This window comes from Vulpes vulpes, chromosome 15 (assembly GCF_048418805.1).
Source record: "Vulpes vulpes isolate BD-2025 chromosome 15, VulVul3, whole genome shotgun sequence".
NCBI classification, from domain to species: domain Eukaryota; kingdom Metazoa; phylum Chordata; class Mammalia; order Carnivora; family Canidae; genus Vulpes; species Vulpes vulpes.
Genome location: NC_132794.1, coordinates 40,481,628 through 41,514,751, shown reverse-complemented (window position 1 = coordinate 41,514,751; position 1,033,124 = coordinate 40,481,628). Strand labels below are relative to the sequence as shown.

At 42.9% G+C, this 1,033,124-nt stretch overlaps 11 protein-coding genes, 2 long non-coding RNA genes and 2 pseudogenes across 21 annotated transcripts; 6 read left to right on the top strand and 9 right to left on the bottom strand.

The window, feature by feature from the left end:
• Positions 1 to 24,471: 24,471 nt before the first annotated feature.
• Positions 24,472 to 31,219, bottom strand: LOC112919800 (transmembrane and coiled-coil domain-containing protein 5B-like). The gene is made up of 9 exons (XM_072738120.1): positions 31,080 to 31,219; positions 30,631 to 30,748; positions 30,263 to 30,313; positions 29,686 to 29,754; positions 27,771 to 27,830; positions 27,146 to 27,210; positions 26,482 to 26,557; positions 26,196 to 26,239; positions 24,472 to 24,661 (listed from the first exon to the last, which is right to left on the bottom strand). The coding sequence occupies exons 1-9, from the start codon at positions 31,217 to 31,219 to the stop codon at positions 24,472 to 24,474; spliced, it is 813 nt and encodes a 270-aa protein (XP_072594221.1).
• A 43,278-nt stretch (positions 31,220 to 74,497) lies between these two features.
• LOC112919915 (uncharacterized) lies at positions 74,498 to 84,616 on the bottom strand. Its single transcript, XR_011997310.1, has 4 exons — positions 84,089 to 84,616; positions 83,729 to 83,907; positions 79,680 to 79,763; positions 74,498 to 74,599 (listed from the first exon to the last, which is right to left on the bottom strand). It is a non-coding gene; the product is annotated as an uncharacterized lncRNA (long non-coding RNA).
• Positions 84,617 to 85,017: 401 nt separating this feature from the next.
• On the top strand, positions 85,018 to 596,193 carry RYR3 (ryanodine receptor 3). The gene is made up of 104 exons (XM_072738189.1): positions 85,018 to 85,199; positions 248,467 to 248,586; positions 282,654 to 282,761; positions 310,774 to 310,848; positions 313,110 to 313,188; positions 317,212 to 317,324; positions 318,239 to 318,338; positions 321,055 to 321,148; positions 325,995 to 326,069; positions 328,890 to 329,046; positions 339,629 to 339,802; positions 343,595 to 343,716; positions 354,524 to 354,692; positions 356,001 to 356,136; positions 358,165 to 358,260; positions 360,031 to 360,149; positions 367,488 to 367,621; positions 369,517 to 369,758; positions 377,526 to 377,718; positions 388,666 to 388,882; positions 393,930 to 394,034; positions 395,559 to 395,662; positions 395,929 to 396,012; positions 397,872 to 398,031; positions 399,374 to 399,521; positions 400,374 to 400,579; positions 401,156 to 401,330; positions 408,931 to 409,139; positions 410,702 to 410,874; positions 411,858 to 411,894; positions 413,373 to 413,536; positions 416,149 to 416,314; positions 422,804 to 422,890; positions 423,318 to 423,544; positions 425,166 to 425,961; positions 428,411 to 428,611; positions 433,992 to 434,094; positions 435,395 to 435,532; positions 451,883 to 452,156; positions 453,721 to 453,835; positions 455,474 to 455,603; positions 456,742 to 456,845; positions 460,447 to 460,582; positions 468,143 to 468,323; positions 469,520 to 469,625; positions 472,073 to 472,193; positions 477,637 to 477,806; positions 480,168 to 480,388; positions 483,122 to 483,212; positions 484,851 to 484,991; positions 486,509 to 486,672; positions 488,874 to 488,952; positions 492,571 to 492,660; positions 493,657 to 493,803; positions 494,011 to 494,073; positions 495,232 to 495,307; positions 495,437 to 495,560; positions 498,258 to 498,373; positions 499,152 to 499,219; positions 500,152 to 500,273; positions 504,036 to 504,085; positions 504,492 to 504,552; positions 506,482 to 506,720; positions 514,383 to 514,464; positions 522,837 to 522,967; positions 528,893 to 529,213; positions 531,560 to 531,800; positions 538,583 to 538,670; positions 538,771 to 538,863; positions 543,824 to 543,838; positions 546,460 to 546,630; positions 546,883 to 546,942; positions 548,567 to 548,698; positions 549,216 to 549,328; positions 552,110 to 552,206; positions 553,859 to 553,965; positions 554,806 to 554,857; positions 555,807 to 555,863; positions 556,778 to 556,877; positions 557,037 to 557,116; positions 558,559 to 558,635; positions 561,306 to 561,379; positions 561,625 to 561,642; positions 562,078 to 562,158; positions 562,631 to 562,719; positions 563,679 to 563,807; positions 566,819 to 566,923; positions 568,792 to 568,873; positions 569,526 to 570,856; positions 573,095 to 573,153; positions 574,242 to 574,413; positions 575,452 to 575,538; positions 576,801 to 577,001; positions 580,567 to 580,697; positions 585,244 to 585,286; positions 585,759 to 585,886; positions 586,294 to 586,354; positions 586,660 to 586,806; positions 589,813 to 589,947; positions 590,753 to 590,909; positions 591,783 to 591,847; positions 592,164 to 592,264; positions 594,290 to 594,341; positions 595,243 to 596,193. Exons 1-104 carry the CDS (start codon positions 85,149 to 85,151, stop codon positions 595,336 to 595,338), a joined length of 14,607 nt encoding a protein of 4,868 aa, XP_072594290.1. The 5' UTR covers positions 85,018 to 85,148; the 3' UTR covers positions 595,339 to 596,193.
• A 115-nt stretch (positions 596,194 to 596,308) lies between these two features.
• On the bottom strand, positions 596,309 to 766,985 carry AVEN (apoptosis and caspase activation inhibitor). The gene is made up of 6 exons (XM_072738191.1): positions 766,648 to 766,985; positions 728,956 to 729,133; positions 603,586 to 603,656; positions 600,895 to 600,990; positions 597,579 to 597,903; positions 596,309 to 596,774 (listed from the first exon to the last, which is right to left on the bottom strand). The coding sequence occupies exons 1-6, from the start codon at positions 766,882 to 766,884 to the stop codon at positions 596,659 to 596,661; spliced, it is 1,023 nt and encodes a 340-aa protein (XP_072594292.1). The 5' UTR covers positions 766,885 to 766,985; the 3' UTR covers positions 596,309 to 596,658.
• LOC140595598 (glyceraldehyde-3-phosphate dehydrogenase-like) lies at positions 684,892 to 686,119 on the bottom strand (annotated as a pseudogene).
• Positions 702,963 to 781,265, top strand: CHRM5 (cholinergic receptor muscarinic 5). The gene is made up of 2 exons (XM_025998400.2): positions 702,963 to 703,830; positions 778,713 to 781,265. Exon 2 carries the CDS (start codon positions 778,781 to 778,783, stop codon positions 780,377 to 780,379), a length of 1,599 nt encoding a protein of 532 aa, XP_025854185.1. The 5' UTR covers positions 702,963 to 703,830; positions 778,713 to 778,780; the 3' UTR covers positions 780,380 to 781,265.
• On the top strand, positions 744,602 to 746,502 carry LOC112919912 (glomulin pseudogene; annotated as a pseudogene).
• Positions 781,266 to 803,802: 22,537 nt separating the features above from the next.
• On the bottom strand, positions 803,803 to 817,771 carry EMC7 (ER membrane protein complex subunit 7). The gene is made up of 5 exons (XM_025998398.2): positions 817,395 to 817,771; positions 813,034 to 813,153; positions 807,986 to 808,124; positions 806,672 to 806,752; positions 803,803 to 804,275 (listed from the first exon to the last, which is right to left on the bottom strand). Exons 1-5 carry the CDS (start codon positions 817,625 to 817,627, stop codon positions 804,123 to 804,125), a joined length of 726 nt encoding a protein of 241 aa, XP_025854183.1. The 5' UTR covers positions 817,628 to 817,771; the 3' UTR covers positions 803,803 to 804,122.
• Positions 817,772 to 828,056: 10,285 nt separating this feature from the next.
• Positions 828,057 to 830,771, top strand: LOC140595795 (uncharacterized). The gene is made up of 2 exons (XR_011997671.1): positions 828,057 to 828,421; positions 828,500 to 830,771. It is a non-coding gene; the product is annotated as an uncharacterized lncRNA (long non-coding RNA).
• Positions 830,772 to 841,649: 10,878 nt separating this feature from the next.
• KATNBL1 (katanin regulatory subunit B1 like 1) lies at positions 841,650 to 898,088 on the bottom strand. Of its 4 annotated transcripts, none has more exons than XM_072738188.1 (10): positions 897,908 to 898,088; positions 855,100 to 855,230; positions 854,131 to 854,171; positions 852,051 to 852,330; positions 850,449 to 850,567; positions 849,284 to 849,334; positions 849,110 to 849,199; positions 848,673 to 848,762; positions 847,102 to 847,195; positions 841,650 to 845,571 (listed from the first exon to the last, which is right to left on the bottom strand). In XM_072738188.1, the coding sequence occupies exons 2-10, from the start codon at positions 855,214 to 855,216 to the stop codon at positions 845,539 to 845,541; spliced, it is 915 nt and encodes a 304-aa protein (XP_072594289.1). In that variant the 5' UTR covers positions 855,217 to 855,230; positions 897,908 to 898,088; the 3' UTR covers positions 841,650 to 845,538. The 4 variants fall into 4 exon arrangements, with proteins under 4 accessions (XP_072594289.1, XP_072594288.1, XP_072594286.1 ...); XM_072738187.1 differs by lacking the exon at positions 897,908 to 898,088 and adding an exon at positions 882,787 to 882,921; XM_072738185.1 differs by lacking the exon at positions 897,908 to 898,088 and adding an exon at positions 881,857 to 881,984.
• An 82-nt stretch (positions 898,089 to 898,170) lies between these two features.
• EMC4 (ER membrane protein complex subunit 4) lies at positions 898,171 to 903,292 on the top strand. 2 transcript variants are annotated; one of them, XM_025998395.2, is made up of 5 exons: positions 898,171 to 898,367; positions 898,653 to 898,767; positions 902,070 to 902,223; positions 902,527 to 902,687; positions 902,913 to 903,292. In XM_025998395.2, the coding sequence occupies exons 1-5, from the start codon at positions 898,282 to 898,284 to the stop codon at positions 902,946 to 902,948; spliced, it is 552 nt and encodes a 183-aa protein (XP_025854180.1). In that variant the 5' UTR covers positions 898,171 to 898,281; the 3' UTR covers positions 902,949 to 903,292. The 2 variants fall into 2 exon arrangements, with proteins under 2 accessions (XP_025854180.1, XP_025854181.1); XM_025998396.2 differs by having other exon boundaries at positions 898,202 to 898,367; positions 898,653 to 898,902.
• SLC12A6 (solute carrier family 12 member 6) lies at positions 903,125 to 993,276 on the bottom strand. 5 transcript variants are annotated; one of them, XM_072738184.1, is made up of 26 exons: positions 974,878 to 975,166; positions 973,313 to 973,431; positions 950,219 to 950,263; positions 933,832 to 933,929; positions 931,785 to 931,916; positions 929,408 to 929,554; positions 928,050 to 928,104; positions 926,736 to 926,866; positions 925,568 to 925,809; positions 922,988 to 923,202; positions 922,044 to 922,202; positions 921,772 to 921,870; positions 921,507 to 921,564; positions 917,886 to 918,060; positions 917,476 to 917,594; positions 916,161 to 916,259; positions 914,145 to 914,264; positions 913,249 to 913,353; positions 912,683 to 912,851; positions 910,349 to 910,544; positions 909,581 to 909,750; positions 908,744 to 908,875; positions 908,068 to 908,175; positions 907,669 to 907,853; positions 907,147 to 907,280; positions 903,125 to 906,247 (listed from the first exon to the last, which is right to left on the bottom strand). In XM_072738184.1, the coding sequence occupies exons 5-26, from the start codon at positions 931,908 to 931,910 to the stop codon at positions 906,156 to 906,158; spliced, it is 3,036 nt and encodes a 1,011-aa protein (XP_072594285.1). In that variant the 5' UTR covers positions 931,911 to 931,916; positions 933,832 to 933,929; positions 950,219 to 950,263; positions 973,313 to 973,431; positions 974,878 to 975,166; the 3' UTR covers positions 903,125 to 906,155. The 5 variants fall into 5 exon arrangements, with proteins under 5 accessions (XP_072594285.1, XP_072594284.1, XP_025854176.1 ...); XM_072738183.1 differs by having other exon boundaries at positions 973,313 to 973,346; positions 974,878 to 975,149; XM_025998391.2 differs by lacking the exons at positions 973,313 to 973,431; positions 974,878 to 975,166 and adding an exon at positions 992,103 to 993,276.
• Positions 993,277 to 998,662: 5,386 nt separating this feature from the next.
• Positions 998,663 to 999,437, bottom strand: NOP10 (NOP10 ribonucleoprotein). The gene is made up of 2 exons (XM_025998321.1): positions 999,301 to 999,437; positions 998,663 to 999,021 (listed from the first exon to the last, which is right to left on the bottom strand). Exons 1-2 carry the CDS (start codon positions 999,352 to 999,354, stop codon positions 998,881 to 998,883), a joined length of 195 nt encoding a protein of 64 aa, XP_025854106.1. The 5' UTR covers positions 999,355 to 999,437; the 3' UTR covers positions 998,663 to 998,880.
• On the top strand, positions 999,353 to 1,011,439 carry NUTM1 (NUT midline carcinoma family member 1). The gene is made up of 8 exons (XM_072738119.1): positions 999,353 to 999,450; positions 999,904 to 1,000,019; positions 1,003,462 to 1,004,152; positions 1,006,669 to 1,006,797; positions 1,007,846 to 1,007,985; positions 1,008,457 to 1,008,728; positions 1,008,982 to 1,009,098; positions 1,009,451 to 1,011,439. Exons 1-8 carry the CDS (start codon positions 999,353 to 999,355, stop codon positions 1,011,356 to 1,011,358), a joined length of 3,471 nt encoding a protein of 1,156 aa, XP_072594220.1. The 3' UTR covers positions 1,011,359 to 1,011,439.
• A 583-nt stretch (positions 1,011,440 to 1,012,022) lies between these two features.
• Positions 1,012,023 to 1,019,314, bottom strand: LPCAT4 (lysophosphatidylcholine acyltransferase 4). The gene is made up of 14 exons (XM_072738173.1): positions 1,019,102 to 1,019,314; positions 1,018,045 to 1,018,187; positions 1,017,501 to 1,017,721; positions 1,017,029 to 1,017,141; positions 1,016,861 to 1,016,921; positions 1,016,521 to 1,016,579; positions 1,016,297 to 1,016,331; positions 1,015,645 to 1,015,699; positions 1,015,447 to 1,015,529; positions 1,015,073 to 1,015,198; positions 1,014,623 to 1,014,755; positions 1,013,389 to 1,013,487; positions 1,012,851 to 1,013,007; positions 1,012,023 to 1,012,616 (listed from the first exon to the last, which is right to left on the bottom strand). The coding sequence occupies exons 1-14, from the start codon at positions 1,019,204 to 1,019,206 to the stop codon at positions 1,012,462 to 1,012,464; spliced, it is 1,545 nt and encodes a 514-aa protein (XP_072594274.1). The 5' UTR covers positions 1,019,207 to 1,019,314; the 3' UTR covers positions 1,012,023 to 1,012,461.
• Between the last annotated feature and the right edge of the window lie 13,810 nt (positions 1,019,315 to 1,033,124).

The window sequence follows — 1,033,124 nt, the reverse complement described above, 5'->3', positions numbered from 1 at the left end:
ATGTCAACAAAAGCATTTCAACCACTACCCTCCAGAACCAATATTCTCATCCAGAGAGCCTGAGAAAATGGCCCCTCAATTAAGATTAATATCAGAGCACATCAAGGATAATGGCTTCATTGAATATTTAATTGAATATTTAATTCTATTCTCTGGTTGAGAACACCTTCTCAACCTCATAAAGATGTTGACATTATAGAGTAAAAGATAAGAAAAAGTACAGATTAGACCAATTTATAAAAGCAGAGTGGAGAGGATCCCTATCATATTGTGAAGTTGGAGAGGAATCCAAGAAAAAGGAGCTGGTAGTTGGCTTTAAAAGTGTTGTGTTTTTATAAGGCCTTTAAATAAGATCATAAATCATAAAAGAGCTTATTTTTAGTTGTCTGGGGAAGTCATTTTGTCCATTCCCTTGACTTTGGAATCATTATGGAAAGTTTTTTTCCAGTTTTATATATCCGGTTGTCTCCCTTTGAAAATACGTGAGGATTTACCTTCTTAACCACATTTGTAGTTCTTTTTCTGCTCCTCACACTTACTCATTGTGTTTTCATAAATGTGGCTATATTTTGGTTTACTTGAGCCATTTCATCCTGTGTTCTACTGTCAGCAAGCCCTCTTGCTCAGTTATAGACCCCCAGAATTAAAACCAGGAGTAGAAAAGACTGCTTAACTCATGCTCTTAAACCCATTGTGCTCATGTCTTACTATCTTGAGGCCTTGACAAAGATGTTTTGCAAAGACCAGAACATTCCCACCCCCAGACCAGAAAATCAAGAGAATGCCTAGAGGACCACATCCCATATATCCCCTTCCCTGCCCATGATCATGAGCTGAACACATACCAACCCCCGACCTGTGATCACACACTTCCTGTCTACTCACTGGCACATACCCCTTGAACCACTCCTGTAACACTCTGGATGTCTATCTTGCTAGTGGAGAAGTCAGTTATTAAAGCTTGAGCATGCCACCTCCCCCATCTGCTGGCACTGGAAATAAATTTCTCCCTTTCTCTTTTCCAAACCCTCATCTGTTGAGTTATTGGCTTCTCTTGCAATGAGTTTACCTGAGTTTGATTAGCAACAGTGTTGGCACACCCAGTCAGGAACTACGCTCTCGATTTTTCCAGCCCCCTCGGGGTTTCTGTGATGGAGTAGTTGGCCTTGGCAGTGCCAGGACACAACCGCTCATTTCCTGAGCTAGCAGCCATGATAGATCATTTGGTAACACTACTTTCATATTTCATACTTATGCAGCATTTAAAAGAATATAACAAATTTATTCAAAGACTTCTAGTTCCTATTTTCTTTGCATCTTATCTATAAATAAGTCAAACGTTCTAGAATTTTCATTTTGCTGGAGCTTAATATTCAGTCTCTTATTGCTAGTGAGATATCTATGTCCCTTACTCTAGATCTTTGACTCCTCCATTTACCTTCCTGGAATTTTAACTAGGATTCAACTAAATCATGCATGAATCATGATCATCCAGTTGTGGCTAACATTTGTTGAGAACCCACTATCTACCATACACTATACTTGTTGGAAGAGGCAATCTTCAAGGCAGTCAGCTCTGTACATGCCTGTGTGTTTTTGCTAAGAATATAAGGCTCTGACCCCTTCTTTAACCAGGCCATTTCAGAGTTGTGTTAGTAGCAAGTAACCTTGAGATGTGAGGCCAGTGTCCCCCTGGACAAAAAGCAAGCTTGCTTCTGCTTGCAAGAAAGTGATAAATCCCCAAACTTAGTGTTTCTCTCTTGTAATTCAACCTAATCTATGTGCAAGGTTTATCACATGTTGCCCCCATGAGACGGGGGACATAGAAAACCAGTGCAAATGAGCATGGGGCTCTGTCAACTGCTTTAACTGTGAGTCCTAAAGTTCTTTATTTCTGGCTCAGGAGTCCTTGTCTTTTGCCAGCATCCTGTGGCTAACTAGTAGAGTAAAATTAGAGACCAGCCTGCAGAGTCCTTACAAAGTTTAGTATGTTGACTATCACATTTAATCCTCACAAAATCCCAATGAAATCTCTATCTCCCACTTTTCTGATTATCACATTGTCCTTTATCACTAAGTCTGGATCCCACTGTCAGTTCTCTTGTCAGTACCTCTACTCCTTATGCTTTCTCTGCAACCACCAGGTAAAAGCCACAAAGCCAAACCAATCCCAGTTAACCTTCTCTACACCTATGCTGTTGAGAGCAGTCCCTTCATCTGTAGTTAGTGAGATTCGCAACCCACAGCCTCAGCTGAGCCCTCTATGACCTCTCTTTGCTTGTCCCTTGTAGCTTCACCTCCCATTTGCTTCAGAGGCCAAACTTCACTCTTTCCTCAAACTGTCTCCTCTATCTTCTTGACTTTAGTGTCCTATTTCACAGAAAGCTTAGAATTTCCAGGAAGGTAGCTCCATCAGCTCCCCTACACACAGACCCTTAATAGTGTGTTTATGAACATGTTACCCAAGACCTCTTCCGTTAAAAACCCAAACTATTCAAGTAAAATGTGTCCCCCAACCCATGCCTGTGATGGTCTCTGTTCATCCACTAGCAGTCCAATTATGCTTGAATTCCCTTCAGCCATAAACATTCTTGAGTGTCTAGCCAGTAAACAAAAACCTTTCCTTAGGACTCCTCCAGGATGCTGCACACCTGAAACCAATGTAACATTGTGTGTCAGCTATACTTCAATTAAAATAAAAAGACTCCTCTAGGATCTCTTCCTCTATTTATCTCCTTTCCACAGCCAACATTACTCTTCCCCACCTCCACTCCTCCTCTGGGCTTCCCATCCACTGTATCACAGCAATTAGGAAGATCTCCTAACTTCCCCGTCCAGTGGATCACTTTCTTCTCCACACAACTGAGTCAGAGACAAAAGCTTACCAGAACCAGGGAAGAGCAGGTCTGGTTAGTTCTGTCCTGGTTAAGGGACAGCCTAGTGCAGGTAACCTCTCAGGGAGTAGCCATGAGAATCAATACACTGTTCTCACTTTCCTCTCTCCTCACCTGGTACAGGTACTCCACGTTGGTTGGTCCTACTTAAAAACAGGGGAAATGCAAAAATGTTAAGTTTTTGTTTCTTTTTTTTTATTATTATTTATTTATGATAGTCATACAGAGAGAGAGAGAGAGAGAGGCAGAGACACAGGCAGAGGGAGAAGCAGGCTCCATGCACCGGGAGCCCGATGTGGGATTCGATCCTGGGTCTCCAGGATCGCGTCCTGGGCCAAAGGCAGGCGCCAAACCGCTGCGCCACCCAGGGATCCCCAAGTTTTTGTTTCATCAAGTTTCCTATAACATCAACGATTACCTAAATGTGACAGAGTAATCAGTCCCCATGTCACTGGCACTCTTTTGCATTCAGGGAGTGGGTGTGGGAGATTGCAGCAGAGTCAGGGAAGACCTGACTCTACTGGTGCAGTTCCTACAAGCCACCCTCCAGAGCAGGTAGGAATGGGTGATGGTTGCCTGAGAGGACAGTACAACCAGGCACAGCACACTATCTGAGATGATCTTCACGGTAGTTTTTCAAATCTTCAGTAAACAACCTAAATTCTTGTCTTGAGGACAAGAGAAGGTGGCATATATGCCAATCAAAACATGGCACAGAACCTAAAATTACAATGAAATAAATAGCTTTAGATTTCTTCCATGAACACAGGCAAAAGCACCACTTAAATTTTAAGATGCTTTCAAACCATGCAATAGCAGTGTTATTCTTAAATGATCATAAGATACCAAGGCTAACTCTGGTAGGAGTTTACATTTGAAGAGGCTAGTGAATTAATAGATTACTTATAATAAATGACTATCAAATGGGATTTGTTGGATAGTTTGCTATGAAGAATAGAGAAAGATCTTCTTTTTGGCTTGAGATTAACTTACTTGAGTCATTTGGGAATACTTTGAGATAGTTTCATTGTGTGCTTGTGTATCCTTGGGTAGTGTATTGATAGCATTGAAATCACCATTTTAATTTTCTTAAAAACTTAGATATTTATCTTAAAGTGTAAGAATAAAATATTCCTTGGCTCCATGACTTCCCTTGGCTGTACTCTGATTTCATCATTTGGCAACCCCTTTGCCCATTTGGTGTCTGCCAAGGACAGACACCAAATGTAGGAGTAGAAAGGACCTTGAGATTACTGAGTTTGACCCCAAGATTTTACAGATGAAGCTAAGATCCAGAGATGCCACAAGAATCACACAAGGCCAAGCAGCAGCTATTAAGAAAGGTTAAGCAAGAATTCAAGTTCCAGTAATAATAATAACGTTGCTGTCATTACCATGTCTCCAACTTTGCATGGGGCCACTCAAAATGTACAGCAAATCTTCCGTTAAATGCTGATGCATTGCCCAGAGGCTCATTCAGCTGGAAGCATTGTAGAGAGGCGGCCTCATTCATGTCTAGTTTTGTATAAGTGCATAACTTAAACTTAGGGAACTTAGGTGACTGCCATGGAAATTTATTTTATGTAATGCTGTGATTGTGTTATATCTGGAGGTCATTTTAAATCTCTCTGCAGATATTCAAGGAGATTTCTAAGAATTACAATTTATCAACTAAGTGAATTACATTCTTATTTCTAAAAGAGGGACACTTACTGGACTTTAAAAACATCAGATTAGGATCACTAAAAATACATCTACTTCCAAAATAAACACGTATTCACCCAGATTTTAGTGACACCCCCACCCCCCGACTAAGAGAGAAGGAACTAGCTCTGTATTAATAATGTCGGTTTTCCCATTTAGACTATTTGGAGAAAAATGATAGAAAAAAATCGTGTGTCCAAGTCCTCCAAGAAGCAGACACTAAGATGTGATTAAACATGCAAAAATGATATGTGATGTGTCTATGAGAGAAAATGGGTAGGGAGCCAGAAAAGTCTGGGAGAACAATCAGACTATGATGCCAGTTTGACCATAAATAAAGGAAAAGGGGAAGGAAAGTTGGGTGAAGGGATCTAAGACTGCCAGGCAGCCCAAGAGAGGTTCTTCAAGGACATCCAGAGTCCTGCAACCAAGCTTGGCCATCAAAATAGTCCTGTCTCCAGGAATAGATTTGCCTTAGTATCCCTCTTATGTGCAGGGAAGGGGGATAGAGTATGGAAATCCCTTCAGAGCTTGACTCCTTGATTTATTAAGTTCCCTTAACTAAGTCCTTTGAGGCACGTTCTCAAGGCCTCCACAAATTTCTCCTCCTTTGACTTTATAGTATCTCAGGAAGTGTTAGCTCTTGGTTCCAGTCATTTTACTGGCTTTCTCCTATAGATACGTCATGAATAGAAGAATATGAATTCTAATTCCATAATTTCCACTGAACCTTCTGGAATTAAGTTTTTCCACATATAATGTTGAGTTTCCTCACTGGTCTATTTTTTTTTAATTACTATAAAACACAATTGAAAGAACTTTGTAGAAAAATGTGTAAGAATGGATGGTGTTAGAGAAATTGTCACACTTATATTTTTGTGTATTTGGTGAGTTAAAAGGGAGTATTAAGATAATATTGTCCTTCATGTCTTGAGAGCTGGGCCCGGCCTGGTATTTGCTCACAGCCTCAAACTCTAGGAGCAGAGAATCCTGGGAATGGTTAGAAAGAACACTGTCTGTACTTGTGGAACACTTCACACGTCCATACATCTGCCCACTGTTCCCAAGTGTTAATTCCAGTTCTCTTTGTAATAGAAGCCTTGTCAAAAGGATGTTAGAGCCTCTTATCTAGACTCCTGCCATTCTTGTGCCATACTCCTCTGTTCTAGGATGGTCTTTCCCCCATATTGGAGCACTCACCACTAATTGCAGGATATGTGCATGCTCGTATGCAGTCAGTCATGTTTAAATTTGAAATCTAGAATCCTCATCTGTATTTAGACAGTTACTTTCTTTCAGTTGTTCTCTGTTAGATGCCTGTTGCCGATTTTTTTTGTCACTAGGGAAATGTGTTGCAAATGGATATAAGCCAATTTAGTCATGCAAACTCTCTTAGGTTCTTTTTAGCATCAGCAACAACAAAAATAGTAGTCACAAAATGTTGGAGGCCATGGATTAGCAATCCTCAATGGCTAGAAACAAAACAAATTTGGAATCAGCTCTTGAGTTCCATGCATAAAAGTTTCAGCCTTCATACCTCATTGGATTCTTATACTCCTCGTTCACATGTGAATAGGGAGTAGATTAAAAATATTTTAGCCATTGTACAAAATGTCATGCCCTTAATTTCACCGGTAAGAGCCAGCTTCCTAACTTTCAAACATATTAACTAGCCATTAATTTTGTAGATAAAACTCATTTTGAAATTCATTTTATTACCCAAGCTTCTGATATTGATTAATAGGTAAGAGAAGTGCATTAAATTGTTGCCTTTAGAGCATAGGCTTTCTGATTCAAGGCTCCCTGACTCTCAAGGCCAGTTGCATTTCTGTTTGGAATTCGGGCTAAATAAAGCTGGGCTTACAGCTTAACCTAATCTATACAGGCACATAATATCACACTCCCTGTGCTGAAGTAGCTCAAGGACATTTACAAACACTATAATCAGATGGTTTCTCTTTCTCTTTATGGGCTTCTAGGGCTCTTCTTTCTGTCAGCACCTCTGCCTGCTGCAGGGATGTGAGTTGGCCCTTAATATAATCCAGCTGTTGACAATAAATGCCTCTCCTCCCTGGCCACCCCATCTCCCCCATCTTTCTCTTCCTCCCAGGACCACTCTAAGCAAAGCCAGGGATTTCCACCTCAAGGCCTTTGCCCCTTGCTCTTCTCTCTTCTCAGAGTGCTTTTCCTTTGGCTCCTTGACTGACTAGCCATGTCTCATCCTTCAGTTCTCAATTCGAATGTCACCCCCACAGAGCAACCTTCCCAGTGTAGCCCATCTAATTCAGTGGACCCTTCTTTCCTGTTACTTTTTATGACATCACCCAGAGTTTTTCCTATGTATCACCTTTAATACCTGTTTTGTTGTTGTTGTTTTGTTAATAGTTTGTTGTTCTGTTTCTTATTCATTGTCTTGTTTTATTTTAGATATCAGGCACTGCCTTGTTTACCACTATTTCCTTGGTAACTAGAGTAGTCCTTGCACAGAGTAGATGTTCATTAAACATTTACTGCAAGAACATATGTGGCCTCACCACTGGGCAAGGGAGATGGACTGTCTGATCCTTCTCACGTAACACTATTAAACACTTCGGCTTACTGGGACCAGAGTTCTTCTATTTATTCATTGCATGTCACAAAGGCATCTTTGGGGTCTTCAAAAAAACAACTTATCCTTTGCATATTACCAGATCCTTCAATCTTCAGTCCTAATACCATCCCTTCCCTGCTTGCCTGTGAGTAGGATTGCCCAACCTAGTATGCTGTGGCTTGTGCAGGTCTTGCTCCAATCAGTAGGTTTTTGTGTCAGTTACAGACTCTGAGCTCATCCTTTTTGCCAGCTCTGTGAAAATGGATCATGGCTCCTCAAATATTTTTCCTTTGCCAGTTGGCCAAGTGTTAAGTTTTGTTGAGAGGACACTGGAGAGACATTTCAGGAGGAAAGGATTTAGCATCCTGGTTCCTGTTTGCCATGCACAGATTCACTAGACCTGACTAACCTTGTAGAATGTCTGTTTATCCAAGGCTGTAGACAGGAGGCACTGGGTAACTATTATAGTAGAATAGCACTGATTTCCTAGTCTTAAACCCCTCTCACAAGAATTCAGTACCCAATAGGACTGTCTTGTCAGGGTGACCTTGTACCAAATTATTTGCTGACAAAGTTTTTTTAACTCAACAAAATCTACTGATGGCAGTAGATTTGCTGACAAAGTTTTTTTTAACTCAACAAAATCTACTGATGTGGCAGGGAATTGTGTGCTCCTGGTTCTTCTAAAAATCTCTCTATTTGTAAATAGCTCTAAGAAGCACAATTCATTAAAAGGAATCTATTAAAAGCCCCTATGCCATAAGTCTTCCAGTAGACACTACACAAGAAAATAAGATAAATCAGAGCTAAAGCTCTTCATCAAAAGTAGAACAATTATAAGTAGCATAAAAAATTATAAGTAGCATAGCAAGTACAAAGTGAAATATTGCATCTGTGAACAGACGAATGGATAAGCAAAATGTGGTATAAACTTATGAAATATTATTCATCCTTAAAAAGGAATAAATGAACCTGAAGATGTTATGCTAATAAAATAAGCCAGATGCAAAAGGACATGTATAATTCCACTTACATGAAGTATCTAGAGTAGTCAAATTCATAGAGACAAAAAGTAGAATGATGGTTGTCAGAGGCCAAGGGGAGGAGAGGGTGGGGAAATTATTTGTTTAATGAGTACAGAGTTTCAGTTGGGGAAGATGAAAGAGTCCTGGAGATGAATAGGGTTGACAGTTGCACAACACTGAATGTACTTAATGCCACTGAATTATATACTTAAAAATGGTTAAAATAGTAAACTTTATGTTATATACATTTTACTGCAATAAAAAATTCAAAAATGACATCTTCCAAAGTGAATACCTAAATAAGCATCTTGCCCTGACCCCTTCTACTTACAACACACACATATCCCACCCTGCCTGAATCTTATAGATTTTGTACACATCATCCTTTCTGCTTTGAAAAAAAGCACAAAATAGCTCCATAACTCCAGAACTGTGTTATTTTACTTAATAGGTAGATTACCCACATGCTTTAAGGCAGTGTTGTCCAATAGCAATAGAATGTGAGTCACATATGTAATTTTAAATCTTTAGAAACCACATTAAAAAGAAAGCAAAACTAACTTAATACTGTCTTATTTAATCCAATGAACCAAAATATTATCACTCAATGTGTAATCAATATCGAAAATTCCTAGAGAGATACTTAACTTCCTTTCATTGGCATTTTACACCTATTTCCCACCTCCTTTTGGCCTAAGCATGTGTGGCTAGTGGCTGTTGTACTGGACAGTGAAGCTTTAAGAGCTCCAAAGAGGATTTTTTAAAAAATAAAATGTGTTTTAAAAAATAATAATAAAATAAAATGTGTTTTAAAAAATTTAACACTTGATTTTTCCACAAAGCAATGTAGGAGTCATCACATGGAAGACTGTATTTCATTTAATTAGATTGTGATTTTTTTTTTAATTAGAACTAGAAATGGTGTGTTGATGACACATAGTTTAACTTTTTCCCCCCTAGTGGCACTTAATATAGTGGCATCTAATAATCAGTAAATTTTAGATTCTTTTTTTTTAAAGATTTATTTATTTATTTTCAGGGGAGTAAGTGAGGGGCAGAGGGAGAGAGAGACTCTTAGGCAGACTCTGGGCTGAGTATGGAACCCCAGCTCAGGGCTAGACCTCACGATCCTGAAATCATGACTTGTGCCAAAACCAAGGGTCAGAGTTAACTAAATACTCAGGTACCTCATGACATTTTAGATGCTAAGAAATACCAGTCTTAACCCTCAGGTCCTTTGGTTCTTTCTCCATAAAAGGAGCAATAAAAGGCTTACAGAACAGCATTGTTGCAAAGATTAAGTAAGATGATGTCTGTAAAATATTTAGCAGCTTTTAGAGGCTACATACATTTCTTGGCTCATGACCCTCTTCCATCTTCCATTGCTTTGACCTCTGCTTCTGTCTATGTATCTCCTCCAGCTGGCTCTCTTTCTTTCCTCCTTCACTTGTAGAAACCCTTGCAATTACACTGGGCCCACTCAGAAAGTACAGGGTAATCTCTCCATCTCAAGATCCTTAATCACATCTGCAGCCTCCTATGAGGTACATAGTTACAGGTTCCAGAGATTAGGATATGGATATTTTGGTGGAGCTATTATTCTTCCTCCCACATCTGGAAAGGGGCAAGTTGCTCTTTTATCCTGATCTCTATACTCTTTCCATAGAATAAAGGACCCAACATGTAAAGAGGCTTTTTTTTTTTTTAAATCAAGGGAAGGGAGGTGAGAGCAAATGTAAACCCAAAGATTGGGAAATTTGCCAAAACAGCTATAAATATGAAGAAGGAACCATCAGAATAGATGTTTCTTCATATTGAAGTGAACTCTCTTTTTACATAACTTCCCTGTTATGTAAATAACAGGGAATGTCCCTGCCTCTTCTCACTTATTTTTCCAATTTGGAAATAAGCTCTCCTTACCACTCTCCTATCTTTGCATAAGGAGTCTGGAGGTTACTCTAAACACTTTTAAAACAGCAGTTCTCAACCTTGGCTGTATATTGGAATCACCTGCAATGGAGAGTTGGCGGGAACAGGGGCTTTTCAAAAATATCAATGCCCCTAAATGAAATCAAGCTGGGGTTGGGGCCCAGGCGCCAAGATCCTTAAATATCCCCAGGTGATTCTAATGTATTACTAAGGTTGAGATTCACTGGTGTAAGGAAATGACTGGCTTCTTCCTCAGGCCCAACAAATGTTCTTTTTCTTGTTCTTTCCTTTACTAAATAATGTTTCACTTTGGTTTGTATATTTCTGGGAATCAGTGGCCTTGAAGTTAAAAGAATTTAGGAAGTTACTCCTAGGAGGGTGGTGGAGGAAGTCATTGAGAGGACATGACCACGGGATGACCTGTGAGCACTGGGCAATTGGTGGCTCCTCACCCCCTGCCCTGTCCTTGAAATGTGTTTTCCATCCACTTTCCCTACACTAGAAGCTGCATCAAGGCCATAGATTTGAGAGAGCCATGTGTTGTTGAGATCATCTGGATGGTATACATCACAGAACCTAGTTAAGGTCTTTGCATAAACTTTTAAGATTCTGGCCAGCAGCTGCAGAGATCTATTCATTTTGCAGCCACTCAAGACAAGCATCATACCTAAGTTCCTTGCTTATTAAACCTGACACCTACCCATCTGGAGTGGCCTGCCTCTTTCTTTGCCTTTGCCTTGTATGGAGGCCAGTAGGCAAACCAGTAGAGGGCCCTCAGGATTATCTGGTATGTTTTTCTCCCTCCAATCCCATCAGTATCTAATCCATTGGAGACGCAAGTTTATTGAATCCATTTTGAGTTTTTCTTGCATACCAAATGTAAGTGAACAATTAATAATGTCTCTTGAACAGTTAGTAATCAAGTAAGCTGCTGTTAAAATTTCCTCTGCTGGGAGAATTTTCTTTCAAAATTCAAAGATTGATATAACTCTGTCCTATTCCTGGGCAGTTTAGTCTATTTAAAAGCCTGGGGGAGTTTTTGGGTTATCATTCTTCACCTCCTCTCAGTTAGGAAGCTCTTCCTCCTCCATCTTCGTGCATTGAAATCCTATCTCTATGTCAATGTTTATATCAAATGTCACCTCCCCCATTAGCTCTTTCCCGTTCTTGATGTAATCTTTCTTTCTTTTTCTTTTTGAGCTTCCTTGGCACTCTGTAACCCCTTCTTTGTACTTCATTCTTTTTTTTTTTTTTGTACTTCATTCTTTTTAGCATTACAGTTACTGAGTATTTTCTTTTTTTTCCTTGCTAATAGGTTATACACTCTTTCAAGGTTGGAATTACATGATAACATAAACAATTCCATTGTGTCTGTTTTCCCCAGCACAGTAGTGCAGATAGGAGGGACATTAAAATTTGGTGAACTGAAATTTTTTCTTGTAAGGTTGGTCAGTGGTGATCTTCTTAGTTGGCAAATCGTTGTGCCAAAGATGGGTTTCCCATTCCCAGGAAGTCACTGGCATTTCAGGCTCTAGGCTAACGTTGACTCATCAGTTTCCTACACCAGAGATACACCATGCCTAGAGAGGCAGGTGGAGCTTTCAGCTCCTGATCTCAGATGTACCTCTCATCTGAGACTGCAATGCTGATATGGTTTTGCTTAGAGTGCAAATATAGATCCAGGTCAAACAGGCCTGGAAGGTAGAAAATCTACTAAACACCTATATTTGCAGCAGGAAGATTCTAGCAAAAGGATGGATCCATAGCCAGGAAATCCATCCTCTTTCCCATCAGACCCTCTTGGACGTTCCCCTTCTGTCACACTGCCCTTTGCTTCACTGCCCTATTTGATCCACCCCATCTCACCAGCCCTAAATTGTCATTCTCCTCATAACTACCAAAAATCACTGTTTTTTCATTTTTCTGTGACTTAGCTCAGTGGGACTGAGAAATTCAGGACTCCTCCCCCCCCCACCCAGGATCTCTCTCTTTTATTTTTTTGAAGATTTTATTTATTTATTCATGAGAGACATACACATACAGAGGCAGAGACATAGGCAGAGGGAGAGGAAGGCTCCCTGTGGGAAGCCTGATGTGGGAATCTATTTCAGGATCACTACCTGAGCCAAAGATAGATGCTTAACCACTGAGCCACCCAGATGCTCCAAAATTCAGCACCTAAAAAGCTTCCAGTTAGACCCAGGCTTCACCAACCTGCCAACAAACCTCCCAGAAGAAAAATAAATCCCCCCTAAAAACTACAGAACACTTCTGAAAGAAATTGAGGAAGACACAAAGACATGGAAAAAATATTCCATGCTCATGGATTGGAAGAATTAATATTGTGAAAATGTCCATGCTACTCAGGGCAATTTACACATCTAATGCAATCCCTATCAAAATACCATGGACTTTCTTCAAAGAGTTGGAACGAATCATCTTAAGATTTGTGTGGAATCAGAAAAAAACCCATATAGCCAAGGGAATATTAAAAAAGAAAACCATAGCTGGGGGCATCACAATGCCAGATTTCAGGTTGTACTACAAAGCAAGACAGTGTGGTACCGGTCCAAAAACAAGACAGTGTGGTACAGGTGCAAAAACAGACACATAGATCAATGCACAGACTGCTGGCAAAGGGTGGACAGTTCCACACCAGGGCAGCTTTGCCAGCTGAGAGCCGCAAGGAGAGCAGCAGGGAAGCCTTCCAACTGCTCAAGCAAGTGGAGGAAGTAGCGCCGGCCCATTCATGGTCTCTGCCACAGAGACAGCAGATTTGAGCTTGGGGACTGTGAAGCCTTTCAGGATTCAAACTCACTGAACTCCCAGAGCAGCCAACTGATATTGTTCTTTCAAGCTGGCACCCACAGATAGGTAGTGATGACCATGGCATCAAGGCAAGGGTTTCAAGATATGGAGTGTGGGAAAAAGATCCACCACGAACATTTCTTTATTTTTATTTTTATTTATTTTTATTTTTATAAATTAATTTTTATTGGTGTTCAATTTACCAATATACAGAAAAACACCCAGTGCTCATCCCGTCAAGTGTCCGCCTCAGTGCCCGTCACCAATCCCCCCCCCCACCCGCCCTCCTCCCCTTCCACCACCCCTAGTTCATTTCCCAGAGTTAGGAGTCTTTATGTTCTGTCTCCCTTCCTGATATTTCCCACACATTTCTTCTCCCTTCCCTTATATTCCCTTTCACTATTATTTATATTCCCCAAATGAATGAGAACATACACTGTTTCTCCTTCTCTGATTGACTTACTTCACTCAGCATAATACCCTCCAGGTCCATCCACGTTGAAGCAAATGGTGGGTATTTGTCGTTTCTAATGGCTGAGGAATATTCCATTGTGTACATAAACCACATCTTCTTTATCCATCATCTTTCGATGGACACCGAGGCTCCTTCCACAGTTTGGCTATTGTGGACATTGCTGCTACAAACATCAGGGTGCAGGTGTCCCGGCGTTTCATTGCATCTGGATCTTTGGGGTAAATCCCCAGCAGTGCAATTGCTAGGTCGTAGGGCAGGTGTATTTTTAACTCTTTGAGGAACCTCCACACAGTTTTCCAGAGTGGCTGCACCAGTTCACATTCCCACCAACAGTGCAGGAGGGTTCCCTTTTCTCCGCATCCTCTCCAACATTTGTGGTTTCCTGCCTTGTTAATTTTCCTCATTCTCACTAGTGTGAGGTGGGATCTAATTGTGGTTTTGATTTGTGTTTCCCTGATGGCAAGTGATGCAGAGCATTTCCTCATGTGTGTTGGCCATGTCTATGTCTTCCTCTGTGAGATTCCTGTTCATGTCTTTTGCCCATTTCATGATTGGATTGTTTGTTTCTTTGGTGTTGAGTTTAATAAGTTCTTTATAGATCTGGGAAACTAGCCCTTTATCTGATAGGTCATTTGCAAATATCTTCTCCCATCTGTAGGTTGTCTTTTAGTTTTGTTGACTGTATCCTTTGCTGTGCAAAAGCTTCTTATCTTGATGAAGTCCCAATAGTTCATTTTTGCTTTTGTTTCTTTTGCCTTTGTGGATGTATCTTGCAAGAAGTTACTGTGGCCAAGTTCAAAAAGGGTGTTGCCTGTGTTCTCCTCTAGGATTTTGATGGAATCTTGTCTCACATTTAAATCTCTCATCCATTTTGAGTTTATCTTTGTGTCTGGTGCAAGAGAGTGGTCCAGTTTCATTCTTCTGCATGTGGATGTCCAATTTTCCCAACACCATTTATTGAAGAGACTGTCTTTCTTCCAATGGATAGTCTTTCCTCCTTTATCGAATATTAGTTGACCATAAACTTCAGGGTCCACTTCTGGGTTCTGTTCCATTGATCTATGTGTCTGTTTTTGTGCCAGTACCACACTGTCTTGATGACCACAGCTTTGTAGTACAACCTGAAATCTGGCATTGTGATGCCCCCAGCTATGGTTTTCTTTTTTAAAATTCCCCTGGCTATTCGGGGTCTTTTCTGATTCCACACAAATCTTAAAATAATTTGTTCTAACTCTCTGAAGAAAGTCCATGGTATTTTGATAGGGATTGCATTAAACGTGTACATTGCCCTGGGTAACATTGACATTTTCACAATATTAATTCTGCCAATCCATGAGCATGGAATATTTTTCCATCTCTTTGTGACTTCCTCAATTTCTTTCGGGAGTGTTCTATAGTTTTTAGGGAATAGATCCTTTACCTCTTTGGTTAGGTTTATTCCTAGGTATCTTATGCTTTTGGGTGCAATTGTAAATGGGATTGACTCCTTAATTTCTCTTTCTTCAGTCTCATTGTTAGTGTATAGAAATGCCATTGATTTCTGGGCATTGATTTTGTATCCTGCTACACTACCAAATTGCTGTATGAGTTCTAGCAATCTTGGGGTGGAGGCTTTTGGGTTTTCTATGTAGAGTATCATGTCATCGGCGAAGAGGGAGAGTTTGACTTCTTCTTTGTCAATTTGAATGCCTTTAATGTCTTTTTGTTGCCTGATTGCTGAGGCGAGGACTTCCAATACTATGTTGAATAGCAGTGGTGAGAGTGGATATCCCTGTCTTGTTCCTGATCTTACGGGAAAGGCTCCCAGTGCTTCCCCATTGAGAATGATATTGGCTGTGGGCTTTTCGTAGATGGCTTTTAAGATGTCGAGGAAAGTTCCCTCTATCCCAACACTCTGAAGTGTTTTGATCAGGAATGGATGCTGTATTTTGTCAAATGCTTTCTCTGCATCTAATGAGAGGATCATATGGTTCTTGGTTTTTCTCTTGATGATATGATGAATCACATTGATTGTTTTACGAGTGTTGAACCAGCCTTGTGTCCCGGGGATAAATCCTACTTGGTCATGGTGAATAATTTTCTTAATGTGTTGTTGGATCCTATTGGCTAGGATCTTGTTGAGAATTTTTGCATCCATGTTCATCAGGGATATTGGTCTGTAATTCTCCTTTTTGGTGGGGTCTTTGTCTGGTTTCGTAATTAAGGTGATGCTGGCCTCATAGAACGAATGTGGAAGTACTCCATCTCTTTCTATCTTTCCAAATAGCTTTAGTAGAATAGGTATGGTTTCTTCTTTAAACGTTTGATAGAATTCCCCTGGGAAGCCATCTGGCCCTGGACTCTTGTGTCTTGGGAGGTTTTTGGTGACTGCTTCAATTTCCTCCCTGGTTATTGGCCTGTTCAGGTTTTCTATTTCTTCCTGTTCCAGTTTTGGTAGTTTGTGGCTTTCCAGGCCTGCGTCCATTTCTTCTAGATTGCCTAATTTATTGGCGTAGAGCTGTTCATAATATGTTTTTTAAATCGTTTGTATTTCCTTGGTGTTGGTAGTGATCTCTCCTTTCTCATTCATGATTTTATTAATTTGAGTCTTCTCTCTCTTCTTTTTAATAAGGTTGGCTAATGGTTTATCTATCTTATTAATTCTTTCAAAGAACCAACTCCTGGTTCTGTTGATCTGTTCCACAGTTCTTTTGGTCTCGATTTCATTTAGTTCTGCTTGAATTTTAATTAACTGTCTTCTTCTGCTGGGGGTGGGGTCTATTTGCTGCTTTTTCTCTAGTTCCTTTATGTGTAAGGTGAGCTTTTGTATTTGAGTTCTTTCCAGTTTTTTTTTTTTCTTTTCTTTCCAGTTTTTGAATGGATGCTTGTATTGCGATGTATTTCCCCCTCAGGACTGCTTTTGCTGCATCCCAAAGATTTTGAATGGTTGTATCTTCATTCTCATTAGTTTCCATGAATCTTTTTAATTCTTCCTTAATTTCCTGGTTGACCTTTTCATCTTTTAGCAGGATGGTCCTTAACCTCCACGTGTTTGTGGTCCTTCCAAACTTCTTGTTGTGATTAAGTTCTAATTTCAAGGCATTATGGTCTGAGAATATACAGGGGACTATCCCGATCTTTTGGTATCGGTTCAGACCCGATTTGTGACCCAGTATGTGGTCTATTCTGGAGAAAGTTCCATGTGCACTTGAGAAGAATGTGTATTCAGTTGAGTTTGGATGTAAAGCTCTGTAGATATCTGTGAAATCCATCTGGTCCAGTGTATCATTTAAAGCTCTCGTTTCTTTGGAGATGTTGTGCTTAGAAGACCTATCGAGGGTAGAAAGAGCTAGATTGAAGTCACCAAGTATAAGTGTATCATTATCAAAGTATTTCTTCAGTTTGGTTATTAATTGGTTTAAATATTTGGCAGCTCCCACATTCGGGGCATATATATTGAGGATTGTTAAGTCCTTTTGTTGGATAGATCCTTTGAGTATGAGATAGTGTCCCTCTTCATCTCTCACTATAGTCTTCGGGGTAAATTTTAATTTATCTGATATGATGATGGCAACCCCTGCTTTCTTTTGAGGACCATTTGAATGGTAAATGGTTCTCCAACCTTTTATTTTCAGGTTGTTGGTGTCCTTCTGTCTAAAATGAGTCTCTTGTAGACAGCAAATAGATGGGTCCTGTTTTTATCCAGTCTGAAACCCTGCGCCTTTTGATGGGGTCATTAAGCCCGTTCACGTTCAGAGTTACTATTGACAGATATGAGTTTAGTGTCACCATGATATCTATTCAGTCCTTGTTTTTGTGGATTGTTCCACTGAACTTCTTCTTAAAGGGGAATTTTAAGAGTCCCCCTTAAAATTTCTTGCAGAGCTGGTTTGGAGGTCACATATTCTTTCAGTTCCTGCCTGTCTTGGAAGCTCTTTATCTCTCCTTCCATTTTGAATGAGAGCCTTACTGGATAAAGTATTCTTGGCTGCAGGTTCTTCTCATTTAGGACCCTGAATATATCCTGCCAGCCCTTTCTGGCCTGCCAGGTCTCTGTGGAGAGGTCTGCTATTACCCTAATATTCCTCCCCATAAAAGTCAGGGACATTTTTTCTCTTGCCCCAGGTGATCTCTCTATTTCCTGGACCTGAATGCCTGTTTCCCTTCCCAGATTCGGAAAGTTTTCAGCTAGGATTTGTTCAAATACATATTCTGGCCCTCTGTCCCTTTCGGTGCCCTCAGGAACCCCAATTAAACGTAGGTTTTTCTTCCTCAGGCTGTCATTTATTTCCCTTAATCTAGCCTCATGGTCTTTTAATTGTCTCTTTTTTCCTCAGTTTCCCTCTTTGCCATCAACTTGTCTTCTATGTCACTCACTCGTTCTTCCACCTCATTAACCCTCGCCGTTAGGACTTCTAGCTTGGATTGCATCTCATTTAATTGATTTTTAATTTCTGCCTCATTGGATCTAAATTCTGCAGTCATGAAGTCTCTTGAGCCCTTTATGGTTCTTTCTAGAGCCACCAGTAGCTGTAGAATAGTGCTTCTGAATTGGCTTTCTGACATTGAATTGTAATCCAGATTTTGTAACTCTGTGGGAGAGAGGACTGTTTCTGATTCTTTTTTTTGATGTGAGGTTTTCCTTCTAGTCATTTTGCTCAGTGCAGAGTGGCCAAATCAAGTTGTATTGGGAAAAGGAGAAAAGGAGAGAGAAGGAAAGAAAAGAGAAAAAGAAAAAAGAGAAAGAAGAAAAAAAGGGAAAAAAGAGTAGAAAAAGAGAAAGAAAAAGAAAGAAAGGAGAAAAAAGGGGGGTGTGGTGGGGAAGCAATCAGAAATCAAAAAGAAATAAAGAAAAAAAAAACACAAAACAGAACAAGAAAAAACAAAAAACTACGGGGGACTATCTTCCGATTCTGTATACTTTAAGTCCCTTGACCTCCCCTGGAACTGGTCCCTCCAGCTGGTCTTCTAGGGGAGGGGCCTGCTGTGCTGATTTTCAGGTGTTAGCTCTTGGGGGAGCTGCTCTGCCCCTGCCTGGTGCAGGGCTCAGTGGGGGTGTTCACCCCGTGAGGCCCCAGGAGGAAGCCACAGTGGCGGGGCCAGCTCTGGAGCCCTGGAGTCAGCCCCCGCAGTAGCTCCGGGGCTCTCCGTCTGCAGGGCCTGGGGGCTCCGGGGTGGGGCCGCTGATCTGCTCAGCTGGGGCAGGAGCGTCCTCGCTGTCCTGGGCCCTCCCGGCCTCTGCCTGTCCCGGGGGGAGGCCGGATCCTGGGCTGTGTCCCGGCGCCCTGTGCTCCGGGGCCTGCGCCCTTGGATTCGCTCCCGCCCCGCAGCCCCCTCCGTGGAGCCGCCGCCCGAGCCCCTCCGAGCTGCTCCGTCCCCGCCGTGCGCGCTGCAGCCCTTAGGGAGCTCGGCGCATCTCCCGGGGCGCAGGTGCCTGTTAGTGTCCCAGGGAGCCCGAGGGCATCCCCGCCCTCCTGGGTCCTGCTCCACCTCCCTGCAGGCCCCTTTCCGCCCGGGAAGGTCGGTGCAGCTCCTGCTCCTCCGGGACGGGGCTCTCCTGTCCTGGGGACACTCGCCCCGGCCTCAGCCCGGCTCCTCGAGGGGCCCCTCCCCCTTGGAGGCCTTTTGTGTCTTTATTTCTTTTCCCCGTCTCCTACCTTGATAGAAGCGCGGACTCTTCTCACTGTAGCGTTCCAGCTGGTCTCTCTTTAAATCTCAGGCCGAATTCGTAGATTTTCAGGATGATTTAAAGGTTATCTAGGTAATTTGGTGGGGACAGGTGATTTGGGGACCCCACTCTCCGCCGTCTTGCCCCTCCTCCCCCACCACGAACATTTCAACTGGGCTTTGTAAAAGAGCAACCTGCAGGGGACAATGGCACCCCTGGGATGGGTTGGATTCCCCCTGAGTCCAATTTTGTAATACTAACAGCTGTTACATGAGAGTGACATGGCTATGTGTGAGAACTAAAGCTTTTATATGGGCTCCTCAAGAGCCACTCCAGGCAAAGCTGCTGTTGTTGGAGTCATCATTCTAATAATTACTTCAGGTTCCCTATTATGTCCTCAATTCAACACTTTCACCCACCTGCAGGTGACAGTGGCTTTAATATTTCTTTCAGCACCCCCCCCCATAAAATCCAATTCTCCCATCCTGTATTCATACTAAGGTATGAATGGCCCATAATACCTTAATAAAGCATTACTCAAGGCATTTTTAAATTTTAATCATTTAACTAGAGATATAATTGAGCTCCAAAGTAAAATTTAACACAGTGACTAGAATGATAGATATTGGGTCTCTATAGTAACTTTAAACAAATCATAGAGGAGAGAGGAAAATAAGTAACTGATTACAATGATGGATTCAATAGTTCTGCTAACTAGCAGGCTAGTATTGGATCTGGAGATGATTACAAGGGTCTTTATTACATCTGAGACATGAAAGACAAATGTCCTGGGTGAGTTAAGACATGGCCGGTGAGCCCTGTTTCTGCCCTTTGCTAACTGGATAATCCCAGGCAATTCACTAAACTATGAAATGGAGACCATATGGAAGTATCTAGCACAGTGTCTGCAATACAATAGATAATCAATAAATGTGCTATTGATAGTTCTAGGCCCCAATTAAGCCAGCATTTATACTTCAGAGAAGTTTTGGAGTTACCTATAACTTTGATGTTGAGTTTGGAATCTACTACAAAATCAAGAGTCATTGAGAGCCTAGTTTATTGCTTATTTCTTGAACTATTCCCCCTTTCTTCTCCTCTGCCTTCCAGTACATTGATTGAGCAGTGCCTAGCACATACTAGGAGCTCAATTAATGTTTGTTGAACTAAGCCTTTACACCAGACTTCCTTACTCATTCTTAAGAAATACTGTTTTTTTCTCAAGATATAAGTATTACAGGAGCATCACCCACCCAGACTCTTGACAAGGAGAAGTGATGGAAGTACTTCCAGTTTGCAGACGGTTCTTCTGGGAAGCAGGAGAGGCCAGGAAAGGGTTAAGATTGATCCCTGGGAGGGTTGAAGCCTGACAAGCTTGGAGGTTACTGAGGGCTGAGAGCTGTTTCTCACTCACACAGAGACTTGAGTGGAGGAATTCATAGAATCAAAGAAATATAAGTATGAATGATCTTAGAAAGCACCCAGAAATCGACCTCAGACCCAGGAAGGATGTGTGGCTTGTATAAAACCAGACAAGTAACAAAAAAGCCGGGTCCAGGGTCCAAGGCTTGACACCTTATTCAGTGATTTTTCTCAAGACAACACTGGAGTTGGTTAAAAAAAAAATGCATTTTTAAAAAATTTTTTAAAAATTTTTTATTATTATTATTATTTTTTTAAGAGAGCATTTCCAAAACTCTGTTTGGAACAGGAGAAATGAAATACATCACTCCTTAGGGCGTGGGGTATAATGTTAACTGATAAGGGTCCTATTTCACATCAGCCTTCTCTATCAAGGAAATTGATCTTTTGCATGACAAAAAGGATAGTCTGAGTTTTAAGATAGGTGAGAAGATATAAGGAGAGTACCTAATCCATTTAATTGAATTCAAGCCTCCAGACCTGAAGAAATTCCATTTCAAAATACTAAAAGAACTTGAGGCTGTTTTAACAGGCTCCTGAGGGAGAGAGTGATTAGCCACCTTAAAGGAAGGGTTAACCAGCTGCCTGGGGTTAACAATTATTACAAGGCCAGAGGCAATTTCACACCCAAGCCTCCCTGTCCAGCAGTTTGTACTCTACCAGGTGACTCTGGCATCTAAACAGACTAGTTTAATCCTTCATACAATCAAGGTTTTGAATGATTGCAATGAAGCAACCAAACCAACAAAATGAAATTTAATAGAGCACATGGTAGATCCTGCATTTAGTATTATCTTTTAATCTGCACAAATACAAAGCAGAGGAGATGTACAGTAAAAATAATTCATGTTCAAAAGGTCAAGGATCTTGACTGAAGGGCGCCTTGGTCAGGCGACTGAATCTTTGTTTTTTTTTTTTCAAGCGACTGAATCTTGGTATTGGCTCAGGTCATGATCTCTGGGTCATGGGATGGAGCCCCAGGTCAGGTTCCCAAAGCTCATCAGAGTCTACTTAAGATGCTCTTTCTCTATCCTTCTGTCTCCCCCTAACCCCCATGCTCTCTCTCTCTCTCTCTCAAAATAAATCAGTCTTTTTAAAAAAAAAGGATCGTGGTTGACTCCAAGTATATGTCTTTGATACAGCTGCCAAAGTGGCTAAAGAACTCTTGGGAAGCATTAATTGTTCAGAATAAAGGAGACTTAACTCTGGGAAATGAACTAGGGGTGGTGGAAGGGGAGGTGGGCGGGAGGTGGGAGTGACTGGGTGGCGGGCACTGTGGTGGGCACTTGACGGGATGAGCACTGGGTGTTATTCTGTATGTTGACAAATTGAACACCAATAAAAAATAAATTTATTTAAAAAAAAAGAATAAAGGAGACTTGAACTACTGTACTTTGTCAATCAGAACTCATCTGCAGTATCCTGTTCAATTCAGTAGGTGTCCAGGGAAAGGTAAAGAAGATAATATAATTCTAGAAGCCATGTCATATGACAACTTGAAGGACTGACAAATATTCATTTGGAGAACAGAAGACTGTTCAGTTTTAGTGACTTAAATATGACAGAAGCCGTTATTTTACTGTGTGGCTTTATAAGACAGAACTAAGATTAATTACTAGATAAAGGCAAACTTTTATGTCATATAAGGGAATAGAAACTCATATTGGTTGAATACCCACCATGTGCCTTTTGCTGTGTTGAGTGCTTTGTATTATTTTGTTCAAATCTTTCAGAAATGGATGGATTTTTGGGGGGTGGTAAGATTCCCGTTGCTGGCAGTCAGATGTCCAGCTCAGCACTGCTCATGTATGGCAGCAGTGACCTCTCTTCTGCTTCTCAGACTCGGAAATACCATCCAGGCCCCTCTGGAGTCAGTGTCCTGCTTAAAAGCAGACTCTCTGGGTGGCAGAAAAGACCATTTGTGCTTTTGCAACGTAGATTTCCAGGATAGCGTCAAGGTTCCAAGTCCCCACTGGATTGCTGACTGCAAGTATTGGGCTACTATGTCCTTATTTTCCTAAGCTCCTATTTCTTAGCCAGTCTTCAATGTTGGGTTGCTCCCATGTCTACCTAAGATGTGTCTGTGGGAAGGGTTGGGCACTAGAGGAGAACCTGGAAGTTCCATAAACTTCTGAGGTTTGCATGTCTGGAGATGGCACAAAAAGTAATACTCTGGATATAGGTTTCTTGGCCAATTGCAGCCATTTTCTTCACATATACCTATAGTCTTAGAATCACTCCAATGCTGAAACCCTTCAGCCTGAGGAATGCTTCTGGCCAGTGAACAGTATCAGCCAAGATCCTGGCAGAACCAGAATTCAACTTGGAGGATTCCACTGAAGAGTTTAGTGAGGGGACCATCATAAAGGTGTATGATCATGGGATCAGCAGAACTTCACATGCACCAGGCACATTCCAATGTCGAGGCCGTGTACCTGCTATCTCCCCATCAGCTACACCACCACCTCCCTGACCCCCCAAAGCTCTCCATCATCCATGTGGCTTCCTCATCTCATTCAGGTCTTGGCTATAACACTACCTTCTCAAATGAGCCTTGTAGCTGCCGCTCCTCATCCCCTTCCTTCTCCCCAACCTAACTTTTTATAGCATCTAATATCATCTGATATTTCTCTATTTTAATAATTCATTATTTACCTCTATTCACTAGAATGTGGGCAGAGAGTTTTGTGTGTTTTGTTCATTGCTATAATCCCAGTGCCTGAAACAGTAACTACCCGGTCCAAGAAAGAGTCTCAATAAGCATATGTTGAATTGATGAATACTAATTGTACTTATTAGAGCTCACAGAGGGAATCACCCAAGAGGGCACCTGATCCATCCTTTGCTTCAGCTGGCTGATCACACTCCTGCCCTTTTAGGGGAGGCCGGCTGTAGTGAAAGAGCTTTTATATTGCCACGAGAGGGTGCTGTGGATCAGTTTTTCATTTTTTTTTTTTTTGGAGTCCTGAGACCCTTAACCCTCTCCTCCCTGAACCCCCAAAGAAAAGGTAGGACAGGGTTGTGTCTACAGCCAAAGCAAACATACAGTGTGTCTCTGCCATGAAATGCAGTTAAAACCTGTTAAAATCTGTGTCAAGAATGGTGTTGAAAGGACAGAAGGTCATCAGAAAGCAAGAGTCTGAGGAATGTACAGGAGGGAGGAGACGCCAAAAGTACAAGGAGCATTTGCAAGAAGACAAGTAGAGCAGTCTCAGGTCCTGCAGGATATCGGAGGAGACAATATGGGAGCGATGGCATTTGAATTAGGATTTGAATGATAGATCGGTGCAAAATTGTGTCCTGCTGATTTTACACACTACATTTTACTTGTCATTTCAATTTTAGGGTAATTTTCTTGTCAGTTGAGAATGAGTAACCATCAGTGTACATGAGAAAAAAACAACAGGTCAGCTTTTCAGGACATCTCACCCCCATAATACATAGTGAAATATAAAAATAAAGGAGCTTTAGGAAGGACAATGTGTTGTTAAAATATTTAATGAAAGCAAGTCTTATACCCACCTCATGATTCCTCAGTTGAACAGCCTTTGTGCCCACCCCAGAGGAAGTGGAGAATGTTACAAATGAAGAGATAATTTTTTTTCCCTCTACTGTGTTTTCAGTATGGAGCAGAGAGTAGAAGTATTGGGAAGGTTTTCTTTTCTTTTCTTTTCTTCTTCTTTTTTTTTTTTAGGTTTTCTTTTCTTAAAACAGGTGGAAACTGGGAATGTCTAATGAGGGCCCAGGACTCACAGACCAAATTCACAGACCAACACAGTGAACTCTGGTCAAACATATTCTTTATTTAAAAGAGAGCCACTCCAAAGGGAAAAGCAAGGGAAGAGAATGAAATGAAGAGGTCAGATGTCCAAGTCAAGGCTCCCACTTCCTTCTTGGTCCATCCGGGACTCAGGGCTATAGCCATGTCCCCCCTTTCTCCACTGGGTACAGCGTGGAGCCCCTCACGTCACTTTAGCCTAATGGGGTAGAACTTCTTCTACCTCTAGAGTGAGGAAGGGAAATAAGACCTCCCTCAGCCTCTTCAAGGTGTCCCTGCTCATTGCCATGGGTAGGGCATCCACAAGAAGGTCTGGATTTATGTACTGCAGGTGGAAAAGTATATAGCCCAGCAGCCTAACGAAGATCATGACCATGAAGACAAGACACCTGAAATGTCTGCAAAGAGACATTCTTGGTTAGCCTAGGGGAGAGAGAACAGCCCAGGACCCAGCTTTGGGGGTGACACTCACACTCATAAATAACTGAATTGCTTTCTTCAGGGCAAAACTGATGGAGAATAAAGACACAAAGGATGAGGGGAGGGGATAGGGAATAACAGAAAAAGATCCATGGAGTGGTTAGAAACTGCATATGGCTTTCCTGACATGTAAGCCCTCTGGCAGAATAGATGTCTCCATAGAAAAAGTTGGAGGTGCAAAAGGAGATTTTCCAGGTAATACTTATGTGGCAGGCCTTTTGGAGGTTGCCAGAAAATGTTCAGGACTATGAGTCTATGAGTCTCATGACCAGTAGCCTTCCTCGGGTTTATTGTAGGAAGCCATTCTAGAATTTGAAATAAGATTGGGACATTTCTGACATTAATGTCCAGGCAAAAATCATTAGGATATGTTTTTTCTAAACATCAAGTGTCAAAAGAGACCAAGTTAAACAATAAAAGATGTGCGTGCATGTGTGTGTGCGCGTGTTTTCTTGTGCGCCCCAAGAAAATTTCACACTGAAATCTCGTCTAAGGCCTTCAGTCTTCAACTATATTAAAATGTCATAAATTGAAGCTCTTCATTAAAGGGCCACATGGAGCATTTCAGAGTTAGTCTGCTTGTTTCACAGAGTTCAGGTGATTTTTGTTTTCTAAAATTTTACAGCTGGGCAGCCTTGGTGGCGCATCGGTTTAGCGCCACCTGCAGCCTGGGGTGTGATCCTGGAGACCCTAAATCGAGTCCCACGTCAGGCTTCCTGTATGGAGTCTGCTTCTCCCTCTGCCTGTGTCTCTGCCCCCCTCTCTCTCTCTGTCTCTATGAATAAATAAAATCTTAAAAAATAAAATAAAATAAAATAAAATAAAATAAAATAAAATAAAATAATAAAATAAAATAAAATTTTACAGCCACCTGGGTGACTTAGTTGGTTAAGCATCTGTCTTCAGCTCAGGTCATGATCCCAGGGTCCTGGGATGGAGCCCCAAGTCCCCAAGTTAGGCTCCCTGCTCAGCAGGAAGCCTGCTTCTCCCTCTCCCTCTGCCCCCCTTCCCCTCTACCCCTCTGTGCTTTTCTCTTTCTTTTTCTCAAATAAATAAATAAAATATTTTTAAAAAATTTACAGCCTATAGTAAAAGAACTGAAAGAATGAGTGCACCCTGAACTGTCTTTCCAACAAAGAGTATAGCAGAGATTACCAGGTTCAGGATCTGAAAAATAGAAAGGAGCACACCAAGAACCATAAAAATGGAAATGCAAAGTAAAATGCAACCTGCAGCCTTCATCTTGAACAAATAGCTATTTTTTCCAGCCACCAAGTTCTGCTTCACTCTGATGCTGGAAAAAGAAGGAAAAATCTGGGGCTGCCTGATAGTTTCTTGTTGGTGGGTATATTTATCCTTATTCCTTATGTCCTTACCAAATCACTCACTTTTATAGAGCAAATGTAGCCTAGACTAGATAAAAGCCAAGATTCTACCACTTACCTGTACCAAAAGATTCTCTTCTGTTTCTTAATGATGGTCTTCTCCTATGAGAAGCAAGAAAAGCCACAGATGTGCCTGTCCATGCGGTCACAGAGAGACAGTGTAGCAGGGTGGCTAAGAGCCACTGGGGTAGCTGCCATACGGTATGGAACAAGGCACTGATCTTCATTATGTCCTAACTCTAGGTTTATTAAAAAAAAGGGAGGGGAATGCAAGGAGCAGAAAGAGAAAAGCCAGGGGAGGGATGGATGAAAGAAAACTCAAACGTGGGACAAGGAAAACTTACCATGTTGCTTTGGATGGTCTCTACCAGAATTGAACCAGGTTTCACTATTTGGGAAGAGTTGTTCTGGGCTTTGAATCTGGGTGAAAAAGATCAGATCCAAGAAATATATAACTCATCTGAGGAGCTGATGAAAGGTGCTTTTCTAAGCCATGCAACATCTATGATTTATATCCTGAATTTTTGATAACACTCAGTGTTTAACATTCAAAACTTATAATGGCTCAACATACAGAGAAACTAGCAAAGTGTGGTCCATTCTTAAGGGAAAAGACAATCAATGAAGAATAACCTGACATAACCCTGATGTTGGGCTGAAACTGCAGAAAGTCTTACAAATATATAGTCACTTGACTTATAAAACAAGGCACCACTGAAAATGCATGTTCTCTTAAATAAATGGTGCTTGGTCAATTGGCTCTACACAGAAAAATCATTATCTTGATCTCTACCTCACACAATAGAAGAAAAACAAATTCCAGATGAATGCAAATCTAAGTGTAAAAGGTAAAATAATAATAAAAAAATTAGGGTAAAGCATAGGAAAATAATTTTATGACCTAAAGTCTAAGAAAATAAAGCTGGTCTGAGAAGCTTTGTCCCCTTTCAAGATGTCCCGGGAACTATCACTGCAGTCCCATTGGGGACATCATTTTTCCAAACTTACACTTCTTTTTCAAGAAGCAGCACCTCTTTTTCCTTTTCCATCTGCCTCAGAATTTCCTGGTATTTCTTCCCATGGGAAAAAAAAAATTGTTAGAATGAAGAATTTCCCCATATTTCATTTCAATGTCATTGATGATTCTCCTAAAGTTATCCCTAATAGTCTAAATGGTGCATGCATGAGTGTGCACACATGAGTAGGGAAATGTTCTAATAAAAATTGAGAGATACTGGGACTAGGTGAATATATATGAAAAGAAAAAAAAAAGAGTTCCTTCTTTGAATTCTGCTTGTATTCAAATCCCAGCTCTGATGCTTACAATTGTGTTCCCAGAGCACATTACCTAACTCCCCCAAACCCCAGTGTCCTTGATTATAACAATAACATCCCCATAGTTTTATTGGACAAATTAATGGAGAAAAATACTGTATGTTGAGAGCTTAAAAACAATGTATGTGCCAGTGCCTGGCACAAAGTAAATCCTTAACATACGTCTGTTTTGTTGTTATTGCTGTTGTACAAAAGGCATTTTGCCCAGTGGCAGATTTTAGCCTAATGAGAAACCAAAGAACCCCTGGCTTTGGAGAAATTCCACCTCTGCTCTGACTTGCACCCGTAGGCAGCATACCTTTATGTAGTGGGCCTGGTCCTCACAGAGCTGATGCAAAGATTGGTAGTCACTCTCTATCTAGAAAGAAAAGAAAATTAACAAATCTCATCAGAACCAAGCCTAGGCTGCTCCTGGGGACCCTAACTGGTGCATTGGACATTTCACTGATAACCTAGCAACTTCTTACTTTAAAGGCAAACAAGCACATCACAGAGCAGTGATCTAATCACTCATGGACATGGTATAATTTTGAGCAAAACAAAAATTCTTGGCTCAGGTTGTCGTATGCCTGTCAGGGGAAACAGCAGGAGAGGTATCAGTGCACTTAGGCTTGGGATTCAATGATAGTATTTTGAATAGTAGAGATAAAAGGGTGTTTAAGAAATGGTGAAACCACTATTTCTAATATAAGTTTTCTTTCCCTTCACCTGCATGTGAATCAGAAATTCATCCACCAGATTCTTGCTCCTCCCCATCCTGTGCCCCAAGCTGTCCTGTTTCTAAGACCTTTGGGGTTCTCTGCCATTTATATCCTGGACAGACCTTCCATGAGGAGAAACTGCCTCTACCTTGAACAGCTCCTTCTCTTGCTTTGTGCAGGATTCTGTTGACTTTTGTAGTCTCACCTGGAAGACAGCCGAAGGTGAATAGCATTGTCTTGTGGAAAGCAAATGGGTAGTGATCACCCTCTCTCCAGACCAGCAAAGAAACATGATACAAATAGCTACCCTATATTGAGGGATTGAAGACACATTGTAATAATCTGGGGTGGGTATTATCATTAGCTCTATTTGTTAGATGAGAAGACAAAGGCAAGAAGTTAAGTGCTTAACTTTGAAAGTCACACAGTGGCAGAGCTGACCTTTGTGCCCTGGTCATCTGACTGCCCAGTCTCTGGGCCTTACCATCCTCCTTCCTCTAGCCCAACTGACCAAAGCTCATGGGCCTCTTTCTCCCTCTTATATTCCATAAGGTGTACTCACACACCCTCTGAATCACAGAGCAAAAAAGAAATCTCATGCCTCCCTTTCAGAGAAAAAAAAAAAGGAATAATAGGGCTCTGGCATGGTAGGCTCAGCCAAACTGCCACATTCACCATGTAAATCTGCAGAAAGGTTCCCAACAGGGTATCTGTCTGTCCTCTGTTGGGCATCTAGTTCATTCATTCATTTATTCATGCATTCATTCAGCAAATATTGAGTATCTACTATATGCCAAGCACTGTTTTTAGGCACTGGAGAAATAGGAGTGAACATAGATTAAAAACTCTTGCCCTCATTGGGCTTACCTTCTAATAGAAGAAAAAAAATAAAATAAATTTCAAAAATAAACTTTTTGGGGGGAATCCCTGGGTGGCTCAGTGGTTTAGTGCCTGCCTTCGGCCCAGAGCATGATCCTGGAATCCCGGGATTGAGTCCCGCATCAGGCTCCCTGCATGGAGCCTGCTTCTCCCTCTGCCGGTGTCTCTGCCTCTCTCTCTGTGTCTTACATGAATAAATAAAATCTTTAAAAAAACAAAACTTTTTTGGCCCACAAGGCATGGGTTGGAAAATGAGATAAGATTACTGACATATCTCTGTATAATTATGGAAGTTAGTATTCTCATCTTACTTGAATATCTGTATTGGGTGTCATTCAGACCCTAAGCTTCTTGGCAGGCCCTCATGTGCTTCAGCACGTGTGTTCTAGTGACTGATGGGTGTTGAGGTCTCTGGAGCAATCCCCTCAACTTTGATGGCATTGAAGTTACCTCTGCAGTTATGTGACTGATCATGTCCTGACTGTCACATGGGCCATGAAGAAAAAGACACTGGCTCATTCTGATAAGCACACAGACATACCTAGCTTGGGAGAGTCCTTTGAAAGCAGTTCCTCCCCAGACCTAGACTTGACACATCCCCCAGAAAATCTCAAGGTTTGCTTTTCTGCTCACCTTCAGTTCTGCCAACATCTGCTTTAGGGTTTCTTTATCAAGGCCATCATTCTTACGTCTCCTTGAAATCTGAAATACCACCCCCAAAAACATGAACTGAGTGGGGCCACACAGACATAAAAAGCTGGGCTAGACTTTGGGGTCTCAGGGCTATGGAATGATGATTAATTAACCTAGATCCCAGATAGAGTGTCTCCTTCTTGCTTATGGGAGCCGCCTAAATCCAGGGTGGCTGGTTAGACCTTTTTTGTTCCCATAGGCCATGAAAACAACTATATAAGGAGCAAGGAGGAAGAGGGGGAAGAGACAAGAGGGCAGAACAGTTGGGGGGAGGGAGGGAAAAGTCTTTTCTCCTATAGTCCCTTAGTTCTCTTATCAAATCTGTAATGCCAGGGAACAAGTCGGGGTGTTAATCAGAGTTTGTCCTAAGAGATTGAGTAGGCAGCAGAGGATAGGGAGCACACACATTTAGCCGGTTGCTCCTTCTTGGGTCTTTCTGACTAGAGAGTTCAGGGGTTCATACTATTCTGTCAAGATTCCTAAGAAGTGAACCTCCTTCAAGGGTGGCCCTCTTTACCTTCTTCTGAAGCTCCACCACATTCCTGCTTAGAATCTTGTTACTTTTTTCCTGTGGAAAGGAAGAGGTAAAGGGGATAAACTGCTCTGCTTTTGTACTTTCCCCCTCCCTGGGTCTCTAAAATATGGTCTGGGGATAATGTATGGAGGGGGGAGAGGAGTGGGGAGTACACTCTGGCCCCACACAGAGGACCTGGGAAGAGAGCCCAGGCCTAGGAAACCCCATGCCAAACGCTTCATTCTCAGAGCTTTCTCCTCTGATTTCTCCAGACATAGCAATGATCATGGATGATAATCCCCTGAGGAAGAGAGCAGCAGCTGACTGCAAGCCAAATGCATCGCATGGTCCTTTTCTAGACACCTTCTTACCAGCTTTGCTGTCTCTGATTCCAGGTTCCTCAAGATTTCCTCCTTCTCAGATGTGATATGGTTCAACTCCTCCCTCTCATTGGCTCGTCCTAGTGACAGGGCAATCTCTCCTTCCAGACTGCAAAATACAGACACCTAGATGTGGATCGGTCATAAGGAAGCTGCCAGGAACCCAGTTTAGAAAGCCAGGGTCTCAGGGAGCCAGATCGACTCTCAAACACAGTGGCAAATACAACATCAGCCTAATGTGGGAATTTAATGCAAAATCGATACATAAAGCTTCTGGGGACATCACAGGTCATGCTTCAGTATTTAACACACCAAGATTAAAAAAAAAAAAAACACACCAAGATTTATCAACAAAAAAAGGAAACCTTCCTCCCACCTTCTCTTTATTTTAAAGACCATTCAGTTGAGAAGCCCTTTCCTCTCCAGCTGCAAAGCCTGACCTTTGAATAGCTTCTTCTTTCTCTTGAATTTTTCTGAGAAGAGTTTGATTTGCATCATCCAGTCTTTGCAGGTCCTTTTCAAGGTCTGAGTTCAGGTAGTCAAGATTTTGTTTGGTGACTTCTAATTTCGGTATTTCCATCATCCCCTGTCTATAGGAAAATCATCTTTCTTACTAAACTCAGGACAGGAAAACAGAGGAGCCCTAAGATTTCCCCTGGTAATCTCATTCATCCTCCCATCTTCTGCTATTACTCTAAGTAGCCCTATGTTGTAATTTTCCATGAGAAATTGATTTCTACAGTGTTTTGCATAGAATAAATTCCTGGAGTCAAGTCACATTTTAATTTTAAATATTAAAAGTGGAACCCATTAAAACACAAACACTTTACAAAGCAGAAGAATATTTTTCATATGAATAATTATGCTCCAACTTACTTATTTTTTAAACTTTTATATGGAACGTGCAGAATCCAAGTTATACCTTTAAAGCATTTAAAGATCTGTGAGGGTGAAGGGATTTCTTCAATTCCCTTTTGTTACAGTCTCCTGAGGAATTTATGCTGCATATTTTCTATCCCAGTCAAGTAGGCACACAGGCCAGGTAGGGGGCAGGGGTGGAAGTGGATCTTTTCTCCAAATAAGATTGACTTGCTTTTTGAGGCATTAGCGGTTTCTGAAAAAACCCCACCATTATTAATATGAAGAGGTCCAAAGATCTGAAACTACAGTCTTTTCTCCCCTTGAAGGCTGCTGGGCCTGAGGAGATAATGTTCTACATAATGGAGGTTCTCTTCCTTGCTGGATTGGGGCACATCCTTCCCATAGCAGCTCCTCTACTGAACTTTTTTATCATCCTCATTACTTACGCATCATCCAGTGGGTCCGGTCCAACTATGTCCATTGTAGGTCTCCTAAAATGTCAACACACATTTATTATGGAAACGTAGCCCCTAATGTCTAACCTAGTAACATTGCCCTACATTGACCAGGCAAGACAGAGCCAAGAAGAAACACATGCCTCCTGAACCCTCCTGCTTTTTAGGACCAATTGCAATGTTTTACTAAATTCCAGTAACCCAGATTGTGTTTCAACTTGAAATTGTGTGTGTGAGTGAATCCCACTGGAGTTCAGAGATCTTTTTGTTTTCACATTTTGGCTACCTTTCCCTTTCCTGGCCTGCATATTTCTGGTCACAGGTAAAGCGCTAGGGGTGCTCAAACTGATGTCTATTAGCAAATGCACTCAGAGTTTACTTCTTACCCAGATCTCCAGGGAAACTTAGGGAAAAAAATTGTGAAGAGCCAGAGGGTGCCATAAAGCCACCAGCCTGGTTTCTAGGTCTATTGCCATCCAAGTTCTAAGAAGCCCTGGATGTTACAGGCTGAGTTGATTCTGAAATAGCAGCAAAAAACAACAGGGTGGGCAGCAGGATACATCTACCAGCAGGGACTCCCAGAGATGGTGTCTCCTAACCACTGCCCCAATACTAAATAAAGTTCAGGATGGAAACCAACCCAAGAAAATTAGAGTTCCAAACGACCCTCTCCTTTCATGTTCCATTTTCTATTCTTTTTCCTCTGAAGCTTTTTGGCTTTAATTCTCTCTTTAATTCCTTCTCTCACCTTCTTCCCTTTTCATTACTCCCCTGCATTTTTCTCTTTTTCCTACTCTTTTTACACACAAGGCATGCCAGCCTTTGATGATGCCCTCGAACTCACCCTTCTCTTCCCAACTGAGATTTCTTCAGTTCCCACTGAGATTTCCAACTGATTGTCAGAACGTCCAGAAAAGGTATCTCCTTGCTGATTGAGTTCTCCACATATCACCAAACCTGTCCTCTCCAGTGGGGTGGGGCAGCATGTCATAGTGGGTAGAGGTGAGGAGGTGGCAACAATTCCACGTCACCCCTGTAGGCAGCATGGGAGCAGAGTTCAGAGCTTCAGGGTAGTTTAAACCTCTTCCTACACAGCAATGACATCTATACAACTCATTTTTTTTTAAGATTTTATTTTTTTACTCATTAGAGACACACAGAGAGAGAGAGAGGCAGAGACACAGGCAGAAGCTTCCTGAGGAGAGCTTGATGTGGGACTTGATCTCTGAACCCCAGGATCATGCCCTGAGATGAAAGCAGAGCTCAACCACTGAGCCATCCAGACATCCCTATACAACACATTTCTTGACACAGCATAAATCCCTTCTGAAATGGCAGTCAGCTCTGTGGAACCCATTTCTTTATTTCCCCAAAGACTGAGGCCTGGTGGCAGCTGAGATCACTCTGGTTTCTCTTCCTTCTTTGACTACTTGTGATATGTGTGCAGGCTGCTGCACCCAAATCCAAATTATGCATTTCTCTTGAAGGCATCCAAGAGCCATGAAGTAGGAATGTCTAAGAGCAGGCTAGGAGGAATCAGGGATGTCTTATCTATGAGCCAAACAAGCCCTCACTTTCACCAAGTTGGATTCTTGGAGCTACAAAACAAGCTCCTTTATTTTACTTGAACCAGCATTGTCAAGACACTGGGAAGGAAAGGTCTGATGTTTTAAAGATGGAGCATATAGAAGTGCAACAGGAAGAAGGAAAGAGGAGTGGTAGGTCCAGAAACCTGATTCTACTGCCTTCTTCAAAAGTCCTCCTATTCTGAGGCCTTAAGTTACTGGAGCACTAGATGGGACTTCATATGCCAGTGGCCCTCTGCTAAGCAGTTCTAGATTCTCTGAGAAGATGAGGCAGTATACAGACCTGGAGAGATACCAGTGAAGGTGTGTACTTGGAGCTCAGATCTGTCCATTGCTGTCCCTTATATTCAATGCACTCTCCCAAGGGATATATGTAGCCTTTCCCAGCAGAATTGTCCTAATCTCAAGTCCCTGGAAAGGTCTTACGGAACATGCCACTGTCTCTCCAAGAAAATATCTCTCCCACACAATAATATCTGTCAAAATATCCATCCTTCTTAGCTCAGTGCAAATACTGCTGCTTCTACACCTTCCCAGATAACATGCCTGCAATCCCAGGAGAATGAATCCCTCCAACCTCTGTTGTCCTTTTTTGGTATTTTATGTTGTTTTTTGGAATGTGCACACATTGGTTTTTACTCCACAATTGGGCTATTAACCCCTTGAGAGAGTGTGTTTTAATGGAAGCCATTTGGATTTCCTTCCCCAGTTCTGCACCATTTACACAGAATTCAATGGGCATGGTGCCCCCTGGAGTTGTTCAAGAAGGGGGTGGCTTTTGGGGTGGCCTGGGTGGCTCAGCGGTTTAGCGCTGCCTTTAGCCCGGGGCCTGATCCTGGAGACCCGGGATTGAGTCCCACATCAGGCTCCCTCTGCCTGTGTCTCTGCCTCTGTGTGTGTGTGTGTGTGTGTGCGCGTTTGTGATTAATAAATAAATAATTTATTTATTTATTATTTTTAAAGAAGGGGGTGGCTTTGAAGATGGAGAGTGGAAATAGGCTGGGTAGGGACAGATAGCATCTGAGTGTCCTTCCATCCTGGCACTTCATACTTGTTACCTTGGGAAAGTTACTTAATCTCTCTGAGCTCAGGTCTTCTGACCTATGAGATGAGCATTATTCTTACTTCACAAAGTCATGGTAGAGATTTAATGAAATTATATATGCAAAGCTCTTAACACAGCGTGTAGCACACAGAAGCACTTAATTCTCATCCATTCTCAAACATAGTACATGCTCCACTCTTCTGTCTTATATTACTCTTTTTTTCCCCTTAAGGATTTTATTTATTTATTCATGAGAGACAGACAAAGAGAGAGAGAGAGAGAGAGAGAGAGAGAGAGAGAGGCAGAGACACAGGCAGAGGGAGAAAGAGGAAGAAGCAGGCTCCATGCAGGGAGCCCGACGTGGGACTTGATCCTGGATCTCCAGGATCAGGCCCTGGGCTGAAGGCAGTGCTAAACCACTGAGCCACCCAGGCTGCCCCTTATATTACCTTTTGCACTAGCATTATGCTGAATGTTTTTAGAATAAGTGAATGAACAAATGACTCTTTCCACTGCTTTTATCTAGAACTGGTATTATCCTCCCTTTCCTTCTTACACTTGAGAGGCTCTCACCCCAATTAGTACACTGTCATTAGCAGTACAGTGCACCATAGCAGAATTCTCAGCAGAGGACCACGACCCCCATGGGGTTATCAGGGATGCAATCTGAAAGCTCCTGCCAAATGTACCAGAGCAGGAGTTACCTCTGCTTGAGTATCACTGATGAAGAACGTATTCTCTATGCCAAGCTGCCTCTCTCTTTTCCTTAAAGACACTGCACAAATTCACCCTTTCCATGAACTCTTTCACGATGAACTCTTCTTAGCTTATTGCCCCAAGTAGACAATGTATACTTTGGAAATTATCATGTTTTCCTCTTTGCTTTGACACTAGGAAGCCAAGCCACCACCACAAAACCCCAATTTTTGTGACTGTGCTGGACACTGTGGCCTCTGTATCTTTCCCTTAGTCCTATTTTCCTATTCATTTTTCATGTGGTTCTGATTTTTAACTTGTTTTCCACTATTCTATATTAAATATATAGTTCCATATGATACAGACATAGGTAAATGTAAACATGGACATAGTTAGTTAGAGGTATAAATAATAGCAAATAGATAAAGACCTGGGAGGGGGGTAGTGTTGTTTGGGTGTCATTGGGTAAAAACATTGGCTATAGAATCAGACCAAACTGACATTGAATAAGCTGCTCCACCACTTCTCAGATGTGAAGTCTTGGACAAGTTATTCTATCCCTTAGACTTAGACTCTAGGTTTCTAGTTAGTAAAGTGTATTTGGGTCATCGTATAGCATATAAGATACTTTGAAAGTGTGAGTTCCCATAGATAAAAACTTTTTTCTTCCTCACCCCTAAATACAAACTCTTAAGAGTATGAACCATGTGTTCTTTTTCCGTGGTTTATCTGCATACAATATATAACCTGTGGATGTGAAGCGCTCATGTGAATACATACTGAAATTCTTTCTTAATACAATTCCATTTATGTTATCCTAGCAGATAGGAAGAATAATATCATGTGTATTAAGGCAACAAAGGTTTTTTGACACCTCTGTTTTTAAAATAAGTCTAAACATAATAGCTAATTGGATTTCCTATGGCCCTCCTTACACCTAGCACTTACACTTGTGATGACTCACTTGGGAGCTCTAAGCTTCAACAGCTTAGGAAAACAAAGATTTGATGGCTCCTATTTACTGTTTTGAGTTCTGATTTTTATTCTCAACAGCTTAGTTTTATTGAGAACAGCTCCTGTTTTGTTCCAGTACATGAGACTATAGAGGAAGCCTGTGCTAATTTGCATGGCTACATAATTCAGTTTTAACCTTTTTGTTAGAAATCCCACAAGTCAGAAGGGTTTGTGTCATTACGCTATTTTAGTTCTCTACAAATATCACATCATGGCAAGACAATTGTTGCACTGTCAGGAATTAACTCTGTTTTCTAATTAAGAAGAATTAGTTTTCAATCAGTGGATTTTATACCCAGAAGAAGATAAAAAATTTGATTTAGTATGTGTTTTAAGACCTTATATTCCTTGCTTTCCATACAAATATGTAAAAAAAAAATCTTTTGAGATTTAGAAGAGATCTACTTATTTTGCATTTTGTTTAACTTTTCATAACATTAAGTCTAAGTTGTCAATCAAAACTAATAGAATATGATGGGATGAGCACTGGGTGTTATTCTGTATGTTGGTAAATTGAACACCAATAAAAAATAAATTTATTATAAAAATACTAATAGAATAAAATAAAAATTCCCTATATCATCAGAGGGAGTTGTTTAGAAGGTTAACAGTGGAATTGTACAGTTGTTTTTTTTTTTTTGGAATTGTACAGTTGTTAATCAAAGTTTGTAATACCAGGATGGAAATAATAATGAATGGGATCCTCATCAAAAAAGAAAAATATCCGTCTAATCAATTCATCATGATAAAATAACTTTTCTCATGATACTCTTAATATCTAGGAGGGATCTACCTCCTAAGAATTCTGGATTATTTTTAGGACACTAGGTCATTCAAGATAAACATAATGACGACAACAGATTCCTGAAAACTCTAAAATCTGGTTTCTACTCTGTAATGCAACCTATCATAGAGTGTATTGAAAATTTTGCTGGTGTTATGCCTTTCATATTAGATTGATTCATTGAAAAAAATTAAAAATTCAGTTAGATAATGCAGTAACAAGATTTTTTAACAACAAAATAATTTATGTATAAGCAATGATGTTATACACTGGTAGTGGGACGTAAATTGGCATAATAACCATGGAAAGCAATTTAGAGAAAACATTCACTCTGGCTAAACCACTTTTGGAAAACCGTAAATGGCAAAGTAAAACATGCACCTATTCTACTAGCCAGCAATTTCACTATACAACATACTCTAAAAAAAAATTCTTGCACATAAACCCTGGGAGAGAATGTACAATAATTTTTACACAGCACTGTCAGTAATAGCAAAGCACAGAAAACAACCCAAATCTACCTGTACATCAACAGTAGAGAAATAAGTTGTGATATCTAGCAGAAGAAATAATTTACTATTATTCTCAGTAACATGGTTAGATCCCCTAAACATAATACTGACCAAAAGAGGCAGAATGTATGCATTCTAAGTTGAGATATAAAAAGTTCAAGGTAGATTAAATGGAACAATATATTTTAGAGTTTGTATGTAGGGAATCGATCAGGAAGAAGAGGAGCAAGGGAATAGTTTTCACAAAATTCCCGATAGAATATTCTGGAGGAGAAAGGGACAAGATCAGGAGAGGATACAGGAGACTTTTGTGGTTTATTTTGCTTTCTGGCCTGAGTATGTGAGTGTTGGTTAATTGTGATTCCTTAAATGTTCCACATGTGTTTTTACACTATGCTTCTGCTCTACCGGACAATTAAACATGCAGAGGAAAGGCAGCTGGGTTTGGGTTCTTGATGTCCAAGATTCCAATACCTCCGGAGGCTGTTCAGGATGTAGAATTCACAGTTGACAGCTGAAAGAAAGAGGAATAGCCCTTCCACAAAAGGCAATCCCCAAACAGACATTTTTCCCTTCAGCCCAAATCTAATGCAGGCCTATTGACACAATCACTGGGTTTGACAAAGTGGGAGGGGAGTGGCAGGCATGGCTTTAAGTGGAAGGAGGAAGGGGCCCATTTCTAGTGTAGGGGACTTGGTTCTGAGGCTCAGAATCTGCAAACTGCCAGTGAGGGAGCTTATATGGGTCATGGACATGTTAGGTCAGACCCACAGGGGTTTATGATTTTTTAGTTGCCAGCAACTGTAAAACAGGAGATTTTCTGTGAAAATCTTGAATATCAGTTCCTCATAAAAGATCAAATGTGATAGCATTGGATCCACGTTTGCACCGAATTCACTCTCCAGCTCAGCACTGTGCCCATCAAGTCCTGTTGGCTTACAGTCAGGTTGCCCATTAAATCAACCCAGCTCTGGAGGTCATGCGACACCTGCCTGTGGGTTGTCACGTGCCCTGCAGCCACAGTGAAGGCCTCTGGGGGCAGTGGGGGGGGGGGGACCTAGAAGGGAGGGGCTGGGCTCGCGAGGCCTGGCTGCCCCTCAGGCTCACAGCCATCTGGACCCTGAGGATGTCAGTAGGGTGAGGACCAACCGCTGACACTTCTCTCCCGCTTTCTCTGGATGACAGAAGCTCAGGATCCTGGTATAACATAGGGGAGCCTGGAATGCGAGGGGAGAAAGCCACAGAAATCAGTTGATACTGGGCATCTCCTTGCTCTTGAAAAGGTGAGCTCAGAAACAGATTTGACTTGATTAAGAAAAGGAAATGTCTTTTTTTGTGTTTTGATTCTAGTGAAAACATTCATTCCTGCCTTTTTTTTTTCTTTTTTTTCTTTTTTTAAAATTTGAATTCAATGGCCAACATATAGTACATCATTAGTTTCAGATGTAGTTTTCAGTAATTCATCAGTGGCGTATAACACACAGTGTTCATCACATCTGTGCCCTCCTTAAGGCCTGTCACCCAGTTACCCCATCTCCTCACCTTTTATGTGGTGTTTCACAGCTATTGACTTCGATGGGAATGAAAAAAAAAATTATATAAATATGTCCAGCCTCTTTCTCTTCTCCCATTCAAAACAGTGACTCTTGCATTTGCTAATTCTTTTTCTCACTCTTCCTCACTTTCCCTTTCTTTCCCCATACTAGCCCCTGCACTTGCAGTTTCCAGGGCAGAATCAGAAATGGGCCAAGAAACAGCTCAAAGGACAGGGCAGCGGGGCCGGCGGGGGTGGGAGTGGTGTGAGAGAAAGTAAACCAAACTGAGCTTCTTAAAAAACATCTGGGAGAGAGGAGAAAAGGAAAAATGGCTGAGGGGTTGGGAAGGAGGCCAGGAAGCATCAAACGGGTGAGTCAGTTCAGCCAGGGAGGGACCTGGGTAAGCCAGAACATTGTGGAGAAGAGAAAGGCCAAGGGTAACCAGTGGCAGGGGTTGCTTGTCATCGAATAAGTAGTATGCCTGTCATATTTAAAATTTTTAATATTTATGACATGATGAGATTGGAGTTACTATTGGGTAGTTATGGGGGCAGGGGGTACTGTTTGAAATCTTCTTTGAACCAGACGCTAGTCCTTAGAGGGAAAAGCACAACAAGGATCTAGGACTCCAGGTTACCCTGTAGTGGGAACTCTAGAGTGAAGGGGGAACTTCAGTTAGGAGGGAGAGGCTTGTCTAGGTTTAGACTTGGGCAGATGAAGGAGCAGATGGCAATGGAATTGACAAGACTTGGGCAAAAGTCTGAATCCAAAAGGGGTCCGCAAGGATGCTCATTTCTGTACGTGGGTAGGGGTGAGAGGCTCTCCTGGTTGGGAAAGCACTCAGATGAGTGCAGGGAAATGGCTCACGGGGTTGCTGCCAAGATCACTGAAAAGTCCTCACTATTTTAGAGAGGTTATTTGATGAAATATTTTCCATTTATTTGCCTAACCTGATCATGCCTCACTGCTGATTGGTGGGGATTTATTTATTTGTGATAAAAACAAGTGTTGATTTTTATGATTGCCATAATGTTGATCAAGCCACTCTAAGTATTGGAATTCAAATATATTCAAATTAAACTCATTTAAATTCAATGCATATTTGCATAATGCCTATTGTTTCTATAGTATTTGAATTTTGCCATTGTGCCAACAGTGTTCTTTGTAGCATTTTTCCTGGATCCAGGATCTCATCCAGGATTGCACACTGCATTTAACTGTGATAGTCCTACATGAAACAATTTTGCCGTCTTTTGTCTTTTATGACATCAGCATTCTGAAAAGTATAAGCCAGTTGTTGCATAGAATGTTCCTCACAGTAGATGATATATACTCTACATATAATCTTAAAGCTAAGAAAGATACAGAGAGAGAATCTTAGTGCTCAAGGGACCTGTGAAATTATTCCCACAATGCTTAATTATAAAATAGTTAAGTAGTCTACAAGCTAACTTAAAATTAATGTTAAAAGAGATTTTTCAGACATTACATTTTCATTAGGCAGTTGGTACGTACAGAATGGTTTGGTGGAGGACATCTGGGTGGCTCAGCGGTTTAGTGCCTGCCTTTGGCCCAGGGCATGATCCTGGAGTCCCTAGACCGAGTCCCACATCGGGCTCTCTACATGGAGCCTGCTTCTCCCTCTGCCTATGTCTCTCTCTCTCTCTCTCTCTCTCCCTCATGAATAAATAAATAAAATATTTTATATATAAAAAAGAGTGGTTGGGTGGGTGCTGAAGTATATTCAAAAGTTTCCATGAAAGAATCAGGAGCCTGAAGGCTGGTACAATGTGGATAGAGAGAACACAGGATGTCAAGTACCTTATGAACAGGATACCTCTCAGGGGAAAATTATATTTTCCAAAGATGACCATAATAGTAGCTCTTTCTGGGATCTGGCCACACCTTTATCAAGTGAGGAGTCCAAGTGTCCTCTTCCTTGAATTTGGCTGAACTTGTTACTCTTTCTATAAATGGAAGCAGTGAAGGTGACACTGAGTGGTTTCCTACACTAGGATAGGAAAAGCCATAAAGTTCTGCCTAGTTCCTTGGAATTCAGCCACCATGCTTTGAGGAAGTCCAAGCAGCCCATGGAAAGAAATCAGTGTTGACTCAGGCCCCTATGCCTGACTGAGCTCCTTAGCAATAGCCATTACCAACTTTCTGGCTATATGAGCAAGAAATCTTGAAGGTAAGTCCTATCCCCAAATGGAACAGCCCTAGTTAGCACTACAGAAAACAAAATAGCTTCTCCCACTGGGCCCAGCCCAAGTTGTAGGTTTGTGTGGAAAAAATACATGTACATATGTAACTGTTTGAAGCATCTAAGTTTGAGGCATAGTTTGTGGTTACATAGCTGTTGATAATCAGAATACTGTCTATCAGTTGCCCCGTGAGGAAGAAGCAAGAAACTAGGAGTGAGGGGCTCAGAATCCTTTTAGATAAAAAAACCAAAACAGTGTTGAAGTTCATAGATACTACAACTGAAAGGACCCAATCAGAAGAAGCTAAATGGAAGTCTCTTTACATGTGCTGGATGAACTTCATAAGCCAGAAAGAGCAGTCACACTTTCTAGCTTTAAAAAGGTTCTAGCATTAAAAAGTTCATTGTAGGCTCCAAGTATGACTCCAAAAATTGCTGGATCATCCCTCAACTTCCTGTACTCCATCCTAGTCCTTCCCAGGGAGGACCATATCCCATCTTTGTCCTGCTTCTCTGCTTTATAGTAATAGTCTTCCCAACTACTCCCTGCCTCACCCTGAGGGCTTAACTTGAGGTAATTGAAACAGGGACCTTTGAAAAGTGAAATGCTGCAGGAGCTTCAACAGTATTGACCCAAAGTCAACAAAGGCATTCATAGCCATTGTACTTAAGACCAACCCAACTCCGCAAGAGCCACTGCACCAAGAAACTATATCCTGAGTCTATCTCAGGAAAATAAGAGTTACTGTATGATAAAGACTTCCCAAACTAGGGTTAGGATTTTCTCCCATAGGTTGATAGCAGTCCCTTGACAGCCATAGAAAGAACCTTCAATCTTGTCTAAAATTTGCTAGCAACTCTTTTCTCAAGTACACATAGGGTGTAGTTGGAAGACTTAATTGCAACTGATAAACTGTAATTAGGGTTTTATGCTTTCCCTAGAGTTTAGGTCCAACAGCTACAGAATCTTATTAGAAATTTAATTAATGTATTTATATTACATTTTTATTCACTAGGGGGGAAACCAGAACAGTGATGAAAGGATTTTTATAGGAATGGGAAAAAGTTAGGTAAATTACCATTTTTTAAGCTTCATTACAATGGAAAAATACTTTTAACGCAATCTTGTTCAGTTGAATGAGTAAAAATTCTTCTCTGGGGCAGCCCAGGTGGCTCAGTGGATTAGCGCCGCCTTCAGCCCATGGCCTGATCCTGGAGTCCCAGGTTCGAGTCCCATGTCCGGCTCCTTGCATGGAGCCTGCTTCTCCCTCTGCCTGTGTCTCTGTCTGTCTCTCTCTCTCTCTCTCTCTCTCTGTGTGTGTGTGTGTGTGTGTCGTGAATAAATAAATAAAATCTTAAAAAAAAATTATTCTCTGCATTTTTTTCTAAAATTGCCTTTCTTCTTCCTAGGTTTAAAACAAATTAAGACTCAAAAAGATATCCCAGCTTCCAGTGAAATCAGTCATCATGGATTGGGAAATATAATCTCAATTATAAAGGGCGAATGGAACAAGGATTATCATGGCCAAGAGACAACATTAATGTCTGGTTACTTAAAGGAGGAAAAAATATCTCACAAATTTTGTCCATTCTATTATAATAGACATTATTATACTAAAATCTATCTCCATCAATCTACTAAAATGACTAAAATTCCACAAATAAAGATTCATTAGTTTTCAGTAAGCCTTTTTTGCATTTAAGATCAATCTGTTAAAATATTATTATTTCTGGAGAGAGTACTATATCCCTTATGATCAGTTATTAAAGCTTTATCTTAGAGTTTTTGAAATAAAGAATTGTTGCCTTGGAAAGCTGTAACAAATGTCCTGGGTGAAGGATGATGGCAGCACAGATACATTTTGATGTGAAAAGGAGTTTAATAGTTTTTCAGGGAAGCTGGTATTTATGGGATGAAATAGATACATAGTTGAAGTTGAAGTGCAATCTTCCATTATTTTCCAGGGTAGACCTTCATCTTTGGTAATAGAAGCAGGGTAAACCAGATTATAATTTTGTAATAATTAGTGAGCTTAACATAATGAAAGTTCACCCCTTCCACATCTTCCCGCTCTATCTGAAAGTCTGCCTATACTTCTTTTTCTGGCAAACATCTAGTCTTATCTCAAGGTTTAGCTTCTCTGTAAAGCTTTCTACAGAGTAATCAATTACCCCATCTTCAGTCTTATAGCATTTTGTATATACCTCCTTATAAATGTATAACCCCTAATAGTACATGAGCTCCTAGAATTTTGACAGTGCCTAAACAGAAGAGTGTCTAAAGGTTAAGAGTAAAAGAATCATTGCAACTGTAATTTCTGTGCAATGGGAGAATTATTTTCCTATTCAAATGCAACCCATATGTTATTTTTCCTACAGGGGCTTCAGGAACATTCAGAATAGAGACAGATAGAAAGCATCAGCAATATGCAAATCGAGAAATTATTCCTAGTTAATGAGTATATGTTGGCAAGCATTTTTGCTAAACTTAACAAAGCAAATCTAAGAAATAAAATTGATGGGGACCCTGTTATATAACATCTGACCTATGCATTTGCAAATCAAAAGATAGAATCTCTGAAACTGGCAAACAAGTGCCTTGATACAAGGAAGTAGCTGGTTAAGGCTGACTAGCATGGAGCAAGAATAGCTCTCAATAGAATCGGAGTGAGGAAAAAAAAGAGTCCAGAGCTAAAGAGGAATAATTTACTAATTTTTAGTAAGGATAGATTGAAAATTAATCCCCAAACACCATGAAAAGCATTTTAACTTTATCTCTTTACTAATCAACTATTAAACCATACTTAAATGAATGGTAAACTATTGTTCTTGTTAATCAGTATAAGTTCAGGCAGTTTCAATCTTTATTTTTACAAAATTAATATTACAGAAAAGTAGAAATAGGGGTGCCCGGGTGACTCAGTAAGCATCCAACTCTTGATTTGGGTTCAGACCCTAATCTCAGGGTTGTGAGATGGATCAAGCTCCCTGCTGGGTGTGGAGCCTGCTTAAGATTTTCTCTCCTTCCCTTCACCCCTATCCCTTCTCTAAAAGAAATAATAATAACCTCTCAAGTATTATCATATGGCTTAATGGTTGAAAGAAAAAATCTGTAAGGAAAAATGTTTGCCTGGTGGACTTGTTCTGAACACCAGAATATTGATTATCTTTGCAATTTTAAATAGGTGGAATTGACTTAGATAGCAACCTGAGCCAAAGGCAGATGCTCAACCACTGGAGCCACCCAGGTGCCCCCTTTTTTTGCCTTTTCTTTTGCTTGTGTCCTTCCATCAGTATATGAACCAAACAATTGATGTGAGTGCTGTCTTTTTTTTTTTAATAGTGACTTTAAGAGAGATGGATCTAAATGGTGTGAGCTAAATTCTGAAATACTATTTCCTTACTTCCAATTTATGTTGAAATCCAGAAAATAGATGGTAATGAAGAGAAAGGACATGGATTTTCAGTTCATGCAAAAGAGCATTCTTCTGCGGAGGTACAGCAGGTCAGGTTGGCATACCTTATTTATAAAAATTAAAATTCTGTATATCTAGACCAAAGTGAGCCATAAAAAACCTTTTTCAAACCAAATTCAGATTGATTTGGGTCGACATCTCAAAACTAGAACCTAAATGGGGGCACTTAGTCTCAGATTTTAGTTAGACTGCTTTTAGCTATGAAGTACTACTATCTTTCTTCATGTATCCTTCCCAAACCAGAAAAGCATATATTTCCTTTTCTGATAAAGACATATGCCAAAGTCATAAGTCCTACTTGAAAGGGGGAAGATGGTGGAAAAATTATTTTAATTAATGCTTGGCAGATATGCATGGTTACATGTATTTTTTATTAAAGTATTTGGAACTAGACTGAGTGTTCACAATCGGTAGTTGTCACCATTTGTATTGACACATTAAGATAAGACTGTAACTTTGGGATCAAGGAAAAGTAATGAATAGAGACAGAAAAGAAAATACTTTTATTAATTGGTAAATTGAGTTGTACACAGAAACCTCCTCAAATTCGAGTCTGAGAGGTGGTTCATGCAAACCTGATCACCAAAATGCTAAATACTTCAGTTCTCTTCGCCTTGATTAAAATAGCTTCTTTCATTTTTTTTCAAAAGGTCCCAGTCTCTATGTCCATATTTGTCATTTTTATGCAATGCTTTTGGGCAGTGATGCCAATTAATTAAACATCTCTTGAGGTAGAACCACAAGTATTGCTACCATGTGGGAAGGGCCCAGAATTGGCCCATTAGGTGTAGATGGAAATCTTACCTCCTGCCACACCATCCGACCAGCAGAGAGAGGGTTGGGTCAGATTTTAATTATACCACTGTGTTACTTTAGACTCTTTTTATTACATGGAATGAAGGCTTCACTACTGAGTTAGGAAGACTAAGGCAAATCATAAGGATACACAGAAATCAACCCTTAAAGTTCTTTGGAATCCGAGAGGAGTCTCTCGGGACACGCCCCTTGCTTTTACTCAGCTGGTGAGGGCTACCTCTCTCCAGGTGTGGCATTACCCGGCATACCTATTTCATCAGACCATCATTGTATGAGGGAGACTAGTTCTACCAGTCTGCATAGGGCTCTTGTGAGGATTAATGAATTAATGAAAGCACTTAGAGCAGGATTGCACAGCTTTCATCTATCCATTCTTCCTCTCTCCTCAGTGTGCTTTCCTTTCTATAAACCTCCCACACTTCCTGCCATCCTCACTCTCGTCTGGGGACTCGCTTCATCGTTTACTGTGAATCCAAAAGCAATCAGGAGAGAATATCCATGCACTCCTACCACCACCTCAACTCAGTTGCCAGCATCTGTGCCTCCCTTCCTGGTACCGAGGACCTCTGTGTGTGCCTTCCGCTCTCTCCTACACAAGAGTACCACACTGGGATCGTTCCTCATCCTTTTCCTGGATCATCATTGCTCTAATGCATCATGCCCATCGGCATACAAACTGTAATGCCTCCTACCATGAAAAAAGTGAAAAGGCCCTCTCTGGACTCCACATCCCCCTCCTCCAGCTACTACTCCATTTATCTTTTTCCCTTTAGAGCAAGACTTGAGAAAGGATAGTCTATTTTGTTTTCAGTTCCTCTTCTCCCTTGCTATCTTGAAACCATTCCCATTAAGCTTCTATCCGCCCCCCCCCCCCCAGCTCTCCACCCAAGCTGCTGTCAACAGTTGTCTCAGTGCCAAACCCTCCCCCGTTGCCTAGGTGCAGGATTGGGCACAGCTGACCCCTCCCTCCTCCTTCACCCTGGCATCCCGCTCCTGGGCCTGCTTTGCCCCCATGGGTTCTCACGATCAGTTTCAAGAGCAGGCTTTCCTTCACTTCCCAGATCTCTAAGTAGTGGAGTGACTCAGGGGTGGAGTTTGGCCTTTTTCCTGCTCTCCCTCCTTTCTCCTTAGGTGAGCACCTTCCATCTTAGACACTGGCACTTCTCAAATGTACGTGGGCAGGCCTGTTCTCTCCATGTTTGTATCCAGTAGACAGCTCAGACTTCATATATCCAAACTGAACTCCCAATCTTCCTCCATTACCTGCCTCTCCCACAGTCTTCCTTGCCACAGGAAATGGTGACTTTATTCAGAATATGTCTCTCTTTTATTTCCCACCACCAGAGGCTTCCCATTTCACCAGAGAGTAAAAACTACAGTCATTATAATGGCCTATAAAAAAGGGCCCAGCACAACTGGCCCATCCCTCTACCCGCTATACTCTGATGTCATCTCCTCTACCCTCCTTCTTACTCCAGCACACTGATCCAGCCATTGTGGCTGCTCAGGGCCTTGGCACTTGCTACTTGCTCTGCCCAGAATGGTCCCCTCCACAAAGATATCCAGAGAGCTCACTCCCTGACCTTCCTGTGGGACTTATTCAAATGACACCTTCAGCCAAGAGGACTTCCTGGCCATAGTATGTAAAATCCTACTCTCCTCTAGGCTGGCCCCCTTTCCTACCTTGATAATTTTCCATAGTATGTATCACCATTTAGAGACTAGTAATTTTACTTGTTTAAAAAAATTGTTTGTCTCCACATAAGAATGAAAGTGTCATAAGAGCAAGTATTTCGCTTGTTCACTTTTATGTCTCCAGTGTATAGAAAAGTGCTCGGAGCAAAGTAGGCACTCAAATATTCCAACAGTGATTGATATAGGTAAATGATCCATAAGTACCAGCAGCCATTATCACCTTGCTCTCAACTGACCAGCTCTGCTACCCTGAGCAGGGGGGCAGCTCATGATGAAATTTCCCTTACAAGAGAACATGGGCTAATAAGCAAACTCACAGAGTGTTTGCCACTGTGATCTTGTAGAGCACACTTTGGGCTGCTCAAACTGCTGTTGTCCTATTTAGCATGTCTAAATTCCTTCCCAAGAAAGTGCTCAACCGAGTGCTCTGCTTTCCTTCTCCGTCCTGTCCCCAGTTCCTTCCCTGGAGCGGGACCTATGCCTGGTTGAGGAGGGGAGGAGGGCCGATGTGCTCAGAAAAGATAAGAACAATTGATGAGATGGGACAATCTATAAGAATCCCCTGGATAGAAGTTTTAATTTTATGTCTTTTGCTTGCATGAGTTTTCTTTTTTTTTAAATATTTTATTTATTTATTCATGAGAGACACAGAAAGAGAGAGAGAGAGAGAGGCAGAGACATAGGCAGAGGGAGAAGCAGGCTCCATGCAGGGAGCCTGATGTGGGACTTGATCTCGGGTCTCCAGGATCACACCCTGGGCTGAAGGCGGCACTAAACCGCGGAGCCACCTGGGCTGCCCTGCATGAATTTTCTATATGAAGCAAATAGAAGGAAAAAGGTTGAAATTCTTTTATATAAATGAGAAAGAAAAGTTAGATTCTTACATTAGCAGTGTGTCTCCAAAATGTGCAGTGTAGGAAGTGCCCTCTTCCCGCAGGAGTGGGACCTGCTGACCTGGGGGCAGCTATGTCCCCAGAGAGGGGCTGAGATGAATCCATCAACATCAGTGGGCATTAGGTTTACTCGATCAGTTCCACTTGCTGTAATGCCATGATTACCAAGCAATATTCTGATGATAATTTCAGCGCCCCAGGAAAACTGCCCATAGGGAGAGGGTGCTCTCACCAAACATGAACATCCATCTTCCTGATACTTACATTTTCTTCATTAAAAATTAATATATTAGCTTTCCGGATTTGGTTTTGAAGATGATGAAATTTTTTTCAGATCTTAGCAGAGAATGACCTACCCTTAAAGTCATCCCATTCAGAAATCCTATTTCAGACTGGCTACTGTGTTTGTCCTCATGTGTCCTTGGGTAGACACTGGTCCTGTGTCCCACCTGGTAGTGAGAACTGGATCTAAATTTCGTTTACCAACTGAAACCAATTACTGGGGTTCCTGTAGAAAATAAAATATTTTGTTGAAAGTATGGCAGGAAATAGAAGGAAGTCTCCATTGAAAGAAGCCAGCATGCCTTGTAATGACAGTGAAGTAACTAAATCTCACTTCGGTGGATGGCTGCATGTTAAACATTTATTCCATGCCTGAAGCTGCAAATTTTAATCTTCTGCTGGGAGAATGAATGATATGATTTATGCCTGGCAATGCCTCTACAACTGCATTTGCATAAAACCCTTCTGAGGAGCTTATTTAAATTGGAATCCCAGTTCGTACTCTGAGACTCTGTATTTTGAGTATCCACAGAGAAGGGTCGTAAGGGGACCTTGCTTGGTTCTCTGCCCTGCCCCTTGCTCTGCTCTCCTCAGTACATTTCTGCTCTTTTTACCATGTGATCCCTGGCCTGTTTGTCCTGCAGCTTCCCCCAAACTCCAAGAGGCTGTACCTGTTACGTCTTCTTCAGCACTAAGATCAGGCTACCAACGTGGGCCCAGACTTACTCCTCAGAGCCCATGGTTTGTGCTCATCCCAGCTCTCCTCTGAGACCCCTGCCAGAATGAGAATAATGGTTGGGAGCCATTGAAAAAGGCACCTATATTTGCTTTCAGAGTCTAAGAAAGAAATAATGGCCTGAGAATCTGCATTTTAAGATAAGAACCCCAGGAGGTTATGATACAGTGTTTTAGGAGAGAGAGGGGAGGTCTTTGGATCATATTCTTAGGAACATTTTTTTAAAGGTAGTGTGAGCAGGGCTGCCTGAGTGGCTCAATCAGTTAAGCATCTGACTCCTGATTTTGGCTCAGGTCATGATGTTGGGGTGGTGGAATTGACCCCTGTGTCTATAGTGCTCATGCTCAGCGACAAGTCTCCTCAAGATCCTCTTCCTCTCCCTTTGTCCCTCCACCCATTGCTCATGTGTGTGCACATGCTCCCTCTCTCTCAAATAAATAAATAAATCTTAAAAAAAAAAAATCAAATTTAAAAATTAAAGAAATAGACTACAACAAAAAAGAATAGATCAGAGTACATCACAGGAAATTCAATGTTTTTCTTATTAAGGGTTGCAGTTACAAAATAAAAAGGAAAGACCCTGGTTTAAAACATAGACTCAGAGGGTCACCTGGGTGGCTCAGTGGTTGAGTGTCTGCCTTTGGCTCAGGGCATGATAAATAAATAAATAAAAGATAGACTCAGAAATCAGCATGGACATTCATCATCAAATTCTGATTTTTGCCTTCCAAACTTAAAAAGTAGATAGTCCTTCCCTTTCTTATCACCATGCGCTCTCTTGGGTATCTCAAGTTCAGTGTGTGGCTATGCTGATTTTGATTTTGGGTATCTCCCGTTGCAATGCCCCAACAAACATGCCCTTCTTTATTTTCTAGGTTTAATTTGATATTTAATTAGACAAGGTTACAGACACACATACCCCATGCTCATTTAAATAATATTTATTCATAGGTTATCTTGTAGCATTTTTAATTTAATTCATTAATGTGACAGTGGAGAGAAATAAAAATCTGCGGGACTACCTTTAACTAACTGTTCATTAAATTCTTCAGGAAGGATTTATAGGTGATCAAAAGGCCTGGATAACCTGCATTTCTTATCTTGGCAATGTTGTGCAGAGGAGGAGAGAGAATGGGCAGTGTACTCTGTCTCACTAAGTAGCTAGTATGATGACCTCTCACCCCTGCGTGTCCCCATTCATTCCCTACTATTGAGTGTGGCGATTAAATGTATATATAAATTATATGTTATATAATAATACTACATATACAATGACATAATTTTATCTAGACACATAGGTACAATTGACTTATTGTTTTTTGTTTTAAATCCAATACTTCTGGGCCTCCTGCCTTTAAGCAACCTTGAGGCTCATTGTACCACACAAGGAAAAGATTAATACTGCAAAAAATAATAAAATAAGCCATTTGAACTTCAAATCTGGGGTTTTTTTGCTTAAGTAATTTAGTAAGTTTGAAAATATTAAAAGCAAAGGTTTATGGAGATAGAGAAGGGATCTCTAAGTTCCACAGTGCCCTTCTTTGACCGATCAATGGCTGGTGGTCTCCATCTTAGATGGGGAAAACCTGTCAGATAAGACAGAGAAGTGACCAGCCTGAATGTTTCAACACCTTCTTCAGGTTTGGGAAAGGAAAAAAAGGAGTCAAGTCCAGAGGCATTTTCTTCTCCTCTGGAGCCCCAAGCCTTGAGCAAGTGGGAGTGTGAGAACATTGTTCAGTACTGAGGCATCCTCAATCCTGTGGCTTAGGGTTGCTTCCCAGGGAGAAGCCTGGAAGAGGCTTCTGGCTTCTTGGGGAGCCGTGCCCCACTGCTTGGCTCTATACCCACCAGGCAGCAGAGCAGGGGGGCAGAGCAAGCTGAGTATAGTCAGGTAAGCATGAGACAGTGTCCAGGGCTCCCCACTGGCCCCACCATGCCTACAGAGGTGCCCACAGGCCCTGCTGAAGGGAGGGGAGGTGATGGAAGGACCAGGGCACCAGCAGGATGAAGAGATCCCAAGTGAGGGGTCTTCATGAAAGGCCTGGGACCACAGACTCCAGGAATGGATGCCAGGACATGACTTGAGAGGGCCGTATGGGATGGGCCGTCCCACGGTGATTATCAGGTAGTGGTGCAGACCGACAAACCATGCCATAGGAGAAACTAGCAAGCCCCCAGAGGACATCTACTGCAGGAACCCAGTAAGATGCCTCACACACCTCTTAGGAGGGAGGAGAGGTGTAGAAAATCACCCTGGAAGGCTGAGAATTCACTGAGAGAGACTGAGTCATCTGAAATGCATGATCTATGCCAGCCATGCCAAGAAACTGAACTTTGGATAATCTGCTTAAGGGATGCCTGGGTGGCTCAGTGGTTGAGTGTCTGCCTTCTGCTCAGGGTGTGATCCAGGAGTCCTGGGATCAAGCCACACATCGGACTCCCCGAGGGGAGCCTGCTTCTCTCTCTGCGTCTCTGCCTCTCTCTGTGTCTTTCATGAATAAATAAATAAAATCTTAAAAATAAATCTGATTGCTTAACTGAAAGGAGATTGTTTAAACCCTGAGAGACAGAAACTTTAATTAGCAAGTTAATTAACAAGTGTCTCTGGTACCCTGTGAGGGTTAAGGCTTATCAAAAATTAAGCACATCTTCTTTATACACATGAGTATATAGTTTGTATGATTTGTAACCCTGCTACATTAGCTGAATAAACACACCTGAAATCCCAAGGAAAGTTCTTTCTTTCAGTTTTGTTCTGTTTGCAAACTATGCCTAGTCAGGGAACAAAAGACCGGGTGGACCTAATCTACCTAAGTCTCACCCCCTTCCCCATCCATGAGCTCAGGCATTACTGTCCTCCCCCATACAGTTATGCCCTATGAACAAACCCCTCACCCCTCACCCCTCAGTGAATCACTCTTCTGCACCTTCTTTTCTTTCCTAACTTCTTAGGAAGATACAATAAGGAAATGTACCATCTTCAACAACTAGAATTCCAGAGGCTTCAGTCTTGTCTCAGTGGTTCAACAACTAGGGCCCTGGTTTCATCCTGTCTCTTTGGTCTGTTATCATTAGTGTTGTCTTAATTCTCAGACTGGTAAAGAAGGCTGAGGCAGCCCCACGAGTGACATGCAGACATAACAATGTCCTGAGGAAGTGAGACAATTTCTCCCTGTGTTTTCCCGAAAGCCTCCAGCAGACTCTCTCAAGTTGCATTCCCAGAATTTGGTCACCAGGCTACTCCTAGCCAAATGCCGGCAATGGTGACAGAATTACAAAGATAAACTACCTCCAATAAAATTGTTGCTTTGGAATAAACAGCAAATACTCACTACCCCTCTCTCATTCTTTCTGGCTCTAGCAATGGATGATTAGTTTCTTCCTATCCCTTGTTATCTTGGATGTATTCTTGGGGGAGGGTTCCCTTAACCTCTTCTGAAACTTTCCAGCTCTTAGCATCATACCACTGGACCCACTGAAGCTTCTAGTGCTGAGTAGAGAGAGGGAGGAGCATTTGGTTCTAAGGGTAGGGCAGGGGAGGAACTCCACTGAGATCAGACCCCAGGCTGCTTGACATGTTTCTTATGGTTCTTTCAATATCATAGTCTTTTAAAAATAAAGAAAAAGGCATCTCGCTGTGTGGGAGCTATTCTTCCACTTAACTTTTGAAGTTTATTGAGCCAAAAGAGTGTCTGACTCCTTGTCTGGATTCATATCACAAAGCTGTCTCCTCTTAACTTCCCCTGGCCTGGCCCAATTTAGCTTCAGGTTTTGATTTCTCCTTACCAGTTTGGCGGATGCTGGTTGGTGATAGGATGAAATGATTTCGCTGTTAAATATTTACCAGGGTAGAAAATGCCAAGGCTCAAACTATGGAAAGAACCTTGGTGTCCTTTGACAGATGAAAGGATAAAGAAGATGTGGTCTTAATTCTCAGACTGGTAAACAATGGAATACACAATGGAATATTCCTCAGCCATTAAAAACGACGAATACCCACCATTTGCTTCAACGTGGACAGAACTGGAGGGTATTATGCTGAGTGAAGTAAGTCAATTGGAGAAGGACAAACATCATATGGCTTCACTCATATGGGGAATATAAGAAACAGTGCAGAGGATCATAGGGGACAGGAGGGAAAACACAATGGAAGGTAATCAGAGATGGGGACAAACCATGACAGACTCTTAACTATGGGAAAGAACTGAGGGTCACGGGACAGGGGGTGGGTGGGAGGACGGGGTAACTGGGTGACAGGCATTAAGGAGGGCCTGTGATATGATGAGCACTGGGTGTGATACATAACTGATGAATTATTGAACTCTACATCTGAAATTAACAGTGCACTATATGTTGACTAATTGAATTTAAATAAAAAAAAAAAAAGCCAAGGCTTAAACAATGGGCAAGAAAGAAGTGGGGCTCTGTGCAAGTGAGGACTACAGAGCTTAGCTCAGCTCAGGGAAGAGGAGACCCTGCAATCAGTGCAATTCCTAAATGACAGGCTGGGGTGGTGGGCTTGCCGGAGTCCTCACTGGTGGTTGAACCCCAGGAATCTGGAATAGAATAGAATCTGGAAATGACTTGCATTTTATTTGCAAAGAGTACAGTTCACTTTATAGCCACAAATCTCCAATATGGTCATCAATGGTCAACTATCATTTTAATTCCAGTGACACAGGTACAAAATATTCGCCCTATGAGAAGGTACATGTATTAATGTAATGACCGAAGAAAATTTTCACAAAGAACTGTCTTTTCCAGCCAATAATGTAAAACCTGTACTTTACTGAAAAAATTTTAAAATACAGAGACACACCAAGAATAAAATAGCAGTAATGTCAGTGCCACCAGTGCTAATAATTCAATGTGTAAAATTTCCCTAAATACATACCTACTCCCCCACAAAACATATTTGTGTGTTATGTGCATTGAGAACACACTGCATACTGTTTTATAAATAAATTGTTTTTCACTTAAAAGTGTATCATGAGCTTTTCCCATTTCATTAAGTATTTCTCTAAACATGTACTTTTTTTTACCTCAATAACTCTCAGATGAACACATTATGTTGGGGGAGAACTGCAGGGAGCACTGAAGGGACTATCGGAGACCCTCTTGGTCACCTCACTTGCTTACAGATGAGGATATGTGACCCTGGGCAGATTCTACGATGTGGGTTAAGTACACACAGCAATTAGTGAGAAAAAAAAAAAAACAAAACAGACTAGAGCCTAGACTCGTAGGCTTCTAGTTTCCATTCTAACAGACTGTTAGGCCCAACACCTCTCAGCTTCTCAAATTTTCTGACCTTTTATACAAAATTGGAACCACTTACCTGCAGTCAGCAATGGTTGTAGGCCATTTTGTTTGCCCAAAAAATTTGTCCTGTGATTGGCGGTCTGAAAGAGGATCCCTCTTCACAAGCTTTTCTTTGTAGGAGGCTTTTTTTGGCCCAGGTTTGTTTCCTAGTCCCTCTGGGGGTCGCTGTGACTCCTGTGTGCATACAGGCCCCTTTTTGCCAGGCTGCATGCACTGTCTTCATCCCTCTTTCTCCCCCAGGCCTGTCCTGCCATCCACCAGCTAGATGGGAAGTACCACCACATATGCAAATCGCCCTCCTGTGACCGGGAACATGAGTGAGAAAGACACTGTCGGAGAGCCCAGGATGGAGTCTGCGGCCTGAAGCCTTGACCTCACCTTTAAGGGCTGCCAACCACCTGACTTAAGGTAGCTCATTGTTCTTGCTGTCAGAATAACACATGATATTTTTATTTGGTTATTGTGGTCATAATGCAGATTCCCTGCTACAGATAGCTACCTGTGGGAGCATTGGTCATTTAACAAATACGTACGCCAGGCACAAAGAAACCAGTGGTGCACAAGACAGACAGCACCTCCCTTCCTGGAGCTCGAGCCAGTGATTGAGGATGGCTGTGTCTAAATCGTCATAAAGGCCCTGCATGACAGAAATGGGTGGAGGCTGCTGTGACAGCATCGAGGCTTGCAGGGAGACGCTAAAACCAAACTGGGGAAGAGGAGGCAGTGAGGGAGAGCCGCCCAGAGGATAGTTTCTAGGCTGAGATTGGAAGGACTAGAAGGAGTTGGCCAAAGAAGAAAGCATAGGTTGGAGGTGTAGGGGAACTAGGACAGTGGAAAACACTACATGTACAAACTCATGAAAGTTGATAATAAGGGGCGCCCAGGGGGCTCAGGGGATGAGTGTCTGCCTTTGACTCAGGACGTGACCCCGGGGTCCTGGAATCAAGTCCTGCATCCAGCTCCCTGCAGGGAGCCTGCTTCTCTCTCTGCCTGTATCTTGGCCTCTATCTCTGTGTCTCTCATGAATGAATACATAAATCTTAAAAAAAAAAGAAAGAAAGAAAGTTGATAATAAGCCCAAGTTTCCTGTGCTTAATGAAACCACAGAGTACTGCTTTCATGTTTGCAAATGTTTACAGCAGCCCACTGCTGTCCCCACCCTTTTACACCCTGATGGGAAACATGGAGTTCTTGTCACGTAGCAGGCATTCAACTGAACAGAATTTCACTTTTGATATGTTTTGCTGATGACATTCCTAAGAAGTTTGGCTGTACGTCAACAATTAGACACCACTAATTTGAGAGCTTTTTTAAATCGAGGTCTATTTGACAAGTTAGTTTCAGGTGTACAACATACAGTTTCAATATTTGTACATATTATGAAATGATCATCACAATGCATCTAGTTAACATCCATCACCGCATAATTTTTTAATTAATTACTTTTAAGATCTTTTTAGCAACTTTCAAATATAAAACATAGTATTATTAACTATAGTCACCGTGCTGAGCATTAAACCTCTATGACTTATTTTATAATTGGAAGTTTATATCTTTTACTGTCTTCACCCATCTCTTCCACCCCACCACCCACCACAGGCGAGCATCAGTCTCTTCTCTGTGTCTGTGAGCTATGGTGTTTGTCTGTCTTTCTCCCTCTCTTTTCTTCTTTTAAGATTTTACTTATTTATTTTAGAGAGGGAGTGTGAGCAGGGGGTGGGGGAATGGGGTAGAGGGAAAGAATCTCAAGCAGACTTCCTGTTGAGCCCAGAGCCCAGTGCAGGGCTCAATCTCATGACCCTGAGATCATGACCTGAGCTGAAATCAAGAGTCAGATGCTTAACCGAATGAGCCACCCAGGTGCTGCTCTTTCTTTCTTTCTTTCTTTCTTTCTTTCTTTCTTTCTTTCTTTCTTTCTTTCTTTTTCTTTCTTTCTTTCTTTCTTTCTTTCTTTCTTTCTTTCTTTCTTTCTTTCTCTTTCTTTCTTTCTTTCTTTCTTTCTTTCTTTCTTTCTCTTTCTTTCTTTCTTTCTTTCTTTCTTTCTTTCTTTCTTTCTTTCTTCTTTCTTTTTCTTAAAGATTTTAAGTAATCTCTACACCCAGTGTAGGGTCTGAACTCACAACCCCAAGATTAAGAGTCACAGGCTTGGGGCACCTGGGTGGCTCAGTCAGTTAATTGTCTGCCTTTGGCTCAGGTTGTGATCCCAGGGTCCTAGGATGGAATCCTGCATCTGGCTCCCTGCTCAGCAGGGAGTCTACTTTTCCCTCTTTCTCTGCCTCTCACACCTCCTGTGCTCTCTCCTTCTCTCTCTTTCTGTCAAATAAATAAATAAAATCTTAAAAAAAAAAAAAAAAAGCCCCAGGCTCCACCAACTGAGCCAGCCAGATGCCTCTGTTTTTGTTTCCTTTTAATTTCACATATAAGTGAGATCATATGATATTTGCCTTTCTCTGATTTTTTAGCATAATGCTCTTGAGGTCCAGCCATTTTGCTACAAGTGGCAATATTTCCTTTTTTATGACTGAATAATTCCATTGTGTGTGTGTGTATATATATATACATATATACACACACACACCACATTTTTATCCATTCATGCTTTGATGGACATGTAGGCTGTTCTTTTTCTTGGCTATTGTAAACAATGCTGCAATAACTATGGGGGTGCATCTATCTTTTTAGGTAACTGCTATTGTTTTATTCATATAAATATCCAGAAGTGGCATTGTAGTTCTATTTTTAATTTTCCAAGGAAACTCCATACTATTTTCAATAGTGGCTGAACCAATTTACATCCTCACCAATAGTGCACAAGGGTTCTCTTTTCTCCTCATACTCATTAACACTTGTTATCTCTAATCTTTTTTATACTAGCCATTCTAATGGGGGTAAGGTGATATCTTGTGGTTTTGATCTGCATTTTCTGGATGATTAGTGATGTTGAGCACCTGTTTGTTTATCTGTGGGAGCCTTTTTTCATAAAACAATCTTATTCAGGGGATCCCTGGGTTGCACAACGGTTTAGTGCCTGCCTTTGGCCCAGGGCGTGATCCTGGAGACCCGGGATCGAATCCCATGTCGGGCTCCCGGTGCATGGAGCCTGCTTCTCCCTCTGCCTATGTCTCTGCCTCTCTCTCTCTCTCTCTGTGTGACTATCATAAATAAATAAATAATTTTAAAAAAAGATTATAAAAAAAAATCCTATTCAGGAGGCACTGGGTTGGCTCAGTCAGTTAAGCATCCGGTCTTAGTTAAGCATTGGTCTCGGCTCAGGTCATGATCTTGCAGTCATGGGATCGAGCCCCACACCAGGCTCTATGCTCAGCATGGAGTCAGCTTCAGATTCTCTTTCCCTCTCCCTCTTGCTCACTCTCTCTCATGAATAAATGAAATATTTTTAAGAAACCAATTATATTCAGATAGATAACTGCAGATTTAAAAGAAAATTCCAGCAATTACTTTGACCTACTATAATACTAAAATGTCCCCTGCCTACAGGGATACCTGCCACCATGCTTTTTGTTTTTTCTTATATCTTCTTTAATAGGCTTTTGTCCGCTCTCTCCTATCAACATGTCAGCTGTTCCTTCTCACTGTTGGTGTGTCTGCTTTCAGCACTCCCTTTTGCCTCCCTCCAATCAGGCGTGTTCTTGCAAACTATATATCCATATTTGCTGAAAGCACATGCAATATAAAAGCATACAGTTTTTGAATGAGGAACTGTCTCCTGAATAATGGATTTCTACTCTTGGGCATGAACTATGGGAACATTTATGATTTTCACTATTCCACATCATATTTCATTCCTTTTCAGTTGTGTTATAAAGAAGACAGCTTTATAAATAACTGGGTTTTACATAGTAAGAAACTTTGTGTTCTGAATACAGCCCACCTTGTGTCTGTTTCTTATTCTGTGGGCCTATAAACACCAGTAGGGATGCAAATACCAGGGTATAGCTACTATGGGTCAGAGTTATAGGTAGGGTGCCCAGGATCCATATGACCCATGGAGGAAAGGTAGTTTATAGGGGTAGACCAGAGAGACCAGAAAAGCCAGAGTTCAATTCAGAAGGAGGTTTCATAAGACACAACAGGTGAGTGAAAAGCTGCAAACCAAACAGACAAGAGCTTGGTGATTTGTCTCTTTTTGTTGTGGTTATGCTGTGTAACAGACAACCCCAAAACACAGTCGTTATAACAATAAAGCTGTATTTCTCTATCATGTCTCTTGGGCCAACTGTGGCTCTGCTTGGTTTGGCTGGGCTTGGTTGGGTTTGTCTAGACTCAGGTCCAGGGTTTGGGTCCACATGGAACAAACTGAAAGAGCAGCCATTATCTAAGACATGTGGTTCTGGCAGAGGACAAGAGGACAAGAAGAGAAATAGACATGTGCGATGCCTCTGCTTAGATCTACACATGCCTTTTCCACTGCATGGCCCCGTCCAGAGTCAGTGAGTGGGGAAGTCCACTTGGTAAACAAGTGTGGAAAGGACGAATTATAAACAAATAATACTTTCTACCATAATAGTTGATAAGAGAAGAAACTTCTTGGGAAAAGCAAAGGGGATGAATGCTTAAAATTTCAGGATATGAAAATATAGACAAGAGGGCACCAGGAAGCTCTGGTCACATGTGTGGCTGGATAATGACACAGAGCTGAACAGGACTCCAGGCTTAATGAGAAGCCCGGGAGTCAGAGTGGGTAAGGCAGCCCAGCCTGGAGCATGCACTCTTCCAAAAGCCAGTCTCACCACTATGGTGAGATTTTTAGCTTTGCTTGCTTTTTACCTTTAATCATTCAGCATTCTCTTGTCTTCGTTGGGGACCAATGCAATTCTTTTCTGGCTGGTTGCACAAATAAAAATTTACCAGCTGGGCCACAATTAAACTTAATTAGGTACTTTGATGACGACAAAAAATGTTCACCTGACCCATTATGTGTTCAACAATTCAAGTCTCAGTCCATGCTTCTCCATGTATGCTTCCTTCCTGAAATTATAGTCTTTCTTTTGAAATCTCATAGGTAATTCTCTACCATGACCATTAAGCAAACATTTCCAGCTGTGAACATGATCCCATTCTCTTTGGCACTTTGACTTGAAAACTCCAAATAGTCTGAGCTCCTATATCATACCTACTGAGTTGTCAAATATAGGAGCCTTTATCTATAGAATGCCTCTCGCTTCCTTCTCCTGTCTATTTGTGTCCTCACCTGGCATTTATCACCTCTTACCTGTGTAATTGCACTAGCCCCTTGAGAGTCTCCTAAGCAATGATAACACTATATATACTCCATCACTACATTATGAGTTTTATTTTTTCTTTTAACGTTTATTTTGACATAATTTTAGATCTTTAGAAAAGTTGCAGGAAAAGTACAATAAATTTCAGAATAACTTTCACCTGGATTCCCCAAATACTAACATCTAATCACATTTTCTGTTTCATTCTCTCTATATTAATAGATTGGAACATACATACATACCTGCACACTATATGTATATGCAGTGGTATATACATTATGTACACGGACATGTACGCGTGTATATATCTATATGTCTGAAGCATTTGACAGTTCAGATATATTTCCTTTTACTTCTAGATGCTTCAGTGTTCATTTTCCCAGAAGAAGAACATTCTCAAACATAATCATGATACAATTAATTATCAAAAACTGGAATTACAGGGCAGCCCGGGTGGCTCAGCGGTTTAGCGCCGCCTTCAGCCCAGGGCATGATCCTGCTGCATCGGGCTCCCTGCATGGAGCCTGCCTCTCCCTCTGCCTGTGTCTCTGCCTCTCTCTGTCTCTGTGTCTCTCATGAATAAATAAATAAAATCTTAAAAAAAAACTGGAATTACAGTGACACAATATTATCTTCTAATGTACGGACCTTATTCAGATTTTTGCTAATAATCCTAATATGCCCCTAGAGCCAAAAACAAAACAAAACAAAACAAAACCCCAAATCACCTGTTGCAGTCCGTTGTCATGTTTATTTAGTTTGCTTTGGAATAATTTATCTGTTGATCTTTCATGGCAGTAATACTTTAAAGCATGCAGGCCAAGTTATTTTATAGAGTACCCCTCACTAGAAGTTTGACGCTTTCTCACTACTAACGTCACTCTTAAAAAAAAAAAAAATCACTCTTTTTAGAGCTCCACTGTAGTCAGGAAAATATCTTTAGTTACTACCCATTACATCCCCAGCAATTTCATAGTATTTGGCTTCAAAAGATCTGACTCTTTCTCTCTCCAATCTATCTTTTTATACCCCAGCCAGACTGGGCTACATAGTCCAACATCATCTCCCACTGTTCTTAAAATGTTCCTTCATACTGGATCATTCTCTCCATCCCTATCCCGCCAGCTGATAACGTACTCTTCATTTTTTTCAAGAACGAATGCATATGTCACCTGAAACTGTCTATATTTTCTCCCCAGTCATGGAGCCACTCTCTCCCTTTATTGGACTCCACTTGGCTCTGTTTGGAGTTTTATGTTATCCTCAGCAAAATTAGGATGGATTACGAAACACAAGTCTATGAGCACTTAGATGAGAAAAAAATGGAAAGGAAGCAGCAGTCACTGGAAGTCAGCTTCCCACAATGAGGGCAAGCTATATCAGCATAATCTCATTCTTTTTTGCGATAAGGTTGTAAGACTGAAGACTCGAGGGAAAAATAGAGGCATTCCCAACTGAGCAAGGCATGTGACCAAATTTTATAGTGTGAACTAGGTGTAGAAATATGAGCTGCTTATTACTATCGACATGCAGATTCCTGGTCTCTGGAGCTCTCCTCTCCCTAAATATTGGGCCATTGATCCCCCAACAGCAGGTTCGGCTTTACTCAGAGGCTATCAGGGGATCTAGTCTGAATCATACTTGTGGCCTGTCCAGCTCTATATCTGCTACATTTCTAGTCTGCTTTCTTCCTTCTGAAACCAAGTCCCCATGAAGCATCCGTATTCTGGTTACTAGGTCCAGTTCTTACTGGCTTTCTATGCTCTTACTTGCTTTCTATACTCTTTTCTATGCTCTTGGATTACATTCTTGGTCCTTTATTTAACCCTGGGACCATGTATTGATCTTACTGTATCTTTCCCTGGGAATTCAAGTCCTGCTCATGAGCACTAGCAGCTGGCGTTTCACCAGATCATAGATTATTTTCCTGCTGATAAATGTCCCCCTAGATTTCCAAATATCTGTCCTATTGCTCTGCCCCACTCATCTTTTGGAATAAGACCATTACATTATGTAATTCTCATTTTCTGCCATTCCCACTTGATTACTTGCTTATTATCTGTTGCCATAATTTCCAGATACTGGCTGCTACCTGTTGGACTGGGTCCCCACCAGCATTGACATGTGGATTTGATTTCTGATGCCAAGTCTTCCCTGTGGTGGGTGTGCTTTTATATCTGGATCCTTTCCAAGTTATCCTAACCTGCCATTCCCTCCCAAAAATAGTCATCCTAGCTCTCATTACTGTAGAGTGTTAGCTAATTAAACAACCATATGTGTGGGCTGTTGATTGCTGGATCAATGTCAATTTGGCAAGAGACCTCAAGAGAATACTGAAGGGCTTTGGACTTGGTGTTACACTACCCAACCTTTTATTTTTTCTCAATCAAGGACTAGGAAGAAGGGAGAGAAAGAATGTTCATCAAATTTTCCAATGATCTGTAGCCTGGGGAAACACTGAATACAAACCTTTGATACTTTAAAAATTCTAAGATTAAGAGGGCAAAACAGGGCAGCCGGTGGCTCAGCAGATTAGCGCCGCCTTCAGCCCAGAGTATGATCCTGGAGACCCGGGATCGAGTCCCCCGTCGGGCTCCCTGCATGGAGCCTGCTTCTCCCTCTGCTTTGTGTCTCTGCCTCTCTTTCTCTCTGTGTCTCTCACGAATAAATAAATAAAATCTTTAAAAAAAAATTAAAAAGAGGGCAAAACAAATAATAAAAATATTAAAAATTGATAAATGTAAAGACCTTAATTTAGGTACTAACCATAATTTCTCAAGTACAGGAAAGGAAAAATCTGACTTACAGTGATCTATATTTGACAGTCAGCAGCACAGAACTACAAGTAGCTCCTTTTTATATGAGCTTCTTCTCATCCTCTGTGCCTTCACTTGACTTTTTTCTTGCATCTTAGAAAGTCCTTCCCCATTCCTTCCACCTGCTCAACTCCTCTGCATCCTATGAGGCAAGTGCCTCTCCCAGAGCTCTTGCTCCTCTTCAGTGGCCTTATGTGGTCTCCATCATCATACTAACCACATCATACTAACCTATATCTATCTCCCAAAGAAGGCTGTGAGAACTCTGAGATATAGACATAGGTCTTCTTCATCTTTTGTAGCTAGCATGATGCATCATGAATGTTGAGTAAATGAAGATGCTAGAAAAGACTTTGTCCTATTAACAATTTCCTTTTCTTTTGGGGGCTCACCCCTGGAAGACCTAAAATTGCTTTGAGTTATCTTTCTGGATTCCACCTCTGAAATCTGCTTTTTTTATCCTCTGTTCCTTATTGAAGCCATTTCACTATGGATGTTGATTTTTTTCTTAACTTCCTTCTTAGATGTTAAATTTCTAAATTCCCCTTGTGTTCTGGCCTGCCCTCATCCAGGAATCTCTTTTTGATTTTCTCCTCAGACCCAGAACAGGAGCCAACCCTGTTTATTCCTCTGTTCACATGCCCAGATTCCCTCTAAAGACTCTGCAAGTGCAAGAAACATTTCCCTAACTAGCCCTCCCATCTCCCTCTCTTCCCACCACCACAGACCGTACTTCCCCTGGCTAGGGGAAGGCCAGATGCTTCCCCTAGGGAAGGCTCTGGCTAGGATAATGGCCAGAGCAGGAAGATCTAGAGCTTCAGTTGACTTCAAGTATAATGCAAGCCTTCAGTGTGCCATAGATGCCACAAAAGCTCATACTTTTGTATAATTCATTAGAAGTATAACAAATATCATGAGATAAAGTGGCCTTCTTCCACTCCTGAGATCCAGTTTGGGCATTACATATAAGAACAATACAAATACAATCCAAAGAGGGCAAACCAGAATGCAGAGAGATTTTCAGTCCCTCTCTAGAAAAACTGACAACCTAGGGGAAGATGTTTGTAATATATTATATTACAACAATTATATATTGTATTATATTACAACAATTATATATTGTAATATATATATTACAAACATCTTCCCCTAGGTATATATAGATAGATACATATATATATATAATGTAAATACACATTGTAAGGATCTTAATATTCTTTATATATTATAGTATATATATATATATATACCAAAGTAAATACAGTACAATATATATACTAAGTATTAAGAGAAAACCTTGGATACTAAATATTCTATTGAATATTTATATACTATGAGAGAAGTTGGGCTGCATAATTTTCAAGATCTCTTTACTTTCTGAAATTCTAATCCCATGAATTCCCAAGCACCTATTTCAGCCTATTTTCTATATTTATAAATGTAGTTGTCTGATTGGCCCTACTATATTGGAAACTACTTGCATACAAGGATATTATATATCTTTTTTTTAAAAGATTTTATGTATTTATTCATGAGAGACACAGACAGAGGGAGAAGCAGGCTCCATGCAGGGAGCCCGACTTGGGACTCTATCCCGGGGCCTCCAGGATCACACCCTGGGCTGAAGGCGGAGCCAAACCGCTAAGCCACCCGGGCTGCCCTATTATATATCTTATTCACCTTTGCTACCCTTATGCAATACATACATAATGTACAGATTTGCTCAATAAATATCTGATGAACAAATGAATCGATAGATGGATGGATGGATGAATTAATCAAAAACCATGATGACTCTTTAAGGACTTTTTCTGTAATCTTGAGAAATCCTTTGATTTTTTTTCCCACCTAATTAATAAAATGGACATTAACAATCCTACCAGTTTGCACTGCTAGAGGAAATAGCTAATGTATGAATTTTAAGACACTGGAAACAAAAATGTTAGGCAAAAACACAGTAAGAGTACTCCATCGATAATCTTTGTGCCTGTCTCAAATCTTATTAAAATTTGACTTTTCCTCCAAATTATAGAGGTTTATAGTAGACATTTAAGGTTCAGATGCATTTTTGTCATAGAGATTAATTTTTTTCACTATGCCATATACTTTTTAAGAAATCTTTATAGGGCCATTAAACCTTTTTTTGTGGCATGGGTCAGAATATATTAACTGAATAATATAGCTTTGGTTATATTACCTAAATTCAGTGAGATAAATGAAAAATACATACTTCATTAATTATCAATGACAATAGAAGCAGCATAAACATTTACTTACTAAGGGTCAAAGCAAGAGGTCGTTCAATTTTTTAAGATTGATATAAATTTGTGGCTGCCATGGACATCTGTTGAGTTATTTGCCTCTCCCCCATCCTATTCACCCTATTCACAGCTCCAATTATATAGACCTGTCCTGTGTGAGTCCCGACCAAAGCTGGATTCATCACAGCCTCTTCCTCCAAAATTTGAGCTTGAAGATTAACTGTCAGGCTTTCTCCTCATCACTATGCCCATAACATGTCAACCTCAATGCTTACTTCTGCCGTATTTTCCAGTGTCTTCTACACAACCAGAGGAAAATTTCCTTGTGCATGCACTATTTTTATAATTGTCTTTATAATGTGTATGTACATATTATTGGGTCTGTGCTGAATACAGTTTCCTGGAGAGAATTAATATTGAGTTAATTTGGTTAATATTTGGGTTGCAGGTGATAGTGGAAGTAGTTTAAGAAAAATAATAGGAAATTTGTTTTTAAGACTACTGGAGGAGGGCAGCCCCGGTGGCGCAGCGGTTTAGCGCTGCTTGCAGCCCAAGGTGTGATCCTGGAGACCTGGGATCGAGTCCCACCTCAGGCTCTCTGCATGGAGCCTGCTTCTCCCTCTGCCTGTGTCTCTGCATCTCCCTCTCTTTGTGTCTCTCATGAATAAAAAAAAAAAAAAAAAAGGACTACTGACTACTGGAGGAAATCTAAAAACACACAGCTAGATAATGATAGTATCAAGATTAGAATCATGTTTGATGATTAATCTTGTTGCTTGGACAATTATTGAAATTCAGTTATTAATTTTTTCTTATCTCTCAGATATTTTCAATGGTTGTTGGACCTTTTTTTCCCTTTTTCGGTTTGAGTAGGTTTATGAAGGTTGTCATGGCTGAGAATGTATCTTTATAAATCAGAATGTGTTATTTGCCATCAACAGGGAAAGCTTATTTAGCAGATATTTGTTTAAACTCAGTAACCCAGCATCCCTACTAAAGACACCTCTTTTGATACAATAGGGCAAATAGTCCTTAAGTTCTTCAAGGTCCCAAATTGCTTTCTGAACTCTTCATGAGAAATTAAACAGGAACTATAATTAGGTGTTTGTGGTTTTTTTTGTTCTGTAAAAGTTGTGAGTTTGTGCTTGCTCTCTATGTGAAAGTGCTGAATACCAGAGCACTAAACCCCATTCAAGAGGTAATGGAGGAGACCCGGGCTTTATGAAAAGCTAGTTTAGCTCTGTGCCACCAGAGGACGCCCTAACCTAATTGTGTAGAGGTGTGAATTAGAATCTGGAGTGAGTTCCAAACTGTTGAGAGCATATACTTAGAAAAAGAACATATACTTAGAAAATTAAAACAAGCATTCATAATGGATGAAACTTTCATTTGTAACTTGATGTTATTATTTCTCGCCTTGGTTATTCTTAATCTCTGCTCTTGCCTCACTGCTCTTTGAGGTAATAATGGAAGTGCTTCTTTAGGCCAAAAGATTATGGAGAAAATGACGCACCACAGTATTTGGCACTCTAGCTTGAAATGGAAAGGTGGCCCAGTGCCACTCCTAATACACAGGGCCACTCATCTTTTAAAGACTTACTGAGAAAAAGAAATAAATAAATAAAGACTTACTGAGATGGGTGCCTGGCTGGTTCGGTCAGTAGTAAAGCATGCGACTCTTGATCTCAGGGTTGTGAGTTAAGCCCCATGTTGGGCACAGATCTTACTTAAAAAACAAAACTAAACAAAGATTCGCTGAGGCATGAGTTCCACTAGCTTCCCTAGTTTCCTCCCACGATTATTACAGCAAGAGTTCTCATGGTGTTACCCAAATTCCTAGCAGGCAAGCAGAAATCCATTTCCTCCTCCTCTGTCTGCTAGTAACGGACATACCCTGTTAAACAAAAAAGTTCTGTTTTACTCTTTCCTTGGCCTTTCACTCTCCCGGTGAAATCATCTGCATTTTTTTTTTTTTTTAATTCTTGCAGACCTTACATGGCATTGCCACTTTCAACTTTTCTACTTTTTTGGCACTATCTTCTAGAATGAGTGGATCGGTCCATGTCATTTTCAGCACCCCCTTGTCTCAACTGACTGCATTAGTTCAGCTCTTGTGGTGCCAAGCACATCACTGGTGAAGTGGCAGGTGTTTTCTTCTTTACCTTGGTTTTAATTCAAGCACATGCCAGAGCCAGCCATTCGGTCTAAATTCATACTGCTCTCTATCCCTCTGCGGCACATGAAAGCAGTCCCCGGGCCTTCTTCAGACAAACAGCCTATCACTGCCTGAAATAAGCCCCTTGATTCTCAGATGCAGCCACTGGACAAGTCACAGTCCTCTTCCTGCTGAAAGATCTTTTTGGGGCCTGCGACTGACACAGCCCCCCTTGCGGGGGCGAGATGGGGGAGCCTTTAAAGTGAGGTGGCTCCTGTCCTCACTCAGAGCACATGGCTCACAGCATTCATTCCTAATAATATCTTATGAAGACAATCTTTCCTGGGAAGCACATCAGGCGGCTGCTCCAATCCATGTGATGGGCTTCCGAGCCATGTGTCACACTGCAAATATGTACGCATTAAGGGCTATGTTTTCCTGGCTCCAGCCCCGAAAACCAACTCTACCCCAAGACTTAGTCAGCAGCCTAAGGACCCGAGGCAAGCAGACATGCTGCCCGCTCAACCTCATGAACTTCTATACACTAACTTCTTGCTCCAGCAAGACAAACCCTGCTCGAACACAGATAGGACTGGCTGGCGTGAAGGGGATTGTTGCAAACTCACACACAGCAGCTCCAAGTGGAAGCCCATTTTCTTTAGTAAATGAGTGGTTGTCCTCCCCTTCCTCCTTTTCCTCCACCTTTGGGCTTTTGCTGAGAATGGCAAAGAAGCAAGACAAGATCTGTTTTTTTCCTTTCGCATTCTCAGCAAGGACTGTGGGAAACAATAGGTCTCCCTAGCGCTTAGCATATTAAATATTAACTACCAAATAAAAACAGAAAGTCCATTTCCCAGCCCTGCTACTCTGCCTAACACAAAGAAATATTAGATGACAATAGTAGTACTTAACATTTTTTCCAGTCTTTCGCTGTGCCAGGCACTCATGCTAAGAACTTGCTGTGCCTTACTTACATCATTTAATTTTCACCGCCATCATTTCAGGTCATATTACTATTATTCTCATTATGCAGATAGGGAAATTGGGACTAATAGAGTATAAGAATTTTTTCTCCAGGTCTCACAGCCTGTAAGGTAAGCTTTGACTCAGCACTTGTAACCATACTCTAATCTGGACTTAAAAACTCTACTTGAGGGATCCCTGGGTGGCGCAGCGGTTTGGCGCCTGCCTTTGGCCCAGGGTGCGATCCTGGAGACCCGGGATAGAATCCCATGTCGGGCTCCCCGTGCATGGAGCCTGCTTCTCCCTCTGCCTGTGTCTCTGCCTCTCTCTCTCTCTCTCTCTCTGACTATCATAAATAAATAAAAAATTAAAAAAAAAAAACTCTACTTGAATAGAGCATGTGTATCAGTCATATATCATGGGTTTTGGTTTTTCTTAGATTTTATTTATTTATTCATAAGAGACACATAGAGAGAGAGGAAGCAGGGGGAGAAACAGGCTCCTCTCACAGGGATCCCGACGTGGGACTCGATCCCCAGACTCCAGGATCACACCCTGAGCTGAAGTCAGACACTCAACCACTGAGCCACCCAGGTGTTGCTACATCATGGTTTCTGTATCACCAGTCACTAACTGATCGTTCATCTAAGATCCCACGCCATAAAATTGCTCTCATGTCCTGCCTGTTTCTCTAACCAAAGGAAAATCAGAACCTCCTGGATGTGGTGACTCCATAGGCAAATAAGAAAAGGCTCCAGTCTCCAGGCTGAAGAAGGGGATCTCCCAAACTGGCTTGGATTTTAGCCCTTGAGATTGACATTATGCTTCTTGAGATGTATGGCAGATATCTCCTTATTCTAAATTAATACTTTTTGTATTAATTGAATTGAAGATTAATAAAAATCAGTCCTTGTATTTTATTTTATTTTATTTATTTTTTTAGGACAAAATGTTTTCAGAGTTTATTGTAAATAAAGCATTTGCTTTTCTTTTTTTTTAAAATAAATTTATTTTTTATTGGTGATCAATTTGTCAACATACAGAATAACACCCAGGGCTCATCCAGGCAAGTGCCCACCTCAGTGCCCACCACCCAGTCACCCCCACCCCCCGCCCACCTCCCCTTCCACCACCCCTAGTTTGTTTCCCAGAGTTAGGAGTCTTTCATGTTCTGTCTCCCTTCCTGATATTTCCCACTTATTTTTTTCTCCTTTCCCGTTTAGTCCTTGTATTTTAGAGTGTGAATTGTGTGCTCACGTTTCTGCTGGGCTTTTTAGAAGATAATAAATATGAAACATGGCCTCTGATGTGGATTTGGTGACTAGCAACTGGGACAGACTCAAAATTCCATGTTACTCTAAATTGCTCCCAACTCATGGGGCCAGCCAGTCACCCCTAGAGACACATGCTTCCTGGTCCAGCAGAAACATGATCAATGATCTTTAGCTTTTTAGTTTTAGGATTCTGTACACTTATAAAAATTATTGAAGACACAAAGAGCTTTTTTAAAAAAATGTAGATTAGGGATGCCTGGGTGGCTCAGTGGTTGAGTGCCTGCCTTCGGCTTAAGGTGTGATCCTGAGTCCCACATCGGGCTCCCCTCTAGGAGCCTACTCCTGCCTCTGCCTGTGTCTCTGCCTTTCTCTGTGTGTCTCTTATGAATAAGTAAATAAAATCTTAAAAAAATAAAAAATAAGAATTAGATAATATCTAATGATATTTATCATATTAGAAATTAAAACAAAAATTTTAGAATAGTTATGTATTAAATTTATTGTTATTTTGAAATAACAAGAATACCCTCATTGCATGTAACCTATTTTATTTAAAAAAAACTGCATTTCTCACAAAATTAGTGAGAAAAATGGCACTATTCTACATTTTTTCCAATCTCTTTAATGGATGACTTAGTAAAAGAGAACATGATTCTTGTATCTGCTTCGTCATCTATAGTCTTTTGTAATACGTTGTTTTGATTGAATGATATGAAGAAAATACAACCTTGCACAGATTAGTAGCTGGAAAAGGAGGACCTAGCAGACCCTCTGAAAGTGTTTTATGAACCTCTGGGGGTCCTCAGATCACACTTTGAGATTGGTGATCTTTATGCAGAGTTTGGGCATAGGCAGCTTGCATGGCTTAGTGTTAGTTTAAGACCATATATTGGTAAAGATACAGAAATGTAGTATTTATCCAGAAATATAACTTGGGTGGCCAATTAGGCTGCTACCCAAATAGTAGGATTTAATCAACAAGAGGTGCTCTTGTCCCAGAATATTTCCCTTTCACTGACCCTTTGCGAACCTGATCATTCATTAGTCTTATCTCTGGGTTAAGACATTCAATGTACACCTGAAACTAATATAACACTGTATATCAACTATACTGGAATTAAAATAAGATTTTTAAAAAATGAATAAAGCAAAAAAAAAGATATTGGACGCTCTTATTTAAATCTAAATTCATCCATTATCTTTTAAATAAACCTATATTAAGTGGCATAAATGTGCAAGACTCAGAGCTAGGAACATAAATGTAAATAAAACAGAATAATAGAATAATTTGCTAGGAAATAGTTCTCTAAGAGAATGGAAAACATGACAAGTGAGTTTTGATGGAACAGACAAGAGTGGCTGAAAAAATCTGAAGAATATATCATCAAGGACTAATTTAGGCCAAAGTGGTATGGCATAACATGAGGGGCATCCATAGTTCTCATCTAGAAAAAAAATAGTAGCTCTGAAAATTCATTTCTTTGAGTTATTCAATTCTTTTATGCCTCCCTCTTCCAACTGCTATAAAGACCACTATCAGAACTATTGGACATTCCTACTTGTATCGTTCAGAATCCCACCCAAGAAACAGAATCAGTAGGCTCTATATTTCTTTACATACCTAGATTTAGATCTAAATTTATACACACACATACACACACATATATTTATATGTATTTATTGAAAGAAATTGATTTATGCAGTTGTGAGGGCTAGGCAAGTCCTAAATCTGTAAGGCACACTGTAAGGACAAGAAAGCTGGGAACTCTCAGACAAAAGCTAATGCTGTAGTCCACAGGCAAAATTTCTTCTTCTGCTAGGAAATCTGTTTTAATGGATTGCATCAGTCCTGCACAGATTATCTAGGATAATTCCTTTATATAAAGTTAACTGATTGCAGATCTCAATCACATGTACAAAATGCCTTCACAATGACAATACCTGGATTAGTGTTTGATTAGATAACTGAGCACAGTCACCTAGCCAAGTTGGCGTATAAACTGACCAGCATACTGCCTCATTGCGAATTTGCTTGATGGACCTCTTTCATCCTAAAAACTTTTTATAACCCTAAATTTAAAAACAACCTGGAGACTAAGAAGAATCCAGGATAAAGAAAAGTACAGAGCAATAAGAAGATAGGAAGAGAAAGCTGGTCAGGTGAGAGGGGAGTGGAGGGTCTACACAGAGGGTGAAAGTGGAGAAATTGTCACAGAGAGACATTCAAAATTATAGAGGGTAAGATAAAGGACAAGAAAAGAGCGGAAGAGGGAAGAGTGACTTCCTGAGGTAAACTGCTCTCATCGACAAATTTAAAGTAGGAATTAAAAAAGATAATCATTATTCACAACTCTCATTTTTCTCACACTTATAGACTATGGTGTAGCTCTGAGAGTCTTCCAGGGAGGGAAATATAACTCTAGATGCTCAAGTCACTTGAAACCAACTTAACTCTACATCCTAGCTAGAGCTGGCCTCTGGGCTAGAACTTACCCCAGCCCTACACTCTTATACTCTTTTTTTTTAAATTGTCTTTTTTTTTTAATAATAAATTTATTTTTTTATTAGTGTTCATTTGCCAACATACAGAATAACACCCAGTGCTCATCCCGTCAAGTGTCCCCCTCAGTGCCCATCACCCACTCACCCCCACGCCCCACAGACCTCCCCTTCCACCACCCCTAGTTCGTTTCCCAGAGTCAGGAGTCTTTATGTTCTGTCTCCCTTTCTGATATTTCCTACCCATTTTTTCTCCCTTCCCTTCTATTCCCTTTCACTATTGTTTATATTCCCCAAATGAATGAGAACATACACTGTTTCTCCTTCTCCGATTGACTTACTTCACTCAGCATAATCCCCTCCAGTTCCATCCACATTGAAGCAAATGGTGAGTATTTGTCGTTTCTAATGGCTGAGGAATATTCCATTGTATACATAGACCGCATCTTCTTTATCCATCATCTTTCGATGGACACCGAGGCTCCTTCCACAGTTTGGCTACTGTGGACATTGCTGCTAGAAACATCGGGGTGCAGGTGTCCCGACGTTTCATTGCATCTGGATCTTTGGGGTAAATCCCCAGCAGTGCAATTGCTGGGTCGTAGGGCAGGTCTATTTTTAACTCTTTGAGGAACCTCCACACAGTTTTCCAGAGTGGCTGCACCAGTTCACATTCCCACCCACAGTGCAAGAGGGTTCCCCCTTTCTCCGCATCCTCTCCAACATTTGTGGTTTCCTGCCTTGTTAATTTTTCCCATTCTCACTGGTGTGAGGTGGGATCTCATTGTGGTTTTGATTTGTATTTCCCTGATGGCCAGTGATGCAGAGCATTTTCTCATGTGCATGTTGGCCATGTCCATGTCTTCCTCTGTGAGATTTCTCTTCATGTCTTTTGCCCATTTCATGATGGGATTCTTTATTTCTTTGGTGTTGAGTTTAATAAGTTCTTTATAGATCTGGGAAACTAGCCCTTTATCTGATATGTCATTTGCAAATCTCTTCTCCCATTCTGTAGGTTGTCTTTTAGTTTTGTTGACTGTATCCTTTGCTGTGCAAAAGCTTCTTATCTTGATGAAGTCCCAATAGTTCATTTTTGCTTTTATTCTTTTGCCTTCGTGGATGTATCTTGCAAGAAGTTACTGTGGCTGAGTTCTTATACTCTTTGTTGAGATAGATCTGGTCCTTCTGAATTTAACCAGGGGAAAAATGTGTGACCCTTCTTTTCTCTTGGTCAAGGCCTTGGGCTCTGTATCAGGCTGTGTGGGAGGCATCCTTTAAGATGGACCCCAAGGATCCTGCCCTCTGCATTCACAGCTTCTGTATTATGCACTCTTCAGTGTGGATTGGCTCAGTGAATCACTTCTAAAGAATAGAATATGGTAGTGATGGGTTGTCCCTTCTGCAATTAGTGATTTCCATTTTGGCAGCATTTTTGATGTCTTTCTCTCTTCTTGTTTACTTGCTCTAATGAAGCAAGCTATCATGTTGTAAGCTTCCCTGTGAAGAAGCCCATGTGCAAGGAACTGGAGCAGCTTCTGTCCAATAGTCAGAGAGGAGCAGAAGCCTCAGTCTGACAACCCACAAAGAACTGAATCCTGTCAATAAACATGTGAGAGATGTTGGAAATAGATCCTTCCCTCGTATGAGCGGCCTTGCTTACATGTTGAATGCAGCCTGTGAGAGATCTGGAAGTCAGAAGACCCAGCTAAGCCAACTTCAGATTCCTGATCTGAATCTGAACTGTGCGATAATATTGTTTTAAGTCACTAAGTTTTGGGGGTAATTTGTTACACAGTAGTAGATAACTAATATAGACTGCCTGAATTTAAATCCTACCATTTATTTACTATGTGACCTTGGGCAAATAACTTGAATTTTATGCCTCAGCTAACTGATTTGTAAAATATAGACAATAATCTGCAGAGGACTACTCGAAGACTAAATGATTTAATCTTACGAGCACTTAACAGTGCCTAGCACACAGTGAATGCACAGGAAATGTTAGCCTGCTGCTGCTATTGCTACTCTTACTGTCATCATCATCATCATCATTAAAAGTTTAGGGAAGAAAAAAAAAAGTTTTGTTTTGTTTTGTTGAAAAAAAAAAGTTTAGAGAAGGATCACTGTGTATATTCTTCTAGAGGAACATGCAGTGTCACCAGCAGGCAATTAAGACTAATTGCTGTCCCTCCAGGAGTTGGCCTTAAATTTTCAACGTTAACTTCCCAAGCTCCCGCTGGCTTCAAGCAGTTCTAAATTTGGAGCGGCAGGGGATCCCTGGGTGGCTCAGTAGTTTAGTACCTGCCTTCAGCCCAGGGCGTTATCCTGGAGAGCCAGGATCAAGTCCCGCATGGGGCTCCCTGCATGGAGCCTGCTTCTCCCTCTGTCTGTATCTCTGCCTCTCTCTCTCTCTCTCTCTGTGTGGGTGTGTGTGTGTGTGTGTCTCGTGAATAAATAAATAAAATCTTTAAAAAAATAAATAAATAAAACAAAATAAATTTGGAGTGGCATGTCCACAGACACAGGTGGTCCCAGAGAGCCTAGTGCCTCGCTGAGCCCAGAATATCCTAAAAGATTTCTTAAGTATTAGGGAAATATCTTCCACAACCTTCTTCTCATACTTGATTCCTTTCATCATGATGTGATTTTACCTAAGGATCTTCAGCACCTGGTCATGGAGTCACTGCTGAAAAATGGAAAACACCTCTGGCTTCAGGGATTGGTGAGCCATCACTTACAAAGAATCCTGAGCAAAGGCTGCATCTGCTGTGATCTACTCCAGAATCTTGAAGAACCTTTTGCTCTCGGCACACTGTGGGGATGGGAGAAGCGGGGAGTCTGCAAAAGGAAAGACCAAAATTAAAGGTCAGTATTGATCATCTCCCTTTTTTGATATGTAAATGAAAGATAACATTTTACCCTCTCTGCCTTTCTAAGCTGTCTTGTTGGGAATGAATGAATGAATGAACAAATGAGTGAGTGAGTGAATCTTGAACACATCTGATATAGTGAAGGGAAGCTTCAAGTAATGAGTAGGCTTTTTTTTTTTTAAAGATTTATTTATTTATTTTATGATAGACATAGTGAGAGAGAGAGAGGCAGAGACACAGGAGGAGGGAGAAGCAGGCTCCATGCCTGGAGCCCGATGCGGGACTCGATCCCAGGACTCCAGGATAGCGCCCTGGGCCAAAGGCAGGCGCCAAACCGCTGAGCCACCCAGGGATCCCCGAGTAGTCTTTTTGTTTGTTTGTTTGTTTTAATTTTTATTTATTTTATTTTTTTTAATTTTTTCCCCCCGAGTAGTTTTGATTAAAAACAACAGCAGCAACTGCCAAAAGGTAACAGATGGAATGATAAGTACTGAACAAGCCTTGCAATTTTGCAGAAACAGGGTTGAACTCAGATCTCAAGGAATTCTTCCACTCTAGAGATCCAAGAATGCCATAAATGTACCATCTGTTGACCAAGGTAAGAAAGCTGACACTCAAATGAATTTCAATCTCTTTCCTTTCGTCCCATCTCAATTTGTTTCCCATAAGCTTGCAGCAGCTGCTGGGATAGATGTAGCCTTAGAAGGAGTCAAAAAAAAAAAAAAAAAAAAAAAAAAGAAGGAGTCCCCATAGCTGTGTTGACGCTAAGGGAGACTAAACATCCTCTAACTATATGGGCTTTGGATCAATCTGCAAGATCTAACTTAATTATCCCATATTTAAAGTAATTAAGAGATCTTTTTCTTTGCGTGCTTGAACTGCAGGCATCAAAGCATAGTGATTTGGTCTGGCTTTTGAAATCAGATACACTGAGGTGCCACCCCAAGTTTAGTGGTGGGACTTTAGGGAGATTCCTTAACCATTACCTCTCAATCTCCTCCTCTATAAGATGGCAACCTAAATGCCTACCTCACAGAGTTGTTAATCACTATAATTATGGTATTGGTGACAATGTTTAAAATGGAAGGTAAAAATAAATAAATAAATAAATAAATAAATAAATAAATAAATAAATAAAACGGAAGGTCAGTGGCGTAGTTGAGATAGAGAGATTGAAAGCTGTACCTGCCTGGGAGTTGTGGTTTGGGGACAAGGGCCTCACCACTAGCAAAAAGCACTTTGCAATTGCAGGATAATTGAGGGATTGTGTTAAGCAGTGATCCCAGTTCCCAGGCCTTCAATATTGACAGCCAGGATCTAGATCAGGGGAACTCTTGGATTCAATCAGTGTATTGCTACTTCCTGGAAATTTTACCATCCCTGTGTTCTTCTCATTGAAAACTAATCATCCTATAGGATCCTATAGGCTTAGTTTAATCCTAATTAATCCAATCAATGGAGCTTATTCTGATTGCTCCAGCCAATTGCAATCTCACCTCTCCAGATAATTTCTGCCCCAATTCACTGGACACTTGGTAAGTCCTAACTGTACTGCTTACCTTACTGTACTATGCTTATAGTTTGTCTCTAAAACAAAGTTGCATTTCCTCGAGGATAGAAGGGGAGTTTTACCTTCTTTTTTTTTTTTTTTTTTTTTTAAAACTTAAAGTTTTTTTTTTTTTTTTTAAGATGTATTTATTTATTTATCATAGAGAGAGAGAGAGAGAGGCAGAGACACAGGAGGAGGGAGAAGCAGGCTCCATGCCGGGAGCCTGACGTGGGACTCGATCCCGGGACTCCAGGATTGCGCCCTAGGCCAAAGGCAGGCGCTAAACCGCTGAGCCACCCAGGGATCAGTTTTACCTTCTTTTAATCATTCCCAGTAGTAAGTAGGCCATGAGCGGTGACCCACAAACTACTCTGTGGATCTCTGAGATTCCATAGAGTCGATTTAGGTACGTCACCTGGGATGAGGAAAATTGGGCTCCCAGTGCCAAATCCTGGGCCCCAAACCCCCTCTCCCTCCCATCAGCTTTAGCCAGAAGAGCCCTGGGCTTTCATAGGTTTTGCCTTTGGACTTCAGTGATGATGATGAAGATAGAATATTTACTGAGCATAGACAGTCCTCCAAACTCCTTGGGCCCTACCATTGTAGGGTACTTGCCAGCCCAGTTTCCAACTGCCTGACAGCTCTCTGGCAGCTGGAGCAAGTGGAAATAACCAGAGGAGTCACATGCCTGATAGCAGTTTTCAACCACTGACTGACTAGAGATAGTATGTAAATTCCTGTGAATGCCCCAGCTTCCTTAGCCTTCTGGGGGGTGACTCCAAGGTGGGTGTTCCTCACGGACTCCCAGAGTTCCCTGATGAGATTAGGCTCCACATTCTCACAGTGACTGGCTTGATGACTTAACCCTTGCTGACTTGCTTCCCCTTCCCTGTGTCACTTCAGCATTACAATTATTTTCTGGGATCATCTTCCAAATCCTTGTTTTAGGGTCTGCTTCTGGGGAAACCAGACAGTAGTAACTGAGCTTCTGTTCATTACCAATCATTATTCTAAAAGCTTTACAGATATTGACTATTTCAATTCTCCTGCTCCCAATTAACTTTTTTTCATTTTGTTTTCATCTTTCATATAAGGAAATTGAGGCAAAGAAAGGTTAATTGTATTACCTGAGCTTACAAAGTTAATATGTGTTGGGGGCAGGACTGGAAGCATAGATTTCCCTGATGAAGAAACTGAAATTTATTGATCCAAGTAGATATGTTGCCATTGGATAAGAATCACAGTTGCCTTCCTTGGCAAAGCTCATTTTCTCTCATTGACTCCTGAATCCTGCCTTTGCTTTTAAATGTTCTAAGTGTGGATAGCTTAGAGGTGAATAGTGGAGATATTACTTGTTGCTTACCTGCCAGACTCAGTTTGGAGGCCAGAGCAGGGTGTGCAATAGGGAAAAGTGTGTGTCCTCATGTTTTGATAGAGTGGCACTCATTGTTTCTGCTAGTTCCCTTGCCAGTGTCTGGTTCCAGGGATTGTTCCTCCATGGATGTGTGGAAGCTGAGAAAATTAAGGCCATTCCACCTTAAGTTCAGCGTTAGCACAAGTACAGCCATCCCAGGCCCTTGTGAATAAGAGCTGAACTTTACCTTACTTCAGTTACAGGAAAAAAACAGCTTGCAGCTTAACGCCCTAGAAAGCCCCATATTAGAATGCGAACAGAGCTTAATGCTCTTGAAAGCCCCATATCAGAATGTAAACAGAACTTGAGAAATTCCTCCCCCCCTTCTGGAGGTCCCCTAGACCAGCCCATAAAACTAAGCTGGAACCCACCTCGGGGTCCAAGTCCCTGCTCGGCTGTGTCGGGTGTACTTGGATCCAAGCTCGAGCTTGTAAATAAACCCTCGTGTGTTTGCATCAGTGTTGGCTCCTTGGTGGTTTCTCGGATACGTAATCTTGGGCACAACAGGATGGTGGTACCCATAACAGAAAGAGAGAGACAGACAGACAGACAGACAGACAGACATTGGGAAGAAGAAGAAGAAGCCAGTCAGTGTGGAGAAGTGGGCTTAGTAGAGAAGGTCCTCAACACACTGTTTAAATGTATAATAAATGTGTCGTTAGGAATCTTTATGAGTGATCTCAATTTTAACTTTCTGGGTTGGTTTGTTGTTATTGGTTTTAAAGACTAGTGATAATCCCTCAGGGAACAAGTAAGTTCTCCAGCTTATCACTAGAGAATCTCCTTCCACGTATTGTTGTAAATAATTCGACCATAGCACTTAACATCACAACTTTATAAAAGACAGCATAGTTGTATTTGATGATTAAGAAGACACTCCAGGATCTTGCTGTACCTCTGGGCCATTACCCTGAATTCCATTACGAAGAAAATAAATACTAGATGAGGAGCCAGGAGTTCTGGGCTCTGGTCCCAGCTTTCATTAATTTAGTTCACCTCAGAGAGCCTCAGTTTCCTCATCTTAAAGTGAGGAGGTTCACTTTATTGGTAATTCCCAAACCAGTGCTGATCTCTGATGATGTTTTCATTTCCTTTGCAGTGAAGGAAGGAGGGAGGGAGGGGAGAGAGAAAGACAGAGAGAGAGAAATGATGGAGTGACTTATTTAAAGTTGAATTTGTTTATTTTTAATTCTAAGACTTGTCCTTCTCAGGGGCTCCTGGGTGGCTCAGCAGTTAAGCGTCCAACCCTGGATTTCAGCTCATGTCACGATCTCAGTGTTGTGAGCCTGAGCCCCTTGTCATTGAGCTCTGCACTTGGGTGGCCTGTCTGCAGGAGATTTTCTCCCCCTCTTCCTCTGTATCAGCCACCTCCAAAAGACTTCTCCTTTTTTACTGTTATGTTAAAATGGCCTTTCTTTAATAAAACAATGGTCATAGGCATTAGCAGTTGGATTTTTAACATGCTTAAACAGCAACGTAAAAAACTGGCAACCTCCTGGTACTGCTGAAAATTTTCTCTAGGTTTTACTGGCCCAAGGACTCACTGGACTTGAATGCTTATGTCTTCTTTAAATTCTAGATTGAACATGGTGTGTAGAGTTTAAAACATCTGACTTTTATTTGGATCTCAGATGAAAGTAACAGGTCACCCAGCAGCACTGCTCTTAATAGAGTCTGGGAGCATCCAGTCGTACTTGTCAGCCACTGTGATATGATGCCTAGGTACTTCAAAAGTAGAACTCATGTGCCAGGACCCTGGAGCTCTGAATGCCAACAGAAAATTGTGCATCCTTGCCATGTCATGAGAAAGATGCTGTGCTTTAATTCTCTGAATCACTTTAAAGGACATTTCACCAGCTCAGAGATGCTGGAAATTAGATCTGCTCCAAAGAGCCTGTAGAGATAAACTGAACCCAGGGTTGGTCATAGAAACATACTCTAGAACCAGAAGAAAGAGTATTCATCTATATTTTTACCTACTGCAATGTGGGTCTCACCCTGGCACCTGAAGTAAATGACACTCCATTCATTAATTAAGATTCAATAAATGAATCTCCATTCATTTCCTTCCCACTGTACACCCACCTATTTCGGCAGCAACTATTAAAACGGTAGTGGGTCAGAGCAAATTGTTGCTGGCAGCAGCTTCAATAAATCTGTGCCACTGAACTGCAGGAGAAATTAAAATGCAGAAATTAGAATCAAAGGCATGGAGTTTAGTGTAAGTGAGACTTACCTGATTAAGCATAGTTTCATAAAGCACTAGATCTCAATTTCATAATGCCCTAGGGAAAACCTGAGGCAGGTAGGCACCGACAACGATTTACCTTCCAGAAGAAGGCATGCATTTCAATATGCCATAGCAACAGAATACATTTCTTATTAAAGAAGCAGACATGATACAGCTCAGAATAAAGCTCCCTGGGAAACAAACACCAAAAAGTGGTATTGGTGTTAATGGTGTTCCATTAACTTGCAATGCATGAGACAGGCCTAGAATGTTTTGCTTATTGGGGCAGGAAATTGTTCCCTAAAATGAGAGGAACTGTGTCTTTTTTGATGGGTGGGGGAGGAAAGGCCTTAGGAAAAGTCAAATGAGCAAGGAACTTTTAGAGAAGCAGGAATTGTTGGCAGACCTGAGGAGCAGGCTTTGGAGACCAATACCCTGGAGGGGGAGGGAAGGGGACCCATCTTCAGGAGCTACCTCAGGACTTTATGCTGAGCCCTTTTACAAGACACTCTGCTAAGCATTTTCTAATCACTAAATCATTTAATTCTTAAAATAACTTGGCGAAGTAGGTATTTTCACCCCCCCATTTTTCAGAAGATGAAATTGGCTCTGAGAGTTGAAAACACTTGCTCAGGGGCATGTAATCCCTAAATTGTAGAGTCTTATCCAGGACCCAGATCCTCAGCTTATTTTATGTCAAAGTCTATGCGATACAATGGCCAGAGGACTAGCTGAAGTAACGTTAAACAGAGTTGACCTGGAGGTAAATGCAAATGAAGTATTTCAGGAGAGGATCTGCCTCCCAAGCTTCTGCAGGTGTGCCCACCTTGCCTCCACCTCCACGACAACTCAGAAGCTGCCCCCTCTTTGGGCGGTTTTGTTTCAGGATGCTTTCACCAGCATGGCTTACTCACTTTGACCTTATTATGTAATCTTCCAATCTTTAGGTGCCAGGGGAAAAAAGGGACATTTCTGTGTGTCTGGCTGCAGGAAGCGTCCATAACTGTGGATCCTTGCTGTGTTAAGCAGATGAAATGTCGTTGACTTTCATAAAAGCTCAAACAGATAACTTCAGGAAAAAAAAAAATGTTTTCCTGCACCCGTGCCCTCCCTAATGAAGAAAGGATTTTGAGCCAAGGCTTTTTTGGTGTGGCTTCCATTTCTCTGGACCAGAGAAATACATCAATTTAGTAGTTTACTGCAAAGATCTTGGGAACTAATGACTAATCATTTCTTCACATTAAAAAAAAAAAAAAGACTTCTGTAAGTGGGTATGCCATCCTTCCTATTAGCACCAAATCAAAAGCAGGTGTCCTTTTAGGAATTATTTCTGTTCGTGAGCTTAACTGGTGACAATACCTTCTCGCCCTATCGCCAGTAACAGTTTTACAATGTAAACACTTGAAGGAAAGGTACAGAAAGGTGGGTTTTTACCTTTGCTCATGGAAAAATAAATGAATCTTCAGTCGCTATATGGATAGTACTTCTGGATATGGTAATGCGTAAAAAAAAAAAAAAAAGATGGCAGCTAGTGGGATCAGCTCCCTCACCTGGACAGTCCTTCCATCTTTGCTTTTTATACTTCCCTTAAGTGGAGCCCAGGTCAATGCAGACCAAAGCCATGAAAGCAATTAGCTGAAGAAATGTATTTTCAGCAAATAGATGCCTGCTGTCCTCAGGAGGTAAGGCCAAAATGGATACTGAAGACAGATTCAATGTTGTGTACAGTTTAATATATCTCCAACAATATGGGCGAAGGTTATCTCCACATCTGTGGTCTCTAAGCGTGGTAGATCTCAGTGAGTCCCCCTGGCTTGGGCCTGCATTCTCTATGGCTAAACCCACCAAGAGTTGAGGCTCTTGGCCAGAGCGAAGGGGCCAGGGTCTTGGGTCACCAAACAGAGTGAAGCCAACTAGCCCTCCTGGAACTGAATCCACAACCCTGGCCTCATTAACACCACATGGATGATTGGCCACTAGGAGAAAGCAGAGCCAATGACATGCTGAATTAGGTGACCATGGCCACATTAGTATTTTAAAGCTGTATCAGTCTTGCTGGTAAAGGACATATAAGAAGCCCTGTTATGTGAGAAAATCCTCAGGACCAAATACTCCATTTGAGAATCTGCCTGGGTGGGGGTGGGGGGGTGTGGAGATAGAATTTTATTTCAATAATCAGCCTTCAGATTTTGTCAAGCCTTTGACAAATTATATATGTAAAAGGTAAGGACATGCTGAAAAGATAAAAATGAAGAACTTCTAGTTTGGCCCCATAGGCATACGGTTGTTATTATGTGCTTCTAGCTATTGTTGATATTTGCTGCATAGCACCCTGACATTTAAATGCTGCTGGTCGGCAGGGCTGGCTTTGAACAACTCGAGCATCCTCTAAGTATGTTATTGCTCTGTGGGCACCTCACTGAAGGTGATGGTGGATGGCTACTAATGGCTGATGGCTTTCTCTATCAGAGAAAGGATTTAAAACCTGGGAGGCTTGTATTGTTTTTCCTATTAGACTATAGTAGCTGCTATACCCTCTAAAACCTAGGTCCAAGTCCTTGGCCGTCTACAAAGAATACTGGGTTTAGGAAGAGACTTAATTTAAAATGCAGGACATAGAGGAGCAAACCCGATATGTGGAGGACGTAGATAGAGTGGTGGAGAGGGGCATATGAATCGGACCTGCTGTCCTAGAAGCAAGGTAATGTAGTGTAAAAAGTACTGAAATGCATTAGTCTTGGAGTCAGGCAATCCAGTTTGGGTTGCTAGCTCTCCCACTAACCAGGTATATAAATTTAGGCAAGTAATTTGATCTTAGTTTATTCTGTCCTAGACTTGTTGGGAGAACTAATAACAAAACTAATAACAGATTTGTTTCAAATGGAAACAAATCTTTTCTTCTAAAATCCGAAGCACACACACACAAAAAAAGTCATTAATCTAACTCAGGTAGTGTCTAAAATCTACCTACCTACCTACCTACCTACCTACCTTACTTGTCCTACTTTCCTTTCTTCCCACTCTTTCAGCTATCCCTGAGGTCAAGGACTTTGGCTGACATAGTCCATCTTCTATCTGTTGACCTGGACGAATTGAACTCTAAACTGGTGAAATAATTTGAGCACCTAAATACAGCATCATTATTGACGAATTTTGGGGACATTTTAGAGAATGAAGGAGGATTTCACATAGAAGTGAATGTCTACATTTCTCCCTACTTTAAGATGAAAACATAACTATAGGCTGAGCTGCAGAATAAAGCCTAGACTGGGTAATTAAAAAGCCCACGTTTGAGCACACTAAAGAGATGCAAGGATCACCAGGAACCCAAGTAGATCCAAGTATAATGGTGTCATATGCTCCCTTTCCACCTCCTTTTCATGGTGGAGTTATTTGACTGATAAAACAAATAGTATCCTACTTCGTGGACTTTGATTTCAGGAAAGTACGCGAAAAAGTCTTTTGTAGTCTCCTCAAGAACAAGAAATTCGGGCTGCAAAAGACTATACTTAGGAAGGTTCTTTACCTATTAAATAATCATAAACAAAAGTATAAAATTAACCCAAGAAGGGGCCCAGGGATAAGCCACATCATAGTTTAATGATAACTAACAGTTTGGATGGCATAATATAGATCCAAAAATATCTAATATTTTTAAAAGGTGGTCCTTAAGTACTTAGACATGACAAAAATGGCAAAGACTTGACTTTAGTGGTTCACGTTGGAGAGAAGAAAAAAAAAAACAACCCTAGAAATTCTAGTTAAATGTAAAAGTAATAGGTACCACTGCTTCAAAGCCAATCCATTCTTAGGCAGCATACACAGACTGTCCAAAACCAGGGAGGACTGCACTGCAATTTGGGAGGAATAAGACAAACTGGAATGCTAATAACAAAGCCGTTACCTTTAGTGATAAAGGCTCTGAAAACCATGCAACAGGTAATGGTGAGGGCAAGAGGATCTTTAACCAGAAGGAAGGAAGCATGTGTGGTGGTCACGTGAGTGTGGTGGGTGCCGTCCGATATGCAAAGTCCGCAGGGTGCAGATGAGGTTCGGAGGAGGCAGCAGGGCCAAGGTGCAGCTCTAGAGAAAGCAGTTTGGGTACAATACAAGAAAAACATAATTTTTCTTAACGTCTCTGACGTCTGGTAGAAAACGTGGGACTAGAACTCAAGAAAGGTCTGGTCTTTCGGGCAGAACCAAGAGCAAGCCCACCCACAAAGCAGCTATACAATTGGGTGGGGTCTCGGGTGTCCTCCGTTACCGTCAGCTCTGGACCGTCCCCCGTGCATCCTCTGGGTTCCTCTTCGTCATGGGTCTACAGGTCTTCCTGGTGCCCCGTTCTTTGAATCCTCCTCTTGCCCTGGCCCTGAGCTTCCTGGCCAGCAGACAGAAGGTGGCACCCTGCGCCCTCAGCTGTAGCAGGGACCAAGCCTACAGCTCTGAGCCCCGGAAAGCCACCCGAGGCTGGGTGGGGTGTGGGCAGCCCGAGGACCTGGGAGGGCCCCACTGTGTCTCCTCCGCTACCCCTTTTAGGGTCCGTGGGCCGCAGCCTCAGGTTTCGGTGATGGGTCGGCAGAGACGGGGCCGCCTTCTGATGGTCCCGACGCCTCCGGGCCTCTGCCTTCGGGCGGCCCCGGGAGCCCCAGAAGCTGCCTGGGCGGCGGGGAGCGCTTCCTCCGTCGGGCAGCGGTGGACCGCCGCGGGGTCGGGGGATGCGCGGATGGGCTTGAGGCGGGGGCGCGCTCTCGAGGAGGAAGGGGCCGCGCAGGGAGTCGCAGCCCCGTTGTGCGCGCACAGTCAGTCGCCCCTTCTCCGTCCGCGCCTGGAGCCCCGCGCGCCCCTGCCCGCCCCCCTCGGTGCGGGCCCAACGGGGGACCGGGGCGCGCCGGGCGCTGCGTCCGCAGCCGGCACGTGGGCGCAGGGCAGGGCGCAGGGGCCGGCCGGGCCTCGGTCCGGGAGCCGGAGCGGGCGGGGGGCACCGTGTCGCCGCCGCAGAGGCGCGGGGGCTGGGGCCGCGGGGGAGGCCCCACCGCACCCTCCCCGGGCTCGGCGCCTGGCGCTGCACTTGCCGGGGCGCGAGGCGAGGCGAGGGGAGAGGAGAGGCGGGGGGCGGGCGGGGGGCGGGCGGCGCCGGCGCTCTGCAGTGCGGGGGCGGGTAGCCCAGCTCCCGGGCGGCCGGGGCGGCTGGCGCTGCTGAGGCTGAGCCGGAGGAGGGAGGAGGGGGGAGGGAGGAGGAGCAGCCGGGAGGACGCGGCGAGAGCGCGGAGCGGCGGCCGCGGAGCGGGGGCGCCGGGCGCTGGGGCAGCGCCGCCTCGGAAGCCATGGCCGAAGGGGCAGAAGGAGGCGAGGACGAGATCCAGTTCCTGCGGACTGTGAGTCTCCGCGGCGCGGGGAGGCGGGGGAGGCGGGGGAGGCGGGGGCGCAGCGCCCAGCGGGGTCCCCGAGGCCGGAGCCGGGCCGTCGGGGCTGCGAGCGGACGGACCCTCCTCCTGCCCGCGCCCAGGGCCCCCCGGCCACCCCCCGGCCCCCCGGGCCCCCCCGGCCACCCTCGACCCCCCCCCCCGGCCACTCCCGGCCACCCCGGCCCCCCCCGGCCCCCCCCGGCCCCCCCGGCCACCCGGCCCCCCCGGCCACCTTCGACCCCCCCGGCCCCCCCCGGCCCCCCGGCCCCCCCGGCTCCCCAGGCAACTTGCTACTTGCCCAGAAGCCTTCGGCGCCCAAACTTGCAGCCGCGGTTTGCTCGCGGCGGCCCCGACCCGCGGGATCCCCGACCCGCCGGATCCCAGGGGGAGGCTCCCGCCCCGGAGTCGGGCGCTCTCACCCCGGCCCCCGCCGCGCCCGCCGCCCCCGGGGTGCACCTGCCCAGGGGCCTCGGGAAAGAACCCGCCGGGCAGGGGCGGCGTGCGGAGCCCAGGGCGGGAAGCGGCCCCGGATGCCGCGGGACACAGTCCGCCCGCGCGCCCCCCGAGCCCGAGCCCCGCGCCCCGAGCCCCGAGCGCCTGCCCCGAGCCCGCAGGACGGGGAAACCCCGGTCGGCGGCCCCGCGTCCCGCAGGTCCCTTCCTGGCACGGGAGGGCGCTGCTCGGCCCCAGGTTCCAGGGGACGTGGGGGGGTGCGCTGTAGCCACATCAGCTTTGCCCCCCCGGAGCTCGCGCGAAGTCCTTCGAGGCGGGGCGGAGGGCGTCCTGGAGGTGGGGGCATCGGGGGCGTCCCCGCGCCAGCCCCCGCCAGGTGACCTTGAGCAGTCGCACCACCCGCCCTTCCTAGCCTCAGTTTCCTCTCATGTGAAATGGAGACGTTTCAGGCTGATAAGGATTAAATGAGATAGCGGATGTCACCGCGTTTTGTGAGCTGTGAGCTGCTCCGTGAGTGTTGGGTCGTTGTATACGCGCGGTCTAGCGCCCCGGGATTATGAGATTCGGGCCCCTCTGCCCCGCTCTGAGCTCCCCCTGTGCCCCGTCCCCTCCCCGTCTCCCAGACCCTTCACTTTCTCTTCCAGACATGGTTCCGCTGCCAGGGCTGGGGCTTGGGTCTCATTTAGGACATACAGAGGATCCCAGTGCCCTTCCGATATAATCCTCTGATATTCCAGAGTTATCTGTGCCTTCACCCTGGACCCAGACTCCCTCCCCATTTCTCACTCTGCACTCGGCGTCCGGCCTCACACCTGCCACTCCTCATGCCCTCAGGCTGGACAGCTGCCCATCCTCCCAAAGCCCTGTGCAATCCCTAAGCTCTCCTTCCAACAGGTGTCCTTGCCGTTGGAAGGAAGGGTGGCCCCTCAGGTGCTCTCTGCCTTGCGCCCTTCTCAATCAGTTGTCCCTTCTGCTTATAAGTAATGATCTCCGGAGCATCACCGACTGAAGAAATCAGTCAATTCTGAGAGGTTGGGTCGGTGTGAACTAGATGATTCAGAGGGTTGAGGGGAAAGCCTGGCGGTTTTCTTGAGAGCCACCACCCCTTGTGTTTCTCTTGGCTTCTGTGGTCACCTTCCCTGGCTCTTCCTCTTCCATCAGGCAGTGTCCGTGTTTTTGGTATCCTTGTAACCGAGGCTTAATGCACAGCAGTGGTTCTTAAATGCTCTATGTCATGGGTGTCCCATCCCAGAGATTAGAGTAGTTGGACTTTCCTTCAAAGCCCATCCATGGCCCCCTGCAGGCTTCAAGGACCCAGGCTAGGGACCTCTGTTGCAGAGGTACTGCGTATCAGCTATGGCTTCCAGGGACTTGGGGGCAATTGTTATTGCTCCTAGTAATCACCTGGAATGTGTCCTAGGCGGGTTCTTTAGTAACTTGGCGAACATCTTCATCTGTGGTTTTATTGGGGAGACAATAGGTGGTGAAACGGAGGCACAGGAAATCAAGTCACTTGGCTGTAGTTGCCCAGCAAGTTGCTGATGATTGTCATTACGTAACGTTGACTTAAACGCCCATGGTGGCCCGGTGTGGAGCACTTTGCCACAGGCTGTAGTCCTCGCCATACACTGTCATGGGCACTGCTGCTTTCTGACCCATGACATGACGCTATCTGTCGATATCCAGGAATTAGGCACAATTATTTCTGCAAACCCAGTCACCATAAATTTTGATTTGCACAGAATTTTGACTTTATCTTGCTGCTTTTAGGGGAAGTTAGGAATCACAGGGCTGTGCTCAGAGTGGGTTTTCTCACCTTTGAAAATGCCTGGATTTGAGAAGCTTTTGCACTTTGAACTCCCCGCCCCCCCCCCCTGCCGCCCCACCTTAGGGCCTCTTGCTTCTCCCAGAACAATATCTTTTAAAGCATTTTGGCCACATGTCAGTCATATAATGCCTCCTCGCCTTCACATTTGTCCTGGACTGGAAGGTGGTTGATATTTAATGATGGAAAAGAACTTTATCTTTGCAACTGAGAACTTTAACAGATTGCCATTCTAGACAATAGAGGCTTTTAAACCTACTTAAAAAACAACAACAACAACAACAACAACAACAACAAAACTGACCAAAGAATAACATTGCATTGAGGATCCTTGTCAAGCTGTTGGTGGTTACAGTATCCTGTTTATTATGATAGTAACAAAAATAAAAGGAGCTGGAACTATCTGTGACACAAAATGGGCCAGGCTTGCTGCAGTAATCACAATAGGTGTGTGTCCCTGGGCTTCAGACACTTGCCGGGAGGTGGGTCATGTTGGGTGCGTCCTCCCATATGTTTGAAGCCCATTCTCTCCTCAGTGGGGGTCGTCCCCACCCAAGGGGTTCGGAAGCGCAGGTGCATGGTGTCAACAAAATGCCCTTGTACCCCAGACCTTCAAATGGCTGCAAGACTACATATCCTCTCTGGCCTTCTCCAGTCACTGGCAGTCATTTAAGTCAATGAGAGAGAGAGAGAGAGAGAGAGAGAGAGAGAGAGTCAGCCAGAGAGCCTAAGAATTTTCTTTAAGCAGGAAAATCTTCCCTCCCACTGCTGCTGGCAGTGGCATCATCCTGCCTTCTGAGTGATCCTGCTGACGTCATCAGTGACACTGACGTGGCTCTGAAGCTGCTCAGAAGCAGATACACCTGCCAGCCACTCATCTGGAAGCAAGAAGTTACAGTGACAGGAGTGATAGTGACCCCCTTGCCAGCCGGTCGGAGCAGCTGGCACCCGTTAGGCTCTGCGAGGGCAGGGGAGTGGCTGTCTTCTCCGCTTCCCCACCCCTGACTTCTTTCTCCGGAGCTAGGGGGTCCATTGAAAAAGCAAAGGAAGGAAGAAAGACCTCCAAACCTCAGCTCATCATTTGACAAAAAAAATACCACAGCCTTATCCTTGCTAGCCCCCTCTCCACCATAAAGTTAACTGTGACAACTCAGAGTGAGGTAGAGGCTCGTTTCTGTTGGTTTTAATTAAAGGTTGCTCACAGGTGCCTAATCCAGCCGTCCATGTGGAAAGTTGTCCTCCATGTAAACTTGGCACTCTGGGGGGACAAGCGGAGGTGCTTGGGATGAGGACCAACACTGCTCCCCTGGGCCCGGTTCCTCCCTGCAGGGTGACCGGGACAAATCCCCGAAGCTGTGCTGTGGCCCTCCTGTGAGCCCACACGCCTCCAGAGCACGTTGTCCCAGGGTGAGGGGACAGCGAACCTGCACTTGGCGGTTCATAGATCCCCGCCGGCTCTCCCCTCCGCAGACCGCACTCACATACTAACAGCCGCAGGAAGCCACCGGCTTGCTTTGCGTCGCTTTTCCCCACAGAGGAGGTAGACTGAGTGATTTAGGCCTTCAAGCAGAGCGTCTCAGGGGCACAGGGGCAGTCCTGGGAGGGGCGCGAGAATGCAGACCCGGATACGCAGGCCCCTGTCGCGCTGAGCTGTGCCCTCCCGCTGAGCTAGGGTCGATGTTTAAAATGATGGAATGTGCCAGCACGCTGGGCTCGCGTCACCTGCCAACTTCTCCGTGTCCTTTCCCGTGGCTCTGGAGTACTGATCTCAGTAAGGAACTGTCACAGAAGAGCGGGACACTCAGCAGCCCTCCTTCCTGGGGAAATTCTGTGGGGGCCTGTGCAAAGGAAGCCAAGTGCTTCTCCCAGAGAAATGAGCTTGGGTCAGAGGGGCCGCATCCGCGTGAGGGGCTGGCCCCGGGCTCTTGAGGCCCTGACTGCCGCGGAGGGGGGGTGTCCTGAGGGAGTTGAGGCTACTGAGCTCCAGGATCACAAGGCGATAGTGACTGGAACGTAGAATACTTGGAACACGCTGTGGCCCCGTGTAAGGGGAGTGAGACCAAGAACAGGTGTGCAGGTGGGGAAGGTGGACGTCGGAGGTCTGTGCATATCTTGTCTTCGGCTGACTTGACCATTAAGCAGGATGAGGACCCTTCCGTGAGATACAGTTTTAAACAATTCTTCATGCCTTTCCCCGTATTGATTTAAAGGAAAAACAGATTTATATCCCAGGCTCCTTAGGATTGATGTGAGGAGAAGAATATTGAAAAAGGGTGGGAGGAGTTTATCTGGAGAGCAAAAGACTCCGGTAGTTACTTTCAGAGGATTTGAACTACCATAGACCTTATTATGTCTCTCTGTGTTTATTTGCCTCTTCTGCTTGCTTGGTGATCCTTTGTTTCACTCCTTCCCGGGAAGGATTTTTTTTTTTATTTCATAATGTTGGGTTTTCCTTTACTATGTAAAGAATTTTGAGTGTAGAAGCCACTGACTCCATCATTTTCTAATTGGCTTGAAATCCTTTTGAATGATTCTTACCAATGTCAGGTATAGGCTGGGAAGGTCCCGTGAAACCAGTATGTAAGCTCATTTTCCACGATCCCTCATCCAAAACCCTTCTATATTAGCTTGGTCTTTAAGCTACCCTTGATACAAGAGTTATCCAGTAGGAGTGAAATGTAATAAAAATTTTTTTTAAAAAAAAAATTCAACTCAGACGCAGGAATTCTTCATTTCAGCCCTGGCTCATTGTGACCTTGAATGAGTCATTTAAGAAAATTGAGGTTTCATTTCCCCCACTGTATGAAGGTGGAATCTGCTTTCATGGCTCCACAGAAGTGTAATGAGAGACAGCAGTAACTCCAGCAGTGCCCCGAATGGGAGACAAGGGTGTGTTTGGTAGGGTAGTATCACTGTTTCCCTTGTGTGGGATGTCAGCCCTACTAGTGATCCAGCTCTTGTTGCTCCCTGCCCAGGGTTCTTACACTGTCTCTGGTGTCGGTCCAGTCCCAGTGTTGGGAAATTACTTGACTAAAGCGAACACCAACGCATCTCAAGTTACTCAACTAAAAAACTTGACTGAGAAGGCAAGTTGCTGGGTGTAAGAGCCTTCAAAGGGCCAGGCGGGACCCCAGGATTGCAGCCACCAAATAGAATAGAGACTTTTCATCTCCTCAGAAGATTAGCAGGGCTACTGTATCCCATAGGACCCCCTTTACTTCCTGAATCCCATGTCTCTTGCTTTTCCAGCTACCCCCCTGTTTCTTCCCTCCCACTGCCTCTAGGAGCCCATTCTTCCTTTCCCTCCAGGGCATTGGGACCAGCTTTGCAATAAAGCCAGCTCTGCTTTTCCTCCCAGGGATTTTGCTACCTCGGTCTGCATCTGTCTGGGGACTCAGGGCTTTTGCAGAGTTCCTTTGAGTCGCACCTGGATGAAGCAGATGCTTTTGTGGTGGGAAGGCAGCCAATGCTGAGGCTGCAGGCACCGCTTCTCCCCAGAGGCTGCGTCGGGTCTTCTGGGCTTCGGGCTGGTGTCCCCGCAGCCATCCTCTTGTTCAGAAGCCACTGGGGTATTTTCGGGACAAAGACATTTCCAGCCACCGCAGTTTCCTTTGCTTTGGTGTGTTTTGCCATCATAGCACCTCTTTCAGGTCAGAGAGAGGGAGGAAGAAGTGCCAGCACCCTGGTCCTGATCCTGCTACTGGGAGGAGCCTTGGGAGGTGCCAGGATTATTTTTCCCCCTCCTTCTGTCCTTTCTGATTCCTGATTGTTAGAAAACAAAGTTCAGATGGGCTCTGAGCCCGATGGTGCAGTATTCAAGAATAAAAGCTGTGCCGTCTCTCTCCTCACCCAGGCTTCTTGCCCCATCTAGCCCAGAGCACGTTGCTGACCTACGGGAGCACAGCGGGCTGTTGTCCCTTTAGGTGGGACACAGCCCTGTGGGAAGGAGGTGGTGAGACACAAGCCCTCCCCGTTTCTTCCTTTCCCCTCTACCTCATTTGGGCAGTGAATGCCCTTGTTGAACTCAGGTCTCCCCCTGCCCCACACAGGCTTGCCTACTTGAGGAGGCTGAGACCTCCTTTACTGGATTTGACACCCAAGAAGAAGGAAAGCAAACATTTTATCTTAAAATCAGACTACAGAGAGCTTCAGAAATTTCACTCCACATGAACCATCCCCTCTGGGGTGACAGCTGCTTGCTGCTGCTTTACTTCAGGAGTGCAAAAGAGGCAGGACAGGATACAGAACTGCTGCTGCCTGTGCAGAAGCTCGCGGGCCATCAACAGCTTTTCCACTGAGTTCAGTTTGTGTGCGGTTTTATGCTACAGGAGCCAACCGGTGTGAGGAGCGAGATGGCACAGCTTTGAACCAAGTGTAAGAGTGAAAATCTGGCTTGGCTGTGGGTGTACAGAAAGCCATTTTTCTTATTCTGCCTTTGAAATAAGGCATAGACTTAAGAACTTCCCTCTATCAAAATGCGGAAATGCCACATTGTTAGCTCAGCGGGTACCCACTAATGATGATCTTCGGCTGAGCAGAGCCGGTTCCTGAAGGAATAGGAATTGGACTGGTGAAGGATTGAGAGCATTTGGGAACATTGCGGAGAGCGCCAAGCCTGAGTGATCATGCCCGGGATCTTGGGAAACCCTGAGCAGCAGGGGGAGCATCGGGGCACAGAAGTTGCGTTCTCTCATCTCGGTCTACTTAAGACCTTTGATTAGGGGAGAGGAAGCCTTGAACTATGTGGGAGAAAGTGGCCAACCTCATTTCAAGCATTGGAAGGAGTACTGTTTGCAGCCAGGACTCGTGCTGATACATACTCTGTTTTACATGGTTCAGAATCAGGAACAACAGTTAGAATAAGAAAGTCTCAGATTTTGATAACCTAGGGTAACTCTGTGCCAGAGTAAGAGCTAAGGTGCTGCCTTCCTGAAGTAGAAAAGTGTTCAAGTGACAAAAGTCCATTATTGGTTATCATGTTTATTGATAGGTTGCTCATCATTATCACAAGCAAATGCCCCAGCATTCCTGATACCAGCATAGAGCAGTTTCTACTGAAACCAACAAAAAAAAAGGGCAGGGGGGCGTGGGAGAATGCCAGGGAGAGCTGCCTGTCTCCCACCAGAGCAAATAGGAGAGGCTCTTACTGGAAGGTACATGCTTCTCAGCAGACCAGTGGTGGGGCCTCGCATTTACTCTCTGATAATTTCACAGTTGAGTTCTCTAATGGGCCTGAGCAGAGAGAGCAAGTCAGTGGGACTACAGGAAGAAATGGAAAGTTCTCCATCAGTGGCACATAAATGTCCACGCTGTAAGAGGTATTGATTGGGACTGGCTGCACTCTATGCCATGGACCAGATCCAGACTGTAAATCATCCTAGAGCAGTACAAGAGATCCAGGGGGCCACAACTCTACGTTAAACCAAAAGCTGAATCCAAAAGGTCAAGTCAAAAACAGGGCAGCCACTCCTGGATCAGTGTGGGCCCCTCACAAGCCCTTCCATCTGTCCATGATCATATCATCGGTCATCAGGACACATAGCTGTTGTTCTGAACTATAGCAGTGATCTACCCCCAAGTCAACCCCTCTTCTATCTAGACTGGCCAGAAAAGGGGAGTCCAAGAGTGAACCATAGTGATATCTTGAACAGATCTCATTTCTTTCCAAACAGGATTTTGAGATGAAAAAACATAGCAGAGAACATACGAGCCAAGTAGGTAAACTCAGAGCTAAAGCACTTGCTCTATTTGGTGGGATTTCTATCATCAGGTATCTTTAGGATTGTCTGCCCTTCCCTGGGCTTTAATTATTTGTGCATTTATAGAAACGTAGTAATAATGACGATATCTCAGGGATGCTTTGAAAATAGGAGTGAAGGGACTCCAGGTGTGCTCCAGGAGAATTAGGTTTGTATACATGGAGGGAGTAGCTTGGAATAAAAGTTGTTTCGTTGCCCAATTACATAAAGAGGTTCCTGTCAACCTAAAGCATGAGCCATAGATTCTAAACTCCAGAAATACAGGGGCTTTAAATTCAGTCTTCTCTGAATCTCCAGGCACCAGAGGGCTCACAAACTTGAACACTTTGGTGGCCAGGCAGGTAACTAGATGTGTGAATTGGGCTTTATCCGCATAGAAAGGTGGGCCTGATATACACATTCAAATAAAAAATCCTTAAACACTTCCAGCCAAGCAAAACACCTTTGCAGCAGGACAGTGAGCTGCCTGCCAGTTTCCAGCCATGGATGAACCCTCACATTTTAAGTGCATAAGCTGCTTAGAATGCATGAATATTTTTACGAGAAGGATTAGGCTCATAATATACATCAAGGTCCTTGGATGAAAATGTCAACATAAAAGACAGTGTATCATTTATCACAGTGTATGAGAGACAGATTGGCAGGCAGACAAATTAACAGGCTTAATAAATGAGGGACTTGATCATCAAAATGAATTCAGATTGTACTAGCCTTTAAAAACCCTTTCAAATTGTCATACAGCTACAGATATCATTAAACTGAAATAAGCAGGGTGTCCATTCAGCATCTGTTGACCAACTACTCTATCACTGGCCCTGATCAAGTGACTGGCGGTTACACAGATGAGTAAGACATTTTAACATTCAGTGCTTCCAAGGGCTGATGGTCAAGAGGGGGCTCAGTCTTGTTTTGAGGTGGCAAGGTTATCAGTCATGTCAGATGAATTTGTAACATTTAATTTGGCTTTTCCAAACCTCCATGGTACAAAAAGTAATTATTTGATTTATTTATGGATTGATTTGGGAGAGAAAGAGTGAATGAGTGGGCAGGTGGGTGGGGAGGGCCAGAGGGAGAGGGAGAAGCAGGCTCCCCAGTGAACAGGGAGCCCAAGGTGGGGCTCCATCCCAGGACTCCAGGATCATTATCCAAGCCAAGGGTAGACACCTAACTGACCGAGCCACCCAGGCGCCGCAAAAAAAGTAGTTCTTACTAGGATACGTGACCTTGGGGCAGTTTCTTCACTTCTGTGCCTATTTCCTCATGTGTTAAATCTGAGTGATAATAGTGTCTGCCTTAGATGGTTATAGTGAGGATTCAGCATCTGTGTCAGGTGCTTGGAAGAGTGCCCGACATATAGTAAGTCCTCAATAAATATTAGCTACTAATGCCGTTTCAATAAATAGCATAAACATGGACGTTAGGCACACTAGGTACGCTAAATGTCATTGCATATTTATTTTCTCATTGAAAAGTACAAAAGGACAATGCCCTGTGATTATTCCATGTTCTTGATTCCTGGCATTCTTCTTAACTATGATGTGACCAGGCCTTGTGATTGGAAATGAACCTGGAATGGTCATGGCCTCGGGAGCACAGATAGATGGGTCAGTTCTTAAGCGTCTCCTTGGTAAAGCCTCTTGATTCAAATACTCACTGACTTTTCCCCTAGCAATTTTTAATTACCTGTGTCAATGGATGAGCAATGCAATTCGGAGAATCCTAAACACAGACAAGTGTCCTTGGTTTGGGGAGAGTTCTCTTTCAACCTATGTTTTAAATATAGAAGTGTGCCTTTCTGGGAATGCACTGTATTTTCAGCAACACAAGGTCATCCTACTGTAAGGATCTGGCTACGTACTCTCTTGATTCCTATTCGTGACTAAGGATGCAAGGCATGCACCTAAAGTAAAGCTTGGTTCTCGTTACATGGTTTAGTGACCTTTCCTCTGGGGGTCCTGTTATGGGCAGTGGTTCAAGCCTCTGATTCTTACCCTACCTCTCAATCCAATGTTATTCCCATCTTTCTCCTCTCTTCTTTCCATGGAATTAAATTGGATACTGTTGGCTACGTAATCTGTATTGACAATTGTCCTGTCCCTGGATGAGAGTAGCTGTTTACTTAGTTAAAATACTGCGCTCCTTGCCCAGTGACAGGTGTATAGGAAGTCGAGGCACATGGGCTAACTAATGGCGCCTTGGTTTTGATAGGTTATTATCACCCTAGTTTGGCTCTTTATTTTCACTCAGAAAGCAGGTCCTAACAACAGAAAGCTTAATTGGGCTAAGAAGTTGGGAAATTTAACTAAAAGAATTAAAGCAAGATTCCCCCAAATAATAGAGAATGGTTGGGCTTTTGATTTCCTTAAAGTAAGGAGGTGATTTCTCTTGGTGTTTAACTTGGTGTTTCAGTAGCAATACATTTCACTTTTTAAGTTGTGAATGAAAACTAAACTATATGAATGATCTGTTTCATATACTCCAGCCTCAGTTTTTTAATCTGTAGCATGGTAAAAATCATAACAAATTCTCAGGGAGGGGTCAGGATGAAATGACCAGACTCCAAGATTCCCAAGAGCGAGGCCATATTCTATCACTATTAGCCGCCTCTTTTCCCTGACATCTGAAAATGTGTGGTTCTTGAGGGTGTCTTCAGAAAGCGTACTTTCTAAAGTATAAAATGCTGCAAGATGTACACATGCATATTAGAAGCTGGGCAGCAGTGAAGTCTGATTACATATGCAGAGAGCTCATCATTATAATCAAATAAATTTAAGATTGAAGTTATTCTTATTCTTGTACATAAATATTATTTCACTGGTTCCTAATTAGACGTAATTGTACAAATCACAGAAATGACTATAATCAGTATAAATTTTGCCTAGCCAAACCAATCTTTTTAAAAAAAAAAAGTGAAAAATTAAAAAACAATTGAATAGCATTGTTCTCTCTTCTTATTGGCCTTGAACTTGATGGTTTCTCTGGTACCATGTGCCATTTCCAGATCACTGTTACTACCATTGCCATCAGGATCAACCCCGTTACCACCTGGAGTGTCTGCTAAGAGAGTGGTTAAGAGCTCAGAATAAGACCATGGTGTGAATTCTAGATTTGTCATTTCTAAGCTATGAGACCCTGACAGTTTCTTCACCTCTAAAATAGAGGTATTAATAGCTTCTTATGTGGCTGTTGAAATAATTAATTACGGTGATGTTTGTAGAACTGTAGTAAGCACAATACCTACTTCATACTGTGTGCATTTTCTCTTCTGTGCAAAATTCTGTGATATGACGTAATACATATTTTAAGGTCAGTCTTACTGCCCAGTGGCCGGGGCCTCCCTCTGCCGGGGTCCTAGCATCCATGTTCAGCCTGTGCTTCTGCAAGCTACCTGGGATCCTGCAGCAGCTGCTCTTTCATGATACGGGAACCGTTTTGGAGGTAGAAGATGTACTTAAAACTGCTTATTTACTACAATTTCTAACTCAATTAATTGGGGGGAAACATCTAAATAGCTCTTCCACTTGCTTTTTAGAAGCCTTAGCCAAATGAAAACCTGTGGGTGTGCATGTGTTTGTGCTTGATTTTCTGAACACATGAAGGTTGCAGTCCCAAGTTGTTCTTAGCGAAAGGCAGGAGCCTGTGCCTGATTCCCAGCTGTTTGGTAGATGATGACAAATATGTTGACTGAGCCTCAGGGTTTGCCCTGGTCTCCGGCTGTGCTAAGTTCACATCACTTATGTTCATGACGAGGCCTTTAGAATACACGTAGGAAGGCACTCATCTCACAAAGCAAGAGAGGCTCCCAGATCTAGTCTAAGCTCCTGAAATCAAATGAAAATTCAAAAGCAGGTTTATTTGGGTTTTGGAGTAAAAGAGATTTAGGATTAATGTCTCTCTAGCCCATAGGTTAAGTATAATATGTCATTGGGGAGAATATGATCCCTTTGTTCCAGACATCTCTCTCATGTGTGATAAGGTACATGGAACTCATGGCATCGAGGATACTGCTTTAGATTAAGACATTATCTCCAAGGCAGGGGGTGGGGAAGGGGATTTAGATGTTGCTACACCTGCTCCTGGATGATCAGATTATCAAGGAATAAGACCTTGATCTGGGAGTACAGCATTTGAGGTTGAAAGATAAGGAATGGTCACTAGGGCATTGTCAAGTTCAGTTCTACAACAGGTTACTTTGAATCCCCTAAAGAAATAGGGGAGAGGGAGGATACATTAAAAAAAAGAAGGCGGAAAAAAAAAAAAGAAGGCGGGGCAGCCTCCTTGGCGCAGGGGTTTAGTGCCGCCTGCAGCCCGGGGTGTGATCCTAGAGACCCTGGATCGAGTCCCTGCGTGGAGCCTGCTTCTGCCTCTGGCTGTGTCTCTGCCTCTCTCTCTCTCTCTCTCCCCCCGTGTCTCTATGAATAAATAAATAAAATATTTTTTTAAAAAAGAAGGCGGTACATATGGGGTGCCTGGGTGGCTCAGTCGTTTAAGTGCTTGACTCTTGATTTTGGCCCAGGTCATGATCTCAGGGTTGAGATTGAGCCCACATCAGGCTCCTGTGCTGTGTGTGGAGTCTCTTGGGATTCTGTTTCTCCCTCTACCCCTCTTCCCACCCTCCACCTACCACTTGTGTTTTCTCTAAAAATAAAAGATAGAAATAAGGAGCAAAGAGGCCAAGCATTACTAATTTTGTAAGTTTTACCCCAGTCTTATTTTGTAGATGCCAATATCTTAGATGGAACTCAATATTTTCCATTAGTAGAGGAGAGATTCTAATGATTGGTGACACTGACCCAACAACATCATGGAATCATCCAGGCTGGGGGTATGGGGACTGACGTCTCAGTTTCTGACTTCAGTCGCTTGTATGGAGTCAGCTTGTAAAAACCAAGAAGTGAGGATGGCTCTGCCTGACTCTCAGGACTAAACATACACATGGGATGTTTCCAGGTCCTTATGGAAAGAGAAAGCAGATATGGGACAATTTCATACCAGTGAAGCGCATGTGTGTTCTGTATGTCATTGATGCCAGTTTGAAGACTATTGATATTTTTGTGGTTTTTGTGTTTCTAGATGTTTGTAAAGGGATGCTTATTTGAGAAACAAAAGGTTATTTTGATGTTGGTCTTAGAAAAGATTTTTGTGTGCTTTTAAAATTTTTAATCTGTACCGGATACAAGCTAATAACTACAAGCATGTGCCCCCTTATTTCCATGAGATTCTTGAGTGCTATCAACAGCACATACAAGCCTCTTCTACTGGCATGTGAATATGAAGATTTAGAACAAAACTGGGCCATTATTAATATCTACAGATAAAAGGAAGACTTTTTATTACTAGCTCAAATTTCTGGATTATTCAAGATTGATTTTTGTTTTGCATTATACTTTACCACTTTCATGTTGCTCGGCTTGTTTTTACTTTTAGATTTTTCCTATTTCTTCATAGCCCTAATTCCTCCTTTAGAACCTCCTTTTGAACCTTATTTGGAGATTTCCTTCTGTAGGTCCTGAATAGGACTGTAATGAAGTTCCTCTTTCTTTCTTGTATAAGTCTGTTGAGGATGATTTTTTGTGGTGTTTTTCAGTGTCTGAAACTTGAGCTAAATTAGGGCTAATGCCCTTCTAAAAGAATCATGGGATATTTATAGCTAGCTAAAGACCCATGACAATCATCTTTTAATTTTTGTGTTGGGAAACTGAGATCCTATGTGTTATCCATTCATTCCTTTATCCACTGGGCATTGTTGAGCACTTAACTGTGAAAGACACATGCTAGGGACCGAAGGACATTTAAAGGTGAGCAAAATACACAATTCTATTCTCAAGGATCTTCAAGCGTAGCAGGGGAATTTGACATCTAGAGAATTGACAAGTGGAGTATGACAAAGAATGTGTTAAATAAAGGTAAAAGTTACACACTTTTGAAGGGATAGTTAATTTTGACTAGTCAAGGAAAATTTGAAAATGGGGAGCACTTGAATTGGATGGATTCTATAAGGTGTTGGTAGATGGAAAATGGAGTTAAAAGTGCATTTCAGATACAAGGATCATCATGAAGTAAAACCCAGGGTGTGAGAATCTGAGATGTTCTCAAGGAACTATAAAGACTGGAGCATACGGGTTACATGGGACAGACTATTGGGAGCTGAGAGTGGAAAACTATCTTGGGAGCAAATCAGATGATCTGGCCTTTTTTTCTTTCAATAATAGAGAACTAGCTAACATAAATACAATTCATTCTAAAAATTTCCAAAGGCGATGCTTATGTTAATTTAGTATAACAAGGTTTTGATAGAGTAGAATATATAGATACAGATTATGTAAAGGTGCTTTTTATATTGTTTTTTTTTTTTCAATTCACAGTTATATATCTGATGCTGTAGAATCTTGTTGGCCCTTTGAGAGGACAAACATGATCACTTGAGCAACTACATTTGTCCAGACTGGACTCCAGACGGGGAACTGGCCTTGCTCCGGAATGGAAGTCCGAAGGGTGTCATGTTGCACCTAAATGCTTCTTCATGGAGAAACACTCTGTAGCTACAAAAGGTGATTGACTTTGGCTCAGTACAAGTGGCTTTACGTGGCAGAAGAAGCAGTATAGGTACTTCCAGAACGTCTACAAAACAGAAACTAATAAGCACTGAAGGGTTGTAGCTGAATTAAAGGCTTTATGGAGCACTGGCTGTTAAGTCTCAGTGGTGTCCCTCCTACCTCAGACTGTTGAACCTTGGTCCCTGCAGCCCTGCCAGAGGCAGGGTGGGACACAGGAGCCCTGTCAAGGTCAGTGGTAGAGTAGATTCTACAGACCTTACTACCCTGGCTTTTGCCCTTTTATGACTGACCAGTTTGTCACATCTAATACTAAGAAAAGTAGAAGATCAGAATTGAAATCAATACATTCAGATTATTTATTTAGAATTTTAGTGAGGAATAAAAGTTTAGTGAGGAATATGACTGCTGAATAATTGATAATTATTGTTGCCTGGACTAAATAATCAGGCACTTGATCATATTGTGCAAACTTTATGGTTTCTTAGGATTCTAATCAGTGTTCATTCATGAACACAGTGGCTCAGTAATTTCTTGAGTGAGTGATTTTTTTTTTATTGTTTCTGCAAGTCCTCATTACTTAGACTAGTTATTCAGCATACCCAAATGACATGTTCTTACCTAGTTACTTAGAACGAGGGACTTCACATTCACAAATTTCAAGTTCCATTCTGAATTAGACAGTTGAACATCTAATGGGACTGATTCTTTTTCCATAAAGTTTAAAAGGTGTAATATGATTAAGTCAGAGATTTTGGGATTTTATTGCTGTTTCTGGTGTATGCCCGATGGGCAGCATAGCACAGCCTATGGCATGTGCTGAATAAACATTTATAGAACAACCTAATAAAGCAAAATGAATAAAATGGGAGGAAATATAAGTTTGTTTGAAATCTGATACCTCGTGTTTTAACTAAACTCTACTTCTAGTGTCCACCTCTATAGTATCATTGGATTCCCCTATGTGGGGTATCATCAGAGCTCTGCCCATAAACACCCTTATCTTTCTAGAGTGCTTCATCTGTCTCTTTTTGAACTTACTATTGTTCACTTGTAAATCTGTTTAGTGAAGAGGGCCATCCATCATTTACTCTTTCTGCCACCTGGTCCTCAGTTATCCCTTCTTGGAAACCTTCCTTCAGGTCTCAGGTCCTATGCTCCACTTTCAGAGGAGCCCTCTCGCTCAGTAATCTACATGGGGTCATTAAAGTGAATGCCCCAGGTAACACTCTCTTTGTTTCCATCAAGGGCTTTCTTATAGTTTTGGGGACATTGCATATATGCTGTGATGGGTACACATAGCATGTTTTAGTTAAAACTGAGCTTCCCTAGATGTTATAGAGGTGTAATTGCTGTCTTGTACTTTGGCTCATGGATCTATTGTTGCCATTCCAGTGTATGAATCACTTCACAGCTTTTTATTTTATTTTATTTTATTTTTTAAAGATTTATTTATTCATAAGAGACAGAGAGAGAGAGAGAGAGAGAGAGAGAGAGAGGCAGAGACACAGGCAGAGAGAAAAGCAGGCTCCATTCCGGGAGCCCGATGTGGGACTCGATCCCTGGACTCCAGGATCACGCCCTGGGCCAAAGGCAGGTGCTAAACCACTGAGCCACCCAGGCGTCCCTTCACAGCTTTTTAATAACCTCAAATCTGGCATCCATTCAATTACATGTAGGGGCGCCTGGGTGGCTTAGTCAGTTAAGTGTCTGCCTTCGGCTCAGGTCTGGTCTCAGGGTCCGGGATCGAGCCCCGCATTGGATTCCCTGCTCAGTGGGGAGCCTGCTTCTCTCTCTTCTCCCTACTTGTGTTCTTCTCTCTCCCTCTCTCTCCTCTCTCTCAAATAAATAAAATAAAAATCTTTAAAGAAAAAAAACCTCTGAATACATCTAAGCCTGTTAGACTACTTTCTTTCCCTCTTCCTTCTCAGGCCTCCCTATTCTCTTTTCCTTCATCCCTTGCTCACTAATTTTACATTTTTTTCCTCTCTCTCTCCCTCGTTTTCAGCTTCTCCCTCTCCTCATTTCTAGCATTCTCTTTTTCTGGTCTTTTCTCTGGAATTATCTGGAATAATCATGTAGGCCAGCAGGGCTCCAGTGAAAGGTAACACAAGTTTAGGGCCATAGAAATTGTTCCTTGCATTGGCTTTTTGTAGTTGCCACCAAATCTGGTCAAGCAGTTCAGGGACCGTCTCCTGCCTCCTCTTCTTCACCATACCCATTCCCTCTTCCTGACTTAGAGACTTCTAGAGGATGTGTCAAGCTCATAGGATGGTGAATTTTTTTTCTCTCTGGGTAAGAGTGATTATGTAGATCTAGGCTAGATTTCCATGAGTGGGTCAGCATCAAATATTTAACTTCATCCTCTAAGAAACTAAAATTTTCATGTCCCCAGGGAAGTCACTTACTGAGGGACATGAGTGATGCTAATAAAAGTTCTAAGAGATTTATATAAAAACTAGAAAGTTAGTCTTCAAATTTACCAGGAGAATATACTTGGTTCAAACCATTATGTATGTAGGGTTTTAAAACTCATTAAGCTGCTTGATGAGTGAAGAATTGATGGTGACAAAAGGAAATTGATGTTTCTGAAAGGACATTTGCATCAGGCTCTTTTGTTTTAGTGTGTGGAGAAGTATTCCACTTTGGTGCATTTTGGTCAGAAGTGGAACTTGTATTGTGTATAAGAAGCTGGAGCCACACTAGTAAATGCTTACTCTCAATATTCTCAATATTCCTTAACATCAAAATTACATTACAACATGATCTGTTTTTACAACTTGACAAATGGTAGTTTATTTTTGGTAAATCTTCTGCCCATTAGATCGGTTCTTTCTTTTTTTTTTTTTTTTTTTGAGTTGTATGGATTCTTTACATATTTTAGATATTAGCCCTTTATCAGATATGTGATTTACAAATATTTTCTCTCCTTCTGTAGGTTGCCTTTCCATTTTGTTGATGAGTTCCTTTGCTGTGTGGGAGCATTTTAATTTGATGTAATCCTGCTTGTTTACTTTTGCTTTTATTGTTTTTACTTTTGTGTCAGATTCAGAAAATCATTGCCAAGACTTATGTAAAGTAGCTTACTGTGTATGTTTTCTTCTATGAGATATATGGCTTAAGGTATTATGTTCAAGTTGTTAAACCATTTCGAGTTATTTTTTTGTATATAGTATAAGAAAGGGGTCCAGTTTCATTCTTTTGCATGTGGTTGTCCAGTTTTTCCAACACCATTTGTTGAAGACTGCCCTTTCCCCATTATATACTCTTGGCTTCTTTGTCCTAAATTAACTGAATATCTATATCTATCTATCTATCTATCTATCTATCTATCTATCTATCGTACTATAATTTATATATTTATAGTACTATAGTTTGAAATATTTGTACATTATACTTTGTACTATAGTTTGCAATCAGAAAGCATGATGCCTCCAGTTTTGTTCCTCTTTCTCAAGATTGCTTTGGCTGTTCAGGATCTTTTCTGGCACCATTGTGTTTTAATATGTCTCCTTGGGTTTTGGCTTTATTTTGGGTAGAGGAGGGTATGTTTGAGGATTTAATGCATTCAGATCTTCTCATTCAGAGAAGAGTTGAGATAACTTATTTTAAAGGTTGTCCAAGGTTTTCAGCCTCTTTATCCTACTGCATTTTTTTTAATACATTGGAGTTAGCTTTTTTCCTAGCTAGATATACTTTGGAAACTTTGGAGGAATAATCTTTTAAGATTGATTCATTCTCTTTCAAATAGTAACTTTAAAATGTTCTTGAAACTAATGGAACATTATGTATCAACTATACTCAATAAAATAAAATATTTACTGAAAACAAAGGTTTTATTTATTTATTCATGACACACACACACACACACACACACACACACACACACAGAGAGAGAGAGAGAGAGAGGCAGAGACACAGGCAGAGGGAGAAGCAGGCTCCATGCAGGAAGCCTGACGTGGGACTCGATCCTGGGTCTCCAGGATCAGGCCCTGGGCTGAAGGTGGCGCTAAACCGCCGAGCCACCGGGGCTGCCCCAAAATATTCTTGATACCTGGGATCTTCGGGTACATTCACAGTGTTAAGGCAAAATAACCTGTCCTTAAATTCATTCCACCTATTATCTTATAGCTGTTTCAGTTTGCTGATGTTCTTATAAAGTACATCACTAGCTAATTCCACAATTAGGAAGATGTACTGAAGCATAGTCTGGTTTAATTAAGTAATTTTTGGTAGCAAATTAGAAATAGATTCTTAACTAGAAAATAAAGTAGACTCTTAATAATTTAACTATTTGGTGGCAAATTAGAAAACAGACCCTTAGTTCCCTTGATTCACCTAGTGATGATAATACTTCTAGCAATTTTTTGGTATGACAAAAAATATACGCAGACAATATATATTTATACATGAAATATAATAATTATGTAATTTTAAAATAAATGCTTACTAAAATAATTCTGTTGTGACAAAAAATATATGCAGTATATATTTATATGTTAAGTGCTAAAAACAAGTTATCCAGCGAAATGATCTTCCAGGAGTGAAGACTAAATAAAAACCTTTACAGACAAAACAAATCTAAGAAAGTTTGCCACCAATAGGACTTAACTAATGTATAGCCATACATTAAAAAGAATAAAAATGATTCCAGAAGGAGGGTCTGAGGAAAAGGAGGAAATGGTAAGAAAAACAAACTAAAACTAAAACTAAAATGGTAAACAACTCTCTATTAAAGAGTAACATTAAGTTTTGTAGTTAAAAGTTGATATATGACCAAAATTTTGAACAATAGTAGCATATAAATCAGGAAGGAGGTAATTGAGGATAAAGAAATTATCCTTTTATTATTTTAGGATGGTAAAGGTATTCATTTTAGACTTTCAGTTAAATATGCAAGTTAAAATTTCTAATTTAGAAATTAGCCAGTAAATAAAGGAAAGAAAAACCTCTGTAAAACAAGAAGAAAATGTAGTGGGGGAAATCAATCAATCAATCTAAAAAAAGACAAAATCAGGAATATAAAATCAGATGCTCAAAGTAATCCAGATATAGTGATGATTACAATAGATTAAGTGGTCTTACCATCCAGTTAAAGTCAAAGATTCTAAGTGGATACCTAAACAAAAACTCAAATATATACAGTTTACAAGATATGCACTTTGGACATAGAAAAAGTTTAAAAATATTATTGGAAATGAATAGGGACACAGCTTATCTTCATATGAGACATTAGCTCACTTGGTAGTCATGAAAGGTTTAATTGGCATATATCTGAAAAGATAAAGCAAAAATGGTCAGTCTACAGGAGAAACTGATAAATCTACCCTTTAGTGGAAAACGTTAACACTATTCTCAATAATTCATTGATTAAGCAATTAGTAAGGATCTAAAAAATTTGAAAGATACAAGTAATGAGATACTACATCCAACAACTACAGAACACATAATATTTTCAAGCACATTAAAAAATTTAAAAAGTGATCCTATAACTAGCTAGGAAGAAAAATTTCTAAAAATTCTAGAAAATCAGTATCATACAAATCTACTCCCTTATCACAGAACAATTTAGATTGGAAATCAGTTGCCAAAAAACATGGTTTGAAGTTTAAGGAACACACATTCTAAATGATCCACGAATCAAGGAAATCATACCAGATATGAGAAAACACTAAGGTCAGAAGAGTTAGAAAAATATAATAGCAAGATTCATGTGATATAACTCAAGCAATACTTAGAGAAAAATTTCTAGCCTTAAAGTAGAGATTCACAAACTTACTTTCTTTTTTTTAAATTGGAGTTCAATTTGCCAACATATAGCATAACGCCCAGTGCTCATCCCGCCAAGTGTCCCCCTCAGTGCCCGTCACCCAGCCACCCCAACCCCCCGTCCCACCTCCCCTTCCACTACCCCTTGTTCGTTTCCCAGAGTTAGGTGTCTCTCATGACAAACTTTCTCCATAAAGGAACAGATAGTAAAATACCACTATTTACCATCACAACACTGGTGTAACGATTCAGCTTTGCTCTTGTAGCACAAAAGCAGCCATGGACAATATGAAAATGAATGGGTGCCACTGTGCCCTAATAAAACTTTATTTACAAAACCAGTCAGTGGGCCAGTTTTGGCTCACCACTCTTAGTTTGCTGACCTCTGCCTTAATGACCCATATTAGAAAAAGAGGTTGGTTGGAATAAATGGCTAATCATCTGACTTAATAACTACAAAACAAAAAAAGCAGAATAAACCTAGCAAAAGGAAGAGGAAGGAAATGGTAAAGACAAGAGCAGAAATAAATTAAAAGAAAGATTCTGTAAAACAATGCCAAAATCTGTTTATTTTAAAGGACTGCTTTAGGGGCACCTGGGTGGCTCAGTCTGTTAAGCATCTGCCTTTTGCTCAGGTCATGATCGCGGGGTCCTGGGATGGAGCCCCACAACAGGCTCCCTGCTCAGCAGGGAACCTGCTTCTCCCTCTCCCTCTGCCCCTCTCTCATATTCTCTTTCTCTCAAATAAATAAATCTTTTAAAAAAATAAAAGACTGCTTTAGTCCAGGTGCTCTGGAAAGCAGCACTTTAAGTAAAAACTAAGGTCTTTTTTACTTGGGAGGTACAAGCCCAGCACCATGAGAGTGAGATAAAAAGGGTAGCAAAGCCTCAGTGAACTGTCAGAGAGCACAGCGTGGTGCCTGTCAGCACATGCATCCAGCAGTCTTCCAAGTTTGACAGAGGAGGGATGATGCAGCATAAGTGGGCCATGTGCCAGAGCCAGAGGGAGAACCTGGTCAAGAGAATTTAAGAATGCACATAAAGTGTGTCACACAGACTAATAAGGCTTCTCAAAATCTGGAAAGCCTGTTGTAAAAAAGAAGAGAAGACGTGGGTAAACAATATGAAGAATATCACTGTTCAATCTGATGCAGTGGAGATTTAAAAGATAAGATATTATGAACCACTTTGTGCAGATAATTTTGAAAACTCAGGTGCTAGGTCAAATTCTTAACAGTATAAATTATCAAAATTGATTCAAGAAAATTGGATTGCTTCTGTAAACTATTAAATGAAAGGAATTGGTATATTAAAAAAAATATTTGGGGGCATCTGGGTGGCTCAGTTGGGTAAGTGTCAACTCTTGGTTTTGGCTCAGATCATGACCTCATGGGTCTTGAGATGAGTCCCCTGTTGGGCTCCACATTTAGCAGGGAGTCTGCTGGAAGATTCTCTCCCTCTGCCCCTACCCCCCACTCGCATTTGCTCTCCCTCTCTTTCTAAAATAAATAAATCTTAAAAACATACGTTTCTTCCAAAAACCCAGGGTTTGGGTAATTTCTGTAGGCAAATTCTACAACTACAGAAAATCAAACAACTGAATATTCTAATCTTGCAAAGCCTTTAAAAAGAGCATAAAGAGAAGAAACACTCGCAAATTAATATATGAGGCCAGTGCAACCTTTCGCTCAGAATCCATCTAAGAGTATTTAAGAAAGGAAAGTGACCAGGTTCGCTTTTCGATATAGATGCACAACCTTAAAATATCAGGCTGAATTCATCAGTACACAAAAAAGTCAATACATCATGACTGTCCATCGGTACAGCCACTTTGGAGAACAAGCGGGCATTGCCCGTTAGCATGGGGCAGCAGAAGGTACACAGAGCCTGGGGGGCAGTACCTCCCCTAGGCACAGCCTCTAAACTCATGCATGAGACTTGGGGGTTCAAGCATGGTCCTGATACTGAGCAACTGGAAACAACCCACTGACAATAGAATGGAAGAAGTGTGCTTACCCTGTAGATTCATGTGCATCTATAGATAGCCGTGGAACGACTTAGCCAGTTACCTGCAACAGTGTGGGCAAATGCTGTGAACATAAGGTGAAAAACAACAAGTCCTTGAAAACTACAACATTTGGTTTCCCTCAATAACAAGCAAAACTAAACAATATATTATCTACGGTTACCCACTATAAAGGACAGCAAAGGATTGGAAATCCTGCGGGGTAAGGATGGCTGCTGCCCTGGGCAGATGGAGGAGGGCAGGTCGGGGGAGAGGGCTCCCTTCCTAAGATTAACGATATTCTGTTTCAGGGGCGCCTGGGTGGCTCTGTCCGTTGAGCGGCCAACCCTTACTTTCACTCAGGTCCTGATCTCGGGGTCCTGGGCTGGAGTCCCGCATCACCCTGCTGCATGCTCCGCAGGGGGTTGGCCTCACCCTTCTCTCTCCCTCTCCCTGCCCCTCCTCCCACTCTCTCGTGCTCTCTCTCTCTCTCTCTCTCATAAATACATCTTTTAAAAAATATTCATTTCTATATTGGTAGGGGGAAGGTGAGGGTTATCATCATCTTCAATGACATTTCACACACACACACACACACACACACACACACACACACACAGATGAAAATAGGCATTTTCTAGAAGGCATTAGGATTTCTGCATGCTGGGATCCAGAGAGGGGAAGGAGCAGGCTAGTTCTCCAGAACTAGAGGGGCATGCTGCTGGTCAGTCCGTAGAGCTGCTGGGGTGTGGCCAAGGGCCAGGCTGGAAGGGCAGGTAAACTGAGGAAGAGCCTCAGCTGACATTTATGTTTTGAAGGGGAGATTTATGACCATGCTTTGGAGTGGATATCGTGCGAGTCAGGCCAGTGACCAGAGGACCACTTGCCGGCCTGCAGGGTTAGTGCAGCTGAGAGACAATGACTTTGCCACGAAAGTACTGGCAGCAAGGTAGAGAAGAGACAGAGGACTTGGGGGTGACCTCGGGGGCACAAGGGACAAGACTGGCTTCTGCCTGATGGATGTGGGAGATCAGGGAACAAGAGAAAGTCAAAAGGCACCTCCGGGATTTCAGGACACATAATCCAAGGAATAAGAGTGTCATTACCTGGGATCCCTGGGTGGCGCAGCGGTTTGGCGCCTGCCTTTGGCCCAGGGCGCGATCCTGGAGACCCGGGATCGATTCCCACATCAGGCTCCCGGTGCATGGAGCCTGCTTCTCCCTCTGCCTGTGTCTCTGCCTCTCTCTCTTTCTCTCTGTATGACTATCATAAATAAATAAAATTAAAAAAAAAAAAAAAAAAAAGAGTGTCATTACCTGAGCCACGAGCCCCAGAGGAGAGTTTTTGTGCCTCATGGAGAAGAGAGAAGGTGACAAGTTGAGCCTGACATGTGTATAAGGCCCTTTTTTTTCTGGAGTTGGCCTGTCCAAAGGGTGTTTAGTCACTGCCCTTCCTAGACACCCACCCCAGTACCATCTCCTGCTTCTTCTGGAAGGACAAACAGCACTTAACCCTGTGTTACTCTGTCTTCCTTAGCATCTGCCAAGGTAGCGGCCCCTTTGAACCGTATCATGAAGGGCCACAGCTCCCATGTGACCACAGCAAAAATGTCACGCAGGTTGCAGCCCCGGAGAACTTACGTCCTGGGCAGTGTCCGTGCATGATGTCTAGGGCTCGAGCTGACGGGACGGCCTCCTAGAGATTCGCTTGTTTCCTTAGGTATTGGAGGCTTGTTTCAGAATTCCAAAATCACTTAATTAAGATAAAATATTCCTGTCCTGAGAATCACAAGATGTGTACTGGTGTGCCAGAGCTGTGAAATACCACGGGCTGGGTAGCTTAGAGAGCAGATATTTATTTCTCACGGTTCTGGAGACGAGAAGGCCAAGAGCAGGGTGTTACCTGCTTTGATTTCTGTGACGCCTCTCTCCTTGGTTTGCAGGTGGCCATCGTCTTGCTGTGTCCTCACATACCAACTTTTGTGTGCATACATTGCTGGTGTGTCTTCCTCTTCTTAGAAGGATGCTAGTCCTGTTGGGCTAGGGTCCCACCCTTATGATCTTATTTAAACTTAATGATCTTTTTAAGGCTCTGTCTCCAAACACAGTCACGTTGGGAGGAATTTATGAATTTGAAGGGAGGAAATAACTTAGCCCATGACCCTGAGCTCTAATCATGGATGAGAGATATGAGTGTAGGTGAGTGGCTTTTCCAGCACTCCTGCCTGTAGTTGTTTACTGAAAATGAAGCTGTAAGGACAAGAACAACGGTCTGCAAAAACTCACCTCTGTGGGTTTTTGAAGCAGATGCTGAGTCCCATCCTCAGACTTTCTGATTCAGAGGACTGGGGTGAGTGAGACTTGGCATTCAGACAGGTTTCTAGGTGCTGCCACTGGTGTGGGGACCACACTTTGCGAACCATTGGAAAAGCATGATGTGTTCAGTCCTTTTAGCATTTACATTCCATGGTGGTTCTGTGATATCACCTTACAGCCTCCCTCAACTGGAGGTCCTTGTCTGAACCACACAGCCTGGAAATTGATGTGGGTGGCTGTTTACTCAACCCTAAGCGTGATACATCAGTAGCACCAATCTAGATGCATAGGAGGGAATTCATTTAGCACATGGAGGGGATGTCTGTAGTCATTAAAGCTCACTTCTCTCATGAAACCCCTGTTGAAAAGACTGATATTCGAAGCCCAAGCATGCTGAAAGGACTCCAGTGATGAACTACACTTCCTCAATGTGGTATCCACAGTCCGTAGGGGGGCAAAAACCCTGTCATACCTGCCACTGCTTTCTGTCCAAAAAGGATTTAAAAAAATCAAAAGACATTAGAACTCTTAAAAAAAAAAAAAAGATGAATTCTTTGAGAGAGAGCATATGTGTGAGCATGGGGAGGTGGGAAGGGCGGGGGAGGGTGAGTGGAGCAAAGGGAGAGAGGGAGAGAGTCCCAAGCTGAATGTGTGCTAAGCCCAGAGCCCGGCGAGGGGCTCCATCTCAAGATCTTGAGTTCCACAACCTGAGCTGAAACCAAGACTCAGATACTTAACCAACTGAGCCACCCAGGTGCCCCTAGAGCTCTTAACTACAGGGAACAAACTGAAGGTCATCAGGGAGGAGGTGGGAGGGAGGGTGGGTGACATAGATGATGGGGATTAAGGAGGACACTGTGATGAGCACCGGGTCTTGTATGGAAGTGTTGGATTATCAGGGATCCCTGGGTGGCGCAGCGGTTTGGCGCCTGCCTTTGGCCCAGGGCGCGATCCTGGAGACCCGGGATCAAATCCCACGTCGGGCTCCCGGTGCATGGAGCCTGCTTCTCCCTCTGCCTGTGTCTCTGCCTCTCTCTCTCTCTCTCTCTGTGACTATCATAAATAAATAAAAATTTTTAAAAAATAAAAAAAAGGAAGTGTTGGATTATCATATTCTACATCTGAAACTAATTACACTGTATGTTAACTACCTGAAATTTAAAATCTAAAAAAAAAAAAAAAAGACTTTAGAGCTCAAAGAGATTGTAAGTCATTTCTAGAGCAGAGTCATACTTTTTCAGATGAGGAAACTGAGGTCCCAGGATGACCTATCCAAAGCCACACAACAAATTAGTGGCAGGGCTGGAAGCAGAATTTAGGTCTAAAGACTCCCCTGGCCAGTGCAGGTGCTCCATACCTGTTTAGCATGATAAACAATCGATTCAGCAGAAGAAGCCAGAGAATCAGCATGGGAGCGAAGGGCAGGATTCTCGCTTGCCAGTGGAGCAGCGGGTCCTGCCCCGCAGCTGCTGGGGGTGGATTACTTCAGCAGTTAGGAAGGTCAGCATATGCTACATAAGTGGTCCTGCCGAGAGCCCCCCCCCCCCCCCCCCCCCCGATTTCAGGCCCTTGCTGCCTGCAAGTTTCTCTAGTTTGAGGTTTAGAAAATTAACAGTTTGTTGCACAACCTGAAAACTCAGTTTTTCTGAGTTGGGGGAAAAATACAAAATTATGAATGTTGTGCTTATAAAGGAAATTCTTTTGCCTGTTTTAAGTTGAGACACGTTCGTTCCTTCCAGCTGAATGGGGGCTTAGCATCCATTTCTTATACTAAGATCTCAGCCCTCAAGGCAACTCACCTTCACATATCTGATGAGTTGAGAGCCACTGACTAAAGATTGAAAACCTAACAGGTGGAATTTCCATAACCTGCAGTAGTTTAACAAGTCACTTCTAAGGAGAGCAGGTCTCTAGTTTCACGCACACCGTATCACCGGTGATCTTATTTACTGGAGTTAAAGCCAATTTATATCACTCGGTTTCCTCTTTCAGAGCATTCCTTTGCTGGAATTCAAAATCAGAAGCAAAGGTGTTTGTCTTCAGAATTGTATGATTTTTATTTTATTTTTTTTTACATATTTTTTCCAGCCGCCTGAGTTTATGCCTCAGATTTCTGGTTCACCTTGCTATTGTAATCACGCTGGAAATTTCATGACCATGTTCTGGGACTTAACCTCCAAATCATTTCTAAAGGAAACAGGCATTTCTTGTTGATATTAACTCACAGCCCAGAGGTTCTGTTCAAACTCTGTTTTCTAGGCCCCTCCTCGCAGGTAATATTGGAGGACAAATTGCTGTCTGTGACAGGATACCTAGATACAGTCTGTCATCTCATGGGATTCTGAAGGGGGAGAAGTAAATATAAGGCTTTGAACAAAACAGAGTGGATCGTTTTTAATGGCTGCAATTAATTAAGATAGACATGAACATCTACAACAATGCTCTTTTTGATCATTGAAATGGGAATTGGAATCAGGGAGCTTGGCTTTCTTATCTTCTCACCACCAAAAAGCAGCCACGAGCTAATCTATGGAGCTGTTTTTGCTAGGAGTACAGTAGGAGTACCTGCAGCATCCTCACGGTTTAAATAAAGAGGATCTGTTTCCACAGGCCCCCTGAGAGTTATGGGTTCCTTAAAAGCATGGGGGTGGCTCTTTGCACCTCCCCAAGCTCCCAGCTTCCCTCACCTGCCCTTTGCTGTCAGATGCAAAACTGTCAGATGCAAAATAAAAAACCTTTATCCTTATTCATTTTCTCTTTTACAGCCTAACAAACACCCCTGCTTTGTGTTTCTCTTTGTACCATCTCCTTTATGGTACCTCCAGCTGAATCACACAGGAGGATTTATTTTGGGTGTTTTGTCACTATTTTGTGCTTCCCTCAACCCCTCATTTGACTTTCCAGATGCTCTGGCTTCACCATCTTTTGAATTTTCCAGTCCTTTCCATCTTCAGAGTGATTTGTGATCGTGCTTGCCTATTTTTCACTGTCTCAGAGAAAGAGATTGTTCCCATCCAGGCGGAAAGCATTTCTTTTCCTACAGTATTATTTCCTATCTGCACATCTTGATATTTTTAAAATAGTTTGCCATGCATTCTTATACTCAGAATTGTTTGATTCCATTTTTCAGATGCAGTAAGTTAAGAAGAAAGTGGGAGGTGATCCTTTCCAGGAATGGAAGCAGGCTTTTGCTTCAGTCTCTGATTCTGTGGCCCAGTTACAGACAGCTTGACTACTTAGTGATTTAGAAAGATGTCTTGGGCATTGGCATTTTTCCTCTGTAGTAGTCATTTTTTTAAAAAGATTTACTTATTTATTGAGCAGAGAGAGAGAGCATGAGAGGAGGGACATAGGGAGAAGGAGAGAAGCAGACCACTGAATGTGGAGCCTGATGTGGGGCTTGATCCCATGACCCCGAGATCATGATCTGATTTGAAATCAAGAGTCGGATCCTCAACTGACTGAGCCACCCAGGTATCCCTGTGCTAGGAATTCTTGATCTCTCCAGCTTTGGAGCAGTGATTAGTAGAATAGAGAAAGGTTAAGATCTCCAAAGACGGCAGCTTCTAGCAATCTTATTTGAAGATCCAGAAAATTCTCTCCCAGAGGAGAAGTCTTGAAATGCTGTTGCAAGCTTAAGTTCGAAAATGTACATTCACTTGCTGCAGTTTTTGTTTTTGCTGTTTGCCAAGCAGTATTATTACAGAGTAATGAGGAGCTACCTGTCTGTGTGAGTCAGGGAATGAAAACTCTTTGCTCTCACTGAAGATGAGGCTTCCATCCATCATGTAACCCTGCACTGAGAAAGGAAACTCCTCTGTTGACTTCACTGAACAGCTCGTACCTATGACCAAATTCTGCCTATTGGTTGGACAGACGTGTTTTGGTAACATTGACTTATGTAACTAAGAAATGACTTATGTCATTTCTTCCCAGAAAATATTTCTCAGTATTGACTACTTGACAGTTTAAGGCTAAAATTAGGAAAATAGACCCAACCATCATTGTATCCACACAGGCAAGTGTATCCCAATAAAGCTTTCAGTTCATTTGCTTGTTTTATGTATTCTTAGCAGACAAAATAGTTTTTTTTTTTTTTCCAAAAGAGGTTTTGGAATCAGCCAGTTCATACAGGAAAATAAATGTGTTTATTTTCTCAGGAAGAGTGTTTTTTCTTTTCTAGGTGGTTCTTAAGACTACTGCCTTCAAAGTGTTTCTTAAATATTTTCACTTGGCTCTAACTTTGAAGAGTGGTTCTGGGTGAAAAAACCCTCTTTTTTTTTTTTTTTAAAGATTTATTTATTTGAGAGAGAAAGAGCAAGCAGGGGAGGAGGGGCCAAGGGAGCAGGAGAGAGAGTCTCAAACAGACACCTCACTGAGTGCAGAACCCGCCAACGGGCTCTGTCTCATGACCCTGAGATCATGACCTGAGCCTGAGCCGAAATCAAGACTTGGATGCTTAACTTGGACTGAGCCACCCAGGTGCCTCTGGGTGAAGAAAACTCTGGATGAATATAAAAATATAAACATTTTGAAGATGGTTTCTTTTGGGTTAAAAGATCTACTTTCAGTTCATTCTATTTTTAGTGGCATTATTAAATCTGTAGCCACTAGAAAGCTGAAGTGGGGAGGAAGGACATATGACTTGATATATAAAATAAGAGACCAAAATATCAGAGTCCTATTTACTAAGTATAATTGAAAAGCCCTGGGCTTAGGCACAAATACTCATACTGGATGGGAGAAGTCTTGCTGCTGTAGCTGATTTTCAGAATTTTATTGCTGCAATCTACCATCCTGTTCCTCCCCACATTTTGCTGGTAGGAAAGAGGAGTTCAAAGATGTAAAATGATTCTCCCAAATTTGCACAGCTAGTAAATATCCCAGCCAGAAACAGGACTCATGTTTCTTGGTTTTGAATCCATTGCTTTTTTAAAGGTCAGTATGAAGCAACTGTGTGATGTAATGGCCAAAATGTGTGATGCCAATTCAGGTAAAAGGAGAATAAAGCAGATTGTTGTAACCTACCTATTAGGGATGCCTGGGTGGCTCAGCAGTTGAGTGTCTGCCTCAGCTCAGGGCATGACCCCAGGGTCCTGGGATCAAGTCCCACATCGGGCTCCCTGCATGGAGCCTGCTTCTCCCTCTGCCTGTGTCTCTGCCTCTCTCTCAATGTCTTTCATGAGTAAATTAATAAAATCTTTAAAAAAACAAAATCAAAACCTATCTAATAACGACAATCAATTCAATTCACACATTCAATGAATATTAATTGAGTAGCCACCATATGACATGCATTGTTGTTAGGCACAGCATTAAAATGGCTAGTTTGGAAATTCATTGAGTGGCTATTTTTTAAGTGGCATTTAGAATTTCTTTTGGACATGTCAAAAAACTGAAGACTATGATGGTTGTCATGAGGTGGTGTGGTCTCTGTGTCCAATCAGGCCCTGCATCACCAGTGAGGGGTGGGGGGTTGGATTCAGTAGAGCATGAATGGAGGGTTGAGTGAGATGCCTCTAAGGTTCGTTACAGCTCAGAAGTCCTATGGTTCTTGGAAAAGTAAATGTTTTCATGACACTGTTAGATATGGATTGAGCACAGGGGAAGGTAGTGTGTAACCTAAGTCAATCATGGGGCTAAAGAGAGAGTCTCGGACTTCATTTTCTGTTGTGCATGGGCCCAGGCTGGGCCCTGGAAACACTCGAAGGGAGAGGGAACACAGCTCAGCCCTGTACTGTCAGCATCTCATTGCCTCAAGCTGCATGATATTCAAGAGGAAATATACAGACTTTTTAATATCAAATTTTTTTAAAATTACAAAATTAATATACTCTGTTTATAAAAGTCTAAACATTATTAAAAAAAATCTACACATGAGAGTAAAAATCCTTTATCATGCCAGCCCTCTATAGAGCAATTTGGAGTGCATTTCTCCAGAGTTTCCTCTGAATATGTTTACATATGACATTTCTTAATAAAAATCAAATTATGCTATAGTTCGCAACTTTTTAAACTTAGATATTTTTCTATGTTAGTATATTTATTTTAAAAAGGCTATATATATTTTAAAAAGGCTATATATTGGGCAGCCTGGGTGGCTCAGCGGTTTAGCACCGCCTTCAGCCCGGGGTGTGGTCCTGGAGACCCAGGATCGAGTCCCACGTCAGGCTCCCTGCATGGAACCTGCTTCTCCCTCTCCCTGTGTCTCTGCCTCTCTCTCTCTCTCTCTCTCTGTCTCTCATGAATAAATAAATAAAATCTTTTTAAAAAAAGGCTATATAGCATTCTATTGAAAGAGTATATCATAATTTTAAACCATTATTTTTTTTTCTATTTCTAAAGCAATGCTATACCTATCCCTAAAAGATACTGACCTTTCTGTTAAGATGAAGGTGCCAGGTGATTCTTGGAATATGAGATAAAAAACTGATGGTGTGTGCGTGTGCGTGTGCGTGTGCGTGTGTGCGTGTGTGTATGTGTTAGGATGAGAGAGACGTCACTGATAGAGAATTGGTCATAAAACATATTGAAAAAGGAGAGATTAGGGGCATCTGCATGACTCAGTAGGTTGAACGTCCAACTGTTGATTTTGGCTGAGGTCACAATCTCAGGGTCCTGGGATCAAGCCCCATGTCGGGCTCCATCATGCTCAATGGGGAGTCAGCTCCAGATTCTCTCTCCCCCTCTCCCTCTGCTCCCCCCACCAGCGCTTTTTTCTCCCACCAACGCTTACACACACACACACACACACTCTCAAATAAATAAACTCTTTTAAAAAAGGGAGAGTATAATTTCTCTTAAGACAACATTATGACATTCTGTTGTTCATATGTATTGACTTCAGTGGTTTCAAAGCACTGCTAGTGAAATGAAGGACAAATATCCTCTTCTCATTATTTACCTGAATCTTCATATGAAACTTGCAGCAAAAGTGTGGCAGTAACCTATGGACCATAAGACCAAGAACCCCAGAACCATTTGCAGGGGAGTCTAGTGTTTTATACTTGGCTTCACCTCTCAATTTGAACAGCTTGTAATCAGGGAAATATTTCAAATATCTATAGCCACACATAAAAATCGACTTGCTTTTAACTGCTTTGAGGTCCAGAACTCTTCACAATGCCTTGTTTGGGGTCGCATATTGCTGTAATTAGAAATCCTGTTGACATCAGAAAAACTGGTTAAGTGAGGTTCTCCTATGACCTTCTCTTTGTAGGACAGAAAGAGCAAGAGGCAGCCAACATAATTGTGTTGCTTTATTTGTAAAGGCGCTGAAAAATAACACATCAGAACATACATTAGTGTTGTTGCTTTTTTATTAGTAAGCTTTATTTTTTAGAAGAGTTTTAGAATTACAAAACAAATTGAGCATATAGTCCAGGGTTCCCATATTGACTCCCTCTCCTGACCACAGTTTTCCCTCTTATTAACATCTTACATTAGTGGGGCCCATTTGTTACAGTTAATAAACTGATATTGGCACATTATTAACCAATGTCCATAGTTGATTCACATTTTCTTGGTTTTAAACTGATATCCTCTTTCTGTGCCAGGGTTCCTTCTAGGGTCCCACATTAAATGTGGTTGTTATGCCTCCTTAGGCTACATGAGGCTGTGACAGTTTCTCAGACTTACTTGTTTTTTTATGACTTTGACAACTTTGAAGAGTACTCATCAGCTTTGCTATAGAATGTCCTTCTGTTGGAATTTGGCTGATGTTTTTCTCATGATAAGGCTGGGGTTCTGGGTTCTGGGGAGGAAAATCCCAGAGGCAAAGTAACATTTTCATCACATTATATCCAAGGTAGATACTATCAATGTGATTTATGACTCTTGGTACTGACCTTGATTAGCTGGCTGATGGAATGTTTATCAGGTTTTTCCACAATAAACTTGCTTTCTACCTCCACCCTACCCCCACTTTCCACACTGTCCTCTTTGGAGGGAAGCCACTACACACAGCCTACACTGTGTTGGGGGAGGGGGGCTTATGTCCTACCTCCTTGAGGGTCGAATAGCTACATAAATTATTTGGAAGTCTTCTGCATGAGAGACTTGTCTCTTCTCCCTACTTATTAATTTATTCATTTATTTAAGACAGTATGGAATCATGGATATTTATATTTTGGATTATAATCTAATATTGCCTCATTTTGTTGCTCATATTGTTCCAGCTTTGACCACTGGGGGCTCTTTCAGTTGGCTCCTGTATCCCTTTGACATGCTTTTCTAGCACCTCCTTATTTCATGGCACTAGCAGGTATCCCAAACTCATCTTGTATATTCCTTGCCCTAGTCCTGAAATCAGCCATTTCTCCTTTTATTAGAGCATGGTCTTAGAAACCAAGATCTAGGTGGTGGTTTTTTGCTACTGGCATTTTGCTTATTTCAGGTCCTTTTTACTGACAGAGCAAAAAAAACATATGTGTGTATACCTTTGAATGTTCATAAGTCCTTTTTACTGACAGAGCAAAAAAAACATATGTGTGTATACCTTTGAATGTTCATAAATCTATATTCCATATCTAGCAACCTATGTTTATATTACGTTAAACATGAGTCTTATTGATGTCTCCAAATCCATTACCACTTGGGTCTTTCTAGGGTCTCCCCCTTGCTTTTCTGTACATTTCACTCCCACAGTGAGAAACCACCACCCATTGACTTAATGGTTCAGTTCCAGGCTACGTCCAGTCTTCAGTCCAGTATATTGTAGAATTGGAACTGTTAACTCATACCTTAAGTAACTGAATCAACCTAATGTGGGCAACGATCAAGTGGAGCACAGTGCTACGTGCAGTTCATTTTGGCTTTAGTCTGACAGACTTCATTCATTTTCAAGTTATACAATTGAGCATCTTTTTCTCACTCCCTTCAGTGAGGTTGTTTCATACATTTTGTAGGACAGTTAGATTCTCTTGTCATTGTTGTCAGTCTTTCTTGATGTTTTCTGATCTCCTAAATGATTTTTTTTAAGGTGTGTGCACTAAGGTTCACTTTTGGGGTTGTGAATTTCGGTGGGTTTTGACAGATGCATAGTGTCATATGGCCGCCATAATAGTACCATACAGCATAGGTTCATCACACTAAAAATGTCCTGTGCTTTTTCCTCTTCTCCTCCCTCTGAACTGCTGCCAGTCACTGATCTTCTCACTATGTCTATAGTTTTTCCTTTTCCAGAATGTTATATGGTTAGAATCACAAGGTAGATAGCATTTTCATACTGGCTTCTCTCACATAGTGGTATGCACCTAATATTCTTTGATTGCTTGTTTCTTTTTTCACTGAAGAATAGTCCATTGGATGGATAAATCAGTTTGTTTATCCACTCAGCTATTGAAGGACGTCTTGGTTGCTTCCAGTTTTGGCACTTATGACTAACATTGCTCTAAGTAATATTCATGTGCAGGGTTTTGTGTAGACATTAAGTTTCGACTCTATTGGGTAAATAACTAAGAGTGTGAATACTGGATTATATGGTAAGACAATGTTTACTTTGTAGGAAGCTGCCAGACTGTCTTCCAAAGTGGCCATACCATTTTGCATTCCCAGCAGCAATGAATGAGAATTCCTGTGTCTTAGCATCCATGCCAGCATTTGGTGTCTCAGTTTTCTGGACTTAGCCATCCTGATAGGTGTATGGTGACATCTCATTATTGTTTTGATTTGCAATTCTTAAAGACAAATGATGTTGGGCATCTTTTCATATGCTTTTTGCCATCTGTATATCTTCTTTGGATGACTGTTCAGATTTTTAATCCATATTTAATAGGGCTATTCTTTTATTATTGAGTTTTTAGAGTTCTTTTCATATTTTGGATATGGTCTTTTACCAGATGTGTATTTTGCAAATATTTTCTCCCATTCTGTGGCTTGTATTTTCATCTTAATGGTGTCTTTTATGTGTTGTTAATTTTATCACCATTTTCTTTACTCTCAATGAGTAGCTTCAGGGTTGAAGCCTTCTGGTGGTAGACAAGATCAGTTGTTCTGATACAGCCAATAATTTTTTTCCCCTTCCTACTTTGCTAACTGTTGGTCTAGATTCTCACTGCTGGGCACCACACTTTGGAGCCTCCCCTTGTTGACTTAACTAGATTGAAGCAGTGGGGAGGTAGGTGCATAAAATCCTTGGAGATTTGGGGCTTAGTTCTGGCTCTTCTTATTACAAGTGGTGTGGTTTTAAGAAGGTAGTGCTACTGTGTTCCTCTGTGCCTGTTACTTTGGCTCTGATACTCTTTAATAATGCATGGAATATTATTCATAAGCAAAAGCTTTAGCTTCAAACTATTTGATTACTCTCACTGAGTTCAAAGTTGGCTACTATAATTAGCTTTTAAAGCGGAAGCCTTTTCCCAATTCTGTTCACTCATGGTGGTGATTTAGAGAGTCAATGGGAAAGCAGTAACTGGACTTTTTCTAGAAAAAATATATAAGCAATTCCAGATGTCTTAACATCAGGAATTTGTGGGCCTGTTTGCTATTCTCTTAGTATATCATATTTTCTGTACTTGAAATTGAAATTTGAAATCTTCCCTAGACCTAACATGAGCTCTTCTTTTGAAAGCGCTTTCCCCAAAATGGAGAATCTATTATACAAGGTCTTCTTCTGATGTTTGTTATATCAAGTGGAAGGATTTAGAACAGCAAAATCCAGAGTTGTTTCACCTTCTTCACTCCCCTAAGCTATATGAATGTATTTTTTATTTAGTTTGAATTTCAGTGAGAACAGCCTAAGTTAGCTGTGGGGAAATAGTAATGTAGAACCAAGTCTGATTTTTTTGCCTTGGTAAGATATCTACGTTATTCTGTTTGCCAAGGGAAACAACGGAAAGATTTTAAGGATGATATTGATGTAATTTGATCCTTTTTTTGAAAAGATTATTCTTCATGGTGTGTACAGAAGAGATTTTAGGGGGAGAAGAGTGGAAACAGGGAAATGTTATTGGGGAGTTATTGATAGGCAATGCTAGAAAATAGCTTGAACAAGGTGATAGCAGTGGAGTTGGAGAGAAGGCATCAGATTTGAAGCATATTTGGGAGGTAAAGCTAAGTGGACATGCTGGTAGATTGAATCTGATTGGGAGGATAAGACAAGGAACCACACTGGTGTGCCCAAGACTGTCTCTATTTTAGAATGGGTCAGGCTGGCAGGAGATTTCCCACTCTTTAAAGTCAGGGATTGGATCCACATATCATGAAGGTTCTTCTTAGCTCTAAAGTTCAATATTGCTGTGATTGTGTGCTGTGGAGCAATTTCCCCCCAATTAATGGAAGATCTAATGGCAATCTTGGTGTTTTTTACTACCAGGACCAGAGCAGGCACCTCAGAAGAAGGCATCCTCTAAAAGAATAAGACATCTCCTTCTTATAATGTCTATGTGGAGATTTCTTTCCCAGTCGGGGAGATTTTTAGCGCCTATAAAATAAATAATTTTCTGACTATAGCCTTGGGAAATGGAAAACTGTAACTCCTCCTTTTGAAATGCCTTTGAAGAGTAGATTGGATACCCATTCATCGGCAGGCCTCCCAGAGTCCAAGGAATCGTTAATATGACCTCCTGAGGTCACTTTTATGACTCTGGCAAACGGTTTGATTTCTATAACAAAAGGAGTTGGCAAATGTAAAACTTAATGAATGTTTATTATCATTACCCAAGATAAATATTTAAAATCCAGTTTTCTCAGATACAGGTGGCATCAAGAAGAATGTCTCTGAGATGCATTTGACCTTGCAGCTGTTAAATTCAGTCTCTCTGCAGCACCTGCCAAGCAAGCATGTGCAAAGGAACCATGTAGTAAGACGCCCATTTGTTAACATTACTATCCACTCAGTTCTAATTCTCTCTTTGGAATCAGGTGTGCCCCTCCCCACTTCTGGTATAGCATTGCCTCCTATTTGCTTTTCTTTCTGCAAACTGCACACATTAAGTGCAAACATTTTGACTAATGCCACATATAAAGCCTTGAACCTACCCATGGGGAAATATCAAGAGTCTTTTCAAATCCTGTAAATGAGAGCATTTTTACAGAAAAGAAAACCTGCTAAGTGTCAAGTATCACTTCATAATGCAGCTCTTGACTTATTATTCAAGAATGCCAGGCCTTTCATCTGCTTTGCAAACCGCTCTGGAATTGATGCAATCAGCTTTCTGTGCATGGCAGGAAATTGTGATACAGAGGGGTGAGGAGGGGTGTAGGGAGTAGTTTCCCTCTAACTCTCACACATGCTCTATAAAATAAGGAAATCTTTCTTCTAGGAAGTTGTTTTATGAAGGCTTCTCTGGCAGCATACCCTTTCCTGTGGTCCCTAAGTTCCTTGACAACTCACAAGTATAGTAAGTAGGACTTCGTTGTCCAGCCTATGCCAGAACCACTCCTCAACAGCATTCACCCTGCACCCCGACAGCCATGATCGTGCGATTTGCTGCTTTGGGCAGGCTTGTTATCCTTATATCTTCCACATGAAGCATGACGTTGGGGAAGATTGTGTTTTCAATATTTAATTGTGAAAGTTACTAACTAGCAACCATTTAATGGCAAGAAGAATAAAGCTCATGCTTATAATAATAGCTAATATTTGTTTAACATCACACAGGATCTCCCTGAGCAGCTTCCTACCGGTTCTGGGAGGTATATATTATTATACCTATTGAATAGATGAGGAAACTGAGATTCAGAAACTTCAAGGTGTTTGTTCAGAACTTGAAGGTGAGCAGGCTCACATTGCTGATAAGCATTGCTACTGCAGTGGGTGTCATAGGACAATTAAAGTAATGATGTTTATGTTCAGGCTTCTCTTCTGGCGTATTTCCTCATGGGATTGTAAGAACTAACCTTTAATGCAGTTAGGGAACATCCAGAGGCCTCTCAGGCTGGTCGTGCTCCCCCTGCAGCTGGCCCCAGGCAGACTCTTATCACCAGAGCTGTCAGGAGGAGGTGGCCGCCTCCCACCCCTGGTCTTCTGGTCTGAGCAGCGCTGACGCCAGTGATAGTCCTCTGAATGCGGAGGAGGAGAGCTTGCTATCTCCCAGCGCCTGCACTGTCCAGGTTCCTGCTACGTCACTTAGCTCAGCTATTGTACTTTCTCTCCATTTTTTTCTTTAAAATCCTTCATTTATTCAGAAATGGTTACTAAGTGTCTACTCCATGCAGGACCCTATTGTAGGTACCATGAAGAAAACAAGAGTAAGACCTTCAGGTAGGATATTCAGATGAAGGTGCCCAGCAGGTGGATAACAGAGTTGTATTGGAATTGGGGAGATAGATAAGGACAAGTTTAGGTTTCTGAGTCATGCATTTAATGAGCTCCGATGAAGTTAAGTGAAGCAACACAGTTTATCGGAAAGAGCCTGGAGTTTGAAGGGAGAAGGTCTGCTGTTTTAGATTCTCATTTCTGCCTCCTACATAAGATGCTTGGCCTCTGGCAATCGATATAACCTCAGCTAAACCCAAGATCCTTTATCTCTTAAAGCAGAATAACTATCTTCCTACTTCACAGTATTGTCACGAGGATAGCAGTGAAGTATTCTGACATGCTTCTTAATGTGCTATCAAAATCTCAGTTGTTATTACTGTTACCCTTCTAAACAAGGGAGAGAAACAAAAGTAGGTGGAGGTAGATCTGTGTGGAATTGACCCCCTGGCTACTGGCTGCCACTTTGGAGATAGGCTTAGAAGTTTGCATTGGAATTTGTGGATCTTTACTATGGACAAATGCAGTGACACAGATGCAAGAAACAAATGATAGTTCCAAACATCTCAAAATTGGGGCAACTGGGTGGCTCATTCAGTTAAATGTCTGATACTCGATTTCAGTTCAGGTAATGATCTTAGGGTGATGGGATCCAGCCCTCCATTGGACTCAGCACTCAGTGGGGCGTCTGCTTGAGATTCTCTTTCTCTCCCTCAGCCCCTCTTCCCATCTCTCCCTCTCTCAAATAAATAAACAAATCTTTTTTTTTTAAAGAACATATCAAAATAAGTAAAGTTATATATAAATAAAGGTTAAGTTGCTTACTCTGAATCGTGTCTTTTTCCTCAGTAAAATGGAAATGATCGTATACACATCATATTTTTATTCTGAGGATTAGATGAGATTTAAAAAATATACACCAAGCTCCTCACCATAGTTTTTGCCACAGAATAACATGTAAGAAGGTGGTCCAATGACTACTGAGAAACAGCCTAGTATGGCTACTCAAGTTTTCTGTCCTCTTCCCTCTCTTCTGTAGGTAGATGGTTTATTCTAATAGTAGTGGGCACACAGCATCCAGTACATGGTAGGTGTTATTAACAGTAAGTTGTATAATGAGTTAGTAGTGGAGTTGAAGCCATAGAAGCTAAATATTTAGACGAATGAGACCAAGTGGGAATATTCTATCTGCTTTTTTCCCCCATTAGTCAGGACCAGTTGTCTAGACTGATGAGACGTGAGGGCCTGCTTCTCAGTGTTCAGATATTCAGCAGAGCTGGAGACAAAAGCTAGAAAAGACACATGGACCTGGAATTGCCATAGCTGAACTATTTATAGGTAATTCTGAGAAGTGGAAGCAAAAATCAGGTGAATTTACTACCCCATCTTATGTGGGGAAAAGAAGACATCAATTTATTTCATTCACTTGAAAAAAATATAGACCTACCTTAGGGATATTATAGGTTCTGTTCAAGACAACCATGTAAAGCAAATATTGCCATAAAGTGCATATTGCAATAAAATGAGTCAAATAAATGTTTTGGTTTTCTGGTGCATATAAAAGTTATATTTATACTATAGTCTATTAAGTGTCGAATAGCATTATGTCTAAAATAATAATGTAAGTTAATTAAAAATAATTTATTGCTAAAAAATGCTAACCATCACTTGTGCTTTCAGTAGGTCATAATCTTTTTTGCTGGTGACAGGTCTTGTGTTGATGTTGACGGCTGTTGAGGGATCAGGGTGATGGTTGCTGAAGTTTGGGGTGGCTGTGGCAATTTCTTACAGTAAGAATAAAATTTGCCCCAGTGACTCTTCCTTTCATGAAGGATTTCTCTCTAGCATGCAGTGCTGTTTGGTAACATTTTACCCATAGTACAACTTCTTCCAAAATTGGATTCCACCCTCCCAAACCCTGCTGCTGCTTTATCATCTAAATCCTTCATTGTCATTTCAGTGATTTTCACAGCATCTTCACCAGGAGTAGATTCCATCTCAAGAAATCACCTCCTTTGCTCATCTATAAGAAGCACCTCTTTATCCATTCAAGTTCTATTATGAGATTGCAGCAATTCACTCATGTCTTAAGGCTCTACTTCTAATTACAGGTCTCTCGCTATTTCCACCTCATCTCCAGTTGCTTCTTTCACTGAAATCTTGAACCCCTGAAAGTCCCCCATGAGGGTTGGAATCGACTTCTTCCAAACTGCTGTTAATCTTAGTATTTGATCTCTTCCCATGGATCACTGTGTTCTTAATAGGATCTAGGATGGTGAACTTTCCAGAAGGTTTTCAACCTTCTTTGCCCAGATGCATCAGAGGACTCTATGGCAGCTATAGACTTATGAAATGTATTTGTTAAATAACAACACTTGAAGTTGAAATTACATCCCGATCCAGGGCTGTAGAATGGATGTTGGTGTCACAGGCATGAAAACAACATTCATCTCATTGCACATCACCATCAGAGCTCTTGGGTGAGTAGATGCATTGTCAACGAGCAGTAACATTTTGAAAGGGGTTTTTGTTTCTGGGCAGAAGATCTCAACTATGGGTTTAAAATATTCAGTAAACCATGCTGTAAACAGATGTGTTATCATCCAGGCTTTGTTGTTCCATTTACAGAGCACAGGGAGAGTAGATTTAGCATAATTTTTAAGAGTCCTAGGATTTTCAGAATAGTCAATGAACATTGGCTTGAACTTGAAGTCACCAGCTGCATTAGCCCCTAACAAGAAAATCTGTCCTTTGAAGCTTTGAAGCCAGGCATTGACTTCTCCTCTCTAGTTATGAGAGTCCTCAATAACATCTTCTTTTTGTTGTTTGGTGTAGACATCCTCACAATTTTAGCTGGCTCTTCTGGATAACTTGCAGCAGCTTCTCCATCAGCACTTGCTGCTCCATCTTGCACTTTTGCGTTATGGAGATGGTTTCTTTCCTGAAACCTCATAAGCCAATCTCTGCTGGCTTCAAGATTTCCTTCTATAGTTTCCTCATACCCCCCCCCCCCCCCCCCCCCGCCGCCAACCTTCACAGAATTGAGGAGAGTGAGGGCCTTTCCCTGGATTAGGCTTTGGCTGAAGGGAATGGCTTGATCTGCTATCCAGACCACTAAAACTCTCCTCATATCAGTGGTGTTTTGCCTTCTTATCATTTCTGAGTTCACTGGAGGAGCACTTATAATTTCCTTTAAGAACCTTTCCTTCGCTTTCACAGCTTGGCTAACTGTTTGGCACAAGAGGCCTCACTTTTTGCCTGTCTTGGCTTTCGACGTGCCTTCCTCACCAAGATTAATCATTTCTAGCTTTAGATTTAAAGTGAGAGAGATGTGACTTTGTTTTCACTTGACTATTTAGAGGCCATTGTAGGGTTATTAATTGTCTGAATTTCAGTATTGTTGTCTCAGGAAGTAGGGAGGCCCAAAGAGAGGACCAGAGGTAAAGGAAGGCCAGTCGATGGAGAGCTAAGTTTGTAGTCTTATGTGGGCATGGTTTGTGGTGTCCAGAACAATTATAGTAGTAACATCAAAGATCATTGATCACAGATCACCTTAATAAATGTAATAATGACAAAATTTAGAATACTATGAGAATCACCAAAATGTGACAGAGACACAAAGTGAGCAAATGCTGTTGGAAAAGTGGTATTGATAGACTTGCTTGACACAGAGTTGACACAAACCTTCAATTTGGCGGAAAAAAAATCCCACAATATCTGCAAAATTCAGTAAAGTGAAGCACAAGAAAACAAGGTATGCCTGCATAACCAAAATTAATATTGAATTTACAGGCTCATAGATTCATTTACTTGAGTGAGCATCATAGTTAGGTTGTCAAACAACCAAAGCTGTTAACTCCAAAACAATAATTAGAATGATAGATTGTTAGAAGTCACAGTTCATCAAAAATAATTTATAAAAGCTGTCGTTGTAAGTTTATATCACGAGTCTTGTGTTGTAGTCATTATAAAAGAAGCACTAGGATCTTTCAGGGGAGCTTACTATTAAACAAATCTGAGAATTTTTTTTTTTGTTCAATCTGGTAATCGATGATTTCTGAAATTTAAATGTATGCAATAGGCTGCTGGACTTAAACGGAATAAATGATTAAAAACTCAGTAATCTGTAAACCTAATCTGCTTTTGTTTTTGTTTTGACAGGGAGAGGAGGGGTGGGAGGAATCTAGCTCTACCTAACCCATCCAGATTTCTAAACTTGCTGCATTTTTGCCTTTTATGTTATTTTATAATGTCTCCTTAAAAACGAGCACTAATCTTATAAGTATGCCAGAAAATTTAGAATTCATTTATGAGTATTTTAACAAGTAATCTCTCCTTTCACTAACTTTTCATTACTATTTTAAAACAAACATGTAGTGTTCTCCACATCCCTACTCCCACCTGTTACCAGTGGACCAGATCATGTTTTGGGTCACTGAGATGAGAAGTATCCACACAAATGGCAAACTTGTGTGGGACCAGAGGGGAAACTTCCCTAGAGAGAGGGCCGTGTCCACGCCCTTTCAATGCCAGTGCAGCCAGTGCCTGATATTTGAGACTGCCAGGGGCAAAAGACTGTGTGGCTGCCATCTCCCTTAGCAACAGCATCGGGAGACTCTTTGCCTCTGAATACTTCCTTTTTTGCTGGCAGATTAAAGTAATGGAAAGAGGATGGAGTCCAGTTGGGTCTAGATCCTGGCTGAATGACTATCAGCGATTTAGGAATCTGCTCCGGGCTCTGCTTTCTTCCTTGGTACAATGCAGGTGATAATGCCAACCACATGGACGTGTCCAGCTTAACCACAGTGGGTGGAGCTAGCAGGCCCCCAGAAGGTGCGCAGTGGGGTGCAGGGCCCTCCAGGGGCTGTGGTGCTGCTCCCCACCAGTGATCTCCGTCTCTAGCAGCGGCAGGAGGACAGGCCCCGAGTTTCTCCCAGGGCCAACTCTCTCTGCCTCTATTTGGTTTCTTTCAAATTTGACAGTGTGTGTAGCTGAGCCGTGAAGCTGGGGCTTCAGACAGGGTTGGAGCGCATCGAAGTCAGTCCTGTCCCCACAAATAAGACTGTTCGTTGTGCTAATGTGAAGAAAGGCTGCAGAGGCGGGCGCCGGGCTCCCTCCAGCCTGGAAAGGAGCTGAAGCCCTTCATGCCTGCCCCAGAGGAATCTGCAAGAGACATTTTACTTAGTCTCTGTCCTGACTGCTGAGGCAAGGGCTGAGGACTGTGGGGAAGAAAGGACTTGTTTTAACCTCGATAAGTCTTGCATCTGTCACAGCCCCCAGCCCCTTAGCAGTGATTAAACTTGTGAAGAGGAGACGCACTTACATCCCTTTGGTCAGGGAAAGGAAGCGCTTGCTCCTCCCAGGGGAGGGAGGACCCGGGCCCCTGCCCTGCCGGCCCTGGCGCCTTCTGAGCACATCCCACTCCCCTTGGCGTGCTCCAAGTGCTGTTTATGCTCCAAGCACAACAACTTCGATGCTCAGGACCTGGCCGTGTTTTCAGGTACTTGCAGCGTACAAGGGGCTCCTCGTGTTTCCTCAGAGCCTCCTCTCCCCAGATCTGCCCTGGTCGCCTTCTTCCGCCCGCGCCACCACGACCTCGGCCGGGTCGCTGCTCCCTCCCGCTTCCATAGGGCAGTGCCCCAGTCCCGGTGAGCCCCTGTGTGGGACGCTCTGTCACGTCCGGGCTCTTCTGCACACAGCAACCAGCTTGACGCTTTTATTTATTTGACTTATTTTGTTTATTTATTTGGCTTTCTGTTTATTTATTTTTTTATTTTTAAGATGTTACTCATTTATCCACGAGAGACACACACAGAGAGGCAGAGACACAGGCAGAGGGAGAAGCAGGCTCCCTGCAGGGATCCCAATGCAGGACTCGATCCCAGGACCCCGGGATCGCGGGATCACGCCCTGAGCCGAAGGCAGATGCTCAACCACTGAGCCACCCAGGCGTCCCTACTTAACTTTTTAAAAGATTCATTTATTTATTTCAGTAAGGGAGCACACACAAGCCAGTGAGCGAGCACACATGGGGCTGGGGCAAAGGGAGAGGGGGAGAGAGAGAAACCCAGGCAGACTCCCCGCTGAGCATGCTGGACGCAGGGCTTCATCCCAAGACCCCGAGATCACACCTGAGCGGAAACCAAGAGTCGTACACTTGTCGGACTGCCACCCAGGTGCTCCCAGCTTGGTGCTTTTAAAACATGAGTCAGGTCATATCAAATTATTTTCCTTTCAAAGAAGATGAACTAACAACAGCAAACAAAAGCATCCACTCACTCTCCAGCACACCTTACTCTGAATTCCTGGCACAGTCTCCACAGCCCCTATGGGAGCAGGTCTTCAGTCTTCCCCTCTCAACCTTGCTCACCTGGCTTCAGCCAAAGAACCTCCCCAGACACAGCTCTCAACCATCTCAACACAGCTCTGCCTCAGGGCCTTTGCACTTCTCCTGTTCAGGTACTTGGGATGCTCTTCCCCAGATGTCCCTCCGCCCCCGCTCCCTTTTTTCCTCTTCCTCCTCCTTCTCTCCTTCTCTGTCTCTATCTCATGTCACTGAAGTCTCTGCTCAAATGTCTCTTCAGAGAGACTTTCTCTGACCCTATATCTAGAACAGCATCTCTGTCCCTCTCTATCCCTTTACCCGCCTTTATTTTGCTCATGATGTACATGACAGCGAAGGGAATCTATTTTTATTGAGTAAGTGTCTTCTCTCTTTGGAAAGTGAGCTCAGTGAGGGCAGAGACTTTGTTTTGTTCTTTATTGTATCTCAGCCCCTACAACGGGGCTCTTGTGTGAACCAGTGGTTTGTTCCTTTTTATTATTGAGTAGTACTGCGTTATATGGAGGTGCCATAGTTCATCAGCTTACCTGATGGCACATGGCAGTGCTAGAGGTGAATGAGTTTCACCGAGAGGTTAGTCAAATACAATAAAGAGTACCCGCTTAGGGTCACCTGGGTGGCTCAGTGGGTTAAGCATCTGCCTGCGGCTCAGGTCATGATCTCAGGGTCCGGGGGTCGAGCCCCAAGTTGGGCTCCCTGCTCAGCAAGGAGCCTGCTTCTCCCTCTACCTCTGCCCCTGCTCATGCTCGTGCTCTCTCTCTCTCTCTCTCTCTCTGTGCCTCTCAGAGAAATAAATAAATAAATATCTTTTTAAAAAAGTGCCCCTTTAAATGGACAATTTGATGAATTTTGACAGATGTATAAATGTGAATGATATAAATGTAAAACATAGGTTCACCTATGCTCTTGTGTGAACCAGTGGTTTGTTCCTTTTTATTATTGAGTAGTACTGCGTTATATGGAGGTGCCATAGTTCATCAGCTCACCTGATGAGGGATGTACGTGGGCTGTGGACAGTCATCGGCTCTGATGAATAAAGCTGTTTCGAACACTGACATACGAGTCTTCTCGAGGATATACATTTTCACTTCCCTCCTGTAAATATCTAGGAGTGGTTTCACACATATTTGAATGAATTTTACAAATGGGAATTGGAACCTTAGAGGAGACACATGACCTCCCTAAGAATGCACAGTCAGTAAGTGGTAAAGCTGGGGTTTGCACATGTTTGGTTCAACTCCTGAGTTTTGAGTCTATCCTTGAAGGTTTCTATTGACCAAGGTAGCTAAGGAGTCTCATCTATGCCTCAGCGTGGCCAGCTCTCTGCTCTTGGAGACAGAACAGCAGAATAGATGGGGTCGAGCAGGGCTGGAACCCACTTTCCCCCTTGATTCCCTTCTCTCTTTCCTTCCTGCTTCTTTCCCCAGTTTCTCCTCTGAGCACAGGGCAATAGTAACTGTATTGAGGGAAAAGCTGCTGCAGAGCACCTGTTCTGATTGGAGGACATGACATGCTCCCTGTTGGTTGGAGGCTTCTTAGCCCACATTGCTCATGAACTTGGTTGCAGGTTGTCAGTTTGGGCCGGTGCAGCTTTGTTACTGTACCTTCCATGTGTGTGGTGAGAAACAGACACTAGATCTCAGTTCTCCTATTTGGTAAAGAAGCCTTTTTTTTTCCTCACTGGGACTCTCCACCGAGTGCTTGCTAATAAACATGGAACACAGAAATACTAGAGAGGCTAGAATCTCTCAGCAAGCTACAGCCTAATTGGAAGGGGGATGAGCAAATACACACTAATAAAGTTTTTGCAAAAACATTGCAGGAATGAAACTACCTGCCCACACATGGCTCCCCCCATTCTGGTGGTGTGGGACTTACTTGGTGGTATCAATAGGCTAGACTTCAGAGAAGAGAGTGAGGAAGAATAAATATTAGGAATGTTCAGCATTACACCTTCTGAAGAAGAGTGGAGCCAGAATGGGGAAAGGTAACCCCCTCCCCCCCCAAAAAAAACCCCTGCAAAGTTGCTGGTGCTCTGGCCTCAGGCAGCAGCATAAATGTAACATGCCAGTAAATGTAAAATGTAACATGCAGCATGAAAGACTTGCTTCACTGTGAAGTCGGCATTTCTCTAGCCTTTGAGGAACTCCTTTGTTTTTGTTTTTCCCTTCTGGGGGAGGAGTGGGTTGGCCAATATATGAGCCTGTGGTCCCCAGTTCCTAATACATGTGCAATAATCATGTGGTATATTAAAAACACAGATTTCTAAAACATACCCCCAGTGATTTGGAGCCCGTCAGTCTGAGATGGGGCCCAGGAATCTGTGTTTTAGCATTTCCCAGATGATTGAAGCTTAGAAAGCATGAGGATGCTTAAGCCAGCATCCTCTTGTGAGCAGTGTTCAGTGGGAGCCATGGAGGAAACTAAGTGACTGGGAGCCAGCTGAGGCCCTTTGGTTCTCTGTGTGGAGCCACCTGGCCATTGGCTGTCTCTTCACAGCCAGGCATGACCTTCTCTGGACCATCTTCATGGCACTCCAAGGGAGGTGAACCCAAGAGGTTAATGTTGTGTTACTTATAGCCAATTACTCCTGCCTTTTGAAGTGTGTCGCCTTTCATTTTTTGTACTGAATGCTCCAGAACTCTTAGAAATTTATAAGAAGTCCTTTTGGCTTGTGTTATAGGATTTATTCTTTGGTACTTTTGTCTCACGGTGTTCCAAAACGAACAGCTTGGTGTTTCCCTTCTCTTCTACATCGTAGGGTTGTTGGAGGGATTAAATGAGATAATGCCTGTAAAGCATTGCAAACAGGGCCTGGCACACATAACTGCTTAAGAAATGTTAGTTGTCGTCATCATTATTACTATCATCATCATTTTCTCAGTATAAGCCTGCACATTTGTATAAATGCATACATATGTCTCAATCCTGTGTTCAAATCCATATGGTTCCCAGTGTTCATCTTAATGGAGTCTAACTCTTAGCCTGGCAGCCAAGGCTGACCTCAGCCTTCCCAGTCTATCTTAGTTCTCTCTTTCACCCATATAGTGTTTTAACTGAGTTGAATTTCTCAGCATTCCTCCTATGCTTCTTCATGTGTCTTCTTACATGAAACATCACACACCATGACCATCCTGTAGTGTCCAAGACCAGACACTAAAATCATCCCCTCCCCTTGAATTCCCCCAGCATTTCTGGTCAGTATTAATATTTTCTTCCTGTGAAATATCAGGTTGTTACCTATATAGTTTATCTCACTTCCCTTGTGCCACCTACACTTTCTACCTTGTGACAGAATCAGAGGATAAAGGCCATGGCTTTAGGACAAGGCATTAATTGGCTACTTCTTTATGTCCTCACCCTGTCTTAACGGCCCCTCCCCAACACAATGATCCACATATGGTGGCCTCTCTGGGCACATTGGCTGAATGAATGAGTAAAAATATATTGAGCATTGCAAGGGTGCAGCGTTTATCATTCAGCCTGAGGCAGCAGGGAGAAAGTGAGCAGCTAATAGAGCAACTGTTGTCCTTGTTCACCTCTTCATCTGCTGCAGACAGGCTGGCTTAGCCAGGGTGGCCCCTGCTCCCAGATTTCTCTTATTCCCGCTCCCTTATTCCAATTAAAATGTCTGGGTTCTCTCTTAGGTTGTTGGTTTGCTAACATTTGATAACTAATTACTGTGAGTGTGCTAAAGGTTGATAATAGCTCGAGACCGCTCTCTTGCATTTTAAAGGAATTACTGAATATATCACTTTTTGTCAATTTGCATTTTCTAAATCATGAGATGTTAGCTTAAAAATTACTATTACATGTTGAGTCTAAGAAACTCTTGCTAAAAGAGGGGTTATTACACTTAAAAGCTCTGCACTGTGCTGTCCAGTTTGGTAGTTCAATAGCTGCATGTGGCTGTCGCAATTTAGGAATGAAAGTTCCTAAATAACTAATTTAAATTTAAAACCTAATACTGGATCCAGTCATTGGGAAAAATTCTAAAGTGTGTTTGGAACAACTCAGATATAAGAATCTTACTTTTTCAACTGTAAATTTTATGAAATCTAAATACACATCATGTATTTCTGATGAAAATGTAGCATCTGAATTGAAGTGTGTGGGAACTGTACACCAGATTTCAAATAACTAGTATAAAAAATGTGTAATATCTCACAGTAACTTCTTATATTGATTGTATGCTGAAATGATACTATTTTGGACATATTTGGTTAGATAAAATGCTATTGAAATTAATTTCACCTGTCCCTTTCTACCATTTTTATTATGGCTACTAGAAAATTTACATGTGTGGTTCCTGTTATGTTTTGGTTGGACACTGCAGGACTAAACCATGTCTCTCAGTGGTGAATTGAGGCTACTCAGTATAAACCTGTTCCCTCTCCTTATTCTCTGTATTTCATACAGCAAAGGGGATGTATGATTACCTGAAAACAGTGATTAAGCAAAATTAATGCCTTCTGAGCATAAGTCATAAGCACATCTTTGCAGGATCTCTGCTTTTCCCATCTGTATCTATCGTTCCTCTAAATCCTCATTTTAACCAGTCATAAGCATATCTTTGCAGGATCTCTGCTTTTCCCATCTGTATCGTTCTTCTAAATCCTCATTTTAACCGGATCCTGATTTTTGTTAGTGACTTCTGAAACCACAGGCATAAGACTAGGTAGGAGAAATAGCAAGATAGCATAGCCTTGGAAGGCTTCAAATATTGCAGCTTGTATAGACAGACTCATTCGTTTGAAAAACAGAGTGCCAAACAAAGTGTTGATGTGCTTTGCCATAAAATTCATCTCTGAGATATAGAAGAAGTCACGAGGTAGACAGAATTCTATCCAATAAGGAAGACCCGGATTGATGAGCTGGACAAGAATGCCTACTAGAAGAAGGTGGTTCTATTCTTAGAGTTCATTAGAACAAAATTAAAGAAGCCTAGGCACAGGGACCCTAGACTTGAGCAAGGCAGGCTACAGAAAGGTCAGAAAAAGTCGGGGCACCTGGGTGGCTCACAGCTGGTTAGGCTATACTGCCTTTGGCTCCGGTCATGATCCAGGGGTCCTGGGATGGAGCCTCACATCAGGCCCCTTGCTTAGTGGGGAGCCTGCTTCTCCTCCCTCTGCTCTTCCCTTTGCTCATACTTTCTCTCTCACTCATAAATAGATACAATTTTTTAAAAAAGTAAGGTTGATTTGTGAAAATTAGAAAAAGTTATCAGTGATAATTAGGAGCCAGTTGATGTTTTCCCAAAATAAGCCATCTCAGAGAAATTGATTTTTCTTATTTTTTAAATATTTGGGTAGTATTTTACATATATACCTACAGTTCTTGAGGCATTTACTGAGGTCACATATGAAAGTGTTGGCAAGAAGACTGGGAGATATAAAATGAATGATACCAGAATTGTGTTTATAGCTAATGCCCATAAATAAAGGACATGAATCCAGTAGTGCAAACAATGAATGAATGAATTAGGAAAAGTTTGATCATTGAATTAGGTAAAGTTTTAGAAAGCACACTTTTCAACTTGTAGATATCCTGAAACTTGCAGGAGTAGCTAATATATTGGATGGCAAAACCAAAACCAAACCAAACAAACAAAAAAACCTTGACAGCTGGAAGTAATGGTCCTCATCTGGGAAGACATATTTAAATAGGAACTAATGTGGGGTCTTGCACTTAGTTTCAACAGCCTTAAGAGAACCAGCAGCAGTAGGACATGTGAGCAAGACTTAGGGGTTTTAAGTTGACCGTGAGCTCAGTATGAGTCAACATCATGGTGTGTCTGATGAAGAGCCAATGTGAACTTTGGCTCCACTGAGATAGACACAAAGGCAGGGGTTTCTAGGAAAATGACTGATGTTGAACAGCTTTGAATACTGTGAGCTATAAGAAACCATGGGACCCAGGGGAGCCTGGAGCCTCGTGACACCTAGTAGATGGCGTGAAAGACTCAAATATGGGAGAAATTGGCTACATCAGAGAGTTGCTGTACATGGCCCAGATGGAGAACACTAGGACCAGCTGGTAGAAAAGGAGGGGATGGATTTGAGTCCCAAGAAAGGAAGCATTTTTCTCAAAGATTTTATTTGAGAGAGAGAGAGTACGTGTGCCCCCAAGAGTGGGGTGGGCGGAGGGGCAGAGGGAAAGGAAGAAGCAGGCTGTCCACTGAGCAGGGGGCTCAGTGTGGGCCTAGATTAGGGATCCCAGGACGAAGACCTGAGCTGAGAAGGCAGATGCTTAACTGACTGAGCCACCCTGGTGCCCCAGGAAGCGTTTTTCTAACAGCTAAGACGACTATCATAGGAGGAAACAAGCCACCTATCTCTGGAGGGATGCAAGGGGTTCTGGATGACAATGGCTGTTTCTGACATCAGAAAAGTCCGTCTAGCACTGGGATTGTAACATTTATTCTTTCATGCATTTAAATGCTACTGACAGCATTACAGATGACTTCAGAGCTGTGAAAAATAAGTAACAAACATGATTGTTATTTTTGTAAGTAAATTATTTTCAGCACCCAGAGGCTATAATACCTCCTCGTGGTGATGATCGTCATCATATTGCACAAACATGCAGTTTGTTACCAGATGTTAAATTCTGTCACATTGCATTTCTGAATAAAGTTCAGAAAGTAGAAAGAAAATGAATAACCATGAAAGAACCTTGTCTTTATCCCCTTTGAATTCTCCCTTTTCTGATTGTCTTCCTTTTTTTGCCCCTTTGTACCTCCCAGTCCCTGCCCTTTTTTCCCCCTGGATAATTTTCTTTTGACTCTGTTGTCGCTTTCAGACCTTTTAGACACAGCTGATTTAATGTTTAAAATTTATTTATTTTGACTTCAAAGGTTACATTTTTTTTTTAAGTGTAAGGTGTGCAACATGATTTTGATACACATGTATACTGCAAAACAACTACCACAATAAGGTCAATGAACACCTCCATTTCCTCACATAATTGCCATTTCTTTGTGTGCGTGGTGATAACATTTAAGATCTACTCTGGAGGCACCTGGGTGGCTCCATGGTTGAGCGTCTGCCTTTGGCTCAGGGCATGATCCTGGGGTCCTGGGATCAAGTCCCACATTGGGCTCGCTGCAGGGAGCTTGCTTCTCCCTCTGCTTGTGTCTCTGCCTCTCCTGGGTGTCTCTCATGAGTAAATAAATAAAACCTTTAAAAAAAGATCTACTTTGTTAACAGCTTTTGAGTATACGATACAGTATTGTTAACCACAGTATGTGCTGCACATTAGATCCCCAGAACCGACTCATCTTACAGCTGGAGGTTTATACTCTTTGGCCCAAATCTCCCCATTTTCCCCACCTCCTAGCCCTTGGTAGCCACTATTCTATCTATTTGTATAAGTTTTGCTTTTTTGGATTCCACATATTAGTGAATTTCATATATATGTACATATACACCACATTTTGTTTTATCCATTTGTCCATTGGTTGCCATTTAGGTTGTTACCATGTCTTGGCTCTAGTGAAAAATGCTGCCGTGAACATGGGGTTGCAGATATCTCTTTGAGATGGACACTTGGGCTGCTTCCATAGTTTGGCTATTGTAAATAATGCTGCTATAAACATAGGGATGCATATATCCCTTCAAATTAGTGTTTTTGTATTTTGGGGGTAAATACCCCATAGTGCAAATCCTGGATTATAGGGTGGTTCTATCTTTAACTTTTTAAATAAGATGTATTTATTTGAGAGAGAGAGAGAGCAAGTAAGCATGCACATTAATGGGGTTGGAGGGGCAGAGGGAAAGAGAATCTCAAGCAGACTCCTTGCTGAGCCTGGAGCCCAACACGGGGCTCCGTCTCACAATCCTGAGATTATGACCCGGGATTATGACCTGATTATGACCTGAGCCAAAACCAAGAGTTGGATGCTCAACTGACTGAGCCACCCAGGTGCCCCTATCTATAAGTTCTTGAGGAATCTCCATACTGTTTTCCACAGTGGCTGCACCAGTTTGCATTCCCATCATCAAGGCAAGAGGATTTCCCTTCTCCACATCCTCACCAACACTTGTTGTTTCTTGTCTTTTTGGTAATAGCCATTCTGACAGATGGGAGGTGATATCTCATCGTGGTTTTGATTTGTATTTCCTTGATGTTGAGTGATGTTAAGTACCTTTTCATGTTCCTGTTGGTTGTGTGTTTGTCTTTGGAAAAATGCCTATTCAAATTTTAAAAAATGTCCATTTTTAACCATATTATTATTATTACTTTGCTATTGAATTGAATGAATTTCTTATATATTTTGGATATTAACTTATTAACAGGCCGACGACTTATGAATATTTTCTCCAGTCCATAGGTTTCCTTTTGTTGATTGTGTCATTTGCTGTACAGAAGCTTTTTAGTTTGATGTCATCCCATTTGTTGATTTTTACTTTTGTTGCTTGTGTTTTTGGTCTCATATCCAAAGATTATTGCCAAGACCAATATCAAGGAAACTTTTCCCTATGTTTTCCTCTAGTAGTTTTATAGTTTTGAGCCTTACATTTAAATCTTTAATCCATTTCAAGTTAATTCTTATTAGTGGTATAAAATAGGGGCCCAATTTCATTCTTTTGCCTGGTGCTGGGAAAACTGGATATTTAGTTTTGCATTCTTTTTCACACTTTTGTCCATGTATTGAAGAGACTATCCTTTCTCCTACTGAGTGTTGCAGGTCCTTTTCCAAATACTAGTTGATTGTATATGCATGGTTTTTTCTTTTTTTTTAAAAAATTTTTTAAATTTTTATTTATTTATGATAGTCACACACACAGAGAGAGAGAGAGAGAGAGAGAGAGAGGGAGGCAGAGACACAGGCAGAGGGAGAAGCAGGCTCCATGCACCGGGAGCCTGATGTGGGATTCGATCCCGGGTCTCCAGGATCGCGCCCTGGGCCAAAGGCAGGCTCTAAACTGCTGCGCCACCCAGGGATCCCATGCATGGTTTTTTCACCTGTGATCTTGATTATATTCCATTGGTCTATACGTCAGTTCTTATACTGGTGCTATACTATTTTGATTACTATAACTTTGTAGTATAATTTGAAATCAAGAATTGTGTTGCCTCCAGATCTGTTCTTCTTTCTCAGTATTGTTTTAGCTATTCAGGTCTTTTGTGGCTCTATATGAATTTTGGGATTGCTTTGATGTGAGAAATGCCATTAAAGTTTTGGTAGGGATTGCATTGAATCTATAGATGGCTTTTGGCTATGGATATTTTAACAATATTAATTCTTGTGATCCACAAACACAGATATCTTTTCATTTACCTGTGTCTTTGTGAATGCCTTTCATCATCGTCTTGTAATTTTCAGTGTACAGCTCTTTCACCTCCTTGGTTAAATTTATTCCTAGGAACTTTATTATTTTTGATGGTGTTGTGATGGGGCTGTTTTCTTTATCTCTTTTTCAGATAGCTCGTTGTTAGTGTATAGTAATGCACATGACTTTTGCATATTGATTTTGTATCCTACAACTCTACTGAATTCAATGATTAGTTCTAACAGTTTTTTGGTAGAGTCTTTATGATTTGGTTTATATAAAATCATATCATCTGCAGAGACAGTTTTACTTCTTCCTTTCCAACTCAAATGCCTTGCATTTCTTTTTCTTGTCTAATTGCTCTGGATAGGACTTCTAATACTATGTTGAATACAAGTGATGAAAACGGGCATTCTTGTCTTGTTCCTGATCTCAGCAGGAAAGCTTTCAAACTGTTACCAATTGAGTTTGATGTTAGCTGTGGATTTATGATATATGGCCTTTATTATGTTGGGGTACATTCTTTTATATCCAATTTTTGGAGACTTTTAATCATGAAAGGATGTTGAATTTTATCAAGTGCTTTTTTGGCATCTATTGAGATAATAATGTTTTTATTTTTTATTCCATTAATGTGGTATGTCACAATATGGATTTATGTATGTTGAATTTTCCTTGCATCCTAGGGATAAATACCATTTGATTACGGCATATGATCCTTTTAATGTATTATTAAATTTGAGTTTGTATTTTGCTGAAAATTTTTATATCTATATTCATCCAGGATATTGGCCTATAGTTTTCTTGCTCTTATCTGGCTTTAATATCAGTATAATGCTAGCCTTGTAAAATGAGTTTGGGACTGCTCTACCTCTTTAATTTTTTTAAGAGTTTGCTGGAGTCCTTGTGTAGGCAGGTCTGGTGTCTGGGCCAGCAGGTAGGGCCTGGTGCTTAGGTCCATGGGGTCAAGCCTGGAGACTGTGATCACTGGGGTGTGGCTGGCATTTGAGTTTCTGAGGATAAGCCTGGGACCTGAATCTGCGTAGGCAGACCTGAATCCTGAGGGTCTAGAGTCTGGTTATATACTGGGCAGGCCAGGAGTCTGGTTTCCTAGGAGCTCCCCTGGAGGTTGGGTCTGTGGGACTAGTCTGGTACTAGAGCAGATGGGGAGACTGAGTCCATGGAATCTGCCTGGAGTCTATCTCTATGGGGGATGTCTGGCAGTGGCCTTGGGCTATAGTGGTCAGTCTGGCACTGGGCCCATTTGGAAGCCCAGGTGCCCACCTGGAGCCTGGGTTTGCAGGAGCTAATTGGGAACCTGGAGCCTTAGGAGCCACCCATGAGATCAGGCCAGTGCTGGGATGTATGGGGGCCTAGGTTCAAGGAATATACTAGGAACCATTTTGGGTCTCAAGAGTCAGCTTGACAGTGGGGTGGGCCAGGGCTGGGGTCTGCAGTGAAATCAGGAACCTATTTCACTCTTCCTCCATAGAGAAGGTGATCCTCTCAGAGGTGGGCTTCCCAGACGTGGAAGGAAGGGTGTTGGGTGTAATGTGGCTATCTTTTCCTACCTTGCTCAGTGTATTCTTTCTTATTTCTATGCTTCATCCAAGTGCTGGAAGTCTTCACCTGGAATCCTTAGATCTTGTGAAGGTAATTTTGTGCTTGGATATTGCTCAAATTAATGTTTCAGGGATGGGAAAGACATTAGAAATGCCTATGCCAACATTTTTCTGATATTACCTTGGTTGATTTCATTTAAATGGTGGGCAAGTCTGAATTACTAACAATTCTGAACAGGACATTCTATAGCAAACACAGGTCTTACAGTCATAAGAACAGGTATGCAGAATAACCCTGTGGTGAGAAGAAAGAGAAAATGAGGCCTAGAATCCTACATAGGCTCTGGCTGCATGAGGACCATCTCTAATGAGCACAATTATTGGTTTGGTACTAAGGTTATCAGTAAAGGGATTTGCTCTTAACTTGGAGCTCTTTAGCTCCAAGTTAAACAATGCCTGCATACACTGTGATTTTATTTTATTTTATTTTATTTTATTTTATTTTATTTTATTTTATTTATTAATTTGAGAGAGAGGGGGAGCTAGCATAAGCAGGGGGAGGAGGAGAAGGAAGAGCAGAGGGAGAGGGAGACAAGCAGGTCTCTGTTGAGCAGAGAGCCTAACGTGAAGCTCCATCCCAGGACCCCTGAGATTGTGACCAGAGCCAAAGTCAGATGCTTACCTAACTGAGCCACTAGGAGCCCCACACTGTGATTTTAAAACAAAACAGCCCTTTTCTCGTATGTGAGTACAATATTATAAATCTCTGACTGCTTCTGTGTCCCTGACACTGTACCCAGTAATGCTGTTGGTGTATCCCAGGACAACATAGTCCCCTCAGGTCCTAGACTCTGTTATGTTGCAGAAGCCCAGGCATCACCAGTCCAGCCTCACCATTTTGCAGATGTGAAAGTCGAGGCTGCCAGATGCCTGGCTTACATAGCTGCGTACTTCTCTGCAGTGAGTGATCTTCAGCATCAGAAGCTCTCCCTCACTTTGCTTATTTTCCATAATGGACGTGGACATATTGTTACATCATGCAATTTGTGCTGGCGTAGGTGGCAAAGGGGACGGATGCTTTGCTCTGTGCCAGATAAGACTTTATATGCACAAATTGCATGATGTCATTTAATCCTTAAACTGAGCTCTAGTTATATTCACATTTTGTGATTCCGCCAGTAAATTGCAGAAGAACCCCCTTGACCTTTGCTCACGCTGCCTAATCGTCCCCTTTGGAGATTTGGCCTTGCTACCATTTCACAAAGGTAAATCACAAAAAGATGTGGGGACTCTGCATAAAGAACCAACTTCTACTGCATTTGAGTCACCTCAGCTCATCCAAATATATAAGTCGGTCTAGATTCTGGGTCACAGGCTGGTTCTACAGCTTGAGAATGGGAACTCCTTGCTGCAAACTCTCCCTCCTGTCTTTTCTCCCAGGCTGCTCTGCACCTTCTAGCCCAGCGCCAGAACCTGTCCCCCATAGCCAGCACCTGTCCCCCCAGTGCCAGCACCTGTCCTCCCCATGCCAGTGCCTCTGCTCCCAGTGCCAGCACCTGTGCTTCCAGCATCAGTGCCCTGTCCCCCCAGCGCCAGCACCTGCCCCCCTAGCACCAGCACCTGTCCCCTTCAGTGCCAGCTCCTGTCCTCCCCATGCCAGCACCTGTCCCCCCAGCACCAGCACATGTCCTCCTGGGGCCAGCACCTGTCCCCTTCAGCGCCAGCACCCATGCTTCCAGCATCAGTGGCCCCTGTCCTCCCTGTGCCAGCACCTGTCCCCCTAGCGCCAGCAGCCCCTGTTCTCCCAGGGAGCATCCCTGTGCCCTCGGTGGCCCCTATGGCTGCTCCGTGCAGCCCACATCCGCTGCCTGCTTGGCTTCTGGGTTTTTTCCAGGGCCATCTAGCTGGGACTATAGGAAGTGGGGACATGACTCCATGTGCCTCCTGAGCCCAGGTCAGGGCTGTCCAACTCAGAGATCACATTCAATATTAAATGGCTGCACCATCCCAGAGGTACAGTGCTCCGGGGATACGTGCTCCATTGTGGCCATGGTGATATCTCGGCCCCCGCGTGGACAGCAGCCACGGGACGCCTCCATCCGGCGGTGGGTCTGGTGCCTGGAGACCTGACACACAGGCCTCATGGCCCAGACTCGCAGCAAGGTCCAGAAGGAGAGCATGCAGTCTGAAAGGGTGCGGGGTCCTGAAAGCCTCGCCTTCCTCGGCCCACCTGCTTCTAGTCATCTCGGGGACATTTCCCCACGGCTTTAGCTGGGGGCCTGACTGACTCTTGCTCTCCACCAGCGAAGTTGGAAGGGCCCTTCATGGGGCAGCCACTTTCTGTCGAGGCTTCCCAGGTGTTGCTCTGTGCCAATGGTACTTTACACATTGTGATGGTAAAATCATTTAATCTTTAAAATAATTCTGTAATCCCCAGCTTGCACAGAAGGAACTGGACCAGTGAAAACATTCAGCCACTTGTCAAAGGACGTGGCCAACCCAGGCAGGCTGGCCGCAGAACCAAGTCCTAACCCCTGTGCCTGCTGTCCCAGGATAAGACTTTGTCACCTCCTCCTCCCCAGCATACCCCTGACATTCTAGGTGAACCCAGCTACTGTCGTCCATTAGTCCTCCTGGCACTCCTTTACCTGGGGCTGGCATCCAGTTCTTGCCCTTGGATACCCTTCATTCTCTCCCCGTTTGTTAAAATCTACTCACCATCCGTGGCTGAGCTTACGTGCTGCCGCACCCTTCTTCCTCCACCTGTCATACTCTTCCTACCGCTGTGCTCAGGAGCACTTTTCTCATAGAGTCCTACGTGTTACCTTCATGGCCAGCATCACTTCATGATCCCTTATCTGCCGGCTTGCCTGCCTGTCTATCATCTATCCATCTCTCCATTGATCATCTATTGATTATCTTTCCACCTGTCGTCGTCGTCATCATCATCATCATCATCCTCATCTCTCTGTGTTGCTTAGGTCTCTCTCTCTGCCCCAGTCTGTAAAGGTGTGGGGTGGGGGGAGGCATCCTGTTTCTTTTTCCTGTCACTGGATCCTCAACACCCATAAGACAGCTTGGACTCAAGTATTTGTTTTTTTTTAATAAATGAGTGAATCAATGGATAGATGTTTGCACCTTTCCCTTAGTAGCTGTCACATTCTGCCATTTGTGGTAGCTCTTTGTGAAGCGTTTCTCTGCCAGACTTGATCATAACCCCACTGGGGTCTAAGGCTTAGAGCATGGACAGTATCATCTTCATGCCTCACCCACCCCACACCTCATAACGTGCCTCACACGTAGACAGTGGGCGTGAATGCAGGTTGGTTCCTTTGAGCCGAAGGGGCCGCCGGGCACTTTCAGCCATCACGCTGCCATGTATTTGAATATTTCAAACAGTGCCTGAAAATGCATCTTTTTCCCCCTTGTCAGAACCTTGGTACCATGGCAACCAAATTGGTTTGACTTGGAGTGTGTCTTAGGAGCTGACGGCTTTTCCTTCTACCTGCTGCTATAAAAACCACGCACGGAGACACTTTCCAAAAATGGCTATTGTTCCCATCTGAGCAGATTTCAGCGGGTAGACCCTTGCACTCTACACCCCGTGACATGGCTTCCAACTGGTCTCTCCACCTCCATCTCTCTCCTCTGAGGCCTGTAATTGTGATGTCAGAAAACTGACAGTGATCACTCCCTCAGTGCTCTCGTTGGCTCAGAATGCCGAAGTCCAGAACCGTCGTGGCACATGTGCCGGGAAAAGCAGCTGGCAAACCAGGCTGCTTGCAGACAGGACACAGCCAGCCGTCAAGAGTGGGCTCTGTTCTTGGCCGTGGTGCTCATCTGTCACTCAGGTGATCACCATTATGGCCTAGAGGCAAAAATAAACTTATTGGAGTTGTTGTGGGTGCCCAGTTTTCCATTTTCCAGCGGGACATTTTATGGGAATTGCCGTACCAGGATGTTGGCAGCGTTGGCACAAGACAAGCAAGGCTGTGAGCCAGGAGGGAGAAAGTCAAGTAAAGTGAGTCAAATAAAGTGTCCAGAGGAGCCAGAGGGAAATCTGGAACCGGGGCAACCTTAGAAAGGCGGGGGAGGCTGACCACAGACCATGGAAATGGAGATAACTCATAACGAGATTAGGAGCTGGGAGAGAGAGCACTTTGCCACGCTGTCTACCAGCTGCATCCTCAGGAAAGGCCCCAGAATACAAGTGCTGAAAGGCAGGGGTTTGGTTTGGTTTTGTCTCCTATTTGGTCCCTAGCTCCAAGAACAGTTCCTGACATGTGGAAGGGCACTCAGTAAATATTTGATCAATGAACAAATGAATCCAGAACAGTTATCTTTTATTTGTTTGTTTGTTATCTTTTATTTAATATTATTTTGTGACTTATTTTGGCCCAAATGATCACACATACTCTCCCATGTGTGACAGGACCCCGGGACACATAGAGCTGGGGGCTAGCTAGTTGTCATCTAGCAGGAGGACTCTTTTTTTTTTTTTTCTGGGAACCAGTGACTGATTCAATCAGGGCAGCACAAAGCCAGAAACACAGCAAGTCCTGATGCCTCAGGGGCTGTGACCAGCACCACCTGGATTCTAGACAGCCGCCAGTGAGTCTGCCACCTGCAGAGAGGTGGGGAGCTGGCAGGGGGCCAGTGAGTTGAGCCAGCACGATGGCTGGCTCTCTGCAGCCCTCCTGAGCAGCAGCAGCTTGATTATTGGGCATTTCTGCCACAAAGCTGACACCCGGAGGGCTGTAGCGGAAGCTAGCTCACCCTAGCCAACCAGATGTCGGCCTTCTCAAATTTGCTCTGCCAAGGACAGCTGACACCTGTTGATATACTCTGTGCGCCAGGCTCTGTGTTCACTGCTCCACTCAAGAGGGTCCATGCGGTCTTCGCGGTGATGCAGTGAAGAGGCCTTGTTGCCATCCCCGGTCTGAAGACATCACTGTTCGCCCATGAAACTTGGTTGGCTCTCTACTGTCCACAGTTGGAACAGCTCGAAGGTCCTCCCTTACCTTCGATGGTTGTGTCTGCTGCGGCTCCCTAGACGCTGGCAGATCCAGGAGGTACCTCGAATGCATCCTTTCATTCTCTTCTCTTTATCACTAGGCCTACGCTAGCCTCCCCCCCCCCCCCCCCCCCCAGCAAGGCCCTCTCCTTTTGGTCTCTTCTCGTGATTTAAAGCTCTGCTGTTTCAACTCCTCACTGACCTTCTTGACCATTCCAGTCCATGTTAAATTGTGCCTTCTTCACGATCATAAGAAGTTTAACTTAGCACCTTGGGGACCCGTGCATTAGTCACTGTCTCTGTGTTTATATTGGCACGCAACCTGGATTATGCATCCTTCGCGGGAGGAACACTGTCTTGGTCTGCTTGGGCAGCCATAACAGAATGCCACAAATTGAGTGGCTTTAAAGATAGATGTTTCGGGGATCCCTGGGTGGTGCAGTGGTTTGGCGCCTGCCTTTAGCCCAGGGCGCGATCCTGGAGACCTGGGATCGAATCCCACATCGGGCTCCTGGTGCGTGGAGCCTGCTTCTCCCTCTGCCTATGTCTCTGCCTCTCTCTCTCTCTCTCTCTCTCTCTCTCTCTCTCTGTGACTATCATAAATAAATAAAAATTAAAAAAAATAAAGATAGATGTTTCTTTCTCACAGTTCTGGAGTCTAAAAGTCGGAGATCAGGGTGCCAGCACGGTTGGTTTCCAGTGAGAGCCCTCCTTCTGGCTCGCAGACAGCCATCTTATGGCTGTGTCCTCACATGATGGCAGAGGATGGGGAGACAAGGGAGAAAGAGACAGAGCTCTTGGTGTCTCTGCTCATAAGGGCTCACACCCCATCATGAGAGCCCCACCCTCACAACTACATCTAAACCTACTTGTCCCTCCAAAGTCCCCCCTCTTAATACCATCACACAGGGTGTTTAGGACTTCAGCATGAATTTGGGGGGGTGCATCGCTGTCAAGAGCAGGCCCTACCTCTCACTTCTCATGTGTCTCTCTGCCCTCACTCCCACCGGGGAGTGAACGATGCCCCATTCACAGCAGTCAGTTTCCCCACAGTGGTGGATTTGTGCTAATTAGGTAGGTCCTCTCCATCCTGGTCTCTCTTGACTTCACCAGTAAGCATCTGCAGGTGGCTGACCAAGAAGAATCCTGTTCCCTCACTTCTGTCTTGGGACACATCTCTGTGTGGTGTCCTTTATCTCTGCTGGTTTCGCTTCCTTTTTCTATAATCTCCGTGTAAAAGCCAGAGGAGATCCAGAGCACATGACGTGTTTATTCCTGGTCCACTTACCAGATGATAGACTTTGAGCAAGTGATTGACCCTCTTTGAACTTCATTTCTATGTCTGGAAAATGTACTTTGTGTCCATGTCGTAAGGTGCTGCAAAGGCCAACTGAAATGCAGCAAAGGGTCTGGTGTAGGAAATGACCCACCTTTTTTTTTTTTTTTTTTTTAAGGAAAAATAACAGCATTGGTGGCACACCACTGAGCGGAGTCTCAATATTCATTTCTAGGCATTTGTCAGATGCAGGTGCAACAGCTGCTCCATGTTTTGTTTTGTTTTGGACCAGGATGAGTTTCCAGGAGCCAACTCGCTTTTTATAGTCTTACGTGTTTTAAGTTACATGGAATCTTATTAAAAGGCATCATGATGCTCCGTTCTGCTGCAGACCCACGACAGTTAAATTGCATGCCCTTGAATAGTTGCAAAATGATTAAACAGAGGGCTGCCAGAGGCGGTGGATGTGGGTTAGAGAAAGGCAGGGCACTGATTTGTCTCTTGGCTCCGTGAAGGGGTGGTTGGGCTCGGGATTGGCACAGAGATTGGGGCGGAAGGGAGGAGACTGTTCTCCCGGACAGCACAGCCCACCCCGGGAGCGTGGGGCGCTACTTCCACAGCAGAGGGCCCTCACTCAGAGCAGGGTGCATCCTGATGGGCCCCAACAGCTTAATTTATAAGCATCTTAAATGGTTTGTGGGGCTGAAAACAATATATCCTTTAAAAATAGCTAAGTGTTCTGACATAACCACCTTTAGGGTACAATACGCATCTCAGGGGGACTGAGCAAACAGCAAGGGATTTGGTGCTCCCTGCTTCCGACTCACAGCACCAGTGGATTAAGACCTGACACGTGCCCCTTCCCCAACAGCTGCCAGTATTTATGGTATTTTGTAAAAGTCCAAGGCAGATCAAATAGAAGTTAAAAGCATTTTTAAAAATATGACAATACAGGAAAAGACAGAAACTACAAAACGTAATTAAAATTTACAGATAATTCAAGAAAAGAAATCTTCTTTTAAATTGATGGCTTAAACCACCTTCCTCACAATTCCTTGAATCAGAGATTTTGTCAGAAGACAAACTTGGCTGGTATAATCTGTTATCTTTATATTTTCTATGTTAAGTCTCCAGTGGAGCAGCTGATCAATAGTGAAGTGTTGAAAAGAGAGGCAGCTAGAGGGAAAAAGATAAATTAAAAGAAAATAAAAGGGGCAAAAAAAAAAAAAGTTGATTTCGGATCCTGGATCCTCAGTATCTGAATAACTGGGTATCAGCCGTGGTTACCTGCGCAGCTGACGTGTAACTAGCTCTGAGCTCACCTCCCCCTCTCCATATTTGCATATGTCATGTGTATATTATATCACACACAGCCACATCCATCCTTTATCAGTCATGGTCAATGCCATCTGTCTTCTTTGCTTTGAGCAGCTCCTTATAAAGAGAAATGGGAAACGTGTACATGTAACGGCATCAAGGAAGATTTCTCAACACACCCAGATCAAACATGCCCCTTTGGGGTAGTTGGAAGATGTATCTGACAGCCTGAATTGAATTTCACTGGGATTAAAAAAAAAATCAACAGCAACTCTGTGCTCTGGATGGTAATGAAATGGAAATGGTATAATTGAGAGCACGTGAAGTATATTGCACTAAGCAGTCAATGAAGAGAAATGTAATTGTGATAGCATGTGTTGGGGGCATTTTGGAAGTCTCCCAGAGCCCTCCAGAACGTTCAGCAGCTGCAGTGTGTGTTCCATGAACATGACCCAAGGTGGGCTTTACCCAGCCTCAATCCGAGCTTGCAGTTTGGTGCCACTTGTTTCTAAATAAAACAAAAACAAAAACAAAAAAACCAACCTTTTTATTTTTAAAAACTATCTTGAATATTTATTATAATTATCACATTAAAAGCACAGCATTTTTTCTTTTTTTGGTTCAAGGAAGAATATTTGATTAAATATGTGTCAAAAGCAAATAGTGCCTTGTGGAGAGGATCCAGCCTTTGGAATTGGAGTTGGATTTTGCTCCTAGGTTTTTCGCTTCTTGGCTCTATGAATACGGATAAGTTACAAAATTTCTGTTTTCTCATCTGTAACATGTGGACAATACGTACCTTTAAGGGATCGTTCTGCTGTTAAGTGAGATGATGTATATGCTATGGACTGAATATATGTGTTCACACAGGATTCCTATGCCCAAACTTCCAGTATGGGTGGTATTAGGAGGTGGAGCCTTTGGGAGGCGATTAGGTCAGGAGGGCCGGGCCACTGCAAATGGAATTGGTGCCCTTATAAAAGATTGCGGGGCGCCGTGCCGCAGCTTCCCTGTTCCTCCGGTCCTGTGAAGTTACAGCGGGAAGAGGGCTGTCTGACCCAGGACGTGACCCTTAGCCGGGCGCCAGGCCTGTCAGCATCTTCATCTTGGACTTCCCAGCCCCCAGAGCTGTGACAGGCAGCTTCTAATTGCTTATTAGCCGCCGGCTGACGTTACTCTGTCGTAGCATCCGAGCAGACTAAGCATTGAGAACACTGCTAGACCCACAGGAGGCACTTAGGAAAGGGCAATTATCGGCATCGCTGTCCTTGGTGCTATGACGTCCTCCTGGTCTGCGGGTGGGAGGGAGGTGGATTCCACAGTTGGCAAAATAGTGAGATGGAGAGTATATGACGAAGTGAGCTCTCAAAGAACCTTGAACCTCCCTAAAGGAGGGAAATTCAGCCAGACAAAATGCAGGAGAGCATGGAGGGAGAGGAGCTGAGTTCCGGGGCAAGCCAGATAGGAAAGTTTCAAGGCTTGAGACTTGCGCACCAGAGTTGTGTTAAGACCCACTCTCTAGGGCAGCCCGGGTGGCCCAGCGGTTTAGCGCTGCCTTCAGCCCAGGGTGTGATCCTGGAGGCGTGGGGTCGAGTCCCATGTCAGGCTCCCTGCATGGAGCCTGCTTCTCCCTCTGCCTGTGTCTCTGCCTCTCTCTCTCTCCTCTCTCTATATTCTCATGAATAAATTTTTTAAAAAAATAATAAAATCTTAAAAAAAAAACACTCTCTAAATCCACTGTGGTGGGACTGGCCACGATGCAGAGCCCTGCACACGTGTTGGCATGAGAGAGCAAGCTCTCTCTCACATGCAAGACCAGTGTTCTTTTTCGTTGAAATAGTCTTCATAAAGTGAAACGCATGGAGCTTTGGTGTATAGTTTGATGCATTTTGATAATTGCACTTACCGGTGTAATGACCCAGTCCCAGTAGGCCATAAAACACTTCTATCAACCCAGAAAATACACTTGTGTCATTTGGGGGGAGATTCCCCCTCCCCACCCCAGAGAGGACAACTTTCTAATTTCTAATACCAGTATTTTACCAGATCTGGTGTTTCATACAAATAAAATCCTACCACATGTACTTCTCCTTTGGCTTAACCTGATGTTTTTAAGATCATTTATGGCATTGGGTATATCAGTAATTTGTTGCTTTTAATCGCCGGGTAGTATTCTTTGTATGATTCCCAATTTGTTCATTCTCTGGCCGTCTGGGTTTCTGTTTTGGGGCTGTCACGAATATGTCTACTGCATTTGTGACTCAGTCTTTTTGGGAGCGTGTATTTCATTTCCCGTGGGATAACCCTTCAGAGGTGCCCCAAATGGAGGGAAAGGGGCCGGTCATCACATCCCTAGTCCCTGGGTAACAGCTGCCTCTGGGGGCAGAATGTAACTGTGAGGCCGATCTTTTTCACCGAGGGGAAATATCTGGGGAGAGATTCAGCTGTGAGCCATAATAGTCAGCATCTGTGGTTGGAGGAATGGAGGTCGTGGTCTAACGTAGGGAACCTGGGTGGCGTACCACAGCACTCACTGTCCCTATCAATTCTCCCCTACTCCAGTGTCCTGTTTTCTGCTAGAAGTTTTGTGGTTCTTTTATATTTATGTCTGATTCATCTCAGATTTATTTTTGTATATAGAGTGAGTTAGGACTTGAAGTTCTTTTCGTGCTCTCTCTTTTTTAAACATATAAGCAGTTCTAGCAGCATTTGTTGAAAAGACTTTCCCTACTGAATATCTTAGTGCCTTTGTTGAAAATCAATTGACCACATATGTGCAGGTCTATTTTTGGACTCTATTCTGCTTCATTGATCTATTTATCTTTACATGAGGCAGTGTTTTGAAAGAAATCTGGCAGAAACAGCATTACCGTTTTTGATCAAGAAGGTAATTTGGTTGCCTGGGGAAGCAAGGAAAGCAGCATGGTGCATGCAGGCTCATTTAGGCAGATGTTGACAATCAAGGGCCCTAGTAATTAAACCCTAATGTGAATTGCATGGTATGTGCTCAGAATTGGTGGGGCAATGCCATAGGTAAAAACTAATCTTGAAACCTTGGTAGCTTAATCCCATAAAAGTTTTTCTCCCTCATGTTACCACCTGGTGTGAATTGAGTGGGGCTTCTGAGCAGCTCTTCTCTAAGCAAAGACTGGGACACCTGAGTTGCTTCTGTCCTAACCACTATGCTGTCTGGAACTTACACCTTCCAAGGCTCCATGGACAGGGAAGAGAAAGCTGGGAGGATTGCACAGGGCGCTTAAGTGAGCCTAGATGTGCTCACATCATTTCCATGCCTAATGGTCCACACCTCATCACATGACCCAACCTAATTGCAAGGAAGGCTGAGAAATGTAGTGTTAGGTCCACATAGACCTTTTCCCCGCCCCAGGTGAACCTGGCCAGTGAAGACATGGGGCTGGTAGAGTTTGATAATTGTCATTGTGGGAGGCGTTGTAGCGGAGCTGCTAAATGCATGCTCTAGAGCTAGATTCCTCTAGGTGCCAGCCCATCCCCACCTCTTCCTACATGAGTGACCTTGAGCATGTCACATGCATTACTGGACACCTCAGGTTCTTTATCTGTGAAATGTGATGGACAATAATACTTAAGGGGTTGCCATGAGAATTTGAAGACTTAGTATACGCATAGCCTAGCATATCGTATGCATATAGCTTAGCATAGTGCTTGGTATAGCATAAGCATTTAATAAATTGTGGTTATTATCATGTACATTCCTAGAGGCCTGTAGGCATTACCTGGAAGGGTTTGGATCCGGAACCAGTCTAGCTCAGCTTCTTCACACTTCGTTCAGTACTTTGCTCCACCAATCCTAGGAACTCTTGGAAGGACCAGAATATCAGGACTGCAACAGCTCTGTGCCCCCTCTGCTGATCTCTGAGCCTCACACTGCTTTATACTCATAAGTGTTATTTCCTGAGGGAAATGTCAAGTAGTCAGAGGCCATACACAGAATTTTTAAAGGATTTCTAGTTTCAAGTCTTGTAGCTATTTTGAGATTTTCCTCTTCATCTTTGACAGAGGCTAATGTGGTTGGTGATTGCTGGATTGCAGTGACAGCTGAGGAAACCCGTTGTGTAAATGAGAAGCAAATGAGGAGGGAAGACCTAATGTTTCTTTATGGAATAAACTAGAAAGGTGTTTTGTAACTATTTGTTTGGCTTGCCATCGGTTAGTATTAGAAAGTAGACTGAAAATATTTTAATTACATCTAATCCAAGTGAAAATCTCGTCCTGGTTGCTATAAAGGTTCTTTATTCTTCCAAGTCACTGTGGATAAACTGCCCCCCTAGATGTCCATCTCTCCACACCTATGTAAGTTGGAGATGGTAAGAGACAGCAAATTCTAAGTCTTCTGGTCAGGAGAATAATGAGAACAAGCATTCCTGCTACTGCTTGGTAATCGCATAAAACTAGAGAAATGCCTGCCCATGTCCTTGTAAAACATGATGGTTTTCAAAAATTTGAAAGATTGCTTCTATAATATTCTGAAATGAAAATGGAAGTGACACTTGACTGTTCATGACTAGTCATGTGCCTATTCGTTATTACAGCCTGGAAGGAATGGAATTGAAGGGCCGTGCTGGGGGTATTGGACAGAATGACACTAAAATCTGGTGTGATGTTTATTTTTAAAAAAGACTTGTTATTTGGATAGCAAAGTCCACTTGACTTTGACTTGAACTGTCCTACTGTCCTAGACTTCATCACTCTTCAGTTTGCTATTCACCCAATGGAATTTATAAATCAAGAAGACTGGGATCGAAGTGGTGGTCATTGAATTCTGCTCTGATTTACATATTGGTGACTTCTGCCCCTAAAAACCTTATGCAAGGGGCTCCCAGCACCCCAGGCAGTCTTGGTCAGAGTGTATGCTCTTGTAGGCAAGAGACAAAACTTGAGATGGGGGTACTTGAGTGCCTATCACTCGCTCCAGGGAAATCCTCATGGGATTCTATTTTTAAGGCATTTTCTGGCAGGGAACATTTATCTTTGACTTCTAAAGTTCTTTTAGTCATGGGAAGGCTGAGTTAGAGAAGGCTGAGGGATTAACTACTAGGGTAATAAGCACTCTAGAATTTTCTGGGGAGAGGGCTAAAAAATAGCAAATTCCACATGTTGTACATATTATCAGAATGCTGGGAGACAACTCCTGTTACTTGGCCTTCATTCATTTTACACGAAGGGCCAGCCACATTCGTATGCATTGTCAAGCCATACCCTGTGTAGTGTTTCACAGCTGGTACGGGCTGCATGGTATCCCTCTGGCAAACATTCCTTTGGAGCCTCTGAAGTAGCACATGTATACTCAAGCCCAGTCTTAGAGAGTTCCAAAATTGTCTTTAGCCTAAAGCTCTCTCCAGTTCTGTTGATCTTAGCTTCAGGTCGATGAACTTTATAGCCAGCTACTCACTAGGGCCAGTATTTAGGAAGAAGTGGTTTATTCGTAGTTTATCAAATCTGTGCTTTCACCATGATTTTGAATCTTAGGATTTATGTCTGAGCCTCCTCACTTTATAAGGATCAATTATCTCCTAAATTGTTTCCAGCCTTCAGTTTCTTTCTTCAGCCTTCAGTTTATCAGACCAACTTTCTAAAACCTTGTGAATCTTGGAAGTGTTTCCTGTACATGGATCAACCTAGGTTCTCTACTGCCCAGTTGGAGTCCAGCTTCCTCCGCTACCACGGGCAGTGAGTGGCTCTGCCAACATTTCCAATGCTTTCCTATTAATCTTAAATATTGGAGATACCAGTGATCTGAGAGATGCCCAAGGCCCATGTGTTATGGATCTAGGAGGCAGATGTATAGTAGTGATGTGATTTGGTCAGTGTTACACTGGCAATTAGCACCCAGAACCCCTGGAATAGAACCTCCATGAAGTCAGATTTTTGTTTACTATTTTGTCACCAGTGCCTAGGACAGCCTGAGATTCAATAAATATTGATTGAACTAATTTATGAAGGAACCAGGCCTAGACCACCAGTCACCATAATCTCTGTCCAGCCCTCCATACTTCTCCCTCTGCTCCTCTGCCAACCTTAGCCACCCCAGCCGAATTGTCCTCCAGATGTTTGCTGATAGCATTCTTTCTGCTCTGACTGTTCTTTTGGTGTCATTCCTTCTTCAAGGCTCAGTGCAGTCCTACCATTCCTCAAAATCCTTCTTGACAGCCCCAGACCTCAGCTTCTCTTGGCCAGTTGGCCTCCTGGAGTATCTGCAGTGTTCACAGATCACTTAACCCAGACTGCTGTGTGTTGATGTTTGTCTCCCATGAGCACATTCTACTGCTTGCACACTTTAGCACCCTCTGTCCTGCAGAAGCTCTTTTAATTGGCAAGCATGACCATGCCTGGGAATGTCCTTCTCCATGATTTTCATTCAGGCTCTTATATGGGCCTCCCCTCATTTTCTTTTCACAGCTCTATCATTTTGCTTTGTTATAGGCCTATCTTCACCCATCTCCTGTCTTGAGTGCGGGGGCAGTGGTAGGTATAATGATTATTTTCAGAATGCATGGAGAATGATATAGCACAGGAATCCAATGAGTTCAGAAGGAGAAGGAGGGGCATCAAAATTAAAGAATAAAATTTGAGTACCTTTAAAAGATTGGTGGGAGTTGGCCAGGCAAAGTAGGGCAGAGATGACATTAAGGCAGATATAACTTAGCAGGATAGTGTTTTTGTAAACTACAAGTAGCTTGGTATGGCCAGAAGGAAGACTGCATATGGGGAAGTGGAGAAGATGAAGCAAAGTATGTAGGCAGCAGCCAATTTCCAAGGAACTTGTCTGCTGAAGTGTTTGAACTTGTTTTTGCATTCATTGCAATTTTGTTTGAGAGTAAAAGACTAAAACACAATATAGATCTTGCAGAAAGGTGCTAATTAAATTATGGTTTATACTTTCAACTGAATACCATGCAAAAGAAGTAGGTCTATATATGTTTACAGGATATAATCTTCAACATAAGTTGAAAACTGTAAAATTAGATCTGCGTGTGTGTGTGTGTGTGTGTATATATATATACACATGCGCACACAGACAAAAGTTTTGTGATACATAAGAAACTATTAGTAGGAAGTCTCAGGGTCTAGGATGAGTGAAAAACTAATACTTCATTGTATATTCTTTGGTAATATTTAAAAATTTAAGTTTGCATCTGTATCACCTTGACTTAAAAAAAAAAATCTTACTTAAAACATGAGCGGATCATTAAACCTAGAACCACTTGCCACCCCTGAAAGGTTTTCAGTAAGGAGGTGATGTGATCACTTATCAAAAAAGATCATAGAACCATAGTGGGAAAAGGAGATGAAAAAAGTACCTGATGGGGGCAGAGGGATCAAATGGTGGTTGGAAAATACTGCAGCAATCTCGGGAGAAGTGATGCGGATGCAGCAATGGGGTCAAGATCAAGTGAGATGGAAAAGTAAAATATGAGCATGTCAGAGACTCTAGGACATGCATATGAAGAGCAGGGAGGAGGAGTGTAGCTGGGCTGCCAGATTTGTATTGTAGAAACTGGCTGTCTGGTGTTGCTGTCACTCACGAGGGAACCTAGGAAGAGGACCAAAAAAAGGATACAATTTTGAGATCTGTCACAGTTTTGAGATATGTCACATTTGAAGTACTTCTGTTAGGCAACTAGGAGGACCTTGTCTTTGACTAGGAGGACCGATGGTCCTTTTGGAGTCTTCTAAAGATTGCCCTCTGGATTTCACACCCAATAACATGGGTTAACATGCAGCATTTTCATGGATCCGACCGTGTCTAAGTATTGCCTTTCAAACTCTGTGGATCTACCTAAGCCTCTAGTTGTGTGACCACATAGCAGGAAAACCAAAGCAGCTTTTGCACGGTGCCCATGTTTGGAGAAGTTTTAGCTCCTAGGTCTTAAAGCTGGGGTGCCCTTGACAATTTTGCCATTGTCCATGTGTGAGAGAGAGTTTTCAGACCCAGACTGAAGAATGATGGCTTGGCTGCTTATATTCTTTTTTAAACCTCAGAATGCTCATTAACCTTGATCATCTACCCTTCTAGGGTAAAGCGAGGGAAGGGGCCATTAGTATACTAGATAATGCAGCCTGGGGAATCAGAGTGGGTTTTGTCTGAAATATGTGAATAAGTTCTTTGATCATTTGTATTTAAGGTTTGTGGACACAAATTAAGAACTTTGCTTTTGTCATTTTGACTAATGATTTTCTAAAGATTGACTGGAGGAGTGTGTAATTTCCAGTAAGCATTTAAAGGATAAGGGGAACTATGGAAGAAATAGTAAAACATGACTGGAATACATTAGCCTTGATGTTTTCCTTCCACACTTAGATGATCCCCACAGAAAGGAGAAAGCTATACTGTTTCTTGAGAAATCTGATGTAAAAACTAGCTGCTCAGCTGTTTTCTTATTTCCCTTCCTTTTCCTCTGTGTTAAGGGTTTTTTATTTTCTGGATCTGTACAACACTTGCCATTTTACTCGCAGAAGTGAGCTACTACATGATTAGTTAATAAGTGTTTATTGATTACTTCTGGGCCTCTTGGCAGAATTGACTTAGAGCCAGGTGCTATCTCTTTGTGCTCAATGGTAATTTTTGTTGTTGTTGTTTCCTTGAAGATGGAGGAATATGTTCTCCTTGCTAACAACAGCGACAGTGGAAATATATATATATTTTTTTTATTCCTATAAATGCCAGCACACTTAGGCTTGGCTGCTTGTTTTTAGCTGACGGATGAGCACTAGGATCTAAGTCATTTTGTTCTGTAGCTGCCTCTACTACTGCTTTTGCATATACAGGGAGGAGACCTTGATGTGAAAAAGTGCTGACCTGTTTTCCTACATCCAAAAACAAAACCACAGAATGAGTTTAAAATTTGAATGGCAAAGCGAAATACTTCTGTCATCACTTATTTGGGGGTAGAAATGACTTGCCTTTGCATGAAGAATTTTCAGGAAATGTGGTGACAGGGCACCTGAGTGGCACAGTCAGTTAAGCATCCAACTCTTGCTTTCAGCTCAGATCTCTGATGGTGAGATTGAGCCCTACAATGAATGGGGCTCTGTGCTGGGAGTGTAGCTAGCTTAAGCTTCTCTCCCTCTGCCCTTCCTCTTCTCTTGAAAAAAAAAAAAAGTGACACCAATGTTCTGTTTTCTTTAAAAATGTCTACTTTTGTAAAACAAAACAATGCATTTCTTTAGGAAAAGAAAATTTATGGATTTAAGACTGAAATCCTTAGAAGAATCTTTTTACTTTCTGTTAATTTTTCTAAGTTGGTAGCATTTCATTTTATTCATATAGCCTAAAATTCTTTCCCTTGCTACACCACCCCACTTTGCTCTATATCTTTCTAGAAGGTAGGAATGAAGAATCTGAATACGTAGGTTCTGAGCAGTTGCTGCGACTCCTTGGCTTTTCATTCCTTGATGTCTCCATTCTCTCATAATTACAACCATTTCTGAATACAGAACGCCTTGTAAGGTGCCCATTCTCTTGGAGAGAATGTTTTTATGAATGCACAAGACTAATATTATATGCCAAATTGATAATATTGCCAGGCACTGGTATACTCCAGTCTAATTGGAGCCCTACTAGCATGGGCTGAAATACTAGTTACTAGAAAGATGATGGGCTGGGTGGATCCCCATGCTTCTGCTGCAGTTCCCTGTCAGGTTTTTGCTGTTGTTAATATCTCCTAATCATCTTAAACAGTACAGCCCAGTAGTATTAGGTATATTCCTGGAGCTGTACAACCATATCCAGAAAGTTTTCATCATGCACAACTGAAACTCTACACCCATTAAACAAAAATCCTCATTTCTTCCTCCCCTCAGCCTCTGGCAATTAGCATTCTACTTTGTTTCTATGAATTCAATTCTTCTACTTATATAAGTAGAAGCCTTATATAAGGCTAAGACAATAGTATATGTCTTTGTGATTAGCTTATTTCACTTGAGTAATGCATCAACATTCATTCATGTTGTAGCATGTGTCAGAATCTTCCTTTAAGATCAAATAATCAGGCAGCCCAGGTGGCTCAGCAGTTTAGCGCCTGCCTTCAGCCCAGGGCCTGATCCTAGAGACCCAGGATTGAGTCCCACATTGGGCTCCCTGCATGGAACCTGCTTCTCCCTCTGCCAGTGTCTCTGCCTCTCTCTCTCTCTCTGTGTCTCTCATTAATAAACAAAATCTTTCAAAAATAAATAAATAATCGAATAATCTATTTTGTGTGTATATATGTATATATTATATGTATTATATATATTGTTATTGTGAATACCTCTGCTATGAACATGAATGTACAGATAACTCTTCAAGACCCTCCTTTCATTCTTTTGGGTATATATCCAGAAATAGAATAGTTGGACCACAAGATAACTAATTTTTGAGGAATCGCATACTGTTTTTCATGGCAGTTGCACCATTTTACATTCCTACCAGTAGTTCAGAAGCATTTCAGTTTCTCTGTATTTTTGCTCATACTTGCCATTTTCTATTTGTTTGTTGATAGTAGCCATGCTGAAAGATACGAAGTAACTAAGCTTCTTGGGTTAATTCTTAAATGAGTAAACAAGGATAGCCAGATATTTGAAGAAAGTCTAAGGAAAAAAAGATGAGTAGAGAGGAAAAATGGCTGCACAGAAAACAAAAATAAGTCCAAGAACAAGAGTAGGTGTGTGTGTTTTTTTTTTTTTTAAGATTTTATTTATTTATTCATGAGGATACACAGAGTGGAGAGAAAGAGAGGCAGAGACACAAGCAGGCTCCATGCAGGGAGCCTGACATGGGACTCGATCCTGGGTCTCCAGGATCATGCCCCGGGCTGTAGGCAGCACTAAACCGCTGAGCCACCGGGGCTGCCCGGTGTGTTTGTTTTTTAAATGATTCTCAGAACCATGTCAATAGATGGTGCATCCATAAAACAAGATGCTTTAAAAAAGAAACTACAAAACATTTAAAATGACTTGAAACTAAGGAAAAAATACTTAAAGTGTTGAAAATAATGGTGAGGTGATTTCTTACAAAGTAGAACAAAGGAATACAGTAATGAAAAATGAGAGAAAGAGAAGTCCTAGAGGATAAATCCAGAATAATCAAAAAGAACAGAGAGAAGAGAAAAAGACCAAATATTTTAAGAAAATTTCCTAAAATTGGAGGGCCGGATAAAAGGACTCACTAAAAGTCCAGCACAAATGAATAAAACATGATTACAGAGAAAATAACACTTCGAGAATTCTGAATACCTGGAATAGAGGGAAGTTTTTACGAGCCTCTTAAGGAAGAAAACAACAAAACGTAAAAGCAGGCCACCCACAAAGGAACAAGAATCCTAGCAACAAGAGATGTTAATACTTTAATAGAGTAAAATTTCAAGGTTTTGAGTGAAAACTATTTTCAATTTAGATTTCTCTGTTCAACAAAACTATCAGGCAAGTGTAAATGTAGAATGCAGATCTTTTCAGATATATTTAAACAGGAAGAAAAAAAGTAGAATTTAGGAAATATTAACTTCAACCCAAGGGTGTAATAGACTCCTGGGATGGCACTTAGGTTGTACTGACTGGGAGCAATTAGTCCTTATTGGAGTAGGAGAAAATACTGCTTTAGGGAGGGAGGTATCTGAGTAGGGATAATTAGAGGAAAGATTCCACAGATAGGACTTCTTTAGATTCTTTAGACAAAAAAAGAGTGTGATACAGGAAAACATTGTAAGAAAACAGAGACAACTAGAAAAAAAGCCATACAGAAATATAATCACCCTGTATCATTTCACTGAGAGTGAACAGTATTTATGGAGTCATCATTACATGATTTTTTTAACTTTTAGAATTATAGACAAAGCATGGAGGACAGTAGTAGCTACAGAACCTCATGTGAAAGGTATCAATCTGACACAGAAGAGCATACATATGAACAACAGAAGTTCAGAATCTGAAGTTGGGGAGGATAAAGGTACTAGAACTCTTCATTCTTAGAGTAGGAATACTTAAAGTATCGTCTGTAGTAGATGCACAAGAAGTGGAGAGACAAGTAAGGTGTCTAATTACAAAGAGAAAAGAATAAAGAATCTAAAGTACTTGGGGCACCTGGGTGGCTCAGTGGGTGAAGAGTCTGCCTTTGGCTTAGGTCATGATTCCTGGGTCTTGGAATTGGCACAGGCGCCTGCTTCTCCCTCTCCTTCTGCCCCTTGCCCCTGTTTGTGCTCTCTCTCTGTCTCTCTCAAAAAGGTGAATAAAACCTTTTAAGGAAAATCCAAAAATACTTAATTATTTATTAAGTATTTTAAGTATATTTTATCTATTGATAATATCTAAAACTAATGAGAACCAATGTGTTATTTAGCAAAGTGGAGATAATCAGAAAAATTTAAAACAAACATTTAAATAAAAGTGGGTGCTATTGAGGAATAAAAACAGCTGGGATATGGTAAGGCAGAGGGCTGTATCATTTTATTATAACTCCTTGACTATTTGATTTTAAACAATGTGCATAGATGAGGTTTAAAATTAATAGTTTTTAATAGACCTATTAAAACTACCCTGATGTAGCAAATAATTGAATGAAATAATGACATCTATAGGGAAACATGAAAAATATGTCATATGTTGAAAAACCTATGGAACAATAGGATTATAACTTGATAAAATATGCATAGAGTCTAAACAGTGATATACAGGTAAAATATTTTGTGTGACATTGTGAATGATTCTTTTTGTAAAATTTTATTTACATTGATTTTTTTCAAAGATATGGTTTGGTATTTATGGGTTTTTCTATGCAGCTGTTTTACCTTTCAGGAATATTTATGAAAATGTAATGTGACAGTGAATTATAGGAGAAAACAGCATCCTATAAATATGAGGCTAAGAAAGGTCACTTTCTCTATGAAAGAGTTACAATGAAGAGAGCCATTTATTTAGGATTTGCTGATCAGTTTCCAGTTTCTCTCATATCGGATATGTAAATTATTGCTGAAAACACAGTTTGTGGTAAATGGATTTTTATGTCACTGGATGAATTAGCTTCATTGCTGGAAATCTGTACTCCAAGCAGAGGCTGTTAGGAGACCAAAGAGATCTTAGTTTCTAATGTGCTTTTCCAAGGAAACCATCATTAAGTATAGCTGATATGTATTGTCTGTTGGAGACTTAACAGAAGTTTTTTGGTGGGCCTGTCTTCCAGCTGGACTAGACTGGCTTCGGTCTGCAGTTACGGCTCAAGTTTATCTGAGCTACTTAACACTGACTTTTCCAAACCATTCAAGGGATCAAGGGTCTACAGAAGAGAATTCCCATAAAACTTCCTACTAGGCTGCTTATCTTTGTTGATCTCATGATAGTGAAAATAAAAGAGAATTGAGTCTGTTCATCTTCACAACTTCTCATATCCAGGGAGGTGGTAGGTGTTGAGAAAAGAATTAAATAGCAGACCCCAGGCCTTCTTTAGAAGGATCAGCTTGCAAGCCTGGCCTGTGGCTGGCACTTGGAATTGGCACTTGTCCCATTCTCTAAGAGGTAAGGGTGGTCCTAGACTGTTTGCAATAACAATGCAATTATACTGAGCACTTGCTTGCTTTGGGGAATGTACAGGTGTGGTATGTGCTAGGCAGTGGTGCCCATGTGACCTACCCCAGTAAAAACCTTAGGTACTGAATCTCTCTTGGGATGCCTGGGAAGCAACACTGCATGTGTTGTGACTCTTAGTTACTGGAGAAAGGAGCACATTCACGTGTGTCCCCTCTGCAGAGGAAGAAGCATGAGGAGGCCCGACATCGATTTCTCTGCATCTTTCTCCTTTATGATCCAACTGTGTATTCTTACTATGTGGCTGTAGTAAATCCTGGAGCAGAGTACAGCTCTATGCTGAGTCCCTTGAATCCTTCTAGTGCATCTCCCAGTATGGGGTGAGGGTGTGGGTGATCTTTCCAACCAGTGAATCAGTAGGAACTAGATTAATTACACCCCTCTTCTCTCATCTCTCCTTAACCACCTGTGTCTCTTCCCCACCACAAGATCGAAGATTTAAGAGTAGTTCTCAAACACAGAACTCTCCTAAGAAAGTACTAGGAGTCCAATCATTCTGAACTGGTATGTCTCCACTGAGGGTTCCCTTTTCATGCAGCAAACTAATTTGACTTTCAAATAATGTTAAGATTTCCTGTTGCTAGCTGTAGCTCAAAAGTAACCAAATTTTTGAGGGCTGGACCAAACAGATAGAATTGATGATTTGTTAGAGGAGTTAAATAAGAGTGTGGTGGGTTTTTTGTTTGTTTTTGTTTTTTTGTTTTGTTTTGTGTTTTTTAAACTCCCAAGTGAAATTAAATAGTTCTTTCAGTTTCCTGGAGCCCTTTGTCCAGTTGGTTTACAAGGGATTGCAAGAGGGAGCCAGGCTCCCTGACAGGGCTCCAGCCACGTTTATTCTCTCTCTGTAGTGCTTTTTAAACCTCAAGGCTTTTATAAATGCTGTTGCTGCTGCCTGGGACGTTGTTGCACCCACTCTTTACTTAGCTCACTCTTACCCTTTAGCCTTTGGCTAAAAGTTGCTCCCTAAGGAAACTCTTCTCCCGGACGTAGATCTCATTCTGCACTCTGATTGTGTTCTGTATGTTGTCTTCATAGCATCCATCAATTAAATTCTAACTTGTTTGATGTTCGTCTCCTCTGTTAGACTATAAATTCAATGAGGAAGGGGATGGTGTCTGCCTTGTTAACTGTTGCAGCTCTAGAACCTAGCACAGGGCCAGGCTCGGGGGGGATAAAAAAGAAAAAAAAAAAAGCCCAAACCCCAACGCCTCTCTGTTGAATAAAGAAATGAAGACACTCCATCTTGGCGCAATGGTGAACCTTTTTGGTCTCATTGCACCTGTCACTGTCTTAGGTTGGACTGCCCCATGAGTATATCTTGAGATATGGTCAGGATGCAAGTCCTTTCTTTGGACAGTGATCTCAGGAAGTGTTGGCAGGGGGTGGGGAAACCAGCAGAAATGGGAAGGAAGTTAACCCAGGGAGGGTGCATAGCAGGTCGCCCCTGGGTAACTGGGACTCCATCCTGCATAGGGGCTTGGATACCACCTAGAACGGGACTTGGCATCGCTGTTCTGAGAGGTGAGGAATTGGATATTTATCCACTAAATTCCCTCGTCTTGTTTGAGGGCTACTCCCTGACACTTCAGATCTTTTCCATTTAAGGCCCATGGGGTGGGGTGGAGTGTGGGTCCTGTAGCTTGAGAAGCTTCTTAGGCAAAGAGCAGGAGGTATTTGTAGCAGCAAGACCTTGGCCTCTACTGGAATGGTGTCGTGGGGACGTGAGTGGGCCGCCAGCAGCATCTGCTAGCATCAGAAACCTGACCGGATGAAATGCTGTAAATTGCATAGGTATGTAGTTGTGGCGGTAGCAAAACTTGTGTCTAGAGCAGGGAAACCGAAAACAGGTTCTTGGGAGGCCCCTGGGCGAGTGGCTGGGACCCCTTCACCTCTGTCACCAGGAACCAGCTCTGACTGAGGGGGGATGCTGAGGGCATTTGTCTGTGTGTTGTCTTGTAATTGCTTAAATGGCATCAGGTAAGGATTCTGCTGGGCGGATACTAGCAGGTGGAATCCAGTACCTTCCCTGACCTAAGCGAGGAACTGCAACACTCCAGGAATGAAAGAAAACTGGAGTATTGCATCCTAATTGGTACTTATTTTCAGAAGTTTAGCATCGATGTCAAGTGAGGTTTTTCCATACCCGCCAACCTTCCCCTCAGTGTGGGTTTTATTTCCGTGGCAGTGTTGTTGTAGAGACCACAGGAACCATGATGGGAACCTGCATAACGCACGTCCAAATGCAGCATCCTTTAAGCTATTTCTTGGCAGAAGGGAACACAAATTGAAAACAGGGAGTAAAGAGGAAGAGTCTGTTGCATATAGGGAGGAGAGCAGTCATGTATTCCTAGAACCTAGTCCTGTGTCCATTCAAACCCATTACGGTTGGGGGACAGGATGGGAAATTAACAGGGGGGTTGAGTGGTAGGACTCAGGATTAGGAGTTCTCCATTATATTTTAGGGGTGGCACGTTCCCAGTTTGGCCATGCTCAGGGCCTCCGTTGGCTGCTGCTGCTGGATGATAAGCTTGAATTCCAAACCAGGCAAACTCAGTCTTGGATCCTCGGACCTCACAGAGTGGCTTTTCCCGTTGGCTTTCCTGACCTATCCCAGGGAAGGAAAACGAGCAGCTGTAGGGCAAGGGTTGTGTGGCAGACATGATGTTAGGAGTTGGGCAGAGTACCTCCTAGATGATAGATGTTGCAATGCCCTTTGCAGGTGAGGAAACTGAGACCCAAAGAAATGAAGCACTTTTCTCGAATCCAGCCAGATACTGAGTGACAGGGTCAGACCTCTGTCTGGTTCTGAAATCTGTCTTTGCGCTGCTTCCTATGGCACAGGTTACCTCTACTTTGCTGTGACCTTAGGAGATCAGCGGAGGTATTGTTACCCTCATTTTCTACCTTGGGGAATGTGGACAACCACACAGTGACCACTGCACGGCAGCATCCACTTCCTGGAGCAAGGTAGCCCTCTGTGGGAGCAGGGTGCTGGCCCTGCGATGGGCTGAGGAGGTGGACAAGGAAGAAGGGCATTACAGGGTGCAGGCTTTTCTGTTATTGGGAGGTTGCTGGCCTGGGGTTGGCTTTTTTGAGGTCCCCAGTCTTGCCAGCCCAACATTCTGATCTTTTTGTTATAATGGGGCGACAATTCAGATCTGTCGGCTTCCTGCTGATATAGGGGCATCATGGGGCATGTTGGAGGTGGGCAGGTGAACGTAGGGGTGTAAAAGGAGTTGGTTGACTGACACCCGAGACATTTCGCGAATTCGTTCCTGGATGAATCAGAGAATGCAAGGGGCTCCCATTAATAGTATGCCAGTAATTAGGAGTGGGCTTAGAAAGGGGAGGAGCCATGTAGTTAGTGGGGTCTGCCACCATTGGGATGTAGTTGGGCCACCGGGGTGATACCGGTTTTGGAAGAGACTCACGAACTTTGGCGAGGGTGTGGAGATTGGTCTCGACTACACCTGTTTCACTGATGTAGTAGCAGCATTCTTCATTGAGGAACATGCAAGTTTATCCTTTTTTGGCTGTAAGAAAGTCCAAAGCACGTTGGTTCTGAAGAGCCACCTGGACCACCAAGGTTATTTGGCATTGTAGGGAGGCCAGAGACTCTGCCAAGGCCTCAATGGCCATTTGAAGCTTCTCAGATAGGTCCCTGGAGAAATCTATAGAATGGATTAAGGCCCCTGTACCCAACCCTGTGGCCACCAGGGTTGAGGCCAGGGCGACTAGTGGGAGAAAGATTACCCTTTTTTGTTTTTTCTGGGGGAGGGCCAGTAAGGAGGGCTATTTCTGCCTGACTATAGATAGTTAATCGTGGAACTTGGGAGACAGGCAGACAAGGAGGGAGGCAGAGGTATTAAGAGATTTAGATCGGATGCCACTGCACCAAAAGAAAGCGCCGATTAGGGGAGTGATGAGAGGTAACATTTGACAGGGTGGCGTTGCAGAGGCAAGAGGTAGGGGTGGAATAACAGAAGGGGAATTGGTGGTTGAGAGGGTGGGTGAATAAGGGAATGTCATGGAGAGAGGGAGAAGGTCCAGAGGTGTGGGTGTGAGGGTGGTGCAGTTAAATGGATTACAGAGGAGGACGGCCACCAGGAGGGCTTTGCCCAAGGCGGCACAGGTAAAGCAGTGGGGCAGATTGCCCACGCCAGAAAGGCTGGCGAGGGAAGTGCTTTGTTGGATACGTTTTATCCAGGAGAAGGGGTTTTGGTCGCGAGTTGGATTAGCCTGTAGTAGGTGGGTTTGGAGAAGTTATTCCTGTGCATGTATGGTGTGAGTTTGGTTACTTAAGGTGGTTTGGAGAAGTTTGTTAAAACCTTAGAAAGTTTTAAAGCCACCTAAATAGGATTAAAGACCTGATAAAGGCAAAACATAGAAACTGGTTTTTCTGGGCAGGCAAAGAGAAAACAACTCTATAGATTTTCTTATCAAGTGCAGAGACCAACAAATCTTAGAAGACTTTTGAACAGAAGGTAGACTTTCAGTCTTATACTCTTGTACTTTAAAATCCATTCACTTCGATCTTAGTCTATCCTGACCAAACCTAAAATTCCTTTCCAAGGATTTCCCTTCACAGACCTTCTGCACCTTCCTTTGCATTCAGAATTTGTCCCAAGCCATTTTTTCCCCAGTCTCATTCAGGGCAAAATTGCTTTCTTTTACCTTGAACAAAAATATATTCCCATTCCTTATATTTTTCTTACACATCTCCTGCTTTTCTGCATACAGTTGCTTCCTTTATTGCCATCAGTCTTAATTATATTTAGCAGACTTTTTCACTCTTAGAAACCTTAGTCTCCAGTGAAAACTAAGGAGTAACCGATAAGTACAAAGCATGTTCACCAACAGATTCGAAGATCCTTAGTTCCTTTGCAATCAGAAGTCAAAAGCACAAACTGATGTCCATTAATCAATGTTTCAGCACTTTATCCTGTTTGGAAAAGACCTGGATGTCCAATGAATTTAATCCCATTTATCATCCAAGCATAACTTTAAGCTTTCAGGTTACCAAAGACTTTGAAAGGCATCTTCACAATTACCATGAAAACTTGGAAACAGACAACTATCATTTTAGCCACTTTTTTTAACTAACAAATTGCAAAGAGATAACAGAGCTTTTATGACCTTCAGTAAACCTCAACAGAATAAAAGTTTCAGGCTTAGTAGTGATAATTTTCAAGACCTATCTTGTTAAACTAACAAATTTAGTTTAAGTACCTACTATGTCCCACCTGGATCCACTTAGTCAATCAATTTGTTCCCCATTGTCAATTTTTACCTGAGACACTGGTGGGGGAATCTGGAGTGGGCCGTGTTAAGTAATTGGTGCTCTTCTTGCTCCTGGATGGTGAGGGGAGAAGGAGCCGCTGTGCCTGAGGCACCAGATGATGGCCTAGAAGCCAGCTATGCAGGCCCTACTAGGGCGCAGCAGAAACAGGAGGAGGGGGAGGGAGAGGGGGAGGCAGAAGAGGGGAGGTGCTGCCAGAGGGCAGAGAAAGGGTTCCTGGTTCTAGAGCTCATCAGCTCCGACAGAGGAGCAGATGCCATGTTTTCCCACCACCAAGGGGGAAAGAGAGTAGGTCGCCCCCGTGTCCAACAGGAAAGAGATGGACTTACCGGCAACCTGGAGCAGGACCCTGGGCTCGGCCTGGGTGAGGGGGTGTCCAAGTCTGGGCCCCATCAGTCATCGTCCAATCCGAGTAGTTGGAAGGCTGGACGTGCCAGCTCAGGGTTTCCTCCGTGTGGAGGTGCTGAGCATCCTCCGAGACCTGGGCAGTCGGATTTCCAGTGGCCCAGCATTCGACACTGAGGGCATGGCCACGTTGGCTCCTTGGGATTGGGACACTGATGGGCCCAGCGTCCCTCGGTTCAGCATTTGAAGCAAGCCCCAAGCAGGGTACGGTTGGTTCCTCCTTTCTGTGGGCTCCCAGAGTCTGCCGGCTGCAGGGCTGCCACCAAGGCTTGGGTTTGGAGTTGGACCTTCTGCTGGAGTCTAGCCCGCCTCTTAAGTTCAGCCGCTTCCTCTCGGGTGTTAAAGACCTTAAATGCCATTTCACCAGGTTGAGAATGGGAGTTTGAGGACGCTCTTTGGCCTTATTTTTTATGGATATGGGGCGGGGGGGGGGGGGGGGGGTGGACGACTGAGAGATGAAATGGGTCACCAAGACAGTAGCCCTGGCCGGTGAGGCAGGCTCCAGGTGAGTGTACTGGATGACACCCTCAGTGAGCCTATTAAGGAAAACTGCAGGGTTTTCATCTGGGTTCTGAATGATTTCCCCGAGTTTGTCATAGTTCACGGCCCTGTGAGAGGCTGCCCACACGCCAACAATGAGACAGTGACCATGCGGTCACGGTGCTGGTGGCCCTCCTGGCCAGCCTGATAATCCCATCCGGGATCCACGGTGGGAACTGCCTGAGCACCAACCGCAGAGCGGCATCGGCCTTATGGACCCGGTCAGCGTGTTCTCGGGCAGCAGCCTGAATACGCTCCCTCTCCTCCAGTGTAAGGGTTGTGGTCTGGACAACATGCAAATCATGCCAAGTCAAGTCATATGCCTGGGCCAAATATTGGAATTCCTTGATATATTTTCCCAGGTTAGCAGAGTAAGAGCCCAGCCGCTTTTTAATTTGGGAAAGGTCCTGGAGCGAGAAAGGAGCGTGGACCCGAACGATCCCTTCAGCTTCGGCCACCTCTTACAGGGGGCAGACCAGGTCAGGGGAGAGGAGACCTTGTGGGATCTGGTGCACGTGGAGATTAGGGGGGAGGTAGGGGGTGAAGGTTGAAGAAATGGGTAAAGAGGTGTGTGGTTGGGAGGCAGGAGGAGAAGGAGAGGGGGCAGGGGGTTCCAGATAGGGAGCAGGGAGGGCTGGCATCCCCGAGTAGGTGGACAGGCCAAGGTCTCAGGAGACTCCAAGGGAGGGGAAGGGGGAAAGGATTTGGGGGCTTTTGGAGCTGAGGGAATAGGTGGGAGGAGGGAGGGAGGGTGGGAGGGAGCGCCGCCCACGCCAAAAGGACCTGAGTGGTAGAGCATTGGGAGCAGAGGTGTGGAGGCCAAGAAAAATTAAGGCCATCCCACCTAAAGTTTAGCATTAGCACAAGTACAGCCATCTTAGGCCCCTGTGAATAAGAGATGAACTTTACGGGAAAAACTGCAGAATGTCCTCAATGTCCTTGGCAGAGAATCCCATAACAGAAAGACAACAGAGCCCACCCAGTCGTAGAAAGTCCCATATTAGAATGAGAACAGAGCTCAATGCCCTTGAAAGCCCCATATCAGAATGTAAACAGAACTTGAGAAATTCCTCCCCCCTTCTGAAAATCCCCTAGACCAGACCATAAAATACCCAGCTGTAACCCACTTCGGGGTCCAGGTTCCTGCTCTGCTGTGTCGGGTCTACTTGGACCCAAGCTCGAGCTTGCGCTTGCATCGGTGTCAGCTCCTTGGTGGTTTCTCAGATTCGCAATCTTGGGTACAACATAAGGAGGTGCGAGAGCAGAGGTCCAAGAAAGCCTGCACGTCTGGGACTTTGGTCCACTTGCCCTTGTGTCTAGAGATTGTCCAGGTCTGTGAGAATTTGGTAGTCAAAAGTACCATCAGGGGGCCACTGAGACTGATTGTCTAGGCAATATTAGGGCCAGGCCACCATACAGTAATGAATGAGGTGGTGCCTTTTCAGGTCCTGGGCAAGGCCCAGAGTTTTGAAATTGGCCAGTAGACAACCCAGTGGAGTTTCAGGGTCCAATTTGGATTGGGTAGTTCCCATGATTCCCGCCGGGTAACCCAGAGGCTGAAAACAGGCGTCCCGGTTGCAGCTCAGGGTCACAGACAGAAACGGAGGTCACTGTGAGGATGAGGGTGTCTCCTGATCCCCAAGGACCAGCGGAGAGCCACCCGGTGGCTCGGTGGAGGTGCCCTGGCGCGGCCGCAGCTTCAGGCAGGACCGCCCGGATGGAGGCAGGGAATCAGGGGAGCTTCCCCGGGGTTTCCAGGTACTGGGTTCAGTTGAGGTCCTGGTGATGAGAGGAGAGAAGCTCCGCACCAGCGTGGGGCCTCCATCTCTCCCGGGTTTCAGCACCAAATGTCAGGTTTATTCCAATTGGTAGTGAAATGGATCAGAGAGGCCAGGCAAAAGTTGGTCGAAACAGGCTTTTAATGGGACATGAGGTTCTGCAGCCTGCAGGGGAGGGAGAGGGGGAAGTCGCACCCAGGCAAACTGCAGGGGGCGGGGTCTATAAAGTTCTCAGCGGGGAAGATGGGGGCAGGGCGGCATTCTGATTAGGGCAAGGGTTACAGGTCTTGTAAACTAAGTTAGGGTAGGAGGGAAAGGTGTTAGTGGGAAGATGGGGGAGGGGCAGCAAGGTGGTGTTATTGGGAGGTTGCTGGCCTGGGATCGGCCGCTTTGAGGTCCCTAGGCTCGCCAGCCCAAAACTTAGAAGAATCTGAGATTTCATCAAGCCTATCAGTATTGAAAGACTCAGATATTCATTTCTTGTGTGTGTATGTATATATATTCATATACTAGGGATGTTAATATTTAATATTTATCAGGCATATATGTTTACTGGATAAGATCTGTTGACAGAGTATTAATTCCTCTCTGCTCAAAACATCTGACATGCAACAATAGTAAAAATGTCAGCATTTCTCAGTATAGTCTTCAGAGTTAGCTTCATGGCTTTCAGCATCTGTCCTAGAGTTTAGATTTGCTTATTTTCACAAACTCAAATATTTTACTAATGTAAAGATACTGACTCCAAGTTTAAAAAATGAAAAAGCATCATCACAAAGTCATTCAATTGGCAGCCTACGCACAGTTCTATTTTTTATTTTATTTTTTAAAAGATTTTTTTTTTTTATTCATGAGAGATAGAGAGAGGCAGAGATACAGGCAGAGGAAAAAGTAGGCTTCATGCAGGGAGCCCGACATGGGACTCCATCCGGGGTCTCCGGGATCATGCCCTGGGCTGAAGGTGGTGCTAAACCGCTGAGCCACCGGGGCTACCCCTACGCACAGTTTTAAAGTAAATACCAACATAAATAGTTAAGACATGCTAAAAAGCTCTTTCATTAGTTACTGGGTTTCAAACCTCTTTATAGAGTCCCGGTTCAGAGACAGTCTTTTAGATTCCTCATGTCCAAATCAGCCATCCTGGCCGGTCATTCATTTCTATACTGCTGCACAATTAAAGACATAATCAAAGATAAAGCACCAGAGTAAAAGGCCACTAAATAACTCTGTCTCTTGTCATTAATGGTGGACATGGTCACTCATGGCATGGATGCAGCTGAGGCCAGCACTGCCCACCCATATCCATCTGTGGTAGGCTCACTGACTGCCCGCATCTCTGCAGCTGACACCATGGTCAACCTAATTAGTCTCAGCCCTATCAGGCATATGATTTTATAACAACAAACAGCACCAAGTCCTATCAAATTTGTGTTTTGTCATGTCTTGATATCTCATCAGTGAGTCTTCTGAGTAGTAATATGTACTTCTGTTTAACATATAAAGTTCAGGCTAGCATTAACAAAGACAACAGCCTGTCTATATTTCAACATAAATCAGGCACTAAGGTAGACATCTGGATTAAGCTGATGAATACAAGAGGTTTCCCCAAGGCAGACTGTAAAGCTACATGACAAGTATGATAAACACCATGCAGCTGGTTAACACTTTTCGCGTATTTGATACAACTGGCTTGTGAAAGCCTCCCATGTACCTTCAATATTTTGGGAATGAAAATCAAATTAGGAACTAAATTCCATTTTCATTTACTAATCATACCATTTCAGGGGTGCTATTCATTGCCCTTACTCATCTATAAAATACAAACTGAAATAGTCTCCTTGTTCTATTAGGATAACACTTGTGAATCAATCAACCACCAAGTATGAATTTATTAGTGTCTTATTATTTCTTTCCTGATATTCTGTACAGAAGTATCTATGATCAAGGAAATATTTTTGAAATTTGACATTTAAACTAATTTCTATTCCCCTTTTCTGAAACCAGTTTCTCCTTAAATATCTTTAACTGTTTATGCAGGCTATTTTTATACATATTTTGCTCCTCCATCCATTTCTTTATAATAATCATGGGGAAGAACTTGTTCTTTCTCTATCAGGATATACTTGGGCCTTGCCTTATTTTAAAAGGGTATTGTTAAAGTTAATATTCTTTTAGAAAATTTGGAAAACACAAAGGACAGAAAAAATAAAATAGATCACTAGATGCCTCCACCCAGAGATAATCACTGTTAACATTCTGGTAGATAAACTTTAAATTATTTGGACAGATTTGAGAAAGGGGAAGAGAAATCACAATAATTAGCAACAAGGTGTATCAAGTATAATATTTGTCATCCATGTAATAAATTGTCAGAGTGGGACACAAATTGTAAGATGTACCCTCACGTCAAAATGTTAAACAATAGAAAATAGATCTTAAAAGAAATAAGTTCTAGGAGTTTCCTCCATAGCTTAAAATAAAGTCTTGTTCCACTTTGAAAAAAAAAAAAAAAACTATCTTATTTTCCATGTGGCATCACACTGAATATAACTTTTATAACCCATTTTCTCAAATATTGTGAACATTGCTCCATGTAAAAAATATTACAGGTTAGAAATTCTAGTATTTCCAGAATTTCTACAGCATCATTTTCATGGCTATATAATATTCAGCTGGGTGGTGGACAAAGCTGAATACAATCTTTGAAAGGCCTGTTGCAGATGATTTAAATTCATATAAAATATTTAGTGCGCTTGTGAAATCAGACACCTGAGACAAACCAGAAAATTATACTCAGTATAACCAGAGATATTATTGAAAGTTAAAAATTTTTGAATGAACCTGAGCAGTTGAAAGTGCTCTCTAAATGTAATATACTTTCCAAAGTGTCCATCAGTAGATCTATATCAATATAGAACCAACAGTTATTTCAGGGTGACCGGTTGACAGTGAGTTTTGAAGGTAGCTGCTGGACTTGCAAATCACTTATTCAGAATATATCTGCCCAGCCTGCCCACCTCTAGGTGATAATGAGTGTCCCCAACAGCTCAGAGATCAGAAGGAAGGAAGGGGGTACTAAAAATTCAGGAAGGTCCATAGAGCATTTTTCTCCTTTAGGTCATAGCTTTAATAGACTGAATTAGGAGTTATAGGGAAGAGGGGAAGAGAGTGATGGTTAACTTAGCAGTACCTATCCTCGCTGGCGGCCATTACTTACTATGGAAGTAATTTTCATTTAAGATGAAGAAAGTCAAGCACTTTCCCTTACCTTGTGTGTGCACAGCTCCCCAGGAAGGGAGTCTCCATGAAGGAAGTTCAGATCAGTGACAGAACTCAGCCCTCCTCAGCTGTCACAGGCCTCAGAACCTCCCCTGCTTCCCCCCAGCACGTGAGCGTGAGAGTGTCCAGCCCAATTAGTTACCTTCATGGCTGGGGGGAGCTGGAGAGGAAAGGAAATTACAAAAGGGCAACCCCTAGGGCATGAGGGAGGAAGGATTTTATCTCTGCCTTGGGAGGGAGGGACAGTTGCTCATTGATCTATTACCCAAATCAGGACATTTTCAAGAGTGAAAAGGTGGACTATGAAGAATCACAAGACAGTAGCATAAACTAGATGGGTCTTGGTTTAGACAGTTACCATAGCATTAGGACCTGCATTTATGTGTGTTTGAGTCTCACAAATGCAACTCTGAGCAGAAGAATTCAGACACAAAAGAATACCCAATCCCATTTGAATAAAACTCAAAAACATGTAAAACTCATTCATAGGGTTACAAGGTAGGTTAGGGTTTTCCTCAGAAAACCTAAGGATGGTGTAAGAAGGGGAGGGCAGGGGAATAAGAGGGACCTCAGGGATTCTGTTAATATTCAATTTCTTGACCTGGGGTGCATATAGACTTTGGTAGTTCATTGAGCTGCACTGTTATCAAATGTGCACTTTTGTCTGTCCTACCTGAATTTTAGAAGTTTAAAAGGAAGCCCTAGGATCTGTGTGTGTGTTTACATGCACATATACCTACCTCTACAGCGACAGCCGTAATAGCCACCGATGCAGCTTTCTTTTGGGTTTACTTGGGGTCTGCAGCTAGGTGACCTCTCTCCTTGCCTGTGGGGCTAGGAAGGGACAGGTAAAGCAGCTCTGGCCCACAAAGCAATTCAGGCTATCCTTATGAACACAGGGAAAGAGAGCTTGGTTCTGGATCAACAAATTTATTGAGTTGTAACAATGCAGATCTTTTTTTTTTTTTTTTAATTTTTTACTTATTTATGATAGTCACAGAGAGAGAGAGAGAGAGAGAGAGAGAGGCAGAGACACAGGCAGAGGGAGAAGCAGGCTCCATGCACCGGGAGCCTGATGTGGGATTCGATCCCGGGTCTCCAGGATCGCGCCCTGGGCCAAAGGCAGGCGCCAAACCGCTGCGCCACCCAGGGATCCCTCAACAATGCAGATCTTAAGAGCATTGTAAATGTCCTCAAATTGACCAATGAGCAAATACGAATGGGGTCACGTATGTCTTGCCCAGCGTGGCTCTATTTCTCAGGTAAAGAAAGCAACTTGGAAAGACAAGGTCCCTTATCAAAGGTGACACCCGGGATCTGGCGCCAGGTGTAATGGGTTGCTCGTAAGCCTGTGCTCTTTACCATGAGGTCTCATGATTTTAGACTCACACCTAATGCTGCAGTTTGGGGAAGCTAAAAATTCCACCTGGAGAATGGAGAAATGTCAGCAAAACCTGAGAAGTCTGTTCTTGGCACACGGTGGGCAGGTGACAGTCCCCATTGACTCCAGGTACCCTGGTCACCAGAGACACCCATACCCTCCCGTGTGAGTGAGCACCCTTTGGGGCCGGGCCTCACTGTCCTTGAAGCCAGATATGAGAGTCAAGTCTGTACCACCGCCTCAGCCCAGGGTCCCTGCTCACAACGCTCTGTGGTTTCTTTTTTTCTTTTTAAAATATTTTATTTAAGAGAGAGAGAGAGAGAGAGAGAGAGAAGCAGAGACATAGGCAGAGAGAGAAGCAGGCTCCATGCAGGGAGCCTGACATAGGACTTGATCCCGGGTCTCCAGGATCACAGCCCGGGCTGAAGATGGTGCTAAACCAATGAGCCACCAGGGCTGCCCCGCTCTGTGGTTTCTGCATTTTCCCAGGTCTGATGCCACCACTGCCGTTGCTGCTTCACTTCCTTTAGAGCAATCCAAGCCCCGCCTGCCTGGATGACAACAGCACAGGGCAGATCCCTCCCCCCAAAATCATTTGCACAGAGAGATCTTGTGTTTTACACAAAGTGAAACTACTACAGATGCATTTATCATTTGAAGCCCTCCTACTAGGACACCACATTTCAGTACTATCAAGTTTTCAGGGGCCTAATTGTTAACCCTTTTGACTCTGATCCCCAATTTTCTGACTGTGCAGTTCCCAAACACCATTCACAGAGTTCACAAGATACAACAGAATTACAAGTTCTTCTCACTGCTACTACACCGAGGTACAGTATGCTTGATACTCATAACCATTGTGCATGAATGACAGGTTCTATTAAAAAAAAAAAAAAGCTAACAACTTTGCTTCGACCTTTACTAGATGATTTCTACATCTCTGAAGAAGAATCTTTTCAAAAAGGGTACTTCCTCAGTAGTTTTTGTACACACTGTATTTGTCTCACATTTAAAGCTATGCTTTGAGGGATGTTCTTTTAAACCTACTTTGTTGACAGTTTTTATTATGGATGGATATTATACTTTGTCAAATGCTTTCTCTGCATTTATCAAGATGATCATATGGTGGTTCTTTTCCTTTTTCTTATTGATGTGATGCAAAGCATTGATTGATTTGCCAATGATGAACCACCTTTGCATCCCTGGAATAAATCCACTTATCATGGTGAAGGATTTTCATGTATTACTGGAATTTAGTTTGCAGATTTTTTTTTTTTTTGAGGATTTTTACAACTATGTTCATTAGAGAGATTGACCTGTGAAGGTGCCTCTCTAAGGGTCCATTCCTATGGGATGAGTTATCTATTAGTGAAAGGCAAAAACCTCCCTAGGACTAGACCCGGGTCATCTGTGAGCTCCCTGATAACAGTGAGCCCCAGTATTGGGGCTAGATCCCTCCTACATGCTCATGTAGAGAACTGAGTGGCAGAGAGGTAAAAGTGGGGGTTGGGGCTCTCCAAAGGTACAGGAAGAAGAGATGTGAGAGAGCTCAGAAGTGGTAGCCCCACACCCTATGTGACCCACAGAAGTTTATATCTGTCTCAGAGTTTTAAAAATGAGTTCGTAGTCAACAAATATGAAATCCTAAGATTTCACATAGTATCCTGTATTTACAGTTTCTCTTGAAACCCTTTGGAGTTCTCAGCAACCACTGTTTGGAGCAGGGTAGCCTGTGTTACCTGCAGGTGGGTCACCTGTCCTCCAGTTTACAATGGTCCCCAGCAATCCCAGTCTCTTACACGGGCCTGTCTCACTCCTGCACCATCCTGACCTAGAGGAGAGGAGTTGAGGGCTTGGCTTGCAGAGATTGTAACAATGTGCCACCACTTCAGAGAGCAGGTGAAATGACGCCGAGGTGGGCAGAGGCCAGAGGAAGGCCCTAGAGATGAAACCCCAACTGTCCCCGCTGAGCAGGGCTGGGCTGGGCCGGGCCACTCAGAACATGCTGGAAGGGGCTCCACCCCTCACCCACCTGGCTGTTTTCTGATTTCCAATCTGGGGGAGTGCAGTCCCTGGAAGGCCCACGCAGGCCACTTTATGGGAGGTGTGCTGCTCTGGGCCAGAGTAAGTCTAGCTTCCAGAATTGTTCAAGGAGATCAGCAACAGAGTAGGAGAGGGCTTCAGACAACACCTGTGTCCCCTCGGGGGCCCTGCAAAGTCAAATCCTCAGCATCTGAGGCCCTGGCTGAAGACAGAAGCAGACCGAATCTCCGTTTCTGTCACTCAGGCCAGACATCCACAGGGGACAGGCCCAGCGGGGCAGCTACAAACTTCCCCCCACCCCCAACCCGCCCCATACGCGCCAGGCCGCAGCGGGCAGCACCTTCCGGGTGGACCACAGCCATGTGGGCTCCGCATGGGGCAGCCCAGGGGGACCCCGAAGATCTCTGGCAAACGCGGTGGCCCAGCGGCAGAGGTAGGGCTTAGCAGAGCGCGGCCTGGGTCACGGGCCACCTGCCAGTCGCAGCGCCACAGCCACCACCTCCGTGCCACGGCTGCTGCAAAAATAGCTTCCCTGCATTAGAAGCACCTCCCCACAGTCCGCCCACTGCTTGAGAAGGGGCTCCAGCCAGATCCTCGGGTTTGTGGCAAATATGGAAAGTCACACCTGAATATGGGCACAGCTATGAAAGTAAATGCTGATTTCTCACAATTGGAACTTGAAGCCATCTGCTTTGTGCATTTGAGCAAAATTTGTTTCCCCTCTAAGAAGTACCTTGATACCACAATCCTTGGAGAACACACATCTTCTAGTCCATTGGTTCTCAAACTCTGGGGAGCGTGTAAAATCCCGATGCCAAAGCACACCCCATACTGTACCAGTGATATCAATATGGAGACCCAGACAATAGTAATTTTTTAGATACCTCCTGACTAGTGGCACACCACATACCAGTCTGGCTCAACTTCCCTTTCAAATTCCAAAATTATTTCCATTAATCTCCCAGTACTGGCTTTCAAAATCAATTTCTCTCCCTCTTGTTCTTGTCCTAACTGGTTGCTATGTTATTTGGAAATTAGCTTGACTTGGAAAAAACAATCTCAGAAGCACATCTCTGGTTGGTAGAAGCCCCAGAGATTCAAAGATGAGCTTCTCTATACAGCATCACTTCAGAATCAAATTAGTTTGTGGCATCAGCCAAGGATCTCATGCAATGAAGAAAAGAATTCTTCCAATAAAAATCACAGTTCTCTTCACAGGATAACACCCCAAAGAGACACTACAGAGAAAAATCAGCTCCGCAGCCAAAGTGACAACCTGTGACTCAACACAATGGGGGGTGGGGGGAACGACAAGGTATCTCCCATCCCCCATCCTGCCTGAGGCCTAACAACAAAGGCTCTATACCCTGGACCCGCCACATTGCACGGCAGGGTGAAAGGTAAAACGAGTTGTTTCTTACCATCAGACCCAGAGGACCATGTGTTCTGACGTTTGGATTCTCCTAGGTCTTTCCTGGGCTTCGTGGAAAACATCTCTGGCAACGCCCCTTCCCCATCTTCCCACCAACGCCTTGCTGCCTGCCCTACCCTAACTTGGTTCACAAGACCTGTAACCCTTGCCCTAATCGGAATGCCGCCCTGCCCCCATCTTCCGGGCTGGGAACTCTTTATAGACCCCCCTGTGGTTTGCCTGGGTCCCTGGCCCTCGACTTCCCAGGGCTCTCCCTCCCCTGCAGGCCGCAGAACCTCATGTCCCATTAAAAGCCCGTTTCGACCAACTTTTGCCTGGCCTCTCTGATCCATTTCACTACCGGATTAAACCTGACACTAAGTCAAATTGTAAATTTCACTGTAGAATAGTGATTCTGTGACAAAACTCTCAGTGAACACTGTATGATGCTTTGATCTAAATTAATGGTCTTTTAGAAAACATAAAAATCCTTTTTCTTAATGAAGTAAATAGTTATAATTATTAGCTTTGAAGCTAATGGGATACAAAATTTTATTCCAGTATTTGCGTATCCATGACATACACCGCTTAACTTAAATTGTTTAAGTGGAAACTATCTGTGCATAATCAAGTCCATTGTTTCTCTAATTTCTTCAAAATATCTTTACCTTTCATTGGATTTGGCTAAGTTTGTTCTTTAAATAAATTTTGGGTGGTTTCCAAATTTAAAGCCAGGAGAGAGACTCTTAGGCAGCCATAATTTTAGAGGAGTTGTAAAAAATAAAAGCAATTGCCAAACAGCATATGGAATATCTTGTCAACTCCGAGATAAACAGTTGTTTTGATGGATATTTCTCCTTTATTATAGCAGACCACATGTTCCTTTTTTTTTTAACAAGTGTTTTTGCCTTTCCATTTCAGGGGTGATGTGGTAGTAAAATAATGGTTAGCTTGCAACTGGAGTGGTGCCTTTTATTAGTAAAATTATGACAGAATGTAAAACCAGAGTATTGCTTGCACTATTGCTCTTCGGATATTCCGTTGACTATAAATGATGAAACATTGGTGATCTTTAAAGGGAAAAATCTCACTGAACATTTCCGTGCTCTTTTAGTCTTCACAACAGTTCTAAATGGTAAATAGTTATCTTTTCTTAACCAACTTAAAAAAAAAATGGGCCTCAAGCTGCAAAGTAAATTGGCCAAGGTCACACAGATGGGGGTGGCTGTTATCTGAAACTGTAAGTGTATCTGGTCTCAAAGCTCTGGTTCCTTGGCTACACCCTTCTCTTCAACCAGCTGGTTATTCATGGCACAGCTATTGTCATTGAAATAGTTAATTAACACAATCAACATACCAACAAAATGCAAACCTACTTATGATTTAAATGAAGAATGACTATTTCCTACTGTTAACTTTTAAATGCCAGAAATAGAAAACACTAGGCTTCAGTCACTGTTAAAAGTCACAAGTCAAATCATCGGAAAAACAAAAGCATTAACTACTGTAACAGAAGTCTTAATGCAAATGGAAAATAATTAAAAGTTCATAATAAATCCATAACCGATGTATAAACGAGACTGAGACTAGTTTGATTTTTGAAAGCTGTAGACTTTTTTTCTAGATAGAGTATGTATCTTTCATCTGTACATAAAATCTTTGTTTAAAACCTAGTTTTCTATGGGTTTGTTTTGGTGTTTTTTGGGTATATAAGAGACATCAAGTATCCTGGGAGCTCTCTCCTAGGAAAACTTGGAAACACAATGAAAGGAGCATGAATTTTTAAGTCAAGTGACCGGAGTTTAAGCCCTGGGTCTGCCACCAGCTAGCTTTGTGATCTTGGGCAAGCGGCAACCTTTCCACATGCCTGGTTGTCTCATTTGGAAGACAAGAACAGGAATACTTCTAGGCTGCTTTGGAAGCCCCAGTGAGATTGTTTTTATGGATATATTGTGAATATATAGTGTTCTCTGAATCAATCGTTTTCCTTTTGCATGTTTGACCAAAAAACAAACAAACAAAAAAACCAAAAAAAAAATCAAACCTTTTGGTTATATGGGTGGGTATTTTTAGGCTGGAAGGTAGCTCAGCAATCTGAGCAAGCAGCTATAGCTGGTTTTCATTCTTTAAGGCCATGGTCCTGGCATCGGAGACAGAGGCTCTAAAACATTCTCCTGATACACTAAGTATGTGCTTTGGTTTAACTGGGTAATATGTGACCTTATAAACTGTCTTGTCTCCACTCTCTAGGGATGTTCCCTAGGCCTTTTTGCTGAGTTATTTGGCTAAGATTGTAGACCAAAGAGAAGATTCTAGGACCATGGGAGGTTTATCTTGGTTTTCACCATAGAAATAGATAGGGTGGAGCAAATCTGGAGAAACATGCAATCTCTGCTGTGCAGGTATAATTTAGCATGTATAATATGTCAAATAGTTTCTGTGGTAGAAAGTATAGTGGTCAGTTCATTCTATAGACTGATGCTTCCCTTTCTAAGTGTGTAAGGCCTATAAGTAGTAATGATGTATATTCATGATGTTCATTCAGTTGCAAGCACCAGAAATCCAACTCCTATAGGCTTGCGAAGAGGGAAACTTATTTGCTAAAGTAACTGAATAGTCCAGTTGACAGAATTGCCTTTAGTCCCAGTTGACCTGAGGATTTAGCTGATGTTATCAGGACTGTGCTTTCCTTGGTTGGCTGTGCTTTCCTCTGCTGCATAGTTAGGTAGGCTCTTTCTTTGGGGGCAAAGAGGCCCACAAGTGACTCTCGGCCCGGCCCGTAGCATCTTTACCACTGCATATCCTAGAGAAAAGAATGTGTCTCCCACTTCTCTAGTATTCATATTCTGAATACCAACTCTTTTGGCCTTGCTTAGGTCATGTGCCCACCCTTGAGCTAAGCAGTGTACGTAGAAGGATGTGTCATCCTGGCAGTCCAGCCTAAGTTACTGGCTCACCTCTGTGACTGGAAAGGCAGTCCAATGAGAATAGGACATTAGGATGGAAAAAAAATCAGTGACTCACCAGAGCACATTCTGTGTTTTGTCATGGATACATGGAAATAGTAATCCCATTGGATGCCAAAGAAATGCTTTCTTATTACTACCTTCTTTGACTGGATAGGCGATAGGGGAGGAATGAGTTTCAAAGAGTGGATCAGTTGGTGACAGGCCATCTCCCCTTGTCTAGACTATGGGACCTTGGGATGTTCCAGCTCCTTCTCAGGAATCCTCTGTTTTCCTCACCTCTAGCGTCACCCGGCTTCCATAAAATCTCTGTGATCTGTTCATATCAGCCTGACTGTGAAAGTGTTGAGCAAATGCAATTTAATTGCCTTTCAAGAATATTGACACTGGAGATTTTTTTCAAAGATAGGCTTTTAAGAGTCAAGGAATAAAAAATTACCATGAAAATAACGGACAGAGGTTTTCTCTATGGGGGTCAGGCAGCCCTGCTCTGGAAATCCTCAAAATAACACAGTGTAGGAAGCCACCTCATATGCTGCACACTATAGTCTCCAGCTCTGAGTTCTAAAGAATCAATTTGAACACAGCTGAAAGAAAGCTCACTGTCAGAGGAAGGCACTCCAGTTCCAATGGGCCAGTCCATTGATGACTTCAACAAATGTTTACTGACTTCCAACAATGTATCCAGTTCAAGTCTAGGTTCCGAGGTTACATCAATGGACAAAGCAAAGTTCTTGCCCTACTGAATATTCTAGGACAAGAGAGAGAGTGATAATAAATAAGCCAGTGAATAGGTCAGAAGAGAAGTGGAATAGAGAAGTGTGAATGGGCTGCCTATGAGGTAAAGACAAGCCTCGGTGGACAAAGAGCTGATAGAAGAGAGAGAGTGAGCCACAGAAATACCTACAGAGAGATTTCAAGGCAGAAGGAACAAGATGGACATGGTCCTGAGCTGGGTCGTGCTGGGTATGACAGGAACAGCAGATTTGGTAGTGGGCCTTAGAGGCCACCCTGGGGACCTTGGCTTGTCCTCTGTGGGAGATGGGAAGACCCTGGAGAGGTACATGCCGTTTCACCCGGTGTGAAAAACTTGAGTGCAGTAGCTTTGTGTCATTAGATGGAGTTGGGTAGGACTCACGTAACTTCATGGTAGCTAGAGAAACCTTTATCCGTGGCAGTGGGAGAGAGTGAGTAAAATACAAATGCTGGAGTCCATCGAAAGCAGGAGCTTAACATCTGGAGAAAGACCTGTACTCCTCATGTGGCCACTGGACTTCAGACTAATCCTGCAGTTTACATGATCCCCATCCGAGCAGTGCCTGCAGGCTGTGTATTCTTTCCCTTCTCCTTTCACTCACAAGAGTCAAATCTGGTAGCATTATTCTGTGTAGCGTTGCCTGGGAGTAGAATTGTCAGATTTAGAAAAGGGAAAAAAGAGGAGGGGAAATCAATCCTTTTGAATTTCAAATAGAAACCAAATAGTTTTTAAGTCTACCCCAGATGCTGTATACCGTCCTATATTCTATCTGGCAAACCTGCTAAGCAGAACATAAACTTTAATCTTTCACATATGAACCTCAGTTGAAGCTTCTGTAGAATGAAGAATGGATCTTTCAGATTTATATTCACCTGCTCAGAGTTATCTATGCCTGGAACAGTGCTCCTCGGAAGTTGAACAGAAATCCACTCCCTGCATGTATATCCAGATGGGGGGTTAAAAAACAAAACAAAACCAACCAACCTGAACATCACTTTTTCATCATGCAACTGTGGTTCACTTTTTGATGACTAACCAGTGGCCTTTCTGTCTGCCAGCACTGACAAGTGGAGAATTCCCAGTTATCCAGTTGACCTGGCCAGTGCCCCCAGGTACCTGCATTCTACTTAGAAATACAGGGCAGGCCTTCCTGGTCAGGACACACAGCTGCTTCCCCTCCGTGGGCAGCCCTCTCTTTTCTGGCACTCTGTTCTATGAACTATGCCTCCATGGTCTTTCCAGGCTCCCTCTGTGTCTTTCCTGCCACTCCCCCACACACCACTGCTGCAGGCAGAAACCTGGGGCAGCTGTGTGGCTCACCTTCCTTCGTTAACAGTCATCCTTGGTCTTGAAAACCTTTGTTTCATACACAGTATTCTGTCTGTTGTTACTATTTCATATGGAAGGGTAAATCTGTTTTTTTCTTTCATCCTGGCCAGAGGTGAGTGGACAAGAGACAGTATCCTAGGAGTTTCTTGCTCCTGGAATTTTAGCTATGGCTGAAAACTAGTTGAATTAAGAGCTGCTTCGGGGAGGGAGTCAAGAATTCATCTTGTAGATTGAAAAAGCTTAGATTGGAGGATTATAACCTCAGAGACTGCTGAAAGAAGCAGGGCCCAATGATCCTGGGATTCAGATCATGTCCCTGCTGCTTAGTCCAAAGTAGGTATAAACCCCCAAAATGAAGAGGTCAGGTTAAAAGAGATTCTCTTTCCTCTTTTTTTTTTTTTCCTTGTTTGACTTTTTCATTTGTTTGACTCTGAACATGGAAAAATTGTACATCCCACTGCATAAACATGATATGGGGCTCTGTGTACAGTGGTAAATGACATGAGAGGGACTGGCTCCTATAATGCAGTCACCTGGAAAATGTGCATTATGGACCCGATTACTCAGATATTTGGGCCTGACCTGCCAGGTCATCAGACTTGGTGGCATTATGGCTCCTCATGTAGTTTTAAATAACTGGATGTGATGCTTTGCTTCTTCAGAACACTTGAGAGGCTCAGTGCTTCCTGGTTTGGAATTATCTGAGATGAACTGAAATTAATTATTCACCACATATCAAAATGTTGAAAATTATGTTACAAGTTTAGACAAACTTTTTGTCACTAAAGTTCATCCTCCTTATTCAAACACAAGACCAGCCATCCATAATGGGTTCAAGAGGGAAAGCTTGTCAGATGAAGAAAGCCAAGTACTCAGAAAGCAATGAGCAGTCTGTGTACTCGGCTGCCTTATTTTTCATCTAATTGTCAGAGAGAATTGAAATTGAGATGTAAACATCTCACAGAGAAGTTCTCCACTGTGAATTCAACTTCAGAGTGAGGAGTGGGCATGGGCACTACACAGCGTGGCACTGGGTGGAGGCCCAGCGGGATACCATTGCCACTGTCTGTCCCTGGCTTACAAGCTGGTTCCCTGCCGGTGCCTCACTTCTCAACGCCCTGTGCCAGTTTTTTTCTTGCTTTGGCTGTTAGAAAGTCTGCTTCTCTGGGCTGAAATGGCCTAGCTGAGCCCCTGAGAAAAGTTTGGAGTTAAGCAAACTAAGCTTAATATACTGTCATTGTGCCTACATACTGCTCAGCCGTCACCTTAGCATCTTTGAGGTATTAAGTGATGCAGGCAAATGTGCTTCATGCCTTTAAGAATTTAAAGCAGATGTTTGTAATTACAAGTATCCAAGCATATCCAAGCAAACAAATCTGTACATTCTATTCAAATGTACATGGAGAAGTTGATGCGACCACATGGGGACATGAGCAGGAATAATAGAGAAAATATTGGTCTACGTAGGATGATACATGCAGGATCATTCCCTGGGCATGCTGTGTCTTCAAAATTATTATTTTCTAATTATTTACCAATTGGGCAGACCTGCCAAAATCCAAATCACATCAACTTTACCTCAAGAGTTGGTTTGCCCCCACACACAGATCATGAGGGCATCAGTGGTCTTGTGCTTTCTGAGAGGCTGTGTCTTCATTAGAAAAGTCCTGATTTTGTGTGGGTCTCTTCCCTTTGGTTATATGGCAAGGATTTTTCCATCGCCTTGGCAATAGGCATTGAGAAATAGGGAGAGAACTATCAGAGGCTTTGCAAATGTCTGATCTGTCCTATCTTTGGCCTGTTTTCTGTAGTAGTCAGTTCCACGAAGACATTTTATGGCCAAATTAACCCCTGAGAAAGAATTTGTCACAGTTGTCTGTCAAGAAATCTCATATTACTGTGAATGTTATATCAAATTTATGTTTCCTATGTGTCAGCTACACCTGCTGTTGCCATTCACTGGGCTCCTTAGTGGATAGTCTCTGAGTTACTTAGAATAGCCACTTAGGCAGATAGATTATAAATATGATCATTGACATGAAATAGACTCCGTTCCTTTTCAGACATAGTTATGGGCTGGTAGTAGCTTCTGTGAAGGAATAAAGCTTTTCCATTTAGCAGCCCCTTTGGCTGAGGTTGGGAAAGCCATGGGTTATTCTGAGCACTGACTTGCTGATGACCTCTTCTAAGTGCCAGAGGTATATTCCCAAGTTGGATCTGGTCTTTGATGCTTCTCCTTCAAGGGGACTGAGCCGACAGCAGAACCCTTGGCTATTTTTAAGGCTTTGGGAGAGGGAGCAGGTGATAGTATGTGGATTTTCATCAAATTACTTTATTATTACCAGTAAGATCATTTGCAGCCACCCCAACCAGCTGTCCATGTTTGTTGGCAGAGGTTTCCCTGCCCTCCAGAGAAAGGAGAAGAAAGCCTTCAAGGCCTATCCCAAGAGGATAGGACTCATGGCTTTTCCTGCACTCCGGGGGTTGCATGGGTTTGGTAGTGTCTCTGAAAGCTGAGCAGTGTGGCTAAATCCAGCTCCTGCTCCACAGATGCATTTTCAGAACTGTCCTCCGGCTTGCCTGTTTCACACCCTCCCACTTTGGCAGCTTCCTGTTTGCAAACAGATTTGCTTGTTAAATGGAGAAAACCAAGTTTGTATGCATTTGTGTCAGGAAAAGGAGGAGGAAAGCCAGTCTTCCTGGAGGAAGGCAGCTGGGGTTGTCTTGATCAGGAGAACAGGATTCTGTTCAAGAAAAGAAGATTCCATAGGCTGGTTTCTCCATCTTTTAATTGCTGTGCTCTTTTGAGGATGGGAATGGTGTGCCCATCTCTGGGCCTGAAAGACAAATATACCAACGTGATAATTCTGATTTTTCAATAGCAGAAAAATTTCACATTCAATTTTTCAATATATGTATGTATATGTATGTAAGTATGTCTGTGTGTGTGTGTGTGTGTGTGTGTGTGTGTGTGTATTTTGTAGGAAAAAGTGAGGCATTCTCACAACCTCTTGAATGCTGGCATTTGTACTTTAGGAGGGGTCTGGCTTTGTGCCCTTTAAGAAAAATAACGTACCTTGCATTTCCCAGGAAACTTGGCTAAAACACATTTGGATTGTCTAATATCTCCTCTCACTGATTTAGATGATTCTCAAAAGATTTATGTCTTTGGCAAGAGTTCATCATGTTTTAGCAACCTTCCCCAAGGATGAACATTGGATACTATAGCAGGTGTGATTTCCAAAAGGACATGAAAGAACTTTGAAACCGGAGGAGAGAACTGTTAATTCTTGGTGGAGGAGCTACGCTATTTGATAGATGAGCTAGTCTTCTATTAAAAATAATTCTCACAATGCAGTATGTTAAGTGCTGTAATAGAGAAGCTTACAGATGCTTTAGGAGCACAAAAGATGCAAAGGCAGGGATGACTATTTAAGCCAGGGAGTGGAGAAGGCATTTGGACTGGACTTTGAAGGAAAAGTAGAGATAGAGCAGGTGGAGAAAATGGAAGACCATATTCTAGTATTGAGAAAAGCATAAAGGAAGACAGCAAGACACAAAAGAGCTGGACAATGTGGGCTCTAGCTAGAGTTGAATGTGGCCAGAGGTGGGAGCAAGAACAGAAAGATTATTCTGGAAAGATAGTTGGGGGAATCTGGACTTCATCCTATAGGATATGGCCTATAGAATAAGCTAGCCTATAGGGGATACTTCATGGAAGAGTTTTGAACAGATGATGATGTCAGATTTCTGTTTTAAAACAACTGGCTCTGGAGACAGTATAATTTGCCCAGAAATGGAAAGGCTAAAACTCCAGGAAAATCAGGATGAGGCTATTGTCAAAAGATATGAGAGCCTTAACTTCCAACACTGGGAGTTAGTGGTAAGACAAGGTGCCACATTCACCAAGTATCTAGATGGTATAGAAAACAGAATTGAAGTTGAGTTGCTTTGGGGAATTGGGGCAATCTGCTTGCATGGTGAGGGCAGAAGCCCGAATGCTATGAATTAGGGAGTGAATGAAAGTAAAGAAGAGGCAGCTATAAGGATAGAGGGCTATTTATTTCCAGTGGCTTGAAAGTACAGGAAAAGACAGAAAGTTGAGTAGCCTTTCTGGTAGGAGGACATGGGGGTGGGGCCCATCCTGCTGTGTGTGTTTCATAGTGAGGAAGCTTAAGCTGATGGTGAGGAGGAGGGGAGGACCAAGTAGAAAGAGAGCAAGGAGAGAGAATAAGAGCAAGGAGGTAATTAGTAGGGGAGGGTTCCTGAGGAGACACGGGGGTGGGCTTGGGACGCCATAGCTGGGTGAAGAAAAGAAGTCAAATTTGAAAAAGCCACTGTGGAAAGATTGAGGTTGCCAAAATCTTCTTTTCTATCTCTTGGTAACAGAGGCACAGCAGACTTTAAATTCTTCAACTTGCAAGATGCATGTTAGAGGTGTCTGTCATGTTTCCACTGGCCATCAACTTTCCTAGAGTGGACGGTGAATCCATTTCAAGTAGGAAAGTTGGTTTGGGCCATTGGAGGTGGGCTCTGTGCCACAGAGCAATCAGCTGGATGTTGGAATCTGCCATCTGTAATTATGAATATTGAGCTCCTATACTTCCCATTTTTTAAAAATCAATGTGCTTTCCTTTGGACTTTGGTTTGAAAATATTTAAGGAAATTAAAGTATTCTGATGGTGAAGCACTCTGTCAAACTTAATGGACATAGTACCTTTACCTAAGAGTGAATGGTACATAGTACCATTCAACAGGTAAAATGCACTGTCTGGCTTGATTTTCTTGATTTCTGAAAGTTAGGCGTTAGAACTGGTTATTGCTAAGACTCCTTTTAATTTTAGAATTGTGGTGGTGTGATTCTAAGTTGAATTGGTGTCCACTTAATCAACAAGATGTGAGACAAGGAAAAAGTGAAACAGTGTGACCTCCTTGGTGAAGAAGCTGGTGTCGACAGACTACATATGTAGAAAGTCCCCGTGTCACTACTAGGCATCTGCAGCACAAGGACGTTTTGCCTGCATAAACAGTGATATTTTAGCTCAGAATATATGCCAAGCACACTTGAGAACTTTCGTATTTTGCAGCTGAAGTACAACACAGCTGGCCTCCTAAATGATTGAAAGTCTTCCTCTCCACCAGCAAAATCAAAACTAAAGGACTGTTATGGTGCCTCTAAGAGAACGGAGAAGCAACCTATAATTATGAATTTATCAGACAATAGGTGACTTTCCACAGCAATCCTTAATGTATTACCCTAATCACACTTTCTCCTTTGGAGAATCCAGCCCTATTTTCAGGAATTTGAGTAGCATGGAGGATGGAAGAGGAGAAATGGATGTGTTGCTCATCTGTCGAGGCTGAAGTAAAAAAAAATGTAATGGGTTTCCTCCTTACCTGCATCTGAGCAACCAAGAGATAGAAGAATTAGAGAGTCAGGGAGATGGGTGTTCAGCAGGTGACCAGGGCATCTCAAGCTCAGGGCCATGTGCATATGTCCCCACAGAGCTTCATTCATTCCTCTGTGTAACGGTACTTATATTGGTGTTTAGGTTGGGTTCATACTTTTCTATTGACCTAAAATAGCAAGGCAGATCTGCTGGATTTATTGTGGGTCATTCTTTTCAGAGTCATGGTACCTTCACATCTCTTCTTATTGCAACATAATAAGGTGGGCCTATTGTTCTCCTTTGGCTCATAAGGAAGATAAAACACAAGTCCATTTCAGTAAAGGAAGTCAGGGTTGGGTGGAGTGCTAGGATCCAGGACTCTAAATGTACATACAGGATGTTCCTGTCCTTTAGGAAGAAAAAAGATTAAATTTTAAAAATCAAACTGATGTTTGAGCCATTTGCCTAGTTTTTTAACCTACCTTATAAGAAAGGAATCTGTTTGCTTCTGATAAGGCCCCATGATGAAGTATGCCCAGTGCTCACCATTGGCAAAATGGAATCCCACCATCTTAAGGCCTGTATGTTGCAAATGGTAAGCTGTCATTCTAGGGGCATTTTTAAGCACCTGTATTGTTCCAGCCGGAAGGCTGGAGATGGTTGATATCAGTTGAACAACAACATGGTGAATGACAGGTATGGCCCCTGTCACCACAGCTTGCTGTTGAGTGGGTGACAGGAGAAAGTAAAGGGAAGATTCAAATTATAAGAGAAATGTTATGATCACAGCTGTATGAGATGTCATGGAACAAAAGGGGAGCCACTAATTTCCTCTTGTGCGTCGGGCATAGGGCTTGGTTAGAATCGTCTTGAAAAGACACCTTGGGGTGCCTGGGTGGCTCCGTGGTTGACCATCTGCCTTCGGCACAGGCCGTGATCCTGGGGTTCTGGAATCGAGTCCCACGTCGGGCCCCCCCACAGGGAGCCTGTTTCTCCCTCTGCCTGTGTCTCTGCCTCTCTGTGTGTGTGTCTCATGAATAAATAAATTAAATCTTAAGAAAAGATGGCCCTCAATGGGTTAGCCAGGGCAAAAAAGGCCAACGGGTTGGGGAGGTGGAGAGGGGGCCCCACAGGTGCTGTTTGTTCTGTGCATAGGCCTGGCAGTAAGCAAGATCCTGGCGAACTGGAGGAGGAAACGTGTGAAAGCCGATGTTTGAGTGAGCATGGTTCCCGGGGAGGCCAGGGCAAGGCAGAGGCCCGGGAGGGCCAGGCCGTGTCAGGCACGTGGAAGGGCTCATGCCACTGGGGGTCTCTGAGCTGTTCTCCATCCATCACTGTGGGTCTAACAATAGGATGAAAGGAGTTGAAACAAGAGGCAGGGAGACCAACTTGGAGCTGGTTTGCATTCCAGACTAAAACTCAGGGCCTGGCCTCGGAGAATGGCAATAGGGGTGGAAGTAATCTGGAAACCTGGATGTTTTTTGGAAAGTGTTAGCGGAGCTTGGTCACGAGTGGGATGTGGAGAAGGAGGCAAAGGAAGGGAGGCTTCTAGGATGATGTCTGAGTTTCTGTGCTGAGAGACAGGTAGGTAAGTATGAGAAGACACTAGAGAAGGCCACCTTGAGAGGTGACAAGAGACGACACACTTCAAGTTCTCTGTACGAAATTAACAGAGAGGCTGAGGGGCCAGGTGATCTGGGGATCAAAAGCCCGAGGTGCAGAAGATCTAGGCCAGAGATGACGGTCAGAGCCTTCTGCTGAGGAAGCCAAGCCTTTGAATTGAGGGCTGAGGTTCCCTGGCCACACAGGGCAGTGGAGCCAGTGGAGGACCTAGGGGACAAGGAAGGCAAGAGGGGGCAGGGCACACAGGGGAAACTGACGAGGAGCTTTAGGACTGGTCACCTGGAACAATTGCATCAGATCCCACTCCTGTGAAATGGCCAGCGTAGGCCCAAGGACAGGAGACCAGGCAGTGGCCGCCGGGGGGCCGGGGAGAAGTGGCTGCCGATGGCACGGCGTGTCCCTCATTTGAGTCTGATGAAGCTGTTGTGAAACTAGATGGTGGTAACTGTGGCAGTTTCTGTGAACATACTGAAGACTGCAGAGGTGTCTACTTCCCAAAGTGGCTGGTATGGCATGGGAATTACAGCTCGGTAAAGCTGCCCTGTTAAGAGGGGAAAAAAAAGTCCGTAAATGCAGCCCCGTAACTGCAGGAAGGCCAGGCCAGGCGGTGCCGTAGATGGGCATGGGCCCGAGAAACACCTCGGTGTTGGGCCCGTGCAGGGGCGGCCGGTGCCTGCAACTGGGTTGCTGCCGATTCAGGACCTTAAAAACAGACTTACGCAAGAAGGACTTCTCATTTTGAAGCCAGGAGGCCGTGAGAAGTGTCTTCCTTGGTACAAGAAGCACAAAGCGGCCAAACAGTGGAAGATCTTAGAGGCCTGCGGAGGCTTTGAAGTCCCGTCACTTTTCATACTGAGCTTGAGAGAATCGTGTTACCTTTATTTTTTATTTAACTACAGAATAAACAAGAACCCATTCTGGCAAAAATGGCAATTTAAAACCTTTTAAGTCAAAAGACGTTTGTTTTTTCCCATTGCTTCTGTGGGCTTGGCCTCAGCCTGAAGGCCCTCTGGGACACTGCTAAGTCACACATTCATTTTTTTGTTTTGTTTTTGTTTTCCAAGTTGCCAGAGCTCTCTGGGGAGCTAACAAGGATAAGTTAAAAATGGAAAGGACCCAGGAAAAATACAGTCCAGCCGGTAGTGAGAGCAGGTACCCAGGCAGCAGATTTGGGAGAACCAGGCTCATGAATCAATCTTAGTAAAGTATAAGCTTCTGGCCCTTATGTTTGTAAGGACTGGTTCTTAGTAGTACTTTTTTTTTTTTTGAGGGACCAACTTTGTAAATATAAAGGGCTTGTACACATGTATTAGAACAGGGGACAGAGGCTCGGAAGAATGACGAGCAATCCCGGTCTCACTCATGGGAGTAAGGTGGGGAGCCCGAGTTGAAACTGAGGGCTTGAGACCTCCCGTAGGCCTCACCATCTTGTGTTTCTGAAGAGTCCAGCCTTCGGGTGTGAGTGATGGGCAGCATCTGAGTGAGGACTTACAAGCTGGACTCACTGAGAGCGTACAGGAACCTTACGACCAGCCAAGCCACGTCCTTCTGAAATGAGCATGTTAAAAGCCTCTTTGAGGTTGGATGAAATGTGGTGTGACCTTTATGTAAACTTCTCAGTGAGGCCGCTGGGGACCTGGTCCTGGCAGAGCCCAGCTCATTTCTTCTTGGAATGCCTCTGAAGACCAGTAAGGTGCCTGCTGTGCTGTCAGGTCATACCTTCGTGGGAGAAGACCGAGAATGCCAGTCCTTTCCACATGCTTGGCAGAGGCCTAGGCTGTCTTAATGAAGCCATAGCCTAGGCTCCACCTTGGCTTATTGATAATAAGATGCTCCAAGGTAGCAGAAGGGTGAGATTTTGATATTCATGCCAAATTCTCTGTTCTTCAGTGGGTCCAGCATTTCTGGGAAGCATAGTCTTGTTAACAGGACTAGAGTAGCACAGGGAGGTAGAAATTCACCAAATACATCTTGAGTAGTGATTCCTATCTAATCAGGTCCGGGGCTAGTAAGTAGACTCCAATGTACAAGTGGTCAAAAGTTTACTTTAAAGCTAGCTGCTAAGGATATGGAATGAGTTTTCCAAAAAAAATAATGATATAAATGGAAATCGTAGATAATAAAAATTGAATAGGTCTGGAATTGGCTAACTGATGAACGGGGGAAATCTAGGGAATATGTCAACCAGACAGCTTCTTGGAGGGGAGGCAGGAAGGAGGTGACTGGGAAGAGGTCTTACTTCATATAACCCCCATTCTAGCCATAAGGAGGTAAGTCTGGACAGTATCATTCCTAATGTTGGAATTCAGTCCTAAAGGGCCAAATGCTCCCTTTTAATTATGCTCATGTGGGGCTGTTGAGGCCCTAATTATGCTGAACAAACTCCTGGGAGTTTATTAATCAGTATCAGTTTGCAAGCTTTTTTTTTTTTTTTTTTCTTAAGAAACCTATTTTTCTGGTGACAGGAAATACCCCATATTTATATCATATCCGTTGATTAGGTAGAGCTTTAGAGTAACCCAATTATCACATCTATTTGGAAGCAGAACACAAAATGTAGTAGATTGAGCACCTGGTAGCTCAGTAGGTTGTGTCTGCCTTTGGCTCAGGTCATGATCCTGGGGTCCTGGGATGGAGCCCTGCAATAGGTTCCCTGCTCAGTGGGGAGTTTGCTTCTCTCTCTGCCCCTACCCCTGATTGTGATCTTTCTCTCTCTCTCTCTCTCTCTCTCTCAAATAAAATCTTTAAAAATTTTTGTATTTTAAAGGAGTTATTTAGTCACATAAAATGTGGGAGGTCTTCTGCTTGGAAACAGGCATATTTAGTGACAAAAGTAATCAGATTACCCCCTTGAGGTTAGTAGTGTTAGATGGTTACTAACATTATTTTTCACTTTTAGATTTTGTTTCTCTTCATTGTAATGCAACTTTAGTGCATATTTATAATAAGACAATTCTATTTCACTGGAGCACATTTTCAATAAATTGATTTTCAGTTACTTTCTCAGAAAATTTCCTCAGGTTCCAAGTGGTGTGGATTTTTGATAGTCCCTCAGGTGTGGGTAGTCCTTTCCTGCTCTCCTGGCTTTGATTGTTTTATGTTTTACATAATACATGATATTCATGCTGAAATTTGGCATCCACTGAAGGACTCTGGAGAAGATCCAATGGGTGACTGCACCTTAGAGTTTGGGAGATCAGAGTCTTTACTCCCAAAGTGCTGAGCTGTCTTGCCCATTTATTAAGACACCACTTATGGAATACCAGTCTCTGTTGAGAACAACAAAATGGCATATTTCTGTCTTCAACAGAACAATCATCTGGAGTATAGGAAAGCAAATAAGTAATTAGAATATTATAATTGCCATTGCAGAGAATTCGCTAAGTAATGAACCATGGGTAAAGGACCTTAGAAGTCTGGGGGCGGCTTCATGGAACTGAAATTTGTTGAGAGATTGATTAGACATTTGCTAGATGATGAAAGGTAGATTGGAGGAGTGAGCCCTTTCTAAGCACATGGAGCATGGGAAAACAGGAATGAGAATGTCTTGGGGCTGAAGAAGAAAGTTCTAGAAAGCATCAAGAATGTGGGAGATGAGCTTGACTTGGACAGATAAGTAGGAGCCAGATCAGGAAAGACCTTGTATCCTCTGTAAAATAATTTGAATACTAGCCTGTAGGTGGTAGGAAGCCACTGAATTATTTTGAATAGCACACTTCGGAGGCTTCTAGTTCTAGGTTCATTTGTATATATTGTCATTCTTACCTAGGATGGGAGTTTTGACATAGATCTATAGATAAGAAAGGTTGCATTTATTCCCTCTGGCAATAGTTAAGGCAGCGCTGTACATTGGTGCCACCTTCACCCAACCCCCACCTTTGGGGGTAAATTGTTTATTGTGGTTTTATATATGTGTGTATGTATATAAATCATAGAATTTACCATTTTAACCATTTTTAAGTATACAATTCTGTGGATTAAGTGCCTTTCCAATGTTGTATAACCATTCCCACTTTCTATTTTCAAAATTCTTTTGCTATCTCAAATAGAAATTCTATAACCATTAAGCAAAAACTTTCCCCCTTCCACATCCTCTAGTAAACCACTTCCTGTGTCTATGAATTTGCCTTTTATAGATATCTCACACCAGTGAAATTGAACAGTCTTTGTCCTATTGTGTATGGCTGATTTCTTCTTCCTTTTTTTTTTTTTAAGATTTTATTTGTGAGAGCACAAGCTGGGTGGAGGGGCAGGGGTAGAGGGAGGAGCAGACTCCTTTCTGAGCAGATGGATGAATGGATGGATGGATGGATGGATGGATGGATGTGGGACTCAATCCCAGGACTCTGGGGTCATGACCTGAGCTGAAGACAGATGCTTAACCTACTGAGCCCCCCAGGCAGCCCTGTGTGTGGCTAATTTCTCCTAGCAGAATTCGTCCAAGCTTGCTGAAGCACGTATCAGTGTTGTGTGGTAGCACGTATCAGAACTTTATTCCTTTTTATAAATGAGTGGTACTCTGTTGTGTGCACTTACTGTGTCACATCCACCCATTTATCTACTGATAGACCCTTGGCCTGTGTCTACCTTTTGGCTATCGTGAATAGTGAAGTGAACACTGGCCTTATTTGTTTGAATCTCTGCTTTCAGTTCTTCTGATTATATACCTAGGAGTGGAATTATTGGGTCATGTGATAATCCTCTGTTTAACATTTTGAGGAACACAAACTCGTTTTATGAGGCCAACATCGCACCTTAATTCCAAAACCAGACAAAGACCCCACCAAAAAGGAGAATTATAGACCAATATACCTGATGAACACAGATGCAAAAATTCTCACAAAATATTAGCCAACAGGATCCAACAGTACATTAAAAAGATTATTTATCATGACCAAGTGGGATTTATCCCCGGGATGCAAGGTTGGTTCAACACTCGTAAAGCAATCAACGTGATAGATCATATCAACAAGAGAAAAATCAAGAACCATATGAACCATATGATCCTCTCAATAGATGCAGAGAAAGCATTTGACAATATACAGCATCCATTCCTGATCAAAACTCTTCAGAGTGTAGGGATAGAGGGAACATTCCTCAGCATCTAAAAGCCATCTACGAAAAGCCCACAGCAAATATCATTCTCCATGGGGAAACACTGGGAGCCTTTCCCCTAAGATCAGGAACATGACAGGGATGTCCACTTTATTCAACATAGTACTAGAAGTGCTATTCTCAGCAATCAGGCAACAAAAGGAAATAAAATCCATTCAAATTGGCAAAGAAGAAGTCAAACTCTCCCTCTTTGCAGATGACAGGATACTGTACATAGAAAACCCAAAAGACTCCACCCCAAGATTGCTAGAACTCATACAGGAACTCAGCAGTGTGGCAGGATACAAAATCAATGCCCGGAAATCAGTGGCATTTCTATACATGAACAAGGAGACTGAAGAAAGAAATTAAGGAGTCAATCCCATTTACAATTGCACCCAAAAGCATAAGATACCTAGGAATAAACTTAAGCAAAGAGGTAAAGGATCTATACCCTAAAAACTACAGAACACTTCTGAAAGAAATTGAGGAAGACACAAAGAGATGGAAAGATATCCTATGCTCATGGATTGGAATAATTAATATGTGAAAATGTCTATGGTACTCAGGGCAATTTACACATTTAATGCAATCCCTATCAAAATACCATGGACTTTCTTCAGAGAGTTGGAACAAATCATCTTAAGATTTTTGTGGAACTAGAAAAGATCCCGAATAGCCAGGGGAATATTGAAAAAGAAAACCAGAGCCGGGGGCATCACAATGTTGGATTTCAGGTTGTACTACAAAGCTGTGGTCATCAAGACAGTGTGGTACTGGCACAAAAACAGACATATGTGTCTGCCAATGGAACAGAATAGATCAATGGAACAGAATAGAGAACCCAGAAATGGGCCCTCAACTCTATGATCAACTAATATTTGACAAAGCAGGAAAGACTATCTACTGGAAAAAGGACAGTCTCTTCAATAAATGGTGCTGGGAAAATTGGACAGCCATGTGCAGAAGAATGAAACTAGACCATTCTCTTACACCATACACAAAGATACACTCAAAATGAATGAAAAATCTAAATGTGAGACAAGAATACATCAAAATCCAAGAAGAGAACACAGGCAACACCCTTTTTGAACTTGGCCACAGCAACTTCTTGTAAGATAAATCTATGATGGCAAGGGAAACAAAAGCAAAAGTGAATTATTGGGACTTAATCCAGATAAGAAGCTTTTGCACAGCAAAGGATACAGTCAACAAAGCTAAAAGACAACCTACAGAATGGGAGAAGATATTTGCAAATGACCTATCAGATAAAGGGCTAGTATCCAAGATCTATAAAGAACTTATTAAGTTCAACAGCCAAGAAACAAACAATCCAATCCTGAAATGGACAAAAGACATGAACAGAAATTTCACAAAGGAAGACATAGACATGCCAACAGGCACATGAGAAAATGCTCTGCATCACTTTCCATCAGGGAAATACAGATCAAAGCCACAATGAGATCCCACCTCACACCAGTGGGAATGGTGAAAATTAAAAAGACAGGAAACAACAAATGTTGGAGAGGATGTGGAGAAAGGGGAACCCTCCTACACTGTTGGTGGGAATGTGAACTGGTGCAGCCACTCTGGAAAACTGTGTGGAGGTTCCTCAGAGAGTTAAAAATAGACCTGCCCTATGACCCGACAATTGCACTGCTGGGGATTTACCCCAAAGATACAGATGTAGTGAAAGACTGAGACACCTGCACCCCGATGTTTATCAGCAGTGTCCACAATAGTGAAACTGTGGAAGGGGCCTCGGTGTCCATTGACAGATGAATGAATAAAGAAGATGTGGTTTATGTATACAATGGAATATTCCTCAGCCATTAGAAATGACAAATACCCACCATTTGCTTCAACGTGGATAGAACTGGAGGGTGTTATGCTGAGTGAAGTAAGCCAATCCGAGAAGGATAGACATTATATGGTCTCATTCATTTGCGGACTATAAAAAATAGTGAAAGGGAATAAAGGGGAAAGGAGAGAAAATGAGTAGGAAATATCAGTGAGGGAGACAACATGAGAGACTCCTGACTCTGGGAAACAAACAAGGGGTAGTAGAAGGGGAGGTGGGTGGGGGGATGGGATGACTGGATGACGGGCCCTGAGGGGGGCATTTGGTGGGATGAGCACGGGTGTTATGCTATATGTTGGCAAATCGAACTCCAATAAAAAAAAATACAAAAAAAAAAAAGACATTTTGAGGAATGACCAAAATATTTTTTGATACAGTGGCTGTGTGTTCTCAGTGGCCATACTTGTGCCCTAGTTTCTTCATGTTCTTGCTAACACTTATTTTCCTTTTGTTGTTGTTGGTTTATTATTCTGGCCATCCTCGTGGGTGTGAAGTAGAATCATATGGTGGTTTTATGCACACTGCTTTTGGGATATTCAGAGGTGTTTTCTAGAGCATAATACGAAACATTGAAGACCCTTTTGCTCATGAAGCTGCTTGAAGAAAGAATTTGGTTTTGCCGTAGAAAATGATGTTTGATTGTAGATTTGTATTTCCACATTGTCTTTTTGTTTTTCTTTGTTCCACGTTGTCTTGTAGTTGGAGCATTCCTTCTAATTTTTTAAAGTAAGCAAATCCTTGGCTCTGCAGTACTGTTTAATGCATTCAGAATCCATTTACCGGAAGTACAGTTCCTATCTCATTGCAGCACGCTAGGCAAGTCCCGCTTTCCTTGCCCTGGTTCAGACCCTCCCTGTCTCTGGGGTAGGTGAGGACAGTAGCTGTGATCTCTTCTCCTTCCACTTCTCAGAGCACACACATCGAGATCAGACCCTGTTCTGAGTCCCAGCGTGCCACTGGGTGTAGCTGTGACATCTCAGACAAGTCATGTCATCTCACTAAATGCTGTGTCCATATCCATGAAATAGTGCATCCCTGACTGGCTTGTTGTAAGATAATGTGTGTCGGGCCCTTAGTACATTGTGTGGTGCATAGAGCATACTCAGTGCTTGTTAGCTTGGGCTCCTGTTACTCAGCTTACAGGCTTACCTTTCTTAAAACTGGATTATGGAAGTCTGCTGCTTGAACTACTTTGGACTTTTTAACTTTATCGAAACAAAGTTCAATGGTTTGGCAGTCCCTACAAAGCCCTGTACAGTGTAGGTTACTAGCTTTATCTGCTGCCTCACCCCTTTTCCTTGGCTTACCTGAGCCACCAGCCAGTATGGACCAGACACATTCATGTGACCGGCTTCATGCCTGTTCCTTCCCTCTGCCTGATTGAGCCTCCTATAAGGACCTTGTCCATGACTTCTAAGCCTATAGGAAGATCCCTTTCCTATGAAGCCCTGCCTCGCATTCCCGGCTGGGTCATGGTCCCTCAACTCTGTTACAGTGATTGTCACAAGAGTGACAATCTGTTGGTCTCCTTCTTCTTATTTATCTCATTAGCACATCCTGTTTATATCATGCATGCTGTGGGGGCTCAATTAAGATGTGAACAGGGAATTTCTTTACCTACATAAGTCATCTACAGAAACCAGCCCTGCTTGACATGGTTGGTCAGGATCGTGGGTAGAATTTCTGCATCTTAAAACTTCCCTTTCTTTTCATATCGTCATATAGTCTTCAAAAAAGACTCCTTAAAGGTGAATCACCGGTGATTCTTATTTGCTGCTATTGGTCTTGACAATGTTTTATTTATTCAACAACTCTATTGAATTTCCAGTTTCTGTAAGTCACTTAATAGTCCCTGCAAGGGAGATTGAGAATTGCCTAAGATGTTTCTGTTAATGAGGCTTCTCAAGATAAATGTTCTTGCTTATCCTGTGGCTTTGAGGAATGTAAACTCCAGGAGAAGGAATTGTGGTCTCTATCCTGGAAAGGCCTTGGGAATTGTGATTCTTCATAGCATCACTTTATTTCCAAAATAACTCCTCCCTGGTTGACAGATGGGGCCACTTGTAGTCCTGAGTCAGCTCCTGAATTTCTGGTGAAATCTGAAACTAGAGAGACAAGAGAAGTTCTGCTGCTTGCAAAGAAATCAAGAGGAAGACACAATAGGAAGCAGTTCAGAAGTAAACCCTCCACAAAATAACCCTTTGCTGTCTACAGTCTACAAAGAATTTTCGGACTCTGGTCTGAAGTTCTACTAAGTTGAGACATACAGCGTTTTCATTTTTTATCTTTAAAGAAAGCGTGTTGATATGTTCCTTCATTGTTTATAACCTGCCTCCCCATCTCTCTGATTATATGATGACAGCCACAAATTCAGTAGCATTCTTATGAAAGGGGGAAGAAGTGTGAGTCAGGAGAAAAGTTAAAGCTGAAAGCTTAGGCTAAGCATTATTTTTAAAATTAGACATAAAACTTTGTTCTGAGCTTTGTGAGAGTTAAGGCCAAAGAAGATAATAAAGTAATGGGAACTGAATGAACAGTTGGGAATACTATGATTTCAAACCTTTGAAATTTCTTGGTTGAAAATTTCTTTGTTTTTATGAAAATGTGGCAATTGCAGGTATCCACTGTAAAGCTTAAATGTTTCAGGTTTGCTTTGAGGTTAGAGATGATGTTGGATCCAGCCTTGGAAGTGAGGATGAGCTTTTGTTCCTGAGTTTGAAAGCTAGCAGGCTCCAAGCACTATTTCATGTTTTTTAGTCATTAAAAATGTTGCCCCTGGAGGTGGCACCTTGCCATCCTCTCAGTGTTAAGGGTGCAATTTTTGTACTACATGCAGCTTTGTAGGTACAAAAACTACACAAGAGTTGCGGGGTTTATTAAATATTTTTACATGCACTTAATTACATTCAACCCTCCCAATAAGCCTCTGCTGTCTCTTTATCATCCATGATAAACAAGGATAAAACTGAGACTCCTAGAAATTGAGTAAATTAGCTGAGTGGTGGCAGAACCAGGATTGGAAACCAAGTCCTGGGATTCTCAAGTATCATTTTTTTTTTTAACTCAGTCATGTTCAACAATTATTTGCTGGGTTCCATGGCTAGATAGTGCCTCTGATGGATGCAGGAGTCCAGAGGAGAATATGCAGCAAATTTCTGAACTGAGTGTGTTAAGTATATGATTATGAGTCAATAGGCATTCATTATAAGAGTACAGTAGTATCAAAACTTGATATTCTACTTTTTCTCAAATTTAGCCCAAATTTTATCTCATTTGATAGAGCTGATGTTGTAAAATATTTCTGATTAGGGATTTTAAAAGATTCAACTGTGATGATTAGTAGTTAGCAATAGAGAACTCTACTCATAACTACAATCTTGTGTTTGACTGTTTTCTTCTGTGTGTATTTATGACTCGTATTCTTTCTTCCTTGAAAAATACATTTTGGGGCAATGACTTAAAAATGTTTATTTTCTGAAACTGGGTATTGCATGGCAGTGGGTCGCTGAAAGTTTATTCATGGCTCTCTGAAATGGATACTTAGCCATCTAATGCAGAGCTCCCTTCACAGCCCCAAATGGGACCAGCCAGCAATCTAGGGCATCACAATAAAAGCCAGAGGTGGGAAGGGAGCAGGTCCAGATTCACTAATCTAAAACATGAAGCTGGAGTCTGACATTAAAGAAATCTCATGGCTGCATATCCCTTCCCCTCCTTCTGCTTAGACAGTCATTCTGAGTAGGAACTCTGATCCAAAGGAAGCAGCAAAGGGCAGGTCTCAAGTAGATGAGAACGCTGTCTTGGTGAAAACTTTCCGAAGTCCCCTGTCCTTCCAGCCAGAGATATCTCTTCCACACCTCCTCCACCTTGTCTGCCTCAACCATCAGGCATAATTACTTGCCACCTATTGTCCATTAATTTTGTACAGCTAGCTCCTTGAGGGAAAGGCTCATGTCTTTGATTTGCGGTAGTAGAAGGCCATCCTGATACTTGTGAATAACCTGGGATTTCTAGGTAAGCCTATTATTGTTCATCATACAGGTAGAATCACGGTATATTTCCTTCTTTCCCCATATCTATCTCCATCTCTTGGTGGCCTTAGAGTGAATAAGTTGATTGCATAACAGATGATATTTAGCCTGTGAGCACTTGGGGGCTATCTCTGGTTTAACAAGCTCTGCTCCAAGAAAGATCTTACTTTCTTTCCCTTAGTTTCCTTTAGGAAAATTGTGTTTGTGTGTGTAGATATTTAGATATGTACTTTGAAGATTTTAATCATCCTTTCCTCAATATCTTGGATAAACAAAATCTTCTGTTGAATAAGCAACAAAAATGGAATATCTCAAATCTACGTGTCTAGTCTTCCTACATCCATTTTACGGCAAAATAGAATGCCCACATGGAAGCAAAATCTTTATCTAAATTTATGCAGGGGTTTTTCATTCCCCTCTTTGAGAGAAAAATGAGCAGGAAAACTTCAGATCTGTTCCATTTCTAAGCTCATTGGGTTTCTTATTTTCTAGCATTCACCCAATCAGACCAAATTAAGTCAATTTTTTTCTGTGACTTGCTTTTTTAAAGCATGAGTGATAATGAGTTGTAGTTTAAAGGCAAAAGCCTAATAAAAATGTCAAGAGTCTAATTTGATTTTGTAGTATACCATGTTAGGTCTTTCACTGAAGTTTTTTTTTAATTGAAATATAATCAACATATATTACTTTCAGGTATAACATGAGTATGTGTATACTGTGTAAATCTAGTTAATATCCATTGCCACACATAGTTAGAAATTTTTTCTCTTATAACTTTTAAGAATTACTTCCAGCAACTTTCAATTAATACAGTACAGTATCATCTAGAGTGCTGTACATCACATCCCATGACTTTTTTTTAACTGTACGTTTGTACCTTTTGACCACCTTTACTCATTTTGCCCACACTCCTACAACATCAATCTGTTCTTCTTTATCTGAGTAGTTTCTTTTTAAAGATGCCACATATAAGTGAGATCATACAGTATTTTTCTCTCTGACTTATTTCAATTAGCATAATGCCCTAAAAGTCTATGCATATTGTTGCAACTGGCAAGATTTCCTTTTTTTAAGGCTAAGTAGTATTCCATGGCATATACAGCACCTTTTCTTTATTCATCCATTGATGCTTAGGTTGCTTCCATGTCTTGGCTGTTAAAAATAATACTGTAGTGAACTTGGGGGTGCAGATATATTCTCAAATTAGTGTATTTGTTGCCTTTGGATAAATATCCAGAATAAGGAATAGCTGGATCATATGGCGGTTCTAGTTTTAAGTTTTTGAGGAACATCCGTACTGCTTTCTATAGTGACTGCACCAATTTACATTCCCACCAACAGGGCACAAGGTTTCTCTTTTCTCAACATCCTCACCAACACTTTTTATCTTTTGTCTTTTTGATAATAGCCATTTTAACAGGTGTGAGGCACTATCTCATTGTGGTTTTGATTTGCATTTCCTGGATGATGAATGATGTTGAGCACCTTTTCATGAACCAGTTGACTATATGTCATGTTTGGAAAAACGTCTATGTAGGTCCTCTGCCCATTTTATCACTTGGCTTATTTGGGGGTTTTGCTATTGAGTTGTCTGAGTTTTTTAATATATTTTGTATGTTGAACCCCTTCTTCAATATATGATTTGCAAATATTTTCTCCCATTCAGTAGTTGATCTTTTCATTTTGTTAATGGTGTCTTTGCTGTGCAGAAGTGTTTTAGTTTAATATAGTTCCTCTTATGTGTGTGTTTTTTCTTTTAATTCTGTTTTTGCTTTCGTTAGATCCAAAAAATCACCAAGATAGATGACAAGAAGCTTAGCTCTTGGGGTACCTGGATGGCTCAGTTGGTTAAGCATCTGACTATTCATTTTGGCTCAGGCTGTGATCTCAGGGTTGTGGCATTGAGCCCCATATCAGGCTCCACGCTCAGTGGGGAGTCTACTTGTCCCTTTCCCTCTGTTCCTCCCTGGCTTATGCGCTTGCTTGCTCTCTCTGTCAAATAAATTAAAAATTTTTTATTTTTTAATTATTTATAAAAAAGATTTTATTTATTTATTCATGAGAAACACACACAGAGAGAGAGAGAGAGAAAGAGGCAGAGACACGGGCAGAGGGAGAAGTAGGCTCCATGGAGGGAGCCCGATGTGGGCCTTGATCTTTCTCCAGGATCACACCCTGGGCTGAAGACAGGCACTAAACTGCTGAGCCACCCAGGCTGTCCCACAAAAAAAAATTTTTTGAAGAAACTTAACACCTATGTTTTCTTCTAGGAGTTTGATTTCACGTCTTACATGCAAGTCTTTAATTAATTTTAGGTTGGTTTTTGTGTATGGTATGAGATGTCTAATTTCATACATTTGCATATGGATGACCACTTTTCCTAGCACCATTTATTGAAGAGACTGTCCCTTCCCCCATTGTATATTCTTGGCTTTTTAGCCATAAATTAATTGAGCGTGTATGCATGAGTTTATTTCTGGACTCTCTATTCTTCTCCACTGATCTTTTTTAATGCCCATACCCTGCTGATTACTATAGCTTTGTAATGTAGTTTGAAGTCAGGGAACATGGTACCTCTGGTTTTGTTCTTCTTTCTCAGGATTGCTCTAGCTATTCAAGGTCTTTTGCACTTCTGTATAAATTTTAAGATTATTTCTGTGAAAATGCCATTGAAATTTTGAGCATTGCATTGAATCTGTAGATTGCCTTGATAGTATGGACATTTTAACAATATTCTTCTAATCGACTGAGTACCGTGTATCTTTTATTTGTGTTGTCTTCAATATCTTAGAGTTTTCAGTGTATAGATCTCTCACTTTCTTGGTGAAATTCATATGTGTTCTTTTTGATGTAATTGTAAAGGCATTTTAATTTGTTTCTCATAGTTCATTATCTGTATAGATATGTAACTGACTTTGTATATTTTATTTCCTGCAACTTTATTGAATACATTTGTTCTGATAGTTTTTTGGTCAAGTCTTGAGGGTGTCCTATGTATAATATCATGTCATCTGCAGTAGTAATAATTCCACTTCTCTCCTTTCTCATCTGGATGTCTTTTATTTCTTTTTCTTGCATAATTTCTCTGGCTAAAACCTCCAGTACTGTGTTGAATAAAAGTGGAAAGAGTGGGCATCCTTGCCTTATTCCTGCTTTTAGAAGAGATTTCAGCTTTTGACTATTGAGTTGGGTGTGGGTTTGTCACATATGCTTTTATTATGTTGAGCTACCTTTCCTCTGTACCCACGTTTTTGAGAGTTTTTATCATAAATGGTTGTTAAATCTTGTCAAATGCTTTTTCAGCATTAATGGAGATGATTGATTTTTATCCTTCATTTTGTTAAGGCTGTATATCACATTGATTAATTTGCAGATATTAAACCATCCTCACATTTTGGAATAAATTCCACTCCATCATGATCTTTTTAACATATGCAATTTGTTAATATTTTGTTGAGAATTTCTGCATCTGTGTTCGTCAGGAATAATGGCCTGTAATTTTCTTGCAGTGCTTTGTTTGGTTTTGGTATTAGGGTAATGCTGGCTTTATGTAATGAATTTGGAAATGTCTTTCCTCTTCTATTTTTTTGGAAAAGATTGAGAAGAATTGGCATTAATTCTTTGAGAGGTAGAATTCACCAGGGAAGGGATGCCTGGGTGGCTCAGCAGTTGAGTGTCTGCCTCCAGCCCAGGGCATGATCCTGGGGACCCAGGATCGAGTCCCATATTGGGCTCCCTGCATGGAGCCTACTTCTCCCTCCCTCCCCTTTAAAAAAAAAAAAAAGAAAAGAAAAGAAAAAGAATTTACCAGGGAAGCCTTTTCAGCTAAAGTTTTTAAAAAAAAAACAACCCTGAGGTTATGGGGTCTCCTACCTTCGTGTGATTTGAATGTCTGGTGATTTTTTTTATCCTTTAAGCTAGACTAACCTTGACATTCTTTATTATTGAAGCCTGAGAATTTCAAGACCAGCACGTCTACAAGAATCTCATCTTTCAGTCATTCAAGTCATTAAAGTCACTATCATCTTGAGACACAAACAACACTTTGTTTAGGGATGGGACATTGAAGGAATTTCTCTTCTCCCACTCTGATCCTTCTTGTTTTCTAACATTCCCCGAGATAATTGTTGAAATAGGTGATGTAGGAGGCCTACGAGGCTAATCTTTCAGTGTGTCTAAGTGTTTCTAAGAAATATCACCAGGGACCCCAGAGAAGTAATAATTTCATTTATGCTCAGTTATTATGGGTTGATGTGGAAATTTGCAGGGAACCAAGAAAACATTTTTTTTTCCATCCCAGGGAGTATACCACCTTAGTGAAGTATAGGAAGCGCTAAGGGTTGTCATGTAGCTCAAAGAGATTTACATTTTTTCTTATAAACTACCTTCCTTACAATAATAAATCTAGCCTCTTTGGGGAAATGTTTAAAAATCTGAGGTAATAAATCACAGGATGTGGTGCTACATGATTCCTCTTTCTTCCTCTTAGCTTCTGGGAGGCCAACCCAGATGATCAGATTTGAGTTTTTAATGGTGATGTCCAGTTACTGGTTAAGCTGTGCCATTGATGTCACCAATGTTTTCATCGTGCTTTAATGAAGCTCTTGAAAGAAAAGAATCACTCCTCAGAACTGTGAATGCTTTCCCAACACTCTTCTGCATCCCCTTTCAAAACACTATTTTACGGGATTTCTTCCTTTGTGCATTTTGCTTAAATTGATTTATTGAAAACTTTTTTGAGGATGCATAACAAGATTTTAAAAAACCCAATGAATAATTTAGAAAGCTACCTATTGACTGGGTTGCTCTGACAGTTGGCTTTTGGAAGGGCAGAACTCTGTTAAATATTGCATGACATAAATAAGATTTTTTTTGCAAAAGATGGTTCATTATTAGGATTTCTTTCAGGAAATAGAAATAGCAGCAATGAGATGAAGACATTTCTAGGTCTTTCTATAATACCTTCCACCAGTTCTTTGTAGCATACAGGGCCTCCTGGCTGGTGGAAAGCTGGTATGAGGTGAGAGGGGTATGTGGGCAAATGAGTGAGATTTCCTGCCAGCATCAGGAAAAACAAGGAAGGAGAAGGTATAGATTTGTTTTGAGAGCTGCACCTGCTAGAAAGCTCATCGGTTGCTGGCAGCCTAAGAAGACAGCATAAACTACTTTCTTACCTCTTTATTTTCTTAAACGCATCTTCCCTATTCCTGCCTAGAAAAACGATTAAACTCAGAAACCAGAAAAGAGTAGGTCAGAGTGAACTGTCTTAAATAAAAATGTTGACAATGCCACAAGTTAGGTAGGAATGTGTATTAACTGGGCCTCTCACACATAGCTAGTAGGACTGAATTGCTACACTCTTTTGGAAGGTGAGTTGGAAGTTTCTATCCAACCAAGCATTTCTACTTGAGTGTAACTCGTGGGAGGTAGGCAGCATAGGAGTGTTCATTACCAAATAACAGAAGTATTTCATGCCATGGGGGGCTCTGAAACAGGGGAATGAGCTAGATCTGTTCCCGCTCAACACAGAAGAATCTCCATTTGCACTTAGTCTTTGTGTATGGGGTAGGGGTGGGGGTGGGGGGAGTTGACATATATATGCCTTTTATGAGCTACTACGTAATTTGTTGCCGCATTTATACAGAATCACACATAGATATAAGTGTATGTATGTGTATAGGTGTATCTGAAAGGAAGCAAACCCATTTTTTTTTTTTAACTTCTGGGAAGAGCGAGCAGACAGGAATGGAGAAGGACTTAGCCTTTTTGGAAATGCCAAAGAGACTTAAATAAGTATGTGTTCACGTATTACTGACCTAATTTGAAGCTTAGAACAAAAAGCACTGCCCCTTTTGTGGTGGGACTGGGAAGTTGATGGGGCCAGGGCTGGGGAGGTTTCTGCAACATCAGGGGTATGTCAACATACTTTAGGGTAACAAACAACCTGCCTTATTGGGCATAGGAGTTCTTTGTACTGCTAAATCACTGAATTAGCCTCACTCATACTGCTTGCCCTTGCCTTCAGATCTGGCTTCTTGTAAAATGCTAATGTAACAGCTGGCTCTGGTTTAACTCCTAGATGCCTCACAAATATTAATTCTGCAGTTTCAGATGAGAAAAAGTTCACGTTCTCTTCATGGCTGAGTGAGTCTTTTAGAGAAAGCCAAGATGACAAGGAGGTGCTTGCGAGGATCATAAAAATTGTAGGTGCTGATGTAAAAAGATGACTGGAACAGCAGGAAAAAAGCCCAGTGTTGCTCTTAAAGGAAGAACAGCTTGATATCTTGGGAGCATAAGATATTATTGAACTACATAAATGTAGTTTTCAAAACACCTACATTGAACCTGCCGGCCCTCTTCCTGTAACTGTATCCTCTATTGGAGGAAAATGGCTGTTCCGAGCCTTTTTGTTCCCTCTGGAAAGCTCCCTGTCACTTAAGATTCTCAGTCCTGAGCTTTGCAGCAGTCCTTCAGTTAAGTCGGATTTTCAGGTGACTATGGAAGTAGTTTTGCGATAGTCAACTATCTCACCTGGCAATTTTTCACCATGCAAACCACTTATGTATTACTAGATGTGAAGCTCTTTGTGGTCCTGATAATTCTGCTTCACTAGTTTTTCAGTGTCTAGCTTATATCAAGTGAGAATAGAAAAATCAATAGAATCCCAACTCTTTGGCTTAAATTAATCTGGTTTTATAACCTGGGAAATAATGCCCATTGTGTTTGCTGCATCAAATTAGTTTATTAATCAGCCCTTTCATTTGGTTTGTCCATTGCCCCAAACCCATATTGACGTTTTTCTTCATTAGTCTTGGACATATGCAAACATCGTGGAAGAAGAGGAACTGGGACCTTCTAAGTCCTTGCTATCTGCTATATAGATAGGAGTTTTATGTTTTATATACTCAGGTATGTGTGTTCTGTTAGTGTGTACTGAGCCTGGAACTACCCTCTGGGATTGGACCCAGGAGGCACCCCCCCCCCCAACACATAGGGTGCTCATCTTGCTGTTTTCCAGAGGACATCCATTGTTATAGAAGAGCATCCTTGTGTGTGTGTGTGTTTTTTTTAAAGATATAAGTATCAAAGATCAAGCATGTCCTCTCAAACCCTTTATTCCATTATTAGTTAATGAACATGCATTTGAAGTTATCTAAAGCTATTTTTATCATTTATCATTTCACTTAATATATACAAGTGCCCAAAACTTGTCAGGTACAGTGTGCTGGACATAAAAGATGTAAAAGAAGTGATGGTACTCGTAAAGAGTTTGAGGACATCAGGAAAGACTGGTATGCAGTGTTTTAAGTATATATAAGTATATTAAGTATAAGAAATATATGTAGTGGTTTAAGTACGAGCAGAGGTAAAAAAGATAAAAAGTTATTTTTATATATTCTGTAACATCTTTTGGAATAATTTTCAGATGATTATATAAAAATCCTCATATTTTAAAAATGAATATGTGTGAAAAGCAGCAAACTTCATTGCTGAGTACGTTTAAGGCTTTTGATGTATGTTGGTTTCCCCTTTCTTCTCTCAGGCTTTCAGATGTCTCATTCACACCACTGGAGAAATTGATATATTTCATCACATTTCTTTTGAAATCTCATCCTCCAGAAGGGCAAACTCTTGTATTTTATTGTGGACAGAACCTCATCCCCTTAATCACTATACTTAATCTTTGTGAATCTTCTCCAGATGGATTATATTTAACTGCACATAATGTACTAAATGCAGAAGCACCCTTGTTGTCCAAAATCATTGAATAATACTTTGTGCCTTTTCTGATGACAGTTGACATCTTATTGGCCTTTTTTCTAGGCAATGGCATACTGGGTCAGTGTCTTTAAAAACACTGTGTTGTCATCAAGTCCTCTTTTCTAAGCTGTGCTCGAGAAGCAGCTCATCAGACAGCTGGTAGAATATGAATCATTTCTTCAGTAGAAATATTGTCTTGTGCTTGCCAGTGGTGATATTCACGCTTGTTTGTTGTCTGCCAGCCACAGCTTCAGAAGATTGTTCTGCAAATCACCTCCAGTGTATTGGTAGTTGTGGTGCTTATAGCTCATTGTAGCTGTAGGAGCTTTGTGTCATCTGCACATTTAAAGATGTCAAAGTATACCTCAAAAGGTGTTAGGACTCAGTTGAATCAATGTATTCCTCCCCATATTTCCATGTTTCTGATAACAGAAGAGCATTGACCAATTTCATGGCAAGGTTTATGAGGATAGAATTTGATGTGGAACCTTGGCAATTTTACAAAACATTTTATTCATAAAAAAATACATAGTACCTATCCTGTAAGGTACAAAAATGAAACACAATAAACATATGTATTTACTCTTCACCCAAAGCAACAAGACATTATCAGTAACTGTGTGTCCCTCCCTAATTGTATTTCTCTCCCTTCTCCCTAGTGTTAACTTCTGACCAAAATACTATCCTTCTCTTGCTTCTCTTTAGAGTTTGCTACATATATCTCTAAATACTAAAAAGTATTTCTTTTTTAAAAGTTATATGTAAATGGTATCATATTGTATAAATTCCTCTGGAATTTTTTTTTGTTAACATTCATTTATGTTGATATATATAATATGTGTGTGTATATATATATATATATATATTCATGTGAGTTTCATTTATGTTTATATATGTGTGTATGTACATATATGTGCCAGTTAATTTTTCAGCTGTTCTTTGGTATTCCAATGCATACTTTTGTCACAATGCATTCTGTCAGTGGAGAGTTTTGGGTTGTTCACTCATGTTAAGCTGTACTACCATAAACATTCTTATACATGGGTGAGAATTTCTACAAGTTTTATACTTAGAAGTGAGATTGATGGGTCAGATGAGCTGTGTGCATCTTCATCCATATCCTATATGCCATTTGTATTTTAGAGGGGTGCTTATACCAGTTTACATATGCACCATCAGTGTCTAAATCTCCTTGTTCTATGTCCTTGCTATACTGATTTTTTTAGATATTTTCTGCAAATATGATATGGTAAAATTGTGTGGCATTGTGCCCTTAATGTTTATTACCATTGAAGTTGGGCATCTTTTTCATATATGTATGTGTGTGTATGTATGTATATGTGTGTGTATATATATGTATACATATATGAAAAGGATGCCCAACTTCATACATATATATGTGTGTGTGTATATATATATATATAATCAGACATCTGTGTTCCATTTTCTTTGAGATGCCTGCTCATGGATTTTTCCTATTTTTATACTGGGTTACTTTGTTTTTAAATAATTTGTAAGATTTCTTAGAGTGTATTATCGTTGTTAAGCTGTTAGTTATGTTACAAGGATCTCCCATTTTTTTTGGCTTACATTTTTATTTTATCTTTTAGTGAAACTGTATTTTTAAAATTTTAATGTAATTTTATGTATTAACCTTTTAAGATGTATGATTTTTTGTTTTTTATGTAAGTGATCCTTATCTACATGGTGGTATCTACATTAAGGGATTCCAGTTACAGAATGAATAAGTCACAGGAATAGAAGCACAGCATAAAGGATATACAGTCAATGGTATTGTAATAGCATTATACAATGACAGATGGAAGCTACAATTGGGATGTGCATAGCATAACGTATAAACTTGTTGGATCACTGTGTTGTATATCTGAAACTAATAGAACATTGTATGTCAGCTATACTCAAAATTTTTTTTGAACTTTAAGAAAATATTTAATTCACTGGAATTTCTGTTGAGTTGTGAAGTGAGGAATCTAGTTTTATTGTTTGTTCATGTGGCTTACCATGTGGCTTGGCATCACTGATGGATTGACTTTAATTATTTTTTTGAAGTTTGATCTGCCAACATATAGTATAACATCCAGTGCTCATCCCATCAAGTGCCCTTCTCAGTTCCCAGTTGATTAACTCACACATAAATACAATCTTGATATTGACAGAGGTCAAAGTTTTATCTGACTATAAGGCATAAAGTATGTTACTACAGTGACCTGTTAAATGGGGTTTACTTATCTCATCTAGTAAGCGGTCTGGGGAAAGAGTAGCTCTGGCTGGCACCGCAGTTCAAAAGCATCATCAAGGGCATGGACTGCTTTTACATTACAACTCTGCCTTCCTTAACATTTTCCTTGTGGTTACAAGAGGGCTGCTGCACCTCCAGGCATTTATATCTATGTTCAAGTCAGGAAGAATAGGGGAAACTGTAAAGGGCACAGACATGATCTTTGCAATTCATTCCCTTTTAATTTTTAGGAAGAGAAATTTTCTCTGGTCCTTATGCCTAAATCTTACTGTATAAAACTGTTAACATATGCCACCCTTAGCTAAAAGGAGGTGAAGGCTTAGAGTGTTTGAGTAGCCTCCACTGCAGATGAAAGCTAGAGGAAACGGGGCTGAAATAAGCATTGAGTAAGCCAGTTAACAGTATCTGCTGCAGTGGTCTGTTCCTGAACGATCCTTTCCCATGGGTCTAGATGCTATTCTTGGACCCAGCACTTATTAGAACTTATTAGAACTTCAATAAGAAGTTAGAAAAATATCATTTTTCTGTGATAGGGCAAGTCTTCCTCCCTTAATTCCTATTATTCTTCTTGCAAATGTCTTAGCCATTTTTCTTTTATCTTCCCAAAGTAATTTTTTGAATTATCAAGTTAAACACATACATGCTTATTTTTATTGTATTGTGCTGGATTTATAGATTAATTTGAGGATATTGACTTTTTTAGTCTTTTTTTTTAATCTTTTATTATGGTCCATTTATTAAGGTCATCTTTAATGTCTGTAAAGGTTAGGATTTTCTCCTGCAATTGATAGATTTAAAAACATAAAGAATGGAATCAATAGCACATTGCCTTTTATGTCAGATAAATATACACCCATGCACATGAAACTGTAGCCTACATTTTACAAGGACTCCTACAGACAAAAGGATAGAAATCAGCCACATGAGAGGTTCTTTCTGTGGGTGCTGTAGAATTGAAGTTGGAATGCAAGTGAACAGGCCAAGTGTTGATTTATTATGGGTTGAGAGGTGAAACTCAAAGTTCAAAACTTAAAAAAAAAAGATCCCTTAATCTTTGGTTATTATCTTTCCTTTTATGCCTCTACCACTTGCTATTCTATTTTCTTTTATTTATTTAAATATTATTTTTCAGACTTTCTTTTGTTATCCTGTACAGCTGGGTTATAGAAATGTTTTACTTTTTTGGATGTTCATCTTAGAACTAGCTACCTTGTGAAGCTCTTAGTATTTTTCTTGTTTTTGGATTCATGTATTTCTGTGCAAGGAGTTATATAGACTGCAAGTAATGACAATTTTTTAGAAGTTTTAATTTAAATTCCAGTTAACATACAGCACAATACTAGTTTCAGGTGTATGATACAGTGATTCATCACTTATATATGACACCCGGTGCTCATCACAACAAGTGCCCTCCTTAATCCCCATCAGCTATTTTACCCATCCCCACCTCCCAACTCCTCCCTGGTGACTATCAACTTGTTCTCTGTAGTTAAGAGTCTGTTTCTTGGCTTGCCTCTCTCTCTGTCTCTCTCTCTCTTTTTCCAGGAGCAACCAGACTTTTCACCGGCTTGTTCTTGTGGTGGTAACAATGATTTTTCAAGTCTCTTGCCCTTGTGTGGCAGTGGCAGCACAGCTGATTGGTTTCTGTCATTATTGAGCACTTTTTGCTCAGCCAGCCACATCTTCAGGGTCACTTCAGTGATGAGGATCTGCCATCATTTTAAGCAGGCTGTGAACAAAGCTGAGTGCTATGGACTAAATTTATAGCACTCTTCACCAAATTTATGTATTGCAATCCTGTTACAGTTAGGGTTTAAAATACGTAGAGGAAATTGCACACCATTTTATTCTGTTTGCCATATTGTTCATTCCAGCTTCCTGACCATCCATTCCAGCAACATTAATGAATGTCATTTTGACCAAAAACCCATTTGTAGGGATCGTCTTTGTATAAAAGATAATATTTTAGCTGATATTTCTGTAGCACTTAAAAATTTCTAGGAATTATCCTGAGTACTTTAAATATATCAGATGATTTAATCTGCACAACAACCTGATGAGTAGGTGATATTACTTATCCACATTTCTTAGGTGACTTAACTGAAGCAAAGGGAGATAAGCAATTATCCCATGTTCACATAAGTGAATACAAAATGGAAACTCAAACTCACATGTTTTAGTTCCTGTGCCCATGTTCTCAAACAACTCTAGAGCAAATCAACTCTCTGATATATTCTCAAAACTCTGTAATTATAGAATTAAACTTATAAAATGCTCTTGCTATAGAAGCTCATTGTTTAAAGACTTCTGCTTTTACACAGCATATCCAAAGAAACAAGAGCTTTAAATAACACACTGGACTAGATGAATTTCACAGATGTTTACAGAACTTTACATCCAAACGCAACTGAATACACATTCTCCTCAAGTGCACATGGAACTTTCTCCCGAATAGACCACATACTGGGTCACAAATCAGGTCTCAACTGATACCAAAAGATTGGTTGGGATTGTCCCCTGCATATTTTCAGACCATAATGCTTTGAAACTAGAACTAAATCACAAGAAGAAATTTGGAAGAAATTCAAACAGGCGGAGGTTAAAGATCATCCTGCTAAAAGATGAAAGGGTCAACCAGGAAATTAGAGAAGAATTAAAAAGATTCACGGAAACTAATGAAAATGAAGATACAAATGAAGACAGAAAGTATTCCATATGGAATACTTCCATCTCTTTTGGAAGAGTTTGGAACAATTTGGAATGATGGAATACTTCCAAACTCATTCTATGAGGCCAGCACCACCTTAATTCTAAAACCAAAGACCCCACCAAAAAGGAGAATTATAGACCAATATACCTGATGAACACAGATGCAAATATTCTCAACAAGATACTAGCCAACAGGATCCAACAATACATTAAGAAAATTATTCATCATGACCAAGTGGGATTTATCCCCGGGATGCAAGGTTGGTTCAACACTTGTAAAGCAATCAACGTGATAGATCATATCAACAAGAGAAAAATCAAGAACCATATGATCCTCTCAAGAGATGCAGAGAAAGCATTTGAAAAATACAGCATCCATTCCTGATCAAAACTCTTCAGAGTGTAGGGATAGAGGGAACATTCCTCAGCATCTTAAAAGCCATCTACGAAAAGCCCACAGCAAATATCATTCTCCATGGGGAAACACTGGGAGCCTTTCTCCTAAGATCAAGAACATGACAGGGATGTCCACTTCTATTCAACATAGTACTAGAAGTGCTATTCTCAGCATTCAGGCAACAAAAAGAAATGAAAGCCATTCAAATCGGCAAAGAAGAAGTCAAACTCTCCCTCTTTGCAGATGACAGGATACTGTACATAGAAAACCCAAAAGACTCCACCCCAAGATTGCTAGAACTCATACAGCAATTCGGCAGTGTGGCAGGATACAAAATCAATGCCCGGAAATCAGTGGCATTTCTATACACGAACAAGGAGACTGAAGAAAGAAATTAAGGAGTCAATCCCATTTACAATTGCACCCAAAAGCATAAGATACCTAGGAATAAACTTAAGCAAAGAGGTAAAGGATCTATACCCTAAAAACTACAGAACACTTCTGAAAGAAATTGAGGAAGACACAAAGAGATGGAAAGATATCCTATGCTCATGGATTGAAATAATTAATATGTGAAAATGTCTATGGTACTCAGGGCAATTTACACATTTAATGCAATCCCTATCAAAATACCATGGACTTTCTTCAGAGAGTTGGAACAAATCATCTTAAGATTTTTGTGGAACTAGAAAAGATCCCGAATAGCCAGGGGAATATTGAAAAAGAAAACCAGAGCTGGGGGCATCACAATGCCGGATTTCAGGTTGTACTACAAAGCTGTGGTCATCAAGACAGTGTGGTACTGGCACAAAAACAGACACACAGATCCATGGAACAGAATAGAGAACCCAGAAATGGGCCCTCAGCTCTATGATCAACTAATATTCGACGAAGCAGGAAACACTATTTACTAGAAAAAGGACAGTCTCTTCAATAAATGGTGCTGGGAAAATTGGACAGCCATGTGCAAAAGAATGAAACTAGACCATTCTCTTACACCATACACAAAGATACACTCAAAATGAATGAAAGATCTAAATGTGAGACAAAAATACATCAAAATCCGAGAGGAGAACACAGGCAACACCCTTTTTGAACCTGGCCACAGCAACTTCTTGCAAGATACATCTCTGAAGGCAAGGGAAAGAAACAAAAGGAAAAATGAACTATTGGGACTTGGTCCAGATAAAAAGCTTCTGCACTGCTAAAGAAACAGTCAACAAAACTAAAAGACAACCTACAGAATGGGAGAAGATATTTGCAAATGACCTATCAGATAAAGGGCCGAGTATCCAAAATCTATAAAGAACTTATTAAGCTCAACACCCAAGAGACAAACAATCCAATCATGAAATGAGCAAAAGACATGAAGAGAAATCTCACAGAGGAAGACATGGACGTGGCCAACAAGCACATGAGAAAATGCTCTGCATCACTTACTGTCAGGGAAATACAAATAAAAGCCACAATGAGATCCTACCTCACACCAGTGGGAATGGTGAAAATTAAAAAGACAGGAAACAACAGATGTTGGAGAGGATGTGGAGAAATCCTCTTGCACTGTTGGTGGGAATGTGAACTGGTGCAGCCACTCTGGAAAACTGTGTGGAGATTCCCCAGAGAGTTAAAAATAGACCTGCCCTACGACCCAGCAATTGCACTGCTGGGGATTTACCCCAAAGATACAGATGCAGTGAAAGACTGAGACACCTGCACCCCAATGTTTATAGCAACAATGTCCACAATAGCGAAACTGTGGAAGGAGCCTTGGTGTCCACTGACAGATGGATGGATAAAGATGTGGTCCATATATAGAATGGAATACTACTCAGCCATTAGAAACAACAAATACCCATCATTTGCTTCGATGTGGATGGAACTGCAGGGTATTATGCTGAGTGAAATAAGTCAGTCAGAGAAAGACAAATACTATATGGTCTCATTCATTTGGAGAATATAAAAAATAGTGAAAGGGAATAAAGGGGAAAGGAGAGAAAATGAGTAGGAAATATCAGTGAAGGAGACAGAACATGAGAGACTCCTAACTCTGGGAAACAAACAAGGGGTAGTGGAAAGGGAGTTGGTCATGGGGATGGGGTGACTGGGTGACGGGCCCTGAGGGGGGCACTTGATGGGATGAGCAAGGGTGATATCCTATTTGTTGGCAAATTGAACTCCAATTTAAAAAAAAAAAAAAGACTTCTGCCTTTAATTGAATGCTCTGCTTTTTACCTTTGGGTTTTTAATTCTGCTTTATTTCTGCAGGATATTTCCTAAGGATATTTCCTATCCTTAGGACCTGAATGCTCTGAACATGCAATACCTATTCTAGATCCTTACATGGACACCACACTTGATTACACATGGCCTCTTGCTAGAGACTAAATTACCATTTCCTTGAGAGTTGGAGAGAACAGAAGAAAAGAGACATTAATTATACAGGAATGAAGTAGTTTTCAGACCTATCACTGGAATATTCAAATTAATTTTTAGTTCACTTCTTGGATTATATATAGGAATTTCAAAATTTCATTGTTTTCTCCCACTCTGTTGGGTCATAGGTTCCTGATAGTAGGATGGAACCAGAAAGAGGTTAAAGCCAGAAGCCAGGTTAGTGTTAGTGAAGCTCACTCAGTGTGTCGTAACCAAATGGAAAGTTTAAGAATTTTCAACTTGGTATTTCATGTCCTTTATGTTTATACTTGGAAGTGGACCATAGAGTAAGCAATATAATAGGTTACCTTAGTTTTTTTTTTTTTTAATCAAAGAGAAGAAAATGTAGCTGAAAGATGTTTGTTGAAAGCAATATTCAGCAAAGCAGTTGGTATTTTCCGCCATGAATTACATTGTTTCATGTCCTTTCAATTTTATTTTCTCTGGGACCAATTTAGCAGTTTTCATGCAACTCACCTTTGAACATTTGTGTTCAATTTTGGGAGTTTATTTTGCTTAAAATATTTAAATGTATTTAATACGTTCTTCTAAAACATTTTTTTACATTTCAAAGAAGAATTAGATTTGAGGATTTCAGTGTGAAACGGTTTTCTGTGATGCTTCTGGGCGAACTAAATAGGGAAGTGAGTTTGCAAAGAAAATACATTTAGTAATAGCAATGCTGGTAAGAAAGACAATTAGCACCGTAGGTTACAACCACCTGGCTCTATCAGCAGATTGCACATGGCTTGGAAATGTCATAATTTCCTTCTTTTCCTCAAGCAAGTAAATTTTAGACAGAAGTTTTAACGTAGCAATACTCCATTTATCTGGAGGTCACATATCCAGTATCTGTGGATATTTAAAATACAACAGTTGGTCATCTAGTAATAAGCAAAGGCCTTTGAACAGCCAAAATAGAGGTCACAAAGCCAAAACACTAAGTTCGTATATTAATTCATTGAAAAAGCCATAATCAAAGTGTATTTGTTGTTTAGTCAAAATTGGCCTGATTCTTTTGGTAAGTAGACTTTCCGGACCACAGCACATTAGAAGGTGGGAGAGAGAAGAGAATTACAAACTGTGTAAATAAAAGCAAAATGTTGGACAGCCCGGGTGGCCCAGTGGTTTAGCCCCGCCTTCGGCCCAGGGCCTGATCCTGGAGACCCAGGATTGAGTCCCACGTCAGCCTCCCTGCCTGGAGCCTGCTTCTCCCTCTGCCTCTGTGTCTTTCATGAATAAATAAATAAAATCTTTAAAAAAAGTTTTGTTTTTAAAAGCAAAATATTCCCATTGGATAGCCACAAAATGAACCAGACCCTGGAAGTTAGAAAAATTCAAAGGGTGATGTCCCTGAGCTGTTAAAATAGGCCACCAGACACATTAAGGGCACAAGAAAATGATTTAACTTGATTACGATGAGCCTACGTTATTAACAGCCAAATTATGTTCAGTATAGGCTGCCTAATAAAGCAAAAGTTTATAATTCATTTAAAAAGATACCAACCCATTTCTTTCCTGAGAAATTAAAGACCAGCTCGTGATGATGTGGCAATATCACATCAGCAGTGTGGCTTACCTACCATGGAAAGAAGGTGTTGGTGTTGTTCAGAGGAGTCATTGTCTGCTGTCAGGTCCGTTATTGTTTGTTTGTTTTTTTAATATTTTATTTATTCATGAGAGATAGAGAGAGAGTCAGAGACACAGGCAGAGAGAAGCAGGCCCCACTCAGGGAGCCCAACTTGGGACTCCATCGGGGTCTCCAGGATCAGGCCCTTGGCCGAAGGCGGTGCTCAATCGCTGAGCCACCCTGGCCGCCCAGGTCCCTTATTGTTTAAGACCCAGGCTCTGGCATTGATGGAGCAGACACGACACAAACGTGCCGAAGTCGCTCATTCGTTCAGGAACCCCCCGGATGTGCCTCATCCATCTGCACCCAGCAGCGGGACGCTCTTTGTTATATTTTCTTTTTTCTTTTTTTTTGTTTTTTTGTTATATTTTCTTAAGATTACTTTTCTTCTGCCTTCGTGCGGCTCCTGCGATCGTCTTTGGTGATTCCAGCCGCCGTGTCACGGTTCAGCACCCGACGCCTGCGGGTCTGTCCCCTTCTAACCCGGGGCTGGTTCCTGGCACGGCCGCCGCAGGTTGCAGGGGAGGGGGCATTGCCAGAGCCCCCCCTGCCTGAAAGGAACCTCGAGGGGTTTGTGGTCACCAGTTTTTGAAACTGAGTTTTTAGCCTGGAGAACCAAGTTGAGACAATAATCAAATTGGGGGGGGGGGGGTTGCTCTGTTTTGTGGGCTGCTACCGGGTCTGCGCTCCACGCTGAGAGCAGGAGGCTGTTGCAGACTCGGTGTCCACGCGAGTTACTGGGCCTGGGAGCGGAAGCTCCTGCAGTCGGAAGCTTTAGCAGCGGCTCGGGTGAAGCTGACCTGCACCCTCACTTCTTTGTGAAAGTCGGATTTTTAAGAGTTTCTTTCGTGCACTGCCATTTCAGAGCCCTCAGGAAGAGGCCTCCTTGGGCGAAGTGCAGTGTTAGCCCGGTCCTGGCTGCGAGGTCGCTCGAGGGGCTTCTGATGGTGGAGGGTGAGGAGGCGGGAGCCCTGCGCGGAGCCCCCCGGCGACGGGGCAGCCCCAGCAGAGGGCACCGCCAGGGGCACCGGCCCGGGGGCTCCGGAACACCTAGACGGGCTGAGGGAGGGCTGGGGGGGGGGCGTTGGCAGCGCGGGGGTGGGCCACGCGGGGGCTGCAGGAGGGCCCGGGGAGCTGGGGGGGTGGGGGTGGCTGCTGCGGGGGGGGCGGGGAGCTGGGGGGGCAGGGGGGCTGCTGCGGGGGGGGCGGGGGGGAGCGCCGCAGGAGGGCCGGGGAGCTGGGGGGGCTGCAAGGGAGCTGCAAGGGGGGGGAGCGCCACAGGAGGCCCGGGGAGCTGGGGGGGGCGGGGGGGCTGCAAGGGGGGGCGGGGGTGGGGAGCACAGGAGGGCCCGGGGAGCTGGGGGGCGGGGGGGCTGCTGAGGGCGGGGGGGGGCTGCTGCGGGGGGGCGGGGGGGGCGCCGCAGGAGGGCCCGCGGAGCTGGGGGGGGGGCTGACCCTTTCATCATGAAAGTGACCGAAGGCCAGTCCGAGTGGGTCACAAGGAGAGGCCCGCGGTCCAGGTAGAGGTGATGCGGCGCTCGGCGTTTGGTTTATCCTGTGGACACCTGGACTCTGAGAGCATCCGGCAGCGGAGGGGGCTGGTGTGCAGGTGTCAAAGAGAGTCCGCTTGGGGACGGAGCGGTCCGCGGGGCTGCGGAGCAGAGGGGGGCGCAGCGGACAGTGAGGCTGCGGGGCCGGTGCCGTGCGGAAGTGGCCGTGATAGGAGCAGCTGAGGGGAGGGTGGAACCACCAATGAGTCTTGGGTAAGGGGGACTAAGAGTCCACTAACGGTGAGCACCGAGTAACGGGGAGGTGCGGGATGCTTAATTTTTCATTTTGTACTGGGATATTGGATTTGTACATTTTATAGCCAAAGAAAGTTGGTGTAATTTTTGTGCTTCACAAATAACAGGAGAAAGTGTTTTGAGTTACATGATGAGGATGAGCCTCGAGCTTCTGAAGGTCCTGGACCCCTGAGACACCTCACTTGGGAAGTGCTGTAGACTTCTCTTAAGCTGGTACATGGACTCTGAGGAGTGGCTTCAGTGTCGTCCAGAGTAGAGTTCTGAAGATGAGCCAATTTTTTAATTAGTCCCATCCCTGATTATTTCCTGAGTGAGAACATTCCAGAATGGGAACTAAGAATCTCTTTTTCCATGATCTGGAGGGGGAAAAAAATGCCTTTAATTTCTTTTGGCCTCACTTCTACTTTCCTGACTTTCTTGTTCAAATTAGTGTTCTAATGAGGACCAGGCAAAAGAGATTAGGGTTGAAGATTTTTTTACGTGGAAGAAAACTCTGGCATTTCTCTCCCAGCTATTGAAGCTTTATGATAAGCAACATCACTTGATATGGATGAAAATTGGTGTTTGTTACAGCAGCCCTAGCAAAACTAACACAAAGGACTCGGACCAAGTGGCTTAAAGTTATCTTCCCGTGGTTTGGAGGCTGAGAGTCTGAGATCAAAATGTCAGGAGGGGTGGTTTCTTCTGCAGTCTCTCTCCTTGACTTGTAGATGATGGCCTTCATCTAGCACTTATCTGCGCCCTAATCTCCACTTCTTCTAAGGACACCATCATATTAGCCTGGGGCCAACCTAAGGATTGTATTCCACTGATCACTTTGAGGGTTCTGTCTCAAAATACAGTCACATTCTACGGTACTGGGAGCCAGGACTTCAACATGTGAATTTGGGGGGACACAATTAAGCTCACAGAATATTTCAATCTTACTAAAATCCCTTCCCCCCTATAAGACTCATTCTAACGTAGAAGCTTCCAGCCTTTCTTTTATTACCTTAGTAGTGTTAACTATTGTTGACTCCCCTCTACCACCATGCCCTCCCCTCCCCTGCACGGGTGCACACATCTCCTGGTGCATCCCCATGTCTTGCCCTCCCTCTAATCACCTCCCACACAACATCAGAGGGATCTGACACCCAGAGATCAGTTATTTTCCTATTTGACATCCTTCCGCGGTTTTCTGTTTTCTAGAAGATCAAATCTAAACTCCTTGGAATGGTCTTTTAGGTTCTAACCCCCACTTACTTTTCCGTATTCCTCCCAGATTTGCCTCCTAAGTGTCAATCCTGAAGCATCAATCCTCCTCAAAGGCGTCAGACTCTGCACATGCCTCTGCGCCGGGAGCACTCTCCCTTCCCTCACATGCTTTGAGAAAACAAGTTGTGCGGTGCCTTCACGGCTGGGCTTAGCTGTCTTTTCTTCTCTGTCTCTGACCAACTCAGTCCTTTACAAATGCTTTAATGCACCTTATTGTACCTCCTACCTTGCACCACAGTTCTTTACTTCCATCCCTCATCTGACTAGATTGAGGGAAATGAGGTCAAGAACTGGGTTCAACTTGATACCGCTGTGTTCAGCCCAGCATGTGGTAAGTGCTTAACAAGATGAAATATGTGTAGGTATCGATATTAGCTTGGAGACCGCTTACATTTCACATAGCGTCAATAAAGGTAATCTGTTCATTGCTTGGCACTTGGTATTCATTACTTTAAATTCCCATATTCTCATTAGCTTCCCACAGAGAACCCCCGGGCTTCATCCAAGCAGTAGCCATTAGTGTGACTAGGTGATGATGATGGAAACAGGTACAAATGCAGAACAACTGGAACTGAACATCCTGCCATAGGTCAGATGTACTCTGCCTATTTACAGAGGGCTTTCCTCTGAGCAATTTTGGGCTCTCAGACTCTTCAAGAGGTCAGAGTTATATTTTGCAGAGCTCCCTGGTCAGTGCAGACAATCTATATGTGTCCCTTCATGGATAAGATATTCTCGTAGGACACTAGGGTGGTTGAGCATCTGCTTTCGGCTCAGGCCATGATTCCGGGGTCCCAGGATCAAGTTCCACATCAGTCTCCCCCCAAGGAGCCTGCTGCTCCCTCTATGTCTCTGCTACTCTCTGTGTCTCTCTCATGAATAAATAAATTAAAATCTTAAAATATATTCTTATAAAGCTGCATTGTATAGTATGGCATCTATTTAAATTTAAATTAACTAAAATAAAATTTAAAAATTGAATTCCTCAGGCTAACCACATTTCAAGTACTCAATAGCCACACGCAGCTAGTGGCTACCATATTGAACAGCACAGACCCAAGAACACTCTCATCATCAGAGAACGTTCCATTCTTCAGTATTGCTCTAAAGCTTAGATCACAACTTCCTGTTGGTTATTACTTCAGTAGATAACAATTATTACAAGTCCCACTTAGTATGCTCTCACCATGAGGTATACTCTCTGTAAAATCCTCACTTTATGTGGAAGCAGAGGCTCAGTGAATTCAGTTATCGGCCCTACATCCCCAAATTAGAAAGAATCAAAGGTGAGATAATAAATATATGTATATTTAGAAATGGCTAATTTAATTGATAGAAAATGCTCTGCACATAGTTTCAACTTGGGTATCTTCAATGGAAAAGCTGGTGCTGTGAGGAGGTGATATCGCCTACTCTGGTGGTTTCAGGCTCCCGCTGCTCATTTTCTCTTGGTTCCCAGTGCCTGGAGGTGGTGGAGTCTTCCACTGAGGGATTCCTTGACTCTGGGCAGCTCAGCTCCTCTCCCAGAAGCAGCTGCTAACCATGGGAGAATGTGGAGACTGTTTTCTATCCTGACATCTGTCTCAGAGGGAAAGATTTGAATTTCATGATTGCGTTTTGTTCTTCCTCCTTGTCCAGACTGAGTCGTGTTTAATGGGGACTAAGAACAGGTAAGACTCTGTTGCAGACCCTTCCCTCTGAGGTAACCTGATAGACTGTTGAAAAGATGTGCTGGTTGGGCAAGAAAAGAACCTTGAAAGACTTAAGGCCAATTTTTAATTCATATTTTTATGTGACTTATAAAACATCCTGACCAGGGGAGGCTATTGTAGACTTTCTGGAGAAATAGATGAATATTTTTGAAGAAGGAAACAAAGAAAAAAGCGTAGCAAGTGAGACTCGAAGGTGGCTGAACGCTAATGAAATAGGTATTTACATAAAATACCAGCCCTGGAAAGTGTTTCCATAGATCATTGTCTGTCCCCAAAGTAATGAGGGATCTCTTCCTGCTAGAGCAAAGGTGACGTTTACCCAGAGATCAGTTTTTTTTTTTTTTTTAAATTCTTACTGTATTCAGTGTAGTTGGGCTTCTAAAGAAGAACAAAGAAGGGAAAGGAACCAAGGTCTTGGGAAGCTGATTCTAGGCTTCATTAGTTGATACAGGTGATAGAACTTTTTTCCTAGAACCAGAGCCTGACACCACATGGCTTTCTCCTGGTTGCCCATCCAGTTGATTGCCCGTGGCCGCCTGGAGTTTAGGGAGAGATTACAGTGAAGGATGCGCCAGACCTTCCAGAGGCCAAGTGAGGGAAGTGGTGGCGCAGATGTCAGGTAATTGTGACCCTAGGGCCTGATGAGAATGTGCTGAAGAGCGTTCTGGTGCTCAGAACTCCTGATTCGGAGTAATGAGTTATCTGTGGATGTATAATAAAGTACCCTGAACTTCATGGTTTCAAACCTTTATGATCTTTCAGTTTCTGTGGGTCAAGAATCTGGATGTAGCTTAGCTGAGTCCTCCGGTTTGGGGATCTCTCACAGGCTGAATCAAGGGGTCACTAGGGGCTGTAGTCATTTCAGGGTTGGACGGGGGGAGGATCTACTTCCAAGCTGACTCACCTGGCTATCAGCTGCCTCTGGTCCTTGCTGGCTCTTGGCCATAGAGAGCTGTGCCTAACTGCATGGATCCCCCTGTGGAGCAGCTGGCAGCCCCCCAAAAGAGCAAGAGAGGGTGCATAACATGGAAGCCCCAGGCTTTTTGTAACCTAGTCTTGGAAGTGACATCACACTGTTTTTTGCTGTATTCTTTTTTAAAAAATTTATTTTAGAGAGAGTGAGAGAGAGTGCAAGCACAAGTGGGGGTAGGGACCAAAGGAAAGGGAGAGCCCAACTGTGGGCTTGACCTGATCTGAAAGCAAGTCAGACACTTAACTGACTGAGCCACCCAGGTGCCCCTGTTTTTTTATTGTATTCTTCTCATGAAAAGGAAGCCACCAGGCCTAGCCACTATCGGGAACAGGTGGGGGTCATACAAGGGTGTGGATCACTAGAAGCCATTGAGGATGTGGTCTGTAGCATATTGTAGCATGGAGGAGGAAGGAAAGAAGGTTATTGAATGTGTTGCAGAAGCGCATTTGTTTTCTTGGTAATATATTTTAAAATGTAGCAGTGCTATGTACAGTCCACATGTGTAAAAATAACTCCAGTGCCGTAATGAAACCTGGAAGAACTCTGACAGTTCCTGATGTTTCATCAGATTGCGTTTTGTGGGAACGCTGAGAGCATCGAAGTTTTGACCATGTGTGTAGGAGTAGGTCCGTGACTCTGGAGCACAGATCTCTTTGCTCCAAAGACCAGGTGGCCGTGCTAGTGTGAAAGGTCAGCAGTCAGCCAGAGGGAAGCGTAAAGACGACGAAGTCCTGGGAAGAGAGAGACGAAAGGCAATTTCGGAGATGGAGCAGATTCTGGATGAGGCGGGAGACCATACAAAGGGAAGTTTAATCCTATTTTGAATTTTTGCTTTTGGGCAGCTCTGCCCACCCGTACTCAAGAGTAAACTATCCCCATTAGTGTTTTTCCTCCCCTCTGTCCACTTTGGTGCCCAAAACGTTGAGCCCCAGCAAGAGGATGAGGCTGCAGTGATGAGCCAGTTCTGTGGACACCTTAGCAGGAACAGTCTTCAAATAGAAGAATGCCGGGGGTGTCACTGGCCCTGCCTCCCTCCCAAGTAGAGGTTAGTGAATTCAGGTGTCCGATGAAGAATCTGAGAGTCTGAGGTGACCTCTGTATAAGGAACACATCCTGCTGAATTCGTTCTTAAGCCTTTTGGCCGTACTTGATTTGGAAAAACGAGAGCCTGATCGTGAGTTTATAATGCACGATTGATTCCTCGGGGTGGGTCAGGGGCACAGACTGGACGCCACCAAGCCCGAGCTGTGTTCGCTGTGGCTGTGCAGGCAACCAAGGCACTCTGCCTCCTGCTCTCATCTCAGGCTGCCCCATGTCACATGTTTGTGCCGAGCAGTGGACAGAGCCCAGAGTGCTGGGGACGAACCTTTTGGAGCAGACGGACATTGTCTAGTACTAGATGTGCACTCGGGCTCCCTGGTCTTTGTTTGAACACAGTGTCCACTTACGAACTATGTATGTAGCCTTTATTCAGGCTGCTGAGCCTGCAGGATCCTTTCCTGCAGAAGCACGCAGTCGTGGCTCCCTGATTTTCCCATCAAGCAGGCTGTGGGCATGCCCAGTTTGCATGCATGTGTAGATGCCAGGAAGGAAAAGGACCCCAGAACACGTGGTCTGAACCCCAGGAAACAGCGATGTTCTGTGTCTCCTCCAGTTGCTTCTTACCACTCCAAGGTAGGAAGCCTACTTAGTGACTTTCCAGCTTGCAAGTTCCGGTGCCTGGTCCCATTCCCTCTGGGGTTTACAAGTGATCTTCAAAAGAAGCCGAAATAGGATGCCCTGTGGCCCTCACTGGAGACATATTGAGGTAACTGAAACAACCCAGCACTGGCAGAGGCAAAGCGAAGATGAGGTGACCCTTCCCTCAATCCATTCCAGCAGACCTGACTCCTCATTTTGTCTCTACCACTGCTGCATGGCTATGGGTAAACGACCTATGCTGTGAGCCTTATTACTTTCCCATCTGTGATATGCATAGGAGTTTATTGTCAGTATGGAATGAAGCGCCGAGCATACAGCTGGTACATAATAGGTAATCAGTAAGTGGGGTGTATTTTGCTTTCCCCAGCGGATAGTAATGGCTGGCAGTCAGTCCTGCACCCTATTCTCCTCTCTCTCCCTCCCCACTCCCATATACCTTTCAGAGTACTTTCCATTTGCCTAGTAGAGGCTCAAGTATATAAACTGAATGGAAGAGAGTGCCTACTGGCTGCATAGCTCTGTCACAAATTGTCACGATGGAGGTGCCTATGTGGCTCAGTTAGGCATCTGACTCTTGATTTTGGCTCAGATCATGATCTTGGGGTCGTGGGATTGAGCCCCACATCAGGCACTGTGCTCAGTGTAGAGTCTGCTTGAGATTCTCTCCCCGCCCCCACTCCGCCCCTCCTGTACTCACTTGCTTGCTCTCTCTAAATTAAAACCTTTAAAATAAAAAAAGTTGTTAGGAAAGAGGAACCCAAATTAAAAAATGAAAATACTAGAGAAAAATGCACTGTGCATTGGATTAGTTGAGGTGGACAAGTAGGTTACATTAACTCCAGGATTATTAATGCGTCTGCACCATCTGCAGTGGCCTGCCAGAATTTGGCCAGTTGGAAGAGAGTCCAGAAGGTCTAGAAGCCAGAGGTCAAGTCTAGAGAGGATCTTGGCAGTGACACAGCAAGGCTGGTAGGGCTCCATGCAAATGGGGAGGCTAAGAAACAAAGGTTGAGTTTGGGGGTCATCAGTATTTGTTATGATCGTACTATTGCATGGTTTATAGAATGCATCGGCTTGCATGATTGTCACTTCTCACAGTAATTTCGAACTTGGACTTTGTTAACTTCATTGCGTAAATAAGGCTCATAAAAGTAAGGATTTTATGCAAAGCCATGCCACCAGCAAGGAATCTAATCGGTACTCAGACTGGGACTTTGGAATTTCCTTTTGGTGCTGCTCCTGTGAAATTGTCATCACAGACTTCATCAAGTTGTCCAGGTCACTGGAGGTCAGAGTGATGGACAAGAAAGGGCCTCTTTATCCCAGCAACCAGCTAGAACTTGAGAGAGGGCAGGACTTCGTGGGCCAGTACCTGTTGATTCACCTATTTCCTGGTGGGTGTTAGAACTGGTTTCAAAGAATGGAAAAGATCCAGCCTTTATGTGGAGTAAGTAGGCAAGCTTGCTTGTGAGGTATGGGTTGGGGTAGAAGGTCAGTGGTGCATGTTGTTTCCTGTGGTTTGGGCCAGTCTTCATGCGCACCCAGAGTGCTGACTGTTTCTTTGAAGGACAGAAACAAAAGACATTCTTCTTTCGACCAACACCTTCCAAAGTAGGACTGGTAGTGTGGGTTTGGGTTAGTAATCTTTGGGGATTTTATATTGTTTGGGTTTAAAGTAGTGTCTTGTTTTGTCAAAAAAGCAACTGACACCTCCCTACTCCTCACCGAGTCAGCTCATCTTCTCTTTCTAAATCATGTTCTAACTTTGGAGACACCAGTGATAAAACTAATTCTATTGTGATAAGCAGACATAGGCACCTGAATGTTGATTATTCTTTGTTTTTAAAATTATATTTTAATTCAGTTTGCCAACATATAACACCCAGTGCTCATCTGATCATGTGCCCTCCTTTAATGCCTGTCACCCAGCTACCTCATCCCCCCACCCATCTCCCCTTCTGAAACCCTTTTGTTTCCCAGAGTTAGGAATGTTTCATGGTTTGTCCTCCTCTCTAATTCTTCTCCTCTTCATAAATGTTGTTGGGAAAATTGAACAGCCACATGCAGATTGAAACTGGACCATTCTCTTATACCATACGTGAGGTTGATTATTCTCAAAGGGTTTCTTAAATAAAATAATGGTATTTTGTTAAGAATTATGGTTATCTAGTGAATGTAATTGCAAGTACTATTTCAGAGGTTTTATATTTACTAACTCATTTAACCTCAAGCAATGCATAAAGAAATTATTACTATTCCCATTTCACAAGCAAAAAAAAAAAATCGAGGCAAAAAGTGAATATAATTTGTCAAAGACCACATAGCTAGATTCATACACAAGATTCCAACCCAGCCCATCTAATTTTAGGGCTTTGGTACTCATTACCACTCTGCTGTAATGGATTTATATGAAAATTGAAATAGCAGAATCAATCAATGCCCAAGACAGACTTTAAAAAAGTCTTAATGCTTTAACCATAATTACATAAGAACCCACAGCAATAGGTTAGTGCCAATAGAGGTTTTATCTCTCCAGATGTGTAACTTAGATAAAATGTCCATTGTAGCAAAGCCAATAGTACTCTCACTCTTTCCTCTTCCCCTTCTTCGAAGACTCCAGTGAGATTTGCTGCTATTGGGATTTTCTTCTTAGGGGCAGTGACTTGAATTGTGGGTTATAGTTTCAAACAGAATATAGTAAAGCAACAAGTTCTTTTTCTAAGCTCTAAATAAACTAAGACTTTTAATAAAACATCCATTCGTTGACTTGAACAGATTTGAGAAGGTTAAGTGTCCTCTTAAAGCAAGATTTGCAGAAGAACAAGCCTTTAATTACTATCTAGAAGGCTTTTAGGCATTCTTTCTTTTAAAAATTTTTTAAAGATTTATTTATTTATGATAGACATAGAGAGAGAGGCAGAGACAAAAGAGGGAGAAGCAGGTTCCATGCCGGGAGCCTGACGTGGGACTCGATCTCGGGACTCCAGGATCGCGCCCTGGGCCAAAGGCAGGCACCAAACCGCTGAGCCACCCAGGGATCCCCCGCTTTTAGGCATTCTTTATCCATTTATCTCTGATCCTTGTCCAGATGTGGCTGATTCCATGAACTCTTTCCAGCTTTACTAGTGGTTACCTTAGCCATTTGGGGGCTTTTATACATTGCTCCTCTAGGCCAATCTCACCATGAGAAGTCTGACATTGCATGTGGTAGAAAGAAAGAACATCTGCTTCCATGATTACCTGAGTGAGAAAGATCTCTATAGCTATTGTCCATAAAGTGGGACATAGGACAACTCTGTAGGTTTTATGCAAAAAGGACCAACTAGTATAGTATAAAGTGTGGCAATTTAGCTTCCCTAAAAAATGTGTGTCTGTATGCAGATGTTTACTATGCCATTATGCCACAGACCCTGTTGTACTTGGAAAATGAGCAGGTGCCATTGCCTTGTCTTTGTATTTCTACAATAGTCAACACACAGGGTTTAGTTCATGACCTTTTTAATGGGAAGAAAAAGAAATGAAGATGTTGTTTCTGAAGGATGTATTAGCCTCAGAGGGGCAAACATGGTGAACTTATAAACAAAAGAACCCACATTGCCCAGTGAATGAGAAGAATCAGTTGGAGAAGAACAATGAGTTCCTTTCCACTAGATCCCTTTTGAGGGAAGGGACCTAATTCATTTTGCATTAGGAGTTTCTGGGTTCTTGTCAGGCTGAGACCTGGGGTTGAATTTGTCAAATGCCCAAAATCTAAGCAGGCATAATGGGAATTTGACTTAAGGCCAGCCAGAGGACATCTCCCTGGTCTGTTCCTTCTTTCTGAGGTGTGGGGGGAGGTCATTTGACAAAGTTCTATGAAGATTTTGGAGTACTGAAAAACATAGATTTGTATCAAGGAGCTTCCAGTAAAGAGAAGACTTGAACAATAAGAAACAAGAAGTTAGACTGTTGCTGAGAACCCTCAAATTATCCAGAGAAGGCAGTAGAGGCACTTCCTTATAAGAAATTAAGGGGTGCCTGGTGGCTCAGTTGGTTAAGCATCTGCCTTGGGCTCAGATCATGATCTCAGGGTCCTGGGATGGAGCCCCACTAAGGAGGGACCTTGCTTCTCCCTCTCCTCTGTCCCCAATCATGTTTGTTTTCTCTCTCTCTCTCTCTCTCTCTTAAATCTTTAAAAAAAAAAAAAAAACTTAAAAGACTTTAAGCCAGCCCGTTACTTCATATAAAGTTGGCCCCTCCTCTTTCCTCCTGCTTTCTCACCCATTGGCCTGGCCTAACAAATAAAAGCTAGAAAACTGAGTACACTGCTGTTAACATGCTGAGTTTAACTTAAGACCCTGTGCCAGCTGAGCCCAGCCATCCACTCGTGAGGCACTGACTGGGCCCCTCCTTTGTTTCAGGGCTTTGTTCTAGGCACACAGATGAATCAGACATAGTCATCATCCTTGGGAATCTTATAACCAGCTGGGGGAAGCAGACAAAACTACATTTAGGGTACAAGCTAATAAATGCAGTACTGGAAGTAGGCACGGAGTACCCTGGGAGCACAGTGGGGCTGGGGGGAGTTTTGCAGATGACATGTATGATAAGTCTTAGAAAATGAGGAGCGTTATACAGACAGGCTCTGTAGGCCAAGTGAAGGTTCAGGGGTGAGCAGAAAGCACGGCCTCTCAGCAGGTAGCTCCAACGCTCCGGTGATGGTTTATGGGGAAAGAGGGACAGAGGCTGTGGAGAATAGGGCAGGAGCCAGATAAGGAGGGTGGGAAGACAGGACTTCAGTTGGGAGCCTGGTGCCTTAGAAGCTAAAAGAGATCATTTCCAGAAGAATGAAGAGATTTATAGTATCCATTGCCACACAGATTTAAAAAATCAAGGTCAGAAAATGTTCTTCAGATATGACAAGTAGGAGGTTTCTGGTGACCTAAAGTGAAAGCAGTTGGCTGCAGGAGCAGAGAAAATGTCACATGTCATCGATAAAACGTAGGAGCCCTTGTCACACTGTCATAGGGACAGACCCCAAGAATCCTGGATATTGGTTGTAGAGAAAAGTAATAGACAAAGCTATTTACCTTGGTAAGGAGCAGCAGAAATGCTTTACTGCTTATTTATTTGCACATAATGCCATGCTAAACAGAGTAGAGATGGGATCCCTGGGTGGCGCAGCGGTTTGGCGCCTGCCTTTGGCCCAGGGCGCGATCCTGGAGACCCGGGATCGAATCCCACATCGGGCTCCCGGTGCATGGAGCCTGCTTCTCCCTCTGCCTGTGTCTCTGCCTCTCTCTCTCTCTCTCTCTCTCTCTCTCTCTGTGTGTGTGACTATCATAAATAAAAAAAAATAAAAATAAACAGAGTAGAGGGAAAATTAAACACAGTTTATGCATTCATGGAGCTCAGGCTCTTTAGTGCACAAGTGTTGGGTAAATTGACCAAAAATAATCTTTTTTTAAATGGCTATTTCCATAGAGTGTGTTCTTACAGATTTCTAATCACAAGACACTTTCAACAGCCCAGAGAAGACGGTCCTGTATCGTGTTTGTAAAGAAGCTGTGCACCAATCTTGATAATTAATGGTTGTGGTTAACCCTCGTGAGTTCTTTCTACGAGTTCATGTCAGTCTCTTCTGCTGTATTTTTGGGCTAGTTAGTCTCATTCTGACCTCAGTGGCTAACAGATGGTTGACATCTTGCATTATCAGTCCTCATATTCGCAGGTGAATAATACATTTCCTTTCTGCTCGGAACTCCCCAGGCTCCACAAGTCCGATAAGGCCTAAAGAATTGACCATACACAATATAATCCTCGTTAATGGGCAGACTGTTGGTAGACAGAGCAGGCAAGCATGCGGCAGAGGAAGTTTTTAATCAGAAATAGAAGTATGCAAAATAGTATTACATCTTTTAATTGGTTTTCATGGTATGTTTTTGGTGCTTTACATGTGAATTTCTACTCTGATAAGGATGGAGGCTTGAATGTCTGTCTTGATGTTTGTGTGGAAGAATTCCCAAGAGGTTTGGATTCAGTGACTCCTGGAATGCTTTCTCTTTAAATTTCCTGGGATCCCATGTCGATCATTTCTCCTTCACTTATCTTGGTTTAGAGGTATATTTGCAAAGGAGAAGCTGAAATGGCAGTGCAGAAAGATTGAGATCATGAACACTTGATTAGAATTTTATTGGTAGAGATGGATGCTGCTTTTGGCTTTGGCTGGTATGATCTGCTCTGTATGGGGTTTTTTTTTGGGGGGGGGGAGGGGTTTGTTTTTGTTATTTGTTTGTTTTAGAGAACATGTGCTTGAGTGGGGTGGGAGGGTGCAGAGGGAGAGAATTCTAAGTAGACGGCACACCTAGCATGGAGCCCAGTGTGGGGCATCATGTCATGACTCTGAAATCATGACCTGTGTAGAATCAAGAGTCAGATGCTTAACCAGTTGAGCCGCCCACGCACCTCTGCTCTGTACTGTTTTAGCCAAGGCTGACTCAACTCATCAGAGCCACACCTGTTGCACCTGTAGAATAAAATGGAGGCCTTTCTGTCCCCTTGATCTGCTTTATATGAAAGGAATGGATATCGATGCTTCATTCTGACCTGACTCAGGGCTTACACTCTAAAGTGATAAAAGGAACACTCTCAATCCCTGAAATGATAAATGTTGCATGGTAACTCCGACTTTGCTTGTGTTCAACACATGGAGAGCTACATACAGGTGAGCTATGATTTCAGAATTTTATTTGGAATATATTTACTTGAAAGTCACGTGAATTATTTAACACTGTGGGACACCAGCCATATATATTCCCCCACATTTTGGAAAGAAGATTAAAATTGCTTTCCCTATTTGCAAGTAGAAAAAAAATGTGCCATAAGTAAAGTCAGGTGGATATGTATTAACTTTGGGATGTGGTTTAGATATTCTGACTCCTGCCGCTGAGATGGAAATGTGCTATTGTAGCGAGGGAGAGACTTGGATTTTCCACCAAGAGCTTCCACTCCACAACTACCAACAGTTCCCTTATACATTTTGAGACCTCTTATTCTTGGATGTAAAGCACTTCAGTTTCCTTAGGGAATATGAAAAGTGTTACGCATTTAAAATAGTTTTACATGCTTTCCTCTGAAGTTACCAGAAAGTCATTCACTCTTGTCATGAGAAGGGTTTGGGAGTGGGCTGGGGAAAGGAAAGGAAGGACCCACAAGTATTATAACACAGTACCAGGGTGCCTGGGTGGCTCAGTCCATTGAGTGTCTGCCTTTAGCTCAGGTCTTGATCCTGGGGTCCTTGGATGGAGCCCCGCATTGTCGGGCTCCCTGCTCAGCGGGGAGTCTGCTTCTCCCTCTGCCCCTCTACCCTGCTTGTGCTCTTACTCTCTCTCTTGCTCACTCTTAAATTCTTTAAAAAAAAAACAAAAACAAAAAAACACAAAACCAACATAGTGCCATGTACATTGAGAACATTCAATAACCACTTGCTAGTTGGTTGGCTAGTTTTCCAGTTTAAACTTTTCAAATTCCTTAGTTTGGAGAAGTGAGATATTAGTTTTTCTTGGTGATTCTTTTGTGGCTGACAGATTGTCATCTTAGTCCTGTACTCCAAGGAGGAAATCCCATGAGGCAGTACTACAATTGCCTAGTGAAAAAAGAAATCCTGACACGTTCTAGAGGAACACACCCACGGGGCAGGGGGAGGGGTGCAGATGGTAGCCTTTGGTGAGTGGAGGGTTTTGAACCGACAGTGACCTAGCCTTTGGATCCTTGATTAAAAGAGAGAACCCCAACACCTGATCTTTCCCTCACTTACTTCCCTTCTGTCATTTCCCAAACTCATTTGTTTCTTTCTGTGAGTCCATGCCTGTGTCAGAGTATCTGGCAGCCTCCTGTGACACTCCCACGCTCTAGCCCCACTACCTGGAGTCTGTGGAGGAGTCTTCCACCCTCAGCATGCATCAGTCACAAGGAGAGACCTTCAGTACTTGGACCCAGTGCCTTCCTTAGGCATTCCCAGCATTTGGAACAGGGTGGGACTCAGGCATCAGTAGCCCTTAAAAAGGGCTCCAGGTGATTCTCACATCGCTTGTGGTTGAGCCCCACTGCTTTACAGCAGAGTCCAATTTGTTTTCCTGCAGACTCCTCAAAATGAGAGAAATCCAGGAAAAAACATGACATTAAAATGAGTTATTTCCTTCTTTTCTTTCTCACCAAGTGAAGCAGAACTTTGTGGCTTGGAGATGTGGGGCTTCCTTTTGCCCTGGGGTGATCTAAGACCAATTTCCCACAGTCTTGTAGATGTGGACATCTGGGTGGTCCTCGTGGTGGGGGATGGACCTGAGGCTTGGACAGGGCAAGGCCAAGAGACCAAACCTAGGAATGTCTCACTTTGGAGGCTGCAGAACAGGGCTTCATAGGTAGCAGAGACCTGCACCCCTGCCCATTTACTCCTACCCAGGAGACCGTAGGGTGATGAGGGCCAAGATACAAGACCTGAAACACCAAGACTTTGGGGACCACTATCTCTGTGGCTAAGGAGGGTAAAAAGTAGTGGCTACTTGCCATCAAATAGACCACACAGGCTTGGATAGTGAGTGTATTGGCAGCAGTCTTCACGGGCTGAAAACCAGCTGCTTTATTCCAGATTTTATGGTCAATATAAATCTCCTCTGATAATTATGCAGACCTGAGAAGGATAAAAGTTCTTTAAACAGGACCGAGATTGAAAATTATTGAGAGTAGGGATTCAGAGCCAGACGTTACTGTATTTAGTGGAGGGAAAAAGCCAATATGGATTTTTTTTTTTTCATCTGAGGGATATGGAGTAAATTCTAGTCTCTGTAACAGAAGGAGTCAAGCAATTAGTCTCAAATAATTTGAGTAACTCCATCTTGTATGCTTCTGATTTTATTGGGTTTTCATTAGATTTTGGTTTGGCCAAGAACTCTGAGGACTTTTGCTGCAGGACGACACTGCCTTTTTAAAACTGTTCACAGGATGACTTGTGAATTTTTATGGCTGGGCTTAGGAGCATCAAGCAGTGTGGTGGTGGTGGTTGGGAGTGGGTGGGGATGGGAGTTAAAGCATGGTGGACAGAGAGAGTGGCCTTGGGACTTGACATTGTGTTTTGACTTGACGTGAGATCCAGAAAGAATTGGTTGTTTGTATTTTATTTAAGAAAGATGAACCTACCCCTCCAACTAAAGCCCTCCAGCCGCAATATCCAGCCCTGTTAAGGTGAGAAATTGAGAAAAGCAGCATCAGTCAGTGGGAGTGGTATCAATTATTATTATTTTTTTAGATTTTTTAACTTATTTATTCATGAGAGACACAGAGAGAGAGAGAGGCAGAGACACAGGCAGAGGGAGAAGCAGGCCCCATGCCGGGAGCCCAACGTGAGACTCGATCCCGGGTCTCCAGGATCAGGCCCTGGGCTGAAGGCGGCGCTAAACTGCTGAGCCACCCGGGCCGCCTGATATCAATTATGAAGCTACTGAAACGATTTCTTCACCAGAAGAGCCTTGGTACAGTGGGAAGGGCTTGGGTTTTGGAGACCTGCAGAACTGGTTTTAAATGTCCACTTACTAGTTTGATGCCTTTTTGTATTCTAGGGCCTAGCAGTGCATGGTGTGTGTAATAGGCCATAACAGTGAATACTTTATAAATGAATGAATAACGGATGAACAAGAGGAATAGCCACCCAACTCTGAGCAGTCACTTAACGTACCTGAGCCTTAGCCTCCGTGCCTTTACCCATAAAGTGGGCATACTGATGACTAGAGATTTTTGAGGCTTGTATGAAATGTGAAGTGCTGAAACCAGTGCCTCGTGGAGCCCCCTGATACTTGAGCTATGCCCTCTGGCACACGCATTCCCTGGGTGCTGTATTCTCACAAATTCAGAGTAGGATGAGCCTTGCCGAATTGAAATCCTCAAGTATGGGAAATTACTGCACATGATAACCGACTTTGAACCTCAACTGAATACTGAGTCCCAGGGAGAATTCCTGTTCAGAGACCCAGTTTTCCTTGGTTTTCATGGGTCCTCTGGCTCTTCGTGAGCTGTGTCTCAGGATCCCTAACAGTCTGGTTGTTGTTGTTTTTTCTTTTAATTGAAGCATAATTAGCATACAGTGTTATATGAGTTTCAGGGGTACCACATGATTCAACACGTCTATAATGCCCAGTGCTCCCCAGTATTACAGTATTATTGCCCATATGCTCTGTGCTCTACCTTTCATCCTCATGACTTGTAAGTGGGAGTTCATGCCTCTTGGATCTCCTTTATTTCACCCAGAGCCTCCCGTCCCACCTGCCCTCGGACAAGCACCAATTTGTTCTCTGTATTTAAAAGTCTGGCTTTTTGTTCGTTTCACTGTTCACTTGCAGTTTTTTAGATTTTACATATAAGTAAAATGATCAGTATTTGTCTTTCTCTGACTTATTTCACTTAATGTAATACCCTCTAGGTCCATCCATATTGTTTCACATGGCTGAATAATATTCTTTGCGTGTGTGTGTGTGTGTGTGTGTGTATCACATCTTTATTTCTCTGTCAGTGGGCACTTGGTGGCTTGAATATCTTGGCTACTATAAATAATGCTATTTTTATAAAAATATTATAAACCTAGGGGTACATATATTTTTCAAGTTCCTGTTTTTTATTTCCTTGGGTAAATACCCAGTAGTGGAGTTACTGGATCATATGATATTCTATTTTTAATTTTTTGAGGAGCCTCCATTCTGTTTTCCACAGTAGCTGCACCCATTTACATTCCCATCAACAATGCATGAGGATTCTTTTTTTTCTCCACATTTTCACCAACACTTGTTATTTGTCTTTTTCATTCTAGCCATTCTGACAGGTCTAAGGTAATCTCTCATTGTGGTTTTGATTTGCATTTGCCTCATGATGAGTGATGTAGAGCACCTTTTCATGTTGGCCATCTGGATGTCTTTGTAAAACATCTGTTCAGGTTATCTGCCTATTTTTATTTTTATTTTTTTAATAATAAATTTATTTTTTTTTTGGTGTTCAATATGCCAACATACAGTACAACACCCAGTGCTCATCCCGTCAAGTACCCCCCTCAGTGCCCGTCACCCACTCACCCCCCCCCCCCCCCCCGCCCTCCTCCCCTTCCACCACCCCTAGTTCTTTTCCCGGAGTTAGGAGTCTTCATGTTCTGTCTCCCTTTCTGATTGCCTGTTTTTAATTGGACTATTTGTGTTTTTGGTGTTGATTGTATAAGTTCTTAAGTATCTTGAATGTTAACCTTTTAACAGATATATTATTTGCAAATATCTTCTCTCACTCAGTAGGTTGCCTTTTTATTTTGTTGATGGATTTCTTTGCTGTACAAAAGCTTTTTGTTTTGTGGTAGTCCCAATAGTTAATTTTTGCTATTGTTTCCCTTGCCTGAAGAGACATATCTAGAAAAACATTGCTAAGGCTGATATTAAAGAAATTACTGCCTATGTTTTCTACCAGTTTTATGGTTTCAGATCTCACATTTAAGCCTTTAATCCACTTTGCATTTATTTTTGTATATGACATAAGAAATGGTCTAGTTTCATTCTTTTTTTAAAATTTTATTTATTCATGAGAGACAGAGAGAAAGAGAGGCAGAGACACAGGCAGAGGGAGAAGCAGGCTCCATGCGGGGAGCCCAACATGGGACTCAACCCTGGGTCTCTGGGATCATGCACTGAACTGAAAGCGGCGCCAAACTGCTAGAGCCATCCAGGGATCCCTCTAATTTTCATTCTTTTGCACGCAGCTATCCAGTTTTCCTAGAATCATTTATGGAAAAGACTGCTTTTCCCCGTTCTGTATTCTCTCCTTTTTTGATGTAGATTAATTGACCATATAAGTGTACATATATTTCTGATGGTATCTGGTTTTGATTCCTGACCGCCAGGTACTCCTTGGTCTACAGCTTTTTTTTTTTTTAAGATTTTATTTACTTATTTGAGAGAGAGAGTGAGAGCACACACGTGCATGTCTGTGGGTGCACGAACTGGGGGAAGGGCAAAGGGAGAGGAGATCCCAGACAGACTCTGTGCTAAGTGCAGAACCAGATGCCTGGCTCAGTCCAACCACCCTGAGGTCATGACCCCAGCCAAAACCAAGACTCAGACACCCAACCAGCTGAGCCACCCAGGCACCCTGGTCTACAGCTTTTTACTCAGATTTGACACAACATTTTGATCCACTATTTGTCCTGACCATTATTTTCATTCAACAAATTTGTGACATGTATGTTCCATATGGTAGGTATTAGGGATATAACACAAACAAGATGAGCAGGATGAAATTCTTGCCTTTTAGCAGAAAAGTTCTGCTAAGAGGGGATTTAGATAAGAAATCCAGGAGTTACAATGCAAAAAAGTAAAGTTTCTTTTTTTTTTTAATTTTCATTTTAGTTTTAATTTTTTTAAATTTTTTTTTTAAAGTAAAGTTTCTGATTGAAACATACATAGGCACTAATCCTAGGACTGATGAAGTGTCAGGGAGGAAAGAGAAGTAACCCAAACATCCCTGGGTTCCTGACTCTGTCTCCCTCAGATTCTTCTGGTCCTAGATTACATCCTATCTAAACTACTGTCACCCCAAACCCATTTGAGTCAATGTATACATACTACAGGATAGTCATCCACTTGGAATTCCAGTAGGGCAGATGTGTGGCCTGTCTTGTTTATCAGGGTACCACAGGCCATGAAAGAGTCTGGCACATCAGTGGGCACACAAATAATTCTTGAATGAATGTATGACTTAATTCTGCATAGAGCTAGAAGAAATTGATGGGTGTGTCCTTCCTTTCTCTCTCTCTGTTTCTTTCCTTCTTTCTTTTTCTTCCTTTTTTAAAGCTAATCCTGGATAGTTCATTGGGCATAATGCACCATTAGATTTTGAAAGCCCTTATTTTGCTTTTAAGTGACCTATTTTCAAAGACCTATCTATCTAAATGTCAGCCCAAAAATTTCATTACAAGCTATTAACTTCATCAAGCATACTTTCTGAAAAAGACACAGTGTTCCCTAGCTATTAGATTTTGTATGGAAATTGCTAGATGCTTTGTTGTTGCTTTTGGATTTTACAACATCTGTCAGTAAATTGGATTATTTATGCACACACTCGAGTATTTGGTTGTGTCCTTCATGTTGGATCTTATAGGTTTGTTTACTTTCTCTACAAATCTTAAAGGGGAAGATTCCAGAAAGTACTCTGTCTGAGGTACCGTGTTATGCCAGTAGAAAGGATCTCAATACTTAGTTTAATCCCATGATACAAAAGCAGATGGTACTGTGGCCCACTCTCCTCATTGGCGGTCCTATACAAGATCTGCCTACAAGTGGATGGGCTGTCATGGGTAAATTGCAAGGCCCAGGGAAGGTGTTACATACACCTCAGTTTAGAAACCAAAGGTCCAAGAATCAATGATAAAAGCAAAGGAAATTGACTTGAAAACAAAGAATGGATCTAATAGCATAAAACTATGGTCATCATTGCACAATTCATCATGGTCTCAGTTGTGGTGAGGTAGAATCTGAATTGGATGCTCTTTGTCCAGTTCTCAGGTCATGGTGCTTAGACTGCATCAAGATGGAGACACAGAGCAAACCCATCAGCATTTATAAGGTGAACATGGGACATTGAAGTGTCCTGGTCAGATCCCCTTTTTAAAATCAGGTTCAGATCCGTGTTTGGATCCAGAGACCTAAATTTTCCTGCCATAGCTGTATTATTGACCCCTGCTATCCCTCTAGGTTAGACATTGAACACCACAATTTGCTTTAGTTTTCCAGCTTTTTCCCATTCGTCCTTCACCCTGGCTGATGTGCCTAAAGAAGAAAGAAACCAAGGGAGTACATGTATGCACCAGGGTATGGTCCCTCACCTGGTACGTTCTCATTGGGTGAGAGAGTATTTGAAATACCAACACTACAAAATAAGATTTTATAGAAGACCTTCCTGTGGAGCTAGAAATTCCCTTGGTGGCAGCTAGGTCATTATTTTTCTATCCTATGAGAATAGGAAGAATTAATTGACATTATTTCTGGAAGAACATGTCACAGGTCACTGCATTCTTCCATGTCTAAGAGCAGCAGGATCTGAGAGGGAATTAAATGCATTTCTAAAGCCTAGTGTCTGCTTGTCCCTCTAACCAGTGTAGGGAAAGGCTTTCCACCATGCCCTCTTCTCTGCAAGTTCCAAATGGACCAAGCCATGGCTGACGCTGAATAGTTTTTATATTCTGAAGAGGATAGCAGAATATACACCTTCCAGTTGCTGGAGCAGCAGGAGCCCTGGAGGCTACAGGGACTTCTCTTTGCTGGTCAGTCGCCAATAAACAGCTGAGTCGGAGGACCATTTTGTCACTTCCCATAAAGCAATAGAAGAGTGTAATGAATTCATAAGTTTTTGTGGGCACTGTACCTAATAGGAAATAACATAACTAGTCATTCAGTGACCTACCGTGTGCCAGGTACTGTTTCAGGCATTGGAGGTGCAGCATTGAGAAAACCCGTGTCCAGGAGAGTTATGTTGTAACAAAGGAAGAGACACCTAAGAAATATATATTCTTAGGTGACAAGTGCTAATTGGAAAAGAAAGCCGGTTAAGCAAGGTGGGAATGAAGTGGTGGTCATATATTGGGTAACAGGGAAAGGTCCCTCCACTGTGGGACACAGAGCTGCTGGTAGGGAGCTGTCAGGCATTTGGAAGAAGAACATTCTAGGCAAAGGGAACAGCAAGCACAAGGGGTGGAAGGGAGGGTCACACTTGAAAATTGGTACTCGCAGAGAGGAGGCCAGCACGGCTGAAATGGGGCAAGCAAAAGGGTGATAGAAGAGAGGTTGTTGGGAGGTGGGGGCAAGTTTAGGACCTTACAGGCCACAGAATTCTGCCTCTTTCCTGGAGCAAGAGAGCCACTGGGGCATTTTGAAGAGTGGGATGACCTATCTCAGGTCTTAAAACCCTTTGGGGAGAGAGAAGAGGTAGAAAGAAGAGGTATGAGTGGGAAACAGATAGGAGTGGTGACTGCAGTCATCATGCTAGGAAATGATGCCTGAGCCTGGCAGCAACAGTGATGAGGGTGCATGGTAGGCCAGCTGGTTGCATTCTGAAAGGGCAGGATGGGTAGGATGTGTTGCTGGTGTGGATGTGAGGTGAGAGAAAGAAAGGAATCAATAAGACTGCAGTATTTATTTTATTTTATTATTTATATTTTTTATATTTTTGTCTAAGATCCTAAAGAGTTTGCCATGTCTTGAGACAGAGAAGACTCTGTGCAAATTCTCAGGGGAGGCAATTAAGAGTTGGATTTTGGAGACACTAAGGAACTGGAGATAACAGCCGGGGTTCAGAAGAGAAGCCTAAGCCGGTGATACAAACATAGAAGCCACTCATGTACATGTGGTTTTTTTTTTTTTATTTTTACTCTTTTTTTAAAAAATATTTTATTTATTTGAGAGACCCCCACGAGGACGTGCACATGTGAATGCATGAGTAGGGGAAGGGGCAAGGAGAGAGGGAGCGCAGACCACCACCATCCGCCACATGTGGTTTTTAGAGCCACGAAAGCAAATAATATGAGGAAAGGAGTACTGGTAAAGAAAACTCAAAGGGACAGTCTGGGAGCGTTACAAGGGAGCAGCAGAGAGGAGAAGAGGAAGGTATGCCTGCCAAGGATGCTGAGAAGGATCTGCCAGTAAATAGAGGGGAAAACTAAAAGAAAGTCTACCCTATGAGCCAAACAATGAAAGTTTTTAAAGAAGGGAGGAATGATAAACTATATCAACCTTCTGTCTCAGGATCCTGAAATTTCCATTTTACTGCATTTTGCAACCATCCATATAGTAAGGAATGAGAGACAAGAACCATCCCCAATTTTTGAGAGATTGGAAAAACAGTGAGGAGTTCCTAAGGTGTAATGTTACTACATCAAAAACACAACAGCAAGAGGAAAAACCCTAGAAAAGTGGTCTCTAGGGACACAGTATAACATCAGCTTCTGCAAATTGGACATTGAACTAGCTAGCCTCCTCCCTCAGTCCATAATCTTTAACTTCCAGAATTTTTAAATGGGATTAAAAACTTTGGTACGTCTCATGGAGCTATTGTGGAAGCAGGGTGTCATAGTTCCTTCTATATAATACCCACCATTTCTATGTTGGCATTCCAGACCCTACAAGTAAGAAAATGCAGAAGGTTTTTACATGCAATTTTTATGCATAAGCGTTTTTGTTAATGTTATCAGTTGTTTTCAAAGTATATGATTTGTTCACTAAACTCCCAAATATTTGTGCTTTTCTGTGCCAGGCACAATGCAGAACACTGAGGATTCATAGGGAGATGAGAGGCTCTTGCCTCCAAGGAGCTTAGAATCTAAGGAAGAGCAGGTAGTCAGAATGATTGCTATTTGCAGACACCGCCAGCACCATTAATTCTTGTGAAATAATTGAGAGATGGTCTTGTCTTCTGAAGAGCTCACTTATTTTTCATTTAGAAGATGCTTTGGGGTAAAGTCGGACAATGAGCTGTCACCCAGGTCTGCATGTCGTAAGCAAAGAGCTCTAACTGTATCTGTTTCCTAACATAGTTATGTCTGATGTTCACGATGAGTGGCTGGACACATCTTCCTCCTGAAAGCGATAAATGGTTGTGGATTTCCCTCTGCAATAATTCATGCACTTAAATGTGGGCCATGAGATCCGCTGGACTGCATTCTGTCCCACACGCTCCCTGCTCACGAGCTTCTTGGTATCTGTGATGTGCAGACCTAACTATAGAGCTGTCATCAGATTCCCAGTGATCTACCTTAAATAGGACTGTCGGACATCTTGTTTTTGTCCCAAAGAGTCTTTTGCAAATGACCCAGGGAGAAGAGGGAGAGCCAGGGTGCCCCCAGCCATCACCACAGAATTCCAAACTTGGTTGTTATCACACGGGTCTGAAGCCAGGGTAGGAGACAGAAGCAGTACGGTTAGAATGGGCAAGCTCCATTCATTTTCAAGTTCAAGGTTCTTCAGCTGGAGGAGTCTAGAAAAAACTTTGTCAGAGATGACCTGTGATGACTTAAATCTAAGCAGAGAGAGCCAAAGGCTGTCCTTGCTCAGGGACAATCACTCAACACCACCACAAGCTGAATCTTTGACAGGAATAGCGGGTCCTTTTGAACCGCATAGCTTGGACGGATGCTGACATACGATATACCTTGGATTTTAATCCTTTCTCCCCCTCTGTTACAAGTTTGTGGGTGATGTACACACCTTCCAGTGTTACAGTCATTGGGCACAGAAAATTTTTGTTTTATTTGATTTTCACTCCTCTGGTTGTTCTCTCTGGCATTTTGTTGTGTGATTTGGTCACTTTCCGGTATTGTATGGCCATGTGAGGGGGCTGGGAGTTATCTATTTTTATTAGCACTATCACCACAGGTCTTAAAGTCAGGGAGATGTGAGTTCAGACCTCTTACTAAAGTCAGTCTCTTGGGAGACTGTTGGGTGTCATGGTGAATAGGACACGCTCCTGATTCAGATAGTTCTAAGGTTCAAGGTCAGAATCTATTATTTACATGCTGTGTGGTGCTAGGCAAATTAATTAACCTCTGCACTTCAACCTCTGTATCTACAGATAGAAAGGATGTTAGCATCTATCTACCTTATAGGACGGTCGTGAGACCAGAACTGAGATGCTGTGACATGGTGGCACATAATAACTGTTCATTAAATACTTCTTTATTAAAACTGTCTGATTCCTCTGCTAGCCTCATTCTTAAAATGATTGTGTTGTTAACGTTAAACAACCTAGGGGGAAATCTCATAGTGTGTCTGGTATGGAATGAATAGTTGATATCAGTAATAATGAAGTGACAACAAAAACTTCTGAAATGGACGTCAAAGCCTCATTATTATTGCTCATTCTCCACTTTTTTATGTCAACATCTGTTCTGAGATTATTCAGTTCTGACTCATCAGTGAAAAGTGACCTTTTCTGCAGTAATTAATGTCACATGGGTGAGAGTAGACAAATCTCTTCTTAAAATCTGATTCCAGGGATCCCTGGGTGGCGCAGCAGTTAGGCGCCTGCCTTTGGCCCAGGGCACGATCCTGGAGACCTCGGATCGAATCCCACGTCAGGCTCCCGGTGCATGGAGCCTGCTTCTCCCTCTGCCTATGTCTCTGCCTCTCTCTCTCTCTCTCTCTCTCTCTCTCTGTGTGTGTGACTATCATAAATAAAAAAAAAAATTAAAAAAAAAATCTGATTCCATCGCAATCAGTCAGCGTGCTCTTACCAAACACATTCTGTTCCCAGCTTGGATTGGGAAGCAGTTTTCTGCACTGAGTTTATAATTAACTAGGAATTGTAAGGTAAAAAAACACATGCATTCAATAAATTTTAACTGTATATTTTGTATATTGTATATGGTATATATTGTGCACAAGGCACGATGCTAATGAATATCCTGATAGGTATAAACATGAACCAGATGTGGATCCTGCCTTCAAGGGGTGCAAAACAAGCTGAGAGGGCTGGGAGAGAATGTGGACACAGACAGGCTCACCACCATGAGACTGTAGGCAAGTTAATGAACTGCGCTGTGTGGGAGCTCCTCACTTGTCAAGTGCAGGTGACAATAGTACCTACACTGTCATGTTGGGGTGAAGCTTAGGGTTATTATAAGGCACAGTGCTCGTCATGAGATTAGTAAATGTTAGCCATTTCAAAATATATAGTTGGGATAAGGCATGCATGTAAATAAACATAATGCCAAAGTGTGGTGATATTGCTATGGAAATTTGGATAGAAGAGAGATTACGTAGAATCCATAAAGGAATGTGGTATTTGAGCTAAGCTTGGAAGGATAATACATGCACATAGAAAAAGGTAAAATCAGGGCGGCTTTAGAATCAGTATGAGTAAGAGTGTGAAGGTAGACAAGACGAAGGAGTTATTACAGGGAAGTTAGAGTTACAGGGAAGAAGTTAAGGTAAAAGGTCAGAGAGTGAAGGTCTTCGTATGCTGGTTCAAGGACTTTGTCCATGTGGACAGTGGAGAGAGGCCATTATGGGTTTTCAACAGAAAAATGGTAAGGTCAGAGGTGTGCTCTGGTAATAGACCTCAGGAAGAATGTTCTGAGTGTCATAATAGTTTGTCTTGGTCTCTAGACCTCCAGTCTATCCTTTTTCTGGTCTGCCATAGGACGGGTGGGAGAGAAGACTCAGAGACAGGATATGTTGATGTCTGGGCCTGGGCTGCCAAGAGATTGGATGTGTCATTAACACACATGAACATAAAAGGATAAGTAGACTGAAAAGTGCCTTTGGGTACACTGGGACACGCTGGTCTGTGGTGCCTATGGATAAAGTCAAGAATAAGTTGGGGTTGGGAACCTTACAGTGCTACCAGGTTGGAAGTACAGATGGTCCAACAACTCCTCTGCATAAAACTAGAAACCTGAAGAATGGATGAGATTGCTAAAGGGAGATGACAAAGGACCACTTTTGGGTGACCTCTTAGATGTAGGGAGAGCGGGAGAAATTGAACATGGAAAGGATCCATCGGAAAGGCAGGAACAAGGAGAACAGAGAGTTGAATAAAGGGACAGAAGAGTTTCAAGAAGGAGTGTTTTAGGGAGGCTGGACGAAAGACTTATCTGGGAGATGGGAAGGCAATAGGAATGGAGGAGAAGTGAGGCTGGAGGCAGAGGGAAGAACTCACTTCCAGAGGAATGGGTAGAGACCTTTTGACGTATTTCTGTAGAAATCAGGAAATGTTTACATGATCTTTGGTATTATTTCCTGGGAACCTAAGACCTGTGTACCCTTCATCCTTAAGGGCAGAGACTAGGTCTAAAAAGTCTTTCCATTACTGATTATGATGCTCTCTGACCTAGCACTTTGTCTTTTGTCTTATAGCTGGGGGGAGGTGGTGATTTGATATTGACTGAGTCAGATCTGCTGAGTCCTACAAAAAGGGGAAAGTTCCTATGGTCTTATTCCAGTGAAAGCAGAGTTAAAAGAAGCTGAAAATGTACTATTGAAAAAAAAAATCCCATAAATTGATGGAACAAAACTCCAGAGTTGTGTTACTTTCTCTATCAAAAAATCCTTTTCCCTTCCAGGAAGAGGCGGCCGGCGCCCTCTGGGAACTGGAAGTCCTGGTGAAGGAGAGTGGGAACATGGAATGTAAGAGAATGAGAAAGCAAGAGAGAGAAGACTGGGTTCACAGAGCAAGATAGTCTGGTTCCAGATTTAGAACAGGGATTGTTCTAGGTTTTGACAAGGAATGTTCACCAGCATGTGTTACTAAAACTGTGTAGTAATTAGGTCAAGGTGTTTGTTTTGAAGAGACTGTCCACATGAACCTTGAAGTTAGTTGAGATGAAGCTCAAGTGGCAAGAAGGAAGCCAGATCTTGGCTTACATGACCTGGTGTGCTCTGTGGTATCTGTCCTGGCAGGATGCTTTGTCATTGGATGGTGGTCAACAAATGTGTACTGGATTCGCACAAAAATGATCAGGTTTTCTGATTGTCATTAAGAGTCAGATAAATGGTGGGAGAACTGAGTAGGATGTGGGTACATTGCCCAGGAAGATGTGGAGATTGACAATCACGTACCTCAAGGTAGAGGAATTTGGTACATGAGCAGAAAAGTGATTATCCAAATTTGGCATTGAGGATTGGGGGAGAGTGCTGGAGCTCCTGGGGAGGAGGATTGCAAGATGTGGAAGAATTTGCAGCCTCCAATCCCAGGGAGCTCCTTAGAAATGGCACTCCCTGAAAATAGTCAGATTCGATTTAAAGCAAAGGGACAAAGAAGAGAGGTAACGGGAAGAGAACATGCATCAGTCAAGAAATGAGTGACCTAGGGAGGGCCAGTGACTGGAGGTGCTTGTGTTCTGGGTCAAACCAAGTGAGAGGCCTAAGGAGATGGTTGACTTGTGGTTCTGAATGGAGCTTTGGTGCAAAGGTTACAGTGTCACGTGCTCCAGGGCTCGAGATGTTGGTCTGTTGAAGGTGTGCGGGGGGCGGTTGGTGCTGTCTAGAGTGAAGACAGGTCCAGGCTGCCACTCCAGATGTTGTCTGCAGCCAGGTCAGCACTGGGCATACGGTGCCAGACAGCACCGGAAAAAAGAGGAAAGCATTTGAAGAACAGGAAACTTGCCTCAGAGTCCTACACCCATTTGCGTGTCACCCAGAGCGTGGGCCTCAGAGAGTTTGTGCTGGGCTGTCCTTCAGCCACGGCAGGTTCCTTGATCGCGTTAGCTGTTGGGCAGCCTAGGTTATGAAGGTGCGAGTTACAGGACAAGGAGGCAGCCAGCGCAAGGTCAAGCCAAGGTGGTTTGGGTACCTTGGAGTGGAACGGGCATGGGAAATGGGATCATGGAGAGAGGGGTCTTCAACTCAAACTGAGGAGAAAATTTTGTGAACCTTCACCCACTCATGAAAAGTCTGGCCCATAACACACTCCTGTGATTTCCAAATACCTGTTTTTTTGCTGGTGAATCGTGCATAGGTGGGGGATACCTAAGTATTTCTCAGTAGGGGGTCCTCTTGACAATTTGGACAGAAAAATTATGTTTCGAAGACTGTCTCTTTTGGCACAGAGCATTTAACTCCCATGACCCATTGCAATTCATGTAGTGCCCCTGAGTCATTTGGCCAACCTAAGAGTACTCCCTTGTTGCCTGTGCCCTCCAGGAGGATGTGGTCACCTCTGGGCACCAGAGAATCTGGGGCAGACGCCACCTGGGGGGAAGTTTCATTCTCTCCAGAGATTTCATGGAACCCACATTTCGAGACTAGGGCTATTCTGGAGTTTTATTCTGTCTCAACTCAAATGAAGACCATGAATTCGGACTTCACTATACGCAGAGGCTTTTGAATTTATTACCGACTTGATTTTAATAATGAATGGTGACATTTCAGTGCCAGTGAAAGCGTGGGGCTTTTTTTTTCCCCCTCAGTCATCTTTTCATGGGCCTGTGATTTGGAGTCTTCTCATGTTTTCTTATACCCTGACCAATCTCGGGGTACCAGCAGACATCCTTTTTAAGGCTCTCTTACTATTGAATCTTGTTTACCTTCCCATCACGGGGAGGATGTTATTTTTTCCATATGCCTAGACACATGGCAGCCCCCTTTCAGGAAAAAACATTTGTTTCATCTTCCGGTCCAATACCCTGGGATGCACATAGCCCCAGGAGACGTGGGGCTGAGACACGGGAACAAGGGAACAGTTGCTCAGGAAGAAGCCCCACCTGGCTCTCCTCTCCTCACTCCTTTAACTCAGCCACACCTGTAGGTAGACCTGCTGGATGCCCCAAGCCCAAGGTGAAAGTTAACCTGGTGAGGAGTGGGGGACATAGACGGGGGAGAGCGGGTCTGGGGTGGAGGGCCTGGTGAGGGGAGTGCTGTCCTCTGAGCCTCAGGCAGCGGTGAGCAGGAGGTGAGCATTGGTGTCAGTACTGGTTGGCCTCGTCTCTGGACCATTAATGAGAGGAATGCTGCTCAGCCAGGGTCTCTGAAATTTCCGGGGGCTTTGCTTCTCATGACCACAGGGGAGAGGATCCCCTCCTGGCGCATTCAGGGCGGCTTCTCCGTCCAGCCTGAGTCTTCCAGGCTCCTTCTCAGCCTGTCTTCCACACCTTTCCAGGACCCATTTCCCACACTCTCCCCAGCTTCCTTCCGTAGCCCCTGGCAAACGTGTCACCCACTATATCCACCCCCACACCCCACAAGTGGCTCTTGCCTCCCCCGGGCCTCACCCGAGGTGGCCTCTCCCTCCAGGCCCCGGTCGCCTGGTCTCTGCTGGCGGGTCTGTTCCTGCAGCTGCAGCTCGCTGTTCCCCTCGCGTACCTGCACATCGCTTGGATTTCCCTTCTTGTCTGCTCACCTCTTGACACGGTCTGCCCACCTGGCTTGTGTGTGCGGCCCGCACCTCCGATACCAGGCCCGGGCCAGCTGCCTGGGTCTGTGGCCCACAGGCGCCTCGCACCTCAGCCTGCCCCCCCGACCCCGGGGTTCCCAGCTCCACCCTGGGGCACCCGGGTGCTCCGCGGGAAGCAGCAGGCTGCCGTCCCCTGTGTGCCCCTCGGGGTAGCAGCACGGTGCCTAGGCCCTGGTTCCAAAGAGCCGCTGGCGCTCACGCATGTGTGTTCTGCCGCAGGAAGATGAGGTGGTTCTCCAGTGCATCGCAAACGTCCACAAGGAGCAACGCAAGTTCTGCCTGGCAGCCGAGGGGCTTGGCAACCGCCTGTGCTTCTTGGAACCCACGTCAGAAGCCAAGGTGAGCCCTGCCCGCCCTCTGCACTCGCCTCCCACAGCTGTCAGGGGAAGGGGGGGCGGGGAAGGTGAGGGCCAAGACGTTAAGGAGGACAGGTTTGCTGTTCAGAGTGGAAACTGTGACTCCACAGCCCGGGAGCCTGGGGGGCCCCTGCAGCTGGGACCCAGCTCCGTGAAGACCTGGCGGTGCCCGGTTGGCCTGTGTCACCAGGGCTGCCTCCAAGTCACTGTCAGCCCTTCCAGGAGAGGTCTTTCTCCTGTTCCCAGAACACCTTTTTATGTTAATTCCTAGAGGTCCGAATGCATGTTCTTTACTCTCAGCCTCAGTGCAGGGACCAGCAGGTGCTCGCCCCAGGTACCCAGGCACGCTGCCCTTCCCCTTCCTGCTCACTGTGACCTGGGGGCAGGAAGCAGCGGCTGCTCTGGCCCCCACCTGCCTGGCGACATCTAATGTCCTGTCTCTTCAGCTAAGCTTTCCAATCATCTGTGCTTTTCATGATGCGTATGTCAAGGGGCTCCGTGTGCTTCACACGACCGCAGCACTTTGCAGTCCTGGCCAGACCTTTACATCACTCAGGGTCCTGCAGAGAAACAGAGCCAGTGGCACCTCTCCCTCTGTCTCAATACATGGATAGATGGGTAGGGGGATAGATGCATATGGATTGAAGATACTTCTGCTGGCAAGGCTGGAGTCTGCACTCAGATCAACAGGTTAAAAACTCAGGCAGAGGTTAATGTTGTCTTGAGGCAGAATATTTTTTCTTCAGGAAACCTCAGTTTGTTTGTTTGTTTAAAGGCCTTCGACAGATGAGGTGAGGCCCACCCACATTACCAAGGGTCACCTCTACTTGAAGTCAACTGATTATAGATGTTAGTCACCTCTATCAAATACCTTCACGTCGAAACCTGGATGGGTTTCTGATTAAATAACAGAGGACTGTAGTCTAGCAGTGTTGATGTAACACTGACCATCCCACCCTCCAAACTCAGTTGTCTCACAGAACCCTTTTTCTTTAAGGCAGAACACGGTCACTGTGTTTTCTAGTAGGCCCCCCTGATGGACATGTAGTTTCTCCACAGGAACCTGCACAACACAGACACGTGCGTATTATGACCAGATCCTAGAACACCACGTGTGCCCCGTAATGGCCATATCCACCAGAAGCCCCTGTCCTCTCCATTTCTTTTTTGGCCTCCCATGAAAGTCACTGATCCCTGAGTACAAGTGTCCATCTGTGACATGTATGGCCAGTGCCAGTAGGACAAATCCCATTAAAATAAGTGACAAGGACGTGGCACCTGGGTGGCTCAGTTGGTTAAGCATCCAACTCTTGGTTTTAGCTCAGGTTATGATTGCAGGGTCCTGGAATCAAGCCGCACATTGGGCTCTGAGCTCAGCAGGGACTCCTCTTGAGATATTCTCTCTCTCTCTCTCTCTCTCTCTTACTCTCACTCTGCCCCCCCTCTCTCTTTCTCATAATAAATAAATAGCCCTTAAAGAAATAAATGGCAAAGAGAAAAGGAAGATTTTTTTTTCTCTTTTTAAAGGTCTTAGACTTGATTTCCCTGGGTTCTTTTTCATTTGCTGTTGCCCTAGCTAGCCATTTTGCTTTTCATTCCCAGCAGTCTGGGATGATAGGAAGATCACTAGGTTAAACGTCAAGAAGTTAATTCTCAACCACAAGCTACTCATGTGACTATGAGCAAATCATTCAAACTTGTTTTTGGTTTTCTTATCTGCCAGATGAGGTATGGCCTCGTGCAGTGGAAAGAGCATTGACTTAAACTGGGAACAGTGGTACCATTTTCTGGTCCTCCACTGAGTGGGTCATGGGGCAGTGGCTTAGGGCACCAACTCTGGAGCAGACTGTCAGAGTTGGAATCCTGTCTCTTACCACTCTCCAGCGAAGCCAGGATCTTGGCCAAGGTACTCCACCCTTCTCAGCTTAGTTTCCTCATCTGCTTAATGGGAATTTAATAGTTACTACCCGAAAAGGTTGTTATTAGGATTAAATGAGTTAATACTTATGTGAAGTGCCTCGCACATTGTAAACTCCGTATAACCACTGAGTACTATGATTTCATCTTATCTAAACCAGATGAAAAACTACTATATATCCTAACCTGAGAATACTTTTTGTATCAATACCCCATGAATAAAAATAACCCATACCACACTTAAATGCATCTGAGGATGAGAAAAATATCCTTCCTAACACTCACTTGACTAAGTGTTCTTATTTTTTTAAGAGAGAGAAAGAAACAGATTGACAGAGTGAGCAGGGTGGGGGAAGGGGCAGAGGGAAAGAGAGAGAGAATCCTAAGCAGACTCCCCGCTGAGCACAGAGCCTGATGCAGGGCTCGATCTCACGACCCTGAGATCACAACCTGAGCCAAAATCAAGTTGAATGCTTAACCACCTAAGTCCCCCAGGCATCCCTAAGTGTTCTTACTTTAATTTTTCATTTTAAATTTACAACGAAGTAATAAGACTGAAAAAGGATGTAATAGATCATAATTTTATCATCTTGTCACAACTGTTTTCATTTCTTTTCAATTCAGTCTTTGCCCACATGCACCTGTATGTTTTCAAAGTTGTACTCAGAGTGGATATATAGGCATTCTGCTGGGCTTTTTTCTTTGACATTTTAGCCAGTTCCATCATGCTATGTTGTCTTCATGGTTATTAAGAACAAACAAACAAAAAACCATGTGGTTTTGCTAGTTTACTTTTGCTTCTTAGAGTAAATGTCCAGGAGAAAAATGACTGGTATGAAGAGGATGATCAGTATTCAGCTGCTTTCTCCAAAGGAGATACCAGTTGTCACAGTTGACACGCCCACTCTCTGTTACATGAGCATGTGTCTCGTTTATATATAGTATGAGGAAATGGCACCATGAGTGCTTCTCAAAAATAAGTAAATAAATAAAAATTAAAAGAAAGAAAGAAACAGCCAAATTCATGGGAATGATAGAAAGTTCTCAAAACCTCCCATCACCATTCCAGGGACCCACCTGTTAGCCTCCATTTGCTGAGGCTTCAGTCTCTCGTGCTGCCAGCTACAACTATGCACACACTGATTCTGGCCTGTCCCCTCCCTTGCCACTGAATATTTCCCCTCATTCCCTGCCATCAAATTTCATAAGCACCTGTGCCGTTCTTAGGTTCTTGGCGGCCAGCATAAGTCGTGCAATGAAATAAGACAGTGTGTTATTTCATTAACTGGAGGCACACGCCTCCAACAGCACTCTTGGCACTGGCCGCAAAGCCACCCGTGATCTTGGTGTTCCTAGTCAAGGGTATTTCAAGCTAATTGAGACTCAGAGATATAGAACTGAGATAAAGTCTGGGGAAAAGACTGAGAAAGAAGAGATGAGATGAGGTTCTCAAAAGATATTCCTACTGTACAGGCCCTCAGAAAGGGAGGTCACATGGAAGCAGGGAGTGAGAAGGTGGGAGAACGAGAAGCAAAGGTATGCCAACGCTTGCTGTCGACACGGAGACTGTGTGATGCTCTGGAGGGCTCTCGTGACTTCCTGTGGGCCGTGGCCCGCTCTCCTTTGAAGGTCTTCTGTAACTGCAGATGTCAGCAGATAGAAGCATTGTTTCTTAGCTTCCCTTTCAACAATGCACAGACCCAGAATTTTTTTTTATGTACATTTTTTTTTTTAAGATTTTATCCATTTATTTATGAGAGTGGGAGAGAGACAGAGACACAGGCAGAGGGAGAAGCAGGATCCATGCCGGGAGCCTGAAGTGGGACTCGATCCAGGGTCTCCAGGATCATGCCCTGGGCTGAAGGTGGCGCTAAACCACTGAGCCACCTGGGCTGCCCCAGACCCAGAAATTAAAAAGTGTCTTGTTTTATAAGAAAGACTTCAGAACTACAACCAGAGACCAGGAAGCATGGAAAGGAAACGCTGCCTTATTTTATCAATAATAGCAAATACTCTCCAGTTCCATCCACGTTGAAGCAAATGGTGGGTATTTGTCGTTTCTAATGGCTGAGGGTATTATGCTGAGTGAAATAAGTCAATCGGAGAAGGACAAACAGTGTATGTTCTCATTCATTTGGGGAATATAAATAATAGTGAAAAGGAATATAAAGGAAGGGAAAAGAAATGTTGGGAAATATCAGGTAGGGAGACAGAACATAAAGACTCCTAACTCGGGGAAACGAACTAGGGGTGGTGGAAGGGGAGGAGGGCGGGTGTTGGAGGGGAATGGGTGACGGGCACTGAGGCGGACACTTGACGGGATGAGCACTGGGTGTTTTTCTGTATGTTGGTAAATTGAACACCAATAAAAATTAATTAAAAAAAATAATAGCAAATACTTTTTTTTTTTTTAATCGTTTTTCAGTGGAAGTCTTGTTCCCAGGAATTTACTGCTTTTCCCCTGGCCCATATTATCTCATCTACTTTGTATCTTTGTATTTACGGTACTAGCTGGGGAAGGGGATGCAGACGGTTCTTAACTTGGTTTAACATACTATCGAAACTCCTGAGACTCTCTTAGACTGCTTGGGACTAGGCTGCACAGCAGGACAGGAACCACTGCTTGCCCACTGGGAAGGGTCAGGTACACCTGTGGGAATCCTTGCTTCTGAGTCCCCCAACCCAGATGACAGACAGCTCAGATGCAAAGGGGAGAGGTCCACACTGGGTGGGTATGAAAGTTAACATGACTTATAAGCCTCATGTACCTCGGGAGCCAGAGCTTCTTGTAACAACCCCACAGGCATAGCTTTTTGGGGGCCCTCTAAGGGAAACCTCCCCCCAGCTCTAAGAGTCTTATACTTGGGCAATTACAGAGATATGGCTTCCAACATGAGGTATCCGTGTCTTACCAGTGTAGACTCAGGGGGCCAGTCAGGGATTGTCTTCACTGTAAGCAGTGTTCCCTAGTAACGTGATTCGCGTGTCAGTTTTGCCAGCCTGTCCTAAGAACAAAACTAGACAGTTAACGGAAGGTCCCGTTCTTGTGCAGAGGAGAAAAGGATTTCGTAAGCCTCGTCCCACAGAAATCATTGTTGATGGTAGTCATGTAACTACTGTGGCCTCATCTGATGTGTCTGGAACCAACCCCAGCACCTTTCCAAATCCTCACTTTCTCCATCCTTAATGATAGATCATCAGAAAGTAAGAAGAGGAGTCTGGATGGGAACTTCTTGAAGATCAGTTTTAACAGACCAAGGCTGGTTTGTTGCACTGAGCTTAATGAGGAAAAAACAGAAGTTAGTGAAGTGAAATGACTTACCTTTGAGCCCTCTGAAAGCCAGCGGCATGTCTGAGATCTCCGTTCCCCTGTTGGGGAATGCTTACTGATTGTGATGTGTTCAAAAGGAAAAATTCAAATTCAAGTCCCATTTCCAAACTGAAAATCTCTAGGGGAAATTGTAGTCCTGTTGTCTTCCACCTCCTCTTTGGAAAATGACAGGTAGTCTACTGTGGTTTCTGAGAAGTTGGGTGGGCTCTAAAGTCCCAGGACTAAACATCTGTGATTATGTAGATGGCATAAATCAAGAGAGAATTTTAGGCTAAAAATAACTTACTTTCTATTATTTTTATTATCGTTAGTTCAGAATAGATTTACTGTTTACTTCTAAAAACGTAAGCCTGTGCAAATCTGCAGAGAAAAGAGGCTCAGCCTGAGGTTGGATGCTTTTCTTTGAACTTCTGATTGATATTTTAGAGTGTAGTATTCCCTATGGACTCACGATCTTAGGAAATGCCAACCTACTATAAAACTTATTTAAAAAAAAACTCCCTTGAAAGAGAGAATGATATGTGGAAAATGTGAGCCCTTTTGTATGCTTGTTTTAATTTATGAGGCATCCTGTGCTACATGCCATGTTCCAGTGGTGGGTGCTTATATGCTCTCATCTAATTTTTATAGCCCTATGGAGCAAATGTTGATCTCATTTGTGGGGAAGAGGATGCAAGAGTTTAGACGAAATTAAGTAAATTCCTGAAGATGATTCACTCCAAACGTGAATAATTCCATAGTACTCAATAATAAAGAGTATCATGGATCCAACTTAAGGATAAAGAAGCCATATTTCTCCATGTGTTTAGATTTTAAGATTACCTGGGCAGATCTCCATACCCCCTCCCACAACCTTCCTGCATCTGCCCTCTGAATGCCTGACATTCCAAAGTTAGAAATATGTATTTTGCTTACATCAAATAGAAACTATTAAAATGCAAATGTTCTGAGAGAGCACATGAAGCAATGTTCAATTTTTATAGCTAATTTTTTTTTAGTATAAATGACATAATCAAGCACTTTCTTGAAACTAAGTCTATACAGAGGAATAAGGCAGATTACTAAGTGCCTCTCTGTATTAGGATATAAGGCATAGAGATTCTGTGAACGTGAGGTCAAACATCTACTGCATTGTGTAGTAGGAGAGTTAACCTGTCTTGACACCTCCCCTCCACCAGTCTGTGAGCCCTGAAGTAAAAACGCAGTTGGGAAACATGGCAGTGGACCTTGGGGCAAGACTGTGAGCTGGCGATTCAAGATCCATTGCCTAATAGCCGTCTGACCATGGTTCCAATGACTCTCCCTCCTTCTGCCTCAGTTTCCTTGACTTGAAAACTGTATCCATCTTATGGATTATTATGAAGATTCAGTTACATGGGTCCCTAATTATAAAGTACTTATAACAGTACCTGACACACCCCAAAGTGCTTTTTAAGCAGTAGCTTTTGTGCTCCCAAGTATGGAGTTAGACGCACATTAGGTCCTCAGGAACCACTGCTTGATAAGTTACCCACATGCTAAATTAGTGATATTAGTTAAATATTTTAATCAGTTAAATATTTTATTTTTAAAATTTTAATTCTAGTATAGTTAACACATAGTGTTGTATTAGTTTGAGGCACACAATATAGTGAGTCAACAACTCCTTGCCCATCATAAGTGTACTCTTATTCCCCTCCACCTATTTCGTGCATCCCCCACCTACCTCCCCTGTGGTGACCATCAATTTGTTCTCTAGAGTTAAGAGTCTGGCTTTTTGGTTTGTTTCTTTTCTTTTGTTTCTCACATCCCACATATGAGTGGTATTGGTCTTTCTCTGACTTATTTTGCTTAGCATCATACTCGCTAGCTCTGTCCATGCCACTGTAAATGGTAAGATTTCATTCTTTCTTATGGCTGAGTAATATTCCTTTGTGGATATACACCACATTTTCTTTATCTGTTTATCTATTGATGGATACTTGGATTGCTTCCATGATACAGTTATAGTAAATAATGCTGCAATAAATATAGGTTTGCATATATCTTTTCAAATTAGTGTTTTCAATTTTTTGAGGAGCCTCCATACTCCTCCCCAGTGGCTGCACCAATTTACATGCCTACCATCAGCAGTGCGTGTAAGTGTTCCTGTTTCTCCACATCCTCACCAACACTTGTTTCTTTGTTTTTTATTTTAGTCACTCTGAGAGGTGTGATGTGATATCTCATTATGGTTTTGATTTACAGTTCCCTGATGGTGGGTGATGTTGAGCATCCTTTCCTGTGTCTCTTGGCCATCTGGATGTTTTTGGAGGAATGTCTGTGTCTTCTACCCATTTTATTTTTTAGTAGGCTCCATGCTTGGTGTGGAGACCAACACAGGACTTGAACCCATGACCCTGAGATCAAGAGTCAGGATGCTTAACTGACTGAGCCATCCAGGTGCCCCTCTTCTGCCCATTTTTAAATTGGATTATTGGGGGTTTTTTTGTTTGTTTGTTTTTTGTTTTTTTTGGTGTTCAGTTGTGGAAGTTCTTTATTTTTAGATGCCAGCCTTTTATCAGATATGTCATTTGCAACTATCTTCTCCCATTCGGTAGTTGTCTTTTAAGTTTTGTTGATTATTTCCTTTGTGTGCAGAAGCTTGTTATTTTGATTTAGTTCCAATTGTTTGTTTTTGCTTTTGTTTCTCTTGCCACAGGAGGCATCTCTAGAAAAATGTTTCAATGGCCAATGTCAGAGAAGTTATTGCCTATGTTCTCTTTTAGGATTTTTATGGTTTCAGGTCTCCCATTTAGGTCTTTAATCCATTTTAAGTTTCTTTTTGTGTATAGTGTGAAAATATATTTTTTAAAGGCCTGGATTTGAGCATCAGCGGGACAGTTATGACCTTTAAAGTAAGATACTAACAAGAATCAGAGTAAGTTAGATGAAAAGGATTAAGAAATGAGTGAATAGTTTTAAAAAAATGAGCCAATCAGTGGGTTGTACATCTTTATTATTATTGATTTCTAATTTAATTCTGATATAACCAAAACCGTGCTCTGCAGATTTCAATTCTTGGCAATTTATTGAAACTGTTTTCTTGCCTAACATGTGGTCTATCTTGCTTAATATTCCATGTGTTCTACTTTTAAAAAGGGGGTCTTTTTAAGTTGTTGGATAGTGTTTTATGAATGTTAAGATGGTTGGTTGTGGTGTTCAAATCTTCTCTTCTTACTGAGTTGTATTTATATCAGTTGTTGAGATAGTGGTATTTTTTTTTTAAAGATTTTATTTATTTATTCATGAGAGACACGGAGAGAGAGGGAGAAGCAGGCTCCCTGTGGGGAACCCAATGTTGGACTTAATCCCGGGACCTCTGGGATCATGACCTGAGCCAAAGGCAGATGCTCAACCACTGAGCCCCCCCAGGTGCCTGCCCCTTGTGGAAATAGAGGTATTAAAAACTTTAAGGATTTGTCTATATCTCCCTTTAGTACTCAGTTTTGTTTCATGAATTTTAAAGCTCTCTCTCTCTCTTTTTTTTTTGTAAGATTTTATTTATTTATTTATTTGAGAGATACAGAGATAGAGCATGAGTGGGAAGGAGAGGGAGAAGCAGGTTCCCCATGGAGCAGGGAACCTGATGCAGGGCTTAATCCTAGGACCCTGGGATCATGACCTGAGCTGAATGCAGATGCCCAACCGACTGAGCCACCCAGGCGCCCCTAAAGCTCTCTCCTTAGGTGTGTGTATGTTTATAGATATAGATGCTTTTTATATATACATCTCTATGTAGCTATATATACATATGATTTTTATTTTCTTGATGAATTAATCTTTTCTCATTACCGAATGCTCCGTGATCTTACTGTATACTTTGATGTTAACACAGCCGTAAATTTTCTATGCTTACTATCTTGTGGTATATCTTTTCCTTTTTGTTGTCAACTTGTTTATCCTTATATCTTTATATTTAAGGCATGTCCTTCATGCCTCCTCCAGCTTTTTACAATGTCTGCTGTTTTATTGGAGTATTAAGTCTATTTAACTTTACTGTAATAATTGGTACTGTTAGGTTTTAGTCTACCATCTTACTATTTGTTTTTTTGTTTATTTCCTCTGGTTTCTATTCTCCCATTTATCCTTTTATGCCTTTTTGGGGGTAAATCAAGTATGTTTTAGTATTTTGTTTTGTCTCCTCTATTGGCTTTTTAGCTCTACTTCTGTGTATTGTTTCTTAGTCATTACTTTTAGTGATTACAGTATAAATACCTAATTTCTCAGAGTCTCTCTTGAGTAGTATGATACCACTTTCTTTTTATCCTTTGTGCTATTATTGTCACGTTTTATTTTTACAAGTTACATAATATGCAATACTTTTTTTTTCTTTCAAAGAGTCCGTTGTCTCTTAAGGAAATTAAGAAAAGGAAAAAATCCTCTTTTATAATATTCATGTATATACCATTTCCAGTGCTCTGTATTCTGTCCTCTAGATCCAAACTCCCGTCTGGTAGCATTTTCCTTAAGCCTGAAGAATGTCGTTCAGCATTTCTTGTAGTGCAGGTGCACTGATGACAAACACTCCAGCTTTTGTTTCACTGACCATGTCTTTATTTTTCCCTATTTTTGAAGGATATAAAATCCTTGTTTTTTTCCCCTATATAATTTTATATATGGCACTTTACCATCTTTTGGTCTCCTCTTTTTAAAATGAAAAGTGAGCTATCATTCTTATGATTCCTCTGTATGTAATAAGTCTTTTTTTGCTGGCAGGTATTAAGAATTTTCTTTATCTTTGATTTTAAGCATGTTGAATTCATAAGTACTGTAAGACATCCAAGAAGAAATCTTGATAGACATCTGAATACATAAAACAGAAGTTCAGAAGAGAAGTTGGGATTAATCTCTTCAAAGATTCAGGACATTTTGTTTTTCAGTTTGAACGATGACATTTGAGGGTGGTTTTCTTTACATCTGTCTTGCCTCGGTTTTGCTGGGCTTCACGAATCTTTTGATGCTTGTTGTTTTATTTGTTTTTAACCAAGTTTGGAAACTTGAGAGCCGTTACTTCTTAATATATTTTTTTCGCCACATTTGCTCTTTCTGGAATTCCATTTACTTATATATTAAACTGTTGGATGTTGTTCCATAGGTCACTAAAATGGCTTACTTTTTTCTTCTACTATTTTTCTCTCTGTGCTTCAATTTGAATAATTCCTGCTGGCTTGCTTTTATGTTAGCTGATACTTTTTACTATTTTTTTTATGGTGAAAAAATTTTTATTTAGATTTATAGCCGGCTGGACTCAGTTTAGATGATCCCAATTTTGTTGGCAACATCCAAAGCATCATAGTCAGGAGCCAAACATATGCTTTCTTCTCTCCATCAGGCCTGATCAAGGTGTTGACCTTGGCCACATCAATGTCATAGAGCTTCTTCACAGCCTGTTTGATCTGGAGCTTGTTGGCCTTGACATCCACAATGAACACAAGTGTGTTGTTGTCTTCTATTTTCTTCATGGCTTACTCAGTAGTTAGGGGGAACTTGATGATGGCATAGTGATCAAGCTTGTTTCTCCTGGAGGCACTCTCTTGAGGATATTTGGGCTGCCTTTGGAGACGCAGGGTCTTGGGTCGTCGGAATGTAGGTGACGTGCAGATCTTTTTTTTTGTGACTGTGCACGCCTTTCAGCACCGCTTTCTTAGCTTTCAAAGCCTTTGCTTCGGCATCTGCTTTGGGAGGGGCAGGGGCTTCTTTCTTTGCCTTTGGCGCCATCTTTGAGAAAGGGCAATACTTTTTACTTAATATAAATGTGCCATTAACTCCCTCCAGTGAATTTTTTCCAGCTATGTATTTTTAAATTCAGACATTTCCATTAGTTCATTTTTCTGAGGTTTTACATAGTAACCTTGAAGTCTCTTTTGACATTATTCCTCTCTTTTTCTATAAATTTATTAACAGAATTATAATAGTTCTTTTAAATACTTTACTGTTAATGCCAGTATCTGGATTGTCTGTGGGTTTACCACTAACTGAGCTTTCTCTTGATTTTGAGTCACATTTTCCTATTTCTTTTGATATCTAGTAATTGTATACTAAAGATCGTAAGTGGTATTTTGTAGTTCTCATTTATTATCTTCCCCTGAAGAGTTTTGCATTTGATTCTAGCAGGCAGTTAAATTATTGGTAGACCTTCTTGATTTTATGGAAGCTTAGTCTATTTTGGTTTTGATTTTATTCCTAGACTATAGTCCTTGGTCTTCTGAGTTTTAATGAAAATCCTAAGTGTTTCCTTCTAATAGCAAGAGTTGAACACCAAATTCTGACACTCTAAAATTGGGTACCTGCTGAAATCTTCACCCATTTTTAGTGGTCTAGCTGTCGCCCTCCCTTAGATACTTGAAATAACTGCCCTGCACGGTTCAGTTGTCCAAAACATTTGAGGGACATTTGTGTACTAATTTTTGGGTTTTCATCTGTGGTGGTTCTGTTCTTCCCAGAGTGCTCCTTTCCAATTTCCTGATATTCTGACAGCTCAGAGTCAGGTCTCTGGTTTCTCCATCAGGCCTGATCAAGGTGTTGACCTTGGCCACATCAATGTCAATATGTCAATAGTAGCTTTTTTTCTGAGGTTTATCCTCCATGAACCCCATGAACAGGGGAAGTACCCTCAAGGGAAAATTTAATTGAATATAGATATCACTTATTGGACTTCTCATCTTTCAGGAGTCCTGTTCCTTCCAGCTTTAGGTTGTTCTCCAGTGCCTTCAAACAGTTGTTTTTTTAAAATTTTTGTTAAGAATTTATAATAGTTATTGTCAAGAGAGTTATTCTGGCCTAAGCTTCTCCGTTTTTACCTGAATCAGAACTTCATCAGTGAGTGTTTACTACTCTCTGAAGCAGTTGAATGTTAAAAGGAAGAAGAGGGGCACCTGGGTGGTTCAGTCAGTTAAGCCTCCAACTATTGATTTTGGCTCAGGTCATGGTCTCAGGGTTGTGAGATTGAGCCCTGTGTCAGGCTCTGCACTGGGTGTGGAGTCTGCTTACGATTCTCTCTCTCCCTCTCCTCCCCCCCCCCCCAAAAAAAAATAAGGAAAAAGAGAAAATAGTGGTTTTTTTTAAAGGTTTTATTTTTATTTATTCATGAGAGACACAGAGCGAGAGAGAGAGAGGCAGAGACACAGGCAGAGGGAGAAGCAGGCTCCATGCAGGGAGCCCGACATGAGACTCGATCCCGGGTCTCCAGGATCACGCCCTGGGCTGTAGGCGGCAGCGCTAAACCACTGTGCCACCGGGGCTGCCCAAAAAATAGTGTTAAAGCAGAATCTAGGTTATAGTGGTGTGTCCACAGTGAGAAACACAAGCATGTTTCCAGGCAAAGAAGGAGGAGGCTCTAGAGAAGGAGAGATTGAGGTTGCAAAGAGTGGAGAACTAAGAGATGGCACTATTATTGAGGGGACTAAACTGAGTGCAGCTTTGGCATATGCAAAAGAAAAGAGAGAAGATGAGGGGATTTTGAAGTAGCAAGGATAGGAGTTGAATGTGAACAGGGGTTTGTTGTCAGAGGAGAACATGAACTTGTGCAAGCTATATGGATTCCTCATATTAAAGGAGGAAGTGTAGATTGCAATTGAATTGAAATCAGGTATGGCTAACAGTGCATAGGATGGCTAAAGAATGAAGGTAGGAGGGGATCCCTGGGTGGCTCAGTGGTTTAGTGCCTGCCTTCGGCCCAGGGCGTGATCCTGGAGTCTCGGGATGGAGTCCCATGTGGGGCTCCCTGCATGGAGCCTGCTTCTCTCTCTCTGCCTGTGTCTCTGCCTCTCTCTCTCTCTCTCTCTCTCTCTCTCTCTCTGTCTCTCATGAATAAATAAATAAAAATTTTTTAAAAATACTTTCTTAAAAAAAAAAAAGAATAAAGGTAGGAATCATCAAGTGTGACTCCAGATGTATAGGCTTCTGCTGCCCATAAAGGGCATTTTATCAGTGAAAGGAATTTATTTGGAAAGGAGTAAGTTAGGACAGAGGGTGGTGGTGGAGCTTATGCACTGAGGTTTTGACATGTGGAATTCAAAAGGCCAGTAATAGACCCAAGAAAAAAATTGATAGGCATCTGGACATATGGATTAGGAGTTCAGAAGAGAGGTTAAGAAATATTGGCTTATCAGCGGTTTAGCGCTTGCCTTCAGCCCAGGGCATGACCCTGGAGACCTGGGATCGAGTCCCACGTCGGGCTCTCTGCATGGAGCCTGCTTCTCCCTCTGCCTGTGTCTCTGCCTCTCTCCCTCTGTGACTCTCATGAATAAATAAAATCTTTTAAAAAAAGAAAAGAAATATTGGCTTAAGGCTAGTAAACCCAGCTATGAGATTGAGTGGCAAATAATGGGTTAAGATACGAGAAGGCCTGGAAACTTTCAATATTTTAAAATGAGTGGAGGAAGAGTGGCATCACAGAGAATGAGAAGGAGCATCCTGAGAGTGCAAGGAAACACAGGCATGTGTGGTGTCATAGAAAGCAAAGGCAGAGGTCAAGAAAGGGGCATAATCAGTAAGGTAGAATGCCACTTGGAGGTAATAAAAGGTGGAATGTGTCCATGAGATGTACTGACTTGGAGGCCAGCAGCAATCTTGGTGAGAGTTCTTCTCAATGAGGGGATGGGGTAGAAGCCAATTTATTTATTTTTTCAGAAGCCAATTTAGAGGAAGTGAAGAGTAAGTTGCAAAGGCAACCCATGCAGATCCTCTCTAAAAGAGAGAGAGCGATGGCTGGAGAAGGTTTGGAGGATGGAGGGACTTCTGTACTGGGAAAGACATAAGCGTGTTTAAGAGCTTATGGGAAGGTGCTGGAGGAGGAGGACAAGGAGAAAAGAGGAGATGCAGGAGAGGGAATGGATGGGTTAGTGTGAAAATCGCTGGTATAATGGAAAGGGCTGGTGTTAAGAACAGACGAGGAACTGACTTTCAAGGAAAGGAGGAACTTCTATGCCCTTGAATAGGAAGGAGGATGGCAAGGATGAGAGTAGATGGGTAGGTTCTGTCCATTTGGAGAGAGAAGAGCATAAGATTGCTAAGCAGAGTGTGCGCCCAGCATTGAGGGCTACTTGAGGTTGGTGATCATGAATTTTTAGTGCTGTCAATTTTCTGACTGTGTCCCCTTCAGTCCCAGCACAGGCATGAAGACAGTAGATGGTTAATTCAGCCAGGGTCAAAACATTGTTGGTGAGTGTGATCAGTGACAGAGGGGCAAGAGAGTCTGGGACCCTGGCCAATGAAATCTTAGAATTTAAGTTGAATGATAGCAAAGAGAAATAAGTGATAAAAACAGCAATGAGAGCAGGTGAGTGTGTAAGCAAGCAAGCTGGGAGATGAGGGGATGGTGAGACGGTGGGCTGTGTCAGAGGTTTCAGGGTGCAGTGGTTTGGTTGAAGACATGATTTTAGCCTATGACCATGAGAGAGGGTGGCTGAGCTGGAGTACAGACGATCATTGGTAAGGAGGAAGCAAAGTGCGTGAGACGTTGTAATAGGTGATGGACATTCACAGAGTGCATTGACTTCCTATGGCTGCTGTAGCAAACAACCACACAATAAGTGGCTTAAGATAATGGAGCTTATTCCCTTATAGTTCTGGAGGCTAGAATCTGAACTCAAGGTTTTGGCAGTGTTATGCTACCTTGGAAAGCCCTGTAGGGGGATCCCTCCTTGCCCATTCCAGTATCTGGTGGCCCCATGTGTCCTGTGGTTTATAACGGTGTAACCCTAATTTCTGCCTTCATCTTCACATGGTGTTTTCCTCTCATTATAAGGACATTAGTCACATTGGATTTGATGACATCTTCTAAGGTCCTATTTCCAAATATGGCCATATTCACAAGCGCTGGGTGTTAGGTCTTCATATATTCTGGGAGGGCACAGTTCAACATAAATAACATTGTGAATGTTGGAGTCCCCAGCAGTAGGAATAAAAAGGAGCTGGAGATTTCAGTGAAGGGCAGGTCCAGGAAATACACAAATAGTAATGAGGGAGGGAGTGGAGGATGATGTTACCAGGAGTAGGCAACTTAAAGAAGAGGAGCTAACTTGTAGAAGAGTGATGATCTGGAGATGATCCTGGTGGGACAAGGATGTAGAACCCACCTCCTGAACTTCAGCAACATGAGGTGTGAGAGAATGAGCAGCCTATAGTTGGGAGGTCCCCTCGGGAAGCAAGGTCCTTGGGGAGGAGCTAGGTCTGCCCAGCTGGTCTTCAGTGAGAAGGCAGAGGGTGAATGATAGAATATGTTGATCATGGCATAGGTGTTCTAGAAGGGGCAAGAGGCCAAGTGAGGAGATGGGAAGGTGAGAGCATTAAGGAAATGACCCTACAGAAGAGGAAAAATCATACGGCAGAGAATTTACATAGCAGCAGTTGTCCAAGAAAACAAAGGTAACAGCCTTTGTAGGCTTAGCCTGCATCTTCTAGAGGATGGTGGCCATGCGGTGGCACGAGGACACGAAGGCCAGTCATTCTGTTAGACAAGACATTCCTTTTCTATTCGCTGCCACAGCACCCGTTTGCATGTTGAGTGTTTGCTGCCCATGTGTGCAGATGAACAGAAGTGGCTGGGAGTATTCAGGATAGGTGTGCCTGCATGGTGAGCTGGCCCTCTGGGGCCCTGGGGCTGGGCAGGCTGTCTGCATCGAGCAGGTGCTCTGTAGCAGGTCCTCGTTCAGGTTGGGCTGGGCGCTGTTATCACTTTGTGCAGGGAGGAGAGGAAAGATCCTAGCGGCCTACATGTGAATTCACCAGCTCCGAGGGGTAGAGTACGATTCCAGCCATGCTTAGGTTCTGAAAAACACAGCTCCAGTTCTTTTCCATTAACAGCGAAACTATTTTCCTTCAGGAAGTTTTATTCTTATTTCTCCATCCACACTGAGCCTCACACTCTGCTGTTTCTGATTGTCGGGAGAGGAGAATGTAAACAGCCAAATAGCATAAAGATCAAGTTTAACATATGTCAGGTTTGCTTTTTTTTTTTTTTTTTTTTTTTAAGATTTTATTTGGGAGAGAAAGAGAGTATGAGTGGGGAGAGGGAAAGGCAGAGGGAGAGGGAGGAGCAGGCTCCCTACTGAGCAGGGAGCCCGATGTGGGGTTCGATCCCAGGACCTGGAGATCACAATCTGAGCTGAAGGCAGATACTCAACCGCTGAGCCACCCAGGTGTCCCTCCATGTCAGGATTTTTGATGCATTTGTCATTTGCTGGATCTAAGAACCTTGTTTGTTTGTTTGTTTTTATTCTTTAAAATATTTTATTTATTTATTCATGAGAGACACAGAGAGAGAGAGAGAGAGAGAGAGAGAGAGAGAGGCGGAGACACAGGCAGAAGGTGAAGCAGGCTCCATACAGGGAACCCGACGTGGGACTTGATCCCGGGTCTCCAGGATCACGCCCTGGGCCAAAGGTGGCGCTAAACCGCTGAGCCACCCGGGCTGCCCAAGAACCTAGTTTAAAGAAAAAAAAAGGTTCAATCTTTTAACCCTGAGATCTTTCCTCATCTATATTGTCCGCCTTCCTGCTTGAGTTATTAATACTTTAGTGATGACTTCTCTGCTTGAGGCAATACCGGTCCCCTCTTTTTATTTAAAGACAGTCTGTACCTTAGTGGTGGGAATCTTCACAAAGAATTTATTCAGTGTGTAAAGTGGCACCATGGCTCTGCTGTTCATTTGTCATTTACTTGTTCACAGCAGACAAATGGCCCCAGGTGAATTATGAGTAGGTCGTATTCATACCCGGGCTCCTCTGCAGTATTTAGTACTTTGGTCTTCAGACCTAATAGCTGCTATTTTGGTTCTGATTAGCAGTATTTTTTTTCTTCCTCCATCAACTCCTGAACTTACTAATTGTATCACAAAGACTTGCCATTTTATTCCCCTGTGTTTACCTTCTTTTTCATTTGTGGCTTTTAATGGGAGAAACGTGAGGGTTGCATTTGCGTTAAAATTTGAATCTTGGGCAGCCCGGGTGGCTCAGTGGTTTAGCTCCACCTTCAGCCCAGAGTGTGATCCTGGAGTCCCGGGGTCGAGTCCCATGTCAGGCTCCCTGCAAGGCACCTGCTTCTCCCTCTGCCTGTGTCTGTGCCCCTCTCTGTGTCTCATGAATAAATAAATAAAATCTTTAAAAAAAATTGAATCCTAAGGACACAAGCCATGTCCTATGCATCTTTTTTTATTACTCATGGGTATCTTAAAACCGGGGGATGAACTTAAGTCATGATTATGGCCTTCTGTATAATCTTTTGAGGTTGTGTGCATATTCATAATTCACAGATCAAACCATTTCTAAAGAACACAGGACAGTGACTTGAGAGAACTGGGTTTGTTCTCCCTCTGGCTTGTTGTAAAATGTTACACAAGATAACCCCTTGGGTCTGATGGTGACTGTCCTATGAGGAGAGTTTGGTAAAGGAACTGTTTCTAATGGTTTTAGAGGTTAAGATTTCCAGATGTTTAAGTAGACAACTTCTCCTTTTCAAGCAGTTCATTCAATAGTTTTAGTCCTTAAAGTTTTTTTGTTTTTTTTTTGTTTTGTTTTGTTTTTTAAGATTTAGTTATTTGGGGCAGCCCAGGTGGCTCAGCGGTTTAGCGCCGCCTTCAGCCCAAGGCCTGATCCTGGAGACCCGGGATCGAGTCCCATGTCGGGCTCCCTGCATGGGGCCTGCTTCTCCCTCTGCCTGTGTCTCTGCCACACTCTCTCTCTTTCTCTTTGTCTCTCATAAATAAATACATAAATAAAATCTTTAAAAAAAAAGATTTATTTATTTGATGGGGGTGGGGGCATGCATGAGTGGCAGGAGGAGTACAGGGAGAGATTCTCCAAGCCTGGAGCCCAGTGTGGAGGGTCCATCTCACAACTCATGAGGTCATGACCTGAGCCGAAACCAAGAGTCAGAGGCTTAACCTATGGAGCCATCCAGGCGCCCCTAAAGTTTCATTCTTTTTTATAGTGACCTAAACAAACTACATGCACTCAAAAATTTAATGAATCCTTTGTAAACAGTATTTTCTTTTCCATTTCCTGACATGCAGCAAATAGGTGCTTTTAAATAATTCCAACACATTAGAGGATTAATTTGTTATTGTTCACAGACATTGTATTTCAGGGAACAAAGAGTTCCTAATGCTATCATCCCAGAATTTAGCTGCTTTCTCTCTTAGGCCATTTGCAAATAGTTTTCCTCCCATTTCGCTTAAACTCAACTGAGCCTTATCCAAAGCCTTTGGAAGATGCAAACAGCTGGTACAAGACTGCTGTTTGTGTAAGCCTCTCTCAAACAGTTGTTTCTTAGCTGTGGAGGGGTTGACAGAATTAAAAACCCCTTCACCTAATGATCCATGGCTTATTGGAGCACTTTCATCCAGGACTTTTGCCTCAAGTCCTTGAGCACTTCACTATATGTCCCAAGATATTTCTACTACAGAACAGAACAGATTGTCATCTTTTTGGGCATGGTTCAGGCACACTGCTGCCTCAGGGCACAGGGCACACTGCTGCCTCAGGGCACATCCCAGAAGCAGTCCCTTGAGACTTGAAATTTTAATTGTTACCATGATAAGCTTCGGTATCTGAGTTGAGACCATTTCACTTCTTTTACTTAAAGAGGAGGAGAGTTTTTAGAAACTAAGGCATGCTCTGAGACCTAGTCAACAAAGAAGCCATAGTGTTCTCATTCAGCAGAAGCTCTAGTAAACAGCTAGAGAGAATACTCTTGGTGGGAAATGAAGCCAAGAAAGAGGACTTTTGGGCATTCATGAGAAAGTTTCCAGAGCCTCCTCTGATCACCATTCAAGTTGAAACCTAAATGCTGTGCTTTTGCTCATTACCCGGTTTCCCAAGTGAAGTTATGTTAAGAATGTTTTATCTTTAAAGATGGTAAGCCTGGGGGGCTGAGTCAGTTAAGCATCGGCCTTCGGCTCCAGTCATGATCCCGGGGTCCTGGGATGGAGCCCTGCAGCTATGCCTTGTTCTGCGGGGAGTCTGCTTCTCCCTCCCTGCCTCTCCCTCTACTGGTGTGCTTGCACCAGTGCGCTCTATCTCCCCCACACCCCTCCTTCTCTCTCAAATAAATAAATAAAATCTTAAAAAAAAAAAAGTCTGACTAACATGTAGGGGTTTTGGCACAGAGCTTGTCTGGAAGGGCAGTCAGTGCTTCTCAAACTCGAGCAAGCATATTCTTCCTTCCCCAGCCTTGTATTGGGTGGGGTCAGGAATCTTTTTTTTTTTTTTTTAACTTCTGTATGATTCTTGTGCAAGTGGTCCTCGGACCACACTTTCAGAAATTGTTGCGGGGCTGAATTCGCAGTCATCAGCCCTTGACACCTGTTCCCTCGTTTGCCTACATGATGGTACAGTATCTAGCCTGCTGAGGTACACAGACGTCCTCGTGCAATGGAGCAAAGCTATGCCCTTGGCTTCATTCGCATCCCCTTCACACTTACCTGCAGCCTGCCACGGAGCATCCCAATTGCTAGAGTAACAAACCAACTTGCTTCTTTCACAAGATGGACAAGTTTAGTAGGACGCCAAACACGGCTTCCGTCTCCATCTTATTCACGGCGAGCATTGGGACGAATGCCCCTGGGGAGCAAGCGGGTAATTTGGAGCATTTGTCTCCGTAGGATCTTGGCAGGCTTTGCTTAGGTCACCGTGAGCAAGGACTCGGCTTTTTGGGGTGTGCCATCACGCCGTCGGTTTCTATCACTGTGCTCATCCGCTCGCTGGCGGCTCAGGCAGGTAAGCATCTGGCTCTGCACTTCTGCTCAGGTCGTGAGATCCAGTCCTGAGCCTGGCTCCACCCTGACCTTTGCTTAGGTCACCGTGAGCAAGGACTCGGCTTTTTGGGGTGTGCCATCACGCCGTCGGTTTCTATCACTGTGCTCATCCGCTCGCTGGCGGCTCAGGCAGGTAAGCATCTGGCTCTGCACTTCTGCTCAGGTCGTGAGATCCAGTCCTGAGCCTGGCTCCACCCTGGGCTGGAGCCTCCTTAAGGCTCTCTCTCTCTCCCTTAACCTCTGCCCCTCCCTGCTCTAAAAAAACCCATTCCATCCTGGAGGTGACTCCTGGTTGTCCAGGAGGGGAGGGACAGGAAATGCCACGGTCTGTCCTGCAGCATCTGTCTGCCAGCCTCAGTAGCCGGGGTCGGCTTCCCCGCAGGGCTGAGACACAGGGAACGCTAGTGGTGGCCCAGGCATGTGAACTTGGGTGGTTGGGCAGAGGTGCTATTCGACGTAGGTTTCCTGGGCAGCTTCACAGGATGCTGAGCGATGGCTTGGGTTCAGGTAGGAAGAGACTAAGTCTCCTCATGGTTTCCTTATGTTGATCGGGAGCTGGTTTATACCCTGAATGAAAGGGATCCGTGATCTCCATGAAGGAAGCTTTGGAGAGAATGGAATATAACTGCTCTTCGCAGATGACTGTCCAACTCCTTACTTAGAATGTTTCCTGGTGAGGATGACATTATTGAAGCTCTTACCTGAGGAGGTCATATGCCTCTCCACTCCCACTCCAGGGAAGCAGTGATGATTATTATCCCTGTGACTTATTCCATAACTAGACGGCTGCATCGCCCACTCTCCTTTCTGTCTGTCCCTCGACACCCACCCCCGTCCCCTGCTCTGGAAACCAGTAGTTCATTCTCTGTATTTATGGGTCTAGTTTTTTGTTCATTTGGTTTTAGATTCAACATATAAGTGAAATCATATGGTTTTTGTCTTTCTCTGCCTTATTTCTCTTAGTGTAATACCTTTAGGTCCATCCATGCTGCAAATGGCAAGATCTCACTCTTTTTTTTATGGCTGAGTAATGGGGTGTGTGTGTGTGTGTGTGTGTGTGTGTGTGTTACATCTTTATCCACTCATCTATAGATGACACTTGGGTTGCTTGCATATCTTAACTATTGTAAATAAGCTACAACAAACATAGGCACCTGTATCTTTTCAAATTAGTGTATTTGTTTTCTTTGGGTAAATACCCAGTAGTGGAATTGCTAGATCATATGGTAGTTCTGCTTTTAATTTTTTCAGGAACCTCCATATTATTTTCCATGGTAGCTGCACCAGTTTATATTCCCACCCACAGTGTGTTAGAGTCCCTTGTTCTCCACATCCTCACCAACACTTGTCAGAAAAGCCAGATTCAAAAAGATAACACGTTTAAGGCGACACCTCATTGTGGTTTTCGATTTGGATTTCCCGTAATGTTGACCATTGTTTCGTGAGTCTTCTGGCCATCTGTCTGTCGTCTTTGGAAAAAATTTCTATTCACATTTTCTGCCAGTTTTTTAATCTTCCTTTTTTTCTTTGATGTTGAGTTGTAAACTCTTTGTGTGTGTTTTGGATATTAACCCTTTACTGGATGTATCATTTGCAGATATATTCTCCCATTCAATAGGTTCCCTTTGTGTTTTGTTGTTTCTTTGCTGTGCAAGAGCTTTTTATTTTGGTTTAGTTCCCAGAGTTTTTAATTCTGTTTTTTCAAACAGTGCTTATTGTAAGCGATTTTAACTCCTGCAGCTGCTGACTGATGATGCTGACTCCCTGATGTATGTACATGTTTTAAAATATCCGTGGTGAGCACTACCTGCCCCCTTGCAAATAGGGGCACATCAGACTGATCCTTGCATATAGTACTAATCTTTGTAAATCTAAGCATCTAGCGGTAGTAGTTTAGCTCAGACACTATGAGACAGTTTGAATGGATGGGGTCTAGTTCTTTATAAAGGTATGAAAATGCTTTTTCCATATTGGCGAGGGATATTTATGACTGTTATTTACCATCACAAGGGCTTTTTTATAACTGCAAATCTTATGAACATTTGTCCATATAGTCCTGCCAAAATATTTTTTCAATCTAGAACTTAGTTTACAGCGATAGGCTTATTTCTATCAAAGCGAAAACTTCATGTGTGGGCAAAAATAAAAACTGCATTTCCACACTGGAATTTGGATTCAATCTGGGAGTGGGAAGGAGGCATTGGGGAATGAAAAATTCAAACCATTTGGAAGCCAAGCTGTTGTCTTCTTCGTCACCATGAGCTCTGCGCCCACCTGAGATCCTGAGCCCTCCAGTGTGGCAGAGCTGGTGCTGCAGTGAAGGCAGGACCCTGAAGACATGAGTGATGCTGATGAGCGGTGTATCATGGAGAACAGCACTGCCTCTGAGCACCCAACATCTCTCTCCTGTCTGTAAGCCTGCAGTGCCAGCCCGGCATTTGTTCTGCTCTCGGTGGTGCCTCATAAGGCTCTCCTCAACCATCCCCTTCCTGTGCTGTGATGAAATAGCCACAAGACACACATTCTGTCCTGCTGCTGCTGACTGCCTCTGCCTTGGTGACAGAGAGCAGCCTCCCCAGGGTTTCTAGATTCTTTAATGCCCAGATCACCACTCAAAAGGGAGGAGCGAACGAGTGAACTAGAAGGGATACATGGGCAGTCCGATGCTGGTCCATGTTCTTCCACCAACACTAAGGCAAATCAAGCTTGAGACTAACATGCACGTTAGGTTGAGACTAGACTGCTATCAGCCCCCTTGCTTCAGCTTTTACCTCATCCCTTGGTATTTCTTTTTTATTTATTTTTATTTTTTTTTATTTATTTATGATAATCACACACAGAGAGAGAGAGAGAGAGAGAGAGAGAGAGAGAGAGGCAGAGACACAGGCAGAGGGAGAAGCGGGCTCCACACACCGGGAGCCCAACGTGGGATTCGATCCCGGTCTCCAGGATCCCGCCCTAGGCCAAAGGCAGGCGCCAAACCGCTGCGCCACCCAGGGATCCCATCCCTTGGGATTTCTGCCTCTTGCACCTTGTTCTACCTCCATCACCCTGTGCCCTGTGCCCCTCCTCTGGCTGACATCTGCGCCCCTGCCACCTCCATGGAATGTGGGACATGCATCCTGCTTCCACCACCTTGCTCCCCTGCTGCCTGCCCTCTTTCCTGAGCGCTGCTCTTTCCAATCCACAAGCTCTTCAGAGTAATAGCTGCAGCTTTTCCTTGGTCACTCCCATTGGAAACTAGGGATTTTAGGATCTCGTTACTTACCCGCAGGATTTACTGTGTTATCTCTGCCACTCGTGAAGCTAGGGTTTAATTCATGGCCATCATTTTTAAGGACCATATAAAAGAGTCATTGTTTTGGTTATCTCAGCTCTGAAATACCAGGTATATTTTGCTGCTCCACTACTCGGTGCGTGTTTTTTTTGTTGTTGTTGTTGTTCGCTTGTTTGTTTGTTTTTTACAGATGCATGGGTTGCAAGTTTTCACCTTTTGGCACCTTTCTTACATAACATGCTGACCATGCTGGGCAGAGGGGAAACTTGGCTCTATCAAGAATCAAACCAGCCATCCAGCCTGGCACTCATGCTTCCTCCCAGCAGGCAGTTTTACAAGCCAGCTGCCCAGCGTTTTGTCTCTGATTCTCTGGCTGTCCCTTTTTCCTTATTTTAAAGAACACCAGTTTCACAGTACTCATTTTTGCCAAGCTCTTGGTAATACTCTTCCTCACTGTGCCAGAAACACTGATGCTAGGCAGAAAATAGGTGTCCAGGACGCCTGGATGTTACTTTTTGGTTCGGGCCATTTCAGGCAAGATTCTAAAAACAATAGTCCTATGGATTTCAAACCATTGGGTTATTCACCTGAAAGAGAATTTTATATTTTGATGAATTGAACTCTTTACGGAAGGATCTAGAGTGAGAATTGGCTACTCACCAGGATCCTGAATTTACTTGTTTGGTCTGATTGTTCTGCAATGTCTCTCAAATTAGGGTCAGACACCTCCTGCTTCAGAGTCACCTGGGATATTCTTTTAAAGGACCCACCTGGAGCCAGGGTCCCAGGAGTCTGAAATGTCAGCAGGCTTACCCAGGGGATTCTTGGGCCCATCATATTTCTCCATTAATTCTTCCAGATGGAGCTTTTTTTGTGTTAGCTCTTGCGAGAAATCTGAGGATCATCAAAAAGATAATTGACATTATAGGTATTGCTCTCACTTGAATTAATAAACTTTCTCCCTAGGAGAGGCTAGACTGTGATGGGTCTGCTGGTCAGTTAAACAGCCAATATCTGGGTATTTCACAGATGGGGAACAGTGATTTTGGGTGTTATTAGTCCTTCCTCACTTTTAATTGACATTTCTCAACGAGACTTTTGTCAAAGGCAAGGACTTTTGTCTTGCAATTTAGATTTCCTGCTTCTAGGTGCCAGGGGCACCTTCCTTGCATAGAAAATTTCATTGACACTGTTGATGATGGCTTGGTCAGTTGAGCATCCAGCTCTTGGTTTCAGCTCAGATCATGGTCTCAGGATCTGGGATCAAGCCTCAAGTTGGGCTTTGTGCTCAGCAGGGGTCCCTGGCTCACTCATTCTTTCTTTGCCCCTCTCCCCACTTGTGCAGTCTCTCTCTCTCTCTCTCTCTCTCTAAAATAAAATTAATTAATCAAAAAAAAACCAAAAATGTTTTAGCAAGTGTTCTTAAGTAAATATTTAGATTCCTAGTAGAAGGTTCCTTTTTTTAAAAAAATATCAATACCTTTTTATAACTTGATAAACTTCCTCCTTTTCCTTGAATGTGGTCAACTTATTCCATGCCTTTCCTTGCTCTTGTCTTATAGTAAACTGCGGAACAGCATAGCATCAGGTGCTGCCATTGCTTGTCCATGGCTGTGAATGCTTCTGCTTAGTAAGTCTCCTTGGGCTGCAGCAGTGACTTTCCACAGCTTTCAGTTCTTCCTGGGCAAATCCCTCATCCCTGCAGCAAAGATGCACCTAGGGACACCTGGGTGGCTCAGTCAGTTAAGCGTCCAAATCTTGATTTTGACTCAGGTCATGATCTCAGCGTCCTAAGATTGAGCTTCCCACTGGACATGGAGCTGCTTGAAATTCTCCCTCTGCCCTCCACCCCTACTCACACATACCTACAGACCGGTGGATGCTAAGAGTTGTCACATTCCTATAATTGACTCCTCAGGCATCTATCAGAAGGGACCTTCTTCACTTCTTTTCAGAGGTAACTACCTCTTCCGCCTCTTCATCCTAAAAAGAATGTTTTCCAGCCATATGTTTAGATTTTGTGAGGGGCACCAGGTTGGCTCAGTCAGAAGAGCATATGACTCTTGATCTCGGGGTTGTAAGTCTGAGCCCCATGCTGGGTATAGAGATAACTTAAACAAAACTTTAAAATATGTGTGTACCTCACCACTTTCATATAATGGCTTTTGTTGGCAAAAATGTAAGCAAAAATTGGAACTCAACTATAATGAATAGTATCTGTATATATTTTCAGAAAGATTCTCCATCCTTTATCATAGCATAATATCAAAACATAAAAAAAATTAAGCAAGTTTTGGGGTGCCTGGGTGGCTCAGTCAGCTAAGCATCTGCCTTGGGCTCAGGTCATGATCCCAGAGTCCTGGGATCAAGTTATGCATCCTGCTCCCTCTTAGTGGGGGAATCTGCTTCTGCCTTTGCCACTCCCCTCCATTTGTGCTCTCTCTGACTCTCTGTCTCTCAGATAAAATCTTTAAAAACATCGTTTTTATACATTTTAAAATTTTGTTTCACGATAACTTCTCTTAAATACAGATAGGAAAAGTCTCTTTTCTCAAAATTTTTACAATCTGGGTGTGTACATTCTTAAAATCTACACATGTATACCCTTGGTGGAAACCTGTCCCATCATGCCCAGAGTTGAATACTTTTTGGAAGAGAGCACTTATATGGTAAGTCAGTCTCAGATTTTAGGACTGCATATGATTTTGCCTGCCAGGAACCTCTGGATTCTGATTATCTCATTTAACTGAAGTTGTAGTCTTTGCATTCTCAGTGGCCATTCCAAAATAGAGAACTTTCTCTGAGTCAAGAATCTAATATGAAGCCCTTAACTTTTTATTAAAGTGTAAGAGTTTAGAGGAGACAGCCTAGTGGTTAGAATTCTGCAAGCTTGGTATAGGGACAGGACCTTCTCTTCAGGAGAACTGACACATGAACAGTCAGAATATTAAGTTTGAAATTCAGGATCTAAGTGCCATTTCCAGTATGCGATTGTGGGAAAGCTTTTTCAGCCTTTGGGTCTGTTTTCTTATCTGTAAAATGGCTATCATATCATTCCTAAGGGTTGGGGTTAAATGGGAGTATTTATAAATAATTCAGCACAATACCTGGTAAAATTATAGAGATAAGCAAATATATTTAAGATGTATTTAGGGGTTCTATTCTTGTTTCTCCATTTTGTAAGTTTCTCCATTATGTAAGTTTTACCAAATTCCTTTGTATCTCAGTTGATTTGCCTTGGAAAGGGTTGTAGAATCATCTTCTGTTTTTACAGAAATCCGGAAACTAGGCAACATCTTCAGATTTAAACATTCACTATATAATTTTATTCATTATAATCCATCAAAAACTTAGAGGTGACAAAGATAGGCTTAAAAAGTACTTAACTGTGTAAATACTTAAAACCTGGCTAGGACAAGAGGTGGGTATTAGTTTAGTTAATGACTTGTTCTGCCTTTGCAGTATAAACACAATGCAAATAATTATGTATTCTTAATAAGAGAAGAAATCCACAAATGAACTAATGTCTACTGTAGATGGATGAGATCATATCTGTGGAGTGCTTAAATCACCTGAATTTCAAGCTACACATGCCATCTCTGGCCATCCTGATGCTCTCTCATGGAGGATTGGTCTTATCCAATGCTACTCAGATATGCCAACTGGAATTTCTTATGGAGGAGAAATTAGGTTTCTGTGCCAGAAGACTTGGGAAGCCTTCTCATCTATGGTCTTTGAGTTAGGATTATATCAAGCCATCATAGGGTAATGGTTATCAATCTTTTTTTTAGGTGGTGTGGTGAAATGGAACAAATGGTGCATATAGAAGCCAGGCCCCTGGGGACTGAGTCCATCTTTGCCTGTTAGCACATGGAGTGCTCCTGGAGAAATAGACTCTCATTGTGTACACAGTTTGAAATCTAGAGCCATGAGATTAAACACCAGCCATATTTTATTCATGGACTAGACTATCTCAGGCAGCATAAATAGAGCATGAAGGGAGCAATTGAGATACTGTCCTCATTAATAAAATTCGGAAGGTTTGAGGCTTCTGAATAGAGATGTCCTATTGTCAAGGGGCTTGTCAAGGACCTCGACTTTGCCCCAAGTTTTGCTTCTGTCTTGTGGTTCTCCTGTTTGATTACCCTTATTACCATCCCACTGGCCATACTGAGGCACCTTGCTTTAATGTTTTGGCTCACTTGTAGACCAAAATTCTTTCCTGAAATTACGTAATCCAACCCAAAAAAATGCCAGAGCTTCAAAAATATTTTTTGTTAGACACTAAGGGATAACACAAGAAAAATTAAAATGGAAGTTCAAATATATTCCAACATTCTAGCTTAAAGTTTTTTATTCTTGTGCAGTTGATGTGCTTACTCTTCCTGTCTCTATTTACACGGAAGCCCAGAAGAAAGAAACACCTGACCAAGTTCCTTATTTCTTACCTTCAGTTCTGTCATTGGTTGGATGCTTCTGGAACATCTGCCCAAGAACATCCCACTGGCTACGTTGTCTCTTAATAATGTAGATCAAAGAATGTGAGATTCACTTCTCCCAGCAACCTCAGCTCTGCCTACTTAGTTTTGGCCTCTGTTCTCACAGTCACTGCTGCTCCCCAGATGGCTGACACTAGAAATGACCTCACCTTGCAGGTTAGGCTCTGCAGCCTACCCATTTCAGTAGGGCTGAGTCCATGTAAATCCATCAGCACATAAGTATGATACAGTGTCAATCACATGCATCCAGCTGCTCAGTCCTGGGACTGGAATGGGAAGTGTAGATAGAAAAATTAGTAAATGGGATTTGCTCTCTACTTTCTCCTTCCTTTGCTTACTCCCTTACTGATTGATGATGCTTGCAAGCGCTTGACCTTTTTCTTTGAGGAGTTGGGTGAAAAAGCAAAGGAATGTCAGGACAGAGGTTCTATGAAGCTCATAACTTAAAAATGCTACTTCAACTAATGGAATTTTAAACAGAAGGGAAGAAGACATGATAAAATGGAAAGAAGAACTCCCCCCATCTTTTTCATTCATTAAACAAAAATTTGAGTTGTTTTTATGTGCCAGGAACTTCTTATTTACATAAATCTTTTTAAAGCCAACCTCCAACCTGGGCTGGGCTTTTTCCTAATCACAACATTGCTGAGAGGGCTCTGTGTCCTACAGGGCATGTAACTCAGACCCCTCAACTTAGCATTGAATATTCTATTTTGCACTGTTTTATAAAGTCTCCTGTACAGGAAATGTCTCTTCAGGTAGGTTAAAAATTCCTTAAAGGACAGAAACCATAACCTTATTTTTCTTTTGTCCCCACACAGCAACTAGTGCAGTACTGACTGTGTATTGCTGTGCTCTCTAAATCCTGGCTGACTTCTTAATGGACTTGGGAAAGGAAAGTGAGGTTAATTGGGCTAATTATGGAGACTGGGTCCCCAGGAATACTCCTATTATGAAGAAGAATATGTGTCACCTTCTCAGATTCCCACTCTTTTCTCAGTTAAGCCTCCCTCTGCTGACATCTGTGGGGATACCCATACAGTCACAGAGACCTCCACTCTCCCATCATTATTCTGTTGGCCCAAGTGGGAGGCTCTAGTAAACAATTTGCCAAGCATAACTACAATCTCTATGGTCCTTCTGATATTTGGTATGACTATTCTTCTTGAAACCCAGCCTTTTGTACTCTTTCCCATCCTGTAGAAACGCCAGCCATCTTCTCCTCCATCTACATCCAACTAATTGCCAGGTCTTACCTCTCCTACCTTCTCAAGATTTTTCAAATTCATTCTCTTATCTCCACCTTTAGCACCATTTCTTTAATTCATGCTATTGTCACCTCATAACCAGTACATGGCAACAACCTGCTAGTTTGTTTCTCTGCTTTGATCTAACTTCCTTCAGAGTGGGCCTGCCATGATCTTTCGAAGATGCAAATTTTATTAGATTAATTCCTGCATAACTTCCTTTAGTGACATTCTATTGCTCTGAAGATAAAGTCAAAACTCCTTGACAAGGGGACTCAAGACTCTCTCTGTCTGATGCCTACTTTTTCCTCAGCCTTGCTTCTCAACTCCCTTTGCTTGCTTCCCTTCTGCTCTCTTCACCATCTCCCTCCTCTGTCTCCCCTCCCCATCCTTCTACCCAGCGAGGTTCAGTTCTGTGTGCTTTCTCACTTTCTTATTCACCCTGGGCCTTTTGAAATATATTTTGGAGGGGATCCCTGGGTGGCTCAGCAGTTTAGTGCCTGCCTTTGGCTCAGGGCACGATCCTGGAGTCCTGGGATCGAGTCCCGCTTCGGGCTCCCGGCATAGAGCCTGTTTCTCCTTCCTCCTGTGTCTCTGCCTCTTTTTTTCTCTCTATCATAAATAAATAAATAAATATTTTTTAAAAAAAGAAATATATTTTGGAAATTGCCTGTTTGCTTTCCTGACACTCTACTTGACCATCCAACCTTAAAGAGTGGGGAATTTGCCTTATCCTTATGCACAGTAAGAATTTCAAAAATACTAGATCTATATAAATGAACATATAAGTTATTTATTGATGTTTTTATTCCACTGCTCTTTGATGGATAATATCTGATATTTGTTTCTATGTATCAGACCCTATCTTAAGGTCTTTAAACATAAAAACCGTCTACTCTGAGAAATAGATGATATCGTATCTCTATTTTACAGATAAGGAAACTGAGACAGAGGACACTAAGTTACCTGCTTATCCTCATTCAACTAATAACCCATTCAACTCATTCAACCTCATTGAACAGATATAGGACCTCAGGCAGTCCTATGCTAGAGTATTCACACTTAATATACCCTCTATTGCTTTTAATTCAAAGTTACTGATACACAGAGTCCTGGCTGTGTGAGAACCAGATAGATTAATGAAGTGGAAGGAGACCCATTGCAATGAGAGAAAAGGGGCCTTTTGAATCATAAGAGGGTTGAAGAAGGGCCCAGCCAGGCAGGTGAGTGCTCAGTACAATTTATTTGCATTCACAGTCACCATCACCACATACTCTCAGATATTCTAGAACACAGAGTCCACTCAGAAAGACTGGAGTTGAGTACTTGTTGTTCTTTGTACTGGGGATACCAAAAGTAGAATGACACAGATTTTTCAAGATACCCACAATCTAGTGAGACAGACCGCACTGCATGAAGAATTAGATAACCAGAACAGAGTGTGGAAACAGTGTAGTAGAAAGATGACAGCCCCCCCCCCACCCCCTGCTTGTAACTGACTCCCGTTTTCTTCCCCCAAAAGCTTGGCTAATACAAGCTAGCACAGTGCTGAGTGCATATTGCAAGGTGCTAGGTGGAAAAATGCTATGTGAATGTGATAACAAGAGTAGCAGATTCCCACCATCTTGCTTTTGGTAAACCTCAGAAAAAGGCAGTGAGGAAAATGTTACATAGATTTACGAAACATGTAGAGTCCACAGGCCTTCCCTTCTATTACTTTCACCTAGTTCTGGGCTTTCTCAGGGCCCTGGAATCTCAAGGTTTTCTGTAGGACATTTGGGAATGTAGTGCTTCTCTAGGCAGAGGACGGGGCCGGGGAGAGAGATGAAGAGCTATTTCAGAACAGATGTCAACAGAGCCCTTCTCTCTGTGCTGAGAATCTGTAAACATGTGGCATGCCTGCCAGGCAGAGTGACTGAGGCACAGGCTCCAGATCCCAGAGACAATGAGCTGACCTCCTGGGGGACTCTCACGCTGCAAGCAAATTAGCTTTGATGGACAAGTGGCCTTTGCTCATTCTTGAAGAACATGGAGGTGGGTGGGAGCTCAGGCTGGTGTGAAGTTTAATTAAGGATGGCAGCTGGTGTAGCGGGTCAGCTGGCTCTGTGTGTGCTCTGTACTCCATTTATGTCACAAGTTACTACTTGCGTTTTGTTTCTTTCCAGATACTCCTGTTGCCCTGTCTTCTCCCTTGCCACTGCCTACATGTCCTTCTGTGTGCTGTTCCACTGATGGACCTCACCCCTAAGCACAGGCTCTAGGCAGGGACTGCACTCTAGAGGTGGAAAAATTCAGCTGCAAGAAGACTGTGTAGAATAGTACAGGTCTAGTGCTCTCCTTCGTGATGCTTTCTCCCTGTGCCCACTATCTCCCACTCAGATGTGCCCATTTGCACCAGTAATTAAGTCATGACCACCATGGGACTTTTAGTATCTGGAGGGAAAAGAATAATATAACTGGAGCATATCTAGTGTCTGTATTATGGGTAGGTCCTACATCAGGATGGATGATGGCAGTGCTGGCGGAGGAGCGTTCCTGTCTCCTGTCCAAGTAAACCAAACATGGGGAAAAAAGAAAAGTGATGTAGAATCACACAGTCTCATGCCAGGACAGGATCTCTAGCACTTAGGCCTGTGAATACTTATGTCTAAAGGAGAATGGACTAAGCAGGGATCTTGTAAAAGTGGGTGTGGATGTTGAAATCACTCAGTTGATTAGCAAAAAGTACCCTTTAGAGTACCAACTCTAATTGTAGACATTCCTGAATGGAAAATCTCCAAATCACTTGCTTTAATAAAGTGGAAGAGGAAGAAACACTCAAACCCTGACTCTTGCTTCCTATTCTGTTGACATGAGATCCAGGTAGACTAAAAAGTGGTGGGAAAGAACCTCTGTAAAAGTTTCTGCAATGGCATCGTTTTTGGGGAAACAGAGTTAGAAGACATATGTTTATGGCATAAGGCCTTTAGGGAAATGTATTATCATATTGTGTGCTACTTATAATGATGCCATGTGTACTCTAGAAACATTTTCTGGATGTGACACTCTGCCCTGCATTAACATCTGTTTGCTCACTCACATCCCATATAAATGAGGTAATTATCTACAGCAAGAACAGACTTTTTGAAAACAAAGCAAGAAATATATATATATATAAAAAAACTGTTGTCTCTTGATTATAGTTTCTCCTGTAGTCATTTTCATAAAAAGAACTGGGCAATTGTGTGTCATACTAGAATTCTAGGAAGACTTTTTTTGGGGATTTTGGACTATGGTCACCCTGAGTAGAAACATACGTAGTAGAAGAGTCCTCAAAATTGAAGTGGCCTATAGGCTTACCCTTGGCTTGAGGATCTGAAAACTTTAATAAAGGGAAATAGTAGGTCCAGCAAGTAGAACATCATTTTATTTGAGGGCATTGAGGTTAGGGGAGAATGAAGAATGTAAAAAACACTTGAAAATTAAAGGAACTAAAAGATTACCAATTTATTATCTTAGCAATGAAAATGTTGAAGTCAGTGATTATCTGTGCCTTAGCAGGCTTGCTTTAGCTTTTATTTTTTAAAAATATTTTATTTACTGAGAGGCAGAGAGGTAGAGAGCACAAGTGGGGAGAGAAGCAGAGGGAAAGAGAGAAGTAGATTCCCTGCTAGGCAGGGAGGCCGATGCGGGGCTCAATCCCAGGACCCTGGGATCATGACGTGAGGTGAAGGGAGATGCTTAACTGAATAAGCCACCCCATATCCCTTTCTTTAGCTTTTTAAATTGGAGCTCTATGGAAACAGCTTTACCTGTCTCAGAGTATCAGACATAGCTGTTGGTGACTTCTGGATCTCGTTCCTCATTCCTGTTATTCTCCTGGTATCTGTGTGCTCCAGTATCCTGTAGGAAACAGAGGCTTAGTATGCAAGGGAAACTATTCCCAAGGGAAATAGTGTGTCATGAAACTAGACTATAATGTCCTATGGAGCAATGATGTTGTGTGTCACTACCAAACACTGTGTTTTATATAAACGTAATACTTAAATATTTGCAGGTTGAAAATATTCTAGTTGTGAAAAATATCTTTATTATTTCCATCAGTGGCAGGAACGGTATAAGTTGAGTGGGACTTTGGAGACTGTCTGCCTGGATTTGAATCCAACTCTGACAAATAGAAGCCATGACCTTAGGCAGATGGCCTAACTTCTCTATGCCTTAGTTTTGCTGGCTGTAAACTGGAATGTTAATAATTCCTATCTTACAGGGTGGCCGTGAGGTTTAAGGGAGTTAATATGGTCGAAGCACTTAGAACAGTGCTTGGCACAGAGAATGTACTCAGTGAGCAGTAGCTATTACTGGCCAGTATGGAGCAAAGGCTGTCTTTAACTGTTGTTGAGAAATGTGCCAGAACGACCATGAATATGATGTCACCTGAGCACATAGTAGAGTGATTGTCCTAGGGGTCATCAATTCCTATAGTTCTGGACATTCCTTTGTTCAGATCTATCTTTGTGTAGCTCTAAATTCTCTCTGTCACCCCTTTTTATGCTGCAGTATCCAGGTTTTTCTTAACAAGTAAATAGACGCCCTGTCATGGTCACTATTGTCCAGAGCTGCATTGTGGTCTGTCCGTTGCCCTCTTACAAATTATTGTGGATGAGGTCCCAGTGTCTTTCTTCCTTTGGTACTGCTTAGGCATTAGTGTGGATCAGTGTACCTTTCCCTTCTTCAACACGGCTGTGTGTGTGCACTTCCCCTCTATATACCACAAGCCACACTTAGGTTGCTCCTGACACCTTGGTCACTGTGTCCTTGCAAATTAGGGATTTTCTTCTTTGCATCCTTTAGAATCCAGCTTGAAACCCATCCTACCTTGAATAAGGAGAAATCTACCTTCTACATTCCTGCTCATTCATCCATCCACCTATCACTGATTCATAGGCTCTTTTCCCTTGAGGTTGTTCTTGTTTGGTCCCCAACTGGTGTGAGCAGGTATCCTCATTCTGGTTTTATTTCCACAGTATGTTCCTCCAGATCTCTGTGTCTGCAATTTTGTGCTGGAACAGTCCCTCTCTGTGAGAGCCCTGCAGGAGATGCTTGCCAACACAGGTGAAAATGGTGGCGAAGGGGTAAGTACCTGATTCACATCCCTGGTGGGTATTGGGACGCAGCACAGCCTGGAAGTGCATGCTTCATTTCATCCCTCCAGTTCCAAACCAGGAAACCTTCAGATCCTTGAGCTGATCCACCTAGAGATACTAAATCTTTCTGTGTTTAATTCTTATTGTTGAGCAGCCTTAATTCTGAGTCCGTTGATTAATCAGCTTCCAGCAGAAAATGGAAGAGATCACCATTGATGCTGCATGAGCAGGGCATAGGACATTGAATCTACTCCCCCTTCCCTAACCTGTAACTCACCAGGAAATGTGAGGAGGGTGTTGAGAGGGAGGATGCCAGTTAGGCAGTTATTTTTCTTGGAAAAAATTCATCGGAGATTTATGACTGCCCGCAATGAAGTACAACTAGGTTATTAGCAGTTTGGTGAGGATTTCTGGTAGAATTCAGTCTTTGACTCCCAGGGCTCCATGATTTCACTCATGATGAGAAAATATAGCGTGGTCTTGAGTTTCTATTGTTAGTAGAATGGTCCTAAGTATTAAACTGAGGGGTTATGCTCCATACCTCTCATGTCAGAATGGCTTTAATCATAGACTTTGGACTTATTTTGACTCTTTCTTTCCCAAATGACCTACATCTATTTATATCCATGTATTATCAGCTATTTTAATTCTGTGACCTGAATATCTCAAATCCAAATCTCTGTCTCTATCCCCCCTTAGATATTGCTCTAGATGGCTAGACTCCGTCTTCTATATTATAGCAGGAGCTTAACTGCTTTGATTTCTCCTATACTTATCCACCCTCACCACCATTTTTTTAATTCTATTCTATTATTATGTTTTTTCCAAAATACAGATCTAATCATTATACTTACCTGTTTTAAAACCCTTTGTCTTCCCATTACCTTGAGAAAAATTCCAAATTCCTAAGCTAGACATAAAACCCTTCAGGATTTGTGAGCCCAGTCACTCACCACGTTTCCCCAGGCACTCCGTGTCCCAGCCATTCCGAATTCTTTTCACCTCCTCAAATATGACAGTGCTCTCTTGCCTCTGATCACGTGTGTCAGCTCTTCCCTCCATTTAGAACAGCTTCCCTCTTCCCTCTCTTCCCCTGTGTAATGGGAACTTCCCTCTACTGCTCATTCAAGGAGCCAGTTTCAGTAGTGGATCCACTGAGAAGTCTTTGTTGAGCCCACAAGTCTGGGATAGGTGCCCCTGCAGAGCAACAGTCAGTAAATAGTTCTCCTCTTTCTGTGCTGTAATTGCAAGTCTGATTTCCTGCATCTAATACTGGGGAGTAAACTGCATGTAGGTAGAACAATTTGTAGTACGTAGCACAATTTATTCTCACTTGACTCGAATGAACTCATAAATAATAAAGAAATGTTTCAGGGATCCCTGGATGGCTCAGCGGTTTAGCACCTGCCTTGGACCCGGGACATGATCCTGGAGTCCTGGGATCGAGTCCCACATCGGGCTCCCTGTGTGTAGCCTACTTCTCCCTCTGCTTCTCTTTCTCTGTGTCTCTCATGAATAAATAAAATAAAATAAAATAAAATAAAATAAAATAAAATAATGTTTCATTTATGGTAGAAGAGATGATGACCAAGGACTCAAGGGAACCAGTACATGTAGGTCATCTTCCAGCTCGTAGTGTGAATTATCTCTTGGGCCCTTTGTATTCTCACCTATATAATTAGAATGTTTCATTAGTTTTCTAGGGTCCTTAACACCAGTGTTTGTAATTCTTTGCTCTTTTGGTTTAAAATAATATGCTTTTGTCAGCCACCTCAGAATAGCTTTGTTTTGTACTGGAGAGCGTTAACACAGGTGAGTCTTTGTTTTTTGCATGTTCACTGAAGTCTGTGTCACTTCCCCCTTGCAATGACCTCAGTACCAACGCTTTCCTCTATAGGCATATATCTTTCAGCTCAGTGGAACAAATCTATTTTTAATTCCTGATTCTTTTTCCAAAATCAGCAACTCCTCATGTATAGACCTCTTTGGTGAGGGGGAGCTGATTGATTTGGAATATTAGCACTTTCAGTTTCAAACAAGATCAGCTAGACTCTGCCAACTTATGGACCAATGACAGAAATTGGGAAGATTAGAGAGAAGCAATGTTAACTGGAGAATTATCCCTTAGGCAGTCTCTTATCCTGTTTTGTTCGAAAAGTGTATTTAAAAGGGCTTCTTTTTCATTAAGCTTGTATGTTTCAATAAGTTCTGTACATGACAAAGTAAATTCAGAAATTCTGGTTATAATTCTCGCTTTTCTTAATTGCCATGCACTTAAATGATAGTCTTAACTTGGTTTGTCTTAAAGAATAAATAGCAATTAATTTTCCAAAAATAATGTAGATATCAACTTGATAAGAATGAATACTTAATTTTGGAACATACAAATAAGACCTACCTTAAATACCAGCCCTGTTGTAGAATTTTACTCAATATAATTATATATTTCAGGGGCCATCTTTAATTTGCCCTATTTAAAAACCAGTATGTTAAATCTTTCTGGGTGATTCATTCTTTTTAAAAACTTGAGTCCACAATAAAGGATCCATGACATTTTTATTAAATATTCATTGGATAACAATAATCACCAGGTTGGGTCAGACTCTGAAATTTCCCATATATGTTGTGTTGACTTTTTGTGCTATTTTACCAGACAAAGAGAACATAATAGTTCTCATCTTGACACATTTGCTATCATCATCATCATCATCATCATCTTCATCACCACCACCATCATCATCATTATCATCATTGACCAGCCATCTTAGAGTTAGAAGGAAGGGACTTGGAAGGAGAGCTGGAATACTGATAGGAAAGGGAACTCTTTTGAAATTGTTAAGATGTTATTTGTTGCTAGTTGTATGAACTAGTCACCTGGCTAACAGCCTCAGCTACGTAACCCTCTTGGAATGCTCTCACAATTCCATCCGGGCTCTGGATCTTTATTATGAGAAATAATATTTTAATATAACCTCTTAAGTCTGATTGTTTTACTTTCTTGAAGTGATTTCTGTGCACATTTACCATTAGTACTTAATTTGATTTTAGACGATATTCAGCAGGGAAGAAAAAAGGGGGGTGGGGAGGAAATGAGTTAACATGACAGACTATAATGATTCTCTGGGAAGCCTGGGGATGTTTGAGTGGGATGATGTTTCCTTTCTTTGCCAGTCCATTCTGTTTGGAAATAGGCATTTACTGCTTTTAAATAGATATTACTTTCACTAATGATTATGACTGCCACCAAATGGGATGCTTTGAAGAGTGTAATTTTTCCTTCTAGCCATAAATTGGTCCTCGTGTGGTGTGTCTGTTCACTGCTGTGCAGCAACTGAACATGTTTAAAAATGACTTTGGTTGTTTGTTTATTCATTTGATCATGTGCAGAAGTATTTTTGCAAGGGTTTACAATTCTACAGCACTTCCCCTTGCCAAAAAAGAAAACAAAGGTGTCCAGCTTTGTTTAACAACAAGAGTTTCTTATTGAATCATCCTCAGCTATAGTGAGTAGCCTTTCAGCTCTATGTTGAAAAGGAGAAAAAATGAGGCAGAGAACATGCGGTGCCCCCCACAGTCCACCCTAGCTGAATTCATCTTTGGGTCAACTTGACTCTGATTAAATCCTGTCTGATTTTATTCTGGAGAAAATCACCAAGAGATAGATATTTGACATTGTGGCCAACTAAATGGCCGGAGTTGGAAGTAAAACCCCTGCATACAAATATTAAAATATTTTAACATTTTTGTTTGATCAGGCCTACAATATGTGAAATACCCAGCCACTTTCAGCAGGACATGGCACTAAACGAGATGTCGCCGTTGCCCTCTGAGCCCTCAGTCCCACCGTCCCTTAGAAATGACTTTGATAGAGAGCAAGCAGCCTTGGTAGTGAAAAGAGCTGTCTTTAGAGCCAGATGTGTTTTCCCTCCAGGCTATGTGTATCAAGTGACCTTTGGGGCAAATTATTTTTCCTTTCTGTACCCTACTTTCCAGATCTTAAAAATGCAACCTACCTCATAGTATTGGGTGAAAATTCAATGATTGCAATCTTTACAAGTGCACAAAATATATACTGGTTCCTCTTCATCTCTGCCCTACTCCCTCCTTTCACATTCAGATACCTCACAGGAAGAAGGCCACACTACATGACCGGGTGCACAGAACTCCACAGAACAAGTGGGTTTTGACGTGAATGGACATAATGTTTCTAAAAGTGAAAGGCCTTGATTAACACAATTACCAGCTGCACTCCTCCTGATAAGGGCTCTGGTTTTCTCTAAAACTTGACTTAATCATTGTTAGACTTCTACCACTTTAAAAAAAAAAAAAAGACCCCCCCACACAAACATAAAATGCATTAATGTTATTGCCATATTAATGTTATACTTTAGATAAGACAAAACACATAACATCATGAATGCATAAAATCATGCTTCGCTTTAGGTGCTGTGTTTAGTCTAGAATGCTCATACACAATTAGCCTTTTAACCTTGACTGGGAAGTGTGACCTGGAAAGATAATGCTTCTATAAGGACTTTTCTCACAGGTATCCTCACTGAGATGTAGTTCTTTAATTTCCCATAATGCTTATGTGATAGTCCTAGTAACCCTAAAAGGAGCATCAGGTTGCTTTCATTTGCCCTGTCTATCGAGTGGGACTACTACACAACACAGCTGCTAGAGAAGTGTACAAATGTGGTATACACGGTTGACATGTCTGAGTGATGAGCCTGTGCCTTCTGAGAATCTAGGGGTTGTCTCCTGGCACTGTGTGACCTTATAACGGGCAGTGACACTTAATCTTACATTACACTGTCTTTGTGTAAAGGTCGTTAAAGTACATGTTATGAGATACTTACCTTGTGGTCAAGTTTAGGACGTTCATCCATTTTACAAAGTCACAGAAAGATAACATCATTTAAAAAGAATCCGTGAAAGATAAACATCTACCCTGAGACTGTTAGGTAATGAACGAATCAAAACAGGTGCTGATGAGGAGAGTTAGAAGCCCCTCAACTAAAGTTTGAACTTTAACTGTGCCCAGACTTAGAGATCTTGTATGAATTCATCTAGAATGAAGAACACCAAGAGGATTCTTGCCTCTTGGTAAGGAATCCTTGACCCTGGGTTCCCACCATTTCTATATTGTAGAAGGGATATCCCATCATCCAGATTTAGCCTCTCAATCTGGGGTTTTTGCCTTTCTTTAATAGTTGCCAGAAAAAAACCAGAATGAGAATTGATTTTGGTATCTGTATGGAAAGGGAACAAGACTGATGGAGGAACTATGTACACAGTTCTAAATAAGCGTCATCCCGATTGACATTTTTTTTAAAGACTACATTTTTTTTTAAGATTTTATTTATTCATGAGAGGTAGAGACACAGGCAGAGAGAGAAGCAGGCTCCCTTCAGGGACCCCAATGCAGGACTCGATCTCAGATCCCGGGATCACACTCGGAGCCGAAGGCAGACGCCCAACTGCTGAGCCACTCAGGCGTTCCAAGATTACATTTAAGAGAAATTATTTAATAAATAAAATCTAGCACTAAGCATTAATTACACCTTTAGAAGGGTGCATAAGATTTCTTTTGGAGAAAACTACGAAGTCCCTTCTGCAGGTATTATGATCTGAGTCCCAGGACCTGCCTGTATGTGCCCTTTATAAAGCCAGAGCAGGCAGGATACATCAAAATGGCCCCATTAGGCATTCAAATCTGAACTTTCTTTGCACTAATCTGTAAAAGCCACTGTCTCAGGCTCCCTGAGCCCCTCTTCAGTGCCCACACCTGGGAGCCCACTGCCGCCACAGTTCGAGTGCCTGTGAGGTGGCTCATCCTGGGGACGTTCCTCCCCCTGCCTACTGCCTAACTAGAGTAGGATGCCATGGCACTAATTTCTACTTAACTTGCCCCTGCTTTTTCTTTTGAAGTGGAGAAAAATAACTTTCTGATTTGGGATTCTTCCCTTTCTATTTTAACTTACAGCTGGTTGTCCATCCCTGCTACAAAAATAATATTTTTGTATTTAAAAAATAATTAAACCTATTTGATGAAATAGTTCTTACATGTGAAAAAAAAAGCTTGGGGAAAGTTATATGTCAAAAACTACTCTTTAAAAATTTGTCCTGTGTATGGAACTGGAGGGTATTATGCTGAGTGCAGTAAGTCAATCGGAGAAGGACAAACATTATATGGTCTCATTCATTTGGGGAATATAAATAATAGTGAAAGGGAATAGAAGGGAAGGGAGAAGAAATGTGTGGGAAATATCAGAAAGGGAGACAGAACATGAAGACTCCTAACTCTGGGAAACGAACTAGGGGTGGTGGAAGGGAGGAGGGCGGGGGGTGGGGGTGAATGGGTGACGGGCACTGAGGGGGGCACTTGACGGGATGAGCACTGGGTATTATTCTGTATGTTGGTAAATTGAACACCAATAAAAAATAAATTTATTATTAAAAAAATAAAAAATAAAAATAAACAAAAATCTGTGTTAGAGTTCACTCAGGGTGGAGGTAGCCTGTTGGAGGGATGAACCTGAGAGACAGGTGGTTTAGGGACAGTACTGGCGTCGCCTACTGGGAATTCGATTGTGCCAAATCTCCGAATTCCTCTGGGCTTTCGTCTCACCCTCTCTGAATACTGACAGCACTTAGATGCAAAAGAGCTTTCTCTCCTCTGTGAAGGTCCCCGTGCACCAAGTGAAAAAGGAAAAGCATTGCTTCCTTACTTCCTCTGGTGTGTCCCGTTGACTGTAGCCTATCACTGATTAGCCATGGAAACAGTAGCCTGTTTGTGTTGCCGCTGTTCCCGAGACCCTGGCTCCCATGATTTTAGGTAGAGTCGAATCGATGTGTTATTCTCTTTCTACCTTGGTGCGGACCCAGAATTTTCCAAACTCTTAGATGGCAACCCTAAAGTATGAAGTGATGGAGGGAATTATGCTGAGTGAAATAAGTCACTCAGCATAATAATGTTTTAATAATTATAATAATTATAATTTTTTTGAGACCTGAATCCTCTACAAATTTTCCTGTGGAAGAATATGGGAGGTATTCTGTACCTTTGACAGAACTTCTTTCTTCGAAGAGCCAGACATCATTTTCAGAAATTATTATTTACTTTTTTAATTAATTAATTTTATTTAAAATTTAATAAATTTAAATTTAATAAAATTAAATTTTTTAAAAAATTTAATTTTCAGAAATTAAATAATAATTTCTGAAAGGCCTCCAAACTAAGGTTTTTAATATATTTTTTTCACAGACCAAATTATCATTAAACATATATCCTCTTTCTTCCTCCTTTCTTTTCCCCTTTTTACAGTTCTCTCACATTATGCCATAATTTTAGGATTTTATGCTAATATAATGGATTTTTATGTTTCTCTGATAAGCTGATACTTATGAAAATGTATCCAAAATAACTCATAAAAACCTATCCAATTAAAATATGCCATCTGGAAGACCTTAGCTCATGGTAAGAAAGTACCTCTTTGGCTTAAAAAAATCAAAATGATTGTTTGTAATATTTCTAAGAAAAAGGAAATTCCAAATTTGCCTGACATGGGCACTGACCATTTTCTTTGGGTGGATTTTCTTATATAAATGTAATTATGAAAAAGTCCTGTGCACTTAGACTATAGCATGCTGCTTGCTGTTTCTTGATGACATCAGCACTATACTGGGGGAAAACAAGTAAAAGCAAACTTCTACATCTAATATCACTGCTAACATCCAGCTGGAATCACCACATACTCACCAGGTGGGAAATCAACCCCCCACCCCTTTATTCTCCTGGGTTGTGTTTTGGTTTGGTTTTGGTTTTTTTCCCCCTATAGCAAGCATCCAAAGATTCCTCAAGTTACTTGAAAGCTTTTGGCAAGACCTGCATCCACTAAAATATCCATTTACTGTCTTGTTTTTGATTTTGCTAGCTCAGTGACCTATCGGAATGGGTATGTTATTCACTTTTTTAATATACATGTACTTTGCATGGACAACTGACTTTAGCTTATTTGTAATGAACTGGGCTTCTCATGTGTGAGTGTTGAGGGCAACTTCCATCTTTTGTGCCTCCCCAATTAAAAACACAGCCCTGCACCACAAACTTCAAATCTCATGGAATTAGACGTGGCTGCACACTTCAAATTTCATTGCCAGGCGGCTTGTTAAACTGCTGCTCCGCAATTAGAGAATGGCTTGCCTGTGGAGTAATTTTTCCCCCTTTAAGATATTGAAAGTGGTCTTTTGAGTCTTTTTTTTATTCTGCATGTGGTCCAGATGGCCTGTGGCCGTAGGTTTGAACTTGGTCAAATGACACAAGTGTGCAGCCTTGCCTTCATGCCAGCTCGCTGCTCAGTGCCTCCACCCTCTCCTAGTGCCATCATGCGATTCCAGCTCTCCCGTAGGGCTGGAATTCATCATACAAATGAAGAAAGCTAGTTAGTCTTCCTTCCTCATCCAACATCCCCAAAACAAACCAGCAGAAAAATGAAATGTTCCTTTCAACGATTGAGAATAACCCCTATTAAGGTTAACTAGCTTTTTACATTTCTGCATACCCCACTAGAAGCATTTTCCAGTGAAAGAACCCATAAGATGAATTTTTAAAGCTCCTGATGATCCAGTCCTCCTCCCCCTTCCTGAATATAGAGCTTCAGCTTCAGTGGAATTGCCTTTTCTTTGGAGGAACTTTTCTCATTCTGAGTTGAGGGGGGAGGGGTTCGTTTAAAGTGGATATGGCTTTGTGATTCTGGTGTTTTACAAATGTGATAACATTTAGCCTTGCTAATGTTACACAAACCCTGGAGTTCTTTCCTTTCTTTTGCTCTCTCTTGACCTTTAGCACTCTGTTAGTCTAGTCTTGTCCTAATGACCTCCATCATTTTAGAAAGCTTGAGCTTCTTCCCTATGGCTGGGCTAAAAGCGGTTCCTTGTGCTGTGTTTTGTTTTTTACATTTTAATTGCAAAAAAAAACCCAATCATTTTTGCTAAAGTTTCTTAGAGAAATGAGAGGGATTGGGGCATCTAAGCTTTCTCTTGCCCATGCTGTGTTCAGTAAATAGTTGCATTTTTAGGGGTGGGGGTGTATTGGTGAGAGTTTTGCTGAATTTCTAAAAAGTAACTGTTTAGTTGGGGGGCACAGGGGCAGAGATGGGTTGTAAAAATGAATTTTGGCAGAATTTTTGGGAATGTGTTGTAATTCTAAATTATAAGATATTTGAATTTAGTGGACTTTTGTGTTAAAAACTCTTGCTTACCTTTGAAAATGAAGCACATTTGGAATTCAAGAAATCCTGGGAGAATAGAAACCTTTCAGTTTATTTATTAGGATTTTCCTTTGATCACATAATTTACTTCTTAACAGCTACCAGTGTTTAAATTATATATTTGTAGGGAGAACTGAATGACCTAGAAAAAAACTCCAACTTCTTTCCATCTCATGAAAGTACCTGTGTGGATATTCTGGTGAACAACAATTAACTTAGTACCAAGAAATCCTGATCTCAACTGGCATTTCAGTCCTCCGTGGAGTAAAAACCCTGTGGCTAGCACCCCAACCCCATGATCACTACTGTTTGGTTTTAGAACGGAAGAACCTGGACTTTTGACCAAGTGGGAAAGAAAGTAAGAAAGAATAAGAACAAGAAGATTAAGGGGAGGGGCCCTTGGGGTAAGAGACCTCATGCTCTGCAAAGGGGACTGGAATAGCATAACGATTCTGTTTTTAACTGTACTCCCTGTGCCTGTCCTTAGGCTGGTGCTGAGTGGGAGAGAGGGAGGGGCGGGCGTGTTGCTCTGGTGGGAGAGGGTATAGCACCTGCTGGAGGCCATGCTGGGAGTTCCCACCTGTGTGTGCCACTCTGGCCCACAGTGTGTCCATCTGTCAGCAAAATGTGGCCTCTGACCTACATTAGCGGCTCTTAGACATCTTCAGACACTATCCCGGGACCTGTGTCTGCAGTAGGAATCAGGATTTGAGAGTAACCAGGAAATTAATTACAATGTAGGAATTGTTTCATTCAACTAACTTCATGAATGGAAAGATTTACCTTTTAAATTTTTTCCTTAAAAGATTTGAGAGAGCAAGTGCACCTGTGTGTACGTGAGCAGGGGCAGAGGCAGGGGGTGAGAGAGAATCCCAAGCAGACTCCCTGCTGAGCACAGTCCTTGGGGGGCTCAGTCTCTCCACCGGTTGAGACTTGAGACCTGAACTGAAACCAGGAGTCAGACCCTCAGCCAACTGAACCCCCAGGTGCCTCTACCTTTTTAAAAATTTTCTATGTTTATATCTTTTTGATAGTTTTTATAGTCTAATGGTTATCCAGTTGGTTTATTTATTGGCTTGTTTATTTATTCATGGAAATTATAGTGATAGTTTATAGTGATATAGGTGACATAGGTGATAGTGATATAGGTGACAGCTTTCTTCTTTTTATTTAAAAAAAAAATGCCCTTACTGGGCAAAACATAAAATTAGCAACCATGTTGATTATCACTTGGCTCCTGGTGTCGCAACTGCAGCAGCTTTGGACTTTGCAGCCCATAAAGCCAATTCTTACAGAACTCCCTGTTCTAAGAGTTCACCCAGCACTGGACATATGTTTTCACTTAAAAGCTGTTGCTTTATAGACGTTTGATTGTGATGAACCCCAGAGAGTTGGCACCCTCGTTGGTTGCCATTCCTCACCTCATCCTTGGTGGGTTACTCCAGGTCTTACCTGTGTCACCAGGGGGAGGCATTCAGTGTTTCTGGGCACCAACCATGCATCCTTTGTCATCATCGAGAGAAAAGGGGAGGAGGCAGGTTAGTAGAAAGGTCTTGGTCCCACGTCCTTAATGGCAGGCACTCAAGGCTGGGCTCTCTGCCCCCATTCCTCTGTTGCTCGTCTGCCTTTGTGAGGTAGAAGGTGGGAGGCAGGGGAGGAAGGTGGTGTCCTACACAGTGAACTAAGAGCTGTTCCCATGTCACTGTGGCCTGTGCCAGACATGTTTTTGCTGAAGAACAGCCTTCGGGGATGGGCTTGGGGAGGTGCCAACTCTTCCGTGTTCCCCCCAAGTCCTGCTCTCCGGGGAGGACCAGTGGGACCCCTGAGGGAAATTCATGGCAAAGATTATTCCTGAAAATACCCGTGCTCATGTCTTTGGTGAGATATGAGAAAGGTAAGTTGAATGTAATACTTAAAAAAAAAAAAAAACCTGGAAAATAACTATTTTATCTACACATTAAGTTGATGGTTCTTACGGATTTCCAGAACTATTGCTGGAGTATGGAAGTCTTCAAATGTCTCCTCAGTGGGTGCAGGTAACGGAACCACAATTGCTGAGACACCTTGAGTCAGCCAAGCAGAGATTTGTGGCACTGACCCTCCCCAAGCTGATGTGGCACTCCCTGTGTGCAGCTCAAGTACAGCTACAGAGGAGACAGGAACAGGCGTTCTGCCCCTGTTAGTCTACAGACCTGGCTCCCCATGAGAGGACCCTGGCTACTTGGGGTAGCCTGCCCTCATGGGGTTTTCCCATGCCAGTTGTTTGCAAACCCATATCCAATTTTAGGATTTATGCACATTTTGGAAATAACGACCTGACGTGGTATAATATCTCAAACTCCTATTCTTTTCCCTCAGCCTTGAAGTGGATCCAATAGCAAGTTTCTAGAGATTTCCAATAATAGGGACAAGGGAGGGTGAATATTTAACAAGGTGCATTTCAGTATCTCTTGCTCTGCTCAGGGTTGTCAATTTTGTGGTGGTGTTGATGGCCTGTTCTACTCCCACACCCCACCCAGGCCTCCCCACCGCCCACCGCCCAGGGTGGTACAGAGGGCCTGGGGGCAAGTCTAAATAGCAGACACCACAATTCTCTGACCTCAAGCAGTTGAACTGGGTTACCAGGAGGATGAACAACTGCAGTTTCCCTGCCTCATATTCCTTCCTGGCAGCCACTTGGACGTGTAAGCAATAGTGATATAAAAATCCATGATTTATTAGCTGTGCTGTCATTCAGTGAGAGAGACGGTAGGACGGCAGTATTCCCGAGGCCTCTCAGAATGTAGTCTCAGATTGACCTATTTATATGGAGCTCTACTTCCTAGTCTTTTTTTTTTTTCTTATTTATTCATGAGAGACACACAGAGAGGCAGAGAACACAGGCAGAGGGACAAGCAGGCTCCCTGCGGGGAGCCCAATGCAGGACTCAATTCCAGGACCCCAGGATCACACACTGAGCCAAAGGCAGACGCTCAACCCCTCAACCCCCAGGCGTCCCTCTGCTTCCTAGTCTTATAAACTCAGTCTTTACCTAGAGCACAGATCTCCCCCAAACTCCTTGCTGCATCTTTCCCCAGGTGGAGCTACCTAGGACATGGTTGCTTCACCTCTAACATTCTTTGCTTCATTTGCTGCTTTTTATTAGATTGAGCTGTTCCCACGGCAACCAGGAGCAGTTAAGTTCCTCTGTTGAATTCTGATCCTGACAGGTCCAGTTCCAACTGATCTTGTTTCACCTCATTTTTGTGCTCACAGAAATGCAAAAAAACTCCTCAGATCTGCCAGTCCTTTCCCCCATTTGTCTGTCTGTCCCTAAGCACTCGTTAACTTGTATACTTTTAATGGTATTTATTTATTAACTTCATTTTAATTTTGTTAATGGACCTTGGTATCTTTCTTTCTTGTGGATAACAGACATCATGTGACATTTACCCACCTTTGCATTTGTCTTTCCCACCGTATCCCTCGTATAAGAGGAATCTCTTTGTATCTTTCCTTTTTTGTTTATTTTCCCCTTATAGTAACCTACTAAAATATTCCAACAGAAGAAAAACAGTTTAATTTCTTGCATGAAACCATGTTAAGAAGCTCCAGCCTCTTCTGAAGAGTGATGTCACAACGCTTATCGCGAGAAGTGTGCCAAAACAGTCAGGACACTTCCATGTTTGACATTTACCCATGTTTTATCCAGTAATAGCTACTTTGATTTATCTTCAGGTTCTAGCACAGAACACGGGTATGTCTAGCCCCAGATGATGCTGTTTTTAAGAAACATGCCTGTGTTTAGCCCTCTAAACCAAAAGACTTCCGTATCTGTAAGATCTACTCTAAATGCACTCAGTTGATCTGGGAAGGGAGTCTTGGGCTGAATGCACCTTTTCCTCTCACATCCCAGTGGGTTCCAGTGCAGGGGCAGGCTGAGACAACACCCTACTTGCAATGCCCCCCAAGCTCCTCGAAGCTAGGGCCACCTGGCTTCAGAAAATCTAGCCCATGAGACCTTGCCCACCTTTCTGTCCCAGATGGAACCCCTACAGTGTTTTCAGACTGGATTTTTTTTTTTAAAGGTAATCCCCATGGTAGTTCATCAGTAAGGGATCAGTAAGGGATTTCTGTTAACAAATCAGTGGCAAGAGCCAAACACATAGCCAGAGTCCTCCCGCCTCCTAAACAGCCTCTATTCTGTGTCCTTGTTTTACAATCTAGTGATTGAGGAATGACCTCAATATAGGATGATCATCATTTGAACTGAGATGACGTGAAAATGATTGGAAACCTAACCGTACATTACAGTGACCTTTCCCACCCTGTGTCACCCCATTCCTTGCTTTAGCATTATCTTAGTAAGCTCATGTCTCTGTCCACCGACCCTGCATATTCCAAAACACAGTCACCATTTTCTCTCTGATGCCCAGATGCCTTCTCTCGGGCAAAGGGAGTGGTGATAGCCTTCTGAAAATCACTGCTGATGTCTTTGAGAGCATCCTTGCCTCAGTGTGGCAACAAGGCTGCTCAGACCCATCTTAATTCTCTGTCACAAATGTGAACTCTGGTTCCATTTCATGGAGAATAAGTCAGAGACCAAACTCTCACATTAGGGATGCATATTCCATGCATATTGTGGAGGAGATATCAGCAAGATACCAAAGGCGGGATTACTTCAAGCACTTTAGTGATACTTTATTTTTATGAAGAACCTAAAAATAACAATGACTTACCTAATTCCAGTTTCAGTTTTTCAGTTTTTCCTGCCTTATGTGAGCCCTTATTAAACTTTTTCTTTTCTCTTTGAGGTAATGGATTTCCCATGGTCTGTAGCTATATTGTACCATGCCATGCTTTTTCCATTTATTCAAAAAGCACTTTTGAAGTACCTACGGTATGTCATTTCCATTTTCTGGTTACAGGCACCATTTTCTAGCATGTTAAGGAAGCTCTTCCTTGATTCTTCAAGTTGCATAAGCGGTTACAGATGAATATTGATTAGCAGGTAGTAGTAGGTTACCAGGAAAGTTTATAGCTGCCTTGGCTAAAGGCAGTCCATTTGTCCCTCTGACCTTCCCTCTTGCTTGGGACTGACTCTCTTAGATAACCTGTTGGCTTTTTCTGGCTTCTGAGGGGGTGGGGAATCATTAATCAGCAGCAGTCTCTCCCAAAGTAATAAGGAAAGCAGCTACGATGTGTTTGTTTTTTTTTTTTTTTTAGTTCTGTTGAGATAAATTGACATTGACATACAGCACTGTGTGAGTTTAAGGTACGCAGCATGATGACTTGATGTATATATACGGTATCATTATTACTACAGTGAGTTTAGTTAATATCTGCCATCTCATAGAGTTACAAAAAAATTTTTTGGCTTTGTGATGAGAACTTTTAGGATTTACTCTCTTAGATACTTTCAAGTGTACCATACAGCAGCGTTACCTAGAGTCATGATGCTGTATGTGACATCCTCAGATTTATCACGTAACTGAAAGTCTGTCCCTTTGCCCACCTTTACCTAATTACCACTTCTGATAACCACAGATCTGATCTCTTTTTCTATGAGTTTGCCTCTTTTTAGATTCTATATAAAGTGATACTATACAGTTTTGTCTTTGTCTAATTGCCCTCCCTTGAGGTCCATCTATGTTGTCACAAATGGCAGGATTTCCTTCTTTTCGTGACTGAATAGTAAACACCACAACTCCTTTTTTTTTAAGGTTTTATTTATTTATTCATAGAGAGGCAGAGACACAGGCAGAGGGAGAAGCAGGCTCCATGCAGGGAGCCTGACATGGGCCTCGATCCCAGGTCTCCAGGATCAGGCCCTGGGCTGCAGGCGGCGCTAAACCGCTGCGCCACCGGGGCTGCCCAACACCACAACTCCTTGATCCATTCATCTGTCAATGACACTTCGGTTGCTTTCATGTCTAGACTATTGTAAATAATGTTGTGGTGAATATGCGGGTGCAGATATTTCTTCAACATAGTAATTTCATTTATTTTGGTTAGATACCTAGACGTGGCATTGCTGAATCATGCAATGGTTTTATTTTGAATTTTTTGAGGAACTTCCACAGTGGGTGTACCAACTTACATTCCTACCCATAGTACACAAGTGTTTCCTTTTCTCCATACCCTCGCCAGCATTTGTTATTCCTTGGAGTTTGTCTGTGGGGTGTGTTTGGTGGGGGGAGCGGGCGGGGGGGATGATAGCCATTCTGACAGGTGTGAGATGACATCTTATTGTGGTTTTAATTTGCATTTTCCTGATTAGCGATGTCAAACACCTTTTCATCTATCTGTTGGCCATTTTCATGTTGTCTTTGGAAAGATGCCTAATTGGGTCCTTTGCTTATTTTTTAATTAGATTATTTAAGGTGTTTTTGCTATTGAGTTGTCTGAGTTCTTTATACGTTTTGGATATTAATTCCTTGTCAGTTATATGATTTATTAATATTTTCTCTATTCTATAAGTTACCTTTTCACTTTGTTGTTGATTGTGTCTTCTGCTGTGCAAATTTTTAGTCTGATATAGTCCCGCTTGCTTATTTTTTATTTTGCTGCTTGGGCTTTAGGTGTCATATCAAAAAAAATCCACCGACAGGACCTATGGCAAAGAGTTTCCCTTATGTTTTCTTCTATGAGTTTTATGGTTTCAGGTGTTACATTTAAGTCTTTAATCCATTTTGAGTTTATTTTAGTGAGTGTTGTAAGACAGAGGTCCAGTTTTGTTCTTTTACATTTAAATATCTACTTTTTCCAACATCCTTTATTGAACAGACTGTGTTTTCTCCATCAAGTATGCTTGGCTCCTTGACAAGTATTAGTTGAGTGTGTATGTGTGGGTTTATTTCTGAGCTTTCGATTCTGTTCCTTTGGCCTATGTATATCTGTTTTTATGCCAGTACTGTACTGTTTTGATTACTTTGTCTTTATAATAAACCTTAAAATCATGAAGTGTTGTGCCCACTGCTTTGTTCTCTACCAGCATTGCTTTAGCTATATAGGGTCTTTGTGGTTCCATATAAATTTTAGGTGTTTTTTTTCCTACTTCTGTGAATAATGCATTGGAATCTTGATAGGGATTGCATTGACTCTATAGATGACTTCAGGCTGTAGAGACATTTTCACCATATTCTTCCAGTCCATGAACACAGGATACCTTTACATCTGTCTGTATCATCTTTGATTTCTTGTGTCAATGTCTTATACTTCTCAGTGTAAAGAACTTTCTACCTCCTTGGTTAAATTTATTCCTATTTTTATTATTTTTGGTACTATTGTACCAAAATGAGACCTTTTTCTTTATTTTTCAGACAATTCATTGTTTGTAATATTATTTTCAGCACCAAGTCACCACATTACATTGATGCTAACTACCAACCCCACTGGGAAATGATTGATTGGTTTTCCTCCAGCTATCGAAGGAGGTAAATGTCAGCCCAACTGAAGTTTAGTTTTATTTTTTTTGGTTCAGATTGTGAACCATATTCCATGTTTCTGAGCTGCTCCCCTTGTCCTCTCACAGATCACTGTTGCTAATTTTAATATCTCTCCTTTCCCTTGCCCAACAAAGCTGCTCTTGCAGCTCAAGGGAAGTTGGGTTTTTACTGCCATTCTTAGTAGGTTATCCTTCCAGTGTCAGTGTGATGAATTTACTCCCTGGACAATGGGGAGAAAAACAGATCTGATGGTTCTTGCTCTGTTTCCTGGCTTCCATTCACAGATCAACAGAGAAGAACTCTTTTTAAAAACAAACAAAAAAACACTTTTATTTTTCTCTTCGACAGAGAGCTAATTGATGGCTAGGATACTTAGACCTAAGCTAGATCTCTGCAAGGTGGGCTTTTGGAAGCCATGTAGATAGCGCTGCTCCAGTGTTGAATGATTCAGAGCATCTCTCAGACATACCAACCTTGCAGACATGGAAAAGTAAAAAATCACAAATCATAAAAATTTTAAATTGTAAAATCATAAATTGTGAACATTGTCAATAAGAATGCAAAATGTTGAAGTGTACCCTTTGGGTCAGGGGACCCATAAAGCACAGAAGCCAGAGTGAAAACAGAGCAGAGGGGTGACTGACTAGGGGGAAGACTGACCCAGCAGTAAGAGAAGAAAAGTAAAAGACCTTCCTACTCACCTGTTCTGTTCTTTGCCTTAAACTCTGTTTTTTCCCAGGTCTGGTGGAGTCCAGGCTAGTGGGGATGAAAGGCTAGAATATGGATGAGGAAGTTCAGGGAGAGTGGCACTGATCTTTGCAACATGGTGAAGAGAGGCGGTCTAGGGGTGGCCAGTGGTGGGACTCACCACACATATGTTGCAGTGGGGGTTTTTGTCTTTCCACCTATCACAGAGTTGGCAACAATACTCAGAGACAGAGAAGCACAGAAAGTCAGTTTTTAGTTTGACCAAAGCTATCAAGGACAAGGGGGAGCAACCATATTCTTTGCTTTAATGGGGTTCTGGAGAAATGCTAAAAAGAAAATCAGTCACAGACCCAGAAGGACAGTTCTGAGAACAGAGAAGTACTCACTGACTGTAAATATCCTATAAATTACTTAGATGAAGGCTCCACTGTGGCTGAGGAGTCCCAGAGGGGTGATTATCAAGACTGGCTGTACATCAAAGCCACCTGAGAGCACAGCCCCCTGCACTCATTCTCATTCTCAAATGAGAATCTTAAGGAATGGCCCAGCCTTTTTGTGCTATTGGGGTTTTGTTTGTTTCACTTGCTATGTTTTCATTTTTAATGTTTTACTGGTGATTCTAATAGCTGGGTTGAAGATTATTTGTCTGGAATCAGTCCATAAGATTTTAAAAGGTTTGTGCTCTTGTTCTCAGAGCAGAACAGATTGAAGGTATTAGGGGCACCTGTCTTCCTATCCTTACACAGGCCATATACACACAGAACTCTTAGGAATCAGCTTCTCCACCCAAGACCACTTCATTTGCTTCAAGGAAAGTGTGTGTGTGTGTGTGTGTGTGTGTGTGTGTGTGTGTGTTGCTCAGATATATGGCCCTGGGCATATTGTATGGATATAGAGAGAACAGGATGAATTGATCTCTGTCCAGCAAGACCATAATTGGGGCTGGTACAAGAAATGAAAAGACATCCAGGAGAGAGAAAAAAAATAGGTTAAGGAGTACAGGAGAAAGAAAGGAAGGAGGATCAAAGATCAAAATAGAATTGATTTCATTTTCAGCCTCTTAGCCCACATGGGTAAAAGTGTTTGCACACAGTAGGACTCAATGGCGGTTTTATGATACAAAAACTTACTCCTATTTTATTATCCATAAAATGAACAGGTTTTTTTTTTCCTAGAGAAATAGATTAGATATCAAGGTAATCTAACCTTTCAGATGTTAAACGCTTGGTAGAAAATATTCAGGGTACGTTAGCTGGGATGAAAGGCCATGATTGGGCAGAGAGCTTAGTCTTGACCCTGTGTGGCCATGGGTCCTCCGTTTCATCAGAGGTCAGAGGAGTGATGAGCGTGGGTGGTTCCAATAAACACCAGAGCAGGGACTGGAAAACAAATCTGACAGTTGGGGTTCTTTTATGTAAAGAATGAAGTTGACAATGTCAGATTCTTGGAAGTCTGTTAGTCTTCTATGGGACAAAGGGGGAAATATGAGTTCAAAGGAAAAAAGATAGTTGCTTCACCTCTTTCCAAAGTATACTTGCTATCAGTCTAAATGTCATTACTACCCTGACAAATATCTCCTGTCAATTTGTTCTCTTAAAAGATACCATAAAAAGAAACATGTGTTAGAGCTGCCATTCTGGCTGTCAGGTTTCCCTGGGAAATCTATGTTCAAAGAAAAGCACAGATGTATCTAGAATGACCCTCTGCTGAATTTGGAGGCATCCCAACAGCCAGTTCTTTCCCCTCCATGGAGAATGCTTATCCTCCTGTTTCAGACACATGTGTTTGTGAAATCCTGGCCCTGGTGGGAACCTCACAAAGCAATTGGATTTTTTCCCCAAACTGCATGGATTGGAGAGAGGGGAGAGGAAATGATTGTACATGTCTACATAGATTCTCATGGATCAAAAACTTATTTTTAGAGACTTGAAAGGAGAGATTGCTCAGTTGTCTTTAGCTGGGTGTTCAGAGTTTAAGTCTGCACCAGACAAGTACTCTTTTTTTCATGGGTTTCAGTGTTCACAGGAAAGAAGAAATTTTGGGTCACCACAGAAGCTTCTCTGCAATCCCCAGCTCATCTGAGCCATCTTTTGGATTTTATTTGCTAAAATCCATGTGAGATTTGGGCCACATCAGTGTAGGAGGGGCTTTTTCCTGGAACAGCATACCTCCCTGCTGTGCAGCTTCTAGCTATAGATGATGCTCATGACCCAGAACTTAGTTTCTCAAATCAGGCTGTGGCCTTTAATCTTTTTGTACCAAAATACTTCCACGTGGCTGGGAAAGTTATGACCTGAACAAAAATGAGATTGCCAGAGGCTTCCCACCCAGGACAAATAATTCGAGGTGCTTTTAAGAGGGCAGGTTGGCTGAATGGAATGAATTCTAGACTGTGGGAATGGTAAATTCAGCATTGGTGGTAGGTGTTGGGGATGGAGTGTTGGTTTTGATTATCCTCCCTACTTAAAAAATGAAATAATGGAGAATAGCCTGTTTTTAGGCATAGCTCTTGGAGGGTTCTGTTCTTCAGGCCTGTGATGTGAGATGAAGAGAGGGGAAAACACTGAGAGTATGGGAGATGGGGTTCCCTAGAGTCCCACCTCCCTGCTTACCTTGCTGCAAGAGCACTTAGCAGAAGAGCAGTGACTGCCACAGCTTTCAGCCAGCCGTTTCTCTTGGGGGTCCTGTTGCACCTCACAGCTTCTGACACGCGGGCCTGTTTTTCAAAGGCAACTGAGGAGACTGCCACGGTCACTGAACTTGGGAAAGTGGGGCTGTCAGATGGTACCCTCTTCCTCCTCTTTCCTAAACTTCATTAAAACTCTATTTCATTATTTCCATTTTTAACAATATCCCAAGAGGCCCCCAAACAATCCCAAGAATTTGGCTTCCTTTCAAGTACATTTAAGTTGAAGGATTGCACTGCCCTGGTTGAGTTGCCCTAGACTCACTTGATCATGGGATTCTGTCCTGAACATGTGGCTTTCTGTAGCCACTGGTCTGGGCTCCCTGTGTATTTTAGATCCATATTAACCATCCCAATCCAAATGGAAAATCAATGTGTCAAATTAAAAGAAATGGTCCCTTGTGCTTCTGTAGAGTTTTTGTATGCCAAGAGGGAGAAGCCCAGGAAAAGCTAGATTTGGCAGTTACCCAGCAGAGAGTACAAAGTATCTGATCCACAATAGGCGGTCAAGAAAAGTGTTTGGTGGCCTTCATGGGCTCTTCAGGATGTCACACATAGTAAGGGAATTTAGACGACTAGAAAAACCAAGTGTCTAGGAACAAGGATGGGATCTAAGGTGAAGGATCCTCAAAGTGCAGTCGGAAGAACCAGCATGTTGAGGATTCGAGGAGGAGTGAGTTTCTATGGCAAGAGATTTTCTTCCTCTGGAGTCTGGAGCTGGGCCCGAAGGAACTAGGAGGGGGTTAGAGGGTCTTGGAAAAAGGTTGACTCCCTGGGTTTCCATTTAATACTTGCCATCAGGAAAGAGCTAGACCCTGGATCAATGCCAAAAGGAAGGCATGCTGCTGTGCTTTGCCATCAGCCCTTCAGGCAGGGAAAGGCATTTCCTGAGGAATCTGGCAAGCCAATGATACCCTTAAGCAGTGCAGTTTTAACGAATATACAAAACACTTTTAGGGCACCCCACTTCTCCAAACACATGCAACAGCGGTTGCCCCCAACACACATGAATTTTTTTTATTTAAACTATGTGATGGTAGTGTTAAAATTTTGGAAAAGTCTCCAATGCTTCTGCAACCAACTAAATGGCTATTTCATTTTTATACATTTCCTTACCGTTCTTGCATATACCTAACAGCTGAAGGCATCTTGCATTCTGGTCGCCTCGGTTGTCGTCTTTAATGGCTGCAGGATACAACATCCTCAGAAAGCCCATGATGTACTAGATAACAGTTTTCTGTTGGATATTTAGGCCCTTGCCAGATGTTTCATTTGCCTTCGTTCTAATGCTCTTATCACAACAGTGTGTGTACTTTTTTGCTTTTCTTGAACTAGTTCTGGAAGTGGAACGACTTATAGCACAGGTCATGGACCTCTCTATGGCTTCTTTATACGTTACCACATTGCCATGTCAGGAGGCTGTACTCGGTGTCACCTTGGACAGGATCACACCAGCTAAATTGCAGCTCTGGCACCATTGTTTTTTTCCCTTTTTTTTTTTTCCCGCAAATTTGGTCGATGTAAATGTTGTATAAGAATTGCTTTAGTTGTCATTCCTTTCATTACTAGAAGAGATAAAATCCCATCCGTGTGTTTTAATCTTATTCCTGATAGGAATCATTTATTCATATCCTTTGCCTCTTTCTTTATTTGAGGCTTTAGTATTTTTCTTACATCTGGACAAGATGTTTACCCATGTGTCACAGTGACACAAAGTATTCTGCAAGTCATTAAATGTTGTTTCCAGGGTTCTGAAGTTGGGTGATCTTGGTACAATCTTATCTGTTTTTTGTGTTCTTTGAGTGCATCTGTTACTTCAAAGCACAGATAAGTAGTAGGTCTGTAAAAGAATGTGGACCATTCTATTACATATCAGTTGTTCTAGAATTTAATTTTAAAATGAAATATTTAATTCTGTTATCCATCCAGAATCTTTTATATTTCCTGTGGATCTTCCTCAATGCTTTTATAGCAATTTTGTTAGCTTCCAAAATACCCTATTGGAATATTCATTTAAACTGTGTTAAATCTGTAAGCTAAATTTAGAATAATAGGCATTTACAAATATTGGTATTCTTATTCTGTAACGAAGTATACCTTTCTATTCCACCAAATCAAATTATATTTTATAGAATAAAGGCTTGTGGTTTCATTCTGAGGGTTTGACTCATCTAAGTCAATTCCTAAAACTTGAATTTTTTTTAACAGTCATGAATAGAATCTTTGGGTATGCTTTCTAACTAAAAATATTGAGTTACCTGCTTTTGTTCATACTGTTGGGTGTTACTGGGTTTTGTTTGTTTGTTTGTTTGTTGCACTTACGTGGCATCATTATTGGTTGTCACTTGTATTGAAGGAAATGCAGTTGTCCTAGGCAATATAAAGGGCCTCTCCCATGCTCAGGGAATATTGCTCTGTGACCTTCTAGAAAGGCTTTCTTTTTTTTTCTTTGATAGGACAGAAGTGTGGTAGGGAAGGAAAGGGAAATGAAAGTAAGCACAGCCACATCCAATAAGTGATTTCATGCTCTTCACGCTGTCCCCAGAAGGGGGCCCCTGAAGCCTTTCGTGGGTTATGTTACCTCCACCAAAGAGCTCTCCCCGAGTCTGGGACCCCCCAAAGAGGAACTGGGGTTCCAGGTTATAAAGGAAGGTAGCTTAGAGATCTCATGGTCTTGAAATTCCTACGTGTGACTGGGGAAAAGCCCCGTTACCCAGTGTTGGTTGCCATCTCAGGTTTACCTCCCTGGGCGGCACTGTCTTCTGGTAACTAACCATCAAATGGAAAGTCCGTGGTGGAATTAACTTTAACGTTACAGGCAAGATGATCAAATTAAGCTAGAGGAACATTTTTTCCTCTGGACATGGCATCAGGGTGCTTTTGCCAGCCTAGCTGTGCCTACCCTGTCCTGGGAGGTGGCACCAAACAAGGTCCTCCTGCTCCTGATGACAGTGGAGGTCACTTGCGGCGACACAGGACTGCCATCCCGAAGAGGCCGCGCTGTCCTGGGGCCTGGGGTCCCCTATCACCGGGACCGCGCAGTGCTCTGTATAGCAGATCACATCTTGCCCGGCGTATTATTCCACTATTGAAGTCAAATTGCGGAAAGAGTTAGTAGAACGTGTAGTTTGACCCGGGCTCAAATCCGAGCTCACTGCCTACAAGCCGGTGATGGGGAAGTTTCTCTTTTTTCCATCCGTAGAAGGGAAATAAAAGAACCACTTTGTGTGATTATTATTTATCCATTCGGGAAAGATGCGCACGGGTGCCTCCTCCTTGCCAGGCACCGATAAAGGTGGTGCTGACATGGCAGGGGACACCACGGACTCCTGGAGCTTACATCCTTGGGAGTGGCAGAGGATGGGTACGTATCAAAAATAACATGGATTCACGTCAGCTAATAACAAATATCTCAAGAAATGATACAGCAGCAAATTGTGATGGAGCAAGGGTGGTTTTTCTTTTAGAAGGGGTGATCAGAGAATGCTCCTCTAATGAGATTTGGGAGCTCGGAACTGAATGCTGGGCAGAGGTCTTGAGGGTGCAGGAGGAAGAGCATTCTGGGTGGGGGAGCCTGTGTGTCAAAGCCCTGTGGCAGGAGGGAGCCTTGCAGCCTGAATTAGAGGGAGGCCTGGGAGGCCGAACAGAGGTGGGGTGGGGGAGCGCACCGGTGGTAGGTGACACCTGCCGAGGGAAGGGCACCCAACCCAGGACAGTGGGGCCCAGCAGCTGGGTCCGGTGGCCATCCCCAGGTGGGGGCTTGCTCTAGGAAAGAACAGTTTTAAAGTCTTGAAAAAGCTGTCTGGAATAAAAAAAAGACCATATGAAGGAGACCACGTGTATCCCAGAAACCCTAAAATACTGTCTGGCCTCTCGCAGAGAGAGATTGCCGGGTCCTGAAGCCGGGTCTCAGAGGCCACGGTGAGGGCCTTGCCAAGCCTGGTGACAGCGGGGCAAGCCCAACTAGAAAGCCCTTCCAGAGAAGAAATGTTGGGAAATATCAGGAAGGGAGACAGAACATAAAGACTCCTAACTCGGGGAAACGAACTAGGGGTGGTGGAAGGGGAGGAGGGCGGGTGTTGGAGGGGAATGGGTGACGGGCACTGAGGTGGACACTTGACGGGATGAGCACTGGGTGTTTTTCTGTATGTTGGTAAATTGAACACCAATAAAAATTAATTAAAAAAAAAAAAAAAAAAAAGAAAGCCCTTCCGTGTGGCTGGTCGCTGTGACAGGGTGGCTACAGCTGCCATGCGGGTCCCACCACAATAGGGCGTGGGGAGCGGGGACGCCACCGGCGGCAGGGGGCCACTGAACCCCTGGGGGCAGGACGTATTCCAGAGATGGCACAGAGGTGCTCCGGCTCGACTGTGGGGCATGATGGAGGGACAGGGAGGGAAGGACGACACCAAGGTTTGTGATCCATGTTCCCATGTTGTCATGGAAACTGAAAGAACCATCAGTTCTGTGCCGAGGGTTTGACGCCTCTAGCTCTTCCACATTGTGCAGTCAGGGTCACCTGCCAAACGTATGTTAAAAGGCACTTCTTTAAAAAAGAACCTGCTTTAGGGACCCCGGGGGGTTCTGTGGTTGAGTGTCTGCCTTCAGCTCAGGCGATGACCCCGGCCGGGATCCTGGGATCGAGTCCCGCATCAGGCTCCCTGCATGGAGCCTGCTTCTCCCCCTGCCTGTGTCTCTGCCTCTCTCTGTCTCTCTCATAAATAAATAAAATCTGAAAGAAAAGAACCTGCTTCAGTAAGGAAAATCAAACCAACCAAACCTACAGCAGGGTCCCGTTCACTGGGAGCAGCCCGTTGTGCCCCTTTGTAACCAGACTGCCCTGCGCTTGTGCCCTGACTTTTCCCCAGACATTCCCTCCCATTTCATCCGCCCTCAGCGCTAGTTGTGAAAATTCAGTGGAAAAAAAAAAGAAAGAAAAGAAAAGAAAACTCCGCGAGTCCCCATGTGCACTTCGTGCTCTCCAGCTCCAGGCCTTTGCTCCTGTGGGCTCCTCTCTCCTACCATCATTGGTCCTCAACCCTCCCACCTGTCAGGATAACAACCTTATCCATAAAGCCGTTCCTCAACACTTTCCTGGCCTATCCCAATGCTCTTTGTCTTTACCTCTTTTAACAGGAAGATGGTCTCCTATTTGTAGCAAGGTTGTTGTTGTTTTATATATAAGTCTTTGTAGACCAGACTACCAGGGGGGAGACACAGCATATGGTTAGATCCCGACTGTGCACTTGGAGCCTGTGTGACTTTGTGCACATTATGTGACGTCTTTGAGCCTCCACGTGCATTGCTGTTAAACGGAGAGAACTACTGTAGATGCGTCACAGCACTAACCGCAAGTATAAAACGAGATCGTTCGCATATAGCACTTTGCCTAGTTTTGTGCCTACTGTATGCTCGGTGCTCACTGAATCTCGGCTGTAGCAATTCACCTTCCTCTAGGAGCAGAGGAGGTAGCTCCCTGTCCTGCTGCCCTGCTTACTTTGTACACTGGTTTTGTACACAGTAGGTGAATGAATACAATACAGAAACGACAGAGAGATGAGCTCAAGATCTGGAGTTAACTGGAAGTCTGCTTCCCCTCCTCCCGCCCAACCTCCACATCCCTCTTTGGACTTCAAATTCCTCACATTATAAATGGAGGGAATCATTCCCACTTAGTAGAGCCATGAGGATGAGTTGTAAAGTCACATAAAGCACCTCTGTGTGGTATGTGCCCAGAAGAGCTCCCCAGGATGGTGATCACCAAAGCTTCTGCAGAGAAAGCTCCTTACTCTTCCAGGCACTGGTGTCGCATCATCCCTGAGGCAGTGGCTCTCGAGGTGTCATCGCTGGGCCAGCAACACTGGAGTCCTGTGCCCTGGAGTTTGACAGAAATGCCAGTTCCCAGGCTCCTCCCAAGCCCAGTGAAGCAAGTGCTACAGAGCCAGGTCCAGGGCTTTTGCTCTAGCCCGCGGGTGTGCCACCAGCACAGAGGCACTGCCCTAGAGGAGGGAAGAGGCAGGATGTGAAGCCTCTCGGGTTCTACAGGGTTCTGCACCCCGCTGTCCCATTCAGTCCCAGTGGGGCACCTGCACGTAGCCTCTCTACTTTTCTGTCGGCACCATGACAAAGGACATGAGAGCCAGGAGACGGTTGCAGCGGTGCCAGAGGAGAGGAGGGGCATGAGCTCTCCTGTGCCACCTTGTGTGGCCGGCAACGCTTGACTCCTTTTAAGATTACTCGCTGCGGTGATGGGCACAAAGGCGAGGGTGTGACCCATGGTTCACGCTGGGACAGATGAGACGCAGGCCTGGTCTGGGAGTACACACCCGCACCTAGGCTGTCGTGCACTGCCAGTTAACTTAGGATATCGCAGATGTGCAGGGAAAATAATCAGACTGACGCTGTAAAAGTCACTCGGTCTGGCTAATTTTAACGTAGCTGTTGACATGTTTGTAAATACAGCAACTGAAGTTAGATCGAATGATTTCAAGAAATGCAGAAAGGGGACAAAGAACATTTAACTCCTGCATCCTATGGGAGTCTCAGGAGCTCTTGAATATCTCCGTTGCTGGGAGGAAAGTACAGCCACATTGATGAGCGGTTATCAGCTTTTTAAAAAACACGACACCAAGTCTATCACTTTTCCTTTCTTTAGGCTCCTGGTATGACGTGAAAAAATGATCTCTTTGACAAGGCAATTTTTTTTATCTAAATAGAGTTGAAATAAAATTACCCTAGGCCTTGTTATTCAGGCCTGTGCCTTCTCTCCACACCGGCTTTCCCCTTCGTCGCTCATTGTTCCGAGGGACAGAGGGCGTGAGGGCAGGTGCAGGAGGGAAGCAGCACCTCAAGCCAGCCCCTGGGGCCGCTGGTCTGCAGATTGAAATAAAATGAGGTACCTAACAGGTGCCCTTGGCGTATAGAGGGAATTGTGAGAATTTCTATGATTGATTTTCTTCTCAGACTTTGGATGCTTTTTGTGCGTATTTAGGGATGGAGGCTCCTGTGCTTAAATATTTTTTTTTCCTAAGAGGGGTGTGCGATCAATACCGTGTGACCGTCTCTGAGGGAAGGGTGGCAGGATAGAAAGAGATTCAGGTAGAAATTGAAAAAGTTGATGCCAAAAAATGCTGGGATTTCTGGTAGATCTCAGTTTTTCCGTGTTACTAACTGAGGGGCACCCACAGTAGGTAACCGCCTCATACTGTGCGCTGTTTGGTTCAGATGGTGACAGTGTGCAGCTAAGGGAGAGGAGCAGATACGGTGGCTTTCTGTCGGGCTGCCCCTTGTCCTGCGCCGCTCCTCCTGAGTGGGCCTGCCACCCGGTGAACAGCCAGCTGGGGCTGCTGAGGAGGCAGCGGAGGTGCCGGGAGGGGCCTCAACACCGGGTCGGGTCTGCAGGCGCCTCACCGGTTGCCCTTTGAGAGTCCTGGGTTTCTGAGCTGGAAGGTGAAACCCGGGTAGGTGGGAGCCGTGTAAGGGATGGGGCAGGAGGCCGAGCATCTTGAGGGAACAGACTGTGACTGCGTGCCCCCACCCCCAAGCTGCTTCCTGTCACTAGGCTAGAGTCATGTCACATTTGTTTCTCTCTCTCACTCTGAACGCTTCTGAGAAGTTTCAAAGGAAGGTAAGCGGTACCTCCTCTGGCAGAAGAGCTCAGGGTCCCGCTGACCAGCCAGGGCTGTCCCAGACCAAGTGTGGCCCCACACACCCACCCCGAGGACGCTGCATGGCTGGAGTCACGAGTCTCCCCACGCCCCTAGGCTGGCCACTCGCTTCTCGAAGGAATTCTCTGGGAGCTTTGCAGTGGGTCTTTCCCTCGTAGCCTGTCCTCCCTAGTGCCTGCCCCCCTTGCTGTCAGAGGGGCCACGCGTGCCCGGCTGACAGCGTGCCCGTCCCTCCCGCAGGCGGCCCAAGGCGGGGGCCACCGGACGCTGCTGTACGGCCACGCGGTTCTGCTGCGACACTCCTTCAGTGGCATGGTAAGCCCCTGGGGTCTGCTTCCGCCCTGAGGAGGGGCGCGGAGGGGGCAGGAAGCTCGGGAAGCCAGCAGGTGGCCAGGTTACCGTAAGGACGGGAATCACTTGGAATGGGAACCATCAGAGTACATGGGCTTCCCATTGCTTTCTCATGGTTGCATCTTGTACTTGCTTAACGTCTGACCGTCTTCCTCTCCACCCGTGTCCCTTTTTTTTAATTTAACTAAGCCTGAGCCTACTGAGGACAGTGCCTTGACATCCTAGATGCTCAACAGATACTTGTTGAATCGATGAAGAAATAAACCATGAAATAACTGATTTCCTGAGCATACAAGGATAACCAGGATGGGGAGAAAAAAATCAAACAAGATTTTTGTGGAATTTCAACTCTTTTACTAGCTATAGGAAATGGGATGGCATCCACTGCTGTGAGGCCTGGGATATAACTAGAAGGTATCCTGTTAATCCAGAGGCAGTAGGAAGACCAGGGCAGTCACAGAAAGCTCATCAGGCTTAAGTAATTAGGGCTCTAGAACCAAAATGGGGATAACCCAATGCAAGTTGAGGGAAATTGTTCAAGTTTTAGGCCAGTACAATTTGTGAAAATACAGATGCTGTAGATCTTTGGCAGGATGTAGTAAGGAGAATATCGTGATCCCAATCAAGCCTAAGACGTGCCAGCTCTCATCATGTTTGCTCCTGTCCCTGCATCTGTCATCGTCACTTGCTCTCAGTGTGAGGAAGGCTTGTCGTCTTTGTCTGGCCCTAGTGGAAAATGTTACATTAATTCAAGACTTCATTTTCACACGTTTACACCTGCAGTATGCTGCAAAGTTCATCTCGAAGCTTGAACTGTCACATTTGCAACTGGAGCAGCAGCTTCCTCTTAAATAATTTATTTATTGCAGCTTTTTTTTTCCCCCTTAGAACTGGTAAGAAGTTGACCTTTTCAGCCTGAACATTCATCTGTTGTAGTCTTTCATGGCAAAGGGCACAGAATAAAAGTGACCAAATGGAAGTTTACTGGAGCAAGAGATAGGTGCATTTAGAAAGTGGGAAACTTTGTATCCTGATGTCTAGAATTGAGAAGTGATTGTGTATTTTTCAGAACCCCTTGCTTATCCATGGAGTAAATCAACCCTTAATACTTCTCTTCTCCTATCTAAATAGACCTAAACGAAACTTCAAACGGCACACTTACGCATTTGAAAACTCAGGCTAACAGCATGGTAGAGAGCTGAAGGATTATGTTATTTAATATTAGATTTACTGTCCCCCATCTCCCAAAAATCCAACTCATGCTTAACATAAACTCTATACTAGGTAGTTCTTTCTAGGAGCAGCTCTGAGACTGAAGCTGGTGAAATATGACTTTGGACAATGCAATGATTTTCCATTTTCCTGTTGCAGAGAAGTAAAAGTAGAATTCAGAAAGTACATTCTAAGTGCTGATCTACCAGCCAGTCTAATTCCAAAACCAGCCATTGTGCCTGTCAGTAAAGGAGGCAAGGAACAGGCCATGGGTTTTTTCCTCCCCCCATTATAAATTATTTTAAATATCATTGTTAAGTATTTTTTTTTTTTTACGCACATGTATTTTTATAATTAGGGGGCAAAAAAAAAAAAAAAAAGCCTAGACACTGAGAAGTTCCAAAGCTCATAGGAAGTTTGGAAAACAAAATAAATAGAAGTGAGGGAAGTCATCATGGTCCTTCCCACTGTCCAAAGACAACTTCAGTTATCAGTTTGGTGTAATTCCTTTTAGCCCAGTGGCCAGGCATTTAAATTTTGCATACCTATTACCTGTGCAAATGTGCTATGTTGTGTATGTTCCATGCTGTGACACACTCTTGATAAACTCTTAATGGCAACATATTTCATAAAATGAAATGCCAACATTTATCAGCCTTTCCATTATTATTGGTTGTATATATTCCATTTATCTTGTCTCCAATTTAAAAGTCCCTTGGTATCTTTGAACTAAAGCATATTATTAAATATGCTAAGATACTAATTTCAAACTTATTTTTGTAGCATATAGTCCTAGAAGCTAAATCCCTGGGTCATCAGATAAGAACATCTTTGAGATTTTAAATATACTATAAAGGTATATTTCAAAGGTGTCATATACCACTAAATACAATGAATAAGTCCTTTATTCAATAGCTCAGTGTTGGAATTGACAACTGGAAACCAACTAGTGATGAGGTGCCAGGACCTCATGGAAGCGTGTGACTTCACTAGCATCTGTTTTTGTTTCACAGTATCTAACTTGTTTGACCACATCAAGATCCCAGACAGATAAACTTGCCTTTGATGTAGGTCTACGGGAACATGCTACAGGTAAGTCCACATACCCAGTTCTCCTGCTCACAGGGGTCTCGGCGAAGGGCTTAAGGATACTGAGTATGTTCTTCATTTGGGATTCCAAGCCAACCAACCAGTGAGGTCAAGAGAGAGGTCTAGTAAAATTTAGGAGAATAAGAAACAATGTGTGATAGACACGTAGGAACTATGAGTGAAGGAGAACATAATGCTTTCACTGCAGTCATATACTTCGGGAAATGTTGGCTTTATTGCATTTTATTTTGAGTTCAGTCAAAAATATTGACAGTTAGGAGGTGGATCCTAAGAAAGATGGTGACCGGGATGATACAGGTTCTCCCTGGAAACCAGAAACGAAGAACAGAGACCAATATAACTACATATACTTAAGTTACAATACCAAAGGAAGGTCTGACTTGCTGTGGTCACTGCATAGACCCATGGAGCAATGAATAGAAGTTGAAAGGAGGCATAGTTCCCCTCAATGAAGAAAACCACTTTGTAATATCTGCAGTTATCCAACAGAGTAACAGCTGGTCTTGGGGTGTTGGGTGCTCTCTGTGGCTGGGACTATTCATAGGTAATCTGACCATCCAGCAAGAGCAATGTATATGGAATTTGTGCTCCATTTACAGGTTAAGCTACATGTCAATCAAGATTCTTGGTTGCAAATGGCAGAAACTAATTCAGGTTCACTCAAGCAGAATGAGAATTTACTGGGAGACCGTTGGGTAGAACCTGCTTTAAAGTAGAAACCCCGGGGCAGCCCAGATGGCTCAGTGGTATAGCGCCGCCTTCAGCCCAGGGTGTGATCCTGGAGACCCGGGATTGAGTCTCACGGGAGGCTCCTTGCATGGAGCCAGCTTCTCCCTCTGCCTGGGTTTCTGTCTCTCTCTCTGTGTCTCTCATGAATAAATAAATAAAATCTTTAAAAAAAAAATAGTAAAGTAGAAACCCAAGGCTTGGAAAATGGACAGTAACAAATAGAGTCCAGAGAAGAGAAAACATCCTAGGTCACACTACAGGAAGAGTCTAAATTGAGTACGGTCTTTAATATCATGACATTTCCCCCAAATAGGAGGGGAGATGCCATTGTTGGCTAGTCAAAGGACAAAAGTCCATGCCATTGTCACAAAACTGTGTCAGTTCATAAGGGAATGATCCAAATTGATTTTCCAGATATCTAGAGGAAAAAAATGAAGAGTTTAAACCATGTGCACCTGCCATCTCGGTATTACACACAGGGGTGTCTGAGAATTCCCAAGGGAAACCTCTATCTCTCCACTTCTCATTTTTGTACAGAGTAGGAAAGTGGGCCTGCCTCGGCCCATTGTATTTTTTCCCTTAAAATAAGATTATATTTGCATTTGAAATGAGGTTGCTTTGCTTTTAGCTAAAGTGTTATTCTTAAAATATAATTTCCTTTAAGGTGTTGTCAACTTTTGCTAACAATTACAAAATGTGTAAAGAGGCACAGTCACTGATTATAAGTTGGCCTCTAAATATAAACCAGCTGTCAGTCTTAGAGCATGTAACCAGAAAAGTCCTGTCTGTCCATTCTTTTTACATTGATAAAATGACTTTAGACTTTTTGAGAAAAGGGAAAAAAATTTGTTTGCTTTATTTTCTAGGACTCCATCATTGATGCATTCCAAAATGTCCTGTTGAACTGAAACTCTACCCTGATCAGATTCATTCATATTAGCTGTTCTATCAGTGTCTTCTTCTAGAAACATCCATCATTATCCAGGAAATTTCCTTTGCCTCTCTCCTAGATTCCATGTTTCCTGGATCTCATGTTTTTCTCTCTTGTTGGTTTACCACATCACTTTGGTGGAGCCCATTATCCAGTAGCTTGTACAGAAAAGATCCATGGAAGGTAGATTGTCATCTAAAAGTCCTTAATTCCAGCTTCCCAAGTAATTCATATATTCTACATTGGAAATATGTTTCTTCCTCCACATCATGAAGGCTTTCCTTTCTTCTAGCTTATGGCCTGGCTCTTGAGACCTCTACATTCAGATTCCTTATCTTTTGTGTATGGCCTGTTTATATTTCTCAGAGCTACTTAGATCTTCTCTTTTGCCCTTTTGTCTGAAACTCCACAGTGATACGTCTGGCCATGGATCCTCTTTGTTCCAAGTCTCCCGAAAATGGACCCTGGTGTGGGTCTTTCTTCACTGCGCTGGGGAATCTGTGGGCCTTTTCCATCTGAATGCTTGTCTTCCAGCTTTGGGAAAAGTTCAATACTACTTCTTTGCTAATTCCTGACTTTGTTTTCTTGGTTCATGCTTTCTGGAAATCCTCTAGATTGGTTTTCTAATTTTCTCTTCACTCCTATTTTTAATCCATTTCTATTCATTCTTTTGGGGAGACTTTTTTTCAACTTGATCCTATAACCCTTTTGTTTCTTTCTCTCTCTTTCAGAATCAAAGAATTTTTCTCCCAAGGGATCATTCATGGAACTTTCATTGCTACTTTATGAATGTAATTTTTTCTTACCTCTCTGAGATTATTAAATATATGATTTTTAAAAAGTTTTCTTTGGCTCTCCATAATCTTTGCTTTCTCCAACTCTCTTTCCCCACTGTTATGTTCTTGCCATTCAAGTTAGTGACTTGGCTCAGATGTTGGGCGATCCTTGGTTGCCATTCATGTTTAGATCGAGGCAGTAGAAGCTGACCAGACATCCTGAGTGTGTGTGACTGTGGCTTGCCATCTGTTCAGCCTTACTTTTGGCTAAACTGGCATGGACTAGGCATCTCACTGGAGATGCCAACACAGCAGTAGGTTTTATCTTGGGTAGCTTGGCTTCCCTAAAGAGGAAACCTTAAATTTGAGGGGAGGGGAGATTTGGCAACCCAGCTAGTGTGTGAGGAATGGAGGCAGAGGGGAATGGAGCTGGGGTTTTCCTAATCAGGGCATAGAACTCTAATGATTCTCTATTTTTAGCAATACTTTTCACTTTCTTGTTTGACAGCGCTTGGTATTACAAAACCAGAACTCGGGATCCCTGGGTGGCGCAGCGGTTTGGCGCCTTCCTTTGGCCCAGGGCGCAATCCTGGAGACCCAGGATCGAATCCCACGTCGGGCTCCCGGTGCATGGAGCCTGCTTCTCCCTCTGCCTGTGTCTCTGCCTCTCTCTCTCTCTCTCTCTCTCTCTGTGACTATCATAAATAAAATAAAATAAAATTCTTAAAAAAAAAAAAAAAGAAGAAGAAGAAGAAGAAAACCAGAACTTTGATGGTTGGTCATTCCGTCGATTTAACTCCTAATCTTCTGGAGGGTAGTAGAGGAGGAGGACTCAGCTGGCTGTGCAGGGTACAGAAAAAGGATACCAGGAGATAAAAGCTCCTAAATAGCTTCTAGTCAATTCTATTTTCAACCCCATCTTCCGCTGCTACCTTTATAAGTAACTTACCTCTAGTTCCAGAGACTTTCTGGGAAAGATGTAGAGGGATGGCTTTATTTCTTGAGATCAACTTTTCCTCCATTTTCTTACTTTTGTAAAGAATTGGGTTTTAGCTTTCTCTTCACTAAAAGCATCTATCTGCTTTCCTTTTTCCAAATTGTCCATTCTCTTCTTTGGTATCAACTTTTTACCTGCCGTCCTAGTCTTTGTAGATTTAGGCCTTTTGAAAATCTCTGATTTTTTTAGTAGAATCACTCTTGATTTAGTAGAGTTTCATGGAAAGCATGGCAGAGATAAAAGTGTGTAAGTAGTCAGTAGACCAGTGAAGTCAGTTCTTAAAGATTTCTAGTACCTATGAAGAATGCATGTTTCTATATGTATTAAAAATACTCAAAGGCTTCGATAGTTTCTGGCCTCCAATACTCTCTCCCAAAAACTCTTTCTGTCACTCGAGAAAACAAAAGTTATAGACATAGTCAAGTGGCTATGGGGCTAGAGATTGAAGCCTGGAGCAGTATATGTGTGTGCAAATGCTCTTAAGGGATTGTTACCAGAAGAAAGGAGAACAGGGACAGAATTAAGGGCTGGATTCCATGAAACAATGACTAATTCAAGGAGCATTTATGTAGGAGAAGCCTGTTGGTGGACCATACATCCCGCTTCCAAACAGAGATCCGAGGGAGAGAAAGTTCGAATTGGTGATGACCTCATCCTTGTCAGCGTGTCCTCTGAAAGATACCTTGTAAGTACCTCCTAACAGTCATCTTTTCATTTTCAGAATATTTTCTTTTAGGAGCTAATGGCCAAAGTGAACTGAGCTACAATAGGTTGGGTGGGATAAGAATCCTTTGCACAGTATACTGGAGAGGTAGGTGGTTAGTTCTCTCCCCTGCCCATGTTATCATGGGGCTGGAACTTAACTGTTAGTTGTCCTTTCAGATTAAGGCATTGTGCTCAGCAACCCCGCTAAAGTGCCACAGGCACTTCCTGGCACTTCCTAAGAAAACCAGTTATACGTTAGCTACCTTTAACCACAAATCTCTCACATGGCTTTCAGCTCTTATCCAGTAAAGAACAAGCCAAAAAGAACGGGGTAGAGGAAAATAAGCTTATGTTGGAAAAATGGAGAATTTAAAATGTTTTGGTGAGTGGGATATCACAAGGGTTGAAAGGTGCAGGTGAGATTTTGCACCTGGGGATTGGGTGCTGGGTGTCACTGACATCAAGCCCTCAGGTGTCCAAATATCAGAGGAGCATCAGAGATAAGATAAGCTTTCAATCTTCTCAGCACCAATCCTGTGGGCAGATTTCACTTTGCCTAGGCCAAAAGTTGGGAGTCATTTTTGCCATTTGTGAATTCCCTTCTCCTAACAAGATGAGACATTTTGTGACTTCCTGTTGAATTAGGAATCCAGCTAAGGGGATGAAGTCAACACTTGTCTGCCACTTCTGTAGCTGAAACGTCCTCCTCCCTGAATAAAGTGTCCCACTTTGAAGCTGCTTCTAGATGGGGTAGAGCAGTCTCCCACAGGCTATGTGGAAAGAGTCTGAGGACAGTGAGACTCTTTAATTCAATCCTTGAGATTCTAGGTGAGCTGCTTCTGTCAGGACTGGCCTGGTGATTTAAAGCATGTCTCATTTCTGTTTCTGCTGCAGCATCTCTCAGTATCAAATGGGAACATACAAGTGGACGCCTCTTTTATGCAAACACTCTGGAATGTACACCCTACGTGCTCAGGAAGTAGCATTGAAGAAGGTGCGCTCTTTTACATGCATTCAGCCCTCAGCCTTCCAGTCTGTCTTGAGCTGTATATATTGACATTTTCTGCTGCTTCCCAGCTCCTGCCTAATGTCTTGCTACACAGCTAGCATTATTTTAGTTCACCAGAATGTCATTCTCTGATGTGGGGGTGGCTTATTTTCTGCCCTGATTTCTGATTATGTGGGGGTGTTCCTGACAATACCTTTTAATCCTTTAGAGCCCACCATTGCTTTAGTGCTATATGCATGCAGGATTTGGATAGACACTCCCTCTCCCACTGACTTCTCATTTTCATTTATGATTACTCATTATAAGTGTATAGGCCTCAGCAACTTCAGCCTTACAGGAGCTTATTTTTCAAGAGGTCGATGCTGTTGCTATTTCTCCCCAGTGCATCTCTCTGTACAGGTGGAAGAAGGACTCTCTCCATGTGTTTACCTGTATTTATGGAGGGCCATTTAATAATAAAATTTTCTCAGTATTTTATTTTTCCCGTAGAAATAAGATCATCAAAGTTTGTTCAACATATCCTATTTCTTGAAGCCAGGCAGAGTCAATGCACCTTTCAAGTTATAGAACAAATACACTGGCCTTACCTTACTCATGGGTAAAGTCACAGCCGAGCAGAATAATCAAATGCCATTGACCAATAGGTTAATCATATTATATTCTAGCACTTTACAGCAAGATCAGAATTTTTAAAAATACGTATACCAGGGCTTTAACCAGATTTTTAATCCTGAGCCCACTCATTTCAAACTAGGAAAGACATTCTACAAGATGTTTGAAAATAGAGGGAAAACGAAAGGTGTCAAGGCACTGCCCCAGTTTCAGAAGGCATCAGAACAAAGCTGAATAGTCAAGACATGACAGATTTTTAACTCTTTCAGCAACTTGTGGAAGGCTTTTAAAAGGCAGGCTATGTTTAGCCCTCTTCTTTTACATGAAAACTAATCCACCACCTTGAGTCTGTTGTCATTCCCTTTCTATCAGGAATCAAGAAGCTCTGGGTTTCAATCTTCCCCAAGGAAGGTCTGAATGAATCTTCTCCATGTTAAATTTTTTATTTTCACGGTAGGAATAAAATTATTTCTCAGTTTCAACAGATGACTTGTGGAGATTAATTTAGAAGTGTTTGCAAATCATGTCAAAAAGGTTCTTATCGAAGTGGTGAGTGCCTGGGTAGCTCATCACTGGAGTCATCTGGCCGGGCAGAAACTGCCCTCTCAGCATCCTCTGGTGAGACGCCCACTTCAGCCATGAGAGCATAAGTGATCCTCATCATGACCCTTCTTCCCTGAATATTGCCCTGATAGAGTTCAATTAGGAAGAGCTGTGATATACCAGCACTTGGCGGTTTTCTCTGTGTGAATAGAATATTGATTGGAAGAGGCTGAGGACTGCAAACGGTGGATCCAAGTGGGGGCATGGCCTCATCAACCTGAGATGACAGAGTTTAATCAAGAGCATGATCACGGAAGGTTTTAATTTTTCTAAATAAATTGCCTGTTAAGAAATCCCCTACAGTATATCCTGAATTATTTTAAAGCAAAAAAAAAAAAAAAAAAAAAAAAAAAGGATATACAACTGGAACTATTAGTAAGGTAGAGGAAAATTGGGAAAAGATTTCTGAATATTTGAGGGGAGTTTAAGAAGAACTTATCTCACTGGGTTTCAAAAAAAAAAATGAACTCGGAATATCACACTGTCCTTGTACAAGATGCACTGATAAACAACCCTTTCTCCTCGGGCATGATTTCTCATTCTTACTGTTAATTCAACATCCAGAATAGTTTGGTAGCCCCTAAAGTGATCTAATTGTGTGATTTTTTTTTTTAAAGTCCTGATGCAGGCATGAGCATCTTAAGTCCATATGTCTCCTGAGAACAGACTAGTCTAGAGAATTTTTTACTCAAAGTGATAACAAATTCCATTTGTTTGTATAAGGTAAACCTCAGACTGGTGTCCCTCTCATAGTATGTTCTTTGAATTAAGGCTCAGAACTTATTTGAAGACTAAAGGGGTTTTCATGTCCTTGAAGCTCATTGTTTCCCATACACCTCAGAACTCCATGGCTGTTGAGATTCCTTATGCTGAAAGCTAAGTGCTTCTTGATAGTGGCTCATTCACTGTGGGATTGTGGAATGACCTTTCGCCTCCCTTCAGTGGTGTGGGATGAGCATCCAGGTTTGATCTGTGTCTGTTACCTGCATTCAAAAGCTAACTTCTCCTAAGACAGCTCTTAATAACAGTTTGCTGTCCTCCCAGTATCCTCTTTCTTCATTGTGACTGCAATTTGGTTGGGATTTTGTCACAAAATGTATCCATCAAGACTGTGAGAACCTATCTAAGAATTTCATGCTGGATGTATTTTCATCCCAAGCAACTGGAAAATCCTTATCTTCCTCACAGTAGCCATGTCATTTTCCTTTTAATAATAGGAGTTGATACTATTTTCACCCTACGTTTTGATTTTGGATTTGCCATCTCTGAAATCCTATTTAGCTTTCTATGTTAGAATTGTTTTGACTTTCTTATCTTTTCTTCCTGAGGCCAGAATTGGTGGAATCTGTCATTTTCCAAATGCTTCTTTCTTGGTGTTTTCCATAACTGACTCAGACCTGCACGAATTTATTTACCCTTTTTAAACATGGTGTTCTCATCACTAAGTTTCCCATAAATTCATAGTAGAATATAATTCTCTCACTAGGATACCTACTTGGTGGGCACGTGGTACGTCTCTTCCATGGTCATGATGAGTGTTTGACGATACCATCTACAGACCAGAATGATTCCCAGCACAGGTAAGCCAATAGCTTCCTCCTTTCCTCCTCTTCCTAGATCTTGGGTGACTCAGACTAAGAGTTTGCATTTGGCTGTAGCCACAGATAAATTCTGTAAACATAGGTCAATGGATGGACCTCCCTCCAGCCACAGGATCAGTTTGTCAAACATGAGTGGCAGCGCCCAGGAGCTTGCTGGCAGGAATACTTGAATAGCACGTTGCTTCTTGGGCAAGCAGTTCTGTAATGCTCGCTGGTACCTTTGTTTTCCTTGACTGCTCCTCTGCCTAAGGCATTTCTGGTAGCATTTACTGTAGATTGAAGCACCCATTCTGTGATAAAGATCAGGTTAGGCTCCTCATCCTAGTGAGTTTGTACACTTACACAGATTATTCACCAGACTCTTCAAAGGCAGATCCCTCTTCTTCCCCTCTTACATGATAAGTCATTTAGGTGGAGTTTGGTGATTTCGTTTTGTTTATTACTAGATAGGATTGGAGAAACCAAGTATCAGTAATCCAAGGAGCTGGGCTTAGCAGGGACAGTGCCAAGGGCAACATTTAGAGGATACTTCTGAGGGTCATGCTTTCTGTGGCCCTCTGCTTGACTCCTCAATGAGTGCTTTTCAAAAATTCAAAACCAGGAGATGGAAGATACTAATCCAGATCTTAAACTCATATTGAAGGGTCCCTTGGTAGTCTGTTTATCATCAAAGGAGCAGAGCATAAAAAGCTTGGCCCCTGTGGCTAATAGAAATGTGACAAATAGTTTTTAAAAAATTGGATTCCAATTAGGCTGAATTTGTGACAGCGACGGGTGTGATCTCCCAGATGTAATACATTCTTTGTTTTTGTGTATTGCCTAGGGGAACCTTGTTAACTGCATGTCCTTCACTTCATTAGAAACATGGGATCACATCCTCACAACTAAGCATCAAGGTCAGGCTCCTGGCACAGGTCACATGCTGGCTGCTTTCAGATGGCAGCCTAGGAGCCATGTGGCTGACTCTCCACTCAGGCAGGGCCTGGTCCTTATCTGATAAACTAAAAGGACCCCCAGGAGCAGAGCACTGTGCTTGAACGTGTTAATGTGCATCTTAGACACCAGGCATTGGTACTATGTATCCCTCTTGTTCTGAGTCTCTTCCTACTTGTTTTGTCCTCTGAATATCTCTCCATGGGAGCCAGATGTGACCTAGGGCAGCACAGATCTGTGGCAAGTGCCTGATTAATTAACTCAGTGCCTCTCTGGCACTGGTCCAGTTCACTGACAGCTAACTCTGAAGTAGGGCATTAGGCTGAGTTGGTTTCCCTTGAATTAAGGATTCCCCACCCTAAATAATGTCATGTGATCCTATTCAATTGTGATTTTTCTTTTCCTTTTCTTTTAAACAGCAAAATTATGCAATAGGCCACATAATGTCTCTTTAATATCTTATTGTGCATTAAGGGGAAGATTTGCAGGGAAAGACCTGAAGTTCTGTGAGCTTTGCACTGTGAGTAGCACTCTAAGATGGAATACGTTTGAACACACCATTTCTTTCTTCCCATTCCAGTTCTTCTTTAAAGGGCAGGAATTAAAAAAAAAAAATAAAGGGCAGGAATTTGGGGAAAAAATGCAATGATAATCTTGTGTATGATCGCTGAACTGCCTGCTCCGCACATCCACCTCCTTCCCCCACTCCCCCATGCACACCTGTCATTAAACTTAGAACCAAATTAGACACATCCTGGGCAGAAACTCTGCTTGAAGAAGCTTGTCATTTGGTGGTCATTCCTGTTGAATACTCGAACAAGAGCCTGAGTAAGAGGAAAGACTTCACAAATATTTGAAAGGAGGTGCTAGAGAGAAACAGATGGAGAGGAATTCCCCAAATGAGCACCCTAAAGCAGGCATGCATGCCATCATTGAAATAAGACAAAGGTGACCTTCCCTTGGTGGAGGATTCCGCAGGATCTCATTTCTATTTTAGGGGAAAAATTCACAGATAAAAGGGCCTCATTCCTTTCCTTTATAAGGAAGCATAAAGGAGTTGAGACTTTGTAAGAAGCATGAAGGGGTGAGTAAGCAGCTATTCATTATACTGGAAGCTGAATTTTTTTTTTTAACATCAGCTGGTCTCTCAATCAAAAGAGGATGCTTTGGCATTGGCCATCTAGGTGAGGTGAGTGATAAGCCTCCTCATTGTCTTGGGTCATCAGGTAAATCCTCAGAACTGGCCATTGTGGCCAGGAATACTGCAATCTGGGGGAACACAGAAGAATAGGAAATCAAGAACACCCTAAAAGATGTTAGCAGCCCTTAAGACATGCAGGTGATACCATAGGGAGGGGGCTGACTTTCCAGAGGAAATCATTCCTTATTCCTTCTAAAGCCTAAAATCCAGGCTGAGTAGAGAGGTCGATAGTCCCAGCATGCAAACCTGAAAGCAGCAATCTAGCATCCTGAGCTCTGGTCTTTGGCTCTCCCTCTGGCTTTGTCAAGCACCCTAGGGTACATCACTTAACCTCTCGCAGCCACAGCTAAGCTGTCAGCCCAGCTTTCAAAGCACCTCAGTTCACCACCCACTCTACTCCTCTCCTCGGATAATTGTTTTTAGAGAACGGGAACAGGTTGTTTCAACCTCTGTAACCCTATAGGATTTAATGGAGCAAGCTGCCCACATTTCCCAGGTGGGAGGGACCAACCTGTGAGAATTCCCCAGATGTCAGAGGGAGAGAGTTCTGCAGTCCTGTGACCTAGGGTGAGCTGTTCACCCTCTTCACCTGAGAGGCCCTTCCGGTTCTCACTGAGTAAGAAGTGTGAGTGAAAACTTCAGCCAGGTTGAGTGACTAGGAGGTCAGCGCCATGTCATTACGGTTTGAGATCTGGCACAGAGATGCCTGGGCACTTAGAGCTCTCAAGTCACACAGGGTTTCTTTCTCCACATGTATTGCTTATTTCCTGGTCACACATACATTTGAGAAAGGTTTAGAAAGTGTTCTATGATCCCCATCACCCAGGGGTGGCCACTATTAACGTAACGTTTCATTGTGTTTCTGTGCCAGGTGATATGTTTTTCTATGCATGATATAAACAACTGAATTTAAACACAATGTGGACAAATTCACACTACACGGTATTTTTTTTTTTAACATCTGCGAACATGTCTGTGCACATCAAAAAACACAGGAACTTCTCACAACCATTCTGTGACCTAAGTGCTGAAATTAGGCTAATTTTACAGATGACAAAGCCAAGTATAGAAATATGAAGGTTCTTGACAAGGTCACACAGCTAACAGACTCAGGTTCAGGTCTGCCTGACTCCCAAGCTGGTTTTTAACCAACTCATGATTATGGTACTTCTTCAGATAAAAAATAAGAATTACCTATTTTCTCCTCACCTCTATTGGTTACCTGAGGTAGAGAAGATCAAGCTTCCTCCTGAGGCTAGAGTGACTCAGTTGTGGTAAACACTAGTCTTCTGTAGTAGGAGTCTAAGTGAGTGAAATCAGTGAAATTAAATGCAGTTGAGTAATCAGTCTTGCTCTAAGGTCACAAGATTCTCACAAAGAGTCTGGATTCCATATACCGGGTAACGTGGGACCTCTCTTCATGAGATATACTCTTCAAGAAGGATCATTCACATATATAGGTAGGTCACGGGGCGCCTGGGTGGCTCAGTGGTTGAGTGTCTGCCTTCGGCTCAGGGTGTGATCCTGGGCTCCTGGGATTGAGTCCCACAACAGGCTCCTCACAGGGAGCCTGCTTTTCCCTCTGTCTGTGTTTCTGCCTCTCTCTGTGTCTCATGAATAAATAAATAAAATCTTTTTAAAAATTATATATATATATGTATATATAAGTATATGCATGTATATAGCTAGACCAGTCCCTATCATATGGATTGAAAAAAGAGTTTACTAAACATCAGATAAACATCAGGCAAACCTGAATCAAGGGACATATTACAGAATACCTGACCACTAGTCCTCAAAATTGTCAGTCATGGAAAATAAGGGACGTCTAAGAACAGACCAGATCAAACCAGGGAAGCAGGACAGCCAAATGCATTGTGGTATTCCTGGATTGGATCCTGGAAGAAAAAGAAAAATACTAATGGAAAAATTGCTGAAATCCAAGTAAAGCCTTGAATTTAGCTGGCAGTGACATACCAGTGCTGGCTTCTTAGTTTTGATAAGTGTGTCATGTACGTCTTCTGTGTGGCATAAGAACGTTAGGGGATACCAAGGGAAAGTATGTGGCTCTTTGTACTGCCTTTGACTCTTCTTTGTAAACCTAAAATTATTAAAAAATAAACATTTTATTTAAAAATGCATGAAAAAATTATCCTTCATGCGGGAACGGAGACAACAGTGATAGTTATGACTGTTACAGCAGCGGAGCATGAAGCTTTATTCCAAACTTCCTGGAATATGGAAATGAACTCATACTGTACTGCATGCATGTTTTAAAAGTACAGATACTTTTAAAAAAATACATATACATTTTTAAGAGATGTAAAACTCCTTGAAGGAGCTTAACCTAACAGAATTGGAGCATCTGCTCTGATGGTAGGGGATTAGGCTGTTTTGATTCGCGGTGTGGAAATGGAAATCATCCTTTTTGTTCTACCTCTGATGGTCCATGAGTGCCCGTGATCTGTATGTGGTGAGCATTTCCCTCCCCATTAGTGCCTTTTCTTCCTCCTCAAGACTGAGCCTGGGAGTGGGAGACTGCACATCTCTTCGATTCCTGCTCTCTGTTTTGCTGACTCCATGAGGGTTTAGAAAAGCAGCAAGGCCCCAACAGCCTCTGCGGGGAGCTGTGCCTCCCTAGTGCTGATCAGTGTGGTGCTCAGAGGAGTTAATCTCCACCTCTGCTTACAGGAGGATATTCTATGAAGCTGGGGGAGCTGGGACGCGAGCCAGATCCCTGTGGAGAGTGGAACCCCTTCGGATAAGGTAATGGAGGGCCAGGGTGCTGCTCCTTCTAAGATCATCTTATTATCCTATACTGTCCACTTCCTTAAATATTTCACTTATTCTACATCACCTGGCAAACTCTCAAAAGTTCCGTGGCCCAGAGGTAAGTGCCGGAATTTTCTTGACTTTCTTTTTAAACAACAGCAACGCACACAAGTGTGCACACGTGCGCACGCACACACACACACACACGGGTGGGGTGGGGTATCTTTGAGACTTCTCTTTTGATTCTGGAACTGGAAGGCTTTCCTGCCCCGAACCCAGCCCCCAGCTCCTGGCTCCTTTGTGGTGGCCGGTCTGTAAGAGGCGAGCTTGGCCACGTCTGCTGGAAGCCATCAAGCTGCTTCTCCCATTTGTGTTCTTAAACAGATTCTCTGAAACCAGCTAATGTCCCTTGTCTCGGTAGTTTTGTTGACTCCAGTGGAATGTTAGCTTTAAATGACAGACTAGTGGGTGTAATGACTCCGCGGTAGAGAATATTAAAGCCTCACTGGAAAGGTAGCTATGAGGGAAACCTTATTTACTGGACTAGTCAGGAGTCATAGTGCATCCGGGTGGAGGGAACGGGAGGCTGAGCTGTGTGCGTGAGTGAAAACACGTGATCTCCAAACATCAGACTACAAGGGGGCATCCAGTAAGCTCTGGGTCATCATTTTTCTGAGAGGGATTTGCACATCAGGCTAGAGCTAAGCTAACCCCTTGGGATAGCGGAGGAGGACCGGCTGTTCGCTTTTCCTTCTCTGCCCTTCCTGTCAGCTCTCGCCTCAGTCTCTCTCTCTGAACATATGTTCACAGTAAATGTCTCTCTGGTGAGGGTGTATGTATGCCCCCAAGGTGGTCCTCAAGATAGCCTATCATAGATCAGAAGAAAACGCTAGAACTTGCACACACACATAGATGCATTTACATTTTCTGCTGACAAACTCTTTGGAAATGACTGGTTTAAAGAGTAGGGGTATTAAGGAGCACCTACTTGGTACCTGGGCTGGAGCATCTCTGTTCTCTTTCCAGCCCTGTTAAAATGCTTGCCCTGTCATCCTCTTGTTCTCAGGATGTTAAGCCTTGCTTAATGGACTTTTTTAAAAAGTCAAATTGGTATGTATATATAATTCCAGTTATGGTTGCTTATTTCCCCAGAGACCTAGCCATGAGATTTTTTTCTAACTTAAAATACAATGAGTTACAAATTATTCAGTAGATAATTTCTCCCTTAACTCTTACTGTAACTTGTGTTGAATACCAACATTAAGATGTAGGACCATCAAAAGGTCGCCGCTCAACATGAGGTCTCCATTATCTAAATCATCTTGTGTTGCTTTACATTCTTTCCACAGAATGTATCACACTCTAATACAAAAATACACAGACACACACACACATGCACACAAGCTTCTTTATTATCTGCCTCTCCCTGCCATGTGTAAGTTGCATAGATATTTCTACCATTTCCTTTGAAGATAGGCTTCTTTGTGGTAGTAAAATGTTTGAGTTGAGATAGCACATTAGGGATGGCTTTGCTTTTCCAGAAACGAGTTTCCCTTGGAAGGTATTCTTTTTGGGTTTTTGTTTTGTTTTGTTGTCTTTTAATATCAAGAAACTTCAGGGGAGTGAAGGAAAAATTGGAAGCTTGGGACTTCTGGTTACATTAAATCGCTGACTTATCCCAGGATCATCTTCCTTACTGGTGTTTGTTTGGTTTTTTTTTTCCTTTTATTTTTATTGGAGTATAAATCACATACAGTGTATGTATACAGGTGTATAATATGATTCAACAAGTCTATACATTATTCAGTATTCATTAAGATAAATGTACACTTAATTTCCTTTATTTTACCCATCCCCCATCCACCTCCTCTCTACCAACCACCTGTTGTTCTCTGCATTTAAGAGTCTATTTTTTTTGTCTTTTTTGTTCATTTGTTTTGCTTCTTAAATTTCACGTATGAGGGGCAGCCTGGGTGGCTCAGCAATTTAACGCCACCTTCAGCCCAGGGCCTGATCCTGGAGACCCAGATCGAGTCCCACATTGGGCTCCCTGCATGGAGCCTGCTTCTCCCTCTGCCTGTCTCTGCCTCTCTCTCTCTCTTTCTCTGTGTCTCTCATTGATAAATAAATAAAATCTTAAAAAGATTTAAATTTCACATATGAAATCATAAGGTATTTGTTTTTCTCTGACTTATTTCATTTAACAGTATACCCCCTAGATCCATCCATGGCAAGATCTCATTCTTTCTTTTTGATAGCTAAATAGTAGCCTGGTGTGTGTGTGTGTGTGTGTGTGTGTGTGTGTGTGTGTGTGTGTGTGTAGGTCAGAAGAACATACTAGAAATACCTACACCCATATCTTTTTAATCCATTCATCTGTGGTTGGATGCTTAGGTGCTTTCATATCTTGGCTGTTGTAGATAATGCAGTAAACTTAGAGGTGCATTTATCTCTTTGACTTGGTATTTTTATATTCTTTGGGTAAATGCCCAGTAGTAGTATTTACTGGATCATAGGATAGTTCTGTTTTTAGTTTTTTGTGGAACCTTCATACTGTTTTCTATAGTGGCCGCACCAGTTTGCATTCCCACCCACAGGGCATGAGGGTGCCTCCTTGTTGATGTTAAGAGAAGCCACAAGAGAAGTACCATGCTGAGTTGTCAGGAGACCTGAAATCCTAGAGCAAGCCAGGAGGCTAGTATCTTGTCCCTTAGGGAAAAACCACAGAGGGATTATCAGTCTGCTGGCATACAGAAGAAAGCCCAGGATAAACATTGAAGTAGACTGAGTTTCTTGTCTGTTTTCTCTGGACAGTTGGAGTGGCAGTAACATCAGATGGGGCCAGGCTTTCCGACTCCGGCATCTCACAACAGGCCACTACCTGGCCTTGACAGAGGACCAAGGCCTTATACTGCAGGACCGGGCAAAGTCGGACACCAAGTCCACAGCCTTCTCTTTCCGGGCTTCCAAGGTAAGGTGTGAGGAAGTGAACTTTGACCTCATTTAAAAAATGAAAGAAATGTGTGGGAAATATCAGGAAGGGAGACAGAACATAAAGACTCCTAACTCTGGGAAACGAACTAGGGGTGGTGGAAGGGGAGGAGGGCGGGGGGCGGGGGGGAATGGGTGACGGGCACTGAGGGGGACACTTGACAGGATGAGCACTGGGTGTTGTTCTGTATGTTGGTAAATTGAACACCAATAAAAATTAATTTATTAAAAAATAAAAAATGAAAGCTCTGAAACCACCAGGCAAAACTGTGCCTCAGGGAAAGTGGGACTACAAGAGATGGAATTGGAAATTAGACCTTATGATAAACACTTTCTTCTTCTTCTATCTTTTGAATCAAGTGTATAGGGGAATGTGTACCTTGGATGAAGGTTTAAATCATAAGAGAGGGCCTTTAAAGAAGAGTGGGAAGCCCCAAAAAACAAAAGGATCCCAGACATGGGCACTGTTGTTCAGAGGTTAATAAAAGATGATGTTCCTGTTTAATATATTCTAAGGTGTTTTTAACACTTGTAAGCATATGCTTCAGTCCTATAAGACAACAAAAACGTGGAGGCATGAGTTCAGTGCTACAATGTGTTTGAATCAAGGAAGCGGTTTCTTCCAGAAAAATGCAGAGAAGGCAAAATTCTGAACATAACCTCATCTTGCAGTTATTTATATTATACAAAGTCGCCGGTACCGTCCTCATCTATTCCCTAGGTTGTCTTTTCTCTCCACTTCTCTTAGCTCTCACCCATCCATTCCCAGCCTTGGTTAAAAGCGGGCCATGCAGTAGTTTGGTTAAACCACAAACATGTAGCTTTGCTTTTTGATGTATATATAGACAACTGGTAGGGGTTTTGTTTTTGTTTTTGTTTTTTTAAGATTTTATTTATTTGACAGAAAACAAGAGCACAAGCAGGAGGAGTGGCAGGGAGAGGAGGAGAAGCCAACTCCTCGCTGAGCAGGGAACCCAGTACAAGACACAATCCCAGGACCCTGGGATCATGATCTGAGCCAAAGGCAAATGCTTATCAGGCTGAGCCACCCAGGCACCCTAGACAACTTTTTTTTTTTAAGACTCCTATGTTTAATGTCCAGTCAGGCTTTAAAAACTCTGCATAGGGGATCCCTGGGTGGCGCAGCGGTTTAGCGCCTGCCTTTGGCCCAGGGCGCGATCCTGGAGACCCGGGATCGAATCCCACGTCGGGCTCCCGGTGCATGGAGCCTGCTTCTCCCTCTGCCTGTGTCTCTGCCTCTCTCTCTCTCCCTCTCTCTGTGACTATCATAAGTAAATAAAAAAATTAAAATAAAAAAATAAAATAAAATAAAATAAAATAAAAACTCTGCATAACTCAGAGCACATATACCCTCAAAGGCCTATTGCTTATCTCCCCAAGTCCCCTCATTTCTATGCACATGGAGGCAAGCAGCTGAGGGCTGAGAGTCATCGAGGTACCATGGGGACAGCCAGCATAGCAGAGCTGGTTGTAAAAGTCACCCATGAGTCACATTGTCCTATGCACTTGGCAATGTTGTTACATTTCATCGGAGTCACTATGTTAGAGGATTTAAATAACTCCCAGTGCAGCAGTATTCAGCCCAGCTCTGTTCATTTCAACATGGAAGGAACTGAAATTAAAATGACCTAGGCTCCATGGCAGGCCAAGATATGGCTGTGTTCACCCAGGAAATCAGGGCTTCCTTAGGATATGGTGTGGGTGGAGCATCTGGCACCTTAGATTGCGAAGCTGCACAAACGTATGGAGAAAGTATGGAGCAAGAATGTATGGAGAATACATCACTCTGCCATATGTAATCCAAAGAGCTCTTGGGAGAAGAATGCTAGGAATGCCTTGATCACTCTGGGGCTCCAGGTATATATGTTTACCTTGCTGGTGCAGGCTCTCCTCCTAAAGGGCACACCCCAGGGTGCTAGCCCTTACTGGGGAGCAGTGAGGTTTCCCAGCAGAAAGAGACTTTGGGCTCTATTTTTCGACAGTGTGTGGGCATTGAGTCATCCTGCTAGCTCTTGCCTATTACAGGTGTTACATGATGGAGCAGATGGCAGACAGTCGCCTGAGATACCGATTCAGGATCTGGGTGGTGGCAGGGGTTGGGGGGACTCAGCAGGAAGGCTGAGGGAGGAGATCCTGTGTCCTTTGTGCCTTTGTTCCTAGGGTTAATGGGGGTGTTCACCTGATTCTCTCTGAATGTTGGAGCATCTAGAAAACAGAGAGACTTTCTGGTGAAGCACTTCTGGGGCTCGTGTGATCAGGGAAGCACTGGGTTAGCTAGGCTGTGGGTCATTTGGCACCAGTGGGCTTCCTGCTCTGTGTTCCTGTCTGGCTGCGTTAGTCTGGGACTGCCATGGTCCTAAGTGTGGGGCCAAGCAGCCGCAGGTGCGTATTAATATCATTAGCAGGCTGCCCTTATGAGGAGGTGGCAGGTACCATGTAAATCTTATACACACAAACAGGGACAGGGGTGTGACGGAGCCTTCAGGGGAGGTGGGTGGCACTAATGCACTACAGTCATTGGTCTAGCCTGGCTCGGATGGAATCAAACCAAGTTCTTTGAGCAAGTATGTGAGGCATGTAGCTAGTAAGCAGAATTGTCTTGGTCGATCTTTATCCCTCTCCTTCAGCAGGGCAATCCAAGTCCAACTGGAGGTCTGGGATGTATAGTTGCCTCTGAACTACAGCATCACACCTTATTTCTTTAGTCTGGGGATGGTTTCTGGGTCACCTAAATCTGGCCTTGACTCCCATCTACTCTCTGTGAAACCTTGAATACAGTCCTTAATCTGGTTGCCCCTCATTTGAAATCTGTCATAAGAGGCGAAGATCTGACCTCTGCCTTTCTTTCCATCCTATCTATGTCACTTGGTCACAGTTGCCTTGAGCTCTGGCTTACTAAATATTTATCAGCCCTTGAACATGTTCTTTTTTTTTTTTTTCCTCATTGCTAAACCTATACGTAGGACGCCTTTTACCCTTCCTATACATCTCCACTCATGAACTCCTTTTCGTCCCTCCAGACAACTGTCAGATGCCCTTTATGGGAGGAGGGCTCCTCCATGGTCCTCCAAGAGGCCCCTGTTCATGCTTCCGTAATAGCCATCACTCACTGGACTGGGAGCCCCTAGATAGCAAGGACCACACAGGCCCCCCCTTGTTGTACCCCAGCACCTGGCACAGTATGTAACATGTGATAAGTATGGAAATTGCTCAAGAGACACACGAATGTGGTCACACATTAAAATAACCTCAAATCCATTTCATTTTAACCCCCATCATTTTCAGAGAAGTATCCTGTCACCATTGTGTAATCATTTTGGATCCTAATACCCTCCCTATCAACATTCAAGGAGATGGATTCATTATTTTGAACATCTAAGTCAAATATATATGAACCTGATTTCACATCATTTTCCCATTGTCTTGACACTGCAAGGCCATTCACCAAGAATTGTCAGATAACGTGATTTAGTATTGCCATGCCAGAGTTAATATTATCTGTTTAGATGTCATGTCTCCACATCACTTCAGAGTGCTGGATTCCCTTCAGGGAAGAGTGAATTAGTAATGTTATATCAAGCCTTAGCACATGTAGCCATTTATTTTATAGCTATTTTTAATGACTATACCATAAGTCTTCAATGGTTGAGATAGGATCTCAAAGTTTGCTTATTTTGCATAAGGATGTAGGGCTACCATTGTTCCCAATTAGAGGAAATTTTTCCTCAGTGTATAAAAACATGACATTCAATTGAGTCAGCAATTGTCAAATATCTAGTATGTGCTAAACACTGTGTTCTTGGCCAAACATGACTTCCCTGTCTTTTAAAAACTGTGCACTGCTCTCACTGCTGTGCACGGAAGGCATCTTTGTAGACTGGCCTCATGTGCCCTTTAATCTTAGCAGCTCCTGGCAGCTGGAATCAAGATGGCAGCAGGGCTCGTGGGACATCCCTTAGGAAAACGTTGACTCTGTGCTTGCTTGCTCTGCTTCTTCACTGAGTTCTCAGCTGGGGATGGAGAAGGGTACAGAGGAAATACGGAAAAGGGAAAGGAGAAAACATTTACCTTGAGATTCAAACATCTAGAGACAACAGTTGTATTTCATTTCAGATAAACCATATTTTTCATTGTTTTATCTTCCAAATTTTTATTTAAATTCTAGTTGGTTAATGTATAGTGTAATACTGGTTTCACAAGCAGAATTTAGTGATTCATCACTTACATATAACATCCGGTGCTCATCATAACAAATGCTTCCTTAATACCCATCAGCCATCTAATGCATCCCCCACCCACCCCCCTCCATCAACCCTGTTTTGTTCTCTGTTGTTAAGGCAAATCATAGATTTGCCTCCCCCCTCTCCTTTTCTTTTTTTGCCCTTCCCACACATTCATCTGTTTTGTCCTAAATGCCACATGTGAGTGAAATTATATGGTATTTGTCTTTCTCTAATTTATTCCACTTGGCACAACACTCTCTAGCTCCACCCACATCACTGCAAATGGCAAGATTTCATTCTTTTTGCTGGCTGAGCAATAATCCACTGTATATTTATACCACCTCTTTTTTACCCATTCATCAGTCAATGGACACCTGGACTCTTGCTATGTTTGGCTATTGTTGATAATGCTGCTATAAACATTGGGGTGCAGGTGCCCCTTTGAGTCTGTATGTTTGTATCCTTTGTGTAAATACCTAGTAGTACAATTACTGGACCCTAGGGTAGTTCTATTTTTTAACTTTCTGAGGAACCTCTGTACTGTTTTCCGAAGTGGTTATACCAATTTACATTCCCTCCAACAGTGTAAGAGGTTTCCCCTTATTCCACAGCCTCATCAACCCCTGTTATTTCCTGTGTTATTAATTTTAGCTATTCTGACAGTCTACACAGTATTTTAAAATTTTAAATCAATTATTCTAAAGTCTTTATTGTTCAAAGTGGACCAAACAGAGAAGTAGTCAAGGATAACCCTGGGCTTTGAAGTAGAAGAAACCTGAGTGAGAACCCTGGCCCTGCTATTTACTTTAATGTCTCTTTTTTCTAAAAAATGGGAGTGAAGAAGTATGTGTTAAAGAGCTGTTGTGAGGATTCAGTGAGACCAGAGATGATGCCCTGGGAGCGTGTCTCCTTATCCATGAAACGGCAGTCGCGCTTCCTCCCTTAGACGGATGCTGTAGGGATTGAAGGAGAAAGATGGAGGAAAGAGCCCACTGGAGAAGTGTGCCTTCCCTAATGCAGATGAGTCTGGTCCCCGAGCACAGAATGAGCAGCCGAAAGCTTTCCTGTCTCCCCACCCCTCCAGGATCCTAGAAATGTCCTGCAGTGTGTGATTTCTTTAAGACCATTCTAAGACCCCATATTCTAGATTAGAAATTTAGAAAAGGACTATATTTGTGGAGAAGTGAACCCAGTGGTTATTTCTTAAGGGTTCTCCAGAGACACCTAGGAAGGGGCAGACTAACCAGGGCTTTCTTGATGGCTTATCAGCATCCATGAATGGGTCTTACCTTCCCATGTCTAACTTTCCCCTGAAACATTTTTGGGTTCTTAAGTCTGTTGGAAAGGTACTTTGTTGTTCTCTGTGAACACGGGCAGTTTCAGTGTGTCAAATGACAAATTTCAGTCTAATTAATAAATGTTAATTAGGAGACCCTCCATTCCAGATATGCTAGATGCTGAAGTCATAGCTTAAAAATCACCTGCCTCTAGCCTTGCTTCTTCTCAATCTGTAATTCACAGTGCTGCTGGAACAATTCTAAGATGCAACCCTATGTCATCCCCCTGCTTTTAATATTCTCAGTGGCTTGCCAACACTAGCTTTTCCCAAGAGGTGTTCCAAAAAATAATTTTATGAAATTTTTTTAAAGAAATTTGGCTGTACTCACTGCATTATGCAGAGTTCTACAGGTTTTTTTTTTCTGTTGTTTGCTTTTTATTGTAGGACTCCCAACAACCTATATTATATAAGCCCTAAGGTTCCCTTTGACTCCAGAAGAAGACAAAGAACTTGTTCAGTCTTCTTGTCCCAGAGAAAGTATGTTAATATTGCAAATTTGAAAAACATATGTATAGTACAAAGTACAGAGTCCTTGTTGTTCAAGTCCCTTCCCAGACCTGAACCACTCTCCTTGCGACACTACACCCATCTTATTAGAATGCAGTCCTCTTTCTTCTTTCCCACTTCTGACTCCTAGCCAAGCTCACGTCAAGTGTCAGTCTTATATAAAATCATCCCTAACTCTTAGGCACAATGAATTCTCTCTCCCCCAAACTCCTGTTGCACCTTGAATATAGACCCTGCTATCACTATTGCTTTGTATGTAGAACTTCTAAATTTTTTATGAGCCCAGAGCCATTTTTTTCATAGACTAATGACATGTTTTCAACCTTTCAACCTCTTCTTCAGATAGCCTTTAAACAACTGAAACATTAGTACAATTAATGTTTAACTGTGCTAATGATGACCAGTCAAAACATTATGTTCAAATGACAGTCTTTGGAACTATCCCTGAATTTGGATTCTGTTCCACTATTTAGTTACAGAACTTTGAGCAAATTACTCAAATCTGCAAGCCTCAGGTTTGTCATCTATAGAGTAAGAGAAATGAAAATAAACCATTAAAAGGTTTAGAGAAAATGTTCTTAAAGTGTCATGCATAATACATATCACTTTGTGGGTCCTTGGTAAATTCATTGATGGTGTTGCTATTATAGAGTACTTAGCAAAATACTTTGCTCTAAGTAGGCACTAGACAAACACTAGTTGTAGTTCCCTTCCTTGTCCTAGAAATCGTAAATCATTCTGGAGAGCAGCAACTTAATCATCTAAAACAAATATTTATTTGACACTTGTGATGTGGTCATGACCATCTCCTAAGTTTTCCGTGGAGACAGGAGATGATGATGATGATTACCCTTCAATACCAAGTATACTATTCCTTTTTAGAATTGGCTCATCATCTAACATAGGAAGGGTTGATGGAAATAAACAAATTGATGCCCACAGACCAACAAAACAAAAGCAAATTATTTGCAACCTATTTTAAGCAAAGACAAGCAAATCCCAGTCTTACCCTTGGAGAATATTCAATCTGGTAGGGGACAAGAAGCATGCCAGCAAAGGAATCATATCACAAAGGATGGTAAAGAGCCTTGAGAGAGGAGAAGGAAAGTGCCACAAGATCAGAGAAAATGCAGAGCTGGGTCTGGGAAGGGTTTGATGGATGAAATGTAAAGATGCAGAGAAGAAATAGGGGATTTCCAAGTAGAATGTGTAATATCGGTAAAGGCCCGGAGGAAGGGAACCTTGATATATCAAAGGAACATAGTCCAATTTTGTTAAAGCACATGGTATATATGAATTTTAGAAATGAAAAATGTGTCTTTTATGAATTGGGGAGTTAATAGAAGGGAGTCATTGGATTAGCCCTATCATTTAGGAAGAGTCCATTTCTAGTGGAGTACGTGCATATGGTGCCATATACACTTGAACACAGGGAGGGAAGCATTTATGCATGCTCAAGTCAGAAGCTTACCAACCTGCTATCAGCTGAATCAGGCTTCTCCATATGGTCCACTCTCATTTCCTTAGTAGATCCTTGGTGGTGTTTAAGTTTGGGTTGAGTTGGCTTTAGTGTCGGTTTGTCTCCATGTCTTAATTTCTCCTAGTGTTGCTCCTGTTTTTCTCTTTAATTAGAAGTGCCACTGCAGGGCAGCCCAGGTGGCTCAGCGGTTTAGCACTGCCTTCAGCTCAGGGCCTGATCCTGGAGACCCGGGATCAAGTCAGGCTCCCTGCATGGAGCCTGCTTCTCTCTGCCGCTCTCTTGCTCGCTCTCTCAATCTCTCTCTCTGTCTCTCATTAATAAATAAATAAAATCTTTAAAAAAAAAAGTGCCACTGCAGTGACCAACATAGAATTTTGGGGGTGCATGCTGTTTTGTAAAAGCAAAGACATCAAGAAACGCCCCATTCTATAAACAGTAATGATCCATTGATTTCAGGCACTAGAAAAATAGATCCTAGTATTTCTCTTGTTTTAGCAAAGTCATATTTAAATAAACAAAATTGAGAAAATGAAGTGAATATAGTCATTGACAATTTGGGAACATGCACTATTTTAACTGTGAGCTCTTGGCAATCAGTGTAATTATTCATATTTAACAGTTGTAATGTGTATTCTTATGCTGCATTGTTAGTGGTTTAGAGAACAGGCTGGAGAGGAGAACTTTGGCATATATTAAGTCCTGTTACCAGCTTAAGTGTCTTCAGAACTAAGGATATTTTTGAAATGAACACTTGTGAATTGTTTTTGAGAAATGAATGCATTCTTGACCACCTGCCTATAAAGAAGTCCCAATATATAAAATTCTATTTCCCATTGGCTTTTGTCTTAAAATCAAAGATAAGTTCCTTTAGAAATGTTCATTTTGAGAAATATCATATTTAAAAATCCAGTCAGTGTTTCAACACACATTTAAAATAAGAATTTTCGGATCCCTTGGTGGCTCAGCGGTTTAGCACCTGCCTTTGGCCCAGGGCATGATCCTGGAGTCCCAGGATCGAGTCCCACATCGGGCTCCCGGCATGGGGCCTGCTTCTCCCTCTGCCTGTCTCTGCTTCTCTCAATCTCTCCATGTCTATCATGAATATATAAATAAATAAATCTTTAAAAATAAATAAATAAATAAGAATTTTCTTGTAAAGTATTAACATTGCTCAAGATGATCCTGTTAATGTGCACAAAATAATTAACTTTGCTATTTTGAAGGTTTGGGGAAAAGAAATCAGAACTGAAATGAAAAATATATTTGAGAGACGCCTGGGTAGCTCAGTGGTTGAGCATCTGCCTTTGGCTCAGGGCATGTTCCTGGAGTCCCAAGATTGAGTCCCACATCAGGCTTCCCGCATGGAGCCTGCTTCTCCCTCTGCTTGTGTCTCTGCCTCTTTCTGTGTCTTTCATAAATAAATAAATAAAATCTTTTTTAAAAAAAGAAAAATATATTTGAAAGAGAAAATTACATATATATACATATGTACATATGTACATATGTACAAAGGAACTTATCTTTGATTTTAAGACATGCACATATATATATATATATATATATATATATATATATATATACATACATATGTTTATTACTTGATTGAAAGGCCCTGGATTCTCTGAATCAGGAAACCAAAAGTAATTGAAATCTGGCCATGCCCTTGATTCTTTTGTAGTGTGGCAAAAGGAGAATGTCCTTAAATGAACACATTTATGGTCTGATGTGTTAAGTACTCAGTGAAGGAATGAGTGTGCTGGGGAAGTACAGCAGGAGAGATTACTCTGCCCTCACAGAGGAGGTGGCCTCTGAACTGGGTGTTGAAGGTTGAGTAGGAGTTTAGAGCAGTGTGGAAGAACATGGTCTCTAGAGCTGGACTTCCTGGTTAAAATTTTAGCTCTTTCACTAGTTCTTAAGCGACCTCAGGCAAATTTCTCATCTCTCTATATCTTCATTTTTCCTCTGAAAAACTGGGATAGTATTTCAGCTACACACAAAGCTGTTATGAAAAGTTGACACATGTAAAGAACTTAGAACGCTGCCTTGCCCATGGTAAGAGTTCAGTACGTGTGCTGCTGTTGCTCTATCATCAGGAGAGTAAAATGGTCAAAAGCAGAGGAAACAGCATGCTACATTTTTTATTCTGTAAAAAATTCAAAATGCTGCATAGCTAATAGCACTTACAAATGAGCAACTTAATGCAAGATGTAGAGAAGAAATGGAAGTGGAGTAAAAGGATTCAGAGGCCCTGATTAATGAGGAGGGGACAGGGTTACTGTGCACCCCAGGTTGACTTCCTGACTCACTCTGTGCCAGGCACCTCAGCCTCTCCCCAGGTGGACACCCCACACGCACAGTAACTCCTTTTTCCATCCTGGAGGAAAGGTGTAGCGAAACAGTAGCCATTGAAGAATGAAAACCACTGATTTCAGCACACACCTGAGGAGGCCGTGAAAGAAAGGTACACTGATTACCCCATCACATCTGTGGGACAGTGACCCTTACCTGATCCATGGGTTGGCTTTTTCTGCCGATTCCTGTAAAAGGCATTTATATGATGTTAACAGACACATTTTTAGCCTTGAGTCAGAGAATTTATATCAGATAAGCTTTAAAATTACAGGAGATACAACTTGAGAAATAAGGTAATTGCCCAGTAAAGTGTTGATTATTTTTAAGGGGCCTAAGTGAGGATGAGGAAAATAGAAAATATAATGGATACATATCAGAATTAAAAAGAAATCCTACCAGCTGCCTCCCTTCCCCATGGATTTAAGCAATTATTAAAGTGGCTGAACCTTGGAATCCATTGACTTTACAGTTGACAGCAGATAAGGGAAACAAGTCTTTCTGAAATCCTGGTTTGGACGGGCACATCATGAAGATTTTGGTAATGGGCTCTGTGGCTTACAAATTCTGCATAGGTGATTTGTTGTGTATATTGCATTTCTATTTAATCAGACATGCCTGTGTTTCATTTTCTGTGAAATAGGAAATCAAGGAGAAATTGGATTCCAGTCACAAACGAGATATAGAAGGCATGGGTGTTCCAGAAATCAAGTATGGAGATTCCATCTGCTTTGTCCAGCATATGGCCAGTGGTCTGTGGGTGACCTACAAAGCACAAGATGCCAAGAACCCCCGCCTTGGACCTCTGAAGAGAAAGGTGGGAGTCAGAAAGTGTGCCCAGAATTGTTTTATACTGAACTAGAAGCAACTAGGCAAGGAAAGTGATTATGAGAACCAGGCGAACATGATGTAGATTTGCTTCTTACTATTTTTGCTATTCTGAAGAATTACTCTGTGACAGATTGTACTGCCTAATTAGTTGTTTTGACCCAGTATTCAGTACAAAAAAAAAAGTTAAATACATGGCAAATCTGTGAGGAGGGGGTAGCGTTCAACACACTTTAAAATGTGAAGTGGCATACCGTTGGATTATTCACACCATTGCCTCTTTATTTAAGTGGATAATCGAGTTACTGTGTGATTTTCATAATATAGAGACTAAATAGAATTGCTACAGAGAAAATGCAGATTGCATGACAAGCCCACAGGAACCAACATGCAGAAAGAGGAGATACCGTGCATTGATGCTATATCTACAGAGAGTATACTCCGAGTTGAGGTCCATCACAGGTGGCTGCAGTGAGAAACTGGCTTGGATACACACAATGTCTTTTCACCAGAAAGTTGCTGTAATAGAGTTTCTTTTGGCAGGAATCAGAAAATAGATGCCAGGGGAATGGTTTTTCTTGGAAAAACTCTACCAGTATGGTAGTCAAGGCAGCCTAGAATGGGGTTCTAGAAGCCATTGTACACTGTAGCTTGGTTTATCAGCCTACTATGAAAGTGATGGAAAGTACAGTAAGAATGGTACTAGTACTAGATGGAAAGTATTAGTAAGAATGGATGTTGGGAGCAAACAATAAGGCAATGTCTTACTTTTGTATAAAGTAAAACATACCAGGAAAGTATCCAGAAATGGGAAACTAAAATTGTGAAGAGTAGAGAGAAAATAAATAACAAGCTACACTGACTAGATTAGATGAACCCAATCCTTTCCTTTATAAGCAATAATCAAAACTGGATAAAATGCCAAACAAACAAACAAACAAAAACATTGAAGACTTCGACAACCAGGGCATCATTGACAAGGTCATTTTAGTGTGTCTCCTCCCATCCAGAGTTAGAGCCAAGATCCACAAATTTCACCTCTTTAAATGTCATTATTACCTTCATAACTATGAAAAACTATGACACTCTGGATGATATTATTGTACTCTACAGAGGATTTAATTTTCTTTTGATATGCCAGTAGGATAGATGGGTTTTGGGCCTCTATCTTCAGGTTGCCCTTATTTCCAGGAGTAATTCATACTCCTGGAGTAGAGCCCCTTTGGGATTTAATCCCATCTTTGGGATTTAACTGAAAGCCTATTAAATTTTCAAGTGCTGTTTCAACCTGAGGGACCTTAAACCCTAACCTTGGCCTCCCTAGGACTTTCATGCTCTTGACATTGCTGCATTGCTCTTCTCCACCAGAGAAGCATTGTAGGCTTTCTGTTTGCTATCCTGGCTTCACAGCCCACTCGCGGTCAGCTTAAGGGGAAACTGCATAGAATTTCTGGTTCATGTTTCTACAGTTTCCTCTGCTCAAGAACCTAAGCCCCATTAGTCCCAGAAACGCTGGCTGACCTTATCTCTCATCTGTCTCTCCAGCCGAATGAAGCAAACACAAAACTTTATTCCTTGGTGCTGTAACTCAGTAAATATGCTCAGGGGCAAGTGGAGACCAAGGTGTGGCTCATGTAGTGCACTCACATTCTAGCTGGGATCTTTACCATTCCTGTCCTGGGTGCCCTGGTTGTTTAAGCCTTCACATGCTTTTGGTTTTGGTGTGTTTGTTTTTTGGTATTTTATCCAGTTTTGATCATTGTTTATAGATGAAGGGATTGGGTTTATCTAATGTAGTCAGTGTAGCTTGTTATTTATTTTCTCTCTACTCTTCATAATTGTAGTTTCCCATTTCCCTGCCTTTCTCTTCCAGGACCATAGTCTGTATATTCATTTAACAACTGCAATGTACGTGTGAATTTGGAAGGTCCTTTTGGAAACCCTAAATGATGTCATGATGTCCGGCCCCTGACAGGGCTGCCCTGCTCTATTTTGTGAGGAGCAGGTTAAGTTTCTTTCTAAAAATAAACAGGATTTTCAAATCTATATTAAGGATTTTATAAAACAAAACAGGAACCTAGAAAAACCAATGGAAAATAAACACTGTGAAAAACCTAATGGTAGCTCACTTTAAAGGAAGTGTCTTCTTTCCCATTCCCATCTTGGGGTTCTGCTGTTTTCTCTTGAATTATGGAAATCCTCCAAAAGAAAAAGAAGTGGGCTGCAGTGATCAATAGGTCACATAATAACAGTGTTCTTACAGCTGCATTCCCCCCATTTGTCATTACTTTCGTGTTTGGCTGACCAGTTTGAATGTGTTATCTGAACAAGCAAAATGTAAGGATTTTGGTCTTTAGGGACCCAAACACTGGGACTGAGGCCAAAGTAAACCTAGTGGCAATGTTCAGTGCACCGTTGTTAAACAGTTGCTGAGAAGTTCTGACACAATGGTTCTGAAACAGCTGGTGAATCCAATACGAGGAGTGTCCTTGACTAACACTTAAGCTACAACATGCAGATGGGGTACAAGGCCTTTTGTCAAAACTGAATATAAACTTTTGCAAGCCAGTATTCTACTTCCTTTATGAATTCATTATATTAGGACACAATTTCAGAAGAATAAGTAGTAAGAGATTTTTATGTGGAAAGGAAAAGAAGTTTCTTTGAGCTAAAATCTAGAAAGACCAGAAACCCCTTTTCTAAACATATTTGCTGGAGCTACATGTTTTATGTCATTGATGCCCACCTAACACCCCGGGACCTACAGATGGTCTCTCTTCACTTAACTCACCTCAAGAGAGAATCATATCAGGAACTTGAATAGGGATTTAACTCTGACTTAAACTAGATTCAAGCCATCCCAGTTAATATCCACATGCACTTGACCCTTTCAAGGGAAAAAAAAAAAAAAAAAACTGACCTCCGTATCCAAAGCAGCTAGCCCTACTGAAAAATTGTATCTTGATGTCAGTTTGTGATCAGTATGCATTCTTAGCTTTTAAATGACTGATTTGAGATCAGTAATATACTACCCTTTAATAACACACTCACTGAGGAGCTCCTAGATTCTGGGAAACATGGTACGTAATTTATATGTAAATCATTTAATCCTCGAAACGAACCTACAATTCCATTTGATGGTGAAGGTGAAGCAAAGAGAAGTTAAGAAACTTGCTTGAGATCACACAGCTGGGAAGTCACAGAGTAGGACTAGAACTCACATCAACTACTACCGGTGCCTTCCAAGGCCCTCCTTAGCTTCCATAAGAAGTAAATTACTACATTGAGCTGCTTCCTCAGTTCTACGGTCGACAGTAGCTGTCCTTTAGGAGAGGAATCCACGCCTGATCCCAGTGGAGGGTTTTTCTTTAACTTGCTTTTTCCCCCTCAATTTATCTCTAGAGGTAAAAGGCTCTAAACAAAGTGACTTTTCCCATTTCCAAGGGTAAAGTTTTGCATTCATTTCAAGAGAAAAATCTGTTATATGTTTTTACCTTTTCAAATTGGCCATCCAAGCCTAAGGAATTTACTGTAACTCATACCACGGAGGCACATAAAATTTTACCTTCATCAAAGCACTGTGTCTCAGGAATGATTCATATGTCAGTAGTAAGGAGTATGGGCGAAATAACTTTGTTAATGTCCCATTTTCAAGCTGACGCAGGGAAACCCAGTTGGGGAGAAGGAATACAAGGGATGAGGGAAATACTGCAAGAAATGTTGATTGTCCAGCTGTGGAGTAACATGTAACTGGGCCTGGTGTCCTTTGCTCTGTGGGTAGGTCATTCTCCATCAGGAAGGCCACATGGATGATGGGTTAACACTGCAGAGATGCCAACGTGAGGAGTCCCAGGCTGCTCGGATCATCCGGAACACGACAGCCTTATTCAGCCAGTTTGTAAGGTACAGAGCCTCCTTCCCTTTATCTGTTAGTTTCTACTCTGCAGCCATCCAATACCACCTACCCGCCCCCTTTTAATACCGTAAGTTTTCAGGAAATTATGAAAAACCGGCAAAGAGTCTTACCACAGAGGAGCTTGAGACTGAATCTTATTTCTCAGTAAATGACCTCCTACCAGCTTCACCGTTTGCCCAACAAGTGCTGAAGCCCCATTGGGGTTCAGTTTGATGTCATCAAATACCCAAGATCTCCTCCCAAAAATTAAGTGAACAGTGCCTGAAGCACTTTAAGTCCCCTTTGTACTAGTATGTGAAGAGGGGAGAACTGGATCTATACCCTTTGTGCTATTTTGTGCTCTTTAGAAAAGCTTTCTACATCATTCAGAATGGTTGCTATGGTTTTGATCCAAGTGGATTTGTGTTAAAAGCCTTGGGTGACCCACCTATGGCTGGGACTTAAATGGGAAAAGTAACTGAACTGCCTGCTTGGATCATAATCCCCTCAATGCCTAAATAATGCTGCCAAAGCAGAACCTGGTGGATTGTGATCACCAATTACCATGAGAGATGGATTCTGTTGTAAACAGTGCAGCGTTCCAAGCCATCCTTCTTTTGTAGGAAAATATCTCTAAAGCCAGGGGGCTTAAACTGTGTGTGTGAATTTGCATGAAATGAGAAACGTTTTTTAGACCTTTACTTTTCCTGTTGGAATACTGTGATCTAAGCAATGTGTTAGTTAGGGTATAGGCTAAGTTGCTGTTGCAGTTCCAGATACATTTATTTCTCTTCTTAGTAAAAGTATAGGGTAGGCAAGGTCAGGCTGCTGAGGCTCAGGTTCCTTCTATCTTGCTGCTCTGAGATCTACAGTTTCTTAAAGGGTATCTGTGGGCCAGCACAGCAGCATCACCTGTTAAAAATGCACATCCTCAGGCTTCACCTCAGACCTAATCAGACATCTGGGAAGTAAGACTGCAGGAAATTGTGTTTTGATAGGTGCTCCAGTTGATACTGAAGCATGTGAAAATTGACAAACCATTGTCCTGGAATAGAGGTCTTACCTTGGGCCATATGTTAGACTCATCTGGAGAGCTTTCAACACCCTGATGCCTAAATGGCATCTCATACCAATCGCATTAGAATTTCTGTGGTCGGGGAGGTGCCTGGGTGGCTCAGTTGGTTAAGCATCCACTCTTGATTTCAGCTCAGGTCATGATCCTCAGGGTTGTGAGACTGGAGCTCAATGTGGAGTCTGCTTGAGATTCTTTCCCTCTGCACTCCCACCCCTGCTCTCACTCATGCGTGCTCTCTCTCTCTCTCTCTTTCAAATAAATAAACCTTTAAAGAAAAAAAGCTTTAAAAAAGAGATCTCTAGAATCCCTATGGTAGGATTCAAACATCAGGTTTTATTTTTTTTATTTATTTATTTTTTTTATTATTATTATTTTTTTAATTAATTTTTATTGGTGTTCAATTTACCAACATACAGAAAAACACCCAGTGCTCATCCCGTCAAGTGTCCACCTCAGTGCCCGTCACCCATTCCCCTCCAACACCCGCCCTCCTCCCCCTCCACCACCCCTAGTTCGTTTCCCCGAGTTTTAATTAAACTTCCCCAGGGGATTCTAATATTCAACTCACTGACACCACTGTATGTTTTCTTCATCTATATAATCAAAAGTAGCTTGTACTAGCACCATTTCTCAGGTCTTTACTGGAAAAACAAACAAAAAAATGGTGGGTAGGGGGGTGGGTTGATACAGGGAAGAAATAGGAAGTGATAGAAGGCAAGCAATTTTTTTTAAAGATATGACCTAGAAGTAGGTCACTTGTTCTTGTACTCTACTAGCTACAACCAATCACATGACCACACCTAGCTGCAGAGAGATTGAGAGCTATAACCTCTGATTGGATGCTGTGTTCCCAGTACCACTGAGGGCGTCCCATTACCAAAACAGAGAAAGGAAAGTAGACAATGAGGTATTACTACCACAGAATGGAACCAAGGCCTGTGAGTCAGCCATTCCACTGGCTTCTTGTGATCCCTAAACAAAGTACTTCCTCCTTTCTATGTCACATGATGTCCAGACCTGCTCCCCTTCTTCAGAGAAAGGATATTAGAATAAATAACTTCGTATATGAAGAAAAGATAGCTATGTGCAAACATGAATTTTTCATGAAGTCTGGACTATTGCCAGAACCATTACCCTAGAGGTTGGATAGCTTTATTTATTTGCCTCTCAGTTCTCTAGAACCTTGCCCATGTGTCTTACTTAAAAGTCAGTGGTCCCTGCTTCATACATATACAAAAATTAATTCAAAGTGGATCAAAGACCTCATTGTAAGACCTAAAACTACAAAAACCAGGAGAAGCAAACATAGGCTTATATTTTTATGATGTTGGCTTAGACAATGGTCTCTTCAATATGACACCAAAAACAGAAGCAACAAAAAGCATATAAACTGGACTTGATCGGGCAGCCTGGGTGGCTCAGCATTTTAGCGCCACCTTCAGCCCAGAGCGTGATCTTGGAGGCCTGGGATCAAGTGCCATGTCAGGCTCCCTGCATGGAGCCTGCTTCTACCTCTGCCTGTGTCTCTGCCCCTCTCTGTGTCTCTCATGAATAAATAAATAAAATCTTTTAATAAACAAACTGGACTACATAAAAATTAAAAACTTTTTTTTTGCCACAAAGGCACCATCAAGAAAGTAAAAAAAAAAAACTACATAATGGGAAAGAATATTTCAGGTCATATATCTGATAAGGGACTTGTATCTAGAATAAAGAGTTCTTACAACTCAACCTTAAAAAGACATATGGACCAATTTACAAAATGGGCAAAGATCTGAATAGACATTTCTCCAAAGATACTCAAATAGCCAATAAGCATATGAAAAGATGGTCAATGCCATCAGCCATGAGGAAAATGCAAATCTAAACTACAGTGAGGGAACACTGTACTCCCACTAGGATGGCTATAATTAAAAAGACTTAATAAGTGTGAGACAGGATGTGAAGAAATTGGAACCCTCATACACTGTTGGTGGGAATGTAAAATGTTGCAGCCATTTTGGAATACCACCTGGAAATTCCTCAAAAAGTCAAACATAGTGTTACCATATGACCCAACAGTTTCACTCCTAGGTTATATACCTAAAAGATATGAATCAGGTCTACTCAAAAACTTGTGTACAAATGTTCAAAATGGCATTCTTCATAATAGCCAAAAATTGGTAACAACCTGGATGACCAGCTGATGATTACTAAAATGTGCCATATTCAAACAATGGAGTATTACTTGTCCATAAAAAGGAATGAAGTACTGATATGTGCCGTTTATGGTAGGATTCTACTTATATTAAATATCCGGAATAAGTTGTTCTATAGAGACAATATGTAGATCAGTGGTTGCCTAGAGCTACAGTGGTTGTAGTGGGCAGGGGGAGTGACTGCTAATGGGTATGCGGTTTTGATGGAAGCTGACGAAAAAGTTCTAAAATTAATTGAGGCGATGGTTACAAAACTATGAATATACTCAAAACCATTAAGCCACTGAATCGTACCCTTTAAATAGATGATTGTGTAATATGTGAATTATATTTTAATAAAGCTATTACTTTAGAAAGTCAGTGGGAGTTACATACCTGACAGTAGGAAAATCATTTTTAAACAGCTTTATTGGGTTATAATTTACATATTGTAGAATTCTTCCTTTTTAAGTGTGGAACTCAGTGAATTTTAATAAGTTTACCGAGCTGTGCAACCATCACCATAATTCACTTTTAAAACATTTCTGTCACCCAAAAAGATTCCTTATGCCTATGGCAGTATATATTAGTTTCCACCCCCAGCCTTAGGCAACCAATCATCTGGCGTTGGTCCTGATTTAATACATTTATAAGTTAATTTATACAATATATTGCCTTTTGATCCTGTCCTTTTCCCTTTGCATAACATTTTTGAGGTTCATCCCCCATGTAATGGGGTTCTGTTCCTTTTTATTGCAGAAGAGTATGTGTATGAGTATCTCATGTACACATGCACATATGTATATATAGATATAATTGTATATGTGTGTGTGTGTGTGTGCACATGTGCTTATAGAGAGAGATCTGTCTAGAGAGAGAGATAAGTATAGATACACCTCACATTCTGTTTGTCACTAGAGGAACCACGGGCTTTTTCTATTTTTGCTTTTTATCGGTATTGGTTCCGTAATATTTGTGTAAAAATCTTTGGATATGTATTTTTCCATTTGTCTTGGATAAATACCAGGAAGTGGGATTGCAAAATCATATGTAATTTGTTTAACATTTTTATATTTTTATGATAAAATATACAAAGCATAGCATTTACCATTTTAACCATTTTTAAGTGTACTATTTAGTGATGTTAACTAAATTCAGATTTGCCACTACCCATCTCCAGAAATTTTGCATCATTTCAAACAGAAATTCCATACCAATATGGAATTTAACCATAACTCCTCATTCTTCTCCACCTCCACCCCAGCCCCTGATAAATATTATTCAACCTTTCTATGAATTTGACTAATTTAACTGGAATCATATAAAATTTGTCTTTTTGGGCCCTGCTTAGTTCACTTAACAAGGTCTTCAAGGTGCATTGCTAATTTAAAAAAAAAAAACAAGGTCTTCAAGGCTCACTTATATTGTAGCATGTGTCATAATTTCATTTCTTTCTAAGGTTGAGTAACCTTACAGTGTATATAAATACCACATTTTGTTTATCCACTCATCCACCACTGGACATTTAGGTATGCTTAATTTTAGAAGAAACTGAAAACCTGCTTTCCAAAGAAGATATGCCATTTTGCATTCCACTCAGAAATACATAAAGCTCTAATTTCTCCACATCCCTATTGTCTGACTTTTGATTGTAGACACACTAGTGGTTATGAAGTGGTATGCTGTTATGGTTTGAATTTGCATTTCCAAAATGACTAATGATTTTGAACATCTTTTCATGTGCTTATTAGCTATTCATATATCTTCTTTAGTCAAATGTAATCAAGGCTTTTGCCTGGTTGGTTTTGTTGTTGTTGTTGTTGTTTTTAGTTGGATGGTTTGTCTTCACGCTGAAATTTAACAGTTCTTTGTATCTTCTGGTTGCAAGTTTTTTATTGATTCATGATTTACAGATATTTTCTCTAAGTTCATGGCTCTTCTCATTTCCTTAATGATGTATTTTGAAGCACAGAAGTTTTCATTTTGGTGAAGTCTAATTTAATATAACTTTTGTTTCTGGATTGTGCCTTCGAGTGTCCTAAGAACTCTTGCCCAACACAGAGTCACCCAGACTTTCTCCTGTGTTTCTTCTGAAAGTTGTAGAATTCAAACTCTTGCATTGGGTCTGTGATCCATGTTGAATCAATTTTTGGATATGGTCTAATAATTGAATTATTTTTTAATGGATCATATAGATACCTCACTGTTCCAGCACGATTTGTGGGAAGGCTGTCCTTTTCCCCATCCCATTGCCCTGACACCTCTGTCAAAAGTCAAGTGACCATAAATTTAAGGGTTTATTTCTGGACCCTCAATTCTATTCCACCGGCTTATCTACCTGTCATTATACCAAACAACACTGTCCTGATGAACATAACTTTGTAACTATTGTTACCAGGTAGAGTGAATCCTCTAGTTTTGTACTTTTTCTCAATTATTTTGGATTTTCTGGGTCCTTTGAATTCCCATATAAATTTTAGGGTGAATTTGTCAATTTTTGCAAAACAGCCTGCTAAGATATTGATAGAGAATGCATGGACCTTTAGATCAATTTAGGGGGAGAACTTTTATCTTATTATACTGAATCTTCTAATTCATGAATATGTAATATCTCTGCATTTATTTACTCTTTTTGAATTCCTTTCAGCAAGATATTACAGTTTCAGGGTTTAAGTCTTAGGCTTCTTCTGTAAAATCGATTCCTAAGTATTTTTGATGCCACTACAAATGGAATTGTTTTCTTAATTTCTTTTCAGATTGTTCACTGCATACATAATGCTGAAGGAATAGAAATTGAGCTTTTTAAATATCAATCATGCATCCTGTGATTTAACCAAAAATTTTTATTCTAGTGGATTGTTGTTGTTGGTTTTTTTTTTTTTTTTTTTTGGTGTAGATTCTTTATGTACATACAGGATCATATCATCTGTGAATAAACAAAGTTTTATTTTTTTACCTTTCCAATATGGATGCCCTTTCTTCTCTGCCCCCCTCAGTGATTTCAGTGGCTAGAACATTCACTATAATGAGAAATCAAAGTGGAAAGAACAGACACTCTTACCTTGTTCCTGATCTTAGTGGGAAAATATTCCTTCTTGGGTTATAAAAATGATGTTCACTCTAGGTTTTTTATAGTTGCCCTTTATTGGGTTGAGTAAGAGGTTTCTTTTATCTTGAATGTGCTAGATTTTGGCAAATTCTTTTTCTTTGTCTATTGAGATCATCATATGATTTTGCCCTTTATTGACACAGTTACATTAGAAGACATTACATTAACTGAGAAATAGGGTGTTTAATCTCTCACCATTAGGTTGAATTACCTGTTTCTTCTTCAGTTCTCTCAACTTTTGTTTAATTTATTTTTGGTGTCTGTTGTTGGGTGGCTTTATGTTCCTAATAAATATATCTTCCTGATAAACCGACTATTTTATAATTAGAAAATGTTTCCCTTTTTTCCCTATGAACATTTTTTTATCTTCAAGTCTATTTTGTAGAGCCACTCCAGAGGTCTCACATGGCAGATTATGGTTACTGTTGGCATGGTATAAGTTCTTCACTCCTTTTATTTACAACCTGTTTGTGTCCTTGGATCTATACAGTATTTCCTATAGAGAGCATACATCATTGAATCTTTTATTCTAAAGAAGATTCTGATAGTCTCCTCCTTTTATTGGTGCATGTAATCCATTTTTTTTTAATTTTTTTTTATTTATTTATGATAATCACACACACAGAGAGAGAGAGAGAGAGAGAGGCAGAGACACAGGCAGAGGGAGAAGCAGGCTCCATGCACCGGGAGCCCGACGTGGGATTCGATCCCGGGTCTCCAGGATCGCGCCCTGGGCCAAAGGCAGGCGCCAAACCGCTGCGCCACCCAGGGATCCCAATGTAATCCATTTATGGATAATGTAATTATTTGAATTGTTGGATTTATGTCTGCCATGTTGCTATCTGATTTTTATATATCTCATGTTTTTTGTTTCTTCCTCTTTTATTGCCTTATTTCTTGTTAGATATTTTCTAGTCTACCATTTTAATTCCTTTGCTGAGATATTTGGTTGGGTTTTTTTTTTTCACTACTTTTTTGAGTTATATTCTTAGTGGTTGCTCTGGGAAACTCGGTATGTATTTAACTTGTGACTCTACCTCAAATTAATACTAACTTAACAAGTAAAGCAATTTTGCTCTGATATTCTATTCTCACCTTCCTCCTTCTGGTAATATTGCTGTGTATATTATATCCTCCTTTGTTAAAATCCCGGCAATACAGTTTTACAATTATTTTCTTTTCCATTTGGGTTTTTAAAATATAATCACAAAAGAGAAATGAATATATTTATACCATATTTTATATTTACCTACATAATTACCAGTATTCTTCATTCCTACATGTGGATTCTAGTTATATCTGGCATCATTTTCTGTCAGCCCAAAGGACTTCCCTTAGTATTTCTTGTCAGGCATACCTGCTTGCCTTATAAGTATTTCTTACAAGTGTTTATCCTGGATTTTGCTTTCTGCTTGCACAAAACCTCACATTCAGCCAGAGATGAGTGGATAATTAGATTCCTCTCCAGTCCTTCCTGAACATGTGTGTGGCCTAACTTATGGTCTGCCCCACCTTATTAAAATTTCTTTGTTCTAAAGCTGGAGGAAGGCATGAGAACAGCCTTTAGGCTGAAACACCATGGACTCCTACTGTTTTTACCAAGGCTCATTACAAAAAAAATTTTTTGAAAAAAATTATTTCTCAGTTTATTGTATGCCTTTGGTCAGTTTCCAGAGTCCTAAAACAATTGTTCTTGATGGTTTTGCCCAATTCTATCATTATTTTGTGGGAGAGAGGGTTTCCTGAGCTCTTTACTCAGCTGTTCAGGATGTTCCCCCATCAGTGAGGGAGTTCTTGATTCTCCAAGCCACAAGTTGTTTTAGAAGAAAGGAGGACTATTGAAAAATAAACCCGTGCAGCATGGATATGGGCTGCAAAATCCATAGTAGAAGTTTACAAGAGCTGGGAAGTGAAGGCTAAAAGAAAAATAATTTATAAGTAGATTCTCATCTCCTATCTTTCTTGAGGAGCCAACAGAACATGCTGTGTACAATGGAAACCAGAAGGAGGGGGTTGGCCTTCTGGGAAAGCAAATTAAAGTTAAATGAATAGGGAAGGAAAAAGAAAGAACAATGAAGAAGAAAGGTTAAAGTCTGCTTGTGCTGTCTCATTGTCCTCTGGTCAGTTGCTGGGAGCTGTCCAATAGGACACATGAACGATGTGGGAGGTGAGGGAGTCTGAGAAATCCTGCTGACGAGTAGATACTCTCCAGCTGTCTTGAGTTTAACCTTAGGACGGAAACAATGCATAAATAATTGTGTTATGGTAATAGTATGGTAAATATTCAGAATCCCCTGAGATCTTACTGGAACTAAATAAAAGAAGTCCTTGCAAAGATCTGAGAACATAGTGGGGCAGTGGCTGAAGGTAGGGAATGAGAAAAGGCTGAGATGAGCTGGGTACCACTGTAGTTAGTTTTGAATCGAGACGCCATCTTGTTCCTATCTTGGGTACATCTGGGTCTCTTCCTCAAGGGGAGACTGAGAGCATCATCGAGCCATTCAGAGGGCATGTCTGTTTCTCCACTGTCCCCATTGCCAGGCTGGTGGGCGGAATGTGTTCTGTTTGAGGAAAGGAAGGATCTGCCTTAGTCCAGTGGACCCACAGAACAAAATGAGACCTAGAAGGGCCCTGGCAATAATATATTGTACCTTTCCTATTTCCTAGGTGGAAAATTAAGCACATGTGGCTTAGAGGTACTCCAAATAACACGGGTTCATGGCAATGATTATAACTTGAATTTGCAACCTCCTGCATGGTTGCCCTTTCAAACTACAAAAATGCTAACAAACCTCTTTTATCTGTTCATCTTTTTTTTTTAATCACACAAACACTCTTAACTGGTGTCATTGTTTCTAAAAAACTCAAAATGTTAAAAGTTGAGGCAGAGGGGACTCTGTAATTAGATCAGACTTAGGGAAACTATATTCTTTTTTTTTTTTTTTTTTTTCACTTGAATCTAGAATCAGGAAGTCATTCTTGCCTGGGTTTTGTATTTCCAAACCTTCCCCTCATGTTCTCACAGCATTCTCTTTCCCAGTCTTTGTATCCTATAATATCTTGGATAGTCATTGGTGAGCATTTCTAGAGCATGGACCAGAACATTTCCTCCGTAGGCCAGAGCACATACTGGTGAGAAGGAGCTCCTTGCCTGGAGTCCACTGGTGTTCTGTCCTCATTGCATGGACTTGGCATTCTTGCAGACAAAATTGGAATTGTCACTTCATAACATGAGTGTTCTTAAGACTTGTTAAGCCTTTGCTTTAGGCCTAGATAAGTCTTTTCTTAGCATGTATCCAGATTAATATATAACCAAATACACTATAAACACAGAGGAGAATTCCTTAGAAATTGACCCAAGGAAAAACCCTCACATTATTTATACATTCAACCAATTCTTAGCCCCCTGGGCCAGTGATGCAGATTCACAGGGGCTGGGTCCATTTACCCCTTTCCTCCTCTTAGTTTTTGCTCCCCAGAAGGCTCACCAGCATATTCATCAAGGGGATGGGAAAATGAAGGCTTGTTTTGCCATCTGTGGAGGTTTGTGATGTCTCTATTGATAGGATTTAATTACAAGACTTTTTGAAAAATTATGCCCAAGTCAGAGGAACAGAAACACACATTGAGGATAGAAGGACCACAACATAGAGAGCAAGAGAGATAGAAGGGGATATGAAAGCAGAGAGGAAGAGAAATGGGGAAGATTGCTGAGACAGAGGAGGAAGGGCACACAGGACGTCAGGAGGAGACATTTACAAATGCGGAAGAGGGAGCTGGGGTGTACACGCACACACAGAAAACCTTTAAGAGAAAAACACATGCAAAGGCATGAAAAACATGGGAGATAGAGAAAGAAAGGAAGAGAGAAGATGGAAATACAGGGGGAGGGAGAGACCCTGGGCTAGAAACCCATCCAACCTGATGTTTAACCTATTCCAAGAGGCACCTGTGAAAGTTTGAGAGAATATGAGTTAGTTAATTTTTTTTAAGATTTTATTTATTTATTCATGAGAGACACAGAGAAAGAGAGGCAGAGACATAGGCAGAGGGGGAAGCAGGCTCCCTGTGGGGAGCCCAATGTGGGACTTGATCCCAGGACCCCAGGGTCACGCCTTGAGCCAAAGGTAGATGCTCCCCCACTGAGCCACCCAAGTGTCTCATGTTAATAAGTTTATTATTTTAAAAAGTGCTCTTATTTAAAAAATGAAAAAGTACGGCAGACAGCCAGGGGTCATTTCTCTTTGTGAAATGTCTTTAAAATCGAATCCAACATTTCTTTCTGTGGCTCTGTTGGCTGGCAGACATCAGTGTGTGGTCAGTCACTCAACGAGTGCTGCGGGAAGCAGTGACTGTGCCCGGTGTGGGGCAGGTAGGAACCTGGATCTGGTGGGTGCTTGTCGGGGTCCCTGCCAAAGGCCCAGGTCTGATCCGTGTCTGTCTTGTGTTTTCAGTGGAAACAATCGCACAGCTGCCCCCATCGCTCTGCCCATAGAAGAGGTCCTGCAGACCTTACAGGACTTGATTGCCTACTTTCAGCCCCCAGAGGAGGAGATGCAGCATGAAGACAAGCAGAACAAGCTCCGCTCACTCAAGAACAGACAGAACCTTTTTAAGGAAGAAGTAAGTCTAAAATATCAAAAATTGAGATTCTCTCTGTGAGAGGATCAATAGATAAATTCCCAGAGCTAAAATATCCCTATGATTACAAGTCAGCTTTGTCTCCTGCATGTGCATATTTACAAAAGAACAAGGAAGAAAGGAAGCTGGGAAGGAAAGGATTATTTGGAAGCTGAGCATCCTTGTCCAGCACATGTGGTCCCACTACCAGGATACACCGGCACTCTAACCAAACTGCATTTGAAAGCATCACTGCCGCGGTGTGCCTGGAGGTCCCAAATCTATTCGCAGTGAATCTCAACAATTAAAGCATGGCTTTGGCTGCGATTCCCAAATTTTACAAGATGTTAGAACTACCTGGGAAACCTGTTTGAAAAATATAAATGCTCAGGTTCTGCCATATCAGAAATCACTAAAGACCTTAGTTTTGAAAGATAACAAATAAAGCCAGGTCTTGCTTAAAACCTGAGCATCTGCGTCACTAGAGGTGAAATCTGAATGCAAGGAAGAACTAACCTGGGACTCTGGAGGCTCTCTGGCTCGGTGTGATCTTAGAAACGTCACATGCCTTCTTTGAACTCAGACATGATTTGGCAGTAACAGGCCATGGTCACAGTCCTGCAGTGTCCCCATTCCTGGGACAGGGCTTGTCCCATGGGCGTTTCCCAAGTTAGTGGCATGTGGACCTGTCCCTGCTCCGTCTCCCGACCATGCAGACTGACTCTGGGGACATTATGCCTGGAAGGCTACTGAAACTACATCCCCTTAAGAACAGCTAGACACAGATGTTTTCTCTGGGAGGCATAGTATTGTAATTCAGAAGAAAAGCAGTTAAGACCCTCTTTGGTTTTACTGCCTTTAAATCCTACCCTTTTGACAGGGGAGAGGGAGGGCACAGGCATGGTTGTCTTGTGCATCCGAATGAAATGTCTTGAACTAACTTGAGATTTAACAGTAAAATAGGGACTGTATCAAGGGCAGTTTCTGGGTGAGTCAGAATCCTGTCACCCCAGACCCAGAGGAAGCTTTTGTGAGATTCATTCATGCTCCCTCTTCCGATAACGTCCTTCGAGTGAGTCAGACACCCACTATCCCACCCCGCACTCAATGGATGCTCCTTAATGTCTCTGGGGCATAAGAATGTATATTTGTTTTGAAGAAGAAAAGCAAAACCCAAACTGGCACTGGGAAGGTCTGTTTGCACATTAGCGTGATCAGCTTTAAAAAGTGACTGACGGAGAGGGGAAAGGATAAAAGGATCCTGCTTTCTTCTTCGGGAGCTCTCACTTTTTCCCCAACTCTCCTTCACAGGGAATGTTGGCCCTTGTGTTAAACTGCATCGATCGCTTGAATATCTATAACAGCGTGGCACACTTTGCGGGGATTGCAAGGGAGGAGAGTGGCACGGCTTGGAAAGAGATCCTGAACCTTCTGTACAAACTGCTGGGTAAGTGCACACGCAGCCTCTCCCGAGGAAGACTTCCAAGGGGGTGGGGGTCTCAACAGGATGGCTGATGGTCATCCAGCCTCCCTCCTTGGAAGGCTTTTGTTGACCTTTTGGGTCTCACGCAGCCACTTATTCTGTTAGCCGGCAGCTCATTATGCTTTCCACACTTCAGGCAAGAAGGCAGTGGCAAGTGGACGCAGGTGGTGATCCATTTTGCTAAAACTACCCATAAAACCCTCAACAGTCACTTACTCTCTCTGAGCCTCGTTCCCTCTTCTTTAAAACAAGGGCACAAGACTAGAATGTGTTCGCAGCGCCATCCATGTTTAGGCTGGGACACCTGCCCGTGAAGGTGGTCACTGTTTTCAGCTCTGCGACTTTCACTGACCACTTATTGGGTGGTCGTGATTCCTACTGGAGTGGCCTGCTCGTTATTTCATTTTGGTGGGGGGTGGGGAGATAAAGGCAGGGAGTCAGGAAGGTCCGGCACCCAGCCTTTCTTCTCACAATGCAGAGTGGGGGGGTGATGTCTCGGGACCTGCGGTAACCAGCACCACCACACTGGCCCCCACCACCAAGCTGTGGGTGGAAGGCCTCAGAAGGTGGTGTTGGCCTGTGTGAAAATGTGGCCACTGGTGGTTGCCCAGATGTGTTGATGAAACAGCATTTTGGGGTTTTGCTCTGAAATATATGTCCCATTAGAGCAACTCCATAGAAAGTTGAGTGGGCCAGATAGGAGCCAGGGATGGCAGATTGGACCCATTCTCGATGTCAGGGGTCATGTGGATTGCACCCTTCTGTATGACCTTGTAAAATCCCTTTCAATTCTAATACTTTTTAATGGTAGGACTCAAAGTCAGCAGGAATTTTTACAATAGTTGTCAATAGTTACTGAGCTTTTTGTGCCAAACAGTGGAAAATCTCCTTTTGATCCGCAGAAGAACACTTTGAGGTATAGATGCTGCTACCCATGTAGTCATAAATCAGAAGGAACTGATGCTCAGAAATGTCATAACCTACCTAAGGCCACACATGTAGTAAATGCTGGAACTGTAGTGTGAGGCCCATGGATCCCCTGCACCCTGTGCTTAACCTTTTTGCTGCAGCTGACCTGGAAATCGGATGGAATTCCACCTTCCTCTAAAGTCCTTTTCCTATCCAGGTATCTTTCAAGCATCCATAAAACCCATCTTTGAAAACCAGCAGCATGACGAGAAGCTTGGGGCCACTTTACATGGATTTGTTGCAGAGGCCGGGCCTGTGGAGGAAAGGTTGCTTGTTCGAGCTCGGTGAAAACCTGAGAGCATATTCCATCCCTCCCTTAGCAATGTCGTCTCCCAGTGGGTCTCAAACAGGAGCAGGCATCAGAATCATCAGGAGGGCTGGTTAAAACAGCAATGCTGGGTCCCATCCCCACAGTTTCTGATTCTGGGACAAGGCCAGAGAATTTGCATTTCTAACAAGCTCTCGGGTGACACATTCCAGTCCTGGAACCACACTTTGGGAACCATTGTCATCTGCTGATATGTGTTAGGTATTTTAGAGGTTCACATTTCCTTATTATCTGCCTGTGAGTTGAACCAAACTTTCCAGCCGTTTCCACTGGGATGCATCCCTTAAGCCCTGAAAAATAGCAAATCTCTATGTAGGTTTGAGAAAACAGTGTAAAGAATGGAATTCTTAAACCAGTAACCAGAGATTTTCTTGCCTATCGCTATGTGAAATAGTTTTGAGTTTGTTTCCCTATTGTCTCTTTCGCCTACTTCATAGAGGCAGGGCATCTGCTGCCCTGTTACCATCACGTAGGCAGCTGTTTGGTACATGGTTTCTTTGGACTATTTGAGTGAATGGTAGATTTTTACTCTTCCAGATTTAGAAATGATGGTATCAAAGGGCTTGGAAGGGGAAGGTTGTTACACTCAGTTCCTTTTAGTTGCGAAACAGGCACAGTATGTGTCAGCTTCCCAAGGTCTTATGCCCATCCTCATGTCCTGTAACCTACATGTTCAATCGTGTCCTTCTTTGCAGCTGCTCTCATTCGTGGAAACAGAAACAACTGCGCCCAGTTCTCTAATAACCTTGATTGGCTCATCAGCAAATTGGACAGACTAGAATCTTCCTCAGGTAAGCATTGACCGGAAACAACTGCAGAAGGTAAAGGGTTTTTTTCTTTCTATTAAAGAAGGGAAGGAGGGAAGAAGGGAGGAAAGAAGTAGTTGAATCTTCGAATAATTCTTTTTTCCATGGAGTTGTAAACAACCCTCAAATAATGACCCCAACAAGAAGAGGTCCTGAATCTTCCTGGCACCACTATGGCTTTTTTTTTTTAACAACGCTAACCCAGACTTCGATGATTTCCTTTTCTGTTTCCCTTTTTACTTTTGTGTGTTCATCCCCATGCCCTGGGTCCTCTAATTACTTCCCCCCACCCAGGATCCTGGCCTCCTACCTGCTCTCTGTACTCTTTTTCTCTGGGTTTCTAAATTCTCTCTGGACATGCTTCTCCTGACTGTTTTCGTTAGAAGCAGAATGAAGGGTGACCATTGGATAGGAGGATGTGCTGGTCCTCCTGCCCCACCTCAATGACCCTTGACATCATATCTATAACCCTTCTTGATGACTCACAGGGAATTTGAGCCAGACAGTGATTATCACAGGTAAGTGGCTGCAGGGAGGCTCAGCAGTTGTCTTCCTCAGAGATGAGTGAGCGTGACAGATACAGGCTCCTCTCTGGGATGCTTGAAAGGTTTGATGCTTTTTTCATTGTGTAGAGATGGCTGGAGCTTGGACAGGCGGACCAAAGGAAGGCTCTCTGGAGGACCATCCACCTATACATGTGTCTTCCCAAGCCTCTGCTTTCTTCAGGCCTGTGGGCCAGATTACAACTCCTAGTAATATATAAAAGCCTCAAGAAACACAGAATCAAGGAGAATTTTCTCGATAAAACCAATAAAGATATTGGCCAACTGCCTCCCTTCTATTTGCATCATAGACACACAACATCATTGTGTTATCCTTTAGGTGCCGGCTACAGGGGCACCAGCTAGTTTTTCTTAAGCCTTCACTTAATACAGAAAACCATGCAGCATGCTGAGAGAAGGGGCAAAGACCGTCTTTATTTAGTGAGTGTATAGTTTGCCTGATACACAAATGCATCTAAAATGGGAATAATCTCTGGGATCGTTCCTAGAAAAATTCTTATTCGAGGAACATTCCAAATATTTTCTAAATTTCTCAAAGGACCGTTAGAATTTGTAGTAAACTGGGCATCTACTTTTTCCTGTATTTTTAAATTAAGTATTGCTTGCCCTGACAAAATTAAGAATTCCATTTTATAGCTGCTTCTCTATACTTTTTTCTTTTTTTAATTGAAGTATAACTGACGTACAGTATTGTATTAGTTTCAGGTGTACAACATAGCAAGTCAACAATTCCAGACATTCTTCTGTGCTCATCAAGAGAAGTGTACCTCCCCATCCCCTCATCCCCCACCAACCTCCCCATTCGCATCCCCCCTCTTTTTTTCTTTGTTTTGTTTCTTCCATTCCACAGAGGAGTGAAATCATATGGTGTTTGTCTTTCTCTGAATTATTTCATTTGCTGTGTATCTATATTTTGACATCAAAAAATCCATGTCTGTCCAGGAAGGCAGGAGGTGTGGTCAGTGCTAATAAAACTCCCCTCTATGTTACAGACGAGTTAGGCCCAGAGGCTCCTAAAGTCTACCAGAGATGGCTGCAGTCTCTCTTCTGGCCAGAAATATTTAATAGATTCAAAGAATTGATAATATTCTGTCCCGTCAGGATGGTCTTTTCACTCATAACTTAGGTTTCTAAATTATGGTCAGTTCTGCAGGTTATTTCATAGCAGGTGATTTTTGTGACACTCATGCAGGTATTTTGGAAGTTTTGCACTGCATCTTGATTGAAAGCCCAGAAGCCTTAAATCTGATAGCAGAGGGCCACATCAAGTCCATCATCTCCCTGTTGGATAAGCATGGGCGGAATCACAAGGTGGGTGTCAGAAGATCCCAAACAGTCATGGGCTTGACCTGGCTTTTCCCTCCCTACTGCTTCATAACCGGTGTGTGTTGCTGAGACCATGTGGGCTGGTTGCTTTCTTGGCTTTGATTTGAGAGGGTAGAAAAAATCTTTGGGAAACTGAGGCTCTGAAAGACCCTAAGCCAGACTGTCACGCTGGGTCTTGTGTGTTTTCTATTTCCTCCAGCTTCCCAACCCAGCTCATTGTCTTCAGCCTTCAGCATGTAGCCGCCAGGAGGGGTCAAGGCCCAGGGAAATGACGGGGGAGCGTGGAGGGTAGTGGGCACTGGGCTGGGGTCTGGCCGAGGCCAATGGCAGGACTGGCTTTCACCCTCGTGTCCAGGAACTCAGTAGTGAACCACTAATATCAAGCAGTATAAAGAAGATACACAAATACCAGGTAAAAATAGCATAGAAACCTTGGCAACTGGCCTGTTATTAAATGAAATCAGATTTACCCTGAGAGAAACCAAGTGAAATAAGTGACTCTGCATGAGCAAGCGCGAGGCCTGACACTGCCAGTCCTTTTCTTTGACCCCAAACAGCTATGTGATGTGGGGCCTCAGTTATGTTGTCTGCACAATGGAGATAACGCCACTTCACTTACTAAGGCGGAAAGCGCTATCGATTTTTTGAGGCACCTTAGAGTTCTGCATCTCTAATTTTGTGGAATTCTGTGTCTAAGACAGAACAATCGGTGGGGAAAGTCTATTAAAGTACGGTTTTTCCTGACCCTTCAGCATGTGCCTGGCAGATGGGGGGCTACTGCACTGAATGATCAGTGAAAAGGGGGGTACTCTAAGGCTGAGGGGAGTGTGTTTCAAGAGCAGATGAAGTGAGGGGCAGCAGCTGTGCTTGCACAGAGTGGAGAAGGGTCCAGCTGGTCAATGGCCCTGTCACTGGGGGGCACTGCTCACTTGAGACACATCTCGGTGGGTCCAGGAGAACAAGCCTCTGCAGCGTTGCTTAGGTGTGTCTTCCTTAGGAAGCAGAAGAGCCATAGTCCTTAGCATCTGCGAAGTTGCTTGGCAAGGAATGGAAAGAAATATATGCAGGGCCTGTGACTGCTTTCCCAAAGGTGGTGAATCAAAAGGCGTGGGGCTCGGCGTCAGGCCAGCATGAGCACCAACGTGTTCTCTCCTGCCTGCGAAGATCAGTAAGAGTAACTGATAAGCACCCAAGTGCCCCGGGGTCTGAGCCATGAGCTACGTGCAGATGTCGGGGGAGCTCTCTGACCGCAGAAAAGCTGCTCTTGTCTCATCTCCTGGGTCTGCTTTATGATCATACCACAGATCACGCAGGGTGGGTGACCGGCTTTGTCGTGGCTTCTTTCAGCCAGAAGCTCACTCGGTGGCAAGCTGGTTGCTGCTCTGCCCCTTCCAGAGCTGGGAAATCTGAGGCTGACTGAGCCAGGGACTTTGTGACAAGTCAGTACCTGGTCTGACACGTTACCTGGGTGGACGAGCAGAGCAGTCTTTAGTCTGCCAGAGCCAGGCCCTGTCTGAGAGATTCTGGCAACGTTGTGAAAGTTCAGGCGAGATGCTCTCCATGCACAAACGCCTCCTCACGGGATGCCTGGATGGCTCAGCCGTGGAGCGTCCGCCTCCAGCTCAGGTTGTGACCCCGGGATCCTGGAATCAAGTCCCGCATCAGGCTCCCTGCAGGAAGCCTGCTCCTCCCTCTGCCTGCGTTTCTGCCTTTCTCTCTGTGTCTTATGAATAAATAAATAAAACCTTTAGAAAAATAAATTTAAAAATAAAAATAAGAGTCTCCTCAAGGATGTATCCCTTTTCTGCCTTTTGATAGATTTTTGGATGAAGGTTGTCTTGCCATGAATTCAGGCCTTCCCTTAGAAGTTACCCGAGTGGGTAACTTTTCTTTTCGAAGAGAGATCCGTGTCACCTCATCACCAAGGGCTATTTGTGGTCGTTTTGTAAACAAGGTGAAGGCCACGCTTCTGTTGTAACGTTTTCTCTCCCAGCGTAGTGTTCTGCTATCCTGGCCGCTCCTATTTGTCAGTCCTGGGTTTTTGAGTGTCTCTGATCTGTTCACTTAGCTTTCCATGGAGACGATGCCTGAGAATATATAGAATTTTAGACCCACCAGGCACCTCACGGCTCTTCATACAGTGGCAGCAATAATGATGACAATGACAAGAGCTAACATTTATTTTGCATTTGACAGATGCCAGGTACCATCCTTCATGTTGACCTGCATGTTCCTTCATTCTCTGTATGACCCCCTGAGGTAGCATTGTTATTTCCACCTGACGGGGCCAGAAGCAGATCTGGCACATGGGCCCTGTGACGTGAAGCCATTTGCCAGAGGCCACACCGCTAATTCATGACAGATTAGGACCAGACTTTGGTGGGTCTCCTACTCACCAAAGTTAAATGTTCTTTCCAGTGTTTCTCAGAACTGCGGTTGGTGAATATGTTCTTTGGGATCCACGTGTTCTGTGAGAATATTTTTAATTGTGTGTTCTTATTCTTATAGTTCTCTAAATACAGAAGTGTGCCATGAAGAATTCATAATTAGAAGGCATTTTTATACCAGTCAGTGTTTCTGAGACTGGAGTGTGTAGGCCCCTATGGGTCCAATCCAGGGTCTTTGGGGTCGTGACATTTTTCTTTTCAAAAAGTTTGTACATCTCGTGGGTTTGAGGAACCCCTTTTTGCATAATTCCAACTCCAATCACAGATTGGGAACAAGGAGTGTATATACTAGTGGCCATTACTGTGCATTCTCTTCACTAAGATTTTTCCCTTCTTATATGTCTGTCCCTGCCACGGAAAGCACTGCCACTCATCTAAAGCATGATCAAATTAAGGTCAGAAAGGTTGACGGAGGGACACCTGGGTGGCTTCGTGGTTAAGGGTCTGCCTTTGGCTCAGGGCGTGACCCCGGGGTCCTGGAATGGAGCCCCACATCGGACTGCTTCTCCCTCTGTCTAGGTCTCTGCCTCTCTCTGCGTGTCTCTCATGAATAAATAAGTAAAATCTTTTTAAAAGAGAAAGAACAGGGGATCCCTGGGTGGCGCAGCGGTTTGGCGCCTGCCTTTGGCCCAGGGCGTGATCCTGGAGACCCGGGATCGAATCCCACATCGGGCTCCTGGTGCATGGAGCCTGCTTCTCCCTCTGCCTGTGTCTCTGCCTCTCTCTCTCCCTCTGTGACTATCATAAATAAATAAAAATTTAAAAAAAAAAAAAGGGAAAGAACACAACCTCTGGAGTGAAACGGACAGGAATGGGTACGCCGGCAACATGCCATCCCCTCAGTGTACCCTGCCCCTCAACCTCTTAATGACTTTGTCTTGCCCATTCCTCCCTATCTCCTCACTTCTTAGTTTTTGAGGACCCATCAAAATTCTGTCTGCCCTTCAATACTTTGTTCAAATGCCACTCCTTCCATTAAGCTTTTTCTTTCTGATTCCAGTTGAACATGGTCTCCTCATTGCAAATCTTACACACGTAGCACACCTTTCCTCAGTGGTTCTGCTCCGCCTTTCACTACTGCTGTGCTTACACACAGATCTCCCTCGCAGATTCTGGGCGAGATTCAGGGCGAGGACCAACTCATATTCCCCACAATGCCAAGCTTATATGTTACACATGGCAGGCATTTCATACAGGGCTGTGGAAGGTGAATAAAAGGAATGGATAAAAGGAAGGAACATGAATAAAGGAAGGAACCCGGAATCCGTTCCCATCTCACCTTGGCTGGAAGCTCACCCATGTGTACAGGCCTTGTCCTATCCAACAGATGGCTTATTGATGGTAAGAAACACACTATATTAGTAGCAATAATTTTTATTGTTTGGTAAAAAGAACGATTGTTGGACATTGTAAGTTACCTTCTAATTCTCCCACAGAGGAGGCATCTCATAATAAAAATAAAATGTGCCCTTTTTACTTGCCCCCAAAACTCTCTCACTTCAGATCTCATCAGTGTTGTCACAGATAAACTTTTTTTATTCTTGTAAGGATTTGGAGCCACCTGTGAGAAAACTATATGGTAAAATAGTAACATCATTGGTCCTGAGAAAGTATAAATCAGAATTGAAGGTTTAGCCTGAGTTGGGGTGAGGATAGAACATAGGTAGGCAAACCATCAACCTCTTCACAATTGCTAAATCATCTCTGAGCTCCCAGGCAGCCAAGGCAATACAGAGGTGTTTCCAGCCACCTAGTGCACATTGACAGCAAGAAAAAAACCTGTTCCTCAGGGGCTCCAGAATCCTCACTTTTCAAATATGGGACTTGATTTTTTAAAAATCACGAAGTACAGTTAGTGTTTTTACAGCATTTACATACAGTAAGTGAATTTTAGCAGGGAGCTGTTTTTATAGATAAAAAAGCTGAAGGGCAAAATGCAATAGCCAGGTGATGTTTCCATGGATATACAATAGGTATTTATTTTTAAGGGAAAATTCCCACATAAGCCTGTGTTTAGGGTAGAGCCTAGCAGAGACGAAAAAAACTGAGAGGCTCTTGAATGAACTGTGGTGTCAGTAATGAAAATGATCACAACCAGAAGCAAGTGGCCTCCACAAGGTGAACCTAGGAAATCCTGAAGTTGAGCCAGCGTATAAATTAGAGAAGTCTGACTCCTAGACCAACAACCCCAAATTCTCATAGGGAAGATTTATTTTTGCTCACACCACAGCCCCAGACCCATCCGTGGGAGGGCTCCAGTCTACACGGTTGTTCAGGAGATATGGGTTCCTTCCGTGGAGTGGCTCTAGCATCCTCTAGAGCAGAGCTTAGGGGACGGCAATGTGCTTGCCCACTGTGTTCAAGTGAAAGCCCTCGTTGGTGAGTCTGCCAGGGGTGGGGTGCAGGGGGCACTCCTAGGTGATGCTGGGGCTTCGGATCACACCTGTAGTAAGGAGACCCAGAGCTTTGTAATCTCTCCATGGGGCTCTACGTCCAGCTAGAAAGGGTGTGAGTACAAGAAAGACCAGGCTTAAAAGCGGGATAGGTCATGTCCCCTTACTCTCCAGTGCCCACAACTCAGTCACATGAGCCCACATAGCTGCAGAGGAGGCTAGGAAATGTAGTCCCTGTGGGCTCAGGACTAGAAGGAAATGGCGCTTGGTAGCTGCAAGCAGGACCTGCTGCAGCTGGCCCCCTGTCCCAGAGGTCGCTAAGGTTCCCCCCCACTCCCAGCAGAGGTACAGATGATCTCTAGACTCGATGCTTGTGCATCCCCTGTGGTCGACTCGCCTTGTCTACGCTTCCTCCATCTTTAGGGGAACCCATTTAAAGTTTACTAGAAAAAGAAGTTTGACCCACCCCCCACTTTTACCCTAAGAAATGCCTTCCTCAACGAAGCCCAAACAATGTCAGCCCTGTTGCTTTATGGCATCGTTTATTTATAGGTGAGACAGTGTTTGGCTGGTGCTTCTCACAGAGCCATTTTTCCCCTTGCTGTTCAGTGGTGTGGGGATGAAGCTTTGCTCTCCGCCCGGTGTGCCAGCCAGGCTCCCACAGCCTTCACTCCAAGGCAGGATGGATGAAAATATGTGATAGGCTGGATGATAAGTATTTAATTTCCTGGCCATCTGTGGCTCTTTTCTTAGAATGAGAAATTATCCTCTGGATTTCCAGTTCCATGGTCAATATGTTTTGCTGAGTGGCAGCGTGAGAGTTCTCCGTTAAACCGCCTTTGGGATTCTTTCCTGATTGTCCCACAAATGCGCTTCGTATATATCTGGAACAGAACTGACATCCAGGGAGTCAGGTCGAAAATTGGTTTGTAGTAATTACAGATACTAATGCCAACAACCTGAGGCCATCCAACCTCACTAAGCGCTGAGTCTTCGTGGCCAGTTTGAAAGACTGGCATGCAACAGCCAAGACCGAGCCTGTCCCGTTCCTCCCCGTAGTAGGAAGAGCGGTGCCCAGCCCAGCACAGTTTGCTCTGTCGGTACAGGAACACTGACTCGATGCAAGAGGATGCAGCACAAGGAGACGGGGTGGGCACAAGGCCAGGGGCTCTTCCCATTGCTGACATAGCTGGAAAACAGGCACAGAAGTGGCTTGGTAGCTGGTCTCTCACACACAGGGGCCACTTGGGCTCTCACAGGTCTGTCCTCACTCTAGGAGGGAGAAGTGGAGCAGGTGGAAGGCGACTGAATACCGGTTTGCTGGAATAGAAGGGTATCTTGGTGAATTTTAATGACAACACAGCAGGAGACCCTAGAACTGAAATTTGCCCTGCTAAGCTCTCTCCTGATCCACGTGAGGTTCCCAAGCTGCTACATGACCTCGGCCAAAGGGGAACCTGAGTGCTATTACAGAATAGACGTGCAACTGAGGAAATTTTACAAGTCTAATTGACTTTATTAATTGATTCACAAATTGGGCAGCATCCCTTCTAGTAGTAGAGGGGAGGTCCCAGGGGCCACAGAAAAGGAAAGGTTTATAAAGGCAGAGAGGGAGTGGGTGGGAAAGGGTGATGGGCACTGAGGGGGCCACTTGACGGGATGAGCACTGGGTGTTATACTACATGTTGGCAAATCAAACTCCAATGGAAAAAAAATGTATATATATAAAAGGAAAAGGGAATTATTAGCAAAGAATCCATTGTCTTAGGGAAGGTCCCCCCACTAAGAGAAACAGGAGGGCTCTGGCAGTGAATGTCCTGGTGCTGAGCAGACCTCCATGTTGACTAGTTAGAGCTACATTCATTAGGTTAGGTATTAAGTCTTGGCTTCTGACGGGACCTTAACCTAAGGGACGCCTTTGGGTTCTGTGGTTTTCTTTCCAACAGTGCCTTTTGTCCTTTCATGAAAAGCCGTATGAGCACGCCAACTGGTCTTAGCGCAGAGGACTCCCAAGGCTGGGTGGGAGCGCAGACTTAGGCTTGAAGCCAGTGAAGGACCTTCTAGCACTTGCCCCCACTGATGCACATCTCCAAGAGGCTGTCATGCCAGGATTTCATACAGATGCCTTGCCTCAGCCTGGTCCCTGGGATATACAGCCTGTCTTTGGAGCTCGTACTCCCACCTGTTTTAGCAGAACAAGAATCATAGATGACATGCGTAGTTTGGAGGAAAGGGGCTAAGATGAAGGCAGAGAGGCTGGAAGGAATCCAGCTTCATTTTTCTAAGGCCCGGCAGGCTTCAGCATGGCTCACGGGTGCCTGGTTGGGGAGGCACAGCAGCCTTCACTCAGAATGGGTTCTGCCACTTGTCCCCAGGTGCCCTACTTCCCAAGGCCTGCTTGCCCTATGTGCCTTGGCAGTCAGGTCCTGCCCACTGTGCCCTCCTGGTGGTCCTAAGGTTTGGTGGGCTGTATCCTGCTGCAGGTTCTAGATGTGCTGTGCTCCCTCTGTCTCTGCAATGGGGTCGCAGTCAGAGCCAACCAGAATCTGATTTGTGACAACTTGCTGCCCCGGAGAAACCTGCTCCTGCAGACACGGCTGATTAATGATGTGACAAGGTAAGGCCCCAACCATCATTCTGAAACGCCAATCTTCTTTCCAGACAGGAAAGGAAGAAGGCCGATCTGACCTCCAGTGCTGCCCACCCATCATGTCTGTGGTGAAGTCAGCACATGAGAGGAGACTGGACAAACATGTACTTTTTAAGGGCCTTGTACTCCAACCCCTTCCACAGTTTGAAGGATTTGACCTGAAGGGTCTGCCATGTTTCATGTTACACCTTAATACGGATCTTATACCTTCTTTATAACATAGTCATTTTTATTTTAACATATCACCTATTTTTTTCTTAAAATCTTTTAATAGAATGGATGTCCCATGTTGATGGCATGATTTCTCAAATCCTCTGGCTTGTGGCCATTTTCCTGAGAGTTTCCTGTGAAGGCCAGGCTGGAGAGCATGGGCTCACAGAGTCCTAGCCTGCTGGGAGTCATGTGAGCTCACTGAACTCGCATCAGGCAGGCCTGAGGTTCTTTAGCAATTTCCTACCTGGGCCTGTTCCCTAATCTACAAGGTGAGGAAAGAACTTCTCTGAAGTGTAGGGTAGACCTGAGCCATCCACACGGACTTCCTTTTGGTACCAGTCTGGTTTTCCCTTGCCCACCCAAAAGGGGTCACAGCCTTCACAGTGGACATCTGAGAATAGCATTCCAACCAGAAAAACTCTAAATGGTTTGTCCCGAGCTTTGAACCCTTGTGCTCGATACATTAAATCCTCCAGCCCTTAACAAAGTTGGCGAAGGGGGACTTCTGTTCCCCTCTCCCTTTTTTTTTTGCCATCTTAAGTCGAATTTTATTTTTTTCAGCTCTATTTATTGAGGTATAATTGACAAAATTGTAGGATATTTAAAGTGTAAAATATGATGATTTAACATATATGTATATATTATAATACATATTCACAATATATATATATATATATATACATTGTGAAAGCATCTGCCCCATAAGTTCATTAACACATCCTTCACCTCACATATTTACCTTTTTTGTGTACATAAGAGCATTTAAGTTCTACTCTCTTGGCAAATTTCAATTATGCAATAGTGTTATCAACTATAGTTACCATGTTATACAGTTGGTCCTCGGACCTTATGCATCTTATAGCTGAAAGTCTGTACTTTCTTACTAACCTCTCTTTATCCCACCCCCTCCTCAACCCTCAACAACCACTTTACTACACTCTGTTTCTGGGAGTTTGATTTTTTTTTTTTTAATTTCACATGAAAGTAGTTCCATGAAGCATTTGTCGTTCTCTGGTTCCTTCCTTCCTTCCTTCCTTCCTTCCTTCCTTCCTTCCTTCCTTTCTTCCTTCCTTCTTTCCTTCCTTCCCTCCTTCCTTCCTTCCTTCCTTCCTTCTTTCCTTCCTTCCTTCCTTTCTCTCTCTCTCTTTTTCCCTCTCTTCCTCCCTTTCTATTTTGTCTCCCTTATTTCTAACAGTGATTTCTTAATGCTTTCAAGAGGTCATTCCTAGTAATGCTTAGGTGACAGAGTTGCCAGTGTGAGAATAGGGGTGCTTGGACCAACTCCCCAGAGATGGAACTTGAGTTATTTGTTCTACTTATAGAATGAAACAAGGGTCTGTAGTTACACAGCTCTGTGACATTTTCAGTGTCTTTTACCTATGCTTGACACTCAGCAAATGTTGGTTGCCTTGAATGGGATAAGGAGACATTCTTTATATTTTTAAATAGAATTAATGTCCTGACACCTCCCAGTGAGAACTTGATCAAGTGTTAGAGGCTCTAAGCTTTTTCTACTTTAGAATACAAAAACCATAAACTTTCTCTTGCCTTCAACTGACAGTGCATGCTGTGATCCTGTTCAACTTGCTCTTGGGTTTTCTCAGTGCTTGGGAGTCTGTAGATGCCACCTGTGTCATGTTTAATTTCAGCATTCGGCCCAACATCTTCCTGGGAGTTGCTGAGGGCTCTGCGCAGTACAAGAAGTGGTACTTCGAGCTAATCATCGACCAGGTGGACCCTTTCCTAACAGCTGAGCCCACACACCTGCGGGTGGGCTGGGCCTCTTCCTCAGGCTATGCTCCGTACCCTGGCGGAGGAGAAGGGTGGGGAGGCAATGGTGTTGGCGATGACCTGTACTCCTATGGCTTTGATGGACTTCACCTTTGGTCAGGTGAGTACCTTGCCAAGGCTTCGGCCCCTTTCCTCTTACTGAGGATGATCAAGGTTCGATTGTTCAAGCTGCCATGATCATTTTCTGTTGAAATGATACAGACGCAAGAGTCTCAACTAGTGAGATAGGTGGGAAGAGCATCAGACCTGAAAGGAGACTGTCCTGCTTTTAAACCATGACTCTGGTACTTCCAGCTGGGGGATCTAGTGTGGAGCATCTAACGGTTCTCAAGCTCAGTGTCTACAATCATTATTGCATGGATTCAGGACTATATAGTCAAACAGGGAAAGAGACTCAACATTTATTTACTGGGCAGTGAGCTGCATACCTTTTGCACATTATTTTTCCTCATTTGTACGATGATCCCTTAATGTAGATAATACTGATCTCATATTACGTATGTGGAAACAGCACAAGATATTTAAGTGATGTATTCAACGTCACATTGAGAGGGATCTAGATCTGACTATACAAGTCCATCATCATGTCATTGCAGCATGTTGCTTCTTGATGCACTTTATAAAATGTCTGGACCTGTGCCCCACGCGTTGTAAATGCCACTTAAAAACAATTCAAAGCTTCATTTTTAAAAATACACTAATGCTTTTTCCCTATGCATGTCCATGGCCTATGCCTGGAGGAATGGCTTAGCTTCTGCCTGGATGAAAATGGAGGGACTAAGTTGTAGGCTTTCACTCAGAACCAGAGCCCTACCTGTTCTGTTGTCCACAGAGTGTCATATCTGTATCTTTTGCAAAACTGCAGTTGGAGTCATCGTGTCCCTTATAGAAATCCCTTATGTAAGCATGCCTCTTACATAAGAAACCATGCATATATTCTTCCCCAAACCCAGTATGAGGAAAAAATTTGTCTCTACTACACAAACCTATATATTTCCTTTTGTAACTAAGAAGTAGATAACCCATCACATTTTCCTTCATCCCTCAGCTTTCAGGTGAAAACCATCAGCTTGGGTTCTGATTCTGTTTCTTGCAGTTGGTCTATATTTTCAGTTGCTCCATATTGGTTATTTAGAAGGTTTTTTTGTGTGTGCTGTTGTACATTCAGTAAAAACATTTTAAAACTTTTGGGAATGGTGTCAACTTATTTATTTATATATTTATTTATCCTGGATCATTTGCGGGAAGAAGAAAAAAATCTCTGTCCATGTTTTGTATGTCCCGGGGGACAGCATGGTGCAGACAAAAGCAGATACAAAATGGTAGGATGATGGGTTAGAGTGAAGTAAAAGCTTTGTCTTGTTGATCTCTTATCCTCCCAACTTACCCTTTCTTGGTTCCATCTTTGTGGGGAATGGAGCCCTTCTTGGTGCATGGAGTCACTGTGTCTGGCTGTATGGTAGTGGTAGTAGACTGTAGTGTAGGTTATCAGCAGATGTGCGAAGGTTCTCAGAGTCTTTGGGGAAGTGATTTGAAAAGAAAGAGTTCTGGGATGCCTGGGTGGCTCAGCGGTTGAGCATCTGTCTTCAGCTCAGGTCATGATCCTGGGGTCCTGGGATCGAGTCCCACATTGGGCTCCTTGTGAGGAGCCTGCTTCTCCCTCTTTGTCTCTGCTTCTCTCTGTGTCTTTCATGAATAAATAAATAAAATCTTAAAAAAAAAAAAAACAAAAAGAAAAGAGTTCTTAGGCTTACACACATCTACATCTTCTGAGTTTGGTAGGGTCGAATCTGTGAGGGAGTGAGTGGGATTGAGAAAAATCATTCCCCTGCTGCCTGCTGAGTGCTGCTCATCTCCTGCCATCTTGTCACCATAACCCAAGCTACAATCCCAAGCTACACTTGAAGAGAACTCTGCCTGGGGATTGGTTAAGGAAATATGAAGGACACCTAGACTATGGGATGGAACAGATTGGACCTTGTTTTAAAGAGAAACCATTTTACTCAGTCCTTCCTAGATTTTGTAGCACTGCATGGGACACCTAGTGGATCCCTTCATGAAATTTTGCATAATGAATACATCAGTGAGTCAGAAGACAGAGAACCCAGTGCATCCAGAGAAGATTACTGTTTGCATTTAAAATCTGAATATCCATCTAGTTGTGTATTATTCCAGGAGTGCGCAGCACTCCTATCATCCCTCTTGTCTCTCCAGAAGACCAGGAAGCCGGAGGTGCTGAGCCCATACCAGTCATCACAAGCAGTAGCCCTTCTAATTGGTGATAGGGGAAACGGGTTGGTGTTCAGTGCTTCAGATGCTGCTAGTGGCTCTCTGAACACTACCTGCACTTAGTAATATAACGCCGTATGAGTGCGTTCAAAGAACTTCAGCTCCTCTGTCCTCAGTGTCTGATGAGATGTGGAGAAACCATGTCTGCAAGACTTTCACCTCTCGTGATCATTAAAGCACAAAGCTTCCTGGGGTCCGGCATCATTCTGAATTCCCCAGCCCACCCATGGGGAGCATCTATTTGGTAGGAGGCACTGCAGGTAAATATGCCAACATGTGCTTCAGCTGAAGAAATAAGGTCTCTGCTAATGACTCCCACCAGGACAGCATTGAATTTCAGACTATCTCATGAAAGGATAATTGTGGGATGAAGAAATGAAATGGTGCTTTGGTGTCCTGCAGGAGGGAGTGGAGAGTGACGAGGGAGATTTACTGGGAACTCATCATGACAGTTTCTCTCCTTTTCCTTAAGATGTAAATGCCTAGGGCCGTTGACTTTAAACTTATCTGTATGTGGAAATTAAACTACTGCCTTGAACCGATCTTTAACGTACTTCTAAAAGTGCAATAGATATTGTCATCCTTGGAGGGAATTATGGTGCTACTATCACTTTGTCACTGGAAAGAGTCAAGAAGAAACAGCCAGCATGGCTTTGGAGCTGTGCCTGGGTTTGAACTCCCAGTTCTTCTGTTTCCTGACTTTTGACATTGAGCAAATTACTTAACCTCCAGAGACTTGGCTTCTTCAAATAAAATGAAGAGGAGGGCAGCCCTGGTAATGCAGCAGTTTAGCGCCACCTACAGCCTGGGGTGTGATCCTGGAGACCCGGGATCGAGTCCCGCGTCAAGCTCCCTGCATGGAGCCTGCTTCTCCCTCTGCCTGTGTCTCTGCCTCTCTCTCTCTCTCTCTCTCTCTCTCTGTCTCTATGAATAAATAGATAAAAAATCTTAAAATGAAGAGGATACAGGCTCTTATGAAATTTAAATGAGGTGGGACACGTGGGTGGCTCAGTCGGTTAAGAGTCCAACTCTCGATTTTGGCTCAGGTCACGATCTAAGGGTTGTGAGATGGAGCCCTGTATCAGGTTCGTGCAGAGCCTGCTTGAGACCCTCTCTCCCCTCTTCCTGTCCTCCTCCCCCCACTGGCACTCTCGTTCTCTGTCTCTAAAATAAAATAAATTTTTAAAATAAAGTATTTTCTTAAAAAATGTCTAAATGAATAAATGAAGGAAGGAACATGAAGTTCTAGGCATGTGTTAGATACCCAGTAAATATAAAGTCCCATCCCTTATTGTCTATGGACCCCCCTGTAATCATAAAAACAATAGCCAGAGTTGTGTGTCCCTCCCTGGAGACCATGAGAGCAGCCGCATCCTAAGGGAACACCGGAGGCCAATGCCAAATGGGAAATGAAGTTTCAAGCAACATCCTAGGATTATAAATGAGCTTTTCTCTGTGTAAGGAAAAGGCCATCTTAATAGGTCTTTAGCCACTGAAGCCCATGAAGTCACTTTCAAGCATCAGCTGTAGAAATAACCCCCTTCTCAATCCTGCTAGCCCACCCTCCAGGCTCCTTAATCTGCTCGGCTGCTAGGAGGTTCCTTTCAGAGGACTGGCCCTTTCTTGTCCTGACATTGCTTTCCCTCTCCTGACAGAGCCTTCAAGTAGCCTCTCAGGACTGCCAGTGGGATGAACTCAGCCCCTCAGCAGCATCTAGTATGTTCCTGGGTAGGGAGGGCAGTTTCACAGGAGGAAACTGAGAGCCACCTTTCCCTTTAATAATTCTCTTCCTTGCAGGATTGGAATAAGCAGAGGAATTTCCCATCCCAAGTGATAAGTGCTGCAGGAAATGAATGGAGTAAAATTGCATTTCTTGATTTATTATGACTTCTGACTTTTTAAACTTTTACATCATTTAGCTCCCCAGTCGAATTTGTTTGAGAGGGTCTTTGACTGTCTTCCTGCTGAAACAAGTCCCGGGGTTCATCTGTCAAGACACAGGCCACCATGACTCAGACCTTTCCAGCCCTGGTGCTATATGGCGAGGAGCCCGAGTGGCTGTGGAACACCAGCATTTTTACGTGTTTGGTGTTTGGATCCTCCCTCCTTCCAAATGCCTAAGTGTTTGTGTTTTACATTAGAGTGCCAAACTCTGCAGTGCCTGGGGCAGTGGAAATGCTGACCATTAGTGTTTCCATTTGCCTACATTACTCATCAGAAGAGGCTAAATCCTGAAGTAATATATCCTTGGGTTAATTTGAAGATGTGCAGCATACGATAAAGTGGGTTTTTCCTTTATCTTCAAATGCTGGAATGGAATGGCCTTTCCGAGCTTCCTGGGACCTCTAGGTAGGCCCCGGCTTCTGAGTGAGGGGCAGGTTCTTCAGACAGGGAGAGGCTGCAGGACTCCCCAGCTGCTTCAGTGGGTGGTCACTAGGATTACGGAATTCTTCTGTCTTGAAAAGTAGTTGAGAAGGCTTACGCTCTACCACTACTTTGCGTCCCTTCCTCAGAAGGTCAGCCGCATTAAACATATTGGAAAGTGATTATTTTGGGGCACTGTCTTCAATAAAGGGACTTACTGATTTTAATAACTCAGTACAGCAACTTTTCTTCTTCTTATTTTTTAAAAAAGATTTATTTATTTATTCATGAGGCCGGGGAGAGAGACAGAGACACAGGCAGAGGGAGAAGCAGGCTCCCTATGGGGAGCCCAATGTGGGACTTGATCCCAGAACCCTGGGATCACAACCTGAGCCGAAGGCAAACACTCAACCGCTGAGCCACCCAGGGGCCCCCATGCATATGTTTTAAAAATAGGTTCAAACCCTGATTTTGCTTTTTGTGTTGATGATTTTACTGTTGTAGCAGCATCTTCTACTTGGTCCCCATTCTCTTAGAATAAAGCAGTTTCGGAAAAGGCAGTGACGTTTACCACAAGGATATGAGTGTTTAGTTGTGGTGGTGGTTTTCCACCAAAAAAGGATACCAGACAGGAGAAATCCTCCTAGCTGCCATTCCTCGGGAAGGCACTTGGCAACGATGGCATATTAAAGGCTAAATAAAGCTTGGAAGCCAGCTCCTGATGACATCAAAGCCCTGCTATAGATGAAGAGGATCCCTCCTGAAAGCTGCTCTGAACCTTTACTGGCCCAGGCTCAGGCCAGCACAGACGCCAACAGCGCAGTCTGAGTGGGTGGGAAGGGAGGGCGCTAGCATGGAAATTCAACGCTGTCAGTTTGTCCCAGTTTATATGAGACCCAGGACAGTAAAGGCCTCCTGATTTGTATTTTTATCCAGCAAAGATCTGAATACCTTTAACATTAGTTGACCAACTGAGCATTTCACTTACTTCGTGGTTTTCTCAAATTCGCAGAAATTCTTGGATGTTTTTCAAACGACTACAGTGATAACATGCAAAAGTTAAACTAAAGGAAAAAAGAAGCATTCAAAGCAGGAAAGATTGGTTTTTAATGGGAAAATAGGAAATACTGAGAATGAGGCCAATGTAGCAAGATTTGTTGAGTTTTATTTAGTGTCCTCCATTAAGGAAGAAAAGATGTGTGGGGGATACCTACACTCTGAAAAAGGAACCACAAGTACTCAGACTCCTCAAATAGAGAAGCTGGAAAGGTGTCCAACCTATGTGCTCTTCAAGTTTGGCTTAGATTCCTTTGTTTTAAACTGACTTGTTCCTCATTCTCAGGAATGAAGCAAGATATGAAGTTACAAAAGCCAAGTCCAAGGCCGTCCCAGGCCAGCGTGCATTGCATACATCATTATGTGTCACTGCACCAGTGTGGTGCAAAGAGTCCAAGTTGTGTGTTAGGTGCAGCTTTGTTTCCCCTACTGCATCTCCTCCTCAGGCCCCCACCAGTCCCGACCTTCCTACGGTATCAAACCCTGGCCGTTCGGTGGGTTATGTCATACATTCCCTTTGTGTAAACCATTCCTTCCATCTGGAATACTGTTATTTATCTAGTGGACCTTTGATCCTTTCAATCTTGTCCCATGCTCCTAGGCCAACTTGGCAAACCTTCTTCTATCTTAGAAAACATTATCTTGTGAACATCTTTGTTCCAAAAATTACATGGAATTGTAATTCTTTTTTTTTTTTTTAATGTTTATTTCCCCCACTAGATTATGGATCTCTTGGGGACAGGAACTAGATCTTCTGTCCTTGATACCCAACTCCACACACAGTATCTGGCACCATGTAGAGTCTCATTAATGTTTGCTGAAAAGTGGGAAGAAATATGAGATGGTTTTGTCACTTGGCTACAACAACCAGAAAGGGATACCTAATATTTTTATTTAGGAGAGTATAGTAGTTTCACTAGTTTAATATCACCTCTTGGTTTAGAATGTACCACTAGAATAGCAGTAACCCCTGGAAACATTAAATGATTCTAAGCTGAGATTAGAGATATCATATAGCATAGTTATGTACACGAAATTTGTAAACAACTCACGTACCCATCATAAGAGGGTTTTTAATGACCTTATGGCATATTATGAAGCCATTAACATGCAGTTTCTAATTAATATTCCATTATATAATCAGATATATGTGATGGGATAAGTAGAAAAAAATGGTCACAAAACCCTGCAATATCCTAGTTTGGATGAAAAGTGTATATGTGTGTATGAAAGTAGAAGCATTTTTTTATTGAGTTACATTATTTCCTTATTTATATTTTTAATTTTTCTGTATGTATGATGAACATTTGTAATGGAGATGTATTAATTCTGTAGTTAAAAAAATAAGATTTTTATAAATTTTTTTTGCCTAAAACTCCATTTTAATTCCTCCCTTCTGCTTCTCCACTGCCCTCTTGCCAATAGAATCATAAACTTGGTAGGGGGATGTGTGAGGGACTTAACAATTGTTTACTTTCAGAACTTCCAGAATGAGATGCTATGACACAGAAATACTGAGGGGTGATCTTCTCATGACTCTAAGGTCAGGAAGTGACAGATCATCTTATGAAAGAGATATGCAGTAACCAGCAACAAAACCCACCCACACAGTATATAGTGGACCAAGATTTTCCCTGCTCGTATGAACTATTAGAATTCTTTAAAACAAGCAAGCAAACTATGCTGCACAGTTTAACGGCTGGATGACCTTGCTTTTACTCGCTTTGATGGCTCCTGCATCCAGTGTCAAAGTGGCCCTATCTCTAAGAGGAGATAGAAGACAGCATGGTCATAGACATGGTCATAGACAGCGCACGCACACGCATACCCCAGGACCCACACCCAAGAAAGTGATTTGTCCATTATTTCAGACACCAGGCCAGATTCTGAGCACATGTTGAGGGGGTTGAATTCATGTTTGTTCTCATTGCTGGCAGCTTTAGGGTGTCCTCTGAGACTCCTCTTGTCTCGGGCTGCCTACTCACAAGCTCCAGAAGTCATTTCTCCTTGCTCACGTCACGGGGAAAGCCAAGTTGTGTTTCCAACGCAATAGCATATGTAGACCTCCTGTGTGCCATGATACCTCCCCACCTCCCCTAGGGGGCCTACGAGCACCTTCTTCAGAGTCCCAAATGCCTTCTTGTTCTTTGCTCACCAGGCCGCATACCCAGAGCCGTAGCGTCCATCAACCAGCACCTCCTGAGATCAGACGACGTGGTGAGCTGTTGCCTTGACCTCGGAGTGCCCAGCATCTCTTTCCGCATCAACGGGCAACCTGTGCAGGGGATGTTTGAGAACTTCAACACAGATGGGCTCTTCTTCCCTGTGGTGAGCTTCTCTGCAGGTGTCAAGTAAGTGATGGCTGTGATTTCATGAAGAGTAGCTGTTAGCCCACCTCCCCACCTCTCCTGTGAGCTGGGAAGCATGGTACTGTCTCTCAGGACTTCCATGCCATGAGCAACTTCCCTGCATACTCCCCTCCCCAAATAATAGTGAAAGCAGGAGAGCAATCCAGAGTCACTAACTCAATAGATACTTGTTGAATACATACCTACTGCCAAGGGTTTATCATGTACTCATATAGTAAGATAAGATCTATGTGGAACCTTGCTTTAATAATTATTTAAAAATTAAATGCTCAGTATTAAAAATTTGAAAGATACAGTTATAAATAAGACAATATTATCCATGATTCCAACATTTAACTCTAATGTCTGCTGATACTTTGGTGTATTTTCAAGCCTTTTATTCTACACAAATATGGGGCTTTTTTAATGGACATCACACTGAATATGAAGTTTTATGTCTTGATTATTTTTCATTTAATGATACATTAATGAGCCTTTTCCTGAGTCATTAAGTATCCTCTTAAAACAATTTTTATAGCCATATAATATCCTTTTATCTGGATGTCCCATAATATAGACATTACTTTGTTGTTAGACTTTCATGCTGATTCCATTTTTATCTTTATGGACATCCTTGAGCATAACTCTGTCTGCATTTCTGTTAAGATCCTCCTAAAAGTAGGTCAAAAGTTATTAAAATCTACACTTATAATCACATAGCCAAGTAGATTTTCAGGAAGATTGTATGGAACAGTTCAGAAATCATGATCAACAATTCTGAAATCTCAAAAGCTCTGAAACAGTTAAGTTTCTTTATAACTCATTTCACTACAGACTCTGACCTGAATTCATTTTGTGGTAAAACTGTCATCAACAGAAATGAGGCTGCTGCTAGTCTTTCATTTATTCCATTTCTTATGAATAATTACATATTTAATTGTAGAAATACTACTGTGTTCAATCATGGGATATAGCCCCTCACTTGGCTGGAGGTTCTATTTAATACATACTATGTATACTTTCTTTTTTTAAATCTAAAGAACTATGAAGTCTGAAACACAACTCCTAGATTTTCAGGTAAAGGATTTGTGCCTGTAATATAACTTAAAGCAATGAATGGGAATACCCAACCAATTGGATGTTCATTAACTTTTGTTATTGGTTATTTTTAATCTTTGCCAATTTGAGAAAATTATAACTTAAGTTTTCATTTTCTATTTATTTGATTACCAGTGTCATTAAGCATTTTTCATGCTTATTATTCTCACATATTATCTCAGCCCAATATTTTTATTTTGTGTTCTCTGCCTTTTTGGTATTAATTTTGGGGGCTTTTTTTATGTTAAGACTATTTAAGGTACTGCTTATTGGTTTCAAATATTTTTCCCAGTTTGTGATTTACACTTTCACACTTAGTTTTATTTTTCTCTTGTTTTTATGTCTTTCCCTTTTACAAAAATAATGCAAGTCAAGGATATACCAAGAACCCAAAATTGTACCACCCAGAGATAATTGTATTACCTTTTTATTTATCCATATCAATATTTTTACATTAGATTGGATTTATACTATACAAGCTATTTTTCTCCATACTATTGCTAACTATTGTGTTCATTGCTCTGCCCCTTCCCTTGTACCAGTTAGATGCTATATTAATTATTTTCATCTGACTATATGTTTTAATGTCTATAAGACAAGACCCCGTTATAAGTCTTCTTCTCCAAGATTTCCATAGTCATTTTCATTTCCTGTTAAAGTGATCCTAGTTAACGGAGTGGGAAATTAGAGTCAACACAGTTAGAATCACATTGTTTGGGTGACAAACCGCCTGGGTGGCTCAGTGGTTGAGCATCTGTCTACCTTTGGCTCAGGTCATGATCTCGGGGTCCTGGGTTCGAGTCCTGCATGGGACTCCCAACAGGGAGCCTGCTTCTCTGCCCCTCTCTCTGTGTTTCTCATGAATAAATAACATTTAAAAAGAAAATAAGAATCACACTAGTTTCTAGGGAAGCCATTGGAAAAGGCCGTGAGAGAAAGGGTGTAGAGAACAGATACCTGGTGCTCGGGCCATAAAGAAACCATCTCAGAGCTCTGAGCATCTCAGGGATGGATTTCCCAAGTGACAGCACCATGATAGGCCTCAACACATCAGGAAGACTGATAAACCAAGACATGTTCATCTATCTTCCAACAGAGGAATTATCCTTTGGAAATGATATTCAGCCTTTGGCATTTGACACAAATAGGCAAATATACATAGTATAAGCTAATGTATATTTGCAAACATACAGAGTAACACAGTGTACAGATGCATGTACATATTTATAAACCTATTCATGTAGATGGATTCAATATATTTAAATTAAATATTACCATTGTTTGAGATTCTTGTAACAAAGGGAAGACCACCATAGCAAAACCTTACTAGGGCTGCAAATCTACTCATCACTGTTTCAAGCCAGAGAGTCTTGTATCAGCCCCAGGGACTGTATTCTAGATTGCAAGTTCTTTGCCCGTGTTCCTCTCTGTTGAGGATATTCCCATTAGAATTTCATTCCAATTCTCCCATTTTAAGTGTTACATCCTTAAAAGGCATGTTGAAAACAAAGAGCATCATTGAAAGAGACTCTGTAAGTACAAAGAGGAGTGATTGAAACAGAGACCCTCTTATAGTTGGGGGGAACCAGCATATGCCCCATTGTGCCTCTTCCCCACTTGATTCCCAAGGAGGAAAGAGAATGAGTAGAAACTGAAATATGAGTCAATATGATGTAATAGCATTTGGGTCATCCACCTGTTGGCTCAGTACCTTCTTTGGAGAAACAAGGTCACTCTGAGCAATCCATTCTCAGGACCCTGCTTCCCTGCTTAGCTAATGGCCTTAGTCACCCAGCATCACTGCCCTTCCCTTCTTTGTTGTTTTTGACCATATCCCACTCACTGGGTCCCACGTCTTTTCAAAGCAGGTACACCTGCTTCTTAAGCATCTCATCTGAGAGAAGTGCTTGGCTAGAAGTCTTATCTCTGGAGAAAAGGATTTTTTTTTTTATCCTGCTGCCTAATGGACTTTTCTGAGTCCATACAACAATCTTGTATGTGGTATAATGATTTTTTAAGTTTGTGAATTTATTTATTTTTTTGTGAGGACTTATTGAAATCTCTTGGCAAAGAACTGCAGTTAGCAGGTGAAGAAATAGGCAACTCAGATGCATCCATGTGCAGAAGATGCTTCTAGCATCTCTTGTCCAGGTCAGCAGAGCGTGCAGCCTTCTCATTGCACAGGAAAAAGAGAAGCAAAGTTCCAAGATAAGAAAAAGTAGTTGTCTAACCCATTTATAAGGCACAAATGGTGGGAGAATTTAGAAACTGAAGAGTCCAGATGTGTTGACTTGGAAAGTTTATACCTTAGCTATGAGAGATTCTGGCTTAGAGCACCTGAACAAGTGGTAAGCTAAAAAAAAATGATGCCAGGGGGCTTGGTGTCTCTCAAGCCTCCTATCAGGAAAATGTCACCTCTGGCATGTTCCTGTCTTTGCTTCTCAGAAAATGGCATGATCTGAGGAGAGATGGAATTGAGTGCACATTTGGGAAACACATTTATCCAAGTCCTTCACCTCGGTCATTCTCAGTGCTGGTCTCGTGTTGGAGAGTGGCCAATTAATTTATTTTTATTTGTGAGCAAATGGGATCAATATTGCCAATAATTACTCTTACATCAACTGGTACACTCTAATCTGGTGCTGAAACCCAGAAGTTGCCCTCTATACTACTTGAGTTCAGCTGTACAGAAAGCTAGAGAGAGAAACTAGGATATTAACTCCAAGTTAATTAAAGTATCTTATTGAAAATAAATGTTTAATAACACAGTTGATCAGGTGACCAAGTCCTCTGATCGTTGGTCCTGTGCTTTCTGTAAGGAAGGCAGAGCAGAAATGCTGAGGCCCTGAGCTCCCAGTTAGTTCAGTTGGTTAAGCATCCCTGCTCTTGATTTCCCCTCAGGTCACTATTTCAGGGTCCTGAGATTGAGCTCCACATGGGGCTCCATGCTCAGCAGGGAGTCTGAGAGTCTCTCTCTCTCTACCCATCCCCCACCACTCATGCTGCTTGTAAGTGAGCGCTCTCTCTCTCTCTCTCTCTCTCTCAAAAAAAAAAAAGTGCTGAGGCCCTCTTAAAGCAGTGCTATACATTAAGGATTACACTGTTCCCAAAAATGTAAATTTGAAAGCTTAAAAGAACAAAACTTTATTTTTTCATATACAAAATAATAATAATACAATCAAAAATAAATGTTTGTTTTCACCCCATATAGTAGAATACCTGCCTAATTCTATAGCGTCTCTCCTAGCAAGGTGCAAGGTTATGCCTGTGTAGGAAGAGAGTCTTCTCCCATCATACAAGCATTCAGCATTGTTTCCCATATTTATTTTCAACTTCCATGTGGCTTTTAAGCTACATTTCTCTTTTACAGCCCCATTCCCTCCTATTGAATGGTCTTTGCTGAGGTCACAGTCTTGAATTTGTGACCCCAAGATTATTTTTATCACCACAAACTATGTTGTTAATAATCCCCGATTAAGGTGTCCCTGCCAGGACTCATGGAAGAGCAAAAATCTTTTCAATTAGATTTACCCACAGTGAAGTCAAAGGAAATGTGAGTAATTACTAACCAAATCCACAAATCAATATGTACTCTCTCTTCCATTATGAATGTGCCTCCTTAGTGTTCTTTTTAGTGTGGTTTGTTTGTGGATACTCTTCATGCAGTAGGCCCTCAATGTAACAGCACTGGTTATAGAACGGAATCTGGGATGAGGCATGTCTGCTTTGGAGACCACCCAAAAGGTTGAGTTACTTAAATGCCAACAAGCCCTTATTAAAAGGTATTCTCACCCTGTGAGATGGCATCATGGCACGAACCACATGGAGACCATTACACAGAAGACACAGTATATGGTGAATTTGGGGTGATCCTTTTCATTTTGCAGAAAATTGATGAGCTAATTGCTGTAGTAGAATATATTTTATAGCTATAGTTAAACTCCCCATGGATCTATTTAATTGTCCCACATAACTCTTTTACCAGCCCTTTCTAATTTATAAGAACAACAATATCCAATTTGTGGTTGCTGTTTGTTTTCTGTTGGTTTCCCCCAGACTTGGCTAAAATTCAGGTAACCAACGGCTTCGCTATTTCCAGCTTACTGTGGTCAATGCTGTGGAAATTATTGCTGAGATAAATATACCTCTGTGGAGAATATGGTGAGCACTGGCTGGATTGCCCTGGGCTTTCATCAGTCACTGGCCAGGAAGAAATAGAGTTGTGGGACTGCATCGCTCAGCTTGTCCTCCCATCTTAGTAATAGGGACTGAAGATGCAATTATGAATCATGACTTATGAGTTGAATTCAGGTCAGCCAAAACGTTTTCATTCTTTCTCCTCTTAACCACAGCCTGTACCCTCTTCTTCTCTGGAACACCTTCCCCACTCTCTGAGAGAGAGATTCACTAGCAGATGAGAGGAAAGGAGATGTCCAGTAAGACAGACTCAAGTCATGTCACACGTTTGCTAGGAAGCTATGGATAAGGAAACTGAGTCATCCTCCTTGAGCATGAAAAAGCCTTGTCTTGATTTTTACTATATTTTTATTTCAGGGGTCAGTCTTTCAAATCCAGGGACTTGCACTAGGAAGTCTCATCTCTTCTGCCATTGGCAAGCCACAATGCCTGAATCTCAAGGGACTAAAATGAAAATGCTAGCAGGGATGTTTCAGTACCCTTTGCTCTGTTTTCAAAATCAGCCAAGAGGGATCCCTGGGTGGCGCAGCGGTTTGGCGCCTGCCTTTGGCCCAGGGCGCGATCCTGGAGACCCAGGATCGAGTCCCACATCGGGCTCCCGGTGCATGGAGCCTGCTTCTCCCTCTGCCTGTGTCTCTGCCTCTCTCTCTCTCTCTCTGTGACTATAAGTAAATAAAAATTTAAAAAAAAAATTAAAAAAAAATCAGCCAAGAATATAAAAAATTCCTGCACATATCCCCAAACTTCACTACTCCCAGGAGACGATTACTGGAACTATTGCTCATCTCTGAGGTGGAGGGATCTGAGGCCTAAGGACAGTCACTTACTGTAATCACTTTAAGAAGAAAAAAAAAAAAAACCCTTGGAGAGCTGATGGAATGTCTTGAGTTATAGGAAGAACTCCCAAAGATAGGGAACAGGTACTTCAGTGGAAGAGATTAAATTGATTAATGAAATTGATTTTATTTTATTTTTATTTTTTGTATATTTTTATTGGAGTTCGATTTGCCAACATATAGCATAATACCCAGTGCTCATCCTGTCAAGTGCCACCTGAAATTGATTTTAAAATCCATTAATGTAGAGAAAAACGCAAGGCTCAAGAAGAACTAATTTTTTTAAAAAATATATTTTATTTATTTATTCATGAGAGACACAGAGAGAGAGAAGCAGAGACACAGGCAGAGGGAGAAGCAGGCTCCATGCAGGGAGCCCGACGTGGGACTCAGTCCTGGTCTCCAGGATCACGCCCTGGGCTGAAGACGGTGCTAAACTGCTGGGCCATCGGGGCTGCCCAAGAAGAACTAATTTTAATGAACTCAATTCTTCAATTATCTTTTTATTTTAAGTTTAATATTTTCTGTAAGGCCGGGAGATTCTGTGGAACCTGAGGAACAGGAAAGAATGCACCTGGAGAAGAGAGATTTACATTCTAATTGAAATTTCTCAAGAGTAGGGCAAAAGATTTAAATGATAAACATGAAGTGCCAAGTACCAGCTTTATTGCAAGGAGACTAGGTATCTGTAACTCTGTTGTTTCTCTCGCTACCCCTTCAAATTCACACTCCGGACAAGTCCTCAGGCCAGCTCTGTAGCCTTTATGACTCCTTGTAAGAATGACAACCATCTTGTTGGTAACGTAAAAGTGCCACTTATTTGGCTATAAAAAACTCAGATTTGTATGCAGTTGATGTGAGGCCTTCACATCAAGGTGTGAGGCCTCCCCCACTTTGGCCTGCAGTCCCAGGTCCCACTCTCCCTGGTCAGCCAGCTCCGCTCAGGCCCCCTGGGAGTCCTGATACTGGCAGCATGCCCATCTGGCTCACCTCAGGGCCTCCTCTGTATTGCCCTGCCTTGCGCACGGGCCTCCCGCTCCCCGCAGTCCCTAGGTTTCTGATCTCTGCTCAGTCAGTTGCCTTTCTGGCCATAATTCCTTTCGAGATGGCTGACAGCTGCTTCATTTGTGGCATCTGTCTGGCCTTCCAGGAACAGAGTCCTTGACCCTGTCCTGAGCAGAAGGGTAGCTCTTTGTCTTGAGGTCCTTGTCCCTCCATCTCCTTCTCTGTTGCTGTCACCAGGCAGACATGTCCCCCACTAAGTTCCAGGGGATGTTTGCAAGCTTCTGAGTAGTTCTTAAGCACTCATCGTTTGACTTCAGATAGGAGACTACTCCCTTCCCTTTCTCCCTGATAGTTCTCTCCAAATGCCTTCTTTTCCTTTCTTACTGAGGTGGAGGTATGTGATGGGCTACGGCCACGCTGGCATCATAATTTTTGATGGACCCTCATAGTAGATCCAGCATCTTCAGGATGTGCAAATATTGGCATCCTCTGGCTTATCTGCTTGTGAGACCTCTGCTAAAACTCTAAGACAGAGGTGGGCTCCCAGTTTATCATCTTCAAATAATTAAAATGAATTTCAGATGTTCCTTTTGATTATTCCCTTAAAGCCTATATTTTATCACTAGTTACTTCCTTTGACTTGGTCAGTCTGGATCTCCTGGAGAGAGTTGTTAGGAGGACCACCAATATTAGTGGTGGTTTGTTGGAGCCCTTCCTAGAAACTCTGGGCAGTGAAAGGAAGGAGTAATAGATGGTAGCTGTGCCTGGCACCAGCTCTTGTCCAGTTCTACCTGCTGGGGGACAGCTTCTGTCTGGCAGGTCTTCTGCTCACTGAGGCCTAGTGCAATGATATTTGGAGACCAATGCTTCAGTGAGCAGTAAACACTGGTTTCTAGCTATGTAAATTTTTCATTTTACAGTTTTTGTGGCCATTGGAGGAGTTGAGATGAAGATTTATAACCAAATTATCGTTCTCTTTTTAATAACTGAATATGAAAACAGAAATCATGGTTTTCCTTATGTGCTGTGTGGAATTCCAGCTTTCTTGATTTGCTCTCTATCCAGAAGATGACAGCAGATTTTAAAATGTAAGGGAAATTTTAAGACTGAACAGAACTGGCAAGACACCTCATGAATAATTAAGCCCAGCTAGAAGACCTCATCGGAAATCATTTACCTGTTCTTGGAACCTGTACACTCGTGAGTAACAAAGAATACGCTCGCCGTACAAGCTCCTGGGCATTCAGCTCCTCACAGAATGGATGCTTAAGGAGAAGAGAGGAAAAACAAAAACAACCATCCCACACTCTTCTTTTGCTCAAAAAGCTCTAGTTCTGTCCCATGGTTACAACGTTCAGTAACACAATCTGCTGCGCTGCAGCTGAATCGGGAAGTTCTCAACCAATAATTTCAAGGCTTAGTCATTATTTCCTGAAGGTTCACTAAATTAGTAACATCGAAGGCTAATGACTCAACTTTGTTTTAATGTCATTGTTCATATTCTTAAAACACATAGGCCATGCCCCCTTACATAACATTTGATGTAGGAACATTCACAAGGGACTCTTGAGGTTCTAATTCTATGTCATTGTTTAGTACTTTAGAATGGGAAGTGGGAGGTTCTGTATGATTTCTATAATTTTAAAACAGCATTTGGTAGGATGCTGTTTGGATAAAAGATTTGTTTGTATTGAGAAGGAAAAAAAAAAGAACTTAATGTCTCCCACTTAGAGTTTTATTTTTCCAGTTTCATAATTAGGCTACTTCCACAATCAGTTATTCCGCCAACACGGTGATGCTCTTGTGAGGCTGCCCTAGCAGAACGTTCCAGTAGAAGGAAGTGAGGCTGGTGGAGGAGAGTGTTACTGTGAGAGCTTTGCCAGGTCCTACCCCTCCTCCCTGTGCCTCAGCCCCCTGTGTGTGCACATCCACCACCCTAGCCCACCCCACCCCATCAGCAGTTCCTAACTATCCTTGTGAAACTAAACTGAGATCCAGTGACTACTTCCCACCATGTCCATCCTCACATGGGTTCAACCTATCCCTACCTCCCACTGGGACTAGTTTGGTGTCTGGGACCTCCAGATACCTGCTCATTGGGCTGCCCCTCTGTCAACATGGACCAGCTAGAAGAGTCCTGTATCTCTTCTCCTTTAGATCTTTCGGAGGCTTCCGACCTGGAATACGATCTCATCATCTTGCCATGGCTCACAGACTCTGCCTGACCTAGCACTGCGCTCTCCTACTTTCTGTTCTGTCCCTCAGGCTCTCCACCCAAACTCTGTCCTGCCTCCGGGCCTTGGCACATGTTCCTCTCCCAGATTTTAAGCTCCTTAGCTCTTCTCTATCCCACAGGGTTGATGCGGGTCTCCTCAGAGAGGCCTTCCTGGACTCCAGTCAAGGAGCCACCCTCTTTCCTGAGTTAGTTCACATCACCACCTTTAGTCCTTCCTCGGTATCTCCCAATCAGTAATCATGACTGTTTCTCTGGTTGGATGCCTGCTGTGTGACACCAGGGACGCTGGAGGCCTTGTTGCTGAGTCTCCAGGGCAGAGAAGAGCACTAGCACGTCCTATGCATTCAGTAACTCGTTGCTAAGCAGAGGGAGGGGGAGGGCATGAGTGCTGAGCACGTTTGCTCCGTTTAGGTATTGATTTTTTCCTGCGTGAAATTAGTGTTGACCCTACAGGGCTACATATCTTTTCCTGTAAACTGTGGTCCTATTTCCTCACCAAATTAATGTGGTTGCAGTTGATTTGCAAAAGCTCTATTCCTTGTTACAAACCTAGGAGAATACGAAGTATCATTTGGAAGTGGTTCACTTTGGTTCTGTCCTCCTTGCAAGGGGAGGTTTGAGGTGTAACCATGACCCTAACCTAACCCACAGAGATGAGGCTAAAATTGAGCCAGGATGCTTAATTAACATATTGGAAGGCTTCAGTGTACTGGAAGGCAGTGGCTGACATCACTATGCTCCCCTGAGTGCCTTGCCCCCATCCTGGGAGGTCTCTCCAGACACTGCAGGAGGGGACCAGAGGGTCAGGCCTGGATGCCAGCAGGGGGTGGTGCCCCTGAGAAAGGCACTGGTACCACATCGAGCAAACGTGTGGTGCCCATTTTGCTTCCTAAGCTATTGCCATCTGCTGATGCTTCTCCAGAGTCGCCCCCCATAGGGCTGCCTCCGGGAACTGCAGCCTCTGCACTGTATAGCTTCAAATAATATCACCCGGCATGTATATCATTGGTGTTTAAGATTCTGGTATTACTTCATCTTTTGCCTGCTTCTGAAAGTTAGGGATAGGAAGAAATTTTTCCTATTTCCCCCAGATAGTTATGCTATGTTTTCTTTAATTGATGTGTGAGTAATGTCCCTCGGGTAGAAAGACTTGAAATCCTCATGCTGTAATTTCAACATGATCTTTTCAGAGAATAATATCATTATCATCATCATCATCATCATTAGTTACTCTTTTCAGTGCTCTAGTTATAATATCTGCAATGATGATTTGTCTACTAGAGTAAGGAAAAATATGATTTTTAAAGTCTAGTGATATTCATGTATAAATTAATTTTTAAGAATTTAGCTGACATGGTTCAACTGAAGATCACACACGGATAGTTCTTTCCACTGCTTTATTTCACACTTTCGAATGTTTGCTGTACTGTATCTAAATTCAGATGGTGGGAATCTGCACTTCCCACCAAAATAACGTGGGGGTGGGATGGGGGGCTTATCTTGAATGTTCACTTTCTTGAACTGGGATTTCTTTTTTTTTTTTAACCTTTCTCCTCCTGGTCTCTCCAAATGCCACAGAGTGCGTTTCCTGATGGGTGGACGTCATGGCGAATTTAAGTTCCTGCCTCCATCTGGCTACGCCCCTTGCTATGAAGCCTTACTTCCGAAAGAAAAGATGAGACTGGAGCCTGTCAAAGAATATAAACGTGACGCTGAAGGAGTTAGAGATCTGCTGGGTACCACCCAGTCCCTCTCTCAAGCCTCTTTCATCCCATGTCCCATAGACACCAGTCAGGTAGGTTCAAGCTGCCAACAGGTAAGCATTAGGGCTAAATCCTTCTCTCTGTGTGGTCTTGGAGCCATTCCTATTGTATACTGTGTATCATGTAGTTGTCATGTAGTGTGAACAACTGTGTTCCTTGTGTTTCCACCATGTACTTAGATTGAGGTCTTTAAGGATTTCTCAATCAGAGAACATGTTGATCACTTGCTATATGCAAGGTTCTATGAAGTGCAGGCACAAATATGCAATATTCTCTGTGAATTCACAACCAAGTTGAAGAGGTAAAAGCAAATGTATTATTTTTTAAGTCTGAATGTAATATATGCAAAGTGAACTGTAGCACAAATAAGTGCTAGAGGCACCTGCTAGGCTAGAATAGTTCTAGAAGTCTAGTTAGAGAGGATAGAATCCAACCAGGGCTTTTAATAAGCTTAAATGGGGAGAAGCATCCAGAGTTAAGTAATAGGAATGGAGTCAGTAAGGGTCTAGGAGTAGGGACAGGTGGATAACCACCCTGTGATCCAGCAATCTCACTACTAGGCATTTGCCCAAAGAATACAAAAATACTAATTCAAAGAGAGACATGTAGCATGTCTGTTTCTAACAGCATTATCTACAGTAGCTGAATTATGGAAACAGCCCAAGTGTCCATTGGTTGATGGATAAGAAAGAGGGTGTGTGTGTGTGTGTGTGTGTGTGTGTATGTAATGGAATATTACTCAGCAATAAAAAGAATGAAACCTTGCCATCTGCAACAACATAGATGGAGTATTATGCTAGAGTATTATGCTAAGCAAAGTAAGAGAATGACAAATATCATATGATCTCATTCATATGTAGAATTTAAGAAACAAATTAGCAAAGGGGAAAAAAGAGAGGCAAACCAAGAAGCAGACTCTTAACTCTAGAGAACAAATGGATGGTCACCAAAGGGGAGGTGGATAGGGGGTGGGGGAGATAGGTAATGGGGATGAAGAGTACACCTGCCATGACCAGCACCACACATAAAATTGCTGAGTCCCTATATGTACACCTGTAATTAATATTACACTGTATGTTAACTATACTGGAATTTAAATAAAAGCTTTTAAAAAAGTAGATATGATGATAATAAATACTCTGATGTGGCTAGATGCTTGGAGGAGGGAGAGCATGTAGGTGAAGAGATGGAAATAAAACTAAAAGAAACGGGATTGTATATAGGAAGAAAGTGCTGATAAATGGACATTTCTTTCCCTTCCCAGGGTCTCTGTGTGAGCGATACCCTCACATGCTTATGACAGGGGTGTAAATAGCAGCTTTCAGTATTTCCTCCACACCAGTGCTCCTCAAGTCACTATTCTAAATGTTAGAGAAAATCAGTGACAAAGGGCCTTGTCTCTGAGGCACGTCGAGTTAATAGTTTGTAGGAATATAGCTCTTTTGACCTGTAGAAGGTCTCCAGCATGTTACTGCCCCGTGATAGTCATGTGACCCTATTGCATTCAGTTCCGCGAGCATATTGCTGAATTTGCTTCCTACCTCCTGCAGCGAATTATCGTGAATTCGCTTAGAATGGAAAAGCAGCATTGCCCTGCCTGCTTCACAGACCCTGGTGCAGCACCTTGAAAGAAGTTGGCATTAAGAAGGTTGATAGGAAACTGGGGAGGCATTGTTGAGCCAGAGACAATCCTGGGAATCAGATCCTCTGGTTCATGTGTATCCTAGACAGGAAGCTCGAGGGCCAAAAAACTAAACCAGTTTCCACATGGACGCAAGGCCACAAAGTGCCGAAGTCGGGGGAAAGCATGAGCCTGATACCTACTCCTCTGTACCATCCCTCACTAATCAGAAGTGAGGGTTAGGATAGGCCTTCTAGAAGTGGGCCTCAAGAAAATGAGGGGAACTTTTGATGAGGGAGGGAAGGAAGGCTTGACCAAAGAGTGGGAAGAGCACCTAAACCTGCAGAACTGAAGACTGGAAAATCCAAGATCGCAGAGAAATCAACAAGCCAGAAAAACCTTTGAGGTCTGGACCCAAAGTCGAATCTGTGGTGGACTCTGGAACTAGGGAGCTGTCCCCAGGGAATCGAATGATAGGGAAGTTCTTGTTGGAAAGGTGCAGCTTATTTTGGATGATGCCTTCTAATTTTTTAGTGTCTACCATTCTCTGAAATTATTGTCAGAGGAGAAGTTAAATATGTACAGAGTCAATTCCATCCTCCCCCAAGCACAGTAACCAATTTGCAGATGAAGTATTGCTGGCTGGATCCAGCAATACGTAGGCACTTCCCGTTCTCAGGGCTTGAAGGACCCCAGCCCCTAGCTACGCACTGGGAAGGAGGAGCCCAGCCCCAGATACCCCACAGCAGTTAGCAAGCCAGTGTACTCTGCCCTAGGCAGTCACTGATTGAGGTCACTGAAATTATGGTTAGGGGCTCTTCATGGAGGACTCCTTAGCATATTTTCTCCTTTTAGTGAAGCATGTGGTTCCTCCTACATGCAAATCCTCTAATTTGTGATCACTTAAGAAGCACTTAGTTTAAAAATTACCTTGGTTGGGGCACCTGGGTGGTTGGGTGAGTTAAGTGCTGCCTTCAGCTCAGGTCATGGTCACAGGGTCCTGCGATCGAGGACCCATCAGGCTCCCTGCTCAGCAGGGAGTGTGCTTCTTCCTCTGGCTCTCCCTGTCATGCTCACTTGCAGGCACACTCTCTCCCGTGCTCTCGCTCTCTCTCAAATCTTTAAAAAAAAATTATCTTTACCAATAAAACCCAGATACAGTTATAATTTGTTTGCTAATAATTTTCCCATTTTGCTCTTTACTGAAACGTCATGCCACTTACTAACTTTGACTCTTGAGTGATTAGATTAAGTTGATTTTTTTAATGTCCTTAATTGAAGGGCAGATAGTGATTATAACACATAGTTTAAATACGTTGCTGTTTTTCTCCGTGATCTCCTTATATACCTCACTGAACCTCACTGACTTGATATGCCTTTTTTTCTTTTCTCTTTTTTAAAAAAAAAAAAAAAGTCTCCGGGAGCTACCCCCTTCAAAAAAAAAAAAAAAAAATCAGGATTTCTGTATTAGTGGAAGCACTAATAACCTTTGTAATAGAGTGAGAAATACAGGGACCAGGCAGATGATGCAGAAATGAAGTAGGTCAAGTGCACAGGCCCTCCAGCTGAGGGTTGCTAGGCAAAAGTGTGGATCCGGTGTTAGTGATCTTCCAAGGAATCAAAACAAACTAGAAATCTAGATTTTCTATATAGAATCTCCCATTTCCTAAAAGTTGTCAATGAATAAACATGAGAATAGTTATTATTGTTATTATTGCAGTAGCAGTAGTAGTAAATTTTTTTAAAATAGGATTAAGGAAAGGAGGAGCAACTTGGGCCCCCACGGTGTGACCTCTATGGGAGAGATACCAGCAGAGTGTCCGGGAAACACAGAGAAACTGTCCCTGAAGGTAATTGGGGAAGATTTCTCTTAGGAAAGTTGCGCTAAATTTGAGCTGAATTTAGAAGGATGGATATTGAAGGTGTTTGGATTAAAACCAGAGCTGGACAGCAGTGAAAGCAGTAAGAGCAGATTTCACTTAGGAGCTAAGTAAACAGGGGAAGAAGAACTCCTGCATAGAGCCGGGCTCAGTTCTGAAGACAACAAGAACAAGTAGGGATTTAGAGCCCAGGAGAGCAAGTTGGGGAGGTGAGGGGAGTCACTGAAAGGGAAATTATGAAGAGAAGTGTTTGGGGTTGGGATGGATTCTTGCTAAATTGACCTCACAGGATTCTATCTGAAGGCAGGACAGAGTGATCTGATATCACCTGGGGGATCATGGGGGTGGAGGAAATTTGATCAGACACAGAGGTAGGCAGAGGAGTGATCAGATATCAAGGGTGGTGGATTCTCACCAAACTGATTTAGCAGGATCCTTTCTACAACTGGGGTCTTGGGAACAAGGCCCAAGGATAGAACCTAGCTGAAAAAGGGCTAAGAAGTTCTCATCTAGAGCCTGGTCTAGGAGACCATCCTTGTCATCTGCTCTATGGTATAGAGGGGTGTGTGTGTGTGTGTGTGTGTGTGTGTGTGTGTGTATTATGTGTATTGGGGGATTAGTAAGGGTGAAGTTGCAAGCGCAAAGACACAGAACTGTGACAAGTGTGATCTTTTGTGAGAATTTCAAGAAGGTTGGAAAGGATGTGTTTGGGAGGACCATGGTGGAAGAACTGAAGGAGGACACTATATACTTGGTTAACATCTAGTTTTGTGTCTTAGGAGTTCAAGAGACACTTGGAAACACCCAGGAGAGTCCTTTGATGTGATTTTATTGTAGACTCATCACTCTGGGCACAGTGTGGAGAGTAGATTGGTAGGGAGTTGAGACCAACTGTGAGGCTCTTGCCGTGAACCAAGGAGAAGATAATGAGGTTGAGTGATTAGTAGAGGAGGCCCTTCAGAAAGATGCTTCAAAAATCAACATGATCAATTCTGTGATTGATTTGATGGTAGTGGATGGTGGAAGGGCAAGTAATGCCAAGAAGGAAGATACCAGGTTGACTTCAGGCTTGAAGCAACGGTGGGCCGTTCAATAAAAAGTAAAAGTAAAAACAGGAAGAGAAAAGTTTCTGAAGGAAAGAAATGAATTCAGTTTTGAATAGCATGTTGGGTATGTTTTGGTGAGAAAATCCTGCAGGCAGTTGGAATTGTAGGTCTGAATATAAGGAGAGACCGTGGCTGGTGAGATCTCCCAAGGAGAGAGCATGGACGGAGGGTAGGTCCAGGGAAGCATTCACATGTGAAGAACACACAGCACAAGTATCTACACAGGAGCCTGAGGAGAGATGAGCAAAGAGGAAGCCCAGAGAGGAAGGAGTTTCTGGAAGCATCTGGGTCAAACTGGATGGATTGGCACCGGATAGCCCTTCCTGGAGAGAAGGAACCCCTGGAAGCAGCCCCTCCTGGGGGACGTGTAGTGAATTCAACCGTGGCACCTTATCCATAGAGGTTTTTAGGATAGATTTCAATACAATAATTCTTGTGCTGCTGATTTCATACTTGTTCCTTTTCCTTTTAGGTGGTTTTGCCACCTCACCTAGAAAAGATCCGAGACAGACTGGCTGAAAACATCCACGAGCTTTGGGGAATGAATAAAATAGAGCTTGGCTGGACTTTTGGCAAGGTTTGTGTTCCAGTGGCCAGGCTGGGACAGAGGGTTGAATGGGTTACCTGGCAGGGTTCTTGAAAGACTCCAGTGAGTGAGGGAACCACATGAGCCCACACTCTCTCCTCCTTACTGCCTCCTGGATAGCTATTCCTCCAAGCCTTGCTCAGTGGTCTAAGTGTGGTCAAGGGTGCTGCGGAGACGCCTCCCCTCTCATTTGGTTCGTGAGATGGTTTCCTTTATTCGGGGAAGATAGAGCACAGTGGCTCCTCAGCACCTCCTTCAGACGCTCACTTCTCCTTTCCCCTTCAGGAAGAGCTGTCCTCTCCATGAGAGGCAAAAAGAGGCTGATTCATTGTTTTGAATCAGAATTTGTTTGAAACAGTTTTCAGATGATCACTAAGATTAATAGACACTCCGAGGAGGTTACAGAATCTCTTGCACTAGAAAGGATGTAAATTGACTTTGTTCTGTGATTTGTATAAAGTCACATCTGAAAGCACAAGGATAGGCGAGTTGTAGAGCTTCCTGTGACCCTGACACCCTCAAATTATGCACATTCCAGCTTAGTTACTGAAAGAGCCCCTGCACTCTAACACTTTCTATATTGATAGAGCTACCCTAAAAGATTCGCCTTCTATGTGACCGCCTCTATGCCTTCATGATGCCATAGACCTCTCCTTTGGGGAACTACTCACAACTGCAATATAGCATTTATTATTATGATTATTTTATTACTGGTCTCTACCCCATTCTTTATGGGCCTGGGACTGCCCCAGCTCACTGTTGAACTCCTCATGCCTGAATCAATAATGACCACAGAGCAGACACTTGACAAATGTTTGTTGAGTGAATGCATTAATTAATTAATGTCTGGATGTGTACGGTCCAACACATGACAATAGTCATGAGCCACAAGAGACTACTGAGCACTAGAAATGTAACTAGTCTGAACTGAAATGTGCTGCAGTTATACAATACACTGGATCTTGAAGACCTGCTATGCAAAACTAATATAGAATGTCTCAAATTATTTCTTATACTAATGGCTTGTTAAAATGAAAATGTTTCATATATGGGTTAAATGAAATGCATTAAAATGAATTGCACCTGGTTTTTTTTTGTTTGTTTGTTTGTTTGTTTGCTTCTCATGTGGCTACTAGAAAATTTGAAATTACAAATTGTGGTCTTTGGACACATTCCATAGTACCTTTATGTCCTGAAGAATGCTACCCCACAGTAGCATTGTGGTTTCATGAATTTGGGACAGGCAGGCACATGGCTACCATGTGGAAAGTTCTCTGCGAGAGTATGTTCTGAATGCAGACACTTGAGTAGAAACGAATCCACAGAGCACAAATCACTGGCAACTTGGGGTCTGTGTGTATCTTTTACTAGAGGGGTGATCCTCTGTTTGCCTATCAGCAAATAACTGTCTTTGTTGTGCCTGATACAGATTGCCTGGGCCATGTTTCAACGTGTGTGCTTTCTGTTGCCAGTTGCCAAAACTTAAATTATATTTGTCCTTATGTTGTCACCTAGATACGGGATGACAATAAAAGACAACACCCCTGTCTTGTGGAGTTTTCAAAGCTGCCTGAAACTGAGAAGAATTATAACCTACAAATGTCAACTGAAACCTTAAAGTGAGTGTTTAATTGAAGTAAATGTGGAATAAACACTGAGTGGGTGATTTAATTCCTTAGAATTATACTGCAAAGGTATGTCTCTTGCCTTGAAAACATGATGCATTCTGATAAATGAGCGGGGGTGGTGATTATTCATGCCACAGAAGGATTTAGCAGAGTAAGTAACACGTCCACCATTGTTACTTATCAACTCAGATACAGGTTAGGGTCTTTGCTGTCCTGTATCAAGTTGACCTTTGTCCTCTCCCTCTGTCACATTGCAGAACCCTCCTGGCCCTTGGGTGCCACATCGCTCATGTTAATCCAGCTGCTGAGGAGGACCTCAAGAAGGTCAAATTGCCCAAAAAGTAAGTGATTTTTTTTTCAAGATTTATTTATTTAATCATGAGAACAGAGAGAGAGAGAGAGAGAGATACAGGCAGAGGGAGAAGCAGGCTCCATGCAGGGAGCCCAACGTGGGACTCGATCCTAGGTCTCCAGGATCACACCCTGGGCTGAAGGCAGTAGTAAACCGCTGAGCCACCCGGGCTGCCCCAAGTGATTTTTTTAATGATCGAAGATTTTCATGCTTCAGTCTGAGTTTTTTTTTTAACTGGGACGATAGGAGGCCCCTGCACAAAGGCAGGTGATGGTCCCAGATACTTGCTAGCCACAGTCGAGGATGGTCCTTCCAGTTAAATCCCACACAGAGGGCTGCTGAAGTACAAGTGTCTCCAGGCTTTCCCTCTTTTTGCTCCTTCAGCTAGGACCTGTGCTACTATTGTTAGCTCTAAGCCAGGAGACGTAGCACTCAGATGGGTACACAGCCTTTGGTCTATAAGAATAGCAGTTGCCATAGGAGCATGAAAAATGGTCAGTAGCCATAGCAAAGATTTACTCCTCCGGCGTTGGGCCAGCCTGGTAAGTCCTCTGTGGAAATGGTTGTCTCAGCCCCTAATCCTGCCTGCATCCTATTCTCCCTGTCACCGTACATTCGTGGAGAGGCACATGTTCTCACACACTCAGGTGCACACTCACGGCGCATCAACTGGCTCGCTCACTTGCTGACCCCCCCACACACCAACCTTGGGTACACGTGCATTCACATACAGGCATGGCAATTACTTACGAGCCAAGGCAGTGCCAGCTTTAATCAAATGCTTATCTTCCTCTTCTTCCCTGTTAAACTCCCAAGCTGCCAAGTGCCACTCTCAGAGGCAACTCCAGATGCTGAGAGCGGCACGTCCAAGAAGTAGCAGGTAGGGGGGTAAACTGATGACCAGGCTGCTGGGGTCAGTGCTCAGCAGTCAACATATGTTGTTGCCCATGTGGGGGCTTTTGGGGATGCCCAAGATCCGACATCCCAAGAAGATGGATGATACGCAGTGTTTAATGCCTGCAGCAGACCCTGCATCTTATGCTGCTTGGCAGTTCCTGTGTAGTGAGAGCCCTGGTCTACAAGCCATCATGTTCAGGTTCTGGCTCTCATCTGGGCACTCCTTGGCCCTGGGTCCATGGGTGCCTCCAGGTACACATTCCCACATAGCTATGATCGGCTACTTGCCTGAGAGCCACTCCACAGTGTGGTCCTCTCCATTCATGCAGTGTATCTATCCGGGCTCATACTCAGCTTTGTCCCATCTTCACATTATCTGTCAAATTATCTACCCAATTACAGACACTTGAGGCTGTGGCTCCCGAGCTGAACAGGTGAAGGTCACCTCAAGCTCACAGATGCTCTGACGTGGTGGTGATTTTCTTTCTTAGCACCCAAAGTAAAGGTTTAACTTTCTGAGACTGAATGCTCATTCTCTACTGACTTATAAGAAACCATTTGGCTCAAGGTCCTGTCCTTGCCATGCTGCTGGTTGGAATCTTTTCTGTTTTTTGTTTTTGTTTTTGTTATTTTCTTTTCTGTTTTTGAAGTGAGTTGGAGGAGCTGTACGTAATTCCACAGCACCCAAATGTGCCCCTCATTTGTCAGGCACACAAATAGTTTTCTTAGAAATAAAGCTGGATGGCACTGACCATCCACTTTGTCCAACAGTCAAGAGGTGGACTAGGGGTTTCATCTAAGGACTTGAAAGAGAGCTGAGCTATCCATTCTGCCAGGAAGTAGAACCTGAGATGGTAGCCTTATTTTTTATGGTATTCTTACCATGTGCTAAGATCTGGAATGTGAGAGTCGTAGAGATCTGTTCAAAAATATATATTTTTTTACTTATAGCTATATGATGTCCAACGGCTATAAACCAGCCCCTTTGGACTTGTCTGATGTGAAGCTGTTACCGCCTCAAGAAATTTTAGTAGATAAGCTTGCAGAAAACGCACATAACGTTTGGGCCAAGGACAGAATAAAGCAAGGATGGACCTATGGCATCCAACAGGTAAGAAGTACTGGATCAAGCCTGCTGGAAAAGCTAGGAGATGTGGTAATCCATCAAAATGCCATTTTGCATTTTGCTTTGGTGGGTATTTGATTGGAAGGTGGAAGCTGCCCTTGCACTCTATCCCTCATGCTTCAGCGCACTCGTTATTTATAGAATCTGGGGATTGCATGGAATTTGTAATGGTCACATTGACATTAACTCTAGGCATAATTCCAATTTTGCAGAAGTGGATTGGCTTACCTTTCCTTTGTTAGTTGGTTCACTGGCAATCATGTTTCCTTGTGTGTGCCCACTGGCTGCATCTTTCCTTGTTCCCTGTCTTGCTGTTTGCATTCCAGAGAGCTAAGCTTTCATGCCACTCTCCAAGGCCAGGGGAAGTCTTCTACAAATCAACATTATAGTTCAGCAGTGTTTCTGGGATGGTCCCAGGTACCTACCACTAAAGATGAAAAGGAGAGGGACAAACCAGCCTTCCAGGAAGCCTGTACCCCTTACTTTAGCCCATTGGGCCAGGATTCCTGGGCAGTTCTTGGCTTGCACAGGAGACAGCTAAGACCAGGGTTCAGCAAGGAATTAGGTGGAGTCTAGAACCAACCCATCTCTCCTCAAAATATTTCCTCATCTCCTTAAGTGCCTGGGGAAGTTCAGGGATAGTTGTGTGTACCCGTGTTTGTTCATGCCTGAGCCTCTAACTCTGCCCATGTCTGGAAACCAAGAAGACCACAACTATGGAAACCATGGTGGGAAGGGGAATTCAGAACAGCATGTCAGGCATATTCCTTGATGATGACTCACCACTGAGGTCATCACCATTATTTTCTTACTCCTCCCCAGGGAACTGAGGAGGACTCTAATACAAGTGAGTACCTACTACAATGAAATGGACTCACTGTGGCTCTGCCACCTTTCCTGATGTGAACACAGATGTTTCTCTACATTGTTTCTCTGTTAAGAGGCTGTTGTGAGGTGACTGTAACAATTGAAATCATGGCATGAGCTTCCACAGGGGAATAGTTACGTAAATCCTCATCTGCCTTGCCTTGGGAATAGAGGTTTCTAACCAATTTCATGACACTTCACTTTATTCACAGGCTGGCATTATTAAAATGTGTTTTTTAATGCTAGCTTTGAACATTAGCAAAAACTCTCCATTTGTATTCATTTAATCCTGAAGAGGAGTTGTAAATGAGTATATTGCTAAATATCAAGACGCTGGGGGAAGAGCTGGTAGGCTGCTATGAGGAAGCCAGGATTGTAGCTGGGAATATGTAAGTGGGACAAGCCTTTTGTAAAGATGAAATGTATTTTCTCAGAACCTCTTTTCTCTGGTTTCACATAGGATTTGAAGAACAAAAGAAATCCCCGGCTGGTGCCATATGCATTACTGGATGAGCGTACCAAGAAGTCCAACAGGGACAGCCTTCGTGAAGCTGTTCGCACGTTTATTGGTTATGGCTATAACATTGAGCCATCTGACCAAGAACTAGGTAATGATTTGAGATTGTTTATTCTGGTCCCAGTTGACTAAATCAGTCCTCTTCTGCAGAAATGCTGACTGAATAAATCTGACATGTACTATTAGAAATGATATTGGTACCAAAGACCACTAAAGTAAATGGTGTATTTTAACAAGTGAGGGGAGGAGGGAGGAGAACCATGTTTAAACTCTATGATAAGTTTCTGTGGTGAGCACTTCTGTGCCCCCATCACATGAGGAATAAGTGATCCTCTGGCATAACTGAGCTTTTTGGGATATTTGGTCATAAATCCAAGTTACCTCTTCTTTATCAAACATGTGAATATCAGCTTACTTTGGGGCCAGGGTGTCTTATCTCTAAATTTAGTTCTAGCACTGATGAAAAAATCACCAGCCCATAATTGATGAACATGTCATTGTTATCCCATACCCAAGGAGAAATATAGGCAAATTAGGGCAGTATTACAAGTGATTTAAGAGGATAGATTTGGCATAAGACAGACCCGGGTTCAAATCCCTACTCCAGTTTACTGGCTCTGTGACCTTGAACAAGTAAACCTTTCTGAGTCTTAATTTTTTCATCTGTAAAGACAGTATCACTGACCTCATAGGGTTGTTACTAGATATAGTAGTTTCTAAAGGATCTACTGCAAAGTAATTGCTCAGTGAATGTTAGCTTATATTCTGTATGATATGGGGATAATGGTGATTCTTATATTATGAATAAAATACCATGTTGGGTAGTGAGAGGACTTTGTCAGTCTTTGTTGTGAAATCCTTTTGAGGAATGCTGCCTAATTATTAAAGGCCTGTGTTCTCTATTTACTTCCTGCACCCTCTGTTCTTTTCCTTTTCACAACAGCTGACCCAGCTGTGGAGAAAGTCAGCATAGACAAGATTCGATTTTTCCGGGTAGAGCGGTCTTATGCAGTAAGATCTGGAAAGTGGTATTTTGAGTTTGAGGTGGTGACAGGAGGAGACATGCGCGTCGGCTGGGCCAGGCCAGGCTGTCGGCCTGACATTGAGCTGGGGGCCGATGACCAAGCCTTTGTGTTTGAAGGCAGCAGGGTAAGTCTGGATAGTGTCCACATGTCCTCAGTCCATGTTTCCCTTCTCCAGACATTTCCCTGAAATTGGAAGTACTAAATGTCTGGATCGCTAGCTTCAAAGTGAGTCGCCACCACCATTGCTAATTTAGATCATTGAGTGGTCATTGCTAGTGATTATTGCTTTGTTCTTTGCTCTGATAAAGGGAGGGCTATGTGTCCCCATCCTTTATATAAGCTCCATATCTACCCATTGCCTCCACTCCAGAGGAGGTTCACAGAACAGACTGTAGCCAGTTTGTAAGGAAATCTTACCACTTTGTTCCAGAGGGAGTTTGCTTACTGTTATAGCTGACTAGGTGTTAGGAGACTCTGGCTACTTTTTCTGATGAGCCTCTGTAAATCGGTTTCATTTATTTGTAAGATAGATCATTCCTTCCTGTGAATTCCTGTGAATTGTCCCTGCTAGAGAGATGAGTACCTTGTAGAAATCAGGTACCAGTACCAGTTAGGAGAAATTCCTCATGCAGTCATTTATTCAACTGCATGGGGATTTTAGGACCTCTAGTTATCTAAGCTCTGGGGCCTTGTTTCCTAGGGCCAGCGTTGGCATCAAGGCAGTGGGTATTTTGGACGTACATGGCAGCCAGGAGATGTGGTTGGATGTATGATTAACCTGGATGATGCTTCAATGATCTTCACACTGAATGGGGAGCTGCTGATCACCAACAAAGGCTCTGAACTTGCCTTCGCTGATTATGAGATTGAGAATGGTAAATCTGCCACCTTCCCCACCCTCATTCCAGCTCTATGAGTTGAGGGAAAACCCAAGGAGAGCTGGGTGTATTCATCTACCTCCTTATTTAGGATGAACCATCTTTTGCATATTTGAAGCCCTGATGGTGAAGACTAGCCCATGTACTATCATTTTTGAAAAGTCAAGACAAATAATGGTGATGGTTGGTATGTGCAGCATAAATATAAGTTCTGAACTTCCAGATAGATTAAGAAGCTCTCCTCTGATTCCCTTAGGCTGTGCCTTGGTGTATTACAGTTTCCCAGTATTACAGAAGAAATGCTAATTGTATCTGGACTTACACCCCTGGGAGAATAGAAAAGTCAGTGAATTAAAGAATTATCCTTTTATTCTCATTTGAAATGTCAGTTTGCATGTTTGTGTAATTGAACTTGATGCTTTGATGAAAACCATTGAAACACAAAAGTTCGACTTAGCTGTTCCCTTGAATGAAATATAATTTATTTTGAAATTCAAACATGCTATGAAACCCAAGTACAGTTGTACTCATTAAAGGTCCTGAATAGACAGACGGCAGTCAAGGCAGTGCCTTCAGCTACACAAAGGAGCAGTCAGCGCTTCTCATTTCCTGTATGCGTAACTACGTTATGTCCAAACATCGTTGGCCGCATATAGGAGAAGGAGCACTGGCCTGTGAGTCAGCTGACTCGCTCCTGATAAGCTTTGTGGCTCCTAGACAGCCTTGGCTTGACCTCTCTGGGCTTCACTTCCTTCATCTATACCAGATAATTGGAAGACAGACCATATAAGTTCAATGGCAATGACTCAATACCCACTGTATGTACACCCCTATTTTGATGCTGTGTCATTCTCTTTTTAATTATAGATGATGATGAGGTGAAGTAGTTAAGAAGGCAAGAGGCTGCTCTGGGTCAGGTGACCTGGGCTTTCCCCTAGCTACTGCCCTCTCCATCTGTGACATCTTGGGTTGACCTTATTTAACATCTTCTCCCCCTCTGTAAATGAGGAGGGCTCCTGTTAGCTCTAGATTTCTGAAACCCTGTAAGATGAAACTACTTTCACCTATAAAGATAAACCTACATAGCAAGAGCAGCAGAAATATGTGTAACTGTGTGTATAATAACATGAATATTCTTTATTTAGAGAGTTTTTTACTTTATAATAATGACTTTCATGCTTTTTATGGACACCTACTATCTGTACCTGAACATACTTGAAGAGAACTTTAAAGGTTTTTCAAAGACCCACATGTATGAGAAATTGAAAGGTTGCAAGTCAACATCTTTTCCTAGAAAGACAAGATGACTAAAGCCAGATGGGGTAATATTTGAATGCCTTCTGTAAAGGTTTAAAATCAAGGATTTAAAGAATTAATCCTTGTTGCGGACACCTGTGGGAAACATGTTGCCAGCAGAATGACTTCTATGCCGTCAGAGGCAAAGCAGAGGAAATGTGTATGTAGGTAGGAGGATAGTGTAGCAAAGCCACCTAACACTGCTCTTAGGAAACTGTCATCTGCTGAGTACCCACCACATGCATTGTTCCTCTCTTGAGGCCAGGAGGAAAAGGAAGAACTAGAAGATTTAGGCTCATCCCCAAGGAAAGTAGCTCCCTAAGGTAAAAAGAGTCCGAAGATCAGGGACCTTCTCCTGGCTCTACCGTCTATGAACCAGGGGGGGTTACAGGAGGTTACTTATCTCTGAGGTAAGGAAGAGATAAGAATCCTGTCTGTTGTGCAGAATTATGAGAACTTGGTAAAGTCCAAAGCCTTGCTACTCAAAGTGTGGCCCACTTGTGAGAAATGCAGGATCTCAGGCCCCCATTCTAGACCTAGTGAGCCCCAAACTGCTGACACCACTCCAGTAGTCTGCATGCACATTAAAGCATGAGAAGCAGTGGTTCGAAGTATATATTAATGCAAACAACAGCAGTGGTCAGGGGGTCATCGTCTTGTTTTAAAATACAAGAAATACTTTTTCTTGTTTTAAAATACATAACCCATAAATATGCAAAGATAACTCCAAACACAAAGGAGCAGGTTAGAAGTGACAAATGACGAATACAGAATGGAAATTCTATGAATATAGGCTTGGAACTGAATGTGAAAGAGAGAATCTGAGAGGTCCATCTCTAAGGAGCAAGGTATTCCCATCTAGAGATCTAACTGCAGTAATAATTATAGTATATGAGTAGTATGAGTAATAGTGTGGAATTGGGGAAATGCAGGAAAGGGCAGAAGAGTTTGGAAGACTTTTGTATGGAATTTATGGAAGACAAAGCTGTTAAGATTAGAGAAGGTGCAGGTGACAGCCTCGAATACCAGGACTCAGTCTTTTCCTTCAAGAAATTTGTGTTGTCTAACTTGGGCCAGGCACCCTTGGACTTCACTCCCCAAGGCATGGGTTTGAGCAGAGGAACACTATCAAGAAGAGGGATGTTTTACAATAACCCTGCTTTTCGAGGATCATCTGTGTTGTAATGAAAGAAATGCCCCCTAGACCTTTTGTGTGCAGGGATGCTGTCTGACCTTCACAATAACAAAGTGTATTATTAGTGAGCTGTTTTATAATAGAATTGTTCCATATTTCATTAAATATTATGCTGTAATATTGTGTTGCACTTTAATAATACAGAGACGAGGTAGTTGGAAGTCCCTTTCAGTTCTCTGGTGGATCAGGAGTCTGTAGAAGGACACTTGAGAGGAAGTAGGCATATGCCACTCTTTGATGACAACAGTCTTGTAGCATCTCTCTGCTCTCTGCTCTCTCATAGTGTCTCTCTGGTAGAAAGAGGAAACAGTCCTTGCCTTGAGCTGTTATGAGAAAGCATCTGTTGAAAATAGAGCATTTTGTATGTGGTAGCCCCCCAGAAAACAGAATCTCCTATGTGCGTTTCTTCTGGTTGCCAGCATGCCTTGATTAGGATCACTGCCCTAGTAGGAGTTGTGCTGATGGGAAGTTTATAGTCCTTTGAGGGAAGGAGTGGGGACAGGCATTCCAACTCATGGCTGTTTTCTTCTGAGTTATTTATATTGTTATCTCTAGCCTCTTCTTTTTTTAAAAAAAGATTTTTTTTAAATTTTTATTTATTTATGATAGTCACACAGAGAGCGAGAGAGAGGCAGAGACACAGGCAGAGGGAGAAGCAGGCTCCATGCACCGGGAGCCCGACGTGGGATTCAATCCTGGGTCTCCAGGATCGCGCCTTGGGCCAAAGGCAGGCGCCAAACCGCTGCGCCACCCAGGGATCCCTAAAAAAAGATTTTATTTATTTATTCATGAGAGACACAGAGAGAGAGAGAGAGAGAGAGGCGAAGGGAGAAGCAGGCTCCATGCAGGGAGTCCGATGTGGGACTTGTTCCCGGGATTCCAGGATCACGCGCTGGGCCGAAGGCAGGCGTTAAAACCGCTGAGCCACCCAGGGATCCCATCTCTATCCTCTTCTGCATCGTAGTTGATAGACTCTTACCTGCCTCATCAGGAGTGTTCTAATCCTTGTTCCTTCCTCTGATCCCTGGCTGGGACCCTTACAGCTCTCAGTGTTGTCACCTAATAGCATCTGGAAGCTCAGAGGCTTCCCTGGTGAAACGTTTGCTACTATTCTTCCCTTTCCTTCTACTTTATCAGAAGATAAAATTCTGAACATCCTGTTAGACTTCCTACGTGATGTCTGAGCAAGACTTTCCTGCCTGTGTCCCGTGCCAGGTCTCTGCCAGGCACTCCTCTGAGACACACACTACTCCACTGCAGCTTTGGGGTCTGCAGGGACGACCTCGCAGCTCGTCCCCCCAGTGGCTTGTCAGGATTGAACAGATCCCCAGCTCTGCTGGCAGCTCTTCTGTAGGTGGCAGGAGATCGTACCTGGGGAAGGTGTCACTGCCATCTGCGTGCAAACCACACTGCAGCCACCCCGGGGTTCCCTGGCTCTCCCTCCAGGTGAGTGTGATGGTTCAGAAAGTGGCTAGAGCAGGGGAACGTAGCCCCTCATTTCCCATGTTTGCTGTAAGGCTTGGGACAACCTCCATGCTGTCCCTAAATTCTATCTCCCTGAGGCTTAGCGAGAAAGGAGAGCAAATGGGGAGCACACGTGCTACTGGGGTGAGACTCTCAGAAATGCCTGGGAAATGTCCTGGCTGCTCATCTAAACACTGCTCTCCAAGACCTCAGTTTTTCCTTTACTGGTAGTGAGCTGCTCTCGTGTCTTTCCGCAGCTTGAAAGGGATTAACAAAAGGTCCATGGTTTAGATTTTCTTGGGAACCAAGTTGTTTTTTTTTCCCCCCAAGCTCCCAAATTATTAAAGATGCCCCCTTGACTATCCCTCTTCCTAACCACAGAACTAGTAAGGGGGCCTTGTGATAGAAAAGTTAACAGAACCTGGAGTCTTCTGTAGGATTTAAATGCCTGTGTTCTTGTCAGTGCTCTCCTGGAACAAGAACTCTGTGCGCATCTTGGTTCAAGATAAGGTCATCTGTAAACTTTCTTTTCACACCTCTTTGAAAATGTCAGCATATTGAGGCTCCTGGGTGGCGCTGTCAGTTGAGTATCCAACTCTTGGTTTTAGTTCAGGTTGTGATCTCAGGGTTGTGGGGTTGAGCCCCATGTCAAGCTCCATGCTCAGCACGGAGTCCACTGGGGATTCTCTCTCATTCTTCCTCTGCCCCTCCTACTTGTGTGTGCGCTCGCTCTCTCTCTCTCTCTCTCTCTCTTTCAAATCAAGAAATGGATTTTAAAAAAAAAAAAAGCACATTGCATCTATTAGGCTGCATAGAGGGAGGGGCATTTCTTTCCCCTTTATTTTTTAGCCTCTTCTCCAGTGTCCTTTGAAGCTAGGGGCTAAGTTGTGTTATGAGAGCCACTGCTCATGCTAATACCACATGGCCTTACCAAATGGGTCTTCTTATCCAGATTTACTTCAGGAGGGCATGTGGCCACTTGAGAGGTAGCCCTTTTCATCTGAGGGGCCTTCAGCACTTCAAGGTTGTGGGTCTCCAGCTGCTTTATCTGGAGGCAACTGGTCAATGACATAACACTTAGGAAAAGTGAAGAAAAAGTCACAGGAAAAGTCGTATAGATAAGGCTGAGTTCCCATTGCTTGCTCTGGACCACCTCCCTGGAAGCCTTCTGCATGCACTGGCTCTGCATGCTTACCAGGCGACAGGCCTGGAGCCAGCTCTCCAGGCTGCTAAGGCTCCATTTCCTGTACTGTAAAATGGGCCCAGTGGGTAACTCTGCACAGCTTGAAGCCCAGTGCCCAACACCTAGAAAGTACCCGATACCTATTAGCTGTTGTGGTTTCATCATCGGTGTCCCCCTTTCCCCATCAGGCAGAGTCAGAACATTACATGAGATGTTAATGCTGCAAGAAAGAAAGATCATCACGAGAGCCTCTCAGCCAGGTGGTGGGAGCTGATTCGGTGTACCCAGGTACCAAGTGTTCTTCCCTGGGGGAAAGCACTGGCACCTCATGAGGATTTATCTTTGCTCCTGGTGCTCTCCTGGTTCTCTCTTTTCTGATCCAGGCCTTTACAGAGGCTGTCCCAGATGTGCCCACTCGGTCCCAGGAGATGTCCCAAGTCTCTCCCCTGCTGCTGTCATGTCCACGACGACTGTGGCCACGCCTTCTCTCAGACTCTGTTCGGCTGCCCCAGTAGAGACAGCCACTGTCGTGCAGGGATGGCACAGGACCTGGTAACACGTCCAGTCCCCTGCCCTGGGACATGACTGCTGTTTAAATTATCCCCTGGAACATTCAGCCCTTCTCTTGCACAATGACTGGCAGCTGGTCTACGAGTCACAGTGTGTAGGGTCTTGTCCCCTCTTGTTACGTGCCCTTCTCATGACTTTGGTCAGGTCCATTAGCTCCTCAAGTCTTTAGTTCTGTCCTCAGTAAAGTGCCGTCTCCTTTGCTGGTAGCTTAGGAATGAGGAGGATCTGAGGTCCCTCAGATAAAAGGCTTCCCGCCAACATGACCAGCCTTCCTCTGCGTGTGCCTCAGAGCACTGCTGGGTCTGTGACCAGGAAGTCACTCATGTGACTCAAGTCATTCAGAGGTCCTCCCCTCGGCCTCTTCCCCCCCGGGCTTCCCTAGTGTGTGTGCACCCCACCTCCCCAGCCGATAGAGAAGAAGAGAGGGGGCACCAGCTTTCCTAAGACGGCCTTTCTCTGCTCACATCAGGGCGAGGCTGCTTTGTGATCATGGCCTCAAGGTAAGACTAGATGGTGGCAGTTCTCTGGGCTGTGTTAGCCCCGTTAGCAGAGACCAAATGTGCCCTCGGGAGCGGTGGTATTTCACAGCAGGGCTTTCACACCTCACTGACTCCCTGTTTGTAGAAGCTCCTCAGGATCAGGATGCTTTTCTTCCTTCACATCTTCCCCAGTGCAGGATGGAGCCCTTTGTCCCAAGGGGGACCCAAGAAATGTCGCTAAGAAGCAATGCTCATTCCACACACAACCCGACTTCCAGGCGTCCCCCTTAGGGATCTAACCTGTCCCGCCTGCCTTCCTGACGGCCAGGCTACCAGTGTGCAATCCGTCCTCTGCATCCCTGGGCGCAGACTCTGTATAAACATCACCCTCATTCTGCTAACATTGCATTAAAGCTCTCGCATTTGAAATGATCACAGATGGCATCAAGTAGGGTCCTGAGTGAGTGGGACTCGATCCCGGGACTCCAGGATCATACTCTGGACTGAAGGTGGCACTAAACCACAGAGCCACCGGGGCTGCCCCAACACCAGTTTTCTTTGTGGGGGCTCCTCAGCCCCTGGCCTCAGTGCTCCTGCACCCTCCTGTGATAATTAGTGCTCTCCTAGCCCTGCGGATCTGTGGGTTTATGATTATGATTTACAAATATCCCACAAACAAGAACAGCAAACGATTGGAACCTTGGCTCTGGAATATTCTGCGTGGCAGTTCTCTAATATGATAAGATGCAGGCAGAAGCTTGGAAAGAGATTGTAATTGTAGGAGGGGAGGGAGAAACATCCCTGAAGCTCCTACAGGGAGACCTAGCCTCCTGCTTGGATGGGGAGCAAACAGCAGGCTCAGGGCACAGCCACTTGTAAACAGTATTTTGTAAACCAGCAGCATCAGTGTTAGCCTCTAAACCCTCCCAGGTTCCCACTCAAAAGGGAGAGAACCACTCATTTCACTGGGGCAGATGCTGAGACATGAGGCTGTTTTGTTTGTGCTAAGTCCTTCTTTAGGCTTCTTGGGTTGTTTTGTTCTCGGCAGTGTTTAAAATTTCCCAGGGCCGAATGTCAATTTTCACAAAAGCGTAGACAAGGACTTTTATTTATCCACTTACTGGTCTTTTCCAGCTGACATTTCTTTACACCTCTAATGAATAAGCTTGGTTGGATGATCGTTTCTCTCCCAAATCATCTCCAACCAAATTCAGTTATGCTCCCTGGGCACCATGGCAGCCAGAGTCCCTTTGACCTCCTGTTGGGTCTGTGCTCCAGGAGGAAAGATAAGGGCTGGTGTCCGGCCTTTCCTCCTAGACTCAGAGCCGTTGGGAAGCAAAGGCCTGACTTCCTCACAGCTCCCAGGGATGGTCCTGTGGGCTGAGGCAGGCTCTCTTGCACACTCCTCAGGCTTTGTGCCCATCTGCTCCCTGGGACTGTCTCAGATCGGCCGCATGAATCTCGGGATGGATGCCAGCACCTTCAAGTTTTATACCATGTGTGGCCTTCAAGAGGGCTTTGAGCCTTTTGCTGTCAACATGAACCGCGATGTCGCAATGTGGTTCAGCAAGCGCCTGCCGACGTTTGTCAACGTGCCAAAGGATCATCCACATATAGAGGTAACATTACACGTCGTGAGTGGCCCTGGCAGAGCAGGTGACCAAGCCATTAAGCTCCTGCTAATGCTCCTGTCTACAGGCAGCTGCTTACCTAGCCAGGCCCTGGCTGCCTCCCCACCGCCTCTTCGCTGGCCCTCAGGGCTGTAATCCTGGGGCAGCTCGGTGGCACCTTGCAGACAGCACTCACTTTGCAGACGGGTCCCCAAGCCCTTGGGCCACTCTTTCCTCCAGGTTTCCCTGTATTGCTGTGGCCATATGAGTACAGTATCCAAAGGCCTTAAGCATTTTTCTGAGAAAGTTCAGTACCTATAGTCCAGATGATATGCCCCAGATGTAGGTCCATGCTCCCAACATGAAGTCTTTTAGGTCCTATTTATTTGTGCTGAGCTACTTCCAGCATTTTAAGGTGACACGTAGTAGTTATGGTACCCTCACTCTGTAGGAAGGGGCCAGGAGGGGATGTGGAGAGATAGCAGGAGCCTGATGTGGAGAGATAGCAGGAGCCTGATGTGGGTGCTGGCTCCATGTCTCCTGGCCCCCATGGAAAGCCACCATGGCTCTATCATGCGGGGTACGAGGGGTGAGGGGATAATGGGAAGTCAAACCAGCTCCACTGAGGCATGAGATGCTGTGGTTGCTCCCACCTGACTATAACTTCCCTTCGCTCCCCATCCACTGCAGATCCAGCAAGCATCACCTCCTAATCCTCCCCTTTTCCCTACAGTCTTAAGTACTAGAGACCTTTATTTCTGTGACTGTTACCTGATCGTCACTTGGGAAGGCTGGTTCATAAACTTTTAGAGGTGACAAACCCCTCTGACAGACCAGTGGACTCTGGAGACCCTGTTGGAAAGATACACAAACCACACGAAAATATGCAAGCGTGCTTAGACATGCCAGGATAGGAGCTGCGGCGCTTAGACCCCAAGAAAGCTATCATTGTTTTGAGCCTTAGTTTACTCCCTCTGCACCCTCCCCTCCCCCAAGCACACACACATTTTGAAGACCCAGTTTTGCTCTTTCCTCCTCCAAGCCCGTCCCTTGCAGCGCTGTGCCCTGGCCCTGGGAACTTCCCACTGTCTCAAGGTGCCTCAGCACCTAGGCCGCGCTTGGGGTGTGGCTGGGAGATGCACAGGTGGGAGGTGACCCCTCCCGGGGAGCTGCGATGTTTCTCCTGGAGCTTTGGGCTTTCTACTGTCTTTCTCCTTACGTCGTCCCCTGCCCACCGGCAAGGGAAATCTCTGGAAACGTTTTCTTCTTTAGCCCCTTGACCTGAAAGTCGCCCTCGGCGGATGGCTCCCTAGCCCGCTCCCCAGCCGCTCCGGCGGTTCTCGCACTTAGTCTGCCAGGAAAGCCACTGGGCGCGTTCTGAAACCTGTAGTTTGCATAGCCAGAGGCAACTGTGCTACTTGGAACAGAACAGGCCCGAGTAGTGGTGAGAGGACCGGGTCGTGAGCGCAGGTGACAAGGCTTGGGGCTCGCAGAAGCGCTGACGAAGACCGGCCCGAGGCAGGCGGGCCGGGCGGCCGCAGGCGCGTGGCTGAGGACCTGTGCTGTTCCAGGTGGTGAGGGTGGACGGCACCGTGGACAGCCCCCCGTGCCTCAAGGTGACCCACAGGACGTTTGGCGCGCAGAGCGGCGGCGCCCGCATGGTCTACTGCCGCCTGAGCATGCCCGTCGAGTGCCGCCCGTCCCCCGGCCACGGCCCCTGTCTGGACAGCGACGCCCTCAGGAGGTGAGTGCCCGGCCTCCCCGCCCAGCGGTCATCGCATGTGTGACAACCGCCCCCGCCCCGCCGCCTCCACTCTGGCTGCGCCACACCACGGCCCGAGCTCGGGAGGGCAGTGCGTGTCTGCACGAGCCCATGCACGCTCGGCAGTGCTCGTGCAATGCGACCTCAGGCCCGTCACACCACAGGTCACACGTCTGGTGGCAACGCCTCTGCTCTTGTCGAGCCCACCGGGTCCTCGCCTCCTTGCAGTCTCCGGGGCCTCCGCTCTGGAGCCCAAGGAAGACGAGTGCCTGAGAGGGCACAACTGTCGTTGCCTTTGTGGGAAAGTAAAAGCCTCCGGGGACACACGCTGCCTCCTGTGCGGCTGTGGCCAGGTCCAGGTCGGCAGCGGCGCGCCTGCTGACTGCTGGGACCTCTTCCTGGCAAGGAACGTGTTCTTTGGGGTCGTCTTTCCTTTGACGTGTCTTTCTGGTCGCCGGCGCGCGTCTGCCCACTGGGGCTGTGTCGGCTGGGCCTCCCCTGACCCCGCACTCGGGGCAGCGTTAAACTGCCGCAGCTGCAGGAAAGACTAGGACGGCGCTTTCTTTTTCTTTTTGGATGTTGGATTTGCCAACACACGGTATGACACTCAGTGCTCATCCGTCCAGAGCCCCCTCAGGGCCCGTCCCCCACCACCCACCTCCCCTTCCCCAGGGAAAGGGTGGTGCTCTCGGGGCTCTGCCGCTCAGCCTCCCCTACCACCCCCACCCCAAGCTCTGGCCCACTGTCCGGGCTGACAGGGTGGGAAGTCACAGCCTTGGCTTGCGGTAGCAGGTTACACATGCCCAGGCCCCAAGGCCAGCTGGGACCACTCAGGTACGGGAAAGTCCTGCAAGCTTGCTTTCACCATTGAAGGGAGAGCAATAGCCTGTCAGAGCTGTGAGATTCTCTATACAGTTGAGTGACTAAAGGTGGATGCTCTTCCTCCCACCCCGCCCCCACTCCAGGAAACAGATGCAAGAGATACTCTCTCCTACAACAACGGTAAGTAAACGTGTTTTAATTATTTGATTCTCTGTTGTGCCTGATAATACGCCCCTTACAGCAGAGATCTGTCTAGAGATCCCGTGCAATTGCCAGTTACCCTACCCCCTAATATCCACCTTGATGCTTCCAGAATGCATCTCTGACATTTCTCAAATGGGAGAAGAAAGACAGTTACTTAGCACACAGCAGAGGCTCCACTTGAAGCTCCCGATTGGGCATCACTGTGCACTTGTGCCCCTTGGCCCCAGGGACCAGCACTGCCTTTCTGTTTGAAATGAGCGTGTTGGGGGGCAGAGGGCTCTTTCATTTCATCCTTTTGTTTGTTCTTTTATATAAACTTCTGTGAATCAACTCTCCCATCTCTCCAAGCTGCGCTAGGAATAATGTCGAAAGCAATCAAGTGAAAAGCAGGAGCAGGGAACAGTCCAGATGATGGAAGCTGATTTTGGTCCCTTTTCTAAAGTGATACAATAGTCAGAAAGCAACACTCGCTAATGCCTGTCTTTGCCGTGTCCTGACCCAAAAAAAAAAAAAAAAAAAAAAATTGTCTTTGGAAGAAATGCATGTCACCCCTTCTGTAAAGTTATCCTGCCATGACAGGTTACCCGTCATCAGGGATGAGACTGTGGCTGCAGCACGTCATGCATGTACTACGTGCAGGGCAGGGCGCTAGGAGCCTGGTGTCCCCTCGCCCACACCATCCCCACGGCCACCCCATGAGGCAGACAATGCCACGCACCGTGAAGCACAGGACAAGTGAGGTGCCCCAGGTCACACAATTAATAGATGCCGGTGGCAAGATTCCAGCCCCAGTCTAGCCAGCGGACCCTTTTATCTGCTCATCAACAAGATACAACAGGCTAGCAGGAAGGGACTCCGTCACCAACAGATGTGCTCAGTTTCATAAGGAGGATGAGGAAGCTGCCCCTTAGCCCAGCGTCTCAGCTCTTGGCACAGGTAGTGGTGGCGCAACCACCACGGTTCTCAGCAGTGTCTGGCCTCCAGCCTGATGGCCACACGAAGCACCTCTGGCCGTAATAGGGGCTTTTTCTTTCTCAGCATCTTTTTCAAGACTTTCAGAACAGCAGCGACAAGTACTTTGCACCGCCCTATAGAAGTGGGAGGTGTCGCAGGGTCGTCAGCGATTCTGTCTCCCAGGGCTTGGGCTCGGGCTCTGTGCCAGCCGTTCTGGACGGCAGCCCCCTGATTTCATGGGCAGCACCTCTGGGCCAAGGGTGGTAGATAAAGTGCTCAATTGTCTCAGTTCCAAAACACCAAGAAAAGGGAAACACAGGGAAGCCTGATGCTCTGGTCAGCCCATCCTAAGTCTGGAGTGCGGTGCAATTCAGCTCTAGAGCAACATGTGCTTTTTTTTTTTTTTTAAGAAAAGAGGGCCCTGCGGGCCTTGCATTGGGGTCTGTCAGACCTGCCCCCCAACTGGGGGCCACTCACCCCACCCCATGCTCTCTCCCCAGCAGTGCTACTATGCAATCCGCATCTTTGCTGGACAGGACCCCTCCTGCGTCTGGGTCGGTTGGGTCACTCCAGACTATCACTTACACAGTGAGAAGTTTGACCTGAATAAGAACTGTACAGTGACTGTGACTCTAGGGGATGAGCGAGGCCGAGTGCATGAAAGGTAAGGGGGCTCCCGAGGGATGGGGCTGGCCGTCAGACTCCTCTCTCCCACCACCCAGCTGTCATCGTTCCCCTTCTGCCCAACACCCTGAAAGAAGGAAACACCTCAATGTCTATGAGGAAGGAGATGGGAAGCACGGGCCTCAAATCCTCTGCCAGACAGGGAGTACTGTGGCAGATGTGGCATTAGTGAGGATAGAGGGCGGTTTCATCACAAGTATACGACCTGACGTGGGAATGGGAGCCACAGATGGACACTTAGGAGTGTGTGCTCCCTCACAGACTCCTCTCTGTGAGTGCCGTGTAAGCCCCGATCTCCACAACATCTAAACAAGACAGAGAAAAATCCCTAGGTGCTTGAAAGAAGCCAATTCAGAAGACATAAAAAGATGCACCACATCGTGTAGTAACCGATCAACTCAGAGCTCCTCATGCTAAGGATGTGAAGTGTCTGAAAGCATTAAGGAACATAAGATACAGCAAATGCCTGAATAAAGACCACAGATAGAAATTAGGGATCTTTGAGAAAGCACGTTTTAGGTACACGCATGCCTTCCCACTGTCCACTGAGTCTGGGAGTATCGGGGTTGGGGATTGCCACCAGACAAAGAGTCTCTGGCCAGCAGTGCCCCAGAGGTGACCAGGGACACCATGCCTTGAGTCCACCCAAGTGGGATTTTATTAATAGAGTCTTTCCTCAAATGGACATGTCTGGAGGTGTAGTAAATTGTTTCTCAAGCCGATCTTTAGCCCTACGAAGCCAGGAATGTTTTGTAGCCAGTGTTCTTTAGGTGCTACTAGCTCACCAAAGACTGGTGGCCAGAGAGGTCACATATAATCGCCGTGTCTTGCAGGACCACTGTGGGGCAGGTGATTAACAGCCAACTCTGGAAGCAAACTGCCTGGGTTTTAGACTGGGTTCCAGAACTTAACAGAGGTGTGACTTTGGACCACTTAGCCTTCCTGGGCTTCAGTTTACTCATCTATAAAATGAGGATGATAGTTCCAGGTTCATAGAATGATATTAAGATTAAATGAGATAATACCTAGAAAAATGCCTACAACAATGCCTTGACCCCTTACTCTCATGACCACTACTGGATGTGGATCATGTTACAGAACCCAGAAGATATGCTGTAAACAATATCCAGTGTCTTTTGGCTTGGGAAGGAAAGCATGTGAAAGTGGTCAAAAGACACTGCTCTTCAGCCAGAAGAGCAGAAGGCAGACATGTCCATCCCAGCTTGGTTTATTGCTCGAGTTTGCTGGCTGTGCCACACCAGACAGATTACTTGATTTACCTGCGCCTCAGTGACCACATTTATTTTGAAAGCTGACATGTTAGCACTAGAACAAGGCCCAGTAGACAGTAGGCACTTCAGTAATTCTTAGTTCCCATCATGCATAATAAGGAATAAGTATGGAATCAATTTTCAGATGTTTTGAGGCATTTCAAACTTGGGCCCTTTAAAATATGACCAAAGTGTGACATGTCACATTCCCACAGCTTCAGTACATTAGTAGTTGAATCCTACAGTGGGCATCAATGTACTTAGCAGTCTCATCACTGAAAGGCGCTAATAGCATGGCTACTACTGTTGAGCCTTTATGGAAATCCTGCCCTGGCTATCACTCTTTGGGGGCCAGTTTGCACGGGCCTGGCCCGAGGAGCATTCACACTGAGAAACCAGCCAACTGGTGCCCCAAAGGGGAAGGTAGGAGAGGAAGGGAACAAATGCTTATAAAGGAAATTTTTGGTCTCAAGGGGGAAATTATATACTTCTAGAGCTTGAAGGAACCTTGGAGAATTCTAATCAAACCTTTAACTTTCCAAGGTCATCCTGACCTCAGGATGTTGAAAGGAGCTGCATTAAAGCATCAGCTATAGAGTCACTGTCTTGTGTAGCCTGAGAAAAAGCACATTGATCTACTCCAGAAAACTGGTTCCTCAAGCAGTGTGCACCAGGACTGAGCTGAAGAGGAGACCAGATTGTCCGTCTCTCGCCCACAGTCATGGTGACGGGCTCTGAGAATCACGTCTGCCACTGTACCACCTCTCCAAAGCCCACCCAGGATTTTAAATCTTTCATTTGAGGAGACAGGCTTTCGAGCCTTCATGGCTTTTTGGCTATTAGTCTTGGCTTTCAAATATAGATGCCTGTGAACGTGCCATCCCAAGGAATGTGGGCCTGGGTTCTCAAGTATGTTACACCTCTTCCTTCACACCGCAGATCTTTGTTTCTGCCGTCTACACCAAATCCCTATATAAATCTGCCTCTGGTGGCCACCCTCTCTATTCCCGTCTCTGAGATGGGAGTCCCACCATCCCCATGATCTCTTTCAAAAAGGTGCATTGACATTGATCCAGGAAACCATTACCAAAACAGTATGTTCTTTGGACCAAAGTCTCCTGATACATTGCCACATCTCTGAATTGAGTGATCATGCCTGAGAAAATTGGGTTGAAGCTGCATGAATTTATTTAAGGAAAAAGGTTATTGGGGGCCGACTGGAAGGCTTCCTTGGAAGATTTCTGGGGCATTTCATTCCTGGCCCTTAATGGCACACTGTCCCAGTCCAGATTCTGTGCCTCTTCCTCTCTTTGGCTTCTAGTGTAAAGCGCAGCAACTGCTACATGGTCTGGGGTGGGGATATTGTGGCCACTTCCCAAAGATCAAGTCGGAGCAACGTGGACCTGGAGATCGGCTGCCTTGTGGATCTGGCGATGGGCATGTTGTCTTTCTCCGCCAATGGGAGAGAACTTGGCACCTGCTACCAGGTAAGGGGTGGCTCTGGGTCTCAGACAGCAACATCCCCAGCTTGCGCGTCTATGGCTCTGCTCCTCCTCCTCTGCATTCAGCATCCTTACCATAGCGTGTGGGGTTGATGAGCCACAGCGTTTGCAAGCAATCCGGGAAGAGAAATAAGAACAAAATAAGAACAACATGACTTCATTTTTTACAGAGGGAAAAATAGGAGAAACTATCATTATTTATTGGTTGACTAGATACCCTGGCCATCTTTCCAGAAGATAAGAAAGCTTTTCTTTGGTGATGGTCTCTGAAAGGTTCTCCATTTATTCAATGAACATTTCTCATGTGGCTTTTATGTTACCTGCGCTATACAAGATGCAAAGTCTAAAACGTAAGCAGAGATACTCCTTGCTTTAAGAAACTTAGAAGCTCAAAGCATAGACTCGTAAAAAATGACTAATTTACCAGGCTGTATTCCTTTTGCAAAAAGGTGATTCTCTTATGTATTCCTTGCAGGATCCTTTAAAAACACATTCATATAAATGATGTGTTTCTCTATTTTATTGACTATGAACTCTGATAAAACTACTCAGGAAATCTATCAACTGCACACCTGTATGTTTCCCCATCATTAACCACAAGCAGCTTTATCTCTTTTAAGTAGGATTTTCATCCTTGATGGCTAGGTAAACTTGGGAAATGCTGTTTATTATATCCTCTTTCATATTGGCAATAAACATTAGTACAGGGCAACTTTAAAAAATACTTTAGAAAGAAACCCAAACATTTCTAACCAAGCATTTCTCATATTGCTTAGCCAAGGTAAGTTTTTGTTTGTTTGTTTATTTGTTTGTTTTTAACAATAGTAGTTTTCAGTAAGTCTGGAGTTGGACAAAGCATATCTGGAAAAGGCTGAAATAAGGAATTGAATTTCTTTTTTAAAAATTGTATGTATTTATTCATGAGAGATACAGAGAGAGGCAGAGACGCAGGTGGAGGGAGAAGCAGGCTCCCTGCGAGGAAGCCCGATGTGGAACTTGATCCCAGAACCCTGGGGCCATGCCCTGAGCCAAAGGCATCAGACACTCAATCACTGAGCCACCCAGGTGTCCCAGGAATTAAATTTGTAGATTAGGCTTTCTTGATACTCCATGGGTAGAATAGAGGGTATGGAGAGTGTCATCTGGGTTCAGAGAAGGAGCTTACCTCCATCAAGCTCGGTCAGGGAAATGGTCCTTACAGAGAGACCTTGATTTAGAAGCAAAACAGGAATTCCTCCATCTGAGCAAGGAAGGGAGTATACTAAAGGGATGGTATGGGAGACATCCTCATGGCGACAGGGAAGCATCGGGTATATTTGCCCATGGTGGGGCAGCCTAATAGGGGCCTCTTCAGTTAGTGGTGAGAAATTCATGCGGAAAGATGGGGAGATAGTGATGGGAATTGAGGAGTTCTTGAAGGTTTCTGACCAGGACAGTGACATGCAGTGTTTAAGGAAGCCCAGCTAACTACAGCAGATAAAGAAACATCCCACTACTGTGGAAATGGATTAAAAGAAAAAAAAAAAAAAAAACAGATCCTACACTCAGCCCCTCATTGCAGCCTCTTGGTAGCTGTTTGGCCTGTGGTTGGAGAGGCGGCATCTAGAAGGGGGAGGTAAAGCAGCCGCTCCAAATCTGAATTGTTCGGTGCCTGAGAACAGATGGAGCAGACCCCTCCTGGGGCCCGGGGTCATTGTGGTAGCATGCAGGCAGCCGCCGCCTCTCCAGCACCTCCCATAGCACATACCAGTCTGTGTGCCTCCCCATTGTCTCAAGGGGACAGTGGGAGCATCGCTGACACCCCCCAGCAGGCTGGCCCAGCAGCTAGGGCCCAACTGGCTGTTCTCAGAAAGAGGCCTTTGCAAAACCAGGCTTGGGGGCAGAAAGTCAAGTATTATTCTTCTGGTGCTTTCTCATGATTCCACCACCACCCCCCGTACCCCAAGCCCCTAAGGAAAAAAAAAAAAAATATATATATATATATATATATATTCCTGCCGTCCTTCAGAATCCATTAGCTTTTTCCCATTAACTCCTGGAATGAGTTTGACTGAAGGGCTCTCCCAGAGCTGCACAGAGCTACAAAGCACCTAATAACTCTGAAGGCTGGCTGGCGTCGGAGGTCCCCACGAAAACAAATAAATAAGCCAGGCTTGGCCTTGGCAGCTGCAGAGACTTGCCTGCACCAGGGAAGAGCTTGTGCCATTGAGGAGACAGGCCCCCTGCTCCGGCCTGTGCGTCCTGAGAGGCACCCCCTGCTCCGGCCTCTGTGCTCTGAGAGACCTCCCCCCTCTGGCCTGCATGTCCTGCCATCTCTGTCGGTGGCCCCAGGCCCTGCACCCCCCAACCGGGATGCCTGGTGGAGAATGGGATGGTGCCAGGTCCCGACAGGGATCCTTGGGAGGCCCACTCCCGCCCCCACAGCCGGCAGCGCGTCCAGTGCCCTGGCAGCAGGATGATTGTCATTCTGCAGCTGTGGCCATTTTCATTTTTTAATTATCTCCAGAGGAGTCAGGGCAGCAATACTTCCACACTGGCTTGCTGCTCAGGAAGGACCAGGAACCAAAATAATGAGAGGAGGACTGGCTCAGACAGCGTTCCTAGACAACATTCCCCCCACCCGCCCCCACTGTGAAACGCCACCCTGCATTTGGAAAGCCCTTTCCTGTCGCAATGTCATCATGCGAGAAACGAGAAAGAAAATGTGTGTTCAAGAGCCGCCCCCCGGTGACTGCCACCCCGACCACACTGCTCCAAGAACAGAGCCAGCTACAATACTCAGATTTCCCAGGGGTTGAGCCTGCGATTCAGGCCAGTCCCTATGCCCTGACCTTCACACATGACCAGAAATAGAACGTCCATTGCTGCAGGAACCAAAGAGCTCAGCCAGTGAGAAGAGGTACGTCACATAGGAAAGGAAAAGAGCCCAGGTGCTGCCTGGCGCCTCAGACCCAGGCTTGCTGCTCACAGACGCCTGGAGGCTCCCTACTCTGAACGGCTGCTCCTTGAGCGCAGAGGAGGCTGGGTCTCTTGTCTGTCGCTGTCGCTGTCGCTGGGCCTGGACCGGGACCCGGCACCCAGGAGGTACTCACTACCTTTTTGTTGTCCAACTGACCAACACGGCTGGGAACCTGCTCTTTTAGTTTTTTGCTTCTTAACATGGTGCCCATAAAATTAGCAGCTAAAAACCAAAACTTTTGGGGCACCCGAGTGGCTCAGTGGTTGACTGTCTGCCTTGCGGCTCAGGGTGTGATCCCCAGGTCCTGGGATCAAGTCCTGCATCAGGCTCCCCGTAGGGACTCAGGCACACTCTGCCTGTGTCTCTCATGAATAAATACATAAAATCTTTTTTAAAAAACGAAAACATAAAACCCAAAACGTTATTTCCCAGTCCTGTATGTTTGGGTTCTCTGCTCACGTGCTCACAAGACCAGAATCAAGGCGGCAGCTGGGCCCAGCTGCCTGTCTCTGGAGGCTCTGGGGGGAATGTGCCCCAGGCTCCTTCAGGTTGCTGTCAGGACCCAGTGGGGTGGTAGGCTGAGGTTTGAGGTCTGTTCTTCCTTGCCAGTCTTTTTCCTTTCCTTTCCTTACCTCTCTGCTCCCCAAGGTGCCCACATTCCTTCTCAGGGCCCCTTCCATCTTCAAAGCCAACAAGAGCATGTCCTATTCTTCTCATGCTTCAGTCTCTCCCACTTTGCCTTCTGGCCCTAAGAAGAGAAAACCTCGCTTTTTAAGGGTTCATGTGATTAGATTAGGGCCTCAAGGATAATCTCTCTGTTTTAAGATCAGAGAGGTCCTGTCTCTGTTTTGAGGTCACCTTACTTATATCTGCAGAATCCCTTTGCCATGTAATGTACACAGTCACAAGAGTAACCCCACGGGTGAGGAAGGCCACCTAGGATTCTGCTCTCCCAGTTGCCATTTTTATCCCCATATACACCCATGTTCTTCACAAGAAGAAAACTTGTGTTTTCTTCTTTCTTGAGTGGTTGAAGATAAATCTCCATTATTCATCATGATGGGAGCATACTCTGCACGGTAGACATGAACCTATTCCAGGCATCTGGAATGCTTTGAAAGCTCCTCCTCTTGGGAGTGGAGTTTGAGGAAGGCTCTGGCATTTGGCTGAGTGGTTTATGAAGTTTGCAGGGACCATTCCTGAAAGATCTGAAAACATAACCACGTTCTTCAGCCTATTATAGGTCCCAGTACTAGTGTGACTCCGTTCAGCATAGAAAACCTTTGGGCCTCATGCATTTATCTGTCCCTGCGGGCTCAGATTCATGGGCTTCTTGCTGGTCCACATGAAGTCTCTCAGCCACCAGACCTCTCTTCACTGAAGGTCAAAGTGATTTGAGTGTGGCAAGTTGTTCTAGATTGTTCTAGATGTCAGACGTCAGATATCTGAGAAATCTGGGGGCCAGCCCAGGGATGTATCTGATCAAAATTTCCCATTTGTGTCTTTCTCCGCTGCAAACTCAGGACCTGGCACAAAGCAGATATATAATAGGTAGCAAATATTTGTTAAATGTCCTTCACAAAGCTTATTTCAGACATCGCCAGGCAGTTCTAGCAGTTCCATCCCCACATTTTGGCTTTACGGGCATTTATCCCTTCACATGGTCCATGGATACCTGAAGCATTAGGCATAAACCACATGTTTACACTTAGTTTGTAAGCCCCTGCAGTGTACCAGGAGGGATCCCTGGGTACTGGGTGCAAGTCCAGTCTAACCAGTCTGACCTGTTTCATCATGAGCAAGTGATAGCACAGACCATGTAGTCTTGTAAGTCACTTACAGCCATAAAGATGGGTGTTTTTATAAATCTTATGTCTAAATACATTGAAGAAATTCATTATTAAAAGGAGGCCTGTAACCAAATGTTATGACAAAAAGAAAACCTCTGTATTCATTTTCTGTTACTGTATAATGAATTGCTATGGATGTAGTGACTCAAAACAGCATACGTTCTTTTCCAGAGCTCAAGGTCCTTTTCCTGAGCTCATGTCGTCACTGGCAGAATTCAGTTGCTTACATTTGTAGGTTGGAGGCTCCATTTCTTGATGGCTGTAACCAGGGGCATTCTTAGTCCCATGAGATCCCCTGAAGTTTCCCTCTCATGGCCTTTCACAGGCTGTTAGAACAGGTCACTTCCTTCTCCAAAGCAAAGCGGAGAACTTTCTCTGTTGCGTCTCGACTGAGACACAATCTTAAGTAATGTAGCCAAACCAAGGGAGTAACAATCCTACCCTTTTGCCATATTCTATTTGCTAGAAACAAGACACAGGTTCTAGGGGAGGGAACTGTACAAGAGAATGACTCACTGAGAGCCGACTTAGGGTATATCCATGATGCTCACCATCCCCCAACTCCAAGAGAATTGCAAGAACTTCCTAATGTCCAAATTTACTTAAAGGCAAAGGACTTTGGTAAAATTAAAATCCCTTTTCTTCTTACATGGTCTTTCTAATCTGATTAAAAACCCTGTATCAAAGTGGGCAAGTGGTAAGTGGAGTCCCTGCTGTCATTAATAAATCCACACTTCATCTAAGTGGCAGCTAGAAGACAGACAGTGAATCCCACACTGTTTAATGTAAGAACTGGAATCAGAAAGAGTGAGAAGGGGGTGGTGAGAAGTCCAGAGGAACCAAGTGAAAATAGGTTTTAAGAAAAGGAAACAGACACCAGAAGTAGCCTCTTTATGTTATTCCAGGGAAGCACCTGCTGATCAGTTCTCAACTGGGGGTGTTTTTCTATGGACATTTGGCAATCTTCAGAGACTTTTCTAGTTGTCATGACTATGGTGGGGGTAGAGAGTACTACTGACATCTTCTGGGGAGAGGCCAGGGATGCTGCTAGATATCCTACAATACACAGGACAGCCCCTACAAAAAAAGTGTTACACAACCATAAATGTCAGTGATGGTAAGGTTGAGAAGGCCTGCTGTAATATGCCCATTGGGCTTGCCGGGTCAACATCCCTGTGCCTTCAGAAATAATATTGAAGCCCTTGCACCACCCTCAGTGATCACCTTCTGTGGGCAGGAGTGATGAATGATGGCATTCCCTCTGAGCCAGTTGTCTCCACACTCTATGAAGAGCCAGGCCATCACGTTGTTCCCTGACCAATAGCGGCCACCACCTTTGGTGGCACATTAGTAGGTCCCCATGTGTGACAAACACCCTGAGTGCTGGAGGGAATTGTTAGCTGCAGTTACCAGAGAAAATGAAAGAACATGAGATTATTCAAGCCCAAGTAGGGGGAAAGAGAGAGTGAATGAGGCAGAGGGCAGTGACAGTCACTACCAAGAGGCACCAAATCTCAGAATTTCTGAGCAGTGGAAAGGATGCGCCAGCTAGGTGTTCTCTTTCAGCTAAGGTTAGAATGAGGGTGTTGATTCAAACAACCAACGACTTAACCATCTGTGGTTTTATAATTCTGAGCAAACCTCTCCATTTGTCTTGGTTTCCAGGTGGAGCCCAATACCAAAGTGTTTCCAGCAGTCTTCCTGCAGCCCACGAGCACCTCCTTGTTTCAGTTTGAACTTGGGAAGCTGAAGGTATTGATCTGCCCCCTTGTCCAATGGCTATGATAAAAGAAGGCAACATTGACCACTAGGGGAAAAACCCGAGGCCTCAGAAAACAAGGGACACCCTCCCCATACACCGCCCACTGATCTCCCCCCACTGATCTCCCCCCACCACCACCCCAGCTCCCAAACTTACCTATGAAATTCGTATGACAGAAGGTAGGTTCTCGTTTTCCTTTCTCCCACTTCTACTGGGTGCTGAAGGAAGTAATCACTGCTAATAGAACCTACTCTGCAAGGTCTTAGGCCAGTAAAGCTTCAAAGGCTCAGGATTCATTTGTCTCCTTAGTTTATGCTAACCTTACTGCTCATCATGGGCCGAGTTGCATTCCCTAGCAACCGAGCACCTCCTGAGTGCACATGTGTTTCCTCCTCGATGCCTTTCCACCTGCTCCAGAACGCGATGCCCCTGTCGGCGGCCATATTTAAGAGTGAAGAGAAGAACCCAGTTCCACAGTGTCCCCCTCGGCTGGACGTCCAAACCATCCAGCCCGTGCTCTGGAGCCGCATGCCCAGCAGCTTCCTGAAGGTGGAGACAGAGCGGGTGAGCGAGCGCCATGGCTGGGTGGTGCAGTGCCTGGAGCCCCTGCAGATGATGGCGCTCCACATCCCAGAGGAGAACAGGTAGTGGAGGGGGGCCCACAGTGGAGGGGGCAGGCCTGGCAGGAGCAAGGAAAGGGAAAGAGCAGCATCCTCATTGGCCGAAGGCCCTGCTCAGTCCACTGACTTTTCAAAACCTCAGTGTCTTTCCTTTCTTCAACTTCCATTATTCACTGAGAAATCACAGGATAGGGATGCCTGATGGCTCAGTGGTTGAGGGTCTGCCTTCGGCTCAGGTCGTGATCCCAGGGTCCTGGCAGGTCCTCACGGGGAGTCTGCTTCTCCCTCTGCCTGTATCTCTGCCCCTCTGTGTGTGTCTCTCATGAATAAATAAATAAAATCTCTTTAAAAAGAAAGAATTCGCAGGATATTCTCCCCAATATGCCTGCCCCAGGGCCTTCCCTGTAGCTCCAAGTGCCTGCTGTCAAGATCATTTCCATCCCTTTAATTAAAAACTCCAGTGTGATCCTGAAACATATGTTCTTATTGACAAGAATGGGGAAAATGAAGCAGGCCTAGCTTGCTTAGAGGACAAGAATGGGCTCCTGAGCAGCTCCTGTTAAGACGTACTCTTGGATTGTAGCCTAGGTTCGATCTCAGCACTCTCTCTCTCTCTGACCTTGTGGTCTTGGGTAAATTGCTCATGTAACTTACTTCGACTTCCTTCTGATATAAATAAAATAACCACCCAAAGGGTTGCATGGAGAAACAAGTGACATTGTGTTGGTAGAATCTAGTAGAGTTTCTGTATGTCTTAAGAATTAAATAATTTTATTGTTAACATATTATCACCCCTCGATCTGTTGGAGTAAAAACAAAGTAATGGGGAGTGGAAGGCTATGACACCTCTCCAGCTCCCCTTTAGGTATTCAACTGGGTCACGGACAGTGGTGGGACAAAGTAGTGGGGGGGTGGGGAGCGGGGCAGGAGCCAGAAAAAATAGGGGTCCAGCCAAGTAAGCCAATTGCAGAGGATCCTCAGATCCATGATGAGGAGCAAGGCAAGCAGGAAGCAGAGTGCGCCCTGGGCCCCCACAGATGAGGGAGGAGCACGCAGACTTCTCATAGGCTAGTGAAGTGAGGAAGGAGCAAGTGAATTGATTATGCTGCTTGAATTCAGGGTGGAAAGTGTTGTTTGCTCTGGACAAGAGTGCAGGTGTGTTTGTTTTCAGGGGAGGGAAAGCCTGGATGAAGGTAGATTGGAAATGATGCAGATTGACAAGGGGCTTTGGCTTCCTCTTCTGACCTACATCTCTTGCCTCAGAAAGCAGAAGACCTCCTAACACCGACAGTTGAGAGGACCAAGTCACTTCTCTGACGTACCTCAGTGTTTTCCAGTCCCCTTCCAGTTGGGAGGTTTTCCTTAATAGGGAGGACTTTCATATTTGGGAAACCATGTCTTCAAGTCTTTGACACTTTTGAGATTTTAGCAGGTAGAGCAGGAAGATTATCAGGAACTGGGATATGGACCAGGAATGAGAGAGGAATCACCTGTGAGGGCAAGCTGGGGTAGAGACCCTTCCATCTCTCTACCCCATGTGCCCTCACAGACGGGTACCATCCCCGGGGATTCAGAGAAAAGCGCTGCGCCGAACCCTGCCGTGTTCCCCTTCCCGTGCAGTGGTTGACTGCTTGTGTGCCCACAGGTGTGTGGATGTCCTAGAGCTCTGCGAGCAGGAGGACCTGATGCACTTCCATTACCACACGCTGCGCCTCTACAGTGCCGTGTGCGCCCTGGGAAACAGCCGAGTGGCCTACGCCCTGTGTGGCCACGTGGACCTGTCCCAGCTCTTCTATGCCATAGACAACAAGTACCTCCCCGGCCTCCTCCGCTCTGGTTTCTATGACCTGCTCATCAGCATCCACCTGGCCCATGCTAAGGAGAGGAAGCTAATGATGAAGAATGAGTACATCATTCCCATCACCAGCACCACCAGGAAAATCCGCCTGTACCCAGATGAGTCCAAGAGGCACGGGCTACCCGGAGTGGGCCTCAGAACATGCCTCAAGCCAGGATTCAGGTTCTCCACCCCTTGCTTTGTTGTGACTGGCGAGGAGCACCAGAAGCAGAGCCCTGAGATCCCCTTGGAGATTCTCAAGACAAAGGCACTGAGCATGCTGACGGAGGCAGTGCAGCACAGCGGGGCTCATATCCGGGACCCCGTCGGCGGGTCTGTAGAGTTCCAATTTGTGCCTGTGCTGAAACTCGTCGGGACCCTGCTGGTCATGGGGGTGTTTGATGATGATGACGTCCGGCAGATCCTCCTCCTGATTGATTCCTCTGTGTTTGGGGAGCATGGTGGAGAGACAGAGGATGGCACAGAGAAGGAAGAGGTGACCCAGGTGGAGGAGAAGGCAGTGGAGGCTGGGGAAAAGGCCAGCAAGGAGGCTCCGGTCAAGGGCTTGTTGCAGACCCGACTGCCAGAGTCCGTCAAGCTTCAGGTAACTCAGGGCAGCAAAGTTCCTGCCCTTGAGAAGACCTGGGGAGGGTTACAGTGCAGCCTGCAGGTAAGACTAGGATTCAGCGCACAATCTAAATCAGGACTAGAGCAGAGACTCAGAGAGACAGTGTTTGCTGGTCGTGCGAATTTCTGACATGCAATGTACTCCCCAGGTCAAACAAAAAATACCCTTACTAATAAGGCATGTGCTTTATTTTATTTTTTTTTAAGATTTATGTATTTGAGAGAGAGTAAGCTAGCATTGGGGAGGAAGGGCAAAGGGAAAGGGAGTAAGAAACCCAAGTAGACTCCATGTTGAGTGTGGAGCCTGACTCAGGGTCAGTCCCAGGACTCTGAGATCACAACCTGAACCAAAACCAAGAGTCAGACGCTCAACTGACTGTGCCACCCAGGTGTCCCAAGGCATGTACTTTAGAAATGTTTGTATGGAACTAGTGATGGATTGGCCCTGATCTTATGTCTTTCCCTTTGGGACTGAATGGCTCCTTTCTGAGACTCCATCTGGAGAGGAGGGAGGAGCCGTGGGCTCTGGAACAGACCAGAGGAACTGGCTCATAGGGTGGCCACACTCCTCACCTGCTCTCATTCGTTGCCAGGTTCTGATTACCAAGCCTTTGTAGACCTGTTGCACTGGCATTCAAATCAATGGCTCTCTGAGCTGAGGAGAAGACTCATGCTAACTTAGAGCTGCCCCCTTGCCATCACCTAGGAAACCTCAGCATTTCCTAAGCGTAGTCTTATCAGATGTAAGCTAGCATCAGTGATGAATAGAAGATGATAACTTTTGTCTTCTGGGCACTGAGAAAAGAGAGATGAAAGTGAACAGAGCAGAACTGTCTGTTCCACAGAGTCAGCCTGGCTCAGGCATCCCTCAGCCACTTACTAGCTGTATAAGCTTGCCAAGTCAATAACTTACCAAGGCCTTAGCTTTATAGTTTATAAAATCTGGATGATAGTATAATACAACATAGTACTCAAACTTATCATCATAAAATGGAATATAAAATGTATTTATCATAAAATAAAATGTATTATAATAAAGTAATCTTCAAATGAAGCTCTCATAGCCAATGTGATGGGATTGGTAGGCGGCCAGTTAATCAAAATGTTGCATGTAGAGGAGAAACAACACATTTTACATATATACCTTCAACAGTTTTATTAACATGTATAAATGTGCTCTTCTGATGTGGACCCAAGACCTTTTATTTAATGTGAGTCCCTGACCAGCATGTAGATGCCTCTCTTTTGTGTAAATGATACTTGTCATGCACAGTTTGACGTGCATGATGGCCAGTTTGGGGACCCAAGTTTGGTCTGTGGATTTAGAGGTTATTGGAAAGCAACCTGAGCATAGAATACTTCTATATTTTAATGATTTCCTCCCAAAATTTTGTAGTTGTCTTACACCCAACTTTTAGTATTTTTTATAAAAATGATGCCTTGGGGTGCCTGGGTGACACTAGGTAATCAGTTAAGCATCACACTTTTGGTTTCAGCTCAGGTCATGACCTCAGGGTCATGAGATTGAGCCCCACATTGGGTACCATATTCAGCATGGAGTCTGCTTGAGATTCTCTCTCCCTCTGCCTCTGCTCCTCCCCCCATACACTCTCTGTCTCTTTATCTAAAATAAATAAGTAAATATTTTTTTAAAATTTGCCTTTTACAGATGTTTCCTAGTCATCCAGCTTGGTTTTCCTATTTCATGGCACACGTTACTTGTAATTAAATGTTATAACTAGAACCACAAGCGTGATGGGCATATGCTCTGGGTCCTGGTTCACCTGGCAGAGTGGAGATGGGTTAATAGAACTTCTGCTTTAATAAAAATATCAGGAACACAGAGGATTAAAGAAGAAAGTATGGCAAGTGCCTGGTACAGAGTCTGGCAAATAGTCCACACTAAGTTATGGCTGTTGTCTTTCCTTATCAGTAGAAGTTCGAATAGTGTTAAGATTAGTAATAGTAGATAGTCTAAAAGAACGAATGACAGAAAGTGCCAACAAAGAAAAAGAAAGAAAGATGGAGAGGGGAACAGAAGTCTTTAGTTCCCTTCATCCAGAGCCAGAAGATGTCTGGAGGGACCCAGAGCTCACCTGTGCAATTCAGTTGTGGTTTCTACCTGGAGGGTAGAGCCATTGAAGAACTCTCTTAGAAATTCTGCTCTCCCTCTCTACAGGCAGGTTTAGTCTGTCTTTGGGGAGCTCATTTTCCTGTTGTCCTCCTAACCTGCAGATAAAGAGTTGGTGTCTGGATTCAGGCAGACTTGGATTCAAGTGATGGCTCTATGGTTACTGTGGACACTGGGCAAGTCACTTAGAATGCCTGAATCTCAGTGCTACCCTCTGTAAAATGGGGATGCTAGCTGCTTCACCAGTGTGTACAAAGTATTGTCAAATTAACATAAACACAAGCTTCTGTTGCAGATGTGCGAGCTCCTCAGCTACCTCTGCGACTGTGAGCTACAGCATCGAGTGGAAGCCATTGTGGCGTTCGGCGACATTTACGTCTCCAAACTCCAGGCAAATCAGAAGTTCCGCTACAATGAGCTCATGCAGGCCTTGAACATGTCTGCAGCCCTGACTGCCCGGAAGACCAGGGAGTTCCGCTCACCCCCACAGGAGCAGGTAAGAAGCTCTTCTTGAGCCTCCTTGCCATTCCTCTGGAAGAACCTCAACCTCACAGAGCAGGGCACATGCAACCTCCATATGCCTGCAGGGGCTGTGAGAGCTGTGGGTGATTAAATGACCCAGCACAAGGCCAGGAGACAGGCCTGGTCTTATACTAGTGGCAACTGGAGCATCTGCCAGTTATCTTAGATGGGGATAAAAATCCATCCAAAAGTTCACATGGGCATTGCTTCCTCCCCTCCCTTCCTCACTTTTACCTGTTCCCTATCACTGAGCCAGAGACCAACTCACTGTCAGGATCCAGCGTTCACACCAACGAGGAGCTACCATTAGAAGAATGTCTGTCCAGTCTTTGCAGAGCTCACTACTTTCTAACAGAGATCCACAGAGCACAGTCAACATTTCCCAATTTCTGAGAATACATGAACAGTCTCTCTCATCTGAGTGTTCTACATTCCTTGCCTCAGGATCAAGACCCTCATAAAGCTGCCCAGCCCCCAGAAGCTAGGAGAACAGGCCTGGGCAAGTGAAGTCCCTTCTGTGAGGTCTTGTCATTCCTTGCAGAACCCCACCCTGCAGTCAGCCTTGCCTAGATGGGAAGGCCACTTGGAGAAGACTGAGAATCCTGGTGAGTGACTTGCAGATGAGAGCAGGAGTAGTTTGTGTTTGCCCTACAGCTCAGCTGTTCACGTATATCCTGTGGGCTGTGTGGCACCAGCTCCCTAAATAGTCAAAACACAAGAGCTTTCAGTGAAGAAATACGTTTTCAGCATCTGAAACCAGATCCTTGGATCTTACCTATATTTAATAAGCAGCCTATCCAAAAATTGTTATCAGTATAATTACCACCATTTGATATTAATGATACAGCTTGGTCCAATTACTTTCCTAAGCTGTTTTTTAGAACATAGATATTTATATTGGCTTAAAAATGAACTGCATATTTTGGCTTTTAAAAAATTCACTTGAATGATCCTGGCCTTGAAAAGAGTAGGCAAAGCTTATCATCTCTTTGCTGGAGGCAAAATGCGAAAACCCTTTCAAGTCAAGGGAGGAGGTAATTCGCACCAAGATGAGGGAAGTGCACTGAGCCTGAATTACTCCGCAAGGTTTACAAATGTCAGGCTGCTTTTAGACTGGCAACAGGTGTGAACATTTCCCATTTCATTGGGCAAATGCTGACTCATTTTTGTGAATAACAGGATAGGAGACCGATGTGGTGCCTGGCTCCTGCTCTGGCTCCCCCATCGCTTGCTATGTGGTCTTGGGCAACTGCCTTTCTGCGTCTCAGTGTTTCCAGCTGCAGCATGAGGATGTCTTCATCTCCCTGTCTCCCTTCTTGTGAGGATCCCATGAGATAATGCATTTAGGTTGCTCAGCAGGATACCTGACGTATAGTAAACATTCTGTATGTGCTATGATCAGCTTCAGCGTTAGAGGTATTTGCATTTGCCTCTTGCCATGTTCTTTGACCTTTTGCCGGCAACTCACTTCTTCCAGTGGGTAGTTTATGTATGTCTCCCAAAGTATCTGCTTAACCCCCCAGCTAGGACTGCATTGTCCATCTAACACTGTCCTCACAGACAGTTTATAATCCTGGCTCCTGGAAGGGCCACACTGGCTCCCACCTCTCTTTTTCCCCACTACCTCTTTGCCTTCTCTTCTGCTGTCCCCAGGGCCTTCCATCACTTCCTCCTTTAGTCTTCCCAGTAACCCAGTGGGCAATCATTTCAGACTTGTGTCAGACGTCTGTTATTTGAAAGATTCTTCACTCACTGTGTAAAACCAGGGGTTCTTGAGCAGACCTCAGAATTACCAGAAAGACTTAATAAAACAGATTTCTGACTCCCCTGCTCTGGGGCTTCTAATTCAGTAGCTCTAGTGAGAGGCCCAAGAATTTACATTTTTAGCAAGTTTCTAGGTGATGTTGATGCTGCTGGTCTAGGAATGAAATGAAAGAAGGGACACTCATTGCTATCAAATTCAGCTGTCCCACCAACCACCCCTCTCAGTATTCATTTCTAGAAGAAACCTACCAGTCGAGCTTTCTAAATAATTCAGAATTGAATGTCAACAAAGGAGAATTTAGATCAACTTCAGGAGATCCAGTGCAAAATCACTTGGAAGATTGGATTGGTAAGAATTAGAATTTCAAAATACTGATATGATTCTCTCATCCTTCTGTAATCTTTGAGGAAAAAATAAAGGTTTTCAGCCTATATCTATGTAGCATAGAGAGATGAAAAAGACATATACTTGGGGGATGTTACCAAGTACAAAAGTAGGCAAAATTAAGATCAGTCCAGTGGTTGTTGGCAAATCAGCCAGGCATAGTCAGTAAACCTTTGACTTTAAAAAGGTCCTCATTAAAGGGTATGCCCTGTGCAGCAGAAAATTGAGCTCACTCCCCGTTTGGTTTTCTGCCCTACAGGCTGGCGGGCCACTGCTTCCTAAGTGTTCCAAGGAAAGATCTTTCAGCAGAGAAATTAATTTTCTGACCCTGAAGCTAGATCTTCAGATCTCGTTTTAATTCAATAAACAACCTATCAATATATGTTGATATAGTTACCATATTTTAACAATCACAAAAAGTACTTCTCTAAACTGTTTTATGAATATTATTTTATTAACAACCATACTTCTCCCTACTGCCAAAAAGCTGTTTGTGGTAGAAGCTTTAAAGAAGGAATAAGGATCTTCCTAATAACATTAAATATTGTTTTTTGTGGCAAAGAAAAGAGATTGTAAAGTTTTTAACCTAGAAATCCTAAACAAAAGGAGGAAACGCCTTTGCCTAGTGTTTGGGTTACCCTACGTGAGGCAGCAAAATGGACAACATCACATCTAGCTATCGTGTCAGTCTCTCTAGATAGTCACTGACTTGGGGTTGTAGGTCTTTGGGAAGAATTGAGACATCCCTGAATCTGAGCAGGAAGTGAATGACTTCATTTGCACCAACTTGTCATTGATCTCTGATAGCATTTCTTTAATTATTGATTTAGGCAGCAAAGCAAATACCTGACTTTTCCAGCAACAGAAATTGCCTGTTGTTGTTTTTTTTTTTCATATCGGTTGAAAAACCAATATAGTGGTTGTCCTACATTGAAATATCAATTTACATTCATCACTACTTCCAGATGACAGTAGATATGAGACCTGCTACTAGATCTTTTTGTCTAATCAGTTAAGTACATTTGTTACTGTGTCACAGGTTTCTTTTTTATGGTCTTGATAACTAGATTTCAGTATAATTGTTTCTCTAAGTAATATGCTGCATTTTATGATAAATATTCAAAATACAAATCTGAGAAGTAATCAAGGTGTTTCAATAGACTGTCAGAGTCATCCAAGGCATAAAACAGTTAGGAATCCCTAAGATGGTTTAACTACATGTTAAAACCTATATGTGAATTTAAAAAATCCTGTAAATAAAGTTAAAAGTTCACTAAAATCCAGGAAATATATTTGGAGTATATGCTACCAAGAGTGAATAGTCTAAGGATGTGCAAAATACCTGTGAATTTTTAAGAAGAAAATTACTCAACAGAAAAATGGAGGAAGAATATGAATAGGAAATTTATAAAATAAGATTGCCTGGGTGGCTCTGTTGCTTAAGTGTCTCACTCTTGATCTCAGCACAGGTCATGATTTCACAATTGTGACTTCAAGCTCCATGTTGGGCTCCATACTGGGCATGGAGCCTTCCTAAAATAAAAAATAAATAAAAAAGAAAGAAAGAAAGAAAAGAAAGATAAGAAAGAAAAATAGCCCTTAAGTGTGGAAAAACAAAATTCAACCTCACCAATTAAATGCAAATTAAAGCAACAGGGATATGACATTTTTCAGCCATTAAATTGGAAAATATTTGAAAATGTGTTAACTTTCATTACTGTAATGGAGATGGCAAAGTAATACACACTCTTGTATAAAGTTGGTAATGCAGATTGTTGTAAGCTTTCTGGAGGGTGATTTGGCAAGTCATTTCAAAAGCCATTAAAATGTGCAAACAGGGATCCCTGGGTGGCGCAGCAGTTTGGCGCCTGCCTTTGGCCCAGGGCGCGATCCTGGAGACCCGGGATCGAATCCCACGTCAGGCTCCCGGTGCATGGAGCCTGCTTCTCCCTCTGCCTGTGTCTCTGCCTCTCTCTCTCTCTCTCTCTCTCTCTCTGTGACTATCATAAAAAAAAATAAAAAATAAAAAAAATAAAATAAAATGTGCAAACCTTTTGATCTAGTCATTTCTGTTCTAGGAGTTTATCCTTAAAAAATGATAAGAGATGTGAAAAAAAATTATGCAAAAGGAAATTCAAACAAACTTTATAAGGACAAAAAATGGAAACAATTGGAATATATCTTAACAGATCATTAATTTTACATCCACTTTTTCATTAGTTGCTATTCATCCGTATGATGAAATGCAATGTACCTATTAAAAACCAGTAAAATAGGGATCCCTGGGTGGCGCAGCGGTTTGGCGCCTGCCTTTGGCCCAGGGCGCGATCCTGGAGACCCGGGATCGAATCCCACATCGGGCTCCCGGTGCATGGAGCCTGCTTCTCCCTCTGCCTGTGTCTCTGCCTCTCTCTCTCTCTCTCTGTGTGACTATCATAAATAAATAAAAATTAAAAAAAAATTAAAAAAAAAACCAGTAAAATAAGAAAATGCTCAAGATAAATTGTTAAGTGGAAAAACAGAAATGTTTAGAGTATGCTCTCCATCTGCATACATAAAGACAGGGAGATATTAGATAAATATGGTTATCTTTGTGTGGTGGGATCAAAGTAAATTTTCTTTGGGTATTTCCAAATTTTGTACAATTAATAAATTACCATTATAATCAGAAAAAGGAGGAAAGCTGCTTTTAAATGTTGGCCATCTTTTTTTTTTTTTTTTTAAAGATTTTGTTTACTCTTGAGAGACAAGAGAGAGGCCGAGACACAGGCAGAGGGAGAAGCCTGATGCAGGGCTCAATCCCAAGACCCCGGGATCACGGCCCGAGCCAAAGGCAGACACTCAAGCACTGAGCCACCCAGGCGTCCCAAATGTTGGCCTTTATAAAAGAATTTGAGTTGAATAAAATTTGCAAAGAATGTTAAGTGTCTAAGCAGGATCTGAGTTGGTTTTTTTTTTTAAGACTTTATTTATTTATCTGAGAGAGAGACATAGACTGCATGAGCCAGAGGAAGGGGTAGAGGGGAGGGGCAGAGGGAGAGGGACAAGCAGGCTCCCCACTGAGCAGGGAGCCCAACTAGGGTTTCGATCCCAGAACCCTGATCTGAAGGCAGACACAACCAACTGAGCCACCCAGGCATGCCGGATCGGAGTTCTTTTCACCAACACTGAGAACCAACTACCTATTCTTCTTTGTCCCTCAAAGATCAACATGCTTCTTAACTTTCAACTGGGAGAGAATTGCCCCTGCCCAGAGGAGATCCGGGAGGAGCTATATGACTTCCATGAGGACCTTCTCATTCACTGTGGTGAGCTTCTGTGATGAGAGCTTTATCAAAGACAAGTCTGTTCCTGATTCCCTCATTAGCAGCTAGTGGGGGTTGGGAAGAAAGTTTTCTATTTAAAAGTGCAGTTGACCCTTGAACAACATGGGTTTGAGCTACAGGGGTCCACTTAGGATGTGGAATTCTGTTTCCATAGATAGAGTATAGCACCATACATTGTTTTTCTCCTCCTTATGATTTCCTTAATAACATTTTCTTTTCTCCAGCTTGCTTGATTATAAGAATACTGTACATATAAAATACATATAATTTTTTTAAAAGATTTTACTTATTTGAGAGCTAGAGAGAGGGAGAGAGAGAAACCATGAGCAGGGGTGGGGAGGGGCAGAAGGAAAGGGAGCAGCAGACGCCCCACTGAGCAGAGAGCCCAATGAATACATATGACATTTAAAAATACGTATTAGTTGACTATATATTGTCACCAGTAAGGCTTCCCATCAAGAGCATGATATTTACAGTTAAGTTTTGGAGGGTCAGGGTTATATGTGAATTTTCCACTGTGCGAGTGGGTAGCACCCCAACCTTTGCATTGTTCAAGGGTTAACTGTACAATACTAATTGCTCAAGAAATGATTCTGCCCAAACTACTTGGATCAGAGAAGCTGTAGGAAATAATTCTAGTGTAATCATATGATGGAAACTTTCTCCAAAAAATAAATAAAAATAAAAATAAAAAAAGAAACTTCCTCCAAGAAGAAATTTTGTGAGATAGAAGAAAGTGAACGAGTTTTCTATAGAAGGAAAATAACAAATGCTTCTGTAAACCTCACCCACTTTGCTTAGACAGGTGGACTCTGCTCCCAGCTGAACCAAGATTCTGATTCCCTTTGCTTCATAGATTGTACAGTGATATAAATCTAGTAACTTATGCCCTGAAGAATTCTAAGCCAGCAGTCCCTACTCTGATGCGTAGCTGCTGATTTTAAATGGTTCTCAGCATTTGTGTTGCTTGTGTAAGGATGGATTGGTCTTTTCACTTGAAATGACTCAATATTAAGTCTTTCTTCCTAGGTACTCTAGAGCCCTTTTGGGACATGGGTTAGAAAAAGTTAAGTGTGGAATTTGAAATTACTCCATGTCCTTGCATACCAGAAATCATCTTTAAAAAAAAAAAAAAAACTAGTAGATACATAATTATGGGGAGCTGCCTATAGTATTTTTAGAAGGTTCCAGAAGGGTGGGAAGCATAGACTTTATGTTCTTTCAGTCATATGGTGGTGTCATGTACTGTTTGAGGTTTTTGCTCTGTTCTGTGACTTGCTAGGAGTTCCACTGGAGGAGGAGGAAGAAGAGGAGGAGGACACCTCCTGGACTGGGAAACTCCGTGCCTTGGTGTATAAAATCAAAGGCCCTCCCAAGCCTGAGAAGAAACAGCCGATAGAAGAGGAGGAGAGATACCCTAGTAAGTGGCCATGCCTTTCAATCACAGTGCTCTTCTATGACCTGATGAAGGCAACTGGCTCTCTGACAGATACTTGGAAATGGACTCTCTAAGCTTCCAAGGAGGCATCTGGGTGTTCTTTCAGAATTGATGGTGGTGGTTGTGTATTTGGGGCTATGCTTCTCTGATTTAAGGAACCTACTTTCAGAGTCTTCTGAAACCTGAGGGATCTATTACTTTGGGTCTGCTCTTATCCGTCTCGCTAAAAATGCCTATAAGCATATTTCTGTTCTTTAAGATTTCCATTGTCTTCTTCCTTTAGCCATTGTCATTTTTGTCACCTCTGCTTGTGGTTCCTTAGCGTTGCAAATTGCCTCAGTGAGAAAATAAAATGATGACACAGGGGAGTAAAGGAAATAAGACATGGGTTTTGAAGGGTCATTTTTGGGATTGGCTATGATTTTCCTAACAGCATCCTAGAGGACTTAGACCTTCAATTTTTCAACAACACCAAACCTTGTCCAAATTCATTTCTCTAAGCCTTATAGTAGACATGACTCCTCTCATTGTTAAAAAAGATCATAATTTGTTCTGTAGGGCAGTTTACTGCCTACAAACTATTAACATTTCAAGACAAGTGTGTGTGTATTATATATAGTCAGTAGGCTCTTTAGTACCAAATTTTGCAAATATTTCATTTGTCTAAAGAAGGAACTTCTGAGGTTTAACACAGATGCCTTTTATCTTGTTTCCTATTCCTATCCATTTTAGAACATGCTTTCAAATCATAGAATAGGGCAATAGACTGTCAAGCTATGATTGGTTTGTCTGAAAACACTACTTTGGGGTTCATACATCTTACTGCCCTTTATATTGACCTTCCTTCCATCTTTGTCAGAATATCTCTGAAGGGAAAGAATCCTCACCATTTCTAGCACAAGTTATGAAGCCTCTGGAAAAGTGTGGTGTGGGTACGTGGCAGCAGTTGCACTGGCAACTCTTGATCAGGCTATCCATCACCACGGAAAGGGTAGGTCTTTGATGAGAATGTGCCAGCAGGATTCTGAGGGCAAAAAAAGTGAGTTTAGATTCCCTTTGTGGTCATTGCCAAAGCAGAACTAAAAATAGCCTGAGCTGACCCATATTACCTGCTGAGATTCTATTTTGAAAGTGGATGCTTCTTCCTAACATAATATGTTATGATACAGTCCCACAAGGTGACCCTTTCATGGTAGGTAAATGGAGTCAGGTGAAATCACTTGGCTGTGCGAAGTCTCTGTAACTCTAAGAATGGCATCCAGGCTCCAAAGGTTGCAGTCTTCAGCACTACTACTTCAGGCCTCAGGAAGAAGGACCATGTTCTGTTCTGATAGAATATGTACAAACAAGGCTGCTTAAGTATGAGACTCTGTGTCTCCACCTCGTGCTGCTTCTCTCCCAGAAGGAGAATTATGAGACGTTCAAGCTTTGTGTTATTGGTGTCCTATCTGGATTTCCAGAAACAGAAATGAAGGTGGTGAAGTATGTCTGGTTGTCAGCAAATGGATTCCCTGGCTAAATGTTCCAGACACATAAAGCCCCTCCCTCAGGGCTGACAAATGAAGAGAAACTCTTCGGAATGGTTTCACTCCATACTCCCCAAATTGCTTTTAGCCAATGGGATGGAAGCCATGTTTCTGAATACTTAGCCAGTTGCAATATAAGGCTAAAATATTTTAAAACATTAGTAGCTTTGTCCATGTGATTATTTACCTAATTTTTCTTCCCTTATGTGAGGTAAAATATTAAAAGTGCAGATAATAACATGGGATAGTGAATTGACATCTTCCCAAATACTTCACATGCATCAGTTTGCTACTGGTGGGTTTTTTCACTCCTCTACTGTATAGTTGATGAAAATAGGACTCTGAAGAATTAAAGGATACGTGCTCATTTATTCTTTCTACCACTACCTGGTTCCAGAAGAATTTCCAGGTGACTGAATGTCACTAGCCCAAGGTAACCAGGATGATTAAGGCTGTGGCTTGTTGCACATTTTCTGACTCTGGTTCCATGTTCTTTCCATTGTCCAGGAAAGCCCTTGACCTAGCTATTACACACAGAATGGCTTTTTAAAAGCATCATCTTTTTAATCAGTCTTAGTCCACCTGTGAGGTAGCTCACAACTGTGACTCGCTGTTACATGTAGGAAATCTAAATGCAACAGAAGTCAAAGTTCTAACCTGCCAGAGTCGACCAAGCCAGAGATCTGCACTCAGAGTTTTCAGGGTAGGTGGGACAGTTGGTGTTGACCAGATGATCTGTAGGAAAATGTCAGCTTTTCTAGGTAAAAGGAATCCACCAGTGTCCCAAACCTCACGAGAATCCTGTTAGCTGGCCCAGAGTTACAGGGATCTGCCTAAACTAACGCTAAGCCATATTGTCAAAAACTGTTACAATCCCATCAAAACATCGTATGGTAATGAAGAGGTAAAGAAGATCCAACAGTAGCAGCCCGCGGTACTACGTCACGTTTCTTTGGCATATCCCGATCCAGCAAATTCCTAAGAAAGCTTATTGCCTGTTAGTTCTAAGCCAAGGCTTCTCATACACTGCAGTTTAAGCACGGTTTCTAAAAATAATAATAATAATAATTTTTTTAAAAAAAGCACGGTTTCTGTGAATGTAAATCTGTGGCCACTAAGTTATTCCCCCAGAAGAGATGAACCAGCTGTTTCTGCTAAATTCTGAAATTAACCAAATGAAGATCACCTGTCACTTCGCAGATCAAAGTTGGTGCCTTCCTGACCCCTGTCACTCAGCGAACACTCTCCCCACGGAGGTTTTTCCATCATCCTCTCCCTGCAAAGAAAGCTGCCACTTGTGTCTGCTCTTGTCCCATCACCAAAAATCTCTCCCACCTAAATGCTGCAGCTTTTTGAGTGCTAAGGAGGGGAAAGGTCTACTGGTCACCAGAGAAATAAGTCTAGAGCCCAACACAAATACTTACACACAAAATGAGGCAACTTGGTGGTAGGTCCACCTCTGGCACTCAGGCAATATTTGTAAGCCTCTTCAGATTCTCTCCAAACAGCCTCTCCCCATGATGCACGTGCACAGACACCTCCTCCACGAAGCCTTCCCTTCAACCTCTTCCTCTGTCTTTCTACCCCTGCCATTTCATGGCATTTCTAAAGGGCACGTATGACTTTACATGGAGTATCTGTGTCCCTGTTTTCTTTGCTAGGTCTTTGTGCTTGGACCATATCTTCCCTGTTTCCATATCTAACTCATTGCCACAAATCTTTCCGACCTCCAGTGTAGGTTAGTCTCGAGAGGCTCATAAAGCTGAAGAAAATGAGGATCTTATAAAGAATGGAGGAGACAGGTATGAACAGGTAACTAATATAATCATGAGTTTGGATATGCTGCAATAAAGGTACAGGTAAAATACAGTAGGCAGCCAGAGGAGGAGTTGGGCAGGTGTCCATAAAGAAAGTAGATAAGCAGGTAAAATAAGAAGAGAAAGACATTTTTGATGAGAAGAGCTGCTTTGGCAAAGCCCCCCCCAATCAGAAAAGTTTAGGTCATATGCCAGGAGTGGCAACCAGATGACATGGGTTGGGGAAGAATCGAGGGGTAGGGTCGTGGTAGGATAGAGTGGCTTGGAAATCCAGTCATTAAATATATTCAGTCTTAGAGGGACATGCCAGTCGCCACCATGTATTTTATACTACTTGGCCTTACAGTTGCAGGGTGGGAGGGGTTAACATTTACGTGGTACCCTGTGGGTCCTGAGCACTTCTGTATTACCTCAGGTAATCCTCGCAATATGCAGTACATAAAGTACTTGATTTTATTCCTCTTTTATAGTTGAAGAAACTGAAGTAAAGACAGATTAACTTTATAGGGTCACATGGTAGTGGCATAAGCAGTCAGACCTTTGTCCTCCTGAGTCTAGTCACCATCCCTATTAGTTATATAATATCTTGGCTCACCCGCCTGCCAGCCAGTGGCTGTGAAAGGTTCTTGAGGACTGAATCATTCATTCACTCAATACTAGTGAAATAGTTATGAGCATAGGGCTCTAGACTTAGGCCACTTGGTCTTAAATTCTTTCTCTGCCACCTATTATCTGTGAGATTGAGCATGTGACAACTTCTCTGTACCGCAGTTTTCTCATCTGTAAAACAGGCATAGCGCTCATACCTCACTTGGCTGACATGAGGATTAAAATTAGTTAAAAATTTGAAGTGCTTCTAAGTGTGCCTGGCACAGAGTATGCAGTTTTTTTTTTTTTTTGGCTTTTAGAATGTTTGCTAATCACCTGATGTATCTCAGGCACTGTATTAGGCACCAGTCAGATCTGCCTTAGCCAGACAGCAATCCAGAGGATTGCCATGCAAGAGTGGGGATGTGGAGGCCCACTGGGATGTCACTGCAACACTCCAGATGAGCACTTCCAAGGACTCAAATAAGTCTGGGGTAGAGGCAGGATCATGGCCCCAAGGGTGTGCACGTCCTAATCCCTGGAAACTATGAATAGGTTAAGTGGCAAAGGAAAATTTAAGGTGCAGGTGCGATTAAGGTTGTTCATGAGCTGGCCTTCGAATAGGGAGGTGTGGATTACTGGCCTAGAGGTGAACTACGCACCACGCACTGTGCCAGGTGCTTAATGTCACTTCATCTGATTCTGTCCTCCCTGCTGGCGACTAGGCCCAGCACCAGCCAGGTTCCCACTTTGCCGCCCAGCAACCGAGAAAGAAGCAAAATGGTTTGGATGAGGTTCCCCATAGGAAGCTGGGAGGAGGCCCAGCCCGGGGTTGTGCTCTGCAGGTGGGGCCAGGTTCCTTCAGGGCGCCCAGCAGGCCAGGGCCTGGGGTGGGGGCCGATGGGAGCAGGGCACACATAGGGGCGGAAAAGAAATCCCTTCCCAGCTGGATGAAGACCGGCCCGGCCTGCTCCCGGCCATGGGCCCGCGCCTAACCCCCAACCACCACCGCCCTCGGCCCTCCCCACCCTGTACCGCTCATGCATCGAGTTGCGGGGACGCTGGTGGTCGGTGGTGCCTGCGGCCAGGCCCGCGGAGACAGGGCGGAGAGATGCGCGTTGGCCACCGGCCCGCGCCGCCTTCCCGGAGACCTGGTGGGGCTGGCACGGATGGTGGCCGCGCATTCCGGGCTCCTGGCCTCCTGCCTAGACTGTGGAGCACCTGCCCTGAGCGAGGCACTGGCCCGGGCGGCAGAGGACTTGGGCTGGGCCCTCCTTACCCCCGTGGCGGTCGTGCACATTGATGCCACACGCGGGCCGTGGAGCGCGAGGCGGGACGCGGGCAGCTCCTGGTGCACAGCGGCTGCTGCAGTCGTGGCGGGCGGTAGGAGGGCCTGGAGGGTGGCCCGACCCCCCACCGAGCCCCGCCAGCAACGCCGGTGAAAGGCACCAGGGTACGCGTCCAAAACTAACTGTGGAGCTGGGACAAGTAGACGCGGGGCTGCGGCAGGGTAGCCCTGGGAGCCCAGGACAGGCCTGTACCACGGCCACCCCGACCGGGGCAGCAGTGCCACCTGATGGGGCCCTATGACAGCGGGCAAACAGAGCAGCCTCAAGAACAGGGCTCCAGACTGTGGCGACAGACTGTTCCTTTCGGGTTTCCCGAGAGCCTAGTGATCTGGGCCTTCAGGACCCCAGTAACATCCTCGTTCCCCTAAAAGGAAGAACAAGTGGTGCCTCCTGCACCCTGCAGCCAGGCACCAGGAAAGCAAAAAGAAATTAGCCTGAGGAACTTTCCAAATCTCCTGAGTCAGTGGGTTTACCTTCCTCCCTGACCTCCACTGATCAAGAGCAGGCATCATGGCCACTTGGTGGAGCCAACCATACTGTTGGCCCAGAGGATGCTCTAAGACCCAGTGCAGAGAGTGGAAGACCTTCCTGTTAACTCTCACCACTAAATCAAGAGGCAGCTATTGTGCCATCTGACCCCAACAGGGGAAGGGTCCCTTATCTGTCAGCAATCAGGACAGTCATCAAAAAAGCCATCAAGTCACCCCTGCCCATCTCTCCCACGTGAATGTTGAGTGGCGTGGGGTGATATCTCGACAGTGGCCCCTCACTGTGGTCAGCGACCACTAGATTTTAAGATTTTGTTTCAAAAATCTGATTTTTCAAGATTTTCTTTGATCTCCAGTTTTACTATTAGTAAAAGCAACCTGGGTAGTAGCAATCTGGGTGGATAGGGCTAATGGGCATTACAAGGTGGGGGGGGGTGATTCATGGCGCTCACTACTTTAACCTGGTGGAGCTTAGATGTTCATTTGCCAACTGAATAAATTGGTACAACCCTTTCCAGAGCTCCACAGGTCGGGTAGATACGGAATTCTCGAGTGTTAGGCCATCGCATCTTGGTAGAAGTGGATAGAGACCCAGAGAGGGAAAGCAACTTGGCCAAGGTCACACAACGGAAACAAAGCAGTCAGCACTCTTGTCACCCCATTGTCCTTACGTTCATCTCCTTCAACATGAATTTTATTTTGCTAACTTGATTTTATTAGTGGGAAAAAAAATCAAGACTCTGGAAATGTAGAATAATTTTCCTAGCTCAGGGCCAGCTAGAAAAAAGAGCCAAAGCTTTGTGATTTTCAGGGTTTATTTCTGAATCTGCTTTATTGTTTAAGACAGCATCCACACAGTATAATATAAATTTAAAGCATTAATAAGGATAACTTTTTCAGGATTTTGTGAAGTGAAAGAAAGTAAGCAACTCTCAGCTGGAAAAGTAGATGAGTTTAGATTCCAGCAGATAAGGTTTGGGTCCCAACTCTACCATTTACTGATTATGATGTTAGGCCAGTTTCTTAACCTCCGCATGTTTCAGTTTCCTGATCTATAAAAGGGTATAATGATATTCCTACCCATGGGGGCAGGGAGTCTAAGGATTCAATAAAATAGTGCTCAGTTTAATATTCCAGTACCTAGAAGTTTGTATACCTTCCAGCTTCTAAAATGAATATACAAAGTATAGGTCAGAAGAACTTTATCTCCACCTTTATCATTTCAGATGCTTTCAGGAAAAAAGAACAGAAAATCCAACTCAGATAGAGTGAGCCAATAAAAGACTTCACTGACGAGCATACCTGGCAGTTAGAGATGGAGCCAGCCACTGGGTTGAGCTGATCCCACAGCTGTGCTCAGTGTCCCCAGTCATCCACATTCTAGCTTTGCCTTCAGGCTGGTGGCAGGATGGTGGCTGCAGTTCTAGGCCTCACATCTACATGCTACAGTGTCCAAGGGAAAAGTTCTCCTGCCCTGGTATTCAAGACAAGGATCCTGAGATCACCTTTGATTGAAGAACTCGGTCATAGGCCAACTCATAAATTGTTGAGGATGACCTAGAAAATAAACTGTGCTGGTTGACTTATATCAGCAGAGCCGACCTGCGAAGTGGGGTTGGGTCGGTTTTCATGGGCCATAAGACACAGGCAGATATCGATACAAAATCAGTTCTGTTAGGAAGGAGGAAACAGCCAATGGATTTTTTTAAGCCAATGGATTCTTGATATGCAGTTAGGAATGTTCCTCATGCCCTGATGGCTATCATCTTTAGCTCCCATTACTTGATGGTTACTGTTGAAATGCCAGCAGTTCTAGCTCTCTATGTCCAGAAGGAAGTACAGGCCAAAAAGCTGTGTTATGGGAACTAGCAAACAGGCTCTCTGCACTCTGGGTACACTATCCAAGGGTCCACAGCAGTTGTGCAAGTGGCGCTTCCCGCATTTAACATTGTTCTGGTTTTGACACAAGCTCTGGGCCAGATCCGACCAGACATCAGAGTGTCAGCAGCCTTGTCACTCCAGTTGCCTCAACAAAAACTTAGAACTGGACGTCTTGGAGGATCTGTGAACTCTCCCATAGCAGCTTGCTAGCAGGGCCTCTCCAGTTTCACCCGCAGCCTCGAGTATCCTAAACTGGGGCTCTTCTACCTGTGACAGCATATTAGTTTTCTGTCGATGCTGCAACAAATTACCATAAACTTAGTGCCTTCAAACAATACAAATCGATTATCCCCCAGCTCTGGAGGTCACAAGTCTAAAATGGGTTTAGTAGTCTCGCCTTCCTTCTGGAGGCTCTAGGGGAGAACCCGTTTCTTGCATTTGCCAGGTTCCAAAGGCCTCCTGCATTCTGTGACTAGTAGCTCCTTCCAGGAATGGTACCGGTCCCACCTCTGCTTCTGTCAACACATCTCCTTCTCAGACTCTGACCTTCCTACTTCCCTCTTAGAAGAAGTCTTAGGATTATCTTGAGCTCATCTGGATAATTCAGGATAATCCTCCCATCTCAAGATCCTTAATTTAATCATAAAGGCAGAGTGCCTTTTGCTATATAAGGTAACATGTTCACAGGTTCTAAAAATTGGGAGGAGGAGAAGGGGGGTCATTATTCAGCCCACCACAGGGAGGAAGAAAGCAGAGGTCAAAACAACCGATTCTTTATACTTGGAAATGATCAACCATTTGTTAATGCCTCCAGAGCATTGACAGCCTACGACAAGCTGACTTTTTAATCACCTAGAATTTAAAAATAAGCGTACATAATTCAGATGCACATAATTATTTTTCTTTTACCATTGTAAGTCTGAGCATTATAAATTGCTTTCTAAGTTTAACCTAAGTACAGTGCAGTTTTGTTTGCTCCACTTGTCAGTGTAATTGAAAGACTTTTTTCTTCCAAAACTGACCCAAATATAGGAGCACGCTCACAGAACTTTAACACCAGCATTGGTTGGGAATCTGTAAGCTTCAGGGACTTGGTTTGCCAGTGGCCAACATTCGCTCTTTGGTATTAACTTGTATTTTGGTGCACGATGGCCACTTGGACTGTAATCTAAATGTAGGGATGAAAAGGAAAAATTCTTTCCAGACCCCAGCAGCCTAAAACTGTAAACCCGCACCATGAGAAGAGATGGCTTTTTTCTTATTTCGGTCACCACTGCAAAGCTGGTAATTTGACCATTTGGAAAAGAGTTTTACCAAGTATAGGGGGTCACTTTGGAGAACTTTCTTGTAAGAGTCACAGAACGTAGGCTTGGGGTCTGAGGATCAGTAGCAGGTTACAAAATGACAAGTGAAAGGAAGTAAATAACTCAACAATGAACAATACCTGAGCCCACAAACCCATGTACTAAGGTTAACTGTAAGGACACTTCCAGCCCTCTCTTCTCATCTGTGATGTCTGGCTACTCCAGAAATCAAGCAGTGAAGTAGCTATTTTTCTTTTACAGTAGCTTTCAGGGATCATGTTTCCTTACACAAGACAGTACCTTAAAAATACTTCCTTTCTGAATTAGCCTAAACAATGACTTAAAATGCAGTTTCTAGATCATGCGTTTGATATATTGCCTAAATGTGACTATCCCTAATTACACTAATTGCAAAAGTGCAGCAAGTTCGAACGTTAATAATAATTTCTTAAGTGAAGCCATTTGTAATTATCAAGGGAACCACGTGTACATGACTGGCTTCACTAAGACATTGTGTTCTTTGATTCCTTTTTCATCAGAAAACAAATGCTTGATCACACATCTTTTTTGCTTTTTGAAACAAAACACTATAGTGTGGGTGCCTTGGGTGGCTCAGTTATTGAGCCTCAAGGCGTGACCCCGGGGTCTTGGGATGGATCCCACATCGGGCTCCCTGCATGGAGCCTGCTTCTCCCTCTGCCTGTGTCTCTGCCTCTCTCTGTGTGTCTCTCATGAATAAATAAATAAAATCTTAAAAAAACACAAACCAACACTACAGCTTTTTAAAAACCTCACAAGCTACACCATCTAGTGCACTTGACAGGATCTTCTTGAAACAGGCAAATCAGTGGATGGAAATCCTAGAACTGTGGCAAAGACTGAAAACAAGCTTATCATGTGTGGTGGGGGATATGGGTGGGGTTATTAGACACGTGTGCGTGTATGTGTGTGGGGGTCACAGGGAGTAAAACAAGGCCATATATTACAGCCAACTATAGAGTTAACCTCCCCACCCCACCCTGACCTTTCTCCTGGAGTCTTTCTCCCTCCAGAGTCATGTTTCTTATGCACAGTGAAGTGCCTTTTTGGTCATTAAAGGGCAGCATTTCCAAAGAGGAACTTAGAAAAGCAGCAGAACTGAAATCAGTATTTAGCTGTAACTGCTCTTAATAGATGTGTGGTTATGAAAGAGGTTCAAATGTATCTCAAGAATTGACTCCCTTTGCTGTTTGAAAATCCTACCAAATTTGTCAGCATTCCACCAGTGATACCAGAGAAATGTAAAAGTATTTACTACTACAGGGACTGCCTGTGTGAATCAGCTCTTGAAAGAATATGGCCTTCCAAGCAGCCAGTAACAAAGAAAGGTGTCTCTCCCATCAGGTCATCTCATCCATGCCCAGGAGGGCCCCTCTTAACTTCATGAGACAGCTGCTTTTTCCCTGCTTCTTTCGTCTCTGTACAATATGGACCTCTTCAAGAAATATCAAGAGCTTTAGATGGAGGACCCACTGGGAAAATATGTAAGGCTAGAAGATCTGATCATTTGTCTAATTTCTTTTGAATTTCTGTATTACTAGAAAAGTTGTACCTCCTTATGAATTATTTCCTAAATGTCTTGGATAGCACGGTTTTACCAGCTATCTTACATTTGCCTTCTCATTAAATGCCTCACGGGTGTGTATTTCGCTTCCCCAGCTAAGCTACGACAGATAATCTTTGTGTCTTGAAATAGCTTCACAACGACTACTGACCTCAGCGTTAACCATTCGATTAGTTAGCTCAGTTCAGGGTGGACAGGACTGGAGCTAACTCAGCTACTCAGATGAGGATAGTAGGAACTTATGAATGACATTTGTCCAGGGGCCTGGATACATGGTGACTGCAAAACAAAGCCTCCTGTAGGCAACAGCCCTGGTTTCCAGCATTAATCAGAGTAGCATCACTGCTGAAGGATCAGCTACCGTGGGACAAAGAATTTAGTGCCTCCCTCTCTGTGCCCACTTCTCTGTGTGCCCAATTTCACTGGCTGCAAGCAGGCCCAACAAAGCCATTCAGCCTAGGGGTGAAAGCCACCTGCCCCCCTCTTTGCTCTGAAGGTGACTGAGCTTATACCCAAATTGATATAAAGAGGAAAGCACCTAGAGCCCTCTAGTGTGGCAGGGAGTCCCCCTGGGTGATGAGGGAACAGTGGCTGGGGTCCTTCCTGGCAGCCAGGATCCATTTTCAAAATAATGCTTCTTTAATCCTCATTTTATTTCTCAGTGTAAGATGTCTTACTCATCTTACACTCTCGCTTTTAGTCTACCTTCCATTCAGAAACACACACAGACAGGTTCCTAAGCTGTAGCCTTCCAAGCTCAGATGTCCGCGACCTGATTGGAATCACACAGCCCCATGGAACAGGGTTCCATCTTAGGGGGAGGGAAAGCTTTGCTTCCTGGTCATGGCCATCACCTCAGCCTTTAGACCCTTTTGTATAAATCAGCGCTTCTCAGACCTTTTGGTCTCGAGACCCCTTTTGCCCTCTTAAAAATAATCAAAGACCTCCAAAAACTTTAGCTTATGTGGAATATATCAATATTACTGAATTGGAATTTAAAACTGAGAAATTTTCAAAATATTGAATTCATTTAAAAATAACAAACCCCATTACATGTTATATGAATGATATACTTCTCCTTCTGTGAGAAGTGACTAAATTTTTCAAAACAAAGCAAAAATAATGAGATGAGTGACATTGTTTTTGCATTTTTATGAATTTCAAAAGCCTGACTTAATAGAAAGTAGCTGGGTTCTTCTAAAAAATAGGAAGGAAACTGGTCTCAAAGAGATACATAGTTGGAAAGGGGAAGAGTGTTTTTATAACCTCTTCAGGTAATTATGCTTTTTCTTCTTTGATACTATATCAAAACTCAACCAGTAGTAGTTTTTCAAAAGTTCATTGCCAGGTAGTATCTGAAACCACATTAAGAAATTTTTGTACCTGGTTATATAAAAACTCATTGGTCTGTCTTCCATTTGAATGGGTCTTTTTAAAAAATTTTTATTGGAGTTTGATTTGCCAGCATACAGTATAACACCCAGGGCTCATCCCGTCAAGTCCCCCCTCAGTGCCCATCACCCAGTTACCCCAATCCCTCACCCACCTCCCCTGCCACTACCCTTGTTTGTTTCCCAGAGTCAGGAGTCTCTCATGGTTTGTCTGCCTCTCTGATTTTTCCCACTCAGTTCCCCTCCTTTCCCTTATAATCCCTTTCACTATTTTATTCCCCATATGAGCGAAACCATGTGATGATTGTCCTTCAACTGACTTACTTCATTCACTCAGCATAATACCCTCCAGTTCCATCCACGTCAAACCAAATGGTGGGTATTCGTCATTTCTAGTGGGTAATAGTCCATTGTATACATAAACCACATCTTTATCCATTCATCTTTGATGGACACCGAGGCTCCTTCCACAGTTTGGCTATTGTGGACATTGCTGCTATGAACATCGGGGTGCAGGTGTCCCGGCGTTTCACTGCATCTGTATCTTTAGGGTAAATCCCCAGCCATGCCTCCCTCTCTGTGCCCAGCAATTGCTGGGTCGTAGGGTGGCTCTATTTTTAACTCTTTGAGGAACCTCCACACAGTTTTCCAGTGTGGCTGTACCAGTTCCCATTCCCACCAACAGTACAACAGTGTTCCCCTTTCTTGAATGTTCTTGTAACATAAGGCTTTGGTCATTGGGAAAGTGTTGTCTCACCAATTAATGCAGCACTTCCAAATGTTGACATATTTCATTGTAAAATATTTTAGAAATCGCACTTGTTAACATCAACAATTTAATCAGAAAGTCTTTAAGTACTGGGAAGCTGTCAAACTCACTGTGGCCGATAAACATTTTCTAAAATTCTAATTTTTCACTTGAAAGCTCAAGTTATATTACTGGCAACAGATACTATCCGTTGTTTTCCTTGAAGTGAAGAGCTTGCTTCTTTCATTTATAAGAACACGTCTGTCATTCACCCAAGTCTGATGAAGCAGCCTGGCTTGTCTGTGTTCTTTTAACTAAAAATAGCATCCATGAAATGAGCAGCCAGTGTAGCACACGACTCCAGCCAGCATTTCTCACAAAATCCTCTGTCCTCCCCTTTGCAGCAGAAGTGTTGTAGGCATGCTTCCCTCTTTATCCCATGTAAGATTAGAAAGAGGCATACTCAAGAGTTTATTATTAATAAAATTAATAATTTTTATATTTCATGTGGGACATTCTTATGTGAAACTGGGCATCTTGGGGATACGGTGGTAACGTTTGGTGTTTTGTTCTACTACCTAATTCACTCTGAGGCACCGCCAGTTTCACCCACATTGCATCTGCACCATCAGGCCAGCTGTTGACACTGTGAAAAAGGCAAAGAACAACTTAGGATTATTATGGAGACATGTCTGGCCTCACAAACCACCTAAAGGACCTGGGATCCCTAAGGGTCTGGGAACCACACTTTTACAACTCCTGGTATAGATAGTAGAATAGTTAACCTTTTTAAGCTCATAATATGTGCCAGACGTGGTTCTATGCATTAATTATTTTAATCCTCAGCTGTACAGGTATATGGAGAGCCTACCACATTCCAGAAAACATATTATTTTTTAAACCTCTGGACCCTGGTAAATTTATGCCACCCTGCTGCTGTTTCGTGGGGGCTAATTAAAATTTGAGGAATTTTCAAAAGCATTGCTGCCACGGGTGTGAAGCACCGTTTTCTCAGTCTCAGGGTGTCCAGAGCATGAGAAATTCATTGATTCAGCCTAGGTTTGCTGGGTGGGTGCTAGGTCTAAGTGTATGTCAGGCCACAAAATACACTGTGCTTTCAGAGCTCTTGGGAATATTTCCTCCCCTGCCATCTCTCCCCAGTCTTCTTTCTTTCCACAGTTATTCTCTCTCTCAGTTTCTGGACCTCCATCTCGAATTTTGAGACCCTGTCCTATGAGAAAGGCCTTACATGCCATCCCTTCCACAGAATGACCTCTGTCCATCTATAACACCACCCTGACTCTTGCTTGCTTTGTCAGGGTCTTAGGGCCATGTTTTCTTTTTTACCTGAGCTTCCACTTGATGACCCACACGTAATTGTTTATCCCGTTCCCTCACACTTACTGGAAGGCTGGCCTGGACAGAGAACTCTGGTGCTTCCTGCTCCCCTTTCTCAGGGAAGGAAAGGGCTGTCTCCTTTCACATGTGCCTTCTCAAGACGTGTTTTGCTGTGAGTGTTCCCTTCTCTGTAAATGCTGATTTGGATTATGACGTCAGTGTGTGGCTAAGAGCTCACCCAAATCCTGAACTAATCTGAAAGCCAGGTCAAGGGAAAACTAATATTTAGGTGGTTTCCTTATGTCTCTGTAAACTCCCTGTTGGTGAGAGGATGGTCCTTGAGCTGGCTGACAGTTCTGGTTGTTTCTTGTCATCTGTTGCAGGAACTGTGATGTGTTATTATCTTGGCAGAGAACTTGGTTGTTAGTGGAGAAAACCATCGTTCTTTCAGGTCATGACATAGGCCTCAGGGGATTGTACGTATAGGACTAGAAAACTTAACAGTGGGTCTGGGAGTGTCTGTTGTATGGTTTTGTCATGCCTTCATTCCTCACTGTGCCTGTGAACTGGGAGAAATAGGAGCTCTTACACTTTGTCAGTGAGGAAACAGGTTCCTGACAGGAGCCCAGCCCGGCCCAACAATAACAGATTTTGCCCCAAAGGATGGAGACACTACGTAACCTAACAGTCAGCAATCCCTGCTTGGCGAGGTCTCTTAGGAACATCTTCTGACATTGCCTCTCCCTTCTCTGGGGACCCTTTTGTAAGTTTTGCAGCCTCCCCCCCCCCCAACCAATCTGAACCTATGGCACCCACAGGGTTGATAGACCCAGCAGTAAGTCACATTCATCTTTTCCTTCCAGATCTCCTTGAAGCTTTGGTAACCAAGTTCTATTTTCATATCCTTGTGATGAGCCAAGAGTGTATGTAGAGCAGAAATCTGCCACATATGACATGGAGCTAGAGAACTAGACTACTGGGGTTGGCACCGGCTACCAGACGCATCCATCTGTGCCTAGTCCCCATCTCTTCACTGATGCCCTGAGTGACCGTCATTGTCCTCTAAGCTTGGCCTTTATCACCAGGTCTGGATTAAGGATCTTGGGTCTACCATACCTTGTGGGAATGTGATAGGCAGAGGCCAGACTTGGAGGCAGTTGTGATTTACAAGCAGCATTCTCACGCCTACAGTGGCATTTTCTGGAAGTGTGTATTTGAGAGACATGGGGAGGGGTGAGCAGCACCCTCCCAGCCATTCTAGTGAGCCCGCTTTCACCCTGTCCTCCACCTGAGACCTGCCTCCCCCTCCTGACCGTCCTCCCACACCAATGCCGGTCGGCACTTTACAGAAGCCACTTGCTCCAAACTCCAAAGGTCCCGTAGCTGATTGCACCCCACTTCGGTGACCTCTCCTCTACAGTGTGGCCAGTAGTATTTCTGTGCACCCAGCATAAGCCCCGATCGCGTCTGAATTCAAAACCATCCTGGCTTTTCTGCTGATGCTTGTGAAAGTGGTCATGATGCAGTGTTAGCTGACCCCTGCCAAAGATCAGGGCAACACAGTTCAGTGGGGATGATGTCCAGCAGTCCCAGTGCAGAGTCTGCAGAGTCTGCAGACCTAATAGAACGTTCTCCGTCCACGTCACTCCGTCTCCTAACATAGTTTTATGTGTATGTCAACCAAAATATCTCCTAGAATTACTGAGTCAGTGGCATGGCTTATCCAGTTCGTGGTACGTGGTATATATAAAGCACTTGGGGAACAGTATCCGTGGTAGAGAAAATCCAGTGCTTACTATCAACTTGACTCTAGAGGGCCAGTGACCAGTGCCACCTTCTCATGCCTTTGCCCCCACCCTGACCCCAAATAATTACTACCTACTCTGTCCCGTGGCGCTTGCGCATTTTAGTATTGATTATACTGTGTTATCAAATATAGACAAAATTGTTTTATAAAATCAAGTGAAAATGTAAAGAACTGGTTTGTGAGCAGCCTGAAGACAAGGACAGGTGTCTTACTCGGTCTTCTATCTCCAGTATCGGTTCAAATGTCGTTTAGTCAAAATAAACTATTTTGTACCCTCAGTTCAAGACTGTGATATTCTTTCCTTGCAGTGTGGCCCACATCTATGTGCTGTGATGTGTTTCACTTCTCTGCATGCCATATTCCACCCTCAGGAAAAGAATGCTTTACCCCTGACCACTGATGTTGTGTCATTTTCAAGTGGGGTGGCTGAGGCACACAGCTCTTCCTGAGCCTTGCCAGCCACAGTACTGGTCCTCCCTGTTGTCCTTCCAGCAACCTTGAAGGAGCTCATCTCACAGACCATGATCCGCTGGGCCCAAGAGGACCAGATCCAGGATGCGGAGTTGGTCCGGATGATGTTCACCCTCCTGCAGAGGCAGTACGACAGCATTGGGGAGCTGCTGCAAGCCCTGCGGAAGACCTATACCATCAGTCAGGCCTCCGTGAGCGATACCATCAATCTGCTGGCTGCCCTGGGCCAGATCCGCTGCCTCCTCAGTGTCAGGATGGGCAAGGAAGAGGAGCTGCTCATGATCAATGGGCTGGGGTAGGTCATTCTCAGTTCCTTGCAAGTCCCTCAGAAGAGCTTCAGGCAGGAAAACTGGTTTACCTTGTTATGTAGATGTTCCAGAATCCAATCATATGAAATCCCTGTGTGCTGCCAGCCTGATTTCACTCCTCAGGGGGTAAGTTCTTGGTGGATCAGTCACCTTTGATAACCTGTGAGACTGGACTGCAGGCTACGGGGCTGAAGGGACATTGCCAGAAGTGGTAGAAAGGAGTCTTAGAGAAAAGCAGTTATTTGGTCCATATCTGAAGAAGATAGCCCCAGGAAGGCAATGAAAAAAAATTCGGAGGAAGGGACCATGTGTTCAACTCAACAAGAAGAGAAATGTTTTGAGCTTTTGACCGGAATTCTTCTGAGACTTCCCTCTGAGAAACTGTCAGCTGATCCCTCCCTTTGCTCAAGACTCACCCGGAGAGTCATTTTTGTCAGTTCTGAAAGGCACCTTTCCCCGTGACAACAGTGCACAGCTCTCCCTGAGAAGCTGTGCTATCAAAAAGCTAGCATCCTAGACATCAGAAAGATTCCCTTTAATTAGATGGTGTATTCCATTTGGTGGGTGAGAAAACCAAAGCCCAAAGACGTGAGCTGACCACCCCACAGTGTTACCTGATTACAGGCGAGAACTGGGACTGTGACCTTGCTGCTCCATGTTCCATCCCACCACCCTGGAGCACCACCTGAGCAAGGCCCAGAAGAGGGACTTGGAGGAGCCTTGGGCTGGGGCGGGGGGGATGCACCCATTCCTCAAATTCATTTCCAAGGAAGAATCATGCACTGGAAATGAAGAGACTTTTGTGGGAAAAGAAAACTGCAGAATTAGCTTCTCCCCCAGCCTTTGCAGTAGACACAGCAGCAATAAAATCTTGTGGTATCTCCTCTTAATAGTTGCCACCACCCAGGGAAGAGGGTACAGGCAGAGTAACCACCTGTGAGGGCTTACACAGCCACGTCACATGCTGCTTTTGCATTTTAATTTGCCTGCAGCTTTATTATGTGTGAATTTATGTTGAATGATTTCAGAATATAATTTTTTATATTTCATTGTTAATTGCACTGGTTTCTTGAGGACTGCTGTCCCAAAATATCACAGGTACCTAATATACAATTGCCTTTAAGAAACGGATACAGCCCTATCATTAGGAAAACTGGAGTAGAGAATTAGCTATAAGAACTAGAAATGGGAAAAAAAAAAAATAGAAGACCCTGAGTACATGGAGGAAGAGAAGTCCAGTAATTTGGGCTGTCTCAAAACTATTATAAACAAAAAGACAAAGGGACAACTGTGCAATGTGTCATTAGAAGGAAATGTCTCAAAGAAAGAAAGAACTTCATAGAAATAAAAGAGCGTAAAATACTCCTATCGTCTGTAAAAAGGCGCTCCGCATATATCCCGAATGACCTAGTGCCTTCTTAGAACCTTTCAGGCTGTCACGTTTGCATTCCTTAACCCTGATGTGTCTGTGCATTTGTGTGTCCTCGCCCCTGAAGCTCCACAGCACTCATCTAAGCAAGCACTAAAGTCTGTGTCTGATCCTTACCGTAGAGACATTATGAACAATAAGGTGTTTTACCAGCACCCCAACCTCATGAGAGTCCTTGGCATGCACGAGACCGTGATGGAGGTGATGGTGAACGTGTTGGGTGCAGAGAAGTCCCAGGTAATGCTCCATGGAGAACCTAGCCCTCAGGAACCAGGAACTTGGCCCCTGGGCAGGGGCATGTGAGGGCTTGCGACAGCCACATGGCTGGCATCCGTTGCCTCAGTTCTCCTTCCCAGGGAGAGGGAGGGATGCCCATAAAGCCAGGAAACAGCCAAGGGACGGGACAGTGCTGCTGAATGGAATCCAGCCAGCATAAGAGCTCTGGTTCCTGAAGCTTAGAGCTTTTCCCACTCGTTCCACCAGGGCTGTTCACCTGCTAGGTTTACTTCCCATACCCTTCGGCCCCGCGCCTTCCAAGATGGAATTCCTCCGGGTTGCACTGAGCAGCCTGGTATATTTTGTGCTGGGTCAGGAAAACACTGCTAAAGGGGGGAGCAGGATCTTAATAATGATGCTGGCAGTGTTCCCTCAGGAGTCCGTGTGTTTCCTCTGCACGCACCAAGCTCCCAAGGATATTGGCTTTCCTTGCCAGACCCCCGTAACAAGCCCACTATCAGGGGATCTCCCTGGGCACTTATCCTAACTTGTGTGAGGTCCTCCTCAGAGTTAGGGCCTGAGGCAGGAGATAAGAAGATGTTTTCCAGTTTTGGAAAGCCCAGAGTACCAGTGTCCTAGGAATGAAGGATTTGCAAAGTGGTTCCACCAGTACTGACAGGTGGATGGAACAGAAGCCAAGCTCACATTCCTTCTCACTTGCTTCCTTTATGTCCCTGGAGACAGTGGTCTCTCTGCAGAAGAGCCCTGAGCAAATGTCCGCGTGCCTCAGCAAGCAGGTAGTGTGTGGCTTTCAGAGCCTTACTTTCGAGAGCACCCCAGCCCCATAATTCTAAAGGGGAAATCCAGGGCTTTCTAGGATCCAGAGCAAGGTTAACACAGACACCATTTATTGAGCGTCGTTGGATCAAAATTAAGACGTGGCCAGGCTCTAGAGATGCTGATTACTTTGTTAAGGAGAGAAGCCAAGTGCAATCAGCAGTAACGTAAGGTGGCATCTCAGTGCTAAATACTATGAATCGGGTTACAAGTGCTACAGGAGCCCCCTGGAGGGCAGCCATCAAGAACGGAGGTAATCAGGGGAGAAAACACAAGTAACTGGGGGAAGGCTCGACCATGTGAGAGGGCAGTGCGCAGCAGGCTCCCACAGCTCTAGGGGCCTGCCTTTACCCAGAGGGCTCCGGTTTGATATGAGACTGGGCATCATTTGTCTCGACCACTCATCTCCCTTTCTGAACTTTCTCATCAGAGTTTACCACTCTGATGAGTGTCCACTCCCTTCCCAGATGAAAGCAGTGTTCTGATGGAGGGTCATGCAATTTCATGTGACATCCGAGGCTGTCTGGGACTCTTGCTTGACCTCTTTTTTGTTTGGAAGAGAGATCTTCCAGGAACTATGATTAGCTCTCAATATTTTTGGAAGCCTCTTCTCAGGTGTCCACTCTCTGTCTTGGAATAAGTGAATAAGTCTTAGAAAACACTGGAAGTAAGGAGAAAGTTCATTTTCCAAACTCTTCAGAGCTTACACCAGTATGGACAGGTAGAAGTCAATTGACTGTACACCCTAAGACTTTAAAGTCAGACTTTTCAGAAAGGATTTGATAGATTCTTTTCGTTGACAATTCCTCCTTCTTCCTACAGATTGCTTTTCCAAAAATGGTTGCTAGCTGCTGCCGCTTCCTTTGCTATTTCTGCCGAATCAGCCGGCAAAATCAGAAGGCCATGTTTGAGCATCTAAGTTACCTGCTGGAGAATAGCAGTGTTGGCTTAGGTATGTCATGTTATCCCTTCCACAGTTGGGCTTGGAGATGACGCTCCCTCTGCTGACCACTTAGGAGGTAAAGGTAAAGAAACTACGTACCTGCTAAGGTATTTTTAAATATAAGAAGAAATTTGCCTGATCTAAAAATAAATGAAATAACCATGTGATGTCTCTGCCGTCCAGCCTAAATGGTGATGTTGCTACCAACCAGAATTGGTGACAGATTTGTGTTGGCATAGTCACCAGTTTTACCCTGTCTTCCTTGGATCCAGTGGCTCATGGCTTAGGAAATCCTGCCTGAGATTGTCGATGTAGTCAGGGGACACAACTTCCCCACCCCAGCCCACTCTGCTGACTGGAGAGCTAATGAGGCCGAGGTTGGAGATCCAACCCCCTTCTTGGCAGGCTGGCTTGTGGGCTGCACACCTGTCCCATCAGCTGACCAGCCAGTGCTCTCCTAGGCTGCAAGATGGGTTGGCCAAGAGCAACTGTGGACAAACAGTGTAAATCCATCAGCACCACCAGAAAAGCAACACAGCGCATATGCCTTACTCACTGTCCTGGATGAAAACCAAATAAGTTTGTGAAATTCACTCAAACACACGTACACACACATGAAATCTGAAATCTCAGGGTGTTCTGATGCATCCTCAGACTCCCAACCTCTTGGAAAGAAGTTTTTCTGAATTCAAGCCTAAGAACTAAACAAAGGGAAATCAAAGACAACATTGGTGACCTGGTGTAGCTATATGAGCTACTGATGTCCGAGGCTATCTTTAAATTCTAGGCGGTGACCCTAGAAATGGCCAAGTCATTTGAGCTTAGTTGGCCAAGTGACATCACTACCTTTTCAGCGATCACTGAAGTGGGGCCCCCAAGAAGCACCATGTTACAAAAGTACTTGAAAATACATGGTCCCGGCTAATTCTGTCAACTGACATTGTAACTTAGTCCATATTCACAATCAGTAATGAGTGTGGGGAAAAGCATAACAGTTAGAGCCTGTCTTAAGCTGGGCTGGTGGTCCCCTCAGAACAGTGACGGGACCCAGGCTTACTGTGTTTGCTGCCCTCTGTGGGCTGTGAGTGGGCACTGCAACCCCAGCGCGGCACTAAACGTGTGCCCCCATCCTTCCTTCCTTCCTCAGCATCCCCTTCAATGAGAGGATCTACCCCACTGGATGTGGCAGCTTCCTCTGTGATGGACAACAACGAGTTAGCGCTGGGCTTGGAGGAACCAGATCTTGAGAAGGTAACTGGCCCTGGGAGGCAATGCACTTACTCTGTCTTACCTGTAGCACAGCCAAGCCAAGGGAAGGCAGACCAGAGACTGGGTCCCCACCAGAACTTCTTCAATGCTCCATGAAAATGTGGTAACAAGTGAGCAAATGGCAACGGTAGTACTTAGGATCAGAGCATCTCCTATGGGCAGGGGGAGCCAAATTCGTAGTCATGGATATCTGGATATCTGTGTTCCTTATACATGGAGGCCCAGCCTCCTTGGTCTACAGAGTACACTACCAGAGACCTGTGGATCCTAACAAAGTTCTATGTCATCAAATTTTTAAGTTCAGATACTAACGAAAGAAACACAACAGAAAACCGTGTAATCAGTACATGGATGAAGTAGGCCCACACATCCAATGTGTGTACAAATAAGGCAGAACTGAGCCACTCCACCTGGAGATTTTGAAACATGCTCCCATTGGTGGTGATGATTAGAGGCTGATCCACCTGCATCTTTCCCCATTCATTTTGGGGCTGCGTTCTTGGCTGGGTGGCTGCCAGAATTGACCATGCACTCCCTCAGTATGAAGAAGACTGAGGTGGTAAAGGCTAGAGGGAGAGTTAAGGGGTCACCCACGGAACAGTGGGCCTGGAGGTGCATGCGAGAGGAGCCACTCACCCTGACCAGGGGGCCAGGAAGGTCACCCAGTAGAGTGATGAACTGAGGGAAGAGTAGAAGCCAAGCAGCCACAGCACTGAGAAGAGTGTGCCAGGAACATTTGAGGTTCAATGAGGAGAGCATGGTGTGCTTGAGAAGTGGGAAAGTGGCTGTGATGGATCATGGGGTACTTGAGTGGGGAGTACCTGGTGAGTGAGGAGGGATGGTAAGGAATTGGGCTTGATACTTGATGCTACCATACTTAATATACCGTCCAATGATAGAAGTTCATACTCCTACATGATCGGTGTGGGCCCAGTTGCACTGTGAATTCACTCATGTGACCATGACCCTCAGAACATGCCTTTTTTGTTACTGCTCCGTTACGGGAGGGGAAACTGAGGCACAGAAAGGTTAGCTGATGTGCTCAGTGCCATGGGGTTGGTAAGCATCAGAGCCAGGATCCAACAGAGTCTGGCTCCAGAGGCCATGCTCTTACCTGTTCTATTTTAGGACCTCTCTGTAGAGCCAAGAGCAATGGAAACCATCAGAGGGTTTTAAGCAGAAAAGCAAAACAACATGACTTGTATTTTAGAAAATACATCCTGCTTTCAACAAGAAGAACTGGTTGGATCAGAAGCAAGACCCACCCCTTCCCAATAACACCCAGACTCAAATGTCCTGCCACCCAGCAGTACACTGTGTGATACTTTCCCACAAATGCTGTGGACGCTCTCAGTCTGCTTCTAGTGAGATGGACTTCAGCCAAACTCTGCTCCGCATACATTGAACTGCAATTAGGGAGTCAGTATTCGGGGGCGCCTGGGTGGCTCAGTCACATAAATGTCTGACTCTTGATTTCAGCTCAGGTCATGGTCCTCAGGGTCATGAGATCCAGCCCTGTTATCAGGCCCTGCGTTGAGTGTGGAGCCTGCTTAAGATTCTCTCTCCCTCCCTCCACCCCCACCCCCTGCCACTCACACACACATGCCCTCTCTCAAACAAACAACTCAGTGTTTAGTTGGTGAGATACCTGATGCCTGTATTTTTAAAAAGTGGCTAATGGTTCTCTTATAACAAGATAGTGCCACCTGGTTCAGTACCCAGTGCCCATCCTCAGCTGCAGTTCAGCTTTTGAAATGACCATGTTTGACAAAGACTCTAAGCCTCCTTTGGAAGATGCAAGATAGGATCATGAGAGGCAGGGAGGCTGGATAAAGGGGAGAAATGGGGACTTAGGGAGATCTGTAAAGGGGCAGGATGAGGTCTGCAGCCCCATTCTCAGGTGGTTCCAGTGGCTCAGCACAGTGTTATAGACTTGTCAGCCCTGTGTCAGGAAATCACCCACGTGTGGTTCCTATGAGAAGAAGGGAAAGGACAGGTAAATGTTGCAGTTCTTCCTTTCCATTGATCACAACAGAAATTAGGTCCCTTATGATTGAACAACCACCACCCTCCACACACACATACAGGCGGGTGCTTATTTCAGGGGCCAGTGAAATGTCCTGCACCTGTAAGCTTGAAAATACTGCCTGATTCCTGCCTTTATTGATGTTTTCTTAACATTTTAAGGGCTAAATCAAGTCTGAGCTCCAAGCAGAATAGTATCCTTCCTGGTTTAGGAAGGAAAAGGTGCAATCATTGTTTTTCATGAGTTATGACTTAGATTCATTATTCTCACAAAATGGCTTCAGGTATTTGACATCAGCAAATACATGATGCACTTGAAAACCATTTTTTCACCATCTGCTATGTGCCAGGCTCTGGGATTCAAAAATGAAAGATACTGTTCCAGACTCTGGGGATTCTGCAGCACAGTGGACTCTTCCCTTCTTGTACACATAAAATATCAAAGGCTAACTCAGAATAACAACTGCATTTCAAGCCAGGATCTCATTTCCAGGCTTTTTTTAGCTGACACCTTCTAAAAAGTAGGCAAGTTCTAAACTATTCTACAAGATCACAGGGCTGAGTTTTGGTGACCTGGAAACAAACAGAACACTACCAATCCCATCCCCTTGACTGGCTATGGCCTCTCACTCACTATCCCAAATTAACATCTTGGCTTTTGACTTGAAACAATGATTGTTAATATGGAACTTAGGTAGCAATCCCTGATTTGTCAAATGCCCACTTGAGTCAACTAGTGACTGAATATTTTGGTCTTGAAATACCATGGCCAAATAAACATGGCCCACCTGGACCATTATCTCCCCAGATGCTCCCTAGTTAGGCCTGTGTTGTTGTTTTTTTTTTTTTTTTAAGATTTATTCATTAACTTTTAGAGAGCATGCAGATGAGTATGCACATGAGTTGGGGGAAGGGCAGAGGGAAGGAGAAAATCCCAAGCAGACTCCCCACTGAGCAAGGAGCCCAATACGGGGCTCGATCTCATGATCCTGAGATCATGACCTGAGCTGAAATCAAGAGTCGGACGCTTAACTTACTGAGCCACTGAGGTACCCCATTGAGGCAGTGTTTATTTTTATTTTTTTTAAGAGTTTTATTTATCCATTCATGAGAGGCACAGAGAGAGAGAGAGGCAGAGACACAGGCAAAGGGAGAAGCAGGCTCCATGCAGGGAGCCCAACCTGGAACTCGATCCTGGGTCTCCAGGATCATGCCCTGAGCTGAAGGCAGCGCTAAACCGCTGGGCCACTGGGGCTGCCCTGAGGCTGTGTTTAAAAGGCAGTTCCCTCTTGCCAGAACTGGAAAAACCGAGGAACTTATTTCTCATGGAGTATTCCTACATATCAGTAATAATCAGTCCTGTTGGTTACTTCGAAACAATAAACTGAAAGTTCTGGTTTCAGACCTGCTGAATTATTAACTTCAAAGTTTGGTGCTCTTTCTGGCTTCTAGGAGAATGAAAGCCCTTCTGTTCTCAAATTTTTATAAGCCTTGTAGCTATCTTGTTAAAAAAAAAAAAAAAAAACGTAGACACTTACTTTTGTACTGTTGTTGGCAGGTGGTAACCTACTTGGCAGGCTGTGGCCTGCAGAGCTGTCCCATGCTTCTAGCCAAAGGATACCCTGATGTCGGCTGGAACCCCATTGAAGGGGAACGTTACCTGTCCTTCTTGAGGTTTGCCGTCTTTGTGAACAGTGAGTCCCAAATTTTTCATGCCTTTCAGATCTAAGATAGCATACTCCTGGGTACATGTGAGGAAAGAGAGGGCCTTTGCATTTCTTCCTGTCTATAGGTGGCAGCTGGCAAAACAGTCTCAGGAAGAATCAGGCCAGAGAAGGATCAAGAATAGCATCCAATGGACAGAGTACTGAGCTCTAGTTCCAGATCCAGCAAGAAAATCAAGGCAGAGCCTGGGGCTTTTCACTGCTTTGTACCTCTTATCTCAGTAAAAGAAGGGATTATTGATATCTTCATCTCACATATTTCACAAAGCTAAATTCAGATGTGCCTTCAGATCTTTAGAGTGTTGGATGGATGGATACATGCATGCATAAAATTAAGAATAACTAGATAACTAGACAAGGTAACTAAACTCCCAGGAGAGAAGTATTTCTGTGACAACTCTAAATACTATTTTTCTTACTATGAATTACTTCCCATTTGTAATGGATTCCAAGTCTACAAAAATTCTTTAGTTGCCCAAGTATAATACATAGAATATTGTGTAAAATTAAGTGGTCTGCTTTCTTGGAAATGTATCCTGTGTCCCAAGATTTTGTTCCCATGCTCATTCACTTATATTCACATGAGCATTATGATCCTTCTCCCTTCTCCCAGATTGGAGTTCCAGGCAGAGTAATCCAGCTTGGCTACTTAAATGATTGCAAAAAGATATGCAACTCATGAGCAGTCATGCCAAATGTTCCAAGTGTAAGAGTTTATCTCAAAGTATGTTGCCACAATGTGGTCATTGTATTCCTGTGTACTCTTCTTGTCTCACTTCATCCCTGTCCCACCTGCTTAGTTTCCTCTACTGAAATATACTCTACTCTTAATATTGGAATGATTTCCATCATCCTGGTTTTCCCTCCTTTTCTTCCTGGGTCTTATCCCGCCTGGTCTTATCCTTGATTACCTATCTCCTGCAGCACTCACTGTGTACCCTTCAGTGTCCCTATTTGTCTGTCACCAAGCATTGCTGAATTCCATTTTCTTTGAGGCCAGTGTCAGCATACCCTCTAAAAATCTGCTCCACATTCTATCCAAATGACTGCATGTCCAGAATTAATTGAGAGTCATTGTGGTAATAGGGAAATTTCTAAATGGTTTTTGAGGATTCATAAATCTCCCCTAAATTATCTAAGTAGACTATATGACACAAACCAAATCAAGCCAGGACTAACTTCTTCATTCATCTTGGCCACCTCCATAATATCAAGAGCTTTATGAGTCATTTCAGTGGGGCTGTCTATATAGGTTATGAAGGCTAAGGAATCCACTAACTATGCCCCCATCGAAATTGCCCAAATTCCAATACTTGCTTATGCTGGTTACATATGACCATACTGAACTAAACTCTAGACCAAAATGTGTAGTCCGATTCCTTTGCTTTTAGGTTATTTTGTGCCTTTTTCACATACTCTCTATTGTGCAATTTCATAAAGCAACAAACTAGCAAATTAGCCCATCAGTAGGAAAATATGTACATTTTAATGTATTTAAAGATTTGTAAGAGAGAGAGCATGACTGAGGCGGGGGGCGGGGGTGGCACAGAGGGAAAGAGAATCTCAAGTGGACTGTGTGCTAAACAAAGAGCCTGATGCAGGGCTCAGAGATTCCAGGACCCTGAGATCATGACCTGAACCAAAGCCAAGAGTTGGATGCTCAACCAGCTGCATCACCCAAGCACCCCAGTATACATTAAAATGTATATTGTGTCTCTGTAATACAAAGGCCACATTTGGTTTTGGCAAAAGACAAATAGCTTCTGCTTCCCCAAAACTTATCATCTAGTAAGGGCAGTAGACATGAACAGACGTCACTATAATAAGTAGAGTAAGGAGGGGACAGAATGTTGTAGGATTCCTGAGGGGAAACTCATATCCCATTGAGAATTTCAGAATAGCCCTCATGGGGGAGGTGATATTAGAAATGAGCTACAAATGGTCACATTTTCAGGTGCATAGATGCTGGAAAGGTGATCCAGCTGGAGAGCCCCTGGAGCAGTTGCCTCAAGACTAAATCATGCTGTGCTCAGGAAATAGAGTGATCTGTTGGTCTGGAGGATAGACAGACGGGTAACAGTGGCAAAAGGTGAGGTTTAAAGGGTAGGTAGGCAGCTATACCAGAGAGAACCTAAATGCTAGGCTGAAAAGTTTTCATGTCTAAAAGATGATTAAAAGGGACTTCCGAGCCAATCTTGGGGCCTCTACTCAGCAGTGAAAGATAAAGGTGTTCTAGGTGATCATGGTAGGTGGTCAGAGTGGTCATGATGGGTAATGGTAGGTGGTGGCAGGTGGCAATAATGGATGATGGTGGGGTGGTGATAGTGGGTAGTGGTTAGTGATGATATCGATGAGGGGATAGGATGATTGAGTAGTGGTCATAGCAGGTTTAGGGGTGACTGAGGGTGGGTAGTGGTTAGTGATGAGAGGTGCAGTGATAGTTGTGGGTAGTGATGAGTGATGATGGGGTGGTCATAGTGGGTGATGATGAGATGTGATGGGTGATGGATTGTCATAGTGGGATGTAAAGTGACTGTGGTGGGTGGTAGTGAGTAAGGATGGTGGCGGTGATGATAGCAACTAACACATATTGAGCACTTACTATGTGCCAGGCACTATTCAAAGCACCTTTGGACATATTAACTCACATAATATAAAAATCCAATGAGATAGGTCAGTTATCCTCCTCAATTTACAGAGAAAGACCCAGTTGCATAGAGGGACTAAGTACCTTTCCCAGAATCACACAGCTAGTAGGATGTAAAGCCAGGATTTGAACTGGAGTAGTTTGGCCCCACAGGCCAAACATTACTCACACCATCATGCAGTATTGTCTTGGTAGTAGTCTTTCTAATTAATGAACAAAAAGAAACAGCATTTTCCTTTTAGCTGTTCAAAAATTGCAGGATTACTATCTGGTGTGAATGTTTTAAAAAAAAAAATTAAAGCCAAATCAAAAGCTCTTGCTAAAAAATAATAGAATAGGAAAATTCTTTCTAACATTATTTTACTAATCTCTCTTAATGTTTGTATTAAATCTTTTTAAACAAGATTTGTCTTTAAAAGAACTTCTTAAAGTATATAATTTTCTCCACTTTTTTTTAGCTTGCTCAGAAGCCTTGGGTTGTTTTACTCTGGGAGTAATGAAGCTGAGAAGCTTCTATTTACCCAGCAGTTGTAAACTTTATAACCAGTCTAACACAGATGTGTCTGGATGTCTGATTAATCGCTTCCTAATATAGATTCCAAGAAGGAAGATTTCTTACCAATTCACAAGAAAAAGGGAAAAGTTATTCCCTGCTTCCTTTGAGTCCTCGGAGTATTTTAGTGATATCTTCCCCAGGCTATAAACTTAGTTGTGAGGAACACAATATTCCTAGCTTTGCTGAATCTGTTTTCCTAGGCAGATGTGCCATCAGTGGCCATAACTTGGGTATCCATTATGAGACATGCAAAGTGTATATGACAGACTGTGGGATGCGATAAGAGACATGCTCTAAAAGCCCTGAAGTCATAAATCAAAGCAGGAAACAGAGGAAACCTAAGTGGAATTATGAAACACATACATGTAATTGCTAAAAACTCTATAACCTACCACACCTATCTACATGGTGACACACATGACTACTGGCATGCCAAACATGACAGTGCTTATCAGAACCCAGTAGAGTGAACCTAAGTATACCTCCAGAAAAAGGTAAATGTTGAATAATGTCTTGAAGAAACTAATGGACACCGTTGAACAGAGTAGTGTGGTAAAAACATACTGATTGGCCCTTGATCTAGGGGACATGAATCTTTTTAGGATATATTAATTTGATCTCAGTAAAGCAAGAAAAAAATTCTAGGGTCAAAAGCACAAAGTAGCACAGTACCTTTTAAGGGTACAGTAGGTATAGATGCTTAAAAGAATCAGAAAAGAGTCAAAGGATGTAATAGCCACTCTTAAGAGTGATATTAGTACTGAAGACTAAGGATGGTTAGGATTAAAATGTCTGAGACATTGTTCTTATTCTCAAATTTATAATATAGCTACAAAGATCCAGCAAGCTTTTGAAAAATTGACCAACAGTAAAAGATTTAAATAAGTTTAAGACAGTTATAAACAACATCACAATGTTGTACTCAGGAGACACTTCAGGCAGTCTTGGTGAGAGAAGATGGAATATGAAGTATAATTGAATTATGGCTAGTGGGGCTTAAGTACCTAATGTCTGAGCTACACCTTCTCACCAATTATAAGGCTTGGGAAATATCTTCTACCCCACCTTTCTCATTCTTCCAGTGGACCTTCTTAAATCTCTAAGCCTAAGAAGGAGAAGGGAATTGGTCATTGGGGTCAGGATGGGCTTATAATGACAAAGACAAGGAAATGTGACACCTTCTCTAAAAACTCAAACTAAAACTATAAAATCCCAGAGATAGTCAAAACAACACAAGTAATAGAAAACAGGTGATTCAAATAAAGAAGCCAGTGGTGAATGAATGCTCAAAGCACCAAAGTGAAGAAGTCTGACTGGGCTGAAAAGCTATGTGACCCTGTTATTTTCATGCCAGGTAAACTCTTCAGCATTTCTCCTCCACCAATGCCTGTGGGATCTCAGCAGTGGTCATGGTTGAGCATTTTGGCATGGAGCCCAAATGTGCTGAATCCATACATACGTGGATTCTTTATCAATCATTTTAATGATAACAATGGTAAATGAAGCTTGGTACTACATACTATTGTGGATTTTAACTGAAATAAGAAAGCAGGGCAAAAGCTGTTTCATCATTATTCCCACAAGGTGACAGTATTATGGTCCTGATACTCATCACAAATTGATTTTCATCAACTCAGTAAGAAGTCTCCTATTTACCAGGTGGGTTCTATTCTATCAGAGCATACCTCAAATCTGACTTCAGCTGGTGAAGATCATGGCTGACCCACAAGTGTTTCCATCCTGAGAACTGAAAGAATCACAGTACGATATTTAAATAAGCTTCAATATTAAGATTGGAGGGTTTTGTCCATTTTTTACACTTAAAATTTCCAAGTTTTAGCTTCAAGCCTTAAGTCTTAGAGGCCAACAACATTTGAAAGTAGTGAACTGTGAATTATATCTGTGGCTAAGATTATTTGCTCTCAAACATGGTGATTCTCTTGGTGCTTTTTAAATCAAGTATAAATGCTAGGTTTGACTAGTGGTTGACTAATAGGACAGCATGGCCCTAGGGCTTAGCATCATCATTTTATCTTCTACAAATTGCATAACATTACTCAACCTCTCTTCGGTTTCTCTCCTTCATTGATTCTTTCCACCATATCACCGCTGTGATCATTTTACCCTTTTAGCATCTCCTGAGAATTTTCTTCATGTGGATTCTGGTTTAATAAAAGCAAATTCTGTTCTATATATTAGATGAAACTTGGAGAAGAGCTTCTTTATAAAAATTTTAGTCTTTTAAAGGATTGAGCAAACAGTGAATGCAAGCCAACGGGCTGTTTGAATTCAGTGGAATGAAAACTTTTCTGAATCTAGTTACACAGTTCTAAAACTTACATGATGTATATTTATAATCTTGAATTTTCTCTGCAATGCAGGCATTTGGGTGATAAAAAAGATATCAGCAGGCCAAGCTCTAGGCCAGCTACAGCTATGATGTAGGGCAGGCTCTCCAGAGCTGTGAGTCACATCAAGTGTGTTCAGGGGTGAGTTCACGTAAGAGCTGAGTACAAGCTAATTTCAAGCACTGGAACAGCAGGCCCAGCCCCTCTGATTCTCTGGACATGATGGGAGAAACTTCTGCATGTGGGAGTAGACTAATAGCCTCACTCTAAAAAACTACAAGATGCCTGAGTATCTCAATAGGGCAAGCAAGACCCAGGGAGATTGAGCAGCGTGCATGATTACGTAGTGATTTCCTAAAAAGCTAGAGAAGCCAGGGTTTCTGGGTTTCCATTCCATGCTCTAATCACAGCACGTTGAAGTTTATTCATAAAAGTTTTCATTAAACAGAGCTTAACTCCTGTGATAGTATTAAAATATCTTTTTAAAAAATATCTATTAAAAGAATATAAATTCTTTTGTGCATCTCCCTCCAAACGATGGAGCCTTACTTGTCTTCCTTTGAGTGTGAGCTGGACTCAGTGAGTCACTTCTAATGACTAGGATATAGCAGAAGTGAAAGTGTGCAACGAGGTTGTAAAAGGCATTGTAGCTTCCACCTGATTCTCTCGGATCATTTGCTCTGTGGGAAGCCAGCTGGCATGTTGTGAGGATACTCCAGCAGCCCCATGGAGAGGTCACATGGTGAGGAACAGAAGCCTCCTGCCAACAGCTTGTGTGTGTGCACGCGCGTGCACGCACACACAGACGCACATGGCCATGCCCAGTCAAGCCTCCATAGGACTGCAGTGCTGGCCAACATTTTGACTGCATCTTCATGGGAGGTCCCCGGCCACGGAACACCTCGCCTAGTCACTCCCAAATTCCTGGTCTACAGAAACCACAAGATAACAAATAGCTATTGTTTTAGCCTACTAATATATTAAATCATTTGATGTAAGAATAACAAATTAATGCAGCAATGTATCAAGATGCAGCCTCTTTTATAGAGTTCAATCTTCCAAGAATATCTGATCTTGTAGAAAAAAAAAATTTTATCGACTTTTACCCAGTACACAAGATCAAAAAAATCTTTTCTCAGAGTCTTAGCCCAGGGATAAATTCTCAACACAAAGTAAGATTTCATCTGAGACAGAAAATGTTTCATGAAGTTGTTTGAACAAGCTGTAAAACCGCTTTCAGCGACAAGTGTTCTCCGAGAGGTACTGGCTACCCCTCCCTAACGGTTCCAGTTCCACTGCTTAATCACGGCTTCAGGAAATGAGCCATGTCTTCATGGTCCGTGTTCTTCCAAAGAGAAGTACCAGCAGAATACTATTCCCCAACCTTCAGCTTTCCAGAGAGATACTTCAGAATAACCAAGTAGATTATCTGGATAATTTCAGAAATGCCCTGATGTACGTCCACACAAACTTGGTTGTTCTGAGGTACCCTTAAGACTCTGAGAAGGCCATTCAGGGGCTAACATGTCACTTCCTTGGGTGCTTATTGAGGCACATCAGCTTGGATTACCATTTTACCCATTGTCAGGGAAGGAAGAAGATATGCTTTAGCAGCCCCTCATGGAGTTAATAAAGATGTCAAGTTCTTTGTCCCCTAAGTCACTTGTGACTGAATCAGTAATCTGTGGAAGACTCAGTAGTGAATTTCTTGCTTTCTGAGGATCTAAATGTAGTGAGATAATCACAGCACAAAATCCTAAACTTCAAAGTAGGATTCTGTCCTAATAATGGTTCATCTTATACTTCAAAAAAGCAGATCTGGACCTAATTTATCTAAGCTTACCTTTCTCTCTACCAGTATCACCTCCTAATTTTATGAATGACTGATAAGCTCAACCCAATACTCTTTCCCCAACCTCATCAGCTAGAAATAAACTGTTGTCTTTTCCAATGAAAGGAAATAATGCCCTTTTCCTTAGGTGAAAGTGTGGAAGAAAATGCTAGCGTCGTGGTCAAGCTGCTCATCAGACGCCCAGAGTGCTTCGGGCCAGCCCTGCGAGGTGAAGGAGGAAACGGCCTATTGGCAGCTATGCAGGGCGCCATTAAGATCTCTGAGAACCCAGCTCTCGACCTCCCCTCTCAGGGATACAAGAGAGAAGTGTAAGTGCTTGGAATTGTCTTGTGGCATTAATATAGTTGGTGAGCTTACAAAGAGCGTCAGTACCTGGATTATGAAGGAGGTGTCAACAACATCCCCCACCCATCCCCCTGTGGGGAAAATACAGGTTCTTTATAGTTAACACATTTTAAATCACTTGGTCAAGCACATTGCCATCTTGACTCTCTCAATAAACCCAGTGATCAGGATCACCTTCACCCCCTTGTATTTCTCCTATTTCCCTCCTATTCCAAAAGGCAGATCAAGACATCTGCAAGGTTTTCAGCTGCCACCCCACCTCCCTTACAGCATCACTATGGGAGGCTGGACCAACCAAGGTTACGGCCATGGTCTCACTCCAGCCCATTCCTATTAGGATTTAAACCTCAGTGCCTCGTCTCTTACCTCACTTTTAAAAAGAGATAGTGCCTTCCACTTTCCCTTCTGAAAGTGTTTTGATTTGATTCCTTAGGTTAAAAAGAAAGAGCTACAGAGTAATGTGAAAAATCACAGCATCAACTACCCCAGTATTGAAAGGCTCAGGATGTACTTGGTGAATTGGTAGATTGTCTTGTCCTTGTACAATGTGACCAGCTCCCTTTCCTTTATTGTGGCCTCTAGATTAGACCCCAGAATCTAGAGAATGGGAACAACCCAACAGGGGTAATTCCCTAGCCAGTTGGGGTTATTTTGTCTATTTGTTCTGGAAGGTGATCTGGTAAAACTAGAAAGAACCCAAAACACAAGCTGCCCTACCTTCCTCATGTAGCATGAGGAAAAACCAAGGCTGGGGTCCTATAGCTTGTTCACAATGGAACCAAGCGTGGACTGACCCTCTCTGAGTCCTCATCCAATATGCTTTCCATGGACATTCAAGAAGGAGAATAGAATGAGTGGTTGGTAGGAGCTTCGGGGATTACTGTGCCACTCCATAGGTACGTATGGTCCACAAGATCAGCTCATGTCAGTACTTGGTCCTTATAATTCAGGGCACCCTATGAATTCCACGGACAAATACTTGGGTCCTTTGAACTTACTGAGCAAAACCACCTTGTTGGTAGAGAAGGCGTCCAGGGTGAAGGTTGCGTGATGCTCAGGATGAGCAGAGGGTTTCTGCGTCAAGCAGCTCGTGTCTGCTAACGTGGCCACACCTGCCATGCTTCCTCACACCTCCCCCATGTTGGTTCTCTCTCCACAGCATGGAGGACAGTGAGGATGAAGAGATCGTGCACATGGGCAACGCAATTATGTCCTTTTATTCAGCTCTTATAGATCTGCTGGGTCGTTGTGCTCCTGAAATGCATGTGAGTTCCCAGAGGGCAGGTTCGAGGGGCTTGAGTGAGGAGCCCTGGAGACCTCCTGAATGGAATTTCTTCTTCAGTCTCTGGCATTGGCTCACACACATCTCTCTCACGTCCTTTCCACTAACCTCAAAAGTCATTTCCATTTCTCGTAGTTGATTCTGCCACCTTCTAAAGGAAAGACTCCCGGGCAAGTACCTGTGTTGTGGGGTTCCTCAGTGGCGCTATTTGGGCACATCACCCACATAGTATGTTTCAGAAACCTCTAAAAACTAGGTTTCTGTATCCCTCGATAGGGTTAGAATGAACAGCTTGATTCTTGACTCTGGTCAGTGGGATACTCCACATGGAAAATCCTCTTTTCTCAGTGCCCTCGGTGTGAGGCACCAGGAAGGTGGTCTCTTCTGTGGTTCACGTTTGATTATTTCCCGGAGAGAAACTTTGTGGGCATCTGGAAAAAGAGGTCTCTGTTTTTATGGGACACCTTCTCAAGCTTCCAGGTTTGACCTCAAAAGTTGTGTTTTTCACCTCTGCTCAGGACAGGGAGAGAGTGACCTTATTGCACGGAAGGACTCACATCATAAGTGAGGGAGGACGTGATTTTTTTTTATGCCAAAATAGAAAAGATTAAAACATTTTTCATGTAAAAGTGTACTTGATCATTCTGTAAAAGAGTTGTTTGGTTTGCACACTTGAGGCTCTGCTGCCCGCCTGCCTTCTCCCCTCTGCTCTTCTCACTGCATCTGGACTAGTCCAGGGTCTCCCCCAAAAGTGCTTGCAGCATAGATCGGGTTGATATAAGCAGTGGTATCTGGTGTTGATGAGACTGTGCATTTGGTCATGGACAAGTTCATGGTGGATATGTCATATTTTTAAAAATACTAACAAAAGATAGAACCTGCTAAAATAGCAGCTTTCAAACTTTTTGATGAAAAATTATTTTATCTATAATAAAAGCTATTTTATCATAGAATAACTTCCATTGAAACCTAACATACAAAATTTATCCTAACTGCAGACACTGCACTCTAATACCTGCTATTCCATACTAATCTACTTCATGCTTTTTAATGCAAATCACAACCCACTAATTTGATTTTACACCCACTAATCAGTCACAACCTATAGGATAGGATACTGCGCTAAAGCATCCACTCTTACCTTTCTTCCAGTATGTCATGGGCTTGCCTAAAGCACCATCTAGCCCATTTGCAAATCCATGTCCAAGTGTTTAAGGAGACTATTCCAACATGGAAGAATCTAGGTTAAAAGTACTGTGGACTAAATCTTGATAAGGGAGCCTGACGAGAATTTTTAACTGAAGACTCTGGTTCCTAGTATGTGATAAACCAGCCTTATCCACATAGGCCCACCCCTCCATTTCTATGCCTTTAAATAAATAAAGGAAGCCTGAAAGGGAGTGAGAGAAATACTAGGGTGTTCTGCAGTCTTGGGGCAGAATGGGGCAGTTGGCAGCTCCCCGTCCACCTGTCATTACTTCAGAAGCAAGCTACACAGTTGGCTTGTTCTCAGGAAGACACCAACCATCATGGGAGAGCTAAGCCCTCAGAGCCCCATCTAAGAAGGAGTTCCTGTCTGCCTGCCCCTCTGCTTTAACACTTTCTCAAGCACCCGTCCTTTGGGCCCCTACTCTGTAAGTGGTGGTGGGAGGGTAGATGCCACCATCACTGACGGCCTCCCCTTTAACCACAGGAATGAGAGGTGACACACGGGGTGAGCGCACAGGCATTTCCCCCTGCAGCCTCTGAGAGCCATATCCCAGCATACCATCCAGCTGACCAGGGCACATTCTATCCTGAATCCATGACAGTTCAGTTCTCGGCTGAGAGCCCATGTCCAGAAGCATGCACGCCACCCCCACTTCAGGAGGATGTAACCTGTACACACCAGTTGGCCTATTCATGTGTACCTCAGGTTATCCACCTTAGGATAACTCCACTGAGATGCTCACATCCTCTATGACATTCTCTAAATTCCTCTTGTCCGCCCACAGCCCCAACATTAATCAGACTTTTAGGAAACAAAATTCATCAGCCACTTCTATATTTCACTGAATTTCAAAGTCTAGACGTCACAGCATCAACACTTCTGCTATGGCTACTGAGGGCTCCTATAGCCCAGTGATGCTCGCAGTCTGCAGCAGCCCCCACATGTACCACAGAGACTTGCACCATCACCACATGGCTGTTGTGATTACACAAAGGAATCAAGTGACCTCCTTGGTCAGTTATTCCTTCAGTAGCACCTCTTCTAGAAAATCAAGAGAACACTCCCTTCTCTCCCCCATGCCCACAAGTGTTGGTGGCAGTTAGGGAAGTATAGAAGCATACCCACACCTTAAGGACGCTTTCCCTGCCAGACATTTGGAGGTGGGGTGGGGAGGGGGTGTGGGAACCTCCTTAATCTCATTCTCCAACCCTGCATTGCAGCTTATCCAGACGGGAAAGGGGGAAGCCATCCGGATCAGGTCAATCCTGCGCTCCCTGGTCCCCACCGAGGATCTGGTTGGGATCATCAGCATCCCCTTAAAGCTGCCCTGTCTGAACAAAGGTAAGAGAAGCAGCTGAAGTCTGAGTCCTGCTGGTCTCCTAGGGGGCCACTTGCTCAGGGTCAGGATTGTCTGCCACTGTGGTAGGTGGTCTGTCCTTCCAGGCTCCTACTTTCAGGGCGTTGGGAGGGTCTGGCTCTTTTTCTGGCAGTGAAGAGTTCTTCTCCTGGCTCCAGCTGGCTGCTCTCTCCTCTGTTCCCCTGTATCCGAGACTCCTGGACCCTCCACCAGGCAGATACAGCCATTCTAAAGCTCACAGTCCTCTGAGCACCCTAACTCTCTGGAATGAGGCTGCTGGAATGGGGCAAATGAAAGTTCTCATCTCAATCCTCCTCCTCCTTTGCCTCAGTGTCCCCAGATTATGCAGCCAGGTGTGGCAGCGGATGGACAAGGTCTGCTTAGGATGGACAAGGCCTGCTTAAGTTCCCTTCTGCCAGAGTCCCATGGACCTCATGGCCATGGATATGAAGAGTTTTCTCCCTGTGCCAGTTGGATGATTGATTTGGCATCATACAGTGTTAGCTTTGCAAAATGTATACTTTCCCAAAAGCATTCAGTTTCTCCAGTTCCCTCCACCTGCTATCCAGGTAGTTTCTTCCTGGAAGATGGAGGAATTAAAAAGATAACATGACTCGGACTATTTTAGTGTTTCCCAAACTGGCATTCGAAGGAACACTTTTGTAGAAAATACTAATTGATGTGTATGTGCTAAGAAATTTGGAGTCAAATAAGTTTGAGAAATGCTTTGGAGTGTATCACATTTTTTCTAGCTTTATTGAGATACAACTGGCATATAACATTATGTGAGTTTAAGGTGCACAATGTGATGATTTCATGCATATATACAGACTACAAATGTTTACTGCAATAAATTTAATCAACACATCCTTGGCCTTATGTAATTACCTTTTTTGTATACATATAAGTGAGACCATACAGTATTTGTCTTCCTCTGACTTATGTCACTTAGCATAATGTTCTCGAGGTCCATCCATATAATTGCAAATGGCAAGATTACCTTCCCTCTTATGGCTAAATAATATTCCTCTGTGTGTGAGAATGTGCGTGTGTGTTCATTCACATTGTCTTTATCCATTCGTCCATCAGCAGACATTCAGATTGTGTCCATGTCTTAGCTATTGTGAACAATGCCACAGTGAACATATGAATGTGGGTGTCTCTTTGAGATGGTGATCTCATTTCCTTGGGGGTATATACCCAGAAGAATTGCTGGATCATATGGCAGTTCTAGTTCTTATTTTTGGGGGGGCGTCTTCATACTGTTTTCCCTAGCACCTGCACCAATTTATGTTCCCACCAGCAGTGGATTCCCTTTTCTCCACATCTTTGCCAGTATCTGCTATTCCTTGTCTTTTTGATAGTAGCCATTCTGACAGGTGTGAGGTGGTGTGTCATTGTAGTTTTGATTTGCATCTCCCTGATGAGGAGTGGTGTTGAGCATCTTTTCATGTGTCTGTTGGCTGTCTGGTTGTCTTCTTTGGGGAAACATCTGGCTGTCTTCTGCTAATTTTTTTTTAATTTTTTATTTATTTATGATAGTCACAGAGAGAGAGAGAGGCAGAGACACAGGCGGAGGGAGAAGCAGGCTCCATGCACCGGGAGCCTGATGTGGGATTCGATCCCGGGTCTCCAGGATCGCGCCCTGGGCCAAAGGCAGGCGCCAAACCGCTGCGCCACCCAGGGATCCGTCTTCTGCTAATTTTTAATTGGATTATTTGGGGTCTTTTGCTTTTGAGTTGTATGAGTTCCTTATATATTTTGGATTTAGCTCCTTGGCATATACATGGTTTGCAGATATTTTTTCCCATTCTATAGGTTTGGGGATGACCTGTTAGCTTCATGAACTTAAATGTCAGAGATCTCTTTGGTTTTGAAAAGTTCTTAACAATAGTTTAAAAAGCTTTCTACTTCTTCTCCCTCTCTTCTCCTTGTGGGACTCCAGTGATATGTAGATTGTTTCTCTTAATGGTGTACCATTAATTCCGTAGGCTTTCTTCATCCATTTTCATTCTTTTTTTTCTTTTTGTTCCTCTTGCCTGGATAATGTCAAATGATCTTTCTTTAAGCTCAGTGATCCTTCTGCTCAGTCCAGTGGTGTGCTCTAAACAATGAATTCTTTCATTCAGTCATTGTATTCTTCAGCTGCAAAACTTGTGTTTGTTTTTTATGTTTCCTACCTCATTTTCTTGTATTTTCCTGATTTTGTTTCATTGTTTTCCTGTGTTTTCTTGTAGCTCCCTGAGCATCTGGAGAATAATTATTTTGAATTCTTTGTCAGGTAATTCGTGTATCTCCATTTCTTTGGCATCAATTACTAGGTTACTGTGTACCTTTTGTGGTATCTTGTTTCCCTTCTCTTTTGTATACCTATAGCCTCACAGAGATACGCACTGGAAGAAGCAGTCACATCTTCCATACTTAATGGACTGATTTTGGTAAGGAAAGACCTTCACCTGCAGGTGAGGGCATGTTGGAGTGTGCTGTGACCCCAGGTCTAGTGGGACAGGACACTAAGTACAGGGGTGTGTGTGTTGGCTTTGGGTCTGGGGGTGAGGGGACATGATGTCTTGGCAGCTCAGGCCACTGGGGTCCACCACTTTGATAATTATGAGGTCCTTGGCAAGTGCTACTGGGAATCACCAGTAGCAAGGACTGTTGGGGTCCTCAGTTGTAAGTCCACATTCTAGCCACTAGGAATGAGGTCAGCCAGTGCTGGTAGCTTGAGCTTGTGGTGTATACACACTCCACTGGAGGGACCAGCTGCAGGGGCCTGTAGTGGCATAGGCCCATTACAGACACAAATAGAGTAGCCAGAGCCAGGATCAGCAGCAAGTATCAGGGTGAACTGTATGGGCACACTAGCACTTACACAGACCCTGGCTATTGATGTGTATACCCGTGGCTGCAGGGTCTCACCATGAGTGTCCAGCAGTGGAAGCCAGTGACAAGATTCAGGCCAATGGGATGCAAGTTCATAGTTGTAGGTACTAGCTGCAAATGAGCCCAGCAGTGCAGGCCACTGACCGGAGCAAGGCCAGAGTTGGGCCTACAAGCAGCGGGGTCCCACATGTCGGCGTGCACCCCCATAGCTTGCAGGATGTCACTACGGGAGTGCGCATGGCAATAAAGGCCAGTGATGGAAGTCTTCCCAAGGGCACACACATTGATGGGCATCAGCTGTAAGGGTCTAGGCTGGCACCCTACACTCACACAGCTGCAGAGCCCAGGACTGCCTGCCAGTGCAGATCCTGGGTTCTGGCAAGGAGGGAATGGGGAGTGGAAAGTGACCCAGGTGGCTGGGCATTTGCAAACACAAAACCTGGGCAGTCTGCCAGGGCTTCACAGTGGCTGTGCTGGATGTTAGTGTCTTACATGGCGAGAGCTGCTGGGGTCCCCTGCAGGGTAGGTCACTAAGAACCAGGGGGGTTCCCACTGCATGGTTGATACTGGCAGCTCTTGCCCTTCTTTCTTGTTCTGAGACATCTCCACTTCACTCGTTCCTAGGTGGGGTGAGACTGAAGGATGTCCTGTATGTAGTGCCCCAAAAGGCTGGAGGAGGTGACTATTCAGCCATTCCCCTTTCCTTGTGAAGAGAACTCTTTCTAGCTGAGTTGCTCCTGCTTGGCACTGAACAGTGCCAGTCTGGGATGATGCCAGCAAAATGTGTCCTTATATTCTAATGCAGCTCTTCTGAGTTTTTTCTCTACTGTGTTGTTCAAGTTTTTCATGTAGACTCCTGACCGCTCCCAGTGGTGTTTTTGTTCCTGGATAGCTGTCTAATTGTTGATCTTTATGGCAGGCAAAGACTGGGGTCTCTTGCTCCTTGATCTTGGTGACATCCGTCTCGAAGCACTTTTATTATGAAGAACATTAAGATTATGGAGTCTTTGAAAAAACATGATTGTTTAAAGATTTTATTTATTTATTTGAGAAAGAGAGCACAAGCAGGGGGAGTAGCAGAGGGAGAAGCAGACTCCCCACTGAACAGGGAGCCCCTACATGGGGCTCCATCCCAGGATCCTGGGATCATGATCTGAGCCAAAGGCAGATGCTCAACTGACTGAGCCACCCAGGCGCCTCCAAAAACATGATAAAATAAATGTTGTACTTAGTATTTCCCAAACTTTTTGAACACAAAACACTAGTATCCTATAAAAGTAATGTTCCTCAGTGGGGGGGGTGCCTAGGTGGCTTAGTTGGTTGCATGTCAGACTCTTGATTTCAGCCCAGGTCTTGATTTCAGGCTTGTGAGTTCAAGCTCTGAAGTAGGACCTACTTAAGTGAATGAATGAGTGAATAAAATTAAAAAGTTTTTTTTTTTTTTAAGTAACGTTCCTCATAACACAAGAGTGTGGATGAGAGATTAATTCAGTCTCCGCCATTCAGATCTACCTTCCCCTGGTGCCCAGTAAAGGAGAGGCGGGCAGCGTCTTGGGAGGGTCCCTTCCCTCCTGGTGCTGCCAGCGCCCTGCACTGAACCCCGGGCTGAACAAGGCTCTCAGCTGGATGGCACTAAACTTTTGCGGCTCTCAGGGTAACTTATGAAGTTCAGTATGTAAATGTGCCCTGACTTAGCTTGATCACGTAGGGGCTCTTTTTCCTAGTTTTTGATGTGAACAAAACATTAGGAAGAAGACTGTTTTTCTTTTGTATCCTCTTTTAAACTCCTGTCCTTATTCTCCAAGTCAAGGAGTTTTTATTTTCTTCATGGTGTTCCTCACTTAATCTTTGAACTTTTTTATCAAAATAAGATTAGAATTGCTGGATGATCTGTTCTCAATTTCACCTAATCAGATAATAGTTTCCAAATACTAAGGAGGATATTTCATCAGTTTTGTGCTATTTACGATGTCATGGCTACAGAAAAGACACATTCTCGTATTTAATCTATCTTACATTTTCTCCCTTCCTTTCTTGTGTCTTCAAGCAACAAAGCAAAAACTCAAGCCTCAGTTCCTGGTATTCGCCCATTTCTGTGGTGCAAGTCCTCTCAAGGACTTCTGGTCCTGTGGTCCATTTCAGGATATCAATATGTGTCACTAAGACGTGGGTTTGGAAAAAGAACACACATAGCACACCATCATATTGTATTTCCAACATGCAAGTAAAATAGATGTGAATAACTTTGAGTATAGTTTATAGTAAGATCATTAGGAGGTGATTAGTTTTGAATACTTGTCACCTTTCTATGTATAATTTGATTGTAAATTTTAGTTCTTACAAAACTATTGTATATCTAATAACTGACTCAAAAAAATTCCTGAAATGTAAACAACCAGCTTTTCCAAGCCAGTATCAGCTGGCCCCAGCACAATGTTGTATTCCTATTGCTTATCGGGAGAACAAGGCATAGACATGCTCCATGTTGCCTTTGAGTCTGCGGAGATAGAAGAGGGGATGTGACGTTCTCTGTGTGTCTTTCAGATGGGTCCATCAGCGAGCCGGATATGGCAGCCAACTTCTGCCCTGACCACAAGGCTCCCATGGTGCTGTTCTTGGATCGTGTTTATGGCATTAAGGATCAGACTTTTCTGCTCCACTTGCTAGAGGTTGGATTTTTACCCGACTTAAGAGCTTCTGCCTCTCTAGATACAGTAAGTGGCTAAAATAGAAAAAAATAGTTTTCCCATCATGGTACAATAGTAACATTGGATTTCAAAGTGAATATTTCCTATCTACTTACTGATTACATGTTAGCAGGCTGTTTTAAAGGGTGAAAGAACAGAAGCATCAGGAAATGGAAGATCTTAATTTGTGCTGGAGACTTAAATGTAGGTAAACTTCACTTCAAATATTCAATCCAGGTTCCACTGTTGCAAGTTTCTCAAACTTGGTACCATCTCTTGTGGGGGTGCATCCTGTGCATTTAAGATATTTAGCACCATCCTTGGCCTCTACCCATCAGATACCAGTAGAATCACCTATGAAACCAATTCTAGATATCATCAAATGTCCCTAGGGGACAAAATCTTCCTCAGTTGAGAACCAGGGCTTATTGCTTATGAAAAGGCTAGCTGGAAGCCTTATAGGCTGGAAATACTCTCTCCACTCTCCTTCCTTAAAGGTTCTTGCACTGGCTATCAGGAAAGATAGTGTCAAGTCAAGCAATTTTGGTGTATTGGGCATGACAAGGTCAAGACCAGAGACCAATGGCAAACCCAAGTTCGAAAGTCAAGGGTGAAGTAGAGTAATACGGCATCAATAGACATCAAGACAGGAGGCCTCAGGAGTTATAAAGTTTAGGTACATGATGTCCCAAGTTAGGAACAGTGCACCAGGAGTCCTGGGTTCAAGGAGAAAAGAACAATTCGATTAGTCTAAGTCTAAAGACGTCTTGCCAGTGTAGGGCTGCTTTCAGCCAGGTGAAGCAGGTCTTCTTGATCAATCTCAAAGTCTCTCAAAGGCTCCACCTAGTGTCCAACAGAGATAGAAGTCTGAGCTCCGGGACAGGTGGTCAGCTAGCCAGCACCCTTAACCAGGATGAGTTCTATTTGAATGAGTTACTCACAAAATGTATGGGATCACCCAGCAATGGGAAACAGTGCAACCCCCAATCTGAATGGGAGCCCTGTTCCTATCTGTGGCATGGTGATAAGAAATGGCTTATCCATGAAAGTGTTAGGAACATATGGTCCTTTTGGATAATGAAAATAATGTTTCCACAGCTACTTTTGCTTTGAATTTTTCTGTAAATTCCTTGATTTAAAAAATCGTAATTATTTTTAACTTGTGGGACACTCACAAGGTTCCTGATCAGAGCTTTTTTATATATAGATAGATCAAATAAACAGCAAATGCTATTCTACCATTTGGTGTTCAAATTACATGCTTCCCTAAGCACCATCTGCAGCAAAAGAAGTTAAACATTCATTCCTCAGTCTATGCATTTTCATGCATGCTCTTTTGAAAACTTTTAAACCACTGGAATGAAAGCTCTGTCCTTCCCGCATTGTAACAACTTTGTCAAAATGATAAATGTGAAAGATTTGCTCTTCGTTTGATTGCTGAATCTTCTCGAAGACAAACTGTTGATAATTCAGAAATGTGTACTGTTCAAGACAGTTTATCACATCGTATGTTACAGAAAATGTGTTACAGATCTAACAGCTGTGATAATCATAGGGTGTAATGAGATTTTATCTTTGTGGATCTCAAGGTTTCTTTTGAAGTTCTTCGCTTTTCCAAGATGGTAGCTAAGAATACTTTGATTATGTGTCACTGAAGGGGCCTTGCTTATATCTCGCCTGGCTAAATGAATGAGAAAGAACACTGTGAGTGACAGTTACGGCAGAGTTTTAGAGCAGGTCCTAAGTTTCCATCACGTACCGTTTTCCCATGCAAAGTTAGTTTCCCTTTAGTGACTTCCACCCTCATGCTATCTATCAGACCGTGAATGGTTCACATTGCTCATAAATTAAGTGATGGGGTCAGAACTCCACTTTCCATCTGCAAACCTATCACAAAACCTGTGGTTGGATGGCTTGCTTAGCCAATAAGCACTTCCTAATCTCAAAACCACAAGAGGACAACTTGTGAGTCTCCCCAAGGTGAGAAAAGAGAGCTCAAACAGAATAATAATACAGTGGCTTTGGCAGCTGGGCTTTGCAAACATGAAGAATGTGGGGTTGGATGGGTCATCAGCTGGTTTCAGTAGGTTTTAGGATCCCTCTTTGAGGCAAACAGATGGCTATGCATCATTTGGAAGGAGTTGGGGCCAGCCCGCCTTTGCTTTCTTTCTGTTTTTTTTTTTCTTTTAACCAGACTTTTTATTTTCTCATTTAAAATGCACAAGAGAAGTAGGTCCACTGACAAGGTAGAAAGTTGTTCACTCAGTTGCCTTGAAACCCTGTCGTGTGTGAGCTTTCCCACCTGCTAGATGGGAGCTCCGTACCCAGGGTAAGCTCTGCTCTGTCTTTCCCAGGGGGGTTAACTGGTGTTTCGACCCCCTTTCGTAGGTTTCCCTAAGCACCACGGAGGCTGCGCTTGCACTCAATAGGTATTTGTGTTCTGCTGTGCTCCCGCTCCTCACAAGATGCGCCCCGCTCTTTGCCGGAACAGAACACTACACTTCTTTGATCGATTCTACACTACAGACAATATATAGGCTTTCCAAGGGACGGTCCCTCACCAAAGCTCAGAGGGACACCATAGAAGAATGTTTGCTTGCTATTTGCAAGTGAGTACTCCCCACCCGTGTTTTTCACCTCCATGTATGCTTCCCTGTCAGCTGCATTTAATTGTGTGATTGAAAAACTGGTAAATCCGGTCTGAGGAAGCTTCCAGGCCTTAGCCATACAGCAGCCCTTTCTCAGTCATCTCCTCTTAGGATATGCTGGGTCCCCCTCCTCCCATTGCCACAAGCTTTCTGATCACCTCCTCCTTGAGTTCATCTCTCACTTATGGAGAAATGGGGGACACACAGCTCAGGCTCTTGCCCTGAGGGTTCCTGGAACAAAAGATGAGACTGTCTTTCAGGCAAGTAGTCAGTGTTCAGATTAAGAACTAATGTTTTGATTCCCAAGATAGAGCCAGAAGCAAGTTCTTCCTCTACTAAATAAGTGGATCTTTACACAGAGGCCAGCTCTGAGAGTATGAATCAAAGCAGCCCACCCCTAAGCCTCAAAGACCTGGGACAAAGGTAAGAAGGAATCTCCAGTCCCAGTGGGGAGTTAAGGGCAGTAGTTCTCACCACTGTGGAGAGGTATCAGAGCAACCCAGGACAAAGTCATCCCAAGAAACTTGGATGTCATCCTAAGAAACATCCCTTAGGAAACTACGTTAAGTCTGACAGGGTCAAAGGAAGAAGGGCTCTTCCCATAGCATATCTCAGCAGCATGGTCCAGACCCTGATCTGCTGTCCAAAGAGTGTTTTCCATCAGAATCCCATAAGGAGCTACAAAATAAATACCCCAGTGTCCAGGCCATCCCTCAAGCACCCAAAATCAAACCTTTAGTGAGGAGACCCAGGCCTCTCACTTGAAGCTCTGCAGGTGCCTCTTTAATGCAGCCAAAGTTGAGCACCACTGCCCTAGAATGTCCTGGAGATAGGACCAGCAGGCATCCCCTGTAGCAGCCAGCTGGATGTGGTCCTGATTCTTGTTGAATGAGTTGTCTCCTAATCACATGAGAGAGGGCTATGTATTGGAGGGCGAGGGCTACCTGGAAAAAAAAAGCAAGCAATAATTATAATTAATAATTGATTTTATGTTATAATTACAAGATTGAGAGACAAGGCCATTTACTTGCTATACGCTTCACTTTTTACCCCAAGGCTTTTTATCACAAGACTGGCTCTTGGAAAAGTTGTCAGATGAGTTCTATTGTCCATCTCCATTCACATCTGTCCTCCTCGTAGGCACCTCCAAGGCTTTCTTTCCTAGCATTCCAGCATTTAATATTAGAGCCATTAACCTGGCCTCCATGGCCCCTTACCCATGTGTGGATGGATTTGGGGGGTTTTGCTAAACTACATGTATATGTACAGGTAGTCTCCTGGGCAGAGAATTTGGAGGTGCCACTGGGTGTTTTAAAAGGCCTGGCAATGCACAACTAAAAACAATCAGTGTTGCTTATCTCTCCTTTCTCTCTCTCAGAATTTACTTGCATCAACTACCAAGGCTATGGCCTCTTTGATAATTTGATAAATTGTTCTCCAATTAGTTACTGCATTTGCCAGTTAAAGGAGTTTTTTTGAGGAGAGAACCTTAACCTAAAGAAATGATTTCAGTAGTGAGGATTTTAGAATTTTCAGAAGGCCTTAAATTCCCTTCCAATTACACCAGTAGGTGGCCTCAGATTCCACCTATGTACTGGTAAACTCCAGCCTCATCATTTGCAAAGTTCAAGGGACAGTTAGCCCTTAGAGACAGTTGTAAAATCAACTGTCCCTTCTTTCTATTATATTCTTTGCACCTAATCATTGACTGTATTTTGAGTGTGCATAGGCCCTATAACACCTTGTCATTTGGTAATGAGGCTTTACCTTAGGTGTCTCAATTCGTTAGCCACACATTCCTCTTTCTATATTTTAACTTATACAGTCGACCCTTGAATAACACAGGTTTGAAATGTGCGGGTCCACTTGTACATGAATTTTTTTCAATAATTACAGTACTATAAATGTATTTTCTTTATGATTTTTGTTAACATTTTCTTGAGGTTTTATTGTAAGAACACAGTATATAGTAACACAAAATATATGTTAATCAGTTGTTTATGTTATTGGTAAGGCTTCCAGTCAATAGTGGGCTATTAGTAAAGTCTTGAAAGGAGTCAAGAGTCATGTGCATTTTTTTTTTTAAGTTTTGTTTATTTGAGAGCAAGAGTGTGGAGGGAAGGGCATAGGAAGAGAGGGAATCTCAAGCAAATTCCCACTGAGTTCGGAGTCCGAAAGGGGGCTTGATCTCACAACCCTGAGATTATGACCTGAGCCAGAATCAAGAGTCGGACGCTTAGCCAACTGAGCCACCTAGGTGACCCTAAAAGTTATACATGGATTTTGACTGGGTAGGAGAGGGATCAGCACCCCTAACTGCCCTGTTGTTCAAGAGTCAACTGTACTCACTTTTTTTTTTTTTAAAGATTTTACTCATTTATTTGACCAAGCACAAGCAGGGGTATGTCAGGCAGAGGGAGAAGCAGGCTCCCCACTGAGCAGAGAGCCTGACACAGGGCTTGATCCCAGGACCCTGGGATCATGACCGAGCCGAAGGCAGACACTCAACCAACTGAGGCACCCAGGGGCCCCCATACTCACTGTGATTACCCAAGATCTTATTTTAGGAGCTAAGTGTTTGGTGGCTTAGCTCCAGTATATGGTTATGGATGAGTGTTTCTTTCTTCATTCTTTCTTCCTTCAGTATTTTCTTTCTTACTGTTTAACTCTCTGTGTTTTTATTTCACACTGCAGTCACTTGAGGCCTTCCATGTTACAGCAACTCTTGCGACGTCTGGTTTTTGATGTGCCGCAGCTCAACGAATACTGCAAAATGCCTCTTAAGGTGAACCTCCTTGCTGTTACAGAAATACTGTCCCCAGCACAGAAACTTGCCTGGCAAAATGTGAGGTCTTCACAACTGGGGGAATAAAATACACATTAAATGGGCTTTACTTTTGTAAGCTGAGGGCTAACAGGATACAACCCACCATGTCAAACCCCTTCTTGAGTCTAGGTTGCAGAGAGGAGATCATTAACTCCTCCAATTTTCTTTAATTGCTTCCCACTGACTACATGTTATTTAGCAGAAGTTAATGAGGGGGACTTGAATTTTGCACTTTCATGCCTTAATTGGGTTTTCAGAATGTTTTCAATCTCCAAAAACTGTGAAGGCCTTTGATTATTCATTCAAATACAGAACCTAAATTGTCCTTTTACTATTCTGTACTGTTTTGTGCCTTCTTTTTCTCTCATCACAGACCCTCTGTTTTGTTTTTTTGCTCTTGTCTCTATTGTCCTTTATCAATGGAAAGTACAGCCACAGAGCTATTTGCAGTCTCCTTCATGATTTTCTCATAAATTACAAAAGTTTTATCACTAGCAAAGGGAGCATCTGGGTCTGGGTGGGAGGGCACACAGTCAACTGCTCCCCCACCCCACCCAGGAACAATGATTTTTATCTTTTATCTATAAGGTACCTGTCGTATTTGCATATTCGTTGTGTCGGAAATGGCCAGCCACACCTGAAAATTCTGTGTGGCGATGTAACAGAACTTTTCCTTCTTTTCAGAAATAGTCTAAGAAGGATCCCAAGATGCACTTTACTGGAATAAATAGAATTCCCAGAATCCTTTAGTTCAGTCCTCCATCTCCATGCCCTGGAGAAAACAGCTTGCATGTTGTCAGAGACTCCACTTCCCTCCAAGGGTTTGTTCTCTCTAATCTTAATCCCAATAAGTATTCTAGCTGAAAACCATGACTTTCACAGTTCAGCTTGGCATGCTTCTTCAGCAGGCCTGTACGGTCAGCTGGATTCTGGGTCCTGAGGAAAAAGCATCAATAGTACTCAGTAAACTCACTTTTAGGTCTTAGGCTCTTAGGATTTTTCTCAGAGCGGATCCCAGCGGCTGGGATGGGAACGTGGGCGTGGTACGTCTGCCCTCTACTGGCCGCATGCCAAACGGTTGTAATGTGGCTGGGCTACCAGGAAGAAGGCTGGAGAGAAAAGCAGGGAAGGCCATGAGCAGTAATCACTGTAGAGAAAACCTTCAGACCCACAACATGCCCCCCATCACTCCCACATCAGCATCACTCAGCATCTTCTAGATTCATAAACAAATAGCTCAGAAGAAGTTCTTCCCACCTCCGAGTGCCCAGAATGTCGCACAGCAAGGACTGTCAGAGGGTAGTATTTTCTCAGTTGAGATAGAAGCAGTCCTTCTCCATTTCCCGACTGCTGGGAGCACACTACAAGGCCCTGGAATTAACCAGGCGGATTCAGCTCGGGCTAAAACTTTCTAGGCAGGCAAGCAGGCCATTCCCAGTGGTGCCCAGGGGCCTCTCCCTAGATCACCCAGCTGTTCTAGCTGCTGGTTTCACTCTCATGTGGGCTGTCTGCTGTTTTGCTCTCCCCTACATGTTGCGGATGCCTGTGGATCTTCTCTACCCCACTCACTGGTGCAATCTGGCTCCAACCTCCCAGCTTCTGATGAATCACTATGAACAGTGCTGGAAGTACTACTGCCTGCCTTCAGGATGGGGGAGCTATGGTCTAGCTGTGGAAGAAGAACTGCACCTGACCGAGAAGCTCTTCTGGGGGATTTTTGACTCTCTCTCCCATAAGGTAATGACAGTACCTCCTGAACAAAGAGGGAAGACCTTAATAACCAGTGAATGAATAATCAATGCCTATGAATAATAACAGCTATTAGCCTTTGCCACATGCTAGGGGAGTGCCAGTTACTTCACAAGCATATTACACCAACCATAGCCCCAAGGCTCTAAAATAAGAACGATGCTGTCATTTCACAGGTGAGGAAAAGCCTCAACAGCTGGATAACCTGCCAGATTCACAAAGCTAACACATGGGGAAAAAACTTAGTAAATCATAAAAATACTTCTGAATTTCGGTCTCGATGACTTACCTGTACCCCCAGTCCTTTCCTCCTGACCCTGTGTGGCCCCTGTTAGCCAGCCTTTACCAAGTTGAGATGTAGAGGAGAAACTCCCAACTGCTGCTCTGACGTTGAGATGGGGGGTCTTCGGAAGACCACTTGCCATCCTGAGGAAGGTTCTTTGCAGCCACTCACTCGAGGAGGAGGTTGGTAAAAGCTGAAGGCCTCTGAACCACAAGCCTCTATCCAGGCTGACTCAAGTACAGTTCAAATCTCTACACTTGCCTCCACTCCCCTTAACACAGTTTATTTAGATTTCTGAGGTCGTCAACTTTAAAGGTAGGAAATGAATAGATCTGGTCTTACTGAAGTCTGAAGCCTGTGTAGAGCTCCAGTTGGTGTTCGTCTGCACTTAAATCGTCTTGTTTCAAGTGCTCCTTTGTTCTGGTGTGAGTAGATCAAAAGCTGTTCCTAACCCCATGTTATTTAACTGAAATCTCTTCTGGGCCCCATTCAAGAAAGAACGGTTATGATATTGAGCTGTCTGCTGATGGTAAGACCAGACCAGCTAGTGAGGGGGCTGGCAGGGCCGCTCCTGCCCGACCCACTGACATGGTGAGTCAGTTTCTATCACCATCTATGGCGGGCAAGTTTAGAGACCACTGTAACCCTCAGATAGTCTTGCAATGTGATGGGATGAGCACTGGGTGTTGCACTATATGTTGGCAAATTGAACTTCAATAAAAACAAAAACAAGAAAGTCTTGCAATGAACTGTTTGGAAGAGGATGATCTAAACTTTGATTTAAAGTTTTTCAGTTGAGGGGTAGCCTGGGTGGCTCCATCGTTTAGCACTACCTTCAGCCCGGGGTGTGATCCTGGGGACCCGGGATCGAGTCCCATGTCAGGCTCCCTGCATGGAGCCTGCTTCTCCCTCTGCCTGTGTCTCTGCCTCTCTCTCTCTCTCTGTTTCTCATGAATAAATAAATAAAATCTTAAAAAAGAGAGAGAGAGATATTTTTCAACTCAGAGCAAATGGTGACTTGAGGGCTTTACAGGTTGTCATTTCATCCTCTAAGGATCACTCAGTTTCCACCAGAAAGTATAAGGATTTTCATGTTCCACATTTGGGTTAACTTGGACAAATGCAAGCATGTGATTTTTTCTGCCTAATCAGATGAATGTTTCTGCATGGGTAGCCCTGGTTCTGACCTCTGTACTAACATGGCCTTTGTCTTTCCTCACAGAAGTACGACCCAGACCTTTTCCGAATGGCCCTTCCTTGTCTCAGTGCTATCGCCGGGGCCCTGCCACCGGATTACTTAGATACCAGAATCTCGGCCATGTTGGAGAAACAGATCTCAGTGGATGCAGATGGCAACTTTGACCCCAAACCCATCAACACCACAAAGTGAGTCCAGAATCATCTCTAAGCTGGTCCTGTGTTTTGCCCAGTGGCCAGTGTTTCTCTTTCAGAAGGTGGCAAGAAATGTACACTTGCCTTCCTTTCCTCCTTCCAACACTGCTGATTGTTTCCCTTGACACTACAAGTCACACCAGGCTGCATTTTGTCCTCAACTTCTGAAAGTTTAGTTCATCTATATCTGATTATATACTGTATTATTAAATTCTGTGCCTTTTGGGGGGGGGGGAGTTGGTTTATTTATTACAAGAGATAAATGCTCTCCACAAGTAAATGTTGCCTGAGGCATTGCAAGAACTGCCCTGATAAATGATGCAATTAATTTATTAATGAGTTTTTTGACAAAATCTTCATTCTTTGTGAATTAGACCTCTATAGTTCTAATAGCATCATACATCAGAACAACTCTATAAATAACACTCAGCTGAACTCCAGTAAGACCACAGGGTGTGATGACACAACGGTATGGGGTCCTTCTCTGAAAGACTGGACCCACTCTTTGCCATGCTGGAATTTTGCTGGAATTTTGGAATATCCTTATAATAGTGTCTGTTACTTCCTCTTCCTGGTTCTCCAACATTCCACCCTGGTGATGATTAGGCTCCAGATAAAATATTGAGCAACATAGGCTCAATTTTGTCTTGTGGTGGTTCTTACCTAGTTATGATGATGTGTTGTGGGTCATATAGCCTTCATCTCTAGGTACATTTTAAATGAAGAACTCTAAAATGCTGTAGACTGGGCAGCCCCAGTGGTGCAGCGGCTTAGCACCGCCTACAGCATGGTCCTGGAGACCCTGGATCGATCCCACTTCAGGCTGTCTGCATGGAGCCTGCTTCTCCCTCTGCCTGTGTCTCTGCCTCTGTGTGTGTGTGTGTGTGTGTGTCTCTATGAATAAATAAATAAAATCTTTAAAAAATAAATAAATAAAATAAAATGCTGTAGACTGAGCAGTGCAAGCAAGGCCTCATGTAGGAGGCTCTCGGACTTGAGTTTTGTGGCAGTAGTTCTCATAGGAGACGCATAGCTTGAGCCATTCCTAGGGGCTGTCAGCTTTGATAATGTATAAAATTTATCTTTGGGGAAATTAAGTACACGCTCCATTAGATGGAGCCTTGAGCTTAGTGGATAACAGGAAACAGAATGGAACCAACTGTAAAGAAGAACCAATGGTAAACCACCAAGCCAGGGCCCAAGAGAAGGCAGGTATGGACTTTGGAGAACCTCACCCTGTGAAAATGTAAATGTGCTGAAGGTCGACAGAAGTTGCCTTCATCAGCGCTCTGAGACACTATATACTAGCCATTGCTTGCTGTTGATGGGTACGGCTCCATGCTGTTTTGAGAATCCTGATTTCTTTACTTATACCTCTGGCATCAGTCTGGTTCCTCGCGTAATATGAGTTACGAGAGCTATGAGCAGCAAAGTACCTTCTTGCAAGGATACAGGCTTATTATCAAAACCTAGTGTGAAGCTGACAACCCAGTCCTCAGGAAGGTCACAAGGCCGAGTGACCAAATGAGTAGCCCTCGGGTAGTATCCGCATGGGATGAGTCTGTTCACTACCTTAGTCCCAAACACCCCAAGACTCCAATCCCACGGAGAGTGAGTGTGATTGGCCCGGTCAGATGCCCATTCTTGGTGCTTGTTCCCATAAGACTATGGCATGTGAAACTTGTTCCTCAAAGTAAAATGGAAGCGCTTTGGCCGCCTGAGGGGACAGAGGCTGCCAGGCTAACAGAAACAGTGTCTGCCCTCCTAACCACATCTGTTATTTAAGCAGGAGTCCCTGCATCCAGAAAGGTAAATGACCACCACTCTTTGGTAACGTGTGGTCCTCTCTCTGCCCATTTCCAGCATTTGCAGAGTGGAGCGGTAAGGGGACAGGCAGTGTCCTTGCATAAAGGAATTCTCACTGTGTCACCCAAACAGGTCTGGCCCAGGAGCCAGGGGCACCTGGAGCAGCTGGAGAGGAGTCACCTATGCAGCAGAGGCTCTTGCAGTGACATTCTCTGATTGGACAGGGCATGTGTCTGTGAGCCAGCATGGACACGCCGCACCTCTGTGCAGGAAGGTCACTGTCAGGCATCTGACTCCTGACTACTGATTGCTAGTTCTGGCCATCTCTCAGGACATCCAGCTCAAGCACTCGGGGAGGTTGTAATGTTTCTTTTTTTCTCATTTCACAGTTTCTCGTTGCCTGAAAAATGGGAATACATCGTCACCAAGTATGCTGAGCATTCACATGATAAATGGGCCTGTGACAAGGTAGGGATTATCATCCAACTGACAATTGTCAGGGGGGAAAAAAACCAACCCAACAGCATTAAAGGGTCCAATCCTAGAAATCTGCCTGATTCGTCTAAGTGACAGACCAGCTGTGCCAAGAGCATTCATTATTTCTGAGCAGCAATTTCCCAGGGTTGGTGGAGGTCAGAGAGATAGGCGGCAGCAATGGTTGGTGCTGCTTTTTGTATTTCTCAAGAAGATGATTGATTCTGGGAGTGTTAACTCCTTTCTAAACATTGCATTTTCGGGAGTTTGCATGAAGCACATGCTTGCGTGGTTTTGACGTAAAGAGATAATGCGGGGCAGGAGGCTTTCATTTAATTCTTTCTTTGAATGTAGCCTTGGAAAGGGGGAAATAAAACTAAAAGCCTTGCCCTTGCATTTTGCCAGCAAACTGAATTTTATCCCAGCGAGGGTACACGTCTTCCTATGGCAGGCAGCAGAACTTCCAGACACTCCCTTATTAATAAGCCTGTCCATCTGGTGTTTAAAATTCCTCACCACATGAGGTCAGACTGCTTAATGAGTTTAATTGCTCTGTCAGCCCTTTAATGCTGGCAGGCAAAGTAGGAGGAATGTGCCAGAGACATCCAGGATTCCTGTGGGCAGCTGGTTAAGGATGGGGCCCATTGCTCAGCTGCAGCCTATGCCATGTAGCAGTGAACCCCCCCCCACCCCCACCCTGCAAAGCCTCAGAAAACCACCTCCAAGCAACAGGCCCTGGAGAGGGGACACCTTGACCACTGGCTCAGCCTCTGTATTGATCTGGGATCTGCTTTTATTTTTTGATCAATGTCTCTTTGGGACTGCTGATAACCACAACCCTCATAACTGTAGAGTGGGCTCATACCTAGAGCAAGGGTTGGCAGACTTTTTCTATAAAGGGCCAGATAGTAAACACTTTTGGCCTTGTGGGCTAGGCAGTCTCTATTGCAACCACTTGTCTCTGCTGTTGCAACACAAAAGTAGCCAGAGGTGACACATAAATGTAAGAGTGTGCCAGTGTTCTGATAAAACCGTATTTATAAAGCACGGTTGGATGGACTCATTAAAGGGCTCCAGTTTGCTGACCCTTGCTCTAGAAGAAACAATATGCACGAAGGCCATTTGGCCAGCCTCTGACTTAGGGGAAGGGGACACATCCATGAATGGAGCAAGATCCAGTCTCTCACTAAGCCCTATGGATTTTACCTCCTTACTCCATCTTGAATTGGTGTAGGTCTCTCTGTCTATGTCATGGCTTCAGTCCCAGCTGCAGTCATCCCTCACCCGGCTGATGGTGATAACATCCTGACTGGTCTGCCCAAGTGCATTTTGTCTGTTCTGTTCTTTACGCTGCTGGCAAGTGCTGGTTTCAGTAAGCAGAATGAGTCACATTCTACCGCTGTTTGCCAGACCAGCCCTTCTCCTTGTTACAACGCTTTCATAGCTTCTAACCATTTTTAATACAAAGGCCAAAATCCTAAACATGGCCCGACAGCAGATACTACCTCCTCTGGCCTCTGCTGCTGTCTCCAACCTCATCTCTCCCTCTGCCTCTGCCCTCCAGCCATAACCCCTTCTTTTAGTGTCTCTGTCTCTCTGTCTCTCTCTTTCTCTTTGTCTCTGTCACTCACACACATACACACACACACTCTACATGAGCCTGAAACCTTTCTTACTCTGAGTCAGGTCCCCATCTGCATCTACACACATGCAAACACCAGTCACCAATAATTCATCCTTTAAATATCCATCCCAGTGTGAATTCCTAGGACACCTCTTTCCCAGATGTCTCAGACACAGGCCTTCTTAGCATCTTGCTCTTTTCCTTCTTAGTATTTTATAGCAGTTTTATATATTTATAATAATTACATGATGATACTAGTTAACTATACCTTTCCTCCTGTGGTATTTGGTTAATCTCTCTCTCCTCCACTAAACTTTAAGCTTCACATTTGTAAGAAAACATGCTTGCTCACCATTGCCTAGTGGGCATTGATTATCTAACAAAGGAAAACATATTTTCCCCTACCCACAAAAAGTTCACAGTCTTGTGGGGTGAACAAAATAAGCCTGCCATTATACAGGCTGTTCAATGCTGCAGTGGGTTAGAGTACGTAACCCATGAGATAAGTCCTTGAATCAATAGTACGGGTCCAGGAATGCTTGCTTGAGTTGGTACCATCTATACTATGTGATAAGGGATGGATAGTTGTTCAGGTCCAGGTCTATGGGAGCAGCAGATGTGAGCAGAGAAGTAAAGAGAGAGTCTGGTGGCTCTGGAGAACCATAGTTCAATATGGTGGGATCACAGAGTGGAGCAGAGGGAGAAGGGTGAGAAATGAGTCTAGAAAGGCCAGCAAGACCCCACTCTAGCTTTAGAGGCCACAAAGAGTTTGGGTTTTACCATGATGACAGCTGGGAGTCAGAAAATCTCAAAGCTGTAGAGTACCCTGATCTGGTCGATTTATAAATATCACCTGACAGTGGCCTAGAAAATGGAGTCCATGGAGAGATGGTATGACTCGATGCAGGGAGACCCCATGGGAGCATTTGCAGTAATCTAGGTGAGAGCCAATGGTGGCCTGAACTAAAACCCTGGCAGGAAAGCTAGGGAGAGGCAGACAAATGAGCAGGTCTGGGGAGCTGAACACAGGTGAGAGGGTGCAGAGAAGGGGCTGTCGAGGAAGACTCCCACACATCTGGCATGGAAAGTGAGCATGAGCCAATACTGCTGGCTGAAATGCAGGGAACCCAGGAAGAGGGACCCCTTAGAGGAGTAAAATGCCAGGCTCTGCTTCAGGCATGTGAGGACATACCTGTGGACACCCAAATAGAGCCTAAATAAATTTGGAAATTAGGAAAGAGATCTGGGCTGGAATATGGACTTGAGTTCAGTCTACCTATGGACTGTGGGCCTGGGTTACATATACCAGGGAGGATGTGCCCTAAAAAGGTACAGAAGCTTGAGAAACAGACACATTAACAAGTGGGCAGAGGCAGAGATTGAGAAAGATCAGCCCGGAGTCTTTGGGCTGTGAGGTTATGGCAATCAGGCTCATACCTACTTCTGTATCTACAGTGCCTGGGACAGAGAGATGCCTACTGTAGTAGGCATTCAATCGATGTTTGGTGAATGAATTTTGAAATTCTTTAGCTTACATGACTGTAGGAGTTGTGCACTGCTACAATTCTGCTCTAGGGTTGGTGGGCACACAGTGCAAATCAAGTCAGCCCACTCCAGGCAGTGGGAAGCAAGACCAGTCCTCATGTGCCTTCGGCCTTAACTTCTGTCCCTGCCTGTGGACATGACACACTGGCCTGAGAAGCATTGTTCTCAGGTCTTTTGAAACCTCCTTCCGTCTGAAACACAAGCGAGTAAGCAGCGAGGACAGCAGCTGGAACAAGAAGAAATAAGGGAGCAGAGTTCAAAATTCAGAGGGCAAAGAGCTTGATGGCCTGAAAGGATCAATTAGACATTTTGTAGGGGGTAGTTTTCAAGCTCTGCCACATCTCATTATTCCACTTGTTCAGTGACAACAGAAGCTGGGATTTGGGTCATAGAGTGGGGCTCTTTGGATGCCAAGCATATTTGAACTGAGAACATTTCCACAGAGTCAGAATGGATGGAAGTATGGAATTTCCCTGGATGAAAACGTGAAGACCCATCCACTCATAAGGCCTTTTAAGACATTAACAGAAAAGGTAAGAAACTTACCTCTGGTAACACTGAGTGGCCATGCTGATTTTCCTTCCTTAGGAATTATATCAGATGGTCATGGGAGCTCAGGGCTCAGCTCATCCTCAGGTTTAAGTAAACTCTTCAGGAGCCCACCAGGGGGCAAGAGCCCCAGGACCAGTTTCCAAGAGCCTAGCTTCATGTTCTGCTCTTGGCTCTGAGAACCCACTGGATGGAAAAGCAATGTTCAGCATTTGGATGCTGAGCCAAAATACATTCATAGTTCACTTGCAACAGGACCAGGAAGGGGTTTTGCTGGACTGTTGACAGGGGGAACCTGGGGTTGGGGGAACATTGAATTCCTAGAGAAAATTCAGATAGAAATGGCCTCCAGTCTCAACAAAGGGAATAGAGAGGAGGGTGCCTAGGGAAATACGGACAGATCTTTTGGAGTTGTTGTTGTTATTATTATCATTATTATTATTATCATTATTATTATTATTATGAAATTTGGTTCAGCTTAACTCCAAATTCCTATTTTGGAATCAATAAGAGTTCTTTTAAGCTGTGGCTTTGTGTCGTATGTAAAGGACAGCATGCATATCACTGGATGTATGTTGGCCATCTGTAAAGTTGTGTGTAGCTCAAGAGAATTCTAAATCTAAGAAGTTGTACTTTCAAAGCTGAGGGGAGAATTTTGTGCCAATCATTTATACAAGTCCCATCTTAGCTAATAGAACGTGAGGGGTCATTCTCCTATTCTTTCTCCTCTTTATCCACAAACTGGATAATGTCTGGTACATTCCCTCCAAAAGCAGGAGACCGTGGGGTCTTGTACTTGAAAACATCAAAAAGACTGACCTGTTTCAGGTGAGATGATGCAGAGGGCATCTTGACCTTGTGAGAGGAAGCTGGAGTCAGCTGCACCCCTGTGCTCTGTGAGGGCCAACTCCACAGGGAGTCAGGACAGTTGGAGTAGGGGGCATGCTCTGCACATGTCTTCTGCTCGGATTTTCTTCTAGGAGAAGGAGATTTACCGCTGGCCTGCCAGAGAGTCTCTGAAAACCATGCTGGCTGTGGGCTGGTCTGTGGAGAGGACCAAAGAGGGAGAGGCCCTGGCTCAACAGCGGGAAAATGAGAAACTTCGGAGTGTGTCCCAGGCTAGCCAGGTATGACCACATGCCTGAGGCCAATACTGGGCTGGTCAGAGTCCCCAGAGAACCTAGGAAAGCTCTCCCTGGGGCGTCAGGGGTGAGGACCACCAACGGTGAACCCTGAGGACCTGTCAAGGGTACACCTCTGGCCCCCAAGGTCAGGACACCCATAAAAGCAAGGAAGGTAGTGGCAAACCCACTAACTCTGTCTTGCTTTCCTAGGGCAACAGCTACAGCCCTGCCCCCCTGGATCTCTCCAACGTGGTGCTTTCCAGAGAGCTCCAGGTAAGTGTTGCTATTTCCACAACAGCATATCTTGCTTCCTTAACTCCCCTAAGTGCAGGGGCCTATTACCCTCCAAAGAGGTTTTGTTTTGTTTTGTTTTTTAAAGGGGTTGAGGAATGGGGAGAAGAATGCCTAAAACATATCACCACTGAAAGATCAGAATTGAAGGAAGTCACACTAGGCAGGAGCCCCAGGGCAAGTCTCAGAAGAATAAACCAGTTTTTTAGGAAGGCTGGGCTTTCCACATGTTCCAGGGACGTCATAACAGGTGACGCCTCAATAAAAGGAGGAGAAAACAGCAAATGACTCTGTCAACACACAGAATTAACAACTAGGAGAAAACTAATAAGGGCTAGGAGGAAACCTGAGGCAAGGTCTCTGGGTAGGGAGGGGTACTTCCCTTATCCCAGGCATGTGGTGCCCGCCAGCACATAAGGATGCTTGTGGGGCCCACCGTGGGTTCACTCGGGTGCCCCATGATGGTGCAGAATTTAGGGGCACAGAACCCAGAGGATGAAGTGTGAAGCTAGAGGCTACTTCCTACCACCACCAACCCCCACCCCCAAGCCCCTCCCATGCTCATCCATGGCCAGTTACTCCTCTGTCCATCAGACCAACCCTTTGGACCTTAGAGAAGGTTTCTTTCCAACACCCACCTTTCATTCCAGGTCGCTGCTTTATGCCCTTATAAAAGATTAACTCTAAGTGAGGAATCTTATTTGCAGTCATTTTCTCCAAAGTGTGATTATTCTTTAGTTTACTCAGCTAGAGGCCTTTGGGGCTCCTAGATCTTTGCTGGACTCCCACTTCCATCCCCCTGTCTCAGGCCAGGGATAAAATACTGAACTCCTTTGACAAACTAAGTGCCACCAGAACGTGGTCTCAAATGGAAATGCGTGTTTATCATAAATGCCTCAAACTACCAGGATCATATGTTACAAGGGAAGGACAGAATTGGAAATTGTTTTCTGTGTGCATGGGACACTATAAAACTAACAAGGTGCATAAGCACAGACTAATTAATGACGGGAGATGCTCAACGATGTGCCCTTCGCATCGGGTGGTGCCTGGTTCCCGAGGCTACCTGAAACAGCCCAGCAGAGGGGAACCACTCTTCTTTGCTTGTTGTCTGACTGTTGTCTCCTTGGTGGGACCCAGGGGATGGTGGAAGTCGTGGCTGAAAACTATCACAACATCTGGGCCAAGAAGAAGAAGCTGGAACTGGAGAGCAAAGGTGAGCCAGGTTGATGTACCCCCCCTGCTGAAGGAGAGCTGGGGGCGTGGAGGGAGGGGGCAGGTATGTTTTCCAGGGGTGCCAAGGAAAGGCCAGATGTGCTGTCCTCTGTCCCTCTGCTGACTCCAGGTGGCGGCAGTCACCCTCTGTTGGTGCCATATGACACCTTGACAGCCAAGGAGAAGTTCAGGGACCGGGAGAAGGCACAGGACCTGTTTAAATTCCTCCAAGTGAACGGCATCTTGGTTTCTAGGTAAGTCCTCTTCCCGGCGATGTTAGAGGACAGGGGAGGGTTTATGGGCGGGACCTCTCCCTCTCCAGGTGTGTATCGACCTGCCTGCAAAATGGAGGAGTGGGAGGATAGTGGTTAGGATTTTGAAATAAGAAGACTTTTACTTGGGAGCATGACACTGTCTTTTTCGACCCAAACAGGACCAGTCAATATCAGTTTTTAAAAACCAGTGATAGTAAAGAGTCATGGCAGATTATACACACACACACCTTAAATATTTCGTTTTAAACTGAAACATATAACCACGCATTCATTCACAAATCTTGGGCTGTAAGCCCCAAGACATTGTCTTCATATGTTGTTTTAGCGAGTGCAGTTGTAGACCATATCCATAGAGCGGCCTCAAAGCTTGGGGGCTCGGGCTTCTTTACAGCACATGCAGAACCATGGGGTGCAGGATTCTTCTAGATGTTTCCCCAGCTTCCTCTCCTGTCTTTTACATACCTCGTACCTGATTGAGAAGCTTCGTATTTGGAAACGCGAGCTCAGGCCTCTGTAACACATGCAACTGAGCTCCTCTTCTCACTTTAATTGTTGTTTTATAGGATGTGTAATCCAAGCACACAGTAGCAATAGTACACGTAACTGACATGAATAGTTTTTGAAGAAAGAACTGATTTTTTTGAAGGCACAATTCCACCGAGGAGATGCAATACGTCAAGATTTCCTGAGACTTTTTTTTTTTTATCTCAAACTTGTTGGTCAGAATTATCTAAATGAGTGTTGTTGTATTGTCTTAGCTGCTTACGTCTTACACGTAGAGCCTGTTTTCTCACTGGCACCGTATGGTGGGTGGTGGGCTGTGCTCCGTGGTTCATGCTCGAAGAGTGAAAAACAAGCAGTGTTCTTATTCTGATATAGCCGTTCCTCCTAAAAGAAATGTTTGCTGAGCCAGCTGCTGTTTCTTCTTTTAGTTTCCTACAGAATTTTGCCATTGAATTGGCAAAAATAAATAAATAAATAAATAAATAAATAAATAAATAAATAATAAAAACCTATACAAATATTTCTATTGTAAATAAATAAATAAATAAATAATAAAAACCTATACAAATATTTCTATTGTAGCTCATATGAAAAAATCACAAGCTTATTTGCCATATTGTCGAGCAGGAAAGGTCAGACAGCAGGAGACCGCCTCTGGGGAAGCATTTGAGAAATATTCCCTCCGTCGCTTTAATCCTGTCCTTGGCACCCAGAGGAACGTGTACTGTGATTTGCTGATAAGTAACTTGCTCCCAGAAATGAAAATTCTTCTTTACCATGACTAAAAAGGAAATCAAAGAAATAAGGGGAGACAGGGAAAAGATCGTTGAGTTCAGCAAACATATCCTGTGACACGTTTGCCGTGTGCCAGGCCCAGTGGAGGGCACTTGGGCATGCAGACGGGGGCGGGGGGTGAGAGCCCCATCAGCAAGGACACCTTGTGCCCACTGCCCAGGCCTCCCACCTCTCTACCCTCCACCCCCATCTCCCTGGTGCTGGAGCCAGAATTCTTGATCCTCTTTTTCCCCAACCCACTTCCCTTCAGGAAGTCCTGGTGGCTCTACCTTTTAAAGATACTCAGAATCTGGCCGCTCTTACCCATTCCATGCCATCACCATCACTCCTGAGCCAGCCTCTGAGCCGGCTTCCCTGCTTCAACCCACCCCCCACCCCCTCACCATGGTCAGTTTGAGACCTAAAGTAATTATTTTATAATGTAAGTCATCTCCCTGTTCAGAACTTCCAAGAGCTTCCCATCTCAGAGCAAAAGCAAAATTCCAAGGATGGCCCATGGGGCCCTCGTGCTTTTCTGACTGCCCATTCACTTCCATCCCTACCACGCCAGCATCTGCCATATCCCTTCAACTCAGCATGCATGCTCCTGCCTCAGGACCTTTGCACCGCCACTCCATGTGCCTGAAAAATCCTTTCCCCAGAGGTCCATGTGGCTCACCTCCTCACCTCCTTCAGGCCTTTACTCCAATGTTCCCTCCCAGCGAAACCAGCACGGATTGCTTGCCCCCCCTCCTTTAGGCACTCTTAGGCCTTTTCATACTGCTTTGATTTTTTCTTTTTTTTCACAAAGCTAAGTAGCTGCTAGCATTCCACATAATTTATGCTTTGTTTTATGTATTATCTGTGTCTATTTACAGCTAGTGTATGTGTTCCATAGACGCAGAGATTTTGTTTGCCTCTCTGATTTATCTCCAGCTCGAAATTGTTTGAATGAATTGTTTGAGATAAAGAGATTTTGAGGGATCCCTGGGTGGCACAGTGGTTTGGCGCCTGCCTTTGGCCCAGGGCGCGGTCTTGGAGACCTGGGATCGAATCCCACATCGGGCTCCCGGTGCATGGAGCCTGCTTCTCCCTCTGCCTCTCTCTCTCTCTCTCTCTCTCTGACTCTCTCTCTCTCTCTGTGACTATCATAAATAAATAAAAATTTTAAAAAAAGGTATTTTGAAAAATCCTTTCAGACATTATTCTAGCACAGGTGTTATGTGCTCACAAAGGCAGGTTCCATGTGTGAGGGGATATCAGTCAGATGGCAAACCAGGTCACTAAACCCGAATAACCATTAACATTTGGAAAGTAAAATCAACACAGAATTGCTGATGCTCCAACGTCACATAGTCACCTCTGTTTCTTCCTGGGATTTACCCATTTCCAACCTAGAGGTATGAAGGATATGGAGCTGGATGCCTCCTCCATGGAAAAGAGGTTTGCCTATAAATTTTTGAAGAAGATCCTGAAATATGTTGATTCCGCCCAAGAGTTTATTGCCCATTTGGGTAAGTATCACTGTGACATATCCCCCCAGATGTGTGCTTCCCTTAACATTCCGTATTCTCAGAAAGAATGTGGTATTCCTCTATCAGGGGATGATGCTTTCCTACTCTCGCTGTTAGTGATTCATTTAGATGTCGTATGGTTTCTGGGGGGGAAGTGGTGGCTGTGATTTTGTCCCCCTCTTTAAAAAAAAATCTGTTTCATCCTTGGTTTCAGGGTTTATTTGAGCCATTTGTCATTTTTCATCCAACTCATCCTATGTTAACTTTTCCATTGTTTTGCTTTGTGGCTGTGGGCATATGACTCAACCTCTCTGAAGCTGCTTTCTCATCAGTAAAATGGAGGAAAGGACAGTGAAATAGCTGAGAGAATTGACAGGAAAGACAACTAACTAGCACAGTCATGAAGTCCTTTGTAAAAATAGAAGATACTCTATAAAATCAATGGCCTTTCCATGGCCCTTGGGAGAGTCACTCTGTTTCTAAAATGCTGGGACTGGGGATCCCTGGGTCGCGCAGCGGTTTGGCGCCTGCCTTTGGCCCAGGGCGCGATCCTGGAGACCCGGGATCGAATCCCACGTCGGGCTCCCGGTGCATGGAGCCTGCTTCTCCCTCTGCCTGTGTGTGTGTCTCTCTCTCTCTCTCTCTCTCTCTCTCTCTCTGTGACTATCATAAATAAATAAAAATTTAAAAAATAAAAAAATAAAATAAAATGCTGGGACTGTTTTTGTTTTTGTTTCCTTTAACTGTGGCCAACTCTGTGTTACTTTTATCTCGGTAGAAGCCATTGTCAGCAGTGGGAAAACTGAAAAGTCTCCCCATGACCAGGAGATCAAATTCTTTGCCAAAGTAAGTGATTCCCTGCATTTTCTTCTTAGAATCTGTACAGTGTAGGGTCCAGGTTAAGCTCATCTCACGAAGATATCCAAAGCTCCAGTGGCTTCGATGAGGTGGGCATGTGTCTCTCTGTTTTGAGGCAGTCCAGAGGCGGGTAGGTGAACTGAGGAGGCAGGCAGGCCGTTTGCTCCACACCATCCCCCAGGGACTCAGGTACTTGTTCTCCTGGCACTTCACCATCTCCTGAAGCGTGATGCGTGTCGGTGCAGTCCAGATGGGCTCACCTGTACCACACCAATGGGAAAGGGGAGAAGAGGAAAGGAGGACAAGCCTCTTCTCTCTTAAAATTCTATCCCAGTGGCTAAAACTCCATCATTTGGCTCTACCTCACTGCCAGGCAGTCTGGGTAATGTGTTCTCTTGCTGGGCAACTCCCTGCCCAGCTAAAAGTACAAGTTTCTACTGCTAAGAGAAAGAAGGAAGGAAGGAACCTGAGTACCTGAGCGGGCTCTGCCATAGAACCCTGCTCACAGGACTGAATGCATGTGAGGCCTTGGGGTAATTGTGCCTGAGAAGCAGGACAGAATGCTCAAATCTGGTAGTGCTAGGCCAGGCCCAGGTGTTCCTGCTAGGGGCAGTGCCCAAAAGGCCGTGCCTGAGTACAGGTGTACCACCGACTCTCCTGAGGATGCTGACTCAGCCATACACATACTTCTCGGGCCTCTCCATCAGGAGCCTCTCCAGTTCCATATCCCCAAGGCCTCTGGTTTGAGATGTACAAGAGGAAAATGTGTTGGAAACTTGCAATTCACCAGGTAGAATTTCCTAAAAATCTCAGGACCTATATTCAGGGACGTTTTGCTCCCTGAAAATGAACTTTTTCAAAAGAATCAAAGGAGGGGCTTTGGTTAGCTTCCTAGAAGTTAATTTATGGTGGATTTCCAGGTTCTCCTCCCACTCGTTGACCAGTACTTCACCAATCACCGCCTCTACTTCCTGTCATCCCCTCTGAAGCCCCTTAGCAGCAGCGGCTATGCCTCTCATAAGGAGAAAGAAATGGTGGCCAGGTGAGTCAACACAAGAGAAGGTCAGGGTGGCAATGTGCTTTATATAAAACCCCAGGATCCTGGAAACGGGATGGTGAGTCTTCCGGAGAAATGAACTGTGGCCTGATGGCTGGTCACACAGAGGTCTTGGCTGTCATCTTGCCTTTGAAAGTAATTATATTCATACTCATCTGTGTATTATTTTGGCAACCAAGAGAAGCGCACTGTTTGGAGGGATCACTAGGGCTCGGAAAAAAACTTGTATACTTGGATCAACTTTTATCCTGAAATAACATTTAGAAAAAGGCAAAGTCAATCCCAAAGGTTGGACAGGCAAACACACAACGTTGAGAGAAGCAGATTAATGCTGTTTTTAATCCCATTCTTATTGGGCTTTTTTAAGTTTAAATTTGTTTAAAAGAATCTGATCTTACGAGTCCTATTGTGGATGATCGGATACTCGATATCCAGAGCAACACAATTCAATTTAAACTCCTAATAGGAAGAAAGGTGTTGGTCAGAAGCACCAACCTGTGTTCTCATCACAGTGGGTATAGCATGTGGACGCCTCACGAGAGAGGAAAGCAAGGAGTATGCTTTATGATCAGGCTAGAAGATGGAGCTCACTATGCCTCCAGTCTTGTCTGTATTTGATTTACAATGACAGGGAAAGTCAGACTCTTTTTTGGTTTTGTTTGTTTGTTTGTTTGTTTGTTTGTTTTGAGTTAGGCTTGTAGATAACAAAGAGTTAAGAACTATAGTGGAAGCAATCAGCTCTTCCTCTAACAGCCAGTGGTGGCGGACCGCGCACGGCCTAGGGCATGCAGCATGCGGTGTGCTTTGTAAAGGCCCACCCACTGCGGACCACCAGCCTCGTGAGGACAGTCAGCCTTAACACCTAACTAATGTTTCTTAAGCACAAAGCCAAGCAGTGAGCTGCTTTTCCTCCTGACACAAGTGCACAAGAACCTTACACATCGTTGCTAAACACCACAGTGCTCTAGGGACTGCCTGTGTATTCTCTCCATTTTGCAGATGAGAACACTGAGGTTTGGCCGGGTTCATGTCAGTGCCTAACGTGACCCAGGTAGTACATTCGGGCGAAAGCGAAAGTCCCCTCTATCACATGGAGTGCCATTTTTTCCTGCGGTCATAACTTAATCTCGTTAAGAGAAGGAAGGAGGAACATATGCTATCAAAATGAGATACAATTAGCATCAGTCACCAAAGATTTCCTAGACATTTTTTCAGGATGCACTAATCTGTAAGAAGTTTGGGAAATGAGGGGCAAAGTGAGATATTCAGATAATCCGAAGGAGGGCAAGTGTGTCTGTCTTCTTCATCTATTTTTGTTAGCTTGTTAATTCATGGAAATGTAACATTTGTTCAGCCAGGCGCCGTTTGTCAGGGCAGGGATACAACCTGGATCTCATCAGCCTTGCAGATTAGCTTTCAGATCCGCTGGGGTGCTCACTGCCCTCCCAAAGAGGCAGTAGTGTCGGCACCAAATGTGTTCACACTTCCAGACCCTCTCACCTGCACCCTTCCCCCTCTGCCCTGCCTCTTCTGCATCTGGGGCCATTCACCAGCGCCACCACACTCTCCCCTGTGGTCCCTTTAATTTCTCACTTGCAGATTCTGAGACAGGGAAACACCTGGAAACTCTGGCCTCTCTCAATGCTGGGCTAAGGACAGTGCTTCTACTTAAATTATGGACCCCATGGAGGACAAGAAAGGGCCTTTTAAAACTTCAGGTGCTGGGATCCCTGGGTGGCACAGCGGTTTGGCGCCTGCCTTTGGCCCAGGGCGCGATCCTGGAGACCCGGGATCGAATCCCACGTCGGGCTCCTGGTGCACGGAGCCTGCTTCTCCCTCTGCCTGTGTCTTTGCCTCTCTCTCTCTCTCTGTGACTATCATAAATAAATTTTAAAAATAAAAAAAAAATAAAACTTCAGGTGCTGGCCTTGGCCCACCTGTGCAATTGCTTCTGACAGTGAGCAGAGCCAGTTAGTATTAGTATCCAATAGCTCAAGCCATCTGCTTTAGTCAGGAAAACGTTGCTTTGTATTTATCCAGAGCAGGTGTCCACTTGGAAGCATTTCACCAGAAATATCTGCATTGATCAGCCCCTGATTCTAAAAACTAAGGATCTTGTGATTACTGTCTACTTAGAGATGAGAAAACCAACACCAAGAGCAGCTAAGTGGCTTCACCACAATAGCCCAGCTCGTCACAGCAGAGCCAGGGGCTCACGTCCCTCTAGGCTGTCTCTCTCCCCCAAGTCCATGATTTTTTTTTTTAATCAAATACATAAGGTCTTTAAAAAGTGGACACAATGGGAAGAACAAAAAAAGCAATCCCTATTTCATTTCACACTAGCTGGCTGTCAAATCTCTGTTAAACTTATTCCAAGTTCTCTGAAGCTCTAGGCCAAGGTTTCCAGCTTATTCCCACTGCAGAAATAAACTACTACCCACAGGGGACTTTAGCTACAGGATTGTCGGGTAGACAGCTCAGACTTGGGGCGTTAATTGAAAACCACATTAAGGTGAGCAAGTTTAGTGGTTTGGTTTTGGTTTTTTTTAAGTTTTTACTTAAATTCCAGTCAGTTAATGTACTGCAGTATTATATGAATTTTAGGTGACAGTATCATGATTCAAAACTTCAGTATATAACGGTTGAGCAGGTTTTCATCTCTGCCAACACTCAGGGTATATTTCTTCTCCATTTGTGATGTTGCGGAAAAGACTTCTGCTCCGTGGGAGTCAGGAAGCCCATGACAGGCTACAAGTGAGAGCTTGGGAGGGACTTCAGCTCAGTCTCACCTTGGGAAGCCCTTGCCCCATAGCAAGTGTTTCTAGTCTAGCCCCCTTGGTGTTCTCCCAGGAAGGACTGTTTCTGGAAGGGGTTGCAAAGTTCTTGCCTACCTAGGCCCGTGTCAAATAGTGTCAAGGTTCTGAGCAGCCTCCTCCAAAGAACCAATGGCAGGACAGGTCAAGTTGCAGCCGTAGTGAGTAAGGGTCCAACAGTGGCATGTTCCAGAACATTGTTTATAAACTGCATAAGGCTCTCTACTGGACACCATGAAAGCAGAATGTTAAGATACAGCTGGACTTCCAAGGGGCTCCAGGGTGGACAAGATGGGTGAAAGCTTGGGGTAGGGTCAAAAAGCACAAAAGCATGGTAGCTTCCCTAGCTTCCAGGGAGGGGCATAGCCAAGACAGCAACTCAGGCCCACAGACTGGTAGGAAATGACAGAGAAAAGCAGTTTCCCGAAATGTTTTGTTCCACACAGTGTCCCCTATCCCCGTTAATTTCCTTCTGTTCCCACCTGCCTGCCCGTCCCCCACCTAAAGCCTCACACCGCCAGGGAAGGCTGCAAAGGGGTTTGCAGTCCATTCCAACAGTGGAAAAGAGCATTCCTGTCCAAATCCTCATTGATTCCCAAATGTCATCTGGCAGGATGTTTCTGCACATCGTACTCTATAGCAGGCGATGGGTGGTGATAACCTGGTCACTGCAAAGTGCCATAGTTGCAGAAGGATTCTTTTCTGTGAGGACGGGGCTGCCTCCAAGGTGCCCTCATGATTCTCCAACAAGACAGTGGGAAGCACACGTTATCATAGTGTGGTCCAGAGGAGTCTTTGAGAGGAACACAGTGCATTTTCCTAAAGGTCCATTCTGTGCTCTCTGTTTTAAAGCAGGGGTGGGCAGGGGGCAGGAGGGGACAAATCAGCCCTCAGATTTCTGAGCCCTTCCTACTCCCTTTCTTTTCTGGTGCAGCCTCTTCTGCAAACTCGCTGCTCTTGTTCGACACAGGATCTCCCTCTTTGGTGAGTGAAGAGAGGTATTGCTGAAAGCCTCACTCCTCCCTGTTACTCTCCTTTACTTGCATTTTGCCTTTATGTCTGGTGCCTGCAGCCAACCTGAGCCTTAGGATGGAGGTGTCACCTAAATTTGCCATAGAAAATTGGTCTGAAAGTATGATAAATGACCTTTCTACCCCCTTAACAACTCAAATTTTCCACACCAATGAATGCTTGAAGCTCTGCCTCTAACATCCATCAAATGGCAGATGTGTCAGGCCAGAGATAAATGCATTGTCCTGGCACATAGGTCTGGCACTTTGTGTGTTGGTGGTTAATTATACCAGGCTGCAGTTTGTGCATATTGAGAAGATTGCATTTAAAGGATAGACTGAATGGTCTGAAGAGTCACCAGTGGTATTTTTGGTTCTAGGGAGCGATTCTACAACAATGGTGAGCTGTCTTCACATCTTAGCTCAGACACTTGACACAAGGTAAGTCTGCCCCGTTTTTTTCCAGTAGCTTCTCGAGACTCCCTTTCTGACCCTCTGTTCTCACTTACCGTACAGAAAAGATGTGTCACTGCTCTGTAGTAGCTGGGGAAGGAGGGGAGGCAAGGAGGAGATGAATCTTAGCCTGACATTAGCACTCTCCGTCTCTCAGTTCACATGATGGAGGGCCACTGTCATGGCATGTACTGCACACTAAAAGCTGAGCATTTGATCAATTCTTGTCTTCTCTTCCTAAGAAATTCATCTTTTGCAAGATAAAATAGGTAATATAGCATAGTACCCCTTTGTACCTTATTGCCCCCCCAAAAAAAAGAGCTGCCCGATGGGTGGCGAGGCCATGAGCATCCTGGGAGAGGGGAACCGTAACCCTCTGAATCCAAAGCAGCCAAGGATGGGAGATGCAGGGACATGTGATAAAAAGATCAGAGACAAAGACACATTTGAACCCACAACCTGAGGGTCTTGCAGGAAAGACAGCTGAAAGGGAAAGAAGTCTTAACACATGCATGTGTAAGTTCTGGAAATACAAACATAAATGATCTCATGAGAAAGAGCGGTAGTGGCAAGGACAGACAGGGAGCTTTCTTTAACACACTCATCAAGTAGAGCCCCTCGTAAAAGCTGGGAGGAGGACACACTTCCCAAAACGGTATGCAGGAGACAGAGACCAACTAGAGTGGCCACAAGATGGAAATCTACTACAAACTAAGAATGGTCACCAAAAAAATGTGGATAATTAAAGGGAACTGTAGGGGTCTAAACCCCTAGAACAAGAACCAAATACGGTGAATATTAGGACAGCACAAATCCGTAGGATCAGGCCACAGGACCCCAGGAGCCTCAAATCCCTTGCAGCTGGGATGAGGAATCTTTATTCCCAGAAGCACATGAGCTGCCTTGGGAGAGAGTTCCTTGTTTTTGTTTGTTTGTTTGTTTGTTTGTTTGTTTGTTTGTTTTTTTAATGCAGTTCAGCATGTTTGATCATCGTTCCTGATGAAACCCAAGACTAGAAAGTTACAAAGATAGCTCATGACTCCTCACAGGCTAGGAGCAAGCCTCACTGACTTCATGTCTTTGTTTTTATTTTTCTGGTTGGTTGGATAATTATCCTGAAAATGCTGTAGATAAAAAGCATCTGTCCTCGAAGCAAGCCTGTCATGATCTTGTGATTAAGATGTCGAAATATGGAGAATGATAGTTGACTTTGTAAGCTTTGTTCCAAATCTAAGTTTTAGAAACTAGTTTTGAGGGAAGGCCTCAGACACCCAGAGCCAATCTCCATTCCCACAGGCCCATTTCTAGAGGTCTTAGTTCCTCTCCCCGCCCCCACCCTCCCACCCCCAGCAGTGGTTCTAATGACGCTGTTTTTAAGGGGACTTTCTGTCTCTCCTCCTGTCCCTTCTCCAAGCTAGGGCATGCCTGCAAGCCAATAGAAATCTAAGCCTCAGTTAACTTCTTTGCTCTAAGAGGTCCTGTGTCATGGGAGAGCTAATATTTCTAGCTACTCCTTATGAAAGTAGCTCATCCCATAGTGAACTCTAAGGAAAGCACCTCTCCTTCATTTTAATTAGGTGTTTAAGAGGAAGGTGGCCCCTGTGTTGAGGGACACTGTATTGAGAACAGATGATTCAAGCCAGGCTTCATTCTAAACTGTCCTTTACATTTCCTGAATAACTGAGCGCCATTTCCCTCCAGCAGAGAACACCATCCTGTTGTTAGCCGCTTTGGGACCATGAGATCTGGGTGGCTCCTTGGCTGCTAACTGTTCTCTCCCCCTCTCCTGACCCCATGTCATCAGTTGAATGGAGTGTCAAATGTCTGCTGAGGTTAAACAGCAAGTCACCAGTTTCAAGCAGGGGTTGGCCAGAGGTTTGGATTATGCTTCTGGTTTTAAACATGGTTTGCTTACAGGACTGTCATGAAGTCAGGCTCAGAGCTGGTGAAGGCTGGGTTACGAGCATTCTTTGAAAATGCTGCAGAAGACTTAGAGAAGACTTCAGAAAATCTGAAGCTCGGGAAGTTTACCCATTCCAGAACACAGATTAAAGGCGTGTCTCAAAATATTAACTATACCACGGTGGCTCTGCTCCCCATCCTGACATCCATCTTCGAGCATGTTGCTCAGCATCAGTTCGGGGTGGATTTACTCTGTGAGTCCTATTACTGTCTATCTTGGATTTATGTGTGCCTGGCCCCAGATAAGAGGTGTGTGACTCATTCATTTGAGTTGACCTTGAAAGTAGAACAGAGAGATAATTATTCCATACTACTTTCTCCTTAGGTTTGAAGTAATGAATGAAGTAATAAATATGTAGAGGAGCAGAAATCCTCCAATTTGAGTATATAATATTTCATCTTTTCCCGCTACTATTCAGGACTAGAATTTTCCACCCACTGGCTTAGCTGTCAGCCATTGTGTTTCCACTTAATTTGAAAAGGTTATCTGACTAATCCAGCAGGGGATATAGGTTCGCTCCCAGGGTTTTTCAATACCAATTTTCCTGTTAAGAAGCCCTAATTTATTCATTGGATACCAGGAGCAAAGGGAAGCTGCTAACATTTCATTATCTGACCCTTCAGAAAAAGACCACAGTCAGTTGGTTTCATTTCGGTTTGGTTTAGTACCACATATAGCACCTAATGCAAATATTCCACCACCAAGCTCGGTTTCACACTTTAAATGTTGGCATGATTTGATTCAATTTAACCAATTGTCGATAGCTGAGGCATGACTTCTATGTCCCTGAACAATTGAAAATCAGTTATTTCCACAGAGGAGGGCAGAGGGATGGGGGAACATCCAAACTCATTATTTCATGTCATGGAAAGAATGCCCTTCCCTTGTTGAAAAATTAAAGATTAAATTATTCTCATTGTGCGAAATTAGTCCCTGCCTTACTATGAGTCCCAGACATTGAAGGACCATGTAGCCTATGGATTAAATTCTGTGATTTCCTAAGTGGAACGTGCCCTTCCTTCAGGAAACATGGCAAAATCATGATACAATTGAATTGTGTTTTGTTTTTTTTGTTTGTTTTTTTCCTTGCCACATTTTGCATTTCTTTTTTTTTTTAATTAATTTTTATTGGTGTTCAATTTACCAACATACAGAAAAACACCCAGTGCTCATCCCGTCAAGTGTCCACCTCAGTGCCCATCACCCATTCCCCTCCAACACCCGCCCTCCTCCCCTTCCACCACCCCTAGTTCGTTTCCCAGAGTTCGGAGTCTTTATGTTCTGTCTCCCTTCCTGATATTTCCCAACATTTCTTTTCCCTTCCTTTATATTCCCTTTCACTATTATTCATATTCCCCAAATGAATGAGAACATACACTGTTTGTCCTTCTCCGATTGACTTATTTCACTCAGCATAATACCCTCCAGTTCCATCCACGTTGAAGCAAATGGTGGGTATTTGTCGTTTCTAATGGCTGAGTAATATTCCCTTGTATACATAAACCACATCTTCTTTATCACCGAGGCTCCTTCCACAGTTTGGCTATTGTGGCCATTGCTGATAGAAACATCGGGGTGCAGGTGTCCCGACGTTTCATTGCATCTGGATCTTTGGGGTAAATCCCCAACAGTGCAATTGCTGGGTCGTAGGGCAGGTCTATTTTTAACTCTTTGAGGAACTTCCACACAGTTTTCCAGAGTGGCTGCACCAGTTGACAGTCCCACCAACAGTGTAAGAGGGTTCCCTTTTCTCCGCATCCTCTCCAACATTTGTTGTTTCCTGCCTTGTTAATTTTCCCCATTCTCACTGGTGTGAGGTGGGATCTCATTGTGGTTTTGATTTGTATTTCCCTGATGGCAAGTGATGCAGAGCATTTTCTCATGTGCTTGTTGGCCATGTCCATGTCTTCCTCTGTGAGATTTCTCTTCATGTCTTTTGCCCATTTCATGATTGGATTGTTTGTTTCTTTGGTGTTGAGTTTAATAAGTTCTTTATAGATTTTGGAAACTAGCCCTTTATCTGATATGTCATTTGCAAATATCTTCTCCCATTCTGTAGGTTGTCTTTTAGTTTTGTTGACTGTATCCTTTGCTGTGCAAAAGCTTCTTATCTTGATGAAGTCCCAATAGTTCATTTTTGCTTTTGTTTCTTTTGCCTTCGTGGATGTATCTTGCAAGAAGTTACTGTGGCCGAGTTCAAAGAGGGTGTTGCCTGTGTTCTCTTCTATGATTTTGATGGAATCTTGTCTCACATTTAGATCTCTCATCCATTTTGAGTTTATCTTTGTGTATGGTGAAAGAGAGTGGTCTAGTTTCATTCTTCTGCATGTGGATGTCCAATTTTCCCAGCACCATTTATTGAAGAGACTGTCTTTCTTCCAATGGATAGTCTTTCCTCCTTTATCGAATATTAGATGACCATACATTTCAGGGTCCACTTCTGGGTTCTCTATTCTGTTCCATGGATCTATGTGTCTGTTTTTGTGCCAGTACCACACTGTCTTGATGACCATAGCTTTGTAGCACAACCTGAAATCTGGCATTGTGATGCCCCCAGCTATGGTTTTCTTTTTTAAAATTCCCCTGGCTATTCGGGGTCTTTTCTGATTCCACACAAATCTTAAAATAATTTGTTCTAACTCTCTGAAGAAAGTCCATGGTATTTTGATAGGGATTGCATTAAACGTATAAATTGCCCTGGGTAACATTGACATTTTTACAATATTAATTCTGCCAATCCATGAGCATGGAATATTTTTCCATCTCTTTGTGTCTTCCTCAATTTCTTTCAGAAGTGTTCTATAGTTTTTAGGATATAGATCTTTTACCTCTTTCGTTAGGTTTATTCCTAGGTATCTTATGCTTTTGGGTGCAATTGTAAATGGGATTGACTCCTTAATTTCTCTTTCTTCAGTCTCATTGTTAGTGTATAGAAATGCCATTGATTTCTGGGCATTGATTTTGTATCCTGCCACACTACCAAATTGCTGTATGAGTTCTAGCAATCTTGGGGTGGAGGCTTTTGGGTTTTCTATGTAGAGTATCATGTCATTGGCGAAGAGGGAGAGTTTGACTTCTTCTTTGCCAATTTGAATGCCTTTAATGTCTTTTTGTTGTCTGATTGCCGAGGCGAGGACTTCCAGAACTATGTTGAACAGCAGTGGTGAGAGTGGACATCCCTGTCTTGTTCCTGATCTTAGGGGAAAGGCTCCCAGTGCTTCCCCATTGAGAATGATATTTGCTGTGGGCTTTTCGTAAATGGCCTTTAAGATGTCGAGGAAAGTTCCCTCTATCCCAACACTCTGAAGGGTTTTGATCAGGAATGGATGCTGTATTTTGTCAAATGCTTTCTCTGCATCTAATGAGAGGATCATATGGTTCTTGGTTTTTCTCTTGCTGATATGATGAATCACATTGATGGTTTTACGAGTGTTGAACCAGCCTTGTGTCCCGGGGATAAATCCTACTTGGTCATGGTGAATAATTTTCTTAATGTGTTGTTGGATCCTATTGGCTAGGATCTTGTTGAGAATTTTTGCATCCGTGTTCATCAGGGATATTGGTCCGTAATTCTCCTTTTTGGTGGGGTCTTTGTCTGGTTTCGGAATTAAGGTGATGCTGGCCTCATAGAACGAATTTGGAAGTACTCCATCTCTTTCTATCTTTCCAAACAGCTTTAGTAGAATAGGTATGATTTCTTCTTTAAACGTTTGATAGAATTCCCCTGGGAAGCCATCTGGCCCTGGACTCTTGTGTCTTGGGAGGTTTTTGATGACTGCTTCAATTTCCTCCCTGGTTATTGGCCTGTTCAGGTTTTCTATTTCTTCCTGCTCCAGTTTTGGTAGTTTGTGGCTTTCCAGGAATGCGTCCATTTCTTCTAGATTTCCTAATTTATTGGCGTAGAGCTGTTCATAATATGTTTTTAAAATCGTTTGTATTTCCTTGGTTTTGGTAGTGATCTCTCCTTTCTCATTCATGATTTTATTAATTTGAGTCTTCTCTCTCTTCTTTTTAATAAGGTTGGCTAATGGTTTATCTATCTTATTAATTCTTTCAAAGAACCAACTCCTGGTTCTGTTGATCTGTTCCACAGTTCTTTTGGTCTCGATATCATTGAGTTCTGCTCGAATTTTAATTAACTGTCTTCTTCTGCTGGGGGTGGGGTCTATTTGTTGCTTTTTCTCTAGTTCCTTTATGTGTAAGGTGAGCTTTTGAATTTGAGATCTTTCCAGTTTTTGAATGGATGCTTGTATTGCGATGTATTTCCCCCTCAGGACTGCTTTTGCTGCATCCCAAAGATTTTGAACAGTTGTATCTTCATTCTCATTAGTTTCCATGAATCTTTTTAATTCTTCCTTAATTTCCTGGTTGACCTTTTCATCTTTTAGCAGGATGGTCCTTAACCTCCATGTGTTTGTGGTCCTTCCAAACTTCTTGTTGTGATTAAGTTCTAATTTCAAGGCATTATGGTCTGAGAATATACAGGGGACTATCCCGATCTTTTGGTATCGGTTCAGACCCGATTTGTGACCCAGTATGTGGTATATTCTGGAGAAAGTTCCATGTGCACTTGAGAAGAATGTGTATTCAGTTGAGTTTGGATGTAAAGTTCTGTAGATATCTGTGAAATCCATCTGGTCCAGTGTATCATTTAAAGCTCTCGTTTCTTTGGAGATGTGCTTAGAAGACCTATCTAGTATAGAGAGAGCTAGATTGAAGTCACCAAGTATAAGTGTATTATTATCAAAGTATTTCTTCAGTTTGGTTATTAATTGGTTTAAATATTTGGCAGCTCCCACATTCGGGGCATATATATTGAGGATTGTTAAGTCCTCTTGTTGGATAGATCCTTTGAGTATGAGATAGTGTCCCTCTTCATCTCTCACTATAGTCTTTGGGGTAAATTTTAATTTATCTGATATAAGGATGGCAACCCCTGCTTTCTTTTGAGGACCATGTGAATGGTAAATGGTTCTCCAACCTTTTATTTTCAGGTTGTAGGTGTCCTTCTGTCTAAAATGAGTCTCTTGTAGACAGCAAATAGATGGGTCCTGCTTTTTTATCCAGTCTGAAACCCTGCGCCTTTTGATGGGGTCATTAAGCCCGTTCACGTTCAGAGTTACTATTGATAGATATGAGTTTAGTGTCATCATATCTATTCAGTCCTTGTTTTTGTGGATTGTTCCACTGAACTTCTTCTTAAAGGGGAATTTTAAGAGTCCCCCTTAAAATTTCTTGCAGAGCTGGTTTGGAGGTTACATATTCTTTCAGTTCCTGCCTGTCTTGGAAGCTCTTTATCTCTCCTTCCATTTTGAATGAAAGCCTTGCTGGATAAAGTATTCTTGGTTGCATGTTCTTCTCATTTAGGAGCCTGAATATATCCTGCCAGCCCTTTCTGGCCTGCCAGGTCTCTGTGGAGAGGTCTGCTGTTACCCTAATATTCCTCCCCATAAAAGTCAGGGACTTTTTTTCTCTTGCTGCTTTAAGGATCTTCTCCTTATCTTTGGAATTTGCAAGCTTCACTATTAAATGTCGAGGTGTTGAACGGTTTTTGTTGATTTTAGGGGGGGGATCTCTCTATTTCCTGGATCTGAATGCCTGTTTCCCTTCCCAGATCAGGAAAGTTTTCAGCTAGGATTTGTTCAAATACATATTCTGGCCCTCTGTCCCTTTCGGCGCCCTCAGGAACCCCAATTAAACGTAGGTTTTTCTTCCTCAGGCTGTCATTTATTTCCCTTAACCTATCCTCATGATCTTTTAATTGCTTGTCTCTTTTTTCCTCAGTTTCCCTCTTTGCCATCAACTTGTCTTCTATGTCACTCACTCGTTCTTCCACCTCGTCAAGCCTCGTCGTTAGGACTTCTAGTTTGGATTGCATCTCATTTAACTGATTTTTAATTTCTGCCTGATTGGATCTAAATTCTGCAGTCATGAAGTCTCTTGAGTCCTTTATGGTTTTTTCTAGAGCCACCAGTAGCTGTAAAATAGTGCTTCTGAATTGGCTTTCTGACATTGAATTGTAATCCAGATTTTGTAACTCTGTGGGAGAGAGGGCTGTTTCTGATTCTTTTGTTTGAGGTGAGGTTTTCCTTCTAGTCATTTTGCTCAGTGCAGAGTGGCCAAAAACAAGTTGTATTGGGAAAAGGAGAAAAAGAGAGAGAAGGAAAGAAAAGAGAAAAAGAAAAAAGAGAAAGAAGAAAAAAAAGGGGGAAAAGAGAAGAAAAAGAAAAAGAAAGAAAGGAGAAAAAAAGGGGTGGGGTGGGGTGGGGGAAGCAATCAGAAATCAAGAAGGAAGAAAAAAAAAGCACAAAACAAAACAAAAAAACAAAAACAAAAAACAAAACAAAACAAAAAAAAAAAAACACGGGGGAGTATCTTCCGATTCTGTGTACTTTAAGTCCCTTGACCTCCCCTGGAACTTGTCCGTCTCGCTGGTCTTCTGGGGGAGGGGCCTGCTGTGCTGATTCTCAGGTGTTAGCACTTGGGGGAGCTGCTCTGCCCCTGCCTGGTGCAGGGCTCAGTGGGGCTCGTTTACCCCGTGAGGCCCCGGGAGGAAGCCACAGTGGCGGGGGCAGCTCTGGGACCCTGGAGTCAGCTCCCGCAGTACCTCCGAGGCTCTCCGTCTGCAGGGCCTGGGGGCTCCGGGGCGGGGCCGCTGATCTGCTCAGTTCCAGGCAGGAGCGTCCTCGCTGTCCTGGGCCCTCCCGGCCTCTGCCTGTCCCTGGGGGAGGCCGGATCCTGGGCTGTGTCCCGGCGCCCTGTGCTCCGGGGCCTGCGCTGTTGGATTCGCTCCCGCCCCGCAGCCCCCTCCGCGGAGCCGCCGCCCGAGCCCCTCCGAGCTGCTCCGGGTCCCGCCGAGCGCTGCAGCCCTTAGGGAGCTCGGCGCACTCTCCCGGGGCGCAGGTGCCTGTTAGTGTCCCCGGGAGCCCGAGGGCATCCCCGCCCTCCTGGGTCCTGCTCCACCTCCCTGCAGGCCCCTTTCCGCGGGGAAGGTCGGTGCAGCTCCTGCTCCTCCGGGACGGGGCTCTCCTGTCCTGGGGACACTCGCCCCGGCCTCAGCCCGGCTCCTCGCGGGGCCCCTCCCCCTTGGAGGCCTTTTGTGTCTTTATTTCTTTTTCCCCGTCTTCCTACCTTGATAGAAGCGCGAACTCTTCTCACTGTAGCGTTCCAGCTGGTCTCTCTTTAAATCTTAGGCCGAATTCGTAGATTTTCAGGATGATTGGATGGTTTTCTAGGTAATTTGTTGAGGACAGGTGACTTGGAGACCCTGCTCTGCCGCCGTCTTGCCCCTCCCCCTGAATTGTGTTTTGAAAAACGTCCATCAGAGCACTTGGGACAGGTGGACCTGAGAAATTTTGGTCTATCTCTAAAGAGGTAGGAACATTCTACATACCTTCCTAGGAAATTCACAAAAGACTCATTCAAATTTCAGATTACTTACATTCTTCCTTTTAAAGGAAGGAAATATTACTATTACTATGCAAAAAATTGAACTGCAATGTCTCCCTCTTTAGGAAAAAAAAAAATCCCATATGGATCTCATAGGTCAAATGATTTCTTTCTCTGAGAAGCAATGCGATTCACATCAACAACCTGCAGAAGCACGAGATGGCTCCATGGAGGGTGTTCTCCTGGCAGTGGGTTCTCCCCCAGTTGGGTGACATGCATCTGCGTAGAAAGGAACTGTATGGTGTGTTGGGGGGCAGGGGCCAGGGCAGGGTGCACATGCATGCACTGCCTTTAGCTCTTGGATGATGCCAGCATAATCTTTCTGTCGGTAGACCCTTGCCTTGTGCCAGAGGTGAAAAGTTGGGATTGAAGCATGGTAATAACTGCTCTGTTTTGTTCTTTTCAGTAGGTGATGTGCAAATTTCATGCTACCACATACTGTGCAGCCTCTACTCCCTTGGGACTGGAAAGAATATCTATGTTGAAAGGTAACTAGTGAACAAAAGAGGCTTACACATTCAAGGCTTGGAAAAATATTACTTACAATCTTTTTTTCTTTTAAGTTTTTATTTATTTATTCGTGAGAGATACAGAGAGAGAGAGGCAGAGACACAGGCAGAGGGAGAAGCAGGCTCCAGGCAGGGAGCCCAACATGGGACTCGATCCGGGTCTCCAGGATCACGCCCTGGGCTGAAGGCAGCGCTAAACTGCTGAGCCACCTGGGCTGCCCACAGTCTTTAAATACTTAACAATATCTTTTCAATACAGCAAAATCAAAATGCTCACTGAAATGTGATGGTGATTTTTGAGCCTAAGTCATTAAATGTTTATGGCAAATCAGGAAATGTAGTGAAGCTGTTGAGATTTATGGGTTTCTATGGAGATACGTAAAAAAAAAAAAAAAAAATAGCACAGGCCCAAATTGGTGATACTTGAGTCAGGCCAAGTCACCAAAATGGGGCTTAATACCTAACCTAATTGCAGTTTTGTTTTAGATTTTATCTATTTATTTGAGAGAGAGAGAGAGACAGAGAAAGAGCCCATAAGCGGGGGGGGGGGGGGGGGGCGGGCAGAAGGAGAGGGAAAAGCAGACTCCCTGCAGGGGAGGGAGCCCTACATGGGGCTAGATCCCAGGACCATGATCCCAGGATCATGACCTGAGCCAAAGGCAGATGCTTAACCCAGGTGACCCCTAACTGTAGTTTCAACCTCCTGCAGAAATTAGATCTTAACCCACAATTCAGGAGTTTCCTAATAGGTACCAATGAGGTAGGTGGTCTGTCACAAGGGCTCTCCCCATCCCCTAAAAGAAGAGGAGTCATCTGCATGATAAGAACCACTCATCTTCCCACTGTAGGAAAGCTACCCAGCCTGGAACAATCTTTGTTTTTTTTTTTCCCCTTGGCTTATAACTTTGTTGCCCCACTCTTCTTCCTCTAAAAACTTTCCATTTTGTACCACTTCCCCCAGGCACCATGCTACTTCCTAGATAAGATGTTGCCAGATTCATAAATCTTCCATGAGATCTTAGAAGGAGACAATGAGATCTTCAGGCTTACTCAATTGAATTTTGTTTTTTAACAGATAGCTGGTAAATGTATGTGACTGGAGAAACAATACCACATAGCCAAGCTAAATCACATGCTAGTGACCAAAAACCACTGAAGAAATGTCTGTTTCTTCATAGTCACAGCTTTCAGAGCTCCTGTGGTTAAAGCTTGCAGAAAAGCTCGAGGGACATGAGTGTTTAATGAGTTTCTATGTGATACAAACCTGGACATTTACCCTTCTCAATTGTCAGATTAGCTGTAGTTTTAAACAAGTGCATGGGATCCCTGGGTGGCGCAGCGGTTTAGCACCTGCCTTTGGCCCAGGGCGGGATCCTGGAGACCCGGGATCGAATCCCACATCGGGCTCTCAGTGCATGGAGCCTGCTTCTCCCTCTGCCTATGTCTCTGTCTCTCTCTGTCTCTGTGTGTGTGTGTGTCTCTGTGTGTGTGTGACTATCATAAATAATAAATAAAAATTTTAAAAAAACTTTATATATAAACAAGTGCACATTTTGGTAGCAGAAATCCTGTTCAGAAATCTTAAATCTGAACAAGCTGATCCAGTTCCCAAGGGAAACGACTGTTAACTATTTGGAGTATGTCATTCCAGATGTTTTTTCTGCACCTCTACGTCCATACACATGTGAGAGCATAATATCCATATTGCTTTGCAACTTTGTCCTGTTGGGTGAAGCTAAAAATGGAATTTCTTTATCATTCAACTCCCATTTTTAAATGTATTATTTAGTTAAAATAATCATTTTCTTTCTACCTTAAAAAGGAAAGCAAATTTGGTGCACTTCTATTCTTAGCTATTTCCTATCCTTTCTACCTTTCCTTTTCTGCTATGTAATTTCTTTTTTTTTTTAAGATTTTATTTATTCATGAGAGACAGAGAGAGAGAGGCAGAGACACAGGCAGAGGGAGAAGCAGGCTCCATGCAGGGAGCATGACATGGGACTCGATCCTGGGTCCCCAGGATCAGGCCCTGGGCCAAAGGCTAAACCTCTGAGCCACCTGGGCTGCCCTGCTATGTAATTTCTTATAACAGGGGCACCTGGGTGGCTCAGTCAGTTAAGCATCCAACTCTTGATTTCGACTCAGGTTGTGATCTCAGGGTGGTAAGATTGAGTCCTGCATTGGGCTCTGCACTGGGTGTGGAGCCTGCTAAAGATTCTCTCTCCCTCTCCCTCTGCCCTTCCTCCCAGCTCCCCCTACTCCCACTCACACATACTCATGCATGTGTGCACATGTGCACACACTCTTTCTCTAAAAAAATAATAGTAATAATAATTTCTTATAACATTTATATTCTATTCTAGGACAAATATTCCCAAGTTGTTTACCTTAGTTTATATTTTAATGACTCATCAAATAGCCAATCCTTTTGTTTGTTTGTTTGTTTTTTAAAGATTTTATTTATTTATTCATGAGAGACAGAGAGGGAAAGGCAGAGACACAGACAGAGGGAGAAGCAGGCTCCCTACAGGGAGCCCAACATGGGACTCGATCCGGGTCTCCAGGGCCACACCCTGGGCCGAAGGCGGCACTAAACTGCTGAGCCACCTGGGCTGCCCCTAGCCAATCCTTTTGAACCATGACTTTCCCATTCCTAATTTTTTGTTTCAATTTGTCTCTTGGCTGGCCAGACTTATCATCAAATACCTGTTTCTTTACCTCTTGACTCTATGAACAATTTCTGTAGTATAAACTCCTTGGGTCATATTTTTCCCCCCTCAGAAGCATATACTCTTTGCTTCTTTGTGTCCTGACAATGTGCCCTGGGCCAGGTGATTTACTGACTTACACATGACTTTGCAGTGAGAGGGGAGAAGCTGGCTGTTCATTGGATTCTTTCTTCGGTCTTGAAGCTCATTAAGTTCCTATAATATGTTCCAAGATGTGCTTATTCTATGTCAGTCCCCTCGGCTTCTCAGAACTTAGTATGTCCCCTCACAGTTCAGAATTGAGTCTCCCATTATTTACAAATCTTTCTCCGTATTATGTGACTGTTGGGGTTTTTTCCCTAGCTGTTATTCAGGGAGAGATTGTATTTGCTGGCTTTTCCTTGATCTTCCACACTTCTCATTTTCTCCCAAGTAACTTTTAGCTAGGTGCTCTCTCCTGTTTGGTGTTTGTAAGGGATTTCTCAAACTCTCTCCATGTTCTTGACTCTTTTTATTTTCTGTGAATGTATAGAAAAGAATTTTTCTGTATTTTTTCTGGATAATTCTTCCTCTGTACCATGTTTCCCAGCTGTTTCTAGGTCATTAGCTACATTGCTAGTTCTCAAGAATGGAAAGGAGCATCTGTGCACGTGTGTGTGCATGTGTGTGTGTTTGTGTGTGTGTGTGTGTATGTATGTGTGTGTTGAAGGAGTGTATGGGGAAGGAACATCATCCAGCTTCAAATCTGACAAACTGGCTCAGGACCTTTTCTACCCACAGTGCCTTTAGCTCTAGGGTACATCTACCTCTAGCCTTTTGTACCTCCCCCCAAAAAAGAAAGCAAGTGGCCCAGGTGAGAGGTAACAGGCAAAATTTTTAGTGCATCCCAAAGACCTATACAAAGGCTTTTGTATAGTCATTTAAAGTAGGTTTATTCCATCTGGTAGAAGACGGGTCAGCAGCTACTGGACAGGTTTCCTCTCACTTTCTCTTCCAGTGGCTTCTCCAGGCTTGGAGTCCAGGTCACAGGAATGGCAGGTGGCATGTATCCTTCTTCCCTACTCTGTCCTGCCTGTCTCTCTGCAAGGTGAACCTGATCCTTCATCCCCAGCAGGTCCCTCAGGGCCTGCTTCCTACCCTTCATCCTCATTGTTTCAAACCGAAGTTCATATTCTGGGCTTCTCATAGTCCCCATGTTTACTTCCAGAGATTTCTACACTCTGCTGTTAGTCCAGAAAGTATGTTTTGGTTCAGCGTTCCCACTTGGGATCCATACTTTGTGGCTTGACATTACCACACATTTTCCAATTTCAGCACGGATCCAAATGTCTTCCCAATTTTTTTTCCCACTTCTTGTGCACTTTACAGAAGAAAATTCAGTCAAACACACCATTTGTCTACCACCTTTTGCTAAAGTTTCCTTGGCTAATGAATGCCTGCAGTGTTGCAAGGGAACCACTAAATATTTGGTTTCCAGCTACAGCTTGAGTGTGCATTGTGGATGAGTGAGGTTCCAGACACCTCAGTGAGAGTGTTGACTGTAAGGAGAAGAAAGGGGCATTGAAACAGAATAGAGACATTTCTTTTAGAATATGTTGAATTGAGACAACACTGAGGTTACTGACAAGTAGAGTTTTCAACAAATTCTCAGCAAAGGGTCAAGGCTCTTATACATTTAATCATAGAGACTACTTGCCTTCTTTAATGTAGAGATACTTTAATCACAGAGCATGTGAGAGGGGTTAATGGTCAAGAAACAAAACCTGGAAATTGATTTAAGCATCAAACCTTCATTTTATTTCAAATGAAAACTGTGTTTTTCCCTTTTACACTTTTGAGATATTTATTCCTTCCTGTCCTGCCTCCTTTGACCAGTTGTTTCTGACCAAACACTGCACATCTTCCCTAAACCTCTGAAGTGAGTCTTGCTGCTCTAGAGCCATGGCATACCTTTCTGCCCCTCTGGGGCATATTATTTCCTCTCCTCAGCATCCTTTGGAATATACACGAAGGAACTCTCAAAATTGCAAAGCACCAGGTATGTGCAAGGCATGATTCTTATTACTGTAATGACTTTCACTCTGCCTGGATCCCTAACAGTAGACATTTGAGAAGACATTTGAGAAGCTGGGTCTCGATCCATGGAAATAAAATCAAGAGATGGACAATCTCTGCAACTTACCAAGTTAGAAAATAACAGAAATTGAAACACAAATTGCTCTCTCTTCAATCTGTCACCATTGACCAAGTTTTACTATGTGAGAACTACTCTACTAGGCAGTGAGAACTGAAGGGGAGAGAGAAAGCGAGCGCCACATCCAGTGAACAAACTCTTCCAGTAGAGCTTCGGTTGCTCAGGAGCTGTTTCAGTAGTCCTTGTTCTGCTTGGTCCATACGTGCACTGCCACCTTGGGGAGCGCTAAGGACCAGAGAGGCATTCTAACAGCAGGCCTTTGCTCAGTCCCTCTTGGGGCAGGAGGTGGGGGGCCAAGGTCATGAGCAGACGTCTGGCCTTTACTTTTATAGAACTTTTCACAGCTAAACCAGGAGAACTGTTGTTTCTCCCTATTGGCTACATGACTAATTAGCATTGCTGTGAGCCCTAGGCTAGAAAATGCCCTGTTGGGAGCTTGTTGAGACTCAGAGTTGCCAGTAATTAACGTCAGAGAGCACAGGGAATGCATATCCCCAAGGCAACACAACACTGGAAAACTGTCTTTTGCCCCACGGGTTGTTGCTTTTGTATCAGAGTAATTTTCTAGAAATCCACTTTTGTGAGATCAGGACTTTAATTTGATGAGAGAAAGAAAAGAGAAGTCTGGGTCCAGTTATCAGCCAGACAACTCAGAACCAGCTGTTTCCAAGATTCATCTTGCTGGGCCAAGTAGAGTTTGCACTCAGATTCAACATTCCCCCCTTGTCATCCTGGTTTTCGCCCAGACTTTCTTTCATCCATGCTCTCCCTGTGGTATTTCTTTCACCTTCATGGCTTATCTCCTTCCCTTTTCCTCCTGGAAAGGCAAGACTGAGGAAATAGAGTATTTCTCCCCAGGGCCACTGTGCTTGGTAGAAAAAGTGAGGCTTGCTCAGAGGTGAAGCCATGTTGCAGAAGGTCCCCAAAGAGAAGCCCAGGTCTCACTCCCTTGCCTTCCCACAGAGATACAGCCTGAGGCTGGGGCGGGGCAACATGACGACACAGGACACAGAGGACCTGTTCTGTCTGAGGGCCGCAGCCCTGCCTCCAAAGCAGACCTGGATGGGGGGCTCTCACAGTCACACCTCCAGCGAAAGGATAAAGCTGTGTCATCACCCGAGAAGTGATTGCCTGGCTGAGGACATTCTTGCTTACTGGAGGCAGATTTTAAAGTTATCTGCTCACACACTTCACAGCAAGGCGAGCTGTCAGCTAGTCTCGTAAAAGCTGAGCCTAAGAAGATAGAAGATAAGGATTAAAACCACATGTATTCATTTTCCTTTAAATTAATCAAAAAGTGACTTTTTTCATAAGTCTGGTAACATGATGGAAGATGGGGTGGAGGGAGCAGATTCCAAGACAGCTTTCTACTCACCCATCCTGTGCCTCCACCCTCCTCCCTCTGTCCAGCAGATTCCTCTTGCCTCTCAGCCATTCTTAGACCCTCAGGCCTGCCCCTTGCAGGTTCTGCTGCTACCCAGCCAGCCAGCCATGACAAGTTATCTTTTTCAGGGCCAACTAAGATCACATTTTTAAGCCAATTCAAGTGTGCCTCTTTCTCTGCTATAATGAAGTTGCAAGTTGATCCTAATCCTTATAGTTAGACCATAAATATATATTATTTTATCACATTGCTAAAGGGTTCTAAGGAGGAAGGATTTTTGCTATCTAGAAGAAGAAGGCTAATGTTCAGACAATGTGGCTTACTCCTAGGTGGGCAGTGGCTCTCCTAGCCACCCTCCACCCCATAGTAAACGCTTGTCATACACATCCAGAGGCCCTACACTTTTGGCATTCTGGCTTCTTAGAGCTGTTGGAGTTGTTGGCTGTTATCACAGTGAAGGGCAACTAACACAGCCTTCAGTTCAGGTATTGGTGGGAGTTGAAGGGAACCCTGAGGGCTAATTGCCTCTCTGTTCCCACAGAACTACCGTAGGGCTATAAGCATTTGCTCCTGACTCCAAGTGCATCCTCTCTCTAGCTGGCAGTTTGCCCCATGATGGATCTATAACATCCCCCACAATGTAGCCTGACACCCTCAGTTCCCAGGGATTCTGCAATGGGCTTCACAGACACAGCATCAGCACTTATTCTGATTGGCCAGACACAAGGGAAGACTAACGAGATATGTTTGAACGCTGTAAGCCCCATCCACTTCTTACTTATAGACCTATCATCTGCACTAATTACATTTGTACCACAGTCTAACAGAGGACGCATAGTACTCAGTTAAAGAAATTTTGGGAACTGACCTCACCTGTGTGACTCACAAACTAGGTATGTGGTCTGACCGTGACTGAATGCCGGGAATTTACCAAAAAAAAAATATATATATATATATATCTATGATGGAAAAACAGATGGCTCTGGTATCTTGTTTATCAGAAAGCAACAGATGTCAGCACCCATATAGGACCCTTCAAGCCAGTGCTGTCACGAGCAGAAAGGGTCTGCTGAGCTAACCAGTACAAGTCCAAGACTAAGCCCAGGTCCAGGAGGGGGAGGACTATCTCTGTATCAGCTCTGCTTTGACCAACCAGTGGCTGGTTCCCATTACCTACGTTTGCTGACTTGGTCGGTAGGCAAGAAAGCACAAGGTCTTTCAGTTGGAAAACTAGAAAACCGAACAAGGAATCCTAAACATTTTGTTCTTGCTTGGTTGCTCATTTCACAAAAAGACTTGAGACTCAGCTTTATACATGATGGACACTCAAATATTTGTGTAGAATATTTGGGAGAAGTAACAGGTCTTTCTTCTAAATTGAGCAATGTGAAGCCTGTTGTTTCTTTTGCAAGGCAGGTCTTTTATTTTATGTCTTATTGGTACTTTTGGCCCATTATCTACCATTCCCACTGGCAGACAACAGCTCCATCCAAAGCAGGGAATACACACAGATTATACAGATTTCAAAACATTTTGAGAACAGAGAGAGGATCAAATTCAATTTGGATGACAGCAAAATATGCTTTCAGAAATGCTGGGAGAGAAGAACAAAGCTACATAGTGTATTACTGTATTGCCATAACCAGGATCCAAGGACACCTGGGTGGCTCAGCAGTTAAGCCACTGCCTTTGGCTCAGGGCATGATCCTGGAGGCCCGGGATTGAGTCCCACATCAGGCTCCCTGCATGGAGCCTGCTTCTCCCTCTGCCTGTGTCTCTGCCTCTCTGGGTCTCTCATGAATTTAAATAAATAAAATCTTAAAAAAAAAAAAAAAAAACAGGATCCAGGTGGTAAGACCATTGAATGAACACCTTTCATCAGTGTCCAGAGAAAGATGGGGGAGAGAGAAGTGCTTGTAATCTTGCTGAGCCCAGGATCCAGGGATGTCCAGTGGAGTAATCTGAGGGGAGATGGCCTGAGACATCTTGGGGAAGGGGCCTGGCCCACCATCCATGGGGCCAGGCTGTGGTAGCACCACTTCTAAATGGACTTCTTTGTTTCCAGGCAACGTCCTGCCCTTGGAGAATGTCTGGCCTCCCTGGCAGCTGCCATACCAGTAGCATTCCTGGAACCCACCCTTAACCGCTACAATCCACTCTCAGTCTTCAACACCAGAACCCCCAGGGAGAGGTCTAGTAAGTATCTTCCCTCAGAGGTCATCAACCCGTGTGTTGAGAAGAGAGCAGCCAGGAAGGAAAGACACCCAGGCAGGGAACAGCAGCCTCGAAGGACTTTTGGTTTATGTAGTCTCAGAGGGGCCAGGAGATCAAAGCTAGGATCCATGTTGCATGTCTCCATTTTACTGGAAAAGGGGACATGGGCAGGTACCTTGTTATCACTGGACTTTGGCTTCCTCTTCTGTACAGTGATACAGTATGGTTGACTTCTAAATCCCTTCCCTCCTAAAGCCTTAGGCTCTCTAGTCTGCCCTGGATCTCAAGCCCCCTTCTGTGCCTGGGCACATGACTGCTTTATTAGTTCCTCTCTAGAGTGTCATCAGAAGGGGCACAAGTGCACTGGTAACCTAATTATACTTTCCAAGTCCAGGGAGAGGCTGTTTTTCCAAGGATGATGACCACATGCTATCATTGTAGAAAATAAAGTATATAAAAACACCAGAAGGGACTGAAATTATAGAAGAAAGAGAAGTTAACAAGAGGGTTGACACACTAAGTTCTAGAACTATGGCTATGGCTATGGCCCTAATCTGGTCTGCTGTCTGTTTTGGGAGTGTTTTATTAGAACATGGTCTCACCTACTCCTTTACATGTTGTCTGTGGCTACATTAGCACTGCATAGGGGAGGGAAAATAATTTGCTCTCTGCTCTTAATTGTTCTTGGCTGAGACCCCTCCCCCATAAAACAGATTAACAGGAGAAAAAAAATGTAATTATATACACATGAGTACTTATAGGAGCCCCACAAAGATAGGAGACTCAAAATGCAGCCCACGGATTGAGGCTCATAGACAGACCATTCAAAGCTAAGGAAAGGGATAGGGGTCTGGGGATTCAAAAGGAGAAGGCAATTCACGGACAGGTGAGAAGCAGAAACACTTGGTAAACGCTCGCCCTGTCCTGCGGATGAATCTCTCAGATGAAAAAGTGATCTCCCGTGAATAGCTCACTTCCTGGTACAGGCCCCCTTTCTAATGTAAATTTCCTTTATAAAATTTAGACTTCTCTTCCACAAGGGTAACTTATTTGTTTTCAGAGCTTCTCCCATGTTTGTAGGTTCTTAAAAATAATCAGCCCAAAATAATCCTTATGCCAAAGAGGCATATCTTTTTAACTGGCACATTCTGCTTCAACTCAACTGCAGGGGCAGAGTTGATTCATGGTAGCAAAGACCATCTGGCCTGCAGTGTCTATTTACTATCTGGCCCTTTATAGAAAAAAAGTTTTCTACAGTACTCTAGAACTGGAATCCAAGGCAGGTTATACATCTGCTCCAAGGGAAATGGAAGGGAGAGTCCTCCTTTAGGGAGGAATTGTGATCCTACCGGAGGTCAATGCAATATAGAGCAGAGGAATTTGAATAAAGCTTGGACTCCAGTTAGAAAAAATTACTGTGACTTGATGGAACATCAAAAAACTACCACACTATCAGCCTAATCAATATTAAAGAAGAAAAAACCATAATAAACTATTTCAAATCAGGACCTATCTTATTCAGAACCAATACTTTCTGAAAATAACAATGGACAGTCACAGTAGATGACTAGACTGTGTGGCAGTTCCATTCAGTTCAAGCCCCCTTTTCAAACTGCTGTGAGATCCTGAGAGAGTTCTAAGAGCTAGAACTCTGTTCTATCACGTTCTTTTGTCATCCTCTTCTTTTCAGGTAAGAATGCAGAGTGCTAAGCCACAGCTTTATACCCACTTGCTTCTCGTTGCTTCAGATAAAGAAGTGCATCACCCCCAGAAATGATGACCAGAACAATTTAGACAAGGACACTTAGCAAAGTTCTGGTCCTGAGCTAGGATAAATACAGTGGAGACTAGTGTCAGAGTTAGTCAAGAGAGAGACATTGCCCAGATGCTGCAGCCTGCCAAAGTCTCATGTGACTTCTCGAGATTAATGTCCCACCCCGTCAGCCTCACATCACCCTTTCTTCCCTTTCTTGGACTAGCAGAAATATGTCTCTAACCTTGTTTGTCTCCACCCTTTCCTGATACTGAATGAGTCATATCTTGCAGCTAACATGGGAGCTGAGCAACTGAGCAGGCTCTGGTTTAGAAAGGGCTGTGACATCTGTAGCCATATGCCAGCCCAGATGTTGCTCCGCAGCTCCAAAGGGACATGGACTCAGTCATGACAGTGCTAGATATTTATCCATTTGTTCTGCTCCAACTGTGATTCAGGAAACCCTGTATCTCTGTTTGACCATTATGTAGAGCTTGGGTAAGTGGGCCTCCTCTGCCCTTGAGTTCATAGACGTATAGTAGCAGGCAAAATGAGAACTTGACAAAGATGAGGGAAACCATGGATAAGTTTTGAGAAGGAAGGGAATTACTCTGTCCTATTGTTCTTCTCAAGGGCTATTGGAAATATGTTCCTTCTTATTTTATATACATTACCTTTATTTAACAAGACATACCGATAAATGAAAAATAAATATCAACCATTGCATATTCCACAGGAAAGAAAAGAGAGAAAGATGTGATTTAGAGATGACAGTTTTTCATCCATCAGTGGCACACTGTGGGGTGTGCCCAGTCCCCTGAGCCCACATTTGTCATTATTCAGTTAATCAGCAGAGGGAATGCTGACCATGTGTGTGACTCTTGAAAAGTAGAGTGTACATGAATATATGTTCTGAGATAATCGGGTTTGCCTGGAGCTAGAGAATGATGGATGGCTTAATGGACTCCAAGAAGGGTAGACTTCATTCATTATACAAAGTGAGTGGCCTCAGGGACCAAGGTGGGGGAGGGATATATAGGGTGACAAATGATGTGAGCCTTCAATTTAGAAGAATAATATGAGCTGATATATCAAGGTTTCAGGCAATTAGACATCTCTATTAATTGACAGTTCATGTTTTGCCAGCAGTTACCCATATTAATGACTCTTCTGTCCTGTAAGACCCTGGAGCATTTTCCGATTCATCCAGAAACTAAGATATGCCTAGAAAAGGCTTAATATAGGTATCTTCCAGGTATTCAAAATTAGATAAACCTTTGGTTATGTGTGTCAGTGGTCTGTTAATCAGATTATTAAACAAGATACCCTGGTCACCAGCCAGGCTGGTCCAGAGAAAGCAGAAGGTCCACTTCCCATGTCAGTGGCCTGCCTACACAAAGAGGTAGTACTCCCTGATGCTGCCTTCTTGGGGAAGGGCAGCTTGGTGAAGAAAATCTGACTTTAGAATCTTACTCGGTGGTTCTCAAACTCTAGCGTACATCAGCATCATGTGGAAGGCTTATCAAGACAGATTGCTGAGTCTACCCCTAGAGTTTCTAACTCAGTAGACCTGGGTTCAGAAGGTCCGAACAAGTTTCCAGGTGATGTTGCCACTGCTGGTGGGAGAACCCCACTTTGGGAACCACTAATGTAGAAGATGAAAAGACTGTGTATTCTAATGATAACTCCAACAGCCTTGGGTCTGATTCTAACAGGACCTAGCCGAGGCTATGTTTCATGTACATAACTCAGCAACATTCATTCTGTGGATTTATTATGTGGCATTTGAAGTATGAAACACCATCTGAATCACAAATGTTTCCTTCACTCAAAGACCAATTACATATAAATAACTTTTAAAGGTCATCATAATGATTCCAGTGCAGCACCCTCAAGCAGCTCTTTTCTTAGGGGGAATAAATGTCCATGGTGATGTATTGTCTGTATGACATTTAAACACACACACACACACCTGAGTGCTTTATTGATCATTTTACAGCAAACAGTTGTAAACTTAAGTTGTATCCATGGCAGTTGCCACTGTTCTATGTGCAGAGTTTCAAGATAGAAGGCTTGACTTATCTGTCTTTAACTTCTTGTATGTATAAAATGGTTTTGTTTGGGAGGGTCCTGCAGACCCCCATGTTGATGTCACCCCTGATGGTTGCTCTGCTGCAGGATCCAGGCCAGACATTCTCTGCACATAACCAACATTGGCAGTAAACCATGTCGATGTGTAATTCCCTTCCCGTGTAAATCACAAGAGTTTCACATTCTTTGGCTTTCATGCTACTAACCCTTTTGAATTGTCTGGATTTTTTTTTTAAAGATTTATTTCTTTATTTAGGAGAGAGAACATGAGCACAGGTGCGGGGAGAGGCAGAGGGAGGGAAAGAGGGAGATTCTCAAGCACACTGCCACTGAACACAGAGCCTGATGTGGAGCCTGGTCCCAGGACCCTGAGATCATGACCTGAGCCAACGTCAAGAGTCAAAGGCTTAATGGACTGAGCCATCCAGGCACCCCTTAAATTGTCTGGATTCTAAAGGATATTGGCCCCCTTGTGACTTTCAAGGAAGAGAGCTCTTTAGCCACAGTGATAGCAGCAGAAAGTCATCGTTAGGCAAAGAGCGTTCCGGCCACATGGGGCCTGCTCCGTAGCAGGGAGGCCCCTACATACCCATTGCATGCTGTTTGTTTCAGCTGCACGTTCATTGTCTCCGAGACAGCCAGCATTGCCCTGCATCTCTGCTCCAGGAAGTACAATAAAAGAAGAAATCAGAACGGTTCCTTCCAACTGACCGATATTCCTACAGGCTGCAGAACTGGCTGTGACCTCTCTGAGTCATTAAGCCTTCCATTCCTATGTACCTAAAATCTAGAGAAGGGAGACTTCCAGCCAGCAGTAATCCCAATGGCAAAGGGCCTGCAGGTATAACTCCATTCACAGAAGATATAATTTTATTTGAAGGCCTTTGAAATTTGTGAGAACTTGGCATTTTTCTCCAAATATCAAAAATAAATCTCAAGTCATCTAGTGGAACTGACATTCCAGAAAAGTGTTCCACCTTATCCTGTGGCTTCTCAGATTCCCTAGGCCCCTGTGGTGCTTGCTGCCTTGGCCCTGGTGTGGGAGGTTTAGCCTGCAGGTGGAATCCACATGTGATCCATGTCCCGGAACCAGGTGGACCCGACCCAGGCAGGTGGGTTGGTGGTTAGAGGAGACAGAGCTTTGGGCTGGTGCCTCTTTCAGAGCCTTGTTATCTTCTTACCTACCAGGCCCCTCAGGCTGCTTCTAGTGTCTCCTGTCTTGTCTTGTCCTTCCATTTCACTAGAACAGGACGTATAACCACTGATGTTGCCGTTTGTGATGCTGATATCCGACAGCCTTCCCTGGTTTCATGTTGACCTCTGTCTGTCTGTTGCTGCATCGTCCTGTCTGTCTGTATTCAGTGAAGCGACCACAGTCTTCAGTGCGAGGAAGAGAAGGGGCTTACTCTTCCTTGTACAGAAGCCTTCATAAACAAAGAGGTTTATGTGAGTGACAGGAGGCCTTGGCACAGGTCACCTTATTAGGAACTTCGGTTGTAAATGCAGAAATTAACACAAATACAGGTGTGTGTCCCCCCCACCACCACCAAATTTCAACCAGATGGAAAGGCATGTTGTCTCTGGTCCAGCTGAAGGAATATTTGCTGAGAGGGGTTCCTTTTCCTTTCTAAACAGTACTGAGATCCAGGTAGCTGAACTAACCACAGATTAGTTGCTTTTCTCCATGTAGTGTTGCCTTTTCTGCCAAGCGTCCAGTAAGGCAGAGAGGGGGAAGCCAGAGACTGGCTTCACCTGGCTTCACCTAAGAGAAGTCTTAGGAGATGTCCCTCAGCTGTCTCTATTATGCTCCTTTTACCTTATGTTGAAGTATTTTTAACCTGAGTATGGCTTCAGGAAGCCAACCCAACCTTTGGAAGCTGTCATCTTTACACAAACACCTGGATGACAGAAGCTGCCCCACATTGAGTGCTCTCTCATCTAAGGCTCGAGGATGGTTACTTAAGGTCAGAAGAGCACAGGAAGGTGGGAACAGACAGAGGAAGTTCCATTATTTGTGCCTGTGAATTACTGTCCCTCTATTCTTCCTGCACCCTCTTGGTCAGTTCTGGGGATGCCGGACACCGTGGAAGAGATGTGCCCCGACCTCCCTCAGCTGGAAGGCCTGATGAAGGAAATCAGCGACCTGGCCGAGTCAGGGGCCCGATACACGGAGATGCCCCACGTCATCGAGGTGATCTTGCCCATGCTCTGCAACTACCTGTCCTACTGGTGGGAGCGGGGGCCTGAGCACCTACCTCCCAGCACAGGGCCCTGGTGCACCAAGGTCACCTCTGAACACCTCAGTGTCATCCTGGGAAACATTCTAAAAATCATCAACAACAATCTGGGCATCGATGAGGCATCCTGGATGAAGCGCATTGCAGGTACCACAAATGCCTCTTCTCCCCGGCCCCCCAACCCCAGGACCAGGATACCTGCATTCTATTAACTAGTCTCCCTTCCCCTTTCTGGTAGTTCCCAGTAAAAAGCTATTCCCCTGGAGAGCTTCCTGGAGTAAATGCTCCTGTGGCTCCCCAAATAATCCAGGTCCCTCAAATCTCCAGGAAGCCCTTCTCCATACACTCTGCCTGACTTGGATCTTCATGGCTTTATTTGCTTTTGGCACTTAAGAGTCCCATTTGATTTTAAAAAATCTCATTTGCTCTTACAGTGATAACTGTATTTTCCCAGTAAGTGCTCCTGTGTGTTTGGTACATATATAAATCTCACTCCCATGTGGGCTGTACTGGAAGTTGCTAGCATTTGTATTTCATGTTATGCTTTCTAAGACACTCCCAAATTTAGGTTCACAACAGCATCACTTTGGGTTTTGGGGATTTTGTTTCTATATTCCTCTAGAACTCCTTGCATGCAGTTGGCTCTTAATGAATTTTGTTACCCTATTTTTCTATTCCTGAAGCAACCTCAAAAAAAGGGAAAGGCTTGGAAAATTAATAACCAGATTTCCCACAGTCGGGAAACTGAATATTTAGTGTCTCCTGTGTCAAAGCAGAGTTTGAGGAGACAGAAGCCAAGGCAAAGTCCTTGCTTTTGACCAACCAGCAGCGTGGCGGCTCCACAGTAGCAGTTTCACCCACGTCACTTCCTGGACCAGAAAACACAGTGGCTGGGCCAAAGGGAGCTAGTAGCCCAACCCTAGATATTTATCTTCCTAGATAAATGAGGAGGTATCCCTTGGCAAGACCAGGGAGAAGAGTTTCTGCCCTCTTCCCGTCTCTGAAATGAACTGAGATCAGAATTATAAATATTCTAGGTGCTCATAGCTACTCAATAGTGAAGACCTCATGAGCATACGAGTAAATAAAGTTGATGTTCCCTTTTTACCTATTTAGCCCAAGAATATTGCCAACCCCAAGGCCATTTGTTGAGAAGCTCAACTTGTAATTCATAAGGGATTCTAGGAAGGAAGGAGGTGGAAGGATGGGCTCCCTCAGCTCTGGAGAGATGCAGAGAGGACAACTGCCAGGAAAACTGGCAAGCCAACTCACTCTGTTACTCCCCAGGGGTCTCCAGATCTCGGGGACCACTTCATTGCCAGTGCCAAAACAAGTGATTTTAAGTTGTAAGCCTTGGCACAGGCTTACTCACCCACATCTGGAATAGCCATTCTTATTCTGAGTCCAGAGCAGAGGTACAACTTGGGGCAGGGTGGGTGGGAGTGGTGAACTCTCCTAGCCTGAGTTGTGGCTTCTGGGTTCATGCATCTCAGCAGGAAGCTGCCTTCACTTCCTCCCTTTACAACAGTCTTTGCTGTGAAAGTGAAAAAAATAAGGCAGTGGGATTTAAAAGAAAAAGTGCCAGAATATAGGCTATTTCCAACTGGAATGCCCCAAGCTAAAAAGACTTTGAAATGCACAAAACATACATGGCTTGTATTGGCAGTGGTAATGGCTCTTGCTAATTTTATTTAACTTAATTGTTTTATAATTACTCTGATTCTGATATTTATTATCAAGCAGACCAAGAGGATATTCCATTAAAGAACAGAGTGAGATGTGTAGGTTTTACCTTTCTCTTTAGGAGGGCCAGAATCACAGCCCCAGATTCCACTGATGGCTTGTGTCTGCTCTTTGACTTCTGGTGACCACCTCAGCCTCTGTCTCAGCTCATGATAACCAGTGACAGTTTATCTGTCTTCCACAGGGCCCCAGGCAGTGAGTTGGCAGTTCTCAAGTACTGGGGGCTGAGAACTGTGGTTGGGTTCATGTATTATTTTTATTTTTATTTTTTGGAGCGGGGGGTGTCATGTATTTTTAACAACAGATTTTTCTATAAAATAACCAGAAAGCATAGTACTGAGTGCCTATTCTTGGCTCAGCATAGTGCTGGTTATTAGGGGGGGAAAGGCTCTATCCCAGGAATTTATAATCTAGCTGGTGAGCCCACACTAGGATGAACATACTAAAACTGTGTGGTGAGGAGCTAAGAGTGTGGCCAATGCCAGGCATGCATGAGGAGTTCTAGGGTGACAGGGGCTCCCTATGGCCTGGACCAGCAGAATGGGAGTAGAGACCTTCTCCGTGGCTCCCTGCTCTCACTGTGTCTTTGTGAGAGGGAAGCACCTAGCGGACAGCGAAAGAAGGGAATAGGGCGATGGCTGTCCTGAGTCAGTGGGTTGTTGCAGCCTCACCTTTCAGGATCACTTCTTTCCTTTGATCAATTGTCCTAGTGTGTGAAATGAGGTGGAGGCTTTTTGTTTGCAAACGCAGTGTACGCCCAGCCAATCATCAGCAAAGCACGGCCAGACCTGCTGAAGAGCCACTTCATCCCAACTCTGGAGAAGCTGAAGAAAAAGGCTGTCAAGACTGTGCAGGAGGAGGAGCAGCTGAAAGCCGACACCAAAGGAGACACTCAAGAGGCGGAGCTCCTCATCTTGGACGAGTTTGCAGTCCTCTGCAGAGACCTCTATGCCTTCTACCCCATGCTGATTCGCTACGTGGACAACAACAGGTATGGGGGTGGGGGTGGGCAGCCTTCCATAGGATGAAAAGTTGGTGTTGGGTTGTGTTACAGGCGAGAGAGTGAGGTCACAGCTGCCACCACAAGCCACCCCTGCCCGTCCAAAAAAGAATCCCCCACGTAGCACCTCCGGAAAGTGCTTTCCTTGGACAGTGATTCTGTTTGGCCCATGACGTGGCGGCTCCATCCATCAACACATGCTACCGGAGGTCAGAGGGAGTGGGTCAGGCAGGGGCAGCAGTGACCTACTTCTTCCCCTCTCCACAATGTTCTGTCACGTATTCATTCAGCAGCTATTACTGTGTGTCAGGCACTGTTCCAGGCATTGGCGGGGAGGGAGGGAGGGAGGCATGAAAAAACAAAGATGTCTGGTCTAAAAATCTTGTTGTGGCAGGGAAGTGGGGCACACGGACAGTAAACCAAATAAGAACTTAAATACCTACTGCTCTACTTTCAATTATGCTTTTTGCATAATTGATGTAAGTCAATTATGCAAAGCAGGGTGAAGAGAATGAGGAATGCCAGGGTGGGGTGGGGTCGCAGCTTTAAACAGAATGTTAGCTAAGAAGGCAGTAGTTGAGCAGAGACCTGGAAGAGGTGAAGTGAGGAATCATGCAGGTCTGGGAAGAGGTTTATTCCCAGGAAGAAGGACCGTGTGGAGTCAGCCCTGAGGAAGGAGTGGGTTGGGGTGCTCAGGGGATTATAAGAAGGCCGGTGTGGCTAGAGGAGAATGGGGAGGCAGCAGAATGGTGGGAGATGTCAAGAAAGCAACATGGGGCCGAGTGAGCCATGTGAAGACTCTGGCTTTTATTCTGAGTGAGATGAGAAGTTAGTGGAGGCTTTGAGCTACTCTGTGATGTGATCCAAGTTGCTTTTTGAATGCTGTGGTGAGGCATGGAGGCAAATAAGGGGTGAGGAGACCAGCTGGAGGGTTCACAATGATCCCATCAAGAGCTGATGGGGATCCCTAGAGACAGAGCCAACGGGAGATTTCCAGGGTCTCGGGGGAGGAAGGATGAGGAAGCACCTGCTAAATGGGCCTGGGGTTTCCATTTGGAGTCATGAACATATTTGGAAACTAGACAGCGATAGCGACTGCCTGGCCTGGTGAATGGACTAAGTGTCACTAACAGCAAATTTTATATGTGTTTTATCACAATAAAAAAGAAAAAGAGTTGGATGGCTGAGGCCAGGGTAGTAGCAAAGAAGAGAAGATGCCAGGTGCTGGGTCTGTTTTTAAGGTAGAGCCTTTAGGACTTCCTGATTGGGAATGAGAGAAGAGAAAAGGGTCCAGGGTGATTCTGAGTAAATGGAAGGATGAAGTCTCCAGCAACTGAGTTGGGGGAAGATTGTGGGTGCACACGTTTTTTAGGGGAAGATCTGGAAATCTCTTTTGGACATGTTAAGCTTGGGTTGCCTATTCAATATAAAAATGAGAATGTTGAGTGGGTAGTTGGAATATGTGAGTCCAGAGTTCGGGAGAAGGAGTTTGGAGTCAGTAGCATGCTGGAGAACCATGAGACTGGATGAGAGAAAGGATTGAGAAGAGAGAGGAGTCCAAGAACAAAACACCAAGCCCTTGTGCTCACCAGCATCAAGAGGTCAGACAGAAGACGAGGAACCAGGGGATGAGGCTGAGAGGGAGCGAGCAGTGAGACAGGAGGGAAAGTGACAGAATGTTGTGTCCTGGGTGCCCACTTCACAAGGCATAGCCAGGAAGAAAGAATGATGAAAAGGTTATCAGTGATCTCGAGGAGAAAAGTTTCAATGGAACAATGAGAAAAGGCAGCCTCTTTGCAATGAGTTGGAAGAGAAAGGGAGAAAAAGGCCTGGATACAGCATGCAGACCACATGTTCAAGGAGTTTTACCACAAAGGGGAACAGAGAAATAGGATGCTAACCAGAGGCAGAAGTAGGGTCAAGAGAAGAGTCTTTAGGATGGGAGACATGTCGGCTTGTTTCTTTGTTAATGGGAATGACCTAGTTAGAGAAGGGGAGATTTACCATATAAGAGTGAGGGAGATAATTTCTAAAGCAATGTTCTCCAAGCAGGCAAAGGGTCAGCACTAGATAGTTTATCAACAACAAGGAGGAGGGAAGGGAGTCTGGGTCCTGAAGCTGGTAGACACTCACATACACACACACACACACACACACACACACACACACACACACACAATGTCTAGGGATCTGGGGGAGTCCTTTTCTGGTTGCTTCCATTTTCTCACTGATGTAGGAAGCAAGATAATCAGCTGAGAAAGAGGATGGGGAGAAGGTGCTTGGAGGTTTGAGGAGTAAAGAGAAGCTATGGGGCAGTAGCCAGGGGGAGGGGGAAAGGAGGTGGGCTGAGTGGTGACCGGGCAGCATTAGGGGCTGCCCTTGAGATCCATGGTCATGGATCCAAAGTGAAACTCATCACCAAGTTGTCTTCTTCTCTAGCCAGTTCACCCCCAGGTCCATGCTCAAAGTAGAGAAAGAGTTGGATTATACCAAAGTTGGGGTTTTGTAAAGTGAGTATGACAAAGAAAAATAGGTGAGGAAGTTGAGGGCATGTGTAAGAGGATAATTATAAAGACTGACCACAGAATTTAAGCTGGTTGTTGAGGAAGGTGAGGACATGGGGGGCTAACATCTATGAATAGGCAGGGGAAGAGGATTGTTGGTCCTAGTGGGGAGCAAGGACCAAATAGGTATTTTTATTATACCATACCCTCTTCAACTTTAAAGGCCTAATGTATAAAGTGGAAAAAGTTTAAAATAGTAGACCTAAGGATCCAGGAATATTTGGGGCAGTATTGCTAACTTTTGAGTAGTAGGCCATTCTGTCATGGACAGGAAATAGGTCTGGATACTCCCATTTTTGCGTTTATTTTGTAAGGCAAATTGTGCTTACTATTTAAAATAATCAACTACTTTCATTATTTAGTATTTGAAAATAAATACCTTATAGTAGGTAATATCTCTTTCCTGTCTAGGAGACTTTACCCTCTCAAAAGAAACCCTGCTTTAAGGATCATTGTTTGCGTCATTTCCAATAACGTAATTATATTAGCAGTTAGAGAGGGGATTTGTCAGGGTTTGAGGTGAAAACAAAAATGAAAGCAGAGTAAGGTTGCTCCTAGAATAGCTCTTTAATTGCATTTGTCACTATTGACGGTCAAGACTCAAGATAGAATGTGTTCTACTTATACAGTGCTTGACAATTGCTAAAAATGGCAATGTCGGAGAGTCTTTGAGATCATCATTAATTCATTCATCCCCTTTTCAACCTGCTCTTCCTTGAACACCAGAGAATGTCATGGCCACCCAAGCCCAACCTAGTAATACTTCCATCTTATGTGTATGCCTTTACCTTCTTTGGGTACTTTCTTCACCAAAAGAATTGCTGGCTTGGAACTATGGGACTGTAAAGTTGGCAAGAAAAATAGTGGTCACTTTACTTACCTGAAACTGGGTGAGTAAACACCGCTTCCTTGCTCCTGGCAGTGCATTTCTGCCTCTTGTTACCCACCACGCTTGCCAACAGCAGCTGCAGACTCGCCATGAGCACCTCCCATTCTAGCCTCAGACAGTCCTAACAGTCCTGAGCTCGGATGGGTGGCTTCTGTCCATCAGCTCTGACTTTGCTTTTAGATCCTCACAAAACTATCCCAATCTCTCCTTGGCAGCTCTTTAATTATTGAAGAGAGTCATCTTGTCCTGTCCTCCTCCCTGTTCTTCCGCGTCCTGTTAACCCTTTGTACCCCCTTCAGCCCAGTCATGGCACTGTTTCAGGTTCCTTTGCCCTCTGGAACACTGTTCTGAACAGAAGCTTCAATTGGTCCATTTTCAGCCCAGCATTGACCCAGAATGAGCAAGAAATCCAGGGATAGTGTGGTCAGAGCTGGGCAGGTCAGCTGTCCATCTTCTCATGCAGGAGGTAGGTCAGCACAGGTTAAATGGATCTCTCCGCATGAGACAACAGCTTTTCAGCCTCCTTCCTGACAGCCAGGAACACTCAGGTCACAGAAATGAACAGCTTTAAATGGTATGATCTGGGGTGCAAACCCATCTCTCGGGCTGCCTAAGGGAATCGGAGCACATGCTCTGCAGTGACTGCCGCGGGCTGTGTCCTCTGCGAGAAGCTTGGAACAGGTTGAGATAAGCTCTTAACTCTAACTCAGACAACCTGACCATTAAGGTAGGAATCTGGCTTTCCTTTCTTTCAAAGCCTGATAACTGGCTTTCCTTTCTTTGAAAACCTGATAACTTGTCATTTCAAAAATGAAAGCTAACTCTCTACTCTTGCAGTCATCCAGGATTTTGTTTGTGCATTTCTTGTTTTCTGCTAATATGCTCAGTGATTTCATCCACTAGCGTTGCTTCAGCCATCCACCTCCCTGCAGATCATTATCTCTACACCCAATCTTCTTGCCCACCTTGTGTTCTACCAAAGCCTTGCCTTTTCCGACTGCCTTTTGGCATCATACAGTCTTGGTGATAAAAGAGACCCAAATATCCTCCCAAAGGATCAAGTGGCTGGATACTGAGAGAGATCTGGGTTCTGGGAGTCGGAGAGCAGGCAGGAGATGATCCCAGCTGCATCGTGGGGGCAGAAAAGATATGGGCAAATAGGAGAGGTGAGGTCAGGATCTTCTGTTCACCTGCAAATATCAGAGAGGTGCGAGTTTGTGTGCCTGGGGAAATATGGGATGAGGTATCCTTCATCCATACCTACCACTCTGAACCTGAAGAAAGAACCTCACTAGAAATAAGAGGCGAAAATATGCCTCCTAGAAGAAAAAGGGTATTGAAAACAAAATTCATTCACTGAACTCTGCGTTCCTGTGGAAGGCAAAGGGATCAGAATCTCCTTCCATCTTCTGTGAGGAAATGTTCACCTCGCTTGTTGTTTTCAGAGCTCCTGCTGCTCACACACCCTGTGACTGTACTTTTCCTTGGCTGGAGAGGTGACCCCTCACCTCTTCCCACTCAGGGCACAGTGCAAACTTACAAAGCTCACTTAAACCAAAATACTGAGGAATGAATAGCTGGTAGTTCTGACAAAACTTGATACTTGATCCTGAAAAATCAACATGAATGGAATAAGAAAGCATTGCCAATCTCAAGCCTCAAGTTTGGATTGCATTTGGCTGCTAATAATGGATACCTGATCATAGTGGCTTAAAGAAACTAGAAGATAAATCTCACAAAGTCCAAAGATACCCAATCCAGAGCCAGTGCGATTGCTCCTCATTAAAGAGCCTCATTCCTCTGTCTTTCCCTTCTAAACACTGGCTTCTGTCCTTGAAGTTACCTAATGGTACCGTGTGCCAATTATAGTCTGAGCCATCATATTTTAATTCTGGGCAGGAGGTATGAAAGCAACAGGGGGAAGGCAAAGGGCATCTTCTGCTATCTGATCCCCTTTTAGAGAGCCTTTCCAGAGGGTCCATCCAACAACTTCACTTCCATCTCATTGATCAGAACTTAGTTACATGGTTATCCCTCAAGGGAGGCTGGGTCATGTGGTCTGCAGCAGACATAATGCACCCTGGATAAAATGGACTTTTGTTCCTAAGGAAGAAGAGGAGGATGAGTATGGGGTAGACAACCTGCAGCATCTGCCGTGTAAAGGAGAGGCTAGTTGAGGTAGAACACAAGAAAGATAAGCATGTCTGTGAGGCTAGAACTCAAGGCATAAGGAATGGAGGAGACAAGAGAGGGGTCCAAAGGTGGCCTTGGCCTTATGAGTCTTCCCCTTTCCTCCTTAGCCTGGTGCTCTCCACGAATGAGCAGAAGGTGCAGGTTGCCCAGGACAATTCAGTGTGGTGTCCCAAAGCTTATGGAACTGGCTTTTGATAGCTGTTACCCTGCATGCACCAAGGGACGATGGATTTTTCAGACCATTCATGAGAACTAAAGTTTTCTTTTACCTAAGAATGAAAGATGATTTAACTTCTACTGTGTTACTTTACACAGATATTTGAAAATGGCACCTCGCCTAGCCCTTTCAAAATATAGTTTGATCCAATATGTAAGATACTTAGAGGCAAGACTACTTTTAGGAAATGACTGAATTCTACTGCAATTTAGCCTCCTTGCTGCCACTGTGAAGTTCTTAACCTGGTCTAGTTTTTAATTTAAAAAAAAGAAAGAAAAGTGAGTCATGCTATTTATAGGGAATTTCTAAACCATTTCAGAGGGCATAAGAAATGTTTGGTCTCTGCCCATACACTTAGAACAATGGTGAAAAATGTATTGTCTTCCAAATTTCATTCATAAAACTGGCTTTGAGAGGAAAAGATGTGAGGTCTGAACTGTTTTTAGAGTGCTCCATATTTCAGAAGCTACAATGACAACTGTCTTGACAAGTGTCAGTGACAAGATTAGATGTCATACTAACAGAGGCTTTTCTAGTCTTGCTAACCTCATGGCTTAGAGAAGGCCTGTCCCAAAACAGAATGTATAACCACAATCACCTCATCTGTTTAAAAAATAAAAAAACAGAAACAACCTTTGACAAATTTGAAATGTTGTTTGCTAAAATCTGTTGCGAAGATAATCCTTGAACCCTCTGGTAAAATGGAAAATGAGTATTGTAGGTCCTTCAAAAATATCTACAATTACACACCTACAAGCACATAAGGAGTATTCTATCTGAATATTACCTTCGTGTGAGAATGTAGTTTTATCTGGATAAGTGTGCATACCCAATGTTGGCTTAATTTTTAGTGTGACTATTTTAATCATTACTGAATTTTATATGCATATTCATTTACTTTTCACCTTAGATCTAACTGGCTCAAAAGTCCCAATGCTGATTCTGACCAGCTCTTCCGCATGGTAGCTGAGGTCTTCATCCTGTGGTGCAAATCTCACGTAAGGAATATGTGGGCCCTGGATTTAGAGATGGCTGTGAAAGGTACAGACCTCCAAAAGCATTCTTGTAATGTTGGCTTTTTTATATCCCCCCACTTAGAACTTCAAGAGGGAAGAGCAAAATTTTGTGATTCAGAATGAAATTAATAATTTGGCATTTTTAACTGGAGACAGCAAAAGCAAGATGTCAAAAGTAAGTCCATTGAAATCATTTCCACAGACTCTTCGATCTAGACCTAAATTATGTATCTTGGATGGATGAAGGGATTAGCTCCATACTGCATTTAGGTCAAACCACGAAAACCAACAGTCTCTACTATTATTTCTTTGAGAATGAGCCAGAAGAAACTGCTCTCAAATAAGCATGGTCATCACATTTTCTGAATAAATAGCTGTTTGTATGTCAAAAAGTTTAAGTTTCAAGACTTGCCTAAGGCATTCGAGAGGTCCCCCAAACCAAAACTGCTGTTAGTTTGAAAATAAAACTACTTCTGGTACAGTGAAGCTGCAAAACTACACACACCTAGAGCCACCTTTTGATTAGCTATGAGGAAATTACCTTGCTTTGAAGACTTCGCTAGCACATGTTCTTACAGTAAGCTTGTTTTCCTCCTATCTGGACCATCCAGTAGCTATTTGATTTCAGTTGTGCTGACCTCTTAATGCCTTGTTTATTTTCCATGTGGGTTGCATTCAGAAACCCAAACGTCTGTCATTCCCGCAGGAAATGTTTAAAAGAGGACATAGGGGATCCCTGGGTGGCTCAGCGGTTTAGCGCCTGCCTTTGGCCCAGGGCGTGATCCTGGAGTCCCGGGATCAAGTCCCGCATCGGGCTCCCGGCATGGAGCCTGCTTCTCCCTCTGCCTCTCTCTCTCTCTCTCTCTCTCTCTCTCTCTCTCTCTCTCTCTGTCTATCATGAATAGATAAATAAATAAATACATCTTTTAAATAAATAAATAAATAAGGACATAACAGATATCTGTCTGTTATGTCTGTCCCTGTAAGAAGAGTAACTTACAGGGAGGGGCGTAGCAGGAATACAGGAGGGGGCCCTGGCCTCCCAGCTCCTCTTGAGTCAGCTCTGCACAGGGCAGCTTTGCTGTTTGGAGTGTAAAGAATTCTCAGATACACTTCAGCAGGTGCCCATAAATACATACAAGACTGACTTAAATGTGATGTTTTATTACCAGCTGTTATGGCTTACTCTTGACTCTGTTTCCATGAGAAGTGTGCCTCAGTGAGAGTTGACTCCATATGTCGTCAAGTATAAGTGATATAATGCCTGAGATGTACGTCTCTCTCATTGCTGGCACAGTGCTGCCTTTGAGGAACATGAAGGTGGAGTGTGCATGGGGACCCCTCAGGAGTGAAAGTCAGTTCTGGAAAGATGATAGTCAATGGTTGGTAGCAAAACCTTTAGAGCATCTTTCCAAATAACCATTTGAGATGAAGACCTATGTACGTGAAACTGCAGACAAGGAGCTGGTATAACAACCAAAAATGAAAACTTCACCACATGTGCGTATGTGCGTAGCTCTAGTTAGCTGCCACCACCCTGAACTTTCCACCCCTTCTGTCTTTTAGCTATGTTCACACTAACCCTTCTTCCAGCATCCAAAAGTTGACTCTTAGTTGAGAATCTTATATACACTGCTTAATAAAGTTTGACATATAAAATTGTGCACATACAAAGGAAAGCGATCAGAAGTATATATTCGTATTCAAGAGTAGTCTTTGCTGCAGAGGAACCTAACTTAAAGTGGATCCCTTTGTGCTTTAGGTAATTTTATTTGATTTTCCAAAATTTATTTTGCATTTAACTTCTGGCAAACAATCTGCTGCTCATGTGAGATATACAAAGACAAGATCTTTCAGACTCCTGATCCTTGGATATTTATCTTAAGTATCCCTCCGAAGGGTCTTCTTACAGCTATTGTTGGCTCTTCTTTGGCTCCATCCACCTACAGAAATTCAATAAATCCCAGAGAGATTTCCTGCTGCCTTCACCTTGGGGTGGAACCCCTGGCTCTGGGCTGAACCAGCTAGCATTCATTGTTACTGTCAGCGGATGACAGCAAAGCAATGGAAATGACTCTGACATAAGGAGTTGGATCCCTGGTGAGCAGAAATGGCAAAGACATCTCAGTGCCCTGGTGATGAGTGGCTACTTAGGGTCCTTAGGTTTACACTTGGAAAGAGATGGGGTGACAGAGGATGACATTTCAAAACTAACCTACTAACAAACTAACTGGAAATTCTGTTCGTTCGCATTGCTGAGTGAGGAAAAGGGTATGTTTGTCCGAGGATGGTCATATTCAGAATCTATGCATCTTCCCTGTTGGTAAGGTTTGTCTGCAGGAGAAAACACTTTTGTTTCATTCCCAGTGATCTTGTGTCCTAGTTTTTCCTAAGTTACATGGAAAAGGGTCAATCCTACAGTCTTGAGAATGTGAGGACGGGCCCCAGATGTTAAATGATATTTGCCTTGCTCCTCAGAGTAACAGGTATTCATTCCCATTGATCCTGTGGCCTCAGTTGAGATACAAAGTATAGTAGTAAGTAGGACTAGAGACTGAAAGGAAGCTATATCCTACCCTTGCCCCAGCCATTGAGTGAAGATATAGCCATCCACCATTCATTAAACTCCTCCGAGCCCCAATTTACCAATCTGTACAATGGGCTTGAGCTTACTACCTGACTCCTCCCAGCTCTACTCGGATGCTATGTTTAAAAGTCAGTTTTGAGGGACACCTGGGCAGCTCAGCAGTTGAGCATCTGCCTTTGGCCCAGGGCGTGATCCTTGGGATCCGGGATCAAGTCCCACATCAGGCTCCTTGCAGGGAGTCTGCTTCTTCCTCAGCCTGTGTCACTGCCTCTCTTTCTCTCTCTGTCTCTCATGAATAAATAAATAAAATATTTTTCAAAATAATAATAAATAAATGAATAAATTAAATAAATAAATAAATAAGTCAGTTTCGAACTACATCTCTAGGATAGAGATAAATGCAGCACATTCTTTCAGATGGAGGCCCCTTTACCTTGCCTCCAGTACGTAGCAACTCATAGCTCTCTCTGGTATGTTATAGAGGTAGAGCTACATATGAGACAATGGAGAGGAGGTATCCTTACCCTCAGTTGAGTCCTCATCACCTTTTCCTCCCTAAAATTAGATGCTCTCTCTACTGCCTAATCAGGATGGTCACTTGTGCTTGCTTTTATCTCCACTCTTACCTGGACTCTGTTGTTGTATAAATGAAGTTGGCCTCAGTGCATATGGCAGTAGCTGCAGAGACCTGTGTACTGGAATGCTGCATGCCTATACACACTGCACACGCCATTGCAGATGGAGAGGGAGGCAGAAACAAAATAATACAGTGGGCCACGCTATTTATACTTGATGAACTGAAGACCAGATCACAGATGCGTTATTTTTCTGGCAATGAAAGCAGGTATTTTTGGAGAGTTCATTGTATATTTTCTTTATATAACACCAGTTTGCAAATATATGTCAAGCTAAATGTAACTAAGCTGAGCAAGTGTTTTTTTGTTTTCTTTTGTTTTTAAACTTGTTTTGTTTTCTGGAAAAAATGTCAGCAGCTTCCTCAGAAGGGAATGGTAAGTTAGAACGTGTTTAGCCCAAGAAATGCCAGTCTCTTAACCAAGATTATGAGTAAAAATAGAGTTGTAAGGCAGGAGGTATCAGAGCTCCTTGTTGTTGAAAGCCTCTCCACCCTGTGAGTGTGATTTCAGTGTATTGGAAAAGGAGAAGGAAGATTTTCGAGGCTGAGATTTTCAAGGGTACTCAGACCTACATGTGGGAGTTCGCTTCTTACACCCATCTCCCCTGTTGCTCACTCTCCTCTCTCATCCCCTCTACCACCCATCTTTGTCACTCTGTTTATATTCCTCTTGCTCTGGCACTTGTGCAGTTCCCATACTGTCCCCTCCTCCCTACCTTTCCCCTTCTCCATCTCTCTTCATGTCTCTATCTCCCTCTCTCCCCCTTCCCCTCCCACTCTTCCCTTCTCTATCCTTCCCTCCTGCACCCTTCCCTCCTTTGCTTTCTTTCTGTTGCTTTCTCATTCTCAGACTGGCTTCTGGAAATTCACCTTTCTCCCTAATCTAATGTTGGGTTTACTTGTCTTCACCTCACTTACCCTTTTAGTGGGGATAAGAACTTCAGTGGTGCAGGCTTGTCTGCTTTTAGAAGCCTCTCCCTGTGCTGTCTCAATGCAACACACCATCCACCATGTGTCCTTAAATTTCCTTTCCCACAAGAGTCTATGCTTTGTCCTTACATTCACACATAAAATCATCTGTTTGATCATAAACTACTGTTGATAATGTGTAGGGAAATGGAAAGATTTTGATGGTCTAGGAATTAATAAACTTCTCTTTGGAAAGTATAAAATTTAAAAGTAAAAAGAAAATACTTCCAGCATTGTGAGTATTAGAGAAATCCAAGGAGTTAACCCATCTTAGCAATACGTGAAGAAAAGAAAAGAATGGAACCTCTAGCATGAAAGAGGCTGTGACCTAAGATTTATTTAAAGATCACAGCACCAGAGGGAAAGATGCTCCATGCTTTGGGCAGTGGGCCAATCCTGAATTACCCTGGATATTCCTAGGGTACTTCTTTTTAGCAAACCTCTTTTTAGTGGAAGCGCACATTGCCCCTTAGCTCCGTTCTTCCTTCTCTTTTCACAACCACAGATCTGCTGGAGGTGATAATGTGGTGGGTGGAAGGAGGAAAGAAAGTTGGGGTCTTTGGTTACATGACAGATTGTCTACAGCCCACCCAGGTGAAAAGAGGGAGGTGGGAGGGGAAAGGCTCTAGATGTAAAGGGTTGGTGTGTGCAGCCAAACCTGAAGCCCACCTGGGTCTGAGCAGCGCATTCTCAGGGAGGCCAGTCTTGCCTTGGGGGCGGAGGTGTATGGTTTGGGCGTAAGTCCTTTTGGCCAAATTAACTTCCATCCTAACCTCTCACTCACTCTTCATGCCATGCTCAACTGGCTTCCAGAACTGTTGAATTTCTGTTGTGGTGGCTGAGAAATGGGATCTAAGAAGCTATGACTAACATGTGCTACCTTGTGCCTTGGACCTCTGCTTTTACTCACTCTTCTTGTTTCTTTTCTTTTGTCTTCCCACACAGGCCATGCAAGTAAAGGTACAGGTCAAATGCATGACGTGTCTTTTCTGTCCTAGTATTAGAGGTGCCAGGCTCTGGCCACCCTCTGCACTGTGCTCACCATGGGGGTGGTACAGAACGGATCTTCCCACCTGGAGTTCCCCCTCAGGCCTGCTCCAGGGAAGACACCTGCCCGTCAAAGAGTGAATGTAGGCCTACCCACCCTTGGAATGGGGAAGCCGGGGAAGCCAGCCAAGCCTCACCCTAACCGAGGTCTCCTTGCTATCTCTGCTCCCTTCCCCAGCTGCCCACTCTGCAGCCAGCACACTGACAGAGATAGGGATGCCGACAGGGCCTGAGAGCCCAGGAGGCTCACTTCTTCCTCTGCTGTACCACGTAGGGTCAGGATCCTATGTGGGTCCATGGTCCCAGTCCTTTTACACTGTGTATCTCTGCCTCTTGTGCAAGATTCCCATGATTCAAAGAGTTTTCCAAGGATTAACCTTCAGAATTTGAAATCAGGTGACCATGTGTTTTTGCAAAAAAATAAAAACCATGCATATGGTGGAATAAACCCTAGGACAGCTTTCCAGTGACCCATACAGACTATAAGTTGGAAGTATTTCTCTGAATTCATTAATGTGGTGTGCTACCCTAAGTTATGTGGCAGAGAAAGGGAGATGTGCAGGAACCAGATCACATACAGCTCTCAGTTAGAAGAGGGAAATGAAGCCATGGCCATGTCAGCTTGGTTCTGGATGTTGACTGACCCAGATGCTTACCTGCTGTGTGACCTTGGGAAAACCACCTATCTTCCCTGGGCATCATGTTCTCACTTATATAACAGCCTTAGTTTTGTATCAAGAGTTAACTGGGAGGATTAGAAGTGCTTTATTTAAGTGGTAGGTACATCAGAGTCACATTACATAGGCAGCATTTATAATAAGAACATGAGATTGGCCAAATAAAATAGAATGAGCAAGAAATTATTTGAATTCTGTATCAGATCTACAGAGTTACATTTTACTATTTACTTGATACCATTCACCTTTTACATTTTTATGTACAGGGCACGTCAGAGTTTATGTACACAAAATGGGGTTCTAGCCTTTATGGATGATTCTCAAGGGTAATGTGGACCAAAAAGGAGTTTTACTTTAGGCACAACCTTTTTAATTTTATGCCTGATGGTGGAATACGTAAGGAACGTCGCAAGCAACTCAGTAAATGAGAGAACTCTCCAGGGTGTCCAAGGGAAGCAGCTTCCACTTTCCACTGTGTTCTAGGACACAGGAAGCTGCCTTCTGTAAGCCTCATTTCCTAACCCCTGCACGTGTTCCTCACAGCCCCTCCCACTGCTGGACTGGCCTGGCCTGCTATTTTGGAGCACTGGGCACAAGGTTCCCCACAACCAGCCTGGGGTTTACCAGCCTGGAGCTCCACTGTGGTGGCTGTGATGTCACCCCCTGAAGGCACAGTTGCCACAAGCTGGATAAAAGAAATCACATCCATTTTAAGAGTGTCCATTAATGATTCCGAACCTCTTTCACACTTTAGAAGTCAAGTCATTTAAAGAGATAGGTCCAAGGCGGTGTTAATCCCCGCCCTCCTCTCCTCCCAGAAAACCAGGGCCTCAGAAGAGGGGTTCTGTCCCTGGTCTTACACGACCACTCCAGGAGTGGCATCTGGCCTCCTTCACTCCCAGGGCCCAGTGTCCTCGTCCCCATAAACCAACCACAGCACCACCCCCTTGTTCCTGCAAACACTCCGCAAGCACCTCACAAAGCAGAGCTCCGCGGAGCCCCATTTCTCTCCCTCATAGTCCCCACCTTGGTTCCATGCTCCTGACATCTAGCTGGGGCCCCGGAGGGCAGCGTGCTCCTCAGAGCTGACTCCACACCAACCCGGCCAACCCAGGGCCTGTCCCTGAGGGCCCACCCTCGGGGCTGTGGCCGGGACCCTGAGAGTTCTCGGGTGGGTGGCTCAGTCCAGTGCCTCGAAGCCCCTCAGAAGCCTGCTGCTCCACCGGGGGGCCTCACTGGGTGGAGGTCCCTGGGGGGGGGCTCCGCGGAGGGCAGGCATGCCCTCACAGACTTGGAGAGTTCTGCTTTCCGCAGCGTTCCCACCACTTTTTCCAACCAGGTACCAAAGTGGACCCCTTCTGGGTCTTCCCTTTCCCTATAGGGTGTTCGCTGCCTGGAGGTGGAGGTTGGGGGGCTGCGGTGCTCCAAAACCCCGGCTTCCGCCCTGACCCCAGAGCCGCGGTCCTGCCCTACATGCTCCTGCACCTGTTCGCTGACACCTCGGCATCAGGATTCCCCAGTCTTTCCTGGGGCCCTTTTACCAGTTATCACATCATTCTTTTTGTAAAACAACAGCACCACCAGTTTATCTGTTCATTCGGCCCACAACAAGGCAGCCAAGACTGTAGGTGTTGGTACGGTGGGCGCTGGCACGGTCCTGCGGGTGTGCGCACAGGGGCAGGGTATGGTCCAGCAGGTCCGTGGGGCGGCCCCGGGGTCCCTCACACAGTGGGTGCACTGTGCTGGCAGATGTGGCAGGCCTGGCCCTGAGGGCCTGGGAGGCAGGCCGCCTGCAAGGGGACACTGGTCCCGTCGGAATCCCTGAGCCCCTCTGTTTGCCCCTGCCTGCTCCCCCAGTCTGGAGGCCAGGACCAGGAACGGAGGAAGACCAAGCGGAGGGGAGACTTGTATTCCATCCAGACCTCTCTCATCGTGGCCGCGCTCAAGAAGATGCTGCCCATTGGTTTGAATATGTGCACGCCGGGCGATCAGGAGCTGATCTCCCTTGCCAAGGCCCGCTACGGCGCTGTGAGTCCCGGGTCCTATGGCAGTGGTGGGGTGCTCCAGCCGCAGGGTCAACTGGGGGAAACACAGCCTCCTCTCCTCGTCTCTAGAGCTGCCTGGAGAGCATGTACCCCTTGTACATGTGTGTAATTTTTCTTTTGTTCTTATAATGAAGATCCCAGAGAAACTGCCAAGCACTGTCCACCCTTCCCCCGGCCCTGCAGTACATTTCCCCCAGGGATCTCTAGGAATAATATTTAGCATCTCTTTCCATAGAGGGACACAGATGAAGAGGTAAAGGAACATCTGCGGAACAACTTGCACCTGCAGGAAAAGGTGAGGTGGTGGGAGGAGAGCTCGAGAAGGCGTCCGTTGGGCTGTAGGGTGCCACCCCTCTGATTAGTTTACTGATGCTCTCTTTAATATGTTCTAAAAACTGGCTCCAAATACAGGTGTTTAGTTGGTAGGATTAGTTCTCTGCCTTTAATCTTTGCTTTTGTTTGGGGGGCATGGGTGGAGGGGGGGAGAGTTTTTGCCCTTAATTTTTTTTCTTTCCTTTACTGTGACAAAGAGGGTGCAAAGGCATTTAATGAGGTGTTGCCTTCCTACCTACCACTATGTGAACATCCAGCCCCTGCAGGGGGTTACATTAGGTCTCAAATTGACTTACTGTGAACCTTGTTAAATAAGGAAATGGACACCTGGGGGAATTTTAGCACATCCTGACAAAGTAGCTCTGTGGAGTTGGTATAAACCAAAAACAAACAAACTTTGATTTTAAAGGCTATTTGAGATTCTTTTTTCCAGGCCTGTGAATCTGAACAACCCTTTTCCTCAAATATATTATGCCCTAGATGGAAGATTAAGCTGACACAAACCACCACTTCTTTCCATCCCAAACATATGGAGATAGCAGAGAAAATATACTACAAAAAAGGCAGTAAAAAGAAATCCCAAGTGCCAGAATAAAGAAGACACTCTAAATCACAGGAATGAGAAGAAGTTGACACAATTGGGAAAACTTGTTGAGCTTTCTAAACCAGATATGTTTCTTAGAGGCTGAGGTTTTTAATAACCTTAAAGGAAAAGGAGTGTGGGACCTAACTATCCATGCTCTGCACAGATGTAAAGCAAAAAACTAACATAAAATTAGCCTTAAACCAATAAAACCTATAAATCCCCTGCAGAGACAACCATAAAACCACTTGGAGACTCTCTACCTCTTAGAATATGGGCTGACATACCAATAAATAAAACTCCTCTTGAAGCCAAAGTCATGCTTACAGGAAAAAAAAAAAAAGGCATGAAAGAAAATCTACCACCATTAGAGAGTCAGAAAATGCAACAAAGGGAAGAATCTAAGCCTAAGAAAGTGCAGAAGGAAATTAAAAAATAAGTGTGATTGAAATACTTAAAGAGCTAAGCATAGCAATAGTATCCATAAAGCAAGACTTGGACTTTTTTTTTAAGTGTTCTCTGTTCCCAATGTGGGGCTCAAACTTACAACCCCAAGATCAAGAGTTGCATACTCCACCAACTGAGCCCAGCAGGTGCCTCTGGATAGTGTTTTTAAAAAAGAGAGTGAATATGGAATTGATCAAGAGCCATATAGTGATTACAAAAATTAAAAGAATTAATCAAAATTAAAAGTCAATTTGTAGACTAAAAAAATAAGCTAGGTACAGCTGAAAAGAGAATCTATGAATTGGAAGATCACTTTCAGGAAGTTAGAATGAGGTACAGTGAGAAAGGGATGGACGTATGACAAGAGTTAAGAGATGCGGACTAGAATGAGAATTTTCTATATAGATCTATAATGTTTCACTGAAGGTAATAGAGAAAACAAGAAAGAAGCAGTGAAACAAGAGTCTCAATTCCTCTGAAACCACATGAGGACCAAAGGCTTTTTAAGTTAAAGGAGAACAGGGATTGCTCACCTTGTGTGTACTTTATTTTTCAGTCTGATGACCCAGCAGTAAAGTGGCAGCTGAACCTCTACAAAGATGTTTTAAAGAGTGAAGAACCGATCAATCCAGAAAAGACTGTAGAACGTGTACAGAGAATTTCAGCAGCTGTCTTCCACCTGGAGCAGGTAAGGAGCATCTACCCTGAGGACCGAGGAAACAAGACCATGCTGGCAAATATAAAGTCTCTCTCCACACTCAGCTCTTAGTTAGGAGTGTTCTCATAAGACTCCAAAAAAGGGGAAAAAAACCCAAAAAGGAAAAACAACCATCCAAGCTCACTCCCAGATGTCATCTTCATGCCTCATATAGCAGACTCCTCAATTCTTTCCCCTCCGAGGTTTTTTTGTTCTGTTTTGTTTTGATTTTTTTTTTGTTACAAATTTTTGCTTTTAGATCAGATGACCCCATTCAAATCCCCTACCAGTTGTAAAACTGCTCTTAAGTAATAAACGTCCAAAAGCAGTTGGGAGAAGGAAGAAAACCTCAGACCTCCACAGGCCAAATCATTTGCTGCTGGGACATTTTGCTGACTATAGTTGAGAAATCGAAATTCTTCCAGGGTTGAGATGTCTGGCCTGCAGGCGACTACCTCCTGCCACCCAGTTAGCCTAGTGTGCACCTACCTGTGTGATTTCTGTTCAGGTGGAACAGCCTTTGAGATCCAAGAAGGCGGTCTGGCACAAACTGTTGTCAAAGCAGCGGAAACGGGCAGTGGTGGCCTGTTTCAGGATGGCCCCTCTCTATAACCTGCCCAGGCAAGTATTCTGTCCTTTTCTTCTGGCATGGGAGCCAGTGATGGGAATTGAGGTATCCTCCCAAAGCTGTGCTAGCATGGACACTCATGATCTGAGGGGTAGAAACCAGAGTCCTCCATACATGGTGCCATCACAGTCTGCATATAGTATAATGGCCTGCTAAGGCAGTCCAGGTAAGCAAAAAACTAAAAATGGCTATGATTCCCTAGTGAGCCCTGCCTGCTTTAGCTCATTATCTTACACCCTCAAGTAGGCTCAGTAAGCATATGGAAGCTTAGTTTTACAGAGGTGGGGTCCTTTGTGAGGATATAGAGGAACCCTGGAGAAAGAGCTTTCTAAAATGCTTTACCCCAAATGGTATTTCTATGATGAGATACTTGAATGGCCCCCAAATAACTAGGTGTCCTCAGCAGGTCAGGAAGTGTAACTCGAGAATCCTTGAGCACAGTGTATTTACATTCAAGATGAAGAAAGGGCCCTGGCTAGAGATGTCCTAAGAGGCCAGTGATGGGCACATTGCCTTATCTGCATGGTTAGTCTACACTCTGCAGTCAGAAATATGCGAAGGCTTTTCTGGAATGTGCTGTATTAAAATAGGGCAGAGTATCCATGCAGATTGGGCAAATGTTGACCACTGAGACTTGCCTCAGTGTCACTGGTGATGTGGCAGCTCTCCTGTCCTCAGGTTGATTGCAGGGTCTGCAAGATTGGGCCTGAGATCAGTAAAGAGAACTGCAAATTGAGTATCAGTCTCTGCTTTCTCAACTTGCAAATCAGCATGAACCATCCTCACCTGGTCAGGAAAATTAAACTGAGTCGGAAAAGTATCTTGAGAATCCTACGTACAGAAATGTTTCCTTGGAATACCAGATAAAAGACTTGCCTCTGCGTGACACTGGCTTCATCAGATTGTGCTTCGTGGCCACCGTTTGTCCAGAGTGCCTTTCACCCTGTGCTGGGCCAGCTGGCCAATGGAGCTTTCCCCATAGGGTCTTTGAGGAGAGTAGAGAATCACGGCCTGGGAGACACATACCTGCTTCTACAGGCCTCTTGAGAAAACAGGAGAGTGTCTTTGGAAGAGGATGAGGTACCATAAAATCAAGTGAATTCAAGAATAAAAAGCCAAAAAATGAAGACAAACAGTCATCATGGCTCTGGAGACCACTGACGTCCTGGCAACCAAGTAGAGTTCACAACCCCGTAGAGAAAGCAGAAGTACACAGGATTTTTATCTGTTTCCTGGAGTGGTGACACTCCAAAAAGAATTTCCTTTCTTTTTGGGTAGAGATTCAGGCCTGATGTGCTAATCAAAACTCCAGAAGGGCTCAGCCCTGAGCACATCTCCATAGCCAACAGGGCAAAAATTGCATCTCGCCAAAGAAGCTTTTTTTTTTTTTTTTTCCCTAAATTTGTTCAAAACACTAGGACCACCCTCTCCTATTTTGGTTACTCCTTCAGCAGTTCTGCCCCTGGATGGGCAACAGTAAGCTCAGGGATTCATCATGTGTTTGATGAAGTGCGGCCTGCCCCATCCCTAGGTTTCCCCCTAGTATGGAGGAGCACAGGTAGAGTTTCTAACAACAGTAATAAAAGCTAAGAAGCTGATGGTAAAAATCACTCCTTTCTCCATCTTGTCATAATTGAAACTGCATGGAGTTGTCCATATTAAAGGGCTAGAGGGGTTTATTTGATTATGTGGGAACTATTTCTCTGATGTTAGTTTTTAAAAGACAACCTGTGTGCTTTTCTCCAGACACAAAATTAATAATTTCTTCCTGAGCACCTTTCAACGGGTTTGGCTGGAAAAGGTTAATGAAAAAACTCAGTATGACAGGCTAATACCCATTTTAATGGTAATGTAACCTATGGAGAGATCTGCTCATTTTCTGCACACTCCTCCCTTCTTGACCATGATTTAACATTACCATAAAAACACAAATTTGTACAATTTTTAAAAAGTACTCTGATTGGTCAGAATTGGAAGAAGGATGGCAATGGTTGGGCTCTACCAGAAACCGTAGCCAGGTCTGGATAATTCTGGTGTTGACCTGCATTATCCTTTTCTCTCTTTCCTGCCTCACCACGATCCTCACATTTGGTAATAAATTAATTGCTACTCAGTGTCATCTTCCCAGGAGTTAGTCCTGGCTTATCGAGACTGAGTGGCTCTTGGCAGTTAGTCAGTGTTCCCAGGTAGGGGGGCCACAACCAGAATCCATGAGGCTCACGGGAGTTATGGGCCAGCACACCTGAGTGTCACCTCCCTAAGGGAGAGCCGGGCACCTTGGAGATGGAGCTCCTTGGAGACCCTCTAGAGGACCCACGCTCTGCCGCTTTTAGCAGGGCTGAGACTAAACCACTCACTGTCAGCACGACTTAGGTGGGATTACCTGGACAGTTTATCAGTCAGAAGGGATAACCACACTGCCATAGTACGCAAATACTTCGGGGCTGTTTCTTGGCCCAATAAACTATTTCTAGTTAGAGGAGAAAGGTAGGAGAGACCCCTTGTGAGCAGAATAGGATCACAATTACTCTCAGGTCTCCTACTAAGCATCGTTATTTCACTCCAAAGGTGTTCTAGACATTCACCAACTGGCAAGTTAGAGGGTTCTGGTTTCCTTGAAACAAAAGTCTCTGGTGTACTGCTGGCTCCTCTGACCAATCAGAGGACAAGAATTGTACAAAAGTCTGTCCTGCTTACTAACTGTTAACCACCCAGACTAAAGCAAGGTGTCCCCACGGATCCCTGTTGACCTCACTCTCAACCCTTCCGCTCAGGCACCGCTCCATTAACCTCTTCCTCCATGGCTATCAGAGATTTTGGATAGAAACAGAGGAGTATTCCTTTGAAGAGAAACTAGTACAGGATTTGGCTGTAAGTACTGACTCAGCTGGAAGCAGGCATGGGTGTGAGTGAAACTGACTTTTGTGTTCGTGTGTGTGTGTGCGTGTGTGTGTGTGTGTGTGTGTGTGTTGCAACAGGTAAACATTCACAAAGAACTGGGCACATCAATTTGGAAAGAACTAACTGTAGAAGTTACCCGAGGAGGCCCTGATAATAGTCGTAGGAGGCAGAGGATGAATTTCCCCTGGAGGCGCTAGTACTGTTATCATCCTCCTCATCATCATTAACAACTAATATTTCCTGGGATGCGCAGCCATGCAATGGAAGGTCACGCTAAGTTAAGTTCTGAGCACCGTCGGTTGCAGGAGGCGCCCGCTCCCCCACCCCAGCCGTAGCCAAGACTCTGCATTTCCAGTCAGTAGCTCTGCTTTAGGGAAGGCGTGTCTGAGTCCCCTTCCCGTACCCCACGTTTCTGGATCTGGCCCTTCAGAAATTCATCATGCCCGGTCTCTAACAGGCTTCATGCTCTGAAACCACGTAAGACGACACGCAGGGGAGAAAAGCTTGTTGCAGAAGCACCGCAGAGCCTCACTGTGGTGCAGACAGAAAATAAGCCCTCTTCTCCTTTGGCCAAGCCACGGTTTTGTTTGTTGTTTTGTTTCTTTAATCCTACGTACCTCTCCCGTTTATTTTTTCTCTTATCCCTTACTCTCTCTGATACTCTTGCTCTGTGTTTCTCAGGCTTTCTCCTGTTTCTCTTTCCATCTCCCTCTGTTTCTTTTCCTTCTTCCCTCTTTTTTGCTTTTGACCCTTTATTCCTTACATTTGTCTTTGTTCTTTCCCTACACTCCCATCAGTGAGAGTGACAGTTCCTTGGTTTGCCCAGTTTCTTGATTAGTGTGAAGTTGACAGCATCCTTTCGGCCTCCACTGAACCATTCATGCAGCCTATGTAGTTCTCACCAATTTCCTAAGCATGGTACAGCCTGCAGGCTCCGGCGCTGCTGGAGACTCACGTCTACCTCTTGCATCAGGTGCTATTTCCTTTTCTATAAAAGGAGATTGGGAAGAGACTTAATAATAAGAGGAGACACTGCAAGGCTTGCCGCTCCAGGATGGCATCTCTCAGGAACAATAAGGTTTCTAGAATCAACAGTGAGGTTAAGAAAGAAATGTCTAGCTGGGTTGAGTCTAGAATAGCGTCAGGTCTCAAATGGCCCCAGTGCTCTATCACCCTTCCCCCGTTCCCACCCCCCCCCCCGTCCGCCCCATATTTCCAGCCCAGCTCTCCAAGAGAAATTTCAGGTGCGGCTGAGAGATCCAGCCTCCCGGGGGGTCTCCAGGGCTTCCCTCCTGAACTCAGGTGCCCAGGACTTGCATGAGAGTTCTGCTGACGGGGGTCTGCAGCTCCTCCCCTGTGGCCAGGCTATTGCTTTTCCTTCATCTCGTTTGAACCTAAAATGGCAATGATTCTCTGATTGGCTGAAAACAATATATATTTATGTCCCAAACCTTGCATCCTTGGGGCTTCTTGTCCTGAAATAAACACATGACATAGTGGTTTCTCTTTGTGCTTTTATCTGATGCACCCTGTACCTTGCGCTTTACCTTCTTTGTTCGCATGCGTTTTTGTGGCATGTGCTGCAATCCATGCCTAAAACCTATCTGCCTTAATTTGTGTAGAAATCCCCCAAGGAGGAAGAGGAGGAGGAGGAGGAGACAGAAAAGCAACCAGACCCACTTCATCAGATTATTCTCCATTTTAGCCGCAATGCTCTCACGGAGAGGAGGTCAGCACCACCGGAGCTCCCTGCTTCTGCTCTGCACCAGGCACAGCTCTGCCAGCCCCACACCACCGTCTCACAGATGGCAGTGCCCGGAAAGGGGAGGCCAGATTTGAGCAGCCTCCTTGCTGTCCTATCACTGGCCATCAAGAAACATCTAGGGAAAATATATAAGCCACAGTCCCCTCATCATCATGCCAGACACGGAGGCTGAAGATGATTAGCCTGAAACTGTAGCCTTCGTCTCTGAATTCTGTCAGCCAGCACTGAGTCACATTTTGGGACTGTTTCTAAGAATCAGCGCAGGAGAAGGGTTTTAGTTTTGTTTTGTTTTGTTTTAGGATTTTATTTATTTATTTATGAGAAACACAGAGACAGATAGGGAGAAACAGGCTCCCTGCAGGAGCCTGACATGGAACTTGATTCTGGGACCCAGGATCACGCCCTGAGCTGAAGGCAGGCGCTCAACCACTGAGCCACCCTGGCATCCCTGGGAGAAGGGGTTTTCTTTCTTTCTTTTTTTTTCTATATATTTTTTATTGGAGGTCGATATGCCAACATATAGCATAACACCCAGTGCTCAGCCCGTCAAGTGCCCCCGTCAGTGCCCATCACCCAGTCACCCCATCCCCCCCACCTCCCTTTCCACCACCCCTTGTTCGTTTCCCAGAGTCAGGAGTCTCTCATGTTCTGTCACCCTCACTGATATTTCCCACTCATTTTTCTCTTGAGAAAGCGTTTTCTAATGAACTCATTAGTGCATATAACTTAAGATCTCTATGGCTCTTAGTCTTTTCTGCTGGGTCCAAAAAGTAGCCTGCTAAATATGTACTCCATTCTTTCCAGCAAATTGGAAGACGACCCCTTGTACACATCCTATTCCAGCATGATGGCCAAGGTACACCTGAGTTTCTGCCTGTTGTCTCAGTATTCCTGCCTTCACCTTTACCTCCGCAGACACATGGAAATGGTTGTTTTGAGCAGCAGCCCACAGGACTCGGTCAGAACATGGGCTCCAGGCACTGCACAGTTCGCGTGCCACGGGGGTGACATTAGCAAAAGCCATTCTACCATCCTCGTAAGGAAACCTTAAAGCTTTGCAGGAACAGTGGGTCCAGTGGCTTGTTCACATGGGAGTTCCAGGCCAACCACATGGAGTCCAGGCATACACACTATCCTTGCATTTTCAGCCCACACTGAGAGTGCCTCCAAAAGTTCAAACGTGTCTGTAGGTGAAGGAAGTTCAGTACGTTTGGAAATAGGCTTTAGCAACTGGAATGAGATTCAGTGCTCTAGTAGAGGCAGAGGCCATTCCTCCTACATGACAGGGAAGGACGGCCGCCTCTGGAATGCTGAGTGGTAGGGACACTGCTCCTTCTCAAATGGGAACCCTTCATGGAAGGCAGAGAAGGGAAGATGTTGGGGTACAGGGGCACCTGTTCCTTTACATGCGGTACCTAGGGTCACATCCTAGGTATCTCCAGTCTTCTTGCCGAATGCCTGGTTTTTGCTTAGAAAGGGACAGCTCCCTGTACTCCTAGCTCCATTTATACCAGAACTCTACTAGGTTAGAAGAGTTCAGCTCTGTGGTTAAACCAGATAGGTTCCTGTTGACTGTGTGAGCTCGGTGCTCCCATCTCTCATCTCTGAACACCTTAGTAACTGCAAAGAACACGTTTTGAGTAGAATGTTGCCCTGCAGTGGTCACAGTGTTCTTGGTTTCACCAAGGACTGAGGTCCCAACATGCCTGTCAGTTACATGCTGTCCCCTGCCTTTGCACAGCAGGACAGCCTTGTCTATTAGACTCACATTCATTTGTCTCTTTTCCCTGCTCCATGGAATCTAGAGTTGTCAGAGCGGGGAGGATGAAGAAGAGGAGGAAGACAAGGAGAAAACATTTGAAGTAAGTTTTTACTAAGATTGAAGATAGGGCCATGCTCCAAAGCCAAAGACGACCAGCATGCCTTCAGAAGTGGGTGCTGACATTGACCATGTGGCTCACCTGCCACATGTGTGTGGTGGCAAATACACAAGGCTGCATGCACGAAGCACACCCATTAGATGTGGCTCTACTGCCTGTTTTCCAGCCTAATGAAAGGTATCAGGAAGCCATTCAGTCAGCAAACCCCCCTCATGGGTTTGGGCTTCTGGGAAATTTTGCTCTCTTACCCAATGTAGTAACAGAGACCAGAGAAGGACAAATTCAAACATCCAGAGATGAAAACTCAAAGCAATGGAGACACCAGGATGGTTTTTGCACTACTGTTCTGTAAACGTCAGGGACACTGAATCTCCCAAGATAAAGCCATATGAGTTTACTTGTATGCTCTTCATGGACGAAGTATACAACAATAAAAGTAAATTAACATAATTACAGTTCTGGAAGGCCTTAACTTTCTAGTATTCCATATCTTGTAGAGTCTCTGTTAATGGTGATCTGAGCATTCTAAATAAGTGGTTGTTTCCTACGTTCAGGCAGATAGGCTTTAGTTGACTCCCAGCAAGCGGAATGACGGAACATTGAAAACAAACACTTAAACCTAGGATCACTTCCTATAATTATGATATTACCGGGGAATGAGCTATGTTTCCTACCAGTGCACAAAAGTGGGAACTTCAACATCAAAACATGAGTGAATTGTGGATGGACACTTTTGGAAAGCAGAGGTAGTGTCTGGAAATAAACTTCAGAAATCTTCTTTATCCAAAATTACATGTGTTGCCTTCCTTAGACAAGTAAAGATTCTCTCAGCTTACCTTAGCAGGGCAAATTACCTGAAAAGAAACAAATCTTTCCCTACTTGATTTTTTTTCCAGGAGAAAGAAATGGAAAAGCAGAAAACTCTCTATCAACAAGCACGGCTGCATGAGCGTGGAGCTGCAGAGATGGTCCTTCAGATGATAAGTGCCAGCAAAGGTGATTCCAAGATTTTGTGGATAGGCCCCTAGGCCCCTGTCGCTGCCACAGATAGCATGCTGTGACATGAAGTCATTATTAAAGAGTCCTGATAAAGCCCCGTAGACGCGATTTACCCTCTGTTTCCTTGGTGACTCAATCGACTCTTCACCGTGGCAGGTGAGATGAGCCCCATGGTGGTTGAGACTCTGAAGCTGGGGATCGCCATTCTGAATGGGGGCAACGCTGGTGTACAACAGGTACTGGGGACTCGTAGTGGGTGGTGCAGACTTCTCAGGGTATTGCCATTTCGACAGCCTTCATGTTTCGGGGAAGAGGTATCAGCTCTGCTACAGAGAGGGCCACTCAGCATCACCTTTGCTGGTGTTTGTCCTCTGTGGCCAGTTATATCAGAATAGCTGGGAACATAGATAAATCCAGAGCTAAGAGCGGACAGATAAATGTGTGCTTGGTAAAGAGGGTTTACCCAGGGTTCAAAGCAAAAAAACACTTAAGTTTTTCATCATCAGAGATTTTTTGGACAGTTTCTAAGCCTTAGATTTGTATTTTAATCATTTTACATGTTAGCTGCCTCGCCATGAGCAAGGAGCCCCGTTGGTTAATGAAGTGCCTAACCCCACACATCTGTTGTGTGTTCATTCATTTGCTTATTCGTTCGGTCATAGTTTTATGATTGCTGACTATCCACTAAGGTCAGGCTCTGTTCTGGGATGGAGGGTGTAGCAGTGAATTCTGTAGCTCAAAACCCCCGCCACCATGCATTCAGTGAGACGACACACAGCAGCATAGTGTGGGGCTCCGGGAACATGGAATCCATTCAGCAGTCTGAATCTAAACTGGCTGCAAGATGCAGGAATATTCTAGTGTTTCCAGGGCACTCCAGGCTCTGGCTGAAAACATCTGTGTGTACAGGAAAGTGACATTTCAAAGATTCTTGGCATTTGTGAGGATTATATCACAGAGCCTGTGAGAATCTCCACATTTATAACTATCATTATCACATATCATTTGTCCCAGCCTTTAATTCATCCCAAACAAATTTCTTACAAAAGAACTACCATTTTCTGAGACACCTTTCACTTTCTGTTCCCTACCATCACCACCAGGTCCTTGTAGGACCTTTTTTTTTTTTTTTTAACTTTTTTATGATGTCAGACAAAGTCCCTGCCTTCTCAGTAACAAAGAACAGAGAAAACAAAGTCTGATTATGAAAGATACTCTCTGCTAAGCTTGTGACTGGCTGAGCTCCTTGTTCCAGTGCACCAAACTCAGCACCAGTTCTTCAGACTGGACTTCAGCACCATTTTATTAGATCTGTGTCCTGGTGCTTGGTTCCAAATGGAAGAAACTTCAAACAGTAAATCTATGAATGTCAATGATCTACTGTACTACCCTAGAAGAAATACCAGTGGCCCTCTATAAAATAAAATATCCCCAAAAATACATAAATAAAATAGAATATCCACCTGAGGAGATTCTGGTTCCAGAAGAGGGTGGGGCTCAGGCACACGGAAGGTTTAAATCCACAGGTGATTCTAATGCATATCCAAGTTTACAGACCAACACCCTGGATATGAATCCATGTGACTAGGACTTGACATGTCTCCATTAAAATTGGGAGGGTCAGTGCTTATGGCATAATTTACATTGATTTTCCTTTTAAAATGTGTCTCCCTTATAGAAAATGCTAGATTACCTAAAGGAGAAAAAGGATGCTGGATTCTTTCAAAGCCTGTCTGGTCTTATGCAGTCTTGCAGGTAAATATGGGAAAACCACCTATAGGATTTTTTTTTCCTCTTTAGAAGAAAGTGGAATGGGGCGGAAGGGGGGTACTACAAAATAAGCTTATCATTCGTGGAATTGTTGAGGAAGGACTTACCTGCTTTAGAAAGCTAAGAGGATGGGTATGATGGTATTACCTCCTTTTTTTGGCATGTTGTTTTCCTTAGAGCTGAGCTCCTAAAATATATGCTCATAAAAGTCAAACCAGAAAAGAATGGAAAGAAGAAGACTACCTCACTATGACTCGAGGCCATGTATTCATTAGACCCATTAGACACTTTGTTAATTGTTATCCTTAACAGTTCTTTGGGCCAAAATAAGTATTTGGTTGGTACAGATTTTGACACATCCATTTCAACAGAAGTGCATCCTAACATGGGAACATTTTCTCATAGCCTGAAAAACAAAACATTAAACTTTCCACTTTTATTATCATGTGTGCAAGCCTCCACTCATGGCTGACCCCCTGACAGATGAACAGTCCATAACCAGAAGTTGTAAGGTTACCATACTCACTCATTTTGGAAACAAGCCAGCAATCTAAGTGTCAGCTTATTCTCTAAGATTCATATGTATTTTGAATAGTCGGTAACTTGTTCTGAAAGAAATCGAAGTTATAATTATCTAGCTAATTTGCCTCTAATATTCTTAAAAATAGGGCATTAGGTTTTCCACTTAAAAATTTGCAGGATAGACATACTTTGTTTTGATGGACTTCATAATTTTGCTAACCTTATTTGATGGAGTAATATTGTAGGTACCCCAGGGTTACCAGGAGCGTATTTGAGCTGCAATAGAATCCCTTATTCTGGGCTCCATTCTCCCCCCAACAACAACAATTTGTTTATTACCTCTCTCAGGAAAAGAAAATGTAATATTGCTAGGCCTGACTCACAGAGGGTAAAATAGTCCATTTGGACTCAGAATGGCAAAACTCAAGTCAGTTCACTTCCATATTGCCCATGAAATTCTCAATTAAATTTCTGAGTGTTCCCTTAATCTGTAATACTTCATATTACTAAACTCATTTATAATGATGGCTTAGAGGGACGGGTGACATACCTTTAGAGGCCAAGTGAGAACTAACAAGTTTTAAGATATTTTAAGGATTTTTGTTGATTATGAAAATAATACAGATTTGTAAACTATTGAAACATTAGAGAAATAAAAACATCTGAAATGAGTGCTTTGGGATGGAGTAAGGGTCAGAAATGTCTGTTCCACAGATAGTCTCCTGAATCAGAACTGCTGCTTTGAAGCAGCTCTGTCCAAATGTCCTGTACCTCTGCTGTCTTCCCTTGGCAGCAAAGCTAGAATAGAAGAATGGTTTTGAGTTATTGAGAGAACCTTTTTACAGCAGGATCTGGGGAAAACCAACAGTATGGCAATAGGAATTTTCGCTGTTTTCTCTTTAAACTTTTTTTTTTAAGACTTTCTTTATTCATGAAAGACACAGAGAGGGAGAGGCAGAGACATAGGCAGAGGGAGAAGCAGACTCCTCACAGGGAGCCCAATGGTGGGACTCGATCCCAGGACCCTGGGATCACGACATGACCCGAAGACAGACGCTCAATCGCTGAGCCCCCCCAGGTGTCCCTCTCTTTAGAATTTAAATTGCAGAAAATATGTGGCTCCCTAATAGGAAAAAGAAATGCTGTTTTTTTCCATAACGTCTTTCCAATCCAATGGTCATTCCCTTTGCCCAGTGGTAAAGGGAATACAGAGTTTCACGGAATCTTAATGGATTCAGCCATAAGCTGCCCTAACAGCTGCATTTTTGTGAGACTTCATGTCATGTTCTATGAAGCCTTTGAGATTGGAGAAAGTGCGTCTGTTAGAGAAATAGAATGGGCCCCAACTGGAAATAATAGGCTTATCCATTTTCCTCATTATCAAGCTCTCTGGTTGTACCAGGGGCTCCTGGCTAAGTAGGATTTGGTGGTGGCCGTGACTGGAAAATTTGGAGGAAGTGGGGACCAAATAAAAGAAGGCTAACTTGTTACAGATTCAGAAATACCTAGGGACGCCATTGCCTCCAGAAGGCTTAATCATAGCTCCTGTGGGCTTCCGAGTGACACAGGAATTCTAAAAGGATGTGGCCCTTTGAAATCTGAAATTTGTAGCCCTTTCCATCAGTATTCATGTAAACAGTAAAAACTATAATTCCTTCTAAGTCGCAGAGAAAATAGGTTAAAAAAAAAGGTGGGAGGTGGAAATTAGTGCAGTTTAAACTTTCTTTTGGGAAATCTTCAAAACAGATTATTCCTTCTTTATTTGGGAGATCTTTCTTTTTTTTTTTTTTTTTTTTTTTTTTTTTTTTTTTTTTTTGGAGATCTTTCTAAATCACCGTGCAGAAGAAAGGACTCAAGTTCGACAAACAAGGACAGTCTTAAGTTTTTCTGAGCCCTCCGCGTGCATGCCTGCGAGCTCTAGCAGCCTTGGACAGCACTCCTGACACAAATGCAGGGAACTACTAGACTTTCAACCGCCCTATACAGGAGTTTCATTATACATGAAACTCTGTATGTGTATGTGTATTATAACGCAAGGACAAGATATTCTCAGTCAGTAGGTACAGTGACATTAGAAATCCATTGTCTTGGCATGCGTAGGCCTGAACCTTGTTTTCTCTGGTCTCTTGCAAGTGTCCTTGATTTGAATGCCTTTGAGAGGCAGAATAAAGCTGAAGGCCTGGGGATGGTTACTGAGGAAGGAACACGTAAGTCACTAACACATGTGAAGGCTGTTCTCTTCCTGATTACCATAATTAACTCTTCCTGGTTAGAGCCCCTGCTCGGTGCCTCTTAATTTGCAAGGACTTGCTCAATTTCAGCAAAACAGTCCCATTAGTAGCTTTGATACAGGCTGGATGTGTTCACCATGTCAGCCTTGACTAAAAACAGTTTATTGTGGTTTTTATGGGTTTTCTTACTTTGCATTCTTCTGTTTTTCTCTTATCACCAGTCATTGTTCGAGAGCGTGGTAAGTTTGAGTTTCTGACCCGAGTTGTCTACTATGTGTGTGTGAGTGAGTCCTAAAGGACTTATTTAATTGCCGCCGCACAGGCACATTTTTTAGGCTTGGTAGTTGCATGTGAAGCTTAACTCAGCAGTTTGATGCCTAATTTAAGAAATGCCTTCTCTCTGTAAAGCATGGATTATGGACCATGAGCCACTACTGCCATTAGCCAAGCTGTTTTCCTTACAAATGCATCCGGGGGCTCAATATTTTAGCTTTGTTGGTCATTATGTTCTGTAGCCTCAGTTTCAGGCCAATCAGCTTTTTCCTCACTCACTGAAAGTTCCCTTTCCGAACAGTTCTGACAATAAGCCCTTTGTCATTTTTACAGTCGTTTGCCTTGGAAAGTGTTCTGGGTTGAGAAGCCAAACAAATGCTCACCAATATTCTGTTTTCAAGGTGAAAAAGTACTCCAGAATGATGAGTTTACACGAGACCTCTTTAGATTCCTGCAGTTACTTTGTGAAGGACATAACAGTGGTAAGTGGAACAGATTGATTTTTCAAAGGAAAACAACATTCAGGTGCCAAATTATGATTCAGCTCAGGATGCCACATTTAATTCAACCAGCTGCTAACTCAAAGACAACAGTTAATCTATTCCTCAATAAAAAAAAAATTTTTTTAACTCTATGGAAAAAGAACTTGAACTTTAGGGCTGATGTTATTTAGTGCCACCCAGGCTAAGTTGCTGCAAGAATCTTCAGATGGTGAATGTAAATACCCACCCCTTTCTGTCAAGTCCCTCGGGGCTCATTAAGTCCACTTTCTGGCATCACCAGGATGAGCGGGCTCAGGGCAGAGCTCTGTCCTACAGGACCTGCCAGGACCCAAACAGGGTGCTCTTGTAAGGCTTTTCATGTAGTAGATCTCTCCTGAGTTTAGCCAAGAGGGCTTGCCCAGCTCCCTAGGCATGATAAGAACAGGCTTTGACTCAGCCCTGGTGTTCTTAGACTTTCAGAACTTCCTACGGACTCAGATGGGCAATACCACCACTGTAAACGTCATCATCAGTACCGTGGACTACCTCCTACGTCTACAGGTCAGTGGGTCTCAGACGATGGCATGGCTTACGTACATTTCCAGAAGCTATAGACAGTTGCAAGGGATCAAGGGAGGCCCAGAATGCAGTCGAGCCCCAATAAGAAAGGTGTTATAATCTATGTCCACACACTTATGGGAAGTCAAATGCCTAAAGATGTGTATTTGAAGACTGAAATGGGGGAGTGGTTAAATATCAAATCATCTAGTATAAAATGCTGGTTTACCTCAGTTTTGCCAATGAAAACCTCCCGTCAGTGCCCAAGAGCTATGATACATGAATGAAAACAGATTTTTCACCAGGAAAAAGTCCAGAAGGTGGTAGGAGCAAAATGAGTCTACAAGTTCTTAGTACTTGAGAAGCCTCTCAGTTTAACTGTTGGAAGGAAAATCCAAATGATACCAGGAAAATCTACACAAAACATAAAAAAAAGATACTCTCTTCTCTCTGCTAACTGTTCATCTGGGTTCTGCCACTTACCAGTTATAACCTGGACCAAATCTATTTAACCTCCCTGTGTTCTGATTCCCTCATCTGTAGAATGGATAGCGCCTCATAGGGTGGTAGTAAAGATGCGGAGATTTAACATATGCAATGAGTAAGAACGCCACCGGGCCTCTGACAGTGTGAGGTAGCTGTTGTGTTGCTACTCTGATGCCAATTATTTGGATGAGTAGCAGTATTACCTTTAATATATATTTTTCATTGTGAATAAGTTGTCCTGCATCATAGTCACCCATGTCCAGCTGAACACCATCCTCTCTCCTATCGTTCCTTCTTAAAGAAGCATATCCACTTAAAGATGGTAAGGATTAGAGATCTCTGTGCTTTATCCTATGTTTCTGTCATAACAAAGAGGTCATAGACATGTAGGATTCTCTTGTACTCTTCCTGAACATTGGGTTTAGCTTCACTGACTGAAGTTTAAGAAATACTAAACTCTCCTTGTTTGTTCTTAGGAATCCATCAGTGATTTCTACTGGTATTATTCAGGGAAGGACGTCATTGATGAATCTGGACAGCACAATTTTTCCAAAGCTCTGGCAGTCACGAAGCAGATTTTCAATTCTCTTACAGAATACATCCAGGTATGTGCTACAGAGTAGAAGCTTGAAAACAGAACATTTTTAACATTCCCATATTATATATCACCCTAGAATATTTGGACACGTAAATATGAATTGTACATCCAGCCCTAGCACTAACAATATTTATCTACAAATAGGAACCAAGCGTATAAAGAGTACTACACACTATGAGAAGCTGTAGTTTATGGTCCTGTAACCAATTCATAGCATTGTCACACTCTATTTGCATTTATCTAGCTACATTTTCCTTTCCCTTCTAGATTGAAAGTTTTTTGTGGGCAGAATTTCAGTCTTAAAATTCTTCCATTTCTAGCACTTGCAATATATCATAGGTATTCAGTATGCATGGGGAGTAGAGTGGAGAAATAATTGATAGAATGAAGGAATAAAAGGATAAATGATGTTATCTTGAGTCTCAAGATCAGGAATTTATAAGATCCTATAATTTGTCAGAAATTAACTCTATGGAAAAGGTAACTTGAGCAGCACATAAACTATTTCCAGTTGAATATTTAGATCTTGCGGCATTCTTTCTCAGTTTACAATAGTCTCTGGTCATTGCCTAAGGTGCTCTAATGATTGTGAAAAGGAATAGAGCATGTACTCAGGCATAATTTGCTATGAAATCAGTAGCCCTATCACAGTCCTCTGGGGTATAGCATGAGATTTTTAAAAACCGTCTAATGAGCCAACTGGCACACTGCAATCATATTTACTTATTAAACACAAAACTAAGACTATCAACTTGAAAGGAAGACTTTAAGGGAGAGAACAATCCTTGTTTTACTGGATCCTAAGAACATAGAGAACCATAGAAACAGGTGACCAATCTGAAGTGTCACAGAATGTGAAATACCTGTGAAGGTCATTGAACAGATTTGACAAGCATTTGATTTGTGCCCTGTGGAAGCCATCCTAATCTTCAGAATTTCCCTTGGAGCACTTAACCCAAAAGTAAAAAAAAGCAGCTTATTTTTGGTAAATGTGAGTTTCTTGCAACAACTGGCTTTGTTCTAAAAAGGATCTAGAGATTCCAGGGATCAGACACCAAATGTACATGAACAGTGATTTTTTTTAATATTTATTTATTTGAGAAAGAGCACAAGCAGGGGTGGGGGCAGAGGCAGAGGGAGAAGCAGACTCCCTGCTGAGCAGGGAGCCGCAACATGTGGCTCAATCCTGGGACCCTGAGATCATGACCTGAGCCGAAGGCAGATGCTAACTGACTGAGCCACCCAGGCACCCCTCAAACAGTGATTTTTTAAACAAGCATACATGGTTTAGGGAGGCAGGTAATACTTCTCATGATGCCTGCTTCCCTGGGAATTTTGCCAAGCCTTTCCTAGAACTTGAGATGGTATCCAGGTTCTTTTGGAAATTTCGTATTGAAGGGTGATTTGGAGATGAGTTAAAGGGTAGAAACAAATAAAAGGAAGAGCTAAAAACAGAATGTGACAGGAATCTAACGGTATAAAAAATATACAAAACAGTCTCACCTAAGGGGTGGGGAATAAAGTGCTGACCTCAGAAATCTTGGGAATGAATATAGACGGTGAGACCAAAGGCAAAAGGAACTGTGCATAAGCACTTCAATTGCTAAAGTTTTTCCCATGGGGATACATGTTACTGAGTCTGCAACTGTTCTACACATATAATGGACATGAGCAGTTACTAATGGCAGGAGCCAGGTTTCTCACTGTTGAATGGTTACAGACAAGCAAGAGGTAGCTAGATAGTCCAGGTAGAAACACATGCATTAGAAACACATTAGAATTAGGATAAGAACTAGGATACATCAGGACGCTAAACTCATGTTTGACTTGATATTGATGCAGATACTCACATATGGAAACATTTCTAGATATGTTGTATACACATGGGTCAGTATAACACACACATATCCACTGCTGTGTCAGCTGAGAGTGCCTAAAAGTAGTGATATCACAGTAGCAACAAGCACAGCTAGTACCAGATCTTGGTTTCTAATACCATTTTCCAATGAGAGAACAGGGCTTCTTAGAGAAAGGACTGGTCCTAGTGCTGGGGCAGGAAATACAAAAGGATGATCCTGGAGAATCCTATAGTGCAAGGAAATGCAGGCAGAGGGGAGGAGCGTGCAGGGAGGGAAAGATAATGGGCATATGTCCAAGGGACACAGGGGCCAACTGAAAGAGCCCCCTGGGGGCCAAAACTGGAAAAAATTGAGTGACAAAATAGAGTAGTGATGGATTATAACCCAAAGCATAAAATGAATATACGGATTCCATATTAATGTAAATAAATGATTAAACATATAAGAAAGAATAGACAAATCTCCCATGTAGAAGAATTCCAAATGATTTCTTTTTTTAAAATGTTGATTCAATGTGTAAAAATAGGAAAAGTTATTAACATGGAAAATGAAAATTGGTAATGAAGTCATTACCCTCTATGTTTGGCTTTCTGAAAAGATATAGATGATATTAAACGTACAGTTGAGGTTAATGATAAGAAAATCGCAAGGTAGTTGAACATTAGGAATATTCACTTTTTTTGCTTGATGAGATACCCATGTGATCATAGCATTTCATGTGTAGTTTCACCGAAAACACTAGGGCCTGTTTTTCATACTGTGGAAGCCTAGAGTTCCTTGGAACCCTTCTTAGACCAAGGTGGAGGTGAGAGTGGGCAGGAGTGCCCTTCTGTCCTGCTGAACCAGAGCATTTGACTCTCAAAGAATGTTCTTCACTGTGGTATTTTATTTAAAGAATGTATTCTGAAGCTAAAAGAATATCTCTGAAAAATCACTGCACTGCCAAATTCTGGTGGTCCTTCCTAGTTAAAGTTTCCTACGATGGGGGGGGGGGGGGGCAAGAAGTAATACCCTGGGAAAATAGTGAGCCACAAAATAACAGGTGACTTTCGGAAGGAGCTATCTGCTAATATAAGCAAGTGTCCTGTATGCTTACAAGGGCAAGATTCAGAGCAGCTTATGAGGTTTCAGTAAAATAAGGATGCCCTCCTCTCCACAGGGCCCTTGCATTGGGAACCAACAAAGCCTGGCTCACAGCAGGCTGTGGGACGCGGTGGTCGGCTTCCTCCATGTATTTGCTAACATGCAGATGAAACTCTCTCAGGTACTGTGGCCCTTCCCTGCTGTGTCATTGGTGTGAACTGCTAAATCACTGCCCCTCCCTTGGTACTCTCCCCGTGTGGATGTGGCTGCTTGATCAAATGGCCGGAAAAGCAATGCAGATTAGGTCTCACTTTTAAACCTGGAGGCCTCAAGGGGCGATAGAAATGAATACCTGCAGGGGTGTCCCAGACAGGCTTTTGCATGGATGCAGCTTCCTTCCTTGTGTCCCACCAACCTCCCCTTTACATAATTGCCTCAACATTTGCTTTTTATGATGCTAGATCCTTTTTGCTTCCTTGTCACTGTTTTGTCAATTTATGACAATCTATCAGCCCCTTCTGGGTCTGTCACATGTCTGCATGTCTCTGTAACTCCTATATCCCTCCTCTCTCACCTTGGCTTCCCCTCCCTCCCTATCTCTGCCTTTCCTTCTCACTCCCCATCTCTCTGGCAAGATGAATCAGAATCACTCAGAACATTTATTATGAACACATAAATGGAGTGGATGTAGTTGTCGATTGCCTCTCTCCATGGCAACACATGAGGGAGAACTCTCAGGATGTGTTTCAGGCTGATTAGAGTAACATTTACAGCATTAATTTAAGTGATGTGTATCTAAAATGTTCAAGGCTATCACATCTGCCTCCTCTCTTCTGGAATGTGCTATTTAACCCTTTCATTTTTCCCCTTTTGACTCTGGCCTTATGGGAGGAGAGAGTTCCCGGGAGCACTGCTAATCTGCAGTCCTGTGTCAGCCCAGCCTAGGGCAGTGTGGTGTAGAGAGGCTCTGGAGACAGGAGCCTGGCTCTGCTGCCTCTTCGCTGGTAACTTTCAGGGAGTCCCTTCCCCTTCCTGGTTTTTGGTTCCACTGTCTGTGAACTATGGGGAATTAGAGTAAATGATCTGAGGTCTCTTCTAGCTCTTCTATCCTACACTTCTGTGATGTTCTTTATATAGCTAGGACCCACACCAAAGGGGGGCGATCCCTCTGAAAGTTGAGAGACTCGACAAAGAACCGTATTTGTGAGAGGGGAAACTGTACACGAAGTGTGACCCAGAATGCATTTTGTAATCTCACTCTCACATTGCCCGCCTCAGATCTTCCAAGGATTGTTTTCCTTCTGTAGAGTTGAAAACAGAGAGCTAATTTGGCAATGCTGAAATGAAAATCATCCAGAGGAGTAGCCTCAATTATATGTCATTTTAAGGGACCAGTGGCACCCAGATCACCACCAACTAGAATCAGGAGACTAAATTAACCCAAAAAGAAAGGAGAACCCGCTTCGAGATTGTAGCCTTGACATCTTAATTGGGTTGCAGCACTATTCCCCCAAAAGCTCACCTAGTAATTCTCCAGTATAAAAAACAACATGAACTAAGAGAAATACCTAACGGCTCTTTGGTGGATTGGGTCGTTCAGTAGTTTTGGACAACAAGTGATACATCTGCCACATTGTACTAATAAAAGAGAAACTAAAGGAGCTCTGTTAGGGGATCCCTGGGTGGCGCAGCGGTTTGGCGCCTGCCTTTGACCCAGGGCGCGATCCTGGAGACCTGGGATCGAATCCCACGTCGGGCTCCCGGGGCATGGAGCCTGCTTCTCCCTCTGCCTGTGTCTCTGCCTCTCTCTCTCTTTCTCTGACTATCATAAATAAATAAAAAATTAAAAAATAAGTAAATAAAGGAGCTCTGTTAGATGAGCCCTGCTGCAGTGAGCCCCCCTGATGCTACCAACAGCGGATAAGACATCCACATTCACAATGCACATAGCCTTCACCTCATCTTTCCAGAGCAGGCTCTTCTTGCTCACTGCCCTATACTTTGCTGAGGGATCAGATAGCTCAGGGGTATCTCCTGTTTCTGTTCTAGGATTCCAGTCAGATCGAGCTGCTGAAGGAACTCTTGGATCTCCTTCAGGACATGGTGGTGATGCTTCTGTCCCTCCTGGAAGGTTGGGCTGTTTGGTATAACTAGGCATTCACACAACTGTAATTGGTCTGAGCACTAACCATACTAATCATGCAGATTATCCTTCTGGCAGGTTGTTGATGCCATATGACATTGGTTAGAAAGCCAAATTTTCAGAAGCAAAAAATGAGTGAGGGGCACATGGTCTGATGGACAAAGCCTGAAACCAACTCATTTTATATTAATAGGAAAGCCAGAATGAACTGGGGAAAACCTCCAAGCTTTGCTCTTCCCTATCCTCTCCCTCTCCCCACTGCTTTTCAGTACATCTGGCTGCCAGTGTGTATGCCAGCCATCCAGTTGGGCACCCTCCTAGGTCTAAGGGGATAAGAGGGGCACCACTTATCCCTATGTGCCCCCAATAATCTGATAATAAAACCAATTCCCAGGCCCCAGTCCAGATAAGAGGCACTGGTGTGGCCATCTCCTTCTTCTCTTTGTTCCTTTCCCCCTTGGCTCCTAGTGGTGTAGTCTTTATGGCTTGCTGTTCCCTCCTACCCATTTCCAAACCATCACGGTCAGGAAAGAGCCGACTGATTGGGCACACAAGTTTTCTAAAAATAGCTACCTGACCAGTTACATGATGAATTGGGTTTATTTATATATTTGTATGTCTTTTTAAACCTGCCTCACAGGGAATGTGGTAAATGGAACTATTGGCAAGCAGATGGTTGACACACTGGTAGAATCATCTACCAATGTAGAAATGATCTTGAAATTCTTTGACATGTTCTTGAAACTTAAAGACCTAACCAGCTCAGACACCTTCAAAGAATATGACCCAGATGGTAAAGGGATTATCTCCAAAAAAGAGTTCCAGAAGGCCATGGAAGGGCAAAAACAGTACACACAGTCAGAGATTGACTTTCTCCTTTCATGTGCAGAAGCTGATGAGAATGATATGTTTAATTACATTGATTTTGTAGACCGGTTCCATGAGCCGGCCAAGGACATAGGGTTTAATGTGGCAGTATTACTGACGAATCTCTCCGAACATATGCCAAATGATTCTCGCCTGAAGTGTCTGTTGGACCCAGCAGAAAGTGTACTAAATTACTTTGAACCCTACCTGGGGCGTATTGAGATCATGGGAGGGGCCAAGAAGATTGAGCGCGTTTATTTTGAAATCAGTGAATCCAGTCGAACCCAATGGGAGAAGCCCCAAGTGAAGGAATCTAAGCGGCAGTTCATCTTTGATGTGGTCAATGAAGGTGGAGAGCAAGAAAAGATGGAACTGTTTGTGAACTTCTGTGAGGATACCATTTTTGAAATGCAGTTAGCATCTCAGATCTCTGAATCTGACTCAGCTGACAGACCCGAAGAAGAGGAGGAAGAAGATGAAGATTCATCTTATATGTTAGAAATCGAGGGTGAGGAGGAGGACAGCAAGTCTCTCGAGTCTGCCTCTGCATTTGCCATGGCCTGTGCCTCAGTGAAGAGAAATGTTGCCAACTTTCTGAAGAAGGCAACCCTGAAGAACCTCCGGAAGCAGTACAGGAAGGTGAAAAAGATGACTGTGAAGGAGCTGGTGAAGGTGTTTTTCTCTTTCTTCTGGATGTTGTTTCTGGAGCTGTTCCGGTTGTTCTTCGCCATATTGGGAGGAATCTTTCAGATCCTCTGGAACACAGTTTTTGGAGGGGGCCTAGTGGAAGGGGCAAAGAACATCAGAGTGACCAAGATCCTGGGTGACATGCCTGACCCAACCCAATTTGGTATCCATGATGATGCCATGGATTCTGAGAGGGCAGAGGTGACCGAGCCAGGTATTACACCTGAATTGATTCACTTCGTGAAGGCTGAAAAGGGAGACGCAGACGTCATGTCAGATCTCTTTGGATTCCACCCAAAGAAAGAAGGTGGCTTAAAGCATGGGCCCGAAGTGGGTTTGGGTGACCTCTCTGAGATTATTGGCAAGGATGAGCCACCTACACTAGAGAGTACTGTACGGAAGAAAAGAAAAGCACAGGTAAGCATGAGTGGTTTCTGTCCTCTTTCCTTTATGCCCAGAAATAGATCTGTAGTCGTTTCTGACCCCAGTTCCCTAGGAGCCAACATCATGTTAGGTACCAGCTCTTCTATATTCTGATCTTAGGATTCCAGCTTTGCTGTGTCTGGGAAGAGTGACACTCAGATGGTTGTCTCAGGGTCTAATTGTTGAGTGGTCTTCAGTTTACATTGTAGAGGTCAAACCTGATGGTCTTCCACAGCCTCAGTAGAAGGTTGGTTCTCATGGGATGCAGGTTCATCCAGTGAATGGGAAGCATCAGAAACCAAGCAGAGGTTTCCTACACCATCCAAATTAGAGTGTTCCTATAAAACCTTTTGTAAGCTGAAATGTCATAAAGCAAAGAAGTAAAAATCCTTTTCGGATGCCTTTCAGGTAGCACAAACAGGTACTGATGAAGGTCTCTCATAAAAGTCAAGTGGCATAAAACAAACTTTCAGATAGTGGGAGACCTTTCTTTTGAGATGATACTTCTGCAGTGTCCCAAATGGTCCAGATGATATCATAGGATTTAGCACAGCCTCATGCTTGGAACATTTTCATTCTTAAGATACACCCACTCTCCAACTGGCCTTTGAGTCAGTTGACTAGATTAAGGGAATAATAGTAATTCAGAACCCCTTGGTCATGGAAAGTTCTGGGTGTTCCCCTCCATTGCAGCATCCAACTCACAGCATCATCCTAGGATTAAAAAGAATGTGGAGAGGGATCCCTGGGTGGCGCAGCGGTTTGGCACCTGCCTTTGGCCCAGGGTGTGATCCTGGAGACCTGGGATCGAATCCCACATCGGGCTCCCGGTGCATGGAGCCTGCTTCTCCCTCTGCCTATGTCTCTGCCTCTCTCTCTCTCTCTCTCTCTCTCTCTCTCTGTGAATATCATAAATAAAAAAAAATAAAAAGAAATAAAAAATTTTTAAAAAATAAAAAAATAAAAAGAATGTGGAGAGAAGTGTGAAGGCTTCAGAGCCCAAAGACTAATTTTATTCATTTCATTAATATTTATTGAAGATTATTAATACATGCTTCCCACTGTTTGGGACTCTGAGAAGACAGTGGTGAGAAGTGCATTGTCCCTGTAATTTAGTGGGGGAAAAATACATATTGCAGAAGTCAGTGCAAGCATGAAGAATGTTAGGAAGGAAGAATGCCAGGTAAAGAAAATATATAGGAGAGAACTCTCACCTGATTTTGGAGAGTCAGGGATGGAAGCATCAGAACTCTAGGACTCCTTGCAATATGAATTTATGTACTCTGTTTTGCTCCCTGATGTAGCCCCAGGTCCCAGACAGAGTTTGATACATGATAGGGCCTTTTACATATCAGGCTGTGCTCTATCTATGGGAATACACTGGTTAACAAGAGAGAAAACATTTTTGCTTTAATAGATCTTAACTTCTAGTGGAAGAAGACAACAAATCAATAAGATGATTACCATCTGTGACCCATGCTGAAAGAAATGAACAAGGTCATGTGTTACAAAGAGAATACAGACCCTACTATGGGATAGGATGGTTAGGAGACCTCTGAAAAGGTGTCATCTGACCCAAGTCCTAAAGGATGGCAGGCACAAGAAAGACCAGGGCAGTCATATTCCAGAGAGAGGAGTGGCTTGTGCAAAGATCTTGGTGCAGGGAAGGATTTGGAATGTGCTAGAAAAGAAAATGAGGTCTGGGTATTTGGGTATAGGAGGTAATGAGACGAGGATGGAGAGAAAGGCCATGATCACCTAGACCTTATAGACCTCACTGAGGAACTTGAATTTTATTCTAAGTGCAATGATCATCCATCAGAGCGATGCGGGGTAGTGCTTAAGAGTATTGAAGACAAGGCAGGAATTCTGTGTGATGGAAGCAGGTTCTAGATTGGACCTAGTGTGTCTGTGTCCCATCTCTCTCTGACCCAGTGGGGCAGTAGGACCAGTGCCATGGGGTCCTAGCACAAGTCTTCTCTTGGAGTTGAATAATAGTAGGGAAACTGAGTTTTTAAGTTTGAAACCTTTGTGCTGGCATTTCTCCAGAGTAGCTTGATCTGTTGTGGGACACTTACATCCCATGATCCTGAGGAAAGCAGAAGCATCCTGAAGGGAGAAAGCCATGGGGACATGTGACCAAGGACATGAAAATGGCCAACGCTATATGTGGCTCATGACCATGATCTCTTTAACTTGAGGAAAACTTAACTGATTGTTATTTTTGTCCAGGCAGCAGAGATGAAAGCAGCACATGATGCAGAAGGAAAAGTGGAACCCGAGAAAATGGAGTAAGTTCTTGGTAGCTTCAACTCCCTGCAGTGCTACGGCAGATAGTTCTTGATAGCATCTACTATTCTATTGCTGTGGTAAATAGAAATTTGGGGTTCTGTTAACACAAACAGATATTATGCGAGTCCCAGAAACACTTCTTTCTGCCCCAGCTATACAGTAAACACATTCTATTAATCACAGTAACTTTGTCATTGCACTAGTAGATCAGAATATCACTGTCTGGCCAAACGAATTTTTTTTAAAGTTTTATTTATTTATTCATGAGAGACACAGAGTGAGAGAGGCAGAGACACAGGCAGAGGGAGAAGCAGGCTCCTCACAGGGAGCCCGATGTGGGAGTTGATCCCAGAACCCCGGGATCACGCCCTGAGCCAAAGGCAGGTGCTCAACCGCTGAGCCACCCAGGAGCCCCTGGCCAAACGAATTCTTGAACACGGTTGGCAACTTCATACAATGGTAGTGGTAGTGATATCTAATGTATCGGATACATATGACATGCCAGGGTCTGTGCTAAGGTCTTTTTTTTTTCCCTCGAGAAAGTGTGTGCAAGTGGAGGGGGAGGGGAAGTAGGAGAGGGAGAGGAAAAGAATCTCAAGCAGACTCCCCACTGAGCTTGGAGCATGACATGGGGCTCCATCATATTACCCTGAGATCATGACCTGAGCTGAAATCAAGAGTTGGATGCTTAACCGACTGAGCCACTCAGGAGGCCCAGTGTGCCAGGATCTTTTATATAGTATCCCACTCGATTCCTAGCACAAGCTTAGAAGAATAGGTACTACTACTAATTCCAACAGTCTTAAAAAGTAAAGGGCAACTTTTCCAAAGGGAAAAAAGTTGCTCAGCTACATATCAGAAGAGGATTACAAACTTATTTACAACTGACACCTCCCTGGAACTGTGGCTCATCAAAGTGGCATCGCTCATTAAATCCCAAGGTGACATTGAGGCACTGTGGGGAAATGCAGACTTGAAGTTCCCACCCTCGAGGAATAATTACAAGATTTCTTTTTAATCTAGTCTCCTTATCGGGGCCAGGCCTCCAGCTGCCCTTCTACACTGAATGGGTTTCTCATTTCTACAGCCTAGAAGATGGGGAGAAGGAGGATATGGCCAAAGAGGAAGAACAGGCCGAGGCCCCGTGGGCAGAAGTGACAAAGAAGAAGAAGCCACGTCGGGGCCAGAAAGTCGAGAAGCCTGAAGCCTTCATGGCTAATTTCTTCAAAGGGCTGGAAGTCTATCAGACCAAGTTACTGGTGAGCACTCCAGCCTTGGCCCCACTCCTGGCGGAGACCTCAGACCATGGCCACATTCTGTTTCATTGCTGATCTTCTTTCTCTCCTCTTCTCCTTCACCTGTCTGTTCCTTACGTGTTGGAGGAAAAGGAAAAGAGGGTAACCTGGGGAAGGCCAAGCACTCCTACCCTGCTACCCAGCCCTGCATGTGCTCTCTGCAGGGCAGGAGGGTGCAGATAACCCATTCTAGCTGGTCCTTTATGGGTGTCATGTGCATACTTGGCCAATCATAGTCCAAAGGTGGAAGTAATTGGATCATTTGGGATACAAAAAGAATATGCTTGTGTTAGGTTCTCTTATTACTCCTCAGAAGTTTTGTTATCCCACATGCATCCTACCAGAGCTTGTGATGTCCTTCCTCTGACATACTGCCCACTGAGAACAGTTGCTTATGGCCAGGAGGACACCTTCCCCAACACCATTGGTGAGAGCCCCCTCCACAGACAGCTTGAGAGTTTTCCCCAAGCAGCTACCATTTCAGTCCTCAAGGGCTGGTTTATCTGGAGAAGGTGGCAGTGAGGATGCTCCCCGCTGAGAGGGCGGAGGCAGAGGCTCCGTGACTCACAAGGGACAAGACTCTAAGCCAAAGACTGGCCACCTCCAGTGTGGGAGCTACAGGGCTTTTCTGGGGGCCTCAAGTACTCATAATTTCCAAATAGACTACATTCTCTGTGGAACACACACACACACACACACACACACACACACACGAGCCCCTTCACAACAGCATTTGAATCCTCTGCTGGTGACATGTTTAGGCATTTTGTTCCCTGAGGGGTAACTCAGAGCAAGGTTCCTTTGAGCATCATTCTCAGCAATTCTTTTTTAAATCAACATCTCACATCTCAGTTCCACCCGAAATAAGTCCAGATTCTCTTAGAAGAGTGGCTACCAAGAGTAGGGATACATTTCTAACTAGAAAAGGTCTTTGGTTTGAGGAAAGGAAGGTCTCTTTCCCTTCCAAAACTATTCTACTTGTGCCTGTCCTTTCCTTTTCAGCATTACCTCGCCAGGAATTTCTACAACCTGAGGTTCCTCGCTCTGTTTGTCGCCTTCGCTATCAACTTCATTCTGCTCTTTTACAAGGTGATACCACATTCAGGAACTATTTGCTAAATATCTATATACTTTTTAAAAAAAAATCATAATAGAAATTACGCTGTTAACTGGAGCGAAAACTCTAATATCTAAGGAGGTTTCTAAGACATTGGCTTCTATAAGGATACGGTCGTTAGCAGCGTGAAGAACGGAGACACTGCTGGCCAGGGAAGCCAGTGAGGGCACTACTTCCATAGTTCAGGCTTTCTCATGATTACTGCATAAACTCGCCAAATATGTGTTGGGTCATTGGGCACTCTGGTATATTTCAAAATGAATAAGAAGTATAGTTCTTTCCTTAAAGGATAAGTCAACAGAAAGTCATGGTCATTGGCCTAGATGTTAGAGCCGTTATGAAGGAAGAATTAATAGTAGCTAGGTTTTGGAAGTGAGACAAGAGGGACTAATCAGGATAATTAAAGACTTTGAACATTGGTAAGTGAGTCTCATAGATTGTGGGCACCAAATAAAGGTTAGTGGAATGAATTAATGAATGATAGGTCCCGGATTCTCGACATAGTCTTTAACTGGCTATTCTAACTTTTGCCTCTTTCCCTTTCTATCTAAAAGCACCAATCTGAAAAATAAAAATAAAAAAAATAAAACCCCCAATCTAGTTTTTATAGAACATGCTTTTACCTACACCCACCTGCCACTGGGTTGAACTAGTAATGGCTTTCTGTTGTCTGTAGACGAAAAATGGAAGTCTGGCATGGAAAAATGGGTATGGCAAAGCTTGATTTTTAGCTTATGGTTGACGTGGCTGCAGACAGTCATAGAGGTGAAGAGAGCCAGCAGGAATGGGGCTGCAGGAGGAAAGCCTCACAGGTGTAGATTTGGAGGCCATCTGTGTAGGAATGGCAGTTCAGGTGTCTAAAAGGGAATGGAAAATGACAAGTGTGTGTGTGTGCATGTGCACATGTGCATGTTTGTGTCCCAGCCTCCTCCCAGGGCACAGGTGATTTCAGAAATCACCTCCTGTGGCATAGGGATTACAGTGTATGTAGTACAGCTTTCCTAACGTTGACATTTTTTGCTTTGTTTCAAGAGGCCATCTCTGTGTCTTAAAATTTTGTTTGTAGTTATTAGAGATACTGCAGATTCCTAGTAATAAGTTATGTAAACCTCGCTCACTCAGCACGTACTGCTGCATCACTACTATGGGTGCAACATATGCTAGAAATCTAAAAAATAGGAGAGAGCCCAGTGGCAGAGACTCCTTTTATAAGACAGCGTGTGTCTTGGGCCAGGTCACTGAAGAACCTCTAGAAGAAGAGACAGAGGACATTGCAAATCTGTGGAATTCCTTTAATGATGATGAAGAAGAAGAAGCGATGGTGTTCTTTGTTCTGCAGGAGAGCACTGGGTATATGGCACCGACGTTGCGGGCCTTGGCCGTTATCCACACCATCATCTCTTTGGTCTGTGTGGTGGGCTATTACTGCCTGAAGGTGAGTTGCTGGCCACTCGGAATCTGGTATCACTCCTCAGGGAATTCTGAGCCCAGCCAGGCCATTGTTCTCCGGAACGTTTTGCCCACAGACTGAAGTTCATGGAATGGTGGCATTGCCATCACCGGGGAGCAGGTTAGAACTGCAGAATCTTGCCACATCCTGAGCCTTTTAAACCAAAATCTACAACTCTGCATGCCTCCCAGGTGATCTGTATTCACACTAGTTTGAGCAGCCTCGCTCTGGGAGTCCCTTTTCAGGCACTTCCTGTTGCGGTTCATAGGATTAACAATCGCCAGGCTAAGTCACACATAGAGCTAGTGATGAGAACTGCTTCTGATCTTTGAACTTCGGTTGGAATTTTTATTAAAATGCTTTTCTGGCAGCCTGGGTGGCTCAGCAGCTTAGCGCCGCCTTCAGCCCAGGGCGTGATCCTGGAGACCTGGGATGGAGGCTCACATCAGACTCCCTGCATGGGGCCTGCTTCTCCCTCTGCCTGGGTCTCTACCTCTCTCTGTGTGTCTCTCATGAATAAATAAAATCTTTTTTAAAAAATGCTTTTCACCTTCCAAAATTTATTAGGTTTCACCTATTCAGGATATTAGAAGAAAACTTACTGGTGGATTGCTGCTTCAGTTATCTCGTGCTGTATAACAAACTGCCCCTAAAACTTAGCGGCTTACAATAAGAGTCATTTTGTCTCTCTGGTCCCATGGGTTGACTGGGCACATTTGAGCAGTTCCTCTGCTCCATGTGAAGGCAGCTGTGTCAGCAGCTGTCTGCTCGCTGGGCTGCCTTATCCACGATGGCACACCCTCATGCCTGGCACATTGACAAGGGAAGAGCTGGAAGGCTGGGCTCAGCTGGGGCGTCTGGGCCTCTTTCTCCAAGGGGCAGGGCATCCCTCTTTCCACGGGCCTCTCCATGTGTTCTCACCAGCAAGGGAGCTGGACTTCTTGTTTATGATGGTGGCCTGGGGGCTCCAAGAGGAGGACAGAAGTGGAAGCTGCTAGCCCTTCTTAAGGCTTAGGCCTAGAACTGGCACAGTGTCATTTTTACTGCCTTTTATGGGTGGCAGAAAGTTACAGGGTCAGCTCAGATTCATTGCACAGGAGGTGAGGGGGAGCCACACAGGGAATGAATACCAGCAGACATGGTTCACTGGGGCCATCTTCAGACACCACTATGGTTATATGAACCTTTGTTTATTCCTGTGAGTCGTTCTATTCTATTTTTGGTGTCCTAAGTCCAGTTCTGTTGCTGCTATACCACATCTTTTTCCTCATTACATTTTTTTTCTTAAGTGGGAAGTCTCCTTGGCCATAGATCAAACCATCTTCTCCCTGGGAAGAGTCCAAAACATATATTCCTATCCTTCTAGTCCTCACTACCCCCAGTGAACTATAATATCATGCAGGAAATCCAGCTATCCCCCTGGGGAGACCGCGTGCCCTAACCCACACCAAAGACTCCTTTGTCATAATGAAAGCACAGATTCTGGAGCCAGGCTGCCTGGGCGGGACTCAGTTTTACCACTAACCTCACCATTCCTCTGATTCCTCGTCTGTAAAAATGAGCATTATAGTAATACTACCAACTCCTGAAAGTGTCTGAGGCTGTTAAATTAACAGGTATAAAAGGACTCAGAACACCAAACATAGTAACCGTGAGAGCGTGTTACTGGTTTACTGTATGGTTTAGCATCCCAGGGCTCAGCTTATTAGATTTGATGCAGGTATACTAGGGACCTAGAGAAAACAAAAGGTAAACACTACCTAGGGAATAAAGATGTGCTGATCCTACTTACAAGGGTTTGCAAACCCTTAGAAGACTGAAGGGGCGTGCTTCAAGTTCCAGAGATGAGTACTGCCCTAAACCTTGGTATTCTTGTTATTATTCAGAGTCCTCTGAGAAGACAGCACACGTTAGTCCATGTAGCTTTACCTTTGCCTTCCCTCCCACATCATCCATCATCTAGCAGCCATCATTGATTCTTCACAGTGTGCAAATGCCTATTAATAGCCTTTGCCACCTTCCTGTCCTTAGTCTTTTATCTCCTTGGTGGTGTTTTGTCACTTTAAAGAAGAAAAAGGGCACTTGCCTGTTACATGCAACTGATTAATTATTGAACACTACACCTGAAACTAATGACGTACTGTATGTTGGCTAATTGAATTCGAATTTAAAAAAAAAAAAAAAAGGACAAGAAGTAACTCTTTACAAATCGTGATCTAAATTTTGTCTCCTTTTTCTTGGAAATAAGGAAATAGTGTGGGGCTTATGGATATCAAAAGCTTTGAGAAAGAGTTATTGGAAGGAATCATCTGGAGACCAAGGCCTGAGGGATGTTGCCAAGTAACCAGTAGCTTTCCAGCCGAATGACAGGCTCCAGCTCTGTCCGTATTAGGCTTTCCTGGCCAGAGGAGCCTTGGCTACTATTCATTCCCAGGGATTTCGGTAGTCGCCTTTGACCTCACTAACTCTGTCCCTTACTTGAAGTATATGTGATGATGGTTGGAGCAAGTAGATACTTACCCCTCCTTTTCTGTGTACTTTTTTGGTGGTAGGTCCTCATAGCCATGACACCATCTCTAGCCTAGAATGACAGTTAAAACTGTAAGAGAATGGGGAGTGATAGTCAGGAACCAGTAAGTGGTCATTCTCCAGAAGAAAAGTTCAATACCAGAAGACTATACAGAGCCTAGTGAACCCTCTCCTCCTAGCAAGCAAACCACGTTTCACCAACCAAGCATCAATACCATGAGATGGAGATGACTGTAGCCACTGAAGGGGGCTGGAACATGCCATGGTATTCGTGTGGCTGACCAATCCATTCTAGAATAATTCATTTTCTTTCTAAGTCTTGGATCAACTCTGGCCTAAGAGTCCTAGGGGACCTAACTCATTTGGCCTAGGTACTGGTCTAAATATGGCCTTCTTTCCAGGATGGGTCAAGGAGTCCAGTTTGTATTATATCAGCTATTTAATCCAAAGCTTGAAGGTGGCCCAAATGAAACCAGATTTTTGGAGGGAGGCGAATTAGCCAAAGGAGTAAGAAGAGATTTGACTTTAATTTTTTTTTTAATTTTTATTTATTTATGATAGGCACACAGTGAGAGAGAGAGAGAGGCAGAGACATAGGCAGAGGGAGAAGCAGGCTCCATGCACCGGGAGCCCGACGTGGGATTCGATCCCGGGTCTCCAGGATCGCGCCCTGGGCCAAAGGCAGGCGCCAAACCACTGCGCCACCCAGGGATCCCGAGATTTGACTTTAGATCCACAACTAGGAACCCTAAGAATCCTACTACAAAGAGATTACTGCCCCAGGGGCACTTGGCTGGCTCAGTCGGAGATGTGACTCTTGATCTCCGCGTCTTCAGTTCAAGCTCTGGGTTAGGTATAGAGATTATTTTTTAAAATAATTATAAGTATATGATATAATAAAAACATAAAAAGAGAGAGATTACTACCCTGAAGTTGGAAATGCTCATTGGTGGGAATGCTTGGGAGAGGGTGCCGTAATCAGAAAACCTTCTCTGAGTAACTAGTGTCTTCCCACTCCTAGGTCCCTCTGGTGGTGTTCAAAAGGGAAAAAGAAATTGCCAGGAAGCTGGAGTTCGATGGCCTGTACATCACTGAACAGCCATCTGAAGATGACATCAAGGGGCAGTGGGACCGCCTGGTAATCAACACACCGTAAGTGTCCCCTCACCTCCATCCCAAAAAGGAAAAAGAAGAGTCTATGCCATAAATAGAATGACATGTTCTTAACCAGCCTTGCAGGCTGATTAGTATAAACCTTTTTTTGGTTTCTAGGACTTATTTTCTCTGCTGCCTTCCTAGTGAAATAGCCTGTTGCCCCTCAAACACTTGTGTGTATCTCTGTGCATATAATGGGGGATCAAGGATATTGTCAGGGAGTGCTGAGCATATGGAATTAAGACCAGATGGCCCAGTACAGTATGACTTCGTTTTCCATGTTCGAGCCATACACAATGTTTCCCTTGCCCGGGGGTTCTGAGATCATCTGATCATCTTCTCTAGAGCTCCCATACGGCACAGCAGTTTGATGACCTCTGAAGTCTTCTCCAACAAGTACCCTGGTTGGTAATAGACTCCTTCCACTATCACTTGGTAGGCAGTTCAAATAGGGCCATCTGGGTGTGGGTGCTACCACCTGTGGTGCTAAGCCTACTTTGTTGGTAGCATGTGTATGATCAGGACCATGGTGGGAAAGAGCACTGATGCAATGGCCAGAGGTGGGACACCAGGTCAGCTCCATTGCTTAGTTGCCTGTGAAAGGGGCAAAGTAATGCAGCCCTTTGAGCCTCGATTTCCTCTTCATTAATAGATGCATGAGAATACTGTCAGGTAGTGAAATGGAATAGAGAGGCCAAGCAAAAGTTGGTCAAAACAGGCTTTTAATGGGACGCACTCTTGGGCAAGGTTCCACAGCCCGCAGGGGAGGGAGGGAGTGGAGAAGTCACCAGCTGTCACGCCCTGGGAAACCGTGGGGGGGTTTATAAAGAATTTTTGGCGAGAAGATGGGGGTAGGGCGGCATCCCAATTAGGGTAAGGGTCTGTAACTAAGGGCAAGGTCTTGTAAGCTAAGTTAGGGTAGGGTGGCAAGGTGGCATGGCGGGAAGATGGGGGTGGGGTGGCAAGGCAGCGTTATTGGGAGGTTGCTGGCCTGCGGTCGGCCGTTTTGAGGTCCCCAGTCTCTCCAGCCCAACAAATACCACCTCCCAAAGTCTGGGAGATCAATGAGTGTGTGCAGTGCCTGGCACAGGGTAGACATCAAGCAGTTCGTCATTCCCTTCTCTACTTGTTCACAAAATGGCCATCACCATTAGCGAAGGCAACGTCAGTGTGTTCACAACTGGGAAAATGAGAGTTTTGAGATAAATTAATATGCTGAAAGAGGAGAGATACAGGGCTGGATATGTAAACAGAGATGACTGTGTTGAAACTCTTAGTTGTGCCAATTAAAATGTGCACATCTGCAAATAACAATCCTGACCCCTGGGGGAAGAAAATTGCTTTTATTTTTTTTAAGATGTTTATTTATTTATTCATAACAGACACAGAGAGAGAGGCAGAGACCCAGGCAGAGGGAGAAGCAGGCTCCATGCAGGGAGCCCGATGTGGGACTCGGTCCCGGGACTCCAGGATCACACACCGCTGAATGACCGGGGCTGCCCAAGAAAATTGCTCTTTATTCAAAGACAGGCAGACTGAGGGAGGCAGCTCTATAAAGGCACAACTGGGGTCTTTAAAATAGTTTCTAGAAAGGGAATTCTCTTCTCTTAGGGGAAAAAAGAAAAAGGGGAGAATGCAAATCAAAAGCCTGTCCCTCTGCAGGTCCTTGCCAATCCACACAAATAAGGAAAACTAAAGTTGTTTCTGACCCTTTGTCATCACATCGCAGAAATTTTGGATACCATTAAATAATGCAATTCTTTGGCTAGCTTTCTACAATTATCAGTAATACTCATGTCTGTGAAAGAGGATATATGCCCTAAAAGTCCCAGTAAAAAGGCGGTTTAGTTGCTAAAAATCTAAGTATCTAAGGAGTTAATGAGAAGTACACTAAAACATTCCAATGAGGATAGTTGCTATTTTTTTTTTGAAGTGGCTTAAATGTCCATGAACACAGATGTGCATAAATAGCTGTTTTAAAATTATTACATGGGTGAATCTTTTTTTCCCCACAATCATGGCATCATAGTACATGTAGTGCTTTGCAGTAACCTACTTTTTACAGTTAACTATCAAAGAGAGCTATCTTTTTTATTTTATTTTTAGATTGTTAAACACACATGTTAAGGAAATATAAAATGTGTATTTTAAAGTAGTTCATAATAATGAACTACACAGTTTTACAAATGGAATAGTTACTCATAGCTTTCAAGTCCTGGACATCCTCCCTGATCATGATGTTCCCAAGCCCCACTTAACTATTCTCCTGGCTTTGGCAATACTCAGCCTTTCCTTAGTATAGTTTAACTCTCAGGCATGTTCCCCAGAAGCATTCTTTCATGTTGACTGTTTTTGAACTTTATGTAAATGGAATTATGCTATGTGCGTTAATTATACGGTCATACTTTTGTTCAACACTGCATCTGGAACCTGCCCATGTTGGATGTGTATGGCCATAGTTGGATCATCTTCAAAACTGCAGCATATTTTCCATTATATAAGTATTTATCATGTACATATCATGTTGTTACCCATTTTCCTGACGATGGATATTTCAATTGTTTCTAGTTTCTGGCTCTTTCAAACAGTGGGACAATGAACACTTTTATACCTGATGTTCCAATAAGAGAGTTTCTCTAGAGTAGAGACCAGGAAAGGAATTTGCTGAATAGTAGGATACGCAAATGTTTGTCTTGATTTACATTCCAACCATCACTGTATGAGAGTTCCTGCTTCCCTGCCTCTTGTCAAACTTGTTAAGATACTGAGATGATTTTGCTAATTCCGTAGATGTGTAGTAGCATCTCACTGTGCACCTCCTTCATTTCTAAAGAGGTTGAGCATCTTGTATTATTTTTTGACCACATACACAGGTAATGTTTATGCATTTCCCTTCTGGAGGTTCTGTTGTCTACCTCATGGTCTAAGGAATATTACCAAGTAAAATTATGTTTTCTACCTTCAAGGAGCTCCCATCCGTAGTCAGGGGACAAGGTTAAGATCGTCTGTGAAATGGTCTTGCTTGCAGCCTTCAGTCAGTGGCCCTGAGGCATCACTTACAGAATTTTCTACTTAGGACAAAGTGTGACCAAGGCTGAGCTGCATGTTATGGACCATCTGTATAAAGGATTTAAGAGAAAGGAGATTTTAATGTGGATAGAAGAAGCCAGGATTGTTGGTTTTTTTTTTTAATTTGCTTTGTTTGGGTTCTAAAACTAATACCTGTAGAAAAATGTACAAAGAAGAAATTCAAACTAATCCTTTCTATGCCTCCAGATAAAATCTATTACCAGTTTACTCTGTAAACTCAGCATTTGTTTTTGCTTTTAAGTGGCATTTGGATGATTGAAACAAAGAAATTGCTTTACCTTCCCCCCCTACACTGTCCCCACAGGAAAAAAAGAAAAGCTTGTCTGTTGGGGGAGAGGTGGCATTTGCTGAGGGTTATTCTTCGGAGAGGTCCATGAGCAGAGGGAGGTCCTCCCTTCCTTATCCCCAGCGTGGGTGGTCTTTGTAGAATAGGAGACTGTTGTGTACCAGAGCCAAGAATGGACACAAGGGAAACAGAACTGAGAATGCGCACACCAAGGGCCAGTCTAGACAATCTAGACTCACAAGGAACTCTCCCAGGAAAGGTCAATCACTGTGAAATGGAGAGAGAGAGAGAGCAAGCACGCAAGGTGGGGAGGGACAGAGGGGGAGAAAGAACCTCAAGCAGGCCCCACACCTAGCACAGAGCCCACTTGGTGCTCCATCTCATGACCCTGAGGACATGACCTGAGCCAAAATCAAAAGTCATATGCCGAACTGACTGAGCCACCAGGTGCCCCAGGAGAAAAACATCGTAAATGATTTTTGCCAAGCTACCTGGAAGTGACAGTTCCTCCCTGGGCCTTAACAATCACAAACTATTTGCAGTGGAGCTGATGGAAGTTACCAGGCGTAGGAAAGAAATTCCCCTGAAGGACTGGGGACAGGATAGTAAAGGGAGCCGCCTCCAGAAGATGGAAGGATCTAATTCCCTGAGAAGAGCAGACCCCACAGGAGCTACTTGGGGATGGAGAATAGAGGGGAAGAGCACTCTGGTTTTTCTGGAGAAAAACTCCACAGACACTCCAAAAACATCATCAAGTGAGGGACCTTGTCTACACTTCCCACCACTATATCACTGTCACCTACCCCAGGCACTCAGTGAACGAAGCTTGAATGCATGTGTTTTCCCACAGGGTTTTGTTCTAGTTATGCTGGGATCAAGGAACATGTATGCACCTGTTTCTGTCTAGCCTGCCCTCACAGTTCCTGGCTCTTTACCATAATCTTGAGGTCGAAGATGCAGGGTGGCTCTCCAGGTGTTTCAGACGTCACCACAGAGAGGCAGAATCACAGATGAGTTAGACGTGCGGTGCCTCTGAGCTTCAATCAGTCTGAATTCTGAATGAGCAGGACAAAGCCCAAAGAGATCCTGGATTCCGACACAGATCGCACAGCTTCTTGATGTGTCAGCCTTGATGTTAAGAACTCCCCTTTTTATTTTCCTTTTCAGATCTTTCCCTAATAACTACTGGGACAAGTTTGTCAAGAGAAAGGTATGCCTTGTCAGTGGAAGGCAGGGGGTGTTTGCCATGGCCACCAAAGAAATGTCGTGTGTTTTTTCTTTTTTTTTTTAAGTTCTACATATACAAACACAAATATGTTTGCTGTTGCTTTTATGATGGTATCTTGAAAAGAGTAAGTCACAGAAGGGCTCCTGTATGAACGTATGTAGGTTTTGGCTCCTTCCTGTACTCATCTGCCCTAAACAGCTTAACACATTCACGGCTTTGTACGTCCTGGTTTTCTTCTCCCCTCCAAAAGATACCAGCTTGAGAAGTGGTTTTCACTTTGTCTCTTCCACTTCTGTTTTCTCCCAGGGCTTATTTTTTTTTTTCCTCTTTATTTTCCTGTTGCATTTTGAATCATGTGTTCATCAACCCCTTGAAAAAGCCCAGAGCATTAACAAAGCTCTGGAGACCGTGCTGTGGTGCGCGGCCCGAGCTCACCCTGTCATCCTCTCTCCAGGTGATCAACAAGTATGGAGATCTCTACGGAGCAGAACGCATTGCGGAACTCCTAGGTTTGGACAAAAATGCCCTTGATTTCAGCCCAGTCGAAGAGAGCAAAGCAGAGGCGGCCTCTCTGGTGTCATGGTACAGAGCTTAGGAGTTCAAACCCAAAGTCTGCCCAAGCGGATCCTTTGCTTTCCAGCCCTCTTCGGTGTGCCAGAGCGGAGAACTACAGCACGCCTGTGCACTCTCAGGCCCTGGTGTGGCTCCGGTGTTTTTCTAGGTTCTAACATATTGGGAGACCACCTCAAAGCAATGTAAAGACCTACCAGCTTTCAGGCCTGTTAGAGCAGAAAGACCAAGACTAATTAAAATTTCAGGGTGTGTGATTCTGCCATTCTCGGTCCCACGGGGAACACATACAACTTGATAAAGCTCAGAGCTGTGTTCAGCTTATTAAACCTGAGAGAAAACACTTAACTTTTCCCCTTATTAAACACTTACCTAAAGTCTGACATTTATAAGCTTTAAAATTATTTGCTCCCCTTTAGGCTGAGCTCCATTGACATGAAGTACCATATCTGGAAACTGGGAGTTGTTTTCACCGACAACGTGAGTATGGCTGCGGGAGATACAAGGTTCTGTGCCACGGGGTCAGGGAGGTCATCGGCTGCCATAGGGCAACAATGTAGGGAGGGTGCCAAGAGGACTCCATGCTCACTTATCAGAGACGGGAGGCCTTCGCGGCACGGAGGGACCAGTTAGTGTACTGTGGATGGGCTTTCACGTGGCAACCCTTAGACCAGTCATGGCACCTTAGCACGTCCGTATCCAGGCCACAACCGGTTTCATGGGCCCATCACAAGGCACAAAGGCCTGAAAGGTTGTTCAACTGCCTCTGCTTCCTTTCTCCACAGTCGTTTCTCTACCTTGCCTGGTACACAACCATGTCAGTCCTGGGCCACTACAACAACTTCTTTTTTGCTGCGCATCTGCTGGACATTGCAATGGGCTTCAAGACGCTGAGGACTATTCTGTCATCTGTAACTCACAACGGCAAACAGGTACTGGGGTTTCCACTGGGCAGAAGAGGACAGGCCTAGATGTGGATAGGAGGAAAAAGCCAACGGGGAGGACCCTAGTATGTGGCGGGAAGGTGTACGTCATGGCGTATAGTACACCTTTCTTGGCCAAATGTGAAAATATTGACTGTCACTGCAAAATTGCAGCCCTCACTTAAGAGATGTAGGACCTTGTTTTGGAAACACTGAACATTTAGATCAATCAGGAGAAAGGGGAAGGGAAGGAGGTGATGGACATAACAGGGTCACTCTGGAGACCTTTTCAGGTTTACCCTTCCCTCCATGAATCTGATCTGTTCCCTGGAGGCTGGTAACTAGGCTCCCCAAGGCCTTCTGATACATGCTTCTACGTGACGTAGACATATATATACCACATACTCACCTACACACGTACGTGTCTGTCAATATAGATGTGGCTATTTCCAGCCTCATCAATATCCAGTCTGTTTTCTACGTTGTTGTCAGGGTCAATCCCTTGATTAAAAATCCTCAAATGGCTCCTTTTGTCAACAAACTCAAACTCCTTAGCATTTCATTCCTCATTAAGTGCAACTTCATAAATGAGACAGTGGGAACCACTCCTAGAACCAGAGAGTAGCATGATGGCTCCCAGGTCATGGGGCCCAGGGGTCGTGTTAGAGCACAAACTTTCAGTTATAAGACAAATAAATTCTGAGCATCTAATGTAAAGCATGGTGCTTGTAAAAGTACTGTATCATATACTTGAAGTTTGCTAAGACAGTAGATCTGAAGCGTTTCCACACACGCACTTACACACGGTAGTTGTAACTGTATGAGGTGACAGATATGTTAATTAACCTGATTGTGGTACCCTTTATATATAGTGGGTGGTATTGTCATAGCATTGTATGGTGACAGACGGTAGCCACACGTCCGTGGAGCACGGCACGATGTACAGAGAGGCCACATCACTGTGCTGTACACCTGAAACTGGCATAAGATTGTCAAGTATACTCACAAAAATTCCTAAAAGATCAAAGGTGCTAGATCATCAGGTATGAGGATCATCTCTTTCTTCTAGGTTTTTGGTAATGGCAATAGTCAATGTTTCTTGTTTTGGTTGGTGATAAAAGGAATGGAGAAAAGCTAGAGATGAAGCTTGGCTGCCACACACAAGTTGCTAAAGTTTGGGGAGGCAGTAACAGAATCTGTGATCTAGATGTTTGCCTCGAGTGTTGAATGCTTCCCTTTAGGTCCTTATAGGTTCCTGGGAGAAAGGCCATTGTGTGTTTTTACATGTGCACTGTGGGAAGTTTGACCCTATAAAAGCAACATTTCCCCCAGGGTGATCTGTGCAACACCAGGGCTACCATACGTTCTCGTAGAATTATTTCCTTCCCCTTTACTCAGATGTTGAAACGGGTTTTTATTGATGTGGCTTGATGGCATCACACAAAACTGTACCTGAAATGGAAACTTTAGACCATGAATTTCCTATATGAGCTTGCTGAAATCTAGAAAAAATACATGCCCGGCTCATGCCAGGTACTGTGATGGGCTCACAACTACCTCATGAGGTAGCTGTCATGCTCCCTTGACAGATAAGAGAACTGAAGCTCAGAGAGGCCAAGTGTCTCACCCAAGACACAGCCACTAAGTGGAAGGACTAGCCCATTTCTTCTTTGGTGCAAAGCCCAGGTTCTTTCTGTTTCTAAAACCAACTGCATTCTGTGCGGTCCGCTGTCCGAGGTTTGGTAAGTTGCTATTCATCATTCAGAGAAGCCTTTTTGTTTTTTTTAAGATTTTATTTATTTACTCATGAGAGGCAGAGAGAGAGAGACAGAGACAGACAGAGAGAGAGAGGCAGAGACACAGGCAGAGGGCAAAGCAGGCTCCATGCAGGGAGCCCGACGTGGGACTCGATCCCGGGTCTCCAGGATCACACCCTGGGCTGAAGGCAGCACTAAACCGCTGAGCCACCCAGGCTGCCCCAGAGAAGCCTTTGAATACGTTTCTGGTGGTATTTATCTTCATCCTCATGCCTCTGCCCCTTTTGTGTGGCACCTTGACAGTGGAGAGCAAAAGGTCTCTTCATTCTGACTGTGATCTCGGAAGCCCCGGCTCACCCCCAGTCCCTCCTATGGACCAGATAAGTAGGTCCCACGGGGCCCTCATTCATAGTACTTCCTAGAACCGGGAAGCGAGCATGCCCTGTGACCCTGCAAAGGTTCTTAGGCAGGCTTCTTAATCATGAAAAATGTCGCTTTGCTAAACCATCTTAGATGATTCCTACGGCAACTTCAAAGCTGTGACAATCATCCACTCGTGGTTCTTTATGAAAACGTGTAAGGGGCCCCCTCCGTCCAAAGCAGCTTTGAACTCTTTAGAAGCAGCATTAGAGTAGAAGCCATATCGTGAAGCTTCCACTCACTGCTGTCCCGGCCAAAAAAGCAAGAGACCCTTCCTCTTGCCAGCACTGTCACTGTGCAGTCCTAAATCCCTCCTTAGGTTGCTGAGGCCCAATCCCCTATCCCAGCACATGTCTGCTAGGGCCACCACCCAGAATGGCAGGCTGCTAGCTTTGTCTCCTCTCGGTTCTGCAGGCCAGGGGTCTAGGACCAAGGTGGGGGTAGACTTCGTTTCCTAGGAAGCCCCCTCTTGCTTTGTCACTTGCTCTCCCATCAGTGCCTGCGGCTCCTGGTGTCTGTGTGCGTCCCAATCCCTCTCAGAAGGACTCCACCTAGGCTGGAGAGGGGGCAGTTCTGTCATTGCAGTTTACCTCTTTAAAGGCCTGATTTCCAGATTCGCTCACATTCTGGGATGCTGGAGGCTATGAATTTGGGGGGATAGAGAATTTAGCCCACCCCCATCCCCCTTCTCCCCCTAGCCCCGTGATGTCGGAGGACAGCCTTTGCTGCCACCCCTTCCTCTGTCCCCTTCCCACCACACCTTTCTTGTTCACTTGGGGTCTCCCGAGAAGCTCTCGGGGTGGACCCACCTCCTCCCCCTTCTCCCTCCTGCTGCCAGCTGGTCTTGACCGTGGGTCTCCTGGCTGTGGTGGTCTACCTCTACACCGTGGTGGCCTTCAACTTCTTTCGCAAGTTCTACAACAAGAGTGAAGATGACGATGAGCCCGACATGAAGTGTGACGACATGATGACGGTGAGAGCCCGCCGCCAGCACAGACCAGACATTAGAGTGGAAGTGCCCAGGCAGACGGACGAATAGATGGACGAGAGGAGGAGCAGGGGGCTATAGGTGTCCTGGGCCTAGCAGGTCTTGGCCACCTCCACAGGTGTCCAGGATGCTGCTACCTTGGCCTGGATGTCAGTGGACCTGCACTGAAGTTGCTTGGGAGTCCAGCTTCAGTTCTGTGTCTCGGAGAGTTGGGCTGGGTCCCAGGGATCAGGGGCTCCATGTGTTCCAACCAGCCCCGGGGGGGTTCTCGCAAAAAGACCACTATGGTCGGGGAGGGGGGGACCAGCCGCTAGAAGGGGGGCACCCACACCTCAAGATGTTCATGGTGACGGGCTGCAGGGACCTGGTCCATGGTCAGCTCTCCAGGCAGTAAGAACAGGTGGAGGCGCCCCCGCAGGCCCCACGTGTCGCCTTGCTGCCCCAGCCTCCCACGTCACGCCTGTGCCCGCTGTAGGGCCAGCACCCCCCTAGGTCCCCCCCCCCCGCCCCAGCCAGGCCCTCAACCTCCTGGGAGGCACCAGCGGCCTCGGGGCAGTTGGACTTCTGCACCCCCCAGGCATCCCCCTGCGGACCTCAAATGGTTCACCCCTTTCCTCTCCCTTTAATGAGGGAAGAATATCTGCCATAGGCCAAGTCTGACAAGGCCCTGGCCTGCCATGGGGGGCGTGGGGGACGTCAGGAGCCGCAGGGCTGAAAGGTCTGCTGACTGGCAGGCTAAAGACAACACCCTGCGACCTTCCCCAAAACTGCCACTCTTGCCGTTCCCCAGTGTTACCTGTTCCACATGTACGTGGGAGTGCGCGCCGGGGGCGGCATCGGAGACGAAATTGAAGACCCCGCCGGAGACCCCTACGAGATGTACCGCATTGTCTTCGACATCACGTTCTTCTTCTTCGTCATCGTCATCCTGCTGGCCATCATCCAAGGTGGGCTGCCGCTCGTGAGAAGGACGAGCAGGGCGGACGCCTGGTTCTCTGGCCTGGGCCTGGGCCTGGGCCTGGGCCTGGGCCTCTGAGTGGAGGTCCCCGCGCGTCGGACTCGCTTATTCAACAGAAACTTACAGAGCATCCGCCGCGCGAGCGTGGGCCACACGAGCCACACCTGGGAACCCGCCCCGGGACCTTGTGAATCCGAGTGGGGGTGCAGCCCAGCTGCCGTCCCCCCACTTGGGGTGCTCCTGCCCTTACTTTCTCCCAGGCCCCGTGGCCACGAAGGAGCGGAGAGCAGTGGCGGGACAGGGCCAGCGTCCTCCGGGGGAGGGTGCGGGCATCGTAGCCCCGAGGTGGTCAGGAATGAAGAACGGCCATGAACTGAGTTTGAGTCGTGCCACTACCCGTGCTCGGTCCTGCAGAGCGCGTCAGGGGTGCAGTGGGATGGAGGCAGCAGAGCAAGGACACGGAGACACGAGGACAGCAGCAGACGGGGGATCCGCACACCAGGACCTGCCGGCGCTAGGGTGGTCCTCGGAGACGGGGCGGACGAGAGACTGACCGCACAGGCATCCCCGGCCCCATCGGGGCCCGCGGGCTGCCAGCAGCACTGAGCCACGGGCTGCGTGGGGGCGACCAGGTGGTCAGGGTGGGCGGGCGGGCCAGTGTAGACCGCCGCAGGGAGGCCGAGTGAGGGGAGCACAGACGCGGCCCAGCACGTGCCCCTCGAGACTTGCTCTGACTGTGCTTTACAGGTGGAGCCCGACGGTCACTTTCTTGCCAGCACCACGGCCCTGCTGCTGAGCCTCTGCCCGAGCCAGCCCGCAGCTCCCTGAGGTGCTTTACCTGTCTCTGTATTTAAAATACCAGGTCTCATCATTGACGCCTTTGGAGAGCTGAGAGACCAGCAGGAACAAGTGCGGGAGGACATGGAGGTAACGCTGGGCTGGCCCCAACGTGCGTGTCTTGCGGCCATGGGTCTAGAACCCTGGGGCCTGCTACCACTTGCTGCTGCCTGGGCCCGGGCCCCCACCCGTCCATGGCTTGGGGTGGGTGGTTGCTCCCCCGCACCCACCCCCACTCGGCTCGGCCAGCAGGGGCTCCGTGGCACTGGGGGGATGACTAATGCCAGAGCACTGGAGACCGAGTCCGCACGGTGGGCCCCCCCCCGCCCCCTCGGGAGACTGCGCCCCCCCCCCCCCGCCAGGTCGCACCTGCTGACGCTCCTGCTGCCTCTCCCCTTCGCCGTAGACTAAGTGCTTCATCTGCGGGATTGGCAACGACTACTTTGACACGACTCCTCATGGCTTCGAGACACACACCGTACAGGAGCACAACTTGGCCAACTATCTGTGAGTGCTCGCTCCACAGGGGCCGGGCCGGGACAGAATGAACGAAAGGGCGATGCCCCCTGCGCACCTCCAGGCCCCATTTCCGCCTCTTTCCCCAAGTAGAGTTGAGTGGGGACACCTCGAGGGCGTCCCGGGAGCTTTCCAGGCCCCTAGCAAAGGACAGCCTCCGCCGGGGACGGCCCCAAGCCTCCCTCTCCTTCTCTACTGAACTTTCCCCATCACCGCTCCAGTGTTGGTTTTTAACCCTCACCCGAGAACAAAGCCTACAGCCCCACTTTCACTCCCAGCTACTGCCCTGCTACTTTGTGCCCTTCCAGTGAAGCTCAGTGTCTGGGCTCACAGTCCTCCGTCTTTCTCTTCCTGGTCCCCTGAACCCATTCCAGACAGGCCCTGCCCCGCTCCCACCCCCCCCACATCTGCTCCTGTCACAGTGGTCAGTGACCTGCATGGTGCTGGATCCCGTGGTTCACCTGCAGGCCTCACCCTGCCTGTCCTCTCCTGGGAACATGCAAGTGCCAGGAGGGCTGGGTAGTGGGGATGTGGGTGTTTCATGCTGCTCTCTCCTAGCACTTGGCATAGTGCTTGGCCCCCAGAAGGTGCTAATAAGTATTTTGCTTGTTCTGAATAAAGCTTTCCCTCAGGAATAAGATTTTCAGAGCCTATTATGTGCCATGGACTGCGTATGAAGCTCGTAACTGAAATAGAGACTACTACTACTAGAGGCAATTCAGATTCTCTACGTGATCATTTTCAAGAAAAGAAAAGCTCCCCTCTGGGTCTGCACTTTATTGTTTAGGAAAAACTGATCTTTAGGATGGAACAGGCTTAGCCTTTGGGAAAGGTGTTGTTGCAAAGACCTAGCTCTTTGCTAGAATAGGAGTTTAAGAAAAACAAAAACAAAAAACCTTTACCCTTCCTCAAGTCAGGAGGATTCATCATTGTTAATTCTCATGAAGAGAATTTTCATGTTCACGGAGGTGATCAGGATGGATGTCCTTCTATGAAGGGTGAGCACTTGGCCACTCATCAGGACCTTGGAGCAGAGAAACGTGACAGGGTGCTGTAATGCTGTCCCGCTTCTACATCCGCCCATCGCACTAGATATTATGGTCGTCTTCTTCTGGCTCTGTGTACCCTCGCAGCCTGCTTGAGGAGAGAGGACCCACCTCATTCATGTCTGAAACCCCCTAAAAATGGTGCTTTGTCAAATAAATATGCTAGGAGATAATGTCCTCCGTGCCTGAGTCTCAAGGGAAAAAGGAGGACGGAACCAAATCTGTTTACAGCCTCTGAAGCTATACATCTAAGGGGACTCAGCGAATCTGAAGTCTGGGGCTCGGGTTCTCTCCACCCTCAGTCTCACAGTCCAATCTTTGAGGGCACAAGACTGGCTCTTTGGGAGGATCTCTGAGGTCATGCAGTGTGAGCTGATAGACCAGCCCAGGCCCCAAGGAACCTGGGTACACCAGATGGACAGACTCAAACCTTAGCTCCCCCATGGTCAGAACGTGTGAACTGCACTGGCATTTGTCAGATGGCCATGATACAAACCAAACTCTATTTCTGAAGAGAACTTAATGAGGTTAAATACTTTCTACCTTTTTTCATGATATATCTTTGAGACACACAATTTCAGTTCTACATTTACCTATTATTAATCATACAGTAAGAGTTTTGGTGACCATTTTAGTGTTTAAAAAAAAAAATCCTAGAGAAAGAACATGCAAGCTGGGGTGGGGGTGGGGGTGGGGAGAGGGAATGTTAAGCAGTGCAGAGCCCCACACGGGGCTCAATCCCGTAACCCTGAGTTCATGACTGGAGCCCAAATTGAGTCAGACACTCAACTGACTGAGCCACCCAGGTGCCCCTGTTAAGGATTTTTTAGAAAGGAAGCCAAAATGCTTCCTCCAAAGGGCTCTTAGCTCAAGGTTTAGGAATGGTAAAAAGAACTTCTCCTCACAAAAAGACTAACCAAAGTATTATTGTCTTTGTCTCACTTACTATACCTTTCTCCCCTTGTTTCAGGTTCTTCCTGATGTATCTGATTAATAAAGATGAAACGGAACACACGGGGCAGGTGAGGAACCAAGTGGCTTAAGAATCATACCCCTGCATTAAGAGTCTCCCTTTCAGAAGTCTTGAGACTCAGCAGAGCATAGGGTGTCTGTGATAGACACGTGACTTCATTAGTCTCCAACGTACATTTTCCCCTACATTATTCCACCATCTCTTTGTGACTTACTTAAGAAGCCAATGTCCTAAGGCAACTCCAATCTGTTCCTAAAGACTTTCTGGTTATCCTTCCCAACTAACACTGACATTTTCTAAACCCCTGTGGTTACTGCTTCAGAGTAGAAGAGCTGGAGGTGGGGAGTACATTACAGAGAAAAAGACAAGGAGAAGCTGAGTGGGTGCCTCTAACAGAGAGTAAGATGGTGTGAGGACAGCCTGAGAACGAGAACCACCGCACACGTGGGTGACCCAGACTGTGGCAGTGTGGGTAATGAGTGAAAGTATATGTCAAGAGGGATTCTGTGACTAAGTATGAGAAACAAATGCCAACATAAGAGAACAAAGGGAAGAATAGGTTATCAAATATTCAAACATCCTCAGATTTGTAGGAAAACTTCACAGCTCGGACACTGGAGAGGCAACTGGTTCTAGATTTCCCTTCAGTTCTCCTCCAGGCATCTGGCCAAGCTAGCACTCACGGCACTCATTGTCCCCTTCTTGTGCCACCGTCTGCCTTCTAACAATTACAGATGACACAGACTCAGCCCATTGCTGGATCATTGCACTGTGTTCAGTGTTTTGAGTTTTGGCGGGACGGGGAAGGGGGAGGGGAGAGGAACAGAGCCAGCAAGAGGTACAAGTTGGGCCCCATCACCATTCTCCTGGGAGACCTTGCAGAGGAAAACCACCTGGGTTTGAGCTGACTGTGGTCTAAAAAGAAATGCCCTTTGTTCCCATTATTTCAGGAATCTTATGTCTGGAAGATGTACCAAGAAAGGTGTTGGGATTTCTTCCCAGCTGGTGACTGCTTTCGGAAACAGTATGAAGATCAGCTTGGATAAATTGAAATGAAAGAACTCTACGATTCTGGACAGTCAGCTTCCAGTGAAATAAATCTTTTATAGTTGTGCAAAATATTTGAAATGTGAAATATCCTAAATGCCTCCCTTACGAGAAAGTGTTTGTTACAAATATGTGATATTTTGGAATTGATTTGGCTTTTTGTGCCTAATGGACCTAGCCCTGGGGGAGGTGACCTCTCAAACTGTTAAAAGATGGCAAAGAATCAAGGAAACTGTGGTTGAGAATACCTTCAAGTTTTTCAGTTGTAATGGCACTAGTTTGTTGCCACGGTGTCCTTGAGGAAAGGGCCACAAGGATGAAATCTTCAACGCACAATACCTGAAATTTTACCCACTTGAACGTCACCTGACAGAATCACTAGTGACTCATGGTCTGAACTACAACTAATCATTTTAACTGCAGTCAATTATTTCCCAAGGTACGTGCTAGTGAATGTATTCAGAGTCAGCTTGAAAAACTTTAAGCAGTTAAAGAACTAGAAAAACCAACCAACCCTTTGTTGACACTGAAATATCAAGTGCCTTAAAATCTCTTTAGATCTAGCTATGCAAATTTTTTATGTTTATGTTCCAGACGGACAGTTCCATTCATTAGTTGTGTTGAACTTCCGTCTTTATGAAACTGCACTTGAAGGTTATTCATATATTGTTTTTCAGTAACAGCTTGTCAACTGCTGTTATTAGAAGTACTGTACTGAAAAATCAGAAAAATTTCAATCTTATGCCAACCTGAGTACTGCTTTATGGTCCCCTTGTAAGTAGTGGAGCTGCTGTGTTTAGGTGAACTCCTTACATCAAAGGAAGTGCCCACTGCAATAAAGTAATACACACCAATCCATAGCGTCGGCCTCTTGTAATGTACCTCCCCTGGATGATTCTACAGCCATCCTGGAATTGCCGGGAAAAGGGTCACAAGACCAAGAGCCTAAACCTCCAAGAAAGAAAGCAATTCCGTAGACCAGCGTTGGTTTATTTGGGCCAAATGCATGCCTTGTTTCTTGTTTCTAGTCTAGCAGCGGCACTGCTCAGCTGTAAACACTGCAAGGAAGGAGGCTGCCCTCAAGCAATCTAGCGGATCACTAAGCCAGAGAACAAATGCCACAAGTCTCTTAAATGTATAGTTTTGGATGTTGTGGAATGTAGAGGTAGGCCCTCGCTGCGCCAAATGTGGTGGGACACATGGGCCTGGAGCATGCTCAGAACCAGCTGTTCTGGAAGGACAGCCTTGGGCCCACCCTGACTGGACAAGGCAACCAAAATCTGCTTCAGGCACTTTTTTTCCCATTTTTCTTTTCTACGTTATGAAATCATACTGTCCAACCAGTCTTCAAGCTCTTCCTCAGTAACAGGTTTTGATGTACTTGGTTGCTCAGATTGCACATTCTTTTCGTCTGTCACAGATGGTTCTGCGGGACCTGGGGAAATGGAAGCCAAGTTAACAATTTCATGTCAGTCGCTTACTGGGGGCCCAGGCTGCCCTGGGGGGAGGGGGCGTTCCCGGACAGAACACACGCAGCCCTAGTTAGTGCTTTGCTTACAATAAGGGGGAACGTTCTAGCATTGCTCCTACTCCTTTAGCAGGTAGGATAATATCTGAACAGATTAATAAATGGGGTAGAGACCTGCTCTTCTGTTCATGCTCAAGGTGACTTTCATAGTTCACTGGTCTTCTAAAAAGACCCAACAGCTCAGTTTTCTGTTTACTCCTGTAGCAATCCGGGGAAGTCTTTAAAGGCTCTCACAAATGCAGTATGCGGGTGGAGCAGGCACCCTCGGCCTCCCCCTGGAGGGGCCGCTTGCTCACAGAACACACACAAAGGAGGAAGTGCTCTTTTGTCCAAAAATAAGATGGAAATAGCAAGTCTGGAGAGTTGGGTAACTGTCCTGTTGAGACAGTTGATTGAAAAGTCTGCTGCTGCACAGCCGAAGTCTACCAGGGTCTTAATGCCTTTTTAGGCACACACTCCAGCTGCAGCCTGGGCTTACTATTGCAGTCAGGCAGGTGGAGGCTCTGGAAGCCTGGCAGACGGAGCGAGAGTAATGTTGTCAGAAAGGTCGGCTAGGGGAAGTGGGGATGTGAGCGTAGAAACAGATGTCAGTGGACACCACCAGATCCGTGTCAGACACTGATGCAGACATGTGTGGGCACAATGCAGGTGGGGCTGTTTGCACAAAAACAAGAAGATGGATGGGAGGGGCAGGTAAACCAGAAGCCATACCTTTTCCTTCCTGGGCCACGTCTCCGTCTCTCTCAGATTCTAACCCAGGCGTCAGGTCTGGTAGGATGCTCTCCCCCTCTCTTACAGGTGCGTCTAGACTAAGCAGCAGATCTAATTCTTCCTCCAAGTGGTCTGCTGCCGACGGCAGTGGGGCAGTGGGTTTCTGGGGACCCCCCGAGGGGGCAGGACAGCAGGCGGCAGGTTTCAGCTCCGAGATGGACCCCTTTCCGCCAGGACCCAAGGGCCCTTTTAACTGCATCCCCAGTCCCTTGGCTTCGTCATTCCTCTTTGGTTTCATCTGAGGAAGCTCTAAAGGAAGGGCGGTCTGAAAGAGAACCATGATGATGGAGTTAAGAACCTGAGTCTCACCATGGGGATTCCTGGGGGGGGCTCAGTGGTTTAGCACCTGCCTTGGGCTCAGGTTGTGACCCCAGGGTCCTGGAACTGAGTCCCACATCAGGCTCCCCGCAGGAAGCCTGCTTCTCCCTCTGGCTGTGTCTCTGCCCCTCTCTGTGTCTCTCATGAATAAATAAAACCTTAAAAAAACAAAACAAAACAAAACAAAAAAACAGTCTCGCCATAGCTGCTTAGGCAGAAACAAAAGCGAAGGAAGCCAAACATTGTGGGATAAGACATTCAACTCAAACAGGAAGTTCACAAAGGGCCCCCCCAGCTCAGCCCTGCCCACACGGGGGAGGTGGGGACCCCAGGGGCCGCAGCAGGGCTGTGCCCACAAGGGGCAGCGCCGGGGCTCAGAGTTCCCGCTCTAACCCTGTGGAGTGGCAGCAGCAGGGTCTCCTCGGATGTCTGCGGATGCCCAGCGTGCAAGGAGTCACACCCGTTAAGAGGCCCCAAGGCGCAGCAGCAAACCCCATCTGTTCACCGTCCAGAAACGTACGAGTGGTGATGGTGAAGGACGGGCTGGTCAACAATGACTAGGTAACATTTGTTTTTTTTTTTTTTTTTTTTTTTTTTAAATTTTTTTTTTTATTTATTTATGATAGTCACAGAGAGAGAGAGAGGCAGAGACACAGGCAGAGGGAGAAGCAGGCTCCATGCACCGGGAGCCCGACGTGGGATTCGATCCCGGGTCTCCAGGATCGCGCCCTGGGCCAAAGGCAGGCGCCAAACCGCTGCGCCACCCAGGGATCCCACTAGGTAACATTTGAATAAAAAATGCCAGACACAAACACCACACACACAACTTGATTAGTTTTGCCTGGTTTGGGACTTTGTATAGCTGTAACCTTCACTAGGGGGTCTGGATGCTGGTCTCCGGGGGAGGGACGGGGCGGCTTCTGGAGTGCGGCCGGTATTCTGAGCCTCCAGCTGGAGGCTGAGTCCATGGTCACAATTCTTCTGCATGCACTTCCTGTCATGGTTTAACAAAAGCTGCCCCCCAGGTGACTGCAGTGTCTGGCAGAGGCTGAGCAGGTCGGCTGTGGAGGGAGGCCTGGGGTGACCAGCACGGGGGGAGCCCAGCCACCCCGTTGGAGGGCACTGTCCCCGTATCTACACACTGACACATCCTGAGCACATCCAGTGTGCTGATGACTTTTAGAACAGGATGGCTTCGCACATCAGTTTGCATCCGTCGCTGCCCGTGTGCAACACGAAGCTGGCATGTGCCAAGGACCACATCCTACTCCTGGAGTCATTCTGTTGTCCTGGACCTAGGGTCTGGCATTGTTTTTAACTCCCAGGTGATGCTAACGTGCAAACACCATTTGGAATAACTGCTCTATATCATGGGAGGAAGCAGGAGGTTCAAAACTATTTAAGCCAAGTTTCCAAAGTTACTGAAATTAATTGACACCACTATCTTGAGGCCTGCCCCCGACAGGAGCCCCTCGCGGTCACAGGCTCACAGTACTTCCTTTGCTCCCCGAGAGGCCCCTCCTCTCGGCGTTTCCTGGTGTCTTATGCTAACACTTCCCCACTCTGCGGGCCCCCCTGCACCTGGCAGGACCTGGAATCTCTGGACACCTGGCGGGGAAAGCAGCACTCTCCCAACCACTAAGAAACACCCTCTCCCCCAAGCCCCCCGGACATCTCTAAAGCTCCGTGGCGATTCCATCAGAGGCAAATGCCACCCCGTCTACTTCTGTGCCTTCCCTTAACTGTCCCCCAGTGCTGAATTCCACTTGCTGCCCTAAACTGGGGGCCAGTTAGTGCCATGGACATGACAGGTTGGGGGGCAACCAATTCATGCATCTGCTCAACTTTCACACCACATTCAGCTGCAGAACGAAGGCAACCATTGGAGTCACTGGGACTCAGTTTACACGCAAGACTGCTCAGGGTTTCACTTTTTAAAAAACAATGTAGTTGAGCCACAGTTGCATTTTGGAGTTCCTGTAGTACAACCCACTGTGCCTCTTCCTCTCTCAGCTCACCAATCAGTTGCTATCTTACACCAGCATCTTCCAAATTTATGCTTCCAGCCATTAATTCTGAACCTACAGCCAACTACTGTTTCCCACTGATACCCAGAGGCACACACCCAATAATGTGCAGGCCTCGCCCTTCCTGACACGACCCCGTCGCTGAGCTGCACAGGCTGGAAAGCCGAGGACAAGTCTCACTTGCTCGCTCCCCATTCCTAGCACTTACCAAGCCTCACAGACTTCCCTTCTGAAGCACCTCCCAGCAAAGGCCAGTCCTCTGCCCTCTCCAGCCTCCTTGCCCGCGGCCCCCTATGCCCCGGGCCTCCGCAGCCTCCTGCTTTCCCTCCCTGCCCTCACCCCGTGATGCAGATCATCACTCACCGCAGTGTCAGGACACTGGGCCGGGGCACTCCAAATCCCACCCCCATGTGTTTACCCTCGGGATCTCAGACAATCTCACCCTTGGTCCGGAATGCCCTTCCTAGCCCCCGGCTTCCTAGCCCCGCCTCGTCGTCGTATGTGCTGACGGCACACGACACTGGTCCTTCATGGACTGAGCGTGGCTGGATGACCTCATCAGTATAGTTCCCAACAGATGAAGCCCCATGGGATCGGGACCCACACCTGTGGGATCCATGCTGGATGTAAGCCTGGCACATAAATTTTTGAGTAAAATACCAGCCAGACTTTATAGTTTTCATTCAATTCCATTACATTTGATCCTTCAAAATGTTTCAAATGTAAAATGTAAAAACAAAAGAACGGAAAACTCTAAAAATTATTTCATTCTCCCTTAAAACTTTGAAAATGCGACCTTGACACAACAGCCTCAGCCTTATGAAAGGAGAAGCTGACTATGAGACATCCTGCAGGGTGACGTCCTTCACTCCTGTGTCCCTGCAGCTGGCAGACACTGTCGGGGTTTTTACCTGGACCAACTCGGCAGCAACATTGAGCCGGAGAGAGAGAGGCAGTTCTTGAAGGGCTCGGACCAGTGACTCGCAGTCCACATAAAACGCTGAATTCTATTAATGAAAAATCATATAAATATATCAGGTGATGATTACAAAGGGCCTGTTGGGGATAAAAGAGCAGATGACGACAGCAGTGAACACAGCATCCCCTGAAAGTGAGTCACAGATCACACGTGACAGGGCTGCCTTTTCTACCATCCCTGCATCAGGATCAGCAAATCCCAAGCCACGTTCTGGAGCCAGAGGTCACACTGAGAGCAGGAACAGGGCAGTCCTCACCCCACACCAACATTGCACAGCAGCCTAGAAACTAAGGATGCTTCTGGAATGACTGGCAGATTGAGAGAAAAAGAAGCATTTCATGGAATCTACGTGATTCCAGAGTGATCACTCCAGAGGGCGGCCTTGGAGTGGAGGGGAGAGCCGGGGACGCAGTGTGGCGGGGCTCTGGGCAGAGCCGCCGGGCCTGTGGGACTCTGGGCACAGCCGCCAGACTGGGACTACACCTCTACCCCCCAGACAGCACAGCACACCCCGCCCATGGGCTGCTGGCTTCCCTGGATCCCTCTCCTCGTTCGTGGAAGTCGAGGCCTGCCCCCACGATGACCTCCCAAGTTGACAGTATCTGAGGGAACGTTCCAGGTTATTTCGAGGCTTAAGGACAGTCCAGTGGCTGCCTTCCAGCGCGCCGGCCACCCAAGAGAAAGAACAAGCCAAGAGTTGCTTATAATGGCCTCACATTAGAGGGAAGCACCGCTGAGCACCCGTCTACACAGGCCCCACTAGAAACACAGCTTATTGTAAAATCACTGGCTTTGAGTACGAAGGAAAGCTGGGGGTCACCTGGTCGGGTCTGGGTTCTGCCACAGGAACATTGGGAACATCTCGGGGAGACCGGCCCGCAATGAGTGCAGGCAGTGACCCAGAGGAGGGAACCCACGGTCCGCCCCCCACCCCAGCAGGGCAGGAGGGCAGAGGGAAGCAGTGTGGCTTCCAGCAGCCCTTCCGAAATGCTCCCCAGTGTGGCCAGACGCAGTGTGGACAGCACCTGAGGGGGCCCCTGACCCTGGAACAAAGGAACTCACTTCTCAAAAAGCGCAGTGTACTCAAGGAGCAGGGCAGAGGGCGGCAGAGCCCTGCAGGGAGCGAGACGTTCAGCACACATGGCCTCTCTTACCCGGCACACCGCGCCTTGGGGCTGTGACCAGACCGGCATGGCTGTGTCTGCATTTTCAAGTTTGTAGAAACTCTCAACCTGGTAGAAGGGGTGATCCTGAATGCTTAACCTATGGGTGCGTCACCGCATGACATCCTGGAATCATGCCTCCCCACCGCCTGGGTAACCACGCACACACGGTGAGGACCTGGTCTCTGCCTTGCCTGCGCACCATTCACCTGCGCCCCCCCCCCAGCTCCCCAGACAGAAGGACCCTGGGGCGTGCTGGGGTCTGGCTGCAAGTGTCCAACTTCCTCTGCCCTCTTTTGCGTCATGTGCAAGGTACATGCTCCACAACTAAAGGCAGGTGTATGCACAAGGATACAGGGAACAGCCAGCCTGTGCCTCTGAGCCATGTCCTGAATGATGGACATCTGGCTGTATCTGCTTCTGGAATGAGTGTTGTCGTGTCATGTGCCCCCCCCCCCCCGTCTCTAACTCCTGCCCCATCATCCAAGGCCCAGCAGACACTGTGTGGCCTCCAAGCTGCCATCAAGTCTCGTCAAACCACCAGGTGGAGTTGCCGGGGTCCTGGAGCCTAGAACCTGACATCAAATGCCACTTTGGAAGAAGACTCCTTCGCTCAGGACCAGTCTTTCCCCTAAACGGCTAAAGCAGAAAGTCTAACATATAAAATGCGCTGAGGTGAAAAGCTTCTAATAGTCAAGTGTGAATTTTAAAGTAGGCTTAATTGGAATAATAACCACAATTCACTTTTTGGCTAGGTCATAAAATAACTTGGAGGTTCCTTTTTGCCTGGAGAGTCTCGTCCCCATATGCACCTGGCCAACCCTGGTGGTCTCTCACAGCTGGAGCATGCACCCTCACTGTACTGATGCCTTCTTTCCTACATGCTCTGAGGCCAACAGCAGGAAGCCAGCCGTGGTGGTTAGAACAAAGCCCCACCACCCTTGTCTTGAGGTCAATGTGCACAGAACCTTGGTCAATGTGCACAGAACCTAGTCTGGGTACTGAAAATCTGTCCCCTCTGTCCAGGAACCTTATTACTTCCTAGATTCTAAGTCTCAGTGTCCATGTAAAGACACACTAATTGGTTAGAAAAGAACCTGCTAGCAAGTCCACTTCGCAGCTAAAGAAAAAGATGGCCTTCGATCAGATCATTATACTTTCCAAAATTCTTGTCATCTTTTTCTTTCTCAAGTAAGCAAAAACAGAACCTCGTGAGGAGGTAGGTGGGTCATGAACCAGTTTTGATGGGGAATTGATGAATTTAGTTTGGGATGTGTCCTGCCCACACATCAACTCAAAATATTCAAAGTCAACTTGCCTTCTCTCTGCCCCATTAATGGCCTTGTCAACTCACCGGGCCACCAAGCTAGGAAGCTTAGCACCACTGCACACCTTTCTTCTACCATAAAGGTCTTCAGCCTTGAGAAGAGCCAATCCACATTCAAGACAAACCATCTTACCTGTTTTGGACCTGACACTTCACCATCCCACTCTTTCTCTTCAACAAACCGGAACTGTGAGAATGAGTCCCCTAGGGATAGAAAAAATAATAATATTTTATGCTGAAGCCAAAGGAAAACACTCTGTTCTCTAAATTTCCCCTTTGGAATAAAAGTGCCATTTCTGAAGAGCTAACTGTCCTGAATTCAGGGATGGCATTCAACAGAGGTTCCTGGCTTCCCCTGCCGTACACAGCAATCTGGGCATGATGGGCACCTGAAAATACTGTTGGAACCTGAATTCACAGTTTCACACCATTCTCAGTAAGCCACCATCTACATGCTTCTGGGGAGAGAACTAAACCAGCCTGCAGACATGGCCATCGACTCATATTTAGCACATTTTCATCTCATCTGCTTAATGTATGCAAGGAAACGGATATTTATGATTTGGGGAGTGGGCACAGCTTAAAAGGCAGAAGAGAACTGAAGGAAAGCAGTTCTAGGCTGACCCACAATATGACAGACTGAAACTATCTCTCTCTTTTAAAAGATTTATTTCTTCATGAGAGACACACACAGAGAGGCAGAGACACAGGCAGAGGGAGAAGCAGGCTCCCTGTGGGTAACTCGATGTGGGACCAATCCTGGGACTCCAGGATCGTGCCCTGAGCTGAAGGCAGATGCTCAACCCCTGAGCCACCCAGGGGCCCCTTAAACTATCTCTTTGAGGTGAGATTATCAACCTTATCTATCACCCCAAAAGTCACCTGGTTAGAATGTCAAGTGAAAAATAAAACTCCAAGAATGGGCATGAGATTAGTTCATGTGAATCGTGGTGCACTCAGCTCTTGGAATAAAGGAAAACCAAAAAACAAGATCAGCATAAACAAAGCATGAAGGATGATTCTGGATAGTAAGCTTTGACACAGACTTATTTTGTAAATGCATACTTATTTGGTTATTTGTCTGAAGAACACCTAAATTTATAAATGAAGGATTATTTCTCATTTCTCTGCCTAGCTTCAGGATCACCAAAATGTGGTCCCAATAACCCATTTACTTCCTACTTCTTCAGACTTTCTGCTTGAGTCAGCCTATCACATTCCAGAAATACTTCCTATTCCATCCTAGCCTCTTTCTGTTTTAATCCTTCCCTTTTGACCGGAAGACCCACACACAGCTACCCATTCATATTGTATTTAGACTCCAAGATTCAGGTTCAGGGCCACTTCCTCCTTTGTGATACCTCTCAGGTGGTTTAACCATAGAATCCATTCTTCTAAATTAAAAGAGGGAAAAAGAAGTGAAGAATTCACAATTAAAGAGACAAAGATAAAATAAGAATCTGTACCACCCCCTTGTTTCCAAAACACAGGGATCACAATATGAACATTTAACAAGATCAAATTCAAGGCAAAAAGAACCAGAACACTATCAGGAGAAGAGGTAAAGTTAATACTTAGTCATTAGCGAATAAATTTGATCCCTCAAAAATTATGACATAAAGGATCTGAATAATATAATTAACAAGGTCTTATGTGTGACTACAGATATATAAGTATAAACATGTGTGTATTTATTGTGATTATATCTGTGTATTTTCTTTATAAATATCTGTGCAACATTAGTTTTTAAAAAGAGCTAAAAAAAAAAAAACTATAAAAGGCCACAAAAAAACTCAGTAAATCCTAAAATGTAGCAGTCATACAAACCATATTTGCTGGTGATAAACATTCATAGCACATAAAAGCAAAGGATTAATTGCTCTTACATACAAAGAGCTTCTACAAATCAACAATGAAAATAAAACCACCAATAAAAGGAGGAAAAGGAGTGAAAATAAGAAATACCATCCTCATATGTATATACATATGAAATAAATAATATATGAGTAAATTAAAAATCAATCTGGTAGATTTTTAAAACTTGGCCAAATACCTGAATGCCTTATTCAGTGCTATTTTTGGCATTCCTGAATTTTTTTTAAGTAGGCTCCATGCCCAGTGTTGAGCCCAATATGGGGCTTGAACTCACAACACTGAAAACAAGACCAGAGTTGAGATCAGGAGTTGGACGTTTAACCTACTGAGCCACCTAGGCACCCCTATGGCATTCCTGAACTTATACATTACAAAGGATGCTATGACTGCAGAGATTACTATAATATATAATCAGCACATGATAACAGTAACACAAACAAGGCATGCTACATGTACTTATGTTTAATATTTGAATATTCACTTTCAAATACAGATTAGATTCCAACAATGGCTAAATAGCTTGTTGCAAACCAATCCTCTTGCTGAGAACAACTTATGAACACTAGGCAAGAAGAGCTACCAAAGGAGAACATGAGTGAGAACAGTCCCAGAAAGAAGCTAAGGAGGTAATAAATCTAACATTTAGATTTGCTTTTCTCTTTGAAACACTTGTTCCTTCCCAAAGGTAGCATCAAGAAACTGAAGATCTGAGCATACAGTAACCACCTACAAGGCTGTGAAGATACCGAGAGCTTTTGCTAGCTTTATGGCTAGGGTGGACAAAAGTCACTGTTCAGGGCCCATAGATGAGGACGAGTTTTGGAAAGTCCAGGCTCTCAGACGGGATCCCTCATGACTACATCTTAGAGGTGGGGACAAGGAACAAGCCAGTCCTCACACTGAGGCAGAGCTATAAGTCCCAACCTCTGATTCTGTCTACGAGAAGCCAAAGTAAATCCTTTTTGGAGGAAAATAACATTATTTATAGCCTAAAGTTATCTCTACTATTTTTTATAACCGGTGTCTAAAATTCATTAAAAATCATCAGGCTTGGTGGGGATCCCTGGGTGGCAGAGCGGTTTGGCGCCTGCCTTTGGCCCAGGGCGCGATCCTGGGGACCCGGGATCGAGTCCCACATCGGGCTCCCGGTGCATGGAGCCTGCTTCTCCCTCTGCCTGTGTCTCTGCCTCTCTCTCTCTCTGTCTCTCTGTGACTATCATAAATAAATAAATAAATAAATAATAAATAAATAAATAAATAAATAAATAAATAAATAAATGAAAATTTTAAAAAAATTATTTTAAAAAAAATCATCAGGCTTGGGCAGTCCGGGTGGGTTAGTGGTTTAGCGCCGCCTTCAGCCCAGGGTGTGATTCTGGAGACCCGGGATTGAGTCTCACGTCAGGCTCCCTGCATGGAGCCTGCTTCTCCCTCTGCCTGTGTCTCTGCTTCTCTTTCTGTGTCTCTCATGAATAAATTAAATCTTTAAAAAAAAATCATCAGGCTTATCAGGAGAAGAGACCAAAGTAACAGAAAACTATGAGAGAGGGGAGCTGGGGGAAAGCCTAGAAAAAGACCCACAGAGGTTAAGATTTTAGAGTTACCAGATATGGCTTTTGTAATTGAGCAATGTAAAAATTTCAATAATAGGAAAATCTCTAAAATCACAATGACATCCACAAAGTCATCTTTGATTCAGACAAAATACACACATAAAACATACAAAGCAGAAAACGGTTGCAAAAAATGGTATACCAAAAACATGCTTTGCTTAAAATTGAACTTCAAAACACATTTTTAAAATTCTAATAAATAAATCATATAGAAGCCAACTTTGAAAAATAAGCTTGTTAACATTTTAGACTATTAAAAAATGCCAACATCTCTAATCCTGTCACTGAAGATGAAGAGCATTCACACTTGTCCAAATGATGAAGCCTAGCATCAAGAGTGCTTCTGGAAAACATGTTACCAAAGTTCTTCTTTCCAAAATAACACGCACAATAACAACGGTGCTCCTCCTCTGTCCTGTGCATCACACGCTTGAACACCCAGACCTCCTTTCAATACAACAGCACAGTCCATTAGCAATGCATTCAACCCTGCTCCTGCTTTATTCTCTTGCTGAAAGAGTTCCTCGTTTCTCACAGTAGCATGGTGCATCCACAAGAAGTACAGAATGGAAACCAGAGACCTGTGACAGCTAACTGGCTGACAATGGACCAAACATGGTGAAGGATGTCTTAGGGGTCACAAGCTTTTAAAGATTGGGTCACATTCACCTGCTGTGTTCAGAAAGTAATTATGGCACAGTGGATAGAACAGAACTAGAAAGTATACAAGGAGTACTGTACTCTCTTCCTTCTTCTTCTGCCAAAGACTAATTTCATGAGTTACAAGAGGTTGTGGAACTGCCTTGTATATTTACACAATATCTGCCAACAAGACGGAGGAAGAGCCAGTTCCTGTTACACGGGCTGTGTAGAAAACAGCAGCCACCAAAATCCCGTAATATTCTACTTTGCAGGGCAGTCCCGGTGGCGCAGCGGTTTAGCGCCGCCTGCAGCCCGGGGTGTGATCCTGGAGACCTGGGATCGAGTCCCACATCGGGCTTCCTGCATGGAACCTGCTTCTCCCTCTGCCTCTCTCTTGCGCTCTCTCTGAATGAATAAGTAAATAAATCTAAAAAAAAAATTTAAAAAAAATTCTACTTTGCAGATAAGAATACCAAAGTAGCAGGCCTGCTAAATCCAATGACTGCTATTAAGAATGTAATTATTCACTGGAATTTGCTAAATAAGGGGAGAGGGGCAAATTTAAACAAAACTGCTATATTTTGAGAGTTCACGTTTTTCTTACATATAAAGTCTCATATCATTCTATTCCAGAAACAATGCTGAAGTTGGTGTACGTGAATGATGAAAGTCATGATACAAGTGATACTGAAACATTGTTACATCTTAAAAGTCGACATTATTGCCACAATTTTAGAGTCAAAATTAAAGATAGAATTTTTTTCAATCCTCTAATTGTGTGAAGCAGCAAAAACATTAAAAGTTAGATATATGTGTTGGCAGCAATCTTAAGAATGCTTCTGAAAATATTTAGAAAGGATGTTTCAAGCAGTGCACAATGCTTCAATTTCTTGGATTCCGTCAGTGAAATTCATGATCATCACACAAATCTCCAAGGCCAGTGGTTAATGAGGAGAGAAGTCTTCACCTAGTCTATAACCTAGTTATTATTGGAAAGGACAAGGTAAATTGCCAAGGGACAACATTACTATCAGCAGTACTGTACTCTGTGTAGTATAATATAGCAACTGCAGGATCAATCTAACAGCAGTCAGTGGGGTAAAAGGAGAATCTATATATTGTCAAAATTAAATCTACTACAGATTTTTATTAAAAAATTTCAAGTTTTGTTGAAATTTCACAGTTTTTTGGTATTCCAGACATCCATTCTATGAACTGATACTTAGCTTTAGTTTCAAGCTACATATGACTTAAGAGATGACCATTTGGCCAAAATGTGTATTTGGCATGCCTCCAATATTCAATTAGTGACATTCTAGAAGGAATTTTAAAAGTAAGGCAGCTTATGTAAATACAGCATGGTGACTGTAGTAAATAATACTGTATTGCATAATTGAAAGTTGCTAAGCGTAGCTCTTCTATCATAACAGATGTTAAGTATACGTGTGGTGATCATTTTACAATATATACAAATATTGGATCATTATGTCATAAACCTGAAACTAATATAGTGTTATATGTCAATTATACCTCAATTAAAAAAAATAAGGTAGCTTTATTATCTATACTGACATGGAAAAGATTATCTCAACCGTTACGTGTTGAAAAAATCAAGTTTTAGTGCAGTGTAAATAAGATATATATATGTGTATATGTGCATACACATATATACACTTACTATATACACAGATGTGTGTATATATCACACATATACTGTATATATAGTATAGTATACTTTATAGTATATATATAGCATATATATATAGCATTGTATATATAGTATAGTATATAGTATGTATACTATATACACACACATATATGTGTGTATATATCACAAGGATACTAATATATGCAAAGATATAAACTGAGACAATTATATACCTATTTTAAGAATGATCCTTTCTCAGAGGGTGGGATTGAAGGAGACTTCCTTTCTGCATAATACATTTTCTAGTTGAGTTTTCCTTTATAAAGAAGTGCATATTACTTTTGGAGCCTAGCCAGAAAGAAGTAAGGAAAGCTAGGAAAAAAGCTGAAATTTCCTGAAGGCAAGGACCTTCTCATAGTGCATTTAAGGCAAAACATGCACAGATCTCATAGGCTGGAACCATAGATATCATTCATTCTAACCCTCACTTGATAGAACAGTAGAGAACCTCAGGTCTAGAGAGGCTCAGTGACCTGACCAAGGCCACGTGGCCAGTTAATGGCTAGACACCAAGACCTCTTGACACCTACCATTTATTATTATACCTATAACTAATAAAGTTATTTCCACTAGGCTTCTTGGCTATCTAGTTCCCTTGAACAAAATATTTATGACATCTGATATACTAATATTTGGCACACTGACATATTTGAAAATAGGGAAACCCAAACTCAAAAATAAAGAATTCTTCATTTTAGGAATTAATTCAGGGGTTCCTTTAAATAACTACAATATGGCTTCTAAAAATAAAACTATGTTTTGTAGAACTCTAAGTACTCTGTTAATGATGGTGTTGGAGAAATAAAGGTGATATATCAAGTCCATCACTGTATTTAAATACCCAGGATTCTCACTCTGCCTAACTTCTCAAATTGGTGTAATGCAGGTCTTAGAATCAATGATGAAGTGGACACTACACTTGTTAGAATTCTACAGCACCAATATGCTTTCAAAAAACTTACCATCTAGTCCTTGATAACAAAGCTTTGAATTATCAGCTTACCCTTTCAGCCCACCAGCAGAAAAAAAAGAAAGTACTTAATAAAATCATAAAGCTCTCCAATGGAAGTTTCAGGTGGAATTACAAGGAACAACCGTTATGTGGGCAAAGAGAACCTGCTAAGACTTCCAGTTTCGACAACACACATCAGGTGTACATAAAGAGCGAGTGTGAAAGATAGAAGATGTGCCCAAGCCTAATAACACCCCTTGTAGTAATTCTGTAGTGGCAATTCCCTTAACTGACATCTGTCCTAGGTATCCGGAGTTTTTTCTCATAAAATTGGCCCAGACATCTGTGGTGCATCCTTTCAGAAACCAACTCTAGAAAGCAAGAGGAATGGATCGCTGGTTCTGGATGAATACTTCATGTTGAGCTCCATTTTCCTGGCTCTCCTTTATTTGCCCCACAGCCTTTACAATATGCCCTCAAACCAGGATACATGTCTCTGCAAACCACAGATGAACTTCACAGGCTGACAAGTTCACAAATCTTCACAGAAAGAGAATATGTCTCAATAGTCACCATGATGGCTACTATAAAAAATGAAATGTACCTTTTTTCTCTCTGAGTTTCTCTATCCTCATCTATGAGAGAGGACATATTTGGAAGTTAAGGTGGATCCTAGGTCCACAGAGTGACTCAGCTCAAACCAAAGATGACCTATATAGTTCAGCTCTATATAGGACATAAAAAAATCTTTGCTACCCAATTTCTAGCTCCCATGGATGAACATTTCTACATGTAGACATCAAGCACTTCGACATTTACCCTAAGACAAAGCAACAGCTAACACTTTGTCTTTGTCAGGAAGATTATCCAAGCCACTAAAGTGATTAATAAAAAATTAGGTTGAGCCAAAAGAATGAGAAGAAAAATCTCTCCTGCTCAACAGTGACCTATAATTAGCTTTCTCACCAGATGTGGGGCCCCAAAAGCCCCTGAGCATCAAATATCCACATTGAGCACTACATAATAAGATGTGCCTATCTCTCCAATGCCCCTAATAAGTGGCTTCCCCATCTGCATGGGTTATGTTGAAGGAAAAGCCAAATACACTCGAGTATCATAAGAGGGTTCTAAGCTTTATGAGAGAAGGATGATGCTGACATTCTGGAATTTAGAATATAGCTGTCCCACCCCACCCCACCCCCCAAAAATAGGTGAGTATTCTGTGTTAACCCTGTACTATTGTGGACAATCTAGTAAAACTTCTCAGATCAATTATTTTCTGAATCAAGGCCAACAGCAAATCCTGGCACAGAATTCCAAGATGAGAGTAAATGATTACATGTGGCAGAATAAAGAAGAGAAGGACCAATCCTCAAATGGTCAATGGAATCATGAGATGTTAGAACTGACCTGTAGTAAAATAGCGTATCCATTACGATTCGGTCTGGCTGTAACAAAGACCTGAGAATTTATGTCTTAAGCAATATCAGAAGTTATATTTTGTCAACTAAATGAAGTCGAGACTTAGGCAATCAAAGGCTGGTATGGTGGCCCAGGCTCCTTCCAGGTCATTGCTCTGCAATTCCTATCAAGGCCCTTCTTGTCATGCTCCAAGATGATGACCAGAGCTCCTGCGATCCCATCAAAATTCCAGACAGCAAAATGGAAGAAGACTTGAAGGGGCAAAAAGCATGCATCATCTGTCTGGTATGTTTTCCCAGAAACTACCACAGGACTTTCCATTTATTTCTCTTTGGGTCATAAGAGTATCTTATTATCAAGCTACAAGGAATGCAGGATAATTAATTTCTTCCCAGGTGGCCATGTGTCCAGTTAAGAATTGGGGGTTTGGGGATCCCTGGGTGGCGCAGCGGTTTGGTGCCTGCCTTTGGCCCAGGGCACGATCCTGGAGACCCGGGATCGAATCCCACATCAGGCTCCCAGTGCATGGAGCCTGCTTCTCCCTCCGCCTGTGTCTCTGCCCCCCTCTCTCTCTCTCTCTCTGTGACGATCATAAATAAATTAAAAAAAAAAAAAAAAGAATCAGGGGTTTGAAAGGAAATAGAATAAATGAATGGGGTGGGGAAGCAAGTATTGATGCTTGAATAACATGGTTTTGAACTGCGCAGATTCACTCATATGCAAATTTTTTTGATAAATACAACACCATAAACGTATTTTCTCTTATGATTTTCTTAACATTTTTTCTCTAGTTTACTGTATAGTAAGTAATGTATATCATACATTTAACATACTAAATATGCATTAATCAATAGTTAATGTCATCAGTAAGGTTTCCAGTCAACAGTAGCCTATTAGTAGTTAAATTTGGGAGGAAATCAAAAGTTACACAGGAATCTTCAACTGCATGGGGGGCTGGCACCCCTAACCCTGTGTTGTCCCAAAAGTCAACTATACTCTCTCTGAGAAATTACCAGAAGGTCCTACTCAAGGGTAGTTAGTAAGGGCAAGTTTCTAATGTAGTGTTTGTGCTCACTTTAATGTGAGTTGTCTTCAATCGTTTTTAATGAAATACATGTACCTCCAAACTTCTCAAATTATAGTTAAAATTAACTTTAGAAAAAAAAAAAAGAAAATACATGCCTTTCAACTTTTTTCTCCAGTTCTGAGAGGAGGTAATGTTAGATAAATTTCTAGTTTCCAGCATAATGCAAGAACTTTTCACCAAAATAAATACAAGACATACATATTGTTTACTACCTTTCTCAGGGAAAATGGGAATATGTGAAGTTAAACAACAATAACTTTAGGAGTAACCATTAATTTAGTAATTTTTTCATTGTTTTTTTTTTTTTTTTTTTAATTTATTTATTTATTATAGTCACAGAGAGAGAGAGGCAGAGACATAGGCAGAGGGAGAGAAGCAGGCTCCATGCACCGGGAGCCTGACGTGGGATTCGATCCCGGTTCTCCAGGATCGCGCCCTGGGCCAAAGGCAGGCGCCAAACCGCTGCGCCACCCAGGGATCCCTTTTCATTGTTTCATATATTTTTCAGCCCAATTATGTGCCAAACACTATTGGGTGCTAATAATATAAATAGATAAGACACACTCGCTGCTGTCCTTGCTCTTGAATTCTGAGCTAAACAAATCAAGAAGGGGCTACAAGATAGAGAAAAACATAAAATTTAAAGTAAATGTTTTTTTTTTTTTAAGATTTTATTTATTTATTCATGAAAGACACAGAGAGAGGCAGAGACATAGGCAGAGAGAAGCAGGCTCCATGCAGGGAGCCCCATGTGGGACTCGATCCTGGGTCTCCAAGATCATGCCCTGGGCCAAAGGCAGGCGCCAAACAGCTGAGCCACCCACGTGTCCCATAAAGGAAATTTAAATTCCTTCCCCAAATCTTTAGAAGAGTTTGCACTCTCCCTTTCTTGTTTTACACATATAAACACATAATGTTATGCTCATGGTGTTGATTTACTTTAAAAAGATTCAGTACTTATCTGTACTTTATTTACAGCCTGACACCCAAAAGTTGGTGCAAACCATCACACAAAGTTTCCAGGTCAATTACCTGAAGTAGACTGTCCTCTAAGACATCAACAATCTTACAATGACACACAATTCACTTCCAGAGGGAACAGATGAGGAAGGAAAGCTAGACCAATGCCAAACTATCATTATCTACAAAAATAGCCTCACATCTGTAGAATGATGCTCAGATTCAACACACACACACACACACGCACACATACACCCCAGTATAGCAATACAGAAAAATGCACAATCCCACTAGGACAGTGATACTTTCCCTTCCAAAGATCACTTTGAAACTTGGTGATGTAGTCTCACAACAGAGTCAAACTTTGCCTAATTTCATGGTCTGTCTTCCACTGTTCTTTATTATTTCATTTTCTTGTCTACACTAAGTACTTTTTTGAACGTCAATCTACTCTAATTATTACTTATGTCTCTCAAACAGTATGTTCTACCTTAATCTGCCCAATTTTTCTTTTTGCAATTAAAAGTTCTCCACAAGGTTAATGTTAAATAACTAAGTCTCCAAACACTGTAATCCCCTGATGAAACAGATGGTTCAAAGCATACCTTCCAGAGGATACTGTGGGGGTTGCTGGGGAAAATGTCTGAACAACTTTCTATCAAGAATACAAAATTGCTTTCACATTTTTTTTTTACCTGCTGAATGTATGCCAGAGTCTCATAAATTAAGAAGTCTTACCTGTTGCTTTATCTTTGACTTGTCTCATTACCTTACTATACTCTGTTCATTGAAACCATTTCTCTGATACTAATTGGGGTCTTTTATAAAATCCAGACTCACACCTTTAACTGCTGACAGCAATTTTTCCAGCTTCTACTCTCGTTTGTAAGATTCTATATGGCCTCTTTTTAAAATCACATAAGGATTTTCCTAATAGAATTCATTTCTCATAAACACAATAGTCTCTATAAAAATCTCCAACTGAGCAGCTCTTAATAACCACTAGTAATACCCAGGCTAAAGAGAAGAAATCTTGAGCCAACTACTTTGAGGTCAACTCAGAACCTGTGAAAGTTAGTTTTAGCTTCTCCTTCCTCTTGGTTTTCTTTTTTAAATTTTCTTAATTCTGGTTTTGAGGAATCCCTGGACTGAGTTTGGTAGGGCAGCATGAGAAGCAACACGAGCAGAAGCCTCCAGATAGAAGGAAGTTTGGCCATTCAAGGAGCAGAAGGAATGCCAGTATGGTTGACGTGTAGTGAACAGTAAAGAGGGAAGATGTGACCAAAGAAAAGTTGGGTCACATTCTTCACGTGACAACATATTCAACCAGTTTCACTTCTCAACACTGTATTCCACAATAATAACCAGGCTTAGCAAAACTCAGTCCTACTCATCTGTTAAACACATTTTGCATGAGTATACAAACACGTACTAACTCTCAGGTGACGGATATCCTTAACTTTTTACAGATTAAATGAGACAACACAAAACAGTAAAACAAAAATTTTTTAATAGCAGGGCCAAATTGTCACCTTCAAAACACAGAATGGAAGATACAAAAGTTCTCTTTGTTTGCATAGGGTAACAGCTCATTTTAATTAACACTGCCATGGCTATATGCCATCTCTCTAAGCCACGCTTGAGGACCTAGAACCCAAACATGAAATTAAGGAATTTGGGAAGCCATCTTGACTGGTAATAAGCTCAGGAGAAAATTTTGTAGGAACTCTACGAAATGGATGGGCATGGACAAATCTCCATTCCTACAAACGTGCCACTTCTAATTAAGACCAGGAGTTGCTAATCTGAAGAGTGACAGAACTCCAAATAGTCAGTGATAGGAGAAGAAATATGGTGAAACAGAATAAAACTGAGGAGAAGTACACACGTCACCTAATAACATGGTAGATCCCTGTCACCTGTTCCAGGTTAGCAGGGAGGAGGTGCTCAGCCCTTGGCTCCCTGTTCTGACTCAGTTGCCCATAGATTCTGACCCTGGCATCTGGCATTGGCTACTGAACCCTGTCTCCTAGACTTTGGCTATTTAAGACCACAGTTATTTTGAACAGAAGCTTTCTGGAAGCAGTCCCTAAATATGAACCTTGGCCTAGGTTTTGATCACATTTATTCCCAACATTCCCAGGCCAGCCATTTTATTTTGGTATCCATTTCACAGTTATTTTTTCACATAGATGTTAGCATTTATTTTATTTTTTTAAAGATTTACTTGAGAGAGAGAGAAAGAGAGAGAATGTACATGAGCAGGGGAGAGGGGCAGAAAGAAACGGAGAGAATCTCAAGCAGACTCCACACTGAACACAGAGTCCAATTGCAGGGCTTGATCCCAGGACCCTGAGAGACGCCTAACTGACTTAGGGACCCAGGTGCCCCCATTAGTATTTATTTTGAAGATAGTTTAGGAGTATTCAACACTTAAATGCAGCATAGTGAAGCAGAAATATGCAAACAGCATGTTCAGAAGGCTTAGTATTTGCTATTACTGAACACATTTTGATGGGCACTTTTTGGATCCTAGAATTATTTATATAAATGATACATAGGCTTTTATTGGAAAGTCACAAGTTGCCTTGTATTTGGTAGATCTGTTTAAGGCTGTCAGTAGTGAGGATGTTGATTCTCATTATTTACAGCTGTCTTACAGTATACTTGGCTTTCTTAAAGTTTCCATTCTACAACTAGAAGACAGAGTGCTGAGTTAAAAAAAAATATCTGGGGGCGCCTGGGTGTCTCAGTTGGTTAAACGTCTGCCTTTGGCTCAGGTCACTATCCAGGGGTCCTGGGATCGAGTCCCAAGTCAGGCTCCCTGCTCAGTGGGGAGTCTACTCCCTCTCCCTCTATCTCTGCTCCCCACTGGTCCCCTGCTGTTGCCCTTTCTCTCACACTCTCTCAAATAAATAAAATCTTTTTTAAAAATCTGATATACAAAAACTTCAAAATTTTAAGACAAAATAACTTAATAAATTGAATAACTTATGGATAATACCAAAGGATTCATGAGTTCAAATACAGGTATTCCTCACTTTCCAAAGTTCATACTATGCCACTTCACATTTTCAAAAGACCTAGGCTAGTATGGTAACAGTTTTTTTTTCCCCCTGCAAAGGCAAAAATCCCCTTCTGATTTCTTTCAGTTAGTAAAAACAGGTACTAATATAGGTCATTCGGAAAAGTGAAATGGCAAAAAAAAAAAAAAAAAAAAGAAGAAGAAAAGAAAGAAAGAAAGGAAGGAAGGAAGGAAGGAAGGAAGGAAGGAAGGAAGGAAGAAAGAAAGAAAGAAAGAAAGAAAGAAAGAAAGAAAAGTGAAATGGCATAAAGCAAAACTTTAAGCACTTCAAGCCATTTTGGCTTATGAGAGCTTTCATTGGAACACTACATTTTCGGATAGCAGGGGAAACCTGTACTGGAATCCCTTGACATACTTAAAATGTGATTGAATTTCCAAAAGCTTTACTTAAGACTTTTCAGAATCCATTGTTAAATGGTAGGAACATCAATCAATTATCTATAAAGAAACACCTGTTGTTTGGATGCTAACTCTCAAATATTTTCAGTTTGATGATAATTTGTGTTGTATAGTCCAAACAGTTTGCTTTTCATGTGTATTATCAAAGGTAGCAACAGTTTTTCAATGTTTCAAAGCTCAAAGTAGAATTTGTATAAGTGAACTATCAGAGGATTATCTCTAAATCACTGGTATCTCTCTCATGTTTTAGAAGGAGAATAAGTGTAATAAACATTGAGTTTGTTTTTGCTTTCTTAAAGGAAGAATTAATCATCTTCTACATCTTCTTACTACAACTGTATGAGAAACTTTGGCTAAGCAGAGTAACAGTGGAATCTGCTTACCAAATTCCATTTGACAAGTTTTAGCAATCATTTTGACATAATTAATCAGCTTTGCTCCATTTCATGTTTACTGTGTTTCCAGGAGATGCCATCGGGCAGAATTCAAGAAGTTAAGGGCATAAGTTATTTTAAGCACTCATCTGGAGCTTTCCTTGTATTAGCCAGACAACATGCCTTGTTTTTTTTGTATTTACCTCTGAAGTATAAGGTCTCTTGTTAACAATAACGACATTACCAAATGTCAAATGGCAGTAGTTAAATAATAAATTAATACTATCGGGGATCCCTGGGTGGCTCAGCGGTTTGGCGCCTGCCTTTGGCCCAGGGCACGATCCTGGAGTCCAGGGATCGAGTCCCACATCGGGCTCCCGGCATGGAGCCTGCTTCTCCCTCCTCCTGTGTCTCTACCTTTCTCTCTCTCTCTGTGTCTATCATAAATAAATAAATAAATCTTTAAAAAAATAAATTAATACTACCAAATATGCAGATATTTAAATACCTCCATAAAATGGTTGGGTTTCTCTAGTGGCATGGGGTGAGAAAGCAGCAAGGAGATTGGTTTTATAGTTGGTGTATTCAAATCATGATCCAAATAAATTCCCCACAATGTCTCTTAAATATCTTTGGCATTTATAATTTATTTGTTGAGGAAACCAGATCATTTGACCTGTCAGGGTTTTGGGGTTTTTGTTTTGTTTTGTTTTGTTTTTGTTTTACTTCTTGGAGTTTACTGATTTGTACACTCATGTTATCTAATCTATTCTTTTATTCCTTATATTTCCTATAACTGGTAGTTAGAACTAGAGGCTTGATCAGATTGAAATTCAGGTTTTTGGAAGGATGCTTTTAACATCAGAAAAATAATTACAATTTATCTTTTTAATTTAAGATTTTATTTATTTATTTGAGAGAGAGCAGAATGATGGGGGAGAGGGGGCAGAGGGAGAAGCAGAATCCCCACCAAGCAGGGGGCCTGATGTGGGGGTTGATTCCAGGACTCAGGATCATGCCAAAGGCAGATGCTTAACTGACTGAGCCACCCAGATGCCCCAGGAAATTAATTGAAATTTAAAAGGACAGAATCCAATTTTGGATAAAGGTATAATGTCAGCTTTTCAGGTTAGCTGAACAGAAGGAAGTATCCCAGACCTCTTTTTGCCTGAAATTTTTAGGAAATTAGATTCTAAAATTGCTCATCAATAACATCACTTAGTAGTGAAATTAAACAAGTCATAGCAGAGGAAAGTTTTTAAAAAGTTATTGATAATGGACAACTGTATTGTCGTCAATGACATCATATAAAATCCAAGATGTTAATCAGCAAATTTTATTCAGATGAGAACAGGTTAGACCATAATCAACCAAGGAAATGCTCGTATACTTGTATACAGTTTTTTTTATTTGGGTTTTTTTTTTTTACAGATTTTATTAATTTGAGAGAGAGAGAACGTGAGCACAAGCAGAGGGAGGGGCAGGAGAGGGAGAACCAGACTCCCTGCTGAACAGGGAGCCTGATGCAGGACTCTGATCCCAGGACCTCAGGATCATCATCTGAGCCAAAGGCAGACACTGAACCAACTGAGCCACCCAGCTGCCCCTACTTGTATCCAGTTTTGAACCCATTTTGTTTTCTGTGGAAAAAAGGTAGTAGCAAGTAAAAGAAGAGAGTCACTTTCCCTGCCACTTTGCCATCTCTGTGATTCTGAGATGGAATACAAAGAGAAGCAGATCATGCCCAAGATTAACCCAGAACTCTGTTCTAGGAAAATTCAAAAAGTAGTGCAAAATTAGAGATTTCTGAAGGGAGAATTATAACACTCTGGGCTGGTTGCTTTGCAGGGCTTTATGGAATGACTCTCGTCCCCGCAGAGTTCACACACTGAAGGATAAGAAAGGGTTCATGCATCTACCACAGTGGATCTCCCACCCCAATACATACACCACCCCAAAGTCTATAGGTTTGGTCCTTTCATTAATTTTCTTTGCTGATTATGGCAAATGGACAGGCTTCTTTTGTCTCATTAGTGCAGGGCTTCCAGCACTAAGGGAAGGGAATCTAACCCCTTTCTGCTGCCCCACAGGCCTATCAATGTCCAATGAACTATACTTATGTTCTCAAGTTAAATTTTAGTAAATGATACATATTAGACTATGTATATATCTGTAACTATCATTGTGAGGATATAATATTGCTAAAATGGTCTTTATGTCAGAATTGTAATTGAATTGTAAAGCCCTATTTTGTTATAAAATAAAATTTCAATTTGTATCACCCCTTTTCAGAGATGTTAAGATTTTCTCTTTTCTAGTGGTGAATGAGAAAAAAAAAATAGCTATTTGAAATGTCAGTGTTTCCAAGCTATACTTAAAGCTGCTCAGATGTAATAAATGCTGGCACTGTTTTCCTTTGGTTTCTTTTGGGAGAGGTCCATCCTGCCGCCAAATGAGAAGTAGATTTTTTTTTTAAACAGTTATATGTGACATTTAAAAGCTGATAATCCTATTTATAGATGGTAGTTTTTCAAGGTCTCTAGAGAAATCTTGGATTATATAGTTTACATATTTTTTGAAACTTTAAAATTTTTTTCATAATTTGTTTAATACATGATTAACATTTCCCATTCCGTGGTTTGGTTGCTGGGCCTGTGACCTCCTAATGGCATTACAGACCATAAAAGACTGGCTTCACAGTGCAACACACTTCAGCAATGAATGAATAATCATAAACTACATCAAATTATATACTAGCCACCTACATAAAGAAAAAAAAATCACACTGGAATGGACACCAGAATAAAATGGCAGAGATCAGCATCGTGCAGAGAGTCATTAATGTAAAGGGAGAGATCTTACATTTAGACTTCCTAAAGTTCTCAGAGCAGCTCCACTAATCAAGGACTATGAACCACAATGTGTGTGTGGCATGAAAGGCCAGAGGACTTTAAACAAGTAAGATCCAAGATGACTTCTTGGCTCTGACCCAAAGCCCAGAGCTCACTCTCTACTGGTCCTGCCACCCAGTGCCCAGGTGGGACTCCACAGAGGTCAGAGTAGACGGACAGCCTGGGAAAGGGCTGTCATCAATACTGCTAGACCAAGTGACTGGTTATATTTAAAAAAAAAAAAATTGGGATCCGTGGGTGGCGCAGCGGTTTGGCGCCCGCCTTTGGCCCAGGGCGCGATCCTGGAGACCCGGGATCGAATCCCACATTGGGCTCCCGGTGCATGGAGCCTGCTTCTCCCTCTGCCTGTGTCTCTGCCTCTCTCTCTCTCTCTCTCTGTGACTATCATAAATAAATAAAAGTTTAAAAAAATTATAAAAAATAAAAAAAAAATTTATCTGGGTCAAGAATGTTAGATTCAATGATCATATAACCCTGGTGACAAAGGCTGCCAACCCTGGTGACAAAGTGTATACAGGTAACTAGACATCACGGCTATAAAAGGAAACTCATCAACCATACTTTTGAGACTTCAAGATACATTTCTTATTTTATAAAGTTCTAATGAAACAGCAAAGGATTACCTGACAGATTTCAAGGACACTATTCTGTGTCAGTGAATACTCAATGGCACTTTCAAAGGTGAACAATGGTTTTTCTCAAATATGATTGAGGGTGCCAGGGAAAAATTCAGATGAGCCTAAAGGATGCCATGTCAGATCCTCATAAGACCTAACTTTCAGAGAGAGAGAGAGACAGAGAGAGAGAGAGAGAGAGAGAAGGAGGAAAGAAGTGGCCACTGCAACAAAACTGGGGGTTTTAATTCAGGAGATTTATTTTGGTAAATCAAAGTATTTCACACTGTGCTTGTATAGCCTGATTAAATGATCAGGCTTTGATGTCAGACTGAGTTTGAATCCTGGTCCCACTATTTAGTGGCTGTTGGTCTTTAAGAAAGTGGCTTGAACTCTCTAGGCCTCTACTTCCTTTCTGTCAAATGGGGAGAATAAGAGTTACTGGCTTCTCAGGGTTATGAGGGGTAAACAAGCTGTGCACATGAATTGCTTTAACATAGCCACTGGCAAGTAGCAAATGCTTAGTGATATTTATTGTAAATCTAATCACCGAACGGTAAGTAGAAACTATGATGCTACTCCATCCTAAGATGTTCTGTGCCCCCAAAAGACAAGTCATGCCAAGGCTCTCCCAAAAATGTCACTTAATTCATCTAGAACTCAAACTCAGCTCCTGTACCAATTTTGGAAAAATATCATAGCAAAGAAAAAAAAAAAAAAAACTTGTGCCATAGGACCACAAGAGTTAAATGAAACTGAAAGGGTGACTGCTAAATAATTGTGATTGTTTGAAAGCTCACATTTGCTTTCTACTGTAATACATTTTTACTGTGATCTTGAATGACTGAACATAAAGCTTAAGGTTAGAAATCCTACCTGATTAATTAATTGCTTTTAAAAACCAATCATCTATTGCCAATCATCAAGTGTTGAGCCTAAATTAGAGGGACTATGAAAAGAACTGACATTATTCTAAATGCCTTCAAAGTACAGAGTTTGATATTCAACAAAAACAACCTCATTATAAATTGTTCTTTTACCGTGATAAAAACAAATACTAAATATTAAATTTATTTATTAAAAATAATTCTATACCACATATCCCTACATAATTTATCATCATCACAAAAAATTATTTGGATTAAGAAGGAAAATACTAATTTCAAAATTCACCCATCAATGTATCAGATTGGTTCCAATGACCAAATCAACCTCATGGTCACCTTGTTCATCTGCATAAGTCACTAATATTAATATAACCAAATATGCTTCACAATTGTGTTTTTTTTTTTTAATGGTGCCTAATCATTTGGCTCAGATTTGCAGGAGGGAAAATCCACATAGTATAAGGTAACTAAATCTGAATCTAGTTTCCTTCTTACTTAGATAATAATTGAATTGATACATAAGAAAACTAAAATATGGGCACCTAGGTGGTTCAGTGGTTGAGCGACTGCCTTCGGCTCAGGGTGTGATCCCAGGGTCTGGGATGGAGTCCCACATGGGGCTCCCTGCAGGGAGCCTACTTCTCCCTGTGCCTGTGTCTCTACCTCTCCCTCTGTGTGTCCCTCCTGAATAAATAAATAAAATCTTTTTTTTTTAATAAGAAAACTAAAATATCTTCTGAAATAACATCTAATCCTCCTTTAATAGGAAAGCATTTTTTAATTATCTCTGTTCATTTCCAAGCTACCACTTTCTAAGTAATAATATCAAGAAATTTAAATCAGCTAAGGGAATCTACCTGAAAAACTATAGAAATTCAGTAGAAGATTGATTACAAGATAAATGGGAGAAAAGATTAATAACGTTTCCCACATACTATCAATAAACAACTAGCTAATGGTGGGGCAAAAGTAAAAGAACACCTACAAATGTCAAGACCTATATGAAGAAAATTCTAAAGCTGTAAAGAAGGATTCTTGTTTATCCATTTAACAAAAACATACTAAGAACCAGACTGTATTAAGTGTCTAAAGTATAATAGAGGATAGTGGTGCCCTCGAGTTCACAGTTACATAAATAAGCAATTATAGAACATACAATGATGGACATAATGTCTTAAGGGAACATAGTGTATATGTGTTTGAGGGGTCGGGGATTATTAATTTAGGCTGGACACTGTCAGGTGAAGGTTCCTAGACAAGGTGATGCCTTACCGGAAAGATGACAAAGAGTTGGCCAGGCAAAAAGCCAGGAGATTGTAATTCAAGGCAGAGCCAAAATCAAAAAGTGAGAAAATGCTGGTATTATGGGTACCTGCATGCAGTTTCATGTTACTAGAGCACAGAATTTGAGGGTGGAGTCATGAAAGAAAGAAAAGGTATAAATGGAAAAATAACAGTCCTGGATGAAATCTTACAACTATAGAGATGTCAATTCTCTTTTAAATATTTATATTCAAAGCAATTCTAATCAAAATCCCAATTGTGGGTAAAGGGAGAATTTGTTAACTATTCTCTTATTTCATCTGCAAGAATAAATGCTTAAGAACAAGACTTTGCTGAAATTTTTTAAATAGCAAGAAAGAATGAATCTCACGAACCAAATCAAAATACTAGACTCTGAGGTTACAGTCATTAAACAGTACGGTCCTGACAGAGGAATAGGAAGATAGAGTACAACGATTTGTTGTTCTCATCATAAATGTCAGCTCCATTGCATACAAAGTTATATTAATGGAAATGTACACTGGAAAAGTCTTTTTAAAAAAATAGGGCAGTACCTATCAAAACTGACTAAAATAAATCAATGAATGTATGCGAGCATTATTTATAAAAATGAAAAACCAGAATCATCCTAAATATCCATTAGAATAGCTGAATAACTCACAGCATATTCCTAACATAGCACCGCACAGCCATTAAAAAGAATGAGACAGGCCTGCATAACTAACACAGAAGAACGTTTGTGATGCATTGATGAGCCAAAAGAGCAAGCTAGGCAACACCATTGCGCCAGGGGTCCCCAAGACAACTTTCAGATTCAGTAATTTGCAAGAAGGACCTCATAGGACCTAACATATTGTGGCCATGATTTATTACAGCAAAAGAGCATGAATCAAAATGACTAGGGAAAAGGTAGCAGCAAGTCCAGAAGTACAAGTTCCCCGAGGGTCCTCTCCCAATGGAGTCCCACAAGATATGCTTAATTCCTCCAGCAATGAGATTTGACAATGCATGTAAAATATTGCCTACCAGGGAAGGTTCATTACAGACTGGGAACCAGGGGATCCCTGGGTGGCTCAGTGGTTTGGTGCCTGCCTTGGCCCAGGGCGCGATCCTGGAGTCCCGGGATAGAGTCCCAGGTCGGGCTCCCGGCATGGAGCCTGCTTCTCCCTCTGCCTGTGTCTCTGCCTCTCTCTCTCTCTCTCTATCATAAATAAATAAATAAATCTTTAAAAAAAAAAAGAAAAAAGACTGGGAACCAGAGTTCTTACCAGGGACTGATCACATAAGCACTCTACCTAGCCTGTTCCAAAATACCAGATACACAAAAGCAGGGCAGGTGTCCAACATAAACTATATTGTCCATAAAACAATCTAGATATGGTGAGTCACTCCAACCAGCTCTGGGAATGATGAGAATCCTCCCAAGAATCCTCTGAGTTCCCAGACACCAGCCAAGAACCAACCTTGCAAGCAGGCCTTTCTTTGGATAAACAGTCTCAAGCCTGCTGTGACCATGAAGGGTAAAAACAAGCCATATAATGGGAAGATCTATTTAAAGTTGGGACAACTAGGTTCTAGCTTCATCTTAGATAACTCCAATTTCTCAGCTGTCAAACTCATTCTTTCTCTCATACACTGGCTCAACATTCATTGATCACCTCATAGAATCCCAGATGTGAGTTATACACTGGTGAATAAAGCAAAATCCCTGCTCTCTTGGAGCTTGCATTTTATACACACAAGATAAATACGTAATGTGTCACGTGGCGGTAAGTGCTGTGAAGAACAAAGCATGATGAGAAGAGCTGGGTCTGGGAAGGAAGGGGAGGCATGATTGGCATTTATTATAGAGTGGTCAGGGAGGCCTCTCTGATGGGTGACATTCTGCAGGGGCCAGAAAGGAGCAAAGGAGGGAGCTTGCAGATTCCCAGAGGAAAAGCATCCCAAAAGGAGGAGAAAACATACGAAGGCCATGAGAGGACACTTCTTCACACACCTGAACAACAGCAGAGTAGCTAAAACCATGGAGATTTACCTTTTTTCACAGGATTGTTTGAGGACCTAAAAACAATGTGTAAATGTACTTTAAAAGCCACTCTGGCATTTTTATTAAATACCATCTCAGAGAATTTATTATCTATAGAAAATACTTTTGGAGTTCTTTTTTCCTATTCTGATAACTCAAGTAAGATGTAATTTTTTTTTTTTTTTGATTTATTGAGAGAAAGAGAGCATGGTGGGGGAGGGGCAGAGGGAGAGAAAAATGCAAGCAGGCTCCACACTGAGCCTGGAGCCAGACACAGGGCTCGATCCCATGACCATGGCCCTGAGATCATCACCTGAGCCAAAACCAACAGTAAGACACTCAACTGCCTGTGCCACCCAGGCACCCCAAGACACACTCTTACAGATATTCAAGAGATCCTTTTATATGTACTTGAAAATACACCTTTTGGTGAATAATTAGTGACTGTTTTATATTTCAAACATTTTCCAGATTTCTAAATAAAAATATCAAGAGTATATTTTATGAACAAAACTATAAAAATGGGCATCTTTTGACTGTTGCCCTACAAAGACGTCAGATAATATGTAAGCTCCCGCTATCCAAATAATGATAGCCTTTTAATCTAAGTATAATGAAACCATTTGTAACTAATACCAAGATCATTTCTGTTAGTATCCAGATTCCTGACTTGTATAGCCCTCTCCATTTTTAGCTTATGAAGTCTGTTTTGTTGTTTTTATACACATTGTGATATGAGCTGAAAGCTCTAAAATAGTATTAGGCTCACTAAGAAGGTCATGTTGTCCCTCAGATTTGCTCTGTCACATACCAATCAATGTAAATGTTAAATCATCTGTCTCTACCTGTTCCTCATCCCATTCAACCCAAAGGGTATGAATGAATTTCTGCATGGAAAAAAAAAATCAGCATCCAGCATGTTTTCTGATCCCATTACATTTTCTTGACTTTTATTTTCAAAAAACACTAAAGTATTATTCTACAGAGCTATGATTTAAATGGACAAATGATATGCAGAGTAATTTGAATTTTACAAGTTTTCTATTTTGCTTTCCTGTCAAAGTTAAAGCAAATATGTGCACACTGTGGTTTTAATCTTTGGGTCATGTCCTTTGAGGCTGACAAAGCAGCTATGGTTCCTTTTCTCCCCACACACGTGTATAGAGAATCTGGCATACGATTTGGCCAGGGGTGGCGGGGTGGGGGAGGGCTGGTCACAAAGCCTGGTTTTGAAAGTGGTGCACAAATGTGTTCTCCTCATAGTGTGGTGGCATGGCAATGTGGCTACTGACTCAGTGTTTGACGCAGAAAACCACTCTGCCACAGGTATCAGCCCAAGTTCCCTTCGCGGTGCGCCACACTGATCCCACTCTGGTGCTGGTAAGGCATCACTGACAGCACCTAGGTTCTTGTTCCTCGATACTGCAAGTTTTTCCTACTTCTTGAGAGGGGAAGAAAGGGGGGAATAGAAATTATTTGTTCAGCAGTTTTCCTGAGGCACACAGTAATCTGACCTTTGTGGGGGATCCATGCCACCTTGCTCCACAGAAAGCCAAAATCATTTCTGAATTTCACAGACAACTTCACTAAAGTGATTATCTCAAGTGTACATGTCGGAGCCAGTTCTTTTCACCATCACATACCTTCTGGGACGAGCGCAGTGTCTGGCACACAGTAGGCAGGAAATTTGTGTTTGCTGTATGGATAATGCGTAAGTCTATGCATTCAAGAATGAATAAGCAAATGAGCAAATACATAAATCAGAGAATAAACCAGCAAACAAATGTAAGTGGTCCAGAGGGGGTAGAAGATAGATAAAAGCATTAAACGTGTTATTTTCATGAAGCTTGCCAAGAACATAGGGCAGAAACAAAATTCAGAATGGCATGTGCCCTCAGAACTTCATAGTCAATCACAGACCTTAACTAAGAACAGGTTAGAAGGAGAAGACACAGAGACCACAAATTGGAATTTCTCTTACACTGCCCTCAAAACTGTAGAAAAATGAAAAGAAACTTTCTCAAACAGATCTCAAAATGGAGAGATCTCAAAATGACAATATTCTAACAATTAGCACCATCCAAGGCAAGTACATGGTGCAAGTTTATGAGCTGATGAGCTACAAACATGATTACTGAAAGGGAAAAAACTCCTACAGCAACTACTTTTTGACAAGAGCATCAAGAACACACAATGGAGAAAGGATAGTCCCTTCGGAAAAGGATGTTGAGAAAATTGGGCAACCAGGTACAAAAAAAAAAAAAAAAAAAAGGAAGGAAGGAAAAGAGAAACTGGAACCTTAACTTACACCACTCACAAAAATTAACTTGAAAATGAGTCAAAGACTTAAATGTAAGACCAGAAACCATACAACTGCTAGAAGAAAACAAAGGAGAGGGGACACCTCGGTGGCTCAGAGGTTGAGCATCTATCTGCCTTGGGCTCAGGTTGTGATCCCAGGGTCCTGGGATCAAATCCCACATCAAGCTCCCCACAGGGAGTCTGCTTCCCCCTCTGCCTAGGTCTCTGTCTCTCACATGAATAAATAAATAAAATCTTAAAAAAAAAATAAAAAAGAAAAGAAAACAAGGGGTTAATATCTAAAACTTATTTTTTAAAAACCCATACAACTCAATAGCTAAAAAGTAAATAATTCCATTTAAAATGCACAAAGAACACGCGCATACGCATCTTTCCAAAGAACATAGGCAAATAGCCGTCAGGCATACAAAAATGTTCAACATAGCTCATCATCAGGGAATGCAAATCAAAATCACTGTGAGATAGCACCTCACACCCATCAGCATGACTACTAGCACAAGAGATAACAGTGATGGTGAGAAAGTAAAGAGAAGGCTTATCCACTGTTGGTAAGAGTATAAAGTGGTTGGGCCCACTATGGAAAACAGTATGGTGGTTCCTCAGAAAATTAAAAATAGAACTACCATTTGATCTAGCAATCCCATCCCTAGATATGTAGCCAAATGAAATGAAATCAGGATTTTCAAAGACACATCTGCATACCCACGTGCACTACATACAGCTTTATTCACAAGTCAAGATCCAGAAACAACCCGAAGGTCCTTAAATGGATGAATGTATAAGGATGTGGTATGCGATGGAATAGTGAGCCATACAAAAGAAGGAAATCCTGCTATTTGCAACTATATGGATGAACCAGGAAGGGCATTATGCTAAGTGAAATAAGCCAGACAGAGAAATACAAATACTTTGCAATCTCATTTACATGTAGAGTCTAAAACAGCAACCTCACAGAAGCAGAAAGTAGAATGGGTTCAGGGTCTGGGGAAAGGGAGAAATGAGGAGATGAAGGTTAAAAGATACAAACTCTCAATATACAAATGTACAGCACACAGCTATAGTGAACAACACGGCACTGTACCTAGAAGGCAGGCATTATGTGAGGTGAGGGGAATTGGCACTGTCATGTGGTTGTTCCCTGGAGATACTAGAGTTCATCTCAGTTTCCAGACATGGGCACTTAGCTCCTCATTGTGCTCATTGAACAATGCTGAGAACACGGGAAATGAGTGCATATTTAGATAAAACAAAATATTCCCACAGACTACCAATAAGATAAAACTTTGAGGCCATTAGAAAAAACTGTAAGACAATTGTGAGAAGTTGAGCTTTGGCTAAATATTTCATATCAAGAAATTACTGTTACTACTTTTTTTTAGGTGTGATAATGGTGTTGTGTTTATTTTCCTTTAATGGGGGAGGCTTGCGTTCTGAATATGGTTCCCCACCTCCAACACCCATATGTTGAAACCCTACCTTCCTTCCACGAGACTATATTTGGAAAGAGGACCCTTTAGGGAGATAATTATGATTAAATGAGGTCATAAGGGTGGGGTCCTAATAAGACTGGTGAGCCTATGAGAAGAGGAGGGGACGGCCGCCCTGGCTGGCCCAGTCTGCGGAGCAGGTGACTCCTGATCGCACCCCATGGTGGGGGCAGAGGAAGAGGAAGAGACACCAGGGGAGCAAGAAAGGAAAGGCTGGGTGAGGTCACAGTGAGAAGGCCAGCAGCTACCTGCAAGTCCCAAAGATCTCACCAGAAACCAACCTTACCAGCATCTTGACCTTGGACTTTGAGCCTCCAGAACTATGAGAAAATAAATTTTTTTGTATACTTGAAAGTTTCCAGGAACAGATCTAAAGTGTTCTCACAACAAACCAATCATCCCACAATGCATAGGCGTATCAAATCCTTGCATTGTATACTTTAAATTTTTTTTTTTTTTTATGATAGTCACAGAGAGAGAGAGAGGCAGAGTCATAGGCAGAGGGAGAAGCAGGCTCCATGCACCGGGAGCCCAACGTGGGATTCGATCCTGGGTCTCCAGGATCGCGCCCTGGGCCAAAGGCAGGCGCCAAACCGCTGCGCCACCCAGGGATCCCGCATTGTATACTTTAAATCTATACATTGGTCAATTATTTCTCCATCACCTTGGAAAAAATAATACAAAATGAAAAGGGAAGGAGTCCTAAAAGGTTTACTAGAAAACAGAGCTTTAAAATACTTGTCTTGTTATGAGTAAGCAAGTTTTAGAAATCAAGCCCTGGGGGAAATTTAATATACTGGGAGAGATTCATACAAGGTAGCCTTGCCTGTATTAGAAAGCAGTATTTCCCTGAAAATTTTCTGCGTTTTAACTATTTTTTTTCAACACATAAGGACTTAATAGAAACTCTTTAGAAACTTACTTCTGTTCTTTTGTTGCTTTATCTTTCCTGAATAAAAACTGTGGTCATTGCTACCAGGAAAACCAAAGTGGCCTGAGAGGTGTCAGAATAGCAAGAAGCAGGGAGCACCCCCCTTTCCTTCCTTTGCTCAAGCAGCACCTCTGAGCAGTCCCTTCTGGCTCACCCAACTGTGCGATCCATCAATGAAGCAGCTGGAAGAGGGCATGATCACAGTGTTCCATCAGTGATAGTGAGTTCCCTTCTCAAGGTTTGTCAAACAGAAAAGAGTGGGAAGAAGGAACAACCCTGATGCCAAGAATTTTAAATAGCTCCTTGCCAGCTCCTAAAAATGGGGAGCTGGGAAGGAGCAGCTGATCCCATCAGAGCTCCAGAAGGAGCCCCCTCTGGAGAGTGTGCTCAGAGAACATTCAGGCTCTGACAGCCTTCCTCAAGATCTCACTTCTCTTTTGTGGTAGGAGTTTCTACTCAGGAAAGACTGCAGGCAAGCAACCGAACTGCTTTGCTTCCACGGAAAACCTAACTCGAAGTGAAAGGACACAAACAGTAGGAGGGATGAGGTTTATCTCCCATAAGAAAGAAAGAGGGGTCTGTCAAACACATATTCCATCCCACCGCTAATTCTTCAAGGTTCACACTTCAGCACAATGCTAAGGTTTTGGCATTTTTAATTCTTGACATATATGGTTGGAAGCTGGAATTACTGGGCCTGAGGACAAAATATACTTCGATACAATTTCTCTATGTTGCTCTACTGATCTGCGAAATGCAATCTGAAGTCCACTTACAGTGTGTTCAGCGCCTACTATTATGCTAGACTAGAAGCTGGAGATACAGAGGGTTAAGCACAGTCCTTGCTCTCTTGGTATTTATAGTCTACTGCTTATGTCTACTCAAGGGGAAAACACTTTTTTTTAAAGATTTTATTTATTTATTCATGAGAGACACAGAAAGAGAGAGAGAGAGAGAGAGAGAGAGAGACAGAGACAGAGGCAGAGGAGAAGCAGGCTCCATGCAGGGAGCCCAACGTGGGACTCGATCGTAGGTCTCCAGGATCACACCCCTGGATGGAAGGTGGCACTAAACCTCTGAGCCACCTGGGCTGCCCTCAAGGGGAAAACATTTAAATTAATGCATTTATTTCCCAAAAGCTCTATCAGCAACTGTTGTACTTACGTTCACAATTACAAGGAGTATATATGGTTTCTTATTAAGCATATCTATTAAGTATACGAGGTATAAGTTTTCTTGCTTATTAAAACAGCATAATGGTGTTTAATCTATGTTCACTTGATTTTAAAACTATCCATTTTTCCACATAATTTTTCCTGGTATTTCCTTAGATGCTAGTTGCTATGTCCAAGCTATGTGATTACAACGTGGTATCTGGGAACTAAACTCCAGGCCATATTTTGGATGCCCCAGCTCTATAGCATAGAAAGACCTAAGAATGTTCTTGTCTTGAAAGCATTTTTACTTCTAACTTTCCTCAAGGGCTAAGTGTCACTGCTCTTCACATCCACACTCAGGCTTTTGGATTCAATCTCTGGTGGGCATCTTCTCTGAATTCATACTTTCTCTGCGTTGGTTGTGTGGCAATACCTTTTATCTTATTAATCAGACATGGGTTTTACTAGATTTGTTGTCTTTGAACCTTAACCTACTGGCTTTCCGTTGTTCTTGTTCCTCTCTGGATCATATTTTCTACCTCACAGTCATCTCTTACACATATACATTGTTGTCAATCCATATCGATGATTCCCTGGAATAGGACACCACTATCTCTTAACTGAATTACTGGAGTGCCGCTGTGGCGGTAGTACCGCTGGTTTACTTAACTCCAAAAATTGACTTCTCAGGTCCCCAGCAACTCCACCAGGCAAGGAGAACAGTCTGTTTCTATGTTATACTTTAATTAATTAAAAATACAAATTTGATCCTGTCAGCTCTCATCTAAACTTCTCCTCATTCGCCCTACATTTATATTAGATGAAGTTTAACATTGATTTCCAGCCAAGATGGAGTAGCAGGAACCCAACTGCTCCTCCCCCTGGAGCAACCAAAATATCTGGTAGCAGGTGGGGGGAGGAACTAGGCAGTCTGGCAGACTCCCCGAAATGGAACAAGGAACTCGGAATCCAGGGAAATAAGGGAAATAAAGTCTTCAGGAGAGAATTCCAGGGAGGAGGGTGCTTCGGAGAGAGAGAACTCTGAAGTTCTTGAGAGGGTCCCTCTCAAGAGTTCAGCACAATGTGATCACCGCAAAATTGCGAAGAACTGCTCAAGGCCAAGAAAAGAATGAGCCAAAGGAATTACAGAAAACCAGTCAGCACCTAGCTGACTCAAACAAGGCCAAGGAATAGCACTTGTTTAATAATTCATGGGGCACCTGGTGGAGAATTTAAAGGGTCTTGGCTCCATCAGGAGGAATAATTCCACAAGAAACAGTGCTTCTGGTCCCATGTAAAGAATCTTAAATGCATGAGCAAAATGATCAAACCGTTTCCAAGTAAAACTTATCTTCTGCATCCCAGAACAAAACTACCTAAGATTGATAGGAAAACAAAATTACAAAATACCCAACAAGGTAAAACTTGCAGTTTCTGACACGCAATCAAAAACTACCTAGCATGCAAGAAGTAGGACAATAATTCTCTCTGGTGAGGAGAATAATCAATTGAAACCAAGTCAGAACTGACACAGATATTAAATAAAGAAAATGACATCATGGCTTGTTGACATGGCTTACATTCCCCAATACAGTCTGGAACTGGAACCGACTAATTTTCCAGCCCTCAGATCTCCCATCAACAGTCTACACTTAAATTCTACTGAATTTATTTCAGTTCTTGAGAAACACCACCCTCTTTCTTTTTTTTTTTTTTTAATTTTTTTTTAATTTTTATTTATTTATGATAGTCACAGAGAGAGAGAGAGAAAGGCAGAGACATAGGCAGAGGGAGAAGCAGGCTCCATGCACCGGGAGCCTGATGTGGGATTCGATCCCGGGTCTCCAGGATCGCGCCCTGGGCCAAAGGCAAGCGCCAAACCACTGCGCCACCCAGGGATCCCCACCACCCTCTTTCTTACTTTCACTGTTATCTGTCCTGGCTGCAATGCTTGTCCCTCCAGCATAGTGTGCAAGGAAACGGTCTAAAGAAAAAATGACTCCCAATTTGATGTGTTTAGCAATATCAATGGTGTAAATACTCCCACCATGACCAATTTCAAGCTATCAATGGTTCAACAATCAGCTTGCAAAGTTCCTGAATTTTTAACAACTCTCAAGAGCTGGTACAAGCCTGCATTCATCCCTCCCATCACATGCTTGCAGCCTGATCATTCATCCTCAGCTCTCAGGTTCAGCATCAGTTCCCTTGGGAAGCTTCCATGATCCTTCAAACATAAGTTAAATATTCCTCCTCTGTGCTCCCATGATACACTGCACTTTCACCATTAAAGCATAGAAGATATTCTTTTTTTTTTTTTTGTACTTGTCTGATCCATAAACCCCAAAAGGGTAGCTACCGTGCCTACCTTATTCATTACCATATCTACAGAGCATAAGCACAATAGCTAGTGCAGAACACTCAATAAAAATTAACTGAATGTTCAGTAAAAAGGAGCACACTGATACACATGCAAGAGCATAGATGAATTTCAAATGCATTACGCACCATGAAAGACACCAAAGGCTACATGTGTAAGCTTCCATTTGTGTGACTTTCTGAAAATGACAAAACCCACAAATCAGTGGTGTCCGTGGGTTGGGAGGAAAAAGAAGGGACTGCAGTGGGATATGAGGAAACTCTCTGGGTTGATGGAAATGTTCTGTGTCTTGATGTTGTGGGTGGCCCCTGACTGAATACATTTGAAAAAAACTATGACTAAAAATACTGAATCTCACTGTACATAAATTGCATCTCAAAAACAGGAATTTATTTTTTAAAAACATAGCTGAATGAACCTGTCAGTGCTGAGGAGCTCGTGATGAGCAAATTACATCCCCAACTTTTAACCAATTTACAGCATGATGGGCCGGGTAGGGAGCTGGGCAGAGCAGTAGAGGCCAAACATACTGTACCCGTTCCCAAGAGCTGCCTTAAACAAAGTACCACACTCTGGGTGTTTTAAAACAATAGCAGCTTATTCTCTCACAGTTCTGGAGACTGAATGTTCAACATGAAGATGCTGCTGGACCCTACTGTCTCTGGAGGCTCCAGGAGAGGATCTTCCTGGACTCTTACTAGCCTCACTGGCAATCCTCAGTGTTCCTTACCTGGTAGCTACATCACTCCAAACTCTGCCCTGTCACATGGACTCCTTCCTCTTCTGTCTCCTCTGTGTCTCTATCCAAATTTCCCTCTTCTTTAAAGGACACCACTCATTGGATTAGGACCCCCCCCCAATCCAGTAGAATCTCATCTTATTTTGATTATATTTGCAAAGTGCTAATTTAAGAATAAAGTCATATTCACAAGTACTGGGGGTCAAGACTTGAACATATCTTTCAAGAGGATGTAATTCAATCAGTAATACACACAAAGAGCTATGAAACAAGGCAAAAATATGCCAGCACAAAGAGAAGTAGAAAATGCTATGGTTCTGAAGCTCTGGGGGACTTGAGAGAGGGCCTTCATGCAATTAAAAAAAATACTATTTGAAATGGTCCTGGATGGAAAGGTATGATTTAGACCAGGAAGCATGGAAGAGAAGGGGAGGGCATCCTACGCAAAGGGAAGAAATGCTACAGTGTCATAAGACAGAGGCAGGAAAGGATGACAATCAAGAAGGAGTCCAATTTGATGAAAGCATCAGTTCTCTGTGGATACATTGGAAACATAGATGGGAACCAGGGAGCAGGCAGTCGAATGCCTGCATAAGGAGCTTGTACTTCAGTCATGTATTAGTTTTAGGGCCACTGAGGAGGGAACAGTGGTAAAGACAGCCCTCTTTTCTCAGCTCTGCTGCTTAGACAACACAGTGAAGAGGTTCACATGATACAGTGCGGGACTTTTTCTTTTTTTTAAAGATTTATTTTAGGGCAGGGGGTGGAGTAGAGAATCTCAAGCAGACTCCCCACTGAGCATGGAGCCTCACTTAAGGGCTCAATCTCACAACCCTGAGATCATGACCTGAACCACTTAACAGACTGAGCCACCCTGGAGCCCCAACAGAAAACTTTTCAAATATAATTCTTTGGATAGTTCACACCACCCAGGTAGCAATTACTGATGCCCAAGCTGACTTTTCCCTACTGATCTGGAAGACATACAATATCAAAACTAGAAACAGCTGGAGGGGCCCAAACATCTTGCTACTGTGTTTGATCTATTTCATTACTGTGTTGAAGTACAATTCCCTTTGGAAAAATGCAAAACGAATTCAATGTGTTTATACTTATTTGCTTCAGTAAAAGCCTTTTCTACTATTAATTTGCAAGCTAGCTTATAAAATTTAGTAAGATTCCTAATTTATAGAGAAGCCATTCTCTCAGGTAATTCGTCTTTGAAAAAAAAAAAAAAAGTATACCCAGAGTACAAACCAACTCATTTCTTTTGGGTTACGATGTTCAAGATCCTCCAACTACACTTAGATTATTTTTCACACCAAGAAGAAAGTCATGTGCAAACAAGTACACAGAATAGCAAATGTAATTGGCAGCAACTGCTGAAATTCATAGCGAGAATGCCAAGGTCACAATTATTGCATGTATTCTCGCCTACCATCTCCATCTGTATTTAAGAATCTTTTCCCTCCACCTCCCATCCCCCTTTCTTCTAAGCCCTTTTCTAGGACTATGTAATTTTAATTGCTCTATGGAAATGAGTCCTTGAAACCCTTTGCGATCCAGAAGGTCACCTCTCCCACAAAGCAACATTGTGTCTAAATGTTCTCAACTGTCTGAAATTATAGCAACTCTACTGTGGAAAGGGGATAGAGTTTCTGAAAAACAACCTTTTTTTCTTGAATTTTAAATACAAAAAAAAACCTGACTGCATAGCCAGATGAGTCAATTAAAATATCACGTTGGTGTCACATTTCTTTCAATCATAGTTTAATTTCCATAAGGTCTAAAACTTGACATTCAGCTATAGTTCACAAGTGTAAATCAAATTCTAACTCCTAATTGTTCCATTTCATAAATGGCAATACTAGCTAACAATTACCAGTGACAAGCCTACCGTTTCCTCATCAGCAGGAACCATGAGGCATCTCTCCCTCCCTTCCCCACAGACAGCCTAGGGTTAGGGCTAGGAGGAGTCTGAGTTCTGTCCCTCACTGTATTTCAAAAGTAAATAGAGATCATATAAGCCATGATTTATATTTTTGGTGCCTTTCTTGCCATCAACTGAGAGGCTGGTTCCCTAAATTTTCCTGTTTCACTATATTTCTTTAATGACAGATTTATTGGGATATAATTCATAGGCTATACAATTCACTCACTTAAACTGGGCATTTCGATGGTTTTTAGTATACTCACATAGTTGTGCCACCCATCACCATGACCAATTCAGAACACTTCACCATCCCAGAAGGAAACCTGTACTCATCAGCAGTCTATTCCCAAGCCCTAGGCAACCACTAATCTTTTTTTTTGTTCCTGTGGATTTACCTAGTTTGGAGATTTCCTATAAATAAAAATCATACAATATATAGTCTTTGATGACTGGCTTCTTTCACATAGCACGTTTTCAAGGTTCATCCACGTTGTAATATGTATCAGTACTTCTTTTTAATGCCAGATATTCCATTATATGGATATAATTTATAACATTTTATTTGTCCATTCATCAATTAATTGCATTTTATTCTTAAGATTTGAGAGAGAGAGAGAGAATGCATGCACACACAAGTGGGGCAAGGAGCAAAGGGAGAGAATCCCAAGCAGACTCCCCACTGAGCACAGAGCCCAACTCCAGGGCCCTATAACCCTGACCTGAGCTCAGATCAAGAGTTGGTAGCTTAACCAACTGAGCCACCTGGGCATCCCCAATTTACTTTCTTTAAAGCCAAATTGTGCTTGTTTTTATTACTTAAGGTAAAATAACTTCTGCCTTAGTCTTACATGTTTATTCTTTAGTATTCTCTCAGAGTTTGATGATCACTTCCCCACACACACACAAGCTCCCAGAATTGCTGATGTAACTGTCACCTACTGGAGTCATTTATCATTCTCTTGGCTACCAGATCTGAATCCCCCATCTTATGAAATAAAGTCCTCTTCCTACTATCAAAGAGAAAAAGCCAGATATTCCCTTTTCAATTCTCTTGCTCTGGGACATGCATACAAAAAAGAAAAAAAAAAGGCTATATTGATCATGAATACTAATCACTGCATTTGAGTCAAAAATTAATGACAAAAAAATTTAATGACAAGGTACATGGGGGAATGGGGATACTGGGTGATGGGCATTAAGGAGGGTGCATGAGATGAGATGAGTACGGGGTGTTATACTATATGTTGGCAGATTTAAACAACAACAGAAACAACTAATGATAAGATAAGGGAGCATACAGATCCCATTATTAGTATTGGGTGCAGCTTCTAAGAGGACAGGAGGAGTGTCCAGGGCCGGTAACACTACCACTGGTGTGGATGGTAGTGCTCTGAGCACAAGCAGCAAGCCCTCCCTCGGTCAGCTCTGCAATGTAACTGAAGGCCTCTCCTGGCCCTCCAGCCTGAATCTGGTTCTCAAGCACTCCCAGAGAGGCTGAGAGCCACCCAGTACATTTCTCATACATTCCTTTTCTAAGAAAATTAGCCTAAATCAGTTTCTGGTGCTTATAACTAAGACCTTGATTGATAAAGTATCTGGATCCACTTAACTTCACATAATTTTGGTATTATGTAATCTCATTAAATATAAATTTCCTCTGGGGCACCTGGATGGCTTAGTCAGTAAAACATCTGTCTTCAGCCCAGGTCATGGTCCAGGGTCCTGGGATCAAGCCCCACATTGGGCTCCCTGCTCAGCAAGAAATCTGCTTCTTCCTCTCTCTCTGCCTCTCCCCTCACTGGTGCTCTTCTCTCTCTCTCTCTCTCTCTCTCTCTCTCTCTCTCTCTCTCCCTCCCTCTCCCTCTCTCTCTCCCTCTCTGTTAAATAAATCTTTAAAAATATATACTATGTAAAATAATTCTATATTATATATATATTATATATAAAAATTTCCTCAAAGCAAATGGGATCCTATATAAGAAGAGACATTTGAGAAATATAATATTAAGATGGTATATTTTCAGGGCATCTGGGTGGCTCAGTCAGGGAAGCATCTGCCTTCAGTTCAGGTCATGATCCTGGGGTCCAGCCCTCTGTTGGGCTCCCTGCTCATTAGAGTCTACTTCTCCCTCTTCCTCTCCCTCATGTTCTCTTCTTGTTCATTCTCTCTCATAAATGAATGAATGAATGAATGAATGAATGATCAATCAATCTTTTTAAAAAGACTATATTTTCAGGGGCACCTGAGTGGCTCAGTGGTTGAGCGTCTGCCTTTCGCTCAGATCGTGATCCTGGGGTCCTGGGATGGAGCTCCACATCAGGTTTCCCACGAGAAGCCTGCTTCTCCCTCTGCCTATATCTCTGTCTCTCATGAATAAATAAAAACTTAAAAAAAAAAAAGACTATTTTCAGTGATTCTAAAAAAATGAGAAAGAAAGCCAACATATATAAAAAAACAAGGGCTTTGAAGTCAGAAAGCACTGCTTTTCATTGCTTATTTGCTGTGAAAACTTGGGAAAGTTACTTAAACTCTCTGAGCTTCAATTTTTTCATTGGGAAAATACTAATACTCATTCCGTAGGACCATTTCCAGAATGAGATAGTATGTAAGACACCTAGCCCAGTATCTGACATGTATTCAATGCTACATTTCTGTAGTCCCACCCTCCCAACCTGCCCATCACTCAGTGTTAAATGTCAAACTAATCTCCAAGAATTCTTTTTTCCAAAGTAGGGGAAAAAACCAAAATTCACTCCTGGATTCAATCCAACCAAATGCACTAACCCTAGTGAAACAACATTCTGCTTTATGTTTAGTGTACCAGTTAGCATATTATCTTCCCTTTATTTCCAGTACACAGTCTTATATGTATGTCAAGATTCCCAGCACTTCTTATATATAAATTATTTTCCATAGATCCATGAGGGCACATATTAAGTTGTTAAACTTAGTTTTATTAACACAACTGCCCTAAAAAAAGAAAATGAGCAAGGGCAAATGTGGAGCCACTGAGTTCCCTAAGGATAGGTCCAAGTTTCCCTGGACCGCTCAGTCAGTGCTGGAGTCATTGGCACGTGCGTGACTGCTCTCCCGCGTGTGGGTGCACCGGGGCAGGGCAGAGGACATGGAAGGTGTACCCAAGGAGGTGGAAGCCCTCCGTGCCGGCGCATCACACAGGATACTAGATATATCTGAGAGGCTTTCGAGTATCTGATTCAATTGCCCCATTTTATAGACCCAAGAAATCAGGCCCAAATTTGCGGAGTGACTTTCCAACATCCAACAACTACTGAGTGGTACAGCAGAGATTAGGGCCCAATTCTAGGCTATGGTCCACAGCCTTTTCCACCAAACTACAAATGAAAAGAGAAATGATTATGGACTTGGGATGTCTTCCCATTTCAGCATCTGGACCACTTAGGGTCTAGAATCACAGTATGGCAGGCACCACCAGGACATACCCCCGCCTCCCCAATTCAGCCCTAGTTCTTTGCTTACAACCTGCGAGGCACTAAGTGCCTCTCCTCAGATGTGGCCTCTCCTCAGACCTTAGACTTCAAATGATGGAAAATGAACTCATGGGCTTTCCTCCCCACTCAGACATACTATGTCACAAGGGCAGCCACCTCAGGCTGGCAACCGTGACATGCTCTAGGAATATCTCAGAAGCAAGCCTGAGGTACCAAGGTCAGTTATTTTGCTTCCAAATTTGATCAGGCCTTATTTTTTAAAGTATGTACATATGGATTTGAGAGAGAGGGAGAACGCGCGAGAGAGAGCATGTGCATGAGCAGAGGGAGAGGGAGAGGGAAAGAATCTCAAGCAGACTGTGCAATGAGTGTGGAGCCCAAATGAGGGCTCAATCTCAAGACCCTGAGATCATGACCTGAGCTGAAACCAAGAGTCAGATGCTTAACTGACTGAGCCACACAGGAGCCCCATGGATTAGTTTTTTGTTTTTTTTTTAAAGATGTTGTTTAAGAGACTTTGTCAACCCTTTCTCTCTTTCATGTTTTTCACATTAAGGGGGAAAAATGCTAAGTCTGCTTAAGGAAGGAAAGGTGCCCTTGAGTTAGACCAGCATGTTGTAAAAGTCCTCATAACTCAGGATGCCTGGGTGGTTCAGCAGTTGAGCATCTGCCTTTGGCTCAGGCAAAGGGTCCTGGGATCGAGTCCCACAGTGGGCTCCCTGCAGGGAGCCTGCTTCTCCCTCTACCTGTGTCTCTGCCTCTTTCTGTCTCTCTCATGAATAAATAAAATATTTTTTAAAAAAAAGGTCCTCATAATTCCTCAAATAGCACAGATTTCCTGTCTTTCAAGCCCCTCACTTCTCCAATCCAACAGCTGTCCACAAGTTAAAATTCAGCAGTTCATAAGACTCAGAGCAAAGGTTGCTTTCCTGAAGTCCTAATAATCCTTGAAAATAATAACACCCTGGTAATATCCCTGCTGCATTGTTTTAAACCACAAAATTCCTAACACCAAAATAAACTCTCTATGGAGCAAAGATTTAAACAAAAAAAATAAAAAGGTGAAGGTGCTAGAAGAAAACATGGGTAAATCTTGTATTTTATAACCTTGGAGGTAATAAATAACTTTATAAAGTTCTACAAACACATGACTCCATAAAATGTAAAGTGTCTGTCAAGTCAAAAACTGTGGAATCAAAAGACAAATGACAGCGGGAGAAATATTGGCAACACAACAGAGAAAAGATTTCACCTACTACACGTATACTTTACAAATGAATTTTAAATTTTTCTGTGGTAAAATATACATGAAATATACCTTTTTAATCATTTTTAAGCATACAGTTCAATGGTATCAAGTATATTCACATTGTTATGCATCCATCTCCAGAATGCATCCATCTCCAGAATGTTTCGCCTCCCCACACCAACACCCTGAGCCCATTAAACAGTAACCCCCGTCCTACTTTCTGCTTTCTGGGATTTGACTACTCTGTGGACCTCATATTCATGGAATTATAGGATATTTGTCTTTTTTTGTGACTGGCTTACTTCTCTTACCATGTCTTTCAAGGTTCATTCATATTGTAGCAGCACACAGACAGTCAAGACTGTCTTCCTTTTTCAGGCTGAATAATATTCCATGCTATGTCCATACTGCATGTTGTTTATGCATTTATTTGTATTGCATACAAATATTTATTTTTCCTTTTTTTTTTCTTTTTAAATTTTTATTTATTTATGATAGGAACACAGTGAGAGAGAGAGGCAGAGACATAGGCAGAGGGAGAAGCAGGCTCCATGCACCGGGAGCCCGACGTGGGATTCGATCCCGGATCTCCAGGATCGCGCCCTGGGCCAAAGGCAGGCGCCAAACCACTGCGCCACCCAGGGATCCCTTATTTTTCCTTTTTATAGACAAATGGTCTAGTTATGGACACATGCAGGAGGGCCACGTCATGGTTCCCACAGAGGGCTGCTGGCAGGGAGGAGAGCAGCTGACGTAGACTACCGTGGTCTGTGGGTCTGGGGTGACAGCACAGAGATCTGAGGCAGGAGCAGCTTCCCTCAAATCATGCGTGCTGAATTCTGCACCTGCTTCAGAGCCCAAGGAATGCTGTACCTCATACCCCGGCAGTCCCCTCCTGCCCCTCTAGTGCCTGCCTGGGCCACCCCTCAGATGATTCCTCTAAGTCCCAGTTATTGTCCTGGGTGCCTGAGTTTGGGTGTGATCTGGGTGCAACGTCGCAGAGGCTCACACCCCCATGCCTCCTCTGTACTTTTATTTTTTTTAAAGATTTTATTTATTTATTTATTCATAGAGACACAGAGAGAGGGGGGGGGGCAGAGACACAGGCAGAGGGAGAAGCAGGTTCCACACAGGGAGCCCAATGCGGGACTCGATCCTGGGTCTCCAGGATCACACCCCAGGCTGCAGGCGGCACCAAACTGCTGGGCTGTACTTTTGGAGGGGGATTCTGCAGAACCCCAGGTTCCTGATGAAGCCATACAGCAGGAACATCTGTACCTCCACAGCCAAGAAGAAAGGACATGTTTTGTGCCTACTGCCATCGAGAGGGGAAGAGAGCTGGGTCATGGGCTGGCGATCCAGGGAGGAGGACAGAAGTAAAGCCCAATGCGATGCCCTCACATGCCCTTGCCTGCTTGCAGCCACAGAGTGTCCCCACACTCCTTCCGCTGTTCCCGCACTAGCAGCGACGGGGGTAAATCTGGCTGCATTACGAGTTCGAGGTGTGCACAAAAAAGCAGGAATCCTTTCTTCTCATTGACAATAACGCTCTTTGTAAGACACAAAATTGTCACATACAAAGGTGGGAGCTTTTTAATCGTGGGCGCCGACGGCGTACTGTGCCTTAGGATTCGCAGTTAATTTAGCTTTACAAGTAAAATAAGTTTGAGGAGATGATCCAAGTGTCAGCTGTATTCCTGCCCCCATCAAGCCACCAGTTAAAAAATCATCTAGGTATTTCGTCTTTCAACTGAAAACAATTTCAGCACCACTAAAATCACTGTAATCTTACCAGGCACGCAAAATCACAAGCACCACGTTTATCTAGGACTAAAGGAAAACACCATTAGGAACATCTGCTATTAACATGAGCCTCCTGGGGCCGTGGCATCGAGGGCAGGTGTGCTTCCCTTCTGTGGCATCGAGGGCAGGTGTGCTTCCCTTCTGTGGCATCGAGGGCAGGTGTGCTTCCCTTCTGTGGCATCGAGGGCAGGTGTGCTTCCCTTCTGTGGCATCGAGGGCAGGTGTGCTTCCCTTCTGTGGCATCGAGGGCAGGTGTGCTTCCCTTCTGTGGCATCGAGGGCAGGTGTGCTTCCCTTCTGTGGCATCGAGGGCAGGTGTGCTTCCCTTCTGTGGCATCGAGGGCAGGTGTGCTTCCCTTCTGTGGCATCGAGGGCAGGTGTGCTTTCCCTTCTACGAGAGCCGTCAGCAAGGAGGGGAGTCGTTAAAACAGACAAGGCGGAAGCTGTGAGGTGGCCCCGAAGGTCGCCGTCGCTGCAAAACTACTGAAGTCTCTATTTAGACAGGACGGGGGACAAAAGAAGAGGGAGATGGAAGCAGCACACAGTAAGTGCTACACACACCCCCAGCTGCCAGGAGGCACCCGGCCGGCCGGGCCGCAGGAACACTAGCCATGGAGGCAAAAGGTGGCGCTGGAGAGTGAGGACTGCCTGCCCCGGTGATGCTCGGTGGCCCACGGCTGGTGGAACCGGTGATGCTCGGTGGCCCAGGGCGGGTGGGCTGCCCAGCACGGGCTTTGGGCCTCTGGCCGGGTCCCCGCTCCAGCTGCAGCTCAGCGAGGTGCTGGCTCGCTCCCGGGAGCCTGCCCCATACGAGATCATTCTGTGGGGCCACGGCCTTTACCCCTCCAGAGACGGGCAGGAGAAGGTCCAGTGTGAGCGACCTCCGCGGCCGGCAGGTGGGAGGGGCCCACGGGGGCGCCAGGCCGGAGCGGGCCTTGCCGAGCCGTGGAGCCCTTGGGGCCACAAGCAGTTCCAAGCCAGTGAGTCCTGGAGCAACTGACCTCCTGGCGCCGCTCGCAGCACTGACTGCTCGGCCGCTGCCCCGCAATCTTCCCGCCAAGGCCACGGCGGGCGAGGCAGAGGCCTGGGTGGCCGCACACTCAGCAACCTCGCAGCACAGAGGCAGGGCGAGGCCCCCACCCTACTACCGCCCAACCTCACCGCCAGCTGTTCCCATCAGTGCCTGTGGGTGCCCTCGGTGACACGCACTCCGGTGGGAAACCTCCTACACAGCCTCTCCCGGCGCAGGGCACCCGCCGTGCCTCCCAATCACACACATTCCGCTCAGGACAGCGAGACCACTGCGACTGTGACTCTGTTAAAAGCACAAGTTACGTTTGAAATCTAAGGTGCTCTTGGGGCGGGAGTTTTAAAAGGATTTCTGAGCCATCAGTTGAGACAGTTCAAGAGCTAAACACAACGGTTAATAACAGAGCTCAGAAAACAAAGGCATATAGTATTTAAACGCTGAAAAGTCATTGTCTATTCATCTCATTAGCATTATGAACAGATGGAAATCTAATGTCATGAATTAACACAGAACATTGGAAGAGCAATTAAGAATCCTCGTAGCAAGCTTGTCCCTACCTAAAGGCTGATGACCAGCTAGTGACTTAAATAATTCCTTTGCTGCTTCTCAGTTATATATCGAGGCAGACACAAAAGAAAGACGAAAGATGAAATGTGAGTCAGGTCTCTATTTTTATGTTGGATCTTCCAATAACTGGATTTGATGAGGGGAAAGGGAAGGAACTCTAGGCCTCAAGAAAGGTTTCTGCTGCCCAAACGTTCCCTGTAGTGTGTGAACTGCCTGTGGAGCTTTGGAAGAAGTGTGGGTAACGGAAATCAATGTAGGTTTCAAACTCAGCCCCACACTTAGGTGCTGTGACTTCAGTAAAATTAATTAACCTCTCTTAACTTCCTCGTTCGTAAAACAAGATTTCACGCTACCTGCTTCACAGGCCTGTTGTTAGGTTTGAGTGAAGAACACCTGTAAGTCTTAGAAGAGACAATAAATGCCCGTGCTCCTCTACACACACACCCTGCTCACCCCTTACAAAGGGAAGTGGCCACAGTTGCTTTATATTAAAAAATGATCAGCTATGGAACACTAATCATTAAAACTAGATTTGTAAAACATTTAAAGATTGGAGAAATGGGGATCCCTGGGTGGCGCAGTGGTTTAGCGCCTGCCTTTGGCCCAGGGCGCGATCCTGGAGACCCGGGATCGAATCCCATGTCAGGCTCCCGGTGCATGGAGCCTGCTTCTCCCTCTGCCTGTGTCTCTGCCTCTCTCTCTCTCTCTCTCTCTGTGTGACTATCATAAATAAAAAATGAAAAAATTTTTTAAAAATTGGAGAAATGTAAAATAGTCACAGAACAATTTAAGTATGGGCACCTCAATGAGATTCTTCACAAAATTATTAAGGTTACCCTTCTGCAACATCAAGGGCAATTCTTGCTAAAAGGGCAAAAGTACAATACAAAACTTTATCAAGCACGTATTTCCATCAACACATAACCTAATCTCTCTCCAAGAAGGCACTTTTTGAAGTTCTGCCCATTTGAAATGCTAAGCTGTTCTAATCTTAGCTCCCTCACGTTCTCCTTCAAGGGATAAGCTTGTCTTTCACTAATTGAACAAATCAATCCTCACGAGCAGACTGGCAACACATGACACTCCTGTGTACCACACTCCCACAGACGGCAAGAGGAAAAACAGAGTCCCTCTGGGCAGTGACTAAAGTCCACAGTTGGTGAGAACTTTCTACAATTCAGTAGTAAAAATTAACCTGGCACCTCTTTATAACCTGACTGGATATACTGATCAGAGATTATCATATAGACTTAAGAGAAAAAAATAAAGAGGCTTTAGCTTAAACACAGCAGCCATGGCTACATTTAAAGGCTGAAGCCAAACTGGTTTTAGAGAGAGTAGAAATATACATACAGGTCCCAAATAATACAAACTCTCAAGGAGTCAACACTACAATCTTCTATTAATGAATAAGATAATAGAGACAACCAAAACATTAATCTGGGACTGAACAGCACATTACAGAACATAAGGGGCTTTGGGCAGATTTACATTCCTAATTATGTTTTTCTTAATCTAATATTAAAATTATCTTGCAGTAGCTCCTAAGCCACATGGCAGGGTGACTAGCAATATGCTAAGTGGCAAGCATGGTGATCTTGGGATGAGACCTAGTTCTGTAACTCCCTCATATACAAATTACCTTAAGTCATTAACGTTTACACACTTCTCGTAAAGCTGAAAATCAGCCCAGTGAGTCAACAGAAAATGATCACAAATATAAGCAGTCTCATTGTCTTGAGTGCTTTCCCAATATCAGAAACAAGGCAAGAACGTCCTCTCCCACCACTTCTAGAACACAAAAGCAGACTTGAAGAAATGAAGATAGCCCCGCTTTTGGTAAGGACATGTCAAAACCATCAAAGGGTACCAGATGGAAAGTCAGATTTACAAAAATCAGTGAAGAGCACTGGAAATGGTGAATACATGAGTAGATACAAAAGACCATTTGTCTTCTTCTTTCCTGACAACTGATATTTAAGGCAAAAATAATAACATCATAAGGTAGGGTGCATAATGTACGTAGAAATAAACACCAGCACAGAGAGTGGGAAAGAGGAGAACTTACATTTGAGGAGAAGAGGAAAATGCTTATTCTCCTGAAGTTATACTTGATAAAATCCCCCCAAGATAGGATTGAGCTCCTTTTTAACAGTTGTAGAGTCGTTCCTTCTAAGGTTTGATTGTGAAAATAAACACAAAAGAAGAGCTAAGATCACACTAAAAAGAGCCATGAGAAGTAATAAAGCAAATTTAACTCTCTGATTAAAACAGCACATATTGGATCCCTGGGTGGCTCAGCGGTTTAGCCCCTGCCTTGGGCCCAGGGTGTGATCCTGGAGTCCTGGGATCGAGTCCCACGTCAGGCTCCCTGCATGAAGCCTGCTTCTCCCTCTGCCTGTGTCTCTGCCTCTCTCTGTCTCCCTGTGTCTCTCATGAATGAATAAACAAAATCTTTTAAAAAAATAAAATAAAACAGCATATAGGCACATGCATACAGAGATGCCTGTGGACTACAGAGTCCAGAATCTAGCAGATGATAAGACTATACCTCAAACCACTGAAGCAAAGACAGCCTTTTTATTAAACAGGATTGGTACAACTGGATAGATATTTGGAAAAAGATTAGATCCATTCCTCAAATTATATAGGAGAATGAATTCCAAAGCATCAAACATCTAAATTATAAAATATGAAACAAGTAATAGAAGAAAATGTACGTGAATTCCTCTTTAGCAGGAATACAGAGAAAGGCTTTCTAGTTATGATTTAAAATCCAGATACCAAAAAGAAAAAAAAAAAAAGATTGATAACCTGGCTACATAAAAATAAAAAACTTCTTTTGTAAATATTTTTCTATATATGTCTCCTAAGGCAAGGGAAACAACAGCAAAATTAACTATTAGGACTACACCAAAATAAGCTTTTGCACAGTGAAGGAAATCATCATTAACACAACCTAAAATAAAGGCAATCTACTGAATGGGGGAAGGTATTGACAAATGATACATCTGGTAAGAGGTTAATATCCAAAATATATAAAGAACTTATATTACTCAACCCCCCCAAATCCCCAAATAATCTGATTTTAAAAAATGGACAACTTGAATAGACATTTTTTCTCAAGACATACACATAGCCAAGAGACATGAAAAGATGCTCAGCATCACTCTTCATCAGGAAAATACAAATCACACAATGAGTGAGTGTGGCCACAATGAGTGGCACAATGAGTTACCACCTCAAACCTGTCAGAATGGCTAAAATCAAAAACGCAAGAAATAAGAAGTGTTGGTGAGGTCATGGAGAACAAGGAACCACCTGCACTGTTGGTGGGAATGCAAACTGGTGCAGCCACTGTGGTTCAGGAGGTTCCTCAAAAAATTAAAAATAGAAACACCATATGATATAGTAATTACCATACTGGGTATTTACCCAAAGAAAATGAAAATACTAATTCAAAAAGATACATGCACCCCTATGTTTACCACAGCATTACTTACAAGAACCAACATAGGGAAGAAGCCCACATGTCCATCAATAGATGAATAGACAAAGAAGATGTGGTGTATCTAGACAATGTATTATTCAGCCACTAAAGGAGATCTTCCCATTTGCAACAACATGGATGGACAGAGAGGGTATAATAAGTGAAGGAAGTCAGAGAAAAGCAAATACCGTATGATTTTACTCATATGTGGAAATTAAACAGAAGAACAAAGAAAAAAAGAGACAAAAACACAGATTCTTAAATACAGAGAATTAACTGATGGTTGTCAGAGAGGAGAAGGGTAGGAGGACAGGTGAAGTAAATAAAGGGGATTTAGATAGATAGATAGATAGATAGATAGATAGATAGATAGATAGATAAAATTAAAACTTCTATATATGCAAAGTCATAAAATTGGGAGAAAATATTTGCAACATGCAACAGAAATAAAGGGTTATACCTCTTAAATGCAAAGAGCTTTTTCAAAATGAAGGAAGAATAAAACTACAGAAAAATAGGCAAAAAAAAATATGAAAAGACAATTCACAGAAAGATATAAAAATGGCCCTTAAAAAATGAAAATATATTCAATTTGACCTATAAGAGAAATGCAAATTTGAACCATAATGAAATACTAGCCATCATCTGGCCAATTCATACCCACCATATTGGCAAAAATTGAAAAGCTTGATAATCAACTCTGTTGGCAAGGTTATGGGGAGACACATTCATTCACCGCTGGTGAGAATGCGAAAGCAAACAGGCTCAGTGAGAACTGGCATTATCTAGCACCTACATGTGCATTTTCCCCTTGATCCCACTTCTAGGGGTGTGCTCTGAGTATGTGTATATGGTTATTCATTGCAGTACCATTTAAGTGAAAAAGATCAAAAGCCACCTAAACGGCCAACAAGAGGAGAATAGCTAAATAAACTACCTTATGGACAGAGTACTAAGTAGCTGTTAAAAAGAGAAACATCTCTATGAACTGATATGAGGGGATTCCCAGGAGATACAGTTGAGGGTACAATAAACAAAGCACAAAAACAGTACATATAACAGGCTACCTTTAAAAAAAAAAAAAAAAACACCTTTTTGAGATATAATTCACATGCCATACATACCTATTTAAAGTTCACAACTCAACGGCTTTTAGTACCTTAGAGTTGTGCAACCGTGACCACAATTTTAGATCACTTTCATCATCCCAGAAAGAAACCCTGTATTCATCAGCAGCCAATCTCCATTTGCCCCCAATCAACTATATATGTACTTTCTGTCTGTGGATTTCCCTATTCTGGATATATCTGTGAGAAGGAAGGGAAAATAAGAAAGCACATATATGCCATTCGTGACAACATATAATGTACGAAGGATAAGCTAGGAAACAGTTACCTACACGGGATGGGCGAAGCAGGGCGGAAGAAATCTGGGAGGCAGGGATACTTCTCCAGGTGCCTCTTGCATAGTCTTAACATCTGGGAGACAATGTTATATACAGAATTAAATCAGTAAAGGTGGGTAGGGGTTAAAACTGAAAACAGATAGATTCCTTTGTATTTCAAGTGAATCCAATAGCAACATTAAAAGTGGGTGGGAGGAAGAACTAATTCAAGAAATGTATAAACACCATATGTGACTGTATACTCTGAATTGAGGGGGAAACAGTAAACAATCCTCAGCTCTTTCTAGGAGGTTTGTTTTTTGCAGTGGTAAATAGGAGAAGCAGTCTGGAACTCACACTAGATGAATTATACTACTGAGCTCCAGAGTTCTCACTGCAAAAGAAGGAACAAACAAGTATGTATAGAAGAGGGGAAAGGAGATAGACTGGAATTAGAAGCACTGGTGTGAAGGCATGACAACTATATTTTTTTTAAAAGGTATGTAGAAGTAGATACCTGCACAGTATGTGTGCTTACATTGTACATATACACATATGCTCCCTAGCTTTACCCCCTTGCAACGCACCCCAGGGGCAAGGTACAGACCTAGCACCCAGATCTTAGTTTGTACAACCACTCACTTTAAAGATTTTATTTATTTATTGGAGAGACAGCAAGAGAAGGAAAGAGAGTGCAGAGGGAGAGGGAGAAACAGACTCCCCACTGATCAGGGAGTCCAATGTGAGACTCGATCCCAGGACCCCGGGGATCATGACCTGAACCGGAGGCAGATGCTTAACCAACTGGGCTACCCAGGTGCCCCAAATCACCCACTTTAAAGGGACCAGGACTAGGTGCCTGGGTGGCTCAGTGGTTGAGCATCCACCTTCAGCTCCGGTCATGATCCCGGGGTCCCGGGACTGAGCCCCATATGGGGCTTCCTGCTCAGCAGGGGATGTGTTTCTCCCTCTGCCCTTCCCCCCAACTCATGCTTATTTTCTCTCTTGCTCTCTTTCCCCCTCAAATACAAATAAATAAAATCTTTTTAATAAATAATATATAAATAAAAGACACCAGGGTTCCAGAGAGAAATGGCTCATTCCAAGGTCGGGACAGGGCAGGTACAAGATGAGTTTGGAAGATCCTGAATGTTAGAAAGTAAGAAGTATAGAAAAAAATGATGGCCTGTGCCACAGGTATACAGCAGCCAACTAAACAGAGCTTCCGACTAGCTGAATCCAGCAGACTTTGGGATGTGCTGTAAGTAAAAGATACATACCAGTGGGCAGCCCGGGTGGCTCAGCGGTTTAGTGCTGCCTTCAGCCTGGGTTGTGATCCTGGAGACCCAGGATCGAGTCCCACATCAGGCTCCCTATGGGGAGCCTGCTTCTCCTTCTGCCTGTGTCTCTGCCTCTCTCTCTCATGCTCTCTGTCTCTCATGAATAAATAAATAATATATTTTTAAAAAAGATACATACCAGGTTTCAAACATTTAGTACTCCTCCCCAAAAAACAAAATGTGAAATATCTCAACAATCTGTATATTGATTACATATTGAAAGAATAACATTTTGGATATATTTAGTTAAATAAAACATATTAGCATGAATAGTACTTGTTTCAACATTTTATAAATAATTACTAGAAAGTCTGGAATTACATATGTGGCTCCCATTACTAAATACTACGGCCATAGATTAAAAGATTTTAAAAACAGATCAACTTTTCTTTTTTTTTAATGAGCTAACCTATAGTGTCTAGAGCTACATTTATATGATAAAATTATTTTTTTAAAACACCAGAAGTAACACTATACTTATAGTAAACACTATAAACTCAGGACAGTGGTTAACAGGGATGGTAAGAAGGACCTGAGGATCTATGGTCCAGGCGCTAAACCACTGCGCCACCCAGGGATCCCTAACTCTGTACTTTTTAAATCAAAATGATGATATAGGGATCCCTGGGTGGCGCAGCGGTTTGGCGCCTGCCTTTGGCCCAGGGCGCGATCCTAGAGACCCGGGATCGAATCCCACGTCAGGCTCCCGGTGCATGGAGCCTGCTTCTCCCTCTGCCTGTGTCTCTGCCTCTCTCTCTCTCTCTGCGTGACTATCATAAATTAAAAAAATAAAGTTTAAAAAAAAACAAAAAACAAAATGATGATATAAATCTAGCAACCTTTTACTACATCTTGTTTATTAAATAATTAAGAGAGCACAAGCTGAACACTGCAATAATCTATGTCAAAGAAAAACAGAGCATTTTACAAAATTTAATGAAGCATTAAATTTTTGCAGTCTTTTAAATTACAGCATCCTTTTTGTAATTAAACTTTTTCTTATAAATTATATGGTTTCTAATAACTAAGAATTTCCTCAATGTGGAGAAAATTAATCTACCTTTTTAATGGGAAGTTAATGCTGTTGAATAGCACATACCTCTGGCTTTTGTTTGTGTTTTTAAGAAAAAGATTTATATTAGTATTCTGCTGACATAAATTTTATTAGCAAAAGAGGAAAATAAATTCCAGACTCTAGCCTCTATTCCAAACTTTAATAACGTCTAGCAACATTGGGTAATGGTAATATTACATAGCAGAGGAAGATACAGCCAGGCAATTCTAACCTTAGAAAGACAAAACTGGTATTTCTCAAGTAGTAGTTGTGCAACTTTGGTGTGCATTAGAATCACCCTGGGAGCTTGCTTAAGATAGAAATGCCTAAGTCCGACCCAAAAGCAATTAATTCAGTCAGAATCTACAGGTGCAGTCAACATCTATTAATATTTTTCCTAAATATCAGTGGAATACTAGTTCCCCTTAGACAGAAAACAAGGGATAGGAATGGACCACATGAATTCTGAGCCTACTTGGCAGCCACCTCGGCAATCTGTGGCTCAGAGTAAGACCACAGAAGGAAAAGATGGGCAAGCAAAAAGCACTTTCAATGTGTGGGAGGCAACTTCCAAATATGTGAGACACAATATACACACATTCTTCAACTGATAAGAATGTTACTGAGCAGTTAGGTATTTACTCTCATTCCCTGCACTGTCACAAAGTACAAATAAGAATAATTCTGAGCAGCCTCTAAAGAGCTTCCTTCCTAACAGGAGAACTGGATTTACAGTGAATGTAGCTAAGTATCACTTCCACAGAACACATTTAAACTTCCGTTTCCCATTCTCTGATTGTGATCTCCTTCTCTTCAGCATCTTCCCAACATACCTGCTCTTTGAGAGCCCTGATAACCTCTTCGCCTCCCCTGTCCACCCTCTACCCCAGAACTAGCTGACCCTGTGAGTTCCTCTTACAAGCACACACCACCACCTTCTGCACTGCCCACCAAAACCCTAACCCTGGACTCATGATCTACTTCTGCCTCTACATGCAACAGGGTTCCAGAGATAACAGTACAATGCAGATCTGTCCTACATTTTTTAAATTTATAGTAAAATACACATAAGTTTACCACCTTTAAGAGGGAAAGAGAGAGAGTGTGGGAGGAACAAAGGGAGGGCGAGAGAGAGAATCTTAAGCAAGCTCCATGCCTGAGTGGAGCCCGTTGCAGGGGCTTTCCTTTGGAAAGCTGAAAGTTCATTTGCCTTAAACAACTCCCCACTTTCCCAGCCCCGGGCCCTGGGCAGTGCTCCTCCAGCGGTCTGAGACTGATTACACACCCTACGTGCATGCCATCAGGCAGCACCACTCGGTGCTTTGGGAGTGCCTTACGTCATGGTCCTATTGCAGGACCATGACCTTTGTCATGGCCTTACATCCCCTGGTCCTATTATTTTTTATCAATACTTTATGGTATTCCTTTGTATAGCAGTCTCATCCCTAAACCTGACTTATCTTAACCCTGGCATGCTTTTTTATCCTATTGTTCTTAAAAGCATATGCTCCTTTTCTGATGATAAAAGTAATCCATATTCAAAGCAAAATACTTAAAGAACAAGGAGGAAAAAAGGCATTGGTTCCTGAATTCCTACTGCCTATAAAGATCCACTGTTAACATTAGTGATGTTAGTCTTCACAAGGTCCTGACAATCATTATGTTCTATGTGTCTATCTGTACAGTAAAAAAAAAAAAATTGCTTTTAACATGTTATTAAAACATACTGACTTTCCTTTCCTACTCTTACAAGTCCTCCTGTTAGTCACTGTCATTTTCTCTGTCCTGTTCCCCTCATGTATTAGGGCAATTCCTGCAACAACCATGAACTGGTTGCTCCTCCTACCTATAAGCCATATGCGATGTATTCCAGCAGTGTCTTCCTGACTTGCAAACGCCATTGTGGCTCTCTGCTCACAGCCCCTGAATGGCCATTGGGTAGAAAACAAAGTCTAAGATCCTTAAGACAGCGCAGAAGGCGTGCTATGTGTTCCCTGCCTACCTCATTGGCCTGACCCCGCCACTCCTCCTCTGCCTCGATGCTCCAGTAGCTGGCATTCCCTCATTCCCCTCTACTGGGATGGTTATTTCCTTTGTGCCTTGGCTCTTGCTCTTTCTTCTCTCTGGAATAATCATCCTCTATTCTCCTTTATCTAGCTCATGCCTACAGATTTAAAGTTAGCAACCTCAGGGGCACCTGCTTGGCTCAGTTCTTGATTCTAGGGTTGTGAGTTCAAGCCCCACATTGAGGGTAGAGTTTACTTTAAAAAAACAGTTTTTAGGGGATCCCTGGGTGGCTCAGCAGTTTAGTGCCTGTCTTTGGCCCAGGGCATGATCCTGGAGTCCCGGAATCGAGTCTCACATCAGGCTTCCTGCATGGAGCTTGCTTCTCCCTCTGCCTGTGTCTCTGCCTCTCTCTCTCTCTCTCTCTCTCTCTCTCTCTCTCTCTCTTTCTCTGTTTGTCTTTCATGAATAAATAAATAAAATATTTTTTAAAAATAAAATAAAAAAACAGTTTTTAGAAGCCCCTGGGTGGCTCAGTTGGTTAAGCGTCTGCCTTCAGCTCAGGTCATGAGATGGAGCCCTGCATCAGGCTCCTTGCTCCTTGCTCAGCAGGGAGCCTGCTTCTCCCTCCCCCTCTCCCTGCTGCTCCCCCTGCTTATGTTCTGTATCAAATAAATAAAATCTTTTTTAAAAATTAATAATAAAGCAAAATTAACAATCATCTCTTCATTACCCCCTTCCAGGTAAGAGTTCCTTTTGCCTACTCTAGCCTCAATTCGTGTCCTCCTTCTGATCACCATAATGGCCTGGACATTCCTCTGCTACTGGGCTTACCACATAGTCTCCTAATGATGCACTTGTATGTCTCTCTAACCACCAGGCTGAGGACAAGGGCCACGTCTATCTCATCTCTGGATCTCTAGCACAGTGGTAGGCACATTAAAGATATTTAATACATGTTTGATGGTTCATTTTCCTTTTTTTTTTTTTTAGAGATTTTATTTATTTATTCATGAGAGACACACACACACAGAGAGAGAGACAGAGACAGAGACACAGGCAGAGGGAGAAGCAGGCTCCATTCAGGAAGCCTGACATGGGACTCGATCCCAGGTCTCCAGGACCACGCCCTGGGCTAAAGGCAGAGCTAAACCGCTGAGCCACCTGGGCTGCCCAATGATTCATTTTCTAAATACACTTCCTCATTTTAAAATTTTCAACAGCTAAATTCGTGTTTGCCCTTGATAATTTTTAATACCTTTCTACAGAATCTAGCTTCAACCATTTATTGTGACCATAATTTCTCCTACTGAATTTTAGTTTAAAAACAAAAGTGACACTCTCTACATTACAATTCTTATTCTGTTTTGGCTGCTGACAGAGAGAAGCAAAGTAATTAGGTCCAACCTCCCTAGAGATTAGTTCCAAGTCAAGGAACACTTAGAGAACACCTACCTCACGGCCAGGCTAGACTTAGTGCTGGCATTGCCTTGGTTAGATTACATTGGCATTGGGCCATTAGACGGCCCTGTGATGGGAGGTGGCTCAGGTGACAGGAGAAAAGAGCTGTTCATTTTCTAATAACCTTTTTTTCTACTTATAAAAGTAAAACAATTTTGGGGCACCCGGGTGGCTCAGTTGGTTAAGCATCTGCCTTCAGCTCAGGTCATGATCTTAGGGTCCTGGGATCCAGTCCTGCATTGAGGTCCCTGCTCAGAGGGGAGTCTGCTTCTCCCTCTCCTTCTACCTCTGCCCCTGCTCACTCTCTCTCTCTCTCTCTCAAAATAAATACAACCTTTCCCCCAAAAAACAAGTTTTAAAAAATCCTGTAATATATATATATATATATATATATATATATATATATATATATATATACACATACATATATATATGTATATATATATATACAGGCACCTAAAATTACCCCATTATTCAACCATATTAAGGTAACCCCCCCTCACTGTGTTTTCACCCAGTCATGGTCTGTGCTATGACTTTATATGAGTTATATATACATCCTAAGTATACCATTTAAAAATCAACATTAAATCACCAATGTGTCCAAACTTACCATATATACTTTGACAATCCAAACTTAATAGCTGTAATAACATTCCCTTTTATGGTCATCATACAATTTAATTATTCTAATACTGGTGGAAATTTAGATGATTTCCCATTTTTCATTATAAATCATGACTCAATTAACTTTCTTATGCATAAATCTTTATCTGATCCTCTATTTTTAAAAAATTTTATTAAGTTTTTTAAATTATTACTCCAGTATAGTTAACATACTGTGTTATACTAATTTCAGGTGTACAATATAGTGATTCAACACTGTACATTGCTCAGTGCTCATCCTGGTAAGTGCCTTCCTTAATCCTCATCACCTATCTCACCCATCCCCCTACCTACCTCCCCTCTGGTGACCATCAGTTTGTCCTCTAGAGTTAAAAGTCTCTTTATTGGTTTGTCTTTTTTTTTTTTTTTTTTTTTTGCTTGTTTTGTTTCTTAAGTTCCACATATGAGTGAGATCATATGGTATTTTTCTTCTCTTATTTTGCTTAGGATTATACTCTCTAGCTCCATTCATGCTGTTGCAAATGACAAGATTTCATTCTTTTTTTTATGTCTGGATAATATTTCCATTATTTACAATTATAATAATTATAAATAGTATTATAATAATAATTGTAAATAATGCTGCAATAAACAGAGGGGTTCATATAGTCTTTCGAATTAGTGTTTTTATTCTTTGGGTAAATATCCAGTAATCTGATTACTGGATCATAAGGTGGTTCTACTTTTAATTTTTTGAGGAAACTCTGTAGTTTCCCATGGTGGCTGGACCAGTCTGGATTCCCACCAACAGTGCACAAGTGTTCCTTTTCTCTACATCCTCACCAACACTTATAGTTTCTTGTGCTTTTTTTTAAAAGCCATTCTGACTGGTGTGATGATTCTCTATTTCTTGGTAGATTCAGAAATTGAATAGATTTGTTGGTAGATTTCTAAATTTATTAGAAAGGAGAACAACTTTTTTTATGCCTAGAAACATATTGCTATAATGCTTTCAACTAAAGGTTCTATCAATTTACATTGCCATTAACCATATCATCAGATTGCCTCTCACACTATACATCCTTCAATACTGAACATTATCTTCTCATCTCTATTTGTTGATTTGATAGGAAAACAGTATTTTACTTGTAATAATTTTAATCTGTGCTCCTTGGATAAGTACACGAAAATAATGTCCAATCTCACCACTAAATAGGCATTTCTATTCCTAACAATCCCAGTTTCAAAATCTGGCTCATAGAAGACTAATCAGAAAAATCTCCCTGAATTAATTGACCTGGTAGCACCTATCCTTATCTCTCATCCTCCTTACTATGTTCTGCACTTATGAAGTGGTTGACATTGAATTCTTAGAAGTTCACAGAAAGATAAGTACATTTTGTAAGCTCTGAGACAGTCCTCCTCACTGCTTCTCCTTACCTAAGTAAAGATGGATCCATTAGCCACATGCCTCTTTCCTTCCTCTGTTTATCACTCTCTACACCAGGCCTTTTTTCAGATTAAAAAAGAAGAAAAAGGGGATCCCTGGGTGGCGCAGCGGTTTGGCGCCTGCCTTTGGCCTAGGGCGCGATCCTGGAGACCCGGGATCGAATCCCACATCGGGCTCCTGGTGCATGGAGCCTGCTTCTCCCTCTGCCTGTGTCTCTGCCTCTCTCTCTCTCTCTCTCTCTCTCTCTGTGTGACTATCATAAATAAATAAAATTTAAAAAAAAAAAGAAGAAGAAGAAAAAAAAAAGCCCAAAGCATCTTACTTTGTACTTCTCTTTTGAAGTTGTTTGTTATTATTTCAAGAGCTATGTTAGCATCAGCAATTTCCCTCATTACCACCTCTGGGCTGATAGCTTAATAGGAAGGAAAACTTGTGCTGGTCAGACAGGATCTCCATTATAGAAAATGTGACTGATTTGGAAATCAGTGTACCCAGAGAAGATTTCCTATATTTAGGAGCACGAAGTCCTCTGACATCAGAATCCATCCTCAAAGAGGATATGTCTTGAGGACATATCTGGTTTCCCCTAGCAATTAACAACCTCTCTCAGAGGGACTTTTACTTTATGACATTTAAAGAAAAACTGTTGGCTTTTACTTTTCATACCTCAACAATGACAATAATAGCACAGAGCAGCAGCAGCTCTACTGTGTGCCAGACACTGTTCTATATACTTCACACATTGGTTAAGTTTCACAACAACCACATGCAGTAAACAGGATTATCATCCCACTTTATTGGTGAGGACACTGAGGAACAGATTATATGACTTGCTGAAGGTCAGATACTTGTGATCCTGGTGCCCCCAGAGGGTCTATACTGGCCACAGAGACCTCACCCTTACCCACTATGCTGCTAAGTGCTAGCATCACACAAGATTGATAGGTCTGATTACAGAAAACAAGTACTTCATCAACTTGAAAAATATGGCCCTGCCATTATTATTATTGTTATTGTTGTTGTTGTTGTTGTTGTTGTTATTATTATTATTATTATTATTATTATTATTGAGTACTCTTTCACCACAGGGATCAACTCCTAGCAGATTCAGACTCAACTGGCAGTACTCTACTAGGACAGTGCCTGTCCTTTAGGAGCTCACCATCTAACTGGAGAGAAAGACAAGTTCTCGGTGACAAACACAAAGAGTAACTACAAGTATTTCAGAAAAGAGCCTACTAGGCTTCCAGTTATGGCATAAGTCACAGGGATGAAAGGCACAGCATAGAGAATGTAGTCAGCGATTTTGTAGTAGCACTGGATGGTGACAGGTGGTAGCTATACTTATGGCAAGCACAGCGTTAACAAAATTGTTCAATCACTATGCTGTACACCTGAAACTAACAGAACATTGTATGTTGATTATATACAAAAAAGACTTTTAAAGGAGCCTGCCACATATGGATAATCAGAAATAGTTTGGCTGAACAAGTAAGATTTCATTTGGAGTTGAGAGAGCAGTTGCATTCAGGTCCACTGGGTGAGACGAGCAAGAAGGAAGTCACCAAAAGATAAAGGAATGAGAGACATGTTGAAGGCAGAGGTGGTTCTACCCAGTGGGCAAGGAGCATTCTTTAGGAAAATGGAAATCAAGGGAGTTGGAAAGGTAAGTTGGGACGAGACTGTGCATTGGCCTTGAAATGGAAGTACAAGGTATTTAAACTACATCCCATAGAATGGTAACAGGAATACTGACAAAGCAAGGCCATAATGAAGACTGAAAGTCTGAAAGATTCACCTGGACACTTCTCTTCCTATTCTGAAAATATAGGTACAAGACTCACACTCAATGTAAGCACATCCACAAATCTCAATGAACGCCAGGAAAAAAACAACAAAAGAAAAACTCAGGGCACACGCTGACTAGACATGTTGGTATTGTCTGCCCCTCTCTCTCCCTACCTCTCTCTCTCTCCCTCTCCCTTTCTTTCTCAGGTCTTTTATCCCTTCCACTGAACAAGAGTTTGTATGTGGGGGTGGGAGGTGAGCTGTGGGGACCGGGATAAGGCTAAGGAGAGAGACTGGAAGAAGTGGTTAGCGGCAAGCCTACAATTCGTTTTCTTCCTTTGAAAGCGGAAGGGACTGGGGTATGGAAATGCTCCTAGGAAAGAAAAGGGTCAGTTCAGCTGGTCTATACTCCAAGTAAACAACGAGTGTCAGGTCTCTCGACAAAAAAATATGTGGAGGTATTTACTAGCAGGAGAGTCCTTATCTATGGAATCGTTTTAGCATGATGTACCTAATTTGTCTAGAGTTACTTATGGTTAACAAATATGGAATCTTTGACTTTATGGAGTATAGTCCCTTCGAAAATAGGTCAGCCATCAGAATAAAAAACGGAAGTTCTTCCTAATGGAAAGAAACAGTATCCTAATGTACCACAGGCATTGCCTAGAGACCTTGTACCCTACCCTGGCATCCTAACACAGCCAGAGAAGACCTGGCGAGTGGGCTCACAGTCCTGTTCTCACCATGTTTTGTGGTGTCTCAGGACCACTGTGTCCTTGAACATTACTGTAAAGGCTGATGTGGCCTAAGACAGAATTCTTGTGAATCTGATTTAACAGTCTTACCCTCTGTGTTATCTCAGAGACCGCTTCTGAACAGCTTATTTTATGAAAAACATGTTCTGTTTTACTTCTGATACTTTATTGTTGTTATTCTGTGACCACATCCTTAAGATACAATTCTTTGTAAAAAGCTCAATCAAGGTTTTGTTAGGAATGAATGAATATTGAATTCATGTCTGCATTCCAGGTATGCTAGTCAGTATCATCTATGTTTAATAAATATTAGTGTAAATAAATCTGATGCTTTCAGAGTTAACCTAAGAACATATATTTTAAGGATGTGAATTTTATAATTAGAATGTTTTTGCAAGATTGAGGCAAATACATTAAAAAGAGAGAAGCTAGAAAGAAGGGAATATAAGCTTGATAATTTCCATTCTTTGTTCCATTTCAATGAAACAACCTTATTAGGCAGAAAAAGGAATTAGTAATGTAAGATTTAGTCAAACATCGTTTTACCCATTGAAGGAATGAATACTTGGAAATTTATTCTATCCCTGAAACATGTATTTAACTTCCATAATGTTAATGATAATTATAGGTAACCTTAACAATAATAGTCAAGCAGATGCATTAATGAAGAGTAATCACAGTTACTTCACCTAGGCATATTAATTGATTTTTTTCTCCAACTTCCAAATTCTAAGACATGCAACTGTGCGAGCCTGCAATGTCACAAATGTAGAGCAGAGACAGGCAAGGCTTTTCTGGTAAAGGGCTGATCGGTAAATACTGTAGGCTTTGCGGGTCACCTGGTCTCTGCTGCAACTTCTTAACTCACTATTATAGTGCAAAAAGCACTCAAAGGCAATAAGTAAATAAATGGGTGTGGCTGTGTTCCAATAAAATTTTATTTACAAAAGCAGGCAATGGGCCAGATTTAGACCTCAAGTGTAATTGGTCCACCTCTGATGCAGACCATCTCTGTGTCCACTAACAACTTACTGAACACCTGAAGTGTATTCAGAGAACCAGAGATCAGTCAGGTCCACATTCTCCAAAAAGTAACAAAAAGCTGCTCAATAACATAAAGCAACATGTACTGAGCATAAAGAAGTTGAAATGAGGTACAATTTAGACAGGCGGAAATAGGATTCACAGGGCAGTGCTTCCAAGGAGAGGAAAATAGCTGAGAAAAGATACAGAGAAGTTTTAAAATGATCATGGAACTAGGACGCCAGGTTTGAGAGAAACACAAGACCAGTGTAGGAATTCGGGGTGGACGGCCAGCTCTACGTGAAGTAGGGGACAGGGTAGTTTTCAAACCCTACAGGCCTGTATGTGATTATGAGGTAGTCAACAGAAGGCTGTTAGATCTAACATAACTTTAAAAAAAAAAAAAAAAGATTTATTTATTTATTTATTCATGATAGAGAGAGAGAGAGAGACAGAGAGAGAGACAGAGACACAGGAGGAGGGAGAAGCAGGTTCCATGCTTGGAGCCCGATGTGAAACTCCATCCTGGGACTCCAGGATTGTGCCCTGGGCCAAAGGCAGGCGCTAAACCGCTGAGCCACCCAGGGATCCCCCAGATCTAACATAACTTTTAAGAGCAGGGCAGTCCTGTGGAACTTTCTGCATGTGGGAAACACCTCATATTTCACTGTCTAGTGTTAAGTCTGTAGACTTTAGTGGATTCCTTGAGAATCTTTCAATAACCAAAAAAAGGTATTTGTACATGCCACTTACATAACATATAAACATATCTCAAATTATGCTTTTCATGGCACATTTTAAAGGCTTTCCTATGACTGTCTTGTCTGCTCATAGAATTTTCCAAACCATTCTGAAACATCAAAGTTAAATAGGTGTAAAGCATTCAGAACATACTCCTGCTTCTCTTGGAGAATATTCCATTGTTACAGATCCATGATTATTGGCAGTATTTGAAGAAGGAAGTAGGTAACAAACAATTGAAAAACTTTGGTTCCTATTCTGAATTAAACAGAAAAAGCCTGCAATTCTATTTTTCAAACTAGAAGTTGTATTTGCAACATACATTATGTAGCTGATTGTAGTTAAATGTATCTTTGCCTTATCTACAAATATCCTTAGTTGTAAAAACTTTGTTTTAAAAGAATTATTCATGTCAAAATTAGAATTGAAACCCATTCTTCATTAAACTCTGTATCAACTATGTTGATTTTTACATATCTTCTCATTTATAGAATAACTTGATGACACAAGCCTCTTGGGCCTTCCTCCTGGTGATCCTCTAAACCAACTACCAGAAAAAGCACCACTCTATCTCATTCTAGCAATATCATTTCTGCAAAGCCTCAGGACAAATGATTAATCAGTGCTGGCAGTGGAAGGAGAGAAATCTGCCACAAATAGCCCATTTGATATCTTCCTTTCTTTAAAGACAAGCCCACAGCTGCTCACCTGATTCCAACACAATTAAGTCTTTGAAGCCCATTTAGGACACTGGCTGAAGAAATGGGTAAAAGAAGAATGGGACTGTTCCATGGTCACTGACTTCCCCAGTGCTCCAGTCACTGCAGCGACAATGCTGCGCCAGTCCTGGGGCCATCAGATCAGAAGGCATAGCTTCTAACACAGATGTGGAGCTAACGGGTATTTACTGCGCAAGACACTTAAAAGTAGTATCTGTGTACATGCACTGGGTGAGGGCTGCATAGCATAAACTAGTGAAACTACAGTAAATGAGATACATGATTCAGGAGATTTTTATCTAACAAGGTACTATAGCAAAGTCCATTTATAATGCTGAGTCTTTCTGAAGTGAAAGGAAGAATTCCAAACCATGGCTAGAATTCAACTCCTAACTCATTTGAAATGAAAAGCTCTTAATCATATTTTATACAGCTTCAGAGACTGGAATTCTATACCTCCTTTGGTGCACTGTTCTAATATTATCATTAAGAGCATTCTTTAGGGCAGCCCCGGTGGCGCAGCAGTTTAGCGCCACCTGCAGCCCGGGGTGTGATCCTGGAGACCTGGGATCGAGTCCCACGTCAGGCTTCCTGAATGGAGCCTGCTCCTTCCTCTGCCTGTCTCTGCCTCTCTCTCTCTCTCTCTGAATAAGTAAATAAATAAATAAATAAATAAATATTAAAAAAAAGAAAAAGAAAAAGAAAGCATTCTTTAGGTCTCAAACTCCTCTGTATTATTTAACTCGTTTTCCTCTTAGTTATTCCTTTTTTTTTTTAAGCAAATGAAGATAGTGCACAATAGTCTTTCTGTAGCAACACTTTATGTGTAAGATACCATTTTCATCTCAATCATCAATTTTTGTAAGATTCATTCATTTACTTAGAGTGCTCGCCTGCACGTGACCAGGAGAGGGACAGGGAAGAGGGCAGAGAGGGAATTTTTAGCAGAATCCTTCCTAAGTACAATGCCTGATGCAGGCGCTCAAGCCCATGACCCTGAGGTCACGACCTGAGCTGAAATCAAGAGCTGGATACTCAACTGACTGAGCCACCCAGGCGCCTGCTATCATCAGTTTTAAAATAACTTCTCGGACAGCCCAGGTGGCTCAGCAGTTTAATGCCACCTTCAGCGCAGGGCCTGATCCTGGAAACCCAGGATCGAGTCCCGTGTCAGGCTCCCTGCATGGAACCTGCTTCGCCCTCTGCCTGTGTCTCTGCCTCCCTCTCTCTCTCTCTCTCTCTCATGAATTAATAAATAAAATCTTTAAAATAAAAATAAAATAAAATGACTTCTCAGATGGAAGGAAAACACTGCAACACTGCCTATATACATTTGCAAGGCACATATTGACCAAAAATATTTAAAATGTGAAAAGAAGTACTTCCTGGAATCTAGAAAACCCAGTAAAATTAAGTAGTTTTCTATTCCTGTCCTCTCCCTGGCTAACCAGTCTGAACTCTTGTGTTTTCTTAGGAACCCTACTTATCACCCCTTTCATTTTAGCTTCTCTTCTATGAATTCTTTTCACACCTTTCCTACAATAGGAAAAACAACATCCGCACTGAGTATACAGGGAAGGCCCTTCCAGGCACTGCTCCTAACCTATTCAGATAGAACACAGAGATCTTTTTCTACCATGGGAGGTAAGAAATAACGAGAGAGTTTACGAAGTGAGTGACACTCACACTCAGGTCTCCTCTCGCACAAGCTTCTTCGAAGGCCCTGGGGAGCCTAGTGATCAAGTCACATAGTCACATGATTTTGTAGAACTTGCAAAAGATATTTTAACTGCAATCTGTTAAGACATTCTTTCCACTTGGCCCTTACCCTTTTCCTTGTAGGAGGCAGCTCTGGTGGGCCCCAAGCCTTGGAGATCTACGTAAAGGGAATTTGTATGGTCAGTTTGGGTTTATTAAGACATATGTTCATGGTTTGCAATCACTTCTGTCATGCCAGTCGTCATGGTACAGGAAGAACTTGCAGGAATTGTCCTGTTGGGCCACCGCACTCAGCTTAGGACACAGAGAGGGTTGGCGCACTCACTATGTGTCCTGTCAGCCCTAGTGATGACGTTTGTGGGTAGTGGGGAAGAAACAAGGTCTGGAATGTATAGACTCAAAAGTGGATCCATGCAAAACTCTTCCAACCATCAAACAAGTAAAACTGCAGGCTCGAGACTCAGTTCTCTCCAACACATGGTCTAAATGAACATTCTCTGTGTTCATTAATAGCAGTCCCATTATTAAAGAACGTTCCATAAAACTCAGGATAAGCCTCTACCACTAAAACAAGAACAAACTGGTTACTGAGTGTTGTCAACTCAAAGATAACGCCTGGGAGGCTCAGCAGTGGAGCCTCTGCCTTTGGCTCAGGGTGTGACCCCGGGGTCCTGGGATCGAGTCCCGCATCGGGCTCCCTGCACGGAGCCTGCTTCTCCCTCAGCCTGGGTCTCTGCCTCTCTCTGTCTCTCATGAATAAATAAATAAATAAATCTTTTAAAAACAGAAAACAAAGATGAGCCCTCCACACAAGGAATTTGGAAAGCTCTGAAATCTCACAACTCGTGTTATGAAAGACAGTGGAGAGATGCTAAGTTTGACGAAAGACACGAGGACAGCAGGGGAAAGCGGGAGATGCCGCTGAGGAAGGCGAGGCCGCCCCCGGGAGCCGGAGCGCAGCACGCAGAGCTGCAGGGTGGCTGGTGCGCGAGGGCCAAGCCCAACTACAGGGACGGTGGGGCAGGCTGTGCACTCTCCAGGACCGCGGCCGGTGGGCTCGGAAGCGGCGCGGTGGGATGCGCGGTGGGATGCGCGGTGGGATGCGCGGCCTGAGCGCTCGTGATCAGCCGTGAGGGGCGGCTCTCATCCGCTCGGCACCCAGGGTCCTGCTCTCCTCGACGCACTCTGCTTCCCACGCACCTTCTGTTCCCTCCCAGTCTCTGTGTGGACTGAGTCACCGAGCACAGGAAGGTCAATCCTGGTCGCCCGGAGAGATGACTGTCACACCGCCAATGACTTTTTATCAGGAGCGATGGCTTTCACTGAGTGGACCAAGCCCCAGAGCTACCGACCACCTTTCTACTGACAGGGCTGAAGCCAACCCCTGGGTCAAGGGAAAAGTAGAAGAGCACCTAGGGGGCAGGGGCGGGGGCTGGCCTCGGGGCCACCGATGACCAAAGGAGGCTAGTTTGCAAGGCTGCTAAACTGACAAATGCTTTGAGGATTCAGCAGATTTTTAATTGTTAAATAAACTACGAAACTAAAGAAGTAATTCTCTACCACCATTACAAAATTAGAATCTGTTTTGGCAACCTAAATTTGCACACAAAATGAAAAAAAAAAGCCATTACTGTGACTAATTACGCTTTACTACCCTTTTCAAAGATAGATCAAAACACCCTTTAACAAATGTCAATTCAATTTTACTGCTAAAGATTAGCAGCAGGTGATAAATGGGAAACACAGTGTCCCTAAATACACAATGAAGCAGAGCAGTTTAATCTTCACATATCTAAGAAGGGAAATTTATTCAGAACAAATAGGAACATAAGGCATGAAACTACTAGGGAAGTGAATAAAAAGTATCTGATAACAGGCTGATGAATACAAATATGCTCCGTTATAACCGGCGGAACTGCTGCTAAAAACAACCATCCAGCCAGTCCTTTCTCCCCAAGCGCTGCAGATCAATTGTCTGCTTGAGACCTACCAAAGGAGTCCTACAAATGCACCAGCATCTTGAACAGATTAGAAAAAAGAGTCCTAATAGGACAGGAAGTCCTCAAGACAATAGAAGAAAATTAACAAATGCCTTCCACCATTTTACAAATAAGCTGCTATCTCTCTCAGTCCCTCTATCTGTGCTTTCCTCATCTTTTCGGAACAAGCAGAATCGTGTTCCAAAGTCAAGAAGACCTTATTAGGGGAATAAAGATTCGATTCGGGATAGCACCTTGATACACAGCCACTCAAGACACGGAAGTACAGTATGACACTAGTACCATTTGGGTCCATCCAACAAAGAACCACTTTGGTAATTCTTAAAGACAGCTGATTAACTAAAAACTAATTTTAAGTCCAGTTTAATTAAGCCGAGTAATTCGGGTCCTAGACATAAAGACTTTCTACAAAAGAATGTTAGCATGAATAAAATATACATAAATTACAATCCATGAATCTTTACTCAAAGACTTTTTGAATAAAATATTCCCTCTTCCTTTCACATGAAACAGCCTACAGATATTTTCTCGCTAACTGTAGCATGCTATAGGAATAGTCACTATGGACCCAAAATCAAGATTATCACATTAAATATGAAATTCTGAATGAAAAGTAGTGTGTTATAATTTAAGAAATTCTGAGGACTGCATGATAATCATGATGACCAAGGCTTCATGATTTTTAAATATTCTTTTTTCTTCTCTAGGCAAATCCTGTAGTTTAGGTGCATACACCACCTACTCCTTAGGAATAAAAAGAAGTTACAATTTTCCATTGGTGCTTTTCTCTCAGAATGACTACCACTGACAGGTATGGCACAAACAATAAGCACATTATTTATAGTCTGAATCATAAACCTTTATCCCTCTTCACTTAAAGAGAGGCAGCTTTCTAAAACTTTCAAAAATTTAAATATTTAATTCCATATATAGGATCATCTGTGTGGGTTTATTTTGCAGTTATTTCACTCAGCACATAATCATCAAATTAAAAGACCTTTTAAAAGGTCCCTTTCATTTATTTATTTGCAAAAATCAACTATGCTAAATATTTTCACTAAATTCATTAAATAGTATTATTGCAGCAAAACTAAATATTTCATTTCAAGTATTTTCAATTTCATCTTCCTTTTCTTAATAAAGAGCTTGACTGGGGCACCTAGGTGGCTCAGTCTGTTAAGCATCCAACTCGGTTTCAGCTCAAGTCATGATTTCAGGGTCGTGATACAGAGCCCTGCTTTGGGCTCTGCATTCAATGAGGAGTCTGCTTCTCTCCCTCTCCCCCTTCACCACCTCCCAGGTTGTCCACTCACTCGCTCTCACGCTCTCTCTCTAAAATAAATAAATCTTAAAAACAAAAGAGTTTGATTACTGGAATTCATGTAGTAAGCAGAATACAAAATCCAATTGGTTAGAAGTTCCCCTTCTCACAATCAGAAGTATAGCTAACTTGCAACAGAGAAAATAGCTCATCATAAACAAAATAATCCCTCTAACCCAAGAGAATCTTCACACTCACTTGGATGAGATTGATCCTGAGATGGCACTGATCTCCAGAAAAATAAATCACAATGAGAAGCATTATCCAGCATCCTATAAAGTTAGTTTAAACATAGTCCCAGCATGTAAAAAAACTAGAAAATGGCCCAGTTGATGAAGAACATCTTATCAGGTGAAGATGCAGACCATTAAGAGTAGCATTAGATGTTACAGACAAGCTATACCTACTGATGCAAATGAGCAGAAATATGAGAAATAAAAACAAGTTTTGAGAACTTTTGGTCCACTTGGTAATATATATTACTTATTAAGATACAACCAATTTGGCAGTTTTTAACTGCATTTCCAAATCAACAAACTAGTTTGGAGTCTCCATGTCTACCAGTGGATACACATATTGAAAAGTCATAGAGCAATCCTGTCAGTTACATGGGCAGGCACTGAAGACAAACATAGTTCCCAAAACAACTTGACACACATTGTCATTGCAAAGCATACATTTCTAGAAGATTACTTCTATGAGGAGGTTAAACTGCAAAAGGAATGATATAAAACATGAGGAAAAATGATAGTCTTCTTAATTCAGAACTATTTTTAAATTGCAGCTCTCAACACATGCGTGGTTTGTTGAATCAATTTAATGGGTATCCGTGTTTTCAGATGAAATAAATAATAAAATATATCAAAGACACTGCATAGAGTGAATGAAAGATATATTTCATGAATATTTTATTTCTGGTGTGTGTGGGGAAGGGTAGCTAAATAAACTATTTTTTACTTCGCTCCTGTTCAAAAAGTTTGAAAGCCACTGCCTCAAACATTGCCTTTACAAGACAGAACATGAGTAATCAGGGCTTGAGATGAAGGAAAATGTGGAAGGATCGTGGTCCTTCTCATACCCTGGCAGCTCCAGAATCACAAAGGTTACTCTAAGCAAATCCCAACCTATTATTCTGACATCCAGTTTTAATATGTGGGGTTTTTTTCTCACAGCCCAAGCAATTTTCTGACACCAGTTGTGTGTCCTACAGTTCAACCCACCTCTGACACTATCTACCCAGAGATATCATCACATTCCATAGGTTAAGGACTCAGTCCCAAAGACATTCAAATGTCAATCACAAGCATAAAGTTATTACTTATGCTTCTGACCAACTGGTTAATAAATTCGAGGTCCCAGGACACCCTCCCATACCCACCACACAGGTTAGATTAATTAACTAAAACAGCTCACAGAACTCAGTAAACCATTTTTCTCTCTAAATCACTGGCTTATTACAAAGCATATAACACCAGAACGGCAAGATAAGAGAGATGCATAGGGCAAGGTATGGAAAGAGCACAGAACTTCTGTGCTCTCTGAACATGCCTCGCTCCCCAAATCTCCACAAGTTCACCAACCAGAAAGCTCTCCAAACCCTGTCCTTTCGGGTTTTTATGGAGGTTTCACTATACAGGCATGACTGATTAAATCCTTGTCCATTACCAATGAATTCAACCCCCCAGGCCTTCTCCCCTCCCAACCCTCTCATCACAAAGTTGGTTCTCCTGGTGACCAGCTCCTATCCTTAAGTGTGCTCCAAAAGTCATTTATCTCATTAACATAATAAAAGATACTTTTAGAGTTCTTAGCACTTGGGAAATATTAAGGCACTCTATACCAGAAATGGAGACAAAGATCAAATACATACATTTCTTATTATGAATCACAATATCACACAAACACACTGTGTCCCTAGAGAGGAGTGGAATATATTCCCAAGAGAGCCCTCTTCTCTCTCTGTTCTGCACATTGCTGGAGTATGATCGTCTTTTGGAAGTAGCAACAAGGCTGTAAAGCTCTAAGATAACATGGTTGGAACTGAGCAATCTGTCCAGCTTTGTGTGGAGCTGCAGAGAAAACTTAGGCGATCACAGGACAACCCTACAGTGGCCAAGAACAGCATTCCATGCTTCAATAATCATGACAAGATGGAGAGCTGCAGAGAGGAAGCCAGTTATCACTATGACACAATGAACATCCTGCCCATATCTCTATCAAATGGCTGTAAACCTGGCAAGCCTAGAATGCAGAAGAAAAAGAAAATCTTTCTTCTCAACTATGACATTCAATCTGTTAAAATGACTGCTTCCCCCCCACACACAGATTCAACCCACTGTCATTATCTTTACAGAACTGATGAGATGTTGCCTGCAATACAGTCACTTTGTAGCATGACTACAACATACATCGACACACTGGCTGCGATGAAGGTCTCCACAAGACACCGTCCTTTTTGGGGATCCCTGGGTGGCTCAGCAGTTTAGCGCCGCCTTCAGCCCAGGGTATGATCCTGGAGACCTGGGATGGAGTCCCGCATGGGGCTCCCTGCACGGAGCCTGCTCTTCCCTCTGCCTGTGTCTCTGCCTCTCTCTCTCTGTCTCTCATGAACAAATAAATAAATAAAATAAAATCTTAAAAAAAAAAAACTGTCCTTTTTTAAAAGCTACAAGAAATCAAAAGGCAGTTCTACTACAACTAAATTATATAGTCAGAACACTATCTCCTCTTTTAGAGTTAAGGCAACTAAGAAAAGGAAAATCTTTACTCTCAAGGAACCAAATGGCTCCATCTCCAAAATAACCTCAAGGATCCAAACTTGCCAAGATACTTACGAGGTGATTTCTCTTTTCTAAAAAGATAAAATAAAAATAAAACATAGAACAAATACATTAAATGTGCAATCCTGTTAAATGTATATAGCCAACACACTTTTAGGGCCACACATAACTTTAAACCTTTCAACTTTAAATTCCCTCATAATGACAGAAAGGATTCTAAAAGTATTCAGAAGAGAAAGCAGTGAAGCCTCATTCAAAATCCTATTTCATAAAAAAAAAAAAAGAAAAACACTGAATCACTAATAAGTGAATTCCACTTTGAAGACTTGGATGACAAGTTATTAAGACAGATCAACCAGCTTAGATCCCAGTTATCAAACATGTTTAAAATTAAAAATCAGTTTCAGCAAAAGGAGAGGGCAAATCCATAATGATAAAAAATAGGTTTAAGAAAAGGAATTTTTATTACTAAAGAAATCCCTTTTTTTCTCATGGCTAAGGCTCAATCTACTACTTAGCAAAAACACCTAGTGAAATTAAAATAACACATTTAAAAAGATCTTCAGGAGTTGTATTTCATGCAATTCTTTTAGAAACCCAAAGGAATGGAAAAGAGCTTGCAGGGGGCAGAGGGTGTCACTATCTACATGTTCGTCTGGTTCTGTTGTTTGGATTGATTGATCTCAAAATAACCTTGAACAGCCGTTCAGAGCAATACCAAGCATCAAGCTGGTCCCCTTTACTGCAACCTCTTTGTTAAGTAGACTCTCAGCAGCATATTAACGTCCACACTAACAAGGAAGACTAACTGGTAAATTATGGATATATTTAACTTTTTGCATTGTAAAATCAATACACTACAGAAGCAAATACTACGCATTTACCTAGGATCTTGGTTACACAGTAGCTCAAAAAGGAAGTAACTCAGTGAAAAGAACATGGGCTCTAGTATCAGAAAGATTAGGTCCGAACTCCAGCTCTACCACCTTCTGATTATGTAACTCTGGAAGCTACCCATCTAAACCCTAAATCTCAGTTTCCTTAGCTGTAAAGGGTAAATGAGAAGATCTACTTAATAGGGTTGAGTAAGAATTAAATAAAATCACGTATGGAATGCAGATAGTACACTGCCTGACACATTATAGGTCTCAAATATTATTTACCTTGAAAATAATCATGCCCATCTCAAACCCCAGAAAGTATTTCTGATTTTCAATTCATTTACCTAGGAAGAGAAGGAACTGAAGCATAGGTCACTAAGGTCCCTTTCAGAAGTGATGTGACCCACTGAAGTGCTAGGATTCCATGGTAATAATGTACAACAGACATGATTATTGTACTGTGATGGCTACATTTTCTCCTATTTTGAACCACAAATTTACAAACTGAAAGTTCTGAAACAAAGTGAAGAAAGCACTTTGGCAACTTTAAGTTGCCATAAAATAATTTTCGAGAGGAGCACCTGGCTGGCTCAGTCAGTTGAGCATCTGACTCTTCAATGCAGCTCAGGTCAAGATCTCAGGGTTGTGGGCAGCCCAGGTAGCTCAGAGGCTTAGCGCCTGCCTTTGGCCCAGGGCGCGATCCTGGAGACCCGGGATCGAATCCCACATCGGGCTCCCGGTGCATGGAGCCTGCTTCTCCCTCTGCCTGTGTCTCTGCCTCTCTCTCTCTCTCTCTCTCTCTCTCTCTCTCTATCATAAATAAAAAAAATAAAAAAAATAATTTAAAAAAAAAAAAAAAGAATCATTCCCACTAAAGTAAAAAACAAAGATGTCCTCCATCCCTGCCTCTATTCAACATCATGCAAAACCCAGTGTGGTAAGAAAAAGAAGTCAATGGTTCAAGAAGTAGATAGCAAAAAACAAGACTGGTCCTGTCCACAGACAGCACGGTTGACTACATGGAAAATGCAAAAGTATCTACAAATTATAAGAATTCTTGAGAGTTCACTGAGGTTCCTGAATCCAATGTGTTCCACTGATAACTAGAAAATATAATTGACCAAAAAAAAAAAATCCTATGCACCATATCAACACAACTATAAATCACCTAAGAATAAATACACTAAGATATGTCAAAGCTTCTTGTGGGAAAAAAGTTGTAACATTTTATTCAAGGATATAAAAAAAAACCTAAATAAATGGAATAATGTGCCAATCAATGTGGCTAGGAAAACTTAATGTCATAAACAAGTCGGGTCTTCTCCCATTACTTGTAAATGCAAATCCAAATGAAATCCTTAAGTTTGGGGTTTTTAGTGTGTGTGTATTATTTAACAACCTATTCCTAAAATTCACATGGATGAAGAACAGTTAAGAAGAGCCAAGACAGTTTTAAAGAATAACAAATTGGGAGTCTTGCTTTCTCATATATTAAGACTTATTATATAACTATAATAATTAAAGAGTGTGGTATTAGCGCAATTAAAGATAATGCAGTGATTTAAAAAAAAGAGAGAGAGAGACTCCAGAAACAGACCCTTATGTTTTGATTAAATCCATGGGGAAAGGATAGCTAATTCAATTAATGATGCTGGGGCAACCGATTAGCCATTTGGAAGAAAGGAAAATAAAATCCTGCTTTGGGCTGAATCATATCCTTCTAAAATTTGTATGTTGAAGCCCTAGCCCTCAGTGTGGTAGTGTGTGGAGATGGGGCCTTTGGGAGGTGATTAGATTTAGAGAAGTCATAGGGTGCCCATGATGGGGTTATTAGTACCCTCACAAGGCGAGACACCAGGGAGCTACCCGTGTTCTCTCCCCCATTCCCCACCATGTTAGGACACAGAGAGAAGCTGACCACCTGCAGTCCAAGGACAGCTCTCACCAGAAACCTACGATGCTGGCTGGCACCTTGATCTTGGACCTCTAGTCACAAGGACTGTGAGAAATTAAGTTTGTGGTTTAAACCACCCAGTCTGTGCTATTCTGTTATGGCAACCTGAACTAATACACAGGTCTACTTTATAAAAATGTAAAAAAAGAAAAAGAAAAAAGAAAAAAAATCAAGCTAATTAAATAACTACATACGAAAAAAATCAAGAAATTTAAAGAAAAGGAAGTAAGCATATTCATACGATCTTGGGAGAAAAGAAGGATTTCTTAAAGCAATATATCAGAAACAACAAAGGAAAAGCTGGTAAATTTGGTTGCTATAAAATTTACAAGTTGTGTTCAACAAAAGACACCATGGCCCAAGAAAAATATAAGCCATTCTCTTTTTGCCATGTGAGGGGACAATGAGAAGTCAGGGGAGCCTCGGGGAGGACCCTCAGAAGAACTGACCCTGCCAGTGTGCCAACTGCGCACGGGCCAGCCTCCAGCACTGTGAGGAATGAGATTCTGTTGTTCTGAGCTGCCCAGTCTGTGGTGCTTTGTCATAGCAGCCTGACTGGACTAGGGCAAATGAGAACAGATTTTTTCTTTTTTTCTTTTATCGTTTGTCCATTTTGAGTCCTATCTGTAAAATACTTATCCAATTCAGGATCTCAAAGATTTTCTCTGGTTTCTACCCAGAAGTTGTAGCCTCGGTTAGAAATCCATGATCCATTTTGCTTTATTTTATTAAGTGTGCAAGGTTAAAGAAAAATTAATATGTCATTTTAAAGGAGAAAATATTTTCTCAAAAAAAATTAACAGGTCATTTTAAGGGAGAAAATATTTTCTCATGTTACCAATAAAAAAATTAACACCTTAGTTGTGGGGGTGCCTGGCTGGCTCAGTCAGTTCAGCATAAAACTCTTGATCTCAAGGCTATGAGTTCAAGCCCCACATCAGGCACAGAGCTTACATTAAGAAAAAAATGAAAAAAGTAAAAACAAAAAAAAATTAACATCCAGTTCTAGAATATACAAAGAACTCCTACAAATCAAAAGTGCTTGCATTTATCCAGAACCTCTTTGCAGCACTTTATTAATCAACACGCCATACTGCGTTCAGTCTCCTACAATTGAGAATGTGTAAATCGCATGATTGGAATAAACAATACAGTTGCAACTTCAAACAAGCTCTGATGTCTAACCACAGAATCACATTTCCCGCCAAACCCACAGCACCAGATACGGCTGCTGCTTGTAACCCCACTGTCACTAAATCCTCGAGCCTTCCAGCAGCCTTCCACTCTTCCCTCTTCTTCACTACAGTATCACTGGATTGTGGTCACCAGAATTTTGATCTGATTTTAATAATCAACTATAATTCATGTATTGCCAGAGGTTAAAATGACATCGCGTTAGGACTAGAAATCAATATTAGTTGTCATCTGTGGAGTAACACGTACAACTGAATAAATTATGCTAAGGACAAAGTCCCTTAGAGAGGTAAACTCTAAAGCCACAATAGAGAGAGAGAAAGAGACCCATAGAGATCACTGCCACACTGGAAAGGTACAAAATGTATTGGAAAGATTTTAAACTAGGAATCAGGGAAACTAAATTCCAATCTAAACCCTGTAATGTAGCTATTCATTACATAATGTAATATCCCTAATCTTCAGCTTTCTCATCCTTAAAAATAGGATGAAATGATCGTTAAAAGTTCTGGAAATTCTAGGGGCACCTGGGGGGCTCAGTCGGTTAACCATCTGCCTTCCGCTCAGGTCATGATCCTGGCATCCTGGGATGGGGCCCCACATAGCAGGGAGCCCTTTTCTCCCTTCCCCTCTGCCTACTGCTCCCCCTGCTTGTGCTCTGTCAAGTGAATAAATAAAATCTTTTAAAATAAAGTTCTGGAAGCTCTAAGATTCAATGTATAACCCCTTTTCTACAGTTAGAGAAACTGTGGTAATAACTGGAAATAACTTGAACTACACAAATAAGCATCTCTGTTTCCTTTTAACAAGCTCAAAAAACCATTAAGGCACTTGCAACCTCTTCAAAATCAAGTCATACTGAGTATTTCGACAGAACAACTTCATCTTATTTTTCCTCTTCTCAACCAACCTTTCGGTCCCTCCCTATGTTCTGACTTGCAAATACAGTGCTATGAGTTACTGACTGGTGGGACAGCTCATCCCCAGGGTGTCCCCACGGTCAACTAAGACCCCAGGGACGCACCGGGAGCAGTGAGGGAAGAAAGGGACACCCACCTACCCAGCCAGGTCAGCCAACCAACCCTGGCCATCAACAGGGTGACGGGTGTCACAGATGGCCCTTACATCCTTTCTACAATTTGTTCTACAGAACATTAGCCCTGCAAGATGCTCTAAGAAAAAAGAATACCACAAATGTTTCAGAAATGCTTCCTGTTGTACCTCATTCCTGAGTAATTCACAATGAACATGCAAATATTAAAGGCTCTGAGAAGCCCTAAAGAAATCTGATTTATATTGTTGAATCTAGGGTTTCTCAACTCAAGTAATCACAAAACTCTTTTTCCACAGAATTTCTATTAACACTCTATAAAACTCATGCTCCACTTTGGAACATGCTTGCTTAAGCATAATATTTAATTCAAACACTTCTAAACTGAAACTGATTTTTGTTGCTTTGTTTTTTGCTTCTGACATTCTGTATCACTCAGAGAATCATTTACTAAGTAATAAGTTCTAAACTGTCCAACATCCAACTGTTCAAAATTAAACAAACATGTTGTAAGGCTTTCCCTCTGCACACGCACCTGAGACCTACCAATCAAAGAATATGGTCATGTGGGACAGAAACCACCAGCTCTCTGGTCCAAGTACATAAATCACAATTACCCTGTCAGAGAATATCTTACATCTATTCTTGCCTGGTTGTTTTAGTTTTAGTTTTGGTCACTGCACAGTTTACATTTAAAAAACAAAACTTTCAAGCAAAAAGGTAATTGAAACACAAAGTGAGAATAATTTAAATCACCAGAAAGGAGATTTAAAAACTGAAAATGGACAAGTCTTAAGATACTCTGTATAAAAGAAGAAAACCCCAACCCATTCAAGAAACAACAACAGCGTAAAACTTAACTTGGCATTCTTTTTTCTTTAATATTTTATTTATTTATTCATGAGAAACAGAGAGAGAGAGGAGAGGCAGAGACACATGCAGAGGGAGAAGCAGGCTCCATGGAGGCAGCCCCATGTGGGGCTCGATCCCAGGTCTCCAAGATCACACCCTGGACTGAAGGTGGTGCTAAACCGCTGAGCCACCCAGGCTGCCCTTAACTTGGTATTCTTACTGAAAATGTAAATCACCACGTGACTATGGACTTAGATTCCAGCAAGATGGGGACAACGCTAGCAAAAAGTAGAAGGCTTTGTTAGCCATCTATACACTTCAGTTTTTCATCATTTGCTTTCTTGACAGTAAGTGCTCTTTCTTCCTCCTAACCGTGTCAAAAAAGAACAAAGAAACAGCCTATCCTAAAATACCATTATCAAAAACACTTGGTCCTAAGAGACTAGCTAACAAAATGGTGTTTTTATCAAGTAGTCTTACAAATCCATTCTAGGAATCATGGAACACAAACCATCAGGACATTTGAAGAGTTACCGTCAAATCTTGAGAAAAAAAAAAATTCACAATAAAGATACCAAATCTGTCCGCAAACTCAGTTTTACTACATCCACTTACAGCCATCACTAGATATGAAGGAGTTGGGGGGAAGACACTCTTTATTAGCTCCCCAAATCAAGTCCTATGATTATTTAATTATGAAATCACATTTTTCTTTACATTAATCCATATTCTTCTTGCTATCAAATTCACATTCACCATCCTCCTTTAAGTTCCCATTCAAAATGTAGCTCATTCAGGAAGACTTCAACACCCCTACTAAATGCCTATGGTACTGTTTAAAAGTTTTTTTATTTTATTTTTATTAATGAGAGACACAGAGAAAGAGAGAGACAGGCAGAGACACAGGCAGAGGGAGAAGCAGGCTCCCTGCAGAGAGCCTCACGTGGGACTCGATTTCGGGTCTCCGGGATCAGGCCACTGAGCCACCCAGGCTGCCCCATGGTACTGTTTAAAGATCAAGTTGTGCTTTGTAACGCGCTGCTTTGGGAAGATGTTCACCTTCATGTGTGTGCATGAATTCTTCTAAAAGGCATCATCCTGAGGACTCCTTTTGTAATTCAGAGCTTCTTGGGTGCTTCCACAAAGTATTCCTTTCATCAGAGGAGCTACCACACAACCAAAATTTACTTGAAGTCTTCTGTTTTCCCTTTAAAATTTATTCAAAATGTAAGATTCAACACCATAGTGCATTTATTTTAACATAAAAATGTTTAGTGTTAGTGAGGATGGGGAGACATTGGAACCCTTGTGCTCTGTTGGTGGGACTGTAAAATGCTGTGACAGCTATGGAAAATGGTATAGAAGTTCCTCCAAAAATTAAAAATATAACTACCATATAATCCAGCAATCTCACTTCTGGGTGCATATCCAAAAGAATTGAAAGAAGAATTTTGAAGAAAAATTTGCATGCCCATGTTCATGAGAGATAAATGGATATATATAAAATGGGATATATACACATCATGGAATATTATTCCTTAAGAAGCAAGGAAATTTGTCACAGGCTGTGTGGATGAACCATGAGGGCATTAAGTGAAATAAGTCACCAAAAGACAACTACTGCGTGACCCTTCTTAGAGGAGGTATCGTAGTAGTCAAGATTACAGAACAGAAGGAAGAATTGTGGTTACCAGGGGTTGGAGAATGGGAGAAAAGGAAAATGTTTTCTAGAAAGTATAAAGCTTCAGATTTGCAAGAGAAAAAGTCCTAGAGATCTGTTTCATCACAGTATGAATATACTTAATGCTACTCAACTAGAAACTTAAAAATGATAGTAAGATGGTAACTTCTGTGTTATGTGTTTTTACCACAATTTTGCAAAATGTTTTTAATCACTTGATTTGTCCCAAATCTGCTCTGCAAGTAAAAACTGGTGTTACCGTATTTACTCAACACACACATGCACGCACGCACACGTGCTTAACAGAGTTGCCTCAAAGTCCCCCGCAGCTCTGAATGTGGCTCCCAGAACCAAACCTACTCCTCTCCCATCCTCTGCGCAATTCAACAGTTATCAAGCGACTACACTGGGGTGACCTCAAGGGAATATCAAAGTTAACTGAGCCATGGTCCGTGCCCCTGAGCAGATGGGAGAAACCGCGGGCACCTAGTTCAGCTCCATCTCCTCGGTGAACTGGCCGCGTGTGCAGTTCTCCCCAGCGACCTGCTGAATGGTAGGGGAAACGTGGTGGATTCTTCAGACTGCTGTTCCTCTGGATCAAGTCCCAGGAGAGTAAACCCAAAGAACAAGACCCACACAAGGGATGAAAGTCAGTGTAAATTCAAAAACATTCAATTAACCCAAAGTTCCTTATTCAAAGAGAAAAAGCTTCCAGTCAAGATGGGGGACGCGCCCTTCCAATGAAACAAACACACAGGAAATCCTTAATTCACGGCAGGAATGGATGCTCCCAGCAACCAGAGCCAGCAAAGCTGTCCAGTGAGACAAAAATATGCGACTCACTCAAATGGGAGACTCATGGCTGAGGGAACCGTAGGAAACTATTAGTGCAGACCCCACTTTACCCACCAGGCCAGTCGGGCCTGCTCTGGGCGAGGTCCCAGGAGGAGCGCACACGGCTGCCCCCAGCAGTGGTGACTCGTGTTCCTTCCTGGCCGGCTTCTGTGCCCACTGCAGTGTCGGCTGTGACGCGGACCCTAGCACAGCGCCTCTGGGTACAACCGCACAGACAGTCCGTAAGAACGAGCTTCACGCGGGAGGTTTATGTCACCTCAGAAACGGCTTTACTCCCAGGGAAACTGATAACGGGGAATTACGGGAAAAGCTGCTTTTCCCCGACCCTCAGTGCCTCCACTTAGGCCTTCGTCTTTCTGGCTCACCGCAAACACTCCGGCCCCCTCGCACCAGCCATCGCAGTCGGCATCGGGTAAGGCCTCCGAACTCCGGACCGTCCACGGCTCTCCCCTGCTCCAAGTCTCCAGCGGCCCACAGAGCCTTCAGGGTCTCCGACATGGCATAGGAGGCTATTTACCATCTGGTCCCTGTAGGACGCATTTTTCTCAAAGATCTTTATTTTTAAATAATTTCATACTTAGAAATGTTACAACTCCTTACCCTTTTCATCCAAATTCAGCACTTTCTAAACCTAGGACATAACCTCAGTGACAGCAGGAACTATGTATTTGACTCACATGTGCCTGGCCCTGAGGTGATATTCAATAAATTTGTGGGAGAAATCGATCAGTAAGTGAATAGAGCAGGAATTAATGAAGGGCCCACTTTCTGGTTAAACAGAGTGGGCTGAATGCAAATGTTACCTCTGCTCCCCTCCTGAACTTTCACTAAGATAACAGATAAAGACACTTTTTTAAGCATAAATCTGTACGGACAAAGATAAGGGATGACAGTAGCCAAGGGGGCGGGCATGGTGGGGGTAAATGACCCAGGAGTCCTAAGAACATGAACCCTAGAAGGCAGCCCAGAAGAAAGGCACAGGAATGAGGCACAGGTATCTCTGAAGAAGGGGTGCAGGGAGGGCGGCAAGAAGAAAGGACGCTGAGCAAATCTATTAGACTCCAAAGATCTGCTGCCCAAAAGGACACCCTCATGTAACGGACCCTCCCTCCAACAGCAGCAAAAAAAACTTCTCCAGGAAAATTAATTCAACTGTTAGCAAGCAGCTTCTCTGTGCCAAGCTCAGCCCTAGAGTCCCAAAAATCTAAGGAAACAAAGTTAAGGCCTGCCCCAAGGAGCTTCCATTCTAGTGGGGGGAAATGAGCAAGTGCATCAGCGACAGACCAGATGTGAGGAACCAGTGTGGAGCAAGGGCAGAGCACAGGAATGCAGTGTGGTTCTTGCTACAGAGCAGAAATTGGAAGGAAGGGAGGGACGGAGGGAGAAAGGAAGGAAGTTAGGAGAGAAAGGAAGAAAATAAGACATGCAGACATCCAGGGAAAGAACATTCCAGACTGATGGAGTTGGGTGCACAGGCCGCAAGGTAGAAGCAAACTCCAAGCATGAACAGCACGGCAGCTGACCTAGTGGGGCAGGTGAAGGGAGTGGGGTGTCGGAGATGTAATGAGGAGCCAGATTGACAGAAGGAACCATCAAAGCAACAATTCCCCTATCTACTGGCCACACACTAATTCCTTGGAGAGCTTTAAAAAATTTCCATGAGGGCAGCCTGGGTGACTCAGTGGTTTAGTGCTGCCTTCAGCCCAGGGCCTGATTCTGGAGACCCAGGATCGAGTACCACGTCAGGCTCCCTGCGTGAGCCTACTTCTCCCTTTGCCTGTGTCTCTGCCTCTGTACGTGTGTGTGTCTCATAAATAAATAAATAAAATCTTTTAAAAAAATAAAAATAAAAAAGTTCCATGAGTCTCACTCGAGTTTCTGATCTGAATTTTCATTGGTATGGGGTGTGGCTGGTTGTGAGTAGTTTTGAAATCTCCAAAGGTCTGTAAATGAGTTTCAAACCATGGAATTGGAAGAACTCTGGGCTCAAGGATGCTAAGCACAGCTGGGGAAGGCAGTGGAGGGACTCCACTGAAAACAGAAAGATTAAGTAAAAGGTGACAAACTCAAAATCTAAACTCCCAACCCCTCCAGCCTCTTTTCCCATCTATCACCAAGAAATCCTAGACAGAAAATACTGGCAGCCAGATGTACGGAGCCTGACATGGGCAAAAAGCAAACAACAAATGATCCCAGTGTGAGGCCGGGGAAACCCTGGCAGCTGGGGTGCTCCAAGTGCTTTAAGTTCTGGAAAACTGAGAGGTATATGCCAACTAACAGATGGGAAAGCCATCATGAAAAGTTAAGAAAAAAAGACAAGGAAAACAAATATCTGGAATGTGTAGATACACCTGGGGACTGTGAAATTAAGTAAGTAATTTAACCATTAAGTATAATCACTTAGAGTCCCTTGAAAATAATCAGAATAAAAATGATAGCTATGTTAGGTCTATGATGGGTGGCAAATGTGGCAATAATGAGTTTCTATGGGGCAGAAATTCCATGAGCAATTCCACTCATTTTAAAAGGTTTTTCATTTTCATGAATGACAAAACAATTAGATATTAGCATAAGAGACCACATGCTATTTCTAAACATATCTAAAATGCTTATGAGGATATCAAATAATGTCTCTTAATTGCATATATGAGCTGTCTTGGTTGTTCTGCAAATTGATATAAAGAATCAAGCACTAAACTAATAATTTATTTTGTGAATTATTAAAAAGAAAATAACAATACTTTTAAGTAATACTTTCCCAACTCTTAACAAATATCTAAAGATATTAAAAATATAAGGGGGGAAAAAACCATCCCAAGACTCACAGATACAATGGTAGGAGTTTGAGACCCCCAAAAATGCATCTACAATGAAGTACAGCTTTTGAAGACTGTTTAAATATGACCATTCAACTCAATTCATTTCAACAGATATTTTTAATGCCCTACTGTATGTCAAGTCTCCTGCTAGGTGCTGGGCCTCAAAGATGAAAGGCTCTGCCTCTGCCCTCAAGGAGCTCAAAAGTTGTAAGGGAGACAAACACCCAAACAAGCCATCACAACCATTGTGAGAACTTGGGCCCTGCGTAGAGAGACAGCTCAAAGGAAGGACTGCCCTACTAGGGCATCTGAGGAAGTTTCAGAAAGAAAATGACGATCAGTGAGTTTTTAAGGTAAGAGGAGAAGTTGGTTAGGGGAATAATCAGATAAACAACTGGTAAAAATCGGTATGGTGAGTTCTGAAAACTATCATTAAAAGCAGGGTGAACTTGGGGCAGAGGAAGCAAGAGACTTTGGCCAAGGCCAGATCTAGAGAAGTCCGTGAGGCATTCCTGTCTTCAGCCCCAAACCTTTGGGAAGGCCTCCAGGCGGAAGGGAGACAAATACCATTTAGCCTCCCGGATTCCGCTTGCTTCACAGCCTTCCAAAAACAACTTAACAATTAATACTTGGACCATGTCCATATAATACTCTACAGCCATTATTCTCTGAACCAAAAATTAAATAAAGACTAAGCAAGCCTTCAAGCCCCTTCCCCTTTTCCTCCTCAAAGGGTCTCTCAGCCTATTCACAAACCTGCCCTCTTCCATTCCAGCACACCTGGCTCCTGAAGGCAGCGGCCATGTTGCCCAGATGGATCCACAAAACAGGAAACCAATTTCCTTCCCATCTACCCAAATAACACAAATTTTCAAATGGAAACTCTGCATCCATTTCTTCGGCAAGTTTTCGTCTCTCCGTAACCTCCGTAATTCATAACCTCCATGCACAGTGTCTAACCCACTCTGAATGGAACAGTTATTGAGAACTACACAACTGATTTTATGTCTCCAGTTTGTGGTGAGCATAACACTGCTTTCTAGGGTTCCAGAAGAACAAAGAGTGGAGATGCAAACAAAACAAAATGACCTACAGTGCTATTACTATTCTATATCCTCTCCTACCTCCTCTCAGACTCAGACCTACAGACTATTAACCCTTTTTTCTTTTATTTCAGTCTCATCTTTTATAATTCTTTCTCAACCCACCAAACTCAAATCTCCTCCACTTTAAGTTTTAAATATCCTACAATCCATGCACACCCTTTCCATGGACTTGCCCCTCCCTCAAACTCTGCTTCTTCTCAAACTGTCTTTTAAAGATTTTATTTATTTGAGAGAGACAAAGAAAGGGAAAGAGTTGGGGGAGGGGCAGAGGGAGAGGGTGTGTTGAGCATGGAGCTCAACATAGGGCTCGATCCCACAACCCAAGATCATGAGCTGAGCTGAAACCAAGAGTCAGATGCTCAACTAATTCAGCCATCCAGGTGCCATTCTCCAACAAACTTCTTAAAATCAGTTGCCCTATGCTTCCTCCATTTTCTTCTTGCTCATTCTTCAAAACTCCTTCCTCCACTCTGGATTCTGCACTCTTCACTCCAGTGCAACTGCCCTTACCATGGTGGCTCCTATGTCAAAATTATCAGCACTTCACAATCTTCTTCCTACCATTGATCACTTCCTCCTTTAAACCTTTGCCTTTTTCCTTTCCACCACAAACTCTGTTCTAGTCTCCATCCTTCCCTCCCCAACAACCCCTCTGCACATACTGGCACTCCTAGGAGTGCCTCTCTGTACAGGTTTCCCCGAGTAGAATACTTACTACTCCTTTTGTTCTCCTCCACTGTCTAGATACCTCTATCAGGTGTTGTCACATAAGTGCATATCCATCCACTCTGCTAGCCTGAAAGCTCCTCAAAGGCAAGAACCAAGTCTTCTTCCTCTCTCTCTGTCCCCCGACCAACCTCCCCTCACTCTTTGCACGGTGCCCCAACACATAGTGTTGTCCAACAGATGTTCCTAGAATGAACAATTGGTAACCAAATGTTATTACAAATTATCTGTATTACAAATACATACACATGTGGGCAGCCCAGGTGGCTCAGCAGTTTAGTGCCGCCTTCGGCCCAGGGTGTGATCCTGGAGACCTGGGATCGAGTCCCATGTTGGGCTCCCTGCATGGAGCCTGCTTCTCCCTCTGCCTGTGTCTCTGCCTCTCTCTTTCTCTGTGTGTCTCTCATGAATAAATAAATAAAATCTTTAATAAAAAAATACATATACATGTAATATTAAGATAATTCTGTGTATATTTCCTGCAAATTAAATTTAGCTTACATATTAACCAAATAATAATTATTGTTTTTATAGTTTATTATAGTTACCCTTATACATCCAGTTCATCCAGCCATAAAAAAAATTACAAGGTGCTCCTTTAGCTAAAGGAGCCAGGGCCTCAAAACCTAAGTCTACTTCATGTCATAGAACAAACATCTCTAGCCTCCATAATAAGAATAAAGAAAATTTTATTATTTGGCTACTCCCAGATAAGAGAGAGAAGGTACCTACCTACCCAGTTACAGTCACCCAAAAAAATAAATAAAAAATAAGGTAGAAAAAAATTAAGATGATGATTACTTCCTGACTCTGAGGACCATGTCTATTAGTAAAGCATTATATACACAATGAATAGAAGATCATTATGAGAAGAAAATGTTAAGAAATGATCATGGTAGTGCTCTTGCACTTGATAACAGTTTGATAGTTAGACATCAAAGGAAGAAAAATGCATCTTAAAAAAATTTAACTTCATGGAGAAGGATGCCTCTATCTTTCAGAGAAGTCACTCTCAACTCCATCTATAACTTGGATAAAAAGACCCATTCCTAACCACATGCCACACACAATTCACTACTCTTCATTCAGGTAAGCACAACTCTAGAGCTCAGAAACCCATTCAATTTCAACTGCAAGATCTCCAGGTCACCCAGCGTTTACGTGTCTGGAGTAACAGAAGATGTCTGTGAGGACCAAATTCTCTCCATCTCACCCAGCTTTTGAAGTAAGAGTCTGTATCAAGGTGGCCATGGAGGGGGATCCCAAGGTGGCACCTGCCTTTGGCCCAGGGCGCGATCCTGGAGACCCGGAATCGAATCCCACATCGGGCTCCCTGCATGGAGCCTGCTTCTCCCTCTGCCTGTGTCTCTGCCTCTCTCTCTCTCTCTCTCTCTCTCTCTCTCATAAATAAATAAAAATTTAAAAAAAAAAAAAAAGGTGGCCACGGAGGTAACAAGCAGCTCACAAGCAAGGGGGCAGAAAGATCAATATTATTCTTGTTGAGAAAAATAAGCCAGCTGTTTTCCACGTAAAAAGAACAAAAAGTTCTCATGCCTGGGTGGCTTGTTGAGTTAAGCTTCCAACGCTGATTCCAGCTCAGGTCGTGATCTCAGGGTCTTGGGATGGAGCCCAGTATTGGGCTCTGGGATCAGATCAGCAGTGCTGGGCTTGGGGTGCTCTCCCTCCCCTTCCGCTTGCAGCGCCACTGTGCATACCTGGGCCTTCTCACGCTCTCTCTCGGATGTATGGATGGATGGACGGATGGATAATAAATAAATTTTTTTTTTTGGCTGGGTACAGTATACTTTATTGATGGTACATGACAAGGTAGGGCTCCCCAAGCCCCTCCCCTTCCTCGGGGTCTAGGATATAAATTGGAGGTCAGGAGATTCTCAGTGTGTTGGGGGATTAAGTTGGGGCAGGGACTCCCCAGCAGCTGAGGGCCTCTCTTCCTCTTGTTCTTGCTGGGGCTGGTGGTCCAAGAGGCTCTTACTCCTTGGAGGCCATGTGGACCATGAGGTCCACCACCCGGTTGCTGTAGCCAAATTCATGGTCATACCAGGAAATGAGCTTGATGAAGTGGTCATTGAGGGCAATGCCAGCCCCGGTGTCGAAGGTGGAAGAGTGGGTGTCACAGTTGAAGTCACAGGAGACAACCTGGTCCTCAGTGTAGCCCAGGATGCCCTTGAGGGGGCCCTCTGATGCCTGCTTCACTACATTCTTGATGTCATCATATTTGGCAGCTTTCTCCAGGCAGCAGGTCAGATCCACAACTGACACATTGGGGGTGGGGACACGGAAGGCCATGCCAGTGAGCTTCCTGTTCAGCTCAGGGATGACCTTGCCCACAGCCTTGGTGGTGCCAGTGGAAGCAGAGATGATGTTCTGGGCAGCCCCTTGGCCGTCACGCCACAGCTTCCCAGAGGGGCCGTCCAGTCTTCTGGGTGGCAGTGATGGCATGGACGGTGGTCATAAGGCCCTCCACGATGCCAAAGTGGTCATGGATGACTTTGGCCAGAGGAGCCAAGCAGTTGGTGGTGCAGGAGGCATTGCTGACAATCTTGAGGGAGTTGTCATACTTCTCGTGGTTCACGCCCATCACAAACATGGGGACATCAGCAGAAGGAGCAGAGGTGATGACCCTCTTGGCCCCACCCTTCAAGTGAGCCCCAGCCTTCTCCATGGTGGTGAAGACCCCAGTGGACTCCACAACATACTCAGCACCAGCATCACCCCATTTGATGTTAGCAGGATCTTGCTCCTGGAAGATGGAAATGGACTTCCCATTGATGACAAATTTCCCATTCTCAGCCTTGACTGTGCCGTGGAATTGGGCCATGGGTAGAATCATACTGGAACATGTATACCATGTAGTTGAGGTCAATGAAGGGGTCATTGATGGCAACAATATCCACTTTGCCAGAGTTAAAAGCAGCCCTGGTGACCAGGCACCCTATACGGCCAAATCCGTTCACTCTGACCTTCACCATCGCCTCAGGGACGCGGCAGGACTGCACCAGAAGATGCGGCTGTCTGTCGAACGGGGAGGAGCAGAAAGCCTAAATAAAATCTTTTAAAAAAAAAGTTCACTGTAGGTTTCTAGGAGTACAGGGAACTGGAAAGTGACAAAGCACCAAGAAAACACAATATACCTTGCAACCGAGTCCCTGAGCTACCAGAGGAGGACTCCTAGGTGTGTCCTATGCCCCCTCTCCAGAGTCGCTTATCTGTCATTGGTAGCACCTGTAGCATTTGCTGGTTAGAGAGAAATTAAGGCTCATTCACTGCAACTTCAGCGTTCTCCAAACCAGACATCAATGCATTCAGTGGCAAAAAATTAAAATGAATCTCCGAAGAAATAGGAGGTTGTATAAACGATGAAACAGTATTAGCTCTTCTTTTCAAAAAAAAAAAAAAAATGGCTCCAAAGCAGCATAAATGAAAAGAGAGATTAAACAGATGTCAGGGTTTTGTGAACAGTTCAAGCAGACCTCATTCTCTGAGATGGTGAACTAGAGGTGGGAACGACACGGCCCCACCAAGGGAAACACCACAGACCAAAGTCTGCCAACCACCCAATAACTACATGTGAGTGCCTAACACGGCTCTTCAGGAAGAAAGCCACACACACAGGGACACCGGATTTGACATGATCCTCGACCACAGGGCTAAAGAGGAGATGAAGCAAAACAAAGACACAACAGACACAACACAGACTCCCAGTTTGTTCCCATTTATTCGCCATTTACTCCTAATCTCACACACTCAACTCTTGACGTGAATGACGCCCGGTTTATCGGCATCAGCACTTCCTAGTCATTACCTATCCAAGAACCCAATACAAAGTGATGCCCTCAATTTTCAGATACCATAAAAGATACTTATTTATCACAGTATTTTTTTTTAAGATTTCACTTATTTATCTGTGAGCAAGTGAGCACAAGTGGGGGTGAGGGGGGCAGAGGGAGAAGCAGACTCCACGCTGAGCAGGGAGCCTGAGTTGGACTTGATGCTGGGACCCAAGATGAGGACTGAAGCCAAAGGCAGATGCACTCGACCACACTCCACTGACCACGCCACCCAGGCACCCCAACATTTTTTTTAAACAGCACCTGCAGTCTTGCCCGTCGGAAAATACTACAGGATCCAAGCTGACCGGCATTAGAAGTACTCCGTGTATCTTTTTGCTTTGTAGTTTGTTAGTTAGTGACTGAAAGGGACTATTGAAATACACTTGGGCACAGGACTCGTTGGTTGTTTTTTTAAATCCTAGATAGCAATCAAATTGTGAGGAGGAAAATACAAACGAAGGTAACTTTTTGGTTTGAGCATATAATTACATTCTTTGTTAGGAATGTAAGCAGACAAGAATCTCACTAAGTATTTGGTGCTCTATTTGCCCCTAAAACTTATAAAATCTAAAGATATAATCCACAATGTACAATGCTAACGCTGCAAAGCGCTGCAGAGGATGATAACACTCCAGACCAGTGACCTGAGCTAACCCCTGCTCCAGGGCTGACGCACTCACGGAAATGGACAGCAGCAGCATTTGAAGGAGGATCGTGAATTCTAGTTTTCCAAGAGCCAAATGAGCAGTGAGGCAGGAGTGACAGGAAGAGGATAAGAAATATGAGGACACGGAAGGGAATGGGAATTAAAAATAAAAGCACCATTTTGTTCAATTATACATATTACTTACTTGTTCAAAATCAAGCACTAGTAGTTCATCTACCTCCCAATCAGTAACTATGTTAGCTATTCCTGGGAACCAAAGAGAGGGGTCACCAGACACCACCGTCCTAAACATTCAGGGACGGAACGAGACTCACCGTTACCGAAGATTCTAAGAATGGCAATAAGTAACTGAAATAGTAAGAGACGTACTTCGTTCATTCAGCATCTTCAAATACAAAGTATTCTCTAAAAATTTAATATGAGGGGCACCTGGGTGGTTTAGTCGGTTAAGTGTCTCACTTGAGCTCAGGTCATGATTTTGGGCTCCCTGCTTAGCAGGGAGTCTGCTTCTCCCTCTCCCCCTGCCTCTGCCCCCTTTATCCCACTCATGTCCCCTCTCTCTCTAATCTTTAAAACAAAAATAAATAAAAATTAAAAACTTAATTTGAGATAACTGAAGAATAACCTATCTTTAAATTATCATTCGTTGACTATGCTGGATTTATTTATTTTTTTATTGGAGTTCAATTTGCCGACATTTAGCATAATGCCCAGTGCTCATCCCAAGTGCCCCCCTCAGTGCCCATCACCCAGTCACCTCAACCCCCCGCCCTCCTCCTTTCCACTACCCCTTGTTCATTTCCCAGAATTAGGAGTCTCTCATGTTTTGTCACCCTCGCTGGTATTTTCACTCATTTTCTCTCCTTTCCCTTTCTTCCCTCTCACAAATTTTTATATTACCCAAATGAATGAGACTATATAATGTTTGTCCTTCTCCAATTGACTTGAATACTTCACTCAGCATAATACCCACCAGTTCCATACATGTTGAAGCAAATGGTGGGTATTTGTCGTTTCTAATGGCTGAGGAATATTCCATTGTATACATAGACCACATCTTCTTTATCCATCATCTTTCGATGGACGCCGAGGCTCCTTCCACAGTTTGGCTATTGTGGACATTGCTGCTAGAAACATCGGGGTGCAGGTGTCCTGGCATTTCACTGCATCTTATCTTGAGTATGCTAGATTTAATGTAAAATTCTATTTTAATGCTGGCCACCAAGTAACCTTTTGTGGCAATCCTGATCATTCATTATAAAGCAGCAGCAGCCTGGGGGACTGATACTGCAGGACTGTTTGCCTCCACAGTAATGAACACTTCCAGTTATTGCTTTGATGTGTCTACTTTCCCGCAGTCACTCCCCGCCACCCTCACCAGGCTTGCTTGCCCCTACTTTTCCCTGCCCTCCTCAAATTTGCTAACCCCACTTCTTAGGCTCCATCTCCGGCTACTGCTATTCCCTTGACGACTCACAGCATCACCTTTGCCAACATGGTTATCTCACCAAACTCTCTGATCTGTCAGTCTGGTAGCTGAAAACACATCTTTCGGTTTATTTTAATTTGCATTTTCTTACCATGAGTGGGTTGAGCGTCTTCTCACAAGTTTAGGAGCCATTTGCATTTCTTTTTCTGTGAACAGTCTGCTCCTAGCCTTGGCCCATTTTCAATAAGGTTGTTAAAACTCATTACATATATTGGCAATTAGTTCCCTGTAATAGGAGTTAAAATCCTCTCCACCAACCCCCACCCCATGTGCCCAGTTATTTGTCTTTGGTTATGCTGTTTGCCAGGCAAAAATTCTTAATTTTTATGTAATCACATTTAATAGTCTTTTCTTTTATGGTTCTGGGTTTTACAAAATATTTAGAAAGATCTTCCCCCTTTTGATGTTAGAAAACAATGTAGCGGTGATTTGTTCTAATACTTTGATAGGGTTTTTAATTTTACACTAAAATTTTGACTCACATGGACTTTAACCTGTTACACAGTATGAGGTTTGAATCCCACTTTTTCCCCCAGATAGTGACTCTACTTGTGCTAACACTACTGATGAACAAATCCATCTTTCTCCCAATGACTTGAAATGCTTTGTTGGAGTTTTTTGCTTATGTCATGATCTCCTGGTGCTTAGGATTTCTGGTATAATAACATTGATATAAAGTAGAGTTAAGAGTAGTTGAGACTTAAGGCATTGCTTTACAGCTTCTGAAAGGATCAAAATTTACTTTCTCTATAAGGTCCTTGGGACCGGTATTGGGGACCCGTGTTCCTTTATGTAGCTAGCAAGCAATAAGTGCTTAATGAATGTTCTTTTTTTTTTAAGATTTTATTTATTTATTCATGAGAGACACAGAGAGAGAGGCAGAGACACAGGCAGAGGGAGAAGCAGGCTCCACGCAGGGAGCCTGATGTGGGACTCGATCCCAGATCCTGGGGTCACGCCCTAAGCCAAAGGCACAGGCTCAACCTCTGATCCACCCAGGTGTCCCAATGAATGTTCTTTGAATGAATACTGATCTATATTTTTAAGGACCATGCATAGATCGAAGTTCTCTTAGGGTTTAGAAAAGAGGTGCATCACTGTTGATTAACAATGTATGTCTTCAACCAAAGTCCTTCAGTCTAGTCAGTATCTAGCAACCTCACTAGAGTCGAACATTTAATCACAATTCAACTAGTTACATTACAACCAGTATGGAATATGATTCAGCAGTTTCTTAGAAAACAGAACATAAATCTACCCTAGGACCCCCCATTTCAAATCACTCCAAGGTATTTACCCAAGAGAAACGAAAACGTATGGCCACAAGGAGACTTGTACATAAGCGTTCATAGGAGTTTTATTCATAATAGCCCAAAATTGGAACTATACAAGTATCTGTGGACTGGAGAAGTCATGAAAAATTGTGCTATATTTGTTTGATTAAAAATCAGTCAGCAATAAAGGAATATGCTATATGCAACAATGTGGGTAAATCTCAGAATCATCACATTGTGTGGGAAAAGACATGAGGATACATACCACATAATCCTATTTGCAGGCCTTTCAAGAACAGGCAAACTAATCATGGTGACAGAAATCAAACCATGGGTCCTTGGGGAGGGGGAAAAGAGAAGAAAAGCCCTTTCTGGAGCGATGGTAATGTTTTAGAGCAGCTATCTTCAAGGTCCTGTCCCTGAACCTGCAGCATCTGAATTGCTACAAATGGAAGTTCTCAAGTTCCTGCCCCAGACCTACAGAATCTGAAATTCTGGGGGTGGGCGCAGCAGCCTCTGCTTAGCAAGCCATCCTGGTACTTCTGAGGCATGCTTGAGGCTGAGCACCTCCACTCGGTTTGTGGCACATTTACACAGGTGTGTAAATGTTAAAGCTCACCAAAGAGTTCACTCAGGATCTGAGCTTTTAAGATTTGAGAGAGAGAGAGCGAGTGTGTGCACACACATGCATGAGAGTGTGATGTGGCACAGAGGGAGAGAGAGAATCCTTAAACAAGCTCCCTGGTGAGCACAGAGCCAACTTGGGCCCAATCCCAGGACCCTGAGATCATGACCAGAGCTGAAATCAAGAGTTGGCTGGCTGGCCACTTAGCTGACTGAGTCACCCAGGCACCCTAGGATCTGAGCATTTTATAAGTAAACTATACCTCAATTTTTAAATTTTAGATATAATTCTTTAAATATCATCTTTAACCCCCCCCAAAAAAATAAAAATATAATCAAATAAATAAATAAATATACTTCACCCAAATGTGTCTCCTCCTCCTGTTTTCCTGACCTTGATAAGTGGCAAAATAATCCACCTAGGAGCCTGAATAACCCACCTACGAACTTGAATCCTTTTTTACTCCGTACCCTCCTGTCCTCCACACAGTCAACCCCCTCCTCGTCCAGGGCAGTCTCCACAATGCCAGAGCTGTTGCCCTTCCTGCTGCTTTTTAAAAGACTGTGGCTCCCTTCTATCTATCTCAAGCATGAAGTCTACACTCCCTGGCAGGGCACCAAAACCCTCCAGCAACCTGGTCCCGGCCCAACACATCTAATCTGACCTCAGGCCACTGCCCCCTCGGGCTTCACCTCAGCATGGTCAGGGTACTGCTAACCTGCTGAGCATGTTCTGGCCTCCCAGCCTTTGTTCAGGCTGCCCACATCTCCCCCATGCCACCTCTCCCACTCCCCTGCTCCGTCAGTGCTAGCTACCCACTAAAACCCAGTGGCAATATCACCTCTTCTGTAAAAGTTCCCTATCCTCCCACCCCAGGCAGAAATCACTGCTCCCTGCTCCATGCTTACACTTTTCCTACTTTGGAGAATATAGATCAACCTGCGTCTCTCTTTTTTTCACGCACATTTCATTCTTAAAGGCTCTTCACTTTTAGGCAATCTCTTCCTATCGTTCCCTACTTATGGCCTTTCAGTAGGTCCTGATTGCCTACCAGGTGAAGTTCAAATTTCTCAGCAGGAGGTTCAGGACAAGCCTATCGTCATGCCCCTGGCAGCTCTAACATCTCTCCCACCTCTCCCTGCCATTTTGTCAAAGCCGACAGCCCTGAAAGCACCAGGCTCTCCTGCGTTCCCAGACGTTTCCATGTGCTTCTCCTCCTGCCTAGAACTTCCTCCCCCTGACCACTTCCTCTTTCTTCATCTCCTCCTCCTGTGCTTTCCTGTGAAATCGAGTCCCAGCGTCAGACTACAACAGCGAGTAACTGGTCATTAGGTTGGAGAAGTAGGAACAGACAACACAGAAGATCAGAAGCCAGGTAAGCTGGCATCAGAGCAAGAAGGAAGAGGAGGAGGAGCTGGGCCTTCTCTGCAGGTGCCGGAGAAATCACAGTGAGTACAGTGCAGCATCCCCCGACCCTCAGCAGCTCAGTTTAGTGGAGATTGGACAGACACACAAACAAGTCTCTACAACTCAGTGTGTGACCAAAGGATGCTACTAGACAAAGACACACAAGACAGGACACACATCAAACACATAGAGCCACAGATTTACGGGAGTTGTGAGATGTAAGCAAAGCTCAGAGAGGTCACAAAGAATAAGATGCTGTTGACTCCAGCACCATCAGAGCTATAGAGTATCAACTACTAAATTCCTGTTGAATTATGCGTCCTTAGAAAAGTAATTTAACTCTTCAGAGCCTGAATTTCCCAATTCCAAAAGAAAAGAACTTGCTCAGATACGGAGGTTTCCTTTAGCACTAAAATATTCACAAACGAAAGCAGAATCCTAGACACTGAACAAATACATGGACTTTTTCACAGGAGTAGAAAGGAGAGTGACTTTTGAATATTCAATTATAAGGGTAACCAAAAGCAATCAATAGATGGAATTTTATGTCATGTCAGTGAATAGGACATTGAATTTTCAAATCCTGAAAATGGCAGCTCAAAATGGAACTGCTGACACAACCTCCACCATAGTAGCAAATGCACGACCATCATCAGGTTGTTATGGCAACTAGAATACTTGGGTTAAAGAGAGGAAGACAGTCTGTGTGTGCGTGGCAGATTCTCTTACCATTCCCATCAGAAATATTTTTAATGTTTTACATGTAATCTCAAACTATATTCTTCACTTAGCACATAACAAGCCCCCTGTTAATGTTTTGGAATAAACAAGAAAAATGGGTTTCATAAAATTGGCCAGGGGGGCTAGGGGGAGGTCAAGGAGTACCTAGCCAACGTCTACTCCCAATTCAGCTTAACATACATCCCCTAAGAAAGCTCCCCTTACCTCTCCTAGTGAAATTAGCTATTTCCTCCCACATGGAAGACCCACTTTACGTCTCCTTCTCTAACAGCCTCAATACCTGACCCACTAAAGGGCAACATTGTTCATTTATATGCTTGTCTCCCTCAGTCCATGTCAGCTGCTTGGGAACAGAGTTTATCCTCAGTTACCTTTATACATCCAGTGCCTAGAACAAGGCAGTTATTGTAGGTGTTAAAATGTTCAACTCAGAACTAAAGAATCAACCCTATCAAATTATAAATATGAAATCTCTCTACAGGAACAATATAATTTTTTTACCTTATCGAATGTATTTCTTGTAAAACATATTTCATTTTTCTTATTATTCGTAAGAATTTCTCCTAGGAGAGAAATCGAGAATTTTTTTTAAAGATTTTATTTATTTATTCATGAGAGACACAGAGAGAGAAGCAAAGACAAAGGCAGAGGGAGAAGCAGGCTTCTCACAGGGAGCCCGATGCAGAACTTGGTCCCAGGACCCCAGGGACATGACCTGAGCCGAAAGCAGACGCTCAACCGCTGAGCCACCCAGGGGTCCCAGAAATGGAGAATTCAGTGGTATGGAGAATTCATGGAAAGAACCATAGGCTGGGATTCTGATTCCAGGGATTCTACTGTTCAACATACTTCCTGTTAACCAGTCACAAGATCTGCATCCTTGGGTAAAGGCCAACCTCCCTGATGCTCAGCATTCTCATCTAGAAAATGAGGTGCCTGGGCCATCTAAGAGCTCCTCCTGTATAAGCACCTGTGTAACCAATACATGTTTTTAAAGCATTAAAGAAATATGAACATGTTGGAATGCCTGGGTGGCTCACAATTGGTTAAGCATGTGCCATCGACTCAGGTAATGATCCTGGGGTCCTGGGATTCTGCTTCTCCCTCTCGCTCTGCCCCTCCCTCTGCTGTTCCTCCTCTTGTGCGTTCTCTCTCTCTCTCTCTCTCTCTCTGATAAATATAATCTTAAAAAAGAAAAATTTGAACATGTCAAAAACCATTCATGGAAGGTTTTTAAGAAAATGGTTCTCAAGCACATTTCATATTTAGAGAAGAAGTGGAAGCATACATGATATTCATTCCTAGAGTGGCTTTTTCCAACCACACCACATTCAGGGAGATACTATTTATCAGTTTCTTTCCTACCTCCCTGGAATACCTGCAAGGAGAGAAGTTACAATGAGTACATGTTGCGTGTAAATAGCAGAGACAAAAATAATAATAATAATAAACAAAGTGAGGTGAAAAACCATCATGTGAAACACAGAAAAGTATTTCTTTACAAAGGTAACACTTCAGAGTATATGGATTCCCACATACAGAGCCTGTATTCTTTCACATGCCTCAAGTTTCTGAGAAGGTAAGAATTCTCAGATCCAGTCATCCTAGTCAATATTCTCTCTCTTGATCTTCCCCTTCCCAAAGCTGCTCCTTCTCCGGCTTCCCCCCATTTCAGCAAATGGCATCTCCAACCATTTACTCCGACCTCTTACTCAAACCAGACTTGAGAGAGTCATTTTCAACCCTTTACTCTCCATCATACCCCGACACCCAATTCATCAGCAATTTCTCTTACACCTCCAAAACACTCTTCTAATCTATCCACTTCTCTCCTTTTCCATTGTTACCACCTTAGTATAAGGTCAGGGACTAAAATGTTTGCTGCCAAAATTCTTACAGTGAATCCCTAACCCCCAATATGATGATATTAGGAGGGAAGGCCTGGGGTGGGAGGCAGCATTGGGTTCAGATGAGGTCACAGCAGTGGAGCCCCCAGAGGAAACTCCAGCATCCTCTCTGTGAGGACAGAGCAAGAAAGCAGCTGTCTGCAAGCCAGAAAGAGAACCCTCACCAGAACCTGGTCATGCTGGCACCTGATCTCAGACTTCTCAGGCACCAGGACTATGAGGAACAAATGTGTGTTAAGTCACACAGTCTCTGGTATTTTAGTATAGCAGCCCAAGTTAAGATAGGAACTGTCATATTTTGCCCAGATCATTACAATAATCTCCCTACTGCTCTACCAATTTCTTAATTTCTTACCATACCCACACAGGACTCAAGAGAGATCTTTTAAAAACATAGCAAATCATGACATACCCCTGCCTAAAACCTTTAACTTTGGGCAGCCCTGGTGGTGCAGCAGTTTAGTGCCACCTGCAGGCCGGGGTGTGATCCTGGAGACCGGGGATCCAGTCCTACATCCGGCTCCCTGCATGGGGCCTGCTTCTCCCTCTGCCTGTGTCTCTGCCTCTCTCTCTCTCTCTCTCTCTCTCTCTCTCGCTCTGAGTCTCTCATGAATAAATAAAAAATAAAATCTTTAAAAAAAAAAAAAAACTTTAACTCCCCCCCCTTATCTGTCTACGTGTCATTACACAGTTATGATTATTTGCACTTATTCATGCTCACACTAAAAATGCACCTACTATTTCTCACTCATAGAACTCTACCCTAGAATTTATCCAAAGCAGCTTATACTACCCAATCCTGGGGCCCTTCTTTTACTCTGTCTTTCAAATAATTTACAAAAACATTAAATGCAAACTGTCTCAACTCCTGGAATATGCCCAAAGTTCTTCCATTCTAAGAACTGATGTCTCTTCCTATACTTTTCTTGCTGGCTCAAATGACCTATTCACATAAAGGCCCCAAGATTATTTATATAGTTAGCTATTTATCAAGGTTTTTAAAACAGAATTCAAGGTATAAACTTTGTCATAATATATTTTTTAAAATCTAAAATACAACCTCCACTTGTTTCTAGTCACCAGTATATTTATTTCTAAAACCAAGCTACCTTTTCATCAGTAATTGTTCACCTAAGTATCCAAGTATTCTACACTTCTAAAAAATAGGTCACTAATCTTAAATGATCAGAATTCCCTCTAGAACTTTCCTTACAGATAAAAGACTAACAAATTGCCATGCTTCTCCAATTTCAGCCTTAACTTCTTTTAAAACTCACAAATGCTATTAGTTCAAAATATCCACATAAAAATGCTTGTGAAATGTGTAACCATTAAACTGATAACTACTGAATCAAAATTTGGGTCTTCCTAATAATGGAACAGACACCACTAAAGAGACAACCACTCCAAACAGTTACACTGTTTTGTATGAAAAGGAAAAATTGCACTAAAACATATTGTGTAACATGGATGGTTGGACATTACCCTGAAGTCCCTTCCAGCACTAAAATTAAATTAAATTCCATAATAATAATGACAACTGCCAACATTTATTGGGCACTTGCCCTCAATGTCCCAGGCACTATGCGAGGGGCTTTTCATGGATCATTCACAGTATGTCTAGAAGCACATTACCATGAGACACTTCCCCATTTAAACTCCCCTAACATACAAGGGATTCAAACAGGACACAGATCCTTTCCAAAAAATTTCTCTGGTATAAAGGAAAAATTGATACAGAAGGCCCTAAGTTATGGGGCTTGCTTTGTTCCCTGGGATTGGGAGAAGCTGATTGCCGTAAGAAGTTGTTACCTAAAGATCGGATGCCTAGAGCTGCTGAGAAGGGCACCAGGAAACAAAAACCAGAGTCCAGCCAAATAGCCCTGCTGCCCCAGGGAATGGCTCCTTGCCAGACTGATGAAGACACAGCATCAGGGCGCATCACGAAAGCAGAAGTGATCTGAGTATAGATGAAGAATGACAAGAAAGTTCAAGAGAATTAGTGGCACTGATAAATCTGGAAATCTGAAGGGCCCTGGTAATAGGGATCTAGAAGTACAGGACGTGGCCATGCCCAACATACAGTTTTGTGGCCGTGTGGTTATACTTCAGTGTCTCGACTATACTGAAGAGTTCTCAGGGGCAGGGACCTTACCATTTTTTTAATCTACCCCCAGGACATAGCACAGCCTAGGGCCCAGAACATAAAAAGCACTTAATAAATATATAAGGGGAAATATCAGTAACTAATCTCCCGGGGCACATATTTATTCCACTTACTGGGGTGTACCTATAAAATCAGAGCTTTCTAAGGTGAGGTCTGGAGACCTCTAGTGGTTACCTACAGTTCACTGGAAGTCAAAACCTGAAGGGCAAAATGTAAAGGGCCAAACGCCAGGACACAGGTTAAGGCCCAAGGTAAGACAAGGGAGTGCTATCATAGAGTAACGAACTAAAGAAGTTTTAAAATGAGACATTTTTAAAAGTCAAAATAAGATAAAAATGGAGTCAGCTTACCTGGATGAGATACATCTGAAGAAAGCAATGGTTTCCTAATAATCAATTTTATCATAAAACGCCAATAAATCTGGTTTGTATTCCCTCATTATCACACAAAGTTTTTAATTCTTTTAGCTAAATATAAAGGACTCGTATGCTAAAGCATATTGCTATTTGAGAGACTATAAGAGAAAAGGTGAGCAATTTTGTAGAGAAAAAGATCACCCCTTTATAAATTCTGAGCACGAAGGAAGCATTCATTCTATATTACACTCAGTATCTTTTTCTCAAAGATAGTCAACTCTTGGCATCATCCACCAGTGTTCTGGTGTCTCTGAAACTGCAGACCTCATTTTGGTAGAAAGCTGGTGAGCCCAGAGAGCCACCACTCTTTCAAACTTCTCCGAGTCTCACACTTAAAGAGAAAATCTCCATTGTGCTTTTTTCTCAGTAAAGAATCTCTCTGGATTCTGGGCTCTGGAACCACCTTCCCTGGATTCATATCACAGATCAATGTTTTATGAATTAAGTCAAGTTACTTAAGCTCTTCACATCTGTTTCCTCCTGTATAAAACAGAAATAACAGTCTGCATCAAGGCTGTGAAAGTAGATGTACTGTATGTTCCAAGAACCTAGTAGTGTTGTGCACCTATAAGGAATCAGGAAGTATTTAGCAGTTATTTCAATTAAATGGCTAAAATGATCTAGAATGACCCAAGTAAGCCAACAAAGATTTGATGTCTTTAACAAAGGCAACAAGAAAAATATATTTTAGAGATTGCAAGATTCTACAATACTCTCTTATAGTGCAACTTTTTCTTGGTTTATCAACTAAAATAATCACATTCAGTTGAGATTGCAAATATTTAAACTGTCCTAAAGATAAGTAGTAGCTACAGAAGAAACCTTTAACCACAAATCCTACTAACTTAAGAACTAGAGAACATAAAGAGGAGACTTTTCTTTTCTTTATAAAAGCTGTTAGAATTTTGCAAATACTCAAAAACACTTGTAAGCATACTTCTTAGGTGTGGACCAAATGTTCATACAAGGATGAATTCTGAGGGTGAAAATAATCAATCTTATTATACAAAAAAGGATTTTAAAATCCTATGAAGCCTATGAAACTTCTAAGTTGTTTGGTCAAATTTATGATGGAAACAGGAGTTTAGATCAAATATGATGGTTGCAAAAATGGGAGATGGGAATTGAGACATGTGAACAAAAGAAAACTGCTTTATTATATGCATCAGAGAGAATATAAAGTCCATTTCCCTGAGACACTCACTCCTTTCCCTCATATGGGAGGGGAAGACAGGAAGGGATAAGCCATCTGTCCAACCAGCAACTTGACCAATCAGATATCTGGATAATATTTACAGGGATGACTCAATGCTTTTGGAGAAAAATGATTCACACAATGGCTGAAGTACACCTGCTTTTTTGGTTTGGAACTCTCCAAGGTCACTGCTTGAGCCACTGCTTGAGTTTTTCTATTCAGTTTATAGTTAGTGCTGGGAGAAAAATGATTTGAAATCAAGTCAGCGCTTATACCCAAAATACACTCATAATCTATTAGTCTAGTTTCCTCTACAGCCACTCTGTCACCAACTATACAATGTCCTATAGTAGAAACTGCAGATTTACAAAATGCCCACCTAATGTTGATATTGCATTACACATGATCAAGGGCGAAAATTAGAGATAACTTAGAAAGGAAAAAAGAAGCCTTTTTCCATTCAATTTATCTATATGTAATGGTCACAGTCAGTAATTCTTTATCAAACTTTCAATAGAGCATTTATATAGGTAATAAAGCACATATATTCCTTGTTCGGCAAGATTTAAGAGAGGACAGGCTTTTAATTTTGGGGTGGGGAGGTGGACTGGCAGTGCCATCAGAGGCTTTATTTGGGAAAAGACACTTGAATTGGCTTTTGGTTGGGGGCATGGACAAGAAGAGGGGGTACCCAGGGCAGTAGACTCCCCCTAAGGGTAGGCTGAGGACTGGGGCTGGACCTTAGGTGGGTCTCTAAGGCAAGGCTCCCCTGCACAGCTCCTTCCCCCAAAGGCTTTATGGGGGCCACAAGAGCAAGGAGGCTGGGAGGGCCACAGTGGCTTATTCACTTGGGCAGGATGTCAGACTCAGACACCAGCTTCCCATCTCAATCTTCTTCACAACCATGGCTTTGGAGATGCTGCCGTGGCTGAAGGAATTGCCAGGGCCAAAGCTGGACTGGACGGAGCTCTGGCCATAGTTGAGGCCAGGGCTTGTGAGGCCCCCATAAGCCAAGTTCAGGCCACCTGAGAAGCCGCCAGTGGTCTTCGTATGAACACATGTTCATATGTTACGAACTCATGTTCTGCATCCCAGACTCCAGCTGGCTCTCCTCACCCTCCAGCAGCTTGCATTAGGTGGCAATCTTGATGTCCAGGGCCAGCTTGACCATTCGTGAGCTCCTGGTACTCGCGCAGCTGCCAGGTCATGTCCTGCTTGGCTCGCTGCAGGGCGGCCTCCAGCTCGGCCACCTTGATATTGGCATCCTTAACGGTCAGCTCCCCGCACTGCTCGGCATCGGTGACGGCAGCCTCCAGGGCAGCCTTCTGGTTTTTGAGGGCTTTGATCTCAGCCGGGAGGCAGCTGATGCTCCAGTTCATCTCAGAAATCTACGTCTTCGCGCAACATAAGTCATCCCCATACTTTCCAGCTAATGTCTGCAGCTCCTTGTACTTGATCTGGTACATGGTCTCAGCCTTGGCCTGGCTGCAGTTGGCGATGTCCTCATAATGGGCTTTGACCTCAGCTGTGATGCCATCCATGTCCAGGGAGCGGCTGTTGTCCATGGACAGCACCACGGATGTGTCCGAGATCTGAAACTGCGGCTCACAGATCTCCTCTTCATACAGGCTTTTAAAGGGATCATTTGAGAACACAGTAAGTGCTACACAAAACTACCAAACAATTGTGTGCTAACAGGACACAGAGCAGGGGCCGGAGTCAGGTATGTACCTCCTTCCAAAAACCTTTGGAGAGCAGTATTCTGAAGCCCTCCATAAAACTGGGAGCATGCTCCCTAGCAATACCTTTGAACCTGGCTATAATCCCCATCCACACTTTTTCAATGGCTCCCCATATTCTGCCTTCCCCATTCTCCTTCATCTAGCCAACCTAAAAGATGGCAAGAGAGAAAGGAGTGGGGGCCCTTGAGGGGCTCACGGGATGAGTGTCTGCCTTTGGCTCAGGGCATGACCCCAGGGTCCCAGGATCCAGGCCCACATTGGGCTCCCCACAGGGAGTCTGCTTCTCCCTCTGCCTGTGTCTCTAGCCCTCTCTCTGTATCTCTCATGAATAAATAAATAAAATCTATTTTTAAAAAAATTAAAATAGCTTCTTCATTAAAAAAAAGAAAAGAAAAAAAGAAGTGGGATCAGAGAGAAACAAAATCTGAATGAGAATCAATTTCAGTGGGAGACAGCGCAGCACACAGTAATTTCAGGATCCTATATTACTACATTCCTGAAAAAGTTGAGTAGATGGCCAAATGGCTCTACTTTTTCAGAAAGGAGCTGAGAGTGCCAGAAAAATAAAAATTCATAGGAAAGGAAAAATCTGACATTAATGTTAAATTATAAAATAATTTCTATAATTATGTGTAATTATATAATATCATAGTCATTGGCCCCATTTGGTTTTTACTTCTCTATCTTTCAATCTTCACAGAACTTGAAGTCACATTCATGCTGAAACATGGCTCAGTAATCAATAGTTTGAAACTTGGGCTATTTATATAACAATGCTCTATTGTGTTTGATAAGGTGAATAAGCAAGATGGTTTTTGTTAGCAATAAAGTAGAATTGACCCTGGGATGTATTTCATCAAATTTGCCCAGCCCAAAAGGTAGTAGCCTCAATAGCTTGGGGACAGAATTTTGAACTACATACCCCAGGACAAATCATGAAAAGCTTGCAAAAAGCAATGGACCTCACCAATAGTCAATCATAGCCACATAAACTCACATTCCTTTTCACTTATTATCTTGCATAATGTTAATGGGGAAAAGGTTCAAGAAAATATCTTAGAGATATGTCCTCTTATGTAGAGATTCATATTGTAAGCATATATGGAAGACTACTCTAAAACTAAATTTTATTTCTTTATCACATGTGATCATCTAAGTTAGTGTCTGAAATTCTAATGCCTAACAACTATAAGTAATACACGGACTTTGTATAGAATCTAATTTTTCAAAAACCTAGGTCAAGAGACAGTTCCTGAGGCATGAAAAACCTGAAGCAGGCTGGACACCATCTGACCCAAAGAATTACTAACAATTAACTCCCAACTTAACTACTGCTCATTATAAGTGTTGTTAGGTGCAATAATGGCACAGTGGTCAAAGGGAGAAGGTGTCCATGTGTGCTAACATGCAGGGGGGAATGAGATTTGCTCTAAAACCTCTCAGCTAAGAAAAAAAAAAGTTAAATGAAGCAAATATGGCAAGAATCTTGGTAATTAGTAAATCTGGGTAATGGGTTTATGAAAGTTCATACATTATTTTTTCTTAGTTTTTTTTTTTTTTAAGATTTTATTTATTTATTCATGAGAGACACAGAAGCAGAGAGAGAAGAAGCAGGCTCCATGCAGGGAGCCTGATGTAGGACTCAGTCCGGGAACTCCAGGATCACACCCTGAGTTGAAGGCAGATGCTCAACTACTGGGCCACCTAGGCGTCCCTTTTTCTTAGTCTTGTGTAAGTTTGAAGTTGTTTGTGATTTTAAAAAACATTTAAAAAGCATTTATTGTCTAGAAATACCCCTAAAAGGACTCTATGAAAGGATAGGAAAAGGAAAAAAATCTTGCATTACATAAAAAATGAATTACAAACATCATAAAATTGACAGTTTTAGATCTAGTCTTTTACACAGCTACTCAGAATTCCATCTAATATTTTTAAATAAAGATGCTGCTAAAATTTTATACTAAATGATGATTCATAATGTTCTATTACAAAGCAACAAAAGGCATGTGCCCAAAAGACACATAAAAACAGGTGTGCCTAAAAAAAAAAAAAAAAAAAAAAAGGTGTGCCTTTCACAAAAAGCAGCCTTTTCCCTGCTACAAATTTGTAAAAGCTCACAATATATTTTTCTTTTTAAAATTGTCCTTCTTTGGAGAAAACGATGAAAAACCAGCTCAGCAGAATGTCTGCAAATAATGCAAAGGTAAAATACAGAGTCCTTTCTTCCAGCCAAAAGGACGAACGGGGGGAGAATAAATGAACATTCTCAAGAGCTTTTTGGAACCTTATTCCAACTTCCCCTCTGCTCAGCTCTCGTCTTCTTGTGCAAGATCGTCACTTAACTGTCTGTCAAAACAAATCTTGCCTATTCTACCTGGACCACATTACAACCTGCAGCTCTTCTGGATTCCCTTCACAACAAGCTGCTCAGAGAACACCTATCAGACTGAATGCGCTCATCTGCTCCCTTCCTTGTTTCCTTTCAGGGCACATTGCTGTCCATCAGGAGAAGTAATTAATGGGTTTATTATGTATGGAAGCGTCATCCCTTCAGTTTGCTGTCTGGTCTGAATAGCTCCTATCAGCTCTTCATTCATGCCAAGTATGCTCACTGTCCGGAGAGACGATACCTCCTTCGGGTTTTTCCCTCCCTCCTCACAAGCCAGCGTACCAGAACTATGTGTTGCAGAGGTGCAAGGAAGGCAGAAGAAACCCCCTCGTCCTCTACAAAAATGAAGCCAAAGGACTGAAAAGTTGGTAGAGGAAAGCCAGAGAGTGCCAGAGAAGAGCTGGGCTTCAGGTCAGCGTAATTTTTTAAAGCAACTTGATCTGGGGGCATGTGTAATTCTGAACGATGGACAGCAGAACTTTTCCAGAAGGTAAAGACATCTACACAAAGGGCCCAGATTTCTCATTGCTGAAACATTCAATGAATTTTTAATAAGTTCTGAATACTCAAGTTGTCTGTGGTCAGATCAACTGCTGGTATTGGATAAGGAAAGGCAAAAGTCACCCTCTATCTCTATGATCCTGTCCACATGGAACCTTCATCTATCTATCGTGTGCTGTCTTAGCTGATGCTCCAGGATTACCAAGAATACAGCTCGAGAGACACTGCAAGAAACCACAGTGGTGAACGAAAACATGCAGGGAAAGTAGAAAAGGATTTCAGGCACCGAAGCTTACTATTTCCAGCCAGAATTAGATTACTGAGCTTCAAACACACCACTGCCAGGTAAGATTTAATTTTATAACGTTACTTTATATCCTGACAAATGAAACTAATGTGCTGATGCTGTGAATGAGCCAGCAGATCTGAATTTCATGTGATCCTCCCTTTTAGCTTTATGCAGATCTGAGCCTTCTGAGGTAAACACTTGTTTTTACTTATGCTGCATAAACTACTCATTCGTCACTAGATTAAAACAGCCCCAAAAATCTCATTCATTTTTCACTAGATAGGTCCCATCTTTATCTTCATTTTTTAAATCCCAATTTTGTTTTATTTAAGAGCTTGAAAAAAAATGCATGAAGAGAGCCCTGAATGGGGCACAAGAGCCATTCACAGATGCTATATACCAAACATATTCAAATGAAATTGGTTTCCCAGAGCATTTGGTAAAACAAAGAAATATTAATGCATTTTTAATATTTCTATTAATGCAAGAGAATAAAGCTCAGTAACTGATTTTTATCATTACAAAACAAGAAAAGCTGTGATATCACTCTCATTCACACCAGAGAAAAGCAATCTCTAGCAAACTATGGTATAGCACTGCAGTGAATGGGATTAATTTACCCTAATAGTACCGGGCATATCGTTGTAACAGACTAAATAAGGGCATTTTTCTGATTTAACAACAGAACAAAAAGATGTCTGGTATTTTAATACCTCAAAAGCTTTTAACTCAGATCAATGGTCCAAGGAGCAAAATATAAAAATCTACTGGAGCCATCAAAGAATTTTAAAGGGTATAAGTGCCTTTTAGAAATTCCCTAGAAATTACTCTGTATTGAGACTTCCAGAGACTGTCTTTTATATATATATAATATGTATTTAAAAAAAAAAAAAACAGAAAAGATAGTCAGATTTTTAATTCCCTACATAGATATTGGGCAAAATCCAACTATATTAGTTTGCATATAGATTCAAAAGGAAAAGTTCAAAGCTTAATCTTTTTACAAAGAAGCCCTAAAATAAATAATACATTTCTATTACCTTAGAAAACAAGAGGTAAAAGAAACAATAGAAGCATATCACACCTAACAATAGATATGATCTGATACTACAAGGAAAGTTATCAGAAGTAATTCAGTGCCTGTCTAAAAAAAAAAAAAAAAAAAAGTCAAGTTTGAAATTTTTCTCTTCCATTTCACTAAAGTCTTACTTTTTTTAAAGCCTAATTAAGAGTGAATTACATGATCCCTTCACTCTTTTCAGAACCATCCATAAAGAACCTTAAGTAGCCTCTTTTGCATCTGAATTCATTACAGAATTTACTTATCATTTTCCAGTACCAAGGAAAGCAGCAATTTACATACAGTGATGGGATAATGTGCCAGTTTGTTTCAGAGAAAAATCTTCATTTCAAAATACTTCCTTTGTATACCAGCCCTAATTAAAAAGTATTGGTTTTTACCTACAAACAGACTTACCTGAACCCTTAAGGATTCTTTTCATCTTTTTTATCCTTATTATGATATCATACTTGGTAACTGACATGCTTAGAAAATAGGCCTATGTTTTATAAGTGAAAAATATCACTGTTTCACCTCAATAATTAAGGAGTCCTTTTTTTTTTTTTTAATTAAGTTGGGCAAAAAAAAGGAGATTCACAACATTATGCTCAAACCATTTGCTTCCAGTAAACAGAACTGAAAAGGGCATATAATTACACTCATGAAGTCTAATGAATTTTATTTACTCACTGGAATGTACACCAGTTTGGGGACTCTGCTTCTATAACTTCTGATGACAATGATGGACAAACAGATACTATCCTCAGCTTCAGTCCCAATTTATTTTTGTTTTCCTTCCTATCTAAATCAAGGGCTTTTTCTCTGTAATAATGCATTCTGAATAATAATTACTGAGGTTTAAATAACAGCTTTCAAAAAAAAAAACATTCTACAGTAATTTGGGATAATCTACATTTTCCTCTTCATTTTAGTGAAAAAAGTGAAGGCAGCACATTTACTACTTTTAAACACATCATTTGTTAATGATGTGTTGAAATATTGAAAATTGCTTCAAAGCCAGCATCTCACGAGTACAAATAGATAAGGAATTTTATGCTTTTAGATACTGGATTAAGATTAAGATTTGGATTATTTATGGGAGTTTTTCCCTTGTGTTAATAGATTTAATAATTAAAGAGATTTTGAATATTCTTAGGAAGTATTTGGTGATTGCCTAATTGTTTCTATAATTTAGAATGTATTTAATGCTCACATATTATGTAAAAGTATTATATTATAAAAGTAACATGATTGTGTTATGTTGGATTCTTTCATAGAAATGAAGCAAATATTAGCAACCATATCTTTACAATTATATCTATTAGTATATTCATAGATTCTGCTCACTTCAAATCATTCAAAAGCTATAAACTTTTGGCTTACACCATGAGAACATAAAAGTCATACAGGTCAGAATAAAGTATATCCATTTAGTGTCTCTGTTGACTTTTTTTTTTAGACTGGTATGTCATCTTTGTCTGAAATAACAAGCAACATAATTTTGCATGTGAAATTAGGAATATACCTAAAATTTATTCTTAAGTGAAAACATTTAACTTAACGGGACTGGCACTACACAATATTTTTAACTCAATAAAAAAAAAAAGCATTTACTGATACCTGCATTATTTTAATTCTCAAATTTTGACTTAGAATTTTTGAATGAATTTTTCTCATTCCAGTACAATGGTAAAGTTTTTCAAGCTTAAGTCAAAAGGGTATCTCAACTAGCCAACGTATTTGTTCCTCCTCATGGTTAACTTTCTTTATGAATAGATCAAATTTGAATAAGGATGATGGTTCATCATGGAGATTTATCTCCTCTTGGGTTTCTTCCTGCTGAGAGAGAATAATCTTTGGTTTTATGACATCACAAGTCTATAGCTGGGGAAGTGGCTGTGATATCAAACAGATGATTATATCCTTTCAGTGTGAACAAGCTGCAAAGAGACAAGAGCACTGTCATTTCAAGTCATGTCACAGAGACACTAAAGAGACACATGACAGAAACCGAATTAGAGAAGGATGCTTTCATTGCATTTGTCACTTTTACAGCATCAACTACTCAAGATGAAAGTGCCATTTCATAGCTTACTTCATTAATAATTGAAAAGAGGAAGTAAACATTGTGTTAATAAAACTCACAGATGATAAAATGGAAGGAAAGTAGCAGTAAGCAACTGGACAACGATGGAAAAGGAATGTAGAGAATCAGGGAGAACTGGTGCAAAATTTCACCCTGGTCCCCAGAGAAATACTGACACTACTCTCAAAATGGTAATGAATTTCTCCAAATGAGCAAGGGACTCCTAAGTTGTACAGTGATCTCATGACATAAATTAATTAGTGCATGGCACAAAAAATAGTATGATATCATGCAGGCAGGAAGGGGTTGGTGATCCTTTTAAGAAAACTTAGTTCATAAAATAAAAGGAATAGCTCTTTAATAAGCAGAATTGCTGTGTTCTATCAGTCAGCAAAAATTTGCAAAAATAAAAGTACATTGGGAATTAGGCCTCAACAAAGCAGACATCATGAGAGCTCCTCTTACAAACGCACATACATAGATGGACCATCTCTCCTCTACCTCTTAGGCAGCTCTAGCTGCAAAGGACAAATCAAAACCACCAATTCTTCTACGTTGAACACATGTGTAATTTAACCCTGATGAGATGCTATAGCCTCAATGCAAAATACCCATCATTTGTGTCTTAGCCTCCTAGGTTCACAGCCTATATACAGATTTTTAAAATGGTAACTCCATGAATAACTACAAGCCAAACTGACATTTGTCACCTAGAGTTACAGTTTGCTTGAAACAATGGTGTATTAGAGAATTATTAAAGCATTTATACAGTCTTATGTACTGGATAATAACTACCAGTTTATTGTCAACAGTTGTTTGAAGATCCTGCTATCCTCCATGTTGCACATGGTATTGGAGGCATTAGTAAAATAATTCAAGAATCCAGATCAATCAGAAAACATTACCACTTTCACAAACCATAGCTTGAGGTTACACTGTTGGCATCAGAATACATACGCCTTCCTATTTACTGCTTATTACTATATACATGCTGCATTGAATAATGTGCCCTTTGGGTGGCAAAAGTCAGTTTCCAGTTCAATTATCCCAATAAGAATGAAGTTGTCCAAAAGGATCTAAATTGGCCTGTTAAAAAGTGATTACAGAAGATTTTGAATAAGCATTTTGCAAGAGAAATTGAAAAGATACTAACTACAGTCAGTTTTCTGATTCATTCAAAGAGTAGGGGAAGTGACATACTTAAATACTTTACATTTATTCTGTGTTCTCTCTGCGTGAAAAATAAAAAGAATAAATCTATGCAAGTACATAGCCAAATTTCCTTTGAGCTTAAAAGCCACGGTATCATCAGATTAATCTGTTATATCTATGTCAACAATGATGATCTCTTTCAAACCAGGAATAAAGGCTAAAGCCTATGCTGCACAGCATCCTCATGATAGAACCCAAAGTAAGAAAGTGTCCAACTAGGCCAGCATTGCTCTAGAACTCATCCACGTGTGTTGGGATGCAGCCAGGATACAGCCAGCTACTGTCTCTAGAAGTACTGAGGGCATGTGGACAAATGGCTTTATTGAGTCTGGTTTAATCTTAAATCAAGATTTTTTTGAGCTGTGGCATCCTCTTTTTTTTTTTTTTTTTAAGCAGTGATACATTGTTTCAAACAAGATCTTAGATAAAACCTCAAGACATAAAACACGTAAAAGACACAGAGCACATAAACTTGGTTGGGTCCAGATAGAAAGCACAGAGCCCTACTGGCTAGAAAACTCCTTTTCACCCCATCTCTCCTAATGCTCTTCCCTCTCTATGCTTCTTGGAACAATCCTAAGGTAGATTTGTTGTAATTGTTCTGCCATCTAGAGGAGCTACAAAGGTATTCTTTGCTATTTTAACACATGCATTTGATTCCATACAGACATTGCCAAATAGTCTGACTCCTGGCTTGAGTTATGTAAGCAGTAGCTTTTTCTAACCCAAGTGGGCACAGGCAGGCTGCAAAACACTGCTGCTTAGACATGCACAATGCCACTCCATTATTCTGTTGTCTCAACAATGATCAAGAAACCAAGATCTAAGATTGAAATTAATTACAAGTAGATAAACAAGGATTAAACATCTATAATTTGGAATGCCTGGCTGGCTCAGTCAGAGTCAGGAGTTTCAATGTCCCCACTGGGTATAGAGTTTATTTTTAAAAAATAATAATAAAATGATTAAAATAAATTCATTCTCCTATTCTTTAAAAAAAAAGAAAGATTAAACATCTATAATTTTGGTTAGAATATCCCAGAAACAACTAAAATTAACAGCTCAGAAAATTATACGCAGTCAAGAAGGCATGGAAATGAAACAAGAATTTGTCATAATAGGAGGAGTGTCTACTGCTATGACTCAAACACTGCGCTGTCTATGAACATCTGGAAAAGAGACTTATCTGAGCGATTTGCTTCCAAGTATCTAGAGCTTTAGGTTAAAACCCAACCAATAGAAGCCTCAGTTTTCCCAAGTAAGAAGTGAAAGATTTGGACCAAATGCTTCCTAAAGTGGTCTTCAGAGTGAGCATTCTATGCTGCCTTTTGAAGAATGAGGAAAAAAGACACCAAAGATGCAGAACGCACCAGCTTTACTCAACTGAAGCAGCTAATCTGGCACGCTAGGGAATCATAAAGGGCAGTGCAGAGAGGCAAGGGGCAACTTAAGTAATCAAGAAAAAAACAGCTCACGTGGAGCTGTATATTTTTCCTTATGAACGCTGGTCAGTAGGATAGCAGGAGCAACACGGGAGATTTTAAACTGGAATTAGAAGAAACTATTGAGGGGAACACTAACTTGTTCTAGCTAGGACTTTGTTATGTAATGACAAACTATTCTCTGGGTTTCAAAACAAGAAACTCATTTTTTTGCTATAATTTTTTTAAAATTTTTATTTTATTTATGATAGTCACAGAGAGAGAGAGAGAGAAAGAGAGAGAGAGAGAGAGAGAGAGAGAGAGGCAGAGACACAGGCAGAGGAGAAGCAGGCTCCATGCCCCGGGAGCCCGAAGTGGGATTCAATCCCGGGTCTCCAGGATCGCGCCCCGGGCCAAAGGCAGGCGCCAAACCGCTGCACCACCCAGGGATCCCTTTTTGCTATAATTTTGAGTGTTAAAAAAAAAAAGCTTAAAGATAACAGGGAAGAAAATTTAAGATATTCTGGCTGAATTAGTGTTTGTTTGTTTTTCCAATGACACTACAGTAAACAAGTATGGCTCATCGCAACCAGGCAGAGAGGAGAGGAAGTACTAGGATATCAAACATGCAGAGCTGAAGACACAGGATTTTAAAGTTACATCGGGAGCGGCAAATTCTTATTTAGAAATTATACTGCATAGCTGACAGACATGCACACTCCTACACAGCAGGTATTTAATAATGTCTTTTTGTTAGCAGCATACCCTTCAAGTACCAGTGCACTGGGAATGGTACAACTTGACAAGACCTTACTGAGCAGCCTGTTCTTAAATGATTTCACTTTACCTATTGCTTTACTTCTAGAAAGGTGCCCTGGAATAGTCCTACACATGGACACTCCAGTAGACTGCCTCCCAAGCAACGTTCCCTCCAATTTCTCCATCTGTGGCCTGATGGCCAGATACAATGTGAGCACAAGATAGGAATCTTAAATGTTCACGTATGGGTTTCCTGGGAGCGGTACCAGGAGGGCAGACAATACATACATGAGTAGAACATAAAAGCCTCGGGCATTACAATAGCTCATCCAGAACTTAAATGGGAAAGAAAAGGGAAAAAAGAGGCAGCGGTCTAAAGATAAGACTTGCCCCACAACCCAGCCCATTTCTCATCATCTCTGTGCACTAAGAGAGCCCAAAACTACCTCCTGCTCTAAGTCAAGGTATGGGCAATTTCCTTAGTTCCAAAATCCCATTCATACCATATGCAAAGCAGATCATCAAGGAAAGTGTGAACATTACTAACTTGCAATACCATTGACATTATATATCACATATAGTTAAATCTACCCAACCCTAAAAAAATGTTATCACTAGAGCCTCCAGTCAAAACTCAAAAAAGACTAACCTGGGGTTCAGAAACACTTTGCAAATAAGTACTCTCTACCCTAAAATAGGAATCCTCAAATTGAAAAAACACTCCATGGGCTACTGAGGTTACCCTGGGTTTATGCATGTCTACACAATCACAGATTCTAAGGCTCCTCCAAGTTCTGGCAGCAATCCCTCTTGGTTTTTTCCCCAGGATTATGGGGAAAAGATATCTAAATAAGAATCCAATAGGTAATGTGAAAAATACTAAGGACAGTGCTGCCTTGTCACGTTTCCTAATATAAAGCAGATGAATTTCATGTATACATACACAGCATACACAGCTTAACACAAAGTAATTTCTTTGCTTGAGATAATAATTACCAGCCGTCAAGGAAAATTAATTTCTATCTTAGAGGTCCTGAGTACTTCTGTCATAATACAAGTCAGATCAAATGAGTCCGTATTCTCTCTTCCAGGGTTTTCAGTTTTAAACGACACAAGTAGCTAGTAATAAGGTTAATGTTTCCACTCTCGTGACAAGATCAGAAGGTGCCAAACTATCCAAAAAGGTCATTGTGTTTTAAAGTAGCCAAAAGGTGTATGTCTGTGTGTGTGTTGTTATTTTACTCCAAAGTGAGGCAGCGGGAAATAACTATTCTCAAACAGTGAAAGAACTCATTTTTTACACAATCTACCAATAGAGCCTAGTGCTGCACAGCCAGTGGTGTGTAGAGAGCAACAGTTCAGTATAAAGAATAATAATGGACAAGTGACAGATGGACAAATATTCATACTATGGTTCCATCCTATACTCTTTATGTGACATTAGGCAAAATATCTAACTTCCTTAAATTTAATCTGCCTCATCTGGAAATTTGTCTAATGTTGTTCTTACAAGGTTACTTGGAAATTAAAATGTTCTACGTGAAGTACCAAATACCCAGCCAGATGCTCCATAAATAAAAACAACCGTAACCCACCTGTTTATGCCTGTATCTCATCTACCCCCAGCCCGGCAAAGTACGATGGTTAACGGTTATTCGGTTATTCGGCCTAACCCAGAAGTTGGCCCTCATAGATTTCACGACAATGTTGCCTTCTCCATTGCCAACTGCTACAAGATCACTCCCTCCGCACTCAGGCCCTATCCCCTTCCCACATAAACCCTATTCTGAGGACCCCAACAACTAGAAACACTGTACTCTGGGGAGGGGAGTAGGAAATAAAGTGAAAATATTTCTGAGAATAGCTCATCGCTAAAATCTGTTCTGGAGCAAAGAAATAACATATAGTCCAAAAGCCAAATCTCAGTCACAATGATCAAATGCAGTTGGACTACAAACCACTAACAAATCTCAATCATATTTTTTAAGGATTTTACAAAATGTTTTAAATGCTACAAATCCTTAAGCATATCTAGCACTGCACCAAATACTACTACTCCAGACTTTCTATTACCAAACTCCAATATCTAAACAAAGATATGCTTAGATAACAAGGCTTCTGAAGCACCTGGGTGGCTCAGTGGTTGAGTGCCTGTTTTTGGCTCAGGGCGTGACCCGGGGTTCCTGGGATCAAGTCCCACATCAGGCTCCCTGCGCCTGCTTCTCCCTCTGCCTGTGTCTCTGCCTCTCTCTATCATGAATAAATAAATTCTTACAAAAAAAAAAAGATTATGGGGTTTCTAAGAACAACAATAAGGAATAAATGTCATGATGTTTCTCCCCTTATGAATCATAAAAACACATCTCTCTGGACCAGCCTGTTTGGACAACACTTCCTCCCTAACGGCTACCCTAGAATTATCCCAACTTCCAAGGGAGATAAGCCAAATAGTTGGTATGTGCAGAGATGGGTACAGGCTCACTGAAACAGGCCTCCTTCTCCTCTAGCAACTCCTGCAGGGGTAACTTTTGGAAAGCTGCACCTTCTGATTGCAGGGGACACTGTGATATTGCATAAAAGACACAACTTTAAATGAATCTTTTCTGACCAGTGGATATTAGACAAGTGCATACAAGTCACTTGGAATGCAGCTTATCATTCACATAGATGCACCCACACACGTACCTTCTTACTTGGTAGCCAACAAATACTAGGAAATAAAATTAGCATTTTGTAACTGATTAATGACAAATAAATCAAAAGTCAGTTACTGTGTTTTACCTCGTTTCACAAATGTACCTTCATTAACCCTATCTGTTTAATACAAATACAACTACTCCTCAAAAAAATGGACACAAGGGTCAGTGACACAGAAATAGTGCCATTTAAAATTTACATTTATATAAACATGTATAGCTCTGCAAGAAACCATAAATGAAAAAGGTCAAGTATACGGTCATTACAGCTTCACCTCTTATCTCAAGCAATTCTTGGCCTTATTCTTAGAGAACCAGTTCCCCCAAACCCTTAAGGAGAAAAATATATCTGCAGGGCCTCAAAATATTTCCCTTAAGATATTTTTAATTTATTGCCATTGCTTTAACTTGCACCCAAAATTCCTGGATATTCCCCTCTCTAGCAGGTAAAGCTTAATTCCCACCCCCTTGAGTATGAGTAGGAGCTAGTCCCTTGCTTCTAGTGAAGAGAATGGTAAGTAACCTTATACTGGAAAAACTTAGCAGATATCATCTTAATCAAGTGATCAAAGTTAATGTTGGTAATAATAAGCCAAAAGTTGGGATATCACGTGTCCACTAATATGACACAACAAGAAAGGTACACATTCTCATCCCCCAAATTTATAACTACCATCTAACCATAAGAAAACATGGTTGGAACCCAAATTGATGGGCATTCTACAGAATACCTAACTAACCACTATTCTTCAAAGTGTCAAGTCCAGAAAAGATGGAAAATTTAACAGAAAGTAAGCAGTTAAATAAATGCAGTTTGGTATCCTAAGTTGGAATAGAAAAAGAACACCAGTGGAGGCAGGGAGGGCGGGGTACTGGGGAAAGTCTGTAATATAACAATGTTAATTTCTTATTTTTGATAATGGTACTATGGTCATATAAGGTGGTAACGCTAAGAGAAGCTAGATGAAGGGTACATGGAAATACTGTGTACTATCTTTGCAACTCTCCTGAAAAATCTAAGCAGTATTAGGAAATAATAAAAAGCCCCCCAAAGTAAGTGGTCCTTCATGTCACTTAGTAGTAAATGAGTTCACATACAAGACATTCTACAACTCAACCGCTTTCCTCATTTGCTGAAATAGATTCCTGTCAGGCCTCAAAGTGAGGTGCATGTCACTGAAGCTTATCTTCTTAGGACTTCAGGTCTTACAAAGGAGACAACTCTAATAGCAGACACATGGCCCTTCTGATGCACTACATCACACTCAGTAACCATAAGCAACGGCTTAGTCATCCATCCTGCAGGCTTCAGACTTGTGAACCCTGTGCTGGGTGGTATGCCATATGCTAAAGATGAAAAGAGCTACCCTCAACAGACATACAGTCTAGTATGATCAGTTTAAGAGCCATGCGCTCAGGAAAGCCTCCCTCACCTTTCCAAGCTGAACTGGGTGCTCTCCCTGGACTGTCCTGCAGTACTCCGTGCCTCTTATGTCAAACTGATTGTTCATTCCTCATCTCTGTCACCTCACAAGTGGCATTTGCCAAGAACTACTCAGGAGCTGAGAGCTTATCTTGTCTGAAAGATAGAAAGTTAGCCTATCGCTGCCTCACGGATGCTGGCAGAAGACAGGAGACTCCTGGATCACACACCAAGGCCTTGATTGTTCTTGGCAAAAGTAGTAGCCCAAGCTCCATGCTCATCTGCACTGGTTCCCTTCACCTCTCCATCCCAGAGGGCGATTTCAAAGTCACATCGTGCAAGCACCATAACACAAGCTACAGACTGTGTTACAAGAAAGGAACTAAGCTTAGGATCACTGCTCTTACAGTGATTGGAAGCAAGCCTGAGCATTGTCTGGGGGACACATTACCCCAATTTGCATGGCCGCTGCTGCCCAAGGCAGAGAGTGCTCAGGGCCCCACTTTCTTGACACAACCATCAAGAACACACAGGATTGCTCAGGACCTATGGTGGCCTCCCAACAATATCCTTTATGGCAAAGAGTATGTTTTAGACACTTCTGTGCTCTCAGCACCTGGCATGATATCCAACACGCTGCAGGGGGTGCTGAACGAGGGCCCAGACGCTGAATCTGAGGCCAGAGACAACTGTTCCATACTGTGACCATATACACAGTAACTTAACCTTTAAGTTCCATCCTCAGTTTGTAGGAAATGTTCAATAATAGAAGCTCAAGGAATGTTAAGTGAAAGAATGACCACCAAGAATTATTCTATCTCTAAAGCTGGAAGTTTCTACAATTCTCTAAACAGTAGAATGCCAGAAAGCCCAGTTGCCTGATTGTCTCTGACAGATGTGCCTCGTGTAGTACTCCCATTGCAGAGGTAGAAATCCATGATAACAAACTTAGCATTCTGTTAATTCTACTTAAAGTTACTCATGATAACCTCAAATTGCACTATAAATTTTTATGACGATTTAACTCTATATAAACAGAAGACACCGGAGCACCTGGGTGGCTCAGTCAGTTAAGCGTCTGCCTTTGTTCAGGTAATCAGGGATCAAACCCCACATTGGCTTCCCCACTCAGCAGGGAGTCTGCTTGCCCCTCTGTCCCTCTCTCTACTCAAGCTCTCTCTCAAATAAATCTTTTTTTTTTTAAATAAACAGAAGGCACAAAACTCTATGACCACAGATTTCGAAAAGTATATACTAAAACCACATAAATTATCTACTTAGCTAGCAAGCAGTGGATGAAGAGATGAAGAAAACAAATTTTCTAAAACTTCAGGATTTTAAAACACCAGGGTGGGCAGCCCCGGTGGCTCAGCGGTTTAGCACCGCCTTCAGCCCAGGGCATGATCCCAGAAACCCGGGATCGAGTCCCACGTCAGGCTCCCTGCATGGAGCCTGCTTCTCCCTCTACCTGTGCTTTCTGCCTCTCCCTCTCAATCTCTCTCTCTCTCTTTCTGTGTCTCTAATAAATAAATGAAATCTTTTTAAAAAATTAAAAAATAAATGACAGGGGTACCATTATAAAAATGGAATGTCCCCTTCCGTGTACAATATGCAGGAGGCAACATTTAAGGGGTAGTGAGGACCGAGAGGCTCTCTACCAAGTTCCTTTTTCAAGTGCCAAGTAGACACCTAAGGGGCAGATTTAATTTACACAAGGAATGCACACCACAAATTATGGGAAGCAGTATGCTGACATCCTTAGTATTCTTTCTGAAATGTGTAGCATAGTCAGTAAATTAGCAGTACATATTGATATTTCATTTACAGCAGTTCCATTCTCAGCTGAAAATTCTGAAATCAATATAGTATCCTCATAACAAATCATGTGAAGGTACTCTTTCCATCCTATTTGAGGTATGACAACATACTAGGAACACATGACACGGTTTCCTATAGGTGTTTTAATCTTTTTTAAAAGATTTTATTTATTTGAGAGAGAAACAGAGTGAAAAGAGCAGCAGAGAGAGAAAGAGAGAGAGAGAGAGAGATAAGCAGACGCCCCACTGAGCACAGAGCCCAATACAGGGCCCATCCCAGGACCCTGAGACATAACACAAGCTGAAATCAAGAGTTGGTCCCTTAACACACTGAGCCACCCACGCATCCATTGATCTTTTGAGTATACCACCTTTCAATTAGAAAAGGGACATTTAAAGTGGGGTTTTTTTCCATTTAAAATATCAAATTCGTTTATGATATTGGCTTTTCTCTTGCTTCAACAATGTTGAGGACCATCAGCTTTTCTCCCTTGGCATGCTTACATAGCATATTCTACTGACAGCCTGCTTCTTTGCCTATAAAATAATGACTTGTGTATGGCACTTTATAATTTTTCAGATAATTCTCCATGATCCTCACAACCACCCTGTACTAAAGCAAGGCAGGTATTATTTCTCATACACAGCTTTTAAAAAAAAATTTTTTTTAAAAATTCCAAGAGTTTCAGTCCTTCAAGAACATGTACTAAGTGACAAACAGAACCAAGACCCAGATCAGCTGACATCCATCAGTTAAGAGCTCCTTCCATTCTACTACCTGAATACACTTACTATGTTTATTACACTTCAGTTACTAGAATAGATGACTTTACTATCACAGTCTTAAGGATTATTAACCTTAATTCATAGCCTCTGAATTCATGTGTCTCATACTTTTTATAATAAAAGAGATTCTACACTGACCTTCATTAAAGACTCTGACAAAATAACTTTTATTCTTTTATTACTATTATTAAAGATTTATTTATTTTAGAGAGCGCACGCATGCAAGTGTGGATGGTGGCAGAAGGACAGAAGCTCAAGCAGACTCCCCATGCACACAGAGCCTGATGCAGGGCTCGATCCCAGTACCCATAAGATCATGACCTGGGCCAAAACCAAGAGTCATAAACTTAACCGACTGAGACACCCAGGTGCCCCTCTTTTTTTATTATTACTACAGTAGCCTTTATTATAAAACTTGGACTTTCCCCATTCTACTTTTGAATACTTTACACAAATCATTCTATTAATAATCAGCCTTAATCATATTGACATGATGAAACCTTACATACCAGTTTTATATCAAAATTTCACCATCAAGTAATCTAAATATATTACTGTAGTATCAATTACAGTTAGGAGGAGGAGGGTAATTCTCTCTAGAGCAAGTAAAGAGAATTTACCAACTTCCACTTAATAGAACATTGATCATGAGCCTTTATTTGCTCTGCTTCCCCAAACCTCCTTTAAATGATTTTTTTAATGAAGTATGGGTCCATAAGAATAAACAGAGACAGCAGCAGTTGAGAGGAATATGCGAGACACTATTAGAATGTAGCACGCAGATTTAAGGATGCAGCTAGTTAGACATTTAGCAACAGAACAGTATCAGGAATACCAAGTCAAATTCAAAAAGATTCACTAATATTCTCTCATTAAGATATTTCTAGTAAGAATAATCTAGGTTGTCTAATAATCTAAACATTCAATTCTTAAAAACAAGCTAGAGACCCTGTAGTCACTGCCAGCGATCCAATGGCCCCACTCAGTGGGATGAGGACCAGAAAGGCAGCCACAGTAGCCGAAAGTGGTGTCTGTGACAAAATGGCTACTCTGGAATCAAAATCTGTCATCAAATCAAGTATTATTTTAGTGACTTTAATTTGCCACAAAACAAGGTTTTAAAAGGGATAGATCACACTGGATGGAGGCAGGTTCCCCTGGAGATGCTAAAATCCAACAGGTGGAGGTGCCTAACAACAGATTTTAATATCATGGAAGCACTAAGCAAATCAAAGACAAAACTTACAGAAATCAAAGTAAAGCTAACATTAGAAGCTCTCCACACAAACCTCTGATGAGTATAAAATGTCTCTCCAATGACTGAGGAGTATTAAAAATGATGTAAAAACAGATCCATGTATATGAAAGGCTTTCCAGCTGATGCAATCCTTGGTGACATAAAGGATTAGAAGATAAAGGTCAAGCACAAAATATTCAAACAAAAACAACATTACACAAAGCATGAAGGGATCAATATTTGCAGGACTGACAGTACTGAATTGGTTAAGAAGTTTATAGAGACACCGGCCAAAAGCATAAAGACCTACAACTTTTCAAGGAAGATACTGTGGGAAAAAAAAAAAAAAAAAGAACAAAGAAAGATGATAAGGTGTAAGCTAAATTAAGAAACGAACAAGAAAAAAAACCAAAGTGCTATAGACACTAAAATGAAATGTCTAGAAAACTGAATGGTGAAATTTTGGGATGACTTCAATGATCAGACCTGGTTGAAAAGATCCACACATCCTCTTCTCAAATCGTGGAGAAAGAAAAAGGATAGACATTAATCAGAGGAGTGAAAAGGGGAGTAATTCTATTTAAAGAAAAAGCTAAGCAGCACTGGATAAAGCTGAAGAAGTCAATAGTGGTAACTTACACTTAAGTAGCAAAGAAGTGAGCTGCAAGGCAGTGGGAGCAGCAGGGGGAAAAACGGCACCAGGAGAAATCACAGAGGATCAACAGGAATCCCTGAACAAATGGAACTCAAAAGGTCACAGATCTAAGGGCAGAGAGAGAGGAATTAATGCCGCCAGGGGAAGTACAGTTTCGTGGCAAGAAAGGGAACATGGATGGGGGCACGAGGCTCAGGAGAAAAAGGCTGCAGCCGGACCAGCAAAAGCAGACAGAGGAGAACCTGCAGGGAACAAGCCAAAACACCCAGCAGCGCAGACACCAGGAGGTGAGCAGACATGTTTCAAGGCATTCAGCTGCTTTTGTCTTTGGAGGTTGGAAGGAAGATAAGCAAAATTAGGCTACTACACCGTCTGGCTAGAAGAAAGGAAAGTTTTTTGGGTTTTGTGTGTGTGTGTGTGTGTGTGTGTGTGTGTGTGTGTGTGTGTGTTTTACCTCTTTTTATTATGGTTGTGACCCAAAAGAAGATTATTTTTTTAATGCATGCGTATTTCAGTTTCTGTTATTTCAAATGATTTGAATATCAAAGGGAAGGTTCTTCCACTCAAGTGTCTTTGCAATAAAAATATATTAGTAAAAACAGATGAAACACATGTGATAGAAAAAGGAAAAAAAAAACAAAACAAAACAAAACAGAGTCCCTGGGGATAAATATAGCTGTCCTGCAGCTTCTCGTGAGCGGCTAGAGCAATAGGCTTTCTTATCCCTTTCAATCTAATTGGATGGGGGTGGGGAAATCAAATACCATTATAATCAAAATCGCCCCCCCAAATTAACTTTTCATATAATTACATTGTCAAAAATATATAATATAATCGCTTTAAATGAACATATGCATGGACAACTATGCTGACCAAATAAATTGGAGGCTAATCATTTCATTTGTATTTGTTTCACTGAAAATAAACAGAGCTTACAGACTTGCACAGAAAAAAAATTTTTTTTCACGTTTATCTTCAACATTGTTCCAGTGCATTCTACTCCCACTGTAAACATCTTTCTAATTCAGGTTATCTGTGACTTCTTGAAAGGAATAGAGCATATGGTATGAATTCAATGACTCACTACTTGAAAAAAGAAATTGGGGGAGTAGGAAATTGCTGAAAGATCTAATGTCTTATGCCTGAACAGAAGGGAGAGTACCATATCATTCTCACAGCCTGAGGAAACAACTTAGAACCTCCAAGAATGTTGTTCAAAAAGAAAAGCTGTAGGCACGACTGTCTGTTTCAGAGGTTTACAGAAAGAGTCCTAAAAAGAGGTCTGAAGACTCCCAATCCCACTAGCAAAAGTGTGACTTTATAGACTGAGATGACGCAGGCAGCGTCAGGGTGCCAAGAAGGAATGCTTTTCCCGAGGTGTTCTCCATGGCATATGGGGGTACCTGAAATCCTATCCTTAGAAATCCATTTTCAGACTTCCCCTGCATGGAGAGACACATACAAGAATAGGTAAGATACAATTTAAAGAATAATTATTCAATAAACATGAGTAACCATCATCCAGGGCAAGAAATATATCACTGTCAACATCACAGAAGCCCCCCCAGTCGGACACCTGCTACCCGCCCCTCCCCAATCATCGCTCCTCACCTCTCCACTGGAGGAGACCACAATCCTGATTTTTACCATCATTATATCCTTGGTTTCCATGTTAATATGCTCCCTAAACAACACAGCTTGCATTTTTCTTGTGAGTGAACTTCAAGTAGAATCATACTGAGGTATTTCAGGCCTACAACTTGACCTTACAGTATTTTTGAGAAACTCATCCACTTATTTATGTGTTCATTCCACTATGACCTAACAGCTGAGCTGCTTTCCCCCGTGGCTCTTCTGACCAGCATCACTATAAATGTGCACACGTGTCTTGGTGCATGTGTGCTAGGGCTTCTTGAGAGCACCTTCCAAGGGACAAGTGCCAGATTTTCAACTTCACTGGAAATAGACACACTACCTTTCTAAGTGAATACATACACATACGTACATACGCACCAACCTACATACACATCAACTGTGCATCCAGTAGAAAAATCATTCTTTGAATTAGTTACTGGTCCTTGAAGATTCAGTTATGATGTAAATCCTACTTAGAGAGTAATAGCACATTAAGCTAGATGTACTCTTGGCAAAAGGTCCGTCTTCAAACTGGCATTTGAGAATCAGACCAGAGGTGTAACGCACCGCATGGCTAACTGTAGAATAAAAAATAATGTGTAAAGAACATTCAAAGCCCAGAGAAACCAACTCTGAGAGACCAAGCCTGTCCTCTGTGGTAATGACAACAGGGCCATCCTTCAAGGCACACAGCAGACACAGAGATGGGGGAGGAAAACAAATGAACTACAGGGGGGAAACTGGGGGAAGCTGGAAAAAATTTATTTTCGGACTTACCCTAAAATCACCAACTTTCAAATGTTTAGAGGCTCAGACCACCCCACCACTGGTTGTTTAATTAACAGACTCTATAATCTATCATAAATCATATCATATAATTTATTATAAGTTTTTACAATCAAAAACTTAATTTCTCAGAAGAATGAAGATCTATAAAATTCTCTTGGCAACTACTGCCATTAGGTCTGACATTCAAGGGGGAAAAAAATTAGACCTTGACTTTACTGAATATAGTTAATAAAGCTTCTATCAACAAAAAATTCCAGATAAACACTAAATCTAGGGCACATGGTTACTCACTGAGCCAAACTAAAAATCAGTGGCAAATTTGGGCTAAGATGCTGACATGATCAAATTAGGCACTGCTACATCTAACTCTTCTTGCATTTCTTACTGGGAGAAATGGTATTGCCTAACATTGGATGGAACCTTAACAGAATAGGCTTCAAATCCAGATCTGGTCAATTTAGGGGCCTTGTGTTCCTTATATTAAACCACAATGACAAAGGAAAGACTAATGTTAGAAGCGGAACCTAAATGTCCACTATTAAGATAAATGTTCAATGCTGATAAGTTATTTCTAATTTTGGCAGTTAGTAAATAAATTATATGCTTAAAAAAATACAAACTGGAATCAAAAAGGTTATATACTCTTTAGAAGACTGAAATGCAAGGTACGGTAATTATGCCCTGTCACTCTACTAATGTACAATGGCTATGAAAGTTTCAATTATGGAAGTTATGGGAGCCTACTATATAATATAGCATCCATAGCTGAATAGCATTGTATACTTGAAATTTGCCAAAAGGTAAATGTTATGGTAAATGGTCTTTCCACACACCCAAAAAAGATAATAATAAACAGGATGATAAACTGAACTTATAGACAGAGAACAGACAGGTAAGGGTGGGTAAAATGGGGAAGGGAATCAAAAGATAAAAACTTCCAGTTATAAGATAAGCGAGCCATAGGATATAATGGACAACACAGTGACTATAGGTAAGTAATACAATATTGCATATTTGAAAGCTGCTAAGAGTAGATCTTAAAAGTGTCCACCATAAGATAGAAAAAAAAATTAAGTATGGGGGGGTGACAGATGTTAACTAGGCTTATTACTGTGACCATGTCATAGTACATCCTAACATCGCACCATTACACTGTGTTCCTGAAACTAAAACAATCTCAATGACACTCCAACTTAAAAATAATAAAGGGCATGAGAGGAAACTGGACGGTAAAGGGTAGGTCTGCAGCCTTTACGGTGGCAACAGTTCCCCAGGTATGTACTTATTCCAAAATTCATCAAGTTGTATACACTAAGTATAGCTGTTTACATGCCAGTCATTCCTCAAAAAAAAAAAGGAGAGGGGTAAAAAAAAAAGGTTGTCAAAGAAGGTAGCAACTGATTAAATTTAACACACTATAGAAAACAAAACAAAATGTGAATCTTTAGGAGAAAATGTAGAAGAGATCTTTGTGATCTGGAGGGAAAGACATATTTCTCAAATGAGGCACAGAATGGCATAGGCTGGAAGACCAAAAATGAACAAATTCGAGGACAGTAAAATTTTAAACTCTGCACCAAAAGACATGAATACAAAAGTAGGTCTCCATCTTAAAAGATACTCGCAAATATAAACACCAAAAAATAAGTATTAAGAATCTATTTTAAATATCTGTAAGCCGATAAGAAACAAACAAGCCAAACGTTCAAAGAATGTGTGCAGGCAGGTCACAGGGAAGCAAAAAGCACAACAAACAGAGGTGCTCAAGCTCAACAGTTAACAGAGGAAAAGCAACTTAAGATCTCCAGGGACCAAGTCCTCCCCACTAGCTCAGAGCCAGTCACTCTCTTGTTTTTTTTAAGATTTTATTTATTTATTCATGAGAGATACAGAGAGAGAGAGAGAGAGAGAGAGAGAGAGAGAGAGAGGGAGAGAGAGAGAGAGAGAGGGAGAGAGAGGGAGAGAGAGGGAGAGAGAGAGGCAGAGACACAGGCAGAGGGAGAAGCAGGCTCCATGCAGGGAGCCTGACATTTAACTCGATTCCCGGGTCTCCAGGATCACACCCTGGGCTGAAGGTGGTGCTAAACCGCTAAGCCACTTGGGCTGCCCCACTCTCGTGTTTTTACACAACTTACAGCCATGGACTTACACAACTCCTGCCACCATCCTGCAACATGGAGCATCCTACTCTGTGGTCACACTTCCTGCCTTTCCAACTCACAGCCCTTGGAGAAGGGCAACAACCTTCATGTGCAGAGGAAGCTACGGGTATTGACCCCAGCACTAGCCAGTGCTCCTGCACCTCCTCAGCTCTCATGCTTGCAACAGCTTAAATTCAAGGCCTGCCAGTCCAATCACCCTCCCCTCTGCCTCTCCTTCCCGTGATTAAATCCTCCTGTTCACCCCACACAAACAGCACGATGAATAAGGGAACAACACCCCTCTTCCTACCTCACATTCACAAACACCAGCGCCAGTGGGCCTCTGTTACCGCCCAGCAACCAGACCACATTTTCCTATTTCATTCACTCTCCCATTCTGCAGACAGCTATTTCCTACCTCCTACTCTCGCAACTTCTAGTACCTCCTCCGTGACCCTCACTCACAGCATTCCTACTTCACTAAGAAAACAGAAGAAAAAAAAAAAAGAAAGAAAACAGAAGCAGTCAGAAGGGAACTCCTCATGCCCCCATCGCATCAACCCCCCTGCCCATGTCCACATCCCTATGTCCTGGCCTTTCCTCTGATTACAGCTCAACAACTGTCTGAGCCCCTAGTAATGGGCACTCCCACCACCTGGACCATAGATTCCACCACTGCATGCAGTTCTCACCTCTTCCACATTATTTTTTCCGTCTTTTCTGGATTCCGTCTTTTCTTTTATTTTTTTTTTTCCTTTTTTTTTTCTTTAGTTTTTTTATCAAAAACTAAACATGCAGATGGGAGTTTAAAGTCTCCCATCTTTAAAAAACATGTCTTGACCCACTTCCCCCACCAGTCCATCCTTCTCCTTCTGACTGTAATAAAACTCCTTAAAATTTAGAGGTGTTTATACTTGCTGTCTCAAATCTCTCTCCTCCCATACTCTTTCTAAATCCAGGAATGAATGTATCCTACCACTGCAACAAAACTACTCCTAAAAAAAAAAAAAAAAAAAAAAAAAAAAAAAAAAAAACTACTCCTGCCAAGATCACTAGAAACCTCCTGTTGTTAAAGTCAAGTGTCAATTCTTGTAAGTCATCAGCTGCATTTGACACAGATCCCTCCTTCCTGAAAGCCCTTACTGGTTTTTCCTTCTACCACTCCCACTCAGTCTCCTGTCCTGGTTCCTTCCCATCTCTGTAACCTCTAGACACTGTGCTGTCCAGTGCTCAGTTCTTTTTCATAATAACTCCCTTGGTCATCTCATGCAGTTTCATGACTTTAAATATTATCACCTACAGGCTGTCATCTCCTAAATGTTTATCTCCAGTCCAGACCTGGATCCTGTATCCCAGATGCCTTCATCCAACAACCTGCTTAATACTTCCTACTGGATGCTGTGCTCTTCTATTTACCACTCCAGATTTACCCCTTTCTTCCTCCCTGTTCTGCCCTAGAAGGCTAACCTATATGGACGATAGCAACAGGCTTCCTTTGTCTTCTGGCTTCTAGTAGGTTAGGATTATGATGGGAAGCCCTGGCAGGAGAAAAAAGGAGAAACAGAGTATAAGACCAGAGTATTTATTCACCTGCCTCCCTCGCTGTGGAGTCAACTTCATTGACTAGGTCTCTTGAGCAAAGGTGATTCATCCTCTCAAAGTCAACTGCCCTACACAAATCTCTCTCCTAGAGTTTCAGGAACTAGAGATAGTAACATCTCTGCTATTTCCTGCCCTTCCAATACTATCCTATCAACATGCTCTCCCTACATTCTACCCATACTTTTGTAAATGATTCCTTTGTTAAAACTTCCTTCTAATTAGGTGGAATGTGCCATCTATTTCCTACAGGAACTCTGACTAATACAGATGTCTAACTGGCACCTCAATTTTAACACATGCAAACCTGAGCACCTCCCATAGTTTCACCTATCTGAATTAATAACAACTCCCTTCTTTTAGCTGTTTACACCAAGAAGCTGGCATCGTCCTTATACATCTTTTTATCTTATACGGCATATCCACAGGTCCTATATGCTCTCCCCTCAAAACAGATCCAAAACCCAACTATGTTTTACTACCTCCATTGCTACCACCCTGGCCACAGCCACCATCACGGCTTGTTTCGATTGTTGCAATAGTCTCCCAACTGGTCTACCAGCACAGCAGCTGGAATGATCCTATTAAATATAAGCTAGCTTATATCACTCTTCTCTTCAGAACCCTCTGGTGGCTGCTCATCTCACTCAGAGTAAAAGCTAACATCTTTACAATGGTCTACAAGCCACCCCATGATCTGGCCACATATGCCTCTCTGACCTCATTGCCTACTTGCTCACTTTGCTCCAGCCATGCTGGCCTCCCTTGCTAGTCTCTATACTCCTATTTCAAAGCCTTTGAACTTGTTATTCCCTTTGCCTGCAAAACTCCTCTCACAGATATCTTCAATGCTTACTCGCTCACTTTCCTCAGGTCTTTATGCAAATATCATCATCTCAATAAGGCCTCCTCTGGCCATTCTTTCTAAAATGTTAATAGCCTCTCTCCACTTTATTTCTATCCCAAGCAATTATCACCTTTTAGTATCTTAGCACTTTCTTTTCTTTACTATGTCTCCACCCTGTAGGATGTCTACTCCAGGAGGCAGGTGTTTTTGTCTGCCCTGTTCTTTGCCATATGCTCAGCATCTAAAATAGTACCTAGAAGTAGAGGATACTCAAATAATTGTTCAGTGAATCACAACTAGGTATCATTCAGTCAACTGGCCACAGTTAAAAAGTCTAACAGTGGGGATCCCTGGGTGGCTCAGCGGTTTGGCGCCTGCCTTTGGCCCAGGGCAAGATCCTGGAGTCCCGGGATCGAGTCCCACATCAGACTCCCGGCATGGAGCCTGCTTCTCCCTCTGCCTGTGTCTCTGCCTCTCTCTCTCTCTCTCTTTCTCTCTCTCTCTCTGTATGTCTATCATAAATAGATAAATAAATCTTTAAAAAAAAAAAAAGTCTAACAGTACTATGTATAGGCAAAGACAGTGAATACTAGAAATCCTAGCTCATCTCCACTTTGGAGAGCAATTTGTCTTTATCTAGAAAAGTTTATGATGTGCACATCTAACAAACTGGCAATAGTTTTTCTGGGCTGTGTATTTATCTATACAAGTGAGTATGGTATACTAAAAGTCTGTGACTCCAAGGAGTATAGTCAACATATCTGGAGGATATTAATATTTTATGATCACAGAATGAAGTCCATCTTTCAAAAGCAAACTACTATAGACCTAAAGCATGGCAGTTCTTCTCAGGCATATGACATGGTGAAAAAAGGATAAATCAGCAGCAGAGTGGGTAAAAAAAAAATATAAGCACATACCCAAAGATGTGACAGTTGTGACTGCCTCAAGAAACTGATCACAGATAAACAAGTCACTTGGGAAGAAATCAGTAATTAAAGATAGACTACAAGAAAAATACATGAGACCCAAATCATGTCAGGTTTTAAGTTACAAGCAAAATGCTAACATAAATAACCAAAATCATAAGCCACTGGGCATGACTGCTGGGTCAGACTAGAATCTTGAATCGCCTTCAAACATTCATGTGTTATTATTTTTTTTTTTTTTTGCCAGACGCTGTCCTAGTAATGGACTTCAGATTTGATTCAATTAAAACCAGATAGTCCACATGTTAACCTTATCACACTACTTCAATTTTTCCCTACATCCTTTAGCAGAACAGCTAATAGACATTGAAATTAGGCAGTCTGCCTTTTACCATTTTCCCACCTTGGAGAAAAGTGCCTATAAACCTATAATTGGCCAAAGTGCAGGTCACAAGAGAGAAGTACTCATGTGACTGGCAAGAAGACAAGTCAACAGCTTCTAAAAGGGTGCTGGACACCATCAGCGAACATCTAAAAGGGTTACAGTGTGTGTGGTGCAAAACACAATGACTACAGCCTGAATCTTGCTCTTCTGACTCACACGCACCCTCTCTGCTTACAATTCTCTTGCTACTCAAAGGAATTAGTTAAGTCGGAAGAGAACTCTTCACTTTATGATTCTTAGTCTGGTACAGATAGAAGAGAAAAAAGAAAGGTTGAACTCAACAGCAACATAAATGTTGGGAAGGGGAGACAGAATTCAACGAAAATTGTCTGAAAATATTCTTTTCATTTTATTTCTCTGATTCTCACCTCGTCATCCTTTATTTAAATTGTCTTTAATCCAGCAATATTTTGTTGTTGAGGTCATCGTAGACTCATATAACAATATTAAGAAACAATACAAAGAGATCTCCCATATACCTGACCCAGGTTCCCCAACAATAACATTTCACAAAACTATGATATAATATCACAACCAGAATATTGAATACTGATGTTGATACAACCTACAATGTTGTTCAGACTTCCCCAGTTTTATTTGTATTCACTTGTGTCTTAGGTTCTAAACAATTTTATCATTTGTGTAGGTTTTATATCTACCACCGTAATCAAGATAATGATCAGTAGCAGTACTACAAGGATACTTCCTGTTACACTTTTATAGCAGCATCCACCTCCCCCATCCCTAACCCTATCCTCCATTCATCCTTCCAATCCTCATTCCACCCCCTAACAGAGAGTAACCATCTATACAACCAGCTCTGCCTCATTATTTCCTATAACTACTTGCCAGCCTCACACTGCTGCTGCATTATCACTTAAAAAACAGCTGGACAGGGGATCCTGGAGTGGTCAGTGGTTTAGCACCTGCCTTTGGCCCAGGGCGTGATCCTGGAGTCCCAAGATCGAGTCCCACATCAGACTCCCGGCATGGAGCCTGCTTCTCCCTCTGCCTGTGTCTCTGCCTGCCTTTCTCTCTCTCTGTCTTTCATGAATGAATAATAATTAAAAAAAAAATCTTAAAAAAAAAAAAACAAACAGCCAGACATAGAAGGAATAAGTGTTACATCTTATTGGCAGAGAAAGCTGTCCAAAAGCAAAACAGTAAAGTTTTCACATTCAGGTGCACAGGTCTCTAATATGTGCATCTCCAACTAATATGCATATTCTTGGCTATAAAATGGGAAAGAACACCTAGTCTAGAAGCTTGGTAAAGCTTTGTATAAACAGAAGTATTAATTCCTCTGAAATAAAAAACAAAACAAAAAAAAAAAAACTTCAGTTTTCAGACTACCCACTTTAGAGGGTCAGAGTTCAGCATTTTTCATTTCTGTAAAGCCTTCTATCCATTTCAACCAGGACTTAAGTCCTTCTCCATTGGTACACGGAATCCCTAGCTTCCACTTAAAGAAACATTTTTTCCTTGCAAACCATTAGATACACTGTCCTTTACCTGCATTTACAATCCAAAGGACAAAAGAACAAATTGCTAGGTATTAAAATGCAGTTTTAAATGGAACATAAATAAAAGGTCTATGCTACTTTCAGAGTACTCAACCCATATGCATGCAACTGGAATTCATACCTGCAGAGCTGAGGAGAACACTGAAGTCCGTTCCCCTCTGTGATTCTCCACTTTCGTTATTGACCTCTTTTTCAATATCTTGGTATCGATCCCAGTTAGAGACTATCTTTCTTTTAGAATAATTTCCCTGCTCCTCGTTCTCTTCTCCATTGGTCTCTGCATCACTGTCATCTTCAACCTGCAATCATTAGAGACAAATCAATATGCAGGCAGTGGAAATTTCTACCTTAGCAGCCTTAGCAGAAAGTAAAACAAAACAAAAAGGTACTACACCAATATCACAACAAAGGGCACATTTATGGACCAAGCTCTCTGAGGATACTAAGTAATACTTCAAAAGGACCCTATTATACCAGAATGTACTTTCACGATAAGCTTTTCATTTAGCTTTGCAAAGGAAATCTGGCAAGTTCCTTCCTAAAAGTTTGGATAACCCATAGGGCTAACGTCTACCCTAGTGTATCCTTTTTCGATAGCTGTTTCAGCTTATTCAAACCATCAAGGCTATCCAAGTCTTAAACTTTGAGGACTTCAGGACAGAAATCAACCATTTCAACTTACAGATTTTCACAAACACGATAAGTTTTATAAGTTTTAAATGGAACTCCATTCAGATGCAGAGAACAGTTTCTAGTCTTGGGTATTAAAAAGAGGATGCAAAAATAAATAAATAAATAAAAAATAAAAAGAGGATGCAGAAAAAAGCAGAAAGTGAGAAACTGTTAAAGATAAAGGGCCTAGTTTCTTCAACAAATCATCTGCAAGGGAAAAAGTGCTGGAGGAGGAGAGAGAAATCTATAGATTGTAAGAGCTTCATGGACACATAACCATTTGTAATGTCAGGAACTTATCTGAAGTTGGATTCAAACAATATTAACTATAGATAAAAATCACTTATGAGATGACCAGAGAAATGTGAACTGGATATTTGATTATTTTGAAGAAATACTATTATTTCATGTATTTATTGTTTGGTGTGATACCATATTATGATTTCTTAATTTTTTTTAGGAATAAATATTGAAATATTGATTAATGAAAAGATAGGACATGTGGGATTTCCTTCAAAATAATGGGTGGAGAGCAATAATGCGCACAGAGGGAATAAACTAGGCATGATTGATAAATTATATTATCCTATCTATTTTTGTATGTATTTGAAATTTTCCATAATAAAAAACTAAACCTTAAAAAAGATGCATATAAAATCTAAAGACATCATTTAAAGAAGGATCCCAAAGGCTATAAAATCTTTATCAAGAGAAAAACTCATGAGATATATTAAAACAACCCATCTGTACAAGACGGGTTAGTCCAGACTTTTAAAAAAGTAGTAAGTTTCTATTAACACAAAAATGGGATGTGTGCACTGCAGAAAATTAAGAGGAAAGGACACGCAAAGACATAAATGAAAACCCCACGTCCCATCCCTTAAGAGTAGGAGTACCACCATGAACACCTTAGATAGAGATATGGAAGTATATGCACTATTTACATATACTTTTTTTGTAACAAGAATTTCTGTTACAAAATTCTGCATCTCTCCATCTCAGTTAATGTCATTTCATATAATATCGAGACTATTTCCAAATTTGCTGACCCCAAAAATTTCCTTTATGGCTGATTTTGTCCACACCAGTATCCTCTTTAAGACCATGTCCTATATCTCACTCTTAAGTCCCTTTGAACCTAGCACAGTCTTTATCTTTATGCCATTGATTTGTTGAGGAGACCAGTACAGGTAGAGTGCAGAAGGACCCATCTTCTGTATGGCTGCTTCATGGTGGTCCTTGTTTATAGGAAATAATGAATTTTTAAAAATCTAAAAATCTGAATGCCTAATGGAGTCAAGTTAAATATCTTTTGGTTAAGATACATCATAGATGTTGCTCTGAACCTTATGTTACATCACATCAAACGACAGGTGATAAACGGCTGACCAAACATAAATAGTGCTAAGATTAACCAAGAAGGTTGGGTGAAGTCTGACCTACCCACTGAACAGATAGGTCTTCCCCTCTACCTCTATTATTTTGGTCCACTACAGATTTCTAATTCCCCAAATTGCTTTAACACTAGTCAGTAATTCTCATCTGAGTCAAGTTTAGTAAGTTTGTGTGAAAGCATAGATAACTGACCTTCAAGATCACTCTCAGCCCTCAAATATTATAAGGCTCTTTGGTGGCACAAAAAGATTGCAATCCCTAGATTATGATGTAGATTGCCAAAACTGCCTGAAACTTAGAGGTTTCCTGCCATTCCTGAGTTTCTCAGAACTAAAAAATGGTAGTAGATTAAAAGGTATGTGACTACACACATGATCTGTTTAAATAACAAATACCAGGAACATTCTAAAGAAAATAGTTCATAAATGACGTGGAACTACAGGGACAGATCTAGAGCTGAAAATACTAGCAGGGTTTTATCTGGGAAAATCCAAAATTCCTTTGTTGGCCCATTGGGTAAACACAGCTCACAAAGACTTCTCCAACAAAACTTCTGAACATTGCTATAACACATTGCAAAACATGTAAGCCTGGGCAGAGTAATTAGCTTGATGTGAAAAAGACAATAGTCTGAAACACCTGAGGAGCTAGAAACAGTAAAACAAGCACTGGAATGGAAGGCAGAGGACCCAGAAGAATGAGTGGCCTTGCCTTCACCATCATTTAATATTTACAAAGTGTTTATGAAAGGCTGGGCCTCACACTGCTGAATGACTCACTCACTAATCCCCAGTTTAAGAAGAATCACTAAACAATGATCTCATTACTCCCACCCAACTGCAAAGATGAGAAGAGCTGCCATTAGCCTCCATCACAAAGTGGTAGTAAAAAGTAATAAAGCTTAGAAGGCACTTGATGTAACTTAGAGAAAGGTAGCTCTTAAAAACTCCTAGAGATGTTATGTTTGGGATAACATATCTGGGACAAAATATGCAAAATCCTGAGATAAAAAGAAAGAACAGAGCAAATGAGGAAAATACTGATGAAAGCAATGTGAAAACTATAAAGGCATCATTACTATGTTAACATCATTACATTATTAGTATGCTAATTCTGTATATTGAAAAATATAAGATACTGATGGAAAAGAATTAAAAACATAAATGGAAATATGGTTTGTGTTCACAGATTAAAAGAATATTCTTAAACTATTTATAAATAGGGGTGCCTTGGTGGCTCAGTCGATTAAACATCTGCCAGGGTCCTGGGATCAAGCCCCTCATCAGGCTCCCTGCTCAGAGGGTCCTCTGCTTTTCCCTCTTCCTCTGTCCCTCCCCCTGTTCATCTTCTCTGTCTCAAATAAATAAAATACTTAAAAAAAAATATCAATAACAACTCAAAGCAATCTACAGATTCAATGCAATCCCTATCAAAATTTTAACGGCATTTTTCACAGGAAAAAAAGAATCTAAAAATTTGTATGAAATCACAAAAGACCCTGAATAGCCAAAGCAATCCTTAAAAAGAACAAAGCTAGAGGCATCATGCTTCCTGATATCAAACTATATTACAAGCTATAGTAATCAAAACATTATGGATGGCAATGGCATAAAAACAGACACATAGAACAATGGAACAGAATAGAGTCTTGAAATAAACCCACACATATACGGCCCATTTACGACAAAGGGTACATCATGAGGAAAGGAACCATCTCTTCAATAAATGGTTCTGGGAAAACTGGACACCCATATGCAAAAGAATGAAACTGGACCACTATCTTATACCATACACAAAAGTTAACTCAAAATGTGTTAAATTCTTGGCTACAAGACCAGAAACCATAAAACTTATAGAAGAAAAACATAGCTGGTAAGCTTTTTGACATCGGAATTGGCAATTTTTTGGATTTGACATCAAAGCAAAGGCAATAAAACAAAAATAAACCAGTGAGAACACATCAGACTAAAAAGCCTCTGTAAAGGAAACCATCAACAAAATGAAAAGGCATCAACTGTCACTCATCATCAGGGAAATGCAAATCAAAACCACAATGAAACATCACCTCAGAATGGCCACCAGAATGACTAAAATCAAAAACAACAAGAAGCAACAACTTTGGTGAAACTATGGAGAAAATGAGGCCCTCATGTACCACTGGTAGGAATGCAAACTGGTACAGCTACTTCAGAAAACAGTACAGAGATTCCTCAAAAAGTTAAAAATAGGGCAGCCCGGGTGGCTCAGCAGTTTATCACCACCTTCAGCCCAGGGCGTGATCCTGGAGACCCAGGATCGAATCCCATGTCAGGCTCCCTGCTTCTCCCTCTGCCTGCTTCTCTCTCTCTCTCTCTCTCTCTCTCTCTCTCTCTCTCATATGAATAAATAAATAAAATCTTTTTTTAAAAAAAGTTAAAAATAGAGCTACTCTATAATCCAGCAATTACACTACTGGGTATTTCCCCAAAGAAGACAAAAACTAATTCAAAGGGATACAGGCATCCCTATGTTTATTGCAGTGTAATTTACAATAGCCAAGGTAGGGAAGCAGCCCAAGTGTCCATCAATAGATGAGAAGATGTGAGAAAGATGTATTATATAATGGAATATTATTCAGCCATTAAAAAGAATGAAGTCTTGCCATTTGTGACAACAGAGATAGAGCTAGAGAGTATTATGCTAAGTAAAATAAGTCAGTAAAAGACAAATCCCATATGATTTCACTCATGTGGAATTTAAGAAATAAAACAAGCAAAGGGGAAAACAGAAAAGAGGTAAACCAAGAAACAGACTCTTAACTATAAAGGACACACTGTTGGTTACCAGGAGGAAAGTGGGGGGCAGTGAGATAGGTAATGGGGAATAACTATATACTACTCTTGATGAGCACTAACACATGGAACTGTTGAATCACCATTTGCGCATCACAAACTAATGTAACGCTATATGTTAACTATACTGGAATTAAAAACACTTCCTTAAATTGAAGGCAACCTATATGATACAATATCTGGAAATCATATCTCATACAGCCTCTCCTCCCATAATGGATTTTAAAAGCAATTTAAAACAACATGTGCATAATTATATTTCCATATGTTACGGGCCCAACAATACATCTGCCAGTAACAGCACAAAGAAAGTAGGTGGGAACAAAACAGTATTGCACTAAGGAAAGGACTTCATGCGGGAACTCAAACATACAGAAGCAAATGAACAAAATTAGGAATAGGAAATAAGAAGGCTAATAGAACAAAAGCAATAAATATAGCTTATTCTTCTTTCTTCTCTCATTCTTTAAAAAATAAAATTATATAAGGTAATAATGGTAACGATGTATTGTTGGTTTTATAACCTGCAGATGTAGTATGTGTAACAGTAATACCACAAAGGGGGAGAAGGGAAACAGCTTTCTAGGAGTAATACCAAGCTAGTATAAATCTGAAGCAGATTCTGATAAGTTAAAATGTATATAGTAGACCCTAGAGAAAACACTAAGGAAAGAATTTTTTAAAAAATTAAAGGAATTTAAATGTTGCATTAAAAATATTTACTTTATGCAAAAGAACCTGCAAAAGAGGAAGAGAGGAGTGAAACACATATGAAATGTATGAGAAACACAAAGTAAAGTGGCAGACATAAATATCCAACTATATCACTGGCAACATTAAATGTGAATAGATTGAACAATTCCATCAAAAGGCAGGGACTAGCAAAATGGATGTTTCTAGACCCAACTATATGCTGTCTACAGGAGACACACTCAAAGACAAACATCATAATAAAGTATGAAATAGTAAAAGATACTGTATGCAAATAGTACGTAAAAAAGAGCAGAGTGCCTACACAATTATCAGACAAAATAAACTTTAAGGGAAAAATTATTATAAGAAGAAGGAAACTAGGGATCCCTGGGTGGCGCGGCGGTTTGGCGCCTGCCTTTGGCCCAGGGCGCGATCCTGGAGACCCGGGATCGAATCCCACGTCGGGCTCCCGGTGCATGGAGCCTGCTTCTCCCTCTGCCTGTGTCTCTGCCTCTCTCTCTATCTCTCTGTGACTATCATAAATAAATAAATAAATAAAAATTTAAAAAAAAAAAAAAAAAGAAGAAGGAAACTAAACAATGGTAAAAGGGACAATTTAGCAAAAAGATGTGACAACTATGACATATGTTCCTCATAATTGAGCCCCACAATATATGCAGCAAACACGGACTGAATTGAAAGGGGAAATCGTTCAACAATAGTAGATGGAGGCCCCATTTTCAATGATGGATAGACCCACAGAACCAAAGAAAAGATTTACTCACCACAGCTGAACTGCTATTTAATTTACAACAACTTACATTAAGCAAACTATAACTTAATGTAACTGGCCAGTCCATGAAAAGTACGTCTGGGCAACACTGTTTTTTTTTAACACTGTTTTTTAAATCTCCTCTTACCTTTTCTTGCAAAAGAGGAACCATCTGCCAAGAGAATATTTAAAGATTATCTTTATCATGAAGAGCCCTCAGATAAGCCAGTAAAACTTGGGAAGTTATTAGTAGCACATAACAACCAAACCAAGCCTATGTAAAGCCTTTCATATTCAGGAATCTGACTTTGGAAGGTCCTGTTCACTTTCTGCCAGAGTAAAAAGCACATAAAAATAGTTTTCCTGGGGAAGCCCTGGTGGCTCAGCGATTTAGCGCCGCCTTCAGCCCAGGGTGTCATCCTGGAGACCCAGGATCCAGTCCCACGTCGGGCTCCCTGTAGGGAGCCTGCTTCTCCCTCTGCCTGTGTCTCTGCCTCTCTCTCTCTCTCTCTCTCTCTCTCTCTCTCTGCATTTCTTATGAGTAAATAAATAAAATAAAAAAGAAATTGTTTTCCTGTTTTGAGCATCACAAGGTGGTCAGAAAACAGTCAATCACACTTTCAACGGCCTCCTGTGTTCCTGACAAAGTGTAATTACACCATAAATGGGAACAGGTGGGATAGACAGGTGAAAGAACACATTTAAGGAAAACCAAGAAAAAGTCACCAGGAACTAATTTCAATAATTAGGTAATAATGTCAGATATATCCAACCAAAAATGTTACAAGGTTTAAAATTGGAAAATTATATTAACTCACCTTACCATTAAAATTTTTAAATGTTACCAAGCTTTAAAATAGATCATTACTTAGGAGTCTAATTGCCAACTTCTATATCTGTAATCCTAGTCAGGTCATTTTTTAATCAGTAGCAGCTGATAAAAAAAATTAAAGTAGTGAATTAAGATTTTACTTATTCATGAGAGACAGAGAAAGGCAGAGACACAGGCAGAAGGAGAAGCTGGCTCTCCGTAGGGAGCCTGATATGGGACTCGATCCTGGGACCCTGGGATCATGCCCTGAGCTGAAGGCAGATGCTCAATCACTGAGCCACCCAGGCATCCCATGAGCCAGCCACCCAGGCGTCCCGATAATTCACTACTTTAAAAAATTATTCTTTTTAAACGATAGAAAAATTTACAAACCAGCATAATTATGAGTTCAATAACAGCATTTGGTATTACAAAAGTGCTAGCAAAAAGAATTTTTATATCGTATTTCAAGAAGCTAAATTTCAGTTAAAAATTGAATAAAAATATGCATATATATACTATGTACCTAATATGCAGATAAACTAATAAAGTTTCTAATTTGTCATTGTGTATTAAATATACACGAGAACATGATCATGTTTGAAATGCAATGTATGGCATACATATCTACATTATCCACTAAGCCCAGAACAATGTATGCAGAATTTGAGCTCCAAAATACTCTAGCCAGGAAGAATGGAGAAAAAGTGATCCAAATCACCCTCAAATTCAGATATTTCTCTAGCAAGAGAATTATCTACAGCTTCTTTGCTTGTCCTTCCTTGTAATCGGTATATGGGAAAAAGGATGGGGGGGGGGGGGGCAGAGGAATCTGAGAACAGAGAAAATGATACCCCAATCCTGAAACTTCTGCTGGGCCTCTTCACTCATCCCCAGTCCTTATCTTTCTTTCAATACTGCACATCCCATTTGACAGATCCTGCCAAAAAGCACTTACACAGTTACTTTTAGCTCTACTATTCACTTTTTATTGTTAAAAATTCTTTAATCACAACTTTTGCAAAGAATCAGGCATCAACATTTCAGTCACTTCTAAGCAATCTGCACTTCCAGAAGGTGTACTTACAGGACACTGTGATGCTAACACTTTTTTTAATCTACAGGCCCTAAATGGAGCTAGGAGAATCATCTGCTTCTTGGTCTGGTTCTTTTTTTTTTTTTTTTTTTTTTTTAATTTTATTTATTTATTTATTTATGATAGTCGCACAGAGAGAGAGAGAGAGGCAGAAACACAGGCAGAGGGAGAAGCAGGCTCCATGCACCAGGAGCCCGACGTGGGACTCGATCCCGGGTCTCCAGGATCGCGCCCTGGGCCAAAGGCAGGCACTAAACCGCTGCGCCACCCAGGGATCCCATCTTGGTCTGGTTCTGATTCAGAAAAAAAGTCAGCACTTGCTTTGTCAACCTACTGGCACACACAATAGAGACATACACAATAACCAGAGATACTACTGCGAGGACTTTGAGCAAAAACTTTTGTTAAATCATTTAATTAAAAGATCTTACAGGGATCCCTGGGTGGCGCAGCGGTTTAGCGCCTGCCTTTGGCCCAGGGCGCGATCCTGGAGATCCGGGATCGAATCCTACGTCGGGCTCCCGGTGCATGGAGCCTGCCTCTCCCTCTGCCTGTGTCTCTGCCTCTCTCTCTCTCTCTCTCTCTCTCTCTCTCTGTGACTATCATAAATAAATAAAAATTTAAAAAAATTAAAAAAAAATAAAAATAAAAGATCTTACATACACAGAAAGGTCAACCTCGGTAGGAAGGCTGCACGTGGACTCTGAGCATTCCCCGGCAAGGTTAGTGTACAAATGCACTCACCCCACCTTGGCCACTGACAGTTCACTCTCCTAAGGGAACAAGTGGTGGGTCAGGGGCACATGCCGGGATGTCAGTGCCTGGCCCTAAAATGACCAGCTTTTCTTTTGAGGTCTCAAGTTAAATTTTTACTCCTCTTACCCAGCAGCACAGGACTGGATTCCTTGGTTACCAGGAAGGTTTTAGCATCATCACCATCCACTTTGCAGAAAACTCAGAGACCATTAAATAGCTTTACCTGGCCATCTCTGAGACACTCTCCCAAACTCTAAACTTACCAGAGAACTTAATTAACAAGGAAGCAATTACTGGCCTAGAAGGAATGTGAAGAGCCCAAGTGCACCCTCCGCCCTCAAGAGAGACCATGCAGAAATCACACTGGGTGGGTGGGCCTGAGGCCTGAGCCTGCGATACAGCTGTCTTCCACCCAAGTTAACCATATTGCTTCCTTCATGAGCACAAACTTCCAAAACTTCCAATCCCTTACACGTTTTTGTTCTACAGTTCTTAAATGTGCACGGCACTGCTGCCAACGTTTCTCCAATGACGGTTTCTTGACCAGTTTCGCAGAGTCAGTCAGCAGCGCAGGTGCTGGGGGCTCACAGCCTCGCCTATGAACCCAGGGTCCTCTGGAGAGAGATAAGCTTCATGCACTGCAGGAAGCTGCCGTGCGGGCTGTGCCCTCCCCAGATGTTCTGGGAGCACTGGGAAAGCTGCAGCGTCAGGGCCAGTCTGGGGAGCTGGGGAGGAAGGCGTCCAGGCTCAGGGGCCACGTACTCAGGCTCTGGCCGAGGGAAAGAGCAAGGGACACGTGTGGAACCCAGGGGCGACAGCTTCAGCTTCAGAACAAGCCCAGGAGGTCGGTGGGAGGGTGGTGGCAGGACGGCACAGTCTACTGGTCTCCCCAGAGCCCTCAGATTAAATTTTTTTGTAAAGATTTTATTTATTTATTCATGAGGGATACACAGGGTGGGGGGCAGAGGGAGAAGCAGGCTCCATGCAGGGAGCCCGTGGGATCGATCCCGGGTCTCCAGGATCACGCCCTGGGCCTACCTGGGCTGTGGGCTGCGCTAAACCGCTGGGCCACCCCAGCTGCCCAAGCCCTCAGATTAAATTAAAAGAAAAGTCACACACAGAACTCAGATGCAGGGCAAGAAGGCCGCGGAACGTGCCCCCAAAGCCTTGGTGGCAAGCTCCCGCCGCGGGCAGGTAGGGGCCAGTCAGCACCCCAGTCCCAAAGGGGACCCGCCTGGGGAGGGGAAGCTCAGGGCTCGGGGGATCCAGCGGCCCCAAACTGGCCAGGGGACAAGAGCACAGTGGCCGGGAACGCCGGGCCCCGGGCGCAGGGATCTGGGGGTACAGGGCTCATGGAAAGTCTGAGGGGACCAAGTCAGAACGTGGCAGTCACTACGCAAAGCTCCTTGCAGGACCTAACTCCACTCTGAAGAGAAATTGCCGGGGGTAGGATCCCAACCTAGCAGAAGAGACACGGTAAAGAAAAGGGGAGGAAAAGGGTCTGACTGGGGAAGGGACTTGCAGCATGGGAGAAGGTCTCTATTTTCTCCATCCAAAATGACAGAAAAGGAGGCTGAGGAGCCGTGAACCCTGAAAACTATCCTTGAGAGGGTCTCCCTTTTAAAAGTCTGGGAAAACAGATTTCTCAAGAAGATCACAAACAACAAAGCACTGTGGTCGTGTCCTGTATGAAGTTGTCATTACAAAGACAAAGATACTAAAGATAAAAGCATTTATAATAGGTAGATATATAAAAACCAAGCATCCAAAATTCTTTATTGTAATACAATTTCACTGTTTTAAGTATGTAACTAGAAATCCCAACCTAGGTCTTCAGGGGCAAAGGGTTAAAAAAAGAACAGTTGTCCGTCTCAATCTTGCTCAGAAACATCAACACATGAAGGGGAAAAAAAAAACAAGTGCGGTGGAGAGAACCCGAGTACAGAGGAAAAACATACACCAACCCACAAAGCACTTGTTCAATAACAACCCACTGGGCTCCTTGCTTCATCCAGGTTTTTTGTAAGATTTTATTTATTCATGAGAGACACATAGAGGCAGAGATACAGGCAGAGGGAGAAGCAGGCTCCCCATAAGGAGCCCAATGCAGAACTCGAACCCAGGACCCCAGGATCACAACCTGAGCCCAAGGCAGATGCTCAACTGCTGAGCCACCCGGGCGTCCCTCCTTCTCCAGGTTCTTATCTCATCCTTATCAGTATTGTTTCAGAAAGTTTGATAAAAACAAGAGGCATGAAAAAGCCATTCCCATTTGTTTGCAGTCTCAAGAATCTGGGCCAGAACAACTCTTCTCTCCAACCCCAGCTCCTCAGATGCCCTTCACTCTCCTTCAACCAATACCCCTCACATCCAAACAGTAACCTTGATGTGGACCAGAACTGGGAAAAATTTCCCATTTCCTAGCTTTTTATCAGAATGAAGTTCACAGCACTTCGACACAACAGACTTTAACTGATGTAATAAACTCAACAGAATAAAGACAGGCACCAAGATGGGGGCCCTGATGGGCGTCTGTCCACCTCGTATGGTCCCTTCTCTCCTCATTAACTTGGCACTTTGCTTGTGGCAGTCCCTTTACTTGCATAGGTTCCCCTCTTTTCTTTTATGATACTTGGGTCAAAAGTATTTCAGCCAGAGGTACCTGGTGGCTCAGTTGGTTAAGCACCTGAATCTTGGTTTGAGCTCAGGTAGGTCATGATCTCAGGGTCATGGGATCGAGCCCCACTTTGGGCTCCATGTTCAGCATGGAGTTTGCTTGGAAGATTCTCTGCCTCTGCCCCTCCTCCCACTCATGCTCAAATCTTTAAAAAAAAAAAAAAAAAAAAAGTATTTATCTCCTGAGCTGCAAAATGCAACCAAATCTTCTATAAAATATTTCTAACAAAAACATTTATACATTTCTAACAGGAGTTTTTGATTCAATCAAGACACTTTGTCATGCCTGTGAACCCACTATTAGCTAAACATGAGTGTCTCCATGTGCTGGTAATGCTACAGAGCCTGTAAGAATAAACAATGGAAATTCTTAAAGAATTGCATCCTCTTGTGAGTTGCTCCATTTTTAAAACACCATGGGTTATTTATTTCCTTTACACCAAGTTCTAAACCACTGACTTCTAAATCTCTGGGCTTATCAAGATCATATGATGTGCCAAGTGTCTTTTCACCTATAGTGTGCCCATCCATCCCAAATTCACTCCCTCGGTCCACTTGTTAACAATTCATCAAAAAAGCAGCTCTCCCTATAAATGAGATAAAGTGTCCACCACTACGTGCCATCTTCAACAGCATGGACACCTCACTCTCCTGTCAACAAAATTAAACCGCTCCTTAAAGAAGTCCCTTCTCAGGAGCCATTTTGGGACATTTATCCCCTAAGATTTTTCATGCAATGTTCCTGTTATCATGTAGCTACCAATTTTAATAAGATGTCAATTATCAAAAAAAAATTTTTTTAAATAAGATGTCAATTATCAAAATAAGTGATTTCAGTAAGCCTTATTCAGAAGCTCTAAAGGGACTGAAAACTCTACAACTTGACCACTATTCATTCTAGCAACACTTATAAGGATTGCATTGTCATACACAATTCTTCTGTTTGCTATTGTGCTTTAATCCAATGCATACAACAGGGTTAATAGATTTTTTAAGAAATTCATGTTTTTAAAGTTTCATTTTGTTTTCATTAGTAATCTCTAGACCCATGTGGGGCTCCAGCTAATGACACGAGGTCAAAAAACGCATGTTCTTTGCACTGAGTCAGCCAGCGCCCCTAGGGTCAATAGACGGATTTTTTTAATGAAATCATCCAGTCTTCTCCATGCCTCAAAATAGAGGTTTTACTATTAGACAATGTCCTTTTCTACCTTTAGAATAGAATTTCTTACTGATACTTTTGCAAGCTTGCTCTACGATACCAATCCATGGAGGCAAATTGAAAATTTGGTTGAAACAGTACCATCTCTCTTAAGGCATCCACATAGATCATCTGGTTTAAGCCCTGAGGCTTTAGAGAGGAAATAAAGTTCAGAAAAGGACTGCACAGGGTCTCACTTAACAGCAGAAGCAGAATGACAATCTGCCTAGAATGCAACCTAGTGCTTTTGCAAATATGACTCTTGACTAAACAAAATCTTAGTAAAATCAATCACTCCCTCTATTGTGTTAGGCCTCTTCATTTCTAAAGCCTTATGAAGGTTCTATTCAAACTCCCTACCAGTTGGGGCACCTGGATGGCTCAGTGGTTAAGCATCTGCCTTCAGCTCAGGTTGTGATCCTAGAGTCTCAGGACCGAGTCAAGCTCCCCACGAGTAACCTGCTTCTCCCTCTGCTGCTGTCTCTGCCTCTCTCTGTGTGGTGTCCCTCATGAATAAATAAAATCTAAAATAAAAAAAAAAAAAAACCTCTTATCAGTAGAAAAAAATGACACCATTTAAATGGCAAAACAAGTATAGCAAGCCAGAGACTGAGGATTCAAAAATCATCCTCTGATGTGTGAAGTCACCTTCCTTCCATCAATGACACTATCTTGACCTCCCAAAACTCATTCTAGTTCAATTATCTTATTTAATTTCAAATCAGTCCTGGAAGATAGGTTAAGATCTTACACATAATTATCTATATATACAGATGAAATACAATTGGAACAGGTCACATACCCACTCCAAACACTTAACATCCATATAAGAGAGCAAATCTCTGACATAAAAGCTCATTCAACTTCAAACCATTCCTAATAGTCATTTAAAACAGCAAGGTTCACAGTGTGGGGAAATGGCCTAGTAGTAAGAAGTCACTTACACTTACAAGCAATAAATATGACCAGAGATTGGGAGGGGAGGGCCACACATAATAACAATAAAGAAAAGATACATAATTTGAAAAGAGATGACAAGCATTTCCAAAAATTATGGAAAGTTCTTCAGAGCAAAACGAAACAGAAGATGATGTCAACTGGTGACAAACTGGTAAAATGTAAAAAAAGAAAAAAAAAAGAAAAAAAAAGAAACTGTACAAAACAGGTATGATCTAAATCTATGCTTAGTTAAAAGATTAATGCCACCATCTGGGAGAAAGCCCTTCTCCCACCACCTCACAGGCCAGTCACCATCCTCACTCAGCCTTCATTAGTGATGGATCTAAATTACAGACGTGCAGCTCAAAATTTGCCTGCCTTCATGAAAAGTCCACACACTATGTCATTCATATCCCTTGACTGAATTACGATCTCTCTCCTTGTGATGAAAAGCTCAAAGGTTAACTAACCAGATCAAACTTCAGAAGATAGAAGACCTGATCTCCACATAACTTTCTCATTGTCCTGTCTTCAGACAGGGGCCAAACTCAAGCCCTAATGGGTAAAGCTGTTTGATCTGCCAATCCACATAGAGAACCATGGGCCTACCAGAATTCTCTCCTGAGCACCCACCTCATGTGGGAGAGCACATGCACACGGACCAAACACAAGGAGGAATGACACCACTACACCAACCGTCAGGTCTTTGCATGTGAGGTTTACCTGATGCCCATCTGAAGCCCCTCTTTTGAATTTATCCTCCCTTTCATTCCTCCTTGATGAGTAGAGTTATATAAAACACCTAACATTTCCCTTCTGTGGGCTGGATTCTTCTGTGTGTTGAAATCTTTTATCTTCAAGGGCAGCTGCACACAACAATGTTAACATGAAAGGAAGACAAGCCTCACAGCCCTCCTGTGAGCAGCTCCCCTACGGTAGGAGCCAACAGAAATCCAAGGACAGCTACCGCAAAAATCGCATTTGGAGACTTCAAGGGCAGATACTGTGTAGACAGAATAAGACGGCGTTGTTTGCAATGAAGGCAAGTGCACATATTAAACTTAATACTGACTTCTGCCATACGATGTATGGCATTTGAAAGGCACTCGGCTGGCACACACTTCATTTCTGGCTAAACTGCAATCCTCTCCTTCCTCGGTCATCGACTGAATGACACAGTGGCTACATACTAGCAAAAACTCCTTCCTTCCGATCCACGTCATTTTAGCCAAAATTGAAAAAAAGAAAATGCACTTTTCAGAGGCAAAACAGATTCGACAGTTTCCCCCATGAAAGGACACAATACTGCAATCCTCATTTCCCTTCTGCAGCTGTTTTCAAGTGTGACCTTTAGGAAGCTCGCCCAACATCAGGGAGGCAAAAGCTTTAATTAAAAGGAAGGGCAGCAAAGACACCTGAGGAAGGGGGAAAGCTTCGTACGTTGCATTAGAGAAAGGTGGATTTTCTCAAAGCTGCCATCGTGAGGACAAAATGCAAATCCCAGGATGAGGATTACGGAGCGCGCAGGCCAACGCCCGCCCGGGAAGCTGGGCCACAGCCTGGTGTGCCTAAGCAGCTGCGCGGAGGTAGGATCCCTCGGAGCTGCAGTGCTAAAATCACCTGCGCCCTAGCTCTTCTCTAAGGATGAGGCCATTTACCACCCTTCATAGAAATATAAAGCGACACTCCATCCCACCTTCTCAACAACAACGTGCAGATATTCCTTTGTGGGAGCACAAATTAAACTCTTGTATGGCTTTCCTGTAACAAGGAGGTTTGGTGGATTTAAAAGTATAATCAAAACCCTCGAGAGGAATAAACTTGTAAAAGCTAAAGTCTATTATTAGGGCCTGAGCTCCAGCTGTGGCAGGTTGGAAACGCTGGATGTTCCCGTAACATGCTCTGCACAAAAAGAATCATCTGCCCCCAAATAGGACTCCCGGGCTGAGAGCGGCGAGAGGCCCGGCGCATAAAAACTAGGAAAAATAACGAGGAATGGCTGTGGAAGAACTTCAATCCATAATAATGAGATGTCAAATCCTAGAAGAACAAGACTTCAAAGAAGAAGATTTTGGCCTATTTCAATTAGCAGGCCAAAGATGCATAGATGAAGGGCACATAGAGCAGCTACTAGAAATTATTCAAAATGAAAAGAATAAGGTCATCATTAAGAATATGGGCTGGAATCTTGTTGGTCCTGTTGTTCGATGTCTTTTGTGGAATAAGGAAGATGAGAAAAGAAAATATTATTTTCTGATGCTTGATTTATTGGTAAAGTTATGTAATCCAAAGGAATTATTGTTGGGTTTGCTTGAACTGATTGAAGAGCCCTCTGGAAAACAGATATCCCAAATTATTCTTCTTTTACTTCAGCCATTACAAACAGTGATTCAGAAACTTCATAACAACAAGGCATATTCAGTGGGATTAGCATTGTCCACCCTTTGGAGTCAGCTATCTCTCCTTCCTGTTCCATACTCAGAGGAACAAATACAAACAGATGACTATGGCCTTGTCAGTGTTGCAAGGCCTTAATAGAATTCACTAAGCCTTTTGTGGAAGAAGTCATTAATGACAAAGAAAACTCACTGGAAAATGAAAATGAAAAGTTAAAGGATGAATTACTGAAGTTTTGTTTCAAAAGCTTGAAATGCCCTTTGCTGACAGCACAATTCTTTGAGCAGTCTAAAGAAGCAGGAAATGATCCTTTAAGATGTTTTGCATCTGAAATAATAGGCTTTCTATCAGCAATTGGGCATCCTTTCCCCAAAATAATTTTTAATCATGGAAGGAAAAAGAGGACTTGGGACTATCTTGAATTTGAGGAAGAAGAAGACAAACAGCAGACTCTATGGCTTCTCTGGCCTATCTAGTATTTGTACAGGGCATCAGTATTGATCAGCTTCCAATGGTCTTAAGCCCATCGTACCTTTTGCAATTTAACATGGCACATATTGAAGTCTTTTTGCAAAGAACAGAAGAGTCTGTTTTCTCCAAAGGAGTGGATCTATTGGAGAATGGTTTATTGAGAATAGAAGACAACAGTCTACTTCACCAGTACTTAGAAATCAAGAGCTTTCTTACTGTACCTCAGGGCTTAGTCAAAGTAATGACACTTTGCCCCATTGAGACATTGAGGAAAAAAAGTTTAGCTATGCTTCAGCTGTATATTAACAAGTTGGATTCACAAGGCAAATACACATTATTTAGGTGCTTATTGAATACAAGTAATCATTCAGGTGTGGAGGCTTTCATTATTCAGAATATCAAAAATCAAATTGATGTGTCATTAAAGAGAACACATAACAAATGGTTTACAGGCCCACAGCTGATTTCACTTCTAGATTTGGTGCTCTTTCTCCCAGAGGGTGCTGAAACTGATTTACTCCAAAACTCAGATAGGATAATGGCTTCATTAAATTTATTGAGATATTTGGTTATCAAAGATAATGAAAAAGACAATCAAACCGGATTATGGACAGAACTTGCAAAGATTGAGAATAATTTCTTAAAGCCACTCCATACAGGACTTAATATGTCAAAAGCACATTATGAACGAGAAATTAAGAATAGCCAAGAAAATAGCCAAGAAGTCCAGAAGTCTAAAGATCTTTGTTCTGTAACTGTAGGTGGAGAAGAGATCCCTAATATGCCTCCTGAAATGCAGCTTAAGGTCCTACATTCAGCTCTTTTCACATTTGATTTGATTGAAAGTGTTCTGGCTCGAGTAGAAGAACTCATTGAAATAAAAACAAAGTCTACCACTGAAGAAAATATTGGGATAAAGTGAAACTTCCATTTCCTAAATAAAAGCTAGTAAAATACAAAAAAAAGAAAGAAAAAAAAAACAAATAGGACTCCCGGTGGGGTTTCTGTAGAGGCAACACTGACTAGACTGAAGTCATCTGAAATTCAGGGCACTTCCCTGAGAGTAAGACACTGTCATTATCGCAATTTTGACAAGGAGCGAAGAAAAGAAGCTGTCTGGGGGGTGAGGCATCCTTAAGAGAGTTTGACTGGGCTGGGCCTCCGAGATAGCCCCAGAGGAGGAAAGGGACAGGAAGAAGGCCCCAGGAAGCGGAGGGTCTGCCCCACAGAAACATCAGTCACCGGCAAGTCAGACCTCACCTCCTGCTACACAACCCAAGACCAGACTTCGGGCTTTACGCACAAACAATTCAGGGCATTCAGGGGGAAAAAAGAGAAGGGGAAACTCCTTTGATTCTTCCATCTAATGGTCCCGAAACCACTCACAGAGCAGCAGGAGCAGATTCTGGAAGAGCAGCGTCCGGTCCGGAGGGGTAGATTCCATTAGCTCAAGCGCACAACCCACTTGAAAAAACCAATCACAGATTCACAACTCAGCCGAACGGACAAGCTCTTCTCCACCACCTAGGAGGGCTGAGGACCTACGAACTCACCAACAGAGTATTTCAGGTACTAAATGGCAGTTCCCTCAGTCTGGACGACGTAACCTTTTTAGGATTTGATGAAAATTATAGTTAGATGGCTTTCCAATAATTATCCCCGTTTTACCACTTGCACAAGGTAAAATACAAAGTTCTGGGGGTTTAGACAAATGTAGTCATGTAACCACTACCACGATCAAGACACAGGACAGTCCCATCACCCCGAAGGATGCCATCATGTCACGTCTCCAGGGCTCCTTTCACATGAAGGACACTTACAGTAGGTCCATCCTTGCTGCGGGTGAGTAGCAGCGGGTTGTGCCTTTCTGCTGCTAAGCTGCGTGCCCCATGTGCACGTACCATCCACCTGCCACTCACAGAATTTCATCTGTTGCTTTTGGCAATGATAAGAAAAGCTACTGTAAGCATTCACAAACGTGACTTTTCATTTCATGAGAGATAATACTCTCAGGTATTATCTACTTTCCACCTCCCATGGCAGCATACATTTAACTTGGTAAGAAGCTGCTGGGATTTGGTGCTGTCATTTTCCTAAGCCGTTCTGCTAGTCAGACAGCAATTTCCTCTCATGGTTTCAGTTGCATTTCCCTAAAAACAAAGGCTGTTGAGCATCTTGGTGCTATTTGCCAGCATACGACACAGGTTGGGTGAATTGTCTGTTTAAATCTTTTCCCCATTTTTTTAATGGATTGTTTCCTATTGGATTTTGAAAGTGCTGTTTTCTGGATACAAGTCCTTTGTTGGATATGTGACTTGACAATATTTCTCCCAGTCTGTGATTTCTATTTAGTAGAATGTATTCCTTAGTTTGAGGTTCATAGCAAACTGAGTGGAAGGTCCCAGAGATCACCCACATGTCCTCGGTGTGGCTTAGCTCTTCATGAAAAGTCCAGCATGTCGAGGTTTTTTTCTTTTGCAGATCATGCTTTTGGTGCTACATCTAAGAAATTTTTGTCTAACCCAAGATCACAAAACACTTTCTTCCATGTTGTCTCCTAAAAGAACAGCTATCCTTCCATTCATTTCAAAACAATTTAACTCATGGTGCAGTTACTGTAACTGATTTTTTTAAATATTTTATTCATTTATTCATGAGAGACATACAGAGAGAGGCAGAAACACAGGCAGAGGGAGAAGGAGGTTCCCTCCAGGAGCCCGATGTGGGACTCAATCCCAGGACTCCAGGATCATGCCCTGAGCCTAAGGCAGACACTCAGCCACTGAGCCCCCCAGGTGCCCCATAATTGCTATAAAGTCTCTGAGGATCTCAGAATCTGGATCATCCTGGAGTTGGCATTTGTTGACTGTGTTTTGTCTCAAGAATTGGTCACATTTTTCTGTAATATTGTGAAATTTTAAATGTAGAATAACATCCTGAAAATGAATTTGTGTGGACTCTGGGTCCTATTACAAATCCTCTGGAGAGCATTAGGATTTTGCTTGTTCCTTTTTATCAGGCAACCGATCTGGCTGGGGTCAGGCCCAAGCTGTCCCTCCTGTTCTGTGGGCCATGGTTCAGTCATCCCAGTTCTCCAGGCTTCTGCTCCACAGCTTTTGGGTCCCTGCTGCCCCTGTGCAGCTCAGGGTGGGTCCTCGCCTCCAGCCAGTCCACACACACAGAGGACCGTGTGCAGATTGAGGATGCTCCCAATCTGCAGGGAATCCCAAGAAGGTGGGATTCCCTGTGGAGTTCTAACTCTCGGCCTTGCCCCTCATGGGCAGGATTTGGAAAGGCACCTGGGCTGCCAGCACTGCAGCCACCCCAGTTCTCCAGGGATCCACCTCGGTGATTCAAGGGGAGGCACAGGCACCTACACACTTTCCAGCCTGCATTTTTCCTACCCTTGCAGCCAGAGAGATGGGATAGCTTGTGGCTCTTGAGCTCCCCGAGCACGGCTGCTGCAGCTCTGAGAGCCTGCCCTTGGCGCACGGCCAGAGAGAAAAGAAAAACAAGGAGGACCTCACCCCCGGGGCCCACAGGCAATTTCTCCGGACTTTCACCCCCTTCCCAACTGCCACCTTCGTTTTTCTTCTCAGAGTCCTCAGTACCCCCAATCACCCATCTGTCCGCAGTCTGTCGCAGCGATCCATGAAACAGCAAGCCTCCCAGGACTTACTGAGACTGGTAGCCCTCTTCCCACTCCGAGTTCCAGCACCTTCCACCACTGAGCGGAGGCCCTAGCCCAGCTCTCATCTTGCACTTGGGGTCCTGGCAGCAGAGGGAACCCCCTGGGATCCTGGAGGGTCACGGTGATGAGCGCAGACTCTGGAGCCATCTCGCTGCCACTGTGTTTTGTAGCCCTCCAGAAAGGCCCAGGGAGAGACAGGACCTGACCTCCCGCCCACCTTCTGCCGCTGGTACCTGCGCCTTCCCCCCGATCATCCTGGGGTGACCGGGCCAGGTGGGTGGGCAAGTGTCCCTGCCGGCGGCCGCCCACAAGGCACGTGAATGGTGACAGAGACCAACTAAGCAGGTGTCTTGAGCTGCCAAGGGCATCAGACAAAGGAAGCATGTGTTAGAGGCCACTTTCCTGAGCAGACACTTGGACCCATTCTGGCTCTTTTCACTGAGGACAAAATAGAGGCCGGCATGCAGGGAGGAGCCCGGAGAGTGCACTTAGTTTCAGGTGTACAGCCAAACCCACCTTCCCTGTCTACTCTGAGTGGCAACAGGAAAAGCATAAAATGAATGTGGATGCTTCTAGAATACTGGAAATAATGCCATGCTGAAACACAAAATGCATTGTCGGGTCCCCTAACAGATCTATGAGGAGCCTGTATACGCTGCCAGACACCATTGCATGTGTGTGGAATCCATGAGTAAGCAAGAGAGATCCCCTGCCCTCGTGGACTTGTCAAACAACAACCAAATAAATACATGTATACTGATGTATAAACACATGAAAACACAGTGTTGTAGGTTGTGACAAATACCATAAAATAAAGTAAGCTAAGGAGCTGGAGAACGATGAGGGCACAATATGATATAGAATCGTCAGAAAAATCTCATCAGAGAGAACACTTAAGCAGATAACCTGAAAGGATAAGGGAGTAAACCGTGCAAGGACTGGGGGACAGAAAGGCAGCAGGTGTCTTGGGAGAGAAGACTCCTGCTACATTCAAGGGTCAGAAACAGAGCCAGCATCAGTATACTGGCTACACTGGATTGAACTTGAAGGAAAGAGGGCACTAATGAGGCCTAGAAGTACGCAGGCATCAGGTCATGAAGGGCTCTACGCGGCATGGTACGGAATTTGGATCTTATCCTAAATGTGATGGGAAAGCAGACATGAAGGATACAAGGTTTTATCTAACTATCTTTCTCTCAATCTCAACCGCAAAAATTACTTTCAGATTCAGAGCTCAACCTAATGTTCCAATCCACTTCATACTCAGCCTAAACAGTTCATGAAGTCAATACAGAGTCAAATCCATGACTTTAAAGGTGAATGAAGTATTCATTCATTAATCATTCATTTATTCATTAATCCACCCCCAAAACAATACTTATATGTCATAAATACCCTCAAATGCTAAATTATGCCTTTTCTACTAGAGGAGAAAAAAAAAAAACAAAGACTACATTTAGCTTTTGAAATTTTTTTAAGATTTTATTTATTATTCATGAGAGAGACACAGAGAGGCAGAGGCACAGGCAGAGGGAGAAGCAGGCTCCCCGCGGGGAGCTGAAGTGGGACTCAATCCCAGGACCCCGGGACCATGACCTGAGCCGAAGGAAGACACCCAGCCACCGAGCCACCCAGGCCTCCCGTTAGCTTGTATTTTTGTTATAAAAATCTTCCAACACAGTACGCTAAATCCCAAGTACCCAGAACCCAGTTTCAACAATTATGAATAATTTCCTAGTCTTGTTTTTATCTATATCATCCCCTGCTTCTTCAAACACACATACACCCCACGAAAGTGCACACACACTTTTTTTGGTATATTGTTTTCTGGAATATTTTTAAACAGATCTCACACATCATGTCACTGATATTCCATTATGTATCTCATATTAACTTTAGATATAAACACAATGCCTTTGCCATAACTAACAGAACAACAGTCCCTCAACATGACCTGGCCCATGCTCAAATTTCCTCCAAATAGCTCGTCTTTCCTTTTGTATTTGGTTTGTGAGAATGAGGATCCAAACAAGGCCAACGTACTGCACATGGCTAGTATGCCTCTGTAAGTCTCCTTTAGTCTATATCTGTCCTGCAGAATTTCCCACATTTTGGATTTCAGGTTTGACTGCAGCTTCTGTATGTTGTCCTTTAACTTGTTCTTCCATCCCACTTATTTCCACAAACTGGCAACGGTATCTAGTGACCTGATTATAGTCCAGTTTAACACCCACTAGTTTAGATTTATTAGTTCACTAGGACTGAAAAGTGGCAATTTTCTAATTCTGTCATTTCTTCAACATTAGATGCAATGTATATTTGGGAGGGGGGACTTTCATCATCAACTATTTGATTATCCTAAAATATATAGTTTATTCAGGAAAGGATAATTGCTAAATCTTTTCCCTCACTTTATCAATGTTCAGAATTGTGCATTGTTACCTAGCAGCCTCCAAAAATAAACAATGAGATGGAGGGTTTTTTAGCATCATTAAAAACTCACATTTGTGGCCTTTCAACCTACTGCATTTCTTATTTTTCTTGATGCTCAAATAGCCCCATCCAATGGAAGCTCCAGGAAACTTTGAAAGGATTCTTGCTTTCTGCCCACACCTGGAATCAGCCTTTTCTCAAATATGCTTGTTGTTGTTGTTGTTGTTGTTGTTGTTTTTAAGTGGGAAATGCCATTCAGAAACTATAATCTGAATGCTCACTATAACTGGGTTGTCTTTGTTTCTATGCTTTTTCAGTAGAAAACACATACCTATAAAGATAAAAGTCTAAGCTCATACAGATACTTCAAGTTTAAGATTACAGGGTTTTTACTTAATTGCTGCAATTTTTAGATTAGTTTCTCTTTATCTCTGAAAATCTTAATTACTAACAACATAAATATAACTACTTATTCCTTTTACCCTGCAGTGTATATTTAATATTTTCAACATAATGATACCAATATCACTACCAAGAATATTTGAATGTGGTTTAAAAGTTCTCAGTGCATTTGTTCTTAGGATTTATCCAGTAGGGATACACAGCCAAAATATCATTTTATAGTCACTTGAAATAGTTCTTCTCTCTTTGAGTAAGCCATACCTGATAGATTCATGTGAGGGCTTGCTGTTATGTTGTCTTCAACTATTTTATCATTCAGCTTTAAAATGAGGATTTGAAAAAAATAAAAAATAAAAAAAATAAAAAAAATAAAAAAATAAAATAAAATGAGGATTTGCACACATGCTCACACATGACTATGTGTAAGCAACAGTTCAACGCTTTTTTTTCCATATTTGCAATTGTAGACATAATGAACCAGTCAAACTGATCACAGTTCACAAGACTGATCATCAAGACACAGGATCCAGTATAAAATATAGCCCTGTATCCTTAGAAAAATGGCAGATTCCAGGACTGGGGCAGAAAATACATACACTAAACATAGAGCGTCTAGTAAGTAGTAGTACCAGAAAGTAGAGGTACCAAACACACACACGCGCACACACACATACCCCTGATTAGGGTAGGTCACAGGACCACAGGAGCCAACTGAAAGACCTCCTAATGGCCAAAGCTGAATAATAATTTGAGTGACAAAATAAGTAATACTGGATTATAGCCCATAGTATAAAATAAATATCCATGAGTCCACACTAGCATAAGTAAATGAGTACATAAATGGGGTAGACACATCTCCCATACAGAAGAATTTACACATTTTCCATCTTCAAAGGCTGTACAGAAGGACTTCCTTCCAGAAAATACAGTATAGAAGATGGATGGGAATAATTTTACAGGAAAGAAACCTGACAACTACTGCCTCGGGTAGGTGGTCAAGGCCAGCATCAACAATAGTGACAGTATGTACACCTGATGTTAACATAATGGTACTTTACCTCCCAAAACTCAAGACCTCAGTCTAATCATGAACTAAACATCAGACAAATTCCAAAGAGGGAGCAGCCCTCTATTGGAATAGATACTTAATAATGTATCAATATTAGTCCATTGACTAACATATGTATGTAATAATGGGAAAGGTTACTCATAGGAGAAACTAACTATAGACTACAGGGAAACTCTCCACACTATTCTTTCAATTTCTCTGTAAATCTAAACAGTTCTAAAATGTATACAAAGTCTATAGACATATATATCTCCCCAGGTATATCCCTGCAGGATACATGCTCTGAGACCATATATCAGCAAAAACAAGCACCTTGTCCTATTGCTTTGACTTATTTCAGTCAGTATGAGATTGAAAACTAACTTCTATTCAACTAAGCAGTTGAGACTATAAGTTTTTTACTGTTTCTAAACAAGTACTATCCACACTCCATCTACTGCTTAAGTATATAGACATGTTTAGGAAATATTTGTTAGACCTCTTTCAATGAGTTCACAATAGCAGTATGAAATAATTATTACTACGTGGGAAGTGAAGCTGGTGATAAGAATAAGGCAAACACTATACAGATTTTAAGTCTGAACAAAAACATGAACACTATCTCCCAGAGCCTAAAATAATCCAGAAGTCTGAAACAGTGGCCCAGATGTAGGCTAAGTATAGCTGTGATAAACCACATTTAGCTCTCAGGATGGACTGGAGGTAGGGGAGACAACAGTTTGGTTATGTGACTATCTTAGCAGGGAAAAAAACTAATGCTTATTATTGGCCATAGAATACACAAAACTGTTTATCTACAGCTACAGAGCTCGGTATCTGCATTAGGCACCTCAGGCCACCACCACCAAATACCAAGACAGGAAGCCTAAACAACAGAAACGTACTGCTCACAATTCCGGAGGCACAAAGTCCAGGATCAAAGTACCGGAAGAGTGGGTGTGCGGCGAGGATGGCCTCTGGCTTGCACACGGCCACATCCCCTCCTGCAGGAGGGAAAGCACCCCTCACACGCCTGAGGAGGGTGCTCACACCCTGAGAGGGTGCTGGGCTCGCTTCCTCTTCTTCTAAGGGCACCAACTCTTCTAGCTGAGGGCCCAGCCTCATGACCTCATTAACCTTCACCAGCTCCCCACAAGCCCAACTCCAAATACTGGCACCTGGGGGTAAGGGCTTCAACAGGTGGATTCGTGGACAGGGGGTACAAACATTCAGTCCCTAACACTGTGAGTAATCATTATTTAGGGAAAAAAAAAAAAAAGGAAGGTTATTTTTCCCAGAGAATATCCATTAAATAAAACTATCAAGTTATATAAATTATCATAAACAAAAAGGAAAATCTGGGAATATAAAGAGCTTCCAAACAGCATATTAATATACAACTTATATGATCGTTAACATATTAGTATACATACATGCAGATAGAGGGGCACGGGCCAACTGTCTGTGTTTGTACAGTGTATTCAGTCAGCTCCGGCACTAAAAAAAGAAAGACACCCTTCAATTTGTTCTTTTAAAATGAATGTATTTAAAGATGTAGTGGCTTTGGAAGCGGAGATGTATAGACGGCTATGGCACCAACACGTCTCTACAGACATAAACTGCAACTATAAATTCACTTGCTACAATCCAAAAAAAGTAATAGTATAAACAAAAGTCAATAAATCAACAGAGGCCAATAACCCAAAAGAAAAGAACTCCCAAAGTTTGCTATTTATTCCACAAAAGTTATTCTGTAGATACAGTTCTCCCTCGGCTCTATGCCATTAACACTCAGTAATAAATGAAACTACTTTGAAATCTCACCAATATGACAACACATAATCACATCTGGAGTTTACACAAGTCAGCTTCAGTCGACAGCTTCATCTAGAAATACCCGTATCAGGGACAAAATACTGAACAGCATATTCAACTCACAGGTTTGCTAATGAACCTCGCGTGAATGGCACCTGACCATAACATACACCCTGAGCATCAGTCAGAGGTCTCACCACCCCCCAGGGGAGAAGCAGCCCGTCAGCCAAAGGTTTCCTCCTGTAACTTGTTTCTCTGATTCCCGCGGCTTTTCCATCTACGGGAAGCCTGGCTATTCTAACAGAACAAGGGCAGGAGAGGCACAGAAGAGAGGAGTGTTTCTCAGATTTCCCAGGCTGGCTTGAAATAGTATCAACAATCTCAGCCGTCAAAATAGGCGTAAAGAATTATAACCACCTCCACCATTTGGCCGCTGCCGCCATGGTTTTGATCTGCTCGGCAAAGGTCTTAACAGGGTCGTCGGGAAGGACCAAAGGAAGGGAATGAATGTTACTCCCACTGGAAGGTCATTGGACTGCTTTCCCCACCTGCTGTTTGCTGATAAAACTGTGATCTGGTGACAGGCTTGGCTGCAGCTGCGAGCAGACCATTCCTGGAAGTGGCCTGAAATTTTCCCATTGTTTGGGAATCGGACAGGGCCTTACAATTAATACATCCAGTTCAACCTCATTTGACAGATTCCGCCAAAAAGCACTTACACAGTTACTTTTAGCTCTACTATTCACTTTTTCTTGTTAAAAATCCTTTAATCACAACTTTTGCAAAGAATGAGGCATCAACATTTCAGTCACTTCTAAGCAATCTGCACTTCCAGAAGGTGTACTTACAGGACACTGTGATGCTAACACTTTTTTTAATCTACAGGATGATTTAATCAATTATACACTGTAATGATGGCACTCTACAATCGAGTGTTCTCTTAAAGACTTGTCATATTTGTTTCATAAGTGAGAGAGGGAATGAGAATGAATTAATATTTGTTTGCCATAGATGTCCCAAACTTAGGAAAAAAGAAACTGAAAGGCAAATGGATGCAAAGCTTTCCCAGTCTTTTTAACACCACCTATCACAGCAGCCCACTAGGAACCTCTCATGTTTAAGGAACTAGAATTTGGGAATAAGAGAACGGTATTAACAGTTTGGGGAGTACAGTGTGGTGAGGCCATACACTTAGACTTTAGGATACTGCAGAAACCTCAATCTCTTTTTTTTTTTTTTTTAATTGAAGTATAGTTGACATGCAGTGTTCCATTCATTTCAGGCGTACAGCATAGCGCTTCAATGAGTCTGTATGTTAGGCTGCTCACAACTGTACCTACTGTCTGTCACCATCCAATGCTATTACAATATCATTGAATACATTCCCTATTCATCTCCTTGACTTATTCATTTCATAACTGGAAATCCATACCTCCCACCCCTTTTCCCCATTTCGCCCATTCTCCCCCCTTCTCCTCTCAGGCATCCACCAATTTATTCTCAGTGAGAAATCTCCATTTCTAAGTCATTTGGTGGAAAACTTAAATTTCCATCTTCATATTTTACTATACCATCTTTTGCTATCTCAAAGAGTAATGAGATATATATTGACTAAACTAGAAAGGCTTAAGTCAGTAGATCAAAAGGATGAACTACAATTCGATATAGCCTAACCATTTGCTATATCAAAAAGGAAGATATTTATGTTTGATGGGAAAACATGAAAAGTACTTAATTTTTCTAAGGGGGGGGAAAATCACAATCCATTGTTTTGATCACTCACAATGAAATATTAAATCTCCTCCTAGAAGTCAGAAACCTCTAGTTCAAGTATCAATCCCACCACCAACTATTTGGCTGTCTCCTTAAAATGGCCTAACTCTACCCAATTTACTTCTTCACCTGTAAAACTACATTTAATACTGCCTACCTCTTCTGTGGGCAGATTCTGATAATCATTTAAATGTAAGGATTTCTTTTAGGGCCTACTCAGAAGCAGCAGTTTTGGTTCACTTAAAACTTCTTTTTAAGACTTTTTTTTTTTTAATGTATTTATTTGACACAGAGAAAGAGAGCACAAGCCAGGAGGCCGGGCGGGGGCAGTGGGTAGCAGACAGTGAGGGAGAAGCAGACTCCCCGCTGAGCAGGGAGCCGGATGCAGGACTCAATCCCAGGACCCTGGGACCATGACCTGAACTGAAGGCAGACATTTAATCCAACTGAACCACCCAGATGTCCCTGGTTCATTTAAATTTTATTGGTTTTTTGTTTTTTGTTTTTTTTACTTCCTTACTCCTATGAGTAATCCAAATAAAAATTAAAACAGAACAGGACGATATGAAAAGAAAAGGAAAAGTTCCTCATCCTCCTCATCTCCTAGTCTCATTCCCCAAAGGTAACCACTACATGCGCTACATATGTTTCCCATATAGCCTTCCAGAAATATTCTCTGCATATGGATAAAGATCTTTTTTACACAAATGGAAAGACTTTCCTTAAGTAACTGACGGACTTTCCTTAAGTACTTCTCCCCTCATTACAAGACATTTTACATATCTACCCCTGTCTTTAACAACCACCTGGCATTCCTTCACAGACATACCGTAATTTATTTAACCAGTGCTTCTTAATAGAGATTTGGAAATTGTTGCCAGCTTTTCCTTAATTTAAACAATGTTGCAATGAATAATCATCTACTTATATTTGCTAACTTATTCAGACATACCTGCAAAATCAACTGCTAAATACAGAACTTTGGGGCCACAGGCTATAAATTTTGATGTCAAATTGCCTCATTACAGGTTATATCAACTTCCACCAAAAGAAGAGTATCAGCATATTCCATCAAAAGAATATGATCAACACTTTTTTTTTAAATGCAGTTTTTGGGGTTCTTGGGTGGTGCCTTCAATTAAGCATCCAGCTCTTGATTTTGGCTCAGGTCATGATCTCAGGGTTGTGAGATCCAGCCCCAAGTCAGGCTCCTCACTCAGCAGGGAATCTGCTTGAGATTCTCTCCTCTCCCTCTCCCTCTGCCCTTCCCCCTGCTCTCTCTCTCTCTCCCTCCCTCCCTCTTTCTCAAATAAATAAATCTTAAAAAAAAAACAAAAAACAAAAGCCCACATAATTTTAAAGGCTCTTTCTGTAATGTGGAAATTGATCCCCAAGGAAATTAACATGGATTTTTAAATATCTGTAAGATAGATAGATAAATAAATAAATAAATATCTGTAAGCAATCTAATTTATGTTTCTACCATTTCTTTAAAACAAATAAAAATCCCCCAATGTATGGGGCGCCTGGGTGGCTCAGTGGCTGAGCATCTGCCTTTGGCTCAGGTCGTGATCCCGGACTCCCAGGATCAAGTCCCCACAGGGAGCCTGCTTCTCCTCTTACTGCCTGTGTCTCTGCCTCTCTCTGTGTCTCTCATGAATAAATAAATAAAATCTTTTTTAAAAATCACAATTTCCATTTATCAAAAGAAACAAAATTAATACTAAAAATTTTTAAATTCAGGCACAAAATATTCTAGAAAAGAGAGTACTGGTTGCCACAAACTGAATACAGTTAGCCATCATCAAAATGAAGGGCCTTTGTATCAATACTGTTATTACCCTAAAATTTTACCATTATGCTAAAACATAAATGTCTCTATATATTAGATATTTGTCTATGTTCCCAACGGTTTTAAGAGTGTTGCTATGATGCTAGTATCTTTTACCTAGAATGATGTGTGTGACAATTTAAAAATTATGCATAATAAAACAAAAAAATTGAGCCACAAGAATGCTCAGGGCTGGATTAGGTCCTGACCTAACTTTGTAGCATAAAGGAATGTTAACAAAACGCTGGTGTGCCTTCATTTTTCCCTGCAAGGTTAAAAAAAAGATTTCTCTAATCCCATTATTTTCTACATAAAATAAACACAGCACATTTTTTTTAATAAATTCAAGTGTTTTTTTTTTTTAATTTATGATAGTCACAGAGAGAGAGAGAGAGGCAGAGACACAGGCAGAGGGAGAAGCAGGCTCCATGCACCGGGAGCCCAACGTGGGATTCGATCCCGGGTCTCCAGGATTGCGCCCTGGGCCAAAGGCAGGTGCCAAACTGCTGCGCCACCCAGGGATCCCAATAAATTCAAGTTTAAATTTAACAAATATGTGCTCTTGCCAACTCATCACTAACAGTTTAAGAAACAGTTAAGGAAAAAAAATTTCTTATGGAATCTGACATTTCAAATATCACAATAAAAAATACAGAATTATATAATCAACTTTTTAAAAATCCTTTTATTTAAGAATTGACAAAAAAAAAAAAAACATGACTAAGGTAAAAGAGGCAAGGAATCCAAAGTATAGACAAGGTAAGAATAAATCTCGATTAACATGCGTAACAAATTGAGTTTAAACAGATAAAAAGAGAACAAAATAGTGAAAAGGGGTTATCTGGATAAAAGCTCTTTAGAGGTGCCTGGCTGGCTCAGTCATAGAGCATGTAACTCTTGAACCCAACGTCATGAGTTCAAGCCCCACATTGGGTATAGAGATAAAAGAAAAATATCTGGCTACTATAATTCCTGTTTTAGTTTCACAGTTTAAAATATCTGTTGTTTGAATTATAAATTGAATTATAAACTGAATTATAAAGTTTAGTAGACTTAGAACTAGGAGAATATAAAATCCAATGTGAATTAACATTCATGTATAAATCTGGCCCTTGGGAGACCAATCTCTTTTTAACTACTGAGCTTTCAACCACCAAAAGAAGAGTATTTCAAAGAGTGTAACAAACACAAATGCAACATAAAGGGTTCTCCTGACTGAACTCCCAAAATGACACAGCCTAAAAACACTCTCTCTAGCTTGTGCCATTTATCTTCTAAATTACCTTATCAATGCTATTAGTCATTCAACAAACATGTGGGGAACTCTGAAAATCACAGTACAGGCCTTCAGATAGCTTATAATTAATAAAACAGACATACGAGAAGTAAATAATTCACTGTAATAAAATGGAGAATGAGGGATCCCTGGGTGGCGCAGCGGTTTGGCGCCTGCCTTTGGCCCAGGGCGCGATCCTGGAGACCCCGGATCGAATCCCACGTCGGGCTCCCGGTGCATGGAGCCTGCTTCTCACTCTGCCTGTGTCTCTGCCTCTCTCTCTCTTCCTGTGTGACTATCATAAATAAATAAATAAATAAAAATTAAAAAAAAAAAAAAGAGTAAAATGGAGAATGAAAGTAAGTACTAGGGGCGCCTGGGTGGCTCAGTGGTTGAGCATCTCTGCCTTTGGCTCAGGATGTGATTCTGGAGACCCGGGATCGAGTCCCACATCGGACTCCCTGCATGGAGCCTGCTTCTCCCTCTGCCTGTGTCTCTGCCGCTCCCTCTCTCTGTGTCTCTCATGAATAAATAAATAAAATCTTAAAAAAAAAAAAAAAAAGTACTATGTTTCTGAAGTACAACACTGCTGAGGAAAACCAGAAGCTTCACAGAGAAAGGTGGCATTTGAACTGAGCGTTCAGTAGAGGAGGAATAGGATTTTGAAAAACGGAAAGTGTGAAAAATATAACAGTAGAATGTGGGTTACAAACTATAGAATTCTGGCTAATTTAGGTAGAAAAGGAATTTACTAGGAGAATTTCCTAATTCTAAAGTAGCTCCTAAAATTGATGAAAAATCTAGAGTCTGAAGGAAAAAAAAAGTCAGGAAACAGGCTCTTGAAAACTCGGATAATAGTAACAGAAACAGACTAGCTAGTAACTACCATAGTGAATAATCTTTCATTGTCCCACACCTATATGTCTTTGCCTCAATTTTCAAAGCCTGTTAAGGGACATTAATAAGACAACTGGCAATATCTCCATAAGGCTGGATAATAGTATTCTAGCAATGTTAATTTCCTGACTTCAATCATTGTGCTATGGTTGTATGAAATTTCCTTGCTTTCAGGAAATATGCTCTGAAGAATTTAGGGGTAAAAGTGCATTATGTCTACCATATACTCTTAAAGACTAAAAAAATCTTTAAGGGGTGCCTGGATGGTTCAGTGAGTTAAGCATCTGGCACTTCATCTCAGCTCAGATCCTGAGCTCTGGGTCATGAGTTCAAGCCCCACGCTGAATAGTGTATGTGTATGTAAAGAGAGAGAAATGGAAGGAGAGAGGTACCAAGCCTGTCCAAGCTAAAGTGATCATCTTTCCCCACGAAACCTGACTGTACTTACCACAGTGCTTGACACCACATAGTCCTATCACCTTATTATTTATATTTGCATCATATGTAATAATCCCTATTATTTTTATATACATCATCTGCCTGCTTGTCTCATCTTACTTTATAGTCAAAGTATATTTGTAGAATCTTCTTTTCAAAGTAGAATATGCTTATGTTTCTGATAACACACAACGCTTAAAATTTTGAACTAAAAAAAGATAAAGTTCTATATAATCCCTATATTTTCCCATTCCAAACACAGTTAATAATTTGATATGTATTTATATCCTTTTAGGATCCAAATACATGCATATAGCTTATAGTTTTTACATAAGCACAATATTATTTTTTCCCTTAAAAGTGTTATCATGACATCTTTTCAGTTTTATATGGAAAGAAATTTACATCAAAATGTTAACAGTGATTATTTCTGGATAGTAATATTATAGATCATTTGTATTTTCTTCTTGGTATTTTTCTGACATTTAACATTAGAATAGGTTAAATATAAAACTTTTATAGGGATCCCTGGGTGGCTCAGCAGTTTGGCGCCTGCCTTTGGCCCAGGGCGCGATCCTGGAATCCCAGGATCGAGTCCCACGTCGGGCTCCTGGCATGGAGCCTGCTTCTCCCTACTCCTGTGTCTCTGCCTCTCTCTCTCTCTCTCTCTCTCTGTCTATCATAAGTAAATAAATAAATATTTTTTAAAAACTTTTATATTTAGGAGATATTTGTATCGCTGATATAAAGGGAAGGAAAGGAAACATTAATTTTTTTTAGGGGTGGGGGCAGAGAGAGAATCCCAAGCAGGCTCCAGACCCAGTGCATGAGCCCAACTTGGGGCTCAATCCCACAACCCTGAGATCATGACCTGAGCCAAAATCAAGAGTCTGATGCTTAACCCACTGACCAACTGAGCCACCCAGGTGCCCCAACAGATTAATTTTTTTTTAAGATTTTATTTCTTTATTTATTCATTCAGAGAGAGAGAGAGGCAGAGACACAGGCAGAGGGAGAAGCAGGCTCCATGCAGGAAGCCCGACGTGGGACTCGATCCCGGGCCTCCAGGATCACACTATGGGCCGAAGGCAGGCGCTAAATCGCTGAGCCACCCAAGCATCCCAATTTACTTTAAAAAAAAAAGAAAGTAAAAAGAAAAACATCTAGAAAGTTTCAGTGTAAGTAGGACCAAATGACCTATAGGGCCTCTCTAAAGCTCACTTGCCCAGTACTGTGAAAAATAATCACTACTTTTTCTAGAGAAAAAAGAAGCCCAATGGCTTAGTACCTAATTTCCAATTCCCCAGGAAACAGACCTGGTGGTCTTAAATTATGGACTTGTTATTTCCCATCCCAGCATCAGTTAAAACAAAGACAGTAACACTGTTAAGAATGACAACAACTAGGAACCACATTCTACAAGTGGTGCATAGCCCCCACACCAATAAAATAAATATATAAAACAAAACAACACAACACTGGGTAAATACATGTAATAAACTATCTTCCTTTTTTTTTAATTTTTATTTATTTATTTTATTTATGATAGTCACACAGAGAGAGAGAGAGAGGCAGAGACATAGGCAGAGGGAGAACCAGGCTCCATGCACTGGGAGCCCGATGTGGGATTCGATCCCGGGTCTCCAGGATCGCGCCCTGGGCCAAAGGCAGGCGCTAAGCCGCTGCGCCACCCAGAGATCCCCTAAACTATCTTCCTTTTTTAAAAAAAGTAAGTTATGTGATCTTAGAACACTCCCAAAATGAAATATACATACACCTGGGGATTCATGAAGATCTCTCAAAAAATATGAGCAAGGATTTTTAAGTTTCAGATACCCACTGTCCATATTTTTTCCTAAAAGCCGTCCGAGAAAGCACTTGAGAACAAGAATGCCTCCCTACCCACTCTTACTCTGACTGTGGGGCATTCCTTGAGCCCCTAAGCAAAGGGATAATTTTAAAAATAGGTATAGATGTTGAGAAAGTATAACTCTAAAGACCGAGTAAGAAGTCCTTTTGCAAATCAGGAAGTTTCCAATTCTTTGCTTTTGACAAAATTGAAGGAGAGCCTAATCCAACTGTGAGATGATATCATTTAAAAAAATTTTACAATAATGATTTTGTTATAGAATTAGAAAGACATTCAAAGATATGAGTGATACCTATGACAACACTCCAACCATTACCATCTACTAATGTTCTCTGTCCTTATATCTATAAAAATAAAAATTAGGAAGAGAATTGTTTCTGAATCCTATCTCATTCAGGAATAAGCAATACTCATCCACGGATACCTACATAAACTCATTAGGGAAAATGAGATCCAATTACAATAAAATTTTACCTTTACCTGCAACAATTGCTAATCAAAATAAATTGTATATTAACCAATGTAATCTTAATTTACCTAAAAGAAAAAAATTTTACACCCAAGCCCTAAGGTTATGAGAACTTTTTTAAAAACCATCAAAATTTGTTACAGGAAAGCAGAAGTCATGGCTAAAAAGTTTTCAGGTTTGAAAATATATTACATCGGACAAAATTCTACCAAGATGTGGAATTAAAACGTGAAATAAAAAGAAGAAATAATGTAAATCTCCTCACTGTTGAATAGCTTATTAATGTGATTCTTAAATGGATGATGGTGAATATCAAATCACTACAGTATTTAGACTCCTCCAAGTATAAGAATGATGTGACAGTTCTATTTAAAATGTCAAATAGGGGATCCCCGGGTGGCTCAGCAGTTTAGCGCCTGCCTTCCGCCCAGAGCGTGATCTTGGAGTCCTGGGGTCGAGTCCCACGTCGGGCTCCCTGCATGGAGCCTGTTTCTCCCTCTGCCTGTGTCTCTGCCTCTCTCTGTGTGTCTCTCTCATGAATAAATAAACAGAATCTTAAAAAAAAAAAAAAAAAGTCAAATACAGGGCATTTGGGTGGCTCAGTCAGTTAAGCACCTGCCTTTGGCTCAGGTCATGATCCCAGGGTTCTGGGCTAGAGTCCAGCATCAGGCTCTCTGCCCTGCAGGGGGTCTGCTTCTCCCTCCGCCCCACCCCCACTCATTTTCTCTCTTGCTTGCTCTCTCCCAAATAAATAAAATCTTTAAAAACAATGTCAAATACACTTAATAATTAAAATGTCAAATATAAAATATGCTGGAAATTTTATGTTTCTGAAACTATCTGAACCATTGATCAAAAATATTAGCTGTAAATGTTAAAGTACAATGTCATACATAATTTATCAAAAAATTTAAGCAGAATACTAGCAAAAAGTGTCAAAAATAGAAAAACATAAGTCATATAATGGTAAGACAAGCAGCACTCAAAACAGTACACGTTAGCAAGAATAAGGATGCCGAAATAGTGTTTTGTTTTGTTTTGTTTTGTTTTGTTTTTTTTCCGAAATAGTGTTTGAGGAGCCTGCAGCAGCAGGGAAAAGGGCCAATTCCATGGTTTACGAGAACTAATCTTTTTTTTTTTAAGATTTTATTTTTAAGTAATCTCTACACTCAACATGGGACTCAAGTTTTCAACCCCAAGATCCAGAGTTGCATGCTCTACCGACTGAGCCAGGCACCCCTTACCAAGAGCTAATCTTAAAGCAATCTTCTTTTAGGACACTTAGGCACGTTCTATTTCTAACCACATTTACTTCAGGCTTTATGAACTGGGGAAACAGCCTCAAGGCGGTCAAGTGTGAGCTTTAATAGTCTCTGGATCCCCGTGTGACTGACACAATGAGGGTGACTCCTTCCAGCAAGCATGAAGGAGCAACCTGCCAGCAACTTTGATCTGACATCTTTTCTTCTTCCAAATTCACAGTAAACTTGACCATGAAAGTCAGATTTCCCTTTTACTGAAATGGTACCAATGGAAATGTCAAGGGCATGTAGAACTCATTATTCAGGCAAAAGATTTATATTACCGTTTGCAAAGCACAAGTTTGGAAGGAAAAAAAATACCTCCAAGTTCTTACTCTCCTTAATGCAGCTGTGACAGCTGCCTATCTTTTACTGAACAAATAATTTAAAAATGAGGGATCCCTGGGTGGCGCAGCGGTTTGGCGCCTGCCTTTGGCCCAGGGCACGATCCTGGAGACCCAGGATCGAATCCCACATCAGGCTCCCGGTGCATGGAGCCTGCTTCTCCCTCTGCCTGTGTCTCTGCCTCTCTCTCTCTCTCTGTGTGACTATCATAAATTAAAAAAATTTAAAAAATAAATAAATAAAATCTTTTTAAAAAGGAAAAAAAAAGTCTAAACAACTTTAGGCTGTTTAGGAAACAAGTTGTAACCAGGTTATATACACATGTACAAGCATGTATGTGTATGTGTATGTGTGTGTGTGTATGTGACTTCTGATTCCCTAATAACTACTGTGGGCTGGAAGCGTTACCAGTGTCATCAACGGTCCATTAAGGCGTATTTCGTGTGCTACATGTACTGGATTCTGTATTCTTGGGATAAAGCTAGAGGAGAGGAAATGTTAAGAAAACCGTGAAGAGAAAATATATTAACAGTCTCCAAAAAGAAAAAAATCCGCACGTACGTGGGCCTGCAGACCCTGTTGCTCAAGGGTCGACTGCACGAGGTCGTCGCAAGGACAAACTGTGTCCGGGGTGTGCGCTACACCCGTCTGGTTTCCATCGTTCCTGCACAACTGAACCTCAGAATCTCCTTATGCCACCATCAAATTTTGCTTATTACCTGCCGTGACCTTAATCAGGTCAAAGACGTCACACTTAATCCGAAATTTTCTACTTTTCTGCTCAAGCTCTGTGCTCCTGTATGCGATCGCTACCTTCGGGGACATCCCGCCCGTTGTGCGCTTAACACTCCCGACTTTGGGTGACGGGACGTTTTGCCTCAGCCGAGAGTCGTGTGTGGGGCGGGCGCAGGCCCCACAGGCCCATAGTGCACAGGCCGGGGTCACCGGGGTCACGGGGTCACGGGGGCAGGAGGTCGGCCCCGGCTCTCCCCACCGCGGCGGCACCGAGGCCTTCCAAGACGGTGGCCCCGGCAGGGCGCGCCGCTGCTGAGATTCGGAGCCCGCCGCTGCGGCAACTCCAGAGAGAACATGTCTGAGGACCGAGGCGGGGGCCCCGATCCTGCACGTGCGCATGCGCAAGGAAAGAGCAGCCACGAGGCCGGACGGGAGCGCCCGCCGCCCCGCCCCGCCCCGGCCCGCCCCGGCCCGCCCCGGCACACCAGGGCCCAGGCGCTCGGCCGCCGCCCCGCATCCCGCCGACCCTCGTTCACCCTCCCGCTCGCGGGGCCCCACCCGGCGGACGTGCACCGCGGAGGCCCCTCCCCGCACCCCGGAAGGTCGGCCGCGCGGTCACCACCCGGACGCCCCGCCCCCGCCCAGCCCCGCGCAGGCGCAGTCGCCGCCCCCCCCACCTCGTGCGCGCCGCGAGCCGCCGGCGGCCCCTGCTCCGCGCCGGGCCCCGTCCGCCCCGGCCCCCGCGGCCACGCCCCGACCCCGCGGCCCGCGCCTCTTACCGGCGCCCTGACCCCGGCGCCCCGGCCTCCCGGCTCCCGACGGCCGCCTCCTCCTCGGCCGCCGCGGCCTCCTCGGAAGCCCCGGCCGCGCCCCCGGCGGCCGCCACTGTCTCCGCCGCCTCTGGCCGCCGCGGCGCCCGCCCGCTCCCGGTCGCGGTCACGGTCACGGTCGCCGCCGGGCCGGGCACGTCCTGGCCGGCGGCCGCGGCCTCCGCTCGCCCCTCGGTCCGCCTGCATCCGGCCGCCGGCGGCGCTGAGCGTGCGGGACCGGCCGCCGCGGAGACGCCCCGACGCCCCCGGGAACGGGCCGCTCGGAGCAGCTGCGGGCGCGGGGCGGGGGCGCGGGCCGGACCGAGGCGGGCGGGGCGGGGCGGGGCGGGGGCCGGGTTCGGGGCGGCCTAGCCGGCGAGCGCGGGGCCACACGTGTGCAGGCGGCCGCCGGGGCCTTAAAGGAGGAGAAGCTCGGCGTGAGCGCTTGCACGGGGGCGCTGGCGTGCATGCCCGGTGATGCGAGGTCGGCGACGGAGCCCGGGATCTGCAAGGATGAGTAGGACCTGCTGAGACGGCCCTGGAGGAGCCAGGGCAGGGCCGGTGCGCCTCGGAGACCGGCACGGACCGCAGCGAGAGCCGGGGGACGGCCGCGGGGGTCCGCGGGGGCGCAGCGGCTCGGCGCCCGCCTTCGCCCCGGGCGCGGATCGAGTCCCGCGTCGGGCTCCCTGCAGGGAGCCTGCTTCTCCCTCTGCCTGTGTCTCTTTCTCTCTCTCTCTCTGTCTCTCTGTGACTATCATAAATTTAAAAAAAAAAAAAAATTTTTTTTAAAAAAAAGAGCAATGCGGAGCAGGTGGTGGCTGGAAGGGCTCCCAAGCCCTGGGGGAACTGTAGCAGAAAGATCCGCTTCAGCTTGCACTTAGCATGTGAGTGTTTAATAATTATCAGCCCTGTTAGGCAGGCACCAGCATCATCCTTGCTTTGGAGACGAGAAGCAGCCCTGGAAGTTAATAAACGTCTTTATGTGGCAGAAATTGGCATTTTAACTCAGGGAGGCTCACTCCAGTGTGTTCTTGTGTGTGTCACTTATGTAATAGAAAGTTCTGAGACTCATTAATGATTTTATTATTTTTTAAGATTTTATTTTATTTATTCATGAGAGACACAGAGAGAGGCAGAGAGACAGGCAGAGGGAGAAGCAGGCTCCATGCAGGGAGCCCGATGTGGGACTCGATCCCTCGGACTCCAGGATCACGACCAGGGCCAAAGGCAAATGCTCAACCACTGAGCCACCCAGGTGTCCCAGTAATTCCTTTTGATTTTTTTTTTAATTTATATATTCATGATAGAGCCGGGGGGGGGGGGGCAGGGAGGGGCAGGTGGCAGCACAGACATAGGCAGAGGGAGAAGCAGACTCCATGCAAGCAGCCCAATGTGGGACTTGATCTCAGGACTCCAGGATCATGCCCTGGGCCAAAGGCAGGAGCTAAACCACTGAGCCACCCAGGGATCCCCCTTATCCAGTCTATTCTTTTAATCAGGGGAAAAAAGAGCAATTGGCTATATGGATACATGAAAGCCATTTTTAACTTTGTATTACAGAAACCACATAAAATTTAAAAAAGCAAGAGCTGAAACTTGCATCATTCCATCAGCATAGCAAAACAAGTGGCTTTCTTTCCCCACCCTTCCCAGGTCTTTCCGATATCCATATATACTTAACACTATTCATTGCTTCTAATTGCCTGTTCTGTGCCAGGCACATGGCTTGGGCCTAGAGATTAAAAAAAAAAAAAAGTCACAGTCCCTGCCTTCAAGCAGGTCAGTTTCCACGTTTCCTAGGATAACCCTGTAAATAGAGGATTCTCCTAGTGTGCTGAGTGCAGAGAAGGGTTCAAAGTGAAGGCCTAAAGGAAGACAAATACTCCCAAATAAGTAGCCCAAGGCCTTGTGGAAAACAGACCCTTTAGCCAAGAGCTAATGGTTAAGCAGAAGTTTGCCTGGTTGATAATTGGGACACGGGAGCGTTGTAGACAGAGGCAACCTCTGAAGGATTAAAACTGCTGAGAAACACCCTTAAGCACAGTGACAGAGCAGGCTCTGAGTACCGCCTACATAACACTTCATTTCAACCTCCCAGCAGCCTGACCACTAGCTCAGCCCTGTTTTACAGATAAAAAAGGATCTGATACAAGTAACTTCCACCATCATGGCTTGTAAGTAATTGGATTGGAACCTTGGGCAGCCCAGCTTCAGAGCCTTTGCTGTTAACCGCTATGCTCAGAAGATCGTTCTGTAGAGGAGAATTCAAATTCTCGGCAGAGCCATTAGGAAAGTACTGGAATAGTCCCAGCCACAAATGATTAGGGCCTAAATAAAGTTGAGCGCCAAGGAGGCGGGTAATGGGAGAACTGATAGGACCTCACGACCGGTTAGTTGTAAGTGGGGCAGGCGGTAAGGTCATGCCCGGGCTCCTGCTTGGTGGCAGTTAATGATGCCACTGGTCGAGAGGCGATACGGTGTTGGAGAGATGTCCCAGGGAAGGCTGTCAGCATAACAGTATTTTTTAACGTTGTATTCTGTATTTTTCTGTGTTACTTCATTGTCTTAACAGTGAACATTCTTGTCGGACACTTCTCGCATAGTACATCAGCTTCTCTTTTCCCTCTCCACTAATATCCCACCTTTCCCTTTTCTTCTTGAATTTCTCCACACCCCATTTTCCTCATTTTTTTTCCATGTCTCTACTTGCAAAATTAAGACTGTCAGTCATACCCAAGGTTCAGTTACTCATCCCCATGTTCAACGCTCAGATTCAATAATCCCACGTCTAGATAAACACTAAACAGGAAGATAAGAGTAACAACAACTATATCCTCTTCCCTGTGCACCATGAAGGAGCTAAGAGGAGATACACACAGATAGAAAAGGCATTTTTAAGAATGCATTAGACAGGGACGCCCGGGTGGCTCACAGTTGAGCATTTGCCTTGGGTTCAGGGCGTGACCCCAGGGTCCTGGGATCGAGTCCCACATCGGGCTCCCCACAGGGAGCCTGCTTCTCCTGCTTGTCTCTCTCTCTCTCTCTCTGATAAATAATTTTTTTTAAGATTTTATTTATTCATGAGAGACACAGAGAGAAAGAGGCACAGACACAGGCAGAGGGAGAAGCAGGCTCCATGCAGGGAGCCCGACGCGGGACCCCATCTCGGGTCTCCAGGATCAGGCCCTGGGTGAAGGCGGCACTAAACCTCTGAGCCACCTGGGCTGCCCTGATAAATAAATTTTTAAAAATCTTAAAAAAAAAAAAATGGACAACCTGGACCCCCACACTGGGTGGCCAGAAACTAGGATGCTGTGGTAAATTATCTCTTCCTGATTCTACATTCAGTGACATAAAGTTGGTACTTGAAATGGGTCACGGTAGGAATTTTTACACCACAGAAATTGGCAAGTTTTTGCAAGTCAGGGCTTTGTTGCAGTGGGGCTTGTCTCATGCATTGTAGAACGTTTAAATATCATCGCATCCCTGTCCTCTCCCCACTCATTGGTACCCTCAAGCAACACCTCCTCCCCTCAGTCATGAAAACCAAAAATGTCTCCAGTTTTTGCCAAATTCCCCTGATGGGCAGAATCATCCTGGATGAGAATCACTAGCAAAAGTTGATTTCACTCTATATCCCACCAAAAGGCTCCAAAATCATGATTGAAAAGATGGACTTCTTTGTGGAGTGAGAGCTCACATTTATTTAACATTTACTTTGTGCCTGGCACTATTCCGGGTCCTTTATATGCACTAACTTTCAATCTTCATAATAGTCCCTCTAAGATAAATACTATTATTATTCCTGTTCTACAGATAAGAGAACTGAGTCACAAAGGAGTTAAATAATTTGACAGAACTGGGGTTCATACCCGTTCAGTCTGGTTTCAGAATCTGTGTTCTTGGGATCCCTGGGTGGTGCAGCAGTTTGGCGCCTGCCTTTGGCCCAGGGCGCGATCCTGGAGACCCGGGATCGAATCCCACATCCGGCTCCCAGTGCATGGAGCCTGCTTCTCCCTCTGCCTGTGTCTCTGCCTCTCTCTCTCTCTCTCTCTCTCTCTCTCTCTCTCTCTCTCTGTGTGTGTGTGTGTGTGTGACTATCATAAATAGAAATTAAAAAAAAAAAAAAGAAGAATCTGTGTTCTTAAGTCTATGCTGCAGATACCACCAGATTTCCAGAGACTATTACTCTCCCCTTTGCTGTCTGTCTGTTCAAGGATTTTTACAACTCAGCCAGGAGTATTTAGATATGGAGAATTCTGAGGCCCCCTTGCTAACACTTCCTAATTGGAAGGACACCTCTAGCTGAAGTTCTTTCAACCAAGATGTTGAGTGAGTAGGCTTTCCTCCTGGATCCTGATCCACATGGAAAAGAGATCTCTCATCAAGGAAAAATGGCACACAAGTACTGCTTGCATTGCAAACTAGAGGCCTTTTGATTTTATAAATAACAAAGGGAAGGAAGATTTTCTACTATTGTGTTAACTTTTGATAGTCTTGATTTTAAAAATATGCCATTGCATGAATAAAAAATTCAGTTTTCCCTTAGGTAGTATTCATGAGACATCAAAAAGAAAGTGCTGAATTACATAGGTAGCTCCTCAAGAAAATAAAGGGTACTTTTTGCATATTTTTAAATATATGTGGCTTGATTCATTAAAAAAAAAAAAAGAGGCAGCTAATTCCTTAAGGCAATAGTTCTCAAAGTGTGCACCAGCAACATAGCATCACCTGGGAACTTATTAGAGATGCAAATTCTCAGGCCTTACCCTGAACCAGAAACTGGGGGTGAGGCTCAGCCATCAGTGGTTTAACACCCATGGCACAGCAGGTGGTTCAGATGCATGCTCAGATTTGAGAACCACTGAATCAAGGTGGTATTTGAGCCTTCAAACATCGTAATTCCAGGAAAGCTCGTAATTTCTAGCCTGACGCCATAGAGCTTATAAGCTCTCACTGCTTGATGAAAGTGGATGTTGTGATAGGATGTAAAAATAAAAAAATAATTTAAAAATAGTTAAAAAGCATTGGTCCTTTGCTAATGAATTTTCATGGAACAAATGCATCTTCCTGATTCTTCTCTTCTTAGCCAGATTTTCTACAGTCTTGGTGATTTCTGATGCATAGCATATAAACTGCAAACTGGAAAGTATCACTAAGGTCTCTCAGAAGAGGTCTTGGTATTCAGTAGTTTTTGAACAGCCGCCCTCTGGGGGGGCTGCAGGGAGGCTGTCCTGTCAGGCCTGAACCCGCTGGGAACCTGACAAGGGTGGGAGCTAGTGAACTGCCTGCCGATGGCAAAGGTGCCCCAGGCCACAGAGCTGGACCCAGGGAACTGCCTGAGATGATAGGCGACTCCCAAATTGGAGAATCCATGACTTGACCCTCCTCCTCGCCCTTCAGCCCACTCTTGCTTCCATGTCACAGAGAAGGGGAAGCAATAAGAAAAGAGTGTCCACCTCCCTGTGCCAGAGCCCAGATGCCCTGCCAAGTCCTCTCCTGTTGCTACAAGGAGGTCTCTGCGTCCACGTAGCCTGTGCCCCTGTGGTTGCCGGATGTCCTACTCCACTCCCCTCCCCTCCTCCAGGACATCTCTCCAGCACCTGCTCCCACTCTCTCCTACACACCAGTTTGTACTTCCTCATGGATCGCTCACTTTAGCACACGAACATGGTGTGCTTGTGCCTCTCCTAACAACAACACCAATTCTTGGCCCCACATCCTAATCCTGCTCCTGCCCCCATTTCCCTACTCTGTCTCTTGCAGTGCCCCAGGACTCTCCACTCACTCCATAAGCCTCCCCTCAAGGTCTTTCCTGCCACCACCTCTCCAAAGGACCTCCCAAGGTCTCTGTGATCTCCATGCAACCCAGCCCCATAGGCAGGCCCCAGGCCGTCTTTCTTGTTGCACCCACCTCATTTGGTACAGTTCATCCTCCTCCTCCTTGGCTCAGTGTCTTTCTGCTGCTCCCAGAACAACGCACGATCCTCAGAATTCAAAAATAAATACATACATCATGGGCCCCTGGGGGGCTCAGTCAGCCAAGTGAAGGCCTGAGCTGCCTTCAGGTCAGGCCATGATCCTGGGGTCCAGGGATCAAGCCCCCCTCGAGCCCACTCCCACAGCAGGGAGTCTGCTTCTCCCTCTCTCTCTCTCCTCCCCGCCCCCCACCTCCTGTTCTCTCTCTCACCCGTTCTCTCTCTCTCACAAATAAATAAATAAATACATAAAATCTTTAAAAAATAAATACACGCACTTTAAGGCCTTTAAGTCTGCTGGAAGACTTGGACAGCACAGTTCGAGCTCCTGGAGCTACAGATTCTCACATAAACCTACTCTGCCGTACCTGGCAGCCTTGCTCGTGTCGCAGCACATGGGAGACAGGATGTCTGTCCAGCACTCTGGGGCAGCAAGACAAGGCCAACCCTAGCTGGGGGAAACCCGGCCGGCAGCTCCAAGGCTCGATGGGGCACAGGGCAGCATCCATGGCTGTGGCTTAGGCCTCCATGTAACACAGCCCCACTCTCTTTCCTGTCCACAGAGAAAACACAGTCTTTTCGTGTCCTGCGTGATAGGCCTCTGTCCTAAATGCGATACAGAGGCTCAACTTAATTCTTCTATCCTCTCTTTCTTACAACTATGAAAGTCTGACTGCTTCCCTTCAAGGACTATTGTATATCTCTTTTATCCACCCCAGGAAATCCAGCACAGTGGTGAACACAGAATGCTTTTAAACACTTGTGTTATCAGTTATATTGTAATGACTCCATATGGTGACAAATGGGAACTATGCTTATCAGGGTGTGCATTTCAGAGAGTACAGAACAAGACAGATCACTCTCTTGTACACCTGGAACCAATATTGCATGTCACTTCAATTAAAAATAATAAATACATGTCAGAAGTTTTAAAAGCGCATATATCACCTTAAAACTCTGACCCAGGGATCCCTGGGTGGCGCAGTGGTTTGGCGCCTGCCTTTGGCCCAGAGCACGGTCCTGGAGTCCCCGGATCGAGTCCCACGTCGGGCTCCCTGCATGGAGCCTGCTTCTCCCTCTGCCTGTGTCTCTGCCTCTCTCTCTTTCTCTCTCTCTCTCTCTCTGTCATATCATTAATAAATAAAATCTTTATTTAAAAAAAAAAAAACTCTGACCCAGATATTACTGTTTCAGTGACATCAGGAAGTCATTTCTCACTGAGGAGGGCACTGGATGGGATGAGCACTGGGTGTTATACTCTGTGTCAGCAAACTGAATTTAAATTTAAAAAAGAAAGAAAAAATTTTAAAAAGAAGCCATTTCTTAATCACCACATCTTTGGACAGTGTTCTATCAATTAAAAGAGGTTACACAAACCAACTTTAAATACAAACGCAGGCGGCCCCAGTGGTGCAGCGGTTTAGCACCACCTGCAGCCTGGGGTATGATCCTGGAGACCCAGGATCAAGTCCCAAGTCGGGATCCCTGCGTGGAGCCTGCTTCTCCCTCTGCCTGTGTCTCTGCCTCTCAATAAATAAATAAAATCTTTTGAAAATTTTTTTTAAAATAAACAAAATAAAATACAAACGAAAAGGCAAATTCAGAGCCTCTTTTATGCACATATTTTGTCACTGCAAGTTCTTCGTGATGTCCAACCCAATGCCACCATGTATTTAAGTTTACTTTCTCTTGATGTATCCTTGAAAAAGGAGAGGGCAGGAGGAGAGCAGGTTATGATGATGTCCTGATATCCTGGATTGTAGATTCTATTAACGTTTTCCATCATGGTTGCTATAGAAACAGTGAAGCAAGGCTCAGGCATAGAGCTCAGAGAAGAGGTATTTCAGAAAAGCAAGGCCTAAGCTCATCTCATGCAAAACCTCAGAAGTCATCAAGGCCACTCCACAAGGAAGAGAATTCAGGTGATACAGTGTTACCTTTCTTGGCTTTTGTGTTGGTTTGCTTCCTTTGTAAGTTATTGGCAACAAAGCAGCAAGATGCAATAGACCCAGAGTTGGGAACAAGGACAATTTTATCATTCTGGAATTTTTGGTCTCCTGTTTGGTGGTAGAAAAATAACCAGGGGTGACTGTTTGCTCTCTGCTGATACTGGCACCCTAGACATAAACTAGGGTAACTTTCCATAAAAGTAGTGGAAATTGGGAACTTTTATTTACTTTTAAAGGTTTTATTTACTTATTTACTTTATTTACTTATTAGAGAGAGAGAGAGAGAGAGAGAGAGCGCACAAGTGGTGAGGAAGAGCAGAGGCAGAGGGAGAAGCAGACTCCCTGCTGAATAGGGGGCCCGATGCAGGACTTGATCCCAGGACCCCGGGATCATGACCTGAGCCAGAGGCAGATGCTCAACCACTGAGCCACCCAGGCAGGTGTCCTGGAAAATGGGAACTTCTACAGTTTGGGTAACCAAATAAGACCTCAGATGAGTTCTCACCCCCCAGATAACCAATTATATATATTTTATTTGCCTCCACAACCCAAAAAGCAGTAAGAGTTACTCCAAGGGGCACCTGGGTGGCTCAGTCAGTTGAGTGTCTGACTCTTGATTTCAACTCAGGCCGTGATCTTGGGGTCATGGGATTAAGCCCACATTGGGCTCCACACTCAGAAGAGCTTGCTTGAGCTTCTCCCTCCCTCTGCCTCTCCCCCACTTCTCTCTCTCTCTCTCTCTCTCTAATAAATAAAGGGCTCCCTGGGTGGCTCAGTCAGTTAAGCATCTGCCTTCAGCTCAGATGATCTCAGGGTCCTGGGATTGAGCCCCACGTTGGACTTGCTGCCTGTTTCTCCCTCTACCCCTGCCCCTGCTGTGTTCTCTCTTACCCTCTCTCAAATAATAAAATAAAAATTAAAAAATTGTGGGACCCAGGAAATTTAACAAAAATCCCCTACCCCTGGCCAAGGAGAGCAGGACTGACTCCATTTTGTGCTGTACCCGTCTTGTGCCGACCTGCTTAGGGCACTGCCCCACCCTAGTCAAGTCCAGGGCACACCCTAACCGGAAATCCGGCTCAGTGATAGGGCAGTTCAAATGGATACTTTAGGGTAAAATACAACTCAATCGGCCACCTGCGAGTGGACCAGCATGACTGTGCAACTTTCTGCGTATCCCATTGGCCACTGGCCCCTATAAAGTTGCTAAGCCTCTTAGTATCGGGGTCCAAGTCCCTGCTCCACTGTGTGGGGTATACTTGGATCCAGGCTCGAGCTTGTAAATCAACCCTTGTGTGTTTGCATCAGTGTCAGCTCCTCGGTGGTTTCTCGGATTTGCAATCTTGGGCACAACAAAATCATTTTAAAAAATACCTTCACAGCAACATCTAGACTCAGGTGTTTGACCAAACAATTGGCAACTGTAGCATAGCCAACATGACACAAAAAAATCAACCATCACACTATTTAGTATACAAAATCATTAAAATGTAGGGATCTTGCATCATCCCATAGTCTGATTTCCTTATTTTTATAAATGAGGAAACAGGTCGGAGAGGAAAACCCCCAAGTATACACATGTGGTCACAGGAGAATGTGCACATCCAAATTCCCAGGACCCTTTATAAATTGCTTACTACCTTCTAATAAAATTAAATAGGAAAGATTAAATCCTTCCAAGACACAATTTATTTCTGTTTTGAAGACTTGAGAAAAAAATCATCATGTCTCCTCCACGTCTCAGGCTTTCCAACTTGATGCCTTGGGTTTTGGGGTTTTTTTTTTTTTAAGTTTTTATTCCAATTCCAGTTAGTTAACATAGAGTGGTATATTAGTTTCAAGTGCACAGGGACTCAACAACTCTGTGCATCACCTGGCACCCATCACAGAAAGTGCCCCCCCATAATCCCCATCCCCCTCTTACCTCCCCTCCGGTGACCATCAGTTTGTTCTCCATAGTTAAGAGCCTATTTCTTGGTTTGCCCCTTTCTCTTTTTTTTCCCTTTGCTTATTTGTTTTGTTTCTTAAATTCCACATGAGTGAAGTCATATATTTGTCTTTCTCCAACTGACTTATTTCACTTAGCATTTTATTCTAGCTCTATCCAGGTCATTGCAAGTGGCAAGATTTCATTCTTTTTTTTTTTAAGATTTTATTTATTCATGATAGACATAGAGAGAGAGGGAGAAGCAGGCTCCACGCCGGGAGCCCAACACGGGACTGGATCCCGGGAGTCCAGGATCACGCCCTGGGCCAAGGGCAGGCACTAAACCCCTGAGCCACCTAGGGATTCCACCCCCTTTTTTTTTTTTTTAAAGATTTTCAAGATTTCTTTTGAAATCTTTTCTTTTTTATGGCTAATATTCCATTTTATAGGGGCACCTGGGTGGCTCAGCGGTTGAACGTCTGTCTTCAGCTCAGCATGTGATCCTAATGTCCTGGGATCTAGTCTCACACTGGGCTCCCTGCAGGGAGCCTGCTTCCCCCTCTGCCTATGTCTCTGCCTCTCTCTGTGTGTCTTTCATGAGTAAATAAATAAAATATTTTTTAAAAAAAAGAAAAGGAAAATTGACTTTTATTTTTAAAAGTTTGAATTTGTCAGTGGATGTTGATTAAATTTCATCCATTAAATGGGATAATTTTTTTTTTTATTTATGTATGATAGTCACAGAGAGAGAGAGAGAGAGAGGCAGAGACACAGGCAGAGGGAGAAGCAGGCTCCATGCACCGGGAGCCCAATGTGGGATTCGATCCCGGGTCTCCAGGATCGCGCCCTGGGCCAAAGGCAGGCGCTAAACCGCTGCGCCACCCAGGGATCCCCCATTAAATGGGATAACGTGCAGTCATTAAAATGAAAAAAAGAGCTCTAGTCAAAAGACATGCTGATACAAAAGATGTGCATTGGGGCGCCTGACTGGCTCAGTTGGAGGAGCATGCAACTCGATCTTGGGATCACAAGTTTGAGTCCCACGTTGAACATAGAGATTACTTCAACAAAATAAATAAATCTTATAAGAAAAAACGGTATCCATGATGATTTGTTAAGTAAAAAACAAAATTTTGAGTGTAGACATTAAAAAGTCACCTATTTAAAAATAATTGTATTTAAATATTTGTTAGCATATGCATAGGTAGGGGAGAGCTTTGATTACCTCTGCAAGATTCGGTTAAAGGAGGCTTGTTTTCTTTCTTTGTTTCTTTCTTTCTTTCTTTCTTTCTTCTTTTTCTTTTTTAAGATTTTATTTATTTATTTGAGAGAGAGAAAAAAAAAGCAGCAGGGAGGGCAGAGGGAGAGGGAGAAGCCGACTCCTGCTGACGGAGAGCCCAACGTGGGGCCCCATCCCAGGACCCGGAGATCATGACCTGAGCCAAAGGCAGATGCTTGACCGACTGAGCCACCGAGGGCCCCTGTTTCCTAAGCTATACATTTTGACATTTCTTGAGCTTTTACAAGAAAATTCTTACTTTATAATCAGAAAATAAAATAATTTAAAACATTTCTATTACATCGCAAATAGCTCAAGAACGGGGGCAGGTGAGCAGCAGCAGCTGGTGCTCACGGGAAGCACAAACGTCAGGGGGAGTGTTGTGCTGCGGTCCTGCCTCACAACGTGGCCTCAGTAACGTTAATAGCCGAACCTAGCATCAAACTCAATCATAGTTGGTGAAGGGACGATAGAGTCCCTACGATGTCTCTTCCCCCAGAGCATGACACACTGGGTACCTGGCACTGCGAGTTTAGGAAACAGAGCGTTTGCCCCTAAGGTCGTCTGGTCGCAATCCAGAGTGACTTCACCTTCCCTGCTTGCTTCCCTTCTTTGCTCCCCAGGTACCCGGTTCCCTTTCCTTCCCCCTCTTCTTTAAATTGCTATTGGAACCACAAGAGGGCAGCAGCCTCAGGTACAAGAAAGGCTCCCAGGCTCTGGTAACTTCCAGAAAGCAAAGGGATGGTGCTACTGCAAGACTGTCACCAAGGCTTTCAGAGACTTCCACATCCTGCTCTGGATGTGTGTGGCCGTGTTTGATATTCTATTGCACCTGATAAGCAATGAGTGGGGCAGAGATCCATTGCTGGTGAGTGGGGTTAACACAGTTACCTCTCTTCCAGGTGCTGACCAAGAGGAGGTGAGAGAGGAAAGAGATGGTCTAGAAATCAAGACTTAACCCTATTTAAGGATGGAAGAGGAACCTTATCACAACACCAGCACTGTCAATGGCACCCCAGTAAGTCACCGGCCTCTGGAACACCACGGGTTGTGGGAGATCATCACCATTGCAGCCGTGACTGCTGTGGTCAGCCTGGTCACCATTGTGGGCAACATCTTAGTCATGATCTCCTTCAAAGTCAACAGTCAGCTGAAGACAGTTAACAACTATTACCTGCTCAGCTTGGCCTGTGCCGATCTCATCATTGGGATTTTCTCCATGAACCTCTACACCACCTACATCCTCATGGGACGCTGGGTGCTCGGGAGTCTGGCTTGTGACCTCTGGCTTGCACTGGACTATGTGGCCAGCAATGCTTCTGTCATGAACCTTCTGGTGATCAGTTTTGACCGTTACTTTTCTATCACAAGACCTCTGACCTATCGGGCCAAGCGTACCCCAAGAAGAGCTGGCATCATGATTGGCCTGGCCTGGCTAATCTCCTTCATCCTTTGGGCACCGGCGATCCTCTGCTGGCAGTACCTGGTTGGGGAGCGGACAGTGCCACCAGATGAGTGCCAGATCCAATTCCTCTCCGAGCCCACCATCACTTTTGGCACTGCCATCGCTGCCTTCTACATCCCTGTTTCTGTCATGACCATCCTCTACTGCCGAATCTACCGGGAAACAGAGAAGCGAACCAAGGACCTGGCCGACCTCCAGGGCTCTGACTCCATTGCCGAAGCTGAGCCAAGAAAGCCAGCTCAGAAGGCTCTGCTGACATCCTGCTTTAGCTGCCCTTGGCCCACACTGGCCCAGAGGGAGAGGAACGAAGCCTCCTGGTCATCCTCCCACAGGAGCACCTCCACCACTGGGAAGCCATCCCAAGCCATGGGCCCAAGCACCGAGTGGGCCAAAGCTGAGCAGCTCACCACCTGTAGCAGCTGCCCTTCCTCAGAGGACGAGGACAAGTCCACCGCTGACCCTGTCTTCCAAGTAGTCTACAAGAGTCAGACCAAGGAAAGCCCAAGGGAAGAATTCAGTGCCGAGGAGACCAAGGAAACTTTTGTGAAAGCTCAAGCTGAAAAAAATGACTATGACACCCAAAAATACTTCTTGTCCCCAGGTGCTGCTCATAGATCCAAGAGTCAGAAATGTGTGGCCTATAAGTTCCAATTGGTGGTAAAAGCGGATGGGACCCAGGAGACCAACAACAGCTGTCACAAGGTTAAAATCATGCCCTGCTCCTTCCCAGTGTCCAAGGATCCTTCCACAAAAGGCCTGGATCCCAACCTCAGCCATCAAATGACCAAACGAAAAAGAATGGTCCTTGTCAAGGAGAGGAAAGCAGCCCGGACTTTGAGTGCCATTCTCCTGGCGTTCATCATCACCTGGACCCCTTATAACATAATGGTCCTGGTTTCCACCTTCTGTGACAAATGTGTCCCAGTCACCCTGTGGCACTTGGGCTACTGGTTGTGCTATGTCAACAGTACCGTCAACCCCATTTGCTATGCCCTCTGCAACAGAACCTTCAGGAAGACCTTTAAGATGCTGCTACTCTGCCGATGGAAAAAGAAAAAAGTAGAAGAGAAGTTGTACTGGCAGGCGAACAGCAAGCTCCCCTGAAAAGTCAACAACGCCTCTCAGAAGAGTCACCATGGTCAATCCCCTTTGAGGATGGGTGAACTGATCCTGGCTTAATTCTTTTCAAAAGAGACATCTGTCATTTTGGACACCTGAGGACTTTGTGGAGCTTGAGATCCATAACCAAAGGAAGGAGTCACAGCTGCCACAAGTGCTGCCATATTCAGTGATTCTTGTCTATAACCAAGGTCACCTGATGCCACTGGGGTTTGCTGTTAAAGTGAAGAGACAGACTTGTGTCCTTTCACAGGATGAGGAATGCTGAGTCACAGTGAACAGTGACTTAGGGAATTTCTGTTCCCTGACCTTTTGGGGAGCAGCAGGGACTGGGTGGAAACCTTCCCTGCAGAAACCTGTGTTGAGGTTTTGTGCAATATATTTGTGTCTATTAAGTTGTCTCCTATCAGTGAGAACTGGGAGACTGTGTCACCTGTTCAGCTGACTTCTAAGACTCTACTTCTTTATAAACTAGTCAGTATTATGCAGCTACTACATGTTCTGTACTGTGGCACATTTTTTTTGTCCCTACATCTGAGTGAAGCGCTCCTCTTTCCTTTCACAACCAATCCCAACTCCTGGTACCCGTGGAAACCATGCTGGTCTCCACATTACCATCCTTTCTTCTCAGAATCCTGGGTCTGGAAGGACACCGAAACGCGATCCCATCCAATCCTATAGAGGGGCCTCTACTCTGCTGGTAAAGGCCATCAAATCTCCGCAGTTATTTTAGTTTTTACCAGTGAGAATTTTTTTCCTTTTATCTAAACAGATATTGTGTATTGTATTCCGTGCCTACGTGGGCCTAACCATCCATGCTCTGTTCCAAGGAAGACTACATGATTGCATAAAGATCTTCTCTGGGCTATTTAATTATGATTCCTTTCATTGTTTCCTGAGGCCTTATTTTCCAATCTCCACCAGGCAAACCTGAGGCAAATGTGGAAAACAAATTTGGTTTCACCCCACTTTTTTGAAATTCTTCCATAACTCTTTTGCCAGCGTCCAATTTCTCTCATCCAGATGCAATTCACAGCCAGGCACAAGCAGGTCATGGTGCTGCTTCAGTCAGAAGTGCTATTTGGAGGGACAGAAGGGGAAAGGCTTTCTTTCTTTCTTTTTTTTTTTTAATTATTTTTTTTATTTTTTATTATTTATTTATGATAGTCACACACACAGAGAGAGAGAGGCAGAGACACAGGCAGAGGGAGAAGCAGGCTCCATGCAGGGAGCCCAACGTGGGATTCGATCCCGGGTCTCCAGGATCGTGCCCTGGGCCAAAGGCAGGCGCTAAACCGCTGAGCCACCCAGGGATCCCAGGTTGTTTTTTTTTAAATTCTGAGACTAAAGCAATGTGCAAGAAACAAACTATAAAACAGCATGTGATGAATAAAAGACCCACAAAGAAAGCAGCAGGGCAGTACACAGTGAGGATTTTAAAGACGAAGCACTCTGGTTGGACAGAACCTTGGCTGATTATACCTGCGAGTGTGTTTTAACATCTCCAGGCTTCATTTCCCTTAATGTAGACCATTTGTTTACAGCCCTATTTGCTGAGGGAATGGAAAATAGCTGCTTTAGTGGCCCCAGGAATTGTGAATGTGCTTGAGTGTAGGAAAGTTTCCGCCTCCCCCCTGAAAAGGGAGTCAGCCTGTTACACCAAGTCCCAAGAAGGTTTCAGGGCAGGACAAAGCAGGTACACGTGGGCCTCTCCCCAGGCCTTGTGGGGACTTGGTGAAGTTGAGATGAAGCATCTCAGAAGCAATACAGCTGCTGAGCCTTCATCAAGGGCAGGTTGAAGCCTGCCAAGAATTTCACGGAGAATATTAATTAACTGGCTCGTTCTCAGGAGATGCTCTCAGGCCGACATGAGGCCAATGGGCTGTGACTTCATAAGCAAACCTGCTCCAACAGCTCTAGGTAAACAGCTGGTTCTTTTAGTTTAAGGCTTTGATTTCTGACAAAAATGAAAATCCCACTTGGAGCCTACTTTGGCCATTCACTGTCCACAGTAGAGACATGGGCTAATTCAAACAAAAGAATGCAGAACCGGGGATGGGGAGGGGGGCGCCTTGGGTGGCTCAGGGGTTGAGCATCTGCCTTGGGCTCAAGGTGTGATCCTGCATCTGGCTCCCCACAGGGGGCCTCCTTCTCCCTCTGCCTGTGTCTCTGCCTGTCTCTCATGAATGAATAAATACAATCTTTAAAAAAGAAAAGAATGCAGAACCGGTGGGGAGGGATGGAGGGAGGGACACTAGGGCACATTTTTTCATACTCAGTTGCCTAGGACTTGGCCTTTTATGTGTATCTTTTGTGAAGTTAATTGAAAGGCCTACACTTCCTTGGTGGAAGCAGCCAGTTTTACATACTACTATGCCCCTTGACATTTACAGTGGACAACTTGATATTCCAGTCCAGAGATTAGGTACAGATTTCACAATTACAAAGAGGCAGACCTCAGCTTTGCCCTTAAAGGACATTCCCCTAAAAGAGCACAGCAGTGGCCAGGAATATTTAACAAAAAAAATTGTACTGAAAACAGATCCCTTGACAAGCCATCAAATTCACAGTCAAGGGGAAACAAACCACAATGTCAGCAACACAGCAGCATCCAGCAGGTAATGAGTCAAAGCTTACATGGTCTACCACACACAGAGCTGGGGAGACTAAGGGTATAAAAGGCTAAGATCTGCAGTCAGCTCATGCCCACCCACCCACCAGGTCCCTGTAGTTTACAGTTGCATCCATTCATTCTGAGGACCTCACCACAGGCCCTGTTTTAAAGAAGTTTCGTTTCCCCTAGGTGTTTCTTTTTTTCTTTTTTTTTTATTTTTCTTTTTTTTTTTTTTATGTCAAGGTGTATGTCTGGTACAACAAAGAAGATGCTCCAGGCTCATTTTCCTATTCATACGTCAGCCCAGGAGTCAGCCATTTTTCAGGGAGTGCTGGTTCTAGGGGCACCTGGCTGGCTCAATTGATGGAATATGTGACTCTTGACCTCAATGTCGTAAGTTCAAGACCCATGTTGGGTGTGGAACCTATTTAAAGTTCAAAAAAAAAAAAAAAAAAAAGGAATGCTGGTTTTATCAAGTAGAGAATGATACCTGGCTCCAGTATAGACTTAGGATATATTCGTTGCTATTGAGCCCTTTCAGGAGTTAGAAATATGTACAATGTATACTTACCAAAAATGAGTTCATATTGGCATCTGCAATTCCAATCATCATAGGGTTCTTCCCGCTCCATATTTATATCTGTATCTCTTGTCTCCAACAGTGAGAATCATCATTTATTCATGTGCTCAATTTGCTCCATCCTTTGATAGCTTCAAAATTGCAAAACCCCTATCATTGTGAAAAACCAACCTTTTAGTAAAGTTCCAATATTTGTTTGCGGTTCTTCCATCTGAAGGTTGAAGGTGCATAGTCAAGTTACTAATTATTTGTGTTCGTCTTATTTCTTTCACTTGAAATCTGTTAGATTTGTTTCTGTTGGTATTCAATTTAAGAACTTTGCATTCTTATTTTTTTTTTTAACAAGTAAAATGTTAACATGGTTGTAAAAGTCAATTCTATACAAAATGATGTACTTAGCTCCATTCCCCACCCCTTTTCATCCCATTCCCACCTCCTCATACAAGAGAATGCAACAGATTTTCTTCATTCTCTTAGGAGGCCGAGAAAAATTAAGGCCATTCCACCTCAAGTTCAGCATTAGCACAAGTACAGCCATCTTAGGCCCCTGGGAATAAGAGCTGAACTTTACAGGAAAAACTGCAGAATGTCCTAGGCAGGGAATCCCATATCGGAAAGACAATAAAGCTCAGAATGCCCTCGGCAGAGAATGCCGTATCGGATCCTAAGAAACTCCCCCACTCTTTCCTCCATATTAGAATGGAAAAAATTCCTCCACCCCTTCTGAAGATCCCCTAGACCAGCCCATAAAAAACCCAGCTGTAACCCACTTCGGGGTCCAAGTCCCTGCTCCGCTGTGTCGGGTGCACTTGGACCCAAGTTCGAGCTTGTAAATAAACCCTCATGTGTCTGCATCGGTGTCGGCTCCTTGGTGGTTTCTCGGATTCGCAATCTTGGGCACAACATTTGGGGGCTCGTCTGGGATCCGAAAGACCCCAGGACCCTATCTGGAGGGTCCCACGTGTGGTGAGTGCACTCAACTTTTACCACCTTTTGCGCGCATATTTTCTGAGAGCTCTAAACTGTACTTTTATCTGTAGGAATCCTGATCTGTATTGGGTCGACATTGGTTTAGGCGGACGCACTGGCGGGCCACGACCAGGGGATCTTGAGGAGACGTCCTTTGCCCCTCCCTGGAGGACGGGGTCCTCATCTGTAAGAAGGACGGGGTCCTCAACTGTAAGGAGGGCCGGCTGCCAGCCCGTCGAGTTACTGTTTTATCTCCGCGGCTGCACTGGAACGTTTGTCTGTTACTGTGTCCTTGTTAACTGTGCGTTTGACTGTGTTATTTGTTAACTGTCACAACTGTCTGTGCCTTGGTGTGCACGAGGGACATAATGGGGCAGACACAAGCCACCCCCCCCCATCCCTTATGGTCTCCCACTTCTCGGATGTTAAGGAAAGAGCTCACAATCTGAGCACAAATATATGGAAAGGGAAATTTCGAACTTACTGCATGTCAGAACGGCCAACCTTTGACATGGGATGGCCCCGAGAAGGAACTTTCCACCTACCTATTATCTTACAGGTTAAGGCCGCGATCTTCAGGGATAAACCAGACGGCCACCCTGACCAGGTGCCCTACATCCTGGTCTGGTAGGACATGACTGAGAATCCCCCTCCTTGGCTAAAACAATTTTTACCCCCCAAAGGAGGACCTACCAAGATTCTAGCCCTGCGGAAAGGTGGAGAAGGAGACCAACTCTAAGACAAAAGCGCCTCTTTATCCAGTTTTACAGGATTCCTCACTGGAGGACCTGATCCTCCCACCGCCCTACTGGGCACCCCCTCGCCCTTCCGCCCCCCCATCAGAGGTACGGGGGGCTGCAGAAGGGGCGCCCCCCTCCCAGATGAGGGAATTCCTGTGCCAGCAGCAGAGATGTGCGGTGGGACCCACTGGGTGGTCCCACCCCCTAACAGGGGCTGCGGACTCCACCGCCCTTCCCCTCCACGCCATGGGGCCCCCCGATGAGACTGGTGGACAGCTAATGTTGTACTGGCCATTCTCCACCAGTGATTTATATAATTGGAAAACCCAAAATGCAAAGTTCTCTGATAATCCGAGAGATCTAATCGGGCTTGGATCTAATCGATCCTGTTCTCTTTACCCACCAGCCTACTTGGGATGACTGCCGACAGCTCTTGCAGGTTCTCTTCGCCACCGAGGAGAGAGAACAAATTCAGGTGGAAGCCCGGAAGTCTGTCCCAGGAGAGGACAGACAGCCGACTCAAAACCCAGACCTCAGAAACGCTGCCTTCCCCTTATCCCGCCCCACCTGGGGCCACAACTCGGCTGAAGGTAAGGAGAGACTCCGGGTCCACCGCCAGACTCTAGGGGCAGGTCTCCAGGCTGCCACGCGCAAGCCTCCCAATCTGGCCAAGGTATATGGTGTGAGGCAGGGCAAGGATGAGAGTCCAGCAGCCTTCTTAGAGAGAGTCACAGAGGCTTTTAGGCAGTGCCCCCCTATGAACCCAGAAGCCCCGGAAACAAAGGCCGCAATTATCACGGCTTTTGTTAACCAGGCCGCTCCGGACAGTAAAAGGAAATTGCAAAGTGTAGAGAGACTGGGAGAGAAGAGCTTGCAGGACTTAGTGATAGTGGCAGAAAGAGTCTATAATAATAGAGAAAGTCCAGAAGAGCAACAAACCAAACTAAGTGACTGGCAGACCCGAAACCGGGCCAAGATCCTGCTGGCCACAACCATGGATGACCCACAGGAAAGACAGAGGCACCTCAAGAAGCTGGCTTCAGGGACAGGTAAGGAGGATGGCCCTGGTCCCTGTCGGGAGCGCCCTAAACTGAAAAAATGTGCCCATTGCAAGGAAGAGGGCCACTGGGGGAAAGACTGTCTTAACAAAGGACCTAAGGCCCCTGCCAAGATCTTGGAGATGGAGGACCTGGACGACTAGGGGAGTCGGGGTTCGGCACCCCTCCCCGAGCCCAGGGTAACTCTCGGAGTGGAGGGGCAGCCTGTTGAATTCCTAGTGGACACTGGGGCACAACACTCAGTTTTATTACAACCCCAAGGGAAACTGGCCGGCAAGACTGCACGGGCGCAGGGCCCACGGGCACCAACAGAAATCCTTGGAAAGGAATTTGAGGTGTGGGCAGGACAGACTGAGATCGAAGTAAATGGATTTTAAAGTACAAGAGTATAAGGTTAAAAGTCTACTTTCTGTTCCAAAGTTTCCTTGATTTGTTGGTCTGCGCTTGAGAAGAGCAGCAGTTTTGTCCGAGAAGGACTCAGCCCTGCGGGGCAGCCGTGACCACGGATTCAGCCCAACGGGCAGGACCGGCCGCACTGGCCGAGGCGCTGACCACGGGGAAGGTGAGCAAATCACCCTGTAGGCGACAGCGGGGCCGCCCTCGCCACCGCTCCATCCCGGAGCCTTCACCGGGAGAGGGGGCTGCGGACGCAGAGGGAAAACTATAAAACCAGAACAGAGACCCTTGAACCCCCGAGGGCCTCTGGCTGCCCCAGGCCGCAGCCGTCGCCGTCGCCCGCTGTCGGGCGCCAGAGAGCAGACACGCCGCAGCGGGGACCTGTTAGCCGACTGGAACTGGGGAGGCGGCCCCTCTGCTGACCCGGGTCCTAGCCACCCCGCGGCCTGACCCGGGGGCACCGACCCCGCCCGGCACCCCCAACTACACTGACGCTGGCTACACCGGACCAAGGCCCGCGTGGCTGGGGGAGGGCCGCGGACTCCAGCATCCTCCTGCCGGAGGAACTGGGACGGCGCGGCCCATCCAGAGGCATCGGGGACTCACCTGGGGACAAGGAAGACGGGAGACCTTGTACGACACGCAAAGGTCACTATTAAGGACCCTCGAGCAAAGATGGAGCAGATTGTGGCGAGCGGCCGTGCCAGCCGGTTAACTGATGCCACCGCCCGTGGGTCTAACCCGGGCACCTGGCTCTGGGGGGACCCCCCAGGAGCCTACTGGGAAGTGGACTTCACTGAGGTGAAACCTGGAAAATACGGGTACAGGTATTTATTAGTTTGTAGATACTTCTTCAGGCTGGACAGAGGCATTTCCCACCAAACATGAAACGGCACAGACCGTGACCAGGAAACTGCTGGAAGACATCGAACCGAGGTAGGGTTTTCCCGTTAGGATTGGGTCAGACAACGGCCCAGCATCCGTCTCTAAGGTAACACGGGGACAGGCCCTAGTACTTGGGGCAGATTGGAAATGACATTGTGCATAGAGGCCCCAGAGCCCAGGACAGGTAGAGGAGGAACAGAACGTTCAAGGAGACCTTAACTAAGGCAGCCTGGAGACTGGCGGGGACCGGGCAGCTCTCCTCCCCTTCGCCCCATATAGAGGAACTCCCCATATGAGATGGGACTGACTCCCTATGAGATCATGGTCCGTCTTCCTCCACCTGTCATCCCCAATTTAAAACCTGAGGTGCTTGCTGAATTTGATGATCACCAACTCCTTTTCTCCCTCCAAATGTTACAAGGAGCCCATGAGCAGGTGTGGCCTAAGCTGAGGGCCCTCTACGAGACTGGGCCACCCCCGGGCCCCCTTCAGTATTGGCCAGGTGACTGGGTGTACGTGCGAAGACACCAACACCAGGCACTTCGACCTCGCTGGAAGGGACCCTACCTCGTGATCCTGACCCCTCCCACCGCTCTCAAGGTCCACGGGATTACTCCCTGGGTCTGCTACACCCACATCCGGCCCGCTGACCCACAGGCCTTCTCACGGACTTTGTTCCAGAATGGAAAGGCTAACCAGACAAGGACAATCCCCTAAAGCTAAGACTGCGCCGTTCTCACTTACCCACTAATGTTGCTTACGCTCTGTCCCTTCGTTCCAGAACCAATCCCCATCAGCCGTTTAAAAATGTGTACCCAATTCAGCTTCGCTTTTAAAGTCTTTTAAGGTTTAAAAAGATAGGAGCATCTTAACTGTAGAGAGGCTTTTGCAAGCAAGGGGGGTTATGTGCTGCCCCAAATGAGGAGTGTTGCTTCTTTACTGACCACTCAGGAATAGTCCAGGAATCTGTGGCAAAAGTCAGAAAAGTTTTGGCTAGACGTAAACGGGAGCTAGAGCAGCAACAAGGTTGGTTTGAATCATGGTTTAATCATTCCCACTGGCTCACTCTGAGACCAGCCTGGACCCATGATTGGGTCCTTCCTTGGGTCCTCTGAGACGGGAAAATGTGGAGGTGGAGAAAAATTAAGGCCATTCCACCTCAAGTTCAGCATTAGCACAAGTACAGCCATCTTAGGCCCCTGGGAATAAGAGCTGAACTTTACGGGAAAAACTGCAGAATGTCCTAGGCAGGGAATCCCACATCGGAAAGACAATAAAGCTCAGAATGCCCTCAGCAGAGAATCCTGTATCAGATCTTAAGAAACTCCCTCACCCTTTCCCCCATATTAGAATGGAAAAAATTCCTCCATCCCTTCTGAAGATCCCCTAGACCAGCTCATAAAAAACCCAGCTGTAACCCACCTCGGGGTCCAAGTCCCTGCTCCGCTGTGTTGGGTATACTTGGACCCAAGTTCGAGCTTGCAAATAAACCCTCGTGTGTTTGCATCTGTGTTGGCTCCTTGGTGGTTTCTCGGATTTGCAATCTTGGGCACAACACTCTGAATTATTAGTGTTATTTTTTTTTTCATTGGAAGATTTTTTTAAAGATTTTATTTATTTATTCATGAGAGAGAGAGAGAGAGAGAGAGAGGCAGAGACTCAGGCTGAGGGAGAAGCAGGCTCCATGCAGGGAGCCCGACGTGGGACTTGATCCCGGGTCTCCAGGATCAGGCCCTGGACTGAAGGTGGCATTAAACCGCTGAGCCACCCGGGCTGCCCTGGTGTTATTTTTTAAAGTAAACTCTTTTTGCCATTTCTTCAAGTATTTGCATCCATATTTTAAAATATTATGAATATACTTTTATTTTGATATTTTTAGTTTAAGAAAATATTTACTGACTTATTTGCAAATGTCTTACCAGATAAAGGGCTAATATCTAAAATTTATAAAGAATTTATCAGACTTAACACCAGAAAACAAAAAATCCAATCAAGAAATGAGCAGAAGACATGAACCGACATTTCTCCAAAGAAAACATATAAATGGCTAACACTTTTTTTTTTTTAAGGAATCCAACTTGGTTTCCTTTTTTTTTTTTTTCAATTTTATTTATTTATGATAGTCACAGGGAGAGAGAGAGAGAGAGAGGCAGAGACATAGGCAGAGAGAAGCAGGCTCCATTCACCGGGAGCCCGATGTGGGATTCGATCCCGGGTCTCCAGAATCACTCCCTGGGCCAAAGGCAGGCGCCAAACTGCTGCGCCACCCAGGGATCCCCCCAACAGACACATTAAAAAATGCTCTATATCACTCGGCATCAGGGAAATACAAATCAAAACTACAATGAGATATCACTTCACATGGGTCAGAATGGCTAAAATTAACAAGACAGGAAACCACAGGTGTTGGCAAGAAGGGGGAACCCTCTTGCACTGTTGGTGGGAATGCAAATTGATGCAGCCACTCTGGAAAACAGGATGGAGGTTCCTCAAAAAACTAAAAATAGAACTATTCTATGACCCAGCAATTATACTAGTAGGTACTTACCCAGAGGGTACAAACATAGTGATTCAAAGGAGCACTGCATCCCAATGTTTATAGCAGCAGTGTCCACAATATGGAAGGAAAAATAAAATAAGATGAAGACTGAGAGGGAGGCAAACCATAAGAGATGCTGAACTCTTGGAAACAAACTGAGAGTTGCTGGGGAGGAAATGGGTGGAGGGGACAGGATAATTGGATGACGAGCATTAAGGAAGGCACTTGAACCCAATGAACACTGGGTGTTATATGCAACTAATGAATCACTAAATTCTATCTCTGAAACTAATTAAAAAGAAGAAGAAAATAGTGTACCAAACTATACATATAAATAAATTTTCCCAGGTGTTTATAATAAACCTGAATGTCTTTTATAATGAAAAAAGGGAAGTATCTACAGACTTCCTACCGTGACAAATCAAGATCAGACTCTTACACAGTGCTGGCTAATTGCCAAACACCAATCCCTCCAGTGTTCAATTTATACAGCTGTGCATATATGGGTTCCTTGAGGAAGTGATTGCTGTTTGGGTACTGACTGGGTCATAGCACTCTATCAAGCTAAGGACATGGATTCTAGAGAAGAATACACATCCTATGCCTTGTTTGAGTATCTGCCAATACTGAGAGCTGGGGAGACCAAGTAGAGCAAGTTCAACAACCCTGAAGACATGAAGTAATGATAGGCAAAAGACTGACACTTAAATATTCATATTAAAATCAAAGAGAATGGGACACCTGGATGGCTCAGTGGTTGAGCGTCTGCCTTTGGCTCAGGGCGTGATCCTGGGGTCCTGGGATCAAGTCCCACATTGGGTTCCCATGGGAAGCCTGCTTCTCCCTCTGCCTGTGTCTCTCATGAATAAGTAAAATCTTAAAAATAAATATCAAAAAGAGCACGTCCACAGGGTAAATTATCCTCCCAATGAACTGTATTGTCCCCGATTTCCTTTGATGAATTACTGAGGGGGAGGATGAGTTACATACAACCTAAAGTTTATTGTGATTAGGCAAAGAAAGCCAAGTCCTGACTCTGCTCTCTGAGCTTGACCATCATCCAGACTTGTCTACACAAGTATGCCTTATGGCAATCTATTTCTCCAAAAAGTTCTCATCTTCTTATTTTATATGGCCCTTGAACAAGCCCCATACCACCAGATGCCTCCAGTATGCCCTTGTGCTCCTGTTAAGAGCAGTTCTCCAAAGTTTCATTCCCAGCAACGATTTTCAAGAGAGTTATCTTGCATAAATGCATCTGCAGTGGCATTCTAGTAAAGCAATGGGCACGGTTACTTACCTTCAACAAAGAGCAACTCATACTCAACCCACTTATCCCCAATATCAGTAACTGGGAGCTGGTGCTTAATTTTAGTCGTCCAGCTGCTTTCAACCAAAATCCATGAAGCTCCTGCCCATGACATGCTAACTACAGCCAAGTCCTCCCAGTGTGTAGTGGAAAACACCAGCAGCAAAGAAATGGAAATACAGATTAAACCTGGGAAGTGGAGGACCACTCTTGTCCCTAAAAAACTAGATTGCCATGGTTGAACATCTTTTGACAGGCCCTTTATATCCAGAAGTAGGGCCTATGCAGGAGAATCTGAAACAAAAAAAGTATGCTAGGTTTGGTTTTATAGTCACTATATTAATATAATGATTAATAAAATAATACATACTTGCTTGGGAAATAAATCAGCAAATCATAAAAAACTACAGTAATTCTATAACCTCTGATAAATACCTCAGCATGCATCCTTACAGCCTTTTTTACTATGAACAGACATACACTTTTTAAAACTCACAGAACTGCTATGTATAGTTCAGCAACTTATATGGTCATATCTTGCAGGAAATATCTAGCTACTCAAGCTCTTCCAAAGCAGAAACTCTTAAGGCTTCAATTAACACGGGGAGCTCCCATCCATAACTAGGTTAGAAAGAGGTTATTTCTGTCCTCTTTCATCTGTGTTAGAGACTCACAATCCTTGGCTTAGCCCTCTAGTTCTGAACTTTGAGAAGAACCAATTATTATCTGGAGAGAGGTTTTTTGTTTTATTTATAAAGTCTAATTTTTAAAATGACTGTATTTGTTTCTTAGGACTGCAGTACTGGGTGCATGGCAAACTGGGTGGCTTAAAACAATAGAAACGTATTCTCACAGTCTGGAGGCCAGAAGTCCAACGGATACCCAGGTATCAGCAGGGCCATGCTGCTAGGGAAGGAGCAGGGGAAGTCTTCATTCTGGGCCTGGTAGCCTCAGGCCTTCCCTAGCTTGTAGGTAGCTGTCTCCTCCCTGGGCTCTGCAGTGTCATCTTCCCTGGTGTCTGTCTCTGTGTCCAAATTTCCCCTTTTATAGGGACACCGGTTATACTAGATTAGGTCACATTAAAGATCTCATTTTAAATTGATTACTTCTACGAAGACCTCATTTCCAAATAAGGTTACATTCTGAGGTACTAGGGTTTACAGCTCCAATATTTTGGTGGGACACAATTCAACCCATAACAATAACCAAGCAAGAAAAATACATTCCTATTTAATAGGTGAGCAAACTGTAGACCAATGCTGAGTAGTATCAAATGGGAAGGATTTCAGGTCCCTACTGAGCAAATAAGGTGTGTCCTCAACTGCCTTATAGAGGCCTGGCAGGTCAAGGTAGTCTTAACTGGAATTAGACAGTTACCTATAATACCTATTTTTAAAATTTATTTATGATTTTTTTTAAAAAAGGTTTATTCATGAGACACACAGAGGGGCACAGGCAGAGGGAGAAGCAGGCTCCCTGCAGGGAGCCCGATGTGGGACTCTATCCCAGGACCCCGGGTCATGCCCTGAGCTGAAGGCAGAGGCTCAGCTGCTGAGCCACCCAGGCATCCCTTATTTATGATTCTATATTTATTTTTTCCCCAGAGGTATTTTTTTCTTATTTTTAAAACTTTCTATTTCTTTTTTAAGTTTTTAATTCCAGTTAACATACAGTGTAATTATTAGTTTCAGGTGTACAATATAGTGACTCAACACTTCCATACATCATCACCTGGTGTCCATCAGGACGAGTGCCCTCCTTAATTTCCATTACCTATTCCCCCAGTCCTCCACCCACCTCTCCTCACCATCAGTTTGTTCTACAGTTAAGAGTGTTCTTGGTTTGTCTCTCACTCCCTTTTTTTCCCTTTGCTCATTTGTTTCTTAAATTCCACATGAGTAAAATTATATGGTATTTGTCTTTCTCCAACTGACTTATTTCACACTTTGTATTTTATATCTATATTTTTTAAGATTTATTTTTATTTGAGAGAGAGCACATGAGTAGGGGGAGGGCAGAGGGAGAGACAGACTCCCTGCTGAGCGCAGAGCCCAACCAGGGGCTCCACTTCGCAACCCTGAGATCATGAGCTAAACCAAAACCCAAACTCAAGACGCTTAACCGACTGAGCCACTCAGGCATCCCAACACTGAGTATTTTTAAAATACGTTTGCCTCTGCTCTCCCGGCCTGAAAAAAAATGCATGAAACTAAAGAAATGAAACTAGATTTTTGAAGCTCCTTTTCTGTGTGCAAGGAACATCTCTGGAGGCTTTAGGGCCTCACATCTTAAGCCTAGCTACAGGTATGCTCTCTGAAACTCCCGACTCAGAAATTCTTTAAAGGAAAGTTTCCTTCCTAAGTTCCCAGCATCACCTCTTTGGGAGACCAGAGAGCTTAAATCTCAGAATAGGACAAAATAAAAACCTTGGGCTACTTATTACCTATAATCAGGACAAATGGCATTAAGTCAATCCTGACCAATTTCTTAGAAGTGTTCATGAAAGCACTCAGGGTTTTATCTCTACAGTGAATAGGTTCTATTCAAAATTAGGAACCCTTGTTTCATTTTTACTTGTAGTCATTTTTTTCTCTACTTTTCACTGTAGCCACCTTCTCCAGATGCCCAAAACCTATGTACCCTCTTTCCTTCACCATCTTCTTAGATCCAAGAACCACAAGTAGGTAACTTGACTTCTCCTTCGATTATTCATTTGTTCAGCAAATAACTACTGACCTATGTGGGAATCTTGGGATACAGAGGAGAGTAAGATACTGTCCTGCTCCCCAAGAACACAGACTAACAGACTAGGAGGCACAGAACAACTATAGTACAGAGAATCAGTCCAGTGATAGCTGAAGGCTCTTCTTCCCAAGCACAAAAGTTTCCCTTCTCCAGGCTTCTTTGTTTCTACTCTATGGCTCAAATGGGGAAACTAGCAGCTGAACTGCGCAGGGTAGACCTTTATATGACTGAAAGGAGAAGGCAAGTGAAGAATGACAAGATGGATGTACATTACACCCAACATCCCACTTAGAAGCTCTCAGGAGCACAGTCCTTCTGGTCTTTTTTTCCATTTTGGTTCCCAGTTCCTGGGCTATATGCCAAGATTATATGCCTTCTAGAAAGGAGTCTTTCCCTGCCTGGAAATAGCCTAATCCTCCTTTTCCATACTCCAACCCCTTCTCAACCGTAGAGGTCAGGTAGGAACGAAGAAATTCAGTAGGATCCTCTAAGGACACTTTCAAAATCAAATGCATATCATCAGGTACATATTTACATAGTGAAGCCAGAGAAGAGCCTCAAGGCCTAGGTGGGGGCAGCCAGTTCAAAGAAGGAGGGATAAGAACTTATCAGAGGCTAAGAGCCCTCTAAGAGACCTTGAAAAGAGCAAGAACCTCCTTCCTAGCCAACCCCTACCAGCTCCAAAAGCGATGGAGGGAAGGAGAAGCCATCTTTATGCCAGAGACCTCAGCTGGATCACATCATTTAAAGATTTGAAGTAGGGCCAAAGGTGGGTGGGGAGCAAGGCAGGAAGGCAGGCAAGTTTGGTTTGCTTCCAATTAACATTATCTCAGTAGTTTGGGGACCCAGGCATTTTTACTAAGGATTCTGGCTTTGGGGCGAGGATTTTCATATGCCCCAGTTTGCTCAGACTGATTATCAGTACTAAGTCACAGCAGAGTGAAGGGCTCTCCCTTACGGTTTGTCCTAAGGAGCAAATGTGTCCTTGGGAAAATAAGGCAAATTCAGGCCCTCAATGCCTCGTGGGGATTTCCTCTTCTGGAGTGCTTCCCTACGCTGTTCCTTCAGCCCCTTCAGGGCCTGACCTCTCCCACCTCAGCTCAGGCTGGGAAGCTCCTCTTTCTCATCCCACTTCTCAGCCTCGGCCTTGGTAATTCCCATACAGTCTTTCATCTTGCCTCCCAAGGAAGTGGCCTGATCTTTGCTCTACTCTCCCATCCAGGTGCCCATGATGTAAGCTATTATAGCACCTTGGATTTTCCTAGGAGCACTTATCAAGGTTCCCATTACACATGTGTATGTGTTTTGATTGACGTCTTATTTCTCCCGCGGAACTCTAAGTTCTGAAACAGCGTTTCAGTGCGATTTTGCTCATGATTGAGCTAACCCCCTCCCCTCATAACTCTCACACATGAAATAATAGAGATGCTTCACATGAGTTCTTTACTAGATAAGTATGTGCCTACCCTAACATCGGAAGCAGTGGCAAGGTAGGGTTCCTGGGTTTTGTGGGGAGTTTTTTCTGGCGTGACTAGTATCTTTGTGGTTCCTGAGAAATAGCTTAATTCGCCATGGGTCTCTGGTCTTTGTCTAATGATTTGAGTTGGGATCCCAACAGCACATGCTGAAGCTCTATATGGCGGCCACGCTAGAACTACTGTAGAAGATCCCTTCTACCCTTCCTCGAGGACAGGACTATTGTATTACTAACACTTTACATCCAAGAGCTTAGGGTCTTGAGATGGAATTCAGAGAAGTAAAAATCCAATAAAATAAAGTGCTTACCTAGCTCTGAGGGCATCTGGAAGGTTTCTTTTTTTTCTTTTTCTTTTTCCTTTTTCTTTTTTTTTGTAGTGTTTTACATGTCTTTTTTTTTTCTTTTATAAAATATTTGTTATTGAAGTATAAGGTTGACATACAAGTTTATGCAAGTTTCAAGTATACAACAATTCTATACATTACTCAGGGCCCACCATGATAAGTGTAGTCACCACTTGTCACCATTATCACAATAATATCGACTATATTCCCTGTGCTGAACTTTTCCTCTCTGTGATTTATTTTATCACTGGAAGTTTGTGCCTCTTAATCCCCTATCTGCAAGGTTTCTGTCAAAGGTGATTTCCACACCAAGTCCTGAAGAAGGTGTAAGAGGTAGATAAGGGAAAGGGATAGAGGTGGGGCAAAGTTGAGAGAAAGAAATAATTGAAAGACCTAGGGGTGCTTGGTTGGCCAATTGGTAGAGCATGTGACTCTTGACCTCAGGGTCGAGTTTGAGCCCTACTCTGGGCATGGAGCCTACTAAAAAAGAAAGAAAGAAAAAGAAAAAAGAAAAGGTCCGGACAGAGGTAAGAATGTGTATAAAGCATCCAGAGAACGGCAGAAAAACTTAAGATCTATGTGGGGAGGAAAGTGCAAGAGGTGAGTCCGGTGGGAATGTGGTTAGGGGGTTTACCTGAAGTCTATCATGTTTTAACAGAGAAGTGACCCCCAAGATTTGCCTTCTAGAAAGATTTTTATGTTTACAGTGCCTGAAGCTCTGGACACCAGAAACTAGGACTAGGACTGCTTTCTCTTGGAAGTCCATTTCTCTTGACTATACCACCATTCCAAGCAGTGTTTCAAGAAGAAAGGTAAGTCCCTAGATCATGCCATAGAAACACACAGAAGATGGCAAGTTGGAACAGACGTATGCCTCTGCATTAAGCATATAATGTTTAGTATAAAAATGTTTAGTTTTTTTTTCAGTTTCACCTGTGAGAGAAGCACTAGAGGAAATAGTTAGGATTCACTCCAAGTTACCAGCTGGTCATCCTAGGAAAATTTTAACTTGTTTCCTCATCTGAAATGTAAAAATATTAATAATTACAAACTTTTTTCTAAAGAGGGGAAAGGCAGAGAGCAGGAGAGAAGCTCAAGCAGGCTCCATGCCCAGTGCAGAGCCCGATGCAGGGCTGTCTCACAACCCTGACAGCATGACCTGGGCCTAAATCAAGAGTCAGATGCTCAACCAACTGAGCCACTCAGGCATTCCCAACAATTACAAGCTTTTATTGAGGACTTATGCATAGGGTTAATGTGAATATTAAATGAGATAATACGTGTAAAGTGTTCTGAAAAGTTCTACTCATGAATTAGTTATTTCCCCCATTTTACAGTTGAAGCTTTTGATCCATTTTATACATGATAAAACTGAGGTTCAGAAAAATTAACTTTCAAGGTCATATAATTAGTAATTAAACCCGTTCATTCAAGATGGATGTGGAGGCAACACAGCCAATTTTGTATTGAATAAGGAAAAAGGAGGAGCTTTCAGCAAGTTGGAGCTCATTTTGGTCAGTTCTGGAAAAGTGTGTAAATTAGGTGCAACTTTTTTTTTTTTTTAAGAGTGAGACCATGTGCAAGCGGTTGGTGGGGGTAGGGGGAAGTGACTAGGGAGAGGGAGGGCAGAAGGAGGGAGAATCTCAAGCAGGTTCCACACCCAGCACCGAGCCCAATGCAGGGTTCCATCCCACTACCCCAAGATCATGACCTGAGCCAAAATCAAGAGTTGGACACTTAACTGAGCCACCCAGGTGCCCCAAAATTATGTAAATGAGGACACATGGAGTCAGGTGACAGAGACCCTTTGGAACTAGCTTCAGTAAAACACACAAACACTACGTTATAAGACACAGCACTGTTCCATGGAACCCAAGGGCAGGAACGCAGGCACCTCAGTAAAGAGTTTGAACAAAGGAAAAAAAAAAAAAGTTGAACAAAGGCACAGTTCTCAGAATTCATCTTCCATTGCAGCTCCTGTGTATCTGCTCCTTTCGATATGTTCTCTTTGGAATTTTTTTCTTTTTTTGTGGTTTGCATGATAGAATATATAGCCATGAACATCCTGCAGGTTTTTGTGTTGCCATTTCTCCTCTACTCCCTCAGTTTTAATTTCTAATTCCCAAGGAACAGCCATCAGCCTAACCTGGGTAAGATGCCCTTGCCAAAAATCAGCCATGCCCAAAAAGCAGGGCCACCTGCCATGAACTCAACCACTGGTACACACTCTTGTGGGGTACACCCACTCCACAGGGGAGAGCCAGTTACAAGGTGCAAACTGGATGACAACTCAACAGATAGATGTACATTTAAGGAAAAAAATCACTGTCAGAGTTTACTTTTCCCTCTCCCCTCTCCACAGCCCAATTTTATTGCTATGTCTCATTTCCTCCTCCATAAGATATTGATCTTATTCTTCACATTCTAGGAACAAAATAATTCATTTTTTTTGGGAAAGGAGACTATCAGGTAGGTGTAGATATTATAAGCCATCCTCAGAGGTGAATTTTGTCCAGTTTTTTAAGAACTCCAAGAAAAGTCAATCTTATAGTTACTGGCATTTTTCACAATTTGGTTTACTATGCCAAGAAATTCTGCACAACAAATTCCTTCTGCTACAATTTAAGTCCATCTCCTTTCTCAGACTTCATGGAGCATTAGGAAGCTGATAAAATTGGCTTTAAAGGGACTATCAAGCATTTGAAAACTCCTCAGCATTCTATTTACCAAACTGCAAAAATTACAGACCCTTCAATCCTTCCTTAATTAGTTCTAATTAATATAGTCATGAGGTGAGTAGAACCATTTGTATAGACAAACATGAATATTACTCACTGGCAACTTGTCTCTTGACCTTCTCTGAGTGTCCTAATCTAGAGGATAAAACTGGATGCAGGACTCACCTAGTCAGGATAGATGATAAGGGGTTAGGGTGGGCAAAGTGAAGGAAGGGATTCAAGAAGGCTTCATGGAATCCACTGCAAGAAGGGCAAGTGAACCTCCGTGGACCTGAAAGATTATCCAGCAATTACTCTCTCCATCACTCTCTGGGGTCACCATGGTCTCCAAACTGGATATCTGCTATATTCTTTGCAAGCCAGATTCCTTAGCTTTGTAAATTCCGTGGTTGATTCTGCTTCCCTGTAGCTTGGGGTCAACATGATGCCTTCTCTAATCCAATACCACCTCACTGACTGACTCAAGTCCCTCCCTTGGTCCAACTAGCTGTTGGTGGGGAGGTCCACACAGTCCTGTGGAAAGACGAGTGTAAAATAGTATTTCTCTTTTTAATTTAATTTAAAGTAGGCTCCACAACCATTGTAGAACTCAAACTCACAAACCCAAGATCGAGTTGAATGCTCCACTGACTGAGCCAGCCTAGGTGCCCTGGTATTTCTTTCTTGTGTATAATGCACAAGATTCCATGATAACAGTTATTACAAGGGAGCTTTCCTTATACATCTTCTCATGGTCCTTTATGATTCATCTCATAACACTTCTAGATGATTCTATTTTATTTATTTACTTGAGAGAGGGCAGGAGGGGAGGGGCAGAGGGAGAAGGGGAGAGAGAATCTCAAGCAGACTCCTCCCTGAGAGCAGAGCCCAACACAGGGCTCAATCTCACAATCCCAAGATTATGATCTGAACTGAAACCAAGAGTCAGACGCTTAACAGACCAAGCCACCCAGGCGCCCCTGAATGATTCTATTTCTTACTTTGCATGGCAAATTTTCATAAATTCTAAATATTTTCTAATTTTTAAAAATATAGTTATTTAGAAATATGTTTTTAAATACTCAATTATAGGGGTGTCTGGGTGACTCAGTTAAGTGGTACTCTTGATTTCAGCTCAGGTCATGATCTCAGGGTGTTGGGATTGAGCCCTACATCGGGCTCTGCACTCAGCCGGCAGTCTGCTTAAGGAGAATATTCTCCCTCCTTCTTCCTCTGCCCCAGTTTGCTCGCTTACTATCTCTCATAAATAAATCTTTTAAAAAAATACTCAAATATATATAGTTCATTATAAGTGAGTGGAATAAATTACCTACATTCATATGGAAAACCTGAGATCTAAGGAGGTACACACGTAAATCTTGAATTACTAGTTTATTAAATTTTAGTGGAATTAAATGCCCTGTCAAATGTTTTCTATTGGAAATGCCGTGCACAGTTAGTTTTTTTTGGCTCTACCTATTCGTCTTGTTTACTACTTGACCCTCTTAATTCACTGGCTTGCCTGGCTGGCTCAATCCCACCAGAATGTAGCTGTTATGAATGCCTTCAGTTCCCCTATGCTCCCATAATAAAGTCATGTTACAAAGGGAAAAGAGATAAGTTAGTATTTGGTGATACTGGAGGGGGGACTTTTTTTTTTCTCTAAAATAACTCTTTTAATGGTTCATCTTTGTTTCAAGAACATTAAGATAATAATTTATAGTCAACATCTGAATTTTGTAAAATCCATCAAGTTCTCCTGAATAATACACTTTTACCAACTGAATATTTTCACATACCTTACAAATTAAAAAATAAAGCAAAAAAAAAAAAAAAAAAAAACAAATTAAAAAATAATTAACTCCAAATGACAATAATCACACCTAAAATGCTGCAAGAAGAGTACAACTAGGTCCTGTCTCAACATAGTCCTTGAACAGAACTGAAGGACTCAGCCACTAGTTTCTATTATATTCCCTGAGATTAGTACTTAGCAGAATTTTTGTTGAGTTTAAACAAAATGGCACATGAATAATTGTAAACATGGAAAAATAGGTCTATTTGTAACCTAGAAGGCAATAAACAAAAATGAAAATAATTGGTTTAATTTTTTAAGATATTTAATAAAAATATTTTCAATAGGTTTTTTTTTTTTAATTTGAGCATTTCCTGAAAGCTTGAGTGACTACTTAAATAAAAAAGCTCTCCTGTATCATTATTGACATTCCTCATTTGGACCTTGAAACCCTTCTAATTACTGAAAAGTATGTTAATTGGTTGTTTCTTCCCTCCTGTCAGAGGAAACATAAGAGAAAAATAAGATACTTTACTATTCTGGGCAGGCTAGGTAAAATCTTAAATCTTTTCAAAATGATAGCCAGACTCAGGATGAGTCCTGAAGTTTTCACTTCCAAAAAACTGCTTAAAAACTTGGGAACTATGGATCCTCCCTGGAAGTCATTCTGGGCACTCAGGACTTCTGGCAAGAATGGGCAACAAAGGGAGGCCCAGGTGGCTCAGCAGATGCGCGTCTGCTTCAGCTCCGGTCATGATCCTGGGGTCCTGGGATCGAGTCCCACATCAGGCTCCCAGCAAGGAGCCTCCTTCTCCCTCTCCCCGAGTCTCTGCCTCTCTCATGAATAAATAAATTAAAAAAGAAAAAAAAAAAAGAATGGGCAACGAAAATTTGTTTTGCAAAATCACTACTCAGGTTTAAATTAGTAGATGTGAAAAATTTTAAAACACAAACTTATATTAAGGAGATATATGTACACTGAATCTAAGGCCCTAAAGAGCAAAATAATACTTTGCTCTGTTCCAAATGGGGAACAGCAGAAAGAATCTGAGGAAGTGGAAAAGAAAAACTTGGCACTGATATATAGTTCTTGCAGGTAGGAAGTAGTAGGACCAGCTTAGAATTGTAGTGGAGTAATTTTAGATCTGAAAAGGAATTTACAGGTCTAATCTAAATCTCTCAATTTACAGAGGAGGAAACTTGAGGCCCATTTATTTATTCATTTAACAAACATTTATTGTGTGCCCACACACTCAATGCTGGAAATACAACAATGAACAAGACAAGAGAGGGCTCAAAGAGGGAAAGTGACTTGCCCAAAGTCACAAAGCAAGTTAGCAGCTAAATGGGTTCTTTGTACTGAACCCAATATTGCCTAATAAAATACAATCATTTCTGTACTTGTAAGCACACTAAGATTTGATGAGGGTTCTATGCAAAGATAAGAGTTTCATATATAATTGATGTAATAACATTCTGTACCGTAAAGGATGTATTTTATATTCAGATGGCTTTATAATTTATGTAAAATAACCACAAAGTTTCTTAATTAGCTCATGAAATGATAATTTCCTTGGAAGTGCTTTCCTAACTTTTTGGTCATTAGGTAGTCTGTGTGCAAATTTTGACAATTCAAATTTTGAAGATTTTCAGGATAATTTCTAGCCATAGAACTGTGACTCTCACTATATTCTGTCTCCTTTAAATTGCAACTTCCGGGCAGCCCGGTGGCTCAGCAGTTTAGCACCACCTTCAGTCCAGGGTGTGATCCTGGAGACCCGGGATCAAGTCCCACATTGGGCTCCCTGCATGGAGTCTACTTCTCCCTCTGCCTCTCTCTCTGTGTCTCTCATGAATAAACAATTATCTTAATAAATAAATAAATAAATAGATAAATAAATAAATGGATTGCAGCTTCCATTCAAATAGTATTCTAGTATTTTAATTATTTTCAATAAATGATTATTTTCAAAGACCTACCTGGTTCTACCATTAACCAGTCTATCCACCTTAATCATTCATAGCTTAACCAGCTTGGTAACTGTAGTATATAATTTAAAAATAGATACAGTTAATAAAATGTTCTGTATCAGAACTTACATCTTTATAAGAAAACTTAGGAACCTCATTTCAAAATGAACAATGGTACCTACACAAAAGGGAAAATAAGACTTTGGAATCAATCTTTTGTTGTTATTGTTATTTTTGGCTGATTTAACAACCTTAAGAAAATAGGGGGGTTCTTTAACATAGAAAAGGATAGGAGACCTTTACTAGAGTATAGTTTTTTGGAATTCACATTTAATTAAAATAAGGCAAAAGAAAAGGTCTGAAATTTTTATGACTTTTTGAAATAAAAAAAAGCTTTTGAGATAATCCTGAATGGAAAGTAAGGTAATCTATATTCCAACAAGTCTGAGAGTGATAGAAGAGATGATGGGATTTGTTTATTTAAAAAAAAAATTTTTTTTTTTTTATTTATTCATGATAGAGAGAGAGAGAGAGAGAGAGAGAGAGTGAGAGAGAGAGAGAGAGAGAGAGAGGCAGAGACACAGGCAGAGGGAGAAGCAGGCTCCATGCACCGGGAGCCCGACGTGGGATTCGATCCCGGGTCTCCAGGATCGCGCCCTGGGCTAAAGGCAGGCGCCAATCCACTGTGCCACCCAGGGATCCCCAGATGATGGGATTTAAAAGCTACCTGTGCTATACTACCAACATTACACCAGGAGCTCTAAGGTTGATTTTCCACCCTTAGTCTCCAGGAGGCTCTGCCACCACTGCACTTCCTTCCCCTGACCATTCATAACCTGTTATTATTTGTGTTTCCTCCCTACATACAAGCTCTATTGTGGACAGGCACTAGACATCATCCATCTCTGACTCCCACCTTGAAGCACAGTCTATACTGAGAGTCAATAATGAATCCCATAGACGGTAACCAAAATTTAAGAACTAGTAACATGTACTCCCATCTATACTCTGAAACTAACTGTAATAACAAGTTAAAACTACATCAGGAACATATGGTTCCACCCCAAACATTCCCTGTTGTTTAAATGCAGGGCAGGGCTAATAATTTCGTAAGGTCTGGCTACACAAAAAAACCATGGCACATGCAGCTCCAAAAATATAAGCCACTTCTTTTTAAATAGGAAATGTCAATTTTAAGCCTCATATAATGAAAGAAGAAAAATGTTTGGAATAAAAGAAACACTAAGTGAAAGAGAAGTAACAAGATCATTTCATCTCTGGATTAAGACATTTTAATATACATAATGTAAAGTACTTCATATAATTTATTAACGTCATTTTCTATAGGACACTGTAATTAATTCAGTGACATCAATATTGACCTCATACAGATAAAAGATGAAAGCTGGGTTTTCTTGTCTACCAAGTACAAAACACGTGCTGAAAAGTTACCACACACAACAGTTATAAGAGATCAACTTTAAGGATGACTCAAATTTACAGTAGTTGCTTCACACGGTTTCCCCTCAAGACTTGGATGTCACCCAGTGTTGCTGTGTTTGTGCAAATGCTATCTCCACATGGTCCAACTACCTTCTTTTGCCAGCCCCACTTTTGCCTGTTTTACTGCTGCCGCTGCTAGACTTGCCAGACGATTTTGAAGAGAAGAGTCTTGTCATGAACTCAGAAACATCAGGTAATTCATGGTTGGAATTCAACATGTTCATTGACTGCTCCATCTCCTGCAAGAGGACAAAGCACAATAACTGGAAAGGCACTGAGATCTTTCAAGTCAGTTAACAACTAACACTTCCATTAAAGGAGAGGAATACAAGTAGAAGCTACTGGTTCTCAGCAATGTTATACCCACCGGCCCTTCAGAAACCATGTTTCATACTTCCTTTTTACTACTAAGTATTGTGATCCTTAATTAATCCCCAATAAATCTTGCACAGGGTTTGATTCAGCTTATGTTTTCATAACGGGTATTTTCTAAGATTATATGTGATCATATTCTTGCCATTTTATTTCATGTTTTCTGATAAAAAGGCTTTTTTACTGTTTTACCAAGTGTTTTTTTTAACTCATGCTTTCTTTAAATGCATATAAAAAGAGTATCAATCTTTAATTATATACCAAGGTTATCAGAAATGTTTGAAAAGTAACTACAGTATTTCCAATATTCCATTCCTAAGGCCCTTAGTGGTAAATCTATACAGCCCAAGTAACCTTATCACAGCATCTAAAGCAAGCAACATAAATGTTACAAACAAATCACTGGTAGGACCTCATGTGGATTTGGTATCTTCATTTTACAGTTTTGTCCTCTACTGAGCCAAGAATCTATAAAGTACTGTTCTACCTTTAAAAATACTAATGTAATACATGCTACATTTAAATTTTACATTAAATTCCAAAAGTGAACTTAAAATTGTATTAGTTCACACATGAAAAAAGAATAGCAAATACTGTATTATCTATCATTTAAAGTTGAACAACACTACTTGGATATTAGCTTAGGCTTTCTTCCCAAAGGTAGAATTTATACACAGGTTCTCAGGGAGAAAGTGCTTTTACATATATGGCTAGGAAAAGAAATGTTATAAGCATAAGTAAAAAATGTTAACATGCTCTAATAATCAAGAATTAAATGTATATGGCAAGAGATCTTGAGACCCTGCATTAAACATATCAATTCTATTTTTTAATCTCTCCAATTCTGAAGCTCTTGATTAAAGAACTTTTTTTTTTTTTTTAATAAGGATTGTTTTTCTTTTATTTATTTATTTATTTATGATAGTCACACACAGAGAGAGAGAGAGAGAGGCAGAGACACAGGCAGAGGGAGAAGCAGGCTCCATGCACCGGGAGCCCGATGTGGGATTCGATCCCGAGTCTCCAGGATCGCGCCCTGGGCCAAAGGCAGGCGCTAAACCGCTGCGCCACCCAGGGATCCTAAAGAACTTTTTATACTGCTTACTATTTGCAAAGCACTTTGCAAGGAATGAATTTTTGATCCAATGTGACCACTAGTGTTTCCTTCTACTAATGCCACAGAGTTAACTGGCTTAATAGATACAAGGATTACAAGGATGTACACTCTCTGACCAATGCTGAAACTAAGATGTCAAATTTGGGAATAAGATATTCTGAAATATCATAAAGCTTTCTTTAAACATGAAGTTTTTTCTGCTATTCCAGTTTGGAATAAATGCCTTGCCTTCTACAGAACTTGATCACCTACTACCTCAGCAAACATCTGTATTTATTTTATGTGTATCTTATTTTCCCATTTAAAACACACACACACTCACACATACACCTACAATCCTGATAGCAAGATGAGTGTTCATAAATCCATTATATTTCCTTCATTTAACTGACTCTGAGCTTGTTGACCACAGAGATGATATACAATTTATTTTTGTAGCTATCAATCAATAAATGTTCATTCAGCAATGAATAAGGTGTCAATACATCAATATATTATATAAAATGGAAAAACCTGGAACTCATGAGATATTTGTTGATGGTTTCCAGGTAGAAGAAAAGTAATGGTTAAAAGAATTCTGAAGATTTTATGGAAGCCAAAATTTTAAAAAGACAAAGCAGTGGCACCCAAATTTGAAGGATCTTACTTGGCAACTCCCCACCCATTGACAAATCGGTATGATTTTGTGGTGAAGTCTGGAAGCCACTATTCTAGTTCTCTCCCTTGGTGATCAGAATTTGTGTGTATGTATCTGAACATATAAACTAAATGTGTACTCTGAAGGGTTTTGTGAAGTAAAAATAAATTGTAAGAAGCTATCATTTTGCAAACTATTTGGATTGGGATACCAGGATTATTATGCATTTCAACTATTTAACAAATGAGGCACAAACACAGTACTAGGCCGAGTTTTTTAGCTATACGAAGAGATCCAGGCTTTTATGAGGCAGAACCAACAATTTATCTGGTCCAATGGCAACAACTAATTAAATGGCTGGAACACGATACTGTGTTAACACAACCTCTGAATGAATTTGGCTTGGGAATTAGGATAAAGCCAAAAAAAACCCCAAGCCAGTCAGCCACAACAGCTGGTTCAGGCATCAGACTACCGTTCAAAAATCCACAGGGGGGGAATAATCTTACCCGTCTCATGTCAGGATCACTTGTGTTGACCACTTTGGGCAGAAGCACAAATATTAATAATGGTAGAACCATCATCATAACCTGTGGAAAGAAAAAAAAAAAAACAAAAAATGTTTGAAATGATGATAAAATTAAAGACTCAAATGTTATATACACAACAAAACTAGCGGCAGCACCTCAATTCTACTGACCCAGTCCTGTTGATATAAGGTGCTCCTCAATGTTTAACTCCTATAAAGTATAAGAGCCTTACCTATGTAGGTTTGGACTTTATAGTCACCTCACTTCCTATCTACACCACTTACCATTTTGCAGAGTTTACAATTTAACACAGTTTGCTAACATAACTATTCACTTTCTTTAATCTGCAGTCTGGCATTAAGAATGATGATCCTGATGGCCAGCTAGGCTCTTTCCAGATAACTTTGTGGTTCTTGCAGAAAATATTATATGCCCCTCTAATTAATGCACATCCTCTCAAGCCTGCAATATAGGCTACTAGGTGACTACTATAACAGATGAAGCTTCTAGTAGTAGGTATGTTTCCAAGGAATTTCAGAAATGAAAACATGCAAGATATTTCTTAATAAGCTTTGGAGTCTCATTGCTGATTTCCCCTATCCACTCTACTCTCCTGCTTCTTTATGCCTGATAGCAGATTTTAGGTACTATTTATTCCTTTCAAAAAATGTACAGTCCCCAAATATTCTGTGACTTAAATAAGCTATCAGAAAGGAATATGATCACCACTTACACAATTGCAAGATAATAATTCAATTTCCAGAAGCAGAAAAACAAAGTCCATTTGTTTCTAAAGAATGCATTCTATTAGTGTTTTATTATCAGTGGATACCATAACATTAGTTTCATACCTTGTATTTAAATTACCACAGAATAATTTTTCTGTTTACTACACATATGCAAAAAGGAGAAAAATCCTTACTCAAGCCACCAATAGTGGCTGATCAATAAATGATGGCACATTCATCAGTGGACTGATATGCAGGTAGTATGAAGGATGAGACAGCTAACTCCACGTGACTTGCCACATATTCCATTTGAATTTTAAAACATTTCATCATATTTATCACATTGCTGTTGCACATTTCAATGTCAAATCTACCATGCAATTCTCACTATATTCTTTTCATTAATATTCCCAAAGATACTATTTTCCTGAAATCAATAAAACTATTCACAATTATCCTTTCATCTTAATAATTTGACTTTTCCTCCTCACCAGGGTTAGAACTTTTCAACTACCTGGAATCAAATTAGAGATTAGTAAAGATACTTAATTGTACAGATACATACCATCGGATTCATTAGAAAGTCTGTCCAGCCCCATGATTCCCTTTTAATAAAGTAAGAAGGTGGACCTGAAGACTTCATTTGAAGAGGATAAGGCAGTCTGACCACTTCTGATGTTTTGATATAATTCACATATCTTGCTCTGATAAAGCAACATGAAAAAAGCATCAGTAATTTCATCAAAAACATTACTAATTAAAAAAACTACTCATAATACATTAGCAATGCCTTATAATTACCTTTAGCTTTTTCTAAAATGCTCTGGCATCTAAATTTTTGATCTTAAAAATCTGATCAAAGTAGCTTTATCTGTATTTCTAAAATATTTAGCAAACTGTAGAGGAAGAACACTAGACTTGGAATCAAGAGACCTAATTTCTAGCTATAGTTCTGTTATTACCTAGGCCTGTGGGATTAAACAAATTCTTTGCTGGTTATATCAAAAGTTCTTTGAGAGTTCTTCTAGCTGTAAAGCTCTTTGATTATATTTAATAATAAATTGTTACAAATATATAAAAATGCTGGATTTTACTTCTTTGATTGCTTGAGATATGCATTAATGAACACACTCAATTTTCACGTTTACTTTGCAGGAAAAATTTATCATTTAAGAAAATCCTGCAACAGTGCCATAGGTAATACTACATTTTCACCAGAGATGCCACTAATTTTAATTAACACTCTCACCCATGTTCACACATGTTCCAGTTTACTTCTTGAAAACTGCCTCCCCACCATTCGCTCATTTCCTTATGGAATTTCTACTTGACACCTGTTCCACCTTTTTATTCTCTACTTGGCATCTTATTAAATTCTTTCACCGTGTCCATTCCTTTAGGTGTACTGCATTCTGGGTAAATTTCTTCTGATCCATCTTCCAGTTCATCAAATCTCTGTTCAATTGTTTAATACACGCATTGAATTTTGTATTCCAAAACCTATATTTATTGTAGAAGTTCTATTTTGTCCTTTTTTCAAATATCTATGGTCTATTTTTATAGTATTTTACTCTTACGGCAATAAATCTTTATTTGTATAAGCGTTTTAAACATACTTTAAACTATTACATAGTCCATATCCAAGAATTCTATTATCTGAGGTTCTAAGACGTCTAATTCATCTACTGACTCCATGTACATTGTTTTTTGGGGGATATTTGATAAGTTATATACTTTCTTTATGTGTGGACCTGGACAAAGTATTTCCCTGCAAAGAGGTTATGCATTTGTCTCTGCCAGGAGTCCAAGATTATGAAAACGGATGATCTTGTTAATTGCACAGCTTCAAAGTTTCTGGATTATGCAAGAAGTAATAAATTCACACCCCAAATTTCAGTGAAGGTAGGACTGTGACTATTAAATTTCAGGACAGATTTTTCTGATTGGGAGCCTGGTCTTTTGGATTTTAGTGCCAAGGGTCAAAGGGGGAATCAAGTATTAGATCTAATTCTGGCTCAAAACAATCTTAAGGCTCTTACCTACATACTGCTAATAAAATCTAAGCTTTTTTTCCCCCCCAGTCTCCACAAGCTGAGACCTGAGCTAAGATCAAGAGTCAGATGCTTAACTGAATGAGCCACCCAGGTACCCCAAAACTAAGCATTGTGGTTAGAGTATCAAAACCCCCAGGTGGGAAAATGGTTTATAGTTTGTCCTCCCAGGATTTCCCTTACTCATTTGGGTGCTATATATTTAAAAGGAAATGTCTGTCATATTACCATGCATGTTTACAAAATGTTGGTCACGAATATTAGGATCTTATATGAATCCCACTCTGTTCTCTATTCTGTCCCACTTCCGATTATTAAAATAATAAGGCCCATGATTTTTACCTAGTTTCAGGCATCCAATCATCAGGAAGGAAACCGAGAACATGAATCCCACTGCTGCAACTAGTCCTTAAATGCTAAAGCAGGAAGTACTCTTTACCCACAGCAAAAAGCCAAAAAAAAAAAAAAAAAAACAAAAACTTCATATACAGAAAAATATTTCCATTTTCTTAGACTACTTTATTCAAAATTCAGAGCAAAAGTAAATAAAAATATAGTTCCTAACAGACAAGTATCCCTTTTAACAATCCTCATTTCCTCCAGGATTTGGTATTTTTGATATTAAAAAAAAAAACACTTAAATGTGTATATAATAAAAAGTGTAATCTACATACCTACCCAACTCTAAGCTTACAATTCTAAAATTTATAAAAAGTCATAAGTCCTTTAAAGTTTAAATTTAACATACTAGGATTTTACCTATTTATTTTATTAAAAATCTTTATGTCTCTAAAAAGACAAGAAATTTGATACCTAATGAGGTTCATCTACTTTGAAATTCAAAGTCCATTTATTCTATCAAAGAATATTTATAAACATATTTATAAGACATTACCTTCATTTCAAGCTTCACCCTTGCTCTAAATAGACAACAGCAAGAAATATGATTAGAATTTGGACAAACTATTCTAAGACAACAATTTAACTTCAAAAATAGAGGAGAAAATTTTTAAAGAATTTATTTTTAGTGGCATCATTATATTAGTTTCATGATAGTATCAAGAATTTAGGGATCCCTGGGTGGCTCAGTGGTTTGGCGCCTGCCTTTGGCCCAGGGTGTGATCTTGGAGTCCCCAGATCAAGTCCCACATCAGGCTCCCTGCATGGAGCCTGCTTTTCTTCCTCCGCCTGTGTCTCTGCCTCTCTGTCTCTCTGTCTCTCATGAATAAATAAAATCTTTTCCAAGATCTATAAAGAACTTATTAAACTCAACACCAAATAAACAAACAATCCAATCATGAAATGGGCAAAAGACATGAACAGAAATCTCACAGAGGAAGACATAGACGTGGCCAACATGCACATGAGGAAATGCTCTGCATCACTTGCCATTAGGGAAATACAAACCAAAACCATAATGAGATCCCACCTCACACCAGTGAGAATGGGGAAAATTAACAAGGCAGGAAACCACAAATATTGGAGAGGATGTGGAGAAAAGGGAACCCTCTTACACTGTTGGTGGGAATGTAAACTGGTGCAGCCACTCTGGAAAACTGTGTGGAGGTTCCTCAAAGAGTTAAAAATAGACCTGCCCTATGACCCAGCAATTGCACTGCTGGGGACTTACCCCAAAGATACAGATGCAATGAAACGCCGGGACACCTGCACTAGCAGCAATGTTTCTAGCAGCAACGTCCACAATAGCCAAACTGTGGAAGGAGCCTCGGTGTCCATCGAAAGATGATGGATAAAGAAGATGTGGTTTATGTATACAATGGAATATTCCTCAGCCATTAGAAACGACAAATACCCACCATTTGCTTCGACGTGGATGGAACTGGAGGGTATTATGCTGAGTGAAATAAGTCAATCGGAGAAGAACAAACATTATATGGTCTCATTCATTTGGGGAATATAAAAAATAATGAAAGGGAATAAAGGGGAAAGGAGAAAAAATAAGTGGGAAATATCAGAAAGGGAGACAGAACATGAAAGACTCCTAACTCTGGGAAACGAACTAGGGGTGGTGGAAGGGGAGGTGGGCGGGGCTGGGGGTGACTGGGTGGCAGGCACTGAGGTGGGCACTTGTCGGATGAGCACTGGGTGTTATTCTGTATGTTGAAAAATTGAACACCAATAAAAATAAATTTATTTAAAAAAAAAATCTTAAAAAAAAAAGAATTTAAATTGCCACCAAACAATCATCTCTGTTCACTCACATTTAAAAAAGGGGAGGGGGGGGACCCCTGTCTGTCCATAACAGGCAGTGGCATAAATGGACTAATAAGGAGCTGATATAAAGGATGAGACAGCTCTATGTGTGACTCATTCATTATATGTGAATTATAGCATATTTACACATTATACTTTCATAGCTTTCAAAGTCCAAAAACAAAAGGCAAAGAAAGAAGAAAAACATTTTAGGCATAAACTCAAATGTAAATATTATGGTACCAACTGAATATTATTTCTATCGTGTCAGCTGAATTTGGGGTCTCTACAAATCAATCTAAATATTCTTTGCACATACCAAAAAGATCAGTAATAAAACAGAGCTCCTCGAACCCCAAATCTATTTTTACCTTTGCAAGACCTATGCTTTATTACTGTAACATGGAATTATTTTGCGATAGCTCATAGAAAAGGCATTACCACTCAAAATACTTTCATATTTGTCACCATACCTCAATAAAGATAGAAAAAATAAACAAGTACATAAAATTGTTTCATATACTTCCTGGTCAGATTAGACCAAGGAGAATATTACTGGTATGGGACAATAAAAAAATAAATAAATAACTGGGGTTATAACAGAAAGAATAACTGTGGACATCTACACAAGGGATTCCAACTTCAAACGGATTTGTGATATTCCATACTCACAACCTGAATTAGTCCAGCATTCTTTTCACCTAAACTTCAAAGCATATGTTCATCTACTTAGAAATTCTGAAATTTTTCCTAGTCTGCCAACCTCTAATACTGTGCTTTTTTTCTTATCACGATCCTTACTTTGAGATAAACTAAACAATGTAATCTACCATTTGCTTAAAAAATACTAAATTTCCAATGTACACTAAATATTTCAGAAAGGAAGAACTGTAGAAATTTCTAGATCAATACAACTATTAAATAGGTATTAAGAGGTATTATCAATAACCTCCAATGAAAAACAGGTAGTAATATTTCTAATTTAGAAAAGTTAAATTATTTCCCACTTCAATAATCATATTGCAATTATAACCTTCAGACTTTCTGCTCTCATGATAGGTAATCTTGCCTCTTCTCTATTATAATCCTATTAGGAGCTTTAAAATAAATTTTAAACCTGAGCAGGAGGAAGTTCAACTTTGCAATATTACCAACACTCAGATTAAAATAATATAAGGATATTTTAGGTGGCAGAGGAGAAAAAATATTAAAGATAATGTAAGGATGTTTCATGGAATATCTGTAGTTTACATGAGAAACTTTTCAACCCTAACTCTAAATTCTAAAAGCAATATAGGAGGTATTTGGTATCCTCGCCTTTTGTAAAAACTAAATCAGATGCTCTTACCTCATTTTTCCTTTTGAAGTGATATCGACTCGGACAGGATCAAATCTGTAAGCTGGAGATATAACTTCCACTACATAAGATCCAGAAGGTATATCATGAACCACAAAACTCCCATCTGTCCTGGAAAAATGAAAATCATTATTTGGACACTGCTGATCAACAGCTTGCTGCTTTCTTCTTATGTTTTAAATCATCTGTTAAGTCCTAAATCAAGCTCCTCCAAATGACACAGAAGTTGGAAAAAAACAAAAAAACACCCAAACTGGCAAGAATTGTCCCCATGCTTCAGCTTCCACAATCACACTGAAAGGATTCTGACAACTCTGAGCACGCCACAGGAGCAGAGAATCCTGACATAGAAAGCACTTCTAATTCCTTCTGTGGGACAGCTGATAAAGAGGGTACTGTTTCAATTCTGAAGCCATGTCTTCATTCAAGGGAAATTATCAATAGGCATTATTACTACAATATTAAGGTTTCAATTTTGCCAACCTCCTGTAACAATTCCTTAATTAAAATTTAATGGCTTTTTCCTAGTTTTTGTTTGCATTTTGTTGTCTAAGAAAAAGGTCATCAAGCACCATTTGTTCCACATGTTACATATAGTTCCCGTCTACTTTGGTTACTTTTGTTTGGATATATAGAAGTTTAATAGATTTATGTGGTTAAAACCATTTGCCTTTTCTTCCCGATTTCCTCTATTACTTTCTGGACTTAGAAAACCATCCCACGAAGAGCCGATAATCTCAGGTTCACAATCAAAATTAATTTGTTTTGATAATGAGAAACTGACCTTCTGAAGAAAAAGAAGTATCTGTTTCAGGAAAACAAATGATCCTAAAAAGATCTGCTTTAGGGACACCTGGGTGGCTCAGTGGTTGAGCATCTGCCTTCAGCTCAGGGCGTGATCCCCGGGTCCTGGAATCGAGTCCCACATGGAGCCTGCTTCTCCCTCTGCCTATGTCTCTGCCTCTCTCTGTGCATCTCTCATGAATACTAAAATCTTTTAAAAAAATCTGGTTTATCAAAGAAGTCCTAGTATAATACATTAAATAATGCTTCTTAAATCATTAGGCTCTTTCATAGCTAAAGAAAAAACTGATTCTGCCACATTCACAATACTTACAAAGCAGCAGGAGGAAAAGATACTCCTTGCTACTTCAAAGTACACACTAAACTAAAACAGAATTGAAATGTAAACATCAAACTAACTTATTCCTGGGCTGGAGGTCTTCACTGGCCCTTCACACCCACTCTCCACCCTTTTCCTCCCTCTTTGCAGACAGAAGGAAAGAAAATGAGCTTAGCATATCTTTCCTCAGCTCTCCCCTGACAGGCCATCTCTGACTTGCTCCATCACAGGGCAGAGCTCCTCTTGCGGCAGTCCTTTCCTGCCCCAGTAACCTTTACTTCCCCTACTTCCTTCAGGCTTAGAGGTGACAGTGGCTTTGAGGTTGTAAACTCCAGAGTACCGCACAACCTGGCTGTTTCCCTAACACCATGACTACACTGTTTAATCCTTTCATTAGACTTCCCTTGAATTATTATTATTTTTTTAATTTTATGATAGTCACAGAGAGAGAGAGGCAGAGAGAGACAGGCAGAGGGAGAAGCAGGCTCCATGCACCGGGAGCCCCATGTGGGATTCGATCCGGGGTCTCCAGGATCGCGCCCTGGGCCAAAGGCAGACGCCAAACCGCTGTGCCACCCAGGGATCCCCCCGTGAATTATTTATTCTGGAGTGTAAATTATGCTTTATATACACAGTGATGAGAGCAAGAAGTGGCATGAAGCATCCTCAGTCAAAACTCCCCTCACCTCCATTAGCCAAGACCCAAGCCACCCTCAACAAGCAGAACTATAAGTCAAAATGGCATTGTAGTTATGCATAACAGGTATAAGACAAATTACTATCCCTCTTCCAACAAGAGTCCCACCATAAGCTCTTCATATTAATTCTTTTTTTTTAATTCTTAACATTTCTATATACAAATGCCAGAACATGAAAGGATGTCAGAAACTGCTCACAAGATATTAAGTGGGGGAAAAAAAAAAAAGGCTACAGAGTACTATATATTGTATTTTACTATTAAAAACAGGTCATATGATTACAAAAAGGCTGGAAAAGATACGATAAAATGTTGTCTTATCCCTTACCTCTTGTTTATGTTTTCTTCAACAAACATATAACTTATACCTTATTTTAAAACAAAAATTATAAATGCTTCTTAAAAGAATTATATACCACAGAAAAGAGAAGCCAAGTGGTTAGTTTAGGCTAATTTCCCAAGGTTTTTGTTTTGTTTTGTTTTTAAGATTTATTTATTCATGAGAGACACAGAGAGGCAGAGACACAGGCAGAGGGAGAAGCAGGCTCCATGCAGGGAGCCGGATGTGGGACTTGATCCCGAGTCTCCAGGGTCACACCCTGGGCTGAAGGCAGGCGCTAAACCGCTGAGCCACCCAGGGATCCCCAATTCCCAAGGTTTAATTGAGTTTCTTCATTAAAACATCATCACTTGAGGCAAACCCTAAAGAACGCCCTAACGCCAGATTTGTAAAAACAAATAGCATTAAGACTAGCTTCTCGGGCAGCACAGATGGATCAGCGGCTTAGCACCGACTTCCCCCAGGGAGTGATCCTGGGGACTCAGGATCAAGTCCCACCTCTGGCTCCCTGCGTGGAGCCTGCTTCTCCCTCTGCCTGTGTCTCTGCCTCTCTCTCTGTGTATGGCTCTCATGAATAAGTAAATAAAATCTTAAAAAAAAAAAAAGACTAGCTTCTCATCATTATTAATCTGAGATTCAAATTCTAATTCAACAGCACCCGGGTGATCTGAATATTTGCAAATCAGATTGAGAAATAAACGTCCAAAAAAAAAAAAAAAAGAAAGAAAGAAAAAAAGTCCATATTTACAATGTCTGGTTTTCAAATACCACTTGCTGGTATACAAACCAATCAGGAAAACACTTTCTTTCCTAAATATTTTTATTTTTTTAAAGATTTTATTTATTTATTCATGCGAGACACACAGAGAGGCAGAGACACAGGCAGAGGGAGAAGCAGGCTCCATGCAGGGAGCCCGATGTGCGACTGGATCCTGGGTCTCCAGGGTCACACCCTGGGCTGAAGGCAGACGCTCAACCGCTGAGCCACCCTGGGATCCCCCTAAATATTTTTAAATTATTTATTTATTCACGACAGTCACACAGAGAGACAGGGGGGCAGAGACACAGGCAGAGGGAGAAGCAGGCTCCATGCGGGGAGCCCGACGTGGGACTGGATCCCGGGTCTCCAGGATCACACCCCGGGCCGAAGGCGGCGCTAAACCGCTGCGCCACCGGAGCTGCCCTAAATATTTTCTTTCAGTTCAGTTTCACATCCCAAGCAGCGAACGAAAGACTTGAAACATCACAGTTATGCCTAAACATCTGAAAAGCAGGTTGCTGCAAAACTGGAGTGCTAATAAATTCACCACGTTCTTTAACAGAAGTTGAAATCCCATTTTTACAATAAGCTAGAAAGGACTGAACCATGTTAGCAAATGTGGAGAAACCCCAGTCTCACACAAATGCCCCAAATGTAACGCTGCAAATCCCTCGATGAATTCAACTGTAAAAAAAGAATAATCCCACCTCCAGGCAAAAAAAAAAAAAAAAAAAAAAAATGCTTTTTGATTAGGGACTTCAGGGCCCATTAATTTGAGAAGCAGCAACATTAGCCTCCCAGTCTATGCCATCATAGAAATCCTTTGGGCTTTGAGAATTCCCACTCGCTCAGCATATTTCTACACAACATCAAGCTGCCAAAAGACAGAAACGAATGCAAAAGTGGACAGATTCGGGGATCCCCGGGTGGCCCAGCGGTTTGGCGCCTGCCTTGGGCCCAGGGCACGACCCTGGAGTCCCGGGATCGGGTCCCGCGTCGGGCTCCCTGCATAGAGCCTGCTTCTCCCTCTGCCTGTGTCTCTGCCTCTCTCTCTGTGTCTATCATGAATAAATAAATAAATCTTAAAAAAAAAAAAAAGTGGCCAGATTGGGAGGAAATCACATGAGACGCAGAGACTTTAGCGTCCACCCGTCCGCGGGGCCGAGGAGTGGTCGACCCCGTAGCAAGGCGAAAACGGAGTCGAAGGAAACTGACCCCCCCCCCCCGCTCCGCCCTGGGACAAGCACCTGCCACCCCCAGGTACAGGGAAACGGGCGACGGGGAGGAGAGGGGAAGCGTAGGGCCCCCAAGGTCTCCCGGCGCACACCGCCACCGGCGCCCACCCCTTCGCCCTCGATACTTGGCTCGCGTAGGGGCAGCTCCCCTCTGGCGTCCACGCCAAGCGCTTTCCCGCTGCCCACAGGAGGCTCACTTAAGAAATCCGACATGCTCTTCTCCGTCTACCAGCACTCGCGCCGCCGAGATCCAGTCCTGCGGCTTCACCCCGGGAACAACCGCACGCCCCTCGATCTTGAAGCGGTCTCCTGTGCCGACCCCACTCCCGCCTGACCCATCGGCAGCAGCCCCAGGCAGCTCCGAGCCCTGGGCATCCCCTGAGAGCAGCAACAGGAGGAGGGCAACGAAGCCCCACTGCACGGCCGCCATGACAGCAGCTCGCCACGGCCAGGCCTGCAGCCCGGGAAGCCCTACCCGTCCCCCCGTTTTCGCCGCCGCCGCCGGCCGATGTCGTCATCACTGCGCGCAAGAGGCGGGCCGGCTCGAGCCGCGGGCTCACAGCCAAGGGAAGGAGTCTTGCGTTGAGCCAATCGCTGGCGAGGCGGAAATGAGGCAAGCACTTCCGGCGCGCGGGGCCGGAAGGCGGTCTGGGCGCGCGTCAGGTGCGTCGGGGGCGTCCACGCACGGAGCGGCAGTACGCACCTGCGCGCGGCTGTGGCGGCGGGGCTGCGCCGGAGCGGGAGACCGGGAGACCGGGAGACCGGGAGACCGGGAGCGGCGACCGCCTGAACCGGGGTCTGCAGATGCGGCCCCGGCTTCCGGAGACGCGGGCAAGAAGTTGTAGGGATGCTCCGAGACGCGTGAGGTGCAAAGGCCCCCGTTTGTGTGTGCGGGGGACGATGTCTGCGCCTACAAGAGGGTGGACACGGACACAGTATGTGGAAAGGGAGAGGGTTGAAGCCGTTTGCGGGCGTCTCCAGTATCTTCACTTTCTTGATGACAAAGAGGAAAGACTGAGGTTTCTGTCGGCCATGAACGTCGTGCTCTCGATGACACATTTCTGTTGAAGATCATCGAGCGAAATGCGTGTTTCTGTCCTGTGAACTCTTAGACTTAGCTTCCCAAAGAAAAGTAACAAAAACTGGGAAAAGGGGGATGGAGGAGCCAAATACTCTTGAGCCCCTGGCAAGGCTTAGAGACGCAGTACCCGCGGCCCCCCGCGCTCTGTCCTCGCGAGCGGCGGCCGTTGTCGGGCGGGGGTACCGCCCCCGGCCTTCACTGTTGATGTTTGGAAGAAGAGCTACTGCAGAAAGATGATCACGTGTTACGGCCCTACCCACGACCACCTCCTGTCAAAACTATACTAAATCGTGAAATAGAATTTCACTTTTCAAGAACGATACGAAATTTACAAACATGCCAAAATAAAAATAGCTTCATCCCTGAATGTTCACATATTTTTGGCGATCTGCTTTGCTGGTGTCTCAGACATGTTCATTTGATTAATAGGTGATCAGTGTTGGTCTTTTTTTTTTTTTTTTTTAATGATTTTATTTATTCATGAGAGACACAGGCAGAGGGAGAAGCAGGCTCCATGCGGGGAGCCCGACTAGGACTGGATTCTGGGACTCTGGGGTCATTCCCTGGGCGGAAGGCAGACGCTCAACCACTGAGCCCATGGTGCCCCCAGTGCGGGTCCTAATACCATATAGGAGCGGTGGAGTTTACTTTTTTGTAGGGGCAATGTGGAAGAGGACCAGCAGCAAACAGCAACTGAGCTCTCAATTTCTTTCTCCTTGTTCCCCTATCTTACTGTCACTCTAATGCCAAAGGATCTAATGATCTGAGCCCCCCGAATGCCAGGCTTCTACCTCCATGGGCACAGCTGGAATAGAGAAGACTAAGGAATGTGTTCTGGTAGTGTGAAATTCTGTTACCGCTGGTGTTTGCCAAGCAAACCGTAGGAACTGCATAGGTTTCTAACTAAATTATACAAGAGTAATTCCATAGTGTATCCCTTGAACTCATGCCTTATAAAAGAAAGTAGAATTATAATGAAATATTTTAGAAAAACTATGGACCTGGACCTACTCTGTTTGCCCAGCCAGATGCACTCTACCCCTCACTCTACTTTGTGCCTTAGAAGGCAGGATCTTGAAGGATTGCAAAAACTTGGTTCCTTGACTTCTGGAGGAGGTATATGGAGGACGCTTCAGTTTCCTTTACTTCTGCCCATACTTGCAAGAAGTTTAACGAAGGGATAATTTACAATAAGTCCTTCAAGTCTTCCATCTGTTATTTCCTGTCAAGATCTTGACCCATATAGATTTCGAGCAGACTTACTTACCTTGATTATGGAAAGTACTGTTAAAGTGAGAGGTGATCCGTTTATTATCCAGGCCCTTTGGTTTTCTCTCGCTCCTCTCTTTTTTCTGCCTAGCTCTTGGCTTCTTCATATCGTGGCCACAAGGGGGTGAACAAGGATAGGAACAGAGAGACAACCCTCAAAAAAACCACACTAGGGCAGCCCGGGTGGCTCAGCGGTTTAGTCCCGCCTTCTGCCCAGGATGTGATTCTGGAGACCTGGAATGGGTCCAGCGTCGGGCTCCCTGCGTGGAGCCTACTCCTCCCTCTGCCTGTGTCTCTGCCTCTCTCTCTGTGTCTCATGAATAAATAAATCTTAAAAAAAAAAAAAAATCAAGGCACTTAAAATGTTGGATTGTACCAGCAGAGGTTGAGTCTGGGTTTTACAGGTAGTATTTATTTCCTTTTTTAAAAGGGTGTTATGTTTCTGATTTTCTGCAATATTTTCATAACAAATGTTTTATCAATGTAAATTACAAAAATAGAAAACCTTTTTAAAATAGAGACACTAACATATATATAATAGAATTTACTTTGAATTCTTATAGTTTGAGTACGCCAAAAAATGGTTGCCATCCTTATCTGGACTTTTCATGATCACTTAAAGTGCCATCTTTTATGATGGTCTTTTCCTCCCTGTCAGTAATTTGCTTGTCAGCATCCTCCAGAATGAGGGTGCTTTTTAAACAATTCTTGGTGCATTGGCTATTATGGAAGAAGGTAGTAGGTTAATGAGGTGTGACTACAAAGTAACGAGGATCATGTCCTTCACTACTTCTATTTAAATCAGGGGGCTTTAGGTTTGTTTTTTTTTTTTTTTTTTAAGATTTTATTTATTTATTCACAAGACACACACACACACACACACACACACACACACAGATGCAGAGGGAGAAGCAGGCTCCATGCAAGGAGCCCCACGTGGGACTTGATCCTGGGTCTCCAGGATCACACCCTGGGCTGAAGGTGGCGGCGCTAAACCACTGAGCCACCGGGGCTGCCCGGGTTTTAGTTTTTAAGAATAGAATAATATTAGCAGAATGCTTGGGAAACCTCACATGTGCTGATCCCCAAACAGCCTGCTATTTACTTTAAGTGATTTTTGCCCTCTGAGTTCTCAAACCTCATTTACTTCAAGTAGATTAGCTAATCTTTTTCCCTCAAGCTGGAGCCAATTTCCTTAATATTTTAAAATGCCCATCATCCACTAGGACTCAAGTTTGGCTTTCTGAAGTTCCCTGTGGAGTCCTCTGAAATGGGATGTCATCCACTGTTCTCAGAGGGGGTTGAAGAGACATCTAACTTGCCTTAATGTCCTGCAAAGATAAATTCAGTGGAAAGATTTCACTTTTCATTTTACTCATAAGTTCTCATCCCTTCCACCAGATTCTGTGAAAATCCTAAGTAAAATAAATTGGGGTAGTGTGAAGACATGCTAAACAGCTTAAAAACATGAGGAGGAAACCTTTAATATTAAGAAGAAAGGCAAAATTCTCAACATCCAGAGAAATTCTAGAGAAAGTGCTTTGTAAAGACGAAAATATAAATATTGTTACTGTGGGTGGACACTAGTGTATAGAGAACTAACATGTTAAAAGGGAGGAGTGATGTAACTACCATCTGTGCATTTGGGCCCTTTTGGCCTGACGGACCCAGCTTCTTGCTGGCCTGTGGCTGCAGGATACCAATGTTCAATGCACCACAGGGACAAAGGCCGAAGGATCTGCTCCAAAGCCAGTCGCGAAAGTGGAGAAGTACAGTAGCTGAACTCATTTCACACAAAGCATCTCTAAGCCCTCTTTGAAACATCTCTGTTTTGTCCACCCTGTCTGCCAGCCTTCACAAAGCGTCCGCCCTCTGTTTATATCTGTGAGTAAGTGTAAAAACTAAATCTTCTTGATTTGTGCCTTATCATCTTTTTTGAAAATTGTGGTAAAATATACATAACATGAAATGTACTATCTTAACCATTTAAAAAAAAGATTTTATTTTTTTATTCATGAGACACACAGAGAGAGAGAGAGAGAGAGGCAGAAACATAGGCAGAGGGAGAAGCAGGCGTGACGTGGGACTCGATCGCGGGTCTCTAGGATCACACCCTGGGCTGAAGGTGGCACTAAACTGCTGAGCCACCTGGGCTGCCCCATCTTAACCATTTTTAAGTGCACAGTTAAGTAGTGTTAAGTATATTTACACTATTGTACAGCCAATCTCCAGGACTTTTTCATCCTGTAAAACAATACTATATTACTTAAAGGAATCCCCATTTCCCTCTGCCCCAGCCCCTGGGGACCACCATTCTACCTCATTGATAGCTCATGTAAGTGGAATTGTATGGTATATACCTTCTTGTAACTGGCTTATTTTACTTAGTATAATGTCCTCAAGGTTCACAATGTCACAGTTTTCTCCTTAAGACTGAATAATATCCCATCGTATGTTTATACTACTTTTTTAAACCATTCATCCACTGGTGGACATTTGGGTTGTTTCTAAGTTTTAGTTATTCTGAATGGTACTGCTAATAGTGCATGGGTGTACAGATAGCTGTTCGAATCCTTGTTTTTTACTTCTTTTGAGTATGTTCCCATAAGTGGGATTGCCAGATCATATGGTATTTCTTTTTTTTTTTTTTTAAGATTTTATTTATTTATTCATGGCAGAGAGAGAGAGAGAGAGAGAAGTAGGCTCCATGCAGGGAACCCAACGTGGGACTCAATCCCGGTCTCCAGGATCACACCCCAGGCTGAAGGTGGCCCCAAACCGCTGAGCCACCGGGGCTGCCCCATATGGTATTTCTATGTTTAATTCTTTGAGCAGTCTCCATACTGTTTTCCACTGCAGCTGCACAATTTTACATTCCCACCAGCAATGCATAAGGGTTTCAGTTTCTCTGCATAAATTCAGTTTCTCTACGTCCTCACGACACTTGTTAATTTTTTTTTTGTAATAGCCATCCTAATAGATGAGAGGCAGTATCTCATTGTGGTTTTGTTTTCACTTCTCTAATAACTAGTGCTATGGTCAAATATTTGCGTCCCTTCAAAATCCATAGGTTGAAATCCTAACTCTTAAAGGTGGTTGTATTAAGACGTGGGGCAGGGACGCCTGGGTGGCTCAGCAGTTAAGCATCTGCCTTCGGCTCAGTGCGTGATCCTGGAGTCCCGGGATCGAGTCCCATGTCGGGCTCCTTGCGTGGAGCCTGCTTCTCCCTCTGCCTGTGTCTCTGCCTCTCTCTCTGTGTCTCTCATGAATAAATAAATAAAATCTTTAAAAAAAAAAAAAAAAGACGTGGGGCATTTGGGAGGTGATTAGGTCATGAAGGAAGGGCCATCATGAATGGGATTAGTATACTTGTAAAAGGGACCCCACAGAGATCTCTAGTGTCTTCCACTATTCAAGGACACGACCAGGAGATGGCCATCTATGAACCAGAAAGCAAGCCTGCACGAGAATGAGATCATGCTAGTGCCTTGATCTTGGACTTCCTAGTCCCCAGAATTGTAAGAAATTTCTGTTGAATATAGGCTATCCAGTCTGTGGTGTTGATGTTGCTGCTGAGCATTTTATCATGTGCTTATTAGCCATTTGGATTTCTTCTTTGGAGAAACGTCTATTTAAGTCCTTTGCCCATTTTTAAAGACAGTTACTGTGTTGTTGTTGAGTTATAGGACTTTTCATATGTTCTGAATATTAACTCCCGTTTAGATATATGATTTACAAATATTTTCTCCCACTGTGTAGGTTGTCTTTTTCACTCAGTTGATAGTGTCCTTTGATGTACAGAAGGTTTTTTAAAATTTTCATGTATTACAGACATATATAAATGGAATAGCTGTAATCATTAAAAATGGTCCTCCATTTATGGGTAGGCTATGAGTATCCTCCAGTCCAGATGCCAGAATTGAAGTTCTTTCTTATGATCACATGAAAGGCAGTTCTGTAGGGTTTCATGTAACACTAAATGCTATATTTTTAAGTTATTAAGACCCACTAAGATTTGGAATCCGTGGATTACATTAGCAGAGTATTAACAGTTTATCATAGGGCCTTCTGATTTGGGAGGTCCTAGGCACTTTTGCTTTTGTTGACCTCTTCTTCCAAAAAAGGATTAAAATTTTATTTTATAACTGCACTGGTATAAAGACAAATATAATTCAGGCAGATCCTTATTGTTTTGCTTATTTTCTTATTTTAAAAGAAATTAAGATATTTATGTGGGCTCCCTAAAAGTATCCTGGGCCCTAGGCATTATGCTTACTGTGCTCAATACATCAGTTGGCGTTGGTTTGCCAAAGCTAAAACAGAATTCCATGAGGAGTGCTGGCGGTCATACAATACTTGGCAGGCTGCCGAGCACCCACAATTAATGAGCAGTCAGATAGTTAGAATTCCTACAATTTTCAGACAGGATGCTGTCTGAAACACTGCATCAGCACTGTTGTGAGTTGGTCATAATTTTCAGTTGCTGCTCTTCGTGCTTTTCAATTATAAATCACTGCTAGTGTACTTTATCTGTTAGTTTGTGTGAGTCAATCCAAGGAAGTCTAGTGACATAAACCAATGTATTTTTCCAAAAACCAGACTGTAAGACATACATGTATTATTGTAGTTCTAAATGCCATTCAGTCCCTTTTGCTAAAGCAGATATATAGTTTCCCATGGTGTAATTTTCAGTTGTCAGAGCATGTTTACACATTCATATTGTTCTCCTATAAGTACAAATGATTCATAAATGGGTTTTTGTTACTGTTGTTCTTTGTTTTACATCTGAAGAATCAATTTGAGGGCTGCTTGGGTAGCTTCATCAGTTAAACATCCAACTCTTGATTTCAGCTCAGGTCATGATCTCAGAGTCATGAGATTGAGCCCTGTGTTGGGCTCCTGCTTGAGATTCTCTCTCTTTCTCTCTTTCTCTCTTTCTTCTCCTCTGTCTTACCTCCCCTCTCCCTCTAAAAACATAATTTTTTAATTTATTATTTTTTTAAATAATTTTTTTTAAATAATCAACTCAAAAAAAAAAAAGAATCAACTCAGCTGTTGAAGAGGTCATCAGTGATGGTAGGAGTCCAGATGCTGAAGAGGTGGTGGCAAAATATCTTGGATAGGTTGGCTAAGAGCAACAAAGAGAGATCAGAGTCATTTCAGGAAAAGATCCACAATACAAAGACAACAGGCTGGAAGTATCAGGGGAGCTAGGGGGGAACAGTGCCCTCTCATTCTGACCCCAGGAAAAAGATATTGGAAAAGGGACCATCTCGCATTCTGGTCTGTAGAAAGGAAGGTGAAAAGGAAATGTACACCTGAAAGAAGACACGTTAGAATCGAAGTTCTTCGGCTGTGAAGACATACATGTTCTTTTGTCTTTCCAGCTCCACAGGAGCAAATCAATCACAGGAAGCTGATGTGCATTATATTTCTCATTTAGAAGAGACCTATTAACAACCACCAGGTTTTTAGAAGGTTCTGAACATCTCACAGTGAAAGTAAACATCTTAAATCTTAAATATGTTTGCTACATCTAACCTAGCAGGCTAATGATATTAATCTAAGATGGAACACTTAAAATGCTTTGAGAAAATGTAAGTTCATGTTTCTTTTTCTGTCATTTGGACCTCTATATTTAAGTACCCCAGATATCATCTGTTTATAAAGAATTGCTAAAATTTACTTCCTAAAAAAACAATATGAATCACAAATATAGTCGAAGTCCTATAATTCTAAGTTCTTGTGTCAGAAAATAGCCCGACAGATGCCCTGGTGGTGGGACAAACAGCTTACATCAAATAGTAAAGCATCCCGTGAACTTCCCAGAAAACAGCAAGGGAGTTACTTTCTTAAGCCAAGGTTCTGGCTGATTTGGGTAAGACATTCTGATGGAGGAGAGAATTAGGACCAATATATGAAAGCTCTAGAGAAATGGATTTCACCTTGTTAAAGGGAAGCACCTGTAAGTCAGATGGAATAGACTATTCCCAGGAAGTGCCAGCCCTGTAGCAGGAATAGGCCACTCCGCCCTTTGGCAGAGATGCTGTAAAGGAGAATCAAGTAACATATGGCTGCACATGACGACTGTAATCTTGGGATTTTGTGATTCTTTATTTGGAGTCTGAACAGTTGTTTTAAACTGCCTAAGAGTTTATTAATACTAGTTACAGGAAATACAAATACCATTGCTCACATGCCAGGTAAGAAAGCCTTGAACACACACAAAGCAGAGTGCTAGTTGTTGTCATTAACAAACAACCTTTCAACAGGAAAAAGGAAACATGAGGTGACAATCAGTCCCATGATGAGGGATCATACCATCAGTGTTGCCAACTGATAGTCACTCTATTAACTTGGGATGATGGTTTGAAATTTTTGGATTACAATTTAGCCATTCCCAGGCTTCCTGTGAGGCCCTCATTAAATCTGCAAACCTGAGCATTATCATTTCTGAAAAGAGCCCTCCTACCATTCACAGACCTCAGTGATCCTCAGCCTTCTGTTGTGTCAGAATCACCCGGGAAACTTATTAAACATCAGATGCCCTGTCTCCACCCACAGAGATTCTGACTCAGTGGGTCTGGGATGGGGCCCTGGGCATTTCCAGGTTTATAAGCTCTACCGGTGATTCTGATGCACCTCAAATTTGAAAGCTGCTGACCTAGCTCAGCGGAAAGTATTTGCATTAAACAAGTAGCCTTGTAAAACTCTTTGAAAACAAAGTAGAACATAAATGTCGACCTTTATTTTTAAGCAGAATGCTTGCTGTGTGGCTACTAATTGTCAGCAAATTCTCGGAAGCAGAAATCATCACATCCGAATATCAGTTTACTAATGAATTTCTCTTTAGCTCCAACCCAACGCTTGAAAGTATAGGGGTTGATGGGATCCCTGGGTGGCTCAGCAGTTTGGTGCCTGCCTTTTGCCCAGGGTGGGATCCTGGAGTCCCGGGATCGAGTCCCACATCAGGATCCCTGCATGGAACCTGCTTCTCCCTCTGCCTGTGTCTCTGCGTCTCTCTGTGTTTGTCTCATGAATAAATAAATAAAATCTTAAAAAAAAAATAAGTATAGGAGTGGAGAACACACAAGCAGGCTTTGGGGTTATACCAGCGTTTGGGTCTTGGCCGTGTCAGTGGCTTCACGTTGCCACACCTCAATTTCAGGTGGAGAAAACCGGAAGCAGAGAACTTCTTTCACAGGGTTGTGATGGGGAGTCAGTGAGCGACTAGGAGTGGGGCGTCTGGCACAGCTGCGGGAGCGTGGGAGCGCCCAGTGAGCGGGAGCGGAGTCACCATGGCTCGTCACCCCGTGACTTCAGTGCGACACGGCTGTGATCGAGGCAGGATCGGAAACAGAATCAGCTCAATGAGGTTTCTGTGGCCGTGTATTTGTTCCAGGGGGAGGATGAGGTACACATACCTGTGTCTCCGTTGGAAACTAGGATCAGGAGCGGCCCTGGCGGCCCAGCGGTTTAGCGCCGCCTGCAGCCCAGGGTGTGAGCCCGGAGACCCGGGATCGAGCCCCCCCCCCCCCCCCCCCCGGGGCTCCCTGCGTGGGGCCTGCTTCTCCCTCTGCCTAGGAAGTAAATAATATCTTTAAAAAAAGAAACCAAAGTCCATGTCTTGTTCCAAAGCGGTCACCTGTACCTGGTGCTTTCCTTTCTTCATTTGTTTCTGTCGCTTAGAGGTAAACGGGCTGTCCCCGGGCTACGATCTCACAGAAAAGTCAACGCCCTGAATGGGGGCCGGTCCCGCTGCAGGGCCTGGGCAGCCGGAAGCTGAGATGTGGGTCCGGGGGCTGGAGCCGTCCCTCAGGGCAGGGCCCTCGTCCCAGCCGGAGCTTCTCTGAGACGGAGACGAGTGTCGTGGCGACGGGCACGTGTCCTGGCGGCAGCCGAGAGCGTCGTCGTGCGCCTGTCGGGGCGCCCTGGGCCCTCCGTGGCCGTGGCCGTGAGCCCTGCGGGGGAGGCCTCCGGCGGCCCCACGTCCCAGGGAGAAGCTTCGCCCGCGGGCCCCGGACTTCCCGGCCCGGTCCCCGGGGGTCTCTGTCCTCTCCCGAGGCGCGACCTTCAGGTCCAGGTGCCGCGGGTCTGTAGGGCGGGGGCGGGGGGGGCGGACAGAAAGGCCTCGGGAGCCAAGCGGCGAGTCCCAGCGGCCGAGCACAGGAGCGGGCGGCCCCACGGCGGTGGCCCAGGGAGCGGCGGGGCGGGGAGCGCGGAGCCTCCGCCAGGTGGGGGAGCGGTCGGGGGCGGTCGGGGGCGGTCGGGAGCGGTCGGGGGCGGTCGGGGAGCGGTCGGGGGCGGTCGGGAGCGGTCGGGGGCGGTCGGGGAGCGGTCGGGGAGCGGTCGGGGGCGGTCGGGAGCGGTCGGGGGCGGTCGGGAGCGGTCGGGGGCGGTCGGGGAGCGGTCGGGGGCGGTCGGGGGCGGTCGGGAGCGGTCGGGGGCGGTCGGGAGCGGTCGGGGGCGGTCGGGGGTGGTCGGGGGCGGTCGGGAGCTGCTTGGTGCCGGGTGCGCACGCGCCGTCGCTCGGGGAACTGGAGCCGCGCGGTGCGGCGTCGGGCACCGGGCGGAGACGACACGCTGGATCCCGCGGGCCCGCCGCTGGGGAGTCGCAGGGCAGGAAGGAATGGCCCGGGGAGGTGCCCGTGCCCTCGCAAAGAGAGAGAAGACCCGGCCGCCCCCGACGCCCGCCTGAAGACAACCTGCCCCGGACGTTCACCGGGTTCCCCGCCCCAAACGGGAGCCCGTGGTGTTTCCCGAGTTCACAAAAACCGTTGTGGGGGGGCCCGATGGGGTCCGGGCCGCAGGGAGGCCAAGCCGCCGACCGCAGGCTCCAGGCCACACTACACAGGGCCCGGCTTTGTTTCCATGGTAGGTGCTGACGCCTCCACCCCTTAGCCCCGAAGCCCACCTGATCCCAATTAACCATAAAATTACTTTGCTCTGTAGCAGTGATGAAACTATCCTGACTGGAAGACAAAGGTGAAGACCTTCTATCTACCATGAGCCTGTAGAGGTATCTGAACAAACTAGGCACGCGATGTCTACCGCCTGAAACCGCTCATCTAGGTGCAGAGAGCAAGTTTTCTCGATTCCCCCAGGCCAACCTGATTGGTCTCTGTCCAACCACATCCACCAGAAAGAAAACTAAAAACAAGAGCACACACAACCCCGCTGCTCCCTCTACACCTATTTCCATTCTTGTGCTGCGTATCACCTTATAAAGCCTATAAAACCTTGGACAAGCAGGTGCCTCTAGCAGGGTGTTTCTGCCATGAAGATACTCTTCACAGTGTGTGCGTTCACAGGGGCGACAGTCCACTGGTCACAGCACAGCACAGCACCCCCAGACCGGGTGCTGAATCCGACAGGAGGAGTAAAGTCACAGGGACCTCAGAACGGATCAACCCAGGAGGGAGGGTTGCCAAAGGGGCCCTAACTGTGCTGAGTTCATACATACCCCCTGTTGCAAAAACTTCACGTTTAAAATATTTGAAATTATAACTGCTGCCCTCAAAGGGTAAAGGCCAGGCTCCTGGGCGTTTCCTGGTGCTCCGTGGGATTCCTGGCCTCTACCTTCCTGACGTGGAGCATTGACACGGACTGGCTGGCTGGGCCCACGGGCGGGTCCTGGAGGAGCAGCCAAGAGGGGTCCTGGCTTCACACAGGGCAGAGACCAAGCATGAGTGTGAGGTGAGGGAGGGAGAGCAGAGTTGATGGAAGCAGGGAGGGAGCGCAGATCCAGACAGGGCATCCGGGAGGCTGGGGCTGCGGGGGCCTGAGCCTCATCATTCTCAGGATCCAGGGCTTTTCTCAAGGATCGTGGCCTGGGGCACGTGTCTCCACAGACATCAGGAGCCGGTGACTGCGAAGGCAGGTAAGGCAGGGTTTACGGTCCCCCGTCGGTTGCAGTATGTCCTGCACCTGGCCTTGGAGACGCAGGGCTCTGGGCCCCGGGAGGCCTCCCCACCGCGGACTGCAGGGAGGAGCGCCGGCAGCCCTCACCCCCCTCATAGAGGATGCGCCTTGTCTGAGGGCTGCCTCACTGGGGGGGGGGGGGGGGGGGACGCTGGTCTTGACTTTCTCTCTGCCGGTTTAGGGGGAGACACAGGTTCACAGCTCATCCCTCATGTTACGAGTCCAGTTAAAACAGACAAACCACAAAGCACAAAATGGTCTCTGACTTCTCCAGAAAGGCCTCTGGTGGCCGGGCCACTTCGCTGTGTACCTGTGACACTGCACCAGGGAATCTGGACTCCGGCCCGCGGTATATGCACATTCCTGCTGGGCCAGCTGCGGCCGTCACTGCACCGCCTGAAGGCAGGCCTGAGCCGGGCATGGGCGGTCGGGGCCGCTGGGGCAGGTGGGTGGTACATCGGGGCCTGTGACTGCGTGGGGCCACCCTGGGCCTGCGAGGCAGCCCACTCCAGCCCAGGATCCCGCCGAGCATAGGAAGGGCTGTTCCTGCCTTGCCTGAGCTCCTGAGCCCCGGCATTTGAGCATAGTAAAATAGTCGTTTAATGCCACCAAGGTTTTCTTTTTTAAAACGTTACTGAAATACAACCCACATGCCGTGTGATTCACCCCTTTCAAGTGTACAAGTTAGTGACTGTCGGTCTGCTCACACGGTTGTATGCCCATTGCCATCACTGGTGTCAGGACACTTTCATCACTGCCACCCCTCCAGTCTCACCTCCCCAGGCTGTCACCTCCCTGTCCTCCCGGCCCACCTCCCGGCCGTGGGCAGGCAGGGACCTGTTTTCTGTCTCTGTACCATTGCCTGCTCTGGGCGTTCCACACAAATGGGATCGCGCAGCACAGTCTTCCGTGCGTAGCGGCACTCACCTGGCCTGCTGGTTCCCAGGTCGGTGCTGTAGCGCAGCGCTCCAGTCCTCTGGGGGCACCTGGGGCTCCGCGGCTGAGTGTCTGCCCCCCGCTCAGGTCCCGACCCCGGGGTCCCGGGATCCAGTCCCACACTGGGCTCCCTGCAGGGACCCTGCTTTGTCTCTCATGGATAAATCTTTAAAAACAAATACCCCTGGGCAGCCCCGGTGGCTCAGCGGTTTAGCGCCGCCTTCAGCCCAGGGTGTGATCCTGGAGTCCCAGGATCGACTCCCGCATCGGGGTCCCTGCACGGAGCCTGCTTCTCCCTCTACCTGTGTCTCTGCCTCTCTCTGTGTGTCTCTCATGAATAAATAAATAAAATCTTTTTTTAAAAAAATCCCTCACTCCTATTATGAAGTAATATTCCATTTTATGTCTGCATCACATTTTACTTATCCATTTATCACTTGATGGGATTTGTTTAGTCTTTGTCTTAGCTCAGGCTGCCGTAATAAAAATGGCATAGCCTGGGTGGTTTCAACAATAAACACTGACTTTGCGCAGCTCTGGAGGCTGGGAAGGCCAAGGCCAGGGCCCTGGCAGACTTGGTGGCTGGCTCGTGGGTGGCTGTATCTTCTCTGCCGCTCCTCGCATGGCAGGAAGGGCCACAGAGCTCCCTGCAGCCCGTTTCTAAGGGCACGGACCCCATTCACAAGGGCGCCCCCCCATGCTCCAGTCACCTCCAGAGGCCCCACTTCTGACACCACCACACAAACATTCTGTCCATGACACACTTTGGTTGTTGTGAGCCATACTGCGGTGAACCCTCACGTACAGGACTTTCACAGATGGACATTTTCATTTCTCTTGCACGTACGACTAGGAGCAGAGCTGCTGTGTCTTACAGTACCTCAGTTTCCCTACTTGAACAACGACCACAGTGTGTTCCAAAGTGGCTGTGTCACTTTACATCCCCGCCAGCAAAGCACAGAGGCTTCACTTTCCCTGTAACGTCGCCAACGCTTTGTGTTATGCACATTTCTCGCTGTGGTACGTTCCCTTTGTGGCTACTGATTTGGGCGGTTTTCCTTATGCCTGTGGGTCTTCTTCAGAGAACTACCTGTGCAGAACCTTTGCCCATGTTTTAATCGGGGAGTCTTTTTATTGTTGAGCTGTAATAGCTGTTTATATATTTTAGATAGGAGTTCCTTATCAGACATCTGACTCACAAGAATTTTCTCTGATTTGGTGGGTTCATCAAAATCCAAGTTTTGGTTTTGATGAAGTCCAATTTATCTGATTTTTTTCTTTTGTCGCTTGTGCTCTTGGTGTCTCACCTAAGAAACTACGTATTAATCCAAGGCCGATGACTTATATCTATGTTTTCTTCCAAGAGTTTTATAGCTTTTGCTCTGATATTTAGATCTTTGATCCACATTACGTTAATTTTTGTGAGTGATGTGGAGGGTCCACATCCATTCCTAGGCATATAGTATTTGGTTGTCCCAGTGATGATCATTGAAAAGATTATTCTTTCTGCATTTGCTTTAGCACCCTTGTGAAAAATCAGTTGACCGTGCATGTGAGGGTTTCTTTCCCTATTCTCCATTCCACTTCACTGATTTATATACTTCTTCTTATGCCAGCACCACCTGTCTTGATTACTGCAGCTTTGTAGTAGGTCTTGAAATCCTAAAGTGTGAGTCTTCCAACTTTATCCTGCTTTTTGCAAGACTGTTTTAGCTCTTCTAGTTCCCTTGCAATTCTATATGCATCTTAGGATCAGCTTATCAATTTCTGCGAAGTCAGCTGGGATTCTGATTGTGACTGCATTAAATCTGCAGACCAACGTCAGGAGTGTGGCTATCTTAATAATGATGCCTATTCTGAGCCATTGCCATGGGACATCCTTCTGTTTCTCTAGGTCGTGTTTCATCTCTTTCCACAATGTTTCATGGTTTTCAGAGTAGAACATTTCCTTTTTTTTTTTTTTTTAGAGTAGAACATTTCTCAGTTTACATTTATTTCTAAGTATTTTATTCTTCTTGTGCTACTGTAAATGGAAGAGTTTTCTTAATTTCATTTTCTTTTCTGAATGTTCCAGTTATTTGGTGGGGAGGGGCAGAGGGAGGGGGAGGGACTCTCGATGCACTCCCCACTGAGCAAGGAGCCCTAGGTGGGTTTCCATGGGCTCTGTCCCAGGATCCTGAGATCATGACCTGAGCCAAGTCGGAAGTCGGTCGCTCAGGCGACTGAGCCACCTAGGTGCCCCCTTAATTTCATCTTCAGTTGTTTCATTGGTGCTCCACGGAGATATAATGATTCTCTCTACATGGACCTGGTACCCTGCAGCCTTGTATTCCAGGGCAGTGGATACATGGCACGGCAGCCCCGTACTGACTACTACAACCTCTATTTTGGCCCCTCTCCCGTCCTGCTCTGTTCTGATACCGCAGGTGCATCAGCTGGGACGCGGCGGCCTCGCGGGGCTCCCTGCCTCGGTTGAGCCCTGCGGCCGCCCCTCTGGCTCCTGCTGCGGGGGGTGCTCTGAAGCTTGACCTCGCCCTGCTCACCGCCTGGAGCCCCAGGGACCGAGGCCAAGGACCTTCCTGAGCTCCCTGGCTGCCCCCACCGGGCTCTCCCGCCGCCTTGCCCTTGCCCGGTGCGTCCGCATCCTCTCTTCTTGAAGACCCTGCGCACTGACCTTCAATGACGAGGGCGTGAGCGGGGCCGGGCGAGCCCGCAGCCCCGGGGAGGAGGGAGGAGCGACCCTGGAGACCCGGGATCGAGTCCCGCGTCGGGCTCCCTGCATGAGCCTGCTCCTCCCTCCGCCTGTGTCTCTGCCTCTCTCTCTCTCTCTCTGTGTGACTATCATACATAAATAAAAAATTAAAAAAAAAAAAAAGAAAAGAAAAGAAAATTAAGGCTGGGGACGCCAGGGGAGCTGGGGGGAGGGGTCCGCGGTGCGCACCTGCCTGGGGCCCAGGCCAGGACCCGGCTTCCCGGGATCAAGTCCCGCATCTGGCTCCCCGAGGGGAGGCCGCTTCTCCTCTGCCTGCACCTCTGCCTCTCATGAATAAACACAATTTTCAAAACAACATTTTTTTTTCCGATTCGTTTCATGGAGGCTTCGCCTCAGCTTCCAAGGCTTTACCTGCTAAAGCGGACCGTTAACTACAGGTGCCAGGTTGCACAGCAGGTGCACTTCCTCTGCGTCAGTGCAGCTTTACATCTTCTGAACAAGGCCCCAGGTTCTGCCTCCCGGAATCCCTGGCAGCCACCATTCCATTACCTGCTCCTACAAATCATTCCAGGTACCTCATGGAAGTGGAATCCCGCAGTACCTGTCCTGTGATTTATTTCACTTAGCATGTCTCCCAAGTCTGTCCAGCTTGTCACACATGGTGAGATTTCTTCCTCCTGCCCAAAGGCCTGATAATAGTTTCTGTATATAACATTAAAAAACCCACTCACCTGTCAGCGAACATTTGGGTTGCTTTCTCATCCTGGTTACCGTGAATAATGCCGCACTAAGCTAAAATTCTGATGAGCACAGATCTCATGTTAAGTGTTCTCAGCACATACACAACAAAGGACACGAGGAGACTGGAGGTGATGGATCTGTTTATTGTTTGGATTGTGGTCATGGTGTCTCAGGTAAGCAGCTGCGTGCACAGATCTAAAAGCATCAAATTGTGTCTATTAAAGATGTGCAGTTTCTGTATATCGTTTATACCTCCATAAGGCTGTAAGAAAAATGAAAGCAAGCTTAAGATGACGTGGAATTGGTGTAATCAGAATTCCTCTGGGTCAATTCTTGTAAGAAAAACCTCCCAGCAGCTCCCCATTAGACAAGTAATAGTATGCAGGGAAAGGGTGGAAAGATAAAATGTCCTTGAAAGTTATAACAACCCACTGATGCCACTATTCTCAAATGACATACTTGTGGATAAATAATAACCTAAAAGTATGAATCTCGTGTCTAACTTAAAAATAAACAGGTATACAAAACTCCCTATTAAACTTATTACTTGAGTTTTAATTATAAAGTTCAGAGAAGGGATCCCTGGGTGGCACAGCGGTTTGGCGCCTGCCTTTGGCCTAGGGCGCGATCCTGGAGACCCGGGATCAAATCCCACATCAGGCTCCCGGTGCATGGAGCCTGCTTCTCCCTCCGCCTGTGTCTCTGCCTCTCTCTCTCTCTCTGTGACTATCATAAAAAAAAAAAAAAAAAAAAAAAAAAATTAAAAAAAAATTATAAAGTTCAGAGGAACTTATCAACACCAGGGCAAATAGCTTCCTTCTTCTGTAGCCAGGCATCTAGTAAATACACTGCATAAAGAAAAGACTTCAGTACATTTAGGGTTTTTGAACAACTCTCTGAGGACAGGGGTTATACCTAACCTTTGTGCTTAAGATCAATAAACAAACAGCAAGTATAACCTATTGATTGTGGACAGCGTCACTATCTCACCCAGCTGACATCTTACTATCCACTGGGTGTCTGGTAGCTTAATGCCTATGTTTGTTTGTTTATTTATTTATTTATTTATTTGTTAAGATTTTTATTTATTTATTCATAGAGACAGAGAGAGGCGGAGACACAGGCAGAGGGAGAAGCAGGCCCCATGCAGGGAGCCCGATGTGGGACTCGATCCCAGGTCTCTGGGATCAGGCCCTGGGCTGAAGGCGGCGCAAAACCGCTGAGCCCCCCGGGCTGCCCTTAATGCCTATGTTTAGCAGTAAACGAGACATGCAGTAAATAGAGAACTTTAGATAGAGCCTCAATCATACCTGAGTATTCATCAGACTTAAACCATGTCCTTACTTTTCCAATAAAAGTTTTGGGAAACTTAACTTGAAATATGACTTTTAGGGAGCTGTATAATCAAACCAACGGGAGAAATTTCTATTAGTCTAACTTGAAAAAAGGAAAAAAAATCCATAGATTTAACTTGAATTTTGAGGCTTTTTTTTTAAAATTTTTTTAAAATTTATTTATGATAGTCACAGAGAGAGAGAGGCAGAGACACAGGCAGAGGGAGAAGCAGGCTCCATGCACCGGGAGCCCGACATGGGATTCGATCCCCGGTCTCCAGGATCGCGCCCTGGGCTAAAGGCAGGCGCTAAACCGCTGCACCACCCAGGGATCCTTTTTTTTTTTTTTTTTTTTTTTGAGGCTGTTTTTAAAATAAAGCTTGTTAATGACTTTTTACATGATGAACCTAATTTTTTTGGTATTTATAAACATTTGGCTGTACACATATATTTCTAAACTATCAGTGTTAGAATTTACTCAGATCACTGGTAATACATATTACTAGGATGTTCTTGAAGTTCTTCCTTCTGTGTAGTCAGCTGTCACTTTTTTTCTAAAAAGACTGATCAAAAGATAAAAGTAGGGGATCCCTGGGTGGCGCAGCGGTTTAGCGCCTGCCTTTGGCCCAGGGAGCGATCCTGGAGACCCGGGATCGAGTCCCACATCGGGCTCCCGGTGCATGGAGCCTGTTTCTCCCTCTGCCTGCGTCTCTGCCTCTCTCTCTCTCTGTGTGACTATCATAAATAAATAAAAATTTAAAAAAAAAAAAAAAAAACAAAAAAAAACAAAAGATAAAAGTAACAGACATGAAACTCACACCATATGACAAATGGGAGTGTGCCAGCTGCTGCTAGCTGCTCGTGGAGGCAGTGTATATTTTATAAATATCTTGAAGTATTTCATTTCAAGGATATAATGCAGTTCCTCAAATACCACACTAGTCAATAGCTGAATTAGCATTTAAAAGCACTAAGTTCTATGTCACTTAAACACAAAACAGGTAACTGAGTCCTCCCGTAACAACTTATGTTTCCAAAGAATTATTAGGTCCCACTACCTAATAAAGATCACAGAAAAAGAAAGTCACATTATTTTCATCTAGTTCAAATTACAAAAGTATATCAAGAAAACTTTGTCCAAGAAAACTAAGAAACAATGTAATACAATTCTGAAACATTAGCTACCCTTTTGAAGACTACACTAAATACACATCAATTATCACGGCCACTAGAGCTTTCATTATTTAATTCCAAACTTATGTCAATATTTGAATAATTTAATAATTTAAATAATTACTTCAGTCCCACTACTCCTCTCTTGTGCCTTGCAGTCTGTTCTCAACAGCAGCAGCCACAGGGATTCAATGTTTTTAAGGTATAGTTTCTCATCATCACCAAAGCCTTTTATTTTTTTATTTTTATTTTTTTTAAGATTTTATTTATTCATGAGAGAAGGCAGAGACACAGGCAGAGACACAGGCAGAGGGAGAGGCAGGCTCCATGCAGGGAGCCCAACGTGGGACTCAATCCCGGGTCTCCAGGATCATGCCCTGGCCGCTGAGCCACCCATGTTCCCCACCAAAGCCTTTTATTTTTTTTTTTTAATTTTTTTTTAATTTTTATTTATTTATGATAGTCACAGAGAGAGAGAGAGAGAGAGAGAGAGAGAGAGAGAGAGAGGCAGAGACACAGGCAGAGGGAGAAGCAGGCTCCATGCACCGGGAGCCTGACGTGGGATTCGATCCCGGGTCTTCAGGATCACGCCCTGGGCCAAAGGCAGGCGCCAAACCGCTGCGCCACCCAGGGATCCCCCCACCAAAGCCTTTTAAAGCAAACTTTTGCCATTTCATGGTTTGAAGATTTGTAGAATGAAGTCATTATATACATTAGCTATGTAAATTCTGACAAAGCAAGAAGTGATTAAATTATTAAACTAAGGCAATGATAACATGGCCCTGGATCAATACTATCAGACATTCTTTTTTTTAATTAAGATTTTTAATTTACTTATTCATGAGAGACACATACACAGAGAGGCAGAGACACAGGCAGAGGGAGAAGCAGGCTCCTTGCAGGGAGCCTGACACACTAGATCCCGGGTCTCCAGGTTCCTGGCCTGAGCCGAAGGCAGATGCTCAACCACTGAGCCACCCAGGCGTCCTTATCAAACATTCTTAAAAACCTAAAATGTTAGGTTTACTTTGTTTCAATTGCTACACAGTTACCTTTAATATATCTTTAAAGTTTTTGTTTTTTTTTTCTTTAAAGTTTTTGAATAAAAATATCAAAATATTTGAATATTTTAAAATTATTAGAAGGGTACTAACAATTTTCTGACCTATTTTGCTGTTGTCTTAATAAGTTCAAAGAAAACAAAATTATACCTGGCTAAATCACCAATAACTTTACAAATAATATGGAGAGTAAAGTTTTATTGCTATTCTTTAAAACAAACATTTAAATGGATATGAAAGTAAGCCAATGTAGTGTGACCCTAGAGTTGACAAAGACTAAGTTGTTTTACCGAGTTAGTATAAAAACATTCATATGCTATAGAAGAATTCAGTAAAAGTCATTAGTGCCTCCATTTGTAAGAAAACCTCCCTCCCTGCGGTGCCTGGGTGGCTCAGTGGGTTGAGCTGTCCCACTCTTGGGCTCAGCCCAGGTCATTATCTCATGGAGATGGAGCCAGCAGGGAGTCTGCTTGAGATTTTCTAAATCCCTCTGTCCCTTCCCTCGTTCAAGTGGTCACAAGCTCTTTCTCAAATAAATCTTGAAAAAAAGAGAAAATCCTCCTCCCCTCTTTATTCTATATAAAAATATAAAAATCTTTATTTATTAGCATAGACTAGTAGGTTGATGCTAGGCATAGGAGAATATTCATACTTTTCATACATATATGAGTGTGTTTATTTATAATTGTTAGCTTTACCTATCTCTGTTCCTATTATTCACCATTAGTTTTTCTCCATTTCTAGCATTACATGACTTCAGGATAGAATGCAATGATTTTTTTTTTTTTTTTTTTTTTTTAGTTATTGAGAGAGAGAATGCATGTGGGGAGGGGCAGAGGGAGAGGCAGACACCCCCCACCCCCAGCAGGGGAGCAGGGAGCCTGTCACGGGGCTGGATTCCAGGACCCTGAGATCATGACCTGGGCCCAAGACAGACTGATCCAGTGACCTCAGTGCCCCAGATTCTGTATTCTTAATTAAAAAGTAATCATGGCAGGGCATCTGGGTGGCTCAGTGGGTAAGCATCTGCCTGGGGCTCAGGTCAGGATCCTGGAGTCCTGGGATCAGGTCGTGGGGTCTTGGGATAGAGCTGGGTCAGGCTCTACGCTCAGCGGGGAGTTTGCTTGTCCCTCTTCCTCTGCCCCTTCCTCCCCCCACTGTTCTCTCTCTCTTTCAAATAAAATCTTAAAAAAAAATAAAATGAATACAGAATCTAAGGAAAATTATTTAGGCAGAAAAGAAAATTATCCAGCTAGAAGCACTTCATTAGATAGACCTTCTGTAAAAAATACATTGAGAGTCAAGTTATTAGAAATTGATTTATTCAGATAGAGCTGAATCTTAAAAATAAAATCTTAGTTCTATACTGACTTGATATTCATAGTATTGCTTAACATTATGAGTTTCAGAAATAAAGGGCAATCTAATTTAGAAAATTATGCTTGATGGCTAGAATACATCAGAATATAAATTGAAATTTTGTTCCTAATTACTTAAGATCATTTAAACACACTTATATGTTTCTTTTTCAAAATAGAGAAACTGTTTTTCCTTATAAGCACTCTTACTAGCATTTTTTAAAAATTAGGTAATAATTAGCAATGGTCAAAGAAAACAGAATCCTATATTAAGAATGCTCCAAAAGTAATTCTCAATTTTTTTTTTTTTGGCTACTTCCAATTTCTCCACAGAAGTTAATAACTGCTCACAACATATAGCTTTACTAGGCAAAAAAGTTTTTCAGTTACCTTCAAGCTTTTCCAGTGTATGAAAGTAGGAAACAATATACCAAGTATCACTATGTAGAGTTTGAATTCAATTGCAATAAAAATACACATACACAAAAAAGAAAATCTGGAAGGAGACACATTAGTTCCTCTGGGTGGATGAGATTATGGATGATTTTCTTTTTATTAGTCTATTTTACAGGGGAAAAAAAGCCACTGTACCTCACATGATTCTCAATTATTTTAAGACAAAAACAAGAGAAACACAAAACACTGTGAAGAGATACCCTAAGTTTCAAGCAAATGTATGTTTTACATATTACATGAAAATACCTTCACTTTGCACTTTATAGATAGTCCCCCTCATACATGGATCCCATGTGAAGAGTAGACACTACACAATAGAAAAACAATTGCAACAACCTTTAAGAATCAAACACATTTTATTTTATTTTTTAAAAAGATTTTATTTATTCATTCATAGAGACACAGAGACAGAGGGAGAAGCAGGCTCCATGCAGAGAGCCTGATGCGGGACTCGATCCCGGGTCTCCAGGATCACGCCCGGGCCACAGGTGGTGCCAAACCACTGAGCCACCGGGGCTGCCCTCAAACACATTCTAGCTAAGGTTTTTACCTGTTGTAGCATGAACATTTACAAACCAATTTCCTAAATCAAAAAAGTGAGAGAAGAAAACTGGATATTCTTATTCTAAAATTATTCATTTTTAGCTGCTGTCACAAACAGCTTTGGATTATTCAGTAACTTCCTCAATAACAACGTATGCCCAAAGATGCCAATCCTTGCATTATTCTGTAAGAATCGATGCCTACTGTTTGCACGGCTTTGTGCTCAGTACAGGACACATGACAGAACAGTCTGGGCCTCAGGGCGTTACCAACCTAGCCGGGACAACAGATGAACAGTTAGGAAACCCTGATAACAGTAGTGTTAGGACGACAGGGTCAAGAGGAGGGTGTGTGGCAGATGCCCCAAATGGTTTTAGGAGGTGTTTAACCTGCGTTTCAGTTGAGACCTGAAGGAAATGGTAAAAGGGTGAACTTGGGGAAGATTGTCCAGGCACACAAACCATTTGCGAAGGATGTTTTCAGCATTGCAGTTTTTGCAGTTTCCCAGAAATGGAAGGAAGTTCCTGCTAGTTGAAGCACTGGAAGAGAGGAGGAGGAGGACTCAACAGACTGTAGATCATACCGTTTATTCTAAGAGGCCCTAGGAAGTAAAATTTGTGCTTTATTGGCTATGCGAGGGCAGCTTGTGAGGAGGACTGCATAGAGAGGCAAGAACAATGCCAGAGCCCAGCAGGCGGCTGCTGGAATAACGTAGACTAAGGTCATAGGGAGAGGCGGAGAGACGGAAAATGAGAGAGACTGAGGGACGCGCACTAACAGGATCTGATGGCTAATTTGGAGATGATTCAGAGCTCCGTGGCTTGATCATTGCTGACATTAGGGCTATTCTGTGAGAATGGAAACCCAGGACCAGGATACTTTCCGTCCCTGGGGGTCGGGGGGGGGGGGGTAGTGAGGGGTGAGTAGGGTTGGTGGAGGTGGAGAATGAGGTCAATTCTGGATATACTGAATTTAACGGGTCTACAAGATGTCCCAGTGGACGTTCTCAGTAGGCAACTGCAGATATAATTTATGAGCTAAGAGATTTAAGGCAAGATATTTCAGAATGATAAACATGTTCAATGTTTTCACAACCTTTAAAAAAAAATCCATATCCATTTGATCCATCAAAAAACAGCCTCTCGTCCACCCCCAAAATGAGAACAATGAATGTAGACAGTACAGGAACCTATGGGAATAAACAATGTTTTCAGGGAACTGGTAGAGTGAGAAGAGGCCTTGAAACAGAACTTTGAATGCTGCCATCTAAGGGATAGGCAGAGAAGTCTTCAAAAGAAGGGACTGAGAAGTGAATTGGTTGTCCCCTCTACCAATTTCTGATCTAAGGAGAGGAAAAGGAATCTGGAAAGCTAAGGGCGAAAGATAGGTCCCTCCTAAACTTTCTGAGCTTTAGAATCTGCCTAAAAGTATCAGCCTTCGTTTCTCCTGCCATTGTTGAGGCCAAAGTACAGTTATACAGAAGAGAACTGGTGAGTGTACTAAAGGCAAGTCAGGGGTGAATTAGGTCCTCACTCATCTCGTCAACTAATCGTACACAAAGGGCTAATGAAGTTTTTTTTCCTCTCTCTCTCTTTTTAAAATCAAAGTAAAAAAGTAAATGGACACCAAACCTCTCCTCCTGACTTCTGGAAGATGAGGTCCAATCCTAACTCAAGCTCCATGTTGCAGGTTTGGTTGATAAATAGTTAATTCTAGAAGCAAGTAATTCTGGCAATTCATGCTGTCATAACAGTCTTGGCTAGGTTCAGGACAATATATATATATATTGCACTTGATTTTTACTGACATTTGATTTTAGTAGATGCTGTTAAGTCAATGATCTTACCCAGAGAACGTTACAATGACTACAACATTTTATTTATTTATTTACTTATTTATTAAAGATTTTATTTATTTACTCATGAGAGACAGAGAGAGAGGGGCAGAGACACAGGCCGAGGGAGAAGCAGGCTCCATGCAGGGAGCCTGACGCGGGACTCGATCCGGGGTCTCCAGGATCACACCCTGGGCTGCAGGCGGCGCTAAACCGCTGCGCCACCGGGGCTACCCAATGGCTACAATATTTTAAATATTAAGTACAGCATTGGAAAATATATTCATTATACTGGGTATATAATACATAGTATTTTTTATTGTTATACCTATTGTCATAGCTACTGAATCAATCAAGCTATCTTGCAACTTAGAGGCATACAGTGTTTAGGGTTGAATTTTTTAATTCTATATTCTTGTTACAGAATAAAAAAGTAGTTGGTCACAAAGTTTTATGTCAATTTTCATAGTTAGAGTTAGAAATTAAGGGAGAATGAATACCAGCCAATGCCCAGCAATACTATTTCCATTTGAAGTAATCCAGAAAATAAAAATTCATATTGAAATATAAGTAGTGCATCCACATGGATCACTCCAGTTAAGTCAGTTCCTTGTGATTCTTTTTTTTTTTCTTCTTCTTTAAATCAACAAAGGCAATTGACATTACCATCTTGCTCTTAAATAGGAAGATAACTGGGAGTGACTGCTAAAATATTAACTTAAATTTTGCTTTTCAAGCTCCTTGACTGATTTAAGTAGCTAAATATTTAAATATAATTCCTACTATCAGCATTTAATAGCTAATAATCATTTCTCAAGTTATCCATTCATGTTAATTATACCAACAACTTGCCAAATACAGAAATGTTCTAAGTTTGTGAAAATTATTACTATTTCAAAAGCCAGAAATGTAGCCCTGAGTCCATATGACCATTTTTAAGACTAGGATATAACATGTATCAAGAATATTTAAGGGCATAAAGATTTCATTCCTCAGTAGCCCTTAGAGTTTAGTGCTGATATTGATTTCCCCAAGTAGATACAGTATTTATATCCAAATCCTCATATCTCAGGATTCAAGTAAATAATCTGCCAAATTACTTTTGAAATTACTGCCAAATGATTAATTTTAAAAGCCATCTGATAATGCTTGCTTCCTAATTTTTAACCCTTATCTGATCATGACCACTTATTACAATATTCATTCACTCTATCTCTAGTAGAAGCAAATTACTTGATTACAACCCTCTATCATCTCAATAAACTTCCTGTTCCTAGACCTGCAAAGTTAGCAAAGTCAAGTACAGAATACCTACGAGGGTAGAAGAGGTAGAAAGGCATAGAGATGTCGGGTAGTCCCTCAGTTCTGGATACTGCTCAGCAGCACAATAACAAATGAGTGATGACAGACAGTACTTGTTCTAATGTAGGTCAATATAACAGCCAAAATACTTTGGAAACACTTTCTTTGGCTCTTTCTGAAGATCAGATCAACACTGTTCTGATTAAATAGCATAAGAGGAGCTTAATAGCAACCAAAGTGTTCAACAGTATTTACTTACCTAACATCTCTTATCCAAAAATCTAAAAATAGCACTAAAAATAATACTAATCATAACTCAGTAACTGAGAAACGTAGGTACTAACATAAATTGCCATGGGGCCAAGAACAGAAATTAGGAGTTGTGTGGTACTGAATAGTATTTGTGAGCTAAAGACTCTACTGCCTCATATACCTCCGAGTATACTTTCCTTTAACAAACTCAAACTTAGACACAAGAACTCAGTGTTAATAGGATTTCACCTTTTCTTACTATGTTTTATTTGTATCTGATTTTTACTGAAATTTAATTTATTGAAATTTGATTTTTAAAAGATACTATTTAGAAAATGATCTTACTCAGAGAAAATTACAGTGACATAATATTGTAGATATTACATTAATACTATGTTTAAATATTAGATTAAAAGTCTATACTATCACAAATACCAATTATTTGAGTTGTTTATCCATTTGAGATGAAAGTTTTATGCTAAGCTATACACATCACCTTCCTTGTGACTAAGCTGAATTTGTGAGATATGTACCTAAGAGAAGTTGTAATCTGTAGCCATGAATAGTTCTGTGTATGTGTGTAAAGCTAATCAACCTATAAAAGGATTGAACTCCTGTCCTTAGCCTTATTAGCACCTGCTCCAACTGAGTTAACTGGTTCAAACTGTTAGATAAGACAGTGATAATTAAAGGAATAGGAACAAAGAAAGGTTATATTTCATCATCTTAAGGTTTCACAGAGATGACGCAGGTTGACAATTCAAATTCCCACCTTCTGAAAAACAACTTCTAAATAACTCAACTCTCAAATCACCAAAATGCCGTACTCTTAAATTATTCTAAAGACTTAAGAAAATAACCAATTATTAAAATTGATGCTCACTGTGAGGAATACATAGCTATATGAAATATAGGTAGACAAAAAGTAAAGCTCAGTGACAAATGACATTTTTAAGGGAAAAAAGTTGGGATTCACATCAGTACTGGCTAACTGGATACATGCTAAAGATTTACATTCAAGTGCTTTTAGAATTATTGCAGAGAAATTACTAAAAATCTTTGCTCAGATACCTCTCAGGCTTATAAAGATGAGATGATGCACAAACTACCAAAAGTGGTATTTAAATCCCAATCACTTTCAAGATAAGATATACAGCTGTTACGACATTCCAGAAGTGGGTGCACTGACACTAAAAATGGTATAAAAAAAAGGACCTCATATGGTCTGCTGGCATTTCATACCAACCACTGGAGGAGGTAGTAACGTAAAGGGTTGGAATTTAAAACAAGGTCAGCACTAACTGTAAACGTTTCTAAAGAACTGTATGTAATTCTTTAAAACATGAGTAGTGAAAAAGAATTGGAACTGATATAAAAGTAGAGTTAAATGAAGCAAAAATTAGAAATATTTAGTGAATTTACTCAAATGAAGAAAGCTTAAATGATACAGAACTGAAAATATTAGAAATCTATATACAATAAAAAGTGAATATAAATTAGCCAATTCCATGGACATTTCCAGTTAGCATTCACACAAATACATATTCACTTTTTTCTTTTTATATAGGAATAACACATACATACATGACAATGATTCTGACAAAAAAAAAATCAAAGATACTAGAAATATTCTCAAGTGTTAAAAATGGTATGGAATAAGTTTTAACAACAATGTTCTACATGAATGGAAACCCTTGATTTGATTCCATGATTTTATCATGCCAGAAGCATGGCTGGTTTTAATTTTTTTAAACAGATATTGGTACACATTGGCTTATTAATAATTAAGGCTTTTTGTATACACAGTGTCTCAGTGTGAACAAATTTTTAGTATTGATTATTTGCTATGACATTTAAACTTGCAAAGTCTTTTCAAAATAAGAAAATAGCTGCACACATTTAAGTGTTTTCTTATAAAACACAATCTTCAAAAAGTCACTATGATTGGTCTTTGTGATTCCTAGTAATAAGTCCTGTCTTCTGTTTGACACAGTATAAATTATATTCTTAAACAGGATTGCATTAAGACCCAGTAGTTCTTTTTTTTTTTTTTTTTTTTTTTTAAGACCCAGTTCTTAAAACAATGTTACCAAATAATTATATAAATCCCAAATGCAGCAAAGGTGAACCATCCTCATAGTGCACTTTCACCTCACTGAAGTTGAAGCTGCTCCTTTTGGATATTTTCCCACTTCAATGTGAAGCAGATTGTTAGGGTTTCATTAGTGGTTTCATATGCGGCTTTTTAAAGAAAAAAAAAGTTTTTATTTCTTCCACAGTTCACAGTTCTCAGATGAAAATTCTTTTTGGAAAGCTCAGTCTAGGGATGTTTTGAATTATCAAATGCTCTTTAATAGACGGATTCTCTCAATGCAACTGTAATAAATAAGCGTCTACATCCTTAGAAAACAAAACAAAAACATTTCATTAGCTGGTACGGCAAATACACAGATGCACACCCCATTTTCCTCTCCCTTTTTGTCACTTGACTTGCTTTTGCTTTCTTTTGTGACCTTCTGAGGGTAAAAAATGTGTCTTACTGAATTAAGCTGCATTTTGTTTAGCCAGGGTCTGGCTAAAAGCATACAGCACATTCTCAATAAATGTTTAAGTGTTGAGTGAATGCTCTGGTTCCTGTGATCAAACAACTCTGCTTTTATAGTGAAGCAAGATCATGAAATCACTTCCAGCAATTCCTGCAGTGTTATATAAACTCTAGGCCAGCTTGATGACACAGCCTTTCTGATTTCTACCCTGGAAAAAATTAACAATTGAGGGTTTAACACTGTAAAAGAGGTTTTTATCCCAGTTAAAGGAACTTCACAGAACTTGTAATCATTCACTATTCTATTCAATAATAAATATAGTATCTTAAGGTCAAGTCACAAATAAAGCTTCTCTGGATAAAAAATTGCAATTGAAAACAAATTTCTAAGGAAACAATATTTTTTCAGTACTAACAAGAATGCAAGGTGCCTCCAGAATGAGGTGATATATGATGCATGCTCTATATCCATTTTCTATCAAATTTTACTTTCTTTTCCCTCCCATTATTGAAAGAACAAATTAAAACAACAACAAAGCACTGGGAAATTGATTTTATGACATTTTCATTAAGAATTCTACAAAGTAAAAAAAAAAAAAAAAGAATTCTACAAAGTAAAATTACACACACTTATAACACACTTGATACATCATTTTGCTTCTTTTCTTGAAGGTATACAAGTAGAATATCGCAACTAAGCCCATAACATAATTATCTCTTACTTAGAATACTGTGTTTTTAAACTAAAGAATGCTTGTATATTTGTAATTAATGCCCATTTATGCCCAGTAAACAGGTGCAAATATTTCTTAACAGTGATTTTTTCCCCCTGAAATTATATTTTAACTACCAATGTTTTCTGGAGTTTAAATATTAAAATCCAAATTAGCAATGTGCATTTTCCTTTAAGATATAAGAAAATAAAGAATAATGTCAAATTTGTACTGTGATTTGAACATTTACTTTCCCAAAAGCATGACATTAGCAAAAGCCAAGTAAGAATTAATACCCTGAAACCACTTGATCAGGTTCCTCATCCCCTCGCTTCCTGAGTGTCCCTATCTTTTCAAATGTCTTCCTAACCTAACTAGTTCTCTAATGGAACTAGTTCATTAAATTCCCTCTAGCACATCATTTCCATAGCTATATCTGAAACATATTCAATGGCTAATTCCTGTGTTCCTTGCAAAAGTCATATTCATACCCAGAGGACCTTAAGCATTTGTAAATATGAAACTGACTTTAGGCCTTATTAGAATAATACTATATTGGATATTTGAAAGACTTCCTTTATGGATGTATAATACCAACATATTATTTCTTATATTTAATTAAGCTTAAATAGAGATTTTAAGCTTAACTTTTTAAGCTTAAATATAGATTACCTTGGCTATATTACCAGTGTATCCTGGAACCAAAGTAAGATGGTTTTCCTGTTCCCATAATCCACTTAATTGTTGTTTTAAAATCTGAATATTTCTATGAGAAAAAAAGAAAAAATGCAAATATAAGAATATGAACATAGTAAATACACTTAATGAACAGTTTTTAAAATTTCAAGTATTTATCAGGAGAATTGTACCACTTGAAATCAAGGAGCTATTTATTTATTTATTTATTTATTTATTTATTTTCAAGGAGCTCTTTAAAATAATATTTGCAAATCATGGAAATGATTTAAATGATTTACTTATTTGTTAAAGCAGGAAAGAAAACCAGGCATTTGGAACATTTGGGCAACCTGGTCTTGGGTTGAAGTGGGAAATTTTTGAGAGCCTAGAGAGAAAATCTTTAAGAAGATTGTTGGGAGCGACACCTGGGCGGTTCAGTGGTTGAGCGTCTGCCTTCAACCCAGGGCATGAACCCTGGGGTCCTGGGATTGAGTCCTACATCAGGCTCCCAGCAGGAAGCCTGCTTTTCCCTCTGCCTGTGTCTCTGCATTTCTCATGAATAAATAAATAAAATCTTAAAAAAAAAAAAAGAAGATTGTTGGGAGATAATTTTTGGCAGCTTCATGATAATCTTGCTCATTTGGTAGAATGCCCATACATTTTTAGATCAAGGCGATAGTCAAATTATGATGATTATAATACAGTTTTTAGAATTACAATCATCCACATTGGATTCTCAGGTTAATGTCTAGGTAGTCAAAAGACTTATAGGTTGCAGGATGCTTCCATCCCTGTGCCTCAAAACTTAGTCCACCAGAAGCCATCTCTTTTTTTCTCCTTTACTCACTGTAACAGATATGAGGGTTAAACAACTACTGTGCTTTTTCCCTCCTAAAATGAAGTGTAAGGTTCTGTCAGAAAAAGAGAGGGGATTACTGGACTTTGGAATTCAACTTACATGTATAATTTTCACATGTGAACACTATTCCAATTTAATATTTCTCTGAAGATAAAGAAAATCAGTTATTATTTAATGATAATAATGGAATAGAATTATTACCTAGTTTATTTTCATTTTTATTTTTTAAAGATTTTATTTATTTATTCATGATAGACAGAGAGAGAGAGAGAGGCAGAGACACAGGCAGAGGGAGAAGCAAGCTCCATGCCGGGAGCCTGACGTGGGACTCGATCCCGGGACTCCAAGATAGAGCCCTGGGCCAAAGGCAGGTGCTAAACTGCTGAGCCACCCAGGGATCCCCCTATTACCTAGTTTAACCAAATGGCTTTTCATTTTTTCTTTTTTTCAAATATTTTATTTATTTATTCATGAGAGACACAGAGAGAGAGAGAGAGAGAGAGAGAGAGAGAGAGAGGCAGAGACACAGGCAGAGGGAGAAGCAGGCTCCACACAGGGAGCCTGACATGGGACTTGATCCCAGGTCTCCAGGATCACACTCCGGGCTGAAGGCGGCGCTAAACCACTGACCTACCCGGGCTGCCCTCAAATGGCTTTTCTGAAAAAAATTTTATTAGATTGAGTTTCTCTTTAAAGATATACTCACCCATCATTTATAATTTCTGTTTTGGATGATAGTTCTGACCACCACCTTTTTATGACTGCTTGAAGCCAGTTTAAGCCAACTATTATATATCTGAAATGACATTAGGTTACAAAATTCAAGTGTTTTCATACAAGACTTTACAAAAAAGGATACAAACTCTGCCCCCACTTCAAAAAGCAGACACACTGATCTTTCCCCTTAAAAAAGAATTTTTTTTTACTACTTTCAAAGCTCTAATTTATGTAAGTTGTTTACAGATGCTTTTGTAATTATTCTTTACTCATTTCATATTCTTTTCTTAATTGGACTATACATAAGCTCCTTGAAAACAGAAACCATGCATATCTCATGGAGCTCAATCTATCGCTATACACTCACAAGAAACAAAATCAAGGATGTTGAAAGAGAAAAATCAACTGAGTCACATCAGCACTTACTCTTCAAATCTGCTCTTAAGTAGGGACTTTACTAGAGGCAACAAATCTACACAGCAGCCAAGTGAGATATATTGTTTTTCTTCCTGTAAACTAAAACAAATACTAAGTTGTAAAAATATGAACAAGGCATTTGTCCTCCTTTAAACTTACTTTTTTCTGAAAAATATTTTTTACCTATTGGTGAGCACAGGAAGGCAATCCACAACAACTCCAAGGTCTTCTATCCTGTGGGTACAAAACTGCTTAGAGAGCTGATTTCCTTATTTATAACCTGCACATTACTTTTGAGAAATCTACTCATTGAACAAATAACCTGAGTCTCTATGATGAGCCAGGTGTTGGGGATACAGCAGTAAACAAAGAGAGCGTTTGTATTTCAGAGCGTGTGTGGGGATGGTGTGTGGAAGAAGGCAGAGACAGATAACAAATAAGTAAAATATATAGAGTATGTGGATGGTAGTAAGTGCTACGGAAAAAAAAAAAGGACAGAGAGTGAATAAATATGTATTTTGAAATAAGGTGGTCAGGGAAGGCCTAAGATAATGCTTGAGAAACGGGGCATCTGGGTGGCTCAGGAGGGTAAGCATGACTCTTGCTTTTGGTTCAGGTCATCATCATCTCAGGAACATGAGATCTGGTCCCTGTGGGCTCTGTGCTCTGAGCACGGAGACTGCTTAAGAATCTTTCTCTCCTTCTCTCTCTCCCTCTGCCTGCCACCGCTTCCGCCACTCCCCCCATGTGCCCACATACTCCTCGCCCTCTATCTCTCTAGGAAAAAAAATGTTTGAGAAGAGACTTGAATATACTGAGGAAGGCCATGCTTAAAATTTTCACTCAAAGGGGATTTTTAAAAGGTTACTTTCCCCAACCTGATATTTCTTAGTTTTATTTTTTTTAATTTTTATTTATTTATGATAGTCACAGAGAGAGAGAGAGAGAGAGAGAGAGAGAGAGGAGAGGCAGAGACACAGGCAGAGGGAGAAGCAGGCTCCATGCACCGGGAGCGCGACGTGGGATTTGATCCCGGGTCTCCAGGATCGTGCCCTGGGCCAAAGGCAGGCGCTAAACCGCTGCGCCACCCAGGGATCCCTATTTCTTAGTTTTATATATAAGAATCTTAGAAAAGGTAATAGCTTTGTTCAATATGATGAAACAGATGCTTTCCTGTATTTTGGTTACTCAGAGACTAGTGATAAATATAATTTAGGCTATACTGTTGTAAATGAAGCCAAATATAGGAAATTTAAAATACCAGTATAACATAAAAAAGAAGAGGCACTTCAACATAAAACACTGGAAATTACTTTATTAATTTATCAAGCTTGGAGGTCACACTTACCTCACCAAATAAGCTACAAGTTCACTTATACTTCTCTTTCTCCAGAATGTTAAAGCTACATTCAATCTCAAATTCCTGCTGAACAAAACCTGTGCCATCATTTCATGATCCTGAGAAACCTGAAAGGCAGTAATCTAATTTGTTAAAAAGCACTCTGAAAGCATGAAATCATTTTTTCCAATTAAATTATTCTGGTAGACATATTTTATAATTATGCAGAGGTGACTCCTTTTACTGACCCCAAAAATGGAACATTGCAGTTGAACATGGTAAACAAATGATCTGAATAAATTTAGGATGTTTATTTTTTATCAATACTTTTAATTTGCTACCATTTTTAAAAATCTCAATAATTTGCAAAGCAAATTATTTTTAGTTCACCTATAAACCTAGGATTTAATTTATTATATGGATTAAAGGAAAAGATAAATATATACAGGATAGTCATTATCAACTGAGTAACATGGGAAGGAAACAATAAAAATTCAGTTCTGCAACCAGCACTTAAATTTATTCACTCGGGACACCTAGGTGGCTCAGCGGTTGAGCAGATGAGCATCTGCCTTTGGCTCAGGTTATCATCCTGGAGTCCTAGGATTGAGTCCCATATCGGGCGCCTTGCGGGGGGGAGCCTGCTTCTCCCTCTGCCTGTGTCTCTGCCTCTCTCTTGGAAAATGTTTTCCAAGGTATCATGCCAGAGAGAAATAATACTAAGTTTACTGAATCATAGCAAAAGAAATTAATGTTATGTATCCATTAAAAAATTGTGGAAGCATTTAATTATATGGAAAAAAAATCCAAATTTGTTAAACATAAAAATCAAGTAAGCAAACAACATGTACAATATGATAAAAATAGATACATTAAAAATTTAATACTGTTATTTCTAAATGTTGAGATTATGACTAATTTTTTCCTTGGGGTTTAGTTTCTACAACATATACAATAAACATGTAATAATTATTATAAACTCATATTTATAAACTTAACTATTCCTTCAAATGACCATTTTTTAAAAAAACCTGTTTTTGAGGTGTTGTATCATAAATCCCTCCATTGAAAGTATGTAATACAATTTTTAATAAATTTACAGAATTAAACAACCATCATTACAATCCAGTTTTAGAGTATTTCTTATTACCCATACCCACCCAGCCTCTCAATTCCCCTGAGCCTGTTCAAACAATTACTTTCACCCGAGTTAAAAGAGCAGCAAACCTCAGCAGGTTTGTTTGCCTAAACGAAGCTTCCAGTGGCAAGTCTGAGAGCCAAGCAAAACGTTCCTGGGTAACTAGCTTTGGTGGTCTAGGTTTTAGGCAAGATTTCTTCTTTTCCTTTCCTTTAAATTCTCTGCTGCCTAACTTGCCATTCTGAATATTTAATGCAGCTTATCAACCATTTCATTCCATTTCAGATATCGCTAACTTAGGGAAATGGAGTAACTACTGATTCAAATTTGGTTAATCTAGAAAACTGTCTCAGGGAGTTATAATCACTCAGTCTGAATTCAACAGGCAATGGATGACTCTGCTAGCAGAATATGACAAATAAAAATACGAATAGTGCAATAGGAACAAAGTTAAGCTCATTTAAATAACTTACCTCAGAAAAAAACCCACTATATTTTGATGATGGGCTTTCTGTCTGTGAAGAACCAGCATCACTGGAGTTAACCAAATATGTTCGACTATCGTGGTGTAATTTTTCAGGCAGGTGGCCTGCACAAGCTAGTTCATTTTCTTTATTTGCCATGTCACAGCCCCCACTTCTAGGGGACTGTTTTTTTCTGTAACAAGGATTTGGAAAAGGATGATGCACTTTCTTTCTGCGATAGATCACCTTGCGTAGTTTATCTGGGCTTTTCACAGCTTGTCCAACTGTTCTGTAAGAATTGATTTGTTTAAATGAAAAAGAACATGAAAACTGTTACAACTTTTTAAGCAGAAAGATTTAATAGGCCACATTTTGTGATCACAATTCACTAAAATTAGAAGAGAATTTTTTTTTAAGATTTTATTTATTTATTCATGAGACACACACACACAGAGGCAGAGACACAGGCAAAAGGAGAAGCAGGCTCCCTGTGGGGACCCTGATGGTGGAACTCGATCCCAGGACCCCGGGGTCACAACCTGAGCCGAAGGCAGACGCTCAACCGCTGGGCCCCCCAGGCGTCCCAGAAGTAAAGAGAATTTAAAAACTCTTAACTCTTAGATCAAAGTGGAAAGTAAAAGGGAAAAAATTACAAACCATTTGGAAAGCAATGAAAAGGATACTTTATACCAAATGAAACTAAAGAGGCATAATAAGTAGATGCTTTAAAAAAGAAATAGGGCGGGGATCCCTGGGTGGCTCAGCGGTTTAGCACCTGCCTTTGGTCCAGGGCATGATCCTGGATTCCCAGGATCGAGTCCTGCGTCATGCTCTGGCTCCTCTGCCTGTGTCTCTGCATCTCTCTCTCTCTCTGTCTCTTGTGAATAAATAAATAAATCTTAAAAAAAAAAAAAAAAAAAAAAAAGGAAATAGGAAATAGAAGTTTGAATTGTGAAAATCTGAATATATATGTAAAGATTTTTTATTTATTCATTTGAGAGAGACAGAGAGAGGGAGGGAGAACATGAGCAGAGGGGAGGGTTAGAGGGAGAGGGAGAAGCAGACTACCCACTGAGTAGTTTGCTTGACTTGGGGCTGGATCCCAGACTCTGGGATCATGACTTGAGCCAAAAGTAGATGCTTAAGTAACTGAGCCACCCCGGGGCCCCCAAAATACTTATTTTGATTAAAATTAAGTATATTTAATTTGTTTAAGTATGATAAAACACAACAGAGCAAACCTTTCATATGGTGATTCTCAAATATTCTGGCCTCAAAATGCCTTGCAAATCTTAAAAATTATTGAGGTTTCAAAAGAATTCTTTTATGTGGGAAATATCTACTGATATTTACTATATCAGACACTGAAACTGAGGAAACTTATTGATTCACTTAAGAAATAATAAGCTCATTACATATTAACATAGAATATTTTACCAAAAAATCTGTCTTCCAAAACAAAATATAGCGAGAAGAATGGCACTGTTTTTTACATTTGTGCAAAATCTCTAATATCTAGTTTAACAGAAGACATCTGGATTCTCAGAATTGCTTTTGAATTTAATGTACTATGGTATCAAATATCATGTAGCCCCTGGAAAACTCTACTGTATTTGTAAGACAGTAAACAGTTTTGTAACTGTTTTGTAACAGTTGTAACACTCTTTGTAAGAGTGAAAATAAAGGTGAGTTAATGTTATTGTTATGAATATAGTCTTGACCTCATAAAATCCCAGGACCCCTACTGTCCTCAGGTCCATTTTGAGCACCAGCAGTTTAGTAGAAAGTGCCTTTAGAGTTCAGAAGATCTGAGAACAAATGCCATTTTTTAATATTTTCTGGCTGTATGTCCCTGAACAAATCACACATCTTTAGTTTTTCTCATCAACTATTAGGGTCCATGATATCTTTCTAGTTGGGTTATTGTAAGGATTTGGAGATAATACTGATGTGTTTTCCACAGTGATGGGCACGAAGGAGCTATTTGACAATAAATTGCTTACTAATAAAAGAGAAAACTTCTCTTTTCCTCTCTTTTCATTCTTACCTTTTATTATTTGTTTCCTACAAACTTTAAAGAAGCTCTTACCTATTTTTGTAAGCAGCCAACTGATTTGGAGATTTCTTAACCTGAAAAATAAAAGTAGATAATTAACAGCATATTTAAGTTCTTTTGTGAAGCTATGTAAACTTTGTGACTGATATCAACAAATATGAAATTCCATAGGTAAGTGTTTCCGATTAAAGCTGCAGTCTCAGTCTATAGTTATAACATTGTGTGTAGGTATACTTGACAAAGCAACATACCCAACTCCCTATTTTCCATGCCACTAGTCGTATATTTTACTTACATGGTACTTAGTAAGTATGTTGACTTTTAATATCACTTAAAAGAAATATCAGCATGAATGAGCATTGCAACGGTGAAAAAAAAAGCACCTCCGCGATTCCTCTTTAGAATTAAACTATAATACTCAAATGATATACCAAAACACCATACTGTCCATAAACTTTTTAGATCTTTTGGAATATAAACAGTTTTCAATATTTCATTAATTCCACGTAATTTTGGGAGATTAAGCAAATCATCACCTTTTTGTTGTTTAAATAATTTAACTAAAACTATCCATAGACTTAATGGTTTAAACTTTCTGTGATGTACCGAATGACTGTGTCTCCCCAAAATTCATGTTGAAATCCTAATGCCCCAAATGAAGGATATGAGGAGGTGGGGCCTCTGGGAGGTGATTAGGTCATGAGGGGGGCACCCTCAAGAATGGGATCAGTACCCTTATAAAAGAGACCGCGGGGAGCTCTCTTGCCTCTCCCGCCATGTGAGGAGGAGACAGCAGAGAAGACAGCCACCTATGAACCAGGAAACAGGCTCTAATCAGATACCATATTGGCCAGGGCCTTTATCTTGGACTTCTTCCCAGCCTCCAGAACTGTGAGAAATACATTTCCATTGTTTATAAGTCCCCTGGTCTATGGTATTCTATAGCACCATGAACAGATGAAGATATACTGTCTTACCATTACCTAGAAACTATGCACTTACCTCCTTCATGTTCTTATTAGTAAAATTAGAGATCCTTTTTCTAGGAAGATCAGTGGAGTGATCCTCAATATTATTACAAAAGATTCGTTTTTTAACATTGTGGGCTTCAGATGCCATAATCTCTTAAATACCTAAACAACAAAACAAAAATAATATATGGAAAATACAAAAAGCAAAAGAGCCTGATTACACCCTTAACAGATATATGTAAAAATACAACACTATGTAAAAGAGGTTTATGAGTAAAGCAGAGGACATAGTTCTAATTTATATACTTTAAAAAATCATAAACAGAGGAAATACAAGACAGGAAATTGGGCTCTTTCTGTTCTCATTCCTTAGTTGTAGCCAGTTAATGATATTATGGCATAGATTTTTGCCAATGCAATATGTCAATCTTTCCATTTTCTCTCTCTCTCTCTATATATATATATGTGTGTGTATATTAAATTAAAATTAAATTTAAATTTACAGGTTATGAAATCATGTCTATATAGTAACATCAATGATATCCATATGTCTTGAAGCCTAGTTTTAGAATCAAATCACTAGGGGCACCTGGATGGCTCAGTCAGCTAAGCATCTGACTACTTCAGCTCAGGTCTTGATCTCAGGGTCCTGGGATGGAGCCCCATGTCAAGCTCCATGCCCAGCAGAGAGTCTGCTTCTGCCTCTCTCTCTTTCCTTTTGCCCCTGCCCCTGCTTGTGCTCTCTCTCCCTCTTTCTCAAATAAATAAATAAATAAATAAATAAATAAATAAATAAATAAAATCTTAAAAAAAAAAAAAGAATCAAATCACTGGGTCAAATACAACTACAAGCAGGCAGAGGAACAAAACTATATATATCTGACTTGTTTTATGCCCAATCCTTAAATTTTTTTCATTCTTTCAGTTAGCTCTTCAGAGCTTTCCTCTACCTTTGCTTTTTTTTTTTTTTTTTTTTAAGATTTTATTTATTTATGATAGGCATAGAGAGAGAGAGGGAGAGAGGCAGAGACACAGGCAGAGGGAGAAGCAGGCTCCATGCCGGAAGCCCTATGCGGCACTTGATCCCAGGACTCCAGGATCGCGCCCTGGGCCAAAGGCAGGCGCTAAACCGCTGAGCCACCCAGGGATCCCCTATCCTCTACCTTTGAAAAAACAATCACAATTTTCTATTCCTTCAATTATATCCAAAGAGGGGGAAAATATACTATTACTTCTTTTACATAAAAGAATAAATTAGTGATTCCCCCACTTGCGCTCAAGTTTCCCACAGGAAATTTATTTCAAGCCATGACCTGAACACAAGTCCCTCCCTCATTCATTTTTTAAATGTTTACTGAGCATCCACTATATGCCAGGCACTGGAATTAATGTAGATGATGGATCAGAGATGCTCTTCTAAACAATCACTTGGGAAGCTTTTAGAAAATACGATCTTTCTGGGCCCTAACTTCAGACTAGAACTCAGCAGGTCTCTGGAGTGAAGCCCAAAGCAATTATATTTTTAAAAAGCTCTGCAGCATTTCTGATGCATACTCTTAGAAGAAAATCTGCCTTAGAGAATTTTCCAAAAATATGCACAAACACATGAAAATTTGGAAATAATCTCAGGGTACTCTAAGATTTCTTGCCATTGATCCATGGGCATCCCTTCCAGCTGCAACTCCAGGTTTAAAGACCTTTCAGATTAGACTTTTTAAAAAATAAATAATTGCAGTAATACAATAAACACTCTGACAGAGGGGCAGTCATGTGAGTCAGAAAAGCTTTACTGAGGAGAGACTTAAAGGACAAATAACACATTGAAAAAACAGCATGTGCAGAACTGAAGGGCATGAAGCAACATGGTTTGTCTGGCAATCTCTTAAGATGCATGTGACTGGAGCTTAGGCTGGAAGTGGGTTGTAGCAGAGTGAAAAATGAGGCTGGAGAGATAGAAGCTGGATCCCATAAAGGATCGTTTGTACAGGTAAGCGTTTCTTTTTTAAAGAAAGGGGAGCTTGGGGCAGCCCAGGTGGCTCAGCGGTTTAGGGCCGCCTTCAGCCCAGGGTCTGATCCTGAAGACGGGTGATTGAGTCCCACGTCCCTCATCAGGCTCCCTGCATGGAGCCTGCTTCTCCCTCTGCCTGTGTCTCTGCCCCTCTCTGTGTATGTGTGTGTCTCTCTCATGAATAAATAAATAAAATCTTAAAAAAAAAAAGAAAGGGGAACTTTTATTAAAGATAATGGACTAAACGTATGTAATTACTTGTTCCCTTCCCTGAAACCCCATTACAATGATAGTAAAGGGTTTTTAAAGGCATAAAATGCATAAGGACAAAGAGAAATAATGAGTTGATGACAATAACATTTGAAAACTGAAAAGCAGAAATGATAAATGACAGCAGATTTGAGAAAGCCAAATCCTAAATCAGCAGTGAGGAATGGTAAAAAGCAGAATCCCCAAAAGGTTCAGGAATTGGCAATATTGAGGACATCAAGAAGTAGGGATAAATGTGGGTTTAAGAATAAGGAGAATGACTGAATATCCATTTAAGACACAATTAGCCCCTAGATTCCTTTCCCTATTCCTTTTTTTTTTTTTTAAAGATTTTATTTATTTATTCATGAGAGGCACAGAGGCAGAGAGGCAGAGACACAGGCAGAGAGAGAAGCAGGCTCCATGCAGGGAGCCTGATGTGGGACCGATCCTGGGCCTCCAGGATCACGCCCCGGGCTGAAGGCAGGCACTAAACCACTTAGCCATCCAGGGATCCCCCTTTCCCTATTCCAATAAAAGTTTTATTGTATGGAATATTTAAAACAAGAGTCCTTGGTTTAGGAAACACCAGGCATGAATGAAGGAGCGGAGTATAGTCTAACAGGGGATCAAGTGAAAGTTTACATACTAAATGTTGAGATCTAACCTTCTTTCTACCATTTGCCTCATGGATGCTTGCAGCCAGCTTTATATACTCCAGGAAGAGTACAGAAGATCCTTCTTTGGGAACTCTGATAAGTCCCAGGGGAAAACACACACACACACACACACACACACACACACACACACACACAGACTCTCTCTCTCTCTCTCTCTCTCCTAAAAATAGTGACATCAGTGATGGTCAAAGTCCTCAAAGAACTGTTTTCCATCTTGATTATGGTGATAGTTACCTGTCAAAACTAATAGAACTATGCACTAAAACAGGTGAATTTTTATCATACATAAACTATATCACAATAAACCTGACTTGCAGAAATCCTCGAGCGACAAGAACAAATTGTATACATGAACCACAAATGAGACAAGAAACAAAGCAACAAAGATTTGGAAAATAAAAATAGGATATAATAAGACAGAAAAAAAATCAATAGAAAGCTTGAAGAGAAATTTGAGGCTATCTCCTGAAATACAGAAAAAAAAGGTAACATTGGCTTAAAGGAACCAATATCCAAATAAATGGAATTTCAGAAAGAATACAGGGAAGACAAAGAAGAAATCAAGGAAATAACTGAAAAATGTACAGGATTGAAGGACATGAATTTCCACATTGAAAGAGCACAATGAGGTCAGCATTGGGGATGAAAATACACCTACAAGGCACATAACTGTAAAATTTCAGAGCACTAATGAATCTGAAAACATACGGAGCAAATAAACAATATCCCCTCCCAATGACTGATGGAACAAATAGACAAATTCAACAAGGCTATAAGACAATACTATCAACCAACAGAATAAAATCAACATCGATCAAAAACTCCAACCAACAACAGCAGAACAAGGACATGCCATGATGATGATGCAAGTTAAAACCACAATGACGCACTATTTCACAACCACCATAATGGCTATAATAAAAATGACACAAAATAACAAATGCTGAGAAGGATGTGGAGAAACTGGAACCATCACACATTACTGTAGAAAGGTAAAATGGCACAGTGACTCGGGGAAAGAGGTTGGCAGTTTCTTGAAATGTTAAATACGGATTTACCATATGACCCAGCAATTCCACTCCTACATATTTACTAACAAGAAATGAAAGTTTATGTCAACACAAAGACTTGTATGCAAATGTTGATAAAAACATTATTCAGAATAGCCAAAAAAGTGGAAACAACTCAAATGTCTATCAGTTGGTGAATGGAAAAATAAAACATGATATATTTGTTGGGAATACTACTCAACAACAAAAATGAACAAAATATTAATACATGTAACACTAGGTATGAAACATCACACTAAGTGAAAGAAGCCAAACACAGAAGACAAGATATTATGTGATTTCATTTATATGAAATGTCCATAGAAGTAGAGAGGATACAGGGGCACTTGGGTGGCTCAGTTGGTTAAGCATCTGACTTCAGCTTGGGTCATGATTTCAGGATCCTGGGATGGAGCCCCAAGAAAGGTTCTCCACTCCGGGAGTCGGTTTGTCTCTCTCCTTCTGCCTCTCTCTCTGCTCGTGCTCTCTCTCAAATAAATGAAATCTTAAAAAGAAAAAAAGTAAAGAGCACAGAGACAGAAAGTAGATTAATGGTTGCCTACAGCTGAGGTGGGAGTGAGAGTAACTGGAAATGGACACAACGCTTCTCTGGGGGTGATGGCAGTGATGGAATGTTCTTTTTTTTTTTTTTTAATTTATTTATGATAGTCACAGAGAGAGAGAGAGAGGCAGAGACACAGGCGGAGGAAGAAGCAGGCTCCATGCACCGGGAGCCCGATGTGGGATTCGATCCCGGGTCTCCAGGATCGCGCCCTGGGCCAAAGGCAGGCGCCAAACCGCTGCGCCACCCAGGGATCCCTTTTTTTTTTTTTTTTTTTAATTTTTTTTTTTTAATTTGGAATGTTCTAAAATTAGATTGTGGTTGAGGATTATACAATTCTGTATATACTTGTACTAAGTGAGCTGTAATTTAAAACGGGTGTATTTTACAGTATGTAAATTATACTTCAATAAAGCTTTAAAAAAGTAAATTATCAAAATTGTAATTGGCAATGTCTCATTACAGAGGATTTTTTACACTACAAATTCCATTTTGTTTTATATCTTATGCATTTGGTGCCACCCTTCTTGGGCAGTAAGATTATCCTTTCCCCTCCAGAACATTTGACAGTGCTATTAAAATAGTTTAAAGCAACTACTGAGGCTCCTAGGTGTTTCCACAGTGCTGTTTGATAATATTCAAAAAGAGAATAATCTGAAACAGGATTAAAAGTGGATGAAGACAATGATTATAGAAACTAGAAAAGATAATCTTTTAATGAAAAAAGAATAAAAGGAAGCACCTAAAGAGAATAAAAGGACTAGGAGATACTGAGAAGAATCCAAAATACTAACTTTACCTAACTTTATGTTCTGAACATTGAATATAACACATTATTTTTTATTTTTATTTATTTTTTATTTATTTTTTTCACATTTTTAAAAATAAAGATAAGAAAGTGATTACTATGGATATTTTCTTTAGAAAGTAGGAAAAACCCAGCATGTAGAAGGAGCTGAAGGGTTGAATCCTCCTTACACAGTAGCTATCTCTTATCAGAAAGATGAAAAGGGATTCACGGCTGTCAAATCAAGACATTAAACAGCTCTAAGTGTTTGCATACTCCCTACCTACTCACAGCAATGGAAAAAACTCATCATAAAGGAATGAAACATGTCTGGACTTTTGTCCCTAATAACTTATTATATAGTTCAAGATCAAGTTAATTTAAGCTTTCATTTTATATTAATATACTAGCAATATATCAACTATTTACATTGTATTTAACTCTGCAATCTCACTAGGCAACTTCATTTCTCTTATTTTTTTTTTTTAATTTTTTTATTTATTTATGGTAGTCACAGAGAGAGAGAGAGAGAGAGAGGCAGAGACACAGGCGGAGGGAGAAGCAGGCTCCATGCACCGGGAGCCCGACGTGGGATTCGATCCCGGGTCTCCAGGATCGCGCCCTGGGCCAAAGGCAGGCGCCAAACCGCTGCGCCACCCAGGGATCCCCATTTCTCTTCTTAAAAAGCAAAGCATGTTTGTGCACAGAGAATTATAATCATTAATATTCTTGGTATCAAGTATTCTCCTCCAATTACCACCACAGACTCTCACAAAAGGCTTGAATGGTATTCCCTAAGAGTCCAGAGGCTGAAAACTGTATATAACCGTTACTGTGTAATTATAAAATACATAAATAAAGTGGTTTTAGAATTTAAAGCTTTAGCCTAACACTGCAGTCCAGGAGATAACTAGGCTGGTCAGGGGCAGAGTGGAGGGCACAGAATCCACGCTACGCTACCGCATCTTTGTCTCCGTGAAGTGACTGCACCTCATCCCCATCCCTAACCACAGGACCATTAGCACTTGCCAGCCAGGACAGCTAAGATGAGGGTACTAATTCTTCTAGGAGATGTCAAGAGACAAATGCATATCAACTACATGGGAGTTCTACCTCTTATCCTTCCCTTACCCTATAAGGGGAAACTCTTCTCTTCTCTAAGTCCAACAGTTGATGTGTAAAGCTAAGAAACAGACAAATCACAGGTTTCCCCAGAAGGCAGCTGCCACACAAGAAAATAAATGGGAAGGATGAACACAGACTTTTTTCTTCAAGAATTTCAATGAAGGTGAGAGGAACAGAAGGTTAAAGATGAGATTTTTCTGGTACAATCCTTAGAGCCTGAGGCTATGGATTCCCTCCACCTAAATTCAGCTACCAGACACTTAATAACTGCTTTGGTAACTGCAGCACTTATTGAAATATCTAACAATGAAGTTTGCATCAGGTTAAAAAACAAGGTGATAAAAAAAGGAAATTGAGAATGCTAAGGTTCATACAGATGGGATCAGTGCTTACAATGAAATATTAAAAACACCATTTTCAAAGAATGTTTTGTGAGCGGAAAGTTCAAAAAATAATCGCCTTATAAAGAGGTTAAAAAATGGTCATTCAAAAGCTATCTAAGCTATATACATATAAGTATGTGTGTGTGTATATAAATGATCAATGCATTCAAAAGAGGTCTATCAAAACTAATAAAAATTATTTATTGCTAGTGGAATTACAGGTGACTTGTTCCCTTCATTTATAGGTTTCTCGGGCAGCCCAGGTGGCTCAGTGGTTTAGCACTGCCTTTGGCCGAGGGTGTGATCCTGGAGATCTGGGATCGAGTCCCACGTCGGGCTCCCTGCGTGGAGCCTGCTTCTCCCTCTGCCTGTGTCTCTGCTTTTCTCTCTCTGTGTGTGTCTCATGAATTTTATTTCTCATGAAATAAAATCTTTAAAAAATATATATATATATTTACAGGTTTCTCTATTTTCTACAATGAACATGAATTATTTTCATAATCTGAATAAATAACATAACGAGGTCACTGTCTTATAAAAAACGGTTTAATTATACAACTCCCTTATAGTAAAAAAAAAGTGAAAAAGGTGTAAATGCCAACATGCAGAGGTAACATTTCATAGGAAGGCTCTATTTTACCTTTTCCAAAATTAGGACAGCTCTATCTAGAGCTGAGAAAATTATCTCAGTTCGTGCCTTCTCACCTCATTTGGGACTTAGCTCCCCCACCCCCCTTCTATATCTTCAGTTTCTCTGTTTGAACTGATTCCTCCCCTTCTGCTTTCAAACATTCTCAGGTTTCCTCTACCAACTCCTATACTCTTTCTCTAATTCTCTTTCCTGCCAAACTTCTACAATGAGTGCTTTTCAGTTTCCATTTTCTCTTTAACCCTTTACAACCTTGATTTTATTTTGTCCTCCCATCTGAAAAACAACTGCATCTTCAAGGTGACTTGAAGCTGTAAGGGAGTCTTTTATAACACTGATGCTGCTCACAGCAGGGTCAGCTAAGCCAACCCTAAAGATTGCTCATTCTTCATCACCATTTAGCTTTTTCATCACTTCACTACACCCCCAACACACACACACACACACACATGCGTGCAAACTTATTCACAGACCATAGTACTACAGTATCTTGACTTTCTTTGTTCCCTTACTCCCTTTTTGGTTCCTTTTCCTTCAACAACTCTCATTTCTACACTAAAATTGAAAAAGCATGCTCTCAAGGCTTCAGCTATTTCTCCAGACCCAATCTCTCCTCCTGATCTGGCACTGGTAGGTCCAAGTCAACACACCTAAAATAAACCTCTTCAATCTCTTCCAACGTCAGACCAACTAACAGCCCTTCCTACCTACCACATTTTAAATTGCTGGCATCAAACTTCTCTCAACTAAAAACCCAGGAGTTATTCTGACTTCTCTCTCCTTCCCTCCAACTGATCACTAAGTCTTCTTGAATCTTTCTTTAAAATGTTGCATGGATCCGTTCTGACCTTTTAATCCACCCACTGTCAAAACGCTAGCCCTACTAGCAGTCAAGATGGCCAAGTGGTTCAAGGTGCTGCATTTGGAACTCTAGCCCCATCACTTCAAGCCCAAATTATTGTAAGAATTATTTGATTTTCCTGTCACCAGTCTTTCCTGGTCTCTAGGAATCATTCTTTAACCTACAGTGTTCATGACAAAATCCCCAAATCTCTAATAGTTACCTACCTCTTACTACAGGATTTCCTGAATTATGTTCGGAGTATTCACATAGATTAATAGATGTTTTACTCTATTCACAAAAAATTGGATATGCTGCATATTAAATTACTTCTTGGAAATTAATTAAATACATTAGTAAGGCTCTGAGAGGCCTAATTTTATTTTGCTCTGCTTCCCCAAATTGGCCACTATCCTACTTTTTAAAATTTTGACAGATACATATAAAATTTGAAAGATGCAGATGTTTCTAGGAACACAGTTTGTGGAACTGATTTACTACACCAAAGACTACACTATCTAAATGTTGAAGGACTTCATAATTGGATACTATATTATTAAAGATTAATATAATTTTTTTAATTAGAAGGAGACAAGAGCAAAATGTACCCCAACTATTTTTTTGGGTGGGGGGTAAGTTTTTGTTGATGGAGAGAAGTTCCACTGCAATGCTGTTAATGAAATAACAATATCATGAAAAATTAATAGGTAGCCTTTAGCAAAAACTTAGCCATGGGCATTTAGACATCCCATCATGCCCTTTTAATAGATGGTGAAGCAGAGGCACACAAAGATGACATAATTTGCCCAAAGTCAAACAGCAAAAAAGTGGTAAGAGTCAGGCGTGGGACGCAGGCCTTCTGCTGCCACTGCCTCTGCTCTTACCCAACACATTGCACCCCAAGTAATATGAGATTAAGGGTGAATGTGCATAGAGATGATGCAGGTTTTATCACTTTCTAGTTCATGATTTTTGGTAGGTAATTTATTCTTTTTTTTAATCTGTTTTTTCAAGTACAAAATGGGGATGCTATGAAGATCAAAATAAGCTTATCTGTAAGTTATTACTGCTATTATCACTCACAGTATTTATATAAAATATATATACATACAATTTTGGTATTTTGGAAAACAAATCTGACAACACTGCAGAGCAAGCAAGTAAACATATATATATATATGCAAGTGCGCATATATAAATAAAATTAATCATCCAAATCAGGATTGAGAATGAAAGGAAGCAGTATTAAAAATTGTGCTGCGGGCAGCCTGGGTGGCTCAGCAGTTTAGCGCCGCCTTCAGCCCAGGGTGTGATCTGGTGTCCTGGGATCGAGTCCCATGTCAGGCTCCCTGCATGGAGCTTCCTTCTCCCTCTCCCTGTGTCTCTGCGCCTCTCTCTCTCTCTCTTTCTCATGAATAAATAAAATATTTTTAAAAAAATTGTGCTGGGTGAACAGGCATAAACCAGGTTTATACCAAGCAAATTGGAATATGTGGTCACCCCACCTCAGTTAAAAAGTTCACTTTCCTATAAAAATTACCAACTACTCAGCAATAAAAAGGAGTTATTAATACATATGACAACAACAAATATGTCTCAATCTCATTATGCTAATGAGAAGTAAGACTCCAAATGCTATATACTATATAACTTCATTTTTATGATATTCTAGAAAAGGTAAATTTATAGGGAAAGAAAAACAGCAATGGTTGCCAGAATCCCTAGGAAGGAAAAGAAGATGTAAAGGGCTATGAGGGAACTTTTTGTAGTGAAGCATATTTTCTTTCTTTTTTTTTTTTAATTTTTATTTATTTATGATAGTCACAGAGAGAGAGAGAGACAGAGACATAGGCAGAGGGAGAAGCAGGCTCCATGCACCGGGAGCCCGACGTGGGATTCGATCCCGGGTCTCCAGGATCGCGCCCTGGGCCAAAGGCAGGCGCTAAACCGCTGCGCCACCCAGGGATCCCGCATGTTTTATTTCTTGAAGGTGGTAGTGACTATACATACAACTCTGTGTATGTCAAAACTCTTGTCAGTAAGACCTCAACAACCTGACTTTAAAAAACTGGGGTGCAGGGGATCCCTGGGTGCCTCAGCAGTTTAGCGCCTGCCTTCGGCCCAGGGCGTGATCTTGGAGTCCTGGGATCGAGTCCCACGTTGGGCTCCCTGCATGGAGCCTGCTTCTCCCTCTGTGTCTCTGCCTCTCTCTCTCTCTGTCTCTGTCTCTCATGAATAAATAAATAAATAAATAAATAATAAATAAATAAATAATCCTTAAAAACTAAAATAAATCATGCCCTCGGCCGAAGGCAGGCACTAAACTGCAGAGCCACCCAGGGATCCCAAAGGATCCCAAAGGACTAGTATTTTAAAGTTCATTTTTTAAATGATTAAAGGAAAGAAAGCACATGTAGTCAATTCAACATGCATTTACTGAGCACCTACTATGTATCAAGGGATGAATAAGTAGTACATATCTTATTTCTCAAGAAGCTCATGGCCTAGGGGAGGGAGGGGGATGACAAGAAAGTAAGAAAGTGAATAAATATAAAACAGTACGGGCTATAAAAGAGGAACAGATTTGTACTAAGAGGAATAGATAGTACAGGTTGCTAAAAAAGCAGCAGCAGTGAATCTAATTTGAGGGGCAGTGAAATATCTGGAAATACATCTTGTGTCATACCAGAGCTGAGTCCTGAAGACAAAGAGTTACTATAAAAAAGAAAAGCATGCTCTCTATTTAAGCAACCACAGTAACAACTCTTAGGCACCTGAAAATCAGAATCTGGAGCATTCCTTATTTCTGTATTTTCAGTTCCCCAGAAATAGTTGTTCAGTTTGAGCATGAATACAAAACCAAAACAGATACAAAGCTGAGGGGGGAACTCTTCCTAACGTTAGCATCACAAATGAGATTCAGATGCTATATGCCTTCCGATGTGATACAACAGGAAGACTCCACAACACTATTACATATCCTTGCCAAAAAATCTAGCCTGAACATCAGCAAACTTCAACTGCCTGTTACCAACTACCAGTCTACACAACTGATGAATTACTGAACATCTGAAACTGAGGATGTACTATACATTGGCTAATGGAAATTTAAATTTTAAAAAATTTAATACAAAATAGAAGTCAGAAAGGAACCTATTAAGCACTACCATGGAGATGTAATCAGAAAAATCAAGAAAACAAGTTCTTTGGGACACAAAACTCCGTTTCCTCAACAAATACTTGGCAAGAAAGAAAAATAAAGAGGAAGCTACATACTAAAAGACACTGCATTAACTGAATACGATGTGTGGACATTGCTTAATATCCTATATTTTAAAAACTGTTAAAATGTATAATAATTAGGGTCTCCTGGGGGGCTCAGTCACTTAAGCAACTGCCTTCAACTTGGGTCAAGATCCCAGGGTCCTGGGATGGAGCCCCACATAGCAGGGCGCCCACTTCTGCCTCTGCCTCGGCCTTTCCCCACTGCTTGTATTCTCTTACTCACTGTCAAATAAATAAAACTTTTTTTTTTAAGTATAATAATTAGGGAAATTTGAATATTGACTGGATAAATGATATTAAGGAACTCTTTACAACTTAAAGTATAACTAACAAAAAATAAACTGTACATAAAGTGTATTTAGGCATACACACCCATTAAACCATTATCACAGTCAGTATATCCCTCATCTTCAAAAATTTCCAGTGTCACTTTATAATTTCTCCCCAACCAGTTGATGTGCTGTCACTATAGATTAGGTTGCATTTTCTACTATTTCATATAAATAGAATCATATACTATATACTCTTTTTTTGGAGGGGGGGTATGGTTTCTTTTACTCAACATTACTAATTTGGGAATCAACCATGTTGTTACATGTATCAAGCCCCTTTTTTTTTTAATTGCAGAGCAGTATTCTATTGTGTGAGTATTTGCTTATCCATTCATCTGCTGATGGACATTTGGGTTGTTTCCAGTTGTAGCTATTACTAATAAAGCTGCTATGAATAGTCCTGTATGAGTCTTAGCATGAACAGGTACTTTCATTCCTCTTTGGTAAATACCTAGGAGTGGGATGGTGATAGGTATATGTTTACCTTTTTAAGAAAACTGCCAAATTTTGATAAGTTGTACTATTTTACATTTCCATCAGCAGTGTATGAGAGTAAGGAATTATTATTAATCACTGTTAATTATTTCTAGTTGAATGGTATTATTACGATATTTTTGTTTTCTTTTAAAGAGTCTTTTACAGATACATATACATATATAATACAGATGAAAACAGATTATTTTTGGGATTTGCACCAAGTAGGGGAAAAATCAATGAAACAAGAAATGCTGATTATGACTGAAGCTGAGTAACTGAGATGTTTAATATACCATCCTCTGTTTTTCCATGATTTTTTTTTTAAAGATTTTGTTTATTTATTCATGAGACACACACAGGGAGAGGCAGAGACACAGGCAGAAGGAGAAGCAGGCTTCCTACAGGGAGCCTGATTAGGGACTCGATCCCGGGACGTGGGATCATCATTTGAGCTTAAGGCAGACGCTCAACTGCTGAGCCACCCAGGCGACCCTGTTTTTCCACATGATTAAAAATTTCCATAAGTCTGGGCACCTGGATGGCTCAGTTAGTTGGGTGTCTGCCTTCAGCTTGGGTCACGGTCCAGGGGTCCTGAGATGGAGCCAGACATCCATTAGGCAGCTTGCGTCCCCTCTCTCTCTGCCTCACTTATGCTCTCTCTCTCAAAATGAATCAATAAAATCTTTAAAAATAATAAAAATAAATTAAAATTTCCATAAGTTAAAAAGACAGATCAGATACTAGATTACTTCAGTGAGCAAAGTTTATTTGTGGGCTATATAAAAATATATATACCAATGTCCTGCAATGATATAGTTTAAATGGCATGTCCTTGCTCCTTGGGCTGGAGGTAGTATTCCTCTCAAGGACTGTAGATGCAGTCAGCAAGAGTTATGTGAAAGTTAGGGAGGGAGAAAGAGAGAGAATCGGATGTGGGCACAGGAAATCTATGTCCTGTTGCTTCCTCTCTAACTCCACATCCCTGGATTTGGGGGCAGAAGGAAGCATGTTGCAAAAAAAAAAAAAAGGGAAAAAAATCGGAAATAAACGTGGTTAAAAACTCTCTCATGTTAGAGTATCCTAACACACACTGAATGCTTCCACAGCGGTGAACCACACAGCTGGGGAATAGAAAAACATTTTTAACTTTATGCTCCTTTTATACAAAAAATTGCCTTTTTTAAAAAAAAATTCATTTATTCATGAGAGAGAGAGGCAGAGATGCAGTCAGAGGGAGAAGCAGGCTCCCTGCAGGGAGCCCGATGTGGGACTCGATCCCAGGACCCCAGATCATGACCTGAGCCAAAGGCAGACGCTTACCCGCTGAGCCCCCCAGATGCCCTCAAATTTTGCCATTCATATTAATATTACTTAAAAGTAATTCATATTACTTTCATACTTAAAAGTAAGTCATATTAAAACAAAAAGTCACTAGAAATTCAACCACCCATACAATTCAGTGCTTCTCCTCTCATGCAGTTTAGTTTTATAGGCTGTGTTTTATCATTAACATTATGTTTTCCTACATATTAAAACATCTTGGGTGCGTGAGTGGCTCAGGGCTTGATCCCAGGGTCCTGGGACCAAGCCCGCATCAGGTTCCCTGCTCAGCATGGAGTCTCCCTCTACCTCTGCCCCTCCCCACTGCTCATGCTCTGTCTCTGGCTTTCTCTTCTGTAAAATCTTTTAAAAAGTATATTAAAAAGTCTTTTTGAAAATTATTTAAATGAATATATACTATTGTATATGAATGTTATTTTTATTTTTGCTATGTCAGAAAATACTTTGATGGATATACATATTTGTACAAAATTGATTATTTCCCCTAGATAAGCACATGACTGGGTCAAAGAATATGATCATAGAGCTCTTCAAATATATGATAGAAGCCCTTTCTTAATGTGACTGGGAATGGTGGCTTTTTTGTCAAAAAATCATTTAAAATGAGGATTCACTTAAAACAGAGAGAGATGTACACATGTACCTTAAAATAATGCATATCCATCATTTATGATTTCTACTTTGGGTTTCTTTCAAGTGGCCCAAGAACTAATGACAGTCACCAAGCAGTATCAGTACAAAACTCTAAACCGTTATGGTTTGACTTCACTTATCTTTAGCTTTGTAACCTCCATCCAAGTTGGTATGAAGCATTTGAGTCATTTGCCTTCATCTGGTCTATCTAAAGTATTCCGATTAGTTTTCATAAAAACAATGCTTTCAACTCCTGTTTGAAACTGCTGCCTCCACTGCACTGGGAAACAACAAAAGGCTGGCAAGCGGCAGAGGGACAGCTGCCGTCCAATCCAAGCTCTGCCGACAGAAATGGACTATGAGCACTACTGGCACCCCTGATGACAGAAGGCTCTGTGGTATGAGTTTGCACCTTTGGAAACTTGACGACGAACAAGACCATGTTTTAGTCTGCACCTGAAAGTAGTAATATAAGTTGTACTTTTCTTAGGTGATTCAACTGAAAGGATGAGGCTCTATGTTGTAACAGGGCAACAACACAAGTCCTAGAGTCAGACTCCCTGGTTTGAGTCCTGCTTTAACCGCTTAATAGTTAGGTGACCACAGGCAAATTACTTAACCTGTTTTCAGAATAGTCTTGTGAGAATTAAATAAAATAATCCATTTGCGGGATCCCTGGGTGGCGCAGCGGTTTGGCACCTGCCTTTGGCCCAGGGCGCGATCCTGGAGACCCAGGATCGAATCCCACGTCAGGCTCCCGGTGCATGGAGCCTGCTTCTCCCTCTGCCTGTGTCTCTGCCTCTCTCTTGCTCTCTGTGTGACTATCATAAATAAATAAAAATTAAAAAAAAAAAATAATCCATTTGCTACAGTGTCTGGCAAATGGTTAATCACTGTAAATGTTAGCTATTGTTAAGCTATATGTAAACTTCACTGATGAAGCAAGGTGCCTTTGGTGCAAGAAATAGGTACAGTTTTGCAGTGTCAGCAAATTTTAATATCAGTTTCCTATATGTGTTATGTATTTCCGTGTATGTGTACACGTAGCACAGGAAAAAATTTTAAAAAGAGACTGAAAGGACAAAAGTTCTTTCCAGAGTGGTATCACAGTTGAATCCCTTTTTCCTGTTTATTTTTCTACAGTTAAATCATCATATTCAGTTTATTTTTCTGTGTCACTTTGCTACAGTAAAAAAAAAATTACACTTTATTTATTTTTTAATTAATTAATTAATTTTTTTTATGATAGTCACAGAGAGAGAGAGAGAGGCAGAGACACAGGTGGAGGAAGAAGCAGGCTCCATGCACCGGGAGCCCGATGTGGGATTCGATCCCGGGTCTCCAGGATCGCGCCCTGGGCCAAAGGCAGGAGCCAAACCGCTGCGCCACCCAGGGATCCCTAATTTATTTTTTTAAAAAAAGATTTTATTTACTTATTCATGAGACACACACACACACACACACACACAGAGAGAGAGAGAGAGAGAGAGAGAGAGAGGCAGAGACACAGGCAGAGGGAGAAGCAGGCCCCATGCAGGGAGACTGATGCAGGACTCAATCCCAGGCCTCCAGGATCAGGCCCTGGGCTGAAGGTGGCATTAAACTGCTGAGCCACCTGGGCTGCCCCAAATTTACATTTTAAATAAAAGAATTAAGTTTCTTTTTAGCATAATACATAACAGGAAATGATAAAGTTTCTTATGCCTCGAAACACATAAATTCTTAAGTTATGTAGAGAAACACAAAAGAATTATAAAATTATAAAATATAGTGACCTAAATCACTTCAGTATAGAATTCTGGTGTTATATACAGCTACATCATGGCAACTAGTAGTTTCCTGCCTCATTTCTGCTCATACCCTTAAATCTCCCAACTTTTCCATTGTAAAATAACTCATTTATAGTGGGAGAAACACAAGAGAAGCCATTGGAATACAATACGTTAAGTGTGGCAATATCTCCAATAATTTATCAGATAGTTTAGGGGGGAAAATTGCTCCTTGAGTTAAATTATGACATAGAAGAAAGTGGCTTAACAAAGATATTTAAAGAGTCATTTTACAGAGTAACAACAGCTTCTAGTCCAGTAGGACTCACCCAGTGTTCTCAATGAAGGTTTCACTAAATTTTAATCAACGTGTTAAATTTATTTTTATAATTATTACAATGATGATCAAAACAAATGTTGGGCTGAGCAGATCATGTGACCTAGTGTAGAGCAGTTACAACTTATCACAAGGACTAAAAAATACATATTTTAGAGACACCTGGGTGGCTCAGTGGTTGAACATCTATCTGCCTTTGGCTCAGGTCATGATCCCAGGGCCCTGGGATCGAGTCTCACGTCGGACTCCCTGTAGGGAGCCTGTTTCTCCCTCAGTCTGTGTCTCTGTTTCTCATGAATAAATAAATTCTTTTAAAAAATACTTTACTATCAAGCCAGATTTAAAAAATGATTCCATGATTTCCTAAAGGTGACACTTAGGTGTATTTGGACAAAGGGGAGGCAGTTTACAAAGACTGCAAACACTTGTACTCAAAAAGTGACAACGTGAATGGCATGTTAATGTGCTGTTTAGAAACAATATGAAATGCTAGTATACTGGCAGAAAAATGATACATTCTTTTGAGTTGTTTGGAGCCTTTTAATCCTTTTTAGATTCAAATCTGATTGAGGATTAACATTTTGAAAGAATGTCTCAGTTACATGGGGCATGGATTGATTGGCAGGAGATGAATAACAATGGAGAAGAAAATGAAGGAACAAATATAAGCAGTGCTTATTCATGCACCCTCCAGGGAACTGGTGTCCCATCAAGTTACCTGGATGTCTACTGCACTTGCTAGGTTTACTCCTGAGGAAATGGATTTACCAAGAACCTGATATTACTACTCAAATCATAAAACTAAGTACCCTTACTCTGATTCCGTGTTCAGAACAACTCAAAGCCCCTAGTACCTGGAATAAACCACAAGAGCTTTTTATTTGCTGATGATTCATCACATCATCTTCTATTAATTCAGTCCACCATGTATGGAAAGCTGGTTTGAGAAATAATGTCAAATTCAGGAAAGCAGATCAAGCATGAAAATACAGATTTTTGGAGATTTAATGGGTACAAGATAAGACATTTCAATTAGACCAAACTGATTTTTTTTTAAGATTTTATTTATTTATTCATAGAGACACAGAGAGAGAGGCAGAGACACAGGCAGAGGGAGAAGCAGGCTCCATGCAGGGAGCCCAGCGCGGGACTTGATCCTGGTCCTAGGATCACACCCCGGGCTGTAGGCGGCGCTAAACCGCTGCGCCACTGGGGCTGCCCGACCAAACTGAATTCTAACTCTCTTATGGCTAAGTTACCCTGAAATGGTAATTTAAAAATTGGTGTTATATGGGAATTACCATTCCCACCATCTCTTCCTTATTTTTAAGAGTTAAGTCCCCAGAGTATACTACATTACGGAACTGGTATTAATGAGAAAAAGAAGTTAGCTAAATTCTGAGAACTAGGTGGCTGCTTATCATCACTTTACCAGTAATTGTGGACCTACAGACTTAATTTTTTTTTAACACCTTACACTAGAAAGTGTGCAGGGCTTGCCTGTATATTCACTGAATATCTCTGAAAGGTTAAACAAGAAACTGGAGACAAAAGTCACTTCTAGAGAGAGGATATGTGCTATGGCTGGGAGATGAGGTGAGAGGGAGACTTTTCCCTTTTGGACTTTCTGAATTTTGTATCAAATGCATGTATTATTTTTTAACTAAATTAAAATGTATTGGTAGTGGGTGCCTGGCTGGCTCAGTTGGTAGAGTGTGTGACTCTTGAGCTTAGGGTTGTGAGTTTGAGCCCCAAGTTGAAGACAGACATTACTTAAAAATAAAATCCTTATTTTCCTCCCATGACAGACTCTTAACTATAGAGAACAAGCTGAGGGTTGTTGGAGGGGAGATGAACAGGGGAGGGGGAGGGCTGGATGGGGGGGGTTAAATGGGTGATGGGTATCAAAGAGAGCATTTGTGACTGAGCACTGGGTGCTGTATGTCAGTGATGAATCACTAAATTTTACACTTGTAACTAATATTAAATTGTATGTTAACTGAAATTTAAATAAAAACATGACAAAATATTTTTTTAAAAAAATAATAAAACATATTGACAGTATTAATATGTTTCTTCTTAAATAGCTACATAAACACTTGAATTTTTTTTAATTTTTACTTATTTATGATAGTCACACACAGAGAGAGAGAGAGAGAGAGAGAGGCAGAGACACAGGCAGAGAGAGAAGCAGGGTCCATGCACCGGGAGCCCGACGTGGGACTCGATCCCGGGTCTCCAGGATCGTGCCCTGGGCCAAAGGCAGGCGCCAAACCGCTGCGCCACCCAGGGATCCCAAACACTTGAATGTTTAGGAAGACTTAGGGTTTCTAAATCCAAGTGATGATTATCTTATCATGTTTTGGTGTCTATCTCTTAATCTCCCTGTTAGAATATTCCAGCATTTTTCTGGAAATATTCATAAGGAGGAAAAATAATCCTTTCTTATTGTCTTCTTAAACTCAGAAATGTATATAAACATATACATATATTAAACGTCACCTTAAAGATCCTTTCTGACCCCTTGTTTAGCTACTAAAGGTATTTGTTTTGTTTTTTAAGATTTTATTTATTAATGCATGAGAAACACAGAGAGAGGCAGAGACACAGGTAGAGGGAGAAGTCGGCTCCCCATGGGGAGCCTGATGTGGGGCTCGATCCTGGGACCACAGGATCATGCCCTGAGCCGAAGGCAGATGCTCAATCGCTGAGCCATTCAGGCATCCCTACTAAAGGTATTTCTGATGCATTCCATATAGACAGACTTTATGTATAAAAGGATATTCCAATAAGATATACAGCTCAAAAAGAAAAAAAAAGGTAAGCGAATATAAACTAATCTTAATGTTCTATCTTCATGATCTGGACTAAGGTTACCAATCTATAACACTTGTGCCTAACTTTGAAGTCAACAGGATGAAGTATATACCCTAACAACTTCAAAGTAAAAAGGGTAGATTGCCCTTTGAGAATTAAACAAATCAGCAAAAAATGATTTTTATCTTTTTAATCTAGCATCCTTTTATAACAATGGTTCTTTTTTTTTTTCTTAAGATTTTATTTATTCATGAGAGACACAGAGAGAGAGGCAGACACACAGGCAGAGGGAGAAACAGGCTCCCTGCGGGGAGCCCAACATGGGACTTGATCCGGGGACTCCAGGATCATGCCCTGAGCCCAAAGGCAGATGCTCCACTGCTGAGCCACCTAAGCATCCCAATAACAATGGTTCCTAATCCTTCCTATACTCTCCTACACACCAACATCTGCAAGGATCATTGCATATCCCCATCCATTTCAGTGGTTTGTTATCACTATGTCCCCTGAGCTGAAATCAGAATGTATGCTGACATTTGAAAACGTCCCCTTCTCTTAGGGAACATCCTTCTCCAGCACAGGAATCACATCATATCTCCAACTGCCTCTGAGTAGCTCCATGTGGATGTCAGTTCCAGTCAACAATTCTTGAACTTCACATATTGAAAACAGAACCCTTAATATCCACCCTCTCAAATCTGATCCTCACAATTGTTCCTAGTTCAGTAAATAGAAACATTATCCTCCCAGTGGCTGAAAGCCCCAAAGGATGCATTCTTAGTTTCTCTTTTCATAAATTCCGTCTCCAACCCATTGACTATGCGGTTTCAACATATTTCCAAACTACTCATTTCTCTCAATTTTTGTTACCACCATCCTAGACCCAACCAACTACCATCATTTCTCTCTTGGATTATATCAGTTTCCTCCTAATTCCTCTAGCCACACTGGTCTTCTGTCCTTAAACATGGCAGGTTCATTTCATCTTGTAGCCAAACCATTCCTTTTGCTTAAAATATTCCTCCCATATACTCTCAGGGCTACTACCTCTCAGCTCAAATGTTACTCACCCAAGAGGATTTCCCTGACCACCCCATCAAGAATGATCCCAACCTCACCTTCATTCTCTATACCAGTACCTTGTATTTTTCCCCCACCACGGCAATGATCACTATCTGAAATTAGCTTGTTTGCTCATTGTTCATGTCCTCCCACTAGACTGTGAGCTCCATGACAGCAGGAATCATGCTCATTGTATCTAGAATAGTGCTTGGCACATAGTGAGTACTTAATAAACAGCTGATGATCAAAGGAACCTATCTAAAGAAAGACTATGTCAATCATGAAAGATAATGGTCAGCTGGGAGTGAGGAGTCACAAAATATTCAAAATTGTCAGTGGGAGAGTGCCTTAACTGTGGTAAACATTAAAACTGTGCCATGATATTCCAATTCTCCTTTCAGACACATGATAGAGTTATGCTTGCCCATCATCTTGAAGTTGGGTATGGTCAGTGACTTACTCTTGCCAATGAAATATAAACAGAGGCCTTTGAGAGCCACTTTGTGTGATTCACTCCTATTACCATCCCTCTATTGTGGCAACTAGCAACAAGACAGAGATTAAGGTTCCATCTGCCCACATTCCTCAGCAAGAATAACACTGAGCAGAGCCCCCAGATAACTCACATGTAGGACGAATCAAGGAGAAATAGACCTTTGTTATTTGAAGCCACTGAGACTTGGGGGTTGTTACTATAAAATAACATAGGCCATCCAGACTGATAAAGCATCCAAACAATGTTGTGGGCACATAATAATGTAGTAGGGCTCACTAAGTAGTCAAACGATGCCATTAAGTACACATAAGTAATTTCCTTCTGATCATTACTTCGTTTCCAAACAGGTCTGCCAACAAGAAGAGAAAAAATTGTTTATGTGGAGTTCATGAACTCTTGTCCCTGATGCTATTTTTCAGTAAATATTCCCCAAATAATGAATGCCGCCCTATGCAAGCATACCTACTGGCCTTTCCTTACCTGGAAACAGGTGAGAAAAACTGTGCCTTTTATTATCTACACCAACTACTCAATAATTAAATAGTTACTGAGTTCAGGTCATTATGGAGGAAATAGACTAGGAAAAGTAGACTGGATAAAATGCAGAAGTCCTGGAGACCAGGTCAGGAACCTCGACTTTAATTTTATAGACAAAATACAGTTACTGAGAAGGTTTGTATAGGAATCATATGATTCAAAACTATTCTTGGGGCGCCTGGCTGGCTCAGTCAGTAAAGGACTGACTCGGGACCTTGATCTCAGGGTCCTGAGTTCGAGCCTTACACTGGGTGTAGAGATAACTTAAGTAAACTTAAAAAAATTTTTTTTTAAAACTATTCTTGGGCAGCCCGGGTGGCTCAGCGGTTTAGAGCCGCCTTCAGCCCAGGGTGTGATCCTGGAGACCTGGGATCAATTCCCACGTCAGGCTCCCTGCATGGAGCCTGCTTCTCCCTCTGCCTGGGTCTGTACCTCTCTCTCTCTGCGTGTGTGTGTGTGTGTGTGTGTGTGTGTGTGTATCTCTCATGAATAAATAAAATCTTAAAAAAAAAAAAAACTATTCTTGAAGATTATTTTACATGGTAGTTGTAGAAATAGGATAACCAGAAAAGGAATGCCAGGAGTACTAGTTTCCCACAGCTGTGCCACGAATCCTCCAGAGATAAAAGGCCAAATTTTAATCAATCTATATGATTTACTTTGGCTACAACAGCAAATACACTGTTAATGATGGTATTAATTGGCATAGGAAATAAACAGGGCCTAAGGCTTTGCAAATAAGAGTAAAAGGCACACTCAAAAGTCAAGGTGGCACTAAAGTAAGATCTGATAATGGACAAATCTGTACTCTCAGTATGAGGGGCAATCAGGGCAGTAATTACTAAAGAGTTTTGAAAGGCAACCAAGTGAACAACAGATGCTTTACTATCACTTGGAGGTATTTTTATATTCTAGGAATGACTGGGTTGTAATCGAGTTGGTTTGTATTCTGAGTTCTTTCCAGATACTCAGAGCATCTGTGCAGTACTCCAACAAGCTTGTCTTTCCTTAACAACAAACCATTCCTTTCATTCAACAAATATTAATTACATGTTACAGGCTAATTACCATTCTTGGCAGTGAGAAAACATGAGCGAACAACACAACCATCCCTGCCCTCCTGGAGTTTATATGCTAGTGGCACTTAAATTCCATTCTAAAATTTCTCCCCCAATTATATGGGAGTAGCTTTTACAAATGCCTTTGGAAGACAGCACATGATTAATGCACTCTAAGAGGTGAAAAACTAATAGTCTCACCAGAGGTCATTACCCTTGAAAAGCAAATACGTCACAGATTCACAGACTTTTAGAGCTGGAAAGGACCTTGGGGATAATTTCGATTTACAAATGAGATTAAACACTCAGTCACCAGGAGGAGAGGAAAGCCTAAAACTGTGACACCCAGTGTTAGTGCCTTTCCATGTAACACCAGGTTGCCTGTTCTAAGATTATACTAGGGAGAAGAAGAGATGGTAGACAGGGCATTCATGATTCATACATAAGTGAGCAGTTCCTGGATGACTGTTCAAGGTAAAAAGAGTTTCACACACCAAACAGTGTGCAAAACTGAAAGAGACGTGGTTATAAGAGAAGCAAACTGGGGTATCTTTCAGAAGACTCCTTCTCCCACCTCCACCCTCATCATGTCCCAAGAACAAAGACAGGAAATAAAAAACTTCTCCACAATGAATGCATATTAGAGAAGGTACTTGGACATGAGCATGAAGTAGTTAACACAGCATTTGAATCCAGCAAAGTCAAACTGTATCTTATCTAAGTTGAAAGTGTATGTTCCACTAAAGGTACCATTTGTAAAAGGTTTATGGTTATTTTTTTTTAAATTACTTTCCTAAATACATTTTCCAGAAAGCACCAAATTAACTGATATAGGTCATGAGTATGATGACTGATAATGCAATATTGTGATGTTATATGTTATATTGTGATGTTATATAATATTGTGATGTTACAAGGCACCAGGCAAGCATTATTAAAGATAATTCCTCTTCCTACAGAAAAGTTATAATCATCTCTTGCTTATAAACTATACCAATCTATACATTCGAAAAACCCAAACTAGTCCTTTAATCTTTCAGATACATGAACAACCGCCAGAGCCTTATTTAGTATCCTAATAGAAACTGTATTTTCAAAAACTTTTCAAGAAGAGGAAAAAGGGGGACACCTGGGTGGCTCAGTGGTTGAGTGTCTGCCCTCCGCTCATGGCGTGACCTCTGGGCCAGGGATTGAGTCCCACATCAGGCTCCCTGCGAGGAGCCTGCTTCTCTCTCTGCCTGTGTCTCTGCCTCTCTCTCTCATGAATAAATAAATAAATCTTTAAAAAAAAAAAAAAAAAAAAAAAGAAGAAGAGGAGGAGGAAAAAGGAAGAATTGCTAAGAACTGAAAAATAAGCTTTGTACAAAAGAAAAAATAAAAGGAAACCAAAAAAAGATTAATTTTAGAGTTTTAGGAAGAATGTAAGCTGACAGGTAGCAAGGGTCCTCATTAAAATCTCACTATAGGTCTCTGTGAGGGCACAGAGATGAAAATTATTATGAGAAACCTCCCCCTCAAAAAAATTACGGAGACTTCCAATTTATTTCAGTAGCTCTACCATTCTTTTAGCTTCCAAGGTTTAAAACCTTGAAGATACCACAGACTTTTACCCCTGTTGTTTTCTATAGTTATTCAGTCATCAAATTCTATTCTTCCTTCAAAATGTCTCATTTGAATATAAGCGAAATTCCCAATTACAAAAGAACACACAAAACAAAGACTGTGATGGTAAAAAGAGCATTTTTCAAGAAATGGGAAATACTCATAACACGCTGAGTCTAAAAAAAAGAAAAAGGCAAAATAATAAAAACCCACAGGGAGAAAAACGTGTAATCCTAGTTTTATAGAAAGGAAAATAATTATCAGCATAAAAAAAAGATTTGAAAAAAACCACCACATGAAAATGTTAACACCGTTCTTTCTGCTTGGGGGTGAGGGTGGGGGCTATAAGTTCTTTTAATTTTTTTCCCCCACAATCTCTGTATTTCCTTTTTTTTTTTTTTTTTAAAGATTTTATTTATTTATTCATGAAAGACACACAGAAAGAGAGAGAGAGAGAGAGAGAGGCAGAGACACAGGCAGAGGGAGAAGCAGGCTCCACACCAGGAGCCTGATGTGGGACTCGATCCCGGGACTCCAGGATCACACCCCAGGACAAAGGCAGGCACCAAACCACTGAGCCACCTTGGGATCCCTGTTTCCAAAATTTCCTACAGTGAACATGAATTATTTTCAGTGAAGATAACATTTTCCAACTCAGAAAAAAATGTTATTTAAATCATCTCATTTTACTACTACCTGTCATTCTCATTACCCTCATCCTATTTCCCTACAGCCTCCCCGCTCCCAGGACTCTAACACCAGCCTCCTCCTTGAGGTCTCGGAGTCAGCTTCTCCCAGCTGAACTGCTGCTTAACATTCATCACCCCTAACGTTCGTCGCTCACCCTTACATACAGCACGTGGTAGTAGAGGCTGGCCACACAAGCAACCACCTCCCAGCATGGTTTCTCAAACTCAGCACCACCGACATATGGGGTCTAACTATTTCCTACAGAGGGGTGGTCCTATTGCAAGACGTTCAGCAGCAGCATTCCCGGCTTCTACTCACGAGATACTAGTAGCTCCTCTCCCGATCCCAGTTATGACACTGCCAAAGGTCCCCTGAGGGACAAAAATTGTCCCCAGATGACAGTCACTGACTTAAAAGTTTTAAAACTTCCAAAATCATCTGTGTATATACACGTATGTCAAACCTAAACTTCTTTGCTATATGTGTCTCACACAATTCTCCTTATTCTCAGTCCTGCCCACATAATCTCATTTTCCTCAAAAGGAACTTCCCAAATAGATCAGTTTCACTGTTCCCTAGAAAAGTCATTTCATTCTCACTTCCAGGTTCTCGAACACAGTTTCCTCACTAAAATTCCTCATTCACGCTTCTCTTCAATGCCCCGCATCTATCCTTTACTTGCTGACTCTTTGCAGAAGCATCACCCCTCAGCCCAGTTCGGTTCATCGCACACCCTCTGCACTAAACAGATTTTACGTCGCTGTTGTTGGTCTCACATCCCAAATCGAGGTTCGTCGCCCTGGCACGTTTCTTTTGTATAAATCTGCACCTAACCCTGCTGGGCAAAGAGACAAGCAGAAGCTTGATAACTGATGAATGAAATTTAAATGCTCTGCTATAGGGACGCCTGGGTGGCTCAGCGGTTTGGTGCCTGCCTTTTGGCCCAGGGCATGATCCTGGAGTCCTGGGATTTCCGGATTTCTGCATCGGGCTCCCTGCAGGGGGCCTGCTTTTCCCTCTGACTGTCTCTGCCTCTGCCTGTCTCTCTGTATGTCTCTCATGAATAAATAAATAAAATCTTTAAAAAATAAAAAATAGGGCAGCCCCGGTGGCGCAGTGGTTTAGTGATGCCTGCAGCCCGGGGTGTGATCCTGGGGTCCTGGGATCGAGTCCCACGTCGGGCTCCCTGCATGGAGCCTGCTTCTCCCTCCGCCTGTGTCTCTGCCTCTCTCTCTCTCTCTCTCTATCATAAGTAAATAAATAAAAAACTCAAAAAAAAGGGGTGGAGGGGGATCAGAGTAGCACCCGTCCTAAAGCACAGCTCTCAGGCGGCGCTTCGCACATCCCAGGGCCAAGACGTCGTCACGGTGCCAGCTGCTGGCCACGGACAAGCTTCGGTGTGTGAAGTCGCGAGCCAAGTGTGAAGCAGGTTCAGAGGAGCGAACACAACACCAGAATGGACCGCACAAGTCCACGCTACCGGGGCTCTAGTTTCTCGGGATTTTTGCGAGTCCTAAGCTGTCAGCACACAACTGATTTCTGCTACTTTTCTCTTGCCGTCTGTAAAGAAACCGACACGGGCACGTCTGTCTTCAAGGGGCGCGCGGGGACTGTGCCCCCCACGTGTAAGCCGGCCTGCGGGCTGGCGGGGGCCCAGGAGCTGCCACAGGACTCCTCGGACGCAGCGCGGCCTCCAGGGTCGCGGCCGGCGGGGCCGCCCGGACAGCAGGAAGCGGCGAGGCCCGGCCCGGCCCGGCCCGGGAGAACCGCCGCGGAGCAGGTCGCCGCGGAAGCGCCCGCCCGCCCCGCCCCGCAGGTGACCGAGTGACAGCGGGTCGCGCCCTCGCCTCTCCCGGCCCGGACCCCGGCGCCCCCGCCCCCCCCCGCCGCCCCCGCCCGGCTGCCCCGTCCCGCCGAGCGGAGGCCGTCGCGGGGCCTGCAGGCGGGCCCAGGGCGCGTCCCGGCCTGGGCGGGGCAGCTGCGGGCACCGGGCTCGCGGGGGGCCCGGCCCTGCCTTACCGCGCCTCATGGTACCGCGGCGCCCCCGGCCCGGCAGCCCCGACCGCACCGCCGCCCGGAGCGTCCCTCGCGGCCCGGCCGAGCTCCAGCCCGAGCCATTCAAACGCCGCCGCGCGCGCAGCCCGCCGGGATAGCTCTCCGGGCGGGGCGGGGCTCCGGCCGGCCCCGCCCACCGCCGGCTCCTCCCCCTCCTGCTCCCAGGCCCCGGGGGGAGGGGCGAGGCCCGTGGCCACAGTGCCCCCTGGCGGCCGCGGGCGCGCACGGTAGCCCTGCGCCGGGGCGGGGACCGAAGGTGGAGACCGTGACTCAGTGATGTCCTGGGCAGGAAGGGTCTGCTACAAACGGATGCGGAAGGGAGACATTTTTTTGCTTTGTTTTTTAAAGATTTATTTATTTATTCAGAGAGAACGAAAGAGAGGCAGAGGGAGAAGCAGGCTCCATGCAGGGAGCCCGACGTGGGACTCCACCCCGAGTCTCCAGGATCACGCCCCAGGCTGCAGGCGGCGCTAAACCGCTGCGCCACCCGGGCTGCCCCAGACTTTTGTTCATTCGCTGCCGTTTACGTGCACTCAGGCAAAGGGTTTAAAAGCGTGGCCCCTGGGTCTGTGTGACCTTGGGCAAGTCCCGTAGATGCCCGGTGCTTCGGGTCGCCCATCTGTGAAGGGGGCACTATAATAGCATCTGCCTCGTAGGTATGAGGCCTAAATGAACTCACACATATAAAATGCCCAGAGGACTGCGTGGGCCCATGGCAAGCACAGTATCACTGTGAACTGCTCTGTTCCAGTTCCTACTATGTGTCAGGCTCTGTGTTAGACTGAAGAACACAAGAAATATGTATGATGCAACCCCTAGCCCCAGGAAGCAAGCTGAGGCTCTTTGGTATGGGACACACTAGAAGGTGAGGTCGGGGCTGGGTCTGTCCCTTACCTGCTTTTCATCACTGAGGAAAATTCTCTTCATCGTAGTAGGAACAGAGTGTACCCATCTTCAAAGGTAAGCCACTGGTCCAGGTGAACAAAATTGTGGCAGGAGCAAGGCTGTCTTTTGCTGGGCCTCTCACCCCTTGCAAAAGCCAATCAAGTAAAAAAAAAAAAAAAAGCCAATCAAGTGGTGCATTTGATGAGATATGTCCTCACTGCAAGTACCGCCTTCCTTGACTCACGTTTTTAGGCTCTTGTTTCCTGAAACTCCTCGGGGCTTGCCTAAGGAATGCTTATGTTTGGTTCAAGAATATTTTTGAGGGCCTACCATGTGCCAGACTGACGTCATACCAGCTGCTCCAGAGAGCCCGGAGGACAAACAGGAAAAGAGATGGTTCCAATACACATAGTGGGAGCAATGACAAAAGGTATATCCCAAATGCTGTGGGATTTCAGAGCAATGGGGGGCCTGCTAGACAAACCAATCAGAACTAAGATGTCATTAGATGATTTAAACAACAACAATGTATTTTTCTTCCCTAGTAACTAGGTCCTTACCCACTTAGTGCCAAAAATTAAGAAATGATAAAAATGTGGGCCATGGCTTTAGGTAGATAGGAGAAATCCTTGAAGGTGCATTTTGCATAAATGATGTCTTTGTGAGTCAAGCACAAGCAGGCACATGCCTACGTTTGGGGCCACACCTGCAGCAGGTGAGGCTGTCAACAGACTCCAGCAGGGCGAGTGAGGGAAGGGAACAGGAACCCTGGGTTCTAGGGGTGTGCAACACAGAACATGCCTTGAGCATGACTTCTACTAATAGGTGTGCTATTTTAAAGAAAATAAAAAATCAATGAACATGGGTGAAGTCACTTTCTCTCAAGCTATTTCTTCATCACTCTCATCATAAACAGGAATTTCCTGATGACCCACAAAAGGCATCGTGTGGGGCCTGTTTCAGAAGAGGACAGAAAGAGTGTAAGACATAGTACTTTATCTCAAGGGAGGCTGGTTGATGAGAGAAGACAAGTAACAGAGTCCTAGGACTCATAGGAATCTGCTGTTAGCATAGGAAGATCTCAGCTGAAACGGCCTCAGATTGTCCGAGGCCAGAGGAGAATCCCGATATTCTCATTTCTAGAGCTTCCTAGGGCCCAGCCTCTCAGGCAGTTTGTCCCCAGACTCAGGTTCTGAGGTTGTGCCAGTGATGAGCACTTCTGGCTCACAGACCTCATGGGGCTGCCGAGTATCAACATAATTTAAGGTGAAAATAAAGAAATTTGCCTTCCTATTGCTATGTTTGAAATATATACCATTTTAGTGATGAGACTGCAGGCCAGTTTTCTTCATCAATACTTTTTAGTCAACCAAAGTTGATTTTTAAATCTTTCCCTTGGGACTCAATCAACTTTTTTCTTTTATAGATAAAAATAAAAATAAAAAAAAGAGGGGTGGCTGGCTGGCTCAATTGGTGGAGCACGCAACTCTTGATTTCGGGTTTGTGGGTTCAAGTCCCACGCTGGGTGTAGAGATTACTTTAAAAAATAAATTTAAAAAAAAGGCAGCCCATACATATTTTTGTTATCCCGGCACCAGTCCCTCGGCATGGAAAGGTGTTCACTGCGAGCCCTCACCGTGAGCGGTCTCCAAGGGAATTTATTCCTCTGGTCATTCCCTCATTCCTTCTTTCTGAATACCTATTAGTCCCTGCATCTGAATGAACAGGCAGCTAAGTTAGCCCTCCTGCCCCGACCCCATCTGCCTTACTTAGGGTGTGGATGTCCTTCAGGGATGGCGCATAGAGCAATCCTGAGCATAAAGGCCCCTACAAGAAGAACAGCCATGCAAAGTCTTCTGTGTTCTTCTAGCTGGAGCGCTGGGGGGTCGGGGTGGGGTGGGTCATGGTGAAGATCTGAACCTGGCACGAGCAGGGGCAGGGGCAGAGGGAGAAGCAGGCTCCCCGCTGAGCAGGGAGCCTGACGTGCGACTCGATCCCAGGACCCTGAGACCATGACCTGCGCTGAAGGCAGACGCTTCACCAGCTGAGCCACCCAGGTGCCCCTGTAACTGCTTTTTTTTTTTTATAACTTATTACATAAGTCAGTCCATGCCAATTAATATAAATGCACATAATAAAAATGGCGGTTAAAAAAAAGGCACAGGCATTGAAGAGGAAGTGATGAAGTTAAGTCAGTACTTTATTTTTTATTTTTTTATTTTTAATTTTTATTTATTTATGATAGTCACACAGAGAGAGAGAGAGGGGCAGAGACACAGGCAGAGAGAAGCAGGCTCCACGCACCGGGAGCCCGACGTGGGACTCGATCCCGGGTCTCCAGGATTGTGCCCTGGGCCAAAGGCAGGCGCCAAACCGCTGCGCCACCCAGGGAACCCCTAAGTCAGTACTTTAAAAGAATCACTCTGGGAGGATTGGTGGCAAGAACACTAAGTATGCAGGTGTTGTGGTTTGGACCAGAGGTTCGAGGAACCGTAGCTTTTACTATGGTGTGTGTCCTCATCAATGTGGACTGATGCCAGGCCTGATGAAGGACAGTGCTTGAAAAGACCTAAATAAAAGGCCTATTCCGTATCCACTGCTCAGCCTCAGGGCCTTTGGGAAATTCCAGGCACTTGACTCTGGCAGTCCAAGTGGGAAGTCCATCCTTTCTTTTCTGCTCCTCCCTTCCCCACCTTCCTGATGTGGACTATAGAAGGAAGGAACGGCATTGGGGAGTATTTCAGATAAGGTGGTAGTGCTGGAAATGAACAAATCTCATTCGTAGTTTACCAGATTCATGGTTATTTCAACCACCACCATGGTACTGAGGCAGAAGCAGCAGGGGTGGGTTTCTTTATTTGGGGGGGTGGAGGCTGAGTGGTGGGGAGTGTTGATTGGCAGGGGATCCTCCTATTAAGACAGTTTCTGATGCACTGTTGCACCTCAACAGAGAGTAGGTGACCATATTCATTATGTATAGATTTGCGAATCTGAATTCCGAGACACTATTTCCCTGCTTCTCCAAGTGGTTTCCTGCAATTAGGTACGCGGCCGTCAAGTAGAAGGTGGGAGGAGCAGGATGTTGGAGTGGAAAGAGCACTAGCTCATCTGTCAGGAGCCTGGGTCGCTGCTTCCAGGCCTTTCTACTCCATTTTTACCTTAACTGCACAGTGGAAATAAGAGGGGATCTTCTTCTCTCAGGGGATGCTGGGAAATAGGGTAACTACGTAAAACTACCCAGTGCAATGATTGTGTCTCTCTCTGAAAAATATCCCTCCCTCCCAACTTCACTGATTCAGTGATTTTTCCGAGAGAGCACAGTATGTATGCTTGAGTGCTGCCTTTCGAAAGCAGAGTGCTGGAATCACACCACTGGCGGAGGGCCAGTGGTGGAAGACAGACTCACTGATGGACTGGTACTCACTCCATGGCATCTGAGACCCATGGCCATGTGCAACGCTAACCTAACTGTGCATTTGCTTAGAGTGTACACTAAGGGGACTCATTACAAACAGGCCTCGTGGAGAGGAGGCCAAGGGCAGGGTGGCAGGCAGGAAGGCAATGAAATGGGCAGGACAGCAATTATGAGAAGCAGGATAATGTCCATGGAAAGGAGACTTGAAAGAGCAAAGCAGATCTCCAGCCTCAAGAAATCACAGGACTGAAATGCACTTGTCAGAGCTGGACACAAAGGTGAAACCACTCTTGCAGTGACAAAAGTGACTGAACCTGAACTGGTTCAAGGTCCTACCCCTGATTTGGGGTATGTTCTTCCCAATATCAGTTCTATGTTAGTAGATTGAAAAAAGAAAGAAAAAGGAAAAAAAAAAAAAGGCTTCCTTACATTTGGTAATCCTTCACATTCGGTAACTTTGGATCAAACAAATATTAAGCAAATATTTATTTACTGTAGTACAGTCTTTAAATACTAACATTAATTGTAAATCTCTAAAAGAAAGATGTACAGAGGGGCCCCTGGGTGGCTCAGGTGGTTAAGTGTCTGGTTTGGGCTCAGGTCATGCTCTTGAGGTCTCAGGATTGAGCCCCAGGGCTCTGTGTTTGTGGGGAGTCTGCTTGAGATTCTCTCCCTCTGCCCCTCCCTCCACTCATGCTTGCTGTCTCTCTCAAATAAATAAATAAATAAATTTTAAACAAAAACCATAGTCTTTTCATGAAACAGCATGCCATAAAACAGTATGCTAAGTCTAAATATAAATTTAAAAAGTCTGGAAAAGTCTAAATCAAAATACCCATGGGGAAAAATTTTTTTTGTATGGTATGATTTGTTATCTTTTTTTTACTTAACTGAATTTTCCATTTTATATGATGAATGTCCTTCTTTTGTAATTAATTTGTAAAAATCACTTCATTAAGAGAACCAATCATAAGCAATTAGGAAATGAAATAAAACTTTTGGTGCAAGTTTGGAATTTAATTTGCAGCTTTGGTGATACTATTTTTTTTAAAAAGATTTTATTTATTTATTCATAGAGACAGAGAGAGAGAGGGGCAGAGACACAGGCAGAGGGAGAAGCAGGCATCGTACAGAGAGCCCGACATGGGACTCGATCCAGGGTCTCCAGGATCACGCCCTGGGCTGCAGGCAGCGCTAAACCGCTGTGCCACGGGGGCTGCCCTGGTGATACTATTTTATTACTTGTTATTTTTTTTCCACTTAAGCTAACCCTGGTTAGCTCAATTCAGTTGAATGGACCTCTCTTAAAAAGAAATTTGTATCCTTTTCCTAAGGTTGCTATGATGCAGTATCAGAATCTGCATGGCTTACATAAAAAAGAAAGAAAGAAAGAAAGAAAGAAAGAAAGAAAGAAAGAAAGAAAGAAAAGAAAAAAGAAAAGAAAAGAAAAGAAAGAAATCTTGCCAAGCAAAATAAATCAGAGAGACAATTATCATATGAGTTGAGAAAAAGAGGAGCGTAGAGAAAGGGAGGGAAAAACAAAACAAAATCAGAGAGGAAGACAAACCATAGGACTCTTAACCATAGGAAACAAACTGGTCACTGGAGGGGGCTGGGGTAACTGGGTGATGGGCACTAAGGAGGGCACATGATGGGATCATGGGATGAGCACTGGGTGTGATTTAAGACTGATGAATCACTGACCTCTGTCTCTGAAACTAGTAATGCACTATATGTTAAGTATTTAAATTTACATTTAAAAAATTAAATTTATAACAAGAATCTGGGTGGCTTAAAACAACAGAAATATAGTCTCTCAGTTCTAGGGGCTAGAAGGACCAAAATCAAGGCATTGCAGGCTCATGCTCTCTCTGCAGGCTCCAGGAAGGAACCTTCCTGGCCTCTTCCTAGCTGCTATTGGCTCTGGCAGTTGTTGGCTTATAACGGCATCATTCCCAACTCTGTCTCCATCAGCATATGGACTTCTTCCCCGTGTTTTCCTCTTTCCTTATGACACCAGTCATTGGATTTAGGGCCCACCAATCATCCAACATGACCTCGTCTTAACTAACTACATCTGCAAAGACCCTATTTCCAAATAAAGTCACATTCTGCGTTTCTATCTGGATGGATGTGACTTTTGGGGGGACATTCTTCAATTTGCTATAGAAATAACTTAGTCCACAAACCCTTCAAAATATAAATTAGCACATTTTGGAGAGCCTCTTCGAACTTATCAATATTTTAACTGTACCATCTCTGTGGTAAGCAATCCTAATTATTTATGACTCTCCTATAGAACCGTGTCAACAAGCTCCCTAGGGATTTTCACAGCAACATTTTTTGTAATAGTGACAAATGGCAACAACCTACATGTCCATTATCATACACCCACGTCACGTATATGCTATAGCCTTTAAGACTAAGGTAAAACTGAGTGACAGACATGGAAAGCATCCAAAATAAAGTGAAAAAAAGTCAGTGCACAGTGTTTAGTATGTTTCCATTTATACAATAAGCTCTTATAAATTTAACAACCGTACACTTATGTTTATGTTTTAAGGGATGACTTTGTCTTTCAAGTACCAAAAGGTACTATTGTTCTCCTTCAATCTTTCTGAATCCTACTTCATCCTACTTGTTATGTTTTGCCATAACAAAATAGATTGAGTGGTTTAGACAACAGAAATTTATTTTCTCACTGTGGAATCTGAGATCAAGGTACTTGCTGATGCAGTTACTGATGACAGCTCTATTCCAAGCTTGTGGACAGCCGCCTTCTCACTGTGCTCACATGGTGGAACAAGACAGTGATAACCTTATCATGCGAGCCCCACCTTCATGACCTCATCTAACCCTAATTACCTCCCAAAGGCCCCAACTCCAAACACTATCACATTGGGGGTTAGGGCTTCAGCATATGAATCTTGGGGGAACACAAACAGTCCACAACAATCTTTTTTCCAAAGAATTCAGGCTATAAAGAAATGTTTATAACTGAACCAATTGCTTTTAAAAATTAGCACATAGGGAGGAACCTAGGTAGCTCAGTTGGTTGGGTGTCTGACTACTGGTTTCGGCTCAGGTCATGATCTCAGGGTCTTGGGACTGAGCCCCACATCAGGCTCAGCATTGAGTGTGGAGTCTGCTTACCCCTCTCCCTCTACTCCTCACCCCACCCCCCTACTCTCTCTCTCTCTTTTTCTGGAATAAACAAATAAAACCTTTGGGGGTGCATGGGTGGTTCAGTCGGGCGTCTGCCTTCAGCTCAAGTCATGATCCCAGAGTCCTGGGACTGATCCCACATCAGGCTCCCTGCTCAGCAGGGAGTCTGCTTCTCCCTCTGCATCTCCCCTGACTCATGCTTATGCTTTCTCTCCCTTTTCTTTCTCTCTCATATAATAAATACAATCTTTAAAAAAAATCTTTTGCAAAGAATTAGCATATAGGAAAAACTGCCATTAAAGACCTGAATTGCTCATTCAGACACTTGATGTAGAGACCATTTAACTCACTTTCAAGATTGCTGAAATTAATCACCAGATTGAATCCAAAGTAACCGAGCTTGAAGAAACATGCTAGGCCATCAGTGATGTATCATTATGACTCATGCTATGGTTGTCATTCTTATCCTTTAATAAGATCTGTGAGAATGGCAATCCTCCCAGTTTCCTAATCAAGTGCTGGAGGGAAGTGCTATAATGGGAACTTGTTAAAATGGGAGTTGCACAACAGCTCTCCTGAAATAAAAAAAGAGGTGGTTGCTAGGAAGTGGTATTACTTACTAACCAACATTTTCTCCCAGGACCGTCTAGTTCATGTCACTGCTGACAAGGGTATTTCATGACACTGCAGAGCCGTAAACCAGAAATTAAAAAAAACAAAAACAAAAAAAAGTGATCCACATAGGAATGATGCAGAAACCCAGTAACAACTAGGAAGGTAGTATCTTACCAAAACAAAACAAAACAAAACAAAACAAAACAAAACAAAACACCAAACTTGTTTTTTCACTGAAGGGGTTTGAAATTTGAGACAAAATGGAGGGGAAAAATTTCCTCTCATTAAGACTCTTACTGCCACAAAATTAGTTGCATCTTAAGTAAAATAGCATAAGATGGTCCTTTTCAGAAGGCAGTGATAATAGTAGAGTCAAATAACACAAATAACCAGGATTTGAGGGACTCCTGGGTGGCTCAGTGGTTGAGCATTTGCCTTTGGCTCAGCACGTGATACTGGAGTCCTGGGATTGAGTTCCACATTGGGTTCCCTGCAGGGAGCCTACTTCTCCCTCTGCCTATGTCCCTGCCTGTCTCTCATAGAGAATAAATAAATAAAATCTTAAAAAAAAAATAACTGGAATTTGCAATGAAAACCCATTTTATGGAAGCTACCAAAAGTCTTAGGACCTTATAGAGCATACTAGAGGAACTGGTTGGATCATGGAGGAGAGCAGAACAGAAGTATTATAGAGACATTGTTAAATGGGCTTAGACCAATATAAGACATTATCTACAAAAGCTTTTTTTGCTTTAGAGAGATCCATTCTTGCAAATCTGGTTGTTTGAATAGAAAATTTACTTTTTCAGGGCACCTGGCTGGCTCAGTCAGTAGAGCACAGTGTTTAGTATGTTTCCATTTATACAATAAGTGACTCTTATTGTGACTCTTGATCTCCAGGTGGTGAGTTCAAGCCCCACTTTGGGTGTGGAGCCTATTTAAAATTTTTTTTGAAAAGTAAATTAATGGAAAGAAAATTTCCTTTTTCAAGTTTTTTTTTTTCTTTTTTTAAGATTTTATTTGTTTATTCATGAGAGACAGAGAGAGGAAGAGACACAGGTAGAGGGAGAAGCAGGCTCCCCGCAGGGAGCCCGATGGATGTGGGACTCGATCCTGGAACTTCGGGGTCACGCCCTGAGCCAAAGGCAGACGCTCAACCCCTGAGCCACCCAAGCGTCCCTAGTTTAGACTTTTGAACAATCATATTCTCCCTAATAATAAGATGGACCAGAAGTAAGTTAGTTATTTTTTTCCATCTGAAAAACATTACTAGGGCAGCCCAGGTGGCTCAGCGGTTTAGTGCTGCCTTCAGCCTGGGTTGTGATCCTGGAGACCCGGGATCAAGTCCCGCGTCTGGCTCCCTGCATGGAGCCTGCTTCTCCCTCTGTCTGTGTCTCTGCCTCTCTCTCTCCTGCTCTGTGTCTCTCATGAATAAATAAATAAAATCTTAAAAAAAAAAGCATTACTAAACTTTCAAGATTGTCAAGATTTTCAAGATTGTCAAGATTGTCAAGGCTACTGTTTCCAGACTCTAAACATCGACTGAGGCCTCAGAAAAGTCATGCAAATAAGTCTGTCTCTTGAAGTATGGAGATGGTTCTGCTCAATCTGGTGACAACGAGGAGCTTTCCTTTCTCCTTGGCTACACTGGTATCATGAGCAAGATTCTTTCGCTTTACTTCTGATTAACTTGCCAAGTATAAGTTCTCCCTAAAAAAGAAAGTTTTCTTTTTTCTTTTCTTTTCTTTTTTTGATGTGGGATTCGATCCTGGGACTCCAGGATCACACCCTGAACCAAAGGCAGACACTCAACGGCTGAGCCACCCAGGCATCTCTGTTTTCATTCTCATTCTTACTATAAATGATAAAACTAAACCTGTTGCTTAGAGAAATGTATAATTACATTTCAAAAATTTCACTGGGTTTCATTTTAGAATACTTTGAAGCCCTAAAAACTAAAAATGCTAAACAGTCTAAGATGATGGTAAAAACAAATAAAAAGCACAGGATTGGAAATCAAGAGACCTTGCTTATTGTACTGATTTAATCTGTGCCTTTAGGATAGAAAATCCCATCCTCTTTCTACACCATCATTCCCTTCATCTTTCCACCAAGAGAGTGGAGTAAGAGTAACATGAACTGTTACCTCCAAAATGGCATGAGTAAATAATAGCAAAGCAAAGACAAGGTTCATCGGTAGTCACCATTAAAATATTTAAAAAGACGGAAATAAAAGAAACGAAGAGGGACGCCTGGGTGGCTCAGCGGTTGAGCATCTGCCTTCAGCTCATGGCGTGATCCTGGGGTCCTGGGATCGAGTCCCACATTGGGTTCCCTGCATGGAGCCTACTTCTCCCTCTGCCTGTGTGTCTGCCTCTCTCTCTGTGTGTGTGTCTCTAATGAATAAATAAATAAAATCTTAAAAACAAAAACCCGGAGACAATTCTTAAGAGAAACCAAATCCTCAGATTGAATTTCTAGTATTATGAGTCAGGGCATCGCGGCAATTGATGAAGGAAGAAGACCGTGCTCACGCTCACCTGGTCAGTTAAGAAGGAAGACTGAATATTCATTTTGTGGAGAGCCCTGTTCTTGATTTGTTTGGTATGCTACAAAGAAGGAAAGGCAGAGGGAACCCCATGTGGTCAACCAGCAGGTCTCTTGAGAGTAAAAATGTCAAAGGATGATTAGATTGCACTGGGTTAATTTTAACTTTTTGGACTCTTTAAGGGATACAGTCTTATGCAGAGTTTGGAAAAAGGCGGGGAACATAATAAGGAGGGGTAATAGGCTGAAAGTTTCAGGGTGAAGCAGTTCCACATTAAGGTTCTCTTTTTCAGACTATAAAGCATCTCATGGAGGCAGAGAAGGTGAAGGGCTTCTGCCAGCTGGTGGTGGCGGCCAAGCTGAGGGAGGGCATTTCCCACCTCATCCAGTCCTGTGGCCTGGGAGGCATGAAGCACAACACGGTGGTGATGGGGTGGCCCAATGGCTGGCGCCAGAGTGAAGATGCTCGAGCGTGGAAGACTTTCATTGGTACCAGATGCTCTGCATTTTATCCTGAGGGCCCAAATCAGGGCTACCGTTAAATCGTTAAATCTCCGTTACCTTAACTTCACCCAGTAGCCTCCTAGGGTAGAAGCCCGTGACGTTGCTGCACCATAGTGTCATGAGGGCACTTAAGTAACTGCTAACATTATTATCCTTATTCTCCTCACCCCCTCCAGCCTTGTATGATGTTCATAAGGTATCTCTGTCAAGTATCATGCTAGGCATTATCTCTGAAAATTGCCGTCTTTTCATCTGTGATCTGCCACACTGACGTTCTCATGAGAATTGGAAGGATTGTCTTCCATCACAATCTACAGAATTCACATATCCCCTCAGAGTACAGTGGTCAGAATATACCTAGTAGATCATGGTTCTGAAGCTAATGCTGTTAGTCGGACCATGTAGAAAACAGCATGAAATATTAGAAACAGCTTCTTAGACTCCTAAAGTGGTGGGGGGTGAGATTCAAAAACAAATACAAAAACTGTGGAGATGGCCCAAATATAAAGTCAAACAAGACAACTCACATGACCTATGCAATTATGATATGCGTTCTCAGTTTAATTAAAGTCATATTTGCTCAAAGTCACAAAGGGAAGCTTAACATATATTTTTACAAGTTAAGTATTTTCATTAGTCTAAGTGAAGTTTAGTCCAGTAGGAGGCAAGCAAGGAGGCTGCCCAAAGCTGATTGTTTGCTTAGATTACTTGGTGTAAGTTCAAACCGTTTAGGTAGCAAAATGCTCTGGGTCAGTGGTTCTTAGTTCTTGCTGTACAGTAGATGCCCATGATCAACCCTGAGCGAATAAATTAGAATCTCTGGAGTGTGACCCAGGTGTCAATAGTATTCTTTAAGTGCTTCCAAGGTGATTCTTTGGTGAATCTACGACAGAGAACCATCATGCTTTGAGGTGTGGAAACACACATTATATTACTGACATTTTTTCTAAATCCAAAAGTAGTAACTGCACAATGCAGAACTAGGGAAAGCATAGGAAAGCAGAATTTTAAAAAGATTACGTGAAATCCCATTAGTCCTTTGTGCTTATCATTTTTCTATGAATATATATATATGAAAGAGTAATATACAAAATTTTTGAAAAAAATGTATTTTAGAATTAGAAGGTACCCTTAGAAGTCATCTAGTAGAAGTGTCTTTTTTACAGATGAAGAAATTAAGGCCGAGTTCCTAACTCAAAGCAACACAGGTCGGGATTAGAATCTAGATTTCCCTTGATTGGGATCCCTGGGTGGCGCAGCGGTTTGGCGCCTGCCTTTGGCCCAGGGCGCGATCCTGGAGACCCGGGATCGAATCCCACGTCGGGCTCCCGGTGCATGGAGCCTGCTTCTCCCTCTGCCTGTGTCTCTGCCTCTCTCTCTCTCTCTCTGTGTGACTATCATAAATAAATAAAAATTTTTAAAAAATTAAAAAAAAATAGATTTCCCTTGATTATTCTTGAAAAATATAATTTGTAAACAAAACAAAACAAAACCAAACCCCAACTTGAATCCTCAATTGAATTTCAACTTGAAAACTCTATTTTTATAAAGGATCTATTATTTCTTATGATATTCTAATAATCTTGAAAAATAAGCAGAGCTTTTCAGGGAGTACCTTCATCTTTTTCCTGAAAAACTCTAGCATGCTTAAGGAAAGTTGCCTCACTGTATTCTATGGATCACTGACTGCATAGGAAGTTAATAGGTGTGATAAGGGGAAAAAAGGGGGGAGCTTCTCATTTAGGTGGAAGGGAAACAATTAAAGGAGATTCTACTGAATCATTTCTCATGATCTTTTTTTAAATATTTTATTTATTTATTAATGAGAGAGAGAGAGAGAGGCGCAGAGACACAGAGGGAGAAGCAGGCTCCACGCAGGGAGCCCGACGTGAGACTCGATCCCGGGACTCCAGGATCATGCCCTGGGCTGAAGGCAGGTGATAAACCACTGAGCCACCCAGAGATCCCCAGTTTTAATGTTCTACCAATTCCACTGGAAATCTCTAGGGTGTGTGTGCAGAATAGCATCTGCAGTTTTTCTCAAATGTGTTTGACTCTGGAATCCTTCCTCAATTCCATTCCAGTGATCACCTGTCTTCATGTTCTCTGCAACACGTTTTAGCAAATAACACTATAAGGATTCCTAGGATAAAGGAATAAATGACCTGGACTAACATGAGGCCAAACCACCTTGATTGGGGTTACAGTTGAAAACATTTTTATAGCAAGTGGGGGAGTACTTTCAAAGGGAAGGAATATATGATTCGAATGACTGACAATGTTTTCAAAAGTGTTGCTTTACAATTTATTTAAGAAGCAGGACAATAGCTTGATCAAAAAAAATTTCATGGAAACCATTAATTGAATATATAACACCCTAACATGTATTTTCTTCGAGTTTTTACATTTTTCACATAAATGTAATTATAGTATATTCAGTACTATATTTACTTTCAATTAACTTGCTCATATTCACTAAACATTTATTCAATACATTATGTTCTAGGCAGTGGAATCCAAAATAATTGACATGTAGTTCCTAACTTAAAGGAATTTAGGGCACAGTGCAGCAAGAGGGGTAGATACGTGCTCAAGGGACGTCAACAAACACAAGTGCAATTTGGTAAGTGCTATTACATAGACTGTTCTGGGACAAAGAAGATTGCCCAATAGGGCCAAGACCCTTGTACAGTCTGACATCAGTCTCAAAGGTTCATCAGAGATAACAGATAAAGCCAGAAAAGTAGAAAGAAGCAGGAAAGCAATCCACAGGTCTGGTCTTCCTATGATCATATAAATACACATTTTAGAATTAACTGGAAGGGGAAAAGCCTTTTCCATTACTGCCTTATTCAAACAGTCTGCCACGAACACAAAATATCTTTAAAAGGAGAAGACAAAGTGGGGATGGAAATCTTCAGTGTCTCTAGCACAGACTCTCATAGCACTCTTCTTCCATCACCCCAACCCTGACCATATCAGATAACTTGGAGTCAAAGGAATAAAAGTCTGAAAAATACAGAACCATTTTCAAACCAATTTAAAAATAAGGCTGGTGGAATGCAAATGGGTGCAAATGGATACTGCTAGAAGACATTTAAAATGAAAATTCCTTAAAAATTTGCAATCTTTGGGGGATCCCTGGGTGGCTCGGCGGTTTAGAGCCTGCCTTCGGCCCAGGGTGTGATCCTGGAGTCCCGGGATGGAGTCCCGTGTTGGGCTCCCTGCATGGAGCCTGCTTCTCCCTCTGCCTGTGTCTCTGCCCCTCTCTCTCTCTCTGTGGCTCTCGTGAATAAATGAATAAAATCTTAAAAAAAAAAAAAAAAAAAGTGCAATCTTTGATCCAGCAACTGCATTCTTAGGAATTTTTTTTTAAATTTTTATTTATGACAGTCACAGAGAGAGAGAGAGAGAGAGAGAGAGAGACGCAGGCAGAGGGAGAAGCAGGCTCCATGCACCGGGAGCCCGAGGTGGGATTCGATCCCGGGTCTTCAGGATCGCGCCCTGGGCCAAAGGCAGGCGCCAAACCGCTGCGCCACCCAGGGTTCCCCATTCTTAGGAATTTTAGTAAGAAAAGACATAAGGTTCATAAACACTGTTTATAAAAGGGGAAAAAAAAACGGGAAACAAGTATGCAATAACAGGTTACATTATATAGATATAGAACTCAATACAAAAATCCAATAGCTAGTGTGCTCTTTTTTTTTTTTTTTTAAGATTTTATTTGAAAGAGAGTAAGAGCTAGAGAGCATGGGTGGGGGAGTGGGCAGAGGTAGAGGGAGAAGGGATAAGCTGTGTCCCCACTGAGCAGGGAGCCCGATGCAGGGCTCCAATCCAGGACCCTGGGATCATGACCGGAGCTGAAGGCAGATCCTAACCAAATGTGCCACCCAGGCGCTCCTTTACTTTCTTAATTAAAAAAAAAGAAAGAAAAATGCATTCGTGGCAGGCACTCCTTTTACCCTCATAAGCCTTGCAAGTAGCTAATTTAAAAAAAAAAAAAAAAGATTTATTTATTCATGGGAAACACAGAGAGAGAGGCAGAGGCACAGGCAGAGGGAGAAGCAGGCCCCACGCAGCGAGCCCGGTGCGACACTCACCCCAGGCCCCGGGTCGCGCCCTGAGCGGAGGGAGGCGCTCAACCGCCGGCCACCCGGGCGTCCTGAAGTAGGCGGATCACCCAAGTCTTACGTACGAAGAGGCTGAAGCACTGAGTATTCAACGTGTCCCAAGTCACACAGGTACGTAAAGAGCTGGGATCCAAGGGAGGCCACCGGAACGCCAAGCCCCCAGCTGCCCACGTCCGCGCTGCTCCGGGCGTTGGGGCAGGAAGGTCACAGGATTCACCTGGCGGCGGGAGGGCAGGCGCAAGCTGACACCCCGTGACCTTCCGCGGCGCCGCTGCCCCCTGACGCAGCCCAGGCGCGGGGGTCCCGGTCCTACAGACACGAGGGTCCCGCGGGGTCTCCGTGACTCACAGGGGAACAGCAGCTTCTCCACGAGCTGAGTCCCGGGAGGGAACTGCCGCGAATCCGAGCGTCGAGGCAGAACTGGAGGCAGAAGCGCCTTAACCCGGCCACGGCGAGGCCGCCCGCGTCCCGCAGGTCCTCGTCCGCGCACGCACATTCGCCTGGAAATCTCCCTTTCCGTCGAGCGCCCCGGCCCCAGGGGTCGTCGGCCCCCCGGGGAACCCCAGGTCCGTCCTCGGGCGTTAACGAAACCACCATTCCGCACCGGACACGCCTCCGGACGTCTTCCCGGCCGTGGCCGCGGACCCCGCCCCGCCCCGCCGCGCCCCGCCCCAGAACTTCACGGCAGCATCGGCGCCACGTGAATGATAAACACCCGCGCCCACGTCCCGGGACCTGGCGGGCGTTCGCTCACCTCGGGAGGCCGGTACGGAACTCGCGCCCGCTCAGGGACCCCACGCGGCCCCAGGTGGACGCCGACGCCGCGCCTCGTGTTTCCGGGGCGCGCAGGAACTCGAGAAGGCGACCTCGGCCCGCACCGCCGCCCTCCCGCTCGCTCGCTCGCGTGCACGTCGGGGTCCCGGAAACACACCCCCAGGTCGGCGCAACCCGGGGAGCCGCGGCCGCGCTTCCTCCGCGCCGGGGCCTCCCGCCCCACACCGGAAATGACGTCTATGCTAAGCGCCGGAAGCGGGCCGCGGGCAGACCCAGACGTAGCGGCGTCCGGGGCCGGGCCTAGACCCCGCCGGAGAGTGAGGAGGTTCGCTGCTCCGGGGGGAGGCGGGCGCCATGACGGCCCAGGGGAGCCTGGTGGCCAGCCGGGGCCGGCGCTTCAAGTGGGCCATTGAGCTGAGCGGACCCGGAGGAGGCAGCAGGTGAGCAACCGGGGCGGAGCCCGGTAAACAGCCACAGGAACGGGACCGCATCCCCCAGGCGGACCCTCTGATGTGATGGGAGCTCCCGTGACGTGGAGCTTTCTGGTCTTCAGAGGACCCTGATTTCACTCACTCAGTAGGCGGGCGTCTGGCGGGCCCACGAGACGGCGTGTTCCAGTCTGGGCGGCTGTGCTGTAGGGTCTTTATTCCATGACGAGTGGAGCGGGAATGCGGAGTACGAAGGGCGGGGGGCTGCAGCCTTAGTGTCCTGCTTTGGTTCCTTAGGAGCCGAAGTGACCGGGGCGGTGGCCAGGGCGACTCGCTGTACCCCGTCGGCTACTTGGACAAGCAGGTGCCGGATACCAGCGTGCAAGAGACGGACCGCATTCTGGTGGAGAAGGTACAGAGGCTCAGCGGTCGCCGCCCTGCTCGGCCCCCTCCTCTCCCAGGCTGCATGTGAATACCCAGCTCTAGGGGTCTCATCCCTAATGTGGGTAGATGAACTGCTCGACATTAACTCACAGTAGTAAAAGCTGTAAGTTAATAATTGGAAGAATAGGGGATCCCCGGGTGGGGCAGCGGTTCGGCGCCTGCCTTTTGCCCAGGGCGCGCTCCTGGAGACCCGGGATCGAATCCCACGTCGGGCTCCCTGCATGGAGCCTGCTTCTCCCTCTGCCTGTGTCTCTGCCTCTCTCTCTCTCTGTGACTATCATAAATAAATCTAAAAAAAATTTTTTAAAAATTGGAAAAATAAGATGTTTGAACATATAAGTAGGTTGAAAATTATTAGTGCCAGTGCGGAAGAGTTGATGTTACCCTTTTACTCTAGTTCCCTTACAGCCACTCAGCCAGTGTGTCAGGATATTCTTTTTGCTTTATGTTCAGACAGATGAAGAATTTGCTGTTTTTCCCTGCTTCCTGTTTTAACTGTCATTCTGGCCTGAGTGATTTCGTCTCTTACCACTCTCCCGTGTGTTCTTCATTCCACTCGACTCAGAATGGCCTCCTTGCTGCTCCTTGAAAACAGCGGGCAGGCTTCCATCTCGGACTGCCTGCACATGTCCTTTCCCTCTTCCTGGAACACTCTTCCCCAGATACCTTTATGACTTGCTCTCGCGTCTCCTTTAGATCGTTCGCGTATCACCTTCACAGTGAAACCCCACGGCACTACCCATCCTGCTTATCCTTTCCTCGTATTAATTTATATGTTATACTTGCTACCATGTAAGTGGTAAGGTCCATGAGTAGGTTTTGTCTCCCAAGCACCTAGAACAGGTGGCACTTTCTTTCCTCTTATCCTTAATATTGTTTAGAACTAAATGATCTTCATTTCATTAAATGCAGTGATTTTTTTTTAGATGAAAATGACAGCTTTTCAGTGCTTTTCTCAATAAGTATATCATTTTTCATCTTAGTACATCAAATTGTAATATGAATTTTGATCTTTAAATTCCCAGATAAATGATCTTTTATGTAAGTGACACACCAGGGAACTGCTTAACTATGGCCATCTATTAACATGAATAAGCTCAAAGGGATAGTAATATATTCTTCTGTTGCTAGATTTAATATTTTGCTTAGTAAGATTTTTTGCATTTAGGTTTAGGAGTGATAACGATCTATGAACTATTCTAATAATGTCCGTATCAGGTTTTAGTATTTGTAGGGCCCAATGTAATGAGTTATGTAGAATGTTTTTTATTTTCTTTAAGAGTTTATATAAGATTGGCTTTATTTTTTCCTTAAATGTTTAGAATTTGCCAAGATAAACCATCTGGGCTTAATTACAGAATCAGTTTCTTAAACAATTTTCTTTTTTTTTTTTAATCTCTTTTATTTATTTATGATAGTCACAGAGAGAGAGAGAGAGAGACAGAGACACAGGCAGAGGGAGAAGCAGGCTCCATGCACTGGGAGCCCGACGTGGGACTCCATCCCAGGTCTCCAGGATCGCGCCCTGGGCCAAAGGCAGGCGCCAAACTGCTGCGCCACCCGGGGATCCCTTTTTTTTTTTTTTTAATTTCTTTTATTTATTTATGATAGTCACAGAGAGAGAGACAGAGACACAGGCAGAGGGAGAAGCAAACAATTTTCAATAAACTATGCCATGTATTTCTTCTAGGAATTTATCCATTTCCCCAGATTTGTAATATGGTCACTTTAGTACACTGCAAGAACTATATAGATGTCCCTCTTTTATTCTCACTGTTGAATCTCTCTTCTTTTTCCTTCATTAGGCTCACTAGTATTTTTATTAATCTTTAAAAAAACCCACCACCTTTAGCCTTGTTGATTTACAGAACAATTCATTAATTCCTTTTTTCATTTTTATTTCCTTTTCATTTCCTTGGGTTTAATCTATTCCTTTTTATAATTTCTTCAAATAAATGCTGGCAGTGTCATGGATGGACCTAGAGAGTAGCATATGATTTTCGTTCATATATGAAATTTAAATAACAAATGAGCAAAGGGGGGAAAAAAAGGAAGAGAAGGGCAAACCAAGGAACACGACTCTTAATGATAGGGAATTGATGGTCACCAGAGGGGAGGTGGGAAGGGGGATGGGTGAAACAGATGGTGGGGATTAAGGAAGGCACTTGTGACGAGCACCAGGTGATGTAAGGAAATGTTGAATCACTATATTGTACACCTGAAACTAATATTACACCGTATGTTAGCTGGAATTTATAGACTTTAAAAACTGCAAAATAGATGCTTATTTGTAGTCATATAATTTTTCAGTGCTTTGTGTCCCCCAGGTTTTAATATGTGGCATTTTTGTTATTCGTTAACAATATTTGTTTTCCTTTTAATTTGTTCTGTTTTTTTTTTTTAATTTTTTAATTTTATTATTTATGATAGTCACAGAGAGAGAGAGAGAGAGAGAGGCAGAGACATAGGCAGAGGGAGAAGCAGGCTCCATGCACCGGGAGCCCGACGTGGGATTCGATCCCGGGTCTCCAGGATCGCGCCCTGGGCCAAAGGCAGGCGCTAAACCGCTGCGCCACCCAGGGATCCCTTAATTTGTTCTTTGATTTGTGGTTTAGACGTTTGTTAATTCCAAGGTGTAAGGAATTTTCAGTTTCCTTTTTGTTGCTGATTTCTAGCTTAATTGCATCATAAACAAAGAACTTGCTTTGTACTGTTTGGGTTGAGAGTCGACATGTTCAAGGCTCAGCAAGCAGTCAGCTTTTGTAAATGTCCCATGTGTGTTTGAAAAGAATGCGAATTCTCCAAATGTTGGGTGCAGTGTCCGGTATATATCAGGTTAAGTTTGTTCATAATATTGTTCAGGTCTTCTGAATCTTGTCAGTTTGTTCTTTTACTGATCGAGGTATGCTAATCTCCCACTCTATGGATTTACCTCATTCTTCAGTTGTAGGTGGGACAATGAGAGATGCAGAAGTATAAGAACAAAAGTAGGGAAGTCTGTTTTTTTTTTTTTAGCCAGATCATGGGGAAGAATGCCACCTGGAAAGAAAACCAGTGGGGAAAAACATAACGAATGGTGAGGATGCCTTAGCTTTAGTAGAAAAGCAAGTTTCATATGGCAACATGGAGAAGGGCAGACAGAGGTGCTAGAATGGAGGAGTCTGCTTAGTCAGAAGTACAGAATTGGGCACTGCGTTCATTTGAATGCTGGTGATCCGACAAATGGGGGACTGAGGATAGAATCATAGGTTAACACTGTGTTTGTTTCAGCGCTGCTGGGATATCGCCTTGGGGCCCCTCAAACAGATTCCCATGAACCTCTTCATCATGTACATGGCAGGCAATACTATCTCCATCTTCCCTACTATGATGGTGTGTATGATGGCTTGGCGGCCCATTCAGGCACTTATGGCCATTTCAGCCAGTAAGTATTCTTGATACAGCAACCGTTCTGTTAGTTTTAAGAATTAAAGACAAATTCAGTGAAACCCATGAAAGTCTCTTAGCTGGTTGCCAGGGGGAGGGTGTGCAGGGTGGTGATGGTAGAGGTGGGGGCCTGGAGGAGGGAAATGGAGCTTATGTTTTTTTCACTTTTAGTGGTCCTATTCGCTAATCTTAGTTTGGGTTGCTCCATGTTATTTTAAAATACGTTATGTGAAAAAAAAAAATTCACGTGAAAAAAAAAAAAAGTCGTTTTGGTTTTGACACTTTTTTATTACCCTAATAGCTTTCAAGATGCTAGAAAGTTCAAGCCAGAAGTTTCTTCAGGGCTTGGTGTATCTCATTGGAAACCTCATGGGTTTGGCATTGGCTGTTTATAAGTGCCAGTCAATGGGACTGCTGCCTACACATGCATCAGACTGGTTAGCCTTCATTGAGCCCCCTGAGGTAAGGCAAAAGAAGAGTTAAATTTTGGGGAGTTGTAAATAGCTGACCCATTGGATGGTGAGGGATTTGAGGTATCGGAGCTTATTTCTTAATAAAGATCCCTTGGGAATTTGGAAGTTGTTATTTTAAGCATAAAGTGAAATAGAGCCTGTGATTAGATAAAGTATGTGATGAGTTAGTTCAACACCCATTCACCAATCACCTACTTACCTTTTCTTGTTTCAGAGGATGGAGTTCAGTGGTGGAGGACTGCTTCTGTGAACCTGAGAAAGAAGCACCTGCTGCCTATGTCGGCTCTTTCCCAGCACACTAACTCTCAGTGTTAGCACTTATGCTGAAGAGAACCCAAAGCTCTCTTTACTCCTTGGTGAGGAGACCAATCCCAGAAAGACAACATATGTTATCACTGCAAACACAAAGAAACTATACCACAGCCCTTGACTGAAAATAATGTAGAAAACTTTATTTATGTTTCCAGTACAGAGCAAAACAACAAATAAAACTGTAACTCTATGTAAACAAAAGAATGGTTGCTGCTAACTCAAGAACCACAGCAGCATCTCCTTTCAATAAATTAAATGGTCGAGAACAATGCTTAAAAAAAAGTTGCACAAGTTTCCCTTAAATCTATTTTCCTTATTTCACCTCTATTTAACACAACCTGGGAACATAAAAATTCTGTTGGAGACACTTGTGGAAGATGTGAGAAACTAATGCTGGATTCAGATTATACATGATGGAAAAAACCAGACAAAAAGAGCACATAAATATGCTTACAGTATAATTGCTACTTTAATATCCACAATAATGGATTTTTAACACATTTAGGGGGAGTGAGGATTGGTGCGCTAGTTGGGGCCACAGGAATCTGAGGCAAAGGAAGATACATAGGCGTGATCTTTCCCCTGCCAAGAGGAACTGGGCACCTGTCAAGCAGATGCTGCAATTCACACTTCAGCTTTTAAGATAGCTTTAGAAGGCAGAGGGCCAGCAACTGGAGAATGTACATTGTTATAACCTGCCCTGGTAAATCATAGCTAAGACTTAAAAGCTGGCTTTTGGTCAAGAGGCAGGAAGAGGTCTTTCCTTTCTCCTCCTCCTTGAAACACAAAAGCCCCTTCCCCTAAGGTGCATTCTCTCTTATCAAGTTTTCAGTATTGCTTTATTTGCAGTGATTAGAAGAGACAAGACACTTCACAAACAACATAAGCAACACATGGACATGAAATGCTCTAGACAGAGATGAGTTTAAATCTGGCCTAATAACCGTTTTCCCAAGTAATGGTGATTTTATGTTTTAGAGGCTAAAGCAGTGGCTATATTAATAGCCCTATCCCTTTAAAAGGGATATTATTAACTCCCTTATCCCTTTAAAAAGATTCCTCATAGAGCTCCAACCACAAAAAGCTCTTTTAAAACTAACATTGTTCTGCCCATATTTTTTCTATATGGAAAAAAATACATATGCATCAACCACTTTGGTGAGAGGAAGTATATAGATGTAGAGGAATTCCTGGGCAGACTGACCTTTAAAGCACGAGGGCTTCAATATCTTGGGTCCTAGGGTACCTGTCCCACTACCGTGGACTCCACTAAACAATAGAGTATTACAGTGGAAGCTGTAAACAATGCCTCTACCCTCTACAGGAAGGAGCAGGAAAAACTTAAAATTGTGTCTGCTTTGCTACCCTGACTAGGTCTTGAGGTTGGAAAAAAAGAACAAAGGAAACAAAATACTCAATTTCTAAGCCGTACTGAAGGGTCTTCTCCTCTGTCCATAAGGTTCAAATGAATAATCTGCTGATAATCTAGGTTTGCTTATTCCGTATCCAATAGGATACGGAAAAAAGAGTGGCACTATTTGTCATTAATAAAGTGATAAAAGTGATCATGAATACAGGCAAAACAGTTTCTCTAAATACTTGTCCTATAAAAGAAATGAACATTTCACATATTGTCAGTTACCAATCAAAGCAGTTTCCCTATGCTTGAAAGCCTGGTGCGTTATGACCAGTAAATGAAGACAACCAGTGAATGTTTTATGACCAGCAAATAAAAAGCTAAGCTTGCACAAGTATTTCCTTGACACGCTGAGAGCTTTCTGAAAGCAAATGGAATAGCAGAGGACTGCTGGCTTGGATAATCTTAGTTCAGAGCCAAGTTCCTGCAGTCCCAATGAAGAAGAAGATTGAAAAAAGAAAAATGCTCAGACTCTGGGTATTTAGGTGAGCTGAGGGCCTTATGTCTTTGCTATGGCTTTGGAAATGAGTCCACAGTTTCTTAGTGAAAAAGAAGTTTCTTGACAGGCCAGTGCCAATCCTGTGCCACTTCAGTGAAGCAGGCAGGGAGAGTAGCAGCAGCTCAATCTTTGGCACTATGGAAGGAGTATGGCTCTAGAACTTCAAATTCCATTGCTAGATTCCCCTTTTAAAACACAGTCCCAAGCTTTCAGGGATTTCAGTGAGTCTTCTAGCTGGTCTTCATTCCTAGGATTCTGGACCTGTGTCAACTAACCCAGAGGGCAAAAAAGAAAGGAGAGGAGAAACTACTGGTCAAGGTGCATCGTCACCTAGATGTCCTAGGTAACAGCTTGTATGTACTGCCCACGACGCACAGGCAACCAAAGACTTTCCGTAGATCTTAATAGCTACCTTTTGGAGTTAACTTTAATTTGGCCATTTGAAAACCTGAAAGATATTCTTTTTACTCTACCTTTAAGAGACAATTTCCAGGATAACAATGCTTGTATTACAATGTTAACCATGGAATGGATTTTGAGAACCAGCTGACATGTAGACCAACACAATCTGTGTCCTTGAAACTGGTATTTTGGGGGAATCTTGTTTTGAAGGAAGAATTAGAGGCTGCAGCCATGTTTCAGTGTTTGTATATTAGTACTCTAATATAAAACAGAGTCCTTGAGAGGAGTGGATACATCAAAGAAAATGAGCTAAAAAAGGTTTTCATCTTGGTTTGCCACAGGATACCCCACAACGATGTTAGGTCCCCACATACTTAGCCATGTAGTCTGTATTACGATGAGTTGTGTCTCTTTTACCCCCATGGTGTCATCACTGAATTGTGACTTTGGAGATGCCCCTTTAATATCGGACGTGTACTTGCTTTTTGTCTTCAGCTGAATTTCTAGCATCCCTTTTGCCAATTCATTTTAATAGTTTAGCTTGTTAATTCTAATTTGTCTTCAGCTAGGCCAGACATGGCTTTCAGGACTTGACCAGTGTTCTGAAGTTGTTCCTGTCAGGACTGGAGATTGTATGGTAGCAAAGAGCAGAACGACGTGTACTTTTCTGCACAAGTACTTGAGGCTCAGCCTGTCAAGAAGTTCAGTGTGCTGTGTACAGAACCCCAGCCTCTACTGGATGAAGTGGTAGTAAGGAGCTGGCCTTCTATGCAGAAACCTTTTAGAAAGGGGAGGCCTTTTAGAAAGGCAGAGTCTTCAGGAGTAGATTAGGAATAAATGGTGATCACTTCACTGCCACCACCTCGGACGAGGAGGACTCGCTCTAGTCCCTCGGTGAGCACTTCTAGGAACTCCATGTCTTCAGAACTTGTCAAGGAGAAGAGCACACTTTACAGCCTGACGTCATGAGAATCGGGGTTTGTCTGACTACAACGCTGCAAAGTTAACACGCTTGTCTTAATTATGACCTGCTCAGAATGGGAGAAGTCTGAGCTCTGGATTCGGTTATCCCCTATGAACTAATCCAGGGATCTAGTTCTTTTGCGTGTATAATACAAGACCTTCATTTGTTAGATTTTTGTTCTAAATGTTATTTTGCAAATGAGGGAACTCACAAGTAATGTGTGTGTACAACACAGTAAAATAAGCCAAAAGAGAAGAGCCACACAGGGCAGCTCCTAAGACTGCTAGAGAACCCAAGTAATTTCTAAGGGAGCTGCTCAAATCAGTCTTCTCTGCCAGTTCCTTTTCTTCCTTAATCTCTTTTCCTTAATGGTACTGATGGGAGAGGGCTAGTCTACACCACTGCATTTCTGAAGGGGGCCCATAAAAAAAATGAGGTGTGATGAGGGTATGAGGAAAAACCCTTATCTTTTTCCCCTCTGAGAAGATTTCACTTAAAACTGCTTCTCCCCTAACTACATCCACAAGAAAGGCTTTGCGAAGTGGGTGAAGCCTGAAAAGGAAAAAGGATGTGGGTCTTGTGTCTCTAGGACTGTTTCAGAAAGGGTTCGGTACTGTGAATGTCAGCAATCATGTTGCAGAGTTACCACCTCAAGAGTCTCTCTGTGGACACCCAGCTCCCCCAGAGGGGCTCAATCTCATTGCTGTGTAAGAATCCTTGCCTAAGGCTTTCAGCAGCCTTCCCCTCTCAAGAACGAATGTGGGCACAGACAGTGATGTGAAGGCTACTCAGTGGTCGCATCTCAGAACCACTAACGACTTCCCTATTGGTAGCTCCGCTCTTGGAAAGGATACAGTTTTCATCACCCTCAGGGTTTCGGGGTGGCCCTGGCATATTCAACAAAACCAGCTTTGCTTCATGGGACTTGTTAACTATGACCTCATTGAGTTTCACTGCTGTATGCATCCGCCTCACGTTGGATTGGTCCCTGGATGGGTAGAAGGGAGAAACAGAGGTGGTTAAGGCAAAGAGGAAGCTAGACACACAGTCAACTTTAAACACCATGAAATACAGAGCTTTTCTACTTTGGTTATGAATAATGTAATGAACAAATGTTTTCCTTACGCTAATATCCTGGATTTTCTCATTCTACATTTGCTTCTTTTATGCCAGGAACACAGTATGGTGAGAAAGAAGGCTGGTTAGCTTATGTACAAGACTAACTGGTAGCTGACAGGCACAGGCAAATAACAAAGAGGCTGGATCTGGGGTGATGTGAAGAACGGACTTCATCCTGTGTGTCCAGGCAGAGTTACGTATGTGCCACTGACTAGGATACCATGTTATGTGATAAGCTTGTGAGCTGCAAAACTTACGGACGCATGTTAAGCAGGTCCTGGAATCCTTCCATTGACTTAGCCTTTTGTCCCCGGGATGCCATGTACTTGTCTTTTGTCCAAGTCATGTGCACCTTCTCCTGATAGGTTTCTGTCTCTTCATCCTCATCAGAGCCAATGCTGGTCAATCGAAGCATTGAGTTCCGGTCTTTCACCAACTGTGCCTGAGGAGAGCCCAACACAGCTATGAGAGGTATAGATACCCAATTTCCTCTCATGCTTCAGCTTCAGTTATTTTCAAACAATAATGTGGTTATAGTAGAAGAACTGATAAAGTGAGAAGGGAAGAATGTGCCATTCTAGGAAAACAATATAGTATCATCCCTTTCAGTGAAGACGTCACAGGGCCAAGATTCCATGAAAACAGGAGGCTCTCACCTCTCTGTCCCGTTCTGTTTTGGATAGTCGCATGTGCCGGAGCATCTGGGACCTTTGCTCCATCATCAGGGTGCGCTCGTAAGTATAAGCTGATATGTCACTGTCATGCTGCCATAGATAACACCAAGAATGGGCAATAAGCACAAAGAAGAAAGAAGGACGAACCATACACTTCCATTTCCATTCATTAAATTAAGCCAGAGAAAGTATCACAATATCAAGCTAAGTTCACCCCCCACTTTGCTCAGTCACTGAGCTATAAGATATTATGGACCGTAGATTAAATCTAGAAGCCCCGAGAGTCTTTTCCAAAATCTACCAATTGGATATATGCTTCCTTGAAATGAAACACATATATATTTTTTAATACTGCCAGGTTATTAAAAAAGCTACGTTACTTTAACATGCACATATGAATTAAAACTTAATAAAACTATATTTAAGCAGACATGATTCTGAGAGAATTATAAAGGCTGTGTAACAAGAAAGCAAAAATAAAAATACACAACACATACATATTCTACTTATCTACTCCATATATTAGGGTTTTGTTGGAAATAAGGGATTAATTCACATTTGCAGGTGAATATTTCCCCAATCCAGAACAAGTTCTAGGAAGACAGGGCAGGAAATGAAGTAAGGATGGTTTGTTTGATCTCAAACTCAGCTTTCTCACCATCTCCACCACCTCCACCTCGGCCTCAATGCGAAGGTGGTAGAGGAAGGTAGCCAGGTCCTTCTTCATCTGAATACTGTTATCTTCTAGCTGTGCTACTGTGAAGATCCGTATGCTGCATTTTCGCCACACCTGAGACAGCACCATACATACGTGGGAAGTTAGAGGCAAGAAGGCAAAACAAGACTTGTTCCTAAAACATAAGTCACCTTTTGCCTTGGAAACCTTGCTATAGTATCAGGATATTTGTTCTAAGCTTCTTACCTGCTGCTGTATTGTTGTACAAGGGCAAATGCTTGACTAAGAAACACATTAAAAAGAGCTTTAAGAAGCTCTTAATTTCCTAACAAGAAGAAAATTGGCAAAAGATATATGATACATTAAGAGGGTGCTGTACTCAGAAAGCATGTTGATGGCCCTACGCAGACTCTAATAGTCACTACTTTAAATTTCAGTTTAGTCTTACCAAAGGATGAGTGTATGTGTGTGTGTGTATATATATGATCACACCAGAACCTAGGTTTCCAGTATTTGAGAGGCTTTGGTCATTTTGGTTTTTTTGTTTTTTTTTTTTTTTAAAATGGACGTGTTCACTTTATTAATGTTTTTCCAAGAGTTCCTATGAAACTTTATTAATTTGTTGAATCTCACTTGGAGATAGGTAGGTAAGCACTAGAAAGAAAACTCCTAAGATTGGAGCTAGGATCATGGGGAACTTAGAAAAATCCCCAATTCTTCTATGCCCCAACACTGTAGAATCAAAGAGGAAGGATCTGTCTAGTGAACCAGGACAAATTTTAAAGGAGAAAGACTTTTTTCAAAAGGTGTCTGAAATACCTTATGCTGTTTCAGTAGGAACGGTAATAACATGAGCATGCCCCCATCATGCACGATCCACCACACATCAATGTTGCCCTCAGAAAACTGCTCCACGTTGCTGGGAAAGAAGGAGATGTTTTTAGCCACCAGCAGGGCCAGGTGGGCAGCAGTCGTCACTCGAACTGTGCCTGGGGAGAACAGAGATCGGGAGAGACAGGGAAGACTCCTTAGGCTTGCCTTGCTCCCCACCACATCAGGAAAGCAAGATGACACCCCCCCACCCCCTTTTTAACATCTCTGTAAGAAGGTATTCTGTTTACACAGTGGCTTTATATGCCTTATCAGGTGGCGGCCATCATTAAGAAGAATCCGACTAACAGCAACAGCATTAGCTTCAGAACCATGATCTACTAGGTATATTCTGACCACTGTACTCTGAGGGGATATGTGAATTCTGTAGATTGTGATGGAAGACAATCCTTCCAATTCTCATGAGAACGTCAGTGTGGCAGATCACAGATGAAAAGACGGCAATTTTCAGAGATAATGCCTAGCATGATACTTGACAGAGATACCTTATGAACATCATACAAGGCTGGAGGGGGTGAGGAGAATAAGGATAATAATGTTAGCAGTTACTTAAGTGCCCTCATGACACTATGGTGCAGCAACGTCACGGGCTTCTACCCTAGGAGGCTACTGGGTGAAGTTAAGGTAACGGAGATTTAACGATTTAACGGTAGCCCTGATTTGGGCCCTCAGGATAAAATGCAGAGCATCTGGTACCAATGAAAGTCTTCCACGCTCGAGCATCTTCACTCTGGCGCCAGCCATTGGGCCACCCCATCACCACCGTGTTGTGCTTCATGCCTCCCAGGCCACAGGACTGGATGAGGTGGGAAATGCCCTCCCTCAGCTTGGCCGCCACCACCAGCTGGCAGAAGCCCTTCACCTTCTCTGCCTCCATGAGATGCTTTATAGTCTGAAAAAGAGAACCTTAATGTGGAACTGCTTCACCCTGAAACTTTCAGCCTATTACCCCTCCTTATTATGTTCCCCGCCTTTTTCCAAACTCTGCATAAGACTGTATCCCTTAAAGAGTCCAAAAAGTTAAAATTAACCCAGTGCAATCTAATCATCCTTTGACATTTTTACTCTCAAGAGACCTGCTGGTTGACCACATGGGGTTCCCTCTGCCTTTCCTTCTTTGTAGCATACCAAACAAATCAAGAACAGGGCTCTCCACAAAATGAATATTCAGTCTTCCTTCTTAACTGACCAGGTGAGCGTGAGCACGGTCTTCTTCCTTCATCAATTGCCGCGATGCCCTGACTCATAATACTAGAAATTCAATCTGAGGATTTGGTTTCTCTTAAGAATTGTCTCCGGGTTTTTGTTTTTAAGATTTTATTTATTTATTCATTAGAGACACACACACAGAGAGAGAGGCAGACACACAGGCAGAGGGAGAAGTAGGCTCCATGCAGGGAACCCAATGTGGGACTCGATCCCAGGACCCCAGGATCACGCCATGAGCTGAAGGCAGATGCTCAACCGCTGAGCCACCCAGGCGTCCCTCTTCGTTTCTTTTATTTCCGTCTTTTTAAATATTTTAATGGTGACTACCGATGAACCTTGTCTTTGCTTTGCTATTATTTACTCATGCCATTTTGGAGGTAACAGTTCATGTTACTCTTACTCCACTCTCTTGGTGGAAAGATGAAGGGAATGATGGTGTAGAAAGAGGATGGGATTTTCTATCCTAAAGGCACAGATTAAATCAGTACAATAAGCAAGGTCTCTTGATTTCCAATCCTGTGCTTTTTATTTGTTTTTACCATCATCTTAGACTGTTTAGCATTTTTAGTTTTTAGGGCTTCAAAGTATTCTAAAATGAAACCCAGTGAAATTTTTGAAATGTAATTATACATTTCTCTAAGCAACAGGTTTAGTTTTATCATTTATAGTAAGAATGAGAATGAAAACAGAGATGCCTGGGTGGCTCAGCCGTTGAGTGTCTGCCTTTGGTTCAGGGTGTGATCCTGGAGTCCCAGGATCGAGTCCCACATCAAAAAGAAAGAAAAGAGAAGAGAAAAAAGAAAAGGAAAGGAAAGGGAAAGGAAAGGGAAAGGAAAGGGAAAGGAAAGGGAAAGGAAAGGGAAAGGAAAGGGAAAGGAAAGGGAAAGGAAAGGGAAAGGAAAGGAAAGGAAAGGAAAGGAAAGGAAAGGAAAGGAAAGGAAAGGAAAGGAAAGGAAAGGAAAGGAAAAAGAAAACTTTCTTTTTTAGGGAGAACTTATACTTGGCAAGTTAATCAGAAGTAAAGTGAAAGAATCTTGCTCATGATACCAGTGTAGACAAGGAGAAAGGAAAGCTCCTCGTTGTCACCAGATTGAGCAGAACCATCTCCATACTTCAAGAGACAGACTTATTTGCATGACTTTTCTGAGGCCTCAGTCGATGTTTAGAGTCTGGAAACAGTACTTAGCCTTGACAATCTTGAAAGTTTAGTAATGCTTTTTTTTTTTTTTTTTAAGATTTTATTTATTTATTCATGAGAGACGCAGAGCAGGAGAGAGAGAGGCAGAGACACAGACAGAGGGAGAAGCAGGCTCCATGCAGGGAGCCAGACGTGGGACTTGATCCCGGGTCTCCAGGATCACAACCCAGGCTGAAGGCAGCACTAAACCGCTGAGCCACCTGGGCTGCCCTAGTAATGTTTTTCAGATGGAAAAAAATAACTAACTTACTTCTGGTCCATCTTATTATTAGGGAGAATATGATTGTTCAAAAGTCTAAACTAGGGATGCCTGGGTGGCTCAGGGGTTGAGCGTCTGCCTTTGGCTCAGGGTGTGACCCCAAAGTTCCAGGATCGAGTCCCACATCAGGCTCCCCACCTGTAGGAGCCTGCTTCTCCCTCCGCCTGTGTCTCTGCCTCTCTGTGTGTGTCTCTCATGATAAATAAAATCTTAAAGAGAAAAAAAAAGCGTGAACTAATAAGCTCTACAAATAACTTCCTAGATCACTAAGGAAAGGGATTAACTTAGAGACACCGCATCTTACAACTTAACATCACAAAGCCATATGCTAAATTCCACTAAGTCAATAAGCCTTGGCTCTTACCTGCTCAGCAGCTAATGCTTCCCCGTAGTTCTCCAGAAAGTTCCCCACAATGACAGAACCCACAATAGTGAGACCCTTTCCAGCTTTAAGCTGTGAGGCAAAGGTGAGGAGGCGAGGATGCTTGACGTGTAAATCTTCATCTAGTTTCAGCAACACAAGTAACTGAGGCCTGTAAACATGTTGGCAGGAGGGTGGAAGAGAAAACACTTTGGGTTTGGGGAAGAGAATGTCAATTCTACCCTTTAATTCAGGAGCTCTGTATAAAACATGTAATTGGGCAGGAGGAAGAGATTAAAGGGAATGACAGGATGAGGGTGTATGTTTACTTGAATCCTCACAGTATTACCACAAATTGATCATTCTGCAAGGAACAATAAAAATGGTAGAAGTCTAGATCAAATATCCCATGAAGAAAGTATGAAGGATTTGGAATCATTCAAAACAGGTGCATTATACCAATTCCTCAAGCCGCTTGAATTCCTTATCCTGTAATCATTGAAACACACCATTCTGTGTGTTAACCATGTGCCAAGCACCACACCACTAAGCTCTCTTGATTTCTTTACCTCCAGTTTTTAGTGTGTGGAGGGCCTTCTTCGAGCCGAAGCAAAGCAAACCGGGCTGCACTGAGGGACAGTCCACGGATTCCATCCCCCCATTCTTTCTCTGCTCTGGGAGAAAAAAAGAGAAAACAGCAGGGACAGATTTAAACCACAGCAGGTACAATTTCAAAACACAAAGTTTATTTTTTTTATTTCTCTAAAACTAACATATACACCAGGTAGAAAATTAAAGCCCAGGTTAATTCTTCATATAATGCTCTTTATTAACATCATAAACCCAGAGGAAGTAGACCCACACTGCCCTTCATCGATGGACTACACTGCACACTAAACAATTCAGATAAGGACTGGAAGCATCACTCATCTGGCCTATGTAACTAAAGGCAGTAATGTAAAATAGCAATCTGGAGAAGGAAATTATACAGACTCAAAATTTAATTTAAATTTTGAGAATAATGAGGAGAAAGCAAAACTCAATGTAATCTTCTGAATCAGTGCTATTTATTCCTAATTTTTGCAAGTTGTTACTGAAGTCTTAGTTGTTACAAAGTTATTCAGGATTAATTTCTTTTTCATTTCAGAGATAATACCTAGACTCAAGACAAAAGCAAGAATACTTATATTTGTGCTATACTTTAATACTTATCATCATTTTTTGACATGTTCTTTTAGTTATTTGTTTCACTGATCTGTTCACACTTTCTCAGTAGGTTCCCCCTGTTGATTCTGTATGCTTGTGTCTGTCAGATGGCTAAAGAATTGGAGATATAAAATTTAGTTATATTATCTATATATGAGGTTACCTGGATCCTTCATGCAATTTTCTCTGGGCCGACTCTACCCAAACTAGTTAGTTTTGATACCTTTAGCAGTAATCAAGGTCGAAGCCACAGACTCACCCTTGGTATTCAATGTACTTGTAGATCATACCAGCTATTACCATGGCTACAATGGCATAATACCAGGAAGAAATGAACATCAGGGCCAGACAGATACTCATTCCCATGAAAGAGAGGGCCCTAAAAAATTAAAAACAAAAACACAAACAAGTGTTTTTCTAAGCAGCTAAAAAAGAAACCTGTGCTGGAGGTGCTTCTTAAACTGATGAGGGGTTGTTATTATTTTTTTAATTCCAATATATTACAGACTATAAATTACAATTTATATTGTAAAATGCAATAAAGATGAATTATTAGAAAAATTACTATTTCTCTGGATATTGTGACAATGGTCAGGTTGCTATAAGTTTTTAAATGCTTTTTCTCAATTTTTATAGTTGTCTTATCATGGACTGCAACAGTCGGTAGATCTGCACTGAGGCCCAAACCATCCTTTGTCCTGAAGTTTCCCATTGCTGGGAAAACATAAATGAGTAGGATATAACGAAAAGTTATCTACCGTTGTGAATGAATTAATAACTACTTGGCAAAGCAGGGACGGGGCATGTAGTTAGAATTATTAACACGATATTTTAAAAAAAGTATTTCATGTAAATATTGCTAAAAACCTTATGAATGTTCATTAGCATACACATGCAGAACCCACTGAAGAAAATCTGCCATTAGTTTCTCTACTTTACATAAAAGAAACCTGGCAGAGAGGCACCTGGTGGCTCAGTGGGGTAAGCATCTGACTCTTGATTTTGGCTCAGGTCATGATCTCAGGGTCCTGGAATCGAGCCCTGCTTTGGGCTCAGTGCTGAGTGTGGAGTCTGCTTAAGAGTCTCTCCCTCTCCCTTTGCCCCCTCCCCCTGGCTCATCTTCTCCCCCCTGTCTCCCTCTTAAAAAAAAAAAAAAAAAGAGAGAAACTTGGCAGAGAATGATGAAATGCTTGTTTTGATCAAATAGGTTAGGTAGACAATCATGCTTACTGAAGATCTTCTGTGTACAGAATGAACTTCTTAGCTCTATGATGAATTTCAAAGAGTGAACAGGAGAGTTGTTAATATGGAGAAAATTAGGATCTAATAAAAACATAGGAGAAGGAGAAAGGGAAAAGGTAATAAAAGCAAAATAGTAACACAACAAAGTTCACAGTGGATGTTTAATTAAGGTTAAAATTAGAAAGAGGATTAGAGGTGATAAAATCAGTGAGGATCCAAATTTTTGCCACTTTATAAAGGTCACACTACTGCTCATCACTGGAAAGTGAAGCCAGGAAAGGGTCAAGGAGAAAGTTAGCAAAGAGGAATGTAGCAACAGGACATACTAAGGAACCTTTAGCTATGATAGAAAAGAAATGAGGAGATAGGATGGCAGCTAAAAGCTTGATGACCCCCTTAGGACTGGGGAGACTTGAAAGCAGCAGCAGCAACTGCAGCAAAGTTTCACTGAGAGCTTTACTACGTCCCTGGCACTGTGCTGAGCACTTCAGATCATCTCAAAGAAATCCCATGAGACAGGTAATACTATCAGTCCATTTTACAAATGAATAAAATTAGATTTTATGTGGTTATGTGCTTTGTTAAAAGTTACAAAGCTAGGAAATCGTAGAGCAGACACTGAGCTAAGGTCATCTGACTCCAGAGCTCACACTCTTACCTGCTAAATGAAACTTAAGAAGACAGTTTGAGAATGAAAACTGATGAGGAAAAAGACAGAAAATTGATGACATTCAGTGCTTAGCTAAGAGAGAAATGGGAAAATAGATATGCAAAGGGTAGGTTGGTTTAACCTGGAAAAATGCAGCAGGCTGGAAATATTTATTTCATAGTTTTGATCTTTATTCTAAGTGGGTGTTATAAATTATAAAGTGACCTATGAAAAAACACATAAGATGGTGGAAATTCAGGGAATCACTGGATGTTGAAATAGGCAGTATGGAATGGCTGGCCAAGAAAAACTGTGTTGACCACCCAGACTCTCCTCGTTTTCTAGGTAAAATGTGGGGAAGAAGAAGAAAAAGGGCAGACTTACCAGTGGTAGTAGCGGAACCGAGGTCTCCAGTTGGGTGTTCGAAGTAATGTTTGCAGAGCACATGCCAAGTTCACAAAGAGGTAACACATGAGGAAAAACCTGGTGGAATCAAAGAAGTTAAGAGGCATAATTATCACTGTAAAATGACTCTCCCAAGGGCTATTTTAAATAGACCTTGTTGTATTTAAGTCTCTGGTGCAGCCCACTAGCCTTTGATTTAGATTAGGATGCAGAGAAACTTAACTTCTCCCTACAACTTGCTCCTTCTCCTATGTTCTCTCTCAGTGAAAAACACAACTACTCTTTATCTAGTTGTTCTTGGGATAATCCCAGTTTCCTCTTTGTTACTCATCCTTGTTCCAAATTGACTTATCAAGTCCTATGGATTCTACCCATTCACAAATTTTTAAACGTTTCCCCTCCTTTCCATCTCTATTACTATATTACCTTACTTCAGGATCTCATTTTTTCCTTGCTGGATTAAATAAGCTTCCAGTTGGCATTCCCAGCTCAATTTTAGCCTCCTTCTTACTTACCTTTTATACCAGATTACTCTAAAACATAAATATGATCATTCCATTCTCAAAGGATCACTCACTACCACCAGGTAAAAGTTCTAGGTCTTTTGTGACCTGGTTCTACCTACGTCTCTGCCTGGCTACCCCCGAACAGGCACCCTCCCATCAAAGCCAAACTACTTTCAATTCTCAGATGTGCTGCATCGTTTCATTCCTCAATTCCTTTACCTACATTCCATGTCTGGGACATCTCACTCTTTTGTTGATTGGTAAATAATGTCCTCCTTCAAGATGCAAGTGTCCCTTTATCCAGAGAACCTTTCCTGTGTCTCAGTCCACTCAGGTGCCTCCCCTTAGAGCTTCCACGGTAGCATTCACCTTTACCACAGTCCTCATCACACTGCACAAGGACCACTAGTCTCTTTATCATCGGTTCCTTAGGGTTGTGTCATTCATCTTTGTATTCCTAACATGCTGCCCAGTGCCAGGTAGATATTAAGTCATCACTATGTCACAGTTGAAGGATCAAAGCTAACAGCAGCGGTGAAAGCTATAACCAACTGATAATAAATCAGAAATGAAGGCAAAGAACTTCTGAAGCTATACAGGTAGGAAGAAACCATGAAAGTATAAAAGTCAGCCTTACTTGAAACTTCTTTGGAATATGTATTATTTAGGTGAAGTTACACCTGCACTTGGCTTACTCTGTTATCACTACTATTATATGCCTGAGGAAAATTAACATGTAGTACATATCACAAAAGCAAGAAACAGTGAAGAGAAGAACTGACTCTTACATAGAAAGAATTGGGGCCACAAGGTCCAGGGAGGCGATAAGAATCCCCAGCTCTGCAATGGCAGCAGTTAGAAGTAAAGCCCAGGTAGGTTCCCCATTGGCTTTGCTGTGACCAAAAACCTGTACAGAGAAGGGATATATCAGTCACAGGTGTGTGGGGAGTGTCTGAGTCAATGCTCCCTGCCCCCCTCGCTGCTACAGTTTCAGACACAGCACAGGATACAACTGTGCTATCTGTTAAATACCTCTACCCCGCTTACATATAAGCTCTTCCCTCATAGGGAAGGTCTTGTACTAAAAACCCATCTGTCTTCACATTATATGATCTGTAATTCCTAAGCCTATGAAGACCACACTGTTTCTCCTAAAATCTGAGAAAAAGGCAATAAGGTATGGGAGAGGGTCACTCACCCTCAGGAAGGGTATGATGTTATCCTTTGCTATAGCCTGTAGCAGCCTTGGTGCACCCGTGAGGCTCTGAAGTCCAGCCCCACATGTGGAGAAGAAGGAGCCAATAACGATCACCCATGGTGATGGCCAAGATAAGGTACCCACCACCAGATTACCTTTCACAGCATCCCCAAACCTGGGAAAGAAATGAGAGTGGGGAAATTTAACTACAGATTAAGAAAACTAGAGAAACATTCACCTGATTTTTTCTAATTTTTAGAGAATTAAAATTAAGACAGACATGAATAGTAACATAAAGGTAAGCAGATTTGATCAAAAGACACTGTTAATCTATATTAAGAAAAAATAACTTGTAGGACCAAGAGAATAAAGCCAAGCTTCAATTAAGATTTTTGCCCTCAAAATATCATCGTGTTCTTTACAGAAAAATTGGAAAAAATATATATAAAAAGCAGGGAGGAAATCCATATAGTAACTGGCAGCATTTAGCATGCTTTGCACATTTTAGTCTATTTACTATGTTTTTTTTTAAAACCTAGATGAGATCACACTACCCCTATAATTCCATATTCTTTTTAACTTAGAAGCATTTTTCTGTCATGAAAAATTCTTCATGAATAAAAAATTTAATGGCTTTAGTAACATTGCATCATCATTTATATAATCCATTCTTCTAGCGTCGATTTTGTACTGTAAAAAATACTGTGATTAACATTTTTTTTTTTTTAATTCTATTTAAGAGAAAGTGTGCGTGAGTGAGGTGGGGGGTTGAAAGGAGAAGCAGACTCCCTGCTGAGCGGGGAGCCTGACTTGGGGCTCCATCACAGGAGCCTGACATCATGACCTGAGCTGAAGGCAGACGTCTGAATGACCCACGCAGGAGCAGTGCTCCTGTGATCAGCAGCATCCTTAACGCACATATCTATATTCATGCTTCAGATTTTTTTCTTATGGCATACTCCTAAGAGGCAATAGCTGCAATAAAAAGCATCGATATACATATATATATATATATATATCTTTTAAAGATTTACTTACTTGACAGAGAGAGAGAGAGAGAGAGAGAGAGAGAGCACATGCGCAAGCGAGCGCACAAGCATGGGGAGCAGCAGGCAGGGGAGAGGCAGGGGGAGAAATAGGCTCCCAGCTGAGCCGGGAGCCCAAAGTGGGGCTCACTCCCAGGACCCTGGGATCACAACCTGAGCTGAAGGCAGACGTTTAACCAACTAAGCCACCTAGGTGCCCAAAAGGATCCATGTCCTAAAATATTTCAAAATCACTACCAAACTGCTTTCCATAAAGGTCATAATAAATTTTATTTTCACTGGAATTATATGAAGGTTTAAGTCTTATAGCACATAAGACTATATATAGTCTTATATATTTCACACCAGCCTCGAGTATTAAAAACTTAAAAGTCAATGCTAATTTGATGGGTAAAACATGGCATCTCATTAATTATTTATGGTTTTAACCATTTTTATTATCACGCACAAAAACCCCATGTATATTCCAATAAATTTTCACAAAACATCCACACAGCTACTCTCTAGTCAAGAAATAGAACACTTCCATCACCCAAAAGTCTTATATACCCACTTGCTATCACTAGTCCTTTTGTACCCCCATCTTTTTAATGCTATGTAGTTTTACCTGTTTCTAAACTTTTTTTTTTTTAAGATGGTATTTAAGACAGAGAAAGAGAGCGAGCAAGCCTGTGTGAGGTGGGAGAGGGGCAGAAGTAGGCTCCTTGCTCAGGAGGGAGCCTGATGTGGGGCTCCATCCCAGGACCTGAGCCCAAGGCAGCTGCTTAACTGACTGAGCCACACAGGCACCCTGTTTTTAAACTTTAAATAAATGAAACACAATATATGTGTTTTGTGTTTGGTTTCTTTCACTCAACAATGTGAAATTCATCCTTTTTCTTTATATAGCTGTGGTTCGTTTATTTTCATTGCTCTATGGCTTGTCAATGCATGAATACATAATTTATCCATTCCACTACTGATGAACATTTGGACTATATCCATATTTGACTATTAATAATAACACTGCTATGAGAATTCTTGTGTATTATTCTTAATGCACACGTGCATGCATTTCTGTTGGATCTACCTAGCACTGGAACTGCTAGGTCATGAGGTACGTGAACGCTCAACTTTAGAAGATAATTACCAACAGTCTCCCAAAGGGCTACTGTAGCTTACACTGTGAATACTTTTTATATAAGGGTGTAATTTACCAAAGCTCTATACACCCATGTATTTTCAGCGACAATAGTATAGTCATAGTAAGCCATGCTACTTATTCTTTTTCTCAACAGTATGTATATATAGCATCTACTGGGGATTCCGTCCTAAAAAAACTCAATCTAGTCAGGGAGAGTGATACGAAAAGCTACAATGTAGTAAGTGCAATACTGTACTGGCTGAACGAGGGGGGATGTGTGTGGTTATCTCTGCTGGGTGAGTGTAGGAAAGCTCACAGGACAGAAGACCCTTAGAGCGTCTTAGAGGCTCAGCGTGTCTGCTGGGTGGGAGTTACCCACTCTGAGCAAAGCAAACTGCACAAACAGATGCATGTCTGCCTATTTAACTTCTAGTCATGGCTGGAGCAGAGGGAGTTTATGAGGGAATGAATGATGGGAGAGGACATGAGAAAAAGGTACACAGGGCCAGACCAAAGTGATGGCGTTCAAGGGGCTTTGGCAGGCTGTGAAGCAGGAAGGTTTGTATGATCTAATTCTGTGTTGTAGAGAAATCACTCTGGTGGCAGCATGAAAGAAGGACTGGAAGGTGGTAAAACTGAAAGGGAGATAATTACAATAATCTTGGCCAAAGATCCCCAAGGCCTGTGCAAATGGATAGGTATAAAGAATAGTGGAAAGAGGAAAAAGGATGAATTTCACAGTGTTGAATGAAAGAAACCAAACACAAAACACATACACTTTCGTCATTAAAATGAACGGTGGAAATTCCAGGACTTAGGGACCAACTAGATGAGGGAACTGGTGCAGAAAGTCTAGGATGGCACCCATGTTTCTGTTTTGAGAAAGGGTAAATGGTGAGGCTAGTAACTCCCCCAGATGGGGAAAATGGGAACAAATCTGGCAAGTTTAGGGGAAAGATTTTCCTAGGAATCTCTTAGAAAAACATATTTTTTGCTCATAGGTGAAAGGAAAGGATAAATACCCAGCAGCCTTCATGAATGAAATGAAGAAAGTTCAAGATTTTATTTAGTATGCTAAATAGATACATACTTCCCTGTCTCATAGAGGAGATGCTAGAGACACTTGAAAGTTTTCGTTTTTTTAACCCGCTCTCTTTCACTTTACGTCTTAGTTTCCAAACAGCTCTAAATGTACGGAAGGAAGCCTTTGTTATGCAGACAGATTCACTACTTTACTGAATGCTATACTCATTCCACCTCACCTATTTAGAATAATACAACTGGCACTTATTATTCACTAAACATTTTGGGAACCATATACATATATTTCCTAATTGTTAGTCATGACATATACCTCAGTTGGGTTTTGAATTTGTGTCTTGGGGCAATGTGGAATGATCAGATACAACGGAAGGCACACACATAAATGTTACAAAGAAATCAACTACTTACTTGTCTCTAAGAACAACACCCTCAATACAGGCACCAAAAAGGACAACATTGCTTAAATCTACCATACTGAGAGTCAAGGAACTGGCCTCCAACCCTCTGAGATACAAAGCTATCAGTAAAATGAGTTGCTAAACTCTTTTCTGAATTTTAGAGATGAGGTGGGTAGATTTTCTGGTGAAAAGTGAGCTGGTAAAGCAGGTATTTTTACCACCAGGATAAAAATACTGATCACCCTCATTCCACAGATGTGCCATGAAAAGGATACAGACAAAGGAGGTGGTCAGGATAGCAAGTATAGTGCCAATGGGAATAGACTTCTGAGCATCCTTCAGATCTCCAGATCTATTTGATCCAGCCATGATACCTTTAGAGAAAGAGAAAAGAAGGTAACTTCTTATTCTGGACACTTTGATATTCATACTGATACCAAAGACTCGAAGCAAGTCTGAAAAGCCTGAGAATATAATTTTGTCTCCTAAGAAAAATCACTCCCTGGGTTTCATAATTTCTAAAATAGACAACAGCCCTTCTGTTTACCTGTGACAGAGGGAAAGAAGATCCCCACGAGAAGGGTAAAAGAGGTGGTGATGTCAACAAGGACATACTCGTGGTTTAAGTTGCCCAAGACATCAGAAGATCTGGCTGAGGACTTTTCAATTATTTCTCCCTTTGGTAGGTAATTACTCCAAAGATTCTCTGCAGTGGGAAGAAAAAAGCATATAAGCAACAGAAGTTTGTAAAGAAGATAATTAGGTAATTTTCTATCTAAACAATATTCTAAATCATATTCCTCATTTATATACTTTTTAAAGGTATATTTGTTCCTGCACAAGCACATACGTATCACACAATGAAGAACACATAAATAAAAACCAAATGCTCTTTCTCATCTGATTCAAATGTAATATGACAAAATGATTTGGTACATACAAATGCAGTTAAATTTATTAATGCAAATTAGTATAATTTAAGCAGATTAAAGATGAATGCCCTGCAAAGCCTATTTTTTAAAATTAGTAATTAATGCTATTTCTAACATGTTAGTGTAAACTTGCTTACATGCAAAGACATCTGTGGACCAAACATTTAAGACAGAAATCGCTTAAGCGAAGAGTTTCAGAAATTGGGCTGAGTGAGGAAAACACACATGTGGGTGTGGTGACATTCTGGCTGTCACGGTGGGGAGAACACTGGCAGTTTTACAGGATAGTTTATCATTTTATCCTACTTCAAAAAGTTATTTGCTTAACTCTGCTTCAAAAGGAGGGAAATTTTAGCAGAAAGCACTGCAAGGGAGTCCTGAAAAAGTGTAAGTTCACTAACAGAAAAGCAGAAGATGCTGAATCAAGAGCTGTGTGGTGAGCTTAGGGAGGGAAGTGATACTGTGGCAGTGAGATGTCATGGATAATAGGAGAGTCTAAGGTTGAAAAGCCTGTTTTCCTGAGAAAATTAAAAACTTGTTCAAAAGCTTCCTAACTCACCTGTAATGACACCACTAGCCAATCCAGGAATGCCCTGGATTGAAGTGACATTATTGTGAACAAAATATTCGTCACAGGTAGCATTGAAAAACTGACTGGAGTTACAGAAGAAGCCCCATAATTTTGAAGGTACTGTCATGTTGTTAATTTCCTTGGTTTTGGAGCAAGTATCAATGTGTCTTGATGAAAGGGTGCGGTTACCCAGCATGCAGACCCTAAGTGAAAGCAAACAAAGAAAAATGAAGCAAGGAGAAGAAAACATTTTAAAAAGAAGATAGGTTAGAATTAGGTTAATAATGGAAAAACAAAACAAAACCACCTCATCTCTAAGAGGCTGCAAAAGGAACTCATATTTATTGACTCACTCTGTAAATGGAGGCTTATTTATATTTTCTGCAGTTTAATCCTGATAGTCACCTCAGAAAATATGCATTAGTATTTCTATGTTGTGGGTGGAGGAACTGAGGTTTAGGGAAACTAAGTAGTCTGCCCGAGTCATACCAGAAGTAGGTGGTGATGACAGAATTCAAACTGAAGAACTGTCTGAAGACACTGTGCTTACTCATCTTCCAAGTTTTCAAGGTTTATCAACCAATTGTTAGATCTAAAAGAATCCTAGAGTCCTCTTGTTCTTCTTTAAACCCCTATCCCCCCACTTTTTTTGGCCTAAAAAAGCCTTATGTTCATAACAACCCCCTGGAAAATGTTACACTAAAGGTCAAATCTTCTGGCTACTGTTTTGAGAAAGCTTGGCTAGAATTAAAAAGCACATCCCACTACAGTCTAAGAGAAAACTATTTTCGAACATAAGTCTAGACCCAGTGGGAGTGAGGTTATTTAAGGACATTACAAATAATAACTGCTGATTTTATTTTTTTTCTTTAACCCAGAGCTATCAATATGAACAAAAGAATAATACACCCACAGTTAAAGTAACTCTCAAGAGGAACAAAGCAACTTTTTAAATCTGCAAAGATGACAGCATACATAATGAACCATGTACCCACTACTCAGCTTCAACAACTCAACATTGCCCAGTCTTGTTCATGGATTCCTCTAGGGAATTTGGTCTTGTTTTGCTGGAATATTTTAAAGAAAATACTGCACATCATGACTTTTTAGCCACCAAAAAAAGAAAAGCATCAAAGGAGATCTTGAGGCAAAATGGTATTTTTCAAGTTAAGATATCCAGAACACAGCCTTCAGTACTTTCTGCTAGTTTGCAGTCCCTAAATAAGCAGACTAAAAATTGATGATGGGGGCAGCCCTGGTGGCTCAGTGGTTTAGTGCCGCCTTTGGCCCAGGGGCGGATCGAGTCCCAGACCCGGGATCGAGTCCCACGTCGGGGTCCCTGCATGGAGCCTGCTTCTCCCCCTGCCTGTGTCTCTGCCCCTCTCTTTGTGTCTCTCATGAATAAATAAATAAAATCTTTTAAAAATAATAATAAAATAAAAATAAAAATTGATGATGGAATCTATCACTGACATCATTTAGCACAGTAGAATACTGAACCAGGAGTTAGGAAATCAAAGGGTTGATGTTCTTGTTCTGCCATTAACTAACTTTGGGGCGAGTCATTTAATCTTTATGGATCTGTTTTTTCATCTTGAAAAAACTATTTTTCTGAATTCAGGTTAAATCAACATAGAAATAATGAGTTTGATACCTAGAAAATCCAGATGACTTTTTAAAGACAATCTCTGTAACGAGGTTACAAACAACACTCAGTGCTGGCTAATCCCGATGCCCGTAGTCAAATAGAGAACAGGCGACCTGAGAGTAACCTAGTTGTACAAATCCATTACTATTTCAAAAAAAAAAAAAAAAAAATCACTTTGGGGCGCCTGGGTGGCTTGGCAGTTGAGCATCTGCCTTTGGCTCAGGGCGGGATCCTGGAGTTCCAGGATCAAGTCCCACATTGGGCTACCTGCATAGAGCCTGCTTCTCCCTCGGCTTGTGTCTCTGCCCCTCTCTCTCTGTGTCTCTCATGAATAAATAGGTAAAATCTTTAAAAAAAAAAACAAAAACCACTTCAATGTACCACACTACGTATGATATCTAATGTCTACATAGAGGTATACATGCCAACAGTGTGACATTTATTTCTCTTTATGACTAGAAAGTATACTATGGTATTAACAACAGATTAAAAAGTTTATAATTAATTACAAATATTTAGGTAGGAGTTCAGGTGTCTTTGACTCTCCTCATATTCTATTAGTAACAGGAATCCAACATTTAAGTACTTTATACAAGGCTTGCTGGTAATAACTATACTACCTGTAAAGCTCTTCATGAATAATAGTTCAAATAAGCACAATCATTCATTATAAGGAAGTTTTGAGAAAAACCTAGTATCTATACCCAAATGATGGTTACAGCTGCCAGTTCTATGCTTGGGACATAAGAATGAGGATCAACACCCTCCCAGGAAGCTGGGAGGCTTCCTTCCTCAATGCTAACTGAGCTTATCCATGAGTGAAATCTCAGGGAGAGTGTGAAATTGTACCTGAAGTGATTGTATCACCAGATACTATTGATGACTACCCAATAATAATGGCCAGGCAGTGAGATACGTACGGGAAGTGTGGAGGTGCAAAAGAAGACTTGATGGCTCCAGCATAGATGGCCAAGATGGATACAATGACACAGGCCAGGAAAAGTGAGGCAAACTTGTTCACATAGCGTACACCGATGAACACCACCAATACCATGAGGACCAAGAAGGCTGTGCCATAGATGCGCATGTTATTTAGCATGGCTGCTGACTCCTTGAGTGCATCTTCACTACGAAAGATGGCAGCTCGGGGGACAATATATACCTGTTAAGCAAAAGAAGTAGAAAATGAGGTCACTTCAAAGTCATCAAGTAAAAGGGCTGTTGTGGTTTGCATCTGCTTTCCAAAGGAAAGCAAAGACAGAAAGTGAGTGGAGACTTAACCTAATTTCTACAGAAATTGGATATCATTTCTTTTTTTTAAAGTCTATATGCTATTCTGAATACCTACATTTCCAAATGGAAACAGCAAAAAAAGCATTAATAATTTATTCAAAGTGTCATATAAAATAATTGCAATGATTATCTTGAGTCCTACACCTCATTATTACACATAGGACTATTTTAAATTCAGTAAAAAAAAAAAAAAAAGACATTCTAGTGAATAAAGAAATGAAAAGCATTTTATTTCATTGGGTTGAAGATATCAAAAAAGATTTTTAAGAAAAACCTTTATTTTACTTTTTCCCTATTAGTACAAATCTTGCCTCAATACTAACTTCTTGGGGTTGCCTGCTTGGCTCAGTTAAGTGTCTACCTTCAGCTCAGATCATGATCTCAGGGTGCTGGGAGTGAGCCCTGCATTGGGTTCCATACTCAGTGGGAGCCTACTTCTCCCTCTCCCTCTCCCCCTCCCCCTGCTTGAGTTCACTCTCTGTCATAAAATAAAAAAAATAAAATAATAAAATAAAATAAAATAATAAAATAAAATAAATAAAATAAAATAAGGCTAGCTTCTTGGATGAAGTGGTAGGGTGTTGGTGAATGGGTGTAAGGGAAGCAGCAGGCAGGTAAAGGATACTCACTATCTTTCTGACTTATATTCACAATAGGATGTCAGTTAACAGGTTAACAGTCAATCACATGACTGATTCTGTAGTGGATCTCTCAGAAGTTTTTCTATCAAACAACAAAAGATATCCAAATCTCTATCTTCTCTACACCACTGACCACACTTAAGCTATTACTCACCAGAAAAATTTCAATGGCACCCAGGATATACATGGCTGCTGCAAATGTGGTACCGAGATAAAAGCAGAGGCCAACAGCCCCACCAAACTCTGGGCCCAGTGCCCGGGAAATCATAAAGTATGAGCCTCCAGCTAAAACACAAAATAGAATGTAAGCAGGAAAAAGAGAGTACATCAGTAAGAAGAATGTAAACAAGTCATAAATAAGAAGGATAAATGTTTCAAGCTTTTCAAAACTCTGAATGTGATAAAAAGTAGATTTGTTAACGGGAAGTGAAAGATAAAACCTTTACGGTGGAATATCTTACTAACTCAATAAAATATATTCTAACTAAAAAAAGCTAGGAGTGTGATACAAATTAAGGATTCCAGTTTAGAACATGATAAGAGTTTTTCCTATTTGAGTTGATGTATAGTTGACATAATAAAGGTTGTATTAGCTCAAGTGTACAACATAGTGATTTGACGATTCTGTATACTACGCACAGCACAGCAAGCGCAATTACCGTCTTCACCACACACAATTACAATATTACCGAATGTCTTCCCTATGCTGTACTTTTCATCCCCATGACTTACTTATTTTATGAATAGAGGTTTGTACCTCTTATTCCTTCTCACCTATTTTAACCATTCCCCAATTCCTCTCCTCTCTGGCAACCATCAGTTTGTTTTCGACATTTATGAGTCTGTTTTCCTGTTTGTTTATTTATTTATTTTTTTGGATTTCACGTAGAAGTAAAATCATATGGTATCTTTCTCTGACGTTTCACTTGCATAAAGTGGATCTCTAGGTCCACCTGTATCATCACAAATGGCAAGATTTTGTTCTCTTTTATGATTAAGTAATATTCTGATGAGTGTGTGTGTGCGTGTCCTTCCACATCTTCTGTATTTATTTATCTACTGATGGCACTTAGGGTTTCTTCTATAACTTGGTTATTGTAAATAATGCAGCAAAAAACAGAGGGGCTCATATAAGTTTCCGAACTACTGTTTTCATTTTCTTTAGGAAAATACTCAGCAGTGAAATTACTAGATTGTATAGATTTCTATCTTTAATTTTTTGAAGTACTTCCATACTGTTTTCCAAAGTGGCTGCACCGGTTCATATTACCATCAACGGTGAAGAGGGTTCTCCTAGTTTAGAACATAGATTTTTAAAGAAAGTATTTATTCTCAAGTTACATAGTGTGAACAGCAGACCAACAGATTAAATAGTATTCTAGTCCTGGGAAGTTTGCACCTCTGACTTTATAGCATAAATACACAATAGTCACTGACAATCCCTGAAATCCAATCTTAGCCTACTGACCTGGCACCACTCCATTAGTGGCAATGGCACTCATGGAGATAGCAGTCAACAGTGTCTGTAAAGGAAGTGAAAGGAGAAGACTGTTACTGTATTCTGTACTATTTAAAGTGCCTCACAGCACTTTTTGAAAAATTAACTCTTCTTATTTTTATGGAGTTGGCCACCACACCTAAGAGTATGGAAATGAAATGATGGTGGTTCAACTCACTGTACTAGTCACATTACTGCGATCTTGAGTGTTCTGTTAAAATGCTTCTATAACATAATCAGTATGTTAGGTGCTAGTAGGAACCACTGATCTCACCCTGGTCTCCTAGTTAGCTTGGAAAACAGACTGGAAACTAAGGACTAGCTACAATTAGAAGAACAATATTAAGGAAGGAGGGGAGTCACTGAAGACTTCTGAACAAATAAAAACTGTATTTTCACAACACTGCCTGGTAGTAGCAGAGTACAGAATGGACTGCAGACAGGGAGCAGGTGAAGGCAGAGTGACTTGTTACTAGGTTACTATAGTTCAGTGAAAAGTAAGGGCTATAGGGCAAGTATAGGAATATTAAGAAGGGTTGTATATAAAAGAGGTCAGAGGGAGACTTGATTGACCTTGGTAGCTGAATAGATGTGAGGTTATCAAGGAGCCAAACATGGCCCTGAAGTTTTAAGACTAAGAAACAGGTAGTACTGTTAATTTTAAGTTATTAATGATACAACTATGTTTGTTTACTCTGCTTTATAAAGCACTCAGCTGGGCATAATGCACAAGGAGGGTATAATAATGATAGTAATAAAAGAGGTCAGCAGTTGAAAAAATAATTTTTATTAACTTATAAAAAAATTGATAGATGTGGCTGGGATATGTGGATAAGAGGAGTTTAAACTCCAGTAAGATCAGAATGTTCTCAGTACAATGGGGAGAAGACCTGGAAACTACATCTGAATTTCTAGGGAAGGGGTAACAGATCTGGCTTCAAAACAAAACAAATACCCCTCACCCCAAAAAATAATCAGTTTTGTTCCTCAATACCATACTGGTGTAGTACACCATTTTCTAACTTTGGTGCTATCAAACTCAAATGATTTGTATTCTGAATTCTGTGAATCAAGGACTATATCTTCCACTTCCTTTAAAAGTCTTCCTTTTTAATATCTAGTACATATTATGCATATACATAAGAAGCGAAGAACAGACACTAAATAACTGAAAATCCTTCAGATGTTAATATCAAAATAATCTCTCCTGTTGAGATCATGAGTCTTTCCCTACTGCTCTTTGTTTTATTCTCAAACAGGTTCATTGCATATAATCTTGAGCTCTTGCAATGTTCCAGGTGACCTCTAGGAGCCAAATAGGGACTTACACAGCAACAGCAGATAAGGACAATTGCAAAGGCCTGAAGAACTCCAGCCGTGCCCACAACCCACGTAAGGCGCAGAAACAAGATCACTCCAAAAATATTTTGTAGGCATGGGAGGTAGACACCCATGAAAGTACCCATTTGAGGGGTCTGAAAAGAAATATGTTGACAAAAGAAAAATTATATAGTCATCTAGAAGAGATGATTTTATCCCTTCACTTGTATATAAAAACTTGTTCCCTAATTACCATATTATTTACAAAAGAGATAATTAGTATAACCAATATCTTAGAAGAGGCACATATAAAATCTCCATCTTATAAACATTGATCACCATACTTTTTAATGTTCATAGAGCTCTACACTTTCACTTTACATAGGTCCCCATATTTTTTTTTCCCCCATAACATTATTTTTAATGTCCAACGTTTATGAGGGCCAGGGCTTTCTCCCCAACTCAAGTTTGTACATTTTCAATTGGCCTGTGAGGCCAATAGGGATACTTCTTGTCTAATTTGGTTTCTGGGAAGATTTCATTCAGGTCAATGGTCATCTGATCAAATGGAATTATGTTCTTCATTTTCTCCAGCTTTTTCATATTCTTCAATCCTGGCCTTTGAGAGAGACAAAAACTCAGCACAGCTTTTCACATCTTCTTTTTCCTCAGCATCCACCTGGACAGTGTATTTATCCTCTAGCACAGGAACCTTCAGGGCATTAAATTTCTCAAAGTCATCTACCAAGCCAGCCTTTGCCACATTGGTCTTGTAATAAGCCCAGTCGACAGCTGGTGGTTTCTCACGAAGAGTAGCCAACCTGGAGGTAAGCATCTCATTCCAGGATTTCAGGGAGTTGGCAATGGCCTTCTGGTTTCGGGGTATGATCTCCCAAAAGCTACCCAGTCAGTGGTTTTTAGAGCAAGTTTTCGCCCAGCCATCTTGAGATCCTTCACCGACCCCAGTGGCCCACAGTCCACAGCGGTCCCCATATGTTTTTACATGGGCATTTCACCACAAACTTTTAAGTGTACCCGCAACAATTTAAAATGTTCTTGTTTGGGACGCCTGGGTGGCTCAGTGGTTGGGCATCTGCCTTGGCTCAGTGCATGATCCCGGGGTCCTGGGATCGAGTCCCACGTTGAGCTCCCTGCACAGGGCCTGCTTCTCCCTTTGCCTGTGTCTCTGCCTATGTGTTTTTCATGAATGAAAAAATAAATCTTTAAAAAATAATAATAATAAATAAATAAAATGTTCTGTTCTTGAAGCTATTAGCTTTCCCTTCTCTTTTTTAAGATTTTATTTTTGGGCAGCCCCAGTGGCTTAGCAGTTTAGCGCTGCCTTCAGCCCAGGGCGTGATCCTGGAGACCCGGGATCGAGTCCCATGTCAGGCTCCCTACACGGAGCCTGCTTCTCCCTCTAGCTGTGTCTCTGCCTCTCTCTCCTGTGTCTCTCATGAATAAATAAATATTTTTTAAAAAAAGATTTAAATAATATTTAATAATATTTAAATAATCTCTCTAATGAGGGGCTCAAACTCACAATAGTACACGAGTACAAGAGTCGCATGCTCCACCAACAGAGTCAGCCATGGGCCCCTAGCTTTCCCTTTTCATTTAAAAATTGAATAACGATTTGATAGAATTCCCTCAGAATTTGGCATAAATCCTTCATGGTAGCTGGTAAATGCATTTGGCAAAATGAAGATCTGAGGGTCACTTTATTCCTGAAGAACCAGAAAGCTAACTTGTAATATTGCTCCATATTTTGAGAAAAACTGAAATTTAATATTTGAAAAACCCAATCACTTCACAACAGAGACGGCAGCAGTGGACAGGTGTGGACACTCTTCTTCCGAAATGCCACTCCATCTGCCTGGAATGCTCTTCTCCTAACTGGGTGGCCCATGTCTCTCACTGGTTAGGTCTCTGCTTAAATATGGCCCTGTCAGCGAGGGCTTCCCTGACCAATCTCTCGACCCCTCCTCTGCGCGGGCTCTCTTGCTGGCCAGTTTCAGTGTCTTTGCCCTGCCTTTTGAAGTTAACACACAATGTTAATTAGTTCCTGGTGTACAACAAAATGATTCCATGTCAAGTCTTTGCATATGTTATGCCATGTTCGTCACCTATCCCTGCTTATATTTTTTGTTAGAGTGCTGTCAACACGTAATATTCAGTTTAACAACGATCCCCTCATACTGGACTTCAGACTGCATGAGAGCAGCACACTACATGTGTTTCTGCTATGACCCCCACTGCCCAGAACAGCGCTTGGCATGTATCAAGCATTCAACAGTTACTGAGCATAGAGTGATACCCTGGATACTTCCTCCTTTCTTATATATGGGACTCTTTTTATTTATCCTTGTTATTTGAAAGCCTCACCTTGGTGGGCTTCTTTTTCCCTTCAGTGATGTTTTCTGCCTCCTCATGCTCTTTTGCTCCTTGTGTCAGATTAGTATAATTGGCCATACGGTTTAGGAGAGAAGATACCTTTGGTCTGGTGTCCATTTCTTCCTAAAAAGGCAGAAACATGGAAGAAATGAGTAATAAAGAACACTGGAAATAAGCATCAAAGTGACCTCTGTACCAGAAAATTACAAATCAAATGAGAAAATACTTCACAGGTAAATATTTTAAGAAAATTTATAAATGAGGCTTTATTCTTCTCCCACATTAAAATGTCCACTTAATCAGGACTACATAAATCCTTATAAAATTCTCAAGTGAAAAGCTTTATCATTCTAATGGCTTAACTTTACATTAAAAGCAAAATCACACTGGCCCCTTTAGACAGCTGTATCCTTGTAAAAAACATTGATAATATTACCTTTAACTACAGTGCCTCTTTCTTTAGGCCACTAACATTCTTAAGACCTGAGCTAAGATCAAGAGTCAAATGCTTAACCAAATGAACCACCCAAGTGCCCTTAAGCTACTAACATTCTAATAACATCTATGGCTATTATTTATTTCACCAAGCACAGAAAGTTCAATAAAAAACTTCTGTGACTGAACTAAATATTCACCCCTGATATTTTCTTGAAGAAAGCTGAAAGAAGATATCATTTAAAAAGTAGGTGCACTGAGGTGTGCCTGGGTGGTTCGAGTCATGATCCCAGGGTCCTGGGCTCAAGTCCCCGAGTCCAGCTCCCTGCTTGGTGGGGAGCCTGCTTCTCCCTCTCCATCTGCCACTGTCCCTGCTTGTGCATGCTCTCTCTCAAATAATTAAATCTTTTTTTTTTTTTAAGATTTTATTTATTTCACAGAGAGAGAGAGAAAGAACACAAACAGGAAGAACACCAGAGGGAGATGGGAAAGCAGGCTCCCTAATGAGCAGGGAGCCCAATGCAGGGCTCTGTCCCCAGGATCCTGGGATCATGACCTGAGTTGAAGGCAGAGGCTCAACCAACTGAGCCACCAAATAAAATCTTTAAAAAATAAAAATAAAATAAAAAATAGATACACTGAGAGAACTGGCACTCACATGCATCAATGTCCAAAGCCAGACACAAAGTAGTCTTGGACTAAAGCAGGCTCCTTTCAACAACCTGACTATAGACCCCATCAGAGTCCCCATGGTCTCAGTTAAGACATACAGGCTCTCAGGGTGCCTGGTGGCTCAGTCGGTTAAGCACGTGCCTTTGGCTCAGGTCATGATCCTGGGGTCATGGGATCAAGCCCTGCATTGGACTCTGTTCAGTGGGAAGCCTGTTTGTCCCTCTCCCTCTATCTCCCTGCCCTTTTGTGCTCTCTCTCAAATAAATAAATTATTAAAAACAAAACAAAACATATAGGCCCTCTTAATCTGGCAGCCGACTTCCTACATTGATTTTCGATTAGTAGTTATAAGATAAATGATAGTCTTCCCAAACACAGAGTTGAAAAATACTCTATTTTATACTTCATAGATAATTCCAATTCAAATATTTAAATCCTAGCTAAATTCAACAGCAAGGTTCTCCATATGCCTGTGATGTCAACATTTGTCCTCAATCCTAGAAATCTGATTTAGGGCAGCCCAGGTGGCTCAGAGGTTTAGTGCCGCCTTCTGCCCAGGGCATGGTCCTGGGAACCTGGGACCCAGTCCCGTGTCGGGCTCCCTGCATGGAGCCTGCTTCTCCCTCTGCCTGTGTCTCTGCCTCTCTCTCTGTGTCTCGCATGAATAAATAAATAAAATCTTAAAAAAAAAATTTCTTAAAAAAAAAAAGAAATCTGATTTAACAGCTACTTATTCGTGATAATTAAGTTATACAGAATAAATCAACTACAATGACAAATTATAGTAAGTGTTATATTTTAACAAATAGTTCTTAAAATTATCCAGCCTGTACTGCTTTAAAACTAAATGGGATAGAAAACAGATATCTTGAAATCTCTGTTCCTGAAATCTGTTCCTAAAATCTCCATCCTAGTTTTCTCCAAGTTTTACCTCAAAGAGTGCCAAGTTTCTATCAAAATATTCATCTCCTTCTTCGTAATTGGAATTATTGAGATAAGCATTTCGAGCTTTCTTATTATGCCCATCATCTGGAAAAAAAAATAAATCAAATTAGTTTCTCATTGGTATTAAAATATCAGCACCAAATAACTTCATGTTGCCTCTGTATTAACAGAATCCATTTTCATATTCATATTTTAATCTTTAAGTGGGAGAACTCAATGAGCCATGCTTAGAGAATGTGGCTCACTCTAGAACAGGAACAAAAATAAATCTCTAACAGGTAAATAATATGAAGGCTTAACAGCATGAAGACCTCTGGAAACACTTTTTTTTTAGGATTCTAGCCTATAAAGACCCTACTCTTAAAGTCACCCAAATCTAGAATAAAATTTTTAAGAAGTACTTATTGAGCTCTTAGTGTACTGCTTTAGACTTTATATACTACTGCTATTGATAATGGCAGTAAGACCCTCTACCTCCATCCAGGTATGTCCAACCGTTTATGTGACATTGGGTAAAAAAAAGAAAATGACATCAGGTCATGTAACCAAACACTATTTTTGTACAAACCCTTGCCACTTTTTTTTTTTTTTTTTAATGTTAAAAGAGATACCCTACAAGAATTTGGTGAACCAGCTATGAAGAAAAAAAAAGAAAAAGAAAAAGAGACTTGGTTCCCTCAGGCAGTAGAGTCTGTGTGAATACTTCCTTATTAGCTCTGGTTCTTTGCTGTGCCTAAGAATTATATATAATTATAATTATAATTGCCTTGCAGGAGAGAAAGAGAGAAAATAAAAAATTATTCAAATGTCATTAAGAACACCTCAAGTATTCAGTAAATAGATACTAATATAAAAGCTACAGAAACTAGGGATCCCTGGGTGGTGCAGCGGTTTAGCGCCTGCCTTTGGCCCAGGGCGCGATCCTAGAGACCCCACGTCGGGCTCCCGGTGCATGGAGCCTGCTTCTCCCTCTGCCTGTGTCTCTGCCTCTCTCTCTCTCTCTGTGTGACTATCATTAAAAAAAAAAAAAAAAAAAAAAAAAGCTACAGAAACTAATTCAAAGTCTTATAACCTTAAATACAATTTTGGGAAATAGCCAACAAGCTATCATAATAACTAGATCTTGTCAAAGGACAGAAGAGCCAACCTGATGGTCTTCATTAGCTAAAAAATGGGTAGATGTGAACACTAAAAATAGATATTGCATTGAACTGAAATGTAACTATGTGAAATATCCAGTATATTTTGAAAAAACAGTCATCTTTACAGACTTACTAAGGAAATAGCATATCTGAAAAACAATAAAGAGAAAGAATAAGCAATTATCTTGCCTTTCCTGTACCAACCATATTTCAGGATAACTAAAATGTCAAATAAAATTTCTTTATAGAAAAATTCTAGCTAATAAATGTGGAATTTAAGAAATAAAACAAACGAGCATAGGGAAAAAAGGGAGATAAACCAAGAAACAGACTCTTATTTCAAGTTTTTATTTAAATTCTAGTTAGTTAACATACAGCATAATACTAGTTTCAGGAGAAGTTAGGGATTCATCACTTACATATAACACCCGTGCTCACTGCAACAAGTGCCCTCCTTAGTGCCCACCACCGGTGTACCCCATCCTCCACACCTCCCTCCATCAACCCTCAGTTTTGTTCTCTATAGTTCAAAATCTATTTTATGGTTTGCTTCTTCTTTCTTTCCCCTATATTCATCTGTTTTTGCTTCTTAAATCCCACATGTGAATGAAATCATATGGCATTTGTCTTTGACTGGCTTATTTTGCTTAGCGTAATACATTTGAGTTCTAGCCACATCATAGCAAATAGTGAAGTGTCATTCTTTTTTATGCTAATATTTAATTGTGTGTATCATCAGTCAGTGGACATTTGGGCTCTTCCTATATAATTTGGCTATGTTGACTATGCTGCTATAAACATTCAGGTGCAAGTGCTCCTTCACATCAGTATTTTTGCATCCTTTGGGTAAATACCTAGTATTGCAACTGCTGGGTCATAGGGTAGCTCTATTTTTAACTTTTTGAGGAACCTCCACACAGTTTTCCAGAGTGGATGTACCACTTTGCATGCCCACCAACAATGTAAGAGGATTCCCCTGTCTCTGCATCCTCACCAACATTTATTGTTTCCTGTGTTGTTAAATTTAAACATTCTGACAGGTGTGATATCACACTGTAGTTTTGATTTGTATTTCCCTGATGATGAATGATGTTGAGAATCTTTTCATGTGTCTGTTAGCCATTTTTATCTCTCTCTTTTTCTTAAGCTTTTATTTACTGACAAGAGACACACAGGCAGAGGGAGAAGCAGGCTCCCTGTGGGGAGCCTGATATGGGACTCGATCCCAGGACCCCGAGATCACTCCATGAGCCAAAGGCAGATGCTCACCCATTGAGCCACCCCGGTTGCCCCCATTTATATGTCTCTTAACTATAGAGAACAAATTGATGATTACCAGAGGGGAGGTGGTTGGCGTGGAATGGGTGAAACAGGTGAAGAGGATGAAGAGTACACTGTCATGATGAACACTGAGTAATGTATAGAATTGTTGAATCACTACACTGTACACCTGAAACTAACGTAACACTGTAATGTTAACTGGAATTTAAACAGAAAATTTTTAATGCATATGGAATAATATAATTAGGAAAAAATCACCAATTTTCAACTCCTAATGAAGTAATGGATCTAGGCAATCAGCGTCAATATTTGCTAAAACCATTAGATGAAAGGCCTAGACATAACTTTATAATGGATGGATCAGGGTGATCGGAAACTCAATGATCAATTTCAACATCGCTAAAAGTGGACAACACAATCTTCTAATATAATACAATGAAAAAAATACACTGTGCAACCTGGGATGTATTCCTACTAAAAGAATGGAAGCTGAATCTAATCAAGCCTCTAAATCTACCTACCATTTCCCAAAACACAGAGGAGGAAGATGTTAAACATCACCACAATGATGCTGCAATGATCCAATTCAAAATGTGAGAAATTCTACATGAGAAATAATCTGACTCACTCAACAAGTAAATGGCATAAACTAAAAAAAGGTGATTTCATAAATTAAGACTTGAAATGATGCCTCAACCAAATGTAAGGTGTGAACCTTGTTAGAATCCTGACTCAAATCAAATATAAAAAGACAATTCTGAAACAGAGAAATTTAAACTTTTTCTTAAAAAATGGTACATAAAATGTGATATCAAGAATTTTCTTTAAGATATTCCAGGAAAAAATCAGGTGGAGCTTGAAAACAGATTCTCAACATTGTTTAAACTGAGTGATAGGGATGCCTGGGTGGCTCAGCAGTTGAGCGTCTGCCTTCAGCCCAGGGTGTGATTCCGGGGTCCTGGGATCAAGTCCCACGTCAGGCTCCCTGCATGGAGCCTGCTTCTCCCTGTGTCTATGTCTGCCTCTCATGAATAAATAAATAAAATCTTTTAAAAAAATAAACTGAGCGATAGTTTCATGGGGGTTCACTATGCTATTCTATCTGCTTTTCTGTACCTTTGGAAATTTCCACAATAAAAAGTTATTTTTAAAAAAAGGAAAATGCAATTCTTTTCCTTTAATGGTTCCAGAAAATTCTAAAGAGAATGACATAGATTAAAATTATCACCACTTTTGAGTAATTCATTTATTCAATTAATTCACCAAGCACTTATTAAGTTCTTATGATGTGCTGGGCACTCTAGGTCCCAGGGATATAGCAGTAGACAAAGCAGTTAAAGTCTTTGTAGACTGTGTGTAGACTGAAGTCACAGAAGACAGAGTTAAATACACACACACACACACACGTGACTTATAATGTTAGCTAATTTCCACGGTGTAAATACACACACCAATTTTAAACTATTAATGTGAAGTCATTAACATGGTTTTGGAGAGATGCATACACTTGGCTCTCATGAGTTAGTGTAAGCTGGCTGTAGCATACCCTTGGCATAGAATGGTCAGGAAAAGCCAGCATTTCAAGCTGAGAGAGTAGTAATTTTAGGAGATCCTAAAGCAGAAACAATCTTAATGGATTCATAAAACAGAGTGAGTAACACAGCTGAAACAGAGGAAAGGAGAGAGTATTTAGAAAGATAGAAGAAGCCAGATCAGGTAGTTATTAGCAAATAGTTCTCCAAATCCATTTACTGGGCGGTCCTTGTCCCCCTGACCTACACTAGATAATAACAACATAATGGGGTTTGGCGCTGTAGAGAGAGGGATGTGAATGTGCTAATGTTATTTTCTTTATTTGGAAGATATAGACAAGCATTTTTAGATTATATCAATAATGTATCAATAATACCAATAATTATAATAATGTAAATAAACTTCATTTGTTAAAACATAGGATTAAACAAAACAATGCAGGTACATACTGTTTTAAGAGACATATATGACATGTAAAGGCTGAAAGTAAAAGAAAGAGATCAGGCAAATACTAACCAAAAGAAAGCTGATATGGTTTTATTATCACTAGATAAATTTTTCTTTAAAAGGAAAGCCTTATTATGGATGAAAGGGTAACCATATAACAAAAAGTTGAATTTACCAAGAAAGTATTTTATTTTGTAATTATTATTACTATTTTTTTTTTTTTTGAGAGAGAGAGAAAGACAGAGAAGAGTGAGTGCATGAGGTAGGGAGAGGGGCAGAGGGAAAGGAAGAGGGAGAATCTTAAGCATGGCTCGATCTCACGAGCCTGAGATCATGACCTGAGCTGAAATCAAGAGTTAGATGCTTAACCAGCTGAGCACCCTGGCCCCTCAAGAAAGTATTTTAAACATATATCTATGGTTTATAGTTATCTTTCTGCATAGTAAATTACTCTCACATTTAGTAGCTTAAACACACTTTTCATCTTACAGTTTGTATGGCCAGCAATATAGGCATGACTTTGAGCCCTCTGCTTCAGTCCTTATGAAGTTCCAATCAAACCCCTGCCGAGACTGTGTGGTCTCATTTGAAGGCCTGGGGAAGATCTACTTCCAAGTTCACTTACATAGTTGTTGGCAAGATTCACTGTCTTTTAGGTTGTTGGTCAGGGGCCCATCTTGGTTCCCTGCTACACGGGCCTTTCCATAGTACAGTTTACAGCATGGCAGCTGGATTCCCTCAAAGCAAGTCATCAAAGAGAACCAGAGAGAGAGAGTACGAGACAGATGTCATGGTCTTTTTGTAATCTCATTTTGAAAGTAACATTGCTTTGCCATTTTCTGTTAATTAGAAGGAGTCCTTAAGTCCAGCCCTCAAAGGGCAGAGGATTACACAAGAGCATGAATACCAGGAAGAAAGGATCACTTGGAACCAATCTAAGAGGCTGCCTACCACATGCATTTATCCATTTATTCACCTACCCATCCATCCATGACTCAAAAGCTGAGGCAAAAATGGACAAAACTATAGTAAGAAATGATAAATCTACGGTCATACAGGGAGATGTTTAACATATATCTCTCAATAATTATAGATGAAGCCAACAAAATAAGGGTGAAGAGACCTGAATAACACAATGAATAACCTTCACCTAATGGACATAAAGTTCTGCAAACAAAATTAGACAATATACAAAATAGACATACATGGAGAATTCATAAAATTTATCATGTGCTAGATCTTAGCCAACAAATTTCAAACAGAGGGAATATAGGCTGTGACTTTGATCTATAACAAAAGTTGTTAGAATTATGAAAAGATAGATTTTTAAATCCTTCCAAGTTTAGAAATTAGATATGCTGTAGAACAACACAAGAATTGAAGTTTAAAATACTTTAAAAAATTAAATGACAATAAAGACATTACCTACTGCAACTTGTAGGATCCACCAAAGCACTTCAAAGAAAAGTTATTGTCTTAAAATTTTACATTAGCAGACCAAAAAGAATAAAAATTATTTGAGCTAAGTACCTATCTTAGCAAGACAGAGCAGAATAAACTCTAAGTAGAAAAGATGACAACTATACAACTGTCCTTTGGTTCAACTGTTTCATTGTCCATTTTCCTGGGTCCTTATGTTTTGGGTCGATCTCCTGTAAACAGCAGATAATGGTATTTTTAAAAAATCTGACAATCTGTCTTTTCAACTGTCAAGTTTAGTCCAACTTTAGCAATTTATATGTTTATATTGGATTCTATCATTTTATTTATTTATTTATTTATTTATTTATTTATTTATTTATTTATTTATTTGGATTCTATCATTTTAAAATTTCTATTTGGTATTTTTTATGATTCATTCTCCTTTTCGCTACTGGGTTTTTGGCTTATTTTTCCCTTATTCCATTTGTTCTCTCCTTTTGGAGTTTCTACATTCTATATCTATTCTTTCAGTAAATACCTTTGAAATTTTACCACATATTTTACTTAAACTGTTAAGCGAGTTTAAACAACAGTCATCCTCCCAAACAAAAAACTTGAACACTTCAGTTCTCTTTCTTCTGATTCATGTACTACTGTTCTGTCCAATATCTCCAGCGGTTTTTTTTTTTTTTTAAGATTTTTTAAAGATTTTATTTATTTATTCATGAGAGACACAGAGAGAGGCAGAGACCTAGTCAGAGGGAGAAGCAGGGAGCCTGATTCGGGACTCGATCCTGGGACTCTAGGATCACACCCTGAGCCAAAGGCAGATGCTCAACTGCTGAGCCACCCAGGTGTCCCTATGATAGCTTAAAAAAAAAAAAAAATTTGAGACAGAGAGCAGACACACGAGAGAGCGAGAGTGAGAGAGCGAGAGAGCGCGAGCACGAGCAGTGGGGAGGAGCAGAGGCAGAGGGAGGAGCAGGCTCCCCACTGAACATAGAGCCCAATATGGGGCTTGATCTCAGGACCTGGAATCAGGACCCGCACTGAAGGCAGATTCTTTTTTTTTTTTTTAATTAAATTTTTATTTATTTATGATAGTCACAGAGAGAGAGAGAGAGAGAGAGAGAGGCAGAGACACAGGCAGAGGGAGAAGCAGGCTCCATGCACCGGGAGCCCGACGTGGGACTCGATCTCGGGTCTCCAGGATCGCGCCCTGGGCCAAAGGCAGGCGCCAAACCGCTGCGCCACCCAGGGATCCCCGAAGGCAGATTCTTAACCTACTGAGCCATCCAGGCTCCCCTCTAGTAGCTTATTTTACTACACAAATAAGATACTAAAACTATTTCATAAAGACAACACTGACTTGGGTGAAGTGAAGGTCCATGTTTACCATTTGAGTTGTTCAATATTTTTGTTACATTTCAGAGTACTAGTCTTCTGCGATCATTTTGCTTTTACTTGAGGTACCTTCTTTAGAATTCCTTTTTAAAGGAGTGTTTCTCAAACTCAGCACATAATAATTTGCTGTGGCAGAAGTCCAGTGCATTGTAGGCTGTTTAAGAGCATCCCTAGCCGTGAGTCACTAGATGCCAGTAGCATCTCCAGCAGCGACAATCAAAATAAACTTCTCAGACATTTCCAAATATCCTCTGGGGGACATAATTTATAAACCAGTTATAAACCACTAGCTTAAAGCGGGTCTCAAGGTGAAAAATTTTCTTGGCTTTTATTTAGCAACAATTGTATTTTGTCCTTATTACTGAGTTTCTTGCTAATAAGCATAACTCTACTCTAGAAAGTGCTTTGTAAACACTTTAAGGCATCATTTGTTATCTGTTTTGTTACTGAGAATTCTGTTGTTCTGTTATTCCCTTGATAATCTGTACTTTCTCTTTGGCTGATTTCAAGATCTTTTCTTAGGAGTTCTGCAGCTTCAGTAAGACGTGTCTAGATGTGGGTTTTCCTTTTGTTCTATTCACAAACCCCTTTTATCTGTTTCTAATCTGTTACCTTTAGTTTCTATATCAACAACTATTTTTTTCTCTTCTACAAGTTCCATTTGTTCTCTCTAAACAGTCTTTCATTCCTTAGTATGTTTACCTAACTGCACCCTTTATTGATTTAAACTTTTAATAGTCTTGTATCTCAGACTCAGGACCACTTCATCCCTCTTGAGGGTTATATAAGCAGGAGTCCCAGATCCAACATACTACTTCTCTGCTGCTTCACAACAATCCTGCCCCATGCTGCTGCCTGCTGGTCCAAGCCTTGTCCCAACAGCTCTGGTTCCCCTTCTGCGACCAGGGCACCTCTACATGTGGGGCCTCTGCAGTCTCAAGTTTCAAGCGCAACCATCTTAACTTCCTGACACTTTGGTCCTGGATGTTTCTGGCCCAACTTTTCTTGCTTGGTTTTCTGGGGGTAGAAGAATATCCCTGGAGACTTTGCCTACATTCATGAGACCAATGATGCCTCCAAGATAGTCTTATCAGGGTCTATGTGTGGTAGTGGAATGTGAGGGTCCCACAGAGCTCCTGGTCAATCATCAAAGATCAAGGCTTTCTAGGCAAGAAAAAGCTCTCAGCAGGAGTGGTTAATTGAAAGGCATGGGTCAATTCTTGATCTCAGTTTCTTGGCAAGAAATCATGCTGCTTCATAAGGACAGCCTTTAAGGGGGGAGGGGGGGCACCTGGGTGGCTCAGTGGTTTAGCGCCTGCCTCTGGCTCAGGTTGTGACCCCGGGGTCCCAGGACTGAATCCCACACATCAGGCTCCCTGCAGGGAGCCTGCTTCTCCCTCTGCCTGTGTCTCTGCCTCTGTGTGTCTCTCATGAATAAATAAAATATTAAAAAAAAAAAAAAGTACAGCCTTCATTCTTTCTTAAAAAATGAAAAAAAAAAAAAAAAAGGAGGGGCACCTGGGTGACTTAAATTGGTTAAGAATCAGACACTTAATTTCAGCTTAGGTCATGACATGGAGCCCCACATTGGGCTCTGTGCTGGGCATGAAGCCTGCTTAAGATCCTCCCTCTCTCCCTCTACTCCTCTACTCCTATTCTTGCTCAATCAATAGTGCAGCCTTTCATAAATCTAGGTCACTACTGTGACCTCAGGACATCTCAAATGGAATGGAAGTTCTAGAGTTTCTGAATAGTAAGTAAGTTTTACTCAGCAGGAACTAAGAACCAAATCCATATCCTAGGGCTGTGTTAGGATTATCCAGAATCCTAAGAGAATTCCTTTGGAGGCATCCACTGAGACTGGCTTCAGTAATGCTAAGAATTAAATAGCCCATCAGATCATTAAGTTGTTTTATTCCCCTCATTTTACTATCCAGATAAAGCTAACATGACTGGGAACTTACTCAACTCAAAACAGATATAAGTGCCATTGATTCTACTACAGATTTCAGATTTCCATTTTTTATGGCATATATATTTTTTTGTAAACAGGAATATGGTTTATCAAATGTTTTGCTCTTTATAAAAACTTTATTGTTGTGGTGCTCTTATCTCTATATTGCTGCTTCTGTAATTTGCCACTTATATTGCAATTTGGAGCTAAGATAAATAAATCTGATTCTTCCCTTAGTCTCCTGATCCTGTCAAATGGTCTTTGCTGGTCTGAGACAGGCAGAACAAGAGCAGTAAATTTACTTAATTTCCCTTAGCACAGGTCTGAGTCTTAACTATGTGACTGTGTGAACACGAAAGGCTGTCTCAAATGTTATAAATTGTTTTTGATTTTTACAGTTTGAGTATTCAATAAGAGGCATACATTATGTTGATTTCTATATCTCTTAAGTCAACAGGTCTTCTTTTCTTTACAATTTATTTGAAGAAACTATGTCATATGTTCAGTAGAGTTTCTGATGTTTTTAAGATTTACTTATTTGAGAGAAACAGAGAGAGAGAGAGAGAGAGTGAGCGCACACAAGCAGAGGTAGGGGCAGAGGGAGAGGGAGAAGCAGACTCTCCACTGAGCAAGAGGCATGATGCAGGGCTCTATCCTAGGACCCTGGGATCATGACCTGAGCTGACAGCAGACGCCTAACTGACTGAGCCCCCCAGGAGCCACTAGTTTCTGATATTGATGACAACATCCAATGTGATGCTGCTTAAATGTTGTTCTGCTTTATTTATTTCCTATATATTGCTAATGAGGTCCAGAGGCTGATCCACCTTGAGGATTTTTAGGGGAGAGGTAGGAAAACTTCACAGTAGTATTTTGATCTTCTGTTAGGGGGTATATGTCATCTGATTTGCTTTCTTTTTGAGATACTAACCAACTGTTGGTGATTAATGACTGGATCCTACTCTTCTATTATTCTTCCTTAATTTACTAGGTGAAATACTTTGATAAAGAAACATTCTCTCTATAAATAATAGTGAAAGGGAATATAAGGGAAGGGAGAAGAAATGTGTGGGAAATATCAGAAAGGGAGACAGAACATAAAGACTCCTAACTCTGGGAACGAACTAGTGGTGGTGGAAGGGGAGGAGGGCGGGGGGTGGGGGTGAGTGGGTGACAGCCACTGAGGGGAACACTTGACGGGATGAGCACTGTGTGCTATTCTGTATGTTGGCAAATTGAACACCAATAAAAAGTTAATTTATTAAAAAAAAAGAAACATTCCCTCTAATACACTATTTGGTTACCCATTAGTATAGTAAAGGCAAGATAAATACTTCATTCTTTCTATTAAGCAATTCTCAGAGTAATGAGTTCACTAAAATACACTAATGGTGATCAATTAGTTTATTTTTATTTATTTTTAATTTTTTAAAAAAGATTTTTATTCATTCATGAGAGAGAGGAGAGAGAGAGAGAGAGAGGCAGACACAGGCAGAGGGAGAGGCAAGCTCCCTGCAGGGAGCCCATTGTGGGACTCGATCCCAGTACCCTGGGATCACATGCTGAGCTGAAGGCAGATGCTCAACCACTGAGCCATGCAGGGGTCCCATCAATTACTTTTTTAAAGTGTCAATATGACCTCATAAATTTAAATATTGGATATATTTCAAATGAAATTATTTTCCTGCATCAGTTAAGAAGATTCATTCTTTAATCTCCTTTTTTTTCGGGGGAGGGGGGGCGGGGAGGAGAGAGAATCTAAAGCAGGATCTGTGCCCAGTGCAAGCCTGACGTGGGGCATGATCTTACAACCCTGAAACCATGACCTGAACAAAAATCAAGAGTCAGACGCCTGACTGAGCCACCCAGGTACTCCTCATCTCCTTTTGTTAACACAATGAATCACATACATTGATTTTTAATGGTAAATCAACCATGTATTTCTGGCAGAAACCCAAACTGGTCACAGGGGTAATTAAAAAACAATACATTGCTTGATTCAGATCGCAAATATTTCATTTAGGACATCTGTATTCATAAATAAAACTGGCCTATACTTGTCTCATATTATCATTGCTAAGTTTTGGTATCAGAATTATGCAATCCTCAAACTGAGTCGGGAGTGTTTGTTTTCCTATTCCTTGAGAGCAACTGTAGAAGAGGAATTATTTTTCCTTGAATGTTTGGTAAAAGTTATTGTAAAAATGCTAGGGCCCAAATGCAGCTCATTTGCTTACTTGCTTACTAAACTGTTTCAAATTAAAAATTATACACAAAGTTCATAAATCATAAATATATTCATTCCTCCATACAGCTTCTCAACCTGACCCTGAGATTTATGAGAGATCTGATGAGTCAGTGGGAACAATAGATACATTAAAGTAACTGCGCCCTACTGACAGGAAGAACATTTAGAAGTCTGAAAGATGCTATTATAAATTCTATTCATCAGGCAAGACAATTGAAGCAGTTTTTAACCTACCAGGCCAAATTATGCTAGGCAAGATTTTCTTTTTTTAAGATTTTATTTTATTTACTTTATTTTATTTATTTATTTTTGTTTTTTTTATTTATTTACTTTATTTTAAAGGTTTTATTCATTTATTCATGAGAGACACACAGAGAGAGGCAGAGACACAGGCAGAGGGAGAACAGGTTCCTTGCGGGGAGCCCGATGCGGTACTCGATCCCAGGACCCTGGGGTCACAACCTGAGCCAAAGGCAGACACTAAACCACTAAGCCACGCAGGTGCCCTTAAGATTTTATTTTTAAGTAACCTCTATATCTAAGGTGGGGGTCAAACTGCAACCCTAGATCAAGAGTCACATGCTCCACTCACTGAGCCAGCAAGGTGCTCCTAAGCAAGATTTTTATAGACAGCTGGCAAGATTTTAATTCCAGTTGCGAATGCAACTGGAATTGAGGAATTGTAAGATGGCTGGAAAATATAATCCAAAAAATCACCTTTCTGCCTTTTGCAAACCTCTCCTCCTTTCTTCCTTCTTTCCTCCTCCTCCTCCCCCTCCTCTTCTTCTTCTTCTTCTAAAATAAGCCAGCCTTTTATGGATTTTGAGACTGTAGCTTAAACAAAGATACTCAGAAGGGTGCCTGGCCGGCTCAATCAGTAGAACATGCAACTCTCAGGTTGGGAGTTCAAGCCCATGCTGGGTGTAGAGTTTACTTGAAAAAGAAAAAGAAGGGGATCCCTGGGTGGCGCAGCGGTTTGGCGCCTGCCTTTGGCCCAGGGCGCGATCCTGGGGACCCGGGATCGAGTCCCACATCGGGCTCCCGGTACATGGAGCCTGCTTCTCCCTCTGCCTGTGTCTCTGCCTCTCTCTCTCTCTGTGACTATCATACATAAATTAAAAAAAAAAAAAAAAAAAAGAAAAAGAAAAAAAGGAAAGAAAAGAAAAAGAAACTCAGGATGCGGCATAGAAGATGGTAGTTATTAAGAGCATTAGAAAAAAAAGGAGAATATCATCTTATCTAACGAACCTCAGAGGGAGCACCCAGGGTAGCAAGATGAACTTACCCGAGAATCTAGCCAGACAACTCTGGATAAATTCCCAGGTTTGTTCAAAATTGAATGCAAATGTAGGTTGCCAAATGAGATTCATGTCTAGAGTAGTCTCTGCAAATATTAGGGTTGTTAGCTAATACTAAGAGAGGTCTTCTTCACAATCACATACCATTTCTTTTTGCCCACAATTCATTTACTATCTTTTACTACAAGTACTTCATTGGAAACAAAACCCAGCTTACACTGGAATGGTACCAACTCCCCTGATCACCCATTTCATTAGCTAAGTCCTTTCCTACCTCCATGACACACATGTTCCTGGCCAGATGATAAACCACTCTCAAATTCCTCTACTTGTTGGCGTACCAGAGACGGATGCAATTTAATAGTTTACGGGTGAAATGTACTTTCTGTGGTCTGCCTAAATCTTTCAATGAAACCTTAGTCATTGCTGGTCCAAATGTGAAATTTTTATATAGAGAATAATAATTTTGAACAGTCTAAATAAGCTATCCAATATAAAAGTCTAAATATTCGCAATTTTTATCTGTGGTATTATATGCACAATGGAATATTCACAAAGAGAATAGTGCCAACCCCAATATCACAAGGCCATGACCCTTGAGAGCAGACTTCCAGTTCTATGTTTATGTCAAACCATTTAACTAACAAATATTTATTGAGACTTAGGGTGTCAGCTACTATTCCAGCACATAAACTTCCTCAAAGAAATGAGAATTAAGATCAGAAACTTATGTCCTTATCATAGAAAGAGCAGAAAAGGAGTATCCCAGTTTCTTTAACTAAGACCCTGAACCTGTAATAAGCAAACAAGTCAAGTACTTTCCTTACTTTGGACTTAATAGCTTATAATTTAAACAGCTGCTCTGCACATATTCAAACAGCTAAAAGTTCAGCAATGTACAAATCAAAATAGTCTCAAATCAACCATCATGCACCCCTGGTGTAAATGTAAATTGGACCAACCACCGTGAAAAACAGTGTGGAGGTTCCTCAAAAAATTAAAAATAGAATTGCCATATGATCAAACAATTCTATTACTAGGTATTTACCCAAAGAAAATTAAGTTTGAAAAGATATATGTACCTCTATGTTTATTGCAACAGTATTTACAGTAGCCAAATACAGAAGCAACCCAAGTGTCCATCATTGAATGAATGGATAAAGCTTTACTTTGGGACGTATACTATTTTTATCCCCCTGCCCCTCTTTTTTAAAGATTTTATTTATTTATTCATGAGAGACACACAGAGAGAGGCAGAGACACAGGCAGAGGGAGAAGCAGGCTCCTTGCAGGGAGCTCTATGTGGGACTTGATCCCAGATGCTCAACCACTAAGCCACCCAGATGCCCCTAAAGATGTGGTATTATATGCCACATATAATACCATGAAATACCATATACCATATAATACCAGTGAAATATTCAGTCATAAAAAAAATGAGATCTTGCCATGTGAAACAACATGAGTGGGCCTAGAGGACGCTAGGCTAAGTGAAGTCTGGCAAAGAAAAGCAAATACCACATGATTTCACTTACATGTTGTATATAAGAAGAAAACATAGGCAGCTGGATGGCTCAGTTGGTTAAGTGTCCAACTCTTGAATTTGGCTCAAGTCATGACCTCAAGGTTGTGAGATTGAACCCTATGTTCCAGTGTGGAGCCTGCTTAGGATTATCTCTCTCCCTCTGCCCACCTCCCACAAAAAAAAAAAAAAAAAAAAAAAAGTAAAGAAAAACAACCCTTAAGTACAAAGAACAAACTGGAGGTTTGCAGAGAGGAGGTGGGTGCATAGGGTGGGTAAAATACAGGGGATTAACAGCATAATTTATAAAGAAGTTGAACACTATGTTGTACACTTGAAACTAATGTAACATTGCATATGAACTATATTCAAATAAATTTTTTAATAGAAAAAAAGTAACTTCCAGTTATAAAATAAGTCATGGAAATGAAAAGTACAGCATAGGGAATATAGTCAGTAATACTGTAATAATGCTATATGGTGACAGATGGTGATTACATTTATCGTGGTGAGTACTGAGCAATGTATAAAATTGTCCAATCAATATAGCATACACCTGAAACTAATATAACACTGTACCTTAATTATACTTCAATAAAAACAAAACAAAAACAAAAAACTCAACAAAAAATAAGCCTCAAATCAAAAGACACACACATACACACACAAAATGGCTGTTCATATATTTAAAAGCGTTTAACCTCACTTATGATTAAAGAAATACAAATAAAAACTAGAGATGCCATCTTCATCTGTTAAGAAAAAGTTTTTTTTTTAAAGATGTATTTATTTATTTATTCATGATAGAGAGAGAGAGAGAGAGAGAGAGAGAGAGAGGCAGAGACACAGGAGGAGGGAGAAGCAGGCTCCATGCCAGGAGCCCGATGCAGTACTCGATCCCGGGACTCCAGGATCACACCCTGGGCCAAAGGCAGGCGCCAAACCGCTGAGCCACCCAGGGATCCCCAGTAAAGAAAAAGTTTTAAGATTGATATTTGCTGTTTATGATAGAGATGTATCTTCTTTAAGGTATGTATACCCTTTGACCAAGGAGTTCTACTGTTAAGAATTTTTCCTTCAAATATACTGGCAATGAGAATGCAAGAATATATGTACAAGATGTTCATTGTAACAATTTTTAATGGTAAAACAACTGGAAATAAATGGTCAAGAATAGGAAACTGGCTGTATAAAATTAGAACACAGGAATACAAAATTAGACCATGGAATACTATTCTATAACAAACAAGGAATAAGACAAATCTTTATATACTGAAATGATACATCCAAGACAAAATGTTAAGTGAAACAAAAGAACTTAAAGTCTGTAGAGTATAACTCCATGGATAGAAACAGGAAAGAAGATGGTCATATATCGTAAGAAAATGTGTAATTAAAAAGTCCTAAAAGAATTCCCAAGAAAGTGTCAATAGTAAATATCTTGGGGGATAGAGGTGGGGTGGTGGGGAGAAGAGATACTTTAAAGGGTTTTATCTCACTTTTTTTCACATATACATTTTGTATTATCTGAATTCCTCATCAGAGTATGTATTATTTCTGTATTTTAAATTTTTATCAGTTCTGAGATGTGAAATTCCTATTAAATAACAAGCTTACTGAAATTTAAATATGTGATCCCTAGAAGAAATACATTTATTTCTATAACTTATTTAACAGATAAAGAACTGAAACATCAACCTCTACATCTTGCTTATTAAGTTCAAGCTGTTTATGAAGTACTTTCAGTAATCAAAAAGGAGGGTGATAAAAGACCACAAAAAATAATAAAAAGGGCAAAGTAACAGCAAAGTCCAAGATATGATAGAGTATTATAGTATCTTTTTGATAAAATTATCTTGGAAAAAAGAAGCTCTAATTCTTACAGACTTTTCTTTTTAAAACATAGACAATGTAATTGACTTTCAAATGTAACTACATTAGGTTTTAGTCAATTGTAGAAGTAGTTTCCTGAAACTTACCAAGTTGGGAATAGATACAGCAGGAAAAAGGTTGAGGAGTGAAAAGTAGAAGAGGAGGGGATATAAAATAAGAGTAACGTCTGTTAGTACAGGCAAGAAAAGGGTGATTTTAGAGAAAGTCAATCCCCACAGTAATACTATACCTAACAGTTGGCTGTGTTCCCCTGTGATGGAGTTCTGACTCGGGTCTGAAAAACAAACAATTGAAAAGAAAAGAAAAAATGAATGACCAAAACAAATAATTTCTTAAAAATCAGCAACAAAAGTCAACCAAGGAAATAAGCAGAAAAGCCAAAGCAAAAGCTTTTTTAATGCTCAAAAAAAACATTAATAAAAGAATAAAAAGAAACTATTATAAAAAATAATCACAGCTTTTTTGAAAAGTTAAGCAACAAAATTATCATGTGACCCACTAATCCACTCTTAGGCATATACTCAAAAGAACTGAAAACAGGGACTTGGCAATATATATAGCAGCATTACTCACAATAACCAAAAGGTGGAAATAACCCAAGTGTCCTTCAACAGATATATGGATAAACAATAATGTGGCATACATATAAAATGGGATATTATTCAGCCATAAAAAAGAAAACGAAGTTCAGATAAACACTACAACATGGATGAACCTTGAAAATCCTTGAAAATATGCTAAGGGCAAGAAGCCAGAAGCAGAAGGACAAATATTGTATAATTCCATTTAAAATAAATATTGAGAAAAAAGTATATTCAAAAGATAACCACACAAATTTGACCAAGCAGTAGTAGTTCCATAAAGTAGTACGATTTGGGGCTTACCACGTGGGTTACATTTTCTCTTTTTTATTTTTTTACTTACTTACTTACTTATTTATTTATTTTTACATTTTCTCTTTAATGACAAAGGAACATATGGTCATATAGCTCAAAGTCAAGACATAAGTATAACACTCATTACTACTAGTAGTTATATTCTGATTTGACTTCATGATGAAACGACTAAACTGACTTCTATAAATATCTAGTTCTTCTAATCTATAATAAAATTAGTGGCAATAAGCCAAGTTCCCAATGCAAGAGATTTTTTTTTATAATAAACTTATTTTTTATTGGTGTTCAATTTGCCAACCCCCAGAATAACACCCAGTGCTCATCCCGTCAAGTGCCCCCCTCAGTGCCCGTCACCCCTTCACCCCCACCCCCTGCCCTCCTCCCCTTCCACCACCCCTAGTTCTTTCCCAGACTTAGGAGTCTTTATGTTCTGTCTCCCTTTCTGACATTTCCCACACATTTCTTCTCCCTTCCCTTCTATTCCCTTTCACTATTATTTATATTCCCCAAATGAATGAGAAAATATAATGTTTGTCCTTCTCCGATTGACTTATTTCACTCAGCATAATCCCCTCCAGGTCCATCCACGTTGAAGCAAATGGTGGGTATTTGTCATTTCTAACGGCTGAGGAATATTCCATTGTATACATAAACCACATCTTCTTTATCCATCATCTTTCGATGGACGCCGAGGCTCCTTCCACAGTTTGGCTATTGTGGACATTGCTGCTAGAAACATCGGGGTGCAGGTGTCCCGGCGTTTCACTGCATCTGTATCTTTGGGGAAAATCCCCAGCAGTGCAATTGCTGGGTCGTAGGGCAGGTCTATTTTTAACTCTTTGAGGAACCTCCACACAGTTTTCCAGAGTGGCTGCACCAGTTCACATTCCCACCCACAGTGCAAGAGGGTTCCCCTTTCTCCGCATCCTCTCCAACATTTGTGGTTTCCTGCCTTGTTAATTTTCCCCATTCTCACTGGTGTGAGGTCGTATCTCACTGTGGTTTTGATTTGTATTTCCCTGATGGCAAGTGACATGGAGCATTTCCTCATGTGCATGTTGGCCACGTCTATGTCTTCCTCTGTGAGATTTCTGTTCATGTCTTTTGCCCATTTCATGACTGGATTGTTTGTTTCTTTGCTGTTGTGTTTAATAAGTTCTTTATAGATCTTGGAAACTAGCCCTTTATCTGATAGGTCATTTGCAAATATCTTCTCCCATTCTGTAGGTTGTCTTTGAGTTTTGTTAACTGTATCCTTTGCGGCTAATGCAAGAGATACTGACAATCATCATTTAACAACTAAGCACTTGCTTATTTTAAAGGCTTGAAAAGCATTAAGGGCTAAATATGGAAAAGACTTTGAGCTCCAGTTTTCTCAAAGATTAAGTCTCTTGAGATACTGAGGATTACTTCTGGCTTCCCTAAATGTCTCTGAGGAACAAAAATAACTTTAGACCAGGGGAGTCTATGAACAATGGGTAAAAGGTTACATCTTTATTTTCACTAACCTATAATTGGAGTTTAGTATTTTCTCCAAGTATGATGTCACCAACAAACTACCTAAAAGTACCTATGCTTTGTCAACATTAAACATCTGATTTTTCATATCACATTACAATTGTACATATCTCATAATGCCTTTTAGGTACAATGCTACTTTGAAATTATGGTAGTTATTAAAAGGCTGCTAGGTCTTCAATGCATTGATAAAAAAAACACTTGTATTATTAGATCACAAACTTAATATTTTGATAACTGTATTTTAATATAAGAGGGTTATTTTTAATCCTATATATATGTATTTATATGCATGTGCAATACTTTACACATTTAAAAACATTTCTGAAAAGGAATTTGTAGACTTGAGACTGCTAAAGAAGTCCCAGATACAAAAAAGATTTAGAATTACAGTTTTAAACAAAATTCAAGTAATATTTTTGATAGTGTTTATAATAAATGCTTTAATATATAATCTAATTAAATCTAACACTTTAAGCACCCCACACAGAAAGAAACAATCAGAATACTAAACAAATTCTGGTTTCTGATGTACACAGTACATACTATAGTATACTTTACATAGTCAAATTAAGGAGGAAATAAGGTAGAAACCTGGTTGATACAACTAAAGCTTTAAATGCTATGTGAACATTTTAAGATTTTTTTTTTTAGATTTTAGATTAGGAATCCCTAATTTGGTTTTTAAAAATATATTCTAGGGCAGCCCCGGTGGCTCAGGGGTTTAGCGCCGCCTGCAGCCCAGGGCATGATCCTGGAAACCCTGGATCGAGTCCCACGTCGGGCTCCCTGCATGGTGCCTACTTCTCCCTCTGCCTGTGTCTCTGCCTCTCTCTCAATCTCTCTCTCTCTGTGTCTCTATGAATAAATTAAATAAATAAATAAATAAATAAATAAAATATATTCTAAATTTTTATAGTTTCAGATATTTTTCTCAACATACCACCAAATAGATTCTGGTTTTTAAATTTAAACTCATCTTATTTCCTATAGAAATAAACAGCATGGGTTTGTGCATAACACCAAGTAGGAATAACAGTTCTATAGTATATTTGTCTATTAGATTCATATCTCTCTCTTATACACACACACACACACACACACACACACACACACACACACAGAGGATAAACTGGGCCCTATCATTATAGAAAAGCAGGTGTCTAGGCAGCATGGAAGAAGTAGAGAAAGAATCAGATTTTTAGAACCAGAAGAACTATGGTTATCATCTAGCTCTACTCTAGTGACTCCAAAGGAAAAGTTGGAAGAATTATCAGCACCATCTGTTTTTTTTTCCCCCTAAAACTATAACAATAACCCTTCTCAAGATTCTGATTCCCAGATACTGTCATTAATGGGAATGCCTTTTATGTATGTATGTTGGTATGCGACACAGTTGAGAATCTCTTAATATTTATAATAGGGGCACCTGCGTGGCTCAGTTAGTTAGGTGTCTGCCGTCAGCTCAGGTCATGGTCCCAGAGTCCTGGGATGGAGCAAACCACATCGGGCTCCCTGCTTGGCGGGGAGTCTGCTTCCCCTTCTCCTTCTGCCCCTCCCCACCTGCTTGTGCTCTCACTGGCTCTCTCTCTAATGAATACATAAAAAGTCTTTAAAAAATTTTTATGGTTGAGAAGATGAATGCTGTTAATAAGTGACCAAAGACATGGCAAACCATTGTCAAAGAGAAAGCCTAGAGAGATATCGTCTGAATCTTTTGAGGACCTATCTTCATGTTTCTGGATACTCTAACTTTTTTGTCCTAAAATAAATAGTCTAAAACAAGTTATTTAGAATTGCTGGAGAATCTATGAATAAAAACAGAAAAACATCTCAGATAATTCAGGCAGAATAGGTATGATTTTAGATGGGAAAATGCCAATGATTTTTTTCTTACAAATTACCTCCTTCTATACTATATACTTCCTCGCCTTCTAAGCTGTGCACATGCCATAAGTGCACTTTCTAGTCAAGCCAGGACTCTTTGAACACCCTCAGAGATGAGCAGAAAGAAGTCTTTCGTGTAGTTCCCTACAAGTTCAACTTAGATTTTTGTTTTTCATGTTTTATAAATGAAAGAAGGCAGGGCAACTTTTACTTGATACTTATTTCGTAATTTGAAGATTAACCTCCAAGAACCTGCAAATACTTCACTGATACACATAAAACTCAAAACAAGGGCAAATCTAGGAGTAAACAGGTTCATGAACCCAATAGAATGAAATTAGCCTTGCCTATAAAAATCACAATTGGTAAGCTACTTTAAATTGAGGGGTGTTTCTGGGTATGCAATCCAAATTACCTAATCCAAATGCTAACACTGCTCTGAGATATGTCTGGCATCTTTCTATTGTCTTGTCTCAACTCTCCCATTTAACATTTTTCCTGCTTAAGTCACCAGTGAGGACACACCCAAGTTTGCTGAAGACTGGGAGTTGCTCTAAACATTACTCAAAATGACATTTATTTTAACCAAATTACTTCCTGTAATAAAAACAACTTGCCAATAATGTAACTATCTTTTACCTTTGATGGCCTTCATAAACTAAGCTATGCATGGTATGTTATAATTCAGAAGGTTATACGAGGTGATACTTAAAAGCCTGTGATTCTTTACCAGTCAAAATGGTAGTTCCAACAGAAACATGTACCTTTGCACATGTAAATACAATCAGAAAAATGACCTGAAAGTATTTCCTTGTAACAATAATGATACAGCTTTACACTTTATCTTGGGTAAATGGTAGAATGGAGATTTTATTTAGTTTCTTGCCATGTGCCTTGGAGGATAGAGAGAAAAATGATTGTGGGATGTACTCACTTGCAAACCTGACCCTGTAAATAGTTTTTCTGAAGAGCTTTATTATCTCCCTTAGTTTGCTCATAGCAATAGCCTTTTACTGAATTTGCTTTGCTAATCACTTCATCTACCTTTCTGGGTAGAGAACTGGAAACAAATAAAGGCTAGCTTGTACCTTGTGTCCAAAACTCAGCATAGGTTTTAGTCTAAAGTCAGTATCAGCCATTTCATTAAACAGCACAATCAAAAGTGGAAATTGTTAGGCCTGATTATCTAGAAAAAGAAGTAGGTATGACCAAATGCATATACATGAGGACAATCAGCTCATTATGCTACTGTCTATATTATCTAGACACACCTCGAAAACCTATTTCATGATACAAAATACCTAAAATCACCAGTCTTAACACATTCCTAATTTTCTGCACTCCAACTTTTAAAAAACCAAAATAGTAGTATTATAAGAAACCATTTTGACTCAGAATTAGGCAAAATGTATTAAAAATTACTCAAAGACAATTACTCTAACATTTACATTAATTAGATTCTGCCTCTCTGAATGGGTACTTATTGTGCTGAGAAACCCAACAAGGAAGACAAGGTAAGTTACCTTGTTCATTACCTTGTAATAAAGTAAAATCTGAAAAAGCCTATCTTCTTTTTTTTTTTTTTAAGCCTATCTTCTTTATATACATTTTGAACTTATTACAATAAGACCAGAAAGACCTAGAAAATTTACATGTGATTAATTGGATTTAAATAAATAACTGGGTGAAAAACATAAGGCAATTGTAGGCAAAATAATTTAGCTATGAGATGTAAATGTAAAGCAACACATACAGAAGTTAATAAATCACTATTAGTTCTTCATGTTTCTAGCCTACCCAACAAAGGAGAGTCAAAAGATCCTTACCTGAATTTTTATTATAATAAGAACATAATTTTTAAAATATTTAGAATATACATCTGTCAAAAAAAACCATGATTTCTGCTAGGACATAGTCTAATCCAAACCATCAGTCATGCAAGTGATTTGTGCAGACAGCTAACAATGGAGAATGAGCTATCGCAGCAGTGAACCAAGGACTGTACTTCCTATACCATGCATATTTCTTAGTTTATTAAGAGAGATTTGGTGAGAAAATGATTTGGGCTAGGGGTGGTAAATAAACTTGGCAAATATATGTAGCAGTCAAATTCCTATAATGTTTAATTTCTCAGACCCTTCAATATGCTAATAATTACCTAACTAATCTCCAAAAGAAGAATATTTGTCATTCTTAAATATATCTCAGAAGAGATAACTCACTTATCCCCAAACATCCTATATAATTAGTAATCTATTATATACACTCTGAGAAATGTTCAACTCATTCATTTCAATATACTAAGGTTAAAAGATAACTTCCTGAATCATCATTCCCATTTACTCACTCATTTCACTTAGTATCACCATTAAACCAGTATTCTCCAAATTTGCCCAGTCAAAAGAATCAACTCGAGTTATTTGTTACACAACAAATGCCTGGATCACATAACCATAATGACTTGATCTCAGGGGCAAAGCCTGAGATTCTGCTGTTTTATGAAGGATCCAGATGATTACTACATATCTTCATTCACCAATTCAATTAGTTGAATGATTAAGAAGTCCCAGGCATTAGGGATAGAGCAAAAAATAATAAGACAAATTCCTGCTCTCATAAGACATGGAGAAATAAAGAATAAAAGAAAATAAGATTATTTTCTAGCATTTATCATAAACCAAAATTAAGCACAATGAGTAAGAAAGTGGCTTTAAAAAGTCCTCAAACTAGGTAGCAGATGCATGGTAAAGAGTATAAATTTTATTCTAAAAGTGAGGTGAAACAATTGGAAGGTTTTAAATAGCAAGAGAGGTCTCATTAGCTTTTTAAAAGATGCAGGCTGCAGGGTGAAGAATGGACTGTGGAGGGAGCAAGAGCAGAAATGAGGAAAGCAATCAGGAGTCTACTCCAGGAATCTTAGGAAGACATGGTAATGGCCATGGTAAAGACTGGTGAAATCCATGGTGGAGAGTGTGATGATACCTTCTAGAAGGAGTACTCTTGAGCTAGTCTTCATAGGTAATGTCTATGTTACTCTAAATTTTTAGTTCTTTCATTCATATACCCAACAAAATTTTTTGAGCACCGTCTACAAGCAAAACACTATTCTAATTACTAGAAATGTAGCAAAATCCTTGCCATCCAAGAGCTCACATGATCAAAGAGTAACATGTATGTCAAGAGTGATGAGTTCTGGGCATCTGGGTGGCTCAGTGGTTGAGCGTCTGCCTTTGGCTCAGGTCGTGATCCTGGGTCCTGGGATAGAGCCCTGCATCAGGTGCCCTGCAGGGCGCCTGCTTCTCCCTCTGCCTGTGTCTCTGCCTCTCTGTGTCTCTCTAATGAATAAATTATATCTTAAAAAAAAAAAAAAAAGGTGATGAATTCTAAAACCAACCAAAAAGCAGAGTAAGAGAATGCAGAAGATTTGTGGGGGAATGGTTTGTGTGCTAGTTTAGATACCGAGTCTAAAAAAAAGTCTCTCAGATAATGTGATATTTAACCAGAAACTTGAAGTGAGGTATCTAGTCATACAAATATCTGTAGGAAGAACATTCTAAACAGAGGGAATGGTTAGTGTAAAGACCCTGAAACAGGTGCATGTTGGCATGTTCAATGAACAGCAAGGAGGCCTGATACTAAAGGGAACTGGGTAAAAGTGACAGAACATGGGATAAGAGATGGATATGTGTGAGGGAAAGATAACACAGATCATGTGGGGCCTTGTAGGGCACAGTAAGGACTTTGGGTTTTACTTTGAGTGAGCTAGAAAGTCATCAGAAGGTTTTGATTTATGCTTTAATATGATCACTCTGGCTGTTGTCTAAAGAATAGATAGGAAGCAAGCAAGCAAGCAAGCAAGCGGGGCATATAGAAGGCTTTTACAATGGTCCAAGAAAAGGTAAGGGTAGTTTGGATCAGATCAGAAGTACCAGAGCTTGGTTAAGTGGTCAGAGGCTCGGTATGCTTTAAAGGAAGGATTCACCAGGTTGGCATACTAACCTTGACTGGAGATGGTGGGGTAGGGTAGGAAGAAAACGAATCAAAGGTTTTTCCAAGAGCAACTGGACATACAGAGATGCCGTTTCCCGAGTTGTGGGAGACTGAGAGAAGAGTAATAGTGATGATTATGAATGAATGGGGAGAGGAGGCATTGTGACAGCTGTGCAGCTGTCCTGGAGTAAATTTGAGGCACCAAGAAAAGAGAACACAAGATCTCAAAGCAGATTAAGTTCAGGTGAGATCCTAGCTCTGTATATGCTATTCATGTAACTCTGTAAAAATGCTTCAATATTTCTTAGTCTTAATTTACTATCTATGCAACAGGAATCATACTACATCACAGAAAGTTATTGTGAGGATTGGAGATGGTAGATACTCATTTATTTTTTTAAAGATTTTATTTATTTATTCAGAGAGAGAGAGACACGCAGAGACACAGAGAGAGAGAGAAGCAGGCTCCATGCTGGGAGCCTGACGTGGGACTCATCCTGGGTCTCCAGGATCACACCCCGGGGATGCAGGCGGCGCTAAACCGCTGAGCCACTGGGGCTGCCCTAGATACTCATTTAATGGTAACTATTCCGAAAATTGAGATGAGCCACGAAATGACCCTTAAGAAAAATAATAAAATCTGTACGGCTGCAAATAATTGTGACTAAATTAGAATTTAGATAGCTGGAGTTCTTTTTTAGAACTTTAAACATTTTGTAGTACAACGGTACTTAGAGTAATATGGGTGAATCCTTGGATTGATATACCCATTTACTTAAAATTGTACAGTTATATGATGCTTATATTAAGTCACACTTGTCTTATTTTGAAATTTGATACATTGATAGTTTAGACTAAATATGCATTAGCATATGATTTGGGATTTTTTGATAATTACAATAGTAATTGTCCGAGAGTATCTGGATTACATTCCCAACAAGTTTATTAAGGACTCCTATTCAAAAAAACAATAACAATTCAATAAGTTTTAAATATACTTAAAACTGTGTTGGGTACTATAGGAAATAAAAGAATGAGTGTAAGGTACTTCCTGACATTAAGAAGCTCACATTCTAGTTAAAGAGTCAAATTCAACTTAAGAAACTAAAAAAGAATGGTAGTAATAATAGTATTTTATATTTAATAACATTTTACAGTTTTTAAAATATTTTCACATATTTCATTTGATTCCCATGATAACTCTGTCACATAGATAGGAAACATATAAAGAAGCTAAAGCTAAGTTAGGGTCAATGGTTTGGCCAGAGTATACGCAGAGTAAATTTCCTGGATTCTGATTCTCTACATTACGCTGGTCATAAAACATAGGTACAAGAATGAATATTAGTAATATAGGTAACTCTTCATTATCCAGTAAAATATATTATGAAATTACAACAAGGCATTTATGAAATAATTAAATTACAAATCAGCAAAATATAGACATATTTTGCATAGCACAAACAGTGGTCATTAAAAACACTACTTATCCCAATAAGATGCACCGCTTCCCCTTGATTGCTTTTTTTTTTTTTTTTTTAACAGGCTAAGAGTCTCTGCTTGGCAATAGTATCTAGCAAGATTAATACCATTTATATTAAATCTATCTTTAATTTATTCTCTATTTATAGAGTGGCAAGCAGCTGGTATTTCATTTAGTGATAAAGGTCCTCTCAGTGATTTAAGATAAAATATTAAATGCAAAGACATGAAAATGGAAAGATTATAAAGGCAGTCTTTAAATGACTCAATTTAGGGAACTTTCCTAGTATCATCATACCAAATCCACACAGCAGGCCTGTGAGGAAGAATTATTCCCATGTTTCAGAAAAAACTAGCTCAGAGAAAGCTGGAATGATTTGCCCAAGGCAACAGAGCCCATAATCTGTGCTGAGGAGAGGAGCAACATAGGCAGTATGAGTTCTAAGTAGAACTTTTAAAAACCTTAAAAATCATGGAGACCTCAAGATCATAGGAGCAGAATTAACATGGCACATGTCTGGGATGGTCTGGTTAGAAGGGTTGGGTTGTATTAGCAAAAGTCTTAAGTCTAAAGCAGATGGAAAACAATTGAAATCCTCTTATATAGAAGTCTCAAAACAAATCCAGTGTTTTAGGCAAGGAAACAAGTGCAATATGCAAAACGAAATGAATGCCAGAGTTATTAGAGACGACAGGCATAACATCAGACCACTGTAATGTATCCATGTGCTAACGCCCATCTCTAACATGGTCTCTAGGATCACTAATATTAATTCAACTGATACTCTGAATGCCTACCATAGGTCAGGTACTGTGCTAGGTACTACAGATACAAAGAAAGTTACCCAGGGATGCCTGGATGGCTCTGTAGTTGAGCGTCTGCCTTCGGCTCAGGGAGTGATCCCAGAGTCCTGGGATCGAGTCCCACAGTGGGCTCCCCATAGGGAGCCTGCTTCTCCCTCTGCCTGTGTCTCTTCCTCTCTCTGTGTGTCTCCTCGTGAATAAGTAAATAAAATTTTTTAAAAATTTAAAAATTAAAAAATAAACGAAGAGAGTTACCCTTTCTTCTACAGAAGTTTAGAAAGGAATCATACAGTTATGAAACAATAAAAGTAACTGTTACAGTAGGTACAAATATTGTGGGAATCAAAAAAGAAAGAAAACAAAATAAAGCAGTCAGGGATGGTATCAAGGAAATAACAGAGGTAAATCTTGAAGGATGGATAGTTTATCAAAAAGCAGAAAGGTGAGAGAAATGGAGAAGGGGAGACTTTTTTTTAAGGATTTTATTTATTCATGACACACACACACACACACACACACACACACACACACACAGAGCCAGAGGGAGAAACAGGTTCCTTGCGGGGAGCCCAGTGTGGGACTGGATCCCAGGATCCAAGAATCACACCCTGAGCCGAAGGCAGACACTCAACCACTGACCCACCCAGGTGTCCTGAACAGGGGAGACATTCTAAACAGGATTAACAGTCAGGACATAGATAATGGAGAAATTCTAGAAACATATAGGAACTATTATGCCTAATAATATACCTTTAGATAGTATCAGGTATATACAACCAATAAACAATGATATATAATGTAATATTATGTATTAGCCTATAGTATCATGCATATAAATATATTTTACCTCATATACAACAAACACTTAAGTTGACAGAAATGAAGAATGACCCAAAATAAGTGGGTAATAAGAACCAGTCAGCATACAGGTTTCCAACTTCCCTGCCCTCATTTACCAAATCTAGTCAACTGTGGCTTCTATATCCATCTCTTCTTTTCTACTGCACTGCCATAATTTAGATTCTCGTCCTTTCCAGCCTGGACCATGAAATAGCTCAATTACTTTCCCTGCCAATTCTCCCATCTTCAAACAATCTTGCATTTTCCTTCAGGCTAATAATCCTAAAATCCTGCCTTTATTAGGTTCCTTCATTGCTTAAAAAACCAAACACTTTCAAAGGTCTCCTAATAACAGTGCCAGGAGTCGCCAACAATTTTGTGAAGAAATGATCATTCTCATTTATTTATATCCAGGCATTGTGTGTGCGTACCAGTTCAAGTCCCTCTAAGGAAAGGAAAGGACTGCCTTTGTAGGTTCTGCCTCCATTCGTACTATGATTTCTCAGGCTGGGTGGGCATGGGGGTGCTGGTGGTAGCCGAGGCTAATGGATTCAACACCTATAAATACACACTGGTTTATTTTTTTGGATCCCTTGGCTTACAAGATGAACTCCAAAAACCTCATCCTAGCTTTCAGGTCCTTTTATAATCTTGCACTAGCTTTCTTTTCTCTAACCTTATCATTTGCTGGGGTTTGAACTCATGATGACCTCGAGACCTGAGCTGAGATGAAGAGTTGGATGCTTAACCAACTGAGCCACCCAGGCATGACATAGATCCTTTTATCTTTCATTACATCAGTTTTTCCATTGAAAGTGTCCTTTTCTTTCTTTTCCACTCACCTGAATCCTATGTCCTTTAAAGGGCCTAATCAAGTGCTTCTTTGTTTAGAACTATCCTGAGGTTTAATTTTCTGTTCGCTTTAACCTTCCTCTCAATTGTTGGGCATACATTACCTTATTATATTTTCATTAATCAACCTACTAATTCAAAGAATATTTACTAAGCACCTGCAAGTGTCAATACTATATGCCAGGCACTTGGGGATACACAACAGAACACAGTCGCTACCCTTTGGGATTTACAGCACATTTGGGTAAAACAATTAACATTATGGTGATTAAAGCACTAGAGAGTAGAGGAATATAGATAAAGAGATATGGGAGTGTGTAAAATACATTACATTCCCTGAAGAATATAATGGAGAAGGCCATCAAGGAAGAAGTCTGAAGTCTGAACTCAGTCTTAAGGGGATTGTTAAGTTGGAACGCTCTAGATCATGAAGGCACATGTATGACTTGGTAAGCAGAAGAGACTTTATTCTGCAGGCAATGGGGAGACAATACAGTGTTTTAAATGGGAGAGTAAAAGGATGAGATTTATATTTGAGAAAAATTCCTCTGGTACATACTATAAGGATGGCTTTAGGAGGCTAGACAAGAAATGACAATGAACTATCCTGAGTATAGCAGCAGTAAGGATGAAGAGAAGGGGAGAGATCTGAGAAATATTTGGGAGACTAAAGGGTCAACAATTGGCAAAAAAGAGGGAAATAGGGAGAGGGAAGAGACAGACTATTTTAATACACCGAGGGGAAAGGGTCAATATATATATTTTTAAATATTTTATTTATTTATTTATTTATTTATTTATTTATTTATTTATTTATTTATTTATTTATTCATTCATTCATTCATAGACACAGAGAGAGAGGCAGAGACACAGACAGAGGGAGAAGCAGGCTCCATGCAGGGGGCCCGATGTGGGACTCGATCCCGGGTCTCCAGGATCACACCCCAGGCTGCAGGCTGTGCCAAACCGCTGCACCACCAGGGCTGCCCAGAAAGGGTCAATATAGAAAACACAGGAGAGGGGGCAAGCAAAGTTCTAGACCGCAGGTGTATGGATGAGTATTAAATAAGAATGAAGAATGTAAAGGATAGATGTCAATATGGATGTTGGTAAGAGGTGTTTTGGAATTACAGTGTACTCTAACAAGTTCAGTCATTTTCTGAATATAAGAGAATAGAGAATTGGGGGCTTAACAAGCATTTAAGTTTTGTGAAGAATTTAAGAAAAAAAAAGAATTTAAGAGAAAGGAGACTAGGATTATTTATAAGAATTTCTAAATAGTGTTAACAGTACAGTTGGAGTTGGAAATTGTGAATTTTTGGTGGCACCAATTTTCATAGCTGTGAGATAACGCACCCTCGTGTCCCCACCCCAGCAACACAGCTGCCAAGATTGACAGTAAGAAGAAAAAGTAAATGAAAAAAATTTTGTTAAAGAAAAGATAAAAAGAGCAGAGGCCCAATAAATCAATCTAGGGTTGGGGGCTGGGAGGTGGGCAGGGTCAGGGTCCTTCTGCCCATTTATAGTACTTGAGGGCAAGAAATTTAGTGTTGCTGTGACAATTATAGTTCTTTGTAACATAGTGCTATCTTGCATTCTATAAAACACTCAATGTTTGTTAATTGACTGATGATGAACTGATTTCAAAGAAAAATGTCCAGAGATAGAAATTCAAGACTAATTTCAATAAAAAGTTAGTGATAGAAATAAAAGCTGCAGTAGACCTAGAACCAGGACCAGTCGGGAGTCTTATCTAAGCCACCCAGCCTGACTCTTGCAGCAGGGGCCCTTGTTTGTTCAGGGAGGGGGACATATACTGATGTTGGCAGAGGTGAAACTGATGGCACTGGGGACAACGGGCTCTGGGTAGAAGTGGAAGGAAACACTAGGTTATACAGGCAGAGCTGCCACTATTGCTGGGCGCTCATCAAAAATACCCTTCAAGTTCTCGTGCATATGCCAAGTATAAGCACTAGATTAATAGAGACCCCTGAGGAAACCAGTGCTATCTAGAAGTGTGTTCCAAGAAAGAGAAATGTTCTTAGAAAGCCCCTTTTACTGTTTGGGCTTCCGATTTGTAAAATGATGATGACATCTAGAACATATAAATTATGTTCAAAACTCATCTGAATAATAACTCAGTTGTGCTGAAACTCTTCATTTAGGAGTAAATCCACCAGGAGTTGAACTCATCTATGAAGAAGAGAGTTGTGATTTTAACACATAATCAGTAAAACGTGGGAGACATAGCAACTGTTAATAGCAGAAAGCAGCTTTAATAAAAGCCCACAGTATAATATAATGGTTTCTTGGGCCAAATCCACATAGAAGAGGGCAGAACTTACATAGTTAATATAACAGAAAAATCTCCAAGAAGTAATCCTTATTTAGGATTTGAGGATTGTTGCAAACATTCAAGAAGGCTGTTGATACCTTACATCCTTCTTTGACAATGTGGATGACTTAAATGATTTTTCACGCACTATATTCATGCACTATATATATATTTCATGTTTCCTTCAATTTATATATTTCCTTCCTTCCTAGAGTTGGATGCTCACGCAACTGAGCCACTCAGGTGCCCTTCATATTTCCTTCACTTTAAAAGATGGTTTTGGAAGAACAGGCCCAACTACTCCTTAACAAGGAGGGTAGGAAATGGACTTGAATTTTAAGGAGCTAAAGCTTTGTATTATGTGGACTAAGAGCATACAATAAACATTCCTGATATTTTAAGAGAATATATTGATTTCATGTCACAGTCAAATGTTAATTGCTTAAATTTAACATTTTCTAAAGTTTTAAACATAAAGAGAAGCTAAAATGGCAACAACTGCTATACATGTTGTATAGTGGAATTTTTCAAAACATTTTTAGTGTGTGTGAGTATACACATGCACACAAACAGGTTTTGATTATTAATAAACGTGTCATGATCTTTTATAATTTAAAAATGCATAAACGTAATCTCATAGTCTCTTTTGAGACTGGCTTCTTTCATTCAGCATAAGGCTTTGGAGATTCATACAAGTTTTGCATGTATTGGTACTTTGTCCATTCATTCATTCATTCCATTCATTCATTTTCAGTCCCTTCATTTAAATCTTTTATTGAGATATGATTTATATACCATGTAATTACCCATTAAGTGTTCAATTTGATGTTTAATATATTCTCATTACTGTGCAACTGTCATCACAACATTTAACATTTGGTTCCCATACCCATAAGCAGTCAATCTCTATCTCACTTCCCCACCTTACCCAATCCAAAGCAACCACTAACCTACCTTCCGTTTCCTAAACTGGTCTACTCTGGACATCTCATATAAATGGAATTATACAATATGTGGTCTTTTGTGGCTGGTTTTTCATTTCACATAATGTTTTCAAAGCCCATTCATATTGTAGGATGTATCAGTCCTTCATCTGATTTTTATTGCAAGAAATATTCCTATTATGTGGATAGATCACATTTTATTTATATATTGATCAATTAGTGGACATTTGGGTTACTTCTCTCTCTTTTTGGCTATTGTGAATGCTGCTGCTATGAACATTCCCATGCAAGTTTTTGCATGGACATATACTCTCATTTCTTTTGGGTATTAGGAATAAAATCACTGGGCCATATGGAAACTATTTTTAACTTTTTAAGGAATTGCTGATCTGTTTTCCAAGTGGTTACACCATTTTATGTTCCCACCATAAGCATATGAGTGCTTCAATTTTTCCATATCCTTGTTAACTAACACTTGTTATCGTCCATCTTTTTATTAGAGCCATCCTTGTGGATGTGAAGTGGTATCTCACTGTGGTTTTGATGTGTATTTCCCTCATGGCTAATGATGTTGAACAGTTTTACGTGTGCTTATTAGCACTTTTTCCTCTCCTTACTTTCCTTTGGAAAGCTTCTGCCTCTTTTTCCTCCCATAATGAGGTTTTCTTCTGACTCATTTAATACTTTGTCATAATTATTGAATTGCTCCCTGAAGTATGTCCCTTTGTTTAGCATTTATACAACACATTCCCAGAAGAGTCTGTCATTTCCTATTTTTTTTTAAGATTTTATTTATCTATTTATGAGAGAGACAGAGAGCAGAGACACAGGCAGGGGAGAAGCAGGCTCTCTGCAGGGAGTCCAATGTGGGACTTGATCCCAGGATCATGCCCTGAGCCTAACTAAGGCAGACGTTCAACCACTGAGCGACCCAGGCGTCTCTACTATTTCTATTCCTTTCCCCAGTGATCTCTGTTCCACTTCATTTATTTGGTGGAAAACCTTTCTTACATATTCTCAGAATATTTAAGGGGTTAAGCGGTAACACATTCTCTAAATTTTTGCATATTAGGTAACACGTGTCCCCTTTTTTAGTGGAGATATCGTCACTGGAAATAAGGATTTAACAGTCTTTTTTCTCTTGGTAATCTGGATATTCTTCCACTGTCTCCCAATTTCCAGTGCTATGGGTTAGAATTATGATGCCAGTCTGACACTTTATAGATATATCACGTTTTATCTGGAAGCCTCCAAGGTTTGTGTTTTTTATCACTGATCTTCCCTGGAACTTCTTTCTGCATGTTGAAGCCTTTAGCTCAGGAAATTTTTTTCTGTTTGTTTAATTATTGCTTTTCCTCCATTTGTTTCTTTTTCTGGAACTTCTATTAGCTAGGTTAGGTGCCCTAAATCTATGCTCCAAATCTTATCTTTTTTTCCAAGCTCTTTGTAATCTTGGCTCTATGCTTTTGAAATATTTCTTCCACTTGATCTGCCAGGCCAATAAATGATCACATTCATTCATCCCTTTATTCAATAACTATGCACTCACTGCATGCTTCTATGTGCCAAGTGTTCTAGGCATTGGGGGTTGACAACAGACTAGCAGTGTACGTAAGAGAAAAAAGTTCCTGCCCTCACAGTGCTGACATTTTAGTGGACATAGTACATTAAAAAAAGTGTTTACACAGGGATTGAGAGTCAGATGGTAGTAAGTATTTAGCTGGTAAATCATATTTTTTGCTCTATAAAGTCTTTCTTTGTACTTCACTTGAACTTCCTTAAAAGCTATTATTATTTTCATATGCAAGTTACTGTGTCCTCCAATATTTCTATTTAGCTAATCTTTCACCTTGTTAATATTTTTTTTTTCATTGTTAATATTCTAAGTGATTTTTCTCTTTCTGGTTGCTTGGCTTCCCTACATGGGTTTTTTTCTTTCTTGTCTCAGAAACACTTAGGTTTCATTGTTGGAGGACCACAAGTGAGAGGAATGGACAAAGCAGGCAAGATGCCTGTAGGTGGGCAGTCCAGTAGGCAAGTTGACAGCCTTGTGGAAGCCCATGGGGAAGCCTCCCAGTGTTCAGGTCTCCTTATACCTCCCAGCCTTAGAAACAAAGAGATACCAGTTCCCTAACTTTTTCTCTTTCTTCTTTCCTCCAGGAGTCCATGGATCCTTATTAAGCCAAGCTCTTTCCTAAATCTGCTATTGTTACCCTCATCCCAAGGCTCTTGTCCAGCCCTTGAGGAACAAACAAGTCCTGTGCCATCCCTCCCTGACAGAGCTCCCACAGAACCCAGGCAACACTTGCACCTAACTGTTCACTGGATCCAGGGGCCACTTGGTTCAAATAAGGCAGATGATGGCTGGAATCAGGAACAGAGAGATAGTGAGATCTAACCTTCCCAGAACCTGCTCTGAAAAGTTCTGTTTACAGACTAATACTAAAAACATTTAAAACCTGGCAAATAGGTCAAAAATTTTAAAAGCCTGTTAAGTGCAAATATCTGTGAATTATATCATTTTCAACTACTGCCCTAATGATAAGCTCTGAGAAATAAAAAAGATCTTAATGTTACTTGGACTTCAAGGATATGACTAGATAGATGAATGAATAGTAAAATAACTACGTTAAATAAAAGAAGTCAGACAAAAGAGAGCACATTCTCTAGGATTCCATTCATACAGAATTCTAGGAAATGGCAAACAAATGTACAGTGACAAAAAAGCAGATCAATGGTTGCCTGGAGACCAGGTAATTAGGTGAGTGGGTTACAAAAGGGTACAAGGAAACATTTTGAGGCGATGGAAATGTTCATTATGATAGTCATTTCCGGGGCATGTACAGATGTCAAAACTCATCAAAATGTACACTTCAAACATGTGCAATCTATTTCACATCAATTATACCTCAATAAAACTTTAAAAGAAATACTGGTTGGGAAAAATATTTGCAATTTATATCATAAAGAGCTGATATCCCTAAATATAAAGAACATCTAAAGATAAAAACACCAACAGGTAAGAGGTATGAACAGAAAGTTTGAAATTTTCCATAATAAAAATATATAATTTCCAAAAAAATATTAGGACACTATTCTTAGCCCTCATATAATTCACAATATGGTTGAAGAGATATGGATATAATTACGAAGTCATTGCAAGTTCAGGCCATACTGCAAAGTATATGTGCTGATAGATATGGATAGATACAATGATCAAAGTTGGGGTAGAGGATCAGGCAAGTTCATCTTGGAGGGTCTTGAGATGCTGGAGTCTGTACAATTTTTTTGTGGTAGACAGGAAGTAGGAAGAAGAGAAGAGGGTTCAGATGAAAAATATATGAACAAAGGCAATGTGATTGGGGAGAGGGTGGAGATAAAGACAGCTTTTGAAAAGGATTCTTAACTCACCATTCTTAACACAACCATCAAAATCTCTTCTCACCAAAAGGCTAGGTGTTGCAGTGGAAGGAACCCAAAGGAAAGGAAACCTAACTCACTATGTGAGGGGTTTGGAATGGATCAGAATCATTTACACTACTTATGCAACCATATTCAATCTTTCCCATGTCTATGTTCTACCTGTAGTAGTATTTTTCTCTAAACAGACTTGTGTTTTTGTCTAGCTTCATTCTAAGAATAAGATCCATGAAAAGAAACATAATTTTTTCTAATACACTAAAATAAAATAATGCACTCATATGTGCATTCTTAAAAGTTATATTAAAATTCTTTCACTTAGGGATGCCTGGGTGGCTCAGCAATTGAGCATCTGCCTTCCGCCCAGGGCACAATCCTGGAGTCCTGGGATCTAGTCCCACATCAGGCTCCTGCATGGAACCTGCTTCACTCTCTGCCTGTGTCTCTGCCCCCCCTTTCATGAATAAATAAAATCTTAAAAAAATATATTTTACTTACTCCATATGCCCATCATTAACCCTTAAGCCTTTAATGAAACCTCTTTTCCATCTCACTGATAAGTGTACATCTCTCTAGAAATCTCAGGAGCAGAGGGCTAGTGAACAATTATCAGAGTATATCAGGATCCTTGCTTGTTCAGATTTCTCAAATTTCAGCATCATCTGAAAGAGTATTCTATTCGTGGAAATACTCTACATCAAATTAAAAAAAAAAATCCAACATGTGAAAAGGTAGAAGCAACAATTTTCAATTAATTTTGAGAAATACACAAAGACAAAAGAAACAATGTAAGAAGAATTGGTAACTACTGAGACAACAGAGCAATAAATAATTATGTGTCTATTTAAAGTAGAGGGAAAACCTTGTGTGGTGAAAAGAAGAGGCTTTAGTCCCAGAGACCCTTATCTAAATTCCCTATCTATCACTTAAACAGGGTAATTTCTTAGCACCTAACTTTCCTCATCTCTATAATAGGGATAATGGTTACCTGTCTTGGTTGTTGTGAGGATTAAACAAGCCAATATCGGTAGCACACCTGCACACTCCAGGTACTCAACAATTACTACTATAATGTCGATGACATTTTGTAATGTGAAGTCATTTCCTTTTTTAACCTGGCAAAACTGAGACATGCTAAAGTTTTTAAAGTCTATCATCTTACAATCTATTTTATAACCTATGCCAAATGTCTAAATTCAGTCTGAAATGTGAAAACGGAGTATTTTACAATATGCTACAACTACACTTAATATTTTATAACCCTAAACTAAATGTTGTTTTGAGTGTAGAATATAATATTAAGCAATATACATGCATATATATTTTTGAGAAATTTTATCTTTATAGCATTAAACGAGTTCCAATCTGGTGTGACCCTCTGGGGCAAAGTAGTAGACGGTACGCAGAGGGTTGAACACCAAGCAAGGAAAATTGGGGAAAGATTTAAAAAAAAAATTGTAAATAAGAGTACTGAAATTTGGGGAGGTGTTCTTTCTGACAATAATGGAATATTGGGGCTGGGAAGGTAGGCAGAAAAACATGAGCCATGTTTAAGGAAAACTTTTGACCTTCATATTTTAAAACAGCATATCTAAATTTTTGTTAATTGGGGGATGCGTGGGTGGCTCAACAGTTGAGTGGTTGCCTTCAGCTCAAGGCGTAATCCCAGTGCGTCCGGCAATTGAGTCCTGCACTGGGCTCCCTGCTAAAAGCCTGCTTCTCCCTCTGCCTGTGTTTCTGCCTCTCTCTGTGTGTCTCTCATGAATATAGAAGTATGATCTTTTTAAAAAATAAGTAAATAAATTTTTGTTAGTTGGGTTGGTAAAAATCCCACTGAATAATTAAAAGGGTACACAAGGGGATCCCTGGGTGGCTCAGTGGTTTAGCAACTGCCTTCGGCCCAGGGCATGATACTGGGGTACTGGGATCAAGTTCCACATCAGGCTCCCTGCATGGAGCCTGCTTCTCCCTCTGCCTGTGTCTCTGCCTCTCTCTCTCTTTCTCTCTCTCTGTCTCTCATGAATAAACAAATAAAATATTTTTTAAAAATTAAAAAAAATAAAAGGGCACACAACAGAACTTTTACATCTTAACTATTTCAATGTTAGTCAGTAAAAAGAAAGCAGTCATATCACCTTCTTTAAAACATTGGCTTTCATGGGTAACAGCAGTCTAATGGCTTACGGATTTCTAATAAAATTTAAACTAACACAGAATCTCTCTCACGTAGGATGTTCTCACTCCGTTTGGATCACTTGACAGTTAATGTCTAGAGATACTGTTCAATACCAATACAGGTATCTTTCTTTCCTGTTACAGGTCTGTTTCTGAAAATTTCCTTAGAATCCTATTTCAAAGGAAGGGGAAATCCTCCAGTCTGCTACCTGTATCAAGTGAAGGTAAATCCAGCAGCTGAAATCTGCCTAACCCACAGACAGTGTAAGATCTGATGAATAAGGGAGAAGATGTGGAATAATCATTTCAGAGAAATACTTTAACAAACTCAATAAATATTTAAATGAATGAAATATTTATACCTGATTAAGTAAATGCAATAAACAGTTGCACTGTCCTATAAAAGTCATCACAGATGTGAGACCTACTCCTATAAATCCTCTGGACACATGGCACATTAAGATATAATGTAACTTACTCTTAAAAAACTAGGACTTGGCATCCTGGTGTGATGTTTTAACACTGGCTCTGCTACTACTCACCATGTAATTCTAGGCAAGTACTTACGGTCTTAATACCCACTATTCCCACAGAGTGAGATGAAATTGATAATCCTTCATTAAGTAGCCTCATCTCTTAGCTCTCTTTACCACGTGTTCAATATGCTAACAATGTTTTTTTTTTGAAGATTTTATTTATTTACTCATGAGAGACACACGGGGGGTGGGGGTGGGCAGAGACACACAGGCAGAGGGAGAAACAGGCTTCATGCAGGGAGTCCAACGTGGGACTTGATCCTGGGTCCCCAGGATCACGCCCTGGACCGAAGGTGGCACTAAACCGCTAAGCCACCTGGGCTGCCCCTGTGCTAACAATCTTAAACTTTTGTTTCCCACATGCCCTGTACCTTCCTCTCCTACCTTCTATTGTGCTTTTACTTGTCATCTTCTCTAGACATCCCTTCAAGAACCAGTTACGCCCTATCCTCCGAAATACCTGTCTAGGGTCTCTTCTAGGCAATATTATTATTCTTTCCATCACCTGTTACCCAAAGCTGTTTTTGTTCTTATTAAACCACTAATCACAGTAAGTAAAAGGTAGGTCTTATTTTTGAACACTATGTCACACGTGTTAAGTGCTTTATATTCATTTTCCCATGTAGTTCACAACCACCATGTAAAGTAGGTACTGCTATTCCTTTTATCAAAGAGTAAAGTAGGCTAGAGAAGTCACTTGCCCAAAGTCACTCAAGTAATTAATACAAATTATCACTACTTTTATTTAGTAATAAATAATTAATTACTGGGATTCAAAGCCAGGTCCCTGGCTCCAAAGCCATTCTGCTGTCTTTGGGGGGGAACTTATACTTTCTATGCCTTTATAGCCTTAAGATAAAAGTACAACACCTGGCATGATACTTGCACTGAACATGTGTCTAGTTAAAGAATTTAAAAGGCAGAGAAAATGTCTATTCACTGAATAGCCTCTTAGGTGTAATTCGACTGAATTTGTAGATACACAAATGATCTGACAATGTCTCTATCCGCTAGGATATCTAGTTTGTCTGCTGGGGGAAGAGAGACAACTGTAACAGGTGATTGCAATACAGATGTGTTTCATACAATTTCTATGGACAGGCTGCTGGGAAAACAGGATGGGGCACCTAAACTAGACAGGGAAGGAGGAAAATAGTCAAAAAGATGTTAGAAGTCTGAGTTTCTGCTTTTCCCTTCAAAACTAATTAAGCAGGGTTCCAGTAACTAACATAGCAGGGATTAATGTACTTCTTAAAAATTAGCTATTATGTCTATATTCATATTTCTATTTTATCTCAAATTACCTGTCTAGTTCAAATACATCTGTTTTAAAAAACATACTTTAAAGAATGATTTACTTTCTAAATATGTTCTATTTATACAGTACACATTTTTCTCTCTTTACAAATACAGACAGAAAAACATGAAAAAAAGCAACTGGTTAGAAAAATAGCTAACGTTAGAAGTGCCTCTAACATCCTCAAAAATGTTATAATCCTAAAATCAAAACCAAAAAAAACCCCCCAAAACCCAGAAAACTTAATTAAAAGTTTTCTCCATATGGTTCCCTCCTTCTCCTCTAATTTAATCCTATAGTAACAAAATACAATTTAGGTAATATATTCCCATCAGTTGTTCACTTACCAAACAACAGTTCATTCAAGTGGATGCTTTCCGGCTGTCATGGAAAACGCCAAAATAAAACGCCTTATTAAGTTCAAGTTAGATTGTATCTGTCACTTCTTCTTTGCCCAAAGCAATAACTATGGAAGAACATAAATTAAGCCTAGCATGTCACTTATTACAAAGTTGGCTATCAAAAATTTTTTACAGCTTTTCTAGGTAGTTGCTAATAGGTTAGATGACTTCAATAGTGTTGTAATCTGAGTAAAGCAGATTTCACCAGACATGATGGGACGAGTAAAGATGAAATAATAAAAGGAGTGAAGGAAATAAAAACCAATGAAAAGTGGAATGAGGTACAGATAATTTCACTTGTTTGCATTTTGTGAAATTAAGACAATAGCAAAGCTAAAAACCTAAAAGGAGTAAAATATAAATATGGGCAGCAAACAAGCAGCTAAGAAAGTTTGAACTTCAAACACACAATCAGGAAAAGAAAACCTTAACTTCTTTGAGTGAAAGTTGTGGAGAACCAGGTTCAAGTTCAAAGTAGACTAAACATTTCAATTTATCACTCGACTATTCAGCAAAACAAAAATAATCTGGCAGACAGATTTTTCCATAAAATCCCATTTTCCCCTGGTAAATTCTCTCACTAGAAGGAAAAAAATAAGCAAAAGGAAATTTTTTTAGTCCTTGTCTGTAAGGTAAGAGATTCTTAAAAATTCACAAAGATGACTTGTAAGACAAGAGACAGTAGACAGTTTTACAGAAAGGAATTATGATGTGTTACTTGCCATAAAAAGAAGTTAGACTCATGGAGTTAAAGGGAATTTTGAGACATTCTCTTAGCCTTTATTCACATACTAGAGAAATTCTTGGATAATTCATGAAATTTAGAGACTTAAAAAATAAAGGGCTTCAAACCACACCTACATTTAATGCAATATTAACTAACACTTTAATTACATTTCAAAATTCAAAACCACAATTCCCCCAGCAAGTGTAACTGTTATCATTTAGAGAAAATAGAGATAATCTCATTCAAACTTAACCCAATGCTGTGCTAGTCACCATAACGATCTACTGTACTTCTTTCATTAAAGAATTCTTAAACCATTTGCTACTGAATTAATGATTAACTGGTAAACTGAGGCAAAATACTGAATAACCTGAGAAGTCACAAGTGCAGAGTCCACTGTACAAAACTACTGAACCATACTCTTCCCTTTTATGTACTTTCCCAGATATAATTTAAACTGTCTGAGCAAAGGGTGCAATTTAAATTCCACGTAAATTGACTTTTACTGTGCCTTTCTTTTTTGCTTGAAAACTCTTTTCACACATTGCCACTGATTGAATTTCACCTGTAGATAATGAACACAGAACTCATTGTGGGGAAAACAAACCAGAATGTGAAAAGAGAGAAGTTATCAGATATACAAGGGAGTGATACAGTTGACTGAATAGGACTTCAACCACAATACTTTCTCTCCATCCTTCAGGGGTTACGTTTTATATTTTAGTTACCATTTCTTTCTGGAAAGACCCTGTAAGTTCCGAAAGCTCCCAAGCTGAGGACTCACCTGGTTCATCCAAATGCTGAATCAGGGCTCTTCTTTCTGCTAAGACGGGCTCCCCCTCTTTGGAGAGCGACGCTGCTGCCCCCTCTTCTGGGTCCTCTACCTTAGTCACGGTGAAGTGTGGCATAGCTACAGTTAGGACTCCTGTGCTCCCGCCGGATTTACACTCTCCTCCAGCCTATCTTCCCTTGCCTGCCTCCTCCTCAGTGCCCCTTTCAGACTCAAATCACTGCCTACGGGAGACTGAGGCTGGAACAGGGAAGTACTTTCGGCTCACGTGACCTGCAGCCCCAAGGGAGGGGAGCCAGGGAAGACACGCCTTGCTCGGTGTTTATCACTCACTCGAGGATTAAGTACTCCACCCCTGCTCACGGTAGTTGAGCTCAAGGATCCCAAGAACTGTGTGGGCAGCTTTCCCAGAGCTGCCAAAACTGAGAGTGGGCACAATTCATGAACTGCCGCCCATTGTGTGCTCACCCACATTTGCTTCAGTTATTTCCACCCCTATGTGCACATCATCATATCAACCTCTGCCCTCATATTTCACACCAGAAAGATTAGGGAACAAGTTCATTGTATAAACATTCCTTTTAAAGAAAAACTGGCACACTACATCAGTTTAGAAAATGAAACTATTTGTAGGCTTCTGTTGTTGCTTTATTTTAAAGCATATGAAAAATAGTAATTTCTTATTGTTCATTTTTTAAAATTTTTATTCATGACAGACACAGAGAGAGAGAGAGGCAGAGGGAGAAGCAGGCTCCATGCAAGGAGCCTGACGTGGGACTTGATCCTGGGTCTCCACGATCAGGCGCTGGGCTGAAGGCGGTGCTAAACCGCTGGGCCACCCGGGCTGCCCCTTAATAGTTGTTTTAGACCTACTTTGTACTCTGCACTAGAAACTTTCCCTTTTTAAAAAAAAAAAGATTTTATTTATTTACTTAGAAAAAGCACAAGCAGTGGGGAGGGATAGAGGGAGAAGCAGACTCCCCACTAAGCAGGGAGCCTAACGTGGGGCTTGATGCCAGGACAGTGGGATCATGACTTGAGCTGAAGGCAGATGCCCAACCAACCGAGTCACCCAGGCATCTTTAGGAACTTTTCATTATGATCTCATTTAATCAGCACAGAAATATTAGGCTAAGGAACTTGCCCAAAGCCACAGTTTATAAACAGTGAAGCTGAACCAAAATCCTGTAATACTCTTGTTAGTAGGTAGCATAGAAGTTTCAAAAAAAGACAACTCATATACACTCTTCTAAAGTTTATTTCATGGGTTCCTGTTTAGCACTGATTTGTGATCTTGGCTACATGCTGGAATCATGTGGAGAGTTTTTTTTTTTTTTAAGATTTTATTTATTTATTCATGAGAGACACAGAGGGGAGGGGGGCAGAGATAAGCACAGGGAGAAGCAGGCTTCCCACAAGGAGCCTGATGCAGGACTCATCCCTGATCCCAGGATCACACCCTGAGCTGAAGACAGATGCTCAACTGCTGAGCCACCCAGGTGTCCCATGTGGGGAGATTTTTTTTTTAATCTTTTTTTTTTTTTTTAACTTTGTGAGCCTTTTTTTTTTTTTTAATTTTTATTTATTTATGATAGTCACAGAGAGAGGCAGAGACACGGGCAGAGGGAGAAGCAGGCTCCATGCACTGGGAGCCCGATGTGGGATTCGATCCCGGGTCTCCAGGATCGCGCCCTGGGCCAAAGGCAGGCGCCAAACCGCTGCGCCACCCAGGGATCCCTGTGGGGAGATTTTAAAACCTCTGATGTCTATCTAGGTCCTGTCCCAGACATTCTGATTTAATAGATCTGGAGTAGAGCTTGGGCAGTAAGACTTTTAAAAGCTCCTCTACGTCCCAGATGATTCTAACAAGCAGCCAAGCTTGCAAATTACTAAGCTATAGGAAAGAGAAAAGTTGATCACATAAGACGTCTTTGCCACTATATTTATCTTTGTAATTATTTTATCTTTGAAAGGTGTAGTAGTGCCCTTAGTGATTTTTCCACACTTAGAACTGAGGTAGCTCCTCTACTAATTTATTCAAAGGAACTTAACTACCAAATTATCAAAGATTTCAGTATCATATTCTGGGTTCCAAATTCTTTAATATTTTAGTGCCAATGGATATTTCCAATAGGATCTTGGCCTTTCATAATTAATGAAAAGAGTTGAACTCTGGCTAATCATCTACAGTTGATGGATATGAACGATGACTTATGCTATAAATCTGGGTACAGCTTGTGCATATAAGCCTATGTACAAATATTATCCTGTCACTTCTCCCTTCTAAAAAATATCCTCAAACTAAACAAGCAGGAAGGTAACATATTCCTGTTAACCTATGATAGAAGTATTTCTTTACCAACTTGATGCTTTGATACCACAGTCTCAGCAATTTTAAAATAGTTCTACAATGGATTATAGATAAAAGTGCAAGGGCATAAAAAATAGAAGGCAAAGTTAAAGTAATACAGGAAAAGTCTGGGGGAGGACTGGTAAAGCTGAGGTGAATGATGTGTGGGGAGTGATTAGATAGAGAAGGTAGGATGTAAGAAACAGTATTTTGGGCACCTAGGTGGTATAGTCCGTTAAGCGTCCAACTCTTGGCTTCAGCTCAGGACTGATGAGATCAAGTCCCTCTTTGGACGCCATAGTCAGTGTGGACTCTGCTTGGGTTACTCTCTCTCCCCTTCTCCCTCAACTTCCCCTCTTCCCTCTCTCTATATGTGCATGCTCTTCCTCTCTAGAAAATAAATATTTTTTAAAAACTTTTTGCATGCATGCTCTTTCTAAAATAAATAAATCTTTTTTTAAAAAATTACAAATAGCTATTTAAGTACAATAAACTACCATAATGGGGGCACCTGCCTGGCTCAGTTGGTAGAGCATGCAATTCTTTTTTTTTTTTTTTTTTTTTTTTTTTTTTTTTTTTTTTAATTTTTTTTATTTATTTATGATAGGCACACAGTGAGAGAGAGAGAGAGGCAGAGACACAGGCAGAGGGAGAAGCAGGCTCCATGCACCGGGAGCCCGACGTGGGATTCGATCCCGGGTCTCCAGGATCGCGCCCTGGGCCAAAGGCAGGCGCCAAACCGCTGCGCCACCCAGGGATCCCTAGAGCATGCAATTCTTGATGTTCGGGCTATAAGTTGGAGCCCCACATTTGGTGTAGAGATTACTTAAAAAAAAAACAACTACCACCATAAGGTACCACTGCATATCACCATGATGGCTAAAATTAGTAAGACTGAGAACACCAAATCTGGTGAGAAGGTGAAGCAAAGTGTACTTTTATACATTGTTACTAGGTGTAAAGTGATTCACCCACTTTGGAAAACGGTCTATCTAGTATTCTCCCCTATAACCCAGCAATTGTACTCCCAGGTATTTATCCCCCCAAAATGAAAACATATTCCCACCAAAAGACTTGTTTAAGATTATTCATAGCAGTTTATGAACAATAACCCAAAACTGGAAACTCAGACGTATATCCATAGGAGAATGGATAAACAAACTATGATATATTCACACAAAAGATTACTATTCAGCTATAAAAAGGAATGACTCAGTGATACATGCAACTATATGGGTGAATTTCAAAAAGATTATGCTAAGTGAAAGAAGCCTTAAGAGAGTACACAGTATGTGAATCCACTATATTGAGGTTTTAGAACAGGCAAAATTAATCTATGGTACAAAAAAACAGGACAACGGCTGCCTCTCGGGGGATGGGAGCATGAGAAAACTTCCCAGAATGACAGTAATGTTCTGCATCTTGTTGGAGAGTTTAAAATTCCATGGGTGTATGCATTCATCAAAATGTAGTTGATGTTCACTTAAAATTAGTGTAATTCATTATATGAAAACTTTATTTTAAAAAAAGCTGCAAACCCTCAATTATAATTAATAATATGTATTTTGAAGTATCTGGGGGGAGGTGAAATGATATCTTCAATTTACCTTGAAATGCAAATAATAAGATGGATAGATAGATACATGTTAGGAAATGTTAATGATACACTCTGACTGGAGGTGTTCACTATAGAAGTCTTTCAACTTTCCCGATGTTTGAAATTTTTCATAATAAAATGTTGGAGAAGGGATTCCTCGGTGGCTCAGTGGTTTAGCGCCTGCCTTTGGCCCAGGGCGCAATCCTGGAGTCCCGGGATTGAGTCCCGCATCGGGCTCCCAGCATGGAGCCTGCTTCTCCCTCTGCCTGTGTCTCTGCCGATCTCTCTCTCTCTCATGAATGAATAAATAAAATCTTAAAAAAAATAATAAAGAAAATGAATACACAAGTCAGAGACTGGGAGAAAATACTCCTAAAAAAGACACTCAACAAAGGACTTGTATCTTGCATATATAAAAATCCTCTACAACTCAATAATAAAAAGACAAAAACTATACAAAATAGAAAAAAGATTTAAATAGGCAATTCACAAAGGAATTTATATAAATGGCTAAAAGCACTTGAAAAAGTGCTCAACATCATTGGCTTTCAGGGAAATACAAATTTAAATCACTATTAAAACTGTTAGGAAGGGCCCCTGGGTGGCTTAGTCGGTTAAGTGTCTGCCCTTTGGCTCCGGTCATGATCCCAAAGTCCTGGGACTGAGTCCCTCATCAGACTCCCTGCTCCTTCCTCTGCCCCACTCCTCTGTTTGTGGTCTCTCTCAAATAAATAAATAAAGTCTTAAAAAAAAAAAAAAAAGCCGTTAGCAAGGATGAATAGTAAATGTAGGTGGGAATATAAAATAATACAACCACTTTGGAAAAAGGTCTGGCAGCTTTTGTTTGTTTTTAAAGATTTATTTATTTGAAAGAGAGTGAGCAAGTGTGCACATGTGCAGGGGGGAGAGGCAGAGGGAGAAGGAGAGAGAATTCCAAACTGACTCCATACCGAGTGTACAACCCAAGATGGGGCTGGATCCCAGGACCCCAAGATCATCACTCAAGCCAAAACAAGAGTTAGATGCTTAACAAACAGCCATCCAGGTGCCCTGGTCTGGCAGGTTTTTAACATAAATTTTGAACAAGTATGTTTATAGTAGTTCAATTCATAACAGCCCAAATAGGAAACAGACCTGTTATCCATCAATAAGATAAAGAACCTGCAGTATATTCATATAATAGACTATTACTCAACATTAACCAGGAACAAACTACTGATATATTCAACAACATGGATGAGTCTCAAAAACATTTTAAGTTACATATTGCATACTAATCATATGCATATAGAAGAAAGCATTTAAATTGAAGTATAAATGATGCCTGCAACTTGCTTTGAAATGCTTCAAAAATAGATGGGTCCAATGGAAGGAATAAATATGTGGCAAAAACAAATACAGCAAAACGCTAATTGTAGCACTGGGAAGATAAAGATATGGGTGTTCTTTCAATTTTTCTGTATACGTGAGAATTTTCATAATAAAATGTTGGAAAAAATACAATGAACCGAAGTTCACTGAAATCTTTATAAAGATCTTCAGATCTGAGTATAAAACAAATCACTTATGGGTCAAATTCCATTTCACATAAAATTTAGGCAGTTACATAAATGCTAGTTCTGTACTTCTACTTTATAGTGTAGAATGCTGTTTGAAATGAGAGTCATCATACAAATTTGAAATATTTAGTTTCACATTAAAAAAACTAGAGTATTTTTAAGTAGTAAGACATAGAGTAGGCTAGGGCAAAAAAGGCATTGATAATTACTCCCATAGTGCTTTGTACATTAGGCCAAATATTCAGTTTCAGTAAAACTTTATTTGTGACTACATTCTGTTTTTTATAAAGGCATGCCTGCCCGTTCCATAAAAGAATGGATCAGCTATGGGTAATATTTTGAAGGTATGTTTTGCCATGCTACACTAACCAATTGCTTCTATTTAATCATAGCTAATGACAACTAGCATTGTGTCTTATTCAACCCATTCATTAAAAAAACAAAGACAAATTTGATGTAGTAAAAAGACTTAAACAGGGAAAGTCAGTGGGAAATTATTTTCAACACAGGATTCTCTTTCAGGTTGTACTATACTATATGGTTATAGTACATTTGTTCTAAAACTCAGTTTTAGAGCAAGCCATATATGTATTTCCTCTTCGTTCTCAGAACCTGAGAACTGTATTGTACAAAAGCCATACACAATCTAGAACCACACTCTGTCCTGCTGAAGTGATTGTTAAGAATCTACTAATTCACGTTAAAAATGGATCCAGGATGCAAGAAGACTGCCATAGTAAGTGAGCAGTAAGCAAATCCCTGTCTCACATACATTTTGAACACATGAGTTTTACCAAATGCTATTCTGTTCATTCCTGAGAGCATCCTGTAGATATGATGCTAAGGTTTTAGTAACATTAAATACTATTCTTTAAAAAAAATTAAAAATGCAACTAGAGCTTGATCAAAAGTACCAGCATGCTATTAAAGTTGGAAAAGTATAAAACAGAACAGACTAGGGAAAAGTATAAAATAGAACAGACTAGCTTCCAACACACACAATGTAGACTTAACTCATCTATCTACACCTTTTCATAGAATTCTGTCTCTCATACTCTCTCTCTCACACACACACACACACATTTAGTGGGAGTGGTGTGCAAAGAACAATGGATTCTGATTTGGAAACAGATTCAAACCTTTGGACTCTCTCCTAAACTCTTGAGTTTGAAGATACTATTCAGAGTACTTTATCTACTATTATGATCCAGCCACACTTAAGAGAACTTTTAAAATTCTGACCAATTAATAGTTTTGTGATTATAGTATTTGGTTCACTACAAATGGTATTTTTATAAATAACAGAAAAGAGTGTAATCTACATCCAAGCAGTTGCTTTTTCTGTTTTTTCCTCAAGTGTTGCTTCTAATGTAGTAACTTATTACTTCAAATATTTAGGATAGACATTCTCACTGAATCACTGTAACCACCAGCCAGCAACTAAATAGAAGTAGAAAATATTATGCTTTCATTTTCTTGATCAAGGTATATTTATGATAAAGTTTGAGCAACAAAGGTTTAATTATGTTTTATCATCAGTTATAAACCCCATACTCTTAATTCTATAAGTCTAACAATAAATCTGTAATAATTCATCTTGAGTGTTATTTGACAAGAAAAAGATGTGAATCACAGAATTTCTTCAAAATATCTGAATTACAGAACTTCTAAAAAAGTACAGAACTAAAAATGTTTAACTTAAAATTTAAAAAATTTTTTTATTTATTTGACAGAGAGAGAAAAAGAGAGAGACAGAGGGCGTGCAAAAGCAAGGGAAGCGGCAGGCAGTGGGAGAGGGTGAAGCAGGGGCAGAGAGCCTGATTGGGGCTGGATCCCAGGACCTTGGGAGCATGACCTGAACTAAAGGCAGACATTTAACTGAACAAACCACTCAGGCACACCCCTTTATCTTCAAATATTAAGAGAATAAAGAGATCATGTGTTAGAGCAGGGATTCTTAAGGAAAATATCAGACCTGCCTGAAGGGCTAACCCACTCTACAACCCCAATTCAGTTACTCAGGCTTCAAGGGGCCACTGTTAGGGAAATACTAACTCATGTGGTATCATTCAGAAGGTTAGGCAAACATTCAAAAGAACAGTGCTTTGCAAATTATCTCTGGTAAAAGACTATTTTTTCTTTATATTCACAATTCATTGTGGGCCACAAATTTTATCAAATAATAGTAAAAATGAAATACTAGAAAATGGAAAATATACAAAACACAAATTCTAATTTTTATTACTAGATTTGACATAAAATTGCTCTATCAAACTGCTATACAAGTTTTAAAAAAATTTCAATTTCTGAACTTATCTTCTCAATGACATGTTAAGTAAACAGCTCATGGAGCCCCAAGTGGGGAGTCTGCTGCTTCCTCTCCCTCTGCCACTTCCCCTACTTGTGTTCTTTCACTCTCTCTCAAATAAATACAATCTTGTAAAAAACTAAAATCTCAAACTTATCACAAATCCTAAATTATGCCTTATTATGTGCATGATTATAGAGAGAATTTAATGAGTTAATCAATTACTTTGATGAAGACCAACTATCATGGGTAAAAAGAACTGAAAACTCCTAAAGCTCAGAATTACATAAAATTGCCTCTGAAAATGGATTCTTATAAAATGGCATCAATGATGATAACATATTTGGGAGCTAACAACTGAAGGACAGTAATACATAAAAGACCTATTGTCTGATGGGTTAATATTGTACTGCAAGGAAAACAAAGACTTCTCTAAATCAAAACATCAGGAAAATCTCACACTTTATAGAAGCTGAAGAAATCATGCATTATTCAATACAGAGAGGAGTGCCCACTATGTGCGAAGAAATAGGAATACAATGGAGAACAAGCCATGTCCCTGCCCTTGAGGAGCTCACAATCAGGTTATCTAATTCACTATGTAATAAAAGGCATTAAACCAGGACTGTGAATACAATAGAGTGTAAACAGAGAACCTTGAGAGTACAACATACTACTACCTTCCTAGTTATTTTTTCAGAGACCTGAAGCTGTGAGTCTTCCGTAAAGGAAAGGATGCCTGGAGCAGGATGGTTGATGGCTAGCTAATTTGGTAGCTGTTACCCATTTTGGCTGCTGACTGTCAAAAGCCTCTGTGTACTCAAAGTCCCCAGCTTTCAGTCTTTACTTTTCCACAGTATTACATCTCCCTATATAGGGCTCTCTCTTTCATTACTCTAATGTCATTACAGCGTAGACACTGTAGGACCCGAGAATCACCAACCAAAAACACAGGGCCGGCACCATGAACACGGACTATTCACAATAACTCGAGTACTCAGAATTTCCTTTCTGACGTATGACGTTTCATTCTTTATTATGAAATACTTTTTTTTTTTTTTTTTAATAATAGTCACAGAGAGAGAGAGAGAGAGAGAGGCAGAGACACAGGCGGAGGAAGAAGCAGGCTCCATGCATCAGCAGCCCAACGTGGGATTCGATCCCGGGTCTCCAGGATCCCGCCCTGGGCCAAAGGCAGGCGCCAAACCGCTGAGCCACCCAGGGATCCCCATGAAATACTTTCTAGATAGGCTTCTAGTCAACACTACAAACTGTGTAGAAAATGAAACCGCAATATATTGTCAAAACTTCATATTTCTAAAAATGTAAAGAAAGGAAAATGAAAACACAATTCAAAACAAAATTTTGTTAATTACAACTCAGAAAACAAGTGTTTTGTTGTTGTTTTAAATAAGTTATTGTGGGATCCCTGGGTGGCGCAGTGGTTTGGCGCCTGCCTTTGGCCCAGGGCGTGAACCTGGAGACCCAGGATCAAATCCCACGTTGGGCTCCCGGTGCATGGAGCCTGCTTCTCCCTCTGCCTGTCTCTGCCTCTCTCTCTCTCTCTCTCTCTCTCTCTCTCTGTGACTATCATAAATAAATTTTTAAAAAATTAAAAAAAAATAAATAAGTTATTGCTTCCTTCCTCCTTTGTAACAAAACTTCATTTTAAAAGCCAGGCACTGGGATCCCTGGGTGGCGCAGCGGTTTGGCGCCTGCCTTTGGCCCAGGGCGCGATCCTGGAGACCCGGGATCGAATCCCACGTCGGGCTCCCGGTGCATGGAGCCTGCTTCTCCCTCTACCTATGTCTCTGCCTCTCTCTCTCTCTCTCTCTCTCTCTGTATGACTCTCATAAATAAATAATAAAAAAAAAAAATAAAAATAAAATAAAAAAATAAAAAATAAAAGCCAGGCACTGGGCAGCCCTGGTGGTGCAGCGGTTTAGCGCCGCCTGCAGCCCAGGGTGTGATCCTGGAGACCCTGGATCGAGTCCCACATCAGGCTCTCTCTGTATGATGCCTGCTTCTCCTCTGCCTCTCTCTCTGTTTCTATGAATAAATAAATAAAATCTTAAAAAAAAAGCACTGTGGGGTGCCTGGCTGGCTCAGTTGGTATGACATGCAATTCTTGATTTGGGAGTTGTGAGTTCCAGCCCCACATTGGAGGTAGAGATTACTAAAAAAAAAAAACCAAACAAAACAGATCTACTGAAACTTGGGTCAAAATAGGAATATTCATTAACTTTAGGAAAGATGAATGGACGTGCCTAAATCAATAACTATATAATTCAGCATTACTAAACTACCCTGGGTATTTGCAGACCATTTATTTAAAAGACACTGAAATAGGGGCACCTGACTGGCTCAACTGGCAGAGCACAAAACTCTTAATCTCAGGGTTGTGGGGGGATGCCTGAGTGGCTCCGTAGGTTAAGCATCTGCCTTAAGCATCTGCCTTCAGCCCAGATCATGATCCTAGGATCCTGGGATCAAGCCCCATGTTGGGCTTCCTGCTCCTCCCTCTCCCTCAGCCCCTCCTCTCCTACTCATCATGCCTGGTGCCCTTCCTCTCTGAAATAAATAAAATCTTTAAAAAAATAAAAACTTAAGGTTGAATGTTAAATTCAAATACTCTCAAATAATGACAAATTTCAATTGGATTCAACTTCTCATAGCTCCTCAAAGTGAAAATGTACATGTTTATACAAGAGTTTTTTTATTTTTTAAAGATTTTATTTATTTATTCATGAGCAACAGAGAGAGAGGCAGAGACACAGGCAGAGGGAGAAGCAGGCTCCATTCAGGGAGTCCGATGTGGGACTTGATCCCAGGACCCCGGGATCATACCCTGAGCCAAAGGCAGACGCTCAACCACGGAGCCACACAGGCATCCATATACAAGAGTTTTTAAACTCATCAGTGTTTTCTTTTTTAAACTAGCTGTGAGGGCAGCCCCAGTAGCTCAGTGGTTTAGCACCGCCTTCAGCCCAAAGTGATCCTGGAGACCTGGGATCAAGTCCCAAATGGAGAAGCAAGGAGCCTGCTTCTCCCTCTGCCTGTGTCTCTGCCTCTCTCTCTCTCTCTCTCTGTCTCATGAATAAATAAAATCTTAAAAAAACAACAACAGATTTGTCTGATAAAATGGAGAAAATTAGGAAATTCAGGTGTCACTTTGCCAAAAATTATTGACCAAATAGTTCTGACTGTAAAAGAATGCTATCAACTGAGTATCTTGCATGGATTTCTCAAGACCATTAGAAAAGTAATAAGGCTTAGCAATTCAGTAATAAAAATGCAAAGCAGAAGATGACACTGACTAATTTAGCAGAGAAACTGGAGACAAAGTCAGCTCTAAGAGAACAAGAAATTTTTAAAAAGATAAAACAAACTAAAGTTAGGATTCAGACCTAAACATACCTGTGATCTCCTAATACTGCTACCTTTGTTTTCTATCTCTGGGCTTTTGAACTACAAAAACGCCAATTTTAAGAAGAAAAAAAGTTTCAGCCCTCACATTTTTTCAGTAGACAGCCAAAGGTAACTTTTTTTCAGATTGCACATAATATCTCAGACATATTTACAATATTGACTTGATTCTGAAATTTTGTTAAGTGCCACCAATGATTTCTCAGACATATTTATTTTATTTGCATAACGTCTCAGACATATCTACAATGTTGACTTGATTCTGAAATTTTAACTCCCACCAATTTAACAGGTTAAAATTCTCCAAAAAATGCACCTGATCAGAAATGTTAAAAATATGACAAACGAATAAAATATGACAAATGTACACCTCAGAACTAAGCAAACATTGTAATATTTATTTTTTTAAAAGATTTATTTATTTATTTATTTATTTATTTATTTTAGATTTATTTATTTTAAAGATTTTTATTTATTAATGAGAGACACAGAGAGAGAAAGAGAGAGAGAGGCAGAGACACAGGCAGAGGGAGAAGCAGGCTCCATGCAGGGTGCCCGATGCGGGACTCGATCCGGATCTCCAGGATCAGGCCCTGGGCTAAAGGCGGTGCTAAACCGCTGAGCCACCTGGGCTGCCCAAAAGATTTATTTTAAAAATGTTTTATTTATTTATGTGAGAGAGGGAGGAGAAAGAGAGCATGTGCAAGCAAGTAAGCATAAGCAGAGGGAGAGGAAGAAGCCGACTTCCCACTGAGCAGGGAGGCCACAGCAGGGCTCAATCCCAGGACCCTGAGATCCTAACCTGAGCTGAAGGCAGATGCTTAACTGACTGAGCCACCCAGGTCAGGTGCCCCTTTCATGATTTTCTTAATAACATTTTTTTTTCTCTAGCTTATTTTATTGTAAGAATACAATATTGACTTTATATTATTGATAAGGCTTCCAGTCAATAGTAGGCTTAGTAGGCTATTAGCAGTTAAGGTTTGGGGGAATCAAAAATTATATTAAAATATTCTATTGCACGAGGGCTGGCCCCCCTAACCCCTGCACTGCTAAAGGGCCAATTATAATATGAAAGATGTGTTTAAAAGAGTTATAGTCACCTTTGATTGGCAAAACAGTGTAATTCACTTATTTTGATTTTGGGGAAAAATTAGAAGTTTCTTGGAAAAGTATAGAAAAGTACTTGGTACTCTGAAACATATTCTTAAAAAAAACAAACAGAAAACAAAATTAGATTGCTTTCCAATCATTTTTCTGATTTAATCTTAGCATAGAGACATTTATAAGACCTCCAATAACACACAGAATTGGTAGATAAGCCAAAAAAGGCTAAACACACATGTGTAATGTAATGGCTCCAAGGCCAGATAAATATTTAAGACCTACTGACATTTAAGGAAAAGCCTACTGTGCCTATCCACTCAATGAAACCCCAATCAGGTGGGAAAGGTCCTTCCACTTGTACGGCATTTATCACTCTTTCCTTTTGATCTGTGGTTGTCAATGCTGGCTTTATGTTAGAATCAGCTGAAAAGCTTTTTAAAACTACTGATGCAATTAAATCAGAATCCCCAGATAAGGGGCAGAAGTTTTGTTTTGTTTTGCAGAAGTATTTTCTAAAAAGATCTTTAGATCATTCTGATATGCAACCAGATGAAGCATCGCTACTTTAAGTATGTACATTTGCCTTTATATTTTAAATTTTTGCTTATATATATTTTTTAATTATTTATTTATTTATGATAGTCACACACAGAGAGAGAGAGAGGCAGAGACATAGGCAGAGGGAGAAGCAGGCTCCATGCACCGGGAGCCCGATGTGGGATTCGATCCCGGGTCTCCAGGAGCGTGCCCCGGGCCAAAGGCAGGCGCTAAACCGCTGCGCCACCCAGGGATCCCTTTGCTTATATTTCTATGTCTTTTTTTAGTCTAAAGATCTTCAACTCATTATGTATTTTATTGAGTGCAAATTATATCTGTCATAACACTATAGTAGATGTTGATGATACAAATCAACTTTGCATCCCTGTCCACGAGAACCTTACTGCCTGAGAAATATAACATATAAAAAAAATCAACAAAATTAAGTGAAATAGGTGCTATAGTAATAGTCTGTATAAGGGATATAGGAATGTAAACAACTGATCGATCTTATCTGGGTGTGGGATTGAATCAGAGAAAGTTTTAGAGAGATGGTGATTCTCTGAAAGAGGGGCTTAGCTCTAAGTTATTTTTGCACCTCTACCAACTAACACCTCCAAATAAAAACCTGATAAACAGCCATCCTCGAGGATGGTATATTTAGAGCTCTTTGAATTAAATGGCTTTTACTTTTACTCCACTTCAAAAACCTACTCCCAAGGCTGCACACTAGATCATGTTAACACTGGACTGCCCCACTCCGAAGCCATTAACTCCAACATTTAAGTGTCCGACCACAATCTTTAATCCTTCTACATCTTTCACTACCACTTTACCCCACCAAGTCCTCCAGTCTTTAAGTGTCTCCATTTTTACCTCAGTTCATTTTCCTTTGCCGTATTTTTCTATTACATTATTCTACAATGTGCTGTATTTTTATTCTTGTGTTTATTGTGCAGCATTATAATATATATGAGCGTTCCTTTCTTTTCTCTAGTAGATCATAACTTCCCTTAGAACAGTCATCGAATGATTTTTCTTGGTCTGCATCCTTAATACCTAGAACAGGGCGTGGACCTCTAATAAGTTCAGTAAATGTTGAAGGAATGGATAAAATGTTCTTTTCATCTTCACCACTAGACCACAAGCTCTCCAAAGGCAGAAGCCATTTAATCTACATATTTCCTATAATTCCTACTGGAGGGCCTCACATATATCAGAGCTTCAGGAAGCATGCATTAAATTGTAAAAGGATAAAATGTATTAGAGCCTGCGTGAGACACATAAAAATATGTTCCCTGCTCTTTTTTGGGGAATTATGATTTTAACAATCATTTAAGATAACCAGATGGTTATGAGGCAAATGTAAAAAATGTTCATCATGGCAGAAGCAAAATGAGATAATGGAAAGCACTGGATATAAGTCAGGAGGCCTGTGCTTCAGTCTTGGCTTTCCCACTCCATGATCTACAAATAACCATCTCTGTGAGCCTTAGTTTCTTCATTTATAAGATGAAGTTTAACCAGAATTCTTTTCTTTTCTCTTTCAGAATTCAACCCTTGATCATCTGAGGTTCATAAGAGTCATACACCCTCAATATAAAAGACTGTACGTGCCCTTCTGAATTTTTTTTTAAGATTTTACTTATTTATTCCTGAGAGAGACAGAGAGAGAGGCAGAGACATAGGCAGAGGGAGAAGCAGGCTCCATGCAGGGAGCTGAATGTGGGACTCAATCCCAGGACCCTGGGATCACGACCAGAGCCAAAGGCAGATGCTCAACCACTGAGCCACCCAGGCGTCCCATTTCTGAATTGTTTAGGTAAAGAAAAGTTCCCATTCTCCACTCAATTTTCATAACTCTCCAGAGGTATCCATTCTCAACAATTCGTAGTATCTTTAAGGCATTATTCATGTACAAGCAAGTTCAGTCTAAGATTCTTGTTTTTAGTTACCAACTGCACAGTCCCATAAAATCTAAGGGAAACTTGACAAAATGAAAGGACATTTAGAAATACTTTGGTAGCAGAAAGACAATGATCTACTCAAAAGGCCAACAGTAGAAAAAATTAAAACAGATAGAAATAATTATTTAACACTTCCTGTTTCACCACCCTCAGTTGTGCAGCGTGATGGGAGTAAAAAGTGTATGACAAGAAAAGAAATTTAAAGTGGGAAGCTTAAATGTGATAGAAATGTGGGAGGCATGGGCATTGTGGAGAAAGGAGAGAAAATCATACCATTGTCACAAGCACAGAATGATGTATAAAAGGCCAAAAAATTGTGAATTCTAAATATTAAAATAGGAAACACAATTCTGAAATGCACTATGAGCTTTAGAATCAACCGCAGAATGCGGTGTTGTTTTCCAATACTAATTTCAGCCCAGAGACAAATATTAGATTAATATATCCTTGATTTTCTTGACAACCACATCCTGTGAAGATCTATATCAAATTCTAACAAAGGCATCCACATATTATGAAACCAAAGATGAAATAATTGTATTTTGACCAGCCCTTCTGGAAGTGGGCAAAATGTGTAAGATTATAGTTGTCTTAAGAATTTTTTTTTAGTAGAAAGAAAAATGATAGGTCATTAGTAAAATAGGAAACTAGTTTCCTGAGAATATAGTGAAAATTGCAATCTAATGGCTGGACCGTTGATTTTTCTTTTGGTACTAGAGTATTTAAACATTGAGGAATGTGTTAGAGAGCCAAGCTTTAACTTAACTTCTATACCAACCCAGGCAACATAGGTTTCACCTAGACATGTCTCCAGCATTATCCCTATCATGTAAAACGATACTACTCTCTATACTGTAAAAAATGCTTGTAAATAAGATAAGGACGGCAGGCTGGATAAGGATCCTGTTTTACAAGGCTAATGCATTACTCGGTAAGTTCACTTTTTAAACAGAATAAAATTACAGTTCCATAACATGTAAGTCACAAGTCTGACAACGTTTAGCTATAAATTGCCTAATGACAATTACGGCAATAAAGAAGTTAATACTGTTATAGTCTTTATCTGGTATTTTTACAACCTAAATATAGTATGATGGATATAAACTAAAACTACAATTTAGAATTAATCTGGAGAAAGAGAAAATGCTAAGTTATTTTTATTCCATACTGTAATTTTAATACCATACTATATGGTATAAAGTTTGTCAAGAAGTTGAAAATAGTTAAGTCCATAACTCCATAAAATTAATTAGTCAAGGATAAGTGAATTCTAGGACTACAAACTTTACCAAATCTACCTTGTTTCCAGACATTCAGAAACACAAACAGAAATAAGGAACTAAAATCATTCTGGTTTCCTGCACTCTTTAGATTAAGAGGAACAATATTTCCTGACCCCGGAAAATGTCAAGTCAGAAGCTACGGTTTTCAAATTTGGGTAGAATACCATTTTAAGAGCCTTTAAGATTCCTAAGAGAAATTTTCATCACTTGACATGTGCCAGAATTTAGCACAAAACTAAACATAAAGCAGTACAGTAATTCTCAAACTTCGCTACCTCACAGTCTGAAAAATGTTTTGACCTTTCCATTTTATCTCATTTCGTTCTTCTATCACCTTTTCCTACTAAATCCAGCAAAAGCTTCCAAACCCTAACATAAATTAGTTTAGGCAGCTGAAGGTCTGTAGTGGTCAACTGAGTCAGACGTGGCTTGTATACTACTACTTACTGACCACAGGGACTCAATACCCTCCAGCTAAAATTCAAAGTCAAAAACTTAAACAAAAGTCAGGTCCTAAAAGCCTCTTTAGAATTTCTCCATTCCACAGGGTAGCACAACAGACCCATCAGCCTCACCCTGAGTGAGCTTAGCTTCTTGAACCACTGTCTCTAAAATTTAAATTTTTAAAAAGAATTTTGTGATACCATATCTGAAGTCTTTGTGGGAAAGCCAGTAACTAAGATACGGTCCATAACTACTGCCGGTTACTAGCCTTAAAAGCAGACTGTGATAATTAGGGCCCCAAAGCTAACTCTCCAGTAAATTTCACAATTTAGGATCCTCTGTGCTGAAAACGTATTAAATTCTTTGATATTCATCCTTAGCCGAAACACGCTTTTCAACTTGAAGGAGGCAAAAATGCAGAAGTCAAAATACAAATCTACTTTCCTTCCTGCATGGCAAAGTATCGCTGCAGGCAGTCACTGTGCTGACCATCACTCCAAAGGAAGGTTCCTAGGCGTCTCGAATGGAAGGACCTGGGTTCCTGATAATTACTGCATAATGGAAAAGTGATTTCCCAGGAGACAATCAACCAGGTAAACAGGGCGGTAATGAAAGTATCGCATCCTCCTCCTGCTACTCACCCTCCGTAACGTCCTGGGGGTTAGAATTCCGATCACTGGCTGGGTCCAGGGCAACAGTGGCTAGAGAAGTGGTGGCTCCAGACATCTCACTCATGGGCTCGCTGCGGCTGGTTTCAGGCACACTTTCCCGTGAGCTGAATCTTACTCGGGAACTGGACCGGGAGCTGAGGTCCGGGCTGGTGTCTGACAAACCTGGAATGTCATCGATCTTCGTTGGTGTCACCATGAACCGAACTGAAGCCATCTTGGTGGTGGTTTCTGGAGGATGCATTATTCCGTTTTCCTTTAGAAGAACAAAGAAAAAAAGGAAAAACCCCTGCAAAAATCCTTCCTCCTACGCGAGCTACTTTTGGTTGCAAAAATAGAAAAACTTAAAAAAAAAAACAAAAAACAAACAACACCTCAATAATCTTGATTTACACCACACAGAAAGTCCCAAATAAGAATCCTTCGACTCAGAATTCAGATTATCTTAGAAAGGGCACTACTAGTAAATATTTAAGAGAAAAAAAAAGGACAAAACGTTGCCAATGTCGTGTAACTTCGTTCCTTCCGAGAGAAGAGTCATGTAGCTGTCTCCCCGGTCCAGGGCTGCAGGCTCAGGGCCATGGTGTCACAGGAGCAGGCCGAGCCCTTCTTCCCTCGACCCCCGGTTTCCGCCGCGGTGGTCAAGTCTTTTACCTGGAAGAGGCCCCACGGCTCTAGCTGAGCACAGCGCGCGCAGGCCCACCCTCACGGGGCGGACACTGCACAGATCAGATGGCACAGCGGTGTACACCCGGCCACCTGTTGTGCATCAGGTGCACGCCCCGCAGGTCTGGCTGGGGGCTGTGCGCAGGGCCACCCGGTGTTGTCGAGGCCAGTGATCCTCCTGGGTCTGCTGGGAGAGATGCGCAAGCATAACGGGAAAGATGCCCGCACCCTGGATCCAAGACGACAAACAGGGCGCGCAAAGGACGCGGGGCGCAGCGGGGTCTCGTCCTAAGCGGCCGGCCCGCTCCTGCGGCAGACGGGCCCTGGGGGCCGGGAGGCGGCGGCTACGGAGCGGATCGAGACCCCCGGGGCTGCAGCTCCGCGTCCAGGCGGGTCGTCGCTAACCCGTGGAGCGCACGGCCGGCTCGCAGGGGCTCCCGGGCGTGGGGCAGGGCCGGCCGCCGCTCCGCTCTCTCCCCCACAGGCCCGCGGCGAGGTCTGCCGTCGCCGTCCTTCCTTCGGGTCCCAGCGAGGCGCTGGCCTGGCAGGCCGGCCCGGGCCGAGCAGAGGCGGGCGCGGGGCGCGGGGCGCGGGGCGCGGGGCGCGGGGCGCGGGGCGCGGGGCGCGGGGCGCGGGGCGCGGGTGCGGGACTCCGGCGCCAGCCGGGGCGGGTGCGCGCGCAGCTGCTGTTTACCAGCCGGTAACTGTTTCGCGGCCGCGGCGTGCGCAGGAGGGCTCGGGCTGCCGGGGAGGCCGCCCCCTCCGCGGGCCGACGCCGGAGCAGCCGTTACGTGACCTCGCCGCCCCCAGCCCCGGGCCCGGCGGGCTGCAGTAGCGCCGCCGCAGCCCCTCCCTGCCCTCCCCACTCGTTCCTCATTCGAGGTTAACGGTCCGAAGAGAAGCCGGGGGAGCGGCGGGGGGCGGTACCGTCCCGCGAGCGCCCGGGAGCCCCGCCCAGCCTCCGCAGTCGGCGAGCGGACGGAAAAGCCTACGCGCATGCGCGGCCGGGGTCGCGGCGGGCCTGAGGAGCCGGCGTCGAGGCCCGGGGGACGATGGGAGTTGTAGTCTGAGTGTTGGGGCCCGAGCTGCGTGCCCCTGGGAAGACCTTTTTCCTCTGGAGCACTGCTGCTGCGTTGCACCACCTCGCTCTGCAGGCGTTGGGAGAGCCGACGGTGCCCCTCGCCCTCAGAACCTCAAACACCATCTTTTCAAGAAAAGCGCTTAAGATACCGTTCATGGGGATCCCTGGGTGGCGCAGAGGTTTGGTGCCTGCCTTTGGCCCAGGGCGCAATCCTGGAGAACCAGGATCGAATCCCACATCAGGCTCCCGGTGCATGGAGCCTGCTTCTCCCTCTGCCTATGTCTCTGCCTCTCTCTCTCTCTATCATAAATAAAAAAAAAAAAAAAAAAAAAAAAAAGATACCGTTCATGGTTTCTTGAAAAATCACAATGTCTAGGTATGACCCCTATTGAAATTTTTAAGACGTCTGTTTCTAAAGCACCGTATTCTCAAATTTATATATTTTGTGCTAAATTCCTTTTTCTTGTCCTTAAAACGTCTTTTTACCGTAGGTGCATATATCAGCTCATCATGTTGTGCACCTAAAATACACACAATTTGGTCAATTATACCTCAATGAAGCTGGGGGAAAAAATGCTATTTTCACTTTTTAGTTAGATTGAAAGTTCAACTAAAGAAAATGTCTGTAATTTTAGGCCCGGAGAAAACAATGAGAATCGTTTTTTACTCTGTTGCCAGTGTTTTCCCTACTACTGCCACCAGAATATTTTTCTTAGCATGTTCAATACATGAATAAAAGTGTTCCACAAATTTTGATTCATCAGTGCTTTGTTTGAAACTTATTTCCTACAGCTTATCTGTGCCCTGAGTTTGCCTGGGTCCTTACACCTTACAAATGTAAATGTTTAAGCATCATCCTTAGCAATGAATCAGAACTGTATTGAAAACCTGAGCCAGGAAAATTTTTTTTCTTTTTTCTTTTCTAAAGATTTTATTTATTTATTTATTTATTTATTTATTTATTTATTTATTTAATTCATTCATTCATTCATTCATTCATTCATTCATTCACTCATTCATGAGAGACACAGAGAAAGATGCAAAGACACAGGCAGACGGAGAAGCAGGCTCCCTGCAGTGAACCTGAACTCAATTCCAGGACCCTGGGATCTTTACCTGAGCCAAGGCAGGCACCCCCAGGAAATTTTCTTTTATCAAATGACACATAAAATTAAGTCTGGTTAAGGGTAGCCCCGGTGGCCCAGTGGTTTGGCGCCGCCTGCTGCCCGGGGTGTGATCCTGGAGACCTGGGATCGAGTCCCACGTCGGGCTCCCTGCACAGAGCCTGCTTCTCCCTCTGCCTGCCTGTCTCTCTCTCTCTCTGTCATAAATAAATAAATAAAATCTTTTAAAAATTAAGAAAAAGAAAGTCTGGTTAAAAAGATCCAGTAATCAAAATGTAAGAACAACTTTTTTGAGATATACAGTACGTAAAGACTGAAATGTTTAGAAAACAAAAACAAAGCAAAAATCCAAAAAAGATCCAGGTAACAACATAAGAAATAAATTTTCATTTAAAATGTAAACCTCCTTGTGTGTCTAGGTGGCTCAGTCAGTTAAGCATCTGCCTTCAGCTGAGGTCAGGATCCTGGGGTCCTTGGATTGAGTCCTCCATCTGGCTCCCTGCTTCTTGGGGAGACTGCTTCTCCCTCTACCTCTGCCCGCTACTCCTTCTGCTTGTGCTCTGTCAAATAAACAAAATCTTAAAAAATAATAAAAATAAAATGTAAGGGCATCCCGGTGGCTCAGCGGTTTAGTGCCGCCTTCAGCCTAGGGCCAGATCCTGGAGATCCAGGATCCAGTCCCGTGTCGGGCTCCCTGCATGGAGCCTGCTTCTCTCTCTGCCTGTGCCTGTTCCTCTCTCCCTCTCTCTGTGGATCTATCATGATTAAATAAATAAAATCTTTTAAAAAAATAAATAAAATGTAAACCTCCTTAAAGTTTAATTCTCTTTGAAGCCTGTGATTAATAATTCAGGCTCACAGCTTTCCTGTGAATTCTTCCTTCCTATTAATGTTTTCCTCAGCCAGGCCCGCTACTCATTCAAATCTCGGACTTTCTCTCTTTTTTAAATGAGGTATGCCTGTAATTTATTATTCAGATTCCTCTGCAAGATTAAAGTCTTTTTCACATATTATTACCATGCTCCCTGTTCTTGGTCCTCTTTTCCAAGTACTCATTCAAGCATTTTCTTACCTCCCAATTGAGGTCATTACAATGACCAAAAAAATCTCAGAATGCTGCGGTGTTTGTGAGATTCCTTAAGCAAGTTTATCAAGACATTGCATTCTTCAGTGTGCAAGTGTGGAGATAAGCCAGGATGCATCTTTAGGAGATCATGAAGTAGAGCAGAACCACCTTACTAGAGGCCACACAGGGGCCAGGCCAGCTCCAGGTGGCAGCGAAGGCTCCTGCACTCTCCACAGCTAACCCTGCTGGCCTGGGCCAGCCCCTGTTGCTCTCCTAGACTTTCTCATATTTAAAGAGAAATGATAAGTTTCTGCAACATCCAATTTTGCTTCATACCACAGTGTATTTTCATTCACTTACTAATACTAACATACTATACATACTATACCACTTAAAACTTCCGTTTCTGAGCAGATCTCAGAAGATGTTAATATCCAGAGAACCTCAAGGAAAAACTCCTCGATATATTTAAACCAGTCTGCCTTTTCTCCTCTATTACAATTAGGAATATTTCCAGATCAAAGTCTTTTCATTTCAATTTACACAGCAGGTAGCACAGAACAATAATAATCCTTTTTTGGGGAGCAGGGGCAGGTAGTGGGTTACTAATAAAGACAAAATTACAGTCAACATTACAAAACACTGGTAGCAGAGTTCATTTACTGGCTTTAGTGCTTAAGAAGCTTCCACGCAGATCCTTTTTCTAGTTATTTGCAGAATTAACATTTCTTACATCATTATGCCCTTAATAGGACAGGGTAACACTTTAAAATTCTTCAGATCCAGTGCTAAGAACCCTGGAAATGAACAGGCTAAGATTTAAAATTGCTTGACAGGAAATAATTTTTTTTTTTTCTCAGTAGGTCAACAACTATCCTCAACTTTTCTGTTGAGATAGTCAGATTATCACAGTCTAACAGAAACATATCTATCATTTTCCAGCAGTCTTGATAAATCAAATTTATGCTGACTTAAGTTACAGCTGCTTCTAGAGTCAAGAATCTTGATGCAGTAGAAAAAGACTGTTATCATCAGAACACAATCTCCATAAATCAACTGTTAAATCGGCAGCACTAAGCAAATATTCAAATCCACAATGTCGAAAGCCACAAATGGGAAGATTGGAAAATAATGAGAGTTAATTTGGCAGAGAGGAAGATGCAAGCTAGCATTTCTTCAAAGCTTATACATTTTGCCTCATTGTCCCTCTACTATGAATTGTCCTAAGTCTTAAGAAATCTCCCAGGGGTTTGTTTTCTAAATTAACCCCAACAGTAACTTAAAAAACACCAAAATCCTGCTTGAATCTTTCATACCTCACCTCTGAAATTAAGATCCATGTAGAGTTCCACAAAGCAGCTGGCTGCCAAGGAGGATATCGAGTTATCTCTAAGGGGGCACCTGGGGGGGCTCAGTCAGTTCAGCATCTGCCTTCAGCTCAGGTCATGATCTCAGGGTCCTGGGATGGAGCCTGCTATCTGGCTCCCTGCTCAGTGAGGAGTCTGCTTCTCCCTCTGCCTCCATGCCCACTGCCCTCCCCTCCCCCACCCCCAGCCACTTGTGCCCACACACTCTCTTGTGCTCTGTAAAGAAAATAAAATCTTTTTATATATATATATTTTTTTTATTTATTTATTCATGAGAGACACAGAGGGAGAGAGGCAGAGGGAGAAGCAGGCTCCCTCCCAGGAGCCCAATATGAGACTGGATCCCGGGAATCCGGGATCAGGCTCTGAGCCAAAGGCAGATGCTCAACCACTGAGCCACCCAGGTGCCCCAGTAAATAAAATCTTAAAAAAAAAAGAAAAGAAAAAAGCTAGGTGTATTTGAGGAGACAATTCCTTGATGGAGGGAACTAAAAGCCTGGGAATATTTTCAGAGTCAGTAAACAAGTATAAAGGCCTTTGTAGGGATCCCTGGGTGGCCAGCGGTTTAGCGCCTGCCTTTGGCCCAGGGCGCAATCCTGGAGACCCGGGATCGAGTCCCGCGTCGGGCTCCCGGTGCATGGGGCCTGCTTCTCCCTCTGCCTGTGTCTCTGCCTCTCTCTCTGTGTGTGTGACTATCATAAATAAATTTAAAAAAAAAATTAAAAAAAAAAAGGCCTTTGTATTCACAACAGTTCTACTCGTAACACAGTATACATACATGGATATCCACCACTAATCCCTATCAGATTTCAAGCTGGAAGAGGGCTTAGAAACGAGAAAAATGAGACCAAACTGGGTAAACGACTTTCTTAAAATTACGCAGAGGGGAAACTGCTGGTCTCCTGACTTCACTGCATTCCCTCTACAGTATAGCTGCTATTATTTTTCAAGCAACTCCCCCAGTTGAGTCAAATGTCATTTCAAGGGGCAAGAAATCATCTAAGTGACACAGGGGTATTCTCCAGGGCACGCTTACACTTGCAGGAGTCTCAACCATCCATCCCGTTCCCCAACACCCTGTTGCACACAGCACTACTGCTACAGCAAAAGCGACCCAAGCGGTCTTGTACCCCTTGGGTCCTCTCCCCTCTCATCTTCTCTTTTTGTCTGTTTCTTTTTGTTTTTAAGCCCCTACCTTCCCCCCCCCCCCACAACATACAAAACAAAAACTCGTTCAAATCATTTTAATAACCTCGATCTGACCCAAAATGCGAAACGATTCTAATTAGGTCCCTTAAGAGGGACGCTACCATCACTGCTTCACAGGAGCAGGCTCGAAGGCAACGAGGACAGCGGGTTCCCAAGCGCAGGGGTGCGGAGAGTCTGAAGGGCCTCTGGTTTCGGAGGGTCCCTGAGGGGCAGCAGGAGACGCGAGAGCTGAGGGACCTCAGAGCACAGGGCGCGGCTGCTGGGTCATCAGCACCTTGAAGCGTTTCTTGACGGTGACTCGGTGGCGCGAGTACTTGTCATCTGGGGAGAAGCGAGCGGGGTGCGCGGAGCAGGTCTGCTGTCCCATGGGGTCAAGCTTCTGCCCGAAGGAGAAAGAAAATGTCAGGACGGGAATGGCGGGAAACCCCCCTCCCGAGCGCCGACAGGGAGGCGGAGGCCGGGCACAGGCAGGCGGCGCACGACAAGGTGAACAAGCAGGCGGGAGGCGGGCGCCCGCAGCGGCCGCCCCACGCTCCTCCGCCGCTCGGGCTTTCGGGCTTTCCGGGCCCCTCCCCCACCCCGGCAACCGGGGGCGTCCCCGCCGCCGCTCCCCCCTGCCGGTCGGCATGGCTGTTTGCCACCTGCCTCCTTGTCTCACCTTAAGCGTATAGACCCGCTGCCCCTGCTCGTCAAGGTAGTACTGGAGGAACATGGGCACGCGGCACGCGGCACGCACAACGCCCAACGCGGTCCGCAGCCCTCGTGGAGACGGTGTCACGTGCCTGCCGAGCTCCTTCCGGCGCGGCCGGTAGTGTCTCTCGGGGCATGCCGGGAAGTGTAGTCCACTGCGGCCTTTCTCCCGCTGACCGGGAGGGGGCGAGTTAGTGCGGGATTTGGCCCAGTTGCAACCCAGTTGCAATCTCGCAGGCGTCGGCTTCCAAGTTGTTGCAATTTTGCGGGCGTTGCGGGGCACGTGGAGTGTGCCCACTGTGTGCAGGACGCTGCTAGGCGCTGGAGGGGGGTGGGAATGAATATGGCTTGAACTTCGATGCAGGGATCCTGCCCCTACTCGAGATGCGCACCCATTTCACAGGCAGTGGGTTTCTGGGGCCTGTAGAAACAAAGGCTCCGGGATGCGGAGCCCCTTTATCTTAGGGTACAAAGAAGAAAGTTTTCCTCCCTCCCCTCTTTTCCACCCGGTTCCCCCGTCCGATTCTAAAGTATTGGCGGCAAAGAGTGCATGACGGGTATTCGGTGTCAGGTGCAGCGCAGGAGCGTGCAGTTACTTTATGAACCTGGCGAAGCGCATTGTAGTGGTCGGACCCAGGTTCAAACTCGGGCCTCTCCACCACCAGTCCGGCGCCCTTTCTTGTAGCGGTGAGTAACAGCAGCAGCACGGTACGATGCACCTCCGAGGGTGACTTCGGTTTTTTAAAAGAACGTAGAAATTCTCCTTATGGGACTCTGAGCTCTTTATGACAATTGGAGCCCAGTTATCATTACATTAGAGATTGTTGTTGCAGTGTTATTTACAGCGGCAAAAGCATTGGGACATTTGTTGATTTTGATTTTGTTAATTTTGATTTTCTCGATTAATTTTATAACCGAGAAAAGCCTGAAAGGGTTTTTCTTTTCTTTCTTTCTTTCTTTCTTTCTTTCTTTCTTTCTTTCTTTCTTCTTCTTTCTTTCTTTCTTTCTTTCTTTTTCTTTTTCTTTCTTTCTTTTTCTTTCTCTTTCTTTCTTTCTTTTTCTCTTTCTTTCTTTCTTTCTCTTTCTTTCTTTCTTCTTTCTTTCTTCTTTCTTTTTCTTTCTCTTTCCTTCTTTCTTTTTCTTTTTCTTTCTTTCTTTTTCTTTCTCTTTCTTTCTTTCTTTCTTTCTTTTTCTTTCTCTCTTTCTCTTTCATTCTTTCTAAGAATATAGTCTGCACTTATTTGTAGTTGCATAAAATATCTCTGCAAGGATTCACAGGAAACATATTATTAGTTTTCTCTGGGATAAAGAGCTTGGTTCCAAAAAGAAAGAGGGAGGGAGAGAGAGAAGGAGAGAGAGACATAGAGAGAAATCAGTTCCAGAGGAAAGAAGTGGGAAGGACACTTGCTGTATATTCCATTTTGCATAGTTTGACTTTAGAACGGTGCTGATTTATTTCCCGTTTCAAAAACTAAAATCAAAAAAAAATAAAACTAAAATCATTTAACAAAACCTTTAAACAACAAAATAATTTAACAAAAAAAAAGACTTTTTGGTTTTGGAATTTCAGGCTGAATGGCAGTTTTGGATAGAGTGGTGCTTTTCAGCCAAGGGTAAGCTGAACCTTCTGTGGACTGCAGGGCTGATGGTCATGGACTGTCAGGGACTGCAGAACAGCTTTGTAAGGACATGTGCCACAGCCAGATGCCCAAGGTTTCTTTCTTTCTTTTTTTTTTTAATTTTTATTTATTTATGATAGTCACACAGAGAGAGAGAGAGAGAGACAGAGAGGCAGAGACACAGGCAGAGGGAGATGCAGGCTCCATGCACCGGGAGCCCGACATGAGATTCGATCCCGGGTCTCCAGGATCACGCCCTGGGCCAAAGGCAGGCACCAAACCGCTGCGCCACCCAGGGATCCCTGCCCAGGGTTTCTGAGACAATCCTAGTTTCAAACATTCCATTTATTTGATCCTTAGATACACAGACGATATGCTCTGAATTTGGTTTAGAAAATATAGGCAATGTTGAATTTAGTTAAGGGTCTGCCACAACCTATTCATAGGAAGTCGGGTACAGAACTGGGTAGGATTGGAAGGCACAAAACTGTATATATTGGTGAAGAAACGTATAGGTAATCGAGATGTAAAGCTGTATTGTTGGGAATCAAAAAGAATTTATAAATTGCCCAAAAAAGACATAATCAACAATCAAGTTGCTCTGGTCTGGCTTGGGGGGCACTCCTGGTTACCGCCTGCGTCCCGGAGACCCTTGGAACCTCTCTACCTGTGTCCCAGCCCCCCTCCCCTCCCCCACTGCAGAATGCCTTGAGTCCTAGATTCTCATTCCGTTCTGATCTGGTCTTTATCTTCCCTTCCTTGGATCCCTATATCTACTGGGGCCAGGTTGCCCTCTGGGTCCTGGACCCAACTGTCTCATTCTGGAGGCTTCCGGACAGCCACAGTTAGTGTCCACACCTGAGAGGATGGCTTCGGATGGAGGTAAGTCTGCCAGCAGTGGGAAAGGTCCTGGGGATCTGCTCATGTCCTTGGGGATTCAGATTTGACACTTTACCCGGGGACCAGCTTTTGGGGCTGACCTTGAGGGATGTAAGAGCACTAGAGCCCTGCAAAGCCCTCTGTCTTGGGGAGGCTGGGGAAGGAGACTGTACCATTACCATGGAGATTAGGGGATGAAGAGGGCCTCCCCGGAGGCAGATCGAAGCCCCTCAGAGGAAGGTGCTAGAGTGTAGGAAAGGAATGGCAGTTAGCAACTTGTTTCTTGGAAGAGGGATCTCTCCAACGTGTGTTTGTGTGGCAGGGGCAGGGCCGTGTGCGGCACAAGTACTGCAGGGAGGGTTCAAGGGGAAGGTCCAAATCCCCATTTCTTTGGGCAACTGGAGCCTGCTCTAGAATGATACCCTGAGAGCACTGGGCTGGAGCCAGTCTCGATCTTGTCGAGTGGGGTGGGTGGAGATGTTAGCTGCAAAACTCTTCCCCGCGTCATCTGTTGCCTCATCTGTAGAGCAATGTCCTCCCAAAAGTGAGACTGGAAGGTACCAGATGGGCCTCTGCTCAGAGTCTCGTGGCTCCTTTTCACCCTGGTGATGGCTCTCTTGCAGTTGTGGGGCAGCTTCCCTTGTCCTCCCAGGCCTGGAGACCTAGGTATCTCCAACCACAGTGAGAGCTGGGGCTTCCCTGAGATGCTCTTGGCTTTTCAGGCCTTTAGTCCTGTTTCGCATTGTGGAGAACTCCCAGGCCTCTGCTCTGTGATCAGGGTGATGAGTTGTCCCCTTCATGGTCAGGGAGTGGACGCTCAGTGTGGTTAGTTTGCCCGGGGAATGTTCTTTAGTAGAGGGGCAGAACACTTGTATGAAATTGGGCAAACCACTTGTAACATGGTGAAAAATCTCAAGACGCATGTCCTGAGGAATCACGTACACATCTTATGTATGTGCCCTTGGGTTCTTAGGCCAGAGTCCACGTGGGTCCCCAGCACACACTGTGGTTAGGACTTCACTGTCCCTCCTTCACAGTGGAACCTAAATTTCTGCTCTTAGGCGTCCGAGCAGAAGGACTGCAGACAGCCTGCGTCACCAGACTGTAACGTGTCCTGCAGCTGCTTAGAGCTCTGGAAACCTCCCTTCCTAGACCGCCCTCACAGCGCTTGTTTCCTGGTCCTTATCTGTAGTCATTCCTGGCTGTTGTGTGACAAAATTTCTGGAAACCAAACATCTAATCCACCCACTCTATCCAGGAAACAGTGCCTGTGTGAGCCGTGGCGGGGACCTCAGAGCCGTGGGGCGCGGCGCTAAGGTGGTTTGAACGTGTTTGGAGTGGGTGGGACGGGTCCCAGCACTTTGCGCTGGGTGCCGTGTGTAGGGAGTGTGAGCCCAAGCGCCCAAGGGTCACGCAACTCCTCTAGGGCAAGCACTCTCACCCAGGAGTAAGGGACGTCAAAATCCCTTTCGGAGGACAGTTGCCAACGCTGCAGGGTCCCCCAGCACACCCTTCCCTCACCTGTTGGGGGCGGGCGCTCTGAGTGCAGGGACTAAGTGGGATTCCAACGACCCACCCTCTGGCATCCTCTGCTCCTCCTCCATTCCCTCTTTTTCTTCTCATCTCAACAGCACCTCCACTGCCCGGACAGGATGTGACCCTGAAACCCGGTGCTGCCCTGTGTTCTTTCAGTGCACTCCCCTTCCCCCAGTCTGCTCCTGGCCCACCAGACCAGTCCCCCTGGGAGCCGCCTCCACAGCCCCCCCTGCCTCCAGCATTCTCTGCAGGGAACCCTCTGGTGCTCTCTGCTCTCCCTAGCCCATTGTTGGTGACAGGGGATGGGGGCCCTGGGCCCACTGGGGCTGGAGTCATTGTCAAAGTCAAGACGGAAGGGGGGCCGGTGGAGCCCTCTCAAACTCAGAGTTTCATCCTCACTCAGCCAGCCCTCAGTTGGATCGCTGCAGGGGCCCCTGAGGGTCCTCCTCCCCGTCAATTCGTGACAGCCCCTAACGTGAAGACCCTTCTGCCCACCAAAGCCATTGGGGTGAGCCCGGAGGGCCTCGCGGGCCTTCCTGCTCAGGCTCCAACACCAGCTGCCCAACTGGCCTCCGTCGTGCGCCCAGAACAGGCTTGGCCAGGACCACACGGGGCAACTGGAGAAGGAGGTCCTTCGGCCGCCCAAGCCAAGCCGTCACTGGGTGACCTCTCCTATACCTCCAAAGGTGTTTATGAGAACTTCCGTCGCTGGCAGCGCTACAAAGCCTTGGTACGGAGGCACCTATCTCACAGACCTGATGCAGAAGCCCTTTCCTGCTTTCTTATGTAAGTGGGGAGATCTGAGGTTACTTGTGCTAGCACTCCCCACAAGGAGTGCTTTGGGGTGGAGCAGGGATTGTGTGATTTAGGGGTCTTTGAGGGCAGGTCAGGAGGGTGCTAGAGATACTCTGTGAACAGGAAAGCATAAAGGTGCTGCTGCTGCTGCTGCTGCTGCTGCTGCTGAGCCTGTTTACCCACTTCCCAGGCTATATAAGCCTGCAGGTGTCTTCTCTCCAGTGAGCCTCACAGCCCTGAGTTCAGGCGGGCAAGCATTTTAACATAATCCTCATTTGTAGAGGAGAAAACTGGAGCTCAGAGGTTTCCTGTCGAGGAACCGTAAGTGGAGCTCAGGTCTCTGGCACCTCATCTGGGGGCCTTCCCATCTATTTTATTACTGTCTGACCTCACACTGAGCTATCCAAACCAGCAGGATGGGTGTTGGGCCCTGACCCTTCCTGGAGAGTGGAGGCTGCCGTGGGGCTGGGCGCAGGGTGTGCTGCCCCCGCCCCCCACTGCCCCCTTAGCTTATTCAGAATTCCAGTCGGTATAGTAGGCAGGTGGTAGAGGAGCCTAGGGACCCTGGCCTAGCCTCCGCTGCTTGTGGGACTGCTGATCCTGCACGCCCCACACTGAGGCCTGAGCCCAGTTTTCTCATTTGGAAAGGGGCTGGTTGTACCTACCTCAGAGGGTCGCTGAGATGATGGAATGAGTCAGCATCTGTGACGCTTGTAGCAGGGCGCCTGGCGCGGACCGGGCCTCATGGAGTGGCAGCTACTACCATCAGTACTGTTGTTACAGACGGGCAATGTGGACAAGGGGAAGAACTCCCAAATGGCAGGGCTGCCTGTGAGTGGATGCCTAGCAAGGGACCTCGGGGTCAGGGGCTGCCTGTGGTGTTCAGAAGGCCGAGTGACTAGCCAGCTGTCTGGGGAAGCTTCTCCTCTTCCCACCCAGACCCGCTGCCTTCCCCACCTGCACGGTGCTCCCGGCATCCTATGTCGACCACTGTGTAACACATACCAGGTTTTACTGGGCTGGAGAGACAGGTGTACTGTTCCTCAGCCTCTGGGCTCCTAGAGGAGTCTCCCCCTCCCCCAACTCTGCAGTGAATACCTCTAAAGGCTCCCCCAGAGTCTTGGGTGTAGACCACCTTCCACTCCCTGCTTTCTCCAGATGGCCCTGGGTTCTCGTGGAGCCCAGCAGGCTGCATTTCTCCCTCCTGGCCTCTCCATGCCCTCTGTACTCAGGGGCCCCAGGTAGGGTCTCCTCCAGAGTACGATCCAGATTCTTGGCAACAGTCGCCCGGGAAGCTGGTTGAATTCGCGGTGCGGAGATCCTGGGGCCCTGGAATTCCTTTTTTTTTTTTTTTTTTTTTAAAGTTTGAGGTTTGTTTTTTTTTTTTTAAGATTTTATTTATTTATTCATAGAGATGCAGAGAGAGAGAGAGAGAGAGAGAGAGAGAGAGGCAGAGACACAGGCAGAGGGAAAAGCAGGCTCCAAGCAGAGAGCCTGACGTGGGACTCGACCCAGGGTCTCCAGATCACGCCCTGGGCTGCAGGCAGTGCTAAACCGCTGCGCCACCGGGGCTGCCGGCCCTGGAATTCCTAATTAAAACATGCTCCAGGGATCCCTGGGTGGCGCAGCGGTTTGGTGCCTGCCTTTGGCCCAGGGCGCGATCCTGGAGACCCGGGATCGAATCCCACGTCGGGCTCCCGGTGCATGGAGCCTGCTTCTCCCTCTGCCTGTGTCTCTGCCTCTCTCTCTCTCTCTCTCTGTGACTATCATAAAAAAAAAAAAAAAAAAAAAAATTTTAAAACATGCTCCAGCAGGTGATTCCAGGCATGTGCTTGAGGATGCAGGCAGGTCAGAAGGGCAAAGATGAATCAGGAAGAGCTTGAGGAGTATTGACAGTGGACTGTGTGAAGGGCATCCCAGAGGCAAGAAGACACTTGAACACCAATAAATAAAAACGCCACACAGCCTTTCATCCTTTCATTAGACATTCATTTGGGTCAGGGAGTGCCTTTTTTTTTTTTTTTTTTGAAATTAAGAGCCTTTGGGCAGGGTTAAGCCTACTTTACCGTGAATCCACTGCTTTAATAAGTGCTTTAACACTTTTATATTATATTATATTACATTATATTATATTATATTATATTATATTATATTATATTATAATATATTATAATAAGTGCTTTAACAAGTGCGTTCTTCCTAATGTTTAGTCAAGGGTGGCACTGTGAGGACTGGGGTGCTTGATTTCAAACTTTGGGGGTGGCATGGGCAGACTCAGTCATCTGATCTTGAATGAGATTTGAAGATTTCAGCAGGAAGAAAGTCCAGTGTGGTCGATGGATGGATGGGAGGTTGGGGGTCTGGAGGTCCAACAAGCGGTGGAGCGTGACAAGGATCGGGAGGCAACTTAGATCTACTGAGGGACAGTGGGGTATGTTGAGGTGTTTGTGAGGACGGGTGGATTGGGGGTCCACTGTGGAGCATGACTGACCTGATGGGGGTTTTAGCCCCGTGTTTCGCTCCCTGGCTCGGCTGAAGCCTTCTATGACCCTGGAGGAGGGACTGCCAAGGGCTGTGCAGGAGTGGGAGCACACAAGCAACTTTGACCGGATGATCTTTTATGAGATGGCAGAAAAGTGAGTCTGAGCAACCCCCATTCTCCTGAGGGGTTCTGGGCGGCTGAGGGACAGGGGCATGGGTGATTATTAAAAGGGGTGCCAGGAGGACTGGTGTAGACTAAGGCGGGGCCTCCTGGATTTTCACGGCTTCCACCACCTTGACCCTCGGGTTTTCCTGTCCTCCCTTGGAAGCTCCCCCTCCTTCAGATCCTGAATCGTACAGGTCCTTGATACTGAAGCTCCTAGAATGCGGTTGGGGTCCAATTGGTGTAAAAATGCCTTGCCAAAGGGACCTACCCATGGGGAGGTGAGCCCTCCGAGGCAGGTTCTCTCCTGTCTCACTGACCAGGTAGCTAGTGGCTGCTGATGCAGACCTTGAGACCACTCCTCCTCTGGAAAAACCGCCACAGAAATCCCCATTATCCCAGGGAGAGCCTGGTGCGTGTAGAGCTTGGTCAGGCCAAGGTCCTGGATGCCCACAGTGGTCTTCTGGTTCTCCATGACGGTCTCCTTGGTTAAAGAAGCAATTCCGAGGAAAATTAACCCTTTCTTCTGAAGCTTAGTTTCCATTTCTTCCCTTGTAGACCTCTTAGAATTAGTGTTCCTGGCCCCCCAGGCCCGGCCTCAGGACTTGGGTCTCAGCACTGCCTCCTGGTGGGAAATGCCTTGAATTGCAAACCCCCCGGCATTGCTTTAGGATTTCAGGCATCTTTTGTGGCTGTTGGTGGAGGCAGACGGAGGAGCCAAGCCGCCTAGCCAGGCTGGCAGTTGGGACCCTGTTGGGCCTTGGCCGGAGGCTATATTAAGGCTGTATTAATTGCCGCTGGATTCACTCCATGATGCTGGGTGAGATCAGGGATGACATAGAAGTGAAAGCCGTGGCTGTGTCCTGGAGAAGCCTGACAAGCTCTAGAGCGTTCATTTATCTCAACAAGTTTCCAAGTGGTGGCTGCTGGTCAGGGATGTTGTGGGGCTTGCCCAGAATGGTTATTGGGCTCTCTGTGAGCAGCGCCCTCCCGGTGTCTGGCCTCCTCGGCACTGTCCAGGCCTTCCTCACTCTCTGCAGGTTCCTGGAGTTTGAGGCTGAGGAGGAGATGCAGATTCAGAACACGCAGCCGACTAGTGGGCCCCAGGGCCTGCTGCCCGCAGCCCCTCTGAAACTCGAGCCCCCGGGGCTTGTGGCCCCTGAGCTCAGCCAGCAGCCAGGTGAGGCTCCCCACCTCCAACAAGGGCCATGGACCAAAGGCTCAGAGGGGGTGTGCACAGAGCAGGCGTGCATTGGGGGAGGCGGCGCCCTTGCTTCTGCCCTGAGGCTCCACACAGGACACGCGTGCACAGCAGGCTGGGTCTCTGGGTCCCTTCGTCCCAAACTTTGACCTTGGCCCAGTGAACCCATGGCTCTCTGAGTGAGCCGTATGTGACTGCATAATAGCTCCTCTGCCTGGGAAGTGGGGGCTGGGTCAGGACGGCTCGGAATCTCAGGGCTTCCCAGATGCCTCAGTGCTTCTCTGAGAGCCTCCGGGCCTCTCCCGGGCCGGGCCTGCTTCAGGCCGGGCCCAGCCCGGGCCCAGCCCGGGCCCATCAGGGCGAACCCGGATGGCTGCCCCAACTGACCCGGGGTGGGAGGCGGAGGCCACGGCCCCTCCGCCTCTCCCCATCCCTCCCCCACCCCTCTAGTGGACATTCCCAAGAAGGTGGCCCCCAGGGCACGCGCCCCCCGCCGGAGGCAGCGCAAACCCCAGAGGCCTGTGGTCCCTGAGGCGCCCAAGGAGGTCCCGCCGGAGGCCGTGAGGGAGTACGCGGACATCGTGGAACAGCTGCTGGGGGCGTCGGGCTGCAGACAGGACGACGAACAAGAGCAGCAGCAGGACGAGGAAAGGATGTGCCCCGACCCAGGCCTCCTCAGCTACATCGACGAGCTCTGTTCGCAGGAGGTCTTCGTCTCCAAGGTGAGCCGAGTCCGCAGGCTGCTTTCTGGTGGAGCCGGGGTGGAAGGCCCCGGGTTGGCCCGAGGCAGTGAGGAACTAGGCAGTCTTCCTGCTGAGAGGTGGCTGTGACCGTGTGCCACTGGCAGTGGTCAGGGTTAATGACAGCCCTGGGTGGGCTGGTGGTGGGGTCAGGGACACGTGGCTCCTGTTGAGCCTGTCGCTTCGCAGGTTGCTTCCCATCAGGACTCGCATTGTTTTTCCCGTGTTCCCCCAGGTGGAGGCTGTCATTCATCCTCGATTCCTGGCCGACCTGTTGTCCCCAGAGCAGCAGAGGGACCCGTTGGCCTTAATGGAGGAGCTGGAGCAGGAAGAAGGACTCAGCCTTGCCCAGGTACACCTGGGAGGTAGAAGTGTCCCAGTAGGAAGCTTGTGTGACTATGTCTAGCCCTAATCTGTCCTGGATGGTGGAACTCCTGGAGATGGACGGCCCCGGGGTTGGGGTTCAGGTTCAGGCCAAGCAGGCAAGACATTGTGGACACTCAGGGATGGGGAGCAAGTGTGCGGGATCAGAGCATGGGGATGCAGCCCATGGGGGCAACAGGAGCGGTGGCATCTGCTTTTGGTGCTGGGACCCGTGCCACTTGCTGGCATCCCTGCCCTGCACAGTGCTGTCTCCTCACTGCCCCTGAGAGAGCCCTTCTCCCGGCTGCCTGGGAGACCATGTCTCCCTGTTCTCCTTCTAGCTGGTCCAGAAGAGGCTCCTGGCCTTGGAGGAGGAGGATGCGGAGGCCCCTCCTAGTTGCAGCGGAGCTCCGTCGGACTCTAGTCCCTCTGGGTCGGACGAGGATGAAGATGGGGGTGGGCGGCTTCGGCCCTCCCCTGGGCCTCGGGTTGCTGGGGGTGCCGTTCACTTGGGAAAGGCTGCTTCTCCAGGAGAACAGGGGGGAGAAGTCCAGGGTGGGGAGCGGGCTGTCGATGGCCTACAGGAGGTGCACAGAGATGGGAATGCCGTGCCGCCCCCCAGCAGCTGGGACCTGCAGCTGGACCTTCCAGCTCCACAGGGGCCTCGAGGGTCCAGAAACATGGAGAAGAGAGGGACCAGGAAGGTGACAAATCAGATGTCCCCACATGGGGTTGACCCTCTGGGAGGTGTCATGTCACTGGGGCAGCCCCTGGTGGTCGACAGAATTGCCGAGACTCTGCCCCTTTGTTGGCAGGGAGGCCCCCCACCTGACCCGGGTTCTGGTTTGGGTGTGCGACTTGTAGAGCTGGCTCCTCTGCAAGGACGAGGGTCAGAAGAGCAGGTCCTGGGGCTGCAGACAGGACAGGGGCTCGGGCGGCCTGCAGTGCTTCCTCAAGACATGGAGCCGTGTGCAGTGCCCCAGAAAGGCTCTTCAGGAGCCGTGTGGGGGGAAGGCAGAGATCCTCCGGGGCTTTCCAGTTGCCATGAGAACCCGTCCCCCAGAGCGGCTGGTGACAGGGACGGGGATGTAGTCTCCCTCAGTCCGGGACTCTGGCTGAGCAGTGAGCTGGCCGCCGCGGGCTTGGAGCTGCCCTTACAGATGGACGAGGTCACAGAGAACTTCCACAGCGGGGAGAGTGTCCCTGAGCATCGGGGGGGCTGCCGGGCAGGGGGCTCCGGCGGCAGCAGGTCTCAGGGTCCTGGAGAAACCGTGGCACCTGGAGACGAGGGGGGCAGTGCAGCTCCCTGCGGAGGCACAACTGGCACATGTGCCCCGCGGAAGGGGGACGACTGCAGCCCGCTGGGCCCCCTGGGGACCAGCAGCGCATCCCTGAGGCCCGGCGTAAACCCAGAACCGGGCCCTGAGGCTGCGGGGGAGCCCAGTGGTCTGTGGCCGCAAGGATGCCCCCCTTTGCCCGAAGGTAGGCCCAGTGCCCCCGCCCCGGGACCTCCCAGGGGAAGCCTTCAGCCCGCGGGGCCCGGCCACGTCCAGGTGCTGGGGGCCGCCCCGGGGGCGCGGAGCGGAGGCCGGTCCCGTTCTCCCGGGCTGGGAGCCGCGGGGCAGCGCGTGCACCTGCCGCATGTGGGCGAGGCCCGCGGCGTCCGGGGCGGGGGCGGGGGCCGGGGCCGGGGCGGGGCGGATGCAGACCCCCGGCAGCCTCCGGCCTCGGAGTCCTTCCCGGGGAGCCGGGAGGCTCAGGCCCAGGGGCCGCCCGAGGCCGCGAGTCCCTGCCAGGGCCTGGGGCGCCCGAGCGCTGGGTGGGGCGCGGGGGCCGCGCTGCTGCTGACGGGGGCCCGTCCCCTGGGTGGACCCCGCGGCTCTGCGGACGGGGCCAGAGGGGGGGCGGGGGGCGGGGGCCCGGGCGAGGACCCGGGCGAGGACCCGGACGAGGACGAGGACGAGGACGAGGCGCTCTCCGGCTTCGCCTGCCTCCTGGCGTCCAAGCTCAGCCTGTCGCCGCGGGACCCGGCCTCGACGGGGCGGGGGCCCCTCGGAGGCCGGCGCGGCCTGGCCTCGGGGGCGGGCATCCTCGCCCCGGCCCCCGCCCCGCCCCCAGAGGGGCCCGGCCCTGGCGCCCAGCGCGGCCTCTGCAGGGACGAGCCCCCCGCGCGGACCCCGCAGCCCCGCAAGCGGCGCCGGGACAGCCTCGGGGGCGGCCGGAGGAAGAGGCGGCGCCGGAGCCGGTAGGGCGGCGGGACCGGGCCGCCCCGTGCCCCCGGGACGCGGTTGTACGGGGACGAGGAAAATAAAGATGTTGTGGTTGTTGGGAAAGGCCTGCAGGTGCCCTCCAGGTGCTCTTCCGCGCTCGGGGCGGGGGCACTCCGGAGGGGCGAGGAGCTGCGGGGGTCCCGGCCCGGTCGGCACCTCCAGCCTCCGGGTCAGCTCACTCCCTGACCCGCTCCGCCCTGGGCCCTGGGCCGTCCCCAGGGACCACCTTGTCTCTCCCCCACCACACCCAAGAGCCCAGGCTGGACCGGGGCACTGCCTCCACGACAGGCCACTGCTATTGGGCTCCCTTGAGAAGTCTGTAGGATGGAAAGATGCCTTTTTTTTTTTTTAAACCTATCAGATCTCTGGGTTAGAGATCTAATTTCCTAAATAGAATTAATTTTCCGTGACTCTATCTAGACAGCACCTTTCTTAGGGGGAAGTCTTGTTTCTTTCCCCCTCCCTTGAATAGGCTGGACGGAAGGGGCTTAAATGTCCTCAATGCATCCACCCCCTGGGCAAACAGGGTACCGAAGCTGCTCTGGGCTGCAGGGCGGATGCGGTAGCTCCGGACATTGCTCTCTGCTCCTGGGGGTGGGGGTGGGGGGGTGGAGGGCTGCATTCTCAGTAGGATTATTAAATATAAAATGGTAGCTATTTTTTTAATCTCTAACAAGGACAGAACAAGAGGGAATAGGCCAAAAAGAGGTTCCTGAGGAAGTCTGTTAAAACGTACATGTATATAGAACACAGCAAGCACACTAGGGCGACAACAGAAGGGGGGCTCCAAGAGCAGAATGACCTCTGCAGGGAGGACTGCCCTGGGGAACCTCAGGCTCTTCCCACCGGAGCAGGCAATTATTAGTCCCTTTTGTTCCCAGCTGGTACTATCAATGTAACAGCCTCATTTTTTTCTTAAATAGATATAGATATATATTTATATTTATATATAAAATAGTTTCTTACAAAAAAAAAAACAAACAAAAAAATCAACTTAAACAACAATAACGAAAAAATCAAGCAGGAGCAGAAGTGGGCTTGAGGCCCAGAGCAGGCCAAGGTGAGCTGGGAGGCGGAGGTGCTCAGTCACCCTTTGGCTTGGGCACTGGCACAGTCCCATTGGCCAGAGCAGCGGGGCTGCTGGGGAAAGAGGCATGTGGCTTCCGGGACGGGCGCAGATAGGTGTGGAGGAGTGTCCCGTGGAGCGGGTCATGGAGGGAGAAGTCCTGGAACTGACCTGGACACATCAGTGAGACAAGGAGAAAAGTAAACCGATCCAGGAAGGTGGGGGAGAAGGCAGCCTTAGTCTTTGGGAGTCGGGGTGCCCTGTCCTTCTCAACCTCTACTTCACTTCTCAAGTCCAAGCTTCCGTCCTCCGCCTCCCGACAGGGAACGCCCCCTCAGGCCACCGGCTCTAGTGTTTCCCCACCCCTCCCAGGGGCTGGTGGTGGCAGAGAAGGCTGTGACTCACAGAGGGAAAGGCCTTGGCGGGGTCCCGCCTGGCACAGCTCGGCATGCAAAGTCGCAGCGGCAGGGCGGGGTGACCCCAGCAGCAGGTGCAGGATGGTGCTGAAGCCGTCTTTGTACAGCAGCCGGCCTGCCTCCTCCACTTGCTCCTCGGCAAAGAGCTGGCACACAAGGGACCAAGTCAAGCCCAGTCCTCACGCCCCAGCCTCAGCCCCACAGCACCCTGCAGGTTGGCCTCACAGGCTCCTCCCCTCTCCCGTCTTGAGAGGACAGAAGAAGGGCCCCCTGTCTCCCCTGCCCCTTCTGCCCTGGGCCCTTTGTGCAGAACTAGAAACTGCAGAGCTGATGCTCTTGCCCTGTTCTCAGCCAGGCCTCAACGACGACTGGAGTTCTGTAGCCTAGATGGGGTGGCACTCGGGTGGATGCTGAGCGCTTGGTATCCAGAAGCTACTGGGAACAGTACCCCACATAGGCCTCTTGGGTGGATCGGCACGGCCACCGCATGTCTCCCACCCCAATCCCGCCCCCGACCCCCCTGAGACCTCAAAGGCCAGGCGCATCAGCTCCTCCAGGCTCCTGCCCCCATCCAGAGCTGCCAGTGCCAAAGCCACGTCTCGAAAGTCCACCAAACCCTCGGCATCCTGGAGGGAGAAACCCGGGCAGCATGAGGACCAATCCTGTGTTCTCCCTCTTGCCCTGGATTTTGGTTCCTCCCTCTCCTCAGCAAGCACAGAGATGACCTGGTGCCTGCTTCCCCCGAGATCTGTGAGCTCTAAACTCTCCAGGACTCCTCATGGGTTCACTCATCCCCACGCCACCTGGTGACAAAGCTTTCCACAGGGATCTCCCGTAAATGTGAGGGAATCCCTCAGGAGTGAAGTTGTTACCATCAGTGTCTGACGTACCCGGCACTGGAAAAACTGGTTCTCCGCTGACTCAGCCTACCCACTGGAGAACTGGTCTAGCAGACTAAAAGGGGGCCACTGGTGTAATTCCCTACCAAAAAACCCAAGGACACCTGCCATGGTGAAACCACGCCACTCCAGTTTTGGCTCCGCTCTCTACAGGCGAGGTGGAGAAGCTCCCCCTGACAGTCTGCCCTGAGCCAAGGAATCAGCGCCCCTGGCTCACTCTGAGGATGCTGAGAACCACAGGGAGCTCTTGGAGGCCAGTGGTAGTCATTGGCAAATGTTAAGAATCTCCTAGGATTATTATAATGCAACAGGAACATATGGTTAAGTCCCAGGAAATCTATGGAGTGCCCACATTCTTGGGATAGCTCAGGAATCCCTCTGAGAAGCCGTGGGTTACTCTAAACAAGCACTGCAAAGACTGGAGTCTCACACCCATCGCCGTCTAACCGCTCCATGTTTTCCCCTCCAGAGGTTACCTTCCCAGCCAACTCCTCCCTGCGACCCGGAGGTGCCCACAACGTTGTACGGTCCCCCGTCTCTGCCAATCTCCTAACGTGGTTTCAGAAACTTAGGGTCCTCACTGACCAATTATTTCTCCATTATTCCTGCCACAGCGATTAAGACGTTGCTCGTCAATGCACCAGGTACTCCATAAAAAACAAGTCTCCCGGTGGAGCTCAGGGGAGGAGCCAGGGGAGGACAGCTCAGGGGAGGAGCTCAGGGGAGGACAGCTGCTGTGAGAACACCCTGTGCAGCTTCCAAGCCGGCCACCTCTGCGGCCAGTTGGACAGCGTCCTTCTAGCCTGCAAGTGTCAGCCGCAGGGCAGGGCCTGGGCTCTGGCCCGTGTCCCAGCTCCTTTACCTGCTGGAAGTAGCTGAAGGCCCCAGCCGCTGTCTGCGGGTCAGAGAGCTGGAGCTGCTTGGCAAACTCCTCCTGGTTGATTCTCCGGCTGCGGCCTGGCTCTGCCCCGGCATCCACACAGCCAGGGGACAGCCTGCAATGGAGCAGTGTACTCAGCAGCTTCCTGAACACACTGCCCGGGTCCGCAGCCACCCAGCACGGGTGTACCTGTGCTCTCCTGATAAGGACTCTGACTCCCGGCCTCTGAGAGCCAGGCCTCTTTCCTCACTGCGCTTATTCCACAGCTTTCGCTCTCTTTTCACCTCCTTCCTGTATTCCGTTATCTTAGAGACAAATTCCTCTACCTCCCCACATGCTTTTTTACAACTTGCCTTCCTTCTTCCCATTTCTCTCTTCTTTCTTTTCTCCCTCCAGAGGACTGTGCCCAACCCTCCGTTCAAGGTCACTTACCCGGCCTTCCGAAGCACCTTTCCCAGTTCCCAGAGCTGTGGCTCCAATGCCACCTTCAGCCGGCCCACCACAATCACGGGCAAGCTGCCTACAAACTCACACTCGGTGGCTGGAATGCCCAGGGCCCTATGCGGTGGAGGGCAATGGAACGGGGGTGGGGTGGGGGTGGGAAGGGGAACAAGGCACGAGAGACATTACTGGATCTGGGCTGCCGCACACGGAGGAGACCAGGCCTCTGAACCACCCTGAGCCCAGCTGTTCAGAGCCCATCCCCCAGCCCACGCCCCCACCCTGCTTGGAACCTCAGTCCTTCACCTGCCCTGGCCTTCCGATGCCACATCCGTGCTATAGGAAATAGTCCATGGGATACTCACTGTGCCATCACCCTCTGGACGTTGTTGGCGTACAGGGTGGGGTTCCCGCTCTCCTCTGGGCTGGGGTGGTATACAGGCAGGAACTGAAACACGCATGGCTCGCTCTCATCATGACCTCAAAGCTGTGGGGGACCACCCCCCCCTTCTCCCTCCAGGGGTTCAGCCTGGCAGTATGGGAAATGTGGGGAGGTATCCTACCTCCACGTCCACAATGCTGCAGGGCTGAGAGGCTGTGAGCCACAGGACCTTCAGTCTAAGAGAAGAGAGACCTCAGATGCTCAGCAGTCTCTAACCAGGGGGCCTCCCACCCTAAGGAGGGGGGTGGGAAAGTTCCACCCACTCATGTAAAGTGGCCCCCTAACCATCTGGTGGGCTGGATATGTGCACAGCTGGAACACACAGGGCAGGGCCCCCTAACCACCCGGTGGGCTGGGCAGGTGTGTAGCCAGGACACAGAGGGCAGGGCCAGAAGGCAGGAGGGCAAGAGAGAGGCTGGCAGGGACGGGCTGGGGATGACCTGCCAGGGACAAGGTGTGAGCAACGGCAGAAGAGGTGAGGCAGGCCTGCTGGTTCCCAAGCAGGGCTGCAGCGGGGAGACCACTTAGAACATGGCCGGTGAGTCAGAGGAGCTCGAACACGGCAGAAGAGTTGCACGGGGGTGGCTGCAGGCACTTCGGGATCGTTTGGAGGGGAGAACAAACCGGGAAGCAGGCACCCCCTTCTCTAGAGTAGAGGTCTCTCAATGTGACAGTGACGAAGGTCTGTCTGCCTCGTCTGGAGACTGGAAGATGGGCCAGGACTTCTCTGGGGGCCCTGCTCCCACCCTCACCCCAGGGACCCCGAGACTCACACTCCAGGGCCCCTCCATGCCCAGCTGGTGGTATCCTGAGGAGAAGCAGATGCCAGGGGACACATATGTCACTTTTCATCCCGGCTGAGCCTCCTCGGGGAAAGCTCCCCACTCCCCAGGTTCCCGTTCCCAACCCGCAAACCCATCCCACCGCCACAGGCAACGCTGCCACTGATTAAGGGCGGATGCGTGCTCCCCGCATCCTCCCTTGGACTCAGACTCACCAGACTGTTGGGGTATTGGATGAGGACGGGCTGTACAGGAACCCCGGCGATGAAGGCTCCTGAATTCCAGTCCCACCCCCCAGCCCCAGACAGAGGTTAGTTCATGGAGGCAGCTAGAAAGCAAGAGTGTCGGGTTCTGGGGGCGGTTCTGAAATGACGTCTGGTCTGGCTCCGCTTCATTATAGTTTTCTTTCTGACTCCCAGAGACGTCTCAGGGTTGGCCAGGAAGTTCCCTCTCTTCCTTACTGTCGCTGTGCCACTTCCCGGGCCATTCTAGAGTGCCCTCCAAATCTGGGGCTCCTTTTTCCTACAGCCCACCCACCCCCATCATTTTATTCACCTGGCTTGAACTTGAGCAAAGCCTTCTTGTTGGAACACGTGCCCTCAGGAAAGAATAGTACCTGGGGGGAGAAAACCCCTGGAGTGAGCTGGGATGGCCTGAACGAGAGAGCGGGAGAAAAGCCTGTCTGGGAGCACATACAGGGGAGACTGTGACAGGCTTACCCACCTGGGGCCACTTGCCTCCGGAGGTAGCCCGTCTTCGGACCTCCTCCACCACTCTGCGCCGAGACGCCGGGTCATGCCGGGACACGAGGATGGCTTGGTTGAAGCGAAGAAGGGCTGGGGTCCAGAGAGAAGAGGAGTCACTGGATTCCTACCCGGGGGCACTCAAATCCGCAATCTCTCTGCTCCGCAGTAGGAGGCACTCGCTTCTCAGTGACCTCTTTGCCCTGGAGACCCTCCTTTCACCGTGCATTTCCTTGAGGCAAGTGACCAGAGGACCTCCCAACACCTGTGCGCACCAGCCCTTGGGTACTGAGGGGTATCCATTTGCATCTCACTCGCCAGCCACAGGCGATTTCCCTCCGGACCTCTCCCTTCCCTGGAGGCCCATGATTCTCTCCAGAGCATCTCGGATTCCTGCCCTTTCTGGCTCAGAGTTGTCAACTCTTCCGTCCACCCCTCTAGTGCTCTCTCACCTCCAATTACAGGCACGGAAAGGTTCTCGGCTCGGGACACAACCTTGGGCAGGTCACAGGGCAGCAGAACGATGGGGTCAAAGAAAGTGGAGTGGGGAGCAGCAACAAGGACAGGGGCCTGAAGGCGAGACGCCCGCTGGCCCCGGACACGAATTCGAAGGAAGCCCAGCAGGAAAAAGAGCAGGCGGCTGAGGCCCAGCACCCCATTGTGGCACACAGTCCTGCAGGGCAAGGCCAGGCATCAGCAGAGATGTGGTCCTGTCCCTCATCACCTCCAGGCTTAGGCACCCCAAAACACAGCTGCCCTTGCCTAGTCCTCCATTCCCCTGCCAAGGGGCTGGAGCCGGCCTACTTGGGACAGTCGGGGTGCACCACTGAGCGCCGAGGCCCTGGGTACTGGGTCTGAGCTGGGCTGACCCATGCTACCTGCCCAGGCTGCGGAGCAGCACCTCAGAACCCTTCCTCCCTTTCTTCTCAAGGAGGGAGAAGAAAGGGTAACACGGAAGCAGAGAAGTAGGGTCTCTGGGGGCTGAGCCCCACTTACTTCCTCCATCCAGTAATTGGCTCCTGCAGCTGCTCCTCCGTAAGACCAGCTACTTGCAGCCAGGCGAAGGGCCAGAGGAGAAAGAGGACAATGAAGGCCAGGAGCACTCGGATGGGGGCCAATAGTGCCCCCAGGAGGCAGAACTGCGGAGGGTGGGAGAAAACGCCCCTTCAGGACTGGAGGCCCAGGCTCCGCCGCTTCCTTCTCGGCCGGCACCGGGGCAGGGGCCAGCCCCTGTGCATCGGGAGCCAGGGGCGGTGGTGTGGGCACCGGCGGGGACCCACGGTGAGGAGGAGACGCCCGGAACGGCGACAGGATGAAGGGTTCACGGGATCCGACAGTATTTTTCGTCATCGGACGCCTCCAGCCCTGGGGGAGGCCGTTCGGAGCCTTCCATGATCCGTGCGGAGGCGCCCGGCGCGGGGCTCAGCAGGGAGGGGCTGGAGACAGGTGCCCCCCCCCGCGGCGCATCCGCAAATAGCTCGCGTCCAGCAGCAGCCAGGTGCGCGGTTCTGCCGCCTCGGCCCCGGGGCCCTGGGAGCGGGCAGAGGCTTGGGACACGCGGGGTCCGCGTCCTGGCCCCGGCCGACCCGGATCCCCTGCGCGGCGCCCCCCGGGGACCGGGGCGGGGGGGGGGGGACGAGCACCTGGGACCGCAGCGCAGTCAGGGTTGCCAGGAGCCGGGTGGCTCCGGGGTGCCCCGGGGAGGGCGCCGTCAACACGCCGAGCCCCAGGAGCCCCAGGAGCCCCTCGGGGCGGGGGGAGCGGACCCCGGACACTCCCTTCCCCGCCCGCCCCCACTTCCTGCGGCGGGGCCCGCTCGGCCGCCCGCCCCCCGCCGAGGTGCTGCAGTGCGGGGGCGGCGGGGGGGCGGCTCGGCTCGGCCCGGGCTCCGGGGCTGCAGACCTCCTCCCTCTAACGGAGCCCCCCCCCCGCCCCCATCCAGCCCGTCGGCCCCGGCGTCCTCCGGCCGCACGACTCGGCTCTCCCGCCCCCGCCCGCCCCCGCCCGCCCCCGCAGGCCGGTCCCCGAGCCCCCCGCCCCCGCCACGCGCTACCTTCGCCCTCTGCAGGCGGGAGAGGCGGAGCTCGTGCACGAAGGGGTTGGGGGCGGCCGCGGGCTCGGGGGCGGGGTCGCGGGCCCCCGGGCTGCCCCGGCTCATGGCGGCGGGACGAGGCGGCGGCGAGGGCGCCGCAGCCCCGACCCCGGGCCCGGGCCCCGCTCTGCAGAGCAGCGGCTGCGGCTGCCGCTCCCGCTCCCGCTCCGGCCGGGGCCCCGCCTGCTGCCGGGCGCCGAGGGGCGGGGAGCGGGCGGCGCGGCCGAGGGGCGGGGCCTGCAGCGCCCGGACGCCCCGGCTCCCCCGCGCCCGCCCGCGCCCCTGCGGCCATTGTTCGGCGGCGGCCGGGCCCCGGGGCGCGTCCCCGGCGGCCCCGCGGAGCGTCCTGCGGCCCTGCCGGGCGTCGAGGTCGCCGCGAGAGCTTGGGGCTGGCGCCGCCGGAGGGGAGCGGGGCGGGCCGGGGCTCGACTGGGGAAGGGCGGGTCTGCCCCCCGGTCCGCGCGCTGCCCTCGCCGCCCCCGCGACCCTCGGTCCCGCCCCCGCCCCCGCGGGCTCCGGCCTCCTTGCACCGGTCGCGGCGCCGCCGTGGCGGGAGGACTCGGGGCGCTCGTGCCCTCTGGCGGCCGCGGGGACTCGGCCTCGGCCTCGGCGTCCGCGCCCCGCCCCGGGCCCCCGCCCCGCCCCGCCCCGCCAGGTGCCTCCCCAACCCCGACGCCCGGCAGCCGGGAGGGGCCGTGGGGACCGGGGGTGCGGGCCCGGGGGCCTCCCGCCCAGCCCAGCCCTCGTGTCTCCTCCGCGGGCGCCCCCCGGGTCTGCGGCCTCCACGCTCCAGCTCCGAGCCGGCTCGGGACACGCGACAAGCGGCAGCGCCGGGGCCACGGGGCGGGCGGGCCCCAAGGATGACGCCGCGACCGGCTGGACGGAGCCCTCGGTTCGCCCCGCGGCCCTCAAGCTCCCGGCGGGCCGCGGGGGGGCTCGGGCCGCCGCACACATCAGCCTCGCGCCGGAGGCCGCAGTCCCCCGCGGCCGCCCCAGGTCCCCTCCCCCTCCCCTCCCCCTCCCCCCGCCCTCCCGGCCCCATCGCGGACGCGCCGGATCCCGACCCGCGCCCTGGCAGCATCCGCGTTCTCGGGGAAAGAGCGGGGCATCCTAGTCAGAACTTAGGCATTTCTTAGGCATTTCTTAGGCTCTTGGAAAAGATTCAGGGGCTCACTCACCTGTTAAAAAACTTAAAAATCATTTCCAGCTTTTTTGAGAAATTACTGACATGACGTGTAAGTTGAAGGTGTCCAACAGGATGATTAGGTTCATGGACATCTTCTGTCTCCTTCCTAAGGCAGAGCAGGTTTCTATCCATCTTGGGTTTCCCCAGGTAGTTGAAATATTTTCATGATTTTTTCTTCAATTAAGGCAAGTCGTTAAATGCAGGGTTACACATGATTTGCTTTTTTTGCATTTAATATTTTAACATGAATTATCTATAACCGTACCAGGGAAGAGTTATCAAGCATAGGACTGAAACCCATAGAGTAATAATGATTATATGTAAATTGCTATGTAATTAAATTAAGCATGACCACATATGATCAATGATGTACAGAGAAAGTTTTGATACTAATTTCTGATTCCATGGCATTGATGAAAATCCTTAGGCAATGCATCTGGTGCAGGTATCTCTTCTTTTATCATTGTCTTGTTCACCTTCTATGTCTTTTGCAATGTTCTTGCTCCTTGACACTTTCTGATGGGATGTCACTTCCTTGTTTGAGGTTTCTTGTCACTGGTTGCAGACCCAACTCAGTGTCTGTGACAGTTTTCAACATTTTAAATAAACCTTCATTAACTTTTTGCAAACATGTCCTGCAAATGTGCATGCTATTAGCTGCTCATTGCCCGGGGTAGTTTCTTTGTCTTTGCACCTCTGCTCTCCATCTTTTTTTTTTTTTTTAATTTTTTTAAATTTATTTATGATAGTCACACACAGAGAGACAGAGAAGCAGAGATACAGGCAGAGGGAGAAGCAGGCTCCATGCACCAGGAGCCCGACGTGGGATTCGATCCCGGGTCTCCAGGATCGTGCCCTGGGCCAAAGGCAGGCGCCAAACCGCCGCGCCACCCAGGGATCCCTCTCCATCTTTTTCTAACTTGGATGTGCTGGTACTGCCAGTGCTGGACTGACGGGATAGAGGTTCATTCACACTTTGTCTTTTTTGTAAACTCTTTGGGATTTGTTTTTTTTTTCTTTTTAGATTTTATTTATTTATTCATAGACACACACACAGAGAGAGAGAGAGGCAGAGACACAGGCAGAGGGAGAAGCAGGCTCCATGCAGGGAGCCCGATGTGGGACTCGATTCCGGGTCCCCAGGATCACACCCCAGGCTGCAGGCAGCGCCAAACCGCTGTACCACCGGGGCTGCCCACTCTGGGATCTGTAGTGGACAAGTTGGTCCTTTCTCGCTGTTTCTCCTTAACAGAACCCTGACTCAGTTCAAGCACCTAGCTGCCTCACACACCTGTTGAACTCAGGGGCAGTCAGTTTGGGTGAAACCTGTCTGAGGTCATCCTTTTCTCTTGGTCAGCGGTTGGTTTGGAAAGGGTGTGCGACTCTGGACAGTGAGACATGAATGAATATCCGAGGAGCTTCTGGGAAGTTTCCATACTTTTCCTGGAAAATGCCTTACAAATTAACACTCTCTTTTTATCCTCTGGATATTTCTAGATGTGACACCTTTGACTATTGGAGCTATCTTGGAACTATCTGAAGATCAAGCGTCACATAGGATCGCAGAGTGGTGAGAGGCAAAGAATCCGAATCCTTGATGACAGAATTGAGCCTCTGAGCAAACCTAATTGAAGCCTGAAGTACTTCTGGACAAAATAAATTTCTTTGTTCATTAGCCCAATTTAAGTCAGAGGTTCTGCTACATGCAAAAAAACCACTTTGGTTTTCTGTTGCCGTGTAACACTTGCCTTAAAATGAGCAGCTTACGGGGCCTGGGTGGCTCAGCTGGTTAAGGGTCTGCCTTCAGCTTAGGTCGTGATACCCGGGTCCTGGGGTTGAGCCCCACATCAGGCTCCCTGCTTAGCGGAGAGTCTGCTTCTCCCTCTGCCTGTCTCTGCTCAGGTTCTTTCTCTCTCACTCATTCTCTTTCTCAAGTAAGTAAATAAAATTTGAAAAAATATTAGCAGCTTATAACAGCCTCTATTTATTATCACTGTTTCTCCGGGTCAGAGGTCCAGCTTAGCTAGGTCCTCTGCTTGGGGTCTCACAAGGCTGAAGTTAAGGAGTTGCCAGGGCCATATTTTCTCTTCTGGAGGCTTGACTAGGGAAGGATCTGTTTCCAAGCCTCTTCCGTTGTTGTTGGCAGAGTTCATTTCCTTGAGGCTGGAGAATTTATGATAGCTTGATTTTACTGCCAGCTCCAGAGTCTAAACTCCAGCCTCTCTTGAAGGACTCGCCTGATTAGGCCAGACCCACCCAGGATATCACGTTTGATTAACTCAAAGTCAACTAATTAGGGACTACTACTACTAATACAGCTACATATATAATGTGAATTCTATCATTTATCCAGCTTGCAGATAATATTTGGCATTTATATTGATTTCTAGGCCCCTTGGAATTGCTCCATGCAGTAGTATACTTAGCATATTTGACCCTGAGGTGGGGACCTCTTGCCAAAGAGCTTGTGTTCTCTCTCCGAAATGTGGGGGCACGTGCGAAGGCTGACATCTGCAAGCCAGGAAGAAAGCCCTTACTATAAACAGACAGTGATCTCAGACTTCCAACCTCCAAAGCTGTGAGAAAATAAATTTCTGTTTCTCCAGCCACCCATGGTATTTTGTCAGCTGAGACACTATCACTACACCATCATTGTTTATGTCAAAGCTGTTTAAATGTAGGAATACGGAGTTCTATGGAGGCTGGAGACACAAAGGATTCCCGAAGTAGTCTGGAATGATTCTGGACCTTTGCAAACTTTCTAAATGAATGGGAATTGCTCCTGAATCTCCTTGTGTCTGGGGGCAGTTGCACAACTGAGAGGCCTTGGAGTTAAATTCCATGCGGATTGCAATGTTTATTAAAGTACAAGCAATAAAAGTGTTGAACTTGAAGCTTAGACAAATATTAAAACTCAAAACTAACCACAGCGATTGTTTAAAACTTGGATTCATAGGATATTTTTTTTTGGAGGAGTATTTGATCATTGACATTGTTCAGAATTGCTGATGCATAGTGATAATAAAATGCTGACTGATTTCTAGCCCATTTAATTACTGTTTTTATGTTTTCTATGGACAACACACACTTTTATTGCCTTGCACCTGGGGCTGACCTCTTCATCAACCTGGCCGCGGGACCCTGCTGACTCCATGATCTCTTAGGTTCTTGTTTCATAGGTTGGAAACCACTGGTCTAGCTTGGGAGGCTGGGAAGATTTTGGGCTGACATGTTTTACACACATTCATTGGGAGGCACCGGCCAGATCCAGGTCATTCATTGTCTAGTAGGCCTTTCAGAATGTGCATCTGGGGACACCTGGGTGGCTCAGGGGTTGAGCACCTGCCTTTGGCCCAGGGCGTGATCCCAGAGTTCTGGGATCGAGTCTTGCATCAGGCTTCCCCGCAAGGAGCCTGCTTCTCTCTCTGCCTGTGTCTCTGCCTCTCTCTCTGCATCTCTCATGAATAAATAAATAAAATCTTTAAAAAAAAAAAGAAGAATGTGGATCTGGAGCTTGACGATGGAGATAAATATTTTGGAGAAGTCTGTGCATGTGGTAGGGAAATCAAAATTAGGAGTGTATTTCCCACATGCTTTTGAGATCAAATGTATTTGTTTCAGAGGTATCTTAAAGCAGGAGGGAATTCTGACAAATCATCTTGTCTGTTTCCAGTTTAATGAAATGATGTTTATTGAGCAACCCCTATGTACCAGACACCACACTAAGTGCTGGGAATATGTGCACATGCAAGGTGAGTTGGACACAGTCTCTGTTGTGGTCCTGGAACTTGAATTTCAGCTTCTTCATTCCATCTTATTCTTGAGCCAGGATTTAGGTTGGACCATTTTACAAAATCTCCATCAGCAAGAAGCTCATTCTGTACTAAGCCAGATTCTTGTTTTGGGAGCTAAGAAACTGGACTTCTCCTTGGTAGGGATAGCATAGTTTTTATGCCTTTATTCTAGATTCACCAAGGATGTCCTTGGGGGAATTAGAGATAAGGGGGTAAAAAAAATCACAGTTAAACTTCAATATATTAAAAAATATTCAAGATAGATTTGAGATTGAAAAAAAAGGTTTTAAAAGGGGAGTTTACTGCTTAAGGGGACACATGAGCAAGGAAAGAGAAACAATTCCATCTCTGTGTCCCTGAGTGCACTATAGTGCTGAGTGCAACGTTTTCCGACATTTGAGTCTCGGATTTACAAAAAACACAAAAAAACGAAAACTGAAGCAACAGCACCACCACAATAGAGGATGTGGATCTCAGATGTCCCCTGTTCCTCTGCGAGGTCCTCAAGTCCAGGGGCCTGGGATAAGGGCTGTTCATCACTGTACCCAAGTCACTGCTCCGAGGTCTGCGTTCCCTGTGGTCTTTACAGAATAGTAGGCTCCTAAGCAAAAGAATGTTCTCGGTATTTATGAAGATACCACTATTGTCTGAGTTATTTCTTCCAGCGTTGGCATTAGATTTGCACTACTCTTTCCTGGAATAATGGTATGAATTTGAGTTGTCAGATTGAGGGCAGTACAGAATAAAGTAAACAGCCTTGAACTCGCACAGCAGCAGAGTTCATGGGACTTTGTTTGGGGCCCACAGCCACCCACCATGCCCACTTCCCCCTCTAATGTTGGCTATTCCACAGCCGTTCCTTCCAAAGGGTTCTGCTTCCTTCCTTTTCCCTTTCCCCTTAGAAATATCATTTAAGGTTTGATGAAAGATCCAAGAACAAGGCATGAAGTGTGGGAGAGAGCTAGGTCAGGGATTGCGTGAAGGTGGGGAGGAGTGGGTGGGGTGTGCAGAGAGGCCATGCAGAGCAGAGCTGGGGATCAGTGTGTTCCTGGGGCCCAGCACAGGGCCTGCCCCAAAGTAAGTGCCTTATCCTTGTTGGCTAAGTGCAAGCGACCTATGGTGCTTTTTCATGCCGTGTTTCACAAATTCTCTTGTTGGGTTCAGAATCAGAACACACAAGATGGTATAAACAAGACCAAAGAATTAAGACCAGGGAAAAGATACGTGAGAATAAACAAGATACTATATTCATTTCCTCTCGTTAGTTTTAAAATGGACTTTATTGAGGTCTATTTTACACTAATTTTTTCTCTCACCTTTTTTTTTTTTTTTTAAGATTTTATGTATTTATTAATGAGAAACAGAGACAGAGAGAGACAGGCAGAGGGAGAAGCAGGTTCCATGCAGGGAGCCCAATGTGGGACTCCATCCCGGGTCTCCAGGATCATGCCCTGGGCCAAAAGCGGCGCTAAACCGCTGAGCTACCCAGGCTGCCTTCTCCTCACCTTTTTTTTTTTTTTTTTTTTTTTTTTTTTTTTTTTTTTTTTTTTTAGAGATCTTATTTATTTATCACAGAGAGAGAGCGAGAGCCAGCGAGCACACCAGCAGAGAGAGAGAGAGCGAGAGTGAACGAGCACACCAGCAGAGGGAACAGCAGACAGGGAGAGGGAGCAGCAGGCCCCCACTGAGCAGGGAGCCCCATGTGGGGCTCGACCCCAGGACCCCGGGATCACAGCCCCAGCCAAAGGCAGATGCTCAACCGCTGAATGCACAGGTTTTAGTGCAAAAGTCAATTTTCATTTCTCTGGGATCAATGCTTAGGAATTTGATGGTAATTGCACGTTCAGCCCTATAAGAAAGTGCCAGACTGCAGCATCCCCTTCCTATGGCCCCAGCGGCCTGCCAGAGATCCAGATGCCCACGTTCTCAATAGCATTTGGTGCTGTTACTACTTTAAAAAATTTTAGCCGTTTTAATAGGTGTGTGATTGTATCTCATGCTGGTCTTAATTTGCATTCCTATTATGGCTGGTGATGCCGAACACCTTTTTTTGGTCATAGGTTTTTAATCCTTCTTCACATACTTCTCCCTCTTAACCGTGATACCTGAGACCACACATTAGTGTCCAGCCTTGAGTCCTAATTAATATCCTTTATCCCCTTACTCTCTGTGGGAGGGTGCTTACTTTTTGTAAAAATCTCTGTGTGCGCCTGTGCGCTAGCATTGCCTGGGGTGGACACTAATAAGCCTGTTTATGACAAAGTATTTTTTGAATAGAAACCCAGTGTTTAGAGACATTGCCTACAGGTGACAAAAATGTTACAGTAAAGTTGTTAATTCACATTATGAATACCTCATCTCTAGAAATTTTTTACTCTGCTTGGATTTATTTATTTAAAGATTTTATTATGGGGCACCTGAGTAGCTCAGTTGGTTGAGCGTCTGCCTTTGGCTCAGGTCGTGAACCCGGGGTCCTGGGATTGAGCCCCATGTCTGGCTCCCTGCTCAGCAGAGAGTCTGCTTCTCCCTCTCCCTCTGCCTCTCCCCATGCTTGTGCTCTCTCTCAATAAATAAATAAAATCTTTAAAAAAAATATTTTATTATGATTATTATTTTTAAAGATTTTATTTATTTGAGAGAGACAGAGAGAGAATGCTCGCACACCTGCATGTGCAAAAAAGTGAGGGGAGGGGAGAGGGAGAAGCAGATCCCTCCTTGAGCAGGGAGCTTGACTCAGGGCTGGATCCCAGGACCCTGGGATCATGATCTGAGCCAAAGCAGAGGCTTAACTGCGCCTCTTAAGATTTTATTTTTAAGTAATCTCCACATCCAGTGCCAGGATTGAACTCAACCCCAAGACCAGGAGTCGCATGCTTGAGCGACTGAGCCAGCCAGGTGCTCCTATAACTGGATTTTAGAGTTTATTTTATATCTTGGGGCACCAGTTAGCCTTGCTCAGAAGCTTTGTGATGTATACTCAGGAGTTAGGCCCTAGATTCAAAGCAATAGAGATTTTAACTCCTGGTTTTGTCATTTCTGAACTTTGTAATCTTTTTTTTATAATAAATTTATTTTTTATTGGTGTTCAATTTACCATCATACAGAATAACACCCAGTGCTCATCCCGTCAAGTGCCCCCCTCAGTGCCCGTCACCCATTCACCCCCACCCCCGCCCTCCTCCCCTTCCACCACCCCTAGTTCGTTTCCCAGAGTTAGGAGTCTTTATGTTCTGTCTCCCTTTCTGATATTTCCCACACATTTCTTCTCCGTTCTTTTATATTCCCTTTCATTATTATTTATATTCCCCAAATGAATGAGGACATACACTGTTTGTCCTTCTCCAATTGAGTTACTGCTCTCAGCAGTAACCTCTCCAGTTCCATCCACGTTGAAGCAAATGGTGGGTATTTGTCGTTTCTAATGGCTGAGGAATATTCCATTGTATACATAAACCACATCTTCTTTATCCATCATCTTTCGATGGACACCGAGGCTCCTTCCACAGTGTGGGTATTGTGGACATTGCTGCTAGAAACATCGTGAACTTTGTAATCTTGGATGAGTTAAACTAAGCGTGAGTTTTCTCTTATACAAGCTGAGGATAATAATGGCAATTCCCTTATAGGATTTTTAATGAAGACTGTCTGTGTGTTTCAGTTATCTATTGTTGTGTTACAAGTCATCACAAAGTTTAGTGGCTTCAAATGAGAATTATTTAATATTTCTCATGATTCTGTGGGTTGCCTGGTGCTATAGACTAAAAGTGTTCCTCTGAAAATTCGTATGTTGAAGCCCTAAACCCCAATGTGATGCTGTTAGGAGGTGGGGCCTTTGAGAGGTGATTGGGTCGTGAGGGTGAAGCCCTCATGAATGGGATCACTGCCCTTATAAAAGAGACCCTGGAGAGCTCTCTTGCTCATTCCAGCCCGTGAGGACACAGTGAAAAGGTGGCTGTCTGTGATCCAGGAAGCAGGCTCGTTCTTTTAAAGATTTTCAAAAAATTTATTCATGAGAGACACACAGAAGCAGAGACACAGGTAGAGGGAGAAGCAGGTTCCTTGCAAGGAGCCCCATATGGGACTCCATCCCAGGACTCCAGGATCGCATCCTGAGCCAAAGGCAGATACTCAACCACTGAGCCACTCAGGTGCCCCAGTAGCAGGTTCTTTCTTATCAGACACTGTATCTGCCAGTGGCTTTATCTGGAACTTCCCAGTCTCCAGAACTGTTACATCTCTTTAGCTTTTCTTTCTAATGACACATTTTTTTTCCTTCCTAAAAAGTCCAGACCAACCATCTTGTAAAATTCCCATTTATTTCTTCATGCGGCCATATTGCTTATTTTTCTCTCCTGTATCTGTCACTGGAGGTTTATTTTATTATTATTATTTTTAAATTAAATTAAATTAAATTAAATTTTTAATTTTTTTATTGGAGTTCAATTTGCCAACATACAGCATAACACCCAGTGCTCATCCCATCAAGTGCCCCCCTCAGTGCCTGTCACCCAGTCACCCCCACCCCCAACCCATCACTGGAGGTTTAGAAACTTGATTAGATTTAGTTGAAACAACTTTGGTGAGGATGTATCATACTTAATGCTGTGTATTTGCTCCCGCATCGTCTAAGGGGACAACAATGCCGGATTGTTCACCACTAGTGAGGGTTAAGGTGGTGAACACCAGATCACTGCACCAAATGGTACGTGTTTTCACCTTTAGTGATTACTAACTAATCTGTGGCTTTAGGTTATTTAGCTATTGCTGTATAACAAACCATCTCAAAACCAAGTGGCCTCGAATAATGATTTGTTTAGGGTTGCCTGAGGGTTGGCAATTTGAGTTTATTTATTTTAAAGATTTTATTCATTCATGAGAGAGAGAGAGAGAGAGAGAGAGAGAGAGAGAGAGAGAGAGTGCACACAAGCTAGTGCACAAGCAAGGGAGGCGAGCAGAGGGAGAGGGAGAAGCAGGCTTCCTGCCCAGCTGGGAGCCCAACATAGGGCTCGATCCCAGGACCCTGGGATCAGGACCTGAGCCAAAGGCAGATGCTAAACCAAACTGAGCTACCCAGGTGCCCCTTAAGTTGAGTACAGAGGTCATGGTCTAAACATCTAGGGTAAGCCGTGGATTGGCTAGGTGGCTTTGTTCCTGGATGTTGGCTCACTGCTGCTCGTGACACCTCGAATCTCCTTGCAGGCTAACATGGGCTTATTCTCATGACAATGGTAGGGTTCCAAGAGAGTAAGTGCAAGTGAGTAAGGTCTAGATTAGGAACTGACACTGTCATTTCTTCCATGTTCCATAGGTCAAAACAAATCACTAGGCCAGTCGAGATTCATGGGGTAGCTCCATCCCTTGGTAGGGGAGCTACAAAGTCACACTGTGAGGAGCATGGCTAGAGAGGGGAGAAGAATTGAGACCATTCTTCACAATTTGGCATAATAGGCACCATGTTTCCTACCAGTCTCTCCTGATGATTTTGGCATCCATTGATGGTTCCCACTTGAGTCAGTTTGACATTGTGGTGACAAAAGGGTAACTTCTTTTTCTTCTCTCTCTCTCTTTTTATTGAAGTATAGTTGAGATACAGTGCTACATAAAGGGTGATTTCTTTTATTTTTTATTTATTTATTTAATTTTATTTAATTTTTTAAATTTTTTTAAATTTATTTATGATAGTCACACACACACACACACACACACAGAGAGGCAGAGACATAGGCAGAGGGAGAAGCAGGCTCCATGCACTGGGAGCCCGACGTGGGATTTGATCCCGGGTCTCCAGGATCGCGCCCTGGGCCAAAGGCAGGTGCTAAACCACTGCGCCACCCAGGGATCACCAAAGGGTGATTTCTTAATTCAACCATTTTCTTATATTTTCTAGGTAGCATTCATCTGTAAAAGGAGCCTTCCTCAACATTCAAAAAAACAATTTCCAAGAAGACACATGAAGACATGTTCAGCATCATTAACATCAGGGAAATGCAAATTGCAATCACAACGAGCTATCACCTCACACCTGTCAAAATGCCTGGCATCAAAGAGACAAGAAATAACAAGTGTTGGTAGGGATGTGGAGAAAAAGGAACCCTTGTGGCCTGTTGGTGGGAATGTATATTGGTGTAGCCACTGTGGAAAGCAGTATGGAGTTTCCTCAAAAAACTAAAAATAGGAATCCCATACAATCTAGTAATTCCACTACTGGGTATTTACCCAAAGAAAATGAAAACAATAATTGGAAAAGGTATATGTTTACTGCAGCATTATTTACAATAGCCAAATATGGAAATAACCTAAGTGTCTATTGACAAATGAATGAATAAACAAAATATTGTATATATATGTGTACACACACACACACACACACACCACACTGGAATATTATACAGCCATAGTAATGCGATTAGATTGTGCCTTTTGTGACGACATGAATGGACCTAGAGAGCTTTATTGTAAGTAAAATAAATCAGACTGAGAAAGACAAATACCATGTGATTTCACCTACATGTGAAATCTAAAAACAAAACAAAACAAAAGAAATGAACAAGAAACAAAAAAAATTAACAAAACCCTCCAAATCCCACACTCTTAAATACAGAGAACACGCTGGTGGTTGCTAGAGGGGAAGGTTTGGGGGGATGGTAAAAATAGGTGGAGGAGAGTGGGAGATACAGGTGATGCAATGGATAGGTTATGGGAATACAGAGCACAGCATGAGGAGTACAGTCAATGACATTAATAGCATTGTTTTGTAAGAGGTGGTGGCCACAGCATAATGTGTAAACTTTGCCAAATCACTATGTTGTACACCCGAAACTAATGTGACATCGTGTCCACTATACTCAAGTAAAAAGATTTTAAAAGAGAGTAACTACAACACACACACAGAACCATGAAAAATCGGAATAAAAGATGTGCAGTCTACTTTCGAGAGGGACCCATTATTACAATTTTGTACGGATTGTCTCAAATACATAAACATACATGCAGTACATGTATGCAACAAAAATGAGGTCTTCCCTGATAGCACATTCAGATTTCAGGTATCTTTGAAATATCAGAGAAAATATCTCACACTAGAAAAAGACTACTATTTAGAGGCGCCTCGGTGGCCCAGTGGTTGAGCGTCTGCCTTCAGCTCAGGGTGTGATCCTGGGGATCCTGGGATCGAGTCCCACATCGGGCTTCTCACAGAGAGCCTGTTTCTCCCTCTGCCTGTGTCTCTGCCTCTCTCTGTGTGTCTCTCGTGAATAAATACTTAAAATCTTTATTAAAATTTTATTTATTTATTTATTTATTTATTTATTTATTTATTTATTTATGTATTTTTTTTTTATTGGAGTTCGATTTGCCAACATATAGTATAACACCCAATGCTCATCCTGTCAAGTGCCCCCCTCAGCACCCATCACCCAGTCACCCATCCCCCTGCTCACCTCCCTTTCCACCACCCCTTGGTCATTTCCCAGAGTTAGGAGTTTCTCATGTTCTGTCACCCTCTCTGATATTTCCCACTCATTTTCTCTCCCTCCCCCTATAATCCCTTTCACTATTTTTTATATTCCTTGAATGAATGAAACCATGTAATGTTTGTCCTTCTCTGACTGACTTACTTCACTCAGCATGATACCCTCCAGTTCCATCCACATCGAAGAAAATGGTGGGTATTTGTTGTTTTTAATGGCTGTAATATTCCATTGTATGTGTAGACCACATCTTCTTTATCCATTCATCTTTCGATGGACACCGAGGCTCCTTCCACAGTTTGGCTATTGTGGATATTGCTGCTGTGAACATTGGGGTGCAGGTGTCTTGGTCTTTCACTGCATCTGTATCTTTGGGGTAAAGCTGCAGCAGTGCAATTGCTGGGTCGTAGGGCAGGTCTATTTTTAACTCTTTGAGGAACCTCCACACAGTTTTCCAGAGTGGCTGCACCAGTTCACATTCCCACCAACAGTGCAGGAGGGTTCCCCTTTCTCCACATCCTCTCCAACATTTGTGGTTTCCTGTCTTGTTAGTTTTCCCCATTCTCACTGGTGTGAGGTGGGATCTCCTTGTGGTTTTGATCCGTATTTCCCTGATGGCAAGTGATGCGGAGCATTTTCTCATGTGCTTGTTGGCCATGTCTATGTTTTCTTGGTGAAATTTCTGTTCATGTCTTTTGCCCATTTCATGATTGGATTTGTTTCTTTGCTGTTGAGTTTACTAAGTTCTTTATAGATCTTGGATACTAGCCCTTTATCTGATACGTCATTTGCAAATATCTTCTCCCATTCTGTAGGTTGTCTTTTAGTTTTGTTGACTGTTTCTTTTGCTGTGCAGAAGCTTATTATCTTGATTAAGTCCCAATAGTTCATTTTTGCTCGTTTCCCTTGCCTTCATAGATAAACACATAAAATCTTAAAAAAAAAAAAAAAAGACATAGGTAATGTAGATCCAGCATGACCACCACTTTCACATCCAACCAGCCAAGTGACACTTAAATCTTGTGACTGTCCTTCGACCACAGTATGTCGCCCTGAATTGGCTCCTGACCACTGTTGGACCTGCTCACTCTCATCATCCCCATGTTCACCTCCTGCCACTCACTCTTTCTGCCTCAGTTATGCCAGATGTCTTTCAGTTCCTTGAACTCACTGCATTCGTCGTGCCTCCTGGATGCTGGAGGGATGCTAGTTCCATCTCCTGAATGCTGGGCCTCACCTGTCCTTGCCCTAGCCTGGCTAGGTCTAACTATGTCTTGTTCATCCTCAGCTCAGCCCCTGTACTCACCCACTGCCTCCTCGGGGAGGCCTTCTCCGACTCGCAGGCTGCCTTATGGTCCTGCTTCGTGTCCTGTAGTGCTCGAAATGAATTGAATGTCTCTATGCATTTTAGGCTGTAAGTACCAAGAGGACAGAGCGACTGTGTCTCCGTTGTCCATTACCACATCTTCAGGGCTGGCATGGCATTTGGTGCAATGTACGTACTCAAGGAATTTTTGTTTAATGGGAAAAAAATG

What these genes read in the sequence shown, in the direction of transcription:
- LPCAT4 (XM_072738173.1), bottom strand. Translation starts at nt 1,019,206, where the DNA reads ATGAGCCGGGGCAGCCCGGGGGCCCGCGACCCCGCCCCCGAGCCCGCG. An exon ending in CCAATTACTGGATGGAGGAA is followed by an intron (nt 1,017,722 to 1,018,044) that starts GTAAGTGGGGCT and finishes CTTGCCCTGCAG; the next exon opens with GACTGTGTGCCACAATGGGG. An exon ending in CCGCCAAGGCCTTTCCCTCT is followed by an intron (nt 1,012,617 to 1,012,850) that starts GTGAGTCACAGC and finishes TGATGTGTCCAG; the next exon opens with GTCAGTTCCAGGACTTCTCC.
- RYR3 (XM_072738189.1), top strand. Translation starts at nt 85,149, where the DNA reads ATGGCCGAAGGGGCAGAAGGAGGCGAGGACGAGATCCAGTTCCTGCGG. An exon ending in AGAACCTTTTTAAGGAAGAA is followed by an intron (nt 354,693 to 356,000) that starts GTAAGTCTAAAA and finishes TCTCCTTCACAG; the next exon opens with GGAATGTTGGCCCTTGTGTT. An exon ending in AACTTGGCACCTGCTACCAG is followed by an intron (nt 416,315 to 422,803) that starts GTAAGGGGTGGC and finishes CTTGGTTTCCAG; the next exon opens with GTGGAGCCCAATACCAAAGT.
- CHRM5 (XM_025998400.2), top strand. Translation starts at nt 778,781, where the DNA reads ATGGAAGAGGAACCTTATCACAACACCAGCACTGTCAATGGCACCCCA.
- LOC112919800 (XM_072738120.1), bottom strand. Translation starts at nt 31,219, where the DNA reads ATGGAAATACCGAAATTAGAAGTCACCAAACAAAATCTTGACTACCTG. An exon ending in AGATGTTGGCAGAACTGAAG is followed by an intron (nt 27,831 to 29,685) that starts GTGAGCAGAAAA and finishes TTTTCTTTCTAG; the next exon opens with ATAGAGAGTGACTACCAATC. An exon ending in AAGAGAATCTTTTGGTACAG is followed by an intron (nt 24,662 to 26,195) that starts GTAAGTGGTAGA and finishes CAGACATTTCAG; the next exon opens with GTGTCTTGTCTTCATGGTCA.
- NUTM1 (XM_072738119.1), top strand. Translation starts at nt 999,353, where the DNA reads ATGGGCACGCGGCACGCGGCACGCACAACGCCCAACGCGGTCCGCAGC. An exon ending in TTTTATGAGATGGCAGAAAA is followed by an intron (nt 1,006,798 to 1,007,845) that starts GTGAGTCTGAGC and finishes CACTCTCTGCAG; the next exon opens with GTTCCTGGAGTTTGAGGCTG. An exon ending in AAGGACTCAGCCTTGCCCAG is followed by an intron (nt 1,009,099 to 1,009,450) that starts GTACACCTGGGA and finishes TTCTCCTTCTAG; the next exon opens with CTGGTCCAGAAGAGGCTCCT.
- NOP10 (XM_025998321.1), bottom strand. Translation starts at nt 999,354, where the DNA reads ATGTTCCTCCAGTACTACCTTGACGAGCAGGGGCAGCGGGTCTATACG. An exon ending in AGCGGGTCTATACGCTTAAG is followed by an intron (nt 999,022 to 999,300) that starts GTGAGACAAGGA and finishes TCCTTCGGGCAG; the next exon opens with AAGCTTGACCCCATGGGACA.
- SLC12A6 (XM_025998391.2), bottom strand. Translation starts at nt 992,373, where the DNA reads ATGCATCCTCCAGAAACCACCACCAAGATGGCTTCAGTTCGGTTCATG. An exon ending in CGGTTCCGCTACTACCACTG is followed by an intron (nt 914,265 to 916,160) that starts GTAAGTCTGCCC and finishes TTAATTTTTTAG; the next exon opens with GGCCCTCTCTTTCATGGGAA. An exon ending in AAGCATTAGCTGCTGAGCAG is followed by an intron (nt 910,545 to 912,682) that starts GTAAGAGCCAAG and finishes TCTCTTTTTCAG; the next exon opens with ACTATAAAGCATCTCATGGA.
- KATNBL1 (XM_072738188.1), bottom strand. Translation starts at nt 855,216, where the DNA reads ATGGCATCTGAAGCCCACAATGTTAAAAAACGAATCTTTTGTAATAAT. An exon ending in CTTAAGAGCAGATTTGAAGA is followed by an intron (nt 848,763 to 849,109) that starts GTAAGTGCTGAT and finishes ATGTCATTTCAG; the next exon opens with ATATATAATAGTTGGCTTAA. An exon ending in ACACTGGTAATATAGCCAAG is followed by an intron (nt 845,572 to 847,101) that starts GTAATCTATATT and finishes TTGTTTTCTAAG; the next exon opens with GATGTAGACGCTTATTTATT.
- AVEN (XM_072738191.1), bottom strand. Translation starts at nt 766,884, where the DNA reads ATGCAGGCGGACCGAGGGGCGAGCGGAGGCCGCGGCCGCCGGCCAGGA. An exon ending in GCGCCGGGGTCAGGGCGCCG is followed by an intron (nt 729,134 to 766,647) that starts GTAAGAGGCGCG and finishes TAATGATTGCAG; the next exon opens with GTTGAAGATGACAGTGATGC. An exon ending in TTGCTGCCGAGTTGGTCCAG is followed by an intron (nt 597,904 to 600,894) that starts GTAAAAACCCCG and finishes GTTCTCTTTCAG; the next exon opens with ACCGCCCTTCCTTTAGAGCT.
- EMC7 (XM_025998398.2), bottom strand. Translation starts at nt 817,627, where the DNA reads ATGGCGGCCGTGCAGTGGGGCTTCGTTGCCCTCCTCCTGTTGCTGCTC. An exon ending in GAGCATGTCGGATTTCTTAA is followed by an intron (nt 813,154 to 817,394) that starts GTGAGCCTCCTG and finishes TCATTTTTCCAG; the next exon opens with GACAGATGGGAGTTTTGTGG. An exon ending in ACTTTCTAATGAATCCGATG is followed by an intron (nt 806,753 to 807,985) that starts GTATGTATCTGT and finishes TTCTTTCCACAG; the next exon opens with GTTATGATGATGGTTCTACC.
- EMC4 (XM_025998395.2), top strand. Translation starts at nt 898,282, where the DNA reads ATGACGGCCCAGGGGAGCCTGGTGGCCAGCCGGGGCCGGCGCTTCAAG. An exon ending in ACCGCATTCTGGTGGAGAAG is followed by an intron (nt 898,768 to 902,069) that starts GTACAGAGGCTC and finishes TGTTTGTTTCAG; the next exon opens with CGCTGCTGGGATATCGCCTT. An exon ending in ACTTATGGCCATTTCAGCCA is followed by an intron (nt 902,224 to 902,526) that starts GTAAGTATTCTT and finishes TTACCCTAATAG; the next exon opens with CTTTCAAGATGCTAGAAAGT.